The sequence below is a fragment of the Neopsephotus bourkii genome, unplaced genomic scaffold, assembly GCF_033783945.1.
Source record: "Neopsephotus bourkii isolate Nb327-2 ecotype Australia unplaced genomic scaffold, CSIRO-AGI_Nbou_v1 NB_1508, whole genome shotgun sequence".
Lineage (NCBI taxonomy): Eukaryota > Metazoa > Chordata > Aves > Psittaciformes > Psittacidae > Neopsephotus > Neopsephotus bourkii.
This window is the reverse complement of record NW_026901984.1, coordinates 6,364,702-7,518,134: the sequence shown is the minus strand read 5'-3', so window position 1 is coordinate 7,518,134 and position 1,153,433 is coordinate 6,364,702. Positions and strand designations below refer to the sequence as shown.

Below are 1,153,433 nucleotides of genomic sequence, written 5' to 3'. Positions count from 1 at the left end.
TTAATTTGAATTTTTATTTTTTCTCAGAAATGTAAATTAAGATTTACTTGTTTAGTTAAATGCCTTTGTTTTACAAGTGGTAGCAAGAAATTTGTTTCTCTTTGAAACATCCAACATCCCTATTACCTCTCCCCTGCATACACGTTCAGATCTGAGTTTTTATTTGCCTTGATAAACAGCAACTATTAAGACCTGTTGATCTCAAAGGACTTCCAGTTATAGACTTCAAAAAATTAGACATTGAACTGAACACTGATGTCAAGGAATCAGCCACATTGTCTCATTTTCTGCAAGAGTCTATGCAACATAGGCTAAGATACAGGGATTTTGACTAGAATTCTTCTCTCCTTTTGTAAGTTACAGGGTTATTGTCCAGGAAGCTAGGGACCAGGTTAGGAAAGCTAAGGCCCAGTTAGAATTAAACTTGGCTAGGGATATTAAGGATAACAGGAAGGGATTCTACAGGTACATAGCAAATAAAAAACAGACTAGGGAGAATGTAGGCCCCATCAGGAAGCTCTCAGGTGAACTAGCTACACAGAATTTGGAGAAGGTTGAGGTTCTGAATGACTTCTTTGCCTCGGTCTTCTCTAGCAAAGGCTCTGACCACACCACCCAAGTCTCAGAAGGCAGACACAGGGACTGTGAGAATGAAGACCTTGGGCCCACTGTAGGAGAGGAATTGGTTCGAGACCATCTTAAAAATCTGAACATGCGCAAGTCCATGGGTCCTGATGAAATCCATCCACGGGTCCTGAAGGAGCTGGAGAATGAAGTTGCTAAGCCGCTGGCCATCATATTTGAAAAATCATGGCAGTCAGGTGAAGTTCCCGACAACTGGAATGACTTTGTCATGATTTTAATAACAGTGTAATGAGCTGCAGCTGAGAGGACAATATACACAAAACCTTGGGTATAATAAACCAGGTTCAACAGGGCAACAAAAGTAAGAACTGAGTGTGGTGAGCCTAGATAATGGCCACAGAATAACAAGCAGCAAGGAAATAATGCTTTAACATTTTGGAAAGGTATACTGTGATATCATCATGGACTGATGTGATTGGCATCTTGTGTTGACATCTCCCTATAAAAGGCCCCAGTAGTAGAAATTGGTGGAACATTGCTACTGGGCCATCTGACACCATATAGAATCAAACTGCCCAAGGTGGAGCAACTACACATTGGTACCAAGCCTCTGACCAGAGCCTGTCACTAAGACTGGTTGTAGCAAGTATTGCAGTTTCCCCAGATTCAATAATGCCAACTCATTCAATAGATGTATAAAGCAGTTCTCGGTTATTGTGGATGAGTGGGTATGGCAGTGCAAAGCTTTTTTCCTGGTACAGTCTGTCTCTGGGACCACTTATAAAATTCAGCTTAACAGTGTCACACAGGCCTGGTGTTCCTGTTTCTCTGAATTCTGAAACATCTTTCTTTTCAACTGATTATAGGGATATATTATTTTGAATTTGCCAAAGGCAGGATGATGCTTGGGGTAATCAATATGAATTGTGGTGGTTATGTTAGGTGGTTATGACAAGTAATTACTTTGTGTGCTCTTTTTAATTGTTGAGCTTGGAAACAGTGGAACCTAAAAACCCAAAGCTTGTAGCTACCTGCCTGTTCTCCACAAGGCAGATTTCAGATTGCAACCTTTAAAGGGAACCTTCCATGACAGAACTGGTGTCTTCTATGGTCCATGTTGGGAATGATAATACTAGTGCTCTTCCTGGAAGTCTGCTGGTAATAGTTTAAAAGCTTTTTTTTTTTTTTTTTTTTTTTAATAAATAAGGTCACTTTTTCAGTATACTGGTATTTTAGCTCATCATCCTTCCCACTCTCCTAAATGAATCATAAATTTTTATGATCTCTGACTCCTGAGGAAGATACAGAAAACATCTCTAACATTTAAAAATTGATTTCAGTGAAAGCTGGTTTGCTTATTCTTGTAGCTTGTTAAACTAAAAGTAATCCTAACAAAAACACTAATGTTCTTTCTTTTTTTTTTTTTTCCTTTCCAGCAGATTGGTCATTGTGGTTTCACTGGTTAAAGAGGAAGCTGAATAATATACTTAGTATCATTTGCTTATTCCACATAAGTTTCTCAGAATTTTTGCAGATCTGGAGACTTAAACCAGAGTGAAAACCATTATCCCATGAACACAAACTCTAATAACTTGTTGCCCAGGGAAGCTGTGGCTGCCCCATCCCTGGCAGTGTTCAAGGCCAGGTTGGATGGGGCTTTGAGCAGCTTAGTCTAGTGGAAGGTCCATGGCAGTGGTGTTGGAACTATATGCCATGGTTTGATGATGATCTTTAAGGTCCCTTCGAATCCAAACCATTCTATGATTCTGTGATACTGTATGCTGTTCTTTAAACTAATATAAAGCAAATAGAAGGGATAACCCAATACCCCTATGCCATAGAAAACAATAGATTTCTGTGTTAATGCTACTTATTGAAGACAAGACACAGGAATCAAACTTTCTGATTCACAGATTCAGTGGTTGCTGACAAAGGGCAGGAGTCCCTCTTCTCCCCATTCATGACTGGTCAAATGAAAAAGATGTTTCTTCCACTACTTCCGAAGCATTAGAAATTGATCACAGCTGGAAACAGGATGGCAGGAAAGATGTGATGAATGGCATTATGTCATCCAGCAAGTCCTGTAGGTCACAGCAGTTGGTTTTGCCTCTCGGGTTTCAGAATACGGCCAAGACATTGGAGATATTTCCTTGACAGGAAATTTTTTTTGATAGGAAATTTTCCTTGATAAGAAATTTTCCTGGATAGGAGTCACTGCCAGCAAATATCACGTGGGTTCACATCATAAGATTTAATTCTTGCCATTTCAGGAATTTATGATGCTGGCAGCTTCTTTGTCCTCTTCACCTTAAGGCTTTTTTCCATTGTTTCCCCCTGCATCACCTGAAAACTCCTAATTTTAAAATATGCTTGTTACCACTTCCTACTTTGGCTTATTGTTCTGTTGTCTACAGATTGGTCTGCTGAGTATCTGAGATAATTTTTCAGGCAGGATTGAGGTGTCAATTTTCCCTTGAAAAATACTGCATTAAAGGACAATAACAAAAGCTTTTCCAACCAGAAGAGAAATAGCTAATGGTAAAAAAAAAATGAGATTTTCAACTACACCAAAACTAAATGAAAAATGAAGTATTTAAAACACTTGTCACTATCACATAAGGGGCATTTGATGTGAACATGAAAATACTAAACAGGTGCTGAAGTGGGCAAGTAATGTTTTATTGATGAATTTCATGGAGATGGATTTTATACTGGCAAATTCAATAGAAAACTCAGCAGAATTAGAGGAATATAAACAGGCAAAAATTCAGTGAAATAGTTGTCTTCAGGCCTCCTGTCTTAGAGCAAAACAAAGGAAGACATTATGGTGGCAGTTAACTCAATGCAAGTATGAATTCAGCGGGTGTTAAATTTCAAGCCGTCTGAGAGAGAGTGTTTGGCCAAGCCACTTAGCAAGAGATATCAGGATTATGCAACGGATATCTGAATTACAGAAAGCAGGACTTAAGGGAAGGAACATTTAGCAAATGCATTTGTTAGAATTGCCCTCTACCTCCTGTACCAGAAGGATTTCTCAGATTGCTGAGTATGACATCAAGTCATCTAAAAAAGAAACAGGTTTGGAACAGCATCTCATTTCCAAAAAAATCCCCAAAGCAGATACCTGGAAAATTCCTTAAACATAGGAGTGAGATGGAGTCATGACACTGTGTGCTCTGTCCCACTGTGTACAAAGGAGAAAAGAGAACATCCATCAAAAGAAATGGGTGTGTTATTGCCATGCTTTTATTGGGAAGTTGAAATAAACAGATTCCCAAGAGTGACAGGACTCAATAGTATCTGTTACACATTCTCTAGGGATTCCTAAAGTGTAAATTAGTTGCTTAGAGACCAACTTCAACATGAAAGCTTGAGTTTCTATTTCAACAGATTTACTCAAATACTTTCTAGGCAGTGAGGTTAGATTGTTAAAATTTAGCAGTTTTTGACAATGACAGAAGAGATGGAACTACATCATTTCAAGTATGCCTGTTCCTCTTTCCTTCAGGCCACAAGCTTGTAAAATACGGAGGTACACCAGAATTTGATTTTTTATGCATGCAAACCTCTGGGGATCTATAATATAAAGAAAAAGGAAAAAATATTTTGGTTGTCAAAACCAGTAAAGCTGATGTATTAAGAATGCAGTGCAATACAAGTACCACGTCTGGCAGCAGGCCAGGAAGGGCGCAATAGAAGGAAATGTTCCAGGACCACAGTAAAGAAGAGTGGGCATGATCTAGGGTGGGGGTGGGGGAGGGGAGTAATAGGACATAGAGTTAAAGAAAATATTTTTACAAAAAAAGATGAATAGGAACAATATATATGTTGGTTTGTGGGGATTTCTTTTTTTCCAGAAAGTCCTTAACCTTCAGCATTTGCAGGTAAAATCAGTCAATATAAAAGGTCAGAATGAGTATTTTTCTTGAATGGGAGATGATTAGCCTATGCTCAATCACCACGTGATTCATTCTATTCAAAATATTTTATGCTTATCTATTGGCAAATATATGAATCTATAATAAATGAGCTAAAATTAGAAACCCTAAAGCCCTTTCTATTTTCTGTCTGTAGAAGACAAAAACATTAAAGAAAAATAAAAGTGCTGTTGCACTAAATCAAAAAAAGCAAAGTAATGACTTCTTAGATTTAGAAATACAACTAATACATGAAAAAAAAAGATCTTTGCTCTCCAAATTGGTATTACACATTGTGAGTTTTAAAAGAAATTTAAATTTAAAGAAAAATGAAAAACTGAATGTAAACAAGCTTTTTCTAACCTTCACATGTAGACCTACTCTCAGTTCAGAGTAGCAGGCAGGCTCAACAGCTCCTTGGAGAATTACTCTCTGAAGGGAAGGTGGCAGAGGAAGTAATGTAAAAAAATGTAAAAAACCCGAACAGATAAAGTGAAAGAATGCAAAAAGTTGGGTAAGGGAGATATAAAGTGTTCTATAAACAAAGTCACATGGAAGAAACATAATGGAAAACTACATAACTTCAACTTAGCTAAAGAAAATGTTTGTTAAAAATGGTGCAAGGTACAAAAATGAAAAGTGAGCCTGATAAAGGACTGTTCATAAGAAAAGGCTTAAGCAGAATTCTGGCAATGTTTGTGGTGGAAGGATGTTTTCAATCATGCTGTAAAAGCATAAGCTAGATGATACAGCCGAAAAAATCCCTACTTCGACTGTAGACTAAGTTTGTTGAGAAATGTTGTACACCATTTTCATTACTGTGTACCATTTAATTAACTGAAAATAACCATTAAGCAGCTTCTAGACTATTCATATCTGTTATGTAATACATGTGCATACATACAGATGTTTTTCACCTAGGATGAAGAGCTTTCAATTAAAATCTTCTCCACTCCCTGCAAAACAGGTGCCTGGAGTCATGCACTACTGTATGAAAAAATGGTTGGTGAGAACTAGTGACTGGAAGCTTAAGTCTGTACCACCAGAGTACTTACATGTTACCTTTTAAACACAATTAACTATTCAGAGTAGCTAACAACCAACTTCTTAACTTTGTATTTTTTTTGTTTCAAAATAAGGTTTAATGCTATTAACCATCATAATTTCAAGCATCTCCCCCCTTTCTTTTTTTTTTTTTCCCTTCCTGACATTTCCAGTCCAGAAAAAAATCTGTCCTTTTAAGCAGTAAGAAGCAGCAGAACTTGTTGCTTTAATGGTAGTTCTGATTAATGTACTGTAAGAAAATAATTTTCACACATGTACTGTTCATTATATGTTAGATACAGCTTAAGAATGACAAGAAAATAATTTTACAAAGATAGTAGCTGATATGCGATATAGCAGGCACCAAAGAACAAATTGCCAGTTAACAAAAGCTTATACTGTAACAATAAAAAGCAGAAAGGGGGTCGTGACTACCTTGATAGCATTTTTAATATCTGATCACTCATTTTGCTCTTTAATGAAGTTCAAGGATCTTATTTACTGCTGAAAGTATGGTAGATTCTCTTAAATGCGTAATTTGGTGTATTTTCCCCTGTTAAAAATTCAAGGCAAAAAAATGCTTTTACTTAATTTAAAAGGAAATTAGAAAACTGCCTTAAATTTCTATCTTTCATCAGGTTCTTACTGTCAACTCTGACTATATGACAAATTCTCTATAGATATTTGAAACACTTCCAATAGTCACTGAAAATAAAATTGTCTCTCAGTTGTTTATACGTGGGGCCTGCTCCACATTTGCAAAGTACAAAGAATTGTGAAAGCCTTTTGTCCATATGCACAGTTTAGGAAAGTGAACATATGGGTTTTGTTATTAAATAAAATCCACAGGTCTTCTTGGTCCTGCTGGAGCCACTTCTTGTTTCTACCAATTCTCTTTTGAAGAAGCAAGTACTTATATGTTGTATAAATAGATCACTGACTTAAAAAACGAAGCAGCCATTCAGAATAGACTTAAATTATACGAGTGGACAAGAGAAACGCTTCAGAGCTTATCTTGCTTAAAACTTTCTTCTCTCATTGAAAAATGTGTCTACTGAACATGGCTGGTTCTTTAAAGAATGGCTAATCTATACCTATATCTCTCATATTTCTTTTCTACTCCTACAATTGAGAAATAAATAATAAAATCATTTTATCTCTTTTTGATCATCCTATTTGTGACTTTAAGAACTTATAAATACCATTTAATGGCAAGTCAAGGATTACTCTATGTATGGAATTGATTTTCCTTATTCAGCTTATGGCTTTGTTTGAGTGGAACTTCCTCACCCCCCCTTTCACTTGTAAGAGCAAAGTGAGAAAATTGTTATTTTCCCTTGTTATTAATAAGAAAAGGTTAAAGGAGTACACTTCAATATATTTGTGCAGATGAGTGCTGGTCGAAGTTTATCTACAATGTAACTGATAATAATTAAATGAGATTTTTTTCTTTCTGCCCCAAAGAACTGGCATTTGGTCTAGGTGCACAGTGGTTTTTATGCACATTCTTCTTTGTTAAAACCACTGAGGTCCACCGGTGTTCTCTATTTCTTCCCAGTGACATACACCATCCTCTTTTTGAGGTCCCAGTTTTAATAAAGTAAATCTTTACTAATGCTAGGCCACATCATTACAGAAACAATACAGAAAGATAAAAGCTCTCCCAACACAGTGGATACTCCCACAAAAGAAAGTTAATCTCTGTGATTTCCTGTTACATAAGCATCTATAATATCATTGCTCCACTAAAAAGCTAGGAGCTCAAATTATAATGTGGCATCCACCTAATTCTGTATATCATGCAGAGCTTCCAGACTTAATCCATGATGTCCACCCAAAATTTGTTTTCATAACAGAAATGACAAGCTAGGAGATTTCTTCAGGTAACCAATAAAGAAAACCAGACATTTAAAGAGAATATGTCTCAAAGATTTAAAAATAAACAGAAAAAGACCTTCTGATAGGAAACTATACTTACAAACTTTTGCCAAGATCTTGACAGTGCTCTGAATGCATGAACAACCCTTAATGGTTATGATCAGCCTCAGCTGGGGCATACTTTCAGAGATATGAGCCCCTGTGCAACATTTGAGCTCAAGTCCTTACACACACTCCTGATGGAGCTGTGCTGTAGGAGCGGTGGTCTGCAGCTCTGTTGTGCTTGGGTGAGGGCATGGACTGGTGATTGCCTTCCTAGCTTGACTTCAACCTGCCTTCCCACCATGGATCTGTCTGACATTGTGTGGCCTGATGCTGATGTTCAGGCTGACTTCCCAGCTAGACTACGGACCTGCCTCCTCACCATAAACTTGCCAGATGATCTTGACTCTATGTTGAGTGTGGTTATAATTTCTGGGTCCATCTTGCTCCCAAGTAAGTTTTACATCAGAATTCCAGGTTCAAGGATGGGAAAGAAAATGGTCCATAAAGTTTGGTTTTACTAGTATTAAACCTAACGGCTGTTTACAATTCGCGAGGACCCTTGATGCACAGAAACCAAAGGTCTAGTAGTAATCTGGGAGGTTCCAGTTTTTTAGCATCCATGTCAGTTTAATTATCGGAGGTTAAAACAACAAAAGCTGGCAGATTGTTAGCTGAACTCAACCTAGACAGACGGCATCATTCCATTCATGCCAGTTTTGGGGAAGTTGTGGTGCACCATATGCTAAAATCAGTTCAACAGCTAATTAGTGCTTTTTATAATAGAATTATTCTCTCAAGGAAATTTCTTATAGGTGGGCCACAATTACAGAGTAAGAATAAAGAAGGAATGAAAATCTGAATAGCATGTACCTTCACTAACTTGTTTACTCCAGTCATAAATAAAGGTCAGCATGGTAAGTCATCTTGAATAACCTTTTAGCTCAATCCCAGTAGTGCTGACATTCCTGGGCTGTATTTGGAAAATAAGTATTGAATACTGTATTGAATGATATCTTTTTTCCTCAACAGCTGTGGTGTAAAGGATGGAGAAAAGTTGATTATGCACCTAAATTGTTATTATTATTAATAATTGATCTATTACATTAATATAATTAAATTGCAAAAAGGATTTATGAAATTTTAGAATTATCAGCTCAAGAAGGAAAATTATGATTAAAACCATGAAGCATAGTTTACTTGCCAACAGTTCCATACATTAACTTCGTTTATCAGGCAAAAGCAAAAAGCAGAATGTCAATTATTTATAGGTCAAAACCAAGAGAAAGGTAAAGAAAGATGCTATGATATGCTGATATTATGGTATTTGTTACTTCTTTTCCTGGAACTTAATATAATTCTCAGAAGTCTGTTTTTTTAACACTTATCTATTCAAATAGACGAGGTTCAGACTTTACAATATTTCTCTCTGAGGCATTCCTTCTACATAAACAAACTGATATGCAAAACACTTAAGCAGTCTTGATGTTCAAAGAAACTGTTAGAATGAGAACTCTGTAATTACACAGGCTTTGGGAAAGAAGAATTTGATGTGCAACAGATGTAGATGAGATCTATTAGGATGATGAGAAGGAGTCAGTTATTACGCATCTGTGTGGTATTTCACAGGCATATGTAAGTAAGCTCTCCTTGCAGCCTCATATGATTGGAAACTATGTAGCTATATTAGCAAAACTGTTTATCAGTTCGCAGTACCTCTGCTCATGACAAGAACAGGCAGAGAAAACCCTTGTGTGCCTACAAAACCTCTAAAAAATGCATTCTGGAGAAGCTTAGCCTTTTCATGGTCCAATCACTTTGGCATAGCAAAAATAAAACCTGACAAAGAGTTGACTTTTTATTAATACAGCAAAGGGGGAAGTTTCAAAACAAACTTTTGGTATAGCATCAGAGCCAAAAGTCTACAGATTTTTAAGAAAAATGTCATCATTTTTCAAAAGAACTGAACCAAAAAGCAAGTACTTTGGTTCGGTTTGTATTTTTTATTTGCTTGCCGCTTGGTTTTGTTTTCTGCAGAAGGTGGTTTCACCAAACATTATAATATGGCTTTCTGAAATAAATTAATTGTAATTTAATTTGTTTCTTGTGGATATACTAACGTGATTCCTAAGTAAAGTCCATCTCTCACTTACAAAATCCCTTCCTTACAAAATCTCTTCCTTACAAAAACGTAAAGAAATCATGATAGTGACCAGAGCTGGATTTCTCTTCTTTGATGGGGAGATCGGCTGATGGTTCTAGAGATGATCATGAAGTGAGGAGAAACTTTGACCTCTATAGAGAGTCCCTCTTCTCTATAGCAATTGATGCTCCGAAAAAGGAAAAGAGAGACTTATGGAAGAGATAGAAGGAATACTCCCATGGAAAATTTGCTGTCTGAAACTAGACAGCTGTTGATGCAAAGGAATCAGGCATTTCAGTGAAAACGGAGCGCTTTACCAAATAGGGTCTTATGTCTGGCAGCCTGGCACCAGCGCTGAAATACTTTTGCATGGCAATTGTTGTCAGCAAATAGCAGAGCATGTCATCACAAAAGAGAGCTGCAGGTCTCAGTGCAGAACGTTTATGACAACCAGGTATGACTTTGCATGTCTATTTGCTTTTCTATGTGAAAAAAGGACTTGCACCATTTTCGAAACTGATACCATACATTAATTTGCAGTGATACTGGGATTGCAAGTTCCAGACCTCACATGCAGTCTTTGGAAATGATTTCTGTATGTGAATTGGAGTTCATTAGGATTATACAACAGCACACTACTGTAGCATAAGTCTTAGCTCCTACAACAGTTAATACTTATGCCTTCTTCCCTGGCAAAACCAACCAACCAACCAACCAACCAACCAACCAACCAACCAACCAACCAAAATCACACACATTCAATTCCCATCCTACTTCTTATTCCTGCACCCAGGCCACAGTTTTCCAGAACAACCTTGTGATTGGCATACCAGCTGAAAATGTGGGGAATTCCAGGGAGTCTTCAGTACAAAATGGACACCATCTGTGTAGGGAACTCTGAAAGCAGTGGCAGGATGGCCTGGTGTGGGCAAGGATCTCCACCACTGTTAGGGCATTTTGTTCACATAAGGTCTAATATTCATCTACTCAATATGGGCTTTAATGGTGCACTTCTGAAGCAGTTGATGGTCCAGATACTTGCATAGCCAGAATAGCAACTCCTAATCATCCAAAAAGCCTTAATAGCATGCCAAGATCTCAAAAATCAGCAACATGACATGCCTGTTATACTAAGTTGCCAACAGGGTTAAACCATGACAACACCCAGGGGCAAAGCAAACAAGAATGATATTCCGCTGGCTACCCTCGAAAGAGATTCTCTTTTGTGCAGGGCAAGGTATCTGATTAAACTGGGAGGAAAGCAGGTTGATTCCATGTGCTATCTGTCTCCCACAAGCCTTTCTCTCCATATGTCTGGAATGGTATTTAAATTATGCATGCATTGGTTGGTATGCTCCCGGGGTGGTGTATTTATGTGCAGTCTTATGCATAGTTGTGATTGTCTGAGAATGCTGCTGGCACGTAACTGAACATGAAAACTGAAATATTTTTTATCATTAAATTGTTGGTCTGGTATGTTGTTTCGTCCTGTACATTCTGTTTCCTCTATATACAAGCACAATTCTTTTTTTTGAAGTGTAGATGTCTGCAGGGAGTGGATGTCAAGACTCTTAATCGGTGCAGCAAGCCCTATGAAAACTAATTGTGCAGGTGTTGCCATAATAGAGCTATACCAGCAAACATCAGAAAGGCAAAAATAAATGAAGGCTTTGAGTTGCAGTTCTGATTGGGGGTTTGGGGGAAGCAATGGAAATAAAGCCCTGCTAGGTAACTAGGTAGAAAACCACCTTATCTTCCTTAGCGGCTTCCCAATAAGCAAATCTATCTCCTGTACTTAAATATCATCAGTAATGCTAACACAGAAACTCCTGATGGTTTAATAATGTCGTGAACTCTGCTACATTTAAAGCAAAATTTTAGTTTCAGCCTGTACTCCAATTTAATGAAGTGATGCATTATTTATAGTTTTCCAAACTGGCATCAATGATACACAAGAACATTCTGGTCAAGATACTAAAACACTGTATGTTCATAAAATATCAAAATAATTTAGACATCATGAAAAGAAGCAAGATTAGAGTAGATTTTAGAAGCAGAGGCTGATGAACCCAATAAAGTGTGATAATTATTTCAAGCAAAAATCAGAGAGAAAAGAGCACATAAAAGCCACATTTTTTGTTTCCAAAATATAGTGGCTGTAGATAATGAACCACCATTTAAGTACAACACACTACAAATTAATAAATAACCATGCTTTGAAAATATGCTCACATAGCCAAAAGCATGATGCAGCTTATCTAGTCCCCATAAGAATGAAAACCTACATCATTTCAAAAGAAATCTTTCAAAAAGAAGAGCATCTAGAGAAGAAATCAACCCCAAGAAGGTGAGAGTAGCTCTTCTGTCAGTCACTGTCAATAAAACATCCCTCATATAGAAAGAAAGAAAGAAAAATTAAGAAAGGAAATAAAGGATAAATTTGTTCCTTTTCCACATTAATACTTATCTCCATATGTAGATGTCTTCTGGCCTTTCTGACCCATGAAGCGCTGAAAAAACAGTACTAGGATCTTTCTAAATAAAATATGTTTCAAAATACATTATTTAATACAGACAACATGGTAGGAAATTCTAGCTGAATTCAACTGCAACTGAAATTATCATCAGGCTTACTCCTTTCCCTGCTTAGTAGAGTTGCCAGTACTGGATTGTTTGTAGGGATAATGTGGCACTTAAATGCATTTACAATTTCTCTGTCTGTAGCCCTTTCCATATGAAGTTCTGCTTTGTCTGCTTTCTGCTTCTTTACTGTGACTCTGCTCTGTGCTCCATAATGTAATTAATTTTGCCCTTACACAGTGGTGCTATCATTTAGAAGTCCTATTCTGCAATCTTTCTATAAATCGAATACTTGCTTACTGATAGAAAGTAGTTTTGGAACATTCAGTGTCTTACCTTCTAGATACTGTGACTTTAGGGATACATTTCTTGAATGACCAAACAATGCATTTCTCATTTAAGTCACATAGCTAGAAAATTATATACACAGATAAATATTATTTGTATGTTAAGTGAGTCATGATACGAATGAAATCTCAACGAGACCACAATATTTTAAGGATAAAAAGTCATCTTAACAGTCTCATCTAGCCTTAGACACATCATTTGTGTCAGAGGTCAACAAGGGTGCCAATTCCCCAAGGAGACAACAGAGTGTAGAAATACAACCTTGACTTGGGGGAAATGACTAAGAAGCAAGGACTGGCAGAAAGAAAACATTATGCTTTGGTCCCTTGCACTGCCTATCAGCTTGCCGAAGGGCCTAGAAGGGACTGAGGGTGATGCATGTTGAAGACAAGGGGAGGTGGATTAGAAAAGGGGTAGGGGAACTGTTATACTGAGGCTGAGCCTGGCAGAAGGTAAGGAAATGGGTTCCCTGAGTGTTGTGTTTTGGTTTGGTGGGGGTTGACTTGGGGGGGGGTTTGTTGTGGTGGTTTTTTTTTATTATTTTTTTAGTATTTGGGAGTCAGGACGTTGCTTTGTTTGCTTGTAATGTTTGAATCAGTAGTTAAAACTTCAGGTTAATATTAAGATACTGTTTTGACCATGACAATCAAAAAGGAACAAATAGTTGAAAGGGGATAAAAGTTGCTGCGTGTAAACAGGTGGCTTGCTTGCAGGTCGGTCTATCTCTCTGACCTTTACATTTGACCACTGCAGCCTATCCTCTACTTTTATTAAATCCTATCTGTAGGTACCAAATGGGTTTGAGGTCTTTATTCTGCGTGCCTCTGAAAACACTACCCCGCTTCAGTTCTGACTAGCAGGCCTTTAGGTTAAGAGATATAAGCACCTGCAAGAGAATTCAGATTACAAACCTCAATGGGTTGAAGTTTTCCAGGGTCAACAGCTGTGGGAGACCTGGGTTTGGTGAGTCAGCTACTGGGCCAGCTGCTGTAGAGGGAACTTATACATGCTCAGCATCACTGCTGCCTTCATGTGATGGCAGCAGTCTTCCAGTGGTCAGTCTAGGACAGACGGGATCCAGCTGGGTCATGGAGCTCACTGCATTCAGTGACTTATGAAAGGTCATTACACCATGAAAACCGAGAAATTTTTGTGTATTTCAAAGAAAAGGTAGACAGAAAGAGTACATTTTTTTTTAAAAGAGCCTTGAATAAAACACCTTGGTGAACATAAGCATACTGTAGAACCCATACATGAAAGGAGTACCACAAGATAGAGTAGAACTAGGTAAAAAAAAAAGAAATGCTTTTTTATTTTATATTATTTCTGAACATGGATTAAGGACTTGATAAGATCACAGTAACTGAAGGGTTGCAGGACACAGGTAATCGTATCTTCTGATGAACACAGTAGGCAGTTACCTGCTTAACTCAAACTTGCTGACAGCAAAATCGTGTATCTGTGCTCAGTGAACCAGAATGAAATAAAATCTAGGACTGAGCTAGTCATCACCACTCTGTCAGAAGCAAAAGGCAGAGAAGGTTTCTGAGTACAAACATTTTAAACCATCTTCTTCCCACCAAAGCTGTTGTGACCCTTCTTCTTCACTGAAAACCTATACTGACAAAAGCTTTATGCTAGCTCATAATGAGGGAAAAAAAAAATCCCTATCTCCCACACTTGAAACAGCATACTTGATTCAACTACAGACTTCACTATGACATAAAGAAGAAAATCACATATTTAGTTAAATTATCTACTGTTACAAAATGGATGCTTATGCTTTTGTAGAACTGGTAGACAAAAGTGACTGTTGGTGAGTCACTATTATCTCAGAAAAAATAACTGGTTTTGGAGGCTGCACCTTACAAGCAGCACTTGAGTCTAGAGATAGACAGATATCCAGAAAGCTATCCCTTCTAATAAAACTGTTTTCTATTTCATTAGTCTCTGAGATGACAGCATATTTGGGAAAAAAAAAAAAAAGGATTATCTGTTTTGAACATTTATTATCCATGAACACAGTCATGGCAATAGCTGTGCCAAAGATTCTGCTTTGTTGAAGTATAAGGGAAGTAGTTTCACTACTAGTCTGATCCACCTCCCCTCTGTGTGCTTCCTCCACAGTTTGCGCCTTTAATGGGTAGAGGTATTAACACTACCTGTGACAGCAGCTCAGCAGACTGTCATGTTTAGAAGCAGATCTTGAAAGCAGTTCATGCAAATTACATGTCAGCTTGTCTTCTTCAGTAAAAGAGTACATTAAGAGTAAGAAAATCTTAAGAACTGACAAGTTAGATGAGCAAATACAAAAAGTTCTCGATCTGTCAAGACAGAATGGAGAAGGAAGGTGACAAAAAGTAGCAGAAAGTAGTTTGATTCTCGTGAATTTTAGGTACAGCTGGTAGCAGTGGTTAATAAGTCAAAACTAAATTGCTTGGTGTAGCAAAGATGAAGAGGACAGTAAATCTCAGAAATTAGTAGTATTAATGAGACTACAGGAACTAAGAAATATAATGGCATATTATAAAAAAGAAGTAGAGATACAAATGAAATGGGATGGTTGGAAAAAAATAAATCCTCTTACTATAATCTTTAAAACTTGCACTTAGGAAAGGGGCAGTGCATATAAAAGCAAACCATATTTTATAACATTTTTCTTGTATGCATTTTGCAAGAAACAAAATGTGGTTATCCTGATAGAGTTGCATAGGCTGATCATGCTTGGATACTGCATAGGATACTGCATAGACTGCTTAAATGGAACTAAATTAAAACCTGAGACCTTTCCCAGAGTTTCCATGAAGCAAAGAGAAAGATCTGAGATGTAGGACTTGCACCAGCTGCGGTTGGGGAAAAATTGTCCTGTTTGGAGAAGTGCAGTGGCTGCTTCTCTCCAAGGAAACTCTGGAATTAGGCTGTGCTGCTCAATTTATCATAGCCCAAAAGCTAAACCTAGGAGACAGTTTTGATAAAGATGATAAAAAATTCTTGCTCCATTTGAAACAGGTGATAGAAGAACAGATAAGTCATTTCATGGAATAGCCTGTTTCCTCAGAAATGCTTCCTATCTCCTGAAAACCTCTTCTTGTCTATATAAAATGGACTCAGGAAGACTGTTTTGGTTTAAAACTTTCTTTCTGTCCTATGCATTTGGTTTAGGTCATTGTTCCTCATGGGAACAGTGAAAAATTTTGTTGGTCTTTATCTTTTCTACTGTGTGTGAGTGGTTATCTCAAACCTGTGAGGCCACTGAGGCTTGGAAAACACTTTTCATTAAATGGTTTGGTAGCCAGAATCTAACTGAATAATTTCATTCTTTCATTAAAATTTCCCATTAGGCTGAGACAAATGTGTTCTGATGTTGCTCATTGAGAGCTACTAAATCCAGAAAAAATAATGCATTTGTTAGACTAAGCTGTTTTTTCCTATTCAGTCTCCTCTACTATTACTTATGTGACTACCACTGAAGAGATTCCTGGAAGCAATTTCTGTGACCCAGCAGATTGCAAATTATCAAACAGATTTTGTCTCCATTCCTCTCAAAAACCTTCCAGATCAAGAGACATAACGTATTTAAGTAAAAGCAACAAACCAGGGTGTGATCACTGACACTGGTGATGGAATAATCTGGTCTTAAATGAGCACACAGTGAGCCACACACACATGAGTAATGGAGATCACTGAAAGGATGACAAATTTAAGATTGCCCTATTTGTGGGAAATTATTCAAGTTGATTCATCTGATTAGAATTACAAGCACTGATATTGTGAATCCTCTGATAATTCCAAGTTTAAAAAGAGATGCTAGTTGACACCCTCCTTCATCCCCTGAAAAAAAAAAAAAGAGAAACAAAGTAATTAAGAAAAAATAACAGATAATAGAAGTATTCATTCCTCATTTTCAAATAGACTTTTTCTCTGTTACACAGAAACATTATTTCTCTTTTCTCAGGAAACTCTCATTATCATAATTATAACATCTTTTGTGCCAAAAATGAAAGTAACCATCATAAGAATTATGTCCTAATAAGGGTGGCAAGAAATGCTATAAATCCTTTTAACTTGCCCAAATATATCATACCTAACAGTAAATTGATAAAAACCATCCAATAGTTTTAACTTAATGCCTTCTTCCCCATTATTTTATCTTTTTCAATATTTAATTTCTCCTTATTGCAAAAAAACAAGATGAAAGAAAACCTGCAGCTCATTTCAGCCCTAAAAATTGCTGAGATTATAGCTCTGTGGAAACATTAGCAAACTGACTATTTTACAATTTATGCAGAACGCTTGATTCTTCCAGTAGTTAATTTTACCACTGTTTTGAAACACTACAACACAAATACTTAATCTATTCAAACTCTTTACAGGCTGATATCCATCAGAATTAATCTTCCCTCCAATTAGCTATGCCAGAAACCTTAATACTTTTTAAAGAAGAAAACAAGGCCATGATAAAGGGAATGGATTTCTAAAATTATATGTGTATGTGCATGCACATGAATTATGTAGAAAGTATTTAAACATTAAAATCTCTAATGCAGTCTTCAGAAATGTTGTAACTGGCATTACATTCCTATGAAGAAAAAATATTTAAGTTGAAGCTTTTATTGTTTAAGTTATATCAGTTCAGGAGTCAAAAACCATTAAGTAAAAGTTAAGGGGTTTACCTCAGAAAAATAGAGAACAATATTTTCTTCAGAATGAGGTAATTTCATATTCTAACAGCTAAGATATCCGAGTCTCAAAAATGGATGCTTCACTGCTTTCTCCTAAACTGGAGAGTGTTCACTTTATACAAGACAGAATATACACTTGATTATATAGATGGTTTGGTACCATCTGTTTGATCATCCAACAGGATGATCTAGTCAATCCAACACTGACTACTTTTAGCAAATTTTCTTCTCTTTCTGAAGATTTTGAATAGTTCCATACTCTTAATCTAACAGTGCATTTCCTTTAATGCACTTTTATTCATTATTTTAGTGGTCTGCACATTCATTTGAAGTTGTTTACATTTATGCACTTGGAAGCAGCCTTTATTTCTGCAAGAACTGCCACAGAACAAATGAGCTCAAAAAAAAAAAAAAAAGAAGACAATTTTGTCAGCCTGGAAAATGCTAAAAGGAGACTTTTAAGTACTGAGTTTGCAAACTATTGAAGATCGAACTAAGACAGAACCCACAAATTGTTACATATGATTTTTATGCTTAAAAGTCTCGCACCCTCTACCACTGTGTGCCAAAATATTATTACTCTGAAAAGCCAGAGATTTCAAAACTCTTTTTTTTACATAAGATCAAAACAGTTACTTGGTAGTTTGAATTTTTCTAAATGAACTAGATACAGATAATTAAAAAAAACTTAACACATTCTATTTCTGAAATATAAATTGCTCATTGCAGACAACCAATTTAGTTACAGATAGTATACAAGGATATCACAGTTTTAAAAATTATATCTTTTACATGATCATATTTAGAAATGGTTACTTTGCACAAGAAAATACATTTCTATCTTAGAAATGTTGGAATAGTATGAACACAAACTCTTTTAGTCTACGTATATGTTTTTTAATATTTGTAATTCTCAGTTTCAGGTTTGATACAAATATATATGTGCACTCATACAGTTGATGTTAACACTAACTGAAGGGCAAGGTAAGCTAAGACAACTCGTCCTAGTTCTGAAATATTCAAAGCTTATTACTTTACTGTGATGACTTTTAGGGGAGAACTGATTTGAACATTAGTTGCAAACATTCCCTAGCAAACAAATATATTTTGTAGGTTAGGATTTCTAAATCTTTAATAATTTCATAGAATCATAGAATATTTAAGATTGGACAGGACCATAAGATCACCGAGTTCCAACCCTCCTGCCATGGGCGGGACACCTCACATTAAACCAAGGCTCTGTACAACCTGGCCTTGAACACCACCAGCATTCACAGCTTCCCTGGACAACCCATTTCAGTGCCTCACCACCATCACAGTAAAGAACTTGTTCCTTATATCCAATCTAAACTTCCCTTGTGTAAGTTTGAACCCATTACCCCTTGTCCTATCAGTAGAGTCTCTGATGAACAGTCTTCCCCAGCATCCCTATAGCCCCCGTTCAGGTACTGGAAGACTGCTATGAGGTCTCCACGCAGCCTTCTCTTCTCCAGGCTGAACAGCCCCAACTTTCTCAGCCTATCTTCATACCTAATATTGTGCAGTTAATGGTATTGAACTTTAAATATGTGTAAGTATGTAATTTATGTATCATATATATAAAAAAATTCTGGGAGTGTAGAGCAGCATCAGAAATTGGCAGCTAGGAGTAGAAATAGGACAGTTTGTTAGCATGCATCCTTCATTTCAGAAATAAAGAGGAAAAAAAAAACATATTCCATATAACTTACTAAAGGATTTTATAATCTACTAAGCTTCTTTTAAGTACTGACCTCTGTCCAACTATAACATTGTTGCTTCTGTGCCAGTTAGCTAACATATGAGTAGGAGGAAAAAATTTTAATCCTTTTGTTTCACACTTCGGCCATAACATGTACGAGACATCAGTATCACTGTGCTTACTGTCCTCGAACAGCCTTCTTCTGTCTAGTTTGCTCAAAAGACACAACAGAAATCTGTGTCTGGCTTTGATTTTGAGCTATCTTTTCCTATACTGAGAATGGCAGTGTAGCAAACTTTCTGCTGCTGCCTGTAAACAAAGATGTCATTTTATTTTTGGGTTGTTTGTAGTTGGTATCAGTGTCAACAATAAGGCCATTTTGAAGCTGTTACAAAATTGGGGAAAAAAATACAAAATAAGCTTTCTTCCTTCTTAGAACCAAGTTTTGAATATTGAAGTAAGCACCATCAGAGAAAAAAAAAATAAATCAGTATGTGCAATCCTCTCTTTCAACACCAGTCTCCTCCAGAGCTATGAGAGTTTCCAAGACAGGTGCTTTTCTTTGCCAAATGACAGATGCTCTGACTCAGGATGAAGGTGAAATGCAAACCTCCAAGAGAGCCCAAACACTGGTGTGTGCCTGAGGAAAATTTAAAGATAATTTCTCCAGGGAAAAAAAAATCAAACCCAAACAAACAAAAAAACCCCAAAAACCCAACAACACCCACACAAAAGAAAAACACCCCCCAAAAAACCCAAAGCCCAAAGAAACAACAAACCAATCCAATCCCACACCTTTAAGAAAAACTTAGTTGATATGAATATCCCCAAAAAACCACACACCTATAAAAAATTGGCGTATTTAACAACAATTTTTCCAAATAGGGCTGTAGTTAAGCTTCTATAAAAACATTTATCTCTGACCATCATCTAAGCCCTCATGCTTAGCATCAGAAACATTGTCTAGTACTTAAAATTCTAGTATGAAACATTTACTAGTATGAATATACATTTTAGTCTAGCTGTGTGCTATTCCTTCCTGGAAAAGTAAATAGCAAAAACTGTGCACTGAGCAACCATAAGCATTTAGCAAACTGATACAGCACAGGGAGGAAACATTAGAATGCAGCCTAATGTACTTTTTGCATTAATTCAAAAGCTCTCTTCATGTGCTTCTTGTGAACTCCTCATATTCATTCCTACCCTACGCAATATAAATTCTCAATAACATCTCAACAGTGTGACTAACACACATCAAATAAGATTCACTCAATCATAAATAATCTTCCTAGTCATCTAACCTGCAAAGTTTAAACTATCACATTTCTACCTTACAGTGAAAATCACTCCAAAAAAAGTATCAGATGTTAAGAATTACTGCTAAGAAACCAAACCAAAATATTTCAACAGCACTCTTTAGAACTTTCCATCCTCAAGAGTTGCACAAGAAAAAAAAAGAACAAGTGTAGAAAAGGGCAACAAGGAACAGCAAAGGTCCATAACGTCTTTCTCTGAACAGCTGCTAAGGGTACTAGGGCTCTTTCCAAGTAAAAAGCTGACAAAGGAAATGCAATAACTGATTATAAAATCATCAGGGAAAGGAAAATAACCTGAAAAGGGAATGATTACTGATTGTCTCTTACAGTATGAGAAAAGCAAGGCAGATCCAAATTAACAGGAGACAAGTTGAAAATAAAAGATGTACTTCTTCATTCAACATGTAACTATACAGTACCATAGATATAGATGATTACAAAAACATACTTGAAATCATAAAACAAGATAATTAATGGTGAAAAGAAGAAAAATCTCAGTCTATTAAGAACAAAGAAATGACATCTAATTCATGAAGCACCTGATTCACAGCTTGCTGGAAGCTGGGAGGTAATAACAAGGGAACTATTGCTCCATTCATGTCTCATTTACTCTCATTCTTAGTCTGAATCAGTGTGGGCATAGTATTTTCCTTATACAACATGTCCTGCCATGTTTCTGTTCAAAGAGGTCAAATAAATAGTAGTTAATAGCACCTTATATCCTCCTGTGTACACACTCCCCCAGAATTAGGTGACTGCAACATACTTTCCCTGAGGCAGTTTTCAAAGTTATTCAATCATTTCAGGTGCAATTCTATGCCATCTCCATTAGGTAGGCATACAAGTTTCACAAACACTTTCAGGATACAGTTGTGGTTCTCGGTTTTAACAAAGATATAAAAAAAAATAGAAAATGATAAATTGAATTTTTGCTAATTTTATTTTGCATGTATAAAAAAGCAGAAGACGCAAGTGAAAGATAAAAACCTAGGCATCAGTATCTGGAAGGAATCTCAAGTTATTTACTTAAAATAAACTTACTGGAGGTTTAAAGTCCCAATCATCAGCAGTCAGACATACAGATTCCTAAAGGCAAAAATGTGTCTTTTTACACCAAGCAGTTGAGTAAGTACCAGCACTTTGTTGCAATAAAAACTTAAATTGCTTCAACAATGGTTCAAATTCATCAACTTATAAGATTACTAAACAGGCCAAAGTCTTGCAAATGAAAACGAGACTTTTACCTTTCAGTTTTACAAATTGTTTGATTTTTAGAGTCATGAGCACTCAGTCACTGCAGAAAAAAAGAATGAGTATTTTGGATGGTTTTGCTATGCTTCAGCAGGGATACCTGAAATGCACCTCATGATATTATTTTTCTTTTTGTTTGTCATAAGCTTATGATCCGCAGCTAACACAAGCAAGTTAAAAGCAGCAGAATCAGACAATGACAGCAAGAGCTGTTATCTCTCACAAGACAGATACCTTTATAGGTAGCACTTGCACTTTCATTCAAAAGCTGTAACAATTCAGATATAATGAAATGCTGTAACAGCATGATGGCATTTTCAGTTTCCAATCTGACAAAGCTATAGTGCAGGACATTCCAAGGTTTCATTATTACTGAAAGCACTTCACAATTTAAAATGCTTTCAAAAGCTGTCTGCAGAGACACTGGCTAGGTGTGAAGTAGTGAACCGTTAAAGAGGTGGGAAAAGAAATACATAGAATTATTTGGAAGATAAATTTTCTTCTACCCATGGCTGTCTAAGAACAGCACAGGTATTAGCAGCTGCCTACTCATTCTTGCACCAGATAATTATTCTGCTGCAAACTGTAATGCAGCACAGGGGAAGAGAGTTTTCCATTTGAAACGTAAAAATTTGGAGAAGAAAAAATTAAATAGAATTGACTAAAAATATTCCAAATTATACAGTTTTCACTTGCCATATGCGAATGACAAGGAGAAGAAGCAAGTATAAAGCAGACAGGAACAAGTAAAACTAATTACACAGCAATAGGGAAAATCTGAATTCTGTCACAGTCCATTTTATGTCCATGTTCTCCCTCCTCTTTTGTGCAGTCAAAAAACTGATGACTTTCAGTTGAATGTATTAATAAAGTGTATTCCTAACCCTTTATATATTGTTCAATAATATGAAATAAAGGCAAATGGAATGACAATTAATGCAGGTACTTTCTTCACAGTACCATAGTCTTTTAATGGCTGTGCCAATAAACACACTCTAATCTCACCTGTTTTTTGCCAGTGAGTTTAAAATCCTAAAAAAGCACTTGTTTCCAGATGTTTACAGCTTAAAATAGAATGCTTCAAAACAGAACAGAATTAAAAGATAATAGCACCTAACTTGGTATTCACTATCACAGGGAAACAATAGACAAAATGGAAAGCAAACATACAAAGTCACTGACATTTCTGAGTGCAAAGAGGACAAGGATTAATTAAAAAGTTTTGTAAAAATCATGGGCAATCTGTAATGCTGGAAAGCAATGGGACAATGTTTTGTAACAGAAGACCTTTAATACAAGGCCATAATCTATTTTCAGGAAGGGTAGGCACTGCTTCCATCTATTTGTTTTGTACTTCAAAAGTGTGTAGCAAAAGCACAAATGTTTCTGGAGACCAGCAATATAACACTCAAGGCTCATTTGAGCATTTAACTATCTTTTTGGGTCAGTTTATAGGAGTCATATGAATGACAGATTTTTGGTGTTCCACAGAAGTGGATTGTCAAAAGCTATTTCTTTTCACTTTAAAGCACCCTGCCTTTTATTTCCTCACTCAGATGAGCAGATGATGACCCAGCACTGGTGTTCCAGAGACTCTCTGCCTGCCTCTCTTCTTCCTGCACAGAGCAAACCCCTACAGGTATACAGGGTCTGTATCAGAGAATTCCAAAGCAGTGTTCCTGCTTTACAGTTTTCAGAAAAATAGCACACAATAGGCTTGCAAACCACTACCAATTTATCTGCCATTCATGCAACGTGATCCTTGCCAACAGTTTTATTAGGAATGCACTGCCATAGGTTTATGCATGTAGTGAGAAATCTCTCACTACATGTAAGTATGCCCACTTAGCATATCTCATTTGCACTGGAGGAGAGGCATTGGCAGGTGGCACTGGTGGGACTAAGTGTACTGTTTTTTTTTCTGTTAGCCAGTTCAAGCATGCAACAACTGTAGTTCTCTATCAAATTCAGCAGCATAGAGCAAGAATAAGTTTATTTGTATGTTTCAAAACTTGGGCATTACAACCCAAAGGTACACATAGTTGGAAAATCAAAAGTTATAGTACAGGAATCTGGGGTGTATATCATAGTCTGTTCCTATCCAGTATTAACAGGCCATAGGAGACAAAAATTAAATGAGTATAAGCTGGCAGAGCTCTTAAGAACTTGGTATTTGAGTAGTTAGGATCTGGATCTGCTCTGACTACCTTTCTGACTTCTGTGAAGAGAAGACAGGTTAAGTCTTTTAACACCCATGAGTCTCCAGACTGCCAGCAGGGTACAATGCCTCATGACTCATCTAGCTCCAGTGACAGGACAAAGCGTTGATGGCCCCATGAGCTCACACTCTGGTCCTGTTGTGCTGGCCAAGCTCTCTTTAAGGAACAGGAAACAGACAAAAAGGTGAGGTCACACAAGGTGTAATATTTCTATATTCCTGCATTTGGTGCTTCTCCTCCTTATGGTGCCTATGAACCTGATACAGGGTCTCACTTCAGGTGATTCGGGGTCTGTTAAACTTTCATTTTAGCAGTGCTGAAGAGTACAGCCTTTCTCTACTACCTCCCTGTCCACTGACTTTCCATAAATTAGTCTTCACAGCAAAACAGTACAAGTAATGGCTGCAATCAGGAGGTACATTTGTGCAGACTGCACCCTGGATAGGAAACAGCTATCATCTCATTTTGAGCAGCAGAACAAAAAGATAGGCTTGTCTGGGCCATATGAGCTGTCACACTTTACAGGTTCTGTCTGCAGTCTTGATGATTTATTTCCTTCAACCTTCAAAAGCTGAGAGAATGTTTTACAGTTGTCTCATCACACAGTAATTCTAGACGGGAGATAAAAAATCATAGTTTTCTGTGCATCCTGTAAAAAGACCATGGGCTGAATGGAAGATATCCTCAGATCTGAATTCAGAAAATATTTGTTATGTGCTTTAACAGAATACATCAGTTCTGATCTAGATTTCAGAGCCAAAATGCTGCAATATATCATTCAAATAATGGGTTCCAGAACTGAATAAAAGCAAATGACAGTCCAACTTGAGCTGAAAATAAACTGATTTATCTTGAAAAGTACTTTTTGTTCAGAGAAACTGCCATTCCTTTCATATCATTGTTAGATGATATTTTATGTAATATTTCTATCTGATATCAAATGCAGTAAAATTAGAATCTGAAGGCCCTAGAGTATTTGGCCAAACATCACAGCATTATTTTGACCTTTGTCAAACTGACATAATTTTGTTGATTTTGCTGATATTGAAAAGTAAACAAAATATTTTAATGCAAATAATAGTGCTATGAGTGCCTTAATAGGTGTTATGAAAGTTTCTGTAAAGAAGCTGTCTTTCACAAACATTTCTAATAATGATACCAGAACTTGGCAGTTATGTTCATTCACTGCACAAGTTTCACAAGAACATTTGTAAGAACTGACAGTGTTTGTTTTAGTCCTCACACACTTGAGAAATACAAATTCTCCCCTTTGTTTCTACTGTAAATGAACAAGACACTTATTCAAAAGTAAGTAGACAAGCCTTTTACTTCCCCTCTGTATCTTAGGAAGACTTTTGGAGAATGCAAAATTTCCAATTAGAGCATTTAGAGACATGATGGAGACATAGAACCAGAGAAGTCACACAAAAAGAAAACGTAGGGAAAGATAAATGAAATTTTCAGCAGTTCCTAGTGAAGGAACCTACCTGGAAGAGACAAATTAAGTTTTACCTCCTTAAAAAGTCAGTCCCCAAAGACTGCCAAAGGAAAGGAAGACTAAACTTCATCTCACAGGAATCCAATATGCCAATTACCTTGTAACCATACTACATATACATATATATATATGCGCCTATGAGCATCTAAGAAAGATCATATTTAACAACAAGTTCTGATGCACTTGTCCTTCCCAGTAATTGAAGAATGCAAATAGAGACATGGATTAAGAGATGGAACTATGAAAATAAAGGGTAGACTGTGGGACTGTAAGAGATAGACACTTAATTATAATTCTCAGCTACACAAGCAAGTATTAGAATAAAGTTTAGCTATCTCTCAAAGGATTGTAACCTACACTCAGTATAAATTCTAATACAAATAACTGAGCATTTCAACATATCAAGGAATAAGTCAAGAAGACAAATTCAGTAAACTGCAGAAGAGTGCTGTTCCAGTTCATTTGGCTCCATTCCTTTCTATTTTCAATGAAATATTTGAAAAGATCTACAAGCTACTTTCATCTTAGGTTCGGCATTATTTACCCATCTTTATGGAGGTCTGATAGGCCTAGCAGCACATCAGTCTGAAAGCTATTTTAAGATTTAAGGAGAAAAAAATCCACCAGATGGTGAAGTTGAGAGGGGTTTAGCAAGTAAACAACTCAAGTGTAAAACAATTAAATATTTCTTTTGAAAATACCAGTCTAGTTAGGCACTTAGAAAACAAGTTAAGCACTTAGAAAACAAACAGTATGATAATGTCTTTAGTGTGATCTAGGGACTGAAAGGAAGAGGAAGCAGTCGTTAATTTTAAAATTTGATTTTAGGTGCATTACAGGAAAACCACTATACATGGCATATTAAGTCATTTTTTAAACATTTATTAAACAGGTACTGAAGTCATCCATTTTGGATGCCCTAGTTTTTAATGTATGTTTCATCCATCAGAGACCAAACAATCTATATTTAGTATAGGTCTCCAAACCATCAAGCAGAAAGCAGCTATGGATATCACTTTAAAGTCTTACCAAGCTTTTTCTACCACATTATTTTGGAATAGCATTCCATAGAGCTCTGTTCTGTTGTAGTAATCCAGAAAATTTTACTAAACTTTGTAAATCCTGAAGAACAGTAAGTTTTATTTACTCTGTAGATAGAACAGAAAGTTTAAAGTAATAAAATTATAATGGGGAATTTAACTTTTATACCCAATAGACATTTGTATAAATACTCTGCAGGATTTCCAAAGATCCCTAAAAGTGTTCAAGCACCAGTGCTCTTAGTCATTATTAATCATGGTAGCTAGAACCAGAACAGAATTGGGGAAAGGATGGAAAGGAAACAATAAACAGCTTGGAGACTCTTCTGTGATATTCTAGAAACAACTGGCTTCATGACTATCCCATTTTCTTCCATGTTGAAAGTGGTGTTTTTTTCTGAGCATAGCATCCATGAATGTTAGATTATTCTTTTTTTAATTATTATTATTTTTTTAAGCAGAGCCAACTGGCTTTCACAGAACAGATTTTTCAAAAAGCAAAATCTCTTTAAGGTCAGAATGATTTAGTAGTTAATGTGATTTCACTCACTTCTTTCTCTCCTGCTCTGTATTACTATATTAATAATAAAACAAGTAATAAAGCAACTGTAAAGGGGAGACTTTTATTTGCTATATCAAGGGACAAAAAATAGAACTCAACTCTAAGACTGAAAAAAATGAAATTGAAAATATATATAAAAAAACTCATAAATAAACAAAATTTAAAACCAAATACCCTAATAGAAGACCTGAAGTGTCCTGAATTTAACACCCAGAACATGACCCAGCTAAATTAATACAATTAACTGAAGTTATATTGGCCTCTTGTGTCACAGCAGAATTTGTCTAAAGCTTTCACATTACATTTGCAGTTCTTCTCTGGTTCAGACATATTTAACACACCACAGTGACTTTACTAGAGATTTCTGACCTTTCAGATTATGCATAAAGTCTAAGAGCATGAAAATACGCCTTCTCCCCCCTCCAAAACAAAAAACCCCAACAACTCTGTCTCCATCTGCTATGATGCAATTCATATGAATCAACACATCCAACCCCTCTTTTGCAGGCACACAGATTGCAACTATATTTAATAGTAAGAGATTGAAGATGTATTGTCCCTTATGAATTGGTATTAACATAATTGCAACTAGGACCTTCTAACATTGCTCGAGGAGTTTCCATAGTGACTGATTTTACACTGGAATGTAAAATATCCTCTGCATCTTTGTTATTTCTGCTTCGGAGTTTTAATGTTTGAGAGCACCAGCAAGAATGTGAATAGTAGTGAAGTTGTAGCACACATATATGTATACTTACCTCCTTTGAGGATAAGATTCATTTAAAAGTTCTTTTTAGATATTCTTAGTATCAAACCTCATCTGAATAGAGTTACCTTTGAAAAAGTTAACTTTAGAATTTCCTGTAGTTTTACACTCCAGTTCCACAGGATTGCTGGTTTTGCTACATAGTGTGACAGCTCTGCCTACAGGGCCAAGCCATAGTTTTCTGTTCAGGGATGTTCCTTATTACCCCCACAGAACAGTTACACAGTTCTGTGCTTAGTTCCCCACTTTTTCCACACTGGCCTTTTGAAAACATCTTCTTGCATCATTGTACTTGCAAGGTTCCTCCTTTACCTCTCTCCTTTACATACCTGCTAAATTCAAAGCACACCCTTTCAGATGTGATTTCTAAACATATAACTCAAGAGAGTTTGCTGCACATCACTAGTTTCCCTATCAACACTTCATTTTCAGCCATTTTTTATTTACTCATAAGCCACTTACTGATCAACTCAGCAGAGCAAAATTAGCTAACAAAGCTAAAGATCAGATTCTTCCTGTAACCCCAATAAGTAAAACTTTTTAAATTTCCTTTTATTTCCTAGTTATGTAGTCCTGTAAGCTACACTCAACTATTGTTTAGGGGGCTTTTGTTGGGTATTTTTTGTAGGAACAGGGGAAGTTGGCCTTCCTAGCATGAGTACCAACTTCTTCATATCATTCAAGCAAAGCCATGAAAGTTGATTTACTAGTCTATTTCTGTCACTGTCTTGACTGAAAAAATGCTTCTATGATCAAGTTCAGCCAGCTCACACATAGGGACTTTCCCATCCCTTTGTTAGACTTCTATTTAGCAGTTGTGGTATTAAGTTGGTCTGTACATTTCAGATACAGTGAGTTTCTGAAAATCAGAATTTTTAGATTGAATAAGAATTTGATTCAGCAACAATTTAGCTTTGCGCTTAAAGGTTAAGAACCTGTTGTTCTAAATAAAAAAGACCTTTACACTGTGACAGTCTGATTACAGTTAATAAGTGTGAACAATGCCCTATCTCTTTCAAAATAAGAATCACCTTAAATTGTTGCCTGGTCATAAACCCATGATTCGATTCATATAAAATTTAGCTGATTCTCAAAATTTGTGTCCCCCAAGCATATGATTAGATTTTAATATTTAACATATGCCACAAGGTTCCTTTTGTCCCAAAATTTCTCTAATAGCAGAACATGCTTAAATCATGGCTTAACAGGTCCCTTGTTACACTGTTAGACATTTGCCAATGTCAATATCGCACACATGGAAAGGATACTAATTAGGAGAGAATGAACCAAGTAAGATACTTCAGATGCACTGCATAAGGCATGTTCCCTGACAGGCATTGTTTAACATAAGCTTCCGGATAAAATGTGAATAAAATTAAACTGTGAAAACAACCACTATTTAGTTTTCTACTTTTACTGAAGACATTTCTCTTCCCTTCATATAGTCAATGTACTCATCAACCAGGTACAAAACTCCCAGAATAACATATACAGTGTGTAAAAATAAAATGTGAAATGGGGTAGTTAAAGAAATCAAAAAGCAGAGGGCTCTCAGCTCACCTTTTTAAAATTGGCTCTATTGAACTATTTTTTTTATTCTGAGTACTATGTCTTCTGCTTCAGACCAGAAAAAAAGGAATAAAGGAAATTGGCAGAGTAGCTTTCTTTGCCTTCGATCTACATTTGCCTTCTTAGACATTATTCCTGGTATTCTCCTTCACTATTATGTTATTAACTTGTACCTTGATCTAGTCTCTAAACTTTTCCTATCTTGTCCAACTTCTTTATTCTATAAACTGCTTAGTTCTACCTTTATCTTCTAAGCATAATATTTTTGTAGTCTAGTTTGTATTTAGAGACCTACTCTAGGAATTCTAGGTTTTTGAATAAGACAGGATATTTGTTTCTTTTCTGATTCTCTAGAAAACACTTCCCAGCAAGAGTACTTTCTTTCTCAAATTTTAGAATTATTCTCACCATACATATACATGCACATATATGTATACGTATACTTATACACACACACACGTAAGACTTTTTCTAAAACTTGTACCCACTAAAAAAAAAAGAAAAACAAGCTGAAAAGACATTCTCAAGATTCAGGCTGACTGACCACCTGTGGTGTCATAACTGTAGAGTTACGGTATCAGAAGGAAGGGCTAGCCAAAGGACAAAGCCTTGTTCTACTCAAAATCCTTCATGTACTCTGGCACAACCCAGAAGAGGCTGCCTGTTATCTGCTCAGCTACTTCATAATGTCCAAAGTTAAACTAATGACTGCAATACAGTGACTAAATCAGCATCCCTCAGAAGTGTTTGATGAGAAGGAAATTCCCTTCTATTACCTTCTGCAATTAAGCAGAGGTTAATAACGTCTACATTTTCTGTTGCAATGCTTTCCAAGCAGGAAAGATAACACTTTTCAGGCTCCATTTGTAAAATACCTTTAATTTTTCTTCAACTATACACTGTCGATTGAAATAATGGGCTGTTTCTAATCTCAAGACATTTTGCTGCATTAGAATCTACCATCCTCAGAAGCAGTTAAGGTTGTATATTCTCCTAGCTCAAAAATGCTTTAAGTAGATAAGCTTTCAAGTTAACTCAGAACCTACCAAACCCAAACTCATCATCTTGTGAATGTTAACTGCTTCCTTGGAGGTACCAATGAGCCATTATTACTGGCATTACAGCAGTCATGTCAAAGTTGCTTCTTTACTAACAAAGCCTTGTCCACTGATTAAATAATTTCTTTTTAACAGAGAAGTTTCTTTTAGGGTGAATCCAGGATTAAACTTCCTATTTAAAAGTTATCAAAGGGCATGCTACTCTAGGTATCGAGTGCACTCTTTAATGAACTGATGTCAGAGAGGCTGTTCGTGCATTTTTTAGGGGGGATTCTTGTTGTAGAATCTGTTGATTAAGAACAATGATCCTTGCAATACATTCAAAATAGAGCTGTAGGTTGCAAGAAGTACAATCCTGCAAAACACAGGTAGGTAGAGTTCTTCATAGATAATACCCAATTCAACATTCATCGAAATCAACAGAAGGTTTTCTGCTGAGCTCCACTGCCCCAGGATAGAGTAAAAAAGTTAACTAAATTCACAGAAGTAGATCTGACAAGAGGACTGAAAATTGTAATTACATTCCTGTGACTTCTGCAAAGCTTATGCAAATCACGCAGCAGTTGTGGTATAACCAATAAGATCTATAAAAGCTTAAATTCGTGTTCTGTTGTTAAATATGTCAAATGTGATTCAGTAAGGTTTTGTAAGTTAGTATTTTGATTGTCAGACAGGAATAGAAGAATAGAAAAAGTCAACTCCAAAACCTCACTCTTCCTATTGAGGATAACCAAAACACAAGAACAGTCACTTCTGGAAGCATTAAATATAGTGGTCATTGAAAATCCAGTCTTGCTACAGCTTCATTTATTTTTAATGTACTCTTAGAAAAATCTGATAGAAATTACTAAATTTCTCTTTCTTTCTAACTTGTGTTTCTTCTCTGCTCTTTAAAATAACAGAAACAGTACAGACATTGAGAAGAGACAGGTAGATCAAGTACTCATTTTGCCAGTAGGTTTTAGAAAATGCTGAGTCAAAAAGATGCTAATGTAAGTTCTGTCTGTTAGAAAAAGAATCGTTGTTGGATTTTTTTTTTTATTTTTTTTTTTTTACTAGGAGAGCGTGTAATGAAGTCTAGCATTTTGTCCACACAAGAACTATTATTTCACAGATGCGCAGAGTGTTACTGCTTGAATAAGTGCCAATTATCATTCAGTGTCTGTATTTCTTTGAGTGGTGGAAGCTTTTCACTACTGCAGATAAAAACAAAAACAAAACCCCATTAAAACTTTTAAAGTTGGTGAGAACTCCACCAGCTGTCTACTTGCTTACAGAAGAGCTGTATCAAAACACTAGAGTAATTCATACTTGCTCAATTCTCTAAATTAACAGGAAGCAGGTTAGCAAGACTAAGACTTATTAAAAATAATTTTTAAAGCATGTCAAAATGAACAAGTATTTTTCTGTGCATGAAATTTTTGTTCACTAAGGATTTTAAGTGTGGCAGAAGCTGTCATTTTGAATTGCATTAAAAAATTTCCAACTGGATAAAACATACAGGTTGTCTTGGAGAAGCATGACAGCCACAGAAAGACAATGGCAATTAAACAAGACAGACCTCTCAAGGAACATATCTAAGGGCAATGTAAAAGCAATCACCTTCTCATAGCAACATTCTTCCTTCATAAAAATACAGATAAGTTTATGCCTTATCAATACAAGGGACATGCAATCTGTATACTCAGTAAAACATTTGAAAAAGTGCCCTATAAATACTAGCCAAATTATTTAAGATGATAGAGTAACAGAAAACAGTAAGAGTTTATGAAAAACCTGCTTGGCAAGTGGAAAATTATTTTTCAGCTATTGGCTTTGTTGTAATTAATGTTTTCATTAACTATTTGGTCATAAAAGTAATAGCTTCCTGATTACATCTGTTTAAAAAAGCTAGGAAACATCATCAGTATGACAGGTAATGAATTATCATGCAGGAACAACTTGATAACTAAAGGAACTGAAATTGGACACCCATGCTTTAGATATTAAGATATTTAGGGCATGACATGGGAAGTAAAAGAAAATAATGAGTCTGTGTTTTCATCATACAGAATATGGATGGTATGTTATTTACGGTAACATCACTTAAAGATTCATTGATCAAAAGCCAATGAATTTCAGTTTCAATGCTGTAATGAGAATTGGCCTAACTTCTGCTTGTCTGGGGGGTAGTGGGTTGGTTCATTGTTGTTTGGGTTTTACAAGAAAATCACGGGAAGACATTTATTTGGAGAACAATTTGTGAAATATATTTTAGTTTATATGATTATTTTTTTTACACTGGTGTGGTTATCTACAGCTGCATCACTGGCAAGACTTTCTGATTGAAAGCTAGGTAACTACAAGCATGTTTAACAATCTACATAGTATGGAAATTACTCTGGAAGAACCTACATTAAGAGAATGGGAAGGCTGAAAAGTGAAAATGCTACTTGAAGTCGTCATCTCAGATTTATGTAGCACAACAAAGAACTGAGTTATTTTCTTGCACATCTCCAGAGCATTAGTGTCTTGATTAATGCAGTGAGAGAAAGATATTCTCCTTTATAAATTTATCCAATGATCTCACTAAGATATTTCAAAACAGCTTAAGGCAAATTGAGAATTACCATTTCCTATTTTATACCTGTGCAAAATGAACTATGAAGAAAAGGGAAGTTTCTTACCTAATGTCATCCCTTGTCAGAACCAACCACCAATCTGGGTAGCAGATTGAAGTTCATACTGCAGTGACATGCCATATTTATTTGATTTAATTGTTTATTTTAAGGAAAGGGTTTTAAAAAACTTACTTTGTAATTTTCATGGGCATGGAAGGCCCTCAGTGAGACAAATCTTACCGCTGGTAATTATAAGGTATTAGCACAAAAGGAAGTGGTTTAGGTCTCTTAAAGATTCACCATCAAAGGTATTGCAAAAAAAAAACAAAACAAACCACTTTAATATAAGTTTGCAAACCACAAAGTTCATTGACAATGTTTACTCTACTACTTACTGTGTGGGTAATATATATATAAAGGAATTCAAGTTAGAATCAATTAAGAGTGGTTTTTACAGAAGCCAGAATGTAAAGGGATAAAGAAGGAAAAGGTAAGGAAGACTTAGTTGTGTCTCGGGATTCAAAATGAACCTCCCCTTACTTCCTCAACTCTTTCTCAGAGAGGAAACCCCATGCAGCTGGATTCACTCTTAGACTTGGTCTCAGCCAACAGTGTCTAAAGAATTTAACAGCACTTAATCATACCAATACTTAAATGCCAGGTTAACTACTGATTATGTATAAGCATAACAACAATATTACAGATTCAAGATAACAGGTATACTATATTTGCTAGAGAATGTTCCACATGCAAGTATGTATAGGCAGATGTATAATACAAATATATACGTGTGTGTATATTTATATAGGTAGACCTATATAAAAATTCCCCTCAAGAATCAATTAAATAAGTCTTTGGCATTTCTCAGCTGGCAGTCTTCCTTTCTCAAACTTGAACATTCATGCACAGAGAAGCATTCCATTCAGAGGGAGATACTGATGCAGTCCACTGCAGTCCAAAAGAAATCAAAGAGTCTCACTGTTCATGCTGTCATGAGATGGTTGGCTTTAGTAATCAGTAAATTAACTCAGATCATTCAGATAAGAAATGTTCCATGGCTATCAGGGGAATGACTCTTTATTCCCACTCTCATCCCCCAGTGGTATGCGTCACTGATTCCACAGCTAATTTCAAGGAGATGAATGTTTACCTGTAAGGAGTTGTTAACAGATTTTCAGTTGCAAATTCACTGTTCTTTCACTACCAAAGTTCTAAGATCTGCCTCCCTTATCACTTTAAAAATACATGTAAACACTCCACCTGATGAAACAAAATGCAGACTCTTCATAAACACCAAAGTCAAATCATTTTGAAAGCTATACTCTTTATTAGATACTGGCCTATACTCGCAGATTAATTCCCTTCGAATTTTCCCACCTTTATTGTTTCAACTCTAACATAATTGTACTCATACGGGTTTGTTTAGAATTACTTCTGTGAAGAAGTTCCGGATGCTGATGAGCAAATAAAATCATCTACAACAGGTGGTCTTCGCAAGTAAAGAGGCTGACCACTGATTACCATGCATGCCCTCATATTTTCTCTCATGTACGTGGCCCTCTCATTTCAGTACCTTGTTTATAGCACTGATATGCACTGTTCTTTCTTTTGAAATAGCGCAATAAATTCAAATTTTACCATAAAAAAAAAATTATTCCTGGCATCGCCCAACGCCTTTGCCATATGAATAGTACATGGCCTGCTCTTATTAGATGTCCAGGTGCCCCTCTACATTCATAATGATGGAAATGTCTCTTTTGGGTTTAGGGGATTAGATTTGATGGTTTCTCTCATTATTAGACTACAGAACATACCAACTTACAGAAATCTGTATTCAGTGGTAGCAATAATAAAAAGAAACCCCATCCATACTGATGTCACAACCTCCCATTTCTTTTCGATGTTGTCATGGTTTGAACCCAGCCAGACAGCTCGTTTCACTCACTCCCCCCCCCCCCCCTTCTTACCCTTCCCCTACTCCCAGAGGGACGGAGAGCAGAATCGAAAAGAATGCAACTCCCACAGGTTGAGATAAGAACAGTTTAGTAACTAAGGTATAACACAAATCACTACTGCTACCACCAATAATAGTAATGATAAAGGAAATAACAAGGGAAGAGAATGCAACACCTCACTACCAGCTGACCAATAACTTGCCCCCCCCAGCCTGACCAAGAACCAACCGATACCTCCTCCAACCCTGCAGTCCACCTAGCCCTTCCGGGTAACTTCCATTTACCTCCTGGGCATGACGTGCTGTGGTATGGAATACGTCTTTGGTCAGTTCGGGTCAGGTGTCCTGTCTCTGCTTCTTCCCCACTTTCCTTCCTCCCTGTCAGAGTATGAGGCTCACAAAGTCCTTGGCCAAACCAAAACATCGGTGTTATCAGCTCTGCTCCCAGGCCGAAAGTCAAAACACAGCACTGCACCAGCTACCAAGAAGGAGAAAAATGACTGTTACTGCTAAACCCAGGACAGATGTCCGTAACAGTTTAGCTAAAGTTGACATCTGTGTTCCAAAACAGACAGGAAATCTTCTCCCTACAAAGTAATCTATTCCTATTACTTTGTGTATTTCTTTAGAAGAGCAGCTGTAAATGCTGTCTGCCATAAAAGACACTTGAACTGTCAGTGTCAGTGACAGAAGCAAGTTACTGTAGATGCTTTATGCATGAAATCAACCTAGACCTAGGTAACTTTTCATCCCCTATTCAAAGTCACACATCAAACATTGTTGAACAATAAAAAGCAGTGGAGCAGATAAAAATTTGGCCACCTTTTTATTTATAAACTCTTCATTGGGACAAACAATACCTTTTTTAAGGTAATAATATGACTCCATATAAATTTTGGCATGTATTTGCCAAGACTACTGTTCTAAAATAGTAGTAAGGAAATGGCCAGAATAAAGTTTATTGAGACAGCATTACCATAGCACTCATTTTGTAGTCCTTCATTTAAAGCACATAGCATTTTCCTACCAGCCACTTTAGTCCTCCAGTATTTTTTCAGATTTTTAGAAGGAATTGTCTTTCTCGCATTTACAAGCCCAGCATCACAGATTAAAGAACTGATCTCAGTATAGAAGTAGTTTTTCCCACACATGATGAGCTAAGTCATTATAAGCAAAAGTAAGGTGACCAAAAATTATCACTAGAGTAGCTAACTCCAGTGAGCGTCATTTTCCACAATCAAAGACCAAACCAGAACTTGTATTACAAACAGGATGACCTCTGATGAATTTCATGCTTTTTCTCTAAAGTTGAAGATATGTCTAGGAATGTGAAGGTGCTTGAAATAAATTGTTACAATTAAAACAACTTAATGTAGATTTCTGCTCACTCTTTTCACATATATCTACCTCTCAGAAACAAAATACATGGTGGCCTTAAGGAAATAATTTTTAGTTCAAGCAATATCATTTCAAGAAATAAATATTTGCAAGGAAGTAAAACCTAGATCTTTAAAGACAATTTACAGAAAACCTCAAGAAATACCCCTAGCTCTTTCCTATGTTTTGTGTTGCTAGCTACGGTTCCTGAGATTTTACACATAGTGTTCGACACCCATAACCATTCACTTCACCATGTCACAAACAATTCTGTGCAGATATAAATGTGACTCCTAGTTGTGAAGGGCACAGTCAAATCTCTCTAATATCTTCTGGCAAAAATCTGCTTGAGGCACAAGAAAGTATTTTAACATGTCTGCCACTATGTCAAAATAATTAAGCACTAAACGAATTTTAGCAGTCTGCAGTAATCACACCCATACACAAGTGAATATTTCATAGAATCATAGAATAGTTAGGGTTGAAAAGGACCTTAATATCATCAAGTCCCAACCCCCTGCCATGGGCAGGGACACCTCACACTAAATGATCTCACCCAAGGCTTCATCTAACATGGCCTTGAACACTTCCAGGGATAGAGCATTCACAACCTCTGTGGGCAACCCATTCCAGTGCCTCACCACCCTCACAGCAAAGAATTTCCTCCTTATATCCAATCTAAACCTCCCCTGTTTAAGTCTGAACACATTACTCCCTGTCCTGTCACTACAGTCCTTAATGAAGAATCCCTCCCCAGCATTCCTATAGGCACCATTCAGACACTGGAAGGCTGCTATGAGGTCTCCACGCAACCTTCTCTTCTCCAGGCTGAACAGACCCAACTTTCTCAGCCTGTCTTCATGCAGGAGGTGCTCCAGTGCCCTGATCATCCTCGTGGCCCTCCTCTGGACTTGTTCCAACAATTCCATGTCCTTTTTATGTTGAGGACACCAGAACTGCACACAATACTCCAGGTGAGGTCTCATGAGAGCAGAGTAGAGGGGCAGGATCACCTCCTTCTACGTGCTGGTCACGCTCCTTTTCATGCAGCCCAGGATACAGTTGGCTTTCTGGGCTGTGACTGCACACTGCCGACTCATATTCATTTACTCATTGAACAACACCCCCATCTCTTTTCAGGGCTGCTCTGAATCTCTTCCCTGCCCAGCCGTTAGCTGTGCCTGTGATTGCTCCGACCCAGGTGTAGGACCTTGCACTTGTCATGGTTAAACTTCATGAAGTTGGCATCAGCCCACCTCATAAGCATGTCAAGGTCCCTCTGGATGGCATTCCTTCCCTCCAGTGTATCAACCGAACCACACAGCTTGGTGTCATCGGCAAACCTGCTGAGGGCACACTCAATGCCACTGTCCATGTCAGCCACAAAGATGTTGAACAAGACCGGTCCCACCAGTGATCCCTGGGGTACACCACTTGTTACCGGTCTCCAGATGGACATTGAGCCATTAACCACAGCTCTTTGTGTGCGGCCATCCAGCCAATTCTTTAAATATGAATATTTCAAAGAGGGAAAAACCCCCCACCATTTGAAAATGATATTCAGACCTCGTGCTATCTCTGGTGTACCTCCTGGGAAATGTATGTCCTGAAGTGGGATACCATGTAGGCCCTTACTACTCTAGGTATTTTCCTGCTTCTACACAAGGCTTATAACCTTGAGAAGAGATTTCTAAGAAAGTCCTAAGACATGCTCCTCTCTCTATCCAGAGAAATCCCACCAAAACCAAGAGCTATTGTGGGACACGACAGTGTGAAGGAGTTGCACGGAAGCTTTGCTTCAGAGGACTATGTGGCTGTGTTACTGTCAAGGTCCCTTATTTACCTTTCTTTCCTGTTCTTTTCCTTTCTATCCAACAGTATTCAACAGTTAAGTGATACATGAAAGGTAACGTACATTTTACTTCTTTATGTAACTCTATGGTAGTTCTTTGTAAAGCAAGCAACTTTTAGGTCTGAAGATTGCATTACATACACTAATGAACTGAGTATGCACAGAGAAGAGACACTTCAGGGCTTTCACAAGGTAAGATAAAAACTGGGGACTGAGCTTTTACTTTTTTAATAATTTCAACATTTAATATTTAATAACTGCATTATTGAAAGGAAAAAAGAAAAGCAAGGAACACTTTTGTTACAGAAAATGAAATTGCTGTCTGACTTTGAAGATTTCTTTTATTTCTTGCCAAAATTTTTCAATGCTGCAACATTCTGAAATTAGTATTGCCTTCCATTAATCTTGCTTTCACTTAAATAGCTAATTATTCATGCTTTTTGGAAACATGGGCAGGACAAACAAACACAGATAACATATGGATGCCATTTCCACCTATGAAGAGTAGCAGAGTAACCCTTCCTTGAACAAGTTACCAGCAGCAAAAAGTGACTTTCTGTATGAACTGTTTAAAAGTAATTCATACATTTTTTTTCAGGTTGTGGAGAAAACAATCTACAAATACTTTTATTGAGAAAAAAACAAACAAACAAAAAACCAAAAAATGTTAAGAAACCACTGCTAACCAGTGTTTGTGGATATCTGCCTATTCATAATATGGGCTTTTGATGTTTCCAGTAGAAGTTTGCTAACGGACCAAATGGACATTGGTTGCTGTATTCAGCAAAGCTGTTATTCGTGCAGATATGCAATTGCTGTGCTCGGTTTTAGCCTTTCTTACCATTTCTTCCTACATAGTAGCTAAAATCCTATGATAGGCATACTAATGTGGTTAACTTTACCTCATCTCTTGGAAAAGATGGAGAAGCTAGTTTGGAAAGAATAGACGTCAGTTTACACAGTGCTTACAAAAGCATTTCTGTATGTTAGGAATTCATTTCATGCAGATTTCCATTTTTACCATGTAGTACAATAATGTCCAAGCATGCATTCCATTTAGGTTTCCCAGTGGAAATTATGTTGTTAATATGTACATGTGAAAAATTTTAGGTATTGGCACCTGAAGTCTACGAATACTTGTTATCCTGGATGAAGGAAGGTGTAGAGTTCTCATCAACAGGGAGCAGAGGGTTTGTAAGGAGCATCTAACTTGGAACTCATTTATATGACAAGATTGAGCCTTGCTGGACCAAAATAGAATGCTCCTATAAAATACATTAATTACAAGCTATCACTGAACAGGTATGGAAACCACTTTTACAAGATGGAAAGCAGGGCTGATCAGCTCTGTTAATCAGCCCAAGTTCAGTTTAAACAGCAGCCACAGGAATACAGCTGACATTGCATTTAAGGAGATCACTGCATAAATACATATGTATATTGAGGATTATAAATATTCAGCTCACAATATTTAGAAAGTTCCTCCTGGACAGGTGGAGTCCCTTTGTCCCACTACCTCCACATATACCACAAAAAGTTAGGGTTTTGTCTGAATAATTTTACAGAAACCCTAAATACTGTTGCGTTAGAAAAAAGCCCATCCATGTCTTGATGTATTACATAGGTGGCCATAACCAGTCACTGAAACTGTTTGTAATTACATAATGTTAGACTTATATTATAGATAAGATGAATTAAACACCTGGTCTGAATACAAAAGCTTTCTTGTAAAAGTTGCGGAGCTAGTTATCACTCAAGTTAAACATTAATTTCAGGAAATGAGCATATACTTGAGAGAATCTGCAGATACTATCCTCCATATACAAAAAGCAAATGTAATACATTTGTAGTCCACTGGTTATGATGCATTTTCCTCAAAGGCAGCGTTAATGAAGTTTTTCTTTGGAAGCTGACAGTAGAATTACCATTCTGTATTCACAAAAAAAAAATCTTACCCTATGTGGCCTTGTGGCCTGTTGCTACTGCAAAAGACAACTTACTCAAGCCTGTTCACACTGTATTCCTTGTGAACCAGCTGCCAACAGGCTGCATTTAGCACCAGGTACTCTCTCTTAAAGGCTCAAAACAGATAGCAAGCAAATGAGTGGTTGGCAGCTAGGCAGGTTTGTCATTTGTGGCTAACAGCATTCACATCTCTATCCAATTATAGAATAGCCAAATTCTCAGTTTTATTAGTGAAACATTAGCAGAGCCTAGTACACCTGCTCCATTACTATTTAAAGGCACAGAACCAAAGGTAAACACACCATTTTTCTCCTAATATTTTCTTGCTATAGGTATCACTGCTGCCACTGACTTTTAATAATATGTAGAGAATTAAGGAAAAATTAAGACAGCTTTTTCCCTTGTAATATAATTAATATAAAATGCAAACACACAAGAGAAAATATTTTAGTCAATTGACTTCTTCTGTCACATAAGCCAGTTATTTACTGGATGGAATCTTTGCTTGGTTTTTTTTTGGATATGGCTTTGTTTTTTCCACTCATCATTTGGAGACATGGTTCAAAACGATATTATTTACGCTTAAGAAATGCAAAATTTAGAAGGCAAAATATACAATTAATATCATATTAACGAATTTCTGGATGCAGGGAATTCATTTTGTGGCTGCACACAACAGCAAGCTTACCAAAGCCATTCAAAATGATCAAATCTATAAACTAGACATTCATACTAGATTTCTCTGTAACATCATTCTGAAATTACCTTTCCAAAACCATACTTATTTTACAAAAATCCTTTGTATTTTAGAAACCTGAAGAAGTGACATTTGAAAGCATTTTAAGTATAAAGTTCATTTAAAGAAATAAAAGCTATATTTAACAGTATTTTCAAAAACCCATATGTACGCTAAACTGAGCAACATAGGCATTTCAACATCTTTCCATACTCGCCCGTGGCCAAGCACACTGTGTTTTTCCAGGTTATTTAATGAAAATATATGCAATACTTAAGGTCTATGGTTTTTCTCGACACTGCTTGTGTTGAATTGTCTATAGCAGAATTGTCTATAGCACCTTCAGTTGTGCCTTCAACACATCTTGAATGACCTTGTTTCTCATGAGACCAAGCTAGTGCAGTGCCCCGTTCCATCCTTCCCAGCAGCTGTATGTGGAGCTGATCTTTACCACACTCTGTGTGGTTTGTTGGAGAAACCACAGGCCCTCCAGAGGCTCGAAATGAAAAAAAACAATTTTGCTGTAAACTCCCCTTAAACTGTCTTAGGAGGAACAGAAATCTTGGCAAGATCTTATAACACATCCAACGGAGGAACAAAGGAGAAAGGAAAGAAAGAAAACAGGATCACCACCCTGGGGATCCAGTGACGTCTTCTCAGTCAGCAAGCTGAAATTCGTTCAGTTACAGCCTTTGTTGGCAGTACCACCAGGTCCCAAGGCAGAGAGATACACACCAGATGGCTGCAGGATGACTGCCTTTTCGTATGGTCAGAGTATTTTGTAATGCTTCCACTGGCCCAGACTTCTCTGCAGGGCTATCAGGTAAACCCCCACACCCAGTTAACTGCCCACACCACAGTGTGCAGCTGTCTCCAGGCAGGCGGTTGCCCAGGCAGTCTATCTCTGTGGCCTAGGGGTAGAAAACAAGAGAAATCAACCCCCACCTTCGGGGAGCATGATCCCTTCTCTGTCCCCAGCCCACAACACGCTGTTCACCACCAACAGGTGCTCAGCCTCTCTCAGCTTCTTCTCTTTCGAGTTGTTTCGAGACACACAGAAAAGGGGCCCTTGACCATCACATGTGGGGTTCTGACAGGCAACATGAGATGTCCTCTGCCTGTTGGGTGTCATTAAATGATACTGGAAGTATTCAGAAGATGTGTAGTGATGCTTAGGGATGTTAGTGGTGGACTTGGCAGTGCTGGGTTATTGGTTGCACTCGATTATCTTAAAAGTCTTTTCCAACCTAAATGATTCTATGGTTCTGTGACTTGGTAGCAAAGATCCCTGAAGGATTAATAGCTTGCAATTTAAAACTTTAATGTTCTGCAAACGTTCAGGATTATATGACTTTTACTTCCCTATTACAAGGAGCAATTTTTTCCATTATTTCAGTGTTTGAAATATGCAGCCTAATTTCTAAATTCTTGTGGATGTTTCCAGAAGTCACATCACATCCTGGAAAAGTAATTTCCTGGTGGAGCACAGCCTTGACTGTTTGAAATTACAAGTGTACTTAGACAAAGGCACCCACTTCGTTCATTGAGAAGTAATACTAGGAAAGTATGTACCTATGTTTAGATATTTCTTTCCATTTCTGTCTAAGGTTTTTTGATTTCCTGCTCTCTTTCTCCCTGGTCTGCTCTTCTCTTGACCCTGATGCCCTATGGCTATCTTCCTGTCCTGCACTTCATCGTGCTGTCCTCATCCTGATTTGATTTGTTGTTGAGTGTGATAGTGTGGGGTCTTTTTCTAGTCTGTCTTCCTAATTCCTTCCACCCTCCTTTGAAGGCAGCCAGTACTCTCTCCTTTTCCCTGCCTTTTACAGGTCCCTAGACTCTTTTCTAATGTAACTGCACTGCTGTAGGGAGAGGGCTGCAGCTAAAGGCACTCTGATGGATGTGGCTAGCAAACATTCCACATGTCATTAGAGGCACTGGCAAGAGTCTGGCAACTGGTAAGCCATTACTACAGTCTATCCTTTTTGCTGTCTAGGGAAAATAACTACGAAAAGCAATTTAAGACATTTTTGTTTTTTAAAAGCGAGTAGCAAACTAAGTGTACGCCACTTGATATAAAGCCTGCTACTTCATACAGATAGGCGGACCTTTATAGCTTTATAGACTCCTAAGGAAACATTAGTTTTCCTTTCTGTGGGGGGTGCCCGGGTGCTGGCTGTGTGTATGTCCCCTGTGAGCTGAGGCCGGGGCTGGTGGTGCCGGACACAGCCGATTCCCTCTGTGTCCAATGGCGCCACCGCAGGGCAGAGCTGAACCCCTCAGTCACTGGTGGGCGCTTCGGAAAAGCCGGGGTAGGGAAGGACAAACGGTGCCCGGCAGCCGCGGCTGTCGAGCTGGGTGAGAAACAGCCCTGCAAGCCCCGAGGGCAGAGCCGGAGGAGGACAGGAGTGGCTCCGGGAGCCCGGCAGAGCTGTCCCTGCGGCACTGGGAGGTACCCCCGTGGGGCGAGGGTTCCCTGCAGCCCGTGGGAAGAACTTTTATGCTGTACCCCTACTGCTGTATGTGGAGATCTTACCACCTCCTAGTGCAGCCATCGTACAGAGGCCACTTAGCTTTACGCGGCTGACAGCATTCCTTCCCTAACCCACTTTACACAGGATTTAATTAGCATGTTGTAAAATTATGTAAAGTAAAACCGAACCAATATTTGGCACAAAACATGCAGATATTACTGTGTAACAGGTTTTAAGCACAACATTTCTGCCCTGTCTAATCCCCATTTAATATTTTAAATTCCCCATTCATTACCATCCATGATGATAAACGGGATGAGTGTTTCCTGATTAGTTTTGAGCAGTGAAGATGTGAGCTTCAGTTTGGGGTAAAACTGGATAATTCATTAGCCACACTGTTGAAAGTTCCAAGTCTATTATACCCCTTAAGCTATTTTCCCCAGAGAAATTTCTATCTTCCTAATTTGTAATGCCTGTAGTCAAAATTATTAATATTCTCTATGGTGATGTATAATATATTGAGTTTATTTGTGTCTTTATTTGTTGCTTTGTAAGGCATTGCTAACAAGCAGCTAATGGTATTTGCATTTTTAGAATTATAAACATTTATTCTGATTTTTTTTAACTTACATTTGTAGATAAAATCTAGAGGTAAATTTCTTAACACACAGGGTCAAGCTGTAACCATTAGACACTAATTAGGACTAAAATTTCAGGTGGGAAATAATTGTATCTAATGTTAAGTTTTAGTTCTATTTTCTCAAATTTTATTTTAAGTGGTTTACCATATTTAACTCAATTCCTTGGAAACAATTCAGACATTAAAAATCTCTCTACATTATAAAATATATATATTCTGATTCTGATGTGCCCAGCTAACTTAAAAAAATGGCAGAAGCATTATTTGTAATTTCAACTGGTTTATAGTGAAAACAAAGTCAGATTCCTAAGCAAACCAGAATGGGTTGTTTTTTGGATTTTAAGAATTACAACAATACTGTAATATTGGAATTTAGTGTAAGCCACAGAAAGAATTAATCTAATGAAAGTGCATTATTATTATTATTAGCAATAATAATAATAATGTTACTATTATTGTTTTGTTGGTGTGGTGATTATGTGTTGGTAGTGATGTTGTGTTACTGGTGGTGTTATTATTGTTATTACTACGTTTTAAGACCTAAAGGTAAAGATTACTGTGTTCGCTCCTTGACATGTCTGATGGAAAATATTACGTTTCCTACCCCTGCATATCTTATTTGCATGATGCCAGAAGAGGAGCCTGAACAGCGGATCCATTGCAAATAAACTTCAACAGCCTGAGCCAAATACCAGGATCTACAAGAATGCCAACACATTCACGTACTTAACTGCAGCACAATTCATACTGATGACAATTTAACTATTAGAAGAGCAGTATTCTAGAAATAAAAAGTAAAATTATGGAACTCAAAGGCAAAGAATTTTTGGCCTAAAGGTTTAAATGATTCTACTAAAATCCTGCTCACAGAATACATATTGTATAAATCAGGACACATAAAGCAATATTACTTGGGTTCTCAATTTATAAAAGACATTTCCTTAGACAAATAAAGGCAGTTTGATCTAGAATGTTTGGCTCCTTCCATCATGTTAATTTCACAATGCTTAAAGTCCTTCATAGGAATGGGGTTTGATAATTCAGTTATAGTCCTGCATGGGAATGGGGTTTGATAATTCAGTTATGGACCATAAGGTTATGATAAATGGCAAACTGAAGAACTAAAACAATCATTCATTTTCCTCCATTTCACAGATAAATTTAAGTTGGAAAAGAGAAAAAAACAGTCAAACGTAAAAGATTTTCAAGCAAATTTAAAATTTAGCATATCCTTCTGAGGACCAAATCAAAATTACAAGATACAAGTAAGATGTACTAACAAGCATCCATAGTCATAATATTACAGCAATATACGTGCACTGATATCTTTATATAATTTACAGTGATATAACTAGTATCAGTGCTGTAATATAAATAATTTTAAGAAAGATCTGACACAACATAAGATTTTTAAAAGTCATAGTGAGATCTAGATTGTATGAATAAGAAATAAGGGCAGCATAAAAAATGTGTGGGAATCCCTTCCTCCTAACAAACAACCTCAGCTGTGAAAGGAATAACAGGAAACATATCAAAATCTTATTTGGAATCAGATCGTCAGCCTAGGTTGGATCAATTTTTCCTTTTGACATACAGAACTGAGGAGCATTTCTTACCATTAAAATAATAGCATCAGAAAGTTAACAAAGAGAAATTGCCCAAAACCACTCTCTAAGGAAATGTTTTGTGGGAAAAGGCTTTGCAAGGGTAATCACAAATACAGATTTATTGCTACAGTCAAAGCCAGAGCAGTTCTGCAGAATCCTTCTGTGACTCAGTAGTGGCAGTGTTTCACTATTTTTACTCCCATAACCTATCTCTCTGATAATATGGCTTCAGTAATACTGCATTGCAAGGTCTAGGCCAAGTTGCCTGCCTGCTGTTGCATTTAGGTGGGATATTTGTAAATGAATCATGACTAGGACTGCAGTAGCCTAATACTTCCCTTAGCCTGCACTCAGTAGCCTATGAAGCTGCTGGAAAGTAGATATGCTTTCCCAAGGCTGTTCTGTCTTGAGTTAGTATTGTCTTTGTAGATAATGAAAGTCTGGATGCTCTGCTCCCTTCTTTGTACATATATATGATCACCAGAACACCTTGCAAAATTTTCTATGCATAAGAAAAAAAAATAATAAAATGGTTTAGCCATTTTTGGGGTAAGCTCCCTAAAGCTTACCAAATACAAGATTACTTTAAAAAAGTGTGAAAAGAAAATCCTGACATGCCAGAGGAAAGAACAGAGATTGTAAGTAGCAATGGTGTCTCTTTTATTAGTTTGTTCAAAGGAATGCTTTCACTTCTAGGATGGATACAACAGTAAATAATGTTTCTGTGAGAAATAAAAGGTTTTGTCAGGCACCTTGCATGTCTTGAACTATTGACACATCAACTTTTAAGAAATGTGTCTTCTAAAACTGGACAATGTTAACATTTTGAGGTGGGGTGAGTGAAATAATTAAGAAAGTATAGAGATTCTGGACAGAAACAAGGGAAGTAACTGAACTGGAAAATACAGAAAGATATATCTGTGAAAAAAAAATTTGTTTTCCATTTAGAGTGGAGGAAAAAAAAAAGGGAAGGGAGTGAACTGAAAAAAAATATATAGGTGTGGGAAGGACATGTTTGTTTTCTATTTATAATGGAAAAATTCTATTGAATACCCCCATAAAATACTGATATCTAGATAGAATTCTCAATATTTTCCAGTAGTTATGCATCAGTCCTGAAGAGACTGCTTAGAAAGAGAGGGACTTCTATGGCCACTTCTAAGTGTTGAGTCTGATTTCCCAGTATTGCACATGAAAAAAAGACAAAATTTCCAAATTCTTCCAACAGCCAGAACTTTAACACTGATTAAGGATGAATTGTATGTCCTAAAAATTTAATGATTATTGTATATGAAGAAGGCAGACATCTATTCAGCATTCATTAATACGCAAAGACTAAATAGCTTCAATTTCATGTACAAAGAAAGGAAAAACTCCCTGTGATCACACGGGAGAAACACTCATGATAAAAGTGGTCTGCTGAAATATGTCTATTCATTCATGTACATTGTAAATGTTAGAAAATGATCACTTGAATACATCTTCCAAAATTGTTTGTCTGAAAACTCATGAAAAAGTTAATCCCACAGATCAGTTTGCTGAGGTGTCTGAACCGATTTCATCATTCTAACACTTTTGCAAACCTATACAAAGTAGAGTTGTAATACCATTGATAACAGAACATGCAACTGAAGACTTATGTTGAGAACTTATGGCAGGAGTTGCAAACACTTGACAGTTATGCTTGGACTAGGACATGGGACTATTTTCAGTGACAAAAACATCACAAGAGATTAACCCGCACAGTTCCTGCTCTGTGCTAAGTAGCCTGGATAACAAGAGTTGATAAGACAGGAACCTGTGTGCCAAGTGTGAGGTTGAGTGGACCATCCAAAACTGTCTAGGAGGGCATTTTCCCAAAACCTAGTGACACTAAAAAGGAAGAAAACAACAAACATTAGTAAGATTAAACAGTAGAATATCAAAAGCCTTTTGAAACAAAGACTCAACTTGAGAAGTATAAAAGAAAAAAAAAATTTATAATGGTGGAAACAAAGCAGAGGATAACAGAAAAGCAATAACAATGAAAATATGTTTGATATTGCCAGAAGTCACCCTGCTGGCATTTGTCCATGTCTGACAGAGTCACTTCCTGTCAGAGGCACCGAGAATGCCAGAGTGCAGCAGATAGAGACCCACACCTCAGTTATATGTATGTAACCTCATGGATGCTTTCTTATTGTATGTGTGTGTTGTAGAGCTGCAGGAGGTTGTGTGGGGAGTGAGCACCTTTGTACCATGCATTCTCTGAGAAGGGGTGGGTATGCACGCCATTATATGTGTGTGTGTGCATGAGTGCATCTCTGTTCACAGAAGTCTTAAAGTTGTTTAGAAATTTGAATGTATGTGCTGGCATTTTGCAGGTGTCTAAGACAGTGTTTTATCTTTTGAATTTATGATACTGACCCTCTATGTAGAGTTTGCTGCTTTAGCAATCAATTATGAAGCAATAAACCTCTTCAGTCATATTCAATTTAAACTTTGTGAACTGTTTTTACATGAAATCACCCACTTCAGACGCTGCACTCCTTAACAATAAACTACATGAGATCATAAAAGGTAATAATGTAGTGATATTATGACGTTAAATTGGTTCCCATTCTGATCTAGCAGCAAATTATAAGCAATTTGGAACCTACATTTAAAAGAATGAATGGGTGATCTTTGTCTTGGGCAGAGGGGACAACCTTTTATAGATTTTAGGGAGATACTCATTGCAGAGACACCATTTTTCTCTGTGTAGTGTGTGGCAATAAATATTCCCTCCAGTCCACATGATTGTATCAAAAGGAGTATCCACTGCATTTAAAGAGATAATGCAGTGAACATTGCTGACAATGTTCTTCCTCTGCTTGAGCATTTCACAGGAATCACAAGATTCATCCTGTGGAAGGCATATGATCAAACAGCAGTCTCAACTGTAGCAAACATGCTTTAATATTTAGGTTAGCCTAAGAGAACCCAAGAAATAAGCAATTTTTTAAAGCTCGTTTTCAGAATTCAGAGAAGACGGTATCAGTCTTATTTCTTATTTACAGACAGGTAGAGATGCACTATGAGGCAGCAACAGGGGGGATGGAAAAAGTCATACCCTCACCAAAAGCCAATACAGCATATAACCTGTCACATAGGAAAGAGAGAGAGACGAGACTGCACTACCATCTTCATAACTACATCCACATCATTACACACCACAACAAAAACTGGAAACAAATAATCTGGGTTTTAGGGAGCCTTTGCACAGATGTTTTGTACTTAAAACAGAATACTGAATACCAGACATCATAAATTGGTTGAGTAATCCTACATAGTCTCTTAAATTGTTCTAGTGTAATGGGATCACAACAGCCAGGAACAGTCTTTTCTCTTTCCTGTTGGAAATGTTTTTATTGTAAAAGACATTAATTTTCATTTGTAAATTTTTTTCATGTTTACTTATCATTTTAATTAGTTATTAGGTGGGACTCTTATTTACTTCATTCAATCAGTAAGACTAATTCTTCACCAGCATATTTCAGTTTACATGGCAAATACTAATCAGTAGAATTCTACTCTGGTGAATTGTAAGTTAAATTATGATGCACAACAGTATGGGAGTCTCTGGGTGAATTTTATATGTCTCTAGCATAATTTAACTTTATTAATCATATATAAAATCATAGAAGACATGTTAAGTTAGAAAAGGTCTATTTGGCATCATAATTACAAATTAGATATTGTCCAGTTTAGTCGTACTTCTATACTGCATATCGTTTTGTTAATGAGGAAAAAAACCCACTAGAATCAACATTCTTGTATTCTTTGACTAAAATTACTGCCAAATATTAAGTATTATTAAAATTTAAAGTAGGTGAATTAGCTTATTTTGCTAAAATGTGCTATAGCTCTCTAAGTCTTTACCATTTAATTCACAAATGAAGAGGAAGTGATAAGCCTCTCAAGGCTTAGCTAAAACTGACAGCTTAGGTCTAACATTCTTTCTCACTAGTTATATCTTATTCTGACAGTAACCATACTAATTTCAGTAGAAGTACTCAGAATACTTGCAAATAGTCAGCAAGAGTAAGGAGCAGAATTACCAGCTTCTGCTGGAGAGATAGTGTTTATAACAGACAACTTCTTGGCATCCAGAGCTTCTCGCTTTTATAAATACTCTAGGAAAGTGGAACATTCAATGCTTTGCAAGAGACTTTGAGTTTTCCTAGGATAATTCTGGATGGAGGGCATCTCAGAAAGGCTTTAGTCCAACGTCTTATTCAAGGTGGTCAGGTCTGATCAAGTGTTGTGGTTACAAGACATCAAGTTACAGAGGGTTTTAAGCAATTAGGGATTGAAAGCTTTCAGGGCAAGAGACAACACAACCCTGCTAGGCAACCTGTCTCTAGTCAATACTTGACTGTCATAGTGGTGAAAAGTTTCTCCTCACATTCAGTCAAACCTCTCCATGTTAAATGTCTCACATCCTCCTGTGATACTGCTGTGAAGTGCCTGGCTCTTTCTTATTAAGAGCCTTTTGCAAGTCCTGGCACCCTGCTGTTAAGTCCCCTTAAAGTCTTCTCCAGGCCAAACAAACCCTAGTCCCTAAGCCTCTCCTCACAGGGCACATCTCCCAATCCCTGACCACCCTAGAGGCTCAAATGATGATTAGGGACTATTCATGCCAGGGACCAAATCAAGGACCTCTTGATGTGTTTCCTCTATTTGGAGGCTCAAAATTGAATATGGTATGCTAGATGCCCTAGGTATAAGGGGACAATCCCTTCTCTTGATGTCCTGGCTGTGCCCCTGTGAATACCTCCTAAGGCACTATTTGTTGTCTCTGCAGAGCGCACTGCTGGCTCCGGCTCAGTGTGTATATACCAAGGTCCTCAGGACCCTTCCTCCAGTGCTGTCTGCAGCCAGGTGAACACCAGCTTCTACAGCTACACAGGTTGTGTGAAGTACTTTTCTTATATATATTCTTGTATATATCTCTACATATATCTACCAGCAATCACTTCCTTACCTAATGGTTTTTGTTACATGTAACTAACAAAACCACGTACTTGCCATTAATTTAAAATAGGTAGGAATACTACAACATTCACTTTGAAATGTATTTTTATGGGGTACCAGACTGGCTTTCTTTACTGATATTTACTAGGGTTTAAAAAGTTTTAAAGACTGCATTCATTATTTTGAATTTACTTTGTTTTCACCAAATGCATTGAGATGTTCGTACATTTTTTTTACCCAAAGGATGTGGCAAATTTTTTTATGCTTTTGAGGAAAATATTTTATTCAACATGCCAGTTGAAATTATGAATGCAGAGAAACTACAGGAGCAAACTGACATTGCATGTGTTTCATGCCTTTTCACTAATGTTGAAATAGCATTAAAATAAACAGCTTCTCACTGATAGGTGGCTAATTTACCACTTGAAATATGACAGACGTTTGTGTCCAAAAAGCAAGGACAAAATTAAAAAGCAGCTTTCAAACACCAGGTGCAATAGAACCTCTTCCCCCTGCTGCAGCAGCAAACAGATTTGGACAACCAGCTGGATGAGGAGTAGGATTCACTAATAGTCCTGCCTTGAGGACTGGTCTTAACAATTAAAACCATTTGATTTTATTGGTTTTGTCAAGCATAACAGCCTGGTAACAGGTGTGAGATTCTGCTTAGAAGAATATGCCACAAAAGTCTGGCAGACCAGGCAGAATAATTTTCTTCGTAATTTTGCTGACATTTCTGTAGGTGTCACAGTGATTATTTTATTCTATGTAAAAAAAACTAAACAACCAAAACCCAAACAGAGGTAGCTCTAACAAGCTGAGAAACAGTAGGGCCCTTTCAGGGTACCAGCAAAGTAAGCTCATACCCACTGAGTTTGACAATGCTCTCAACAGCATCATCATCTTCCGGTTATTGGATGGGATCATGGGATAAATTCAGATTGCTATTGTGAGGGAATGATTTCTTAGTACTGCTACTAGTATATATTAGTATATAGTATATATATCTCTACCAAGTATAATTATGAATAATTCAACTTTCAAGCACATATCAATATTTGGTTCGAGATTAACAGGCACTGCAGATAATAGTATAGGATTTCCCTTCTAGAGAATTCAACAGAACTTTAGTACACTTTCTAATTGCATCACTTGACTTCAGAAGTCTACTCTTTTCTCATATGAAGTCTTCACTACCTCTTCCATGAATGCTGACATTAGCAGCAGCAGCAACAGTAACTAAAATGCTACACTGCGTTTGCTGAAGAAGGCAAGACCAAAGAAACCTGGCTCAGAGGGGCAGTTTGAGTGGATTTGTTGGAAAATATTTTTACTAGAATATAGAAAGGCCCTTGAGGTACACTTATTGCAGAATGGGAGATGCTTGTATATATGAAAAAGTGCTCAGAATCTATGTTGATTTTTAATGACCTCTTTGAGCCTTCAAAGCAATAGATGAATCAAACTGGATTATGAGAGGTCTTCTAATGTTTTGGTTGAATTTCTAATATGACAAAATAAATGCTGTAGACTGTCACATTAGCTTTAACTCCTCAAATATAAATTTTATTTCTAAAGAAAAATGAAAACCTGATATAAGCTGTAGACCCCATTTATTATAAAAGCATATCAAATTGCAGGCTTAAATCTACTCGCATCCTGGAGAGGGGTGCCTATATGAATAATAGCATTCTTAAGATCTCTCAGTGTCACCGTAAAGACATGAATCAAAGAGTTCTCAAAATACACTTCTTTAGTAGTGCTGAAATTTTTAGATTAAAAGCACAAGTTAGTTTCTATCCTGTCTGTAAGCAGAATAGATTCAGTAAACAAAAGAGTTATTTTTTTGTTTAGTGGATAAAAAGTTGTCGATTTCCATTATAAAAGAATAAATGAAAATAAAAAGTATATAGCCTAAGCTGAAAATGTTTTCTAGTTTGGTGCAGGTTAGAATAAAAAAGTAACCAGAAAAAAATAGAATCATTTGGGTCTACGAAATCAGGCTACATGTTCAACAGCAATAGAATTAATGATTGCTACAAGTGTTGAGATTTGGCATAACAGAGAGAAAACATTCCATATGTGTTTTCTGCAGTAAAGTTACTGGGTTTTACTGACTAATATCATGGTAGCTTAAGCAGAGTTTACGTGTGAGTCAAAAAGACATTATGCATATACACAGATAAGAACCAGTTCCTTCATTCTATACGTGGGTAATTGCACAGGACATTTCCTAGTGGCCTGATGCATATCAAGAAATCTTGTGGTCAGATCACAAGTGTTGTCCTCTGTCCTAGGTTCTCCTAGGGAATAAGTCCTTGAAATTCACACATAAGAATAAGAGAAAACAGATTTCTGCTTTTACAACTTTGGGCTTCTGCCAGCACATCATCTTTAAAGTGGATAGAGAAGAGTGGAAAACAGATGTATACAGCAAACAATCATTTATAATTGGTAAAGCATGTTTCGAGTGACAATTTACAAGAAGGGTGAAATAGTTAATAATTGGTATCACAAATGTAGCTAGCACAGGATGTTGAAGTCTTTCATGACAGGAGGTATGTCTCAACTCTCAAAACAGGACAAACATACATTGCATCTGTTCACCAGCAAGCAAATTTTTAGCAAAGAAAAAATGTACAGTCATCTCCAGTGAACTCTATGATTTTCAAAGTCACAAAATTTGACTTTCAAACACTGACCGTGAAAATCAGGTCTAAAAGAGTGATGTGTAGGTCTGTGATTTTAAGTCTGTCTGATATGAGGTCCTGGACTGCTAAATTATTAAGATAAATTAAATGATACTTGTGTCAAAAGTTAAAAAACAACTACTGCCATTATCATAATGATGGCTCAGGTGATATTGACAGTCTTAACCAATACTGATCCTGTCAAGGAAATAAAGTTATGTTGAATCCTATGTAAAAAGATATGCTTTAAATATTAGGAGTTATGAAGAAGGACTTTGGTCAGGGCATAAAAAGTTTGAACTTTCTAGTTAAAGCATTTTGCTTCAGTCTGTTCTGTGCTCTGATCCAACTTACGTACAGACTGTATGAAATGTTTTCCAATGCAACCCATAGAAGAAAACACGTATTAGGCTAAAAATGTGATTCTTCAGTAGTATATTGTCTGCTCCTGTTCTTGTATGGAATGTTTACAAGTTTATGTATATTTGGATAGTTTTTTAAAAACCTTAAACCTAAAGTGAAATATTATCAGAACTCTGCAAACAGTGCATTTTCTTTGAACTTTGTTGCAGCTACCAAAGTCAGATGTGTTGCCTTTAAAACAAACTCCAACTATTACTAGAATAAGCATTAATGTATTTGACAAATCACAACATCACGTTTCATATATCACTTGATGGTTTTGAAGTCATATACATGTTCACATTTCTTCTGCAATAATGTTCAAATCCTGAGTCTAATCACATTAATTTAAATGAGTTTAATTTTAAAACTGCCAATTGCTACCTGAGGTGAAGTGAGAGAATGGTTTCTCATAAGAGTGACAAGTCTTCAGACTGTGAAAAGCATTCATGAAATACAATTAATTTAGATTAATTTATCTGCCATTATTTAGTGAGTGATTTTAACATTACTCTCAAAGAATAATTATTAGCTTGAATGACCAATCTTATTCTTTAGAAAATAAAAAAGTTACTGGGTAAGTTTGAAGTGTTCTATTGTAAAAAAGGAAATTAATGTTTTAATGTAGATACTTAGAAAAATCAACCAAAAATTTCAGAAAATCCTCCACCAAAACCTAAGCATAAATCTTTGTCTTATCTTTTGTGCCATTCTGTTCTATTATGTCCATTTTGACTGTGATTACCAGAAAAATTCATCACCAGTTTAAAATTTGATTGAAAATTCAACCTTACTTATTTACATTTACTGGAACAACAGAATGCAAAGTATATAATTATAGAATAATTGTAACAAAAGGCTTTCCAGGAACTGTCAGATGTCTTATGCATTTAGCTAAATAACAGCTATAATGTGCAAGTGTGCAAAGAAAGAAAAGAATTATGCCAACACCAGCCATCTGACTGGAATGAAAAAAAAAAACAAACAAAACAGAACAAAACAAAACAAAATAACCACCTACAAATAAACCAAATAAAACATTAATAGAACAGCAAAAACAAAGAGGGGATTTTGTGTGTGAATAGACACATTCAAAGTTGTCTAATTGAATTATAGGAATGTATCATCTCTACAGTTTTTAGTCAGTGTACATATATAACTAATGGAGGTTTTTCCATAGTAATATTTTACTTCCTTAATAGAAAAAAACGATGTGCCTTCTGTGAATTCCTCCAGAATTTTCCTACTTTTCAAAATATGTAGTAGCTACAAAAAATACTTCCTTGGGAACATGATTAACCCATCGCAGGGGGTTGTAACTAGATGATCTTAAGGTCATTTCCAACAATAACCATTCTATAATTCTATGATTCTATCATTCTGTAATTCTATTATTGTTTTCTATTATTTTGGTACTTCATGTTTTGTATAATGAGTCATTGTTTTGCACCAGGACGTGCTGATTTATTACAATCCCATAAGAAAAGCACGGAGACTGTGAAATATCATTCAAAATGCCATTTATTAACATTTATTGTTTATTATTTACACTATAAAGAAGGACAGGAGAATAAAGGTAATCTTATGTCTCTTCAGATGTTGGGAACCTTAATTTGTGTAGCATCAAATGATCCTCCAGTCATGATGCAGCACACTCATGAAGATCCTGTTCATGAAGGCTTACCCTCTTTTGGTACTTCAAGGCATTATAAGGCTTTTCTTCAAATGAAACAACTCTATTCATCATTTCTACTGTCAACTGTGCAGGCCTGAATATCCAGGCTGCATGTGCAGCATAGCATGGACCTGCTCCAACTCAGGTTGAGAGGTACACAGGTCATGAACTTCTCCATGTACAATGGTTTCCAGTCAGAATCATTCTAGTCGTGAACACCTCGATATTTTGATAACAAGGGCAGCTTTAGAATGCAGTCTGATATGTCCTCTGAGCTTCTTCTTCACTTAATTTTGTGCTTCTATGCTGCCTTTATAAAACAATAATGCAGTGATTTTCCTTCCACTTACCTTTCTGTATCTGCTCCCAACAAAGTATGCAGTTATTCCTGAAATTTTAGGTGTTAATAGAAGATGCAAATTCTTACTTGTGATCTATTATTGGTTTTGGTATGGGCAGTTCAATTCTAGGCGAATTCATTCTGTACAGACAATATCCTAAACTATCCTCACACACACACTGCAAACAGTAGTCAGGGAATAATTGATTATCTTCTTATGTTACCAGTTCCATCACATTAACACATTTCTAACATTCTACAGCAGCATCTCATTAAACATAAGAAATATTGTAGCAGACATCAGGCAAATAACTTTTCTATCTCATTGACTGGAAAATTCACGTTTCCTGAATTACTAACCAGAATTGTGACAAGGTGCATTAAGAATCCAGGCTTTTCCTATCCTTACAATCTTTTGATTCTGTTTTATTTTAACCTTGAGAAAAACTACCAAGATTTTCCTGATTTATTCTGGGTTATTTTATCCGTAACAAAAACTACCAAGGTTCCCCCACCTAAAAAAATCTTAGTCATAGATGTCAAATCATTTGAATAGGAACCAAGCAACTAAAAGGGCTATAGCTGTCACAGTAGCCCAGCAACAGACTTTTATTTATAAATATCAAATATTTGCTCAATCAAAATCTTTGTATACTGAACCTTGAATTTTGTAGTTTAATGAAGACAGAAAGGATTTTTGGCTGAAAATTCAAGTCAGAAATAGGGTTAAGTATACAATTTTTTAACTTAATACGAATTTCTATATTTAAACAGTATGGTCCAAAACTGTAACACACAATCTTCCTCATAACATTTTTGCTTTATTGAATTTCAATCACCTTGATGGAATAATTAATAATGGGCATGAATTAAAAAATCTATTACACACATATCTTACACATGTTATCTTGCCAGATTCTTCCATATCTACTGGTTTAAACCTTCATCTTACTCTTGGAGATATTTCTTTTATGTCTTAACAAAAAGTAAATAGAACCAAAGAGCAGTTACAACAAGCTACCTAAATCTTCATAGTTTCTTCCGTAACTACTGTGTGCTGGGAATCAAGCAGTAATGTGAGTAATTCCTAAACATTAGCTTATTGCTTGAATAACCTTTTTATGGCATGATTAGATAGACTGCAGTTGGATGCAATCACATCGCAGAAAATGAGCAAGAAAAAGTGAGAGAGCTCTTGCAATTGTGTATTCTTGACCTGTGTAAACTTCTTTTTTCCTTAGATCAATGTTAACAACCAAAATTTTACTGTTTGTAAGTGAACGTTTTAATTTTCTTCGACAGAAGTATCCATATTTTGACTGATCTGCTTTCTACAAGATTATACCATGGAATTATAGGTAATAGAATACCAATGACTGTTTCAGGATTGCACTCTGGAGTGTAAATTTCCTACCTCAAAAGCAGTACTAAAAACACATCCACATTCCTATCAGGTTTATATCTTCATATATATTTTATATACTTTTTTTTTTGTCAGGTTTTTTGTTTGAGGTTAGTTTTGTGTTTTGTTTTGTTTGTTTGTTTTTTTTTTTTTGGTGGGAGATGGCTTTGTAACCTCAAAAGAAATAACTTTTTAATTAGCAAGTATCAAATCTTTTCTTCTCCCAGTTTCTAATGCAAAAAAAAAAAAAAAATTTAAATGACAATTTCTTTTTACTAAGGCCACAAAGAAGGAAAAAAGAGGTAACAGAGGACTTTCCTTCTGACACACCACTCACTCCATCATCCACAAAAGCAAACAGGTATCATACTCAGTGGGTTTTTTTTAAAATAATACATATATACTTCATCAAAACTAGCTTTTCATTAGAAACACATTTGTAAATGAGAAATGCTTTGAAGATGGGATTCTGTAGTCTGTAGGGATTAAGAAGAACCCTGATTCTTACAGACTCTGACATACACTTTATATTAGTGAAATTGGTTGGGGAGAGTTCTTTTGCCTGTCTGACACTGCAAGAGAGAAAAAAATTGCTCAGTTCAAAGTACAGACAATCTGTTTTTCACTTCCAATGAAAAATACCTTCATTGGAAGACACTAATGGTTACAAATCTATTATTCTAATCAATATCTGAATTTTCATAGTGGGAGACTTCTGAGGACTCTATTGCAGTTTTCTTCCCAGATCCTACGATTGCACTCAGTACTAGTGGCTGATTCCTTTACACATCCAGGAACATTTCTAGCCTAAAGTGGTATTTTTAATTCCCATAAGCAATGCTGGCTGGAGGTACTATCATCTAGTACTGAGTTATTGCAGGCACCACCAAAAGCAACAATCAAGCTTTTGTTAATGTCCAAATCAGACATTCATCATCTTAGGTAGTGATTATTTTGATTTCCACTTCTTTCCTTTTTACAGTTGTTATGTTTCAGCTTGTGTTATACTGAGCTTTTGTGATTATACTCCAAGGATGAAAAGCTGAAAATAATAGATCAAATTTTACAGAAAGGTCATATGATTTTCTTTTCCTTTTTTTTTTTTTTTCTTTCTCACTGTGTTTCAAGAGACATTTATTTTTTTTACTGTAGGTTGGTAACACACAATTTTGATGAGGACAAACACATGGATTCCAGAAACTGTAAGATCTTGTAATATGGAAGGATAAAATCACTTAAAAACAAGCCTGTTGGAAGACAGAATGAGCAGAACTAATCCTATACAGGACGTGGCAGAACATCAATGCAATCTGTTCAAATTAATGATCCTTTATAGAAGTTACAGAGACACTTCAGCTTTTTCACATAGCAGGCAACATATGAGTACTTCCACTGTAATTGCTTTTTTTTTAAGACTGCTGCAGTGTCAAACCTGCCTGCAGACAAAATCACAATTAAATTCCACCTAAAAGCCAAATAAATGGTCTTTCAGCAAAATCAAATTCTTGTAAGGTTCCTACCAAATTCATGTTATTTGCTTTCTAATTTCTGTTCTTGTCTGAAAATGATTTATCAAATCTGCATAATGTCAGATGTATAACACCTATCTAATAGTGATAGAAATCAATTTATATTCCAATGTTCAAGCAAAATAAATAGTATTTTTATTTGTTTGTTTATTTTTCCATGTTGGAAGCAACCATGTGAAATTGATAAAGTTGTTAAGGAAAACATCCTTGCTGTCAGCAGTAAGCCACTTGAATGCTTTTGTGTCAGTAAGGAACAAAATAAACCTAGATACCATTTATTATAGTTTTCTTTATAGCTATTTTTAAGAAATAAAACTACAAGCAAGAAAATTTCAGTGCTTGTGGCATAGGGAACCTAAGTTGTGTGGAGAAGCTTGTGGAAGTTTTTATCCCCCAGGATGTGTAATCTGTTGTGAATCTTCTAAACTGGGACAATTTTTCAAGTAAGAGCACTATGATCTACCTAACATGGCATCACACGTTTGGCACACAACAGTATGAGGAGTTACTCCAGATATATTTCTGTACCCACTGAAATTGAAGACAATCAACATATACTCAAAGAACCTGAATGCTCTAAACTGCAAGTACATTGAATTCCCAAATGCAACTTTGTGACAAACTTCTGCTTCTTTTCAATTTGGAAATAAGTGACTTATCAGAGAAGCAAGGGACTTTCTGTTGCAGACTGAATTCTGGGAGGAATGTTTCTCCGAGTTCCATTGGATTCAGGTACACATAAGATACCTGTTGTTTGAGTGCCTATAATCCAAGACTGAACAGTGTGTATAAATGAAACAGGTTGCTTAGAGCATTCTCATTGCTTTGACAACAGTTTTTCTCCCCAGGAGGCTCATAAAACCATTCCATATGCACAAACACTCATCGCAGAAACAAAACATTAACTGGTATTTACTTAACAAGACACTATATAATCATTTCCAAGAGATTGAGTTCACAGATTTTCTGCACTTTTGACATGGAGAAGCATAATCTGTAGGTATACCCAGCATTCATAGATTATGTAAGCAAATTATGGATCAGTTACTGGACAATTTCCAACCTAGCTATTATGCCAACTGTTAAGTCTTTCATGCTGAGACTGAGCAAATGTGCCTGAGCCCTGATGCTCTACTGAAAGGAAGCAGGATTGGATTCACTGCCCTGCAGATTTGTCTGTGTTGACCTTGCTGTACACAAAACCACTCTCCAGAATGACTGGGAGAAGTTCAGATCCCTGAAGACATGGATTCAGGCATGAACTAAGTATAATTTTCTGCTCTGTACCTCATGGAATTATCTTGCAAACCTTTATTTACCATTTTCATCTCCTGAAAGTATTCTAGATTTACATTCAAGCAGGGTTTATAAATCACAGTGACTTCTACACTGATAAAGCAGTATCAAGTTTTGTAGTTAAACTTATTTGAGTGGGATGTTTAAACTAGGAGCATTTACTGATCACTGATTATTTGTTAAACAAATGCATTTGATGACAGAAAAGTGCATACCTTCTGCTTATCACAATTCTATCATTTTACAACAGCACAAGACTGTTTGTCTCTATACATGTCAAATTCAGTGAAAATAAGCAAAGTCTTAAGCATTATTGTTATTTTGCAATTTTGTATTATTGTAATAGATTGTATTATTGCTAAGCATAAAAGTGAGAAGTCTAATGAAGATTGAAGGTAATATTGGAGCCAACAGCTACAACAAAAAAGATCATTCTAAAGAATAAATTTTTACCTAGTTTTATTTCTAGTTTATGGAAGGACAACAAATATTTTAAAGTCCTTTAATCCATACTTAATGCATGTGCTTGAATTTTTTTCAGTCCCTATTTTTCCTGGATCTCACCCAGTCAACTACAACAAAGTTAGTTACTCTCTGACTTTTGCTTTTGTTTTGAAATTTTTTTTCTTAATCACATTGGGAAAATCTCACCTATTGACCTGTATTACAAAACCATACCCCATTTTTTCCCAAGATGCAACCACTTCATACTGACAATTTAATGAAGGTGGAAAAGGGCAGAATTTTTTCCCAGGAAGTCAGAAAAAAAAATGTGATTAAAGGATACAATGAAATACCAGAGTTTGGCTGGTAAATAACCATTGTAAACCAGATCACTAATATGCATAATTTGTAACTCAATCCTGGTTTAATAACTAAGTAAAACAAACTTAACATGTGTCCTGGGTTCAGCAGTAGCAGTCATTTTTCTCATTCTTAGTAGCTGGTGCAGTGCTGTGGTTTTGACTTTCAGCCTGGGAACAGCGCTGATAACACCAATGTTTCAGTTGCTGCTCAGTAATGTTTAGTCTGACCAAGGACTTTGTGAGCCTCATGCTCTGCCAGGGAAGAGGGGAAGCTGGGAGGAAGCAGAGACAGGACACCTGACCCAAAATGACCAAAGATCTATTCCATACCACAGCACGTCATGCCCACTATATAAACTGGGAGCAGTTACCCTGAAGGGCTAGATCACTGCTCAGTCGGGCTGGGTATTGGTCGGCGGATGGTGAGCAGTTGTATTCTCTTCCTTGTTATTTCCCTTGTCATTATTATTATTGGTGGTAGCAGCAGTGATTTGTGTTATACCTTAGTTACTGGACTGTTCTATCTCAGCCCGTGGGAGTTACATTCTTTCAGTTCTCCTCCCAGTCCCTCCAGGAGCGGGGGGGGGGGAGGAAGGAGGGTTAGTGAGCAAACTGCTACATAGTACTGAATTAACAGCTGGGCTTAAACCACGACACCATGCTACTGAACTGCTAAACCTCGGTGTGAGAAAACTCCTCAAGAAACTGGAGGAAATGTGTCCAGTTAGAAATTTCATGTAATTACTAATTACATGAAATTCCTAACGGAAACATTAGAGACAATTTAGCTCCCTGCTTATTTCATGATGCATTCCCTCACTCTATGGTATCAAGTTTTGCAGCTTGGTTGAAGTCTCAATCCTCTTTCCATGTCAAGTAAGGGCTGTCTTATTTTGCACAAGTATTTTAAATCCACTTTCTTAGGACAGTTGTGACAATACCACTTTTTTTCTTTTCCGTAAGAAGTCTGACATCAAAAAGAGTAATTCTGCATTAAATGAGATTAGATGGAAATTGTCCTCTACAGCTCACTCATCAAGAGTGTGGTGAGAAACATAAACTGCTGACTCGTACCTGGAGACTGAGAAAATGAAAAACAATTCTGCAACTTTATGACAAATGTGGGAACTCCTCTCCCAATTGGAAAAAAAAAAAAAAAAGAAAAAAGAATTTACTCTTTTGAGGTCAATATCTATTTTATTTTTATCAAAGGTCTTGGGAAGTGCATCAGTCTTCACAGCTTATGGACAGGCATTTAGAAACAGACTGAATTTCTGATCTATTAGTATGTCACCTTAAGCTTGATATCACATTTTGCTGAGAATACAAGGATTGCCCAAACTGAGGTATTGTACATGATCTTGTACCGGTAAAACATTTAATTCATTCAGCCTTTCAAACCATAACACAAATAAAAGATGGTGGAATGGGGCCTTCCACTTACAGTAGCTATGACATAATTCTCTCAACTTTTATAAAGTCTCTTGCACAGAGAAATTACAAAATCATTGTAGTTTAATTTTTCGAACAGAAGCTGTAGCTTCTATCCAGCCCCATGAAAGATGAAAGAAGAGGTTTTTGTTCTCAGCATCTCACTGCTGAATATTCTGAGCCATTATAGATTGTAAGGATTGCATCAGCTCTTTGTTCTCTCCCTTTGGGGCATCTTCTGTCTTACTTGTGGATTAGCTTTCCACCTTGTATGAGTAATTAAGTCAGAAGTTTTAGCAGCCTCACTGCTTGGTCAAGAGCATGTGTTAGTTCAGGAATTCAGGTGATGTGCAGCCAATGTAGAAGCTTATTGCACCCATAAATTTAAAGTATGCTAAGCAGAGTATAACTGGTATTTTCTTTCTTTGAAGACAGAAATAAACACATTGAAATAGATTAACTAGTGACAATGTATAAAATTTTATAGCAAAGTTAAGCAGAAGTTTATACATAATAGAATCATAGAACCATAGAATAGTTAGGGCTGGGCAGGACCTTAAGATCATCAAGTTCCAACCCCCCTGCCGTGGGCAGGGACACCTCGCTCTAAACCATATCGCCCAAGGCCTCATTCAACCTGGCCTTGAATTCTGCCAGGGATGGAGCATTCACACCCTCCCTGGGCAACCCATTCCAGTGCCTCACCACCCTCACAGCAAAGAATTTCCTCCTTATATCCAATCTAAACTTCCCCTGTTTAAGTTTGAACCCATCACCTCTTGTCCTATCATTACAGTCCCTAATGAAGAGGCCCTCCCCAGCATCCCTATAGGCCCCCTTCAGATACTGGAAGGCTGCTATGAGGTCTCCACGCAGCCTTCTCTTCTCCAGGCTGAACAGCCCCAACATTCTCAGCCTGTCTTCATATGGGAGGTGCTCCAGTCCCCTGATCATTCTCGTGGCCCTCCTCTGGACTTGTTCCACCAGTTCCATGTCCTTTTTATGTTGAGGACACCAGAACTGTAGACAATACTCCAAGTGAGGTCTCACGAGAGCAGAGGGGCAGGATCACCTTCTTCGACCTGCTGGTTACGCTCTTTTTGATGCAGCCCAGGATACGGTTGGCTTTCTGGGCTGCAAGCACACACTGCTGGCTCATGTTCATTTTCTCATTGACCAGCACCCCCAAGTCCTTCTCTTCAGGGCTGCTCTGAATCTGTTCTCTGCCCAGCCTGTAGCTGTGCATGGGATTGCTCCGACCCAGGTGTAGGATTTTGCCACTTGGCATGGTTAAACTTCATGAGGTTAGCATCAGCCCACCTCACAAGCGTGTCAAGGTCCCTCTGGATGGCATTCCTTCCCTTTAGCATATCACAGTATGCTAGAGATTGGAAGGGACCTTAAAAGATCGTCTAGTCCAATCCCCCTGCCGGAGCAGGAACACCTAGATAAGTTTATACAGGAACGTGTCCAGGCGGGTTTTGAATGTCTCCAGAGAAGGAGACTCCACAACCTCCCTAGGCAGCCTGTATAATGCATAATACATAAACACAAAGGGTTAAATAGAGGCTTGTGGTATAATTTCGCAAACTGTCTACAGCAAAATGTGTGCAACATGTAGCAGAATTTGCAAGGTAAGAGCAAAGGATGTAGAACAGCAAGGATATATGACTTGTGAAACCTGTTCCGCCAGCCAACTTAGCTAACTCTCCATAAGACAGTCAAAAAACACTTATTTCACTGAAGTGGTAAAATGCTTCCCTGATGCTTTTAGTGTGGTTAGTCACAGAGCAGTTACATGGACTGATCAAGTTACCTAAGACTGAAGTGAACAAATAGACCAAAAATATACTTACAGAGGTTACAAGAGAGGAAAAAAGGCAGTATTGTCTGATGTTTCAAATACCTTCCTGTCAGAAATCAGTAACAAAATAAGATATCAGAGTAAAATTAAATTAAGTGTGACTAAATGAAACCAAAAGAGGAATTTTAGAGGCGAAATTAAACTACACAATCAGGAATTTTTACAGGATTTGCAAGTACAGAGGGTATCCTGTCTCCTGACTTAATACCTAACTAGTAACTGATCTTATCAAAATATTGAATTATTTCCACTGTCTCATCAGTTCAAAGAGCTGTTCAATTTGAAGTTGAGATCATTTACAGGGTTGGAGAAAAAGCATATGCTTGCTTGTATATTCACTCACTGAGAAGTTCAACTGTTTCTCTACAAAATTTGTGGAGAAACAGTTAATATTTTTTAAGCAATTGAACCAATTTTAAGAAAAGGATTCTCTACTTTGAGGAACTGGCTTATAGTACAGGTGTTAGCCTAATTCTTCTACAAAAATTCTGCTAAGAAACCAGATTTGAGGTACTGTTATGCAGCCTTTCTTACCATAGCTGGTCTCTCAGCACAGACATAAATAGTGATTTCATGGAGGATGTTCTATTGTTGTGTAAAATCATCATTGTAAAACCTTATGTTTCAGAAGAGATGTAACAACAGATCAAAAACATTGAATAAGGAAGGTTTGGAAGCAATCTCATAAGTCTTTGATTTCAATGTTCTGTTAAATGGAGTCATACAATATAATCTTACTCAAATATTAAACGGAGACATACAATATAATCTTACCCAAATAGCCACTCTTAAGGCAATAGAGACAGAATCATAGAATAGTTAGGGTTGGAAAGGACCTTAAGATCATCTAGTTCCAATCCCCCTGCCATGAGCAGGGACGCCTCACACTAGACCCATTAATTTTGCCATTTCTCTTTTAGGTAGATAAAGTATCTAGGTGGTTCAGGAACAGACCATCATCCACAGGAATATTTGCTGCAAATCAGAACAAGAGTGTTACCAAAGGAGATCTGCAGGATCCTGTAGCAGCTGAGAGAATAACTGAACTGATACCCTGCATGCAGCCATAGCTTGGTTTCAAGCATTTGATATTCTTGTTAATTTTGTATGGTTAAGTGTAGCTGAAAAGCAGAAACAAAACCCAAAACCAACACACTACATTTTCAAGAATTTCTGACTTTAGGGAATGTTGGAACAGTTTTCTTCTTCACAGTAGGTCTTATATGAATGAAATGCTGAGCAGTTATTACTGAAACAATCATGTATAGCATCAGATAACTTCATTACAAGGAAATGAGAAATATCATCACTCATATGCCCACACATTTCTGCCTAGGTATTCATTTAATTTGATCAATGGTCCATAATAATTTGACTTTTCCAGCACACTATGGGATCTACCAACCTTTACTGTCTGCACAGACCTTGGAACAGCACACACAAATATTATAACATGCTTGGAAAAAAAATAAATAAAAATGTATTCCTGTTCCTACATATTAACTTCCTTTATGATGCCCTTTCCAGCAACTGCTATTATTTACCTTTTACCAAAACGGACAGTCACCTAGATGAGCTGGCTGGTCATCACCTGGAGGGGTCTATTCTTTGCAAGGAAAACAACTGCCTGGATGGCTGCACCCAAATAGTGTTGGGGAATGGAATTAAATCCAGTTGGCATCTGGTGCTCCTCAGGGCTCAGTACTGGAGCCAGTTTGTTCAATTTCTCAATCGATGATCTGGACCAGGGGATAGAGGGCACGCTCAGTAAGTTTGCAAACAACACCAAGCTGGCTGGGAGCATTCATCTGCTTGAGGGTAGAAAGGCTCTTCAGAGGGATCTGGAAAGGCTGGATCAATGGGCTGTGATGAATGATATGAGGCTCAGCAAGGCTCAGTGCCAGGCTCTGCACTTGGGCCACAACAACCTTATGCAATGTTACAGGCTTAGGGAAAAGAGGCTGGAAAGCTGCTCTGTGAAAAAACACCTGGGAGTGCTGATGAATGTCCAGCTGAACAGGAGTCAGCTTGTGCCCAGGCAGCCAAGAAGGCTAACCACATCCTGGCTTCTATCAGAAATAGTGTGACCAGCTGGACTAGGTAAGTGATCATCCCCCTGTACTCAGCACTCATGAAGCAGTGCCTCAAAGGCTATGTTCAGTTCTGGGCTCCTCACTACAAGAGATACATTTTGGTGTTGGAGTGGGTCCAATGAAAACCAGTGAAGCTGGTGAAGGGTCTAGAGCACAAATCTTAGGAGAAGCAGCTGAGTGAACTGCGGTTGTTTAGTCTGGAAAAAAGGAGGCTCATAGGAGACATTATGGCTATCTACAACCAGCTGAAAGGTGGTTGTAGCAAGATGAGTGTCCATTTCTTCTCCCAGGTGACAAGCGATAGGTCAAGAGAACTAGCCTCAAGTTGCACCAGGGGAAGTTTAGGCTGGATATTAGGAAAAATTTCTTCACAGAGAGGGTGATCAGGTATTGGAACAGGATGCCCAGGGAAGCGGGTGAGTCATTGGAGATATTTTAAAGATGTGCAGATGTGGCACTTTGGGACATGGTTTAGTGGTGGACTTGGTGCTAAGCTAATGGTTGGATGCAAAAGGTCTTTCTTAACCTAAAAGATTCTATGATTCTATGAGCTGACTTTCATAGCCAGCTATCTTCTAACCTTAAGTCCATCTGAGTGTCACCACCACAGAGGCATAAAGAGGCAGTAAGAAAGAATGCTGGACCCTTCCAGAGAAAAGGAAGGTTGCTGTAAAAGACAAAAACCATTGTGACTTAGTAATAACTACTATAACACAAGGACTTCATTCCAACCTTGTTTCCAATGTTTTTGAATTTGTCTCTTATTCACATCTCTCTCTACTTTAAAGCCAGATTTTAAAATGGTTGCCAGGAATGAAAGTCCTATTTAGACAAGGCTTGTAAAGAGGATAGCAGAACAGATGACCGTGTTGAAACAAGCATAAAGAGAATGAGAATGAAGTGAACTGTTCTTCAAAATGTCAAGGCAGACAAACACTGGTGACCTTCATGCAAACCGTCTCCAAAGTCAGTGCAGTTACACCAGAATGTTTATTTTTAATTTTGTTCTCTAATAAAGCAGCAGCATTTTCCAACTTCAAAAAAGTCATCTTTATTTACTCAGCTGTATTATTGCTATTAATCATTTATAGAGCATCAGAAATTTTTAGTGTTTTACAACTTGAGACATACGCTTACCTAAAAGAGTTTGGGTACAGAAGACAAATCATATGCTGTTAGAGCATCACCTTACTTACCTAAGAGAACCAGGGGATATTACAACAGAAGAAACAAGGCAAGAAATATTACAACAGAAGAAACAAGATATATTTGCAGTCACGGATTTCCAAGAGGGTTTTAAAGAAAAGGTTGTTTTTCAGTAGAGCAAGGTTTCATTTGATAGCAATCCCTTACCTAGTTCTGTAGTTAACTGCAGAAGTTAGGTTAGGTCAAGAGAAAATGGAGATAATGCCAATTCCAACAAAATTACTATGTAAAATTAAACAAAATAATTAAAAAAAGTCCCATTCAATCTTAATCTTCTTTTTCCCAACTTTGTCTCAGAAATCTCAGTGTAAATTGCTCTGAAAGTCACAGTGGCATAGTTTGAATGTAACTGTCTCTGAAGTTAAGCTTCTTTCATTTCACTATGAAAAACTTTCACAACCAAAATGCTGATGTGTTTAGCAGTTTCTTGAAAGTTTTTGATTGTTTGTTTGTTCCTTTGGATTGTCTCAGTACCTTCATAGTTTTACACCTGGATAATATTTGCAAGCCATCATTCTAATCCTATTATGTAGGGGAAAAAAATTAGACAACAAAGTGTTTTTTCCTCTACTTGGGAATTAAGGGAGATGTGAAACAGACTCCGAGGTAAAAGGAAAAGGGCAGAGTAGTTTTGAATTTCTGTGATACAAACAATTTATGACAAGAATCACAAGGAAATAAGTGTTTCTATTAAAAATCAAGAAGCATCAAGATCTGAGCAATAGTATAGCCCACACATCTAGAAAAGTCATAGGCAGAAGTAATTTTGTTGTTACCCATATCTTTTATTTATGCTAAAAATTCCAACCATTGCTGAAGTACAGGAAGTTATCACCTGTTCCAAAAGAACAAATGTAGAATATCAATTTCTCTACCACTTCCTTTTCCTTCACACTGCATGTCACCTGTTCTAGCACAAACCTGAAAAACTTAACTCCTGAAACTTCCCTCAAAATACTATTTTACACATTAACTCGTGTAGTTGTGTATTGGCAAAAAAATGTCATATGCATATTGCTAAATAGTTTAGCACTTTTTCTGGTCAAAATAAAACAACAGCTTGTGGTGGGGTTTTTTTTTGTCCTGTTGTTCTTGTATTCATTTTACCAGGGAAAAAAGAAAAAGCTTTATAAGTCTAAGTATTCAAAATGTACTAATTGGAATTTCAGCTATTTAGCTTTCACTTGCACAGAACTGAACTATATATTCCTTGCAAAAGTATATCTTTTATTGGTTCAGAAGACCATGAGACATGTCAAACACTCTGGAATTCATATTGCCTATGAAGTATTCAACTGCTTGTAGTGATAGGACAAGAGGGAAGTGCATTTAAACTGAAACAGGGGAAGTTCAGGTTAGATATAAGGAAGAAATTCTTTACTGTGAAGGTGGCAAAGCAGTGGGAACAGATTGCCCAAAGAAGTGGTAAATGCTCCACCCGTGGCAATGTTTAAGGTCAGGCTGGACAGAGCCTTGGGTGCCATAGTCTGTGGTGAGGTGTCCCTGCCCATGGCTTGCCTCCTTTCTTCTGTCGAAAGTTCAGATGGAATTATGTATCTCTTATTTCTTAAAAATCAGTTAATATTTACTGTAGCCCACAGGTACAACTTTCGCCGTTCCTTGTAAAAGGTCACAGGCTCATACTGACTTGACAGTGCAAAGCTGCAGAACTTGGGGAAGTTTATCTTGGCCAGAGCCAGTTTTTTCTTGTTTTAGCACTGGTAACAATTGTATGACAATCAGAGGACTTTTGCCTTGCTTGCTTCAACTTAAGTCTGTGAATATCACATATGGTAAAGTCTGATTTAGGTTGTTGTTACATAATAAAGAGTGAGAAGTTGTATTAATCAGGACAGCCATTGTACACCTTTTGAACTTCAGCTGAAACTCAAAAAGAAAGAAGCAGAATACTTAAGTGAAGGTAAAACTGAAGTGGAGGAAAATCTCATTGTGAACATCACATGCCTTCACGTGAAGGACTCAGGACAATGATGACATATTGTAATTCTCCTCATCACTACTATTCTTCCTGAGAAAGACTGATGCTGTCAAACTTACGACCCAGAGGGAAATCAGAAAGCTAAACATAGCATTGGAGAACAGGGGAGATATTAAGAACCTCACCTAAAACAACTGTACTATATCTTTAGTGAGGCTTTCCTATAATATGGACTGTACTAGCATTATCTGTAGGAACTGCTGTATTATTCTAAGCCTGATAAAATTTCTATTTAGACTACCTTATTGGATCCATATATAAGGTGTGTGGTTTCTTTGCCCATGTCAGGATTTTGGGTGTAACTAATACAATTGAAATTCATAAAAATTGAAATAATCCATTTATCTCCCAATGAAACACAAAAAATGTCAGATACTTCATCTGATGCAATTCATGTGGTGATTGAGGTTTGTATGCCATTATATACAAGACCATGAAGTGCCAGACGTGAAATAATGACCCTACTTCCTGTATACTAGTCAATAGTCACACATAATGCTGCAGGAGTCTTGATTTATAAAGTTTCTTTATGATTAAGTTTCTATATTAAAGTTTATAAAGTTTCCTTATGATGAGAAAGCTTAAAGAAACCCCAAATCATCAAAACCCCAAAACATATATTCTAATTTTATGGTAGCGTGGTAGATTGAAAGAGAATAAAATTCTTTTGACAGGTCTTACACAAGACAGACTGCAAGAAATAACCATCACCTGGGAAACCATCATTCAGCTGTGGGAAACCTAGATAAAAAAAACCAAAATGCCTATAGTGAAACATTGCTTATAACCTTAGTTTGGCATGGCAAGAGTTAAATATTATGATCAAAATATTAAGAATCTCTTCAGAATAATATCATTTTTACCAGTTAGCATTTTCATCACTTCCACTATCAAAAACAAGAGTTCACAAAAAAACATTTTCCAGGCTTATTTCAAGTCTAGTCATGACAATTATGTGGATACTTATACCTGGAGAAACAGTGAAACCAGCATTGGTACTTTGACCTTTTCAGTATTCTGTGATTTGGACAACCATCTCTGTTCTTTACAATTGCAATTGCATGGACCTGGGAGTAACACCAGAAATCTAAAAAAGGTCAAGTCAGTGTTGCAAAGTTCAATTTGACAGAAAATCCAAACCTACGTAGAATCTCTACCTTTAAAAGAAACTAACAACTATAAGTACCATCACAGTACATTCCTTGGAGTGTAAAACAACTTCTGGTTGAAAACAAAAAAAACCAAACCCTAGAGTGCATTCCCACAGGGAACCTGAGTTACTGACCCAAATATTGGAATTACATCAATGGGTTTACACTTTTATAAACAGCTCCTCACCCTGCAAAGGTTTCCTGCATGAAGAGAGTAAATTACTAAGAAAAAACCCCCAACAAACCCCACAGTGTAATAATATGGCTTTTTAAGATGGATTCACATTACGTTGAGACCTAAGCATAGACTTTAAAGAGCTCTTTTTAAATTAGACCAACCCCAGGCACAGCTACAGGTTGGGCAGAAAAGAGATTCAGAGCAGCCCTGTGGAGGACTTTGGGGTGTTAGTCAATCAGAAACTTAACATGTGAGTCATAGAATAGTTAGGGCTGGGCAGGACCTTAAGGTCATCTAGTTCCAACAGCCTTCCCATAAGTAGGGACACCTCACACTAAACCACCTCACCCAAGGCTCCATCTAACCTGGCCTTGAACACTGCCAGGGATGAAGCACTCACAACCTCCCTGGACAACCCATTCCAGTGCCTTACCACCCTAACAGGAAAGAATTTCCTCCTTATATCCAGTCTAAACTTCCCCTGTTTAAGTTTGAAACCATTAATCCTTGTCCTGTTGCTACAGTCCCTAATGAAGAGTCCCTCCCCAGCATCCTTATAGCCCTCCTTCAGATACTGTGAGGCTGCTATGAGCTCTCCAAAGAGCCTTCTCTTCTCCAGGCTGAACAGACCCAACTTTCTCAGCCAATCTTCATATGGGAGGTGCCCTTGTCCCCTGATCATCCTCGTGGCCCTCCTCTGGACTTGTTCCAACAATTCCATGTCCTTTTTATGTTGAGGACACTAGAACTGCACAAAATATTCCAAGTGAGGTCTCGCAAGAGCAGAGTAGAGGGGCAGGATCACTTCCTTTGACCTGCTGGTCATGCTCCTTTTGATGCAGCCCAGGATACGGTTGGCTTTCTGGGCTGCAAGCGCACACTGAAGCTGGCTCATGTTCATTTTCTCATCAACCAGCACCCCCAAGTCCTTTGCCACAGGGCTACTCTGAATCTCTTCTCTGCCCAACCTGTAGCTGTGCCTGGGATTGCTCCGACCCAGGTGTAGGACCTTGCACTTGGCATGGTTAAACTTCATAAGGTTGGCATCAGCCCACTTCACAAGCGTGTCAAGGTCCCTCTGGATGGCATTCCTTTCCTCCAGTGTATCAACTGAACCACACAGCTTGGTGTCATTGGCAGTCTTGCTGAGGGCACACTCAATCCCACTGTCCATGTCAGCGACAGAGACGTTGATCAAGAATGTTCCACCCCTGGCAATGCTCAAGGCCAGGTTGGACAGAGCATTGGGTGACATGGTTTAGTGTGAGGTGTCCCTGCTCATGGCAGGGGGGTTGGAACTAGATGATCTTAAGGTTCTTTCCAACCCTAACTATTCTATGATTCTATGGGATTATTAGAAAAGCACTGTTATATCTTCTGTTTCTGTAGTACTGGTGATGGCAGGTATAAAGCTATATAGTGTATTCCTGTTTCAAATTTTTTTCCAATTTGGAGCACAGCTGTCATAGTAATTTTTGGTGTAAAAAAATTAAGAGCAAACCAGTTTTCAGCTTTCCTAACCACATTCTGGAGTTTGGGAGCTGCATAGCTTAGTAAAGGAGAGATTTCTCCAGTTAGCTGTTTTGGGAGAAATATGTTTCAGCCTTTTGTTTTGATTACTCCCTGTGTACCTGACCTCAAATACTGAAGCAACAGGCTGACTAGACCTTGATAATCTTACAGTGATCCCAGGGATGTGGGTTAAAAGTAGAATTCAGATTTTTTTTTGTTTATATCAAATAAAAAAAAAACCAACAATCTTTTATGACAGCTACTGCAGGCTCTAGCTTAAATAACTGACTTACAGACTGTGCAACAGGGAAGCAATATTCTCTGAAGCTATCTAAATTGAAGCCAAGGATGTTATACATTTTCCAGGATGTTATACAATTTCCACACTGATCAAAAAATTAAGAGCAAATCAGTTTTCAGCTTTCAGTACCACATTTTGGAGTCGGATAGTTGCATAGCTTAGAATTTTCTCAGGTTACCTGTTTTGGGAGAAATCAATATGTATTTGCTGCAGAAGCAGTATATTCCCCTATGTAGAGATTCTGTAGCAAGGACTAATTGTGTAAGTCCCATGTACTACAAAGCTGCATGGCATTCTTCCTAGTAAGCAAGTTTTTTTCTCATTAGTGTTTCTCACACCTAAAGGCACCCTTATTACATATTAATAGTGATGTACTCTTATTCATCACTTACGGTACATCTTTTATATGTTCTGATTTGTTAAAATCTATGTATGGCTTGCCAACAGAGAGAAGAGCTGTCTGATATCTTGGATCATACAGATTCTCCTGCAGGAAAGACAGCAAGCATATCTGGAAGACAGTAAATGGAGAAGCAGGAGAAAGAGGGGTATGAAGGGAAAGATAGGCCTATACTGCAACTAGAGAGTAAGTAGAGTGAAAACAAGAAGCAGAGACAGAGTTATGAGGCTGACAGATGTGCAAGACCAGGCTTTTAAAAACCCTCCAGGGGGCAAATAATTGAAAGTTTATTTCCAATATTTCCAATATGGATAGCAGTTTTTTCCTCCATCAGTTATGTTATTAAAAAGGAGTAACTTCTGTTCAGCAGATGTTTCAGTCCTTGGTCTATGAAGAAAATAGAATCAACAAGGTTTCACATTATTGCAAACTAATTATGTGTAAAATTAGAACACCAGTTTAAGACTAAACTAAGGAATAACTAATCTAGAAGAGAACTGAAGCATTTAATGATTTCAAATTAGAAATATCTCTTCTCTGACTTTGAAAAGACACCGTGTTGAACTGTTGGCCTTTTGGAGATGGCTAGAGTCATATCCACCTGTTTAATGGTAACATATACCTGCAAAAACTCCACCCTCAATGTATCTCTCCAGCTTGCAAGAACTGGCCTTTTCAGTTTCTCTGCATGGTCCCTTTAAGAGACTAACTTATCCTATTAGATTCTTCAGGAAGTAATGTATTACTTAAAGCATTTATCATGAAATTTAAAAGAGCTTTTATGTGCAGGGACTTGCATGCTTTTAATTCCTATTTATTGATCACAGAGAAATATTTAAGAGCATCTGTCATGCTGTGTACTGAAAACATATTGAGATATTAAGCAGGATGAGAGAAATCAAGTATAAACAAACATATCAAACCTAGATTTCATCAGTTAAGGTTTAGATATTTGAAGGCTTTTCTTTCATACATAAAAGCCTTCACTTACCATTTCCTAAAATATCCACCAGTGATTTATCAGAAAAAATTTACCTTCCAGAAAGCAATTTAAAAAAATGTTACATACTACTAACTAACTGATGATAATAACAATCACAATCATTGATGCTGAGTAGGAAGCCAAGTATGAAATAAAATCTCCAGTGTTTTGAAGAACTTTCTTTTTTTTTTTTTTGGTAGCAAAATGAACTTTGGAATGTTTATAAAATTTAGCAGTTTTCAACTGAACAACAGTAACATTGGTTCTATGGATTCCTGTGGATTCATTCCATTGTCCCATAGATGGACATCCACTTCTAGCTTTAACATTGTACATCAGAAAAGAGCAGATATATTTTGTTTATAAGGTGTTTCAGTAGTCAAACATAGTTACTACTTGTGGGAGTAAACTTTTATACTAGATAGAAACACAGGAATACTCAATAATTTGGGCCCATGTGCAAGAAAGACAGCAAGGGTGCAACACTTCAGAAAACTTTCAAGAAACAGGGTTACAGGTTGGTAAAATTGCCTGATATCAATGCTATGTGGAAAATAGGTCACTACAGACACACCTTGATGAAGAAGCCAAGATTTTTCAGAACAGTAAACTGTTCTCAAAAGGACTCACTAAAACCTATCTTAAAAAACATTCCTTAGAGTACTTCTGCAATTCTTATTATCAACTGCTTTCTTCACTGACCCATAAGCCTGTGTTTAACTAAAGCATACAATAGTCTTTTGCCATACCGTGACTTCTTGATGGAACTACATTAAGGTCTCATGCTGTGCGTGTTTGCAATTAAATATTTATTCTGGCTTACTAGTTGTTATAGCAGAATAATTGCTATGGTAGCAGAATGATCTGATGGTGATAAAGAGCATAAAATGAAAACCTGCCATATCAGATCTGTGTCAAGAAATTAAAAGCAGCAAAGTTAGGTCAGGGATTCACAGTGCAGGCAAGGAGGCAAGGAGCTTTCTAGTGTTGAATCTCCAGGTAACATGGCAGTTATTAGTGCTAGAATAAATAGAGAAGGTTATAGAACAAACCAAGGAATTTCCACAAAATTAAATCTAGTTATAAAAACTTCAAAACCTCAACAATACTAAAAAAAAATTCCAACCAAGTTTTGACAAAAATGTCAGAATAAGAATTCTGTTGGGGTTCCTCACACTTCCATTTTTTTATGTGTAGCAAATTTCTGTTGAATAATACCACCGCCAAAGGTCTTCTATGGTCAGAGAAGCAGCAGAGTATTATGAAGTCCCTAGACACTGAAGAAGATACTCTATTCAAAGATCATGACTCATAGAAATAATCACCCAGACTGTCCACTCACTTATTTTCTCCCCCTCCCTTTAAATTAAAGCAAACTATATTTTTCATTTGGAAATATAAATGAAGACTTGTTTAAGTTCCCCTATAATAGGAAGCTCAGTTTCTAGCTATTACATCTCTTTGGAGAGACCAAGACAAAAAATTGGCTTCTTCTTTGTGTTCAGTATTATAGGTAAACTCTGCAGAGTATGCCACTCTGTATCACTGCTCCCTACACGAGCAGTTGATTTGGCATGAAACCAGGCAATGCTCACTGGGCCATCCTTTCTGCACTGTCTCCCTTGTTAGAAACTGAAGAAAGATTCTATGCAGGCTGTTAGCATACTTAATTGTTAGGATTCATCGCACTCAAATTCAGAAAGTGTTTGTCCATCTGCACTAAGTATGGGGCTTTGAACCTGGTATGTGCGTCCATACACTGCTTTCAGAGCCTCAGAGAATCCTCTGTGGTCACCCAAATCTGGACATATTTGAGTCTTTTCTGCTAGGTTGAGTCACCACTTGTTCTGAATGTCTCGAAACTTGTGTTGGAGTTTACTGCATGCAAGACAAAAGGCTGGTTTTCTTATATGGCAAAATGGCTGAGCAAGGTGTGCTTGATGAGCAGAACTCTTCTTTGTCAGCAGTTCCTGGACCTCCTGGTTGTTATCGTCAAACCAGCCTTTGTTTTTCTTTAAGGAGAACCCAAAGATTCTTCAGAGGACTGCAGGATGCTATTTTTAATATGTTGCCAAAGCGCTTCAGGAGAAGAGCCTATAAGTTGGTCTTCAAGCCTCTTTTGAAGGTTAACCTGAAAGCTGTCCCTCACTGTGGCTATTTGAAGATTATTAACTTTGAGCCTCCTCCTCAGAATGCAACCTCTCTTAGGTTTGGGCTTAAAGTGGAGGTTAAGTTTGCAATGTACAACGCGATGGTCTGTTTGGCATTCTGCACTAAGCATCACTCAGGTGTGATAGACACCATGAACATTTCTCTGGCGCACTAAGACATAATAATGTGCCAATGTTTAGATCGAGAATGAATCGAGGTTGACTTCAGGCTGTCTTTCTGCTGGAAAATAGTATTGGTGATGGTAAGCTGCTGCTCTGAACAAAACTCTAGAAATAAGCGTTCATTATCATTGCAGCTGCCAACACCGTGCTTGCCTAGTACTCCTTTTCAGGCTTCAAAGTTTTTACCTACTCAGGCGTTGAAGTCACCAAGGATTATAATCTTATCTTTTATCACCTTTTGAGTGAGGCAAAGCAGGTCGGTGTAGAATTTGTCTTTTTCTGCAGGATCAGTTTGCAGAGTTGGAGCATATATGCTGAAAAGTACAACATGTTTATTGTGTAGTGGAAGATGTAAGGAGATAATACTATTGGAATGACCTATTGGCAAATTTTCAAGTTTAGAGACGATGGAGTTTTTAATCATGAAGCCAACTCCAGAAAAATGACTTTCAGTTCTGGATTTACCTGACCAGTAGAGTGCACAGTTGGCACCATGTTCTTTAAGGCTACCTTCCTCATGAAGGCAGACTTCACTGAGAGCAGCAATGTCGATGTTGAGTCATTTTCAGTTTGTGGGCAATTAGCGCACAACGACACTCAGGATACCCACTGTCCACTGTATCAAACATGGTTCTGATGTTCCAACATGTGAGTGTCAATCTGGACACACCTTTGGAGGCAGGTGTATGCCTTTGTCTCTTTGTCTTTGATTGACCACAGCAGAAGATGCCCGTTGGCTGCAGCTAACCAACCAGGTGGAGAGGGAGATGAGCTTTGGTTAGGCCACCTTTTCTAGGCCTCTCTCCATATGGAACAAGCAGTGCTCTCCTTGAACAAAGGCTGCTTGGTTATTCAGGATGTTGCCGAACAAGACTGTCATCTCCTGGGTCAGTCTTGAGTAACCAATGTCCTGAACTACCTGCATGCAGGGTTGGGTCTGCTGCTTCCAGTGTACCTTATCACCTGCCGTTTCGTCCCTCGCCTGTCGCTACAGGGCTTTGCAAGTGTGGGTAAACCCTTCGGGCCTGCGCAGTGGATTTATTTTAGGTGAGGCACAGCATGCACAGAACTGGCCCCACCCTTTCCACCTGAGGTTTACCTGCCAGGGCCTAGCGAGCTTGGACAGTGACAGCAAAGTCCTCAGGCTGTAGGCTTGGTTAGAGTCTCCTTCTCTTAGATGGATGGCCTTACAAGGCTAAATGAGCTCCATCTGGCCGGGTTTGAAGCTAGAGTTGTCCTCCTCCCAGGATGGTTGCCCGAAGGCTGGTGACCCCATCCTGCCCATGGACTCACTTTGTCTGACCCTTCAGTTGAGACCTGTCTGGCACCGGAGACCCTACAGGAGGCATGTGCCACCACCAGCATAGCTCTCAGCCTCACGAGGGCGTGCAAGCTCTTTCCCCACAACAAGGCGGTGTCCGTGAAAAGCTAGTCAGTGATAATCTCATAAAACACCAAGAAGGTACAAGAAAAGGGAGTTATTGCATACTGTGAAGTGAAATAACAGCTTTAAGTGAAGAAAAAAAAAAAAAAGAATAATGCATCTTAAACATCCAACTGCGTCTTCATTTTTATATTATTCATAAAGCTGGAAAAAGCTCATACAATCCAAGAGTCACCAATAACTTAGCAGGTATAAATTGCATATACATAAGAGTTACACTGATAGCAATTGGGTATTTCATGATACATGTTTCACATTTTAAAATAGCTGTCTTCTTTATTTTGATTAACTTACTCATTTACCCTGGATAGCATACAGTTATAAAATTTGAGTTTACCTTGTCACAGTCACTGATAAATTGCTTTTGTGCTGAAGAGACATACAGTGTTAATCCTATATTTCTCTTTTGTAACAGTTTTCCAGAAGCACTTGTGTTTGTCAGCAGCATGAGTTTTTCACTGTTCAAGGCAAGAGAGCATGTCACTACCATGTAGTTCAGATCTTCGTTTTCTGTGTGGCAGCATCTTCAATTTACAGTTAAAATGACCACTTAGCTTGTAAATTAGATTTCCACAGCCCATGCAGTTCACATTAGAGCTTATTAGTCAAGAAATAAGTATGCCCTCATATATACCACAGACACACTGATACTATTGACTCAGAGCCAGCTCATTAAAGCAACTGTGTGAATAACACAACTGTATTATATATTCAGTACTTTGTAAAGAGCTGGCCACCTACCACTGGCACCAAAGCAATGGAACAACATGTGGTGCAATAAGAGATACTTGCTTTTAAAAAATAAAAATTACTTGAACAGATTGTAAAATATGGAGATGGGAGAGGGATAGAATTAACCACATTCTTTGTGTGTAAGAAATATTTTTAGCTTAAAGTAATTCTTACAGACATTCAGAAATGAGTTTTAATTAAGGTCTTTATGGGTAAAAGATTATGGAGATATTGAGAAAAGCCAGGGAACTGGGTAGCTTATTGCAAGCCCTAGTGGAAACTGAAACAGTACATAGCAGCTTTCTGTAACAGGCCCCAAAGCAAGATATTTTCTTTCAACACTTTTTTTTGGAGCACATCCATGCCCTTATGAGGGCTAATATCAGCCCCAACAATTTAAATTATTTACTATGAAATATTGTGAAATGTTCTTCTTTTAGGCTGATATCAAGCAAAAACATTTGAATATGCTGATGCTTCCTTTCCTCTTACATGTAGATGTTGGCATTTGTTGTTAGTTATGTATTACTTTTTCTTGAGTAACTTCCTAAAAGATACTTCCTTGAGTTACCTTTTGTGTTATTTTTTTCCAGTACGTGCTCTTTCAGCAAGCTCAACAGACCTATACACAAGTGTGTGTGTATATATATATATATATATATATATTTTGATAATACCACCTTTTTAAACATCCTAGGCTCATGTATCTTCCCTCTGTCCACTTTGCTTACTCACATTTAGGTCACTGTATATGTGCAGAGTATATATATATATATAGATAGATACACACTGTATAGATACATATGTTTGTGTGTATACACACACAGGATGGGAGGGGGTGTGCTACACTATGGTAGACAGAAAAAATGCTTCTTCCTTGGTACAATTTATTCTTAAAACAGACATACTTGAAGACACTGAGAGATTGTTGATTCCTGTGTGGATTTCTAACTAGCAGAAAAATTATTTTTAAAAGTCTAAACTTATTAAGCTAACTATCTCTGGGCCTAATAAAAAACCTCCTAAGTGAACCCCAGTTGAAATTGACTAAATTTTCAATAATTGGTTTTGTAAGACACAATTCATAATGGAATATAATAAATTCTCATCACTAGTTCTATCCTGAGTGCCAAAATAGCCCTGGCTGATTGGACATCACTAGCCATGCCAGCTGCCATCAGTATGAGACTCAGGGTTAAGGAAGTTTAATGTACCTTCTGCTGGCACCCTGGTTTTGTTCACATGTGCTTTACATATACAGTTTACCATAATCAAAATAATTCAGATAGTGCCAAGTATATGACTAGCTTCTTTAAACAACCATAGATTCACAGTTATCTGAATAGTTTCCCATTGGAATAAGGTATTTAGCATTAAAACATTACATTTAACAACACCTGATTTATTGTCTGTACTAAAATTGCCAAGTTTAAGTCATTAGAACTTTTTCTCTGTTCCTTTGACTGTTCAATTTGAAAGCTTATTTTGTAACCTATTTAATCTTTTAGATATTTTACAAAATGAATTGGGAAAAAAAAACAAAACAACCGAACACCACTTTGTACAGTTTTAACAATATTAATCAGAGCTACAAAGCCAAATTTTAAATCTGCATTGCATTATTTTTGTTTCAAACTGTCAGCTCTTCCATGAATTCTTTTATTGTTATACTTCAGAGGTTTCTTAGAAATTATAGGAAGTTTGACAATTTCTCAAAACAAACTTAGAACAGAAAAAAGATTTAACATCATTAAAAGTATTGTTTAAGGAGCCTAGGTTTATATATTTTCTTCAGCATTAAATAACTATGCTGTGGGCTTAATCCCTCATAAGTACTTAAGAAAATGCTGAAATCTCCTGAGCATAGGAGTTCTGTACTCAGGCATAATGACAATATTCTTATGCATACTGAGCCTCAGTAACTCAAGAAACATACAAGGCTTGTGTTTTTGCATAGTAAACAATTGAGTTTCTCCTGCTTTTTTAATCCCAAAGTGAGTCAAGACAGAAAATATTTATCCTTGTGTCAGACTTCTGCACTTCAGGAGTGCAACAGGTGCACTCTATTTTTCTCTAGGAGTCTACATCTATATGGAACATGTGTCTGATGGACAGAGCAGCATACACAAAACAGAATGGTCTTTTCAGTCTTAAAAAATTTTTTCTTATAGAATCATAGAATCATAGAATAGTTAGGGTTGGAAAGGACCTTAAGATCATCAAGTTCCAACCCCCCTGCCATGGGCAGGGACACCTCACTCTAAACCATATTACCCAAGGCCTCGTCCAACCTAGCCTTGAACACTGCCAGGGATGAAGCATTCACAACCTCCCTGGACAACCTATTCCAGTGCCTCACTACCCTAACAGGAAAGAATTTCCTCCTTATATCCAATCTAAACTTCCCCTATTTAAGTTTTAACCCATTACCCCTTGTCCTACCACTTACAGTTCCTAATGAAGAGTCCAACCCCAGCATCCCTGTATGCCCCTTTAGATACTGGAAGGCTGCTATGAGGTCTCCATGCAGTCTTCTCTTCTCCAGGCTGAACAGACCCAACTTTCTCAGCCGATCTTCATATGGGAGGTGCTCCAGTCCCCTGATCATTCTCGTGGCCCTCCTCTGGACTTGTTCCAACAAATCCATGTCCTTTTTATGTTGAGGACACCAGAACTGCACACAATACTCCAAATGAGGTCTCACGAGAGCAGAATAAAGGGGCAGGATCACCTCCTTCAGCCTGCTGGTCACGCTCCTTTTGATGCAGCCCAGGATACGGTTGGCTTTCAGGGCTGCGAGCGCACACTGAAGTCTGCTCATGTTCATTTTCTCATCGACCAGCACCCCCAAGTCCTTCTCCTCAGGGCTGCTCTGAATCTCTTCTCTGCCCAGCCTGTAGCTGTGTCTGGGATTGCTCCAACCCAGGTGTAGGACCTTGCCACTTGTCATGGTTAAACTTCATGAGGTTGGCATCAGCCCACCTCATAAGTGTGTCAAGGTCCCTCTGGATGGCATTCCTTCCCTCCAGCGTATCAACCGAACCACACAGCTTGGTGTCATCGGCAAACCTGCTGAGAGCGCACTCAATCCCACTGTCCATGTCAGTGACAAAGGTGTTAAACAAGACCGGTCCCAACACTGACCCCTGAGAGACAGCACTCGTCCAGCAGTATGCCTGTTTTCATCTTGTATTTTCATCATCTTTCATTCAAAACCACTCAGCAGATGCTAAAAATGGTAGTTTACTACCTGTTATTTTGGCATATCTAATTATGTTAATTAGCTTTAGCCATATATTCCATTGGAGCTGACCTTGCATGGTCCCCAAATGAACTAGTTTCCAAAACCAGTATGTATTTGAAGACATGCATCAGATTAATTTGTTTAACTAGTCAGCTACTATTTATCAGTGTAGGTAAATTAATTAACAAGTGCATTTCTAGAATACTAGAAGATGAGCCATTGTCATGAATGAAATGAGAGCAGATTACTCACCAGAACGCAAATGGATGGAAAGCTCCAATTCACCCCTTCCCAAGGTATTCTTGTCATTTTGTCAAAGTAAAGCAAGAACAAGAAAAAAAAACAAAAACCAACCAAAAGCAAAACCAAAACAAAACATATATATATGCATATGTATATTCTTGGGGTGGGATTAATGACATGTGTATGTCATCTTGAGATATCAAAAAAGATAAAAACTTTAGCCTTCACAAGATACTACACACTTGAAGTGAGAATAAGTGAGTGGGTAGTAAAATTACACTGTCACTTACTTTAATGAGATCATTATACGTTGGTTTTTTTTTTTTTTTCCTCAAATAATAATTCACAATGAGGAATTAATTAGACCTGCATAGAGTTTTTTAACAGCAAGTGTATAAAACTTTGCTTCATGGAGTTAGTGATCAAATTCTAAATTTAAAGGGATTCATAAGGCTTTTAAAGTGCTTTATAACCCCTACCTTTTTTTTTTTTTTCCCTTTGGTTTTAATTAGTTATACATATCGAGTACCAACCGTTACTACTACACAGTGGTCTTCATACATCCAGGCAACATATCCATTTCAGATTCTCCAGCCTGGGTAACCCCAGGTACTTTAATGGAAATTCAACAAGAGGCATCTCGGTAAGAATGATGGACTCTGCTAGATTTCAGTGCTGGGTGAAATACTTCAAGCTTTTAACACAGCAGCTATTTGAAAGTGAGAGTGATGTTTCTTCTCTCACAATGCATGGGAGGGCAAACTATGAAGCCTGTAGCTGGAAAATGCTGTCAAGGGACTCCCAGCTGCCAGATTTCAACTAGAATACTAATTTTATTGCAACTGGCTGCCAGCAGCTGTGATAACTTGCACACAAAAATGAGGTTTTCTACAGTGTTTCTCAACAGTCTGCAAAGAAACAAAACATACACTCTGTCTTAAAACAATGTTACTGAAACCTGAAACAGTAAAATGCACACTTTTAAAAATCAAGCTTATCAGGTTTTAGTGCAAATAGTTAGTGGCACTGTTGTAGTTCACAGTTATTGATTACTTACCTATTTCATAAGGAGAATTAGGGTTTGAAAGATTATAGCCATCTAGGGTTATACAAAATACATATATGCGTTCATGTACCTACAGATTGACTTCAAAAAAAATAACAACAAACCAACCATGAAAAGAAACACAAATCACACCTACTCGATGGGAAAGCTCCTCCTCCTAGGAAGATGTGATAAAAATAATTGTTAATTTAAATGTTTAGATAATCAATAACAGCTGATGATTACTGGTTGAGAAGATGAGGGTTACACCTGGACATCCCCAAAAGTTGTAAGTGATCTTTAGTAATAGTAGATAACACTAAGAGAACAAAAACAAAAACAACAAAAAACCCAACAAAAAACCCACAAAAAAAACCCAAAACAAACAAACAAAAACCCCACACCTTCATGCCTTTTATATCCTGTATGAAAACTCCTGTAATTAGATTTTCATTTTGAATGGAAACGCAGGTAATTTGGAAAAAGCCTCCTGTGACCAGCATTCACAAGCTGTCTGGCATGGACTAAGACAGCATGGGGGCTTTGTGAAATGTTGAGGCATCACAGTAGTGTTAACATTACAAAGCCCTGTTTTCTCCAAACAAAAATCTATCCCAACCTAAACTAAACAAAGCACCTATGCTACATTCTTCAGTTTATTTCTATAGCCTATCATGAAGGCTGACACCTTCCCCATCTCAGTTCTCAGAGCTTGATCCATAATTTTACATAATTCAACATCTTAGTATGTCTTCAGGCAGTTTTGTGAATTAACAAATGTCTCCTTCTCCCGCCAGACTTTATCAAATAGATTGAAAACAGCAGTATTGCTGCATGAAAGTTCAATTCACTGCCAACTAAGCAAAGAAACAAAAAGGTCACTGAGATCTCTACTTGTTTACAGAAAAGAAGTGCTAGGTTTTACCCTACAGTGCTATGGACAGCATGTCAAAACTTTGCCATACCAAGATAAATTTAAACACATGGAAGTATACAAAATCTGTACTAACTCTATCCTACCAGAAAAAAGAGTATTAAAAAAGAAAAAAAAGAAATTGATTGCAGACAGCTTCTTCACAGTTTTTGGTTTGGACGAAGTCTATGACAACACTTCCCCTATCTAAACAAACAAACAAAAGAATCTTTTGATGGGGAAAAATTAACTAAATCTCAGATATTTTGCCTTACAAAAAGGTATTGGAAAAAAACAGAACTGTAAACTAATGCCTTAAATAATTGCTTACATAATATTTGTAATCTCTTGTGGAAATGCAGACTATAAAAGCCCTTACTTTGAGCCTCATCATGTTGAATTGCTGCTCTGGCATTAAAGTTGCACTCAGGTTTTTTATCTGATTTGCATACTGTCACGTCCACAAAAGTAAACTTAGAAATCAGTTTACATGGGTTTAAGGCATTGGATATTCAATTTTACTACATTTACTTTCATGGATAGATATATGTGTGCAGAACATGTTTCGTACGGTTTTCATCTTCATCTCCATGGTTTCTTTGTTTACTTAAAAAAAAAAAAAAATTTTAATTAAGTCTTCCTGAGGCTGGAGTTAGGTGCATAGGTTCAGATCCAAAAGAAGTATTGAAATACCTCAGGTATTCCTGTTCAGTAGTAGTACAAAAGCTATTTTATTGTTAGTGAATGTTTTTCATGGTTTTTGTTTCGCTTTGCTTTTTTCCTAGCACAGAATAGGAAGTTATAATACGTATGTTCGGCCAGCTTTGGTCAGACTGCATTAGTTTCTGAAAACACTAGATAGAAAAATTTTTGATTGATTTGGTTATGCTTAAAGCTAAACGTATTGCTAATTATTTATCTTCAGCACATGCTAAATCCTCCAGAACAGTCACAGATTAATACCAATGTTTCAGGAAGCTTTGAAGAAAATCAATACTTTAGCACTATAGCAGAGCTTTTGATAAAATTCCCACATATCATTCATTATTTTTCATCTCCATGGTTAAAGCTTCTATCCTAATTTACATCAGTCACACCTGGAAAGAGTTAAAAGAAACACAGGTTTATTGTGTCTTAGGAAAAACTTCTTGCTGTACGTCTGATGATCTTATCTTTCATATCCTTTGTGAGTCTTTCAGAATGCACAACAACATCTTATTCCCCTGCCATCTTCCAAATAGCTAAATATGTAGAAGCTGTCATAAGACATGTTAGAGATGGAAAATGATTAATATTTCCTGAGATAATAGCTGCCTTGTTAACATTTTTCCTTATATTTAAATCAATATATTTTATAAAAAAAAAGTCTTGATTCAGTAGATTAGATTAAATTATTGAAGAGAATAATTATTGATTTTTCTCAGTTTATTCTAAAGCACAGTGCTGAAGGAAAAGCTATTTAAGATTACAAGGTAGTACACATTGGAAGTTGCCAGATAATTACATTTCTAAAATATATTTGTATATTAAGGGGTTTATATCAACTAAGGGGTTTAACATATACAGAAAAATATTTTACAACTACAGGAATTATTACTGTACTTATTTTACAAGCAGCAAAGAAATATTATCCAATAGTTACTTGGAAAATGTACCATTGATTTCATACATACAATGGTTTAAAATGTTGGAATGTTGGGGTTTTTTAATCTTTTATTGGAAATCAGGTTACACTTTCAAAAATATTTTAAAATGTTGACTTAGAATTTTTATGTCAGGGCCTTGAGGGCACTGTCAATCCTTTTCCTTCCTGCCTAGACAGTCCTCTGGTTGTCTACCCATCAACCATTGTACAGGACACCATTCCACTCCAGCTTGGAGCCTTCAGTGCCTGCTCCAGCAATGATACAGCAGTGCATCATGCTTGTCATTTGCGTTTCCTATCTTGGTCTTAGTCCTGGCTTGATCTCTTGCCATTGCCCGATGCTCCTTGGCCTGCCAACAGGACTTATAGCCATCCCTCCAAATTTGCTCACCTGAGCCTGATGAACTTCAAATGTCTATAGAAATTTGACTGCTTCCAGAGTAATGTATATGGAATAGGATTTCCAACGCATTCATTGGTGGGAAGACTTAGCATCATAGAAGCATAGAATAGTTAGGGTTGGAAAGGACCTTAAGATCATCTAGTTCCAACCCCCCTGTCATGGGCAGGGACACCTCACACTAAACCATCTCACCTAAGGCTTTGTCCAACCTGGCTTTGAACACTTCCAGGGATGGAGCATTCACAACTTCCCTGGGCAACCCATTCCAGTGCCTCACCACCCTAACAGGAAAGAATTTCTTCCTTATACCCAATCTAAACCATCCCTGTTTAAGTTTTAACCCTTGTCCTGTCACTACAGTCCCCAATGAAAAGTCCCTCCCCAGCATCCCTATAGGCCCCCTTCAGATACTGGAAGGCTGCTATGAGGTCTTGGTTTACACTATCACAGCAATTTATGATTTATTGATTTTATTTAATTTTTTATTTCATTTTAAACTGAATCTTATCCTCATGTGTCAAATAATATATGTTTTGAAGTTTCAGAGCATTTTAAAGTGGGAATAATAAAAAAAAATTGTTATTTGAAGTTTAAAGTGTCGTGCAAATCTAATTCTCTGTTCAATAATTAGTACTGACAACTTACTTAATTAATTGCACCCTACACAACTTTTGTAATGAAACCAGAAAAGTTGGCCAAACACAAGCTGGCACAGTCTAGTAGCAGCAAAAACATCAGGACACCTCATTCCGCACACTAGAAAAAAAAAAAAAACCAACCCTGAAAAAACACTTTTATTAACTGGAATGTAAGTTTGTTTTCTGAATGATAGATATTTGAAAAACATTAATATTTATAATCAGAGTGGCAAGCTGCAGAATACCGGAAAACCTGGTACAAATTTGTTGTGTCTGTATCTACTTCTGTATCTGTATCATTATACATCTATATATATGGTAATGGGTCCATCTGGAATGGAAGTAGCTCTCTTCATAGCCTGCATGATGCTGTGCTTTGAATTTGCAACCAAAACAGTATTGATAACACACCAGTGTTTTGGCTACTTCTGAGCAGTTTGCACAACATAAAGGCCTTCTCTTTTTCCCACTCTGCCCCCAGCAGTGGATAAGCTGGAGTTGCACAAATAGTTGGGAGGAAATACATGACCAGAATTGACCAAAAGGCTATTCAAAACCATGTAGTGTTGTGCATAGTAATAAAAGCTCAGAGAAAGTAGGAGGAAGCAGGAACATTTGCAGCTGCCTCCTGATAGGAAAGAGTGAATAAATTCCTTATTTTGCTTTTGCTTCCATGCACAGCTTTTCTTATTAAAGTGCTTCCACCTCAACTCACAACAATATATACACATAGAAATAAACATACATATATAAGTATGTGTATTTCAATAAGTTTTGTTGCACTTCCTTGTTTGCTGTTAGTTCTCTGATCCATTAGAGTGAAGGCAGTTCACCTCCTAAACTTTTTTCCTGGAACTCCTTGTTCTAGAAGGCTTTAACATTTGTTAAAGGTTGTTTGTTTTGGTTTGTTTTACTTGACATTAAGCTTCCTCATATAAATATTTTTCTGAGAAAAGTTGTCATAGGAATCATCATTAGAGTTCCAATGTTAAAATAGTCCAGCAGAGTTTCCAGCAGAGGACATAAGTAGAGAAGTAAAATGAAGTTATTCAGGCCTGATTGTAAATTCCTGACAATGTCACCTCTGAAAGATGTCTTCAAATTATTGAATCTCTCTTGAACTTTTAAATCATTTCCCTGTTGTAATTAATGGTGACTTCAATTAACAGAACCTAACTACCTGAAGAGTTCCAATTTTGTCAGTTAACACTTTTGCATGAAGATACCTCAGGGTTTCAACACTCAAAAGGTGTTTGTGAAAGCATTTGAGTTTTCTTCAAAATGTCTGCAGTGCTTTTAGTCACATCCTCATAGTTCTCCACTTTTAACTGCTGCTTGTCCTGAGGCAACAGTGAAAAAGCAATATATGCAGGCAATCCCAGTGGTGCTGTACAGGCACATATAGAAAACTTTCTTCTGACCATCCCAATTAAATAAGGGTGAAACACAATCTGGTTTTGAGACTCCCAGAGAAGTCACAATAGAAACCTGAGGTGAGTCAGTTTATTTGAGAACTGAAAATAGTCTCCTGTCTAAAAAAAGAATACTTGGCATTTGAGTATTATATTTTAGTTTGAATTTACCATACAGTTGTATGTATTTTAGAGTTAAATATTTGTCAACAAATTAGCTTAGGATGCATATGATATGTCACATACTTCTATACTGAATCTCAGTGTTGTCATTGATATTGAAAAAACAATATATCTCAAAAAATGTTATTATCATAAAAATAAACTTACTATAGAATTATTTTAAAATAAAATTAAATTTTGTTTATAATAAATTAAGATGACAACTCTCATTTGCATTCATTTTCCTGAAGCAGGATTTTGTTGTAATGTTCTCTTTATGCATTGTAATCTTAATATCACATCCTTTGGTTAAAAGCATATATATATGCTGTGCAGTTATTTTATACAACATCAGTAACTTTGTGCTCTATTAGACTAAATTTGTCTTGAAATTGTGTTGCTTCAGTACTACAGTAACTCTTGAACATATTCAATATCGTATAGTTTTTAGAAGTCCTTCCTGTAAAACCATCCCTCGATTTCTGTCTTTCGAGATGGTGTGCTATAAACATTAAGACTAAGAACTGTGCTGCGTATCCAGATATTTTCTTGTATAGACTTCTCTTACTCTTTAGAATAATTTTATTTCTTTTTGAATCGGTATTTGGTGTACTTTAGAAAAATGGGACATTCTTAAAATTACATGGATAATAAAAATTCAAGGTCTTGAATTCTTGCATTTAGCCTTAGTCTCAGTGAATTTCACTGCACAGCGTGATGGAGTATGTCTAGAGTTAATGATGTGAAATCCCAGTACATTAGGAAGATATATTCAGCTAGCTCTTGTCTACTTCCCTGCCCTGACACTCAAGCACCAAAACGTTGAAGTCCTGACTATAAGAAAGCAATCTTCATGTTATGCAAAGAAAAGGTACTTTTAGGTTCATACTGAGAAGAATACACCTGCCCTGTCTTATATTATTGCCTTCAGAAAAGCAAATATAATAAATAGCAAGAGGTTATATACCAGGCAGCAGAGAAAGAAGAAAAAAAAAAAAAAGCTGTAAAAGTGCTGTTAACATTCAGAAAAACATAGATTGGCAAAACCTTCAACATATACTCCTGGGACAGCTCTTGCTGGCAATCTGAGAAGCAACTTTGATAGCATATCTTGTCCATCACTGTGCTCTGAGCTCAGAATTACCTTCTGCAACAGGAATGCCAAGGGCTGCAGAATTGCTGGAACTCTGTCAGTTCAGGCTACAGCTCTCACAAGCAGATTGATGCTTTATCCTGAAACAAGGTTGAGACACATCATTCTGACATGTAACTGCTAGGTCTCTGAAAACCTCATGAATATAGATCAGAAACAATGACAAGGTGGAATAAGAACCTGAAAAACAGCACAGCAAGCTGACTTGCATTCTCTCCTCTCTCCCTTCTCCTGTGATTCTCTGTCATCAGCCACATGCAAATATTTGGTGGGAAAATTCCCTCTTTTTCTCCCATTTAGAAAAACACACAATTATATTTTTCAATTGCTTTTATCATCTTCGTGAGCCATAGTCCTGAGTGCAAATCCTATTACTGAGGTAAATAAAAGCTGCTAACATTTTTCCAGTATATTGACAGGAAAAAATAATTTAAGTATCATCTTAGATAATATAAATAGGCCTACTATTTTTTCTGTATAAAACATAATGTTTCAATAAATAAAAAACATCCACTTCTACAGGGACACTTTTCTAATATTCCAAAGGATTTTTAGGCAGGTTTTCATAGGGCCACTGGCTGCAGGCTGCTAGACCTGTAGTCCCAACAGCCTGTAGAATAGTTAATTCACATGCACTGACTTCACTGAAGACTGCAGAACATATACACACAAGTAGCAAACTTCAGGTCTGAGAGTTACAGACTCCAGAACTGGTAAAAGTCACACAGATAAGCAAAAAAATAACAACAGAGTAAACAAATTCCTGGTGTGTGCACTGGTGGGGGAGCCCTTGTCTTCTGCAGTTGATTAGCTAGAATCTCAAAGCAGAGCTGTTGCATTAAAATTATAGTGCAAATAAACAATCAGGAAACAGTAGTGAATTTTCCTGCCACCCCTTTGAGATTAAAAGTAAATTGTTCCCTTACTCTTTTCCCAGTTTTAATATTCCCCATTTGAGATTACTCCTGTCCTGTTATAAAATTCTTTCCCTAAAATAGGAAAACTGCATCTTGAAGTAACTCAAGTTATTTCCTTTTATTATTTCATTCAATAATTCAGGCTCCACTCACTCATAGGTTAGAAATATTTTTTTATTATTTTCTGTTGAAACTTATGTTACCAATAAGGGCACAGTTCTAAATATAGTTCCTATTCAGCGCATTGTAGCCAATGGTAGCTAAGTTCTAGATGGGCATATAAACTCCAACAAGTATAACTTGCATTTTATTATAGTTTGTTATCTTCATTACTTTAATTTTTGTGAACAATTAGAGGACTAAATTGTCTTCAGTGACAATTTGTGTTGCTATCCATAGACCACTGGTGCAGCATTATAATTTGGGAGCTCCCAAACTCTGGAAGCTATTTTATGTATATGGTACACAAATATGACTTCAATTTTATTATAGTTCTTAACATTTTATCACAGAGAACACTGGGTCATAGTCTCATTTTTCATTAACTGTTAGATACAGGGAGTTTTAGTTTTAAGTACCTGAAACAATTATATGTCAGGAAATTTTAAATAATGATTCTGTTAGCTATTTGGAATTTACAGATCCGTGTCATTCTTTTTAATCATGTCTGTAACATCAGCAATGTACAATTGTCAATCTAAGCAGAACTGCATTGCTTACAAAACTCTGGTTCTTAAAAGGTTGCAGTAATCAGAAGTTACTAATGATGACATCAGTTTGTGTTAGACATAAAGAGATGTTTTTCAGGAAACAATGACTACTCTTACTTATACATCATGCCCACAATGAGAACTCTAATAGGAAGTTCAAAAACCAGTAGTCTTTTCTGAAAGTACTGGATTTTACGTCTGTAAAAAATGGCCAAAATTTCAAGTCTGCCTATAATGCCAGAATTAATCTATTGCCTAAGCAGTTCAACTGCAAATTCTCACAATATTTGCATATTTTTATTTTGAAGTCTGTTTCTTAATCCAAATATATTGCTGAAAATCATTACTTTTTTTTTGCATTACAAGACTGGTGTTTCAACCACTTTGAAAGGTAGGTTTTAAATCTCGTCTTGGAACACAACAGTCATAGTGTAGAAAGAATTGAGGTTTTTATGTTATATTTAGTCTGAAATACTGTGGTGTTAATGGGGATTAATAAATAGCAACACAGGAAGTGGGAGTTCTAAAGAAGACTGAGCTCACAGTTTGCAAACCACCCTAAAACTTAAAAATGTTTTTTTGATAAATTATGAACACTGTCAGACTCACAGGACTGAAGTTCTCAAACCATAGTCTGGAGGATTTACTCCTGGTCAAGTTTTCAATTGTTGTTTGTCATTTTCTGGCTGGTAAATTGAATTAAGACTTCAAAATGCCTTTAAGCTAATGTAGAACTATTTCAAGCCAAGTCATTTAAAGCATGGAAATGCTACTTAAACAAAAGCATCACTTGAAAATTTTTTAAACAATAAGGAATCTATGAAGTTGTGGCAAATTAGTCTATCTGACAATATTATTATATTAGAATAATATATCCTTTACTTTTCAAAAGTATTCAATATTTAGTTACAAGCAAAATGTTTATATTTCTTACAAATCAATAGCATGTCTTTAAAAACAACCTCCTTTTGTTGAGGAAAAGTAAGAAGAAAATTACCGCTGGTTGACAGTTATATCAATAGTGAACAAGTGCACTGAAATAACCACTGTTAAACATTTTTATTAGAATACTTCTACCATTCCTCCAAGTGACAGTACTGTGTGACCACAGCAACACTGGTTCTGCCACAAGGAAAAAGAAAATCTTCCCCTGCAGTTCTCATACCTTTCTTTCCTCATAGCAGTTTGAAAAATGGTATAGTTTAAAGCAGTAATAGTATTGCAGCACTATAAGGATATAAAAGTTTACAATACAGTTTCTCCTCACAAACCTTGCTACAGTTTTTTATTGATACAATTTTTTCTGTAGATTGTTTTTCCTCATAGATTTCTGGGTCTTTTTCTCACATTGTAGGAAATGCTAATTAGATTTCTTAGCAGAGGCTTTAGAGTGGGTAGGAAATCCACTCGCTGCAGCAGCACCCAGGTCAAACAGTAATAGTTCAGTGTGAACTCGGTCAATATGTTTCTGTGTCACTGCATCCAGAAATCCCATCTGTGAACCAGTCTGGCTGCTTCTTGAAACATAACAAGAGAGTAAAAAAGCCCTTGCTTCCAGAAATACATACCTACACTGTAGTGAAAACTTGGGTTTAGTCCAGTTGTTCTAGTATGAACTAAGCAAGGATTTCAAATGAGCAGGTACTGTACAAGCTGTGACGGTGTGCACTTGCACTCTCAGTATTATGCAGGAAGTTAGAAAAATCCAGTGTATCTCCACACTGTTGGCTATATTTTCAGCACAGGATAGTTTAGAACAACACAACAGATCAGTAGCTCAGTTACTGATGCTTTAATAACTGGATATTTACCCTGTTACTTCCCATGTTTTAATATTCCCCGTGTTGGTCTGTAGTTCAGTGTACATTTCCATTCTAGGCTAAAAATCTCCAAAGAGTGTACCAGTAATATGTTTGAAATGGGAAATGATTATACATAAGAAGTATTTAAGTACAGATACAAGTATGTAGATATATAAGTATATAGACTTTTATACTTATGAGTATATCCTTACATATAGTACTTAAGTATAAAAATATATTCCTTATAAACACTAATATAATTATATAATTTTATCTTTATATTTGCTATCTATATATACTTGTAGAAGTGCATATAAGAAATAGTATACACTGAGGTGTCAGTTCCAGTTCCTGATAGGGAACATGCTCCATGCAGAGGAAAGCATAGATGGTTTTCCACACCAAATTAAAATGAATTAAGTAGCAGGTAGTAATATATAGTAGTATTTGCTAATTTTCATTGAGGAAATGTTTCATGAAATGGACATATAGCATATAGCAAAGTGTGTATTAGGTAGATTTAGCTTATTTAAGTCAAGGCTTGAAAATAAAAGTACAAAGACAATAGCAAATGTTATTGCTTGATGCTAGAGGAAGTGAAGATTTAGGAGTTTATCTTTCTAACAGGATTTAGAAAGATTAACATTCTCTGGCTTTTAGGTGTATCAGCATCAGGTTTTCGTACATACAGATGTGAGAGACAAACTTTATTTGATCTCTGTGAGGGGCGTAAAGAAGACTCTAAAGCAAGACAAGGGAGAACTACCCTTTGTGGAGTAAGAAATACTTGAAGTGTCACCCTAATCATCAACCAGAAGCTCTCTATAAATTTTGGTCAGCTCAGTCACATTAATCCTCTTTTTCCTCCTAGTCTTGTCCCATTTTCTGCTTCTAAGTCCAATATTACTTCAGGGTGTTAGGAAAATCATGTTGAACCTCGTTCTGAGACTGGCAACATGATCCCTCCAGCAGTATTTTAATAGCAGGTGTGTGGCAGTAATGGAGATTGTAAATGTCCCCACAACTAGTGCCCACTTCTTGCATAGTATAAGGAAAATGGGAAGATTCTTGTTCTTCCTCATGCCATTGGCAAGAAGAATATTTAAATTACTATTACTGGGGTTTTTCTCAGTTTTGCTCAAGAAAGCAAATAGAAGTGGAATCTCAGTAAAGGAATTGTTGGAATTCTCTCTATCTCTCAATATTATTAGTCTACCTAACATTTGCATACATCTCATCCAATGAGTTTTTTAAAAGAATAATATGGATTATTGGTACCAGCTCCTTATCTACCAAACATTGAATTATTGTAATTTTAACTTTAAACTTTTACTAATATAAGAAATCCAATATTTTATTTTCTCTAAAGTTAAATGAGATGAAATACCTGTCAATTCCTGTTTCTAGTGGACTACTTCCAATTAAGAATTATTTATTGAAATGAACTTTCAGTTAACACAAAATTGCATACTTTGCAGCACAGAAATTGATACAGAATCATAGAACCATAGAATAGTTAGGGTTGGAAAGGACCTTAAGATAATCTAGTTCCAATCTGCCTACTATGGGCAGGGACACCTCACACTAAACCATGCAACTCAAGGCTCTGTCCAACCTGGCCTTAAACACTGCCAGGGATGGAGCATTCACAACCTCCCTGGGCAACCTATTCCAGTGCCTCACCACCCTTACAGGAAAGAATTTCTTCCTTATATCCAATCTAAACTTCCCCCTTTTAAGTTTTAACCCGTTACCTCTTGTCCTCTCACTACAGTCTCTAATGAATAGTCCATCCCCAGCATCCCTATAGGCTCCCTTCAGATACTGGAAGGCTGCTATGAGGTCTCCACACAGCCTTCTCTTCTCCAGGCTGAGCACCCCCAACTTTCTCAGCCTGTCTTCATACTAGAGATGATATGATTGCATACAAATTCTATTTCAATCATTTAATTAAGAATAGTTACATTCTTAATTTTAATAATAATAAAACGAAAGTAGTTTTGTTCTTTTTGAAGGAAAAGAAGGGTTTTACAATGACAGGGCAAAGCAAGCTTCCAATTTCTCTATTTAACAAACAGCTTACTTTGTCCACAGTATTTTCTTTGAAAATAAAGCTTTCAAACAAAGAGCTTAATAAGGTTAGCCTGGGGCAATAACAGTTTGAATGTAAGCTTAAATGCAATCAGCATGTTTCCTATTTCTCTAAATAAGATGCAAATGTCTGAAGTGCATGTCGGTTTACCAGCACTCAGACAACTGTATCAAAATATCAGTTGTATGTTGTGATTTTCCAGTTAGTCTATTGTTCTATTATAGAACAATAGAAATATTGTTTATGTAATTGAACAATATTTAGTTCTACATACTAGTAACTTTAGGATGAAAGTGAAGACTTTTTAACTTATCATCATGTATTTCATCTTGAGTTTATTTCTATAATAATGGATATAAGATAAAAGCATTTGCTATGCAATGAGAATCAGGCTGTTTTCTGAAAGACTTGCCATATGAGCACTATTACAATAGTCAGGACAAAAACATTTAAGATTCAGCCTGATGGTGCAATGATTAAATAATTTGGAAGCACATGCTCAGAAAAAAAAAAAAAGAATGTGAGTCTATAGTCATATGCACAGTCTGCAGCCTCACTACTGAACTCACTTCTTTCTGCGCAGGATCTCTTATTTCTACTCTGATTTTTTAAAAAGCATATACTATGCTACTGGAAAGAAAGGAGAAGTAGGAACTGGAGAAATAAGCAGGCTTCTGAAGAAAAAAAAAATAAGCAGATATTTCTGAGGTTTTTCATCTATTTCTGCTCATACTCTTAAATGTGACTTGCTGATCTTGGGGTCCAGGATCTCTCACAGCAGCCATGTCCAACAGCATTGGTGGCTATGTGGCCCGGGGGTGGCAAGCTTTCTCACAAAACTTTCACAGGAACCAGGCTTTGTTCATGCAGTTCATTCCCATTGGGTCATGCAAGTATGAAGCTTTTTTTTTTTTTTCTTTTTTTTAAAACAAATTGTGCAAATGAATCCCTCAGAAAAGTCCGCCTTTATTGCCTTTGTGCTGGTCATTCACATTGATTCTTTTATATTTATGCAAAACAAGTGCAGGGATAAGTTCTTTGTAGGAAATGATAGGTGTGAGTTACAGAACATATAAGGGGGATAAAAAAGCATATGATGACCTTTTTATGTTTCTGTAAGCCATCTGGTTATCTCTCTTGCAACTGGTTCAAAACTATTCAATCTAAAAACATATCTTGACATAACAGGATGTAAAGAGCTTTTCATGCCACCTTGACTTCAAATATAGCATTGCAGTGCCCCTTCTCTGTCACCCATGTAGATAAAGATGACAAGTAACTGAACATCTTTACTATACTAGTGTACACCTGTGATCACAGATGCACTCATTTCTGCACAAGTGAGATCTACTGGGTTTTATGATAGGTTTTCCTCTGATGTATACTGCAATTCTATGAAAATATGTTTAACTGTTGTACATTGCTCCCCTAAAAAAGGTATGTTTATGACTGAAAATTGTTGGCAATTTATAGCAAAGAGCAAAAGCTATTGTTGTTTAAGGAAAAAAAATATATAAGCTTGTCGTTGGGCTGGATCAACCATGCTATTTCTGTAGTAAAATTGAAGCACAAACTAAGTGAAATTTGTTCTTTACATGCAACTGTCTCTTCTTAAATGAGAACAAATAGCTTGAAACATGTGAACCTAAAACACATTGGCTTCCTGCACCATCCTCAGGAAGGAATGCATAGAAATGTACTATTCATACATGACAAGGATGCAGTGATGTGCTATAAACACATCTCTTCAACTTTATTGTTTTCCCATTAACATTTTATGCAATTACATGGCAAAATTATAGTTCTGTGCATGGTGTTCATACTCAGTCATTTCATAACAGCAGGTATACCTGATGAAGTCATGAATGAAGTATCCCCTGGTGACTTCACAATGAATTTTGACATTATCAGTTGAGAAGGGACTATTTACATTGTTGTACCCACTTTAAAGGGTTGGTATGTGAGACACACAGAATGATGTCTTCCAGGTCATGCATGAAAATAGGAATAAGAAAAATGCAGTTTTCTATGTAACTTTCAAAAAGATATAAGCCTAGGTGCATTTGAAAAATCTCACAAGGCATCCTATTTTCAAGCTTAGATGTTTGAATGCCTTTACAATCTGTCTCTTAACACCAAAAAAAAAAAAAAAAGAAGGTTGGTCCTGTAGGTGAACAATAGCTCCTGCCACTCAAGATTTCCAGAACTGTGCTGCAAAGTAGAAGTTGTCCTGTTCCATATAATTTCAACTGTTTGTAGAAAATAAGAGTATTGGTAAGAAATAAAACCAAATCAAGACAAAAACCTGAAAGCTCAAAGCTGAGAGCTTCCTCAGGAAATGGACAAGTAGATTTAAAAACCAGCAAGCACCATGCGCATTTGGGAATTTCTGTGTACATAAAAATAGAATAGCAAAATGTGCTGTATGGTTACTTCAAATTAACAGTGGATTCAAATCTCGTACGTTTTAAGGTGAATTTGCATGATGTGAAAATGTACTTAGAAGTGGAAAAGAGAGATAATAAATCTTTGGTGTATATTTTTTCTGGTTGCATTTGTTAGCCCTTAATCTCACATTTAAAATATTTTTTCCTCAGGGAAAAGAAGCAGTGTTATTGTACTTACAAGAAAAAAGCATAATAAATAAAATCCAGCCTAAATTTAATTAAAACAGGTCAGAAATAACTCACCACCTGATCGGCATTGGTCCAAACTCCTTAAATGAAATTCTTTAGTAACATGTATGTTTAAAAAAGTCAGGACATCTTTTCTTTTATTAGTAATGGAATAATGGTGAAATTTTGAACAACTTACTAATCCAAGTGACAGATTTTCTTTGACCTATATAGACAACTTTTTCCAGAAATGCTGAATTCTCTGAATGGAAACATCCAGTAAAAAAAGCAAAATCTAATGAAATAAATCAATTGCACATTTTTAATGTATTCCCCCCCCCCTCGAAAAGCATGCAAGAATTACTGTCTAAAACAGCTGTATATCATTCATGTCTAGGTATGCACTGTAGTTGTTATATTCATTCACATAAAATGTTGTGGAACAGTATCTATAGAAAAATGAAAAGAAAAAAACTGTATTTGATTCATGCCATTTTTGCTGTTTACAGTTTTTGGTCTTGTTCTCTGTGCTCAGTTTATTGTTCCACGATTGTCATATGCAAGCTATATACAATTGGATTTTCCTTTTCATATCTTTGCTATTTCTCTGAGATGAGAAGCATATAAAGAAACCCGCCAGAAACCAATTCCTAGTTTGTTCTTCCTTATCTTCACCAGGTTGGTTTTCTCCTGCTCTAAAACAATGAAATGTGAATCTCATCTTAGACTTTGGACCAGAAGAGAAGGTAATAGTTGGGTCTCCTGCTGTTTTTGCTACTAATTGTTCTCCTGCTGGAGGTCTTTTAAGCTTTTGAAGGCTTGTTTTCGGAGCTTATGAAGCAAAGACCTGAGTATTAATGCTTCTACTACCCCTGAAATGCATTTGCTTTTCTAATCACCTACACTGGGAACAATCTGTTGTCAGAGCTACTGTAAATGCCTCTGGTAAACATACATAGAATCATAGAATAGTTGGGGTTGGAAAGGACCTTAAGATCATCTAGTTCTAAACCCTCTGCCATGGGCAGGGACACCTCACACTAAACCATGACACCCAAGGCTCCATCTAACCTGGCCTTGAAAACCGCCAGGGATGGAGCATTCACAGCCTCCCTGGGCAACCTATACTAGTGCCTCACCACCCTAACAGGAAAGAATTTCTTCCTTATATACACCTAAACTTCCTCTGTGTAAGTTTTAACCTGTTACCCCTTGTCCTATCACTACAGTCCCTAATGAAGAGTCCCTCCCCAGCATCCCTATAGGCTCCCTTAAGATACTGGAAGGCTTCTCTTCTCCAGGCTGAACAGCCCAACTTTCTCAGCCTATCTTCATACATGTCACCTACTTGGATGTAAGCCAAAAAATATAACAGATATACATAAGTGGAAGCAGCAAATATGAAGTGAGTTTTTTGAATAGAAGATATAAAGCTGATCTTTGTTTCTTTTTTTTTTTTTTAATTTTGCCTACTGCCTGGAAAACTTCTGAACCTGTTCTAGAGTACACTTAATTCATAGCTAAGTAAAGGGCACATATCAAGGCTGAAAAATTAGAGTTCATTGATACCAAACATTCTGAGGAGCACCATTATAATTTTAAATAAAGGAAATGCCAAAAATACCCATGTAAAAATGGATGCAGTGCTTAAAGTAGATTTTAAGCTAAGTCTAATTAATGATAATTGCAGTCTAATTCATTAGGATTGAGCTGATACTGTTACAAAAAGGTGATGCAGCATACAGAATACACTACTTGGCGGATGGTGGGGGAATCAGCCTTCAGCTCAGGAAGCAGCTTCATATGCATTAGAGGCTAGGGAAGTATCTTGAAAACATTGAAACTCATGGTTATTTCAAGCTTTCAAGCTATATAATGAGATCAAAGAGGAAAAGGTATGATTTCCTTTTCTGACAGTGTTGGGAAGCAAGAGTGATAAGATTATGTGTTTACCACTGCTTGCTGATAAACCACAGATAACTCTGTCAAAAGTGAACTCGTTCATTAGATGGAGAAGCAGCTAAATTATTGTTGTGGTTTAAGACCAGCCAGTAACCCAGAATAACGCAGCTGCTCACTCACTCCCCCCCTTCCTTCCCCCCCCCCCCCCCCCCGAGGGATGGGGAGGAGAATCAAAAGAATGTAACTCCCACGGGCTGAGATAAGAGCAGTCCAGTCAGTAACTGCTGCTACCACCAATAATAATAATAATGATAAGGGAAATAACAAAAGGAGAGAATACAACCGCCCACCACCCACTGACTGATACCCACCGACTGATACCCACCCTGATTGGAGCTGCGATCTAGCCCTTCAGGGTAACTGCCCCCAGTTTATATAGTGGGCATGACGTGCTGTGGTATGAAATACCTCTTTGGTCAGTTTGGGTCAGGTGTCCTGTCTCTGCTTCCTCCCAGCTTCCCCTCCTCCCTGGCAGAGCATGAGGCTCACAAAGTCCTTGGTCACAGTAAACACGACCTAGCAACAACTAAAAATATCGGTGTTATCAGCGCTGTTCCCAGGCTGAAAGTCAAAACCACAGCACTGCACCAGCTACTAAGAAGGATAAAAATGACTGCTACTGCTGAACCCAGGACAATTGTAAACTTCTATTATTAATAAAATAGTGTCTGATATAATGATAGACTGAGTTGTGTTGAACTTAGGTTAACAAAAGGAAGGAGTCAAAATTCCAAAGAATGGTGTACTACTTTCTTCAATCTTCAGAGAATGAATTAGTCAGTTATTCAGATATGAATGAGATAATCTATAACATGTATTGCTAGGAATAATTTGTCCTAGCTAAGCTATTTTTCATTCCAACAAGATGATAAAATCCCTGCAAAAGGCGTGAAACAGTTAAAACATACTGGTAGAGGTTGAAGAGTATGCTATTTCCACTACTGAAAGCGAGATCCACATTCAGTAGGTTTTGACGTTATTATATAATGCTGGAATCAAAGTTGTGAAAGTTGCAGACTCAGTGTTATCCATAGCAATAATTTTATGTTTCTTCTCTCTCAAACTTCTGGTTTTCTGAATTTTAAAAATCGTATTTTATAAATCTGAAGATACAGGCAATTGGAGTAATTTAAACAGAATGGGGATTTTTTAACATGCTCAGAAAACAAATGCAAGCAATATATTTCCTTGTTTGGTTTAGTAAAGTTCATGTGCATTTTTAGTTCTTTTGTGTTTTTACTCTTCTAACCTTAATATTAAACTGAGAATGAAGACCATGGGCCCACTGTAAGAGAGGATCTGGTTTGAGATCATCTTAAAAATCTGAACATGCACAAGTCCATGGATCCTGATGAAATACATCTGTGGGTCCTGAAGGATCTGGCAAATGAAGTGGCTAAGCCACTGTCCATCATATTTGAAAAATCATAGCAGTCAGGTGAAGTTCCTGATGACTGGAAAAAGGGAAATATAACCCCCATTTTCAAGAAGGGGAAAATGGATGACCCGGGGAATTACAGAGCAGTCAGTCTCACCTCTGTGCCTGGCAAAATCTTGGAGCAGATTCTCCTGGAAGGCATGCTAAGGCACATGAAGATCAACAAGGTGCTTGGTGACAACCAGCATGGCTTCACTAAAGGGAAATCCTGCCTGGCCAATTTGGTGGCCTTCTATGATGGGGCTACAGAACTGATGGACAGCGGTAAAGCAGTTGATGTCTTCTACCTGGACTTGTGTAAAGCGTTTGACACTGTCCCACACGACATTCTTGTCTCTAAATTGGAAAGACTTCAACTTGGTGGATGGACCACTCGGTGGATAAAGAACTGGCTGGATGGCCGCATGCCCAGAGTTGTGGTCAATGGCTCAATGTCCAGCTGGAGACCAGTTACGAGTGGTGTCCCTTAGGGATTGGTGTTGGGACCGGTCTTGTTTAACGTCTTCGTCGCTGACATGGACAGTGGGGTTGAGTGCGCCCTCAGCAAGTTTGCCGATGACACCAAGCTGTGTGGTTCGGTTGATACGCTGGAGGGAAGGAATGCCATCCAGAGGGACCTTGACACGCTTGTGAGGTGGGCTGATGCCAACCTCATGAAGTTTAATCATGACAAGTGCAAGGTCCTACACCTGGGTCGGAACAATCTCAGGCACAGCTGCAGGTTGGGCAAAGAAGGGATTCAGAGCAGCCCTGCGGAGAAGGACTTGGGGGTGCTGGTCGATGAGAAAATGAACATGAGCCAGCTTCAGTGTGCCCTCACAGCCCTGAAAGCCAACCGTATCCTTGGCTGCATAAAAAGGAGCGTGACCAGCATGTCGAAGGAGGTGATCCTGCCCCTTTGGTCTCGTGAGACCTCACTTGGAGTACTGTGTGCAGCTCTGGTGTCCTCAACATAAAAAGGACATGGAACTGTTGGAACAAGTCCAGAGGAGGGCCACAAGAATGATCAGGGGACTGGAGCTCCTCCCGTATGAAGACAGGCTGAGAAAGTTGGGACTGTTCAGGCTGGAGAAGGCTGCGGGAGGCCTCATAGCAGCCTTCCAGTATCTGAAGGGGGCCTACAGGGATTCTGGGGAGGGCTCTTCATTAGGGCCTGTAGTGATAGGACAAGGGGTAATGGGTTGAAACTTAAACAGGGGAAGTTTAGATTGGATATAAGGAGGAAATTCTTTCCTGTTAGGTTGGTGAGGCACTGGAATGGGTTGCCCAGGGAGGCTGTGAATTCTCCACCCCTGGCAGTGTTCAAGTCCAGGTTGGACGAAGCCTTGGGTGATATCGTATAGTGTGAGGTGTCCCTGCCCATGACAGGGGGATTGGAACTTGATGATTTTAATGTCCTTTCCAACCCTAACTATTCTATGATTCTATGAATCCCTCATATGTCTTGTTTTTTTGCCAGTTAATAAGAAATGTATGGTAGGGAAAGAAATATCCCAGAAAAGTGTAGCTATATTTGGTAGGACATGGTACCTGATATAGAGTGACTTCTATATTAATCTTTATTTCATTGATATGAAAGATTGAGGAAAGGGAATAAAATTTGATTAATGGGCTTGTAGAAGGACTAGTGGAGTTATAACTTAACATATTGATGTCCTATTTAAACTGATATATGGGACAGAAAAAAATCAACTTTGCCCGCACCAAGCTGCAATCTTTCAAAAAACAGGAATATTTGATTATTCAGTTATGGAATTCACTGATTAAGACTTTGTATTTCACTTAAAACAATTCATTATTGCTTTTGCTAAAAAACAGGATTGTGAATAATTAATGTTGTTGCTTTTAGTTATCATGAGGTATAAAATATTTTTACTAGATCAATATTTTTCATTACTGGATTCAACCTTTGTGTAGTGTGTATGTGTTTTTGAGTGGTAATTAAAATTCTTGGACTTCTTGCTACATGTATTACCCAAATTTAGTGCACTGAGACCTGCAAATCAATACAGTTCTAAAGATAACAAGCATATTTTGACAAATGGATAAAACAGAATTTCATTCTGATACATTGAAAAACATGAGTACCCTAAAAGCGTAACACTTAGAGGAGGAGAGACAGGTAAACTAAGGCCTTCTAATAAAGAAGATTTGTTCAGCTAGAAGTTTGTTCATCTAGGTTTGTTCAGCTAGAGATTTGTTCAGCTAGGCGGTTTTTCTCTTCAGTGATACATATATTTAGCTATGATACTTCAAAAAGTTTGAGGAAAGAAATTTGGATGAGATTAATCACTTTCAAACAGTATTTAAACACTATATCTGATCCAGATGAAGAGGTGATCAGACCCATGAGTTCCTGAAAGTATAGTTTGCTATCTTCTTTTTCAGGAAGGAAGGGATAACTGGGAAGATAATATCCTGGAGGGGAAGAAAATTGTTACAGGAGAGAAAGCAGCACCAAAATTAATCAACTGGTTTATTCTCCTTGGTAAATGGATTAAGAAACACATAGAAATGAAAGCAGCAGGAACAAAAAAATTTATTTGTTCACATAAGAGAAAAGAACTCTTGTCTCTTAGCTTGTCATTTCCTGGGCAGAAGATGAGAAAACTTCACATGCAGATTCGAAAGTTTATCATTCTTTTAGCAAACAGAAATCTCTTGTTCCTTTGGCTGTGACAGAGCTTGCCTGAATTTGAATATAGTGGTTATTACTCCTTTGAGATGTCATGAAAATTTTCAGAGTGAAACTGAAGAACAATTTGTCACCATGTTCATGAAAAAGTCTTTCCAGATCCGGCTGAGAGACATTTGGATGCTAATGCCTGACCACTGAACCAGCAGGTCTCTTTGAAAATGTTGACGTGCTTAAATGAGTCTATACAAACTAAGGGATGAGTGTTTGACTGTAAACTAACTTATGAGATGATTTTTTTCTTCTGATGAGACAACTGGTAAGGGGTCTTGAGCAAGAAGTTAATTCTCTAAAATTAATACGAAATAGGAGTGTATCTTGGCAATACAACAGAGCTGACATTGGCTCTATCAGATATGGGGGAAGCTTCTGGCAGCTTCTCACATAAGTCACCTCTGTAGCAACCCACTTCTGCTGTAAAAACCCTTCCTTGCAAACCCAATGAAGTGATACATCCTGAAGTTACAAAAGAGACTGAAGTATCCTCCATTTTGCTTTTCACTACACAACTGTAATCTGTTACAGTTAAAGATATGTTGGAAACAATGAAGCTCAGAAGCAATGGTCTTTTTGCTGTATTTATATACTGTCTGATTAATGAAACTGTGCTAGTATCTTGGATCATCTGTAAAGATAGCACCTGATCCTTGCATATTCAAGTGCTTAATAACCTTATTTTGGACAGACTTATCAGAGTGACAATGATCCTGATGTTTAGTTTTTCTTAATAGGATTTTTCTCTAGTCAGATTCAATAAACCTTTCGAAAAAACAAACTTGTAAATTGCCACATTGCAGCAGGTCCTCAAATTATGAAACAAACTAATAAATAATGAAGTATCAATATTTTTGTGTTCTGGCATAACTTAGTTTATGAGGCTTTGTTGGTTTGTTTGGCTTTTTTGTTTGGTGTACACTGTAGAAGGTTATTAAGATGATACTGGACAGTTGCAAGATCCAGTTACAGTGCACTTTGGTGATAGGTATAACTCATTGAAAGTGACTAATTCTGAACCAAATTTTCTTTTTTCTCTTCTGTATTTTAGCCTTATTCCTGTGAATAAAAATGTCAAGAATGACTTGTTTTCAAAATGACATATTAAATTTCAGCTCCTAAATACATAGTGTATGGCGGCATATGGTTTTAAAATTTGACTGGTAAAAATTTGACCTATTATTGTTTTAGGACTGAGTGTTTTCCTAAAGATATTTTGACAGTATGAGTGTCCTCAAAGAAAAGGAACACGAGAAAGAAGCTTCCAGTTGCCAATATTGCTTCTATGGGAAATTTTGTTTTCTTTGAAATGTTCTTTTTTCTTTAAAAACCAAACTATCTGAAATAATCACCATCTGTGTAACAGGTGCAGATGTTCATGTATCTATTCCATTGAGACAGGTTTTGTGCAATTAGCTTTGCTTGACAACTAATGCTGAAGAAATACAGCTTAGTTGCTTGATATATTGTGTAATGCAGTGTTCTGGATCTCACTGGGTAGTGTATTGTTGCCATCTTTGATCCCAGTCAAGATGGAAGAAAGAAATAATCTTGTTTTTGCTTGGGAATGCAAAGCCAGGCAGGATGTAAGTACTGACCCACCACCCAACACTTTTATTTCTGCCCTTGCCTCACCAAGTTTCAAGACTTGGTTAGGATCCTGGCGATAGATTTTTTTTTTTTTTTAAATCATAACACTATTTATTGTTGGTTGATACTAACCTCCACATATTTCAAGCTCTCCACTGAAATGCTGCCCCACACAAGCACCCACGTTCATAAGCATAGTGAAATCGTGTGGCTTGTGAGAATTTGAGGGTAAAAGTACTTCCTAACAGTATTCAGGAGTTGCTTCTGAAATCTTGTTGTTAGCTGGCATGTGGTGTTTGAAGCAGTCTGCAATCCCACTGTCAAAACTTGTGAATTAACTAGTCAAATGTTTGGAATACATTGCCAAAAATAAATCCCTATTTACGTATTTCAATCTTGCTATGAAGATTTCATAGCTTCAATTTAGGTCTTGTAGCAGTATTTGAGAGACAACTGTCTCTGTGTGACTCTGTATTCTTTTCTGCCATTTGTTACAGGGGCCTGAGACTTCTGTAATGATTCTAATTGTTGTAACATTGTGATGCAAAATGAAGCAAAATCCTTATATAAGGTGCTCATCATGGATTTAACAATATATCTTTTCTTAATATCTTTATTTAGTTATGCTGAGTCAGCTTCCAGAGCTGATTAAATTTCTAAATGTGGATACATAGATAATTATAAATGCATCTGTTGATTAGTAGCTGAGAGCAATAATTTGCTTGCAAGAAGATCTCAAAGACCAGTGAAGAAAATAGGCTTGCAGTTCAGTTTTAGTGTTCAGTACCTCCAAGATTAGGCCATTAACAACAAACAGCATGAATAAGATGTGAGATCTTTTAGCAATGAGTTATGACAACTTCAATGAAATAAATATGCAGCCCTTAATTTACTGTGTGAATTCATACTCTAATCAATGTTACCTACCTGTTTGTAATTTATAGCATAACAAACAGAAGGTCACATCATATGATGCGTGTACAAAATTTTCTTGCACCTTAATTGTTCTAAAGAATTTAATTCCATACAATCTTTTGTATTAAGCAAGAATTGTGATATGCAGAAATGATTGGTGTTTCTATTACTCTGTATTTATTTATCATGTAGAGTATGCTATTGTCATTAAATTTTCTGTATTGCAAAGAAATGCATAGTGCTCACAAAGTGCAGAAAACCAATTATGAAAATGTGATTCATAGCTTACGCTAAAGTACTTATTAATTCGATGGACTCTATTTTAATAAACTTCAGTTCTCAAATGAGGTTTTACCGAAGTAACACCGAAAACTCTCGGGTCATGCCAGTGAGAACTTACAATGCTTTGGGTTTTTTATAGCCAAGCATATACTGAAGTATTGCTTGCTTCTGACTTGCACTAATTCCTATAGCTTAATCAATTTATTGTGGGTATCAAGCAGGACAGACCTATACCAAAAACCAGACCTACAGGAAGGGGCTTGGAGAAAGATTCTGTGAAAGCACTATATTTTTCTACCCTATACTATAGCCAACTCTCTATAATTAGGAACAAAAGTATTATATTCTGTAATTTAAAAGTCTTTCCTCTATTCCTTAAGCATAAAATTGTTCTCAGTTGCTCTGGAATAGGAACTTTGAAATTCTTCTTCTCAAAGAGTCTGATTCCTATTTTTATTTTTTATACGTTATATAAATATTATATGATTTTATAGTATATATCTTATAATAAATATTACATATATAATGGCCACAGGTAGAACAGTAAATTCTATACTGCCTTGTAATTTGATCAGTTGAGTCTGTAAAGTGTTTGAAAGACTAACTTATATATCTATTTAATTATAATTCTCATTTAGTGTAAAACCTAGTTGATACAGTTTGGGGTAGGGAGGGTTATCATAAGGTATCAGTGGTGTGAGGTCTTTCTTTGGAGGACAGTGACACCCCTGTTGATATTCCTCAGTCCTGTGGTATGTGTGAGGCCATTTCTGTATGTTTTCCTATTGCAAGCTTCCACCAGTGGAAGCAGTAGCAGAAGGTTGCAATAGGTAGCTCACTTCTATTAAAGACGAAGTACTTGTGTAGCCAACTATTTTGCCATTTCTGCTAAAAAAGCAGGATTTTTATCAACCAAATAAACTTATTTGGCAGGCTTTTCAAAACTGATTATTTATTCTAATTGAGAGTATTATTTTAAAATTAAAATATCTGAATCATAACATTCCTGTTAAAAAGTAAAAATTCATCTTCAGAAGTGTCTCAGTAGGTATTTCAGTACATTACTGCAGTGGAGAGTTTAAAGAAGTCTTTCATCTGGCAACATAGAATCACGAAACTACAGCATTTTAGTAGAGTCTATTGCCTACAAGATCCCATTTAAAGGATTATTGCCTTCTCTAGATAACCTTCAGACACTTAAAGTAAACCATTTTCTTATTTGGTAACCAAAACTAAGACTCTATGAAAGTAGCTGTGTGCATTCACGGTGTAGTTAGTGTTTAAAATATCTGTTCTAACCACAAAAACTGCCTTATGCGTTTTCCAGAGAATCATAGTCAATTAAAGAAACTGATTCTTGCCTGTATGGTAACATCAAATGAAAATATAAACTATTTGTAGGCTAGCTCTTGATCAGTGAATACCATTGGTTAAAACTTGTTCATGTTCAACTGTTGCAGGCACATCGTGTGTGATAACAGTGCTGGAATTCACTGGTTAATAACTTTTTCAGTTCTTTGAAAGGAGAGCAAAGGACATTTTGGTTTTAGTTATCCAATTTCTTGCACTCAGAGTGCAACAGTGGAAGAGCGGATGTACTTGTTTCCAGATATAGGAATGTTTGATAGGTGGGACTTTATTTTGCCTTCTATAACTGCTTTCTGTTGCTGATAAAACTGCATCCATGAAATCCTAGGCTGCATATTAAATGGTTTTTGTTTGTAATTTTGCAGTTAAATGCTGTCAGCAAGTGCTTTCCTTTTGAAGGGGAGGAACAGAAATTCTGAATTATGGGCCACTGGCTTATTTATCCTGTAATCTTCATTAGAAATAGATATACTCTTTCGTGTTACAGTAAGCAGGATATCTTACAGGAAGTGCTTAAGGGTGTGCTTCAAACTGAACTCAAGTTAAGGATTAAAAATAAGAAAAGCTGTAGCCAATGTGCAGTGCTGTATGGGCAGTGAAAAGAATCTTCAAAAACCAGTGGTGGAATAGCCTGTGCCACTCAGGAGTACAACAGGATATTAATGTATCCAGCTGTTTAAGATATTAATGTCAGTTTTCCTTAAAAAAGTACTTTCCTAAAAATGAAGCATCTGCGTCTTCAGATGAAAGTCAACAAATTAGAGAAAATTGGATCCATAGACTATTCTCCACTAATTTCTGGCTAAAACTGAATGCTGTATGGTGTGGGAAAAGGGGTTGAAAAGTTTTGAAGTCTTTCACTGGTGATATTGTCTCCTAATGCATGTCTTGAAAACTACCACTACTCTATTCTCTTTTTTAACCCTTTACAATATGAATTTTGGGGAGAGATGCTTTAAATTTTTCTTTCCCCAATGGGAGAATAACTAGAGGGAAGGCACAGACTACAGACTGCGTTTAACTGTCCTCAGCTTATAGATTTTATTTTCTTATGACAAATTTCAATATAGGGCAGTTTGGATATTTCAAGATATCTTTAGTTTATCTGACTCAACTGGTTCCCAACAGTGTCTGAGATCCTGCTGTTCTAGATAGTTTCCTTTGCATTTTAAGGAAAATCATATGGCAAGTTAATTTTTTAGTCAAAATTTTACATCTGAGAGGCAAAACAGAAGATAGATGACCTTGAAAGGAAATAAGTAGTGTTCTCTGACCTGTAAAACCTCAGTACCAAGAAAAATCTTTCAATGACAAGAGCTTGTTACTGTATTTGGAGCTAGGTTTTTAAATATCTAACTTCCTAAATTGTCACATTGGTGGACATCTACTTGGTGGGCTATAAAAGTGTTACATACCAGGCAACAGTATATAGTTGAGTTCATTGGCTGTTTTCCCCTAAAATCAAATCCCCTTGAGGTATACGTCGGACTCCCCCATCTTCCCGCATTACCCACCAAGTATATCCAGGTCCCTGAGAAAAAGCTATCCCACGAGTGGGTTTGCGTTTACCTGAAGCAGGAATAACCCAGACTGCCTTCCCCAACAAATTCTTTATGTGCACCACAGGAACTTTGTCCCCTTCTACGAGATGTAAAAGTTCTGACTGGGCTGGGCCAGCCCTGTTGGCAGATCCTCTGGTGTTGACAAACCAGGTGGTTTTTGGTAAATGCGTATCCCAATGTTTGAAAGTCCCACCACCCATTGCTCTCAGTTTTTACCTGAGTAGTTTTTAACAGCCCATTGTACCGTTCGATTTAATAGCTAATTCTAATGTCACCAAAAATAAATTAATGTAACACATCTGTTCAGTCATAACTGAAGACACTAAAAATTAAGATTTAATTTGAAATACATAGAACAATTTCTCATTATGCAATTTTGAGTGCAAAATTACACAATATGGGAAATGGCCGATAATACTGTAATACTAACAATATTAATGCTTGTGCAAAAGATACTATGTGAAGCAACTTTAGGCATGGACATTTAAGCAAAAAGCTAAAGTTCATTTGCATCTGAGTGATGATTTTGACTCTTCTCCAGTAATCTAACATGAAATTTAATTAGAAGGAAAGGATTTATAGTGTGCTAGCTGTTCAACTTCTGTACTATGAATGGTGTTGCTTGTCTCTAAAACAAGTTGCAAGAGACGTAGTATGTCCCTTCCACAGACATTTTCTAATTAAGTGGACATCTCTAGCAAGAACTAGTCTTTATTCTGTTTGCTATATTGAATATTTGCACTTCTACTCTTGCTATTAAAATCTACTTAAAATTAGTAGACAATCTTATATAAGCTTTCATTCATTACCACATTTTTACTTTGAGGTGAATAGGGACTTGAAACATCATCATCATCATCATCTTGGCTTGACTTCACAAACGAAGATTTGGGAAGGGCTTTACCTATGCTCACTACAAGTGCATTGATAACTAAAAACACCAGTGTGAGATAGGCAAATCTGATTGCAAAAAGCACAGCAAAAGGTCTCCTTGGGTGGTATAGGCGGCACGTGACCCTTTCTACGTTGTCTTTTCTTCTTGAAACTAGTTCTGCTTGAGTTCTCAAAGGAGACAATGGCATTATGTATGGTGTGTCTCCAAGTCTCCCGATTGGCAGCCAAGGTGGACCACTGATGGTAGTCAGTATGGCCAAGGCTAAGGTATTGTTTCAGGAAGTCCTTATATCTCTTCTTTGGAGCACTTCTCTTGTGGCAACCGGTGGCAAGTTCACCGTAAAACATGATCTTAGGGAGGCGGTGATCCTTCATCCTAGATATGTATCTTCAAAATAGAAAATGGCCAATAAGGTTTCTTAGTCCAGTCTCAATGGCTTCTTTCATTCCCTTCAGATCAGGGTCTCTCACAAGTAGATCTGCTTTAAAGTATGTATCCACGCACAACAATTTCTAGGTTGTACAGGACTGGGATAAAACAGTCTGCCAAATACATTGGTAAATGACGGTGTTCTTCTTCCAAAGCAGATTGTGGTTTCTCACATTTAAAAATAATGCTCTTCAGCCAGCTATGCCCTGTTAAATTAGTCCAGTGTAAAGTGGGGCCACAGCTGTAGAGCTTATATGGAAGAAACAAGTTGTGTCTTGTAAACTGAGTGGAACCTGAAACAGACAAATGCTTTGGAAGCACACTGAATGTGAAGAGTAATACAAATTGTAGCTTCTCCTGCTTTTTCCAGTGTCAGCATACTCTTTCTGAACCAACAGCAAACTCCCTAGAACTTCAATGCCACTGTATTTGTCTTCAATTAAACTTGCACTTCAGGAGTGGTCAGAGTAGTTTCCAGAATGAATTAGAGTATGATAATCAAATACCCCATAGTGACCCAAACATTTGTATACCAGACAAAAATTTTGATGTGGTTGACTTTGTAAGTCTGTGTTGTATGAGAGCTCTAGCTCCAAACATTCAATGAATCAAGTTTTCAGGTCACAGATGGAGGACAATTTTACATAAATTAAATAATACTGGCCAGGTTTCTCTAGTATTCTTATGCCCTGCCTGAGTTGTCTGTTCTCAAGTGTCAAGGAATATTAACATGCTAAAATTATTGACATGTGACTGTTATTAGAGTACTTCTTGTTTCCTAACTAAGATTTCTGGGTGCCGCTTTACTTCTATTGTGTCAATCATTTCATCATCTTTTTTCTTTCTTTCTTTTTCTTGCTATGTAATCTGCCTAACACAAAGGAACATGAAGTACCCATTTTTCTTTCCATAGAAAACTAAATGAAATTGCCAGGCTTTTCGTTTCAGGAAACTGGATGAAAAGTTAATGCACAGTCATTTTCCAGATGTTAGCTTTCTTCTCTGTACAGGTGTTTGATATGATCTAATGACATGGCTTATATTGGACTTTCTGGACTTCAGTAGTTAGGTAAACTCAAGTCAGTTTAACTTCTGTAACCTGAGAATTAAGTATGAAAGTAAATTCCCATTAACTTTGCATGGTAATTTCTAGCAATCGGCTGTCTTCCTGGAAGTGTTTGGCTATTCCTTAAGGTACCTAAATTAGTGTGCTTTAATGATTAAGAAAATATAGTAATTTTTAACCGATTACTGCTTTTCCAATGTTCAAATGATAGTTGATACCTACATAATCTATTTCACACTCCATATCTCTATGCAAACAGCCCAATAGCTCTATACAACTCTTTTAATGATAAATATGTGAAAAATATTTTTGAACCTTTTCCGTACTTGCCTCAAGGCTTTAATAAACAATTTTAGGTATTCATTCCAATAACTGTAGCTTGTTATAGATTTTCTTCTGTGTTTGTTTCTGGATGTCTCTTCACTACCATCCTTACCCTACCAGTTGTTTACTTCAACTTTGTGACTGGCTTTTTATGACACTTGTTCCTATTATTGGATTTCAATTACTATCTTTCCAATAGAGAAATATATGAAATGCAAACAGGAATGCGCTTCAAGGACAAATGGTTGTCTCCCTTGATTCTGTACCTGGATGAACAGCCAGTGCTTCATGGTACCAGGTCCTTTGAATACTTTCTACAGTAACTAGATCTCATAAATTAGACTAAAGTTGGCACATTACTAAATCAAGCATAGTTAATTTCATTATGTTGTCTGACAAACACCCCTACATAAAAATATACATATACATGTTTCAGAAAAATGCCAGGCTGCTTGCCTGAAATCTTGTGTGCAACATTACCAGATTTCAGCAGATTTCTGACATGTGGATTTTAAGTCTTAAAACCAAAAAGGCATGAATACATTTCTTCGGTCAACAGAGTAACAATGCTAAGAATAGATCTGAAAGTTCATTTCCTTGGTTGTAATGTCACATTGTATGGGGATGCTAAGTTTATATATATATAAAAATTAAAAAATAAATAAAAACCAACAAAACAAACAAACAAACTCATAATCATCCTGTGGAATTGAAGTATATTTAACGATTTGTAAGAAAACCTGGAATAATTTAAGACTATTTGGTTGGAAACTTTCCAGCTCCCAGAATTATTTTTTTCACACTTTCTTACGTACACTGTGCACACAAAAAAGCCAAACCATCTAGTATTTTACATTAGAACAAATCAAGCATATACTTGTGGCACAAGAAGAGATAAAACTGTCTGTGCAGTGCTTGTCTGACAAAAGAAGGTTAGAAATGTCAATGAGGCAGGTGACAGTCTTTCAAACATATCCTGTCGTGGTTACAGGACCCTGATGAGGAGATGTGATGATAAATATAGCAGGAGTAATGATGCAAGACTTTATCTTGTTGACATGGAGAAGCATGCATCTCTATTTGAGTAGTTCAGCTAATGAAAACTCTTTCTGTGAGTCCAGATTTTTGCTGAAGCATTTATGTGATGAAAACTTAAGCTTACACACTGAAGTAGCAATTTGTCTCATACAAAGCTGAACTCAAAACTTAATCAGTAGCAGTAATTAAACTTCCAATGAAATTAAGAGTTAAACACTTACTATATCTTCTGGGCTTGAAAGCTGATTCACTTCAGCAGATACAGAAAGGTGGCGGCAGATTTGCTCCTATTACAGCTAGTGAAGTTGGCAAAATTATTTAGGAAGGATATGTACCTCACTTTCTGCAATAAATTTGTATTTGCTTTGAACGGTTTGTCATCATTTCATAAAGTTGCATTTATGTTTTCTTATGTTAGCTCTTAAGGCTTGTGTTAAAAGTTGTTTAGTCAGAGATTCATATAGCCTTATATTTGAATCTATTGTTGAGTCTGCATATCATGATATAGTCTTTTTAGCTGTCTAAAATCTTACTGAATATTTCAGTGTGTGTGGGACTTGACATTTTAAGTTGCCAGTTTAGGTTATTTTGTCTGAATATCAAAATGAAGTGCTTCCTCCTAGTAAAGTTGTTCGATAGCACTCTATTGTAATTGAATCAGGGTTATATCAGGATCTTTAATTTCTCCTTTAGCTTTTAATTTCTTTTAATATATTGTTAAGCGTTGCTTCTGTTTGACCTCTGATTTTACTTGTAGCAATGAATACTTTCTTTCTCACCTTAGTTTTGTATCATGAAAATATTTTAGTCTTTAGATACCCCTTAATTACTATACTCACATCAGTTTGTAGCTTTGAGATGGAAAATTTAAGTCTCTGCATTTATAAGACAAGCAGAAGCATCCTTACAAGTTAAAGAGCTAAATCACACCTTTATCATCTTTCTCTGTTTGTTCAATTGGCCATTCCACTGTAAAAATCTGATTTCAGGTAATGTTTTGAGAGCATTCCTTTAAAAGTAGTTGCCATGCCTTGTGACATGAGACATCATCTCAATATTGCAGCTTCAGCATATTTCTTTGACTACTGGCCTTGATTATAGCCAGCTGCTTGAAAAAAAATGGGATGTATTGCATACATAAGTAGACTTGAGCAAGCCTTCAAAGGATCTTTTGTGGGAGGTAGCACAAAGATAAAATGACATCAAAGCACAATTCTATGAATGATAGCTGACAGCAGATATGGCTGAAGTTGTCGCTGTCCCTAGTTGCTTGTTCCTGGTAGAAGCTAGCTTTCCAGTGATGTAAATGAGGAACTGCTTTGGTTTTCTGTCTGGCTTCTTACTGTCTTGGATGGTTGTTAAGCCTGATAATACAGAGTTATGAAATAACATGTGAAATTCCTTCCTTTGTTGAGGAATGGAACTTATCTTGCATATTGTAACACTTCTAAGAGAACTAACAAAACTTAGCACATCAGATAGTACAGGCAATAAACACTGTCATGCATAAGCTGAAATCTTGATCAAGGCTCTGTTCTGGCAGACATAACAAGACAGTCCTCATCTGAAAGAGTTTACAACGGGCATTGTCAAGCTTTCCCTGAGATGAAGAAGCCATTGAAGACACTTCAGAAAAAAAATTAGTAGATGTAAGAAAATGTTACTTTGTTTCTAGTTAATATTATAATAGTATGATTAAAATTTTGATTTATAGCTTTTTAGAAAATTCAGTTGTGCGTGTACGACATCCACATTTTCATATATGAACTTTCATGGAATGCAACAGCTTGAAAAACTTATCAACTTATTTTATAAAAAAAAAAAACAACAAAACCTCAAAAAAAAAAAAAAAAAAAGGAAGGGGAGGAAAAGGGAAAGACATCCTGAATCCTGTGGGGTTTAAATCTGTTTATCCAGGAAAAGACTTGTGAGACTTAGTTATTTTGTCAAACAGCCTTCCTGTATGATAGATTACCTGATAGAGATCATTATATGTTAATGAGTCTGCTTGATCATTTGGACTACTCTAGATATGCCCATGGAAGATATTGCTTATTGACCACTTTTAGCAAACATCTCACACTTGGGTAAAAACATCCAGGTTCTCAAAGTCATACAAGAAACTGTGCAAGGTTACGCTGGTAAAAAGACACAGTATTTCTAGAATTGTATCATAAATTTCCTCTGTTCTTAACATTTGATGAGATTAGAATATTGAAAAGATTACTAAAACCAAATCCTTATAGAAATAATTCTGCAGGTTATTGTAAAAGAAGAGAGAAAAGATACCTTCTTTAAAAGTTCTTAAATATTTCTTTTTTCTGTAGAGAATCTGAAATGAAGCTGAAGAATTAAGAAACTGGCCAGTTCTTGTATCGTTCTTAGTTCAGTTCTTAATTTACTAATGATTACTTAATGTATTTCCATGTAATGAAATACATGGAATGTAATGAATTGTTTAACATCTCTGTCAGCAACATGGACAGTGGGATTGAGTGCACCCTCAGCAAGTTTGCTAACACCAATATGTGTAGTGCAGTTGACACGCTGGAGATAACAGATGCTACCCAGAGGGACCATGACAGGCTTGAGACCTGGGCTGTGCAAACATTATGGAGTTCAACCAAGCCAAGTGCAAGGTCTTACACCTGTGTCAGAGCAATCGCAGGCACAGCTACTGGCTGGGCAGGGACTGGATTGAGAGCAGACATGAGGAGAAGGGCCTGGGGGTATTGGTTGATGAGAAGATCAACGTGGGCCAACAGTGTGAGCTTGCAGCCCAGAAAGCCAACCGTATCCTGCGCTGCATCAAAAGAAGGTGGCCATCAGGTCAAGGGAGGGGATTCTCCCCCCTGTTCCATTTTTGTGAGACCCCCACTGGGGTACAAAGGTCAGCACAGGGGGGCCCAACATAAGAAGTACTCAACAGGTTCACCTGGGGCAAATTAAAATCTTGCATAAATTTATTCTGTATCTTTGTGGCCTGGGAACTCAGACTGGAAGTAAAGGTTCAAATAAATGAAAACTGGGACTGAAATAAAGACTTTTCAAATCACAAAAGAGTTCTAACTAATAACAATAAGAGGACAACATCTCCTTCCTAGACCTGGGTTCTTAAGTCAGACTCATTCTCTCATAGGCAAAGACACACAGCTTGAGAATTCTAAATGTAAAGCAAGAGCTTTTTGTGGTTGCACACAGAGCACAGCAGTTTCTTTGTAATTTGCTGTGAAACTGTGGGATTCAAGGAAGATTTTTACGTGGCAAAACTCCTGTGAACAATGGTAAAGAGCAGTGGGAAAGTAACAAATCCCAAAAATGCTCTCTGTATCAGACTTGGTTCTCAGTTCTTGCTTGTAAATTGTAATGAACAAGCTTGACAAACAGTATTTTGTCAAAAAAGGGGAGGGGGGGGGGGTTGAAGGAAAGTATATATGGTAAAAGGTAGAAGATAATACCTAATTGCTCAGTAATTTTAGTGCTTTTCACTAAGCAACTCAGGACTAGGTGTGGCTCCTGTGTAACCTGCATAAAGTTTAGAGACTTTTACATCAGAGCATGATGTCGTAGTTTAGAAATTTAGTTAATCAGGGGTACCTTTTCAGAGGCATTCAGAAAAAAAAAATAAAATTTACATCTGGAAACTGTTTCAATATCCAGAAGTATTCAAATTAAAGAAAATGTTTTAAATCCAAGCAGAAATTTATGTCACTCTATGAACAAGTGTCTTATATGGTGGGGTTAAGACATTCACCAGATGGGAAAGGAAAGTAGCATTTGAGGTCTTTTATATTGGCCTTTTATATTAGAACAGGTAAGTAAGTGAAAAAGAGAGAAATTAGTTTACCCAACAATATTGTAGAACATGAAATTGTGGGCTGGAAAGTCCACCAGTGCAAGCAAATATATTTCGATTAAATACATGCTCAGGTTGCTCTAGGAGAAGATGAAAATATTAAAATGCTGTTAATAATCTCAGTATTGCCACAACTATACTTTTATTCCTACAAAAGTTCTTTAGCTGAAAATTTGTTTAAAAGGAAGAGCAGAAATTAAGTCTGAGGAGATGGTTTTGAAAAGATGACTTAATGTATCCTCCTCATTTGTCATTTTGTAGCCCATGGCAGTATCAGATTCATTACTGGCCCCTGTGGAACTCCACTCCTGACAAGCTGCCAGTTTGGCTTCAAGCTATTCACCACCAGCCCCTTAGCTTGACAATTCAGCCAGATATCCACCCATCTTGTGGTCCATCTGTCCAGTTCAAATCTTATCAGGTTGTCAGTGAGGAAAATGTCATGGGAGACTGTGTCAAAAGCCTTTCTAAAATCAAGGCAAATGACATCATCTGCTCTGATCAAATTGTTTCATCACAAAAGCAAAGAGATTAGTCAAGTGGGACTTGCCCTTAATAACTTGATGTTGGCTTTTTGCACTGGCTTTCTTGTCCTTCATGTATTTCTGCAAGCACCTATTCTTTCTTTTATAATTCAGGGCATAATTACTCTTCCAGATGTTGATCTCTCCTGGCTTAGTATTATTCTGGTATTTTTTGGCACATATGAAAAGGATTAATAAGGTTATTAATTTTGCCATAGAAGATATCTGGAGTTTCCGAATTCTTTAATTTCAAAACAAAACCCTCTTTAAAGTCATAAATTAATAGAATATATTAACCTTCTAGACTGAAGTAAGATACATTAACTTACTCTTTTATTAGTATTTTATTTAGTAAATTGACAATTTGCATTTTTATGGATAAATCTTAAGATAAATTTTGGCTATTTTACCTTCTGAAAACTGTGGAAAGTATAAGAAGTGTTCTTATAAAAGAATCCCCTTACTATAGCATACTTCCAGATACCTACTGCAAGTCAGGTTTTAAATATTGAGAGCTGTGTGCAAGAAGTATGCCTTTTGTACTTCTATTCTGAGAGAACTTATCAGTATTTCTTATTTTTCTTTATCCTTTATGAACCTCTTGAAACAAGGTTCCTTTTAGTTTGAGTTGCATTTAGATGATTCCTTGAAATCTTTCTACTTGCTTATGACCAGGGAAAGGTAAATGTCAGGGTTTTGTCAAATGTAGGTAAGTGATGTTGCATTATGGTCAGTGGCTGCTTTGAGCCACTGGGAGCTACAGACTGGCAAGATGTATATTTCTAAGACAAAGAAACAGGAAAATAAAGAATGAAATTGCTATTAAAATTATGGAAGCATCATTCCCCTCCTCTGCAAGTCAAAATGCTGACATTAACAATTTATTTCAACTCAGTGTGCCTGGGGGCCCTTTCCTATCCTCTTTTATGGCTCTGGAAACTACCACAAACCTTTACAGAACCAGGTTTTGAAATCTGTGCTTGTAAGTTCAGAATCTTAAACATGTGGCTTGAGGAGAGATATTATAAATTTCTCAGTTATTTCATTTGTTGTGCCAGTGAAACACTGATTTGAGACACCATTTCTGTGCATAATTTTACATAACCAAGGCATGACAAGAGGGAAGGAAACTTGATCTGAACATGTCTTGTTTTCTTTGTGTACTAAATCATAAACTCTTAAATTGCTATTGTCACCCTCTATCTAAAAGCGCAGTTAAAATTCATCTATCTCAATAGCAGGTAGTGAGTCCTTTGAAAAGTCCGTAGAACATACACCTTTGTATACTTTGCCTAGTTGTACTTGTTTTTAACTTTTTTCTATATGCTTGTCCTGGGTTCAGCAGTAGCAGCCATTTTTCTCCTTCTTAGTAGCTGGTGCAGGGCTGTGTTTTGAACTTTAGTGTGAGAGCAACACTGATAACACACCAATGTTTTTAGCTGTTGCTAAGTAATGGTTACTCCAATCAAGGACTTTTAGTCTCATGGTCGGCCAGTAAGGAGGGGCACAAGAAGCCAAGAGGAAGCAGAGACAGGACACCTGACCCAGTCTGGCCAAAGGGGTATTCCACAGCACAGCATGTCATGACCAGTATATAAACTGGAAGATACATTAAGTTACCTGGAAGGCCCAGATCACTGCTCTGGTTGGGCTGGGTATCAGTCGATGGGTGGTAAGCAATTGTATTCTATCCCTTTGTTATTTCCCTTGTCATTATTATTATTGGTGGTAGCAATAGTAGTTTTGTGTTATACCTTAGTCACTGGGCTGTTCTTATCTCAGCCCATGGGATTTACATTCTTTTGATTCTCTTCTCCATCCCTCTGGGAGCAGGGGGAGGAAGAAGGGAGGGAGTGAGCAAGCAGCTGCATGGTTCTGAATTACTAGCTGGGCTTAAACCACAACAATGTTATTAACACAGATAATGCATTAAATATTTTGCAGCTTGTTCATGTTTAAAAATGTGGTAGCTTCTGTTCTGCTTCAAAATAATAAATCAAAAAGGTGAAGGTTGTAATTTTGCTGGTACAGTGATTCACCGGAGCTCATAGTCCTAGGAGAACTAAATTTCACTTAGGTTGGAAAAGAATTTTAAGATTATTGAGTTCAACTGTAAACCTAGGACTGCCAAGTCCACCACTAAACTGTGACCCTAAAAACCATATCTACATGTCTTTTAAACACTTGCAGGGATGATGGCTTGACCACTTCTATGGGCAGCCTGTTCCAGTGCTTGACAACCGTTTAGGTGAAAAAACCTTTCCCTGTATCCAATTTAAACCTCTCTTGGTGCAAGCTGAGATCATTTCTTTTTTTTCTTATCATTTGTTATCCTGGAGAAAAGACCAACATCCACCTCGCTCCATCCTCCTTTCAGGTAGTTACAGGGAGTGATAAGGTCTCCCCTCAGCCTCTTTTTCCCTAGACTGAACAGCTTCAGTTCCCTCAGCTTGTTCCTTACAAATTTTTTTTCCTAGACTCTTCAGCAGCTTTCTTGCCCTTCTAATGAGAAGCATTATAATTTAACTTTCACCTTTAAATTAAAATTATGAAAGAATTTCTCTCAGTATCATTCCTTTCAGATAGAAAGCTTCTAAATACTGGCATGTGAAAAGTTATATTTTTGTTAATAGACCCAAACAATTGAAATAAAACTGAATTGTCTTTTATGTTATAAGATGAAATTAACATTATTTGATGAAGCACTATTAAATTTAGTGAATTTTCTTCAATTAAGACCTTCTAAACTGACCCCAAATTGACACAAAATACCTTATTAATATTGTTTTCTAAAGATCCTGACATACAAGAACCAAAGCTGGTGAGGAAATGTTTGGTTTTAGAGGTGCATGCGTTTAAAGGCAGGAAGTTTCTAATGACTGATAATAAATTTCTAAATACATTTTTGTTCAAGTCTCTGATCATTAGCTGCAATGTCCCTCTCAAAGACCATCTTGAATATTTACATCCTGGTGCTCAGCTGTGATTTAACTTAAAACTGTGCTTTCTTGTGAATGATGGAAACAACAGGCATGATTCTGTCAGGAGATGACAAGGTTTTTCATTGTGAGGTTTTCAGTTTAAATGTTAATTCCTGTAGATATTCCTGTCTGTGTAGCAAGTCCCATGCTGATTGTTATTATGCAGAAGTATGACAAAGTTGAAAGTTGCTTTCAAGATATTTTAATGTATAACATACTATGTCTAACAGCTTCTTAAGTACTGCCTAAGTTAAAAATCTATCAACATTTGAGCACACTTGAGGTAGTTCATATTTAAGGGTGCGTATTTGAAGGATGTATGATTTTGTAGCATGTTTTTGGCATGAACATAAGCGTATCCCTTACTAAATAAAACCAACACAGAAAAAGAGGTTTTTTTTCAGTGAGAGCCTGTTATCTTTGATGTGTCATGAAAAAAACTGTTCTGAAGCAATGTACATGGAAGAGCTAAAGGACAAAGAGATTATCTGTTGGACTGACCTCAGGGCCACAATCAAGGGAACAGCCAGCTAAACAGAAGTCCATGAATATACATACACAGCAGTACTGTGCTGAACCATGTCCCTATTCCTTCTGCCCATGAACTTAGACAAGTGAGGGGGAGGTCAGGAAGTGGCAGAGCAATTTTTTGTTTGCTGTGCCCGTAAAAGCTGTAACAGACAGAATCCATTTACTCTTAAAGTGAGCTAAAAAAAAAAAAAAAAAAAAATGGCATTAGGTTGTCTTCCTTGGATTGAGCGGTTAAAAAAACAGAACTGACAGTGAGCACCCCTGGTGGGTGACTACAGAGACATAGTTCAAAGTTTGTCTCTACATTAATGACATTTTTGCTCCACCTACTGGTTGGAAGGTTTGGAGCCTTCTGAATTGCCGCCAGGCGCCTGCACCTCCTTCTGCAGCTAGTCCTCTTGTTCCAAATAGAAGATTAAATTTCACTATGCAGAAAGAGAGGGGGAAAAATGTAGATACCTGCTTGTAAAAGTTGGTCATGAGAGAAAAATTCTAATTTTAAGGGGGAAAGGAACATCATGGATCAAAATGCAAAGCCAGCAGTGTTCCAAGTAGTGAGGGAGGCTGACACTTATAATTCTGGGAGGTAAAACAAGAAACAAAATCAAAATCAAAATAAATAAAATCACCTTCCAAAACACTCCTTATACTGTGTTTTGGGTATTTTAAGCTGTTAATTGGTTTATTGTCTAAAATCTGTCTTTCTGCAGCAAAGCACAAACTGCCCTTATGTCAGCTTCCTTTCTACTCTTATTGGCATAAGGGAGCTGACTGTCATTCTAAAATGCTGGTTTGATATCAGGTAGCATGTTTCAGTTATGATGGGTCATTTTGACACATTTCTTGGTTTCGGGGTGATGTAAAAAAAAAAAAAAAGGAGTTCTGTGTGCACAGCTATTGTGGTTAGTTATGTTTGGTTTTAAGCCAGTAGGTTCTCAAAGGTTTACTTTGCTGTTTCTGAAGTTTTCAGCTCACTGCCTCTGTCTTGTTAGAATGATATCCAAACACTATTTTGTTGGCTGTACTGTTTCATTCTTGCTCACTGAACTGAAGTCAATGAATAAGCTTCTTTGTTTGAGAATTACTGATTCAACAGCTGTAGTTCTCTAACTGTAAGCTGAGATATTTGTGAAGCCACTTTTCAGTAATATCACGGCAAACCTTTTACAAGGCTTATTTGGTTAAGTTCATATCATTATATAAATCAGATTTTAGTGTTTCAAATAGGAAAAACATCACAAGTCCACTAGTCACCAAAGTTTTACTGATATTCTGCAAATACTTTTATTTGCTCTAGGTATAATGCTTTCTTTGTTTGGACCAGTGTATTTGAATTCATATTAAACCAGGTGTCGTGGTTTAACCCAACCAAACAGCTTGTTAACTCACTCCCCCCCCTTCTTGCCCTCCCCCTACTCTTGGAGGGATGGAGAGGGGAATCAAAAAGAATGCAACTCCCACAGGTTGAGATAAGAACAGTTTAGTAACTAAGGTAAAACCCAAATCACTACTGCTGCCACCAATAATAGTAATGATAAAGGAAATAACAAGGGAAGAGAATACAACACACCATCACCAGGCGACTGATAAATTGCCCCCCCAGACCGATCAAGCACCGACCGATACCTCCTCCAACCCTGCAGTCCACTCTAGCCCTTCCGGGTAACTCCCAGTTACCTCCTGGGCATGACGTGCTGTGGTATGGAATACCTCTTTGGTCAGTTTGGGTCAGCTGTCCTGTCTCTGCTTCCTCCCGGCTTCCCCTCCTCCCTGGCAGAGCATGAGGCCCACAGAGTCCTTGGCCAAACCAAAACATCATTGTTTTTCAGCTCTGTTCCCAGCTGAAAGTCAAAACACAGCACTGTACCAGCTACCAAGAAAGAGAAAAATGACTGCTACTGCTAACCCAGGACACCAGGCCCCGTTAATCACACACAAAATCACAGAACAAGTAATGTTGGCAGGGACCTTCGGAGATTATCTAGACGTGTGCCCTTACTGGGGTAGGGTCAAATGGAGGAGGTTGCTCAGGGCTGCATCCATCTGGGTTTTGAATATCACCAAAGATGGAGACACCACAGCCACTCTTGGCAAGCCTTTCAAGTCCTTGTTCATCTTCACCATAAGGAAGCTTTTTATATGAACAAATTTAATTTGTGTTGGTACTTCACCATATGGATATCATCGTGGGATATAAAGAGAAGTGCTTCTGTGTCCTCTGCAGGACTAGATTATTATGACTAAGCACATAAAAAGAATTAGGCTGTGTAGTGCAGGACTTGAGATAGGAGTCATGTCCCTGAGTCTGCAAATGGAACGAGAAAACACCATTACGCTTTTGTCCCACTCTTATTAAATCAAGAAACTCTCCCACCTCTCCCTGTAGCTGCCTATGTATTTGATTCTGTAGGCTCCCTTAGCTGTGTTTCTGAGTTTGTCCATAGTTCCACAAGTTTAACAGAAGAGTTTCTGAACTGTTCAAAGGCTAAACTAAGAATCAGCTAACCTGTTTTCCTTTAGATAAAATGCAGAAGAAAATGATAATTTCAGCAATTTTAACATGAATAGATACCAGCTCTTACAGTCAGCAAGGTTCTGGAAATGCTTTCCTGCAGTCTGAACGTGTGTAAATTCCAGAAAATACATATATTTCAGATCTTGCTAAAAAAGTCCTATCAGCTACTTTTTAGGTATTGATTGACTACTAACTAACTGGTACTGTCTGGCTTTGACTTCCTTTCTACAGTGTCCTTTAAGATACGAATTTCATATATCTAAAAATAGGTGCGGTGTTCTTCCAGTAAAGATTATGGGCCAGAATGAATAATTACATAAATGCCAACTCTGAGGCAAATGGAGAATTTGTAGGAGTATTGATCAGAAAATCTTAGTTTTATGTGTCAACTTATCATTCTACTAGAAAGCTGTGGCACATGTGAGTTTATTCTGATTTGTTGCTGCAGTATCAGACACTGTGTGTGGCAAGGCTAGAGCATAAAATACACACGGTGCACACACAGATGTACACAAATGTACACACATATACACACACCAAGAATCCACACTGCATTTTACAGTTGTAATCTATAAATCCCAGTTATATAATAGAAAGTAAATACTGGGTTGCAAAAGAAAAATATGGTGAATGACAAAACAAAAAGTGGTGTTTTCAAAACGGGGAGAGGGACCTGCTGATGCTTAAGTAGTGGCAGTGAAATGATGCATCAGAAATTTTTCTTTCTCTGTTCTTCCTTTGGCATCTTTTTTGTAGGGGTTGTGATGGTTTTCTGTATCTTCTCAGTGGTGGCTCTAATTCCTCTAAGGTGACGGAAATCTCAAAAGGTAAGCACAGGTTCCTTCCAGTTCTGTTGTGCGCACTGTGTTCTAGTGGTAGGCTTAGTGACTGCATGCCTGCCATCCACACCTAACACAAGAAAGAAAAAAAAAATTAACAAGATGTAAAAGTTTTTTGTGGGGAACAGACACCATTGTCCTTCAGGTAGAGCTACTTCTCTGATTTCATCCTTTGTTTTTTCACAATATAATGATGTTTGTGCATGCTGGATACATGAGTTTCATTCTTTTCCTATTGCTGTAAAACCAGTCATCCCAGCTTTCAATGTTCCATTTCTCTAAAGAGAAATAAAACTGATTTTCTTTTTTTGTGGTTGATGTTTACACGCTTGATGATCTCCATTATCTCCTGTATTCTCAATCTCTCTCTGTCATCTTGTGCTTGTACTCTTATGGGCCACTGCTACATAACAGTGACTATCCTGTTAACCACTAACTAGCAAAGCGTAAGGGGGTTTCTGAGAGGACATCTGTTGTGGTGTAAGGTTTTTATCCATGCACATTAAAATATAAAACTATCAGACATTTCAAAACATTGAGGTCTTAACTTTGTAATTAAGACAATTTGATCTGAAAAGAATATCAGTAGTATAGTGGAGCTCAGGAGATTCTGCAAAACTGATTGAAATTACAGTTTTGTGCGGGTGGTGGGGCACTGGAATGAGTTGTCCAAGGAAGCTGCAAATGCTCCATCCCTGGGAGCATTCAAGGACAGGTTGGATGGAGTCTTGGGTGACATGGTTTAGCATGAGGTGTCCCTGTCCATGGCTGGGGGGTTGGAAATAGATGGTCTTAAAGTCCCTTCCAACCCTAACTATTCTATGGTTCTATGATTCTCCAGTAATTGATTTATATTATTTTAATTATTATGATAACACTGGAATAAATTTGAACATGCATCTTAGCACTGTAATATCTGTTGCATTATGGTGATGAAACTTTCTTAGTTAAAGAGATGACCATACTATAAAAAAATACTTCAGTGAAAAGATGTGTAGTCTTAAGTCTAGGCTTCTTTTCTTTTGAGCAGAAGAATGGATCACTAGGACAATAAAAAATATTTTCTATTTGAAAATAAAGAGTAAGCATATAAAATAATCACAGGCCTAATTAACTTTGACTAATTGGGGATATTTAAATTCAAGTGAAAGATTTCAGGGAAACAGATTTTTTTCTGGCAAGAGTTTTAACAACATAACATCAAAAATACCAAGCTGAATATCTTGACTGGCATTAGATAGCAGAGCAGTACTGATGTTCTAATGCTTATAGCAAACATTTCAGTTTTTTGAAGACTGATCAGGGTAAGGATAAATTTTTTAAATCTATGAACAGCAGTAAGTAAGGAAACTGAAAAAGTAGGACTCTGGAATGTAAAAGAAGAAAGAAAAGAGCAAAGCAGTGATCCAGGCAGAACCTTTCAAAGTTTAAAACTGTTAATGCAGGAGTAGAACAGAATGTATATGGATAAGCATGCAGAATTTTTAAACTTGTATTATGGATAGAAGTATGGATGAGCCACACAGTAGATTTAGAGTGTGTGTAGGAGTGTGGATCCAGAAATGGAATGAAGGAAACCAATACTTCTTTCTGCAGGGCATTTTAGGTTTGGATTTGTAGTCTCAATATGAAATTCTTCAACCTTAATGCCGTTATCATATCATGGAATGATATTCCATGTTTCAATGAAATGCTACCCAGCATAAGAAAAAATGCATCTTAAAACCTCTATTTATTGAATGAATTTCTATAAAATTATATCATAAACTTACAATTACATAAGAATCACAAATGTTATGATTAAGAATATTCTGAATTGCAAAATTTTCTTCTAACAGTGCCTGAGATCTGTAACAATTTTGCAAAGTTATTGAAATAATCATCTGCTCATGACTGCTGCCCCTTATTCTCAGAGAATAAAGTTATTCTGCCTGCATTCTGTTCCTCCCTGAAAAAAAACAACACCTTACTATTGTTTTCTTCATTTTAGCAGAAATGAGAAGTACATCTTTAGCACAGATATTTGTTCTTCGCTTTCAATTTATAAGCAGCTAATTTTCCCTGTTTCCCTGCTTTCTTGTTGGACAAAGGTATTTTTCTAAAGGTGTAACTAAGTAAACAATCTATATTGCCTTAGAGTAGTCTTAACCACCTTACCCCAGTCTAAAATTATACTAATGTTAACTGCTGACAGAAAGAAGTAAAACATTTTATTCATGTTGTGTAGCCTTGGACAAGAATTTCATCTTTACAAGTAAATCTCAGGTAGGAGGAAGGCAGGTTCAGAGCTTATGAAGTAGTATGTGTTAATCTTCTCTAGTTAAAAACTGTATTAAATTTTGATTGGCATGTACCTCAGAGCTTGCAACTTTTTTTCTGCAGATGCTCTATTAAAAACCAATTAACTGTCAGTGTAATCAGGTATCTAATTTATCAGTTATGCAGTGAAAAATGTTTGGGGTGATAGCAGTGACAAACAGGCTTACCAACTAATCAGCTGTCTAATTAATTTGAAAGTCTTTCATGTTTAATAAAAATTATGCATAATATGAACTGTTTAAGGCTTGGTGATAAATATACCCATAGAAAATCCTTTGGGAAGGTTTGGCTTGATATATGTACAAAGAACAGCTTAAAGATGCAAGGAGCCTATGGCAGAAAATATTTTGGTCCTCTCTTATGTGACCTTCTTCAGAGCACAATAGAAAAATCTAGGAAGGGAAAATGATTCAACCAGAGTCCATTTATAAGCAACCTCTTCAATACTGCCAGAAGAACTGGTGTTCCAGGAGACACCTGCACCTGTAATCAGGGAATATTTAATTTCCTGATAATTCCAAAGTAGATTAATACTTTTCTTCAGTTATTTATAAACTCTATAGCTTTTTCCTTGTTTCCTCTCAGGTAGGCAGTTTTGGGGCATAACAGGCATTGTTTGGATATCAGATGCTGCAGGATGCCCTGTGTGGTAGGAGGTCAGGAACTTCTTGCACAGCCTGGGGACCAGAACTATAGTCTAGGTGAACTGACTGCCTAGAAAATGCATTAGAAACACAATACTTTGAGAACTCAAAGACAAATCCAGGTCAGCCAACTGAAGTAGTCAATGTTGTCCTGAACTGCCAAGCCAGCCTGTCTTTAGGTTGCTTCTTTCAGAGGTTAAATAGATACCTAAACTGCATACCAATCACTGCTTTCCATTTGCTTTACATCTCTGGCTGTGAAAACAAACTGTAAAAGATTTTTAGGTTACCTTAAAAGAGTTAGGCAATTTAGCTACAGACTAAGTTTATCAGCAAGTGTGCATGTGGCTCAACAAGTGCTTCTGTCCACAAGAGCAGTCCATGGAGAAAGAATGATAGTTTAGAGATTAGCTGGGAGTACTATCAGCTTTTCTTGTGGCTTAAACTTACCTGTGATTCATTCTTCATTTCAGAAAAGCATCTAAACCAAACACTAGATTACCAAGAAAGGTGACTACGGCTAGCCACTGGGAAATGTAATTATGGGTTGCTGAAAATTTTCCAGTTGTTCTATTTATAAAGAATTATTTCAGATATCTACAATAAAATGAAAGTGCAGCTGTCAAACCTTGAAAGAAATTAAATGACGTGAGTATCTCTGCTTTCACTGATTTTAACATGCAACTTTTTTATTTTTTTTATGAAAGCCTTGCAAAATGCTTTTTTTTTTTTTTTTTCAAGGCATTGTTGATCAGTTCATAATTAGTAAAAATTTCAAAACTTACTGAATGAGAACTGGAGTATGACTTCATTAGGATAATCAGATGAGAAAGAAGTTTTGCTTTTTCTTTCTGTTCCTTGGAATTTATACCCTCCTATCTGACATTAGGCACATGAAAGAAACCTAGAACAGAGACCAGAACATAAAACTATCTATCTTGAGTGAATCTCATCTGATTTGGCTGACACCAGAAGTCAAAACACAGCACTGCACCAGTTACCAAGAAAGAGAAAAATGACTGCTACTGATAAACCCAGGACATTTCCTCAGCTCGCAAAGTGTTTCAACTACTGAGCTTTTACAGTCATATAGGTATGAATTCTAGATACTGTGATTAACAGAAATACTAATGTTTTTTAAGAGCTATAATCAGTTGCACTGGGTTTTAATTGCCAAGGATCTCACCAGAAAATCCTGTAGTAGGCTTGGACACATCTGTGCTCCTTATTGCTTGTGCAGGCTATGCATATAGTAGACGTTATAGAGCACAAAACCACACAGGAGGACAGTATAGCTTCTTAATGAACAATGAGAAGAATATTTATGCTCCTTTACTCTTCAGCTCAAGTTGTCACATGCCTGGCTCAGAAAGCCTAGGGATAGCTCAATAAATCTTCTCTCATAGCTACTGTGCAAAACATTTTCATATACTTCAAATCACAAACTAGAGAGATAAGGGAGATCCTTTGTCACTGTATGTGTACTACTCTGTTTAGCAAACTCATTTCAACGCAAGAACACAGGGTCTTCTCCTCTTTCATCCTCAGGAAGCTAATTTCTTTGCTTTCACATCAATCTGGACATCACAACCCACAGGAAGTATAGAATAATGGGCAAGTGTCAAAGTGTTTCTAGATTTAAGCATCATTTGGTAAGAGATTTTTAGGAAGCATCTTTGAAACTGAGGAGCTCAGTTAATAAGTCTTGTACTGGCTGTCTATCTGTTATGTAGCCTTTCAGGTTTTTTACAATACTGGTGACTTCAGAAATTCTTACTAGGCCTGATTTGGTGTAATTGACAGATACACAATAAAATTGTGCAGAATATTTTAGTCTGAATAAACATGACAGATTAAATTTACCAACTTTTTAGAAAATTCAAATGCATCTTCTAAGTCCTAGTGTGCTCCCATGCTGCTGGATACATCTGCTTCTGTTCATTTCAGGGTATGTAAAGATGTATATTTTAAGTTCTTTCAATATTCATGATAATATACTTAATATTCATTGAAGTTTGTGGAGAGCTAAAAAAAACATGTTGTAATTCTTTTTCTGCTCCAGATAATGAGTATATTGGGATGGAAGTGAAGAAGTTTTCATGCCTGAGTATTACCTTAAGTTATTCTTTCTGTCAAGCCAGGATCTCATTCAATATAGGAATATCAAACTAGTAGGTTTAGAAAAGGCATACAACTAACAGGCAGTTTCTTGGTTTCATTCCAGGGAAGGCAGAGCATTTGTGTAGTAATGGGCTGCATAAGAGTACTGACAGGACCTACATTTAGGTTGCATGAGGACCTTCTGTAAGGTTCAGGGAAAGATAGTCGAGCAACCCCAAATTAGTTGTCCTTGTTTAAAAAACATTGAATTTAAGATAAGAAAATACAAGAATATCTAGATACTTTTTCAAATTTTTAAGTTCTAGGTCATGTGCTACATCAAAAGTTCTCTAAGTCTGACAATGCAGAGCTGAAATAACAAGTCAGTTTCTCTTTTACTGCAAAAAATTTTGAAATGCTTCAGGCAACTCTTCACTAGTCATTAGCTTAAATACTTAAAGAAAATCCCAGTAACAATGCAATCTTTATTTTTATGCAGGAGAAAAATTTCAATTTGCATTTGGTTATCATGTGAATACGAATTCAGAGAGCATAGCTGCTTTTTTTTCTACTAAAATTTATCTTGAGAGCTATATTAGGGAGGGGAAAGAACAAAATCTATTTGTAGTATAATTTTAAAATTTACTTCTTTGCTTTCTTTGTTAGCTTTAGTCACCAGCAAAAAAGCTTTTGTTGAGATAATTTAACCCCTTTTGCTGACACCTTACATTAGCATGAATTGTTTAGACATATGACAAAAAAAGGGCTGGTTTTCTACTCAGCTTCCCAAATTGAATACTTTTCTAAGAAGTTTCTTTCAATTTACCAGGCTTTCAATATACAGGACAGAACTTTTCTTATTAATGTCCTAGACAGTGGGACTGAGGACAAATAGAGCAAGTTTGGACATGCCACTAAGATGAGTGATGCAACGGATGTGCTAGAGGGACGAATGTCATTCAGAGCAAACTTGAAAGGCTTGAGGAATACACACTTGTGAACCTCATGCAGTTCAACAAGGCCAAGCACAAGTTCCTGCACCTGGGTCAGGGAATTAACCAGTATCAATATAGTCAGGGATAGACTGGATGGAGAGCAGCCCTGCAGAGTACCTAGAGATACTGGTAGGTGAAAAATCTAGTAAGTGAACTGAAGTTGCTTCTGTTAAAGTTACTTTAATTTTAATCTGAACTGCATTACAACTTGCCAAAGTAGGAGTAAGGAAATACAGAAACTGGTATAAATACGTGATGTCAAGCATATTTTACACATAAATCTACTATATAGAAATCAAGAGTTATATTTCTGTCATTAGCTTTTATATAATAGTACTGAAATGAGGACATGCTTCCACTGCTGTCAGTCATGTTTGTAGCAGAGCCAGCTTCATTTGGAGCTCAGCTCAGATGCCTCTATACAAACGCCCATAGCATAGGGGAACAAACAAGAGGAATTAGAGATGTGTGCATGTCTACGGGGGTATGATATAATAGGCATCACAGAAACACGGTAGGATGGCTCCTATGACTGGAGTGTTAGAATGAAAGGTTACAGGAACTTTAGAAAAGACAGGCCCAGCAAGCAGGAAGGGGGAGTTGCTATTTATGTTAAGGATAGCCTGGAGAGTATGAAACTCTGTCTGGGGACAGGTGATCGATCAACAGAGAGTTTGTGGATCAGGGTTAATGGGAGAACAGCTATGAGAGACATTACTGTGGGGATCTGTTAGATACCACCTGATCAAGAGGACTCTGTAGATGAAGCACTCTATAGACAGGAACAGCCTCACGCTCACAGGCCCTTGATCTCATGGGAGACTTCAACCACCCTGTTCTCTGTTGGGGGGACGGTACGGCCCAGCACAAGGAATCCAGGAGGTTCCTCAATTGTGTGGAAGACAACTTCCTTCTGCAAGTAATAGAGGAACTGACAAGGAGAGGTGCCATGCTTGACCTCGTGCTCACTAACAGGGAAGGGCTCGTTGGAAATGTGATGCCCCAGGGCAGCCTTGGATGCAGCGATCATGAGATGGAATTCAAAATCTTCAGGACAGTGAGAAGAGCGTGCAGCAAGCTCACCACCTTGGACTTCAAGAGAGCAGAATTTGGCCTCTTCAGAAACCTGCTTATTAAGGTTCCATGGGCTATAGCCCTAGAGGACAGGGGGGCCCAAGACTGTTATTTGATATTTAAGGGTCACCTACTACAAGCTCAGGAGTGTTGCATCCCAACTAGAAGGAAGTGCAGCAGGAGGGCCAGGAGACCTCCTTGGATGAATAAGGAACTGCTGAGGAAAATTCTAAGGAAAAGAGAGACATATAAAAGGTGGAAGCAAGGACAAGCAGCCTGGGAAGAGTATAGGGATGTTGTCCGGGAAGCTAGGGACCATGTTAGGAAAGATAAGGCCCAGTTAGAATTAAACTTGGCTAGGGATGTTAAGGATGACGGGAAGGGATTCTATAGGTACATAGTGAGTAAAAGACAGATTAGGGACAACGTAGGCTCCCTCCAGAAGCTATCAGGAGAACTAGCTACCCTGGATTTGGAAAAGTCTGATGTTTTGAATGACTCCTTTGCAATGGTCTTCACTGGCAAATGCTCTGACCACACCACCCAAGTCTTGGAAGGAAAACGCAGGGACTGTGAGAATGAAGACCTTGGGCCCACTGTAAGAGAGGATCTGGTTCAAGATCATCTTAAAAATCTGAACATGCACAAGTCTATGGGACCTGATGAAATCCATCCGCAGGTCCTGAAGGAGCTAGTGAATGAAGTTGCTAAGCCACTGGCCATCATATTTAAAAAATCATGGCAGTCAAGTGAAGTTCCCTACAACTGGAAAAAGGGAAATATAACCGCCATTTTCAAGAGGGAAAAAAGGATGACCCAGGGAATCACAGACCAGTCAGTCTCACCTTTGTGCCTGAAAAAATCCTGGAGCAGATTCTCCTGGAAGGCATGCTAAGGCACATGAAGATCAACAAGGTGCTTGGTGACAACCAGCATGGCTTCACTAAGGGGAAATCCTGCCTGACCAATTTGATGGCCTTCTATGGTGGGGCTAGGGAACTGATGGACAGCGGTAGAGCAGTTGATGTCATCTACCTGGACTTGTGCAAAGCCTTCGACACTGTCCTACACGACATCCTTGTCTCTTAGTTGCAGAGACATCAATTTGATAGACAGGCAACTCGGTTGATAGAAAACTGGCTGGATGGCCTCACGCAGAGTTGTGGTCAATGGCTCAATGTCTGGCGACCAGTAATGAGTGGTGTCTCTCAGGGATCAGTGGTGGGACCGGTCTTCTTCAACACCTTTGTTGGAGACATAAACAATGGTGCTGAGTGCATCCTCAGCAGGTTTGCTGATGACACCAAGCTGTGTGGTTCAGTTGACCTTGACACGCTTGTGAGGTGGGCTGATGCCAACCTCATGAAGTTTAACCATGCCAAATGCAAGGTCCTACACCTGGGTAGGATCAATCTCAGGCATAGCTACAGGCTGGGCAGAGAAGAGATTCAGAGCAGCCCTGCGGAGAAGGACTTGGGGGTGCTGGTCAATGAGAAAATGAACATGAGCTGGCTTCGGTGTGCGCACACATCCCAGAAAGCCAACCATATCCTGGGCTGCATCAAAAGGAGTGTGACCAGCAGGTCAAAGGAGGTGATCCTGTCCTTCTATTTTGCTCTCGTGAGACCTCACTTGGAGTACTATGTGCATTTCTGGTGTCCTCAACATAAAAAGGAGATGGAACTGTTGGAACAAGTCCAGAGGAGGGCCACGAGGATGGTCAGGGGACTGGAACACCTCCCATATGAAGACAGGGTGAGAAAGTTGGGGCTGTTCAGCCTGGAGAAGAGAAGGCTACATGGAGACCTCATAGCAGCCTTCCAGCATCTGAAGGGGGCCTACAGGGATGATGGGGAGGGCCTCTTCATTAAGGACTGTAGTGATAGGACAAAGGGTAATGGGTTCAAACTTAACCAGGGGAAGTTTAGACTGGATATAAGGAAGAAGTTCTTTACTGTGATGGTGGTGAAGCACTGGAATGGATTGCTCAGGGAGGTTGTGAATGTTCCATCCCTGTCAGCGTTCAAGGCCGGGTTGGACGAAGCCTTGGGCGACATGTTTTAGTGTGAAGTGTCCCAGCCTCTGACATGTGGGTTGGAACTTGATGATCTTAAGGTCCTTTCCAACCCTAGCTATTCTCTGATTCTATGATCTATGTTGCTCGGACTTCTAATCTAGAAACATCTTGAAATTTTGTGTAAAAATGTGTGCACTTGCTCTGTTTAATGAAGCACATGGTGAAGTCTTAAGATGAAAACTACTCTTTCCACTGCATTCAATAAAACTTCTGACTTTCAGCTTTATGCTCAGACTTGTAATTGCTTCCCCAATCATTTGGTTTGGACAGAAACCAGCAGAGAAATGGAAAAACAGTGACTGTAATTAATAATATGTCTCCCTACAGATTCTTGAACAGAACCAACATACTAATATCCTGAACCCCACTGAATATGACACAAACTACACTTCTATGCTATAAGCTGAGAGCCCTAAAAAAGAGCATAGCTATTTTGATCTAAAGATTCAAGGATGATATGACCAATTTGGTGGCCTTCTATGATGGGGCTACAGAACTGATGGACAGAGGTAGAGGTGTCCCTGCCCATGGCAGGGGGCGGTTGGAATTTGATGATCTTAAGGTCCTTTCCAACCCTAACTATTCTATGATTCTATGATTCTATATTATAACTGTAGCTGTGATTAGGAAATTAAATAATGCAAAATGATGCTTTTCTGAATCAATATGCTTGGACTGTGCTTTTCTGAAGTATTAAGTAGAATTGTGTGATTGTTTTTTGTATATATTTTACAAAAATTTACACTGAATAATCGTAAACTATAGCAGTAGAATGAGAGTTCTTTTCCTAAGATATTAGTAGGAAAGATGCAGTGGGAGCTAATGCTTTCCAGTGTGAATATGTTTTCAAAATACCTGTCAACGCTAATTGGCTATTTGACTGCTTGTTCAGGGAAAACTGTATGAGCATCTCAACTTGTTGATTAAGAAATCTCCTGGGGGTGTTGATTTAGATGGATTTGATGTGGAGGGGGATGGGAATGGTCTGCCACACAGTTTGCCAAATTAAACTCAGTTCTGATTATCTTCAATAATAATAATAGTAATAATAATACACGTTACATAACACTTATTTAAGATACATTCTCTTATTTATGTATAGAGCTTGCTGTTCCCCACCTGTTTGCACTTAGTACCAGATTTCATAGTTATCTTAAAATGACCATTAAAAAAAAAAAAAAAGACCCTACAAAATGTAGAATATGCAACTTGTTTTTTTTTATCAGAATAGGTGTAAAAGTTGCTCCTCCTGTTGTTCCTGAAATTCAAGTGTTTTTTTTAAACTTGGTAGGCTTAGCTTCATAGTTTTTTCCAGTTATTACTGTCTTCATTATGTAAAGTGTTACTGCTGTGTGTGATGGTAAATTTCCTATGCCACAACATCTTTAAGCAGTATGTGTTAAAGAAAGCACTGGAGTTGTTCACTTCAAAACAATGCATCCTTGACAGTTCAACATAAGAGACATTTCTCCCTTTAAATGGTCATAGCACTTGCCCTGCCTCTGGCAAGTGAACAAGAAGTCGGCTGACTCAATAGCAGACTTCGTGCACTTGGTCTGCTGCAAAATTCATTTATCTGAGAGATGGCAAGATGTCAGATCAACAGTGACACTTGCTTCAAAGAATACCACTTGTCAGCTTCAGGACGTCAAATGCTTTTGGGTATTTGTTCTAGACTGTCTCTTCTTTAAGGCTAATTATAAAACATAATTCAATTTATTATGAAGAGTAAACTGTAAGAAAACACACAAATTCATGTTGCAGTGTTTCGTACATTTCTATGTGTATGAATCGAAGAATTCCCTGTAGCATGCTGTCAGTTTTGTCACCTGCAGCCTGAAGAAAATCAAAGCTTGGACTAAATTCAGGTATTGGAGGAGGGAAGGAAAACACTGGAGGATGCAGTGCAAAAACCATACGCTCATAAAATGGTTGAGGTTGGAAGAGTCTTGTCAAGGTCATGTGGGTCAACCTCCCTGCTCAAAAAACCTGCTGTAGCAAGTTGCTTAGTTCTGTGTTCAATTGGGTTTTTAATATCTCCAGGGATGGAGAGACTACCACTTCTGTGGGAAACCTGTGCCTGACTTTCACCACCCTCACAGTATACGTGTTTTCCTTTGTTCAGATGTAATTTCCTGTGTTTCAGTTTGTGCGCATTCCCTCTTGCCTTGCCACTGGACACCAACAAGAATATTCTGTCTCCCTCCCTCATCTTTATTTCCTCAAAAGCAAGTATTTGTATACATTGATAAGGTTCCCTTTGAGCCATCTTTTTCTCCACTCTAGAGTCCCAGCTCTCTCACCTTATATGACAGATGCTCCAGTCACTTAGTCATATATGTGTGTTTGTTGGGCTCACTTCAGTAAGGTCCTTTTTTTAACAGAGAAACCAGCCCAGCCCAGCCCTGGGCACACTACTCCAGATATGGCTTTATCAGTGCTGAATAGACAAGAAAGATTGCTTCTTTTGAACTGCTGGCAATATTATTCCTAATACAGACCAGGATGTTAGCTTTCTCTGCCAGGACACATTACTGGCTCATGTTTAATTTGCTTTCACTGGGATCCCAAGGTCCTTCTCTGCAGAGCTGCTTTCCAGTCTTAATTTCGATGCTAGATTATTTCTGCAACATCATTTCAGTAATTTTTAATTTTTTAAAGTTTTACTTGTTAAAAATGGAAAGTGCATAACTGCCTGGACACTAAAGTTCCAAATTTGGGAGACTGTAGGGAAATAGAAAATGCTAGTATTTCACCTTATTAAGGTGTGTGACAATAGTTACAGACAGCAATTTAATCACATGAAATGATGTGAATAGACCATACAAATACTCCTTTCTGCAGCAGAGAAAGTGGATTTTTGGTGCCACAAATTGCATTAGTTAAGAGGGGTGTACTATCATAAATGAGAATTATAGTTCTTGCTCTTCTTATGATTAAGAACAATAGATATCCTGGAATTCAACACACAGAATTTTCATTTCCACATTTCTACAAAGAACATGCACCAGTAGGGCAAATATCTGGGGGGAAACTGCAGCTGAAATCTGAGGGTGGAGCAGGAGGAAGAAGAGGGAAGAGAATGTGTCAGACTGTGTAGGTCTCTGTGACAAGGCAGCATTGTGCAAACAGCACAGGATGGTATGAGGAAATGTGAGCAATTGCCCCTAGAAACTTTTGTGTAAGTCCATTGCAGGGTATCTAGACAACTATTAAAAAAGCTTATATATTTGGAAGTATGTCTGAAGCAAAGTCAGTAAATGGCTATGGGAGTGAGAAAGTGAATCTAAATTGTCTTGTCCCTTACTTTGGTGATTTTTTTTACATAAATACCTTTAAAATACCACATGGCATGGACATACAGTGCCAGTTTCTAGGATTGAATATAAATTTTACATAGCATTTATAGATGTTTGTGAAGGTGGGAATTTCAAAATCTCAACTTTTCTTTTGTTCTTTCAAGTAAGAAAAATGGAAGAGAAGTAGTCTAATATTGAAGAGTTGTTTGAGTTAATTCCTGTTGATTCCAAAGGCTCTTGTAAATTACGTGAAACTGTATAATACCTTCAGGGGTTTTTTTCCCAAGAGATAATGATGTCTTTCTTTCCTCAACAAATAAGTTCAAACTTAAAATGATATGTGGACTTAAACCACTTGTATATATTCTGGTTATGTATGGAGATCTTAATAACAGAGTTAGTTTTTGCTGGTTTGCTGGGTTTTTGTAAAGTTGTGTTTGCAGTCTAGGGAAGAAAACAGCTTTCATCATCAAAGACTGGGATCAAAACCATAAAGCAAGGAAGTTCTATAAAATGGTTTTGTTACCTGCAGAGTATGCTTCAGAAAAGTTATATGGGTTTGGAGTACTAAGTTTAAGAAATACTGAGGTAGTTTAGAGAGAGTGTTTATTTTTTAAGGTCAGGAGAGTTCTCTATTTTTCCCATATACATAACTATGCAGATGACCTATGTTCTATGACATCTGCTACTTACTAATCACACCATGTTCATGATTTCTGATTACTTGTATATTCTGAGGACGACTTAAGTCTTCATTGAAAGTTCCAGTGATCAAACAATGGAATTTTTAACTGATTAATTTCTTAATATTAACTAACACAATTTCTTGGATTAATAAATTAATAAATTCATAAATATTGATGTGATTTCACTAAACTTTCAGAATTAATTCCACATGGATAGAAAACAAGGCAAAAAGATAAACTTTTCATTACTGAGTTAGCCTTTTGAATATTTGGATAGTAGGTGTTCAGACATGAACTATGCAGTGGCAAGTCTTTCACATCTGTACTGGATCTGGCTGGGATGGAGTTAATCTGCATGGTGCCAAGTTTTGGATCTGTGACTAAAACAAAGCTGACAACACATGATGCTTTCAGTATTGCTTTTTGGTATACTAAGAGGAGAAATAACTGTTAGAGTGAGTATCATTAAAGGCCTATCATTCATAAGAACTCTCTATGATAGAATGATGAAACATCCATTTTGGATAGTAACAAAGGTAAAATCAAAAAAGCTACATAATGTTTTTAAAGAAGATTAAGTTTTTCTTTGGGGATTGCCCCAAATCATCCATTTTACACCCAAGGAAATTGAAATCATATTGACACTGAGAAGAAAGAAGTCTAGAATGAAGAAAATCTGATACAGCAGGTATTGAATAGACCTGGATAAGGAAAGCTTCAGAGGGATTTTAAAAGCATTCAAAAGGTAAACTTCCCTTTGTGAAGCCTAGGATCCACACTGTGAAAAGGCTTTGAACTTGACATTCAGTACCTACAAAAAGAAAGTACTCTGTTCTTAATGTAGGTTTTCTTGTTTCAGTGAGAGAAAACTTTTCACTGCCTATGACTAATCTTGTGTGTTCAAATGTTAGTGCGTGTATACATTAATAATAAAGATATGTAGTGTGTGTATATATTAATAATACAGAAATACATATTTCTGAGGAATGAGAACCAGAGAAAATTTCATTTTCATTCCTCATGGAACTTCTCACTCCATGCTCAGGTGTAGGATATCTCAAGCAGGATGTGTTTAGCAGCATTTCATTTTTCTCAGCAGCCCTGCTTAGCTGAAGTATATAGCTCAAAATAGCATTCTGCTGATGCTTCATCTCTGTTTCAGCTGTTGTGTACTGAAATGACCTTTCACAGTGTGTAACATGAAGAGCTGAATTCCGTTTCAGTTACCTGCATGCAAGACTTTTTTGTCTTGGAGACAGCTTTTTGCGAAGATTTTGAATTTCCGGTATTGTGTCCTGGTTGTTGTTATCTAACCTAAAATGAGAAGGGCTTGGAAACTGCTTGAAAAGTCTGTGGAAACTATAACAGTTCAGGAGCCTGTGGCATTCTTATGAAATTTATGGCTATAAGTGTGATAGAAAGATAAAAATTAAGCTTGTCCTACAGTTATAATTGTTGTGTAACAACCAACACAGTCTTCAGTTCCCTGGGTGGTCCATGAATTCAGTTCTTCAGATGGAGAAGGCAATGGGCTCACTTGACACAATGAACTGACTCCAAGTAAGAGCACTCACTGAAGTCCTAATTAGTTTCACAGAAAAGCATTTGCTAACTGTTGCAGGAGCTCTCCAGACTGAAATTTCAGATAGTCTCAGAGGTTACTCAGGAAGTTCCTCTATGCTTGAATCTATTAACAAGCCTTGTATGGTCTTCCATCAAAGAGTAGGACACTCTTACAAAATCTACGACCTGTGGACTTTGCTGTCACCATCCTAGGTAGCTAAGCTGTGTCAGTTAAAGCTCAGGTGTAAAGGGTGGGGACAGTTCTGCACCTCACCTAAAAAATCCACTGTGCAGGCTGGAAGGGCTCACTCTCCCCTGTCTGTATGGACGGGCGAGGGTTGAAACGGTAGGTGACAAGGTGTATGGGAACCTGCAGATCCAACCTTGCATGTGGGTGGACCAGTGCATGGGTAGCTCGAGATCACTCAGGAGATGACAGTCCTGGTTGGACACTTCCTGATTGCCTTAGCACCCTTTTTTCAACCAGATTTGCATATCCTACTTACCCTTGGTCATCGTGCTTGTAGTAAGTGTGGTTAAAGCCCTTCCCAAATCTTCCCTCATGAAGCCAAGCCATCAATCAATCAATTTAGATGCTTAAATCTGTTGATCAATATCTTCTGTCAACAACAGATTCCTGCTGCAGAACTGATCAAATAGTGCAGAGATAAGACTTAAGTAGTCAGTACAGAATGATAATGCAGATACCATGTCTTTTACTTATAGTTCAGTGATGTTTTAGATGCAATTTAAGGGGAATAGATCAGCGATGGTTTGTGCATATGCTAGCATGACTCCAAAGGACCATGGGCCAGCTTCCTATTAGAATTCAGAAGAGAGGTAGTTTGGGGGAATCTTGTCTGATTCACCTGAGGATGCTGATGGCAGGCCCCTTGCAAAGACAGTATCTCATTGCCATATGGACCATGAGTGATGATCCTGACTGAAAGATATCATAGCCCATGAAAGCATTACCCTACACAAAAATAAATTAGGATTTGTTTTCTTGCATTTTTTGTTGTTTTATGGGGGGAGGAGATGTTATTTCATTTTTTGTGTTGTTGGGAGTTTTGGGGTTTTTGGGTGGTTTTTTTTTTTTACATTCTATGTCTTTGCAAGAAGTTGTTAATCCCTATAATTCACCAAAGGCAACTATGACAGCAGGTACACCAGGAGCTGTTATCTTCATAGGAAGATTACCTTGAAGAATCATCTTTACCATCTCCATTTCAAGTCAGAGACAATTTCTTGACCTGCAGGATTATAGCAAGCACCCATTGCTGGCATGTTACACTTCCTTATAGCTGAGGAATGCACTGCAAGCATGTTGCATTTCTTTTCCTTTTTCATCAGTCTCATTAATAGCATGGTGCATTCTGTATTGCATATAGAATACATACGTTATGCTGGCAAAGTTGGGATCATCTCCTGAGCTTTCCTGCTCATGACTTCATTCAATATAGGCTCACTTTGCTTAAAAGGTAACAGAAAAAAATGATTTTTGTTGCCATATAATATTTGTGTTCCACTTCATGGAATGGATGTTGGACAGTTTTCTTAATAAGAGTTACCCTATTGAAAAGGTGTTTCTGAGCAGCACAAAAGACCTCACTGATTGCATAATGGGTCAGGTTTGTCTGAATGACTTCTGTTATATCATCTGTATCTCCATTGGTGGATTGTCTGTCCAAATTTAATGTTTTCAGATTTTCTATTTAGCAGTGGACCTGTCTGTGATCACACTACAAAATCATGGGAGCTATTGGGGTGACCAGACACCAAGGGTCACGATCTCTGAAAATCTGCTGACATTTTTATCTTCTCAAATGTAGAACTTCAGTGAAACCTGAAATTGTCCTGTATTGCCATAACTCCTTTCTTCATAAAAGCGAAAGATTATCTTTTTTCCAAGTCTCGTAGAAGAGTAGTAGAAAGCTTCAAGGTGTTAAGGGCAGATGCATGCCTACAAACAAACACATAGATATACATAAATATGTATATATGTTTTTCTTTAATAAACATGTGACTATAGGTGATTATAGAACTATAAATATAAATAAATGAGATGATAATGTATAATATGCATATTAAATATATTTCAGTCATTCTGACTGGTGTTTTAAACTACTTCTCTACCTGCTTATTAGAGTTAATGAAGATATTACAGTTTTGACCTGTCAGATTTTATAACGTTACAAAAAGGTATTTCTCAAAATAAACTTCTTCAATAAACACGTTTTCTTTTTTCTCAATGTTTAAGATCTTAAAACAAACAATCAAAAAACCCAACAAACAAAACAAACAAAAATATTCCAAATATTTTTGCTTTCATATTTTCTGAACTGGTGAATAATATGCTGAGAATAAACCAAAATTAGGAGCACTTTTTCCTATGCCACTTATTATTTTTTCTGATTTTTCATTTTGTTTACTGCATAATTTAACATCCTTAATATGGAAAAAAGCTCTAAAAAGTAATATTTTGACCATGAAAATTAAAGTTCTAGCATAGAATCATAGAATAGTTAGGGTTGGAAAGCACCTTAAGATCATCAAGTTCCAACCCCCCTGCCATGGGCAGGGACACCTCGCTCTAAACCATATCACCCAAGGCCTCATCCAACCTGGCCTTCAACACCGCCAGGGATGGAGCATTCACAACCTCCCTGGGCAACCCATTCCAGTGCCTCACCACCCTAACAGGAAAGAATTTCCTCCTTATATCCAATCTAAACTTCCCCTGTTTAAGTTTCAACCCATTACCCCTTGTCCTATCACTACAGTCCCTAATGAAGAGTCCCTCCCCAGCATCCCTATAGGCCCCCTTCAGATACTGGAAGGCTGCTATGAGGTCTCCATGTAGCCTTCTCTTCTCCAGGCTGAACAGTCCCAACTTTCTCACCCTGTCTTCATATGGGAGGTGTTCCAGCCCCCTGATCATCCTCGTGGCCCTCCTCTGGACTTGTTCCAACAGTTCCATCTCCTTTTTATGTTGAGGACACCAGAACTGTACACAATAGTCCAAGTGAGGTGTCACGAGAGCAGAATAAAGGGGCAGGATCACCTCCTTTGACCTGCTGGTCACACTCCTTTTGACTCAGCCCAGGATATGGTTGGCTTTCTGGGCTGCAAGCGCACAGTGAAGCCAGCTCATGTTCATTTTCTCATCGACCAGTACCCCGAAGCCCTTCTCTGCAGGGCTGCTCTGAATCTCTTCTCTGCCCAGCCTGTAGCTGTGTCTGGGATTGCTCCCACCCAGGTGTAGGACCTTGCACTTGTCATGATTAAACTTCATGAGGTTGGCATCAGCCCACCTCACAAGCGTGTCAAGGTCCCTCTGGATGGCATTCCTTCCCTCCAGCGTATCAACCAAACCACAGAGCTTGGTGTCATTGGCAAACTTGCTGAGGGTGCACTCAATCCCACTGTCCATGTCAGTGACAAAGATGTTAAACAAGACCAGTCCCAACAACGATCCCTGAGGGACACCACTCGTAACTGGTCTCCATCTGGACATTGACCCACTGAGCACAACTCTTTGTGTATGGCCATGCAGCCAGTTCTTTATCCACAGAGTGGTCCATTCATCAAATTGATGTCTCTCCAATTCAGAGACAAGGATGTCGTGTGGGACACTGTCGAACACTTTACACAAGTCCAGGTAGATGACATCAACTGCTTTACCACTGTCCATCAGTTCTGTAGCCCCATCATAAAAGGCCACCAAATTGGTCAGGCAGGATAACTGACGGTAGCTTGTGGACCACAGTATTTTCTAAAAATCTGAAAAAATGAAGTTATCTTAAAACTAAAAATAATACCTTAAAAAAGATTTAATGAAACCTGGAAATAGTTCTGTTTTCTAGCCCTGCTTTAGCCCTTATATTTTGATCAAATCAATTTTTGACAGTTTTTTGCCTTGAGATATTTTCTTTGCTACTTGAATTACAAAAAAGTTGGTTTGTTTTTTTTCCTTCACTAAAATTACTGAATAATCTGCTGTTTCAGAGACACCAAATAGGGATCACTGCATTCATAGAGCTTATAGACAACCTTAACTTTTGAATAGCAAAGTCTTAGTTTTTTATAAGTTGAAAAATAAGTCTGCATTGTGAATATTCGAAACTGCTTCAAGTCTGTTAGAAAATGCTGAATAGCATCTGTTTTCAACAATTTTCTTAGAAGCCTGTTTGTTTCCCTTTTGAAATAAATTCCCATGTTTCTGAAAATATGAAAAAAAAAAAAAAGCTCTTTCTCACACAACTGTTTCATGTCAGTGACTGATAATGCAATAGCCTAAGGAGTACTTTCCAGGGTGATCTATTTAATGTGGTCTGAAAATGCCATCTTAAAAAAAAAGTGTTTTAATCATAAATTTTCAAAGCACTTTTTTTCACATTCATATCCAACTTTAATGGCAAGTTCAATATAGGAAAACATCGTGATATAAAATAGAAGGGAAATTGATTTCAATGAAAAGACACAATAAAATCATGGAACTTAGTAAAGATAAATCTTATTTACAGTTAATCAATGTGGTTTTTGTGTTGATAAATATATGCAAAAGTTCTTTTTATTCCTTTTTATAATTTATTGTAATTAGATTCCCAATGCAATACTAAGATTCATAAACATAATGAAAAAGATATGGTTACATTTATCACATCTTGCATATTCTATGACTTTAGATAAAAACTGTTTGATTTTAAGGAGACTTTAAATTCGCAGTTTAAAATAAGTTAGTTTCTAGTTTTAAGGTTCTCTTGTGTTTAAGCTTAACTGAAATTTGCTTTTCCTTGCAAAATAGGTGATTTTTCTTTTCACACTAAAATGTAAAAGAATGTTGGCCTCCTAGCATAAGATGAAAAATTGACCTCAGTTCACCTTTATGCTGTTTATGAGCAAGTAACCATCTGTCTTATTTATTCAGTTATCACTTTTTGCAAGCTGAATGGTTGCAGTCTGTTTTGTTTTCTTAAAGCAGAAGCAGTTTCATATATTTGACATTTCTCATAGACCTTTTCTTAATTTCTACTCTATCTGCTAGTTCTACGTCATCTTTTTTGTGATGTCAAGCTGAACTGCGCACAAAATTGAGCTACTAACATGTGTACCTTTCCTGGGTTTTGTTGGCTGTGTTGGGACATTTTTACAACACGTGACCAACAAGCCACACAACCTGAGGTTATAAGTCTCTGTGGTCAGCACACAATCCATCTGTAGCATATAACGTTAATTTTTGTTGTCTGTTTTACTGCCTGGTCATTGAGTAAAATTGGCATGATGCAATAGCTGAGTGTGGAAGTACTCATTGCTTGTATTAGCTTTATCATTATCACTATTCGAAGAAAGCCTTTACGCTTTAGGCTTCAATTTCAGTGACCTTAATGACTATCATTTACATTCTTTTAGCAGAACTGACTTAGCTCTTACTTTATGGGAAGAGTATGATATACTTAAAAGTTATCACAAATTTGTATGCTTTAAGATATATAATATAAAATTAGTGCTCCCAAGGCATTTAATGTCTTCTTCCTTTATCATCTTTTCTATGAGTAGAGGCAGTACCACACAGAAAATTTTGATATATTCTTATTTAAATATTTATATAAGGCATATTTGTAATGGCTAAATTGCAAATTTATGTTGCAAAGAAAGCTTTATCAGTCAATTAAAAAAACTCCAAACTAACAACAAATAAACCAAACAAAACCAGCCTAAGTTTTGAGAGAAGTGCTTTGCAATCCTCTTTTATTGTAAAAAAAAAAAAAAAGCAGCATGTTTCTCTCTTCAATATATCCGCTGTCCAGATTTAGCTTTCAATAATGAAAGTCAATCACACATTTACTAACAGTTTTCCAGCAGAAACCTAAGTTTGAATTAAAATTTTTGTATACAAGCAGGAAACGAAGGAAATTCTGCCGCTAAAAAAAATACATTCATAGCTGAAAATGTAATGCTTAAAAATTATAATTCCTGCAATTTAACCAAAGCCAGACACATTTTGGAAAATATACCTTTCTGTGTTAGCATATCTTATCTTGCTTATTGCCTGTTTCTATCCCTCCTTATTATCTGTGGCCATCCTAAGAATTTTCTTCTTCTGAGCTGATGTAGTGATAACATGGTTGTCATGTGTGTTTATCCATTTAGTTTGAATTACCCACACATCTAAACATACCAAAGTATGTGCATTCTTAATCTAAAAAATCAGGAGAGTGGGTACATGAATCTACCAGAATAAATTTAATATTCATAACCTGAGATGAATTCTGTTATTCTGGTAGCAAAGGCTGTATTTCAAAGAACTAGCTTTATGGCTAATGTTTCTAACCTTTCCTTTTTAAAAGTAATTTGTCTTGAATAAGGATAATTCACTACTAAAATTACTCACTAAGTATGGCAATATCTGACCTTCTGTAATTATGGCTTCTGTCCTCTTCATTCATGCTAAATGAAATTTTTTACTCAGCTTCATTCAAACCAGTAATACTTTTTCTGTTTTCTTCAGTATGTATGCTGAAGAGTAAATACAATGTACTCTGGAATAAACATCTAGTTTAATGATTTATACATCGATTATTTGTGTGGTACAAACCTGATATCTAATGTACTTCTAAAAGTACTTTTGTGTACATTGGAAAACCCTGAGAAGTCTGGGGTCTTTTTGTCAGTTTTGGAAGCATATCTCTTGGGTGTTTGTTTCTTCTAGCATAGTGTAGAAGTTAACATTGTGCTTTAGAATGAGTTGTTTTTTTTTAAAGATGATGGAATTACCTTTAAAAATGGGCTTTAAAAATGTATCTTAAATTCATACAGGTAGGACATTCCCAGTAGTAAAGACAGGAGAAAGAAAATTGTGCAGAATCCTGTTGTTTGTCTGGTGAACAGTCTTTGGCTTGTGATAGGCTGATATACTGACTTTATTTTTTATCTCAGTTGGAGAGATAATGGAGTGACTGAAATATATAATATCAAGATCATCCCCTCTTCCTATTGTAGGAATAACTGCTTGTCAAGTATCACTTGACACAACGATAGCATCTGTCTCCTCCCATGCATGTTAATCCAGGAGTGGCTGATAAACCATGTATATTGCCTCCTCTCTTCAGAATGTTTTGAATAAATAAGAATATTCTGAAAATGGTTTGGAAAAGTGTACTAGCAGTTCAATTGGATGTTATTAATTGCTGATGAAATGGGGAAATCTGTGGATTAATAGATTTTTTTTTCTACTGTGCTATTTATAGATATATTCCAGAAATTACCTATGGTGTTAAGCACACCCAACTTAAATTAAAAAAAAATAAAAAAATAAAAAAATTAAATTGAACATCTTGGATTTACTCCCATGTTTCTATATCTGAAAATTCATATATACCAGTGCTATAGAAATGTTCTTGGGAGATAGACCGAGTCGTCATAAAAAAATACAGAACAACAGGTTTTTAGGGGTATACAGATTCTTAGAAGGAAAACAAAAACTATGTTGGTTCAGTGAACATTCTGTTCTTCTATTCAAAATGTATCATTTCGGGATTTTTTGAGCACCTATAATACAGCCCAAATATAAGAAGAGTGACAGAATTGCTAATAGCGATACTCAAATCCCAACTCAGTAAGTTACACTTACAGCAGAATAGTACTCCGCAGTTCAAATCTCCCATCCAGTTATCTAAAGCAACTGAGCTTCAGTCTCATTATAGGTATTGGGCAGCTTTTCTTCACAGAAATCCTCAGTCTGGCATAAGAATTATTTTTTCCATTTTACTAGAATGAATTATTTCTTTTGGACCAAATGTTTCTTTTCAGGCAACGACTCAGCTTCTGATTGGCAACTTTGAACTATTTGAGAACGTAATATACTTTTTTTTTTTTCCAAATATTGATGCCTAAAATTAAAGACGTAAATCTAGGCTGAGTGCATGTAAGATGCAGATAGATATAACAGAAATTATAGTTCAGTGAACCCCAATAAAGTGTGTGAGAACCATTTCATGCTCCTGACAAAATGTTACATTCATTTAGGTGTGTAGTTCTGCCATTTTTGTTGAAGTTCTCAATACTTCCAGGTTTCAACCATAACAGTATACACTATGACTGCCTTGAAAAAGTCTGTAATTCAAATTACCCGGATGGCTTTATTTCCCACTTAGAAAAAAACACAGAATACTTCCCTATTAGGGCTTTTGTAAGTAGTATACCTGGTGTTTTCAAAAAATTCTCACTGTAGCCACAGTTTTCCTCAACACATAACAAAAAAATAATATGTAATAGTCCTCTATGGGCACTCAAAGTTAGAGAAAAAAATCTGGGCAAGATTACTTAATATTTGTTATATTAATATTTCATTTCTTTGCCATTGTTGTAATTCCCACAAGCACAAAACAAGCATTGAAAAGAGGTATTTAACTACTTTAATTTACAGAAGAAAAATGAAGTGATGATTTCAGCATTATTACTTCAGCCATTGCTATATATGCATAACTTCTTGACCTAACACATAAGCAGTTTACACTAAGGACATATAAATAGTATACATAGCGTACATTTGTATTCTAAAAGTATATTTTCAAAGTAAAGAGAAAAATTAAATAGAGAATAATCTCAATTATTATTTTAAAAAGGCCCCAGAAGGTAACAATCTAGACCAAGAATCTTAAATCCTCCTCTTTAAAACAAACACATACTGTTAATAAAGCAAATTATTTCTGAGAATAATTTGGTTTATGATGATTATAGGATAAAATTTTATGCAAAAAGTTATATTCACATAAGCTTTTTTACCAATTATCAGAAAGAAGCTTGATGAAGAGTCTTAGGCTATATAATAAAAACTTTGTTTCTGTACACACATAGAAGCAGAGAGTAGTGCTTGTTGGGGAACCCAAATAACTCCCTGCTCCAGCTCCTCCCAGACCCATCACAGGAGCCATCTCCCCACCAAAGGCTCATCTCCAGACACACAAAGGAGCACAGAGGTGAAATGGCAGGTGATGGAACCCTATTAAACCTGTCAGATCAATAAGCATGCTATCCTGGCTCCTCTCAGGGAGGGAGGTCTACCCCAGGAGGGACATCAGTCCCATATCCTGGGCACAACTCCTATCATCATGAATTAATGGTAGAAGCTGTTCTGATTGACTGACAGACTGATGGGAGTCATTTTCTACAGGGGTGGACACGTTATGGAGTAGAGGGAAAGAACATTTCAGGATTGCACAAGACTTTGGGATGTCTAAGGGAGGAACCAAAGGCAAGGAAAAGGAGAGATCGAGGTGCTTTGGAGAGTAACAAATGTGGGGAAAAGAGAGGGATAAAAAGGGACAGCCATGCAAGAAGGTATTTTTTTTTAAAGAAGATGTACATCAAATAAGTATAGTTTATAAAGCAGAAGATTGCATTTATTGAGTTATCTGTGTTTGAAGGTCAGAGAAAGAATGAGAAATAATGAAGACATCTAAAATAAAGAAAAAATCAATCATCTGCCTCATTCGTAAAACTGGTAAGACAACTGCCTTTCTTTTTATTGAAAAAAATATTTTAATGTTGTAAGTTATATTTTTCTTGCCTACTTTTGATTTTTCAGTCCCCCTGCAACCAATCACAGTGATTGCCATGTATACTGGTATAAGAACTTTGCTATAGCACTACTCAGAATATGTCTCATTTAAAAATCTGGCCACTAGATATGCTATTTACACAAAAATATATTAACAAAGTTACTAAGTGGGACATAGAGGTACACTTAATAAGGGAAATATTTATTCAACACAAAATGACCTGATGCCACATGGTAGGTGTGCAAGGTAAGTCTTCAGATCTAGGTGCAAGAATAACTTAGTAAGTAAATTACTGTTTAAACAATAATTAAAAAATATGTAAGCATTTTTTATTAAAGTGTTAGAGTCCTCACAGTGTTGTACATTGCCACTGGAACACCTCTGTTAACACTCTGTCATGATGCCCATATTAAGAATTTGCTTTGTAGGCAACAAACCTGAGTCTTTGCCGCTGAATTTACCACTCTGGTAACACTGGTCAAACTTAATCTGATTCTCTTAAAAGGAAAGTAGGAATTTGTAATGGAAAAGAGTTCTTTCCTCCCTTGCCCCTTTCTTTCTTGGAAACTTTGAGAAAATATTTGTAAGACAGACGTTATATTAAATCCCTGAACGTTAGAACAGACGCTAACCTGAATTTCATTGAATTTGGTTTCAGTGAGGAATAAGGAATACTCATACGTACTACTCTATATTTTATAATGTAATCACAAACCTCTAGATACCTATGCATTTGTATTGGTGAATGCCTAACATCTTCCTTAAGGAATTATGCAAAATCATTCTCTTGTTTGCTAAAGGCATTTTCCTCCTATTTGATTTATATTTTCACTATATAGTATGGAATATAAATCAACACATGTTATAGAGTTGGAGACTGTATTTTTTAAACATAACTATGCATCATTTAACTTATGCAGTGTTGGAGCAAAGTGTTCTTGCTTCCAGGATCAGTACTATTCTGAAACAGTTTTATCTCCTAAATGTTTCTAACGTATTATAACATTGATGTCTTATACCGCTACATTATATAATTTTCTGTGGTTCCATCATTTCAGAATTGCAGTTTTCCTCAACACAGGATAAATCAAAGGTATTTTAAAATTAAAGATATGCAGATAAAAGAATATAGAAAACGAAGGCAAAAAGTGTCAGTCCTTGAGGGTAAGTCCCTGAATAGACAAATTAGTTTTGAAGTTTTCAATATGAAATAAAAAATTAACATTAAATACTCTGTCACTGACTTGACAATTTCATGGAAAATAGTCATAACAAAGAAGCCCAGGAGCTGAGCTTTTCTTGTGAGAAAATAAAATAGTTGCATTTATAAGTGTCTCTCTTAAACAAAAAATGTGTCTCTTTAATGCAATGAAGTACTGCATTTTATTTTGTATTTTTCAGATGACTGTGCCTATTTGGTCTTTGAGATAAATTGATAGGGATGACACTCTTCTGATAGAAAGGTGAGAAAATGAACATGAGCCGGCAGTGTGCACTTGCAGCCCAGAAAGCCAACCGTATCCTGGGCTGCATCAAAAGGAGTGTGACCAGCAGGTCAAAGGAGGTGATCCAGCCCCTCTACTCTGCTCTCGTGACACCTCACCTGGAGTATTGTGTGCAGTTCTGGTGTCCTCAACATAAAAAGGACATGGAACTGTTGGAACAAGTCCAGAGGAGGGCCACAAGAATGATCAGGGGACTGGAGCACCTCCCATATGAAGACAGGCTGAGAAAGTTGGGGCTGTTCAGCCTGGAGAAGGGAAGGCTGCGTGGAGACCTCATAGCAGCCTCACAGTATCTGAAGGAGGGTTATAAGGATGCTGGAGAGGGACTCTTCATTAGGGACTGTAGCAACAGGACAAGGATTAATGGTTTCAAACTTAAACAGGGGAAGTTTAGATTGGATATAAGGAGAAAATTCTTTCCTGTTAGGTTGGTGAGGCACTGGAATAGGTTGCCCAGGGAGGTTGTGAATGCTCCATCCCTGGCGGTGTTCAAGTCCAGGTTGGACGAGGTCTTGGGTGATATGGTTTAGTGTGGGGTGTCCCTGCCCATGATAGGGGGGTTGGAACTTGATGATCTTCAGGTCTTTTCCAACCCTAAATATTCTATGATTCTATGATTCTATGGATTGGGTTTTTTTCTAGCAAGAGTTTTCTGGGAATCTGTTCCTACCCAGGAGAGGGAATGGGAATGAAAAGGGTAATATGCAGCCTCAGTGGTAACAGTAGAATTAAAGTTAATATCCTCTTTCAAGACCACTGTATATTTAGTTTAAAAAACAGAGAGCTACCATAATTCAGGTGGCACTGTTGCTTGATAACATTATAACTAAAGAAATACCAGTCTGAAATGCATTTTTACTTGAATTAGTTGAAATTCCTTGCAACAATGAACAGATATCTCAACAAACTTAAAATTAATCCAGAGAGTTAAAATTCATTTTTCACACTTAAAAAAATGCATAATTACAACATCATAAGATTTTAAAAATTTCCAAATCACATATATTCTTACTAAATCAATTTTGGTACAAGATGCTTAAATTAGCTGGAGGGGGAATACATGCTGTTTTGGTCTTCTTTTTGATTCACATGATGAATTGACTTGTTTAACATGTACTATAAAACTCCACTGTATACATGTTATATAACTGTACTTTGAAAGGGAATTATAAATGTTTACTAGGGAAGACATCTAGACATGATGAACTTCCTCTAAATATTTGTGTATTTAAAGTAGTGAAATACAAGACTCTTTATTACCTCTCTCAGAGTGTAAAATTGCAACTCTGACATATTAACTTGTGGATAGCCTTGACACGTAAACACCAGTTTAGAATGGTAATCTTGCAAACAGTCATCACATCTTTCCAGTTCTAATTTCTAAATAAAACAAAAAAAAACCCTTTTGATAATTATCAGTCACCTCCTATAGAATGTCTCCTCAAATAAACAGATTCCTTTTTTTTAAACCACATTTAATTCCAGGGTTAAAAAAAAATATTATTATTGAGAGAAATATGCTGCTCTTTTGTGTCATTTAAACCAGACTGTTAAATAAGTCCTGAGTCTGGCAAAGTAAGCAAACCTGAAAAAGTCTGTTTTTCCAACATTTCTAAACACTGTGTTAAATCACTTATCACAGACCAAGCCAATGCAAATCACAATGAGACACACACTGTAATGAATGGCTTTTCTATTCCTGGCACTTTCTTTATTGAGTGATTTTGCTCAGGAGACAAATCCTTTAGGTACTGAAATAAAAACATTTTCTCATGATACTGTCATGGTGTCTCTATGGAGACAGAAGCAGCTTTGTCTTCTTCATACATTTTAAAAGACTGAGAGAGAAAATGTCATTAGACAATATGCATAAATATGGATTTTTGTGCCTTTTAATTGTATCATATCATATCATGAAACAAAGCATCTATGCTTTTGAATCAAATGCTGAAAAGAAAACAGCATAGCCAATTAAATGAACAGGGAGTCAGAGAAAAATGCCTCTGCTATGTAGTTTTAAACTTTTTTACTGAAGGAACTGGAACATAATAGGGAAATGGTAAAAGTCAGAACTTTACTTGTATGATGAAGGTGCTTGTCAAAATTATCTATGAGCAGTGCTTATTTAATGACACTGCATACAGAAATCAAGTTACAGATAAAGGGGTTTCTGATAGTAATTTGTGAATTGTACATTTGTGAATGTTCAGAGGAAAAAAATGGAAAGGCTGTACTTTGTTTCTTGAAGCCTCAAGAACAAAATTTTTGTTCAGCTCAATTATTCTTAATGGTTAATGTCAAACTTATTTATTGCATATGTATTCCTAACACCATCTCTTGTTCTTATGTTAAGCATAATCTAACTTCACAGTGATCAAATTCTTCTGAAGTATAATACACTCTAATTCATAGCTTTTGTATATGGAAGGGAAACCAATGGAAGCAGCTCTTTGTTTATTTCTAGTTTATAATTTTCTTATTAGTTTTTGCTGGCAATTGGTAAATTTTCAGAACCAAAAATTCATGAACATAAATTAATATCTAGAATCTCTTTTTGAATGCTTCTCAGCTTTTTCTAATATAAACATAATAAAAAATTAATTTATAAGAATTTGTAATGAGAAATTTAGAAACTGGTTTCAGATTTCTACACCATCAGCTTAATTTAGGATTTCAAACAGGTCTTTTAGTTGGACTGCTACAGCTTGCAAGTGGATTACTCTTTAACTGCTAGTCTGATGAGGTGCAACATTCTCTCTTTACCATATTAATTTTTTTTATCCAAAAATCTTAAACGATGCTTAAGTTACCTATAAGAGTTATGTTGAAAACATTGTGATAGAAAATATTTTTTCCACTGTTGAGCACTCAAAGCAAAAAGAAACAACAAATTGTTCAGTAACATGGTGAAGGAGTTCACTGTAGGAGTCAGTCTAAGCTGATACCAGGCATTTACTGAGGGATGATGAAACTGGAGAAATGATCAGTTAAATGAAGAGAATCAAGCATAAGTACTAATTGACCCACTTGATATCTTGAAAATTATCCTTTAGTTCACATCGGGTGTCTGATTTTTCTGTGACACAACTCTTCATATGGGGAAGCAAAAACTGTCTTCATACTAGAAAAAAACAACAAAACAAACTGGAAATGTTATGAGAATATCAGAGATTTCTAACAATGATTCATCTTTGAAGTTAACTGCATAACTGTAGGAGTAAAGAGGTTACCTTGGTATTCAGTTTTCAAATTTATCCATGTCATTGAAAATTGCCAATGTGTAACACTTGTCCTTTTGCCCTTATTGTCAGGTTAGAGTGGTAACAGACTTCTTGATTAAAAGCTTTCTCAGCTTACGTGTTCAGTATTTGTAGTAGAAAAATGATTGCAATTAAAACCCCATTGTAAATGGGTGATATGCGTGAACATTGTAGAATGAGGTACCTAGACCACAGAAGAGGAAGTTGTCTAAGTGTAGCCAAAAAAACCTCAGTGCCATTTTCTTAACAATAAAACATAATGGAGGGTGTACTAAGACTGTGTCATGAAACTGAGAGTTCATGTTTATGCATGTGTAGACACATATGCACAGACTGACATGTCAAATGTTGCATGCTAAAATGTCTAGAACCATAGTTAGGGTTGGAAAGCACCTTAAGATCATCTAACCCCAGCCCTCCTGCCATGGGCAAGGACACCTCACACTAAACCACATCACCAAAGGCTCTGTCCAGCCCAGGTTTGAACACTGCCAGGGATGGAGCATTCACGACTTCCTTGGGTGTCCTGGGTTCAGCAGTAGCAGTCATTGGTGCAGGGCTGTAGTTTTGACTTTCAGCCTGGGAACAGCATTCATAAAACCAATGTCTTTAGTTGCTGCTCAGTAATGTTCACTCTGACCAAGGACTTTCTGAGTCTCATGCTCTGCCAGGGAGGAGAGGAAGCCGGGAGGAAGCAGAGACAGGACACCTGACCCAAACTAGCCAAAGGTATATTCCATCCCCAGCACGTCATTCCCAGTATATAAATGGGGGTGGGGGTGGGGGTGGGAGTGTTACCTAGAAGGGCCAGATCGCTGAATGGGTCAGGCTGGATATCAGTCGATGGGTGGTGAGCAGTTGTATTCTCTCCCCTTGCTATTTCCCTTATCGTTATTATTGGTGGTAGCAGTAGCCGTTTTGTGTTACACCTTAGTTAACGGGCTGTTCTTATCTCAACCCATGTAAGTTACATTCTTTTGCTTCTCCTCCCCATCCCTTCAGGAACAGGGGGAGGAATAAAGGGGGGAGTGAGCAAGCAGCTGCATGGTTCTGAGTTACCGGCTGTGCTTAAACCATGACATTGGGCAACCCATTTCAGTGCCTCACCACCATCACAGTAAAGAACTTCTTCCTTATATCTAATCTAAATTTCCCCTGTTTAAATTTGAACCAGTTACCCCTTGTCCTATCACTACAGTCCCTAATGAAGAGTCCCTCCCCAGCATCCTTATAGGCCCCCTTCAGATACTGGAAGGCTGCTTTGAGGTCTCCACGCAGCCTTCTCTTCTCCAGGCTGAACAACCCCAGTTTTCTCAGCCTGTCTTCATACAGGAGATGCTCCAGTCCCCCGATCATCCTTGTGGCCCTCCTCTGGACTTGTACCAACAGTTCCATGTCCTTTTTATGTTGCGGACACCAGAACTGCACACAATACTTCAAGTGAGGTCTCACAAGAGCAGAGTAGAGGGGCTGGATCACCTCCTTCGACCTGCTGGTCACACTCCTTTTGATAGTTCTTTGAAAAAATATTCTCAGTGTTATTGACAATGCTTTTGTAAAAGTAAACATTAATAGAATAGAAGCATGGAAAAACAATATACCCAGCTGTGTATAGGAAAAGACAGGCTGAACTCATAATTTCCTTTGATATGACAGTGAGTTCTGTTAGAGTTTCATCAACTGTAGTTTATGGAAGGAAAAAAGGCATTTTGCTGCTCTTGGTTCTGTGAAGTTTTCTGTGGGTTCCAGTTCCATGTGGGTGTATCAGCCCTGTGACACATCTTGCTGTGGAAATACCATCTTCTGTACATTTGCTTGATAAAAACATTCACTTGACAGAGTACACTTCCGTAAGCTGTAGACAGGTAATCTAAAAATACAGTGCTGCTAAATGAGGTGATTCAGTTAGCCTTTCTCTACCAATATCCCTGTATTCTTACTGTACTTTGTGCCAGCTCCTTCATATCCCAGACCCTTTCATGGCTGCATTAATATACTGCTATGTAGCGAAAAACTTGGACTCTTTTCTTTGAGATAATGATAAAAGAGCTTACAGAAGAACCAGAAATGTGCAGAACCTGGTTCAGGGTATGGCGTGGAGGCAGAAATGTGAGGAAGATTTCTTCATTTTGACAGCTGTGAGATACTCGGCCACCTCTACTTCCCATAATCAAAAGGCAATCTCAGTCATGTTACTGTATTAGAAGTGTGAGTTGGGTATAATGCCCCCTCATTCCAGTACGTTTGAAAGCTTACAGTACTGTTCTGTAGCTGCAGAGATACTTCTAATTGAGATGCAAGACCCAAAGATGCTGCAGAAAAATAGTTTAGTACCTATTACATCTAATAAAAACAGAAGTCGAGGTATTATTACCTGTTAATAAAAAGAAGCATGGCATTAAGAAGATGGAGGTGAACCAGTTTAGGAGCAGAATATTGGAAGTTTAAACCTTGCTATATCAGGGCATGGATGTTGTTATGAATCTGGAAAGAGGTAACACTAGATATGAAAAAGAAACAAAATAACTGTAGAAAGAATATGAAGAAACATCCACAAAAGCAAGCCCAGAATATATTGCCTGGAGTCACGGTCCTAGCTACTATAAACTGAGTTACTCCTTACCAAGGAGAAAGCACTGCATAAATAACAAGTGAACCAGAAAGGAATAAAATACATAGCAGCACCATTTTCTGTATCTGTAAAAGGAAAGAGAGGGAAAGGAACAGTAAAAATGTTTTGACGTTTGCAGTGCCTAAGCTGGCGGGAGCTAAATGTAGAAAACTATAAAAAGGATCACTGATAGCTACTGGAAAAATGAACAAGCAAGACTGTTTGTCACTATCCATTGCCTGTGGGTAAGTATCTGGGCAAGTATCTGGGTTGGTATGAATGAGAGTTTTCATATGCATAGGGACTAAAGAAATTATTGCATGAGTCAAAGATTTCACACGTGCTCTGAAGAAACTCATTTAAGTTTGAGCTTTTGTTTACTGCTACCCAGAGCAGATGGTTGTTTTGCTAGCATAATTGTAAAAGTTTCTTTACTGTGGAAATGGCTGTAATACCAGAATACATAGTCCTGTAGTCATATGAAAGCTGTACTGACCTTTCATCCTAATCTCTTTTTCATACATTTTTTCAGGATTTGTCCACTATATTTGTTTTAGGTGATCCATAGAACTGTAGAATATGTCAAGCTGGAAGGCACACGTAAGGATCATCAGGTCCAACTCCCTTCTCCATGCAGGACTACCTAAAACTAAATCATATGAATAAAAGAATCATCCAGACACTCCTTGAACTCTGACAGGCTTGGTGCTGTGACCACTTCCCTGGGGAGCCTGTTCCAGTGGCCAACCACCCTCCCTTTGAAAAATCTTTTCCTAATGGCCAATCTGAACTTGCCCTGATGTAGCTTCATTGCATTTCCTTGTGTCCTATCACTGGTCGCCAGAGAAGAGATCAGCACCTCCACTGCCCCACTTGAGGAATCTGTAAACTTCCATGAGATCCCCTTGGCTTTCTCTTCTCAAGGCTGAATGCACCAAGTGATCTCAGTTATTCCTCCTAAGTATTAACCTCAAGACCTTTCACCACCTTGGTTGCCATCCTCTGGAAACACTTGAAGAGACCAATGTCCTTCTTGTACTGAGGATCCCAAAACTGCACACTGTACTTGAGGTGGGGCTTCATCAGTGCAGTGTGGAGTAGGACAATCACCTCTGTAGACTGTCTAGCTGTTCCAAGACATGGTTAGCACTTTTGGCTGCCAGGGCCCACTGCTGATACATATTGATCTTGCTACCAACCCAAAGTCCCAGATCAATTTCCATGGGGCTGCTTTCCAGCCTCTTGTTCCCCAATTTGCCTGTGTAACCAGGTTTACCCCATCCCAGGTTCAGAATCTAACATATGGTTATTGCATTGCTCTCTAGTCTATCCAGATCTCTCTACCCTCGAGGGAGTCCAAACCTCCTTCTAATTTAGTATCATCAGCAAAATGTAACACTTTGGGCCACCTTCAGCCAGCTTTACACCCAACCTTATACTGACCTTATATTGTGGTAGTTGATCTTGGGCTGGCTCCCTGGTGCTCATCAAGCTGCTGTTTCACTATTCCCCCTTTGTGGGACAGGGGGAGAAAAGAAGACGGGACTGCATATTCTCTAGGTGTATGCTGGATGTTTTTGTCCAGAAGGATACCGTGGGAGACAGTAGCAAAAGATTTGCTAAAATTAACAAAAAACCCAAACAAACAAAAAGCAAAATTAATAAAAAAAAAAAAAAACAAGCAGAAAACAACAAAACCACACACACAAATTAAAAAAAGGAAAAAAAGGAAACAATGACAAAAAAACCCCACATCTACTGGCTTCCCTTGGTTGATCAGGTGGATGACTTTGTCATAAAAGGAAATTAAGTTAGTTAAATAGGATTTAGCCCTTATTAATCCATGATGGCATTGACCAGTGACTACATTGTCTCTCAGGTGTTTTTCAGTAAGTCCCAGAATAACCTTCTCCATAATTGTACCTGACACTAAACTGAGACTGACAGACTTGTAATTACCAGGGTCTTCCTTCTTACCCCTCTTGGAAACTGGAGCATTTGCCAGCTTCCAGTCCAGAGACCTCTAGAGATTCCCAAGACTGTTGAAGAATAGCACAGAGAGTTCCAGCAATAACATTGGCCAGCCCTTTCAGTGCCCTGCAATTAATTCCATCAGGTCCCATAGACATAAGTGCACCCCGCTGGAACTGTAAGTCTAACAGCTTCTGAGTTGGCTGGGTACATCATCCCCCCAGTCACGGTCTTCCAACACAGGGCTCCAGGGGTCCCAGGGGCCATCACCAGTGTTGAAGACAAAGGCAAAGAAGACATTAAAAGTCCCTGTTTTGGTTTTGTTATTTGTAAGGTGACCAACCTTATCAAGTAACAGACCAATGTTATCTCAGATCCTGCTTTTGATGTTAACATATATTAGAAGGGCCTTTCTGTTTTGTTTTACCATACTGGCCAGCATTTTCCCAAGAGCAAATGGCATGCATCTAACAGAGAACAAACCAGGAGAAGTGCATTCATTTACAAATCATAGAACAGGAAAAAGAAAACAAAACCACAGTCTCTTATGATGCACACAGTGGTAGTGATTCCTTCTGTCCTAATTTTTCCTTGTGGTTTACAATACCACAAGGTTAGAATATCAACCCCATTCCAACCTCATAACATATAAACCTCATTCTAACCTCATAATATACATAAAGAGATTGTAGTATCCAGGAAAGCTGAGAATAAAAAAGTTTCATTTTCACTAGTCAGAAAAAAATACAGCAGAATTTTTCAATTGTCCACTTAGAATTAATAGAAGAGTGATTCCTTGACTTTATTCTAATGTTAGTATATGTTCTTCATAACTTTCTGGTAGGTCCAGGAGAAACTTTGGCCACAAACAGATGCCACAGAAAATAAATGTATTTTGTAAGCACAGCATTATTCCTTTTTTTTATATTGATGTAAGCATTCATTTATCACTTCTTTTCCCCGCTGTGTCATACTTCCTGTAAGTTCCAAAATTCAAACATGCAGCCTAGAGTATATAGGATATGAAGGAAAACATCCTATTCTGGTACACTTTCTGGTTATACAGTTCAAACATGGGCCCATTGTGTTTCTCTTTTGATAAAGTAAGCAGTGTAAGCTGGGAATCTAAAATAAGTTGGGGATCTAAAATGCACAGTAAGATGTCCCAGTTGGTTCATTGGCCATATCACAGGTTTGTTATTACCAGTTAGTTCCCTCACTCAGCCTTGAGTCACAATGAAACAAAATGAGTTGAAATATTTGTCCCTAAAATCCTAAGTAGTCTTCACACTTACTGGTTACAAACACAGCTAGAGGCAAAAATATCACTTCATTTCTTTAAACATATAAATATGCCATTTCTAGAGTAACTGTCATCCTTGTATAAGAACAGCTAGCAGACATCTAGTCTCACTGAAGGTTAACCTCCCATGTTACCGATAATTCACCAGGATGTTTCAGAGCAAAACATGATCTTACATTCTATAACCTGTATATTACAAACATGGAGAATACTCCTAAAAAGAACAAATATACATACTTATTTTCTAATGAATGACACCAGACCCTCATTAGCTGGTTTTGGATACTGATCCCCAATTTCTGTCTCACCTACATCCTAGTATAGGTAAAAATCCTCTCTCACCCTGATACTTGATTAATAGTTTGCTGTTAATTTTTGTTATTTATTGATGGTGAGGTTTAACTTACTTCAATTATCTTCCTTCAAATATATAATGAAGGTAGGATATATATATTTCTAGTGAAAACATATATCATTAACTATTCTTAATTACAATTAACTGTATTTTAATGGTTGGATTCAATGATCTTAAAGGTCCTTTCCAACATAAATTATTCTACAATCTTATGATTCTTGTTGAAACCATAAAACTTTAATGGTTAGACTTAAATTCTTCAATAATTTTGAAAATAGGCAACTCATTTTGGCTTTGGCTTATATTGGCTGCAGAAGGGAAAATATGTTCGTATTTCACTACACTTTGTTTCTCTTTTAGCATGCCTGTTGAAGAGCCATTTCCAAAGTCTTGCTGTCGCTGCTCAAGTTCATTTTTTGTGGTGTCTCCCAGTATAACGACTTACTGGAACTCTCACTGAGATTGATTCTGAGAGAGATCGCTGGCTTCCAGTCCCTGAAGTTATTTTTCCTTCTTCTCCTTTTCCAAGGCAACTGTTCTGTTAGCAGAATTCTCTCTTAGCAGGCAGCTGCCAGTGCTGTTGCTCAAGTGTTTTTGCTGGTGTGTGTTCTTATTGAGATATTGCCAATAAGATTCATGATGCTTCCTGTTTGAATATCTTAGCCACTTCAATGCCACTGCACAGCAAATTGCCTTATGGCAGACAGATTTTTTTCTTTTTTTTCCCAGAGAGACTGTAATATTCCAGACTTACATACAGAAAATGGCAGAAGCTCTGCATGAGTTTCCTGTTGTTCCCTCTTTTTTTTTCTACTCTATACAGTTTGTAGTGTTTTTTTTTTCTTTTTGTTGATTCTGAGTTCTGTGCACTGCTTCTGTCTGCCACTTCATCATCAAACAGATGGACTTGCATATTTCTTATGTCTCTTTTAAAGAAACAGCACTTCCTTCTTCTGAAGTCTTATATTCAGAAACTAACAAGGAAGCAGTAGAAAAAATTTAAACCCATGTCTGCAATATGTCTGAGATGACTAAAGTGCTGAAGAGCTTTTTGGTGTTCTAGTCCTGTGGCAATCCTACCCTATTTCTCCAACTTACTGACAACATAGGAATTAAAATCTCAGTGCTATGTTCCCCAGACAGTCCCTGCCGGAGCTGAGTTGTCATTTCAGTGGGCAGTCACCTGACAGAGAAGTGCCAGGGTCAAGGTTTCTGATCCCCAGAACAGTAGGCAATCTATGTTTCTTCCATCTGGGAGCCCCTGTTCTGCCACTGCTGAGCCTGTCTCTTGGGAATGGACTGAGTCTATCAGTCTGCTAAAGAATGCAGTTCTACCTGGCTGGTATCCTAACTATCCAACATTTTGCACAGGAGGAGATGAAATACTCCTGAAGTTCTGTTGATCTAGTGTGATTCTGCATCTCATCTTAAAAATATTTATGTAAGCAGTAGGCATCCAAAAATACATATATAAGCTAGAGTGATATTCTTGAAATGATTGTTATTCTCACTTGTAGACTGCATTATGATTCTACTTCAATTTTAATTCAGTACGTTTTATTATTATAAACAATCCTATGTGAAGATTATGATTAAACCCTCAGAAAGATGTTATGGACAGCTTGTTCACCTGTGATGTGTTCAATTCTTGATGACTCAGTTCCAAAACAACGAGACATATATGAATGTGCAAGAAGGAAAATCTTTGCCTAGGAATGACTCAGCAAGATTAAATGCTTCTTACCTTTCTTTGAAATTTTCAGAAATGCTGTCAAAGTCTTTCATTTGTTCATTATTATAGGCTGAGAGAGTATAATTTTTACAATTATAAAGATTGTTTATACTTACAATAAATATTAATATGAAAGATCTTGACGATAACTATATCAGAATATCAGTATATATATTTACAACAAACTGCTGCCAAAAAAGATACATAACTGAGAAAGTAGCTTCTGAGTTGCATGTACAGATAGAATGACACAAAAGACAGTCCCTACATAAATGTATATGAACATTCTCTAAGCTTGCACTGTATAAGCAAAACAGCAAATATTAAATATATAGTTCTGAGCTACATTGCAAAAATCACACCCTCATAATCAATATGTAAGCCATGGTTTCTGAGAATTGAAAAGTAGGTAGGACAATGGGAGAAATCTTTGATTGCACGTTCCTAGCAGCATATAACAGAAATAAAACTTCTAGCTCAAAGATCAGAAATATGTAATGTAGTGTGTGAAAATAGAAGCTATACAAAACTTACTAATGTAGCATGGCAACAACTTTTTCAGAATGCTTTTGTTGGGGAGAAAGTGAATCTAAATATTTCAGTAACAGGGTTTTTAGTTTATCTAGAAGTATTTTTTTTTTTAGTGAAATAGCATAAATAAAATCAAATGTCTGGCATGCAAAAAATACGATGGGTTGTCTCTGTGCATAAACATTGTTAGTTTGTTCAAAACCTATTTTATATCACAAAAAATAAGTTTCTCAGGGGGTTCTGTTGGGTTCTGTTGCTGTTGTTGTTGTTGTTGTTGTTGTCTTGTTTTGTTTTGTTTTTTACTTGGAGAATTTATGTATACTAAAAATTGAACTTGACAGGAAATTTACCTGAATTTGTATGGCATTTTGGCTTGATTTTGCATGGTGGGCTGATATTTTGACTGTCCACTTTTAACTATAGCATTTTTGATCAGTTGTTACTGTTCAGTGAAATCAGTTTTGCCCACATTTTTTACTTCAATCACTATGCTGTGATGAATTGCCACTATAAAAGTGAGATATTTTTGACGTAACTTGTCAGTGTCACCTGCAAGAGCTGGTTAGGATTTTCTTTGAACATTGATTAGAACAAAAATACATGAACATTTTTTAAGAAAGACATTAATTCTAATGAAAATCAAATTTCCCAGAAAGAAAGAGTGGGAATCTAAACTAGAAAACCTCTTATTTCATGTGAGAAACCTTGTTCACTGAAATGTTGCCTAATATAGCAACATTATCTTTCTACTGATCCTTGACTGTTCTCTCATACTTTATCAGTTAATGCCCAAGTATTTTCTCAAGTTCCTAGTATACTAGTTCTCTTAGCTGCATTTACTTTACCTAATAACGATTGTTCTCTTTTTGTTTTTTTCGTGCATGCCTGCTGACATATTTTTAGTATTTCAATATGTGCTGCCATTTTTTATCAACTGTTATGATAAAACCTGCATAATAATAAAAAACCAAAAAACAAAAAACAAAAACAAAAAGACACAATTAAAAAAAACCCAACCAAACTTAATATAAGCGAAGATTTTTGGTTTGTCTTGGGGCTTGGTGTTTTTTTTTCATTTTAGAAGTTTACAGTGTCTAAATCTTGGAAAATAAAAATTCACAATTTTGGACCTGTTCAAAGATACAATTTCTACAGAGGCCTGAAATGTTCAACTTCACGTGGTTTGACATTTTGTGAAGGCTGAGTTGGAACTAGATTCTTTGCCTCATAAAGTCAAAAGTGATTTTTTTTCAGTTCAATTGCATTTTTAGAATCTATTATAATATAACCAAGTTATGAGATGATAATACAAGTATGACTGCTTATGTGTCATACTCTTAGTCTTTTAGAAATATGAAAGGGTTGCTAATTTTTTCAAAAAATGTATGTCTATTTCTCTCATAACAGGAAAAACAAATAGAATACTTATATTCAAGTTTTCCCATTCAGACTTAAGTGTGCTTGATTTACAGCTTTGACTACAGTTATGAGAGTTGACAAAATATTTGTGAAAATGATTCTAAAGTATTTTTGAATGTCATTATGACTTTTTTACAGGACACCAATATATTAACATAATTTAAAATAATTCTTGGGCAGTTGTTCATCTGAATAATTGCTAAATCATCCCTTTCTCTTAGGAATTAAGGTGTTGCATTCAGCATTATTTATTCCTTAGACTAGGTCACAGGACATTTACTGTACTTGGGTTAAGCAAATCAAAGTCCCTCTTTTAGGAACTCTAACCAAACATTCTATATCAATATCATGGTCTTTCTGAAACACAAATATAGAGAATTAAAAGGCCTTTGAGGAGAATTCTAAAATCTTCTATCTAAATTACTCAAAGCTTGCCACTCTGTAAGGTTTGCCTGTACATACCTTTCTCAGGTACTCCAGGAAAGCCTTTTAGCAACTGTCTTACTAAGTAGTTCTCAGGAAGGAACATTTTCCAGAGAGTGAGTGTCACCTGTTAACCCCTGAGAGTTCCTTAATTCTTGAGCATATGGCATTGTCAAAATCACTTCTGTTAGCTCCAAAGGATATGAAAACAGATGTTATGGAGTCACTACCAGTGCCATTTGCTTAAGTACCTGCTCCCGTGTCGCTCATCACAGGCCTTTCTGTTTGTTTTTCTGAGTCCTGCTAATGTAACCCACTGTAGACACCCAAGAGAATACAGTTTAACTGGAGTGGTGGTGAATTAGCAGTTTGATGTAAAGAGTTTTGCAACTTTCACGTATTTTCTTAGATATATTTATTTTCTGTACCTTAAATGTCCCAATTTTTATAAATGCCCAGCATCATACTGTACATAGGGTCTCTGACAGCAAACAATTTTTGATTCTCAGAGCTATAGCTTCAGCATCAATATTCTGACATTTGATATCGAGAATGAATGTGGACTTGGTAAAGGCACAATTCGAAAAACTCTATATGAAATTTAACATTTTTCTCTTTCTAGCAATTATCTTTGATCAGAGCTCTATAGCAGTGGAACAGAAACTCAGATGCTGCTCCAATTACCATTCAGCATAAGGTTGTAGCAATTTTTTCTTTTCCACCATGTCTCTATGAAAAGAATACAGTAAACTATGAAGTGTTTTAATACACATGTATAATAGACTTTACAGAAAGGCAAATGTGAATGTTTGCTTTAACAGGGGAGGAATTCAGGACAAGAAAGTTTAATCTTAATTTTACAAGTAAGACACTAACTGCAGGTATTCCCCTTACCTTTTGTTTTCTTTTTCTTATGGAAGAATTATTTTTCTTGAAAAAAGTGCCATTGTGGTGTCACGTGAAAGGTGCACCTCAAAAAACAAAATAAGCAAAATTAAAAATATACTTTTCCAGCACTGACTAAATAAAGATGTTTTTAAAGGGATATCAAGTTTAAGATTAAAATTTAGACACAAATATATTTCACAATGTGAACATTAGAAATCTCCCTTTTGCTTCATCTCCTTTGCTTTCATAATTTCGCAAAGGAAAAGTTTACATTCTTTGGAAAAGTTTACATTCTTTTTCCTAAGAACAAGCTAACATTAAACTTTAAGTAATATCCTGGCAAGAAGTTGTCATGTCAATCCACACTGTATATGAAAAGTGACATTTCTTATAGTAAATTTTGGTTTTGTATTTTCTTTTTGCTGAGATAAGCTTTCTTTATCTACATATTTTCTTATGTTTAAGAGCGTATGAACTGGGAGAAATATTGTTGTCCAATACTGTAATCAGCTTTCTACTCTCTGTTAGCAAGTGGAACTGGTACTACATTGGCTAGAGACATAATTTAAGGATAATGATAGATCATCCCTGATTTCCAGCTTTCCACTTCTTCCTTCCTACAGCATGACTCTGCAGATTGCTCAGACTAGTATTCTTTATATATGTCTTACATATCTCATATAGCATATGAAGATTTAAATTAACTTGCGTAATCTTAACCTTCCATTCTTGCGACAAATCACACATCCAGTATTAGAAAGTATTTTGGGGTTTTCTTTACTTTCTTTAGTTTCTTTTTTAATTTATTTACTTTCAAGACAACACAACATGTTTATGGACTGAGTTTTTATGAAGTTGTGATGTCTCTGGTCCTTACTGCCTCTGAAATCATTGAACAGATAATAACATTTTAAACTCTTACACCACAACAAAATAGAAGTGTCCTTAATGGTGGATTGTCCAAGTTTATATTCTTATACCTTTCTTCTTAATTTTCCAGTTTCATGTTTAGTTTTTGTTTCTTAATGTGTTTGTGAGTAGAATGAGATAGAATAGGATTTAGCTATGGTAGTTAAGACAGAAGAAATTTTTTTCTATTTTCTTTAAATCAGCAAACCCGTGACTGTTCATGTTTAACAAGAATAAGCTTCAATGAAATTGAACTCTTACAAAATAATTCCTCTTTTTTTCTCCCCTCTCCCCCAGTAAGGTTTAACTATGACACGTAAGTTACTATGACTCATAAGTAAGAGGCAGTGAGCAAATGGCAAGTGGACAGGTAAAGGTGCTCTCATATCAGAACCTTGCTGCTACAGTGTGGTTTGTATTTTCTAGCAACTAAACATTTGTGTTTATATTTGTGCATCATCTTATTTCAACAGCATGCTGTCAACATTGTCACATAAAATTAAAATGACTTTAACGTCCATATAGTTTAGTCCTACACAAAATAGCTAGTTGTATTTAGTCTCATGCCAAAGGATGCTGAGGAACTGCAGAAATTACATTTTGATTTTTAAATTGTTGAAAATGGAATTTATCTTTCAAAGTATGAGTATACTATATTTAGGAAACCTCAAGGTAGATACACTACAAATAGAAAGAAAACCCACTAAGAATGTGGAGGCCTTCTATTCTCTAATATATAGTCTTAAAATCTATTTTTATATTAATTTTTTACTTGTTTGCAGCAGGGTGGCTTACTTCAAGGCTATTCTAAGTGTAAACTATTTTGGTTGAGATTTTATTTCCTATGGTTTGTATACTATAATATCTGTAATACCTGCAATTGATGAAAAGGTATATAACTAGTAGCAATTACTCTGGAACCCTGGTTAGATAGTTTTTCAGCAGTACTTATTTCTTTAGGAAATACCTTGTACACTACACCAGAAATGCTGATGATTATACTGATCTCTTCAAAACTACTCTTAAGTTTTTGTTTTCTCTGAAAATTAACAAACAATCCTTTTCAAATTGTACCTGTTTTAAATCAGACTGCCCTAGCACTACAATTATCCTGAGACAGCTGCACCTTTGATTTTCCACTGCTTGTAAATCAGATGCCTTATGAGGCCAAAACTGAAAAGTATATTGCAACCAACAGATCTTTCCCTCTAGTGATCACTGTACTATAAATGAGTATAAAGCTCTGAGTGGTACAAAAATTGCATTTGAGGAAGACTGTTTTGACGTGGGCACCTGTAGGTACCTGGTAATGGCTGTCAGTTTACTTTGAAACTTCAAAGAACCCAATAAAGTCCTTGATAGACATCTTGTCCCTATAAATTTTGCTTTACAGATATGTAAATTCAATGTTTGTATTCCTATATGGGCTCTAAGTATGAAGGACACTTTTTTTTTTTTTTCATTTTTTCCAAAGCTTAGCAACCCTATGTTTGGTTACTTTATATTCTCCATATAGTATGAAAAGCTGAACTTAATTTATGGTCTGTTTCTGCACCATTAGGGTGAAAGGTCTTGTTTTGCTCCAGTATTTGACAAACATTTCTGAGTGGCTCATCTGGAGTCTCCTATTCAAAGCTTTGTTTCTTTATCCGCTTTTATTTACTGGGATGTTATCAGCTTAAATTTACAAATACATTGACAACTAAATTCAACCTTGTGTCAGAAAATGCACTGCAAAAACCTAGGTTCTTTTAAACTACATTTTTTCTAAGTGAACCTTTGAGTTTCCTAGATTTTTTTTGCTGTTCGTAATGTTACTGCTTTTTTGAATAAAGAAAATTATCCCTGTTTCTTCTGACAATGATTCTTATATAGCCAATTTCACAAAAAGGTCCTTCTTTAGAATGTGCTTTAGAGCACTTTCCAAGGGCATTGTATTCTTTTACTTCTTTTTTTTTTTTAATTCTGCAGCATTTTATATCTATTGCGAAACAGTGCCCTTCATTGAACATCAATTTGTAGAAGTCTCCAAAGTTGTTATGCATGTCTTGTGAATGTTTGTTTCATTGCTTCCAAGTTAGCCAAAAATGTCTTCCTTTCCAGACCTCTGAAATGGAAGTGAAACTGGAAACGTGCCCTTCATTTCTGTATGTTGTCAGAGATGGCCTCAAAGATGTAACATTTGATCTTCCAAAACAACCTGTATAATTCCCTATTAGAAATGTCACATTGTAATATGTTGGTCTATGCAACAGTGAGAAACTAGATTCAATCTGTATTATAGTGAAATCTCAGCAATTTCTTTCTAAAGATCAGCTTGAAGGTTGAAAAATGCAGGTGTTATTCTTCAGACCTTCATTTTCCTTACTTAATTCTGATTTGCATCTGAATTTAAAAAAAAAAAAAGGAGGAAAATAATAAAAATTAGAAATCTTCAATTCTTATGTTCTCAGAAAACACTGAGTTGGTGTTTTTTTAACATAAAAGACATCCTGTTATAGATATTCATGATATTGTATACATTTTGATCTTTTACAAAAAGGCAGATATATCACTTCATTTTATATTGAGGTAGGCAAGGTCAGCCCTACCACCCTACTGTACATGATGCTTGATTTTGTTAGAAAATTCCAGTGGGACCCGAGGCAGTATTTTCCCCTCAAAAACTGTCACCTCCTTCCACATTGTTATTTTTATGTGGCCACTAATTTTGTTTTCCAGTGTGTCCTCTATCAAGTGTTAATGCCAGGATCAGCAGCCTATGATTTGCTGGATTCCTTCTGGCCTTTTTTAAAAGGAAAAAAGGCATTATGTTATTCACCTTCCCATTCTCTCTTATCAAGGCACTACTAGAGCAGAGAATGTGTGTAAACAGTTAAACTGAATATTATGCAGAACACCTTGGTCTTTCTACATTTTTCCTCCTCTGGATGAGACCACTTTCAAGAGAGGTGATGCTGTGGTGATACTAACTGAAGCAGAGCAAGGTGATATTAGCTGAAAGTAATAGAATACAAGGTGTCCATCCGTTGCGTACAGGTGTTAATGTCTGCAGAATTATAGACATCTGGCGCATTTGTTTACTTTGTGTCTTTACTAATCTCACATTAATAGTACAAATTAAATCAGCATATTTAAATTATAGACATTATGGCAAAAATAATATCAAGAGATTAATCTGAAGAATTGTTAACAAAGGAAAGGCCACAGTTTCGGTGGTGTAACAACTTGTAAGATGGAAAATCATGGTGTTCAATCTGTGATCTGTGAAACTTGACTATAAAAGAGTCAATATGTGAACTTTACAAAGAGAGTATCTTCAGAAATAAATCCCTATTTATTAACCTGACAATGGATGGAAGTCTTGCAAAGACTTGTTCACTTGTAAATGAACAAAGAACGAGTGGAAAACTTGGAAGTCTTCACTATCAAATACAGAGTTAAAATATTTCTATTTTCAGCACCTGAGTTTCTCCTCCAAACAAAATTTTCATGTGAATTCTCATACCAAACACACAGTTTCACTATTTATACCAACCTGTATTAAGAATTTGCCTTAAACAATTTTTTTTTTCTAATCTCGTTTACCCAGAATTCTCTTACACTCTTCTTTCCCTGGTCTCTTTCGAATGCCCTTTCCACAGCAGGTTCAGCAGCCAGCTGTTAGCCTAACGCTGCCTTTACGTGCAGGCACTCAACTGCGGTGCTTTGTGGAAACCTCCTCTCCCACCTGCGACTGTCAGCGGGATACACTGCTGAAAGGGGCTGTGAAACTGCATGTGTTCTGCATATATAGCCTAAAAAGTAATTCCTACTGCTAAGAAAAAATGTGGTCATTGCTTTTATTTCAAAAATATTTTCTTCTTTGAGATCTCCTGCATAGTCTGAATTATTGCATTGTGCACACAGCTAAACAGAAGAATGTGAGGGGGGGGGGGGTGGTTTTTGTTTGTGATTTTGGAATACAGTTTGGTGTGTTGTGTTGTTTTTTTTAGGAAAGGACTTTTCATTGTTTTCCAGTTTCAGTTTGTATCAGCATCTAAATAAAGGGATAACTGCAAGCACACAAGAGCTTCTAAATCTAAATTTTCATGTGTGATTACAGGTGTTTGAGTTGTATTTTGGTGTCTTGATTTATAGTATAAAATCATAGAACTATAGAATTGTTTAGGCTGGAAAAGACCCTGAAGATCAAGTCCAACCATTAGCCCAGCACTGCTAAATCCACCACTAAACCATGTCCCTAAGCACCCTAAGCACATCTTTAAAATACCTCCAGGGATGGTGGTTCAACCATTTCCATGGGTAGCCTGTTGTAATGCTTGACAAACTTTTTGGTGAAAAATGTTTTCCTCATATCCAATCTAAACTTCTGCTGGTGCCACGTGGGACCATTTCCTCTTGACCTATCATTTGTTACTTGGGAAAAGAGACTGACACCCATGTTATTACAACCTCTTTTCAGGTAGTTGTAGAGAGCTATAGGTCTCCCCTTAGCCTCTTTTCCTCCAGGCTAAACAACCCCAGTTCCCTCAGCCACTCCTCATATGATCTGTGCTCTAGACCTTTCACCTGATTTGTTACCCTTCTTTGGATGCACCCAGTATCTTTCTTTTAATAAGGGTCCCAAAACTGAACACAGGATTTGAGGTGCAGCCTCACCAGTTCTGAGTACAGGAGGACCATCACTTGAAGTCCTGCTGGCCCCACTATTTTTGAAACAGACCAGGATGCTTTTGACCTTCTTGGCCACCTGGGCACAAGCTGGCTCATGTTCAGTTGGCTGCTGATCATCACCCACAGGTCCTTTTCTACCAGACAGCTTTACAGCCACTCTTCTCTGAGCCTGTAGCGTTGCATGGGGTTGTTGTGGCCTAAGTGCAGAACCCAGCAATTCACCTTGTTAAACCTCATTCAGACACAGTCTGCCAGATCCCTCTGTACACCCTTCTTATCCTCAATCAGATCAACACTCCTGCATAAATTAGTGTCACCTGCTGAGGGTGTCCTTGACCACCTTGTCCAGATCATTAATTAAGCAACTGAACAAAACTGCCCCCAGTACTGAGCCCAGGAAGACCACTTGTCACAGGCTGCAAACTGAGTTTGATTCTATTTACCACCACTCTTTGGGCCTGGCTATGGAGACAGTTTTTTATCCAGCAAACGACATACTCATCCAAGCTACAAGCAGGCAGCTTCTCCAGAAAAATGCTATGGGAAATGGTGTCAAAGGCTTTACTGGAATCTAGGTAGACAACCTCCATAGGCAGTTATGTCATAGTTCTCTAGCTGCACAATGGCTCCTCCTGTTTGTTGCCCATGCTTCATGCATTGGTGTAGACAAACTTCAGTTAGGCTATTGATACAACCACCCTTGGAGGGAGAAACTCTATTCCTGGATGGAATTTCCTAATGATGGAAAATACTTTGGCAACAGAATAATTGTTTGTCAATAAGTTTTAATTTAAATGGCATAGTGTATAGATTTTCTTATCTCCAACTATGTGCCTCCTCTGCAAAGGAAGAGTTTAGTTCACTGGAGTTTTAATTTGACAGTCTGATAAACCACCTACTGTGAGAGTTGTATAGATGACTAATCTAGAAGGCAGCAGCTGGTCTTAGTCCGTAAGCACTGGCATCTCTGAATGCATTCCTCACAATTTTCTTTCATCTGACAGAATTTCAGACCTTTTCCTGTGGTGATTTCCTGTGATTATTATTGTGAAATGTTTGCACAGTGCTTAAATATCTTGATCTTACTGAAAGAAAGCCGTGTTCCTTGTACTTCATCACCTTCAGTTTTGAGTTGTAGTTCCTTGTGATCAAATGTGGGCACTTTGAGCTTGTCTGTTCTGTTCCGTATCTAAGTGGCCTCTTTTTTCTCTAAGCAATGTGCAAAATGAGGTTCACCTACAAATATGTAATTCTTTATTTTACTATTAACCACATTTAGGAAAATGAGTCTTTCACAAAATACCATTTGGAATCATTATATGCTTTAGAACCTTACTTTTTTTTCCTTCAAATTACAATTTATCCTGTACTTACAGAGGATATGCATTAAGGCTCTCTTTAACTGCTTCCTTTTGAAATCAGTATCTTTAGGGGTGTCAGAATGAGCACCTTCATTATCTAGATTTCTCTCCATAGCCTGCTGTCTGATTATAGATAATAGGAGTAAACGTTAACTTAATTACTAAGTATATTGCAGCTAAAGATGCCTGGTAACTATAATTATAAATAGATTCTACCATATAATTTCATTCGTATACATGACCTCTTTTGTTTGGTTATAGATTGAATTCAATTTATTCGCAAGCATGTCCATGACAAGTACAATGGTTGTATATGGGAAGCCAAATAAATATTGGCAAGATATGAGACTTCAGAAAAGAGCTTTCATGACCACTTCAACCAAAATCTATTTCTTTTTATGCTGTAAAATACTCATTCTGAAGTAACTTAAATGTCAATATGCACACATCTTTAAAGTTGGAAGTGCATCTATGAAACTGTCACCTCTTTTTTTTGCTCTTATGCTAGTTCTTCTTCCCTTATCTCCCTTACCCATTCCAAATAACCTTAAGAAATCTTACTTTGAACCTCTCAGATAATAAAAAGCAAAGATCTGACTTGAAGAAAGCATGTACTTGCATTTTATTATTTTTAATTCCACAATCTAAAAATTGAGGTTCATGCCATGCATAAAAATGTTTTTGAGAAAATCATGTGTTATGAATTAACAAACTGAACAGTACAACCTTACTAAAAATCAACTGAAATGTGGTTACACTTATGATCACAAATGCTATCTCTCAAGAATCATTGGTTGTGCCAGTATTAAAACCTTTGCACGTTTCTGTTGGAATATGAATTCTTCAGAGTTTGTCTACATGGAAAATTTACTGGCATAGTTTTTTATTGCTGTAGTTACACTGCCCTGATTCTCCCTGTAGATGCTTATTTTAGAATAGGCACCATGAGAGGGAGCTGTATCAGTGTTATGGTTACATTAAGTTGATTTTTTTTTCTCACAGAGCTTCTTTCTAGATAAATCTTTAATGCAGCACATAATTTTTATATTTATATCACAAAGACACAAAAGTTGTGATTTACCAGCATAAAATCACCACAGCTGAAAAAAACCAACATGTAAAGTCCTAGTTTAATCACCACTGTCTCTGCATCTACTTGAGAGCTACAGCTATATTAGTAAATTACATTTCCTGAGAACATTCTCCATAAGTAGAACAAGTTTATCTATAGAAGTAAGTTGTTAGAAATCCTACTTGCAACAGCTCAGCCCATGCTAATCTTCAGTGTTCCCAAACAATTCCCATCTACAGTTCAGCAGTTAAAATGTCTCTGGGACCTGTTTCAGCCCTCCAAAAATATCCAAGTAGACCTTTTATCTCCATGTACTGTAACTCCAAGCACTCTTCCATGCTGTTGTGCTGCTCTGTAGTTGCACTGGAGAGACAAGAGAATCATACTATGTATTTCCACCCTTAGGGGTGCAGAGCAGCCTCTTGTTCTCACAGAAAGGTGGAGTTGCAGGGGAAAGCAATCTGAGATTCAAGGAAAGCACACTGCAGTTGCAGTCAATGAGGAGACTGCATCAATAGACTGGATAAATCTCTGATGCATCTCCCTCCTTACCTCTACTGAGATTAGTTATACATGGATGTGGAATGCTCTTTTCCTACATCTACACTGCTAAGAAGAGAAAGGGATAGGTAGTCCATATGTTAGTCTCTTCCAGCTTTCTGTTTCCCTCCTGTCCATTCCCTAAGTCTATGACACCCCTTGAAGTATAAGCATGGAAAGATCCCATCATTATTATGGTTTCCTTTGCCTGTAAAATGAAGTGAGGCACACAGTTGCACTCATTTAGATGGAGAATGAGATCTGGGTGTTGTGACTGGTTATGTTGTGATTAGGTATGTTGAGTAGCAGTGACATGCAGTAGAGGTCAATGTGATAAACAGGGAAGAGGAGAAAATTTCCTAAAGCCTTTGTAATACCGTGGTAGGAAAGCAATGATGTTATAAGAATGCCTGCCTGTGTCATACAGGTGAAGGAGAAACAGCACTTAAAACACTTAAGACAGAGGTACAAGAGAAGTCTGACTCAGCATCTACAAGCTGCAAGTGTACAGTACAGCTCAAAACAGTATGATATAGAAACCATTCATCTGAGTGTGGGTGGTAGGTGTCTAGGGCTCATCCAGAAAGTCTGTGTGAGAGTACTGTGGAGGCAGGTGGAAATCAGCCATGTAAGAGGGTTAGACCAGCCAAAAGGCGGCTCTGGTTTAGCAGAATGAATGTTGTACTCATTGCTGCCTATCAGATGGTCTGTGTTACAAGCAGATGGTGTAGCAATGGAGAGACAGGGGTCTTTGAAAGGAAATGGTTCATATCACATGATAGGGCTAGAGGGAGTACCCATTATAGATTTTCAGGTTGATTAGTTTGTCTGTTTCTTCTAGCTTGGGATTTAAGTCAAAAAACTGAGGTACAGCAAGAGAATGTGTTGGTGTCATGTAGAGGAGAAGAATCTAGATCTATTTTTAAAACCTGCTGTGGGGCATGGATGATGAAATGATGCTACAATGTTAGTGAATATTTTAATGGAAAACCCCTGAACTAGATGGGTGCAGTGAAGTCAGGTATGTGAAATGAAAGATCCAATCCTGCTTTGAAATAGTTTTCCTGCACTGTTATGCATATGTGTAAGATGCTCCAGGTAAAAGGTCTTTTGCACAGCACTAACCATGCTGATGTCCATCAGGTCCTTCAGTTTTTATTTCGAAATCAGCAGGCCAAGCACTGCAATGAGATGCTACAGGACTAGAGGTCCTGATCCAAACGCAGGTCTTGCGGTTATTTTGAATGGCTGCAAGTTTCAGGCAGAACTAACCACAGTATGTGTGATTCTTCCTTGACAGTCTAACAGCATCTGTCAGTTGCTGTAGGAATCCTGCAGGAGCCTATCACTGCAGAGAGGGAGAAGACAAGTATGTATTTTCAGTGGGTTTACCAGTGTGCCCATTTTAAACATCTCTGTGCAGCTGGGGTTGTGCAGTATCTTCACAGTAGGCTTGCTTGGCCTTGCTGACATTGTGGACGTGCACAAGCCATGAGTAGATGAACTGAATGATGGTCTTTGTACCATCTGTCATAATCCTGCCTGCCATGGACTTTTTGACCCCAAGCTGCTTACATGCTGACAAAGAAAAGTCACAGGAATGTTCCTTTAATTTCTATGACAGAGATGCAGGATACTTGAAAAGCCATGTTCACATTTACTAGCAAAACACAGTTTCCACAGTAGCCCTTTCCCATTTAATCACAGCTTTTGTGTGCACAAGGAAAAATCCTTTTTCCAAATATTACAGGTGACAAGATGGTTAAGACAAGAAAAAAGAGGACAACTTTGGAGAGAGTACCAGAGTAAGAACAATCAGTTTAAAGTGTTAGGAAATTAACAAAGCTATACACTGTAGGGATATTGCCTTCAAAATATATGGGCAGTCTAAATACCAATAAAGCATTCTTTACATAAGGTCATCATGAAGAAGAAACAGTTGTGCATGAGTCTATTCCCATTCTGCTGTGTTTTGTGGGTAGACCCCAGAAGCACCTGACTTGCAACTGATAGAAGGTAAAACTCTGCTGATATCCTTTACAGTGTGTCTGGACACCTTCTGAGTAAGCACTTTACTTATTTCTGTCAAAGTGCAGCATGATGTTAGAGATAGGTGTGGGCCTGTTCCCCCTCAGCAATAACCCCATAGGCTTTGATTAGCATTTCTAATAAAAATGTTGTTCTGCCCAACTTTGAAGAGATGCTTTATGCTGTACGTCTAAATGCAGCATATGTCAAGTGAAGATTTAAACAGTTAAATGTGATTATGAGGCAAACATTGGAACGCAAAACTAGAAATCATTAGGTTTTATTAAAAAGATATCAGGTTTTGTGAAGGATTAAAAAGAAAATTGTTTCTAACAGAGTTTATACCTGGGATTCAGTTGTGGATACCAAATACATGAGCACTTTGTTAACTTGACTCCTTTTTCTTTCTTTTTTTTTAAATTCTGAAAAAGAATGATTGATGATTGCTACTGAAAAAAGAAATTAACTTTGGTTGTTGCCTTGTAGCTCCCTCTGTTCTATATGAGATGTCGTCATTGAAATGTTATTATTCAGAACTGAGAAATATTGGAGACCTACTGCCTAAGGCAGTGAGGAAGTAGAATGAAGGCTGTGTAATTGAACCTGCTAACAATAATGTTGATTATTCATGTGAAACAGAGGTGCATAATCAGAGGAACTAGGAGAAAGGAAATGTATTAATTCTTAGTCTTGGGACAAGGTAGAAGCTCCAAACACATATTTTTATGGAGCATTATTCTTCACAATACAGAGTGAGTAGGGTAACACACATGTAGAGTTGAGCAAATTTCTGTTTGAGACTCCTGCAGAAAAAAAAAACCCAAATCAATCCTATGGTGCTTTTTCTTTGAAAAGTACAAAGTAACAGGTCTTTGTGATGTACAGAATCTTCCACCTGTCCTCTGGCCAGTGTGCTTGCTCCATGGGACCTGCAGGTGACACTACACAGGCACGGGAAACCCTGCACTTAGGGTCTGTCAGGCATCAAACCGTGTCTAAAGGTCCTCTTCCTGAAGGACATGGGAGAGGTAACACCCATCAGCATACTCTAATCTGGGTAAATTTACACAGTGAACGAATTACAGCCTCAATCTTGGATTGTAAATTAAGCAAAGCGTGAAGCTGCAGGCTCAGCTCCTGCAAAATAAAAGCATTAAGGCAGGCTGGGTCTGTGTCAGGAGATGTAGCAAGCCCAGGAGGTATAGCAGCCCCTTGAATTTTGACTGATCCTTCTCTGTGATGGCACACAGGTGTTTTACATACAGTCATCTTCACTTTCATTCCAAAAGGTGCAAGCACATGATGACTGGTTCTCAGCATTTTACCCCCTACTCATTTACTGGAAAAGAAGGAAAAAGCATATGAGTACTAAGCCACAATGCATTATGTGACATACAGTGTACAGTACATGATAAAACTTTTGTATTTCTTAAGTTTTACCAGACTAAATTAGCCTTCTATTCTGGAAACTATTTTACAAGCTGAAAGGCAGTCAGTAGACAACCATCTTAATGCACAACCTGGGGTGCTGGTCAATGAGAAAATGAACATGAGCTGGCTTCATTGTGTGCTTGCAGCCCAGAAAACCAACCGTATCTTGGGCTGCATCAAAAGGAGCGTGACCAGCAGGTCAAAGGAGGTGAACCTGGCCCTCTACTCTGCTCTCGTGAGACCTCACTTGGAGTATTGTGTGCAGTTCTGGTCTCCTCAACATAAAAAGCACATGGAACTGTTGGAACAAGTCCAGAGGAGGGCCACGAGGATGATCAGGGGACTGGAGCACCTCCCTTATGAAGCCTGGAGAAGAGAAGGCTGCATGGTGACCTCATAACAGCATTCCAGTATCTGAAGAGGGCCTATAGGGATGCTGGGTAAGGACTCTTCATTAGGGACTGTAGTGACAGGACAAGGGGTAATGGGTTAAAACTTCAACAGGTGAAGTTTATATTGGATATAAGGAGGAAATTCTTTCCTGCTAGGGTAGTGAGGCACTGGAATAGGTTGCCCGGGGAGGTTGTGAATGCTCCATCCCTGGCAGGGTTCAAGGCCAGGTTGGACAAGGCCTTGGGTCATATGTTTAGTGTGAGGTGTCCTTGCTAATGGCAGGGGGGGTTGGAACTAGATGATCTTAAGGTTCTTTCCAACCCTAACTCTTCTATGATTCTATAAAACTATTAAATTTGGTATTGTGTAGGTTTTATGCAAGTCCCACTTTAGTACCACTGAAAACTAAACAATTCTGTATTATGGTAGCATGTAATAGGAACAGGATAACAGTTTGTAAGTGATCCACAAGTTTCTTCTGAAATATTGCAGTACTATTACAAAGTAGATTTGTTCATGGTGAAATATTTTAAGTTGATATTCAGTACCATGGTAGATGTGTAAACAAAGTTCACTTGACCACAATAAATGTCTCAAGCACAAACAATGATAAAATTACAGCTTAGTGTAATTTTCAAGAAGTTGCAACTTTCAATTAAAGGAAAGAATGTCTAAGAGATGAATTCTTCTTGGTTCATAACAAACAACCTTGGGAATTTCCAACCAAATCATTTTGGAAGTGATTACTCTTTAGTAATCCATATTATTAAATACACGAGATTTTTTCTTTCCCTGGTGAAATCTGATCTCCCTGAACAAAAACAATGAGATGCAGTGCATGCAAAATAATATTCAAGCACTCAAGTGTTTAGTTTACCATGCCACAGCTATCAGGATCTAGTTGCTGACTCATATTTTTTTGGTTGCATCAGGTTGTTCAGATATTTGTTTTCTAATAAAATACTGAATGCCATAAATGTATCTCTTCTAGTAATATCAGTACTTCACTGAGGCTTGACATTTTTACATTAAGACTCTGAAAACAGAAGAACAAAAAAATACAAAAGAACTGGAAGACTTTGGGGTTTATGATAAGTACAGAACAATGGAAAAGAAAAAATAGAAGAAATATTCCCAGCCTAATAGGCCAAAGTTCAGAGAATCTCTTATTCTGTAAATTGAACTGATAAAAACATGCAGAAGCTGTTTAAAAACCTTCTGCTATGATTCTACGATTCTGTGATGATTAAATGTAAAGCATACAACAATAATGTGATTTTCTTTTTCATCACAGGAATATCACTTTGTATAAAAAATCATATATGATTCAAAATCTTAGTCGGCCTTTTTGTGAGGGGGGACAGTGTTGGCTCTGAATAAGATTTATTTACTGGAAGGAAAAAAGAAAGGGAAAAAACCCCAACAACCTCAAAACAAAACTGACATGATACCAGCTGGATATTTTAATACATTTTAAGGACAGGACAGGTAAAACCAATACTATATTGCTGCAGTTCAGAAGAAAGATAAATGATTGTTTCAAAAAAGTAATTATCTCAAAAAAATAATTGTTCAAACTGCAACTGTACATAAATTTTGATGTAATTCCATTTCTAGCAGAAATCCATGAGGGAAGTTTGGAGTTTTCTCCAGGTTGCTCAGAGTTTTCAGATATTAAGACTCAGGATCTTTTTTATGTACTTACATTTTTAACGAATCTCTATTTATTTTTTTTTTTGCAGTTGATACTTGAAAACTTCAGTTGAGAAAAAATTACAACATGGCTTTTGCTGGTGTGATCTGAAACCCCATATCTCATGATCAACCTATGTTCCCTACAGATATCTGGTAGGTTCCATAACAGTATTGTATCTGTTAATTTTAAACAGTTTCAAGGCAGACACTGAAAGAAGATAAAACATTTGCTTTACAATTTTGTAAGTAAGTATTAGTCTTATGAATTTTATTAGATTGTCTGAATCCATAAACCATTCATTACTTCTAATATCTGTGCCGCTAATAACATTATGAACCTAAACCTTCTTATCCTGTTTTATGCTTGCTAAAATGTTCCATAATTACTGTTGATTCTCTTAATAATAACATAGCCTAACGATTAAGCCAAAAGAAATTGACAATGGCAGTGTATTTAATCTATATGAAACAGGAACTAATAAAGAAAAAAAGAACATAAAGGCAGAGAATTTTTCTCATTCTATGTAATCTTTTCAGTGACAACTAAAAATTAGTTTGTGTAGTGAAATAAGACTTCACAGTTCAGAATCAAATAAAGATCTCTAGATTAAAAGTACATGACAGCAAGCAACAGAGCAATAAGCATTAAATATGACCTATAGGGGTCTCACAATATCTGTGAGAATAAAATAGCAAAATCAAAGCTGGAATTTTGTCCTTCTGATCCATCTGACTGCTCACACGTTTTTAGCTCTCTCCAGCTACAATCTGTCTCTCTCTAGCAAGTCTTTGAACAAGTAGGAATAAGTAAAGAGGAACTTTCCAGATTCTAGAAACAAACCCCAAGCAAACAAAACCCCTAAAATTCAAAAAGGTACAAGATATGTGCACAAAGAAATATCGAGATGCTGTGAGGAATTCATTGCTCTTAAAACGAGCACACTGGGACCTGTTGTTGTGTATTATCATCAGTTGCAATTCTGAGTTTCACTGTCAAAGCGAATTCATGAAGCACTAGAAATTTTGTCTTTACAGCATGAGGTCACATAAAAACTAAAGTTATCATATTGCAATGATGTAGCAAAGCTCATGTTGGAAGACATTAATAATGTAGCATCCTTGGATTGGGCCATGAAGGGGTAACAGTGCTGTGTATAGAATAAAGGAAGATGAGAGCTTTATACTTATGTTTATCATAGGCTTGAAAGTCTTACTGTTGTGTAACAGAAGATGATGGCTCTTGTTGGATCCCAACAAGAAAGCCACATATTAATATACCAGAAAAGGTAACAGTAAGTTTTAAAATATTACATCCCTAATGGTGAAAACCTGGGATGATACAACATCACACAGACCTTTCTGGTGAGGGAATGGCACACTACACAGAATTCCCATTCACAGTGAGGTTTGTTGCTACTGCAAACTTTAGGGTTTTTTTCTTTCAGGATTCCACATAACCTGTGAGGAGATTTTGAGGGACCAGGCCTGGGGAAGAATCCAGGGAAACCTAACAGCAACCTGCAAAGATCTGCAATCAAGAAGATTCACAACATTAAATGATGGGAGGACAAGAGACAGGGAGTCAGAGTTGAAACAAGAGATAAGTTTCACATGGGATAGAATAAAACCATTTTCACTCTGAGAACAATAAAACAAAGGAACAGGTTTCCCAGGGATTGTGCAGTCCCCATCGTTGAAGGTTTTTATGATGTAGCAGTATAAAGGCTAACAGCATAAAGTATTAAAGACCTCCTGAAGTGGTCTTTCTATGAAAATTCTTGCAAATGAAGCTATGTATCATCCTAAAAAAGGCTATGTAGTCCTCAGCCTGAACAGTACTCAAGGAACTTGTGGAATACATGTAAGCTAACCTAATACACCTACCTCATTCAGTGGGTCACTGGGTGCACTATCTAAAGAGGGAATTCACACAAAAGTCCAAGGTCAAAATTGTAATACAAGAAAAGAAAACTGTGTTAAGAGGAATGAACTTTGCTTTTTTTCTCTCTTTGCTATGTATTTTCCCACTGCATTTTGCGCTTTCATGTAGTGTCTTTTGCCTGTTCCTGTGAGCACTAAATTCTCCCTGCACAGAGGCCAAAAGATATATCCAGTGACAGGAAAAAAAGCTATGAAGGCAGAACCATTAAAAATGTCCTTTATCTTCATGGCGAGTAATACTTACTTCTGAACTAATAAGGATTTTTTATTATATTGTCAGTTGTACTGTCAATAAAGTATTGCTTACAAATAAGGTGTCTACCTTTTCTGCTGTTAAGATTTTGAGGGTAACATAGTTTATAAGTTATTAAACCTCCATAGAGATGATGGGATCATGCATATGTGTTCCAAAACTCTGGAATATGTAAACCACTCTCTAATTAGGCATAACTCTTGCCTAATTCCAAATTTTTAACTTGAAAAAAATCCTAGTTGTGGTGTTCTCCTTGGATATCTGGAACAGAACCTTGAGACTTCCTGACATTCTTCAGAAAAATATAGTAAATAAATTGGGTAGGGGGAGGTTGTTTTTATGACTGCTCAAAACATGTTTTGCACAAAGATTCATGTCATCCACTTATTCTGTGATAAATAGATACAGATGTTTTTGTATTGCTGCCTCTACACTTTGTTGTTGCACTTTTGGTTGACTTGATAGTAAATAGTAACAGCTGAGACAAACTGTATTCTCTGGAAAATATGTATATGTGTTTTATAAGCTCTATGCATGCACTTTGATTGTATTTTTAAAAATATCCTCCGTGAAAAATGATTTCAGGTAAAACCTTATGCATAAAAGTTGTAAGCTGGTGCTAAGACTGTTTTTATCCATGGTAAAAGCTCCTAATATACCACAAATATACATTTTCAGTGTTTGCAGTGACACTTTTTTAAATAGTTTGTGTCTGAGTAGCTATGGGACTGATATTTTGTTTGGCAATTTACAGAACACTTTATATTGCCAAACAGACAATTTATCTACACAATGGTGTTTATACAGATAAAAAATTGTTTTCAAATACTACTTGCAAAGACCCCTGCATAGATTTCTGGTTGCATAACATGGTTTCTTGAACTTTTAGCAAAAACTCCTAAATCTCTGCTTGCAATGTAGAATCCTGGGTTCTGCACTTAAGCAAAACTTCCTACAAATATTTTAGGAAATTCTACAGTTTCAAATCTAATTGATTGCTTGCAAGAGTCTGATAGACAACAACGCTGACATGCTCTGGTAAGAGCCATAACTATGCCTAAGTACTGATTTATTTGAAATGCTATATAAGAGTGGGAAACACTTAGTGCTTTGTTGCTAATATGTCTGATGATAGTCTCAAATGTTAGAGTTTACCACCCTGAAAAGTGAACTTTTTTTAATTGTTGTTTATTTATCATTTTTAGCTTATTCTAGGGCAAGGTTTTTTATATGAGCTAATTCTCCCATCAATTGGCTAATATAATTGAGAAAAATATTTTTTAAATGAGAAAGACAACTAAAATGCTGGGGTAGTGATTTCTTATCACTATAAATCATTCCCAAAGCATAATACTTTTCAGGGATGAAAACAGCTATCTTACAACTGAAGATTTTTAGCTTTACCAAAAATCTATCCTGCAGTCTGGTAGTGGTTTTAATTATTATGCTTATTATTCATTTTTTCCACAATGAATAAGAGATTTTTACAACATTAAAACCATTTTTTCAGCTGAAACTTCATCAGGCCCATAGTGGAGAAAGGATGTTTCTGCCTAAGAATCTTTTTATCTTCATGCTTTAATACTCAAAGATTTTTTGTTCTGGGTGAATCTGGAGTTTTTGATTCCCAAGTGTGAAACCTAAGATTCGTCCTCAGATAATTTGAACTGCTTTCTTGTACCAGTTCTCCAGCTCTACCTGTCCTGCCTTTCAGAACTCTGGTTCTGTCCATGGTGAAATGAACGATCTGTTGAGATGTACAGACTTAGCTTTTTTAAGAAGAAAAGCAGTTTCTCGGTACAAAATTTAATAGAGCTATTACAAATCTAGTCTATTGTTTCATGTTTTACAGCCTGAAAGAATAAGCATCCAATAATTTAAGCACCAGTACATGAGCCCCTAGTTAGGAACTCATTTGTACACTAGTCCCACTTTACTTATAATGTTGATAATTTTTTAATTCTCCCTAGGTAATACACACAAATGTACCATGTTCAAACTGGGTTCGGTTTTTGGCAGTTTTCAGATATTGGGCACATAAAAACTGGGGCACTTTTATTTCTTATCTATATTTAGGTGACAGAAAAAAAAAATAACAAGAGTATAAGGATCAGCAATGAATCTTGGCCTGACTTCTATGTTAATAATTTCCCTGTATAGCAAGCAAAGTGTGTGACAGTATTCACAACAAAACTGACTTGAGTGTACCTTTTGTAGTTGTACACTTCATAAGTACTTTGTATTTTATAGTTTGTTTGACTGATAGCTGTTTTTTTATACAACTTTGTTTTTTTAACTTGTTAAAAGCATTCATTCTCTGTAACATAAAGTAGTTCGCAGATGTTCATTAAAGAAAAATAGAAGCAATACAAGTGTTGACCTCTTTTGCTTTGCCTATGGATCTTTTTTAAATGCTGATATCTAAATAGTAATATTTGCCTTTCTTCAGGAACTATGGTGACTGCTGGGTCTCCAAACCTTGAGTACTTCCTAGAGCAGCAGTGTTTTTGTTTTCATTGATCTTCTGTCACATTGTATTGAGAAGGTGAATTGTGATAACCAACTTTCAGGGGAATTACACAAGTGAGAATCTACTTCCTTGATTGTGCCATTTTCTTGCTAACATTTGTGCACCTGGGTGCTGAACTAAATACAGCTGCATCGAAGATACACGGAGTGAAGAATCTGGATTTCTGTAAGACACTTGTACTGACAGAAATAAGTGGTAACTATTTATATGAAGAAAATTAACCAGATATCAAATATTTACTTGTGAACTTTAAAATTGCCAGATGACCAAAGAATATTTACAGTAAACATAAATGATTCAGTGGTTGAATCCAATGCAAGAAAAATACTGAATTACCTGTGTATTATTTGCCTTAAGTAAGATAATTTTTTTATATAGTCTTGCAACATCTTCTCTATTACATTCTCAGAATAACCAAGAGAAAAACACTATAAACATTTTGAGCAATATGACCCAGTTAGATTGATAATATGACACTACAGTGCAATGGCATGATAGGGAAATTAGTGAAGTAAAACTCAACCCAGGGTATTTATTTATAAAGTCCTTAAGCAACTGGACTTTACACATTCACATTCTCTTGCTCTTATGCTCTGGCTAGGATCACTTATGCGAAATATGAAAAGCTTGCCATGAAGTCCTCCTCAGTTCTTCTTGACTGGAGATGGTAAAAAAAATCTGGACAATTCTTTTGCAGCCCTTCAGAGTCACCAGAGTTTATGTCTGAGAATACTGCTGATTTCTGCTATCATAATATTTGATGTCTATTGTATGCTAAATTGATGAGTATTGTATGTTTTTCCTCATTTGTGGGTACATACTTAAAATATTTCTGAAGTCTGTTATTTTGAGAAAACCGGAAAAAAAGAATGTTGTGTACCATATGAAGCAATGTAGTTGCCATCTTCCTTGTTTGAGGGTAGTGGTCTTCAGATGGGTAGTCATTTGTGCTATGATGACCTTTTCAGACTGCAGGCTTTTTCTTCTTGACATGCGCAGCATCGTCCTCAGTGCTACCCATGAGAACAGTGCCTGGGGAAGGGTGTCCTTTCCTTCCCAGTGCACACCACCTTTTTTAACCTTTTTCTCCTGCTCCTTCTGATGCCTACACACATGAATTTCATTCATTCTGCATCTATACAAACCTCACTATTTCTGTTATAAATTTCTGCAACATAATTGAACAAATATTTACATTATCTGACAATTTGCTGCCATAAAACTGCAGTGTGCAATGTGATATAACTGCAATGTGATACAACTATATATATATACATAGGATTAATTATAATCGTATTTGGAGAATCTCTTGAAAATTATATATATTAAAACTCTTTCACTATTTCCCCAAACCAACATACCAAGCCCTCAGGAAATATCTTTATGCAGCAACTTATATAGGGACTTTAGTAGTTGAGCCTGAATATTATATGACTGCAGGGAAATTTAAGAAAGGGAATTAAATGGGTTATTTTAACACGTTTTTGAAGTACTACAGCCAAAATTATTTTTTCTATTCTAGATTTAATAGAGAGTAATAGAATGGATGACAAAACAAAAAAATCCATGCTTGGTAAGTTGCTGACTCTTAGACAACCTACAGTACAAATTTACTTCAGATTTTGCATCAAATGAAATATGGAAGAACTGTTTTTTCTGCAAATTTTTAATTTCTTCAATAAACCATGGTTATGCAGACCTTGAGATACCTTTCAAAACTGCTTGTTTATGTGATCAAACACACTGATGTGGCTGTTCACTGCTGCATTCAACTAATGAAAACTTAGCGCATAAGCATTACTGTCAGATTTGGACTACTATTAATGGTCTTTATTTGCAGAGCATGAAACTGATGTGCTGGTTGTTTCCAGGTAGACTCTAGGTGCTGACTGTATTTCTGGCTTTGATGTAAAAAATTTTCTGTAATTCATGGCTGTTAGAAATTGGACATGTTTGGCTGATATATAAGAAATGATTGAGACCTTGGTTAAAAGTATGCAGTATGGAGAAAGGCCCTTGTAAACAAACAGGCACTTCTCCTGCACCGGGTCATTAAGCAGGGAATGAGGGTGGTTTTAGTCAGGACTGCTATAAAGACTTTGGGCAGAAGGTCAACGGATATAACTTAGCATGGAACACTTGGCAAGGAGTTAGGAATTACAGCACTGAATGCCAAAGCTGGTACTGCAGAACCAGTTTTTCAGGGAACATAGCTTCAAAGGGACCTTGAGAAGTACTAGGGTGAACTTCTCAAAAAAAGATTACCTGTTTTTCAATAAAATTATTAAGTTATACTGATTCAGGTAAGAATCAGTAGTAAATGAAAAGTGCATTAGACTTGTGATTACCACATCAGATACAAATGAGATGATGACCTGGGGACATTTGCTTGGAATTTCTTTTTGCTATAAATGATGAGAGGGTTTTGGTTAGGTGCCTTCAGTGGAGGAACTTGTTGAGAGAGGAAGAGATTGGTAGACTTATGACAGAGTCTTCATAACATGCCAGTTTCAATGTCATCCTCTACCAGTATCTGTACTCTGTATTCAAATGCAGTTCTGCTCTGTATATTTTACTATTGTCGGTTCCTCTCAGATTATTGTCTTTCTCCTTGGTAAAAAAATTGACCTGCACTTTCAAAGAGCAGATGAACAAACTAACATCGTTCTATCCCTCTGCATCAGTAGCTGGAACACTGGTTGTGACTGGACCTTTTTGGAATAATGTATTCACAATTATAATAATAAACCCATATTTTTTTCCCACTGTTTGTTTTGTGGTTGATTTTTTGGGGATAAAGGAGGTATTGTATGGCTATGCATATAATGTAAGCAGCAGTAAGAGGATTTTAACCTAACATGGTTATGCTAACCATGTACGATAAATGGCAGTATTATCAAATTTAGAATCTTGAAATATCTTTTTAAAGTATCAACAAAGATGCTGTGGATGTGTGCTGAGTTATAAATACATAGTACATAAATCTACCCTGAAATTATTAATATTATCGTCTATAATACAGCTACCACAGAACTCTGGTAAGATCTGGAATCTACAGCCTTTCATCAACTGTTTTTCTGAAGCTTCTTTTTTCTCCATAAGCATAATTCATTAGTAAGATAATCTAAAGAAAGCTTACAGGCTTTATTTGCCTAGCTAGATAAATGTGACTTATAAACTGTTTTATCTAAAATATTCGTGTTATAAACATAATAAAAATAGTGTAAATATAACAATTCAATTAATATTTTTCATATAATTTATACCTAAGAGATACCACTGAAGTTTAACACTGAAGCTAAACTAGCTACCTTTAAAATGAAATGAAATATGATTTATTTGAAAAGCCTAAAACCATGAAACTTTTATTTTCTACCATCTTTGTAATTTACAGTAGTTTCAAAACTTCCTTGAAATAGAGGAGCAGCACTTCACAAATACAACTATTAACATTTTAATATATTTAGTCCTTCATAGCCATCAAATAGAGTATCTCTCCATTCAAGTGTGATCTGGAGCTCACCTTGTGGTTCTTTTATTTTCTACATTACAGATTGTGATCAGGTAGTCAGAAGTCAGGAAGTCAGAATTCATATGCTAGACTGGAATGACTTAAAGACATTATGTTAGCATTTCTTGATAAATAAGTGCCTGCCAACTAGATCATCTGTGTATCTTATGTCTGCCCTCACCGATGCAAAATGCATGACCTTGCTTTTCTTTCATTAAGTTTCAGCACAACTGCATAATCTCCCAAGTAAGGCAAGCTAATATGACATACATGGATATTTACTAAAAGTACAATATGAGAGGTGACATCCACTATTTTGTGAAGCCCCTTTGACTGAGATGTGCCTAAATGAATAGCTGAAATTTGTGGCTGCTCAAAAACCACTTCTTTGGCTTCATCAGACAAAAGTGTAATGCAATTTCCCAGGTTAGACAATTTCCAAAATATCCCTACTTTGGTTATAAAAGAGAACTTATAAAAATATAATTTTTCAGCAATATTCAATTATACATTTGCAAGGATTTATTTTTAGAATAGCTAGAACATTATTGATTTGATATTAGGCTTGCAATAACAAGAGAAGGGATTAAAACTAAAAGCCAGGATATGAAAATGGTAAGGATAAGATTATGTGATTATTTTTTTAGTAACATGTTTTTATTCACATACTTCTTTTTTCTTTCAGGTTTGTTACAATTTTTATATTTGCTATTTCTTATATTTTGTTATACCATACCTACGGCATCAAGGCCTTCTCTGTTTCTGACTTTACTCTTCCAAACAAGTAAGCTAGGGGTGGGCAAGTTTCTGGGAGGAAGCACAACCAGGACATCTGATCTCAACAAGCCAAAGAGATATCCCCTTCCATATGACATCATGCTCAGCAACAGAAGCTTGGGAAAGAAAGATGAAACATGGGGATATTTGGGGTTATGGTGTTTGTCTTCCCAAGTAACCACTATGTGTGATGGATCCCCGATGTCCTGGGTATGGATGGACACCTGCGTACTGATGGGAGTAGTAAATTAATTCTTTGTTTTGCTTTGCTTGTGTTCATGGCTTTATTTTACCTATTAAACTGCCTTTTTTTCAATCCATGTGTTTTCTTGCTTTTGCCCTTCCAATTCTCTTCTCCATCCTACTAGAGAGGACCAAGCGCATGGCTATACAGGGCATATCTGGCTACCAAGGCTCAACCACAATAGTGACCCTATTCAATTACAGAAGACAAAAAATTAATAGCACATCAGGTTCTTACAAACGAGGTTGGTAGAGCTATTTGCACCACAGTTTTAGAAATTCCTGATTCTTGTAGAGTTGGCCATCCCTCACTTGTTATCATATAACCTTTTTTTTTTTTAATGTTCTAATATTTGGGTAGCAGTTCACACAGTTTAGTATTTATGCATGATTATTAGGAAATGTAAAATTAACAGGATCCTAAAATGTTTAAACAAATTTTACAGAAATGAGAACTATAAGAATAAAATATCACTGTAAACACTTGCAAACGTGGGTGTATCTGCAGCTGTGGGTACAAACTATAACAGTTTGGAAGATGGCCTCAGATTACTTGTTCAATTTTCCACTATTTAATCCCTTCAGAAATAACCCCAAATACCTTTCTGAAATTCTTTAATTCTTTGTGTGTCAGATCTTTTTTTTTTTTTTTAATTTAAGAAAGGTAATATTTTCTTAAAGTATTTGAAACACTGCTTCAGCTATAGAAGTTTCAAATGGGAATTAAAAAAAATAGAGTGTGTCCTCATTAAGTATCCCATGCCTATCTGCAAAACTAGATCCTGAGGAAATGTAGTAATTTAAAATGTGATTGCTTTAACAACTCAAGCTTAAACCAACCTCCATATTCTCATGAGTTGGTCTTCTTTGGGATTTAGCCTAATTGATTTCTATCAATACGTTTTTCTTTCATTTCATTATTCCTGTTATAATTCACAAAGGGTATCCCACTCATTAATGAGAATTAGCAAGGCATTATTAAGATCAAATGTCCATTTTCTGCCTTGCACTTTCACTCAAGGCAACTACTGCAGATCTTTCTGATATCCTGGGTAGGAGTAAAAGTAATTTGTTTCATGATAAGTTATTTCTCAGTGCCAGAATCCTAATGTCGTATGGCAAAATCAGTGACAATCCAGTCCACAGTATTACCAAGAGCATTTAACAGTGCTCTTTTACTGAAGGATTTCTCTCATGAAGGTTGAAATGTTTCATTGCTGGAAGCAGCACTACTGCTGGTGTATGATATGACAGAGATAACCCTGCTTTCTGTCCTAAAGACAATTAAACACAGCCCTGAAGGCCCCAGCTAACCAAAAGTGGGTTTTTATTTTGTACATATAATTTCTGTCCAAACCAGCAGTTGCTAATTCTACATTACAAAAACAGTACGTGGAACATAGCTTAGTGTTTTTAACCTACAACTGTTCTCAAGTAGCAAAGAAGATTCTGCTTTTTTTTTGTTTTTTTTTACTCTTGATAGACTTTACTGATTTCATATGCTCAAACTATAAAAAAGTACTTAGAACTAGAATACAGAAAGAGTTCTCGGTTTAGAGATAAATCCATATGAAAGAAATTCTTTGGATTCAGTAATTCAAAGAACATTGCTTCTAGAAATTATTTTAGTTGATACTTAATAGTGATCTGATTCTGCTCAATCCAGTATGTTTTCTCTTAACAGCTTCCTAAGTTTAGCGATGGAGCTTAGCTGTTTTGGAATTTGTTTGTTGGGTTTTCTTAATATTTTTAGTCAATTTTCTCAGCAGTTACCTGGTACTAGCCCACAGTAGCCTTCTAAGGGGATGAATTCACCTGTCTTTCTCCTACCTGTATAAACATCTGCAATATGCATGCAAGTCCCATAGACGTGTTCCAGCCAAACTTAAATGTCAGTTTTTCTAGCACTTCATGACATTCACTCTTTCTGCACACTGACCATTGCAACATCACATTAATGAAGAGCATGATATACTCTGCAGATCTCTTTTATATGCTCTTATTTTCCTATCATCAAATTTAAAGAGGTTATCATACAGTATTTATTGTTCAGTCTGAAATAACCTCACACACAATCACCCAGTTTTGAATTTGCAAGTGTACCTTTCTCTTCTGTGGTTCATTGAGCTCCATCTGCCATTAAGTTTTTATCGTCACACATGTTGCTATTTCAATTAAAAAGGAATTGCTAATATAACTTAATTTTTAATTTGCACAGAGAATTTACATTAAGTCTAGACTGGCCTTCCTGAGAGCTTCAGTATGCAGAACGAAATTGAATGGATGAGTTAGTCAAAAACTAGAACATGGAAATCTGTGTTGAGGCTTTCAACATGCCCACACAACTGACTTCTTGAAAGACCTTCTTATCTGAAAGTTGGAATACTTTGTAAAGAGAAAAATTATGAGTTTTCCTATTAAAAGAATTAGGTCTATTGTGCAATGCCTAAATGCAGTGATAGTCTTATGATTTTCAAGGCACACTTGCAGGAGCAAGTGGAATTTTAGTGTGTAAATTGGATGTCTCACTCTCTGAAGCAGCCTTGCAATTACAAGATTTCAAAGAATTTTCATAATCATCAAGTCTTGTACTTATAATTGTGATGGTGAAACTGAACTTACAAAGCCTTATGCTAACTTTGAATGTTTAATACAAAAGGCACAAGGAGTGAAATGAAATGATACGGGGAAATCATCTGCAGGCTCTGAAAGAGTTCATTGGTTTCTCTAATTGCATCTTATCTTCCACTGCATCATGCTTAGTTAAAACAGCAAGAAAGAGATCAAAAAGGTAATACAAATGAGATACTGCTCCCTCAGAGATTCAGAAATTTTTCAGTCCCATTAAATCTAAGATGTGTGGGAAAAGGCAAAGAAGAGAAGTAAACTGTTGTGATGACAAAAGAAATTTTTTACCAGATAGTAATAACATGATTTAGATTACACTGAAAGAGAAAGAAGGCCTTGCATTATATCAAACAGGAGGATATTAGCTTTTCAAATAACATGTCCATCCTGGTCTTCTATCTTGTTTCCAAGGGGAATGAAAATATGACTAGCAGCCAAAAACTAAATTTTATTAAACTTGCGTGTTGTCATTTTATGTCACTATTGCCAGGAGGTTTTTTTATTGCACCCAACCCGCCTTGTTAGTAATTAACTAGATTTCTAGGAGACACTGCTTTCCAACAGATGACTGAGAATTCTAAGCAAATTCCTACTGCTCTTCTGTAAACTCTCATCTAAAGTCACCATTCTCCCTTCTCCAGCAAAAAGAGTGCCCCCCTGAGGCTGCTCATTTTCTCCACTCCTAAAAATATTTCCTCCTGTCTCAAAATGAGAATCTTGGTGGACAGTACAAAGGCTGTTGTCACCCACAACTGAAACTTGGTATCCAGGAATCGTGCTCTGAAAACTGTTACTCTAGATTGTAAATGTTTCAGAAAAAACTCGGATTTCAGAAGAAACCTGATGCACCAATCAGGTAGAAGAGAAACACAAAGTTACAATATCCAGAAGTGTTTCTGAACATATTTAGGGTAATAGGCAGTAATGATCAATAAATCAGATGCTGAAGATCCCACTGTTCCAACTGTTGGATTAGTCTTTCACTTACAGCATTTGTCTTTGTCCTTGCAGTCTGCTGAGCTATAGAATAGGTGACACATTGCACTAACCCATAACTTAGAATCACCAAATCTATTGTTTTAAGGGTTGCATCTGCCCTTTAATCTTTATATCCAAATATTTGAACTAAGTTTTGATATAGTTTGGTTTTGAAAGGAAGGAAAAATTACTACCTAGACTGAAACTATTGCCAATGTACCCTAAAATTTTTTTACTCTTAAAAGCTATCTGCTTAAATTTACTATCATTTAATATCAAAAAGTTTATTTCTTATAAACAAAATATTTTTACTAGGGTGTTTTTTTCTTGTTTAAAAATAGACAATAATGATTTCTCTGGCTGTTACTTATAAAAGAAAATAGATATTTCTCTTGTGGGTAACTACAAAAAATAGTATATTCTGTGGCGCACCATCCAGGGTAATGTCAACTTTGAAATTTTGCAGTTTAAGGGTGTTTTGAACAAATTAATTGTATCCTCCAAAGCTAAGCCCCCTGCTGTATCTTTAAGACAATGTACTTCACCATACACAGGACTTTGGAAACCATGCTTCTTATCATACAGTAATTTTAAAGGATCTGCATAAAGTAGAGCAATTGTTTAGTAATATTATCCAGTGTGACTTCTGATGCAATAAACAGTGTGTATCATATTAAGATAGCAAGCAAAAGGTTCAAAACAAGAATATTTAAACAGTCAAAATGTGTCAGTGGGATATTTCAGGTACTAAAATCATTTGGACAGATGATACAAGGCAGAAAAATATATCAATCATTATTAAGTATAAAAATATCAGATTTGACTGATCAGCCATGACCCCTCTTAAATCCTTATTCCACTTTCAAATAATCACTCCCATTAATACACATCAATGTTTTCAGAGACTACTGTTTTTGTCTCCATTGTCATAAGGGGTCATTTCAAATACCTGTCTTCCCAGTCAGAGGGTGCTGTGGGAGCTTTATGTTACCATCATCTTGTATTGTTTCAATGTGCCTGAGAACAACAAAGAAACTGCAGTTGTAGGGACTTTGGAACTGCTACTAAAGCTGGTAGACAAGGCTTTAAATTATTCTTAACCTGATTAAGAGCTACTCTGCAATAGCTTGAAGTGGCATATGCTTATACTACTTCAATCGTATCAGACACAGCTAGATGACCATGACAGCTTACCTAGGTTATTATGTTTCTCTCTATTGAGTCCAATTCAGGCTTTTTAGGAGAACCATAAGGAGAAAAGGCTACCCAGAAACTTCTTTTGACTTTGTCAGCTGGGAAGGAATGAGAAATCTGCATCATTTTCAGTATTTCCAGAAAGAAGATGCAATTTTGATTCTCAAGATATCTTAGCAAGCATCTGTCAGGTTTTGAGAATACCAGTTGTCACAGAGCAGTGAGTCATATGGTTCATAAGACAGTCTGTTGATGTGCTGTGAAGAGCAACCTCTTGGGCACAGGAAGGAATGTTTTCCACCCTCACTTGGTGCTGCTGTTAATTGCAGTCATGGTCGGGAAGGAAGGGTGCTGACAGATATCTCTGCTTGGATGCTTATTATGACACTCACTGTGATACCTTGGGACAATGTTGAAACGGTGAAAAGTGGAATAATCCTACAACAAAACTGGCCATAGTAGGCTATGTTCATATTGGTAATAAAACTATAGACCTTTCATTTAATAAAGAGTTCATGATGATGTGAACAAAGTTTATGAGCTTTAGACAGCAGTATAAAAGCCATGAGAAAATAGACTGAAAAGATAAAAGGACACTGCCATGGTTTAACCCCAGACAGCAGCTAAGCCCCACATAGCCACTCACTCACTCACCTCTGGTGAGATGGAGGAGAGAATCAGAAGAATGAGAGCTAGAAAACTCGTGAATTAAGACATTTTAATAGGTGAAGCAAAAGCTGGGCACACAAGCAAACAAAACAAGGAATTAATTCACCACTTGCATTGGCAGGCATGTATTCAGCCATGCCCAAGAAATCAGGGATCCATCACACATAGTGGTTACTTGGGAAGACAAATGTCATCACAGTGAACGTCCCCCTATCTTTCTTGTTCTCCCAGCTTTATATGCTGAACATAACTTCATATGGCATGGAATAACCCTTCAGTCAGTTGGGGTCAGTTGTGCTGGCTGTGTTGTCTCGCACATTCTTGTGCGCCCCTAGCCTATTCACTGGTGGGGTGGGGTACGAAGCAGAAAAGGCCTTGGCTGCATGTAAACACCGCTCAGCAATAACAAAAACATCCCTATGCTATCAACAGTTTTCTGCACAAATCGAAAAGATAGCACCATACTAGCTACAATGCAGAAAATTCACTGTACAGAACCAGCACAGACACAAGAAAAGGAAATTTTCAGAAAAAGTCAAATTTTGTGGTTGTGTTGTCACAGGTTAACTGGTAATATGGATGTCTAATGTCCTTCTGAATACATAAGAAGTTAACATATTCTGAATCTCTAGTCCCAGCATATCAGTTTTTTAGAACCATAAACATTCTTTAATCTGTGTTAAATTTAATGTATTAGTATTTTCTGCTGTAATGCTACTTAAGTGTAAGGTTAGTTTCAACAGAACCTGACTGTTAAGCCCAGGCAGCCTGGCATCTTTCCCCTTAAACCATTTCAGCCCAATTACCAAAGATATCAAACTAAAGAAGGCATTCATTAGCTGAGAAGTTTTAAGTTGTCAAGGTGTGGCATGAACTGATAAGATAGTATCTGCTGTAATGCTGTTAAGAGGGTATATTGATTCTCTTACCTAGGGATACTAACTCATACCTTTTAAATGTGTCCAGTATTCAAATTAAAGATATTAACAGCAAGATGGAATTTTATAATACAACACAAATACGCAAACCTACTTCTTAAAGCAGTAACTCTTAGTCAGCATGATAGTGGCATATACATTTCTATCATAAAATAAGAAAGGAAAAGCAAAATATCCCTTGAGTTTCTCTTTTAAGGAAATCTTTAATAATAATTGTCTCAACAATAAGTGATTGATAATGTAATGTCACTTTAAAAAATTTGGATTATTCACCCACACTAGAATTTGTAATACCTGCTTTCTCATCTCTAACTAACCATCACAAAAATAGAACCTTTACATGTCTTATTGGTTGAAGAAATTAAAAAAAAATTGAACCAATCTTGTTTATAATGCATATGTATTAAGCCTACTTCTTTCTGCATTTACCTGAGATCATCCGATGTATAAAACCAAGATCCAACCTGTTCAGTACAATGTTCTGGATTAGGAGAGGAAAAGGGAACAGATAAGGTTGTATTCAGGAAAAAAAAAAAAAAAAGAAGAAAAAAAGAAAAAAAAAGAAACTGACAAGAATTTGTTTCTCCACAGGTAGTTCTGTTCTTTGCTTACCTAGTCTGGAGCAATAATTCTTCCATATGAAGTGTTTATTTACCTGTTTGCATTTCTGCTGCTCTCCTTTCTGTGTACCGCTTTAGCATAGCAGGATTTCAAATATCTAACTAATTTTGGTTTGTTAGAGGAAGTATTTAGCTAACTGTAGACACTCCTTTCCTGGTGAGGTTCTGCAAGGTGTCTGCAAGTGAAGGAAAGAGTGCCTGCCAGAGGCCTCTCAAGTTCCTTCAACAGATGCTTGCTCTAGGGAGTCAATTCCTCATTCTTCCACGTGTGTTATTAGCTTCCGGTTTCCTGATGGTCAGTCTCCTGAGTGCAGCTATAAACTGCTTGCTTTCTGGATGTGGACTAATTTCTTGTATTTTATAATAGCATCATATTTCTGTTATGGTGTTATAATCTTTAACTTTATTAGATACAGTTTCGTAACTAACTCTCATCCTAGGAAATCTATTATCATTTTTAGTTTTACATAACTTTCTTAGTGTTATTATATACTGAAATTCTCTTTCTCAAAGAGCCCCTTTGCTCCTATATAGCTGTCAGAGCATTGTTTGAATACTTCAAGACACTGCAACAGTGCCTGTTGCTTCAGCTCCTTGGGAATTGTGTTTCCTCGCCCTGTCTCTCTGACCATGTTCTCTTGGAATACTAGTGAAAGGTATCGGGTTCTCGAAAAAAAGGGCTTGATTCACAGTAAAAAGCAAATTTTGAATTTCTTTCAAAATCTAAGATTTCATTGGAGACAGGCTGCTGCTAGGGACTCAATGGATTTGTTTTCAGCAATTTTAACAGAATGTATGCAATCTCCCCATAATTTTAGTAATACGTAAATTGTTTCCATCATCATCCTCTGAAATTTTGACCTTGGTTGGAAGTTGAAAAATAGTTTTCCAGTTGTTTTATGCATAAGCACCAAGTCAAAAAGTTATGTTTGCTGCACTGAGGTAATGCTTTTATTTCTGTTAGGTATTACCTGATTCTGTAGCACACCAAAGCCTTCCAACACTGAAGGCTGATAGACATTTGCAGCTCTACATGCTGACTGTGACAATACATAGTCTATCAACTGGAAAGTGATTAAGACCACGTTTGTTCCCATAGTAAAGAGATTAACACGGTATAGTGCATAAATACTGCACTGAAAAACACATTAATGATCTAATTTTATAAGTCACATATAACAATGGAATTTGAATTGTGTACCTTTATTTAGCATCAGCATTATTAAATAACTTCTGTGTTTTCCACAGAGAACTTTGAAGCTCAGTAATCTTTGGAAACGAGTGTGAACCCTTTCAGCATATTATTTGTTTCTCTATATCCATACTTCGGATTTGTCTCAAGTTTGTCTCAAATCAGAATAGATTTACTTTATGGGCACCATTAAAAATATTTAGCCACCCCTTTTCATACTTTGGTTGTTTTCCAGAGCTGCTTTTGCAGAGTTGCTGTTTCTGTCAGATGAATTAATTATACAGGCATATTACCTTGTGTGACAGAAACAGTAAGCATCAAAGGGTTCCTGAGAAGAAACATCAATATGCAGCAGGTTAAGTTTCATATTTCCCACCACTACTAATTACATTACCACCTTAACATCGACTTCTAATAATAGCTATTACTAAAATGTGTACTGCTGTTTATCTTCTTTAAAGAGAATTCATCTGACAGACTGCACAGCTCTTTTATCTCAAAATTGCCTTAAAGTGATTCAGAGCCTAATCCAGATGATTCAGTGGCAATAACCCCATTTACTTGGAGGGTAGGAAGGTTAGAACCACAGTGACAGGTAAAATGTCCTCCTCATGTATATAGTATGAGGGAATTGATATTTGTGTTTTAAATTGTGTTCTTGGGTTTTTTTATTTTTATTTTATTTCCAGTTTGAAATTAGGTATGACATGAAACCCAGATGCAAAGCTAAGCAGGGTAGCTGTCAGGAAAGGTGAAGTTTATTGCAATGAAAAGATTCCATGTTATACCTAATTTTAGTTATCTATTCAGATTCTTCTTTTAAATTGTAGCTGATATATATTTGTTTCTGAGCGGGAAAGGATGTAGTATCTAATGAGAGGGCAGCAATACATGGTAAATGAAAAAAAGAAACCATTTTGTGGATTAATATGAAACAGACAAAATTTGTTTGTTCCGCTCACAAAGGTATGTTATATATATGTGAATACTTTATACATGAGTGTTCAGCAAAATAATTAGTGAATTTAGGAAGTGACTAAGGGAACAAATGCAACCAAGTGCAGCACAGTGTTTCTAGGATACTTTGAAGATTCCAAAGGTTCATGAAGTATATACACACAGTGGATCATAGCAAGTAGCACGAGTTCTCATCAGCAGCCTGAAGAAGTAATCTGTGCTGAAAAGTCTAGATAAGACCCCAAAATATTGCCAGGAGGAATAAACAGAATACGATAGATGCTGAACACATTGAGGAAGAACATCAAGACCATCTTGCACATAAATATCAGTTTAACTGGAAAAGTAAAGAATTAATGGTAAACCAAATCCAAAATGTCTTTTAAACCTACTGTTATTTTAAGATTAACCAGAAAAAAACCACAAATTTATCAGAGAAAGGAACTGGATATGATAAGTGTAAGGGTTAGACTGGAATCTGACCTCAGTCGTCTAAGGCACCGCAGCACATAAAGCTCTGCATGAACAGGATGGAGAGAAGAAAATGAAATTGAAATTTTGGGATCTTTCTGGAAAATATGGCAAGAGCTACTGAAGTAATACTGAGGTAACAGGAAAATCACTGGAGCACAAAAACCATGAAAGCCCAAGGGAGCAATAGATAAGCCATAAATAATTTACAGTGTTTGAAAACACTTCAATGATCAAAGCGGGAGGCAGAGCAGAGAGAATATCTTTGGGTATAGCTAGCCCCAGTATATATATTAGTGAACTTCAAGAAAGTAGTTTAGAAGAATTTGAGGGGTGAAAGCGACAGGATACTTATGTTCCCTGACATTATAGAGAATTAAAGTGAAGAATGTGAATTGAGAGCTTAGATAACAACTGTCAAGTGTACACAAACCAGGACTGTAATAAGGATTCTGAATTTATTCAGAAACAATCATGTTTGGAAAGCCTTTAAACTTTGAAATTCTGCACTAGATGCAGAATAAAATTGTGCAATTTCTCATGCAATTTTTCACCCTCTGTTGCTTTCCTTAAGCACCAACAGAACAGACACGAAAGGGCTCAATGCCTGTGAATGATCATATCACAACTCTTCCTTCTTCACCGTATAGAAATCTTATTAAATAACCAGTTGTATCCTAGTAACTTTTTTTGTGTTTAGCAAAAATTAGTCATTGTTTCAATGCTTTACAGTGCACAGTTTGCAAACTGCAAAGGCTGTTATGCATAAATTAAAAAAAAATGTAAAGGTTTGCAGTACCTCACCTCCTAACTTTTCCTATGTTAGTATCTATTATGTCACAATGATATCTTTCAGCATAATGATCACTTTAAAGCTCTGCTGCCCACAGTTTTTTCCATATTTTCCATCCATATTACCATCCTGTGGTACATAATGTGGATTTTCTTAACAAAGTTCACATAGAAAATATTGATATAGGCATGTCAGCTATAAGTATCACACAAAGAAAGGAAAGGATTAGAAACGTAATAACATTTCAGGTGTATTGTTGAGAAGGAGAGAAACTGAAGCTACCATACTGTGATACAAAAGCCTTTTGCTGTAGCAATTTCTGTAGCTCCTCCACAAAAAAAAGAAACAACCCAGAGTTCAAGTCTCTTAGTTATGCCAGAGATTAAGGAGCATGGCAAGCTTTTCCACACTGTGTAATACTGCTCTTCCTAATGATCACAGTATCACAGTATCACAGTATGTTAGAGATTGGAAGGGACCTCAAAAGATCATCTAGTCCAATCCCCCTGCCGGAGCAGGAACACCTAGATAAGGTTACACAGGAACGTGTCCAGGCGGGTCTTGAATGTCTCCAAAGAAGGAGATTCCACAACCTCCCTGGGCAGCCTGTTCCAGTGTTCCGTCACCCTCACTGAGAAGAAGTTTCTTCTCAGGTTTAAGTGGAACCTCTTGTGTTCCAATTTGTACCCATTTCCCCTTGTCCTTTCATTGTTTGCCACTGAGAAGAGCCTGGCTCCATCCTCGTGACACTCCCCCTTTATATATTTATATACACTAATAAGGTCACCCCTCAATCTCCTCTTCTCCAAACTATAGAGACCCAGCTCCCTCAGTCTTTCCTCATAAGGGAGATGCTCCACTCCCTTAATCATCTTAGTTGCCCTAATGATCTTACAGTACATACTACAACCACTTAGACTGCACTGTGATTTCAGAGAAGTCATTAGAATTTATTAGTCTTGTTGGAAAATAAACAAACTGAAATGAAATCTTGAAAGTAATGAGGGTTCTGTGTTAACTTTCTTTATGCAATCTGTTTGTTAGCACTTTATTTGAACTGTCCTTGTATAATATTTAAGGATAGCATAAATATACAAAATACTACTTTTCATATGAGTGGCTCAGGAGGATAGGACATGTTGTTTACCTACCTTTCAAAAATTAACCAATTAAATATAGTTGGACAGATTGACATTTAGTGGTAGCAAGATTCAGTTTCTCAAAACATCCAAAACCCCCATAATATTTAAGTTTATGAACCTATTTGAAAAACAAGCAGGAGTTTCTTTAGTGGTAGTGGTTTTGTTTTCAGAGCCTTTTGCCACTTTTATATTTGCATACACACTCCCAATTTTTATAGTCAATGGTTCTGGTTTAGAATAATTTCTGGTTTAGAAAGAAATGAAAGAGCTTTGACTGATCAGAAACTCAAACTAATTATTATTTTAGCTGCATGGAGAGAATAGTGATGGCAAACCTCCTGAAATATTTTATAAGAACATAATGGAAAAAAACAGTTTTGGACCCATTACAATAAAAAGTTGTCACCCAGGAGGAAGGATTTAGTTTACTTGGTTTTCATCAGAATGCAAAACAAGATTTATGTCTTTCAGTTTGACAGAACACAAAGCTGATTAACATATCTGTCATGGTTTAACCCCAGCTGGCAACTAAAGTACCATGCAGCCACTTGCTCACTCCCCTTCTCCCTCCAGTGGGATGAGAAGGAGAGCTAGGAAAAAAAGGTAGTAACCCATGGGGTGAGATAAGAACAGTTAAATAATTGAAATAAAATAGAAATAATTATTTAATAATTATTTTATATTTGTTATTTAATAATAACAACAATAATAAGAAATAGAGAGGAATATGACTCAAACCCCATGTGATTCACCATAGAATTGCTCACCACCCACCAACCAATACCCAGCCTGACCAGCATAGCAACTGGCACTTCCTGATCGTCTCTTCCAAGTTTATATGCTAAGCATGATGTTCTGTGGTATGGAATATCCCTTTAGCTAGTTTGGGACAGCTGTCCTGGCTGTGCTCCCTCCTGGCTTATCGTGTACCTCCTCCCTGGCAAAGTATGAAAGAAGTACATAAACTGTATTACCCTTAAGACTTATTTCTATGGAAATATTTTCAATTATGAATATTTCCTTGGATTCAAGTTGTCAGTTATATTCCAACAATTTTCCTGAATACTGCTTACACTTGCTACATCTTGCAGTACTGGGCACTACAGATTCAGTGCTGTTCAGGTGATATCATGGAGGGTAGAACTTCAATTTTCTGCTCCATTACCAGCTACACCTGTTTTTGTTTTTGTTTTTTTTTAATGTATCACAGAAGAGGGCTATCTGTCCTAAGAGGAGAGGAGGTAGTAAAGATGGAAGATCAAACATGGTGGAACACACAAGGACTGTTGTTTTAAGAAAGCACTGATCTGTTTGATGAAGACATGACCAAATGCAACCTTAAAGTCTCACTTTCTGCCTTGTCCTCTCTGGAACATCTGTTCATATTTGACTATCAGAAAGTTTGAGATGCAGGAGGAAGGAGCAGTCTCCTACAGGGATATGTCAAAGAACCTTTCATTGCTAAGATATTACAGGAATTTCGATGAAACTGTGTTGAAAAATCTGGTTAGCTTTGGCCCAGGTCCTGTGTCAGGCTAAAGTGCTTAAATAGCCCTGAGGTTTCCTATGCTAAACCTACTGTGCACAATCCATGTGGCTGAACAGCATGTATTTACAGCCTGCGGCTGAACAGTAATGATGTCCTTGTCTAGTTGCGGTCAGTACAGCCTCCACCACTCTGCACATTAGTTGCAATCTCTGTATAGAATATATTATGCTCACAAGTTGTACAAAAGCATTGCAGCAAGATTCTTTTGGCTAATGGGTCACTCGAAAGATTGAAGCTGAATTCCCATTTGACAAATGTCCTAATCATAAAATGTTATGAGAATTGTCACTTACTCCTGTATTTCATAGACTTGGAGAATGCTGGCCTTGTCACATGAAGGTTAAATTACGTAGGTAAGCAGCACAGTGATTAATGGTGACTTAAAGATGCTCACCATAATTATCATTACCACTTGTTTCCGAATATAGCAGTGCAGTATTTTTTCTTAGCATTAAAATTCAGTCTACATTCTACTGTGAATAATCTCATGTCAAATGTATCAGCAGTGTCTGATACACAGGGAGACATTTAAAGGTATTTTCTCAGATTTAGTGTTGATATTAATGTTACGTTTGTTAAGTGGCTGTGGAATCAAAAAATTGAAGTACAAAACAAAGGGGAAAAAAGAAACTAACATGAAACGTAACATCAAATCAAATGAAAGACAGTTTTTGCAAACAATCTTGAAATTATTGTAGAATTGATCAGTTTTAAGCAATCTGGATTTTCAGTTAGATAACTTACTAGGATTTGAATTTCCCTTGTTGGTAACTCTGAATTGTTGGAACTTGCATGTATGTTTATGTAAATATGTGGAGAAACGCTGACATCATATCACTTCCTAAAGCAACATATGACAAGTAAAAAGTCTTTACGTGAAAATTTTTTTGTGATACTCTTTCTTATTTTCCTTCCACCTTTATCCACTGCATTAATCAAGGCTTGCTTATGACAGACCTTGCTGAGGATAACTGCCTACCAGTAGTGCCAACTATGAAAATATCTTATGAAATTATTGCTGATTGTCTCATGGTCAGATATTACAGCTAGTTATCACTGATGCAACACGCCTGGAGCCTGGCAAGTTTACCTTTGCCTAAAACTATTGTAGTGTCACAACAGAAGCAAATACATATCTAACACATAGAATGCATGATCTCAATGCCATTTTTTAGTTACAGAGATAAGGAAAATTTTAGCATTTCTAAAAATAAAAAGAAACATATTTTCAATATCTGAGCATTGTATACTTTGTCTTGTAGGTTAGCATGAAAGCTAAGATGAAATCACTATCCTATTTCTAATAAAATCATTAAAAGATCCTTAGTAAAACAAAAGATCCTGCACTGTTTCAAGTGGCATGTGGCTATCCCTATGTATCTAGCAGAACTAGCTATGACACTATATAGTCAAGGTGCATTACATTCTAAGACGTAATCAGAGACGTTATTTCAAACTCTTCAATAGGTAACTCCAAACAGGACAAATGCACTTAAATAGCCTTTTGTAAATAGGCTCACAGCTTGAAAAACAATGAGTATTTAGGTCTGTGAATACTCCTGTAACACATTTATTTGGAAAAATAAGGCTTTATTTATGGATGTTTAAAAAAGTCTTCATCTCAAAGGTGGTTAAGATTTTCCCCCTACTCCTCTTTCCTCATGCAGAAAGACTCTGTTTTCTCCATGTTAACTAAAGAAGCCTTTCTGTTTTCTTTTTTTCCATACTTTTGGAGCACAAAGCTACTAACTGCTTCTTATGATTTCAGAAGATTCATATAAATCTGTGAAGATCAACTGGGACAGAAGAAATGAGAAGGAAATAAAGTTCGCTATATGAGATTTAAGCCTTCACAAAGAGAATGAAATCACAGAATATTACTAACGAGAATGGCAATATTTTGATTTCAATATAAAAAAAAAAAAAAGGAATGTGCATGATTAAGAAGACTTTGATGGTCGCAGCAGGTGTGACTGTTAGAATCATAGAATCATAGAATAGTTAGGGTTGGAAAGGACCTTAAGATCATCAAGTTCCAACCGCCCCCTGCCATGGACAGGGACACCTTGCTCTAAACCATATCACCCAAGGCCTCATCCAACCTAGCCTTAACTGTTGCCTTATACTTGCTTTCTAATTCTTCTTGTTCCTGTCAAAAAAAAAAAATTGTTAAGAAATTGAAGAGGAGAGTAGGACTGTGTTGCTAAAACTTTGTTTTTAGTATCATTTATACACTTTTGTTTTGTTTATGTGTCTATTGTGGGGTTTAGATGGAGAGTTTGTAACATGGTTTACCTTTCCACTGAGCAATAGCAAATGGCTATGTCTTAACACGGCAGATTGCTCATGAAGAATATTGCTCATGTTAAAACATCAAAATATTTTATTTGACATAGAACAATTCTCAAATGATGGTCCAGCAAACAACAAATAATTCCCTCTTTCTTTTTGTTCCTCATTTAAGTGTTGGTACGGATGTCCTCTCTGAAGAAGCAAAAGTAATTTCAGGAAAGAAACTTAGTCAAAAACAAACACCCCCACACACACACAAACACTGCTGAAAGTATTTTCCTTCTTCAAATTTGCCTTTCTATTTAGGGTCTTTTCAGTTATTCTGCATGTCAGTTATGTATTATCTAGTAGCATGAGCTTGTGTGAATATAAAATTTGCCCAGAGAAGATCCAGCAAAGGAGTGCTATGCAGCTTTGGGCATTATGTACAGTAATGAAGGATTTGGAAAACTAATGAGAAGTTTCAAACAATTTAGCTCAGAATTTGGTTGGTTTTTTTTTTTTTTTTGCTAGATAAATGCCAGCAGTGGTGAACAGATCTGTGCAAGATTCTAAAAAATCATAAGCTAAGTCCACAATAACTATTGAAATAGAGACTGCTCACAGGTAAGTATGACTGCATAGTGCTACTTTCAGAAAAAAAAGTATCTTCTATCACTATTTGACATGTACTTCTGGAAGTTTATTCATTCTTTGTCATTCAAAGGAGCTTTTGTAACTATCTATCTGCTTTATGCACCAGAGGTTTTCTAACAGAACAACAGGAAAACATTCAAGACTGAGAAATTTGTATTTATTCTAAGTGATTTGAAAAAATTTAGTAATTCAAATATTCTATACAGGTGTCAGGAAAGAAATAATGCTGTGAAAACTTATGATTCCAGAATGATCTTGGTAACATTCAAGGGTCAGATAATTAATAATACATCTTTTTGACACTACTATGTTAGTTTGATTTATGTAGATTCAAGAAACAGGTACTTCTGATTTGGAGGTTAATCTTAATTTCAAGTATTGATTTTCTTATAGAAGGTGGCTTGTTTTTTTTAAGTAAAAGTCTTAAGTAAGAGGCTTGAAAAATCTCTTAAAACATATTTTTTCTTCTGCTTGGAGTCAGTCTGGGGTTTGTTTATTTAAAGTAGCTCTTCATTTTAAATGCTAAGTGTAATCTGGCAAGCAGTGGAAGAGGATGTTACTTTACTAAATTAGAGACTGTATATCCTTCAACCTAGCAAAGTGTATTTAAAAAAAAAAAAAAAAAAGAAGCCAACAAAACACCCTGCAAATTTCCATGTAAAAAATCCTTATATGAGGAATAATTAAAAGTTATTTGATCATCTCATTTAATCACAGACTTTTAAAAGCTAGAATACAAAGGTACATACAGAATTTGTATTCTGGAAGGACAAATTAAGGAACCTGACCAACCTTGGCATTTTCTGATTCTCTGGAATGATAGGCTAAAAGTCCTCCTGTGGTCCATGAAAGATCTTGGTAAATCCCTGAAAAGCTAGGCAAGGCCTGAGGATATTTTTGTCTGAACACTAAATAGGGGCATAAAGGAAGAAATGCTGTGGTTTTCTGTTTTCCAGCCTTGAAGACGCTCCTGGCATGAATCTTCAGGCATCCTATTACTTTCCCACCATCAGCCTGACCTTTGGTTGCACAAAGGTTATGTTTGCGATAGCACCATCAGGAGTGTGTTGCTATAGCTATTAAATGCGTAGACACCTGAGTTCTCACTTTTTTTTTTATGGTAAAATACAGGATGCAGACCAGGACAAGTCTCAATAAACTTGAAGAATGAGTAGAGTTTATACAATAGGTCTTGACTGAAATACTTCTGACTTTATTAACTTTTGTTGTAAACTTATAGTTTGCAGGACTTATGTTTATCTTGAATTTTGAACTCTACTGTAAATTGAAGAGGCTGGTTTATGTTTTCTGTGATTGTCTCATGCCCTAGACTGACCATGTACATGACGCTAGTTCCTAATGGAGTTTCTGTTACAGATTTCATGAGTGATCTACATTTTATAATATTCAACCTATCCATGGTTCTTTGCTCCAGACTTTTAATAGTAGCTTCTGGCAGAAGTGATTTTTTTCTACATTCCTCCTTCACCACATTGGTGTGAGCTATCAGAAGGAACTGAGATGAAAATACTGAGACAAACTACAATGTCTCATCATTTTTTGTGTCTATATTCAGAAAAAGAGGTATGAAAACCTTTTTTTTAAGGTAATTTTAACTTTTTTAGGGATTTTATTTAAAGGTACAAGTGGTGTTCCTAATTTAATGGAAAGCTCAACAAGATGGGCCTGTTTTCCCTCATAGTAATGAAGAAGGAATGTTTATTACAGAAATCCTATTAATACCTAACCAGTTGTTATGTTGGTTGCTACTTTGTAAGCTTACTTATCTGAGAGGTTTTTTTTTACTTGTATGTATTAAAATCCCAAATTAATGTAGAAGTTTAATAACTATTTCTTCATAAAGATTGTGCCTGTTAAAAATCGTTATATGCCACACTTAAGGACTAGTACCACATGAAGGCACAAGGAAACAATCATGTTTCTACTATATATATTGCTTGTTAATTCTTCAGCTTTTAGCAGAAGTCAATGTTCCAAAAGACTTTTTCCCTTTTAAGTTACTGTGTTTAATTTGCTTACCACCAGATTTTTTTAAAGGAAAATGAACATGTTTCTACTTGGTACTGAAGCAATTAGAGTTCTCTGCAAACAGCAATTTCTCATAATGCCTTGAATTTCTTTTGAAGTTTCATCAGGTTAATTTCATTCCCTAAAATAACATTAGGTATGTTTCCCACATTAGTGTGCCCACTGTATGTCAGTAAAAAGATAACTTTATACTCGTTAGTGATATTTCTAAGTTCTTTTAATTTATTCTGTACATTTGATAATACCTTCAAGAAACAAAATGACAGTGCACAGTAGTTTTATTATGTTTACACTAGATTATTTTTTTTAATTGTGCTTCTCTCTTGCTCTTTCAGTGTTAGTTTGTGTCTTAGAGCAGGGTCCTCAAGTCTTTTTATTTCTTCTCAGCTCTGTTACTTGCAGATTCTTCCTAGGTTCCGCTATGCTTTTCCAGTTCCAGAGTAACATGATAATGATGAAAGTCTTCTTTCCAAAGCTATACTTTGCTATAAGGCTTAGCAGGAGTCAACTCAGTACAGCATTAAAGATTTTCAAATAATTTTCTGTAGCCAACAGCTGGTCCTGTTTTGCAGAGGGCCTGATTTTGTCCAACAGATGGACATTTATGGTATATTACACTTGGGCTCTTCAGGGTCCTGATTTATCACAGTAACTCATTGAAACCACAGAAGTTAAACAGGTGTAACTGTGGTGACATAGTGATGAATTAGCTTCTTTCTTCAGTTCCACAGAGCAGCCCAGACAGTTACAAAGATAATAAACTATGTTGTGCTCAGAATTTAGGGATCAGTCTAAAGTCTTGTTCTGTAAGCTTTAACATTCTCAGATTGATCTTTTTTTTTTTTTTATTCTTTTTTTTTAGCTGAGTTGCTTTTAGTTGCTAGGCATAGATTTCTATAGGTCACTGCCACAGCTGTTGTATTGTGCACCTGTACGCAGCCAAAAAATCTGGGAAGCCCACTCAGAGAAAGAGAAAGAATGAGCTATGTTACTGTTTCTTACTTGTTGTCAGCTTTTAACTCTAGCAAAAATTAAGGAACACAAACTCCCTGAGAACACAGAGTGACAGATCTCTGAATCTCATAAAAAGTTTTTAACATGAGGTTGAATTTAACACATCTAGGTTTTTGGCAAAGTAGAAACAGTGCAGATTGCTTCAATATGCCAGGAACAGCAATGAGTGTGATTCATGTCATTAATAGTAAAAATAATAGTAAAACCTTAAATATTAAACATGGACTAATGATGGATTTATAACTATATGCTTTGATCTGTGAAGAAGTTAGTGCATGTGGAAAATTACCTTATAAATTTAAGAAGAGGAAACAAAAGCTGTATCACCAGCCAAAATCAATAGAGTAAGTATCACTGAGAGGAAGAAAGCATCTGTGGTGGTTGTCCACAGTTATACCCAGTTTTCAGCTTGTATAAAGTTAATGCATCCAAGGATGCATAAAGAGGAGCATCTAAGGATGTCCTGTATTTACAGACACGACGAAAGCTAGTCTTTGAAGGCTTATTGTGATACAATGGTGAAAGAACAAGACACCGATCTTTCTTTAAATGCAGGACAGCTGGAGGCATAAAAGTCAGTCTCCTCATAGGGATATTTCTCATCATACTGCTAGACATAGCATGAGATAAATTCTGTTAACAGTTATTTTGCTTCTCTGCATCTAAGACTCTAACTGGAAAAGTAGATACAGGTCGGTGATTCTGCTGCATCCGTCAGGTTAGTACCCAATGATATGCGTTAAAATCAGACGGCCTGTGTGTGAGAAAATTTAGAGGGTCCAATGGGATACACACGCATATTATTTTTCTATATCTGGAACAATTATATTTTATATGATCACAATGAAAAATGAACAAGTTACAGGCTGGGCAGAGAAGAGATTCAGAGCAGCCCTGCCGAGAAGGACTTGGGGGTGCTGGTTGATGAGAAAATGAACATGAGCCGGCTTCAGTGTGCACTTGCAGCCCAGAAAACCAACCGTATCCTGGGCTGCATCAAAAGGAGCGTGACCAGCAGGTCGAAGGAGGTGATCCTGCCCCTTTATTCTGCTCTCATGAGACCTCACTTGGAGCATTGTGTACAGTTCTGGTGTCCTCAACATAAAAAGGACATGGATCTGTTGGAACAAGTCCAGAGGAGGGCCACGAGAATGATCAGGGGACTGGAGCACCTCCTGTATGAAGACTGGCTGAGAAAGTTGGGTCTGTTCAGCCTGGAGAAGAGAAGGCTGCGTGGAGACCTCAAAGCAGCCTTCCAGTATCTAAAGGGGGCATATAGGGATGCTGGGGAGGGACTCTTCATTAGGGACTGTAGTGACAGTACAAGGGGTAATGGGTGAAAACTTAACCAGGGGAAGTTTAGATTGGATATAAGGAGGAAATTCTTTCCTGATAGGGTAGTGAGGCACTGGAATAGGTTGTCCAGGGAGGTTGTGAATGCTTCATCCCTGGCAGTGTTCAAGGCTAGGTTGGACGAGGCCTTGGGTAATGTTGTTTAAGAGCGAGGTGTCCCTGTCCATGGCAGGTGGGTTGGAACTTGATGATCTTAAGGTCCTTTCCAACCCTAACTATTCTATGACTCTATGATTCTATGATTCTATGAATGTTTCACCTAAAAAAACCAAACCAAACTAAGCCAAAAAACAATCAACCGACCAAACAAACAAAAACCAGCAGGAGGTTAGCTTAGTTTGGATTGTCAATCTGTGTTAAGCAGCTCAGAACTCACAGTCATGAAGGGAAAGTATTCCACTTCCTTACGATACTGAACTTCAACTGAATTTTGTTTCAGGTTGTGAGGATATTACACTTAAGGCAGTTAATTAATGTCACCTGCTTGAAAAGATATTTACAGTGAGTTACAGGCAGGGGAAGGCTTGAAGGACATTACATGATTTGTCCTGGGTTCTGACTGATGCCTTAACATAAATGTACTCTTTGGGGACTTGGTCACTCAGTATGTAAGGGACACCCCTTAAGACTTAATTGTAATGCAGAACTAAGAAGGATGTTTCTAGCAGTCCAAAGCTGGAATAAAAAGTTGTTAGGAGCTCTCACCTTCTGCAGGCATCTGTGTGTTTCTTTTATGTACTAGGTTAGTGGCTTTTTTTTAACAGGTGGCTGTTCCATGAGCTCCACTCCTACTCCTTCTTTATTCCTTAAATTTCAGGGGTCTTGGCTCCACCTGGATGTAGAATAAGAGACTTTTTGCAGCATTTCTTACATGGATCTTGTCAGGATCTCTTTACAGATCTCTTTTAAAGCAAAAATCTCATTTAAATGTTGTCATTCTGGAGCTCTATTTCCATTTCTGGTAGTTTTCAAAGTCTTATCTTTCTATCTGTTTTGCTGCCACTCCTGTTCTAATTTTGAATTTTGCACAGGTTTCTGTTTAAAACAAAGGCTTATGCAATCATGTTTTGTCTGTCTGTTTGCATGTGCAGTAATAAAGGACTGATGAATCGTGTCTAGTGGTTTTCTCTGTTTAGTGTCCATAAACCTCCAGATCTGTGTGTGCAGTCCCTCTGGCACCACAAGCCTGTTTCCTGTTTTATACAGTAATAGTTTTTTTCATGAAAATGCAGCTGTCTATGCATGTGCCATAGCACAATTGCTAATGTAAACAGGAGTGATCAATATTCTTGCTACCTTAAATAACAAACTAAAAAACCTTTCCTTTTAACCAGAAAAATACTGTTACTATAACATTCTTTTAACTGTACTGTAAATAGCAGGAATTAAAAACCTTAGTGTTGACTAGGTGTTGTGCTTTAACCCCAGCCAGCAAAAAACTACCATGCAGATGCTCACCCACTCCCCCTGTCCCCAGGTGGAGGAAACCTGTGGGACAAGAACAGTTTCATAATTGAAATAAAGGGAAATATAAAATAATAATAGTAGTAGTAATGAAAATGAAAAAGAAGGAGGAATAAAACTCAATAAAAGCAAGTGCTACACAATACAATTGCTCTCCACTCACTGAAAATTTGCCGACCCATTCCCAGGGAGCGATCAGACTCTCCTGGTCAATTCACCCCAGTTTATATATTGATCATGGTGTTCTCTGAAATGGAATGTCTCTGCTCCCTCACAGTTTTTTGTGCTCCTCCTCTCTGGCAAAGCATGACAAACAGAAAAGTCCTTGACTTAGGGTAAGCACTACTTAGCAACAGCTAAAACACTGGTGCATTTTCAATATTATTCTACGCTAAATACAAAACACAGCACTGCACCACCTTCTAGGAAGAAAACTAACTCTATCCCATCTGAAAGCAGGACACAAAGTATGCAATTGAATTAAATTGCAATGGAAAAAGTTCAGCCCAGACTAAAAGTTTTTGTGCCCTTTAATTGATGCTAGAGACATTTTAATTCATTCATTAAAAAAAAAAAAAAAAAGAAATAACTATCTGTACTTTAGTGCTGAATGATTTTCAGTTTGGCTCTTGAATGGTTTTACTGATTCAGCATGAAGTAAAAATGCTAAATCCTGTATGATTTTTTACTGTTTCTATCTCCTATACATTACCTTTTCCTGGTGCTTTAAGGATGATATGAATGATATAAAAATATATGGTTTGAAAATATTTTCCTTTGATGTTGAAAAAAAGACTCAGTGTGGGAGCTGTGAATGCAACATTTTTTTTCCTTCTGAACTTACAGTTCTAGCAGTTCTCGTTTGTCGTCAGCAGAGGGTCAGACTATTGCTTCTGCTTTCATGCTAGCAATAGGTACAGAACTCCTGAAACAGACCAGTGAATTTAATTTTCTAAACTGAAATGATATGGTCAAACAGTCTGGTTTTAACCAAGCAGGCTATTGAGGGTACATCTGGCCATTCAAAACGGTGAATCTAATCAGGTAATGGAGATATTTGACTTATGTCATGCTACTTGGAGAATAATACCAAAGGTGCTAAGTAGTTTAAATCTAGAAGTAATCTTGAATTGTAAGAAATTGTTGTTTTAAATGCTTCCAAGCTTTCTTTTCTTACCAAAACAAAAACTTTATTTTTTGTTAATTTTATATTTTTATTAAGAAATAAACTTTGTTGACAAAATAGAATGATTTCACTATAAGCTGCCCAATACTTGAACCACAATGAATGCCAGCACTTTCCCATTATCTGCTGTTAACTTTAGCTCTAAAAAGTACCCTGTATTCTTCTTCTTCTGTAATCCATTGTTCTTACATCTGCTGACCCTGTGCATTTATTTATATTGAAATAAATATAGTTTCCCTGAGCAGGACAAATAATTTTTTTGTGAAACATTAGGATTACGTTATTATTGTTGCTCAGATGCCTCTTTTTGATTCCATTTCCTATGAGTTACATAGTGTTAGCTTTCTGTGGAGCATTCATTTTTTATGAAACTTAGAGAAAGACCCACTTCACCAAAGCCTATTTCTTTTAGTCTTTTTTCATACTATGTTTATTCATTGATAGTGATATGGAATTTTTTAACACAATTTCCTTCTTTTTTTGGTAATACGAATAGGAATTACAGGGGGAAAAAAAAGAAAAAAAAAAGTGTTACAGGGCTGTTTTGCTTTTTCTTTTCCCAAGGCAAGGTTGAGGTGTATGAGAAAAAGAGTAATAGCCTTAGCAATAGATTTGTAAAATAGTATAAAATGCCGGAAAATGTGCTTTGCAGTAATCATGTTATAAAACAGAAAAAAGCAGGCTAGATATTAAGAAGTAAAAAAGAGTAAAATACATTCATAAATAATTCAGTGAAAAAAAAAAAGAAGTCAATATTTTTTACTGATATCTATAAAATGTTTACTATCTCATATTATAAATGTTTGGCTAAGTCACTTTTTATTTACAAGATTATTTGTGAGGGAAAAAATGAAGATATTACTTCTAAATTCTTGACATTTTTACTGGTTTTATAACATTTTTAGAAAGTATTTTATTATCTACACAGTATGTTAAAATTATGAAGTATAATAATTCTTTTAAAACACAATTGTTATCAAATCACCATGACTAATGAAACAACAAATAGTTAATAGCAATTTAAAATAGCAAATAGCAAATATTCTACAGCTGAAATGTGAACCAGGGTTTAAATCTTGCTGTGAAAATTCACTCAAAATTGCAAAGAAGAGAAAGAAGGTCTAACAGCAAATAATGTATAAGCAGAGGAAAAGATTCAGTTTTGACAATGTTCACATCTTAGAGTGTATTCAAATAGGCATTTTCATGCATGGCTTATGAATATCCCTTCTGTGTAAGAATTCCAAATCTCCTACGATAGTGTGCATGCCACACTGGGGCTTCCTACAAAGCCAGCTAGTATCCCCGGGTCTTAACAACTTCTTTTCATTTTTGTTAATGAAATATATTCCTATGTGCACGGGCAACGAAGCTGGTGAAGGGTCTTGAGAGCAAGTCTTATGAGAAGCAGCTGAGGGAACTGGGGATGGAGAAAAGGAGTCAGAGGGTAAACCTTATGGCTCTATGCAACTACCTGAAAGGAGGTTGTTGGGGGGGGGGGGGGGGTCGAGCTCTTTTCCCAAGTAACAAGCAGGACAAGAGAAAGGACAATAGAAAATGGCCTCAAGTTGCACTAGGGGAGGTTTAGATTGGATATTAGGAAAAATTTCTTCACTGAAAGTGTTGTCAAGCGTTGGAACAGGCTGCCCAGGGAAGTGGTTGAACTGACATCCCTGGAGGTATTTAAAAGGTGTGTAGATGGGAAGCTTAAGGACAAGGTTTATTGGTGGACTTGGCAGGGGTAGGTTAACAGTTGGACTTAAGTGTTTTTTCAACCTAAACGATTCTATGATTCTATAATTCTATGTGTAATGCTATAAAGGAACTTTGTTTAAGAATGATGGTAAAGCACTGCCTATGATGTCCGTTTTCTTCTGATCCTGATAGAAAAGCATCATTACTTAGAAATTCATAATAGGTAAAGAGCCTTTGAGTAGGGTTTTTTTTTTTGTTTGTTTTGTTTGCTTGTTTTAAAGCAAGGTATTTGATTCGGAGAAAACTCCAGGAACAAACTTGCCAACAAAGTTTTCAAGCTGACAAGCAGGTATTCTTTATTGCGGCGCCGGGAGACACGGGGGATAACTCCTCCTAACGTGTGTCCCCGTATTGCTATACAAGCCATCCTTATATAGTCCCTGGGCATACATACATATTCATGAGGCTACATATGGATTACATCATTTTCCAGAGAGTTCCCCGCATGCGTACAGAATTGTGGTGGTGGTCTCTGAGGGTCGTTTACTTCTTCCAACAATCTTCATCACTTCTGGCAGCCTTTGAAGCACGCGCAGTAGATGCTCATACCAGTTTAATTGGTTCGTTAGCACCAGAGACATAATAATCCTCCCATCCTCCTACTTATCAGTTAGTTTAACTGTAGCCCATCCTGGACACCTGCAGTTCCCAGATACTCCTTATCCCTGTGTCCTGTTCTTCTAGACTGTTTTTCTTAAAATTATGCCAACTATAACGATTTATATTGTGAGAATTCTCAGTATGTTCTCTAGCTGTACTCTATTTTTTTCTATGTATCATGCACCTCAATAATTTTCCATTGCTACTGTTACAAAGCCATCAAACTTAACATTACTTAAAACAGATTCTAAAGATTTCTATATCCCATCTTGTAATTTTGTCCCCCCCATCTCATATTGCAAGAATATATAAATGAGAAATATTTATTTTTATGGTATTATAGGCAAGAAGGTTTCTTATTCTGTAAGAAACAGTTTTACAAAATGAACCTGTTAAAGCTGGCATGCAGTATCTACATCTATATAGAAAATTCATTGAAATTTTAATAAAGCCACTAAAAGTATAAGAGAAAAGTTGAAATTTTCAGAAGAAACAGAAATTATACACACTACTGAGCACAATAAATCAACCACATGGAAATTGTCCAGTATAAAAATAAACTTTTTTTAAAAAAACTTGAATGCAAGTAGGCTACATATATATAACAAAGAGATAATTAAATTGCATTGGATTCCAGCTTAAAAAAAAATAAATCTTGTAAATTCTTGAGTGATGTTACTGTCATGGTTTAAACCCACTCAGCCATAAATCACGCAGTCGCTCGCTCACACCTCCCCTTCTTTGCCTTCCCCTACTCCTGGAGGGATGGGGAGGAGAATCAAAAAGAATGCAATTCCCACAGGTTGAAAAGAGAACAGTCCAGTAACTAAGGTATAACACAAATCACTACTGCTACCACCAATAATAATAATGATAAAGGAAATAACAAGGGAAGAGAATACAACACCTCACCACCCACCAACTGGTAACTTGCCCCACCCAGCCCGACCAAGCACCAACCGATACCTAGTCCAATCCCTCAATGAACTAGCCCTTCCATGTAACTCTCAGTTACATCCTGGGCATGACGTGCTGTGGTATGGAATACCTCTTTGGTCAGTTTGAGTCAGGTGTCCTGTCTCTGCTTCCCCCGGGTTCCCCTCCTCCCTGGCAGAGCATGAGGCTCACAAAGTCCTTGGTCAGTCTAAACATTTGAGCAGTAACTAAAACCATCGGTGTTATTAGCGCTACTCCCAGGCTGAAAGTCAAAACGACAGCGCTGCACCAGCTAAGGAGAAAAAATGGCTGCTACTACTAAGCACAGGGCAGTTACCCATTCACCATAAGTCCATGATGATACACCTGGATTTCAAAGTATCAGCTGAAAGAAACAGCAACAGTCTCAACAGTACAGTGTAAAAGAAAGCTCCCTTCTATTTCAACTGTTGCAAATATTTTTCACTCTCAAAGTGTAGCAGGCAGCAGTGGGGACCATCACAATTGGAACTATTTGGTACAAAATGGTTTCAAAAAAGACATGCTAAGCACCAGGTAGATGCTCACAGTTTCACGACTAACTGAATACCTTAAAGTACTTTCTTTGGTAGTTCCCCATGACCCCATCAAAGTGTCAGTCTATCTCCTCTGAGTCTTAAAATGGGTAAGTTTTGTGTTAAAAGCTGTGCTTTGTCAAAAATGGCAGATTTGGGAGCTTTGAATCTGGACTACTTTTTGCTCGATTAGACTGAGCTCAGAACCACAGTATGTAGCCCTACCCTTACAGAATGTGCACAGTCATCTGCAGTTGTGTAGCAGTGTAATGTAAGAAAAATACTTTATGTGACTACAGGTATATTTCATGAGAAAGATTAGTTCTGTTTGAATGACACATTGTACACTATTAGACAAAAATGAATATGCCATATCATCTAAGTATATAAAACATGCACAAGGTGCAGAAAACATATGACAAACTTCTCTGTGTCACCTAAATGTCTGAGTTCTTAGCTGTGTTAGATTTGATGTGGCTTAGAATAACTCAGTAATGAGCTTTATTTTGCATACACACCCATACCAGTACTGTTATTTTCCATCACTACACACACTAAGGCTCAGGAAGCCTTTTTTCTAGAAACACAGTGTTGCTACTTCCCTACTATATTTTTAAAGTCTGGGTTGTTTTTTTTTTTTCTTCTGGTGACAGAAAGTAAATTTTATCATCTATTAAATTAAATTAAATATTCTTTTAGTTGATACATTATTTTTTCTGATTTTTAGATTACCAGATTTATTTCTGTTTAATCATGTTTAAATCCTTTAAGCCTGCTGCATCAAATAGGATTAATCTCCTTGCTCTGTCGTATAAAACCGTGTCCAAAGATGAACTTCTTGTAGAAGAATCTGTGACAGAGTAGTTCCAGGGACAATTATGTACCACATTCATAATTTATGTCTTACTCACTGTAGGTATCTCAAGGGGCACTGACTGATGCACTGAAGACTGAAGTCACCAGCTATATAGTTTTGCTATCTGTACATGTTGTCTGTAAATCATAACTATTTAATTTGCTTGCTGCTCATGAATTTCTATGGCATGGACTTGTTCTCTTTTGCATCTCAATGAGGTTGTTTTCTGATTGTATTTTAAGTTATAAAAGTGATTCTTTTTTCCTATCTATAGAGACTTTCTGTAGGCCTCTTAACCTAATAATCTGAAGATAGCCATATCTTCTGTGCCAATACATTATTTATAATCTAACAATGTTGTTGTTTGTACATAGTAGCAGATGGTGTGGCTTTCCTCACTCAAAATTTATCAGTTATTTTGGTTTGTTTTCAGCAAGGCAGAGGATTTTTTAGATTTTTTTGTTTGTTTGTTTGTTTTAGAGCTGTAAAGGGAATCTTTTTAAGCTGCAGCACTTTTTATAGCACTGTCTTCACGTCAGCCATCATAATCCAGCTCCCCTTTGTCCTTCCTTTTCAGTTCATCATCGCCTCAGAACTCTTTCAGAGTCCCATTTCACAGTCCCAAATATGTTCCATTCCATTCACTAGATCAGATGCTTCAAATAAAGGCAGAAAACCCCAAATCTTTGCTGCTACAGGTGATGCTGATTCCCTACTCCTAAACCCAGCTTAAGTATATCAGCCTTCCATACTGGCTTTTAGCAGCCACAGCTATAACATTAATGTAAGCCATTAAATGAAGAACTCAGACATGAACCTTAGCAGAGGGACAGGTCATGCACAAAGAGCTAATTTTATCTTTTTTTTTAATAGAGCAGTATGGTTGTTCACATTATTCAGCAACACTAGAAGTAAGACTTTAACACTAATACCAAATGTTGACTTCAGATAAAATTGAAAAAATTAGCAATGCTTTATGGACAAAGTAGAGGTTTTGTTGCTGTTGTGTTTTGTTTGCTTGTTTTTTACTGGCCTAGGCAGTAATGGATTTTTTTTTTACTCACAAGCTTTCTAGTGGCTACTACTTCGGGTCATAATAAATCAACTTGTTCCATTAGACACAGATCAAGGAAAGTTTTAAGGCATTATTTTGAGAATGTGAGGAACAGGATCTTGATTCTGTAGACAGTGATGTCTGGCTCAATCCAAAAGGATAGAAAAGGATATAAATTTAATTCATATTTAATACATTAATTTACAAAATATTTCACAAAGGTACTTCATTAGAATTTGGAAAGTTTGCATTTTTTGAGTTTTGTGACTGTCAGTCATGGCTGTTTCTGCTTCCAATCTTATAGAGTATGCCAAAATTCTTTACCACCATAATAAGTTTTCTACTTTTAACATGCTTGCACTTTGCTTACACTTAGCTGTACTGCAAAGGGGAAGAGAAGACTGCCATTTTCTTCCTCCCACAGATTTCTATTTGCCCTGTAAGCTCTTTGTACTTCATACCTCCTAAACTGCACAAGAGTAATACTAGTCTTTCTAAAGAGAGAACTGTTTGCAATTATTGGTCCTGTGTTTTGTTTTTCCATCTGTTTGGGTGTGAAGTGCAAGCATCTATAAGGCTGCAGATAGTAGTTTGTCATTTGAATGCATTTGAGCACAGGTTTTCCGTTTAAATTCAAAATCTATGTAGAAATTAATTTATCTCAAAATGGTTAAACTGGTGGCAACCTGTATTCAAAGGTAGATGACCAAAAGAACAAAAGTCTGTCTTTCCACATCTGTAATTCCTGATAGTTCACATAAGTCTTTGATTATCAGCATGGCTTTCTTAATGAGATTATTACCTGTTCATGAGAAAAAGAAACAGGGTTTATGAAAGTAATGAAATGCTTTTTGTCTTTCACTGTACTGTTGAGAATATGGTTTAATCCTCTTACATATCTAAATTGGGGTAAGATGAAAATTTCAAACATGCCAAATAAATGTTTCTTGTTTACTACTCATTTGGCCTTCATTTTCTGATAGATTATTTGCCCGTCATACAGTTCAGATAAGGCAAAGAAGAGTGAGAATTTTTTAGTTTCTATAAGCCACTACACGGTGGAAAATACTGATTTTGTAATGTTAGTTCCAACAATGCAACTGTTACTTTGCGAGTTATGTTTTCCTACAAAGTTTACATTTGCATTTATCTCAGTGTTTAGATTCTGCTGAAGATTTTTAAAAGTATAAACATTCCAGATACCATGTATGGTGCCTACAAATCTTGAAACCCTTAAATGCACTAATAAGGCTTTGAATAGCAGTTATCTTTTGAAATTGAATCCTTATTTTGCATCCCTCCCTCTGAAAAATGTATTTTAAGTGTTATTTTGTAGCTCTTCCTGTCCTTCAAATTAATAGATTTGAACTTTTAAACTAATGTTGGCACAAAATTCATAGTGGACTAGGTGAAACAATTAAGAATAGCATTTTTCCTAGATCAGTAATAGTCTAAAATAACAATTAGTATGCAAAATAAAGCCAGCCAATAAATCATGGTAAATAAGCAATCAATGAGAAGGAATTAACTAAACATTAGTGAAGAAGTCATAGCAGATTGACTTGAAAAATATTAACTGAAAGGTCCCCAAGTATAGAATAGATACTGATAGAATTTGTCATTCCTGACTTTCTAATATTTTATCATTTATGCATAATTATTTTTTCCTTATTAACACATAAATATTATCTGCCTTGTTTACACCATTGCTAAAATGGTCTTAACCTTTCTTTTTTTTTGTCCTAAGTGCTAAAAAAGATGATCCTGGAATATGTTTGTACAGATAATGAATCACAAACAATCTTAACTTTCTCTCTATTCCTGTAGGTAGACAGATCTCCACTTCAGCTAGGCAAAGAAAAATAACCTAAGACAAGGAAGACAGAAACAGGTATTGACAGCCTGCTTTAATTTTCAATGCATTCCTGGTACTATTTAGACAGTGAACACCTCAATAAGGTTAATATATTTGCTGAGCAAATTGGTAACAATATGTTGTGGTTTAACCAATGCCAGACAGCTTGTTCACCCACTCCCCGCCTCTTCTTGCCCTCCCCCTACTCTCGGAGGGACGGAGAGGAGAATCAGAAAGAATGCAACTCCCACGGGTTGAGATAAGAACCGATAACTCGCCCCCCCAGCCCGACCAAGCACCGACCAATACCTCCTCCAACCCCGCAGTCCACCTCGCCCTTCCGGCTAACTCCCAGTTCCCTCCTGGGCATGATGTGCTGTGGTATGGAAACTTTGGTCAGTTTGTGTCAGGTGTCCTGTCTCTGCTTCCTCCCGACTTCCCCTCCTCCCTGGCAGAGCATGAGGCTCACAAAGTCCTTGGCCAAACCAAAGCATCATTTTTATCAGCTCTGTTCCCAGCCTGAAAGTCAAAACACAGCATTGCACCAGCTACCAAGAAAGAGAAAAATGACTGCTACTGCTGAACCCAGGACACAATAAAAATTAACTGTGTTCCAACATAAGAAATAGATGTCATCTGAATGTAGCTAATGGTAGATTCTAAACAAAATAAGGAATAGCATTTTTTATAGAACATGAAGTTAAACTGTAGAAGACTTTAACTCAGATCACTGCAGGTACCAGAAGTATGTTAGATAAAAATCCAGTATGGGTTTCTGTTTGTAAAAGCGACTTAATGAAAAGGAGTTGAGAAAAACAAAACCTGTTTTAAAAGTGTGAGATAATACACTACATCTTTTCTTATACCTCCCTGGAGGTTTTGGGGTTTTTTTTTTGGCTAGTAACAATATAAGCAACCATCTCTAATTTGTGTCATTATTCATACTTTGGCTTATATTGGTCATGACCAAATGTAATTCGATTTGGGTAAAACAATGTAGTTTGATAGTGTTAGTATCTAAACAGTTCCCCGTGCATACACTTTCTTTAACATCTGTAGGGTTTTTGTCTAGAATTTATACATTTTCTCTGTAGCATTGCAAAGTCCGTAAGCTCTTGTGGAACTGCACCTTTGGTGGCTTATTGACTGCTGCTTAGGAAAGATGGTTTGCTATAGAATTGCTGGAGGTTCAGTTTTGCTATACTGCAATACCTTCAACTTCTACCCTGCAGTAGTACTTGATTTTTAATAAATTTTATTACTTTTAGCCTCTTTGGTTACCCTAAGTGTTTTCCCCATTTTCTTATTTCACATAAAGGTAACAGTGAAAAATTTGTTTGATTAAGAACTTGGTAGATTTTCTGGTTGGCTGGTTGGTTGGTTTGTATTGATCTAGCTATATGATTGCACCAGTGCTGATCACTATCATACCATGTAGCAGATAAACTACTGATATAATTCTGTTCTGTAGCTGCTGTGCTCCTGATGCAGACATATCCAAAAGTATCTATATTTATACTGATTAACCATTGTATACTAGTGATTAATGTAGGTTAAGTTATGCTTTAAAGTTTTTAACAGCCACAACAGAAATTTCTGTAGTCCTAGGAAATTAACGGCTCAAAAGAGAGCTTTGAAAAGTAGTCTTGTAGTTACTGAGTATGACATGTAGAGTCATTGTGAAGTTACCTAGGAAATAAAAATTTAGGGATTTACATAATTGAGTTATATCTGCAGTTATGAATCAACTGTTTAGCAGCCTGTCAGTATGATGGGATGAGACTAATATGCTTAAGTATAACCTGGAACAAACATGGGTGTGTTCAACTCATCATTATCCTTTTCAATTTTCTAGGTAAAACTACTAATAACAATTTCTGAGGAAGAGAAAGGAAAAAGAGAAAAATATTTATGTTGTTGATCCAGGACATGTCTTAGCTGTACTGTTTGATGTAACTACCCTTTTTGATAGGCTTTGGACAGTCAGTTGACCTTTTTCTTCTAATACCTCCCAGCATTCATGTACTTCAGAAACCATGGCTTTTTGCTTGCTTTAGCTATACCTATTCTTATCAACACAGTGTTTATTACCCGTCTCACTGTAATGTCAAATTGAAAGGCAAATATTTGCTGTGTTATTGCCATCTCCTTTCAATATATCAAAGGCTTAAACTATGAGCTCTGTATATACTTAAGGCTCCTAAGCCTGTGAAGTTGGATATTGCTGTTCTTTGTCAAGCTAATACCAGCCATAAAGGAGACAATAAGGTCACTTCAGGTAAGATCAGTATAATTGATCTTTATTACTTTGGGTGGGCTCAGTGAAGTCGCTAAGGGAAAGAAACTCAGCTGACCAGTTGATGTTATAACCTATGAAACTCAGAAAGCATTGTGGATTATGAGTAGAGCAATAACAGTTTTGCCTAAAAATGGAAATTCAATTCTCAACTTAGAGTTAATGAGACCATTATCGTGTTTTCCATAGTTCTGAACACTTAGAGGCTGTGTTGAATTCGAACTGATTTCTATCATTATGTTTTGTAAATGATAGAAATTAGCATAAATAGTCTGAAATGTGCCATTTGAAATGCAGTGCAGAGTGATGCCAAGGATATTGCCTTTCCACTTTGCAAAGCATTAGTATATAATGACTTTGTATCCCTTATGCTAATATTTCATGTATGTAAATGTTAAATGCTGAAAAAAAAAACCAAACCAAAACACCAAAAAATAAAAAAAAATAAATGTTTGTTTGCTTTATATTATGTTTATCCTGATAATGAGGTATTAAGTGTGGTGGGCAGCAAAAACATTGATGTTTAAAGAGGCAACAAATATGCAAACAGAAAGTATAGTTCACATTGTTCCATATACTGGCTAACCTTGGTGTAAAGAATTTAACAGTAAAATATTTTCTAAGTGATATTCATGAGGAGAAGGAATGTCACATTTTTCACTTAGGGCTTGGGAGTAAGGCAAGGAGTCATAAGCTCACAGACAGTTCTTTATAGGTAACTGCTTGTTATTAAAGTTTATCTTGGAGATGGCTTAAAAAAATCCATGGGAAAAAATGTCATCCATATATAGTATGCCAAGTGGTCCACCTGATTTTTCTTTATCCAGAGAGTTTATGTTATTCTCACCTTTACTTAGTTAATTTGTAATGGTTTAAAGAAAGTAAAAGGTGATGTGGGTTGAATGCTCTGAAAAACAGTAATTGTACATTTATCATACAAGGTTGATTTAACTTTTTGGGCTGGTGCTACGTACAGCAGAGAACAGTTGGTGAATCTTTTCACATGATATAGAGAAATTTGAATGCTCTTCTGAACTTTTAGATTCATCCTCTTTCATTAACCTGCTAATATCCTCTTCAAAATATTTCATTTATCATCAAGACTTTTTTATTTTGAGCTCCTTTGCTTTCATCTCCCAACCTGCTATAAAGACAAGATAGCATAAAAAGACAGTTTTGTCTCCACTCCTTAAAATTCTGAACATCTGCTCTGTGTGCACACGTATTTAATTCTGCAGGCTTATGACAAGTTTCTGTATGCTCCTATCTGTTCATTCACCTATAATTTCTAGCAGACACACCAACCATCTTCCTCCAGAGTTACCTGTACCTTAAAAAACTGTGAACATAAATATCTGCATAAATTCTCTTCTGTTTTCTCAAAATCTTTTGCAACAAAGATTCTTGCCATCAAATTGCATCTGAAAGCAAACTCTATATTTGAAGCCTCAGGAAAAGAATATAACACTGCACCAAAACATGAGTTAGCAATATTTTCCCTTGCATCTAGCTCTCCTGCTAACACTGAAGCAATGCACTCAATACTATATAATCTATTGAATATTTATTTTGTCAAATTCATTAGCAATGTGAAAAAAACTTCACGGGTTAGCACTACTGAAGAATCCCATATTTCCATACCTTTCCATATTTCCTCTTTCATTTCTGAATGATGTTATAGTTGCATATTTGCTATAATTCTTCAATGTAAAGTCTGATTTACCTGGTATGTGCGGGTTTTCCTAAAAATGAATTTCTCATTTGCTAACAAATTAATATAATATTTAATGCACTACTATGTATCTTAAAAAAATAAAAATCATCTATGGAATACATATTACAATTTTAGTCTCCTCGTATCTATTTTGAAGGCACAATATACCTAAGACTGAGTTTATGAAATCATTTTATTTGCTGTTAACTGAGAGAATGTGTTCTTGCTTCTACTTTTTTATACATAGATAGTACTTGCTCCTTCTACTTCTTATTACACTGGCAGCCCATTTGAAGATGTGAGGTGAATGTTCTAGGATAAAAATATTTTAAATACCCAGCAACTTTGTCTATAAGACTTCATGCTTCATATTCATGACACTATTACTCAACAGTGTCTGATAAGAAGTCATTTTTTTGTCACCTAGCTGGAAACGTATATGTTCTTCTTTCAGAATGGTCTGGTATTAATATGACTGTGTCACAAATCCTGATTTAGGATCCTGCCTACTAAATGATCACAGATGAATGACGTAGATACCTCAAAGAATCACCATTAAAGGTATTAGCAAAAGTTTTACTATGAATTTGTAAAAGTGTAACTTCATAATGTTCAATTACTACATGGAAGAAACACAGAGAGGAAAGTCAAGTCAGAATTTAGCTAGAACAACTTACACAGACACTGCATACACAGATGGGTAAAGGAGACCCTCCTGATGAGCCACGTATACCATTTCAGTTCTCAGTGAAAGGTCAAACATAAACACTTAGGATCTTATATTGATTCTGAAGTGCTTTTTTTTTTCAGGGGGACTGATGCCTTATCCACTTCAGGAGTATATCCAAAAAGAGGTAAAAAATACCAGCCTCAGTGACTGCAGTAAGGTATGTTAGAGGATGACCAATTTCACCTTCCTGGCTTACCATCTGTGTAATTTTTCCAGAACACAAAATGTCTTGACCTCATTTACTTACTGTGAAAAAACTGAAAAATGTGAGAGAGCCACTTGTCTTCTTAAGAGACAGAATAATGACATAAACAGGAAAATTTCAGTTAGTTGTAGGGCAGACATATTAGGCAGCTCCTGATTAGCTTTCAGCCACTGAGAAACACTGGCTTTGTTGGCACATCTCCAGCTAAGAATCATCATGAGGGTGGGACAGTCCTTTGTGCAGTGTGTGGATCCACTTCCTTTCACTCCACCCATTGCAAGGGATTTGGCACAAATAGAAAGTATTTCAGAGGGACAAGTTTCAACAATTGCCTAGCCATGTTTAAGAAAGCAGCCACAACTTCATCAATCCTCCACAGCTGGAGAGATCTATACAGTCCCTTGATACACAACCAGTCATTTGGCTTTTTGTAAACTGAGCAGTTTGGAGCCAGTGAGGATGTTGTGCCTGTTTAATTTGTTTCATAAGAAGAAGCAAACGTATGTTTTAGTTGTGGTTTAACCCCAGCCAGCAACTGAGTACCACTTAGTCTCTTGCTCACTCCCCTCCCACCACAACTGATGGGATAGGGGGGAGAACTGAAAAAGGATAAAACCTGTGGGTTGATATTAAAACAGTTTAATAATTGAAATAAAGTAAAATATAACAGCAACAACAACAAAAAAAAAACAATAATAATAATAATGATAATAATAATAATAGTAATGAAGAAGAAAAAGAGAGGGAAATAAAATTCAAGAAACAGCAGCGTGCACAATGCAATTGCTCACCACCCGTTGACCTATACCCAGCCTGACCCAAGCAGCAGTCGCTCCCTTCAAGGCAACTCCCCCCAGTTTACATACTGGGCATGATGTGCTGTGGTATGGAATACCACTTTGAGTAGTTTGGGTCAGGTGTCCTGTCTCTACTTCCTCCAGGCTTCTTGTGTCCCTCCTCACTAAAAAAAAGCATGAGAGACTGAAAAGCCCGTGATCAGAGTAAGTGCTACTGAGCAACAACTGAAGCATCAGTGTGTTATCAACATTGTTCTGACTAAAGCCGAAACACAGCACAGCACCAGCTACTAGGCAGAAAATTAGCTATCCTGGACAAAACCAGTTGGTCTCTGTCCAAATTCAGATACAGAATTATCTTTTAGTTTGAACATTTTTTTAGAAATTCTGTTCAATAGTAAACCTCTTTTGTAGTTTCTAATTTCTTACTTAGTTGTATCATTTTACTGACACATTTAGAAAGCAAATTCAAAACAAAACCAGCAATGCATAGAGAAAAAGTCCATTGAATCATGGATCCAGTTGCTGTCAAGAATATTTATTATATTCTGTAAGCAAGAGTTGTTTTCTTAAGTTGACTGTGAAATATATTCTTGTACGTTTGCTTGTTCTGTTTTCCCCTTCTAATGCTTTCATTGCAAAAACAATACAATAAACAATGACACTGTTGCATAGCAACTCATATCCTTTTTAAACTCAGTGCTTATAGTTTCAAATATAATGTAAGCTCAGTGTATATGCTGATATGCTGTGATAAGTTATTGGAAAATAACTAGCTTCATCTTTCTTGGTCTAATATCTCATAAATTCACTTTATGGCTTATAATATCTATTATTTGTCTAGGGAGAAGGAATTTGTCTAAAATAAACAACTAATTTTTCAGTAATTCACATTTAAGTAAAATTTACTTTCCTGGATGTGTATAGAACAATCTTAAATCAGTAAATTTCTGTAGGTTAAATGTACTCCATGTTAGAATGATTCTAGCTTATATATCTCTAATGGGTACCCATTCATGCTGTATAGTTACACTTTGAAATTTTGGGGCATTTGTGTATAAAAAATACATCAGTTGGTTAATACTAAGACAGAAGCCATTCATTTTATTCTAGCAGAAGATGTTCCAACAATTTTTCCCTACTAATAAAATCAGCCTTTTACTAGTGGCTAGTAGGGGTATATGACCATTCATAAAAGTAAGGCTATGTAGTTATTTCTGAGTATCTTATTTACAATCTTTTTTGCGTATATTCTGAAATTGTTTCTTGCAAAAGAAAGACCATATGCAGGCAAACATATGCATCTATTTTCAGGAATTAGAAGTCATGGTTTATTTAATTAGGTTGTATCTATCAGGAATGTCATAATTAACTCTTTAGCTCAGATTGCCTAGGCGGTTCTACCATCCTTGTAGTTCTGCCATCCTTGTAGTTCTGCTTCATGACTTTTCATGAGCCTGAATTTGTTGCTGCTTGCATACCTGCATTCAATGTTCTCCCTCTGGATGCATTTTGCTCAGCTCAGTGTTCTCCCTACAGAAAATTTACAGCAGTTCTAGAGTACGTGCATTTTTATTCTTCACTTTAGCCACTGAATTTTTCTAGCCTTCCACCTGTAAGGAAAAAAAAAAAACAACAGAAAATGCAAAACTACTTTTCTGTATAGCCTATTACTCTCACTATGCAAGCGAACTCAAAATATTATGCCAATAATATTCTGAATATTGAGAATATTGAGAAATGCAGAATGGGATACACAATTGTGACCAAAAAAGTAGTGCTACAGTCATTTTGCAGTCTCTGTTCTGGTTTAGTTAAAACAAACAAACTAACAAACAAACAAACTTGCAATTATGAATGCAAAATAATCTTCAAAATGAAAGGTTTCATTTTCAAGGTAGTCATATGCTGCAGCCATTTAAATTTTATTTTTTTCTTAGATACTTGTTGTAAGCTGTTTCTTTTTGAATAAATCCCAAATAAAAAAACATATTTCAATTATTTTTTTAAATAAACATTTCTTATTGTGTCAGTCATTATTTTCTCTTTCTTCAGCATCTGTGCCTGTGGGATCCATGTTCTACCTTTCTTCCTGCAAGTTTCTTGTGTTTACCTTGTAGTTCATGGATTTTTTTACCGCCTCCTCTCTTCAGCTTCCTTCATAATGTCATTAATGTGTCTATGAAGCATTTTACATTCTTTTAAATTCTGAAAAGGTAAATATGTAACTATTCTGCTTTCACTTTAGATGTTTGGGTTTTTTCAGTTGGTACTTTAATCTGTGGAGTGTTAAGTGTCACAGCAGATAAACTAAGTTGTAAATTATTTTTTTTTCTTATCCCTGTATTTATATTTTGGCATTTCCTTTTTCACTGGGTCCTGCAGAAACATACATTTAATTCTTCCCATCCATTCATCAATCTTAGTTCATCATTCAGGTAAATCAAAAGTCTGCTCCTAGGAAGGAAAAATGCATGTCATATGTTTTATGAAAAAGCAAGCTCTTTGAGATTAGATCCTTTTTATTGCAGCTGAAGGGAAAGATGTTTGCTCTGAACAAAAAAGAAAAATAATTATGAAGACTTTATGAGGAAATGAAACACCTACTGGGAATTAAGTGAAAGTCAATAGAAAGGCTTCTTCTGTGAAGCTGTTGTATCTCCTCCCAAGAGGTTGAAATCATCTTATTTGGCTTCTGGGAGGTACCACACAGAATTATTTCTGCCCTAAGAGAAAACTTCCCATTAATTTGAAATGATTTAATGTTGAATTTTTCATACCCTCAATGATAAAAGCTAGAACAATTCTCCCTGCAGGCTAATATATGCAACTATCATTTCTATGTGGTTTCAAAATGTGTGCCTGTCTGTGTGTGTGGTATGTACACAGAACAGAAGGTATAATAAACTATAGGTTCAGATAGTGCTGTAGCTGTCATCATCCTGTAAGTTTTAATTATTGGAAAACCTGATTTGATGCTTTAAGGTAATGTCACCCACTCTAACTAGACAAATCAGGAAACTTTCTCATTAAAAAAAAAATAATTATGAAATGTAGAAGAAATTTCAGTAGCTGAATGATGCTATTTTCTAAGTCAATAAAGTGAAAAACAATGGAGTGCATAGAATGTTCTGCTAATAGGTGATCTAGCAATTATGTGTTTCTCACATTCTCAAAGATTTAGGGAGGCTTCTTTGCTTTCAAATATAAAACCATAAAGAAGGACTTGGTATTCTACAGACCCTTCCTCTGACTGTCTCTTTGACTATGCTGTAAACAGTATGGGTCATGGTTATAGACATCTTGTACTCGGCTTCTTTGTGTGACATCTATGCAGTGTGGAGAGATCAGGGGTAAATAATATTCGTGCATTAAGAGCAAACACCCATTAGACAATAATTATTAGTTTCTAAAGGTATGAGGAGACTAGATATTCCCTTTTCACAAAAGGCAGTGTTATTCTTCTTTCACATTACGCACTAGTACCCATGTTAGGACATCACCATTAAAACCTCAGTGTATTCCTATCCTCCCTTTCTCTAAAGTTTTGGCTAGAAGACCTTTCAGTCAAATTTGACCAGTCGTTATGATGATGCATTCCATGTAAACCATGTGCAGCACAGTAACAGGAGAGAATTTAATTTCTCAGTCACCCATTGCTAGTAGAACTTCTGAAAAAATGGTGCAAGCTGACTGCCTGTCTTTGTAAGCTTACAATCTGTTCTGCTAGTTTGGTGTTTCCCCCTGATTTGTCACCAGTGCTGCTTATACTCTTCAACATGGAATCATAGAATAGTTTGGATTGGAAGGGACCTTTTAAGGTTGTTCAGTCCAGACACCCTGCAATGAGCAGGGACATTTTCAGATAGATTGCTCAGAGCCCAGTCCACACTGACCTTGAATGCTTCCAGGGATAGAAACATCTTTGTAATCATCAAAACACAAGTGAATGGTGGTGGCTATAAACTGCATCCCGTCCCATCTAGGGTGCGTCAAAATTGGGAAAGACTAAACGCACTAATTTTTCCCTTCTCAGGTTGATTTGCAATTTCGGACAGTTTCCAGAATACACTATATTGTCATTTGCAGGTCTGCACAGCATTTGAAAACATTTAACTGAATCTGTACTCAGTATAATTTGATTCTTACTGTGGAAACATAAATCATGTGGAATTTCTTCTGCTTCATGATTGGATGAATGTAACTTAGACTGCGTTGTGAAAATGCTGTCTTTATTTATGTGCATAATTACTTTTTCTTCCTTCCTTTTAAAATTTGCAGGTTTATTTTTCTTAGCAAGCTCATTTCCTAGGACATTTTCAGAAAAAAAAAGAAAAAAAAGTAAGTAATGGGCACAAAAAAAGTATTTTCAGCTTTGCATCTGAAGTAACACGAAAGCTAAATACTTTCTCCAGAATTTCACAAGGTTACTGGCAAAATACACAGTGTGTTAAAGAATTAGGAAAAGATGAAAAAACTTAGTCCCCCAAAATCATTGTGTACCCACCTGTGGGTTTACGTATGCATGCATATGCTTTGGAAATAGTAGGAAAATTTTGAAGGATAGCCAAAGGTAATAATTATTCTTTGTGTATCACTGTAATATTGTGATTAATTACCTTGATTCAGGTGTAATTCTTGGAGGAAAACAAACATAAACATGAGATTTTGTAATTATTTCTCATACATGAATGTTTAAATACTAGGGGGTTTGTTTGGAATTATGGTCAGATTGCTGACAGCTTCTCTCTGCTGCTTCTTCCTCCTCACACTTTTCCCTCCTTCAGTGTGGGTCCTTCCCATGGGCTACAGCCTACCTCAGGACACATCAACCTGCTGTGATATGGTGTTCTTCACAGGCTGCAGGTCAGATATCTATTCTGATGTCCTCTTGGGGCTGCAGAGAATCTCCCACCCTAAGAGGGTCCCTCCTGGTGCCACAGGGGCATCTCTGCTGAGCACCCTGAGCCCCTCCCACCCTCCTGCTCTAATCTTGGGGCTCACAGCACTTTTTCTCACAAATATCCCCTCAGCTCTGGCTGCCTGGAAGCATTTTGCCCTTCCTTACCCAGGTTTTCCACGACATGCCCACTGGTGGCTGAGGGACTCAGCTCTGCCTTGTGGTAGCTAAAGTAACTAATTGATCTAGCTGACCTTTCTTGATAAATTTGTGTCAGATTAAGGAAGGAGAGCCTTTTGGTCTTCATTCTCCTGCCATTGCTCCACATTAAAAATCGTTTGTCAGCTGATGAATTTCAGGATTTGCTTATTCCTGATCTTCACCTGACCAGGATCATTTTGGTCTCCTTCAGGTCTATATTTATGGCAAAATATGTGTTCAGTGTGTGATTGGGCTCACACATCATTCTTTTTTGACTGTTTTTTCTCACCCCTACATCATTATGTATTTATAACACCTTGGATCCTTTTCAGTGTTCCTTAATAACACGTCAAGTCCTCAAGTACAATGGTGATCATAACTCTCAAGGTGCTGACCGTTTACAACTTGCTCATTCAGCTCCTCTGTGCAAGGCAGGTTATTGTATGTGCAACCTATCCTCAGATAAGTGTATATTAAAAAGTTTGGTGGGATTTTATTCTGGTATCTTACATCTTTAATGAGTGGTTTTGCTTGAAGTTAGAGAATTTAAGAGAAGTTAGAGAATGCAAGCTCAACATATTTTAGACTAGATTGGATCCTTCTTTGACAAGGAATCTTTAAAGAAATTAGTGAGATTGTGACCTTCCTTTTTTGTCCCCAGCTTCTTGTTGCAAGGAAACACACTTATAAAATGAAAAAAAAGTTACCCTGAGAAAACAACAGGACATCCTTTGGGACAAAAATTTGTACATTCCCACAGCTGCATTTACATTATGGAATAAGATGGAGTACATTTATTTAGATAAATGGACTATGAGCAACAAGGCAGAATCATCTACCTTCTGTAATCTCTGCCTTCTCCCATCTGCCTAAGAAACTTCATAAAGTTTTCTGCCCTGGCGTCATCCCAAAGGTGCTGAACTGGATCTCTTGCGTAAGTATTCTGTGAAGTGAGTCTGTCCAGCTAGGTGAATTGAGTCATTTGTCTTGGGGAGTATTCTGCTTTGACATCAGGTGAAAACTAAGTCAATAATCTACCGTGAGGTAAACCTAGGAGAATTCCTTATTTTGTATATTCTAGAGACTTAACATGTCATATGTTTGTGTTGTGCCCAGTCAACCACAAGCTGAGAACACTTCACCTGAATATTTTAATATACAAGAAAATGTCATTAAAACCACTTGGCTAAAGAAAATTTTCAAACCCATGAGATCATTCTTCTAACTGCACAATCTTGATGGAACTAGATACTCAATTTGAAGTGTACATTGCCCCTGCCTCGAGACAGCAAGATCACATGTTGATAGCCTTGAGAACATATTTTCTCTTCTCTTTATATGTGATTTTATCTGTTACTTGTGTTTTTTGCAATTTTAACAAATTTACATATAATATTGTAACAAGCCTGCTGGGTAGTATGGTATTTTATATTTTTTGAGAGTTTTCATTCAAAGAGGAAATCATTGAGTTTCTCAGGACACACCACAAAGGAGAGAGCTGGTATTTCTGTGGCACTCGGTGGACACTAGGCACTAGGATTCTTACTTCCCCAGTACTCACCAAAACCTTACCAGAGTGGCCATCCTGCCCATCACTACAAATCTTTAGAACTAGATGTTTATGTTCCTTTATTTGCTATGAGTCAATACAAATATGAGCTCTTCTTAAACTGTTGTTTCACAGTACCAAAATCAGCTCCTGATACCATGTTTGATGGGGTATTGTGATAGCGTATGCTGAAAATGATGTAGAATTGGATCTAACAGTTCATCAGTAGTCAAATTTTGCTATGATACAGCATGTGTAAGGAAGTGAATGGGGACTTCAAAGATATGCTCCAAGCTTCTGAAGAATCTTTAAGATCTGCTTTTTTTGGGGAAATCAAGTCTCCAAAATCTTTTCCTCTCTGAGTGAAGCTTATTATATCATGTCCTCCCATTTTGGATGAGAACCAAAGCAGACAAAATAAATAGAAATATGACAGTAACATCTGGTCCTTTCGTATTACCAGTGCAAAATAATCTACTGATTATTTAATGAAGGATTTTCTGTTGTGAGGATGTTTAGAGAACTCCTCATAGACCTGCATCACTGGAGAAACTTGATAGAACTTATTTTCATCTTCAGAATTAGAGATCAGATTTGTCTTTTTTTTTTTTTTCAGGCAAGATCATAAAAGAATCACTGAAATATGCCAGAACAGTAGTGGAAAACTTTCACGTCCACAATCATAAATGAATACCCTGAGATATAACATAGGCAGTTCTAAGATGGAACGCTAATCTTGTCATAGGTGAAAGAAAGTAGTCTAAGGAGGAAGGAGTACTGTCTTTGCATGAAGAAAATCATGTAAAGAACAAGAAAGCTTAAAAAGACCTTCAGTTTCACCAGCAAGAAATCCTTTTCTAGACTAGAAGTCTACCCAGAGAGGTTATGAATTCTGTCCTTGGTGGGTTTTAGGGCTTAGCTAGAAGAAACCCTGTGCGATCAATGCCATATTAATGTACTTCCTTTCAAGTTGAAGAATTAATTTAATGACCTCCAAAATTCCCTTCTAACTACTATTATTGTGACTATGAAAAATAAAAATATGTATTATTCAAAAAGAGAGCAGATAATAGGAACTGGAGGGGATCGCATACTTTTTTTTATTGTTTTTTAAGAAAGAAATTGTAAGATTTGAGGTTTGCCTTGTCATTCCCTAACGCTTCAGCAAAATTAAATTGTCATGATTCTAAGTGTGGCTAAAATCCCTTAGGTCTTTTTTTTTAGAATACATAAAAGCAGCAATTTCAAACTCATCATGAAATTCATTTAACAAATGGATTAACAATGGTAAAAACATATTAGGAAAAAAATATTTCTGAAGGGCATGAAAAATTCTTAGATATCTGGACTTACAATTTCAACCCCTCCAGATATTTAAGTGCACAAGATAACAACAGGAACATGTCTAGCCCACAGTCTCTATTTTTATAAGGCTAGGATTTTATAGCAAAGGCTTCTGTTTGGAAAGCCTTTAATTCTTATCTAACACTTGCCTTACATCAGGATTAGACTTTTACAGTGCCTTTTCTTGTGGAGGAAAATAAACTTAGTAGAGTTCACTACTCTTGAATGTGAGGAGACAGACTTATTTTTACAGTCAACTAGAAAATTTTTGCAAGAGCAGTATTAGAAAATGCCCATCCATTTTAAACTAGACATATTGCATGGTGTTTGCTATTCAGCAAAACCTTAAACTAAATGAATAGTTCTAATCTGTTATTAGTAAGTTGAAAATAAAATTATTATATGATACTCCTGGAAACACTAGAGTCCAAACATCTGAAATAAATCAACATTATAACTTTTAACGTTTTTATATGGGTAGTAATAACATTAGAATTGCCAAATAAAATGCTACTTTACAGAATTAAATAAAATTAACCAAAACTGTTTTGGAAGATTAATTATACTCTAAATTTAATTTGAGATATGATAATATTTTTTTCAAATATTTAGGAAACCTTGATTCAGGCAATATGTTGAAATCTCACTGACTGTATGTAAGTATTTTTAAGTTTATTTTTAATTAAATTTGAAACAAAGCTTTCAAGCTTAGGCTCGGAATATAACAAATTTGTCACATTAACTCAGTGTTATGTAGTTTTCCTCATACAAAGCATTCATCAGTTATTCTTAAGTATTGCTGAAAGTTTAATTAGGATATGTACAATATCTATAGTCTTTATCATCTGTTAAGGAAACAATAATTTCAGATCGTGAACATTGTAAACAATTGTTCTTTTGGGGTCATGAAGCGTATGAAAAAGAGGAATAGAAATGTAGACTATCACATTCTCTAATATACTATAACAGAGAATAGAGACAATTAAATAGATTGAAATCCAGTGAAATAGAAAATAAAAGCCAAAAAAAAAGAAAGGAAGGAGAGGTCATAATTATCTATTATAAAATTACAAAATGTTGCTAAGTTGTCACTGATGACATTTCTTTGTGTGAAAGTAACAGAAGAGAATTTACCAGCCTCATATCTGCTTTTAAACTACATTTCTTAAAGATGACTAGAAAAGAATTTAAATAAGAGGGATCACAGATTTAGCAAATATGATCTACAACAGATTAAGCTTGTCTATAAATATGCAAAAAGATGTTTTTTTAAAAAAATGTAATAGTTTACTCCAATTTGTGCATAACCCTGTGTATGCACACATACTGAGATACTACAGAAAGCTCTGGGGAATGGAAGATACCACACTGGGCCACCTCTGGAGGATTTTTCAGAACAGATGAGAAAAATACCTATGTAGTGTATCCCAGCTCATCATAAGTTTTCGATTTGAATAACCTTGGATACTAAATAGGAAGTAGAATTTATATAGAACCAAATATTAGTTATGTGTAATCATTACCACTACTATTTAGTTGTTTAGATTTGTAGTATTATTTTTTTAATTTACTCTGTGTCTTCAATGTAGTGAAACCTTAAAAGCTACTAATTTGAAGATATTTGCGTCTAGGATTTGAACAAAGATCATGAAACAGTAATTAAAAATATAATAATGAAAAATAACTGGTCACTTTATTGAAGCTATTCAACACTTGAAAGCTAAGGAGTGGAGTATGTGTGTATGACAGATTTCATCACTGTGTGTACTTACTTTCAAATTGAAAAAACTGTGAATGAACCAATATTATGCTTACTATCTTCATGCTTGGCATTTTTTGTGCTATGAATTTTTTCCTAAATGTTTTATAAAGGGCACTTGTCAGTGTGATTGTCCACGTTATTCTCCTTAATTTATGCAACTGAAGAATGCTAATCATTGAGCTTAGTTCTCAAGTGGCATACTTCAGAGTGTGACTTCCACAAATTGGATGGGGACATGGATGAGAAATGAATAGAGAGTATTAAGAAATATTAATTTTAATGAAGACTTTTTAAACTCCCATGGTTGACTTCCCTTATTAACATCCTACTCAGACTTAAACTTTTACTAATATATTTATTTTTATATATATATTTACAGTAGTAATAGATAACATTAAAGTGCAAAACACTTTTTCCTCCTTTTACCATTAATTTAACAAGTGAATACGCTCTGCTCTGCTAATCACTTCTCTATATGTTAACCTCAAGTTACTAAACCTGTGTAAAACTGTAATGGGGGGGGGGGGGACATTACTGTGGGGATCTGTTACAGACCACCTGAAGAAGAGAAATCTGTGGATGAAGCACAGAGAGGAACACAGAGAGGAACAGCCTCACGCTCACAGGCCCTTGCTCTCAAGGGAGACTTCAACCACCCTGATATCTGTTGGAATGATGGTATGGCTCAGCACAAGCAATCCAGGAGGTTCCTCAATTGTGTGGAAAACAACATCCTTCTGCAAGTAATAGAGGAGCCAACAAGCAGAGGTGCCATGCTTGACCTTGTGCTCACCAACAGAGAAAGGGCTGGTGGGAAATGTGATGCTCCAGGGCAGACTTGGTTGCAGCGATCATAAGATGGTCAAGTTCAAGATCCTCAGGAGAGTGAGAAGAGTGTGTAGCAAGGTCACTGCCCTGGACTTCAAGAGAGAAGACTTTGGCATCTTCAGGAACCTGCTTAGTAAGATGCCATGGAATATAGCCCTAGAGGGCAGGGGGGCCAATACTGTTGGTTGATATTCGAGGATCACCTGCTGCAAGCTCAGGAGTGTTGCATCCCAACTAGAAGGAAGAGAAGCAGGAGGTCCAGGAGATCTCCTTGGGTGGATAAGGAATTGCTGAGGAAAACCTGAAGGAAAAAAGAGGCCTAGAAAAGGTGGAAGCAAGGACAGGTGGCCTGCAAAGAATACAGGGATGCTGTCTGGGAAACTAGGGACCAGGTTAGAAAAGCTAAGGCCCAGTTAGAATTAAATTTGGCTAGGTATGTTAAGGATAACAGGAAGGGGTTCTGGAGGTACGTAGTGAATAAAAGACAGACCAGGGACAATGTAGTCTGCGTCCGGTAGCGATCAAGAAAATTGGCTACCCTGGATTTGGAGAAGGCTGAGGTTCTGAATGACTTCTTTGCCTCGGTCTTCACTGGCAAAGGCTCTGTCTGCATCACCCAGGTCTTGGAAGGCAGACGCAGGGACTTTGAGAATGAAGACCCTAGGCCAACAGTAGGAGAGGATATGGTTCGAGACCATAGTGCACAAGTCCATGGAAACTGATGAAATTAATCCATGGGTCCTGAAAAAGATGGCAAATAAAGCTGTTAAGACACTGTCCAACATATTTGAATAATCGTGGTAGTCAGCTGAAGTTCCTGACTACTGGAAAAAAGGAAATATAGCCCCCATTTTCAAGGAGGGGAAAATGGATGACCCAGGGAATCACAGATCAGTCAGTTTCACCTCTGTGCCTGGCAAAACCTTGGAGCAGATTCTCCCGGAATGTATGCTAAGGAACATGAAAAACAACAAGGTGCTTGGTGACAGCCAGCATGGCTTCACTAAGGGAAAATCCTGCCTGACCAATTTGGTGTCCTTCTATGATGGGGCTACAGAACTGATGGGCAGGGGTAGAGCAGTTGATGTCATCTACCTGGACTTGTGCAAAGCATTCGACACTGTCCCACTCAACATCCTTGTCTCTAAATTGGACAGGCATCAATTTGATGAATGGACCACTCTGTGGATAAAGAACTGGCTGGATGGCTGCACACAAAGAGTTGTGGTCAATGGCTAAATGTCCGGCTGGAGACAAGTAACGAGTGGTGTCCCTCAGGGATCGGTGTTGGGACTGGTCTTGTTCAACATCTTTGTCGCAGACATGGACAGTGGGATTGAGTGCGCCCTTAGCAAGTTTGCCGATCACACCAAGCTGTGTGGTTCCGTTGATACACTGGAGGAAAACAATGACATCCAGAGGGACCTCGACACACTTGTGAGGTGGGCTGATGCCAACCTTATGAAGTTTAACCATGCCAAGTGCAAGGTCCTACACCTGGGTCAGAGCGATCCCAGGCACAGCTACAGGTTGAGCAAAGAAGGGATTCAGAGCAGCCCTGTGGAGAAGGACTTGGGGTTGTTGGTTGATGAGAAAATGAACATAAGCTGGCAGTGTGCTCTCCCAGCCCAGAAAGCCAACTGTATTCTGGGCTGCATCAAAAGGAGCTTGACCAGCAGGTCAAAGGAGGTGATCCTGGCCCTCTACTCTGCTCTTGTGAGACCTCACTTGGAGTACTGTGTGCAGTTCTGGTGTCCTCAACATAAAAAGGACATGGAACTGTTGGAACAAGTCCAGAGAAGGGCCATGAGGATGATCAGGGGGCTGGAGCACCTCCTGTATGAAGACAGGCTGAGAAAGTTGGGTTTGTTTAGCCTGGAGAAGAGAAGACTGCATGGAGACATCATAGCAGCCTTCCAGTATCTGAAGGGGGCCTATAGGGATGCTGTAGGTGGACTCTTCATTAGGGACTGTAGTGACAGGACAAAGGGTAATTGGTTAAAACTTAAATGGAGGAAGTTTGGATTGGATATAAGGAAGTCCTTTACTGTAAGAGTGGTGAGGCACTGGAATAGTTTGCCCAAGGAAGTTGTGAGTGGTCCATCCCTGGCGGTGTTCAAGGCCAGGTTGGACAGAACCTCAGGTGGCATGGTTTAGTGTGAGGTGTGCCTGCCCATGGCAGGGGGGTTGGAACTAGATGATCTTAAGGTCCTTTCCAACCCTATTTTATGATTCTATGCTTCTATGTCAGATTACTACAGCTTTGCAAATAAACATAATAATTTTCAACCCTAATTTTATTCAGTTTTAGGAACAGAACAAGGCAGAAAGCTGTCATGACAAGAAAATGGACTAAACTATGTTGTTCACATAGAATCATAAGAAAACGAAGAACCAAGGCATGTATCTTTTATAGTCTTGAGAACTGTGCAATTAGAAGCTACTTCTAGTAGCAGGCACATATAAACCTCATGTAAAACATGAAAGGAGTAAGAAAACATCTGCTTATAATATGTTTTTAAAAGCTGTATATAATTTTCAGGTACTAGCCTGGTCTTTTTTTTTTTTCCTACAACAAAGGAGAAGAACTGACCATGTTTGTGTTATGGGACACGAAAAGGAGCAAATATTGTGTAAAAAAGAAATAGCAAATAATACACATGACACTATCTCTTTCAGGTAATCATATCTCCACTAAGCATAAATTTTCATTGATTAACCGTTGAACTCCAATCTGCCAGTGTATCTGCAATTATTCAGCTACATTCTTTTTATTGCTGATGCACATAGATTTCATCATACAGGATCAATGAACAATCAGATTCTCATGGAATGGAATTGTAAATTAGCATAAAATTAGTGGCATTTCTAAAAATATTTGAATTCAATTTATTACCCAACAGAGCATTTAAAATTGTCAAAAAAGATAGTTTAGGCAGCTACGTTTTGTTATGAAGCCCTTTGTTTTTTCTTACACATATTGTGAAGTAATACTTTTTAATTATACAGCAAATTAAGCTAAAGTGGAAGTAAAATTCCTAGTTTTTATTTAGTCTGGTATCCATGATTGTAAACAGAAATTTTATGTCCATAAATAGCAGTTTCCAAAAGGAGATTCAGTTATCTAAACAAAAATTATGCCATATAGTATTACAAAGGCATGCTTGCAGTTTGACAAGAGGAATACCTTGAATAGTTGATAAGTATTAGTTGTAAACAGAGCAAGACAATAGCAATATACTGGGGAACACAATGACCTGTTAGAGATGCATGAAGCCCGTTTGGTTTGAAAGCAACTCTCGTAATCTAGCTGTCCATTATTACTTTTTCTTATTTTTTCTACTTATTTGTCTAATACAGGCATGCAAGTATGTACTTGCCAAGAATTCTTTTGGAATACATTTAAAAGATAGTATCATATTTGCCACACACTGAGGCAGTTTTATGTAAGATCTTTAGTTCTTCATTAGAAATTTGACTGTTTCCCAAAAATTGTTCCTCTAGGGTGAATACCACTTAGTACTGGCCATGTATTTCTTCCTCTTTTATTTCTTCGCTCCCTAACTTTTTCCAAGCAATCATTTCAAGTTTAGGTAGATCTTATGAACTGATTTGGGTATTAGAATCTCCACCACTTTTTTCACAGTGGACATCATTGCTAAGAATGGATTTAGCTTCTCTGCAATGTTCTTTTTGTATCCTCCTTTTCCATTCTTCCTGCAGACTCTCAGGCAGCCTTTCTGATCCTTGATGTGTTCAGAGCAGGTTCTGTTGTTTGTTCTTTTTTTTCCTTTAGTTTAACATTTCTCAAAATTTTAACCTTCATTTATTTATGATACCTTTTCTTCATAGCTTGAGCTTTTCTACTTTCTTCATTTGGAAACAATTTCAGATTTCTGAAGGATGTCTTTTTTCTTCCAATAACTTTTCTTAACCAATTGTTTAGCCTGTTCATGTTCTTTTCATGCTATCTTAAACCTTTTCACCTGCAGATATTTAACTGTTTTATCTGGCCCTTTCAGCTTTTTGACAATTTCATCATTTTGATGCAGTGTCCCTCTTTTTCAAGGTAGAGTAATTTATATACATTAAAATTGCTGCTCCGGTTGAGGAAACACTCTATTATAACAAAGTACATCCTGCATTCCACAAGGGACCAACTGAAAGATTGCATGTTTTGTTGTGAAGCCTCCAACCAGTGCCTAGTCATTTACAGTGCATAAAAATGTGGTCTCTGCATTAAAGCCTGATAGGACATTTGCCTAGTGTAGATGGAGCTAAGTTCCCCATGACTGCTGTATTTCCTCTAATCTTTGTAAGCAGATCACAATCAGTGTCATCATCTTGTAATATTGGGAAGATAGGTCAAAATATATACTCTTCCAGTCTTGGAAATTCAGGCTATTCAGATTCTGGTGCCCTTTGAGGTAAGTAGTTTTTTCATATATGCTGATCTTCAGCATTAGCTCTTTACATTTTCAGTCACCTGCTGATCAGACAAATATTGAATAGCCTATGATATGTCTTTATTTAGTGCTAGACTAAGTAGATCATCCACACAATTTTTTAAACTTCCAACTTTGATGCAGAAGCATAAGTACTGCCTCTTTGGTTCTTGCCTTCACATCATGTATGAAAAGTGAAATGTATATTAATGGACTATACTATATATTTTCCAACTGATATTAGAAATATAATAACAGATTGCTTGTGCACTGAGCACATTTATTCATGCTAATTGATACATGCAGGATGCATTGGTCACATGGTCTATTATTTGTTTATATCAAAAGTGGCTTGTAAATAATATTCTCAATTGAGATTTTTTTTAACTGTCTCCAATTCCTACTGTGTTTGTTTGAATCACAAATATCACTTTTCAGTTTATCATAATTGACAACATTATTAACATTATTCATAACTAGTTCGTTTTTATGTCAAAAAATTAGAACTAAGGATTGAAAATATGCATCTCTTCAGCTTTAACTATGACATCTTCTATTACTGCAACTCATACCACGGTAAATCTGCATGTATGTATTATTATAAGACATAAGAGTTCTTAGATTTGGATCAAATGTAGTTCCCATAAGTGCAGAAGGTTTCTTCCCTTGTTATCCCATCTGTTCATGCTTTTTTTTTTTATTTCTCAAGAGTCCCAAATGCTACCTACCATTATCCAATGGATGTATTTAGTTATAGTTTGCTCACAACTGTCAGCAGAGCTCTCAGAATATTGTAACAACTCATTCACCCTGAAGAGGAATGCTGGTTTGCCTGGCAGCAATTATGTCAGTCCTATACAGGGCTCACTGATGAGATCAATTCTCGATAAATAACAAAGGGTAGAACCTGACCACAGAAAATATTTTTCTGCACTGGGTGCAAATCACCTCTTAGTTTTGCACTAAAACATATAAATGTTAATTTAAACATGTAATTAAAATATACTGAAGAGAAATTTCAGAAGGCAAACAACTGACAACCTATGACTATTATGATCTGTTCACTGTTTAATGTAATTTATTAGATCTCAAGGAAGATTACTAGAGGAAGTAGTTGCAGTCAACAGCAGAAAGCCTCCAACAAAACAGACTCGTTGCTTCCCAGCAAAATTTATTTGGAGTAGAATAAAAGCATGTGTTTACTCTAGATTCCCTTACAATGATTTTGTGAAGCCTTATGTTGAGAAGGAGTAAAAAGACAGAGAAATCCAATATTGTACTCTACTGTGAAATTTTTGGTGGAAGGAAAAATAAAGGAAACTTAGAAAAGGTATATTCTTCTTTTCACATTAAAAGAGTCTAAGGAAATAACCACTGAATATTTTCTTTTTCTAGTATAGCAGGTTCCATTGAGATGTGATTTGACAGTACATATGAATGCAATAAAAAGCCTGGATAATGCTTTATACTCCAAAATTGTAGATAACTTCACTAGATGTTACTGTTCTTCCCAAAATTCCATCACAGTGTTCCCAGAGCTGATACTCCTTTCCATCACTGAACCCTTATTCAGCAGTCAACCAGTGTCAGTTTTCCTGGCTGTGTCTATACTATATCTTCTAATCAAGTCTGGAATATCCCCTAGAAGCCAAACAAATCTTTTTCTAAATGCTGTATAGATTTCTGGATGATAACGGCCATGAGCCAAACAAAATATCAGCTATCAGTCTCAGTTAACCAGATGAGAGTTGATGAGGAACAAATGACTTTCTTCTTGACTGTAAGTGATCATAACAGGCTACTGCTTCCTTTCCAGAACAAAATCAAAAAGATAATTGAGAAAACTCTGCATAGGTGAACTCAGCTGAGTATGTGATGAGTAAGAGTAGAAGCACATGCCACTGTTTACAGGTGACAGAGGCTGATGGAAAGTATAACCACTCTATTTCAGTGCAAAGTCCAATTGGAAGTAATTTTTTCTTTATTGGTAATGTTAATAGAAAAACCTTTGGTTTCATGTGGAACATGCATCCTGTAGATGCAGATGGATTTCTTTGTTTTGAGCTACACCTGGAGTTGAACAGTAAGTTACAGTTAGTTACCCAGAAATAAATACAGACTAGGAGGCTTGTGTTGTCCAGGGTTCAGTTAATACTCAAAGATATACCCCACAGAGATACAACAACTGGATAAACACAAGCCCATAAGACATGAAGGAGTACCCTTAAAAAAACAAAAAAAAAGAAATTTTTTCATTCCATTTTATTTTTGTTCTGTGTAATTTGTGTCACAGATGTGAATACATGATTGGCTTGTACGTAATGTCAAAGCTCACTTTTAAATAAAGATGATTGATTATTTCATCTTTTGCCCTTTCAGGAGGAGAAAGACAGCTTGTCATGAAAAATAAAAACAGTTGCCATTCTTGCTTTGACAGAGATAAAAACCATAAAATATATTTTTTTCTTTTATCAACCTAGCAGTTGCTTACTGTTCCAGTGAGATGAAAGGAAATTCTTACATAAAAAATAAACTACTGATCAAGGTTGGTAACATAAATTCTTAGCTTTTATACTTTCTGTACCATAACTAGTAGCATATGTAGTATATGTAGTATAATGTGACTGTATTCTTTTAAAATTGATTGTCATTATATCCATTAAAACTAAACTGAGTGTATCCTGGAGTGGAGTTTCAGTATTTTGTTTCATTTAGTTACCAATAGCCCTTACTCAGAGCAGTTTCATTTCTAATAGAGGTCAATGTCTACAGAAATTTAGAACAGTCAGACCACTGCTCCTATTAGAACCATTAGCAATTTCCAGATGGAGTTTCAACAAAACATATTTGCCTCTGAAGAGAAATTTAAGACTCATTTTGGATGTTTTTTTTAAATCGTAGCAGACAGCAGCATGTTGTTCACCTAATGTCATTTCATGTTTCTGGTATGTTGTCCTAGATAGAGTTAGTCTTCCAAATTAATCTGAAAAAACAGAATCGTCCTGATCATACCTAATATTGCATTGTTATTCAAGCACCTGAAAAGAAATGTGAGATCCTTTATGGTCTTTATAATGTGGGATTCTGTTGGTTTGTTTCATGTCTCAGTAGCTCAATTTTGGTGATTTAGTCCAAGGTAGAATATCAGACAGACAATTCAATAGTGTCCTGGGTTTAGCAGTAGCAGTCATTTTTCTCCTTCTTAGTAGCTGGTGCAGTGCTGTGTTTTGACTTTCGGGCTGGGAACAAAGCTGATAAAAATGATGTTTTGGTTTGGCCAAGGACTTTGTGAGTCTCATGCTCTGCCAGGGAGGAGGGGAGGCCGGGAGGAAGCAGAGACAGGACACCTGACCCAAGCTGACCAAAGAGGTATTCCATACCACAGCACGTCATGCCCAGGGGGGAACTGGGAGGTACCCGGAAGGAGAGGGGGTCGGCCGGGTTGGACTGGTGGTTCGGCGCGTGGTATTGTACTCCTTTCCTTTGCTATTTTCTCTTATCATTGTTGTCGTTGGTGGTAGCGGTGGTGATTCGTATTGTACATTAGTTGCTAGACTGTTCTTATCTCAGCCCGTGGGAGTTGCATTCCTTCGATTCTCCTCCCCATCCCTCTGGGGAAAGGGGGGGGGGGGGGACGGACGACGGACTAACGTGGGCCTCGATTGCTTCCAGCCTGGCACCACTCACTGGGAGTAAGTGCACAAGCTGTCTTGGTTGGGGTTAAACCACGACAAATAGCTTTGCTGCTAATGATTGCATCCCATGATCTATCATCTTAGGCTACTTTTCATTCTTTGACATGGACACTACCTAGTTATTACCAGTATTTCTTACTGATATACAAAAATTATACAAAATCAGTATTCATCTGATCTCAATAACTTGGCTGCAAGTGACAGAAAACTGAAGGTAAACTTTTAAAGTAAAACAAGAATTTGAATGCTACTCCAGGTCAAAGAACCTAGAATGCTTTGACAGAGTCTTTTTTAACATAATCTGCTTTCAGAGACCTCATCCTGCAGGTAAGAAAACACTTTCTAAAACTGGTCAAATTTTAGGTTCTAAGAACCTCTAATACCGCAGGTAAATTTTCACTTAGATGCATATATAAACAAACACTAAAGAACTTGCAAATCATAACAGAATGTTCATGATCTCTTATAGGAGCAAATCCAATGCAACAAAATGAAAACAGTGGAATATAAATTCTCTGAAGTTATATTTACGATTACAAAAGAGAACACAGAATTTTGTACATGAAATTTTTTTCTTGGCTCATGGAAAATGAGCGAGTTCAATTAATTTGAATTAGAATACCAAATTATAGCAGAAGGCCCCTGACTAGAAAGGAGGAATTAATTTTTTGTCCTCCCTCCCAGAGGAGGCTGGTTTGGTTTTATGTTTTATTTAAATATAGAAAAAAAGAAAGCTGTAAGCTTACCTTTATCTTGAGCAGCAGTGAGACATTTTGGAACATGGACAAAATTGTTGAGAGTTATGGAAATTATATTAAAACATATAATACATATTGAAAGAAAAATAATTTCTCATCCTCCTAACAATGTCAGAAGTATCTCTTCATAACACACACATACCCTTTGTTTTTCCACATTGAATCAATCTCTCAGGTATATTGTTCTTAAATATGCGAGTGACAACAGTTTATGTTCATAGACATTCTATATTCCAGGAACTGAAGGCTTTGTGGTGGCTTTTTTGTTTTGTAATTCTCAAACCATTGGATGTAAAAAATGCAGTAGAGATTTACTGCCTGAGTTTGCTGCTGATATAGCCAAATCTATGAGTAGTTACACAGCCTGTGAAGAGTGATGCATTTAGATATTGCAGAACATGAAGATGCTATCCTTATAAAACTGTTATAAATGTTTTAAGATATGTCCAAAATATAATAAAGGCGGTATATATGCACTAATTTTGCTGATCTGTGACTGTAGAGGAATAAAATGTAATCCATAATTAGATTTGTACAGAGATGGTATTTTTAAGCAGTTAATACAAACTTAAAGGTTTGGAGTTTTTTTCGTCCTACTCACTAGTCATCAGATCAAGAGTGGTTTAAAATAATCCAGTCCAAGCAGACCAGACCATATCCTGTATAGACTGAACTGTTGCAATTACGGATGGATACTTAGAAATTGCTCTTAAACCAAGCAAAACTATTTAGACAAACCATCTTCTAGACACAGAATTATTTGACCTACACTGCTCTGACCTAAAAGGAAGCTCAGACAAGAAGAGCAAATGAAGTTTTCCTTTATTATAAATATCTCATTTAGACTATATATTAAACGGTAATAGTAAAAGTTTTACTTTCTCTTTTTTTCTGAGAATTTTTTCCTTCATCTTATATTTTGCTCCAGAAAAAAAGTCTTCAGTCTATTTACAGAGTTAGTACAACTTAGGGTATAAAAAGAGTTATCTGTATGAAATGAACACAGTTGATTGAAAAAAATATATATTCAATAAATCTGTGTACATAAAGAAGGAATACTTTCTCCCCTCTCCTCCACAATGCCCTTTCTTATTTACAGCATCTTTAACAACAAGGCACATCACATGAGACCGTCTGAGAGTACTTTGCTTTCCCTACTTATATTTCATGGTCTATTAATGAAGTTTTGGTCTGACCTTACAAAAGCAAAATGAGAGCAGAATATCTGAGCTGCCAAATAATTGATATGAATAAAGTAGTGTGTTATTTTATTAGGCTTGGATTATATCTCCGTGGTCATTTCAGATACACATAAGAAAAGATGTATAAACACAGTTTATGCTGTGCTCTAGCAGGGCTTAGGATTGTTTTGCATTCATGCCCCAGACTCTTATTTCTAGGGTATTCTTCTAGCTCAATTGCCTTTCAAAAATTAGCACTGCTAACCTGTATAACAAAACCAATTCCTTGTTTTGTGGAAACATCTATTCTAGATTAACTAAACAGAAACTAGTCTTCTGCTGAAGAAGAGTTCTTAAGGTTAGCAGGAGTCTATTCTCATTCATAATACTTAATTTTACATGAAAATATATTGTAATATTGCTTTGAAGCTCATACTTGTTGGAAGAAGGCCTTTTTTTCTGGAAAATCATTTAGCGAATTCTGAAATACTGTGACTATATTATGCATAGAAATTTAATAGATTGTGTGAGTCAAGCCTTCTAATACCATACTAATACTATAAGAATGCCTTATCTTGGCAGCAGTTCCTAGTGTATTTATAGAAAGCAGTGTGAAATCTAGTTTTTCTTTAATTTCTTCTGAGTTCAATCTTCTGCCTTTTTTTTTTTTTAATATATGTATATATATATATATATAAGGATCTGTGAATGTCTGTGCCTCAGTTCTTTCTCAGTTCTCTCACTGGGATGGCTGAAGTTGCAAATGTGTGTATTTGGACTTGCTTTAAAGTATAAAACCATGATGATCACCTAAACTTTCATCATTGCTCTGGTTTAAACCCCGAAGGACAGCTAAGCCCCACAGCTGCTCAAGATCCAAAGCACAGCACCATACGAAGTACTATAAGGAAAATTAACTACCTCCCAAACATGTGCAGAACAAGCTGGTTTTGATGTTCTTATAACATTGAAGCAAATCTCTCAGAGAAGTTAGTGCACCTGCTCGAATGGTCTGCAGCGTTACACAAGGGAGATTGGGACATGTTAAAATGCACGAAGATTTATTAATGAGGTCTGTAGCTGTCAGCAAACAGCTACTTTCTATTGGTGAAAGTTGCTCTGGGACATTAAAAAAACAAAAAGGAAAAAAAAAGAAAAAGAAAAAGAAAAAGAGAAAGAGAAGAGAAAAAGAGAAAGAAAGGGAATATTCTTCCCAGTGGCCAGTGATGAAAGGACGCAACAGGGATCCCCAGACAAACTTTCTTCCATGTGTGTCTTCTTTGATGCAGCAGGTAGCTCCCCATGTAATACTTTTTCTGTAGCAACCGTATGGTTTCTATCAGGCCCTGCTCAACCTCCCAGCTAGTTCCTGTTTATGAAGCTGCCACAGCTGACTAGATCAGGAGCAGGTACTGCACAATGCTTGGCTGTTAACGTTTCTGGATGTATATTATTGTCTCCACTAATAGGGGTTGGGTTTTTTTTTCCCTGTCTAGCAGAAATATATGGAATTTTTTTTTACTACTGTGTTCTTTAAACAGAAATTAATAAAATTCTAAATGCTTACCTAATACGTACAAACCAATTGATTGAAAGACTGAAGGTTTTTTTATAGAACAAAGCTTGAAATAATAATTTTGATGTGTGAAGACTTTTTTATAGAGAGCTTGACTTTGAATTGCATCTGCCTAGAATGATGCAGGCAATTATGGTTCAATCAGCTAATGTTACCTTTCTTCTTCAAGGATGGTATCTTCCATTATCTAGCAAGCACAAGGTAAAACAGTGTATTGTAGAAATCCATATAGCCAAAACCAGAGAAGAAGACGTAAGTTATGCTAACTAATGACATTTGGAAGAAATATTGTTTATAATTACTGTTTATATTTAAATGTATATATTAAATATTGTATGTTGATAAAATAATAATTTAGTGTTCACATTGCAACATGCCTAATACATCTTCTGGTCAAAAATCATAGTGATATTTTTTCTGTCACATTTACTGTTAAGATTAGTCTTATAAAATATTATGAATCTAACATTTTTGTTTAGAAAACATATTGTAAGCTAGAAAGACTGTCACACAGACATCAAGAGATTTTATGGAATCAGGAATTTCATAATTGATAAATAAATTTTCTCTTGTTGGTGCTAAGCTGCTTTATTCACAGAGAAGTCATGTAATCTGCTTTACTTCAGATGTCAAACTGCAAGACCTTTAACCTGATTTGCAGCTCATCTGTAGATAAAAGCATATCATTTTGTGATCCAGGTTACTGCCTTTAAGTCACCAAAGGTGGAATTTGATATGACTAAAAAAAAGAAAGTTGCTTACTTTACAATATTGTGGCTCTTTGAGATATGTTGTCTGTGTACACAACGCAGGGGAATCTTTGATTTTATATTATTAGCCAAAAGCAACTCCTAAATGTTAAAGATGATCCTGTTCTTTTTTTTTTTTTTTACTTTTGAATGGTGTCTTTGATAACACCCAGAAGGTTGTCACAGTATGAATTGAAACAAGTATATAAGTAAAGGTCCTTTAAAATCTATGGGGTCAAAGTTCAAATAAGGAGTTATACTGAGCATAAATGGGGGGGGGGGGGGGCATGTACTTTCATAAGGGAAGAGGGAAAAGAGGTGGACTGTGGTCAGAGTTTGGTGACACTAATGCTGTGTTCACGCTGGTTTTCCAGAGATTTATCTCCTAGTTCTAACAGGTGATGCCCTTTTTCATGTCTTTCACAATGATTGAATATTAAAAGTGATTGTTACTTTGTCTTCTGTGACCCTGCACCAAGCAGAAGCAGTTGGGATATGAGGAGGACAGAGATATTCTTTTTGCAAGTGCTTTATTCAGTATATAAAAATGATGATTGTCAGCTGCCAGAGATAGCGAAGCTTGTAATGGTAGACTTTACAGCTGCATACAATGATTCAGGCAACCACAGGGTAGTTTAAGCTTGGAATGTATCTCAGAATACAGTGTGTTGTAAACTTGTACAAGTTTAAGCTTGGAATGTATCTCAGAAGGTCAGCCAGTTTCACTTCTTACTCAGAGCAGGGTCAGCAATGAGGTCAGGCCAAGTTGCGCAGGGGTTTTTCCAGTCAGGTCTTAAATCTCCTGGAGACTGCACAACCTCTCTGGGCAACCAGTTTAAGTACTTACCTGTCATCAATTTCTACCTATTTCAGATATGAAAATAAATTTAATATAAAACCATAACTTTATGTGAAGAACGCTTACTTGGTCAATATTTTTCTACTGAGCTACAACAAATTATGGGCTTTTTTCCAAGACGGAACTCTATTTTTCAGATAATTTCATTTTTTCATGTTCCTATTTCCTTAATGTTAAAAAAAGAATAAAAATGAAATCTGTAAATATTAACTTCACCCATTATCTTGGATCCACTATTGCAATAAAGTACTTCTTGAAGTATTCCTGTTATCTAGGTTTACATTCACCTTTACATGCTTGGGGGATTTCTTTTCTTGCTTGTCACATGCTTTCTGTATTTCTGTAGTTTGATGCCATAGGATTTCAGCATACCACAGCACTGGAAAGTGTACCCACTCTTCTTATTTTTCATTTTAAAAAGTCAAGAGTTTGTGATGGCTTTTAATTTTCAGAAAGTAGACAGTTATAGAGAACCACATTTACCCCATTTGAGTTTCATGTCATATGTTATGTCTCTACCTGTATTCTTAGCTGTATCCACAAATACTCAACTGATAAAGTTTTTTGGCTACTAGAATAATGCAGCTAGGAAAAAAAAATCACTACTGTATTTTAAAACTGCAAATCATCATTTGCAGAATGTTTTAAAGGTAATACAGGCTTACATCTATACCATCTGAAGATATAAACTTTCATGAATGAACCACAGGAAATACTTATTTTGACTTCTGTTGTTTAAAGAAACATGAACCAAGTTATATTTTTATGTAAAAAGTTTACTTGTCTGTATTTTTTTCCAATTAATTCTGCAGCATTTTTAACATCAGCTGACAAATTTAATACCTAATTAACATTAATAAAAAGTACTTCATTGTACTGCAGATTTATAAAGGTTCTGTAGGCTAAACCTTACACAATACGACTGGAGTAACCCCTGGTTATCACCTTTAGTTGGATACAAGGAGTCAGTGATACAGCACATATTTAATATCCTATTACTGTTAATTAGGTTTACTTCACTTGTTTCACTTTCTTTTGCATTGTTCTCGTATAATTTATCTTGTCCTTGACTGATGCAGATGTCTAGGGAAGAAATATTGTCATTGCTAGATATACTCCTGCTTTCATCAGGTAAAAGTTCTTTAAATGCTTTATAGCACATTCTTTACCTCCTTTGCTGTGCAAACTGCTGTATTAAAATGATACAGTAACCGTAATATCTGTTTAGATACAGGATGTAATACATCAGGTTAGTAACTACTTTGCCATCAAATAATGCTTATCAAGGACCATAAAGATAGAGGTTTTATTTTCCTCTGCAAGCCTGTGACCTCTCTACCAATTATCCTGGGCTCAAGATCAGCCAGGCAGCAAAAGAAACAGCATGAGACAATGGCTCAGCGCTAAAGAGAAGCCTAAACATTTCCCAAAAAAACAACGGGCTTCATCTTTACCAGGCAGGGAGTCAGTATCATCAGCAAAAGATGAATGGTTACCTACTGTGGGATAACAATAACCAGGGTTTCAGAAGCATCCAAAGCTTTTCTGCTGCTCCAGAAGCATACCACTGTTTAACAGCTGTCACAAGAAGGCTAATGACCGCAGGGAATGCATCCCATTTCCTGTCTCTAGGACAGCAATGTACGCATGTGTCATTCTATATATAGATCAAAAGATGCATTCATTTGTGGGTGGTTTTTTTCACTACTGTTATTCACTGATGGCAATATTGAAAGTGGAAAACATAGACATAGTTACAACGAGCGTGATTTGAGAGGGATGATATGCATAAGGTTAATGAGTTAAAGACAATGAAAATGGAAATAACAATTTTAGATGTAAAATACGTGTACAGAATGTAGCTGTGAAGAAGCTAAAATGCAAATAGGATCACTGAAGTCACTGAAAATCAGAATATAAATAGAAGTTATAATGAACTAGTGTAAATTACAAACCAAATTTGTGTTATAATTTTTGGTGCTGATGTCCACACAAGCTTGTGCAGGTCTGGTGTACACAGACAGTAAATTAAAAGACAACGGTATTTAAGGTGAATGTATTTCACATTCAACTTTCTTATCCTTCAACTATATACATATAAAAACCAGGGACAGTCAATATTTTCTTATGGAACTTATTTTTCAGTCTGTTCTTGTAATATGTAAATACCATTGTACACTGTACTTATTTTATAACTTAGAAAAAGCTAGAAGACCTTACCGGTGAACAGGAACCATTTTTCTGAGGTTGGATGGGTGTCTGGGGGGCTTTGGTATTGGGTTTGTGTTTTTAAGGCTCTTTAGGACATGGGACACTTCGGCTGCATCTTTTGCATTTAGGTAAATGAGGATGTGCTTTCTTGGTTTCCCTTTGCTTGTAGTTGTGCACGTAGGCTGCACTACAAAATTTTTCTATATCAATTTCTTTTTATGAAATGGCTTTTTGTTTTGGTTTTGTTTTCTTTTGTTTTTGTAAAGTGTGTACTTATCCTTACTAATAAGAAAATAAGGACTGATTTATTAGATTAATTAGATTAATAAATTAATTTAGTTTGAGATCATCTAAGGAGCCCGAAGGTGCACAAGTCCATGAGCTATGACAAGATGCATTTGCAGGTCCTGGGGGACGTGAGAACATGTGAAAGTGAAATTCCTGCTGCCTGGAAAAAGGGACATATTACCCCAATTTTTAAAAAGGGAAAAACAAAGACCTAGGAACTCAGGCCGCTCAGTCTCACCTCAGTGCAGATATTGTAGCAGATCCTGGAAACTGTGTTAAGACACATGGACAATAAGGGGGTGACTGGTGACGGCCAACATGGTTTTACTAAGGGCATATCATGCCTGACCAACTTGGTGGCCTTATATGTTGGGATCACAGCATTGGTGGATACAGGAAGAGCAACTGATGTAATCTGCCTGGACTTGTACAAGGCATTTAACACTGTCCCACTCAACATCCTTGTCTCTAAACTGGAGAGAAATAGATTTGATGGATGGAGCACTCATTGGATAAGGAACTGGCTGGATGGTTGCGCTCAAATAGTTGATGGCAAGTTGAGCTTGATGACCAGGTGGAGACCAGTGATGAGTGGCGTTCCTCAGGTGTTGGTGTTGGAACCGGAGCTGTTTGACATCTTTGTCAATGACATGGACAGTGGGATTAAGTGTCCCTTCAGCAAGTTTGCTGACAATATCAAGTTGTGTGGTGCAGTCAACACATTGGAAGGAAGTGATGCCACACAGAGGGACTTTAACAGGTTCAAGAGATGGGCCAATGCAAACCTCCTGAAGTTCCACAAGGCCAAATGCAAAGTCCTGCACTTGGGTCAGGGCAATTCCAAGCACAGCTATAGAGTATAGAGCACAGTATAGAGCACGGCTGAGAAGAGACCGGATTGAGAGCAGCCCTGAGGAGATGGGCTTTGAGGTGTAACATGTAGATTGATATCCTTGCTCACTACAGTTTTTAAGATTTTCACTTCCTTAATCTTTTGAGGGGACGGTATACTCAGGGGGATGAGTCAGTGGTTGTGATCTCCTCCTGCTGGAATTACTTTTTGCTTAGTTTTGTCTGGTTTTGGCAGCTCTAGACAGTACTTTGTGGACTACTGCCCTAACAAACCATTATTTATTTGTATGGTCAAAGAGACAGATATAAGAAGTTGCTACCCATTGTTAAAATTCAAACAAGTCAACCAAACAATTCAGCTAAGTTTATGTTATTCTTTAAGTTCTTCTCAAAAGTCTCTCAAAATTTGCTGTGTAACAACAGCTAGTTTACCTGTATGTTCAGGATAGATTATTTCACAGCATGAAATCATAGAAACCTAGAATCATAAAATGGCTTGGGTTGGAAAGGTTCTTAAATGTCCTCTAGTTCCAACCACCCCTGCCATGGGCAGGAATACTTTCCACCAGACCAGGTTGCTTAAAGCCTTGTCCAACCTGGCTTTGAACACTTCCAGGGATGGAGCACCCACAGCTTCACTAAGGGAACCTGTGCAAGTGCATCACACTCTTCAAAACTGTCTTCATAATGTCTATCATGATAATCTTTCCCTCTTTTATGAAAAGTTGTAACTTCAGAATTTTCCTAATACAGACCCTTATATGCCTTTTTTACTGGTTTGACATTCCCTTTAAGTTTGTTATTATTATTCTGTGTTGATGGTAACTGTTTGAACTCAAACTAATTATTTTGAAAATTTTCACATATTTTATTGTCTTTTCTTGACAAACTGAGCAGCTGACAACACACCATGGTCAGACTGTGGCCATTGCAAGGAAGCTATGAAATTTAAAGTAGCTACTTTTTCTTATGGTTACTATGAAGTGAAATGAGTACACATGAGGAAGGTGAAGGATTTAAGTAATTTTCTGATCCCTTTATCAGAGTATTCACCAATAGGTATTTTAAATTTTACTTTTCAAATTGCAAAATTTGCAGATAGGCACAATTCAGTCTGTTACTCAGAAAAAGAATAAGACTATCAAGTACCAAGGACTTGATCCAAGGTCCTAATAACAGATTGATGACTTCCCATTTCCTCAAATGAGCTTTTGATTACTGTCAAAGTGCTCAGGTTGAAATATTCAAGTCAGTTAAAAAAAATAAAAATGTATAGGTAATGCAGGTTTGTAAGGAATAGACTAAATATCTGAATATTGGAATTTAAAAATACTTGACCCTTAAATGAAGGAGAGCATGCTGGAATCAAGAACGGAAGGTGGAATCCTGCAGCCTAATAGTAATGTTTGGCTTATTATGGTTAGTAACATGCAGAGCAGTCAATAGAACTACATCTCTCATTTTTGAAATACAAAGCAGCACTGGAAGTCATCTTAAGATAACTTTGTGAGATTTTTACATAAAGCTTCATAAGGTGGATAACATGTCCAATATTTGACTCAAAAGTAACAAAATATTTTAGTCAAGAGTATGGTAATTCTTTGCCATGCAAACAGAATATTAGACTGGAATTTCTTCATAGACAGAAGAGTATTTTCCTACTGAAAGCAAAATAATTAAATAGTGGCTCATGGAAGCTGATGGAAAAAAAGTCCAGTTGATGCCAAAGGCACCTTTTGGTGGAAAATACTGTTGCCACATTTGCATGTGTTTGAAGCAAAGCAATGTGAAAGTATAGTGTCTTTTTTCCTCTTATGACTTACCTTTGACATCTCCTGACTATGACATTCAATCAAAGTAGGTAAAGAGCCTAAAGGCAGTGGAAAATTTTGTTGCTGCTCTCTAAGCCTTGAAGGAAGTGTTTCTGAAATACAGAAGTTTACAAAATGAATTTTTGGTTTATACAATGGCTGAAGAGAGGTGTCCATTTATTTGAGTTCAAAAGAAACTTAAAACTAAGGACTTCTCTTAAATCATGTAGTCATATAAGCCTCTCTTTATGGGAAAGAGATTTAGAAATTTGAATCAAAATGTAACTGCAGCTTCATTATCTTAAAAACGGGGCAAAAGCTCATTGTACTGTATAACTGGAGCTATTAAACAGCTGTGGATGGGACTGCATGTATCCATTACTGTAAAACAATATATGAGCTCTAAAAAACAAAAAGTCCTGATCCTTCGGTGTCGATCAAGTAAATTAGATATATTAAAGATGTTTAACATGGTAATTTTGAGTTCAGACTGAAGATTATTACTTGTTTAATTCACCTTCATGTTTAAAGTGAAAACAACTGCAAGAAATGAACTATTGCTTAAAATATTCAAGGCAGTAGAGTATGCCTCAAGAGATAAGACTTTCACTGTTAGTTTAATTAAGAGAACAAAAAGCAAACTTCAAGTGTTATTTACAGGTTCTTGACATATTCACTAATGAATCATAGGATGCTGTAAAGGTTATTCTGCCTATTACAAAAGAAGTGCACAATAATTGTTTTTTAACCAACTTATTTTCTTCACAGTTTTATTCTATTTAAGACAGATCAATGTGTTTGAAAAGGGAAACAAAGATTCTGTTTTTTACTGTTTCAGCTAGATAGCTAGCCAGCCTCATATGTGAGATAAAATAGAGTAGTACATTTTTTGTATATTTTTGTACAAATATTCATTGTTGTACTCTAAGTATTAAGTATACTGCCAGTACAATTTATAATATTTTGCAATTCCAGGACACTCACTTTATTTTTAGGAATATCAAGAATGCTTGGTGCCACTGCCAGCAGATCAGAAATTATGGATTTCTAAAAGCCAAGGCATTATTTTCTTTAGTACAATCAACATTTTTTCTTTCTGCATGCATATTTATCAACCTGATTGGTAAATTTTTTGTTTTGTTTCCATTAAGATCTTTTTCATGTACAAACATACACTTTTTCTTCAGTATTTATCTGTTGCATTAGACAATCTCCTAGCTAAAACAAAACAAGAAACAACTCTTTTCCAAATAAGGGATTTTAGGATAGACAGAAATGACAGTGCATCCAGCCTCTGATATAAGGGGTGCTAGACAATGTATAGCACCAGCTGTATTATCATTATCCCAGATTTTTAAGTAAAAGATTTAAATACCACATGCCTTACATAATAATGTGTTGCTCATCTTCTGTCTTCTAAAGAACTGGCATCAGCTCACTTCAGAAGTGGTTTGCTACAGAAGGACAGATTTTGAGATACAGTATTTATATTTCTTGTTTTTATTTAGAGCACTGTCTAGATTAAATAGCCAAGAGTTGAAAGCTACTATTGCCTCTATAAGCAAGGTACCTAAGAGCACCGGAAGCTCAAAGATTCAGTATTTTTCTGTTTGAAACATCTTTGTTCCCTGTCCTGGTTTCAGTTATAACAGTTGTTTTCTTCTCTTTCATAGTAGCCGGTGCAGTGCTGTGTTTCAGCTTCAGTCTGAGAACAATGCTGGTAGCACACCGATGTTACAGTTGTTTCTCAGCAGTGCCTACCCTGATCAAGGACTTTTCAGTCTCATGCTCTGCCACTGAGGAATGGCACAAAAAGACGGGAAGAAGCAGAGACAGTACACATGACCCAAGCTAGCCAAAGGGCTATTCCATACCACAATACGTCATGCCCAGCATATAAATTGGGCCTGGAAGGCCCAGATCTCTGCTCGGGTCAGGCTGGGTATCAGTCGGTGAGTGGTGAGCAATTTTATTGTGTTTATTGGGTTTTCTTTCCCCTTTTAGTTCTATATTCTTTTCCCTTAGTATTTCCCTTATTATTATTATTATTTTTAGTAGCAGTATTTTTGTATTGTAGCTTAATTATTAGACTGTTCTTATCTCAACCCATGGGATTTTCATTCTTTTGATTATCCTTCCCATCCCACCCAGATGTGAGGAGATAGTGGGGGTGAGAAAACAGCTTCATGATTCTGAGTTACTGGCTGGGCTTAAACCATGACACCCACTTACTAAAGGGAGAAGGAAGAGCTGATTTTATTAAAAATCATTATTAAAATAGTTTTTTTATTATTTATCTTAAAAATGAAAAAAAAGAAAATCTTGCTTCTTTTCACATCACCATGAATTAAAGGTTAAGATTTTATCTGAAAAAATAAACTGACCATACTGGGCACTGAAATGAGAAATAGCAATCTGAGCTAATCTGAGATATATACACTCAGATGAAAGGAGTAACAGCTAACATTCAAAACTTATTTCAAAGATGACTGTGAATAGCAAATTAGATACAGCTTGCAGTAAAGTGTGGCTGGAAAAAGGCCATACTTCTTCCTGCTGAGGTCCTTAGATACGTTTCCATGTCTGCTTCAGTTTCCCTGCATTTTGTGCAAAGATTCAGATTTATCAGTCTCTGGCAGAAAGCAAGGGTACAGAAAAAAACTGGAATGAATTACATTTCCCTCAGCAGCAGGTTGTTTCCCTCTGGCAAGAGATTTTCTGCCGACTTTCAATGGGCCCATTTAATTTCCAACCATGTTCTAAAAGCTGCATTAAGTTTTGGAGGAGACTGTCTTCAACTCAGACACCTATTCTAATGTATTTCTGTCAGATGATGCCCTGATAGACTTAGTTACAGTCAAAATGAGTGGATTGTGTCCTCCTGAGCTGCCCTATAACCTCTTCCAGCAGCTAGAAGCCTGTCCATATCAGGACATCTGCAAAGCTTTCTGTTTCATCCAGTTGACAAAGGGCAGTGAAGAGGTCTTTCCACAAGCCAAAAGAATTCAATTAGGATTGAAAAATATTGGCTTTAAAGACAGAAGTCTAGGCTTTTTAAGGCTATATGCCTCTGACAACAAGGATCAGAAATAATCTTATTATTTCTCTGTATATATGATGAGAAATGCTTGATAAAGAAAGGATGCATTGAAGAGTAAGCTAAAACAGCACAGATTCAATAACTTGGTGTATACAGGTCTCAAAAAATATTCTGTGTAATTTAATCTTTTGTTTTCTACTCATATACTCCCTTGCCACTGCACTTACCACTCTGGAACAAAATATTTCTGTTTATGTAACTAATAAAAAAAGTCAGTGCACAGCTTTTGTCAGAAACCTTCAAGCAGATGTACTCCAGAATACTTTAGGAGTAGCGAAAGAGTTTAAGGACCTACTTTGTGCAGAAACAAGAGGAAAAGAAACAACCAAACAAACCCCTCTCTTTGGATTTCTCTGTTATTCAGATCCCACTGTCCATTGTTTATAAATAATTTTGATCACATCTGAGACACTTGACGAGATGAACAATGTTTCTCCCAACTGAAATTAAGTATGCAATTCAAAGTTTTTTATTAAACTTTAAGAGCAAAATCAAATCCTGTCTAAATGAAAAATAGGTTTTATTTTCAACAAAGAAACTAACCCCAAATTATTCTCATAGACCCTACTCTTTCACACAGGTGTATTTTCAGCACTTTTAGTCTAGTCCTGCCTATAGCCTCTATATATTTTCCCCTCTTCTTTTGATAAATTAGATTTCGTTATTTCTCTATTTGTATAAAAAAAATTAATCCTCCACCTATATTTAAAATTAAAACCTAAATGAAACAATTATTGTTTTCTGAGCCCCAAACCAGCAACTAAGCTTGCTTTGTAAGCTAACATAAAGCCTGTCATTTAAATAGCTTATCAAATGGGTGAAAAATGCTTTCAGTTCTTCCACTGTGTACTTATCACAGGTATGTAAATTGCAGTCTAGGGAAAAAAAAAAACAAAACAAAACACAAAAACAAGATAGAAGTAATTGACCTTGTGCTCACCAACAAGGAAGGGCTCGTTGGAAATGTGGCACTGCAGGGCAGCCTTGGATGCAGTGACCATGAGATGGTTGAATTTGAGATCCTCAGGACAGTGAGAAGAGCGTGCAGCAAGCTCACTGCCCTAGACTTCAAAAAAGCAGACTTAAGCCTCTTCAGGAACCTGCTTAGTAAGGTTCCATGGGATATAGCCCTAGAGGGCAGGGGGGCTCAAGACTCTTGGTTGGTCTTCAAGGATCACCTGCTACAAGCTCAGGAGTGTTGCATCCCAACTAGAAGGAAGTGCAGCAGGAGGGCCAGGAGACCTCCTTGGGTGGATAAGGAGCTGCTGAGGAAAATTCAAATGAAAAAAGAGTTTTATAGAAAGTGGAAGCAAGGACAGGCGGCCTGGGAAGAGTACAGGGCTATTGTCTGGGAAGCTAGAGACCAGGTTAGGAAAGCTAAGGCCCAGTTAGAATTAAACTTGGCTAGGGATATTAAGGATAACAGGAAGGGATTCTATAGGTACATAGCAAATAAAAAAACAGACTAGGGAGAATGTAGGCCCCCTCAGGAAGCTCTCCGGTGAACTAGATACACAGGATTTAGAGAAGACTGAGGTTCTGAATGACTTCTTTGCCTCGGTCTTCTCTGGCAAAGGCTCTCGCACCACCCAAGTCTTGGAAGGCAGACACAGGGACTGTGAGAATGAAGACCTTGGGCCCACTGTAGGAGAGGAATTGGTTCGAGACCATCTTAAAAATCTGAACGCGCACAAGTCCATTGGTCCTGATGAAATCCATCCACGGGTCCTGAGAGCTGGCAAATGAAGTGGCTAAGCCACTGGCCATCATATTTGGAAAATCATGGCAGTCAGGTGAAGTTCCCGACAACTGGAAAAAGGGAAATACAACCCCCATTTTCAAGAAGGGGAAAATGGATGATACAGGGAATTACAGACCAGTCAGTCTCACCTCTGTGCCTGTCAAAATCTTGGAGCAGATTCTCCTGGAAGGCATGCTAAGGCACATGAAAGACAACAAGGTGCTTGGTGACAGCCAGCATGGCTTCACTAAGGGGAAATCCTGCCTGACCAATTTGGTGTCCTTCTATGATGGGGTTACAGAACTGATGGACAGGGGTAGAGCAGTTGATGTCACCTACCTGGACTTGTGTAAAGCGTTCGACACTGTCCCACACAACATTCTTGTCTCTAAATTGGAGAGACACCAATTTGATGAATGGACGACTCGGTGGATAAAGAACTGGCTGGATGGCCGCACACAAAGAGCTGTGGTCAATGGCTCAATGTCTGTCTGGAGACCAGTAACGAGTGGTGTCCCTCAGGGATCAGTGTTGGGACCGGTCTTGTTTAACATCTTCACTGCTGACATGGACAGTGGGATTGAGTGCGCCCTTAGCAAGTTTGCCGATGACACCAAGCTCTGTGGTTTGATTGATACGCTGGAGGGAAGGAATGCCATCCAGAGGGACCTTGACTTGCTTGTGAGGTGGGCTGATGCCAGCCTTATGAAGTTTAACCATGCCAAGTGCAAGGTCCTACACCTGGGTCAGAGCAATCCCAGACACAGCTACAGGTTGGGCAGAGAAGAGATTCAGAGCAGCCCTGCGGAGAAGAACTTGGGGGTGTTGGTCGATGAGAAAATGAACATGAGCCATCAGTGTGCGCTTGCAGCCCAAAAAGCCAACCGTATCCTGGGCTGCATCAAAAGGAGTGTGACCAGCAGTTTGAAGGAGGTGATCCTGCCCCTTTATTCTGCTCTTGTGAGACCTCACTTGGAGTATTGTGTGCAGTTGTGGTGTCCTCAACATAAAGAGGACATGGATCTGTTGGAACAAGTCCAGAGGAGGGCCACGAGGATGATCAGGAGGGGACTGGAACACCTCCCATATGAAGATCGGCTGAAAAAGTTGGGGCTGTTCAGCCTGGAGAAGAGAAGGCTGCGTGGAGACCTCATAGCAGCCTTCCAGTATCTGAAGGGGGCCTATAGGGATGCTGGGGATGGACTCTTCTTTTGGGACTGTAGTGGTAGGACAAGGGGTAATGGGTTAAAACTTAAACAGGGGAAGTTTAGATTGGATATAAGGAGGAAATTCTTTCCTATTAGGGTAGTGAGGCACTGGAATGGGTTGCCCAGGGAGGTTGTGAATGCTTCATCCCTGGCAGTGTTCAAGGCCAGGTTAGACGAGGCCTTGGGTAACATGGTTTAGAGCGAGGTGTTCCTGGCCATGGCAGGGGGGTTGGAACTTGACGATCTTAAGGTCCTTTCCAACCCTAACTATTCTATGATTCTATGATTCAGTAGCAGAGTCCTTAGAATGTTATGGGAGAGATGTACTATACTAAGTTTCCTTGTGGTATCAGTAGTTAAAACACCCCTTGGAAATGTACTCCTTATCCAGTGCATCTTCACATGAAGGAAGAACAATTTTTATTTATTTATTCTTTTGTACTTCTAATATTAGCATGTGATTGTCACCATTATTTGAATGAATTCCTCTATCAAGAAAGAGCAACAGAAAAATCTGAAGAATGCTGACAGCATGGCTATGGTGATCACATGAAAATCTACTAGGCAACACTTCGCTTTTTAAATGAAATTCTCATCAATTAATTTTAAGAAGTAACACTTCTTGTGGCAGAACTCTTGTCTGTATTTCAGTATGCAATGCAAGACAGAGGAAATAATATACAGGAAATAAACAAGATGTCTGAAACAATGTAAGTAATCAACATTCTTATAAAGATTCATGTATAAAGGAGGATTTTATTTGTACTCTCAATGCTAAAAATTCCACTGGCATGGTACTACTAAAAAATTTACTGTCTAAAACCAGGGAAATATAGCAGCATCTGGCTGTGAATATTCTTCTGTTCAGTAGTGTAATCTACAGCTATTACCTATCCAGTAGGAAAATTGGATTGCCCAGAAGCAACATATACAGAAATTAAAAGGCTCATGGTCTTTTGTCATTAAATGATACTTAGTATAATCTGTAGTGGTAGTAAATAGCAGTTTCTCTCTGCCTCAGAGTTAATTTAACACATTCTTTATTTTGTAAAAGTTTATTTGCTAGTAGAAGTTACCTCAGATAGAGGGAACCTACATGAAGAACATATTCTCAGAATGCCAAAGGCTGCCAGCTGTTCTTTCCTCAAGATGCAAGCAGGCCCAGATATCCAGATATTCAGCAGAATGAGACCTGTGTAGCTTACTATTCAAAAAGCATTTTTTTTTATTTTATGTGGTGTAGATGTATTTTTCATCACAAATTTTTCTGTCTATATAAGAGGCATCATGAAGATAACATCCTTTAAACAGAAACACTAATGCAATATTATGTACCGTGTTGGACAGCCGGTACTAGGTAATTTCAACCCTCTTACAGAAACAGAGGAGAATGGTTTAAAATCAAAATGTTGCTAGAGAGAAAACTGCTATTTCCTGCAAGCTTTTATGTTTTCTTTGGAATTTTCTTTAGTGTCAGTCACACTGCCGTGTGCTTATAACTACTGGGTCTATTTGGATTTGTTAAGGGTATAATGTCTTGCTTTTCTTCTGGAGTCTTTAAAATTGTATGAAACTTGTTTATAAGTTGCTGTCTAGTCTATTCTTTAGTTCCCTAACAGGGAAAGCCATACTCAGTTTCATATTTTTATGTACATTTAAGAGTTGCAGTCTTTATTAGAGGAATATTTACTAGAATTCAGACTTCCCTCTTAGTATCTCCTAACTTCATGGCTTAGATTTACCCGAGTTTGAATCTTATTTCCTTTCATACTGTCATTTTGCTCATGGTGTGCAAAGGGGAAGAGCAACTTATTAACATCTTTCTCTATGATCCACTGACCGCTGTTCTGTTTGGCTGAGGCAAGGATTTCATAGTCCTTAGGCAGAAAGAGAATTTGGCAAAACAAACTATTCCTCTGTATTGGGCCTGGCTAGAATGGACATAAGTTCCCATAGCAGCCCCGATAGTGTTGTGCTTTGGAACTATTAGAGTGTTGATAATGCACCAGTGTTTTGGTTACTGCTGAGCCATGCTCACACAGCATCAAGCCTTTCTCTTCAACACCACCCATCCCCCAAAAAAGGTCAGTAGACCATTTCCTAATCTACTGTATCACTTAATCTGTTGTGGAAGGTGAAGAAGGCTAATTGCATAGCTATGTTGTAAGAGATCGTAGGGTACAGCAGAAGGGCCTTTCATTCTGAATGTTCATTGTGTCATCAGGCAAAGGTACCTGCCAACTCCAATAGAAGCAATTTAGGCATGCCAGGCCAGGGATTTATACAAGATATTTAGGTTCTCAAAATTTTGAAGACAGCACAACATGCTAAGAAGTGTGGTGGCATTCATTCTGGACTCCTGGTAAGCCATGAAGGAAAAAAAATCAATTCGTTTGTAACTAGCCCAGGTGCATGGGAACTTTGTAGATGCCATTCCTAATCTATCTATCTCGGCCTGCACTGTTGCAAAAATTTGAAGTGCGAGAGCATGTTCTACAAAGTTTGTGATACATCCCTTTCTGCTTTCAACTAACGTCTTTTGCTTCCATGTCATGAGACAGATCTGTCACTTTGACTTTGGAAATGGAATATCTGGAACTGATATTCCTATTACACTTGGTGGTATGGGAGTACAATTAGGTCTGCTGTATATTAGCAGTTCTTGTACTTTGTAGTGTTTACTCTAAATAAAGTATCTAAGTTTATTAAAGGCACACTGAATCCAAATTGACTCAAGGTGTAGCTTTAAAGCAAACTAGCAAAATGTGTCTGATTGCATAACTTCATTCAGTGGTATGATTCAGTTTCCTTTAGACTGGAAATAAGAATAAATTAAACTAAATTACAGACTTTTCTGTCCTAAATTACTGATTCTATGCAAACGTTTGTCAACTCTTAATTCATATAAAATTAAAGCAGGTCATTTTTCTTCAGTGTCTCTACCTAAGCAAGGCTCAAGTGATTGTTTTTGGCAAGCATGTCATCACATGATAAAACTCATGTTGTGATTAGGGTGAATGTAGGCATTCATCTTCTGCTGACAGCTGCAGAGAAAAGGAAGATAAGTGAAGCTATTGTAATTGTAAAGTGACCTTTCCGCTTTAGAGGTACTGACAGCTATCCTCTTCTATACAGCATGTTTGCCTTCATGATAATTAGGGTTTTGATAGTCTATTGTTGATTTTTATACTTACAGTGCTCTTTCTTGAAATGTTTGTAGATTTCATTTGGTTTTCTCAAAATTTTTACTATGTAACTGACAAAATGTCAGCAAATAGTAGTACACGCTTTCTTAAAAGGACTCTTGCTTTCTTCATGTTTATATCAAAACATAATTTCACTGACCAAAAAAAACCTTGTTCTTTCTTTTTCAGTTTTAAGAAACATTTTCTTAATGTATATTCCTTTGGGATCCATCTGGCTGGAAGGCAGAAGAGTAGACCTACTGCAAAGATTCATGTGTAAAATACAAAGTCATAAAATTGTATTTTGAATACAAGAAAATGAAGCTGTATTTGCAACAGCTTTCAAAAACTGAAAACTTCAGGCAGCTGTAAAGTGAAAACCTTTATTTAGTGATTTTTAAAATAAAGATTATCTTACTGCAAACCCACAGTGGGAAATGTTATACTATGTAAAAAAGGGCTAGTTAAAGGTAGACTTGAATTTGATTTGGCAAACAGTTAGGTAACTAAGAAAGACCTATTATATTTTCTGTTGTTCAATCTGTCTGCTTGCTACTCACACTTTAGATAGGCTATCTGGCAAGGTACTGGCACTGGACATAGTTATGGCCTGACTTTCCATCTTCTTGGTCACTACCACTGAATAAATGCAAGGATTATCCTGATTTACTGCAGCTGTAAATCAGAAATTTACCAACTTTCTTTCCTCAGGGTAAGAGGGAATTTGAGTTTACAGTTTGGCTTAAGTCATAAACTAGATTTTAATGTAACTCTTCTTTGACAATGCCACCCTGTGGTAGTCAAGTTGATTCACTGCTGCCCAGAAACAGAGCTCAGCAAATAATTCACAGGGCTGTTCCCACAGTTTATGCAGTATCTGTGACTAGCCTGCTGCTTCCCAGCACAAATAAATTATTTGTATGTTTGACGACTATCTTTTAAGTGACTGCTTTTGGATTGTTCATGTACATATGCATAATGATGACTTCTGAATAAACAAATCCCATGCTTGAGAAGAAATGCTGTAGTCAATGAGGTGATACTTTGCCTAGAAATTTTGCCTTCCTTCTATTGTTAGACCACCACTACTTCAACATTAGCATTATCATTTTTCAGCATACATTTATGATTTAATGTTAGACCACTTTAATCTCTTTACAGAAAGCTTCCCTCCTATTCTGTTGTAAGTAAAGGGAATTTAATAGCAACAGATTTTTAAGGGCACAGATACCTTACTCAAAATCCATTGAACTTCAGATAAGGAAGCTCTTCTGCATTTGTGGTTTGACTTTTAGCTTTACATACTGTTTATATAATGGGATTCATGCTAGAATCTAAAAAAAAAAAAAAAAAAACCCAAAAAAAAAAATAATTTAGAAAGCACTCTAAAATGCATCATCAGGAAAATATTCCTAAAGCTATTCCAACAGCTTCTAATTTTCCAAGTCAGCTGCAGATGTGGAAACATAACTGTCACTTTAGAACAACATCTTATATGTAATAGCTTATATTCTACAATTCGTGATGAAGAAAATTTCCTATATGCTATAACAGCATTGACAGTAAAATCAGTGAATAAAAGTCTTTCCTTATTTCTGCATAAAATATCCTTAGTTATGTCTGATATGCCATAGAAGAACTGTTGTTTACACTGCTGATCTTACAGAAATCCCAGCAACAGCTACCATTTATTTTCTCTATAATTAGTAATCATTTATTCTTTACACCAAACACAGTCTTATCTTCCTTGTACACATGTGGACTTCAAAGTTTTTATTTCTGCAAGGATTTTACTACTTTTCATATACTTTCAGTGTGTTTGATGCCTTCTGCTCTTAAAAGAGTATCAGTAATACTTGATGGTAGGCTACTTGCAGGCCGATGTAGAGATAGAAAGAGGAAGGACACTGGACTTATTAATACAAGAATATTGTATATCAACAATGATGGGCTTAATGTGTGATAAAGACCATGTGCCAGTACACCTTCTATCCATAAACATCACTGTTCATGTAATTGAAGCCTCTCAGAATCACTGAAAGACCCTAAATCTCATGAATCATACATTGTCAACTGCTGTTACTTAATTTACCTTAAGAAGGAGCTGTCTTCTGTCAATAAGTGTGCTTGCCAAAGAAAGATAGAAGTGGATATAAAGAAAAATTAATTCTTTTACTTCCAGATCCCTAAAAGGTTCTTGGCAATTGAAATTCTGGCTAAAATTCTGCAACTCTGGAGAAACACATAGATCATTTTGTATTAGGTTTTTGATCTACGTTACTCATTTTCTGTTATTTGAATCATCCTCATGGACTCTGATTGTTATTGTTCAGGCAGACAGGTAGAAAAATACAGATGCATATAAAACATTTGTGGACAGCATCCATATAGAGTAAACTTCATAAAATGATCTACAACTTAACTTACCTTGAAATATCAACAATCAGTCCAAATGCTTTTAATTTTTGTTCTCTCAAACACAGTAAAGGACAGCAAAAAAATATGCCCATTTGTTTTTAGAAAAAGTTCTTATTAAGGAGAAATTATGCAGAGATGAAAGAAGAGAAGATTGGTTTGATTATTAGCAAACACTACAGTAACATGTAGTTTAGTTTAATCTTTCCAGGTACAATCATCACATTTTACAGTTTATTTTTCCACTTAAAAAAAAAAAAAGAACAAACTAACCAATGTGGAAAGTTTTTCTTCAATATTGCGATCTGGATACCTATGTCAAGGACACAGGCAAGCTCATCATATTTTCTTCAATATTGCTATCTGGATGCACACTCTTTCAAAGACTGAAAGGATCTAGTACTGGAAGTTAAGTTCAATTGTTGTTTCGGTTTTGTATGCATATTCTAACTACCTGCCTTTTACGAAAAGCAGACAAGATTAAATTGTCCTTGCAATATATCACTTCCTGGCATTAAAACTGCATATTATAAAAGAATATGGCACGTACTGTGATGTTTACACCTGTTGCATGCATTTATTTAAAGAGCCTGACATTACTTGGAGCAATTCCTCTGTTCTTATGGTAGCAAAGAGTAAGTGAGGAATGAAGAGAGCTGCCTAAAAGTCTCATCCAGCTTCTTTTTAAGTCTATACCTTGGAGCTGTCAGTGCCAAAAGCTATGATATAGTGTATAACAGGAATACAGAATTATCCATGCAGAAAACATAAAGAAATGTGAGTCTAAAGGTGAGCTTTCGGGTAGTTACTTATTCTAGATAGCAGTTTCTATAAAATGATTTTTTCCCTGATGCCAGTAATTTTAACAATAAAAGTGAAAGGATAACAGATTGGTCTTTAAAAGCGACAATGGGTTGATTGAAGTGAGTGATGTTCCTACACATACAGATCAGGAAGAATATTTCTTCTGTCTTTAGTGGTACATAAATCAATCAGCCTTGCAGAGCCAGATCCAGAATTATTTTCTCATGATTAGAAGATCCTTTATATACAAATAGATCATAGGATTATAGAATCAACTAGGTTGGAAAAGACCTTTAAGATCATTAAGTCCAATCATTACCCCAGGACTGCCAAGACCACCACTAAATCATATCACTTTGGGCCTCACCTACATGATTTTTGAACACTTCCATGGATGGTGATTCTACCACTTCCCTGGGCGGCCTGTTCCAATGCTTGAACACCCTCTCTGTGAAAATTTTTTTTTTTATATCCAACCTAAATTTCCCCTGGTACAGTCTGAGGCCGTTACCTCTTGTCCTTCATTTGTTACGTGGGAGAAGAGACTGACTCCCAACTCACTACAACCTCCTTTCTGGTAGTTGTAGAGAGCGACAAGATCTCCCTGAGCCTTTTCTTCCCCAGCTTCTCTTCTCCAACCTTCTCCAAGATATTTGGCTGATAAACATCACAGCGACAAACAATATTTCTGTCTCACCTGTTCTGATATATTTAAACAATAAAATTTACATTTAAATTGGTCTTTCCCTCATAATAGAAAATACTCTTTTTGTGATGTAAAACTGAAAACAAACTAAATATATATGAACTCTTAAATTACTCTCTGGAGACTCTATCATTGTGAGAGGGGTTCAACAAAACACTTCTGCAGATTACTTTTTTTTTTGGAGAGTAATCAGATTTGGTGTTATCCAAGCATTCTGTAAGATCACTACAGATTTGCCTGATGCATTGAAATATCTGCTAATAGCTCTAGCAAATAGCAAATAATAAATTGATTCTATAATTAAATGGTCTGGATTTTTCTCTCTCCGAAGTCATCTTTGCAAAATTATATTCTTAAAATGGAAACTATGTTTTATTGATGACTTTTTTTTCTGATGCTTTTTTTTTTTTTTTAATTGCATTTAAAGAAGAAGTCAGATGTGGTTTTAGTCCCAGAAACAGAATGAGATTTTACGGTCCATTCACCACAAGAGCTGTTTCCCTGAAGGTTTTAATTCCAGGAACAGTCATTCAGTTTTGATGGGGAGTTTGATAAGAACAAGAGGGAAAACATTTTGCTGATCTATTGGTATAGGTGAGCAACCCGACATTTTAAAAAATAATTTTGGGAATATAACCTGATAAGTATGTCCCACAAAGGACATAGCAAGCCATGCCCAGTGAAACTTATTAGAGAAATATCTGTCAGAATTAGGAGCATCTGTATTCAGAATCATAAAGATATTTTATGAGGAGGAGGAAATTTCAGAGATGGTCTTTGAAAAGCAAGCCATTTTTTGGCAGTAAAAATAGAGTTATCTCAAACCAATTTTCAGATGAAAGCAGTTCTTGAATTTTTCACATAGTTGGCTCTGAAACTCCATACTCATTTTCAGATGCAAAATGGCAAGGTATCAAGTATTTGGACTTTTGTGCTTGTGTATATAGCATACATCTCCCTTCTTGCAGCCTGATTGCACTGATCTTCCAAAGCATTGCTTAGGATTCTGAAGCAAGTATTAAATAATTGTCTACAACTTTCTCCTTATTACTTTCCACTTTACTTTGGCTTATTATTCCTCTTTACACTATTTCCTTTCCCTTTATACTGTCCAGAGACTGACAGTCTCAGCCAGTTAAAGATGTGGGAGTTAATTCTGTACATACGTGTACTTCGGCTTTACATATTTACTTTTGTTTCCCATAGTCCCTGGTGCAAGACTGACTCTTTCTTTTAATGCATACAATTTCTTAAGTGTAGATCTAGTCAGATTACCTTATTACTGTTGTGCTACCTGATCAAGTGCACCAATGATACTAAAATAATCCATTACTGCCTCAGCCAATCTTTTTTTTTTGTCATTGGCTTGTTCACTTAGGCACATTTACATATCTTCTATAGGGATTAGCTTTAACTCTGAGCATGGTGCTGAAAGAGAACAGAACGTCAAAGAAAGAGGAAGAATTCACAAGAAATTCACTAGCTATAAGGGTTTGTGAAGACCTTGTCTGTGTAAAGAAGAGTTCCCCCTATAATGCACAAGACAATTTCTTTCTTAAATGATTCTTTCATTTACTTTTGTACCTTTGCCCTGAACCAAACTTTTGCCTCTTTTTTTTCCAAAAAGCCCATTGCTTAATCTTCTTATTTTCTCCATTAATTATTTGGCTCCAGCAACATTCAATACTTCCAGGAATTTAAACCTTTTCCTCTCCTGGCTATCATTCTTAGCCTTGTTGACAGGTCTCAAATATAACCTCTTGCTTTCTCTATAAAGATGAGAAGTGTAATGATGTTTGAATAACAGCATGATTGGGATTTTGAGCTATTGAATTCAGGTTTTAATACAACACTCCTCTTTTTCCCATGTAAACACAAATGAGCATAGCAGCCCTTGTGCAAGGCAGGGCATCTTCAGCTATTCACCATAGTATCTGCTCTTACAACCAGAAGATATGCATATGTTCATAAGGAGGTGAGAACATAGTCTTGATTTGAGTGTACACTAAGGGCTAGACTGTATCTTGAAAAACATGAAAGAGAAAAACAACAACAATGTTCCTTAAGGAACAGTGGCAGGCTTATTCTAAGAATTTTTAGGACAGGTCAGAATACTGTGAGGCTGTGATTCTGCCTCAGTTTTCTCTGATTTTTCAGTTATCCACAAACAACTAGAAGTTTACATAATTCCAAAGTCTAAGAAAACTAGGTTAAATATTCAGAAAGGTTTAAGAGTTCGGATTGTTAGCAATATTTGATGCATGCTGATGACTTGTGTTCTGAAGAGATCAATGCACGGAGTACTCTGCTTTTAAATGTGTGCAGAATTCAGCTCTGGAAAATCTGGTCTACTTGAAACTTGCATGTTAGTATTATGTCATGATGCTAGGGCCATGATGCTAGGGGCATGGAGCAAGATGCTAGCTACCACTATACTCATGAATTCAAGCACATGCAGAAGTATCTGTGGGCATGGATTTCACTTGTGCTAACTACTGCCTTCCCAAACAATTCCCAAGCATATTTTGACAATTAAACTGTTCTCACAGGATAAAAATCACAGAATCATTCATGTAGGAAGGTATCACAGAGAAAAATTGTGAATTTTGCATAGTTTAAACTAATAACAGTGTTGAAATCATAGAATCATAGAATAGTTAGGGTTAGAAAGGACCTTAAGATCATCTAGTTCCAACACCCCTCCCATTGGCAGGCACACCTCACACTAAACCATATCACCCAAGGCTCTGTGCAACCTGGCCTTGAACACTGCCAGGGATGGAGCATTCACAACTTCCTTGGGCAACCCATTCCAGTGCCTCACCACCCTAACAGGAAAGAACTTCTTCCTTATACCCAATCTAAACTTGCCCTGTTTAAGTTTTAACCCATGACCCCTTGTCCTATCACTACAGTCCCTAATGAAGAGTCCACCCCCAGCATCCCTATAGCCCCCCTTCAGATACTGGAAGGCTGCTATGAGGTCTCCACGCATCCTTCTCCAGGCTGAACAGACCCAACTTTCTCAGCCTATCTTCATACTGGATGTGCTCCAGTCCCCTGATCACCCTCATGGCCCTCCTCTGGACTTCTTCCAACAGATCCATGTCCTTTTTATGTTGAGGACACCAGAACTGTACACAATACCCCAAGTGAGGTCTCACAAGAGCAGAGCAGAGGGGCAGGATCACCTCCTTTGACCTGCTGGTCATGCTCCTTTTGATGCAGCCCAGGATACGGTTGGCTGTCTGGGCTGCAAGTGCACGCTGAAGCTGGCTCATGTTCATTTTCTCATCGACCAGCACCCCCAAGTCCTTCTCCACAGGGCTGCTCTGAATCTCTTCTCTGCACAACCTATAGCTGTGCTTGGGATTGCTCCAACCCAGGTGTAGGATCTTCCACTTGGCATGGTTAAACTTCATGAGGATGGCATCAGCCGACCTCACAAACGTGTCGAAGTCCCTCTGGATGGCATTCCTTCCCTCCAGTGTATCAACCGAACCACAGAGCTTGGTGTCATCGGCAAACTTGCTGAGGGCACGCTGAATCCCACTGTCCATGACAGCGACAAAGATGTAGAACAACACTGGTCCCAAAACCGATCCCTGAGGGACACCTCTCATTACTGGTCTCCAGCCGGACATTGAGCCATTGACCACAACACTGTGTGCGGCCAACCAGCCAGTTCTTTATCCACCGAATGGTCCATCCATCAAATTAACGTCTCACCAATTTAGGGACAAGGATGCTATGTGGAACAGTGTTGAATGCTTTGCACAAGTCCAGGTAGGTGACATCAACTGCTCTACCCCTGTCCATCAGTTCTGTAGCCCCATCATAAAAGGCCACCAAAATGGGGAGGTAGGATTTCCCCTTAGAGAAGCAATGCTGGCTGCCACCAAGCACCTTGTTGTTTTTCATGTGCCTTAACATGCCGTCCAGGAGAATCTGCTCCAAGATTTTGCCAGGCACAGACTGGTGCCTGGTCTGGTCCCTACACACTGGTCTGGTCTGGTCTGGTCTGGTCTGGTATGGTATGGTCTACAGACTGGGTCACCCATTTTCCCCTTCTTGAAAATGGGGGTTATATTTCCCTTTTTCCAGTCATCAGGAACTTCGCCTGACTGCCATGATTTTTCGAATATGATGGACAGTGGCTTAGCAACTTCATTTACCAGCTCCTTGAGGACGTGTGGATGGATTTCATCAGGTCCCATGGATTTGTTCACGTTCACGTCCTTCAGATGGTCTCAAACCATATCCTCTCCTACAGTAGGCCTAGGGTCTTCATTCCCACAGTCCCTGCGTCTGCCTTCCAGGACCTGGGTGATGCAGACAGAGCCTTTGCCAGTGTAGACCGAGGCAAAGAAGTCATTCAGAACTTCAGCCTTCTTCCAATCCAGGGTAGCCAGTTCTGATTGCTGCCAGAGGGGGCCTACATTGTCTCTAGTCTGTCTTTTATTTGCTATGTACCTATAGAATCCCTTCCTGTTATCCTTAACATCCCTAGCCAAGTTTAATTCTAACTGGGCCTTAGCTTTCCTAACCTGGTCCCTAGCTTCCCAGACAACATTCGTGTATTTTTCGTAGGCCACCTTTCCTTACTTCCACCTTTTAGAAGCCTCTTTTTTCCTTCAAAGTTTCCTCAGCAGCTCCTTATCCATCCAAGGAGGTCTCCTGGCCCTCCTGCTGCACTTCCTTCTAGTTGGGATGCAACACTCCTGAGATTGTAGCAGGTAATCCTTGAATATCAACCAAGAGTCTTGGGCCCCCCTTCCCTCTAGGGCTGTATCCCATAGAACCTTACTAAGCAGGTTACTGAAGAAGCCAAAGTCTTATCTCTTGAAGTCTAGGGCAGTGAGCTTGCTGCGCGCTCTTGTCGCTGTCCTGAGGATCTCAAATTCAACCATCTCCTAATCGCTGCATCCAAGGCTGCCCTGCAGTGTCACATTTCCAGCCAGCCGCTCCCTGTTGGTGAGCATGAGGTCAAGCATGGCACCTCTCCTTGTCGGTTCCTTTATTACTTGCAGAAGGAAGTTGTCTTCCACACAACCGAGGAACCTCCTGGATTTCTTGTGCTGGGCCATACTGTCCCTCCAACAGACATCAGTGTGGCTGAAGTCTCCCATGAGAACAAGGACCTGTGAGTGTGAGGCTGTTCCTATCTGTCTAGAGTGCTTCATCTGCAGCTTCTCCTTGATCAGGTGGTCTATAGCAGATCCCCACAGTAATGTCTCCCATCGCTGTTCTCCCTTTAACCCTGACCCACAAACTTTCTGTTCACTGCTCACCTGTCCCCAGACAGAGTTGCATACTCTCCAGCCTATCCCTAACATAAAGGACAACTCGCCCTCCCTGCCTGCCAAGCCTATCTTTTCTAAAGTGCCTGTCGCCTTCCATTTCAACACTCCAGTCATAGGAGCCATCCCACCATGTTTGTGTGATATCATACCCCCGTAGACGTGCACACATCTCTAATTCCTCTTTTTTGTTCCCCATACTACGGGTGTTTGCATAGAGGCATCTGAGCAGAGCTCCAAATGAAGCCGGCTCATTGGCTGGAGCACCTGGAATATCTCTGCATTGCTCTGAGCATTTATTATAGGTGCTGGCAACTGACTAGGTGTGTTGGGATGTAATGATGTCCCCCTCCCCAACCATCTAGTTGGTTTATTAGTTTGCTAACGACGTGTAATTAACCAACAATCAATGATATGTACATGCAGGATGAATATTATTAATATAGCAGATAAAGCAGAACACATCTATAAAATGTTAATAAATCCATATAGCTGGTGAGGCTGCACTCACAAGCTCACGTGCACCCCAGAAGGTGTGGGTCCTTGCTTGCAATAGCCCATACTACTGCCCCACGGCCAGAGAGCTTGCAGCTTATGGCATCTGACCAGTCCGCTCTGCCTGGCTGAGCCAGAGGTGTGATGCCAATGGGATGGCTTTCTAGCGTTGTCAGAACAGGTTTTTACTGTTACTGTGTCCACTCCAAGTTATCTGCCCACATGTAACTTTTCATTCTTCCATTATACTACTTCTCAAACTGACCCCTTGCTTCATTTCAAAAGTCCCCCTGTAATTCCTTGGTTATTCTTTTTCCTGCTGATGCCTGTCTTCCCCTTCTACATGATCAGTTGGTGGCTGATTTAGTTCCTTTACATCTAGCACAGTGACCTGTGGGCAAGTCCTCTCGAGTTTTGAATATTCAATCCAGCACACACATTAAATAGACTCATGTTCTTACCCTAACAGATGCCATTGTCTAGGCCGTTTGCCAAAGGAAGACTGTGAAAACAACCCACAAAAGAGATCTTTTGAAGCCATCTAGTCCAACCTCATGTTCAAAGCAGGTTCAACACGCACTTCAGATCAGATTGCAAGGCATGCTGGAAAGGCTTGTGGGCTGTGTGCTGAACTACTGAAAGCTCATCAAGGACTGGAGACCTAGAGAGGGTGGGGCAGGCTGTTTCTTACAAAGTAGGCTATGGCAAAATGTGGCAGGCGTGTCATACTAAACTATACTTCTAAACAGTCACAAAAGCCTGTGGCATGTGTTCTGCATCAGGATCCTTGTCAGCTAATTTTCAGTCTGATCAAGGCTGACTTGTTTTGAGAAACAGGAAGCTGAAATCACATAGAAAAGGCTGTTTCATGCTGGTGGCATCAGTGACAGAGGAGACTTCTGAATATGTTTAGCTTAGCAGTGTAAATGTACATTGTATGCCTTCTTTTCCTACTTCCCTCTCCTGCAACCACTGTGCAGTAGCTCAGGAAATGCGTTTTCTCAAACATTCTCTGTAATTGATTCTTAATGGAGACTAAATTCTGACTTACATGTATGGAAGCCTGTGGGATCCAGTGGGAAATTGCACTGAAAGAAAATTGCAAAAGGAGTTTTTACTGTATAAGTACAATATAATATAATCACTTTTACAGGATTAACAATATAACAGCAATACTGCTTATTTCTTCAGAATACTTGGTTTATATATTATCAGTAACTGAGTTCAGTAAACAGAAAATACAGATTTCCTTCAAAGACTGTTTCATGCAAGTCCAGTGATCAAGCATTCCTGAGGGGAAAGAGTTTCTATTCCCTTTGCGTGAAAAATGAGAAAAAGCATAAGACATACATCACCCACTCACACCTCCTCTAGGGATATTTGGAGAAGCAGTCTAGCAATCACAGCTGATGAGTAGTGGATTTTCCACTTCACAGGAAAAGCTAAAATTTTGCATTTTATCCCTTTTTGAAATAAAAGCTGAAGTGCAACCACATTTTCTCTTGAAGATTTCCAGGCAGCTCTAATACCTGCATACAAACCTAGATACTAAGAAGGTAATGGGTGCCCAGGAAGTCTTAGTGAAGGAAAATATCTCTTACTCAAGAGCTTATGTTTTGGCAGCCAGGCCAAAAGGACTAGATGATAGCTACTGCTCTATCATGAGGCATGTGTTATGTGTTGCTGCACATTGCATAGATGATAAGGAATAATGCTGACAAAGACAACTTTTCTCAGAGACAAGATACAGAGGACATACTGTAAGAAATTATGCAACTAATCAATTTACTAAGAATGTCACAAAGGTGGTGTTACAGCAAAAAAAAGGATCTTCTATACAAGAGCAGACGTGAGACAACTCCTCTTAGCCCTTCTTTTGTCCCTGTGCAAAAGAAATACTCGGTTAAACTGTAAAGTGGATTATTTGGTTATTTGGATATATATCGTTATTCCTGCCAACAGAACCAGAGAGTCTGGAAGACGCTTCTTCAGGTTGCGTCGCATTAAATGTCCCTAAGGCTCTTGAGAGGTATTGCTGGTTATTGAGTTTGAGCCTTGCTTGCTCAGATGTCATTAATTTGTATTGTTATTTCCTGTACCAGCTAGTGTGACTGATATTGTGAAAAGCTGGCAAAAGAAGAAACTATGATTTGCACTAACCATGTCTTCTAGTCAGTGAAGATTTTGCAACTGCTCAGAAGGCTTGACTATATTAACATGAAATATGTAAATACGTGTGCCTTTGTATAGATGGAATAGTCTAGATGCATGTGATGTCTTGATATTTTATGTTAGTGGAAACTTAATAAGAATGGGGCATTAATAACGCACAGACATAACTGACACAAATATAAGATAGAACCAACAAATTTTGAGGTACTGGAGTAGTTTTCAGAGAAGACCTGTTTGTGCCTCCTATCTTCTTTTCAGGACTTCCTATCAAGTAGTTGATAACCTTTTTTGTCAGGCCTTTTATTATCTAAAAGTAAAGCCAAACTTTTAGAAACAGTTGGGGTAGTAAATTAGATAATGCGATGTATGGACTGTTTGGAGGGGTAAATGTACCTTTCTTTCTTTGAGGATTGATAGTAGGAGATAATGTCTGTTAAATTTAAAAAAGAGTCTGCTGAAAACAAATGTGAGTTTTATGCCTTCCTCCACATTGTAGTTATGAGTGTCATTGTTCAGATGTTAATGCAGAGCAGGCAATTCCTGTCTCAGACCATTGAGCCTTTTCATCACAGGTCAGACAGAAGCTTGCATGTAGGGAGGGTCAAGCTGGTGAATGACAAGAAAAAGCTTGCTGAGATCATAATCCCTTCACTCATGTCAAAACAGATTTGAGCTATTGTTCAGCCTGTGGAACCTCTATTACCTTTAGAAGTCATTCTCTTTGAAAGCATTCTGAAGCGTATGGATAGGAAACTTGAAATGAAGGCAGTTTAAAGGAACTCACCTGTGTCACTTGAAGGAGAGAATAGCCAGTGCCCTACATTTATGAACATGAACGCACAGTGGAAGACCACTGGTTTATAAGTTTCACTGTTAGAATAATTACAATCATACGGTTTTGATTGATATTTCACATTTTTATCATTTCACATTTAAACAAAGATAAATACTTGCCTTAATCTTGGGCTGAGAGATAAAATTCTTTTATTTATTTGTAGCAGCAGTACTTGTAAATAAGATAATCTGCCAAGCATAGCCGTAATGCACAGCTGAAAAGCTCCGCTAAGTGAGACAGGAAACCCAGAAGAAAATTAGAATCCGTTGCAGAGTGAGGAAAGGCTACATAGGAGATTAAAAAATGAGAAAAGATTGGAAAGTATCACTGGATTCTGAAGGGAGCTCAAAAGTTATGTGGAAGTAAGAATGAGTGCAACATGGGAAATAGCTGCTAAGTCTGTCTATGCATGAGTTCATGACTTATAGAAAGGTAGATGCTAACTTTGCATGTAGACATAAAGAAGACGACTGGAGGACATGAATGTTTGGAGACCAATCCATTTTCATTAGACTGGAGGCCAAAAAGGCCTGATCAGTTTTTTTCATACTCTCTAAAATCACAGCTATATTGAGACAATTATCAGTACTTAGTATAAACTATTATTAAGTACATAAGCATCAGTCAAAATAGTGAAAGTAAAAACTGATTACATGATTCAATAGAAATCACAAAATGTATTGGTCATAAAGTAAAGGAATGGTTTATTTGAGTTTACAAGAAAACTAGGCACATATGCTGGATCTCAGACCAGGGCCATAGTTTTCAGCAGTCTGATTTAAACAAGCTGCTAGGTAGAAAGAGATCAGAGGATAAGTTATATCTTTGGTGAAAATGATCCTGGAAGACCAGAAGAGAACAGAGCAAAAGTAAGTTATTGCTTTCATTCTTAAGTATAATGTCTCTCTTTTGATATTTTTTGTGGAATAAAATAAAAATTAAGCAAGGATTTATCTAGAGATTTTGACTGTGACACTGCCTGGTTTTCAGGAACTGCTTTTACTCCCCTCATTTCTTCTTTTACATTCTCTGTCTTTACACTGACCTCCCAAGAGAGCTTTTATCACCTCAAAGGAAGAACAAGGCTAAAATCTAACTCTAATGTCAAAATTTTTAAAAATAGATTTACTAGAAAAGCAAAAGAAGAGGCAGCTGGCTTTAATGTTGAATTTCCTTAAGAGTCAAATGTGGGGTTTTTAATACTAGTAAGAATAAATGGTCCATCTGAAGACCTGATGGAACTTAATCTCACAATAGAATATTGGAAATTAAAGTGGGAAGTTCCTGCTGTCTTACTGGTGGTAGTTTCACCTAAGGATATTTTGAGAGCATAACTGTGAGTAAGATAGGATTCTCTGTGATGAGCAGGAGAAATTTAAATCACCTCTGGTGTTGAAAATTTATATTTGTCAGTACATCAGCAGTAAATCCAGCATAGTCTTCCTCACCATTTTAATGACATTTCTGCATTATTCCATGCATCTATTACTACAGTTCTGGCCTCCCTTATTAGAGACTAAGCAGGTCAAATGCCTGCACGTACAGATGAACTTTGATGGATTTGGACTTCATTGTAGAAGTGTCCTGGTTTCAGCTGGGGTAAAGTTAAATTTCTTCCTAGTAGCTGCTACAGTGCTACAGTGGATTTAGTTTGAGAACAATGCTGATAATGCACCGATGTTTTAGTTGTTGCTAAGTAGCACTTATCCTGATCAAGGACTTTTCAAAGCCAGTGAGGAGGGGCACAAGAAGCCAGGAGGCAAATACATGACACCTCACCCAAACTAGCCAAAGCCAAATTCCATACCACAGCACATCATTCCCAATAGCTGCCAGGGTCAGGCTGGTTATTGGTCAGCAGGTGGTGAGCAATTGTATTGTGAATCACCTGGGTTTTGTTGTGGGTTGTTTTTTTTCTTTTCCCCTTTTAGTTTTATATTCTCTCTCCTTGTTATTTCCTGTATCATTATTATTTTTAGCAGTACTAGTATATTGTACTTTAGTTGCTAAACTCTTCTTATTTCAATCCATGGGGTTTACATTCTTTTCATTCTCCTCCCCATGCCACCTGGGGAAGGGGATGTTGCGAAGGTAGGAGGAAGAGTGAGCAGCTGCATTGTGCTGAATTACCATCTGGGTTTTAACCACAAGGAGCTACTCATAAGCCACTGAAGTCTGCAAAGGATCTTGTAGAAAGTAGGACCTACTTATATGTCAGCTTTCACAAGCCATCCTTAGAAATCCTCAGAAATAACATTCAACGGGGAGAAAATCAATGGGGACAAATGCCTACATTCCTTCTTCTACCATGATCCTGCAAGGCTCACACTGGGGTTGTATTGTGTAAGTTAACATAATGCTATCTATCTTCAGTGTCTAGAATTGCAAATAATGTGGTTTTCTGGGAATCATTTCCATAAGGTGTATGCTTAAAATTGCCTGTCAGTAAATCGGCACAACCTCAGCAGAGGGGATATGAGAATTGATACACACGGCACAAACCCACTTGTCTGATGTTAACATATTCCTCGTGTTACATTGAAATAGATGGCTTATCTCATGCAGTTGAAAAGATGAAGAAGAATTAGAAAAAAAACAAAATGTTGCATGAAAAAAACAAACAAAATGCCTTAGTTTCTCTTATAAAAACTTCCAGAAATGACACTGATATAGAAGTCGAGAAGGAAAGGGAGAGGCAAAAGGAGAGGAATTATAAGATTACCTGAAATAAAATTATTTCAGTTGTTCCACTTGTTGTGGACAGACTGGTCATGTCTTTCAGTGTGTTGCAAAAAATGCAGACAAAGGATCACAGCTACCTTTCGAAATTTCAAATTTCAAAGGACACCTGAGCCCTTTGACTGAGTTCAGATGCCGATCAGATCTAAAAGACATTAACTTCTACTGGTAGCAGTCCCAACTTTCACAATTTTAGACTTAGCTTGCGAAAACTAACAATCTTCAGTCCCACCAAATAAATGTCCACAGCATACAAATAAAAACATGTAGTTTTTGTTGTGACATTTATGTACCCTAAAATCAGATGAAGGATTCCATTTCAAATAAGGTGAATGCAACTGAGCTGTGCTTTGCATGGGACAAAATACTGATTACAAATATGTAACCAGTCTATAACTGTTAGTCAGGTGTAAGTTCAGGCAGATCTCAAAAATATCAGTCTTGATCATGACATGGACTGAGAACTAACAGACTTTCTAATACCTACCTGAGAAGCTGCAATGGCTCAACTGAAGAAGGTTTTTTTATACTAACAGCAAAAGTGAAAATGAAGATATCAGATAACTTAGTTTGGTAAAGAAAGGCAAGCAGCAACATCAACCAATTGGTTTTGTAAAAAGACCAGCTTTTTAAAGTAAGGAAAGGAGGACCTTACATTTGGCTATGAGAACAAATATTATTAAGAGAACAAAACCACATCAAGGGACTAAACTTGAAGAGACAAGTCATATAATGGTAAAAATATTAATGAAAAAGATCGTTCCTTCTTCTATGATACAGAAAAACTCTATAATAATGACTAACTATTCTCTTCCATCTGGTGTATATGCCCACTTGAGACTAGAAGGCAATCAGGGAAGTAAACCCCTTTGCCTCAGAAAGCCTTCTCAACTGAGTGAAAAGTTCTTTTCTGCCTTTTTGTCTTTTTTTTTTGTTACAGTAACTTTCCTTGCCACCATGTGTTTCAAGACTTTGAATTCGATATGATCTCCCATCCATAATGGGGTGAGGGAGAAGCTGACATTTTATTTGTTCAAAGTCTCACCAGTTCACACCACCAAATTAATAGGGTAGAACTAATTTGTCTATTCGTAAAGCCAATCAATCACACTCAACTAAAGAACTTTTCATTTTAAAGCAGTGAACTTTAAAATTATATAACGAAAGGAAAAATATCCTCTAAAATGCAAAAAGATTTAACCATTTTTTAGTAATCTCAGACCTACATTGGGTTGTAGAACTCTATGGCTCCCACTATAACTCAAGTGCAACACAATCCACACTTACGTGATGGCAGTAATGGTTGGTAGTTAGAACTCATCAACAGTGTACAAATTTTCACTGAAATGGTAAAGATTATTCGAAAGGAGAAGTAAGACTGGAAAGCTTTTCCCTAGACCAAAAAAAGTAGAATATTTTGTTAGGTCAATAAGAGCAGACTCTGACCTTACATATCAAGTTATTGCTTACACTATATGTAAAAAATTTAGATATATGCTTGGAACTATCGATGATTCTAGCACTCTGGTAACATTGTAAATAGTAAATATTGCTATGGCAAATATATTGGGTCTGAGCCCCAAATTAATGACTATTTATGTTAATAAGTATCTCCATGTCTTCCAAGCAAGTCAGAAGTTTCTCAATAACTTACTTAACAGCAGACTGTCCTTGGAATGGTCCAGTAAGAGTGGTACCATATTACAGCATCAGTGCTAACCACTAACAAACATTACAAATTTTTGTGGCTATACTTATTTGAAAACCAGAGCTAAAAAAACATCACTCCTGAATTCCCTAGATCTCATACAGTAAAAACTTTGGTTCTGTTTCACAGTGTTTAGTGCAGGATGGAAGCTAAGCAAAAAACAGATTCAAACTTTATCCATCCTGAAAAAAAAAAAAAAAGAAGACAAGTGTATGGTACTTTTATACTACATAGTTCAGTGTATAGTAAGCCACAAATTCAGAAATATCTACAGAATGGTGCTGTTTCAAAATAAACCCACCGTCTTGTTTTCCTATAGTGTACTCTTTGTTCAAAAACATTTCCTTCGAAGGTCTATGGTACCTTTTGTTAAGGGCTGAGTGAAAATGTGCTTCTATCACTTCAAGAAAGTATTTTGCTGTCATTTTATCTTATTGTTGCCAACTCTAAATCTATTTGCTTTAATAAGAAACATCACAAAAGAGCGTTCAGCAAATCAACACTGTCCAGACTCCAGACATTTAATTATATATACTTTCCTCTGCACCTCATGATGATAGATTGTCATCCCTAAGATGAAGTACAGAGAAATATGAGACTTATTTTTTATTTATCTGACAAAGATAAATTTCTCTGATAGCATTGCTTTTATTTAGAAGTTATTATCCCAGCCTGGAAGACTGACAGCATGCTTCTCTTGTTTTCATTCATCAGTCTGAAGCTTTTTCATGGCCTCAGCCTCTGTCTTCTTGTGAAAGACAACAGTATGTCTAAAAGGACTACAGAAGTGCAACTTTATTGTTTCAATGAACTATCACAAGAATTCATTGTGTTGTTCACCTCTTCAACCTGTTTCCACACTGGAACAGGTTGCCCAGAGAAGCTGTGGATGCTCCATCCCTGGAAGTGCTCAAGGTCAGGTTGGATGGGGCTTTGAGTAACCTGGTCTAGAGTCCCTCCCCATGATAGAAGGATAGAACTAAATGGTCTTTAACGTTTCTTCCAACCCAAACCATTCTATGTTTCGGTAATTCTTAGAGTAAGAAACACTTAATGTCAATGCTTTAAGCATATTCATTTTGAGTGTGGAGGGATGCGGAGGAGTGTTTTGTCTGTTAAGATTTATAAGTCTCCATACTAGTGTCTCTCTCTTTTCAACACTTAGTAACAAAATCACACAATTTCAGATACAGCAAGATAGGATTCATGAGTATATGCTACCCTGGGTTTTGTTACAAGAGTGGAGCCCAAAAGAGTCTGTAGAAAGCAAGAGTTCTGCAGAGATAAAGGAACCTACATTTATCGGTTTTGATACAGAGGGGAAAACCTAGAGCAGTAATACCGGCATGCATATGTTTAATTACATGTCGTGCAGTTTCACCTGCTTCATCTAGTAACAAGTCGTTATTATGGCAAGTCATATAAAAATTTACATTAGCAGAGTAATTATTACAGGGTGCAACAGCAGATCAGCATCCCCAAGTCCTTCTCCGCAGGGCTGCTCTGAATCCCTTCTTTGCCCAGCCTGTAGCTGTGCCAGGGATTGTTCCCACCCAGGGGTAGGACCTTGCACTTGGCATGGTTAAACTTCCTACGGTTGGCCTCAGCCGACCTCACAAGCATGTCGAGGTGCTGCTGGATGGCATTCCTCCCCTCCAGCGAATCAACCGAATCACACAGCTTAGTGTCATTGGCAAAACTTGCTGAGGGCACACTCAATCCCACTGTCCATGTCAGTGACAAAGATGTTGAACAAGACCAATCCCAACACCGATCCCTGAGGGACACCACTCATTACTGGTCTCCAGCTGGACTCTGAGCCATTGACCACAACTCTTTGAGTGCGGCCATCCAGCCAGTTCTTTATCTACCAAGTGGTCTATCCATCAAATTGATGTCTGTCCAATTTAGAGACAAGGATGCCATGTGGGACAATGTTGAATGCTTTGCACAAGTCCAGGTAGATGACATCAACTGCTCTACCCCTGTCCATCAGCTCCGTAGCCCCATCATAGAAGGCCATCAAATTGGTCAGGCAGGATTTCCCTTCAGTGAAGCCATGCTGGCTGTCACCAAGCATCTTGTTGTTTTTCATGTGCCTTAGCATGCCTTCCAAGGAGAATCTGCTCCAAGATTTTGCCAGGCACAGAGGTGAGACTGGCTGATCTGTGATTCGCTGGGTCATCCATTTTCCCCTTCTTGAAAATGGGGTTTATATTTCCCTTTTTCCAATCATCAGGAACTTCACCTGACTGCCACTATTTTTCAAATATGATGCCCAGTGGCTTAGCAACTTATTTTGCCAACTACTTCAGGACTCGTGGATGGATTTCATCAGGTCCCATGGACATGTGCAAGTTCACGTTCTTCAGATGGTCTCGAACCAACTCCTCTCCTACAGTGGGCCCATGGTCTTCATTCTCACAGTCCCTGCGTTTACATTCCAAGACTTGGGTGATGCGGACAGAGTCTTTGCCAGTGAAGACCAAGGGAAAGAAGTCTTTCAGAACCTCAGCCTTCTCCAAATCCAGGGTAGCCAGATCTCCTGATAGCAGCTGGAGGGAGACTATGTTGTCCCTAGTCTGTTTTTATTTGCTACTTACTTATAGAATCCCTCTCCTTTTCAGTTTCTCTATTACTTGCAGAAGGATGTTGTCTTCCACAAAATCAAGGAACCTCCTGGATTGCTTGTTCTGGGCCGTACTGTCCCTCCAACAGATGTCAGGGTGGTTGAAATCTCCCATGAAAACAAGGACCTGTGAGTGTGAGGCTGTTCCTATCTGTCTATAGACTGCTTCATCTGTAGGTTCCTCTTGTTCAGGCGGTCTGTAACAGATCCCCACAGTAATGTCTCCCATCACTGTTTTCCCTTTGACCCTGACCCACAAACTCTCTGTTATCTGCTCACCTGTCCCCAGACTGAGTTCAGTACTCTCCAGCCTATCCCTAACATAAAGTGCAACTCCCCCTCCGCGCCTGCCAGGCCTGTCTTTTCTAAAGAGTCTGTAACCTTCCATTCCAACACTCCAGTCATAGGAGCCATCCCACCATGTTTCTGCGATGCCTATTATATCATACCCCTGTAGATGTGCACACATCTCTACTTCCTCTTGTTTGCTCCCCATGCTACAGGCATTTGTATAGAGACATCTGAGCCGAGCTCCAAATGAAGCCAGCTCATTGGCTGGAGTGTCTGGAATAACAGCCTATTCCTAGCTTCAACACAATAGAAATTATCTGAAGAAGGAATTCTCTATGTCAGTCACTGCTTAGTCTGCTGTGTTCAGCTGGCCACTTAAGGTGACAAGAGCAATTTTCAGACAGAATTAAGTTCCTGCCTTCTTTTATATAACTTTTCACTTACTTCTACCCACAAAGTGTGCTATTTAAACAGCAGTGTATAATACAGCTGCATGAATCATATACATATTATTCACAGTGGAGAAATGTGAGGGTCCCTGGAACAGATCTTACCAATAGTAGGTGCTAATACAAAGTAAATATTTAGAATTAGATTTTGCTTAACCATGATGCAAATTTACCTATGGAAGCAAGAAAGAAGATATATATATATATATATATAAGAAACATACACCACAAAGTAAAAAAAGAGCAGATACCTAGCTTTTTACTAGGTCTGTCTTCACTTAGAGATCTGCCTGGTTACACACGTAATAGCATGCAAGACATAATACAGCAGTATTCAGAAATCATACTGGTTGCCCCACATCAAGTTATAATATCAGCTGAAAATGAGTAATGAATTTTCAGTATTATAATGTTGGATTCAAAGTCTTGGTTTTGAACCAAAAAAATAAAAATCTTGTCATGAGTCATAAGGTGCAAATTCATCACATAAATGTTGTTTTACAGATCAAAATGGAATTTCAGGGTGACGACCCAAAGAGAGAGTATAACGTCAGCTTATTCTCTAATTCCTTCATTAATAGTAGTCACTGAGTATTACTCATTTATATTTCTCCAAGTTTGTTAAAGAGCAAAGGTTAAGAAGCAAAAACATTATAAAAAGATTCATCTTACACTTCAGTCCATATTGTAATAAAGTGTTCCAAATGTTGACTGTTACAAAAAATCCATTGGCTTTTATCGTATTTTCTCTGAGGAGTTGAGGAGTAACTGCACTTGTAGCTCCTTTTTGCTACATCCTTTTTGTGATGACTTCACAGGGCAAAGGGTTAAGATTGTCATCATATGGTAAGAACAGGGTAGATAGATAGAAAAAACCATTTTCCTGTATATGCATACGGAAAACCTCTGGGGAATGCAAGACACTGCAGTTATGACAAGTGTGGACCTCCCTGAACTATACAACAAAACACTTCTTTCCTTGGCTACAGGACACCATAGTTGTTTTTTCCTTGACTTTGCACCCACAAGATATAGTAAATAAGTATCTTGCTGCTCCAGAGACAGCAAGGGGCAGGGATGAGTGATACACAAAGTAAGTTGTTAACACGATAATCTGAAACATTTTTATGTGTGAAAATTATGAGGCAAAGAAAACCATTACATCTACTTTTTATTCAGCCACACAAGTGTAAATCCATTAAATTTCACGTAATTATATAGCATCTCTCTAAATTTAGACAAAGTAGTACCAGAAGGTATGGAGATGATAAGCTATCTTCAAAGGAAAATTTAAATGACTTCTCTGTCAGGACTTCATACCTGACAATAAGAATCGTGAGACTGGTGTCATAAATCAATGTTCCTGAGTGTGAGTTCTTTCTGATAGTAGATACATATTCCAAGGAGTGCTTTCATGAACTGTATTTTAAAATTTGTTCGTGTTCTTTAGGGCAGTGAAAACCATGGATACTGTCCAGAGACTAGACCTATATACTGTAGGTCCAAGTCCTGTTATGGAGAGATATTACTAATTTTAGTGGGTTTGTATGTGTAAAATACAAAGAAAATCTCTAAAACTGTTAATTGAGTTTTATTGGCTTGTTGGTCTTTTTCTTCATTTTTCTGCTTTCCTATGTTTCAAAACTCCAAGATTTGAAGTCTTGAATAATTTGCCTAATTATTTACAGGGTATGTTCCTATTTCTTTAATCTTAGGAGTTTCTTATTTTAATTTCATGTAATTTTTTTAATTTCCCCCTCCCCGCCTCAGTCTTCTTATTGTTCTATTCTTGATTCTTTTTCTTCAGTGTCTCCTATATTGGAATTTATAATTGATTATTTACATTATTTGGGTTTAGTTATGGTTTTAATATTACTTGTTATATTACATGACAATTATCCTTGTCTCAAATGATCTGTACCCTGAACAAGGATGATGCTAATCTCTTTCAATTTGTATCCAAACCTCAGGAAACACAGTTGATTTTTCCTCTGAAACTTTTTTTTTTTTTGTAATTAATTAAGCTTTTTTCTTTAACCTATACTGTGGTTTGGCAACATATTTTTTTCCCCAGTTTTGTTTTTCGTAAATACATACCTTCACATTCTAGAACTATGGCAAAAAGAAAGGAAGCAATTAAAAAGGTGTTATTAAAAGTGTCACAGAGAAGCAAGAACGGGGGTATGAATATTACAGTTATTGTCATAAAATTTGTTTACATTTAGAAGCAAGTAATTCTTCTGTGATCCTTTATCATTGCTATATAGTAAAAACCTACTTTTGTTTTTCTCTTTTTTGGTGTTTTAAAATAGTTTCTTGAGTTACAACTTCAGCAGAAATAATCAGTAGTGGTCAGGTAACTCACAGCTGAGTGATTAAGGTTGCCTCCTGTTGCCCTTTCTGTTTGCTTCTGGATCTATTTTTTTCTGGGGGTTTTTGTTTTGGAGTTTTTGTTTGGTTATTATTTTTTTTCACTTCTTCCTTTCTTTTCTATTTCACTTGAAAGGCAAATGTCACCAAAGAATGCAAGTGAACACAAAGGTTCTTTTCCAGTTTTCAGTTTTACCTTGTTTTCCAGATTTCTTCCCCAGCTTCCTTCTTTACAAATCAGAAATATAAAGCAAAATTTAAAAGGAAAAGAAGAAAAGCAAAGCACAAAACCCCAAACACATTTTTTCATCTTTTTCATCTGAACTAATTTGAATGCAATATTTTTAATGATACAAAGTTTCAAAAGTAAAAATACTGAATGGTGACCTTATTATTTATATTAACCAAGAAGGATAGTATTTTGATAAATAATTGGATTCCCCACCAAGACATGCAAATCACCTTTAAAACTAATTTTTCTGGATAAAAAAATTTGTGATGTTCTAAATTTTTTTTTTTATTACAAAGAAAAAAAAAGGAGTTATAAATGGTATTATTTCCTACATTTGTTTAAGCATTTGACAGGCCCAGGAAACACAGAAATATGTTTTCATATAATCAAAGTTTTGGCTGCTCTTTATTGTCACTGCTGGTCACACACGCTACTCACTAATAGAAAATTGTAGTATCTGATCTAGGAACAGATAGATATGCGTTGACTGTATTCTGACTTTTCCTGTGTTATAAATATCACATACTGAATTATATAATCTAAAAATATTTAAATTGCCTTAAAGTAATAATAAATTTCAAACATACTAAAAATATTTCTAATATAAAGGTTGGAGAGCAGTTACATCAGTTTTAAAACATTAGGTTTCCACTTCAGTTCAGCTCTGTTTGATTGAGAAACTTGCCACTGTGCACTGCAAGTGGTTACTGACACCAAAAAGATCCAATCAAGTTGCAAGGTACTTGATTATTGCACTTAACACTGATCGATTAAAACATATTAAATTTCCTTTCAGGTAGGTAATTTGGAGTTTACAGTCCAAACAGGACATTATTGGTTTAGGTAAGATGATGACATTACGTGAAAAAAATATTTTTCTAAGCCCTTGTTAAGTCAGTTGAAGATTAGACTACAACATAACATTTTCTGGTAGTTCATCTCATACCGTTGTTATTAACCTGACTGCCATTATGTAGGGAATACTCTATTTTTTTTCAGGAGGCTGACAAATCTCTAAACATGTAGAAACTGACGCTGTAATCTCATGCAATTGTTTAATTTTTCTAGTTTTTATGATTCAGATAGCAAACTCTAAAACAGCAAAAATCTATGACAGGGTTCTTAAGAAAATACATGAAACTGAGAAAAAGAATCCCTTAAAAGAAGTCAATCATAAATTATAAGATTATACTTGTATTCATAGGAAAGCATCTTTCTGAAGTCTTAGAAAAGATTCAACCCTTTTATGCTCAACAACACTACTATTTTTTTTTCTTTTTTATCATTGTCCTGGGTTCAGCAGTAGCAGTCATTTTTTCTCCTTCTTGGTAGCTGGTGCAGCGCTTTTTTTGACTTTCTGCCTGGGAACAGCGCTGATAACACTGGTGTTTGTCGTTACTGCTCAAATGCTTAGCCTGACCAAGGACTTTCCCAGCCTCATGCTCTGCCAGGGAGGAGGGGAAGCTGTGAGGAAGCAGAGACAGGACACCTGACCCAAACTAGCCAAAGAGGTATTCCATACCACAGCACATCATGCCCAGGATGTAACTGAGAGTTACCTGGAAGGGCTAGTTCATTGAGGGGTTGGACTAGGTATTGGTCGGTGCTTGGTTAGGCTGGGGGAGGCACGTTATTGGTAGGCGGGTGATGAGGTGTTGTATTCTCTTCCCTTGTTATTTCCCTTATAATTACTATTATTGGTGGTAGCAGTAGTGATTTGTGTTATACCTTAGTTACTAAACTGTTCTTATCTCAGCCTGTGGGAGTTGCATTCTTTTGATTCTCCTTCCCATCCCTCCAGGAGCAGGGGGAGGGCAAAAAGGGGGGGGTGGGGAGTGAGAGAGCGACTGCGTGATTTATGGCTGACTGTTTAAACCACAACAATCATGTAACCAGCTATAAAAAGACACTGCATGATGTTTTCCAGCATTGGTCTTGGAGCATCATAGTGATAACTAAGTGACTATTAAAATAATCTTCCCCTTTCAAATAACCAGAGTTCATATTAATGACCAAGAGTCAAAGAAATAGACAAGATAGATACACATCTTTGAAGTGATCCCAGTAAATTTGCAGCGACTACATAACTAAAAAACTGTGAATATTAATGATATTATTATTAATACATATTAATGGTTTTTAAGAGGCAGCAATGTGGTCAGCAGTGGGACATTTTCAGTTTGCATTTCAGTTTTAAAAGTGCCTTTGGATAACAATCTGATGCTGAACTGACATGTTCTGCTAGAAGTAAAGATTTAAAGGGCTTTTCAACATCTTTGTTTCCTCCTCTCCTGTTTTTACCCTCTTTTGCATGTCTCTTCTATTGCTTTCACTTTTAACTTTTCCATCTTAGGCAGGAAAATGAATTATAAGCTCAGTCATCTCAAATCTCTATAGTCATTACAACAGAAACTTTCAACAGCAGGTAACAAACAGTATTTCATTATAATTAGAATTTGTCAATACTACAAACATGAACTGTACAGAATTTAATTAAAGTGCAGCTGTGTCCTGACCTGCTTGTGAGGTGATTGTAATTTGTAGTATAGACAGTTGGCCTTCTTTTATCCTTTTCCCTTTATAACCTTCTTGAGTATGTTAATGATAATGAGATCTGATTTTTTCCATTTTATTTTTGTAAGGAGCTTGGAGGTGTACACCATAGAGAGCTGTTGAATTACCGTCACATGACCCTCAAAAATCAGCAAGAACAAAGTACAGTAAATTTAATTTTTGACTCTCAATTATAATCCATAATGTTACACTATATAGTCAAATAAAGAGCTAGTTTAATATTAATTTTATTCTCATCTTATCAAGAAGGTTTCATATCCTGGTTGATCTGCATGCTAGCAAAATCAGTTGTTTCAGGCCTTTCTCAGTGATTTCTGTGAAGTTATTTACCAGATACATTTATCTGTATGTTTTCCTGATCTCATGGTACTTCATTTCCTAAAAGCATTTTGCCTTATTTACTCCCAGGAAAATAAAAAAAAAAAAGCGAATGACAGACCCTAATGAAAATGGTTTATATCTCAGACAACACAAATAATGTTCCATCTATGGATTAAAAAAAAAAAAATAAAAACATTAAGACCAGCATTTTGATTCTGTCCTAAATAACTTTATAACAGGGTCAGTTTCTAACCCCACTGTGGGTATGGATACCCATAAAGGTAGATAGCATTCAAAGTAAATCACTGTCTCTTGTTAACTCAATAATTATGGTGACTGTGTTCACAAACCCTGAGGTATCTGCTGTTGCATCAGTTTATGGTAACAGCACATCAAGCCAGGACCATCTAGAATATGTGGGAATCTTATGGAACATCTAGTTAACAGATTACTTCAAGTGTTCACCATTCAGAGTGAAAGTCCCTCGTAATTGGTGTCCCTCAAGGGTCCATACTGGGACCCATGCTATTTAACATCTTCATCAGTTACACAGACTTTGGAATTGAGTGCAACCTTAGCAAGTTTGCAGATGACACCAAGGAGAGTGGTGGAGCTTGAAGGAAGGGCCCATTTGAGCCTCATGGGTTTCAACAAATACAAGTGCAAGGTCCTGTTCCTAGGTCAGGGCAAATCCAAGCATCAGCACAGTCCAGGAGATGAAAGAACTGAAAGCAGCCCTGCAGAGAAGGACTTGGGGTGCTGGTGGATGAAAAAACAGACATGAGCTAGCAATGTGCGTTTTAATTCCAAAAAGTCAACTGTGAGCACCTCCTAAAGGTCCAGACTTTCCTAGCTTGCTTTGGCTTTAGATCTCAGACTTTTCTGGAAGAGTATGACACTTTAGAAGAATCAGTTCTATGTGTTTTCTTACAGTTGTATGCACTAGACATCACTGTCCCTTAACTGAAATAGAAAAGCAGGAAACCTTTCTTGCTTTGCAGCCAAACCTCTCAAAGTTTGTAGTTTTCTCAGTTAAATTTTTGTAATCTAAATTTTCTTTTCCCTCTCCATGCCTTAGGTCCACCACTTTCACAAGTACTACAGCTAATCATAGAAAAAAAGTATTTCTGGAGAGAAAATATTCTCTTATTAACAGCCAGAACAGATGCAATGCCATAGCACCTTACAGGAAGCAACCTTACACAGTTTTGGTTTTATGCCATTTGCAGCAGGTCAGACTGGCAATGATGAACTGATAAACAAAGTATTTTTTTCTGGTTTGCTTTGTTCTTCAGCTCCATTTATCCAAGTCACGCTATAACACCAACCCTTGAATAGTTGGCTGCACCTACTTTAAGGGCTTCTCTCTGCTGCGGTGTCAGTCAGGCTTATTAATCCTTTGCAAGGAACTATCATATCGTGGCTGAAACACAGGGGATGCCAGTCTTATATGAGCAAGGAGAATTTGAGTTTTCCTTTAATTTCAGAGAAAAGTGTAGAACTTTTTGCTATTTAGTGTTTTATGGACTTTACTTCTATGGTTCATATTCAGCTCAGTTGATGATTTCTTTATCAACAATTCATGCAGAGCCACTGTGGATGATGAGGGAGTTTTCTGAGCCAAACAAGTGAGGAGGAAATAGTCTGGCAAAAAGTCAGCTATTTCATAATCCATTAGAGAAAATAGAAAAATGTATCTGTCAGTTTCACATACTGTGCAATACATATCATGCAGGTTTGAACGTTATTATTTCTCATTCAGGAATTTGAAAATGAAGGTAAAAAAGGACCCCTCCCACTCCCCAGATATTCACAATTTAATTCAGTAAAATCATTTAAATGGCACATCATGTTGGGAAAAGAAATTATTCCAATTAAGTAATTGTCAGAGTGTCATGAAGTTATATCCACAGACAATTGTTTTTATTAGATGAATTTCCAGAATAATACCTGTAAGTATCATCAAAAGTGTTTGAATGTTAAAAGAATGTTCTGTAATGAGGCTGACTATATAAAAGCTTTAGTATAAATAGGACTATTGGAGAACTGTAAGCCCTACAGTGGAATGCATACAACATGAAAAGAGAGAAAATCTTGTAATTAGGTTTACCAGTCCATGTAAGAATGAGATCAAATGTAGCCATTCAGGTCCTTCCATATGTACAGCAATTAACTTCATTCTTACAATATATAAAGGCTTATCAAACCAGCTGTATCATCCCAATAACAAGAACTGGTACTTATATAAAAGAATGATGTTGTTACCGATATTGTATTTCAAGACTGTAACCCCCCATAAGCAAAATACCATTATCACAATTACTCTCACAGGAGGGGGTAACTTTTGAAACTGCAGAATGGTGAAGTAATAGCTGACTCCTGTGGCAGCAATTAAATCTTAGCAAACAGCTGGGGTTCCCTGTACAGTAGTGGACAGACCTTCACCTTCACAGTAGGCATCTACTGTGTTTTGTGGTTTCTAATCTGGGAATATGAAAAAGATCTCAACCAGGAAGGATAGCTGTAAAACATTTCTAAAAGATAAGCTTGCATAATAGTTTTAATAGAAAATACATGTAAGCCACATTTTACTGACTGAAACATATTTTTTCTTGGAAAGTATATCCACTAAAAGCTACCAACAAACATTAAACACTACTAAATCACACAAATGCATACATAAATTGGTAAGCAATCATGAAAAAAGCCATTTGGCAATGCGAAATATATGTGTCATAAATGTCATATAAGTTTAAAAAATTTCATTTTATAAAAATATATGCTCTGGGTTTTGCCCAGATACTTTTGTAAATATACCCTGTATAATATGGGATGTATAATGCACTCACTGTAATTTGGAAAGAAGTCATTTTACTGGAAATGAAATACATGACTTTAAGAGTTTTACAAATACTTTAAAATTTCATACAGTTTAAACCTGTCACAACAAGTTTCTATAATAGGTTGCATTTTTTTGATGTGCACTGGAATTTTTATTATAAATTGAGTGATGGGTACATGAAAGAGAATATAAGAGTCTACAGTTCTTTACAGTATGTGAAAAAAATTAAAGTAAAATGAAATGAACAGCTAGTATACACTGATAATGAAGAAAATAAATCTTTGAAGAATTACAGTGTGGTAGTTGGTTTTTTAATTAACAGCTTTTTGGGTTTTGTTGGGTTTTTTTGTAACTAGCATTCATACCATAAGGGGATCTATGGAGAATACAGAATACACTTATTCATGTTCTCTAAACTGTACTTCAGGAATAGTATTGCATAAATGGGTTTCCCATTAGCCTTTGCAAAATGTACCACACCTTGCAAGATGTGGTACTTCATGAAAACTGACTCTTCATGCTACACACAAACACACAGTTCAGTGGAGAAGCATGTCATCAGTGGCTATTATTTTCTCTATTTCTATATTAAGTTTGAAATTAGTTCTCAACCAGAGCTGGTAATTCTCTGTCCTGGCAAGAATCATGTCTAAACCGTGACAGAATCAAGCTCATAAGAGCAGTGGCTGCCTCTCCTTTTGTCTTCTTCACTACAAGGAAAACAGTTGAGGCGGAGGAAATTTGGTGGTACCTTTTCAGACATAAAGTGTTGGGAAGGGGAAAGTTGAATAGTCAGAATTATTCATAGGGGAAAGGGAGAGTGAAACAGTGCGAAAGACTCAAAGCTGAAGAAATACAGTGTGGGAAAGGTAGGAACATAGGGATGGTTTTGATAAGACATGTTGAAGAAAATCCAGAGATATAGCAGAGGAAAAGACAGAAGAAATATTGAGAGAAGAAGAAATGGTGCCTCAGAAGAAGAAGCAAAGAAAACATTGCTATGATCATCTGTGAAAGCAACTCTGTGTTTTGGCCTGTTTGCTCTCTGAGTTTCTGGAAGACTGGCTCAGAGGACAGGGACAGTCCCTGAGAGCCGATTGAGTTTGTCTGTTGGGAACAAAAATTTTAGGGCCTGCAGTATGCAGCAGGGAAACGAGAGAAGAAGGATTTTCCTCAGAGAAGCAGCAGGTACCCTGAAGGCTAGGACCAAGCAGCAAGGACCAATCTGGAACATGCTGAGTTTGCTACAGTTCAGAAAATAATTAAGTTGCCAAAAACCACATCTGGGAGCAAAGATATCATGGAGAAGATTAGGTATAAACCCATCTTTATTTCTGTTTTGTCTGATTTAAATTGAACTTTATTTAAAAAAATTAATTACTTTTCTATGATAAAAGCACTTTTTTTTTTTTCTGTTTAACCTTTCTAGTCTTAATTGGAGACTCATTAGAGGATCTCTGCATCAAAGGTCTGATGACTCAGGCTACAGTACCTTTTTGAAAGACACTGAATTTACAGAATCAAAGGGCAAATGTCTGTGGGAAGAGGGGAGACAGGGTGGAACAGAAAAGTGATGTTTTTTGGAGAGCTGTGATCTCACCTGGGAATTCTGCTTTAGATCACATGTTGAATTTAAATGGATCCTTGAATACGGTAACTTTGATTAAGTTCTCAGTTAGATTATTCTGGATTTACATTATTTTAATCTATGCTGTCCTGTTACTGTGCTGAATTGATGTGAACACAATTTTCTTTCAGTAGGATCTATCAAATGTAGTTGCCTAAGACATACCTGTTCACTGCATACTTCAGGGTTTGATCCCTTGGGTCATCTGTCCACAGTAACCATTACTACCACAGCAGTAGACAGTTATATATCACAGTGCCATCTCAGGTTTTTCTCTTTTCTTGGTCTCAGGGTTATTGTCCTAATAGTTCAGATAATTCTTTATGCAGTTGTTTGCTTTTAAAAAATGATGGCTATTACAGCTCAGAAACATTTATCCTAGCCTGTTTCCTCTGTTCACATATTTGTTACAGCTAACGTAGCACAGGGTAAAATAATGTTTTTCTAACTATGGATTTATGAGCAAAAATGCTGGCAGTATTAATGGAAAGGATGTGCATAAATTCCCTTGTGCACTGATGGCATTATATTTCCCAGAATGTGTGTGTATTGCATGTCATTTGGCACTTAGTGTGCCTAGAATCCTCCAGGCCATTTCTTCAGTACTTTAAAATCCAAGCCATTAAGGTACCATCACATGCACAGGAAGACGTTTCTGAAAAACTTTCACATAGTTACTGTTGCTAGGTAAATCACTCCCTTGACATCCATGTATTTAGATATGCTTCTCCTTCTTTGTCTCAGACCTGACACAATGACATGAATTTGGGGGCGGGGGTGAGAATAGATGCATAAAGCCAAAGAAGCTGCTGAACTGTGAGAATAAAAGAAAAAAAAAGTGGATTTCTTTAAGATATTTTAAATATATTTTCATCATATCTGAATGGAACTTTTTCTGACATTGTGTGGATATTTTATGAAGTGCAAAGATAAAGAACAACAGTTGCAGCTAAAAAGATATTTAAGCACAGGTCAGTTCTGGCAATACGTAATTGTTGAGCATTGCACTCTCCACACTGAACCTGTCTTTTTCACTCCTAATGTACTTTCAATCAATACGTACATGTGTTTATGCACATTGGTATTTAGGCCAGTTTTGGATGATGTAAATAATGCAACGAATTATTTGTCCAGATCCTGAACATGAAAGCTTCAGTTTCAAAACTGAAACATGAGCATTGATTTCTGACTGTTAGGATTTATGGGATGAATATATAAGCTAGGTTAAGCAACAAAAAAGACAAAACATTGAAAACTCCATGGGTGGTGAGTGAGAGAGGGAAACCTCTTCATATAGGGAAGAGTAGATGCAGTTGACCTTTCATATTCTACAACAGTCAGCTAGACATTATCCTCAGATTCTTGGAATTAAACAGCCTTGCAGTAGCACACTGGTTCTAATGCAAATTTTCTGTAAAAGGGTTAAATCTAACCTGTGTGAATGTTTAATGTATTCTTCACTGTACCAGTGATATTTGCAATGGATAAGTTACTATTCATAGAATGTAAGATGTGCCTCACAGCTTTTATAGAGTTTTCTTAGCCAATCTTTTCGAAAAGTATCTGATAACTTTAGGATTTGGCTCTTAGTAACATGACTGTTCTGTAAACAGTAGAAAAAAGGAAAAAAGAAGGAAAAAAATCTGGAACTAATAGATAAAATAAAGACAAACTTCTAGACCAGCTCACCATTTCAAAAAATCATGGCAGTCAGGTGAAGTTCCTGATGACTGGAAAAAGGGAAATATAACCCCTATTTTCAAGAAGGGGAAAATGGATGATACAGGGAATTACAGACCAGTCAGTCTCACCTCTGTGCCTGGCAAAATCTTGGAGCAGATTCTCCTGGAAGGCATGCTAAGGCACATGAAAGACAACAAGGTGCTTGGTGACAGCCAGCATGGCTTCACCAAGGGGAAATCCTGCCTGACCAATTTGGTGGCCTTCTATGATGGGGTTACAGAACTGATGGACAGGGGTAGAGCAGTTGATGTCACCTACCTGGACTTGTGTAAAGCGTTCGACACTGCCCGACACAACATCCTTGTCTCTAAATTGGAGAGGCATCAATTTGATGGATGGACCACTCAGTGGATAAAAAACTGACTGGATGGCCGCACACAAAGAGTTGTGGTCAATGGCTCAGTGTCCGGCTGGAGACCAGTAACGAGTGGTGTCCCTCAGGGATCACTGTTAGGATCGGTCTCGTTCAACATCTTTGTCAGTGACATGGACAGTGGGATGGAGTGCGCCCTCAGCAAGTTTGCCGATGACACCAAGCTGTGTGGTTCGGTTGATATGCTGGAGGGAAGGAATGACATCCAGAGGGACCTTAACATGCTTGTGAGGTGGGCTGATGCCAACCTCATGAAGTTTAACCATGCCAAGTGCAAGGTCCTACACCTGGGTCGGAGCAATCCCAGACACAGCTACAGGTTGGGCAGGGAAGAGATTCAGAGCAGCCCTGAGGAGAAGGTCTTCGGGGTGCTGGTCAATGAGAAAATGAACATGAGCCGGCTTCAGTGTGCGCTTGCAGCCCAGAAAGCCAACTGTATCCTGGGCTGCATCAAAAGGAGCTTGATCAGCAGGTCGAAGGAAGTGATCCTGCCCCTTTATTCTGCTCTCGTGAGACCTCACTTGGAGTATTGTGTACAGTTCTGGTGTCCTCAACATAAAAAGGACATGGAAAAGTTGAAACAAGTCCAGAGGAGGGCCACGAGGATGAACAGGGGACTGGAGCACCTCCCATATGAAGAGAGGGTGAGAAAGTTGGGGCTGTTCAGCCTGGAGAAGAGAAGGCTACTTGGAGACCTCATAGCAGCCTTCCAGTATCTGAAGGGGGCCTATAGGGATGCTGGGGATGGACTCTTCATTAGGGACTGTAGTGATAGGACAAGGGGTAATGGGTTCAAACTTAAACAGGGGAAGTTTAGATTGGATATATGGAGGAAATTCTTTCCTGTTACGGTGCTGAGGCACTGGAATAGGTTGCCCAGGGAGGTTGTGAATGCTCCATCCCTGGCAGTGTTCAAGTCCAGGTTGGACGAGGCCTTGGGTGATACGGTTTAGTGTGAGGTGTCTCTGCCCTTGGCAGGGGTGTTGGAACTTGATGATCTTAAGGTCCTTTCCAACCCTAACTATTATATGATTCTATGATTCTATGATTCTATAATGATCTAGGTACCAACATAGAAAAGTTTCCTAATTTTATGTTGTAGATGGGCAGCTTGTGAAGATAAATGTAGACACTAAGAAAGAGGAAAAATAGAATTGTGGCAGCAGTTCTTTGATTCCTTTAAAAAGTGACCTTGCAAGAGCATGAAGAAAAATGCTAAAGTACATGACATGTCTAATTTGCATCTTTAGTTCATATTTAGCTATGCAGCACGTGTGTTTGTGCATAAAGATTTCTCATTTATGTTATTACTCTTTATGTTATTAGTGATGTAAGTATAATTTAAACTTCTCAAATGAAACATGAACATAGGGAAATACATGGTTTAATAGGCAGGAAATCAGTGTGTCAGAGTCCAATACTCCCTGACCAGGTTAATTTAGATATTCTATCTGTGGAGGGTGTAATGTTGAATATCATGGGATTTATAATTTAGCAGAATGATGATACAAAATATACTGAAACCATAATACAATTGTAAGTTGCACTTGGCAAAAGATTGCCGTTGTATTACCTAGTTTAATCACAATACCAGTGTGGTCCCAATTGCTGGTCTCTATAATATGCTTATGATCATTCTGGGTGTCCCCAGTTACTCGGAAGGAAAAAGCCAGCTCATGCCTATTGCTCTCTTTGAAATACTTTTGTTAGGTAATTGGTTTTTACAGCCTGTGTTGGGCTGAACCACATATTCACTTCCCCTGTGCTGATCTGCCTAACTCAAGGAGACATTCAGAGTCCTTTAATGAGCTCAGAATCATTTACACCACTGAACTGTTGATAGCTGTTTATCTAAAACAAAGGCCACCCTCTGGTCCCCATTATATTGAGATACAATCAGCTTCTCTGCAACTTCAGCAGTCAGTCACACTCTGTACTATTCCCTGAGCTTCATGGACGCATCCTCCTTGTCAATCTCGTCTGAACATCCTCCCTGTCCACCTCATCTGAGCCTTCTTCCACTTTAGGTATTATTGGTCAGTGGCACAGTGACATAAAAAATCCTGTTTACCAGTAATTTTTTTTTACTCTGAAAATCAGAAATCTCATCTTTCAACGTATATTCTTCCTTCTGAGCTTAATGTTTTTGGATTACAGATCCAATTACAATAAGTTGATCAAATATTTCCAGATAAAAATTTGAAAGACTAACTAAAGAATATAGATATCACATGAACTGCCTTGTCATGTGTCCTTTAAAATCTTGTTTAAATCATAGAATCATATAATAGTTAGGGTTGGAAAGAACCTTAAGATAATCTATTTCCAACCCCCCCCTCCCATTGGCAGGGTCACCTCACACTAAACCATATCACCCAAGGCTTCGTCCAACCTGGACTTGAACACTGCCAGGGATGGAGCATTCACAACTTCCCTGGGCAACCCATTCCAGTGCCTCAGCACCGTAACAGGAAAGAATTTCCTCCTTTTATCCAATCTAAACTTCCCCTGTTTAAGTTTTAACTCATTACCCCTTGTCCTATCACTACAGTCCCTAATGAAGAGTCCCTCCTCAGCATCCCTATAGGCCCTCTTCAGATACTGGAAGGCTGCTATGAGGTCTCCAAGTAGCCTTCTATTCTCCAGGCTGAACAGCCCCAACTTTTTCAGCCGATCTTCATATGGGAGGTGCTCCAGTCCCCTGATCATTCTCGTGGTCCTCCTCTGGACTTGTTCCAACTTTTCCATGTCCTTTTTATGTTGAGGACACCAGAACTGTACACAGTACTCCAAGTGAGGCCTCACGAGAGCCGAGTAAAGGGGCAGGATCACTTCCTTCGACCTGCTGATCAAGCTCCTTTTGATGCAGCCCAGGATACAGCTCATGTTCATTTTCTCATCAACCAGCACCCCCAAGTCTTTTTTATTTCTCTGATAGGAGTAATGTCTCACTTTTGGGATATTAAGGGTTTTTTTAGCCTTACTGATTAAAGACAATGTAGCCTTCTCAAACTGAATCTTTTGAGACTTTATCCACTGCCAAAATAAAAGCTTAAAATTACGTGGGGAGAAAAAAAAAGCCCAGATGAGTAACTCAAATGCCTGTTAATTTCTAAGTAGTTTGAACAGTGCTGCTAGCTTATATGGAACATAAAATATTTATTGATATTTGGAACTAACTAGAAGGGAACAATATTCTCAGGTTAACCCTGTAGCATTTTCTGCAAAGCATTGTAACATGTTACAAATAAGAAAGCATTCCTCTAAATAAATATAGAAAATACGATCTGAAGCTTGTGGATCTCTTTAAGATCTTCAAATATCCATAAAAATATCAACAAAAGATGCTTGGGCTTTTTCCTCACCTCCCCATCTCCCACCGTGCCATTTTCTAAGGCCTTTGGTTTTCTATTACTGAAGGGCAAGCAATTCTGAATTTGAATGGAGCAGGGGACAATCTCCTGATAACCCTGTAGGTGTTCAGGCAGGAAACACCCCTAGAAAGCTTCCTGGGCCCCTGAGTGACACTTCTGGGCACCTCAACGCAGAGCAGGAGCCAGTCGTATCTGCTGCTTCCCTACTGTGTGTGCATGCAAGGGGAAGCTGGGCTCTCAGCTGGGCAGTACCAGGCAATAGTATCCTGTGGGACAGCTTAAATGAGGAAGCTGGTGATCACTCACCATGAGCATGAGAGTTGCTAGTTGTCATAGGTATGCCAGGGATTTCCAGGAGATAGCCATAAACTCTACTAGTTTGGATTTTTTTTTTCCACTGTGTATGTTCTTAATGCATTAGTAAAGCATGCAGTGTCCACATATATTCTTCACTGAGGGGTGCCAGCTGTGATTTAAGGTAATTTGAGACCAATATGATACTTTTCTTTGGTGAGGCAACTCTGTAAACCAAGAAATGCTACCACTTGTTCCAACAAGCAATAAAAAGGAAGTCTTCTCCTCTGGCAAAAGAGAATCACGAGACAGGTCTCCAGATTTTGAAAATCTTGTGTTATTATCTATACATGGGATTAATAAACTTTAAAATGGACCTTAATTTAGAAGACAGGACCCCAGAGTATTTCATTTCTTTGCTGAACACTTCAATGTATTCTTAATAAGAGCAAACTAGAGAAAGAAATATAGTGATATCATACAAATTGTCCACTTAATATTTGTAGCTACTTAGCAGACTTCATTAGGAGCACAAATAATAGCTTTATATTACAGCAAGCACACTTCAATTTACATAGCAGGAAATAGTAAAAGAAAGAGAATGAAAAGAAAATAAAGCCAAGTCTGCAGAGACTGCTAATTCTCCATCATTCAAGACCTTTGGAAAGAGATTGGATAGCAGTAGCAGTCAAGAATTTTCTAGGCACAGCTGACCCTGCTTTAGGGTAAAGGAATGAAATACGAGACCTCATTTATAGTGTTTCAACGAACGGTCAGCTCTCATGAACTATAATACGGATTTTTCCAACAGCAGAACAGAAGCACATGAAAGGGTAAAAGCTGGGTCAATTTGAATGATATGTGGCAAGTGAGGAGAGGTAACACCATTTGGCTTTTAAAAAGTAGTTCGGCAATAATGCTTCTATAACGTTTTTTAATTTATATAACACCTTTCACCTCAGAGCACTTTGCGCATTATTCAGTGCATCACTGGAAAGGAGCCTCTTCAGAACTGGCCTGTGGCAAGAATAGCAAAAGCAACTACATACAAGTGAAACCCAGTGTTGCTCAACATTTTCTTCTTCCTAATTATTATTACTTTCAAATCTTCCAATATGTGCTGCCCTTAGAATAGAAATTATATACCTAGGCATAAAATAAATAAACTGTGTATCTATTGATGTTTGGATTTAAGGATATTATTCAGTATTTGTTGCTGACACATGAGTCCACCTCAGAAATTATTTAAAGCTATGCTGGACATGGGAAAAAAATAATAAATAAAATTCTTTACTTTGAACCATACATAGTTTTAAAATGAAAACAGAAAACATAAAGCAATGAATATATTCATGAATGCTCTAACAATGAGTAATCATGAAGCACTAGGTGTGTACCTCTGTAACAAAACTGAGTTTTAGGAGAGTTTTTTACTATGGATGCCAAATTAGTTGTCCATTTATTTTGTGAGTTTGCAAAGAGCTTTCCACAAAACCACAAACAAAATTTCAGCAAAAGCAAGGATACTTCTTAGGAAAAAACATGTTAAATAGGCAGTAAAGGTTCTGCATTGCTGAAGTGGAAGAAAGAATCAACATGCAGTTCTGGTGTCCTCAACATAAAAAGGACATGGAACTGTTGGAACAAGTCCAGAGGAGGGCCACGAGGATGATCAGGGGACTGGAGCACCTCCCATATGAAGAGAGGGTGATAAAGTTGGGGCTGTTCAGCTTGGAGAAGAGAAGGCTGCGTGGAGACCTCATAGCAGCCTTCCAGTACCTGAAGGGGTCCTATAGGGATGCTGGGTCGGGACTCATCATTAAAGACTGTAGTGACAGGACAAGGGGTAATAGGTTAAAACTTAAACAGGGCAAGTTTATATTGGATATAAGGAAGAAATTCTTTACTGTAAGGGTAGTGAGGCACTGCAATGGGTTGCCCAGGGAATTTGTGAATGCTCCATCCCTGGCAGTGTTCAAGGCCAGGTTGGACAAATCCTTCGGTGGCACGGTTTAGTGTGGGGTGTCCCTGCCCATGGCAAGGGGGTTGGAACTAGATGATCTTCAGGTCCTTTCCAACCCTAACTATTCTATGATTCTATGATTTCAGTAGCACACAAGAAAACTGAGTAGAATATGCTGTGAGAAGAAAAGCTGTTAAGTTTGTTTGACACATTTGACAATACCTGTCCTTATGATTTCTGCTTGAACAGGATACTTCTAATTGGAATTTAAAAGGAAGATTTTTGAGATCATAAAAGGAGGACGGCATTATAGAAAACATAAACTAATGAAAATATTATCCATTAAATAATAAGCTGGAATAAATAATCGTTTGAATTTTAAATACATTTTAAGGAAATTAACAGGTTCCATCAGAAATCTCATTCTCAGGATGCTTCACTGTGGTATTTTCACTAACCTTGGACTTAAGATCCATTCGAGAAATCTTTATTTATTTCTTTCCTGAGACATTATACATCTGATTACTTCTTTAGTCTGTCCTTTTGTCAAACTACCCTATATATTTTCCTTTCTTTGTGACTTTCAATTTATGCCCCCCCCCCCCAAAATTTATTACTTTTTCAATCTGTAAAATCTTAATCTTAATTGTGTTTTGGACAATATGAAACTCTAAGGAATAATGATTCTTACTGTGTAAAACAGCCTTGCCACCAGTCACACATAAAAATAAAAGGATATTATTTGCAGAATACCTTATTTTCCCAATTTCCAAAAATTCTTCAAATTCTTGTCCTTCCATTTGCCCATTAGATGCTGAATGCATGTGCAACTACCTAGTTAAAAGGATCTGTGGAGGTTTCGGGTTTTTTCGGTGGGAAAGGGCAATTCCCTGGGCAGTGGAGTAAAATAATCTGTTCCTTTCACAATTTACTTTCATTTACTTTACATTTTCAAAACACTGTAGAGTCAATTGCTAGTTATGCATGCTTTTGTGGGAAAATCTGCTACTGTTATTACAGCTTTACAGAAACAAAGAGAAATGGTGACTAATCAATAGGATTTATTTCACTGACAGTTTTTGTCTTTGTGTTTAATTACAGGAGTGGTGACTTTGATTCTCTTCTAAAGAGAATTTTGCCTAGGATGAATGAAAGAATTTTTGTGCATCTCAGCTGATTTTGTCATCAGACCAGTTCTATGAAAATCTAGCGTATTTCCATATAGATGACCTTAATCCTCTGGCTAAAATAGCAATGCAAGTAGCAGATACTGTATATAAACGTGAAAATAATGACCATACTCATTTACACTTTCTTGGAAAGTTTGTTTTGGGATTAGGAATCTGGCTGTATAATCCTATTTTATAAAAGGGAATAAAAATAGCAGTTTTCGCAGCAATTTCTGAGGATATGTCTTGTAACTCATCTAGATTTCTGTTGGAGAAGTTTGCAAAGTTGCTTTAGGCTAATTTGGTTTTATTACATGCACAAGTTGTTTGGGGGAGGTTGTTTTGTTAGTGGTGTTTGGGGGTGGGTGGGGGGGGTGTCCCAAAAAGACTATATCCATGCTTTAACATACACACATACTTTTCATTTTAATAACTTATTTTTAAAAAATCTCTTATTAATGACGAGATTATTCCCACACACACACATTTTTGCCTCAGCTAAATTTCTACAGAATACATGGGGGTGTTTTGCAAGTGCTGCTGATTTCCTTGGGAACTTTTGTGGGTTTGTGTTTTTTTTCCTTTTTATTAGTCAGCTGTGTTTTCATTATTCTTTGTTGATATTCTTCTGATAAAAACTGTCTCAAAATCACTTACAAAGCACTTAGAAACCTTTGTAAGCTTCTGTTCAGTGTGTTGTGGTGCTCTGAATTTAAAAATGCCAATAAGTAATTATCCTTTGAATATTTAGTAATAATCATGGCAATGTTACCATTCCACTAACTGTGGGGGTTTGAATCTGTTTGTCTTGTGATGTATAAAATGTATATTTCATGTGCACCTTGGAAAAGCTGAGAATTTCCTAAGGCAGAGTATTAAAATGGTATACGACATATCACATTACCTTCCTTACCTTGGACAACAACAACAAAAAAATAGGGGTCCTTGACATTCAGATACTACTTTTTTATATGCCAAGTGAGCTGGAAACTCTTTAAGGATGGTTAAAAATGGCAATTGCGAATAGATTTTACCACTGTATAAGCCCATCTTCTAGTGACTACTTTCTTTGATTAATGCTAGTTTTGAGTGAGAAAGGGTTGCAGGGTCAAGTCTACAGCATTAACAAAACATTGAAGAGAGAAGAATGAAAGTACTTAATGACGCAAACACTTCTGTGAAAACTCTGTCATCATTGCGCTCTTTAGTGAAAAATATTCTCTGTCAGCTATCAGGCTCTTTGTAAGTACACATGTGCTGGGAAAAGCTATGATTTGTGTGCTTTTTGGTGGTGTCTGGCCACAGTCAGGTCAGAGTGTTTCCTTTAGCAATGTGCTAGACACTTCAAATCATGGAATTATTTAGGTTGAAAAAGAAGCTTGTGATCATCATGTCCAACTATAAACCTATCACTGCCAATAAACCATGTTCCTAAGCATACATCTTTTAAATACCCCCAGGGATGGTGACTCAACCACTTCCCTATGCAACCTATTCCAAAACTTGACAACCATTTTGGTAAACAAATTTTTCAAAATATCCGATCTAAATCACCCCTGGTGTAACTTTAGTCCATTTCCTGTTGTTCTATTGTTTATTACTTAGTAGAAGAGAACAACCCCCACCTCACTACAACCTCCTTTCAGGTAGCTGTAGGGAGCAATAAGGTCTTCCCTGAGCCTCTTTCTCCGGACTAAACAGCCCCAGTTCACAGTATCACAGTATGCTAGAGATTGGAAGGGACCTCAAAAGATCATCTACTCCAATCCCCCTGCCGGAGCAGGAGCACCTAGATAAGGTTACACAGGAACATGTCCAGGTGGATTTTGAATGTCTCCAGAGAAGGAGACTCCACAGCCTCCCTGGGCAGCCTGTTCCAGTGTTCTGTCACCCTCACTGAGAAGAAGTTTCTTCTCAAGTTTAAGTGGAACCTCTTGTGTTCCAGTTTGTACCCATTGCCCCTTGTCCTATTGCTGTTTGACACTGAGAAGAGCCTGGCTCCATCCTCGTGACACTCCCCCTTTATATATTTATATACACTAATAAGGTCACCCCTCAATCTCCTCTTCTCCAAACTATAGAGACCCAGCTCCCTCAGTCTTTCCTCATAAGGGAGATGCTCCATTCCCTTAATCATCTTAGCTGCCATGTGCTGGACTCTCTCCAGCAGGTCCCTGTCCTTCTTGAACTGATGGGCCCAGAACTGGACACAATATTCCAGATGAGGTCTCACCAGGGCAGAGAAGAGGGGAAGGAGGACCTCTCTCGACCTACTAACCACCCCCCTTCTAATACACCCCAGGATGCCATTGGCCTTCTTGGCCACAAGGGCACAGTGTTAGCTCATGGTCATCCTGTCGTCCACTAGGACCCCTAGGTCCCTCTCCCCTACACTGCTCTCTAACAGGTCGTTCCCCAATCTATACTGGAACCTGGGGTTGTTCCTGCCCAGATGCAGGACTCTACACTTTCCCTTGTTATATTTCATCAAGTTATTCCCCGCCCAACTCTCCAGCCTGTCCAGGTCTCGCTGGATGGCAGCACAGCCTTCTGGCGTGTCGGCCACTCCTCCCAGCTTAGTGTCATCAGCAAACTTGCTGATAGTACACTCAATTCCCTCATCTAAATCATTGATGAATATATTAAATAATACTGGTCCCAGTACCGACCCTTGAGGCACTCCACTAGATACAGGCCTTCAACTAGACTCTGCCCCATAGACTACAACTCTCTGGCTTCTCTCCTTCAGCCAGTTCACAGTCCACCTCACTACCTGATTATCCAGATCACACTTCCTCAGTTTAGCTGTGAGGATGCTGTGGGAGACTGTGTCAAATGCTTTGCTGAAGTCAAGGTAGACCACATCCACCGCTCTGCCATCATCCATCCACCGTGTTATTTCCTCATAAAAGGCCATGAGATTGGTCAAGCATGACTTCCCCTTGGTGAAGCCATGTTGAATGCCCCTCATAACCCTCTTATCCTTGATATGCCTTAAGATGGCACTAAGGATAAGGTGTTCTCTCAGCCATGCCTCATAAGTCTTGTTCTGTGGACCCTTTAACAGCTTCATTACCCTTTTATGGACCTGCTCCAGCACCTGTTTGTCTTTCTTGTAGTTAGAGGTCCACAACTGAACGCAGGATTCCAGGTGTGGTCTCGCTGGTGCCAAATACAAAGTGACAATCACTTCCCTAGTCCTGCTGGCCACACTATTTCTGATACAAGCCAGGATGTCATTTGCCTTCTAGGCTAACTGAGCACACTGCCAGCTCATATTCAACTGTTTACCCTGGGGATGGAGGAGCTGAGCCATTACCCCATCCTTGTCTTTCAGAACAGTGGGTTGTCCATGAAGCAGAGCATGTTTAAAAAAACATGTTTTCTAAAGTCTACAATTTTAAGTTAAATCTGGTCAATTAAGAATTAAATCCAGATAAACCTCCTGAAGTAATTTTACCTTGCTGATTTTTGATAGCTAATCTGAGTATGAAGTTTGCAGTCCTAACATGGAGTGTCTGAAGCTGTCCAAAGAGAGTAAGCAGCCTACATGCCTTTCTCATTGGGTACTCTACAGAGGTGTCAGAGGACAAATATTGTGTCTTTGACAGTATTGGAAGGCTTTCTCATTTTCTGTTCCTCAAGGTTTGACTTTATTTCATGTCATGATGAACATTTACATATAAAAAGTTCGAAACAGGTACAAGCTAAAAAGTTGCTCAGAGGATGAAAATATAGTCCTCCATTGATCTCTATTTTAGCAATCCACCAAAACTGTCACCCTTATTTTAATGTGTATCTGAAGTTTTAGTAAGATACAAGGGAGCAAAACTAGTTTGTGACAGCTCAAGGTAATGCTGGTTAGATGCAGAAAAGCAGTTGCCAAACTGAGACAAAGATGCCATTATTTGCACTAGTAGTTTTGGTCATGCAGCATAGATGATTTGCAGCTGGCACAGACCCATTTCCCATAGGAAACTGAAACTGCAGCACCCTACTGGATTGTACTCATCAGAAGACCAGGGCAATCAGCAGTCTCCTGTTTCCTTTTGAGAAGGGAAAAAACCACCAGTACATTCAGAAGGTTGGGATCAAATGCTGTTACTGTATACATCCTTGTCATGGCTGAGAAGCTCAGCTTCCAGAAAACAAACGCCATAGCAATGCCCATGCTGTTGTAGCTATGCCCTCTGAAATGTTTTACTGTGCTGTGGATCAGTTTTATTGACAACACTCATTTGTGTTTATCTACACTAATCAGCCTCACTTAGCATTTAAAGCAGAATAGTTCAAGCATGTTCATAAAAGTATAATTTTGCTGTTGAGGCAGTTATTGCTGTCTCATAAATTTTCACTTAACTGACTGTACTTTCTGAAATGTATTTTCTGCAATGGCCTTATTACTGATGCAATATAAATTGGGGGTTAAGTTTATGCATATTTAAAAAATTGCACTGTTATGTCTCATGATATTGACAAAACATCTTATTTCCCTGCATTCTGCCATGCCTGTGTTAATGTAAGCCAGGAGTGGGCACAGAACACTCTGCTCGGTTTTGTTCATATAGTGAAGAACCATTAAATATGCTCTTATTTATCACTGTGATACTGTGATAAATATGCTCTTTATGTATGAAGGCTGAACCTGTTACCAGCATTTCTAGGGACACTGAACAGCTTTCCTGACTGTATCCTGATCTGTGTATCCAGAGCAGTTGAGCTCTTTGGAGGATAGACAGCTTTTCTAATGATAGTTTCTATCTGTTTGAAGTCAAAGTCTCATTATTTTTCTGAACCTTATTGCTTCAGGACATTCTTCACTAATGTAATCTATTTTGGTTTAGGATTTGGGTTTTTTTTTTTTTTGCAATTTTCAAGATCTTTTTTCATTTTTTAAGCAAGGGAGAAGAAAACAATTAAAAATTGATGGATTAAATGTAAATAAATACATTACAGATTAAAAGAAAAAAAAAAGAGAAAAAGAAAAAAAGATGGGATGCATTCTCTGAATTGAGAGAAAATCTCTATATAAAGTTTTAAGAATGTATGAGGGTGCAGTGAGCTTCCTAACAATGAAAACAAAACAAAACAAAACAACTCAAACCCCCAAAAAACAGAATTAGTATTTCATAACTTTGTGTTCTTTTTGTCAGACTAGAAAATTCTAAAAAGTAGCAACACTGTTTCAAATATTCATAAGATAAAATATTTTGCAGTTGATTTATAAGTTTTGAACTTACTGCAGAGAAACTTGCATGGATGCTTTTAACATTAGGTCTGGATTACTGTCTGATGAAAAATCTGTTATTTAATGAAAACCTCAATGGAGTTTCAATGGAAAGCTTTTCTTTAGTCACATGTGACAATGATCTCTCCATAAAGTGTGATATAATCTGCCTTCAGTACTTTGCTCATCATTAATAACACTTTGATGACTATTTGCATCTTTCCACGATTTTTCTGCAGAACTCTTACATAAGAAATAGGCATCCAATGCTGTGAATTTTTGGAGATGTTTTCATCTTTCCTCAAATTTGTAAGGTTTTGGCAAGTATGTGACAGTTTGGGCTCTGACAGTTATAACAGTTTTGAGACTCGCATCTATTGAAGAGGTATGGCACTGATTACAAAACAATTACTCCAACAATCCCAACAACATGTAAAATTTTATCTGTAGATTTAAGTACGCATCTGGTCATATTGACTTCCACTGACCTATTCAGAAGACTTCAATTGAACAACTAGGAAGACTTGCTATGCTGTCACTTAAAATTCTGAAGGACGTAAGGCTGCCCTAGTACTTGGCAAATTCTATATCAAGGCTTAGAATCACTAATGCGTTTCTTATTATTTTTTGTCACTGCACTGTTAGAGATTGCTTGGTTTCTATACTGTTAGAAGTGCTAAATGTGTGTTAAACTTTCTGTCACATAGACTCTGATATCCTACCTGATGTCACCCTAGCCATATTGCCTAGTTACCAAAGAAATAAAAAATTCAGACAATTTAAAATTAAAAACCAAAACTACACCAACAAAAGCTTTCTACTGTTTGAAAGGACTTTTTCACTATTGTCTCCTTTTGGTAAGCAAAATGTCTGAAGAACTCTCTTTTTTATAATTAAAAAAAATAATTCTATGATTCATTCGATAGAAACTTAACAAAAATTATCAATATATTATATACCCTGTGATCTGTTCTCTATTTAATCCTAAACTTCTTATATTTTGCATTCTTAAGAAAATATAAAGGCTTTTAATTAATATGGATTCATGCTGAGTTTAGTAAGGTGCCCATATTCTAGACAACAGAGGTGAGATAATTCTTTCTTTTAGCATTTTTCGATTCCCTATGCATGTGTAGGAATTTCCTACATCCTGTAAAAAAATGAATGGATCTGTACCTTTAAAGAACGATCTTTAAAATAATCCCATTGAGATTAAGAATGTTAGGGATCCTAGGAGGAAAAAACTAGTTAGATATACATCAGTTTTGTTTCTACTTAAAATCGAATATGTTGTTTAACTGTGTGTTTATCATTTCTTACTGTTCCTAAGCATTTTTTTTTTTTATTCAGCATCCCTTGACAGTCAAAATGTGATAAATGCAAGATGGTTTCCTGTTATGCACTCTGGACATTCAGCGTTTTGCTTAGGGTTTTGTTCAGAGTGTTTAACCATATTAGCTTCTATGTACTTACTATACAGTTTGCATGGAAATGGGAACTTTTATGACATCAAACTAGGCCTTTACTTCTCTAGAAACAGCAATTTGGTTTTCTGGGCAGGATAATATTTCCCTAATTTTGTCATAATCCCATAAATAGGGATTCCTACTAAGACACCAGGTCTAAGTGCATTGCTTTAAAAGCAATAGTTTTAAGAAGCCTTTCTTTGTAATTGACGACAGTGGTAGAAAATGGTTCAGATAGGTGGATGTGAGAGACCCAGTCTGAGCGAAAAATAGTATTCCTGGATCTTATTTTTTTGTTGATGACTGCTAAAAATGTATATTGCAGAAAAGAAAGAACCTGCATTTTTAATGATAGTGAAACTACTGTCAAAACAAGGCAAGGAATCAGTCTTTACACTTTCTATCATGTGAAGAAATTAAAAGACTACCTGAAACATCAGGTGATTACCAAATTTGTGAGCACTCTGGGACAATACATATAATGCCAGGCAAAAATCTGTTCACTTGACTAGATCCATACATAGAGATGAGCATCAAATTCAAAACATAACTTCTCAAGCCTTTTTCTTCTCTGTCATCTAACTTTCGTCTAAAGTCAAGAGCATGCTTATATTATACAGTATGATGTGGATAAGAGATCCTGAAGCAAGCACCAGAAAGCTGACTCTGGGGATGGGTGCAGCACAGCTTCATCAGTGTGGACTGAATAAAGTTATTCTGCTTTTGGATCTGAGCTCCTTACTTCATGCAGTCCTGCGCTGTGTAAGAAAATATGCATCTGTTTTATGATACTGGACTGCATTGCCAAAACATACTTGAAATGTCATCAGAAAGGATCCTTTAGATAATGTTATGCATATGTATAAATGGACAAACTCATGACCTGCCTTGATGGCACCAAGCAACTGTCACTTAACTGCTGCCAAGGACTTCACATGCTGGACTGCACTGCCACTTATGTCCAGTCCCATGGTATTTTATTTGCAACCTCCCTGTGAAACTACAGAACAGTGTGGAAGAAGTCACCACTTCTAGTCTAAGCAACTTAATTCACCTCTGGGATCTTTCTTCAGTAACATGTACAGTTCAGTGCACATTAAAGTCTTAGACACAATCTGCACCATTTTCTGTTGCTCTTTGTAAGTTAGAATGATGTGTTCGGCTCCAAATCAGTCCAGGTTTTTTACATTTTTATGTCTCTATAACCAACTGGGATACTGAAATCTTCCTTGTAACTCAGCCCAGACTTTCACAATCATGTCATGTGTCATTTCAGATTAATTCCTTGACAGACTAAGTGAAATTTCCTTCTAGTAAGTCTGTAACTTTCTGTTGTTTGACCCAATCGATATATGTCCAGTTAACATTTCTGATACAAGGGTACATGAAGTTGCTTTTATCTGAATTGTCTCCTGAATCAGTTTCAGTAATCTCAATTTACCACTTTGGTCTATATCTTCTCTCTCTTTCCATCTTTCACCTCCTGCAGCCCTGGAAATGCAGCCCATGTTTCTTGCAGAGCAATTTACCTAAAGCTAGTTTGTTGATTGGTTTGTTTCCCCCTTGATGCCAGCATTTAACATTTAACACTTAGGGCTAGAGAAAAGACGGAAGTCAATCATTGCTTCTTGCAGTGTTTGAATTCTTCATCTAATCCAGCAGGAAAAGTACCCACTCTAATCTGTACATTTAATTACAGTACAAATGAAATTTTAATTACCATAACCATAAACATCATTTTTATTTTAAGAAGATCATGAGGTAGCATCAACAAAATCCCATGTAATACTGCCAGTACTACCCTGTTGCATTGTAAAGCAACCCTAACAACATTAGCTACTGGGCATTTTTCAGACTAAAAATATATTGTATTCCATAGGAATCAGTTAACTTTTAAGGGTTGCATCTTTTCTCTGTCCAGCTTAGTCATTGCATGCGTACTTCATCTCCCTGGATTTACAGCATTTTGACTGTGCACAGTTCACTTTTATGCTGTCCTTAGGGGAGGGTGGTATCATCTCTAACTCAAACCTAAATAAGATTTCAGTCTGTTCAATCAGCCATCAAAGAGATGAAAATAATTTACCTTAAATCAGACTTTATTATTTTTAGTGCTCTATTCTTAAAATTAATTCTGAATTATACTTGCAGGCAACTAACATATATTAATATTTTTAAAAAAAAGAAAGAAACACACTATTTATTTATTCAGAAAAGGAAGTTGATGATGAAAACAAGTGACTACAGTTCAGTCTGGGATGCTCTCTGTCACCAGATTTATTTTCTAGCTTGAAGGACAAATTGTGTTATTTTATTGTGTCCAATAAGCAAGTTACAATCTCTTGGTAGTGTATTACAGGATTTATATTTTTTTGTAAATAACTGCTAACATGATTTAACAGAGAAATAAAAAGTTACCTCTGTTCTCTCCTCTATTAAATTCTTCTCTCACATACTAAATAACAATGCACTTGTCTAAAAAAAAACATTTTCTAAAATTTACTGTTTCCCATGTACGTCACAAATTACTAACTTCTGCTATTGGGATAAGACTCAGTGTATTTACTTCATTGATATTAGGATATAAAATGCAACAGTCGTTAATTTAGTACTGAGATAAAATGACGTCTTTTCTTATTTGATCGCATAATTGTCCTAAGTATTCCAATGTTAACTACATTAAATAAGTTGGCCTGAGTTTCAATTTTAGTAATCATTCTACTAATGTAAGAACAGCACACAGGCTAATCTTTTCATAATTATTTTCTAACTATATGATAAAATAAAAACCTTTTTTAGAACTGAATAAGCTGCCCAGAGCACTTTGTGCTTCAATTTACTACCCATCTGTTCTTTGGCAATAGAGGTATGAGTCTAATATGAGGTATACTTAGGAGTGTGCTCTCAACACAGTGCACTGACAATTTTTTATGCAACTTCCTGAAACTTGAACTGGAACTTACAGCTATCAGCTTACCTCACTAAGAAAAGGTGACGAGAATACCCTGTTCCACAAGCAGAACAAATATTTTTGAAACTCAAGCATGCCAGTCTGTGTTCTTCTCAGTAAAGATGGTAGATTCAAGGAAAGAAGACATACCATATACTTTGTTGTATAATCATAAAATATAAATGTCGTATTTCTGTCTGTCGTCATTCTAATTTTCACACCCCCCAAAAATATTACTGAGAATTACATAAGCACAAATTGTCCTGTAACAACTGTGTACTATTTCCCTGTAGCAAAGTCTGAACTCATAAAAAGTTATGTACTCCATATTGTTGGGTTAGAGTAAAACAAAATGAAACAATAACAATAATTTAAATGTAAAGTCAAAATTTTAGAAGAAAAAGACAAAATAGCAGATCAATGGATCAGGTGAGAATATGCATGTGTTTACTATTTATGTATGTTAAACTAGAAATAACTGATTCCACTTTAAAAATAAATAAAATTGGGTGATGGAAAAATGAGAAGATCTAGATTGTAGTAGATGGCCCTGAAAACAGAGTGGAAATTCCCTGAAACAAAGAGTTGGATCAATAAAATATAGAAAAGACTATAGACAGTAGATAGCTATGGGAAAGTGGGCAAATTCTGGTGGCAAACACTAAAAGTGAGCAGTGTCATATCAGAAGAAACCCTTGCGCAGGTTACCATCAAAAACTGTCTGTTGCATTACAAGGCTGAAGACTGTGAAGACTTGTTTAGATGATGTTAGAGAGTTGAGGTGAAACATCTCAACCATACAGGCCAAGAGTTTTATTCTTGCAGGGTATTATCTAGCACATGAATGATACGGCACACACTATAGACATGGTTTAGTTACCTGTTAAAAGAGCAGCCTAGACCTGCTGAGAAACTGTATATATAGGCAGAGTGCCTCTACAATTAACACTTTACTAACTAGTTTACAACTACTTGGATATTACTTTTGTATGTTTTAGTTCTGTGTTTCAAGAAATTATACTGTGTTGTTAGCTCTCGAAGCTGGGAATTGGTGACAAAAAAATAACCAACAAAAAAAGGAGGAAAAGGACGATTAAAAGCAAGGGACTCCCTCCTGAACCTGTTGCCCCCACACAGAACCGTTTTGCTGTCCTGAAGGGGGCTCATGAGGAAACGCAAGTTGCGCCAGAAACAGCCTGTTGATGCACTAGTAAAGAAGATTTCAACTGGTGCTACCAGGAAAAAGCGGCGGGTCGTAGTGGTAGGGGATTCTACTTTGAAAGGGACAGAAACACTCATCTGTCAGCCTGACCCAGTCTCAAGGGAGGTGCGTTGCCTACCAGGGGCACGGATCAGGGATGTGGCAGAGAGGCTGCCTGCTCTGGTAAGCCCCATGGACTACTACCCACTTCTGGTGGTACATGTGGGTCCTAGGGATATAGATAGTAGTAGCCTGGGGAACATAAAGAAGGACTACAGAGCCCTGGGAGAGGTGGTTAAGGGCTCTGGAGCTCAGATTGTCTTCTTATCTATTCTCCAGGAAACAGGGGAGGAATTAAAAAAAAAAACTAGGAAGATTAGCCAGTTTAATAAATGGTTAAAAGGGTGGTGTCACAGTCAGGGGTTTGGGTGTCTTGAACATGGGACCCAAGTTTATAGGCCATGTCTAGCGGGGGCTGGTGGAGCTGGTCCGATAAAGAAAGGCAGTTTTGGTAGGAGGCTTGCCAGACTGGTTAAGGAGGCTTTAAACTAGACGTGTTTGGGGAGGGGGGCATCATTCCATCCCAACGCTCCCAGTCAGTTGCCAGCACCTATAATAAATGCTTGGACCAATGCAGAGATATTCCGGCTGCTCCAGCCAATGAGCCGGCTTCATTTGGAGCTCTGCTCAGATGCCTCTATAAAAATGCCCATAGCATGGGGAATAAACAACAGGAATTAGAGATGTGTGCTCATTTACGGGGGTATTACATTATAGGCATCACAGAAACATGGTGGGATGGCTCCTATGACTGGAGTGTTGGACTGGAAGGTTACAGACTCTTTAGAAAAGACAGGCCTGGCAGGCGCAGAGGGGGAGTTGCCCTTTATGTTAGGGATAGGCTGGAGTGTATGGAACTCTGTCTGGAGACAGGTGAGCAGATAACAGAGAGCTTGTGGGTCTGGGTTAAAGGGAAAACAGCGATGGGAGACATTACTATGGGGATATGTTATAGACGGCCTGATCAAGAGGAATCTGCAGATGAAGTACTCTATAGGCAGATAGGAAAAGCCTCACACTCACAGGCCCTCGTTCTCATGGGTGACTTCAACCACCCTGACATCTGTTGGAATGACGGTAAGGCCCGGCACAAGCAATCCAGGAGGTTCCACGATTGTGTGGAAGACAACTTCCTTCTGCAAGTAATAGAAGAACTGACAAGGAGAGGTGCCACGCTTGACATCGTGCTCACCAACAGGGAAGGGCTCATTGGAAATGTGACACTGCAGGGCAGCCCTGGATGCAGCGACCATGAGATGGTTGAATTTGAGTTCCTTTGGACAGTGAGAAGAGCGTGCAGCAAGCTCACTGCACTAGACTTCAAAAAAACAGACTTCAGCCTCTTCAGGAACCTGCTTAGTAAGGTTCCATGGGTTATAGCCCTAGAGGGCAGGGGGGGCTCAAGACTCTTGGTTGGTCTTCAAGGATCACCTGCTACAAGCTCAGGAGTGTTGCATCCCGGCTAGAAGGAAGTGCAGCAGGAGGGCCAGGAGACCTCCTTGGATGGGTAAGGAGCTGCTGAGGAAAATTCAAATGAAAAAAGAGTTTTATAGAAAGTGGAAGCAAGGACAGGCGGCCTGGGAGGAGTACAGGGTTATTGTCCGGGAAGCTAGAGACCAGGTTAGGAAAGCTAAGGCCCAATTAGAATTAAACTTGGCTAGGGATATTAAGGATAACAGGAAGGGAATCTACAGGTACATAGCAAATCAAAAACAGATTAGGGAGAATGTAGGCCCCCTCAGGAAGCTCTCCGGTGAACTAGCTACACAGGATTTAGAGAAGGCTGAGGTTCTGAATGACTTCTTTGCCTCAGTCTTCTCTAGCAAAGGCTCTGACAGCACCACCCAAATCTTGGAATGCAGATACAGGGACTGTGAGAATGAAGACCTTGGGCCCACTGTAGGAGAGGAGTTGGTTCGAGACCATCTTAAAAATTTGAACGTGCACAAGTACATGGGTCCTGATGAAATCCGCCCGTGGGTCCTGAAGGAGCTGGCAAATGAAGTTGCTAAGCCGCTGGCCATCATATTTGAAAAATCATGGCAGACAGGTGAAGTTCCCGACAACTGGAAAAAGGGAAATATAACCCCTATTTTCAAGAAGGGGAAAATGGATGGCCCGGGGAATTACAGACCAGTCAGTCTCACCTCTGTGCCTGGCAAAATCTTGGAGCAGATTCTCCTGGAAGGCATGCTAAGGCACATGAAAAACAACAAGGTGCTTGGTGACAGCCAGCATGGCTTCACTAAGGGGAAATCCTGCCTGACCAATTTAGTGGCCTTCTATGATGGGGCTACAGAACTGATGGACAGGGGTAGAGCAGTTGATGTCATCTACCTGGACTTGTGTAAAACGTTCGACACTGTCCCACACGACATCCTTGTCTCTAAATTGGAGAGACATCAATTTGATGAATGGACCATTCAGTGGATAAAGAACTGGCTGGATGGCCGCACACAAAGAGTTGTGGTCAATGGCTCAATGTCCAGCTGGAGACCAGTAACGAGAGGTGTCCCTCAGGGATCGGTGTTGGGACCGGTCTTGTTTAACATCTTTGTTGCTGACATGGACAGTGGGATTGAGTGCGCCCTCAGCAAGTTTGCCGATGACACCAAGCTCTGTGGTTCGGTTGATACACTGGAGGGAAGGAATGCCATCCAGAGGGACCTCAACATGCTTGTGAGGTGGGCTGATGCCAACCTCATGAAGTTTAACCATGCCAAGTGCAAGGTCCTACACCTGGGTCGAAGCAATCCCAGACACAGCTACAGGCTGGGCAGAGAAGAGATTCAGAGCAGCCCTGCGGAGAAGGACTTGGGGGTGCTGGTCAATGAGAAAATGAACATGAGCCGGCTTCAGTGTGCGCTTTCAGCCCAGAAAGCCAACTGTATCCTGGGCTGCATCAAAAGGAGTGTGACCAGCAGTTTTAAGGAGGTGATCCTGCCCCTTTATTCTGCTCTTGTGAGACCTCACTTGGAGTATTGTGTGCAGTTCTGGTGTCCTCAACATAAAAAGGACATGGATCTGTTGGAAGAAGTCCAGAGGAGGGCCATGAGAATGATCAGGGGACTGGAGCTCCTCCCGTATGAAGATCGACTGAGAAAGTTGGGACCGTTCAGCCTGGAGAAGAGAAGTCTGCATGGGGAACTCATAGCAGCTTTCCAGTATCTGAAGGGGGCCTATAGGGATGCTGGGGATAGACTCTTCATTAAGGACTGTAGTGGTAGGACAAGGGGTAATGGGTTCAAACTTAAACAGGGGAAATTTAGATTGGATATAAGGAGGAAATTCTTTCCTGTTAGGGTGCTGAGGCACTGGAATAGGTTGTCCAGGGAGGTTGTGAATGCTCCATCCCTGGTAGTGTTCAAGGTCAGGTTGGACGAGGCCTTGGGTAATATGTTTTAGAGCGAGGTGTCCCTGCCCATGGCAGGGGGGTTGGAACTTGATGATCTTAAGGTCCTTTCCAACCCTAACTATTCTATGATTCTATGAATTCACCTAGTACAAAGAAGGCATCTGAAGGACATCAATTAGTGAAACTGTTTATTTCTTGCCAAGCTTCCAGCTAGGAAGAAGAGTGCCATTATGTGCTCTGCTCTGGATTGTGCTGGTGTAATTTATTCATAATCATGTATATGTGAATACCTTCAGTCTGTGCTTTTTGTACTGCCATTATCTGATTACTTGAGGTTCTTTTTCTGGTTACATTTTTCTCAAGCTTTTCAACCACAGATGTTTATGGGTAGTTAGGTGCTTAATTGCGGTGGAAGATCTGTGAAATGCCATTGTGATAGATATTAAATAGTCTTTCTCGGTTTGGGTTTTTCAAGCACTGTGGAGAAAGTTGAGCAGTCTGGGTCTGATTGCTAGGTATTTTTAAAGACAGGACTTCAAGCAAGAAGACACTATGCTAACTGAAGATGCAGAAATTTCATACCTCTCCCTCGCATGATACTCAGGATCAAAAGGAACCATATCAGTTTTCCTGCTCTTCATTTTAGAAATGCAGCTGTAAAAGTTTCATTTGCTTTTGTTATTTAATGGCTATACAAGACTTGTGATCATACAAGCACTGTACAGTTTTAGGAAAGAAAAGAACATTTTGGTTTTATAGTCTTGTCTTTTACACTTGGAAATAGTGAGTTGTCCCTTATTGACATGTGCCTTTGATTATCAGTCATCCCAACGCACAGACAACCTGTTGGAATTGTACATTAATAGTACAGCATCTACAGAAGGATGTGACCAGGGTTTTAATTCATAATAAGCTTTTAAAAATATCTGTCTGATTTCAAATATAAACCTGAAAAGATATCAATGACCTTGCTCCTAACCTAAAATAAAGTGAGACATTCATTTGTTGCAAATTGGTACATCTTCTCTGACTGTTTGGCACTAACCTGATTTACACATGAAAAAGAGTCTGGCCCAGTGATAGTAAATGTATTTCCTGCACCATTTTAGTTGTTTGCACTTCTTTCATCCCTAATCCTGTGTTTGGATGACATGAAAAAGAAATGCACAAATACTGTACACATGAATTGGAGAAGATTGTTTACTTTGGCTTGCAGCTTCCTTCCTCTCCCATGGGTGAATTATAACTCCCACTGAATTTTAACTCCCACTAAAGTATTTGAAAAGAAGAGCAGGATATCTTTCAGAATTTATCATGCAAATAAATGGAAGGATTCCTTACTGGTGAAAGAATAATAACATCATAGCTAATTCTGAAGAGACGCATGATGCATTCTGTTAAAACACTCAAGGGCCATAATAGTCAGAGTCATGTTCTGTCTCATGTATACTTTTAAGTATATTTCATTGATAGAGATGATTTTTCTGAATCACCTGTGTAGTTTCTGACATTACATATGAATAAAGCAAGATATTTCAAGCACTGTAAATAATTTACATACTAACAGCCTCTAATTGGCTATAATTTCATCTCCTTTCACTCTAAATTTATAAATATTTAAATCTCTTCACCTTTGGAATTGAGCTGCATTAGGTCCCACATCAGCTTACGGACAGAAATTACTTCTGTGTGTTTCTTTGCAAAGCTCTCCACCAGCTAGATGACTAATAGCTAGGGTGGTCTTCAGCTAATATCACTATGTACTCTGAACTTTTCAGAAGTATTTTGTTTGGTTGGCTTTTGGGTTTTCTTGTTTATTTGTTGTTGGGGCTTTTTTTGTGTTTTGGACTTCAGCTACATGGTTTTAATCTTATTATCTTAAGCAAGTTGTAGACCATGCATAGTGAAGCAATACATTAGTATGTAATGAAAGATGAAGAGTTACATGATTTTTTCCTTCTGCTAGCACACTAATTCTTGTCTCAATTCTAAATTGTAAAGTATAACAGTGAGAGAGAATAAGCATGAAAACAAATTACCCAGAAATATAATGGTTGTTTTGCTGTTTTCAGTCAAGATATTTTTCTAAACATTTGTTGGAACTAAATTAGAAATTAAGGATTTGATAATGAAATTGATAGATTAAGTTCTGTTTCCTGTAAGCTGCAAGAGGAGACTAGACTAATCTGGATCACAACAAGCATTTTGAGTGTTAAAGGCTGTCACTGAGATTGAAAATTAATTGTACGCATTGTCATGCTAGTAATTAGAAAGATTGAAAAGGTTTTGTTAGATCTCCAGAATGTCTGGCAATTTACATTTATAGGTCATAGGATATCATTTGTCATGCTCAGTGAATGCCAAAACAGATTTTAGTTGGGAATACTGATTTTGTGTTTTGACATTTGTTTTGGAAGAGGGAAAGGGAAGAGGTCACTTGCTTGATTTAATTTGTTCGTAGCCACCCAAACAGACTGATCGAGCTTGGCTCAGTTGCCTGGTAACTTTAACTGCTGTCTCCATGTGACAAGACCCTGAGTTGGTCTAGGTTTTAGATGGGTCTGAGTAGACTTTTATCCTTTTACTAAAACCTGTAAAACAATTTTGTATTTCAACAAAAGCTCAAATAGCCCAAAAGTTTTACAAACAGACTAACCAGAATGATTTGGAATATGAATAAAGATAATTCTTTTCATTCAGGCTTACTCTTTGTCAAGAACATCTGTAATTATTTTTTGTTATTACAACAAAATTTGAAGTCTCCTCTAAGCCTCCGGATAAAGTTTCTTCTTGTATTTTCATCACCTCTATAATTTGGCTGTGTTTCTGGTGCCACTTCTCCCAGCAGTCTCCAGGGGTACAGCTTGCTGAACCCTTGTTCCTGGGTTTTCCTACCCTGCAGTCAGGGAATTAATTTTGTCTTTTGTGTCAACATGCTCAATTTCAAGAGAAAGTGAAGTCTCCCAAGGTGATCTGCATATTTCCGATCCTTTTAGCCACCGCTTTGCTGCTGCTTCTGGTTAAACAAGAAGAGAGTGCTAACAAGGATGAGTTGTCTGTTTTTAATGGATTGATAGATGAATCGCATACCGTGAATACACCTTGACTTTGTACTGTAATTTAGCAACCTGCATTCTCTTCATAATTAAATACTTTTGTATTGTGACAAGTTTCAGATCCCAAAGTCTAAAAACTGGCTTTCTAAAACCACCTTGAAGTTCCAAACTAAAGCATAACATTTTTTAAGTCTTAATTTTTGACAGTGCTAGTGAATATTAATCTTTATGTTCAGTTTTCTAAATAAATTATATTTCCTGATATTAGTTTTCACATCACCCTTGGATTAAAACACCAGTTTCAATAAAATAAAAGTAAAAATAATAAACTATTTTTCTTAATATAAGAAAAAATAATAGAACATCCTTTAGCCAAGTACATTTTTAGTACTCAGGTAAATTTTCATCACCAGACGACTGATAACTGCCCCCCCCCCGCCTGACCAAGCACTGACCGATACCTCCACCAACTCCGCAGTCTACCTAGACCTTCCAGGTAACTCTGTTACATCTTGGGCATGACGTGCTGTGGTATGGAATACCTCTTTGGTCAGTTTGGGTCAGGTGTCCTGTCTCTGCTTCCTCCCAGCTTCCCCTCCTCCCTGGCAGAGCATGAGGCTCACAAAATCCGTGGCCAAACCAAAATGTCATTGTCATCAGCTCTGTTCCCAGGCCAAAAGTCAAAACACAGCACTGCACCAGCTACCAAGAAGGAGAAAAATGACTGCTACTGCTAAAACCAGGACAGATTTGCATGCAATTTTGACTATGGAAAAAACAACATGGAAGATGACTGGAAATTTTAAGGTCAAGTCTTAGACGCATATTTACTACGTTCTTTAACTTCACCTACCTGATGTGGATTTTCTGGGCTTTGTTTCCAGACAGAAATAGAGAAGACAGAAAGATCATAATTTCATAAAGCAGTATGTAAAGTGATGTTGCCTTGTTGGAGGGCAAGGGGGATACTAGACTTGCGTAAACATAGGTATGTTACACTTACATAGAGAGCTATTCTATGTATGCATGAAGTAACTATGCCTTTGTGTAGTATGTTACTATACTTAAGTAGCTAAACTTAGGACTTTCAGCAAAATACTCCTTCCAAAGTAGGTTATTGTTGCCAAACATACAATCCTTTTGTAGGAGGGGAAGTATTTTCATGCTTGCTTTGCATTGGTTTCTATGGAACATTTGGCTCTTAAGGCAGGAAAAGTCACACAAGGTGGATTAACTGCTTGTACTGCTACCTGTTTTTTACAAAGAAATCAATGTACATTTCAACAAATTTATGTTTAGGCAGATAGATGAGGAAATATTAAGTTAAAAATCAGTACGGAACACTACTAAAAATTGGTTCGGCTTTCTGTCTGATAGATTATCAAGCACAGGATTTTGAAGCTAACAGCTACAGAGAGAGGTACCCTTTCTGAATTTATCTGAAATAGTAATCGTCCTTTGGAGTGTCTTCTGCAGCCTTCTCCTCTTCAGACATTCTCTTTTTGTGGCATCATTTTACATGTACAGACCCTGCAAAACTTTGTTATACCATGCGAAAAGCTTTGATACGGTTATTGTACATCTGTCAGACATTTTCAATATGGAAATTTCCATTTAGAAATGGTTTTAGTACATTGACCAAATAAACCCATGCTTTCAAATTAGTTAACATGGCTCTTTGTAATGGGTATGGGGATTGTATCCAGAGGTAACTCTCAGAATCTAATTTCAGTGCAGACATACTATAAGAGATAATTTCTCTTTCAGTGAGTGTGTGTAAAATGTGAAAACACAGCATGGGCTGGAGAGAATGAGGTAGCAGTAAAAGCAAGCAAATTACTATGCCATTACTGAAGTCTCAACTTAACTCTACTTAGACATAGCCAGTCTGCAGCACACCATGTGCTTGCTGTATGCTACTGCACAGAGAAATTTGTAAATACAAATACCACTGCTATTCGTTTTGCACATAAACACAAGACTTCGCAACCCTTTCAGAATGATTCAAACTTCAGTTTTAGGATAAACACAAGAAAATAAGTTTAACTACACCGAGGTGGGTGGGAGGTTTGGGTTTGTTTGGTTTTGGGTTGGTTTTTTTTTTGTTTCTGTTTGGGAATTTTTGTGAATTGAAATAATAAGAATTCTGTTTTACATTAGATTCAGATTTGGCTCTTTAAAATGTTTAAGCTGCTCTAAATTAATCTAAAAGATAAAAGCATCCAAACCACCGGGGAAACCCTGTTAGAGGCATCAGATGCTCGACTTGTACACATTCTTCAAAAGCAATCAGCCTACTTCTAAAAACCACTTCTAAGATCTCTTCTGACCAAACTACTGTTTTCCTCCCCCGTCCTCCCTTTTTCCCCCCAAGGAGCTCCTTACAGGCAGCTTTTCCTTTTTTTCAAGTATTTTCCTGTTCACAAACATGAAAAATGCACTATATGGATAACAAGCTGACTAACTGTTGCTTAGGCAAGCCCAGGCCTGATAATTTCTTAGTCTCTTGGTGGGTAGTGACCATTATTGAACGAGTTTGTGATTTCAGCCCAGTTCTCAATGAAAAGTATCCTTTTTCACATGAAAAAGAACCAAAACCAAGCGTTGCTTCTCCAACTGCCTTAGAGAAGTAAAGCTTTGAATGAAGTTGTCAGGTTGAACATTCTGATACCTCAGATATGTCCTGCATGGCAGAAAATATTTATTATGAACACCTTATTAAATCATTTCAGTTGAAAACGCAGCAGAATTCCAGTCTGAAGTATTTTTTATCTATAAAACCTCCTCTTGCAAATTACAGCTTATTTAATCGGATGAAACACTGTTTCTGTATGGCTTGTATCATAGTCAAAACAGCAAGATGTGTGTCTGAGCACTAAGGAAAAAAAGCAACACAGTAAGTTTTACAATGTGGCCCACAAACATCTGACTGATGTGAAATGCTTGAAGGCATTTGTCTTCAATCATGAGAATGGCACAGCTGTAATACAATTAATGGATAATCTTGTCTTTGAAAGTATATTAAATAGTAGTGTACTGGGTAAACTCTACTATTAATGATCATTCAACTTATTCCTGAGGCTACCTACGCCATATTAGTGATCAAACCATGCTTTCCATTCTCCGCAGTATGAGGAAATGTATTTTCCTGTTTCTATTCTATTCACACTGAATTCATTCTATAAATATACATAGATCATTAAATCACTGCTTTAAAAAAAGTATATACCTTTTTATTAATCATAAAGACAGCACTTGAAGAAAGGTCTTCTAGGAGGCTCCTTTGGGTACTTATCAGTCTGAACTTTTGTTTAAAGATCTGTTCTCAAAATCCCACTCTGATTTTAAAACCTTGGGCTTGATGATGTTTAAACTCAGTTCTCCTGAGCATCACCGGTTGCTCTTGAAATGTAAGATTAATTTGGACCACATATTACTAATATCAAATAAACTAAAATAAACAAAGAAAAAGATCATCTTGTTTTCTGGAAAAACACTCCCAAAGTTTTTAGGAACTTTCTCTTAGCTTCTTTGACCTAAAAGTCCTAACTCTCACATATTTTTGTATTAAACAATTAACATCAGACTTGTGTATCACAGTTTTGATCCTTAAAACTCTGTAACAAATTCTTAGTACAGATGGGACACTTAAAAAACAATACTAAAAGCTGCATTGCAGGAAAGCAACACTGGGGAGCAAGACATTTTACAACAGAGGTATTTAGTTGCCTTTTGTGTTCTAATTGATATTTAACCACCTCTTATGTGCAGGAATAAAACTGCTCAACTTGAGAGCACTTGAAATCCTGTTTTGTACTCTGCATTTTAGTAAACAAAATTTTTATGCTAGCCAAAATAGAATTAGCTGACTTTATGGATTCTGTTTGTCTTTTGATTTTTTTTTTTAGCAAAAATGAAAAGAATATAATATTAATTCAAATTTCTTAAAATTTACTGTTCTATTTTCCAGTTTTATAATTTTCAAAGGCTCTGACCAGTTGCCCAGGCTAATTTTGAAATCAATATATTAAAAAAATCTAAATAAAATAAAATAAAAAAGAAAGGTCTAGGGTTATTATGCAATATCTTGACTTTATATACTTGCAACTCAAAATATATTTAAAAAAACACATCCAAAACTGATACTCTTTACAGGTAATTTCATTGTAAAGTTCTTTTAAAAGAAAGGGGTTTTTAGCTCCTTAATTTAATAATTGCAGATTTGGCTTTTACAGAAACACAACATTTTGGCAAAAGAAAGAAAATAAAATGAAATTCCATGATCCTTTAAAGAATTAATTCCAAATGCATAACCTTAATACCTGTTCAATTTATTTTTCTTTAGAAGTCAAAGCATATAAAGACTGCAGCAAATTAATGGTTCACTGCTGAGAGTTAGTAAACAACTTTGTTCTCATTTTTTTTCAGTGAACTTCAGCACTGTATGGACATTACTGTGAGGAGTGTGGAGATGTGGACTGAATGTTCAGGAGCTCCCCTATAAGGTTTTTACAGAGTTAAAATGAATTCCTTCTGAGTATTAACCATGTGAACTGTGACACTGTAGTCAGTAGGACGACTTGTTGCAGGATTAGTATGTGCATAACACTGTGAGAGAGCTCTACACTTTTCTAGGGCTTACCAATATATAAGTAAAACAGTAACAATGGTTTACCAGCTTTCCACTTTAATATTAGTAATTTCTTGTCAGTAAGCAACTTGATATTACTGAAATCCTCATTAAAGTTCATTGCTATGGTTTTTACTGTTGTCTATTTTGTACTTCGGTATTTGTACAGAGCTAGGCATATTAGGCTTACCTTTTAAGGTTTCTTGGAAACATTGCCTATAGCTTACTGACATGTGCCTAGAGTCAGGAACTCCTGTAAAGGAGCAGAAACAAAACACTTCCTGATAGCATACTGTGACAGAGTAATGAGAACAAATACCAAGGAAATTAGTTTATTTTTGAACAGACTTAACAAAATTGTACAACCTTTAATGTTTTACTCACTTAAAGCAAATATGGCTCCTTGAATGTCTGTTGTGATTACATTATTTAAGATGACATTGGAAATATCATTTATAACATATTTTTGTACTTTCAGCTTTATAGTTTCTTCTCTCTGTAAAGAACTGACCTTTAGAACTAAAGTTGTGACACACAAAGAGTTTACACACGTCAAGTGAATTAAAAAGGCTTTGTTAGCTCCATAAAAAATTCTCAAATGCATGACCTAAACTGTATCAAATGAAAGCACAATATCAGTCTTAAATGGTATTATTAAAATAGATTATCTCTGTATTAATTATTTGTGAATATTTATAAGTAAACCTTTTAAAGCTTGAGCCATAGTCCTAAGAAAATTTATATCTGAAGTATTTTAAGAATAATCAGAATTTCTCTTTTCTTTTTTTTGTAAGAGCAGACCATTACTCCCTCTCTAATGCCAAAGCTAGAAACAATAAATTTAATACCTTCAATTGTCTTTTTTTAATCACTTTATTACCTCAAGAATAAATGGTCACTTGAGCTACCTGTGAAAAGAATGTCATCCTATTAGCATTCCATCACATGTTGATTATAATCTACTCCCTCTTAATGCCAAACCTGATTTCATAAGGAAGCTTAATTTAAAAGGCTTATCATTAGTTTTGTATTCTTATACCTTGGAAATCATATATTCTGTGATTTTTCTACATACAGTTCACACTCTTCATGTACTAGTGACAAAAATTATATTTAGATCATGTATATTCAAGTAGGTGTTAAAAAAAAAATCTTAGGAGCATGCGTACCTGTTGAAAAAGTGTGCCTTTTTCTTCAGTTAGTACCACAACTGATGCATTTTGAAATTTTTATGTACACATAAATACTGAATAATTTTTATTATTCGTATAAATGTCCAAGCACACTTTTAAACCTCTTAATCACCTGTTTTCTTTTATATTTCACTTTATTTGATAAATATTTTAATGATTTAATTGCACACATAGTTTTTATATGATGGGAGAAGGTGTAGAAACAATCATGGTATAGAAAGTAATGCATGGCAAATTCACATAAATACGCTTGGGGTAATATTCAGCTCTATGTCTGAATTAACACTACGTCATCCTCCAAGGGAAAACTGGTGACTGAAAGTAATCCTTCCACACCCAGCGTCCTGAGGTATGTTACACTTTTTTGTTTCAAGGACTTGAGGTTTTTTCTTTTTGACTCTCCCTTTCATTGATAATTGATAGCTCCTTTTATGTAAGGAGCAAGACCATGCAAAAATGTGACGGCAAGCAGCAGTGTAAAAACCCATCAGTAATGAAAAAAAGCTACTTAGAAGCAATCTTCAATAAAGAAGTTGGTTTGTGAAAAACTTGAAAACAAGAATCCCCTTAAATTAGATTTCTAGGCTGACTCAAATATTTTAGACCTGAAGCACACGAGAAAGATACCAATAATGTGAGAAATCGGAGTTTTGGATCAGTTCCTGTGTCTTGTTTCTTGCATATCTTGGAGGTCAAATTACTCGCTCTTTTAGAAAGGTACAAAAACATTGGAAATCAATGAAAAGACTTAAACTTCAATGAAGCTAAGTTCTATAAGAGCGTCATGCTCATCAGGTGTAATGAGTTGTCATGCCAGCTGACTCTCACAGTCTCATTATCAGAATTTTGGCTCCATTTGCCCACACTGCTTTTTTGCTTGTTCTCTATTCCCATAAACCGTGTCTCCTACTGTAAAAGTGTAACTCACGCTTTCTTTATTTTCCCCCATCCCTTTGGTAGTGCTGTAGACATTCCTAGTGTGAAACAAATGAGTAAATAGTGTCATTCTGGAGCAAAACCATAAAAGGCCTTGCTCTTTTTTTCAGACTTCCCCATATCACATTTCTTAAAAACATCAGAGGACACTAAAGATGTTCAACACAAATGCAATTTCACTGGAAAAATTGTGAGGTTACAGTGAGGCTGGCTACTCACTGGAAGTTTCTGTACATGCATCTTGTGCTCTTTTCGCTGCTTCCTTTGCCCTTTGGTTTGCATGGCATTGTAGATACCTCATTGGATATATTCAAACAAATTTCTTCCTTCCAGAAATGGTATGGTTTCTGTTCGCCCTTGTTGCTTATCCCCCCTTGATTTCAGTGATGTCATGAAACACCACCCGTTGCCATGGCAATGATCAGCGGTGTGTGGCATGAGCTGTGATGATTACAGGTCTGCACTGCTCCACTGTTTTTTTCCAGTCAGTTCACAGAGACGTCTTTTGCTTCACAGTATACTCCAAGTTGTGTTATTAACACACTTAGCCAGTTTTGTGCCTACCTAAATGCCTGTTACTGTAGACAATACATTCCTCAAACAGCTTCCCATATACCCTTTTGCATACACTACTTTAGGGAGCATTTAGTCCTTTGGGTGACATTACCTTAGAAGTGTGGAGTACGGCATATAGAAGGGTTAATTTCTCATGTGAGATACTACTTAAGTCAATTCTTCTTCCAAGCCCTAGAGGCAAACAGGCCCAAGCAGAAAGAATGGGGCAACTTGTGACCAGATATTAAATGAGGGACAGGGTGTTGTGCAGGGGGCTTTCCCCTAACAAGCATTGTCACAGAATTTCTACTCTTCTTTTTTTCTTTTTTTTTTTTTTGTTTTGTTTTAAGAACAAAGGTTGAGCTGTGATTTACAACCCACATCTGTGTTCTGAAAGAGACAATTTTCTGATGACATGTCTGCCTGTGGAGGAACTCATATTCAGCTGCTGGAGACACAGCCGCATCTCAGCCTGTCTCATGTGGCATATAGCAAAGATTTGGTTTTAATCTTATTTAGTCACAATTTGCATCTGGAGGGAAAGTGGACAGAAAAGCTCATTCTGCTTAATTTTGGGGTCATCAATGCCTCACACCAAGATGTAGCTGTCAGCTCTTATGCACAATTTATTAACACGAAATAAGCTCAGCTAAGATTTATCTGCACTTTTCCATTGGGCTAGCAAATTCTTTTATCATTTTTTTCCTAATCATAGTAAAAGAAAACAAAAGTTTTCTGCTTTCCAAGTATTTACTTAGATTTCTCTCTCCAAACTTTATGACTATGTTGTTGTATGTAGTACATTTTTGACAGTTAAGAGAAAAAAAAGAACAATTTTTCTACCCATTACTCATCCTCCATTAAGTGAATAATTGAATTTTCCTTTCCATCCCTGACCCACCCCAAATCCTCATGAAAACTGCTGAACAAAACCTGGAGAAGTGAGAAACAAGGCAAGTATTCTGCTGAATGCTGCAGGGCAATACTCCTGTACCTTGGCAACACTGTCAGGGAAAGGAACTGTTCATGACTTCATATAAATCCTTCCTTTCACAGCCATGGGGCTCTCAAACTATGTTTAGTTTAGCACATCATGTGGCTCAAAACAGTGTATGCATAGAGCAAAGGAGTTGTGGTCCTGAAACATATCTTCGGATTCTTGTTGCAATCATAAGGTTGCAAAAAGTGAGTCTGCTCACTTGAGACCAAAGTACAGCAAATGAGGAAAATGGAGTTAACAGAAATGTTTTTCTTATCTGAATAGAAATCTGACCCTAAATTTAAAGCTGCCCAGGAATCTTATGATGTTGCTAGTGCCTTTCTTTAAAGGAATGCTGTTTTGATTTTTCCTTTTTAATTAAAAAAAAAAGTGTTATATGCTCACATTCTTTAGATAACACTTGAACATCTCTGAACCATGGTTAATCATTATGTTTTGCTCCCATATTTATATTGCAGGCACCTAGGGGACTTCAAATATTTCAGAGATTTTCTTTTTCTCCAAAGAGAAATTTTAAATACATGGGGAAAATATAATGGAATAATCTATTCAAGGCTGTACAAACGTTCCTAGCATAGTGTCTTAAAATACTAATTGATGAAAACATTTTGCATTAATTTCTTAATTCACCCTTTATAATCAAAATAGGAGGCTTCAGGAAAGAAACCCACCTTTTTAAGAAGCAAGTCAGCCAAACAGTTCATCCATATTTTCTTTCCCTTTCAGAAAACCTACAAAAAGTCGTCATAAATATTTGATGGAATATGTCAATTAATTTACTCAGTTTGAATTACAGTTTTAAAAAGCAGTGTCAAAAGGAAGGATTTACTGCTCCTCTGCTGGAATCAAAGATACTCTTTGGTAAGCAGTGTTCTTTCTTTAATCTCTGAGAAAACAGTTTACATTGAGATCATTATACATTTTCAACTATGTAATGGACTTTACAGATATAAAATATTCCTGATTTAACCACTGGCTCTTATTTTCTTTTCCAGTCTTTTGTTCCTTGACAGTATGGAGGTGAACAGCTGTGAGAATTAGAAGTTCAGAAATAACTGTTTAATATCTAAAAGAAATGAACTTTCCAAGCACTGGGTTTATTTTATTTTGGTAAGGGAGGTGAACTGGATTGTTTAATTCCACTAATTCCTTATTCTCCTAGGCATGGACAAATGTTGTCTGCTTCTGGTCTGCAGGTGAAGGCCTCTTTCTCTCATTTGTTTCCGTCTCCTTTATCTGTTGTTTTTCTAAGACTAGAAATACAAAAAGGAAGGATAAGGAACATTCATACATATTCTATGATAAACTGTCCTCTTTTTTCTTAATTTCTGTTCTTCCTGAGTTTCAACAATATATCAATGTGAAACATACACCTCCATAGAGAGAGAGAGAGAGAGAGAGAACAGCAGCATTTGTTCATGCTTGTCATGAATTCATTTGGGATTTTGACATAAATTTGTGCTAGTCTTGTATATAAGAATGTTGATGCCTTAACACATCAATTAATTATGCAATAGGATTAAATCATAGAACCGTCACTGATTATTTCCCTGTCTAAATGTTTGGCATTTAATCAGTGAAATGAGACTGCACCAAAACCCAGAAACCCATGTAAATTAGCCTGGTTCTTTCAACAGAATATACTTTTTTGAATTGTGCTTTTCCTTGTCATTTCCAGTGCGTGCCCTGTGGAAACAACGCAGTTAGCGTTAGTTAGACCTTTGCAGGCCTCACTGATAAACGTTTGAAGCTAATGGACTCAGCACAATTTAACTAACAAATGAGTGGAATTTTCATGAAAGGATGCAGTCTAGAGCCTCAGTATCTGAAAGATTTAAATTGCTGCTGTTATTTATCATATCCTGCTTATCTGACACAGTGCTGGTGAAGAATGGGTTGCATAACCTAAAGGCACGTGAGCTCACTAACTGCCCCATGCAGGAACTGCTGGCATTGGCAGTGTCTGTGTCTGCTTTCCTGTACTCCTCCCACAACTACAGGGATAAATTTCTTCTGTTCTGACCACATCTCAGTTGCAATTCCAGTTACTTCTTCAACAGCCCCTTGCCACTAAGGAACCAAAAATATCTGTTTAAAATGCTAACTCTCTGGGTGTAGGCTGATGGCAAGTTGAACTAGCAGGAAGGGGTAGCTTCCAAACAGTGGGTAATGCTCTTTTACTCAGGCAACTGATGTGAGGATCAGGTAAATACCTAATGACTTTCATGCACTTATACTGAAGCAAATGTTCATAAAAGAGAAGAAGCAGCATTATGCCTGTGCTCATTTTCTTCATTTGCTTAACACTATTTCAAGCAATTGATCATCCACTGGGAAAAGAACATCTAGGAAATTTTCCATGTGTGTTGTAGCTATGATTTGCTGGAGTCCTAAGTGAGGAGCAAATTACTGTAGCCTATTAGCATAACTAATACACAAACAATTCTAAATATTTTGCATTTTAACAGGCATTTTTTTCAAAGAGGATAAATGCACCTTTTGTTAAAATTGTGACTGTCTCAGTAATAGTTGTGGCAAGACAGTGCTGCTGTTTGCATTCTGGTTAAGAAAGAATACTGCTCTTGCTTGGCATGAAGCAGTTTATTATGTAAATATCACAGTGCTACTAGCCACGACTAGTTTATATTGTAGCAACATTGAAGTGTCTAAGCATTATTACTATATGATCTTGCTTTTGAGAGGGGCAGATACTGTGCCGGTGGTTTAAAAGATTTTAATTTCCATGTCAGAGTTAGCTGAATCCACAGGAGAGAAAGACTTGAAATGTATCATCCGTTCTTCGAACAATGATGCTTTATCTCTTTCAAGTGAGTAAAAATGTTTAATGCAAATGGCTGTCTGCATGAAAGATACTATTGTATGGTGCACTTTGGATTTCCTCAGAGACCTGTATACTATAACTGGGTGCCTAAGGTGATGTTAACTTTTTGACTAAAGAATTAAAATTGCCTCCTGAAGAACAAAGGGTATCATTTCAGAAGATTTGTATATTTCAGTGAGTTTTTTCTAGTATTTAATCTCAAGTTCATCTTTGTATAAAAAAAATAAATTACTGCATTTTTTTATTATTTTGCATTTTAGCTTTTTATTCTGTTTACAAAACTTGCTTGTCTTTCTCTCATATAACTCAAATAACTGATCTCTGTTTTAAAGAAGTAATGAAATAACCTCTAGCTTTGGCTAAAATGATGGTGGTAAAATAAATAAAAATACTTATAAATTTCTACTTTCATATATTTTGTACTCCTATTTTATAGAATTTCTGCAAGATAGTACTCCACAGTTACAAAACTAGTATATCCTGAAGTCACACAGAAAACCCTTACCGTGCAAAATTGCAACTATGATGTATCATAAATATATCTGTTTGCAAAAGCAGGATCTTCTATCTATACTTTTACTTCAGGGTCCCTTTCATCTTGTTATTTCTCACATTAGTCAGATTAATTCCAGCTATACTGCAGGCTACACCAATAACCAGATAGTCCTAGCTCTCTCTTCTTGTTTTGAAATCAATTTAGTAACTCCTTCTCTGCTGTGAAATCATCAACAAAAATATTTTTTTATTTTTTCATTTTTTTTAGTTATAACCTAGTTCAAGAAGGAATGACATGTTTTTAAATGCATGTAGAATGCCCCTGTAGAATGCATACTCTTACTTTATGTGGTTTTTCCACCACTGGGTACTAAGCAGCCTTAGATCCTAATGCAAACAAAACTTCAGATGGAGCTTAAAAATTACACCATTTTCCTGTGTCTAAGAAAAAAGCAATCACCTTTATGGGGTAAGAAATGAATTTGAATCTAAGGAACTATGATATTTCCACCAGCTGGAATTTGCATATATATTTTTTTCTGTTCATTAGTATCAAGAAAAAAAACCCAAGTAGACAAACAAACAAACAAACAAAAAATGCAATCAATTAAAATTCCCATTGTCTGTTTGTGGGTTTTTTTCTGAAATGATTCTATATGGATGATTGAAATTTGGTTATATAAAGCCTTTATTTAAGGAAAATATTTAAAAAAGAAAAAAGTGTTAAATATGTTTTGAGTTAAACATGTGTGATTCAAAAATATTTTGTAGAGCTGATCTGGATCACACCATTTCAAGTTAGTTCAGTGTACTTTGATTCTGTTGTTTATCTCAATTATTTCTCATGAATGGTGTGAGTACTCAGATGCATTCTGTGCTTGTGTCATCACCCTAAGTTTTGAATATATGATCTAGCTATTTGGAGCAGTTAGGAGATCTGGGTTGAAATCTGTGCCAAGACAGAGAAGTGACGTTTATTTAAAGAATTTTGTGCCATTTCAGAAAGCTGCTTGCTCAGAAACATTTTGTTTCAATATTGAAAGTGTTGGAATATTAATTTTATATGCAAAAGATCTTTTGCACACATTTTTAGAGGCATATTCCTAAAATACATACTAAAAGTTTAAGTTTTCCTCCTGGATTCTCATCAGAATAACAATTTGCAATTTTGTTCATTATTACTTATTTCCAGTCCCATTAGAGATACTTGTGGTGCAAACTAGCACACAATTTACAGTTTTCTTGTCCTAACAGTAAATTACCTCAGGGAAGGTAAATCTCCTTCTTGTCTAAGCAGAAGAGTTGAACTTGGATGTTATCAATTCTAGCTCTACACTCTTGTTGCAATACTAAAAATCTCTCTTTAGTAAATACCACTTCAAAGCAAAATTGACAATATATGGTAGAACCAATCCTATTAAAGCATTCACAGGAAAGCAGAACAACAACTGGTTCAGCTTTATTTGGCTTAAGCTCTCCCATTAAAAAATAGAACAAATCAGTGTAAGAGATACAGCAGATACAGCCAAAAAAAAGGTGTAAGGGAAGAGCTTTCTGCTTTTGGTATGTGACAATCTCCAGTAGCTTCTTTTTTAGGACAGACTATAAATTGCACAATACTTGTAAACAAATCTAAAAAGATTGTTTAGTAGCCTAGTTATAATAATTTAGATGGTGAAGAGGAGTAATAGATAATTCCACAGCTAAGCAAAAGTAACCAGATAAACGTTGGGCTGTAAAATTGTCCAGGCATTTCCATTCTAGCATTCTGTAGACTCAGAATGGTAAAGCTACAGTAGATTTTTTTTAAATTCTTTAGAAAGAAATAAAAAGATCAGAACTTGAGTGTCAGGAGGAGGAACCAAAACAAAACAAAAACCAACCTTTTGATATGTTTGAGGACTTCTTACAGTTATGTAATCAGGTTTTCTGCCAGGAGCTGTGGCCCATGGGGAACCCATGCTGCAGCACGCCATTCTTGAAAGACTTCATCTCAGGGAAAGGATGAATACTGGAGCAATTCATGAAGAAGTACAGCCCATGGAAAGGACCTATGTTGGAGAAGTTTGTGAAGGACTGTATCCCATAGGAGGGACCCCATACTGGAGTAGGGGAACCACCTCAGAGAGGGGGAGAAGGGCATAAAAGAGTCAGGAGTGGAGCTGTGCCTGGGAAGATGGGTTTGGTGAGAAAGTGGGTTTGGTTTAGTTTTGCTTTTGTTTCACTATTCTATTCTAATTTTAACTGGCAATGAATTAATCTTCCACAAGTCCAGTCTTTTATGCCCATGACAGTAATTGGTGAGTGACCTCTCCATCCTTAGCTTAACCCATGAGCTTTTTAATTTATTTTCTCTCCCTGTCATGTTGAGGATGAGGTTGAGAGAGCATCTCCACGGGCATCTGGCAGACAGCCAAGGTTAACTCATCACAGATTTACATAAAAGAGAGGTGAATAATTGTTGCTTACCTAAAATGTGTGTCTGGCTTGTATCTTGCATTTACTGCTTTCGTATTGGTACTTCTTTCTGAAGATTTACCTATGCTTGAGAAGGTATATGTTGCATCTTTTTAGTCTCTTACAAGACTGATTTTAAATGTTTAACTTAGTATTTGTTTGTTTCTTTCACAAATCTTTACTCTTTCCATTAAAACGTCATATATTATTTTAATTAGTTACAGGTTTGTAAGTTTCAATCATGCAGTACCAGAAGGACAGAGAGGTAGTGATGTGCCCCTTCCCTTCACACAAGCCTCTGCACTTCAGGGAGAGCATGGGAAGCGTTTCCCTGGGGTGGATGCAAGTGGAAAGAATGGGAAAACTGCTGGGCTCATTACAGTCCCCTTTTCTCAGCTTGCAAAAGTAGCAGTAGGCTGCTAAGCTGCTGCTTGCCAAACAGCTTTATTTCTGTGCCTCCACCTTGAAAGGCAGTAAACTGGGGCTGGCTGAAAGTTAACCTAAGGAGTTACCTTCCTCCTTCCCAGTAATTCTTGATTATTTATTCACAATTCCCACAGAAATACAGATTTTCTTTTCAAAGGCTGTTCACATGAACAGAAAGTAACTTACATTAGACATAAGGAAAACTTGCATAGTTTTTCCAGGTGATAAATCCTTAGGGGGATGCTTTCTCCTAAGAGAGTAGTGTTTAAAACAAATGCCAGTTGCATTAACACAGCAAGTAAATAGGAAACTGTTTTTATTATTTGGTGCTGATTGCACAGCTTTTGTAAATCTATGTTGAAACATTCAGTCATGTTCCATGAAGATGTGATCAGTAAGGCAGATAAGGAAAAATGGTCTTGTATGTCTTTGCCTCAATTTTTTTCACCCTTAACTAGCACCCACTACAATAGACAAGATTGTAGAAGAGTTGGATTATAGACCAATTCTACTACAGCCATTTCTATTCCTACTTACCTTCTACCTTTTACTATCAAAATATAGAAGCTGCAAATGCATTATCTGAAGGCCAGACCTTGGGGAAATGTATGTGAAATTTAATAGCAGCCATGGGGTTGATGTACTGAAAAGGGATTTGGGGATATTTGGAAAGCAATAATAAAGGACAAGTGAATTCAGAAAGACAACTATTAAAATGCTTTCATAAGAAAAAGAAATTTAAATTAGAGGAGCAATTTTTAATAAAAATATTGCTTGCAGGAAGAAAATTGTATGAAACAATGGAAGCTCAGTATGAACTTAATCCTTAGACTGAAAGGGTGGAAAATATGAGAACTTGTGTTTTTCCTTTTAGGAGAGGCAGTTAATGTGGCCATTCTGGGGACATATGCACAGTATGCTAATAATCTGCAATCTGTCAGAAGAAAGAACAACACCTCCTTCTTATTAAAATAAGAGGAAAAAATTTTTCTTTTTTTTTTTTTCTATTGTGGGTTAACATTGTACTATCCCTAAGGATTTCAAAGTTATTCTGAGAAAACTCAAGCTCCTATGACTTTAAGGATTCAGAGTTATAAAGCTGATTGAGGATTTGTGGAAGAAAAGCACAGAAGTAATAAAATTAATTAAAAAATGAATAAATATTGCAACCACAGGCAATGACTTTTCTTTTGAGACCAGACAAGAATTATTTCTCTCCCCTGATGCTTAACTTGGTTTTGCATTTTTATCTCTTGATTTGGAAGTACCAGAAATGTAATATAAAATCAGGCAGCTAGGTGATGACCTAGGACCCTGGAGAAATTAATATCTCTCAAGTATTTCTTTAACGTCTCTTGCTAAAATAGTTGGGATCCCATCACCTCTACTGCATGTTACCTTCCTACATGGATGATGGTGATCACCAGCAGATACTTCTTATTTTTATGATATCAAGTCTTCCTAGACCATAGGATTTCTTCATATTCATGGGAAAAGCATGCTGGGGAGTGGAGCACTTGTAAGGCTGTTCAAATACCCCAGATTTGCTTCACATATCCCTGTGTGACAGATGGCTTAATATAAGCAGTAATCTTGAAAATCACCCTTATATCAACTGAAATAATGTAAAATAAAAGTGATATTACAACATCCAAACTAATAATCGAATTCAGAAATACACATTAAGACTAAAGTGAGGCAATTAAAAAAAAAGTTTTGTTATTCAGCTTAAACCAAAATTATGTTTATAATGTCTCTTTCTCATTTCACAAATACTGTCTTTTCATAAATGCTTGGCACTGCAGTTTGTGCATCACAGATAATAGTATTAATTGCTGAAACACCTTGATTTTCAAACTGGTTTTGGATTCTTCCCAGGGTCATCCAGAGGTTCTACTCAAATTTGGTGTTTCACCATCAAAACATACTCCAACCACCACTAAAACCCTTCACTGTCTTCCTCTGCTGACAGGCACTACAGTTTCTTATCATTTTTCTTTCAGCAGCACACTGCCCAGTTCCCATAATCTCCTCCAGCCAGTTATCACCACACATGGGGCACCATCTCTGATTTTTCCTAGCTCTTGGTGGTTGAGCCTGGACAGAATAGATGCCATCCCCTTTGAAAGATAGTATCTCTGGAGTGGTGGAGTTTGCAAGAGTGATTTTCAACGTAGGATGGGAAGTAATGATTCCCCATGATTTTGACGCTGTTATTTCATGAAACAACTTCCACTCTATGAATCCCAGCTACAGACTGGGAGGGAATTTTTGGACTAGGTCAGACTGACAGTAGGACCAGAAAGGATTTTATTTATCACCGTAGCAAGTAGTCTGCTTTATAGCATTGTATCACAGCCTTTACTAAAGCTATCCTCAAGCCTTCACCCCTTCCTAGATTTGCATCTCCTGCATATTCTTACAACTGCGAGCACAGACGCAGCTAATCCTTTTTTGTACTTTTTCTGTTGGGAAAAAAAAAAAAGGGAAAGAAAAAAAGAAAAAAGAAAAAAAGAAACATCAGACTTATTTAGCAAGACAAAATGAATGTAGGATACTGATGACAATCTTGATCTGTAATTTTTTTGTGCCCAATATGGTTGTGGATTATGACTGACCTATCACTATAGATCTTAAGTGTGTTATAAGGTAATAAGAAGCCTTTGGCAGCCTGTGTTGTACACAGCTGGCTTTATGTGGGTTTTCATGTACTAAACTTCTACACTGCTGTTGCTTGCAACAGTCGATATTGACAATCCAAAAGTTTCATTCCATTTCTGAAGTTGAATAACATAACTGAGGTTTGTAGATGGCAGTTTGTCCAGGACAGTCAAGAACATCTATCAATTATACTAGGAGCATGTGTATCATTGTTGAAAGTTAGTATTTGCCTAAGCATTGTAAAATTAAGGTTTAGATTGTGTACAATATTATGAACTTGAAGGGACATATTTGGAAATTGTTCTTGAGAAATCTCTTGAGTATGGAGTAAATATAAAGAATGTAGGAAAAGATTCAGATTAATTTGGACTATTGCCCTGGGTTCAGCTGTAGCAGTCATTTTTCTCCTTCTTGGTAGCTGGTGCAGTGCTGTGTTTTGACTTTCAGGCTAGGAACAGAGCTGATAACAATGATGTTTTGGTTTGGCCAAGGACTTTGTGAGCCTCAAGCTCTGCCAGGGAGGAGGGGAAGCTGGGAGGAAGCAGAGACAGGACACCTGACCCAAACTGACCAAAGAGGTATTCCATACCACATATCTGTTTCAAAAACTGTGAGGGGGACATATGTGCTAGAAATTGTTTTATTTCACTTATTACATCTTGCAGTTATAAAAGATCACATATAGTTTCTAAGCTTTTCGCTAACATTCTATGAAAATCTCTGAACACTAAAAAGCATTAAAAATAGAAATCAACTGTGCAGTATCACCTATCTATAATAGCACAGTATAATATTGCAGTGATAGATATTCACTCATTACCTCAGGACTATGAAGTGATTAAGTTTACTTCAACACAAGAGCTTTGCACTTATTTAACCATTTACATCAATGCATGTTGGTTTGAACAACAGAAAACCAGAATCACAACATCTAACTACTGATTTTGTTGAATTTATAGCTGCACACCACCTTCAATAAAGCTAGAAAGAAAATGAGACTGAGGCAGAGGAAGAAGAACTATATGTGGAAGGGGTGGTACAGGGAAGGGGATGGATACTGATGCAAGGGTGTATGGTTGGATAAGGAGACAGGAAAAGTGTTGCCTTTGTTGGCGTGGCGACCTGGTTCAGGAACGGCACAGCGACCAACCCCAGGCCGCTCGGTCCATCAGCTCACGGACACCAATGTGGTGGATGGCAAATGGCGTTTATTGGTGAGTAACAGGGTGTTATATAGCCTGGGTTTAAAACGTCATGTCTGTCTGCTTACGACCTAGGCTAGGCCCTATTGGCTACTCAGAGGGGGGTCTTATCTTTCCGTACAGCGCGACATCTTCCGATCGCCAGACCCTAACTACCTACAGAAAAGAGAGTTTATATTTTCTGTATAAGGAGAAAAGAGATATGGATTTGGCCTAGGTTTTGTCTAGTAGTAGGTTCACATGTCAAAATGTGTCATTAAGAAAAAACACGAAGTATATGCAAAGACATGCAGCTGAACTGAATAGGGTATACCAATACTGTTTGTTTTCCAGTTATATCCTTTGCTACCACAGACACACCCAAAAACCTGTGGAAAAGGAATATGTTTAATTTCTTTCTAGCACAGTAGCAGTGCCAATTACATGCTGAGGAAGTCAAAGATGCAATGAGAACAGGAAACACAGCATCAGTAGAAGATTTAATTTACCTTGCTACATCTTGGAGAAAGGTGACACTGAAGCATGATGCCAAGGTTGAAGTTTTAGATGGACATCATGCCACTTATATGAAGCTAACAAAAAAGAAAATTCCAGCATACTTCTACACAGTTTTCAAAAGGGGAACAACAAGAAAATGAGGAAACTAGTAGGAGCATCCAAAAAGAAAAATATTTGAAAGCTTGGTAACTCTACTGGAAGCATAAAGGAGAAGCATACCGACTGTGTGCTTGTGGCTGGGATAGATTTGATTTTATTAACAGTAAGTAATATAGAGCTATGTTTTGCATTTGTGCTGGAAACAGCATAATTCAGGGATATTTTAGTTATTGCTAAGCAGTGCTTATACAGAGCTAAGGCCTTTTCTGATCCTCATACCACTCCACCAGTGAGTAGGCTGGGGGGTGTACAAGAAGTTGGGAGGGGAAATGGCCATGACAGCTGACCCCAACTGACCAGAGGGAAATTCCATAGCATATGATGCTGTGGTTAACATATAAAGGTGGCAGAAGAAGAAGAAAGGCAGGCGCATTCAGAGTAATGACATTTATCTTTCCAAGTAACAGTTGCACCTGATGGAACCCTTCTTTGCTGGAGGTGGCTGAACACCTGACTATGAGAAGTGGTGAATGAATTCCTTGTTCTCCTTTATCTTGCATGCACAGTTCTTGCTTTACCTATTAAATTGTCTGTATCTCAACCACATTTGTTCTCATTTTTACTCTTCCAATTATCTCCCCCATCCCTCCAGGGGGAGTAAACGAGTGGCTGTGTGGGCCTTAGTTGCCGTCTGGAGTTAAACCATGACAACCTGTCAACAAAGACTTGAGAAATTGCAGAAAGAAATAGCTAAGCAACAATGTAAAGGAAGCTAACAAACTAAGAAGTAATTTTTTAAAAAAGCTGATTAGTGTCCAAGAAAACATAATTAATTCCAACAATCACAGTGTAAAAGCACAGCAAGATGGATAACACAAACATCTGAAGAACAACTCAGAAAGGTTCAGAACCTGATACTACACATTTTTTCATATACAACAAAAAGACGAAGCTCTCCAGAGAATCTGCAGAGATAATAGAACTGAAGTTTACAAATGATGTCCCAAATAGACAAAGGTTCAAACACTGAATTTTTATTTATTTATTTTTTTTATCCATGCTAACTATGGAGGAATTTGAAGTGTAGAAAGAGAGACACTTCTTTCCAGAGTACGTGTCAGAAGCTTTGTCTAAAATTGAAGTATGGGAAGAAAAAGTTATGGATCAAAGAGGTGATGTTAGCTATAACAAATCATCAGAAACAGATGGCTTCTGCCCCAGAGTTATGAGGGAACTGGAGTGTGAATTAGCCAAACTATGGTGCATAGAAAACGGACTCAGTGTCAGAAGACTGGAAAGTGGTTAAAACAATGCCAATTTTTAAAAAAGAGCACCAGGGTAACTACAGGTGAATAAAGACTAGAATTAAGATACATATGGATAAATATGAGATGTTACAAACCTACTGGAGTTCTTTGAAAAGATTAGCATGCATTTAGAAAAAGGAGATCTGGCCACCATTCCTTTGGATTTGCAGACTGCTTTCACTCATGTACCTCACCAAAGGTTTTTAAGAAAACTAAATAGGGAAAATATTTGGCTTTGATTGTTTCTGTTTTTTTACAGAACAGTAAGTAGAAGTTTTTCAGTGAGTTGGAGAGGCTAGTTCATTGTAACTTATTTCTATGAATAATGTGTGAAATATCCAATATAGTAAAACCAGGATGTAGCCAGATATTACACTGGTGTTATTAAGTTTTACTTTAAATTACACCATTGATATCTTTGATCTTAAGGTATTATTAGGTAACTACAACCTATCCTTTTCTAAAGACAGCTTTTTATCTTAAAACACTCAGACAGTAAAGATATTGTTGTGGATTTGTTTGACTTGATGAATCATACATAATAAGGATGTCAGTTTTTCACAGATGCATTTTTTAACATTATTGTTCTTGGTTTCTTCTGTTTCATTTTGTTTTTTCTAAGTTAAATATTTAATACTAGAAAGCTTAAATAATTGCAAGGAACTATAATAATGAGACTCAGGACTGAAAACATTGCAGGCTTTGATATTTTATTAGTAGGATACTTTGTAGTACAAAGTCTTTAAACTTAATTTAATTTTGGTAGTCATTCTGATCACTTTCTTCATCTCTGTTTCTTGTGTTGCCAGCCACAAAAACAAAACAAAACAAAACAAAACTTTCAGTTGCATAAGCACACGCTGTAGCATGTAATGGAAGTGCAAATGCTGAGCGTATCGTATCTAGTTCAGGGTAAGTGTACAAATACCATTCTTCCATGATTCAAGTAAAATAAGATGTCCAGTTAATTAATAATAAATTATTCTATAATTTCAAGAAAATTTGAATAGTCTGACGCATTGCGTTGATTCAGTACTGTCTTCTGTAATCTGTTGAAGGAGAAATTATTTACCCACTAATTCATTTGTAAAACTGTGCATTTACTTACTTAGAGTTTAACTTCTTCCATCTGTCCTGATTCTCTCAAATCAATTATACTTAATTTTATTGCCATGATGGTTTTCATAAGAAGTCTTTTAGTCATAATATATCATAATAAAGCTATCAGAAGCCACAATATTTTTGGAGGATTCACTAATCACTAAAAGCAGTCCTTCTTTGGCAAAGGCTGATGCAGCAGTTACTTCCCCTTCTCATTTAGTCGTCAGTCCCAGTATTTTTTCAAATTCCTCTGTTATCAATATTCTTATAATAAACTAACATATTTGGTTGTAATTTTAATAAAATCATACCCCATGTCTTATTTTAACAATATCATTTTCTAGGAATGTCTTCTACAATCTGAGGGAAAAAAAAATATTTTGTTGGTTTTTGCTTTCCTTTTGGGTGCTTTTTAGAATGAACATTGAGAAGAAACTTTGACCTTTCAGCACATAGTTTTGTTTCTTTCATCATATAGTTTGTACTTAAATGTCTTTTTTATCTTTCAGTTTTATTATAAGGAGTCATTACAGAAGTGTTTCTCTTCCACAGGAAATGGAATTCTACAGGATTTTGATAAGCATGTGCTTTGAAATGTTAATATAATTCAATATTTATTTTCATATTTCTAATTTAACTGAAAAATATATATTTTTGCCTATATATGTACTTGTAAAGGAGGTACTCACCTCCTTTTTTTATTGTTTCTTGTAATAATGTTGATTGAGAACTATCCTGTTTTTTCAATAAGTTCTCATCTACCTAAAGTAATTTGCAATATGTTTCTGAAACGTGTACTTTCCAGAGAGGTGACATATCCTATGTAATGCTTTAGAACAGGCTGAATTGGCTACATAAAAATTTATTCCATGATTCCTAAATGTTTTTGTTTAAACCACATTTGAATTTCACATATGGAGGATCATCATATTAGATGTATTGGGGAAAATAAAACTGTTAAACCGAGAAGTCTCTTTTTATGACAAAAAGATGGAATCTGGTACATAATGAAGGAAAAATGTCTATAAGAAACGTATTCTCTTTACTGAATCAACATAGCAATGGTGGGAATTAACTTATTTCAATGTCATTTTAATTTAATTGTTCCTTTCAGTGGAATCAAATTCCTGAAATAATGTGATGCATCTGTGAAGAAAGAAAATCCAATCCTAAGATGCTCCAGGCAAAACATTTCCAAGAGAAGTAAGGAAGTATTAGTGCCATTGTATAAGATCCCACTTCAGACTCATCTGGAGAACTGTACAGTTCTAGTCAGCCATATTCAAGAAACAATTACCAGAATGGGAAGAGGTACACAGAAGGACAATGAGGAGCATCAGGGGAATGGAGAACCTGTACTCAGAGAAGAACCTGGTGAAAGAGCACAGCTTTTTTGCATGAGTAAAATAAAGGCTGTAAGGACTGTGATTACTGTCTTGAAATACATCATAAAGGAAGCTCTTAGAAAAAAGAGTAACTGTTAAAGCTAAAAGTAAGTGTTGATACAAGCACAAATGGGAATGTGTGAGCTATAATTAAATTTAGCACAGATATTGTAAGATGCCTGGCCATCAGAATAAAGAAGTTCTGAAAAATCTCTCAGATCAGAGAAAAAAGACCAAAAATGTATTTTTTAGATGTTTAATTAATATTATGAAAGAGTTTAGTTTGATGTTTGTTATTGCAAGGTCTTAGAGAGTTTACTGACTTCTAAACATGCTTGCTTGTATCATCATGGCATAATTAAAAAAGAACTAAATGGTAAAACAACTATTGGTTTCAGTATAACACTCTGAGTGATTCTCTTTGAGCTACTCTGGTTTTGAATTATTTTCTTTTACTTGTAACTGATGTATTTTGTCCTGGTTTTGACTCTGAAGGAACCTAAGAATACCTTTCACTTTCTTTCAATTCTTTCAAAATCTAAATTAAAAAAAAAAAAAAAGATTCAATTTTTTTTTTTAACTCTCATTCTAGTGGTACCTTTTAAGTTGTGGTTTACCACCATTTGTCCCTCCAGGTTTTTGTTCCCTTCTGCCCATATAATTCTCCATCCCTGGCAGTGTTCAAGGCCAGGTTCAATAGAGCCTTTGTCAACATGCTATAGTGTGAGGTGTCCCTGTCCATGGTAAGGGGGTTGGAACTAGATGATCTTAAGATCCTTTCCAACCCTAACCATTCTATGATTCTATGATTCTATGTTGAACTCAGAGGAAGCAGATAAAATTTCAGAAGAGATGCTGAATTCCCTCAAGTGAACACACAGGTTACCATTTTTGAGCAACAATGATCTGCTGAGTTTTAGTCTCAAATTCATTGTGTATTGAAATCCAGAAGACATATAAACATGCAGGAGCCAAAGGTCAGGTTCCTGAAAAAATCGCTGCATTTCCAATAGTGACAAGTATCTACCATTTTATATTGAAATTAGGGTTATGTTTTGGATACTGTCATTTTGAGAGAGTAGCCACTGGTTTAAATATACATACTAAAAAGACAAACCACATGAAGTCTGGGATGGACTTGCAAGGTTTCCTTTATTGCCAACAATTTTCCATTACATAATCAAATTGTTAGTAAAGTGGCAAGCAAATAAGTAGGAAGGATCCATATGTTTAATAAATAGTGCTAAGATTTTGATTTTTAATAATTTCCATTGCACTTCATTTGTCAACTAATAAAAATCAATTTTGGAAGAGAAATGATGAATTCACTCAGTTTTGAAGTGAATATCATAATCCATGCAACAATTACCTTCAGAATTGTTTAGAGACTTGTATTAGTGAAACCCCTGAATATATCTGGTTAAAACTGAGTATCCTAGGCCTCTGAAGTATGCATCGCTAGAACAGTAGTAGGGAGAGATCAGCCTTCTACTGCATTTTTCTTTCTGCTCAGAATGCTCTAAAATACCAAGGAAACAGATTCCAGAGGCCAAACATACTGTTTATGTAGGTATCAGATATGAAGATGAAATCTGTCAGATATATTTTCAGCTCTTCTATAAAGCCCAGTGCCTAAGCTCAGTCAATAAGAATGTCATAGTAATGCTTCATGCCTTAAAATCTTACTTTTTTTGAAACAGTTGAGGCAGGTTCTGAAACTTGAGACTACACTGACTGAAATGCACTACTATTAGTAGTTTCTGAGAAGTACAAAGGCACAGGACAGATAAAAACCCATTTAAAGCTCCTCAACATGAATACTTTCACAAAACTGTGTTTTGCTTACAACCAGTTCTGAGTGGACAGAAGACACACTGGACATATGCCACACAACAGGAATCTGTTGCTCTCAACTCCATCAGCTGCCATTACGTCTTTCCAGTAGTGTTCAAATTCCATTAAATTTAATGTTAATTCAAAGCAATATCTCTAACTATTAGTTGCTGTCTCTGGTCCCTATGCATTTCTGATCCACCAGTAATATTGTGTCACTTGACAGTATTGGCTGAATCCTTTGGAGCCTGAGCCCTTAGGGTTACCCCTTAATCTGAAGTTTTCTGTCAGCTACTTTATTTGTCAAAACAGAATGATTTCCGTCTGACCTACTTAAACATTTCCAATTCATGTCTATAAAGCACTCTGCCTTGAACTAGTTCATTATTTTCATGTGCATCAGTCACACAGATGTTATAGTAACACTTGTGCTTAATGCAGGTGCATTCAGCTATGGCTGAAGAAATTAATTTTCAGTTTTAAGTATATTCCTATTAACAAGAAAAATCAGATCATCACATAGCTGGTGCCTGTTTCTCATATATCACAGCTGAGATTTAATTATACAAATAAAATCATAGAATAGTTAGAATTGGAAAGGATCTTAAGATTACTTTGTTCCACACCCCCCCCCCCCCCGCCATGGGCAGGGACACCTCCCACTAGACTGGCACTCACACACTTGTAAAAACTATAAAGCACACTAACTAAAAACATGGTAACATGGATATAACCATATATATGTTTGTATCTATGCATATAAAAGTTGTTATTTTCAAACAGCAAGTCTAAAAACAGTATTTACATTCCTGAATCTTGTATCTTTCAAAATAGTGCCACTGTCTATAGTTGCTTTATAGGGGTCTTGTCATTGAAGGCAGTTGCCAGGGATTCAGTATTTTCTTAAAAACTCTCAGGCTAAATATAAACTTAGGATATTTTCAGTAGATACTAATTTCTGAAAATGCTGACCATGGCTGACAAAGAAGAGTAATGTTCAAAGCAGGAACACATTCTAATGTAGTGCAGCCTTTCCTAAAAACACGGAGTGAGATCCGTGAACTATATGGGAAGAGGGCAAAACACATTATTGATTTGTCAGATATTTACAAACAGGAATGTTTGTAAGGTTTTATCAAGTAACTTTGAATGTCTGTTCACAGAAATATAAGAATGGAATCGGTCTTCAATAGGCAGAGTAGCTTGCTGGAGTTCAGGGATAAATTATAACATGCCAGAATCACTCCTATGTTATCCTTTTATTTTCCAGGTAACAGTTCTTAAAGGTCCTGTCTGCATCTCTACACAGATCACACTTTTTATCTGTAACACTCCCATTTTATAAAGACAGTTCCTTTCCCAGCCTCTTCATTCTGCTAATAACCTTTTCTTCTCAAAGACATTATTTTGTTAATCCCTCTTTCCAGAAAACCTTCTTATGTCTCCTGAATTATGTTCTTGGACAAAAATAAATTAATTAATTAAGGTCAAAGATTTTAAATCACAGAACTTTAATGTGTGTCTAAATGCATATTTTAAAAGCTATACTTATTCATCAGGCAGATTAAAGAGAGCCATAAATCTGTACATGCCCCTGTGAAATCACTTTTTTTTCCCGTTTAATCTGTCTTCAATATTCCTAGTAGCAATAACCCTCCAAAATAAAACTCCACATATATATACATCATGGCCTTTTTCTCAGGAAATTCTACCTGTCAAGGGGGGAGTCTGTTTTAGGTTTTCTGTATTTTTATCTCTTGCTTTAAATCAGATGCTTGTAAGGCTCATGGATCAGAACAAGAACCAAAGAGAGAGGAATTACAATTATGGTGTAAAGCCATATCTAAAGATCATAAAAAATTAGACTTCAGGATACTTCACAATTGATGCTTACTCTGAGGGTAGCTGAAATTAATCTACCTCTAAACTAAATTGCAGTTCAATCTCTTGAACTTTAACTTTTTCAGAAACTTCATTACATCATCCCCACTCAGAAAGTATTTTCCACAGATTTTCTACAGTGTTAACTCACTAATTTGTAGAAAATGGTGTTGGGGGGGGTGTGTGTAATGTTCTGGGTTTGATCCTAACCTTTTCCTGAGAAAGTTTAGAGAGGAGACTGCTCACATACAGGCATATGAACTGAGTTAAAACAGTATCAGGTGGCTGTCCAGTCCAGTGTGTTGTCTACAGCACTGCATCAAAAGAACATGTCGAAACTTTACAGCCAATTATTATACAACAAACTTTCTTAGGAAAACAACATTTAGGGGGGCTACTAATTTTTTTCTTCTGTTAAAGACATAAGGAAAGTAATTCTGCAAAATTGTGTGTTACTTGCGCTGAGATATATTGCACATATTACTTCCCTATATTGTGGCCATTCAGCAATTCCAACGGGTAATAAACACTTTCTTCTTTTTTTTTAATATCAGCCTACCTCTCAGATGACAAATGATTCTTAATGTGTGAACTTAAGAAGCAGGACTTCATGAAATGAGAACAGTTTTCCTCTATGCTACATGAAAATGTCACTTCGCTTCTCTCAGTATGCTGGACACATGTAATGTAATGTGGAAATGAGATCTAGGCCTTAAAAACAATTCTGTGTCTACAGGATTTTCAAAAACTGAAATACGTGGCGAGTATCTTGATGACAGACAGCATGAAAGAAAGGAGATGTTTGAAAGAAAATTTCAGCTAACAAAGGTATAATTTAAGAAGGCAGCCTCAATTTGAAATGCGAGATGCAGTAAATTAGTCTTTTAATAAAGAATTTTTTTTTTAATTGTCTACTTTCAGAGCTTTTTATAAGCATCTGTTAGATATGTTTCATTGCAATGTTTAATCTCTCTTTGCTGCTTCCTAGATGGAAACTCATTTACCTGTTAACTCAATTTTCCTCTGACCATATCTGGTGTCTTGGAATACTTCTATAAAATAAGGTTAAGGTATAATTACATACTCTTAACATATGACGCAGCACAGATCATGATACATCTGTAAGATCTTAAACATCTTAAACATCTTATATTCATTCAGTATTAGTATAGTTTTTTCTCACATTTTCCTCAGAATTGCTAATCCTAAAAATTATCACCTGTTCTCACCTTGACAAAGACATATCTTTTCCTACCTTTCTAGTTCCATCATCACAAGAACTGAGTCTTGCCTTTTCTTTAATATTTTTTTTGTCCAAAATTATCTTTTAAATGTTGTATGCAGATAGTCTGTATGGCATGGAGCGGTTTACATCCATTTAAATAATTTCTCATTTGTTCTGCATATGAGTAGAAGGAACAATGCTAAATATTTATATATTACTTATTCTATATGTAATGTATATACATATATATTAATGTTTATTGATATTTAAAAAATGCTTTGAATTGCCTTTTTTACTATTTTTTTATTGCAGTTCTTTTACAGTAGCTATTATAACTGTTCAGTTAGAATAACTGATGGGATAACAAGATATCACAAAACAAAACAATGAGAATATCAACTGCAATAATAACTTTCAATTAAATTTGCTACAATAAGTATTATTCTGATAACCAAAATAATTACCAGGTACAAGCTCAATTTCCAGTCACAAATAAATGTACATGAAAAGATACATACATCTTCGAGAAAAAACAATAAACATACAACAATCCTATATTTAGTAATTAGGGGAAAAAAAGAAAAAAAAACAAGTTTGGAAAATACATAAACAAGGTAAATATTTTCGCATGTATGCATTTTTTTCGTTTTATAAAAAACTTGAAATCCTGATGCCTTTTTTAATATTCAGAAGAAAAACATTTTTACAAATAATATTTACTTTATACACATCATAATATTGTACATAACATGTTCAATATATGTATGCAATATATGTGAACACAAGTATTGTGAATATCTTACGCATACGCTATGGATATGTTTTGTATGATATAAGCATAACACATATGTGTATATAAACATATATATCCTCTCTGTGTTTATGTTAAAATATCGGAGTCCTGCAGAGTACAAATTTTTAATCTTATAATTTTAAAAATAGTAATATTATGAGCAAAATTCAAGTCATTATCATGCATTTTTTTGGTACCCCTTAAAAAAAAAGTTTATTTCTGATAAATCAATGTTACTTGTGGCACTTTGGATTGAAATAAAATTGACTTCACCGTTTTATCAAATATTTATTATCACAGCAATTTCTGAAGCAATGGAGACACAGACTACCTTGAATATCAAATACATATATATTTTTTAAATCATGAACTAGGTTTCTATGTGGCATGCTCTGATAATGGTCTTTAGACCCTAAACAGTTTTGGACATGTAGTCGAATCTTTTCAAATTCTCAGTTCACATCAAGCAATTAAAAGAAATTATTAATAGAGAAAAACTGATGAGACTTCATTATTTTTTTAATATAGCCTTCCAGCAACTGACAGCAAAAGCAGTCAGACTGAACAGAACTTCAACTTCAGGATGCCTGCAACACAAAAAAAACCACTTTAGTTTCTTATTTGAACTCTGCAATTCAGAATATATTAAATTTAGATTACAGTATCTAAATCACTGCACTTCATAAGGAAAACAGAGAAAAGCCATGAGATTTTTAAGAAATAAAGGCAGACAATCACTTAATAGGAGATTGATATACTGACAGAAATTTCCACCAAGCCAGGATTGCAAGACAGTGGCCAGGGAGAGAGAGAACATGAACTACAGAGCAGTTTTAGAATGCAATCAATTTTACTAGGCCATTAATATGATCTACCTTCTCTGTTTCTGCCACTTCAGCCACATTTTTTCTATTAACATAACTTCATCACTTTGCACAGAGAATATGGCTGCAACAGACAAGAATCAGTAGAATAGAAAGCTCTTTAATGTTTATTGTTCAAAAATTAGGTGTGTAAATCACCATGACTTTGGTTCCTTCAAGGATAAAGCAGAACATAAGTTACCTGTTTTCCAATTTTGTATGCCAGTAATCTAATATTTTACTTCAGTTAATTTAGGATTTGTTTCTTGATTATGAACCTTTGAGAAAGGCTATGAATATGTGTGAAACAAATGGATTATCTTGGAAGGAATGACGCATTCTACTTTGGAGAAAGAAAAAAGTAAAGATCAAAACAAAACAGCTGAATTGAGCTAGCTCTACAATCATTTGACTTTCCGGGGTAGGCATCATGCACAGATTAAACCCACTGCTTGAATATGTCTTGCCCACACTTCCATCTCCCCCTTCCCTTCTGATTGTTTTACACAGATGACAAAACCTGCTACACTCAAGACAGTGCCACTGCTGGAGAATCAGGCCTGTGATTTCCCATCAGCCCCAAGTTTGTCACCATTTTTCATGGGGCATTCTTAGACTCATCCAAAATTTGGGATTTAGAGTCCAATAAATAAGGTTTATTAGACAGCTTTCTTTCTCCCTCTCTCTTCTCTTTGTATTATTATAACCTCATACACAGGCACTCACACATGTAAGTAGGCATGATCCCTTTAAAATGGGATGAATTTCCATTTCTCATAAGTAATATCGGTGGTTTGGTACTTGGTTTGCTAGATTGTCATAGAAATGTAACTGTTCCTTGTTGTCATTTTCTTCACCCCTTTATTATATTTTAGCTAAGGCTGCTGAGCATCACATGGAATCCTCCAGATATTTCTGCTGTTGAAAGTAAGACTGGTTATCGAGTAACAGTCTATGCTCACTAGCAAGTATTTCCCAAGAAGCCTGCAACTGTCTAATGTACATTGCAGCAGTGTTACCAGTGCAATGTGTGAATGCCAGTCAGCTCGTTAAGTTTCTGGTCAGTTTAAACTGGTGACTGCAAAGGTAGTTGTGCTAAGAAACTACAAAGTCTCTGAAAAACTTTCAGTCTTTTACTGTCAACATTGAGTTTCTGGAGCCCAGCCATGATACCAGTGCTCAAAATGAAGCCATTAACAGAATTACAAATAGCTTTAAAATCGAAAAAGTTACATTGACTAAGAATAGACCTTATTTTGCTGTACTTCAGGATTTAATCAACAAGATTTTCTGACTCAGTAAGATCAGCAGAAAATAAACTTATCAGGGTTAGCACCATGAGAAAACTATTAACCTGTCTTTAAAGGCACACTGATTTAGGAAGCAAAGAGGCAAACAGGAGTTATAAGTGATTGTTGTGAACATTAAAGAGTGAAAGTTTAGCATTCTCTACATTTAAAACAAGCAATTTCTGTTATAAGTTCATCCAGCACTAACTGTGGGAGCTGTTACTCCAGTTTCAATGACTGGGACATAAATAAAAACAGTTTATGAAAAGCTACATTTTGTGTCTTTTGGAGCCAGAAGCAAAACTTCTGGAATCGAATTATTAAATAAATAAATAAATAAGTAAATAGATAAATAAAATATATTTGCTTTCACATGTCAGTTTTGGTGCTGTAATTTTTGCCAGAATCTACGATTAACTAAGTGTCGTGGTTTAAGCCCAGTCAGCCACGCAGCTTGCCTGCTTGCTCCTCCCCTTTCTTTCCCCCCCACCCGCTCCCAGAAGGATGGGGAGGAGAATCGAAAGAATGTAACTCCCACGAGTTGAGATAAGAACAGTCCAGTAACTAAGGTATAACACAAACCACTGCTGCTGCCACCAATAATAATAATGATAAGGGAAATAACAAGGGAAGAGAATACAACTGCTCACCACCCGCCGACCGATACCCAGCCCGACTGAGCAGTGATCTTGCCCTTCTGGGTTACTGCCCCCAGTTTATATAGTGAGCATGATGTGCTGTGGTATAGAATACCTCTGGCTAGTTCGGGTCAGGTGTCCTGTCTCTGCTTCCTCCCAGCTTCCCCTCCTCCCTGGCAGAGCAGGAGACTTAGAAAATCCTTGGTCAGAGTAAACATTACTTAGCAACAACTGAAACCATCGGTGTTATCAGTGCTGTTCTCAGGCCAAAAGTCAAAACCACAGCACTTCACCAGCTGCTAAGAAGGAGAAAAATGACTGCTACTGCTGAACCCAGGACACTAAGTGATCACAAGTACGAGAGATATAAACAGCTAAAATTGAATATTTCTTTGGGTATGTTGCACATCTTTATTCATTAAGGCTGACAGAACGGAAAGTCACTTGCACAATGGCTGCATTTTCTAAGAGGGCAGACTGATTAATTTTACCATTATGAGATCACTTGAGATTATGTGAGTAGCTGCCTGTTCAGAATGCAGGTAACAAAAAGGAATTTTAATGTCACCCATTCACTTTTAGAGTGTAATTAACTCAGGTGATTTACAAGTGGAATTGTATTTCACTAGTCTTTCAGATTCAGTCAAAGACTGTGTACTCTGTGGTGCCGTTTTTACCTACATAAACACTTGAAAATGAATGCACTTAGATGAACAATTCAGAAGCTTGCTTTTTTCCTTCATGCTACCACTCTGTCCCAAGGGCAGAATATACGCTGTTTTTTTTTAACAGGCTACTAACAAGGGATTATTCTTTTTTCCTCAACTAATTCAACAGTTTGGACTTTTCAGACTGTGAATTTATAAAGCTCTAAGAAATATTCCTGAACAGATTTCACTAAATTATATACATGTTCAGTTATGCCTGTTAGTCCCAGTCATCTGTTAGATATGAATAAATACATTTTTGATAGAAAAAAATATCTTGAAAGCAAGAAAGACATTATAGGGTTTCTTTTAGAAAATAAATTTTATTCTGACAGCTATTTTCTGAAAAGTAATGAGAAAAAATAATTTACAATTAGAATGCTGAGCTCTTATAGTTAGCATTGCTGCTCTGACACACAGGAAGGCCCATGAGATTAATTATCTACTGTAAATTATCACAGTGTTTCTTTGTGCTGCTTTTGCTCCTTAAATAACTGAGTTTAAAGACACAGTAACTAACCATTTTTTTATATATTTTTTTTAGGTGCTTAAACAGCTCCAAATAGCATTCTTCAGTTAATTTGGTTGCTTTTCTTTAGAAGTTCACTTGTAAGTATGTGTTCTGTAAGATTACTGAAGCGTGCTTTTCTTGATTAATGGCTCAAACCCATGTATTCTCACCACGAGCCAAATTACAATAACTGTATTATGCCCTTATAGCATGAGCCACCAAAGCATGTGCTATTCATGTGGAGTCCAAATTATTTTGGTAGGCATATAAATTTGAAACTTTGCTTTGCTGTATCTCGTATTACTTTTTGAATTCATCATTCTTGGTATGCATTCCTTTCATTTATTTAATTTTTTAGTTATTGAGTTATTGGACATAAAATATTAATACAGTAATTTTGTTAAGGAAATTCAGACAAAGTGCGCATCAGGGAAGATAAAAAGAGTATCTGGCTTTAGGAATTGACAGTGGGAATGGAAATCTTTTCTTTGCTAAACCTCTGAAGTAAATTATGTGCAACATAGTTAGGAAAATGTTTTGATCCAGAACTGTCCTGGATGTGAAAGGTTCCTAAATCTGTGAAAAGACTCATTTTCTTCAAAGAAATTCTGCCTGGCTATAGGACAAACACTGCATTTTGTGGTCAATTCCTGGGGTTAAGGGAAAGAAGAGGAGACAGAGAGTCCTCCACTGAATGCTATTCAGTTGAACCTAGGGCTAGAGAACAACATTATTTGTAACAGCATGGCATAGCAATAAGCTTATTAAGTAGCTCAGAATATGCTATATTAATATTTATTCTTTTAAATAAATGTGGATTTTTTTTTCTGCTGTATAAAGAGATTCTGCAGTATAAACTGATTCTTCTTGCAGTTCTTTTGTTCTACCTGGAAAAGATATGTAGCAATCTCCTGGGGTTTTCTTTGGATTTAAAGAAAGCCCTAAGGTTTCCTTTGAAGGGGGATTCCTGGAGAGTGTCTGGCATTCAGTGAATTTCAGAGTGCAGGGTTTAAACTGACAGAGACAGTCTTGTAAGAAGGGGAGCTGTTAACTGACATCTTCTCCCTGTAGAGATCCGAGTCCAATAGATGAGCAATTGAATGTTTTTACTTTACATGTTTCACATATTGTAACTAAAGATAGCCTGGCAGATTCAGGTACCCAGTTAATATCAATAAAGCATTTCATTAATTTCCATATGTGCTTAAGTTCTATCTTTTCATTCTATTAGTTTATACCATATTCTGATGTTACTTGTGGTAGGGATCCTTTTAAGATATGAATAAAAAATGCTGTTGTATTCTTGATAACTATATCACCAGTGTATCCAAAAAGTGTAATATTAACTGTACTTTTCTGAGAATTAATGATTAGAGAACAGGCTCTGAAAAGAAAATGGTTTATTAAAATGTTATACCTTGCATATTTGAAATACTGATGTATGCAGAAAAAATTCTTACAGGCTTAAAGTATTCCAGGCCAAAATGTGTAGCCTTAATAATATGCTAACATATTTCACTGTCTTATCAGAGTGCCTTCGAGCATGTAATTCACACTTTTCAAGGAATAATCCCATGGGCCTTCACTGGCACAGTAAATATTTACTCTTCTTTTTAGAAACTATGTTACATTGGCTAAGCAGGAAAGGGTGCTTCATAGAGGGACAATAATAGTGAGAGAGCAGGAGGAAATGGTGTAGTTAAGACACCATTTCAAGTTAAGTGCTTGATAAAGAGAGTGTGTAACAAAGCTATGAAGTTTGCAGTAAAAAAATCACTCTCATGACAGTCCAGACTGAAAAAGACTCTGAAGAACATCTAAATCTTACGATGCTGAATAAAAATTGCAAATTTAATTCTATATCCACATAAGAAAATAAAACATGAGAACACAGACACCACCATACACAGTCCATTCTGGCTCAAAAGTAGCTACCACTGCTTAGAAAGGAAATCTTAAGCATTGTGGATATCACTTTATCGCTCATAGGTTGTTCAAAAGAAAATAGAAAACAGCAGTATACCAGTATATCATTTCATTGCTACCACATCTTGTGCACTGCTTCCCCATTGCCCAGGACTACAGAGAAAATAACAAGGTGGGTCAGAAGTACTCTCTACAGAAGAGAATAAACAAATATCAATGCTTCTGTTTAAATAGCAGAAAACTGAGGTTTATCACGTAACTCATGAAGAACATAGAGAAAGTGAGTAAGGAATAAGTATTCACTTAGATGGTCCTTAAGCCATTGAATAACAGAAGCTACAGAAATTATACCAAAAGAATGACTGAGTTACTTTTTTTTTTTTTTTCAAACTCTGATAAAACCAGGATGTGCTACTTAGTCCTTTGATGTGAGAATAACAATACTTATCACTGTCTTCAATCTTTCAGGATAAAACTGCGTCAGTGTGGGCTGTCTGTGGGCCATGTTCTTTTAAGGAACATCCACTTTCTCAGTGGGGTTCTCCAGGGGCTGCAGTGTGGATGCCCCCTCCACCATGTGCCCTCTCCAGGGGCTGCAGGGAAACACCTGCTCCATCAGTCTCTGCAGGGTCCACAGGGGCTCCTCTGCCAGGTTCCCACCACCCCTCCTGCCTCCTCCTGCTCTTGCAGGGCTGTTTCACACATTTTTCCCCCCACCACTCACTACTTCTCCTCATTAAGGCAGCCCCTGCAGCCCCCACCATTATTAAAACCTTGACCCCTGCACTCAATACAACTATTCACTTTTCAAATACTTGGGGTCAGAATTTTTTACAAATATTTCTCACATGCTTTGCATTGGATTATGTTACTGAAGAGTACATATCTTACAATTTTAAAATAATGAAAACTTTGTAGCTCAATACAGAAATCTCCCGATTTGGTTTTTGCAAGCCGTGAATAATCCATACCTCTTCAAATATACTACATATTACCCTACAGATTCCCTCCCTGCTTTTCCTGTACCCACCTTCTGTGTATGATTATTTTGTTGGCCCAAAATATTTAGCTTTTTAGCAATACGAAGCATCCTTTTCAAATAGTCTTTTTTGTCTGTATGGTGTCAGCTAATCTCACTTGTGTCAATTGAGCAATGACAACACAGAATGAATTAGCTAGAATATATCCAGGTAAAATTTTTCAACCTTACTTCTCATTATTGCCCATATTATGCTCAGCAGATGACATAGTAACATGGTAAAATATGGGAAACCATTACAATTTTTTAAGTTTAAAAAAGGTTTCTGCTGAAGTTGTGATGATTATTCTACAGATTTCTCTGAAGAGGCAATTTTAATCTCTGTATGTTCTTCAGAGATATAGCCATCTCTCCTATGACTTTTTGGTGACAAACAACACTGAATTTTTTCCAGAACTTTAAAAAAATTTCTAAAAATGCAGATTCACACAGAAGGCTTCACCAGAACTTCTAGCTTCCTCCCGCCAATATTTCTTTTATTCTTTTAGAGCAGATGTGTCTAAACACTGTCTAAATGCTCAAGGACTGATCACAAGTCAGAATAAAAACTAAGCCCTTTCACTAATCATAAATATCAGTGATGCAAAGATCTCAGTGGCCTACAATTCCATGTGAAGTCTGATTATTTCACGCAATAAGCCAATTAATGCACTTAGATTGTTCATGAATAATGTATGGGAAGAAATATAGAAAGAATTACTGTCTTTGAAGAGCTTGCTTGCTCTAGTCAAGATCTCTTTTAAAGTTCGGTTACTGTACATCTATAATACCACCATCAGCTACATGAAGCTCTCCAGTAACAACCAGAACTAGTAAATTACAACAGTGAACAGCCTGATCAAGAAACATTTGGTGGAAATTCAAGGTCTTGATGTTGTGCAACACTGAATTAAAGAAAAATGTTAACTGAATATAAGCTTGGATTACAGCAGTGGTGTATAATCAGAGGGTTTTTAAATTGTACATTTTTGCGTTTTCCTTCTCAGAATCTTAGGTGGCTTTTGAATAACCAGGGACACCTCATTGCAGAGATGTTCTAGCGTCTCGCTAGTACAAAGTAAGCTTCTTATCTACCATATCTCAGGAGAGAGAAACCTGAAAAATACACAGTTCTTGTTTTACCATAATGTACAAAATATGCTTTTTTGCTGTTTTTAGTTTCCTTTATTGACACTTTCAGTGCATTTCTTGCCAAAAAGAAATACTTTATATTCATTACATGCTAAAGTTATGACAGTTTAGAGGCACAAAAGAAACATCTGGTAGACAGAGAAAAAATCAACTAAGAAACTGGTGTTAGCCCTACATGTCAAGAAAACAATGTGCACAGAAATTGCATGGTCAGGACACAGATTTTTTATCTGAAAAGAACATACCATAAGGTAAGAAAGCTTTTATTCAGCTCACAGATACCAAATTCTGTTACACAGCAAAGACTGACTTTTCTTTCTGGATCAGGCTTGATTTTCTCCAACCTTTTCTTGGAGAGATAACAACAACAACAACAAAATAATAGTTTTCTCTTTTTCACTGATACAACTTTTGTGGTTCTTGAATACTTTGGGGAAGAAAGTGCTTTGATATTCCTGTGCCTGTCTCATTCCCAGTTTCTGTGGAAGTTCTACTGTTTTCTGATACTTTTACAAAAGTTTAAAAAAGATGCAGCAATGAACTATGTCACTACAAGCACCAATCTTCCTTAAGTTTTAATTTAACTCTATCTGAATTCTGTATCAGTTCAGAGAAATTTCCAATGTTTGTTTGATTTTTTCTAAACTTGTTTGTCGTTTCACTGAAATTACACATATGTGTTAATTCCTCAGCATATGGGGTCTCTCACCGGAGCTGGAACAACCAGATTTTTCTGAATCAGCAGCTTCTCAAAAGTAAAGGTTAAAAACACAGAATAATGCATGCTGGAAGAGACCTCAGGAAGTCATATACTCCAACCCTCTGTTAATGAAAGTCATAGAATAAGACTGCAAACCAAAGTTCCTGGTTTCAGTTAAATAAATGTAGTGTTGGGGTTTCGGTGTTGTTCTTGGCACTTCAGGAGTTCAACACCCATTTCAGGAAAACTCACAAATTAAAGTTGTTTATTTTATTTTCTTTAATATCATCTGAATTATTGTCATGTTTAGTGGCAACTTTTCGAAGTGTAGAACAAGCTGGATACTTCTTGCTAAAGAAAACCTGATGATGTTCCAAAGTGCCCGTCTTTTGGGAAATGTCTCAGGTATCTAGGTTCTTGTTTAATGAAACCTGATTCTATTGACTAGATGGAAAATGATAATGTTAATATGCACCTCTGGTTTTGTACCTAGTGCTCTCCAATGTTTGAAAATTCTCCTAACTGCTCTTTTTTAAAGATTCATTAATATTTTCTTTGGACAAAGGAAGAACTTCTTTCTTTCTTTCATTCCTAATTCCCACAAATAATAAGAATATTTTATTTAGAATAAAAAAGAAATTACCCACATTAAGAATAAATGAGATTAGAGTAACACAGAAAGTACTTTCTCTACTGTGCACTTATCTGGACACGTACCTCCCTAAAGCACAGTAAAAATATTCTGAATTTAATGAAACTCAAAATTCATTTAGATGCATATATATAATATTGTGCAACTGAAACTATTTTTTTCAAATATTAATTTCATAATCTATCATATTGCACAGCTTCTTGTTTGTTATTACATTGCATGGCTTTTAAATGGGTGACAGACAATTGCTGAGTCATTTCCAGAGCTCCTCTGACTTGTTTTCATAGGCTTGCTCCTTCCAGTTAGACTATAAAATAAACCTGACCGCATTCTGAACTTCTTTCTCTCTCTACCCTCAAAGTTCAGTTGGGTCACTAGCAGCTTCTGGGAAAAAAACTAAATTTTATCATCATGCCTACACTATGAGAGAAGTTTAAGACCTTCTCAAACTCTGGTGAGGAAGTACAGTGCAAACTCCATTACTAAATTAAATACAGGAAGCCTTCCAGAGGGAGACATTGGGAACAATACAAGAATTTAGCTAAAGTAGGGATTAAAAGCACAGGAGAGGATAATTAAAAATCTCAGAGTTAACTCATTTCCTTACCTTTTCTATTGTGGTCTCTGTGGAGCACCTCTGCAAAGGCTGAGATTAGCATTTGATGGATCAGTGAAGGATCCATGGGGTTTTGACAACAAAATGACAGCAAGGAAAAAAGAAAACTGTTTGAGGAACTATAGGACTTTTTTTTTTTTTTTTTTTTTTTACTAATAAATTACAGGGCAGGTTAAGAAGGATTGTGGGAAGGGAGCCTTAAGCTGCAAGACTGTACCAAACAGTGGCTGTGTATGTCACTAGGTTCCATAGGAGTTCACCCACACTGGAGCTCTCTTGAAAGCATATTTTACAGTGAGGATATCTGGCAGCAGCACACTTTGTCTCAGAGCTCAGTGATGTACTGACATAGCAGTGACGTTGCAAGCCAGTGCTTTGCACTGCTATTCTTCCCTCAAGTAGCAAGAAACAGTTCCAGACTTGTTTTGCACAGCTGGACAAAACTCATCAACAGTTATTTCCACTCTGTTCTGCATTGTCTGAGCCCTCTACAAGTTCTGTTTCACTTTGCTGAAATGATAACCTTTAGGCATATGACGTCTTAAATATAACTCACATGTTGCTTTTAACTTTTCCTGGTTTATATGAAAATAGCCAAATCAGTACAAAATGCCTATGCCTTAAGTGCTGAACAACATATACACATTCTTATGGAATAATATGATTAATTCACACAGTCTTTTCTTATTTATTAAAATAAGAGATTATTTCAGTATGTTTTAACAGAATAACTGTAGTACTCTTAATTACATCTCCCTGAATATTAGCTTTTGTATCTCGTCTGACCAAAGGAGTGATGTTGTACTCAACAACAGGGAAGGGCTCGTTGGAAATGTGGCACTCCAGGGCAGCCTTGGATGCAGCGACCACGAGAAGGTTGAATTTGAGATCCTTAGGACAGTGAGAAGAGCGTGCAGCAAGCTCACTGCCCTAGACTTCAAAAGAGCAGACTTTGGCCTCTTCAGGAGCCTGCTTAGTAAGGTTCCATGGGATATAGCCCTAGAGGGCAGGGGGGCTCAAGACTCTTGGTTGGTCTTCAAGGATCACCTGCTACAAGCTCAGGAGTGTTGCATCCCAACTAGGAGGAAGTGCAGCAGGAGGGCCAGGAGACCTCCTTGGATGGATAAGGAGCTCCTGAGGAAAATTTGAAGGAAAAAAGAGGCTTATAAAAGGTGGAAGCAAGGAGAGGCGGCCTGCGAAAAATACACTGATGTTGTCTGGAAAGCTAGGGACCAGGTTAGGAAAGCTAAGGCCCAGTTAGAATTAAACTTGGCTAGGGATATTAAGGATAACAGGGATAAGAGGAAGGGATTCTACAGGTACATAGCAAATCAAAAACAGATTAGGGAGAACGTAGGCCCCCTCAGGACGCTCCCGGGTGAACTAGCTACGCAGGATTTGGAGAAGGCTGAGGTTCTGAATGACTTCATTGCCTCGGTCTTCTCTAGCAAAGGCTCTGACTGCACCAACCTAGTCTTGGAAGGCAGACGCAGGGACTGTGAGAATGAAGACCTTGGGCCCACTGTAGGAGAGGAATTGGTTCGAGACCATCTTAAAAATCTGAACATGCACAAGTCTACGGGTCCTGATGAAATCCGTCCACGGGTCCTGAAGGAGCTGGCGAATGAAGTTGCTAAGCCGCTGGCCATCATATTTGAGAAATCATGACAAACAGGTGAAGTTCCCGACGACTGGAAAAAAGGAAATATAACCCCCATTTTCAAGAAGGGGGAAATGGATGGCCCGGGGAATTACAGACCAGTCAGTCTCACCTCTGTGCCTGGCAAAATCTTGGAGCAGATTCTCCTGGAAGGCATGCTAAGGCACATGAAAAACAGCACGGTGCTTGGTGACAGCCAGCATGGCCATGGTGTGCATGAGGCTGGGATGAATCTTGCATGGCTAAATGGAAATTTTACAGTTAAGAGATTGATTTTGACACTTGCATTGCTCTCTGTAGTGTGTGGGAGAGGTGGGATCTGTCATTCTGGCATGTCACTCTCTATGGCAGCGTCTTGAAGTCAACGTGGCTTTTTTTGGGTGTAGCACCATAAGGCCTGTAAGATGCCAGTTATGGTAAGAGTGCTGTGTGTGTGCACCCATGGCTGGCCACAGGTTTCTTCTAAGGGACACTTTTTGTTCATTTTCTCCAGAAGCAGTCTGGAGAAATCAGTTTTGCCAGGTTTCGTCTGAGCTAATAAGGAATGAACTGTGGTATGTTAGGTTGCTCTGACAAGCACTGTCAAGTAGCCAGGGAAGGGAGGTGTGAAAAATTAATGCATTGTCCTTGGAATGTGGTCCCTTGTCCTATTGTGTTTGACCCCAGATTTCAGTGTTGGCCCAGAGTGCAGACTGTCTTCACTTGCCTCACAATACCTAGCATCTGTGGACAGCATGTTGTACACTGATGTCTTTTCAGACAAAGTTTTGGGTGACCTCATTACAATATATTAGACAAAGTTTTCCTGGCCAGGTCTTGTTGTCCTTGACCTTCATTCAACCGGCTTTCATATTCCTGAAACAGCACTATTTGGTGCTTCTGTCAGAAGTTACTCAACCATGTTTCTCCATGTGTTCCTACTGGGAAATTCTCCAGGCAGGAACACTTCTTCCAGCATAATCAGACCGAAAATTCATTTGATTCCAGTCCCCAGGTTATCCTTCTGTGCTCCTAAGACTGAGATTACAAGTTCTTTTACTTTAGTAGCAGATATAAGGAGTAACATATGTGCTGCAGGACCACACACTCAGAATGTTGTTTCCTAGCATGCAAGACCTGAATTTTTATAGCTTTTTGAATCTTTGGTCTCACTAACTTAAAAGAAATTATGGAAGAAAACATTGGTAGGTGCTTTTACTCATGTAGCAAAGGAGGACTGAAGTTTGCAGGCTGTCGGTCCATTATATTCTGCTGAGGTGGTGCATAAAACAGGATATCCTCTGATACATAATTTATTTGCTTTAATGTGACTGACAAGTGTGGGTTTATGCAGCTTTCTTCTCTAGGATGTGACACGTGCAGTGTGGGTCATCAGGGAAAAAGGTACTCTAAGTGACTCAGGTACCATTACTCAATACACTTTCAATTGTCACTGCTGTAACTGAAAAATGCCAATGCAGATGACTGAGATTGTAAAATCACACAAGCAATAGAAGAGAATCAAAGAGGTGAAATAAAATTACCAATAGTAAAACAGAATAGACTCCAGAGCAGATCATTGTAATATCTGAAGACACAGTTTTCAGAATTGTAGAAATTTCAAGGAAAACCATCAGGATTTCTCAAAAATTTTACAGAATTATGCAATAAAACATGAAACTTTACTGATGCAGAATGAGCTTATTGATAGTATAATTTATGGCAAATGACAGATTTCCCACACCACGACATACAGTTAAAATATTACTAGGATATTTATAAAATAGGAAAATGAGGAAACACTATTGGCTAAGAGTTTTGTCTAACCAAAATTCTATTTAGTGAAGAACAAACATCATTCACTGAGATTTGCACTTAAAGGATTTAGGCAAAATCACTGATATTTAACTGTTTCAAAGAATTATTCAAGTAATAGTCTGTGGAGAGAGGATAGGGGGATAGCCTTGTGTCTTTAATGACAAAAATATTGGACAACACAGTGGACACATGTGTGGCTGGCAATGGATTTGACCAGGTGATCTATGATGTCTCCATGAAATCAAAACTCTGCAAATGTCTAATGGTGTAACACAAACCAATGCCCCTTGGTAGAGTCATGAGCTGTGCATGTTCTTGGGACTTCTACATAAAAGAGGGGCTAGACTAGAATGGATCTTTTTTTAAATGGACTGTGTTTTTTATTGTGCTATTTTTATTTAACTGAACAGAGCCCTCTGAACCCACAGTTGCTGCAAGGGACCAGCTGCTATTAAAAAGTCAAGAAGTTATTGGAAGCTATCATGTCTTTTAAGCCAAAGTGTTTCAAAACTGTTCAGAATAAGGAAATATTGTAGCTGTTTTCAAACTTTGTTCTAAACAGGCCAGAGCACAGAGATCTACTGAAAATGCTAGCGCTGGCAAGAAGCTCTGGCAGTGGCATCAAGCAGATTTGGCACTACTGTTTTGATGATGTTCAGCCTTCTGCATGCTTAATGTCTGTATGAATACATGTGGAGAAGGTGCCTTTTTAAGGAGTCACTACTCCCCTGAGTCTCCCTGGGTGTTCCCATCTGAACTCTTTCATATCCATGCGTCAGAGAAACAGCTTTTTTTTTCAGATAAGAGCACAGAATATATTTGGAATTCTGGAAAAGGGGCTCTTTCAACCTGGACCAGACAGTATCCCAGCTGTCAAATCAAAAACAATGACAAAACAATGCAGAATTTCGAAGGCTATTGATATTCATCCAGAATCCACAGCAGCTGGGTTATCAGTAAAACACAGCAACAGAATTGCCTTTTATAGTACTCTGCTGTACTTGATGTAAGGCCCTGAATATTTGCTATGAGAGAAACTCAGTACTTTGCCAGTAGCAAATATCTGCTTTGAAGTTTCTTTAAAAACGCAGACTTTGTCTGACAATGGTTGGCAAGTGTCTATCTTATCTCATAATAACTGCCATTAAGACTAAGAGGATTGCAATTTCCAGTTTCAGTGACATAGTAGATGGTTTTTATTGGAAGGATGACTGTAGACTTTAAAAAACTCATCTAACATAAGTAATAGCAAAATTACTCCAAAACTACAAATATCTCACTACTTAAGTGGAAATGCTTGAGACAAATTAATCTAAAATCTATGTTTCCTTCACACCACAAAACAGATGAGTGTAGGACGAAAGTGAGAGGAATTCTAGTACATACACCTATGTAAAAGAAAAATAAAATAGCTTATTCTTCACAGACATAATTTGCTTTTACTCAAGCTTACTTCTCCTGAATTAACATCACTTTGCCAGAACAGCCACAAGATCTTCTATTCATTGAAGAATTTTTCCTAGCGCATTTTGAAGCTCTGGGACCCTATAAAGCTGCTCACAATGCTACATGCTGTAGGCTGGTCAGCTCTCGGGTTTCTCCTTATAGCAGCTGATGTTGTAATTAATGGCTTTAGGGACCACCATCATTGTTACATTTTTTACAATGGGGTATGGTTGCATGTAGCAGGAGTCACTATAACTGAATAATCAGTTATTCACAGCAGCAACATAATATATTCCACAGTCCAAACTGCTCTATATACAATATAGAATATCTAAAATTTGAAATCTATGATTCAATAATATTTACCAGTATGGTGAAATGGTTTGTCATGTCTTTCTGTAAAACTGCATCTTTACATTTTAAATTTATTGCAGTGAATGTTTATGAGAAGTCTTTCTAGTGGGCAAGAAATATTAATCATGCTTGCAAGACAGGAAAGGCAGTTGGAATGAAACTGGGCTATTAATGAAGATGATTTTGGGACCAGTGCACCTTTAAAAGCATTAATTACATGGATTTCCATAATATAACAGACCTCAGATGGTGGTTCCTAAGAAACAGAATCACCTGAACACTTGAATTATGTAATTGTTACTGAACAGAACAATTAATTTGAAGTACTGTAATCAGAAGAATGTTATAAATGCATGTAAATATGTTGAAAAGTTCAAGGCAAGTGTTTCATGTTCTGCAGCTACATGTTTTAATCATAGTTGAACACAATAAAATTTGTGGAGAAAATTTTATTAGCTCAGCTGATGTTACTGGGAAAGAGACATATCTTATTATACATTATTAGACATACGAGTCTATCAGTCTGAGATTTCAGGCATGCCACTGATTTTAAGGGGGAAGGAAGAACAGAAAACTGGAGGTTTTAAGCAAATGACTGTTACAAAAAAAAAAAAAACCTTAAATACTGGTTACAAAAAAGTTTGGTTTAGGGCTGCATCAAGTATACATAATAAAATATAATACAACTTCATGATTTTCCTCAGTGTTGGTCAAAGATGATGATGGTCTAGCTGAATTCAAGCTTGTTCCTGGGGACACTGTCTTTATCAAAGTCACTACTCAATTCATTTCACCTTTCAAATATGAAATTTACAAACTATAAACAAGATGTGTTTACATCTTGCCCAATAGGAGCACATGATCCAGTTTATTCAGATAGAAAGGAGTTGGGAAAAGGCAGTAAAGTGAAAAGCATGAAAATCCTGCTAAGCCTGCCAAGCAGGAAGGTTAGCCATGAAGTAACTTGTTTTTTTACATGGGGAATTCAGGATGAGATGAGTAAACCCAGCTGAACTGTGCCAAAGATGTACAGAAGATGGGTGAATCATAAAACATAAGAATATTGCCATTATGTTTGCACTCGATTAAAAAAAAAAAAAAAAGAGTGCAGATTTTCATAATACACTTTTTTTTTTTTTTTTTTTAAACCATGAGTGTTTTTGCAGGCTTCCTTTACAAGTAGTGTTTAGGTATTCCTGTTATAAGAAATAATGCATGCATAGCTTGATGAGGATTAGTTAAGAAAAAGTTTTAGGTTAAATACTCCGTAACAATGAGGTTTGTACTTTGATCCCTCAGGGTGTAACTTTTTGCAGTGGAGAATGCTAAAAGGTTTTCTGAAATTAAAGCAATTATTGAGACATAAATTCTAGAACTCCCAAAATAAATTATTTTGTGCTGGCATGACACTTTTTTTTGAAAGGACTCAAAATCTGAACTTCTTATTTGAAACGATGTATACTGAGGTGAGACATAAGTCAGGATAATTGGGATTTTATTAGATATGTTAATCTTGTATGTATACATACACAAATTGTACACGTATATGTATTGAGTATTGAACTTCCATTCAACTCATATTAACTTTTAAATGTTCATTATACAAAAGAAGGTGGATTAAAACTGTTTTGGTATAACAGCTTAGAAAAATTACCGTCTGAATCTAGTTTTAAGAAACATCAAGTAATCCCAAGCACTAACACAGACTGGGTGAAAAATGAATTGAGAGCAGCCCTGATGAGAAGGACTTGGAGGTGTTGACTGACATGAAGCCAAATGTGAGCTGGCAGTGTGTGCCTGCAGCCCAGAAAGCCCACTGTGTCTTGGGCTGCATCAGAAAGAGTGGTGCCAGCAGGTCAAGGGAGGTAATTCTCCCCCTCTGCTCTTGTGAGACTCTACCTGGTGTATTGTGTGCAGTTCTGGGGCTACCAAAGCATAAAGGATGTGGACTTGTTTGAGCAAGTCCAGATGAGGGCCATGAAGACCAGAGCGCTAGAACATCTCTCTTATGAAGACAAACTGAAAGCACTGGGCTTGTTGTACGTGGAGAAGAGAAGTCTCAGGGGAGGCCTTAATGCAGCTTCCAGTACCTAAAGAGGCCTACAAGAAAGCTGAAGGAGGAATTTTTGCAAGGGCATGTAGGGATAAGACAAGGGGGAATGGTTTTAAACTGAAAGAGGATGGGTTTGGATTAGATATAAGAAAGAAGTGCTTTACTATGAGGGTGGTGAGACACTGGAACAGGCTGCCCAGAGAATTGTTCAAGGCCAAATTTAATGGGTCTTTGAAGAAGGTCTAGTAGAACGTGGCCCTGCCCATGATGGAGGCTGGAATATGACCTTTGGAGGGCTATTTCAGCCTAAAGCACTCTGTAATTCTATGATTATTTACAGACTGCTCAATATTGCTGTGAAAGTTTTAAATATAAATCAAGTTTAAAAGCTTCTCATACATTTGCGTGATTGAATTAGAATGAATCAGAATGCATGAACTGTGATATACAGAATGAATGTAAGTATGTAACTTCCTCTTTCTTTGTCTTCAGAAAATGCACGAAAAGGACACATATTCCAGTAACATCATCCATGGCTCTTACAAGCCCATGAGCATTGAATGACATTTATGCTGTACTATATTTACCAGCCAAAATTTATGTTCAGCAAGCCTCTTGTGCAATTTTGAGCTGCTGTATGTAAGAGAAGTTCAACATTCTGTGCTCAAAAAATTGTTGCAGCTGACTAAATAGAGGATGCTGTTTCAACAGCAGATAAAAAGCTACTCTCATAAATGTGGGATAAAGTTCTTTTCTCTCTGCCATGTGTCCAGCGGATGAACTGGTGATGAACTGGTTCAAGCTTTCCAGACAAAACTACCTTACGAGGAAAAAAAAAACATTAATAAAACAAAATCCCTACCCTACTTTGATCTTACAAGTACAAACGTTAGTATAATGGAGGGGAAGGCAGTGTATAAGGGAGGGAATGGCAACAAAAGAGGAAAGAATGAGAGTAACACAATACTAATACCAATTTAGATTGCTGTAACCTCCTGGGCAGTCTTCCCTTGAGACTTAGACAACAACTTTGAAGAGACTCTTCTTGTCTTTGTGACATTTTCTGCATTACAGTGAAAGTGTAAAATGTATGTTAAAATGAAGGAACCAAGAATAATCCCTTATTAAAATATTGCATTAAAATATATGTATGAAAATATTACTGTTCATTGTTTTAAAAAAATAAGCTTCTCTACAAGCCACTCCTGTAAAGAAAAAAAAAAAAAAAGCGATTATCAGATGTAGCTACCACGTGGGAAATTAATGAAATTCATATGGATATAAAAAATTCATCCTGAACTATTTGTTATGGCACCTTAATTAACTTAGTTATTTAGAACAGTTACTCACTAGCTTAAAATTTTACTGTATGCTAGCATGCGTATGCATATTAACTCACATCATTATTCAGAGTTGTTATATAGGTTTTCAAATTGTTTAACAAAAATGGAAGAATAACCATCTGCAGAATTCTTTCTTACCAGAAAAAAAGAAAACTCTCAAAACCCAAATTCATCCCAATAACGTATTTGTTGTTTCTCCTCTTTCAATTGGTTTTTCTGTTGCTGTTGGTTTTGTTTTGTAATTGTTTAGTTACACTGCTCTGTGTAACAAGTTTGACATGTCTTTAGGATTTGGTTATCATTAATAAGTAAGTGTTCCAGCAACAGGCCATGCATTTCTTAAAAGGCCTAATTATAACACAACTGATAGTCACTGAGAAATTCAAATTAATCATAATATAATAAGTATTTTATATATACACCTTAAGAGATTTCATTTTAGAGAGAATACTCCATTACTGAAATACAAGATGAAATGCAAAATTCATATTTGACAACAGATCAGCAACAATGTCTTTCCAGGACATACTGATCACATATCACCCTCTGTATTACTTATTAGACAATGTATGTAGACAGACAGAAAAGCTGAATATCTTTAAAGGTGCCTTTTGCATTTAGATCTTTTTTAAGTCTTGGAAAGCTCTATTAAAGTCTTTTGAATGGTATACATTAGGGATACTTTTGAACCAAAGGGCTTCTTTTAAACATACAGTAATAACATACTGAAAGGCTTAGCTTTGAACACATCCAACAGAGAATTTAAAGGTCCCCGTGTCAGGCTTTTGCTTAGGAAATTTTGCATATATTTCAGATGGTTTTGCAGTCTAACAGAGGATGTTGTAGCAGTCCTGTTCTTACAAAATTAAATTAGAATTACAGTTTAAATTTTTGCTTGTTTGCTTGCTTGTTTGTTTCTCAGAGTTTCTGAAAACACTGGAAAACACAACAAACAGCTTGTTACAGTCTGCTTTTGTGCCTTAATGAGACACATGTCCTATGCATATAGACCTCACTGTTGATTCCTGTTTGACTCCAGACTTCTTATGTTAGGCTGCAAGGGCGTACCACTGTCCTTTAAGCCAAAGATGTACGAGTGCGGACTAAGTTTTCAGTAACTTTTTCCATCCATGGGACGTAGTGTATAGGCATGATTGACACCCAAACCAGCTTTGTTGCCTTTGATTCTCTAGTTGTTTAGAACTACAATTACCTTCCTTCCCTGACACGACTACCCCCTTCACAAGGTTCCCTGCATACTTAAACTGAACAAACTGACAATTAATTAATTAAAAATACATACATATAAACTGAGGAAAATAATTTTTTAGTCTTAGACATAAGACTTATTAAGAAAACACAAGACTCCCATCAAGCTACTTCTGTAAGAGTAGACATAGTCACTGCATCTCCATAGAGAATATAACTTATACTCTTCAAACTGTAAAATATGTATAAGATACAGTCCTGTAAAAATATTGTCATATTTTTTGCTGATAAAGAATACACTCTTTGCAGTGTAGAGATATTAGATTAGGTTTTACCATCAGAGTGTTTGCTGAAATATGGTGAAACTCAGTGGTAAAATGTAGCTAGCAGTATTACTTCAGCTATATTCATCAAACAAGCTAGTATTAAAATGCTAATAATAAGGTTTTCACAGCAATTTTTTTTTAATTTTATTTCAAATTACTTTTGTCACTTATTCCTGTTAATGTTATATGTCATGTATGTAATTTTGTGTTCAAGCAGGCAGAGGTGATAAGCAAACTGGAACAATTAAAGCTCTTGTCGTCAAGTGCCAGGCTGTGTTCTGCCTTTGTTGGGTCATAAATACCATTATTTTCATTACTGTCTGTAAGGAGTGCTACGGAATTTGTTAATTTCAAATTGTTCTTGCAAAGTTTACAGTGAAAAAAAGCAGAATTAGAGTTCAGAATTTTAAAATTACCTTTATCTTATCTTGAATGAGAGCTTCAAATCTTCAGTGAGATTTAATTTGCTAATCTGGACATCAATGGACATTATGCTACATTTTTGTCAGAAGATCTAACTTGTAAGATGTGGGAGCAAATATTAAGTTGCTGTATATCAGTATTGATCCTTGCATCCACTGGGAGAAATCCTGAGTCAGCTGAAAGTAGTTTGTTTATACTAACTTAATGCCAGTCTATAGTCTAACCTGGGAATTCAATAAATGCAATGTGAAGGATATGCTAGAGAAAACATGACAGAATTCAAGACACTTGCTAACAGGAAAAGAATGAAATTTTGAACAACTTTCTTGCTTTAGGATGCTGCATCAGTCTCAAATGCATTATGACTGATGATAAACTAATTCATTTCTAGGGGATTAAAGCTCCACTCATTCATTTTTTAATTTGAAAAATGCTGTAGTGGTTAAAGGAACATACACTGCCAGGTAAGTCAAATTTGTTAAGTACTGTACAAATTTGTCAAATGACTTACATTAAACAATAAACAGTCTACCGATGCATTGTTAGTTAAAAAAGAGAAACAAAAGGAAAAGGAAAGACAGAAAAAGAAAAGAAAAAAAAAGTCAAAACTGAAAAGCAACCAAACAAAACAAAGCAGATCACTTGAAAAAAAAACCAAGGAATATCTTTTGACTGTATTTTAGCTAGGACAGGAATGTCAAAACCTTAGCTGAGCAAATGACAAAAATTCAAGCCCTATAAAACCATTTTGACACACTGCACAACCGTTCTGTGAGCACTTGAAGTCAGCATATGTCAGCACTAAGCTAATAGAATTGGTCTTGCTGTCAACCCTCCTAGCTACTTTTGGTTTCCTTTGAAAGCTTGGCCCCCTCCTCTTTTGCTGGTGAAGCAGGAGCATGGCTGGCAACCTGCATCAGGGAATTCCTCTGCTCTTGCTGAAGTTCTGCTCTTTCTTAGTGAAGAATGTCACCCATCAGGCCAGACAGAGATGAGGAGTTCATGCTCAGCAAAGCTAAAAACTGACATTACTGTATCTTATTAAGATGTTTACTTGGACAAAGTGCCTCAGCCATGTTCTCTACTCCCAGGAACCTTTTAAATTGATCCAGTGAGTGATTTTAATTAGTGCTTGCCATGGGCCTTCCTGTAATCTTACTTGGGACTAAGAAATTTCTCTTCATAAACTGATTTGATATAGGAGGTGGCTAGTAGGAGTCTCTTGGTTTATTCATAATTTGAGCCATTAGAGCTTTTACTTTGAGTATAAATCCAAACTGTGAGGTCTAGGACCTGTACTGTGTAATGAGACTAAGAACAATGTGAACTGCGTAGGATTTGGAATATGACCCAAAACATTATTTTACTAAAAAAAAAATATTTTTTTTGTTATTTTAATAATAAGTTAGCTCAATTGGACTTTTTTATTTAAAAGTAAATTTATTTTTTAGATTAAATATAATTTTGTGTCCATGTGTGTATGTGAGGCTAGTGTATTTATTAGCCTTTGTTATTGACTGAAGAAATAAAGAAGAAATGTAATAGCAAAATGCAGGAGACCTACAAGTTCCCAATTTAACTGCAGCAGAACCTGAGATAAAGACACACTTGCATATTTGAAACTCAAAAGCTTTTCTAGTAAGCAGAATGAATGTTTCTGAGCTGTCCAGCTGCTTCAAGTAAGATTTTTTTATACTGCATATGTTTAAATTAACCACAGAAGAAGGTTAATTCTGATAGTATCCCTGAGTGATGACTTCCTTTTTTTTAACCACAATTAGAAAATGAGGTATTCCACTTAGTCATTTATTCATTAGTAGAATATAATAGATAAATGAAAAACACAAATCAGTGTCTGTGGCGTTGTGTAAATAATGAAAAATCTATTTCCCTACTGTAGTTATATATTTTATGACTAGACTAAGATAGTTTTCATTACATGAATATTACATTGTGCTGCTTAAAAGAATTAATCTAATTTTTGTGGAAGAAGGCATTGTGTTTATTTCAATGAGATTGCAAAATGTGATATGGAGAGTTGGTTTTGTTTCACCTCAATAGTGTAATATGTCTTTGCAGTGACAAATGTACTGCAGAAAGCAAAGTTAGGCTTTGCGCCAGATTTGTAAGCACTGCTCAAAAGCTTTGTTGTCCAGTTCCACCAGTTTTCACTCTAGGCAAAATTATTTCTGCCAAGCACTATATGTCATAGTTGAGTAGAAAAAAGGGGAGGTTAAAGAGCAAAGTTTAAGGCAACTTGTTTTATTTGCTGTGGAACTGCAGCAAGTCTGTGAAGCATAGCAGTCTCACTGAAATGAGTACACAGTTGGGCAGTCTAGCAGAGGACATATACTGGATCTGTATTGCCTTTGAGACATCCAAAAAAGGCGTTACAAAATAAGGAAAGGATAGCGCACATGTTTTCTTCACAGAACTCTTCTCATATCTTGATCTTGTGTTTTAGTGCACCTCTGAAAGTAGGACATGGCACAACCCATTTAAAAAGAGAATCTGATTTTTTGGTAAGTCTCGCAGTTTTTAACATTGTTTCTTATCTCTTGTAAAAAAGATAGGTCCCCTGAGCTCTGTGGAAGGAGTGCTGAAGAGGTGAACCTGGGTTTCTTTCCATTCTTGATATCTTACAAGCAGGGATGATTACCATTTTTGGGCCCTGACAAAATACAATCATCTTTTCATTGAGTAACTTGGTCTAGTGAAAGGTGTCCCTGCCCATGGCATGGAGCTTGGAACTAGATGACCTTTAAGGTCTTTAAGCTCCCTTCCAATACAAACCATTCTGTAATTCCATGATTCATTCTGTCAGTAGCTACTCAGACCATGAAATTATTTACAAATCAAGTTTCATTCCAGAAGTACTTCAGAATTCCTTGGGCTGTAAAAAATGGACAAAAATTTTGAAAAAGTAAGCTCTGCTACCTATTAACCTTTCTGAATTCAGCTTTCTCTTAATGTCCTCAGATGCTGTCTCTCATGCAAATAATAGCACCTAATGTAAATTTTTGTGAAGCTGGACACCAGGGGTAGGAGTTGATTCCAGTTCGTATCTTAGCTGGTTTAGTCTTTGTTAGTAATGCAGAAGAAAGTGTAGTTCCTTGATTTATTCCAAAATACATCTTTCAAAAGGTCCAGCACTGTTTTGGAATAGTTACATGTGTGTTTTTCTCTTTGATTGAGTTTCTAAAAAGCTACGCTCTTTGAATTATTTCTGTAAATATGTATTTCTTGTTGGGTTTTAATGAGTTTTGAGGTAGTCTGTCCTGGTCATTAGATTGTCACCATCACATTAATGAAAAGATGTTTTTATCACCACATGGAGGTCATGTGGTATTTGTCTGCATGTGTGACGAATACTAGCTCTGAAAAAAACCTGTCTGAGGTTTGTACAGTGAGTACAGATACCAATGCCCCTGTGAACATATGAGTGCATTACTGGAAGTATAACATAATTTCTGTTGTCATTGTTTTTTTGCATAACTGATAGGGATTTAAGATGGATAGTGTGGATGTCATTTGTTCTAGGCGAGTTGCTAGGCTTTTACTGTAGGTGACATTTCTATTTGGCCCCTCTTTGCCCTCAAGCTCTACGAGCATATGGCTGCTTGGGAATTTAATGGATATCTCTCCTTGTTGACTTTTCTTTAAATAACTGGGGAAGGTTCTGTTTTTCTGGAAAAAGTCGATGTATGTTGTCCACATTCTTTCTTTTCTTCTCAACACAGCAAGAGATGTGAGATTTGTAATGTGATAGGGTACCTGTTGAGTTCAATCTGACCTCATTCATTTGTATGAAGCTCATTTATTTGAAATACTAATTTCAAGAAATTTTTGCTTCAGACTAATAGAAATTACATTGTCTAAATCTTGTTTTACATGTGAATGTTAGGGATATTTTTCATCCAGACTTTCATTTTAATAGTATTAGCCTACTAATCACTGCTTTTCAGTACTTTGGTGTTAGACTTTGCAAGATGCTGGCCCCTCCTAAATGATACGTTTCTACTCAAGTAGAAAGACTAACGCACCTTTTCCATGAATTTTCTGTCATTTTTCCTGAGCAAAGAGGACTACAAGCAGGAAAAAATATGAGGTAGCTCTGTAACACCTGACTAAACAAACTGCTTTAAGTGACAGATTTCAAATTCTCAATTTATATTATTTTCTTACAGCATAGTGAAAGCATGACATGGAGTTGTTAGAGCGAGCACAGAGGAGGGCTACGAGGATGATCAGGGGGCTGGAGCACCTCCCATACAAAGACCAGCTGAGAAAGTTGGGGCTGTTCAGCCTGGAGAAGAGAAAGCTGTGTGGAGACCTCATAGCAGCCTTCCAGTATCTGAAGGGAGCCTACAAGGAGGACAGAGAGGGACCTTTATCACGGACTGTAGCAATAGGACAAATAGGTTCAAACTTAAACAGGGGAAGATCAGGTTAGATATTAGAAAGAAGTTCTTTACTATGAGGGTGGTGAGGCACTGGAATGGGTTGCCCAAGGAAGCTGTGAATGCTCCGTCCTTGCCAATGTTCAAGACCAGGTTGGACAGGGACTTGAGCAACCTGGTTTATTGTGAGGTGTCCCTGCCCATGGCAGTGGGGTTGAAACTAGTTGATATTAAGGTGCTTTCCAGCCCTAGCCATTTTATGATTTTTGATTCAAATTAATGTTAATTTAGGTTGCATTTACTATTAACTTCTTTTGTCTGTCCTTGTGTACAGACAGACAAACCAAGACAAAGAGCAATATCAAACGGAAGAAGGGGTTAATTGTAGCAAGGCATCCAAAAAGTTTTGTAGTCAGTAGATTTTCTTTTAGCCTGAAAAATTAATGTGATGAAGAGCAGGGGGAGGGAAAGAGGAGAAGAGAATAGACACTTCCTGTCTTACTCTGCAGGCAGCAATGGGTAAATGTCCAAGCCAGGTTTTAACTATAAAGAATTTAAAACTGTGGCCACAGCAACCTCAATGAAGGCTAATTCTCCTGACACGTTCACTCTCCCACATTAACGCAGAAGGTGTGCCAGGGGATAACTGGATTCCGAGTTATTCCCAGACTGAATTATTTTGTTGGCATTCACTTGATTTGCTTTAGTAAAAATGTCACTCCAGGCTCATGTTTAGAAGAGTCTCCTCAGAGCCACTCATTCTTTCCCAAGGAGGAATTCCTATAGAAGTAAATTAGGCAAAGTCCAGAAGACTGCTTCTGGCTTATCATGTAGTACACATGATCCATGGCTCCACAACAGCTTGTTATTTAGGCAGTCTGTGTGCCATGAGCACAGGGGGCTGTGAGAAAGATCCACTTGAACAGCTGTGTTGAGTAACCATTTATAAAACTGAAGTAAACTTTGATTTACTTCTCAACTGTTACAGAGTCCTTGCTTAGGATAAGCTTCACTATTCACTACAGTTTAACAACATGGAAAATGTCAGTAGGAAATACATCTGAACCAAGAAATAACAGACTGCATTTCTTCTTCTCTGGTAGCAAAATGCATACTTTGAGAACTAACAAAGCACTGTTACTCTGGAGTGATGCTTAAAAGAGGCAGAGCTGAAGTAGATCCAGAGGGTGTTTGCCAAGAAAATGTACATCCTTCCTTGTTTGAAAATTGTGAGCACCTTAAGTACTTAGCAAAATGCTTTTAAGCAGAGCAGGCAACATTCCAGCTGCAAAATAAGGACTTTAAAGAGTTTTGATTAATTTGCCATTCAGACTTGTACTATATGTTTTCTCTTACCTGTTTGATTAAAGAAAGTAAACCACTTCAGCATTAGAGCCATTAATATCCAACATGCTGATCCTGGTGGGAATTTAATATTTCCTTCCATGCAGACAGTGATACAATCACTTAGTGTATGGGAAATAGCTTCTTTGTCTTCGGGTATCACACTCTAACTAATAACAGCAAAAGCAAAGCTGTTTTGCCATGATCAGCTCATAGGGTAAAAGAGGCTGAGTCATCTCTGAAGGCAGTAAAGTAGAGGTGTGCCTCCATAAAAGCTCTCTCATTACAAAATATTTATGCCATGTTTTTTCACAGCAGACTGAAAAACTTAAGTGAAAATAATTAAGTCAAGACAAATATGGAGATTGTAGACAATGCAAAGGCCTGTGACACCAATACATTATAAATTGACTAATGAGAATATAATTAACATCAGTTATATTATCACTATTAAACTATTAAATGCTATAATTAAAGTAGTATGTGATGATACAGCCAGACAGAATTTTACTTAAAAGTGTGAATGACAAGAGGCAAACAAAGCTAAGTCGAATTGCACAGAATTTTTTTCTTAAACAACATCCAAAGAAGGCGTGATTGCCTATCCTTCATATCACTGATTGATAGAAGCAGAACACTCCCCCTTTAGAACCACCCAGGATTCAAACCAGATATCTCATGTATCTTAGGAGTGCCCCTAATTTACTCTCATTTTCGTTCAGGAACTACTTCATGCAAATTGCAGAAGCAACTTGCACCATTACTAGACTACAGATGCAGGCTCTCACGACCATTACTCTGCCTGATGTCACAAATTTTGAAAAGTATTTCATGCCCTTTCCCCAGCAGTAGCACAGCTTCTATTGTGAAGCCAAACTGTTCAGAGCTCTCCAGAACTATAGGAACTTGTCTTGGGAAGTGTGAGCTCAAACTCATTCCAACTCAGGTGAGCATAAGCCCCTAGCCAAGGGCCACAGTAGTATTTTCTTCCAGCATTTTTAAAGTTGTTGCAATGACATTTGGTGGTAAATCTGCATGTGGGCAGATTTCTGGCTCTACTCATGGTCCAAGGCCCTACTGGACCTTCATGTGCTTTTCCATGTGGTTAAGAAAGGAGAGGTGGCAAACCATACTAAGTAGACAGCATACAAAATGAGAAAAAACAATACAGCAAACTTTTAAGGCAAGCAGAAGCATGCCATTGATTATACATGGAGTGATAGGACAAGGGGCAATGGGTTTAAACGTAAACAGAGGAGATTCAGCTTAGATGTAAAGAAGAATTTCTTTACTGTGAGGGTAGTGAAGCACTGGAACTGTTCACTGTGTCACCCATGGTCTCTTTCTTTGAGGAAGGTGGTCAGTACTGATGTTAGTACACACTAGGACACTGCAAGGGTAAGCATCATACCAAAAAAAAGGAGCAGATATCCGTAGATTTTCTTGTGTAATTGTGTCAGGGTTATTAGTTGTAATGAGACTTTGCAGCACTATTAACTGGTCTAATGAAAAATGTTTGATAAAATATTTTGACTCTCAATGAAACCATGGCTTCCTATGTATGTCATGTTCCCTTTTGTCTGTAGCAGGATTTTGGGTTTAACAAAAGTATTTCCAGTGTTGTTACTGGCTGAGTAAATACGATACTAATACGGAAATGAACATTGAACTTCATCAGATATTGGTGAACTAAACAACAGAAGGAATATAGGACTCAATAAACAGGCAGAAATGAGTAAACAAGATGGCAGAGTATAGCCATCAAAAGGCAACAATACCAGTATTCATAATTGCCCTGTTAGAAGACAAGACAACCATCTGCCAGCCTGAAATAACATCCCCAAGGAGAAGGCAGAAGCCTCTTTAGTATGAACCTTCAAGAAAGATAGCGTGGTCATGCCAAGTTGTATCTTAGTGTTCCAGAGTTTGAGGATTCAAGGTGAGAGAAAACAAGAGACAAATAGAGAACTCTCAACTAGTTTATTAATATGGGAAAATATAGAGAATCTAACAGATACAGTAAAGGGTATTTCTGAAGAGTTTATACCTTACCAACCCCAAGTACCCTATGAGGAGGATCAGGAAACCAGCTCCAAGGATCATCATCTCAGTGCGAGGAGGCGGGCTCTACAGTAGCAGGCATCCCCATAGAGCCAACGTTGACCCGGATGGTACAAAGTTCTGCTTCCTCAGATCGCACGAGGCTCGGGATTTTCTACTGACCAAAATGCACACTCATTCTGATGCAGGGGGCCAGCCTACGTCAGAAGTGGCTAGAAATATCTAGAAAGGTCTCCAATGGTCAAGGCTTTTCTGGAGAGTTCTAAAAGTAGGTTCTGGATAGGAACCAAAGCTGGACTCTCCTGGCAGGAGCCAAAGTGGACAAACTTTTCTATCTTTGTGTGTTTCACCATGGACCACTACCTATTGTCCCTGACAAACTCAGTATTAGTGAGCATGTTCATGGAGCCTCATGGAGGAGATATGGCTTATTCCATGACACTGATCTTTTAGTGAGGTATAACATGTTTTCTTTTGCCTTCTTTGAACCAAGAAAAGTCAGTCTGAATGCATAACTTACACATAAACTCAAAATAGCACAGGAACTGAAGAGAAACTGTGTGAAATCTTCCTTTACAACCAAAAATACTTGGTTAATCAACATCACAGGAAGCTGGTGAAACAAATCAATACAATCAGAGAGCTGGTAAAATAGAAATAGTTTATTCAGGAAGCACAAGCAGGAAAAAATGAAACCAGTATTACACTGCACATCAAGAATGCTTTGAAGTCAGTCTCTGAAGTTGAGAAACAGGTGAGAAGCAAATTTGTTGCATTTCTCTGGATGAAGATAAAAAGGAGTAAGAACAAAAGAAATGTCCTTATCAAAAAGAAGCTGTAGATAAAATTTTTGATCAGGCAACAGCAGCAACGAAAGGTTGACAGCAATGCTGGACGAAGTACCTAATTATTTATTGGAAAACAGTATGTAGGGCACAGCCCTACAAGATATATAGAGGATGACATTGCATAGGGTAAGTTAGAGAGGTTTAAATGTGCAGAGAATTATAATATCCATCCTGGAGTACCTGATAAGTAATTGAGACCATCTCACAATAATTCTTGAAGAAATGGTTAGAGTGTGATATTTCACGAAGTTTCCATTCCCAAAGGAAACTATATTAATAGGAAAAAGCATAGATACTGAATTACAGATGTATTCTTTCAACCTCCCTTCTCAAATCAGAGTAATCAATTTATAAGCACCTGAATGACAACAGTAAAGAACATATACTGTTTCTGATCATTGCAATCCCTTTTTGACAATATAGCTGCCCTAGAAGATAAGGAGGAAGCAACACTTCTGATGTATTTTGACCACAGTAAGCTTTCTAACACGGACCCTCATGACATTTGTAACATTAGGAAGATCAGGTTAGATACTATGGCCATAAGCCAAACTCTCAAAACTCAGTGTGTACTCTTAGAGCAGATAGTAACAGTTTGCTAATAAGCTGAGAAGATATTTCAGATGGATAACTGGAGGCATCTGGCTTAGGCCAAGTTCTAATCAATATTTTCCTAAAAAAAGAATCTAGAATGTGTTTGTAACATTTGCAGGCAGTACCAGTCTAAGAGGATTTGCTAGCTCAAAGAATAAGATGAGAACTCAAAATGCATCTGATGATATGCACCTGATGATATGCACAAGTTTAAAATAAATGATAAGCAACAAGTACTTTGTTAGAAAGGAGACATCAGACAATCCATCAGAAAGAGAACAGTTTTCTCTGCAGCAGGCAGTGAGCTCTGTGGATTTCTGCACTTGGGGACTGCTGTGAGTACAAACAGCAAGAATACAAACCTGCCAATAAGGGGGTTGACCCTGGCAATGACCCTAGTGCCAAACTCGTCCTCAGTGACGGTGACTCCCTTAGAAAAAGAGAAGTCAGGAAGTCTAAATGAAAATCTTCTCTCCTTGCTTCTGAGCTATCAAAAGCTTACCCCTCCACTACAAGACACTAGGTTCATTGGATACTGCCTTTTTTAGTTGGAAAAGCCCACTCTCCTTTTCCGGGGCTGGCTTTAGCAAAAGGGCTGTCTTTAGATTCTCTTAGAGTTCCTTTTTCCTCTCCAAAAGCAAAGTATATTTGCTCTTATTGTTCGAGACCTTGAGGAAGGCAGATTTCAAGGCAAAACTTTATTTGGCTGAGACAGGTTCCTGCCAAAAAATAACCTTCCACAGTCTCATTTGAGCCACATTTGGGCTTTGGCCTCTAACTGTTGAACAGAAACCAGAAACACGTGGATACTATTTGGTACGTTTCCAGCTTTCCATACTTTTCCCCTGGCAAGGGACTGCTTGTGCTGTTCAACACCACCATACTGGCTTTCTCAGGCTTGCAAACTCAGTGCCCTTACCTGGAAAGAAACAGTCAAGCTTCATAAAATGACTCAAAGACATCTCCAACCTTAGGAAAGAGAATGAGCTCCATAGCCAACTCAGACACATGACTATCCTTTGCTTGTTTACTGGAGATAAAATAATCTTCATTAACAAAGTCATTAAGAATCTAGCATTCAGAATCTAACAGACCCAGACTCCCAGAATAGCAGGAAAAGTGAACAGAAAGTATTGCACATTTTGCAGGCACAACTTAGGTTTCTTTTTATGCCTGGCCTTTAAGGTTTTCATAATGGCATGGGTAAATAAAATGGCCACAGGTCAGTGATAGGCTGGAGGAAGGCCCCAGAAGACCAGAGTTTTCTGGGTATGAGATCTTTCTCTTATAAACCACTGCAAAATAAGATCCAAATTTATGATTAGCTATGAATATTGCAGCAAGATCAATTATATGCATGTTCCTGTCTGATTTTAGTGCCTGCTTTGCACTGAAGAGGTAACACAGTAACATGGTAGTTATCTGTGTCTTTCTCAAAAGACATTAAATGCAGCAATTGCACCGTTAGTGCATGGGGTTTTTTGTTGTAAGGATATTGAATACCAAAAAAATGGTCTATTTGGCTCAGGACCAGAGTTGTGTAACTGCAGATTTGATTCAGTTCTTCGCTCTTAATGATAACAAATCACCATATTTTCCAGAGATTCTGCCCTTGATACTGTTAAACAGGCCACAGTACCAATTTAGATCCTCTAAATCCCAACTTCAATAGCTGGTGCCTGAACCTGCTAGGGAAGATCATCACTACTAGTTTTATTAATGCCTATTAGCCAGTATGACCCACTGATTGCCACAGACATCTCCCTTCAGGTAATAAAATTAGGTTAAGAGCCTTAAATTTTTCTTCCTGTGTCAGCCATTTCCTTTTTCTTTCTTTCCTCCTCATTTCATTTCATTGCTATTCCCACTAGATTATTAGAGATTTCTGAAGCTATTCCTGCTAACAAGAAACTTTATTTCTCCACAGAATTAAACTTGCTGCTCTACAAAGTTGGAAATTGTTTGTTACTCTTTCTATAATGACAGTTTTTCTGGAGGCTGTTTCTTCTGCTAAGAAGTAGGAGATTCACATCGTGGTAATCAATCCCTCTTACATTATATCCTTTATGAATACGATTTCTGTCACTATTTATCTCAAGTTCTACCTAAGGTGAAATCACTGACTTGGTACTAATCCAAGTCAGATGGAATCCAGACATATTTTTTTCCCCTAGTTTTAGATTTAGGAGCTTAAGTAATTGTTTTTTTTTTCTCATAGGCTCAATCTTCAGTCTCACTGCAATAAATTTCTAACTTATTTTTTGAGTCTGATAGTGAAAAGGTTTGTACCAAAATTACACTTGTGTGAAGGGAGAAAGCAACATAGACATTGCTTGGGGTGGGTTTGTTTTTTTTTCCAGAACAGAAATAAGACACTGAGATTATTCTCAGACTGTTTGGATTGAGGGGTTAGATTACAATGTATATCCAATAGCATATTCCATGAATTTAGCAGGCAAGTTTACTAGGGGTAAGGTTAATAAGGATAGTTTGCTAGAGGATCAATGCTTGTACCTGCCATGCAAGGAAGATTTTAATTAAGGAGCACAAGCAAAATTATTGAGATTTGCCTGAAATGCAGAAAGAAGAAGCTGTGAGTAAAGAAAGCCATAAGGCCCAACTGTACAAAGATGGCTTAGCCATCTGATGCAGGCAACAACTGAGCGATAGCTACAGTTGACTGCACAGATCTCCTTGATTTGTTTTTTTATGTAAACCTCTGCTTTGTCAAAGAGAATCTGTAGTCTACTCTTCCTTTGTCAGCAAAGGGCTTATGCCTGAATGTAGGTATTAAATAGCAGGAATTACCTGCTAGTGCAAAGGAGCTGACTGTTCTGAAATCTTCAGTGGCTGTTTTTATCAATAGTTAGAGATCTCTGAACAAAGACAAACTGGATCAGGGCATGTGTTAAAGGTATTTTATTCCCAAGTGGTCTGCCTTCATTGATCAAACTATATTCTACCAGAGACAATATTATTGCAGGTGTCTTGCCAAGTGATATCTCCATTAGCATATTACAAAAAAAAAAACCCTCCTTACAATAAAAAATTAAAGAAGAAAAAGGAAAAAAATAGTCACCCACACTGTGAATACATACATGGACAAGCATTCCAAGTAGAAAAGTAACTGGAAATTACAAACACACTAATTATTTATCCTTTTTCTTATTTTTTGCAAGATCTTGTTAGACTCTGCTGAGGTAAAAGTGAAGAATATTCAGACTGCACTGCCCCATATACCCAAATGTTAGATTAACACAATCAGAAAAAAATGGGCAAAAATTGACTTTTGGAAAATATTAGCAGAATCCTTGTTACATTGTGGAATAATTGGTTTGCCGTACAGGCCAGAAAGCCAAAATACTGTCTAAAAGTTGGTAAGAACATAGAGACTGACAGCAGGGGGGGGTAAAAAGAGCCTAACAAGCAACGTAAGCTGTTTGGTATACCAATCTGTCAGGACTGAGCCAAAGATTAACTCCAGAAAAAAAGACACTAAAAGAGGACAGAAACTTCCCTAGCAGAAAAACTTACTAAAACCAGTCAGTCAGTTGGTTAACTGTTCGTTTGTTTGGTTTGTTTAGAGACAGGATTGCTAAAATATAATTAGCATAGGTGATCAGTTATTAAGAACAGTTTTCCATCTGCAAGACTAACTATAAACTGTTCAAAAGTTTTCTTGGGGGGTTCATAAAATCTTTTTCACTGCAGATTCTTTTTTAAAAAGAAGGCAGCCAAACAGACTTCAGGGTATGGATTCAGGCATATTTATTTTCCTTCTTATAGGACAGACTGAGTAGATCTCCTGAGGCAAGTCTGTTTAGAATTCTTTTAGATTTCTTCTTTCTTCTCAGCCTGTGTGAAAAACCTGTGTTGCCCTACAGCGAGGTTGTCATGCAATAACTTGTTTTAAATTTCATTCTTGGGACTCTCTCATACTGCAGGAACATTCAGATTGTAACACTGATAATCTAGTTTTAGAGGTGTTTTAAGATTATTTGAAAGGCTAAAAAACTATCCTCGAACTAAGAAGTTCTTAATAGTTCCTTGCAGTAATTCCCTGATTTTTCTGTCCCCAAATCAGCAATAGTATAGGTAATGTCTTTCTGTCTTCTAACATGATGAAACTAGATGCTTTTCACGCCACTTTTTTTTTTTTAAGGTTGTCTTTGTTCATTTTTAATAGACTCAGCATTTTATTTTCTCTGAACAGATTGATTTTTTTTTTCTACACAAGGTATCACACTATATCAGATATCAGTTTCAATGAAGTAGCCTTTGAAGTTAATTTTTGTTTCTAGTAGATCTTTCAAATGTTTCTTTTTAAATGGAGATTCAATAGCAAGTACAATCGTTTCTATTCTTTGTTATTATTCTCACAGTCTCCTAAAACAATATATCTACATTTCTATTGTTTGGTTTAAAATATTTCTCTATACAGAATCTGAACTGATGATAATTTCTAGCAGCCAGAAATTATGTTTAAACCCCCAAAATACTAAAGGATTTTAACTACTGTTATATAGATCATCCCTTGCCATTTTCTAGGGATTGTTTAGGTACATAGGAATACTTAATTTTGGGAGGATTGGTTTGGGTATGATTGCCCTTTTCTGCTGGAATAAGAAGAGCAAGAGTCTGGGAAACAGGGACAGCTTAGCCAGGCTTGGAAGATGTTATTAGTAGTGTGTCTTGCAAGCCATCCTGTCTTGGGCTGCAGACCTCTCCTGACAACCTCACTAGCTTGCAAAATTAGAATAGGTTTCAGCCTGAATAAAAACAGATTAGTGAAGTCATGCATGAATTACAGATCTGCATGAAAGGAGGGCTTCTCATAACAAACCCTGTCTATTCATTCATCTTTGTTAACGGTACTTCCTCTCAAATTGTTCTTACCCAGACAGCAAAAGCATTTCCTGACCTCAATACTTACACTCATCTTCACTCACAGTCTTTCAATCTTTTGTCCTTACAGAAGGATGTCTGTAAGATAACACTAAAAAGAACAGTGATAGTGATTTATGATAACCATCTTTCCTAGAGGAAACAAATGATAATAAAAAATAAAGCACATGTGTTTGGATTAATTTCCAGCATTTCTGAAAGCAAAACAATTTCCTTTTAATAGAGCTATTTTTTTTCATCTTGAAAGTATGTTTCTATTTTTCCACTGATACACATTTCAGGTTTTGTGAGCTCAGTCTTAAAACAGTTGTTATGTAAAAAGTCTTAGTACTGCACAAATCTTTCTGACCAAAGAGACAATTATTGTCTGCCTTGTATTATAAACAGAAATAGGTATAAAAATTTCCTGCAATTGATAGGGAAAAAAGAATTCAGATATGATTATGAAAAAAAATTCTCCATTTAAGGTTTCTAAAATGGTATGCTACCAAACTTGTAAGTACATACTGCTCTGCACAATTTTTGTACAGTTTTGTTGTTGTTGTTGAACTGCAAACTTTAACTTAGACTTCTGTTTTCCTGAAAGGTCAGAACCTTCCTCCAGAGGAAGTAACCGAACCGAATTGGGATGATGATTTGGATATTTCAGTCTTAATACTGATACTAATAATGAAAACTTTTGTTGTTCCTATTTTATTTTTTTTTCTGCAGCGTTTGAACCTGGGGTGTTGGGTTTGGTGTTTTTTTTAATAATTACAAAGTTTGCACTATTTTTTAGTGTGTGACATCATAAACTTCAACATGCAAAGATGAATTTATTAGTATTTGAAACCTAGAATATGAAAAAAAATGGCATTGTGAAAAAATAACCATATTTTCATTTGCTAACAGTATCTTTTACTCATGACCTGTACATGCAGCACTTCCTTAGACAACACAGTTGGGTTTGTTGTCTTTGGGTTACTATATAAAACCAGCTTCAAGAGGTTGGAAACTATTTCAAAGACCTTTACATCTCCGGGTATTGTGGTAACACGATGGTGTTTGAAAAAAGGCAGAGGGTTAAGCTTCAAATACTTTTATCGTGGTTTGTGTGTGTGTGTGTGCGTGTGTGTGTGTGTGTGTGTGTGTGTTAAATACTCTTAACAGAGATTAATTTCTGTTCATAAAATAATCAAACAGGAAATAGTTCATTCCTTTATCCAACAGTGTAATAATGAGCAACTGTCAAAAATGTAACGATATTTCCATGGATTGTGGCAACAGTTGTCACAAAGAAAACCATGTCTTTTTAACTTGAGTCTTTGTACCTCTCAAATGAAAGAGAAGCTAATACATTGTTTTACCAAGATGAAGTAGTTTAGCTTTAGGTAAATCTTCAGTGATAATTTCATTTCTTATTTTAGCAACAGTCATTTTATTTATCTTGATTGATTTGATCTCCTTAACGTTGCTTCTCTTACTCAGTTTTAACTGGTATTCCTAGCAATAAGGGGACAAAAAAACTCACAAAACACAGAGTTGTTAGAAGCTGTTCTGTAGCTGGCTTAGTGGTGATACACTTTACTGAGATTCTGACAATTATCTATGAGTGATGGAAAAACCTGTTCTGTATAAATGATAGTTTTACTGTAGCAATCACCTCTAAAAATTCATAAAAACATCTCAGTTCACACTTGCATAATCTCTCTGCTCGCCATGAGTTTAGATAAGTCAGCCTAGACTTGATGCCCATAAACCTTGATTTTTACTCCACGACACGGGAAATGAACAAAGTCTAAATTGCAAAGCATTGAATGTAGATGATACTTTTTAAGAACAGACCTATTCTGGAAATAAATATTCACTTCAGTGGTAACAGAAGGCTTTTGTGCAGAGTTTGATAAAATATGAGGTATCTAGATATATGTTCTGAGTTACAATGAGATGTCTTATTTTCAGTGTGCTTATAGCCACTTCCATATACTTAGGAAAATTAGAATATCTTTATTAATATGCAGAGCAGCTAAATTTTTTTGTTCCATTCAGTGTACTCTTGGGTTTATTATTTGTTAGGATTCACTATATGTTAAATGCAAGGTAAGAAGTCTTAACTTTTAGCCATCAATTCATAAATGCTGAAGTCAGGGTGCAGTTAAAGGCCTAATTGTAATAATTATGAAGCAGCATAGCTTTGAACTCCTCAAGATTTACTGTGCCAGAGAAAGTTCTATTCTGCAATGAATTCCTAAAAAAAGGAACATAATGATAATGAGAGGCAGCGCCTGATAGTATGAAGCGATCTTTGTTCATTTTAATGAGAGTTTTGTAAACCTTAATATTACTTATATAGGCATGTGAAAACAATGTTAGATTTTGTAGGTAGAGCTTAAGAGGAATTTCAAATCTGAAACTTGGTCTGTTGGCCTAGGGCAAAAGTCAAAGACTAAACTCTGTTCTGAGCATGCTTCTTAAAAATCTGGAAATTGTAGCTGCTGGAAACATTTGTATGAGAATATAGCTTTGCTACTAGTTCATGTTTTACATAATATGTTCCAGTTAGACTCTATTTTCAATTTCTATTTCTCTGACTTCATTATTTTCCTGGGAATATATTTGATTTCATAGTAAGGAATGGTTTTCTCACTACTAAAGATGCAGTACATCAAGATAATGACAGGTACAAGCATAAGTCATTGCATTCTCTCAGCACATAATGCATCCATCACAATGTGAATTTTATCTTACAGTTCTTCATTTCTTCTTTAAAAAGCACAGGACAGAGTTATAAACTACATTCAGCAAGTGCTGATGGAGGAGTCAAGATGTGAAATAAGCAAGTTTTAACATTAAATATGTTATTTTATTTTTGTATCAAAATAGTTAATTCTGATTAAATAATTATTTTTTCAAAATGGCTACAGCTTAACTGTAGGGTTATTTAACAAGTTTTGGTGATTTTTTTGTCAACTTTTATTTACTCAGTGAGTTGATTACTTCCCTTGTAGATTGTAACATTTTCTTCTTTATTTTTCCCTGCTTTATTTTCCACCACTCTCTAGTATACATTTCATCTTGCCTTATTATTTATTTGCCAGAAATTTGAAAATATCAGGCTGAAGATAAAAGTACTTGTATAAGCAGGCAAGTTAATGCTGTAGTTAAATGGAGCAACCTCAGCTGACTTCATTTCAAGCAAAATCAATCATCCTGACACCCTGAAAATCCTCAGTGTCTCACATTTTTTGTAATGATGAGAGGATGTTCTGCTTCCCCAGCTTCTGTAAATGCATTATTGCTTTCCACCAAATTTAATTTTTACAAGAGTGTACATCTACATTTTACCTATATTTGCACATTATGTTTTATTACCCCATACTAAAAGTTTACTTTCCATAGATCTGGTATTCGTTTCTGAATTCTCTTTGAATTAATAGGTTATTAATCTAATTTCTTACTTCTTTGGCTGTCTGTGGTCGAAACAACAAAAAATGTGCATTTGTTATGTCAATGCATATGATGGGTATTTGATGATCAAATTTAATATTTACTTACACCTTATTCATATATTTTCTTAGGACTCTATACATTCATCAATGCCATAGTCCCTTTTTGCTTCCACTTTTCACAAAGATACATTTTTTGTAGCATAAAGACAACCAGGAATTTTATTATGCTTTGCAAGACAATTTCAAAGGAAGAATATCTGCTGCTTTTTTAGGTACTTGGATGATTGAAGTCAGCCTTTAATTATATCCTATATGGAAAATAAGCTTCACAGGTATACATCTGAGAAAAAAAGGTGATGAAAATATACCTTCTCTCAGATATGGAATATCTTCACAATGCATGTATTTAATATATAAAAATGCACTCCAAAAGCAGAAGTTAAATTTGACAGAGCCTGTTAGGTCTGTTAATAGTTAAAACTCCCTAGATAACACAGCTTCAATGAGCAGTTAGCCTGTGTAGCCACTGTCTTGAAACTTACATACTCACTTAGGACTGTGGGAACTTGTCCAAGTCCTGGAGCGTGAACTGTCTCCATTGAGTTTCTAGCACATTCATTTCAGAAAGTATTGGCCATATGAAAGTTGCTCCAGAGCAGTGCTTTGCTCGAAAATGAGGATGTGACACATTTGGAAAGAGAGATGAACCATCCTGAATACCATTAGGTATGTAATTCTGTGCAAGACTTCGAAACAGAAAGCACTGAGAACTAGCAAGGCAAGACTTGCATGATTCAGTGTGTTGTGCTGTGTGGAGGTAAAAGATTGTCCCAGCAAATGCAAGATAGGTATATGGAAAAATCTGATTTGGGGTAGTTTTTGTAGATGCAGGAAAGTTGTAACATAATGCAGAATAGTGGGCATTCAGACTTAAAAAGCCTTAAGCCCAAAAAGTTTGATAGTTGCATCTTCCTGTTACGGCAACAACTGGGATTTCCTGCACCCATTAAGTGTTTTGCAAAGTGAAGTGAAGAGAAAATCAAGTATGGAGGACATCTTTCCTTCCTTTCCTGCTTGAATAACTGCGAATTCCATGTAACTGAGAGCTACCAAGGGTTTTTAATAGCTGAGTGCCACTGCTTACTAAAAATTACCTGTAAGAATACTGAAGCAAAAATAACTTTTTTGTTATGCTCTCTGAAGACTTTTGTATGATGCAGTAAAACACAACAATTAAACCCTTCCAGAAAAAAAAACTGAGCAGTCTGCTAGGATTACTGCAGACAGAAGCATTTTCTTACTCCAGGAGTGAAGAACTAATGAGCTAAACCTATAGCAAGTACCTCTGACCTCCTCCTTTGCAAGGTCTCAGCTATGCTTACACACCCCACACAAGGACTAGGGGAAGCAGGGCCAGGTCCTACAGATGTTGATTGGTTAGGTCCTCCTAGCCTAATTGCAGCATGCCAGAGCACCATGGGAGCAGTGGCAGTGTACCACAGCAGCAGCCTGTGTGCTCTGCCTGTCCCTCAGCACCCAGCGTTGCCCATAAACTGGCAGCAATGAGAAGCTCAGGGGATCCAAGCAAATGGACCTGTTGGGTGATAGGCCCAGAAGACAGCCATAAGGCTGCCACTGTTCCTTGAGCAGGGGCCAGGGTAGTGTAGAACAGAGAGAGCTGCTGTGTGCCTTCAATTATAATTCAGAAAAATCACTGGCACAGGTATACTTGCCAAAGCATTGTCCTTTAGTGTCCCTTAGAAAAAGACAGATTACTGTAGACACAAAGACATGAAACACTGCATCATAATAAGTGTCCCATAATTCAGTGACCAGGATGAGAAAGAGCATATTGTTCACCATTAAAAAATACCAGTGGCAAGTTAAACTTTCCCATTTCTGTCTCACAGTCTGCCTAGAACTATCTCAGTCTTTTTGTCACAAGTATTAAACTCTCTTTAAAGCATCTGAGACTGATAATATTTTGCACAAGAATTAACAGAATTAGGTAGATTAATTTTGATAACTGATTTATGTGAAAGCTAGGTGCCATGAAAGCTGTATGAGTTTCAGTATTTATTCTACAAGAACAAAGGATGTTCTTCCTGAGATTTAGCAGTCTGGTGGATTTGGCCCAGATGACAACCGAACACTTACCCAACTGCTTGTTCACTATCAGTGAGGCATGTACAGAAAATAGGAAGAACAGGAATGAGAAGCCTCATAGGTCAATCTAAAGATTGGAAGATTGCTTACTAATAGCCATTGTGGGCAAAACAGACTCAACTTGGGGAAAATTAACTGAATTTATTGTTAAATAAATATTTAATTACTAATTTGAGTAGTGCCAAACAAAAGACAAACACTTAAACAGGACTTTTTCTTCCCCATTCTCTCCTTCCTCCTGGGAAAGCCCAGGCTCAGCTTCACTCCTTTACTCTTGATTTCTCTCCTCCCACCCTTGCTACCACCACCTCTTCAGCTGCTTTAACTACTTCAGCCCCTTCAGCCAATTTAGCAATGGGCAGAGGAAAGGTGGGACAAGGGATTATGGTCAGCACATGGTAGTTTCTCTCCTTAAACTGCCTGACTGTGACAGTTATTTTTATGAGTGTTTATGCAATGGTCTTTATAAATAAAATCTGTGTGAGATCTACCTGTGCACACACACACATATATATATGCACTTAGGTATATTTTAAAGTTTTATGATTTTAAATTGCTTTAAAGGAGAACTGCTTATTTTGTCTTCCAGAAGCTGAATGGATGATATTAATTTGATTTGTTCCATACAAATATATATTGTGGTATTGTATAGCTACAGTTCTCCAGGATCCCTAAAGGGAAAGAATGACTTCTGCGCTTACCTCATAAAAATCAAGTTATTTTTATGAGACAAATTCATTTTCTACCCACAAAGGATGTGGTCAAAATGTTTATTTCACAAGTCTTTATTAGTGAGAGACTTGAAGAAACAGATCTGACCCTAATGTTACCTATACACATAACATGTACTTCATTTCATATGCTTTGGAATAAAGGATCCGCTGCTCTTGTGAGACAGATGCAGTTACCTGATCTTTGTTTCCATTATCCTATTTAAATTCTCTAATAACTAAACTCCACAAAATGTGTATGTAATTTGCACAACAAAAAGCTTGGGATAAATTGGCACAAATTCTGTGTTTATGGCAAAGCAAAGCAGACTCAGGGGTTATGTGCAAATCCTGTTCTGCATCCTTCTTGCATGTGAAATTCAAATTTTTGTTGTTTTTTCCATCTGTAGTACTCTGTATATTGCTACATGATAAAAAGATTGCTCTGTAAGTGACACCTCCTTCACCTCACAAATGCACATGTTTTATAAGAGGTTGTAACAATCAACACCTTTTGCTGACTTAGTTGAAGCTGATCATTGGTTGCTAGAGTATTTTTAGTACTTCTTATTTTCAATATTTTTTCTTCATATCTTTGCTTGCCAATCTTCTTTTTCTTCTTGATGCTCTTTTTTTCTACTCCTATTTTCACTTTCCTATCTTGTGTTTTCCCTTCATGGCCTGGTATCCTGCTACTGAGCGCTGAATTATCCAAGACAGGGCAGCCTTTCTTTTTTCTCAAACTGAACCACAAGAGATTACTTCAGAAGGGTACTTTGAGAGTGGTTTAATCCACAGCTAAGTGAGTCATGTATGAGGCTTAGAGCACTTAAACTGATCATATGCAGAGCCTGAATTAATGAAAATTCAACTATGGAACAGGAAGGGACAAGATCAAACCACCCAAATCCCAGACTCTTGCCTAATCTTCAGCACCACTCTACGTAGTAACACTTTTCTTCCACATCTTTTACATACCTATATCTTCCTCCTAAATTTATAATTTTCTACTCACTTTCTTATCAAAGTTCTTAGCCCTTTCTTGTGCCCTGTCCTATTTTATTTCCTTTTCTACTCAGATCTATTCTTCTTGCTCCAAAATTCAAATTTCTTTGAGTCATCTGGTTTCCTCACCACATCAGACACCAAAGTAGTCTTTACTAACCACAAATAGCATATACTGTCAAAAATGTGAAGCTTTGATTTTAGTGTATGTTGTTCCACTGGTGGCAGTACTGTTGGGTGGATTGCATGGACAGGTTTCTTTTACGGTTTTGTCTATAAACAACTGTTTAAAACAACTTTTTTATTATAATAAAGCTAGACAAGAGCATAACTAATTCTTCCTGTCTCCCCCGTCCCCCAGTGCAGCATAAGCTATTTTGTTCATAAATTGAGCTTTTTTACTTTCTTCCATTTTTTATTAAGTCATATAATCATATTCTGGAGTAATTACTAGGCTCAGGACAGGGTGGGCTATGTGAGAAACTTTGGTACTATGGTACTTTGTGAGAAACATTTCGGATTTCTAAAATATAGGACTATTCTTTCCACAACATTTCATTTATTTTTTTTTTCCTCAAGCCTCTGACACCATCGAATTTCTGACTTCATGTAAATGTTAAAATCAGTTGCTAGACAACATGTAGGAATCACTTTGAATGTGTGCAGGTGGCATTTTAGGAGGGTCTTTAGGAGGCAAAAGATCACCGGTTCAATCATTTAATTAGAATGAGGAAAATCGTCATGAATTATTTACGTCTGGTATTTTGTTAGAAATTTTTCAGTTGATTGAGTTGTATTCGGTGTGGACCTAGCATATGATAAACTGACTTGTAGGACCAGTTAGTATAACAAAAATTAGCACAGCATAACATATATACTTAAAGATTTATTATAACAGGAGAAGAACTTTATACTACAAGTCCCTAGTACCCACAGGGTCTGCACACATGAAAAGTAATCACATGGAAAAAATTGAAAATTCAGAGGGTAACAAGTGTAGTTACTGAAGAGCACTATAGAGTACCAATACTGCAAAGTATTACCATTGCTATCACTAAACAGCTTTAAAATTAAGTAATGCAAGTAAAGAAAATTTTATGTGTTCTGGACAATCAGAGAAAAAAATGGGACTGCCCAGAGAAAGCATTTCATTGAAGTTTGGATGAAAGAAGTAGAATGTGGGTTAAGGACATACATATTAGAAGTTAATGCTGTATTATTCAAACAGCAGACAGTGTTGTGATCTCATATGTCATGTCATCAAGCCTCAAAATTAAGGACAGACATCACTGGTTTTGTAATATATTTTATAATAAAGCAAAACCAATCACGAGCAAAACATAGCAGATAACATAGCAATTAATGTTTACTGGAAAAGGGCACTTTTAAGCTGTTGTTGCTTAGACTGTGTCTGCACAGTTGGACCTGTTTTGTTATAGAAGCCTCACCTGTCTGTAGGATCTTTCTCATGGCAAGAATGTCTGGTTGCTTTTGTAATTAGGGAAATGTTCTCTAAGTTTTAAAGCTGTGGCCAATACATGCAAGTTTAAAGTCTGCTTTGTGAAAATTAATTAAAAAAAAAAAAAAGAAAAGAACCAAACTAAAAAACCAAACCAAATAAAACCAAAAAAAAAAAAGAAAAACCAACCAAACCCCAAAACAAACCAAAACACAAAACAGCAAAGCAACACCAAATTGTCTCATTTATTCAAACCAAGCTCCATACATTGAAACACAGTCTTCAGGGTGCAGGTGCATAGCAGGGATGCCCTGGGCAGTTCCATGGAGTTTGACAGCTAGAAAAGCTGATGACTGCATATGTTTTTCTCACCGGAAGGCAGAAATTCCCAGGAATTATGATACAATATCAGAAAAGTGTGAAGCAATGAGCTTTCTGATTGTTATCTGGAGCTATATTTTGCTGTATAGCTGGGGTTAGCCTTAGGCAGAGAAAAGGAGGAACTGGCATAGTTTTTTTTTTTTTTTTTGCAACATGCTATAATTATCTCAGCAAGTACGAATTCAGATTGGTATTTGCACTCTTCCTTAGTGAGAAGACTGGTAAGTTCAATTAACGATCAGCAAGCTCTCACCAGAAAAAGCACTGTTTACTCAGAACAGGAGCATTACAATGAAAATGAAAATAGATGCAAGTGCCAGTCTTGCTTAGGAATGGCCTATTCATATCCCAAAGGGAATATAAATCTAAATGTCTTCCCTGTTCACTCAGCTCCTGCCCATGTTTTGGCCACAGTGCATACTAAGGCCTGATGTATGCTGGGAGCATCGCCATTAGGTCAACTCAAGAGCAACATGTAGGCAGGACAGGATGGACAGGTAGGGATAGAGGTCATTATGCAGTTGTTATCACCTGCTGTTTGCTGTCTCCTGCAGCCATTGTCTCTTGAATCCTTGCATATTAATTGCCTAAAGTTTCTTCAGTATCCATCAATTTATGGAAATGACATAGACCAAACTTAAGAGCTGGGAGGTATAAATACAACAGCTTGCCCAAAAATATTTTGAAGTAGATCCAACAGCAGCCAGACTGCTGAGGCTTTTGACCTTCCTCATGTGGTACGGGAGATACCCATACTATAAGGGAGGAGGAAGAATGGGCACTCCCACCCACTACAAGGTAAGGAGTTTGCTCATTGGTGTGTGATTACAAGTAGAACTTTTAAGTCATGAATTACTGAAGTGAAGAATGAGTGAATTCATGTTAGATTAGCCTGTACAAAGGAGACTGAGCCCACTTTAGTGTATTTGTTTTCCTTCCAAATAAGTACGTAAAGTAAAATTTAGTTTACAGAGTATATTGTCCTATAAATTGGATAGATTTATATGGACAGTGACAGTGCCCCTGGTGATTATTATGCCTGTTACTGTAGCAGGTTAGTCATCTGCAAACTAGCTATTCTTTCAGATCAGGACTGCCAGTTCTTTAAGTTTTATTTCCTTTTCTGCCTCTCTGACTAGGTCTAACTACTTCAAGTATTCCTTCTAGAGGGGAGAAAATTTCAACAACAACACTTTAAAAAACCCTTTTGGTTGCATGGCTTCACAAAAAGGATGTGGTTTTACTGGCCTCTAACATCTTCCAGGTTCTTAAGGAGCATCATTTAGCTCACCAACTTCTTTTTGGGCTTGCTGCTGACTGAATTCCTGGAACCCTGTATATCATTTATATCCCTAACACAGTAGTCCTTTGCTATTCTATGATCCTATTGCATTTGTCATAGTGGGTATTGATCACTCAAATTCAGGAATATTGATTTTCTGTAAGCTATGCTTTTCAATTATTCTACATTTAAATAATTCACAAGCAAATAGAGCTTCTGTTTACCATCCACCCCCTCTTACAAATTTCATTTTGACAGTTTTTGTTACTGTTAACTTCCTGAATTGCTCTATTTATGGCTGAAATCACCATTTGCAATTTAACAGAGAGCCACGATTTCTTGTAACTGTAATTTCTGAACTAGCAGTTGGTTTCTGTTCTATATATGGGGATTAGAGTTTTATTTAAGCAGTAAAAATAAATCACATCTAAAACTAGAAAATGTTGCTGTCAAATGCTTATTCAATGCTATTTCAGTGCTGCAATAATAAATTAAAATTGATAATAGCACATACTGCATCCTACTGAGGATACCTAAAAGATCTAACAACGACTATGTATTCAGACACAAGAATCCCGTAAGGTATTACACACTTTAACAGGAGAAAAATCTACTGTGCCATATGGCAAATTGCAACCATATCCAAATAGACTGATTAATTTTTGGCTATGAAATAAGATTTCTTTCACTGTCTAAAGTAGAAACAATAGCTAATTTTCATTTTATTATGCTTTTATAACTTAAGGTAAGGAGATTTTCTTCTGTTGGGGTTTTTTGTTGGTGGTGGTTTGGTTTGTTTTTCTCTTACCACTGTTGTGAATAATGTTATCACAAACAGGACCACAAACTTATTTGGACAATCATAGATGATCAGACTATTAATTTATTTTATCAAACCATAGAACTGTACAATTACATCTCCATTTAACTAGGTAACATCCATTACTTTTCAGACTATTACCTGTAAAGGAATAATTTAAAGGTTTTTTAGATGGTGAGGTAGCAAAACCCTGTCAAGCCCTCAGAATTATTGGCTCAGTTTACAGAAAAATGAAGGAGGCATACTAGAAAGGTGTGCTTCTCAAGATGCCTGTTTGTTTCAGTTTAGGAAGTACTGGATCCAATTTGATTTGGGGGATTATCCTTATCGGGAGATGGGCCATAATCTGAATTTTTTATTATGATTTATTTTATTTTGTTTCGTTTAGTGGGTTTAGTTTTGTCTGCATTAAGGGGCAGAGTGCCATAACCCAGTGAAACTTTGATTAGGCAAAGTGATACTTGAAAACCAGCAGTAGTTGCTGGCAAGGTAATGAATTTTTGTGTTCACAAAAAAAAATCCACTTCTTATCTTTAAGCAACGTTTTATTATCAAGTTAGGGCATCGAAATCTTTACTTCAAGTCCACTTTTTAACAGTCTGCTTCTGTCCAGTGATTACTCTCAAATGTGAGGTGAATGAGTCATATCTTTCTTTTAAAAATGAGGTAGAAGCTCTAATGTTCTTTACTGGGGAATTTTATTTTTTTCCATTCAAGGTAAGTGAAGAGAAAGAATATCCACTTTATCCGAGGAAGATAGATAGTGAATGGAAGTTTCTGACTGTACTGTACCTATGCAAAATGTGGTAAGCATGGTGAGTCATTCCTTTCAGAAAGGATAGCTACAACTGCTAAGCAAATACCCATGGAAAGACTTAAGCCTCAGTAGACCCTGCAGGAAATATCACTTTTTTAATATATATCTGAAGGAAAAGTTTGTCCCGTATTTACAGAACTCAAAACAAATCAAAAGACAGAACCTCTTTTTCAGCCCCTCTGTTTTAAGAAGTGAGTCTTTTTTAACATAAATATTAGCTTTTCTTCAGTGAAAGCCAGGAAGCTTAAATAACACCTTGTCATCAATACCGGTTAGAATGGTATTAGAAACGCAGTTAGAAACGCATAGAGCACATTCCCATTGCAGATGGGGTTGCAGAGAAACTTAGCTGCCAGACACTAAAAAGCACTTCTAAGTGTGAGTAAACGAAGTCTTGCAAGAGTCCTACAACTTGATAATATTTCATGAAGCACCATAAGACCCGAGAACAAGGTTCAGTTTAACAAAACAGCTGAGAATAGCATACTTTTCTTAGAAATGACTGCTATAGGATGGCATATTTACTTGCTTTCCATAGCTGCAGAAATCTCAGAAATTTAATGAAAGCAAATACATAAAAATAAAAGGCAGAGGAAAACACATTAAATAAAAATGTTAACCCCAAAACCTTTAGTTCAGCCATGCTGCAAACAACTGTAAGCTTTTTTTTTTTATCAGGAAAAGGCTCTCCTTTCTGTAGGTGGTGTTATCACCTACACTTACTATAGCATCATATATATATATATCTGATTTATAGAACTCCAGCTGAAAAAAGTCTTGCAGACACCCTTCTGCATTCATCTTTCTTAGCTGGACAATTAATGTCCTGCTGTCCAACTACTTTTTTAAATGATGTGGTGGGAATTATCTCATGTGCTATTTTTAGTTTTCCATTTACACCCAGAATCTCAAAGGACAGTTCCCAGAGCTGATCGTACTAAGCCTGCACAGATACGAGTTCTAGGCTAGACAGTATGAGCTGGTTACATCGATACTGCTTGTAAGGTTCAAGTTTTGAGCTCAGACCAGTTGTCAATCTGTGCCAGTTTTCTTCCTTGCTTGGAGACTGATATTTCTCAAGCTGATGGAAAAAAACAAACAAAACCCCAAGAAGAAAGCACTGATAAAACTTATCCAAAGTAAATTCCAGCTCAACCATAAGGCAACATAATGCCATACTGACCTAATTAAAGTATTAAATAGCAGACTGGAAGGAGTCTATCGAAGTTTCACTGAAATAGCTGGCATAAAGTATAAAAAGATTGGGGGAATTTGGTTTATTTAATATGGATAAGAGAATATTTGAGGGGCGTTAACTGCAGCCATTCATTGCATTAAGGACGGGGTATGCAAAAGAGGAACCCAAAATAATCTCAGATCTGCACAATGAAAGGATGAGAAGCCATACTCATAGCAAGTCTATGTCCAAACATAAAAAGCCTAGTTGGACACAAGAAAAATTTAGTACCAAACAAATGCAGTGGTCAAGAGCTGGAACAGGTGGACCACAGAAGCTGTGAAACAACTATCCACATGTGATTTACAAAACTGGATTGACAGGGTCCTAAGCAAACTCAATTAGATTTGAAGCTAGTCAGGCATTGCAAACTTGAGTGATCCTTTCCAAATTTTTTTCTGTGATTTCCCTGAAGTATGCCTTAACAACAATGCAGTCAGTTCTGGGCTTCCTGTATGAGATAGATAAGGAGTGGCTGGAAAGAGATCTGTGAAAGGCCACAAAGACAATGAAGTTACTGGACCATCTCTTCTGTGAGGAAAGGCTGAGATGGATGGGCCTATTCAGCCTGGAGGAGTGCTCAGGGAGGATCTCATTTATGTGTATAAATAACTGAAAGGAAGATGCAAAGAAGATGCAGCCAGGCTCTTTTCAGTGGATGTCCGTTGACAAGACAAGAGGTAATGGGTGCAAACTGAAACAAAGAAGGTTCCCTTTGAACATCAGGAAATGCTTTCACTGGGAAGGTGACCAAGTACTGATGCAGGCTGCCCGGAGAGGTTGTGAGAACTCTACCCTTGGAGATATTGAAAGCTGCCTGGATGTGGTCCTGGGCCACCAACTCTGGGTGGACCCACTTGAGCAAGGGAGTTGGATCGGGTGATGTTCAGAGGTTCCTTCCAGCTTCAGTCTTTTCATGATTCTACAGTACATGCTATGCTAAATTCTCCCGGCATTGTGTCGACAATACAGATTAATCCTGTGAATTTCTCTTTCATGGTTACAACTATAAATTACCTGAATGTCAACAGTATTCAATACTGAATGACTGGTTTTGTCCAATTTATAAATTTTGAAATTCTTATCACATAGTTATTAATTATAAGATAACTAAATGCATATGTTTTGATTAAAACAGGAGTACTGAGTATTCATGACCTTTGTAGCCTCTAATAGATTTACTTTTTTAAAGCGACATTTATTTTAGGTATAGTAAGGCATTACGCAAGATAATTGCAGAAATGTCTTGCTAGGTCCCTGGAAATATATAACCAAACTTTTAAAATAAATTGAGAAGCACCCCCTTCCCTCTCCCCATCACAGCAATTTTTTCTCCAATGCTCATAGAAAATACAAGAAAAAAATAAATTTCTGAGCTTCAAAATGAGATTCAAATTAAATGCATTTGGCAATAAGAATTTATTCCCAGTTTGAACTCTATTACCCAAAGTTCTATCAAGGTTAAGTAATAATTTAAAGAAATAAACACAGATGATATCTGTTGGTCCCTGTGTAAGCATCAATGCAATTAAATAATTGAACTGTTCTACCTTGTGCTGGAAGCAATGTTTTCCCTGGAGTAATTAATGTTCACATGGAAGCAAAACCAAATGCAAACCATGCAACTGTATGTGACATGTTTAAGAAAGCCTTAGGTTTTGTTTTTCTAATTGTGTTGGCTACATAAAGCAAAAGCTCAAGTGAACATCTAGGTCTGCTAGTTAACAAGACTCTCAAAGACAGTAGCTGTCTAGCAACTTTGCTGTCTGAAGAATTCAAAGGTTTTATAATTTTTTTCTCTCTTTGTGTGCTTGGTGGGTTTTTTTCCCTTCTCTTGACAGTTCTGGGTAAGATTAACCAGAAGAATAAACAGAGCTTTTCTGAGGAACCTGTAGGTAGTTCACTGGGGCATATGTCCTAACAAATTAATTCAGCAAGCAGATTGGCTGATAAAGTTTCTTTATTTTATTTTTTTAAAGCTGAATAGAGTTTTTAAATTAGGCTTAGTTTAGAATTATCTTCATTTATGTCCCCCGACTTATTTCTTAGGAGCATTTTTACTATAAATAAAATTAAAAGGTAGAGTATTCTCATATACAGAACATTTACTACTATAGTGGCATGCCACAGGCCAGTTCAATGTACAGATTTCTGTTTTTTCCATATCATTTCCATCAACAGTAAGAATAGGGATAAAACTGTGTTGTTGGTTTGTTTGGGGTGGGTTTTTTTGTGACAAATAGACCGGCTCCCATTTTGTTAAGAATTAACAGGAGTTAGACAATGCAGTCCAGCAGGGCTGGAGTAGGTATATGGGGAATCATAGAAACATAGAATGGTTAGGGTTATGTATTAAAAGGAGAAAAATCAGGATAAAACACACATATTTTTCTATTTACAATAACAAAACCTTATGCTCAGATGGCTCAGCTGCTTTGTTTCTTGCTGCCAGCTCAGAGGTAAGAATGGAATCAAATGGACTTTCCACTCATTTGGTTTTTGTGGTTTAATACTACCAAGTAATTCCAACCACAATTCCTTAGTTATTTCCATGACTTCTTAATTTCCTAAATAGGAAAACACTGGTACAGGATGTCCATTATAGCTGTGGGTTCAAGAGTGAACATTCTTGTTTATCTATATATTTTCATGTTTTAGGAAACTACTTGCCTGCCTGCAAAAATGAGATGAATTTCGTGTTCTGTTTTCTTGTTACTTCTATTTCCTTTTTATTCATTTGTGACTGGAGCATTAAAGCACTGACTGGATTCTTCATTTTATTTTTATATGAGAATATAAATACACACTACAATTGTTTCTTATGGATTCACAGTTGAATGAAATGCTGAAGTGCTATATTTTTAATGTAACACTCAACTTTGTAAGTTAAGCAGTAGTGTAAAGTGGTCTGAAGGTCTGTTTGAGTTGAAAGATGATTGCAGATACTCCTGAGACTTGTAAGAATTGTGATTCATTACTGGGTAGTTGGTATTTGAATTTATATTCTGAAATATATATTTATATTTTATTTACATTCTGAAATAATGCAAACCCTTGCCAGTGACAGAAGGATTCATAGAGAGCATTAGTGCTTTGTGACATGATGAAATGACAGCTTTCACTTCAGTGTGTGTAAATTGCTATAGAGTGACACCTTTGCTTTGCTGTCAAAGGTTTTCCATCTGAAAAGATGTCCAGTACCCCCTGCTGCTCATTAAGACAAGCAGAATACATTGGTTTCTGAGGAAAGCTATAGGGAACTTCCATCTCAGTTTGCTGGTTTAAACACTTGTCTTTTGCTCCACTGACACTAGTACATACGGAAAACAAGACGGCAATCAAGGTGGAGAATAAAAAATACAAAAGTATTTACAGAGGGTATCCAGAGTAGTCAGTATAAAAGTGGTAAGACTGCTCTAGAAATAAGTAAGGTAGAAACTGAGCCAGAAATTGACTGAGATTAATGAGATACAAAATGACTAAGCAGACGAAGGGCCTAACTGAGCTGAAAATGGATGGGGAAATATAGGATCCATATGGTTCCCTGTGCACTTTTCATTTCTTCATACAAGTATTCAGAATGAAGCTGTTAAAAAGAGTGCAGGAGAAACTAAGTGACTCAGGAACATCATGGCCTCATTACAAGTTTCAAGGAAGACTTCAGTGTTTTGCTTCTGGTTGTGTTAAGTCTCTCTCCAGGTGGATAGGTCTCATTCTCGGTTACCCTAGCATGTTTCTAATCAGTCATCCCAGGGATGCACAGTAGTATCTGCAAGTGAATCTTTTTTGCAAAGATCTGCATTTTGCCTGAATAGAGATATTAAGCAGTTTATTCATTTTGGAGAAGCTAATGTCTAACACTTTCATAAGGATATACACTTAATTGAGGGAAGCATGTTTCAAATGAGTGGTACAAAAGACAGAAATTCCTTCACACACACCAGTGGTTGATATTAAGACATAACCTTTGTTTACTTTTAGCTCTAACCTCTCAACTCTTTAAACTGTGCAGTAATTTTACCCCAGTAAAAGTCATGAAATGATGCAACACCAGAATAGGAGCATGTCAGAGTGTTGTATGGGCCAGGGGCTTCCCACAGCAAAGAGTATGACTGACACTTACTTTCGTGCTACACAACATTGTGAAAAAGGCAACCATAGTTAGATTCAGTTCCTCACCCTATCAAAATAATGTCAGGAAACTCCTGTTGCTGCTGCTGCCACTCTCATTAGGAAAAAGAATTCCAATCTTCTTTTTGCTTCTAGTAAATAAATTATTTTCTACTTATTTTTCACCATTTTTAATTTAAAAATAATTTTTGAGTGCTTATTTAACTATTTCTCTTTGTTTGCTACTGTTTACAATGAACTTTTGAACTTGTAGCTATAAATTGTATAGGCTAATGAACATATTTCATTTCCTCAGAATGTTTTCAGATATTATTTTCTATAATCCATAATGCTCAGCTTATTCTGCTACACTAATATTTACCAGACTGAAAGTAAAAAAAATATTCATGATGGTTGACAGAGTATTTTTATAACCTCTAGAACCCTTACATCCTGATTTTATATAAAAGAATAATATTGACAGGTAGAAGGTGTAGAAAGAGGGCTAGATTTCTAATTGTACTGTAAAAAATCTTCTTATATATCTCAGAGATATTTTTTCCTATAAGACTGGTTTTCTCAGGTATTATCTTTTCTCTTAAAAAAGTGCTTGCCTGTCCCCTGCCAAATCAGATACAAAGCCATTACAAAATGATGATTCAGGCTCTCCTGCTTCACCATTGTTATTGCAGGCTGAATTGAAACAATTATAACAGTGATGAAATTCATTAACAAGGATAGAGATGTAAAGCCTTAAAATAAAATGTGAGTTGTGATTACAGTAACAGGAATTTCATTACAAAATTGAGCTGGGCCAAAGACTGTGGCTTTGGTGGCTTTGGGGCAGAGGGTGCTTCTTCTTTAGTTTGAAAGTTTTTGAAAAGTTAATATGCATATGTATTTGTACATGATACTTCCATTTATATAGTCTTTTAACTTTTCTTTGGCTTTGTCAGGAAAATTCAACTATTAAATTATTTTCTCTCTGTTTTATGTAAAAAGAAACAAAGTGTTCCTTTCTTTGAACTCATTACTCATCTTTGGGCCTGAAACACTTTCCTTATGGCCAATACAGGCTTTTTTACTTAAATTCCAGGCAAGCTTTTAGACTTAGTTCTTGGCTTCTATTTTAGCTTCTTTTATCATTCAAAAACATTTAAATGGTTTTAATCTTATGTTTATAGCTCTAGGATTTCATTTCCCTTTTTTTTTGGACATGGTTTTGCCAACCGCTTTGCAAAGAAGCTGGCTTATTTTTAAAGCTTCACTCCATCCCTACTTACAGATTGCAAAGAGACAGATTTACTTACAAAGAACACCCCCACCACAAGTGTCTTTGAAGACAGCTTAGCAAGAAGAGGAAGAGAAGGTATGAGAGAGGATATAAATGTGTAGCTGTATAATTAAGAAGTCATATACGAGATTTGAAACTGATTAGAAAAGCAAGGGAGAATACAAAGCAGTACAATTTGGATAAAACGTATTGTCTAGCTATTCCTCTCCTTATTTGTATTCAACATATGAAGACCCAGAGAAAATACTAACTCCCTGATGAGCTGTTAACACGAGCCAGTATTACCAATGAATAGATAACGGCTTCCCTCTAACACTAGGGAAGAATTAAGTATCAGTATGCAGTCGTATGTATATGTATGTATGAGTATATATATATATATATTCATATAGATGCATATATTAGTATGCATATTAGTAAAGTATAATATAATCTATACTAGTAGTGTAGTATGGATGGTTTGGTACATATATATACAAAAATACATACATGCAAAACCCTATGCTAATGTGGATGTATGTGTACTTGTTAAGGTGTTTGCATATATGTAAAGAAATAAACACATTTTTGCCTTTGAAAGTATAGCTGGCAATAGATTTATTTTGAATTGCCCAGGTATCAGAACGGCTGAGGACATCACCTGTCAAAAAATCTAGTCTGATTGAAACAAAGTTTTAATCACCAGCAGCTTTTTGCTGAAACAGAAGTGACTAGATCTAAATGCAGAAGAGAAGGGAGAACAATCTTCAACTGCTCCCTTTCCCTAAGTGCCAGACAGTCCTTTTAGAGATCACCATTTGCTTTAACTGGCTTCTCAGTCTGAAAATCAAGGTTTCTACTGCTCATTGTTCATAATTTAGGCATTATGGAGACACCTGGGAGACTTCATAGCCTGTTAGCTATGCAGACTTCATAGTTACCTGTTAGCTAACGCTGGTGTCAAAAATTTCTTTGGCATGCTTAGCGTTCAAGATTGGTATTTAGACATACTCGTCCTTCTGTAGCCAGCTGAAGTCTCTGGAACAGTGTTTAGTCAAATAATTGCTGTTAAACGTTTAAAAATTAATTTGTCTTTCATAAGCAGTGGACTGCAGATTGGCGAGGTTCTTCAGAGGTACTCTGCAATATTCCCTGCCATACCTTCTACATATGGATTAACACGTAAGCACAAATAGAGGCATTTCTGAATTGAAAAATAACCCACCTCCCAAAAAAAGTAAAAAAAACAGGAGTTATACCTTTCTCGAATTCTCTCATTTCTGCTAGGGAAGTTCTTAATCCACTAAACTCTTTTTCTCAAGCCTGCTAGCTACTACCCTGCCTCCTTGAGCTCCATGCATTGCTTGTTATAGAGTCTTGGAAATCAAGGGTGCAAGCAAGAAAGAAAACCCTATGGAGGGGTAGATACATAGGGATCTGTGGAAGGCAGTCAATAGGAGCATACGGCTTTTCGAGAAGAAAAAGTGGAATTTTGCCCTTCTCCCTGCAGACAGGCAGTGGTACCACAGGGACCTGGTTATAGAAAGTGGAAGTGAGACCTGGATGTGGGATGGGCAGGATATTGGTTGAATTCCGAGGGGAATAATGGCTGAATTAAAGTCTTAAAATGCCTACACACTTGTAGAAAAAAAAGGTGATGGACAAGCCTTCTTGGAAGAAGTTGTTTAGGGACGACATTTGTTGTATTTGTTGGAGGAAGGATTTTACAGAACCATTGAAATATTAGATGTTCCCTACTTCTTGCTGAAAGATACAACCTTAACTGTAAAATGTTGACAAAATAAAAAAGGGGTCTTTGCCACTTAATGCATACTTTGAGAAAACAGACAGGCTTTTCAAACAAAGTTAGTTCTTTCAATTCAGTTTGGAGCTGTGCAGGTGTGTTGCATTCTTGGGTGATATGGTTTAGTGCAAGGTGTCCCTGCCCATGGCAGGGGGGTTGGAACTTGATGATCTTAAGGTCCTTTCCACAAGTGTGTGGACGCAAAGAACCTATGTAAGTAATTTGGATAATATATTTGAGGCTTTCAGAGACATGAGCAGAGACTGTCTTCCCCTGTTTCTCAGCTACTCTAACTCACAGCAGAAGTACACACTCTTGCTTTTATTTTATAAATGAAGAGAGTTTTAACTGTCTGTAAAACCAGATTTGCTGGTATAAATGCTGCTAAGTTTTTGAGGAATAACACTCTGAGGAGCCATTAAAAAGAATCCTGGAATGTCATAGAAAAATCAAATATCATGACGGAGCATGCTTCAGTTGCTCTTTTTCAGAAGTGTTTTCAACTGAATTTCTAGCACCACATCCTGACACATCCTGCATGCTTTCTTGGGTCTCTGGTTCAATCCATTTTCTCCAGTACGGTGTGTTGGCAGGGCTTGAGCTGGTGTAATTATAGTGCTGTGGTTAAGTCAATTGAAGCATATGAAGGTTTGCAGAATCTCTGTCTTGTTTAAATAAAGCTTAATTTCATGAAAGAAGATGATCAGGATTTACGGGCAAAGTTGGGAAGACAGAGAAGGAAGAGGAGCAAGTCTGGATATAGATTTACTTGTTACTGTCAAGCTTTGAAGACCTCACTTACAAATCATCTACTTGTTCCGTACTTCAAATGCAAATAAAGGATTTATAAATCTATTCATTTAATTTAGGATTTACTGGGATGATTTGTAAATTAATCATCAGAATTACTTACTGAAGGTAGGATTTATAAGCCTAGGGGAGAATTATAAAGTATGATGTAGGATTAGTAAACCTATTGTATGTTTATAAATATATTTTCAGACTTCTAAAGTTACTACATATATTAGCTAAATCGTGTGCTTTAATTAATGATGTCTAAATCAAAACTGAGGAAAATACTTCTTTATTTTCTTTTTAACCTAGTGGCAACATAAGACAAGTTGGTACAAGGTCTAAAAAAAGGAATATTAATGCATACAATTTATAGAACAAAGTCAGTATAGAATGTATGGGAGGAAAAATAAGGAATAATACTGAAATAGAGACTTTCCAAAACTGGTTTAAACTTTCAGAAACCTCTCCAGATGGAACAAAGCAGCAGTCTAAACTAATATATTCAATGGTCACATACGCGATAGTGAGAGAAGTCAAGACAGGGTAACTGAATAAAGTCAGGGAAGCGTGCATACATTGTTTTGACTAGGCTAATTGCAATAGACAATTTTGGTGACAGCGCAGTGATTAGGAACATCAGGGAAATTACACTACAAGTCTGAAAACATACTGGCCACCCACAGTAATTTTGTAATCTTTTCCTTTTTTTCCTTCCCCTTAAATCTTAGAGGAAGGGAAGACTGGCTGGTGAGCAGCTGGCACTGAGCCGCTTAAGCCTAAAGAACTGATTTCATCTTCCAGATGGGCAAAATTAACTGTAATAATAGCACGAGCAGTTTGAGATTTTTAGTAATACAGCTTTCTAGAAGAAAAGCCTTATAGAAAGAAATAAGTGAGAGCTTTTCAGTAACCTGCAATCATTCAGTAGAAGACACCACAAAGTAGCAGCTAAAGCCAGCCTTAAAATGCAAAAGAAATACAACTGGCAGCACTATCAGAACAATCTAAGCAATCTGACTCACACTGTGAGTGTTTGAAATTTTCCTTGGCTGGCAGTCAGGTTGCATTTGCCAACTTGTAGCAAGTTGCTCAGATTTGCTCTGTGTTTGTAAACACCCTACAGAATTTATTTTTATTCTGCTACAAAACTTATTTTTATTCTGTTTCTAAATAACCACAATATATGAGAAGTCAAAGCAAAACTGAGACAGAAAGACCCTTAAAGGAAGAAAGCAAATGTGAAAGGCCTTCATTAAGTAGAAAGCTTAATGGTAGAAAAGTCACAATTCTCTGTAATTGAATGAAAGGGATTGTCCATTTAGTCTCCTACAGGCAAACAAATTTCATCAAAGATGTAGCACAAAACAAATTAGTCAGGTGTTCAGTTTTATCCGTATTTCATAACAATAACATTTTATTAAGAAAGTTTCCCTTTTTTCTTAAATGATGATTTATACACCAGTTCTAATTTTTCTTAACTACAGTATAATTGTCTGTCTGACTAGCCAAGCTGTTATGTAAAGGATCACTCTACCAGATCTCCCAGAGTCCTGTGACCTAATCAGGATAGGTTTTTAATACTCTGTATTCATTGCTAAAACTTACCAATGAAAGGACTAGCTCTGGCTCAGGAAGTTGCTAACTCACACACTCAGTCTTCAGCAATTTCTGCTGAGGAGAATAGGTACTACGTGCTTATCTTGGGTTTAGTTGTTTTGCCCTAGTCATCTGTTTTTGATGACTGATGGAGACAGATTATTTGGCTAGACAAATGCTTGGTCTGACCTGGGATAGCTACTTTTATCTATTTTCTTAAGGCTTACGTTAGCCCTGACAAGTGCTTTTCACCACTGCACCACAAGGCAAAAAATTATGTGTAAAATGAATGGCTAACCAGACAGATTTATCTCTATGTACATCTATCTGTTGACTTTCATTAGCCCTTGAGGCTGTGAGGTCACGAGATTAGTTCAGCTACCTGTTTGCATCAAAGGAATGTCTTTGTAAATTACAGTAACAAACTCAATCATTTGTTCTGAAAATGCATTCAATGGTCACAGAGTAAATGGAGGAACAGCTTCTGCTTTAACTCACTGACAAGATCTTGGAAAGATCTGAGGAAAGCTAGGACTTGATTTTGAGTTCCAGAATAAACTTGCACAGCATAAATTAGGGATAATATTCTTTACTAAAAAACACCTCCTGTGTCCAGATAATTGGAATTGAAGTCTTAGGATGCCAATTTTGTAGTTGAATTTGTATTCATTCATAATACAGAGGCATAAGAAAAATGCAAGCAAAGCAAAAACAATGAAGCAACAAAAACTGCTTGAAATTGAAACCTACAAAAGGCTGGCTTCATTTTCGCTGTATCCTCACAAGTAGCTTTAGAAAATAACAAGGTCTCCCCTTAGCCTTCTCTTCTCCAGGCTGAACCAACACTATTCTCTCAGCCTTGTCTTCATGCATCATGTGCTTCAATCCCTAAACATCTTGGTGTGCCCCACTGGATTCACTTTTAGGCTATCACAATCTTCCTTGTGCTGGGGAGCCCAAAACTGGACACAGAACTCCAGATAGTCTTGTAAGTGCTGAGTACAGTGGAGGGATCACTACCCTGGGCCTGCTGGATACACTCTTACTAATGTAGCCCAGGATGTAGCCAATATTTTTGTTCCAAGTATACACTGCTGACACATGCTACACTTGTTATCCATCACAACTATGATAAGGTGACAAAAAGGTGATGAGAGAAGTAATTATCCATTAAGACTTCCCCATCATTCCAGTTAAAGTCTTTGACCTTGTACTTAAAAAAGATACCATGTCCTGCATTGTTACAGCTAATTTCATTATTTTAGCAGTTTCTCTTTTGATGTGAGTACACACCTTTGAAATTTTTATGAACCTTATTAGAACTGAACAATTTACATAGCCATGCCATTGTTATGCTCAACTTTACATGTGTCAATATCATTGAAAAACAAACCAAGGAAACCAAGGTTCCAGACCTCAATTACTCACAAATGTATTTGTATTGATTGATTTAATGCATTGTTCATCAGCTCTCATTGCAAGGATTACACTGTTTGACATCTTTTCCTCTTTTCCTGACACTTGCAAATCAAACATCTATTTGAAAGTCAAGAAAGCATGTTTACATTTCTATTGCAATCCCACAAAGCATACCAGTTACCCTCTCAATGTGCTGCTAGACCTTGGAAATAAGACATGAAAGGGAAATGAGAGGTATTTGAAGTAACATGGAACATGAAATGTAGGAATGAAAACCTAAAAGCAAACAGCATGAAACACAGTGTATAAATATGTGTCAAACTTACATAGCTTTGTGTTTGGGTTATTCTATTCTTTACATAGGTATTTCAAAGATAGGGGGAAGCTTGTATGTGTGTCTGTCCTATTTTTAAGTCCTGACAATGACAGTTCTTTCATCCAAACTATGGGGAAAAGCAGTCCTGTATAGCATTAGCAGTAAAATCATGAACGATAATAAAAGAAGTGAAACTAAAAGGGTAGAGAAAAAAGCAAATGACCTAGGGCCAGCACAATCATAGCCATCTCTTCTTAACAGATCCTTGTCAATCTCTTCTTTAAAAATTTGCAATGATAGTAATTCCAAACCTTTCTCAGACAGTTTACTGATGCCTAAGTGCACCTAACTTTAGAGTTTCCTGTGTCTAATAGAAATCCTATTTTATCCTGCAATTAATGGTCCATACTATTTTCTACACTTAGAGTGAAACTAGACACAATTTATTTCCTTCATCTGTGTGGCAATAAATAACATTCAGAAACCATCACTGTATGCAGAACTGGGAAAGAAAATGGAGAGGAGCTTATGAAGATGAGAATTACAGTGTTAGGTCCCTTTGTCACCTTCCAAAGAAGTTTGTTCCACGGTATTCTTTTATCCAAGTCTTTTTTGAAAATTCTTATTTCAGAAAGCTTTTCTTGGTATGTGAATTTTGTTTGCTTTATAGTATTTTTAGCAAAAATTATCTTTAAAAATAGGCTGCTGGTTATTATTCATGATTTTGTACTCACTGTTTTTATTGACTTCACTGGGTCTGGTTGGGATGGAGCAAATTTTATTCATTCACAGCCCGTATGGTGCTGAGTTTGGGTTTGTGACTAAAGCAGTGTTGGTAACAGAGCAGCATTTTGCCTATTGCTGAACAGTGCTTACACATCATTGAGGCATTCTCTTTTTTCCTGCTCTGTCTCTCTGGCTTCTAGGCTGGGAGTGTGCAAAAAAAAAAAATGGGAGGGGACATGGCTGGGGCAGCTGACCCAAATTTACCAAAGAGATACCATATACCATATGGTATCATGCTCAGCAATATTAGCTGGGAGAAAGCAGGAGGGAAAAGGAACTTCAGGGTTATGGTACACATCTTTCCAAGTAACTGTTGCATGTAATGAAGCCCCGCTTTCCGGGATATGACTGAACATCTGCCTTCCAGTGGGAAGTACTGAATAAATTGCTTATTTTGCTGTGCTTGCATGTGAGCTTTGCTTTACTTATTAAACTGGCTTAGCTCAGTACACAAGTTTTGCTTTTGCTTTTCTGATTCAGCAACTGACCTGGTGCTTAGCTGCTGATCAGGATCAACCCAGCACACTAACATTATGTATCAGAAAAAACATTGACAATCACAAGAATTTCCATCTAAGTTTTTACCCGTTCACTTCAAACTCAGGGTCAGTAATTTTTAAAGATATTTTATTATTTGCTTTTTTCCATTACTCCTTTCTCCACACTTCAAGTGATATTACTGGGCAATTTAGAAGTAAAAGAAGTCACATAATATGCTTCATCTGGTATGCTAGGTGTCATCATAGTAGCTAGTGAAGCTGGGCACCCAAATCAGACTATACAGTTACTAATAAAGACATTCATCTGACATTGTGGGGACATTCTCCCCCAGAAAACCACCCCACTGACTCCTCAGCATGGCCACTGTGGCAGAACTTCTCCAAGGTCATTCACCAGGGCTCCCAAAGGTAAAACACCACTGAGGATATGCCTTTGCCTTGGGGAGGAGGCATATGTCCATCCAATGAGTAATCACCATACAGCCCAGAATTTCAACTTTCCAGTTACACTTTCACACCACTATCCTCATGTTTCCTTTATATTCATCTACACTGAGTTTCAGCTGACACTGTATTGCCTCTCAATTTTCTTCCAGCAGTTTCACAGGCAAACCTCATATTTCACGTCCTAAATAGCCTAGTATCATTAGCAGATTTTTACACCTGGCTGCTTCCTGTCTTCATGGGTATTTGGGGTTATACTAACCAGAAGAACTCCACTGCTGATCACCCTCTACCCTGAGGGATGAATATTCGATTTAATTTCCTGTTTTCTATCCTGTAAATAGTTGTTGGCCATGCTGGTACTTTTACTACTTTCACGTTTATTTTCTTTAGAAGTCTTTTATGAAGGATTTCATCAACTTTTTTTCCTGAAAGTCCTCCAAATGAGACTCAAGGATTGTCTAGATTATAGACACTTAATATGGAATGTCCTACAGTTAACAGTTACATTATGAAATGAGAAAGTAGACCAAGATTTAAAGGCAGCAACGAATCATTAAAAAAATATCACTAATTAGAAACATATAGGTGACAGCCTCCTGTTGTACAAACATCCCTTAAGTACTAAGTTTCATAGTCTTAATGCCTAAAATTTCATATTCATTACAGATATTTATTTTGTGGCATGTTCCAATCTTTCCCTGCTCCCCTCACTTCTTTGTATTGTAAAGACCATAAACTACTAGTTTCTCTCTTTCCCTTAGGAGACTGATACCTTATCAGCTCTTGGAAATGGATTTTTTGAGAAATAGAGGTCACGCACCCCCACCCGCGCCCCAACCTTTTCCACTGCACAGGTAGCAGCTGCCTTATCTTTCAGAAATAGTCTAACTGATACATATCTAATTAAATTACAATTGGTTCTTCCAAATTTGCTTTTAGTTTTTGTTTCTTCTGTTCACTGACCTGAAGAAGGATTTGTTTGCCTGAAACCTTGTCTGATTTTCTTTAGCTATGGCAGTAGATGTAATAAAAGAGGCATTACTGCCGCTTGTAAACTTTGTCTTGCCTGTATCCTTACATTGTTATTTCAGCAACACAACCATTATAAAGATGGTATCAGTTTAAATTCTCTCAGCAAGAAAAGAGGGCCACCTTCTTCTCATTCTTTAACTCTGAGATTACATGAAAGATTGCACAATATAACATTTTCTTCTTAACTTCATTAATTCTGGAAAATTGAACATAAAATTAAAGATAAAATTCACTATTTTATCTTTAATTTCCTTTCTTTCTATACAGACTTTTAGTCATGTAGTTATGTTTATGCTGCTGTTTTGAATAATAAAAAATTAATGTATTAATAAATGTACAATAAAAAATGTATGGCTTGTTTTGCATGCACCTTCAATAAAAAGCTTATTACCTTATGTATTTTAATAGTAAATATCAATATGCTACCATATTTTCTCTTTGGTGAAAATAAACGTTTAATAGGATTAAAAATTGGATAAAGACATATGCTATTTATAAACTTAAAATTCTCAACAAAACCAGTATGCAGTCTGGACAGCCAAGAACTATAGGAATGGCTAGAATCCAGTGTTGCCAAAAGCATATTCTAGCTTGTCTTAGAGTCTGGTGATACTAATAGTAGTGTCAATACTCTGATTTGCCTTGAGTTATTACCAGTACTGCCAATATAACAAATTTCCACTTCCTTTTAAAAAAATTACAGTCTTTCTAGCCATACCTTACACTGCACTTCTCACATCTTCCACGTGTTTAAAGGTAGATGGAATTATCTTTTATTCCTGTAAGGTATGAGGTAGACTCTGAACTCAACATGATAGCTTCTTGCACGTTTTTAAAATGTTTGATTTTGGGGTTTATTTTGTATTTATTTGGGTTTCATATTTATTTTGCAGTAAGTTATTGTCTTTAGGAATCTCTAAACAGGACTTAGAACCTCATTTGTATTTTTAAACATTCCTAAAAAAGGGATAAATAATTTATTTTTTGCAGGAAAAAAAAAAAAAACAACAACAAAACCAGCTAGATACAATTCAGTACTTTACCTAGCTTCCCATTAATGTGGTGTTCATCAGAAACAGCAGGAGAAATTCACCTCCAGAAGCTGAAGCAAAACAATTTAATCTAATTACTAGATATAGCACACTGCATGTCAGCTTCTAGACAGCATGCTCAGCTAACTCTTGGTGTAGAAGAAGCATAGCAGAAAAAAAGAATAAATCATATCTTCAACACTCAACTCTTGAAATATGCAAGTGTTTCTTCTTAGGAAAAAGTGGGAGTGAACAGCACATATTTTTATACACACATTTGTTTCATTTTTAATTCTTGAACGAAGTGCAGTATGGATGAAGCAGTGCTTTGTTTCCAGAGTGTTGAAGACTCAAAGCTGAAGCAGATTTTTTAAAAGCTCAGCAAAAAAATCATATAATTAAATACAGTCAATATTCCTTGTACCCAGCACCCACCCAGACCATCATACCAGATTTTTCAAAATAAGTTGGCACTGCAATCTGACCATTAATTTGGAAATGTAGACAAAACCTCAACCAATCAAAAAATCTGCTGCTTCATACATATGCAAATTCTTTTTCTTGGGGTTCAGAACTAAGGATGAGCCTTACTTTGAATTTTGCTATAGTCAAACAGAATAAAAGTTTCTTCAGGATTCAGGGAACTCAGCTCCAGCACTTGAGAGTTAACACCAGATTTTTATTCCATTTGCAGAGACAGGACTAATCTTTTCCAGTTTCCTTGTCCTCTGAGCCATCAGAAGACACTAATTTTAGGTGACATTGGATTCCTATTGATTTCTGACATTCTAGGTGAGTGTTAAGACATTAGTGACAATGAAGGATTACTTGTCTGCATAGCATGTTGTGTATTGCAGCATTCAGTACATACAAGAAATTTTGAGCAGTGACAATGACAGCTTGATATGTACAAGACTTCAAAATTACTGATGTCACGCAGAATATCAGGTTTTAAGTGTGGTTAAAAGTTCTTGACACCTAATTTGTCACATCCTTGCACAGAATTACAAACCGTGTATTTGTCATATTACTTCATTCCTCCATTTGTACTTCCAAAATGATTTCACAAACATGAGGCCATCAAATTATGATAGATTTTAAATGCTTATCTATCTTGTGAATGCTTACACTAAATTCACAGCAAGTTTTTATATTTTGTCTTCCATACTTAAATATTGTGCATAAAGGCATAAAGTCTTAACTGTTCCTCCATTGAAAAATAGACTGCAAAAATATATGTTCATAAATTCATAAACAGAATTCAAAATTTTTAATCCTCTTTATGATTGTTGTGCACTTTCCTTATATTTCTACTTGTTTGAGGGCTTGTGTAAGGTGAGAAGCCTTGAAATCATAATATAGTTATAATTACAAACTTTTAATAATCTAACAGGGTGTAAGATAAAAGCCACTTGAAGCTTTTTATAGCCTGAGGGACTATGTTGATTCCTTTCTGCACTCATTTCTTAGAGTATTAAAAATGCATTATTGGAAGTGCTCTGGTAACTGCTTACATGTCTATTTATTCAACTCTGCAGTTGTTTATATTAGAATTATGGACTTGGTTTTCTATTCAGGCAGTTAGTTACTTTGCTCGCTTGCTGCGTCTTGAAGCTATTTTAGTTCAAATTATATTATAGAATCACATACAAAAGAATTCTTTGTTCACAGCCTATCCAACAAAATAGAGGGGGCTACAGAAGCATCTACAGCTCCAGGGCCCAGTAAATAAGGTCTCCACTAGAAAAATAAAAGAATAAAAGTTGTTGTATGTAAGAGGGTGGATTGCATGTGCTGTCTGCCACCAAGAGAAAAGAAACTGTATTCTCTTCTAAATTGAAAGTATGTTTATTTTAAATATTAAAAAAAAAAATCACATATTCTTAGATAACAGACTCTAAGATAAAGAATTTGGTTTTATATTCGTTTTTTCTATGATAAAAAAGAAAGAAGTAAGACTGGTTATCTCTACGAAATTTACGTTATTGTGGCAACTGTCCATTTTTATACTAGCCATAAAAGATGTGGAGGACAGCAGCTCCACAGCACTGAAATTTTGCCAGACCCTTATTGGTGTGTGTACAACAGTACAGTCAGAAAACGGGATGTATTTGCAGAGGCTGCTTCAGAATAAAGTGGTTTTTTCTCTTCTTTCTGTGTTTCTGTCTTTTTACAAAAGCCTGAAAATTAATTTGCAGTGCACTCCTCTACTGAAGCAATGCTGAAAGATAACTTTGGAAGGCTTCAGCAATGAAAATCCTGGTATCATCAAAATGCTGGGTTTTGACCCTTTTAGTGTTCATAAAATGAAACTGGTACCTTTTTAAAATATTGTTCACAGAGCAGAACGCCTTTTGTTTGTTTCCTGTAGATGTCTTATTAGCTATGTTATTTTCCTTAATATTTAAACTTAGCTAGCTGATGCATAGAAATAAGTGGAAAGTAATAAAATGAGATTTATGTGCAATTTTGATTGTTTTACATGGAACATTACTATAATGCAAGCTGTATAAAGGGGATTATCGTTAAGTTGGTTAGCCCTTAATGTTATAGATAGGGTGTGATTTTAGTGATGTCTTTGTCAGGCTATTTGCAAACTTTTGCACTGTATTAGAGAAATCTAGCTCTATGCCACATTTCCCATTTGTTCACTATTAACTTGCATGCAAATTGCACACATGCTATCCTTTAGTTCCAATCAATCTTGTTCTGATTTCTACTTTATTCCATTCATACTTTCCAGGGATGAGGATCCATTTTTAGTTTTATTTCAGAGCTTGTTACAAAGACAGTTTGTTTCAATCACTTTGAAGTTCTTTAAAAGATTAGATACTTGTGTCTGATTTCTATTTCTGGGGGAAAAAAAAAAAAAAAAACAAACAAAAAGAGGCAGAAGGAATTACATCTACTGAAAACACTGAAAAAATTAATAGTATATTGAAAATATATTAGAATATAATGGACACTATTTTTGAGTCATCTGTATTATACCCATCATCCTTAAACCACTATGTTACTTATTTATAATTTTATATACCTGTTGAATTCATTAATGTAGCAAACTAAAAGCTCATTCTTTAATGCTTCGTGGACCAGTAGGGAATAATTGTTATGTTAAGAACATTTGTCAGAAGCTATCAATCAGAATTATAGATTGTTTTTCATTACAGCAATGAGGTATTAGGGTTTTTTTCTACAATCATGTGAGCCAAGGCTTTTTTCCTAAAAAGCCTTTTCTTAAATGCCTTTTTTCTTGCTTCAATGTTCACTTGAAGGATATTCACAACCCAGTATTTTAAACAACCAGTCGTGATAAGGAAATAGAAACACTGACAGAATCGGGAAATAATAGGTTAAGAGTCAGTCAAGAGTTTACTGTAAAGTGTTTAAAAGTCAGTTAAAGAAAAGTTTTTACTGTTTAACTTCTCCTGGGGGACTTCAACCACCCTGATATCTGTTGGAGGGACAGTACCGCCTGGCACAAGCAATCCAGGAGGCTCTTCAATTGTGTGGAAGACAACTTCCTTCTGCAAGTAATAGAGGAGCTGACAAGGAGAGGTGCCGTGCTTGACCTCGTGCTCACCAACAGGGAAGGGCTCGTTGGAAATGTGGTGCTCCAGGGCAGCCTTGGATGCAGTGATCATGAGATGGTCAAATTTGAGATCCTTAAGACAGCGAGAAGAGCGTGCAGCAAGCTCACTGCCCTGGACTTCAAGAGAGCAGAATTTGGCCTCTTCAGCAACCTGCTTAGTAAGGTTCCATGGGATATAGCCCTAGAGGACAGGGGGGCCCAAGACTCTCTGTTGATATTCAAGGATCACCTGCTACAATCTCAGGAGTGTTGCATCCCAACTAGAAGGAAGTGCAGCAGGAGGGTCAGGAGACCTCCTTGGATGGATAAGGAGCTGCTCAGGAAAATTTGAAGGAAAAAATAGGATTATAGAAGGTGGAAGCAAGGAGAGGCAACCTGCGAAAAATACACTGATGTTGTCTGGGAAGCTAGAGACCAGGTTAGGAAAGCTAAGGCCCAGTTAGAATTAAACTTGGCTAAGGATAATAAAGATAACAGTAAGGGATTCTATAGGTACGTAGCAAATAAAAAAACAGATTAGGGACAAGGCAGGACCCCTCCAGAAGCGATCGACAGAACTGGATACACAGGATTTGGAGAAGGCTGAAGTTCTGAATGACTTCTTTACCTCGGTCCTCACTGGCAAAGTCTCTGACCACACCACCCAAGTCTTGGAAGGCAGACACAGCAACTGTGAGAATGAAGACATTGGGCCCACTGTAGGAGAGGATCTGGTTCGAGACCATCTTAAGAACATGAATGTGCACAAGTCCATGGGTCCTGATGAAATCCATTCAACGGTCCTGAAGGAGCTGGTGAATGAAGTTGCTAAGCCACTGTCCATCATATTCGAAAAATCATGGCAGTTAGGTGAAGCTCCCGACAACTGGAAAAAGGGAAATATAACCCCCATTTTCAAGAAGAGGAAAATGGACGACCCAGGGAATTACAGACCAGACAGTCTCACCTCTGTGCATGGCAGAACCTTGGAGCAGGTTCTCCCGGAAGGCATGGTAAGGCACATGAAAAACAACAAGGTGCTCGGTGACAACCAGCATCGTTTCACTAAGGGGAAATCCTGCCTGACCAATTTGGTGGCCTTCTATGATGAGGGTACAGAACTGATGGACAGCAGTAGAGCAGTTGACGTCATCTACCTGGATTTGTGCAAAGCATTCGCCACTGTCCCACACAACAACCTTGTCTCTAAATTGGAGAGACATCAACTTGATAGGTGGACCACTCAGTGGATAAAGAACTGACTGGATGACCACACACAAAGAGTTGTGGTCAATGGCTCAATATCCAGCTGGAGACCAGTAACAAGTGCTGTCCCTCAGGGATTGGTGCTGGGACCAGTCTTGTTCAACATCTTTGTTGGTGACATGGACAGTGGGATTGAGTGCGCCCTCAACAAGTTTGCAATGACACCAAGCTGTGTGGTTCGGTTGATACACTGGAGGGAAGGAATGCCATCCAGAGGGACCTTGTGAGGTGGGCTGATTCCAACCTGATGAAGTTTAACCATGCCAAGTGCAAGGTCATACACCTGGGTCGGAACAATCCCAGGCACAGCTACAGGTTGGGCAGTGAAGAGATTCAGAGCAGCCCTGTAGAGAATGACTTGGGGATGCTGGTCAATGAGAAAATGAACATGAGCTGGCTTCAGTGTGCGCTTGCAACCCAGAAAGCAAGCCATATCCTGAGCTGCATCAAAAGCAGCATGACCAGCAGGTCAAAGGAGGTGGTCATGGCTCTCTGCTCTGCTCTTGTAAGACCTCACTTGGAGCATTGTGTGCAGTTCTGGTGTCCTCAACATAAAAAGGACATGGAGCTGTTGTAACAACTCCAGAGGAGGACCACGAGGATGATCAAGGGACTGGAGCACCCCCTGTATGAATATAAGCTGACGAAGTTGGGGCTGTTCAGCCTGGAGAAGGCTGCATGGAGACCTCATAGCAGCCTTCCAGTATCTGAAGGAGGCCTACAGGGATGCTGGGGAAGGACTCTTCATTACGGACTGTAGTGATAGGACAAGGGATAACGGGTTAAATCTTAAGCAGGGGAAGTTTAGATTGGATATAAGGAGGAAGTTCTTTATTGTGAGGGTGGTGAGGCACTGGAATGGGCTGCGCAGGGAAGTTGTGAATGCTCCATCCCTGGCAGTGTTCAAGGCCAGGTTGGACAAAGCCTTGGGTGATATGGTTTAGTGTGAATTGTCCCTGCCCATCGCAGGGGGGTTGGAACTAGATGATCTTAAGGGCCTTTCCAACCCGAACTATTCTATGATCCTATGATTCTAACTTACAGGAAAATGGGCCTTATCCTGGAGGCAGGAAAATGGGTATATAAAGCTAATTAACTTCAAAATTTGAAAGATATTATTGCTACTTAAGTAATTGGGGTGTGCATATGTAAAAGATGAGAGTATAGCAAAATGTCAAGTGTGAATTTGCTGAGACTCAGTGTCCTTCTTTGCCAGAATAACTGGCTTACTGAATGGAAGGAATGGCAAATATGATATAAAGTAATTTCAGTAATATTTTGATGGGAGTATATGGCATGAAATTCCTAAAAGCTAACTAGGAAAACACATTTTAGAAGCTTATGTTATGAATTATATGAGCTACTAGGAACAGAAATTTCCAGGTAATTATCTAACATTCATTGTCAATGTCTAGGCCTTAAGTATACCTGCAGGTTAAAGTACCATGACCAGCCTCATCTGGGGACTTCATCCAGGTACCTTTTCACCTTGCAGCTTTCAAGCTGCATCAAATGTCTGACCCTCTGCCTCCATCCCTGCCTGATCTCTAGAGTGTGAATGCTGTGCTGTGCCACCTATCTTCTTAATGTTCTGGTTGACTTTACACCTTTCTTGTCATTACAAACAAGCTTGCTAGTCACTGAATTGTGGCTGAAACCAGTTACTATCATCAGACCTGTTTTGCATACCATGCTAATGTACCAAGGGCACTGTAACCCTTGTTCATTAAGGTATCTGCCTCTGCCTGCCATGCTGTCACCATTGTCTCTTTGCAAAGCAGTCTCAGCCTGGCTGCTCCTTGATCGTCAGTGCAGGGATCATCTCAAGTGAAATCTGCCCTCAGTCCATTTCTACTCTCCACAGCACTGAAAACATGCCAAAACTAACTGCTGTGAAAGTTATGCACACTTGGAATATCCATATTGGACAGGAGAATGAAATCTAAAAAAATAATAAAGTCAGGGTCTGATCTACTGAGTAGGGTAAAGAAAGGCAAGTTCCTTACTGCATCCTTTAACGCTGATGCTCTCCTTCCAAACAAAAGAATTAGCTTCATATCTGCCATGTTTTGCTTGGCACAACATTTCTTGCAAGCTTATAAACCTCAGGAAAAAAAAATAGAAAAAGTTGACATCACTACAGAGAATCAGCTTAGAGAGTTTTAGAATGCTGCCTGTGCTGTTTAATCATGTCCTGTTTAATAAAAATTTAAAATTAAAATTAAAATAGCTTTAATATACTGCTTAATAAAGTTAATGCATTTTATGAAGAAAAGTAACTTACTTAGCCTTTTACCTTTAACCCTGGACAAGCTATAACTCCTCTTCTGAGATGAGTATATAGATACCTCTTAAAATAACTGCTTTTGTGCAGAAGTTCTATTTTGAGTGTATATGTGGATAATGACTTCTCTGCTCAGAAACAGACAGTTTCAAAGTAAGTGTAGAATACCAAGAAACAGAAAATGTCTTTCAGTTGTTAGCCAAGGTATAGCATGAAAGCATCATAGATCTTTTTTGGCAATGTACCATTTTATGCCAATTCTTCTAGACACCTCTAGAGACTGGCATTTTACTCCATGGTGGGAGAAAAAAAGATTTCAAGGACTGGAACAGGTTGCTCAAACAGGCTGTGCAGACTCTACTGTTGAATGCATTCAAGAACTGAAAAAGCCATGAGTAGTCTGATCTGATATTGCATCTGATACTGCTTTGAGCATCAAATTCGATCCAAAGACATTTTGAGTCCTGCTTTTCAAACTGACTTATCTTATAACCATATGACAAACAGCTTTTCATATCATTAGCTATCACGGTTTTCTTCATAGAATCATACAATAGTTCGTGCTGGAAAGGACCTTAAGATCATCTAGTTCCAACCCCCATGCCATGGGCAAGGGACACCTCACACTAAACCATATCACCCAAGGCTTTGTCCAACCTGGCCTTGAACTCCCCAGGGATGGAGCATTCACAACTTCCCTGCGCAGCCCATTCCAGTGCCTCACTACCCTCACAATAAAGAACTTCCTCCTTATATCCAATCTAAACTTCCCCTGCTTAAGATTTAACCCGTTATCCCTTGTCCTATCACTACAGTCCGTAATGAAGAGTCCTTCCCCAGCATCCCTGTAGGCCTCCTTCAGATACTGGAAGGCTGCTATGAGGTCTCCACGCAGCCTTCTCTTCTCCAAGCTGAACAGACCGAACTTTCTCAGCCTATCTTAATATGGGAGGAGCTCCAGTCCCCTGACCATCTTTGTGGCCCTCCTCCGGACTTGTTACAACAGCTCCATGTCCTTTTTATGTTGAGGACACCAGAACTGCACACAATGCTCCAAGTGAGGTCTTACAAGAGCAGAGCAGAGAGCCATGACCACCTCCTTTGACCTGCTGGTCATGCTGCTTTTGATGCAGCTCAGGATATGGCTTGCTTTCTGGGCTGCAAGCGCACACTGAAGCCAGCTCATGTTCATTTTCTCATTGACCAGCACCCCCAAGTCATTCTCTACAGGGCTGCTCTGAATCTCTTCTCTGCCCAACCTGTAGCTGTGCCTGGGATTGCTCCGACCCAGGTGTAGGACCTTGCACTTGTCATGGTTAATCTTCATGAGGCTGGCATCAGCCCACCACACAAGCATGTTGAGGTCCCTCTGGATGGCATTCCTTCCCTCCAGTGTATCAACCGAACCACACAGCTTGGTGTCATTGCAAACTTGTTGAGGGCACACTGAATCCCACTGTCCATGTCACCAACAAAGATGTTGAACAAGACTGGTCCCAGCACCAATCCCTGAGGGACAGCACCTGTTACTGGTCTCCAGCTGGATATTGAGCCATTGACCACAACTCTTTGCATGTGGCCATCCAGCCAGTTCTTTATCTACCGAATCGTCCACCTACTAAATTGATGTCTCTCCAATTTAGAGACAAGGATCTTGTGTGGACAGTGTCAAACACTTTGCACAAATCCAGGTAGATGACGTCAACGGCTCTACTGCTGTCCATAAGTTCTGTACCCTCATCATAGAAGGCCACCAAATTGGTCAGGCAGGATTTCCCCTTAGTGAAACCATGCTGGCTGTCACCAAGCACCTTGTTGTTTTCCATGTGCCTTAGCATGCCTTCCAGGAGAATCTGCTCCAAGATTTTGCCATGCACAGAGTTGAGACTGACTGATCTGCTATTCCCCGGGTCATCCATTTTCCTCTTCTTGAAAATGGGGGTTATATTACCCTTTTTCCAGTCTCATGCTTCTCTCTAGTCTGTGTTTTAAGGTACTTAATAATATATCCAATATGATTACAGCCTGACATTTTTAGTTAAAATTCCCACCTTTTTGGAATTTGTAAACTAAATGCTATACACACACATACTCTTTTGGACCTAAACCAGACTCACTAAATGGGACGGCACACATCTTACTTTGTATTCTAGATGACAGTTTTCTGTGGCCAATTTAATGTTTGTTGTTGCCTGAATTTTATGTGTTGGTCTGCTGCTTTCTGGGTCTCAAGGCATTATACAGCTGTTACAGTACACTTCTAAGACAATTCCTTTGTTAAAAAAAGGGAAGTCAATACAGTCTTTTATGTTTGTGCTTTCTTATTCATACTAATGTTTACTTTTCTAACCTCATAGCTGCTAAGAAACAACTTTCTATTTCAAAAGAGAATATAGACCATGTCTTTATATAGCTTCTTATTTTCCCCAAGCTTCTTTTGATCTAAATGGAATTTTTGAGAAAAAAAAAAAAAAAACAAAAAAAAACTAAAAACAAAAATCACAAAGATCTATTGGAAATGTTTCAAATCTGGTCAGAGAGAGAAATACATTTGATGGGAGCAGGAAATAATTCATGGTTCTTTTTTCACACTAGGAAAGATCTTGTTAATATGGTGCCATAGAAAACTGTCAGTTACATGAAATAATGACTTAAAAATTAATTGATGCTCTATAGACTGTTATGACTGGGATTCTACAGTTGCAGAGGTCTGTAGAGACACCTTCACAGCATCAAGATCCAAGAGTGTACACCAGTGTTTAAGGTGTGACTGTCACAGCTGCAAGATAACTATTATGATTTAGAGAGCACAGAAACTTCTAGATATGTTTGGTGACATTTACATGTTTTAATTATTAAATATTTGGAAGACTATGATTGAACAAGATGGGGTAGGTTTGACATGTTTCTAAAGCTACATCAGATGTAATGAGCTTGACCTTCAGATTCATAGCTAAACTTTAGCTTAGTCTTCAGACTTTTTCTTTACAAATTTAATCATTGTGACTGCATGGATTTGCAGATATTTCAACCTACATGACCTTTTGGGCAGAGAGGAGTCCTGTACAGTTTTGTTGTTTTGGTTTTGTTTTGTTTTTTGGTTTTTTGTTTTGGTTAAATAGCAAAAGAAGCATTGGAAGTCTTAATGAAATAGAAAAAACCCTCAGCAACAAAGACAGGGAACAGATATTACCCAATGCCTAAGTAAATATTTACAAGATAAACATAAACAGTGGTGTAAACGATTGTGCTTACTTATATAAGAAAACTGGGAGCTGAATAATTTTTCATACAAAATACATTTAATTGAAAACTCTTCAGAGTAATTAAAATGTATAATTTAAATGAGATATGCTAAGATAGTCTTTGAAATGTTCAGACAAGCATCTACTTGAAGGAATATTAAACAATATACAGAATAGAATACTACCATACATCAATATGCCATGATTTTGCTCCTTATGGTTAAGACTTTTTATCTATGTATTGCAAAAATATGAAGAAACTACACCACTTTTAAGTATTGAAAAGTTCCTGATCCTAACAATGCACTTAGAGTAATTATATTTCTCTTGTGATAAGAAATAATCTGACATATCTAAATTTTTGGAAAGATTTTTCATTATTATAACAAATGTTACTGAAATCAGCAAGTTATATTTAAATATTTACATTAATTTAATTATTAATAACAAATTGGTTTTTGCATTTAAATTGTATAATATACAGCAAAGCAACTGCTTTATAAAAATAAACTGATATGTGCATGCAACAAAGCATTATTGAAATGAAATGCAAAAAGCTGTATCCCTTTCTCCTGCTTTTTTTTGTGGTGTTACCATTTACTGTCCTCCACCGTGGTGTCTATATTGTATACGTACTTCAAAAGTACTGCAAATAGTTAATTACTAAATTTCTTTTTAAAGCACAAATATATTGTTAAATAATTGGTTTCAATGTTTAAAATTTCCCTACAAAAATTAGGATATTTAAAATCATTTTTACCTTTGTAAGTACACCCTTACAGAGGACTAAGCAGTCTACTGTCTTCCACCAGGAAGTTGATCATAATTTTGAAGACAAGTAAAACCTAAAAGAAACTATAAAAAGATCATGTAGTAAATTTAAAAGAAAAGAAATTGTAAGTTAAAAATCCTTACACGATTTTACTTCTGTATTTCAGGGCACATACTATAATCTGCCACAGCATTATTATATCTTTGTGTAGTCAACTACATAGCTACAAAATTGATAGAAAGCCTCAGCATTCTGATGAGATTGTATTTTTTGCTGCTGTGTTGACCAAGTTATTTTTATCTTCCTGTGTATCATCATGTGTCATCTGTTTCCTAGGCTCATTAGAGCATATTCACCTAAAAAAGTTGTCTTCCATTCTGCTGACATGGAGATCGCCAATACACTTGCCATCCTCCTCTTTTTGTGAACTTTTATGCTAAAGATCTTAATTTCTAAGGCAGTGAAGTGCTTTGTGATGCAGGATGTGTCTGTATGGCCCCTTCTAGATGAGATATTTATTAAATGGCTGACTGTAATCACAGCTGGATGGATTTGATGGGTCAGGAGGTCTTTCTGAGAGCTATAGTCCTAAAAACTAAATGTGATTACATGAGGTGTGAAGTAGTAAAGGATATTTAATTACAAAATCACATGGGTTATTATTGACGAAGCCATTGATGCATCTTGAATAAGGCAGTGGAGCACATTGCTTTTATCCTTTCCTTTCAGTAAGCAAGGACATCAGCATAATTCCTCTGTAGGCTGTTTATCCCACCAGTAGGGGTTGTTCTTGTGAGCATAGCATAAATGAGATTCTTACTATCTTAAAGAAGACTAGGCTCAAAAATATATTGCTGTATTTGCTGTTAAACCAGTATTTACATCATTCTTAAGCAATTTTTTCCCCTGAAACTCAATCTGTTGTTCTGTGTGTATCAAAATATACCCTATTCTGATGATTTTTTTTTTTTTTTTTCCTTTCAGTCATTCCCCATTTTGCTGGGGCTGAAGGCTGCCTAAGTCTTAGACTGGGGTTAAGCTAGCTGAATAGGCATGGGAAAACTGCTGGACAAGAGAAACTCTTGGATGGAATAAGATGGATATATGGGGATCTAACAGAAGTTACAAAGGTATCATAAGGGGATGGCTGGATTTCACTGGTGCTTCAGGACTTAGGTATTCAAGAAACCACCAAAATTCACAGGGTGTGAGCATGGGGGCCCTTTGAGGAAGGGAATAGTGCAAGGCCTAGGAAATCTAAGAAATCCTGTCAGCCATACCATACATGGCTGAGATCACATTGTTAACAGTATCAGATATACCAGGTTAGGGTGCAGATGTACCAAAACAGGGACTAATGAGGTGAAAAGTAACCAGGTACAGATTGTTTATTTGGTAGGGAGGAGTGTTGAAAAGGAAGAACCTAGGAGAGGAAAAGGAGCATATAAATTAACAGCTGAGCATGTGGTCAGGGCTATCTAGGTAGACCACTCAGGTGGTCTCAGTGCTTGCTTACCACACCTGGGACAGGACAGCAAAATAGAACTGCTGTTTTGACCATACAAAATGTGGTGAGCCTGCCTCTACCCTTAGGTGGACCAAGGGGATCCAGATGACTTTGCTTCCTAACAGAGGAGCAGGGGCAAGGCAAGTCTCCTAGACTCATCTTGTCGGCACCCTTTCTGGGCCTCACGGCACCAGCACCTCCCTCACGGATTCCTACTACACTTCCAGTCTGACCATAGGAATTATATGATTAAAAGACTGCTATAAGATATGGGCAAGGTCTGCTATCCTATGGCCTTGGGGCTGTTTCAGATGGATGCACTGCTGTAGATAAAATTAGATTAACACTGAATCAGCACTTAGAGAGCCCAGAACAGGAAAGGAAAATTGCATTAAATTATACATGAAAACCAGTCTTCTGGATCTGTTCTGCCACTTTGAATTCCAGCACAATGAAGAATTTTCAGACTTCACAAACAAGTCTTTAAAGTCTTCAGGAACTTCAAGTTTCAGCCTGGTCTACGATGATAGGACAGAGAAGTATCACTGTAGGATAACTCTGCATTTACCCTCTTTCCCAGGCTTCCTCTACTGAACACTGCCCAGAAATGGGTACAGAGTCAGGTTGCCTTTTCGTCCGGTTCTGCACAGCTAACAGATGCAGGGGAAGCCCTGTCAGGACATTTGCATTGATGCTTTACTTTCAAGTGGCTTCTTTGGAAGCACTAGTCAATTTTACAGGAGGTTACGCACTGAGCAGATCCATGGGTTTGAAGATGAACTCCAATATTTCATACTCCCTAAAGTCTCCTCCTTTTCTGCCTAATGGAAGTATTAAGAGGAGACATCATGAAGAATTTCTCCCTTGATAGTCTGCTAAATATTTTTCCAAATGTCAAGTTGGCCTGGGTGACTACAGAAGATAAATGACTGTACACCAAATAAAGTGTAGGAAAGTACCAAACTTTTTCAATTTTAGGGGGGAAAAATGAATTAAAATACTTTAACCAGAAATTTGAAGATGAAGTTAAAACAAACAAGGATTAATCTTAAGGAAGGGGGTTGAAAATAAAACTTTGCAAATCCTAAAATTTATAAAAGTTTCAGTCCCCTAACCTACAGTCTAGGCAAACACTTTAAAAGTTTATTGTCTCATCTGTCCACTAATGAAAGCAAGCAACAAGGTTAAATTGATTTGTGTGTGTGTTTTTTCCAGCATAATGGCCAAATGCAGCTTGTCTTCTTTAAATCTAACGGCTCTGAAACCAGTCTATAGTTATAGTTACTAAGTGATAAAGGTAAGCAAGCCAATGTCTAGCCTGAGGTTAGTGGAGCATGACTGTCCTTCAGGTCAGATGTCAAAACAGCAAAAAAGGTGAAGGTAAAATGCAGTAATCTGTTCTAAGGGTAGCAACATCAGGGACAGGGACATGACAGGATTTCTGAAGTGAGTAATATTTTGCTTAAACATAATACCCTGTCCTTCAATGCTAATACTAAGTTCCTTTTCCACAGAGTCCTTTATAGTTGCCTGAATAGAAGAGGAATATGTTCAGCTTTCAGCAGGGGCATTCAGTCTCAGTATGATCTAGATAACAGCCTATCAGTTAATGAAGTCCAGAAATAAGGCATAATTCTCCAATCAATTGTTTAATTTCTGCCCAAGCAAACTGACTTTGGTTAATATTGTGCATGTTTTCCTATAGCTCCTTGTAGCTGCGCTTCAAAGACTAATCGCATAAACATTGTAAGGCTTTTTCCTTTCCCATCCCACACATATTGAGAGTTTAAATAATACTGCATTTATCTTCCCAGAATACATCTGCTAAAATGTGTGTGAGCACACAACATAAACAGTGCATGTAATATACAGACAATGCTGTCAAATACTGGTTGATGCCTTTGCTGTGTATACTGGAGAAGACTATTACAGAGATTCAGCTAATGCATGAAAACATTTATTTTCACCTATTCTTTTACATTTACTTTTTCACCCCTACACATTTCCTTAAGATATATTATTAAAAGCTTAGAAAATAGTTGAAGTTCCTATGCATCTGTTCTATTTTAACAGGGTTTCTTTAGAACAGCATGAAATAAAGCAGAACGCACTGAAACCTTTTGTGCTACTTCCACCATATGTAAAAGCTGAAACATTTACAAATGCTGTTCTAGCTACATGACCAAAAGATGTGCATATATTTTCAGTATTGCTGCCTGAGTCAGAATGCAATCATTCGCAGTAATAATGAATCTGCTTCAATACTTTCTCATGTTTCTAGGCTCTCATACCAAGAATATTTTTTTTAGAACGGAAAAAAATTTAAGCCTTATAGGAAAGCAAAATGCAAATTCCATAGCTTTCCTTTGTAGACTTTCTTTACTTGGAACACAGGTGGAAAATACCCAAATATCAGTCCTTGGAGTTAGATAAAATCTTCAATTATGCTTATCATTTTTTGGCTGGTTTTGTTTGGCTACTTGTTGGGGAATGGATTGTCTTTTTCCTGCTTTTCCTTAGCTTATTTTTAAGAAAAATATTTATGTAATCTTTCCAAAGGAAAAACTTGTGTCAGACACTCTTCCAGGACTGTTTTGCCAACTTCGCTTTTTCTGCTGGAAAACTAAATGCATATACATGCAAATCTTTTTCAAGTGTTATTTGGCCGTCTCAGTGAACTGCAAAATAGTTTTATCTTCCTCTTCCAGTAGAAGTCTAGAGAGTGTGTTAAATTTGTCTTTCACTAAAGTGAGCATAAGGCAACATTTAACTAGCTTAACTCTTCACTGGGGTTTGTTGGTGAGTAGAGGTGTAGCATTTCAAAATAATTGCTTTTGTTGCTGATGGTTTGTATTGTTTAGTACTTTCCTACAAGCAAATAGTTTCCAGAAGTTAATATTTTCTAATCAGAATGAATTAGAATTGTGTAAAGTACATATGTACCATGGTGGAGTCAAGATATTACCCCAGCTGAACCTCTCCTGTAGGTTTCTAGGAAAACTGTAACAAGGGAATATTAGAAGATCTAGAGAGTACTTTCTCTGCATCTCACAGAACAATGAGTCAGGAAAAAGGTTACTTCAGAAAAAAAGAAAAAATCTTGATGCCTCAACCTTTTTAGGCAGCATACTCTTGCCAATTAGCATTCCAGTTCTTTTCCAGTAGATTGTCAGATTTTTCAAAACTATTGTCACTAGGTTTTCCAAAGTATTAGACAACTAGAATAAAACTTTTTTCCACTATATATATACAGAATTAATTTCTTCAAAATTTTCATAATTCATCTTTCTAATCCCTTTAATGATTTTGTCAACTCTTTTGAATTCTCTATTTATTGATATGAAGTTTTATGATTAATGATGTCAGTCTGTAAGTTTCTACATTTTTCTTTCTAGCCTTTGATAAATCAAGGCAGTTCTGAGCAAATGTATCTATGAAGCCTAATCTCCAGAATGGTGATGCTAACTAATATCTCAGAACCCACAGGTTTTGTGCTAAGAACCCTGAAGGATTCCTTGTTTTGTCATCGGAAATAATGCTCACATGAAGCATTCCTGAAAAAGCTAAGAAAGGCAAGGACAGCAGAGGGAACGATCTTCTTTCAAAAATTGTTAATTACTTTTAACGGAACCTCCAGTCTTTCAAATAGAAAGTTCAGACCTCTTATGAGTTATTAGTAATAATGTAGTTGTAAGTATAATGAAGAAAAAAACAGTGAAAGGTGTAAGTTTATTATTAATTGCATCTTAATTCACAACTTTTCAACGTGACCATCCACAGAAAATTTGAAGGAGGTGCCAGGTGCTTTTTATAGATACTTATGTTCAAAGCAAATAAAGGTTTCTAAGGAGCATAGCACAATGTTGGTAATAAAAAGTCTATGTGTGAATGTAGGATTTGTTGTTTATAAAAGGATATGTATTAAGAAATATGAATACAGAGAGCATGGAGAGAGAAGAGCAACATGGGAGAAATTTCAATTGACACAGAAAGATTTAAACACAAAACTCTGAATGTCATTTCTCTTGACTGTATTTATGCTAAAAAAAAAAAAAAGCACAAATTTATTTCTGTCTTTTAACTAACATGGATTGAAAAGGGCAACTAAGAGAATGGCTGGCATCCTAAAATTAGATGTGTAGCTATGTCTTTCATAACTTCCTCCAGTCGAAGCCACCAGCATGGAAGACTGAGATGACAAGAGCAAATGACAATCTAACCTTGAACACATAAGTTTTAATATTTATAAAATTAATGTTAATATAGTCACTTAACATTTACGATGATTATTGTCATATAGGTTCCTAAGTTGCATATAGGATCCTGTGTTGCTCTGCCCTCAGGTATAGTAATTACCCTCTTGCATTATTTTCCTTCTTTTTCCTTGGTGATAATTGAGTAGATGGGAAAACTGTTATTTCTTTGCATGTTATTAGCTGCAGATATCAGAGAAGAAGTCAAATTCAGGGAGGTAAATGTAAGGTAACATTATTATTTAGAGACGAAAGGATGTGGCAGTGTAAAAACTGTGGATATTTATCAATGGGATGAAGAATTTCTGAGGATGGATCTTGCTTAGCTTCATATAGCAGATCTAAGCTACTTCAGAGAGAAAGGAATCATTCTTTGAAGGGTCCTGCCTCTCCCCATGAGAAGAAAAGGTAGTCTTAAGCACCAGGAAAACTTGGTGGTTAAGTAAAGGTCAGCAAGACATATCTAATTCTAAATTGGTGAATTCAAGCCACTGATTCTATGCTCTTTGCTTGGCTTTGTCATATTTTAAGTTACCAAACTAACAATGTTTGTATACTACATTACAATGTTCTGATCATTATGGTTGCTATGGAAACTTAGCTCAAGTTTTATCAATATAAACTCAAATAATTGAATTGTGATTAAGCACAGTAGGCAAAAGAACAGCTCACACCACATCCTTGTACTTCAAAGAAAATTACAAGGTCATAAAGGCTAGGTGTGCAGGAATAGGACCTTCCGGGTGCTCCCACTGCTCCCATCAAGGCACAGCTGAACAGGAGTAAAGGCTACAGAGGCAATGGCTATGAGTCTCCATTGGTACATGCTGTCAGTAAAGCACTGCAGTAACTTCTTTTGCCTACTGTGCTTCACTGCAGGATAAAAATGGAACTTCAAGAGCCTTGCAATGGCACTGACGGCCTGAATACAGCTGCAAAGTTACCCATTGTTCCATCTTACAGCTACAGCCTTTCCCCTAAGTGTAATGTAAATTAGCCCTAGTTATCAAATAAGTAGGTGCATATGTTCAGTGTGGAAAAAAAGAAATGTTAAATGTTTATAATGCTTTCTATCTGTGGAGAGGCACAAGTTTTCAAGCCAGCACTAGAATTCAGAACAATAATCAATGAATACAGCAGAGTCAAATCTCAAATAACTAAAATGGTCTGGGGCCTGCAGCAGTAGGCCCCAAAAAAAAGCCTTGGAAAGGTTTTCAGAACAGTGGGTAAATAGAAGAGATTGTCCAGTATTTGATAGTTAACAATTACAAAGCAGTGCATACTGCAAGGGTTAATATGAACAGTGTGCAACAGTTTTCAGAACAGTGGGTAAATAGAAGAGATTGTCCAGTATCTGATAGTTAACAATTACAAAGCAGTGCATACTGCAAGGGTTAATATGAACAGTGTGTGCAAAGTGCAGGGCGCAGGCTTCTATGTGTGCGTACTGCTCAAGCACAGCTATTCAGGAAAAAGATCTGTGTACCAGTTATGCAGCTCAGCTTAAGAACAGAGTTCAGTCCTCATCATCTAAATTGAGAAAGGAAACAGCACATGAGTAATCTCAGTAAGAGTCAATATGACTCAGAAGAAGTAGTGGAAAAACACAAAAGAAGGTTTTCTGAAATATGTCTATTTTAGTGAAGAATAAAAAGCATTACAGTATCAAACAAAACAGAAGAAAAAGCAGAAAATGGTAAATCCTTTTGTCATTTCTTTTAGGAGATGAGAAAGGGCAGTCAACCTGGAACTACTATGTGTCATTCACTTAAAGAAATCCTTGCCAGAAAATATCACTGTGAGGAAGTTTCAAGTTGAAAGTGGAAGGGAATTTGATGCTTAGGTATGTTGGTGAGTACTTCTGTAGTTCAACTCTAAAGCAGAAAAAGTTTGTAAACTGACTCTTCAGGACCAAATGACCAAAGGTGCTTCTATCACGTGCCAGTTTTCCGCAGTCTTTTTCTTATGGATTATTTCACACTGTCAAATACCAAACACAGCATTGTCAGATTATGGCTAGCAGTACAGTTAATTAATAACAGTGTCCAACCATTTCTCTGACTTCTTCACTCCCTTATAGCTGTGATGATCTCAGATCACAACGATACTGCAATTACATACCAAAGAAATCTGCAACAAATGAGCAAAGAAGAAAATTCCATGAGTTGTAATTGTTGACCAAGTTTTACTATGGGAAAAAAAACCAAACAACTGCTAATTTATTTATTTAGAAAATACTGATGTAAATGACATACTAGAATCATCAAGAATAGCTGTGGGGGATGATAGTAAGTTTGTGAAGTGGTTTGGGGTGGTTTTTTTTGTTTGTTTGTTTTGGGTTTTTTTGTTTTTTTGTTTTTTTTTGACAAAGATCAGAACACTGGTCTCACTTTGCTCCTCAGCATAGATTCAACTTGATGTTGAACTGCAGTGCAGTTTCTGAGAAACATACATAGATAATAGCGTGTAGCTATTTCATAAGGATGCTGTGAGAATTAGTTAATAAAAAGCTCAAAGCAAAAAGCAGTATTTTTAAAGTTTTAAATGAGACAAAATGCTGCTGCAAACTCACCAATAACACAATATCAATTCATAAAACAAATTTCCAAGGAAAGCAATAGGAATTCTGTGTTAGAATACAGAGAAAGTATAAAGGAAATGAAGCAGATAATTTTGGTTCTAAGGGGGGCAAGTTTTTGTAGCTTGGTGTCAGATGGCTCTGTGTTCTTTTTCCCTCAGTGAAACAATTTGATCTGGCCAACAAGTGCTCTAGCAGACTATAGGATTTATTTGTATGAGCATGTTAACTGGTCAGCTGTCAGGGTCTTGTACTGAGAATGTGATCTTTCACTCAAGGGAACACTAATTTGAACCTCCAACTTCTATGCAATAGTTTATTTTCATGAAGCTTGTGGGAGCTTAATAGTTTAGAGTCCTCAGCTGGACTTTCAAATTTGGTTGAAATTGGGTGCCAGGTTCAAAAGTTGGTGAGATTGACTGACTGACACACAGGTAAATGAACACGGACAACATGATTGCATAAAACTATTCTTCTGAGAAAACCAGAATAAAAATAAACTCACATTATTATAACACCCAGTAGACTTTCTGAGTAGCTAAGGAAGCTCCATAATTACAGTACTGTACTCCTAAGGCTGTTTGAATATATATAATGGTTATAAATGTTATTCTTGTCTGACTACTTGTAAAATCGCTGCATGTCACTCATTCCTAACAGCTGTTTAATGATTATTACTGTTGAATATGTGCTACCGACCACTTATAGCTGGAAAAAAAAACAAAAGGCAGTACAAAACAAAAATCTCAATATTCATTTATGATTGTCTTCACAGAGGTCTGTAAACACATATTAACTGAGCTGGGAACATAATGAGCCCATATGATCTGTACAACAGTTAGAGTTCAATCCAAAAGAATTGAACTCTTACAGGAAAGCTCTCAAAGGACAATCATATAATTATGGAATTGTTTAGGTTAGAAAAGATCTTTAGGATAATCAAATCCAGCCATAAAACCAACACTGAGATGCCCCCCACAAAACCATGTCCCTAAGCACCACATCTAAACATTTTCTAAATACCTCCAGGGGTGGTGACTCCACCACTTCCCTGGGAAGCCTGTTCCAACGCTTCTCAATCCTCTCACTGAATAAATTTTAGTATCTAATCTAAACCTCCCTGGCACAGCTTAAGGCCATTTCTTCTTGCCCTTGTTACTTGGGAAAAGATACCAACACCCACCTCATTACAACCTCCTTTCAGGTAGTTGAAGAGAGCCCTAAGGTCTCCCCTGAGCCTCCCTTTCTCGAAGTTAAACAACCCAATTCCCTACTTATAGGACTTGCACTTTAGACCCTACACCAGCTTTGTTTTTTTTCAATTACAAGTCACTCATAAGTATTTTAAAATACTTCTCACTTTTTGAGAATCGAGCAAATACTTGATTCTGAAGTACACAAGGAAAAGCAGTGGCCTTTTGGTCATTTAAGAGAGTACAAAAATCCATTACAGTAAACTATGCTCCTAAAATGAATATTTATTCATATTCTGAAGTGGCTTGCTTCAATAACTTCAAACTTTAAAATTCATCTTTGCTGCATTCCAATTGTTACTTTCAGTAAAAAGCTTGGCACTTGCCTAGAAGCAGAAGAACATTTGCTTTTAAAAATAACCTATTCTAGTGAAATTGTCAAGTTTATAATGTATGCAGCATTCAACAAAAACAAGTTACCTTTCTGGAAATTTCCAAATGCTTAGTTCGATTGAATTATTTACTATATGAAAAGAAAGACCTGTTACAACTCACCCAAGTATAGATTTTTCTTGTATTTGTTTTAATCAGGGAAAAGAAGCCATGGCTGGAAATTTGAAGCTAAGCTGAGGTGATGCAGACTCCATTGCTGGCATTAACATGATGATTTGAGTGCAATTTGGGCCAACATCACTGCAGCTTAACCTTGAACTACAGGTTTTTGATTAAATACTGAGTAATAATACTTGAATTTTTAGCTGATATTTTTCAGTATCATGGCCATAAGCTATAAAAAGGTCAGATCTTGTTCTTTTTTATGCTTATAGAAAGGCTTCTATTGTCATAGGTAGAAGTCATATATGCTTGAGTTTTATGACATGTTTTGTCTTGTCTGGCAATTGTCAAGCACAGAAGAGCTGAGCTGTGAGGCCAGTAGTTACGGGGAGAAAAATCCTGTTTTAGTTAATCAAGTTCTCCATTTAGTTAAAATAATATTGGTCATTCTCATTTTTTTTCTTTGTATTTTTTTTTTCATCTTTTTATTGGTTGAAAAGAAAATTGTCTCCTGATGAAGAGCCTGGTATAGTGGCATTTCAACTGTACCCTAGAATAATGTAGGATTCAAAGGTTCTGTCTTTATCACCTTGTGGTACTTTAGTCTGTCTCATAACAAGCAGCAAGATGGAATATTGAACGAAGTTTTTTTACATCAGTGGAGAAGGCTTATTGCACCATAATGATCCTCTTTGAAGAAAATCTAAAAATGATGCAATGCAGCTCAGCTCACCTTATGTCTAAATGTAGTCCTTAATATCCTTCATGCACTCGCTTTCGTGATGACAGAGCTATAACATGTGTTCTTCCATCTAATTCCATTCAGCTAGAGTTTCTGAATGAGTTTGCTGCTAAGTGTAAATAAGAGACAAGATGCCAAATTGAGGTACAGCCATTTTTCACGATAGGGCTGGAGAGGGCATTGTGTCTTTTTTTTTAAATATATATATGTATATATTTCATCTCTTGTTTGTATGCATCCATTTGCTCCAATGGCATCTCAGTGTTTTGTTTCTCTTTAAAGACCTTGGATGTGAGATTTTCTTTTAGATGAAGGGCTATTCAGAGCTTAGTGTTTTCATACCTTAAACCAGTCCATGCTGAAAATATATAACCTTTCCACCACATGCCAGAAAGAAGACAATAAAGCTGCCACAGCAGAATACACTTCAAGGTAAGTAACTGTTTTCTAGTTCTTTAAGACAACTTGTAAAAAGAAAATGGGCAGGTTTTTATAACCATAGTTTAAAGACTTGATGTATTTATCTTGAAACCTGGAGGAATTTTTATATCATCAGTAAGTTCTGACCTATTGATCTGCCTTCCATCTGGTGACACCATTTATACTCATGCAGAGCACAATCAATAGTATAGAAAAAACATATTTTTCCTGTATTACAGTGATATTTTAAGGGACAGTATAGTCAAGGGAGAAGGCTTCAATAAAAAAAAAGAAAAAAAGAAAGAAATATAGTTTGGGGTTTAATAGCTTGGTCATATTGATTTTTACCAGGGTTATTTGCCATATTTTACCATCAGAGGAGCTGTCATCTCTGCAAAAGCCATTTTTTTCCCAGTTAACTATTTTCGGTTGGATAAACAAATAAGCATACTGAGGAATTAGTATGCTTTCCTGAACTATAGGTCAAAACTATATTGCAGGATACTGCAACTTTCTGCCCCATATCCTTTCGCTCTTTGGCATAATTTAACCTAAATGTTTTTCAAAAATATAAAAAAAAATCACAGCTCTTTCCCTAGCTTAAGCAGTGCAGACAACTATGACAGAAACCAAAGAGGTTCCCAGAGGTTGTGTTAGGAGGAGGGAAAACAAGAGGACACTCTTGTCTGATGCTCCATCAGAAAGTGTTCAGAGAAACATTGGCTTCAATGCTGTTCTTAGTCAACAGCTGCGGCTCAGTACTGCAGAGGAACATGTAGAAAAGCCCAAAGCCCAAAGCCCAGTCTGACCTGGAACCAAAGTCCTTCCTCACTTCAAATCCAGCAACTGGTGTTGCACAGTGTTTCATGGAATAAAACTTGCCTGACAGCACTGTTCAGGGAAACAAGATCTTGACTATATCTTCACAGCCCTGACTTGGCTACACCAAAGCAGTATACACCAAAGGAGTATACGCTGGAAAGGACAAAAGTATAAATTAACTTCTTATCTTGCTATTGTCAAATTCACACATTTTTAATGTGTGGGGCAGGAGACCAGAGTGTGATAGAAATCCAGGTAGAAAATGCTAACTGGCCTTCAGTATATGGAAACTCAAAGAAATTCACTTGGGCTACATGATTAGCAGCTTATCAAATCTATTTAGAATGCAATAAACAGTGAAAACAGAAGTCTCTGGGGAAGCGAGGGGGACTGTATACATAGAAGTCTGACACTGTGAAAAAGACTGAGTCTCAGGTGGAACCACTATGCCCAGTCATTAGGCTGACAGCAGACTTGGACATGTTGAGAAGTTAGACTGGTGTCATGCTCCCCCAGATCTGTTGTGCTGGTCAGAGCTGTACTGGAGGGCCTAGATTACCATGAATGAGAAGTCCCTGAGTGTTGTGGAACAGAAATCTTAGAACTTATTACTTATCTTCTATAGCTCATTAAATAACTTCTCATGTCCGTCCGACTCAGGTTCTCTCCAGGGCAGGATGAGAACAAGAACAGCCATTGGATTTCCTGAATGCTATATATTCACTGATGCTGCCTTCTCTGGAGCTCCCTGCATTCATACATGGCCACTATCTGATGCTTTAGAGGAAAAGGGGAGGAAAATAAAAATTCAAAAGAAGAAAAAACCTTGCTTGTCTTTGCAGTAGATTTCTATACTCACAGCCACTTCTATCAGTCTTTTGTGTTGTTCCCCTACAAGAGTAGCTGGCTCTGTTAAAAAATATTGAGAAATAGTAATAAGCATAGTGTGAATGAAATGCCTATGGAGATTACATGAATTGCTGCAACTCTACTTTATTCTTCCAATTATAGCCTGGAGTATACACATGCATTTGCAACCACTGATGAAGGAGTTTGCAGCTCTCTGCTGAGGCACTGTGGCTTCAGAACTCCAGAGAGGCTGTGTCTGTCAGTGCAGTGCCCCATCTTAGCCACGATTTTCTTCACTTTGAGAACAAAGCCAGAGAAACTGCCAGGGAGTTCATCTTGCACAAAGTAGCTTGACTTCCTCTGGGCCCTGAAGCAATCTGCATCAAGTGGTGAAATCTAAAAAGAAGAAAGGAAAAAAAAAAAGAGATAACACAGGTAGAAAATGTTTACCTTGAAAGTTAGGAAGAAACGGATTGTAACAGGGTAACTGCTGCTGTTCTAACAGCTCTCCTTAGGGAATTGTAAATTCTCTGTAAACTTCTAAGAAGTAAAGCTGACAGATTATTCATCTGAAAACAGAGAATGAAGAAAAACGCATCTGGAAGAGCAAAAAAGAAAAAGTGTTTCCTATGCAACAGCAATAAATTTATTAATTCTTTAAGAGGAAGCCAACAAATGTCAATATTGCGCACTTGTGCACTGCACGGCTAAAAGTAAGGGACAAGGGGCAGCTGGAAGTTTTGCAGGGGCCTAAATTAGTAAACATAACTAGTTTTGATGAACTGGAAACCTGAGGCTTAAGCCACTGAGAACATTTTCTGTAAAATGGTACAAAAGCTAGACACTCCTTATTCCAAGGTTGTTTCATTTCTTGTTTGTTTTGCTAGGCTTGTTTTAGTCCTTTTGTTATTAAAGAGGAGATGGAGTTAAATGGATAACAGCAAAATAAAAAAAAAAAAACAGGTTTCCCCTGAACGAAAGGAAACCTCAAATTTAAGTGCAATTTTACATGAAAGATGAAGGAAAGACACTGATTTATGTGTGGTAAACGTTTTAAAGCAACTGAACAATCCCTTTCTTCCTACAGATGTATGAATAATGTCTTTGTGCATTACTTTGTTCATTAAGCCAGAAATTTTCAGTGTCATCCAAGTGAGTGTCTGAACATATTCTCAAATTAATGAAGTTACTGTAACTTCGTTTGGATTGGAGACAACCAGTACTAACATGGAGGACTGAATTATATTTACTTTAAGAGGTGTCTGTAAGAGTTTCTTAGAATATGTGTGGTCACACTACCTTCTGCTGTATAAAAAAAGGTGTAAGGATTATCAGAATGCTTTGAAAGTACCAGTGAAAGTAAGCAGGACGCTTGAAGCATAGATTTATCTAAGAAAAGCACAGAGTAGCATCAGAATAATTTTGACTCGAAAGAGCTTGACATGGTTGTACCATGCATCACTCTGTGTTTCATAAAATCAGAACTCACTTTTTAGAAAGGTATCGGAGCATGGATACTATGAAAATGGGAAGATACAAGAGCTGCACAAATCGTTAAGTATTACAGTAACCTGGGTTAGTTCTCTCATTACAATGAATGTTTGGACCTTGATATGTGTTAATAGACTATTGTATCTGGAATAAAAAAAAAAACCTGTTCATAATGATCTACTTTCCTTTTATTTCACCACCTGTTCTTAGGCTTACCAATTCCAATATAGTGGTCATAACTGAAGTCAAATTCAAATTTGCAATACCCTTGCTTATTTTCAGAACTAGAAATCACAGGTTTAGTATACGTCAGCCATATAGCCTAAAGTTGATTGGCTTGGTGATCTTAAATTCTTTTCCAACATAAATGACTCTATGATTCTATAATGTTAAAATTTAATATTTTTATTTTAAAGTCTTTTACTCCTTGGACCAAGTATAGGAACAAGGACACATTATCATATTTGCAACTTCATTGGAGATCTGCTTGAATCTATCTGTCTTCAGTTTGGAGGGGATTTTTTGTTTGTTTTTTTTTATGTACTCCTATTAAATCAACTTGGTACTGTGGAGGTGTTAAACAATTTCATAGTTGTAGAAGAGTGGTAGATATAGTACAATCCCTTTAAATATGTTGCTGGCTAGCATTAAATTTTTGACCAGTGGTGTCCAGCCAGATGCCATGTAAACTCCATAGACAAGAGAGTTCAAAGACAAGTTACAACACCTTCACCAAGATAGATTTTATCAGCAGCCAGTAGTCAACTGAACCCACACTCAGAAGGATAGATGTGATTTTCTATATTCATTGTCCCCCAAAATATCACTGCATGGTGCCAGGTTTTAGGTATAACATAACATATAAGAAAAATAAAAAATAAAACAAACAAAAACAAAACCCAAGCAAAAAAAACCCAACAAAACAAACAAAAAAAAAACCTCTTGGAAGTGTATTACTTCACCTGTCAAAGATATTGAGAGTGGCTTTCTGATACTAAAGAAGAGTTTGGAACCTGAAAGGAAATGCAACAGGCAAAAGAGTAAAGTGCTCCCTGGTAGCCTGGGTGAGTATCCAATCTGTGTATGATTTTGAGATCACATATCTAGACAGTAACAATGACAGTTTTTTAGGTTTGAACCAGACTAACGTGCAGGAATTGCTTCAAGTGATATTAGAAGTCACTGTGTAATGAATAAGCATAGGATATTTGGATTCTAAAATCCTGAAACCATTAAATCAGAAGGTCTACTGTTGATTGATTTTTTAAATAAAGGAAATCACACATAAATAAGAAACGTTTTTAGAAAAAGGTTAAAGAGATTAATCATTCCCAGTGGCATCGTCACTACCGAATACCATCATAGGGCTTCTCAAAGTAAAGGAATACAACCTAGCAGCAAAGACTTGAGAAAACCCAGCAGGCTAGGGGGTATCATTAGAATGGGAAATCCTTAAAAATACCTTAAATTTGGGTACTAGAAGGAATAAGAATCACTAAGAAGTCAATCATCTGTAAAAACTCAAAACGGTAGCACCAAAAAAAAAAACAAAAAGGGTTTGAGAAACTACTTGCAGCTCCCACAAAACCAAAGAATAGATCAATTTTCAAAAAGTTGAGGAAGAAACCTTCTAGGGAGTCTGTAGCGTGAGGAAATGAGTCAAAGCATGACAAGAGCATACAGAGGCAATGAGAACAAAAATTACTTGTTTATGTCCCTGCTTAACATTGATAAGTCCAAGGAAATTTCTGAACTGAACCTCTTTTTTTTTTTTAAGCTATAGACACATTAAAGGATATGTCCAACTTTCAGCAGAAGTTATTGAAGAAATAGATAAAATCAAGAGTGAAAAATGTCAAGACTGACTGATATTCATCTTTTGGCTCTAAGGAGACTTGAAGATGAAAAAAGTAAATCACAAATCTCTCTCTCAGAAACAGTGTGAAGGCAGAGGACCAACATACATGACAGCAATTATTTCAGAAGGCTGCAGGGTAATTCAAAGACTGACCAGTGTCTCAATGTGTCCAGCAGGTTCATTAGTTGAAACTGTCTGAAAAATAGAATTAATGCACACCTCAATAAATGCCAACCATTATGGTTCATAAATATGAACAGTTAGGGAAGAGCAATATAGCTTTTGCAAAGGAATAGCACTTCTCACAAACACACAGTTCTCTGAAGAACTCAGCAAGCCTCCGAACTGGAGCAAGCAGGATGGTACAGTGCACCTTGACTTTGAAAAGGCATTGAACAATGTGTTCTACCAAAGGCTCTTAAAGAGAAGATGACTGTGGAAAAAGGTACTAATATGGACAAAAAAATCACTCATTAAGAGATAGAAAACACATGGGAAAAGTAGTTTTTACAGGGGAGGAAGATTATCAGAAGAATCCCTCAGAGATCTGAACTTCACATAAGTTCTAATTTACTCATTAATGATATTGCAAGGTGAAAAAGTCTGTCAACGTTAATAAGTTATTTAAGACAACTTATATGACCAATGGCTGTGAAAAATGCAAAAGCACTTCATCATAGTACCTGCCTAGGGGACAAAATGGTGAATGAATGCACAGGAGAAAGCAGAAGTCCACTTTATTACCTTAAGTGTGCTTTAAAGGAAAGTTACAGAAGTACAAAGTGTCCTGGGTTTACTAAGAAAAGTCCTCACGTGAACGTTCTTTCCCCTTTTTCTGTCACGTCATCACATTTTTACTTAGGGGACTGGTAAAGCAAATCGAACCTCTGAGAATTTGGGAATTTCCTATTTTATTATACCTTTCCAATATTTGATCTACATTATCTGTGTTACTGGTTGCAGGTATTTTTGCTGTTTCACGTATCAAGGTAGCTGTAGTAGTAAGATTTTTTGGTGCTCTCTAGTTCCTTTTTTAAATTTCCTGTGTCTTTCTTCAGTGATGCAGGTATAATTCAAACAATCGTTAATTGCTTCCACATTGATTTTTTTTCTTTATGCACAAATGCACTCCGGTTCTTATTCTGTAGCAGAGATAGGTTGTACATGTGCATAATTCAAAATGCTGAGCATCTTTAATTTCCACTAAAATTAACAAGCTTTATCTTTGAGCATATTTTTCTTAGAGCACAAGAGATCTCAGTACCCAAGTGTGAAATCAGGAGAGGAAGGCAAGAGATCAGCATGGCTGAGTAAGCACCTCCTGGTCAAACTCAAGTATAAGGATGAAATGCACAGGCAGTGGAACCAAGGACAGGTTTCTTGAGATGAATACAGGGATGCTGCCCAGATGTGTATGGATGAGATCAGCAAAAATATGGCAAAGTTGGAGATGAATTTGTCAAGGGATGCAAAGAATAATAAGAAGGACTTTTATACATACATTGGACAGAAAAGGAAGATTAAAGAAAATGTACCTGTCTTTATAAAAAAAGACAGAACTGGTGACAAACAACATGGAGAAGGCTGAGGTACTTGATAACATCTTTTTGCCCCATTTTTAAATGGCAGTCTCTCTTGCAACATCTCTCAAGCTCCTGAACGTCGAGGCAGGAACTATGGGAATGAAGTCACCCTCTTTGTGGAAGAAGACCAGGTTTGAGACCACATGAGAAACCTGAACATATGCAAGTCCATGTGACCTGATGAGATGCATCCCAGGGTCTTGAAGGAATCAGCTGGCTAATCTAGTGGTCTTCTATGATAGAGTGACTAGATCACTGGACAAAGAAAGAGCTATGGATGTCATCTCTTTGGACTTCTGTAAAACATTTTATATGGTCCCCAGCAATATTTTTGTTGCTAAATTGAAAAGATTCAGGTTTGATGGATGGAATGCTAGATGGATAAGGAATTGGCTGGGTGTCCATGTCCAAAGAGTCATAGTGATCAGCTCAATGTCCAAGTAGAAACTAGTAATGAGTGGTGTCCCTCAAGGGTCCATACTGGGACCAATACAATTTCATATCTTCATCAGTGACGTAAATAGTGGGAAGGAGTACACTCTCAGCAAGTTTGGAAGTGACATCAAGTTGACTGGTGGATGTCCCATCACTGGAAGCATTCAAGGCCAGGTTGGATGAGGCTTTGAGCAACTTCATCTAAGAGAATATCTCTCTGCCCATGGCAAGGTATTTAGAATTTAGAGGTCACTTCCAATCCAAAATATTCTCTGATTCTATGATTCCATGATCCATAAAGTGATGATTGTATTAGTTTGTGATACAACTTTTGGATAAAACAAACAGTAGCATTCTAAAAACTGTGATTTCCCAAAATGGTCACTTTTGTGTAATCTTTCTCAGATTTATCAATTACTAACTTATATGAGCATTTCTAAAAATTCGCTTATAATATTTTATTGTAGCTAAAAAATGAGAAAGTTAACTAAATTGTAATGGATGGGAACCTAGCTAAGACTTGATTCCTTCTCATGACTGAAAGACACAACTAAGTATGGTTTTTGTCCAACTGTATTTGGTAGAGTATGTTTATGTTCATTGTGACTTTGTCACAAAGAGGCAGGAAAACATGATGGTGCAGACCTTCCTACTTGGCCATGCCTGGGCACCTGGCCAACACTCTCAGCACAGACAACAGTGAGATCATGAAAAACTGCGTGGCTTCACAAGTAAACAATTAGAGAACTGGCATAAAGTCAGTTGTTTTGTTGAGGGTACAAAAGTAGGATCCTCTTGTAGCCGAATCCGAAGCCTCACTTATGGGTAGACACACTGCATAGGAACTTTCCCAATTACCTGAGACTCCCAGCATCAGCTGTAATGGGGCTGCCACCCTTGAAGTGCGGGCCTGGATGATGATTCAGTAGTAATTGGTGATGTATTTCTTCTTAATCTCTTTTATCTCTTTACAATAATGATTTGATGTATTGCTAATTTTCCTCTGTACTTATATATGATTTGCTTTATTGTACTTATTTACTGTATATAGTTACATACCCAGTTCATGTTGATGTGCTTGTTTGCTTTAGTGCTTATTTACTTTAGTGTGCTTGTTTAATAAACTGTACATGTTATACAGCTAGTGTATTGTTTTGTTGCTTACCCTTCCTGTCAGGAGAACATAAATGCATATCAAACATGCAGAGGACAACTAGAGACCAAAAAAAAAAAGGAAAAAAAAAATCAAGCTAGAAAAGGTGGTTTGAAATAATGAGAATGTTAAAAAATACTTTTAAGGAATAAAGCCAATGAACATTATCCAACAAATGTAGATAGTATTGACACTTCCTAATCTGGAGCCTGTGTATATAACCATGTAAATGAAGCATACATTTCTGCTTCCTTTTCTTAGGGTGATGTTCTCTCAGCTAAAATAATTTTTCTTATAAGTGCTTGAAAAGTAGACCAATTTACAGAAATCATCTGCAGGATGTAATTGCCACCTAGTATTCCAGGCAGCTTTGCCCATCTATGGGGAGAAAGAAAAAGATAAGGGAGAAGCATAAAAGACAAACAATAAGAAAGAAGTGGAATTATAGACTGCTGAGAAGAAAAACTGCTGCTATCAGTCTTGCAGTTCATGAGAAACTGATCTGCAATTCATGAATGTGACAAAACACATTCTCCTTACAAAACAATAAACCAGAAAGAAGATAGATAAATTGGGTCATAAGGAAAAGTGCCCTGCCCAGCTACAGAACTGTGAATAGTATTTCCACTTAGGTAGATCTTTTATGTGTTTACAAAACAGGAGAGTGAGGAATACAGCAATAAGAAGAAAAAATCATTTTTACAACTGAAAAAAATGAACCCCACAAAAATGAAGAGGTAAATGAAAATTATTTGAAATGATATATAATCTTCTGATCACTGAGGAATCCTCAAAGCCTCATAGCCTTCATTTGAGAAGCTGTGAGAAAAACTGTTTATATTTTTCTTGTAATCTAGGTTTCTTTCTGGCTGATAGAAGCTGAGATTCTTTCATGTGTTTTCTACTGTTTTGCTTTTTTCATAAAAGTAGAGCTCCTGTGAGCCTTTGTCTATGACTCTTCTTTTTGTCTTATTACTCCACAGTAACCAGGTGCCTTTTTTTTCCTTCTTTGTATTCACATATCTTTAAATGCATTGGATGGGAAATTGCTTTTTCTCCTCTCTGTTGAAAATGCATGGATGTTGTTTTGCTTCTGGAAGCAAAGAAAGGAAAATTCATGGATCAGACTGAGTAGAGTTTTTATGAGTCTAGGCATTTTAAAATCAAGTCAAATACTACATGCTACGATTACTCATTCAAGTGCAAGCATAGTACTCAATTGCTATTTTCAACTTTATCAACTTCGGAAAAATACTCTCACAGAATTTGACATTCCTTCTTCCTCCATGAGACTTTTGGTTCATTTTAAAACCCATCTGTAGGACTTCCAGCCCTGGATCAGTGTTTTAGAGTTTCAGATTAACATGAGGAAATAAGATAATCTCTGATGTAAGAGGTCTTAAACGGCTACCCAATGTCACACTGTAGAAATGCTTATTTTAACATGTTCATCCGCACAATAAGACCTTTTTAGAGCATTACAGCATCGCCGTTTTCAGAGCAAAGGGTCTGTGTGTCCTTGTGCATCAGCGTTTCCAACACAAGCCCTTTTCGTCTTCTCTTTTTCTCAAGTAACAAATTCTCTTTTTTTCTTTTTTTCTTTTTTTTTTTTTTTTTTGATCTGTATGCAGAACAAATAAGGGTGATATCTCAAAGGAATTACACTAACAGATTAAAAATAATGTGCAGGATCACAATTATATTGTACTTGTCCAAAGTGAATAAAATAGAATGAATTTCAGATTTATAATCACAAGAAATGAGGCTAATGAAAGGCACTAATTGCATCCCTTTAATGTGCTAAACATAAGTATGGACTATGTATTCTTATTCTGATGGAGAAGCATGGGTTTTCAGGCAAAGTTCTAGGTAATGGAGAAGAGTCTAATACCTTTAAAAATAGCAAAGATGTCTGGGATATCAGATTTTCTTTTTGGTCTCTTGAGATGACACTTTTCAAAACTTTATTTTATATACCTGTAGTAAGGCCAGGAAGAGATTACTAACTCCCATTTTCTGAATGTTCTTTGGAGCTTACTTTTGATAACTTTGAATCCTTTTACATCACACTATGTTAAATCTTTACAGACATTTGGCAAATTATTGTTTTCTTAGGAATACTTCCAAATACTGGTTTTATTTGTATATCTCAACTTACTCTGGAAAAGTAAATTTCCACTTATGTGTCACCATAAGAAAATTATACAAAAAAGAGTTAGGTGTCCATGCGGGAAACAGAAATACAGAGTATGGCAAAGGTACGGAAAACTAGTCCATATTAAAATTATAATATTGAATATTTACAAGTAACAGCAAACAAAAGCATTCAAAGAAATACTGAGGAAATTATGTAAATCCCAACCTTATTGATTAGTAAATGGAAGAGTAAATTAGCTTGCCCTTTAACTGTTATTTTTGAAGCATGATTGAATCAACTTTACATCAAGGTCAATAGGAGATTGTCAGCTTCCAATAACATTCTGTCAGCCATGCCTGTACTGTTTATTACCTGTATTCTACCTTTGCTGTTATTTTAATATCTAGTGTCTAAAATGCTGTTTCATAATATATTGTTATACTCAGAACTCAAAAAACCTCTGTGAAGATTATCTTCTGAACATACCCTATTCTAGTAACTAGTTAGTGACAACTTGACATACAACAAATCACGGAAGAATTTTGTTTGGTTTACCTTACAGGCAGTCTTTGTACTACCATGTTAAGGAGTTTTCCTCTTTTAAGTGTTTGGTTTGTGCAACAATACTGCTTTGTATCCCTACAAAACTATTACTGAAATCAAACATTCTTTTTAAGAGATGTTCAGGTTTGGACCAAACCTTCCAATGCCCCTTATCTCCTTATGTGCAGTATTCTCCTGACCTAGCAGATGCAGTGATGAGCAGAAAGCTTTTAAGTCATGTCCTGTGGCTTGTTTATCTTTAGGTTCTGTGTCAAAAATGTGTTTTAAAGGGCATTAAGTGTGAACTAATGGAAGGAAAAGTCTCTTAACAAGTACATGTTTTCAAGTTTTTTGCCAGTGCTCTCAAGTAGCAAATCAGAGAAGCATGGGCTTATTCTCCACATAGCCCTAACCAAACAGGGGAAGCCACTCTCCTTCAGTCTGACTAGAATGAAGCATGTGCTGGAGTGATTTGTTGAACCGATACTTCTGAGTTCACTAAAAGCCCACTATGTAAATGAAAAACGTTACATTAACATTAATAAGCTTCAGAAACTAAAATCTTATGATCTGTAGAGCATGAGGCTGATTTCACAGTAAATCACCTCATTGCAGTTTTTGAGATTAACACGTGTAATGAGACTAGAAACCCCTCACATGGTTATTTCTAAATTCACAATATAAATGGATATGTAATGTCTATAGATTTTTTTCTTGCCTGTTATTTACCACCAATTAGTAATGCCATCAGATGCATACTTCTCCCATAATGCCTTGAAACTAGTTGGACTCAATTAAGCATTAATATAGAATCAGAATGGTGTGGGTTGGAAGGGACCTTAAAGATCGACTAGTTTCAACCTCCCTGCCATGGGAGGGGCACCCTTCATTAGACCAGGTTGCTGAGAGCTCTGTCCAGCCTGACCTTGAACACTTCCAGGGATGGGTCATCCACAACTCCTCTGGGACAGCCTGTTCCAGTGTCTCACCATCCTCACAGTAAAGAATTTCTTCCTAATATCCAATCTAAATTTACCTTCTTTTAGCTTAAAGCCATTCCCCCTTGTCCTGTCACTACATGTCCTTGTAAAAAGTCCCTCTCCAGATTTCTTGTAAGCCTCTTTCAGGTACTGGAAGGCTGCTATAAGACATCTCTTGTCCAGTCTGAACAAGTTCAACTCTCTCAGCCTGTCTTCACAGAAAAGGTTCTCCAGCTCTCTCATCATCTTCATGGCCTCTCTGGCTCTCTAACAGGTCCACATTATTCTTATGATGGGGGCCCCAGAACTGCACATAGTACTTCAGCTGGGGTCTCATGAGAGCAGAGTAGAAGGACAGGATCACCTCCTTCGACCTGCTGGTCACACTTCTTTTGATGCAGCCCAGGATACGGTTGGCTTTCTGGGCTCTGAGCACACACTGCTGGCTCATGTTGAGCTTTTCATCAACCAACACCCTCAAGTCTTTCTCCTTTGGGCTGCTCTCAATCCAGTCTCTATCCAGCCTATAGTTGTGCTTGGGATGTTGGCTGTCACCAATTAACTCCTTATTTTCCATGTGCCTTAGCATAGTTTCCAGGAGGATCTTATCTGTGATCTTGCTGGGCATCGAGGTGAGACTGACCACCCTGTGGTTCCCTAAGTTTTCCTTTTTTCCCTTTCTAAATATAGGGGTTATGTTTTCTTATTTCCAGTCAGTGTGAACTTCACCAGACAGCCACAGCTTTTCAAATATGACGGGTAGTGGGTTGGCCACCTCAACGCCTGCTGCTTCAGGACCTGCAGATGCATCTCATTAGGTCTCATGGACTTATGCACCTTCAGGTTCCTTAGATGGTCTCAGACCTGATCTTTTCCTACAACAGGCAATTCTTCATTCTCCCAGCCCTTGCCTTTGCCTTTCATGATGGGCAGTGTGGCCATAGCCTTTGCTCGTGAAGACTAGGGCAAGAAAAGTCATTGAGTAGCTCAGCCTTCTCAACATTCTGGGTAACCAGGCCTCCCATTTCCTTTCAGAGAAGGCTCACATTTTCCTTACTATCACCAGTACACCTATAGAAGCTTTTCTTGTTGTCCTTGACATCCCTGGCCAGATTTAATTCTCTCAGGTCTTCAACTTTCATAACTTGATCCCTGCTTGGACAACTTCTCTGCATTCCTTCCAGGCTACCCATCCTTGCTTCCACCTCCTCTAGGCTTCCTTTTTGTGCTTCAGTTTGTGCAGGAGCCAACCAGGTTTTGGTCACCTTCCAAGTATGACTTGGAAAACGTAACAAATTTGAGTCAGTACTTCAAAGAATAACATTGGAAAAACAGACATTTTCATTATTTCTGCACAGCAAGCACACTGATTAGACTGTGGCTTTCTGAATGAAGAAATTATGAAATGCTGATAAGCAAGTGCTGGCATGACAAAATTTGGTTGAATTATTTCATTGATCAATATCTTAAAAGACAAATTTGGCAGCATCAATAAGATAAAAAAGCAGAGAAAAATACAGCTTTTAAAAGGAAAACTTCCTTTTATGGGCAGGTAAGGATTTAGCAAGAAAGTAAATCAAACTCTTTGGAAAATGAAAGCCTCATCAAGAAATGAAAGCTGGCAGCAAAAGAAAACTGTAAGCCAGGTTGCTCATCCTATCTATTCGTGTCTTTAGCTGGATCAGAGTACTGGCTTGCTTTGAATATCATGCCATGAACAGACAAAAAGTCTGTGGACACACACTTTGCGTCAGTTCAGACTTACCCAGCAGAGGAAGGAAACTGAAGGTGACAGATCACAAATTCCAGGCTCACCACTGCACCATGTGCCGAAGGCACAAGGTACATTTCCCTAGAGGAGACAGCCAAAATGATTGTTTAATTCCATAAACCCTAAAGTACTCTTAGATGAATGTTACAGTAGGAAAGTGGGAAAGCAGCCTGTAGTTCCTGGTATTGGCAAGCTGAGGATCTCCCATTCCAGCATAACTATCTGTACATGTACCAGTTGTAGCAGTTTATTTTGTACCAGCAGAGCATTGCAGTGGTATCCCACTGGAGCAGTAAATCTCACCCAGTGTATTTCATTACAGAAAAAACTGCTGAGCCTGACATTTAAATGACCTGTAAATGATACTGGTCTTCCTTATTTCACAGTAGACTAACCATGTTGGATGTCACCTCAGGTGATATGGGTATACTTAGGTTTATGTATACGGTTTTGTGAAAGAACTGTAGTACCAAACATTTTGGTAGGATAAATCTGCTCATACCAACTTTGAGTCTTGAAATAAGCAAAATTAACATTGAATAAATCCACATTTTGTTTGTTGAAGAATCATAGAATATGACAAATCATCTTGGCCTACCCCAGAGGGGCAACAAGGGGCTTTTTAAATGCTTTAACATAGTAATCAAGCCCATTTCATGGGCCCAGGGGTATATGAGAAATATATATGAGACTGATAAGGATAAGCACAGGGAATGTTTTCCTTCTGGAGTAGCAACTAGAAGCTAAATAGAATACCCTGTGCTGAAATGGCACAGATACCTGAATAACTAACTTCCCTATTGCTTATGGAAGGAAATAGGAGCAAAAAAAATCAGTTCAACAAACCCAAATACATATACTACCAGTTATAAAACTTTTGGCTGTGAGCACTAGCACTGATCACATGCCAAGTGATTATTCTGAACCTTTAAAAAGAAAGTCATTAAGGATTTAATGTGGCACCAGTACTGAGATTATAAAACATATGCTGTGCCCTCCTTGCTTCACAGCAGAGCCATCCGCCCTAGCCTCTGAAATGCACAACACACACTTTTGTTTGGCATGGGGCAGCTGTGGGTGTCAGTGTGTGGGGAGGGAGGGAAGCAGCATGTGTTGCCCAAATGCCCTGGAGAGAACCGGGCTGCTGGTGATTTCTATTCCATCACTCCCACGTTGTTCTCCCCTGTTCATCTGCTTGTCAGCCTCAGCTCTCTTGTAAGAGGTGACTTACACAGCAGGCAAGCACAAGTCACATGTTTCAGTACACAAAAGTGGCTTTTGTATTATTTTTCATTTCAATGTGTTAGATAAGGACTAGGCAAACATATACAGAATTAAAAGCTTCAGACTGCTAAAATGAATGGCAAGATTGGTATTTTCATGTATACAGTCATCTATCTTATGCAAGCTGGTCGATGAGCATCCACAGTGACATATATGCGATTTATGGCAAACCCAGCTGAATGGTAGCAGAGTTTGTGGCAAAGAATACGTTTAAAAAGAAAAAGAAAATGTATGTGGACCTTATTTTTAATTCATTCTACATTTCAAACACTGGAGTTTTCCAGGAATAACTACAGAGTCATCGACAAACTTTATAAATAAAAACATTATGCAATACACATTATCAATGACTATGCAGCTGTACACACAGGGTACAACATTTAAAAAAGATGAACATGATTCTTGGTTTTTGTCATGTAAACTACATTAAGCTTAAGTATATGAACATATCTTTGACAAACTGAACTGATTTGAACACTTCGTTTTGAAAACTGAAAACACACCTGAAATTGAAAAAGCTGGAAAACAAAATGCATAATTTCTCTGCCCCTGTGTTGTATTCTAAGCAAGTCAAAGAATTTATTTCCTATGTCATCCCTTCTCTTCCTTGTGTAGTTTTCTTTTAATCATATGATCAGTTTCACTCCCTCTTTTATATTAACATTACGTGAAATTATTTTAGTGGGTCCCTATTTTCCCTGCATGCATGCTATGTACCTTAGATTTCATGTACACTTTATTTAGAATATGCCAATTTGCAACATATTGCAATCTTCTGTATTCTGTTGTGTCTTTGTTTTGACATACACTTATTTATTAGATATATAAAATACTGTATGGTGGTAGATTTTTGTCAGTTGAAGTCTCTCTGACTATACATTAGAGGTAAGATCTTGCTTGTTAAATCAATCTATAATGAATAGTGTAAAATTTCCATTCACATCCTTCAGTTCTGCTAAAAATATATTTTAGGTTGCTGGATAATTAACTTTTACTCCTCTTTAGGTATAGGCTGTAGTTCTCGAGGACCTGCAAGATTAATGTACCACAGAATGTGCATCTTAAAGGAGAATGACATTACCATTCACTGCCTCATACTTCAGATGAGTCAATTATAAAATTTCAGTAACGGCAACAGCACTAGAGAGTTTCTTTTTTACTTCAAGAGTGGCAAAATAATTAAGTGTACCTTGCATTTTAATGCTTTCAGATATGTTCATTGCAAGCACTAAATTCATGCTGGATGCAGACTGAAAACTGATGAATTCAGAGAATTTGTGAGGGAAAACCAAAACATGTTGGGACTGCATGAATGTATTTATTAGAAAACAGCATTGATATAGTCTGTATGTTCAAGGATTAAAGATTTTATTAGCTCTGAGATCCTGCATATTTTTTTGATGAGCCAAATTTTAAGGCTAATGTTCACATCCTGACAACCATGGGTTCCTTTTTCAATGTACATGTACTCACTGGCAGTTGAATGCTTGTGCATATGGCTACATTGCAATCATTTAATTTTAATACTTCCTGTTTAATTGTCTATATTTGATGCAGGAGGAGAACCTAGTTCATGCTAGATCTACATGATCATTTCAGAGATAAAAACTTAGAGGTAGTTATGTGTTGTAATAAGCATGGTTAAAGCCCTTCCCAAATCTTTGCTCACAAAACCAAGCCATCAGTTATGTGTTCTGTGTTTTGCGATTTCACTGGAGGTCATGTATTAGTCTAGATTTGCTGTTCTCTTAAGTATTAAAGAATCTATCTTAAGTCTGGGGCAACCTGGGCTTAAACTTAAGTGCTAGATGCATTCAACACCCAAAAACATCTTCCCACAATGCAGCTTAGAAAAGTATACTGTCTTGAAAAAGTGATGGCAACTAAGAAGGTGATTTCTTGTATCATGGGATCATTCTTATTCTTGTTTGATTTTTTGGCATGTGTTTTCCATGGGATAGCTATGTGCACCTCTAAAAAAAGAACAATGAGGAAACTCTTAAGATCTACACAAATGTACACTAGTTTGTCTGCAGCCAATCCATAATATCACAGAACATGGATACTTCAATGAGCAGGGGGAAAATGGTCCATATTCTTTCTTTTTGTATCTTTTTATTTCCTCTGTCCTAAATTTAATTTTTCTTAAGGTATATTATGAAGATAAAAAAAACCCCAAACAGGTAGGTAGGTGTAAACTGTCCTCATTGATGTGAAGACATACAGGAGGAGGATATTACTAGTATTATGTAATCTCTGATCACTACTTGTTGCCATACAAGAGAATTCTTCTAAGCCTGCTTTTGAATATATGGGCTACAGTGGCATAAAAAGTGTCTACCTGAATCTAAAGTAAAAAGGAGCTTCTCAGAATATCTTTTCTTAAAAAGAAACTAAAACGTTTGCTAAAAAAGCTACTGCATTGTCAGCAATATTCTAAGATGCAAGGAACAGGAATCAAAAACAGCTTAGAAGACTCAGACGAAAAAAATAGCCTTACTATTTTTCCATCAAAGTTCACATTCAATGAAAATAAAATGAAAATAAAAGTTCATTTTTTTTTTCGCAAGCTATCATTAGTTGGCTGCAGATATCTGTATCTACTAAAAGCAGTGATAACTGCCTGTTTATTTTAAAGCCATAGTATTTCAAAGACCTTTCAAAAAAAGCCTACTGAGGAAGTTAAGGTATTTGACAAGCCTGGACAGAAAAAGCCAAGCCAAAACCAAAACCAAAACAACAAAGCTAAACAAACCAAGAAAGCTTTGTTCTCCTTGGTCACACCTAATCAAATATCACAGTCCAGGATATAATGGAATACAAACACAGATATCCTAACTACTTGGCATCCTGGAATTAACATAAGAAAATCAGAGCAGTACTTTCCCTGAGATAATTCACCCTCTGTGGCCCAGCACTGCCATTCCACACCTGAGAGATACAAATGTCACCACACTGTTGAAGTGTGTTTTCCCTTTTCTTTCCAAAATCCTCCACAACATCCTAATAAAAACTACATGTGATGTTTTCACAGAGAATCTTGATTCTCAGCTACCATTTGTCTTGGAAAATTTCCCCCTATGAAACATCAGCTAAACCAGATGTCTTCCAGCTTAGACTGAGAGATCAGAAATGAAGTAATACCTTGAAAATCACAGCATCCTCATGAAACCTGGCAATCCACATAGCAACAGGAGACTGGAAACACAGTAAGAACTTTGCTAAACACGTTATTTCCAAACAGGTAGTCTGTGATATGCTTCATACAGCAGGTAAGAGTCTGAAAAATGCATACATGTTAGCAGAAAGCACATAATAGATGTGCTGAAAAGAACCCAAAGTCGTTTAAGCAGTCATCCCATTTGAGATATGCTAAATACTTTGCATGGCAACAAGTAGCGATCAGAGATTTACATAATACTAGTAATATCCTCCTCCTGTATGTCTTCACATCAATGAGACAGTTTACACCTACCTGTTTGGGGTTTTCTTTTTCTTCATAATATACCTTAAGAAAAATTAAATTTAGAACAGAGGAAATAAAAAGATACAAAAAGAAAGAATATGGACCAATTTCCCCCTGCTCATTGAAGTATCTATGTTCTGTGATATTATGGATTGGCTGCAGATAAACTAGTGTACATTTGTGTAGATCTTAAGAGTTTCCTCATTGTTCTTTTTTTAGAGGTGCACATGCTATCCCATGGAAAACACATGCCAAAAAATCAAACAAGAATAAGAATGATCCCATGATACAAGAAATCACCTTCTTAGTTGCCATCACTTTTTCAAGACAGTATACTTTTCTAAGCTGCATTGTGGGAAGATGTTTTTGGGTGTTGAATGCATCTAGCATTTAAGTTTAAGCCCAGGTTGTCCCAAACTTAAGATAGATTCTTTAATACTTAAGAGAACAGCAAATCTAGACTAATACATGACCTCCAGTGAAATCGCAAAACACAGAACACGTAACTGATGGCTTGGTTTTGCGAGCGAAGATTTGGGAAGGGCTTTAACCACGCTTACTACGATACATGACTACCGCTAAGTTTTTATCTCTGAAATGATCATGTAGATCTAGCATGAACTAGGTTCTCCTCCTGCATCAAATATAGACAATTAAACAGGAAGTATTAAAATTAAATGATTGCAATGTAGCCATATGCACAAGCATTCAACTGCCAGTGAGTACATGTACATTGAAAAAGGAGCCTGTGGTTGTCAGGATTCAAAGACTTGTATGCTTTAGCTCTCATACTTGAGCTAAAGTGAATCTGCTGGTTGTACGAAAGCTTCAACATGTACTTCATTGTAGAACAAAAGTGTAACGACCATCATATTCTTTAATTTCTTGCATAAATACATTTTGTACATTAAAGTTAATGGTAGAACCCATCAATTGCCACAACTCTGAAATAAAAGTCTCGTAAACAGAAAGTAATTGAGAGTCACTTTCTACGGTTTACTCAGTGATGTGAAGATGGGTTATGGTCTCTAAATGTAGCAATAAATCAAAACTGTAATGCTAAGAGAAGTGTGATTTATTTCTTCCTTAATTTATTTTCATCCTGCTCTTTTCACTTCTAAAATATAAGGTACTTTCAGCCAAATCTGCTCTGGGGCCTGAAGGACTGTGTGCTTCACTATTCTGTGCTTATGAATGATTGTCTGAATCTGAATTCCCTGAATTTGTGGAAGCAAAGATCAATAAAAAGCCCATCTCAACGCACACATCTTCCTGACTATCTAACCCTGAAATCTATGGAAACAAGAGAGTATACTAACTTCCCAATATAAGTGTGAGGAACAGTGTAAGTCCTTGCCTTGAATGGTAAGAATTTTATTTTGGACAAGGTCCATTTAAGCTATTTTTCCTCTTGAGTGATCTGTCAGTACAAAACAATTGTTACATGCATAATTTTACTACAGCTGGCATTTTCAGATCCTCTCAAATTTGTAGCATAAATCTTGGAACACTTTCAGAGCATCATCATTCAGAATATTTTGCTGTCTACAGTCAATTTAAAGAACTAAAATTCCACTTATTCTTACTTCCACCTTTTGCTTCACATCTGTTTTCTACATTCTTATGTGCTATTTCCCACTGTACGTTGTACGTAATTAGTGTATATTGTGAGTTTTGATTTCATAGAATCATAGAATAGCTAGGGATGGAAAGGACTTTAAGATCATCTAGTTCCAACCCCCTTGCCATGGGCAGGGACACCTCATACTAAATCATGCCACCCAAGACTCTGCCCAACCTGGCCTTGAACAATTCCAGGGATGAAGCATTCACAGCATCCTTGGGCAGCCCATTTCAGTGCCTCACCAACCTTATAGTAAGGAACTTCCTCCGTATACCTAACCTAAATTTCCCTCATTTTAGTTTGAACCCATTACCCCTTGTCCAATAACTACAAACCCTGACAAGGAGTCCCTCTCTGCCATCCTTGTAGGCCTCCTTCAGACATTGGAAGGCTGATATTTGGACTATAATTTAGTCTTTTAGTTCTTAATATCCTGATATTTTCAGGCAGTATGTTCTTAATAAGTGAAGAAAGGAGGGAGAGTTCAGAATTTATATGAATCTGGCACATAATGTGATTGCCCAAGGCAAAAAGAGGACATTAAAGATTATACATTGACAACTAGCCACGACTAACCATGGCTAGCTGTTGAAGTGTCTTGCTGTGCTCTACAGTATGCAAAAATACTTTGGGAAACCCATAAAAATGCCAGCAAATCAGTAAAATTTGTAGAAGCATTATGTGTATGGGGACTTTTTTTTTTTTTTTGCTAGAAAATACAAATTCATTTGAAGTTGGTAATTAAAAAAAAAATTCCTACGTAGTTTCCCTAAAAATAAGTTCCACATTAGGTAAAATCTATATTACAATACTAATATTTCAAGGAACATAGAAATTCAGAGTACCACCTGTTGGTGAAAAACAGAAGCTACTTAATATCCTGCTGAATGGTAGATGTCATGCTTTGGTGTAGAGCTGGAATCAGTTATAGCTCTTGACAATTTCCCAAGCTACATAAAGTCAAACAGAATTACGAGAAATACTGGCTATTTATGATTTAATTATTTCAGGGTGATAATATATTGTGCTGTTTTAGCAAACCACATTTCAAGTACTTTGTAAACATCATCTAATTTGTTTATAAATAAAACTCTCTGTTTTAGGTTTTTTATGTATGCTATACTTTGTTTTGGATAAATGTGTTAAATTAAAATTAGCCACCCCAATAAGCAATATAGGAAAAAAAAATAGAAGCAGAAGAATGTAAGAGGATTTAATGTAGCACAGAGCCCATTTTAATTTTAACAACTGTTATGTTGGAACTCAGTTTTTGAAAGCTGCAGTACTGCAGGCCAGACTGTATCATTAAGTCACATGTGTGGAGGTGCTACAGAGAGGCTATTGAAAGCACTGAAAGAAAGCTTTTTCCTTTAAAGTGGTGTAACACACATATCTAAGTCATACACCCAAGTCAGATAGGGGCACAGTCATACAAACCAGTGTGAAAGCTGCTGTAGTTTATCATTGCTGCAAATGCATCTGTTTACGGTAAAGCAATTTTCCATATCTCTCCACCCTACAGACCAGGAGGTTTGTAATGGTACTCAGCTTTAGTCATCTTGAAAGACTAAAGTTTTGCAGAAGTTTTTTATTACGTGAATTCATGTCCTGAAGCAATTACAGATATGAAATTCAATGTATCCTGTGTTAAAAATACTGTGTAAGTCTCAGCTGACTTCTTTCAGAGCTAAGAATAAATCCATCCACGAGGTGTCTGTTTTATTTTATTATACAGTGAATGACATTTCTTACTAAATCAAGTACATGAAATAAATAAAAAACTAGCTATGAAGGAAAAAAAATTCAAAGAACAGAAGTTTACTTAAAATTTCTACTAATTTTCAGTGCATTTTGGCTTATTTTTATTTAAAGCTTGTTTCACTAATCAGAAGAGAAATAAAATATAATATTTCTGTAATAAAGTTGCCCTCGTGATGGATCTAGGTTAATTACAAGAAATGAAAAGGGGAAAAAAGTTATATATTTGCACTTAATTTTTAAACAATAGTCTTCTCTACTATAATGTAATTCAGATTTTAATCTGCCCTGTAAATGTCTGAAATAGCAGTAGCAGGTTCTGATACCCAGGTGACCAGATAGCCTTGGAGCAAACAGAACTCGCTAGAGCTTTTTTTTTGGGGGGGGAGGGGTGTTTTTTACCTTGAGAGTTCTCCAGAAATGCGTACACCTAATCCTGCCTGGCTAAACATTTAGAGTAATGACTCAGGTCTTGGTTTGAGCAAACAAAAACTCGAAAAGAAAGAAGCGGCATGTAAGGCTTTTGAGGGCGTGCTTAAAAATGGTTACTGTGTCCCAGCGCGTTCAGATCACAGTATCACAGTATCACAGTATCACAGTATGTTAGAGATTGGAAGGGACCTCCAAAGATCATCTAGTCCAATCCCCCTGCCAGAGCAGGAACACCTAGATAAGGCTACACAGGAACGTGTCCAGGCAGGTTTTGAATGTCTCGAGAGAAGGATGCCTCAGAAAAGTTCCAAGTAAAGAGGAGTCTGCTTCAGACCCTGGGTGGCATCAAAATTGCCTGAAATCGTTTTTTTTTCAGTTGGTGTTCTGGTGTTTTAGATCACTTTTGCATGATCATCCATTTCTGCCTGCATGACATATGCAGTATATAGGTGTGTGTGCATGCAGGTATATATATATATGTGTAGCTATACACTCCACATATATATGGACATACATAAATACTGGGTGTACGTATGTGCTTCCCACTGAGCAATGGACAGTGCTTCTGGGGCCCACTTCCTTAGCACACAGACACTAACCTTTTGGCACTGAAGTCTTTTACAGACCTGGCTGTCTCCTTCTAATGACCTCTGAAGGCCAAGACAGAAGCTCAGCCAGCTGATGCTGAGGCTCCAAATACTTAGCTTTAAAAAAAACACTGGAAAGACAGACTGCATCTAAAATAATTTACCATGTATATGCAATAAGAAGTGCATGATATTAAGCTTGGCTTATGAACTGATTTTCATTATTTGATAGGATACAGAATCACTGGGATTTGTTCAAACAACTAAAAGTGTCTTTTGGGGAAGAGAAGATGTTAAGCACATCTATAGTATGTTTAATTTAATTTTCTGAGCAAAGAATACATTTTTCTCATGTTGCAACTGATACAAAAGTTGGTCTCCATTGCTGCTTGGAAAAAAGGCTTCATAAGGATCTAGTAGCCACTTGGACACAAGTAACTGTCTGAATCTTTAAGACAAATATATGACTCCTGACAGCGAGCTGTAGGAAAAGAACCAGCCTACATGCATATTTCAATCAGTATATTTATACATAGGTAAAGAGCAGTCAGCTTAATACACATATATTGCTGGAGTTGTTTTTGTTATTTACTTCTTGTCACTAAATGATGACCCATAAGTTTAACTTTTCTCTACTTTCTCAAATTACTAAACTACATCAGGGATCTATTTCATCTTATGTGGCCAATGAACATTTCAGTGCATTTTCACTACATTTGACAACTTGAATAAAAATAGGTATTTGAAGTTTTTAATGAATCAGTTCATGGAAGATCTAATACTTGTGGCAATCAGAGGGCTTATGCTCTTCTTCCCTTGTTCAAACAAATGTTTTATTTAACAAATAAGAATAGAGAATCATAGAATCATAGAACAGTTAGGGTTAGAAAGGACCTTAAGATCATCAAGTTCCAACCCCCCAGCCATGGGCAGGGACACCTCACACTAAACCATGTCACCCAAGGCTTTGTCCAACCTGGCCTTGAACACTGCGAGGGATGGAGCATTCACAACCTCCCTGGGCAACCCATTCCAATACCTCACCACCCTAACAGAAAAGAATTTCCTCCTTATATCCAAACTAAACTTCCCTTGTTTAAGTTTTAACCCGTTACCTCTTGTCCTGTCACTACAGTCCCTAATGAAGAGTCCCTCACCAGCATCCCTATAGGCCCCCTTCAGATACCGGAAGGCTGCCATGAGGTCTCCACGCAGCCTTCTCTTCTCCAGGCTGAACAGCCCCAACTTTCTCAGCCTATCTTCATATGGGAGGTGTTCCAGTCCCCTGATCATCTTCAATGCCCTCCTCTGGACTTGTTCCAACAGTTCCATGTCCCTTTTATGTTAAGGACACAAAACTCCAAGTGAGGTCTCACAAGAGCAGAGTAGAGGGGCAGGATCACCTCCTTCGACCTGTGGGCCATGCTCCTTTTGATGCAGCTCAGGATACGGTTGGCTTTCTGGCCTGCAAGGCCACACTGAAGCTGGCTCATGTTCATTTTCCCATCGACAAGCCCCCCCAGGTACTTCTCCTCAGGGCTGCTCTGAATCTCTTCTCTGCCCAACCTGTAGCTGTGCCTGGGATTGCTCCGACCCAGGTGTAGGACCTTGCACTTGGCATGGTTAAACTTCATGAGGTTGGCATCAGCCCACCTCACAAGTGTGTCAAGGTCCCTCTGGATGGCATTCCTTCCCTCCAGCGTATCAACCGAACCACACAGCTTGGTGTCGTCGGCAAACTTGCGGAGGGCGCACTCAATCCCACTGTCCATGTCAACGACAAAGATGTTGAACAAGACCGGTCCCAACACCAATCCCGGAGGGACATGACTGGTTACTGGTCTCCATCTGGACATTGAGCCATTGACCACAACTCTTTGTGTGAATGAAGCATGGGAATGACCATTTCAAATGTATCTAGACCAACCAGCATCCTAGATCTAGCAGAGGCCAATATCACATCTTTTAAATAGAAACTTTACAACTCTGCTAGGGATAAATAAGTGAATGCTAGCAGTAAGATGAAAAGGATAAATAGTGCAAACACTACCTGGCCACATTTGGCCATTTCAATTGGAAAGTAATCAAACCAATGATTTGTTGGTACAATAAAAAGCAGGACATAAAAATATTAACAGGAAAATAATCATGAGCCTTCAACTATGCCAAGCAGCTGGGTTGAAATATTTTCATAAAGCAGCCACATTCTATGCTGAAAACTGTTAAGTTTTCTCACTCCACTTCCTACCGGAAAGATTGTTCAAAGTCTCATTTTGTTAAATGGTATCTTTTCAGTTCCATTCTAAACTTACTTGTGCACAGTATACACCTTTTTTTTTTTTCATTTGTACAAATATTATCTTTCAGGTTTAGAAACTCCTCCACAGTTTTCGTTCTAGAGAGGGAAGTGAAGGTCTCACAAAGGGATCAAGTGTGTACCATTCAGTCTTTGTTTAGTGAGACTATTAAACCATATTCTGCTAGTCACTGTTTGCAGAAAATTCTGCCCTTTCTCTGAGCAGCCTCTGTACTCCTTTTAATATAAATTCCGTTTTCTTGAACGTGGATTTTCACAATGTATGTATTACTCTTAATGATAATTTTCTAGGGCCCTGTATTAATACTTCTTACTCTCCTGCAAATTCTTCTGACATGTTTAATTGCATTTCCTTTCTCCAGGACATATCACACTGATAACTTATAACCAATCTTGATGAACTCAAACTTTTCTCCTCCACTGTCATTTCCTTTTCATGAACATTTCATTTATGGAAGAAAATTCCTTTATAGAAAAAAATTCTTTTATCAGTCTTTACTAGAAAGACTTTCTTGTTCTTCATTTTATACCCATTTCTATTTGCCTCTCTAGTTTTAATTTCTTTTTCTTTGACAATATATTCTAAATTTTGCACACTGCAGAGGTCAAAGTAATTTATCTGCAGCTGCCTAGATAAGTTTTTTCTTCTGAAAAGTTACTGCTTCATTAACTATTTTTGATGCCATACAACATCAGACTTTCAGTAGAAATCATTGCTACCAGACTCATTTTCATGCTTTTCTATGTTTCTGTAGCCAGAAATTAAAAAAAAAAAAATGAAGATAATCCATCCCACAAAGTACTTCCTTCATTACACTGAGGAAGTACTTGATGAAAAGCTACAGACTCACCAATGTCATTTCATATATCTGTTTCCAGTTCCATACCATTGTCCTCATAGTAATCCTACTCCTGCTACATATTTAGCAATGTCCCATTCTCCACAAAGAGAAGCAGAGTGCTAATTTAAGCTGGAGACACACTTCTAGTTGACTACTTCATCACTGATCAGGATGAGCTTGACTTCAGTTAATTACTTTCTTCTTTTTTAACTTTCTGATCCCCCTGATGAGATTCCTTGATGATCAATATTTTCTAATTTTTTCATCCTTACAGATTTCCAGCTTCTTTTTAGTACCCTATTTCAACTGCATAGTTATCCACTAAATCTAGAGCTCTCCCTTACAGAATTTCCTTTGTGCTTGGCAACAAACTCCAAGTACTCTGTCTATGTTTCCTTCACATCATTCCAGAGCCTTTGACACGTGAATCTTTATATCCTGATCTCTGAATTCCTTTATATACCTCAAATCCATGATTTTGAACTAGAAAACATGATTCAAAAGCCTGTTCGTTTATCCTTCCTTTTCATTTAAGCTGAACAAGCTCAAGGTTGTGTACTCAGTACTTATCAGCCTTCTGCAATAGCTTTATTTCTTGAAATTGTATCACTCCTTAATGACAAAATCTCTCAGCTATCACAAAGACTAATGACAGTGTTATTCTTACTAATATTTTTTTTCTGCTATATATATAAATACTTGCAGTATTTATATACGAAGCAATATGGATTGAAATTCTTGGAATCTATAGAATATTTTTATGTTGTTGTAGTGGTACAATTTTTTTTTAATCTTTTCCCAAAAATACAATAACGTCAGAACATCTTCTTTTAACACCTAGCTCACTCATATTTGGCTATTTCAGTGGGAATATTTGTCCTCAAATAGTAGAAATTAGTAAATTTTTCTTTGTTTTTCTTTGTTTCCATCAGAATGTTGGCTTCTTTCTTTTTTTTTTTTCTTCTTATGTCCACTTTTATTATTCTTACTTTGTCTGGAAGGCAATTCATTTTTCCATTTACTAATTCTGCTTTGCTTTTAGGACTGTCAGCTCTTTAACAGCAGTCCTCACTAATGAAAATTTAGACAGATTTGTGATGTTTGCAACAGGCCCTTTTATTTCCCAAGTACTACACTTTCAGTTTTCTCCTACATCATTCACCTTTTGGGGAGATTCCTGCCTGTGTTTGCCTTCATTTCCTTCTTCCTCTCTTCCTCTGGAAAGGAGACCTCTGTCTTCTTTCGCCTTGTCCTTGTCAACCCCTGTCACCTGACCCTCTTTTTACTTCTCCAGCAGAGCAAACCTTGCTCCTCAGGCAACAAAAAAGACTTGTTTTTCCCTGTTTCAGGAATTATCCAAGCTAGACCATGTTAAAATTGTGAGCTATTGGTTTGAGTCTGCATTTAGCAGTGAAGAGGGGGAAATATGGTATGTTGCCACTTGAATGGGATGAAGACTGCATATAGCAGTGTCCCAAAAAGCAGCTACTCTTGACTTCTGCTTAGTTACTGTCAGTCAGCAGTCATAAATTTTCTATTTAATTAATAATTTATGCAATTATGGGTCTAACAGCAAGGCTGTAGTCAGGCAAGGGTCCTGCTGTGTTTTTATAGTGATTTTTCTCCAAGTTTTTCCTTTCTAGGCTTTAAGATCAAGGACAAGAAAAATAATGCCTGGGTTCCCTCTCTTTTGTATCCAGACTGATTTTCACACCATTTGTAATAAGCTTTTTTAATCAACTTGTTTGTGCGTTAGGGTTCCATAAAGAAGCAATATGCTGAGAATACTACTGAATTGATTCTGTTTCAAAAAGGAACAAGGCCATTATCCAACTAAGTCATCGCAACATTCTAGTGTCAGACATTACTTCAGAGTTTCACTAAAGTCTTAAAGAGTTTAGTCATGAGCAAAACATAGTAGCTTAGGTTCATGATATATAATAATAAGCTTCGTATACCACAAACATAACCAACCATCTTCACATTTTATGATGAGTTCCTTTTGGTCCAGATTTGACCCTTATTCACTCTATGTAATCTCCTGCATAATGGAGTAATTTCCTGACCAAACTTCCAAAAACCTAGACTTTTGAGGGACAGTGGAAATGACAAGGGAAACTATGATTACTTAGAAATGTCAAACCCAGTGATGTAGCAGCGTTTCCATTTTTTTCAATTTTGTTAACTGTAGTATTGAACCAGCTTTACACTGAGAAAATAATGCATCTATTTCTGACAACTGTAGTAACCTAGGCTCCTGAGGTCCATCTCAGTTGTGAGCCCAATTGCTGCGAAGTCAGTCAAGGTTTGTAAGATGTTCCAATACGCTAATAACATATACTAAGGAGGAAAAGTAAAAAAAGAGAGAGAAACGATGGAAAAGTTATCTGAGAGCAAATCATATTACTCTACGGATACCATGAAAGGGCTGCACTGAAGCCTCCTTGGAAAAAAAAAAAGTGTGGAAATTAATTAACTAAAACTGTTTTGTTGGAAACACAGTCTGTTCAACATCTGCCCTTAATCACTGCCTTTTCAATAGTGTTTAAAAAGGCAGTTTGAAAATAACAGGCAGACACAGAATCCAACCATCAGGAAGGCCAATGACTATTTTTTTCAATCCAGAGATTTTGGCCTTTTTCTGTGAGCCCTGAATTCACCTCCCTAAGGATGCTACCAGATTCATTCACTATAAAGCTAGCAAAAACCCCTTACTGATTAATGTGAGGACTGCCTTTTCTGTATCTTCTCAGGATCTTCCACAGTAGAATCTACTGTGATTGAGCTCCAGACTTGGATGCTAAAAATCACAAAAAATAAAAACCAAACTGAAAACACATTTTTCCTCCACTACTAGATTTCACTTTCTCCATACATGTTTGTTTTCTTAAAAAAAAAAAAAAAAATAGGACAATTACTGTCTTTCAAAGACTTAAAAACCAGAATTAACCTTCTTTTCCTATATGGCATATGTCCCTATGACAACATATTAGATTTGACAACACACAGTAGATCCTTACATAAAGAACGACTTTGATGTTTTTTGTCCACAGTTTTCAGTTTTCTAATCTTCAGTTTTCTAAATTTTTTTTAATAATTATTTCTTATTTTAACATTATTTCCTACTGTCTGTGAAATGTTAACTAAGTGCAAGTATCTATACTTAAAACCTATTTGCCATCTGACACACTATTACAATGGAATTGCCATATGGATATTGACAATTCACTAAGTTTATTTATCTTTTTGGAATAAAGGCAGTTGTATAGAAGCTCAACTCCAACTAAAGAATCCAATGTGACTTCAGATCTGCTAAATCATTGCCCCAAACAAACCACCCTCCATGCTCAGTGGCAGAACTTCTGAGGAGATAGCAGAGACTTGGCTGAGAAATAAGAGGACATCAGACCACAGAGACAAAGGACACTGTTCACACTGCCGCAGCTGTTGTCCAATCTACATTCATCCATTCCTGGAAAAGTTTTTGCTCTTGCTTTCCTTGCCAAAACACAGCTGCTGCTGACTAATGAGTGCTGCTCAGAATAAGCACATTTTGCGGCAACTAAACCACAGACACTATGCTTTCCCCATGACTATTGATGGAGAATGTAACTGAAATATAACTTATCTTTAAATAGCCCTATGATAGCTTAAAATATATTTTATTTTGATAAACAGGTAGGGGGCTTATGGAGCACTATGTATTCTACACCTACCTTTATAAGAATGGTGCAAAATAGTGAGGGTCTTACAGATAATGTCTGAGTAATAATTCTTATGGGTTAAAGCAAATTTCTATTTTTTCAGTGTAGAAGGTTACAATGGTATATGAAAAATGCATTTTCCTTTCACATGTAGCAGGATGGCAAGCACAAATGCAACCCAAAGTGAAATTATTCTGAAATCCTATGATCTTGTTAACGCTTAGGTAATTTCTCCATTAATTATTTACAAATCTCTGTTCCTTAGACGTGTTCACCACTGCCTACTGAATACATGATCCAGGTTATTTCACTTTCTTTTTGCATTATTGTGCACTTCCCACGGTCTTGCCAGTCTTATTTCTTACTTCATTTCTTCTGTTTTATCTTATTCATTCCAGGGCATACAACTCAACTTAAGAATTTAATTATATTTTAGCAGGTAAAGTTTAAAAGTTTTGAGTCAGATGCATCACTGGATGATTTTTACATCACCCAGTATAATATAATATACCAGTTTATACTTTATATTGATATACAGTTCTCTTTATTATATGAATGTACGGCTTGCCTTGTCCTCAGATTACACAACTATTTAAATCCTGTATCGACTAGGATTTAAACAAACTTATCAGCTTTATGATAGCTTGCTTTATGGTTGAAGGGGGTTCAGTTGGCCAGTTGTCATTCATCACAGTGAAATAGCACTGATATTTATTGAATATTGAACCTTCAACAAGCTGGATACACAGTATTTCCTTACCAGCTGACACTGTATTTAATTGCTAGCACATTTGTATTCTGAAACTAATGTTATGAGGCTATTTGGTTTCATATCCCTGAAAGTATATATTACCATAAAATGCAAGTACTGACTGGCCATGAATTGTTCATTCCTTAATGATTTAAAATCATTGTCAATGCTGTTCGACTGAAATTATTTCACTTTTTTCAGCCCGTGATGTTCAAAATGTATGATATTATTTAGTTGCAAGAACTGAACTCCTTATTAAATATTTTATATTATCTCTGAGGTTGTTATTTTCAATCTATGCTTCTGTACCCAACACTTCCAAGTTACGATGGAGTTAAATGATTTAAGTAGACTGAAAATAAGGAAAAATCATTCTCTGCACTATGACTAACCACTGTCATACCTGAAGTTTATTGGCAGTATTATCTTCTATAAATAAAATTCTTCAATTCAAGCTCGGTTCCTAACAATGCTTAGCCAATTTGAACTGATTTTTCATTATATTCGGGGGGGGGGGGGGGGGGGGGGGAGGATCTGTGCAAAGTAATCTCCAAAGAGGACTGAGATTTACACAAGTGGAAGCTAAGGTGACGTTTCCGTTCAAATGAAACAACATATTGTTTTCCCACAAGAATTCTGATCTTTGATTCAGCAGTGCTATTGTATGATGGTCCTATAGGAATATATCCATTCCTGGATAGGGATCCTCAGACTTTTATTCATATGGCTGAAATGAATTTTATAATGGACAAAACATCATGGTTCAGAAAAAAAAGGTAAAATGGCAATCAACTGATTAACACAGAATGGATTTAGGCAGTGTTTTGAGACATGAGTATGATCTCAAGAAGTTGCTACAATGGCCATTTCAGTCTGGAAAAGGCACAGAGGGAGCTGACAGAAACCATTCACCTAGAAAAATTCTTCTGTGATAGCGATTTTGCTAGTCTTTGGTTTATTTTTAAAAATAAGGAGATTTGCAGTTAGCATGAGAGAAGCTTCACTGTTGCAGGTAAGGTTTCTACACAAAATGCAGCATTCATAAATAAAAAGGGCACCTTTATTTTGCTCAGGAAAATTGTTGGTATTTTTGCTTTCTCCATTTTCAAGAACTTTGAAGAGCTGCTGTTCCCAAAAGAATGGGAACTCTCCTTTGTTTATACCTAAAGTACACAGACATATGCATGCATGCACAAACATACACACAAACATCTGTTTATGTCTACCAGCCTATGAGATTTCAGATAAATTCATATTCTAAACACTTTGGGGACTGGTGGTACAAACGAGACCCTCTGACAAGCACTGGAGTTAGGGATTAGAAGAAAATAGGAGGAAAGCATTGGAGAGACTCGTTGCTTAGTTTAAAGGAGGCTAAGGAAAACAATAGTTATCCTGTACCATCTGTTGGGAAAGTTCTGGAAGGAAGAATATGTATATGAGGACTTTTTTTAAGATTCATGGAATATAAGAATGAGATGACAAGGAAATAAGTAACAATAATGAGTGGACTGGTCTGGTAAAGTTCTGAGCCCTGTACTGAAGCATGATGGTAGAAGTTTCAAGAATGATAGAAGCACTGACCTTTTTGTATGATGTCATGTGCATTTACTCTCACTGAAGAGCCTGCCCAGACAAGAAAAGGTTTTTCTCTCCCTTTTTTCATTAGTGAGGAATGTCCAGGCAGATGATGAACAAAAGCGAAGGGGAGAGTAAAGTGCATATGAGGTTTGACTGCATTTTGGAGAAATTGTTACCTTGAAAAATCCTTGAGTCTTAATAAAGGTGCTAGCACTCGTTAATTACTCAACAAGAAAAAATTATGGTTTGATCATCCATAGTATATGTATGGAAAAAGCATAGTAGCTTCAATAGCAGAATAGTATCTGATGGCTTAGCACATTGCCAAATTAAATATCCTTGAATTTTAACTCCCCTCTTCCTCTTCTCTCTTCCCTCCCCTCCCCTGAATCTACATTTTTTTAATGTTGTAATCAAAATTGTGCATAGAAGGAAGAAAAACCCAACTTTGAACAATATTTTTTTCTGGATTTTAGGAGCACATGGTTCCACTTTTTTTTTTCTTTTTTTTTACTCAGAATTTTACTGCAAAAATTTTGTCCTAACAGATATGACAAAATATATGCAAAACTAGAATTTAGGAAAAGCTTAGTGTAATGCAGTTTCTAAGATAGAATGATAATTATCCAATTCCTTTTCAGTCGTCAAAGAATAAAAGAATTTCAATTACCATAAAGTGGGAGAATGTGGAAATGAAATTTGACCTAGGAGAATATATGGAACTATTGCTTGAGAACAAGATATATTTTACCAGATATAAAAAAGAGAGGCAGACTGCTATACAGAGGAAGAAGTCAAGTGCATAAGGAGGTATTTGGATGTTTAGGTGGCATTGAGTTTTTTTTTGAACAATTGTTACTTACTTTTCTCTAAGTAAGCGGCAGTCAGCCAAAAGCATTCCATAAGCCACATATGGTCCAGAAGCCACTTTTGAACTATGCTGGTATGTCAAAAGTAGATGATGGTGCAGGCTTCTTGTGAAACTGAACTAAAATCAGACTCCACCATTCATTGTCTCAAAGATTGGTGTGAGGAGCTGAGGCCCACTGTTTCAAGGATGAGTATGAGGATCTGAGATAAGATTCCACCATCTATTGTGCGAGAGTTGAGTGTGAGAAGCTGAAATAAGGCTCCACAGTTGATTGTCTCAAGGATTGGTATGAGGAACTGCTATTCATCATTTGAAGAGCTGGCTGCAAGACCAGCGAAACTGGATGAAAACAATCCACCGGGAATGTGCCATATGAGACATTAAGAACAGAGGTACTTCCCCCAGCACATAATAAAAGGGGAAAAATGTAATCGCTGGGGAGCCACCAATGGCTGAAGGCAACTACAGACCCTAGGGATGCTGTTGGATCCGTGGTGTTGACTATCTCTCTGCACTCTGAATGCTTGCTAAACTCTACCCTTTTTTTTTTCTAATCTGTCCTATTGCTTTTTTATAATAATAATATTTTTATAATAATTATCTTTTTTTAATAAACAAACTGTCCGTTTGTGGTACTTGACATTGTTTGTGTCTTAATTTCAATCTGGGGATCACGAATTAAATGTTTCCAACACTGTATTTTATCCAGTTGGACCTTAACACTCCTAAAATGAATTTTGATTCATAAGTAATGGAACACTTTATCACACTTTCGGATAGGTTTTTGGTAGTAAATGAACATTTTGAAAATCAGATTGAGGTCACAGAGTGATGGGTTTATTCAGTTAGGAAAGGACCTTTGGACACTGCCTGTTCCCAGCCTCCTTCTCAAAGCAGGATCAATGTGCAGTACAGACCAGGCTGCTTTGGGCTTTGTCCAACCGGGTTTTGAAAACCTCCTTAAAGCTTTTAGAGACATCTGTGATATCAACACCAGTAGAAGTCCTGTGAGAACCTTTTGGACATTTCCTTCTGGTTTGATTCAGAAGATTACCTCAGAACTACTTCAGCATGGAAGTTCCTCAGGAAATTTCCCAGATGATAGCTTTGCAGAAGAACTGCAATAACACTTTTCCAGTCTAGGAAGTTTGAATAGGTTACTTGGTCCTACTGTCTGCATTTGTTTATGAATCTGTTCTGAACGCACTGGTGGGATGGGAGAAATCTATAACCTTTGATCAGTAGTGTCTTTAGCAGGACTCCTTCAGGGAATTACAGAACTACCCATGGCTTTTATTTCAGTAAACGATTCCTGCACTGACATCAACCCATAACCTGCTGGTAAGTAGTTTGTGAAGTTGTTTTGTTGATGAAACCACGGGCTACAGCTTTAGGAAAGCAGTTCTTTCTTAAGGAAATTAACAAAAATAAAAATGTCTGCTTAATCTTAATTTGTAAATAGCAGACAGATGCTTGTTTTGGTAGTACTTGGCTTTGATGCTCTTGAGAAGTGCTATGTTACAATGTGAAAATTTGATTAAATGTAAACAGCTTGATTAAATAAAAAGGAATTTGTAATGCATTTATTTCTCTGATAGAGCTACTTTCTAAGACTTAAATTATTTCATTTTAAAATATGTTCTCCCTTACTAAGCTGTCAGAATTAGGATCTACAAAATAGGTAAGAAAACTTTCTTTGTGACATGTATGACATCACCTATAAAAGCACAGTAAAGTACAACATCTGAGTGATATTTCACCTCCATATGATATGAGATTACACCTTTGTGAAGAATAAAAGTTTGACCTTGGCTAAGGCAGGTCCCTTCCAACCGTAACAATTCCCTGGTTCTGTAAATCGTTACTCATAATGTGACATGAACAAGTTCTGACTAGATTTTTTAAATTGTTTTTTCATCTTTCCAAAATTAAGTTTGACAGTATTTTTATCAAATGGAAGAAAATATTTACTTATGTAAATAAAAAAGAATAACTAATATAAGGCAAAGGTTGAATTGCTTCAAGGATTTCAGTTTTATGTAAAAATTCTTGAAACGTGTTTAATTGCAAGACTGTTTCCTCACATATCAAAACGTATAGTTTTAATATTTTTTCTCCTGTAAGAATGTTAAATCTATTTCCTCTACATTAAACTCACTGAGAGCATGAAACTGTAGCCTAGTGCCTGTGCTTAGAGGAAAGCAGCAAGTAATGTGTAGAAGACAAGCAAGAAGTACAACTGAGGAAAACCCAATCTTTTTCAGACTATGGATTCATACTGCTTGTTTTCTGGTTTGTTTGTTGTTTTTTTTAACCATGTAAATTCTGATTTTAGTTTTGAACTGGGGGACAGCATAATTCTGAAACACGGTTACTAAGCCAGGGGTCTAAATATAGAGATATAAGTATCAATTTAGATATTTTTGAATTTTCTTGGTCTAATTTATTTTAGAGGAGGTTACACTTGTGAAGAGAGAATTCTTGTGATCAAGTTCACAGTTTCTGTGCTTTAGATGCTTAGATGGACATTCACAAACTGCATCAAGGAAAACTGCACTGACAGTTCATGCTGGTAACAGTTAAATGGCAATTCTATTTTCAGCTCAAGTGGAACCTTATAACTGGATATTCTATTCAAGATCTTCTCAGTCCTTTTCCTCCTACATCTTAATATATGTAATCACACTTTCCATGGCTTTCCATAACCCTACAACCAACCCTTTGCAGCAGCTCATCCTCAGATACAGAAATGCTCCATGTTTTCTGTATGTTTTCCAGAGACACAAAAGTAACACCCATGAGCCTGGCAAAAACTTGTTCTCTTCTCTGGTCATAAGACTAAATAACTCATAAATTGAGATCTTCTGATCTAAACAGAAATTGGCAGACTATATGAGTTAGAGGAAATGCTGAAATATTTCAAGACTTTATCTCTTAAAAAAGCAGAAGGAGAAGTGTGAAGATCAAGCAGATGGAGATTGTCAAAAGCCTTTATTAATGTTTGATTTTATGTATCACATTATATGAGGCACTGATACACTCAATCTTTTTACTGCTCCAGATATACATTAGATAGGATCTGTGTTGTCTGGAAAGGATTATAAACATAAAACACCCTTTGTAATTGCAAGAAAAGAAGTAGTAAGAGTTATTACACAGGAAGAAGATTTATAATGATGCCACAGGGCACATTACAAGCAAACAGGAAAACAAATGAACATTAAAGGCCGGAAGATGATGACTTTATTGTTCTTCAAGGTCTGCCCTCACCATATGGTCTATCTAACAATCTATGATTGTTTTTACCTTTCCCAATTTTTTATGGTCCCTCTGTGTTACACACATAAAATGTTAGGAAAATTAACCACTGGCACATTCTGATAAGATGGTTTGCAAACATAAAATGAAAAACCTCTCAGCATTTTTCCCTTTGAAAATAATACTAGCTTCATTTCATTTCTGGATTTAAAACCCTTATTTGTTTTCTAGGAGTTATCAAATTGTGTCCAAAATGATACCTACCTGTATCTGACAACACAAAAAAAAAAGTCTATTCTAATGTAATTAGAAGCAAGTACTGCCACTGCATTGAAAATCGGGTGGACAAGAGAGGAAAAACGCCTGACAGCTGAGGTGATAGCAGCTCTTCTGCAGGCTGCATATTCCCCAGCATTTGACTACGTTCAGAGCACATACAGCCCATATGTCCATCGCAGACCCTTTGCTGCCTGCTCCTAGCTCATTTACCTTCGTCCAGTTATAGTCAGAGCATCCAAGCAACATGGGTGGTCCAAGTATCTGAGATGGATGGGGCTTTGAGCAACATGGTCTAGTGGAAGGTGTCCCTGGCCATGGCAGTGGGATTGGAACTAGATGAGCTTTAAGGTACCTTCCAACCCAAATCATTCTATGATTCTATGTGGGAGACACTGACCTGTTGTTTAGAGTGCAGACCACTACCCAGTTTTGGGGTGCTCTGTCTTCTCCTTTGAGACTTGCGCATTATTTCATGCTTTTCTTCCTGGCTAGTGTTACTTTCTGCCAGTAGATGAGGCTGGGCAGCCTGGCTCCAAGAGTGGAGGAGAAGATATGCTTTACAGGTACATATTTAATGGGGGCACAGAGGTGGAAGATGTCAGAAACTTTTAACCTTCCTAAGTGAGGTGCATTTTCAGAACCACCTCCCTCCTTCCCCTTTCATACACAGGTGCAGGGTGAAGGATTTTCAGATCCCTACCTTGCCATTGAAATAAGAGGAGAATACCATCCCCCACAGCAGTGAACATATTCCCCTGTGTCTTCCTTCCTGGCATGTCAGTTGTAGGTGTATGCATTTGTGTGGACATGGTTGGGCATGTGGTAGGTAGAATCACTTTTGGCCCCCATGGTTTTAAGAGCCCCTTCATCACCAATAGGTCAGAAGAGGTTTTTAAAATGCACACATACCAGCTAAGCTGATGGACAATTTCCACCCTTCCTGGGCTCACCTTTTTCCTCTTCCTTTTGATAGCAATAGCTTCTGCCAAACCGGAAAGAAGAGTAGCAGACGATGACACAAAGAACAGCCAGGAGCATCACTTTGACTATGCCTCTCAAAAGCAGAGTGTTGACCAGCTAGTGACTAGTTTCTTCTGTGTATTCTACAATAGTATGTGTAAGAAACACTGAAATTAAAACTAGCCTGTTTTACCCTCAGTCAATGCCTGTGGGAGCACTGTTCTACAAATCTAAGCTCTGTGAATTTGAAATACATAGTCAACCTTCAATATGTTCTTTATGTTCTTCCCATCACAGAGAATGGTTCATGAAGTAGGAGCTGCAGTTTGATAGAGGGCTGTTTTGTGCAACGGCATGTTCTCCTGAAATGGTAAGGAATTTCTTTGCACAAGAGCAAGTGCATCTCTGACACATCAGAGGTGGATCCAATAGAAAAAGAGCTATAAAAGGTCTTGAGACTAAAGATACAGTAAAAAAAGAATGTTGGCTACAAGCAGGTGTTACTAGTGCTACAGGAGTTTCACTGTGGATCTCAGGACAAGGAGGTTTGCCGATTTCTCTCTTCTAACCAAATCACAGAAGAATGGGAGGTCAAATGGACCCTCAAAGCCCTTCTTCCCTGATAAAATATGGCACTATTGCACAGCCTGAGGCATGTAATACAGACATTCTTTTGTTACTCATTGTTGACATGTATGATAGCACAAATTTAAGATCTTTTCTTGCATGTTATTCGGTAGACAATTTAATTATGGGGTTTTTTTAGAGTGAATGGTCATCCTTTCTCCAAAATTAATAGAAAACATTATTTATTACAAAGGACCAAGATACTGTGCCTTGACAGATGTCATTTATTATGTAAACACGGAGGCTATATAATGCTTTCAGCATAAAGGGACCCACCCTCACCCACCAATACTGAATTTTGAAATATTATAATAATTCTTACAGGCCAAAGTGACATCTTTTAACAAAGGAACAGCTAATCTCCTGTAGATGTATCAGTTGCAAGACTAAGTCATCTTTTAAGCCACGATGAGCTGATGAGTCCTGTTTATGTGCATGAATGTGTAAGTAATCAAACCAAAAATAGTCAGAAACACGTAAAAATGATAATACTGGCATTGTTGATACCAGTAAATTCCTGCTCATGTAGTGACTCAGTTGGTAATCCGCAAGGTATTTCTAGGTTTTGTCAAATATTAGCTAGTATAATCGACTGGTATTAGCACTGTTTGCAAAACAGAGTTAATGAACTAGATGTAAGATTATAGAACAGACTTTATAAAACAGGTGAGAGACAAAAAAGGCATTAACATTCTCCTAAACAAGGTTATTGTATTAATCTTAAAATCTTTAATTGATGAACTCAAACAATTCCAATGACTCTGCATATGATGTACAGCTGATTCAGAAAAAGCCATCTAACTTTGCATTTTATTAGCTATAGAAGTCCCTCTGTTAAATTTGTATCCATCTTATCTACTTCTGAGTAGGTATCACCTATTCCAAATGAATGTCATTTTACACATGACTTTTAAGCCAGAGTCATATTTTCACACAATCTTATAGTGCAGTTAAGAGGAAGGATAAGAAACAGCAATCGACTTAACTAATGAATCATTCAGTTACTTCAGCCAAAAAAAGAATTTAGGAAGCGGAGACTAAATCAGATTGCTAAAGATGAATACAAAATAACATCATAGGCAAGTATGTGGAAACAAAAGACCAAGGAATAAGCCCTATGAAACCAACAACACATCTCACAGTAACAAATGCATGCTAGCAGAAGAGTAGAAAAAAAATCCTGGCTCATTACCCAACAGAGAAAGAAACTACTAACAGCTAAGACAAAACATGTATTTCGTGCCCTTTTTGAATCTTCCTTCCCTAAAATCCCCCATCTGTCAGTACTAGTTTCCACAAGTGATTACTTCACGCAAGTGGGATAAGACCTCAGCCTAGAGCAAGGTGAAAACAGGTATGAATACATTTAGGTAAGTTATCTGTTTGGAATGAATATATTTAGGTAATAAAGATAACTGTTCAGAGATCAGATGGCCCTAACAGATTTCATTCTAAAATATTTACGCAACTGGCTGAAATGAAGCCATTCACTAGCAGTTATTTTGTAAGTTATTCCTAGGTACAAGAGACAGCCTAAATGCAGGGTAACCTAAGGAAGGGAGCTGGAGAATTTAATAGGGATTTTACAGTTTTTCAGGTTCATTGTAGACCCTCAGTAACCTTGACACAAGAAACTAAACCATTTGCAAGTAGAAAAGAGACTGAAAGATCACAGGATTAATAGCAGCTAATGTGGTTTTGTAAAACATTAAATGTGTCAAATCAATATAATTTTATTCTGCAATGGGAAAATGAGACATGGATAGAATAAAACCACAGAAACACAGACATATGTTTTCACATCATGACAACAATAGAACTTCCAATTGTGTCCTCATGATATTCTGATAAACAGGTTAGGAAGACATAATTTTAACAAAATTTATTACAGGACTATCTGGATAGAATCTGGTACACCTGGGTGTAAATCTTGTTGGAAAATTGTAATTAAAAGGGTAGCTACCAGTGAATTAGCATTCACAGTAGAAGAGACCTGCTCAGAATATGCTTTTACTTAAATCTCATTATTCATAAATTTGTTATTGAAGTAAAATCAAGATTATTAAACATGCAGATGATGGAAAATGAGGCAAGGCTGCAAGTTGAGATATAACACTGGAATCCAAAATTACTTTGACAAATTGCAGAAATGATCCAACAGAACATCAAATTCAGCGGTGAGAAATGCAGTGTGCAGTTGTGCAAGTAAAAGCTGAAAAGCAACCTGTTAGAAATCAATCCTATGGGAAGAGATAAACAATGTGAGCATAAGAAGGTTACTCTTAAAGGATCATTTTTGAGACAGCACACTTCTGAACGATCCATATGTCCAGACTGTACACCTGTTATCTAGTCCTGTTCTCCATATATCAGGAAAAGAGAAGAAAATTAAGTATTTGCTACGTACACTGAATATTTTAGGCAAGATTTAATTTGGGGTATTTAATGGTTTTGGATACAATTGGAAAGAGGATGAGATCTACTGTATTGAAAAACAATGCCAGAGAACATTAGTTATCTGGACAATAAAGCTTCTTTACTAGGATCTTGAATTGTAGCAAGAGACACATACCCTTTAAAATATTGTTTCCAGAAGTAACCCTGGAAGTATGGAGCTGCAGTAGACCTGGTAGATATTTTGACCTCTACATTGGCTGGCTGGCTCAGCACCTGGGAATGGACTTCAGAGGGAAGTTACCTTAATCTATGGACTCTGAGGAATCTGAGATAAACAAAATCACCACCAATTTCTAGGAATGTACGTTCGTTGTTTTTCTTTTTTGTGTTGTGCTACATAAGATGCAATACTGGTCTTTTCCAAAGGAGTTTTTAAGGTTGAAGGCTGAAAAAGTCTATGCCATTGCATTCAGCAACCATTATTGTTCATCCCTGTATTTTCCTATATCTAGGAAAGTTCCTGCTTTTTCTGATGTAATTCTTGGAAAGGACAAAATGCCTTTAAATCCCACCTCCCCACTCTTTCACTGTTTTGAGTTCTAGGTCAAAGAAGTCTCCCAAATCCATAGTTCATTTAAAATTCTGATTGTCTCACAACAAGGGAACAGATCTGGCTTGTATCAGATGGAAACACAAGAGAGAAGGGTAAGCTGCCTCTGGGAAGAGGTTGGGATCTAGCCAATCAAAATTGAGACAAAATTGTTCGGTTATTTTGGCTTTTTTTTTCCTTCATATAACAGTTTGTTCATCAAGTATGCTCTTTCTGTAGGAGAAGATAATTATTGAAAACTGAGCTTTTTAATAATTTCAGATCCACAGCTGAAGAACATGATGTTAAATGAAGTCTCGTGTGCAACTTCTCACATAAGGCACTGCTGCAGTGAAATTGCCAAGAAACAGCTCAAGGAGATACTCTGGGATATGTAGATTGTTGCAGCTAAAATATCCTGGCTTTCTTTTTTTCTTGCTGAATACTAGGAGTTCTATGCAGAATACACAGACTCTCACAGTTCCACCTGTAGAAAAGCTGCCAAAGCAGCACTAAAATATCTGACACAGGACACTCCACAGGACTGGACTGGTTCTTGAGTCTTCATTTTAGTTATGATACAATCCAAGTGGCTAGTTATTCGTTGTTACCATAGGTGTTTTAATGTCAGTGTATTTCTCCTACAGATAAAATATTATTGAAAAATCAAAGTAGTTTTCTGCAGCTGTTGCTCTCTTCAGGATCTGTGAAAAGCACATTGTATTGCTTGGAGAGCATGGGGTGGTATTATCACCAGAATCTTGTTCATAAATTACTCTAACAAAGAAGATTGGCACTTCTTGGTGGGGGTTGATTCGTCTTTTTTTGATTGGTTTTCTTATGCAGATGAACTCTAGTTGCTCAAACATGATGGTAAATTAATTAGGAGATGTGGAAGGTAAAAGCTAAGTGAAATGTAAGGGATATATAGATACCTGTAATTTAAGAACATTTCTTGAGAATATTGCTGAAAAATAAAAAGAAGAAAAAAGTAATAAACCCAGCCTAGATATGCAGACCCTAAGGAACAAGATAACAGAGACAATATCAAACGCCAAATCTCTCTGGTCACAGACTGAGGGAACAAAACAATGAATCACTCAAGGCCTTAGAGAGGCTTCACCAGCTTTTTGTAACTGATAAGAAGGGGTGATGAGGGGCAACGAGAGTATCAGGCACCTCACAGGAAAAAGCAAACTTACTTTCAGAGTCTTTAAGAGGCTCTTGGGAATGGGTGAAATTTATTACAGGATGTTTAGGGGAAAGAACTGAAGGCAGGGAAAGGGTCAATGCCCTTGTCTAGCTGAGCTCCACATCTGATCTGAACCCTGTTACTCACTCTTTTCTGTGTGACCCTGGTCTCTGTGTGAAGGTGTGTGGAGATGACTCACTAACACACTTCAAGTTGGACTAGCTGGGAAGTTGGAAGAGACCAGAATCTGGACAGACAAAAGGTCAGACCTGGAGATGGGTTAAATGGGGCCATAGATCCTGAGTGAACAAAGAGTGAAGGTGCATGAATGTACACTAGTAAAGTGTAATCTGGAGAGGGGGAACAGGACTTCACTGTGTTGTCATTTCTGTGTGAGTGCTGTTTGTGTTTAGGCGGGTGCACACTCTGTTCATCTGTGTGGTCCATTGTGTGCCTACTGTGCCTATGCATCTATTTGGAATGCATGCTAAGCCTTGCTAACAAATGATCCTAATAACAGCAGTACCAGAAAACAGACTGTGTCGGAGAAATCTCTTGGGCTTTAAACTCCTCTGGATCTGGCAAACCTTCATACATACCCCAAAATTCTTAACATAATAGTTATATTGTAATTTTTATTCAAGAATGATGGGGAGGAGGGGGAAGAGGCAGCAGTGCTGAATTGCCAGATGTATAATCTTGTATTGTCACCTTTTAATTATATACCATCTCTCCATTAAGCCACTGAAGATTAGGTACATGCAATTGACTAAATACTTCAGGGAAAGCAGAGAGCTAAGTCTAAAGGTACTGCTAACTAAAGAGTCATAGTTTCCTACATCTGCTTAAGAAAAGCAGGAATATGATGATGTACAGAGAAGGAAAACAGGGTCCCTAAGAATAATCATGGAAGTCCATATAGTCTGATAAAGGGATATGGCGGTATGGCTTAGAGTCAATAGAGTACTGGAAATGAAACTTGACCTGAAAGTAGCAACAGGTCTGCACAGAGCTTGGCAGCACAAAGGAAAAAAACTGAAGGATAACAGAGCTGGCTGTAGTAGACAATAACAGTGAAAAGAAATCAGGTGATGATAGATATAGAGAGACAGGAAATCAAGAGCAAAGGAGACACCTGTGATACAGTAAGTGAAATAGCCTTCTCCATTGCTCTGGAGGACTAATAAAGAGCCACTGCCTGTGCTGGTCTGAAAGGTTAGTCAGGACTGTTACGGTAATAGTCAGAAGTACATAATTTTGGCCATTCTCCACAACAAAATACAGCAGTTTGCAGTATAGGGTTGGCAACCTCACCTCTTCCAGTAACATCATATTTCTTTGCCAACTACTTGTAAGGTAGAAAGCTGAGACCACCTGGCAAAACAGTGGAAGAAAAGCAGCCCACCAGCGTAACAGACATAGTCTATGCAGTCTCTGCCTTTCTCTGCGGTTTGCATTTTGGTGGCTTTTTATACTTGCCCACTCTGAAGTATATTGGCTATATTCAGGGATTTTTTTGTACCTTGCTTATATGTTGTCCCTCAACCAAAGACCTACCTAGTTCATTAGTGTGTGTGATATCCCCATTTTATAAGTGAAAACGTAGAAACCAGCTAGGTGGAAGTTACACATATCCTGACTCAGTGAAGACCCAGAACAGAGCATCCTGACCCTCAATCATCTGTTCTAATGACAGCTTCATATACATGTTAAACGGAACACACTGAAGTCTCTTATCTTTATCACTGTAACAATCTTGAGATTGTTACTGGATATGTTAAAGTTCCAGATCACATTTCCTGTAACGGATTAATGCAATATCATACCTGAAGAAGTCACTAAAAAACTGCTTTACATACCAAAGTATTTTCCTTCACCATAAAACACTGATCATTAATTATATACATGAAACCTAACTGAAAGATAAAATTTACATATTCTTCAAATTAATGTTTGCCATTTTAATACTTTTAAACACATGCTGCATTCCAGAAAGAGGCAGTCTTCTCTCTTTTGAGCTCTGTGTATGAAAACAAAAACTGTAGCTTTCAAGAAGGTTGTTTTTTTTCACCACTAGAGACTACTAAAATGACATGGCAGCAAGAGTAAATGCCTCATATTTTGGTCTTGTGGCTTACTAGTGTTTTTTTACAAGAAACACAGAGGCAGGTCTACAAAGGGAAAGGCCATTCTAAACTTAAAATTCATATTAAGGGTATGAAGATCAGAGTCTACATTGTGTCACATGATTGCTTGATGCAGTATTAGGTTAAACTGCAAGCCACTTTTCAAGTTACTCATTGGAATAAACAAAAGGAAAAAAAACCTCCAAAGATGGATAGTTGCTCACCAGTATTTTTCTGCAGAATATGTTCAAACTTCCAAAAGCACAGAATTTATAACAGCTGAAAATCTCTCAGGCATCACAAAATAACATAAACATAACCAAAGGTCACTGAATCTAATACGATTTTCTAAATTGATATCCTAGAGTAAAAAAGGAAAAGATTTGCCATCTGAACTTTGTGTGTGACAATAGTAACTTATTTTAGGGACACAGTTGACATAAGAAATGTCAAAGATTTTTTGTAACTCAGTTAAAAGGTTTTACCACTTTTAAGGTATTCTTGCTGTTGAGTTTGTCAGAGCTATCCCAGCACACTTTAACATCTTTCCAAAAGGACTGACACTGGGACTAACAATGCTACTTTTGAACACCAGTTGTTCTCACAGCGTATGGCCACAGTAGAACTTGTGGAAATTCCAAAATCCAGCCAAAATCACTGGCTAAATAGATCTAATATAAATACATTTGTAATAAGTCCTTGATAGAAAAAGGGATTTTTTTTACAGTAAGACTTACAAACATTTTATTTCCCTCTCTGGACTTTGTACCACTTTACAGCTTACTGCTGCTTTTGGTTTGTTTGTTTTTTTTTTATCTTCTTGCATGAAAGGTATGAGAATACTAAACTTGGTTATCTTTTTTAATTTAAGCAGGTGGTGCTGATAAAACATATCTTTCTGTTTCCATTAAGTTAAAAATAACACAAGGGAGGTCAGGTGTGCTGTAACACAGAGATTTAAGTAACAGGATTAATGCAACTAGCAGGTACATTTTCTGCTGAAAAAGCATAGGGTAAGAAACTCAAGTTTTCCTCCAACAGCTGTTACCCTGAAACTGAAAGAGCAGAAGCAGAACAGGAAGTGAGGCAAAACACATTCTGCCCCTTGTGCTTCACCTGTTTTCCTGACACATTTCAATGTCATGCTAAAGACTGTCACAAAGAACACAGAAGAATAGTGACAGCCCTCAACAGAGGTATCAAGCTGGAGAACTTCCAATTGTTTAAAGGTTATTTCACTATCTTTTTTCATTATTTCCATTTTTATAACATCATTGTGAAAATCTGATCTCCCAGTTAGAAAAGCATGGTGTTGAAAATTTTTGTAAGGAAAAGCATCGTACCTATCCACTGCACGCTCATCCATTCTACTCTTAGGTTGAATAGCCATTTTCCATTGGCAGCCATTGATGCTTCTGCATTGCTGAAAATTATTATTTCTAAACAAGTTAGCTCACAGAAGAGCGATTATTACTGAAACTATGGGATGACCACAGGAACATCTCTCTCTAGTATAAACCACTTATGGGACTAAAGATGCACATCCCTCTCTAGTACAAATCACTCATGAGACTAGAGATACCCAGTTATGCAGGATAGCATGTAGGAAAAAGCTGTAAGGCTGGTTAACATGCAAGAATCAGATGATACCACACAGTCCAAGATTTTTTGAGAGAAATTAATTTTGGGTCTGACAGAGAGAATGATCAGGCAAAGCATGAGACAATCAGACATCTGCTTCACAAATATGAAGTACAGAAGAGTTCAGCTGAGAAAAAGAAAAGAGGAAATGAAGTAGTTTTGTTTCTTGGTTCACTTGGCTTAAATGCCCTTTTTCCAACAGGGAATATCAACATTACTTATCGGTACAGTGCAAAGAAGGGAAAACTGGGGTTTATTTTGCTGAGATCTATTAAGGTTACAGGAGTCTGTCCACATTACATCTGTATCAGCACTAAAGTTCACAGTAGTTGCTGGGCCTCAGTATGTACAGGGCACGCTGAAGGACCTTGCGCCTATGTTGCTAACAGTGCTCTCCTGACATCACCTATCTGTGACTTCATCCTTGGTGAGACTGGTGGGGGAACCACTTTGTATGCACCAGAAACATCCTTCAGAAATTCCAGGTATGGATGCAAGGAATATTACAAAGTGTCCTCTTGTACACTAAAACACCAGTGTACATGCCACATAAGAAGACTAAGAGTAGGAAAATTCTTGCAAGGAATCCTTGCTGACTGTTGCATACCCATGCAGCTTCAGTGGTTTGGGTTTTCACAACAGCAGGTAAATGTGTTACCAGCACAACATTTGATAGCTGGTAGCTATCAAATGAAACTGAGAAAAAGGATCTGAATAGGTGTCAGATAAAACATTAGTTTCATGAGCACTGGTAAACCAGATCAACAGTCTTTGTAACTTGAAGGTATGCTGATTGAAAAAGCAGAAGTGTGTGATTGTCAGAACACGATGTTCATGGAGTATAACAGCCAAGTAAATTTAGCTTCATCTTTCCTCATACTGACTAAATGTGTTGGAGAATAAGCTAGAAAATGAGCCAGCACTCCATAATTGCAAGATATGCCAATTCATTCATTTCACTTTCAAGGTAGGTTAATATCTCAGTCCTATGCAATGTGAAGTCTAACTGGATGCTCAATTTACTGGTTCCTTGAACTCCGACAGTCTTTCACACTATAGAAAAATATGAAGTAAAACTCATACATAACTGGATTAAATAAAAGGATGATCGGTATAACAAGGTTTCACTAACTTATAACAATGTAATTTTCTGAATCTGTGGCAAGATTTCTACTGCCTTTTGCAGGGTGGTCATTATTGTTGAGACGGATTTTTGAAATACACAAGTACTATTTGAAAGGAGTTAGAATCCTAAAGGTACAACACAGTTTTGTAAGTGTTATACCTTAACTTTAAATGCTTTTGCAGCTCTAAATGTGTTAAGGGATATATTCTAAGAATGGCTTGGCATTTCAGTTGACACTAATAGGGATAAAAGTGTTTTGAAATATTAAAACTAGACAGTAATTTGCAGCAGACTTTACATCGTACTGCTCATAAAACTGGGTCACATGAAGATAGAGTGAGATTACTTTCTTTCATGGGATTAGTGTTTAGAAATAATTTCAGAACATTCAGCTCTTTGTATAGCCTGTGCATGTACAGGATATGAATCTATAACACCAAACTTTCTTTTACTGGATGCTGAAAAGAACAACTTTTACATTACACTAAATTTTGTTTCAAGTTCTGGCCATTTGTCTTCCAAATGATAATATACCAAAAAGTTAGAAAACCCCAAAAACAGCAAAAACCAAAATCCCACATAAAAACCCCAAACCCTCTTTAATTCAGATTTAATTGAGAGGAAAAATCAGTACTAACCCTCTTAGTATTTTCATTATGTTTTTCCTTTGAGTTGAATAAAACTTCAACAGGCTTATAAATCAAGAACACTTTAAAAAAGTTTTATTATTAAATAATGCAGCCCCCTTACTATAGCTTGAATAAGAGTGTTGGCCATTTGTGACTGATAGACAACTAAATTCAACTGAAATTTTACCTTTTAATATAATTTTATAGGAAAAACTGACATACTGAAAATGCCAAATTACTTAGGAAATTAATGGCACCTATTAATTAAATAATAATTCTTAAAATGATTTTTTTAAAGTCAAGCATGTCCAAAAGAGGTTTTAACCCAGCAGTTTCAGAGTGATTTTTTCATAACTGCCTGTCTGACCATCTGTGGATGAAACTGAGAATAAGAAAATCCCAGTCAGGTCCTAGGGAATTGAGAGTTGTATTCAGTACATACAATCCAACTTCCCCAATGCAAATATGCATTCATTTACAAAAGCTGCAGGTACTACAAATTCAATTGTATCTTCCTATTGCCAGTCAAGCTTAGCACTTCAACAGTAATTTACTCATAACCAGATGGAGTCAAAACCAGCTGTGTCTCAGAACAGGAAACACCTTATATTTCTTTAAAAGGCTACTGCTAAAAAATATTACTATGAGATTAGGGCATGAGTTTATGCAAATATATTTGTGCAAACCTTCTCTTGGACTTTATTTTTGTTGCATAGGAAGCCATCTCCATGCCAGGATTTACAGGTACTTTGCTGTTGGGTACAAAATGTTGTATATAATATTGTGTAACAATTTAGGAAAAGTGGAAAATACAAATACTACTACTATAATTCAATGGTGACTTGACCTATTAAAGATAACATCCTAGTCAAATAAGAGAGAGAAATTTTAGTTATTTAAATTCATTCCCACTTTGGTTTCATTATGACACACTAAGATACTGTGTCTCAAGAAACATGGTGTTTCTTATCTAAAATATACTTCAATGGATGTTGTCAACTTCTTTTAATAATTCCACCTTTAAATAATTCTTAGAAAGTGACAAGACAGTAATTGCAATAAGTTCCTTAAAGCATTGATCTAGACTTGAAAAACTAATTATGCTTAGCTGATTTTTCGGTTATTCTTAATAAATAAAAAGGGCAAAACCCATGCTTTCCTGATTATATTCCAAACTGGTTAAAGATTTCCTGAAACATTAATCTGCTTCATAGAGCTAATTTTACTTCAGTTAGCTATGTTCTCAAAATTGAAAGCTCCCACTGACTTCAGTGTGACAAAGGGGGATGCTTGACCCTAAGCATGATGGAGGATCTCAGCAATCTTCATATGAAGCACAAATTCAGCTTTATACATAATCTAAAAGTAAAAAAGTCAAACCACTCAGGAAATGCTTCCCCTTCTGTACAAAAATTCAGAAAAAAAGTTCCCCAACTCTGTTCCAAGAACAATTAAGCCAGGATTAAATATGGTTTATGTTGACACAGAACAGCTAACACTTGTGTCTAGGTATCCTATATTTTAGAGGCCTTGTCTAACTGCTGACCAGTGTTCCTCCAGTCAGCTTCATCCTTTACCTGAAGATGAAATTTTCAAAAGAAAAAAATATATTTCTAGTTAGCAGGGAAAAGAATCACTGGCAACTAGCTATAGCAACATACAGGTCTTGGGCACAAGCTTAAGCATTTTGTTATTATTATTGATCTTTATAACAGTAATTTAGAAGAAAAAATATTTGAGTATTCTATTACTGAATTTAAATCTATCCATGTTACTTTTTTTTTTTTTATTTTCTAAAATTTTTACTTGTTATGATTTTGACCAAATAAAAACTTGAAACCTCAAGAAACTTTGTAAATCTTACAGGCAAATATAAATGGCAAAGATGCTTTTGCAGCTCCTGTCCTTGAAACTCTTTGCCTTGATATATAACAATTTCCTTTCCTTTTTCCATATTTTTTTCAATTAAAAAAACCCACCCAAACAAACCCTTACAGAAGTTAACTAAGAATTAGGATACCCTAATTAGGTACATCACTCCAAGGCACAAACCAAGTAAGCCTTAGATAGCAAACAGACTGCCTGTACCTGAAAAGGCTGGGACTGACCAGAAAAGTGAACAGCTTCCACCTAACTATGCTTTTGGCTTGTCAGAACAAGAGGCTTAGTAACTGAGAAAGAAGTAGGCAGACAGTGACTGCTACAAAGAGGGCAATCCCTTCCAGAAGTCAGTTCCACTCCTCTCTACTTTCTTGCCCCTCATTGCTCTCCCTTACCCTTTCTCTATGACAGCAGCAAGAGAAGCAACTAGGCATTTCTGAAGCCTGGTTTAGTTCCCTTGTCCCACTTCATATCCATAAGCAGGGCTCAGTCCTGACCCCTTCTCTGACCTCCCCTAGGACTTCTGACTTCTCCAGCCTCAGACATCAAGACCAGGCCTGATAATGCTGTTACAAGTTTGGACAATGGAAGGGGAATCAACTTTCCTATCTTTTTTAAGAGGAAAAAATTGACATACTCTTAATTACTACAGATTTATTTAACTATTTACTGTTATGGCTTCTTGAATTGTTTAAGTAGGCTTCTCTGAATACTAATGCTCTCTTCTGTCCCTATGGTGCATCTTTGAAAACTGGTGTCCTCATTCGTGAGGCTACAAATAGCTAATAAACGAGCTGGCCTCAAGGCAGTGCACATAACATTCTGCATTTAATTCTTTCCTGGGTAAATAGTGAAGGTGAAATGAAGACAAGTTATACATGGAGAGAAAACAAAGAGACCACAGTCAGAAAAGAAGTCTTTCTGGCGCTGGACACAGCACGAGGAATGGGAAGGGACGACATACTCATGAAAGGAGCTGGCGGAACCACCACCTTAGCGAGGTGCAGCTGGAACTTAAGTGGGGTGCGGCTTCTGTCCACAGGTGCTCTTGGGAAGCTGCGAGAAGGCCAAGCGAAAGGTGGCAGCAGCGAGTCGCTCTTCAGCCAGAGCGCGGCGGTGGATCTCGCCGGGTGCCACCGGGCCGAACTCGACGGCGAGCACGTCGTGTTATACCACGGATGTTAAAGCGTTCCTGTGATGTGCGCGCTGGTGGGGCCCTGACACGGGAGGATGGCCGCACTGGGGTCTGCCCTGACCCTCGCTTTGCCCCGTCCTGCGGGGGCCGCCGGCCGCCGCTCACACCGAGGGGAAAGCGGCATTCCCCCCCGTCCCGTGCTGCCGAGCCGCTGCCGGCAATTCACCGGCTGTAGGCGTTGCCCTGACGCTTCAGCCGAGTAAACGGGTTTCCCGAGTGCTATGCTGACACTCAGGTGGCTGCGAGGGTGAATTAGCGGTAATTACAGCAGGCAGCAACCAAAAACCTGCTGTTTTTCCTCAGTCACCAAAACTGCGCGGCGAGTTACGAGGATCGATGGAATGGCAACTTTCAGGTGAGTGCTGCAACTGCGTTCTACACAAGCTTTTCAGCGAAGGGTTAAGCGTGCGCATCTTAAACATGACTGTCACACATTGTCCTCCCTGCTCTTGCCAAGACTTCTGAAAACATGGTAGATTTTCAACCTAGGCTTCCCAAAAATGGGGAGGGAAAACCAACCGAGCAGTGGAATCGGCTCTCCCTTCCCTGTTGCTTTTACCTTTTTGCCTGCCAGCCCTCAAGTTTCAGTCATCGAGTCCAAGGCAGTGGGTGTAGCTGTCATTGCCAAGCGACTGCTCCCCACCGACGCCCGCCCGCCGGCCGGCCTGCCTGCCTGTCTCCCCTTCCCTGGCAAACCGCAGTCCCCGGGCAGTGCGGGGAAGGCACCCTTGGGAGACATGGGGGCGCACCGCGCTGCGGTGAGGTCGGTGCACCTGGCCCTGCCCTTCCTCAGTCCCGCCAGTCGCAGGCAGTGGCGGCGCCTCAGCGGGAGCGGGGCCTCCCGCCCCCTCCCTCCCCTTAGCGCCGGCTGCTCGGCCGCGGCGGGCGGGCTTCTGCTGGGGAGGGGACAGAGAAGGGAGGAGCGGAGGCAGGCGGAGAAGGAGGGAAGGAGGCAGGGCGGGCGGGAGCGCGGCGGCGGCAGATGCTGCGGCGGCGGCTGTGTCTCTTTCGGCCACATCCCGCGGCCGGTGCGCCCGCCAGGCGCGCTGCGCTACGGCGGCGCCGCGCAGCCTGCCCCAGCCGCCGCCGCAGCGGCCCCGCGCCTCGGCCGGGCGGCGGGGCGGTGGGTGCCGAGCCCGCCTCTCCCCGGCAGCCGGCAGGCAGCTGTCCTGCGGCGGAGCCCTTCGGACGCGGATCGGCGCGCTCGCACGGACACGGGGACACACGGGCGCAGACGCACGCCGGGGGGGGGGGGGGTGGGCAAGCCGAGGATGTTGCAACTGGGCAAGGTCAGGACCTTGCGGTGAAGCCCGGGGCCGTTGCTCGCCTCCTCCCCCCGCCCTCTTTCATCTTTGCCTAGCGGACTGAGGATTTGCTGTTGGGTTTTGGTGTATGTTTGGGAGAAAGCAGGCTGAATCAGCGCCGATCGGTGAGTACGACAGACACCGTAATGGTGCCAGGTTCTCCCCCCTCCTTCCCGCTTGCGTGATATTTCCTCTTGGTGCGGACTCCTGTAGTGCTCCCCTCGGCGAGGCACCCGGGATGGGCTGGGCTGGGCTGCTGGGATCTGTGCGAGAGCCGTGCTTGTGCCTTCAAGCATTAGGGTAACGAAGTGTATTTATTTCCCTTGTTTCTTCCTCCCGCGCCTCCCCCCCCCTCAACCTCCATCCTTTCCCTCTCTTTCTTTTTATGTTAGTCGTTGCTTATGTAGGGCATCCGCGGCACCGTGTCTCCCGACGCTCTGCACTAGAGTACTCGTTATGGCAGTGAAGTCATGGGCTGAGGAGGAGGAGGAAGGGGCCCGGAGACCCGCGGGCGGGGGCAGCGCCCGACCCTGCGCGGAGCCGGGCGGGAGGTGCCGGCACGATGGCCCTGGCACTGGGGCGGCTCTGGGTGGCGGCGGTAGCTCCGTGTGTCTGCCCGTTTGCTAGGGGGAGGGTGGTGGTGTCTTTCTTTGAAGCCACCGTCTGCGAAATCCTGCGCTCGAGGAGCGGTGGGAGGGGAGCCGCGATGTGCCCGATGATGTTTCGTTGATCTATATTTAATGGCTGAAAGGAAAGATGCTTTTCTTTCCTCTTACCCCTACCGTACTCTTATTCTGGTGTGTAATGTGCTTGCATCGATCGGTCAAAGCGTAGGTTCAGCTGAATCGAGCCGCCACAGAGGAGGTGCAGCAGCGCAGGCGGTACGTGTAATACACAAATTCATCTAGCCGGGGATCTTGGAGAAAAATAAAAACCCTGAAGAGGAGTCATTTTTAGAAACCATGCTAAATTTCCCCTGGAGAGATTGGAGGCACGAATACATAGAACATAGCATCTTGTGCAGAGACATTTTCTTTTTGATACTTTAAGTGTTAGGGTGTCATAATTAACCTAGTGTGTTGTAGAAAAATACCCCAACCATGCAGAAAATATCTAGAAATGAATGTTCCTTTATTAAACACCCAACTGCTAACTTTATTGGCTGTTTTAGCTGATATTTATGCCCTTTAAAACATGTATGCCTTTTTATTGGCTGTAACAACATAAAGTAAAAACTTCATGGTGCAGGTTTATTTTCAGACTGTACAGCTAGTTTTTATGTAAAGTGAAAACAGTGAATCAGCTTGAGCTGTGGTTCGTAGCAAACCTCTCTGTGGGGTCCGTCAAGACTTGCATACCTCAAGATAGCGAGGGAACTACACAGAATTATATGGAGTTTATGTAAGTCTGTTGTGAGCTTATGCAAAATCAAGGGAAGGAAAAATATCTTTTGTTATCCTGTGTTTAAGGATATATTCATCTTGTCTTAAAAAGATTACCTGATTACCTAACTCATGTAGGCTGGATTGATACGTTTCAACAGCCCTAGTCAGCTGGTCAGTGTATAAACGACATGGTGCGAGGGAGTTCGGTGCAGGTCTCCAGAGGAAGCTGCTGCGCATCCTATTTGTGGGCCTCCTGGGCTCAGATGGCTTTAGGGCTTTTGTGAGCCTGTATACCTTTACATGGTTTATCTGGGGAGAGGCCCTAGCCCTAAACCCAAACCATCTGGAAGACTGTGATCTGTAAGCAGAATGTGGAAGTTCTGTGATGATCGAATACCCTTGTAAGACCTAATTCTGAGCCAAGTTGTTGAAGCTGTCTCTTTTCAGTCAGTGAATGACTTGACCCTTTGGGAGTCTTGACTATCAGTCTGCGTCCTGCAGAACTGCAGAGAGCTTGTGATAGATAGATCATTGTCATTAATGAGAAGTTGATTAAAGGCTTGGGACTGCGTTGAATGTGATTATGTTGAATGTTGTAGCACTGAAATAGGAGATCACATCTTGATCACGTTGTTCAGAGATGGTTTTTGCAGTCTGTTATATAAGAGAGGCTTGGGGAGAAAAAAAAGAGAGTAGCGGGAAAGGAAATACCCCTCAAAGCTGCTGGTGGGAAGCAAAGTGTTTATTTCTGAATGCCAGTTGCATGACTTCTTGTGGATTGCAAGAAAGATGCTTTTGGGAGGGAACTGCAGCCTCTGTGCCCCAGTTCTGTTTATCAGGTACCTTAACAGAGTTAAAAGCAGTAAATAATAGCTCATCAGTGACACAAGCTTGTGACTTCTGCTGTAGTTTAGTGGTTTTTTTTTTGACTAACACTACTAAAATAACTTCATCCTCACATAATGAACTCTGACAGACAGCTGCACAAAATAGAAATAGTAGCAACTGAAAAAAAAAGGTGTTTGCATAATTCTGATTTGCATAATTTACCTTTGCTGATGGATGGTATCAATTTGATGGCTGTGGTTTGGTGTTCAAGTGTTTGTTCCTGAAGACACATGTAAAATGAACATGCTACAAAGGAAGTGCTTGAGCAGCTTGTTTTAAGGGTTTTAAGAAATGTATTTTTAAGTAAGGCTGTAGATTGGCATGTAAATGGAGCAGATAACGGAATCAGCAGAACTCATGAGTGGCAAATTTTGCACTAAATTTCAGATACATTTTGTGTTTCATGGTTCAGTGTGATACGATTTTTAGAGCCTGCTACTTGTGGAAATTCCAGCATATCTTTGTTAGTATTTCAGATGTGTATTTTGACAGTTTCTAAAACCATCTGTTTTCAGGAGTATCAGCAAGATAAAGAAAATACATTATTACAGTACTATTTACTTAAATAAGGACCTGTGGTTTTGATGCTTATTGATTGGGCTTGTAAATCATGAAGACTTTGATATTTCAAGTTACAGCTGCGGTTTGACAAAAATGGAATTGATTGTTTCTCCCCTTTAAAGGTCTGAGTAAGATCTTATTACAAGATAAGTTTTGGATGCTTATTTAACTGCACAATATTAAATGCAGTAGTCTAATTATTAATAATGTAAAAGTAAACTATCAGCCTTAATGGTGACAGCATTTTTAAGTATAGCACATTGTTTTTTGAGTGACAGAATGACTCTCAAATAGGTCTAAAATACATTTGCTTTTAAATGAGACTGATTCTCTACCTCCTCATACCTCTTGCCCCCTGCCCTGGACAAAAGTCACTGCACCTGTAAAACTACATTTTTCTGACCTTTTCTCTATTTTTTTATCCCCCTCCCTCCGATGGGGGCATTCTGTTATGTCAGTAGGAACTCTCCATGCAGGACAGGTATGCAGTCCTCTTTGCTCATGCACTGCAGAACATCACCCTTTGGCTAATGGCTCTTCTCTAGTTAAGCTCACTTGGAAAGAGGTCTGAATTGCAGCATGACACACTAAAACAATTTCTTCTATTCCCCTTGGGATGTGCTAACTCAGTGTTATGAATGGGTTGTAAATGCTGATCGTCTGACCAGATTCTTTGGCAGTGTGCTGGACAAAATTTAAATCGAGTAAAATTAAAAAGGAAATATGGTGTTATGTGTAAACTGATAGCCAAGTGAATAGATTTTTGGTTTCTGTTGTTGTTGTATAGTTGCCAGTTTAGTGTAAAACTAAGAAATGGAGAAACATCTCAGTATCTATGAGAGCAAATATTTAGTATTTGTTTAAGTGGCTCTTGGCATGCCAACTCTCAGTGCATTCTGCTGGCTCTTAATCTGCCTGTTCTACTTTACCAAATTCAATTATGGTAATAAGCAATAACTTCAGGAGATAGAAAGCATGGAAGAATATGTATTATCTTGTCCTTTTCACCACTGCCTATTTTATTGAAGTTTCTGAGGAAAAAAAACCCAGGCTTCTAATGAAACTTTAAAACTCTACTTCTCAGACCTACCCAAAAGGTGGTAACTTTTTTCAATTCATATGTAAAATAATAATGTTTTCTGTTCTATTTTATTAAGGTTTATTGTGTTAGCCATTATAGTTCTACTGTATGACAGACCATTATTTTACACTTGTTCTCATTCATTTTAAGAAGCCACAAATAAGCAGAGACCACTTTGAGCTGTGACAACCAAGTCAACAGCATGTGTGAGTGAAAAGGTTATCGGGGGGATGTTTTTGCATTTTCCCGCCTTCTACTCATTCCCCTTCTTTATTTTTCCTTGGAAGTTTACAATTGGTTTCTTCATCTCCCCAAAATCTTCACAGTACAGAAACTTCCTTTTGGCCAAGAAAATGTCAAAAATTGACGGTAAAACTTAAATTTGTCTGCTTGTATAACGTAAGCATATCCTTTTTTTAAGCCATACATACATTCTTCTGCCCGAACACAGTCAATTAAGTGACACCATAATATCCTTTTACAGCTGAATTTTTGAAGGGAGACAAATGAAAATGCAGGTAGCTTAAAAAGAGATCCTGATGGGGTTCCTAATTGTTCTAAAGTCACTGGCTGAGACTTAACTCTTCCATGTTAATTTAAATCTGATTAACTTCTTTTAAATTAGTAAGATGTTTGGGGCAATAATGAGGAATAAGTTTCAGAGTGGTTGTAGAAAGTTGCTGTACCTTTCGGCACTGCTAGGATTACCAAAATTTGTAATCTACGTCCTGTAAAAGGTATGTGCCTTCATTCACAACCAGTAAGCAGTTTGGGAGGGTGACTGGCAAGGGTCTCAGGGGTGTAATAAAAGGCTCCAGACAACTAATTTCAAGGAATACCCTCCTGCTTTCCAGGAGGGTACTTCTGCCATTTTTGAAGCTGGGTATCTGAAAAGCAAGAAAATATGCATTGGATGTTGAAAACAGAACATGTGAACATTAAAATTTTTCTTTATAGTATTCCATCAAAATACTGAATCTTGGGAGTGTGTGTATGTCTGGTACAGAAGCTGATGTACAGGCATGTGTGTGTGTGTTTTGGTGTGTGTTTTTTTGATATCATTTTAGATTAATCTGAGTGAAGAATCTAACTTCTGAAGGTGGTGTATGTGATTATCTGAATCAAGTCTTGGTATTCTGATATTTTCTCCTAATGTTGTAATTGGCTGGGTAGTAATTGGGTTTCTTCAAAAGCAGGTAGTTGTTGTCCAAGTTGGATTTGCTTGTGGGAAAATAATTGTTATTCTTGCCAAGAGGTTGGCTGTTATTTTACCTATTTGGCATATGGGAAAGCAAAAGCCTTTTCACTCTCAGTTTTTGACATGAGAAATGGTATGGCAGTGAATACAGAGGTTCATACTCAGTGAAAAGCGGAATGAGAAGGCAGAAGGCTAGGTCAGAGAATGGTTATAGAAGGAAACAGTAGCTTAAAGGTTTTTAACAGTGGAAACTACTCAAGGTTAGACAACAAAAGCCTTTCTGGGCAAACCTTGTTGTTGTCGTGTATGCCAGAATTTTTAAAGAAATTGAAATCTTTAAAGATACCCAGAGGCATTCTTATGCCATCTTTTTTGCACATATATTTCTTCCACCTAGAATTCAGGGCGGCTTTTGAACGTGCCTAATCATCCAATTTCTGAATGGTGCGATACATCTGAAAATGACATTCTGTGTGATTTAGAAGCTGATGTCTCGTGGAAAGTGAGAGTTGGGCTCCTAAATGGTGTGGGTGCTAAATAATGAGTGGATAATCTAGTGAATTCATACAGATCAAAATCTAGGTCAGTCTTTGAGCATTTTAACAAATTTTAACAAAATGACTGGTCATATTCAGCACTTCCTGAATATTTCTGATGAAGTACCTGTGTCCTTGATTACCACGTGACAGTAACCTGAACCTTGAGTTCAGTGCCTAACCTTGTCTGACCTAGTGTGCTCAGAAGCGACGTGAATAGAACAAAACGGCTTTGGGTATTTTAAAAAGTTTGTGCTTTAATGAAGGAGGTTGACAGTAATTGATGAAGCACATAATTCCTGCTATTCTTACTGCAAATGGTTTTGAAGCTTGAGTTACAAGAATAATGTGACTTTATATGTGGATTTCCACTGTAGTACTGATGTATGTCATCTGGCAGTAGAGGGGAGAGCTTGAAAGTGTGACAGTACATCTCTTCTTTGTGTCAGTAATGTAGAAAGCTTAATGCATTCTTAAAATTATCATTGTAATTAAAATGGCAGAAGACAGTTGGCTTCTGTTCCCTTTGTTTCTGTTGTTGAACCATGTTCATAGCATTAATGACCTGCAGAAGAATTTTGAGTAACAGGGTTAGAAGTCCTGCTTAGGGATCACCAAGTTAATTCCCAAATGCCTCTCAGCTATGTCTGCATGATTTTGAGAAGGTAAAATTTGGTTAACCCTGGGAAAACTAGCATTTATATGGCACTGTACTCATTAAGTACGAACTACTACAGATGCTTTTATTTTACTGATGACATACAGCATCCTACGAGCGAATGCGTAAGAGAGATGCCACACTATTTCCTCTTCTCCTGTATAAATATGGTGGCCCCTTAAAAGATTTTATAGGTTCAGAAGTACATATTTTTGGTTGAGAGAGTTTCTGACAAGCTTGGCAGATTGTTGCACTTATTTTTGACTTCTGACTTCTGTTGTCTTTACCAAAAACAAGTAAATTATTGCATAAAGCCTCGAGGGTCTTGAGGGGCTCTGACTTTAATCTCTTCAAAGAAGAATGGGCAGGTTGAGCTTAATTAAAAACATGCATGTCTAATCAAAGGGTAAATTTAGAATCATAAGTTTTAAGAGCTGGCATTAGAAATGAAGTCATGATAACCAAGAAATTTTTTTCACACAAATGGGAATGTTGAACAGAAGCCATAGTATATGTGAGAAGCCTAATGCAGTATTCTGTTAAGCAATTATTTAATACTCCTAGGTAAATAGGTTCTTTTAATGTGTCATTACATGTGGGTGTTGTTTTTGATTTTTTTGTTTGGTTTGTGTTTTTTTTTTGTTTTGTTTGTTTTTTATTAGTTTTTGAGTAAAAGCGAATTCCAAAGCATATATTTCTAGTCAAATTAAGGAAGTTTGTTAGCCTCTTTTTTCAAGAGTTTGCTTCCACTGGGATCTTGTGCACTTAATTCTCAATGCTGACTCTCATAATGAGCACTCCAAGGATGGATAATGCTCCTCATTTCAGAAAGGAATAAACATTTTCTTGTATTCTGTGTCAGTTTATGTAGCATAGATCTATGCAGCAGTTATTTTAGGTGGATGAAACTTAACCTTTACATCTCTTCTTTGCCCTTTCGAAGTTGAGCTTTGATTGGTTGTCTTAAATGTTCCCTCTCTGTAAATACCCTTTAATTAAAAGTAGCCAAGATTAATCAGCTTTGTAATTCTTACTTTTCTGTCTCCAAGTCTAGGAGGTACAGTGCATGTATAGGTCTTGCTGTCTTTTTTTTTTTTTTTTTTTTTCTCCTAGTCTGTTTAAAGAGATGTGAATTTTTGGTAGTGAGTAGTAAACATTTCTCCTATTTCATGTCTGTTGGCATAAAAAGACTTAAACTGAGCAGAAAAGACACCTGTTTCTGAGATGTCAAACCAAGACTTTGTTCATGTTTTTTCCGTTTATCTTAGAGTGGCTGAAACTTTGCACAGCTAGATTAGGAATTTAGTTTGATTTCCAAAATAAGATTATTTCTTTTTTTCCCTTTAGTAAGTGCAGTGTTAGTATTTGAGGAATGTGCGCTACCTGATACTTAATGCCAATGAAATGCCACATAACCTTCACCTCCTTTAGGAATTCGGGATATTTTAATTTTTTTTACATCTGGCGTCTTTGTCAGATGACCTGAACATGCTATTGTTGTTTCACTGGAAGGCCTGCTGGTCAGAGTCACTTCAAAGAATGTGATTTTCCTGTTTGAGTGTGAAATCCTTATGTGCATTAACTCAAACTAGAACTGGCTGGTGAGGGGGAGTGGGGGTTTCCTCTGCAGAGTTGCTCTGTCCACTGGAGTCCTCAGGCTGATGTTGCTGATGAATCGCTCTGTCTGAGACTCTCTCAGCATGGTCTCCCCTCTAAAAATATCCAGTGAGGAGCTACTTGGCTTTTGATTAGTGGTGATGACAATATTTCAGGTCCCCACATGACTCGTTGCTGGTGATCTATTGACAGAACAGACTTGGAGCAGTGATGTTTGTCAAGGAGTCAAAGACTCTGCAGTATAAATTGCTTTTGCCCCCTTGATTTATTTATTTTTTTTTAACTGTGGATCTGATGTTTAAAGCAGAGAAAGAGATCTGAGATACTGTTAATAGCAAACTAAAAAAAAGGCTGGGGAAGGAAGGTGGGGACAGAGAGACAAGCAGGAAAGCACAGTTGCTGTATTGTCAATGAGTACGAAAGATACTGGTTTGGTCTTTTACCACAGGTAGTTGGGGGAGTTGATTTCTAGAAAATGCGTTTAGAAATACATTTTTCAGTAATGCTTCATTTACAAATGTATCTCAGTTCTTACAGGATGTCTTGCACAGATACATAACCTGAACATGTCTTAAGAAATGTATGCATATATTCTGCTTGTATGGTACCTATGGAATTAGCTGCATCTGTGCCACATGTGTGTTACTTGACTATTAACCTCAAAAGCAATGGAATTTTGTGTTTTCTCCCCATCCCCCACCCCCAAAAAACCTTCTTGTTGGATTAGGTAACAGAAATCCAACCGATTCCATGGGAGGTGTGCTGTATAAGATGCGCCTTGGTAAAAATACTATTTACTCTTTATTCAACCGTCTTTCACTTGACTCTTCAGTGATTCTACAATCTAATGCTTGTCATGACACAGTTGTGTGTATGTTTAAGAAAATCACATGTATTAAACAGGCAGGGTGAGTACTTTCTAGCAGTTTATGATTTCAGTACTTTAGAACTTGTAAATTTTGCCATACTGGGTTAAATAATTATGTGAGTTACAGATGGCGGGTGGGGTGGGGAGGGAAGGGGGTAGACGAGGAGTAGGAAGAGGAGGAGAAAATCAGAATGCTGGTTTGTTTAGCTAACTTACCTTACGGATACATCCTTTCTGACCTAGAGGACAATATAATTCTGGAAGTATGAGGTTTGTTTACCTGATACTGTAGCACATTTGCAATAAATGGAATTGCTCTCTAGGAAGCTGTATAGACCTCTAAAACAACTAAGTTTATGGAAGTATATATTCTTGGGAATGAAGCAATTATTTCTCCCCCTTCCACTGTTTTTAAATTTACTTACTTATAACATGTTTAGCATGCCTCTGGGAAAATACCAGGACTCCTGATTTTTGAAGGGCTTAATATTCTCATTATAGTGTTTTAAGTATCCATGTTTTTTCAAATATTTTTCTCATAAGTCTTTATTTAAATATGGTCTTTCAGTTCCACTTTGGATTTAATAACTATGTAATATTGGCAGGTGGCCAAAATTTAAGTTGTTTTTTTTTTTTTTTTGGTCACATGGTTTTATTTAGGAGTGTATAATTTGTAGTGCTATGCAATATAGTCATATTTTTGCTTAACAAAAGAGAATGAGTGGTTGGTATGAAAAAGCTTAGTTGACTAGGAGGAATGGGATGAGTGGAAAATGAAGCAGTCCTGAAATGCAGATGTATAGCTGTGCTTCAGAAATACACTTTGAATCTAAAATTTGATACTGTGAAATAAATCACAACTCTCTTTCATATAAACTGCTGTGAGTTGCACATTGACAGAAATGGAATACAAACCTAAAATAATTTTAGCCATCCTCAAACTCCATTGAAGTTACAGAGGACTTACTGCAGTGATGTTGCCTCCTTTAGGTGATCCAGAACATAACATCTCTGCTTGTACCATTCTGACAGGCAAGGCACTTGATGAATTACACAGGCCATCCAAGGTGCTATGCTTGTACTACTTACTGCTGAGGTTGGTTACCTTTCCAGATGGGAGCAGCCACTGAAAACCCATACCACGCTTCTATGTAGACATTTGTACTTTGACATATGTTGTCCCACCTTCATACACATTCTGAAGTATGTCTGTCTCTCTTACACCATCTTAATTTAGTAGTACTGTAGTCTTGCATGTTTCACTGTAAGAAAACAAATATTTTTGATTTTAACCCCCCCCCTTCACCTAACCTGAAGGTGGCTACCGTGTTTCCTAGCAGTAAAAAGAGAAATTTACAGAGTTCAAATTCTCTCTTATTCTTCTTTCATGGAATCATGTAATGATCTGGGTTGGAAGGGACCTTAAAGGTCATATAGCTCCAAACCACTGTCATGGGCAAGGACACCTTCCACTAAACCAGGTTTTTCAAAGCCCCATTGTTAAAAAACATACAGAAGAATGGGTATTTCTAAATGTGTTCTCAGTATCCAAAGCTTGCACTTCTATCCTCGTTCTGTGAAAGGGTTAGAGACTTGTGATTTATTTCATAATACCAGGTTTTTGATACAAAGTGTGTTTCTGAAGCACAGCTATACATCTGCATTTCACAGGAACAGTTGGGGAAAGGAAGGGCAGCACAAAGCTTTTTCTTCTTTGCACATGAATCATTTTAGAGCTTCTTCTAAAAGGTGACTTACCCAACTGAATGAATTTATAGGACATTGTGCAATGTTTCTGATGTTTTAATCTTCACCTTTTTCATGTATGTATAGAAGAGAAGAATAAAAATGGACTTGCAATTTAAGTTCTGAACATTTATATTTCAAAACTTTTGAAGTTTGAAGGTAGATGCAGAGTTTCTAATAATACCTTAATATGACATTCAGATATTAACCCAAAACATCTATAGCAGTATTGTCTCTCTTTTAATTTTTTCTTCCTGTCAAGCAGGCCTCCTCTTTTGTAAAGGCTTTTGTTAATTTGTCTTGAAACAGTCATTGATGGCTTTAATAGAATATTTTAAACATCTGGGATCTTTCCTGCTCTCTGACAGGGTGTAGGTACTATCACTTGTTAATAAGTGTGCATGGGTTATGTATTGCATCCCTCTACAGTTTAGGATACTTCTTCATAGTTTAGATAATTTTATGGTGCAAAAAGGTGGTGTTGGGGTCTGAAGCTGATACCTCTAGGTGCAAGCTAGCAGGTAGAAGTATCAGGTAACTCCTTCAGTTGTCCTGTTTACAACTCTCAGATTTTCTTCTCATTCTACTGATACAAAACAGAACTTCTCAGTGTTTGAGTGGAAATGTATTCACTTCTTATTGATGTTGAATTTCAGTATGTTGATTTTGTTGTGAAACTGGGCCTCAGACCGAAGTTACAACAGGACCTTGAAGCTAGTTACAAATATCCCAGGGTTTTCCACCTTGAAATTCGGAGTGAGCTCAACACTTCTGTGTTACTCCCTGGCCTTTTACAAACAGTAACAAACAGAAGAACCACAGTCAGGACTATGATTCAGCACTCTCTCCCCATGCAAAGTGGTATATAACTAGCTCCTTCCCAGAGTGTGTTTAGAAAACAGTGTTATGTGGATTCACTAACTGTACCATATATGAAAGACCATATGCAAGAATGCAGATGGAGTAACAGACTGTAATGTTAATTTATCAATCATCTGAGTAATCACAGTGGTGGCTCTTTATTTTGTATTACATCAGTGTTTTGATGACTGAACTTAGATCATAACCTTGTTGAACCTGGGCTGTCCAAAACATACTCACAGATGGTCCTGGTGCTGAAAAGTTCAGAAACCTAGCTAACACAACTGCTAACAAGGGAAACAAGTCTAGAGAGCCTGAAAACAGGTCAGGTACAAGCATGAAAATAGGATCCTGGTTGCTTATGTACTCTTGAGTTCCCTAGCACATGTAACCCTTTCCATGTTGCTTAAGCAAATCCTTGTCTCTTGTACGGCTCTCAGTGCACATGTGGCATAAAACTAGACGTTGCTTGTATTCGTACGATATATTTCCAAGTAATTAACAGCATGTTTTATGAGATGCAAGAGGATTTTTCCCAAACCAGAAAATGTCATTATTGAGCTCTGGTCCCTTCTTTAAAAACATGAAAATAAGTTAAAAGGAAGTCATTTGGAGAGAGGAGAAAAGGGGTGGGGGGGTGGGGAGTAAGGGGGATGAAGTCAAATGTGCTAGGTCTGTTCTCCATGAGAAGTTTAAAGAACAAAACCAAAACTTACTTTTGCAAGAATAATGAAGCTGTACAAAGTATCAGTGAATACTCTGCTGCTGGTCCTTTACTATGGTATTTATACTCTCCGAGTTAACATAGAGTATGTAAAGAATATTAAACTAGTTTATGAGCAACAGCCTGTGTTATTGCTTCATCACATACTAAGAAAACTGGACAGGCAGCCGATATTCAAGCTTTGTCGTTGTACCAGCAGCAATTTCTTTCCAATCCTTTCCTTTTTCATTTCAAGCAAAAAGGAGCAGTCTCAGAGCAGGAAGATGAGGGACAAATGTTTGAATTTACTATATCCATAGGTTGTTTTCTTCAAAGAGGGGTTAAATTGATGTTGAAGTAATTAAAGATTCTTTTAGGAAAATAATTGGCATAGGCAAGCCCTAGTATATTTGGACAATTTTCTCTCACAAAACATGAAATACTATTCTAATTTTTTTGGTCTTAAATCTAAGAGCTTTTCAGATGATTTCTCAACAGTGGTGTGTTCTGATATAATTTTTTTTTTTGTATTAATTTTGTAAGGATAAACAAACAATCACAAATGGAACAGAAAAGAAACAAAATGAAACAAAATGGGAAGGGGCCAAGGTGGCTGAGCACCCTAGGCTTTGACTCAGTGGATCATAAGGTAACAATAGACTTTTCTTTGCGCTTTATTAGATAGAAGTTGCCTTTACCGCTTCATGTGTTTGAAATGAAGTAAATTATCTCAACAAGTATGGGTAATGACTTAGGTGGCAAGAATGTATAATGATAGTTTGGGGCGTAATACAGATCGTGTTTGTTGTTCTGGAGTAATTTTCAGGTAGTAATATAATACACAATCAAAAATACATTTAATGCAATATTTGAAAAGTAAAATTTATTAAACTTAAATTCCATGAAACATTAATTGTAGCTTTTGTACAGCTGCTGTTATTTCAGTTAAAATAATAATTAAAAAAAAAAAAGGATGGCTGAGCAGAATTAATGTCTTTTATTGGAGGAAACGGCTTTGCACAGCTCCATTTATATATGTCTTATCAGCCTTGATAGTATGGTCTACTGAAATGTATAGTGAATTTTAGAACATCTGCCCTCTTAATTATTCTAAATATCACGATCCTAAATGAATGTGCATAAGGTGCTCAGGCCTTGTGGTTTTATATGTTTACATTTTAGAAGCTTCTCAAATCATGTCTTTACTTTTCTTACCCATTGTTCTCTAGGTTGTCAGATTATAATCAGCAAGACTTGTGGAGTTAGCAAACCACTTGCCTCAGAAGGGTAAATACAATATGAATGACAGCGGTGTTTCCTACAGATGTAATCTCAGGAGAAAATTCAGTTTAAAAAACATAGTTTCTAGAAGATAAGTTTGTTTGCTGCTATGTGTGGGTACAGCAGAGTACATGATCTCCTTTACTCCTTTACTCATGATAGGTTTTCTGTCAGACTTAGAGCCTTTTTCTTCTTCCTTCCCCCCCCACCCCTTTTTCCAATAGACTATTCCACAGCTGAGCACCCTTCGCTGACATCACTGTCTTCTGCTCTCATTAGCTTTGCTCTAGGCTTCATTACCTGTGTTTTCAGCTAGTAGCTGGCTTGTTTTGGATACTGTTTTCTCCTGAGTTAGGGCAGAGGCTGTTGTTACTGACTGGGAGCCTGAACTCGCTCATCATGACTAGTAACATGAAATTCTGTGGCATCTCATTATTGACCTGTGACTATTGGGCTGTCTTAGGATGGTTACAGTAGGGCTTTCCCTTTTATCCTTGTGTGCACTCTGGTACAAATGCAAGAATGTCTCTGATCAAATGCTAATAAACAGCTGACTTGGGCTTCAGAATTAGCCTGTAGGCAACAGTATATTTGCTTATGGAAGTGTGGTGGAGTTAGTACAGATCCACTTTATCATGGCATCTGCCCATCACCTACGTTAAAAATTCTTACTTTTGTAGTAGTTGTAGGAGATTTAAAGTATCTAATTATCTTTGAAAGGTCATGGCGATCAGGGGAGGTTCCTGAGGACTGGAGGAAAGTGGACATCATTCCTGCCATCAAGAAGGATAATCTGGGGAACTACAGGCCAGTCTGTCTCACCTCAGTCCCTGGGAAGGTGACGGAGCAAATCCTTCTGGAAATAATTCCCAAACATACGAAGGACATGAAGGTGACTTGGAGTAGTCAACATCAATTTATGAAGAATACATGCTTTACCAGCCTCATAGCCTTCTACAGTGAGTGGAAAGAAGAATGAACTTCTACTATGGTGGATAAAGGGAGAGCAGTGTGTGCAACTTACTGTGACTTTATGGAAGACTTTTGACATTCTCCCATAACATACCCATAGACAAGCTCTTGATGTATAGATGGGATAAATGGACAGTGATGTGGGCTGAAACACGGCTGAGCTTCTGGGCTCAAAGGGTTGTGGTCAGCAACATGAAATCCAGTTGGAAGCCAAGCACAAACAACTTCTTTGTTCGTGATCTGGATGATGGGACAGAGTTACACTCAGCAACTTTGCAGATGATGCAGAACTTGGAGTGGCTGACACGCCAGAGGATTGTGCTGCTGTTCAAAGACATATTAACAGATTGACGAAAAGAGCTGACAGGTACCTTGTGAAGTCCATGAAGGAAGAATGCCATGTTCTGCCCTTGATTTGGAATAATCTCATGCACCAGCACATGTTGGGGCCAGTTGGCTGGAAAGCAGCATTGCAGAAAAGGATCTGTGGTTCCTGGTGGACAACATGAATGTGAGCCAGCTGTATGCTCTTACGTCAGAGAAAACACAACAGCTTCCTGGACTGTGTTGGGGAAAAGCATCACCCTGAGTTGGGAGAGAAAAGACTCTTCCCTTCTACATAGCACTGATGAGGCCACATCCGGACAGCTCTGTACAGTTCTGCATTTCTAGATAATTCACAACTGCTCTTTGACTTCTGCTTTGGCATCTGCATTGTCTCAAAGAAACCAAGATATTAGTGGGGTGTTACATCAGTTTAACTGTTACTTCACGTCGAATGAGGAACAAGGCTTTAAACTGGGAATGGAAGCTTTGGGACTGGGGATGTCTTGAGTATGGGCCGCAGTGTGTTTTCACTAATACTTGCTTTCTGACACAATAGGCAACTGGTTTCTCTGCAGATAGGACTCTGTGTGTGGTCTTCAGATTGAACACTCAATATGCTGATCATGCAAAGATACCGGTTGCGTTGGTTACTATGGCTTGTCCAGTGTGTGGGAGAAGTTTCTTGGTAGGCAAATGGCAAGTGAATGTTCTGATACTGCCTGAAAACTTAGATATAACAGGATGTAAAGGAGCTCAAAGCTTTTTGATGATTTCTAGTATGGTCCGTATGCCTGCACTAAGGGTGTCTGTGTATCACCATTCAGCCTTGTCTGAGACGCTTGTACATTCAAGAGCTAGTCTCCTGAAATACAAAATTCACAATAGGTGGATCCCTGAGGAGCCATCATCAGGATATTTCAAGAGTCTCATTATGGTTTTCTTGAAGCAGATGCTGTATGATTTTGTTAGCAATTGGTTTTCATTTCATTTCACCATTTGCTGATGCAGCAGTTTACTTGGAATAATGTGATGTCTATGTCTCAAATTACTCTGATACTGGAACTGAAGAAGTATATGTAGCATGCTTGCTTTTTTTCTGTTCTTCCTGGGATACCATGGACACCCTGATCTGTTTTTTTTTTTTTAAATTTGCTTTTTCAACAAAACAAAGGGGAGATGTTTGCAGCAAAAGACCAGTCTCCAAGTTGGAAAGTTGTGGATTAATGCCTTTACAGTTTCAAGCTATACTAAAAATAGATACTTCACAGTTGGAGTTTACATTTCTGTGATATCATTGATGATGGGAAATGCCTGTTTAATATTCAGATTGTAGCATGTTTTTTGATTTTTTTTTTTCCTTTCATATTTTTGAAGAAGTTGTATAAACCTACACAACTGCTTGAAGGACCCTCTGCTTTCAGTCTTGGGGGGTGATGATAGCAGAAAATTAATGCTTAATATTTGAGAATTAATATCCGTTTGTCTTGGATCTGGAAAGCATGGCCTACTGAGATCCGAACAGGTAGCTTCTTCATATAGTATAGGAAGTTGCATCTTAACTCCAACTCGATCAAAAAGTCAGAAAGCTTTTTTGTCATAAAAAGTCCATTTCCCTTTATATTTTGCATGGACACGGTTTGGTGGGAAGGGAGAAATGGTTGGTCAAATTATAGCAAATTGGATGATTAATACTGCTTTTATTCAGAGAACATGAATGCAACTTTAATTGCAGTTTACATGAAAAAATAAATCCATGTGATACTAAAAGTTTGAAATACTGTTTTACTGTGCTGCGTAGTTGGGTGATCTGTTATTTTGCTAGCTGTCTTTGGGTTTGGTTTATTTTTCTCAACTAAGTGAAATGTTAGATTTTATAGAGCTCCAGAGTCATGTACTAGAAACTAGATTCTGCCTGTCTTTTAACAGGGGAGTATTAATTGTGATTTTTTTTTTTTTTTCTAGTTTGTGTTCTTAAGTACTCAGAAGTCCTGGGGTTAACTGAATGAGATGAGCTATCTGATCACACAGAATGGGACCAGAACTAATCCTCTAATTGTGCTGGTTTTGCATTCTCTCATAAACCTTTTTGTACCAGTCTGCACAGGTTACAGGCTTGGTTCTGGATCATAAGCTCTCCCCAGTTTTATAATAATTACAGTAATTTATCTTCTGAGTTGTTTCTCTGTGGGAGCAAAACCTCTAGAGGGTGCCAAAAACTGGTTTTGGTTCACAAAGCTCTTAGGTCCTGTACTGGTAATATCAGAAGTGCAGGTCAGAGTTCAGTTCCTGAAGGCTGTTCCTGCTCTCAGTAATAGAGGTGCCTTAAAAATGCCTGCTTCTTCAGTTATGGTTCTAAAGTCTTTCTACTCTGGGGTGCTGGTGTTTTTTTAATTTTTATTTATTTAATACTAGACACTAACTGTATGATTGACAGTACTGGTTTTGTATATATGTTTTTTAAACATACTTAATATTTATTCACTATTTCTCCAGAAAGGAAAAATGTGTGATGTTTTTAATGTCACACACATCTTACACTAACATAAATACGTTTTCTTTGACCAAGGCTTCTTGTAAGAGCAGAGATTAGATGTCTACAAATTACACATTTTCCCATTCCTTTGTAACTGAGTCTTGCCCAACATTCTGCCCTTCACTATTGCCAGGTTTTCAAAAGCCCTGGCTGCTTTAGGCACACATACATTTGAAATAAAGATCCCAAAACTCAGGTGGGAGGAGAAGAGAGGGGAGGTGTTCAACAGGGAAGATGAGGAGACAGGTACAGGGTAGAAATTCCAGGAAGAGGTTCTCTGAAAAGTTACTCCTAATTGACTTCTTGACGTGATCACATTTTAAGAGAAACTAGACCACGTATTTTTTTAAGCAGCACTGTTCAATAGCAGTTAAACATGTGCAGCATGCCAAAACATTTCCAGTTGGACTATATATCAAGCAGTAACACTGCCAATCAGCTGCAATTGGTGGTGGAGGACACTGTCAGAAGAGGCTAGTACTTGTTCCTGCTGCACCTTGTCAGAGACACAAAATTTGCTTTTCTTGTCCCCATATAGGTGTGCCAAAAATACCTGAATATATTAATGTCTTTTCATTTGAAATATTCCTAGGAATTCCTTGTGTATATATTCAGGTATTTTGGGGAGAAGGTTCTTCAGGGTTTTATAGGTATTTGGAAGCTTCTGCTGTAAAATATGATCATTTGGGAGTTTTGTGTATGACCTAGGATTGCTTCTCCCAATCCTCAATGTATGGGAAATCTTTGTATTCTGGTCAACATAATCAAACCCTGTTCATATTTATTCTAAATATTCTGTTGATACCAGTGGGACTGTTTACATGAGTGAACACAGTGGGATTTGTCCCACATTATATAGTGTCCTATTGAATTTGGTAGTTTGTATGTATTAACAGAGCATTATTTATAGTGATTCAAGATCATTATTTATTTACAGAAATTGTACTGAATATAAATTAATTGCATGGCTTGACAAAAGAGCACCTTCAGAACATTGCCAAATTAAGTGCCTGAAAAAAAAGGCAAACAAGTAATGTCTCTTAAAAAATAGTCAGCATGTGTTCTTAGTTGTAGATACTCATTTTAAAGAGTCCTGGGGAAACATGGAGAAAATGGTGAGAGAAGACTAGCTGTAGAGGAAGGGTTGTCCCAGTAAAATACAGGCTTGTTATAATGGCAAGACTTGTGGATGCAATTAATGTAGTCAGTTGGTTTTACCAAAAGTTAAGATGATTGTGCTTATGAAGCTAGTTACAAGAGTGCAGAGAAAATCCAATGTCACTTCTAGGTAAGAGCAAAACTTGAGGATTAAGGAAAAGGAGATGGGGGGAGGGTAAATATGTCCCAAATAAAAGCATATGGTATGCATTAGCTTAAAAATCAGTTGAATGATCTTAAAAAGAAAAAGGCTTAAGGATCCGTCCCCTTCTGTGCAATCAGCTGAGATATTGCAAGTGTGTTGAGAAGGGTCTTACTGGAGTGAATGATGATCTAGAAAACACACCTGCAGAAGATGATAAAGAAGCTTAAGCTATCTTCTTTTGCCAGCTGAAGGGAGTAAATTGATTGCAGACTGCTAGTACCTCAAGGAAGTGATTTCTTTTGGAGGGCTTTTTAATTTTGTAGAAAATAAAACATGGAGAGTTTGTGGCTAATATTAAACAAATTGATTGTAGAAATGAGTTTAGGCTCTTCATACTGGTAGTAGTTAACCACAGAAATGAAACTACAAAATGACAGTCCTAATACGTTTATTGAATGCCTAATATAATTATGACACATAAATAGTAAGGTTGGTAAACAATTCTATTGGCTATCACATCAAATTACAGTATTTTCTGGCCTTACTAATGAATTCGTTACTGAACTAATGCATTTCAAAGGTTATTATTTAAATTGTTCTCAGTCGCTAACTGGTGTTTAGTATACTGTTGTATATTCTGCCCTTCATTTTGAAAAAGAAATTTGAAGCTCATTTATTTATGCTTATGTTACCAATGGTAGTACCACGGTTACATTACTAATGCTATTACTTAAGTACTACCAATGGTTCTGGGATGATTCCAAGAAAATAGTTTATTTATAGGTACAGTAAACACTGGTTTTATTTTTATTTTTTTTCCATTTCATGGTACTGGAATGTAAGAATCTTACAAGATTTTAAATCATGAACAGAATCTCATGTGCAGCCCTAGGGAGCTGGTTCTTTCTCCTTTTGAAATTCATGAACTATTGGAGTTCAATCTTTCTGCCTAAGTATTCCTCAAAACTAGCACAAGAAGGTAAATCATAGTGTTTGATTGCCTTTTCTGGTTGTTTCTAGGATTTTAAGTCTATCTACTTTGTCAGAGTGTAAGGGAGAGTTTTGTTTAAATAGGATCTTTGCAAATAGGTAGTAAGAGGTACTGGAAGTATGCTTTTGATGATGCCCTCTTTTGGTCTTTTGTTTGTCAATTTGCTTTGAGATCTGTATCAGAATACTAATGGTCACAAATGTCTGTTCCAAATCTTGGCTAATTAACTTACTGCATAATAGCTTTCTTTTTAGAAAGAAATCTAAAGAAGTGTAACTGGTAACAAAACTTGCTGAAGCTAGAGTTAGTTTCATCTCTGCTATTGTTCACTAAGCTGCAGGAGTGAATTTCTTCATGGTATGTGTATGGTGTCACCAGATAAGACTGAGTAGCATAGGAAGACAGAGCTTGGTGTCAAATTGTGTGGGGTTTTCTGTAATAAACATGTTGAGTTTCTACAATCGTTCAGCTACTTTGGTGAGGTATTCGTAAAATGATACCATTCTCTGCAGATACTGGTGCAAGTGCCTCTACACCTTGGCATAAGGATTATTCTCTATAATGCTTTCCTGTGATGGTAACTTCAAAACTTCTTCCTAAACTTGACTCTACAATCAATACAGTCTTAGTAAGTATTTTGGTACTTGGCAATACCTGAATATCTAAATACTTTAAATGGTACATGCCACTTAGTTTCTTAAGAATACTGTAAACAACTAGTGTTATGAGACTTAAACTCGTCCTTGCACTGGTACAATCTAGGCTTGTACAGCTGTCTAGAACACGGGTTTTGAGCAGCCTTGAAGCGTGGCAATACTTGGTTTTTCCATTTAAGAGTGTGTCTCTGCAGCAGCTATGAATACTTACCTGACTGGCACTTCTGAAACGTAATTTAGGCTCTTCAGGTGTGCTAATTAGACATTTATTAATTTTAAATGTCGTAACTGTGTTACGAAGAGCAAGCGTGTGTTTGTTTTAGAGAAGAAAAAAAGAGATTGCTATTTCTTGCTTGCTCTTGTCTAAATCCATTACTTAAGAAATGAAGATCACTTCCTCAACCTGAAGTAAAAATTACAGACAACTTTTACAAAACCCAGCTGTTACAGACTAGTCAGTACCTTTTTTTCCTTTTTTTAAGTAATCTAGACACCTTCAAGTTAAACTTTCTTTTTTTGGGTTTTAAGGTTTCTTTTTTTTAAGCGTTGATGTGTCTCTCCTACAGCACATCACTGGATATTTATTTTTGAGGACAGAGAATTATATTTAGGGTAATGTGTCTCAAATTTGAGACAGATTAATTAGCAATAGAAAGTGATAGCTCACTCTGTCTTGAATTTCTGCCGTATCAGTCAGGTGTTCAATCCTTATATCCTGATATTCTACTTTTGGTGGTGCTGATTATTAACTGTATCCTGATGTCATTTATCTGTGTGTGAGGAAGAACAATCTAAATCTCCTATGTCTCCAGTGTAGTGGAGAAAGTTCTGGAATTACAAACTCTAATTGGTGTGTGCTTTTTTTTTGTTGGTTTTTTTTTTCCAAGACTTTTTACATTGGGATTGAGCTCAAAGAACTTGAATTATGACTGTAGTAGTGAACTCAATTTGTACTGATTTACTCATTTAGTATTTTATTTAATAGTAGATTATTTAATAATATGACAGGTGTTTATAGCATAATGAGATACATATACAATATTTATAGTGTCCTATTACACTTAAGGTGGAGACATTTTTATGTTATGAAATTCCTCACAAATTTTTCCATTGACAGGGTGACTTCTTGTGATTTACTGTAGTAAATACTTCGCCAAAGGAAATATTTGTGTGCATTTAATAAAATTTCAGTGATTAGAAAAGTTTATTGAGGACCTCTTATGAGTAATGGAGAGCTTGTCAAACAACATAGTTTTTCAGTTTCTAGTGTCCATTTTATGGTTTCCTAAATTAAGGAAATGCATGGGCACTTAGAGTGCCTGTATCCAGCTGATTCCAAGACAGAATGCATTAGTCTTTTAAATCCCGTTTTTCACCAAAATACAATGGCAGTTTCTGTGATTATCCTCTCTGACGAGTACTGACCAATGTAACCCAAGCAGCTTTTAATGATGCAGAAACGATTTGTTATGTGATGATACATATTTTAGAACAAGGTAATTCTATGAGTGTAATGACCAAAACTGTCACTTTTTTTTTGTGGTTTTTAATCTTTTACACTTGTAAATTCAAATGGATCAGATAATAATGAGGCTTCAGTATCTTTCCCTCAATTATAGTAGTGACAGCTCTTTAGTGAACTAGGAGTTCAGAAATAGAGCATCTCATAACTGAGAGAAATATGCATGTGCAAGTAGAAAATGATTCCTGTGCTTATTTTTATACTCTGTGTTTAACAGCTGCATTTTTGATTATGGGTGGCTAATTAGAAGCCTGGCTTAAAGGCAGTACTGCTTCTGGTTTTAAAAAGTACATTGGGCTGTTTATCACAAGAAAAAGTTCTGTGTTGATTTTTACTCTGGATTTCTCCTGTGTTGCAGACAGTGTTTTGGTGTATGAGTGCTGCATATCTGCCTGGAGAAATGTGGTATTGCCTTCAGTTGTATTTTGGTTACTTAAGCACTCTTTCATAGAATCCTTTTTTTTTTTCAGGGGATGCAAACACAGTCCTGTAATCACTCTGTTTGGACTGTCAAGCTGTTGGCCTCTTAAAATATACTCTTTATCTGTGGATTTTTTTAAACTATTTTTTTGGTAGTAATATGTGCACCCAAATATTTGTTTCAAGAATTTGAAGAAACTGACCGTGGTCTGCTGCTTGCTGTAGGCAGAAGTGAAGTATTAAAGTAATTTTGACCGTTTTCTGGTGGGCTCAGTGCTGGTGGACCTAGACCAGCTTACCTGCTAGTCAAAAGGTCAAGTTCTTTTTCTCTCTCTTGCCTCTTGCATTATTCTGTGAGGGCTTTGGCTAAGTCATTGAAGCTTCTGCCTTAAGCAGTGGATATATTGTGGCTGTTTAAATGATGTGTAGCTTTCCTTGAGCCAGTCTGGGCTTTGCCAAGGGAGATGTGTGTGCTTTATGCTGCTGTTGGATTGTGCAGTCTGGATGAGTTATGTCCTCTGTAAGGTGCAAGAACCAGCTTTGCACCATGGTCTGGGTCCAGAACTGTCACTCTCGGGGGCGAAACTGTGTTGAAGATAAGGTTTTCAGAAAGGGGAACTGAAGATGCTTTCTCAATTTGTACAGATCATGCTTGAAAGGGCAATTGCATTGTCAGGTGAAATAAAAGAGCATTATGTAAGGGGTCTTGAAACATCCCCAAGCTGAAGTAATCAGGACAAGATTCAGTCCAGTTTGCTGACAGTTTGCTTTCTGCATCCTTCCTTATAGTAAATCTATTAAAATTCACTCCTGACTCTTAACAAAAGAGATAGTGGCCTTAATGATTAACTGCTAGCGTTACAAGACTAGCTTTATTTCAGAGTGAAATGGTATGTGTAATAATTTTGTACAGACAAAATGCGCATCTTCCAAAAATACGCCATGAGAGTATGTCACCTGAAGGTGGTGAAATACGTTGATTCAAAGAAAACATTAAGCGGTATTTTGTTGGCATTCATAAATGTCGTAGAAAGTTCATCATGAAGCATATTAGGTGCTATGAAAAGTAACTTGAATTCTAGTGCAAGCTGTTTAAATAATCTGTTTGTTAGTTGTAAATAAGCACCCATTAATGCAACTTATTTGGCTATTAGTGGAGCCCAGACTAGTTCAGAAAGGCATGCTAGCTTTATTAGAGTGGGGCATTCAGTTTTTTGTTTGGTTTTTTTTTTTTTGAGGGGGTTTGTTTTGTTTTATTTTTTTTTTTAGCTTAGTCTAAGAAAAACTGGTTCTGTCTTCACAATAATTAATGATTATGTTCTTGGTGCCCAGAGATACCTAATTCTGCATAAGTACTTGAAGTGTGCAGTTGCAGAATCATCACATCTAATTATTTTTTAAAGACATGTTATGACCTTTTCTTCTTTGAATGAATTAAGAACGGGCAAATAACTCAGAAATGCTCCAGAAGGGAGTAAAAGCACAAAGCCAGATTTAAACATGATTCAAAATGACGCTGGTAGAACTTTATTTTCACTTTCAGAATCCTGCTTATACAAATGTGCACAGATAGCCATTGAGTTCAAGGGGAAAACCTGATAAACATGGACAGAATCAGGTCCACAAGCACTAGCATCCTTTTTCACTGAGCATAAAATACAGTCTTTCCCAGATGTTTCAGATGTTTTCATTGTCATCTTTTGAACCTGGTTTTGATGTGGATAATTAAAAGATTCATTGCTTACTTAACAAATAGGGGGGAATAAATGTTTTACAGTGTTTTGTTGAGCATGGCCAGATGTCACACTATCAGGCTGTATTATTTTTCTTCGAGATTAATAGTGCTTTGTCTGTCCCCCACATGTGTGCAAACCACCTGCTAGTTAAATATCTGTCTAGGTCATTGTTCTGTAAAGTCTCTTCACATATATATGCTGTAAGGATATCTCTTGTAAAATGGCTTTGTCTGTCTTTGGGCAGTGAGAGGGCTCTTCTGTGCTTTCAGGCCCAGTTTGCAGTGGATGTGAGAGGGGAGGCTGTTTCCCAGTTTGGCCAAAACCTCCATGCTGCTGCAGATACCAGGATGGAGAGTAATGAATCTGTCTCTTCCACGTACTAGTCCTGTCAGAGGAAAAAAGAGGTGCAAATTTCTTTTGCTGTCCTTTCATCCTCTGCATGGCGTTTCTGGCATCCATTTAGCTCGTGAATAACTGCACTGCTTATTTCAGATGCTCTTCACAGGGTCTTGCCAACAACAGCACTGTGAAATATGTGTGGTTCATGCGAAGTGGCGTGACTCCCCACTGGGCTCTCAGTGGCAGAGCTGAGTGATAATAACATGGTCTTTTTGTTTTCACTCTGCTGTGGTTTAACAAGCCCGTGTGTAACGGTGGAGATTAATTCAGCTTTCCATCTGCTGACTTGGGACAGCATTACAGCACTTTCCATTAGGAAGCTTAGGTTTACTATTACATGATCCAGTAGGATTTATTGTCATTATTTTGTAGGAATAATTTGGCACAGGAGGGCTGTCAGGCTGCTTGGCTTGCTTTGAGAGGCTCTACCCCTTGATAATTAGCAAAGTAAAATATGAATTTAGGAGCCTTTTTGTGCTGTGTAGTCTGATCAGTGTGTTTTGTCTGATTCCTACAAGGAGAACAAAGGACTGCTTATGGTGGTGGTGCTGCTGATAAACTGAGTACAGCTTGAATCAAGAAGAAGCTAGTCCTGCAAATGAGCCACATTTGCATAATTTAAACATTCCATTGGATGTGCTTTGTTGATTAGTGAGGGCTATGTGTGCTGTTGCTGACCTAAGAGGAAGAAAAACCAGTGGCTGTCCTCAAGTCCATTACTGGGAAAGGGTGCAGCCTTTGTTTTTTTTTTTTTTGTCTACTCGTAGAAGCTCCAGCTGGTGGTTCTCCTTACTGGGCAGCATGATGGGCTCTTTGGTCTCTTCTGCATGGGATCATCCTAACTGCTGCCACTGGTTTAGAAATATTTTCCTTTTCCAGCTTCCCATGCTCTTAAGGTTTCAAGGCTTACTGCATCTGTGTCCTGATGTTATAGTTTTTTCTTGCAGCATAATTCCCTCCACAGTGGGAGGAAGTAAAAGTCTCAGCAGGAATTTTGTTGCTGTTAGTGGATGTCTTGGTTACAGTGGACTGCTCATTTTTAACATGCTTTTGAAGTGCTCTGTGCTGGCTGACCAAAAGTCATCATCTTCAGGTATTTCAGGATTTGGTCTGTTTCAGACCTTCTGAAGAAGATACTTTGTGTTTTATTCCTCCTGATCTACTCAACTCTGTTCTTAAGAATCTCAACTACAGAGGGCAAGGAAGTCGCATGAAAGGAGTTTGTCTGTGGCCTGTATTGTACTGGCAATGCTGGTGTTACAGCTTTCACTCTTCAGGCTCCTGTTCTTGGGGGCTCGATCAGTGTGCTGTCCTGAAAGCAGGAAGTTCTCTGCTTAACATGAATTTATGGAGGAGGATGTCCGAATATCCTATTCTGCAGCGCTGCCTAAAGATGGAATCTTATTTTCAGTACTGTGATATCTGCTGATCTGTGATGCCCCTACAGTAATTAGTTCTGTTTTAATACCATAGTCTAATGTGTTGAGCCTGCCTTTGCAATGAAATAAAAAAAGATGGACTGAAAGATCCATGTGCAGATCTGAGAAGTATGGACAAATCTGTTCACCTCCTTGCATAAAATGCTTTCAAAATTGCCATGGAGATGCAGTGTAAGAGTTAGATGTTTGCTCTCACTGATGAAGCTGGCATTTGTACTTAATACGGTGCAGTTTATTGGATTTGCTAATTAGTTTTAATATGTGATTGATGCTGATTCTGGTACCTACAAGTAGATAGGGACTGAAGTTGCCAAAAATCAGTTGTCATTGCAGCTGCTTCCACTTTATGAAGAGATGGAGTGTATTTTTTCAGTCTCAGATGAGTGTATCTATGATGCAGGAACAACACTTGCCGATAAACGCCAACTATTTGCATCCAGTTGAGACACTGTTCAGAAGTCAGTTAAAATGAGTGAAAATTAGTTTCTAAATGTTAAATTAAAATGTGTCCTTTCATTTAATGTCATATTTATCTTGAAGTTTGAGGAAAACCATTAAGTAGTATGTTATTATAGGCTTTAATAAGCATTTACAGCTAATTTTTGGAAAATAGAAATTACTCCATCTGCTTGCTGTTATCTAGAAGTGTGTGATTTCTCAGGTGTCTAGGTGATGGAGCCAAGCTATTTTGGTGCGCACAGGGTAAACTCACATTCACATGTCAATATGAATTTTCAAGTATACCTTTAGACAGATTTATGCATTCTCAACCCTCAACCTTTCATAAATTGAAATGATCTTTACCAGATATTAACTTGTGATACTTGAGCTTACTAAAATACAAGTGTTGAAAAGGAATGAAACATTATTTATGAGACGTGTGGTTACTGAAATTTCGATAAAATAGGAGAATTAAACGAATCATTCTGTTTCAATAGCAGAAGCATTACATTTTGTGTATTACATAATTTTTAATGTGGGGAAAACCCCCTTTTGAAGCATTGTTCTCTTCTGTTCTTCTCTTTTCAATGTGACATCTCGCAGAGATTCATATTTTTCCTCCCCCACTCTAAAAATCTGGCTTCAGTGTTCTAGCAAATAATTTTTGGTTAAGCAGAGGCACTGTGCTGCAAATAACTTCTTATTAATTAACTTCTTAATAATTTCTAGAAACGTTTTGAGAAGGTGAAGCAAAGGGTTGTAAGAGTGAATATTCATCGAAGCAGCAAGCCTATTACACGGTCCATCACTGCAGTCAGGCGCCTTAGCTGGAGTCAGCAAGCAAAGGCCAGCTTGTATTTCTGTGTTTTGCTGGGGTTTTTTTGCTTATGTGGGGAGCTTGGGTTTCTGCTGTAAGTGTGAAATATGTCCTTTTCATGTGTTCAGCAGAAAGTCTATGGATCATATGAATCCTGATTTGTTAGTACTTCAAAGGCTTTAGAAGCCTGTGTGAAGCACATGCTCTCTGCTGGGCCTGTTGGTTGAGGTGCTTTACACTGTGAGTATGACAGCGAAATAATAATTTTGTCACGTTGAAGGATGTAGATACTTGGTGTAAACTGGATTCTTTGTCTTTTTATCACATTGCAAACCAAACAGCAGTGTGTTTTAACTGAAGAGTATGTGTCTTTTGTCTTTTTCCCCAGCAAGGACCAATGGTCTCTGCTCTCTTCAGGGTGTGATAAAGTGAGGTTTTTCTCTGAGCTGGTGGTCTCTGTTGTGAATTACCCATCGGGTGCATTAGATTATTGACAGGTTTTAGAAGTACTCTGGCTTCTCTGATGGGCTTTCCTCTTGCATGTCCTGTTCTACAAGTGGTCTTCAAGCATAAGATAGAAGCATTTTGCCTGAGAGGGGATACGAGGTTTTGCTCATGGTGGAAGCTCATCTCTGCATCTAATCCTGCTGTTTTGGCACACCCAAAGTAAATCTGACCTGCTGTGAGTATGCTGCTACCTACAGTGAGCCCAGATGTATTTGCCTCACTATGTATATAACATGAAAGTAGTGAGGCGATCACGTTGAGTTAAAGGAACGTGACTGCTACCCACCTAGCTCTAAGGTGACCAGAGCTTTTGACATATAACTCCCTAGACCTTCCCCTCTTAGGAGGTCTCTGTAGAAGCCTGGATGACTTTTATGTTAAGAAAGTGTCAAGTTTTATTAGGAGGAAGGACATTTAATGGATTGAAAAAAAAAAAAAAGCTAGGAGAGGAATAACAGTGGAGGATTGTGCATAACTTTGTTGTTTAAATGTGGCCTGGCAAGGAGAGCTCATATTGCTGGACTTAGTTGTTGTAGCAGGAAACTGCACGGTTCCGTCTGATTTTGGGGAAATTTTTTCCATTTTACAATTCTGAAGAAATGCTATTTTTCATAAGCATTGTCAGCATAGGGCAGTGTACTGGGTTTGCACAGCAAGGTTTTGGTTGTGGTGGGCCTACACGGGGGGCAATCTGTTTCTAAAGCCTCCATTCCATGTTCCCCTGTGCCACTGGGAGGGAGGAGGTAGAGAAAAACAGGAATAAAGTTGAGCCTAAGAAAAAAGAGAGAGGAGGGGGAAAGGTGTTACTCAAGATTTGTTTATTCCTCATTATCCTACTCTGATTTTATTGATGATAAATTAAACTGACTTCCCCAAGTGGAGTCTGTTTTGCCCGTGATAGAATTGGTGAGTGATCTCTGCCTATCCTTATCCCAACCTACGAGCCTTTTGTTATATTTTCTCTCCCCCGGGTTTTTTGTTTGCATCCGTAAATAATCTTTCATTGTTCAAGTGAAAGTGCTAATGGAAGAGTGTATATATACTGCCTAATGATCTTAGGCACTTCAGTTTAACTGCAGGTGTTCCTATTTACTTTGTAAATACTTTTAAAATCAGAAAAAATTACATTGCACATTATGGGGAAAGAGAAGTTTGTATGTTGAGATGGTCATATGTTCAGGTGTTTAAAAATTAGCATAAAAACACTAAAATACCTTTTGAAATGGCTGATTCAATGACAAGCTTTATCAGCTCGTATATGTGCTGTGTGTAGCCTGGTTCCATTGTGAATTTCAGAAAAAAATGCTGCTTATTTGCCAGTGATTTCTGTGTTCAGTGGGATCTTCTGACAAATAAACGTGAGGAACACTGTGATATGGGGATCACCATGACTAACATTTTTACTGTGTGCTTAACCCCTCTGTTGCTGCTTTAGTTGAAATTTACATGATCATGGCTAAAGGAATACCACGATATAATTAGAAAAATTATGTTGTGTTATTTTAAGGTTAATTTTGCAATGAATGTAAGTCAAAAAGCAAGTATGAAATCCTGTGAATTAGGTGATATGTCACATGGTCTGTGTATAAAATAGTTTCTCCTTTCTCTTTACTAATATAATGAAAGGGAAAAAAGAAGATACCTATTCCTTTATAGCTGTCCGGAACACTTTATATATGGTTTTACTTTAAGTGAAGAATTATGTCTATTTTGATTTTTAGTGTCTAGATATCAATGAGAAATGAAACAGGCTGACAGCTTTTTTCTTCTTTCTTGTTTAAATGAGTGTTAAATGGTAGTACACTAGAAAGTCTTCCTACCACCCTCAAGAAGATTACCCTGACCTCACTGAATAAATACTACTGGAATGACCATACAATGTGAACTTCGGTGAGAAGTATTAGATAAATTGTTCTTTATGAGGCAGAGGAGGGGGTAGACGTCAGGATTCCTTTCATCTAGTGTAGAGGGTAAGCCATGCTACACATGGAAGATACGTGGCTGGAAAATAGAGATGTTTGAGCTTGGTAAGGATACTTGCTACTGCTTCTGTTGTATTGTAGTGTTAAATGCAAAATTTATTGGACTAATGAATTCAGGCTGTGGCTTCCAGTTACATTTTGGCAGGGTTTGTATGACCTCCTCTCTGCTTTATGAGTTATGAACAAAATTATCCGAGATCATAGAGAATGAATAAACTTTAGAACTAAAATTCAGGTAGTTCATTTCTCTAAATCTGAACTAATAGAAGCATATGCAGTTTTATGGGAGTGTTTGAATAGAGCATGCCATGCATATTTTAGCTGATTTATGGCTAAATTATGCGCACATCGAGGGGAAAAATAAGGAGCTTGTTTATCCTGCCTATGAAGACTGTATATGTTTCTTAAAAAAAGAAGGGGGGGGGACATCCCAAAACCAACATTCCCATCCTTTCAAATTATTTTCTTTCTTTATTAACCTATGGTATTTCTTGAGCATGTTGGGCTTTACTTTGTGTATTATTCATGCTGTCACTGTGCCTAGGGCTTCGCTAAAGCTACTAAATAAATGTGTCAGCCAGCTTGCAGAAGGAATTTTCTGAATTTCATCAAGGAATGCTTGGAAAAGGAGTTAAGCAAACTGGAATACCTATATAGCTAGGAATTGTAAATTTGCAGATGGTAATAAAACTTTCAATATAAGTTGCTTTCTCTAGTGTAAAGCATTGTCCTGCATTCAGATCTCTGTTCCCTTAATATGGGATGAGAAGCAAAAACAGCAAAGTACATAAGCTGAAAGCTGTGAATGCAGTAGGAGTCAGCTTTGTGTTGGATTGTGGAAGCCTCTGCTCTCTTGTGCCTGGCTGATACTTCTCTGGAACAAAATAATGGACATTAAAACATAAAGACCCCTCACCCCTTGTAGGAAAAGGGTGATTAACTTCTTTATATGAGCCATAACTGGTGATAAACTTGTGTAAAAAAATTGATTCGGAGTGCAAAAAGATTACCAGGCCTTAAAAACTCTTAAGTACAAGAAAATGTTTTCTTAGATGGGATTAAACCAGAAAATACGTCCTAATACTTTAGGGTGCCTGCTAAGCACAAAGGGATTAGGAAGAAAATTCTGTAGAAGGCCATTTGTTGCATGCTCACTTAAAATGGGTTTTATTTTTTCAGAAGATATCCTCCCATAGTCTCCTGTACTAGCTATGTAGTGAGATGTAGCGGGAATAAATCAGTAGGGTCTGATCCCTCCTATTGCCTGTGTAGAGGATTGCAGTACCAGTCTTAAAGGTGATCTGGTTAGGAAACTTATGTGTGTGGAAGAGCCAGGAGGGTTAAATTGCAGGAAAGAGGCTATAGGAACGAGCAGGTCTACTTGAAGCTTTTCCTGAGACCCAGGTAAAGAGGCAGAGGGCAGAGATTAAGTCCTGATGATCCTCAAGGTGGAAAGACTGATCCCTGGCAGCTTCTGATGGCTACAGAAAGCCCACCCAGAGCTGCCCATGGCTGACATCCTGATAGAAGGGGAGGACTCATCCTGGGAGTTCCTAGGCTCCCAAATCATCATGCGGGGCCCTGGATGGGTGCCAGTGACACACTGACCCTGCAGCCTCACCACTGCTCAGACCTATGTGTTTTGAATTTGGTGATGAGTATTTAGGTATGAGAGTATGTGAGCAAAGACAGCTTGCTTAAAAACAAAATCACATTCCTTTCCTGTAAGATTTGCTACAGTAACACTGAAATAGTGCAGAAACGTTTCCTACATGCAGACAGCAATGAGCATCTGTTCACCAGTGAACCATTGCATGTATTTCTCCTTACATAACTAAAGCTTATGGGAGTCTTATGGGGTCTCTGTGGGGTGTTGCATAAGTTCTTCACAAATATCCCATCTGTGAGCAGTTAAGTACTGGAAAAACACTTAAACCAAACCAGAAAAATACAAACAGAGAAACTCAGTCACCAAGATGACGTTATGCTTCCTCAGTGCTTTGGTCCTGGGGTTCTGCTTGTGTGGGTCATGCTGCATGGTTGGCTTGGCTGGGGTGTGAGCAGGTAGGGGGGCTTACTGCAGGAGACCCTTATGCAGTAGGTATCAGGTCAAAGCAATAGCAAAAGTTGTTCATGGTTTTGTTTTAAATAAGAAAAGGAGAAGGTTTTGCTGTATTTTTGTATTTTAGATAAAAAGCTTTGAGTGGCTGGTGGGATTTACAGGATTACATTCTTTCTGTGTTTGAATAGCTGCTTCTTTAAAAATTGAGACTGGAGATAAATGATAAAGAGTCTTGTGTATTTCACAGTCATCTGTGATCTACTGAGTATGTAACTTAATTTCTTGCTCTGTTTTTTTTCCATGGGTTGGATGAATTAATGGGGGAAAAAATGAGTGGTTTGACTTGCGTTCCCTTCCATGCTACTAATTATAACTACTTTTCATGTGTCATAGTGTCATTGCCTCTGTTACTGCTTGCCACTGGGTTCCAGGAAGCCTTTCTAATTTGTATTTATTTATTTGTTTGTTTGTTATTTGTTAACTTGGACTGTCATCAGGTTCTTTCATCTACATGCTCCAGCACATATGAAGATGTTCTGCTAAAACAAGGTGTAGTTGGTTGTTTATACTGTGGATGTGTGGTAGCAGAAGTTTCATAGGTCTGCTCAGTTGTTCCACCTGAGTTTGTTTTCCTTGAGCAGTTGTAAAGACTTTGCAGCCCTGGTATGAGGAATTATGCATTCCTTTAGAATCATAGAATCAACTAGGTTATACACCTGTGTATGTCTAAGAGGAGCAGAAGGTCACTAACCATTTCCTCCTGAGTTACAGGACTTCAGTCAGCTCCCTGCCTCTGCTGTCCAACTCAGGGAACTGAGTACCCTAAGGATGGCTCATGTGGCTATTAAAGACTGAATACAAAGGCAGCATTAAGTACCTCATCTTTTTTCTCATTCTCGGTTACTAGACTTCCTCAAGTATCCAGTAGAAGACGGAAGTTCTCCTTGGCCCTCCTTTTATTACTGATACATTTGTAAAACTGCTTTTTATTATCTTTATGGCAGTGGCCAGACTTAATTGTATCTATGCCTTTGTCTTCTAACTGTCTCTCTACATAACCTAACAACATCCTTGTACTTCTTATGGGGTGACAGTCCCTTCTGCTATGGGTGATGAATTCTTGGCCCCCCCCCCCCCCCCTTCCCAAGTTCAAGCAATATTTCCCATTCAGCCCGGCTGGTTTCTTCCTCCCTGGTTTGATTTTTGGGATATAGGGACTGCTTGCTCCTGTGCCTTAAGGGTTTAATTCTTGAAGACTTTCCAGCATTCCTGGACCCCTTTGTCCTTTAGTAATGTTTCCCAAGGAATTCTGCCAACCAGCATCTTAAAAAGGTGAAAGTCAGCCCTCTGGAAGTTTAAGGTGAAGGTTTTGCTAACCTTCTTCCTGACTTCTCTAAGGACTGAAAACTCCATCATTTCATGATCACTTTGCCCAAGACAGCCATTGCATCACCCACCAGTCCTCCTCTGTGAACAGCAAATCCAGCCAGGCATCTCCCCTGGTTGACTCACTAACCAGCTGGGTTAGGAAGTTATCTTACACACCTTCCAAGAACCTCCTGGATTGTTTCTTCTCTTCTGTGTTGTACTTCCAGCAGACATCTGGTAGGCTGAAGTCCCCCATGAGGAAAAGGGCAAGCAATCATGAAACTACTCCCAGTTGTTTCAAGAATGCTTCATCTGTAGCTTCATCCTGGTTGGGTGGTCTATAACAGACTTCTACCAGGATATCTGCTTGGTTGGCCTTTCACCTCATCTTCACCCACAAACATTCAGCCTTGTCACTCACAACATGGAGTTCAAGGCAGTCAGTGCACTCCCTGACATACAACGCAACCCCACTACCTCTTTCTGTAATGCAGCTTAGAGGTGAAAGGTGTGGTATATGCACTGTTCCCCTAGCCTGCTGAACTGTGTATTGTGGATGTGAACTTTGGCATAGTGAAGAAATCTGAGAGATTGGACACTGCCACACAGATGCAGCATTAGAAAAGTTGATCCATTGGGATGCCTGTGTAAGCCTTGCTTTACGTAGGCAGAATATCGTTTGCATCACAGATAAGTCTGGGTGAATGGAATTTACTGAAACAAATAGGCAGTGGAAAAACTTTCTGTTTACATGAATTGATGTTGATTTGATGTAAGGAAATTAACTTGAAAATTTGATTCCAGATAATTCCCTGAAAGTGTTAAATGTATTTTTACCAGCAGGAAACTGATCATTTTGTAGTCTGAGTCTAGTCATCTGTTATTTTAGCTGCAGGGGTGCAGACTCGAAACTTTATTCAGTAGCGGAGAGATCAGTTTAAATGATTGTATTGGAAGTATATCCTAACAATGCTGAGCAAATTCAGTTGTCTGGAAGATCACTTTCAGATTACTATGGATAATCCATCTAATAATACATTTTTTTGTGAATATGTAAAGATTACAAGGTAATGAATAATTAGCACACTGGCAACCTTATGATGTCTAAGCTTTTACTTAATTTCATTGATTGTTCTTTCAGGTATTTCTATTTCTTGCCACAAATTACTATCATATTTTCTGTACATTATTGTAAAATACCATTCTGTATAACATTCAGTTATTCTACTGGGATTCTGAAAGAAGCTGTGTGTTATTTTGGTCAGATCCTGAAAGAGGGTAGGGGGAGACAAAGCAGAACTAGTGTTAAGTTGATCTATCACTTTTCATTTGAACAGAAAAAAGTGCTGTTCAGATGGTTTCCAATACTAAGAGGACTCATGTTGCAGAGTTAAAATAAATGAACAAAGTGAATGATCAGTAAGCTCTGGCAAACCTGTAAGGGTACTAATAAATGATATCATATTTAAAACCTTAACCTGGAAACAAAACATATAGCCTCTGCGTTGGTTGCATTTAGTGCTTTTTCTTGGTTTGTCTTTTTCACTTGCTTTGGTACACTGAAAGTTTTTCTAGGAGAGTGGCCAGTCTGATGGTGACATTCAGGGGCGGCACAGAATTACCAGTGTATTTCTTTGTTGTAAAGGCTGGAATATATTTATTTCAAAATACACCAGAAAGGCTTAATCCCACTGACTAAGTGTTTTTTTTCTTGATGACCACGCTAATGACATGTTTGTCACTACTAGTCAAACAAGACCAATGTCCCTCCTGACTTCCTTTTTTTTGCATGATGAAATTGTTAGATATTTTTTTTTTGTCACTTCCTGCATCTTCAGTACTTCTTGCTGAAAAGTGATCTTTCTTTAGCACAAGTCACTATTTTTGTAGCTCAAAGGACTGGAATATTCTTTCAATATAATTACTGTAAAAAACATTTCTATAAGAAGTTAAGATAAAGATTTTTCTGGTTGTGAATCCTGTTTCTGTTTTTCTTCAGGGACTCTATTGCAGGGTAAAGATGCTAAACTTTTGCTTATTTTTATTGCTAAAGAAAATTTATCTTCCTGTAATAAAAGTAAGTTTAATAAATAAATTTGATAATGACAATCCAAACTAAGGAATATGATACCTGTACAAATAAGAATAATGTGCTGTGTTGCTTCATTAGCACAGTTTTTCTCCTGAAATGTTTACATTTCAGAAATTACAAATTCATAAGCTCATCTTAAAATAAACATACAAGTAATTATAAGATAGGGCCATCAGGTAATTATAAAATATGGTGGTCCATAGAAAAATCCTTCAGCATGCATATGGTATTGAAACAATGTTGATTTATGCTTTATAACCCTCAGCTACTGATGAAATGTGATCTTTTAGCAGTGACAAAAGCTTGCTTCCTCACAGGTTTAGCAAAAAGGTTTTTACTTTGAAGGCAAAATTAAAAGCTTCTTAATTTTCAGCAGCTGTGAAACTTTACAGTTTAGGTAGAAAAAAAACTTTGTTCAGGTAGATTATAATGCAGGTACTTTATTTTCCTTTGGAAAACTACTGTATGTTACAGAACTTGGTTTATAAAGTTACTGACTCAAGAGTTTCACAATTCTGCTTTCTCCGAGAAGAAGAATTTGTGCCTTTAGACTGTGGTTCATTTAATGCAATTAAACTTGACTATCTTTAAGCTCCCAGTCTCTATAGATGGTGTAACATTATTTTATCTGAGGGAGGCAAGGTATGATGGTTACAGGGATGGCCTTAGATGGTGAAGGAAGTGCCGAAGAGAATGTAGATCTGTACCCAGTACAGAATGGGGGAGCTTTTCCATAAGCAGATTTGTGACTCTGCACTGAATGATACTGAGGAAAGCCTGACGATGGGAAAAATGGCTTGTTGTGAGGTGATGTTTAGCAAATTATGTACACAATTAGTTCCAAATCTTGTGGAAAACATCCTGTGCAGCCAGTCTTCAGTTTTTTACTTGATATGGCTGTGTTAAGGTTTGATTTTAATTAATCGAGCTTAACTAAACATTTTTGTTTTCTTTAGTGTAATTACTTTTGCTAGAGCTGTAACATGTAAGCCCAGATACATCAAAATGTTAACAAATGTAAAATAATTTTGGGTTTGGACAATAAATATTTTTCCACAAACAGGAATGTGGTTCTTGGCCTTACTTTGGCCACACAGGAACAGATTTTTTTTTTTTTTTTTTTTTTCAGAATTCTGTGTCAGGTACTACTGAAAATAAATCCTCTCTTTTTGACGTTTAGAATGTGTAAATCTATCTGTTTGTGACATGTGCGGTGTTATGAAGCTCTCAATATCTGATGTGTTTGAAGAGGTGGAAAGCTGTAGTGGTATCCCTGTTCCTATGGGGCATTACATTTTTTTCCATTTGTTCTTTAATGCCATGTTGCAAAACATTGAGCTCTGTTTGGGCTCTTTTAATGCTGTGAATGGTTCAGGTTTTAATAATCTCTCAAACCTTTTTGCACATAATCTTTTTCTCTGACACTTTAAATCTGGCAATTGAAGGTAATTTAATTTTAAAACAATCCAAATGTTTGTAAATTGCTTGAAACACAGTTGGTATTTAAAAAGAAAAAGAGCAATTATCTTTTCATTTACTATCCAAAATAAACAACAAATGCTAAGGAATTATTCTAATTCTTCTATTTGGCTATTTTGAGGTAATTGATGAAATGTAATTTATCAAGGTCTTACCTCTACAAACATTTTATGTTTAAAAATGGTTTGATACCCTTGAACGGAAAGGCACAACTGTCTCTATGAATGATACACATTACCTGAAGCAGAACAGCTTTTGTGCTATTCAGCATTGCTGATTTATTTCATGCCGACTAATTAGAGTCATTGAGCCTGGCTTCAATGGGACTTTGAAGTGGTTCTTAACTGGGCAGGGTGCCTCAATTACTGAGATGCTGAATGTATGGTATATCAACATGGCTCACTAAATAATATACTTAGCTGGTGCTGGAGAACCTTTAGAGCACAATCAAAAAAATCTATTATATACAGTAGTCCTATATTTCTTGCGAGGTAATTGAAACTTACTCTGCTCTTGAATTCCCCACTCATCAATTATGAAGCATCTATCCAAGATGGGGAATCTGTGAGATCCAAGGCACAAGAGATTTATGCAGACATGGTCATATCTCATATAACAGGATTTAAATCCATGGACCAGTCAGCACTAGGGGAAATGGAGAAGTGATTGCTACGTGTCTGTGTAGATCCCTACTTGAACAACTTAAAAATTTAAAATAAAAAAAGAACCCCAAACCAAAATAAGTAACAAAAACTCCAGCACACCAAAATAACAATCAAAAAGACCCCATGACCAAAACCGATGCTATGCAAAGTGTGGTTTGCCCTATACAAGAGACATGGTGGGAGCTGTTGTGTCTTAGGGGACAAGTATCTCCTTGCACTTTGTGAATGCTGTGTGGAGGGAGTCTGCTGTTACCATACTGAGGCTGTTAAAATAAATGTTACTTTTCTTGGTGAGCGCCAGAATTTACAGTGGAGTAAAAATATGTATTATGCCTGCTATTAATTGCAGTTCATTTTGTACCAGTGTTCTGTTGCTTCAAGTACAGCATTTTTAGAAGGATGTATACCACCACTGTCAAGTAGTGTATGCCTGTCCCCATTTGGCAGTCCAACTCAGTCATAGAGAATAGTAAAGACTAACTGTAGTTGCAGTGAATATTTTGTTTAGTGAAAACTGAGGCTGGCAGAAATTGCTCAGCCTTGACAGACTAGACTAGCTGGCTGAGAAGAGCACCTCTGGACTTAATCTTGGGTAGAAAGTATGTGTTTCCATTGTGTAAGTGTATGAATACAAAAACGGTTCTTATTCTACTATTTTTGGGGGAAGAGACAAAAAATTAGGATGGTATGTTCCGTTATCTTTGAAAATAAGTGACCATAAAAGTGATCAATAAAAGCATCCCTGCATTAAATTGACAGTGTAAAATCTTTGTTTTATTAAGTTGTGTTTGTCAATAAAGTATTGCATTTGTATTTCTCCCAGTTCAAGAATTTTCTGTGAATTTTAGTACCATAATCAGATCTTAGCTTCTGAAATACTTGGTTTTACAAGTTGTTCAATGCATATTTCTTTAAAATTGATAGAGCTTTTCTCTTCAGGGTGCTAGTTGTATTAATCTTTGTTTTTTTTCAGGTTTGTTACAGCAGTCTCAAGTATGGTTCTTACAATGGCTCTTTAGAAAGTCCTGAAAGGTACCAGGTCTGTTTGCTGAGAGTGGGGGAGTATTTCTCTCTTGGCCTGCAGACTACGTGTATGGGAAGATTAAACTGCAGCTTCCTACCTGCCCTTCCAGAAGCTAACTTGTTGCCTGTAGGCTTGTCTTGCTGCTTTAGAGGTACTCCCATATGGGTTAAAGAATAACTGGGTTTTCATAGCATGCACACTTAACCGAAGTATGAAGAATGTCATGGCAATGGGTTGTGTTCCCCACGTGGTCAGAGAGACCTGTCCGAAGCAGCTGTCTGCCAGGTAATTCCAGAAGTGCTGCTATGTGGTTTTGTAGCACGATTTTGTAAAACATTTGCAGTCTTGGCAACATGTGGGCAAGCCCAGTTGTTCAGTCTCAGTTGGCAGAGCAGAGAAGTATATACTCTTGTAATACAATGCGTGTGTATGTCTTCAATTAAATGAGACATATCAACCCTTCTACAAGCATCTGTAGCATCTGTGTAACAACTGCATCCAGAAAAGAGGAAATAATGCTTGTATTTTCTAGTCTCCCTACTGAGAACTCATGAGCAGAATGAATCAATTTATGTCTCTGCTGGAGAACATGATCTGTTGCTTTCAGTATTGTTTTCTGTCAAATAGTCTTTTAAAGAAAACCTGGAGGTAGATAACCACTATATTTAGCAGCTGGTCACATGGGTAAGCAATTCCTGCAAATCAGCCTGAAGTGGGTGGTAGTTAGGACTGTGAAGGGTGGTAGTTAGGAGTGAAGATTTCTTCTGGAAGAGCATGTTGGCTGAGCGAGTGGACATTTTCTTGATTTGATGATTGGAGAAGTTCCCTGTAAAAGGGAGCTACTCTTTACTTAGCCTTCTCCTGGAAGGAAGGTCAGGTGTGTCTGTGCTACCGTGTTGAGGGGCAGAGGGAATTAATAGCATTAATGGATTCACAGAATTTTGTAATAGTTCATTAGTAGTAGTCTCATGAAGTAAGCTGTATTTTAAACTCTTTTGCTGTGGTAAAGATGATCCTCCTACAACACTTAGACACAATTTCATTACAATGGCAAGTATTAATGCTTAATTGGTACTATATGATGAATAAATTATAAAAGAATGTCTTGTAATAGACTTCAGAATGTCATCCCTACAATTTCTTAAATAAACATATTTTTTAAATACAGGTGGTATGATGTTAAATGTTCTATGAAAAACTCTTTAATTGCCTTTTCTTTCTTTAGCTTAATACTTATGTTTAAAATTAATCTCATGGTTTAAAAATTACCCTGATTTTAAAGCTAGAAATAACTTCAGAGGACACAAAGTGAGTAACTTTTAATGACGAATTTTAGCTTTCAAAGATAAGATTTGTGTACACAGATAATTCATTCAGCAATTGATAATTGAAAGGTATTTATACTGAAACAAAGATTATTTTTGCTTTTAAACCTTTAGGGACGGGGGGGGAGTGTCCTTATTTTTCTGTGGGTGCTAATTTGTTGTATTTAAGAGAAATAAAGCCTTTTCTTCTGTTTCATTCTCTGGTGTTACAAAATTCATGCTCATTTTCTGTCATCTCTTCGTTTCCTTTGCTAAACGGTGGATTGTGTTAACATTTGATCCTTTGTTTGGATAAATAGATGGTTTATTTTGTAAATGGTAGAGAGACTGATAGTCTCTGTAGCTTATTTGTAGTTGCTGAAGAGAAAGATGATGCTCTGCAGTTGGTTGTGTCTGTGTTTTGCTGCTGCTTTCTGAAGGGTTAAATTGCTTGGGACAGTATTTTCTTCACACTCCTGCAAATTGCAGAAATGAGATTCTCTTTTGGCCAGAATCCTCTCAATGTCGATACATAGATTCCTCACTGGAGAAATAGATTTAGTTTAGTTGTTACTCAAAGCATTTTTCCTTTTATTTCTGCACCTGTTGGAGCTACTTCACCCCTTCATTTTGAAGGAAGAGAAGGGTGCGTTCTTGCTGGTCTTTAGGTGCAGGCAGAAGAGCAAATGTAAAGGCTGTGCAAAACTAAAATTTGGTGTTACACAAAGAATGCACAGGAGAGTGCTTTGTCAACAATATGGACAGTGGGATTGAGTGCACCCTCAGCAAGTTTGCCAACAACACCAAGCTGTGTGGTTTGGTTGCTATGCTGGAGGGAAGGAATGCCATCCAGAGGGACCTTGACATGCTTGTGAGGTGGGCTGATGCCAACCTCATGAAGTTTAACCATGCCAAGTGCAAGGTCCTACACCTGGGTCGGAGCAGTCCCAGGCACAGCTACAGGTTGGGCAGAGAAGAGATTCAGAGCAGCCCTGTGGAGAAGGACTTGGGGGTGCTGGTCAATGAGAAAATGAACATGAGCCAGCTTCAGTGTGCGCTTGCAGCCCAGAAAGCCAACCGTATCCTGGGCTGCATCAAAAGGAGCGTGACCAGCAGGTCGAAGGAGGTGATCCTGCCCCTCTGCTCTGCTCTTGTGAGACCTTACCTGGAGTATTGTGTGCAGTTCTGGTGTCCTCAACATAAAAAGGACATGGATCTGTTGGAACAAGTCCAGAGGAGGGCCACGAGGATGATCAGGGCACTGGAGCACCTCCCGTATGAAGATAGGCTGAGAAAGTTGGGGCTGTTCAGCCTGGAGAAGGGGGCCTATAGGGATGCTGGGGATGGACTGACTCTTCATTAGGGACTGTAGTGATAGGACAAGGGGTAATGGGTTAAAACTTAAACAGGGGAAGTTTAGATTGGATATAAGGAAGAAGTTCTTTACTGTGAGGGTGATGAGGCACTGGAATGGGTTGCCCAAGGAGGTTGTGAGTGCTTCTTCCCTGGCAGTGCTCAAGGCCAGGTTGTACAGAGCACGTCCAACCGTTGGGTGTCACGGTTCAGTGTGAGGTGTCCCTGCCCATGGGAAGGGGGTTGGAACTAGATGATCTTAGAATCATAGAATCATGGGATAAGTATTTTATGTGTCCTTAACAGGTTTGGGAGGCAAGTCACCATCCAGACAGAAAGATCTCCTTGAGTGACCTCTGTGTCTGTGCAGCTTTACTCAAACTTTTCATCTGTTTTGTGAGTCTTGTCAATAGACCAGTGCACACAGTCCTAATGCAAATGAATGAGAAGTGGGCATCCTGAATATTTGGTGATTGAGATTTGAAGTCCCACCCTCCATTTCATATTGTGGTACTGAGTTTGTTTGCTGAGTATAAGACATGCCTGTCTCATATGAAAAGGGGTTTTGCTAGAGTTGCAGAGCTGTTGGTTGATCATGCCCTGAGGATCCTGATGTGCCACTGTCTTCACAACCCTGAGGAGCCTGGTGTGCCACTGGCTTCACAACTAACACAAGCTGTGCTGCGTGCTGATGTTTACATTTTTCTTCAGAAATCATGACCCTCATTTGGTCAAAAATGCTGTAGTTACTGTAGGGTCTGTTGGATATGTCAAGGTACAGTGACATTGCTAGATCCTAACATGAAAGCTGATGGTGTGTGGTTTAGTTGTTCATGGCATGGGGAGAGAGCAGCTGGGATAAGTGCTTTAAATACGTGGGATGAGATGACCTTTGTTGCCTTTTCTCTGAGGGACTCCTTCATAACCTGGTTTCCATTGCTTTTGTCTTCCTTGGGTATTTTATTTCTGTTTTTGGCTAGCCATAAATGGTAAGTTGTGTACAGAACAGATCCTGCTGACTGCAACTGCTTTGTGTTTCTGCTGAGACCTTGCTGGAGTTTATAGTCAGCATTTTTACTATAGTGGAATTAATGTTTTATTGCTGCTTAATGTACAGGAAGTAACTCCTGTGGCGGAATTGCTTGTTACTTGCCACTTCTTAAAATCATTTTTTTTTCTTCAGCTCCCTCTGTAATTCTCTGTAGAGAACGGTGCTTGTTCTCTGCAGTTGTAAGTGGATAGTGAAACTTCCCACCCTGAGCTGTATTTCTTTCACATTTGTTTTGTGGCAAATGTTTTAGGTTGCCTGGCATCTTCCCCAGACCAATTAACAGTAAAATCTGTCAAGAACAGTTCAAGCAAAAGAACCTAGCGTCTAACGTGTCAGACTACAGTGAGCAATAGCATTTTTGACAAAATTTAAGACAAGCATCTTTACTGTTTAAATTATTATTACATTTAGCTTGGGTATTCTTCTGCACTGTGTACTGTCTGTCTGGCAAATGTATTCCCTAAACATAAACAAAATGCTCGAGTACAGTCTCTGTTCCAAACATCTTAGAGTCTATAATCTCCTCAATCAAATATTTGTCAGATTGAGAATCAGATTTCTATAATTTCATTTTTCTTAGTCTCGTGAACAGCAGAATTACTCCTCCATCACTGTAGGAAAAACAAAGAGGGTTGCTCTGTGGTGAGGGAGGTTTTTTTTTTGTGCCTGCAACTTCTTCCTCTGACTCTAATCATGAAGTTGAGCCATTCTCCAGTGCTTCAGGCATGGTTATGGAAGCTGAACTGAGAAAGTGACTTACATGTTTTCCTGCTGTACTTAGATGTTGTTAAGGCATAAAGATAAGGAGAAATTTTAGTTCATTTTTTTTTTGCAATAGCAATTGATTTTGTGGTAGTGCCTAGAAAGCCTAGTCAAGGGCAGGGTTACAAACTTGTGAGAAAAAGCGTAGCCTCTCCTGTGGAGCAGAACTGTGCAAATTTCTTATCAGAGGTAGGCAAGAGACAGCAAATTTGTTTCAAGTTTAGTAGGCTAAAATAGTGTCTTGCAGCATTCCCTGGCAGCAGTGAAAGCTAGCAGCATCCTGGGCTGTGTTAGACACTGCACTGATAGAAGTGTTTAATTCTCCTTTTTTCTTTTTTGGCACTCATCAGAGCACACCTGTTGAGGTTTGGAAGAAATGAATGAAGGAAAATAATTGATTGAGAGCTGTTAAACAGGATTCTGCCATAGACTTGGGAAGAGTATCTGGGATAAAACACCGCCATGAACTGCTCTGTCCTGGTTCAAGGAACAGTCTGTAACCTAAATGTGAAATGTATCAACTCAAAATTTGCCAAACTTGCAAACCTTAAAACTGCACACTGTCACGGTCTGACAGCTGATGGGTGATTGCTTAACACTGATGGTCTCAGAGCCTGGAATGATCACGAAGGCATGAAATCAAAAGGACATTTTTTACTGGAAGAGGCACAGAGGCAGTTTCCACCTTGCTGCTGGTTTTGTTGATGTAGCAGTAGTTCATCATTCCTTCTGGCAAAAATGTGTTTTATCATTGGATCTCTCCCATAGAATTTGCATCCTGTTGTAAGTCTATTTTTCTTTGGTTTAAAAAAAAAGTGCTTTGAAGATGTTGGTACACCTATCGTATATGTAGAGGTGTATTTAGTTCGGTAACTTTATGATACTTTTGATGTAATAAGGTCAGAAGGAAACTATTTCAGACTGCAGAAAATTACACTTGGATTGTTTTATCCTTTCAACAACATGTCAAGCACAAGTAATGTCTGCATTCAAAGTATGCGATGTTTAATAATATTCAAGTTCCACTCTCTTGACAATCTGAGCAGGCAGCTGAAGTCCAAATGACAAGAAAGTGGGCTTTTAAATTTAGCCAGTTTTTGTCCAGTGTGGTTGGTTGCAGTGTGTAATAGTCTACAGAAAAATACCCAGTACAGAATCAAGGGGATGTAACTTAATTCAGTTTGAATGCTGCAAGGGAGCATAGGGTGTGAGGGTACTGTAACAAATGTATTCACTGTAACTTTTTTGCAATGTGTGTGGGATTCTTAATCATCACAATGTTTCAAGAACTGCGGATAGAGAATTGCTATAACAGCTTCTTCATGTTTGAATAAATATATGTTAATAGCAAATGTGATGGCTGCCTGAGATGTAGGAGCAGAACTCCAGAAATACTAATGAACATCCAGAGCTTTATGCACTTCTTCCTACTTCTGATTCAATGTATATTAAGTCTGCTCTGTGGATATAGCATCCAGGAGCTGCCTTTGGAAAGCATGTGAGTGGGATGGAGAGGACAGGGAAAGGGAAGTATGGGCCTGACTACATCTGGCAGAAACATTGTTTATAAAATGAGAACTTTAAACAGGGACTGTATTCCATAAGAGTTTTTCCAAGCAAAAATAGGCTGTGTTTTGGCATGCTCTTTGTTCGTGTTTTACATGCGATTCTCATCTTCCCTTCAGTGCTGAAACAAATCCTAGTAGTCACCATATTATGTCTGTGGCTGGAAGGCAGTTGTCTCCCACATGCTGCATCCTTTGCATTGATCTTTATATGGAGAAGCCAGAAAGTATATGCATATATGCCTACTGTTTAGTTGGTGGCTTTACTTGACTTGATGGTGGTCTTTGTTCACTTACACTCTCAAACACCATGTTTTAGAAAGTTTGGAAGTCTCAGAACAAATTACTATCCCTACAAGGCATACTTAATTGAAAAGATTGCCAGATTTCAGTATTGCCAATGGCTGACAAATAAATACATAAGTTTTAAGTTACCCTCAAAGCTACTGTTAATACAGTCTTTACATGGCATGACAAAAATCAAATTGCATTTTAAGCAAAAGAGGTAACACTTGGAAGCAGAAAGTGCATGCTCACTGTAAAGCCAAAGACGTGATGCAGTTAAGCAAGTACACTCCTTTCTTCATTTGGTTTTGGTCTTACATAATTAATATCATCTGGTTTGTTTTTTTGTTTGTTTGTTTGTTTTTTAACACCAAAATACAAAAAAAACCCAACATAAATTTAGGCAAATGATGAAGGCTTCTGTCTATTAGTGGATTGCACAAGTTTGTAGCTAATGAACTTTGGTTGTGATACATACTTAAGAGCACCAAAATACAGTTATTCTATTGGGCTCACTTTATGCTTTCTGCTTGAAAACACTTGTAGTGAAGCGGAACATTGAAATGTATGAGGTACGTTGTACTAGCTTATACTTAAAGAAAAAAAGAGTTTTCTTTCCTAAAGCTGTAAGCTCAGAGGTTTGTGTTCAGCTGTGAATAATCAGCTGGCAAATACTCTACTCATTTCTAATTTTAGCATCCTTTTATGCAAGTGCATGATATAGAAAATGTGTTAAATAATTTACATGAATTTTATCTTTGTGTTGGAGGTCACCGTATCATAAATGGTTTTCTTTTGCAGTGTCAGTTTCTGGGCACTGTATTTTTTTTGGTGGTCCCTAACATGCGCATGTAGTGCTATGTGGTGCAGCTCAGATGGTAATTAATTTATTTGTCTGCATTAATTAGAATTGCTTTTATTAAGAAAACCTGAAAATACACACATGCTAAACAGCAAAAATAATTATTTATTAAATAGCCTGAAATGATGTAATGGGAATTTGTGGGAATACTCTGAAGCCATTTGGAGAAAGAAAATTAAGTATTCTGAGCAATGTCATCTTTCACACATAAAGTCTGTTCCTGGTGAGTGATCAAATGCTTGTTTTAAAATATTTCTGGGAATAATGAAACAGTCTCAGCAATGGAGTTGATGAGATATTTATGACAGGCAGGTGATGTCAGATGAAGATATGCTTCGTGACTAACTCGTATGCGCCAGTTCATATTATGTACATAGGTTAAATGGTAAAATAGCTGCCAAACTCTCGAGTGTTGCTAGTATGTTAACAAGTTGATTTAGATGATGGGAGACGTTTGAATATATCTGCCACTAAAATATTTTCACCACAATTTATTAGTGAGGATCAAAAATGACGTTACTGTTCATAGGGAGATGACTTCTAACTGAAGCAAATGTTGTTGTGTTGTCAGTGTCTATTAAATTATGTTATAGTAGCCCTAAATACCACAAGCTCTGCTCTGGAATGTGGGAAAGGGACAGTGAAGTGATTGTTAATGGAAGCTGCTAATAAGTCAGTGTAATAATTCTGTGTGTGCTGATTTTGAAAATGTGACAAGTGTCAATAATGCAGCCAAAGTCACAATTATGCTGGAAGGAAATTTTCATTTTGGAGACCTGTTATGCTTTATTTATTTATTTTAAACCCCACTGATTTCTGGAAAGGTGTCAATGAGAGCAGTTAAATACTAGGTAAGGGCACTTACAAAATATTTTGGTTTTTTATTTGGAAATTAGTTGCTAGAGGACTCTGATAAAATCTGCTTGTGTTTAATTTAGTAGTTTACAAGATTATTATAATACTTGCAGGTGACTGGTTGTGTTCATTTTTAATTGTGATTAAGTTGTATGACACTGAGAACTGGTTCTCTAAGACTTGGTGCACAGCAAAGCAAAGATGAGATGTTTTGAAGTCCTTTGGTGTTGTCGCTTGGATTTTTGTAGCACAGCGGGTATATCAGTCTCAAGGAGAGGAGGACCCTGTGTGGTACTTGCATGTCTCCATCAGAACTTCTGCTGGATGCTGGGTGTGTTTACTGGGTGTTTCGGAAAAGGAGCCATAAAAGATTTGCAGATGAAGATAGTGAAAGTTGAACATACTTCCTAGGTCAGATTCTTTCACTTATTTTGCTCCTTCATATTCAGTTTAGGGTATGTGCAACCATCAGCTGAAAAAAATGTCTTTATTAGAAAGAGAAATTATTCAGTGCTAAACATGGTGGTCATATCTAATTCTGTAACTTTCTGACACTTCAAAGCCGTGCACATGAGAATATTCATGGTTGATCTCGTATGGAAGGGGCTGTCATATCAGGACTTCAGTTTATTTTTCAGCTTACTCCTTGGTGTCAGATGTGACTGTGAAAACCATCACTTACAGAGGCTATTGCAGAAACTTCATTAAAGTATTCAAGACTGCACAATCCTCAACTTGTCCTAACACAAGGGCTGGAAATTAATCTGTTTTTCTGTAACTCTTTTCTTGATCTTGACAGTGACTTTTCTGTTACAGGGGTAAGATACATCTTGATGGGACTAGCCACTACTAAGCAGTGGCATCAGCATAGCTCTTTAGCTATACTGCACAAGAATCTTCCATTTCTAATATTGAGGAACAATATATATTGTTACATTTATTAGTTCCCTTCATTTGCTTGTAGCTTGCATACAGTGAGTTTCCCTCTTTCTATCTTTATTTCTCCTGGTGTTTTTCTCTAATGTTTCTTTGTTTCTTTCTTTGTTTCCTACTTTGTTAAACCAAGTTTAAACATTTAAAAGAATCAGTGGGGTTGCTGGCATGACAAAGGCTTGAAGGAACAGACCTTTAAATAGTGCCCTGGAGAAAAATCTTGGAAATTCATATTCAGAACCTGATTCGCTTTTTTTTTTTGTCTTCATTTCCATGTTAAACATTTGGCAAAATTCTTGTTGCTTTGTTAGCAATTGCTTCTGTTCTTGTTTCTGGTACCTGGATAATGAGCATTTCATTATGTCTTGCATTTTTGTATATGTAACACACACTGCTGTGGGACTTGTGCCTTAATCAGAACTTACTGGTCTGAGTGGCCAGTTACCACACAGGTATGACAAAAGGTCTGTAGTTTTGTGACTTTTTTAGTCTGTTTGACAGATGTCAAGGTGAGACAATAAACAGGGGGAAGAGATTGTATAGTTAGCAAAAAAGTTGTTTTCTGAGCAAGCACCTGTTCCAGGAATTCTTCACGAATTGCCCCTTCTCCTTTTTTTGAGCTGATTCGTGCCAGTGCCCAAGGAAGGTTGCACAAAGACTGTGTAATCATTGCTTTTCTTTTAAAGTCGCTAAAGAGCCATTTGTTCTAGTAATTCCAGTTTGTAAAACAGTTCAGAAGTGTTTTTTCTAGCTGCAAAAGAGAGCATTTGTCTGTGAAAGAATGGAAGAGCTTAAATTTCATAGCTGCGATATGAATGTATAATTAATATTTCCCTGTTTCCCCTTTAATAAAAATTAAATGGTAACCCATAGCATTTTCTCCGTGAAATTTAATTGTAGAGGAAAAAGCAATGCTGCTGTACTGGCGGGTTGAGCATTTATGAGAAATCTCCATTTAATTTAGTAACCTACTTGGTGAACAATGGAGATTTTGTTAATAAGGAGACACACGAGAAAAAAAAAATCCCAAACTACTAATTGTTAAATATGTTAGTGCTATGAAATTGAATTCCTTGAATGTTTTGCTTTTCCCTGAACCAGTAGGTTCATTTTTGAGAAGTAGGTTACATTTTTGAGAAAATATAAATGTGTGTGGTGGCTTTGTGTCATTCTAACTGCTGGAGAATTTCTTTAGGGAAAATCCCTAGGAGCATTCTGTTCTCCTGTATTTCTTGGTTCTGTGAAATATTCCGCTCCAGAAGAGATGTGTATGCAGAGACTGCCTGTCTCTGTGTGTTTGTGGCTTTTTTTTAATGAGGTGGACGATTAGAGTGGTGCTTAGCACATGTCTTCTGGCTGGTGATATGTGTTTGAGGTGAGGGTGGGAGTTGGCACGTGCTAAGGGAAATAGCTGAAGAGCTAAAGGGATAACCATTTGGTTTTGGAGTAATTGTTGTAAATGTCAGTTTTATGCATGGAGGCACATTAATACTAAGAAACAATAGGATGATCTGCATGAGAAGTAAATAAACCATACTTCTCTGTGTATATCTAGTCTGAAAACAGATGTACAACACTGACATTGCTCAGCTTTGGTGTTAAGACCTTACTAGATGCATTTATTTTCTCCGTAGGAAAAATAAAGGTTTATCTTCTATACACTGCTTCTGTATGCATGTGTTCAATTTATTTTCCTTAATAAGGTACTATTGCAACTCTCATTACTGACATAAAAGTGTGTCATTCCTGTCTTTCCTACCTGGTTTAAGTATCCACTTCTTTCCTGTTGTAAGGAAGAGAATACTTGAACAAACAATTGAATCAAAATCTGTTAATGGAGAGATTCAGGGTTCAGAACAGTCAGGGGGTTCTGGGGCATGGTCCTGGAGTGCCAGCCCCTTGGTACTTCTGTCTCTAACTGCATGCCTTACCGGAGAAGATCTGTTGAAGTAGTTTGAGCAGGATCAAGCTATAATGCGCTTAAGATCTCATTATGCTTTCTGTTTGCTTTAAATGGATAAATATCTTCCGGATCATTTTTAGTGGGATTAGGGTCTTTTCCTCTCATTACTCCTGTTTTGTGAAATATACTTTTTTTTTTTTTTTTAAACACTTCCTTCCGTCTTTCCATCCTTCCATATTACTTACATTAACATCCCTGGTAATTATTGCCTGGGTGAATTTGAAAGTAAGACTTCTTACCTTGTTTCACTTGGGAGTAAGAAGCAGGCAGAATTGAGGATGAGAAGAACTCTGCTGAAGTTCACAACTTTTTAAGGTCACCACAGTATCACAATTTTAAAATTTATTAATCAGTTAGTAAATTTGTATTTTTATTATTTAATTTATTAAAATTGCAAATTAATCACCATTTTCATGGTACTTAATTAAGTATCTGAATGCATTGTGCATGTCTGTTGCCAGAAATAAAAACACAAAGGAACACTGAAAATTTTAACTCTTGACTAAGAAATTCAGCAGCATGGCCAGGAAACAGTTGTTGTCACTATTAATGTAGTTCTCTTCAACCGTTCTCACCAAGAGTCATACCAGTAGTGAGGGCTGTCACTGCTGCACTCACCTAGCAATTTAGGTAGTGAGAGCAGCTTAGGGGACAGCTGATGCAGAGACTTGTCTCCTGTAGCTGTTTTTGCAGCAATGCCATTAAGAAAGCTGCTAGAGGTACACTGTAGTGATGGATTTATGTTAAAGGTTGATAATTTGTATTTAGGGTGTCATCATAAAATAAACCAAGGAGGTTCCAGTCTGCCTCAGACTCTGTCTAAGGAAAATGCGATGTGTTGCTCCTTAAGGAAAGAAAGTAGTTAAAGCAGCCTGGACTTCAATTAGTTCCATTATATGCAGTAGTCTATGATTATCTTCATGCTGTTTTCTTGCTCTGTCATGCAGGCTTTTTAATCATTTGCAACAGTAAAGTAAGATCAAACTTATACATTAAACAGTGAAAACCTGTATGTTTTGGACAATACTGTTTAAGAGATTGAGGAGGGAAGGGAAGCGGCATTGCAGTTTCCTCAACTTTTGTATGACTATTTATTGTGCTGTTTAAAATTGGTAGTACTTCTGCTGTCTCTTCTGAATTAAGCTTGTACCATGAATAGTCTTCTGTGTCCAGATGAACTTGGTTTTATTATGCCTGTGTGATTACCAAAAGGGAGGTCTCGTAGAAAAATCTCATCTGGAAACCCGACCTGCCCATAATGAGTAAGATTGTGTCCTATTCATCAGCTGCACCTGGGAAGATACTGGGGGCGGGGGGAAAGCAGGAAGGGGGGGATGAAGTGAGAACTAGGGATGAAATACTTGATCTGCATCTAGGAGTCAATTGGCTGACTCTTGTTCCTTTTACTTTTGTTCCACTTCTTTTAGTGGAGATGGTGTTCAGGTACTGCCAGTGCGACTGCAGGCTCTCGTGTTCTTGGTGTAGTCTTTCTGTGGCTCTTTCTGAGGCTTCCATTTCTACTGGAAGTTGTCTTGATTATTTGAACTTGGTGTAGGGGTGTTTGTGGTCTTTATTTTGAAACTACTTCATGATTTTATTTGTCAACTTTTCATAAGCTCCTACTTACAATATTTCATGGGCATAAAAATGAAGGGGAGGATGAAATTTCATGTAGTGTACTATGACATGGGTCTGATTTGGCTGAAGAGTATTTATAGGTTAATGTCAGTCTTTAGAGAGTTTGGAAGAACTCTGCCTTCTGTCCCAGGGAATGAGAATGATGGGTACATCTCCAGAACTGGAAGTATGAAAGGGGACAGTTCGCTTATGGGTTAAAGCTCATTAAAATTTAGATTATTTCTAAAATTCTGTGACAACTGACTCAATTTTTGGGATGGTACTTGATGCCGAAATATTTTCCTAATGAAATACTTATTTTTAATTTGTCTGTGTGGTGTTGTACAGAGCTGAAGAAAAAAAAAACCAACCCAAAAATGCAATAAACTGTTATTTCACAGCTAAAAATTGAGCTTTCTCCCTGATGACAGTGGGGTACGTTACTGGAGATTGTAGATGTTTTGCAGAACAGCTCTCTTCCTTCACAATGAAGCAGAAAAAAAATACTTTACTAGTAAAGTTTATAGTTACATCTTATATTCCAGTATTCAGTAGATCAGGGAAGTCCTAGAATGCTAATACTTGCCACTCTTGTTCTCTGTAGATAAGGCCAGAGTATTTTTAAGTGTGTGCATGTGACAGATTGAATAAGCAGAAGTAAATTGAACTTACTTCACTGGTATTGTTTTGTAATGGATATGTACATTGTGTATAAAATAAGATTTTTATGCATTAAGTAGTTAAAAGGAAATTATTAGCTCATACAGAGAACCATCAGTTTGGATTCATATGAACTACATCTGTAATTTAAAGGTCAAAACTGTTAATTGTTTCTGCAGGTGGGAGATTTACTAGAGATTAAAAACTACTTATGTGTCAGGCTGATACACTACTGTGACTGATCTCCTATGGTACAGGAAAGAATGGTGTTCCTAGCACAGTTTACTTGATCTCTTAAATATGTAATTCTGTAAAGGAAGCTGCAAAGGGTGCTAGGTACTGCACTCTGCATGAAGTTCCTGATACTGAGGTAGAGGTGATTCCTGAAAAGTTAGTTTTCTGTATGTTCTTAATATTTGGTGTTCATGTCAGTGTTCAGTCATTCAGAATTGCTAGAACTCGTGCTAGGATGTTTATTGAGAGCAGGCAAGCACATAGATTTTCAGTGCAGTCACTGCTTGAAAATAGCATCTATGCTGTTTACACACACTGCACCCCTGCATTACATTTGACTGCACCAATGCAGCGTGCATCACTCTTCTCCTTGGTATCATTTTGCTGGGCAGCACCTTAGGGTCAGCACTCATGTTATTATGGAAAAATAGGTAGTGGTGGAGGTGGTCTGTGTTTTTTGCATATGGTGGTGGTGGTTGGTTTTTCTGGCCCACAAACCAAAAAGAGAGGAGGCACAGGGAGGACACTGATGCTACTGTGCCAGTTACTCTACCACTTTGAAGGGAGAGCAGGAAAGGGGAGCACTGCTGAGAAAGTACAGGGCTATGTCATTTTCTTGAGTATGGAAAGCAGAAGTTAAGCAATCGTGGTTAGAAGTGTGTAATGTTGCATTACACCTCATACAGTTTGTAGGTCAAAGAAGCCCATCTTGTGAAGCCAGAAATTTATTGTTAGTCTAACTGAAGTTGTAGCAGTCTAATCAAGAAGTGTAATTTTAATTGAATTAATAATACCAGCTTGTTTTGGACTCAGAACCTCCTCATTAACAATATGCTTAAAGTTGCTCATAAACACCCTTGCATTGATGCCTTTTGTGTCCTGCCCAACCATAAATCATACCCCTAGGAACTGAGGTTACAGGTTCCTTGAGGGTGGTGGGACAGGGGAGTGTCAGCATCTTTAGCTCTTCCCTGTGAGAGGGAAGCCTCCCCCCCACAGTCTGTTTGGGACTGGTTTCATATATTTAGAGCCTTGCTCATCCACTCTTTCATTTCTGGATAGCTTACAGGTAGTTGCAGAAGGACTGCTTATTTCACATGGCTCTTACCACGGTATGGTTAGAGCACATCGTGGCAGAATCAGCATTAAGCTGTAGCAAAGGAAGCTCCTGTTAAGCTGTGGAAAATATGTCAATGCAGAGTTATTGTGCATCTATAGGAAATAACCCTCCTGACACTCTCCTGACCCTTACCAATATTTGCAGTTACAGTTAAAGCAGACCCGTGACCATTCAAAGCGTTTCTGATGAAGCCCCCAGGCCAGAGTTATGGAGCTGCCTGTAAGCTGCAGATGCCCATCATTGGGACTGCAAGGGGAAAGAGCACACTGGGCCATGGCATGAGCATCCTTGAGCTGAGGTGCTGGGGGAGAGGATGCTGAGGGCAGGTGCAGAGAAAACAAGACTTGACACAAGTGACGGACAGTCCATGAGCAGATGTTACCTAGCACTCCATGTATGGGTTTATGAAGACCATTTGTTAGCTTAGGCCACACAGTAGTAGTTCACAAAGACACTTACTTTTTTTTTTTTCCCTTTAAGATTGTGATCCAACCAGGCCAATTTGGGCACATGAGAAGATCAAAGTTTGAAGCATATGTTGCCGTTTTTGGTATTTTAGATCTTTGATTGTGCTTTAAGCCTTTAGCTTTCAAATGCCATTGATTTTCATTAGAAGGCTTTGTAATCTATTTCAGACCTGCTGTCGTAAGAAAAACAAGAAAAGTAAAATATAAAAAAATCTATGTTGTTAAGGAGTTATACCGATTTCCCATTTTGGCCTCTTTCCAGCCTTATAAATTGGGATTTAATCAGGGCTACAGAACTGAAATAGATTCTATAGAGAGCAACAACCCATTAATAAAATCTTTTGCTTAAATAAATCTTTAATTGCAGCTCTATACAAATGTGATAGAGGAAAAATCTTGTGGGTTTCTTAGTGCTATGACTTAATATTGACTAATATTTCTTCTTCAAGAGACATATATGAAGAACTATATTGAATAGAACCAAATCTGGATCTAAGCTTTATTTCCCTAACCAAGTATAGTTCGAATGTCTGTCAACCTTGTATAGCACGCTTGATTCAGCTATTTAGAGCTCTAAATTGTGAGGATAATCTACTCTTAAGAAATTTTCAAGCCTTGTAAAAAACCCTGTTAGGGCTTTCTGTTGTGTCTGTCACCCCTGTCATCCATCCCCCCTCTCCCTATCAGTTCTAGTGTTGGCGGGGGGGGGGAAGTCTGCCCAGCTGAAATATGAAAATGAGACAGTGTTACTCTCAAGCAGACAGTATTTATCATCATCATCATCCCCCCCCCCCTCCCCCTTCCCCACCCCAGTACCATCTTTCTTTCAGACTACATATCTCACTGGAATACCTGAAGCAGTCTGGTAGCTGTTACACAAGCTGTCTTTAAAAAGCCTGCATAAGTTTTCATATCAGTTGTACTATGTTCAGTTTCAGATTTTATTTGGAAAGGACCCAGTTGAAAGCATTTCCTCTCTCCCTTTCAGCAAGCCTCTGAAAATGAGAGATTGAGAGGTGTCTTGGTATGTTGCTGCAGAGCTGCCTGATGCAGTCAGTGATGTATCTCTGACTGATTAACATAAGTGGTACTCAACATGGTATAATTACTAATCCTTGTGTAATGAAGTGGTTGTGCTGCTATTACTTCTATGCTCTGTCCTTCCAGCAAAACTATCTTGTTCCTTAATTTCAGAGTTCTCAAGTAAGTGACCATGCTAACTGTCTGGGACAAGGGTTATCTTTTCAGCTGTATGCCCAGGGCCCATTTTGGACTAAGCAACAGGTTTGACAGCCAATACTTGGGCATCTTCTCCCATGCAACTTTACAGTTATTAGAGTGTAAAAAGGTCCAATATGTTACAGCAGACATTTAGTACATATGACGTAAAGATGTTTGACCTATTTTCTGGCAAAGAAAACAATTGGACTTTCTCCTTTGGAAGTAGCTCAAGTGTTACTAAGATGCTAAAACTAATTAGCTCCCGGTCCCAGGTTTCTTTACCATCCTGACTTGGAAGCACTGTTCTTTGAAAAGAGGTTAAATGATTTTTATTTTTTTTTTTAATTGGTTCACCATTTATCCACAAACTAGCTGGTAAATTTGTAAATTAAACTTTCAAGTTTACGTTCCAGATTAAACTTACCAAAGGAGTATTTACATTACTTTATGCAGGTGGAATAATTACCTTAGCTAAATAGCACTCAGCAGATTTTCAGCTTAGATAAACCTGTTTAAACAAACAGAAAAAGGCAGAGTCATAAAATTCTAAATATTCTTTAAATCTCAAAACTAAAATCTCAACCTCTTAACTGAAATCTCTGAAATTCTTTAGGACTACTGCCCACCCCCAGGTTATGTAAAAATGGCCTTATGTAGCACACAGGCAAAATGAAGTTCATTTCCCCCCTCTTTGCCAAGAATCCTGAAACTGACATTAACCTAATCCTTCTAAGGAGCTTTACATCCTCCCAAGTCAGTTGGTTCCAATACAATATCTTCGTAAAACTTGTAAACAGCAAGTAAGAAAAAAACCCAACAACCCAGACTTGCCGTATCTTAGGAGTTTTTTTGGCCACGTGTATGAGTATAGCTATGGAACATGTATTTCACTTAGTCAAGGGAAGGAAAATTAACGGTCAGTAATAAAATGCTAGAAATGACAATTGTTTTTGCAGAGGTTAAACCCCAGAAATGGTTAAGGTAATGAATAGTATTGGGGTGGACCAGAGCAGTTAGGGCTTAAGTGCTTCAGTTAAAACAAACCCAAACCCAAATACCAAAACTTTTAAATTAAATAATGCGTTAATTGTGAGAGTTAATGAACACTTGTAAATTAGTTAGAAAATCTTTCCCGGTCAGATCCTCATGCTTGTTATCAGAATGATTCTTCTAACTGCCTTTCAAATACGATACTTTTAAGAAACTCTGGAGTCTTTTCCTACTTTCTATATGCCTTTATTATGCATAAAATGTACACTTGATGGGTTAATCTTACATGAATAATCTTATAATTCTTTTAATTTTGTTTCCCTTCATTATCACGAACTCCTCATAATTCCAGTATCATAACTGAATGCAAGCATTATTTCATCAAAATGGTGATAGTGCTTATATCCAAATTATTGATGTTATTGGTACAGCTTAATTTTCAGTCTGCTTTTCAACCTTTCCTTTCTTCTCCCCACAGTATCCCAAGCATGAGCATGAAACAGGTTATCCATCATCAAGTAAAACATTTCTGCTATGTGACAATAGATTGTATCTGCTATTTGCATAATTTGTTTGAATGACACCCTATTAAAACCACAAAAAACCTCCAACCAACCAGGAAAACAAAGAGAAACCAACTCCCCAAAAACCCCTCAACTGAGTTTCAAAAGTCAGTTCTCTGATCTTAGGAGGAAGAAAGGAGAAAGAGAAGGCAGGGATGACTGTATTCCTGGCATAACAGATAGGAAGGGCCGGAAGGAACCTTCAAAGGTCATCTAGTCCAACCCCACTGCAGTGACCAGGAACATCTTCAACTAGATCTGGGTGCCCAGAACCACATCCAGACTGGCACTTAATGTCATCCACCACCTCTCTGGGCAATCTGTGCCAGTGTTTTACCACCCTCATTGTGAAAAATTTCTTTCTCGCATCGAGATTGAATCTTTCCTCTTTTAGTTAACCATCACTCCTTTTCCTATTGCAACAGGCCCTGCTAAAAGTTTCTCCCTATCTTTCTTATAGGCCCCTTTTAAGAACGGAAAGACCTTAGTGAGGTCTCCTTGAAGTCTCCTCTTCTCCAGGCTGAACAACGCCAACTCTCTCAGCCTTTCCTCATAAGAGAGGTATTCCATCCCCCCCTAATTGTTTTTGTGGCCCTCCTCTGGACCCTCTCCAACAGGTCCATGTATTTCCTGTACTGAGGACTCCAGGGCCGGAGTACCAGTACTCTAGGTGAGGTCTCATCAGAGGAGAGCAGGGGGGGCAGAATCACCTCCCTTGACTTACTCTGTATGCAATCATTTATTAATTTATTTGGTGAAAGAGTGGAATTAGTTTGGCCTTTTTTTGGCATGAGACAAACTCAAACTATTTCACTGTAGGCTTGCAGGACAAACATTTGTGAATGACACTTAAATTTGAGCATGTGTATCAGTAGATATCACTTAGCCCTAAGCATGTCCTGTCCTTTCAGGGGGAGCTTACTGAAATTACTAGCTCTTATCAATCTTCCTTAAGATTTCTCAGCTGGTAAATGGGTCACTTTGCATGTTTATTATCAGAAGGGTAAGCATACCAACTCTGCTGAAATGGCTTTTACAGAAAGATATTGAACTTCTTAAAAGGACATTCAGTGATAAGACAATGGGAAATAGCTTTAAACTTAAGAGGGATGATTCAGGTTAGCTATGAGGAGGTTCTTTACTGTGAGGGTGGTGAGGCACTGGCACAGGTTGCCCAGAGAAGCTGTGGCTGCCCCATCCCTGGCAGTGTACAAGGCCAGGTTTGATGTGGTTTTGAGCAACCTGGTCTAGTGGAAGGTGTCCCTGCCCATGGCAGGGGGGTTAGAACTAGATGATCTTTAATGTCTCTTCCAACCCAAACCGTTCTATGATTCTATGATAAGATGTTATAATGCTGTCTCTAGAAGGTGGTTCTTTTTAGTGTAGAGTTTCGAAGGCACTTGAATGTAACTATTAACACCTATTTCTGAGGCTTATGTTGTGACTTTTGAGCTAAAAAGGCTCCTAAGGATATGCCTAAACTGAAGAAGTTTTGTGATGTGACTAACAGGGGAACATTGTTGGTGAGTCTAGGCAGACTGAAATTTAATTTTGTATTCCTTTGTGGAATTTTTCTGCTACTATGGTGGGGGGAGTTTGTTGTTTCGGTTCTGTCAGCCAGTGGAAATAGCTGTGGTGGTAAGAACTCAGCATGAACATGCTCTGATTTGATTTAGGAACTGTCCACTTACGTCATGGTAGTTGCCATAGGATTTGTTTGGGGTAAAGAACTTGATGCGTATGGTTGGCTACTATGATGTATATCTAGCAAAGCTACTCAACTGAGGCTAGTTTGGAAGCTGATGGCAGAGCATCAACCCATTCATGCATGCTTTCACAGGGACCTTGCCCAAGCAATTAGACTTTTGTTTACCCCAAAAGAATAGTAAAAATGGTTATGTTTTCCCTGTTACAGTTTGGCCACTGGACTCTGTTCCATGAATAGCAGCACTACTGTCAGACCCTCTCCAGTCAAATTTCAAATGTTTTGGTGCCATCAAGACGGACCTGGGGACTACCTCTAAAAACTTACATAAGGCAGTGCATAAAAGATTAGGAAAATGGATCCACTTCCACTATCATCCAGAGAAATCCAGCTTATCTGTAGCAAGTTTTCTAAGGAGATCAAGAAAGCTTATGAGAGCAGAATTTAATAATGAAGATATTATTTTGAAGTGTTGATAATCTGAAATCATGAATTACTTTGCAGTGATACTGCCTTTTAATAGGAAAAGTTATATAATATTTATCAGAAGGGGTATTTAATCCTAAATTAGCTTTTTAAGGAGGAATTGAATTGTCGAATAACACTGACATGGAAAATTACAAATTCTTCTGTAATGGTGAAACATGCAAGAAATGAAATGGGGTGGGAGCTTTGGAAGTACAAGGTGAAGGTCAAGACTGATGGTTTGAACTAAGTAGCAAAATGCAGAAGCAACTGTGTGAGAACCTGCCCATGCATGGTGTTGAATCACTTTCACTCAAAATGTACCCCATAGTTACTTTTGCAGCCCAATGGGAGGAGAGGAAGGCTGGCTGGCCTCAATGACAGTGCCTCCAAGGTTGAGAACTCCAGAAAGGGTGTTGAAGAGCAGTACATAAACTACAGTGCAGCGTCATTTGATTACTCATCTGTGTCGCAGATCTCTTAAGTCCTTGGCTCAATTTAGAGCAGCCTTGCAGCTGCTGCTGCTTCTGCGATGGTGACAGTTCCTTGATAGCTGTGCAATTGCAGCGCTGCTCGAGTATGGCATACTCATCTCTCCTGATGGCAGGAGTAGTTAGGATGAAGTCTATTTTTTGGGGGTCTCTGTCAGTATACTTTGTCCTTATTATATAGTATATAATATGGCTAAGTATGCATCTAGAAAGTAAATAAACTTCCTGAAATTTGTATAGGAGTCTGTACAATTTTAAATACGTAGTTCAGCAGAATGGGGAAATACTGATATGTAAAAGAAGTTTATCTTCTTACCTTCTTTTATATAAATATGATCAGGTTTTTCTTTGTCTTCAGGTTTGGTTAAGAAATACAGCATGGGATTTTTCACTGTATTTTGTGTTTCTAATTTTTTCTTGGAATATGTCATAATGAATTACACCTTGCTACAATGCAACACTGTTTCTGTGCTACAGTCTTCAGGTATAAATAACATAGTAGCAATGAAACTAGTACAGGTTTGTCCTGTAAAAGAAGGGTAAGTTTTGGTTCGGTCACCTGGCTCTCAACAGCTTAATAAAACAAGGTAGCTATTGCTTGCCCTCTGGTTATTCTACTTGAAATCAAGTAATGACACACAAAATGGCACTTGCAAACAAGGGCTACTTGAGATCTGATTCACTACAGCTCCAGAGGCAGTTTTTGAGTGTTCACCCTCTGGATGCTGTTTCCTAGAAGATAAGTGTAATACAGTCCTTTCCTTTCAGTATCCCACCATGTGAAGTTTGGTTGTTGGTTTTTTTTTTCATCCTTTTTGAATGCACTCGTTTCTAGGGTATTTGACATGATCCACACTGACAGCCAAACTGCAAACAGTAGTTTAAGAAGATGGGGTTGGCCATAAAGGAAAATGAGAAGCAGAACAATGATGGTGGGGAGTAGAGTTTGCTGGATATGTTGAAATAGAGTTCTTTTAGGGGGGGTCACAAGGAATGTAGGAGAAGGGAAAATTCAGTGGTGTACAGCTGTAATTTTCCTGATCCTGTTGAAGGCTGACTGAGCCATATTGAGCACCATATTTAAGCGTTAGTGTTTTGGAATTTTTAATTGTCTATAAAACTGTGGTGTTTTATAATCTCCTGACAGATAAGATCTGTACGTTTCTACCTGATGATGCAAAACTGGGTAGGGCTGAGCTTTCAGACCAGGCTTGTAGATTTTATACAGGCATAAGAATTTTTCTACTCAAATCAGCTTGTGATATGTGAGCTGTGTCGGGGTAGTTCAGGTTAGAGACAAGGAAAAGGTTCTACTGAGAGAGTGATTGTCCACTGGAGCAAGCTCCCTTTACCAGGGAAGCTGTCACAGCACCAAAGCCTGTCAGAATTCAAGGAGCATCTGGGTGTTGCTCTTGGTTAAATGGTTTAGTGTCAGGAAGTCCTTCGAGGAGCAGGGAGGTGGATTCAGTGAGCCTTATGGGTGCCTTCCAACTTGAGATGTTCTATGATATACATCAGCCAAAATATTGCAGGAACAGGTAGACATACAGAATTAGGCTATTGTACTGATTTTCTGTTCCTGTACATTTAAACAAATTTAAGTTACATTGGGTGGACGTGAACTTGGAATGGCTAGTTAATTATTGTTGCTTGTATGGCACTGCTACTCACTAATTAATTTATCAAGGTGAAGAATACAAGAGGGTGTTATAACTGTGAACAAATCTTCACATCTGAACAAATCTTCACATCTGTGAAGATGTCAGGATTGGCTTTTACAAATTGCACTGTAATTTCCAGCATGGTTTGGCCTGATTTTTGTGTAATTCATACTTCACTAGATGTGCTGAATATGAAACATTTCAACCTCTTCACTTAAGAGGTCAAAGAAACCTACAGCCATACTTATGGCCTAGCTAACAGTGTTTCCAGATTATTGAAAATGTTCTGATTTGGCTAAGGGCAGTATCCTCCTTTCAAATTCGCTGTATCGGAGAGGGTGAATGAGAGGTTCTTGGCAACTCTGTTCAGTCAAATAGCCTGTTATCTTTTGGTGCAGCATTTCATAGATAGAAGCATTTACAAATGAGAGCCTTTGTAAACAAAATAAGTACCTCTTGTTTATGTGATGAGCTGGATATCAACTTCTCTGTTGATTACAAACATCTGAAAAGGTTGGACAGTGCGTGTTTACTACATGACTAGTAAACAAACCATAAATAGCCTTTCAGAAACATATGATAGAAGAAGTAAGGAGCAGTCTGACATTTGAGAAAATGTTGGCAGCAATAAGAATAAGATCACCAGTGCTAGGTAGTGATCCCTTTTTATTTGGACACATATTTGCCACTACCTTGCTGGAGAAGGCATAGTGAGGTAACACTGCCTTAAACTAGTAGGTGTTCCCCATACTTTGCATGGTAGTAGCCTTTTTTGATGCCAATGTCAGAAAACTAAATTCAGTTACCAGAATTAGAAGACCTTTGTATTTCATTTTCCCGAGTCTAAGGATCTTAGTTGATAAGCTGATGTGGTCCACCGTGGATTTATTTATAGTGAAAGGTGAACTGTAACAGGAAATACTTGGTGGGAGTGACCTGAAAATGTGTTATATCTTGTTTCCTTCTGATTTCAAACTTGGTCTTTGTCCATTTAAAAATTACCAAAGCTATTCTTCTAAAAAACCCCTAGCCTACCAAGATTGTATACAGTATGATTTCTTTCAAGCAGTTTTGTACAGATTTGGGAAAGTAAGGATGAAGTCCATCTTGTTTATCTCAAAGGGTGAAAAATCCAATTGCACTGTATCCTGCTTTGCCAACAGAAGTACTTTAACTAAATTGAAAAGGGTTATAAAACGTGAGGAATGTGACAGATTGATGAGTAGGTTGAAAATGTTTATCCTGTAGAATATGGAGGTTTGGGCATGAAGACCATCATCAATCTACAAAGCAAACAAGATAACTTGAGAAAAATGTGAGCCAAATATGGCATAATTTAGTCATAAGAAGTAATTTATGAAGGGTTCTCATTTTTTTCCCCCCACAAAATCATTGTGTCTGTGTTGGGTTGAATAAATGACTTTCATATCGTGCAGTCAGAGATAGTTGTTGTAACCATTCACTATAAAAATGTGGCTCCTCAGTCCTCATTGTTTCTTATCACTGCCTGAGTATTATCTTGGGATACCAGTAATATTTTCTGTGGAAATTTATCTGTCTGGGAAAGCCAGAAACATGAGATAAGGAGGACTGGGGGCAAGGTGGGGAGAAAGGGTGGAGGGCAACAATAAACAGGTGATAAAAACTTTGCAGAACCAGATGTGATAACCCTTAATGATTAATTTTTTGTTCTTGATTGCTGCGCTTTGTTCCATGGGGATATTCCAGAGGTACAGAAGGAGACTCACCTCCTTATTGTTAAGGACTGTGATTTGGTAGAATCCCAGATCATTATTTTAAGTCCTGTGTGCCTGTGGAATACATGCTTCCTCTTGCCCGTGCAAAAAAAAAGATGGCACAAACCCCTTGGCATTACCTACTCATGTAGTGACTTAGGGATGTAGCATCAGTAACTGCTAGCTTTTATGGGAGATCTGGCTATATTGTTTGTAGGTTCTTGAACATTTATCAAAATCGGCTCTATCAGCTGAACACAAGAAGCTAATTCTCATTGACTGGATTTAATGCAGTGTCACCTGGAGGTGTCTGTATTACTAAGTTTAAACATAAGCACAATGATGTATGTAGCCCAAGAGAAACTTCAGTGTGTTTCTTTTCTGCTCTGCTTAGCAATGAAAGAGCAAATCTCTGAGGATTAGCCAGGTGCAGTATGCTGCTACTCACTTCTCTGTGTAGCATCAGGTACTGGCCAGTGCTGGAGGCTGCATGCCAGATTTCACAGAGCAGCAGTGTGATCTACTATGACAAATCCTGGATGCTCTTTCAGGGAAGTGGAAAGCTGCTCTTGCTTTGAATGCTGGTGCATTCTTTACAGATTGTGTTTGTGGGGTTAATGGCAGGTCTCTTTTTGCATTCTGCTTCATAGTAGTAGCATTTCCCCCAACTGTTGGTCTAGAAACGTTCTTTTGGGGTGGAGGAGATGTTTACATTATTTTACATATGAGCATGAAGGCAGTTAGAGGGATTTAAGTGTTTAGAAGGAAACTGGCCAGGAGAAATGGAGATATAAACCAATGAGGAATGCATAGGCAGGGCTACCAAGTTTTCATGGCTGTAGGCAGCATATTTAGTAGGTGAGAATGAAGCAGGAGTTGCTGGACTATAACAGAAGCTGAGAAGCTAACCAAGTACAATGAACTTAAGCTCTGCATCACCACTCCACAGTTACTGCCAGAAAACAACTTCTATTAACTCACGTCATGTTTTGAAAAGGCTTTTGTGTGACATTACAAATTTCTTCTGGCTACGTAACCCATGAGTAGGAAAGGCAACCCCAGGTACCAGCACACGCTGGGGACACCCAGCTGGCCAGCAGCTTTGCAGGAAGTAAGTCCTGGGGTTTTGGTGGATACCCAAGTTGAACGTGAGCCAGCAATGTGCCTGTGATGCAAAGGCAGCAAATAATATCCTTGGCTGCATTAGGAGGAATGTTGCCAGCAGTCAAGGGGTGTGATCCTTCTCTTCTGCTTGGTGCTGCTGAGGCTACACCCGGAGTGCTGTGTCCAGTTCTGGGCTCTGCAGTACAGGATATACATGGACATACTGCAGAGTCCAGCAAAGGGCCATGGGAATGATGAAGGGATTGGACCATCTCTCCTACAAGGAAAGGCTGGGAGAGCTGAAACTGTTCAGCCTGGAGAAGGCTCAGGGAGGATTTTAGCAGTGTATATAAATACCTGAAAGGCAGTTACAAAGAAGACGGAGCCATGCTTTTTTCAAGTGGTGCCTGGTGACAGGACTAGAGGGGGTCTGCACAAACACTAGAGGTTCCCTATGAATATCAGGTGACACTTTTTCAATGTAGTGGTGACCAAGCACTGGCACAGGCTGTCTGGGGGGGGGGGGTGTGTGACATCTCCATCCTTGTAGATACTCGAAAGCTGCCTGGATGGTTCTCAGCAACCTGGTATAGGTGGCCCTGCTTGAGCAGGGGGTTGGACCAGATCATGAAAAGGAGGGACCAGACCAAACAAATCAAAAGCAAAAGAGACAAGTTGTTGCAGTATCAATCAAATCAGTAATGAATAAAAAAAAGGGAAAGAGGAGGTTGTTAGTGCAGTGTTGAAGACTTTCTAGCTCTGGAAAAAGGAATAGGGACTCCATTTTTAGAAGGATGACTTTGCAGATCTTTATGACTGTTTTCATGATAGTGCTTTAACGTTTCAGAACTTTCATTGAAAGAGGCAGCAGAAGATGATAAAAGAATTGTGGATGTGGACGATGGCAATACTTTTGTTCTTTATTTCTGTCTAATGTCAATTCAATGAACTTGGAAGTATAAAGCCAGCTTGGAGGATTACAAGATGACAGGAGTGAATCTGTATTAAAGATAAAACTTTCCATACTCTGCTTGTGTAAGAAGAAGATACAAATTCACAGTGTAGGTTGATGATATAGTGAACATCTTCTTGTACAGTTTTCTTCCCGTCTTATTTCTTCTCCTGTTGCACTCTGGACTTAGTTTAAAAACTTTACTTCTCATCACCATTGCTGACAAGTTCCAGTAAAATGAGACAACTGGTTAGTGAGTACAAAACGCTGAATTCCATGTCTTGAATCAGTGCTTCCATCAATCGTTTGTGATAGTGTGATAGTCTAGTTTTAATTCTGGGATGATGTTCTTGAATGCTAATAGGGAAAGGTGGGGATTTCCCCCCACCCCTTATTTCCTACTTCACTCCGCAGGACAAGGTGTCTAGAACTTCATTATCCTTATGTGACTTGATACAACATGGAAACCTCACTGCTGTAATTAGTTGCATTTATGTGGCTGGTGAGGAAAGCATAAAGATTGTCAACAGAGAATAAATGATGTCAGGGTTCACCCAGCAGCTTGTCTAGGTTGAGATAAAGAGCAGGGGAAGTGGAGCAGGCAAACCTATCTTTTGGTGTGCTTTTGTCGCAGTCCTCCTAGACTGTGATCCTTGGAGAAGTGTGGGAGATGTTGGGGGTTCTTGTTTGTCTTCTTGCATGTTGAACAGTTTATGAAAGATGCCAAGATGTTGACTTGTGCGATGGTTTCAGCCACCTATCCATGCTGACGACAGGATCTCAGAAGTTAAGTGTTCATGGGGATGACCTATGACTTTTCCACTTCCTGGTTAAAATTAAGGAACAGACTTAGAACACAAGCACAGATTTCTTGATCTAGATTTGATCTGTTGAAAATGTTGAGAATCACCCATGACTCACCAGGTACAAGACAAATAAGGATCATTTGTACTTTAGGGAATTCCTCGAGATGTTGCCCGGTGCCTTGCACATGGTTTTACTTAGACTTATGACTGAAAGAAACAAAGATGTTACTTTTTACCCCTTTTTTTCCTTAACACAACCAATAAAATATTTTTCCTGAGTTACCCCAGGCCAGACATTTCTTGTTTGTGGTTGCCGTTGTTGAAGTTGAATCCAGCTAAACAGAGTAGATCACTGTAATTTCTCTGAAGAAATAAAAGGTAAATAGCATTGCTATTCGGAGTGCATTCTAAATCAATAAGCATGTGAAACACCTGCACTGAATCAGGGATCCCTGCATAAAAAATGATCCAGTAGTGGTTGCACCTTCTCTTCGGTGATAGAATATAATGCTTTTCCATAATCTGCTTTCTCTGGTGCAGAAATTATTTTAATGTATGTTTGCATGGATAAATAATCCCAACATGCTACTACTTAGACTAATGAATTGTTTTGTACATTGTAATAATGGTAGACAGGGATGAAACAAGTGCAGATTTACTATTTGAGGTATGTTTGCTTTAAAAAAAACAACAAACAAGCTTAATAGGAGTAACAGGAAAACCTGTGAATCAAAAATCTCAAAAATGCCTATATTTTAGCCTCTCATTTATCCGTAATTTCATGTAAGCAGCAGTTTGGATCTCCTCCAAGACTGTGCCTTCCTGGGATTGCACAGTATATTGTACATATATAGAGAGAATAAAGTACACTTAAATGTAATAATTTAACTTTATTTTCTCCTTTTGGGTTTTTTTAAGGCTATGTGAGATTATATTTTTAGTTTTATTGCTAAGCCATAACCAAAATAATTGAAATTCTATAATTCTTAATGCTCACTACAAAAGAGGGAACTTTGTTTACTATGGTTTTTATTAAACCAAAAATTGTTTGATATGTGTTGGGGGAAAAATAACTTGAGCTTCAGTAGCAGTGTCATCTTTTACCAAGATGCCTTTATTTTGCCCACAGATTGAGAGGCCTATTCACGAAGAGCTGGATACTTACATTGTGATTGCTCCAAGGGCACTGCAGACAACCAAATTCTTGTAGCCTTGGGCACAGCCTCACTTGTCCCTCATTTTGGGGGTTTTCTGGGGATGTGAAAAATCTGTAAATGAGGCAAGAAATCTGGGACCTTCTGTCATCTAGATTTTTGTTTTCTTTGTTTTCCTTTTTTTTCTTTTTACCCCCCTTCTTTTTTGAAGTGCAGCAATAAAGTAAGAAAACTTGAAAAATATTTTGCAGGAGACAGTTTCAGGAAACAGGGAGCTCAACCCAGTTTGTGTAGTTGTTGTTCCCTTAAACATTCAGAAAAACTCAGTGACATGGACAGTGGGATTGACCGCACCACACAGCTTTGTGTCATCAGCAGACTTGCTGAGGGCTCACTCAATCCTGCTGTCTGTGCCCCTGCCAAAGACATTGAACAGCACCAGTCCTGATATGACACCTGAGGGACACCACTTGTCACTGATCTCCACTTGGACAGGGAGCTATTGACTGCAGCTCCTTGAGTGTGACCACTCGGCCCGTTCCTTTTCCACCGAGTCATCCATCTGTGAAATCCATGCCTCTCCGGTTTAGAGACAAGCATGTTGTGCAGGACAGTGTCAAATGCTTTGCACAAGTCCAGGTAGATAATGTCAGTTAAGATAGTCACTGGTGAATAAACATTGTTAAACTGCTGCTGTGGATTTTTAACCTCTTTGTTAGAAGCTTGAAGAGGATTCAGAATATCAATCTAGCTATTCTTGAGGTCCACCTCTTAATCTAGCAGATAAAGACAGTATTTCTATCTTGTTTACTGGTTCTCATATATTCATGGAGATCAAGATTTTCTGTAACCCCATAATTGATTTTAAAAGTAAGGCTTCCTCCCCCCCTGACCACGTTTGAGGTGTTCCCGTGGCTCTCTTCTAGTGCACCTACTTTGTACAATGGGTATTGGAACTTAACATATTCACCATGTGTTTGGCATTGGGTTTAGTAACTTTCCTTTCACTGTCATTTCAGTTAATAGGTGTTACCTGTGTTCATAGAATGGGTTTAGGTTGGAAAGGACCTTAAGATCATTTAGTTCCAACTCCCCTGCCATAGGAAGGGACACCTTGCATGAGACCACGTCACCCAAGGCTCTGTCCAACCTGGCCTTGAACACTGCCAGGGATGGAGCGTTCATAACCTCCCTGGACAACCCATTTCAGTGCCTCACCACCCTCACAGTAAAGAACTTATTCCTTATATCCAGCCTGAACATTCCTCTGTTTAAGTTCTTCCTCAAGCAGAAAATTTCACATTTCTGTATACCTGGCAGTTTTACATCCCTTCAGTGTGTATATGGTGACTTTCTAGCTCAATTTTTCTAACATTTCAATGGGACATGAAAGCATGTTCCTTTAGAGAAGAACACCAACATTAATATTGCTTTCAGCCGAGGAAAGTCCTTCCATGTTCTGTTCCTTATTTAATATCTTGAAAGTCACATAATTGTTCTAATTATTTTATCAGTAGAGCATTTACCGGGGGTATTCTTTTTATTCAGCCTACTTAGTATCTTAAGAAGAGTTCTCAGTAATTTCACTTGAACCATAAAATTAAATGTACTATCTAAGGAAAATTCTAAGTGGCATTTTAACTTGTGCGTATCAACTTACACACCTATTTTTTGGTTTTACTAATTGATCTATTATATAGAAAAGGTATGCTGCACTGAGATTGGTTTGCTTTACAGTTGCAGGTAGGAATTTAGAACCACGTTTAGGATGACCTCAGGTTGTGAAGGCAGGCAGGCTCTTTGCTATGAGAATATGTGAGACCGTCTGGGGGGATTGAAGTTATACATCATTCTTCCACAGCTAGTAATTTTAGGTGTGTAAGTGCTTCTGTAAATTGGACATGTTCCCCCTGCCTTTAATATAGTTTGGTCTTGCACATATTTGACTACTTGCTGGTTTAAATCAATGCAATTTTCAGTAAAAGTAGTAAGACCCGAGTTTTGTATCATGTTTCATTTGTAAACTGGGCCTGCCACACAAATGGAAGTCATCACTATTCACATTTTGTAAGTCTGAAAAATAATCCCCTCTTTGTAATAAAATGTTTTAAAAACCTGTGTATCAGTGCTGTGGAGCACATTCACATACTAGCCGACACCGCAGTTGAATTGTGGTATAAACCTTAATCCAGCAAGTTAAACTTTCAGAAGGAAAAAAAAAAAAGCCCTTAAGGCTGTATTTCGCGTTTTATGTAGTTATAAATGAGACAGATGACATAGTCATTATATAATTTTGAAGGACAATCTGTTTCCACAGATCAGGGCCTATACCTATTCAGAACTGGATCCCTGATGTAATTTCAAATAATGAAATTTCAAGTATATTTTTTTCTTCAGAGCATTTGTGGGCTGTCAGATATGTATGTTCTCATTACAAGTCATCAGTTTTGAATCGTTTTCCTGGATGTACCTTAGCTTTCCTGAACAACCTTTTTAAATGAAAGGAACACACTTTTTTTGATAAATGTTCTCAGCAAAAAAGAGATGGTTTTAAACTCTTTGAGAATTTTACTGCATAATCCATTTTAATGTCTGGCCAAAGCTATGATTGAAGCATGCATTTTGAGCATATATTTCCCCATACACTTCATGTAGGAAATGGTGAGAGCATGTATTCCCCTTACCCATGCTCTTTAAATTTTGTTTTCAATCAGAGATAACTTTAATCTTCTTGTTTCTAATTTGTAGTCTACACTGAAATATCTGTCTCCTGGACAGCACAGGAGTGTCCTTTTTCCTTCACTTTTTTTTTTTCCTAATGAACATGTCAGGTTTTTTTAGGTGTTGAACATTCACTGATATTTTTTTGTTAACAGCAGTAGAAACATTCACAGCAATTAGTTACTGTGAGGAGATCACTGTCACAGCCTGATAGTGACATTTGACCTTGCTAGAAAGAAATGAGGGAAGAGAGTAATAAATGAAATAACAAACATTTCCATACTTGCGGGACTTTTTGTATGTGTTTTCTAGTCTTTTTGTAGGTGAGTGTTCTGTTTGTCCTTATGAATAAATCACTGAAAGTGTATGATTGAATACTCTTCTTGTTTTTACTAGCTGCAATAGGTAGATTAAGGAAAAGCTAATTAAAAAAAATTGTTCTTAATATTGTTGGAGGTTTTTTGCTTTGTTTCTCATTTAGGTGCACAATTCAGTAGGTAGCCATTGAAGTGGCGTATTACTAGCAAAATAAGTGAGCTAGCATATTTTGCATTATTCAGATTTTGTTGAGACGTGTGGTTTTGTTTTGTACATGGCTGGCAGCAATGAAGCATTCAGATAACTTGCGGAGTAACAGACCTGTGTTGGTTAAAGGGTTGTCCCATTCTCAAACTGCATGCATAATTTGCAGCATTTCCTTTCTCCCCCAAGAGATTTTTGCTATTGGATATTATTAGTCCAGATGGCTCCAAGTGTGAGACACAACATTTTAAATCGATGTGTTCCCTGTCTCCACAGCTGTAGCAATTTCAGCTTTGACTGATTACTTTCCAGCCTTAGCTCAGTTTAGGCTGCTGTGGAGGTTCTTGGTGACCTGTATCTAAACAGTGTTTTTTAAAGCTTGTTTGTAAAATGGTGGTATCCATGTGTAAGACATTATTAAAATGTATCTCTGCCTCCCCTTACATTCTGCATTTTTTAATCTTTCCATAAAATCCTCCTGTGATAGTGATGGATGATTAGTTTCTAAACACAATAAATGCAAGAGCTTCTAAACACAGCATTATTTTTGGCCACTGAAAGGTAAATACTGTTTAAAGCCATCTAAAAAGGTCATTCCAAAGAGCTTCTATGTGGAAATCTTAGGGATTCACTTTCTTGTCCCAGAAAAGCAGCTATCATCATAGAACTGTCATCACAAATAATGAATCAGGTATCATTTACGCAGTTCAGGAAAATTTTGTACCACACAAACATCCGGGCAGTGGATCAAGTTGCCCAGATAAGTTGGGCAGCCTCCATCTGTGAAGGTTTTCAAGACACAGATGAGCAAGCTAGTGTATTTTCATAGCTGACCCTGCTTTGGCTTGGACTTTCTGAGCCGCCTTCCAACCTCATTTAGCCTTCAATTCTGTGAAATTCAGATGAGGCCACCTGCTGCTACTGAAAAATGAAGTAGTGTGTGGCAGGAGTAGGACACAAGGAAGAGGAACATGGGAAAGCAAAAGAAAAAAAGACATAATGCTTAGTGCAGGAAACCTTTCATCCCTAAATGTTTTTTCCAGTTGCCTTCTGATGTCAAGAGAGTATAGTGGCCCCAAATTGTTGCTGTTCATTAGCAGGCATAGGGAGTTCATTGATTTCTAGTTTGTGAAAGGATGTGTTAGCTGGTCAGCAGTCAAGGTGTGTTTTTGCAGTCCTGGAGAAAAAGAGTGTGCTATCCTTGAAGCTAATAGGAATTGAGATCTATCTGGAGAAGGGTGGCAGATTAGTTCTAGATACTAGGAAGTGATATACTGAGCTCAAAGAGTTTGCTTCAGAATGCCTTCCAGAAATCCAAGAGAGCAAAGAGCTGTAAAATCGGTAAACTCATGCATTGAGTTACTTTCTGAAATCTTTAAATACTGTTTTTAGCAACTCTAATTTAGTTTTGCTTATGAGCAGTGTTCACAGTTTACTTTTATTAGCCACATAGCCTAACACTAAGCATTTCTCTTGTAAATAGGAGAGCAGTTGGAGGCCAGGCTATGGAATATTAAGAATAGCATAAGACTTTACTTAATTTCCCTTGGCAAGAAGGGCAATATCCATAAGAGTTCTTTAAAACAAATGGTTTTCACGTTCTTTTTTTGTTTGTTTATTTTTTAATGTGTAAGGACATCTGCACAGGCAGTGAAGAGTTCCCAGGGGTTTGGTTGTGGAGTTTTGGTTTTTGTTTTTGTTGATCACTCTTTGTTGGCTCGTTTTTCTCTGCATAGTGTCTGTGGTAGCCCTGGTCTAGCAGGATAAAAAGATTGACAGGACAGAAAATGGACAGATTGATTTTATTTGCTCTCCCACCCCTCCCCAGCTGTTGGGGGCACTGGGATAACTTTCTGAGTAGGAGGGGTAGGCTCAGAAGGGATGCCTGTAACCCAAAAGAGTTGTCCTGTTGTCTTGTCTCCTGACAGTATGGGAGGTGCCAGCTGGTACTGTGCACAGGCTTGTACATAGCCTCTTGACTTGCTCCATCCTGTAATTCTGGTGTTTGTGTGCTTTGAGAATGTGAAGCTGCTTCTGTGCTTGCCATCAGACTGTTTTGTATATCTGAATAGATTAAACTCTCATAGAAGCTCTTAGTTATTAGAGGATAAATGTGCTATAGACATTTTGATATCTAGTATGAGTCTTTGCTCAGGCTTCACTTTTGCCTTTTACTATTAGTCTGTGTCTGAAGAGCCTTTGTACTTTTAGCATGAGATAGACCTGCCAGAGGCTTTTCAGAATATTTTGCTATCTGGAAAAGTGAGATCAAGTAGGCTAAGATACTTATTGTGTGTTACACTTAGCTTCTCAAGGTAATGAGCTGTCTTGTCTATTTGTTAGAAATGCTTGGTAGGATCTCTAACATGTTGTCCTTGATAAAAAAAGATAAAAATGTCTTAAAGTTTGCAATTTGAATAAATATTTTTCATTGATCAGGTGAGAAAATATGTTTTGAGAATTCTATACTGCATATTAAAAAGATGCCACTGTCTTAAAAGTAAAAAATGGGTGCTTACATTGGTTCTAAAAGCTGAATCTTGAAGTAGTATCATGCTCCTCAGAAGTCTTGGCTGGACTTCCCAAGCATTGTGGGAAAATACTTTCAAGTTTCTTGAAAAACAAGAGAACGGATTTTATTTTGTTATATCTTATTGTATTTATTTTATTTTTTCCCATTTTTTTAAAAAGCACATTAATGAGAGAGATTGACGTTCAGTTGGTGGAATTCCACGTCATGTAGTGAGCATTATCTTTGGTGAGTTCAGAACTACTTAAATACTCAACGTGTTCAAAAGTGACTGGGCAGGATCCTTGAGTCTAGGTGCCTTGGGAGGGTGACTGGGTTAAGTCCGTCTTTGGAAATTAATTGGCTGCTTCTGTGGGTAAGTGTTGGATATTGGTATAAAAATTCCTCCAGTCATGTTCAAGGCCAGACTGGACAGGGCCTTCTGTGACATGGTCCCGTGTGAAGTGTCCCTGCCCATAGCAGGGGGGGTTGGAACTGGATGATCTTATTGGTCCTTTCCAACCCTAACCGCTCTATGATTCTGTTACGACACAACCTTGTGGATAGTGAATGTGGGCCTGACATGCAAAGGTAGGAAGATACAGCTTAACAACCATCTTGTCTTCTTTTCTTCATTCTTATTTTTCTTTGAAAATGGACCCATGCTTTAGAACCCCTGAAAATGTGAACAAGAGAAGATGTTGGGAGTGTTGTGGTTTAAGCCCAGCCAGTAACTCAGAGCCACGCAGCTGCTCATGCACTTCACCCCTTCCTCCCCCTGCTCCCAGGGGGATTGGGAGGAGAATCGAAAGAATGTAACTCCCACAGGTTGAGATAAGAACAGTCCAGTAACTAAGGTATAACACAAACCACTGCTGCTACCACCAATAATAATAATGATAAGGGAAATAACAAGGGAAGAGAATACAACTGTTCGCCACCCGCTGACTGATACCTAGCCCGACCCGAGCAGTGATCTAGCCCTTCCGAGTAACTGCCCCCAGTTTACATAGTGGGCATGACATGCTGTGGTATGGAATACCTCTTTGGTTAGTTTGGGTCAGGTGTCCTGTCTCTGCTTCCTCCCAGCTTCCCCTCCTCCCTGGCAGAGCATGAGACTCGCAAAGTCCTTGGTCAGAGTAAACACTACTTAGCAACAACTAAACATCGGTGTTATCACGGCTGTTTCCAGGCTGAAAGTCAAAACCACAGCACTGCACCAGCTACTAAGAAGGAGAAAAATGACTGCTACTGCTGAACCCAGGACAGGGAGTAACACACATACCTCTGGGCAAAACACACTCTCTTTTATTTTATTTTATTTAAAAACAAAAAAAATTGAACAGCTTAGAAACCAAGGGAGCAACCAATGGGAGCAACCAATACATGAGTCTGGAATGGGCTGGGCAGGAAGTGAGGGGGCATGCATCTGTGAAATACCTTTGGTACGTGGCAAATTCTGCCCGTGCTATGTTGAAGTCTAATTCTATTTATGTTGTGCTTGAACTCATGCAAGCTGCAAGCTTAATAACCACGGTCAGTAATTTAGGTGTTGGGAGTAATAGCATATTAGATTGATGGGAATTACACTCAAAATATCCTTCTCTTGCGATAGTTACCATTGACAACTGTTCTCAGTGTTGTTTCTGAACAATTTTATACCTGCTTTTTTTTCTTTAGACCATGTTTCGTTACCTTATTTTATGGTGATAGGAGATGGTAGGGGGATCACTCTGATTCTTTTCTGAAAATTCAGGGGTGTCTTTCACTGTGGTTACAACCATGTCAATTTCTAAGGGGAAAGTCAATAATCTTTTGGGGTTGCTCTATCTTCTCTGCTCCAAAACATTGCTGCTTGCAGTCTGTAGTTTGTTTAGTGAGCTCAGAATACATGGGTAGTCCTGTCCTTCAGATGTGCAGAATGAAAGTTGCAGGAAAGGTACACATTCATATGAAAATCAGTTCTGGCAAACTGTCTATCAAAAGACCCATTTTTTAAATGCAACAATATCAGAAATATGTTTGTTTCTTGCCTATTATGTGGAACATTAGAATCAAAGTTACGGGTTATCACATTGAAGATATTCAAGACAGTAAAGCTGATTGTAATTGAAAACATATGTATATTAAATGGCAAATGTGCTCATTTTTAATATACAGAAAAGCATTCATTAGAAAAAAAGTAATTCATTTCTTCTGAATTGAACGCAATGTAAGTTTAATTTTCAGAACATTGCCTGGGGCAATGGTTTGACATATTCTTGAAACCCATCTGATTAGTTCTCAGAATTATGCTGAGAAATGTCACTTACTATGGAAAATACCTGTTTAAGCAGTGAACCTCAGAAAAGAAAAATTATTTTCTTTCTTTTCCTTCACAAATTGCTTTGTGCATCTCGGTGGCAAGGGCAACAGTTAGCTCTAATTGTGTATTGAGCTTGTTTTTATATGATTATGGAATCAATTCAGAGTCTTAACAGAAAAATGATATGGATTGAGCCGCGTCCGTTGTGCTGTTTTTGTGAAGGTGACCTTAAAGAATAAGCGTAAAGACTGTTAAGTTTAAAATTTCAATGCTTTTCTGCTGTAATGACATGAAGCTCAAAATTGCTCATGTGACGTTTCCTCTAAATGAAATAGGCTTTTTTGGCTGAAGTAGTGGCAAAGGTATATTGTATACACTCAGCGTGGGTTTTGAGTGAATAAATATAATAAAGTTACATAATATAGTTTACAGGACTTGCTAATGAAAGTATTTTGCCTGGACCCATCATTCAGTGTTACGAAGATTTTGACAGACTTACTAGATCTTACTGGACAGTGAAATGCTATTTTAAAGTATTGCAGTCAAATTAGTATGGTTAAACAGATGGTAAGACTGCCAGAGTTTAAAACCAAACTTTGATGGTCTGATTTCACACGGTGCAAAGCTTAGGTTTCTGTCAAAAGCACCGTTTTCACATCTGAATCAAGATTTGTGGTTGTATACAGCAAGGACAGCAGAATGTATTGTATGGATGATGATAATTTTCAGTACTGGAGTAGTTTTAATTATTGGGTGTAACACTCCAGACTATGTTACCTCCTTCATTAAAAATATATATATAAAAATAAAGTCTGTACTTATTTTAGAAACTTAGGATTGTTCCTGATATTTCTTAAGTCTTCTCTGTATCTTCCATTTTTTAATGAAAGCGAGGGATTTTGACCTGCTTTGCTAGATGACTTCAGTAGGATAGTTTGGTGTCTATTTTAATGGAGCGTACTTTCTAATTAGAGGAGTTTTTATGTTATAATAAAAAGGTATCCCTTACTGCATTTAATCTATCTGTATTTTCTTGCAGTGTTGAATTTTATCACTGTAAATAAATCACTGTTTTCAGGACACTTCAGTCTATCCATTACAATGGGACGAGAAAGACAGTTGTTTTTATTCCCCCAGGTTGTAGAAAGTGTCATGTATTTCCAATTAAAAAAAGTATTTATAATGAAGAAAAATTCTTTGCAGAGGAAATAAGTTACCTTTGACTGGTGCACATAGTGCAGGTTGTGGCACAGAACATGGTCTCTGCTGGAAATGAGAGAAGCTTCTTTAAAATGGCTATAATGACTTTGGACTTACATTGAAGTGAACTCCACCTCAGACTATGCTTGTTGCCAACATTGATTTAAATGTTCATATGTTAATGCATATGTGAGTAGTTGGATGTGCAGATTGATGTATCAATAATCAATTCTGACTCCTGTTACCGGAAATGCCTTTGGCTTTATCATTTGAAAGAGTATTTTTAGCATTCAGATGCTTTGTGGCAGAGGTCAGTATCTTTTTCTTCTTCCTTCTCATTAATTCCCAGGCTTACAGGTTGGAAAATGGAGAGAAAAGAAAAACTTGTTCACCCAAGGTGAATTACGAAGGGCAGTGATAGGACCCAGGTCACTGTAGTCCCAGTCATACGACTTCCCTTATTCTTAATCAAATTCCCTTTCAAGCAGCATTGGTTTTAATTAAATAGAAGTAGTCCAATCTCTAAGCTTCATTAAGGTGTCATTAAGAAACTAGGGAGATGAGGAAAGGATGTCAGAGTTCCTTCAGTAGGACCTTAAATTCTGTTTATAAACTGTAATGTAATTTCAGATTCCAGTTTATTTAATTGGTAAGAACACTGTTGTTTTTTTTTTGAACCCTTCTGAAACATAAAAATACTAGTCATGTTCTAAAGGAGCATTCCAGATTATAAAAATAAATCAATTGAATGACTCATCTCCCCTTAAACATTTGTAGGGTTTAGAAGCAACAAAGCAGTTGTAATTGTGGGGGAAAATTGCTTAAGTACAGTACTTGATAGCTCAGAAAAATCACACATGTTGTGACTAAAGTGTAGCTACATGGATGCTAGCGTTTGGGACCATTCAGAAATAGTAAATTTTTAGATGCTTTCTTTTGATGCCGAAGAATTGTTGTTATTATCCTGAAATAGTCAAGTAACAGATTTGGCTCTATGTGGTATTTTGGTTTGGGTTCTTTTTTATTTATTTATTTTATTTCTTTTTCCTTCAACATAAGGAAGTTTATAGTTCCAGGCTTTCATCCACAAGGAGAGAGTTGTGTGACTCTGTGGGGGTGCATCTTTTAAAGGAAGAAGAGGAGAAAAATGTAATATTGGGAGGCTGTTTAAAACCAAGCAGTTGAAAATCTGCAGCACCATATGTGAGCATTTTAAAGTAGTCTTTTTAATTACACAGTGTTTTAAAATTTGCAGCATATGTTTATATGTTGGGCTGACTAATTGATGTCCACTAGGTTTTCACAGCACTCCAAGGAGCAGAAGCTGCACTCCAGCATTGTGACATTTTGTTTTTTAAAGTAATGGTAATGGAAAGCTGCAATCATTAGGAGGTGGTGGCAAGGTGGGCACTAGGCAGGCATTTTGCCCTGAAGTTCATGTATTTCAAATAGCTTGCAGTTCCTGTGAGGTTTATGAAGGAACTAAAGTTAAAGCTGTCTCCTTAATTTCTTCTGAAATTACTTTTCCAGCTGACTGTAATCATCTGAGACATAGAGGACACAGGATGTGTCCTGGAAGTGCATTGGCTTGTTTCTTTGGTTTGGTTTGTTTCTCTCTGGAGAGAGCATAGCCAGTGTTATCTTTGTGAGGCAGTCTCACAAATGTGCCTTATCCCTGGCCCGTTCCTTCCCTATTCCTAGCAGGGATAAACAAGCTTTCATCCGCTTCTTCTCACCACTTGTACTATCTGTAATGTTCTTCTTTTGAGGCATTTCTTCTACGCCTTTGGTAATCTGGGGTCTAAGCAATTGGCCTTGTTAGTTTCCACCACCACTAAATTGAGCCAGGGACTAAGGGAGGGCTAGCAGTTCAAATCCAGGCATGGCTATGATAAACCCTATGCTGATTTAAAACAGAAAAACAAACCTCAGACCGCTTTTTCTAACATTTGCTTCATTACTGTGCTTTAGAAAGAGATGACTCAAGAAACTGCATCTTCTTCTGCTTCACTTTTGTTGTCTTGGCATTTTCCTTCTCCGCTTTCAGAATTTGCAAGTTGGCTGTATTTAAGCAGGATTTTAACCTTCTTTATTATTCACTGTAAAGGTAGGTTGTGCATTCATTACATATACAGTAAAAAGTAATGAAGTGATAGGAAACACTGGAGACAGCAATTTAACCCTTTCCAGCAATGACACCTGCCACACAAATGTGCTCTATGTTGCGAGCATCAGCCGTGTTTTGGGCAGACTTCAGTTGTATTTAAAATACAAGCTGCATTTTGGGTCCTGGGTGGAGCCATGGGTGTCTCTTTTTCCAGTCAGAAAATGTGCAAAAATGAGAAATCTGTGTAGTTTTAAAGCACAAAAATTCTTTTTGACTCTTCATGTTTTTCAGAATTTAGTCTCAATTGGACTTGGTATTCTGCATAAAGCAGGTTCACAGTAACAGACTCAAAGAGGCTGACTACGAGGAGTTAATGCAGGTGAAGGATGAGCTCTTATTTAGCCTTCTCTTTAGTTTCACTTGATCTGAAGTGATTTCATCAGCTTTGCTGCTCTCTAGGAAGAAAGAAGTCCTAGTTGTAGACTGGAAACTGGGTTATGGTATGATAAGAGGATGAGGTGGAAACTTGCAGTGACCCCGTCTGTTGTCGGGTGTTAATAACATGAAAGCCTAGGTTGCCAACTGTCTTTTGTCTGAAAAGTTTATCCCAAAGAACATGTAATTTATTCATCTGGATGGGTGTAGCATGCAGAGGAAAGACAGGCCACAGGATACAGACTTAACAGGCATGGGTCTTAACAAATTTGCTGATATTTTGCTACTGAAAACCATTTGTTTTCCATTGCTGTGCTGAGAAAAGTACACTAGCAGTGTTCTCCCCATCTTTGTGGTCCCAGCAGAGAATTTGTATCCTGATGCTTTTTTGAATACTTGCACAGCTCTTACTTTTAAGACCAGTTGGTGTCTTTAGGGTTTACATAATGTTTCAATCCTGAAAACAGATGCAAGAGGAAAGTAAGCCTACAAGCGTGTTGATTCAAGGAGAGATGAAGCGGTTTTCGTGAAGACCTGCTTTTCTTACTGAGGAGTTCAAGTGTGGTCCTGCAGCTCCTCAAGAGCAAACTGCCTGCCTGTCAAGGTGCCTGTGAGATCTGGGATCCAATACTACAGTTACTGATCTGCAGTATTGGTCTGCAGTTACTGATCCGAGTATACAATCCTTGCACTTATTAAGATATACCTATTTGAATTTGTCCACTCCACAGAAAGAGCCTGCAGTGAAGGACTCCCATGAGTCCATGTCATATAAAGGTCACAGAATATAGATTACTGTGTAATGAGAGTTTGAAAGTAAATATAGAATCATAGAATCATAGAATAGTTAGGGTTGGAAAGGACCTTAAAATCATCAAGTTCCAACCCTCCTGCCATGGGCAGGGACACCTCGCTCTAAACCATATCACCCAAGGCTCTGTAGAACCTTGCCTTGAACACTGCCAGGGATGCAGCATTCACAGCCTCCCTGGGCAACCTATTCCAGTGCCTCACCACCCTAACAGGAAAGAGTTTCCTCCTTGTATCCAATCTAAACTTCCCCTGTTTAAATTTTAACCCATTACCCCTTGTCCTATCAGTACAGTAAGTTTTAGGTGCGAAGGCTAGTTCCTTCACTAATTTAATTGCCCTTTAACACTGCAACAGTTCATATTTGTATCCAGTGAACAGTGGTATGCTCTATCCCTTCTCAACAAATATGCACACATATATGCATATATTTGTGTATATAAACATGTATGTAATATGTGGGGTGCATTTACATATGTAAGTGTGGGTTTTCTTAAACTTCTGACCCTCTTGCATGGGGAATACATATGGTTCCTTTCTTTAGTCATCCATTTTCTGTCTTGAATTGTAATTTTTGCACTTGTTAGTATTTCTAGGAACAACCTATGTAGCCACAAATCTGAAGCAATGAGAAAGAAGAAATGTTTATCATTACATTGTTCCGTCTTCTGACAGATGAAAGTAACATTCCCATTGCTTCCTTCTTACACATTAGACATACATTCCCCTTAGGATTTTTTACCATCAGAAATTCAAAGGAAAGAGTGATAGCTGTGCCAGCAAGACGGAGGGATTGACCTGCAGACATACGGTATCTTAGTTTTCTGTTGTTTGATTTCCCATTGATTTTTCCCTGTAGTTACTTTCAGTCTCTCTTAATAAAAGCTAGACAAAATAATACTGGATGCCTAAGTATATGTAATAGTTATGAAAAATTATTCTTCATCTTTGGTTAAGGTTTTGCGCACTGTCTTAAAGCATTTCCATTTCTGCAGGGAAACTTTGTAAATAAGGAACTTTGGAGAAGTTTATGATTTCTTAATGCTTCAGCAGTGACTAAAGACTTGTCAAATGTCTTCCACTGATACAACAGCTTTGAAAATAAATTTACTATTTAAGGTGAAGATTCCTTCAAATATTTAATATTTTAAGTTAGTGTTTGACCTTATGCAAAAGTAGAAAAATTTTATAATAAAGAATCTATTTAACTAAGGGATTGTACTGCCCTCGTTCATGCATGGAGTTTGACTGATTTTGTTAATGCTTCTCATGTAAGTCCTCTGCAATTTTATCTGCACAGTATGAAACCAATCGTACTGTTTATTTCAAATCTCTGCTTACATGTGTTACCCCACTTTTTTTTCTTTACCTTTATTTAAAATATCCATATTTTCACTAAAGTAATTACAGATCTTTTTTCCAAAAAGCATAAGCAGAAGAAGAAACTAACATTGAAGCATTTCATCAGTATGGTGTTAGCTGTTCAAGCTGGATTTGAAAGCTGCTCTCCTGGGATCTGTGCAAGAAACGACTGCCATGTTATGTATACTGTGTATTTATTGTATATATAATTAAATATAAAAGGGGATGATAATTCTGTTCCAGGTCTAATATAGTGTAATAAATTGAGCACACTAATGGGCTAGTGAATGGAAGTATCCCATCTTATTTAATCATCTAAATATGTGCATTTTATTGTAGTTGAAGTACAGTTGCTATAATTACTTATATGTATGTGTTTAAATTAAAATGTTTTGTGTTCTAATTTGCTGGTGGTATGAAGTGGAAAAAAAGATGCCTTAAGGTTTCCAAAACGTGACTTACGAGTATAGCGATTGTTTCAAGAAGTTCCATATAAAATCGCTTGGTCTTTTTGTCATGAATTTTACATTTAAGTCAGTGGAAGCCATATAGCTAAAATCATACTGAATTCACTGCAAATCTAGGGCATGCTTAAGGGGTACTTCATCTGAGCAAAGAAATCATTGCTTTGACTATGCTCACTATGTTAAGTGAGAGATGGAAGTGAATAGCTTTTAGTTTATTGCTCATTTGAAAGCTGGAGGGAAAAATGGCCTTTGTCTACCTGCCAAGCTCTTCCCCTCCCCTGCCCAGACTTCCTAAAAATGCACATTTGAAGTCTGGCAGCAGTTATCTTTGATTTCTTTCAGTAGCTTTTCCAAGTTGGTTTGGTCTTTTTTTTTTTTTATAATTTTATTTGTTTTGTTTTGTTTTTTTATTTTTATTTGACCATGCTTCATTCCTTTTCTTTTGTTTCTGTAATAAATTCCAGCTATTTTTTAAATGTAATAAGTAAAAACTGATTTGGCTTGAAACAGACCCCAAAGAAAATGTCACTAAATGATGATTGGTACCTAATTCAAAGTCTGATCACTAAGATGTAGTCTTGAATTGCTGAGTCCTTCTCTGTTGATATATGAATCTGTTAAGTTTCTTTAGGTAAATTTTGAAAGCCCTACCTTTTTGATCTTACTATAATGATACCTTATTGGAGATGGAGTCTAAGTGTGTGTTACAGTGCTGAAAAATAGTAATAGCAGCTTGTATCAAATTTGTGATCTGTAAATATGAAACCTCGTTGTTATGTAATTAAACAAGGAAGATGATTTATGAAGTCTGTTAGTACCTTCAAAAATAGCGATTTTAAGGCATTAATTAGCTCTTTTGCTCTGAGACCAGCATAAAGAACAGAAAATATTTGTTGTTTTCATGGCAGAGCATTAAATAACAGAAGCTTTTCTTAATAGAAGTAATTTTGGGTTTATTATGGGTTTGAATTTATTCTACTTTTTTATCTTCTTTAATTGGGGATTTTTTTGAGCTCCTGACATCAACACGGATGTCAAACAAGCAAGTCTTAAAAGACCTTCTGGAAAGATTTGTCTTTATGGAGGAGCTAAAAAAACCCAAACCAATCCCCAAAATTGGTCTTCTATTTTTTTTTTTTCTTCAAAGCTGTGTTATGATAAAGCACCTTCCATACTCCAAAGTTCCAGTTAGGTTTATAGCTACCTAAACATGGAATCTTGCAAAGCCCTGCAGCCCATTGCAAGAGCAGATGAAAATGCTTTTTGAACAGTGTGTCTTGCTAGAATATGTGATGAGCATGCCCATTTATACTTTCTCCAGGTAAGACACGTGTTGCTTCCAGATATCTTTTATGTTTGAGGTTAAGTGACTACTCATACCAAGAACAGAGGCAGGAAACAGTTTTGCAAGTATAGCAAAAGAAGGCCTTTTAGATTAATTCCGTTTCTGTTACTGTTCAAACTGGATTCAGATTTTATTAGTGAAACTGAGAAGGAGGCATTGATGATGGTAATCACGTGTCCAAGGAAGTAGACTCTGTGAAAGCTAAACTTTGGGGTGAGTTTAGCAGTGAATTCCCAAGCTGTGCTTTCTGTTTGCTGCACTGCTCTTACTTGCTGGGTTTTGACAAAATCAGGTAAAACATTCCTGACGCTTAAAGCCCTTTGCTAAATTATATATATTCTGTTTATTTGAGTGGTTAGATATTTTAAGCTGATTATCTTGAAGCACTAAGCATAATTTGCTTTTGTTTAGTTTTCTACAAAGCATAAAAGTAGGCAGTCACTGGCATCTCACAGAGATCATTATCTTGTCATTTTCCCATTTTACTTCCTTCAGGAGTTGTGAAGAAATACATTCTTTTGTTTTGTGAATCAGATTTGGCATAATCCACATGGAAGTCCTGGTTAAAAATAAATAAAATTCATAGTAGTTTGGAGATTCATGTAAAATTATTTACCTTATGGGTTATGTCTCTGTCATCTTTGGGCAGAATCCTCTTGTAATAATATTACGGAGAGTCCTGTGAAAACAGAAAAATCTGGTTTTGGCTGACATAACATCTTTTACCCCGATTCTTTTTCCTTTGAGGGTCCTCTCAGCTAGGTTCTGATGTTGTTTTAGCTATTGCAGTCTCATATTCATCTCTATCAAAATTAAAGCAACTCCTTAATAAACACTTAAATTCCAAGGATATAAAATAAGATGTGCTCTTTGTGAGTGCGAATTTTCCTTCATTAAAATGCTGACCAGTGAAATAGAAAGTTGCATCAATATAATTTTTTTGTGCTTGATAAAGATGCTACTGTAGGTAATGATGCTGCCAGATAAATGCCATTAGACTGACGCCTTTCAAATACAAATGTCAGGCCTCAGTTACTAAGCATATTGATCCAATAAATAATTTCTTCATGAGTGTGAAATGTGTTTATTTTTACAGTAAGGGTAGGCACTATAAGATGATGGTTACTTAGGAGAGTTAATTTCTCTTTTTGCCTTCATGATTAAAGGAGTGCTCACTTGAGACATATCTGTGCAGTGCAACCTTGTCTTGGCAACGCATATGTAACAGGAGAGTTTGGATATGTATGTAGGCTAAGATTCATGCTCAAAATGCAGCGTATTTTGGCTTACCTATCATTGAAGTATGTGTTTTCTGTTAGAAATTATATCTTCTGCTGGCAGCCAAGCTGGGAAACAAATGGTGCAGGATTTGCAGTTTTTGTAAAGGTCAGAGGTCCAATTAAAAGCTGGTAGCTTGTGGTTTATGTACCTCTGTGACTAAATTTCATTATTAATATGCATTCTGGAATAGTGCTTGAAATAATAGTGGTACAGAACTTGACCATCTTGGTTGAAAAAAAAAATGTTGGATTAATACTAATAATTTGATGATCTAATAAATTTGAGTTAAGCAGGGGAAAAAGCTTTCATAATGTGACTTTAATATCTTTAAGGCCGTGTCTGTTTAATAGTTAAGACATTTTTAAGCAAGGATTGTCTTCCTAGGAAAACAGCTTTACTTTGTAATAGTTCACTTCTGTCATGTCACAGATACCCTTCATGCAGTTTCAAGTAAACTTCAAAAAAAAAGAATGCTAAGAGCTTTCCAGGCCACTATGTAAGAATGACGTATTTACAAGTTATTTTACAGAACCCTGTTTTGCACCATTATCGATCTCTGTTTCAGAAGAATTATGATTCACAAGGTTCAATAGATGTTTGATTTCCATGAGGCTGATATTCCTATATGAAATTGAGTTATCAAAGGTACCAAGAGCTCATATTTTTGAATCTTTGTCTCTTTATAAACAGATTTAATGAATAACAGCTTTTTAGTCATCTTGGCTTATTTAATGCAAAACAAAAGACAAAACTAGTTTAGTGTTCAGTGTTCAGTTTAGTTTTGTCTTTGGTATGGTTTTGGAGAGGATGGAGAGGGTTGGTTTTGGTGTTTCGTGGTTGGTTTTTTGTGTTTATTTTTTAAATTTTATTTTAAGTAGTGGCATTGTGGTCTTCCCCCCTCAAAAACAAACAAACAAAACAACAAAAACAAACAACCCAAACCCCACTTTTCCTTGGAAGAAGGGTTTAATTTAGGCAAACTAGTTTTCTGGAAGTGGCTGCACTTCTAAGCCTTTTCAGTTTATGATGTAAAATGTAAGTGGATAATTGGGTCTCTGGGAGACATTTCACAAGTTAGTATTTCATAAGGTGACGTGTATTGGATGTTTAGAAAATGACAGTCACCACACTATTTGTGTATACATCTCAGTAGTATGAATTTGAGGTGTTAATGCTTCCTGTTAAAAGTGAAAATCAAGATACTGGCCACATTGCTTACTACTTGAATGATCAGGACATGAATAGTATCTGGCCATTGAACATAGCTGCAGGATGTCATAGCTGGTAGTCATAAGGAAACACACTGAAGAGAAGTCTTGTTATTCACTGTGATTATAGCCAAGTCTGCTCTTGGAATTCATTTCTGCCAGTAGCAGATCCCAGAGTTATGCATCAAATGCCAAAAATTCCCTCCTCCTGGCAGTTGGAAAATGCAATGCTTGGAACCTGTCAAACACTTTGTGTGTCTCAGTTAGAGAAGGGTAGGCAATTGGTCTTCAAAAAGACATTGCATGCAGGCGAGTTGCAGTTGTATAGACTGCTCAGCACTGGGTACATCATGTAGAACATGTACTGCCAGCTGTCACAGCACAGCAGCACAGCAGAAATCTTGTTGTATTTTACTTCTGATGCGTATGTTGTTAGAGATAGCATGATACAGTTTTTACAGCAAAGTCCTAGGCTAGAACATCATAAGTCACATTTCATTGACTTGTGTGTATGAAAAAACCCTCCAAACACCAAAACCCACCCATCCCTGTCTTAACAGATACCGTGCAGTCTTTTCACATTTTATTATTTTTTTACAAATATATGTATATCAAGGCTGAACAAATTCATTTTCCTGTCAACATTTTATCACTCCGAACAACAAACCCCTGCCAGACATTCTTATCAGTCATGAATGCTGTGAAGTTCAGGGCCCTTGAAGACTACTTGCCGAGGATGGAGTGATGCTTGATTTTTCATCTGCTGCCTTCCTTCCCCAAGTAGAAGAGATAGACTTGGCTTTAGTGAGCAGAGCAAAAAATGTCAGATATAAGAACAGTACATGGAAGCTTTCAAAAGCAGTGAATTGAGATTTCCTGAGCTTTTGTTATGTTTGGGCAATCTTTTTTATAGTAAATTTGCCTGTATTTTGCCAATATTCAAAATTATTTCTAAAACATTTCTAAATGTAAAATATTACAGATTAATATAATATGTGGATAGGAGTTTGGACTACTTTCCCTTAAATACCCTTTGTAGTAACAAGACTGTTAGTCTGTTTGGCAGTGATAGCAGCTGTACTAAGTTCCTGTAAATAGTATTGCTATTTTTTCATTTGACATAGGAATGTTACCTTCCTGAATAGCACCTGAGTTAGTAATTAAGTGACAGATATCATTTAGATTAAAACCCAACATATCTGGTCCTCCCATTAAGGAGGCTGTGAATAGTGCATGATAAGCAGAACTTAAATTCCTTGACATTAAGATGAAAAAATCAAAGATTCTTATCATTGTTGTGCCTTTTTAGTTAGCAGCACACATTTGGAGAAGGTATCTGAACTTCATTCCATGTTCACCTTAGATTGGCTTGTAAATGTTCTTGGATGTTGTACATTGCACTACCCTTCTTTTGGGAAAACTTGCAAACTTCCCTCTGTTGATGATTAACACTTTTGTGTGGACTTGGATAGGTTTTATCTGGGCATTGCATTCCCAGTGGAAGATACTAGTGCTGTTGAGAGATAGTTCCTTCTACAGAGCCTTCAAGGTTTGTCGCACAGAAACTGGGAAGCTGCCTTGCAGTGCATTTCCTAGCTCAGGAGAAGAAAAGAGCCCTAGGCCTTGTAAGAAAGAGCAAGCACAATGTAAATGTTCTTGCTTTGTGATTTGCCTCAGATAAGCCAGAGAAAGTTGCTTTCTTTTGTCTTGTCTGTTTGCTTTTCACCTTAAGTTTGGCTGGCAGAACAGCTTTCATCAAGGCATCCTTGTAGCTCCTGGCCTGCCTAAGCTTAGACTGTTTTCCAGAATCTTATGCCTTGCTTTTGCTCTCCGTGCTTATACGTTTATCACTCATTGTGTTCCCATTCCTCTCAGTCATTGTCTAGTGCATAACCTCAGCGTTTAGTTTGGCAGGGCTGCTATAATACTGACTTTCTCATGAGCAAACATAGAGGAAGATACCAAAATTGTGAAGTAATGAAGTTATGCAGGCATGATTTTGAATGTATGTAAGGTGGGTTGAATGACTGTTGATTCAGTGTTATGATGTGGATTTTTTGTGGTCAAGGCTTTGACTTCATTGATCATTCACTTCTGAGACAAGGGTAGTCTCTAAGCAAAGAATGTATTTGAACAACCTTTACTTTTGGCTGTTACTAATGTGTTCCTAGCAAAACTTGGAGTAAAGTGCTCCAGTATGTATTTTTTCCTTCCCTCCTGAGGGATGCTAGGAAAAATGATGCAAAAGTAGAATTATCTTCTTGTTAGAGGCTCTCATAGCCAAAATTTGGAGAACTAAAGGTTGGAGTCAGTACTAATTAGGTGGTTAGTCTGGGCTTGAGAGTGTGTGTTTATACATTCCTTCCTTCCTTCATTTATATGTATACACACATGAAATACAAAACAAGGAAAAATACGAGGCCCTGTGAAAAGCTGCATCTCCATTATTGTACTACCAAGGTCATAGATCAGAGAAGAAATAGGGTCATGTTTTCATAGAATCATAGAATGGCTTGGGTTGGTTGAAGGGCCCTTAAATTTCATTTAGTTCCAACCCCCCTGCCTTAGGCAGGGACACCTTCTCTTAGACCAGGCTACTTAAAGCCCTGTCCAACCTGGCCTTGAACACTGCCAGGGATGGGGCAGCCACAGCTTCTCTGGGCAACCTGTGCCAGTGTCTTGCCACCCTCACAGTAAGGAACTTCTTCCTTACATCTAACTGAAACCTCCTTCTCTTTCGGTTTAAAACTTTTGCCCTTTGTTCTGACCCTACAGGCTCTGATATATTGAAAGGCTGCAATAACGTTTTCCTGGAGCCTTCTCGTGTCCAGGCTGAGCCACACCAACTCTCTCAGCCTGTCTTCATAGGGTAGATGTTATTTACAACAACGTTGTACAAATTTTGCATGTGCAGTGATTTTGGAGAAGTTTCTTTTCCCCTCAAGTAGTGAATTGTACAGGCTGATCAACTGTACCAAGTTTAATTTCCCCTTTAAAATAATTGTAGCCACAAAATCTACAATCACACATAATTTATACTTACATTTATTTGAAATATTTTATTTATTTTTATAAATAAAGACATTTGCTGAGTAATGAATTGAATTAATATCAGAGGGAGTTCTATTTCTGAAAAATTAATTATTTGAAGTAAGTACATATTTATAAAGAGTAGCAGAGGTAATTTAACTTTCTGATTTATAGTGATAAAAGCCTGGAAGGAGAAAACAAATAATAGTATACTGTAAATATTTTTTTAAATGTATATAAGCCAATGAGTTGTTTCTGATTTACTGGTTATGCCTGTTGCATTGTCATTGGTGGCGATGCTGGGCTTCGCACTAGGCTTCTGCTGCACCGGCATTTATATAGCTGAGAACTTTTTCCTGTGGTCAGAAGAGAAGAAAAAAGTGTGCTTGAGATTTTCTTTCTCTCCCCAGACTGTTGCTTACAGCAGGTACCCCAGCTTTTACAGTAATTGTTTTCCTCAAAGTTACCCAAACTCTGTAGAAGTGGTGACAAAGAGGGACATTTGTTTCTTGTCAGATTGACTTGATTGGTTGAAATACTGCATGTTTAGTGTGTAACTGATTGTGGGGAGATCACTGCCAAATTCTAATCAGACTCAGATTATAAAACTGCTTTGAAACAATTTCCCTCCTTTTTCCGCTTTACTTTTTTTTTTTTTTATCCCAGTGGTGCTTTTATGAGTTACTGATGCGTGTGTGATTCTTTTATCTTATTAATATTGAATATGTATGCTCTAAATGTCATCTTAGTTGGCAAAGCCAAGGGAGCTGTATATTTTGGTTCACTGCTTTATGCCACTTTACACTTTCTAAAGGGAAACAAAGAAACTGCATCTGCTCAGTTTGTTTGTGTTTTTATGGTCTGTAAATGTATGCTAGGTGAAAAGCCAGAATCATTGTTCTCATTTAAAAGAATTGTCTTTGAGGGACAGTTTCCTAAGATGCCTTCATTTATTTTGTATTGAAGTGCATTTCCTAGAACAGTTACTCTTTTTGTGCAAACTTGGAGAAGTCCTGATGGCATTTAAACCAGTAGAATACATTAAATTTATACAATGTTACTGTTAATATTATTTTTTTTTCCCTTTTGGAAGGGATGAACATAAATGTACCCTTCTGGTTTAGGATTGAGTTTTTGAATTCACTATCTGGATTTTAAATTCTGTTCTGACTTCAGCAGTGCTGCTGTAAATCTGGTACTTTTTCATTAGAACTGATGCTTCTAACTCAACATCCTCTGACAGATCACTGCTTTTGTTATCCTGCCAGTCAGAAATTGATGCAAAATAACCATATCAGTTACGGTCCTTATTGACTCACACAGATAGCTTAAAAACTGTTGCCACAAATACCTTCCATTAATCACTTTATTTAGATTATAGTGTGTTTTCCCTCCTCTTCAGTTACTGTTCGCCATCTTCCTGGAACATCTCTGTGACCTTTCCTTCTACTTTCTCATCATGGAGATCAGTTTCTTTGCTTGTGTTGAGCCTGTCTATTGAAAGAAGATAAACTGGGCAAAGATAAACTGGAGGCAAGCTTTCAGTATGTCCATTGATGTTTTAATGTTACTGGAACGAGAAGCCTTTATAACTGCCCATGCAGTTGAGCACATAACTGTATTAAACAGCCTATGAACTGTGCATCTTATATGGACTCTGATGGCAGATGTTGCTAGCTGCCATGGTGGTACAGAGCCTAAAAATTGCTTTCATGGGAAAGGAAACGTGATTGCTGAGGGATTTTTTGTTTTGCTTTTCAAGGCAGCTCTGGTGCTAGTTTCTGTTGTTACAGATTTTCCTGGAGAGAATGTGGGTATGTCTTGCATGTTTGCATAGTAGCTGCGTGAGAGAGCCCAGTTTGGCTGCTCCTGTGGTAAGGATGATTTTTGCCCACTGTTTGTAGCTGTACCTCTCCTCACACTGGTAGAGAAATTTCCATAAAGTAAATTATTCTGAAGAGCCAGGAGAATCTGATGCTGCTTGCTTTCTGTTTGTTAGAATTCTGTTGAAGACCTTAAGGTATATTTTTGATTTGTAGAGAAAAGACGTTGTGTTAATTGATGCATAAGTTTTGGGTTTGTCATTTACCTCAGCTGGATGCAATAGATAAAACCAATCTTTTGAAGCTCCAGTTTTTATTTTTCTCTGTCTCCAGCCCCTTCCAGTTTTCACTTGTGAAGTGTTCTGTTTGGTTACTGGGTTTTCAGTGGCTTCTTTTGAATTTAGGTCAGGACTACTCAAGAATATGTTGGTTTTCCATTTGTGCTTCATAGTGTAGATTTCAAAATTCTTTTTCTTACATGATTTCTCCAACTACAGTTCTATCTACTCAGAGCTGCAGCAGCAAAACTTGGTAAAGTTTATTCTGCAAGGGAGTGGTAAGTAAAAATCGGTGCCTAATGTAAGTGCTATTTTCACATCAGCTTAAGAAAACTATTACTTTAGCTGCCTGAAGTGTCATAATCTCATGTTGTTTGGAGGTGATCCTCACCATAGCCTTGTAGATATAAAAGCTTAACCAGTGCTCAGGTAGTTCTCTTGATGTGAACATACTTCAGCTTGTCTGATGCCTGCCTTCCTATGCTTCGAGTTGTGGCATTGTAATCATTACCGCATTGAATCAGCAGTCTAAGCCACCCTAAAATGGAGGTTGATGGGTACCTGCTCTGTTGTGAATGAGAACATGTGCCTACAGTGCGCCATCTCAGCTCTGCACCATCAACCGTGTGGGTTCCTGCTGGCGTTATGGCTGGCCTGTTGCAACAGGTATGGGGGCAGGAGAAGAACAGGGGAATTAATAAAGGGAGAAGGGATACTGGCAGTACCTCCTCATAAGGGTATAAACTAAGCAGAAACTGAAAAGGAAAACAGAAGGGAAGGTTATGTACCCTTCAGCAGGGGTTAGGGATTTATTATTGTAATTTGTAAAAGCGTTGAATTGCAAGTGTATAAGTACATCAGACACCCAGTTCAAATGACTTGGGCAGGGTCTTAAATTTAGGATTATTACAAAAGAAATTCCTTATGTAGCACTATCATGTGCTAGCTTTTTTTATGTTTTATCTGTAATTTTGTAAGATTTTTATCCTTTAGCAGTACTGGTGTAGGCTGTTAGACACTGAGTACAGGATTTCTAATCTCATGGAATAAATTCATAGACAGTTTTGTAAAAGCTGGAACAGAAATTTATTCAAACTAGCTTAGTGAAGCAAATTTGGGGTTTTGCTGGAAAGAGAACATCTTGTACATCAGAGAACCAAATTATGTATCTGATTATTTGAGAATTTGCATAGAAATAAGAAATTATGCAGAAATAAAACATAGGGCTCATTGGAGTTTGGACAAGGGCAGTAAAAAGACTGGAAGTTAGAGTAGAAAATGAAGGCAAAATCTCTGATTTATTCTGCTTCTATTGATACTGTGTTCAAAGAAAGATTATTTTCTTTATTTTTCTTTCCCTTACCCTCTTCCCTTTTGCATATGCTTTTGAATTGGATTATCCATTGTACATGTAACATTATCCTTTAGATATCAGTGGTAGTACTGAATATATTGAGATCCACATCACTGATTGCTTTTGGAGTTTGTTTTTTAATGTATTTTTACCTTCCAAAAATGTTTGTTTATGCTTGCACCTATAAGCAGTGCTCAGGTGGATTTTAAGTTAAATTTTTCTTGAAACACAGCTCATGGATAAAGTTTATGCCAGGGGAATTAAGAAAGCTGTTAGCCTATAAAAAGTGGTTGTAGTTATAGAAAACATGGATAGCATATATGCTCTTACCCACTTACAGGCAACAGATAAGAGAGTAGTGCCAAAGAAATTTTAAAGCCACCCACAGGCAAAGAACCATCATAGTATTACAGATAACACCAGTGAAATGTTTTGGAAAAAATGACTGAATTCAGACTAGAAATGATTCTGTAACTTTGCTTGTGCCATTCCCAACCAAATGAGCAGTGTGATCCCGCCTTTGTGTGTCATAGGAGAAAAATGAGATAGGCTCTCTGAATTAATTCTAATCATGCTGAAACTTATTTTTTGTGATAAGTGCAAAATTTGTGAATCTTCCTTTTTTTAGAAATAATTTTTGTCTTGCTGTCACTGGCTGTGACTTTGCTTATGGTTGTTAGATGATCTTACAGATGTTAGATTCGCTCATGCATAAAGGGACGATGTAGAAGAAGGTATGAAGGTGAAGGGAGAGGTATTAGTTTCTGAAATAAAAATGATGATGAGGATTCTGTGGCAGGGTGCGTAGGAAGGGCAGATGTACATGAATTAGGGACATTAAAGTAACTTAAGGCATTTAGAAAGGGAATGCTTGCTCTCAGTGCTTTAGAGTTATTCTGAAATAAATATTGTAGGATGAGAAAGGTAAACATCAGATCTGGAAAAAGGATATGGTGGGCAAGTCTGTATGGAAATGAAAAGCAAATGACATTATAGTGATGCTGCAAAGCAAATCTAAAAGGCAGTCCCAGCTCCCTACACTTGCAGGGACTTAGGACAGAGTGGTTTAACTTGCTGTGGTGAAGGTCTAAATAGGCTCAGACATCCCCACTGGTGAAAAACTTAAAGGAAGTCATAAGTAAAAGCCTTTGAGAGTCTTCCTTATTCTCTGGGTTGAGTTTGAGATAGCTGTGAAACATCTGACAAATGACTAACTAAAATAAAATTAACCCTTTGTGCTAAGGACAAATCCGTACTGAAAATGTTTGTGTAATCTTAGTTAAAAATGAAAATTTATTAGATTTGAGGGCAAGGCACGATTCATGAGCTGATAACCAAGGCAAGGGAAGTCATAAAAGGACATCATACAACTAAATTAAGGGACTATTAGCCTACAAGGTGATAATGGACTTGTTCATGAAGGAAGTTACCTGTTGACATCAGTACAGCTGAATCACGACAAAGTAAAAATATAGTTGCAGTTCACAAGTACAGGCTTGTAACAGATAGAGTGTGGGATCACCATGGAATAAGGAATTGGCAGTTAACAATCAGAAGCAAAAAGGATTGCATTTACATGAGGAGGAGGAGAAAAGATAAACAAAAGCAAAAAAAGCTTTCTGAATACAAACATGAACTAATAATACAGAAGCCTTTCTAAAAGAAGGAAATCCTTTTTTTTGTGAAGTGTAAAATAAATAATCAGTGAATCTCATTTCATTCTATCTATAGGGCAGAAGTATATTTTTGTGATAATTAAAACCCAGAAAAAGGCAGAAAATATTTATTTCCCAGCCAAGCTTCTTTACTAGTAAGGTATTTACAAGGTACCTTTGAAAATGGATTTTTGTGCAAATTATATGACTCATCTATATCCTCAAGGGTGTAAAAGAGTGTGGAAAAAAGAAAATTATTTCTTGATGTCAATTTTAGTGAGAGAGGAAGTACTGGCTAGTACTAGAAGTACTAGCATTGCACTAAACTAATAAAAGTGATTTTTCTGTATATAGCTGAAGTAGCGTTATATGCTGTATTTCACAACTGTGTGAAAGTGCTAAATGCTTTGTAACAGTTAAATCAAAGCACTAACTTTGCAGTTGTTTTCACTGAGAAGGTACTTGGAGGATAAATATTCCTGGAAGATGAATACATGAAAACTAACATGGTTTCAATAAGGGTAAATGAGGTTCTCCCTGCACAGGGAATGATAATGATTAATGTCCACCTAATGAATGTCCTTATGTCTAATGATGAATGTCCATATGTCTAATGATGAATGTCCATACCACAGCACAGCATTTCCCTAAGGAAACATTCAGCATAATGAACATTTTGGAAAAAAGTAGATCCCAAAGGTTTTGTGAAAGTGGATTTTATTCCCTGTTGGAGGGACACATGCAAATCCCTGTTCTTCAGTTGTTTTCTCCAGCTTTAATGTCTGTGAATCCTTTGCAGTGAAAAGATTTGAGCCAGTGTGCCAAGGTTATCTTCTATGACTTCCTGTATATTCTTTGATTTGTCTTTCACTTCTTGATTAACAATCTAAAAATTGCTTTCAGGTGCTTTATTACTCAGCAGCATCCTGCTTCAGCTCTTTCTTCAGAGGAAGCCACTTTTTCAGGCCACTGTATGTCAGCTCCGGTGGAAATCTTGCCTTATTTATCGGTTTTACCAGTCCTGCTCGCTGCCTGGTCTTGTTAGCAGCTTTGAGAATGACTGGCTGTTGTCACTAGTAATTTCATTGTTTCTCTGTATTGTGACAATCTGTTGACCACACAATAAGTGCAAGTCACCTCATGGCTTTAATGAGTGCTGCATTACTTCAGTAAATGGTTTATTTGGCATATGGTTTCCAAGCAGACTTGCCAGACTTCCCAGGTGGACACCCAGGTGGACTGATTGTTTTCCACCAAAAACTGTTTTTTGTAAGCACTTTATGTTCCTGAAGTATGGTTTCAGCATACAGAAGGATAAGGATTTCTGTCCAATTATGTTTTAAATGTCTGATGAAGAAATTAGCTTGTAAGCGTTGACATCCTAGACTTCATTAGCTATTCTCCTGATCTTTGCTAATTACAAATTAGTTCAAGTAAGCTATGTATTGTTTTTCTTGATCTCTTAATAGCACTGATTTCCCGACATAATTCCCTCAGATCTAGTTGCTGTTATTCATGTTGGATATAAGCGTTATTCTTATGGCTGTGAACACCCATGTTTTCTGGATCATTACGTGTTATTAAATATAATGCAGAGTTTAAAATCAGTGCAGGAATATGAGGTTTAAAGATCAGGCAGTATTTGTATAGATCTTAAAAGGACCTGACTCTGCCTCATCTGGAAAAACTACTGCTCCATACAGGTATATTTTTACTGATAAAGGGAATTTATTTTAAGTGTATATGAAGGGTTTCTAAACTTCTGTGGTGCTTTGTCCATTCACAGAAACACAGAATTTATTTAATATAAAAGTGTATAAAACTTTTTACAGTAAAATCTGGTATCTTTTTTTTAGAATACTTTTAGAAGCCTTTTGAATAATTGTATTTCTTTGTGGTGTTTATATTTTCCTAAGATAACTGCTTCATGTTTCTTTTGGATGTCAGTATTACAGAATACGTTCCCAAATCACTCATCTTTTTTCTGGTATACCATTTTTTATAAGTGCTTTGCTGAAATTCTCTTTCCTGTTCAATGTAGTCTGCCCAACCAGCTGATATCAAGGTTTGTAATTGTAAAGGTTATGTCAATAGGCAAATAATAAGCATGGTAAAATGACGGGTTTGTTGTCCCATTTTGTTATCAAAGTCACCAAAAAAGTAAAAATAAAAACCTGAAACAAACTCAACAGAAGGGAAAGTGTTTTGAAGCAGCACTTTATATTGAATAAAAAATAGTATTTCTGCATATCTGTAAATGCATTGTGAAATATTTACCCAGGCATTTGTAAAGCTTAGCTTTATAAGGCTGTTTCATTCATCTCCTCATCTTTTTTATAAATAATCTTAGGTGTGTGTCTTTTGATGTGCCCGTTTTCATACTGTAAACTGTTCATGAGTGAGAAATTTAGTTCCAGAAGAGAGAATTCATACAGTGCCAGTTCCGTAGCTGTGTAAATCTTTGCAGTATCACCTTCTTTGATGAATTATTTTTTTTTTTCTTATACCAGGATGCCTGATGTGTGGCAGGAGGAGAATTTAGTGTTAAGGGGAATGATTTAAAGCTCTGATAATGGAATCATCTTTTATTTTCAGTCCAGCAGTTTGGATTTAGCTGACCATCCCTTACCGGTTGGCAGATGTTGAATGTATGGTTATGGCAGTACAGATCAGGCAGCAGATTGCGTACCACAGTTGATCCTGATGCACTTTTTTTACAGTCTTGTTCAAGAGGCCTCAGGTTCACTGACTGCAGAGAGAACTGTTTTCTTGCTGAGGGTACATGGTGCCTTCCTTTTTCCTGGGTGTGAGCTGTCTTACACAGACAGAAGCTATGTAATGCAGCTAGAGTTTTAAGGAGAAATGATGAGGTGTCTGGTTTTCTACAATCTGCTGGGTAAGTTATGTGTGCTCAGGTACCTTTGTGATCAGAGAATGATTTTTATGAAAAATCTTCATGTAAGTAGTCAAGCAAAGCTGCAGTCCTGAGGAAACCTTTGGCATTACAACCATCAGTTTAAATCTGTATTCTCAATAGCACGGTATAATCAGTTTGTTACTTGTACTCTGTGTATGTATAACTTTATGTACCCTGAATGTGCAATGTCAAAGTAGAATTTTAAATACAATGTTATTTGCATTTCTTTTTGCTGCTGATTTCTTGTTTGGGACCTTGGTTTCAAGGTATTCAGACCTAATTTCAGAAATTATACTTTTTTAAAAATTACATCCTGCAATATGTGTGTCACGAAAGCAACTGCACCTGAACACAAGAATAAAAAGTTGAAGAGAAAGTTATGTACAGGATTTATTGTACAGAAAAGACCTCAGTTCGCATCCACCAGCTCAAACGGAGCTTAATAATATGTGATTGTTCCACTTGGTGTGCTTGTCTAATGTGACAGACTAATGGCGTTTTGCCTTGTAACTCCTGAACACCAGCCCTTCTGAAGAAGACAACTTTGATTCACACAGCGTGGGCTCTGGCCACACTCCATTGCTTCCTGCCAATAATTCTGAGGATTTTGCTGGCAAGTTCTGAAGTTCTTGGGACATGGAGTAGTTGGGAATCTTTTTTGTGTACTTGCAACACGTATCATTTGTCGATAGATCTTAGATCTGCTCCTGTGTGCTGGCTATATTGCGTGCCTAAAGAAGAAAGGGAAAACCATGTTTGTTTGGTTTTTTTTTTTTTAACAAAATGACAGAGTAAAAGTCTTAGGTGGTTCTTTTTAAGTTACAGAGGTTTAATAAAATAACTTAGGAAATGAAGAACAATTTTGAAACAGGGTTTTTCTGAGTATTCTTGAATTTACAAAGTTCTTGTTTAAGTGACATGGTTTGTATGAAAAGTAGTTCTAAATTGTCAATCTAGCAAACTGTATAGCTGTGTAGGATCTTTTCAAAATTATATTCAAATTCTCTGTCAGAGCCTTTAAAAATAGGAGGGATAGACTTCTGAATTTCCTTGCATAGAAATCGTTTTGTCTCCTTGCTCACTATAAGTCAATTTGTCACTGGCATAGCTCTGAAGTTTAAGCCAACATGCTTGCTAGTGTCAAGATTACTTTTCCTATTTCTTTGTTATATTCATGTTTATCAGTTTGACTTCAGTCAAACCTTATGTAGCTTTTGTCCATTTGATTAGTAAGATTTGGTCTTGAACCTTTGAAGCTTTCCACAGTCCATTGCTTAAATCAAACGTAACTTCTTGACTACCGAGGGGTTGCAGTGCTCCTTCGGTTATGCACTATGTCCATTCATAACTCCACAGCATGGAGTAAAAATAAAAGTCTTGTTTCATAGCAAGCTCTGGTGCAGTAGATTTTTCTCTGATTAGGTGTGCACTGTGAAAACAATGGCTTTCCATGAAAAACAGGTAATTTTTCCCTGTATTATGCTCTTTATAGGGCATCTTTCTCTTGCTTTGCAGCATTCTAGGAATGGAGGGCTCAGTTCAGTTACCTCAACATAGATGTCTAATGCCACTTGAGAGAGCCATAGTTTTTGTCATTCTGGTATATCAGGTAGGGTACAGGACTTACATAAGTCCTCCTGGAGTGCTATCTGGAGTCTAGGCAGGATTAGCTAAAGATCTCTCAAAAGGCAGTAGACATCCATAGTTACCTTCAGTGTCATTATTTCTGACTTGAGTATCATGGGAAGTCAACATAAAAACCTAAGAACTGCTATATTAGATCTAACTGTCCTGCCCCTTAAAATCGTTGAAGACAAATGATCAGAAAGGAAGGTACAAAGAAGGCAAGCACACGTTACCTAATTGTTTAGCACAGTATCAGCCTCAGGAACTTTTCAGAAACTGTGGTTTTGTGTGTTTAGTAATCTCAGTGCATTTTTCTCATCTGAAACCATGTACGTGTTTAGCAACTGCAGGATCATTTCACAAGGACTTCAACAGCTCAGTGATGTACAGAGAGCCCTTTCCTTTTCTCTGTGTAGAACTTACAATTCAATCACTTCATCAGCTGAGCCTTTTTCTTCTAACCTACCTGTGATACATAGGATTTAGAGATTTTTTCTTCTTCACCCCTTCAGCCCTCTCTTTTCCAGACCAGAGAGTTCTGGCATGCGTCCTTGTTCCCTGTGTGGGGGCCGTTCTTTGCCACTGGTTGTCTCTCTTGCCCTTCTCTGCCTTTCCAATTCTGCTGTATCCTTTTAACAAAGGGGAGCTAGAGCTGCTCACAGTATTCGAGATGCAGGTGAACTACTGCTGTTTATTGCCCTGTCATTCAGTCTTGCAAGGTCCTTTGCAGTTCTCCCTAATTGGGCATTTTCTGTAATACTTTCAATTTAGTATCATTAGCAACTATTATCACCTCCTGCGATCCAGAAAATGGCATAAGCACTATGAATAACATATGTTAAACACATTTTGCAACCCAGCTATCTCCAGAAATCTGTCAGTGGTCTGTATAGGAAGAGTTTATTCTCTTTCATTTGTTCTCTCCTATGTAATTAGTCACTCTCAAAGGGACCTTCCATCCTGTGTACTCTCTCTCTAGTGTACCCACAAACATTCAATAAAGGACATTCAGAAAATGTTCAGAAAGGCTTTGGCACAGACTGCCACAGCATCCTTGTATCCAGGATGGGACATTACATGCTAGATGAGTGGTCAACTAGATGGATGAAAAACTGGCTGGGTCTGCAGATTAGTAGTGTATTCTGTGCCCTTGTCCTGTTTAAATTCTTCATGTGACATGGAGGAGGTGGCACTCCCATCAAGTCTTTGTGTGACAACAAATCGTGATGTGCAGTCAGAGCGCTCTGAGGAGGGCCTGGCTGCCATTCTGAAGAGCCTGCACATGCTTGAGGAGAGGGCTGACAGTGACCTTCTGAAACTAGGTGAATAACTTAACACTTAAGCCTGAAATGGACAGACTGCCACCATCGGTATGTCCTGGGCACTCTCTGGTTGGGAAGCAGCTCTGCTGAAACAGACGTGAAGGTCATGGCAGATGGTGACCTTAGCGTGAGCTGGCAGGATGCCTTGGCAGCCAGCAGCATCCTGGGCTGCATCAGTAGGAGCACAGCCAGTAGATTGAGGGAGAAATTTATTCACTTTTACTCAGCAGTCATTAGACGATGCCTGGACTACCATGCACATGTTTGGCGGACACGCCAGTGCAGGGAAGACATCGATCGATAAACTAGGGCAAATTTAGTAGAGGGCCTCCGGGCTGGTCAGTGGCAGCAGCACTTTGTCTGTGAAGAAAGGCTGAGAAATGGGTTTTGTTTAGCTTGGAAAAGAGATGGCTTAGGGCAGCCACCTTCTTATCTCTGTAAGAAAGTTACCATGAAGACTGAGGCAAGCTCTTTTGCTGAGGTGTGTGGCTGGAAATTGACTTTTTAATCAAGCAGAGATGTTTTGACTTGACTTAAAGGGGAGGAAAAGTTCACTCTATGTGTAATTAAGCAGTGGAAGAGTTTGCCTTTAGAGATTACTGTAGGATCCTTATTCTTGGACTTTTCAGTAGCCAAGTGGACAAAGCCCTGTAAAAACTGGTCTTGAAGGTTGATCATCTAGCTGAAGCAGGTCACCCTGATCTACTTAGATCAGGATGTTGGATGAGAAAAACCTACTGAAGTCTCTTCTGACCTGGATAATTAATTATGTATGATGATTATTCATTTTATATTTGCATATTTGTTAATAGCATCCTTCTTATTTGCAGGTTTAATAATGTCCAACTTATTAGCTAAAAACAAAGGTTTTAAAACAATTGTATTAGGGAGAATAGATTTGTTCCTGTTGTTGAGTACTCATTTATTGAGTTTTTAGATTTTAATACATAAGCTAAAGAACAGGTAAAAATAACATCATTTTTCTAAGGGCTGCTAGTTTGGAATAAATTCTCCTCCCCTGCACTGGAAGAGTATTATATCATCTCCTTTTCAAAAGGAAAAAAAAAACCCAATCAAGTCTATCATAAATGCTGCATACTTTGCATAATTATTTTTGTACTGAATTTGCATGCAGATATATTTCTGCTGAAAATAATGTATGAAAAAAACCCTCTGATACTTAACTCTGTGTAAGAAACAAAAAAAAGAAAGGTACAGGAAAAGCTTGTGTGTTTTCATGTCAGGGACAATTTCTAGTAGTGTGTATTTATACTTATGTTTCCAGAAGAAGTTTTGAATAACCTTTTGATTATATAGCATTTATTTGATGAGCCTGTTTGTTGGTATATTTATTCTGCATCTCAGAATGCAATTCATCTTACCTAATTTTAGCTACCTGAAAAAGGTAGTCATAGAGTTTAAAATAGTTGCCTAGGCACATGCTAAAAGTAATAGAGATCATTTTTCCTCTCCTCAAACATGAGTCATCCTGCCTGCCTTAGAGGCTTGGCTTGTGATAGAATTAATCACTCTGCAGAAGCACCTATTTTACCCTAACAACTCGAAGAGCACTATAGGAAGCTAGCTCTTACCGGGCAACTAGTTCCATTTGCTTATTCGGCAAATCTCTACGTTCAGACTCATTCTGTGTTGTGTTTCCTGTACTGAAGTACCTTGGAGGAATAGGAGTAAGCCCAACTAAAAAAAAGTTAAATTCCTTAACTCCATTTTAGTGAGTTAGCTGATGCAAATTTCCATTACTGCATAGCATTTTGGAATGTATCCCAGCTTGAGCCCAAACAGCAGATACATACCTGGCATAATGACTCATTGGAAAAATGGAAGTCAGTAACACAGCTCTCTCTTTCCACATACACAGAGGGGGTTGCTTACAGGAGGTGGTGGTGTGGTAGCGCTTGTTTTTTTGGATTGTTTATTTTTTGTGTGTGCGTGCATCCCTTCTCTGGGTGGCTCACAGGAGACATCGCTTCTCTTATTGGAGTCTAGTGGCAACCTCACAGTTATCAGAAAAAGACAGTGAAGCAACATTTCATCTTGGGTGACAGCACTCTTGCAAGTATACTGAGAGCTAAATTCATGCAGGAAGTACTCATGCTTCTGTTAGGCTTACCTCCCTCTTTTATTTTCTAACCAGGAAGTGTAGGCTCATCCACATACAGTATCTCTACTTCATGGGCCACAAATGTCTTTAAGGAGGGTAGGTATCTTTGGGAGACTCCGTGGAAACTGTAGAAATGATGTGTGGGGGAGAAGTCTCCAAACATGTTTTGGATTTTCCTTTGCTTTTGGTTCTTTTCTTGATTACTGTGTAGACCCAACAGGTTGATGTTAGATATATACCTCTGTTTTTCCTCTGTTGGCAATAGATGAGTCTTCTTCAGGACAGGACAGATGTATGAGTTTATATGCACTTCAGATTAAATCAGATGAAATCTGAGGTAATACTTCTTTCTTTTTTTGCAGAAAGTAATTGAAAGCAAGTTCTTTCTTCTACCATTGGAATTGAGAGTACTTCATAGAAAACACATATAATTATTAAGTACCTCTAAAAGCCTGAGTTGAGCTCATGGGCTAAAGGTGATAGTAATAACGCTTAGTGTTCCCAGACTGCCTGTAGTTGAACAATGAAAGGAATACCAGGTCAGCTCAATAAAGTACCTGATGATTTAAGGTGTATGACTGGAAATAGCTGTCTGTGTTGTTAAGATTTATCTTTGGTCGGCAACAGCATAATAAGTGTGAAGTCAAGAGGGTTCATTAGAATAACTGTTCTTTTGAGAATGTACATTCAAGCATCTCTAGCAGATTCTGACACTGTTAATAAAGAAAATGGATAATGAGGAATGCAGCAAATGAATAGCTATTTCTAACTTTGTACAGTCTTTGTGTCCAGTATTTTCATTTGGTAAATCTTGCAGATGCTTGCAGATCGTAAAACAATGATTCCCTGTCTATTTTAAATGATTTTAAATTATTCTTAATGATTTTAAAGAGTTGTGGAGTTTTTTAAAATATTTTTATTTTTTTATTATTTTGAAAGTGAAAGACGAGGAAAGTGATGTTCATTGAGTGCTCATAAAGAGGTCATGAAGTTCTAACTGCTTCAGCTTTAAGTCACAGTAAAGTATGTGAGAGGGCTTCAGATCCATGAATATCTGCTGCTCCTCCTAGTTGGCTTTACTGCAGGCTAGTGAACTTCCAGTTGAATTTCTTTTTCCTGTGAATATTTGGACTAACAAGCCCCAAGTCTCTTATCAATTATCAGTGTCAAATAAATTAGGAATAATGCTTTTGAATAATTTTGTAATCAGGAAATAATCACATATGTTAAATTGCGTGCTTGTTTGATGGAGCGTTTTGAATTCAGTAGAGATCTGTGTATTATGTTTTTACGTTAGTGCCTTGTCTTTTCTTAACTTGTGCAGTCCACCAGTGGATCCTCAGTTGCAGTAGGCGGCTTTAGATGCTGGTATGTTTTGCTGCCATGCCCTGTAGACCATAAACACTTCCAGAGATATCCCTTTTTTGAGACTTTCTTATAATGCAAGCTGAGAAAGATACTTCTCAGAAATACAGTTCTTGGAAATGCCTGTACTGTTGAAGGCTGGGGTGTATGTATGCTTAATTATGAGACAGCTGCTTTGGTAGAGTATTGTTGCCCAAACAGTGGGCCTGTGAAAAGTGTAAGAGGCTCAAAGTAGGATCTTAAAATGAGAAGTGCTAAGCACTGCTAGCTCTGCCTGTAACTAAAAGAAAAAGCTAGAAAGAATATTGTGAAAATTGCTTACCAGCTTTCCTTTGTGAAATACGTGAATTCCACCAGAGCTGCTTCCAGCAAACTTTCCTAGAAGCTGTGATGTCTCAGGTCTGCACTGTGCACCTTCCTCATTCTCACCAGTTCCATTTTGGGAGGCAGTGCCTCTCACCTTAAAGTAAGGGAAAAGGAAGAAGAGGCACAGGGAGGAGGGGTGCCGCCTTTCCTGGCTTCCTGCCCACGTCCTTGGCCTCCTCCCCAGTATCACTGGATGTCTCTCTGGTAGCACATCACTGAATGCAATGTTTGCTTAACTTGTGCAGACTTTTTTAGGATAAAGACTGGATTTAGGATAAAAACTGGATTTTCTGTTGTGATGTGTAATTTGACAGGATAAGCTTGTAAATAAAATCATAAGTGCAACTGAGATTCTGTAGATATGAGTAGATTAGAACATCCTGTAAATACATTCATAGAGCGTCTATGTAGGTAGTTAAAACTAGGTAATGGAGACAGTCGAAAGAGACACTGGAAAAGGTATACAACCAGTTGTGTGTATCTCTTTGCATAAGGAGTGTAAGATACCTGTGTTGAGTGGATGTTGCTGCTGTTCCAGTGACTTGACAGTCCAAAGGAATTCAGTGGCATCTAAAATCAACCTCACAGTGAAGACTGGAGACAGCAGCTGCTATACCATTCCAGTTTACACAGCAAAGCAATGTCAAGGACTCACACATTGCAGTAACTTGGTATTAATTCTGTCAAAGACTTAAATGATAGTTCTTGTTTGAAAATAATCTGAAAAAAAAAAGGAGTGGTTAAAAGAAGTTGATCTGCATGAAGACTGGGATAGAATCATGCAGAAGTAGTCAATCCATGAGAAAGTGTTTAGAATAAAAAAAGGGAGTAGTGCATCTTTGTATGGCTACAATAAATGGAAGAAGCGGATGCTGGAGGATATATACTGAATTGAATATATTGATTTCTGTTACCTCTAATAACTTTGATTTAGGAAATAGGGTTATACAGTGTATAATAAAATTCTAGTACAGATAAGTCACAGGCAATTTTCATTTCTGTGTAACTAGCTGGTTTAAACCCAGGTTATTGAGGGGAGAGCTAACTTGTTTGTTATGCCTAGTTGCCACTACAACTTCATTATTGTTTCTGATATCTTAGCATACCCTTTAATAATGGGCCTGTTGTTAAGGAACAAAATTGTGTTCTGGCACACATTCTTGGTAAGTCATGTCAAAGTAAACAGGCTCCTGTTAGAAAAGACAGAGAGATTGCAGTACTAGAAAATAACGCCCTAGTCTAGGCTTTTTAAGAAAATTTTTTGCAAGTTCACTTGCCTGAAATACTGGTACGTGTAAGAAAAAAGTAATCATAATTAAAGGCCACTGAAGAATTGCCATGTTAGTTTAGCTATTTATCCTCACTGAAAAAGGAAAGGTCTATCTATACATAGACCTGTCTAGTTTGTGGCTCTTTAGACAACACATCGCTGACACTGAAAAAAGAAATTTGACTGAGCTTTAGGTAGTGTTTTGAGACCATTCTGGTGAGTTACTGATACACTTCACTATCTGTTGATGCCACGTGAGGTTACTTTTCACTTTTTTCTTGTAGGCAAACTGGCTGTGGATAAGCAGGACATGCTGTACGTTCTTCACAAATACAGTTGAAACAATTAGTCTGAGTCTTTCTCACACTTGATTTAGCTTGTGTTTGGAGAAATGTTCTGTGTTTTGTTCTTAAGGAACATCAGAATCCTTGTGTTAGTCTGCTTCCTATCTTATACAATCATAGAATAGTTAGGGTTGGAAAGGACCTTAAGATCATCTAGTTCCAAATCCCCTGCCATGGGCAGGGACACCTCACACTAAACTATCTCACCCAAGGCTCTGTCCAACCTGGACTTGAACACTGCTAGGGATGGAGCATTCACAACTTCCCTGAGCAACCCATTCCAGTGCCTCACCAGCCTCACAGTAAAGAACTTCTTCGTTATATCCAATTTAGACTTCCCCTGTTTAACCCATTACCCCTTGTCCTATTACTACAGTCCCTAATAAACAGTGACTCCCCAGCATCCTTATAGGCCCTCTTCAGATACTGGAAGGCTGCTATGAGGTCTCCACGCAGTCTTTTCTTCTCCAGGCTGAACAGCCCAAACTTTCTCAACCTGTCTTCATACGGGAGGTGCTCCAGTCCCCTAATCATCCTTGTGATACTTCTCTGGACTTGTTCCAACAGTTCCATGTCCTTTTTATGTTGAGGACACCAGAAGTGCACACCGTACTCCAAGTGGGGTCTCACAAGAGCAGAGTAGAGGGGCAGGATCACCTCCTTCGACCTGCTGGTCACGCTCCTTTTGATGTAGCCCAGGGTACGGTTGGCTTTCTGGGCTGCAGGTGCACACTGCCGGCTCATGTTAAGTTTCTCATTGACCAACACTCCTAAGTTGATCTTCCAAGTAAGATCTTCCATCACTTAGTGGCAAAAATATTTTAAGTTAACGTTTTCTGAACTTCCACCTTGTACTTTATGATTGCCGCTTGCTTACAATTGCTACCTTCTCTTTGCTATTTCTGTATGCTGATCTGAGTCTTCCTGTTGATATTTAAAATGCTGTATGGTGTTTTGCACTCTTTGGTCTTATTCATGCTTTGTCTTTCTACGTATTAGCACATTCATAAGATTTTATTTTGTAGGTTCTAGATCAATTAGTTTCCTGAAACTGAGCTTCATAGTCCCTTATCTGGAAGCATCAAAAGATACGAAGTTCCAGGCTGGTGGTGAAGGTGGGGGGGGATTCTTAAATGACCCTTAAAAAGTTGACTCTGAAGGAGTTCTGCCAAGATTTAGGTTTGTCTGTATTTTACCCCTAGCAATTTTTGCTATCATTTAACAGATTATCCAACTTGATGTATTGAAAGCAGGAAGAAGACTTAATATAGCCAGTCTGTTGTAAGTCTTGCAAGTGATGTGCTCCTATCTGATACATTTTAAGAATGTGCTTGACGTATGTGTATAAAGATAACACTGTAAGCTGATACCCTTCAGTGACAGACTGAAGACTGAAACTATTAGACTTAATTACAGTCTTATACAATTTAAACATACATATCATACATACTTTTATTCTTTTATTCAACTACCTGTCTCCAGCATAGTATCATTTTGGCTTGAAAGAAACTAATATAGATGTGTACTATGTAGGGACACTAGGTTGGGTTTGAGGGATTTAGTAATTTCCAGAATTTCAGAGTAACTGAAGACAGTGCAAATGACTGTTCTTTCTGAATCACAAGACCCAACATACAAGTAGATATATGACCTCTTATTTTGTGTACTTTATGGTAAATTGCTCAGTTAATTCCACAACATCTGGCTATAGGTTTTCAACCAAATATATCCCATTCTTAGGATGACTGTCATTGTTGATTTAAGTGTATTCCAGTTAAATCCAAACTTTCAAACTTTGTGTATGTAAAGTATACTTTGTAGAAGACTGTACCTAATGCAAGGAACTCTAACTCTGCTTTTTGGCAGGCAGAGATCCAGAAACAGTTTTCTACTCTGCTTGCTTTGTTTATGATTGAGTTTCTAATGCACTTTATTAGTTAACGTGTCAGCAGAAATTTCACTCAGCATTTATTTCTGTGAAAATCCAGATTCCATGCTTGGGAGCACATATTCCTTTGTATGCAATTTAGAAAAAGTATCTAGGATTGTACTGATGGAATTTCTGTTTTGTTTTGTCCATTAAAATGTACATACTGCGGTGGGGATCAAGAAAGCTTGACTCTTAGGAGAGCTGGATTAAACTTGGATCTGCTTTAGGCTTCTGTTGTATCTCAGGTGAGATACTTTGCCTCTTTGTGCCTTTGCACTCTGTAAAAAGGGAACAGTAGCATTTTATTTTTTTCAAGAGTGCTGTGATGGCTGATACAATAACGCCCACTTTTAGATAATGACATACAAATTACTTGAAGCTTCATGGCATCTCAGATATACACAGTGTCGGGGATGCTAGTGAAATTTGTGGAAAAACTAGGCAGATCCTTGCAGATGTGTCATTTCGTATGAATGTTTTATTTTTATTTGTTTCGATTCTGGTAACATAATTAGTTTATTTTTCATATTTACTTAGCTTCTGTAAACTTGTATTTCCAGCTCTATGCTTCTCGTCAATATTTTAGGAGTTACAATTTTACGATAATCATGCACATGAAGAAAACTATGGCACTGGTACTAAATCCATGTATATCCTAAAGCAGAACTGTGTGGTTAACTACTTACCAGTGCTTTCACATGAACATTTTATGTGTCTTCTCATCTAAAAGCTGTTTATTTTTCTATAATAAAAGCCATGGAGTCCCCTGGGTGCTCTCTGGTGCTCTCAGGTCCTCTGAGTGTTGGTCAGATGATGCCGAATTCTGATACAGGGTCATGAGGTTCTCACCTCTCTCTTTCGTATTCTGGTTTGCAAAGATATTAAGCATCCTTAGTTGCAGGATTGAGCAGGGAATTCAGTGTTGGTGATTAGTCCTCTCAGAGGTCATCTTTTATGATTTGTGGTTGCTGCTGTTGCTTCTCACAATCTGCTTGTTCCAGATACTTCTGGACATGTTTGCACTAATGATCAACAGGCTGTTCGCATAGTTCAGCTGTTTTCTTCAACACACAAAAACTGTTCTGTTCTTCAGGTGGTTGACTATATTTCATCTGCTTTTGCCACAGTAAAAAGTTGGTTAATGTTCACTGTCTCATGCTAACAGCTATCCTGTCTAGACATAACTCATGCTAACTGCTACAGACAGTGAAGTAGTATTTTTAGGGAGCTTACCATCTTGCAATATTCTTTGTGGAAGTGCTTTAGGGTCTCAAAATACTGTAAAGAGTTTATGAAGAAAAAACCCCAAAATAAGGAATGATAAATATTAATGTGGATAAATGTAAAATGATGCATTTATACAACATCCCAATTTCACATATAAAATAATGGATTCTGAGCTCATTTTACCACACAGAAATCTCACATGGGTTTTGTTTTTTTCTGGGGGGGCTTGGGCTTCATAAGTCCATATCAAAAGAAATGAGGAGACAAGACAAGCAGCCACAGTTCTCAGTAGAGGTACTGCTCAGTGCGCCTCCTCTCCACCAAACAGCTGTGCCATTACTACACCAGCAGGATACTGTAAGTGGAGAGAGCGAAAAGCATGGCAGTTACTCTATGTGCAGAAACACCTTGTTTCTTCAGGAAAAGCTAAGGAAGTACTTGATGCCATGCTTATCTCAGGCTGGGGAGGTGGATCCAGCCACTTACAAGAGATCTTTACCCCAGCAGGTCCCTACTTCGGGATGTAGTGAGCAAGTGAGGCGACCTTATGCTCTTCTGTCAGCTCTTCATTTAAGCGATACGGCCACGAAAGGAGTCCCAGAATGACTGATGTATTGATTCCCAAGTACAGCCCTAGCCGCTAGACATTCTCTCTGAAGTTAGTCTGGAGGTGAATTGTTTGGGACTTGGAAGTATGCATTCTGCTGTCTGGCTCTAATAAAAGTGTGAGGCAAAGAGGATCTGTGCATTAAGTAAGATACCTAAGTAAGCTCCTTAACTGTAGGAATTAGTGAGGAAGTAGATTAGTCCTGAGATTACACCAATACCAGAACTGTCTATCCTCCTTCAGGTTCAGAGCCATGGGAAACGTTAAGAGTAGTCAGCATGAATCAGCCTGCAATTTAAATTTAAAGCAGTAGTAATAAAGAGTCTATTTTGGCACAGAACCTTAGTGGATTACTTGCCTCAGACTCAAAAGGGCTGTGCTTTTGCCCCTATTTCTGTTCTTTGTAATGAACACATGTCCTCAGGTGTTGCTGTCATTGACCCCAACTCTTGCATTACAAAAGGATGTTTTTTTTATCCCTTTTATTACTGTTGGTGGTGTTTGGAGAGTAATTACTTAATCATGGTGTGTGGTGGAATGACCCTGGCCAGCAGCTAAGCCCCCACAGCAGGATGGGGAAGAGAACTGGACAGGCATAAGTGAGGAAATAAGATAGTGAGTCAATATAAAGACAGTATAATAAGTGAAAGATAACAAGTGATGCAAAAGTGCTCATTCACCACCAGCAGGCTGAACCCTGCCAGTTCCCAGGCAACAGCTGTTTCAGAGAAATTGCTTCCCAGTTCTACTGTTGAGCATAACACCCTGTGGTACAGAGTATCTATCCCTTTGGTCAGTTGGGGTCAGCTATCCCTGCTGTGTTCTGCCCCAGCCTCACTGAGGAACAGAGTGAGAAACAGAGAAGGCCTCAGTGCTGTGCAAGCACTGTTCAGCAGTAACTGAAACACTGTTTTGATAGCAAATCTAATCCACAGCACCACTGTATGAGCTGCTACAAAGTAAATCAGTTCCATCCCAACCAGACTCATAACATGACATCACTTAAATTTTCAAGTCACTCCCAGGCAATAAATGACCAACGAACACCAAAAGTAAATACAAAGGAACACCCCATATTATGCTAGTATCACCTATTCCTATGGTATCTAGGTCATACAAGATTTGGAGGATTCACTGGAGTGTTTCTGGCTTTTGTTTGTAGATGTGCATTTTGCTCTGTGCGCTTGAGGATGTTGGCATTGTCACTAAAATAAGAACTCTCGTTCCCTCGGTAACACCAGCAAACAATATTCTCTTATTATATTTCATGAATGGAACATTTTAGCTTGATTTATGAATAGACTTTTCAGAAAAACTGAAATCAATTACTGGAAGTCCTCATGCTGAGTTGTCTAAAATATTGACAGGAGTATGATTTTTTTTTTTTTGCTGGTTTCTCTTTGTGATCATGTTGGTGACTCCAGCTTGTGAAGTATTTTCATATGGATTTTAGGAGGTTGCTCAGTGTATGCTAGATGGTTAGGGTAAATTCCTGCAGATTAGGTAGGTGGGTTCAGTGCCAATAAAGTAGGAACATGTTTCAAGCTAGTATGTGGTTTATCTGTGTTATTTATTCAGTTGCTATTAGAGATAGAGAGAGGGGCTGGGGGCAGCTAAATGACACGGCACTGTTCTTGTGGTTTGGGTCTGGTCTTCAGATCTTCACTTGAGTCTTGAACCTGAGTCATCAGTGACACTGATTCCAGTTCAAGAGTGGAAAAAAAATAACAAAACCCCAAGGAATGTACAATTGGGCCATCGTTCTCTTGCCTTTTTTTCAAAGCCCTTTGGGCCAAATGCTGTAGCTTTTCTCTTGTCAGCATTACTTCTGTGTTATCCCACTAAAACCATTGGGAATGTTTTAAGGTTTTTTTTTCAGTTTGATTTGAGGGAAGAAGGCTGGATAGTAATTCAAAGTACTTGCAATCTTAAATCTGACAGAGAAAAAAAACAAAACTGGATTACTTTGATATGCCACTTAACAAAACAGTACGTAGCAGGAATATGCTGAACTAGAATATTTGGAAGTGTTGAAGATAACTTTAGCTATAGTCAGGACTTAGGTTTCTCATGGCTTCCAGTGTTCTGACACCAGTTAATATAGACAGTGGTAAGAAAATATTTGATGCAGCCTGCAGAGACTTCATACAGGCTCCTGTGTGCATGAGACCTTTCATTTTGCTTCCTCTTTGGAGAGCAGGAGAATAGAAATCAGCGGCAGGGCAGAAGTATAGAGTGCCTGATGAAACTTTTCTCCAGTTGAGCTGTAGTCTTTACATTGTTTCAGGAAATGCCTTTGAGTCAGGCATCTGTGGAAGGGAAAGGAGTAGAAAGTTTCATATAGACTGTCTCCGTATATGCCAACAGTTGTGATTTCCATTTTAGGTATTACATATTTATCTGCAGGACATTAGGGTAGGATGAGTCAAGGAACGTGTTGGGGGAAGTTTGCCAGTTTAGCTTCTATTCAGTTAGGTTTTAGAATGTGGTCATCTTTATCCTTTACTGTGATAGCTGGTATTTTTTTATATCTTCTACCACACTTCTCAAAGAGCAGGGGAAAATAAAGGGAAATTTTATGGGTTACTGAACCCAAACCTCAACTTTGCCTAAAATTTAGAACCAGAGGATTCTTTTTTGTCAACTTAGAGGCCCTAAAAGACTAAATAGTATGGTTGAAATAACTGAGAATGCAGCAGTTACATGCAAGAGACAAACTCTCCTGTCTTGGCGAACAGGGAACTGGATGGGTTTATGGACAAAGAACAACTCCAGAAAGAAAACAGAGCCCTTTGGAAAGCCCCCTTGATGGCTTACCTAGAATAAGAAGAGTTGTGACTTGATCCCTCATATCCCTGATACCTAATTGATCTTAAGCCTTTGTAAAGGTCTTTAAGATATCATGTCTCCTTTAATTAATCTGTTTTCCAATCTAGTAATTTCAACATAGGAGATATATGATTTAGGATGTTGTGATAACTATTTAGGCAATCAGAAGACATTTTTCTCTCCGAGGTATTCGGCAGTATATGGCAGATTTTCTTATCTTCCTGTTGACTCAGGGGATTATCAGTCTATTTTTAAGACTACTTACCCAGGCACAAATTGTATCAAACTGTCAGCAAAGATAGGACAGTAAAGGAAATCTACGAATTCAATGGTTGTGTGTGCAGGAGAAGGGAAGGCCTATCTTTACAGACTTCCTGCCCTGCTTCACTGTCGTACAGCTGAAGGATTCAGCTTCATTGCAGAAAAGTTTAATGCAACAATAGTAGATAATACATCTTACTGCCTAGAGCCAGTGCTGCCTCAGCCTTCAGTCACCTCCCTAGCTTGACATTACTGAGGGAGTACAATAGGTCGTCTTTCTGCTGAAGCTGATTCCTGGAATGTCTAAATTCTCAAGCAGTGCCAATTTCTACTTCTTCCAGTTGGGATTTTATTCTAAAAAACTACTGTAAACATCTCAGACTAATAGTCTTATGTATGTGATATTCTTTGAACTGGCTTTACAATATGTAATAATGGGAATTACTATTTTGGGTATTTTTCCCCTTCATATCTGTACTAAGTAGGACTTATTATATAGGTGATAATTCGCAAGAATGGCCAGAGCTATTGTATTCTTTATTGTTCTTGCTCCTGACTTACACCCACTGAATTCTTAGCTTATTAGAATGACTTGGTGAATGGTATGAAAACTGGTGGTTTTCATGTTCATTGATCAATTGCTGAGGTGAGTAGCTCGAGAGAGGACCCCTTGAACACCGGAGCGAGGGAGATCAGCATCCAGGAGCCTCAACTCAGAGCGACAAGAGCCACCGGAGCAGCCTCAAGCCCTCGACAGGACCTGCCCAGGAGCCGGCAGCTCAGCTGACGCGAGCAGGGACTCACAGGGGGCGGAGCCAGGAGGGGCGGTGCCAGCCCTGATTGGTTAAAAACCTGCCCCAGGGAGCAAGGCGAGCAGAGCGCGTCGGGGCAGTTTGTGTGGGCAGGTGAGCGGGATGGTGAGTACTCGCCCTATGACCAGGGCCCGGTCTGGGAGCTCTGCTCTGGCTGCCTCGGCGGTGGCCACCGTAGGCACTCAGACAGAGCCGATGAGAGGGGAGGCTGCAGTGCAGTCTTCGCTGTGTATTGAGTGCCTGCACTGCTCTGGTGAGAGAAAGGTACACAATGGGCAGGGCTGCACTGGGTGCTCCTTGGTGGAGGCCCTCCTGCAGCAGGTGACTGAGCTGCGGGAAGCTATTAATAGGCTACAAGATGTCAGGGTAGCTGAGAGAAAGCAGGAATGCTTGCTCCCACCCCAAACTGTGCAGAGTCCTCGAGCTTCCCCTGTAGCTCATGGAGGAAAGAAGGAGATTGTTAGCTCTCGAAGCTGGGAACTGGTGACAAAAAAAAAAAAAAAAAAAAAAAAAAAAACCCAACAAAAAAAAAAAAACAACAAAAAAAGGAGGAAAAGGACAATTAAAAGCAAGGGACTTCCTCCTGAACCTGTTGCCCCCACACAGAACCGCTTTGCTGTCCTGCAGGGGGCTCATGAGGAAACGCACTTGCGCCAGAAACAGCCTGTTGATGCACTAGTAAAGAAGATTTCAACTGGTGCTGCCAGGAAAAAGCGGCAGGTCGTAGTGGTAGGGGATTCTATTTTGAAAGGGACAGAAGCACTCGTCTGTCGGCCTGACCCGGTCTCAAGGGAGGTGTGCTGCCTACCAGGGGCACAGATCAGGGATGTGTCAGAGAGGATGCCTGCTCTGGTAAGCCCCATGGACTATTACCCACTTCTGGTGATAGATGTGGGTGCTAGGGATATAGATAGTAGTAGCCTGGGGAACATAAAGAAGGACTACAGAGCCCTGGGAGAGGTGGTTAAAGGCTCTGGAGCTCAGGTTGTCTTCTCATCTATTCTCAGGATACAGGGGAGGAACTAAAAAAAGCTAGGAGGATTAGCCAGGTTAATAAATGGTTAAAAGGGTGGTGTCACAGTCAGGGGTTTGGGTGTCTTGAACATGGGACCCAAGTTTGTAGGCCAAGTCTAGTGGGGGCTGGTGGAGCTGGTCCGACGACAGTTTTGGTAGGAGGCTTGCCAGACTGGTTAAGGAGGCTTTAAACTAGATGTGTTTGGGGAGGGGGGCATCATTCCATCCCAACGCTCCCAGTCCGTTGCCAGCACCTATAATAAATGCTTGGACCAATGCAGAGATATTCCGGCTGCTCCAGCCAATGAGCCGGCTTCATTTGGAGCTCTGCTCAGATGTCTCTATACAAGTGCCCGTAGCATGGGGAACAAACAAGAGAAATTAGAGATGTGTGCTCGTCTACAGGGGTATGATATAATAGGCATCACAGAAACATGGCGGGATGGCTCCTATGACTGGAGTGTTGGAATGGAAGGTTACAGACTCTTTAGAAAAGACAGGCCTGGCAGGCGCGGATGGGGAGTTGCCCTTTATGTTAGGGATAGGCTGGAGTGTATGGAACTCAGTCTGGGGACAGGTGAGCAGATAACAGAGAGTTTGTGGGTCAGGGTTAAAGGGAAAACAGCGATGGGAGACATTACTGTGGGGATATGTTATAGACCACCTGATCAAGAGGAATCTGTGGATGAAGCACTCCATAGGCAGGTAGGAAAAGCCTCACGCTCACAGGCCCTCGTTCTCATGGGTGACTTCAACCACCCTGACATCTGTTGGAATGACGGTACGGCCCGGCACAAGCAATCCAGGAGGTTCCACGATTGTGTGGAAGACAACTTCCTTCTGCAAGTAATAGAGGAACCGACAAGGAGAGGTGCCATGCTTGACCTTGTGCTCACCAACAGGGAAGGGCTCGTTGGAAGTGTGGCACTGCAGGGCAGCCCTGGATGCAGCGGCCACGAGATGGTTGAATTTGAGATCCTTAGGACAGTGAGAAGAGCGTGCAGCAAGCTCACTGCCCTAGACTTCAAAAAAGCAGACTTCAGCCTCTTCAGGAGCCTGCTTAGTAAGGTTCCATGGGATATAGTCCTAGAGGGCAAGGGGCTCAAGACTCTTGGTTGGTCTTCAAGGATCACCTGCTACAAGCTCAGGAGTGTTGCATCCCAACTAGAAGGAAGTGCAGCAGGAGGGCCAGGAGACCTCCTTGGATGGGTAAGGAGCTGCTGAGGAAAATTCAAATGAAAAAAAGAGTTTTATAGAAAGTGGAAGCAAGGACAGGCGGCCTGGGAAGAGTACAGGGTTATTGTCCGGGAAGCTAGGGACCAGATTAGGAAAGCTAAGGCCCAGTTAGAAGTAAACTTGGCTAGGGATATTAAGGATAACAGGAAGGGATTCTACAGGTACATAGCAAATCAAAAACAGATTAGGGAGAATGTAGGCCCCATCAGGAAGCTCTCCAGTGAACTAGCTACACAGGATTTAGAGAAGGTTGAGGTTCTGAATGACTTCTTTGCCTCGGTCTTCTCTAGCAAACGCTCTGACCGTACCACCCAAGTCTTGGAAGGCAGACACAGGGACTGTGAGAATGAAGACCTTGGGCACACTGTAGGAGAGGAATTGGTTCGAGACCATCTTAAAAATCTGAACGTGCACAAGTCCATGGGTCCTGATGAAATCCGTCCGCGGGTCCTGAAGGAGCTGGTGAATGAAGTTGCTAAGCCACTGGCCATCACATTCGAAAAATCATGGCAGTCAGGTGAAGTTCCCGATGACTGGAAAAAGGGAAATATAACCCCCATTTTCAAGAAGGGGAAAATGGATGACCTGGGGAATTACAGACCAGTCAGTCTCACCTCTGTGCCTGTCAAAATCTTGGAGCAGATTCTCCTGGAAGGCATGCTAAGGCACATGAAAAACAACAAGGTGCTGGGTGACAGCCAGCATGGCTTCACCAAGGGGGAATCCTGCCTGACGAATTTGGTGGCCTTCTATGATGGGGCTGCAGAACTGATGGACAGTGGTAAAGCAGTTGATGTCATCTACCTGGACTTGTGTCAAGTGTTTGACACCGTCCCACACGACATTCTTGTCTCTAAATTGGAGAGACATCAATTTGATGGATGGACCACTCAGTGGATAAAGAGCTGGTTGGATGGCCGCACACAAAGAGTTGTGGTCAATGGCTCAGTGTCCGGCTGGAGACCAGTAGCGAGTGGTGTCCCTCAGGGTTTGGTGTTGGGACCGGTCTTGTTCAGCATCTTCATCGCTGACATGGACAGTGGGATTGAGTGCGCCCTCAGCAAGTTTGCTGATGACACCAATCTCTGTGGTTCGGTTGATACGCTGGAGGGAAGGAATGCCATCCAGAGGGACCTTGACACACTTGTGAGGTGGGCTGATGCCAACCTCATGAAGTTTAACCATGCCAAGTGCAAGGTCCTACACCTGTGTTGGAGCAATCCCAGGCACAGCTACAGGTTGGGCAGAGAAGAGATTCAGAGCAGCCCTGAGGAGAAGGACTTGGGGGTGGTGGTCAATGAGAAAATGAACATGAGCTGGCTTCAGTGTGCGCTTGCAGCCCAGAAAGCCAACTGTATCCTGGGCTGCATCAAAAGGAGCGTGACCAGCAGTTTTAAGGAGGTCATCCTGCCCCTTTATTCTGCTCTTGTGAGACCTCACTTGGAGTATTGTGTGCAGTTCTGGTGTCCTCAACATAAAAAGGACATGGATCTGTTGGAAGAAGTCCAGAGGAGGGCCAGGAGGATGATCAGGGGACTGGAGCACCTCCCATATCAAGACAGGCTGAGAAAGTTTAGGCTGTTCAGCCTGGAGAAGAGAAGGCTGCGTGGAGACCTCATAGCAGCCTTCCAGTATCTGAAGTGGGCCTACAGGAATACTGGGGATGGACTCTTCATTAGGGACTGTAGTGGTAGGACAAGGGGTAATGGGTTAAAACTTAAACAGGGGAAGTTTAGATTGGATATAAGGAGGAAATTCTTTCCTGTTAGGGTGGAGAGGCACTGGAATGGGTTGTCCAGGGACGTTGTGAATGCTTCATCCCTGGCAGTGTTCAAGGCCAGGTTTGATGAGGCCTTGGGTAATATGGTTTAGAGCGAGGTGTCCCTGCGCATGTCAGGGGGTTGGAGCTTGATGATCTTGAGGTCCTTTCCAATCTTAACTATTCTATGATTCTATGATTCATAGATACAGTGCCAAACCTATTTGGTTTTGCTTGCCACAGTTGTTAGAAGCTAGTCTACTGGAGGTATTCACGGCCATAGGCTTTCAGATAACAACTCTTGTTCATATACACAGTGAGAAATAGAGATTCCCTATGGCAGTCGTGCAATTATTATAGTGATGAATGTTGGAGTATTTTATATATTTCTTAATTAAAACCAGCTAGAAACAAGATCAGCATTAGTCCTTGCTTCTGAAATCTTTATATGAGTTACTGAAACAATGTAAGTATAGTCATAAAAATGCAGTTTTAACTAAAAAAAAAAAAGTATTATGAGACAATAGCAAAAATTAAGAGCAACTTTAATAGGAACAATAGAAATGTGTATTATTAAAGTTTAGTCTTTACACATCATATCTAAGGTAGAGGAAAGGAAGCAAAGAGTACTTCCAGATGTATAATTGCATATTGGATTAAGTGTTTGGTTCTTATTCAAGGCTAGTTCAGCATCGTTCATAGTTCTCCAGATTAGCTCAGTAACAAGGCAAATTTGATTGCTGTGCAGTAAGACAGCAGGACTTAGACTTTTATAACGAGCGCTCTCACTGATTAATGGTTCATTGTACAGGGAAAACCCACTGGGGAGTACATGTTCTTTACTGCAGTAACTTTTTAATAAAGACATGTATTTTGATTATCTGATTTTACTGATTTGATGCAGTTGCCAGAGTAGGGGATAACTTGGCTTTTACGACAGATTTTCAGACATTGTGGAGCTCTGTGTTTTTCTAATCTATTTACAATTTCAAACCATGGAAGTGTGATGTAATATTAAAGTGTGTAAACAGCATTAATGAAGTAACTTTTAAAGGAATATAAATATTTATAAACGGAAGTCTGCCTCTTTAAGCAATATTCCCTTTTTCTTTAAGCACAGTTTATAAAGAACCTATTAAAACAATGGAGTTTAAGTTGGAAAAAGAATTAAATAGTTTACAGTTGATGCTGCTGCTTTTTCAGTTATAGGGTGGTGGTTGGTTTTTTGGTTTTTTTTCCCAGTGTTCTTCATGGATACAGTGAATGAAGCCTTGCATTTCTGATGTGGAGGAGGAGGGGTGTAAGATTATTGAAAGACAAACTTAGCCACCCCATCTGAGAGAGGGTGACAACGTGTCATTTGTGAACCATGCCACCAAAATGCTTTTACCAGTGATGGCTTCATGGCTATACCTCATCAGTTCCCTACTTAATACATCCCTGTCCAGTGTGATTAAAATCTATATAAAAGTGTGTATGCAAAATTGAGCTTTCAAGTGAAACTTCAGCATCTGATGTTGCCATTTTCATGTGCATTTATAAATTATATAAATATTTTGGTTTTCCTAAGGATTTATGGTACCTCTGTTTATTGTGTCTACCGCTGTGCCTGAGTTCAGTCTGAACAGATTTTTTGCAGTTTGACCTTGGAGCTAGCTAAGTTGGTTGTATTACCTGAGAGAAGGCACAAAATCCTGTTACAAGGAAGGGTGTCTGCCATCCAGCATCCACTGCTATCCCAAGGGTTACATAAGGAATGGGTTCTTGCAGTCTGTTATTTCCCAGTTCTGAATGTCGTTGCTATTGCTGCTAGGTATTTGTGGTATCTTTTCTTTTTCTTTTTTTTTTTTTTTTTGTTTACATATTGTGAATGTGTCCACAATGCATTTGTAAGAAAGGAATTAAATATATAAAACACTGCATCATTCATTTGTGTTTGCATATAATTTCATGGGACCAGGAAAGGGCTATCAGCCTGAGAAGAGTCCCATGAACTCACTGGAAAAAAGTAAGGTTGCCCATGTTCAGAAGAAATGCAACAGGGTTTTAAAAATTATTTTGAAATTTATATTGAGTGCTTGGTTTGAATAAGCATTTAAAAATTAGTGAAACCTCTTTGATAAGTAGCTATACAACAGAAGTGATTTTTAACCTGCTTTTCCAAAGGTTTCTATAGTGGTTTTCTTAATGGTGTTGAATAATTTTTAATTCCATTGACTGACTTTATTCATAATGGTAAAGGCTAAAAAAGTTTTAAAACAGAACCACCAACAACAGCAAAAAAGGCAAAACAAGAAAAACAATGTTTGTTGAAATTATTTGCTACATGGAGTAAGATAGATACCTGTCAGTTTCTTATGGCTTATGGAACTATACTAATTAGCGAAGAATACAGAAGAGTAGCTGAAGTTGTTTTGGTGAAGAGTTAAAGTAAACAGTGTAGCCATGGAAGCTGTTCAGTTTGTTTTGATTCAGTTCCTCACTGAGCACTGCTTGCCCATCTGTATTTAGGCAATAAACGGAAATTCAATTACGTAGTTTGGCTTTATTTTTATGATGTTTATCATATGAGTTTTCCATAGCTATATAGATGATCGTTGTTGTTTTCTTCTGTTTCTTATTTTGCCCAGTCAATTTTTTTAAATACTTCCACCACTGTACTTAATAGTGACTGAAGAAGAATCATAATCTCATTGGGTTTTACATGACTTTCAGTGGCTCATGAGATGGTGACCATGGTAGTTGTCAGTTCTAGATGGTAGTTATATAGTGTACACAACTGTAGATTCTATCTGTGTGTCCAGGAATGCATGTTGTCAGAAGATCAAACCAAAACAAAAAAATCAAGCTATTTCTGTCCACCTTTCTTGTTGAAGTCAAAAACAGCTTGTGGCATGTGGTGGGTTGACCTTGCCTGGTTGCCAGACCCCACTCAGCTGCTCTCTCACTGCCCGTCCTCAGCAAGCCAGGGAAAAGCTCCTGGGTTGAGATAAAGGCAAGGAGATTGATGACCAGTTACTGTAATGGGCAAATCAGACTTGAGTGGGGGAAAACTGACTTAATTTACTGCCAGTTCATACCCGGTTCCCCTCAACCCCGGCTGTCAGGCACCGTTTGCCCTTCCTTACCCAGGCTTTCCCCGAGGTCCCCGCCTCTGGCTGAGGAGCTCAGCTCTGCCCTGCGGTGGGGCCGTTGGAGCTGGCTGGAACCGGCTGTTTTCGGCACCGGCAGCCCTGGCTGCACCTCACAGGGGACACCCATGGAGCCAGCCCACGAGCACCCGCACCTGATACGTGTGAAGGGGCATGTGTGTGTTTGGATTTATACGGTTGGTTTTTTTAGTTAAGGTGAGGTAAAGTTTTTAAATGGTTTTAGAAGACAACCAAAAGAAAAACCACAAAACAACCACAAAAAAATCAAACTCCAGTTAGAATTTTGCCAGTGCTGTGGAGTACAGGAACCCTTGAATTATTTATGTCTGACTTCCCAGTATGTTCCCAATAGGCTGGTTGTATTCTTCCTGTTCATCTCTCTATGATTGTCTAAGTTTTTAATTTGATTCTCTCAGGAGCGTGTACATGCTCTAACTTACAGAATCTCACTTGTATTTTTGTGACACTGGTAGGAAATACTGTTGCTGTTGTGGCAGTTAAATGCAGCAGGTTTACTTCTGTGTTGTGGTTGTACACTCAGCTATGATGTACTTTGATAAGCAGCTTAATTTTTATTGTTCTTCTCATGCTTGCTCAAATTTTCTTTCCTGTTTTTAGTGTTAAGCTCCCAGGAGTGCGGGTTAAAAGGCTATCAGCCAGCTTATTTTATGAGGAATAGGTAAAAGAATTGGGGTGGCTTGTCTAGAGAGAAGCTGGAGCAGAAGTAGTTCAATGGTGTTCATCATCATGTGGGATAATGTTTTTCTGAAGAGGGCTGATGGGATAATCAGTGTTTCGTGCCCATGGTGGGCAGCGCAGGAAGCACTAAGCTTAAGTGTACTATGGTAAACACTAAAGCAAATTTTCTACTTGTAAGGCTGCTGGAGCGCCGAACAGAGGGAAGTGGCCAAGGGGATGCTGCAGTGAGGGAAGTTGTGAAGGACTGCTTATGTGTAGTAAATGTCCAGAATGACTTAGGGAAAAAAAAAATCTGCCTTGACTAGAGATTAGGTAGTGGTCCAGGGGCTTGGAGGCCCATTTCAGCCTTATTTTCCATAAATCTCTGGTACTGGCAGCTTTGAGTTCCATTAAAACCCGAGAATGTCCAATTTTTTATACTGAAGACTGATGTAAATTTAACGTCTATCTCTGACTGGGTGGACTAGGGCAAATGCGGGCCTTTGGTATGTTGGTGTTTGCTGTTGAAATCCTACTGCTGACTTGTGTATGATTTTTTTAATGTAACTACCCTTGGTACAGTACCTTCTCTTCTGCCTCTGAAAACTCAGTCTGTGTTTCCTGTGTGGCATTTCTCACGTGAATTTGTGTAATGCAAAGATGTTAAAATATGTAATGTTAGCAGCTCAGCTGGATAACATCATGCTGTACGTTCAATGATACTAGTACAGTTTATTGCAGCAGCTGATTGTGCAATCAGATTGTTTTTTCCCAGTTTTTTTTAAACTGGTAGTTGCAAAAGTGTAGATTACTAAAGCAGTTTTGAAGTGTTCTCTGGTGGAAACAAAGTGTTTACAAAAATTTACAGCCTAAAAATTAAAATTTACTGATACTGAATACAGTCCCCAAACAAGTTCAGCACAGCAGCAGGCAGTGGCTGCCTGTATTGCACAAATGTAATTGTTCTGAACACACAGGTAACAGTGTCATCTTATTGATAGCATCTTTCTGGCACAGAGGGTCTTCTCTGTTGACCATGCAGCCTTGCTGTCCCTCTCAAATACACTTTAATTTTTGAGTGTTAGTGTTAGGGCAAGTATTCTTTGTAGCAGATAATTATTTTTTTCACAGCAGCTCGGGCAGGCTCATTTCCCCCCCTCTTCCTGAAAACTTAGCAACAGAAACACACCATGCCTCAGAGGGTCTCATTTGGATTTGCTCTTTGGGAGTGTCACAGGCCAAATACTTTGTGTCAGGGAATTTCACTTAATTTGATATATGCAAATTAACATAAGCTTTAAAGTCCTAAATTTGGTATTGAGAAATAAGTAAGACATTCAATTAAATGAACACACAGAGAAGACACTTTTACCCATCCTGGTGTCCTGTCCACTCACTATATGCTAGACTTAGTCCCTTTGTGAGGTGATGAGTGAGGTCTTCCAACACAAGCGCAGCAGCTCAACCCCAGAACATAAACACTTACTAAACCCCTACAAGTTTTACTTCCTGGTGGTTTTGTGTCTTTCCAGTCAGGTCCAGTAACGGTGTGCTGTGGTAGGGAGCTGGGGTTGGGGGCAGCAGGTGGGTCATTTTTCAGGTGAAGAACTTAAACGGACCTCAGTTGACAATGGTTTGTGGAGCTGGGAGCAGGACAAAGGAGTTGCTGACTTAGTCTGGCTTAGTTTGCTGGATTTTATCTCCTCAGGCCAGTATTTATGAAACAGTGGAGTCAGCAGTCTCCCTGCTGCAGTCCGGCTGCCTGGAGGAGCAGGAGGATGAGCGAAGCAGACAAAGGGGCTTCTTCCTGGAAGCTTCTTCACAACTGCAGAGAAAAGCAGTCCTACATCAGGGAGCTGCTCTCAGCCGCTGTGTCTGAGATTATTTATTAGGAGCATCATTCACAGCTCTGAGATTTCCACCACTACCAGTGCTGGCTTGGGGAGGCAGTTCTTCACAGCTCATGCTGTTACAATTCCAGTGTCTCCCTTGTGAGCTGTCCTGACTGGGAAGCATGGCTTCCTACTGCCCAGAGAGGGTGTCTGCAAAGGCAACAGGACTGCTTGATGTGTCCTTACTCATGTTCCTGAATCCTGTGGTCTTGCTTGTTCTTGTGCACAGTTTTCAGCTGGACTTTACAGGGCATGCGGTTGATAGCCAGGAGTGTTGTGCTCCAGTGTTTTCACAGAATCAACTAGGTTGGAATAGACCTTTAAGTCCACCCATTACTCCCAGTCTGCTAGACTACCACTAAACTGTATCATTAAGGGCCTCATCTACATGGTCTTTGAACACTTCCAGGGATGGTGATTCCACCACTGCCCTGGGCAGCCTGTTCCAATGCATGATCACCCTCTCTTTGAATAAATGTATCCTAATACCCAGTCTAAACCTCCCCTGGTGCAGCTTGTAGCCGTTACCTCTTTTACTATTGCTTGTTATTTGGGAGAAGAGACTGCCCCCCACCTCGCTACAGCCTCCTTTCAGGTAGTTGTAGAGAGCGATAAGGTTCCCCCCTGAGCCTCCTTTTCTCTGGACTGAGCAACCCCAGTTCCCTCAGCTGCTCCTCGTAAGACTTGTGCTCCAGACCCTTCACCAGTTTTACTGCCTTTTCTGGACACTATTCAGCACCTCAGTGGGTCTCTTTTACAGCTATCCTAGAACTGTTAGGCTGGTTTTTATTTTATTGAATAACTTACGATACTGAGAAGAAAATGTTTTCTATTATAATATTGGAGTTAATAATTTAAAAAACAGATTGTTGGAAAGTAAGGTAATAGAGTAAGTGTATATGAATGTGTGTGCATATCTTTTATGTAGTACTTTACAAGACAGTAGCAACTTAAGCAGTGTGCCACAAACTGCATAACTTGTTACAATATAAGCTGATTCCTGTCTTGCAAAAAATGTGAAAATACACCTCGAAAGTCCTTTTAGATTGATGTATTGGAATCATACAGAGGTTTTGTACTGTATACTTGCACTTGTGACAGACACGGGTGTATCATCTCAATTTTTAAAGATAAACTTTGAATAGTGTACATATCTACTCAGGGATATTGCCAGAGCCACTTCAGGTGATGTGCTTACAAAAACTGTGAAATGAAGCCATATGAAAATACATAGCTTCTTTAATTAAAACTATGTTTAATATCATGCTTCAATATATAAACTAATCTGGCTTGAGATTTAGAGAGATTTCTCTTATGAGAAATAACTGACTTTTTGATGAACAGTCTGTATTTTCATGTTTTTGTCTTACGTATTTATGACAGTGCCCTGAGCTTCAGGGAGATTTTGGAAAAGGCTACCTATCTGAGCTGAGTGAGTGTTCTTGGGTAGCGCTGTGGCTTCAGAGTCATCTCCCCTTCTTTTAGAGCCCTATGGCAGACTGATGTGGGGATGCTTGCTGTGGGTATTACAATTTATATTTGCTTTTACCAACTATCCTTTCCCACTGTTCTCCGACTTCTTATTTCATCCAGAAAAAGTTACACTTTATGAAAACATGAGCTTTGAAAATAAGAATGGAGCCAGGGCAGGATTTTTGCCATTGATGTGAATGGGGAGTGCTGTGCGTATATGACTCTTCTGGTGACATCCCTCTGAATATCCCCACTGCTCTTCAGGGGGCCCATCCAGCAGGCAGCCTGTGGGCCAGTTTTCTCCCACAGAGTAATTCTGGCCAGCTCCCACATGAACATGACCTTATCCTAACTTGCCTTTGCATAACCATGCAAGCTGCCTCTCTGCTCCTTGAATTCTGGAATGTGGAACAACTTGCCTGCTGAGATGTGCCTGTAGTGACATTTAAACAGAGATGCTACCCTGTAACTTAGCCTTCAGAAAGATAAATTTTTTCCACAGTCACACAGACATTTGCTCTCTAAAAATGAATACTAGAAATGCCTTCCAGTACTAAGTATCTTTTTTGCAACATGTCTCAAAATGGCTTAACAACTGGTATGCTGTTTTTCTCAAAAATACTCTGATAAAATGTTGTCAAAATCACCTTGTAGACTAGAAGAAAGGCACAGCTGGTTGCCTAGGCTCAAAATATAATAAATATTAAATAATCATCATGTTAGAGAGTCAACATTAGATGTTTTAGTTTTCTGTCATGTATAATTTCTTGGGTTTCTGTTTGCAAAGCATTTCATGATTCATTACTTTCATGATACTGTAATTTCATGTTGGATGCTGCCACTGGAACACTATGCAAAAATCGTAGCTGTAAATGGTTTGAATCTCCTCCAAATGTACTGTGGTGAATATTTTGGAATAAGACTGGGAGATCATTTAATATTTTGTTTTATAATTAATTTAGGACTAGTTTTAATTTTAAATAAGTGATAGATTATATTACAGAACATAAGAATTTTTTCCTTGAACTAGTTTTGTTATTCTTATATGCATATGATTTATGATACGTATCAGGTTTCTAATAACAAAATCATTGTTTTGTTTTTCTATCAACTGCAGAAACTATGCCTGTTCCAGACCAGCCCTCGTCTTCTGACAAGACAAGTTCCCTTAGTCCTGTGTTGAACACATCTAATGGTGATGGCTCTGAAACTGAGACCACCTCTGCCATTCTAGCTTCAGTTAAGGAACAGGTATGCAAGTGCTTCATCCGCAAGCTAGAAAAACAATAATATGATTCAGTCTTTTTTTTACAGAGGTTTCATAGGTGGTATCTGAATAATTTTGTTCACACATGCACATTGCAAAGAATGTTAAATATTTATTTGTGTCTCAGTATACTTCCATGTGCTGTCCTACAATGAATTTAATATAATCTTAATAGTTCATGTTATTCTCCATTTTCACTCTTACTGTGAATAGTGGTTTTCAGAGATCTCTCCTTTTCTTGTTGGCAATCTGCATGTGGACTTAGAGCATTTAACCGTGGCATATAAAAACTATAGACAAATTAGTAGTTGTGAAGAAGATGTGTTGTCCTAGACTTTTTAGTTAAAGGGATTTATAAGAAACCTATGATTTTTAAAATGTAACATATATATGGGGTTTTTTGTTTGTTTGTTTTGTTTAGGTTTTTGTTTGTTTTTTTAAACCTGATGTGAGATTATTTTAGGACAAACTTGAGTAGGGATGGAGGATTTCAGCTTCATATGATTAAAATCAAAGGTGTTAGAAATTTTGGAAAGAAAGGTCTTTAGTATGATTCTCTGCTTGATTCTTATAAGACAGGTTTGGACGTTTCACTATAAATTTTTGTGTGCCGAGTGTATGAGATTTTGTTTAGTGCTTCTTTGTACATCAGGAGATGGTTAATATCCCAGGTCATGAAAACTCCTGGTTTCCATCGCTCCCTCATTTGGCTCAACAGCAGCAGTAGGTATCCAAAAGAGAGACGTTAAAAGATACCTGCTTTTAGTCAGCTTTCTCCTTGCTGATGGTGTCTAAATTCGTTCTCGAACTATAAAGTTGTGATCATTCACTGCTTCTTTAGTAAAATCAATGCATGAATTCAGCTTATAATATTGCCATCGGAGTAATAGCTGTTCAGCCCTTGGGCTTTTATAAAAATTATGACCTTGCTTTTATTTTTTTCTTTTTAATGTGTAGCAGTTGTCTCTTTTGGGTGGTAAAAGTTACTTGTATTGTCTGGTTCTGAAAACAGGAGTGCAAGAAAGCAAGCTTGTAGCATGGGTTTTTGTCTTAAAACCCATGGCATGTTGTTGTATTGGAATTACCCATGATTTAGATGTTTTTATGCATATTCTCTTATGGGACAATAACATTACTTGGGCATGTACCAGTAATGTTTCAGCCTGTACCTCTGTTCAGTGCCAGGGTTTCAACCTGGGTTACTGTGTTTTTGAGGAAAAATATCTGTCTTAGCTTTTGACTCTCTAATGTTGAAAAAATGTACAGGGAAGTTACATAGGCAGAAGATATGCTGCATCTGCTTTTACAGTGTGAAATACGGTATTGAATAGTGAAGGGTTCTTCTCTGTTGTTGGGTTTTGTGGTGATATTTATAGTTTATACCTGGTCATGTATTTTGAAGCTGAACCTTCCATCCCCATAAATCAGTGAATTGAGTACTGGGGTGAATTGGTGCTGAATCCACTAGATTAGATGGATTTTAAGTAGTAAAATATCAGCAAAGTGATTTCCGATGCCTGTGAACCCCAGCAAGAAGGAGCCTGTAACAAAGGAATTCTGCATTCTGTTATCTCCAAGAACAGCTTAGCCAGCTAACAAAAGGTACTGCTAACAGGATAATCTCTTGAGTTACAGGGGTACAGGGTACCCGACTTTCACAGCTATTGTTAAGTAAACTTCAATATTCTTTTTTTCTTTTTTTTATGTATATTGAAGATTTTGGAAAAAAAGAAACAACCAGCCAAAAAACCTCCCAAACCAACCAACTAACCAAACAAAAAAAAACCAAATCAACAAACCAAAACAACCAAATGCATACAAGCCTACTTTTGAGCTTTTTCTATTCCCCACAATGCTGCATGTCTTGACAAACTTCTGTAATGTTCTGTTGGAACAATTCTAGGTAAGGTCACCACTGTGTCCTTCAGGCAGCTGAAATCCATGACACTGATTCTGCATTAGGGGAGTAAATGAAGTAAGTTTCTAACTGATGGTTCAGGTCAGTAACCCTCTGCTTTTTAGAAGGAGGAAATGATTTACTGCCTGGCATGTGAATTTGTGTTAGTGCCCTTTGTAGGTGAAAATATACATAGAGTTTTAGAAATAGGAACACAGACAATTAGTCAAAAGTATTGCTACTAAAGAAAAAGGTAAGTTCATAATGAATAAATCAAATTGGTTACGTTTTCTTCATCTGTGCTGATGTTTAAGAAGTTTCCTTATTTTTTTAATTCTCTGAAACATTTGTGGCAATTTCGTGTGTTACTTCTCATGAAATAACTAGAATGGTATCTTTGAGGGATTGCAGGATTTATGGTACTGATGACTGTAATAGGTGCTTGCAGTCTTTGCAGAGGGTGGGATACATGGAATATGCAGAAAGGTCATAGATGTTGTCTTTATTTGTTCTACTTAAATGTCCTATGTGAAACATAAATGTTCGCAAAGTTCTCAAAACAAGAAGCTTTGCAGTGCTTAGCTCGAAGAACAGATATCCCTGTGCTGTCGTATTTTGAGGAGACTTGTGGGGTTTGAAAAAAGTATTTGATCTGAAAAGCTGTGCTTGCTGTGTCAAACATAAAGTGGCATTTGTGCTGGTCATGACTGGATCAGAAGGTATAGCCACATGCTTTTCAAGTGGGGGATTTCTGTCAAAGTAGAAATTGAAGCCTGTATGCCGATGTTGACAAGTCAGGTTGATTTTAGGAAACGAAAACCCCAAATTCCTTGCTTTAGTGTATATTTTGTATTTTACCTGTGGGCATGCATGTTGAATCCCTTTCAGGTTTCAGACTTCTGAGATGCAGTTGAGAAGAAGTGATGGATAAAGAATGAATCATGATTTTTTTTTAATTTCTCTTTGTTGCTAACTTTCTAAAAGGTCAGCAGACACAGCTGGATTAGAGGTCAGAATCATGCACTGCATGTCTGAGAAACCGTGAGGTTAAAATGTCAGGCACTGAGCTTTGGTTTCAGTGTTTTAGACCTGTCCTCGCAAAGAGGAAGGGTTAATAACTTCTGAGAAAGTGAGAGCTGTTGGGCCTTTTTTGTCTGTCTGTTTGTTCTTAGACAGTCTGCATCAAGTTCTTTAAACAGAAATCAAGTTGTGTTGAAACATCTGTATGAAAAAGGATTTTTATTTTTTTTTCTTCTTACCATGTACTAGCAAACGCATTTGGCCCAGTGCTTCATGGGTTTTAGAGAACGTAAGGCCATTTGTTTCTGCTTTGTCATCTGTGTTTGTTTCTGTAAATATGGGAAAAATATTCAACAAGCAATGTGTGATACTGGAACTCTGATTTATGAGAACACATGTGATAGGTACAGCTATTTCTTCCACAAAAAGCGTGATACATTTCTGATTGGGAATTTCCACCTGTGCAAGAGACTTCTGATCCCACTCAGTGTTAAAAAAATTTAGGAAGAGAGCTATTGATAATGCTGTTTGAAAGGATCTGTTGAGTGAGCATGTAGATGTAAGCATGTTGTAAGCTGATGCATTTCCTAGAAGTCTCCAGCTGTATGTCATACGCAATACTTTGGTTCTTGGCATACAGAAGCTGCTCCCTTAGAAGCTGAGGTTGAACGTGGTGACAGTGACCTAACAGAGGCTTGTTTTGGCAGATTCTTTTAGTAAAAACACTTGGACAACACAAGATAAAATGACTTCCTAAGGGTGAGATTCATCTTGAAACACCAACAACTATATTCCAGTCAGAAATAGTATCATACATTTGGTTTAGGTTGCCTGTGGCTAGTTTCCTTTACCATTTTAGTAGTAGGCTGTTTCAGAGAACACCTCTTTCCCTTTCAGAAAACTTTTGCAAAGAAAAAGTTGTGTAATGTTTAATATTTCTTCCGAATCCTTTTTAACTACCTATTTCAAATAAAGATACTTATTTTGGATTTGTAATGCTCACATTTTTTTAATAAAGTAGCTTCTATTACTTCTAAATATTTACCCATTTTCCCATTAGAAAGCTACTTCTCTGTCAAGAAATTGTGTTTAAAACTAGTCTGGAAAACATGACTTAAGTGAATTTATATGTGAGGTGTTAGTACTCTTGGAAATGGGGTTGTGTGTGTCATGCACATCTTGCATATGTGTATGTAAGTAAAACTTCAGATAGAAGTGGCTACAGAAGTTCAAAGATTTAATTTCTTTGCTGTGCCATGTTGTTTTTCCCATGTCTTTAAATGGGAGTTTTAGAACAAAATCACTTACCTAGATGGATGTTTCAGTTCAGAGGATTTTTTAAGTTTTTAAGGCCAGAAGAGACGGGTGAGTTCATCTGGTCTGACCAGCAGGTCATGATATTTCATACAGTCATCCAAATATTGGGCCCCAGCTCTGATTGCAGAATGACTTTTGCAGCCGTTTCCCCTAATATAATGCATGACATATGGTAATATGTGATATTCACAAAAATAAAATCTCATTCTTGCCTTATAGGAACAAGTAGTTACTCTAGTAACCTTGGGTATTCTGTAGCTTTTCTGAATAGGTTCAATTACAATACATTCATGTCTTGCTTACCGTCAAACATCAGGCTTTATCTCTGCCTTTAAAAGTTTTTGCAGCTCTATTTCAGACCCATGCCAATTGTACTCAATCAATATATATTTCTTTCATTGTCTCTCTAAGTAGTATGTCAGTATACTTACTTCCTTAGTTACAGAACTCCCTTGTTTCCAATGAGGTTTTAAAATGCTCCAGAGAGATATTCCTCTTCTTTTTTGCCATCTTTCTATTTTCATTAATATATTGATTTTTAGGTAAGAACTAAACGTAGTAGTTGAAGTCTATACAGTGGATACTATACTTTTTAGTTGCTGGATAGACCAACGTACTGTTGAAATAAGGAGCTTTGCGAGTACAGCTAGTGCTTCCAAAGTATGGCCTCCAGTTGATGGGAATTGCTTTTGGAATGTATGATTCCACTACTGGAAATGGGGACTTTGATGGATAAGTTTTGAAAAGCATCATTGCAATTGCTGGTGAAGGAAATAATTTAACATAGCAGCTATATACCCTGCTCTGTAGGATTCTCAGGTTCTTGGTTTAGTCTGGGACTGGTCTCACAGAGCTCTCCAGAGCAGCCATGAGCATATTCGTGTTGTGCTTCTCAGGAAATGGTGGTTTATAAGACCAGAGACCTAGACAAGTAATGTCTGTTCAGAACGCTGTATCCTGGAAGTCACACGAAAGAGGTGATAGCCATAGTAGGTGCAGTATGAAGAAACTAAAAATTACTTCACTGTGGTCATAATCCAAAATACGTATTTTGGGGATTGGTTGAAATGAGCTGGGAGTGCAAGGGCTTCTTTGAAGATTTAGTCTGATAGAAGTGTATTGAGAGAGAATATATCCTCACAGTAAAACCATCTTTGAAGAGAGGGAATAAAATGCTAATTATCAGAACAAAAGTAGAGTTAAATATGATGCTATTTTGACTTAAAGTAATGTTGAAAATTAGTAGTTCAAAGCCAAGAATTTCAAAGAAGCTGGGTAAAATGCTGCTTAGTGATAGCTCAGCCTAATGCTGATTTAAAACACTATTAAAGGGCATCACAAAGAAAGGCAAAATATCCTTTCTTAGCACGCATCCAGTGTATGAACACACTTTTTGCTGTTCCACAAGCACTTCTACCTTAACTTTTTTTCTTTTGCCATTACTGGAAGAATTTCATACTTTGAATAAAGATACCATAAGAAAGTAATAATACTGATCTCAATTTTAATGAATTAAATTTTATTGTATTAAATTTCTGACATTTTAATGTATTACTTTTGTAACATTTTAACCCTGTTGATTTCTTTTCCTCTGGCATCGTTCACTGGGGCCTTTTAAAACGTATTTTCACACCAGATCCCAAGTCTTTTAACCAGCATAGTGAAATAGGATGTCACTCTTAGTCACTTGAGAGGGAGACCTTGATAAACTTAGTTAGAGAAGTGGCTGGTCAAGTTGTGCTTCTTCCTGTATCTGACGCAGCTCCTTCTGTTGTACTGACAGACATGGACTTAAGCATTCCCATGTAGGGAATGCTGCTGGGGAAAGCTGGGAAAGCTGAAAATAACTATCTGAAAAGGTAAGAAGCAGCTTTGTGTTATGGGAGGTTGAGTGTGTTGTTTTCTCATTCGGCAAAAGGTTGCTGGATCAATTTGCCGACTTGTTTTCAAGAACTGGGCTCTTCAGCACAGTTGCTGTAAAAAATATACTTCAAGCTGTTGGTTTAGTCAACTTTTTTGTAGTGTTTGGAATGACGAAAATTCCAATGTAACATCCCTATTTAAATGTACAGGGAAGTGGTGGCTTTGGGTCTGTCTCCCCATCCCTGCCCTACTAGCTTGTCTTAAAGGAAGTCACAGTTACGTTTCTATGTACTTTATGTTCCTGAGGCTTAGCTCTCTTACCTGCTTTCAGTAATTTTCTCTTTCTATGCTTGAATAAATCAATATCCATCAATAGCAGTTTCAATTTGCATAGAGAGTATATGAGGCTGAGTGCCATGGCTTTCAAAACCATCATACCTATTCTAGAGATAAAAGAAAGTGCTGTTAAAAAAACCAAACGGTGAGCACTTCACATAGTGATTGTTGTGACTTCTGTCTTCTCTTCTCTAGAAATTAAAGAAAAACACTGAAAGCACTCTCTGGACCCGTATCCTTTAATTTGACTTGCCAGTACTTTTCATGCAGCCTGCTCTTACAACTTCAGTTTTGAAAGGGTTTTTTTAAGATTTGTTTTAGCAATTTTTGTCCCTTTTATGTAATTTTAAAAACTTTAATACTTCTGTGTTTTTCCATCGGTGTCTACGTGTTTTGTCACATGATGGCATTTTCTCCTCCTGATGCATTTACTGATAAGTGGGACTGTATTTTTCTGGGGGTAATTTAAATCTTTTGTATTTCAAGGAAAAAATACTTCCTGGGTAGTTGAATGCTGTGCATGTTACACTTTGGTAAAATATGTTACAATTGTGTTTATTCCCAAACAAGAAAACTGGAACCCAGCAAATGCTCAGCTATGGTGAAACTTAAGTCTTTATCTGAGAGTTCAGGTACATTACTACCCAAATAAGCTTAATTTTGCCTGTGAGCTATGTAGTTATGATAACACTAAACCAGTCTAGAATCACACAATAAGTTGTGGATTGTGTTTCTGGTTTGGTGTCCCATCACACCCCCCCCCACACCCCCTCCCCGTGGTGAAAATTAAGCATTTATTTTTGAAATTTGTGGTGACAGAAACTTACAGTTTTCTCTGAGAATCTTTGCAGTGTAAAGGGATGAAAGGCCAGTAAAAGATACTAATCTTTAAAAAGATTTGAAGATTCATAGCAAAGTTCTAGACAAATTAATTGCTTAATTCATAATTCTTTCCCTCAGTGTTAACATTGCTTTTTTGGTAGAACATCACTCACTGTTTTGTATATCCTGTAATGTGTAACAGTGAAGCCTTTTGCATGGGCTCCCTGCTGCTCTTTATATGTACATTTTCCTTTTCTGTGCAAACAACTAATCCAAGTCCTGAGGAGTTTTTTCTCCTTTTTATTTTTTAAAAGATTCAACTGGAAGATTTTTTTTTATTGGGTTTTTTTTCTGTTTATTCTCATTATTTAAGGGATAGATACGATGAGATGATAGTGACTTGAATTTTGCAATCTTTCCTAAGATGTTACCCGTTTTTATTGTTGAGACCTGTCTAGTGCAATATTCTTCAAGCATGGTCTTTTAGATATTCCACATGTGGAGGACTTAGTGCAAAGTTTAACTGATGTTACAGGGGTTTTTAATTTAGTACACAACAATGCACTTAAATCTCAATTTAATTAGAAACTACAGCTAGTGGAGTATAGCAACTGCACTATAAAACTGATACAATATAAATGTGCATCTGATTATCTAGAATATGCTTACCATCATGACGCTGAGCATCCCCCAGTCATCAGAAAGGAATGCTGAAGTCAGCTGAAGCTTGCAGCTCTCACCAGAGTTCCCCTGTTTGTGGTTTGTGTTTTTTTTATATTGGGCTTGACCACATGTATGCCCCCCATGCTAGTCTCGCTGATTTGCTTATAGTTGTGGGGTCTCCTTGTTTATATCTGTGGGGTCTCCAGGGCCAAGTTGGTGGCCCATCTCTTTTCCCTTCATGCGTAATACTATGATACTCTGCCTTCACTTCTGAAGGGCACTGACAGGCCTGTATCTCATTTTGTCGGTTGCATTAAATACCTTGCTCTGGACAGAATGACTGCTTTATACTTCTGTCTGTATAAACTATAGTCAAGTTAGCCATAGGCACTTGCTGGATTATGAAAATTGCTGTTACAGCTAAACCAAGTAAAACAAAGCTGCAGGCAGATCATGAAAAGTTCAGACAGAAAAATCCTGGCAACACTCAGTACTGAGGTCTTGCAAAGCTAAGCAATTACTTGGTTCATTAAGTGTTCCACATAATTCATATAAAGGTATCCAGCAAGCTCTACAATGGGGGAAATACTCCTTCCTCCATCACTCTGCAAGTCTAATAGAGTGATCTGTCCTGTGCCTGGAATTCAAGGCTAGCAACTGCTGGGAAGTGAGGCTCCTTTGGCAGGAGGTGTGTCCCAGCTCAGCCCACTTGCCTGGAGTCTGTGCTGTTGCGTTGGCACTTCAGCAGTCAGTAATTGTAGGTGGAATCACAGCAGGCAAGGTCACTTGCTGAGGGGATGACTGGGCTCTGCAGAAAAGCACAAAGCTTTAAACTAAATACCTCTTGTAGTTATATGAGTAAAAGATGCTCTTGATTAGAGTTATAAGCAGATCCAATGCATATGTTACATTATTTTAAGCAGAAGCACCCCAGAATTGGTATTGTTTTGCTCTGGGTCTACATTCCTTTACATTCAGAGACAGGCAGTTACACAAACAGTTGAAATACCTTGCTGATACAGTCAGTTTGTATAAAACAAAGGCACCCTTGGGTTTTCCTTTGGCATTGAGATGAGTTTGGCTTCCTTTTTAGCAGTTGTGATTAATCACATCATTATTCTCCCCTGAGCCTTCAGGTCATGTAGCTGGATTTACCTCTTCTGAACATTCCTTCTGCTGTGGGGCAGGGATCATTGATCAGTCACAGCCCTTTGTCCCCTTAGTTTGCATAATGTGGTATGATGTCTTGTTTCCTTACGTACAGAAATTTACCTTTATGGTAATAATAACAACTCGTGCCACCAGTTTTTGTAAGTGAAAACCCACCACTGGTTATCTAATTGACAGCATGCAAGAAATATTTCTGTTAGTATTCCCTCAATTTCTTTGGTCTGGATTGTCATACAGCAAATAGCTGCTTGTAGTCTATCTCATTACTTGTTCCAGAATGTGTGTAGTACTTATCAAATTTCATCTATGTTCCTTCAGTTGTCACGTTTCTTTTTCCTTAAGTCCTCATAAAACATTATTCTTTACGTTTTTCACACGGTCCCAGCTCTTAGGAATCTGTGTTGAGCTTCCCTTCCTTAGGTATGTAGTGCCTTCCAATATAATGATCTGATTAATATGGAATGATGTTTTGCTGGTTAGGGTGGTAGTCTTATCACTGTAACCTGCAATTCGTGTTGCAGTGTTATTCCATGGTCGTGATTATCCATCTACCCCAACAGTAAAACACAGTGCAATTACTTGCCTGGCTGTGTAATTAAGATTTAAATTGGGTCTTTTGTTAACCATTACCAGGCTCTCAGTCTAGGAAATGTTAGTTTATCTTCTCATTGTTAAGCATATTTCAACATATTTTTCAGTGAAAATTTTAAAAAAAAGCAGAATGGAAAAATTTTCCAACTTTGTTCACTTCTATGTATTTTGTAGTCCAGAGTCTGGATGTAAATAGGTATCTTTAAGAATTATCCTCTAGGCTGCTTTGAAACAACACCAGTTACTAGGAATAAAATAAACTCTATCCCAGCTGAAACCAGGACAATAATGAATACATTCTTGAGATTAAGTGTAGTTTCATCATATGCCCTTCCTGTGTGCACAAGCCATGTATTACAAAAGCAGATATAACACTAAGTATCTCTGTCTCTGAAAGTAGGGCTGAATATGCCACTGTGATGCATATTGAGATTTAAAAGCATTGCAAAAAGGTGTACTTAACAGCGACTTCTCCCCACTGCAGTCTATAAAGATTTGGAAGCATCCCACAGCTTATGCAGCACCAGCATCTCCTCTGGAGGTTTTTCATGCTGAGGCTGGATGATAGACTATAGAAAATGGACAGTTTTCTGTTATAAATTTGATAGCCACTCAAGAAGGTTTGACACAGTGCCCTTTTGCTGGTACTGAATCAGCATGGCTGCTGGTGCTGGACTTTTTACTTGCCAGTTTCGCTGTCAGACACAGAAATATAAGTACATTGATAACATATGCCACATTCGTAAATGAAGAAGAGATAGTTAATGACTCTAATACACTTACTGCTTTAGTAATAGGCGAATATTTCAAGGCTGACTGTAAGCCCACTAAGCACTTTCCATTTAATTTTAGAAAATGAACTAAAGTTGATTCCATGAATGTGTGAAAAACCAGATACAAATGACATAGTACTTTTTTGCACGAGTGGCATGTGGGAGATATGCAGTTGTATTCCCTTATTTGGCTTGAGCAATTGTTCAGTACTTAAAACCTTTCTAGATTTTCTGTGTATGAAAGAGAGCATTGCCACTGTCAGGTAGTTTTGGTGTGCTTTGGTTTGTGAAGACCATACCTAGCTACATTGCCTTATGTGTTGGGAATAAAAGCATTGAAAGAAATCTGTCTGGGTGTCATCCATTTAATGTGAACAGAAATTGATGTGTTCCCTCCCCTTTTCATCTATGATGAGATTCCTGAGATGCTTACTCTTCCAGATTTCCCCACCACATGCAGTTCAGCTTCTGGTTCTCTTGAGATGGTAACTGTATCTGCTCCCTCTCAGTTTATCTGTGGTCATGCAAGGAGCTACTTTATGTTTTCTTACTGTAAATTTGAATATATATATAGGATATATAGTGTCCCTTGAATTTTTTTTGTTGCCTTGTATGTAATAAAGTAGGCTGTTAGTCTGTAGTTACAAGATTTATAGACATAGTTAATCTATTTATGAGGCCAACTGTTAAACGGAAAAAATATGCAAGCTTCTCTGTGGGTCTAAGTTATGCAGCTGAATGTTTGCCCTCTAAATTTTCCCACTGTTAGTTGTTCTAATCACATATAGTCCTCCTCATTCCAACCCTTCCCTGATGTGAAGGAGTCATATGGTAACAGGTGTTAATGTTTTCCTGGTTCATTTAGTAGACTGTTTTTTAAAACATATATTCTTATGTCATGAATCTTGTGTTGCTAATAAACCTGGGCATTAATGCTCTACCTGAAAAGTTCACATAGTTCATGCCTGGATTAATGAACTCAATAGCGCCTTTGAACATAACAGTGCACGTGTATGCATACAGAGAAGTAAAGTTGTTTCATAAAAGCATATTAATTTGTATCTCTTCTGTTTGGTATTTTAGATGTTTGTGAAGATTTCTATTTTGTCAGACTTAAGTTTGAATGTTGGGTTTTTTTTCAGTCACCTTTTTTTACTCCTGATCTGCATTAATAATAAGCATTACTTGAAAAGGGAAAAATAGGCATAGAGATTCTTCCTCTCATCAGTGATTGTGGTGAGGGATGAATGGGCTGGCTTAAAAAAAGTGTGAATCTTCAGGTTAACACTGAGAAGGATTATATTAGCATTGACAAAGACACACAAGTGAGGTAAAATAATTCTTTTTTAATTTGAATGTTCTCGACATGTTGCTTCCTAGTTGAGTATGTTTATTCTTAGCATTTGTTTTCTTGAAAGAGTTGTCAAATTATGGAGTCAGCATGTCCTTGCAGTTGTGGCCTAATGCTGCCTGTTTTCCCTGGAGTTTAAGATTAATTGGTTTAGATAATACAGTCTTGTGTAAATTTAAAAATGTTAATATTGATTATTAAAAAGCACAGTATGAGAAAGCTTATTCAATTCCATTCACTTTAACTCTGCTCTTGTGAGACCTCACTTGGAGTATTGTGTACAGTTCTGATGTCCTCAACATAAAAAGGACATGGAACTGTTGGAACAAGTCCAGAGGAGGACCATGAGGATGATCAGGGAACTGGAGCACCTCCTGTGTGAAGATAGGCTGAGAAAGTTGGGGCTGTTCAGCCTGGAGAATAGAAGGCTACTTGGAGACCTCATAGCAGCCTTCCAGTATCTGAAGGGGGCCTATAGGGATGCTGGGGATGGACTCTTCATTAGGGACTGCAGTGGTAGGACAAGGGGTAATGGGTTAAAACTTAAACAAGGGAAGTTTATATTGGATATAAGGAGCAAGTTCTTTCCTGTTAGGGTGGTGAGGCACTGAAATGGGTTGCCCAGGGAAGTTGTGAGTGCTTCATCCCTGGTGGGGTTCAAGGCCAGGTTGGACAAGAGCTTTGGGGGGACATGGTTTAGTGTGAGGTGTCCCTGCGCATGTCAGGGGGGGTTGGAACTAGATGATCTTAAGGTCCTTTCCAACCCTAACTATTCTATGATCCTGTTGTTCTAAAAGATCATGGAATCATCATCAGCTGTATTCTCATTTTGTGGCACGTTAGTTATTTTATAGTAGGGAAAATCAGTTTTCATTTCTCTTTCTGCAAAGCTTCCTGAGACATTTCAGAAATTAGCCATCTGCATTCCCTGCTGAATGAAGGTTTCAACATGTAATGCCTTATTGCAGTGAATAAAAAGCCTATGCCATTCCTTCAAAGAATATAGAATATGATGTCTAACCTAATGCCTGTTTTGATCTAGAAGCTGAATGTATTTCTACTGTGGTATTTCATATGGTAACTTCAATTTCTCCTTCATTATTTTTGGAGAAGGCAAATTGAAATCAGAAAGGCCAAAACCTATTTGGAGGTGAACTTGGATGTAACAGGAGAGGATTGTTCAAGTATTTCCCTGATGGAACTCAGGGAAATGTGGGCCTGTGGCTCAGGGCTGGAGGCAGTCTAATGGTGGACAACATAGAAAAGGCAGAAAATCCCTGTGGTTTGTTTTTTGTTTTGTTTTGGTTTATTTCCACTGTTCCTAAACAAGGAGCAGTAACATGAAGAGCACAGGTTAAAAGGCTGCTTAGCAAAACTGGATGTATTCATCTTCTTTGGCCTCTATTCCAAGATAGACAAGAGCACATTTAGGTGATAGGATTGCAAGGCAGCTGTCATCCAAGAAAAAACATGGCATTTGAGGAAAGTCCTGACAACTAGGAAGGGGCTAACCTTATACCAGTCTTTACAAACGATAAGGAGGATGATCCAGTCATCTGCTGGCTGTATCAGGTCAGTCCTCAGTGACAGTCCTCAGCAAGATCGTAGAACACATCATGTTGACATTTGTTTCTAGACACATAAAGGGCAACAGAGAAATAGGAATAGTTAACAGAGGTATCTGAAGTGCAGATAGTGCTGATCTGATTTCATTCTAGGATGAAATGTCTGGCAGTGTGAGCAAGTGGAGCACACTTGATTTGGTATAAATGTAGCTTTATAGACTCCTTATACCTTCTCACACACTGTTGTCAGCAGTAGGATGAGGAAGCATGGGCTGAAAATTGGCTGGACTATAGTCCTGAAAGGACTGCTCAATGGCTTGAGCAGTTAGCAGACAGTAAGAAGTGGAATATCTCAAAGGTTGATTCTGGTACTTGTACTAGTCAATTCTTAGTGACTTGAATGATAGAATTGAAAAGAATGCACCTTCAGCAGTTTTGTGAATGATACCTCATTAGGGTGATGCTTGGAAGGCCAAAGTAGAGCTGCTGTCTTAAAGCATCTTGAGACCTTGAACAAACTGAGGGCTGAATGTATTTAGAATTTGTAAGTTTAAAAAAGAGAAAACTGAAATTCTGCATCTGAGGAAGAGTAATGCCATGGATTAGTCCAGGCTGAGAAACACCTGGCTGAGTCACAGTCCTGCTGGAAAGGACCTGTGATTATTAAGACTGTTAAGCTGAACATAAGCCAATGATGTCGTTTCTGGAAACAAAACTGTGTATGGGTCTGCGTTAGAAGGAAGGAGGGACATGACTAGCACACTGAAGGACGTTGTTACCACCTCTACTTGGAACTGTGAAAGCTACTTCTTGGACAACAAATGTGTGTCATTTTGGTAACCCCTAACACAGAGGGGATATTGAAAAACTGGAAGTAGTCCAGTGGGAAAATACTTAACTAGTCAGAGGCGTAGACCAACTGATGTGATGGGAGAGGTTGGGGAGCTAGGATTTTTAGGGAGCTGCATCTGATGAAGGGGAGGGTAAGGGGGCAATCTTAGCTTTGCCACAAAGGGAGAGGCACAGATGATGGCTCCAAACTTTTCTCAGTAGAGGCATACACTTCAGCAAGGGGCAGTAGCCATTGATTACAACTTGGGGAGTTCCAGCTGGACACAGGAAATCTTTTTTGTGAAGAGGATACTTTAGTAAAGTATCCTTAGATACCTTTACTTTAGACCAGAAAGGCTGTCGGTGTGATCAACTACACTGGAACTCTTAATCTGGTGTTGGAAGTTATCACATTTTTACTGAGAGGTGAGACTACGTGACTTGCAGCCAAATATTTCTGTGGTTCTTTGATGATTCTGTAGTAAGCCAATGGTAATGCACAGTTTTGCTCAAATTATAATTTATGCCTTTGTATGTAGACCATGGAAAATATAGTCTGAGGGAGGATAGTGTGGCTTAAAAATTCCCCCAATTTGATTACTTGCCTTTTAATGCTTTAAAAAAATAAGCTTAGAAACTGAGGATAGCTGATCATTGAGGAATAATCTCATTACTTTTCAGTGTTTGTATTAAGTGGAAAGAACTGAAATAGTAGATCAGCAAACAGGATTGGTGGATGAAGGGGAAAACTAGCTAATGCAGAATGCTATCCTGAAGGATTTCGGTAACGTTTACTTTCATTCTCTGTCTTCCTCCTTCCCCTTCCCCCCTCTCCCACTCAAGTTATCCTCTATCTTCACATAAAGTTATCACTTTCTAAACAGGTTTTGGAGACCAAGCTATTACTTCTCAAACTCTACTAGACCATAACATTTAAAAGAGAGCAACATGTGGAAATAATGTTTTCTTGGTGTTAATAATACATAAGTGTAAAGGTAGCCTCACATTCAGATTTTATATCCTTTCTGTCAAACTTTATATGACTGATGATTCTCTTCGCAATCCTTTAGCTTCCCTTTTCTTCTGAATTGGGAATAGTAACATTTGCCTACATTTTGGACAGATTGCACATACATGTACATGAAGAGGGGTCCCTTAAGGAAGGTAGGGTGCTTTTTTTTTTTTTTCCCCGTCATTTACTTGTATCAGATTGAATACCTGGAAAAGAGTAAAATAGGTACAAAACCTCTGTTAGACACTTTAATATGGTGAAGATTCCGCTCTCATGAGGGCTGAACCTTCCCTTCTGACAATACAGAGCTAATTCACAAACATTCTGCATCTCCCCAGGTGATTTGGACCTCAGGTCACATAAAATAAGACCAGGAAAGTCATTTATGCTTTTAGCAGGAAAATTAATTACCTTGTAGTCTGTGTATAGCATATAAATAAATAGACTGGAAATCAGGGCAAGCTATTCCCAGTAAAGGAAATCAAGTGACTATTCATGCTGCTGCAATAAGCTGTCTTTGACTGCTTAATCTCAGTGGCACAGAGAATAGTCAATGCTTTTTGAATGCATGATCAGGTCTGCAGGAGACTCTTCTTTAGGTTAATCCTTCAATTCAGCAAGGTATTTCTTGGTGTTTGTTGAGTTCTCTCTAGAGCTAAGGGAGAAATACAGTGTAATTGTTGCAGTAATGTATTTTAGGATATAGTAAGTTGATTGTTATCTCTATAATACTGAAGTGCTTACCGTGAAAAGAAATGATTGTTCAAGTCAGAGATTGTTCTTGTTCTTTAGGGGTTATTCAGAGGAAATTCCAGTGCCAAAATGCCAGGTATGGACTTCATGCAACACAAGTTGGATTGTGGCCTTTTTCTGTCTGCATTATCTGACTAATTATACAGTAGCCATATACCAATACCTGTTCCATCGTTCCTATCTTCCAGGTTAAATCCCAAGAAAAGCTTTGTGCTTTAAAGAAAATCCATGCTTTAACAACTTTTTGGTGGGCATCTTGTCATTTACTGATATGTTATTCAACAGTAGCTTTTGTGCTACTTTTAATGGATGTTTTCTTTCAATTCTGTGCTATACCCTATTGACTCCAGTGTATTTGAACAGTGCCTGGAAGGGGGATATAATAATGTTTTTTGTAAAACCTGCTGCAGCTTATAATGTCTGATGTGCCATTTTCTGCACCACCATTTTCTGCAGCAGTCTGTTCACAGTTAGTTTACTTTCTCCAGTTCTTTCTGTTTTATCACTGTTAGCAAAAACTGAAGTGTTTTCTGTGTTTTCATGTACTTGTAAAACTGTATTGTCTGAAGTGAATTTATGTAATTTTGGCTGTTTAAGGTAGTTTTGCAATAGTTTTCTTGGTTACCATACGGATCAATATGCCTTCTGTCTGATATACTGCCTAGATTTGAATTATAGCTGTTGTCTGATGCTGTGTTATGTTTTCAGTAGGTTATGCTGTTCTGAACATAGTTCAGAATAGCTGAATGAAGACTTGGAGCTTGTTAAAGGAAGGATTTTGTATCAGGGTTAGGTTTTTAAAGCTTGTTAGTCATGATGTATTGGTTATTGCTGCACTTGTTAATTTTAGCCTTAATGAAGCCATACTTCTGCAGCGCAAGAATTGCTACCCAGTTACCATGTCTGTGTCTTAATTTTGATTCTTAAGTGAGATTTATTTTATTGTAGAAGGAACATGTGTATTGTATAAACGGCTCACCTTTCTCCATGAGCATCTTTTTAATCAACACAGTAAAATCCTTTCCTATTGCTGGGACCTCTAGATGTTGTCATGCATTTTTTGGGTTAGACTAACTCAATCTTCAGTATCTTTGACACTTGCGTAGTAAGTTAACACAATCTCTAGAAGTAAGTTGTTCTAAAAATGATTTCTTTATCTGCATACCCTTTGTAATGGAGCAGCATAGACACGACAGGTGTAGTGCTGCCTCATTGGCTTGGCAGCCAGTCAGTGTTTGGGAAAGGGTAATACTGAGCTTGTGTCAATATGCCAAGACAGACCTGGCCTGGCTTCGTGTGATCAGATGATTTCACCACGGTTTTGGCCACTTGCAGTTTCAAAAGTGAAGAAATGAAAGAAAGAAAGTGAATTGCTTCTAGATCCCAGCAGGTATTGAATAACTTACAGAAGCTTGGTGCTATACCTGCCTCTTCTTGACCTCTCATCTTTCCACAGTTCCTTAGGTGAAGGACTTCATCTTGTTAAATTTCTGTCTCCTGGTCTTCTGTTCCCTAAATCCTACCTTTTCTCCTTGCTCCGGAGTTGCTACAGTGCCTTTGTTGTACCAAGCTCTGTTCAGCCTTCTGAGCTGTGAAAGACACCAGAAGTTTCTAGCTACAGGGATGTTAGAAAAAGAAAAAATAAATTACACAAAAGGAGGTCATAAAGCATGACTACTTGTCTGGTATGGCAAATGCAAAGCGTTGCATCTCTTGGGCAGGAAAGGGGCATCTGAGCTCCCTGTTATACCCTTGCTATACTTGTGTATCTGGGAAGTCCTTTCTCATGTACTTCCTTACCACAGGGGATGTGCAGAACAGAGAAATGTAGCTTTAATAAGCAGCTATATTCATTTGCATGTTAGAAGTTAAATTTTCAGCCAGTTTATGTGTAAATGTAACCTGAGAGGAATCTAATCCTGTATATCCTTGAGCATGACTAACAGTACTCACCTGAGTCATGTTACAGCTGATGAAGCTATATGAGTTATTTGCAAGTCAAGGGGCTTAGAGATTTGAGTTGAATCTTGATTTTATTTCTGAAGAGCTGTCTTTGAAGGCTGGGATTAAAGTGTTGCTAATTATAGAAAATCCTTCTGTGAAAGTAGAAAGCTATTTTAACAGGTAAATATCCAAATGTAAATGTTGTAATATCCAAATACTGTAACTTTTTACATGAACTTGTATTTATTTTTTTTTCCTACTGTTGGAACTTACTTTCCTGTATAAAAAGTAGGCCATTGTATTTTCATGATTTTAAATACTGCAAATAACTGTAAATGTTTAGCTCATTTTTTGTAAATATTTTATGTTTTGATACTTAATGGAATATAGCATGAGTTACGTAGGATGTTGTTTGGCTTTAAGAGGATTTTTGTTAGTTTTGGATAGTTTTTCACATATTTTACACTTAAGATGGGTTTCGAAGTTAAGACACCTGTATCTGTTTGGCTTGTTTTCTCTCTCCTACCACCACCCACTGGCTGGAAAAAAATACCTGATTAACAATCTTACACTGGAAATATGGTATACATTTATTCTACTTCAGGAGGTTACTCTTAGAATATTTGTGAATCAATAGAAAGTTAATGTGCAGTTGATGACAAAGAAAATGGTGTGATGTGTAGGCTTAGTTAGTGTTTTGAGGCTTACTCATCACTGATTAACAAGGTTATTTTCCTGTCTTACAATGTATTAAAATATAATTAAACTCTGCACCGTCTAGTTCTCTATATTGCAAGGTTCCAAATAGAATTCTTTTTCTCCAAAACGAAGTAGTACTTTTATGTGAAAAAAACCCAAAACAACTACTCCTTTCTCATCCCCAAAAAGCTCCTTTTTTCTCCTCTTCCCATCCTCCACCCCCACTTCCTGCCCTTTCTTTCAAGGTAACATCTTGCTCTTGACTATTCAGCATTTCCCAACAAGTAAATATTTCAGTGGAATATTTTAAAGTAAGTCTAATGATGACCACAGCTAGGATTTTAATGTTACCTAATAATTTTGCAAGAGCAATTCTAGACAATTGCACAACCGAATTCACATATGATAAGTATAAATACAAACAGTGAAGCTTATAAATATGATCAACCTACTGATATAAAAGCAAGTTATGGTTATTTATTTAACATGAAGATGAAACTATTTTCAAGGATCTTACCCATTAAATGCATTTAAAAATTCACTTAAAACTGCAAGGTTGTTTTATTCCTGGTATCATCATAGGGTTGTGGAAGACTGAGCAAAATCTCTTTTGTTCTCATGCATCTGCTCTCTGATTCTTTTCTGAGTTCTGAATGTTTGCATTCTGTCTTCACTTTCTCCATTGAATTTTATTAGTTATCACTGCAAGCCAAATGAAATCAAAGGAGTTGCACAGCTGCACTTATATGGCTATGAACTGCATCATCCGCCTTGCAATAATGCGCAAATGGGAAAAAATGGGCTTGATTATAGATCTCAGAAACTTCGCCAGAACTGATATTGAAGTGATTCCCTCAAAATTGAACCATTTTGCAGTAGGAGTCTTAAAAACAAAACCCGAAGACTCAAGAAAAAAGGAGTCATGTCTCTTTTTTTCACAGATGCTAAGCATTCATTACCCTCTGAAGTCAATGAGAAGTGTAGGCTCCCACTGTCTTTTAATAATTGGACCAGAATGCGGAAAGATTTGTTATTTAAGTTATCTTACTGTAAGAGAAGTGCATCTTAATGTGCTTTAGATGATCTTGTGTAATTGCGTCAGAAACAGCTGTGGCTGAACATGGGTAAAGTAAACCACATTAAACAGTAAACCCATTTATTTTTATGTACTTAGAAATATATAATTTAAGTTTCCAGAGTGAGCCCTTTTGTACTCTGCAGTTAAATAATTCTACAGTATTACGTTAGGCATGAAGTCTGGAGTGAAATGACATTTCTCCGGTGGGGTTGTACCTGTTCAAGTGCTGCAGGTAGTTTGTATTTAGTGCAGGCAACTGCTAACATTTTCTTTTAGAAAAAGAAGCCTATCCAAGATTGTTCTGTGTGTTTGTTTAATAAACAGTTTTCATGGGGCTCCTACTGCATAGGTCCACAAAAACTATGCCTGAAGATTTCATGCTGATTTGCCCTGAGGTTTTTAGCAGTGGTGCAGGTTGGCTTCAGCAGCACAAATAAAGGTAGCGTTGTAAACAGGTGGCAGCAGCATGTCTTTTGAGAATGGAGTTACTAGTAAGAGCTCAAAAGACAGTGTATGCTTTCACGTGTGCAGCATGTCTTTACTGAGTTGCATACCAGTCATGTAACTCACAGTGGAGTCACAAAATCATCATGTAGCTTAGACTTTGCAAATAGCTGATAGAGAAATGAAACATCAAGTATATTAAAGGGAGTCATGGGACTGGGTATCTTCCATTAAGTACAGTTACCTTCAGGTTATACAACCAGGAAGGACGGTGTAGTCTGTGTATACACAAAAGGTGATCAGCTACTTCCAATACAGAGCCATTCTAGCTTGAAGGTAATGGAAGACTATTTAGCAGCAGAACACCTGAAGGTGTGTTTTGCCTTCATTCCAAAAAAGTTTTAAAGTTTCCGAAACAGTTTTTCTCTGTCAGAAAAGCATTGTGAAGTCTTTAAAAGATAAAATTACGCTTTCAACTTTTCCCAGGTTATTAAACTATATTTATTCTTAAACGTATTGCAGCTGTATTTGTAAATTTAAGATTTTTTTTTTCTTTAGCTATGGATTTTCTTGTACTGCAAAATTACCACTCTTCAAACCACTCTTGTTGGGCTATGACAGTGTAACACATCTGTAAGGACAGTAAAATAATACATTAATTATGCAGTGATGGTTCTTCTGCCTAATAGGCCTCTTTTCAAGTCTTCTGCTCATTAAAATAAACATACTTGTTTTAATCTGATAAAACTAAAAATCAGGACAGCAATTCTATGGGCATACATATGAAGCTTTTATATGAACCATGGGAACAGTACCAGGAACAGGCATTAGCAGGCAAAACTGAATTCAGTCCCTGTGGCTTCCTTCTTTCAACACCATTTCTATAGATTTTGGATAAAACAGTTTTTGAACATGTATGTCGCATTTTTGTTTTAGAGTCCTCAGAATGCAAGTAAGGATCAGATCTGACATAATTTATGAATTTCTTTGTAAATAAAAGAATCTGTAGCAATTTATTATTTGCTTTTTAATCTTTAATTCCCAAGGTAATGAAATTAATGTTTTGTTTCTTTAGTATTTAGAAAAAGCAAACAACAACTTATTCGTCCACCCTCTTGGTTCTGGTAATGGCAGTTTTTAAAGCCAAAGAGGAAGACTGGAGAACCAATATCTGCCATCCAAATATTGTCAGTATTCTGTTATGGGTTATTTTGGTTTTGCATGTATTTATACTGTCTAACATCAGTTTCAGTGGAGCAAGCAAATACAGTAATAAACAAAAGAGGCATTTTGAAATAGCATCTAAATATTTTATATTTGCTTAGTAAAACATGAGTATTGAAATTATATTTTCCTGATTTGATTGTCATTTTATTTATGTTCTTGCCTGATGTGCCTGTGTGCCCTCCAAGTAAACCTGTCAACAGTTTTTAAAAATGCTGTCCTCCTACCTGTAAAATTTTACTAGGGTGAGAGCTTTCAGTTGCTAAACTCAATCCTTATTTATTTGTTTTGTTAGAATAAGAAATTATTCAATTGTTGGAAAAAGGTGGTTGTATTCACTTGCTTGAAGAGTAGGGTGGATTTATACCTACATGGATATATAAATAGAATGGAAGTTTACACAGATAATGTGCTTTTGTTTCAAAAAGGGAAAAAAGTGCTGTGTCCTTACTTCTTTTTGACTTGGAATTTTACTCCGTGTTTCAAGTCTTTGAGTAAGATACAGCTGATGCTTCAATTCCTGTGTGTCTCCTACAGTCCTTAACTCCTACTAAACTCAACTGCTAGCTAACCCCATTATCTCTGGCTGTTGCTGATATACTCTGTGACAGTAAGTGGTTTAACACTGCGAACAGCACACATTTGACTCCTCTTACATGCTATCTGGGAAGAGGAAGCAGGACAGTGCACACATGTTGCTACCTTAGTGTTACACTAACAGTTGTGTTTCCTCTTTCTCCAGTATCATGTATAGCACCATCTCTTAATTTTCTGACCTGTAAGGAACAAACATGGTACCTCTGGGGAGATTAATATGCAGCTGGCTTTCTGGAGCATAAGGAGCACTGAAATGTTTTGACTTGAACTTCTTAGTATTAGTAGAAGTTAAAATATGCCTTTGGAACCCTAAAGGGCCTGCAATGTTTGTTTCAAAGTTCAAAAACACTAGTTTTGTGTATGGGCTGAAACTACTGTATTTTCAGTTGTGATTCACATATAATAGATGCTTATATATATAATTTCTTATATATATATAATTGTTTATATATATAATAATCTTTAGTTGCAAGATATACTTTTATATCACTGTTACACTACAGCAAACAGAATGCTGTAGAATGAATGTGGAAATTTGAACTCTAGTATTTCTTTAAACTTAATTGGAAAAGTGACTGTTTTCAATTGCACTGATAGGTTATATAGTTGTAAGGAGAGAAGCTTCTGCTTCTGAGTCCTATAAGGCTTTGGTAAGAAAGATGGCCTCTTGCCTTGTGTCACTGTAGTGGTACCTACAGAAACAAGATTGTAAGGATTCCTTTTCCTGTATCCTGGGGGAGATAGAGCCAGCATCTGCTGCACAGAATTTTCAGTACCAAGCATGTTACTTTTCCTAGATAGGCAAACAAAAATGCTTGTATTTTATTTCAGATTGCTTTTATTTAACCTTTTAGATGTTGAACTTAGGAATTGGCATTTCATGCTTCCACATAAACATAGGAATGTCTTTTTTGATGAAAACTTAGATTTTCTTGGAACTACCAGAGAATGAAGAAGGCAGAAATGTGACACAAAATGACTGAAGGCTTCCATTTTTACCTACTTTTTTTAGTAGGTAAGGAAAAAGTATGTGAAAAATTAGTTGCATCCCTTTAGGCACAATAACAGCAGGATTTCTTGAGAAGTCTTCAGAAAGAATTCTAAGTTACAGGGAAAATAACTCTTCCAATGTTTATTACAGAATATTAAACTAAGCAGTAGCTTACGATATTGTCTGAGCTTAGCTAATATTTTGCAGATATTAGAATTCCTGGAATAACTGTCATATTTACGATGGTTTGTATACCAAATAAGCAGGTACTGTATGTTCAGTCTGTTAATGTGTGTGTTAACTTTATTAAAATTATTTCTTTGAAATAAAGTTTTGACTGCTGTTGAGGTATAAGTAAACCACTTTGGGGTTCATTAAGAGCCACCATACAGATAGGTTGTACAAATGTAAATATAATCAAAAGTTTGATTTCTTGAGATTAAACACAAAGGATAAAATTAGAATTTATTTCAGTTAACAGTGAGAGCAGTATCTGACAAAATATTATTAAGTCTTTGTCAGAAATAACACTTAGGTTTTTCCATTTGTAAAATAATTTCACAATAATTAAGCTCAGAAAGATAAATGATTCCTAGTTTAGTTTCAAATAAGCCTATCTAAACCTTTTCTTAGTTAAAGAATTAAGTATTTCTGTGGATGCTGCATAGTTTTTTAATTTCAGTTATTTCCCTGGAAAAATAAGGCACGATTGCTGTGAATACTGATGGAAGTTTTCTCAGAATGTTAAGGGAAAGAAACATACAACAGCCACTGGAGCTGCTGGGATGTTAAGTTGTTTTAAGGTCTTTCTGTTACTTTCTAGTTCTTCTAATAAACATGATCTTCAGTGCAGTGGGTGAAAGAATACCTCTCCTTCACCTCCCCCATTATTCACCTAAATATTTGCATCATCAGAACACTGGCAGTGGCACCACTGCTTTGAAAAGGCACTCCTTATGCAACATGTGCATATGTCCAGGTGATGTCTCAGTCTTTTAAGCTCTTGAGGTAAGAGTCTGTGATGCAGAATGTTGCACTCAGAAACAGTGGGCAGTGGTGTGTACATGAAAGTTGATTTTGGCTTTTTGGGAGCATAATAACCACAGAATGGTTTGGGTTGGAAGGGGCCTCAAGATCACCTAGTTCAAACCCCCTGCCATGGCAGGGATACCAATGAGGCATTATTGCTTCCACTGCATTTATTATAGAGTCTGTTAATTTTAGTAGTATTCCTTTGGTGGAGAGGGCAAGTAGCACATATATGTGTTGGGATTTTTTTATTTTAAACTTAATATTGATCTACCAAATATACATTTGGGCATGTAATATCCGAGGGTGGTGGGACATCTTGAAACTAGCTGTATGAAGCATCTAGCAATCACTAGAAGTTGATAATTCATATTTGAATGTCTTGGGGAATCCAGTCTTCTTTAATAGTAGTAGGAGCAGCATTATGCAGCAGCAGGGAGGATTGGCCTCAAACTCTTGAGTGACTCATAGAAATTTATTAAAATATTCAGGGACTTATTTGAAATATAAAGGCATTTTCAAATGTTTCTGCTCAATCACTTAATTCTCTTTACTGCTTTAAAAAGTTCAAAAGGTACTTCTGGTCTTCACATTTCACAACCTGTGAGTCTCTGTGATTTTAAATCTGTGTTTTTATAATGCCCAAAATTCTCTACAAAGGAGTTCTTTTCTTTCATTCAGTCTGTTCCACTTTGTTTCGTGTTACAATTGCAAGAAAAGCCTTTTAAGCCCCTGTTAGAAATAAATTAAACCGTCACTCAATAGCAAACATTCATTGCCCCTACTAGAAAATTTGATTTAGAGTGTAATTTGCAATTAAACTAATATTTAACTCGCTGTCAAAGCTAAATTTAAATAACAGTCTTATTAGAAATGCTGACAGACCAGCACAGGTACAGTTTTTAATTCACTTTCCTGGAAGCTGCTGTGCTTGTGCGGAAATCTCAATATTTGAACACAGTGTCATAAAGCAAGGAATTCTACCTGGATAGAAAATAAAAATAGCATGACACCTCTTGAGAATAGGCTAGAAATAATAAAGCAAGGTGTTAAGGGCTACCAGTAGTTCTTGCCAGTGTCATTTTGCCAGTGGTTTAAGGGGGAATGAGTAAAACTCATACTGAGGCATAAAGACTTCCTTTGCTTAAGGAAGTCATTACAAAAATAACACAAGATTTCTGGTAGAGGAGAAACAAATTTGTGAAAATGGGGATGGAAAATGTGGCCTTTCTTGCTGTAAAAGATGTTGTAGTAAGTTTTCATAGTGTGGAGTTGTTGTTTGGTTTGGTTTTGGCTTTTTATTTCCCATCCAATAGTCCTGAAATCCTGAGGCTTACTGTTAGTTTCTTCTGAGAGTGAGGACAATACATTAAGTTGTACAGGACTCTATCTTAAGTTCATTTAAGCACCAAAATCGTTTCTGCTAAAATGCCGGGTGTGTAAGAATGAACAGTTTAATACTGTGTGTTTGCCACAGACTATTCCTGAAGACAGGATAAGGAGTGAAGACTACTTCCAGCTGAATTTTATAGTCATGTCACAGTTAGAACTGATTATAGAGAGTAGTTTTCTTGTAATACAGACAACATTATAAAACCAACTTGCTATTTTGATTTGATGAATGATTGAATTTGCAGTTTGGGTTCCCCATCCACATCCAGCTCTGCAGGTAGCTGAGGCTCAGAGGATGTGAAATGCTCAGTATCAACTCATTCTTAATTAATGTGTTGATCCTGTGTGTACTAACTCCTGTAAACACTGAAAGATCACAACAGATGTTTAATGTCGTTTTCCACTTAATTCACTCCTCTCTGAAAATCCATGTCAGATTGTACTTCAAATAAAAAGTATATTATGTAAGCTGGATCTTCACTGTGTACTACAGGGGCAGGGTTCACATTTTTCAGATGCTCTTATTCATGAGACTCTTTTTTGAATGACTGCATTGACTCAAGATATAGCCACCTGCAGATACGAAAGTGTCATGGTTTAAGCCCAGACAGCAATTCAGCCACACAGCCATTTGCACACTCCCCCCCGCTTCCTTCCCCCCCTGCTCCCAGAGGGATGAGGAGAAGAATCAAAAGAATGTAACTCCCATGGGGTGAGATAAGAACACTCTGGTAACTAAGGTATAACACAAATCACTGCTGCTACCACCAATGATAATAATGAGAAGGGAAATAACAAGGGAAGAGAATACAGCCGCTCACTACCCGCCAACCTATACCCAGCCTGACGTGAGCAGTGATCTAGCCCTTCCGGGTAACTGCCCCAAGTGTATATGCTGGGCATGACGTGCTGTGGTATGGAATAACTCTTTGGTCAGTTTGGGTCAGGTGTCCTGTCTCTGCTTCCTCCTGGCTTCTCCTCCTCCCTGGCAGAGCATGAGACTCAGAAAGTTCTTGGTCAGAGTAAACATTACTGAGCAACAACTAAAAACATTGGTGTTATCAACGCTGTTCCCAGGCTGAAAGTCAAAAACACAGCACTGCGCCAGCTACTAAGAAGGAAAAAAATGACTGCTACTGCTGAACCCAGGACAGAACGCCAAATCAGTGACTTCAAACACCTGTAGTTGTCCTCTGTTACTGTAACTCATGACAAAAACCTAGGTACAGACTCTGCTTTTTATGCTATAACCCGTCTTTAGGCAACACATTTTGGAGCATGCAGTTCTCCGTAATGCAGTCGTAGAACGGTTGGCTTCCTGTTATCCCAGATGCAATGGGGCTATCTTGTGTTGTGTACCCTTGGAAATGCAGCTCTCCCCTGAAACACCTGTAAAAATAGGCACCAGGGAACTTAAGCAGACACACACATCCACCCACTGACTGCACAGAAGTAGAATAGCCCATGTACAGCGCGGTCGGTGTTGAACAAGACAGCATTAAGGGGTTGTCTAATTCTGAGGTGACTCCTACATAGCTTCTGTGGTTAAGGGAACCAGAAAAGTTTATTTGCTCACACATGGCTTTCCAACTTAATTGGTCCCCTTCACATGCAACAAAACTGTTCTGATAAATTTCCATGGACATAGACTTTGGATTCATGATTCAAGTACCTAACTTGTTAATTAAGGCTCAGCTTGGGTGTAAGCTGTCTTGCTGCTCTGCTTCAGTGTTGATACTGGAGCAGAGCTAGGCTTTGTAGAGGGGCCCTCGGGAAAGTTGACACCTTGTTTCTGGTTTTTATCTGTGTCTGTTAAGAGCTGCGTATCTTAGTGCTGTGTGCTGATGGATGGTTAAATCTGCCTGTAAACAAATTAGAATAGTTAATAGGATACTTTCCCTCTCAGGAGTTTTAACAATTAAGCGTGTTCATATCTGGTAAAAGAATACAGTTGCAGATCTCACCTGTGTGTCTAGTTGTTCATGATGTATTGCTGGGAAGCAGAGGAGGAGTTGCATGTCCGTAGCTTACAGATAAAAAGCTCAGAAGGTGCTTAAAAAGGTTATTGAAAGACTGTGAAACACTGTTAATAAGGAAATGTCATGTTGAAATGCAGTTTTCATTACATAGCTGATAGATTTTTAAACGCTTGCAACTTCCTCAAGCGCTTTTGAGAGGGCTGAAATTATTCCAGGCTCTATTTCAACTTGAGGTCATTGATTTTTAAGCTTTTTTAAAAAGGGGAAAAAGGAAAAAAAAAAAAACCCAAATAGGGGGAGATAACACCAAAAGCCTGTTTCAAATTGTGGAAGAGTGATGCATTTTTGGTTTTATATACTAAAAATATAAGGCTTTTGTTTAAACCTTCCTTGTTTCATGACTGTTTAGACCTTTGAACAGTAATCATCACATAATGAAAACTGGTGCAGTAAATCAGGGCTTTTCCTTGTAAAACACTGTGTTTTATGAGACATTAATTCTGTAATTATTACACTGATTCGTATGTATAGGAAAGATTGCTGAAATAGTTTATGTGAAAAGCAAGCAAGCCTGAAGTACCAGTACAAAATTGAACAATGAGTTACGGTTCCATAAAGTTTGACCTGTTTCATTCACAAGTACTTTGCTGAAGAAATTACACTCAAGTAGTTAGACTTGTAATGGATACAGTTTAATTTACTGTATTAATTTACATTAATTTACTCATTGATACTCAGTTTTCTAGATACACATGGTAGAAAGGCAAAAGTTCTGATTATCAGTAAAATCATATTCATTGAATATTTACAAGCTGTTTCTTCTAGAGTATTGAAAGCTTGCCACATAAAGGTGTCCCATCATAACTGTATAATACCCTACATAATAGGTTTTCTTGAATGAAATAACATAATCTCAGCACTTAGCTCTTTCAAGGATTTAAAACACAACCCATAGACTCTCACATTTTGGGTTAAATATAGGAGGGCTCTTTCCCTTATGCAGGTTTACTTAATTTTAAACAGTCTTTCATTACTGCGGGGGGGGGGGGGTGCTAGGTGGATGCTATGTGGATAGTACTTCTATTTTAGCTGAAGTCAGAATAAAGAAAAAACAGCAACCAAATGTACGCAGACGTTTTCTTGTAATTTACTTTTTTACAATTCAGACACAGGTTGCCTTTTCCTTAGAGATCAGTAGCAGTGAGGTGAAAGTTAAATGAGGTCTTTAAGTGTAATGCTAGATAAGTAGAAATACTGTGGTGGATGGCATCATGAGTACTGTGAGAAGGATTGTGTAGGCTGAAAACAGTGTAAGCGTAAGCAGATTATTTTCTTTATATAGAATAAAATGGGCTTTTCAGTCATAAGTCTAGTGCAGCTTTCTAGTAAAAGTGTGTAGGTTTAGAAGCAGTCTGTGGAGAAGGGGAACAGTGCTGGCTATAAGACAGGTAACATGAGTTCCAAATTTCAGAGTATATAAGTAATAGAATTTGGTTTGCAAATGCAATAGGTAGCATTGACCAAATTTTAAGTATGTTTAACTACATATCTTGTCATTAACATAAGATGTAATGCAAATACTTCTCTCAGGAGGCCATGAGGACACAGGGCAGGTATGAGTGTGGTAGCTGGGGCTTGTGGCAGTGCTCTCACTGTGATTTATTCCAAGAAAATACACAATTAGGGAGGGCTTCTCCCCACTTCCCTGCATTGCTGTGAGAGTGGCTGAAGCTGGAATTTTTCAGCCTACCTACTTAATGAGACTGGTGAATGAACTCACGGTTTTGATTTCAGCCCTAACAGTTTAGGCATCTGTGGGGAAAAGTAATTTTAAGCATGTAACTCTTAAATTTAAGCTGATTAACTGCTGAGCTCTACGCTCTAATCTCTCATCCCTTTCAACATATAGGCCATCACTTTTAACTTCTCCCTAACCCACAACATTTTAAAGTCATTTTAGAAGCTGATAATACTGAAAGCGTTGTCCTTTTTCTCTTTTGTGCCTCTCTTTTGCTGTGTGTGTATATCACAACAGGGTATTATGTGGACAGCAAAAGCTAGTTTGTAATTTAGCTCAGTTTACATGTTAAATCATGCTTTCCCGTTTACCATGTCTTCAGCTGTTTACTCACAGCTGAAATTTAGGATTTATTAATCTCGCTGATAATTTCTTCCACTTTGGTAAGGCTGCAGAGGATTATGATTGTCATATGGCAACAAAGAGAGAAAGAGAGATACTGAGGTCTTAGTCACATAGGAAAACAGGGACTAGAGCCTAAGCCCAGATCTGAATACCCTCCTGCTGGTTTGTAGGCCATGTTTCTTCGTTGAATGCTCATCTTTATAGTACCTGTGTCATGTTAGTGTCTAAAATATGTGTCTAATAATTAGATAAATCTCTCTTCCTCCCTTCCTTTTTTCCCCTTCTTCGCTCCCTTCACCTCCCCTCTTTACCACTCCCCTTTCTCTGGATCACTGATGCAAGCCTTTTGAATGTTAGTAAGTGTGAAAATTTCAGAAGACTTATAAATTCTTCTTAAAATTAAACTTGATTCTACTATAGACAGATGCACAGCAGGTTCTCAGTTGAATGAGATTGCTTTATCTAGAGATCTAGAAAGTGCAAAAGCTTATTCAGCTCTGTGATTGCACATCTACTTTCCCGGTGCTGGGGACACATCGGTGAGGTCACCCCAATTCTCCATGCTTCATCCCAGTTGCCACCCAGAGTGCCCCTCTGTAGTCCTCTCATGCCCTGCTCAGAGGAGCACAGGTGGATCTCAAGACTGCTCACATCTGCAGTGCGATAGGGCTGTGTTCCCTCAAATGTGGAAGGAGAGGTTGCTTTTCCAGTGCACTGACATGGAACCTACTCCTTTAGAAGGCAAGGATATCTTATCCAAGTCCTCTGAACCAGAAATTAAAAGAGCTGAAACATGCTGATAGAAACATCCAAGACATTCCTTTCCCCAACCCACTGATTGAACACAAATCCAAAAATTGTACTCACTCTTTGTCTTTCATGTCAGTTGCAATCCACTCTCCAGCTGTCCTTTTGGATCTGGACATAAGGCAGCTTGGGTGAAACCCATCATGTCCCATTGAGTGTGCCGAGATTTCTCTCATGTAAGGATTGACTAAGTCCTCCTTCACTGCTAGTATTTCCTTTCCAAAACTTCCCTCCAGAAGCAGAGGCCTGGAAGACCTTGTAGGTTCACTTTTCACGCTGAGGCAGAGGAGGCACCAGGCACCTCAGCATGTATCTCTATCTGTTGTCATTAAATCACCAACCCTATTCAACCACAGACACGTTTTCCTTGTTCCCCTTTTGCCTAGTGGTCTCTTTGTTCTGTTGAATGTCTGTTGCAGATTTTACCTCTGGTTCAGCTTTGGTCTTTCCTGATAACCATCCCTGCATGCCCAGGCAGTATTTTCAAACTCCTCCTTTGTAGCTTGTCTCTGCTTCCACCTCCTGACAGAGGAGGGAGTTTTATTTTACCAATATTTAGCTTTAGTTATGTGAATGATCACTGCATGTGTGTGAAAACGGGGAAACTGCATAGAAATTAGAAGCAGTTGCAGTTTGCACTTTCACATGGGCAGAAGAGACTTTTAGATGGGCTTTCCCTCATCAGTTTCTGTGTAATAGTTACTGCATGAAAAACCAGTATCAAGTGCTTCTATATGAAAGATGGAGTTTACGCAGTATGAAAAGTTTGCTTCCTGTTATCACTTACCCTCAGCTTTACTGGAGTGGCTGTAATATAGCCCAGTTTGTTTATAGCTGCAATACAACAAAGCTGTATTTAACTAGTGCTTTTAGCATTCCAGTCAATACAACTTCTTTTTCAACTGCTTCACAAGTCTTCTGTATATGGCATGATCACTGAATCCTTAAATACAGACTGTATTAAAAAGAAAAAATACTGAAAAATACCAGTTTTCATTTTTACTTGTTTTGTATGGTAACTTCTCATATCTAGTGTGCCTCTAACTAACATTATAGTAACACATTGATGTTAAACAGTTGCCAGTTATTCCATTCCAAATATTTATTATAATAATCTGAGTGATATTCTTTTACTGTCTTGTGGTCCTCAATATGATTATAATCCACATGATGATCAAATGTTTTCATAGTGTCTTGTTACTGCCCACTCACAACAGAGTCAGTATGTGTTTGTTATGAAATGCAGTTGACAATAAGTGATATTGAATAGTCCAGAATTTATAGTTCTGAGGAGTTATATAGTAATGTAGTAATTTAGAAGAGTTATTCAGTGAATCAAATCAAGCCCGTTACATATGGCAAGACTTGTACCTTATTTAGCTATGTGAAGTTTCAGCTATTTCTGTGTTTTCTAAAATTAGGTCAGCCATATTGTGATATGAAAATGTACACTCAGGGCACCCATGTAACCTTAACAGCCCTATCACCAACACCCACACAGCCTTAACTGCTTTATCACAGCTGCTTTCCTAAGGCACACTGCCATTTCACTGAAATCTTCAAGGCAGAATGTCTTTGAACGCAGGAATGATTCTATTTTTGTATAGCAAAGCTTATGTCAGAGTTCGAAGTTGGCTGTTATATAACTGAAAACATTTTGGTAGGCCACCATCATCCATAGATCTTAAAAGTTGTTCTGCTTTATGCTTTTAAAGACATTTTGAAACCTGACTGCAGTAGCAGGTATTTCAGAATGTTTCTGGTAATTGGATATCAAAGCACCAGCTTTGTGTGCTAAACCAAGCTTAGCTTACAGATAGTTAAAAACTTAGTTTAAAACATTAAAGGCACATTAAGGGCCGAAATCACCCTCTACATTGATTGGAAGCTCTGGTGCTACATTCTGTCCAGACAGTAGTGTGATGAGGTGATGCCTTCCAGTACTGTTTGTAACAGATGACCAGAGTACTGAAGCAGTAGAAGAGACATTGTAAAAGAAAGGGCAAAAAAAGCTTGTCTGGGTGAGCCTCTTGAATGTCACACAGGTGTTAATTAAAGTAAAAGGGAGACCTGAAGAGCAGCAGCGTGGTATGGAATAGTTCCAAAATCCTGAGTGTCACTGCTGGTACCCCTGAGGAGCTACGCTGCTGAGCAGCCAAGTGGATATCACAGTCTATTTGTATAAATAAAAACTGATAATCTCATCCATAGACCAGTGTGTGTGAGCAGCTACAAGCACGCAGTAGGTATTTTACACGGAGATAACCTGGGGGAGTAGGTTTAAAAGCAAGGAAGCATGTAGGTACATCCTTGGTATCGTTATTCCTTTAGGATTTACTTATATTAATATTAGAGCTGCAGCACATATGCCAGTATTCTTGAATTGCAAGTATCGGCTATATGTCTGACATAGAATACCTTAAATTCAGTTGGCAGAAGTTGATTCATCTGGACTCTCTCATATTGTGGAGAAGCGAGACCTCTTCAGTTCTGTGCTGTCAAGCTCTTCGCCATTAAAAAGGCTGGGGAAACTATTCCCATTTTTAAAGTAAAAAAAAGATTCCAGATTTATTTTATTCATGGCTGTTGGTAATTCTTAGATTGTGAGAATGCAGAGTGTAGGTCTGGCCTCACAACTTTCCCTTTTAAATTCCACACATATGAAGTATAATGCTGGCTTGTAAATTTGGCATTTCACTTTTAACACACCCACATTAATGTTTTAGATTTGGTTTTACATATTTTCTGCTGAAACTTGCTGTTTAGTCTACATATAAGGAGGCTTGGATGAGAGGTTATTTGCTTTTAGTTTGTAAGTTCTCTTCATATGCTTTGCTAATGAGGAAACAACTGTTACCCATAATATTCAGAAATAGCTTGGATATTCAAAATAATGTAACTACGTGGATAAAAGCAAAATGAAATTTTTATGTAGCTGAAAGCATACTGTGTTGCAAAAACTGAAGGAAAACACGGAATTTTCAGACTTGGTTTCCAAAGTCCTGAGTCTCTGTGTAAGCACTGAAATATTTGCATCAAGAAATGGGTATGGGGTTTGGTTAGTGAAGCATCTGGTAGTATTGATGGCAGTGGGTACTGCGAGTGCTCCATGTTTTAAAACCAATTTATATACTTGGTGAATGAGTAAGGATCTACAAGCCTAAATTAGGGCATCAAGCTCTGAAAACTACGGGTGAAGATGACATTGATTCTGCTCATATGTTGTGCTTGTTGTGTAGCTACAGGCATGTTCTCCTAAAACATACTCTTCAAATCTGATGCTGACCTCTGCACCTTTCAGATTCCCCAGCCAAAAGGATACCTCATGCTGGATATTTCTTATACTCTCTTCTAGTTTCTGATTCCGTGCCCTGTTGTTGAGTCTTCTGATAAAGGAAATCAGCTGTTACTGTTACTTGCAATTATACTTTATATATTGATTTTCTAGTTTGCACACTGAAAGGTGGTAAAAACTAACAATATGATGTGACTGATTAAAAAAAAAAAAAAATCCAACACCCGTGCAATTCATTATTTTGACAGTAATTACATAGAGATTCCATTTACCAGGGTATCTCCACAGCAATACTTAGCAAATTAGACCAGGATTAAACTACATAAAATGAGCAGACATCTTTAAAGTGTTCGTAGAGGAGTTAAAATTCATTAAAAACATAAAATGTAAAATTTTGTATAGACATGTTTGAAATGTCATGTCTCAATCCAGTCATTTAAATTTGATGAGTAACGCTATCTTTACCCCTCTGTAAAAGATGTAATGTAGTCATTCGTGGCGTACACAAAGTAAATGCTTCTGCTGCCTTACTGTGGATAGCAGCGTGATCTTGGATCCCAGCAAGTGTGTTCGAGCCCTCTGTGAGAAGAGAGGATGGAAAGTATATGTTACAAAGTGGCATTGGGTAATTTTTTGGAGTAGAATGGGGTTAGAGAGCAAATCCTACCTCTGTAGCACTGACTGGCAGACTTCATAGTGTGGGGAAGCAAGATAAGGGGTAGTGAAGAGAAAGTGTTACTCTCCTATAACATGGTTTTCCACAGTGCTAAATATATTTTATTACGGATTTAATTCATTCCTTAACTCCTTCCTAAGAGTATTTATTTTTATGGCCAAGAAAGGAGACATATTCTCAGATGGAAAGTTTGAATGACCCTTGCATCTGTGTTACTCCTAAAACACAAGGTCTTCAAAGGCTGAGACATCATACCTAAGTTTGCTGAGAGGAGAATGCTTGTTCTCCTCTCAAAGAGATTAGGTTTGTATTAGATACTACATAGTTCTTTCTTGTGAGGATGGTGAGACATTGGCACAGGTTGCCAAGAGAAGCTGTGGCTGCCGCATCCCTGGCAGTGTTCAAGGCCAGGCTGGACAGGGCCTTGAGCAACATGTTCTAGTAGAAGGTGTCCCTGCCCACAGCAGGTGGTTTGGAACCAGATGATCTTTAATGTCCCTTCCAACCCATACCAGTCTATGATTCTGTGATACTCTTCCTTTGTTTGCACATGAATAATTTCCTTCATATTAAGAAGTTCAAAATGGAGGTTATGTGGGGTAAATGGGATATAATACGTGTGTAGATATAGTAATATATCTGGTGGGGATGATACTAGATATTTTTGTAGGGGCTATTTTTAAGAGAGTTTTCTTACCCATTTTCCCTTAAAGGTTTAAAATACTTACGTATTGTCTGGTTCCTAGAAGGTTTTATGTGCATCTTGGCTCTAATGAAAACATCAGGGTTATTTAGGGTTTTTTTATTTATAAAGGCTGTGTTTAAGTGACTCTGGAAATGAAATCATATTTCTATATCATCTTTTTATTTTGGTTAGCCTTGTAATTTTGCTCCTTTCTTAATGAATTTGTTTAGAACCTACACTGAATACCTACTCAATATTATTTCGATTTCATTTCACTTTATTAGCTGGTGTTAGCAGTGCTGTACTTAAGACCACACTAGCATTGATATTATATCATGTTCTGGCCTCAGACTATATAAGGTTTATTGCAGCTGAGCATTTGTGTTTTATTTTGATGTCTAGGAAAGGTCTTTAAATCATTTGTACAACTGAGGTTGATCAGAAATTATTTTGATCAGTTCTCCCTAGTTAAATTCACATTCTATTTTTCTAAAGATTCAGAATTTCTGCCGCTAAGCTGTAATATGAATAGTTATGAAACTTGATTGTAAAGGTTAATTTCCATTGCTTTGTTCACTTACATGAGAAATGATTTCTCAGTGTCCTTGGTTTGAAAAGACAACTCTCTCAACTACAGGAATTTGCATAGTGTTGTTTTTCTTATTTCTTCTGGTTTTATCTGCTGTAATTTTTTTGTTTGTTTGTTTGTTGGGTTTGGTTTTTTTTTTGTGGTTTGCCTGTAATGCTGTAATCATGGTGACTACTATTTTCCTGAGAGGCTTTTTAAGTTAAGGAAGCATGCCAAGGACTTCAGCTTTTTGGCTTATGCAGATTCAGAAAATACCTCCATGATTTCAGACGATTGTTGACTCTTTATTTGTTTTGATAACTTTTGATGATTAAGATGCTAGATTCATATGATAACATAATTGCTGAATTTAAATTGCAGTTTCAGCCCAAGATAAAAATAGTAAGCATTTTCTAAATAACTGCTGTGGTCTCAGGCCCCAGAGCATGGCATGGCAGGTGTGAGGCAGACATAAGTTTACCACATGGGGTATGGTGATTTTGCCTTTTAACACTGGTTGGTACAGCAGATGCTCTTGCAATATGTGGTAGAGTCATGTGTCTGTCCAACTATCCCCTTGTATAAATTGAAGTTGTATCCTTCCATGTAGGATGCTAGTACAGAAAACAGACGCTGTTTTACGTTCCTCTATCAGTTTGAATCCCATGCAACAGATTTCGGTATCTCTCAGTGCCTTATCTTTCCTCTCCTTCTATGCAACATTTACAGAGTACAATTACACGCTGAAGTAGGAAGAGGCCAATCTTTACTGTGTAAGCTGTGTATATTATCAAATATTTAAGCCAAATATTTTGGAGCATGCAGGTGTCCTAAGAGTTTGTGTGTAATCTGAATCTTATCTTACATACTAAGAGGCAGTAGAAAGAGAGAATGGTTTTGTCTCAAGAGCTTCCTGAATGCTCATCAATAAAGATCAACTTCATTGTGTACCAGCAAAAGGTACGCACACTAAAAGCAACTATTTCAGCATATGTATTGGACTGACTGAATTGTTACACTAACTTATGTGCCAGAATATGAATCACATTTACTTCTGCTGCTGCACAATTCAAATATGTGTCCGGAGTAGTTAATCATGAAAGGGCTCAAAGTTAGGGCAGATTGAAACAAGATTAGGTTGGTTACTTACCAGCCAAAAATCAGTAAAAGACAATCTAATTATCACTTGAACTCTGTCCTTGTCAAATCAGTTATGAATGAAAAAGACCAATATCCTAAGGCACAGCATAATAAATAAAACAAACTTTGAAACCTGTTCAAGAGAGAAATATGATTTTCTTTCTACTTGAGTAACTTACACATGCCATGTACATCCCCATACTTTGCATACCTTGTAAAATAATGAACCAAAGCTACATGTTAATTCTCAGTATCAGATTTCATGCTAAATAAACCAATATTTTTATTCTCACGTAATAATAACTCATGAAGGAAGACATCAAGAAAAAAACCCAAACCCAACGCCCCCAACCTGTGGAACTCATGTCTGGTTTTGATTGGCTTTGAGGGATTCACTATGTGTAGTAGAGACTTCAGGAAAGTCTGAAGTACTCTCTTCATTTCCAGGATTGTATGGGAGAATGTGCATTTATTCTAAAACAAATCCCCTTCTCTTTAGTTGCAGGGTTTCAACTTGTCATGACAAGAACAAGTCAAGATCATTGGAATAGGCAATCTTTTTCAAGTTACAAATATTGTGAATTTCTTCAACCCATGCTTTAGTTCCTTAAATTTTCTTGCTTCTTCATGACATTGAAGCTACCCGTGCTTTTTTTTTTTTTTTTTTTTTTTGGGGTATAGATATCCCTTATTGTATGGTGGGTTTTTTTGGCTGTACATAAGAAAAGCTGTCTATGCAGGAAATTCAACTGCTCAGGGTTTCTTAGGGGATGGCAAACAAGCCTCTAAAATTGCATGTCTGAGTTCACACGATAGACAAGAAGGAATAGAAATTGATTTTTTTTCCCTTTATGCAAACCTTGTCTAAGATTTCATGGCCAGAACTAAAATGGTGTTCTTTTTAGAGGGAGAACAAATTAAATAGTTAAAAAAGAACAAGAAAATAAACTTCAGATTTTTTCCCTGTCATTTTTATGCTTTGTTATGTTTCCCACTTTGACAACAATCTGTGTCTTGCTTAGGACTCATTTCCATTAGATTTCTTCGTGATCTCTCTCTCTTTCATGACTTCTATAGCAATAATCCCAGTAGCTTTAAAATTTTAATGGTACTATTTTTTGATTCCAGAACAAGTTAAAAGGGAACATCCCATTTTCACTGCATAGCTGCTTCCCACAGATTAACTTCTCTTTTATCTGACCGTGCAGAAAGGCATCTGACAAGCTTCAAACAGAAGTTCAGAGGAAGCTTCTAGAGAGTGGGACACTTGATTGGGTTATAGGTGCCCCTGTGTAGCACAACCATGGCACATTCCTCCTGTTGAAACAAGGGGTTGCTCTTGACTGTTCTGTGTCTTAAAAAAGACCAGCCAGCAAGTGAAAAGTTGCTATAGCTACCCAGTGTGTGTATAGAACCGTTGATTGTATAAGGCTCTATATATTTTGTCAGTTATTGCCCAATAGTAGTCCATTGAAACACTTTGTGAAAGTCAAAGTTATGTTTAACCACTATAATAATAATAAAAAAGGTCTGCTGGACATATCTGAAGTCTTCCAATAGAGTAGATTACTGCGTTCCTATTTTGTAGCCCATATAAATGGCATTTTACATATTACGGAGCATAGATTGATTTTGTTCGTTACATGGAGCTAAAGGAGAATAAAAGCCTAAGCCAGTGGTCATCCACAGAATTTGGAGCTAATAAATTAGCAAATAATGACAAAGAAAAATGCAACATTTATATCTCCCTTAAGCTTATTTTATTCTGTAATGGGTACAGATTTTACTTAACTGTAGGACTAGATCCTGAAAAAGTGTGGCAAAAAAAAACAACCTTGAGAAATCTGCTTCATCTGTTCCATTTAAATTAAAACATTTAGTGTGAAAAACAGTGAGGGAGTTTTTTAGGGACCATTGTTTTTTGCCTCTTCTCTTTTGAAAGATGTGTTTTAATTCTGACATTGAAATGATCTGATGTTATCCTTACAACATTTTATTCTTTGAGAAATTGTAGCATTTTGCTCTAAGTAATGCAAAGTACTATGGTTTTAGGTGGTGTAAGGTTTATTTCCCCTTTCCCCCAAGCCTCGTATAGGTAGAATTTGATGGGATTTCTTAAAAATAAGGACTCTTTTATTTGACTGGAGGTCTTTCTTATCTTGCTCTTCTTTAAGTAGCTTGCTGTAGCATTTTTGTTTTTCATAGACTTTGATTCTCTTCCGGTCTTTCATAAACATCAATCAATTTAGGTCTTGGAGATGTTTGACAGAATGTATTGTCAACCCTAGATCTGCTGGTCGTTGTTTTCTTCATCTTTCAACAGCGTTATTCTGATCAGGTGAGTTAGCACTCTTTGAACTTGGCCTAAGGGCCTTGTATTTTACACATCTTTCTTGCACGTTTTGCATACTCAACCTCAGCATATCTTCCTGAATCTCACTCCATTGAACCTCATTTTTAAATATTGCCCATAATTTTTCTGCCTATCAGTTGAGAGTTGTTCAAGGGGTTGTGATTCCTTTTTCTTTGTTAGGCTCATGTCATTTGCCTAAAGTAATTGTCTTAGGTACTTATTATCTTTCTAAACACTTAGGTAGTATTTAATATATAGCTGCCCTTGCAAGTGTAAGTGCTTCAACTCGAGATTATACACATTGAAGCCAACCTGTTCACATTTGGCCTGTGAGCTACAATGGGAATCGTAAATAGGGACATTGTGAGGAGTTACCAGAACCTTTCATCTGCAAAGGTTATTGCAAAGACTGACACAGAATAAGGGTGAGAAATGGGGTGTGTTACTTTTAATAAAGATACAAGGAACATGTGACATCTAATAATGTTAACACATTCAGGAGAGAGCTGGATACAATTGTAAATGATAAAGTAGACTGATAGCACAAGGTAATAAAAATGCTTAAGAATAGAGAAAATCATAGCTTTTCACATCAGCTCTAAGCAAGATGTCAAATCAAAGTGGGAGGCAAAATATCTTAGGATCACAGATGTATTAAAATCTACTTACGTAATTTTGAAAATTTTAATTCTCTAAATATGCAAATAAAACGATTTGGTGGATGACTTTATAGAAAGCTTAAATTTCAGCTTTAGAAGAAAAGGACTTTATAAAATTACTAAAAAATTTTCATATATGTAACCATGGAGTGACTTAAATATGGTAAAATTCATTAAAGCTTTCAGAATTTCTTCATTGAAATAACTGTCATTTTTTCAAGTCATCTTAGCAGGGCTTCTAGAAACTGCTACCAGTCAAAGCTCGTGGTTAAGGAAAGAGTTGGTGTAAGCCAGGGGTACCTGGTTTGTATCTTCACTATGTCACATAAAAAGCAAAAATGTCTGCTTGTAGTATTTTTGCGTTAAAGTGCCACCTTTTAGAGATTTACAAAATTGATGGGAAGCTTCTTTCCTTTTTATGACTCAATGCAATAATAAGTCAAAAAGCTTAACGGTAATTTCATACTGAGAATAAGCAGTAAATTCAAGAACCTATATCTTAATTGTGTGTCTAAATTATAAAAGGGATTTTGCACTGCTTTTGTCATGGTGCAGGTTTCTTTTAATCTGGTGAAGTACAAACTTTGATTTGTAAGTCTCAAAGAATGTGGTTCAGTACTAATTTTAAAAGTGCAAATTGATTTATATCGTTAAAAAAAAAAAAGGAATAAAGATTAGTGCTGTTGGATAAGCTAACTCAAGTATGCCCAGCTTCCCTTGTCTCCGGGTTTGCTGTTCTGTGACTTCAGATGGCTGATCTGAACTAAGTATCATTTCATGGAAAGAGTATACTACAAAAGCTTGAAACAGAAAAGGTATTAATTTGCCATCTACTTCTGCAGCAGTTTCTGATGGAGGCAGGGAGTCTTAGTCCTAGTACTGTGTGACACTGAGCTGCATCACACCAGCAGGAAATCTGGCCTTGGTGGTATACAGGGTGACCACTACTTCAGGGTGAGTCACCCTTTTCCCCTTTCTGCTGGGCCTGAGCCCTGTCTCCTGGAGTTACTGTCGTCACATTCATCTGCTGAGCTGCTCTGCAGAAGTGTATGGCATATACATATGGCTTATGTAGGAAAACTGCTTTAGCTGAAAGTGAATGTGAGAGCTTTTGTGTTCCACTGACTTCCATCAGGTGAGGACTGTTCTGAAACTGGGGAGCTGGTGAACACACTTTCTGCTCCTGGAAGCTTCAGTGTCCCAGTGAATGCTTACTACAGCCTCTACAAGGGACTGCACTTTTCAACATCTTTGTTGATGGCATGGACAGCGGGATTAAGTGCACCCTCAGCAAGTCTGCCAACAACACCAAGCTGTGTGGTGTGGTGTCATGGTTTAAGCCCAGTCGGCAACCCAGAACCACACAACCATTCGCTCACTCCCCTTCCTTCCTCCCCCCTGCTCCCGGAGGGATGGGGAGGAGAATCGAAAGAATGTAACTCCCATGGGGTGAGATAAGAACGGTCCAGTAACTAAGGTATAACACAAATCACTGCTGCTGCCACCAATAATAATAATGATAAGGGAAATAACAAGGGAAGAGAATACAGTCGCTCTCCACCCAGTGACCGATACCCAGCTTGACCCAAGAAGTGATCTACCCCTTCTGTGTAACTGCCCCCAGTTTATATACTGGGCATGATGTGCTGTGGTATGGAATACCTCTTTGGTCAGTTTGGGTTAGTTGTCCCGTCTCTGCTTCCTCCAGGCTTCCCCTCCTCCCTGGCAGAGCATGAGGCTCAGAAAGTCCTTGATCAGACTAAACATTACCGAGCAACAACTAAAAACATTGGTGTTGTCAGCGCTGTTCCCAGGCTGAAAGTCAAAACCACAGCCCTGCACCAGCTACTAAGAAGGAGAAAAATGACTGCTACTGCTGAACCCAGGACAGTATCTACCCCTTATTCCATACCATTCACATCATGCTCAGATCTCACATTTTTCAATAGGCCATCACAGAGAGAGAGAGAGAGAGAGATCATTCCTTAGTGCATGGACCAACCCCTGTAAAGCTGCTGAGTTCATCCGGCCCATGGTGTCAGGCTCCATCTCTTGTAAGAGTCTTTCAGAGCAGGAGAGGCTGTGTGCAGTGTTGGATTGTTGCCTGCTGATGATATCACAGGACTCACCTGGTTTCATCATGTTTTATTGGGATGGTGATTGGGGGGAAGTCAGGGCCAGTCGCTAGTGACCTGAAGACACGTGGTTGATGGGCTATAAAAGTGCTACACAGCAGGCAACAGCATACAGTTAAGTTCATTGGCTGTTTTTCCCTAAAATCAAATCCCCTTGAGGTATACATTGGAATTCCCCATCTTCCGCATGAGCCACCAAGTATGTCTGGGTCCCTGAGCAAAAGCAATCCCACGAGTGGGTTTGCCTTTACTTGAAGCAGGAATAACCCAGACTGTCTTCCCCAGCAAATTCTTCATATGCACCACAAGAACTTTGTCCCCCTCTAGAATATGTAAAAGTTCTGATTGGGCTGGGCCAGCCCTGTTGGCAGACCCTCTGGTGTTGACCAACCAGGTGGCCTTTGGTAAGTGTGTATCCCAATGCTTGAAAGTTCCCCCACCCGTTGCTCTCAGTGTAGTTTTTAACAGCCCATTGTACCATTCAATTTTCCCAGAGGCTGGTGCATGGTAGGGGATGTGATATACCCAATGCCATGCTCTTTGGCCCAAGTGTCTATAAGGTTGTTCTGGAAATGAGTCCCATTGTCTGACTCAATTCTCTCTGGGGTGCTGTGTCACCAAAAAATGTGTTTCTCAAGGCCCAGGATAGTGTTCCGGGCAGTGGCGTGGGGCACAGCGTACGTTTCCAGCCATCCGGTGGTTGCTTCCACCATGGTAAGCACATGGCACTTGCCTTGGCGGGCTGGTGACAGTGTGATGTAGTCAGTCTGCCAGGCCTCCCCATATTTATACTTCAGCCATCGTCCTCCATACCAAAGAGGCTTTAACCATTTAGCTTGTTTAATTGCAGCACATGTTTCACACTCATGAATAACCTGGGCAATAGTGTCCATTGTTAAGTCCACCCCTTGATCATGGGCCCATCTATATGTTGCATCTCTGCCCTGATGGCCTGAAGTGTCATGGGCCCACCGGGCCAAAAATAATTCACTTTTATGTTGCCAATCTAAGTCCACCTGAGCCACTTCAGTCTTTGCAGCTTTATCCACTTGTTGGTTGTTCTGGTGTTCCTCAGTGGCCCGACTCTTGGGTACATGGGCATTTGCATGGCGTACCTTCACCACCAGGTTCTGCACCCAGGCAGTGATATCTTGCCACAGTGCAGCAGCCCAGGTGGGTTTACCTCTACATTGCCAGTTGCTCTGCTTCCATTGCTGCAACCACCCCCACAGGGCATTTGCCACCATCCATGAGTCAGTATAGAGATAAAGTACTGGCCGCTTTTCTCATTCAGCAATGTCCAGGGCCAGCTGGATGGCTTTCACCAAGGCAAACTGACTCGATTCACCCTCTCCTTCAGCAGTTTCTGCAACTTGTCATCAAGGACTCCATACAGCTGCGTTCCATCTCTGATGCTTTCCCATGATATGTCAGGACCTATCAGTAAACAAGGCATACTGCTTTTCACTTTCTGACAGCTGATTATATGGTGGGGCCTCTTCAGCACGTATCACCACCTCCTCTGGAGACATTCCAAAATCTTTGCCCTCTGGCCAGTCCATGATGACTTCTAGAATGCCTGGAAGACTGGGATTTCCTATTTGAGCTCATTGTGTAGTTAGTGCAGCCCACTTACTCCATGTAGCATCAGTTGCATGATGTGTAGAGGAGACCCTGCCTTTGAACATCCAGCCCAGCATGGGCAACCCGGGTACCAGGAGGAGCTGTGCTTCAGTGCCAGTCACTTCCGAAGCAGCTCGAACCCCTTCATAGGCTGCCAGTATCTCTTTCTCAGTTGGGGTATAGCTTGCCTCAGATCCTTTGTATCCCTGACTCCAAAAGCTGAAGGTTCAACCTCAAGTCTCCTCTGGAGCTTTCTGCCAGAGGCTTCAGGCAGGACCCTTCTCATCCAGGTAGGGTATGTGGTCAACAAGCTGGAGGGAAGAGATGCCATCCAGAGGGCTTGAGAGATGGCCTGTGCAAACCTCATGGAATTCAACAAGTTCAGGTGCAAGGTCCTGCAGTTGTGTCTGGGTAACGCCAAGCACAGCTACAGGCTGGGCAGAGAATGGATGGAGAGCAGCCCTGAGGAGAAGGACGTGGGAGTGTTGATTGATGAGAAGATCAATGTGAACTTGACAGCATGCACTCGCAGCCAAGAAAGCCAACTGTATGCTGGGCTGCATCAAGAGGAGCATGCCTGGGATGTCGAGGGAGAGGATTCTGCCGCTATATTCTGCTCTCATGAGAAACTCCCCTGCAGTACTGTGTTCAGCTCTGGGGCCCTCAGCACAAGAGGGACATGAGCCTGTTGGAGTGAGTGCAGGGGAGGCCACAAAGATGCCCCAATGGTGGGAGCATCTCTCCTGTGAAGACAGGCTGAAAGTGCTGGGCCTTTCCAGACTGGGAAAGGTCTGGGGAGACCTGATAGCAGCTTCCCAGTACCTAACAGGGGCCTAAAAGAAGTCTGGAGAGGGAGTATTACAAGGGCAGGCAGTGACAGGACAAGGGGGAATGGCTTTAAACTAACAGAGGGTAGGTTTAGATTACATGTTAGGGCAAAATTCTTCCCTGTGAGGGATGGTGAGGCACTGGCACAGGTTGCTCAGAGAAGTTATGTCTGCCCCTTCCCTGGCAGTGTACAAGACAAGGTTGGACGGCGCTTTGAGCAACCTGGTCGAGTGGAAATATTGGATCCTGTATTTAATCTGTTGTTGTGCTTTTTATGTGGGGTGCTTTTCTTTGCCGGTTCCCTCTCCTCTTCTGGCCCCAGAAATTGCATGCCAGAGAAACAGCACAGTGTCCTGATATTTTTAACTGGATGATTTAAGCTTGGCATCTGACAAGGTATCAGAGCAATGGGCTGCTTTGAGAAGTTAGCTAGTTGTCTCTGCTGTTTTATTTTTCTGTTGCATGGAGATCTCCGAAATTCATGGTGATATAGGTGAAGTGCAATATCATCTCATCACTATCAATTCATTAATAGCAAATAGCATGTATTGCTTTGTAGAGGCATCATGTGGTAAGCTGTACTTCTGCTAAATAGGATTGATTTAGATTTATTTTATAAACCTTCCTTTAGTAGCATAAGGAGCAGCTATTCAGATACCCAGCTTACATATTTTGCTCATAGTGTTTACGTCATGTTTACTGCATACTCTGAAGGTAATTCAAACGATGTGTTAAGGTGCAAGATGATTCACCAGCAGTGGGCTACAGATGGTCTGTTATTAAATTACAAAGTAACAGTGGGAAGGCAGGGACAGTAATTATAGTGTTTACCTGTGCAGGGGCCAGCAAGCTGTTCAGAGCTAGTTGTGTATGAGAGAGCATTACTGTTTTGCACACCGAACATTATCTTTTTTTGTTCACTTACTGGTAATCAGGAGGCAACTGGGAAAAAGAAGCCCTCTTCAGGTTGGTTTGGCATAGACCAAGAGCCCATTTAATGCTCATTCTCTAAATTTTTCCTTCTATGTCAAGTATTAATCGAAACTAACATTATGCATAAAAGATCATAGCCATGTATGTAGCATCTCTGTGACGATGTGTACAATTCCATGTGGGAAAAAGTGAAACACATGCTTTGCTGCAGTTTAGCTCTGTATCTAATAGACCAAATACATTTTTGGCCTTTTTATCATTTTTGATACATACTCATGTGATGTGCTTTTGTATTTCTAATCTAACTGCAGTATAGATAAGAACTTCACAAGCACATTCATCGTAAGAAGGATGAAGCAAGTGTGTAGCAATGTGTAGATAATTACAGCAAAGCATAATTATTCGTACCCAATTTACAATTGAGTAGGCAAAGAACTCACGTAAAAAGCAACGTCTAAGTAATCAGCTGCGAGGATGGTCTAGCACATTATTTAAAACGTATTTTGATGTCTTTGTATAATAATTTTAGTCCTTTTTATCTCAAAGGTTAGGTAGAAATGAATTACACAAACTCATTTTCTTTTTAGGGGTCTGACTATTTGTTTGAATAATGTCCACAGGAGAACAAACTCCCCAAGGCAATTTTCAGGATGTCTTCTATGTTACAAAGCAATAGAAAGCTTGATCACCCAGTAGGTTTTATTGACTGGCATCTGCAGTTCTGTCTCTCTTGGTGGAGGGATTTTGTCTCAGATTCCCGTGAATTTGCTGAAGTGGCAGAATTGTGCAGTCCTGTTCAATGTTAATATGTACAGCCAAATTTTTTCTTTTTAAGTAATTCACTCTGTTTTGAAACCCTTTTTGTAAACAGCATCTGACAGTACAAGACTGCTCATATTGTTTCTATTATTCGTATAGAAATGTCACTCAATCACTCATTTGATTTCCTAATCTAAGTATGAATTTGATATTAAGCACATCCTCAGTTCTGCTTTGTGCATGGTATGTTGAGCCAAACCATGTAGTAAATGCTTATGTATATTACTTTGTTGGAACCACAGCAACTAGTATTTTATCCTAGATTAAGTGTTTTGTTCTATTTTATTGTCTCAAAAATCAGAATTTAAGGCATGAGGAATTGGAAAGGATGATAAAATTGGATGGCATGTTAGCTGTGGCTAATGACTTTAAATGGAAGAAGCTTTTTAAAATGGTGGAAAATGACTGATGTAAATACAGCATATTCTTCTCACTTTTTTTTCTCATAGTCAAATTGCTCCCCCTCAAGCTGCTGCAGATGGTGACAGTCTTTTTTTCAGTCTTTTTTTTTGTCTTGAATTTCCACAGCATTAGGCTTGATTATTTCTGTGGAATTGCTTTAGGGAACCCAACATCACCACTCATTTGCAATACCCAAGTAAGATGATGCAGTATGATAGCTTGCTCTCAAAAGAAGGTTGTTATTTTTTTCTTTAACCCTTCATGTAGAAATTCTGTGGCCAGACCTATTCTCAATAACGCCAGTAGCTCCTTTAGTAAGAGGGAGGCTGCTGCTGGCAAATGTTCAATGTAAGCTTTCAGGGTGCATTTAGTTTCTGTGTCTTTTTCTGTATTAATCTAATTCCATACAGTATTTGATACTGTTTCTGTTGTTCATTTAAACATTAATATAATCTGTCATTTCATATTGTTTCTTTTTTTTTTTCATACAATCATTAAAAAATAGAGTTAGAGGAGACCTATGAAGTCATCTCATTCATCCCTAGAGTCCAAAGGCAGAAGTAACTTTGCAAGTAAATTATTATTGCCATTAAGTAAAATGTCAGTTTTCCATTCAAACTTTCCCTGCTGCAGATGTTTGATTAGCTTGATCGTGACCACTTTGCATGTTCTTTCTCCTGTGTAACAGATTCAGCAGTACTGTGGTTTTAAGTTGCTCTGCTTCAACTGTTTCCAACTAGTACAGTGAGCGATAGAGATGTTACATCCTGTCTTCCTGTAAATTATTAAAGGACCCAGAATTCATATGAGCATTAAAATTTTTCATACTTAGGCAAACCATAAGCTTTTCAGTTCTGCTATTTTAATAATACTAATACTAATATAATCATTATGTAGTCATAATTGCTTATAATAACCATTGTTTCAGTGGCACTCTGTTCCAACCCTTCATAAAATCCTAAAAACCCCCATACCTTGGTGGCCCACCAAATTTTGCAAGCTTAGTCAAGGCAAATGAAACAATTCCGAATTTAGCAACTGAAGGAAGGAAAAAAGGAGATTTTGTTGCTAAGGAGAAAAAACAGTACTTTTAAAATAATTGATCTTTTAAAAAACTGCAGTGCTTTCAGGGAGAATGAGAGGCATAATAAGTTCACACCCTCCCCCACCAAAAGAAAACCAACAACACAAAGCCCACCCTAAAACCCCTAACAAAACAACTCCATCCACCCCCCCAAAACCGCCCCCAAAAACAAACAAGTAGGGAAATAATTTTGATATACGTGGAAAAAGATACGACTGGGAGAATGTCAGATCAAATGAGAGAAGAAATGTAGCTTGTTTTGGCATCTTGAAGTGTTCATATTTTCAGAAAGGTTGTTACTAGTAGCAGTATAAGAAGCTTGTCAGTGGAGCTGCTCAACAAAGCGTATGTTCTGCTTAAGCTGCTGAACAAAGTACACGCTACTTAAGCAGTGAGCTTGTGTGTTGGTTCAAGAAGGAAGCTCCTGAAGAGCAGAACAGTTTTTGTCTTGTCTTAGGTTGCAGTGTTGGAGAGAAGCTAAAAAGATAAAGGAAGAGATAATACTGCTTGTGGTGAAAGAACAAGGAAAGAGTTGCTCAGTCTCGTTTTCAGTTGTATCTTTATGTAATCACACTTCAGAGGTTACGTGAAAGTGTTAATGGGGAGCTTGCTAGCATGTAGGATGTTATTCTCTAGCATATCATAGAAAGGGCTTTGGCATTTACTGGATTTCTTCTGTCTCCCTTTCTTTGTGTTTATGAGGAACAATATCTGATATTTGTAATGTTTGTAAGACTAGAAAAGCCTGTAAGTTTTGGTGTGTTTTTTGTCTTCAGCCTTACAGCACTTCACTATGCATACAATATTACCTGCCAAGATTATACATGTAGATGTGCAGTGCCGCTTCTAACACACTTCTCTTTGTAGTTGTGATTTGGTTGATGCAGATTGCCAGTAAGATTGCAGAAAATGAGGTTACACTTGGCATTTCTTTTATGACTTGTAGTAACCAATGCACTCCATATATCTTCTGTAGTTAGAGTTCTCTGTCGCATTAGGCTATTCTTTGTCATGATTCCATTATCTACACACTTGCTTCAATGCTTCTTATTTTCCTATTTAGAAAACACTATTGGTGGCATAAATCCCCGTGAATTTTCCAGATGGCATTCAGGTTGGAAAATACCTCAAGAGGACTTTATTCCACCTATCTGCTCAAACAGGCATTTGTCCTTCATGTCTCAGAAACTTGCTTCAAGAGGACTTGCGCCATGATTTTCCCTTGGGCTGAAGTGGTGCAACAGGTCCTACACACTTCATAAATATCAGCAATATCTACTAGCACTTGATTACCCAGCCCATTCAACCACATTTTCTTTGTTTAAACTTTGAATGTAGCAGTAGAAGATACAGCTAGCTGATTGCTAGCTGGGAGCTCTGCAGTTCATTACCTAAGGAATGGAGGAGGGAGTAAAAAGATAACTGAAGAACTTTAAGAGCAGCAGGCACCGTTCAGGATTAAGGGGGAGATGCTTTGCCTAGTAGCAGATCTCCAAGTAGGTGCGGTGGGAGAGAGTAGGAAAGACGAGACTTGAAAAAGACGTGAAAGTAGTGGCCAGAGCTTGGGAGGGAGAGGGCAATTTCTTCTTAAGGGTTAAACCAAGGATACAACCAGCTGATCGGAGAAACCTGTGGGAAAGCCCTTTTTTTTGGTAAAGGCTGCCTCGGTGACCTCGAAGTATGATTACTGTTCTTGGTTTTCAGGAAAACTGCCATCATCTTTTTTGGTTTAATGAAGCATTCCTCTCATACTAGGCTGCAGTCATAAATTAGAAACTTGCTGGTCCTCTCACCATGCTGAGCTACTGCCCAAGACACTTGCAGCCCTCTAGGAGGGGTTAAGATTCATGATTAGTATCATACTGTTGGGGCACCAAGTCACACCTCTGTTTTTGCAAGAGTGGGAAAGGATAATCATTGATTGACAGGACAGCAGAGCCTTGAAAGTAGAAAGTATATGTTATAGTGGCAAAAATGCAGTTTAGCAAGGGGCAATTGCAGTAGAAAAGAGCAAGTAAAGAAAAGAAAGGATTTCAGACCAGAAACATATGTGACTGAGGAAGGGACAGCACAGCTGAAGAATGAGTTGAGGACTCTCAGTCACTGGCAGTCACTTTACAGCGTGGATGAACCTCCTAATGTTTGCTACAGTTCAAGAACTTTTAGTGGTGCTGAAGTTGCATGTGGTGGTGTCAGCTCTCTTTGAGTTTGAACCTAATTATCCTGATTGAAGAGTGCTTTGGTGGAGTACTTTTAGTTTAGTTTTCTAAAATCTAATTTGCGCACAAAACTGCCCTGAGAACTGAGCAAGAAGCACATAGAAAATGCAGCGATGTGAATCAGCGTTTGGTTTTAGAGTTCACTGTTTGTCAAAATGGGATTTCTAATGTATACACAGCCTCTTTTTTTTCTTAAAAAAAAAAAAAAAGGACAAAACCCCATATTTTGCTTATATATTGTATTCTGCCATAGGAATGGGGAAAAGACCGTTTGTTGTAAATTAAAACAACTCAAACCAAAACTGCAAACCAACAGACTTGAAACATCTATTGAGTTAAATTTTCCAGATATTTTTCTTAAATACGTGTTCAAGTGTTTGACTTCCAACAACCTTGCTTTGTTTTTATCTCCCTTACTCTTGCATTCACTGTATTGTTTCTAGCAATCTAAGCTTTTTAATGGGTTTACACAGCTTTAAATTGCATTTGAACCACAGGCTCAGATCATAATATGCATGACTAAAAATCCTCATTTACAGAAATTTGTCTTTTTGTTTTGGTTTGGTTTTTTTTTACAGTTTATAAACATATATTTCTCTGCAAGCTTATGTGCTTACTTCATTTATATCTGATATCTTTGTTCTGACATTTGAATTTCTTCATTTGTTTAAGGAAACAGTGTCTGCTGTGTATAAACTAATCATCAAGAGACAGAAATAGTTTTTTAAAATCAGATAATAGTTTAAACTTTTTGAGCCATGGCCAACTCTCACTCCTTGATCTCCCAGCCTAAGGTAACTTGTTTTGTAATACAATAGAATGGGTGCTGTTCTAAAATAAAGACTGAAACAAAAAACCCAGAATTAAATCAACTTTCAAGCCTTCATAAGCTCTCTTTTGTCAATGCAATTTGTTTGATACTCTCGTACAGACTAATTAATTGTTTGCAAAGCACTTTTCAGGTAAGTGTTAAATAAATGTGTAATATTATTATTAAAAGTGTGTTTATTTGCCATTCAGTCATTTAATTGACCTCTACTTTATTAGAGCTCATAATGATAATCTATTACATTATTTTTCAGCCTTCATTGGTCTTCTTTCATCCTGTACTGTGTTTTCAAACTGGTTTTCTTCTCAAATCCCTTCAGAAGACAGGATTAAACTTAAAACTGCTCAGAAGCATCTTGGCTTCTCCTTCTGTTTCTCAGGCTAGGCGCAGAATATTTCAGTTACAGAAGTTTGGAATAAGCAGACTTTTTCCAGGGTTGTACATCTTAAAGCATGGTGACCCTCATCAGTTGAAGTGACGTACACCAGAACTGTGGTATTTTATCAGTGTGTTTGAGAATAACACAGAAAACACCTGAGGTGTTCTCTTCAGTGGCAAAAGTGAAACAGTGCTAATAATTTTTATTCCTCACATGGGGAATAATTGGTCAGTTCTGTATTTTAGCTGCAGCACCCTACAGCAGGAGTAAATATCTCTTCTGTCATAATTTGCTCTTTCTTATTGCAGTACTCCTGAAAATGTCAGCTTTCATCCCTGTGTCCTCAGAAGCGAGACCATAAGCTTGTTTAATGCTTATTTTTTAATGAAAAATATTTTAACTCGGTTTCATGGGGTTCTTTTTCACAGAGTTGTGCACGTGATTTTCCAGTGACTATAACACTTGTAAAATCTCTTTGATGTGATGTATATTCCATATTGGTGTTTTAGACAAGTAGTTTTCCAAGATCTGTTCTATCTTGGTATATTTGACCCTGAATACTACCTGTCAAAGTAATTAACTTGGAGCTGAATTAGTTGTACTTTTAATGGAAGATTTCTCTTGTGATAGGGGTGCATTTTGTATCAAATCTGTTTATTAAAATGGAAAGTCCCAATTATGCTATTATTTTTCTGATACTTGTGAATAATTTTGAACAGTAAAAACCTGCTTACCTATTTGATGGGATACATCATGAGAAAGAACATAGATGTGAAACTTCCTAAGAGTGGAAATGGGAAAGACTTATCACGATGAGTGAGAAACATGTAAGAAATGCCCTGTAATATTAGGGGACGAGATAGGTTTTAAGGTTTCTTTCATCTATAATCATCTTCCAGAGCTACAGGTAGCCCAGGAAATCACAAATGAAAAAAAACATTGTGCAAGTACTGACTGGCAAAAGGAAGAGAGTATGGCCAGAGCTCGTAGATTGTAAATGTGGGGAGGTTCCTTTTTAAGCTTAAGGTAATGATTCAGAGATCCTTGCTGCATCTGAGCTTTTAAATAAAGATTAATGAAGTGATCTGTATAAATATTAGATCATTAACAATTGCATTGAAATGGATTAAAATATAACTCAATAGTAACGATTCAGAGATCCTTGCTACATCTGAGCTTTTAAATAAAGGTTAATTAAGTGATCTGTATAAATATTAGATTATTAATAATTGCATTGAAATGGATTAAAATATAAGTCAATGGGAATGTTCCTAAATATCCAGTTTTGTAGCTGTGGAAACCCTTATCTGGAAGAAGGTATTTAAAGACAAAAAGATAATAATTGGGAAGCAATTAATTTTCAAGAAAGCTAGGGAATAGTGCTGGTTAGAAATAAACTGGGATAGAAAAGAAAGCAGCAAGAAAAATACAATATGAAGGCAGTATATATTTGTGTATGTATATGCGTCCAAATAGATAAAAAGTTCAAGCTATTGTATGTAAATACAATCAGAAGGAATCTGAGAAATATAGAAAACTTAATAGATGGTAAGAACTGTAAACAGAAAAAATAAGGCAACACAAAAGTGATCTTTGAAGGATAATAGAGATTGATATCACACAGCACATTTACAGTCAAAAAGTATTTAGAGAATGAGAATTACCAAAGGACTAGTAAACTTCCTCTGTGGTGCAAGATTCAAGGAACTTGGTCTGACTAGATTATCAAAGGGGTGATAAAAGGTACCTGCCAAGGAAAAAGAAAACTAACAGCAAGGTAAATTTGAAGTCCAGTAGAAGTACATTGCTTAAGCTCTGGAAATTGAGACTCTGAAAGTTCAGACTTGGGTAGCAAATTGCTAATGGTAAAAGTACATAAGGTTTGGCAAACTGTTGTAAGACTTATCACATATGTACCATCAAGATCTTTCTACTACATGTACTGTATTTTAAAATGAAAGTGATTAATTCAGCGAAACATTGTGATTTGTTTTATTTTGAAAGCCAATGGGGAAATGATTACAAAACACTTTCTCCAGTCAAACAAACTTGAGAAGTAATATCAAAAAATCCCAAACGTCACTGTTCAAAATAATTTTTATTACTCAGTAATCCTTCATGATACAAAATGATTAGGTTCACTGAGTTACAGCAATGCATTTTGTACTTCATATAAGCAGTGTTACACCAAGCTAGTGCTAACTAGTCAGTCATAAGCTTGTCTAAAAAAGGAATGCAAGAGAATAATTATTATGTGGTAGTTCCCAGGATGCTTTTTAGTTCCTGGACGAGAAGTGGTGCATTTTGATTTTTTCTCCCCTTGAACTCATGTACTTTTTTAACAGCTACCATATCCTAAAGTGTTCCACAGCTTCACTGTATCTTGTCAGAAGAACCACCACCTTGCTATGAATCAGCTGCCACTGATTCATCTGGTAATTCCTTAGTCTTGTACTGGAAGAGAAATTCCATATTTACTCTTCTTCAGTAATATTTCCTTTTTAGACATGGTATTTTTTTATCTTATTTGCTTGCTTTTCCGATAGTAGTTATTCATTTGTGAACTTCCTATTACTCATCTAATTTTATGGTCTCTCATCATTTGAATGGAGAGGGGACCCTATCTGAATAGTAGTCAGGATGACCTGGTGAGTTTCCTGACCACTTGCCAGAGAGGAAAAAAAACTTGAACATCCTCTTTGAAGGATTTTCTGAAAAGCTGCAATGACTTCAGACTTGTATCACAACTGAACGAGTTCTCCTATGGAGCCAGAATCTTCCTCTTAGACTTCTGCAGCCACAGAAATTTCTCAAAACAGCTGAAGGCCCAGAATGTCAGAAAACAAGTTTTGATGCATTTTGCACTGACAACAGAAAACTACAATAGGGGAGATTTCATACACTTTTGTTTTAAATGCTTACTTAAATAATCTAAGCTAAATTATTGCCCAGTATAATGATGTTGCTGAAATCACTGTGACGATGGGTGACCAAAGGAGTGTTACTAAAAGCCAGTATTGGCAAAAGACTTTTGGTTTGGATTTCAGGAGAAAAAAAGTTGCATGTTGGAAATGTGGATACTGTTTTCTGTCCTTTTCATCTTTGCCAGTATACACTGTGTAGTATGAGAGAAGCTCTCCATCACTTATGTTTTCCTAACTAGGACAGCTCTCAAAGTTTCTCACTTGGCACCACCCTCAGATTAGATTGAAAATAAGCACTAACCCATCTACCACGGTGGTTTTCTAATGATTCCAACTGGCTTTCTAAGTTAATGTTGTGAATTTTAGGCATAAAAGGTAAGGGAATATGTGTCGAAATTACAGGATAAGTAAAAAATACACTGAATGCACCAAAGACTGTATTGAAGGTCTTGTGTCTATACTTCAGCAAAATCATGTTTGAGTCTACTTGGCTTTTGTTTCAAACACTTTTCTTGACAAAATTATTTCTGTGTGTGTTTAAGAAAATGAGAGGTGAAGAATGCCAGCAACCAGGAGTTCTGGTCACCTTGGAATTTATTAGCAGAGGCTCAAGAGTGGCAGTCCTTCCTGAGTTCCAGGTGTCAGTGTTCTGCTGGGGCAGATAACAAACTGTTACACAAAAAATATTCATACAAGTTCACGTGCATGAAGATTTGGTAGCACTGATTTGAGGCTGATGGCAAGTGTTGACTCTAATGGTGGAAGTTACTTTTGGGGAAAGTGGAAAGAAGAAGAGGAGAGGATGTGGGGGTGAGAGGACAAACTTAGTGGCCAGATGGCAGGAGAAGCACCAGCGTGACCCCAGGTGAGGATCTTTCCCTGTGTGTACTCTCTAGAACAGCAGGCATTTTCTCCCATGGTATTTTTCCCACAGTAACTATGTAGTGTTCTTCAGGGCCCTTTCAGACTCCCAGCTGTTTGGTCCCGCATGTGATGCTGTTAAAGCTGGCAGGAGCACGCTTAGATCAGTGGAAGGTGCTGCACGCTCTCTGCATGCGTATTTCCTGCCCAAGAGTAAACCAAGAGCTACAAATGAAGGGCTAGGAAAAAGGGGGAAGGAAGGAGTGACCAATGGCAGTCGCTTCCTTTGATAACCACTGTAACAGCACTGTTGGGGTGTACAGGTACAAGGCCATGGGAGTAACAGCACAAGAGCAATTGCATAGGAACAGCAGGAAAAAAACACTGCCACTGAGGCTCTAGAAAACATTTCCCTGCCAGCTTGGGTGAAGGGATACAGAGCAGCAGCTACAGGGCTGTTACCATCCAAAAGGTGCAAAAAGCACTGTGTGAAAAATACCTCTTGGTATTCATCATGAACAGATGTATTTAATGCATCTCTAGTTGTCTGTAAGATGTTTTTCCCCTCCCAAAGCCTAGTTATGTTTTACAGTCACTCAGTGCGCTCGCTGCTACTTGTCATTGAGTAATGTTATGTTAGCTGCATTAATATGCAGTCATACGATGACACCATCTCTTGGTTTGAGCCTTATCAGCCATCTCTGGTAACCTCTATGTTACTTTTTTTTCTTCATTTATTTCCTGCCTCCCCCACCCGCATTTGGGCATTGCTGTTTGTTTCTGTGTCCTCCTTCCATTTGACATCCTCCTTTTACTTCTTCCTTGTTGTTCTTACTAAAAAGAGAGTGAATTGCTCATTTAGTACTTAAGCCATATATTGATTGCCCTTATTTTTTTCCCCAGACTCACTGTGTAAAACCTTCCTTGTTCATTTCTGTATTTAGCAGTTGTATCCATATTTAGCTATTTTAAAGGGAAATGAAATACATCTTAATGGTTACCAACCAAAGGAAGTTAACTCTTTCTGAAGGATATAAAAAAAAATGGAAAAAGAGTTTTAAAATGTAGTGACTTAACTTGGTTTTGATTTAAATCAAAGAACCATGAAGAAGAAGCAGCATCCTTTGTGTATACCATAGTCAATATGTCTGCATAAAGGTGTTTAAAAGAAGTAGAATGCCTAAGAGGAAACATTAAAGAGGGCAATTTGAATAATTCTTTAGAACTTCAAATAAACACGAGTTTGGTTTTTGATTTTACAAGCTGAACTGGCAATCTTGGCTGAGACAGAAGTCAAAAATTTATCTTTATATTCCACAGCAAATGGTAAAGAAGCGATAAGCCTGATGTGTGGGGTTTTTTCTTTTGCTGGCTTTTGTGTGTGCAGATACTCAGTACAGAGATTTTTTGCTTTTTACATGCATAATTCACACACTGCTGTGGGGATTCAGCTAAATCCAAACATGCTTGTACAAGACAAATAAATAAGTAAACACTTCTCTTTTTTTTAAGCCAGTGAGTACATTAGGAAGTTTACAGTTTGAATGTGATAAATTATGAGAGGAATAATAAATCTTCTTAAGAATGACATTTTATCTTTAACTTTTTACGCAAAACTGATGGATTGCCATGGTGTTTCTGTCCATACAAAAAAAGATTATGCAGATTTAACAAGAAGGCAAAATCAAGATTTTTTTTCCCCCTTTTTAAAAAGATTTGCTATTAAAAAAGTAAATTAATAAACTGTGGACAAGATTTGTTCATCTTTATTAACAACATTTTGTAGGGTTTTTTTTTGTCTTTTGGAATTTGGGTATTTAAAATTACTCAATAAAAGAAAAAGTGTAACAAGGAAGGGAGTGTAATCTTCAGATAGGAAGGTTGGATTGTTTTTAACACTTTTGACACTTGTACTATACTGAGCACTGATATTTACCATTGAAATCAGAGTACAAGATTGCTCCTTTAATCAGGCTGTCTCTGATGGAGATCTGATTTTGGGTTTTGCCCTAGGTCACAGACTTAGTGAGTTCAGGTGTTTATTTGCAATGTACCAACCCAGAAAGAACTCTTAAGAGAGCTGTTTGAAGAAAACACTACGCTGATGGTATTAGGCCTGTGTCATCATGTAAACTGGTAAACAAGGTACATCTACTATGTGTGTGGGGGGGAGGTAACAGCAGATACACATATACATGAGTTTGTCCCTGAAAAATCCCAGGCAACAGAAAGAAAGTATTGCTTTTATAGTTGTTTCCAAACAGGGGAGTAAAGAATAATATCAAAATGCCTGTTCCTCCTGGAAGTGTCACACTTCATTATATTCAGGCTAGTTGCCCAGAATAGATGCATTTGATTTAGGTATTTAAAGTTGATTGGAAAATAATGTAGTACTTAAGGCTTAGATGCTATTATGAGGTTCTTCTAGTTGTTTATTTTGTATTACAAAATATGAGTATAATCATTAACAAAACTAACTATAAATATTATAAAATGAAGCTTTAATCCATTCAAGTTTTTTGGACTGTGGGATGACTTGCTCATTTAAGCTACCCTCATTATACCTTGGTAGTAAAAAAAATCATTCAAGTAGATAATTGTACGAGTAATAGGAAGATCTGGCATGAAGCAAAAGCAGGAAAAAGAACAGTGGTTTCAAACACTGAACAAAAAAATTATTTGACAAACAGAATAAGGACAAAGACAAGCAACTCTTGTTCACGGTGTCCCAAAAATGATAAACACAACAGCTGAGTCGAGATTCTCAGTGAATACAGTGGGATCTAGCTGTACCAAGAATATGCTGCCCAAGAGACCGTGCAAAGGCACTGCCAACCAAATCTGCCTCACTGCAAGGTGTCCTGAAGGAACCCCAAGGTGAGACTCTTGAGTTACAGCGTATTGCAGTGTTGGGAGCTGGATGGCATCCTCTTGAGCAAAATGATAGAGCTAGAAAGAACGTTTTTTTTTGTTTGTTTTTTTTTTTTTTAAATAGGTAAGAAAGAACTAGAAAGTTAAGAGACATGATTGTGCAAAGGGAACTGTGCCATAAAAAAACAACTGAGAGGAGAGAAAATAATGTGTGGGGGGAGTATCTCAAGCTTTGCCATTTGGTCTGTGACTCACCTTCAGTGCTCCCAATGAATGTCCTGTCCTGACTCCATGCGAATCAAGCTGGCAGAGTTCTCTGGCAGAAGCAGCTTCCTCTTATGCAGGGAAATTCCCTCTTAAAAATGGGAACCAGACATGGCAGTATGACCTCAGCTACAAATGCAATTTGAGTCTCAGGTGCAGAATTCTGAATGATCAGTGAAATCACAAACTATGCTGGACTTAAAAAATACCAGCTATGTGTCAAGTGTGATAAATGTAGTTCATCTGGGTGAGGACCTAGAATTTAATAGACCAAAATTGGTTTCCATAAGTAGTAGTAGTAGGAAAATACTTGACTTCAGAAAAACAGACTCTGAAAGAATATGGAATGAGCTGAGAAATACTCAGTAACGTCTGAAAGATCCATATTGAAAGGTGTTGAGCAATCCCTACTTGGAAGTCATATTGAAAACCTGAATATCTGAGAAAGGAACAGAAATAATTGTGGCTTAGTAGAATTAATAACACACTGAGAAAATGAAAATAGAAAGAAACAAGGGAAGTGGCTGAACACTATCATTTAGTATTAAAGTATAAATAATGAAATAGAGAACCAGTAAACTGATGAGAGCAAACTAAAAAGGTGATTTTCTAGTTGGAAGGAGAGGCTGAGAAAAAGAGAAGGTAGTCACCACCTGAAAAAGCTTAATGTGTTTTATTAAGGGTGAAGATGAGGTGTGAGGTGGTCTGTTATTTATAGAGGATAAGTATGGATTTATTGCAAAAAAGTATTGGTTTTGAGAGGCAAGGGGCTAATCATGTAAGAAGAAGTTACACAATTTAAGGGAAAAACTGCAACTTCAGTAGTTTGTAATGGCAACCAAATCTGTTGCTGTGGTTTGACTTTCCATATGATTCTTCTCTCTGTAAGATAATTAGCCTTGCTCCTGTCAGCTGTCCGTGCTTCTACTTTACCTACCTTCTCTGCTTGTGCGCAGTTTAATGCCTGTTTTCTCCTCCACCTGACAGGGAGTATGTCAGGGTAGGTTTCTTTGCCTGAAATTACTAGTAGAAATAGCTAAAAATTATTGGCAGTCCTGCATAATTGTACTGAAACGCAACTCAGAAGAATTGCAAGTATCTCAGCCACTGAGAGGTGATCTGAGTATGGGTCCCTCTCAGTTTTCCTTTGCATTATCAAACTAACTCAAATAGCATTGGCCACTTAAAAAGTGCATGTGAAGAAAATGTGCCAGAAGGTTTGGATATCTGTTGGGAATGTGGGCCTACTTCGTACCTGAAACTATATGTTGCTAGCAAAAGATGCAAGAAACAAGTACAGAAATTCTGTGCAGAGACCTGAGATGCAGTACAGTGAGAATATGTGTAGCCTTCATTAAATATATGAATAATCTGCCACGTATCTAGTGTTGGATAAAACTCTGCTCAACTCTCACTTGTTGTGAAGATTAATTAAATACTTGATACAATACTTGAGGTTTCATATATGGCATAATAGTTGTCTGAAGGGAGAGAAAAACGAAGAAATACTATCCCCAAGCTCTTATTTTGAGAAGATCTTTGGTAACCTGTTTTAAAAATGTGACAGCATAACACCTAGTAAAACTGTTTGATAAAGGATACCCAGCCTGAATTCAGGCAGAAGGGGTCATGCTGAGCTAATCTGTTTGAGTTCTTTGAAGATGCTAGTGGTAAGAAAGATAAGGAAAATTCAGAGGATGTAGCATCCTTGCATTTCAAAAAGAATTTGACAGGCTTTTACATCAGAGATAAATGCTTATGGAAGGAACTCTGGAGTAGGAGGTAAATGAAGATGCTGGTAGAAAATTATTTGAAAGCAAGGAAATGGGAAGTTTGTGAATTTCAGAAAAGTGGAATTACATTCCCCATGTCTCCTGGTTTTTTAAAACTTGGACAATAGGACTATATATGATATTATTAATTTTTATACTGGTTGAAGAAAGTGGAAATAACTCTGGGTTATTAAATCAGTTGCACAAAAATTGAGTCATTGGGGTTAAGATTTGTCAGGAGCCTATTTATGTTCACACTCAGATAATCTCTTGTTACATGATCACACCACGATTTTCCACAGCATTTGCCTTCTTCAGTGTATAAAGTATTTAGTATTCAGTGGACCATTCAGTAATTTGCTTTACCTTCATTTAGCCTCAGGTTCTATAAATTATTACCACTTGACTTGTGGTTTGAGATAGATTTTGTAATTTCCTCAGTGTTTTTTCCATGACAGTTTCCAATAGCACACACTGTACTACAATGGAGGAATATAAGTTCCATCTTTCGATGATGGGGAACTGAGGCACTGAGTAATTACAGTCAAAGGAGTCTACTTATTTTGTTCTATCAGTCTGAGGTTCCTAGAACATGATCTTTTATTGTACTTACGTATACAGAGCACAACTTCCGTTTGCTTAGAATGAAGCACTGAGGAGCACACAACTTTTGATGACTCCCTCTGAAACATTTTAGAAGTATTTAAATCTAAATTAATCTAGTACAACATTTGACTGCCTGAACTATCTAGCTGTCCTGCCCATGCATTAAAACTAAAGGAAAGGACTGTAAATTGCAACTTCCTCAACAAATAAGGAAGAAAATAGTCTCACTGACGGCAGAACTTACATATCCCCAGGATATGTCCAACCCATGCTGTGAAATAAGCAGATTTCCCTTGTTGAAAAAAGAAGTATTGTAATTCACTGAACATTATTTTTTGGTGATAATTCCTAATTTTGAGTTGCTTTGAAATCTCGATAATAGCTTTTTGATGTATCTCTCCTCTCTTTATAGAGGAGAAAGTTTTCCAAAGGTAAATGAGAAGGTACCTGTCAGTATATGGCAATGTGCTGACACCTATATAGAGCTGGAACCTTTTTCACAAAATCAGTGATACATGTTCTGATTACTGTGTCTCCTGTTACTCCTGCATACTTTGCACAAGGGTGATGTGGTGTAACTGCTTTCCATTTCTACACTAAGAAAATACTACTGTTTGTTATTTCCAAAGAAAAACTATAGAATATTGTATCATCATCTTCCACTCTGAAGTCCAGGAATAAAGCAGTGGTTTTGGCATTGTGCTGCTTAATAACCACTCTGCTTAACACTATTGAAATGTATTTTCCTCATCCTTATCCCTTCCAATAATTCTGTGGACTTGTCTCCTTGGAGTGCAGCATCTGGAAGAAAAAGAGTCTCTTTCATACCTATAAATTAAATCTGGCAAACCTGAACTCTGATTTTAATTGAAGGATGTAATAAAAATGCTGTGTTACATTAGTGTTACTGTGTCAGCACAGCATGAGCAGGAAATACAAACATGTAAACTGATGTGGGATTTTTTTGTTTATGTTTTTTCTTTTTTTTGTCTAGAAGGTTGATATCTTCTAACTGTTGGTTGTGGTTGACATTGGGATTAGCAGAATAAATAGAGATTACTTCTGCAAGCTTCAGGTTTTAATTCATGGATACTTGTTCCTTGACTATCATCTAATTCGTATCTTCTGTTGTAATATCTTTATCTGTCCAACTTAAATGGACCATCTGTCTTTGCAGTGAGTTCTGTCAAGAGAGAGATTATTTTCTGCAAAACATTGTTTTACTCCAATATGTAACAAGCTAAACAGGACATGATTTTTCACACTTCATGGGACATATATATCTCCTGGTTTATTTAATGCAGGAACTGAATCAATAAATAAAGGAATTGAAAGCAATAAAGCATTTTTTTCTTGGGGGAAAAAAAAATCTATTGAAAACATGCAACTACTTAGAAATATGTTGGAATTACAACTGTTTATATACTGTGTTCCCTTGCTTTGCAGTGTATTTGCTATGGATTTTCCCTGGGGCAACTCAGGTTTAACATTCTTAAAATTATAAATTGCTAACAAAATGCACAGAGAGACAGTGTGCATTTCTACAATAGACATGAATCAAAGGTGTCAGTTGTAGGTGTTTGGGAACAATCCCAAACCAGACAGATGTGGAGTCAAGTCTTGAGTAATCGTTAAAAACTTGAAAGCCTTGAAGATGTGACGGTTACTGAATCTACAAAATCTATTTTGTTTCCTTCTTTACGTTAATCTAAAACAGTCCTGCTTGGGACTTTGAGTCATTAAGAGATCATCTTGAGGGCTTGGACAGTTTGAACTTCTGTATGTTTTTTTAATGTTCTGTGCTATCACATAAGCAATGCTAATATTTATCTTTATTCATTGTGATAAATTCCATGAATGAAAATTGTCAGTCACATCACCATTGGTGAGTCAGGCTTAACTGAAGCTTTTTTCAATCAGAAGAGAGTGCTGTTACAGTATTTGTGTTATAGTCACCCACCTTGAGTCATTACAAGACTATTTCATGAATTAGCTGTGTAACAAGTTTCAGGTACAGGTTTGGGGATTTCTTTTGGCTTGTTGGTTTCGTTTTTCAAAAAAATGGACAAGTCAGGGAAAGGGAAAGAAGAAAAGCAGGGAGGGAGGAAGGGAGAAAGGGAGGGAAAGAAAGGAAAAGAGGGAGGAAGGGAAGGACTGAAAAAATCAGAAGCCTTGGGCCAGTCGCTGGTCTTCAGTTGCAGCTTTGGAGTGTTTTCATTCAGATGGTGTTTAACTTACTTTTTTGCACTGTCTTCAGATCCTAAAGAAATTATTTTTGCCTTACTGAAAAAGAAGTAGATGAAAAACAATCATCCTCTTCCATTGTCATTTTTCCTCACTAAAACCAGGAAGATATCTTTGCAGATTTGTGACTGCACCTCTGTGCATTGACTCATGTGAAATGAATGTCACATCCTGTATTCATTCTGGTGTGTACATCACAATTTATTCAGGTTGTTAAAGTCCTGGAATTCATTGCTAGTCCTCTGGTTCTTCATATTATCACAGGACAAAAGGAATGACCTCTGTGGGTGATTTCATTTTAGTGTCGTTTTCTACATGGGTTGATGATGGCAGCCCATGGGGCTGAGACAGTAAAGCTTAAACAGTAAAGCTCTTTTCAAGGATGAAGTAGTAAAAAGTGAGGGGATTTTTTTCTTTCTTTATAAATAAAGAAAATGGTTAGGCTTGATGAGTTATAGCAATGAAATTGGTGAGCTGGAAAAGTTTAGTCAGGTGAGAGGCTTTTATCCAGTCAATTTTTGGAGGCTGCTTGATCGAATATGTCTGTTTAAATAGAAACTGAGAGTGTAGAAGGAAGATTTTATTGAGTATGTCATCTTTGTGTTATGAAAGAAATTCTTCTTGAAGTTTAGAAGACAGTTTGCCCCTAGGGAGCCTTTGGAAAATAAGAGGGGTTTTTATTTTTTAATAGAGAAAGCCTTTAGGAATATTAGAAAGGGAACTGATGCTTTCTGCAGCCCCAATTTTGATTTTAGAAAATTATTAGCTCAATAACTGCCTGGGGTAGGAAACCAGATTATTTTGCTGTGTTCCAGAGAAGTGTAATTGCAATATTTATTTCTAAATACGTTTGTTAGGAAAGAATTTGATTGAATTTTATTACTTCCCCTGCAAAAGGAGAACCAAACCTATGTTTGATATGAGCAGGTACAACTGATACTGACCCATACTTAAGAAAAATGAACAAGTAAGATGAGTGATGACCAGGCAATGCTCAGTTGGCTTCAGCATTATTTCAGGATACACACAGAAATAGGGAAGACTGACCATATATAAAAGCAGTTTAAAAAAAAAATCCACAATGGTATATAATTGGACAAAATTACAATATTCTCTTTTTCCCCCCCTGAATAGAAAATAGAATATTCCAAGGCCAAAAATGACTATCCTTTCTCAGCTGAAGAACTAGCAGTCAAAACTTTCATACGTGTAAGACCCACAGCTATATACCACGGAGACAGCTGGAGACAGTAATGTAATCATAGAATGGTTTGGGTTGGAAAGCACCTTAAAAATCATATAGTTGCAACCCCTCTGCCACAGGCAGGGACACTTTTCACTAGTTCAGGTTGCCCAAAGCCTCATCCAACCTGGCCTTGTACACTGCCAGGGATGGGGCAGCCATAGCTTCTCTGGTAAACCTGCACTAGTGCCCTTACAGTAAAGAATTTCTTCCTAATACCTAGTTTAAATCTACACTATATCAGTTTAAATCCTTTGTCCCTTATCCTGTCACTACAGGCCTCAGTAAAAAGTTCCTCTCTTGTCTTTCATACAGTCCTGCATCATATATAGAAGTGCCAGTGTACCTCTGGGCTAAGTAGGATGCGGTGAGTTGACAGTGGCTGAAAAGAGTGGAACCATCCTGGATATGAGTGGTTGTTAAAGTTAGTGGACATTGATGCACAATTCAAATGTGCAAGAAGTCATTCAGAAGTAAGATGCAAAAGCAGTATTAGAAGCTTGCATGCCCATGGTCATGAACTGAATAAAGTTGTGTGAATGAACAAAAGCCCCTTACTTGTGTGTATTTGTGTATTTCACCTTTTTTATCATTGCTCCAACTTGACAGACTAGATAGACAGACTAGATAGACATCTAGCTGATGTCTAGATAGACATCAACTGCCTACCTGAGGCTCTGGTCAGCTGTCCCAGGAAATAAGCCATGTTTAGTTCCACGGCATTGCAAACCGTTGTTATTTGACCACTGACCTTCAGTAAAACTATGCACATTTAATCTTCTTTTCAGAACTTCCACTTTGATTTGGAATTGTGTTATGCAAGAACACCACCAGCATTTAAATAAGTTTTCTGTTTACTCCAATCTGTTTAGATATTTAAATAACTTGATTTTTATTTATGTGAGAAAACTTTGTCATCTGCTAAATATCAAGATGACTGGAATCAGTGATTTCTCTTTCATTAGTCAGGAAGAAATTATTTGTTGCAGTACTTTTCCATGCTTAGGGTTGTTCTTGAGACCAAGGCCAGTATTCTAAAAGTTTGGCCAAATTTACCTAACTGCTTGCCTTGTCATAGGGCTTGTGTGATGGGAATCAATTTCATGTGTTTTATTTTAGGAATAGTGATCTATTTTTATCAGGTTTTGCAAATGTTTGGAGTTTATTGGCAAAAAGTGGGAAATGCACCAGCAAGCCAGGGAACTCGAGAGTTTCCCTGCTGAGCTTAATATAAGAGCAGTTCTCACTCTGCAGGGGCGCTTCATTTTCTGTTAGCTAATGTCCACATGGTGGGCTTTTTTTTGTTTAGTGAAGAAGGTATTTTTAAAGTCTGCTCCAGAGCCCATTAACAACTGCAGGAAAACTTTTCTGCTCATGCGAGAAGTAAAACATTTACTTAAGTGCTTTCTTGAATCTGAGCCTCACGTGCTGACCCCGGAAGTAGAGATTCTAATTTTACAGCTGCAGGAGCTGATGTTGCAGGTGGAGATTGCAGTAATGTCTAGAAATAAGTTAAGGTTGTTGCAAATAAGTCCCATCTGTTACAGGAATAAGGAGTAAATACAGGGATGCTTTGGACCATCCGTGCAATAGTGGGTAAAGCTACATGAAAAGTCACTACAAGGGGCTTAAAATTTAGTAGTCTCACATATAATGTAGCATTTCTAAGACACTTCTCAAGTTAGGAACAGCCTGACATCTTCTGTAATACATCAATTGCCTGTCATCCGCAAAGAATTGTTTTCCTGATCAGTAAGAATTCACTTGAAATACTATGTAATAGTATTTGTTTTTCTGGGGATCTTCTTTAATTGGAGTATCTTGTAAGCCTGAAATAGGGAATGTCTTCCTTAAATGCCTTTTTAAACGCTTTTAGTGTTACATAATAGCAATTCTAATTTGTTATACTGTTAGGTGGCCCTAGCCATGGACTTGACTAGTCTTTACTTGAAATGGTATTCCCTTGTGGCTGTGTTTTAATTCCCTTAAATGAAATGAAAAAAAAAAACAACCCAGAATCCCCAAACAGATACTTGGTATTTTTCTTTCTCTATTTACTTAAAAAGGGTTCAGTGGGAGGACTTTTTGCTTCCTCATAGGAGAAAGCTGTAAGGTGTAAAGTCCCTTCATATCTTCATGTAAGAAGTCTTTCACAGATCACTTACACTTAGAATTACCTCGGCAGTTATTTGTAATTATAAAATCCATATTTTTCAAACACAAATATAGTGATTTTTCTGTTACACAGAATCTTGTAAATTGCGAGAGAATGGCAGTAATTATCTTGGAGGGTGATAACATTAGTGAATGGTGTTTTAAGTAACACCTTTTCTAATTTGATTTAAAAAACATTTATATCATAAAGGGTATTTCTGAAGCCTGTGGAAACACTGCCGCGCGTATTGATTTCCTGATACATATAAGATCCACTTCTAGAGTGATGGAGTAAAAAATGTCATGCTTGAAATGCCTTCCAGTCTGTTGTAAAGCAGTTTCTCATATCCTGACAGGCCACTCTGTTGTATGAAATCCCTTTGGGTTCCCAGTAATGGCAGCAGACAATATTCTTGGTCTGTTAATCATTGAGATGCCAATTTAGAATACAATTAGAAGCACTTTAACATACCCTTAAATCCCAGTAAAGCCTACTGAAACTAACTGTGTTTAAATATGTCACTGCAGTGAAAACTAAAGGAATAGAGGCAGGCTGTCTGAATGCTTGTAAAGTTCTTTGATCTGAACAAAGTGTTGAAAAAACAACTTAAATTCTGCTCTTCGGCTTCACTATGAAGTTTGGAAATACAAACATGAGTTCCAAAGTGGCCAGCATTTATTTCCCTTTGTTTTCCTATTAGTATAGAACATGGAGGCTGGTTTCCTGGCCACCAACATGTAATTCTCTTCCAATAAATACGTACTGCATCTCTTGACATCTTCTAGCAAAGATAATGGGTAACTTTTCTAGTGCAAGAAATGGTCAAAGTGTTGCTGGTCCAAGCAGGTTTTTCCACTCAGTGATGATGCATCCATACAGTCTGCTGTCTTTCTGGATTTTTGTAGTGCAGTCCAGATGTCTTACTGAAGTAAACTGACCACAGTGAGGGGAATACAATCTATGTAGTGGTGTTCTTATTTCATTTTTTGAGAAATTGTGGGGCCTCAGCTGCAGCAGCTGACACAGTGAACTAATTTTTGTATGTGTAAAGATATACTATTGCCTCCTTCTTCTGGTGGAAAGAGTGAAATAATACAGAAAATAATATATATAATATAGGAATCATAGAATGGCTTGGGGTGGAAAGGACCTTAAAGTTCATGTAGTTCCAGTGCGCCTGCCATGGGCAGGGACACCTTCCACTACACCAGGTTGCTCAAAGCCCATCCAACCTGGCCTTGAACACTGCCAGGGATAGGACAGCCACAGCTTCTCTGGGCAACCTGTGCCAGTGTCTCACCACCCTCACAGAAAACAATTTTATACTAATATCTGATCCAAACCTACCCTCTTTCAGTTTAAAGCCATTCCCTGTCTCCTATCACTACATGCCTTTGTAAAAAGTCCTTTTCCAGATTTCTTCTAGGCCCTGTTCTAGGTACTGGAAGGCTACTGTCAGGTCTCCCCTGAGGCTTCTCCAGGCTGAACCAACCTGGCAGTCTCAGCTTGTCTTCATAGGAGAGGCTTCAGGTTTCTGATCATCTTTGTGGCCTCCTCTGAACTCACTTGAGCAGGTCCATATCCCTCTTGTGCTGGTGGCTCAAGAGCTGACCACAGTACTGCAGGTGAGGTCTCACGAAAGCAGAGTAGAGGGGCAGAATTACCTCCCTTGACCTGCTGGTGACATTTTTTCTGATGCAGCCCAGGATATGGTTGGCTTTCTGGGCTGCAAGTGCACACAGTCAGCTCATGTTGAGCTTCTCATCAACCAACACCCCCAATTCCTTCTTGGGGCTGCTCTCAAGCTGTTCTCTTCCTAGTCTGTACCTGTGCTCGAGGTTGCCCCAACCCAGGTGTAGGGCCTTGCACTTGTCATGGTTAAACTTCATAAGGTTGGCATTGGCCCACCTCTCAAGCGTATCAAGGTCCCTCTGGATGGCATTCCTTCCCTCCAGCATGTAGACCACACCAGATAACATAGTGTCGTTGGCAGACTTGCTGAGGCTGCACTCAATCCTGCAGTCCATGTTGCTGATGAAGACGTACAACAGCACCACTCCCAACACACACCGCTGAGGGACACCACTTGTCACTGGTCTCCACTTGGACATGGAGCCATTGACTGCAACTCTCTGAGTGCAACCATCCAGTCAATTCCTTGTCCACTGAGTGGGAGAAGCTAATACAACAGGCAAGGATTCAACATTTCCTGAGTTAATTAGACCTTTTAACCTAGGAAGCAAATGGCAAATACAATACTTTCTCACATAATACATGGTGAAGTGTTACCATAATTCAAGAGTTGCAATATCCCAAATTTCAACATAACTCTTACTTATAAGCCTTTTAAACAGAATCCCTTGTATATGATTGATGGTACATCAGAAGGAGTGAATAACAACCATCTTTTCTGAAGGAGAATGAAGTCAAAGGCATTTGAGTGAAAAATATTTTGCCAGTGCTGAAATTGAACTGAGATTCCTACTGCCCTGTCAGCTTTGAGGATAATGCTAAAAGAGCAGTAATTATTTGTTATTATGCTTCCCTGTTAGCAGCAGCTGACTTCGGTAAGTGTAGAGATGCCATCTCCTGAGTGGCAGTTATGATTTCCTGCAGCAGCAGGGGTTAATTTGAGCTAATGTATTTGATAAAATTTAATATTAGCTGATCTGGTCCAAATGTGGCACAAGTAAAACTTCTTTGCTTTCTGATCACTTGCAAATTGAGTGTCCTTGCAGTTTTCTACCTGAGTGCTTCAAATGTAATGAATGAATATTAATGAAAACTTCTAACGAATTTAGATCATGGAATGTGTTTGATCATTAGAGTATATCTTTGAAGAGCTTCAGGTAGAACAATGAGGAAGAATTCTGTGCTGAAACTTGATCCCGAGTTTATGCATATTAGGTTAATATCTTACTATGTTAGAAGGCCATTAGGTTTCACAGAACACGCATTCTGCAGTAGAACTGTATTTTTGTAAAAGATTTACTGAGAAGTGTCAACAAAGTTCCTTTCCAGTTAAATCAAAATCAGTTTTATTGCAGTTATTAATGTTCAGCTGCAATTGCTTGTTAAAGAAAATGTAACTGTGATGAATTTATAACCATATTAAAATTGGTTGATAATTTATATGGCAAATGAAATCTGGATTCTCACAAAAGGAAATGAAAATGCTGACTTTGTGCCAGTTCCTTCTATCTTTATTCACAGTGTCTTATACCTTATTCCACATTAAAGCTCTAGCAGAGAGACTTGGGCTGCTTGCCTAGAAAAGTAATTACCTTTATAAATGAAGATGGCAGAGTTTGTTCTTAAATAAACATGAATAATCCTTCTACCAGTTCAGAAAGATGAAGGTACAGGTACCATCTTATCCTGGCATAACAGTATGTTAAAAAACAACCAAAACCATTCCTTTTCATTCACCATTTCAAAGGGCTGGATTAAGCTACAGTTATTTTAATATTTCCTGCTCTTTATTCCTGGATTTAAATCACAGGTAAGTAATAGGTATTACAACAATTTAGGATGAACTTTATAATTTTTGCTTGAATGGATCAGAAAAATAGTCTTTTCAAGTAAGATAAGCCTTTGCAATTACTGTTGCAATTAAAGTTTCATAAAATCAGCAGGACTTTTTTTGGATACTTCTCAGTGCAGACATTTTGTTCTAACCAAAACCGGTATCAGTATATGAAACAGTGGAAGAAACGAGGTAAACCCACACAACAGGTTACATTCTTGGTGAAGTGGTACTTCATGTGTATCCTGTTTCTCATTTGGCAACAGAATTTCATATCCTATGAATCAGGTTATTTTCATTATCTTTCATTGATTCATTTCTTGTTTAACTATTAATGAAGATTTTCCTGTTATAGAGAGGATGATCCAAAGCAAAGTACTTGCTCTTCTAGCTGTGTGGTAGTTCTTATTTCTGGTTTTCTCCTAAGAGAAAGATTAAATTGCAAGGGTTAACCCCTCATATGTTTGTAGTTCTGCACTATAACAAAGAAGAAATGAGCCAGATATCCCAGAGTTTCACAGACTACAGTATCTTTCCCCTATATCAGAATATATTCTCTGTAGGTAACAGGATTGTCTTTGCAGAATTCAGTTGGCCAAATTCATACTGGAACAATTTAATAGATGGATGGATAGCTAACTAGCTAGATAAATAGATAGACAGATATTATTGTTAACTGAAACTGTGGCTGACCCATACAGATCGCAAGGTTCTGCGAAAGGATGTCATGAACACATGAAAGCAATAACTAATGTACAGCTTGCAATACAAAAAATCTAGTCGTAATTCCTGCATAGATGCAGATGTCCTGCCATAGACACGTACTGCTGTTTCTTCTCCTTTTCCTTTGCTGTTTCTGTACTAGTTGAAAGGGAAAATACAACCATTTATCAGCTGTTACCTTTTTTTAAAAAAAAATAATCCATTGTATTTCACCAGAAAGACCCTGAAAGAACAATCCCCACCACATTTACTTGCCTGGGGGCAGGCTTCAGTGCATTAGCCACAGAGGCCTTCTAAAGCTGTAGCCTATCTCCAATAACAAGAATGACCCAGACCAGAAACTTTCTTTCCTACAGCACCAGGGCTGTCTGTTATATCTGGGCTATGCTGTCAGGGGTAGAGCTGCTTCCCAAGGATTGACAAGCCAGCATGTCAGCATTGTAGAGGCAGTACCCTCACCCAGGGTGCAGCCCACGGTACCTGAGCCCAGTAAGCAGTGTACTGGCAGTAACAGGTCTTACTGAGAGTCTAGGCAGGAATAGGGACTTGAAGGCCCAAGTGTGAGCTTAAATAGAGCCCTTGGACAGAGAGTGTGGGTGAGGACAATAGGTGAGGCTGGTCAGAGCCATTAAACCCTGGAAGCCAGTGGGCTTTTTTAAGGCAACTCATTATACTTTGCCATGGCTCCCTTATTCATCTTTGAGTTCAGAGTTGGCAGTAATGTCTGATAGAAGCAGGAGGAAAAAAACAACAACCTTAAAAGCAATTACTGTCACTCTTCAGCTCAAAAGAGGGACATAGAGTCCCTTAAGCAAAGAACTTCTTGCCTGGGTTAGAGTGGAGTAAGTTCATCTGTTTTTAAAGAGCATACACCAGGACTCTTTTTGAAAGAGTGTATGTTGGGTAGTTTGTTTAAGGTCACTAGTCAGCCAGGCTGGACTGAACACCCACTGGAATGATTCTCTTAACGTGAATATCACTGTGCTTTTACTGTGCCATGGAATTATGGAGAATATATTGACTGGTAAGCATCTTCTCTGTGCCTCTACCAATGCTAGTGAAGCTGATTGTATGGAGCAGCCAAACCAGACTCCGAAATTCCTCTCCAGCTGTAGCTGGTGCAACTGCTTTTGGCCCCCCGAACAAGTACACTGTAAGAAATGGATGTAGACCACACAACCGGAGAATAGGTGTCCAGGATCTGCAACTGTTTGCTAACCTTTGTGCCATCTGGAGCATGTTCTTTGTGACCTCTGCCTCGAGAGCTACCTGCCAGGGCCTAGGTGGCCCCTGTGTGCTGGAGCATCCCCTGTAGCAGCTGTCTCTCCATATGAGCATCTGTTGTCTCTGCTGAGAAGGGATGTTGCCAGAGCTGCCATTGAAGAGCTGCCCATACAGAAATGTGCCTGGTAGTCCTATGTCTCTGGCCAGGAAAAAAAAACAACCCAGTGCCCACCCCATTATCCACACATAGCTCTGGATTCTGCAAATCCCATTAGGCAGCCTTCCTAGGCAGTCCATTAGGCTTCTTCTCATAAAATATTCCCCATCAAGAGGTTGTAATCAGCTGTTGTATCCTTGCTCCTATTGTCACTGCAGGACAGACAGCTCCTCTGGGGTAATGGGCCTGGGAAGCGTGTGGTTCCCGGACTTTGCCTGGGAAACAGGGAGAAGGGGGCAGGCTGTGGTAAGGAAATTCATAATAGGCACAAGCAGATCCCAAGACTTAGCAAGAAAAGAATCCTGCTGTGAACATTATACCGCTTTCAGCAGGTACCTCAGGATGCCCATAATTTATGCATCTCTCTCTGCATTCATCTTGAAGAAGACTGAAGCTGTCAACCTTGGGATGCAGAGGAGCGTTGAAAGGGTGTGCACAGCCCCAGAGAGAAGCGGTAGGCTTTCTTCAGATTGTTAGACTTAAAACATTAAATGGACTAACAACATTTGGAGTGTAACTCCCCTGCTATAGCATGTCCTGAGGAGGGCATAGGGCATAGATGGTGGCATGCAGATGAGGTAGGGAAGGGCTGGCACTAGAGCAGATTCCTCATACAACCTGGTTTTGCCCATCAGGACCCCTCTCAGCTGAAGAGAGATGAACTTTCAGCCTGACTGATACCTCCCAGTTGTATCAAATCAAACACTGCAACCTAGCTTTTATATGTGGTATTTTTGCCTCTGCACTTTGGAATTCCCTTCTTTGGATGCATTGAGAGATTCAAAACTCTGTGCAATATGCTGAGTGGCAGCATCCAAAATGTATTTGGATGGTAACAAAAAATTCCACTACAGATTTTAAACAATATGGCAATCTGTTGATTTGTAGCAAAATGGATTTTAAATATACCACAAAATGGATCCAAAAGCTCTAGTCTTTCCCATAGATATCAAATGTGATCTGTCATGTATCTGTTTGCCTAGCTTTAGCCTACACAACAGGCCCAAAGTTTTACTGTGCAAAGCTTGCCTGAGCATTTCTTCAGAAGAACTTTGGTGCTTTTTTAAAATGGTGGAACTAGTTACTGGAGTCATTTCTCTCATAGCTATCATGATACCATCGCGACTAGAGCTCTTCCTCCCCTTCTTTCCACTTACCCCTGTATCTGTAGTTGTCTTGAGGGTAAATTACTGTGATGAGTACCTGCAGCTTCTCTAAACTGAAGCAGATCCTGCAGGAATGTGACGTGTACACCAGTGTTCCCATAGCAGCTTAGTTTTTACTCTTAGGATATGACTTCAGGTGACCTGTATCATAGGTTGGTTAGGGTGCCATCATGTACCATCTATTCAGGAAGAAACTGTGCTTCATTAAGTTAGCACCTTTGTTGATTATGAACTCCATTTACTATTTTACTAATTATTTTCCAAGAGCTATTTCACTGTTGCTTGGAATTTTCCCTGAATTAATCTGCTGAAAAAAACCATGTTCTAATTGGTTTAACATTTCAACAATCTATGCAATTGATTCACTTTAATAGTTCATTCAAATTTATAATTATTACCACTTCAGGCAATATTCCCTATTTGGTGCATTTACAGTGAGAAGACGCCGTAGGTACTGATAATAGTGTTAACTCTTACAGCACATGTGAACAGTAAGCAACTATATAGATGAAAAATTACTTGTGACAACATTTTAACTTAGGGTCATCTACTTGAATGAAATTTTTTTCTGTGAATTAAAATGTACGAAATAAATAAGACATACTCTTTAGATATTATTCTGGCAAAAAGAATTCACATTATTTTTGTAGCTCATTTTCTTTAAGTAATTGATTATCTGTATGGATTACTTGTTTTCTTGTGAAAAAAAAAATACTTGACTTAATGGATTTCACTCCTTTCTGAGTTAGGATCAAAACTCCTGTAAGATTCCTACTGATGCATTCCTCCAGTTCCCATGTAAGCTGCTGAGGGCTCCACTTTGGCAGAATAGTCAGATGGGAGAACAGTCATTTCCAGCATTTAGTAACTATTTTGTTGTTGCTGCTGTTTCTTTGCTCGTTTTTAGCAACCAGATTAGTTATTCTAGGTAATGACTGGTGTTTATTAAGTCAACCTTCTCTTTTTAGACTTCATCTAAAAGTCTATAATCAGATTTATTCTGCAGCATGCCACTGTTGTGAAGTAAGAAGTGTGTTGGCCTTTTTAGTGATGTAAGTAAGGAATCTGTTGTATGTAAGACTTTCCCAAGACAAAGGTAGGTTTACTGTGTGCTACAATAGCAACTGTTTCAGTCAAGGAATAAGAAATAAGAGAGATGTAAACCTTAATGTTGCCAACATGACCACATAGCAGGGATATGATTATCAGCAACAGTAGTGAACATAATGTTCAATGGATGGACCACTTGGTGAATAAGGAATTGGCTGGATAGTCCCACGCGAAGAGTTGCAGTCAGTGGCTCAGTGTCCAATTGGAGACCAGTGGTGTCCTTCAGGGATCAGTGTTGGGACCAGTCTTGTTCAACATCGTTGTTGGTGACATGGACAGTGGGATTGAGTGCACCCTCAGCAAGTTTGACGATGACACCAAGCTGTGTGGTTCGGTTGATACGCTGGAGGGAAAGAATGCCATCCAGAGGGACCTTGACATGTTTGAAAGATAGGCCAGTGCCAACTCATGAAGTTCAACAATGCAAAATGCAAGGTCCTACACGTGGATCAGGGCAACCCCAGGCACAGCTACAGGTTGAGCAGAGACCAGATTGAGAGAATTGCTGAGGAGGACTTGGGGCTGCTGGTCGATGAGAAACTTAACATGAGCCGGCAGCTTGTGCTCGCAGCCCAGAAAGCCAACCGTATCCTGGGCTGCATCAAAAGGAGTGTGACCAGCAGGTCGAAGGAGGTGATCCTGCCCCTTTATTCTGCTCTCGTGAGACCTCACCTGGAGTATTGTGTACAGTTCTGGTGTCCTCAACATAAAAAGGACATGGAACTGTTGGAAAAAGTCCAGAGGAGAGCCACGGGGATGATCAGGGGACTGGAGCACCTCCCATATGAAGATCGGCTGAGAAAGCTGGGACTGTTCAGCTTGGAGAAGAGAAGGCTGTGAAGGAGACCTCATAGCAGCCTTCCAGTATCTGAAGGGGGCCTGTAAGGACACTGGGAAGGGACTCTTCATTAGGGACTGTAGTGACAGGACAAGGGTAATGGGTTAAAACTTAAACGGGAAGTTTAGATTGGATATAAGGAGGAAATTCTTTCCTGTTAGGGTGGTGAGGCACTGGAATGGGTTGCCCAAGGGGGTAGTGAATTCTCCATCCCTGGCAGTGTTCAAGGCCAGGCTGGATGGAGTCTCAGGTAACATGGTTTAGTGTGAGGTGTCTCTGCCCATTGCAGGGAGTTTGGAGCTAGATGATCTTAAGGCCCTTTCCAGTCCTAGCTGCTCTGTGATTCTGTAATGTTTTCTGTAATGTTAGATACTTTATTTCAACATGAAATAGATTTGTTCTGTTAGTAATTATGAAAAACTTTGCTCTCACTTTCTGTCTGTATAACACCAAATGCCTGAAACTCTGTCTACTAAAATACAAGGAAATAAACAATTGGTCCTTACCAAGAAGAAAAATTACATTACCTTTCCATCTTTCCATTTCCTAACAACAGTGTCTTCAAGTTACATTTTTTACATCCAGAAGTGGGTATGCTAAGCTTCACACTTGTCCTGGCCTAATTCAGTTGCATTCTTTCATTTATTTGTTTATTTTAGTTGACTGGTGGACAATTTCAGCAAATGTCATTATGCCACTGTGTCTGATGATTCCGCCTTTTGCGGAAGATTTGGAGTGACATTTATGGGAGTGAAAAATAATGCTGCATTTGGTATACTGACTAATAGGTTTTTCTTCAATTTTTAATTTAGCAGTGAAATACCATCAGTTTTCAATAAGATTTTCAACCCCATCTTTGCTGTACAACACAAATCTAGGCTTTGTTTCTCACTAAATTTTTTATAAGTATAGTGTTGATCATTACTGTGAATGTTTTACAGATCAAAACTTGGATCATCTCCAACACTCTGTAATGTCTTCAGTTCCTGCAAGTATAAAAGTCTGTTCTGTTAAGCTAATTCAGTGTGAGGGAAAGAGAGTATTTTGTACTATTTTCCTGACAAGGAAGTGGAAGGAAGCAGAACAACAGTGTCTTTGTAGGAAATCTTTGTAGAAATAAGGTAAGAGTGAAATATAGAACAATATGTAAGAAGTCCAAAAGTAAAGGTGGATTTCTGTACACCATCTTTTTAAAGGGTCTTGGTTGAAGTAGGGAGCACCTGTACTTACAGGTGTTTCATCTTTTGCATATTTGGTGGGTAGGTAGGCATGATTTACAAAGAGAATGCCTGTAACGTGAATTTGTCAGTCCTGATGTGTAGAGAAGAGTGAAGAGCAGAAGTACTTTGGTCTAAAAGGTACTTCAAAAGTTGTTGGTTTGGATTACTCTAAACACTGGCTTTCACGCGCTTTCACCCTTGTAAGGACAAAATATTTCACATGTAAGATCCCAGGCAGAAGTTGTCTAAATATTTTCAGTCATAGATGGCATGCTTTGCTCTTTTGGTGCAATCAGATATTCAAAATGGTGCCTCATGGGCACAGCTGCTAGATTTATTACCCAGCACTTGAAGGGCTCAGCTATGTAGTGTTGCTTTCAAACTCAGAATAAAACTGTTGTTAAATTATATAGTGAGCTATTGCTTGTGGAGTCTTCTTTGGAGGTACTCAGAAGATACCTGGACATGGTCCTGGGCAACCAGCTCTAGGTGGTTCTGCTTGAGCAAGGGGTTAGGTCAGATGTCTTTAAGTCACTTAAAACCTCAGCCCTTCTGTAATCCTGTGAAGATGCCTGCCATGCGTGGTTAGGGACTATGATGTATGCAGGCATCTTAGCTTCTTGCAGTAGGATAAATATTTACTCCTTTTTTACGATCAGCACAGTTTAGGCAGCTGACATTCTAGACGCATGGGCAAAATCATAAAGCCTGCTGTGAACTAACAAACAGTCATGATCTGTCAGAAATTCCCCACAGGAAAAAAAAGGCTGACTGATGAAACTATTTGAAGCCAGCCCTTTCATTGGCTCACCTGTTCTGGTAGTGTCCTTTTGCTGGAGGTAGAGAGTAATTTTCTTGTTACAAAGGGAATTACTATGAGACCTCAAAAGGTGTACTGCAAGATAGCATGCTGTCTCAAGATAGCTATTTTAGTCACTTGACAGAGTGGTGTAATCGAAAGATTATGCAGTAACAGCGAGAGTGTTGATGCATGTGCACTGCCGTCACTTGCTTTGTGCTCTTGACAAAAGATTGAGCAGGACAGCCTGCAGGGCCAGTGTGCACAGTGCAGCAGGATGCCCAGATCTTGTGATGTGTGTTGAGGACAGAACTCCTGAGCTTTCATGCCTGCTGTTACACGCTTCTTTTTTTTGCAGGTGTGGCTGTTGCTTCTCTTCTCCTAGTTACAAAATGCAGTATTTTCTTCCCACCATGTTGTAAGGATTAATTAATTGACATTTAGAAAGCGTTTCAAAGAGTAGAGTTAACAGGACAGTGTTAAATCTAAGACATGAGAGAACACAATCTATTTGTTTTTTATCTGAGCAGTCTCAGTGATGTCAGAGAGCCAAATTCTTTTTCTAATCTAGGAAGTGAAAACCTGGGAGGTGAAAAACCTCTGCAGCTTGCATTTGAAAATTTGGTTTAATGTCTATCTGACCATGATTTCTGAACCGTGGCATGGTGAATTAAATCAAAGTAAGGCAGCTAAATATGTGACTTGGTTTTCTTTTCTGAGTACTCAGCAGCTCTCACTAAAGTCAAGAGGAAATGTGCAGAGATTTTTGGTTGGGTTTTTTTTTCCTTTTTGTTTTAAATGAGGTCACTTAAACAGCTGCTTCAAGTATGGATTTAAGAAGCTGACTTCAGTTATCTTGGCTTCTCAGAATGTTAAAAGATTTAAGAAGGGCTTTCATTCTATAGGGAAGTCATAATGTGCCTTCTCTAAAGACTTCATCCATAAATAAACTCTTGTAAGCAGGACTTGATATAAAATGAGTAGAGTGTGCAGCTACAGCAGGTGTTTGAAAAGCAAAGAGTGGCACCAGTAGGCATAATTCAGTTTGTTGAAATCGGCAGAAGAAAAAAGTGTCTCTTTTTATAATGTTCTGTGTTTTAGCTAAAGCTTTACAAATGTATGTATGAATTGTTTTCAAAATTAAATACCTACCAGCAGTGTTAAAGTGATTTTTAATCATTACAATATACTTCCGAAAAGACAGGTTTATAAATAAAATGCAGATGAAAAGAGGACTTCATTAGAACTATTAAATAGCTTTAGTATGTAGAGCTTGATTGTGGTATCTATGGAGGGCTTGTTCAAATAAGAATCTCAGGGGTGGATTCTAACACCACAAGAGACATTTTGTCTTCAAAGTCCATCAGCAGATACCCCATGGTTGCACAAGCTGTGTGTTCAACACCCACGTCTCCTGTGACTACAGAAGTAACGTGCACTGGGGTGCATATCCTGTTGGGACTGCACAGAAAGGGCAGCCTTATGTGCCACTTTCCCAGCCCTTGCAGATGAAGTGGGGAGAGAAGCAGCCTACCTTTGCCTTTCTGAATGCTGTCGTCATATTCCCCCCCCCCCCCCATTAACCTCCAGACTGTTCCATTGCAGCTGTGCTGAAATGTATTCCATACACCAGCTGTCAGCCTAATGTAACCTGAAATGGGCTGCTGTAATAAACCATTATCAAAGCACTTGAGGAGAATGTGAGCCTTGACCTTATCTGGATAATTATCTAATGGAGTGCACAGAGTGATCCCTTTAATTGCTGTTGTCATCTTTCACATCCATGCTAGAATGTGCTGGTTGGGCAGTTACCCATTCCTAGGTTATATCAACATCTCTGTTAGAGTTCTGTAGCTTTTGCTATGGATGAGAATCACACAGGTTGATAAATGAATTTTATCGGGAGCACATTAAAATTCCTGTTATACAAATTATTAATAAACTGACTCCAGTCAGGAGTCAACTCTTGCCAATTAGTAATCTTTTAGACTGCATTATGTGGGAAATCCCTGAATAATATAGCAAGCTTAGGCGATGGTGAGTAGATTGTAAAAGTGCAGGTCCCTTTGGTCAGGACAGTTTTTGCACCCCTTCATGACCCAGTGTCGTCATGTGAGGCAGGAAGCTGAGCAAATGATGCTCAGCTAGGATGCAAATTTACCCATTTTGCTTACCACACAAAAGCAAATCTTTTCTGCCAAGCATGGGTTAGTAGGGTTTAGCAGTACATCTGTGACAGTTTGTTTCCTCTGGTTTGGTGAATCGGGGCAGAGAAAGGGACCCAAAGAATTTCTCATAGAGTTATTTAATTTAAGAGCATTGAACAACTTTGTTTTGTGATGTGCAAAGAAAGCTTTTCCGGAGGATGTATATGTGTGGATGGGGGAGGAGGGGTAGTTTTTAACTCATTCTTAACTTCTGTTGTGTCTCTCAGCTGCTTGCTGTTGCAAGATCATCTGGTGGGGAAGATGGTGGTACTCCTCCGTGAGGAGCAAAATATACTATCAGTTTACAGGAGCTCACATTTTTTGGACCATGAAAAAAATCTTCCAGTGTTTATGTGTTAGTCATATAAATAGCCTTAATTGTAATTTAATTAGAATGTAACTGAAACTTCATCAGAAATCTGGTTTGGCATCTCTGAAAAAAAGTATTTCATAACCTGTACTGCTGTCACATTTCTGGTCCATCCTGGATTCTGAAAGGTCACATTCTGGAGAGCAAAATCAGTAGCTTTCATGTGTTATTTTCCTAAGGATACATTGGACAATTTTCCACTGAATATTTATGGTACTGAAATGATAGTATTTCATTTTTTTCCTTACTGAGAAGCCCTTCTATAGCCTGTACTCTTGGATTTGTGGTCTTCTATGTCCCTCAAAATCAGGTGCCCAGAAGAAAATGTGTTCTCATTAAAGGTGTTTGATTTTTTTTCATGCTCTATGCAATTTTTCCTTAATATATTATGAAAATACTCTGAGCATTCCTTTATGCTGGCAAGTTTATCTCATCCTAAGTTACTATTAGTTGATTACTGTATTTTCCTAATGAATAATTTAAGCCACTATTAATCTACTGAAATATTAGCAGTTTTGCACTTGTGCCCAGTGAGACAGCGACTTCAGATGTGAATAACAAGTCGTATTTCAGACTCTGAGAAGAATGGATGCACTGCAGATGTTTAAAAACCTTTGTTGATAACAAAGGGCTTTGATTTTTTTGCATGCACATAAATGAAAAGACAATGCAAAGATTGTCATTATTTCAATAAAATTAAGATTTAAAATATAGCAAACGAACCCATTATGCCAGTGCTGTAAAAATAAAGTAACTGTATGAGTGAGTAGTGATTTAGGTCAATTCAGCTTCTATCCATATTCATTCTGACAGTTATTGAAATAGCTGGAGGCAGAGTGGTTACTGATACACTATACTGTATTTCGAGGTTTAGATGCTATGGCATCAAAAGCGAGACCAATGGGAGCACTTAAAAGGATACTGGTGATACAGGGGCTGAATTTCATCCTGAGAGAAGAGGCAATGCTTCTCATGGATTTTGGTGGTAAGATAAAATGGAGAAGGCAGTAGGTACTGGATGCTTATGTTACTAATGTTATGACACTTGATTTCTCTGTTCCCCAGTTCTCCACACTTCTGTACTTCATGGGTACGTAAGGAGAAACCTAGTAACAAATATTGTAATCCTAAACTGCCTTGTTACCTTGATCAGGCAGTCAAGGATGAACATGGTCATGCTAGGTCCTGAGCAAGGGGGAAGTCATAAGAGTTGTTTTCATGTCCTGACCAGTTTGCTAGCTACACAGTTAAATCATATGTAGCTTGAGAGGTGCACCGAACAAGTACTAGAAGAACTACTGTGGAAGTTTTGGGATCCAATTTTACTTGTGTGGATGAAGACAAACACTGAGAGGGAGAGAGATGATGGTAAAAGAAAAAAAAAACACAGAGTGATGGAAGTGTGGGGTACAGTGAAGGGACAGGGAGTCAGGGTAGGTCTGGTCTGGCCACTGCCACACTTGCCATTTGGCTGTTTGTTTCAAGCAGTTTTCCCTGAGGAAACGGAGAGGAGGGAGTTACAAGAACTGTAGCGGTTGTTACTGGACTATAGTTTTATCTAATGGAAAATACTCATTTTTTAACACAGCACTTATGCAGGCATAAATTCATTTGGGAAATGGACTCTTCATTTTTTTTTTTAGCACAGGCCATGATTTCAGGAGTATTAAATAATACATGTCATTACCAGCAGAATTGTGATATTCTCAGAACTGCTTGTGGGGAAATAAATACTGTAGCTTAGAAACAGATAGGCTGACCCCTGAAATTAGTGCAAGTCTTCTCACTTCACATTGAGTCTGATGCCTAGGCAGACAAATTTCTGATCTCTGCAGATTTGTGTCTCTCTGATAAGCAATCCAGTAGACTTGAAAGGTTGCTTGGGAATATTGTAAGTAAAGGGCACATAACAAGACCTTTCAGCTGATGTTTGTAGTTAAAGGTGAGAAAAGGGTAGGTTTCATGATGACTGATGAAGTTTGGAATTGCACTATGCCTGCAACTTAATAGCAGTTATCAGCAGTCAAGATGGAATGTGAATAGTGTGTTCTATTAATATTATTTTAAAGGACTGTGTTCTTGACTGTAACTCTTTCTTTATGACTGCTTGTCTGAAAATTGCCTTAATTGTTATGGCAGTGAGGAAAAAACATTTAATCTGAACTGTCATGTTAGATATAAGGAGGAAGTTCTTTACTGTGAGGGTGATGAGGCATTGGAAGGGGTTGCCCAAAGAAGTGGTAAACACTCCATCACTGGCAGTGTGCAAGGCCAGGTTGGACATAGCTTTGGGTGACATGGTCCGGTGTGAGGTGTCCCTACCCATGGGGGACCCAAACCATTCTATGATTCTATGTAACAAATACATGTTGCAGGTTTATGAAGATATGTATTTCATAATCACAGCTCTAGATTTGGCACAGGCACCTGTGCTAATGGAACTTGAAACTTTTGGTCGAAGTATTAGTCCAGTTCCATGGTGCCCATAGAATGCTGTACCTGAAAGCAAAATCAAATGTGATTTTTCTTTTGTATCAGTTATTAGTTATACTGATTTAATCTTGCAGCTCTTTGGCTCTTCATGGGCCTTCTGTTGCAAGATAAAAGCGAGATTTAATTTGTCATTTACTTGACTTTCAGATAACTCAAGTTTTAGCAGCAAGTAGGTAAAATTTTTGTAGGCACCTGAATAAAATTGGTACTCTGTGCTAATTCTCATTAGGGGATTAAACTATAAGCATTTTATGAAGTTACTCTTTATAAAGTTATTTTTAGCAAGTTACTTTTAATTGACAGAAGAAGAAAATTAGAAGCACTCAAAAGAGAGGAAAGCACCATTATTCAGAAGCTTCCAACCAAGAAATTATTTGTGTACTTTGAATATGAAAAAACAAGTGCTCTGTATTATACAGAGAGCATGCTGGGCAAACTGTATTCAATTTTTTTTTTTTTTTCCTGGGCCTTCTAATAAAAAAAAAATCATCTGAAGCATACTTCAATTTCTTGGGTCATTATTCCCTATAATATGAGGATTTTGAGTGTGAAGAGGAAAGGTGCTATACTTTCTTCCTCTTTCTTTCTTTCTTTCTTTCAGCTTCATCTGTGAAAACTGACAGAATTTGTACTGTTGATCTGTGTTTATTCTGTAAGAGGGTGAAAATCTGCCTATGTGAAACAGGGCAGTGGAGGGACTATTGAAGAATAAACCAAGAAGAGCTCTGTGATTTGAAGATAACTTCCCTGCCCCACTTTGAAAAAATGCCATTGCTTTTCATACATATCCTGGGCAAAGATAACCATATATTTCGTAATGGGACTCTTCCTGTTGTATTAAGTTGCATAAGCGGTTTTTATCTTACCTTTACCCTGCTGTGATAAAAATCACATCCCTTCCATCTCTCATATCTAATTCCCAGTAGTCCCTGTACTGTCCTGGGAGAATGAAAAAGGTAATACCTTTCTTTCTGGTAAAGCAGTGTGACCTGACTAGCCTCAGATGGCTAAGGAGAAGGGAACAGAGTAGTTCAGGAAGGAGAATTGCTGTGGCCAAATGACAAGGATGAAATTATAAAGCTCTGTGGTTCTTGTCAGGAGGAAAGAGCAAGGAAGTAGTGCAGGAGCTAAAAAAGCAAATGGTGGCATTGGAAAAAGGGTAGGAAGGAAACTGATTTACGAGGAAAGAGAAACAGCTTTAGATTATTAATGTTGAATTGGAAAGAGTTTGTGCTTACTTATATTCTGACAGAGAGAACTTGAATTAGAATTTTGCTCTAATAATAGTAGAAGGCTACTCTCCATTTAGAGAGCAGCAGCCGCGTCATGGAAAACACATAGCATACATGCAGGTATTAAAAACTGGGCCCAGTGAGTAAGGTAATTGTGAGCTAGCTTAAAAGTGATATAAAAAGATAAAAGCTATTGTAAATAATAACTTGCTATTGGTTGCTATATAGTTATTTCCAATTCAAAGCGTACAGTATATCCCTTTTTCACTTCAGTCACAGTCCTTCTTTTGTATTCAAGCTTAATATAGTGTTAATGGGTCATAGAAATCTATTGAATTAAAAGATATTGTGTACAACAATTTGTTTTAATTACAGAATACCACGTGTTCTATTTAACTGTGGCTTCAGTGAATGGCTATTTAATTAAGGGCTTTAAATCAGGTAATCAGTTTGCATCACTGGACAACAAGTAATCAGTTTAGGGCATGCAGTTGAACAGTCAAAAGGAGCAGTACGCAAACCTTTCCCTGCTAGTGTTCATTGGCTGATTAAATAATCTAGACTCTGGGGTACATATAGCACAGGGAATAGATGGTAGGTAGAAAAGATGCCAGAGGAGAGTACTTGACAGGGCTTGATGAAGTCATGAAAACTTTGGTAGAGGCTTGTCATACAGTTCACTGTGAACTATAATTCACTGTGTATACTATGTCACATTTTAGAAACAGAATGTCTTTTACCTTTGCCTATCCTTGGCAAATACATGACAACTGTAATAATGAGACATTGAAGGTATTTGTTGTTGGCTGTGATATGAAAGGACATGAGATTTTGTAGTGATATTGAACCCCTTCTTTTTTTCACTCTCTCCCCCCATCCCAGTTTGCTTTCTCTTTCTAACTCTATTACATCTTAAATGGTTTCTGGTAAATAAAATTGATTACATATTTCTGTGAGTAACCTACTGTTTTAATCAGTGCCTTCCAGAACACGTGCAGTGATTGAGTATACTCACATCCTAATGGTGATACACCTTCTAAGGTTTAAAGTGAGGTAAAAAGTAATTTCTACCTTAGTCCTCCTACCCACTTGTATTTATGATTATAAACAACTGCCTTCATGTGATGTCTCTGCTGTCATCCATTCAGATTTTTATTCAGTAGATAGTAAGGAAAAAGAATTGTTTGGGAAAAGCTAGTGGTTTGTAAAAGGTTCAGCTGAGAGACTTCGATTCAGCTGAGAGGCTTTGGTTCAGCTGAGAGACCAAAACCAAGAGTGATCCTGAACTGAATATGGGGAAGTATCACAGATTTGCTTACTAGTTTTACCTTTAAGACTTTTAGATTTCATAAACCGATTTGAGATCAAGTATGCACCACATGCACATGATTTTTTTTTTTTTCCCCTCTATTTATGTTATGGAAATACATGTTTTGAATTTAGACTTCAGTAATAGATTTATTCTCCCCCCATCATAAAAAAGGTAAGTTACCATGATGGTACATGTGTGCAAGGCACACAAGACATACTACATTATAAATAAGTGCAATAATATTGGATATATTAAAGTTCTTTCCCTGTGCTTCTTTCTTCATGGCCTGTTTAATAAAGGATTTCTTTTCCCCTTCCTTTTCATTTTGCTGGGACAGAGGAGGATGGTATTTTATTGTGTAAGAGTTTTGGGAGGGGGAATTTAAGGGTTTTTGTCTGGTCTTCTAGGTACAACTTCATAATATGTATTTCTTCATGTCAGTCTAACAGTACCTGCACAGAATACTGCATCTTTAGAGTATACTGACTGAAGAAATTGTTTTTCAACTTTTATAGCTATTTTAGGTTGGGTCTTGTTCTTGATTTCCACTCAGATTACAGTTTCAATTTTAACAAATTCAGTGGCTATTTGAGGGGAATTACAAAAATGGGAAGAAATGAAGATAAGTTGGAGCCTTAGGTTTAGGTAAGTCATGCTTAGATGTAAGTTAAAAACCACTGCCATTTTAATTCTGCTTAGTAGGAGCTGAAAAACAGCTGTAGTAGGAAAAAAAAAGTATAAGTGATCAGAACATCCTTCACTATCTTACTGGACTAACATTTTACAGTAACGGCTACCTATAGATGGCACCAAGAGTAAATATTACAAGAGCTGCAAAGAAAAAGTCATAGCTTTAGAATCCAGCATATTTGTGGTTGTATAGAAGCAGTACTCGATGACTTTAATATTTTTACAGTATTAAAGTATTTTTTTATTTCTTATTAGAAGTAATTTAAATCCTTCATCTGGCCTCAATTGAATATAGAAATTGGGGATTGGATTCAGAAGATATTGGGCCTAAACAGCCTTTGGCTAAATTTTTGTCTTTCTAGCCTATTGGTCTTTTGACATTTCTGGATAGTGTACATTCTCCCAGCAGCAAGCTGCAAATCTCAAGGCTCTCAACTCCTATGTATGTGACTGCAGATGTATGGCTTGCAACACTGTCCCAGATGTTCTTCCTTTCCCCCAGATACATCCTGGTTCTCCTGGAACACTGGAAAACCTTTCTGGGAGAAAACATAAGTGTGCTTAGTTATGTCAGCGATGATCCTGGATCTGTCACGTTTCTTTATGCCTTTCTTACACCCTCTGGGCAATAAAATCCCCCAAGACTGCTGGGAAGCACCATCAGCCTTTGAGACAGCATGGCCCTTGGTATCTGTGATTAATACACGCATCACTATATTTTTGCTGTCAGTCTTTTTGTCCAGATTGGCTCAGAATCCCTAGTAATGAAGCTTGCAATGCCAATTGGAAGCATCAGCAACATTAATAATGTTATGTTACTTTCCATCTTCAGCTCCCAAATAATAACCAAGCAAAAAACTGCTAGTAGAAACTGCACAAAGAAATCTGTTCCAGCATTGCTCACCTTCATAAGTCAAAGTAACATGACATTACATTCTATGTAAGGAGAAGTCAGGCTGAGACTAGGGCGGGACTCTGAAGATCAGTACAGAGACGGAAAGCCTGTTTTGCAGGTTTTCCTATTATATCTCAGGTAAGGTGAAAAACCACAGAATTAAGTCAATTTAATGTGTGAACTAAAAAGAACTAGAATTTTGCAAGGTGACTGGTAGCTATTTGCATTTTTAAGTTTATCTTTAAATGTTGAATTGTAAAATAATAATCGTATGACAGTACAAAAAGAAATGGATGAAAAAATGTTAAAAGACTGACAAATTCTGCACTGTGCTGTTGGAAGCATTCATAAAAATGAAAAGATCTACTTGGTCTGAAGTTACAGGTGTATTCTGAAAGCAGTCTTTCAGCTATCCTTCTGAAAGGTGTGACTGAAGCTGTTTTCTCCACTGCAGATGATTGCTAACCTGTATGTAGCACAGTGCTAAGTGAATGATGAGGAGGTACATGTAATGAAGTTTCGCTATTTAATCCCCCCCCCCCCCCCCGATTAAATTACTAGTAATGTTTCTGGTGTGATATGAATTGATACAGTTCAGAGGCCCCAATTCAGCATAGGAATTACCACCGCTACACTCATTCTACAGAAATGCTTTTTACTGTGTGGGAACTGGGAGAATTTAGAAGAACTCCTTAGATTATTGCAGTTTCCTTAGTCTTTTCCTAGGACCCCAGTCTTTACTTTCATTCATAACTTGAACAGAAAATACTGAGCAAAACTTGTAACATGGTAAATGGCCGTGTGGCAAGCCTTGATACCTGGATTGGACAGCAGAGTTCAAACAGCCTCTGAACTAAAAAAAAAAGAGGACAAGGTTGTGGTACAAATAGTTATATTTATTTTGTGCATGGCAATTTTTTGACACTGCACATTACTGTAGGTTTTCCAAGCACTTCAACTCTTCTAGCAGCATTGATCCTGTGAATATAGAGAAACTGTATTTTAGTGTTTGTTTTTTGAGAGTGAGAGTGCTCACGGTGAGGTCGGACCATGAGAGAGAAAAGAGGGAAGAAGGGAAAGCTTCATTTTTTTCAGGAAATACTGCCTTCAGAGTGCATTTCTCTTTTGATGTTGGCTTGAATACTGCTTTCATCACACAGGTAAACTTTCTTTGCTTATTATTTATTATTTTTATTGCTTGGACTTCAAGTAACAAAGTTTTCTGTGCAAGAGATAGATACACAAGTGGTTTTTAAGTCTTTGCCCTCCTCCTCTCTGAGACTAAGTCTCAAATCCCTATGACTGGGGGTTTAGTACTCTAGGAAAGCTTTGTTCCTTTAACAAACACAGATTTTCTGGTTTGTTGGTTTTAAAAGCCTTCCATAAAATAAGTTGAAAACACAGTGCTTGGCAGTGCCATTTTGGTTGAGTGCTGAAACATAATCTACATAAGGCTATTACAGTGCTAAAGCTATGTAACTTTCTTTTAGAAATTAAATGTTTGTCTCTAAACAGGCGCAGCCTCTCATGGCGTGTGTCATACTCTCACACTACTGTTCTTTTATTCTCAGCCATTTCCAAAATAATAAATGCACTATGCTAAAATTATTTTGATAGTGCTTAACAAAAATTGGAAACAGAGTCTGCTGCTTTAACGTTATTATTGCCTTTATTTTCTTAACTGGCATTCTATACTTTAATTCCAAATTCCTTGTTATTGTAATAGTGAAAGTCTTAGTTGTTCTCATGTAACTGTAGGAAGATGTGTAACTCTTTCTAGCCGTGATACGTAACTCTTGACCTGTACTGATACATGTGACTGGCACTAGTATTATCACCAGGAGCGCTGAAATGATGAAACTGTGTGTTAACCTCTCGGTACCTATGGTAGGCATTGGCACCATGGGTATTTTGTGTTTGGAGAGTAAAGAAATATTCTGGATAACAGAGCAAAAAGTGAATTCACCTTATCTTCTGCACAGTGCTTTTGTCCTATCTTCTCTCATATTGCAACAGTCTTGCATAAACTACCATACATAATGCCTCTGTATTTTTCACATATTTAGTTATACACCTGGTAGTATTGAAAGGAATTGTCATTAGTTTGTCTTGTACTTTAAAATTTCTTGTACATATTTCACATATTCTTTTTAATTATGCTCCTGCTCCAAGCTGATGCAGTTATTGTTACTTTTAAAGCAGTTTTTAATTTTTCTATTCCAGTATTTTATTTAGCTCAGAAATGCAATTCTTGCCTTTTTCGGTCTGCAACAAAAAAGCATTGTTTTGTAATGTGTAGGGATGGTCTGGACTTATTTTATTCCCATTTCTTAAGTGTGCTTTGCCAGGAAGGAAGTAGTAGATTTTCATCCACAGTCTGATAAATAGTATCTCCTACATTTTCTCTAAATCTCCAATTGCATGCATATTAGAAGGCCACATAGTACTGCCAGCTTTTATCAGTATGGACAGCATCTACTTTATGAGTTTAATCATAGTAAGTTTATCAAACTAAAAATACCTTAACGTTGGGAAAAACATGACATATGGCACACAATATTTTCTGAGTTTTTTCTCTTGGATATTTGACTTACTTAAATCAAAACATCTTTGTTATAGAAGGCATTAAGAGGTATTCAAGGCTTCCATCTCCAGTGATACAGCAGCAGATGACAAAAGGTATGGACAACAAACAAGAATTCTTTGGCTGTTCTATTCCATAGCACTTTTTCATTACCTCAGCTCTCAGTAGTATGTTTGGGGTTTCTTTTTTTTTATGCAGAATTCCAATTTGAAAAATTACCTGGCATTTTTAGGTTTATTAGAATTTAATAGGTTTGCAAAGTAGTTATGTTAATTAAAAAGAAGAAATACTGTGTAGTAGCTCTCCAGTGTTCTGTGTGAACTTTAAGCAGTTTTAGATTTAAGAGAAAGAAAAGCATAGTTGCCGTTACTTCAGCATGCAGGAAAATAATTAGAGAGATGCTAATAGAAACAGCAAAAGCTGTGAGAGACCCGGGAAAGAAACTGAAAAAGGCAGAATAGGAAGAATAGCTTCAGAAAGTCAGGTTACAGAGAGTCGGGGGGAAAAAAAAAAAAAAAGCAAACAAGGAAAAGCTTTCTGCAGTAGGCCTTATGTCCAGTACTAAATGCTGCCTACCTCTGTTCCCACCTCTCTGCTTCATTAACAGTACTAGCTGTCATCAAGAAACAGAAATCCCAGAAAAGGCCTTCCCCTTCTGAATGACTGGGATTTATTCAATCATGTTGTTCTCCATGATGTTACATAATCTTTGGTTCAGGTCAGGTTTCCAAAATGTTTCCAAGCTCATGATGGATCTCAAGGATTTTGCTTGTGAATTGGTTTAAGGAATATAGCTGACATCCAGGACAGTGTTTCCAACTCATCATCCTATTCAGTGAAAGCTTACCCGTGAGCAAGGTAACAAGCACACCTCCATGAGCACTGACTTGTAATTTCCTGCAGTAACGCTAACAGTGAATATCCCACTGGCTGTGGGAGCTGGGGAAATAGCCTTGCCGGGCTCTATGCTCTCCTTGCTCACTGCTTTCAATTACGTTCCCACAGGCTAAGTAATTGGTTGTAGGCTTATGAAGTAGTGTGAATTAATCTCCAGACTGATTTTATTCCACTACTTACTGCTAAACAGCTGGCAAAAGACTTTTAACTGAACCATTCCTCATTTTCTCGTTGTCTTTAGCAATAAGAAAGAGCAGAAACATGGACATGATTATCAATGATGATTATTGCTTATTTACATCTGCTTCAAGTTCTGGGTGCTTGAGAAGTCTGCTAGTTTTACTTAGTATGAGAAAAATCTTCATTAAAACCTCACAACTTCTTGATAATTCTCTTGGTACTTCTTGCTGTATTAACACAGTATCTAAGAACGTCATTTTGAGGTGGTTGTCATATATTACCTGCTAGAAAGCTGTACTGCCTACTGCTATAAGCAGTATAATAGTCTCTAAATTCTTCGCATAAATACTTCTTTTCAAGTGTAGAAAAGGTAATTTAAATGGCTGCAACAATTTCTGCTCACATATTTACTCCTGGGATGCATATGGCAGCTGTGTGTGCATACTAGTATTGCATAAATATTTGCCTAGTTCAGATTTTTTGAAATGTGCAAGTCTTAACTCCTTTCCATTATCATGTATTCTGAGTTTAGAAGTTTGTTCGCATTAGTTTTTGTTGTTAAAATAAATAAAAGCCAAGTTCCATGCTGTCTAAGCCATGTGGGTCTATTAGAAAACATCTTTGTCTGGCATGTATGCCATATGCCTGTATGAGAGTGAGAGCAGAGTTGCTCTCCCTAGGTGATGGGGAATGCAACCCAGTCTGTGAATTGAAGGTAACCAACATGTGCCAGTTTAGGGTTGTTTTTTTTTTTGTTTAGAAATGTGCTGTAGGCATCTCCTTTCTTCATCATGAAAGTTAAAAAGTTATTCCCACAAATGCATGCAGCACGTGTTTCAGGATTCTTTTAGGCAGATGTAACTGATTTTCTTCATGCAGCAAGCCCCTTTCTCTGTCACACCGTCAGTTGTAGTGTCCATCCCAGCTGAGAGCAGTTCTGTCTGCCCTCAGCAGAGTGTAGAAGTCAACTTCACCTATAGTAGTTAGACCCCTTGGATGCATTTTGTGAATGCACCCAACCCCTTTCCTCTGGAGACCAAGGAAAGGAGACAGTCTGCCCTGAAATACTGTTGTTGATAATTATTTAAAGATCATAGGACTATAGAATCACAGAATGGTTTGGGTTGGAAAGGACCTTCCAACCCCCTGCCATGGGCAGGGACACCTTTCACTAGACCACGTTGCTCAAACTCCCATCCAGCCTGGCCTTGAACACTGCCAGGGATGGGACAGCCACAGCTTCTCTGGGCAACTTGTGCCAGTGCCTCACCACCCTCACAGTAAAGAAGATGTTGCAGAAGGCATAAGTTAAGGAAGATTTTAGCCATTCTTTTAATAAATGTATAGAGCCAGAAAAGGTACTCACTTGGAAGGTTTAGCTTTCTTACTCTAGTAAGATAATCTGAGAAGTGCATCGGTACCCTTCCTTGCAAACTTCTGGCAGACTTTTTTAATGTAGGTCAGTTTGAGCTCTTATGTGGGACAGCATAATTTAACTTTGTGTCTTCCAGTTTATAAAGACAACATGATCTCAAATATTGAAGTAAATCCTTGGTCTGAACAGTCTCTTCAGTTATCATTAGGTAGTTTCCACTAATGTTTTCTACACAGTATATCAGCTTAGCTTACCGGTAGCTGTAAACATGCCACATGAGTGCAGTTACTTGAAAAGCCTGGGAACAGATTTTGGATTTAACACTCACAGGCAAGGTGTAAAGGCTGACAGACAGCTCAGCATGGGTCAGGGCACAGGCAGAAACTCTTGCGAAATGTGTTGCCAAAAAAAGAAAGGAGACAATAAACTTGCATCTTTGCATGGGAATAAGCAACGACCAAAATCTCCTGAAATTTGTGAAGGAGGAGAAGAAAATGCTATGATGGAACACTCTGTGCACTGAAAAATAATTATCCGTTAGGTCAAGTTACTCATGGCTGACTGGGCAGGTAAAGGTGAGGTGAAGGATGTTGTAGGCAGTGATATACATTGTCACCTTTCAAAAATAAAGGAGGTTCTTCGTAAGACTGCACCCTGCTTGGGGAGGACACTGCCCATGCTGTGGGCACTCTCTTCCCCCTCCCTGTGCAGCCTCAGGCCAGCTGTTCCCCAATCATCTCTAGGGGCAGCACCCCATGCAGAGCCGGAGTGGAGCCCCTGGGCCCATGGGCAGGAGTGCAGAAGGGGGTCCCTGGAGGGCAATGAAGTTCTGGCACTGGCATTGCAGGCTTTTGGTGGTGCGCAGGAAGTGGTAGGTCTGTTTTCCAGGCTGAACTGAGGTGGTTGGGTATTTGGAGAGCATGAGGGATTTTAAGGTGCTAATTGCCTTGTGCTGTATTTTGAAATGTAAACAGGAAATTGAAAACAAGTTGGATATAAAAAAGACATACTACTGCTGTTACTGCTTACTACACTGTGAGCAACTAGCTACCTAGTCTGCAGGTCCGTGTACAGTAGGTGTTTTTTCTCCCCAGAATATTGTTGGGTTTGTTAGAGGGATAGGCAGAGAAATAAAGTGCCAGCAGAGAGAATGGTATGCTTTCAGAAGGTTGCTAGGATTTTGTGTTGTTTCTTAAAGAAACTGGACTTTGCCTGAAGAGAGGGAGGTAAGAGAAGTGAAAGAGAAGGAAAGGTAAAGGGAGAGATTGAGGAAGGAGGAGGAAAAAGATGAGCTGCAGAGTGAAGACACAGTGTGGAAAGGATGTTAGCTAAATGTAGCACTGGTATTAGTTATTAGAGTGCATGCATGATTGACTGGAGAATGTTAGTGGAAGTTGAAGTCACTTAATTGGCCTGTTTCTGCTTTTTTTGCAGGTGTGCATAACAGTGTTTGTTGGGTTTTGTAACATATATATATATATGTATGTATATAAAAGTTCTACAGATAAACTCTGAGGTCTTGAATATTTGCTATGGCAGTATGTGAGCATAATTCTATATCTTCCAGGTTTACAAAATGATATCCTTAATAAAACTTAGGAAACAGGTGCACGATGTGCTTTTTGGAGGGAAAAAAACAACAAACCACCAACCAACAAACCAAAACAAAACAAAAAAACCCACCTCTAACTTTTCATGATTAAAAGCGTAATCTAAGATCTCAGTAGCCAAGCAGTCATGATTGTCCCAAAGAATTCCCTGAAAGAGATTTATTTTGTTCCTGATGCAATTGCTGTAGCAAGTGAAGGTTAATGTGCCGATCACTCCAAAAGGAGTGGGGGATGCACACATTATTGAGTGCCTCTCTCCCTTTTCTGTTAGTACTGATGGCTCAAATACCTTTCTGAACATCTGATTCCCTCCCTGCTGTTCTTTCTCCCTCAGCCTCCTCAGGTTCTTCCGATCAGGTTAACTTGTTTGCATTTGTGGCAGTCTTTCATCATATTATTCTGAGAACTTCCACAGCCAATACAGAAATCCATTAAATCTATATAAAAGGTTAATCTCAACTTTTAATTACTCATTAATCTTGCTGGAAATACATATTGTCTTCATCCCATCCCAGGCCAAGTCACCAGCCTGAAAAAAAAAAGGTGAAGTATTTAATCTGTATTGTGAAGTTTGATAATAACAAAGTCTGGCTGACAGGTTGAAAAATTAGGTCCACTGTGTTGGGGTGCATTCAGTTCAAAAAAGTGATTAACTATATGCCAAACTGTCAAAGAAATGTTGCATGAATAAGAAGTTCTTAACATTATGTCTGTGATAATGACATCTTCCCTCCTTTATCTTTGACTTGAAAACCACTTCTATTTTCCCTCTAAAATTTTAGTTACATCTACTTGCTAATTGAACTGACCACAGACTTTGGCTTTCTTGAAGAGTTCCTCCTTACTCTTGACCTCCCATCAAACCACGGCTGCATCCTGGGAGGCTCTGTTTTCCGGTGCAGCCATATTCACTGACACAGTAGGTCATAGCCTGGGATGATTTAGAAGTCCCACACTTCCTAAATAATGCAACCTATTTTATGGCTATTTGCTTAATATCCTGTTTCTGTAGAGCTAGTAAAGTGTCTGACAAAAGGTGAAAATGATAACACAGTTTCCCTCCATTGAACTGGACTTCTGCTGCTTCCTGGTGCTGCTCTCAGTGTATCTTCACTTGGGATTGATTTTCTTAATTCAAAAATTGATGAAGAAAGTCTTTTCTGCTGAAAGGCGTGTTTGTCAATATTCTCCACTCTCTCCATGGATTTCTGTTATGTTTTTATTTTGATTACTAGCTCCTGACCTGTTTCTATTCTGGTTTGCTTGAAAACTCAAATCTTTGCTCTACATACACAATATCACATTTGCTCTCATCTTCGGTATCGCACCATGCTCCTTGGCAAAAGGTATAATTTAATTTTCATGATCCTTTGGGGAGCGGATACCAGACTCATGTTACCAGACCAGTGGAATATTTTTATATTCAGAAACAGAAGAAAAATAACCTGTTGTGAGCATCAAGTCTTTATTCTTGGTCAGAGTTGGATTCTCAGATAAAAGGCTATATTTCTTCTTTGCCTTGTGACACAAAGTCAGACTTAAAAAGCCTTCTACTTGTTCAAAGTGACTCTGGAGCTGAAGAAATGACACTGTGTAAGACTGTGTATGACACACAACCCTGCAATGTGCTTGTTCTGTGGGTTCAAAGTATTGAGTCTTGAACTCTTTCTAGTTTGATAGAAAACCCATCACAATGTTTGACTGTTACAAAGCTTTCGCATCACCAGTGTTGAACTGTACCTGACGTTTGTATATATCATACAAGATGTAGCAAGTGAAATTGGGTTGCAGACAGTGTTTTGTGTTGTGGTGATGAATTACTTCTGTCATTGATCACCACACCAGCAATGGAATACACAGCTGTAATAACACATTTTCACATTTCACTTGTTAGTTTCGTATTGATTTAATCTTTTTCTGATATACAGTTTTTTCTCTTGGACCTACTTTGCTGTTATATAAAGCAACTTTGAGGTTTCCTTTGTTCAAAGAATAATTTTTAACTAAAAACAAACCCCCTATATTTGAAAGCAAAATAGTACACATTACCCAGTACTCTAGGGTTTTGTACAACTGAGCATATCCTCTAATTAATTTGGTTTTCCATGGTTCTGTATTACCAGTGTGACAGACAAGCTGTTGAGGTGAGACGTAATAAGAATGCACTTGTGACAGAAGCACCTGCCTCCTTTCTTTCCTTACTGTTGTGCAAAATACTGGTCTCCTGGAAGAGCAGGTCTAACAACGGGGTTTCCTTTGCTAATGCAGAGGATTGTTGCTCACATGGGTAACTTGCACCCCTTCTTCATCAGTTCTTCAGCGTAATACTGCTTGTTAGGAAGGAAGGGTCTTTCAGTCTCTATAGTGTGATGCTTCTTTTTCTATTCCTCTAGTATTTTGAATAAGCATTATGTGTCAGAAGGACGTGAAATGAGACTTAGAATCAGCATGGTCAACTAAATTTTGGTTGATAGGGAGATCTTTACTAGCAACTTTTTGAAGTGAAAGGGAAGTCAGTTGATGATATTGCTTCTTGTCCTAATGCATTGTATTCAACATTGCTGGGCATCTAGTGGATTTTTCTGATGCAGTGAACAGGCAACTGATTTATTCTGGAAAACAGCAGTCATGCCTATCAGTACACCCATTTTGTTCTGGTTTAACTATTGCAATTCAAGATGAAATCCTGTTAACAAATTATGGACTACAAGTTAGTCTTATTTGTGCTTGTAGCAAGACAGCCATAAATGCACACAGATTATAGAAACAGAATATTCCTGGGGGCGGGGGGGCCCCCCCCCCGTTCAGTTTCTCCTATTTTCACGGCATAATTCAACAGCCAACATTTGAAAACAAGAAGAGAAAAAAATTCACTAGAGTCATGGCTTCTGTGCCCCATTCTCATGCTTGTATTAAAGTTTTTGAATAGTATAGAGTGATAAATGGTATAGAATAGCACTGACCATTAAGCTTTGCCTGCGAGAGGCAAGTAGTATGGGTTTCTTGAAATGAAGTTTATCTGTAAAGCACTGATATCAGTGATATCACTGATATCACTAAGTCAACCACAGAAAAAACAGTATGCAGAGTGCACTGTTTCAATAACCTATTTCCTTTTTGCCCTTTTTTATCCCTTTCACCTCTCTTTAATACAGTGCTCAGAGCAGTTCTGCACAGACCAGGTGAGGTTGCAGGCATCCGTGTTCTCTCCCTGACTGCGATTATCTTCAGGATGCCTGTTTAGGTACAGTTTCCACTGACATTGGCAGAGTTTATGCAAGATGGATGTGTTTCTATTTTGTTAGCATTTATAGAAGGATGAGAAAGCATGTGTGTGAATGGTCCCTTTTGCACAGGGAAAAAGAGTTATAAAAGAGTAATTCTAACTTCAGATAGGAAAGGAAAATAGTAAACGCAAGTCCCCAAGGCTGAACGGACAAATTACAATCCCAATTACTTTTATTAATACTTCAAAATGTGGACAGCAGCAGAAATAACTGTTTTGTACAATCTAAAAATCTTGAGTAGTCAGAAATTAGGTATCAGCCAAGTAAATTACCAAGAATAGAGCAAAAATTGTATGTGTAATCTGAAGTGATTCTAACATCAGTGCATTTACCAGTCTACTCGTAGCTCTGTCGTTGCTGGACACCTGCAGGTTTCGTTGTGGCAGGTGCTTGCCATTTCCACTACATATAGCCCTCCTTTAAGGGTTCACTGGTCATTTCCATCAGTGTAAGCAGTATTTATGAATCCTATATAAGGGACTGCTTGTCTAGGGATGATAAAACACATTGCCTCCAGATTACCAGTTTAGAAAATGAAGCTGGCTGAAGGTAGGAGAAGTGTTTTCATATTGCAAATGGACACATTAATATACCCATCTCATAGCAAAGATTGTAAGATGTTTCATACTGCTTTTAAAACAATCAGCACAAAAAAGGAAAAGAATTATCAGATATCACAAGCGCAGGGTCCACAGTAGGCAGACAGCTGAAAGAAGAAGAGCTATTACATGGGTAAATGTAAATTCTAGCAAAAGGCAAAGTCCTTTTTCTTTTTCTCAGAATTCACCTGTATTTTTGATGTTTGACTTTTCAGGCTGCCTCAGCATATCACACTTCCAGGTTTGACTGTCATGAAGGATAACCTTACTTTTAGAACAGAAAATCTGACATACAGTTAAACTGTGTAGCTATAAGAAGTTTGGAGAGAAACTTTCAATGAACTTCCAGAATTGCATACCTTCATTTGCAAAAACTTCCTGAACAGTGTATCCAGAAAATCCTTTTGTAACTCAGAGAAATCACCACTAAACCAATTAACTGGGATTTAAGTACAGTACTTCCATAAGTGTTAGCTTTCCAGTGTTAATTCTAGTTGACCTAAATCTGTTCTGACTGGAATCAGTGAGTTTTACTTCAGGTTTCCAGGAAGTCATGGCCAAGATTTCTCAAATTGTTTTCCTTTTCTACTGTGTTACTTAAGAGTTGCTCATATTCTCCAAAATTCCTGCTGTGTGTCAGAAACTCTCAGGAGTACTTACAAAGCTGTTACACGGTGGTAGGAAACTTCTTGGTAGCTCTTTTTTGGTTAGCAAATCTTCAAGTGCTTAGGTATGTTCTCTACTTCTCAGTGTTACTGAGTGGTTATTCCCACAGACAGTGAAACAAATTAAATCTTAAAAATTCTGTGACTTGTAATATTTTCTTAAAAGAATTCTGCTATTCATTAGCGTTGCAGCATATAAAGAGCAAAAGTTGGTGGAAATAAGTGCTATGTACTACTGTGTATTCAGACCCACAAAAAGTCTTTCTTCACTTATTATGTAAGAACAAAATTCCCTGTTTACACTGTTTGCCTGAGCTGAGTATGTCATGGAAGAGAAACTGTGGGGATCTGCAGAGCTAGCATGCACAGTATCACACAAAACCCTTACTTGTTCTGAGAGTGGTCTTCCCCACGGGGTTACCAAATCAAGACAGAAACTCAAGTAAAACACAGTAAGAGATTGTAACCCAGGACTTAGCTTCTGTGAAAACAGTCTGAGGTTTTTCAGTACTTGCAGCACTGTTTCATGGTAACTTTAATGTCACAAACCAGAAAATGTTAGTAGAAACAAGGGAAGTATTCTGGAGTAATCTCTGTCTGCATATGCATAGATTATCAAGCAGAACAGCTAAATGTGCCCTGGAAAGGGTTTAGCAGGGAAAAAAACCCCACAACCAAGTATAGAAACAACTACCGAATTAATACAGTAAATATTTGTGTGACTTTGAAATTAAATAATCTGATTTCTGCTCTGTACAGCAATTTATCCTGTGCATGCATCCTTTTGGCTCAGTAGACACAGAAGGAGAACGCAAGCTAACTCTTAGCTCTGGCCTTAGCACAGCTGCCTTGAAAAATTTATAGATGTCTCTCTTCTGAAAAAAATAGATTTGAGTGTTGATGTTTTTCATTCAGATTACAGAGAATCCACCTGTCTTTATACTCCTGACATCTGGAGATGGTTTAAATGATTCTTGAAAGACCAGTGTGAAAAGGTTGTGTTTGTGTAGATGAAAGTGATTTTGTGCGTGTTAGCGTAAAACCACTGAATTGTGGGTCAGACATAACCATCTGCATGCCAAATAAACAACAGCCAAATCCTGCACCTAGCCTTCTTTCTCAGTACACCAACTTAAAGACATTTTTCCTTGAGTTCTACTGGAAAGCCTAAAATGCATTACAGGATTTCCTTCTACTTCTACTTCTCCTTGTTCAAATGCTCAAGGTTTGCACAGCTTCAGCAGACAATTAAGTCAAACATCAACAGAGCACTTAGGATGTGATGAATTTGAAGTGTATAGAAATTTTTGTGATTCAGAAAAAATACATATTCTAATGACAGGAAGGGTGTATGGGTTTGGAATGAAAATAGTTTGCTTCCACTTTGATCAGTCAATTTTATGAGATGGGACCACTCCATAATGAAGGTAGCAATCTGTACAAAATGTCAAATTATTGATCAACTCTTTCATGAGTATGCGGTAATCCATTTTAATACTGATCATTGATCTTGGCAATGAGAGTGAAATCCGCTTGAATTTTATTGTTAGGTTACATTTCTCTATTAAGTATACTGCAATATTACGTGTGTGTTGTGCACTGCTGAAATGGATGTAATGAATTTATAGTACCTTATTTCTTATTTTTTCAAGAGAGCTTTCCTGAGACAGTGATGGAATTTTAGATGTGGCAGTCCCATCCCTGGCAGTGTTCAAGGCCAGGTTGGATGGGATTTTGAGCAACCTGGTCTAGGGGAAGGTGTCCCTGACTGTGGCAGGGGTGCTGGAACTACATGGTCTTTCAACACAAACTGTTCTGTGAGTCTGTTTCAATGAAACAGGATGGCTGTTGACAGTATTTCAGTGAAAGAGCTCAGACTGCTGTGTAACTAATTACCCCTTGGAGATACTATTTCATGTGGAGTAGATATTTTTTCTATTAAATTGCCATGTATTTGTGACCTTTAATTTATCAGGAACAGTCTTCCTTTATTGTAGGCAACAGTGGAGATCAACAGTAAACTGTTGCATTGCTCTCCTTAAATGACACTTACAGTTTGGCAGGATTACAAGGAAGCTAGTATGTTTGCCATTCATGAGCTAAAATAAAGGGCTTTACAACTTAGTTTTCCATCTATTGCCCCCAGCAACATTTTACCTCCCTGAAATTTTGGGAATATGGTTAACTGTTGGGTTTTTCCCTTCCAAAGCACTTCCTCCAAAAGGAAGAGGTAGCTGATTGTGTCATCATTATTATTATCATCATTATTATAGTCATCATAATCATAATTTCATTGGCCTCACCTGGTGTTTAAATGCAGTTTCTAATGCTAAATCTCTGAACCTTCTTAGCTACTTTCGGTTTCTTCCTGCTCTTCCCTTTTTGAGGGGAGTTGAGGGCAACCCCTGCACTTAACCTCTGCACCAGGGAGTGCCAATAAACGCTGGGAAGGTTGCTAAAAGTGTTTCCCCCTCCCCCTTTGGACCCTGAAATGCCACTCATCTTTCCTCCATGTGTGTATGGTATCGTGTCGGATCAAGCAAGACTGACCTCAGCTTCACTGTGGCGTTTTGAGAGAAGACTACTAAAATGTGCACTGAAATTTTATGGCTCACAGTCAGTAATTGTAAATACTAATGGCAGTGGATGTTAGTATGTGGTCACTGTGGTTCAGAAAGAGGGACGGCTCTTTCTAAGTAGAAAGAAGTCTTTTCTTTGAGATTGGGGTTGAATGTGGAATTAAAAGAAAATGCTAAACCAGAGGCCTCTAGCCCAGTCCTGCAACCTTTTACCTAAACGTTAGCAGAAAATAATTAAGGCACTGTGAGCTGTGACTTTTAATTTTTAATGAGGAAGGAAAGGGCTCATTTCAGAGTCTAAGCTGATAGTTTATTCATATGAGTGTGAAGCTCATATTTTTGTGCAAGGGAAGGTTATTTTTCTTGACAGGATCTCTGTATACAAAATAATGAGTTCTCCTCCAATGTTCAGGTCGTACAGGTGTTGGTGACCTGAAACCCACAGAGTGATGAAGGCCCTTTAGCAAGAAATCCTTGGAAGCAAGTTAAATCTTTCTGACATCAGGAGAATAATTGAATTACTTAAGCATTTGCACCACACTGAAGAATTATCATAATCTTTTACAGGCATCATTACATCTACAGGGGTCTTGCACTGCGTTGTAGGAACTTGTCACGGGTAGGGCTTCAGCCTCATTTCTATTGGGTATTGTGATCCTTGACCTGAGACCTCTCAGACTTCAGGGCATACAAGGAGTCTTGCTGTGTTCAGTGGGAGGAATCTCATATGTACATAAAGGTGTTGCTTGTAGCGTGTGTTGGAGCCTTGGAGTTGTCTGCGCTGGAGACCAGGCTGGGCATTTAGCCCTTCGCTTTTAACCTTCCCATTTAGTGCTGTGCAGGCTTCTAAGAACAGGACTGTAAGTTTTATTTTCTAGGTGCCTGCATATTTAGGACAAAAGTTTTGTAGCCTCTGGTTGTACAGTCTGAAAAACGTAAGTTTAAAAGAAAAAAATAATAAAAAAAAAGCTGAAAATAAAACATTTTGTATTAGAAGAAACTGACAAAGACAGGCTGAAAGAGCTGGGGTTGTTTAGCTTGGAGAAGGCTGAGGGGAGGCCTTTCAGTACTTAAAGGGGGGGCCTGCAAGAAATATGGAGAGGGACTTTTTGCAAGGGCATGTAGTGACAGGCCAAGGGGAATGGCTATGAACTGACAGAGAGGAGATTTAGATTAGATATTAGGAAAACAAGTCTTTCACTATGAGCGTGGTGAGGCGCTGGCACAAGTTGCCCAGAGAAGCTGTGGCTGCCCTATCCCTGGCAGTGTTAGAGGCCAGGCTGGATGGGGCTTGGAGCAACCTGGTCTAGTGGAATGCGACTGCCCATAGCAAGGGGTTTGGAACGGGATGATCTTTAAGGTCCCTTTCAACCCAAGCCACTCCGTGATTCCAAGATAAGCAGAAGAATGTGGGCATTTTAATTAATTCAGAGCGAAGTTATGCTGTCATTCTGTAGTAGCATATCGACTTCTACTCTCAATTACAAAGCTTAAATGAGTGCACTCTGGGGACAAAGCGAAGCACAACCATGCTGCAGGTTTAGGGCAGGGCCGCGGGCAGCCCCGCTCGGCTCGGGGCTCGGGCTGCCCTGTCGCCGCTGCTGGTGCGCGGCCCGGTGCCGGAGGGGGACGTGGAGATGCTACGGGATGGATCGATCGCTGCGGGTTTTGTTCTAGGGGGGAAGCTCGCAGGCTTGCGGGGCTGTGGGGGGCCGGCGGGTGGGCGGGGCCTGCGGCGACGAGGTGTTGCCTCAACAAGGGCGATGGGGGCTCGGCCCGCGGTTGCCATGGAGACCTTTGTGCCCGACGGAGCGCGCCTCTCCCCGCCCGGCCTGCTCCTCTCACACCCCCTCCGCTGCCCCGCTGGGCCGGCGGCAGCTGCCCGCGGCCGGGCCTCGCCCCCTGCCCGCCTGCCAGCCCCGGGGAGGCCTAGAGGGACGGGGAGGCGGGGAAAGGGCTGGCTTTTGTTGTGCTGCTGCCGCTGCCGCCGTCCTTCCGCGCTTTCGGTATGGCCGTCAGCGCCCGCCGGCTTGTGTTTTCACCAAGTTTCTTCTTATAAGTGGTAAAAAGAGGAAAACAAACACAACCCCAAATGGCAAGTCCTGCTTGAGCTGCTGCTCCGGAGAGGAGGGAAACTCAGCTGGGCTTTAAGGAGACTTCCCAGAGCGGTGCTGAAGTGATCAAGGAGGTTAATTTACAAAGGTAAAAGAGTTAAAGATGGATCGCTTGTTCGGGGCTGTCTCGAAATTTGTTTGTTGGAAATGAAGCCAGGTGTTTCTTGGAAAGGTCTATAAGTGTTTTTAAACGTCATTTCTGAATGGATTAGAAGTGGTTTTGGACCTCAAAGCTCTTTAAAGCAAGAGATTTCATGGGTCTGTACGTGTTTTTAAACGTCTCTTCTGAGTGGCTTGGAATTGGTTTTGGACCTCAAAGCGCTTTAAATTATGTTGTCCAAAAGCATATGGGTAGCACCATTGCTGGATTTTAAAGTCCACGTGGAGTGGAATCGAACTTCTGGCTGGTAGGGTTTGGTCGGGTTTTTATCTTTCCTTAGACCTCTGGGCCACCCCTCTCCCTCAAAAAAAAAAAAAAAAAGAAAGAAAAAAAAAACGAAAAAAAACCAAACAAAAAACAAACAACAAAAAACACCAAAAACAGAGAGAAAAACCGTGACTTTAAAGTCCATTGAAGGCAGGAAAGTAAAATGGTAAAGTAAATGTTACTCTTCAGTAGTGTCTTCTCCCCCCCAAAATGCTTTACATCTTTATTTAGCAACACTGTATTTGACTGGTTATTTCTTGTTTCAGCTTGCCTAAAGCAAAGATTTCAGAAAATCACTAATTCCACTGAGATAAAATATTTTCACAGGCTAATCTTTTTTGTGCAAAAAAGTATTTTTTGAGCTCACAGACCTGTTGCTTTGTATTTTCACCCTAGAAAATGTTCTCAATAAATGTACGTAGTGTGTGGTGATATCTTTATTTCAGATTATAGCTTTAAATTGGTGAGAATGGGATTTGCATCTCTCAGAATTATGCATAACCTTTAAATCTTTACTAAGCTTTTCAGGTAGATATTTTGTATGTGTGTGTGTGTAGATGGGTCAGCTAATTTGAAATTCATTAGAGAAGATTAGTGAAAATGATGCACGGTTGTGACCTCCGAGTTTCATCTGGTGCTACTCAAGTCCCAGAAAAATGTGACTGACTGTTCAAGGGATTAAATAAATCAATGTGAAAGTCAGTTATGTGAAAAAGCCCCAACAGCCTTTCCTGACACAGCTCTGTATACTTGTTAAGGTAACAGTTTGCTTACCAATTTGATCTTTTGGCTGAATTCAAGTGAAATATCTAAAATGTAAGAACAGCCCATCCTCTCTCCCACAGGGCCTAGTAATTCCTGCCAAAAGAGAAAAAAAAGGGGGGGGGGGGGGATTTAGAGCAGATTGGTTTACATATTATTCCTGACTTGTGACGCTGCAGGAATATGTTATTGTGGCAATTGCATTTGTGAGATTACATGAGTAAGCATGTACCCTCCCAAAATCCTTATTAATGTTATTTCACAAAAAGTTTAGTAAAACTAATTCAGTGTTTGATGGGCGCTCAGCAGTTTAACTGCTTTCTGTGACTGATCCAGGCTTGTTCCTAGTTGATCCAACTAGTCATTTTAACTAATTTTAGTACCACTAATTTTAATAAGGTTGCTTAGCTTGTTATGTGGAACTCTTGAGTTGACTGTGGTGCCGTAAAGTGTGCTTTTTACTGTGGATTCTTTTAGTAGCTTTCTAATTGCATGCAGTTTAATTTTAGTGGCTTCTGAAGTCGTGTCCAAAAGCCCATTGCCTTCCTCTTCTCCCTTCCCAAGATGCACTGTGTAAAGACCTGTTAGTCTTGGCTGTGGAATGAACATTCAAGTGTTTCAGGAGCAGTTATGAAGGGACATGTGAGGCCTGTGGTGACAGAGCAGTACCCCAGGTTGCCTTAGCAGTCAATTCCAGTCTCCTTTTTTATAGTCATGTGAGTCAGGTGTAGAAATAAAAATTTAGTGGAGTCCCTAATAGAGTGTGCTCTCGGTGGAACCTCCTGCATTTGATACATTTTTCAAGAAGCTGAAAGTTAGTGATATATTTTAAATGCACTGCTAAGCGCAGATGCTTCATGGTCCTTTGCATACACATTTGCATTATTCATTTGTGCTGTGCAGGTAGATAATGTGTCAAATCTGTCTTTGGCATTCCTCTGCTGATTTCTGAGTGAACTAATTCAGCCATATGTGTGCATCTTGCTTTTTAGAAGTTCAAGGCAAAGTTGAAATTACTTCACTGGTTTTATTATACTGAAGTAGTTGTTTATGTAATCACTAATGATGTTCAGTAGCTTAGGAATTCTTTCCTTAAAATAATTGTGAGCAGAAGGTGTAATTTATTTTTATTTCTCCTTCAGGGGGAAAACCAAAACAAAACAAAACAACCAAACACCCCTCACAAAAAACCCTCACACCAACCAACCAAAAAAAACCCCACAAAAAAAACCCCAACACCCAAAAAACCAAATGACCCAACAACAACAAAAAAACTCCAAAAAATCCCCAAAACAACAACAAACCCACCCCTCCCCCCCCCCAAAACAACAGGCAGCCCTGTTAAGTCTTCAGTTCTAGTTGTTGAATCCTGAAGTGACTGACAGAGATACAATACTGCAGCTTTCTGTCATTGGTAATAGATTTATCCTAGTAACCTGCTAAAGTAGAAGTCTTGAAACACTTTTTGTATAGTGATACTTAAGTAGAAACTCACCATGTTTTAAGCAGCCCTCCAAACAATGGGTCCGTGATACTAACGTGTTATGTTTGTGTGTGTGTGCATGTATACAAATTCATATGTATAGAAACTGTACCTATAATTGCACTTTAAATATATTAGGGACTTGCTTTAACCCCTGAGGAGAAGCAAAGGAAACAAAAGATGTTAAGCCCTGATCTAAAAACATGCACAAGATTTAAAATGTTGGTCAGGCCATTCAGATAACAGAGTATATAATACATCTGATGAAAGCTACTATCCCTACATTTAAATCTGATATATGAAAGTGGCTGTTGGGTTTTTTATTATTATTTTTCTTTTTTTTAAATTTATTGTTTTAGTAGAAATATATGGGAAATAATGGGGATAATTTTAATGAGACATTTAAAATATTTCTCTTTGAGATCCAGAGACATCCTTTCAGAAAACTCTTAGAATGGGGCTTCATGCTCTTACAGATTCTGCCAGAAGTCAAGACTTGTGTACGACATTCTCAGAATAGTCATTCCATTAATGGGTTTTTTAAAAAATTAACCTGACAATTAAAACAGGAGCTTCATCGTGCCCACCATGAGCACATGCTGCACATCTCTGTCTATTTGAGTGCTATGAAAATATGCAGTTTTGAGTATCTGGAAGAAAAAGTAGTTGGAAACACAGCTACATGTCAGTCAAAGTAAGGTTCTGTGTCTAATGAGTTTAATGACACCATGCAAGTTACTCGGCAGAGGTCCTTGATTTTGTGGCAGTGTAGTAGAACAAATCAGAACTTGGGAGTCAATAGTAAAACACCTACACAATTAGTATGTTACCTGGGAATTCCCACAGTTGTGTGTAATTTGTATTTAGATAAGTTCTAAAAGTTTTATTTTCAGTGGACTGAAACACGTTGAAGCCAAACAGCTTTCAAAGATTTAGAATTTGTCAGAGAAGCTATGAGTTGGGACACTTCCCGCTTCTGTGCTAGGAATGGCTGTAAAAGTCTATTGAGACTGCAGTAAGCATTCATTGATAGTTTCTGCTAAAACTATAGACAGAGAAAAAGTACTTATTTATTTGAGCTGTTGAGTTGTAACATGAAATCACTCGGTGATCAGCAGGCACCCAGACAGATGTCATGTTCTTGTTTTGTTGTATTGCTTTTTTTTCCTAGTTGTGGCCTCAGTTTTCCTGCTAGTAATGAATACTGCTAATTTTTTTTTAAAGGAAAACTTGCATTCTTCTAAAAAGTATTATCACTGAGCATGTGTGCACCACGTGTTACTATGGTTTGTGTAATAATACTGCTTATTACCATTCTCTTAGGGTTTTACAAGAGTTGTATGTGGAAATTACATTTGGAGTGTAGCAAATAGTTCATTTGGAATCAGAGGGCAGATGTCTTGGCTTTCTAGTACATACAGGCTCTCATTCTAGCATATGCAGGGGGTTATTTCAGATGAAACATGTACCCTTTCCTTATTAGACTTGCAGGAATAGTGGCTTGAAGATGATGTTGGCTGCTGTGATGAGAAAAAGTAGATTGCTTGTTCAGCCTGCAGGACGGCACATCAGACTATACAGGAAGTTACAGCATTTTCATTGCAGCCTTAATTGTGCAGTTGCTCATTTCTGTTTATAAAATCACTACACAGTTTGAATGGGTGATAAATCTGAAGTTTAATATGTTTAAAATAGCCTCTGCCACTTGAGTTTTAACACATTTTTTTTTTTTTTTTTAAGTGGATTTCTTGGTAACCGTATTTCAACAGTAACAGACAGTTCTGTTTTGATTTCTCACCTGAGGTGACTTTTCTGTGTTTCCAGCTCTTTCAACTTTTCGTAAGTGTCATAGATTGTGAATGTGCAAAAGGGACATGCCAAAACCTGATTCAGATTCTCTTGAATAGAGGATTAAGATTAATCCATCATTGATTATGTCAGAGGGGTGCTGTTGAAAAAATGTAGATAACAACATAAAAGTGAACTACACTTGTATTTTTTTTTTGCTGTTATTTTAATGGCTTATCTTCAGAAGGATCAATATTTTATTCCTGGGCCCAGCCTAGCATGAACCTTCTAATGCTTTTATCTTTTAGACTGCTGCAGCTGTTCTCACAAGCTGGACTTTAAGCAATAGAAAAGTCAGTCTGTTGCTAGCAACTTGTAACTTAGAAAACTTCAAAAGTTCTTCTCTTGCAAGAGATGATTAATTTTCAATAAAAAAGACAATTAAAATGGAAAGATCTGCTAGCAGAGATTTTAAGGAAAAAAAAAACAAACCAGTAAGCACTTTGTCATTTTTTCTTCCCCCTGATATTTTTTTTTTTTTTCCCCTTTTCCTCAAGGTTCCAGTGTTACACATCTGCCCTGCCTGACTTCAGATTAGATATCTTTTGGCTCCACAGCTGACTCTCCCAGCTGGCTTTGGATGTGCTAAAAAATTGACAGCCGAATTTCAGACTGAGAGTCAAGCACAGAAATGGCTTCATGTCAGCTTTCTGTGAGGATCGAGTTCCCATCTTGGAATTCAACTTGGGCTGCATTGTTTCACTCCAGTTCACTCTGCACAGTGACTTGGATATTTTTCATTGTCTTTCTCAAAGCCATTATCTGTACACAGTCCTATAGTACAAGGCTATGGTCTTTTAACTGCCCACCCACCATGTAACTGATATTCAGTTACATGAGTAAACTTACCATAGAACCATAGACTGGTTTTGGTTGGAAGGGACCTTAAAGACCATCAAGTTCTACCTCCTCTGACATGGTCAGGGGCACCTTCCTTTCCCTAGGCAAGGTTGCTCCAAGCCCTGTCCAACCTGTCCTTGATCACTGCCAAGGATGGGTCAGGCACAGCTTCTCTGGACAACTTGTGCAGGTGTCTCACCGCTTGAGTCCAAGCTACTGTTATGCCAGTGCCTTTCATTAGCCTTGGGGAACTGAGGAGTGGCTCTCATATGAAATTCAGTGCTGCAAGGGAGGGAATTTTGTGGCTGCTGAGTCAGAGGAAATGTTTTTAGTGATTTGTCTCTATTATTTACATTTTTTTTCTGAAGCAAATCAATAACATGCAGTAAAAGCCCGAACAAGTTCTCACATGTTTAAAAATGAGGTATCAGGATCTACTGAGATTAGTGAAACCTGACTGACTTAGAGGAGGTAGGTCTGTGTTGGATTGTTTTGTGATACCCTTCTAGTTGTGGAGGAGGCTTACCTGAGCTTCCAGAACTCACAGGTTTTGTTGTGCTTTTGCTGAAAATAAGTTACACGACTGCTTTAAGTAACTCCAGACATAGTAAGTTAAACCACATATGAGCACATCCTGTGGAGGAGGCAAAAGATACCAGCTTTAGCTATGTAAATTGTGTTTGAAATCACATTTGCTCAGAATGATGCGATTAAAAGAGGAAAAAAAAATGTATATAAACTGTGAAAGCCCTTGGGCTTTCATAAATAATTTCACAGCATCCTGATCGTATTTGTTGCCCCCTATATAGTCACAAGGTCAGACGTTGCACTGGAAAGGCATGTGCTTGACACTGATAAAGCTTCAAACACTAAAATATTTTTGGTTTAATTTTCACCATGCATAGGTGCCTAAAAAGTCATTGCCAGTAAATGGTGTGCTAGAATTAGATGAATAGCTTGCTTTCTCCGAACTATTAATTGAATAAACATATGTAAAAGAACATAGAGTAGTTTTATTTCAATATAGTAGTTCTCATGCAAGATTAATTCTACATATGAATGTTGAGTAACCCCTGCATTAATCATGTTGCCTTCTTCATATTTTTTTTGTGCATCCTTAAGTTCCCTTTTAGCCTACATGCTCTGGTGCATCAATACTGTGTAATTTTCATCAGAAATCACAGTATTGTAGAATGGTTCAGATTGGAAAGGATCTTGGGATCATCTGGTTCCAACCCCCCTGTCATGGGCAGGAGTGCCTCACAGTAGACCATGTTGCTGAATAAAATAATAGACCTTCTATAAAAGAGACTGCACATTCACTACCAAAACATGAAATGTAGTGTAACTGTAGTTATGGAGCTGGGGAGTTTTCTTCAGCACTGTAATAATGGAATGTATAGATTTCTCATTCATTTTTGTCATAGGACTTAGGGTTTAGTTATATCTCATGTACATTTTTAGAGATCAGGATATACCTACTGCAGATAGCTGTATTCGCAGGTGTGCTGGCAATCCATGGTTTTTGTGGTTTTTCTAAGACCATTGCTCAAATTTTGTTTCATAGATGAAATAACTACTACTTTCAGTTATAATATTGCTATTGCTCTGTGTACCCTATGTACTTTATTTCAAATAAGTATTTACCACCAAAAACATTTACTTTTCTTTAACATACCTGTAAGTGGGCTTTTCAAGTGCCATTGTCCCTCTTAAATAAGTTCCTGCAGTTGCTTAAAATCCCATATATATATATATATATATATGCATTAGCCACATGAAAATCAGCTCTGCATTAGTAGTATCTTTATGTAGAATGTCCATCTATATACTGTCCCAGTGAACAAGTTGCCTCTCTTTGAAAGATGACATTCTACACAACAGTATTCTTGGCAAACTTTATTTTCACAGTACCGTTAACTTTGATAATCTCTGTTATTTTCACTGCATTTCATAGTAATTTAAAGTATGTCTTTAAGTGAGTATTATCATAATGAAGCTTTGTAGCACATCATAAATAAGTTTCTAATACTGTAGGAGCTGCCTGGCATATATTGTAAAAAAACCTTTAGGTATAATGAGGACTTGCTGTAGATCAAGCATGCATTCATTGGTTCTGAGCAGCCGAACTGTCCCTTTCAGTTGACTGAGTAGGCAGAACTTCATTTGCCTTATAGCTGTAGCTCCGTGCTGGCGACCTAAAGCTAAGTCACAGCTTAAGGGGGGGGGGGGGGGGGAGGAGGAAAACAACATACAGACTCTTAAAAGGTACTGGGGGTCTAAATTTTTCATTTACACATCTAGGTCAGGTAATCGGTCCTTCCAACCAAAGAAGAAGGCTGCTCTTTTTTAACAGAGCAGTAAAAATAGATAGTCTGGAACAAAGATGAAATCAGGAAGGGTTACAGATCCATCATGTGTTGAATGAGACCCAAAGTACCATTCAGTGGCCTTGTATGCATCTCAGTACCAGGTTCCACTGAAATGGACTGGGGGAAGGTTCATCTTTTTTCCTGCAGACTCTGGTAATACACTATTTGAAGGATTACCTGAGAATATTCCTTGAAAGTTACAGGATTTCATTTCATGGATAGGCTCTTATGATAACACCTTTCTGAAACTTTGTATCTTCAGGCTGTATTCTTTAGCCTCCCATGGCAGGACTTTTTTAGAATATCAGTTAAGTTTGCATTTACTCACTTTTCTAGAAAGTACAAATCCAGAAGCAACTTGACAAGTTCAGTTGGTCTGCCTACTGGCCAGCACTTCTGGGAGCCAGGTGAGGTTACCTTGCAGGCTAGATCTAGTCCTTGGAGTGCTGGACGTAAGTGAACTAATTTGTTTCTAAACAGAAATGCACACGCAAATAGTATTTGCATTCACCTAAGTGAGTGAGGCTTTGCTTTGTATGTATATGTATGCAGATTAAAGTGGGTTTTGTGTACTTCTGATTTGCAAACTTTTTTTGAGCAAAATGTGGCTTTTTTTATTTTTTATTTTTTTTTTTAGAATTTCAGATATTATTAAATCCCTCTATTACTTAGTGGGCTGCTGCCAATCGGTGTTTTGAATGTAGACAGTCTCCTATGGCATTATTTGACTATCAGTATGCCTTTACCCTGTTTCTTCTTCTAGTGTTTTCAGAAATCTTAGAATCACAGAATCAACTAGATTGGAAAAGACCTTTAAGATCATAAAGTCCAACCTTTACCTGAGGACTACCAGGACCACCACTAAGCCATGTCACCACTTCCCTGGACAGCCTGTTCCAATGCCTGATCCCCCTCTCGGTGAAGAAATTTTTCCTAATATCCAATCTAAACCTCCCCTAGTGCAGCTTGAAGCCATTATCTCTTGTCCTATCACTTGTTGCTTCGGAGAAGAGGCCGACCCACCTCACTACAACCTCATGGGGCTACTGCATGGCTCTAACCCAGAAAGTCTGGCAGCAATGATCTTAACTCTTCCCTATTCTTACTTTTAGTTGCTTGGCATCAGCATTTTACTGCCTCAGAATGGAAATGAGCTTGGATAAATGTAAAGGCAACATGTCCAGACACTGGTTTCTGGAAAATCATTTCCTTCTGTTAATAAGTCATACAATACAGATGGCTGTGGCATGGCTACCAAATAGAGCAGACAAAAAAAACCCTGCCTGGTTGGTTGTGACCTCCAGATAGACTCTGGGTATCTCTTTGGACAAACTCTAAAAGGCCTTATGGTTAAACCTGTTGTCCTGCCAGGGCATTCTGGCCCTAAGTTTACATTTCTATGGCAGGACACAGGCTGAACCTAAGCTTTAATTAACAGTGGCTCTTGAAAACCAGAAATGCTGTCCACAGGGGCACTGCAGTTCCTATTTGGATGCAGTCACATTCTCCAAAATCTTACACAACCTGCTTGTTCAAGTTTCCATCTTTTTTTCCTTTAAACTTTTATTTTAAATGTTCACAGAATGCTTTAGAAGAATAATTAGCTGTTTGTTTAACTAGGTAGAGAAATCAGATGCAGACTTAAGACAGTCAGCATAGGGTCTTTGCATTTTCTGATTGAATTTCTGAATGACAGAGGAGGTTTGTTTAAAAACAATAAACCTGCATGATATTCCATCTAAAAATCAATATATCTTGGAAGAGAATTTTGAAAAATGAAGTCCATACCTTGTGAAGGGTTTTAAAGTATTGCCGGGGGTGAGAGCCTGGTCGTTATTGCTTCATTACGCCCTTCTGTCATGATGTAGGGTTTTGGTTTTTTAATATATTATGGAATGACTGGTTTTTATCATTCCCCTCATGCTGCCCTCAAGTGAAGTTTCGAAACACACACTGGTGAATCACAGTGTAGTTGTGAAAAACAGCATGTGTGTATATATGTCTAGTTTTTCGCTTTTTCTTTCTTTTAAATTAGGTTGAAAACTCATTTTAAAAAGTCAGTTTGTCTCTGTTTACCAAAACATCTGCAGGATTCAAAAACAGCTTGTTGGCTGAGCTCGACAGCAGGAGAAGCTCTAGTCGATCAGTTCTGTACTCTTCAGCAGGTGTAATACCAGTTGATGGAAATTGCAATACATGGTTTCAGGGGACATGTGGATAATGTGTCCAGATGATAACAAACATCAAAAAAGTGTAGGAAAAAACATGGGCAGATGTTTGGCTTATTCTGTCTACATGGTTACATGTACTTAAATTAACTCTAATGGAGTTTATCTACTGTCACATTTTGCTTTGCTCTTTTACAGAGAAGGATTTTATGGTAGGCTGCTAATCTTGCAGAGCAGTTCACCTGTTGCAGCAGCCATATTTTGCAGTGTCTCAGCTGCAGGTTTTTTGATTTTTTTTTTTATTTTTTTCTTAAATCTTTATTTCCAGATGTATTTGAGTGTTAAGTTTGTCGACATGGGATGAATTGCTTTGTGGTTTTTGACAGGTTATTCTTGCAGTGAGACTGGATACTTCAGACATTCACAGACAGAAAGAAGATAAATAACACGCTTTTTCACACTTCACCTTAAAAAAAGTGCCTCCAGGTTTATCTGACTGACTTTTACTTTTGGTTATCTGCTTTGTGTGCCAGGAGTACAGTCAATTCTGACATTACTGAAATAGAACTTTGACTTAACTTCATCAACAATATTAAAATACATCATTTAAAAACGTTTAGCCAGACTGACAAATTATAAGTCATTGTTCTGTAGGTCCATTTATGTATAAATAAAAGCAGTGGTGAATCCAGCTATCCTGTAATCAGAAGGTCCTGCTGTCAGTATGCAGATGTAGGCAGAGCACCCCATTTGTCTGTTATCTGCTCCAGTCTCTTCTCTCTTCATTCCCACTGCTATAACTCTTTTAAAATTCTAACTCATCATGGCTTGCAAATTTAGATTCAGTGCTTTGTAAGATTAATTCAAAAATGTATCAAACTGTAATTTTGAAGCTGATGTGAGCATTTAAAAAAAGGGGGTTTATCTGTTATTCATTTAATGCAGCATGAAATTAACATCTGAATCAAACAGCAAAATTTTAGTAAATAAGATCCAGCATCTATTATGAGGCCTCATTATTCCATATACATAGTAATATTTTTCAAAGTGCAATTTTTTCTCCTTCCTAAGCCTCTTGAAACTTTTCCCCCTGTTTTTCAACAAGGCATTGTGTGTTTATGTTTGTAATTAGATCATTTGCATAGAGTGGTTGTCATTAAGAAGTCAGCATTTTCAGCAGTTACAGTGTTATGGTATCTGAATGATCCAAAGCTTTTTCTTCTATAAGTATTTTAAATTAGAATTTAGGTCACGTAGCTCTTGTCATGCTAACCATTATTTTCAGTGTTATTTCTCACATGACTGCTTGTCAGGCTCAAGTTTGTTTTACTGTAAGTAATTTTGTAGCCTCTGTTGTAGTGGGATTTTAACTGTAAAGTGTTTTGTTTACGTAAAATATAGTTGCATGTTATTTGCCTGAAGTCCTGTATCCACAGCCATGTGTACTCAGTTGCTACAGAGAGTCCTGTCACCCTCTCTTCACAAGAAATAGATGGATGAAGGTGGTACCAAGCATGCCTGAAAGTAGTGGTGTGGATAAAACTGCCTGTAAACTCACTAGGAGGTACAATGCCAGTTTCAGCCAGTTTCAATGGACTGGGAGATGTGCTCTGTAAATTCAGAAAAGGAAATTAAAATAATAATTAAAAAAACCCCAAACCAAACAATTGATACGCTCTTGAACACTGCTCCAGGAGGTTCTGCCCCTCTCTGTCCAGTTCTGACTGATCAAGCTGCCAATGCTTCATAACAGAATTAGGGTTGGTTTTCCAGGCTCCTCTTGGCTGTTGAGAAGGCTATACATTATGCTTATTGTAGGACTGAATCTGAAAGGCATCCCTACTCCTTTCTTGTGTCCAACATGAACTGGAAGAACAAAAGACAAAAACTGCAGTGTGGAGATGCAAAGCTGCTTAAAGGGAAGGGAGCTGATTTTTAAAGGTTACATTTTCAAAACCCTTCTCTTTAAGTGGGATTACACTGTTGTGGAGGGGTTTGCTCTCCCCCCAAAAAGAATAAAAACGTAGAAAGTGGTTAGAGACAATTTATATTCTGATGATGCTGTCAAAGACACCCCAAACATTGTTGCAAAGTCATGAATGTATTCAAGGGAGGGAATGCTGTATTTCTTTCACTCTGTCTCTCTCTTTCTGACTTTGCTCTGTAATGGACATGAGCCAGAGAAATGTCTTTCTCAGTCAATGTAGTCTCTTGTTTGAAGAAATGAAATAGAGTTACTACAGTCAGTGCATCCCATTAAATTATTTCTTTCATTGTAATTCCAGTGTCTTTGCTTTTGGAAATGATACATACTTTGCCAGCTATGTAATATGAAAAAATCAGTTTTTACCAATTAGAGATCAAGGAACGGGAAGAGAACACAATGATATAAAAGCTTTGGCTTAAAATCCTGACTTTGGCATGCTAAATATGTACTCTTCCATTTTAAGGCAAAGAAGAAATTACTTTATAAATTTCCAGCACTTGCTAAGTAATCAGTTTGATGTCACATTTTGCTTGCCAGGTGATTGGGTAATCTAAAATACACAAGGAACAGACCACAGAACAGGCCCAGAAAATTAAGTAGTCTTTCTTCTAATCTTACAGTTTAGCATTGCAAATGTTGCTGGTACTTGTGTATTCCAGGCTGCCGAGACTCTCCTCAAAAGGATCTGAATCAAAGAGCCAGGCTTATACAGCTAAGTCGTTTTAGGACTATATCCAGTGTAGCTTCTCAGGTAGAATAGGGAAGCTTAGTGCTTTGCATGGGACAGGCTATTACTGAAATTGGATAGTGTCCTTGAGCAGAGAGGAATGAACCTTGTAAGATAATCCAAGATGGATTATCCATGATCAATTCAGGAAAAAACAAAAAATACAGTTTCCCATATAATTTTTCATATAATTGAACATCCTCTCTGTTCCTGTCCTCAGGCACACAAGGAAGAGGCTATACCTCTCACACTTGTCAGAATGGGAAAGCTCATAAAAATTCTCTTGTTTCCTGCAGAATGGGAAAACTCATAAAATTCTCCCATTTTGTTCAGGGAAGGAGATGAATTTTAATGTCACAGGAAATTACCTAATACTGTGTGTGTGTGGCAATGTCCAGTCAAACTTTCCTGCTTCTGAGGTGACATGTTTGCCTCAGTAACCTTGGCAGTGATAGCTGCAGACAGAAGTATGCTCCTTAATTCCAGGCACCAGTACAGGCTGGGGCCACCCAGCTGGCAAGCAGCTTTGCAGTAAAGGACCTGTGGGTCGTGGTGAATGCCAAGTTGAACATAGGTCAGCAATGTACCCTTGTGGCAAAGGTGTCCACCAGTATTCTGGGCTGCATTAGGAGGAGTTTTACCAGCAGGTTGAGGGAGGTGATCCTTCCTCCCTGCTCAGCACTGGTGAGGCCACACCTGGAGCACTGGGTCCAGTTCTGGGCTTTTCAGGTAAAGACAGATACGGACATATTGGAGGGAATGAGGCGAAGGGCTTCAAAAGATGATGAAGGGACTGCAGCACCTCTCCTGTGAGGAAAGGCTGAGAGAGCTGGGGCTGCTCAGCCAGAGGAGAAGGCTGAGGGGGATCTCATCAACATCTATAAATAGCTAAAGGGAGGGTGCTAAGAACAGGGAGTCAGATTCTTTTCTGGTACCTTGGGATAGGACCAGAGGCAGTGGTCACAAATTGAAACACAAGAGGCTCCATTTGAACATCAGGAAATGCTTTTTCACTGTGTAGGTGATTGAGCACTGACAAAAGTTACCCAGAGAGATTATGGAGTCTTCTTCCTTAGCGATATTCAAAAGCTGCCTGGACATGCTTCTAGAGAACTGGCTGTATGTGATCCTGATGGCGCAGGGGTTTTGGACCAGATGATTTCCACATGTCCCTTTCACCCTGAACCCTTCTATGATCCTGTAAGATGCCTGCCAAGCATGGTTAGGGACTATTCGTGGTGCTGATATATTGCATTGTGGTTTGTGTGCAGGTTGGGATTTGGAAGTGTCCAGAGTAATCTTGTGTCTTTGATTTGTTGTGCAAACATAGATTGCAATTCTAGATTTTCATTATTTCAAGCTAGTGAAGATCATTCAGTAGTGTCACATTTCATCTGATTTCTGTCTCTGAGACATTCAGCTGTGCAAATAGTATGGGTTGGACAAAATAATCCCCCCAAAATCGTGGTCCTAAAATGCTGAAAAATTTAGATAAGACTTTAGAACCATGTCTAGGAGATCGGTGAAGTAAAAAAAGGTGAGGTGCCCTCGTGCTGCTTCAGTTTATGGCAGCTGCACATCACTACTTCCCCTTAACCAGGGAGCAGCCAGAAATACATCTACCATAGGATCACAGACAACATGCTCTCAGAGGACACGGCAGGGGAGATGAGCTGAGCGCTTGCCGGCCGTGGCAGAACTCCTGCTTAGCTGCACAGCCGGCCGCTCGAACCGCTGTATAGCGTGTGTGAGTCACAGCAGCCCTCATCAGACACGAAAGGAGGTTTCCATGCTGCGTGGTGCTGCTGGTGCTTTCAGTCCCTCCCAGGCTGCGTGACCACCTTCCCTCCTGCCCGTGATTTCAGAGCGCCTTGTGCATGGAGGCAAGGGGGAGCTCTGCTGCGGCCGGTGCTTCTCCTTGCCTCCCGACTCCGACCGGTTTGGAGTGGTTTTCCTGGCGCTACCATGGAAACGGTGCCTGCAGTCACAGAAGGGGGAATGTGTGTGGCATTCAACTGCTGCCAGGTGTGGGGAGGAGAGAGCCTGCATTTTACCCAGTCCAAGTTCCCGCTGCGGGGAGAGACCTCGCATTCAACATGGGGGGCAGGGGAGAGAACAGATACGACTTTAAAACACAGCTCAGAAACCAGGGCTGGAGATCAATTCAAACTCTCTTTCTGCCGTTAAATTCACTTAGAGCGCTACATTTAAAATTCAGTATGTGCTGGCTTGGTTTTATTTACTTTGCCTTTCCTTTGCAATACTGTGGTATCATGAATCAGTCTGTTCTGAAGAGAGAGTTGCAGCTCCTACCTTCTTGTAGGACTAAGCATCAGGGGCTTTAGAGAAGTGCATTGTGTGTGCCAGATCATGGACAAAATTGCTGGGGTTATCAACGCTGCTAGAGGATTCCAGCATTCCTCAAAAGAGGGTAGATACAATTTTGATCATGGTGTTTTGCTGTAATAAGGGCTTGAATTTCAGGTGATTTCCACAGTAATGTTAATGAAATAACTTGGAACAAATTGATTCATTCATTATTTTTAGTCTCTTCTCTCATTTTCCTTTCTTTCAATTCAGTGAAAGTAGTAATGATTCCTGTGGCTTTCTTATTTTGGAATTGTATCACAGCAATAAGTCTGGTATGCCTCCTGTAAGGAACTTCCCTGTAGAGATACTTCTGTCATTTTAGTCTACCAGCAGTTTCCTGGATAGCATTTTCGTGGCAACTGACTGGTCTTTGAACTGGCATCCATCCTGTAATTGTGGAAACAGCACTGTTATTTTAGTGAGGCTTGGTAATTCTGGAGTGCAGCAAGTGTCGATTGTGTGTTTAAAATCCCAGAGCAATAACCAGAAATCTAGTCCAGTATTCTTTTGTTCCATTCACCATTTTACCTATTCTAAGTAGTGCAAATCTGGGAGTCTTGTTTGTTTGTTTGAGTTCTCAATAGCAAAACTCTTTTGTGTTTTATTGGAAGGATGGCCTGGATTTCCAAGCTGGATGTGTTATGGATGAAAATACGGCTTTATATTAAAAAAAAAAAACAACAAAACGGGTTCATTATATTTTCTGGTTTCTGTTTTGTATCAACAAATGTATGTTTCACCAATGAGAATGGCCATTGTTAGTTGGACAACTTGTCTCCACTGATGACCATAAATGTATACTGTGGGCAGACTGAGAATAGGGCAAGAATGTATGATACCATTGCCTAATACTCAAAAGCCACCTGTTTTCAGGTTTCCAGAACTCAGTGAAGTTATGACATGCTCAGTAACCATCAAAAGCATGCCTGTTACATAAAGAACAATCTTCTTTCATCTCTTTTCAAGTCTGGCTCTTATTTGTTTCATTTGATGTGTCCTACTTGTTTTGGAAGAGTTACTGAATATGCCATGTGGGATTTTGTCCTCCCTAAGCTGTCTTTTTTCCAGACTGAAGATTCCCAACTTCATAGTTGCTTGTGCAGAAGCCGTTATCCTTGTAGCCCTTTTTTCTATCTCTTGAGTTCTGCCACATCATTTCAGATGTGGGAAGAGCATGTGCTTTCCAAGATGCTGGCACACCATGAATTTATTCAGCGCCATGGGACTGTTGGTGCTGTCTAGGTAGGAAAGCAGGTGATCAAGTGGTAGTGACATGACACTCTGTCAGTCCACAGTGCTGTTCCTAAGATGCCAGGGGCATTGACCATCCAGAGCTCCTGGGTGGGAATGTGGCCACTCAGGTGAGGGACACTGGGGAGGGCCTGGTACTCCTTGCTGGGCTAAATGGGGTGGGGACCTCATATGTTGGACTTGTTGCCTAGTGGGCCATGAGGCTAGCAGGCATAGGACAGCTTATTCTGTAGCAGGGGGAGTGAGCAGGAAATCAGTAGGATGTCAAGCAATGATGCTGCAGGGGTAAGAGCAGAGGTCTCAGTGTGCAAAACACAAGACCAGAAGTAAGCTTAAATAGGGAAGGAATAGCAGTGCACAGAGCAAGACATCCTGGAAGCTTGTGACCCGAGGCACCTTTCCCTTCATCTGGAAAATTTCAATTGAAGAATGGATCTGGAGTCTTGGGAATAGGCTGGAAGGATGAGCACATTACCCTGGAAAGGACAACGAGACCAACAGCTCAGAAGGTCTAACTTGTGAGGGAAAAAGTACTAGCAGGAAAACTCCCTTCTGCGGTAAACGGAGGTCACACATCTGATGACCTGACACAAAGTCATATGAAGTTTGCTGCTTGCCTGAAGTTAAAATACAGCTGCAATCCTGCGCAGATAGACAACCAAGATTCACCGAGTCCAAGGCTTGCTACTCTCCCAGGTTAGCACCAATGAGACTACAAAGCATGATCTGGAAAAAAAAATAACCAGGACTGCAGAGTCTTTGTGTTAAAGGAGACAGAAGCTCAGGTTGTTTTCTCCTCAGTCTTGCCAGGGAAGAGGACTGGCAAAAGCAGACATATTGTTTAGGTCAACACCTAGCTGTGTAGCTGGAGTCAGAGTCTTTCTCCTTCCATAATCAAAGGACTATGATACACAGATTGAAGAGATCCACGTTTCAAAGAAGTGCAAGGGTTCCTTTACCAGTAGATTGGGGAGCAATGAAGTGAACATTAAATGAAGGTTAAGGCAGAGTGGAGAGAATCAAGGGTGGAGGGGACAAGGTGAAAGCATGTGTGGAGCAAAGCCATAGGAGAGGCTACTGCTTTCCCCTCAGAGAGAGGAAACAGATGGCACATTGTCTCAAGTGCCTGTGCAACAGCCCTCACAGCTGGGAAGAAAACAGATGAAGCTCCTTGTACAGTCACAGAGTTACAATGTTGTTGGGATTACAGTAACTCAGTGAGAGAGCTCATGTGTCTGGACTCCTGCGATGGACCATTAAGACCATAAGGAAAAACAGTAGAGGTTGGGTAGAAGAGAAGAAAGGGTTCTGCTCTGTGTAAAAGAACATTTTTAATGAATACAGGTCAGCTGTGGTCTTCAGGGTGCTTTTGTGTCAAAGAGCCACTGAGAGAGACCTCATGGTTTCTGCTACAGACCTGGATTAGGAAGAGGAGGTGAATGAAGCCTTCTTTGTTGACCTCCAAGAGGCCTCACGCCTGCAGGCCTTGGTTCTCAAAAGGGAATTCAACCATCCTGATGTTTACTGGGAAAGCAACACAGGGGTTCATAAGCAATTTGGGGGATTTCCAGCGTGTGCAGAGGACAGTTTCCTAGTGCAGTCTGTGGATGGGCCAATTAGGAACAATGCTCCTCTGGACTGAATGCTTACTGATAAAGACGTGTTTGAAAATATGTATGTCAACAGCAGTGCTGGCTGCAGCAATTGTAGGAGTGTAGAGGCCAAGGGTCTTGAGAAGGACAAGTGATAAAATGAAGACCTGAACTTCAGAGAAGCAGATTTCAATACATTTAGGGAGCTGTTAGGAGGGTTCCAATGGGAGTCTCTCTTGGACCAGCTCAGGAATTTTGTGAGATTTCCCAATACAGCTGCTTCATGAAGCCCAAGAGCAGCCTATCCCCCTAAGCAGGAAAAGGAGGAGATATAAAAAGAATTTGGTTGGAAAAACACCAAGCTAACTAAACAAGCTCAAATTAAAAAAGAGCACTAGAGCAGTGCAAACAGGGGCAAACTCCCATAGAGGAGTATAGAAATACTGCTTCAGTGTACAGAGATGCAATTAAGAAGGCAAAAGCTCAGCTGGAGCTCAGACTATAGAGAGAGAACAAGAATAGCATAAAAGTTTCTGCAGGTATGTTAGTAGGAAGCCAGAAGTACAGGCAAGATGTAGACCTGTTGCTGAACAGGGCCAGCAGGTTCATAAAAAAATGACACAGGAAAGGCTGAAGCACTCGGCCTGTCTTCACAGGTAATGTCAGGCCTCAAATCTCTATGTCAGGAAGCAATGATGAAGCAAAGGACAAACCACTGCTCACAGAGTAGAGTCAAGTGAGGGACCATCTGTAGAGACAGGACTTGTACAGCTCCTGATAAGGTGCAGCTGAGGGTGCTGATGAGAGACTTGATTGATACGACCACAAAACTACTTGATGTCTTTAAAGGGTCATGTAAGTAAGGGGAAATCCCATATATCAGGAAAAGAACAAATATTGCAGCCAGCTACAAAAAGGGCAGAAAGGTAGATCAAGGAAGCTACAGGCTTGTCACCCTTATGTTACTGGGGCAAAGTATATAACTCATGGAAGCATTTCCAGGAAGTTGAAAGGCATGTGAAATTTGGTTTTGCTCCATAAGGATCACCTTCTGCTTATCTACAGGGTATTAAATCTCCCAGTTTGTGTCTTGCTTTTTCAGGCTGTGAAATCATCCTTAAGAATTCTTTGCTGCTGCCCTTCAGCCTTACCATCCTGCAAAATTTTGTCTTGTTGCCAAACTTGGTCACCCTGTTTTTCACTCCTTGTTTCAAGTCTTCTATATATGTATTGAACAGTGTGGAACACAGAACCAGAACTTTACTGTTGGACACCTGTAATGGATGAGAACCTACCTGGGAGCTGGTTCCCTCTCATGACTGAGAGACATAACAAAATATGGTTTTGTCAAAGTATATTTGGTAGAATTTATATATTTATGTTCATTGTGACTGTTCGTCAGAATGAGGCAAGAAAACATAGGTGTGTTGCTGTTCTGTGACCTTCATACTTGGCTGCACTGGGGTGCCTGGCAAACGCTCTCAGTGTGGATAGCAGTGAGATCATGAGAAACTGCATGGCCCCGAGGGTAAAGAATTACAGAGCTGGCATAAAGCCAGTTGTTTTTCTGAGGGTACAAAAGCAGGACCCTCTTGTAGCTGAATCTGAAGCCTCACCTATGGGTGGATGCATCGCGTAGGAACTTTCCCAGTTACCTGAGACTCCCAGCATTGGCTGTAATGGGGCTTCTCAGCTTGAAGTGTGGGCCTGGATGGTGATTTGGTGGCAATTGGTGATGTATTTCTGCTTAATCTCTGTTCTGTCTATGAAGTAATGATTTGGTGCATTCCTAAGTTTCCTCTGTGCTTTACTTATATATGTATCTGTTTTGCTTTATTGTGCTTACTTGCTTACTATATAGATATATAGTGTGTTAGTGTGCGTGTTTGCTTTAGTGTGCTTATTTAAGTGCATGTTGCAGGGCTAGTATGTGGTTGTTTTGTTGAGTACCCTGCCTGTTGGCAGAACAATACCTTCAAGTGTGGGAATTTACAACTTCTTTCTAGTCTTGACCACCTATTTAAGAAAGTACTTATCCTTACAGAAACTTTCTGGATAAATAGACATAATATAATATAATATAATAAATACAATACAATTTAAATTAATAATATAATTAATAAAATAGACATAATATAAATTTATGTCATTGTCCATGTTATAGGCTCCACTAATTCCCCTGATAGGACTGGCTGGCTTGCTGCTTTTACAGATACTATCCTATAGATCTTCCTGGAAACGGGCATTGCATTCAGTATCTTTCAGTTCTCAGGTACTACATCTGTTTTAAGCCATGTATTTTTTAGTTCCTTCAGAACACTTCAGTGAATGCTATCTGATCTTCCAATTTGTTACTGTTTGTTTTGTCAGTTTCATGACCTATTCTACCGTCACTTCAGTTTCAGGCAGTTCTCAGATAAGACTCCCTCAGTGAGTTCTTAGCATAGGAATTTCCCATGAAATAGCAAAAACCTTTCTGAAGGATTTGTTTAGTTTCTCTTCAATGAACCCTTTTATATCCTGATAACCCAGTGGCTCTACAGACTCTCCAGGCACCCTCTTGCTCCTGATGCATTTAAAGAAAGATTCGTTGTTTGCCTTAATGCTTTTGGTTATTTGTCCCTTAGAACCATACTGTGCAATACTGAGTTTTTGCATTTAACCTGTCAGCATTTATGGCACTTCATTTTCATTATTGGAAGATGATTTCACCTTTTAGAAAGAGCATTTTTGTTTCTAATAACTTCCTTTGCCCTCCTGTTTAACTTCGCTAACTTCTTGTTTTATTTTAAGCTTTTCTTGACACACATCGTCAGCTATGTACTTCCAGCATGGGGGTATCAAGTCATTTCTGTGCTGCCTATGAGGACTTAATGATTCTTAGGTTTAAACAGACTTTTTGATTTTTTTGTTGCATACTTTATGTGTCTTATAACTGGCAGATTTTCTGCCTTCTGTAAAGATGTTGGGTCTGGGCACAGAATAATCACTTAAAGAGGGGCTTTTCTCCTTCAAGATGTCAAACCAACTTTTGCAAATTGCCCAAGACCAAGTCAAGAATTATATATTTATTGTTGGCATAGAATCATAGGATGGTTTGGGTTGGAAGACACGTTAAAGATCATCTGGTTTCCACCCCCTGCCATGGTCAGGGACACCTGTCCAACCTGGCCTTGAACACTGCCAGGGATGGGGCAGCGACAACATCTCTGGGCAATCTGTGCCACTATCTCACCACCCTCATAGTGAAGAATTGCTTCCCAATATCTAATGTAAATTTTCCCTCTTTTCACTTTAAAGCTATTTTCCCTTGTTGTATCCCCACATGCCCTTGTTCAAAAGTGCCTCTCCAGCTTTCTTGTAGGCTCCCTGTAAGTACTGGAATGCATCCTAAGCAGCTGTTTATGATAGTGTCCAAAATTCAGTCTATGTGCCATGTCTGTCTTTTGAAATTGAAGATTCCCAGAACTATCACACTTTGTATCCTTCTTTCTTAAGATATGTCTCTGCCTTGATGGACAGCCAGTGCTGCCAACTCCATACTGTCAACCCATATGTCAACCCATGCAAGTTCTTTCTATTCAGTGATATTGTTTATATGATTTGTTTCTAAGCTTTTTTGCTATCTTTGCCCATAGCACGAATGTTATACTGAACTGCATGTTCCTACCTACTTGTTTTCAAACAGGTAACTTTTAGGCTGTAATTTCATTATGAAAGCCTTTTTACTTTGTTGAAAAGATGAGCTATTATGAGAATAAGATCATAATGATAGTTCTTAAAACTAACATTTTCATTACTAATTGCTTTTCTCTTTCATAAAGAACAATATGAATCTGTTGGGAATTTTCTGTATGTGTGGTATGTCTGCAGGGTAGCCAGAAAAGGAATGAATTGCCTAATTATTTTACTAGTTCTCTTCTTTGTAATAGAAGACATCATAAAAAAGGAAAGATCCAAAACCATAGCTGTCATGGTTTAAGCCCAGCCACACTGCTTGCTCTCTCACTCCCCCCCCCCTTCCTCCCCCCACTCCCGGAGGGATGGGGAGGAGAATCAAAAGAATGTAACTCCCATGGGGTGAGATAAGAACAGTCCAGTAACTAAGGTATAACACAGATCACTACTGCTACCATCAGTAATAATAATCATAAGGGAAATAAGAAGGGAAGAGAATACAACCGCTCACCACCCACTGACCGATACCCAGCCTGACCGAGCAGTGATCTTGCCCTTCTGGGTAATTGCCCCCAGTTTATATAGTGAGCATGATGTGCTGTGGTATAGAATACCTCTGGCTAGTTTGGGTCAGGTGTCCTATCTCTGCTTCCTCCTGGCTTCCCCTCCTCCCTGGCAGAGCATGAGACTCAGAAAGTCCTTGATCAGAGTGAACATTACTGAGCAGCATCTAAAAACATTGGTGTTATCAGCGCTGTTCCCAGTCAAAAACACAGCACTGCACCAGCTACTAAGAAAGAGAAAATTGGCTGCTGCTGCTGAACCCAGGACAATAGTTCAGGCTATTAAAGTTAACTTTTAATTTGAAAGTCCATCCACATTCAGTTAGTGTAGCAAACTGAGTTATGCAAATATACATAAAATCACGATTCTATGTTACCAGTTGTAAGGCAAGAAAATTCAGCATTCTGTAGGTGTTAATTTGCATGCAGTAGGTTACCCTAATAAAAAAAAAAAAAAAAAGGCAAAAACCTATCTTGCTTTGTTAGATAACTTTTTAATCCCTTACTAGCATGGTAGTGGCCAGCTTTTTAATAGCTACGCATGGCAATACTCTAGTTCTAGTCACCTAATTAATTCAGAGGTTCAACAATAATTGCAAATTATGGAGTCTGTTCTTGGATATGCTGCACTGACAGCTTGTGTATGGACTGAGGAATCAGGCTCTCTTACAAGGCAAGGAAAATCAAAAGAGAAAATCATGCACCAGGACAATTTCTCCAGTGGAAGCAGGAAAAGAGGAGGATACTAGATGTCTCTAATCCCTTGGACCATTCTGGACAACTGTAAAGCTAAGGATTTATAGTGCTGGCTCTTCATCTGCACTTAATGCCTGGGATGGAATGTGTCTTCGAAATTCTGGAAGGGAGAACTATTTTAGAGATGTATAAACAGGAAACTCTTGAACCCCATGAATAAAATGCCAGAGAAGACTTCAGCTCTCTAAACATGTAGATACACTGCAGAAAAAGTGTTGTGTGTTACTGGTATCCACGTATGCTGGTGTGTATACTGACACCTCTGTAGCATCTTGGCATAATGCCCATCAGACCACAGATGAGACAAGAGAAGAAAGGGAGACTATGAGCTGAGTATGTTGTCAGAGTCAGGAAAGGTTTTCTTAGTGCTTCAGTGTCTAGAACATTTTTACAAGTTTCACTTTTTGAAACCACATTCTTTCATTTTCTTAGCTTTTCATGGGCCTTTAAACCATACAAACATTTTTTACATCATAATAAAGTATCTTCCAGCTGCAGCAAGACTGTGTTGCTCTTTTCAGAACAAAATTGCCCTACAGATGTGTATTGGGATATCGAGATTAAAGACATTAGCCTATTTTTCTGTCTGATATATTAGATTTACCGAGCATGCAAAGTCAGGCTCCAGAAATGGCTACTTTGAATGGAATTACTCTTTTCAACTTAAGACACAGTAAATCTTTGTGCCTGGGCAACTGAGGAGGAGAATTACAAGCCAGTGTAACACTGAAGAGTCAGGGTTTGTTACCGAACTCCATGCCTTTTTCTCTTGCTCTCCTTGGATAAGATTCATCATCTTTGAGGTTTTGTTTTGCTCCCACATTGAGCTTTACAATTAATAACAATAAGCCTTAAAGCAAGTCAAAGCTAGTGAGTTAGAAAGTTAATTTATCTTACATCCTCTTTAAATTGCTGCTGCAGAGGGTGGAGAAGCGAAAGTATGAGATTAGAAATCTCTTGGTATTTCTAATCCTGTCCTAACACTCCAAGGCTTTTACTTACACTTTATTACTTTGGGGACTGAAGTAGTTTGCATGGGAGGAAGTGGAATAGCACAGCAATCATGGTGGGTGATAAACCATTAGGAGTGTTGGCAAGGGATGTAAAAGCTGGTGAGAAGAAAGGACTGAGCTGAAAGACTAAAGCTGAATACAAAACAGAGGGAAGAAAAAAATGGGATGAAAAAGGACCAGGCAATTTGTAACAGAAAAATGGAGATAATCTGAATAACTTTGGTGATTGTGCTGGAGAAGAAATAATACAATTTTCCTAGGAACAGAAGTCCAGGCAATTGGGCAGCTTGCCTTCTGAGAGCAAGGCTTGCCTATAACTCACAGAGGAATAGGGCAGTGTGCCTGGACTGCTGAAACATGCAACTGAATGCATTTGTGACCTCATTTGTATCAGAGTCCTAAAAATAGAAAATAAAATAGGGTCTGATTTCTATAAAAGTTGTTAAAAGCATGAAAGGGGCTTCTCTAAGGTAATCTTACATGGAAAAGAAGGAATAGTGTATTTCTAAACACTATAATCAGTCAAACTAGTTTTCTAACCTGTAAACAATCCATATGAATAATAGCCCAGATGCCATGCTAATCTCTTATAAAGAAACATGGGTTTGCTAAAACCCTGAGATCAGGTGAAAGGAGTAAGCTGGAGGAACACAGGTTGAGGCTGCTAAAATGCTAGCACTTAGATTAAATCAAATGTGTCTATGTAAGGGTGATGCTGATGATCAGAGAATCTGATAGCCACTGACCTCTTATAATAAGGGTTGGTATAAAGCCTTGGGAAAATTTCCAGAATTCAGCAGTTCTAGGATTATAGAAAAATTAGGTTAAAAGAGACCTCCAAGCAGATCTAGCTTCGATGCTTCTCTCTCTCCCAGTTGGGATTATTCAGAAGAGGATGGAGTTGTCTCTTCTGAGCAACCCCAACTCTCTCAGCTTGTCTTCCAGGAGGTCCTCCAGCCCTCTTACCATTTTTGTGGTTCTCCTCTGGACTCACTAACAGATCTGTGTCTTTTCTGTGGTCCATACACCAGAGCTGGACACAGTACCCCAGGTGGGGTCTCAAGAGCAGAGTAGAGGGGGAGAATCACTTCTGTCAGCCTGCTGGCTAGGCTTCTTTTTATGTAGCCCAACATGCTGTTGGCTTTCTGGGTGCATGTGCACATTCCTAGCTCACATCTAATTTTTCATCTACTTATATTTCATCCCTCCCTTTTCTCATGTCTCCTCTTCTGTTCTCCCCAAACATACTTCTTTTCCTCTACTGGCTACTCCCATTTTCCCAGAACTCCTTCAGCACGCCTTAACGCCACCTATCAGCAAAACAATAATCCCCTGTTAAGAAGTAAGAGTCTACAATTAGATCCTCCATAGACCTTCCCTTTTCCATGCTAAACAGACAAATTCCTTCAGCTTCTTGTATAGCATTCTATGTGCTTCAGTCTTCTAACCATCTTTGTGGCCCTCTGGTGGTCTTGCTTCAAATTCTTGTCATGTCTTTGTGGCCCAGAACCAGATACTGTACTAAAGATGTAGCTTCAGGAGTACCAAATAAAATGGAATAATGACTTCCTTGTTCTGCTAGTGGCAGTTTTGGTAGTGCAGTGAAATAAGTCATTGGCCATCATCACCACAGGGATGCACTGCTGAGTCACAACTTGTCCACCAGACCCTCATCTTTTCTGTGGATATGCTGCACTGTTACATGGGCTTTCTTTCTCCATGAAGGATTTTTCATTTTCCTTTCTTGAACTTCATGACACTGTGGTTGGTCTGTGCCTCCAGATTGTCAGGGTTTCTCTGAGTGGAGTCCTACCCTCCAATGTATGAATGCTTTGTTAAGGTTGATGTTATCTGGAAACCTGCAGTTGAACATAACTGCAGTCAGAGCTTCTAACACGACTTTTTTCTTTCTCTCCCTCCCCCCCCCCAAGGTTTTTGGCCTCCATTAAGATCCCGCAACAACATGCCCACGACTGAGTTTCTGAATTTGCTACCTCTGCTCATCTGATTATTACCTTGTTGTGAGCTTTTTTCCTCCTCTCCCCCCATTTTAGTTATTGAAAGGGAAGATTGAAACAATCCAGTGAAAAAGTACCAGCGAAAACACAGTCCAGCAATGGAGAAGGTAGAGAAGCTGGAAGAATCGAATGCTGTGTTCTAAAGCCCAGTTTTAAAGCTTCTGAACAGCATTCAGTGTTAGATGGATAGGGGTATTGCTAGTGACATCTATATATTGTTTGAAAGCATCAAGACATTCTGTTTTCTTTCTAGTTACAGGATGGGCTGTCAGGTCTGGTTTGTGTATGATGCTGTCCCTATATTCCTGCCAAGTTAAACTTCCCTATATTTTGATGATTTCCTTGGGAAGTATGTGCCCCAATTCTATCTGCCTATGTGTGTCCAGTACGATAGGTTAAGAATGGCTTGTTGCTAACACCACACTAAGTAATGGCATTTACTTGGAGTTTATCCTGTACAGTATATGGAATTATGCATGATGCCATAGGATGTGTGTAGCAATATACACATACTACCTGTGGCATTGAGGTACACTTTTTCTGGTTTAGCAGGTTGCAGCAAGTTAGAACCAAAGTTCTGCATTTCTACAGCCAACATACTTTAGGAAGTTCTGTGGTTTCTAAGATGCTCTTATGAGAGGTTTCAGTCCAGGAGATTATTTATTTGTTTGTGTAGCTGTAATCAGGCTTTCTCTATTCATCTCACAAGGGATTCCCAGCCTTACCTCAGTGCTGTTATTTAACTGTATTTGAAGATTCAGATGATCATCAATGTACAATTTGGTTTTATGTAGCGTATTTACAGTCAAAAGCTAAACACTTCTGTGTTATGACCTTAAGATTCTTGGGAATTCAGTAAGGCTGTTCAGCTGAAATTAAGATTTTATTTTTTTTATCAGCTGCTTTTTACTGTCTCTACAGATTTTGCTGTGTCTTTTGCTCAGCATCAATATACATCTCTGTGTGAAAGGATTGAAGGATTACTTTAAGATTACAAAGGACAGAGTAAAGTGAGATCCATTCTGAGTATGCCAAATATCTTTTGACCTGTTTTACCTCTCCCAGCATTCACATGGGTCAACACAGACCACTTGGCAGGTACAAAGCATAAAAATAACCAAATACCCTCTTGCTTGGTGTACCCTGAGCTCAGGAGTTCATAACCTGTCCAAAGGTTGTGAACTTTTCAATCAGGCTTATTCAGCTTATGGACCACTGTGAAATGTATGACCTGACTCAAGTCTTATTTAATGTTTGACGTTTTAGTGGCTGCAGAAGGTAGATAAAACATAAATCTCGTACTGAAAAGGCAAATATGTCCAATTGCTGTCTATGGAATAATGAATATTTTTTACAGAAAAACTCATGGTAGTGGGAAAACACCACTTTTAAGCATAAGTTGCTTCAGGCCCTAGCAGTTACATGGTCTTTTTATCACTTCAAACCATTTTGATAACATTACCATGATGTTCCTCCTTTTCCAAGCTGCTCTCTTGAGTGATTACTCACAACATCATGTCTAATCTTTCTGTTGGTTTCCCACTCCCACCCTTTATGGTACCAAGGATTGCCAGACTGGTCATTCCACAGAACAGTGCCTGTGCATGTGCACTTGCTTTGGCACTATTGCCATGTGTAGCACAGTCTGTGAAGCTGCACTTGACCCAACATTACTTAATCTAATTTTGCTGTTGCGAGGTAGTTTCTGCAGTTTTTCATTCTGCAATTGTCTTGACAGCAGATTTGCATAAGCAATGGGTAGGAATTTGTTTTTCATTTTGATGTTGCGATTAGCTTGATTCAGACAAATAATAGAAGGTTGTGCAGATAACACAACATGGCGTGAACTGGTGAAAATGACTGTAAACAGAATAAATAAGACAAATGATGGAGTCAGGTTCAGTGGTTATTTTTGTAAAATGTAAGCAAATACTATTTCTAGTGTCTGTTTCCTGGTACTGTGACAGCTGCTTGAAATCTAAACATATGGATTTATTCAAATATTAGTCACTCTCACTGCTTTCTGAATGAAGTGAAGGAAGCTTATTAATTAGTTTTCTGCAAGGGATTCTTGGTATGGAGGGGTAGAAGACTCTTAACAACTTTTGCTTGAGTTCTTTTCTTCTTTCATTCTAAAGGCAATCTTGCCATCATACAAGGGAATGCCTAACACGGTTGTTTGTTAAATTTAATGTAGAGGATAATTCTGAGGTAAGAATTGTTTGGCTCTGCCCCTTCACCTATCCCACCCCTCCACCTTTTATCTCCTTCCTTCCATCCCTAACTTCTGAGAACACCTGACAGAAGACAGTTAAGTGAGAAATAACAGCAATTAAATCAAGCTAGTAAAGAAGTTACTGTTCAGCTATTATAGCCATTTTCATGCATTAGAAACCCAGAGAATTCTTTTTCTGAAGTGATCCAGCATATCTCTGCTTCCTCCTGGAGGAGGAACATAAACACAACTGTCCTTTTCCAGTTGTCTCTGCAAGGGTAGGACTTGCATAGCGTGGGCAGTGAAACCATGTTACACTTTCTACATCTTTAAGAACAGAGTTCCATCTATAAGGGCACAATTACCAAAAGAGAAGCTGTTTAAACCAATGATTTTAGGACATTTGTTTGAGTAGCAGTTTGTATAGGAAGCTTGAAATATTAGTGGAGGATGAGTCATGAAGTATCCTAGGGAATAAAAGAAAGAAGAAATCTGGAAAAGAACAGAAAGGGGTGAGTAGGAAGGAAAGATAAATGACAGACTCAAGAGTAGAAGAGTATATTTTGGAGACTAGAATAATGAACAAAAACTGTTCTGTAGGTGAAGTAATCATGACATAAAAGTTAGGAAAATGCTGAATTGTGTGGAAAGTAGTCATCTGGAATGCTTAAAAGAATAAATACAAAGCATAGAAAATATACAAGAAGATACAGAATCATACAATGGTTGGAAAGGACCTTGACATCGTTCCAGATAGCAGAAGAAAAAGGCAAAAGAATATTTACCGTTCAAGTATTTCACTAATACAAGTTTGGGGGCATTTCGGTATTTATTTGACTTCGGATATTATGGACTAAAGGGAGCTGGAGAGAGGTTGTTTGCGCACCTACTAAAATAAAAGGATGAAATCAGTTACGTGACTGGGAAAAGGGAGATGTAAGGTGATTCCTAGGTTCTCTTTGCAAGGTTATGAGGACAGCTGCACCTTCTCACTAGGTGGGTAGAAGAGTGCCCTCTGGTAGGCCGTGACAAAGAACATTTCTGACCTGCCTCACCTGGCATGATGGGAAGCGAAGCTGGCTGAATGACAATGTATATACTAAGCATCAGAATGTGCATCAATACCGTTGTCATAATAGATTCAAGTAGCTTATACAGTGCAGTGGAACAGAATAACTGTGAAAGCTTTTGCTTTTATTTTGAAAGTAAACTTAATGCTCTGTTTGGTTTTGTTTGGCATTTTATACTATCAGGATTTCTCAGTGCTTACCTGGTTTGACAGAAGCATGCTTGCATAACAAATACTATACCACTTTGATTTTAAATTCTTCAAAACTTTAGTAATATTCCTGTTACAGTCCTTTCTGCAGTAAGGGTATTATTTTATGCAAACAAGGCCACGATTTGAATAATGACTCTTGAAAAGTTGACCAACGGTCCCTTCATTTTTTCGGACAATTGATTCTACTAAGTGAGAGACAAATGCTCTCTGTGAGGTAGTCATATATGAAATAAGTTATTTTTATTAGGTAGTTTTTTAACAGTCCTGCTTACAAATAACACTGAAAAAGTAATTTCTGAGTACTACAAAAGTTTGCAGAGAATATTATGAACTGGGATTACTAATGCACTATTAACATTCAGTGAGCAGCAATGTTTTGCTCTTCACATCAGTCTGACTCGATAGTGTTCTTGTACTCTGGGTAGTGTTGCTTGGAATAACAAATACAGAATTTAGTAGGCTTTGTCCAATACTCAGTGGCCATTTAAGTATACACAGCACCCTATTTCCTGCTGTACAGAACCTGTGTGGACTCACAATTCAGGACACCAAGCTATGTGATGCCAGTAACAAGAGAAACAGAGAGGACTGATGCAGCTGAATTAGGTAGAAAGGCCACCAGCCATTTCCTTCTTCCTTTTAAGTTATGGTTTGCCTTGTTTCAGAGATTTAAAAGGTTTAATGCCTCCATTTACCCTTTGTCTCTTGGTCAGAGGTTTTAGGTAGCAGACAGGAGGAAGACTTCTGAATCTTATTCTCTCCAATCATTTATTTCTTTCTCTCAAATACCAAGTTCATCACTGGCACTTGGTGTATGTAACTTATTTCCAGGGGTGCTTTTCTTCCAGGCGAGACATTGCTGGGGAGTTATTCAAGGGACTTTCTTTCATAGCTCCGTATTAGAGGAGCTTTTGAAAGAAGAGGGAGAAAAAGATAGTGGGGGCATTTGTGTGGACACAGGAATGACATAACAAGTGAATTACCAAAAATATTTCTCCTTCAGCCTTCAACAAACCCAAGGAAAAGGTGCAAGAAAGCTGTTCCTGTTTACCTGTGAAAATGACTTCATGTAACCATAACGAAAATGAAGCTGCAGCAACATTTGGCAAATCTATAACAAATGTTCATTCCGTAGAAGTGTCTCAATTTTGTATTTGATAAAACTACTGCTGTCATATGTGGCAAATGCAGCTCTTTATGGTGTAGTGGGGATTTTACTTGTATTGGTTTTGCTTTTACTTCTAATTGAAAAAAAATAAACTCTTTTGTATAAAATAAAAACCCCTTCATATTTTTAAGCTCTGTGGATAAGTCTTACCTGGTTGGACTGGTTTGGCTGTCTTGACAGAATAAAAATAAATACATTCAATTAGTGGAAGGATTTTTAACACAGCTTTTGTCTAAAACTACTTGAGTTTTCTTTCTGTGCATCATTAAATGCATAAATTAATCTGCCCTCAGTACATATCAACACACCTTCAATTTAGTTTATTTTGATAGTGTGTACTGTGGTCGTTGTCTTTTTTGACTACAAAAGCTTTTGTCACCACGTGATGATCTGCAGAACTTTGCAGCTTTTTTTTTAAGTACCAGAAATTATTCTTTTTTGTGATCATACTTATATCAACTTGTTAAGTCATTTGTGTGCTACTAAGAGGTCTACGTAAACTATGAATGATTCTGATGTAGGCCTAAATTGTTTAATGTATTTGGAAATTCCGTTTCTGATAAAGTGTCTCATTCTATGACATATATCATTAGGGTAAATGAATGAATGGATAAGTGTTACCACTGGAATTTGAACTGTGAATGTGTTTGAAAAGGAAAAACCAAAAGCTTTTGTATGAGATACTATACTGGCAGTTCTTGAACAAATTATCATTTTATGTACGGAAATTCAAAATCTCAAAAGAAATAAAACCAAATGGTTTATTTTTTTTCAGGAACTGCAGTTTGAGAGACTGACTCGAGAACTTGAGGCTGAACGTCAGATTGTAGCTAGCCAGCTAGAGAGATGTAAGCTTGGATCAGAAACTGGAAGCATGAGCAGCATTAGGTAATGTACAAATTACTAATTTCTTTGTAATGTAATTAATTTTGTTGCTGTTATGAATTGCCACTGAGAACAAAATTGATCATCTTTTTAGAAAAACAAACAAACAAACAAACAACAGAACACACCAGGGAGCATGATTTTAGTAGAGCTTAAAAATTTGGATTTGTATTTGCTTTTTAGAAAGAGAATTTCAGGAAGAGGCGTAATTTCATGAAATTTGACATCTGGTTTGCCCCGTAACAAAATAGTAGTCTCATTTGGAATTTATTGATTTGCTGTAGTCTGAATGGACTAACAGCAAAACTCCTGTGTCTGTTACCAATAAGGCTGTATTTTTTCAGCCAGAGATTAAAAATTCGGCTTCTTTTAGCCGAAATGTATTGATACGTTTCGTGAACCTGTTTTCTACTTTTATAATTTAAGGTATTAAAAGCTTTAGTGATAATTACTTAAATCTGCTGACCTGACATTGAACCATAACGATAACATATGAATCATTCTGCTTTTTTTTTACATTGGCTTTCTTTAATTAAGAAACTGTTGTGATACATTGTTTGGATGATGGCGAGATGAATTAAGAAACTGTAACAAAAGGAAGCTGATGTCTTGGTCAGTTTGGTGTGAGTAAATGTTTTGTAGTTTTGAGCTTCTGGTTTCTTTGTTTTCTCAGGTGAACCTAATAAATGATAGATGGTAGAATCTGAGTTACAAGGATTAAGAAAAAACGCATTGTACAGATGTATCTTGTGTTTTTTGTCAGTGGAAACACTAAGTGTGCTACCTTTTCAATATATATGATTAAGTATGATATGCCAAGCTTAGTGCCAAGGTCTGTGTGTTACTAGTAGAAAAACTACAAAACTATCACTATTGGAAGAAACTCTTTAAGCGATTCAGACTACACGTCAATCAAATTAATGATTGGTTGATAATAGGAAATAATTATTCAGTAGCATGCCAAAGATACAGCAAAAATACTGAATCTAACAGTTCAGTTAAAATGGCAAAAGTCAGAAGCATCTTTCACTAATTCAGCAGAAGCTGTGCAAAAAGTTGACTTAAATATAAAAATTCTTAATAATTCAAGTGAGAATTAACTCCCTAAGATAAAATCTTACTTTATTCTATATAATCTTTTCCACCAACTGAACTTATATCAACATTAGAGAAACTATATTACTTAGAATTATTTAAGAGCAGAGGAGGTAATATTTAGCAATGCAGTACTAGATTTGCACCTTAAGCACCCTAAGTATGCTCCCTCAGTACTTCAAATTTTAAGTATGGTGTCACTGCATTTCAGAAAAGGCATATGAACTACTCCTGAATAATACTATTATTTTAGGATTATCCCAGCCAGTGGTACTGAGGCTGGGAAGTTTCTTGTTTAGAGGAAGAGGTTTTCTTGGTTAAGTTCTTTCCTATTGGTGAAGTTATACTTTTGAGTTATCAGTGGCATCAAGGTCACTCACTCACCTGTTTCTGAAGAGGTTCCAGTTTGTTGGAAAAGTTCAATACTTTGACTACTAATTTCTGTGTGCAATAAATTCATACCTAGAGCAACAGGAGATTTCATGCAATTTTTTGACATCTGTAATTTGCACCAGAAACATTTTACATATGAGAGTTTAACAGTACTAGCCTTTCAACTAAAAACATTGTAACAAATACTTGAAATGCTGTTGTCCAGGAGATACCATCAGAAGCTTACAAATAGATAGGTGTTCATAGACTTAACAATTGCTTTTAAAAGGAAATCAATAATAGTCTGATATTGTTTGTGCTGGGTTGATGGTTCACCCATATATATTAAATGAATATTTTTTTGTTAGTTTTAAAAATAAGGTATCATTGTGGGAGGGGGTGGAACTAACACAAAAGTGAAGTAAAAAACCAGTCTGGCTGGTGTGCTGACTTTCCAGTGCTCATTCAGATTTGAGAATATTCCTTTTGACTTAGTATAGTGAGACAAAAACTTGGAAGATAAAGAGCTATGGAGTGGAATAATATGTGTTAAGGAAAAAAAGTATCCAATAGAGTCTTTTGGAGTCTGTGGGAGCAGAAGAGGCTTTCTTAAAAACACTTCTTTTCATATATATGGCTGCTGTGAAGCTAAGCTTTTCAGACTTACCTGCTTTAATTCAAAGTAATTAATTTTGTGCTTTTAAAATTCCTTCCTGATACAGGGCAATTTGAAGATTTTGCTGTCTTTATTTTATTTAAGCTGCTGAATAATTGTTTTAAACAAGATTTCCTGTCAGAACACAAACTAAAATCAGGCCTTGTAGCTGTTATTACTAAGCTTTTATTGGTAAAGAGCTTTCTAAAACAATCCTTTAATCAGTTGCAGTTATTCTAAATACTGACAGTATTCAAAGTGAAATCCTACCTCTAAGTCTCCAGTAGCAGTAGAATAATACACATCTTTCAGTGATGTCACTGTTGTCTGGTGACACATAGGTTTATTATTCAGATGCTTTTCCATATCAAGGAATAATCAAACTGGACTGATTGTAATCAGCGTATTGGGAAGTTAGATTATTTTTTTTACTGCTTCAAATTAATTCACTCAAAATGTCTAAAAAACATTTTCTTGTTAATATTTGCTACCTTGTACACAAACAAATAAAATTAATAATGGAGCAGCAGTCCATATTTCCAATTTTAGTCAGTCTAAAATAGCTTACAGTGGTGTTTTTTACTCTGTCCCTGTCTAACATCTCAAAAGTACTACAGGTAGACATAATAATTAGTTATAGTGCTCTTTGTTGTGGAGATACGAGGAAAATTGGTCTTAGCCTTAACTCCGTGGTATAGTAGTTTCATGGGGTCTTCCTGTATGTCTTAAAATCGTGCCTTTGAAATCAGGTTTTAGGAACATGCTAAAGGGCTGTTATTTCTGCCTTCAGTTTGCTTTCTGCACTCATCTTGCATATTTGACAGCTGGCCTGTAAGGAGTTGTGTATCCAGCTGTACTATGAAGCTCCATGTGGCTCATTTTTCAGTCCTTAAAGACTTCCTATTTCTTGACATAGAAATTTGCATCCAGAAAGTAATGCACAGAATTATGCAGCCTAGATCCATAATGGGAATCACTGTGTCTTACACTGGTATAGCTCCATAGCTCACACTGATCAAGCTTGGTGAGAGGCACCTCTGAGTAGACAGGAAAGAATCTGGCATTCCGTTTCTGTGATACAAAGTGGTCTTGCTGTACTGTAGTTTGCATGTAGATGTGCCAGTATGTTCAGAGGAGATTGTAGTAGTAGATGTGCCAGTTTGTTCAGAAGAGATTGGATTAGCCAGAACTGACTGCTTTATCCGAAGCTCTGATTGTGACAACTCCTGCTCGACTGAAGGGAGACAAAAGCTCTGGTCTTCCACAGGGGCATTTCCTAACCTTTTAAGAATTTATTTGGGCATGTGAGGAAACACTGCAGCTTAAATATTGTTCAACATTCCTGTGCCTACCTGTCTCACAGCTGGGCCCCATCAGAATACCCAAAGTAAATTTTGTCATCCTTGATTGGTAGTAATTTTTTAAAGGGTTAGGGGACTATATTCACTAGGAATTATTCCAAAAGAGCTGGAGTACATTCTCTTCAGGAACAGGTTCTTGGCTGTACATCAAAGGGAGAATCAATGGCTTCAGATAAAGCTGAATAAAATGCTTAGGCCATGAAGTAGGACAAAATTAGGGAACTCTTCCGTGCCACAGAGTTTCCCTCTGGCAGACTCTGAGCAGTTCATTACTCAGCTTGCTGAATATTAAATTTTCCTCATAAATAGCATAAGGAGCTAAGTCATGTTGCATACTGCTCCATCCCTCTGGCTGAGGTGCTTGTTCCTTCTGTGCAAGATCCATCAGTGTGTCACCTCCTTTTGTACAGAGGGCAATTAGATGCCTACATTGCCTTTGAGGTCTTCCATCTCTGATCATTTTAAGCACCTATTAGCGTATTTCAGATTTCCGAATTTCCCACGGCCATATACTGTAGTTCCTCAAAACAAAAGCTCATGAAAGTGAGAATGTTGTTTTTTTCCTCCCAGAGATGAAAACAAAATCTCTGAGGCACTTTGAAAACTCAGTTATGTGTTTTCATACTTTGTTTCCTCTTGAAACAATTCATAGAAAATATTGCCACAGAGTAGAACAACTGAACAAGTAAGAGATTTCATGCATATGTGTGTAACACATATATGTCTTCACAAAAAAACAAGTGTCCTTTGGACTTCAGTGAGGAACTGTACTTGTTAGTAAATCCTTAAAACACGTTTCTGTTTCACATTCTTTATAAGTGTTTTATGTGAACAATTTATGTTTGTTTACGTTTGTGGTTTTTTTATGGAGCCTTATTGTTTGAACTCCAGAATTTAGCTCAAGCAGAGCCCACTCTTTTCTTAGAATATACAGTTTGCAAATTGGTCAAGCAATCAAATTTTTCAAAACTGAATTTCAGCCTTCCACTGAAATTTGTAGAAGTGATACGCCATTTGCTATTGGAAGTCTCCTGAAAAGACTGGATCACCCTAAGCAATATGCTACCATTTCTGTATTTTACAGGAAGCAAAAATTTAATGGAACTCACTGAATTGCATGGAAAGCTTACCTGCTTTGTATATGCTTTCTTTGGTGTAGTTTTCTGTCTTAGAGATGCTTGCGTATTCATACTTTTTTACTCTGGAAACTGATGTTTTACTTAGGAGGATACAATTTTTACAAATTCCCTGAAAAATAAAACACCCAGCAAGTCTAACCTATAAGAGCCTTCAGTTTGAGAGATGAAATGCACTGTGACATAGGTAGACAATTTCTACTGTGTCAGTCAAGTAAATAAAATTGCAGTTATAAAGTTTTCCTGTATAGCTATAGGTGTTAGATCTAATTTAGGCTACTTACGTGGAAGTATACATAATAGCCTTTGTAGATATTTAATATGGGGGGTTGAAAAATCCAGCACCCTAGTAGAGGTAAGGCTACCACATCCTAGACCTGCACAGGCTGGAGAAATGTACCGAGTGGAACCTTATGAAGAGAGGGGATCCTGGACTGCAGTAGCAAAAGCACAACCAGAAGATGAAGGGAAGTGATTCCTCCCTTCTATTTAAAAGTCAGGAAGCTACATCTTGAGTACCATATCCAGTTTTGGGCTTCCCAGTATGAGAAAGGCATTAGCATACTGGAGCAAGTTCAGTACCGGTACATGGCTGCCAAGAATGCGGGCGGCTTAAGAATACTTGATACATGAAAAGAATCTGAGGGAACAGTATGGGGTTTAGCTATTAGAAGAGAAGGATCAGGAGGCGTCTTTCTCCTGTCTGCAACTAGGTAATGGGAGGACATAGAAAAGACAGGGTGAGACTATTCTCAGAGGGGCATTGTGATAGAATGAGAGGTGGCAGACACAGCTTGGAAGCCTTTTTGGATACATAGAAAATTCTGACCAGATGTAATGAAAACATTTTTCACCATGAGTTTAGATAAACAGTGGAACAGGTTGCATTGAGAGGTTGTAGAGTTTCCCTGCTTGGAGATAATAGAAACATGACTTCTCTTTTCACATCTAGTTTTTTGTTTGTTTGTTTGTTTTTTTGCATGTGTCTGTGCTTTTTCTTTTTTATTGTTTAATCATTTTTCCATCTAATTCCTATGAAAATAGTTGTATTAGAATTCTGTATTTTTTATATTATTTTTTTCAAATATTTCAGGTGAACACCTATCTCTAAACTAATAAAAGCATAGTTTGCTCTTGCCTGTGAATGTAGGTATTAAAAAAGCGAAGTTAAAAAATACATGGTTAGTCTGGAGCAGAAACTGAGCCAAACGGTAAGCATATGTTTCTATTATATTAGGAGAGCAGAAGAGCTGAGTGCATGCAGATAGTTTGACTAACAGTCATGTTTAGTTGTAACAGAAAATAATGCAACTTTCAAGTAAAATTTATGCATCATCATTAGTGGAGATCTCTCTTGCATGCATTGTGGTGATTCACCAATTCAACATGTTAGAAGTTAAATGTGTTAAACTTTTTTCACATTGCTTTGGTTACACTGGTGTCTCCAAGAGCTCCTGGGAAGCTTTTAAATAAAAAATTAAATCCCCCCTTTTAATGAAATATAAATTAGAAACTTAACCTTTAAAAAGAAAAAAAGTCAATTATTTCAGAGCAGAAATAAAAAAACAACAGTATTTTAGCCTTACTTATGAAAAAGCCAAGTGTAATTTTTGTACTTGCTTTTTGAAACATAAGCCAATAGCATGTTATTAATAGTTGCTACATTCAAGAAATGTAGTCAGGTTTTTTAAAGGGATGTTCTTTAAGAAAAGGGGCATTCCACCAGTGGACAGAGAAGATTTTGATTAAACTCCTGACAGCAAATCCAGTAGGTGAAAATTTTATCTTACTCAGGAAATGTGTGTTTGCTCAGCAGTTGAGAAGTTGAATAAGCTTAAAGCTTTGTCACATGCTGTTGCTCATCTTCATTGTGGACTTTGTAAAGCTTAACAAGTCATGCTTGGATGAACTTCTGTCAGCTAAGTTAATAAAGTTTATCTGAAGTAAAATTAAAAATGGCAATAAAAGGCAGGTTTTTGCAAATGTGAGTTTCTGAAAACACTCTTTACAAATTTATAAGTCTGAATATTTAGGTGTAGTAAAGCAGCATTTTGTGGGGTTTGTTGGGTTTTTTCCTCATTGTCTCACAATGATTTTATGTTGCTGTAAGTGGCCAGGTCAGGTGGAACCCTGATTGCTCCATTCCTGAAGGTCAAATGGAGTTAGCAGGGGAGATGCTAGAGAGTTCAGGGTCTAGCAGACAAAGGAATTAAAATAGAAAAGCAGGGAATCTTCAGTTTGCATATAGACCAGCCAGATACATGAGGTCATACACAGGCTGCAGTGAACATGGGAGAGTAGCCAGACAAACCGCAGAGTAATGGAATGAAATTTCTAAGAGCCAAGTGCAACTGTCTAGATTTGCATCAAATCAAAATGTTCTTCAGTTGGCCAAAACCAAGGGACAAAGTAAAGACCCAGCTGTGAAGACACAGGAGCTAAAGAAGAGTGGGATATAAACCTTTAGTTGTCTGGAGGAGGGGTGCGTGTCTTTTTCTGAATAAATGTGAAGTTTCTCTTTTCTACTCTAATAAAAGTTGTATGGAAAAATGGGGTTTGTTTAGAAGCTTTTCAGTTGTTTTTGTAAAAGACCTGTGTACATCTGTCCCAAGGTTCTGACTAGCTTCAGATCTTACAGCAATTCAGAATACTGTTGAACAGCAGAATATTCTAAGGGCAGAGTCTATTCACAGTTGATTTCCTTGTTTAGTTTGTGAATATATGACAAAAAGAAAAATTAATTTCCTCAGCATTTTAATTTCTCCTTTGCAGCCAAGAACATCTTAACAAGGGTTTTCTTTGTGAAAAAGAGGGTAACAAGTCCCCCCAAATCCATAATAAGCCTGCTGTCTTCCAGTCATCAAATTTTATTCTTGAGTTTTGTGCTTAACAGGACCTGCTGGCAGCAAAAGAGACATAGTACAGCATATATAATTTCCCTCTTTCTCAAAAGTATTATGCAGAATCCATGGAAAGCAGTGGTAGTGTGAAGAATTATTTAGAAGTAAATAAACTGAGTCAAATGAGAACTTAGAGAAAGGAGACTTTATTTAAAGCTCTTCAGCTTATAGCTGTTGTTTTCATTAGCAGGAGTGCAGCACAATTCTTGGGGCTCAGCAGAAGGAAATACTCAATACTGAGAGTAAAGCATCCATATCATAAGCGTTCTGAGGGGATTTGTAACAGTTTGGTCCTATGTATTGGCCTGCCATTAGTTGCTGAAGTAAAGTTAGGCACTTCAAGAGCCTCTTCCAGGTTAGTTTCTGAAACAATTTAGTTGGTGTGCCGCAAGGCCACTGCATGATGCAGACTAAACCTTGGGAATCAGAAAAGAGCAGGAGATTCACTTTAAAGATGCTCTTTTACTTTGAAGGACAGTGCGAATGTTAGTGGCACTGATACTGAACATCATTATCCCTCATAGTGCCTCAGATCTGTTGATATTATAGAATCATAGAATCATAGAATAGTTAGGGTTGGAAAGGACCTTAAGACCATCAACTTCCAAACCCCCAGCCATGGGCAGGGACACTTCACACTAAACCATATCACCCAAGGCCTTATCCAGCCTGGTCTTCAACACTGCCAGGGATGGAGCATTCGCAACCTGCCTGAGCAACCCATTCCAGTGCCTCACTACCCTCACAATAAAGAACTTCCTCCTTATATCCAATCTAAACTTCCCCTGCTTAAGATTTAACCTGTTACCCCTTGTCCTATCACTACAGTCCCTAACAAAGAGTCCCTCCCCAGCATCCCTATTGGCCCCCTTCAGATACTGGAAGGCTGCTATGAGGTCTCCATGCAGCCTTCTCTTCTCTAGGCTGAACAGCTCCAGCTTTCTCAGCCTGTCTTCATATGGGAGGTGCTTCAGCCCCCTGATCATCTTTGTGGCCCTCCTCTGGACTTGTTCCAACAGTTCCATGTCCTTTTTATGTTGAGGACACCAAATGTTCATTTGTATCACTTGATTCATGACTATCCTGTGTCTTATTTGAAGGCAGTTCCATTTAAAAACCTGTGAACAGATACAAAATCAACATTGGGTCCTACTGAACCTAGGACAGTAGGAAAACTAAAATGAAAGGATGGCCATGCTTACAATGATGATATGGGGTAACTCAAGTCTGTCTACATTGGTGAGAAATATTTTGTCAGTGTTAAGCATGGTACTACCTGATATATTTCCAGATCTTGTATAAAAGTTATCATGTATTGTTTGGCCTCTGGTAAAGCAGAATACCATGGTAAGAACATGTTGTACGTTTCAAGGTAATCGAAATTAAAAAAAAAAAAAAACAACAACCCACAACATTCTTTACGAGGAAGCTAGCTTCCTTCTTGAATAATCATGCATCGTTGGTTATAATTATACTAGGCCAGAAGAGAATGAATTGATCTAGGAGGAAACGTTCAATTAGATGAAAATGGTGGGAAAATGTGCAAATGTATACCATAATTTTTTTCTTTGAAGTCTTTGCATTATTTGAGTTCTTTGCTATCTCATATATAAATAAATAAACCCCAAATACCTTTAACAACTCCCAAGCCTTTCCCCTCCATCCCCAACAAAACAAAGCCAGAGATATTTTCTTAGAAAAAGTTGTAAACATGATATCTTTCTTACATTTAAAATCCATAAGGAGTTAATTTTTATAATCTTGGAATAAAAGAAACTGAAGCAGCCTTTGTCTGACCACAATTAAGAATGAACAATGTGTGTGGTTTGAATGCTTGGCCACTTCATTAAAATGTGGGGTTTTTTTTCCCACTCTGTAGCCTGTTTTCAGTCTATGGCTTAGCTAAGTCATTTAGGGATTCTCCCCCGTGCCATTCATCTTCTTCAACAATGTACTTCCCTACCACAAAAATCATGGTGACTTTCAATGTGCCAGGCTGCTAGCTGATGAATGACAGTCACTGTGGGAATGCATGTCTGCCAGGTAATAGCTGAAGCCCTGCATTTGTGAATATTAGACTACTGGTTTACTTGCCCAAACACAGCATTTAGGCACCTGTGACATCTTCAGGAATACCGTAAGTTGTCAAGAAGTGAAATGGCAGATTCTGCTTGTTGTGACAACTATTACAATCTACAAAGCCTAATTTCCTATGCTGGTTTGACAGCAATAGTTAGTTTGGTTTCATGTTTGCCACCACATATAAGATCATTTGGGTCAGATACGTTTTAGAAGTAAGAGAAAGTGAACAGGGGAATACTGAGATTAGTATTTGCAATACTCCTTTTTCATCTTGTACTTGCTATCTCTTGATCTTTAAGCCGAGATGTGGATACCTGAAAGGTGATGAACCCTGTATCCTATTAGACTTGGACAATAGATTAGATGGAGACCACTATCAAAAAAGGAAGATTTGAAGAAAATGGTCATTATAGGAAATAAATTGTGGTTGGAACAGTCAATAAAATGCATAATAATAATGTAACTAGTTGATTACATCGTGTAGATCAAATATTTATTGGAATAAAATATGAGACTTGTGATCTGGTCATTGAGAGCAACCTGATACAAGATTAAGATAGAAGATTTAAGCCTGTCTGTACTCACTGTATGAAACCCCAGTATTTATGGAAATGGTTAAAAAATCCTGGCAGAAGAAGTTTGTAGAAAAGCAACAAAATGAGATCAAGTAGAAGGTTGTGCAACTGTTTTGTATTTCCATTAATATAACATTTGTGGGGGCTTTGTGCTGGTTCTTCACAATGAGGCACATCAAGAAAACAGTCCCGTTGATCCTCTACAGGGAACAGTTTTGTAGCAGATAAGCTTCTGTTGCTGAAAGGCAAATTTCCAGCAAATGTCCAAGCAATCAAGTCTGGTCTAATTTTATTTTTTACAGCATATCCTTATCTTTTACAATAGTATTATGGGTCGTATCATTCCCAGATAGATACATCTCCGAAGGCACCAACTCCAACAAGACTTTTAAAACACCCCCTCCACAGATGCTCTCCCTCTTTTACTTGCCAAATACCCTCCTGAGATATCACCTTCATGAGAGCAGTAACATAGTAATATTCATCATCGCCAAACTCGTAACACTGGCATGTTTGTGAAATTAAGGTACCAGATTTTATTTTAATCTCACCAAAGTTACTACAGGGAAGCTGTGACAGTAAGGTTATAGATACTTTTCTCTCAGGCTGTAAGATAGGGTCTTGTAGCCTGAAAGCCTTCTCTAGGGATGCCAGGTGTCACTTAGATTCTCTTAAGTAGGTGAAATCTTTAATTATTTCTTCTGTTTCAGTAATGCCAAAAGAAAAGGGAAGAAGGGGGGGAAGGGGGAGGGATGGAAAAGGAAAGAAAGAAAACGGGAAGCGAGGGGGGGAGGGAGGGAAAAGGAAAGAAAGAAAGCAGGAAGGGAGGGAAGGAAAAGAGAGAAAGAACACTTAATGTACTCTTTACCTTTGTGTACTTCTGGCATGATGCTAAGAAATCTGAAAACTTTACGGTTCTTGCATTCATAACTTAAATGTGTTATTGCAAGCCTGACACTTGAATATTGGACAGATTTAAAATAAACATGGAAATACTGATCTTAGGAAACATATTAGTAATGTAAAACTTGGTTATATCTTACAGAGTGAGGTTCTGTGTTCACACTACTTTTGACAAGCCATTTGTTGAAAAATTAGAGCAATACAGTTTACCATTAAGGGCGGATGACCACTGTAATAGACTGCCTAAGGAGACCATAAAAACTATCATTTGAAGCTTAAGGACATGTACAGTATATATCAAGAATGGAAAACAAGTGACAAGGCTATTTCTCTACAGCCCTTCTAGCTCTCCTTTTTATGATTCCTTGCTGTGCTCTGCTTTAATAATTCGACAACATTATTTTTGTCCCCATTCTTACTTACCAGATGTTGAAATGGTTTTTGATAGGTTTGGAGGAAGACAAGATTGAGCATAATGCCGAGGGAAAGTAGTTTGCTATTATAAAGTTATTGAATTCAGAGTGCAGACAAGTTTGGTAAAACTTGCAGAGGAAAGTTCGGTTTTAGTGCTTACTGCGCTGGGTCAAAGATACTAGATACTATTTTTTGTGATACCTTGGAAGTAGCTAGTTTGTGACTGAGAAGAAATTCTGTGACATGGTGACAGTATTTAATGGCCATGGGCAGTTGACATCAAACACTGAAGCAGAGGTAAGGTATCCAAGGTGTCAAGAAGTCAGTTCTGAAGAATCATGGACAGACTGTAACAGTGTCTCTCATTAATGTTGCCTGCTGGTTTGTACTAAAACAAGATTTCAGTTGTTCCTTATTTTGCCAAGCTGCACTCTCAAGGTTGAATATTTCCTTCTCAAGATGCACATACCGAGGTTTTGAAGGGAATTTCAACTAACCATCATCACTGTAGTCATCATCGTTATAGATTTGCACCAAAAGTCCTTGCTTTCAAAAGAGGATCTAAACATAAACTTGCACAGAGTTACAAAGATAAAATCTCTCTTTTCCTACAATCCTTGTTGCCATCTGCCTAACCTGATGTACAACGGGGCAGAATACTGGAGCTGGGAGGAAAGTCTTCCAGGGTTATTCCATTCTTCCCTCTGTGTTGTGAAGGTAAGGAGGGGTCCGTCTGAGTCTAATGTCAAGAGGTCAAGTAGCAGACCTCCAGGTGCATTTAGCATCCCGGTTACATGCATGTATAGAAGGAAAAGTGGGAGAGGAACCTTTTTCTAAAATGTGGATGAGGCATCTAGAAGAAACCAGATTCAATCTATAAAGTGAAGATTTGTATTTATTGGTCACATAACCAGAGGGTCTGGGAAATGAAGCAATAGGATGGAGCAGGATGAGGAATAAAAAAAGGGAAGAGAAGAGCAGCAGAGGAACATAAGGCAGAGTAGTCAGGGAATCTGCTTGTAGTTGGAGGACCAAAGGTAAAAGTTAAAAATACCCACTTATCTGGGAAATCTAGGACTGATTGCTGCAGAGATCTTACTGGCTTCATTTGCTGCAATGAGCATCCATCACATCTGTATGTTCCTGCTCTGATTGTTAGGATCCCTGTATATCTGGAAGGCTGTACAGAGAAATGAGAAGCAGACAATACCTGACAGGGTTTCAAGCAAATCTTTACAACAAGAGAATTAATCATGAGAAGTTGAAACAATTCCACTGGATTGCCTCCAGCTGTTATAAGCAGATAGCTGGTTATTTACCTGATGCACATTTGCAAGTTATGAAACTCCATTAGACTCCTGTAGACAACAGCATCCCTTCACACAAACGTGAGTTATCCTCAGAGCAGTTTAGAAATGAAATGGTCATGAAGCAGAAGTTGTGTAACAATGCACTTATACAAGGAGTAAGTAAAAATGCAGCCAGCTGAAGGCTTTCCAGAACTCCCGTTCGGCTGAATGAAGACAAAGCGTATCTTGTTGCCAATCTTGAGGAAACCGTTTCAATTTTGTGTTGAGTTCCAATGAAGTATTAGACAGACATAGTGTTTTCTCTCCCTTCACCACCCTTACCTTCTGCTTCTCACCATCTGAGCTTTACTTCTGTATTAAGCATCCTCTCTTTTGATACCTTTCTTCTCCATTACCTATGTTTATATTCTGCCTAAGTCACTGAACACTGAAGTTTGCAAAAAGAAAGCCCTCACCTTCTGCTCTTAGCTCTGTCTTTACTTTGGACTGTCACGATCACCTTTCACCAGGTGCAGATATGGTAGCAGTTACTAGTACTTCCTACCAAAACCTTATCCAGGCTAGTTTGCCTCTCCCTGGCAGGTGACTGTTGCCTTTGGATTAAGCTGGCTTTGTTTGGGTTGTTGGTTTTAATAAAAGCATAGTACTTTGCCACTGCAGTCTTTAAAGAAACTGGAGATTATCAATAAAAATGAATTGGTGGAAGTTACATATTTATCAATCACTGTTTTCAGATTCACAGTCCTTTTAACAGTAGTCACTTCTGCTGTCACATTCAAGGGGATCCTGTGTCTTGCCATGATCTGTCTTGACAAAAAAAAAAATATTGTATTTATCTGTAGTGTTTGATGCAAAAAAATTAAGATTTACCAATTCACTTTGAATAGATTCCTCCACACACACCCCTGCCCCCCCCCCTCCCCCTGGACACCCCCCCCAGTATTTCTTCCCTACCTTTAGAAATTAACAGTGCTATTACTCTTAATTATTAGTAGTTTCTCCTATAATTTGCACAGGAATCGATCCTGATTTTCCTTTGTGTTGTCTGTATGTGTCTGAGGGACTGACATAAACATCTTAATGGTGCTGCTGCAATTGCTAGCACTCTGTAGTAGAAACTGAGCTATGCATTCCTTGATAGTTGAGTATATCGCATATCAAAAGATCATAGGAAGTATTACTAATATGTTTAGTTGAATCCCAGGAATGGCATGAATGAACACGGTTCTGTTTCCACAGGCATCTCACAATGGATAGCAACGTACTTTGAATGGCTAATGTTATATGCTCTCTAGGCGTGTTGCCATTTCAGCAGTTAAGGAAGATTTTATAGATTTTAATATGTTAAAGGTGCTTTTAAATCCCTTGTGCTTTCAGCTCATAGTAAATGTAGGCTCAGTTACCACTAATTGTGAATAAATATCTTGCCTCCTTCTGGCTTTCCTTTACCTCTTTTATTTTCACCTTGTTCCTCCGCACTTTTCATTTGCACAAAGAAAGATATACAAAAAAAAAATAACCAGACTCTTGCACTCCAGCTCTTTACTTCTTCACTCTCTAGAGAGTACTACCCACCAACTCCCCAGGTATAGAGAAGAAAGATACAGTACAACTTTTACATTTACATCTGCTCTGTTATCTTGAAGCAACTAGATCAAGATTAAATTGTTGTATTCTGTTTTCATTTTAATCTTTCTTCTACATTTCATTTTGAAAGTCTTTACCATAAATGTTATCACAGAGATGGCTGTGAATAGAGCTGCAATAGGGTTATTATCAAGCTGAGTACAGCATGAAGTTTTCCTCATTTCAGATATCCTGTGAAAGTTACCTTAAAGGTTCCCAGTATAGCTGGTAAGTTTTTTGACTGTATTCATGAATGGCTAAGAGGAGCCAGTGACTCAGTGACTACCATGAAAGGAATAGGAATGTCTTTAGATAAAAATACTTATATAAAATGTCTTAGATAAAAATGCTTTCTTCAAAGCTTATTAAAAAAGAAAAAAAAATATACAGGTCTTCAGTGTTTGGTAGAAATGTTCTAACTTCAGAGGGGACTTCAGTTCGCTTCACAGCAGTGGCATTCCTCCCCACAAAAATCAGACATCAGGAAGACAGACTTGGTAGCAGGTTCTGTTGATTCTGCACCAGCCTGCTGATAGGTTAAAGCAGTGCTCTCCAAACTTTTTTGATCGTTCACCCCATCAGTAAAACATTTTTGAGCATGGACCACAATATATTTGTATTTATTTATTTATAGATTATATACATGCACTATTGTATGCATTATGAACCTTATAAAAAAAAGAAACAGAAATTAGGAAAGGATAAGATAAAAATGGAGTAAACACTTTTTTAATTTTCTTTTTTATATTAATGATACAAAAATACTTTCTTCCTGCACTCCAGTTTTGTGCAGTGCCTGGCATGTGTGCACCCCACTTAGGAGACTACTGGGATGGATGAGTAATAATGTCACTGTGGTAATAACTTTTCCTCCGAGGTGTCTGATCAAAACCTGGTAGAAGCAACCCTGCTTTAGGTCAGGCCATGCAAGAAGGACAGCAGCACTGGCAAGATACCTTTGCTGGCTGAAAGCAAGGAAGCTGTAGGGCTGTGCGGGAAGTGTAATACTGGCAGATGGAAGTTTCCCCTCATGTAGGCCATCTGACAGCTGTAGTCTTTCTTTCACAGTGTTGGGCACCGTGTAGAGAATGCAGCAGCAACAGTCACATCGAATTTACAGTTTTCTTCTTTTTTACTTTCTTTAACTGCCTTTCTTCCCCAGTCTGCCAATGTAAAAAGGAGACATCATGAATACTTTTTGGCTCATGCATATCGATTTACTGAATAATACACACACAATTATCTTTGCAATGTTAGTGTTGCACTTGGTACTTCCGTCATCTTGCCCTCCAAAGGCAAATAGTTGCCTGTGCTGAAATACCTTCTCTTCCATAAGATGTGGCATATATAGTTGGGATGGTATAACATGGTTAATAATTCCATTTTACTTTTATATTGCTCATTATGAAATTTGTTTGTTATAAAAAGCAGTTTGTAAGTGGTATTTGAATCTAAATCCATTTCAACCACTTAGACCTAATACAGCATTTCAGCAATATTAAGCATTAGTCTATCTTGAGTCACTTCTAGTCAAAATGCTAGACTAGTAGATGTAGAACATGACAAGAATTTTATTACACTCATATGACTGATCTAATTATAATCAATGCTTTATAGAGCTAAAAAAACTAGCCAGTTTTTCCCTTCTAGCTGATTAGCAGAAAGTTCTGGCATATCTGTGGAAGTTCATGGCCAAATAATTTGTCAATGAAATGTAGCGAGTGTATGTAAATTGATAAATGTAGCTGTTGGGAGGAAATAATTGTTGCAAGTTACTGATGAGAACAGAAGACCCTATTAATAATTTGAAGTAATAATCACCTTCACTTTCTATCTTAATCTGCTCAATATATTACGTCACAATATATTGCATTTCTCTTCCTAGAGATATGTAAGCGTCAGGGCATAAGTGACTTCATATATGAAAAGCTTCTGCAAAAAGCTGTCTAACTTTCTCTGCCCGGTCTATGTTAATCCTGTTGAAGGAATAAGCAGAAGTGATACAGTTTATCCACATGTAATAGTGTTTATAAATCTAGTCTTGAAAAGCAGAGTGTAGTTTACACATTAAATGACAGAAGTCAGTCTGAAACAGCTTCTGTAGCAGCATGTATGTTTCCCAGATTTTTTTCGGATTAAAAAAACCCCATACTTGACTTCAGATGTCAAAAGAATAGTACTTTTATCATCAGGTAGTCTTCTCTCATCCACCTCTCCTCTCTTCCTTTCCTCTCGACTTCCTTCCCCCGGTATCTTCAATTAGTGCTGTAATTAAGAAGGCAATAGCATTTACATTGGAAGTTAAGACTTTTCAAGGCCTTAACCTTCCTTGAGTCTTTATTTTGGCTCTAATCAGAAGTTTTAGAAATAGCAGAAGGTTGTGAGTTACCTTTTTTACCACTGATCTGATTGTACTACAACTCACAGTTGTCCTGATTCTAAACTGTTACATAAATCCATGTAAACATTGCTATGGCCAACTTTACTGATAAAATCTAACAAAATCTTAGTCTTAGCACCTCATCATCATGGCTCATCATCATGGCTTGACTTCATGAACGAAGATTTGGGAAGGGCTTTACCCATGCTTACTACAAGCATGCTGATGACTAAGAAGGCCAATGTGGGATAGGCAAATCCGGCTACAAAAAGCACAGCAGAAGGTCTTCTTGAGTAGAACAGGTGGGGCGTGATTCTTCCTGTGTTGTCTTTTCTCTTCGAGACTAGTTCTTCGTGAACTCTCAAAGGAGTCAGCGGCATTATGTATGGTGTGCCTCCAAGTCTCCCAGTTGGAGGCCAAGGTGGACCACTGATGGTAGTCAATATGGCCAAGGCTAAGGTATTGTTTCAGGGAGTCCTTCTTTGGGACACCTCTCTTACGGCTACCAGTGGCAAGTTCACCGTAAAACACGATCTTGGGGAGGCGGTGATCCTTCATCCTAGAGACGTGCCTTGCCCAGTGCAGCTGCAGTTTCAGCAATGTGGCCTCGATGCTGGTGACCCCTGCCTGTTCGAGGACAGTGACATTAGACACATAGTCAGTCCAATGGATGTTTAGAATTGTACGGAGGCAGCGCTGATGAAAGCGTTCCAGGAGTCGCAGGTGATGACGGTAGATGACCCATGATTCAGACCCATATAAAAGAGTAGACAATACAATGGCTCTATAGACACTGATCTTTGTGCTTTGCTTCAGGTGTTTATTACACCAGACTCTTTTATGGAGTTTAGTCTTAGCACCTGTGGAATGAAGAATTAACCAACAATCTTTCATGCCTTCTGCTTTAAATTTTGATAGGTTTCCACTTAAAATCACTGTTTGTCTTTCATGATCCATACTGCAGATAAAGGAACAAAATAAAAATTAAATAAGATCTGTTAATGCCTCTAATATACCTATTTTAGTGGCCCAGGAACAGTGTTTCAAGATTAATCTCTGTTTCTGCAGTGAGACACTGATATTACGTCACTTTATTCTTTGCAGTGAATTTAGATGACAGCTTATATTTAGCTTAAAAATAAAAAAAAAAAAAAGACCCCAGCATCAGAAAGGCTTGTTGATGTAGTTGCAATAAATGCCCTTGTTCATGTCATTAAGAGAATCTGTGACATGAATCTCCTAACATCAGCGATGTTTAAATAAGCATGGTTTTTATTCCTTGACAAGTAAAAGTTAAAGAAGGCCCTGTTACCATGCACGATATAACCCTTGTCAGGTTTTGGTTATTTAAAGCATTTGCTAAAAATGTAGACTGTGGATGACTTTTGTTTAACATAATGCAGGATATATGCAGTGAAAGATACAACTGTGGCCAGTAATTTAGAAAGATACTATGGTTAGTGTACAGCTTTCTGCATTAAGGGTGACTTCAGTGAAAAGTGAAATGCACAGTACTGCATTTAGCTGAGTATTTTAACACTAGCACATCAATAAGAGTGCAACCAAACCTGGGGTGCAAGATTTTGGATTCTACTACTTTTTTTTTTTTTTTTTTTACTTTATCCTCTTATTATTTAAAGCTATATTAAGTGATGCTAAGCAGTAATAATGCTAAATAGTCTTAATCTACTCCAATGATAAAGATAGGAATTTAAAGGTTTATTTTTCTTTTTCATTCAGATTCTACATAAGAGTAAGTTGTTTTGATATTACTGTTTTGCTGTTCAGAATTCAGGTGTTTTGAAATTAGCTTGTGATACATAGCAGTAGTTATCTTTGATGAAACAAACTACAAGAAGCATTTCCTGCTTAGTGTGTGATCTAGGCTCCAGAGTAGATTGGTAGCTGGATCAGGACTGATTATTTCAAGACAGGTAGTGACTGACATGACCTTGAGCTGAGCAGGACCTTCCACCCCAATGCAGTGTTAGTTGGACATGTTTACATATTTTTGCATTACAAACCCCAGTCAGTGCTTTAGTTCTGAGCTGCCATGTTATTTCCTGTTCAGCATAGTTTATGGTGTAACCAAGGAGAAATTGTAATTAATCTGCAGTACATTTTTTAGGAGGTATAAAACATGATTTGATGTTCTTAACACCATTTTCTGGCCCTCTTGCAATCTAATATTTTCAACTACTTCCATACTTTTCTTAACAAGTCAGTTCTAATTTAACTTCTTATCATATTTGAAACTGTTCCTTCTCTGCCTCCTTTTCTCTTTTATTGATACTTGAAATGTGTAGGTCTTTTGATGAGCAGTGATCTGTTCCATATGATTCAATGTTTATTCCAACCTGGAATGTCTGATGAGATAAATAATTTATTTTACCAGAGTGATGTCATATTCATGAGTTTCCAGACCCAGGTGTCCCTAGAAAGTCTTAATAATTTTAATTCCTTACCAGTTAACACTCTCTGAAAAAGAAGATGTGTCTAAAACGACAGATACCTTTTTTTGTCTCTGTTGATCACCTCTGGCTCTTAGCTGATCTAGGAATAGATGCAGGACTTTCCCATCTGCTGTCTTCAGTTAAATCAGAATCCCCTTCTGACGTTCTCTGGCTTTTGAAGGTATTTAGTGGTGGACTTGGCAGTCCTAGGGGAATGGTTGAATTTGGTGATCTTAGGTCTTTTCCAGCCTAGTTGATTCAGTGATTCTCATAATCAATCACTTCGTGTTCTTAAGCTTTATTATCACTTCATGATCATGAGAAATACGTGCATAGTCTCCGGTGTTCTGCTAACATACTCCATTCAATAATGGTTCCCATATCAAGAATCTGAGGCTGCAAGACTAGAGGTTAAAGTTTGGAAGAGTTGGTAATGCTATCAGAGATGTTGCAGTCTGAGAGCATAAAGTACTTCCATGAAGGTTTGTCAGAAATATTACATGTTGTATTTCTTGATAATAGCTATAAATAGAATATTATATGCAAACATATGCGCTTACTGCAGCTGATATCAGATTCAATGAATTATGCTCGCCTTCCTCCCTTAGGCCTCTTTGAATTGCTCAGTCTGAAAGTATTGCACCAATGTTTCTAAAGTTTGCAAGTAATCTATTAAAAAAAATATCAGTTTCAACTGATGTGTAATTTTACTGCAGCCAAATATCCAAGAGGAGTACTGTGCAATGTGGCTTATAAACAGGGAAGAAGCCTTATCTTAATGGAAGAAACAAATCCTGCAAGTCATGTTAATTCAGTGACGTCTCATTAATTTTTAAGGTATTGCTTGTATAAAGAACTTAGAAAATCACCTTTGATTTTGCCTGTTTAAATTGCTGTTGCATCATCCTTATGGAAAAGAAGTGAAGTAAAAACAGAGGTTCTAAATGTGTGGTTAAAAGTACATTTTGTAGAGTTGCTGCTCTGTTGATTTTCACAAGCTTGGTAATAGCTTGACTTCTATGCCATGGTTAGAGGTTTATCTCAAAAAGCCCCCACCTTACAGCGTTGTTTTGACATTAGTTCTTGTCTTAAGGGGAATTGCAAGAGAAAGCCGAGACTTTAAGAGTCCAGTACAATCTCAGCTAAGTTTAAATTATTTGTATTAGATCCCAGGTTCTCTTTGTAGAACTTTAGCTCCTTGACGATCTGTAAGAATAAGATTTTGAAGAGTTTCAAGGCAGAAATTAAAGGTCATTTTAATGGCCCAGGGTCAAATGTTAATGGCTTTCTATAACTTGGTTTACACAGAGGTAAATGCAGAAGTTTTACTTCTCCATTGAATTGTTGTCCTTCTTTTTAAAAGGATGGGACGTAGATACTGTACCCCATGGACACAAGCTGATTTTCTTCTTTCAGTTCTTTCTTTAGCTGGTCCCACATGCAGGGGAAGAAAAAAGTCCAAGTTTTATTTGCATGAAGGAAGGGAAGATTACAGGGGCTGAATGAAGCATTCATTTCTGCCAAGGCATCCATTCTCTTCTGTAGCATCAGTGCACTGCCAAGATTGTCACACTGTGATACCTCTTTTATTTTTAAGTTGGAGACTTTCTAAAACTACCATCTTTTAGGTCTATGGGTTAGCAATATGATAGCATGAAGCCTGATGGGAAAGGTTCACCATCAACTGCTGCTCAGAAAAGCCTGGCCTCTTCTTTTTGAGCATAAAGCTTGCGATGAAAGAAATGGGGAGGGAGCGAAGGAGCGGTGAATGTGGAATAAAATTTCTTTACAGTGATAGGAAACTGTGTGCAGTTAGTGTGACTTATCTCTTCTGCCGTCGTCCTGATGGCCTTTTGGTAACATCAGGGGGCAAAGCTATTAACAGTAAGAAAAAAATATTCAAATACATGAGGACAAACAGACTTTTATGGGAACGTGGCATCTAAGCCGGCTTTGCTTACTTGTTTAACTCAGTTCAAAATGCCTTCAAATGACAGTTTTGACTGCATTGGGGTTTCTAAATGGTGCTGATTAAAAAAAAAAAAAAGAAATACAAGATTAAAACAAACTCAATACATTATTAGCTGTTATAGCAACCATAGCTATTTCAGAGTGTTACCATAGGAAGAGAAATGTCTTACTGCTCAAATTAAATTTGTTTCAATGTTGCAGCATGTAAATTTTTTCTGTATTTCATCTAAGTTCATAAGCTATAGCATAATTACTATAAGAATATATTTTACATTAATAGCTGGGTTTTTTTTTCTGTTTCCCAGAATCAAAATCACAGTTGTAATTAATAAAAGTAATACCTAGTGTTTCTTTAAAAGGGTAGTGTGAGTCCTTCAGTGATTTCCAGGTTTTAAATATTTGCATTCAGAACTATTAAAGAATTACATTTAAAGTTACAATATTTTGGTTATAATGAATTGATCTACTTACAAAATATTGCACTTAAGCTGTGTTCTTGATTAAAAAAATAAAATCCATTTTTTTGTTTGTTTGTTTAAGGGATTATAATAAAGTATCTTCCATCTGGAACTCACTGGTTTTAGTTACTAATATTTTGTGTGTGGACTTTTCTAGAATACTCTGTTCTTGAAATCCTAAGTCATATGGCAGTTTAGAGAGAAAACTGAGTTTCTACCCTGCAGAGTCTGAGCACACTGAAACTAACTGCAGGATGCATGCTGACACAATACTCTGATTTGAGGAATATAGTGGGCAGCCACTTAAAGGTTTCTGTAGTGACTAGGTGTATTTACTTTGCAGGGTCATAGTGTCTTACTGCACTTGTCCACCGCTTGTCCAGTCATGGAGTTCTGGGTGTCTGGTTGTAACTCTATCAGTGTTCATTTAGGCAAGTTTCTTTCAAGTGGAAACCAAGGTGTGTGGGCTCATACTGCATGCTCATAGCTCATTATAACTGGTAGTCTGGTTGCAGTCAGTCTCAACAGTGAAGAAACACTCCTGGGTCCACAGGAGCTTGATATACCCCTTGTTTTTGAGGTTTTGTGGGCATTTGCAAATGTTTTTGAGTGTTAAACTGTTGTTTATCACTCTTAAAGTACTAAAATCTCTCCTAACTTCCAAACTGCTAAGAACACCAGCTGTTCTGTTTGGTCCTTATTTCACCTATGAATTTTTCATTGTTTTAATCTGGGTTTTGCACTTGATCTTTTAAGTTATGCTTGTTCTTGTAAAAGTTAAAGAAATACCAGTGACAGTTACTGTACTGTAGGAAGTATGTAGGATAACTGTGTAATAAAATGCAAATGGTGTTAATGAAAGATCACTTTTCAGTGGGAACTGTTGGCTCTAAGTATGAGGCTTTGACAGGCATTTTTTAGAGAGTACACTTAAAGGGGAAGAACTATATCAAATTAAAAGGCCAGGAATTATTAAGTGGGGACTGTCATTGTTCTCTGAAATAATTAGACCTGAAAAGCCTTTCTGAATATGTTCCAGTGCTTTACCTGCAGAAAATGCATACTGCTTCCCGGACAGATAGTGTCAATTTTTACCACGTGTTGCAGCTAAGTGACAATGTATTTGTTCTCTGTACAAGATGACTGCACTTGCAGACTGGCTGGGAGAGTGATAGTGACACAGAACTTGCTTTTCAGTTTGCTGATATTCCTCTCTAAATGTATAGTCAGGTTGTGCTTGAAATGAATGTGTTAACATTATGCTGCTATACAGTGGTATCTTTCATGTTATTTCCATTTTATTACCCTATCCAAAGTAATTTAAGTTACCTGTGATAGTGTTTGTCTGCTGTCAACATAGTACTGGTAAGGCATTCAGGGGACAACCATAATAAATGAGGAGTGTGGCTATCCTCACCCCCACCTGTGACATAAATTTGCAGAATGGTGCACTAGTAATGCTCAAGTTTCTAAAAAACTTCCCACATCCATCATGAGGACTGACCTTCAGCCAGGAAGTGTGTGACACTGAGACTGAATGTCTGTGTCGAGAGCACAGAGCCATTTTGTAGGTATACCTGTTTCCAGTCCTGTCTCCTAGATGAACATTGAACACCCATTGTAGCTAGCCTTGTCTCCAGTCCTATGTATGGTCCTGTCACCTGGGTGAACCTCTTGGATATGCCCTAGCTTGTCCTCAGTGCTGTTCCCAGCCATACCTCCTGATGCTTCTATGGCTGAAGCCCTAGATAGATCCTGTACCTGATTGATCCATTCACTCTTTTGGGAACTGTTGACAGACTCTGTTACCACTCCTCTGCTCTGCTCTGCTTAATTCCTTGGCTGAAGTGAGGAGCCTTGGCACAGTGCACTATGGGACATGGAACAGACCAAAATGTGTCCCTGAATGTTTCTTAACAAGGATCTTCTGTGGGGTTCCGCACTGCTGAAAAGTTCACTGTCCTTGAGGACTCTCCGATGTGCCAATCTTGGGTCTGAGTGTGTGGATATCCAAATGAGTGGAAAGCTTACTGCTTTATTCCCACGTGAAAACGAGCTCAGGATCTTTGAAACAGAAGCATGTCTGTTTTACCGTTCCTTATGTCTGGTGGTTGTTTAGGGTCTTTTAAAGACCAGGGCTTTCATCTTCATGAAGACAGTGCAGCACCTGGTCAGCTCACACATCGCAGTGCAGTATGAGAAGCACTACAGAGTAGCTCTCAACCCCTAAACTTTTCAAGAGCCTTTTGGGTGGCATATGAATGTTTAGCGAATATTTGGTGTACTTCTGGAACAACGTTTTCATCTAAGTTTCCTCCTAAAAGCATCTAGCTCGCATGCACTATAGCTGTTCTGCAAACTAAACCAACATCCAGTAGGGCCATAGGTGCACTTCAAAATCATACTGTTGCTTCAGACTGAAGGATTAACATAGATGAAGCATTAGGGCATGAGTTCGTTTCCTGCATAGATTGGTCTAATGACTGTTATTGAAAGGAGCAATAGCCCCTCTCATGCTCACGTCACTTTTTGTGTGCTGCTTCTGCTTCCTCTGCTGAGTTGGACTTGTCACGGTAAATCTTTCCTGCTTGGGGGAAAAGCTAACTCATGAAAACCTGCGATTTTTCCTTCAGATCAGCAAGCTGATGGGAGTAACTGCAGAGTTGCACAATTGGTAAATTTAACACAAGGGAAGAGGCAGAAAAGCAAGGGGAAAGCAGGTCCACCCCCTCTGGCCTCTGCCTGCCGTTAGATTGAATTAAGTATAATATGAAACTATACCCTGAAGGAGAAGCATGTAAGTTTATTCAGAGATTATCGCTGTTGCTTCTGATCAAGAATTCACAGAGCTGAGGATTCACTGTTTAAAAAATGTCATGGAATTCCTCTTTCAGGTGTCTTGTGGAGGTCTTTGCTGACACATGGACAAATAGTGGATGTGTATTTGGCTGTCTTTGTTTTACCAGTTGACCTCCTCAGAATGAATGGAAGAATTTAAGAAAGTAATAGCAAGCTGTTACACATCAGTATGATATTCATAGGCAGCATATTTGTGTTGCAGCAGATGCACCACAGCTTATTTGACTGGGCTTTCCCAAACCTTCATATCAGTTTTCCTACCATTTTTAATTTGGCTTTGTCTATCTGTAGTTAAAATATTATACAAATAGATATTGTAGATTGTGTTTTCCTACCTATACTTTACAAAACTCACATTCTCTGCTTTCTTTCCAAACCATTTTTATTTTTCCAGGGAAAAAAAAACAAACAAACAAAAAAAACAACGAATAAAAAGACCACCAAACCCTCCCTCCCCCCCCCAAAAAGCAGCAAAACAAAACCAAAGCTACTTGAAATACCGTGTTAAAACACTGCTCATTCAGTCTGTGATTGAGTCTGAGCCCCCTGTTGCAACTACTCTCACCTCACTTTAATAAACATATTAAAAGGGAGGAGAATATTCTATTCCCTAGATTTACATCTTGTTAGAGATAGGGTTATCTAATTGGAGCATGTTAGTTCTGGAAATTGGGAAGTCTCAGTGCTGGTGTCCAGGAAGACTGAAGTCAGAATTCTAAAATCAAGTCTATCTTTTGTATACGTGTACTAGAAGTTGTTTCTTTCTGCTTATACACTAGCAGCTTTCAGAGGTTTTTCTGGGTTGAATAGATACCATACAATCCCTCGAGACTCCTCAGGATTTGTTACTTCCCCCCCCCCCCCCCAGTATTTCTCTGCAGTAGAGCTGAGGTTTGCTTTCTGCTCTTTGAAGAACATCTCCCCACTGTGCATTTCTCCCTCTCTGCCTCACCCCAGAAGCCTTCCCTTCTCCCTTTGTATAATTGCTCTAAATCTTGAGTGCAGCCACCAGGAAGGATAGCTAACCACAAACACTTTTTATTGAAAATAGCAGATAATGTTTATGCATCATGTTCAGTAGTGCAGTGCATCCAGCACACTGCTAAAGCATGCAATAAAGAAGCAAGAGATCCTTTAGCCTTAGTTATATCCTGCAGTTGTTGTGAGATGTAGCTAGGACAGTCCAGGTTTAGTAGCAGGTTTGTGTCAAATGACGTTAAGTAAATGCTTGTACAGTTTAATGTACTTGATGTTTATTATATCCATTATATTAAACATGGTTTAGGAAAGTGAAATCTGATAAGCAGGTCTGGCTTCTGAAACCTCCACTCATCTGATATTTCCATGGTTACCATTCATGAAACCAAAATCATTTTTCTCCAGGGGAGATTACCCATCTGAATATGTCCAGCAAGGCTGTGACAGGTTGTATCGAAGTATATTAGTTTGTGTGATGGAGCTTTACACAGGAATTATCAAGGCAGTACTTCTGAAGAATGCTTAACGACTGTACTACAACAAGCTTTAGAGTCATCCTACATTTACAGAGAATGTATCATTTACAGAGAATTTGCATACATAGCATTTTATCACAAGCTATATTTTGCTATCTTTGAGGAGGACCTGTGTTGGTTTGTGAGTCGTACCCCCTGCTCCTGACCCTTGGTGCCATCATCATTTTGCTCAGGATCCCCAAACAACCTGTCTGTCCTATAATGCCAGCTGGCACTGCTCTAAGGGCCTCTTCTGGTTGCACTTGTGAGTTTCATCCACCTGAAAAATCAAGAGTAGTCCCGGAAGAAACTAACCCAAGGCACCTCCCTGTGCCCTTCTCCCTGATGTGAGGAGAGGGCACTGGAGCCTAGCTGCTGTCACTGACTGGGCAGTGGTCACCCTGTGTCTTCTTTCCCATCTTCCAGAATCAGGGCAGTGGAAAGCATAAGTGGGCGCCTGAAACTGTGGGGATGATTACTCTTTTTTTTCTTGTTTTTCTTTGTGTATGTGTAAGCTATTGACACAGAACGGGTTTTGTCCCAAGACTGCCTCCTACTTTAATCCCAAAGCTGCTATACCTTTCTGCACCTTGCGTCAGTCTCTCTCCTGCATATTAGCCTTTTTTTTTTTTCCTAAACTAGTTGAAAAAAAGAGCTAAGTCTGAAAAATTAAAGTTGTGCCAACTATAATTTTCATTTTCTCATTTTAGTCAACATAGAATTATATATGTCCTTGCAGTACAGTATAAGTCATTATAATCGTTAACATTATTCTTAGGTAGGCAATTTCAGTGCTTTAAACCTGCTTCTCTCTGGTTGTCTTATTCTGAGCTTTGGCTGCCCCTCAGTATGAAGCCATGCTATGAGATCTCAGGGTTTCTTGCTTCATTGTAGAGAACATCACATCTGAATGGGTATGTGTAAATGTTAATGGTCTGCATAGAAGTTCTGCAGCTATGTAATTATTTTTATGGAAGCCATTTTGCGGTTACATGAATGAAAACAATTACTTTGCTAGTAAATCTAAGTATATTCCAGAATATGTGTTAGAGGGTACCATAAAAAAAAAATTTTAATCAGATAATGCTGAGACTGTTGCTTCAGTTAAAGAAAAGCAGGGAAATTCAAACCCTGACAGTTTGTATTTCTCATCATACATTTTCAGCAGAATAGTATGGTGTGTCAGAGGATAACATCACTGAAGAGGTAAGTGCTGCATAAAAGGAGTGAATGTGGTGGGAAGTGATGATACCTCTGTGATGTATTCAGTTTGTCTGACATACCCATTGTAGGGGAGAGAGCAGGGGCGTGGCCATTCCCACAGGCATAGGAGCTAACTCTGAGGAGAAGTTTCCGAGACAGTTCTTGACCATACAGTTTGTGGAAATCTTGTAATGAAGACCCGAACAGTCCTGCGGGACCTGGGATGAAGCCCCTGCAGTCTTGGGTGGCCTCATCTTGTTTTTTATGACTGCTAGACTTGCATTTTCAAAAACTGCTACACTTTGTCCTACCTCCCAGGGTTAGTTTTCAAAGAAGAGTTTGTAAGTGCAGAACAACTTTATTTGGAAGTGTGCTGTCAACTGCATTAGCTGCGCAGGGTAGGGTCCGGTCTGGTTTTTTAGCTCTCAAGCACTGATGAACTAGCACCCGATGCGCACCAACAGGCAGTTAATCTTAGACCCTTGGAGGATCCTAAAGGGACAGGGAAGAAATAAATGTTTATGTAGAGCTGTTACAGCTCTGCAAGCATTTTCCAGAAAGAAAGAAGTGTGGGTGTAGATCTGCCAGACTGTAGCCTGGTCTTTTATTATAATGGCCAGTATAAATCAGTTTCAGTGTAGTGGTTCAAGTAATGACAGCCTTCTCTGCTCTTGAAGGCAGAGTGAATTTGCTTTGGGGGTTCCAAATCCTCCATTGTACATCTTCTTTTCACTGAACAAAATTTCCTACTGATACATATACACACACACACACATTTTATTTCTCTGCCATATTTTGGGTTTGTTTTGCTTCAATGTTGAGAAAAGCAAAACTGTCACTTTCTCAAACCTAGCCTCCTTGGATGTCATGGGCTTGGGACTGCAGCATGGGTTAAGTGTAGCATTTGGCTTAGGTGGGAGAAAGGGAAGTGGATTAATTACAGTTCAAATAGGAAAAGTAGACACTGTGAGAAGCCCTCATTTTACATATAGGTAAATTTAATATTTTAAAAACTTATGATACAGAATAGGTTAATTCCTTGTTCCCAAGTCCTTTCTGTTTCTCACCTGAGTAAACAAGTCAATCTCTGTTTTTCCTAAGCCCTTAAACCTCCACACTGATAACTACAGCCTCTCTAAGGGGGCAGGAGAACCCTCCCCCCTTTGTCTAGATTAGATTAAAGGTAAGGAAAACCTTTTACAGCACAAAATGATGAATGTTAGGCTCAAAATCTCAGTATTACCAAAAGGGAACACACCATATGTCTACAATCAGGAGCTTCTTGTTAGCCAAATAAATACTTTAATTGTCTAAAAGTCCGAATCAACTATAAAAGTAAAACTTCATTTAAAATATCTTTTAAATTTTTATACAAGAGAATCTTTCAAGTAGCTGCCCCTTCACTGTGCTACTCTGTGCATTCTTCAAATGTTCCTTTGTGTCCTAGGGCTGACAGCATCCGTCTTTCTGAAAAGGAAATGGGAGACAATGAGTTTTCAGCAGCCTGAGGTCTTTTCTGGGGGACATTCATGGTGGAGGTTCCTTTCTCCTCAATTTTGGCTCTCTTTGGGGATATTCTTATATAGTGTGCTACCACAGTCTGCCTCCTTCTCCCTTACTTCCCAGGCTAATTCTGGGAGCCATGCATTGCCAGCCGGCTGTTCCTGGTGTTCCCTGGGGCTCTGTAGAGAGTAAACATGCACATGGCCACCAGGCAAGTGCTGCTATGGATGAAACCAACTCCCACTGAGGCAGGGCCAGACCCATGCTGGAGTTATAATCAAACTGAAAGAAAATGCTCAGAAATGAACTTAGGTGGTGCTGTGCAAAAGGATAGGTCTGACACTCCATAACCTGAGAAACAAATACCACAGTCAGCCAAGTGTATGGGAGCATTTGTGGATTAAGAATGTCCTTCTGGAGAGTAGGGTGGAGATCAAAACTGAACCTGCATATTCCTATTCCTTGCTGTCAGCAAGTGTCTCTTGAGAAAGTTAAGTCCAGTCTTAATACAGACAGAGCATACCAGCCTTTAAATCTGTCAACTACTCTATAAATTCAGAAGACTGCAGAGCTGATTCAGAGCCCCATCAAGTTGCTGATCTGTGTGGATCTCAGCTTGATGCTGTATACATGGAGTCAATTGTGCAACAGGTACCAACTCTGTTAGAGGTTACCCAAGGTAACAATATTTTATACTTTGTAAATCACAATCCTTAATAACGTGATCAAGTGATGTTTTTCTACAAACATTTTGCCATTCTGTAAACAGGATGGATCAGCTCTAAGAATGGTTCGAAGTTATTACGCTGTTTAAGGTATGAAGAAATTAAATATAGAAATAAATTAGTTGTATTATGCTAGCTATTCTCAAAAATGAGTTCCAACTCATCTTATATGTGTGTCTCTGAAAGAGCTCTCCGCTCCTGTTTGCTTACCCTAATAGATTTTGTCAGATCATGTCAGAGCACCTGTAAGTTACTATATAATGAAAAGTGGTATTTCACCTTTGCTTTTGTTATATATTGGATATACTTAAAAGAAGACAGTTGAATTTTTATTCAGTCTATGATAGCAGCCTCCTGCTGTTTCCTTTCTAGGAGCTGAAGAATTTATCAGCAAAAATAATAGATGAGTATTAAGCCAAAGCATATATTCATAATAAGAGAAACAAGTTTGGGGTTGAGGCTGTAGTGCAGGAATTTTGGTTCCACTGTATTAAATGGCTGGTAAAAATAATAATAATTTTGTTTGATATTGCTGCAGTAAACAAGTGCTTAACTTAGATGCATTTTTATTATCTTTCAGAAAAGATTGATTTGTCAACCCAGTCATCAATTTAACTTATTGGTGAATTGAGCTCCAAAAATATGGCTCAGTACCCATACATATTTTAGGTTCTGTGTGAAAATAGCACATAATGTGTCACTGATGGAGAGGCTTCATTAATTTATCTTTCAGAAAAAGGTCACTGATGTGCTTTTTAGGAAGAAATCCTAGTGCATATACAGCTTTTATTTGACGGTTTGATTCATCTCATGGATGCTTATTGTGGCAGAGAAAGTGATTCAGGGATGACTGCTCAAACTGAATACTTAACTCTCTGAAAAGGACATGTACCTTTCACAGACTGGCTCTTCCCCTGTCTAGGTCTTTTTGCTTGGAGCATGGAAAGCACAGCCAGGCTAATTCAGCTCTGAAATTGCAGAAAAAATATTCCTATTGAGCTGTAATTGAAATGCCAAGACTGAGGGAAGGGCCTAAGAAATGCAGAGGAGAGCGAGTTTAAATTATAACTCAGAATCTATTGTGGCAATGTTTGAAGGCATTCCCGTTAGCTGACCTGCTGCCCAAGCACTTGAGTTTCTTGCATTTTGGGTATGGCAGGACCACCTTTCCTAGGTGACTGCAGTGCCTTTGTTTTGAGCTAGCTGAGCCTTCTGATTTGTTCCCTGACCAGGAAGGTCAGTGAGGTTCGGCTTCCCTGTGCTGTGTTCTGCTGTACTTGCTGTTAGGTGCAGCAGTAGCGAAGGAGCTGCAGTCCATTCTGTGAGGGTAATGCTAGAAGCAGTGCACAAAATCAGCCTAGCAGCTGTCTCCAGGGCTCTCACCTGTGGCTCTCACTGGTTTTATGTATCCAGAGTAGGCAAAGAGATGTAGCTAATGAGCTCAAATGTGTTACAGTGGAAAAGCAGTTAGTTGGCCCATATTTTCTCTGATTTCACCATCTTTTGTCAAGCCGTGGTTCTAAGAACTTGAGCATTCTGAGCATCGCTGTGGGAAATGTAAGTTTTGATGCCTATGTCAAATACCAGGATTTGATGCATGGTGTTATTTTCAGTTCTGAACTAACAGAAGGAAGAGAAGAATATATTCAATTATCTTGTATGGGGCAACTTTAGAATTGGCAACTCAGAATCAGAAAATGCAGATTTGTCAGACTGCTCACTTGTCAAATGTCACTTGTTCCATCAAATAGTATAGGATTTTAATCTACAGTAAATGTTTGGTGCTGCACGGCATTGAGTGTTCCCAGTTGATGCCCAGGACCGTGGTGCCTCTAGATGATTGTTTCTCTGTGAAAAATTTAAAGTGCTCAGAATAATTTGATTGAATGGCACAGGATTTTGGACGCTGTCTTCATCTCTGTATAGTGTGTTATAGCATGTCCCTTGTTTCCTTGTCAAAATCAGTGTATTTTCTCAATGTTAAATTTCAGTCAGGGTAGAGGAAATCTTGTACAATTTTCTTGTGTATGTGACTTGGCTTTTGATGTCATTCAGATGGTGATACTATAATTCACTGCTTATGCTCAAATGCTGTTTAACTGGCCCAGTGCTAAAAAATTGATACCCAGAAGCCTTCCTTTGTGATCAGGCTAATCAGTGTTTTGGCAGTCTGTTCCGGTCGTGCGGGATCATCTCACACCACAGAGTTGTGGGGAGCCGAGGTTCTTTTTAGCTCAATGTCAAGCTGAAGGAGTATAAATTCTGCTTTAGAAATGACTATTTGAGAGGTTTTACTTTGCTGCTCTGCCAGGATCCCTTACAAAGGCTACAGTGTTTGAGTACAAAATAGTATTTCTTACCACTTAACAGGATGCTTTTGGATTCTCCATCCAACTCAGCGGTGCTCTAACACAGTGCCAGACCTTTATTTTGTGGGTATCCGGTCTGTACTCCCAGTTCCAGCATTACCGTCAGCCCCAGCAAGGGATGGCTGTCTCTCAGATATGGGGAGCTGCGGCAGAGTGCACTAATACACCCAGCAGAGTTGGGGACTCGCCAGCCAGGACCCCATCCCACAGCACCCAAGCAGGGCAGGTCTGGAGACAAGAACGAGATACAGAAAAGAGTAGAGATCACACAAGGTTCAGTGAAGAGGTCAGACAAGTTCATGGGGATGAGGCAGATATGAGGTGAAGCTGGGAATACAGGTCAGCAAGTCGCGTCCAGGGTAGACGTGGAGACAGCAGGCAAGATCACAGTAGTGGGGCAGTTCCTGAGTCAAACCGGGAGGTCAGTCTGGGTCTGGGTCAGTAGGGTATGTGGTCAGACAGAGGCATGTGCAATGCAGCTGCAGCACAGCTCAGATGAGGGTCCAGCATGACAACGTTCTTCTAGCTTTCTCTTGAAAAGCTCTTCGGATATCTGGTCAATGCATCTCAGAGCTGGCCTTTGCCACATAGAGCCGGAATAGAGTATGTTGATAGTCACTGGGAAGTCTTCGTGTGTGATCAGAAAATGCATGCTTTTTACTAATGTTCAACCAAGTTGAAGAACATTCCTGACATACATCCAAAGACGATTTACTGAGATGTTTTCTGTAGCATATGAAATGGGCAGCAACTGTTAAAAAATTTAAAACAATGATATATGACAAGTATATTCCTACTTATCCGTACCATTTATCCACATATCTATGACTGTTAATCTCCGTTCAGTACAATCTTGAAGGCAGACAATACATGTTAATTAGCGATGGGCAGACATGAAGTTCTGTTTCAGAGACTGCCATTTTCTTTCAAGTACCTGAAGGTAAAATAGTTTATTCCTGCCACAGAACAAATCTAAAGGAAATATTTTTAAGATCTTCAGGCCTCTGGATGTGCTTTTATCAGCAAAGGGGTGTCTTTTCTTCTTAGAGAAAACCACTATCCATAGACCACCCCTCCCTCCTCTGCCATAGGGGTAGGCAGTAGGTAGGGAACAGTAGAAGGCAATCCAGGTGGTCTCTGTGGGATGCCTCCATTGATCACTTTCCTGACTCCTGGAGGCTGAATCAACACGTGAAAGCTCAGGTTAGGACAGGGACTCCTCCCCTCTCCTTATTTACACTCCACATACCTCCAACAAAACTGTTTCTGTAAACCATTAACAGGACCTCAAATATTGAATTTATGGGATCTGGCACAGATGCTGACCATAGGATTAGTGTAAGTGGCATCGTCCATTCATGTGGTCTGAAGCAAAATACCAAGGGCATCGTAGGGTCATAGACTGGTTTGGGCTGAAAGGGACCTTTCAGACCTCTGCAGTGGGCAGGGAAAATAGGGGATAAATGGAGGCTCCCTGCATCTTCATTTTTTTAGGACTAGCCCTGCAAGTCCTGCACTGTAATAGCAAATTTTGTGGAGCAGCAAAAACTCTGCAGGAAGATTTAACAAGGAACTGTCTTGCGGGCATTTAGGGCAGAGCAAGCTTTGCACTGCTGTGGACGAGCTGCACGTCCTGTGCCATTCCTTCTGCACACTAGCTTTTGGAAGGGCTTCCTGTTTCTGTGGCTGGGAAGCATGGGGCAGTGCTTCCCTGCTGTAGTGGGCTCATCTGCCCCAATGGGGTTATGCTCTCAGCTCTCTTGCCTGAAGATTTCTGGGGCCCTGGGCATACTTCAGTGGGCAGTTTTTTGGAGGTGGAATTATACCACTTCTGGCACTTGCTGACAAGTGAGACTTGCCTCCAGGATGTACAGAATGGATATTTAGTGTCATGTTTTTGTGGACCTCATTACTCAAATCAATGGCAGTGTTTTATGTAAGGCCTGTGCAAAGCTTTCTGTACATAATGGTGACATTCGGAAGGGAGTCTGCAGGGAATTGCTGGGGTATTTTTCCGCTTCAGTTTCTTTGGCATTCACCCCAGCTAAAGGCACCAGCTGCTGTTAAGGCTTGTTCTTTTCCCTTATTTTCTCTACTTTTGTTTCTCTGCAATTAAATAATTGCCTTAATGAGACATTTCCAGTTATTCTGATAATGTCTTGGGACAATGTTGAACTTCTGTGATCAGCAGGAACTCTGGAAGGTGTTGGGATCTATTTACTGTAACAGCAGCCCTTCTGTCATGCAGAAAGGTGCCTAGAAACAGCCAAAAGCAGCGTAAAGCAGTGACAAAGCACAAAGCAGTTCAGTAAAACCCAAAGTCCTTCAAATCAAAACTAACTGTATATTCAGTGAAGACTACACTGTATCAGGGTGTGTTAGTCACTTTTGTTCACTTTTTTTTCTGACTAGATAAAGGCACTGGAAAGGAGTGAGTAGGAAAAACTGGAGGTTGATTTCGTAACAAATAAAATAATATATATAGTACAATTTACTTTGATACTTAGGTTAATACATACTTGTCAGGAATAAAAGTTGGACTTTTTCTCCAGAGGCAAAGCAGGGCATGAAGAAAACTTATCTGTAGCTGTAAAATTGTTGTCTAGGTACTCGTTCTGAGTAGTACATGGTTTGCATGCCAAGTTAACACATTTTTTTGCTGCATGTGTGTGGGTTTTTTTAACTGTTCCACTTAAGTACACTTGGAAAGTTTTATTTTGAAATGGTGAGTGCATTCAAGCAATGCTGCCAAATTCCAGGATTACTGCAGTTAATACAGAACATTTTGTTGACTCTAATTTGTGAAAACGGTGTTTTAGCAGTGTTAAGAGTTGTTAAGGGATATGCAGCTTCAATTATTTTTGGAAACAATTCTACAAAATCTGCAAGTGTTAGGATACCTAAAGGATTCATAGAAGTAGTAGTTTATTGTCCAGGAAAATGGATCTGAAATGCATGTACAGGATGAAGTCTTTCTGACAACAGACTGGTAGCACCCTAGTACTCCAATTTCTGTTTTGTAAGAACTCACCACCCTATCTTTGCGTTTGCAGCTTCCTGGAGGAAAAGCTATTAAGCCAAAATTACATGGTAGCTGTTTTGAAAACCATGCATCAGAACAGAACCTTGGTTTTACTGAAGTAGTCTTGCTGTTAGAAGTTGTACATTGTAGGAGGTTGTGACAAGATCCTGAGTAAGATGAACAAGCCTGGTCTTCTTCCTTAAAATGAACCTCCTAGACCAGAATGGTTTCTAAGGGGGAGAGGGGGAAGGGAAGAGGAAAATAAAGAGGAGAAAGCTAGAATACTTTCAAATACAGTAAATTCCAAGTGACTAGGATAAAACAGCATGGAAATAAATGAAAGTGGTTCCCACTGTGTCACTGTGTCATGTTACAGTGAATTAGTCCTTTTGGGCTTGCTTTATGCCAGCAAGTTTTGAGTTGTAAGGGCCTGTGAACATTCCCAACCCCCTGCCACCACAGCTTGCTGTATTTCTCCTCCATTCACCCAATTGCCCAGCTGCTCCAGCATCCCTCTGGCTCCTTCTCTTCTACCTGCACCTTGCATTCTGCTGTGGTCACCTGCCCCAGTGGGCAGTCCATCCTTCTGGATCCCTGGGTGTCCCAGTGGGGAGGCACAGCCTGCACCCTTCAACTGCAGCCCTGCTACCTGGCCAGCCTGACCCCTTTGGGGAGTTCAGTGTATGCCCAAGAGTTCAAGCCTTGCAGATGTATATGATGATAGTTTTCCCCAACAGCCACGGAATTACTTAATGTGCAGCTGCTTGTTGCTTTCCAGCAATTGCTAAATCACAGTTCAGGCTGAGGCAAAACAAAGCTGCCCTTGACTTTACAAATAATAGCTGCAGCCTTAATTATTCTTGAATTTAAAGGCCTACTGTTAGCACTAGACAATCAAAGAGAACACTTTAATACTGCTTGTGATACGGGTTTGCTGGTAACTGGCACTTCAAAAAGCTGCTGTTTCTTCGTTTGAGCAAGCTACCCTAGTTTTTGTGTAATTTCACACTTGCTTCTCTGAAGATGATAAATGGGGGAGTTAAATTTCCCAAGTCCAAGCACAGGATTAGGGGAGGTTTTCCTTAGCAGCTCATAGCAACTCTGACAGCTTTGTTCGGTGGCTGTCCTCTCCATGGTGTTACAACACACCTGCTAATAAGGGTCATGTGGCACAAAAACTTGCTAGTTCAAGGCAAACGAGAAAAGGTACCCTGTGCTAAAGGGTTTCTGGAGGGACTTTTCAGAGCCTCTCACCACACCATGCAGAAGTGGGCTGGATGCTTGTTGGGACTGGGGCTTGATGGGGTTTTTACTAAAGACCTGACACTGTCATTACATTTTGAATTTTGTACTTCTTCACACGTTGAGTGAGATGAATTTGTCAAATACTAAGTGAGTAAACGATTTGTAGAAATACTTCAAGTTGCATATGTTACAAAAACTTTGGCTGTGTTTTTTCCCCTTTTACTTTAGAGTTTACCTGTGAGCAAAGTGACTATCACTACCTGCATTTATCTGCACATTTTAGAATTATTAGTTTGGCAGTGTTCTTTCAACTTTAGAAATCCTTAAATAAATAGAGAAAAATATTTTCCTGCATGACATCCTTGTACCTAAACTGAAGAGACATAAATTTGATGGATGGACCACACAGTTGAAATGAGTCTAGAAATTACCGTTTTTCTTTTTCTTTTCCTTTTTTTTTAAGTCTATATTTGATATTCTTAATTAACAATTAACTATAAATTGCGTGCTATAGCTAGATCTTCTAAAGTGGCCAAATACAAACTAAGATGCCAGTCTGCTCTTTGAAGATATCAATTGTATTTTTAAAATTTGAGCTCAGATTTTGTGAAATGATTCTGAAACTAGACGAGGAAAAAATGGGATACAAAATATACAGAAAAAATTAACCTTTCCCACTGTACAGATCAGTTTTGAAGCACTTGAGCTTTGAATTTAATAGCTTGTATTTCTAGACTGCTTTTACCAAGTTTTCTTTTCTTGTCCTGCTTTATTAACAAACCAGGTCTTTTCTTGTTCAAAAATGGCCACTTTGTCTTCTCAGGTGACAGCATCCCTGGAAGACATTAAATTCCATTGGCAAATAGTTCTTGATTTTCATGTCTGTACTTTAGTGACCAAATTCAGAAAGGTGCAACAGATATATTTGATGGTGCTCTCATTTGAACAAATGGTTATCCATGACAGTGTCTCTTAAATGCTCATTGTTAATGCTGTATTAGGTTGGAGACCCACTTAAGATTCAAAGATACTAAAGTTTAATATGGGAATTACAGCAAAGCTGAAGTTGTAGTGCCATTTAAAGGAGGGAAAATGTTTTACCAAGTATTTGAATTGTAATCTTGAAGCATATTTAAATTAAATAAAAAACAATTCCTCTTCTTGCAACCCATTTGAACTTCACTTTCTTTGCATACAGTCTTTAACTTGATGGCTAAAAGAGAATTTTACATTTATTTTGGAAACTGTGAACATGTGATAATGCTGTTCCTTGCAAAATGCGCATTTTAGTTATTCTTGTGCTTCGGTGGCTTTATTTAGCATTATTGGTCTGTTCATCCAGAGGAGGTCTCACACAATATCCACAGTACATTAAGTCTAGTCTGTACCCCACATGCAGCAAGCAGTAAGTCCAAAGCTTTTCAGAAGCACTCTGAACATGCAGTAGGTCCAGAGCTTCTGCAAAACATTAGATTTTTTTCTTTGAGCAACCATCTGCTGTAAACAGGCAGGAAATCAGTTAAATTTGTCATTGTACACCAGGATTTTGATCTGTCTTTCAGAGGCAAAGGCATCAGTCCTTACAGACAGGTAAGAGTTAAAAACAAAGAGATGTCTATTAAAAAGAACTGATGTTTTGGTACCCTAGGACAATAGTTCAGTAACTAAATCAGTGCTGAGGTTTTCTTCCATGCCAGTAGATTTTCAGGGAAGCTCTCATGCATATCATTTGCAGCACTTAAGCTTTATGAAGACTAAGGATATTTTTTTTAATCAGGCTGGCTTGTGTATGACTGTACCTGCCCAAAATGACCACTTTTTCTTGTCATGTATGTCAATACACTTTATTTTTGCACCGGGATTGGAACTTACCTGTGCAGACAAAGAGAAACCATGAAGATGAAAGCTAAAAAAAAGAAGAGGGAAAAAAAAGAAGATCAAGTGTTAAGCAGGCAAAATAACAAGGAAAAGATGATAGAAGTTGCTCAGCTTTTGAGGAATTATCATTTAAAATGACTTCTGATTTTATTTATTTCTTTTATTTCCTGTCCCTTTAAGTCTCCGTAAATAGCCATGGACATCTAGTTCATCTCATTGTCACCCAGTTGAAACTAGATGATTTTAAAAGGTCGCTTCCAACCCAAAACCTTCTACGATTCTGTGACATTAGTAAAATACCTTTGACTCAATACGAGCTTGACAGATGACAAAGGATACAACTATGTATATTGTAGGTTATGCTTATTGCTTGTAGTAATTTTTCTGACTTGAGAGAAAAAAAAGTGTATTAAAAATCTCTAGTTGAAGAGAACAGATGTTGTGATAGCAGTGTACGTCTGTATTTCATGTTTGAACAAATAGTCATAAAAAATTATTGATGACTATTCCAATTGTATCGTGGGGATTGGCAGGAGAAAAGCTGAGAATGGCTAAAAGCTGACAACAGGAAAACCATAAAATGATGCTTTCTATAACTGTTTTTCTCATTCAGCATGACAGTGATATGATAAAATGAGTTTAAATAATTCCAGAGTTATACAACTTGAGGTGATTCCGTAAAGTAGAGAAAGAGAAATGAGTGTGTATGGAGAACACCTTTAGTTTTGAGAAACTTTCCTTTCTTCAAAGATTAACTGCTGTGCATTTTATTTTTACAACCAGTAATTGACAAGAAGCATTTCAGAAATGTAGATGTAACAAAAGGACTTGAATGTAATCCTTTCTGTAATTCAGGAAAGAAACAGGCCTCCATTCAAGATAAATGCTGATAGCATTTGCTTCAAGTTAAGCATATCGATGAGTGCCATTTTTGCACTGGAATTTTCCTGGTTTTACCCTGCAATTACAATCAAACAAAAGTTGAAACTTGTTCAGTCATCACTCTTGAGGTTACAGCTGACAAGTCAGAATCGTGGTCTTCAGCCCACATGCCTCCAGGGGAATAGCCAATTTATGTGCTAGTAGTGACTTCCAGAACTGTGGATTTAAGAATGAGGATTTTTAAATCTGTTTCTTGAGATAATGAACTAATTCAGGAACACTTTCCAACTGTGGGTTTTCAAGATGGGAAGTGTAAAGTGTGAGTGTGGACCATAATGGGAGCAATGGGTTTCTATTGAGGGGGAAAAAGAAAAACCTTACATTTCTGAGAAATCAGTTCTAGTGAATTTCATGCATGACTGCTTGCCTTCAGATTGTCCTTATTCTCGGTACACAGAGGCTTCACTGCCATAACCAGTACTCATATTTTGCCATGTTATTTAATGTGTAATTTCATTAAATAAACAAGAGGGGTTAGATGTGCGTGCGCACCTACAGGGGTGCGATCTTAGAGGCATCACGGAGATGTGGTGGGACGGCTCCTGTGACTGGATTGTTGATACGCAAGGATAAAGGGTCCTCAAGAAGGACAGGCTAGGGAGACAAGGAGGGGATGTCACCCTCTATGTCAGTGACCAGCTGGAGTGTGCAGAGACTTGGGATGGATGAGGAGCTGACTGAGAGCTTACGGGTCAGGATTAAAGGGAGGGCAGGGACAGGGGACATTATAGTGGGGGTCTGCTACAGGTCACCCAACCAGGAAGACTGACTGGAAGAGGACCTCACATTGACTTGATTGACAAGAAACTCAACAAGATCTGGCAGTATGTGTCTCCAGTCCAGAAAGCCAACTGTATGCTGGGCTGCAACAAAAGAAGTGTGACCAGCAGGTCGAGGGAGGTGATTCTTCCCCCCTACTCTGCTCTTGTGAGATGCCTTCTGCAGTACTGTGTTCAGCTCTGGGGCCCCCAACATAAGAGGGACATGGACCTGTTGGAACAAGTCCAGAGGAGGGCCATGAGGATGATTGGGGGCTGGAGCACCTCTCCTGTGAAGGTAGGCTGAGAAAGTTGAGGCTGTTCAGCCTGGAGAAGAGCCTTCCAGTACCTAAAGGGGGCCTATAAGGAATCGAGAGAGGGGCTTTTTACAAGGACATGGAGTGACAGGATAATGGGGAATGGCTTTAAACTGAAAAGAGGGTAAGTTTAGATTAGATATTAGGAAAAAGTTCTTTGCTACGAGGGTGGTGAGGCACTGGCACAGGTTGCCCGGAGAAGCTGTGGCTGCCCCATCCCTGTCAGTGTACAAGGCCAGGCTGGATGGGCCTTTGAGCAACCTGGTCTAGTGGAAGGTGTCCCTGCCCATAGCAGGGGGATTGGAACTAGATGATCTTTTACGTCCCTTCCTAGCCAAACTATTCTATGATTTTGTGGTTTTGCTGGCTCGTAAATGTCACGAAGAGTGGACATTACAAAACTCAGTCATGTTTTAACAGGCACTGCCTGTTAAAATTAGCCACTGAAAATTGCATGGAGGCGTGTGGATTTCACTGAAATTATAGCTGTGTCTGACAGCAGTGAATTTGGGACACTTCTGGAACACTGAAATACTGACATTAATGTGTTGATGGCCATTGAGTTTATAGCCTTCAAGTAAATCTTTCAGACAGGGAGTTATCTTGACCTGTTTAGAAACCCTATCCTGGATCAGTTAATCAGAACTTCATCACTGGTGTGTGCATGCTGAGCATGAAACCCCAGGCTGGCAGGATTTTTATTTGGAAAACATAACTTACAGCATACCAAACATGTCAGGATCTGAAGGGCACCACGCCAGTAACATACAAAACTGGTTATCCGACGTGGGCCCTTAAGCTATCTCAATTTTTTAAACACTGAAAAGAGCACACAAAGAAAGCGGTTGAAGCTGTTTATTATCCTGTTAAGTATTTTTTCTTTTCCTTTGTTTTGTGAGTATCTCACTAAAAATTTTGCTCTCCACCTAGAGTACTGAGTGAAACATAAGTGAACAGTAGATATCAATTTTATATTTGTTGAAATTCTGATTTCAACAGAAATCAGAAAAAGTCTGAAAGACTGATATATTATATCAGGGAGTAGAAGAACATACTGTGACAGGAAACATTATGAAATCGTTTCAAGGAGTTTCATATTCTTGGAAACTTAAACTGATGTTCATGACTCCTGTTTGTCTGAGAGACTGTTGTCTTCCACACATCTGCTATGGGGTGTGCCAAACTGAAACTTTCTCCATTGTGACAACTGTTAAAAACTACTTAGAAACTTGATTTCTACCAGCCTTTTAATGTATCCAGAATGTGTATATTTCCTTTCTCCATAAGTGATTTTCAAATTTGTAACTGCTTGTGTATACTGAAAATTGTTCCTTGTTTTCTGGTAAAATTCTAGTCTGTACGCAGATGCTGCACTGCAGGGCACACAATTAAATATCAGAATATACACTCAATGATTTATTCCTTCTATTAAAGTCAGAATGTTATGCCTCCCTAAAAATTTGATTTAGCAGCAGTTCCTGCTGTCTTAATAATGCTCCATTGCAGAGGTCAAAGGGAGAAAACTGGATTCATTTAAAAACCACCTTGAGTGTAAGGACCAAAGCTCTTTAAATTTATTAATTAACAAAGTGGTGGAGGTAGAAGCCTCCACAGTACTTTTCTCGTTGCCTTAGAAAGAAAGCAACCTTCCTCACCACCCTGAAGGTGTGTTGGGACACCAGAGCTGTGTGTAATTTTGTTGTCTTTCAAATCAGATAATTGGACATGAATGACTACGTCTGTATTTTAGTAAAAGCACAAGACATTGACAGCAGACACTGACACATCTTTGACTTCATTTTCTAAATAATTTAAATGCTGCACTGAAATATTCTCATCAAATTAATGAGCTGTTGTTGCCACAGGGACTCACATTAAGTTCACAGGGTCTTTAGTGTATTGTGAATAGTTTACCTTAGAGGTAAAATATTCTGATGCGTACAGGAAATGTATTCTATACTATACTGTAGGCATTGCCTGTCATCTTTATTTAACAATCAACCAAGAATAGATCCAACTAGCAGGACAAATACCTAAACAGTGGCGGGCCTCAGTGTGGGACTAGGGAAAATGCTTGAAGCGGCATTTACTGTTTCACTGGTTTCACAGATTGGAATGGATTTCAGTTTTGCGACTCCAACTCTGTAATTCAGTGTTGGACTGAGATAGTATCTGGATTTCTTTCCTTCCTCCCTTCTCTTTTTTCTTCCTTCCCTCCCTCTCTCAGTAAGGGGGAATGAAACGTTTTTCATTGCAGCAATAACGTACCTGACTAATCATTACCGACAAGATGCAGAAGGATAGAGACTTAGTTTGTGATTTCATTTTGTGTGGAGCTGAGAGCACTGATCCAGAGAAATGCTTTTGTCAGTTATCCTAAAAGAGTAAAAAAAATCCTGGGAAGCACAAAGAGAAAATGGTGTAAAATAGAAAAAAAAAAAAGGAGTTGTAAAAGTATGGGGAAAAATATTATGGCTAATGTGAAAAAGAACTAAAATTGGATATTACATTAGGTAAATTGGATAGTACATTAGGTAAATTAAGACAAAATAATTAAGAAATTAATCTTCTGATTAAGAATTGCAGAGAAGTCCTAATAAGGTTATCAATTCCTGTTGGTTTTAAAGAAGAGTTACAGGCCTAATTCCTTTAAGCCTTTTTCAAAGCTAGAGAATTTGATATATCATCTTAGATGCAAATGATTCTCTCACGAGAAAACAGTTAAAAATAGTTGTACAAATATGAAGTTCTTACTGTAAAATATGAATGAGAATGCAAATAAAATTATAATAAATGATAAGTAACATTATATTGTGGGAGGAAAGACTATAAAACAGAAGACTAAGATTTCACTTCTGAGGAAGAATTTATAAATTAAAAGGTAGAAGCCTAAGGAAACAAGTATGTTATTTGTTAACAAATGTTGTTAGCAAATACTAAAGATACACCCCCAAAAATACATATTTGTGTTTATCCACTGTTGATGGGCACATTAATTAGTCCAACTGAATATTACTGACTTTTCATTTAGCTATAGGCTTGAGAATTAGCAATGTTTTACTGTCTTAAGTACTGCATTTAATAACAGAGTAGGTAATATTGGATGAGTTTTATGATGTAATAGAATACTGCATCCTGATGTGTGTTTGTATTTTCAGATACATGTTGTGAAAGTTTCTTTAATATTACAAGTCACATCCAGCTGTTAGTTTTCATTATCATAGAATCATAGAATGGTTTGAGTTGGAAGGGCCCTTAAAGATCGTTCAGTTCCAATCCCCTTGCCACAGGCAGGGACACCTTCCACTAGACCAGGTTGCTCAAAGCTCTGTTCACCTGGCCTTGAATGTTTCTGGGGATGGGATGAAACAACTTCTCTGTTGTTCCACTGTTTTACCACCTTCATTTAATACATTTTCTTCCTTATATCTAGTCTGAATCTACCCTTCCTTTAGTTTAAAACCACTCATGCCTTGTCCTGTCACTGCAGGCCCTGCTAAAAAGTTTGTCACCATTTTTCTTATAAACCCCCTTTAAGTATTGAAAGGCTGCAGTAAGGCCCTCCTGGAGCTTTCTCTTCTCCAGGCTGAACAACCCCAAGTCTCTCAGCCTGTCTTAATACGAGAGGTGTTCCATCCCTCTGAGCATTCTTGTGGCCCCCTCTGGACCTGTTCCAGTGGGTCCATGTCTCTCCTGTGCTGACGACACTAGGTGGGGTCACACCAGAGCAAAGTAGTGGGGCAGAAACACCTCCCTTGACTGGCTGCTCACACTTGATGCAGCCCCTGATATGGTTAGGTTTCTGGACTGAGTGCATACTGCTTGGTCATGTCCATCTTTTCGTCCACTGGTGCCCCCAAGTCCTTATCAGTAGGGCTCTCAGTCCGTTCATCCCCAGCCTCTATTGATAACTGGGGGTTGCCCCAACCCAGATGCAGGACCTTTGCCTTGGTTTTTGAACCTCATGAGGTTCACATAGGCCCACTTGCTGAGATTGTCCAGGTCCCTCTGGATTGCATGCTGTCCCTTAGGCGTGTCAACTGCACTGCTCAGCTTCGTGTTATCTGCAAACTTGCTGAGGGTGCACTTTACCCTGCTGCCTGAGTCATTGATGAAGATATTAAACAGTACTGGTTCTAATAAGGACTCCAGAGGAATGCAGTTTGTCTCTGATGTCAATCCGTATATTGAGCTGTTGACCACTATGCTCTGGATGCAACCATCTAAACAGTTCCTTATCCACCAAACAGTCCATCAATGACTGTTATAGCAAAACGTGGTCTAGTCTCCTACAGTATATTCTGTCAACAGTGAATTATTTTCACTTTTTGTATCTTTAGTATAAACCCAAAGCATTAGTGTGAGGATTATATATATCTGTCAGTATAGAGTAGCAATTTATAGTGTATAATGGCATTGTAAATTAAGTTAACTACATGGAAGGAGTGCTGTCCAAGCTCTCTCTTCTGCTGTTGTTGTTCTCCGTGTAAGCTTCTCCAGGAATTTGCTGTTGCACTTTTGAAATAGCCGCTGTAGAACTCAAATGATGATGTAGGATGCTTCAGCTGATTTAAATACACATTCTTCAGTGAAGTTGCATATTTTGTGTGTCAGCGTGGAATTTAGATAAATGTTGTTATCCACCATGCCTTAACACTCCTTCAAAAGATGTGCTGCCTTGTTAGTCAATTTTGATTTCAGCAGGGCTGGTTAATGTTCCATAGTCACACAGAATAAGATGTTGACATCTTTAAAGTGAGTGACTAGTATTTAATTTAGGATATATATGACTAGTGAGTACGGGCTGAAGAAATCACATAAAATCAATGTACATTCCTGGAAACGTATCAGAACTAAATGCTTAATTAACATAAAACACCCTGAAAGTCCTTTTGTGTTTGCTAATTCTTCTTCATCTCTCTTTAGCTTCTCAGGGGATTTACATCCCCTTTTTAAGATACTTTTGTGGTAAGAAAGCAGCATTTTGATATCTATATATGAAAAATTAAAGGCATATATGTGGTGCATAGGTCATTCACAGTTTGACTTTTTGTGAATGTTTTTGTATCAGGGCGTCATATTAATTTGATAACCCTTTTTTGAACGTGGACATTTGGTCGAATGATGAATATCTGTTAAAACTAAACAAAGCAGATAGCCCTATAAAAGTCTGCCCAATGGCTATTATTAATAACTAGGTAATTTAGCAAACAGGTGTGGAATATTTTGTCTTCCATGCATATTTTCCTGATGACGGCAGAACAACAAGGAATAGAAGGGTGGAGAAAATGAATTTCTGTGTTGTGGATATCAGTTGGCAACCCTTTTTAGTGATCTCTGTTACCAAAAGGATGGACTTGGAATGCAAATAAAGCTTGTAATCCTCTCACCCAGGAGCTTGTAGGATATATTAAAATACTTCATCAAACAATTAATATAACTTTAAATACTGTATAATTATTCACCTGTGCCAGTTGGTGTCATACCAGTACTTAGTCTTTATGGAAGAAATGCATACCCAAAATATATGTAGTAAGCCTAGAGGAAGTGAATTGTTTGCATCTATAATTTGTATTTGTCAATGTAGCATCTGCACAGAAGTCAAGACATTGAACTGCCATTAAAAATGCAAATGAATTCTTATCTTTTCCAAACACTTGATAGTGGATGAGCTGTGATAAGACTGTCTCTTTGCTACATAGTGCATAAATCTGCAAGCTGTGTCAACGTGAGATGGTTGTTGTGGGGTCATTTAGGCTGATGGAAGCGGTAATGCAATTCCCCAAACCTGGACCTCTATTAAGCGGTATACTCTCTCTCATCAGACCTTTTTAGGCCTTTTGCATATTGCTAAACATAATTTCATTCACTGAAATTATTTCTGAGGCACTTGTTACCACAAGGTCAATTGATGTCTAATATACAGAAGAAGCATCTTGCATGATCCAGGATGATGTGTAAGTAGTACAGGGTAAAGTTGCTACTTGTGAATTCCATGAAAAGAAAAATGGTTTATTAGAAATTGAAATGGAATTGTTTTTTAAAGAAAGCTGTTTAATTATAGGCCTGCCATAAATACTTATATATGTGCCATTTAAAGTTTTACAGAAAAAGTGAAGATTTATGTGATTACAATACCTATTAAAGACATGCAAGATGTAATAGCTCCTGGCACAGTGGAGGATGATATAAATTAGGATCTATTATGAAACCTTTTTTCTCCAGAGGTTAGTGCCTAATAATGTTGCAAACACAGATTTTGTTGCATTCAGGAGAGCGTACCAGTCCAGAGATTCTTTTAGACCCTTCTGGTTAGTGGGTATCTCACAGTTTTGTTTCTCTGTTGATTATGTGCTCAGTGTGGTGACAAATCTGACTTGTCAAACAGCCTTAGTTCACCTATTTCTGGACTAAATGTGTAAATCTATTATTTGCTGTGTTTTGAATTCTGCATTGGTTTAGGTCTCATCTTTCACCTACTGTTTCCTTGACGGAACAATCTCTTTTAAAGAAATGACAAAGACTCCAAGAAAACCCTTAGCTTCTTTTTGGACAGCCTCTTGCTATGGGTTTATTGTACCTGAAGTATACCTGACATGACCAGCTCACCCTCCAGTTCCCCCATGAAAAAATCCTGCTCTTGGTGCTACCTTGACTCCCAATTTACATTTAAGGATATGAGTCTGCACTGAACTTAAAAGAGTTGAACTGATTTCCTTTTTAGGGAACTCTTGTGGTAAAGGGACAGTTAGGAGTAACTGATACTGCCTGGCTTCATTTGAGTCATGAGATGGGAGGAATCAGAGACTCCAGAGCCCGCATGTGGATGTAGGGTTTACAGAATAGCCAAGACATTGAATCTTGGAAACCATACAGAGTTTTAAAAAAGTAGGATACTTCATGAAATTAAGGTGAGAAATTGGCTGTACTAAGGAAATTCTGATGAAGGTAACATTCTCTGTCTTCTGTCATATGTGTTATTAAACATTTCAGTAACTAAGACATTACTGTTGGCCACTTCATGGATGATACAAGCACTGCTGTCTTTAAACCTTTAAACTCAAAACTATGGACATCTTTATTTAGGAAGAGCACTATTCCCTCTGGGCTTATATAGGATGACAGTAGAAGTGTCTCATCAAAAGGTAAGTTGAAAACCTAGTTCCAGTTATTGTTGGTTCCATCAGATAAACTACCAGGGTTAGATATTATAACTCAAGCAAGGCTAGACAAAAGCATTGTCAGAGACTGATATATAAAAAAATCATAGTTATGTGGATTATATACTTCTAGAATGTCAATAGTATATAACTGTAGTAATTACCATTTTTGTTAATACAGTGTCTGTCTACAGAAAAGTGATTAATTTATGACCAAATGTTATTAAAACTAGTGAACATAATGCTCTGGAAAGCTACAGAAGTGACTGTCATACAGAAATGATGCTTTATAGCTTGGGGAATGCCTTCAAGTATTTTGATGGTTATGTATTGTCATCATATGGCTAGTAGAGGATGCTTGCTTTTGGTACTGAGATACTGATACCACATTATGTGCAATTTATCCTTCTGCCTACTTGATATCACAGAACGGTTGAGGTTGGAAGGCATCTCTCAGGCAGAGCCACCTAAAGCCCCTTGTCCATAACCATGTCCAGGTGGCTTTTGAATACCTCCAAGGATGGAGATGTCACATCTTCTCTGGGCAACCTGCGCTTGTGCTTGGTCACCCTCACAGTAAAAAAGTTTTTCATGATGTTCAGAGGGAAGCTTCTGTGTTTCAGTTTGTGCCCACTAGCTCTTCTGTCCATGAGCACCACTGAAAAAAGCCTGGCACCATCTTCTTTACATCCTCCCTTCAGGTATTTATATACATTAATAAGATTCCCTCTGAGCCTTCTCCAGGCTGAAGTTACAGCTCTTACATCTGGTGACTTTCCTTGCTATGAGGCTATGCCCTTTGGGTGCCACTTCTTAACATGAAACACTAATTTGCAAAGCAAAGGGTGTTTGAATTATATGGTAAAATATTACAATGAGCATATAATATCTTAAAAAGATATATGGGGTTTTATATTATTTTAAACAGTACTTCCAAGCAACATTACTTAAGTAGAAAAGCTGATTATGTATTATTCTTAATGGTCATCTAGAAGTAAAATTTGTATGTAGCATAAAATAATATCTTTTGCAGTTTATCTCTCTTGTCATGTTTGTGACATGATCTGATCAAGGACCACTTACCATTTTCATTATTGAACATTTGAATATTTGAAAAGTAAGTTCAGAATGGTATATCCCACTGGTTCTTGATCCCATTGCAACTTCTCAGGCTTTAAATAGTTAAGCAAACTTCAGACTTAAGGATCCCTCTTTATGTCATGTATGATGTGTGTCAGGTCAAAACCTCAGCTGAATTGATGGGTTTATGCATTCAGCCTTAAGTATGAGTTTTGGCATGGAAACGTAATCTTTACTTACATCCATATAGATAAAAAAGCTGGGGTCTTGAAAGAAAAAAGATAAATTACTGATTTTGCACACCAATATAATTCGATGATTGTATCAATATTGATATACAATATGGGATTTCCTGATACTGAGATAAAGAGTTATAATCAGTTAAATTTGGACAGCTTACAGAAGTTTTGGGGGTTGTTTCCATGCAGCTCAGTACCGGAGTATTTCTCTTCTACTTCTATGGTACCTGACATAGCCTACATTTGCAGCTATAGGCAGAACGCCTCAATTTGATCAATGGCAGATTTTAAATTCTGTTAATCATGGTGATTTTTTCCCTGTTGTGTTTGGCTTCTATATTTTCTCCTTTTCTTCCCTTACTGCATACATAGGGGCTCCAGCATCACAGAGTGCTTGCCTGCACCACATATATGCAAGATATAAAGGCAGCTGAGAAGTCGCAAATTACTCATGCAGAAACAAAGCAGTAGTAAGTTGTGACAGAGTTGTGTTGTAAATTGTGAATCATTACTTAGGTGTCATGCTACATGAGATAATTGATAATCTGATGCTTCTCTCATCCTGCACCTCCACCCTAGGTTACAAAGAACTGAGCTGCTGAATAGCTGCTGTGAAAAAACCCAAACCAAAACAAACCCCTAGATGTGTGTACTCAGTGGAAAGAATATATTTCATTAATACCTTTCCACCTTGTACTCTGTTCAGTCACTTGTGACAGGTGTCCTTCATGTTCTGCTGTTTTTTTGTGCCATTTAAGTCATGCCATTTAAGTCATGCCTTTGAAATGGAATAACCCCATCCAACAGTACAGGCTGGGGCTGCCTGGATAGAAAGCAGCTCAGGGGACCTGGTGGGCAGTATGTGAGACATGAGCCAGGTGATAGAATGAAAGGCAATGGATGCGAACTGCAACATGGGCAATTCTGATTAGATATTAGGACTTTATTTTTACCACAAGAGTGGTCAGGTTTGAGGACAGGTGCAGAGCTTGGTTGTAGAATCTCTGTCCTCAGGGATATTGAATCCCCACCTGACCATAATCTTGAGCAACCTGATCTAATCGAACCTGCTCTGAGCTAACAGTTGAGCTAAATGATCTCCATGGGTCCTCTTCAACTTTAATTTCTCTACATTTTCATGATAAGCATGGCTGAGCCCTGCAAGAGTAACAGTAGCTAATGAAGCACCTTCATTTCATTGTTGAAGTTGGAATAACAATTTTTTTTGTGTATATAATTTTTGATCTAAATAAATCAAACCTAAATGAGGTAAATTTTTCAGAAGGTGCTTTTAAATTTTGTGACTTACACTACGGTATGTCCAATGAATTTGCTCTTGAATATATTATAACCAGGTTTTTAGTGACCAACTCAAGTTCCGGGTTTACTACTAGGGATATATGAGAAGCCTGAGTTGTAGGGAGAAAATACTCAAAAGTATTAAAGATACATAAGTTCTGTTTCCTTGGAGTATCTTAAAAAGTAATTTAGACTCAATAATTTTAGGGGCCTCAAAACTTTATATCCAAGCAAAAGCTTATGTGACTAGGCCCATGGCAATAAGCACATATTGTAAGAATATTAGGAGTGTTAATTTGTCAGAGATACAGTATGCACGTTTTTGTTGCACTGTAATTTATTATATTTTTTTCCTGCCTTAGGAAATATAATACAGCCCTTCTTTAAATATCAGGGGTTGAAATCTAGGAAGGAGAAGACAGGGCTCTGATTCTGGCAGTTCATTGCCAAGATGAACTTGCCTTTTGGATTCTGCCAGAAGGGTGGGACCTAGCAGTATTGATCAAATTTGTTTTTATTCCTTCAGTGTAACAGGGTAACTGTATTGTAAGTACATAAATTGCTTTGCCTATGTATATGTACATGAATGTAAAACACACATATATTCTCCTGAGGGGAAAAAAAAAAAAAAATCCCAAAAGAAATCTTCCCTGCAGGATTCATATGCTTTTGGGCTTAGAAAATAACACATAACATCCTAAACATTCTCTGAGATGTTTCCCTTCTGTCTACTCCAGATATGATCTTTTATCAGGAAGTAAAGTCACCCCAAAGGCAAGAAGAGAGGTGGGAAAAACACTACTGTATAAATGTCTACTACATGGCCAATAGAGAGGCATGAACTTAATCTGTAAGGGTAGCCCCATTTATTGAAATACTTGAATATTATAATTTTATGTCCTGTAGTTTGGACATTGCTGAACAGCGTTGTGTTGTGGCATTCATTTATGCAGGTTTGGGTTTTTTTAATAACATGGCAAATGCAGTACATTTTTACTACAGCCAGGACCAACCAAGAGATGGCAGCACTGCTTTTAATATTCTGTGTGCACAATCTGCACTAAGTGGTCCATCTGTCAATAATACTATTGAACTTTTCCCTTCATACCTGGTACACACTTTCACTGTTCAGTGAATAGGTCTTACTTAACAATAGACCTGTTAAAATTAGCATACTTGCTGCTAATGGAAATTGTCTTTTACCACTGCATATTTGCATAATGCTGTATCAACTCTGTAGCAGGAAAAGCCTAGCAGACACAGGAACTCCAGTGACTAAATACCACAGGGCTGCTTTGATCAGTGTGCCTGAGCAATCTCACCTCATCAGTTGCTTTGCTGCCCTGCAATTATTTCCATTTCATTCCTACTCTAGAAAGTGTCCTGTTTTCCTCACCATGAAGGTGTTTTAGAATATAGGACACTGAATTGTCCATGTCTAGTAGTTTTATTACCAGTGGTTTTCAGTGCCTTCTACCACTCTGAAGTGAACGTTCATCAATTCAGTTTAATCCAAAGAAAGTCCCAAGGGAACATAGGCATCAAAGGATTGTTAATATCGTCAAAACTTTGTTAGCTTTTTTGTTAATCGTCTGTAGGCTATATAAAACCACTTTGTTTCTTGCTCTGTAATGGTCACGTTATATCACTATGCATATACAAAGACTCAAAAAATTTTAACTGACTAATTTTCTTTTCATGCTGCATTTTTAAACATTTTTTTTTAGAAAGTATTAAACATCTGCAAAGGATGACAATAGAAATGAGGTATTATCTGTATTTAAGGACGTCAATAACTCTATAAGGCTCCAGTGTCAAGTTTCTGATTAAAGATTTGATCATGCTGAAAAGCAAGAAAATTTAGCTTGAGCCTCCTAAAATCAACCTTCATTTCTAGCAAACTGACTTTCAGATCACCACTTACTGTCATTTTCCAAGAAAAATAAGCAACTAATATGCTGCTTGATCTTTGAGGATATTCAGTGGAATAGACGATGGTTATTTTAAAATAAACACTTAGTTTTTTCCTTACACATTAAATATTCAATCCAAATGATTAGCCATGTTCAGAGTTAGAGTCATGCTCTTGTAACATTTCTCTTCAACTGCTGCGGAAGTGGCTGTCACCAGGCAGCTCCTACAGTCAAATTGCCAAACTGCACATTGATAATTTTAGTCAGTGGAAAACGCTTCTTCAGACGCAGAAATGGTTTTGCCAGGAAATCTTCTGTACAGAGCTTGGGCAGTTAGGAGATACTGTGCTGGGGCGATCACACAGGGCCAGGGTTAGGTGGTGACAGTCTAGCAGAGCTGTTTGGGGAGTCTTGTCCAAGCCGGTGAAGACACTGCTGCAGAGACACTTGCAGAGGAGACTGCTGTTGCCACTCAGACAGCACAACTGGCAATCCTCTGAACTGCTTCTTGCAGGCTTGGCTTCTCACTAATGACAGCAAAATGGCAGTGGATTAGGGCTGGTATAAACTTGGATAAAGCAGGGCAGCTGGGGGGAATGGGGGCAGCCCCAGTGCCAGCCACCTCCCTGAGTATTTGGGCTGGGAGAGGCTGGACTGGCTCATGGGCTGGAGACAGGGCAGGGGCTGACAGCCCTGAGGGCTGCAGTGGGGTCCTGAGTCATGCGCAGCGTTGGGAAATCCCCAAGGGAGGCTGGGCAGGCACAGCAAGGCCTCTTGTGGTCTTCACATGTCTGAGCAACTCATAAATTGACCAGCCATGATAACAGAAGGCTTTATTAGCAGCATCTAGTTGGAAAAAAAAAAAGAACAAAACCAAACTAAAACCCAAATCAGACAGGTGTAAGTAGATACTACAGGCAATAAATGCTTGTATACCTTAGATATATTTAAAAAACTCTGAAGTAGAAAATGAAGCAAGAAGCTTTGTTATGAAATTAATATTGATAAGTAGCAACACTAAAGAAGGGTCATTGAAGCTAAACAGTGCTGTGATATGTGTGGAAAGTCCAGTGGAGTAAAATCACAAGGATGACAGTCAGGAGGCCAACTGAAATGAGCAAATCCTGTTTCCTTACTGGCCACCACTTCAGTTTTCTGCCTTCAGAAAGGCCCAGATTTTCAAAAAAAGAGTTGTTTGCAATTGGGCTGAAGAGATGCTGTTTTTTCCTAAAGTGTCATCTTGACATTTCCCCTGCCTCTTCTGTGAGTGGGAGGGTGTTGTCATTAATGAAGTAGAAGCCTCAGGAGAATTTGAACCTTTTGAAGGACTGCACAGTCCAACGAACTTTCACAGCTGAAGACAAGTGGGAATATGCTGGGAGGTGTTTACCTGAATGATGGTTAACAGGCCTGTATACAGCCTAGGCCAGGGACAGATACATTAATTCTGTTAGTAACTGTGTTTGAATTGTATTTAGACCCAGTAACAAGAGCTTTATGACAGTAATACTGGATTTTAAAGTCACTCTGAAGCCTAAAATCTTTCCAGAGCTTCACTAACTTGAAAGTGGCATACCAGTTTTTCTATAACCTTCAAGGTTTTGATACAAACTGAATCAGAGAAACTGATGGTAACAAATAAGGCCAAAGTCATTATTTTAATTCATTATGTATTCATAAGTTCATCCACTATTGCTAAGCAAGCAGAAAATACAGCCACTTTTAATAAATAAGTATGTATTTGAGTAACTTAATTGGCAAATTACTTGAAACAAAGACCTGAAAGCATAAAATTGATCAAGTCAAGATTGGTGAAAGGTAGGACAAACAGTTTGTGTTAGCTGGTGGAAAAATACCTATTGAAACAAAATCCTGAATAATCTTTAATGGGACTTGAAGTATGTCCAACAAGCCAATAAAGTCCTTCACAACAGAGATGTGCAGTCATGCAATAAAGGAATTCAAATAGCATTGCAGAAAGTATTCCAAGTGTAAGAGTAAAAGTTAACTCAAGAATTTAACCCACGTTTGGATTAATTAGAAAGCATTCTATTAGCAGAAAATCTGCAAATTTATTTGCAGATGGCGAAAAAGGAAATCCTAATAAGTAAATCCACATTATAAATATTACAGTATAAAGGTTTCAGATTTTAAAGCATCTTTGTAGGTAGTAGGAGCCAATTCATATATTTATACACGTCCTCCCCCCAAAAGTTATAAACCCCTACAAAATTATATTTGAGCACAGTGTCTATGTTTTTCCTCTGTCTGACATGAAGTGATGAAGGAATGCCAAATAAAGCATATGAAAGCAATTAGTCAAAAGGAGGGCGTATTCAGAGATATAGTTTGCAAATAAATTACCAAATATAAGTACGATTATGAAAAAGCCCCAGTATTTTTCCACATGTAAGCAACAAGCTGAGTATAGAAGTTACTGTATATACTGGCAGTATCAGTCTTCTAGAAAACCGTTAAAAATAAATATTGTCGAGAGCCTCTATATGGGATATGCTTCCAAAGAAAGAAGCAGTAAATTAATGATGTTTTGTTTAAAATAGTGTTTAAGATGGCATAATCTTTCATTAACATACTTAAGAAAATCATGGATAAGAAGGAATAGTTCTTTAGTTGCTGCAGAATTAGAACAGGTTGGGTCACAAGCAATTGCAAGGATGCTGATTGAGAACATACTGCCTCAGTAATGCTGTTAGTGCCTGGAGGTGTTTTATCTGATACCAGAGAATTTCTTGCAAAGAACACGTATTCAAGGGAGACAGAAAGAAGGAGAGTTGTGAAACCTCATCTGCATCCTACTTGTGTGAGCTTTCCAGGTAGGACAGAATTGAATTTTGGATGCTGAGTATTCACTGGCAGGCTGCACAATGCATCCAGCAATAGACTTTAAGGAAGGTAAAATAACTTAAAGGAGTAATTATGGACAGTTATGTGTTTGATATGTATTTATTGATGCATAATTTAATTTTTGAAGATATGTGGGGATATTGTAGGGCTGGGGATGAGAAATGGATTTCAAAGGGACTAAAAGGAACTTATACAGAAGTAGAGCTGAATAGTTCAAAAATTTAGTTGCTTTGGCATTAAGAAAAAATCAAGGTCTTTGACTTGCAAAGCCCTTCAAAATTACAGTCTTGATGAACTAGAAATCAAGTTAAGGTATATTTCACAATTAAAAGACAGGTCTAAGTCCAGACTTCACATCCTGCATTTTTAAAATGGAAAGTGAAAGCTGATCTTTCTAAGAAGTATGCCTTCATCAAAGCAAACATAATAAAACTTTAGCAAAATTGGTAATGCAAACCTTTCATGTACAAAGAAAATAAATTGAAATCTAAATTAATGACCCTTTCTCAGTGGTCTGATTCAGAGCATGACGTTTATGCACAAGAAAAAATTACTGTATTCAAATGTTAGGCCACACAAAAAATCTGAGTTGTTTGGTTTCCATCTTAGAAAGCACAGTTACCCAGATTATGTGGGCTGCATACAAAAAGCAGTTTCACTGTAGGGAGCAAAAATCCTCCTTCAGGCTTTTCTGTGTCAGTAACAATAACCTCAGGGCTGCAGTGTCTCAATAGCAACGTAGATAATGTGTTATTTAGATTCTCTGTTTTTCTGTAGCTGGCTTAGCAGGTGACCTCAGATTTAAATTCTCTGGAGCAGGGACCATACATTTATATGTGCATGAACAGTGGGGATTTGATCTTGGCTGGAGCTGCAGGCTATGACTGTGATGTAAATGTCAAATCATAATAGAGTAAGCTCAGGCAATTTTTCTCAAAAATAAAACTCGCCACTTTCAAATGTCACTAGGCTAAAGAAACTTAAGCATAAACTAATGCTGAAATCAGTGGAAAATACATTTATCCACAATGTTGCTTCAACGTAAGTTATTTAATTATAAGGCGTATTAAAAATTTATCAAGCCAGTTATGCTGTATTCTTCACTCTAGCAGGACTGTGTCATTTGAGAGGAAAAACCTTAATGGATGCCTATGGAATTGCCACACTTTCCTTATGTCTCTCAGGAATGCTGAAATTTTTGTCTAGGTGTAGCCTATAAATAAGTACATACATACATACATCTATAAAGAAATACGTACATACATAAATCACAGAATCATAGAATAGTTAGGGTTGGAAAGGACCTTAAGATCATCTAGTTCAATCCCCCATAGTAGTATCTCTAAACATAATGTCATGTGTTCAATCAACCAAAGTGCGTACTCTCTTGTTAAAGAAATCAAGTTCTCAATTGTCTTCCACATCATCAGTGTGATTTCTGGTTCATCTTCCATCACTGCAAATTCAGAAAAAAAGGATGTCACCTTTATGAGGAATGATAATACGCTGGAAAGATTTCATTGGATGTTTGAACTCTTTAGAGGTACTTACCTGGAATCTCTAATAGCCGTGGTACAATTCAATTACAAAACATCAGTCTTAGTAGTCCAGTCTCAGTGGGTGAATGGAAGAGAACTCTGTATGTATAATCTGGTTCACTTCTCTTGCAGGCAGTCTTTTACTCCTGGAATATATACCTTTTGGGTTTAGGCTTGTTAATTTGTTTCTGTACTTGGAAGAAGTCACTATCCTCTCTCTCTTGCAGCTATAGGTTTTCTTTGTAGGAAAAAAGTTAATAATTTAAATGTGAATTATACTAGGACTATGAAGAGAAAATTATATATGATACGAAGTACAGAAGTATGTATTTGAGTCAATATATTTGAATAACAATGTTTTCAGGAATATGTGTGCAATCACTCTCCTTAATAGTGTCCCATAAATGGTTAGTGCTTGAATTTCATAGCAAATAACTACATAAAATTAGATAATGCTAATTTGGAATCACAGCTACAAAGTCTATTTATCTAACTTAAATAGCTGCCATGATTAAAGGGAAAGAATTGAGAGAAAAATACTGTAAGTTATAAAGTCTTACAGAGCACAAAAGGAAAAGGTTTGCTATGTTTTGGGTTTTTTTATCTTTAGGTAGATTGCTTCATGTTTTGAAAAGTTTTGTCTTTGATTTCAATGAAAGAAACTTGAAGCCTCAAGTACTGAGCTGATGCGCACTGGGTTCAGGGGCTAATGTTTTTCATCATGAAAGATGCATTTAGGGCCCTCATCTTACACCTGTTTTTTTTCTTGATCTTAATGTGGATTAAGTTGGTTGGGTGTGCACTTTCTTGGATCCACAGCACATAGCTGTCACTCACAGCTGTAATCTCTAGGCTTTGAAGTGGAGAAGGTGGATCCTGAGGCAGACTCAATAGCATGTCCACTTTTACAGTTTGTTCATACACCTTTGTGAGGAAAGGAGAAAGTTAACAGGAGGAAGCACATCTCCACCACGTTAAAGCTTGGGGCATATAGGGATGCTGGGGATGGACTCTTCATTAGGGACTGTAGTGGTAGGACAAGGGGTAATGGGTTAAAACTTAAACAGGGGAAGTTTAGATTGGCTATAAGGAGGAAATTCTTTCCTGTTAGGGTGGTGAGGCACTGGAATAGGTTGTCCAGGGAGGTTGTGAATGCTCCATCCCTTGCAGTGTTCAAGGCTAGGTTGGACGAGGGTAATACAGTTTAGAGCTAGGTGTCCCTGCCCATGGCAGGGGGGTTTGAACTTGATGATCTTAAGCTCCTTTCCAACCCTAACTATTCTATGATTCTATGTAGTTCTGTCTGCTTTTTCCTAGCTTATAAAAGGCTTTGTCTCAACAGCTCTGAATTTAATGCGTGGTATTTACCCTGATTCAGCTATGAAGTCTTGGCAAAGAGAAAAAATGAACGTAGGTTCTTGGTGTTGTATCTAGCAGTGTTCTCCTGGTATATTTGTCACTGAATGTAACTTACAGAATCATGATAGGCCTTGAAAATACATAGTCACGCTCTCACATGAGCATCTGTTACTAAGATGTAGCAGTCAGCATCAAGTTGTGTATAATATTAAAGATATGTTCATGTACATGGGGCCATCACATATAAATCATCATCTTGCTTTAAGAAGAAAATGCAAGTAATACCCCCCAAAGCAGAATGTTTGGGGTTGGAAGGGACCTCTGGAGACCATCTAGTGTAATCCTCTCATTGCTGAGGCAGGTTCACCTAGAGCAAGTTCCACAGGATTGCATACGAGCAGGTTTTGAGCTCCTCCAGAGAAGGAGACTCCACAATCTCTGAGCAGCCTTTTCCAGTGTTCTGTCACCCTCAAAGTTTTTTCTCATATTCAAATAGAATTTCCTGTGTTTTGGTTTGTGCCACTTGCCCCTTATCCATTTCCTTATGTCTGGGCACTACCCAACAGAATCTTGCCCCATCTTCTTGACTCCTGCCCTTAAGATACTTGTATGCATTGATAAGATGCATATGAGAGCAGATATTGATAAGATGCATAAGAAAGCAGACTTTGGCCTCTTCAGGAACCTTCTTAGTAAGATTCCATAGGATATAGCCCTAGAGGGCAGGAGGTTCCAAGACTGTTGGCTGATATTCAAGGATCACCTGCTACAAGCTCAAGAGTGTTGCATCCCAACTAGAAGGAAGTGCAGCAGGAGGGCCAGGAGACCTCCTTGGATGGATAAGGAGCTGCTGAGAAAACTTAGAGGGAAAAAAGGGGGTTATAAAAGGTGGAAGCAGGAAAGGCGGCCTGGGAAGAATACAGGGATATTGTCAGGGGAACTAGGGACCAGATTAGGAAAGATAACACCCAGTTAGAATTAAACTTGGCTAGGGATATTAAGGATAACAGGAAGGGATTCTATAGGTACACTGAAAATAAAACACAGACTAGGGAAAATGTAGGCCCCCTCCGGAAGCTATGAGGAGAACTGCCTACCCTGGATTTGGAAAAGGCTGAGATTCTTAATGATTCTTTGCCTCAGTCTTCACTGGCAAAGGCTCTGACAACACCACCCAAGTCTTAGCATGCAGACACGGGTACTGTGAGAATGAAGACCTTGGGCCCACTGTAGGAGAGGATCTGGTTCGAGACCATCTTAAGAACCTGAACATGCACAAATCCATGGGTCCTGATGAAATCCATCAGTGGGTCCTGAAGGAGCTGGCAAATGAAGCTGCTAAGCCACCGTCCATCATATTTGAGAAATCATGGCAGTCGGGTGAAGTTCCCAACGACTGGAAAAAGGGAAATATAACCCCCATTTTCAAGAAGGGGAAAATGGATGACTCGGGGAATTACAGACCAGTCAGTCTCACCTCTGTGCCTGGCAAAATCTTGGGCCAGATTCTTCTGGAAGGCATGTTAAGGCACATGAAAAACAGCAAGGTGCTTGGTGACAGCCAGCATGGCTTCACTAAGGAGAAATCCTGCCTGACCAATTTGGTGGCCTTCTATGATGGGGCTACAGAACTGATGGAAGAGTGGTAGAGCAGTTGACGTCATCTACCTGGGCTTGTGCAAAGCGTTCGACACTGTCCCACATGACATCCTTGTCTCTAAATTGGAGAGATATCAATTTGATAGGCTGAGAAAATTGGGGCTATTCAGTCTGGAGAAGAGAAGGCTGTGTGGAGACCTCATAGCAGCCTTCCAGTATCTGAAGGGGGCCTATAAAGATGCTGGGGATGGACTCTTCATTAGGGACTGTAGTGATGGGACAGGGGGTAATGGGTTAAAACTTAAACAGGGGATGTTCAGATTGGATATAAGGAAGAAATTCTTTCCTGTTAGGGTGGTGAGGCACGGGAATGGGTTGCCCAGGGAAGTTGTGAATGCTCCATCCCTGGCGGTGTTCAAGGCCAAGTTGGACGAGGCCTTTGGTGATCTGGTTTAGTGTGAGGTGTCCCTGCCCATGGTAGGGGGGTTGGAACTTGATGATCTTAAGGTCCTTTCCAAACCTAACTATTCTTTGATTCTATGATTCTATGATGAATGGACCACTCAGTGGATAAAGAACTATCTGGATGGCCACACACAAAGAATTGTGGTCAATGTCCAGCTGGAGACCAGTAACAAGTGGCGTCCCTCAGGGATCGGTGTTGGGACTGATCTTGTTCAACATCTTTGTCAATGACATGGACAGTGGGATTGAGTGCGCCCTCAGCAAACTGGCTGATGACACCAAGCTGTGTGGTCAGTTGATACGCTGGAGTGAAGGAATGCCATCCAGAGGGACCTCGACACGTTTGTGAGGTGGGCTGATGCCAACCTTATGAAGTTTAACCATGACATGTGCAAGGTCCTACACCTGGGTCGGAGCAGTCCCAGGCACAGCTACAGGTTGGGCAGAGAAGAGATTCAGAGCAGCCCTGTGGAGAAGGACTTGGGGGTGTTGGTCGATGAGAAAATGAACATGAGCCGGCTTCAGTGTGTGTTCACAGCCCAGAAAGCCAACCGTATCCTGGGCTGCATCAAAAGGAGCATGACCCACAGGTCAAAGGAGGTGATCCTGCCCCTCTACTCTGCTCTTGTGAGACCTCACTTGGAGTATTGTGTGCAGTTGTGGTGTCCTCAACATGAAAAGGTCATGGAACTGTTGGAACAAGTCCAGAGGAGGGCCACGAGGATGATCATTGGGCTGGAGCACCTCCCGTATGAAGAGAAGCTGAGAAAGTTGGGGCTGTTCAGCATGGAGAAGGCTGTGTGGAGACCTCATAGCAGCCTTCCAGTATCTGAAGGGGGCCTATAGGGATGCTGGGGATGGACTCTTCATTAGGGACTGTAGTGATAGGACAAGGGGTAATGAGTTAAAACTTAAACAGGGGAAGTTTAGATTGGGTACAAGGAGGAAGTTCTTTACTGTAAGGGTGGTGAGGCACTGAAATGGGTTGTCCAGGGAAGCTGTGAATGCTCCATCCCTGGCAGTGTTCAAGGTCAGGTTGGACAGAGCCCTTGCTGACGTGGTTTAGTGTCAGGTGTCCCTGCCCATGTAAGAGCAGTTGGAACTTGATGATCTTAAGCTCCTTTCCAACCCTAACTGTTCTATGATTCTAATATCCCCTTCTCAACCGTCTCTTCTCCAGCTCTTTCTGCCTTTCCTTTTAACAGAGATGCTCCAGTCCCATCATCATCTTTGTAGGCCTCCATCTGGACCCTCTCCAGTAGTAGTTTCTCTTTCTTGAACTGGGGAGCCCATATGCAGCCTCACCAAGGCAGAGCAGAGGAGCTGGATTACCTGCCTTGGCCTACTGGCCTGTCTTCCTGATGCAGCTCAGGATATTACTGGCCTTCTTGGCCAGAAGGGCATGCTGCTGGCTCGTGGACAACTTGTTGTCCACCAGGACCCACAGGTCCCTCTCTGCAGAGCTACTTTGCAGCAGGTCAGCCCCCAGCCTGTACCTGTGCTTGAGGTTGTTCCTCCCCAGGAACAGGACCCTGCACTTGCCTTTGCTGATCTTCATTAGGTTTGTGTTTTGGTGTAACTGGAAGGTTCTGAGGGGAGAGCATGGAATGGAGATGTAATCCAAAGCAGAAATGAAGAGTTTTACAGGAGTAACTGATAGGCTGAAGATTTATTTGTAACACAGTATGTCCATATAAGGTTGTAAGCCATTCTAATGCAGACTGAAAATGAATACTGAAATGCTACCATCCATCTAAGGAATGAGCTGCTCTAAGATCTGAGGCCCTAGCTGAATGCAAAGGCATCTGCCCATTTTCCCAAAACTTTAAGGTTGCAAACTGTAACCGCACTTTCCTCAGAGAGCTTCTTTAGGTCACCTGACCAGGAGAGCTGCATTGATGGTGCACGTACTAGTGTGAAGTTGCAATGTATAATGATGCTTTTCTTGCTGCAGTTTCTATTCCCTTAGTGCTCTGAAAAAAGGACAGAAAGGGAAAACAAAACCAAACAGATGTCACACAGCTGGTGAAAAGAGGTGTTCTCACTTTCTTTTAATTTATATGCAAACTGTAAAACATTTTAAAGCAACATTTTTGAAGGGGTGTTATATGTGGGAGATCCTTCTCTTTGTAATAGTTGCTGGTACAAATAATACAATGTGTTGATATGAGTGAAATAATTATTTACCTCCATCAATTAGGTACTAGTAAAGTTGCTTAGCAGATGACATGATACTGTTATGATTACTAGGCACTTCCTCCCAGTATTTTATTCCAGTGTCTCAAATCTATTTGTAAACTCTGCAACAACTGCTCTTTCTCTTTTTGTTCAATGAGTTATTTGCCATAGGCGATAAAATCACATATGGATTATCTTTTTTTTTTCTCTTTTAGCAAATATATCACAGTCTATAATATTCATAATCATCATCTGATGTATCAGTCACTGACGGTCAGTAATTGGTTGGTGATGTACATGGTTCCCAAAATAAAACGTTACTGTTTGAGAAAATTGCAGACAAGTATTCTTATTTCAGTAAACAACTGGAGTGCATTTACCGCCCTCCCCCCCCCCCAGCTTCCCTCAAGATTAATGCATTTCATCTTCAACCTACTTTGAAATTAGTTCCGGGACTTGAACAATTTGCAATAAGTAGAAGTCTTGGGTTTTTTATTGGCTTTTACATATCCAAGTGTAATGTAGTCTTAAATCTTGATTTGCTGACTAGAATTAGTACCTCTTCCAAATCAATTGGCATGGAAATTCCTGCATTCCTAATCTGCATTTGCTTTAAATAGTTTTCTGTTCAAGGTAAGAAAAAAAGTTAATGAAAGATTTGAGACCTTTCCCCAAGATTATTTTCCTTAGAATTTTACTAGTTCATTCTAAGGGCTGAAATGTCAAATAATGTAAAGATCAGCTAAGATCTCATCTGTGCTTCTGATCTGAAAGCTCTGTCAGTGAAGTTACTCAGTGAGCAGCTCTTTTGGCAATTTTAATATTCAGTTAGAGGGAGGGCTACCAGGAACATGAAAGGTTCTGTGAAGAAAAAGCGTTGGTGATGATGTAGGACTCAAAAAAGGAGCTTGTGTGCCATCTGTTAATGGCTGTTCTACTAAATCACCTCTCCTCTCAAAATGTGCCTTCCTTGAAGGCAGAAAAATATACATTGTACGAGGATCTGAATGGTTTAGAGGATGAGGTTAAAGATTGTAATAAAATCTGATCTTCTGCTGGTCTTCAATATGTATCTTACCTACCCTAATATATGACTCAAAGCATATGCACTCACTTTGGATATGATTCCTTAAGCTTACTGAAATACTTCTGCTTTCCATCCATCCTTATGTGGTGCATTTTACTTAGCCAGGTACATAATTTGGTACACAATAACAGCAATATATCTCCATCAAATACTCTTCCAGCTTAGCTGTACAGTTAGCAGGACTTCTAAATAGCAGAATACAGTATTCATCTGAGTAATGCCCTAAAAAGTGTAGAACCCAAATATGCTTTTTTTCCTCCCTGTGCAATTACAAACGTGTTTGAAATTGATGTCTCCTTGTCTGGAGCTTAAACATGATCTCAGTTTCACTGATAGTAAGCTGGCCTCATGTTTCATACATGTGCTTCCAGCAGTTACTCTCCAAGCCACACTTGCAGCTTTTTTTATATTCTCAGCTTGTGTTCTTTCCCTTATTATTATTTCCTAGGCTGAGACTCATGTTAATACTGTGTTGGAAATTTTAGGCTAATTGTCTGTGAGAACAGGTAATAGTTTAGAAAAGAAGAGGGGAAAATACTACACCACAACAAAAGAGCTTACTGCTGTAAAGTTTGCCAACTCTGCTTTGCTGAAGTGAATGGCATTATTTCACTCTTTTGAGGCAAGCATTGATGTGTGTCAGTAAAATATATAAAGGGAAGTGTTTATGGTTCCGAAGTTTTCCTTCTGCAAGCAGCAGTATGTTTACAACTGGGATAGGAATTGCCATTCCAGAATGGATTAAAGTGATTGAATGAACACTGCATGTTCACGTTCATGCCTGTAGATGTCCCTTGTGTTAGTAGAAAAGACCATAGCATAGCAAACATTGCAGAATCTGTGCTGACAAATGTTTATCTGGTTGGATATTACTTTGCTTCCCTAATAAAAATGTTTTGCTGGTCTTAAGATAAAGCTGTCACCTATTCAGGGAATTTCAGATAAAAAAGGAAGGTGTTATCCAAAATGTACATGATAATGTACATGATAATACCAAAATACTGTTAGTAACATAAAATAATTAAGGAAATGCATTCTCCAAAGTTTTCTCTGACATAAATTGGGTGAGCGGTCTTCTGATATATAAACACAACATTCACACAGAACCTTAAAAACAGTAAGCAGCTGATGCAAGAACCAGTGTTTCAGCGGTATTACACACAAGTCTGAGAAAAATCTGGTTCCTGATTGTATAGTGGTCATGAAAGTAAGTATAATGTTGAATAACTTGAAGCATAAAGCAAAATATAAGTTCTTTCTCCATTTTGCGTCTCAAAATATCTCTAAAGGCTGATCTGTTTATTTTGTTGTGCCTAGCTGTCATGGATTTACCTGTCTTGTTTTCCTGTGTTAAGTTTTTGCACATATCTCTTCTGACATGTGTTAGCTGGGGGTCAAATCCTACAGTTTTGATAAAGTCTTTGAGGATGAGTGAAATTTTAGCTCAGTAAAAATGGAGTTTTGGCTTCCAGATTTGTCATGAAATGCTTGAAAGATATTAAAACAGATTCTTGGTAATTGTCAGTGTCCAGAAAAAATAGTGTAAGGCCAGCTCCAGATAAGTTGTTATACTGAGGCCTCATAGCCAATATTTTCAAGGCAATAATAATAACAACCATCACTACCATCTATCTTTTGAACAACTGTGGAAAGTTTCACAGCTTTTAGTGTGTTTACATTTGATTGAAACTCACTTATGTTGATACATTTAATTTTGTGTATGCAGAGGCCTGTAAGCTCGTGTCTGGCATATGTGATTTGGAAAAACAGATGCATAGAGCAGTGGAGTTAGAGGATGTCTCTCTCAGACATCTCCTGAGTGTCCTTGGTTATGTCTGGAGTATTTCTTGAGTGCACTGAGCCCCCAAGTGTGTAAGTGCTGGTTACTAGCAGCATAACTTGCCTTTAATTTGCTGTGTCTGTGAGCTAAACCACATGAGGTTAAGAGCTTCCCAGTGTGATATGAAACAGTCAGCATACTGAATGAGGTATCACCTAAATTCACAGTGTACTAGAACACAGCTGTGCACGTCTAGTCACATTTTAGTTCCATCACTGCAAGCTTCAGGAGGTCAGTTCTGTCTACGTGAGACATGCTGGCCTATATATTTTCCTGTATATTAAAAATAGAACCAGATATCTTCCACCCATTTCCACAAGGCCACCAGAAAAGGTGGTTTGATGCTTGAGGTAGAGAATGTACGAGAGCCAAGTTCAGTTAATTTCCTCAGTCTGCTAGGGAAATTTTATAATGACCAGACATAAATTATTTTTGCTGAGATTTATGTTTATACTTCCTATGATGGCTGTTCTGCTGTACACAGAAATGAAGATTCATTAGAGTGGGAAGAGGTCAAGGGACATTATTCTGACAGCTGGGGAGGTACCTGTACTCACATCTGTGCTTGCAGGACTGTTTCTGTACTATGGTTTCAAAGACTGAGAGAGACATCAACATTTAAAATGTAAAGCTTTTTATTTTTTGCCCTCTGTCTTATGGCCAACCCCATGTTCACCAAAAGTGAGATTTTATTTGGGTAAACAAATATTTTAATGTAAATGGAAAGATGTCTTAACATTGCTCTGATCCTAGATAAAAGAAAAGAGTGGGTCTTTTGTTGCTTTGAAGAGTATGGTTTCCGTGACTGGAATTGTTAGACATTGTTGCCTCTCTGAAGGTTGTGCAGTAAGAGGTGCAGTGAGGTGAAAGTTTCTATCCTCCATCCAGGATGCCTTCAAGTAAAGGGGAGTTTTCTCAACTCAGAATGAAGCCTCTTATGGAATTTGAAGTAGTTTTCCTGTGCAAGAGATTCATATCCTAAACTGTTTGTTAGGATTTTAACCGCTTTTTATCTATCAAATGTACCTTTTTTAAAGTATGAGGCTTTCGGTTCAAAAGGTTTGTGCCTTTTTTTCTTTAACCACCAGCTATGGACCTGTGGGTGTGGTTTGTTCTCCATGTCACTACTAGTGTGCTGGTGGCAACGGACAAATGTCAGACTTGAGTACTTCTGTCTTGAGAATATTCTACAAGTGGAATTTGGAGAAGCAAATCCAGGACAACACAGAACTGTGCCCATTACCTGCAGTTGTACCCAGCTTTGCTGGGGTTGTAAAAATTAACCAGGAAAATATTTTGGTTGCTCAAGAGAGCAGATCAGGAATATAAAGCCTATGAGGGGGAATGGTAATTCCCTTCTCTCTGCAGGTTTTTCTAAAATGAGAACAGGACAAACCAGAAAGTCAGTAGTTACAGAGGGAAGATCACAGAGAAGAATGCTTATGTGACAGCACACAAATCTCTAGCATGAGAAAGAAAATCAAAGCCTGTAAAATACTAAGCCTTAGCATTTGAGGCAGATGTCATAAGATTAATTATCTTTGCGAATCCTGTTTTTAAGTCTACAGTTCTTGTGCAGTTAACAGTTCTAGTTCAGTGCATTCAGTCTAGCGGTTACATTGGGTTAGCCTGATCATACAGAAGAAAATCACACATTCCAAATAAAAGACCAAATGCCTTGAAGTAGATCACTTGCAGATAAACAGTATTAAAATGGAAGCACATCTGCAAATATCAGCTGTCAAAGCCCTGCAGCTATCTGAAACCAATCAAGTGTTAGAATAATCCGTTGTAGTGCACTTCATCTTTAAGTCTTTGTAATCATCCAGCCAATTCCATGAGCTACATGGAATAGCATACATATGTGTTTGTAATTATAATAATGCTTTAAGTGAAATCAGAAATAAATAGTAGACACTTAATCTGCAGCTATTAATTTTAGCACCTTATTTGATCATTATTTCATGATTTCTCATTAATTCAGAATTTCCTTTGGCAGCTAAAAGCATGTATCTAGCTGAGAATTAAGAAAACTTGATGTAAATAGTCTAAACCTCTTATGCAAGCTCATACAAGACTCAAACAATCCCAACATATGCATTGTTGCACTTTTGTCCTTTAAAAAGTGTTTGTATATAAGACTCTTTGCAGAGGGATAGGACAAGATGTTTGCTAAAGTCCAAAGTCTAATTTTCAGCTTATCTAGTTGTCAGCTCAGATATATGCTGTATTTGCGTGGGGACTGCAAAAGTTAGATGACTTCTTTGTACTCTGTTGTGGTTGCTGTATAAAACTAAAAGCATTCTTGATGGTTGGAGAAAAAGTTGATAATGAGAACTGCAAGACCATGACAATTGGGAGATACTCTGTGCGACAAAAGAAAAGCTACTTCACGGTGCCCCTTTTTCTTCCTTTCTCAGATACTTCATCAATCTCATATTACTGTAGTACTTTATAGAGGAAAACCTGACATTTTTGTAAACTAGGTCTAGCTTGTTTGGGCATTCATAGAGCAGTTGGGCACTAGGCTGTGCAAACTAATTATCTTTCTTATGCAAGTCCCAAAGACCGAAAGTTTCTTGTTACTGGATGTTCAGGTGCAGAAGAATTCTGGTGGGGTGAAGAAAATGCAGGAGAAAAGTTGAATGTGAAGTCTAAGCCGTGCCCATTGGAACATAGTAGATGCTACTGAATTTTAAGAATCTACTTTATGAGTATTGATGGCTAAAATTTTATCTCACCTTTGCCTTTGGTTTTCTGGCTTTCAACATAATAACTAAATTTTGTGTATGGATAAGCTGTTTTCCCTGATACATGGATATGGATTGTGTGCAGTCTTTAAAAATTTCATGGACAGAAATGGCCCTTCAAGTGTTCAGATCTGACCTCTCACCTTAACTCATTTAATATCAGTCAGTTTATATGTATTTGAGTAACGTGTTTACCTCAACATAATTTTCAGACAAATGCAAATCCTTACCTTATAGACATTAAGGGATGGAGAATCTATTAGTGCCCTTTGTAATTTGTAGCTGTAGTGGCTGGCTACCTTTATGAATATTTATGTCAGACTTTGGACAGAAGAGCTTGCTACTGTAATGGTCTCCTGCTAGGCTTTCTGTGCTAGAAGAAAACCATACTGCCTCGACTGGGACAAATAATTTGGTATATATTGTAATCAGACAACCTCACAATCTTCTTGATTAACTGATCAAACTAAGCCTTTTAATCATACAGGTCATAGAGAGGCTATTTCATCTGTTTAATTTGTAGTGTTCTTCACTTTCTTCTCCAGCCCTTTCAATGGCCCCTTTTAAATTTGATCTCTGTAAGCAATATTTAAATATCAAGAATATTTCTTGAAAACCTTCTACCAGTATTTTTTATTGTCTTTTTATGTTCATAAATTATATTACCTCTTCCTGCCACAGCATATCACTCTCACTTACCTAAATGTTAAGCCATGACACCTAAAATCCTGTTAGTGTTTTTCCAAGGTACATTCTCCATCCTGCAGGAAAGACCAGAATTCCCTATTGTTTCATGAATTGTCCTTCTGTTGGATTTAATAAAGCACTTCTATACCTAGGAAAGTAATCACAATCAAGTCTTTCTACTTGTTCCTCTCATATCTAACAATTTTGCCAATTGCAGTCATCAGTAAGCTTTGTGAAGTCATTGTAATGCTTAATTCCAGCTAGCAATGAAAATAATGTTAGCTATCCCACAAACGGTCCTCATTTGCTACTACAGATACCATCCACTTCTCCAAACGTGCTTTGATTCTGACCAGACCTATTTTTTTTAACTAATAATATTACTCAGGATGGCATTGTGGAAACTGCGTTTACTGTTACTTTTAAAAAATAAAGCTTTAGATCTAAGAAGTGAACCAAATTAGTTTGACAATGCCTATTCTCAGTGAAGTCTTGCTGACTGACACTGGGGACCCCTCTGGCTTGGTCAGTGCAAATCAAAAAATATCTTAATAGACCCATGAACACTTTGAAGGGAAGAAGCCAAGCTCTGCCAGCATTTGCAAGTGTGCAAGAATAATAATAAGGTAGACTGAAGTAAAAGTAGTAGAAATCCTTCATCTAGATTTGATCTTTCTCCATGTGAGGAGAGCGTACAGATAGTCTGCTCTTGTTTGTCCTGGCTCGGTTTCAACAGCTGCTAATCAGGCATGATTTACTTCAGAATTTATGCTCTTTTTTTTTTTTTTTTGGGTGTGAATTTGCTAAAGCAGTTTGCCGTTTGAACCAAGAGATGGTCTAATAACCAGACTACAGGTGGTGTGGAGTAGGTACACAGTCTAAATCCTAATGAGGCAGAGAGAAACCTGAGAGTACTTTGTCGAGTTGTACCAATAATTTGTTCTTCAGTTTGGATTCCATGTATACATGGATGAAACACAAGTTGGGATGTCTTTTTTGTTGCAGTTGTATTTTGTGGAATATGACATGCTAAGTAAACATGCAGTCATTGAGTTTGTAGTTGTTAATTGTCTTACCAGGATACAGCCTTAAATATAAGTTACTAATTAGACTGTACAGTTTAAATTTCATAATGAATCTTAACATTTTCTAAGGGCTAATCATGTAAGAGATTAACCTTGAGCTTTTTGAAATTCATTGACATAGCAGGTTTTTGTATCAATATCTGAGATCATGGACAAATGAACCGGTACTGGAATTACTGTAAATGCTCTTCACATGCTATCGCTTTGGAAGATGTTGCGTTGTCTATTCATTGTAAATAATTCACCATTCTTTTTAAAAGATCCAGTAATAAATTAACCTATGAATTGAATGAAGGGTTCCTTTTTCCATTAAAAATCAAATCTTCTGTTTTTTATTATTCAAACTATCAAATAATTTGGACTGTAGACTAGATTAGATTTTCATATTCAAATCAGAGCAGTGTTAAGATTGCTTTTTTGTTGGGACAAACCCTGTTTCCATAGCTTGTAATATGCCTGCAGGAGTGAGTGTGTAATGTTCAAATTGACAGTATCGCATTCTCAGGGTAAAGGAGACCAGCTTCCCCATTTTTTTTTTTAAATACCAGACATACTATTAGGAGATGGTACTTTCTATACCATGCTTGAAAAAGGGACACAGCAGTTAAGTTCAGCAGTTCCTACAACCTATACTATTACTAACTGGTTGAGTGAGCTACACTTGAGGATCAGTTATGAAAGGGTCACAGAGCTAGGCAGGCTCTCCTTACTTGACAGCCCTGTTCAGGAGTTCAGCTAAGGAGATGTAAGTAGGAGCCATATGGCTTGGATTACCGCACAGTGTAAAACCTAGTGATGAAAGGGTACAGGGATGTCCCTGGAAGGCTGCTGATAGGGTGCATGATCCCACCAAACAGTAAATACAAAGATTTGCATATTTTTGCCAAGTCTGGTAAGTTATATTGAATTTAACATTGAGAATAACAATTGTTACTGTGATTTATAATAAAGCCAAGACCTTTTTTTTTTTCCTTTTCAATGAAATTCTTTCATCCATCATTGAAAAAATATCATCACAATTTTGCCAATTAGCAGGATGAGGTACTATTATTTTTATGTGAAATTGTCCAAAATACTTCAGGAACTGCAAGTGTTATCTGTGTCAGTGTTACAGCTTTAGCAAAACTACAATATGAAAATTATAAAGTATTTGTGCACATACATAGTTTGCATTAGTGGGAACTCTGCATGTAGTCACTTCTATGTTTCCTGGTGCATGTGCTCATAAGGAACCAACAGTACAGCATCACAGCACTTTGCGATACTCAGTGGTGATTACCCTGATTAAATTATATGCTACTCACAGTAAGGAATTTAAGAGCATAAAATATTCAGAGATACAAGAAGGAGAAAACAGGCTTTTCATCTGAACAACAGTAGTGTCTTATTTCAGTATGTGCTTACTGTTAACTGCTCAACAAATGGCCTTTTGCCTTTGTAAAACACAATGTAGTGTCTTTTTAAATGCAAATGTTCTGACTTTTGTGAATGAGACAAGCCCTGCAAGTGTTAATACATCTCAGCATTCCTTAGCTTTAAGTAAACACTTGCAAATGCTGGTAGAGCTTGGCTTCTTCCCTTCAGAATTTGGATACATCACAGATTATGGCTCATTACTTCTCTTAGGAGTTTGTTCTCTGTAGCTGATAATGGGAATTCAAGATTCCCACCCTGTGTGAAGTTGGCTGTTGAGTCATTTAATTCCAATATAAAATTCTTAGCCTAATCTTTTAATCCAGGAAATGACACCCAAGGTGAGACATGAGTTCTGTGGAGCAAATAAAATGTGATAGTTTCATCTAAGTAATATGAGAGATTTTTGCAGTTGGAGCTTAAGAAACACTGGGTAGTGAGTAATGCTATCCAAAAAAACATTCCCCTAATTTTTTCATTAAAAAAACCCAAACACCCCCCCCCCCCCCAAACAGACCACCAAAACAAAAAACAATCCTTTCAGATATGTAGATGTATCCTCGGCCTGATTCTGTAGTTTGAATTTTTAAGCCAAAATTTTCTTTGGCTTCCTCACAATGATTGTACTGTAATATGCCTGCAGATATTTCTAAAAATACAAACTAAAATTCAATAACCAATTGTAATGTTTAGTATCCATAGATCTCTGCCGAAAAAGCTGTTTTTTTTCTATCAAGTTAACTCTGGAGGCACTTATTCCTATTCCACCCTTACTGTTTTATTTTTTTTAATCTTGCAGTATTGCCAGCATCATTACTAAACATTTATGTACAGCTGTGCATGCACTGTCATTATGATCTGACAATATTTTGCAAGCGAGAGAAACTCAGTGTTTGTATCTTCAGTAGCTTCATCCTGACTTCTGAAAGATGCCTTTCTAGCAGCAATATTTACTATGTACTGCTCAGATTTTAGGCTTTGTTATTTGATTCAGCTACAAAACTGGAAATTTCCATATACAGGATTGGCTTTAATTGCCTCTGATTTGTCTTAATACATCACAAATATCCTGAAACAACAGAAATATATTGACTTCATAAAGAGGATGCTAAGTACAGGAAAAACTAAATATTCAGGTACTATTGGGTAGTTTGCTTATTTTCAAGAATATATTCCAGGATGTCTTGTAATAAGAGAAAGAGAGCATCTTCAGGCCCACTTGTTGCTGAACTAAGACTGATAAACAAGGTATCTTTAATTGGTATTATTTATGTCTGTGGAGAAATTGGACTAAAACTACCCACTCAATTCTAACCACAGACTAGCTATCTGAGGAGGCAGCCTTTCCAATTTGGATTCCAGTTTAGACAGTAAAATGAGTTCCTTATCCTATCATTTGCCTGTGCCCTTCTGAGTGTACTAGAAGAACATAGCTATAAAAAAATCTGATCTTTTTAGGGAAGGAGTAATCACGGTAGGTATTTATTCAGTTCTGAGATTCAGAAACTAATAATGGAATATTATGATTGTTTAAAATTATAAGAAAGTTTGTCTCAGAGTTGTAATTTTTTTTTATTTTCTATCCTGACATAACTCAGGTACAAAAGATGGCATTTAGTAGCAACTAGTGCTGTGGTGGGGAGTGCTTGCGCCACACTTGCCGTGAAGGAGAAGATTTTAAATGGTTTAAGTGTCAAATAATGATTATATTAACATTTGCAGAAAATTTTCACAAGGAGTTTGTTTTCTGTATTTATCTGATTTGTGCCGATTATTTTTTAATACATCACAAAAATCTGGAGTTTAAAAATAGGTTGCTGTGTAGGGATAAGAATCATCATCCTGTTTTTTATTATTACTACTTTTCAGAGTAGCAAGTGGAGACCATCTGTCTATTAATTTTTCCCCAAGTTCCAACTGTAATTATTTTGTAGTATCACATAGCTTCATGTTCAGGCATTCCACTTGTATGAAATTTATTTATTTATTTTTTGACACATCTCAAGGGTAACGGAAATATCATTTCCCAGTTCAGTCTGAACTGAAAGTTAACCTGTAGCTCCTGGCTTAAATGTATTTCTTGCTCAGCCAAGGTGCATCCTCAGTTTCAAAAAAAAAAAGTCTTCATTATCTGTTTTTTGTACATGCCTCAATTTAAATATTTGCAGAATGCAGTTAGCACAAAATTGACATTTATCATAAGACTGTTCTTGAAATATAAGATTTACTGAGCAATTTAGATGTGGGAGGAACCCAGCTTTCATCCTGGATGCATAATGTTCTGAAAATAGAAATGGTATTTCCGATGCTTGCTTATGATCCAGCTAAGTTGATATATGCTGGCAAGGCTTTTTGGGAGCTGCAAACAGTTCTTATTTTCAGGATGTCTTCTTAGTGTGAAATCAAATCTTGCTTTCTTCCAGCTGACCATTAGATGATGGGGCAATCACCCTTTGGATTTCTGAAATTCAAAAGAACCTGAGCAGGACAGTGTGGTTCTACTCAGGTTCTTTTTTTAAGATTTGCTTGGGGTTGGATTTTATTTTGCAGATTTGAACATCAGTTTCTGTCTTCCAAAAAATACATCTATTTTGTCTTCCAAATATTTTCAATTTGAAAACTAATGATACAAAGTCTCCTTAATTAGGTCTCTCATTGTGATAGCAAACAGCAAGGCATCAGGCGGAAGAGATGGGACTTTATTCTGGAAATATATAGTAACTAAGATGGGAAATAGGAAAATCTGTGGGTTTTTTAACATGTAGCTTTGCTTAAATAAGACAAATAGAAATAAGCAGCTCATTGACAGATGGATAAAATACATAGTTACAAAACTATACACATAGCGATACGTGATTAACAATTATGTAAGTACTGTTTTAGTGATATTAATATTATTTTAAAATAATATACACTATTGTATTTATAGCAAAGTTAAAGTCTTATTTCAGAAAGGCTTGTAAGGATAACTCACATGACAATTTTTTCTTTGAATGCATGCAACCTCAGTACTAGATCAGAACGAAGCCATATGTTGTTAAGTATTCAGAGAGTGCCATGCCTCCCGGTAACATCTCTGTATCTGAATGGTTAGTGCAGTATTATGCATTAACTCCTTATGATATATAGCTACAGACATATGTTGGCAGGGGCAAATAGCACTTCAGCTTCAGCCAGGGAAAAACAGGACAGGTGGAATTTGCAAACTCACAGACTGCTCAAATGAACCATGCTTCTTCATTGCATGCAGAGGAACATGTGCTGGGGAACCAAGAGCTGAAGCAGGACCAGGCTTGAAAGTCAAAAGCAGGGACACTCTGTTAGGATAAGGTTAGCTATGGCACCAGTGCCTTGCAACTCCACTTCAGCTTTTACTTTCAGTGCCTCCAGAGAAGAGCTGAAGTAGTGGAAAGGATGTTCTTGATGTCTAATTTTTAGTTTTCAAGCCTTAATTGTGACTGATAAGAAGCCAGTGTAGTGTCATACTTCTGCTGCGTTGCATGTGGCCACAAAGTGACATGTAAAGGTTGAAGATGAAGATGTTTTAGGAGTTTTGCTAATATATTTGTTTTTGTTTTGTGCTTTTCACCATGCCTGGGTTTAAATTCTGTTTCAGGATTTATCTGGACTCGTTAACATTGTGTTTTGGTAATCAGGTAGTAAAAACAAACTGTACACTTTCTCTCTGTTCCTTTCAAAATCACATAGAGATGCCAATATGCACAGTCCTCTTGGAGACTCCAAAGCGCAAAGCAAGGGTCAACTGGAGCAGGTTGCTCAAGGTTGTGTCCACTGGCAGTTGTTCTCCCAGTGCAGCCCAGGGTGCTGTTGGCCAGCTTTTACTGCAAGGGCATACCGCTGGCTTATGTTCCACTTACTTTATAACATGATCCCCAGGACCTTCTCTGCAAAGCTGGTTTCAAGCTGGTTAGATCCCACATGCATGTGCAGGTGCATGGGGTTCTCCTCCTCGAGTGCTGAACAGGCACACCCCTTGCTGAACTTCATGAGGTTTCTGTCAGCCCTTTTTTCCAGTCTGTTGAAGTCTCACTGAGGTCTCACTTCCCATGATTTTCCATCATCTGTAAACTTGCTGACCATGCACCATGTCCTACCATATACATAATTAAATTATGGTGGTCAAAATGCTTATCTCCACATTGATACTAATCCATGTAGTATTTTCATACTGCTGTCTTTCACTTGCATTAATGTAGAAATGGGGTAGATGTTAAGGGGATAGATGTGCTACAGACAAACAAGTGAAGAGCTCTTCTCCATTTTCTGTAGTCTCACAAAGGGGTCCAGAACAGAACTTTGGATATAAAGGATATTTGACTTGGAAACTTAGGTGAGACTAGTTATGAATTTTCAGATGCAAAGCCTCATTGTGACTTTGAGCACCAAATTTACTAGTTTTGGGTCTGGATCATTGAAAAGGAAATAACCTCTAGCATGTGTTTCTGGTTTTCAGTAGATGCCACTTCTACCTCACACGCGTAACGTCTCTTAAATTTACTAGCATCTATATTTGATTCTGAAGTGTGTAGCTATCTCTGTTCAAATGTTTTTATGTACACTGCTTTAGATAAGTTTTAGGAAATACGTCTTGAAATTACTGATGTGCTTAAACTGTACCTTACATATATCTATACATAATATCGAGAAGTTGAGAGGAGTTCATACTGATAAGAAAGGCACTATTTGGCACTCCAGTGAAGAGCATTTTACCCACATTGCCATTTGCTTCTGGTCACTGAACCAGAAGGAGATGGAAATGGATTGAATTAAGTGTGATAGGCTCAGAAAAATATTTGCAGTAGTGCATTATCTAGGCTGTGGTTATCCTTGGCTCATGGCTCCACTTTGCTGGTGGAGAAACCCACTGTTGCAGTTCTCTGGCACAGCTCTCTTCTGTGAGCTCTGTCAAAACACTGCCACAGACAAGCTATGGCACTTTTTCTGCTGGGCTTCTGGTAGAGAAGAGGGACCTCTCCGCTTCCCTGATGGTGACTTGTTAGATCTTCATACTCCCCAAAAGCACATCATTATGAGAGCATCAAAATGGCTTTCATGGATACTGTCTGTAGTTATGCCTTTGTTCATTAAAACTTACTTCTCTGTGTATCAGGCATATGTATAAATCAAAATCAGTCACATACTTGTATGCATCTCTACAAATTGCTGTCAGCAAGGCCATGCAGTAGAGCCATATCGTAATTAATTCCCTGCGATGTGTAGTGACTTTTCTCATATTAATGAGAGGTGGTTTGTTGATGATAAGTAACAGTGTGCACTGCAGAAAGATCTTTCTTTTGAAAGACATTGGCGTAATGTATGGTTGTACAATACAGTAAGTGAAGATGCAGATCCAGGTAATATACACTGCAGTGGAGCAATATGGAATCTGACAGTGGAAACTGGGAGGTTCCTGTCAGGGGCAGGTAAGATGCAAGGTAGGATGGGGTCAGTCAGGGGTCTGGAGAGAAAGAAGGGTGAATTCAGGGCAGGTATAATCCACGTCATGATAGGATGTGCCTTTTTATAGACTTATTTTCAAGTGGTCAGTTCTTGAGTGTCATGAATTCATTTATGTAGACAAATAAGCTTGAGCCCTGTGGAAGAAAGTGAAAACTACAGAGTAAGTGTGTAGTCAGCAGCACCCATGAAGTTGATTTTGCAATGCACAAAAACTATGGAGTGCCCTGAAGCAAGTAATAGACTGACAAGGGATGATTTTTATGTTGGATTGTTTTGTTCTTTTGTTTGTTTGTTTGTTTGTTTGTTTGTTTGTTTGTTTAACAGAAGTCTTAGGTTATTCTTTCCTTTAATACAAACTTGTAAAGGGCTTGAAGGAAAAAGGGTAAGAAGGCCACGTTCTGACAGGTAATCCTACACTTTAGGTAATGCTCTATTTGTTCTTGGCAGGTTGTTCTTTTGCAGCCATGAGAAAAGTCACCCTATCCATCACATGCATACCTTGTGTCAGGACTTTAAAGAGTGACTTGCAGTGAAGGTAGGCTTGTTGTTGAGTTCCAGGTGGTGCCACCTGTGTTTTGTTGCCCTCTGCTGAATGTGTCAAATGTGTTGACGAAAATGTAGTTCAACCATGAGAAGATGGCATCATGGGCTGCTGCTTCTGCTGCCCCAGTGATTCCATGTTACATTTGCACAGTTTAGAAGTAAAAATAGGGGTTACGTTTTCCTTCTCTTTTTTGTGTCTGAAATGCAACTTCAGACTAGATTTTAAATGCAGGTAGGCTTCTTACATGCAGTATCCTGATTAGGACACCAGTAGTAATACTGAGCGCACTGTACAAGCCAGAACAAGCCACCTGTTTTTCCCAAGCTGCATTGGCTCTGAGTTTACAGAAATTAAATTTATGTGCCTAATGTAAGTACTGACATGCTCAAAACGTATCTGCTTCATATACTTGGAATCAGATTACTAACAAATCCCCATTTTTAATGCCATGTTTTATGGGCAGCCTTACTTGCATAATAATCTAACTTCTTCGACTCGTATTAAGTAAAATCTGAACTGCTTAAGGAGAAACGAAAGGATCCATGAATTGTTTAAGTGTTTATTCACTGGATAAGTAGTGTTTGGGCTCCCAGTGTATTTGGTCTTGTCACGGGTTCTGTTAATGCTTTTTGTAATAGGAAGAGAGGAGGTGGAGGAGATAATGGCTCTAAAAAAAAAGGAAACAGAAAAGATTAAAAAACCCAACAAATCTGAACAACTTATGTTATGTGCACTTGTAGTACAGGTGCAGTTAGCAGCTAAACTGCAGTTCTGTCAGAAGACGATTGTTTGGATTAGGGTGGACAGGCATGACCTAGGCAGTCAAGCCACCATTTTTACAAGCACAGTGTGCTGTAGGAGAATTTTCCTCACGCAGATTTACTGGGAGATCCTGCTTGATCCTCCTCTCCTCGTACTGATGATATGCTCATTCCCATGCTTGGGTGTTTCCGGCTTTCCCCCAGTGCTGGGGCACCTTTCCCTGTGGACATGGCTGGCCAAGGGTATTGGTAGTCATGCTGAGATTGCCTCTTGTGAGGATCTCTAGCTCTTTGCTGTGCCCCTGCCTGGCATGGACTTTGCACACAGAGGGATCCTGGCCTGTGACAGATGGAGCAGTACCAGTGGTTTTGTGCAAGCTTGTTTTTTTCTTTTCCTTTTTTTTTTTTTTTTTAATTCCACAGTAATTCTCAAACTCACTTTTACTGTTATAAAGCAGACTTTGTTGTGCACCTGAGTCTTGAGGAGACAGTTTTTCCTAAGCTCACAGTGCTGCAGAAGAACATGTTTTAAAATTCAGTGTGTCAGTGATGAGGACAATGACTTCAGTAAAAATAGGACAGAAAACTGGTATCCACTACACTGCATCACCTACACTTCACATGCAGTTTGTCTAATAGTATTTGGTTTAGATACAAGTCTTTATAAATAGCTACAAGACACTGACATCATGGTAATTAATTAAATAAGAGTGTTAGGGGATCATTTGGATGTTTATAATTGCAAAATCTTGTTTCAGGCTCTTAAAACTAACTTGTATTTGCCATTTTGGAAGATTAAAGTATTGCACAAAATGCAGATGGAACATGTGCAAATACTGTGGTGCTTATGGAAACAAATAGTTCTGCTTGAATGTAGCTTTTTTTCTACTCTTTGCTGTCCTATGCTTTTTTTTCTCTTTCAGGTACAATGTTTCCATGTTGAATTTAATTTAATTTAATAAATATACCTGATCCAATAATGTTTGAATTGTTTTATGCATGTAGTGGTAATTATAGTAAACAGGTTTCCTCAGTGTCTGTCCATTTGACAGTCCATATTTTTGGCAGTACATTTTGGAGTAGTTTATTAAAGGCCTATTTATGAGTAACAGAAGTTGTATTGCTATTGTAAGTTCTATTTTATAGGTACCCATGAAGTGTTCTCAGAATTCCTGTTCAAAAAACACTTCCTCTTTTTTTCATTATGTCCAAGGAGAAGAAAGAGAGTTTTCAATCTTAGTTTCCTGAAAAAATTAAATCCAAGTCATGGTAATACGAGGCTGGAATTAATCTAAGGAACAAAAAAACACAGTCTTGTCTGATATCAGAAGACTGTTTTAATATGTTTCAGGTACTGATTTTTTCACATCTTCAAGCTGGCTGAATTTGTTTTACAGAGTCGTGTGGAAAAATATATTCCCCCATGATTGATTTTTGAGTAATTCTGCATCATCTCCCTGTCACTCAACACCACTGATTGTCTCTTGTCTGACCTTATTTACACTAACTGTTCAAATATTTTACAGTTTCCCACTTTATTTTTTAAGCAATTAGCTTGGCAGTGTCATCTGATAATGGGTTAAATCCCTGATGGAATTCCAGATACATTAGGTCTATATTTCCTTGGTTTACTCTTTGAGAGAAATTTACCATTTTATATGCTGTATGAAGTCTTAATAAAACCAAGTGCATTTATTTATTTTCCTATTGACCATTACAATATGAATTCTTAGAAAAAATTTGACTTTGGAACTCATCCTGTACTTGAGCTGTGGTTGGTTTAGTTTCTTTCTCCATGTATTAAGTAGGGACAAATACCCAGAATAAAAAGATTGTGTGCACACAGCAAATAATTTGTAATTTCTGTTTAGAAAGATTAGAAAGTTTGAGAGATTAATAAAATCTGTGATTATCTTAGTTATCTCAGTTTTGGACTGGAGATTATATAGTTCATCATGGGTTGTAGAGTGTACTGTAGATGTAGAGAGTTCTTTGAATTCTCCTTGTCATGATCCCTCAGTAAAACATCATCCTCATTGCAGAGAGGCCAGCTGTAGTTTTTGACTCTGTATAGATCACTTTTATTCCAGTCCCGTCCTAAATGCAATTTGTTTTTCTTTATTGTAGTAAAAACCATACAGTTGTCCTGTTCAGTTTTGTGTTGAACTGAATTGTTCAACAGAAAAAGTTGGTGAGATGGTTTGACCATTTTTCCTTATAAGTGGGCCTTTTCATGTTTTTTTTTTCTATAGACTTTTTCCTTACTCATTATATTCTTTAAAGTGTAAAAACATTAAGCTCTGGGTACAGTTTTTAACAATTGAAGACTGGTAATAGCTTCCAATCAGTGCTCATCGGCCCTGCTTTGATGAAGGGAGGGAACTAAATGATTGAGATTAAAAGTCTTGTCTCTGCTTCTGACACTGACTGCCCTTCAGCTAACTCGAAGACACTGTTCTTCCTCTAAATGGCCACAAAACACATTGCTTTCTTGTTTTCAACTATGAGCTTTAGCATTTCTATACTGTGAGAAATTAATGTTGTCAAGTCCAGAACAGATTTTATGTGATTCATATTTAGGGAGAAAAATAAATAAAGTAAATCAGTCTCCTCTCTTTTCATATGAGCTCTCTTTTGCCAGTGAAAACAGATTTAGCTTTTTGACTGGACTGTTTCCAAGATGCTCTGAACAAGTAATAGAAAATTTTCAGTTTTACAATCAGCTTTTAAAGTTAGATTAAGATATTTAAAGGGAAAGAAGCTGCAGAGTTAATGATAGGATAACTCAGTTGAGAACCCCTCAAAATTCAAGTTAGTGTAATTAGAGAAAAGAAAGCTAAAATAAATGCAGAGCTGGTAACTTATGTTTATGTACTGTTTCTGATGATGGAGCATGTGATTAGGATCGGCATGGAGAGAAAAGTATTACTTAGTGGCATGAGCTGTAGTGAAAACCAACTGGATTCTGGATCTAGCAGCCATGTGGAAGAAAGAATTTTAATGAATTGTTTTGAACAAGTGATGTTGAGGCATCCTAGAGAGGGATTTGCGTAGGTGGCCAAGGACTTAATTTTCCTGTGGATCAGCAAACTTTTCACCAAAACAAAGGGCTTATAAAAAATTGTATCTGCCAGTGTAAAGCTCAGCCGGTTACTTGAGATCTGTGTTTCGTTTCCCTTGTCTGCTTTTTTAGCAGAGTCAGCAGAGAAAATTAGTGCTTTTATTTAACCTAATACACTTTTAACATTTTTCTGCATAATGGTACAGACTTTCCAGAAAGTCCTAGATGGCCCTTTGAGTAGAATGAAGATCAGTGCCCCGTCTTAATACTTCAAAATACTACAGCTTCTCTAACTTGAAATGCTTTGAGGACTGCACAGGTAGAATTTGGTTTTATCAAGCAAGCCATCTAAGCATTTGAATTCTTCCGTTCAGAGGTACAACCTCAGTGCTACTGTAACTGATAAGATTGTCTCTCTCTTAAATTCTTACAAGTGATACAAGTGTATAGCTAAGCCCACTATATTTTTTTTCAATGCATTATGAGAACATGTAGTATTTGTGAAGTCACTTCCTTTAGTATATTAGGGCCAGATTTTAATTGGAAAATTTTGTGATAATAAAGTAACAGGTAGCTTTTGCTACCGTTCCAATTTCTTCTCCACTTCGGTCTCCCTGATGATAACAGGTGCACACAGGAATTTGGTACTTGTTTGGATATGCAGGCAGTGAGTAGTAGATAGGTTATGGAAAGCAAAATGGAAGAAGGAAGTCATGAGTAGAACTTCAAAGATAACTTTTGATTTGATCTACTTTTCGGTCTAAGTCTTACTACTATTACAGCCCTTCATGGTTTACCTGGCTTGCAAACCTAAACTACACATTGGTTCTCTTGCAAAGTCTTAACTCACTCTTGAAATGTGTAACTTATGGACATACACCAGGATGAAAAGATTCAATATTTAGCTATCTTGTGAAACTTCAGGTTCTGAATGTAGAGTATATTTAAGTAGACAGGTGGTTTCATCCTTTTGTTAACAAAACTTCAAAGTATTGTTTTTGTTGTGAAGTAAGTTTTGCAACATTTTATGTTGTAATATTTTTCTAAGAATAAAGATGACTCAAAATATTATGGCTCTCAATATTACTAGCATGATATATGGAAGATCATTTTCATCAAGCTTCTACAAAGATATCTTTTTACTCCTTACGAATATTCTCTTTAATGTCTACCTACTATTTTTTTAAATAGAATTATAATGTATTTCTTACATCTGTCTTTACCAAATGTCTGACTTACAAGCCTGATTTTATATGCATAGTGTCTCCTTGCGTTGCATTTCTGTAGTTACTGGTAGGCACTGAATAATGGAAGAAATATTATTTTCTTAGGGAACTGATTCTAGTTTTCCACTCTGAGCCTCAGTGGTGGAAATAGCCAGAATAAAAAGACTGTGTGCTTACAGCAAAGCTCCAAATCTGTCTAAAGGTTACATTTATTTTTTGTCAGCTTGCATTAATATAATTTCAGTAATTTTCAGTAATGAATGTGTGATTAAAGGTTATCCATATAGCTAAATAGCTGTTATTACCATGTGCCATTTTAGTTACTTGGATAATTTGTCAACTCTGTATACAAACAGACAGTTTACAAATAAGAATTTTCACTCCCATAGTTAAAATCATAAATCATTATCAATTGTTCAGAGCTTGATCTATATGCTTATCCCCCACCTAAGAGGCCAAATTACCTTTATATTCATTGAACATTTTAGGTTGAAAGTAGTACTTTGCTGCCTTTACATTCATCCACTGAAATGCAAATGTGAGACTCATCTCTTCTTGCATACATGATTTTTGTACTGTCTGCTTCTAGAACAACTGAGTTTCTCCATTGCTCAGTGTTTCTGGTGGTATAAGGTGTTAATTTATACAGTTGTGTTTATACTCCTTTATGTAACAATCACCAAGATGACAGCAGCACAGATTAAGATAATAACAATTATAGAACTGGAGAGACCATCCTGGGATGTAGTAGAGTTCTTTGAAGCTGAAACTAAGATCAGGTCTTTCTAATTTATCCAACAGCCTTCTAAGAGCAGCGTGGTTTTGCCACCTCCTCTCTAATTGGATGGGGGTGGCTGCTTCCATGATGTTTTAGTACTTATTTTAAATTTCCATCAAAAATTTCGATCACCAGTTTGAGCTTGTTTGTTCTTGTCCCACCTGTATGCCTTCCCTGGTTATTTCTTCTTCTCTGGTCATTTAGTCTTGTTATATTATAAAAGCCAGTTTTGCTCCCTTGTAAGACTTCAGTTATCTTATCTAAACTTACCAAACAGCTCTAACTTTATCTTTTATTGGCTTTTATTTTCTCTCTCAACAAGTTCTGAACAACAGAATACTGAAGGATTCTCCTGCATGCCTTGCTACAGCATTGTGTCCAGGACATAACTTTGAAGTTAGCCCAGCTTTAGTAGGGACTAGACCAATAGATACCCAGAGGTCATTCCAGCCTAAAGTATTCTATGTTTATTCTTCCTTCAGTTTTGGAAGTGAGCTCCTTTCTCAAATGAAGATAGTTTTGACGCAAACTGAAGAACTGACATTATTACTTTAGCAGAAATCCAGCCATCATCCTTGTAAACCCTCATTGTTTTCTTAATTAATTTAGGAAAACTTCAAAATTAAGTAATTTGATTTGATTTTAGCTTCTCTAAATAAGACTAAAAGTATGGCAGTACTGGTTCAGAGTTAAGGTCTAGCTAACCCAGTATCCTGTCTGGGATACGTAAAGGCCAGAAACGGGCACCAGGGGAAGTGTGAGAATAGTCCTGTCACAATACTTTTTTTCCCAGTACTGTCACTGCTTCCAAATTTAAAGTTAAATAAAATATAACAAGTATTTTATTTGCATTATGTGTTATCCTGCAAATTCTTTTCCTTGGAACAACAGAGCTTCACAGGTTTCCACTGGGAAAGGATTCTGCCTTCACTGTTACACAAGTAACTATCTGCTTCTGCTGAACTGAAACTGAAGGAAACATACTGCAGGCTAAGTAGCGCATGTTTTGTTTCTAGGTGGCTAAGTTCAATCAAAAGTTCGGTAAAATGTTTGTGGAGAATTGGTGTATGTGAAATGAATTCAGTAAAAATTAGTATAATTGATACTCATTTTGGCCATTTCAGGAGTGATGGTCAAAAACTACAGGGAGACAGACTATATTATTGTATGCTCTCTCCATTAAATAGCAGTCTTTGCTGCCCGCTTTGCAAGCACCTAAGCAGCATGCTGTGTGGAATGCAAAACTGCTTCTGGCTTTCTCTGCTGCTCTGTACTTAAATACCACCCTTAGCAGTGTAGCACACTGAACTTTAAACCACATTTAAATAAGAAGAAATAGAGCAATTATTATTCAGTATAGAATCAGTATAGAAACAAATGGATATAAATAGAACTGGAGCAGTTAAAAAATTGCTTTTAAAGGAAGCTTATGTCTGCTAACTCCTGCAAGTATTAAGTGCAGAAGAAAGTATTTATTTTGAGACCTTTTTGAAAACTTGGCTGTGAATATTTCCGTGCATCACTGGAAAGATGTACAAAAAATTCATAGCACAGCCATAAAGTGCTGCTATTGATTTTGTAAAACTTACGGGATAACAATAACTTGTGTGAGAAAAATAATAGATACTTCTTTTTCCCTGTAGGGACTTGTAGCAAGGCCTTTCTAATACAGGTAGGAATTAACTACCTGAATGGTTTTCTGACATCTACAGCTAAGGGCAACTTTGTAATAATTTAAAAAGTCAGTCTGAAATTCATAGGGTACAAAAGAGCAGCCACTGGTAAAATATATATGGATTTGTGGCGGTATTGTTTATTTGATTTGCTGATTTGTTTGATTACATTATCCAAGATCATTATAGGGGATTGCATTAGGTTTGTTGGAACATCAAAAGGACTTGTTGATATAGTAGCCAAGTTGATACCACAGCTGACTAATAGAGTGTGATTAAATATTTCAGAGACGATATTGCGTCACATCTACAGGCATTTAGTTTTAAATTGGGCAACAAAAATAAAACCTTGTGCTTGGGGGTGGTCTTCTGTATATTTATTGAGCAGTTGCTATGTTTTCATGGGATGATTTAATGTTAAATTTGTTCTTAGGATTTTGGTTTGGCTTTTTTTTTCCCAGATAGTTGATACTAAAAACTGATTACTGTTTTGCAGATAACCTGAAGTGCACCACTGATTTAAAATCTGCTTCTCCTTTGCTGTAGCTGCAGTATTAGTTTCTCAAACTCTTAGCTTTTTGTGGAATACTTCTGAATCTTTTTTAGTCCACCTTCTACAACCAGAATAACAATTTAGAAATCAGTGAGACAGCTTCTGCCTGTAATTATATACGGTGATGTTTGTGTGGCTTCATTGCAGAAATAATTGAAAAGATCGTGTGCTGATACAACTCCTAATAAAAATCCTTTCATAGTTGTTTTATAGTAATATTAGATACAATTTCATTAATTGTTTTAGAAAACAGTAAGAAGAAATATTTTTGTGTAGCAGATAGCTATAGCACTTTCTCAAAAAATGACAACTGTAAACTGAATGACTTCGCACAAAGAAGAGACACACAAACATTTGGTGGATAATTAACGACTATATCCCTTCCTATCAAGAGCTCAGTTTCTTTGCTATGGTGCTCTTCCAAGGAATGGTAAGACATAGGACTCGAATAGCCAAATCATATGGGCCAGCGTGCATTTGCACTGATGTACATTGGTGCACAGGCTAAGAAAAATGAATTTCAATAGGCTGCATAGTAAATACGGTATGAGAAGTGTGTACAGTGTGGTGAGCCTCCTTCTTGCACAAGATGCTTCAGAAGCTATCAAAAGGCATTAATCAGAAGGGAGTCAGGCCTCACATTAGGGCATGCAATGTCTAAACCCAAGCAATTCTACAAGTACCGCTGTGACCAGGTAGTGTGCAAAATGTGTGCATTTAGCTGCAAGTTAGATGTAAGTTGCCTTTGCCCCACTGTTGTCCCTGCTGCCTGAGCGTTGGGCACACTCCTGACTTCTTGGAGATCACCTGAGTCCAAGGTGCCCTTGCTGCTCCCCAGCACATGCTTTGAAAGTGAATCATTGGGTGTTCACACCCTCAGTAAATTTTCAGTTGCCCCCAAGTTGGCTGGGAGCGTTGACCTGCTGAAGGACATGAAGGCTCTGCAGAGGGATCTGGACGGGCTGGATTGATGGGCCATAGCCAGTGGTATGAGGTTCAACTAGGCGAAGTACCGGGTGCTGCACTTAGGTCAGAACAACCCAAGCAAAGATTGGCTGGAAAGCTGCTCAGCAGAAAAGGACCTGGGAATGCTGACTGACAGCTGCTGAACATGAGCCAGCTTGTGCCCAGGCAGCCAAGAAGGCCAACAGCATCCTGGCCTGTATCAGAAATAGCACAGCCAGCAGGGCCAGGGCAGGGATCATCCCCCTGTACTCAGCACTGGTGAGGCTGCACCTTGCATCCTGTGTTCAGTTCTGGACTACTCACTACAAGAGAGACACTGAGGTGCTGAAGTGGGTCCAGAGAAGGGCAATGAAGATGGCGGAAGGGTCTGGAGAACAAGTGTGATGTGAAGCAGCTGAGGGAACTGGGGGTGTTTAGTCTGGAGAAGGGTCAGGGGGGACCTTACCACTCTCTCCGACTACCTGAAAGGAGGTGTTGTGAGAGGGGGTTGTTCTCCTTTTCCAAGTAACAAGTGACAGAACAAGAGGTAATGGCCTCAAGCTGCACCAGGGGAGGTTTAGATTGGGTATTAGGAAGGATTTCTTCATTGTAAGGATGATCAGGAATTGGAACAGGCTGCCCAGGGAAGTGGTGGAATCACTGTTTCTGGCAGTGTTCAAAAACCATGTAGATGGAGCCCTCAGTGATATGGTTTAGTGGCGGTCTTGGGGTAAAGGCTGGATCTTGAAGGTCGTTTTCAATCTAGTCGATCCTGTGATTCTAGTTTTTGGTTTTTTGTCTTTTCATGTATTTGATGTGGGTATACAGTCAGTTGTACTGCTCTCTCTTTTGAAGCTGGAAACACCTAAAAGAAAAGCACAAAAAGTACTTTTTATTCACTCAAGCAGATTTGGCACAGTTGTGTGACAGCCTAAAGGCTCATTGCACAGACATGTCAGGTTGCTTCAATCAGGAATCATTTTCAGGACAAAATGGGGAAAAGCTCATTTGAAAAAAAGGGAGGGGGGGAGAAAAAAAAAGGCTAAGATTAAAAAGAAAAAAGATTAAAAAGGAAAAAGATTAAAAAGAAAAAAGAAGAAAAAAACAGGTTATCTAAGTTTAAACTGACAAATCCTAATAAGATTTTTCTAAGGAAACCCTTTACTTGTTTGCCTGCAAAACTAGGGCATGAGTTTGTAACCAAGAAATGGCATTGTCATGTGCAACTATATTGGACTATTCAAAACTTAAAAAGCATTAATTTAACTCCGGAAATGGCACACTCTTCATACCAGAATGTATTCATATCCTTGTAGGGACAAATACACTTTAATATAGAATCATATAATCATTTAGGTTGGAAAAGACCCTAAAGATCATGAAGTTGAAATGTTAACCCAGCATTACCAAGTCCACCAGTAGACCATATCCCTAAGCATTGCTTCTACACATATTTTAGATACCTCCAGGGATGGTGACTCCACCACTTCCCTTGGCAGCCTGTTCCATATTCCATATGTTGAATAAGAAGATTGCATTAGGAAAAAAAAAAAGATTGTGAATCTGTTACCCTGACTACAAAAAATACAGTATTTATTACAGTAGTTGTGAGGAGAAGCCAGACTAAAACTGGAAAAGCCAAAATATGATCAAAATGTATTGCAAACCTTCTTTAGACCTTCCTATTTAAGATTTCTTAAGGTGAATACATTAAAATGTTTCTATGCAAGCCAGACTAGTTGTATCAGGTATCATTAGTAAGCCACTAGTTAATAATAAACTTCTACATTTTATACAAACCTGCTGCTTAAAAAGGGCTAAGCTGGAATTCCTGAAAATGATAATTTACCCTGTGCACAGAATTGATTTTCTGTTCTTGCTGATGTGGATCAGGTGGCACAGTCTTTTACATCAGCATGTTCTTGCCAGCAATGTTCAGTATGTCATTCTGGCAGCAAGAATGCCACCTGAGATATTACTTTTTTCTGTCTTTTGATGTGGTATCTATCACATAGAATTCTGGATACTGGAAGAAGGACCGTGTAGTGTAAAGTAATACATTGCTTATTATGAATGATGCAAATTCCAGAAAGAAGATTGCTCTCAAGTCCCACTGTGTCAACAGAAGCTGCAGTTGTTCAGCGATTCTGAAAATCAGGCAAAAGGAATTTCAAATTAGAGAAAGTAACTTTCCAAAAAGAGCCACTGTCCCTAGTCACCGCTCAGTAGGGCTCCATTTGAAAAGGTAATTTATATTACAGTAGTATCTTCCAGTTTAGCACTTTGCCATTATTATTTGCCAGATGACACTGGCTATGTTTATCTTCCATATTATTAACTTCAGTGGACTCGAATGCAAGGGTTTTGATTGTCTCATTCAAAGGCTAGCCTCTTCATCTCTGAAATCTCACCACAGTGAGTCAATATAAAGCACAGATGGTAGATATTTGGAAACTGATGATCATGTATAGACTTGAATTTGTCAGATTAACACTTCAGATGCCAGTTAGAAATTGAAAGTTGTCCTTTTAGAAGTATTTCCATGTAAATTAGGCAAGTACACTTTTTTTTTACACTTTCAAACCTGATAAATGATTAACCCAAGTTCTTTTTCTATAAAGAGAGAATAATGTGAAGAGATAATTACATTTGTTATTCTTGTTTAGAGCATAGATACTAGGAGCTATACTCACATATTCATAAGAGATCCAGCGTGTCTTGGGAAAAGGGAAAATAATTCAAGATTTAAAATCCTTTTGCTCATTAAAAAGAACATTTATTCTCAACATCAGAGAGAAATAAATTTCGTTTCAAAAGTTAAAGTAATTTCTGTCTTTATTTTTTAAACCACTGCATGCAACAGATCATTTTGTTCTCCTGTACAAATATCTTGTAAAAATGTACAGAAAAATGTTTTAATTATGACTATAATAAATCAGTTTACTGTTATCAAAAGAGTGGTTATTACTGAGTAACTTAAATTCTTTTTGTATTCTTGGCATGAGAAAGACCTGTATTGAAGCATAAACAGATCATGCCTTGGAGGAAAGTGTACTCATTGCCTAATTGAATAGATCATTCATTTTATCATTTATTTGAATATAGAGTTTATTTTATAGAAAAAAACACCCTACCTAACCCATCCTTTTGAGTGCATGTTCATTATTTTAAAATTAAGACCTTCCATTGCTTAAGTGCTTGTACTTAGAAGCACAAACACATCTAAATTTACTCTCTTGTGTAGGCCAATTGAATTAACTTAGCTGCACATTTGGATAGTATAAAAATGCACATAATGATCAGCAGAACCAAGAGCCATACTTGTAATTTCTTTTAGAAAGCACATGTAATGTTCACTTGAGAAAGCAGTTTATAACTTCCTCTATGAAAATGGAAAATGCGACAAATAGGAGGATCAAAAAAAGTTTCAAAATGTTTTTGCTTTGGAATAGTATAATTTGTATATCAAGACTAAGGGCAGTTACTATATGTATATTTGGAATTACCTAATTAAGAAGTGAAGATGCTTCCCTCCTGCTGAATGAATGCTGTGCAAGTCATTCACTTAAAAATATGTAAAACAATCCTTGATATGTTTTCTTATTTATCCTTAAGTCAGTTCATTTATCCTTAAATCAGTTCCTTCAGAATAGATTTACAGCTGAATTTTGATGGCACATTACTGAATCATTTCATAAGAAAATAACACTTTTTTCTCTCTTTTTCAGTTCAACGGAAGAGCAGTTTCACTGGCAAACACAAGGTAGTGAACTTATATACATATATGTGCTGCATATATCCTCTCCCAGAATAATCGTATTTCCTGAAGAAGATAGAGGGGAAAACAACATTTATTTATGCAGTTTGTTGTTGTTTTTTTGTTTTTTTTTTTATTGCAAGTGTGTGAAAACCCTACTTAAGAGCTGGTGGAATTTGGCAAAAATTTTTAGGGTTGACAAAAAAAACACTGAGTTCTCTTTGAGAACACTCTCAAAATGTGGAGCTTTGTGAGGGGCATTGCTAACCATGTCTCTCTCACTTTTTTTTAAGATCTGACATGAACTTTCTCATTTTGCTTTTATTAATCCAAGGCTGGCTTTCAAAGGATGGCATACTTTTCAATACGGCCAGCCTCCTCTTAATATATGATCTTGGTGTGTTAGCCCTTTCTTCATCAGCTGTGAAGGCTTAGTCACATGTAGCTGGTTTTACCTTTTGCCTTGTTATATACATTCTTATGTTGCTCATTTTATTACAGATGGTCAGAAGGATATAGAAGATGAGCTCACCACAGGTCTGGAGCTGGTGGACTCCTGTATTAGATCACTGCAGGAATCAGGGATACTTGATCCACAGGACTATTCAGCCAGTGAAAGTAAGTTACTAGAAATGGGGTTTTTCCACATTTTCCAGACATACTTGTAACATTTAATGCTTTAAAACTGAATGCATGTCTTATAGTGTTTTTCTTTATTATTTCTGATACAGACTAAAGACAATGTAGTTGTGAGCAGGCAAACTGCCTCCTTGCCTTTGCAAGTTAATTTTTGGCTTCATTTATAGTGAAGAGACTCTCACTGCTAATTTGTGGGGAAAAAAAAACCCCAAAAAACTAAACATGTGGAATATATTTTAAGGAAAATATTTTGTAATTGCAGTATTGCTGTACTAACTATAAGATCATATCACAAAACTTCACCATCTCCACTACAAAAGTAACTTGTGAATTAGTGTAGGGCTGTGAATAATTCTGATGTCTCTCTTATAAGCACTTTGGCCAGATAGCTGGTACTCCTTAAGACTAAAATTTTCAAGTGGATACACAGACAAAAATAGTTAAGTGAGCTTTTAAAGATCTTGCAGAGAATGGCAGCTGTAGCAAGCAAGCTGAAGGCTTTTTTTTCTTCTCAAAGATTGGCTCTCTGGTCATTCAGCAGTTACTCTGTTTGTGGAACTGTGGATGGAGTGGATAGATCCTCTGCTAGGACCAGCCACTGGGGGGGAAGCGTGTCAAGGCTAAACAACAGCAAAAGTGAATGAGAGGCATGTCACCCCATGTATTTGTAGAACGGATGTCTACAAACATGAGTCACACTGAGACAGTTTTCCAATAGGTTAACAGGACTGTTACCAGATGTAGCACTCAATACTGAAAAAGCAGGTTATTTCCCTATTTTCCTTCCCCCCCCACCCTCCCAGTCTTCTGTTACAATGTATACTCTCTTTCACTTCACTTGTGATACAGTTCCTGACATTACTTTGTCTTTTCAATTTTCTCTAGTATTCCTCTACATCTCATTTCATCTGGAGCACTTCTGACTTCTCTAAGCAATGAGTAGAACACACATGCTACATGAAATTAAAAAATCGCATACCCAGCAGTTCGGCTTGGCACTTAAAATTTAATTGTGTCCTTCTTACATATCCTAAAGTTCTGATGTTATGCTTGTGAAATCATTCAAGGTGTCTTCCACTAATACGTAGGTGTTCCTAGTTAGTTCACAGGTGTGCTGAGAACAAAGAGCTGTAAGTGGACTCTGGAAGCAGTCTCAAATAGACGAAGCTTGGTATAAAAGGAAGTTCAAAACTCGCTGTGAACTCACATGCCACATTTGTATTTCATGGAGACTTCCTGTCTTAACTGCTTTAACCTCCAAATAGGAAGGGAGATCTATATAAATGTCTCACTTTACAGGTATTCTAAAAATCATTATTTGTATTTGTGATGTATTTGAAGTAAACATTGTCACAGACTAATCCAGCAGGGGTTTTGTTTTGTTTTTTTTTCCTTTGTATTCGACATTTTTCAGTGAAGGCTTGAGGTCATGTGGTTAAAAATGAGGCAGCTATCAAACACTGTTTCATGTTGTGTGCACCGGCCGTAAGACAAGGAAAGCGGGCAAGAGCAATGATTCAGAAAGGGCAACTTTATCTGGGATTTCCTAATTTTTGAGCTCCTGACTTTACCATTTTAGTTAGGTTTACTTCTGGGTTTGACTGCATAGCTGTGTTTTAAGTAACAAGGCTGACTGAGGAGACCATTTCTGGCATTCCATGGCAGCTCTAGTCTAGTTAAGGAAGATTTTTTATAAATCATCATTAAGAAAGCCTGCCTGGAGATGTGACCGCAGCTTCTTTTCTGAATGATTTAATCTGTCAGTATTACTGTCTTTGTAGAGGATTAGTGTGTCTGTAGTCAGGATCTTTACAATTTGTTTTCATGCACTCTGATTTTCTCAGAATTAGTTTTAAAAAGTCGTCACATAGCAGGCAGCTGTTATAATACTGTAAATCCCAAACATCACTTCACATGTGCTGTTCTTTTAGTAGCAAATAAAAGCCATGAAAAAAAGGCTAATGGGGCAAGTCACATGCAAGGGGCTTACACAGGAGGGGTTCTGTATTGCTAATAGCAATGCTCACTAATTGTCTTTTCTGAGTGTGAATCAGCAACTAAAAAACCCAAACATATAAAGCTTTTGTTTGGTGGAATGCAAGCAGAGCGATCACTGGTTTTAAAGTAATTATTATCAAAGGTGGGCAGATCTGTCACTACTGCATGCTCTCACACAAGTTTTGTGTGGTTGCACTGGCCCTGGGACAAGGTTATACTTGTCTGAGGGAAACTCCTACACTGTTCCCATCTCTTTCTTCTGTCCCAACCGGGTATTTCCTATCACTGCACCACTGTCTCAAAATCACACAACTACTTAAGATTCATGCCTTTTGCTACCTAGTGAGTACATTTCCTTTGTTTTGTTTTCTTCTTTCCCCCCTCCCCCCTTCTGTCTCATGTAAGAACAATTGGAAAGGTAGAAAGCTTCATGGAAAGAAGGAGAGTAAACACAGATATACAACTGTCTGAGTGAATAAGGGTGATTGCTGAGGACCTTTGTCATTAAGGCTTGATAAGGTCACAGTCTGGCCTGCAGATAATTAAGAAAGGTCTGATGCCTGAGGCCTCCTGATGTCCATCCTCTTTGGCAGAGAAACTGGAGGCCTCTGAGCAATCGTTAAGGACCCACCTACCTTTTCCTGCCAGTGTTTTAAATTTGCATTTTACAGCTGTGTAGTGCAAGGTTGAGATAAATGTGGAACAATAACAATGTGGTCCTGTATTTCTTTTCCTCCTACTAGTTCCCTGTGGGTCATTAGCATGTCACATCAGAGGACTGTCATGGTACTAGATCAAAACTGTTTCCGAGATAATTAGCTGAAGCTCATGGAATCCTTACAGACTACTTTGCATCCTTACAGGATACAGCAATGGAGACAGGCAACAGTTACTCTCTCTGTCATGGCATTAGCAAAATGAGGGTTAGATGGACTGCCGAGATTACTGAGCAAATCCATTGGCACTTTCTTCCTGACTTAAACCACAGGCTCAAATGTCTCCTAATCCAGAAGTCTCTAATTTTAATTTAAGGTATCTATACTTAAATCTTTCATGCTATTTCCTTTGCTTTAGTCTTCACAAAATGAGCATAAGACTGGTCTTAAAAGGATTATGGGACAGATTTATGGAGCTTTTGGTGTTTAAGTTTCTAACTGAAATGGAATCATTCCCTATTTTTAACTTGTTTGATCAGTTCGTGTAGCAACCCTCCTTCTTTTCTCTCTAAATCTATACCAAAGACCGCAGCCACAGAGATCTTGTTGACATGGATCAGAAAGCCTCTTGGATCAACCTTCCAATTGTCTCATATATTTAAAAATCTATATTTCACACTTCAATTTTAAACTAAGAGGTTTATATTGGAATTGCAGTTTTTTCCACCTAATATTGCCAGTACTCCAGGCAATTTTTCCCCCAAAATTTTATGAATATATTTGTTTTTCTGTCTGTGAGCCTGTTGCCCTGGTGCTCAGAATTAATTACAGAATTCAGCACACTGATAAGGAAATAAGTACACTGTAGATTAAATAACACTGGTGGACGACAGGGTGACCATGAGCCGACACTGTGCCCTTGTGGCCAAGAAGGCCAATGGCATCCTGGGGTGTATTAGAATGGGGGTGGTTAGTAGGTCGAGAGAGGTCCTCCTTCCCCTCTACTCAGCCCTGGTGAGACCTCATCTGGAATATTGTGTCCAGTTCTGGGCCCCTCAGTTTAAGAAGGACAGGGACCTGCTGGAGAGAGTCCAGCGCAGGGCAACTAAGATGATTAAGGGAGTGGAGCATCTCCCTTATGAGGAAAGACTGAGGGAGCTGGGTCTCTATAGTTTGGAGAAGAGGAGACTGAGGGGTGACCTTATTAGTGTATATAAATATATAAAGGGGGAGTGTCACGAGGATGGAGCCAGGCTCTTCTCAGTGGCAAACAATGATAGGACAAGGGGAAATGGGTACAAACTGGAACACAAGAGGTTCCACTTAAACTTGAGAAGAAACTTCTTCTCAGTGAGGGTGACAGAACACTGGAACAGGCTGCCCAGGGAGGCTGTGGAGTCTCCTTCTCTGGAGACATTCAAAACCCGCCTGGACACGTTCCTGTGTAACCTTATCTAGGTGTTCCTGCTCTGGCAGGGGGATTGGACTAGATGATCTTTTGAGGTCCCTTCCAATCTCTAACATACTGTGATACTGTGATACTGTGATACTGCCTTCTTGGCCGATGCTATTTCAGAGTGCACTTCACGGAGGCTAAATGTTGACAGAAATGCAGACAGTTAGGGATGTCTCAGTCCTTCTGGGGAAGAAAATGCATGGCTCACCACTGAGTACTCAATCCCACGATATATTAACTCTTTTACTCACTTGAAACTCTTTGTCCAGAATGTAGCACGGGTAGTAGCGACATTTAGATTTTTTTCCTCTAAAGAATAACTGATGTTACAACAACAGATTATTTTATCATATGAAATTACATATAGCTGTTGTATTAGATAGATGTGGTTTTCACTTAAATAGGCTGTATAATTCTGAGGCTAAAAAGAAAAACAAAAGAAAAAATTGGCTAAGCTCTTATTATTTTAATTCAGTTTTGTTTCAGCAGTTTTTTATAATAAGAGAAATCCTTCTTACTCAGTGTGAAAGCAGATGTCCCAGTTTGAAAGAGCACTCCTTGTTCAACCTTTATGATTTTCACCCTTTATCAGCTGCTTTATTCATAGATACTGAAAATGGATTGAAACAAAAAGGCACTATTTACACAATGAATGTGTAAAAGGATGTGTATTTGTGTGTTTTCCATCTCATAGCTCTTGCTTTGTGAAATTGCCACCTGTCAGATGGCTGACATGCTCAATGAGATGAAATTTGGCATCAGTGGACCTCACAATTTGTTGATAGATGAAGTTATTTCCATTTCATTATCTGCTTTGAGAGCCAGGGCAATCCAGCTGAGTCATTCTTTGTGCACACAAAAGAGGTGTTCTCATGGGACCTTCTGGTAAACATACACACTAATAAAATCATGTGCTCTCTGAGTACGTTGCAGACCTGAAAAATACCTAGGAAGTGTGAGTACCCTTCTTTCATTTTAGAATTTGAGTCTCTGGAGCAGGAGTGGCAGAAGTGAGTAACACAGGTCACACCACCTTTCTTTCTGCTGCATTAATGCAGACCTAGTAGTTTTCTGACTCAACAGTCCTTAACTCCAGATAAATCATTCAGAGCATAGATTCTGAGGAGATTTTGGTTTATTGATAAAACTTCAATCAGTATTGTAATATATTCAGGATAAATATTTATGGTTGGGCATTTTTGATGCCTCGCCTTATTCCAGCCATCTCTTCTAACATAAGCCTTTTCAATATTTTTGTCTTCAAAACTTTGGGGTCTCAAATTTGTCTTTGCTCAGTTTTGTAATGGAGTGAATCTGAAAGGTGGGCACCTTTTGTTAAAGGGTGGTCTCACAGTTATTTGTTGTATATTCTCACAAAGATATACAAAAACTGTCTCAACTGTGGGTAAAATTCAGTCTTTCAAAGTAGTTGTTAAATACACAGATTTCTGAGCAGTGTTGATTAAGAATTTGTTTGCTTTATCCACCTCCCCTTTCTGGCCCTAGTCACTCTACATGTGAGCATGAAATAATTATCATGGCATTCAACATTGTAGTAGCCACGGGCTGGTAGCAAACACTGAGACCTACTTCCAGGGGCACTCCTCAGCAGGAGATTAATATCTTTACAAAATAGCTGACAATTAAAAGTTTCTGTAGATCACTAAGACATTAAGCTTTGATAATACGAAATAGGCTCTAGTGCTGATCTGAAAGCCAGCTCTTACATCTTAGCATCAATGCTCACAGCCAGTGCTGCCTCAGGAAATGCTCCATCAGTGCTGAGCATCCTGAGCTTGGACTTTATTATTTTCATCCTCTGTCAGAGGCAGAGTTCAAAGATATTGGGAATAGCATCAGATGAAAAGATATGGCTCAAACATTGTCATTCAAAATTCCATCACTTCTGCTCTTACTAGCATTACCAGGATGGTAAGGGACAGGTAAAGCAGGCACATCTCTCTGGCTGACATCTCACATCCTATTAAATTCATGTCAGTGTTCTTCCTTCAAGAGCCTGAGTGAAGTTCTTCTTTTCAGTCTTTACTCTTATGCAGGCAGGAGACCACTGCAGAAGAGTCAGGAGTGGAACCGCAGTACGGGCTCTCACCACCAGGATCCCTTTCAGGCTTTTCTTCCTCACCAGCCATGGTCCAGTGTGAGTTTGTGGAATAGAGTGTTAGGGATTGTGAGTCAGGTGCAGATAATCTCATTCTGGTTTGGTTCGCTGCCTGTCTTCAAGTTTCTGTGTGGTTGTTTACAAGCAGGAGGCCTCATGAAGGCTGAAGGAACCATCACTGTTCAGGGAAGTAGCCCTTGCTTTCCCTGGTTCCTCAGGTGTGGCACAGGGGTTCAATTGCCTCAATTCTTCTGTAGCCTTTCTGCAGATTAGTAGGGTGACTGGGGGGTTTATAGGCTTTTTAGGGAGGCAGCGCTACAAGCCACTGTACTTGTTCAAAACGTGATAGTCCAGTACATGCCCTTACTGTTGGACCTAAACCGCTCCAGGCTGCCTCTTGCAGTTTATTCTCCTTAGAAAGGAATCTCCAGCCAGAGGCTCTCACACCATCTTAGTATCTCTCCCAAGCCTTCTCCTTTCATGTCATTTCCAGGAGGAGGGAAATGCATAGGTGAGAGTCAAGACCAGGAAAGCAGGAACAATGAGTAACATCAAAGATGGAAAGGAGGTAGAGATCAGCATGTATTGCTTAGCCTGTGGCAAACACAAATCCTGCACAGGCAACCAAACAGGTGTTCCCTTATCCACCACATGAAGCAGTTACTGAAACTCATTAGAAAATGACAGTGACTTACAGTAGCATTTGTAGGAGCAGAACAAAGAAAGGCTTTTGGCATCTAAACCTACCACACAAAAGAACATCAGTAAATATTGTGTCTGTAGTACGGGCCAGGAAACAAATTCACCCACATCCTCAGGCAGTCTGATAAACCACTCACCCTACTTGTGCCTTAGTGGCATGCCAACCAGCGCTCGCGCGCTGAGCACAGTCAGAAGTGCCAGGAGCTGCATCGTTCTGGGATCTGCTGATGCCAGCTTGTAAGCATAAGCAGTGTGTAGATGCAGCCTTGAAAAAGAGGTAATTGGCTTGTTAGCCTGTGTAAAATGATGTATATGGAACTGAAAATTTTGGCAGGTATTTGTTTGGGGTTGATTTCTTTTGTTGTACGTGCAGTTTACATAGCTTTCAATAAAGCAGGATTTTTGTGACTTCTGTGCTAACGCAGAATAAGGAGTTGCCCCTGTTTTTTGTTTTTTTTCCATTCTGGCCTTATAAATGGAGAAATACATATTCTGAGTTCACCATGACAGCAGAGAGTAGTGCACATTTGTGGACAGAGAAAGAGAAAGCAAAAGGTTGTACTTTCTGGTTTATGGCAGGGGAGGTTTTGGCAGATGAAAAAGACTGTCATAAAATTTCAACCTTTTTGACTTACTTCTTAATTGACTCCTGAGGCAGTGCTAAACACATTCTGAACTGGCTCGCCTCAGAGACCAAATAGACATTTTCTTTCGTGGACTGAAAATATGTAAGCCTGTCAAGGGTCAGGAAGAAATGGAGTTCCCCTTTGCATGAGAAGAGGAAACCTGTTTTGTGCTAGTAGTTAAGTTCATAGAACAACATAATAGCGTAATAGATCTCCTGATTCCTTTTGTATTAGATCCATATATCTCTGAATAGTTTTATACACTTCATATAAAACTACCTTCAGAAGCTAGTAGGTGCTTTTTTAATTGCAGTTGCTATTTTTCAAGAATTTAATTTAGGTCTATCACAAGAGATCTTTCTGGTTTTTTGATTTCTGATAATGCATTCAGCTTCCATGTGAGTCACGTTTGTGTGACGTCTATAGCCATCTGATTTTACTTCCTAGAAATAAAAAGGGAACATATTAGTTTAATGCTATTGGTAGCAGTTTTTAGGCTGTGCTAGGCACAGAGGGTGGCTAGGAACACTTGACATTCACAGTTGGTGTTCAAAGATACAAAATACTTAAAAAAAATTAGGATTTATTATTGTAAAATATGTTCTTAATTTACTTTTTTTTCTGTAGAAAATCATACACTCCATTTTAAATATAATTATTCTCTGGAAAATGAGAGGTTGATAATGAAAACACAAATTTAAAAATAACATTTATGCCAAAATTCAGCGTTTCCTGAATTTTCTTCTGAGTTGGAGCTTGGTGTCTGTGTCGTACACAGTGCCTCCTCCTGCATGCACTTTCTTCTTATGGTCACATTCAGAAATGTACTTTCTCCCATCCTGAAGCCCAGTTCAGGTACTGTTCTCTTGTGGTTCCATAGTCTGGCCTTTTCAAAGGAGCAAACTACTGCTACAATGAAGTGTTCTGTGATTCTGCCACTCCAGGTATTATGTGCCACCTCAAGGTTCACAGAAGTAACACTGTCACCATCAGCAAAGCATGCCATTTGTGGAAATAAGTGATTTCTATTCTTCATATAATTCACTTTGCATCTACCTTAGGCCACTGATGAGGGATTTGATATTTTTTTTTTGGCAGGAGCTTCTCATGGAGGTGTAACAAGTGCCAACAGAAATTTTATTGCCAAAAGAGCTCCAAATCATCTTTAGATATCCCTAGATGAAAGGCCAGAGGATATCCTTTTTCCTCTTTGTATCCTCCATAGTGCAGAAATGTAATTTAGTTATGATCCTACTGCCCATTTTGTTCCTTTGTTGTTTTTCTCTATTGCTCCTACAAAGCACATCATCCTAATGGCCAATGATGAATTATCTCTTTCAGAGACTATCTGATTTCGATATCTGTAGAGTTTAGCAAGCAATTTCATAGAATAAGATTAATCTTCTTCAAAATAAGTTGTTTAATCTTGGGGTCATTTAAAAAATTGCCGTAGTAGGTTATCCTAGGCTTTAATCTAAATTTAGGACAGCTTTTTCTGTAAAAAAAAGAAAAAAAGAAAAAAAAAAGAAAACCCAGAAAAAGGGAAGGCAACTTCTGTGTTCTGAGCATAAATATGTATCAGCCTTTTCTTGCTCAGTGCATGTCTTTAGGTCTTGTTCTCTAGCATCTTCAGTAATTTCATTAGTAAAGGAACTCCCAATTTTTTCCTACTGTCAAACATTATCAAATGTTGCTTATGAAAGAAGATCTGGCTGTATTACATTTCATGTACCTGGAGTAATGCTATGTGTGGTATGGTATAGAAAGCAAAATGTATACTATCTGAGTAAGTAACCCTGAAGTTACCCTATTATGTCAGGATTGCTTAGGCTTTGCTATGTTATTTTGTTCCATGAGTCTGCTAGTATTTCATATTTGCAACGCATTTCTAAATTTCCAGAAGACTTTATGTAAACTCACTGGAAATTCGATTATTTTTATAATATACTGCCTGCAAATTTTTGCCATAAAAGTTATCTATCCCTAAAGAAATTCTTTCCTGTTAAATATTTCCTTATTAAGCTCAGCTACTGAAGACCTACTTATTTCTCTCTGGTTTTCTTCCTGTCCCTCACAGGTGCACAGGTGGTGAATTTTAGCCACCCGGGTATATTTTGTGAGTGCCGAAATTTTGAAGCACAATTTTCCCAAACACTGAGAGATTGCATTTGCCATTCTGTAGTCCTAGTTTAATTGCACAGGGATCCCTTATTTGGAGGCACTTCATTAGTGTTACGCAGTAGGTTGGAAACCCGTCCTCTCTGAATTAGACATTGGTGCTACCCCCACTGCCCTGATTCTGGGATTTCAATAAGTCCATCAAAAAGAAAAAAAAAAAAAAAAACCAAACAAAAAAACCCAAACACTTTCAGTAATCAAAAAAGAACCATTTACTCTTAGGGTGCATTTATAATTTAGAGAATTCTTGAATGAAAATGAACTTCTTCTACATTTCTGAATACATTCAACCAAATCCTATTTTCCAGTACCTGAGGATAGGTTCTATAGCAACACGAAAGCCCTTTTCTCTACTTGTAGGTAGAACATAGCCCTCTTAATGATGGTAGAGGATGGTATTGCATATAAATTACTTCTCTTTTTTGTAAAACAAGTTTGTTTTCAGTGTACTCATTTAAGAATTGCTGCCTCTCATCTAAAGAGATGTGTTTGTTTCCTAACAAGGGAGCTGCTTGTGATTTAGCAGATAAATTATTATCACGTATTTCTTTATTTTACATATGCACATTACCCCCCACACACACTTTTCCGAGCTTTATTTACTACTAGGATATAGAATATCTTTGTTATATTGTAGGCTTGGCATGTTTTTCTTGTTAAATGAAGGCAATGCTTATTACCATTATTACATCATAGCTACTTGTTATATTTTGTTTGATATCACAGAATCATAGAAAAGTTTGTGTTGGAAGGGACCTTAAAGATCATCTAGTTCCAACCCTCCTACCATGGGCACAGACACTTTCCACTAGACCAGGTTGCTCAAAGCCCCATCCAACCTGGCCTTGAACACTGCCAGGGATGGGGCAGCCACAACTTCTCTGGGCGACCTGTTCCAGTGCCTCACCACCCTCATAGAGTGAAGAATTTCTTCTTTGTATCTAATCTAAATATACCTGCTTTCAGTTTAAAGCCATTCCCACTTGTCCTATTTGACTAACAGTTGGCTTGAAACTCCTTCTTTCCCTATAGAATCTGTTTGACCAGTTGTAGCTGCGAAGATCAACATTTTTGCCAGAATCAAGATCTGCAGATCTTAGTTTTTGCCTTGGTTTAGTATTTCCTTTTTCTTCCTGTAAATAAGAAATCTTATTTTTATGATATCTACAAAGGTCTCTCATCTAGTTCCCAGGGTTCTCACTCACAATAGCCCCCTGCCTCCACTCCTTCCAGGGGCACTTTTTACGCTTTCCCAGAGACTAGAAACAGAGGACAAGAGGAGAGACCTCTGTACTTAAGTGGGAAGGTGGCTGTTCGTTGACACCCTCTGAGGCACTTGCAGGGCTTTCTTTCCCCTCACTCAACTCCTTCACTTTCCAAAGTCATCGTAAGTAATTTCATCAAGAGGGAGTTTCTTCAAGGAATGTTTCTGATGACCTCAAAATTAAGCCATACAGCAACATAAGCAAGTAGCTTAAACCAGACAAACAAATCTTCCTTACCCTTCTAATTTGGAGGGAAAGGTTACTCCTGGTCCAAGTCAGATATGCGTCTTAATTCTGTGAGCAGAACTTGGAAAACAATATACCGGTGAGAGGCCAAAGAATTTGCTATCACTAGGAACAGGTCTATCTTTATCATCCCCTCTTGTTCAGTCAAATACTGTGGAAGGACACCAAGACATATCCTTGGTTTTGTTGTTCTTACTTATTTCAGTCTAGTTCTAGGATTCCCCAGCATCCCAAATACAGTTTAACACTCAGAAATTGTGTGACCTCTTTACAGATGCCTGACCTGATCTTTTATTTATTGCATCTTTTTTAATCATCCATTCCTTTGCACAAGTGGGCAACAAATAAAACCCAGCTTTATGGTCAGTTAGCAACTACTTACTATGAGTACGCACACTTAAATGACCTAGCAAAAATAATAGGTTGTGGAGTAGGAATCAATATTTCACATTGAAACTAAATGACCTCAAAGGCAGAGGAAACAGTAAGTGATGACTTTTTGGTATTTGAAACTCTTAATTAGGCATATACTAACAGGAGATGGTTCCTCTTGCTGGGATGTGAGGCACCTCAACCTATTAACTGTATAAATGAATGTTTAAAGGCCATTAAAGGAGTTTTGCTGGTGTTTCAGTTGTTACCCAAATGAGCAAAAGCAGGTTGAAGATGTGTGAAGTGATTAATTACACTAATTAAAACCACTTTATTTACACTTACTCTATAATTTATCATTACTACTTCTGTCAGTTGATCGAAGGTGAGTGAAGTGTTGTTTATAATTGGTATGGGAGCTAATTAAATGTTCATTCGAGCATGTTTTGGTCTATTTCCTTTGTCAATTAGAAATGGCATCCCAATAAATGACTGACCAAATGGAAATGTATAACACAATAGTAGTGCTACACTTTACTACTTACTTGGAAAAGGAAATGTGTCCCAGTAAGCCAGCTCACTTTAAATCTTAATGAGGGAAAATAATCCTTCTCCTTTCACTTGCATGATATTTTTGTTGGGAACTTCACAGGAAAAACTAAGTAACAAGCATGCAATTAGCTCATGGGGACTGACCAGGTGTACATTTCTGTAGCTTGCAGTGTAGTTATTTTAGCCAATTCAGAAGTAATTATTGCATAGATCTAGAATACTGAAGTAATCATGCCCTTATCTTGTAATAATGTAGTACTGTATGTAACTTTCATTATATGGTAATTATTTTATAATTGAACAACTAGCAGATAGTGTATTATTGAATACTTGTTCCACAATAAGTTCTGTAATGTTTTATATTAGTCCTGTTTCATAAGTCAGCTTTTTTTTGTTTGTCTTGAAGATTGACGATGCTATTGCTATAGTATCATCTTGAATTGTTCCATGCTGTGAGGCTACATTTTGTGAAGCATTCCCTGAGATACTGTTGTCTGAGCATTAGTAAATGGGAGTTACTTTTCAGATGTTTGACTGGCGGACACTAGGGATAGGCTGTCATTGATCTCTCTGCAGGGAACAATTTCTTTGGTTTCTTTTTGTGAGTTCCTCCTTTACAAGGATCCCACATACATCTGCTGTTTAAGTTTGTGACCCAGCAATGGTGCTACAGTGTATGATAGAAAAATATAAAGTTCCCTGAGTTTGTAATGGAGTTGATCCAGATTCCTACTACCTTAACTGGCTTTCCTGTAAATAAAAATATCACAAATACTGATAGTACTTAAATCTTAACAGACTTCAGATACTGTGTTTGTTTTTAAAACTTCTCTCATGAGCTCATCATCATCATGGCTTGACTTCGCGAACGAAGATTTGGGAAGGGCATTTACCCACGCTTACTACAAGCGCGCTGATGACTAAGAAGGCCAATGTGGGATAGGCAAATCCGGCTACAAAAAACACAGCAGAAGGTCTCCTTGGGTGGAACAGGTGGGACACGATTCTTCCTGCGTTGTCTTTTCTCCTCGAGACTAGTTCTTCGTGAACTCTCAAAGGAGTCAGCGGCATTATGTATGGTGTGCCTCCAAGTCTCCCGATTGGAGGCCAAGGTGGACCACTGATGGTAGTCAATATGGCCAAGGCTAAGGTATTGTTTCAGGGAGTCCTTGTATCTCTTCTTTGGGGCACCTCTCTTGCGGCTACCAGTGGCAAGTTCACCGTAAAACACGATCTTGGGGAGGCGGTGATCCTTCATCCTAGAGACGTGCCCTGCCCAGCGCAGCTGCAGTTTCAGCAATGTGGCCTCGATGCTGGTGACCCCTGCCTGTTCGAGGACAGTGACATTAGACACATAGTCAGTCCAATGGATGTTTAGAATTGTACGGAGGCAGCGCTGATGAAAGCGTTCCAGGAGTCGCAGGTGATGACGATAGATGACCCATGATTCAGACCCATATAAAAGAGTAGACAATACAATGGCTCTGTAGACACTGATCTTTGTACTTTTCTTCAGGTGTTTATTACACCAGACTCTTTTATGGAGTTTTCCAAAGGCTCTATATGCCTTTGCTATTCTGTTGTCTATCTCTCTGTCGATCGTGGCGTCCGAGGAAATGATGCTTCCCAGATAGCTGAACTGCTGAACTGTCTTAAGCTCTGACTCGCCGATGGTAATATGGGGATGGTGATAATGAGCTAGTAATATTACAAATAGCAAAACTTAATAGGATGTGCTTCTTCATCCCCCCATCTCTAATCAGTATAAGAAGTGTACCTGACAGTCACTCTGCACATAGAAAACAGCTTAACTTCTGATGCTGGTAAGCTCCTTAGAGCCCAGGTTCCTACTGGATTTCTTACATGGAATACTGTTTTGCTTATGACCACTATGGGATACAGTTCTGCTATTTGAGCTAGACAAGGCCCTACCCTCTGGAGGAAGGGAAGAAAACATACGATGACTTGCCAGCTTTGACTCCCAAACAAGTTCCCTGTCCTTTCAACTACTCTTGGTTCTGATGCCCATTTCTGTAATCTCTCACTGAAGCTCCAGTTGGCATGAATGACTGGAACAAGAACTGGAATTCATTGAAATGAAATTCAGTACTGTGCTGACGCACTTTGGTCTTTCTTGCTTGCTTCCTTCTTTTTTCTTAAATGTAGTCCTTTCTCCGCTTAATTTGGGCATCACTCAGTCCGGAGTTGTGGATCGTAGTGTGCAGCTGAGCATCCAGCTTCTCTTGGGATTTGCTTCCAAGCGAGTGAGGAAACAAAAGCTACATGCTGCACCCTTGGAGTTTAGCAATGGAGTTTTGAATCCCTTGTTGTCAATGGAGGGCTAGCCAAACAAAAAACCATGCTTTTAAAATTTGGAGCAACGGTACTGAAGCAGTTGGCCTGCTAAACATTTCTAACAATATAGCCACTCTTTTACCTGCATCATTTTTGCTAAACATTGATTTTCTTCTATACATTCAGTTGGTACATTTTCTCTGTCAGCACACATCACTTTAATACACTTCATATCTTAAAAACTGATTTGACTGCTACTGAAATCAGTAAGCATATTCCAGTGGAGTTGAATATAGTAACCTTAGCCATTAACAGTTTCTAAGCATACAAATATGGACTTTTTGGGCCATTCTTCAATGGGTATGTTTGATTGTTTGATGAAATATAGGCATAAAGTCAGTTACAGAAGTGAATATATTTTTTAATGCTGAGGAACAGGGCATTATTTAAAAGCAAAATACACTTTTTCACACAATGGTAAACTTCTTGTAAGTACGCTGCAAAATGTGGTTTGAAAAAAGGAAATCTAAGGCACAATCTAAATAGAGAAATCTGGTAAAATACTAGTGGAATCTTGCTATTCCATTACCACTATTCTTTTTTCTTTACTTCCTGGTCTGTAATATCTTGTCACTTCTTGCATAAGAAGTATAATGTTTTTGTTGCCTAATCAAGCACTGATAGAACTAGAAGAGTACATGCCGGTACTGAGAAGAATTCTGCTGTTCCAAAACCACCATATAAACTACTTTTGCCTGTAAATACTTGCTGTTCAAGAATAATTTGCTTTTTTAAAATACCACAATTAAAAGTTTTAGGTTGTGATTCTTTTTTCTTTCTTTTTAATTTGCTTGGGTCATTTGGGTTTGGATATTTTTTACTCTGAATGATGGAAGAAGGAAGAGGAGCTGGTGTTTGAGGAGAGCAGAAACAACAAAAGGCAAAAGATTTTACTTCCAAAGAAAATAGTGCTCTTGAAAACATGAGAACAAATGTTTCAATTAACTTCATTTTTTTCTCTCTTTTTGAGCCAGCCGTGGATGCTAATAGTAACCTGGATTCTTTGTGTCACTTTGGTTTCCCGTAATCAACTGTAACTGCGATGTCCTTGAATTAATAATAATCTCATCGTTTAAGACCACTCACTTCCTTGGTTTGGTTTTTAAGTAGCAGCACTGCACCTTACTGCAGCATTGCACATTGTATTGTTATTCAGAAAGAAAAACAGTGGTCCATGAAAAATTCCTGCCAGCAATGCCCCATTGCTCACAGAAATAGCCCCAGCTGCATGTGCTGGAGCTCATTCTGCCACCTTTGCCTCCCGCTTCCCTGATCCCCCCCTTGGCAGAAGTCCATAGATGCCATGGAAGCTCTGCTTCTGGTATGGCTCGTGATGGAGCCTGTAACTCACCAGTTTACATTTATTGCCATATGCAACATACAAAATGCCATGAATCAGCCTGTTCAGCATAATGCCAGACTATGCTTATTTTGTCGAATGCAGTATGGCAGGAAGGTAGCAAACATCAGATTCAGTGCTGCTCTCTTTAGTGGTAGGACTCAGGGTAGGGCCAAATCCTGCACTGCATCTGCACCTCTTGCCTGCTTTACTTGAAGTGTTTCAGGTACTCTCAGGTGCTTCAGATCTATTGAACTATTTGACTTTTGAAAGAGAGAAACAGTAGCCATATAATAGTCAACATAACTGCCAGTAAGAGGGATAGATAATACAAACTAATTGAAAGAGCTTCTGCAAGAAGCCTGCCTCTTCCCTTCACTGTGTGAATGGGTGACTCTTTTCCTGAAAGTCTGCCATGCCTGCCAGCACCTGGGTCTCCACACTGCAAAGAAACCTCCTGTTGCCTACTTCTGAGTCCTAGACGAGTCCTCTGCTCTCCATCACCTCTGAAGTTTCATTCTGGGTTGCCTTCATGATGTGAGCATGTCCTTCATCCTTTTCTGTGCTGTTTTTGCCTGGTTTTCTGTGTGGTCCAGCAGCTTTCCCCAGTTTAAGGGCACTTTGTCTGTGTCCCTAGCAAGATGCACACCCTCTCCTTTGAGCTCCTTACTGAGCTTGCTGGTTACAGCAGCCAGGGTGAGGAAGATGGGGAGCTTTGCACACTGCTCTGCTCCAGGTTAAGAGGAAGAGCAAGGTATTTTCTGCAGTACATGACCACCAAACTGGAGACAAAGAGTTAATTACTATACCCTGCTCCATCTTCTGAAGTTAGTTCACAGTGGTGCCTCTTGCAGTATGGAAGCTCTGACTTAATTCACACATACCTGTGCTATTTGTTTTTATACAGGAGGAGAGTGGCACTGACTGAATCAGTGAAATTTTGGTATTATCCATAACTTAGTATCTGCTAAACTAAACCTTACGAAGCTGGAAGTGTTTGTTTTTAAGCTTATTTTAAATTAAAGATTTGTATTTAGTTATGTTGAATTACAGAAATAAATAAGACTGAATTGTTCTAGCGATCCCCAGTGCCTAACTTAAAGTAGAATATCTCCAGCTGCCTTAACACTGCTGAAAACAAATGAAAATTAGTTTCACGAACACCGTGTTATCCCAACACAACAGAGTTTAAATTTTTGCCAGGAAGAAACAGTAATTTGTTTTCAAGAGCCGTTAGCATACAGAAGTACAAAAACAAACCACTTCTCTTCTGGGTGAGCTGCGAGCTCCTCAGAAGGTTTGGTCTCTCCTTCAGACTGAAATCTCAAAAAACGTTAATGAGAAAAGCTATCCATCTTCTCCCCATTAGACAAGATAGGACTGCTTGTAGTCCCTAGATTCTGAAAAAGAACTTGTGTGTTTTCATGATCACGCTGACTGATCTCAATGTATCTTGTAGTTTGTACTCTTGGTTTAGACTTAGTTATTTACAGGTGAGCATCCACAGTTCTATTCCACATTTGCTTGACAAATGCGGACTTCTTTAAATATCTATCTCACTGCCTCTCTGCAATGACTTAGTACTTATTGAAATGTATGTATGTTTTAATTGTTTATTACTGCTTGTAAAGGTGCAAAATGAGAACTGCTATACAGTAGTTAGTGAACTTAAACCATATGCTCCAAACTTTTTACTGAAAATATCTTTCAATGCTTTGGGTAAGTTTCTGAAAGTGCATGGAAGTGTTTGGGCTCAGTGGTGCAGGGAACTCATGTCTGTGATTCTAGCTGGCTATGTGAATCCCCTAGCAAGCCATAGTAATATGAAACGAACACTTGAAGGCCAGATGCAGTTGAAAACTTAAACATATTGAGTTCATAGCATGTGATAGTTTAATCATTATTTAAGCTTTAGAAATGTCACAGCATAATTTCAGAATGAGTACAAACACTTCCATGCACAAAAACTGCTTTCTTGATGCTACTTTTGCCCTTCCTGGGACAGTTACTCTCTTGTGAATTTTCTGAATTTAATCCTCACTTGATCACAGGCAAATACTCAGTAAAAATTCAAAATCCAAAATGTTAAAATAAAGCCTGCAAATACATTTATAAACTAAGCCTGTTTTTTCTTTATGCTCTAAAAAAAAAAAAAAATTAAAAAACCTGAAAATTTTTCTTTCATTAAAGGCAAAATTTGCAACAAAACTGGTTAAACGGAAAATGCTTAGTCAATCCTATTTGCAGAGTCAGGGAATGGAATCTTGGATTTATAAGCACCCATGAAGGATTAAATTCAACTCTCCTATGCATGTGATACATTCTTAATACCCTCACAGCATACATGGAGCCCTGTCTCCTTCTGTACTTGTAAGGAAAATACAAGGACCAGAACTTTCTGAATTTGTCCTGTATTCAGAAAATTCTGATGAATGCAATTGACTTTGCAGCATAAATTGAGTTGATATGTAAAATAGTGTTGTAACCCCAGTCTACATTTAGAAAGAACACTTCCACTTTACATAGCCTACTATGATTTGTTTGTAATAGGAACAGTTCAGGTTGGGTTTTGGAAAATATCAGTTATAATGATTCTGCCATTTCTGAGAAACAGGCTAGGGATAAAAATGCTCTCCATATTAATTTTTGGGGGCATGTTGTTTGCACATTTTCTAAGTGGGATGTTTTTGGACCAGCTGTACATCCTCATAGCAAAGACTTTAAGGTCATAAAATTTGGCCTTTGTATAAGGAATGTACTGGGAGTTATTTCTGGTAAAATTCATTGGAATTGTGCCATTGTGGGTGTTTTTTTAAACTGAACTTTTCACATGTTCTGTAGGAGCAAAATCAGCATAATCATTTCACATTCCTTAAGGTTTGTGTCACCTTCTATGCTCTCATGAGCTCGTTAGCGCTAACCAGAAGATGAACCTGTCATTCCTTTAGAGCCACTGAATATGTTACAGATGATAGCTGTTGGGTTGAAGGTAGAGTTCTTTGCAACTCATGAAACGGCCAAGGCATTTCTTTTGTCTCCTCTTGTATTTCACTTACTAGTTCTGGACACCATGGAAGAGTAAGCTAGTTTATTGAAAATTAGAAGTAAAGGCTAGGGAAGGATTAGGTGGGTATTCTCTATTGTGGCTTTTCATGCATGGAGACAGAACGAGTTCACAATTAAAAGTGTTTGTTAGAGGTCTAAATCATGCAACAGTGCGGTGCAGGAAGAACCTTTTCTTGTCTGATACATGCTCTTGGAGCAAAAAATGGGGAATTACTATGGGTATAAGCTTAATCACTGGAAAATGAACCCAGTGTACATTAGAACATGCTTTAGTTTCACGGAACAACTAATTAACTGTCAAAGGTGGCACTGTTAGTGCTCCTGACATGCTGTTCAGTCTGGCAGCCCCAGTTTAAACTCGCTGCCTGCACTTGGCTCTCCTGGCATACAGTGCTGTGATGGGGAAGATAAGACAGGCTGACAAAACAGTCATCAAAGATTCACTCACATCAGGGTGAGTCCTACAGAATGTGAGGAGCTATTAATATTTTAAAGGGTGCCATCCATCCCTATAGGCACCAAAGTATTACATCACTGTGTGTACAGGACAGAATGGCAGTAATGAATAGATCTGATGTGCTGAGAGCCCAGGGAGGAACAAGTTAGCATTTCTCATGCAGAACAACTGGATATAATTAAGTGAAATAAACAAAGCTTATCCTTAGGGCAAAAAAATACCTCATTGACTATTCTGAGCTGCAGAGCAAGTCTGTATCAAATAGCGTGGTTGGGTTTGTTCAGGCTTAAAATTTCTTCACCAGTCAAAACCGTATGTTTTTTGCAAAGAAATGTGATCTGTAGCTTGAACACAATAATAATGATGACTGAGTGATAAACAGTTTGATGTACGTCACTTTTATTACCAAAAAGCCAAACTCTGAAAAGCTGAAGCCATGTACATCTGGTAATTTAGAGGCTCCCTTGAAAGAGAACACAGGTACGCGCTTTCACTGAGACTTTCTGACTGCTCTCAAATCCTGTTCCCACAGGGCCCAGCCTCCTCTCCCAGAGTGCGCTCCAGCTCAACTCCAAACCCGAAGGGTCCTTCCAGTACTCAGCCAGCTACCACAGCAACCAGACCCTCGCCCTGGGCGAAACAGCGGCTGCCCAGCTCCCGGCCCGTGGCAGTCAGGCCAGAGGTGCCATACAGAGCTACAGCCAGGTACGTGTCCTAAGCAGCCTGGGTCTCTTGCACCTTGAATTGTGTAGGATATCTTCAAGGAAGCAGAGCTCATTGGTGCCCACCAGCATATGAATTGTTTGTCTTGTTCAGTGCATCCGCAGCAGAATGAATATCACCTTGATTTTCATAACTCTAAAATGGATTGACTTGCATAGTAATAAAATAATCGTGATTGAAAAGGAGGTTTACATGGCAGTTCCTTGCCTGCATATACATGTTGGTGATAGCATGTTTAGGCACTTAAGTTTGAAAATTTCTGTGACTGCTGATTAGGAACCCTAATTAAGGTCTAGGACCTCCCTGCATCAGTATGAAGATATTACTGAAAGCAGGAAGTGCCAGCAAACAAAAACAAAGCCAGGCTTAGATGAGATGCAAAACCTGCTTGGGATACTATGCATCAGCTGGTGCCATGGCCTAATCCCAAGTCTGAGAATCATTTTTTGCCTTTTTTCCTATCATATTTTAAGACAAGCAACCTAACAGACAGCCGCCTCTATGTTTCAGACATCTTGAAAGACTGTTTCAGGTACTCATGAAAACTTTATAAATCTGGTTTCCTGTCTAAAGGATCCCTCCTGGATCTGACACACAACCCTCTCACTCTTCTGTGCTTTTCACTGTTACATCAGTTTCTCACTGAGAAGTTAAATTTCAGTTTAGACAAAAATTTGTGAAAGTGTACCTACATATGCAAGTCTGACTTACTTTCAAGTCGTGTTGTTTTCTCTATTTAGATGTAACCACCCCAGCAAAGCAGACACTGCTCAGTGTGACACAGGGACACTTTATAATTCAGGATTCTGTAGAAGTGAGTAGCATCTGAATTTTGAAACCTTAAATTGCTAAGAGAATTCAAGTATTATATAGTCATTTCACAGTTTGCGGGATACCAAGAGATATGCAATATTCTATTCTCTCAATTTGCTTAGAAAAGCTCCCTATCCTCTTAAGATTGAAAAATGAAATAAAGCATGGTTAAATTTCATTTCAAATTGGGTAGGTACTTTTTTTCGTTTTATAAAGCCAACCATATGCTGGGCTGCACCTAAAGGAGCATGACCAACATGTCGAAGGAGGTGATTCTGCCCCTGTATTCCACTCTCATGAGACCCCACATGTAGTACTGCGGTCAGCTCTAAGGGCCCCAACAAAAGAGGGTCATGGACGTGTTGGAGTGAGTCCAGAGGAAGACCGTGAAGATGGGGGACAGTTGGACCTGATGATCTTGAAGGTCTTTTCCAGCCTGGTTGATTCCATGACTCCATGATCAGAGGGCTGGAGCACCTCTCCTGTGAAGACAGGCTGAGAGAGTTGGGCTTGTTCAGCCTGAAGAGAAGGGTCCAGGGAGACCTTATGGCAGCCTTCCAGTACCTAAAGGGGGGCTACAAGAAATCTGGAGAGGGACTTTTCAGAAGGGCATGTAGTGATAAGACAAGGGGAATGGCTTTACACTTTTAAAAGAGGGTAGATTTAGATTCGATACAAAGAAGGAATTCTTCACTCTGTGAGGTTGGTGAGGCACTGGCACAGGTTAACCAGAGAAGCTGTGGCTAACCCTTCCCTGGCAGTCTTCAAGGCCAGGTTGGACAGGCTTTTGAGCAACCTGGTCTAGTGGAAAGTATCCCTGTCTATGACAGGGGGGGTTGGAACCAGATGATCTTAAAGGTCCCTTCCGACCCAGACCATTCTGTCATTGTATAATAAAGGGTTTAAGGTGAGCCTGCACAGATTGGAGCCAGCAGGAGAGCAGGATTCCAGCTAGAAAGAAAAAGGAGACTCTAATATCCAGTTCTAGCCTAGGCAGATGTCATCACGAGTTGTGTTTTGTGAAAAGCATCATACCTTAGGGGTTAGCCTGAAAGAGTATGATTCATTCTTCAAGGAGGCTAGAAAAAGTAAGATGATGGAAAAGGAACAGTTATGGGAACAGAGCAACAGAAACAAAAACAAAGGAGAAATGAGAGGGGAAGGAAAAAAGAATTTTTTGTGGTTTTTTGTTTGGTTTTTTTTGAAAGGCAGGAAGGTATCTCAGGTGTGAGATTGTCTGGCAGTTAGAAGTAACAATATTCTTAATGTAACTTTATCCTACTGATAGAAAAGGCTGAATTTATGAAGGGGAAAATTAATTATCTAGATTTCTTTCATTGAAATCACAGTGAACAGCCATTGCTTACAGCTGAAAACCTCTCATGAACCATCTACTTTGCAGAAAAATGGTTACCTTCAGAAAAGTAACTAGTACGTTTTCTTGGTGTGAGTAGGCAGGAAATAGGTTTTCTTCCTCTGCTCCTCCAGATTGTATGGTAGATGTTACTGCAGGAAAGTAACTCAGCATAATTTTTCATACCATCATCCTGCAAAGGGTGCTTGACAATTAACAACTCTGGGTCAATTAAAATATATCTTGGAAATATCAATTAACTGCCATCTAAACTATGAATTAATAGATAAAAAGCATAAAAGGTGGTTTCAAAAGAGGTAAACAAGAAGAGTAAAAAGTCAAAAATTAAAATTAAAAAGTTCTGAATATGACCATTGCTGGTCCCACAATTAAGGAGAAAAAGTGTCAATACTTGGAATCATTTTGCTATCCCTATTATAATCAAAATAAGCCTCAGGAGTCAAAACTTCTCAGATTGTGATAATTTCCTTTGGTATTTGTGTGCAAGGAATATAGCTATCTCTGAACATGAATGATAGCCCAAATGCATGGGAAAAAAATGTAAATAGTCCCAAGGCCAGCTGTGACAGCAAGAACAATTTCTGAAAATGCAATTGTATAGAAAAGAGAAACTAATTAGCCTTGGGACTTCCTGCATAGTGCTGGAAAGTGCAATCTAACATTTTTGTCAATTTGGAGGACTTCATTATAGATCACAGAGTTTTGCTACTGCTTTGAGTACTTTAGAACACGGAACTTTTATCTTCTAAATGCTACTGGAATAGGAGTTTTTAGCAACAACTGCTTCTCTGGCAGGGAATCACTCTGTTTCCCACTTAAACCAGCTCTTCAAACTTAGTGTCTATATCCTGATGCATCCTGTATCAGTCAAATAAGGTTATTTGTGAAGAATCAGTAGTACTACAAAATGTAGCAGATTTTGCAGATGAATTGCTCAAATGTGAGTCTTCTATTTGAATAATGCCATTTGTGAGCAACTAATGGATTGAGTCTACTGTCATGTGGAGAATGGTCAGCTTATGTTATAGATTTTGTAGGAATATAAAGCATAGCATGCACTCCAGATAGTGTTTTTCCACATGCTTTACCATGTAATTGCAAGGGGAGGGGAAAGGAAGTGAAACTAGTTTATGTTTCTGGATGGTAACTTTCTTAGCCTGTAGTGAGAGGCTGGGGCAGTAACAGAGGTAGAACCTTACTGCATATTATCCTATTCCTGAAGCTTCTGGACTGATCAAGCTGGCACAGAATTTGAAAACCCTTAAAAATAAAAAGTAGATGGAAAGCAAAGGTAATAATAATTAAAAAAAAAGCCTTCAAAAATCATGTAATGGTTAATTTTCTAACTTGTTTCCCTTTTCCTACAAACAAGTCCTAAGTTTGTCATTCACCAGACTGCCACACCTTACTAGCTCTATTTAGAATATTACCAAATGAGTGCAAGTACATGTTCAGTTGTCAAGCAAAAACTCTATTCTGGCCTTTTTCAGTTATGACTCTTGGCTCTTCCTGCCATCAGCCATCTGTGCCACAGGGTGATAGGCTGCTTGATAATCTACCCAGACAAAATCTAAAATGAGGACTTCGCTTCTGGTAGGATGTAGCAGATTATGATGTGTTTGAAACTGGATTCCAAATACGAACATGAGAATTCTTCTGTCATGAAAGGAAGCAGATGAAATCTTAGGACAAATTGCTCTTATTATGACACTCACAGAGAACAATTCACTAGTATGGCTTATGGTAGTGAAGAACTGGTCAGCATAATGCTGGTTTGATACAACAATAGGTAATTAATGATTGCAGCTTTCGTTGCTGCTTTAAAACCAGAGACTGACCATCTGTTGACACTCTGAAAGGATCTCACATGACTCTGTTTGTGGCTGTAAGACTACAATGGTATTACCTACCTTCATATGAGATTAGGATCAGGTAGGCTGATGAATTTTCCTCATAGTGTTGGGGTGTATTTTGCAAAGACATTATAGCCATGGCCTTTGTGCTAAAACCAGAAAAAACAGATGGAATAGGCCACAGTGGAGGGAGGCAGAGGTATAGTCTGGCATCTATTTTCATGTAACTGTATTTGAACATAGGTAGCATCTTCCTAGTGAAGTCAGGAACTTATAAATGACAGCAAAGCAGTCCTGCAGAAAAAAGACAAGTGCTACCAAGGACTGAAGTCTGTATCCCCAGGACTAGAGAATGTTAAGCATTTTCATCTGCCCTTTGTAGAAGAGTGTTGATGTAGGCATTGGACAAGAGCAGAGTGATACTTTCAGTGAAACCATATGGAATATTCTTGGGGCTGACAGAAGAAAATAAGCCCTCAACAGAGTGGCAAGTCTTGCAGTCACTGAAAATAGCACAGAGCATGACTGAGATTGTGCAACAGATCTGGACCCTTCAATGAACACCTGTGACTCTCGAAAACCCTATTAAGGATGACCAAGTTTGCTCCCAAATCCAATAAGACCCACCAATATTCAAGAAGCCAAAGCAGCCTGGAGGCTTGTCTTCCACACAACTTCAGCATCCATTGGAAAATCCTCCCTCAAATCAAGAGAATGGGTCTTCTCATTGGCCACAATATACTCCATATGACTATGTTCATATTCAACAGATATGACATTTTTTGGGATTTTAAGGACCAAACAATCCCTGAAGTTAGAAAAAGCAAAACAAGCTGCAAGCTGGTTCTGGCATTTAATGCTAAACTAAAAATGCTTGTGAATACAAGTTCATCCAGACATAAGATGTCCATACAGATTTATTCAAATGTAACACAACTTTCCAGTTTCTTCTGCCAGAGAAGTATACAGGACATTGAGCACAAATTGTCATTTCTTTAGGGTAACTGGTATCATGATTCAAACTCTCCAGCATTTTACTGGAAATTATATCATTAACTCATTCCCAAGAAATTACTCTGAAGCCATTTCTGTTCTTAGTTCTGTTGATAAGACTCAGGGTTGCATTAACAGAAGCTCTTTTCCTTAGCACCTTCATTGAATTATGAAGCATAGATGCACAAAACCTACCAGGTTGTGTGTGCCTAAGAAGGAAGAGTCTGAAGGGATTTTAGATGACTTAGCAAATAGATCTGCTGCACTAACATATTCATAATGGTCATCTTGTTGTTGACCAGGACTTCTGTTACTCAGGTTTTGCTGGTCTTACACACCATTATCCCTCTGGGAGCAATCTCCAAGAATTGACATGCCGATGTGTCAGTAATTAGCAGCTGACCCCAAAGTTTTGCTGAAGCCGTCAAGCCATCTAGGATTTCATAAATCCTTACCCATGCAAAATTTACATCAGAATAAATAATTCAGCACAGTTCTTTGCCCCTCTTAATTCCATGTCATAAAACAGAAATCTTGTTTGCGGTCATTCCATTTATTTTTTGTTAAAGTTCTGATTTAATTTTTTAAGTGGAATTGTAAAAAAAAAAAAAAAAAGAAAACAAAAGAAACCACAACAAAAACTATCCTGAAATTTTGTGCATTAAATGCATGAATTAAGGTAAGCAAACAGCTGTTAGACTGTTCTCTAGCCTATTATAACCTGACTGGACACCTTCAATAATTTTCTGTACATCTCATTTTGTCCTTATCTGCAGAGGATGATCTTTCTCATCAGATTAAATGGGAAAGAAGGTATTTGCACAGGTGTATTGAAGTTCTTATGGCTTTTTTCAGACATTTCTGCTGTTAAAAAGAATATATCAGAATCCATCTACTAGCTTCAAATAAGCAAATCAAGCTGCTTCTCTTTTGAATATCAGAAAAATTATATCTCTGAGTCTTGGAATAGGTACTTACAGGCTGTAATAAGAAAGTCCTTGATCTTTTTTCACATCTATGAAATAGGTTGATGTGGGAGGATATAACAACTAGAAAGCATATCTGATCTCAGTTTATTAGTTTAAACACAGTTTCGTTATCATGTTAACAGCAATAATGGCAAAATAAAGGAAAAATACCATTGTATTTCATTCTTCCACATGAAATACAATGTCACATTGCAGGATGAACAGCGGCATGTCTGCATGGTTGTCTTAAGTGACAGGGAGAAACTGAACCACATTTTGTCTCTGAAGACATGAGTGAAGAATGCATCTGTACACTTGGCCCTTTAAAAAAACAGAAGAACCTCACAGTAAATTTAAGACAGGTCTGAGATTAGTCACATCCTAGAAAATACTGTGCGCAAATGTTTTCACTGCAATCTGTTCACCCAAAAGTTCTCTCCTTCACACAGAGAAAATGCTTTGCTTTTTAGGAAGTGCTATACACTGTGGTTTTAATTAAGCATTTAATACTCGTGTCCCACCACTAGACCTTCTTCCCTGTAACAATCATGAAAAGGGATTATTTTTTTAATTGGTACTTGCAAAGAGCCTGCAGCTTTATAGATTTATTAGGAACATGGGATAATATTGGTTTACCTGAAATTAATTACTCTGAATCCTTGACACATCAAGCAGTGTAGATTAGAAATTTTGTCTGCATGATGACAGCTCTTGCTTAAAATCATTACCATCACTGACAAACTAAGTTACCAGTACATTAGCAGTGTGTTGCAGAAGACTGTATTTTGCAACAGTATCGAATACTACAAAATACAAATTGTTATGCCACTTAGCAGTCCAAAAAGTAAAATGTATTAATAGATATCAATTTGTAATTTAAATGGTTCAAACAACCTTTCATCACTTGCAAAAATTCCTCTGTCCACGTTGTCTGCCATCTTGCCAGCCTGATTTTGTTTTGTGAAAGTTGTTACCATACAGTTTAAACCTGGAAAATGAAAACTCTGCTCCTGTCAAATACATTACTGGACAGTCAGTTGCAGATTAGCCCTTCTTTCCAGTTTAAAGCAGAGACGGTAAGTAGCTCAGCATGAAAGTAGCTTTTAAAATTGATGTTTCCCAGAGTTTGCCTTCCTGGTTTTTGTAAAAATTCTTTCAAGTGAGAATCTCGAGCTCGTTGGCCATTTATGACAATTTTAAAGCTCTTACTTGATGCTGTGGTGTTTGTAACTCATGGCCGCAATCTAAAACAGTCCACCTCAACAGCACTCAGGCCACTTGCATCTGTGATCACCTTGCCCACTCAGGACTTACCGTACAGAGCAGATGGAGGGAACAGCTTATATTTATCTAAAAGGCTGTTGCTCTTCAGGGCAAACAACGTCCCAAAGCCAAGGAGGTTTGGGTCTGGCCTTGCTCCCTTGAGACACCTCTATGCTGCAAGTGCTGGGTGCTGCCATGCTACTAACAACTGGGAGCAAAGCACCAGAAGCTCCATCTCCGAAGCCATGCTTTTTCTCCAGGTCTAGAAAAACATGTTTTCTTTACTCAGGTGCAAAGTATTTAGGATGAGGGGTTGGGCTCCAAAAGTACAAAAAAGAAAAGGACAGAAAAATTTCCAGTAGTCATGCATAGGAAGAACATATTTCTGGCCTTTTGAAGCTCATTTTGTTCTGATTGGCCATTTATCTTGGCCTCAGTTCCTGACCAAATCCCTTATTTGGTATCCTAGTAGAAATAAGTTCCATACCCAGAACATGGTGCTTTTGTTTACTGTTTACTTGTTTTGTTGTTTTTTTTCCCTATAGGATGCTACTAGAAAAGCCGTTGCTATTTAAATGTGAAACAACGCTGCTGTTGTTGTATCACACCTCTTTGAACTGAATCACAAAATTCATTACTCAGATTTTAAAGGATTTTCTCGCTAAGGAAATCAGTAGCCCGGAGGTGTGTGTTTGGGTGAAGCACTGGTCAGACTGACTCAGGCTGCACTATCTGTTCCCAGGATCTGGGAGTGCTTTCAGAGATTTCAAGTAAATCCCCTGCATAACTAGGAAAAAAATAGTATCTGAAACGAGAGTGCATCTTCTAACAGAGCGCTGAGCTCCCGCTCACTGCGGGGCGCAGTTATTAGAGGATTTTAATGTTTCCAGTCTCACAGAAGATCCCTTGAGCCCATGATCCCGATAAAAAAGGGAGAGCCTCCTGTGTGTAAGGGTGAGCCCCGTCCTTCGCTGCTCCAGAAGCGGCTCAGGAACGCTCAGGAACGCAGCTGGAACGTCTAATGGGCAGCATCATCTGCCAACGATTTTCGCTCTCCACTCCCCAACACCCTCCCCGTTACTGGGCGTACGGTGAACTTTGCGAAGCCCTGCCCCCCTCTGCCGGTGCCGAGGCCAGCGGAGCAGAGCGCTCCCGTCATCCCGGGGCAGATTCCCCGCTGGATGCGGCCCGGGAGGTGCCTGGTGCAGCCCAGCCCAGCCCAGCCCTGGATGCGCCTCCCGTGCTCTCCTTCGGGCAGCGCAAATAAACGCTGTGCCCCCGTTTCAACAGGGTGGTACCGGGCCGAGGCGAGAGTCGAGGTGCTGCCACCGGGTGAGGGGGGCTAGGGGGAAGCGGTCGCGCATTGTCGCGCCGCCGGCAGCGGCGACACCCGAGGGCGCCGGCTGTGTCCGTGTGGGTTCGGCGCGGTGCCTCTTCCTCCCACGGACACCGATGGCTTTCTGTGAGGAAAATCACCCCATCTAAGCCCTCTCCGTGGCTCCAGACGCTTTCTACCAATGTATGCAGAATAAAAGTTGGGGGGCATTTGTTTATTTATCTATTTAAGCTCCGGCTCACCTACGCCTGGTGTAGGGATTGATAGGTGTGCGGGTGCGTTTCAGAGCACGAGTTCCCCCGAGCCGTGTGCCCGACAACGAGGTGCCGATTTCAGCCGCGACGAAGAGTTTTCACACCGCTCCGCGCGAGCTGGCAGCCGTTTTTATCTCAAAGGCTGGAAACGCTTTAGCAGAGTAACGACTCCCTTAATCCCGAGAGCGCCGGGTGCCGGCCCAGTTTTAGTTCAAAGAGAGGGCTGCGCTCGGCTGGGGACTCCTCCGGTGAGCGAGTCCCTCGCCCCGCCCCGGGCAGGGAGGGCCGGTGGAGCCAGGCCCGCTGCCGCCCGTCCCCTGCTGACGCCTCTGCCTTTCCTTCCCGCAGCAGGGCCCGGGGGGCCGCGGCGCCCACCCGGGCGGCCCGGAGCCGCCGCCGCCGCCCGCCGCCCCGCAGCCGCGGGAGCCCTTCGCGCCCAGCCACGGCAGCGCCTTCCACCTGCCCGAGCCCCAGCACGCCGCCGCGCTCTACTACGCCAGCTCCACGCTGCCGGCGCAGCGGGTGAGCTCCCCGCTGCCCGCCCAGCCCGGCGGCTCCCCCACCAAGCTGCCGCGGGCCGGCTCCGCCGCCGAGGGCGCCGCCTACGCCGCCGCGCAGCGCCTCTCCTCCCCGAAGCAGTCCCCCAGCCGCCTGGCCAAGTCCTACAGCACCAGCTCGCCCATCAACATCGTCGTCTCCTCGGCGGGACTGTCGCCGTCCCCCATCCGAGTGACCTCCCCGCCCACCGTCCAGTCTAACATTTCCTCCTCTCCTATCCACCAGTTAAGCTCCACCATCGGCACTTACGCCACCCTGTCGCCTACCAAGCGGCTGGTTCACGCTGCCGATCAGTACAGCAAGCACTCCCAGGAGCTGTACGCCACCGCCACCCTGCAGAGACCCGGCTCCCTCGCAGGTAAATCGCGGCCGGCAGCGCTTCGGGGGAGAGAAAGTGGGATGCACGGTGCCGCCGCACCCGCGGATGATGGGGGAATGGGGGAGATAGCGGCCCCGGTGTGTCCCGGGGCTGCCGGCCGAGGAGGGAACGGATCGGGGTGGGTTTGACAGAGGTCTGGGGAACTGAGTGTTTCATCCCTGCTGCGGTGAGTGGGGAGAAGCAGGCTGCCTCCCGGCTGCTTCAAGAAACTACCTCGCTTCTCCCGGCGCAACCCGGTGTAGGGCAAGGGTGGCGGTGTCGAGAGGGTGCGGGGCGGGCAGCGCTGGGCGCTGAGCTCCTTCCTCTTGCCCACGGATCGGGTGGGGAGTGTGTTACTATGGTGAATCCCTTCTCTGCCGCGATTAAAAACTGGGGGCCTTTGCAGATAATTCGTTCTTCCCCGGGTTTACAGGCGGTTCTAGGGAATTTGACAAGTTTGGGGTTACTCAGCAGTAACTCCCGTATACCAAGTTGTGCCGAGTAATAGGTAGTGGTTATTTGGCTCCGAGTGCTCTTTAGGGAATAGGCTGTATTTAATATCTCTGTCATAGCAGACTTTGAACAGATCCTAGAAGTGAGATACTGGTGCGCTGTTCCTAAACCATCTCTGCTAAACTGAGCATCCTTCAGGGGTGGGTTTTTGTGTTCTGAAAATTCCCAGTTTCATTGCTATAGTAACAGCTGCTATGCTCATATGTTCTCTTGTGTGACATAAATAGAATTGAAGATAAATAGGATACATAAAGAGGTTTGGCTTTGTATACCAGGCAGGTACACAAGTTTCTTACTGGAAACCTCATTCCCCCCTGTCCTCTCATCCATCTCTTCTCCCCTCCTCCAGCAGCTGTTGGCATTCTATATAAATAATTCCTGTGTGTTCAAATATACAGATTAAATCAAGTGATAATAAAATAGAGTATTAATGCATCTCCTTGTAGGAGCTATTTGATGGGGGTTTTCTTGTTTATACGCTGGGGATTTAAAAACTTTTCTTGTTGCTGTTTACATAACACTATTTCTGAAGTTCAGAATTTGAAGAGAGAATATCACTAAATGTTGCCAAAATCTAGATCTCAGGACACATCAATCTTGTTGTCAAATATTCAGGCTTAATTACAAAGTGGTTTATTTAGCAAATATATTAGTATAACTTCTCCCCTCTGTAGTCCAACACAGTGTTGGCCACAGGTATTAAATATGCCTTTGTAAAGTGGAAACAGAGAGTTGCCAGGAACTTTGTATTGCAGGGAATTTTTCAACTTCATCCTAAGAGTTGTTTGAGCCGAAATAGGCATAGAGTGAACTGTCAGCATCAGTGGAACAGAGGATAATTCAATTTAGAATTTACACCTATGGGGGCGCACTACCAGCATTTCCCTGGTTTTCTTCGCCTTTTTTCTAGAGTAGGAGTCTTTGCTTTGGGGAGTTTCTAATGGGCATTGTCCATGTTTTTCTTCATGTACTTTTAGCATTGGAATTTGTATTGTACCGGGTTCTGCTTGTTGAATTAGGCATCTTCTGTATCCTTGCAGCATAAAATCTATGATGATATTCAAAATTTGCTCTATAGGGCGTAAGGCCCACGATAATGATTTGGGCTTTTTGGGTAATAGTGCTTGGACAGTCATTCCTAGTGGGGTTTTCCACTTTGATCTGAATACATGTTAAGAAACTGGCATTAATGGTATTTGGTTGCTTTTAAATAAAAGCTTTTGATAACATTTCTTCTGCATCTTGTGTAACACAGGTATTTCCTTCCCTGCCTCTTTTTTAGGACCCACTCCAAAGAGTCGCTTGTCATTGATTTATGGCTTGGGTGAAACAAAAACTTACAGATACACACATTTAAGAAGTGGCTGGTGTGTTTTTGTGTGAATATTAGTATGGGAGGGGGATAGTGATTGATCATTTGAACTTGCCATTCAGTTTGTAAAAATCGGCAAAGCAACAGTAACTTTTCCAAGTGTGGTGCGGATCAAAACAAACATAATAAGCTTCTGAGTTACTGTGTCTCACAGGGATTTGCTTTTAAGATATGTGATAAAAATCTCAGCGTCTTATTTTATTACAAATGGAAAATCCTGTAATGTGAACAAGTATTGGGTGATAGATTTATTTTTTAAATGCCATCTCTGCATGTCTAAGTGAAGCAACAGTATGTTAGTAAACACCATGTAGTTTCCTTCCACAGTGGTGACATGCCTTTCAAGTAGTCCTTGAAAGGAGCTCCATCACATGACCCATTCTTTTGCAAAAGTTTCCTATTGTGTGCTCTCACACATTCTTTTCCATTGCCATTCTGTGGCATGTTCCTCCTGGCCTCCCAGCCATCCCAGACTTACACATTTGCTAGCAGTTTTAAGTGCCTGACTAATCTTCCAGAGTTTCACTGGATTCTCTGAAGTCAACGGACTACACAAAGCCTTAAAATTAACCTATGCTTTAGAGTTACCCAGTGTCAGATATTAGGGATACTACTAAAGCAATCTTTTCTTTTTCTATAGGCATTTTTTATTAGAGCAGGTTTAGTATTTTAGCTGTCACTATATTATACTGTCACAGGAGTTTTCTAGACATTGTGTTAGTAATCAAACCCATTGAAAAGGAGAGCAAGCAGTTGTACCTTCAAAAGCTGATGTTCAGTAAATAAGATTTTTGCTTCTTGTTCACGACATCCAAAGATGGGTTGGTTGGGGTTTTTTCTTCAAGAGAGGAGGAGGAGTGGAGGATAGTTGTCACATTGCACTGATTGATGGTTTGCCTACTGTGATTAATGTGAACTTGTATTGGTATGTATGTGTCATCATTGGGATGATGTTACTCAAAGTAATCTTATCTCTGTGAAGAAAAAAGAAATAATTATTTGGAATAATTACCGGGGATACAAATAATGCATTTGTTTTTAATTTTTGAGCATGATACTAGAAATTTGTACTGGAGCTATCAGGTTCATAAATACTTCTGGGTTTCAATGTGCTAGACAAACCGAGTGGTGTCAGTACCAGGTTTAGATGTTTAAAAGATAAGACCTTCAGATATGATCAATTTTGTGAAAGATTGTAATTGACTAAATGTATGATGCAAACATCGAGTGCCCAAAAATGAATCTGTGTAAGACTTAATTGAAGAGATGGTATTATTTATTTAAATTTCCTACAAAGTCATTATAAAACAACTTGAAATTACAAAAATGGCAATTCTTGGACTGCATCTTGAATGTAAAATAAGATGTGCAACAGCATGCAGTGACTCAGTTTTAACCGAGTAGCCTTAGAAATGTCTTCAGAAACGTGTTTTAGTCTAGTTAAACTGTTTCCATTGCCAAATGTGTGTGTGGGTATGGGTATGTGTGCACTTGTGTATATAGTGGTTCTTGTGAGTGTACATTTGCTGTGTTTATTCTTAGTCTAGCTGCTTCATTGCTGTGATCTGCAATTACAGTTTTGGAAGTAGTTTTCCTATCTGTGCTGCTCCAAAGCACACTTGACTGTCCAAGCAGTGATTTGAATCCAGAAAGCACAGTTTGTAAATAACCTTCTTGCAGCTTCCACACTAGGACCAAGCTGGGGAGTGCTGCTGAAAGTCGGACTTACCAAAGCAGCCCATTTTGCCTGGAAGGAGAGGAGTGTATAGGACAGTGAGGAGCACAAACATGGGAAAACCCTTCAGGGGGCAGGTCATCGCACAGGTGCCCATCTCTTCACAGTTCTCTGAAACATCTGCTGGCCAGAATTAGATGGTACTAAAGAAGTAGTGGGTATTTTTAGGAGCAAAGAGAGAGGAGGCACTGCAAGGCTGTTGAGATAGCCTGTGATTCGGGTTATGTGACAGGGGAGCCACTCCTGCCTTTTCATCCACGTTTGCGAAAGACTAGGGACATGAAAGAAAATTGCAGGTAATTTTATGCATCACTTTATTAAAACAAACAAACAAAACAAAACAAGAAACAGCAACAAACAAGAAAAAATAACCACAACCAAAAAGCAAACAAGCAAAAAGAGAACCCCAAAAGTAATATGTTTGAAGACTGCATCATGCTCCATCAGCTGTACTAAGGGGTTAGGCTTAAGAAATAAGTGTTGGTGTGAATCATTTTGTGTAATGTTAGGTGGAAAAAATATTACGCAGCTATTCTTCATGTAGTGGTGACATGTTCCACCTCAACAAGAGCTGCTGCAACCTTCGAGCAGGCCTGGTGCCACTGCTGAAGACCCCAGTGCTCTGCCTTGTGTTTGAAAACAGAATCTTCTTCCAGGTCCCTGTAAAACCAGAAAGAAAGGATTTTGTCCTTTCTGAGTTAGGACTGTTTATATACGTGTGCAGCATTAGTCCTAAAATAGCACTGGTTTATAAAAATGTGGCATGGATTAATAGACAAAATATTAATATACAAAATAGGCTTTCCCTGCTTGATCAAACAAACAGTTCTAAGTTTATCAGGGTCTTGACTGGTTCCTTCTGCTCTTTCATCTGTCTTGCCTCTCTCTTCGCTGTCTTTCCTGGGGTCCTTGCTTTGCCCTTTCTCCTTCTGTATGCTTCTTATTGCATGTGGCATGTTGAACCCTGGTTTCTTGCTGAGATTTATTGCAGGACTGCTACTTGATGGTGAGTGTTGGCATGTTTCACCATTTTGGTGTGCTGTCATACAGGCACAGAACATATCAGCTTGTGTGAGTGTGTATGAGATAACTGATACACATTACCATTAGCATGGATTTAGATTTCCTTTCAATTGCATGAAAGTATTGGATCATCTGTATATCACTGGTTCATTGCCGTCTTTACAAAAAATTCCCTGATGAAGTGTTACAGTTCTCCAGTAAGCCACACTGTACTTTGTGCTAGAATGGCTGTATTACTGCTTGTGAGCATGCATGCATCCAGCCCCTTCTTTCATACCTCAGTATGAGGGAGGAGTAACTCTTAGAAGAGTTAGATAGTATTAAAACCAATGTTAGTGATGACTGGAGTTAAAATTAGCCTTTTTGAGGGATTTAAACTGTGTACAAGTAAATATTCTTTTTAGACTAAATCAAACCCAAATTCCCACCAACATTCGCAAATACAGACAAAATTTTACCACATAACTCATTGGCTTTTGGTCCAGGCATTATAGGTAAGGAAGGTACAAGCAAAGTGTTCACCGACAGTAAACCTGATCTGCATCACCTCAGATTTAAAAGTTTTCTGTGCCTTGAAATCCCCACCTGAGACACCGGGCTGAGCTAATAGAACAGTCTAGGTACGATGTGCAATTGCATTTCTTTGGACAGGTAAGGAAGGAAAACCTTTGACTTTTTTGGCTTTGAGATAAGCTGGAGGACTTGGACTATTGATATGATTGATCATCATGAAAAGGGCACTCAGTTGTTTGCCTTAACTATGTTCCTTGTCTTTTTACAAAATCCTGTATTTCTTCTACAGTGAGAACAAAATTGCTTCATTAATGTAAACCAAAGTAGTGTTCTATAGGGTTTGTTTTTTTTTTCCCTAATTTGTGTTTTTTTGGCTTTATTAGCTAGAAAATTTTTTTATCTGCTGTCAGAGCCTTTACACATGAGGACATTGTTAATTCTATCTTGTTCTGGGACAGACAGTGCACTCGAATTTATTTATCTTTTTCTCCTTTTACTCTTGTTTGTTTGGAGACTTTTTCTTTCAGACAGGAAAACAAAACGAAATATTTTGAGACACCCAGTAATACTTCAGATACTAATCAGAGACTTAAGATTGAGTATCTTTCTAATACCAAGTTGTTTCTTTCCACATTGTAACCTGGCGGTTAAAAATGCTGGTCTTGGTCTTGGAGCTGATACAGATACAGAATGTTCAATGACACTTTGATATTCACTTTGCTTGTTTTTGCTGCTAGTTCTACCTATTCTTCCAGCTATAATTATGTTATTAGTTGTTACAAATGAAACATTTACAACAGTGCTCAGCTGCAGCTTGGACAAGACATCCAGAATGGACATTATACAGAAATAAAGCAAAAGGAATAAGGTGGATGTCTGAAATATCTTAGTATTGCTGAGCTTTTTGCTCCTGTGTCTTTCAGATCTAGCTTACATGAAATCAGTTTGCTCATAGGAGAGGAATGATTGACAGGAGCTAAATATGAAGGCCTCTTGTACATAGATGTATCTTTGAGCTACTGAACTTCAGCATTGACTTCCTGTGTGAGCAAGCACTACAAATATGTCTAAACTTGGGTCCTGTTCTCATGCTGACCATAACTTTCCCTTCGCTTCCTGGTTCTGGTAGGGGAAATTGGTTGATCCTCCCAATGGTCTTTCAGAGGGGTGTGAAATCAAGTAATATTGTGAAGTAACAAGCTTTTAGGAAAAAAAAAGAGTCTGCAGCATTGCTGAAAATAGACTGAACTGGTATGAACCTGCAAGTATTTTAACTAAATGATTGTGGTTAGCTAAGCAGTAGTGGCTGTTCCTGAGCTTCTAGGCAAATGTAACATCAAGTATGCTTCTAGTCATGTGCTCCTGCTTGTAACCACATCACCTGGCATGGAGTTTCTGATCCTGAACATCAGCAGTGTATGTAAGAAAACCAGGATTCAAGGAAGCATGCATGCCGCTAGAAGGAATTTCTTAAGCATAGAAGAGTTTAACAGGTCTGTGCTTACATACCTGCTGAAAAGCAGCACAAGGAGGAGCTGAAGTTGGCAAAACGCTGGCAGAGTGTCCATAGAAGAAAGATGGTTAATTCAAGGAGCTGGAATTCTTCTGTCAATTTTTCTTGGCTTTCCAATTCATATAGCTGTGTCTTGCTTATTTTGGTTTGTATTATTTTTAGGATGTGAGATTACAGGAAGAGGCTGAGACCTTGTGAACTCTGATACATCAAAACTTTAGGCTCTTGAGGGTGTGCTAAGTGAGGCTGAGTCTTGTCTGTGCCTGTCACCACCCCTTTTGCCCTGAGGTCTGAATGGTGTCATCACATACCTGGTGCCCTCTTCTGTTGCCAGGAGCATGGTTCTGGGTCCTCCCAAACATCTTTGGCCTTGAACTCACTTGTTCAGAGCAGGAGGGAGTGCTGTCCTATGTGATAGGGACTATTAGGCAAGAGGAAGCTCCTTCAATCAAATTTCTGATACTCGGGGTTTTGTGGCATCAGTGGAAATGCTTTTGCTGTACAGTCTAAATTGGTATGACTGTGTTTGTCTTGCTTGTGCACTGGGCAGAGAAGGCACATGTGGAAGCTGTAGTTTCCTCAGGGTCTGAAACCCCAGTGCAAGGCCTTATCCAATAGCCTAGAAATGTTTGTCACAAGAGTCTCAGTAAATAGTGACAGAAATCTTTAGTTCTTCATGGTCTTCAGGAATTTAAGAGAAGGAAGAACATGCCCTTCATTTCTACTGTGGTGAAAACTTCATCCATTACAGTTGCTGTGGCACACAAACTTTGCAGGAGGTGGAGTAGCTGAGATCCAGAAAAGCAGCACACAGCTCACGAGTAGCATAAGCATTCACTTGTTGGGTTATCTAATGTATTTCTTGGTTGTTGTGTGCACTCACCAGCTTTTAAAGGAGTACAGGTGTCTCTGTTTAAAAGTTAAGTGATTAACTGTGGTAGGAGGAAGATTACAAATTGGGGAGTTGAGTTAGGCTCCCTTTAGGTAAGGCAGAGCTTGAGTGGGGAGGTGCCGTGGATGTGAAGTGTTCACAGGTGAAGTATGTTAGCTGTCAGTGGTGGCTGCCAGAAACAACACAGGACCACATTCATTCTGTGAACAATCATGGCAAGTAAATGAGGCAGTTTTTCTGTAGCTGTATGGTCAAACTTGAAGATTACCCAGGTATGGAACCAGAATGGACACAATACTTCTTGTTTTTATAAAAGTGTTATTACACAGGGCAGGGAGGTATTGTCTAATAACGAATTCATGGAACTGTATATTATCATAAGTGAGTAGAAGCAAAAGTCAGAATTTTAATATGCTGAAATGAGGAGGACCAAGTGATGACTAATCTTACAATTATAAGGCATGGCATATGAAGTTGCCACTTGTATCACATAGACTTTTAATAAGCACATCAAGTTGCAACTTGTAGTGTATAAGTGAAGAACAGAAAAGTGCTGTATTAATTTGAATAAGAGTGGTTTTAAATCCTAGGCAACTCATTTTTCTAAGGAAATTTTTGCATAGTTTTTCTATTTTTACCTCTTCCATAGCATATGTCTTCATCTTGCCTTATGGCCTCGACCCTCCCTCTCCAATGCAGGTCTGAGCCATCCTGTGCTGGTCTCTGGCAGTAAAACTTTTTGATCATAGGACTAAAGCTCTCCCTGGGTTTACAGAATGTTGCCTCTGCAGAAGGAGCTCTGACCCCCTGATACTAGGGTAGATTTCCTGTGCCTGGAGAGCAAAAGAACTCCTCTCTATGGGGTCCTTCTGCCACCTGCGCTCTTCCCTGAGCATCCCCATTCAGCAGAGATGCAGCCGTGTTTGCATTTGCTCACCAAAAGGTGCCATAAGCTCTTCAAAAACTTTGATGCAAAGTCCCGGGAGCATGATCCATGGAGAAGGGCGAGTTGGATTCTTTCAGATATTAGAGGAGTAGGGAGGGGAAGGTGGAAGGAAATGAGAGGACAGCCTTTTTGTGTTTGGGGCTAATACACATTAAAGAATGGGAGGACTGAGTAGAAGAAAAATTGCAGACCAGCATAATCATAGTGCTTTGCTGGACATCACAACAAAAACTCATAGAAGGGATAATTGAAGAGGTGAAGGTGGTAAATGGTTAACGGGATAATTTGCAACATGAGTTCACCAAAATCAGATTGTACCAGAATAACCTGCTTACTGATTATATCTGATGTCTTTCTATTCCTGTCAGAGCTCTGAGTACACATTTTCTATAGTGCCACTTGGGAAATCTTCAGTTAAACTACAGAAGACGGATATCCTTGCAAGACCGTAGTGGTGCAAGGACCTGAGCAAAGGAGCATTGCCAGTTTGTCATTTTGAAAATGAAATTAATGGAAAGGAAGGATGCTACTAGTAGAGTCCCACAAGGAGAACTCTTTCAAGCCACTTGAAAAATACTTTTTTTGTGTTACTGTCTTGGCACAAATCCCTGAAAATATGCCAAGGAGGCTTTTTGATGGTGGAATATTAGAAGGCATTTTCTGAAGAGAGGAGGATAAATCTTGTGTGGACAGAGTTTTGCAGGTGGGAGAGAAAGAATAGAATTGGAGCTGAGCTAATAACACAGCTAATAGCTAGTTACAACCAGGGATCTTTGGCTGAAAACAAGAGTAGGAAAAGACCTTGGTGACCTGCTTGACTGTACTATGTCTCAGCCACCTATATTAGGAACATAATAGAGTCTTTCGTGGCCTAATCATGTAACAAGGAAAATTGGGAGTGCTGTGTATGGTTAGGACTTCATCTGGGGAACTGTATACAACTGTAACCCTCTGTGGACAAGAGGACTCTTTCCAGTCGCTTTCTCTTCTGAACTGGTCTGCCTGGAGGATAAGAAATTAAGAAGCCTGTTGTGTGCAGAACTGTTAAGTGGTTTTGTTTTCTTACTTAACAGCTTACATAGCAGCTATTATTATATTATGTACTAGTTAATGGAGGTTAAAACTGCTGAAACCTGGTAAGAATAATTAATCTGGTGAAGGATTTGCTAGCCTTTTTTCAAAGTCAAGGTCAGTCAAGCCCTTGGCAACTTTTAGGATAGTAGCATCTGACAAAGGAGGGAGTGAAGGCAAAAATGAATGGCTTGTTTTCACCAGCAGGCTTTGCTCTTAGGGCTTTAACTAGCCAGCCATGATTTGTTTGGCTGGAATTAATGCTTTTCAGTTTTCCCTCAAAGAATTGAAGCTGTTGAAGATAGAGTGATGATTGCACCATGTCTGGTCTCCCACAGAGCTACAAAGTTTTCAAGGTTTACTTGTCATAATTTTGCATTTCTTTCAGTCTGAAGTTGGAGTTCCTGTCTAGGTCATGTCATCCTTGTCTGTGTTGCACCTTGAGCTGCTTTTGGCAGGAAGCTGAAGCTAATGCTTCATTATATGAACATAACTGAGCAGTCTTCTCCAAAGTGATCTTATTTGTGTACTACCCTGCAAGGTAGGCACAAGATCCTATCTTGTGGGTTTGGGAATTCCAAGAATTTACTGTTTTAGCAGAGAATCTCTTTTTCTCTGAAGCTTATCAAGATTTTGATGGGTGGCATGTCACTGCTTTTCTCGGTCTGCAGAAGGTCTCAGACTGCTTTTGTAAAATCAGGCAAATGTCTTCAGCCAGCTGTTTTACCATGGAATTATCAGCTTCTCAGGTGAGGCAGCCATTTGTCATGTGAATGATGTCAGTTTGCATTTTTGAATGACCAGGAGCTAGTTGTGGGACAGTTCAGAATCCCTCAAGTGTTAGTCACCTTTGGAATAGCATGCATCTGATCCTTCTGACTGAAAGCCCTTCTTGAAGTTGAACCCTTCCGGTGGTTTATTGCAAACTCCTGTGAACACATTTATGTTTCTTATCTGAGGTCTGCTTTCCTTTTGTTGGCAACCTTCTGTTGCCATTTGTCTCTCACAGCATTTGTTACAGCCATTTCTTTTTAGCATGGACTGACTCTCTGCTCGAGTGACAGGACTGTTTCTTTACACTCTTTTCCTTACCATGCTTTTCAGGGATAATCTGATTTTTTGAGATTAATGGCACATTGCAAAGTCTCTTCTGGTTTTATTTCTTTACTTACTTGTCTGTTTTTACTGTCCCCACCCCCACACCCCTTAGTAAGTTCCTGGAAAAAAAAATCTGTAGTCCATTTCCTTTTTTGCTTCCTGCTTATTGTGGAAGGATTTGCATAAGATATTTTTCTGAGTTACTGGAAATTGGATACTAAATGCTTACTGTTGTGTGATTGCTAGCATAATGAATTAGAAAACCTTTTTTACAGGATACAATGACTACTCCAGCATAAACTTTGCTTAAGTCCTTAAGCTTTTCAGGATCACAGTGTTAACAGTATTCCTTTTCTTTGTCTCCACATTCAGCATGTCTTCTTTTATTTAGAGCAAGCCTGTTAGAATCACTGTAGATTATAATGATTTTAATAATAGGAGATTATTTTAAGTGTTTTAGCAGAGGTTTTGGTTTGTATGTAATGTGAACAACCTAAAATGAGCTAGAGTAATGCAGTGATAATCTATTAAACATAATTGTAAAAGTGGATAATTGCTGGTCTAAACTTTGTTACAGGCATAACTAAATTCTTTAGTTAGATTGTATTCAAAATGATTATGTATACCTTTAATAAGTTCCATGTTTTCATTCTGGTATTTTAAATGCAGTGAGTCTCAAATGGATAATGAAAACAGGTGAGTAACGTGTGTTGCAGAATATCCAGAGAGATCCTCCCTTTCTTGATTGTGGCACTGAAGGAAAGACAGTGAACCTCTTTTTTTCCCCTGGAACACTGAAGATTTATATGTTGGGTCTTGATGAATTCTAGAAACCGGGTACTGCAAACAGATGCTCAGTGAGGAAGAGAAATTGTTTAATATTCTACCAAAGATGGCTTTACATAAAGGAACAAACACTATCTGATGCTTTTCTCCATTCTCCCAGTAAAATGCAAGTTTGAGTACAAAGTGTTGCAGATAAAAAGTCCAGCAGTTAATATTGTTCACACATCTAATATTATGCAATGTCATTGTAAAAGGAATTACAGAAAATAAGTTACAGAGTCTCTCGTGAGCAAACCCCACATGCGGGGTCTTGGGTTTCAGTTGTGTGTATTAGACTGGAACACAGGTTTGCAAAATATGTGCAATACTCATTAAAGATCAGTACTTCTTACACAAATGGTCAGGATTCATTGGAACTATCTATTTTCATTTTCTTTGTTAGCAGGAAAGCCACTTGTTGGAACTGTGAACTCCCAGGAATGACAGTATGATTACATCAAAAATTCAAGTTGCCCAGCAAAAAACAGTTGAGAAATACTGTAGCTGAACAGACTTGACACTTCATTAGCCTTCTTATAGTGCCTGTTTTCCCTTTGGAGCCACTGTTCCACAAAACATGTTTGTTAAGGAATCTTCTGTGCCAGCATTGAGATTTTCACTTCTACTTGGAGTTAAGAGCTAGATATTCTTCCTGTTTCCATGTGCAGGGCCTAGTTGAACCAGTAAGGCTTTCCCCTTTCCCCTGTGCTGGAGCTGTTGTGAGAACTCACTCTCTTTAAGGTTGACTGAGCAGATGCTTGTTTTGGGGGAGAGTTGGGAGTTGCTGGGGTTTTTAGCTACTGTGCTTTTCCACGATGTTAAACACGATCTGAAAGTTGAGGTTTCACTGGTGGGCATAAGTAGAGTAGTGCCTGATTCATTTTGCTGGTGGCAGCAATGCTTTTTAGCCAATCACTGGTGCTGCTGGAATTGGTCTCCAGCCCTAGAAAGATCTATGGTGTTTTGGTTGTTTAATATTCACTGCTGCTTAGCAGGCAGAAATTGAGTCCCTAGGTATTTTTTGGTACAGCCTTGTGCCTTGGGGAGAAAGGAAGATGCAGTTTTGGGGAATTAAAAACATACTTTCCTTCATTTTGATTTGCAGTCCTTGTCAGACAAGTGCTGACTAGCACTAGCAAAATACCCCATAATGGTGGGGTTTTGTTTGGTTGGCCTGGATTTCTTTTGCATATTTACTTCTGGTGCATCCCTCTCTGTATCCACTATTATTTTTATTCCTTTACTTGTCCAGTTGACTGTGTTGTCATAGTACCTACTTTAGCACAGAGCCCACAGTGCAGTTCGGGCTGCTGCAGTTCAAAATTCGCAATAGTAAACTTTTACCTTTCACTAAGATAAAGATGCTTAGCAAAACTTAAAAGAAGATCTTTGCTGCTACGTAGGCTTGAAATTATATTCAGTTGTCCCGAAGCTGTGGCGAACTATCCAAACAGCATATGCACGGCTGCTCAGCACTGTTGCTTAGTAACATGATCCTGATGCTGAGGCACTCAGCCCGCAGTCAGAAGTGGTTAGTGAGCGGGAAAGTTAGAAAGCGTGATTAGTATCGCTGCGTGGCAGTGTCTGTTCCCATTCGTGCATAGCACTTCTTTCCCCTTTCTTTGGGGAAATATTGGCAGGGTTGTAGAGTAAGGAAAAAGCAAAGCTTAAGAGAAAGGAGGGTAAAGAATAATAAAAGGGTACCCAATGTGATCATACAGTTTAATAGTTGGAAAAATAAATCCTTAAAAATTGCTTATCACTTTCTGCCTTGCTGATGGCAAGTTGTTGCTGTGTGGCAGCAGTTGGTTTGGAGCAGTTTTTGGTTTTCATTCTTTCTTCACTTACAGTTCCCTATATTAGAAATGAAATGGGAATTATCTCTCTGAACTTGTCTGTCACTTTTAATCTGCTGTTTCTTCCTGGCTATCTTTGTCTCTTACCTGTCTGCTTCCAGTCACACTTCTCCCACTAACAATTTGTTTTTGATAAAGTGTTTTAAGCAGGTGAATGTTTTTCAACAGGGAGAGGACAGCAGCAAGAAAAGAAAATGCTTATGAGGAAACATCACACATTTGTGGTGCAGAGGGGTTGATTATCTATTTTTCCTAGATTTGTAGGATTAAAATAACTGATACAATAAAGTCACATTTCATGACTAGAAAGCAAACATAGACAACTTAAGAAAATATTCTAAACTTTCCTCTTTTAAATACACTTAATCTACTTAATTTCAATATTTGTTTAAAAACTACTTTAAGTAAGATTATCCAGATACTTCTAAAAAGACATGGTAAGCTTTATCAAATGATTTTTTAAGTTTGTTTTGGGCCTGTTTATGACACTCCAAAAATACAATCCTCTTTCCTCTCTATCCTCCTTTTTCTTATTCTCCCTACATTTCTTTCTTTTTAGCACTGATGCAAAAAGTGCTAACCCTAGGTCAGAGGCTGGTTTTGCAGTCTTGGTTAAGCAGCCAAAGCCAATCCGTTTTGAGGAGACTTTCCTAAGATACTTAATCTGGTTAACGGACAAATTGTGTCTGGGAAATTCCACAGTGTGAGTCATACTGCTGAACATGACAGTATCCTGACAGTGAAACTGCTAATAGATTTGACAGTGCAATGTTTACCAGAAATACTCCAAGCCATGCATCATACTGCACTTTAAGTCTTTTAAGTAGAAAACCTGAGGAAAAACCGTCTGAGATACTTAGAGGTGTGGCAGTTCTGTTCCTCCAGTTCTGGGAGCTGGTATGTTGTAGCATGTAATTGTTTTGTGGTGATCTCTTGCAGTGTGGACTGGCGGTGTCAAAGTAGCACATCCGTGTTTTTTCCGGATGTCCAGACTTTGATATACATCGAAAGGCATGTGTAGTCAGTCAATTCAGTAATGGTGTTATTTCCTTCTTTATTTGTACAAATAGTTCTGAGCCACAGACAGAATACTGTAGTGAGGATTTAAAAAGAGTATCAAGACAAAAATTAGTTTAATTCTGAACTTCCATTAGTTAATCTTTAATTTAAATATTTGGGGAAAGTAAAACTTCAGGCCCAAATTGATACATTTTGTGTGTGTATGTAAAATATAAAGAGGTGAGAAATATATGCTTGCAAAAAATCTGAACCCAATTAAAAGGAATTAGCTGCATCCTGTCATCTGGTGAATGCAGATCTTTGATGTGCTAGGGGCACAAGCTGACACACCCAAGGTGTGCATTAACTGGTACTGCCATATGGTCTGTCATGTCTTACTGGTTAATTTAACCATCTGTCCTGTCTTTAACAATTTGCGTTTGCTTTCACTACCTGGATTAGATACATTTTCTTCAGAGTTCTACTTTTCATCACATGCTGCTGGAACATTTCCATTATCTGAATTCTTTTAGTTTTATTTATAGTGACATTTGTTGTAGATCATACAAGTCCTTTTCCAGTGTTGGAATATAAGCATGTATTCAGACAAGCATTTTGGAGATGCTTCTGCATAAATTTCTGGCAATAAAAAAAAGGTCAATATCAAAAGTCTAGTTATGAATGTTTGACTTCTTTCTTCTTCTCTCATGTGTTCACTGCTAATTCTGCACTTGGGTGCACATCAGCTTCTTTAGCATGTAAACCAGATTACTGTCTGTAAAATAGGTTTCACAGTAACAATCCTACTATTCATATCCTGTCCCTCACATGTTGTTTTTTTCAGAAATTCAGAATTTCAGAATCACAGAATGGTTGTGACCCAATCTACTGTGTAACTGTTGTTTTGTGTTTTTTTTTTTCTTGTAAGAACAGTAGCATTTCTGGACAAGTGTCTACAAGAAACTCATATCCAAAAGGGTTATCAGCCTTGATGTGCCATTTAAATCAGAAAGTTCTTTCAGTCCCTCTGGAAAGCATGCAGTGTACCAAAGCTATAAAATTGCTGTGATTCTGTTTTTAATTTCTGTGCCCACAGTCTCTTTTCTCGCTAATGGGCTTATTTCAACTTTACCATCCTGTGGGGTTGGGGTTTTTGGTTTGGTTTGGTTAAAACTTGTCATCTAAGAAGAACTCAATGCAAATTACATGAGCAGTGTTGTCATTATAGTTGAAATTAAAAATCTATACAGCCAGTTGTGGATGGTAAATCCTCTTTGTTAGAAAATCAAATCTTCTGAGTGCAGCATGTCATACTGTATTCGGAGTCTGAGTTTGATACGTAGAGCCTCCGGTAGCCTGAGGTATACTCGTTGTTGAAATGTGTGGGGTTGTAACCAAGTGCAAATGCATTATTGGTAAGTGGTAGTAGAACGGTCATCAAGCTTCATCCTCAGCCTCTATCTCATCAATGATGTTCCTGAATCATAGACATAAGGAAAAAATATTGAATAGGAATCTCAACTATATTTTGTTCTAAATGGAAGCTGGATAATTTTATCTGGTCAAATCTTTGTGTTGAGATATCACTTATATACTTCATGTTTCCAGTGAACTCTTAAATCCTGGGAGGAGGGCAGTACCTTATGATCTGGCTATTAGAATCACAGAATAGTTAGGGTTGGAAAGGACTTTAAGATCACCAAGTTCAAACCCCCCTGCCATGGGCAGGGGCACCTCACACTAAACCATATCACCCAAGGCTTCATCCAACCTGGCCTTGAACACCACCAGGGATGGATTATTCACAACTTCCCTGGGCAACCCATTCCCGTGCCTCACCACCATCACAGAAAAGAATTTCTTCCTTGTATCCAATCTAAACTTCTCTGTTTAAGTTTGAACCCGTTACCCCTTGTCCTATCACTACAGTCGCTAATGAAGAGTCCATCCCCAGCATCCTTATAGGCCCTCTTCAGATACTGGAAGGCTGCTATGTGGTCTCCACGCAGCCTTCTCTTCTCCAGGCTGAACAGCCCCAACTTTCTCAGCCTGTCTTCATATGGGAGGTGCTCCAGTCCCCTGATCACCCTCATGGCCCTCTTCTTGACTTGTTCCAACAAATCCATGTCCTTTTTATGTTGAGGACACCGGAATTGCACACAATACTCCAGGTGAGTTCTCACAAGAGAAGAGTAGAGGGGCAGGATCACCTCCTTCAACCTGCTGGTCACGCTCCTTTTGATGCAGCCCAGGATACGGTTGGCTTTTTGGGCTGCAAGCGCACACTGAAGCCAGCTCATGTTCATTTTCTCATTGACCAACACCTCCAAGTCCTTCTCCACAGGGCTGCTCTGAATCTCTTCTCTGCCCAGCCTGTAGCTGTGCCTGGGATTGCTCTGACCCAGGTGTAGGACCTTGCACTTGGCATGGTTAAACTTCATGAGGTTGGCATCAGCCCACCTCACAAGCGTGTCAAGGTCCCTCTGGATGGCATTCCTTCCCTCCAGCGTATCAGCTGAACCACACAGCTTGGTGTCATTGGCAAACTAGGTGTTAGAGGTGTTTAGAGAGAATCATGAATTTGTAAGTGTTCTTCTTTGGGCTGCAGCAAGGCAGGATGGCTGGTTGCAAAGGCTTTCAATAGTGGCACGCATAAAAACTGTTCAGGTTTTATTAAAATGTGTGCAAATGCCTGTGTACCCATTCATTTGAATAGTTTTAATATCTTTAGTTTCTTGAAATGACAAATGTTACCAATATAGTGGTTTACTTTATTGACCTAAACTGTCAGATTAGCAGTGTCATTCAAGAGTGTCTGTTATCTCTATTTCCATGACAGTCTGCAGAAGCTCTGAAGAGCAATTAGGGGTTTTCTTGTGTATTTCTCTCACATTACACTTGTCTGAGTGCAGTATTTTTCTTCCTTTAGAATGTGAAACTTTGCCAAAAAAGAACATTTTCCTAGGAAACAACCATTTCTCTGTACTATTGAGGAACATCTGTGAATATGTGAGGAACATAATTCATCTAGTAGGATGATGGGGTTTTAGGTGTAAAGAGTGGAGATTGTCTTTTCGAACCAGTTAAGTATGACTGCACTCTTCTTGGGTTCTTCCTTTCGCCCCTCTGGAATGTGGGAGGACAAAGGTTGTAGGAATGTGGTATCTTCATCTGGTAAAACTTCTGGCTGGTTCTAGGTTGTCATCATTGCCCTGTTGGGGACTCACAAGATACCCGTGCTGAAGCCTAACCGCAGTCTAATTTTACCAGTGCCACAGACATGTGGAAGAAGGCACATTTTGCTTTCCATCAGGTTTGAGTCTGAAGGACTCCAGAAGGCAGGAAAGTCTCTTCTGTGTGCTTTCTTCTTCCAGTTAATTAGTTTCTGGTTTGTTTGTTTTTGTTTTGTTTTGTTTTGTTTTTTTAAGTACCCTATTTAGATTGGGGGTTGTTGTTTGTTGTGGGGGGTTTTTTGTTTGCTTTTTATCTTGCTTGTATAACTTTTGATGTCTCAGTTATTTTAGAGACTTTCATTCCTTAGCCTTTCAGTCCTTTCCATACTGCTTGATGTGATGCATCTCTGGCAGTGCAGTCAAATCTCAGTCTTTGCCAAACTAGAGGTTGGATTATTTGAGGAATTGATTGTCAAATGGTTTCTTCATACCCTAAAATAACAGTTTAGCACTTCTCAGTGTTTTGGGAGTTTGCTGTTTTGATTTTTTAATCTAGAAGAGGGAAGAAAAAAAATCCACTCCTTCACAGCCATGGTCATTAGAGTTCTGTGTCTACTCTGATGCTAAATACATCATCTGTAATTAACAGCTTACAGAACTGAAAATTTAATAGTGAGTTTTCTTTGAACTTGTATGTAGGCCTGTCTTTGGGCTTATGCTTTATACTTCCTCAAGGAAGAAGATCTTTGCTGTTAGGGATGGGTTGGTCAGGGAGGGGGGATGAGTCCAAGTCCATTTTCGAAATATGCAGGAGAGTTGCATGTGGCCTTGTTCCACATCACTGCTCTTGTTTCAGGCAGCCCAGAGCATTGTGACAATATTAGTGGGGTGAAAGGATGGCAGCTGGTTGAAAGCAGGGTTTAGACAAGTGCAGTTTTGGGTGAGTGATGCCTCTGGGTTTAGGGAAACTGCTTCTGAGGGCAGTGAGCCTCCTTGGGTGTGAGAATGCTAATGGACCTTGGGAATCTGATGTTTTATTGCTTCCTGGTAGTATATTGATTACTGCTTTTCCATTCTGACCTTATTGCTTTTCCGATCTCTGTGAGCTTTAGACTGCATTAATGCAAGGGGTTTTGAAGCAGATGGTACAGATCCGCTTGCAGCTTCAGGTAGTAAAGGATGTAGTGGTTTGCTGCTAACTCAAGATGCAGGCAGGAGACGTATTGCAACTCTCTCTGAGTACATCAGTTCTTACAGTTCATGGTCTTTGCTTTGATTATTTTAACTGTTTTCAAATGTCTTCAATAAGTAACAGCAGATTATGGTGGAGGGGCTGAGTGTGTAGATGAGGTAGGATGCAATTGTCTGAAATCCATCACAGCCCCCTTTTTTTTTAAATGATATAAAATCTGTAATTCTTTTTTGTTGACTTCAGCTCTAATTGTGCTTTAGTTTTTCTGGAATTTGTCTGTGTGAGCTTTACTTGCTATGATAGCTATTGGTTAGTTGATATTAACATTTAGGAAAACATGCCATAAAAAGCTGTTGCTCCTGGCTTGAGACTTGAATAAATTAATACATGCAAGAATTTTAAGAACAATGGAAAAGAGATTTTAATAGATAACAGAATTTGCTATTCCAGTTTTTTTGTTATCAACATCATAGAAACATTAAGAATTGTGGTGGTATTCTATCTTATTTATAAATATTCTGGATTTTGGGGGGGGGGGTTTGTTTGTTTTTTAACTAGATTTAAGAACTATAAAGGCTGCTACTGTTTTGTGTTTAAATACTGATATCTGATAATTTTAGAAATAGTGTAGTAAAATTGCATATTTAGGCCTGTGGAAAAGTATCAGTTTTGTATGAAACTGATACTAAAACTAAACTAAAAGTTTTTTGAGACATAAATTATATAAAGCTATATAAATATTCATCTTCTGTTGTATTTAATTTCTGAGATTTGAGTGCTCATGTTTTTAAAATGAAAAATATTTTAATTACCTGTTGAAATCCTTGTTTTCTTGAAATGTGAAAGAAATAGTGCAGTTACTCCCTGATAGAGTCTTAAATCCTGAGCCTCTTTTTGGGGTGTTAACCCATAATCGTGTTATTCAGGTGCTTCAAGTTAGTTTTAGAGTGCCACTTAGCTGTTTTCAGACAAGCTACATTGGTTTTCTTTTGTCATGTGTCACATCTTCCTTGTCTTGGTTGTTTGAAATGTAATGTGTTTTGGTCAAGAAGTTTCTCTGGTTATTTGTCTGTTTGCTGTTTAGTACAGTAATGTAACGTGCAGTATGCAAATAAACCTCTGTTTAATATTGGTGTAATAAACTACTACTAACCTTCTGTTTAGTATTAGACTAGTATTAACATTTGCCAAGTCAGAACTATTGGTAGAGTATGAAGGATGTTGAACTAAGCCCACCTCACCAGAAGGCTAGCGTAACTGAGAGCATTTTAATACTTGGGTTATACTGCCACTAAATGCAGTGGGAAAAGTCTTTCAGTTCACTGGAAACAGGATTAGGAATCAAATATATTGTTCCAAAGAGCAAAGTGAATTTGTAAGTGAATGAAAGAATTACAGTGCTTGTAGAAGGGGTGTAATTCTTTATTCTGTAGCAAGTCTGGTTTGTTGATGCTCTGATGAACCTTTGAAATAATTGCCCTCCATTTCTTTATATTTTTTCTCTGAATACAGTTTGAACCAAGTACACAGTGAAACTCGTACATAATCGTAACAGTCTGTATTTCAGGCCACTCTGGAGGATACTAGACTTTGGTGGAGCCATTGAGCTGCTTTGAGGATCAGTCTCAAAGAGGCAGGGTTAAAGAGCATTTTGAAAATGCAGACCATGAAGAAATTAATTCTGTAATAAAAATACCAACTTCCTGGGTAATTGCAGTAGTTAGAGGTAAAATATATCTTTGAGATTCTTGGCAGACTTTCTAGTACTGGGAGCAAGAGAATTACTTTCAGTGTTGTGCTAATGGAAGTCAATCTGAAACATGTTTGAAGGGAAAAATATGCAAATAAGGTGTTCCACGCAAAGCATGCGTGCTGAAAAATTCGGAAGAAAACACGTATATGACATAAGCTGATCAGAAAGAAGGAAATGGAATAAATTATGTTTTCTCCAGACAATTTGTGTTAAAGCTCAGTAACATTGTGCTTGTGTATCTGTCTCATTTCTCTCATGTTGCCATCACACATTACTTTGTATGTGTGGTTTGCATTTTAAAAATAACTAGTGTTTGTTTTGTGCAACAGAGCCACTCCTGACGCAATGAATGTGGTAGGGATTTTTAGCAGGAATGGCTGCTCTGGTGGTCTGAGCAGTACAAGTGAAGTTAGTAGAACACTGCCCACATCCAGGATTTTAACCTCACAGACGTATTAGCAGTTCTGTCTTTGATTGTTTTCCTTTCAAAACAGATAAATAGCATGTGATCACTTTGTGGTATAGATCTAACCGTCGCCATGTGTTGCTTGCATACTGGCTTGATTCCTGCCCTCATAATGTGTGATGTTTATATGGCTTCCCTGTGATTCTCCTTAGGAATCTTGCTAATGGAGCACAGATCTGAATGACAAAGAGATTCAAGTGGTGAAAGTAAACCCATCTGGAAATATACAAGTCTTTTTTTAATAGCATGATAGAAAATAGTATTTTTATTAGTAGAATAAGGTTTTTTTAATACAATCCCAGTTGATCTTCTTTTTTATATTGATGAAAGGCTGTATCCTTAAAACAGATTTTCATTCTCAGAAGATATTTAAGTTGTAGAAAGTCTTACCAATATGATTTATTCTTTTTTTTTAACTGTTGAGGGCAAAATGCTGATAAGGCACATCCATCTTGTCATATTTTAGTGAGACAGCAAAAAGATCGGCCTTCTTAAAACTACATCTGTTCATTGCCTTTAAATTACTTCATTTATAGGTGTAAAGATAGGGTGTGACATGTGAAACTAGTTCTGACTGCTGCTCCTTACTTGTCCCCCATTTCTGGTTCTTCTGTGGACCCCTTTGGTCTAGGGCATTCCTGTACTTGCACAGCTTTTGAGAAGGTTGGCAGGTTTTGTTCGCTGATTAAGAAGAGATAATGATATCTATCTCACCAAAATACATAGTTTTCCTTGGAAGAAGTGAGGTTTTGAAGTAAATGCAGACAACTGGATGATGCAACTAAAGTGATTAACTGGAGCTGTTGCTGCTCTTACACGCTGTTCCTATTTTTATGTTGAAAATGTTTATTTCTGTGTTTTGTTTGGGTTTTTCTTTTGTTTTTATGTGCTACTTTCAAGTAAGCTTTCAGTAAAGTCAGATCCTGTATTTGTCAGTTTATTTTTCTCTCTCTTAATTGTCTCTTATAAATCTATTTGCAGCTGGGTCTCGGGCATCTTACAGCAGCCAGCACAGCCACCTTGGCTCCGAGTTAAGGGCACTGCAGTCTCCAGAACACCATATAGATCCTATTTACGAAGACAGAGTTTATCAGAAGCCCCCTATGAGGAGTCTCAGCCAGAGTCAGGGGGATCCTCTGCAACCAGCACACACAGGCACATATCGCACTAGTACAGGTAGGTGGATGTAACTTGCATGATTGTCTTCTTATGAGATGTACCTTATTCTTCAGCACTAACTCTTCTTTTCTTTCTGATGTGCTAAACAGAACATATTTTGTGCATGTGAGCCAAACAAAATACCTTGTGCAGATGGCAACTCTCAATAGAACCCCAAAGGCATGTGCAAATGGAGAAATACTTAATGTTGTTCTGTATGTACAGAAGATTAAGCTAATTTGGGGAGGGGGCCTACTGATAAGGAGAGAGAATATTTTTACTAATTCTTGTATTGTCTTTTAGAAAAGTCTGTTGTCTCTGAAGAAATGGCTGTTTTTTTGCCTGCAAAGGTATTTTGTGTGTTGCAAAGGGAGTGCAAAATTCCTTCCACATGAATCTAAAGGCTTGTTGACTTGTTTTCAAAGTGAATCATACATAAATGTTCTTCCTCTCTCCTATAGCGGTAGGCTTAGGTATAGGTACACAAACATAAAATTGAACTATGGCATAGAGGAAAGCTGTTAGCATCGCTGGTTTATCCATAAATAATAGTGATTTTCCATGAAATGTATTGGTGTACAAGTCCTACTTGCAGAATGTCCTCTCAACCAAATGAAATACAGCTGTATGTTGAAACCCACAAATAGATCACAAATCAACAGGGATATTTATGGTATTTAATGCACAAAATAAGTAGAGTACATAAATGCTACAGCCAAAATAGCCTAAAGCAGATGCAGAAAGAACTTGCCTTATGAATTGTAAGTATTTCTCATGTTTTATTTCACTGTGTTGGTCAGAGGGAAAATTATGTCCATTCTCGGATGACTCCCATTTTCATCAAGAAAAAGTTAAGTGTACTTCTTGGAGTGAGATACTTGGCTTTCTTCTAAAACTTTTTAATTTTTAAAATCTTTTCTCTAAGGGCAAAGCTGTCAGGTTTTGCATGTCCAAAATTTTTGTTGCTTTATGCAAGTTTTGGATATTCAGAGTACAGAAGAAACTCCTTAAAGAGAACTTTTCCCACAGAATTCTCTAGTTAAATACCTGTAACAGCTTTACACACCATTATGCCATTTCCTTCCTGTTAAAGAAACTACCATAGTGTATGTTTTGTGTAGTGTCATACATGTATATGAGAAAAGATTACTATTCTTTGCATGAAGGGGACAAGACTTCTGCCTAAATCATTGAGGAGCAGAGGCAGTGGTAATAATTGAAGCAACTTGAAGCCTCGTTTTCCATGTGGCCACCTCATATTTCCTATACAGTGCTCTCTTTCCAGTTTTGCCCTGAAGAGTTTATATTGTTTTGCTTGCAAAATATCCATTGGTTCTCTGTGCTGAAGTAGCAGGCTGTCTTGTGACTGTAATCTTCAAAACACCTCGCAAGGAAAGAAACCCTGTCAGTATAGATCACAATTATAGTGAATGAAACTGGGATACACAGTGTTTGTGGTAATACCTGAAGATGGGTTTTCAGAAAGGGAGAGAAAAAGCTAAAAGAAGTATGCTGATTTGGGTAGCAGAGATGGGCCTTGTGAAGGTCAATTTTGTTTTACTGTTTGAGATATGGATTTGAACGTTGCTCTAGGCTAGTTCTGAAGAACAACCCTATTAGTCCAGCTTTGTGTTGTGTTGATCCTCCCTTACTTTCCCTCTCATCATCAGGGGGACCCCTATCATCAGGATCAGGGGAAGTAACAGCAGGTGGTTGTGTCCCAGGCCAATTATTCTGTTGCTCTGTTGACAGCTGTTAGCTGTGGATGCTGTCAGCCTTTTGCACAGCCAGGCTGAAGAGCTGTCAGCGCTCAGGGGGAATTTTGGGCTGGATCAGTTCAGCTGTCAGACTTTTCCTGCCTGTACTGCCAGTGTCTGTAGGACCATCTCCCTTCTGATGGAGACCATACAGTTTTTCTTAAATTGGCAAGGAAGGAAGGAGTTTAACTGAAGTTTGGCACACACAAGTTTTTATTTCTTCATGCAGTTGTCTTTTTTATTTTAGGACAGAATAGCTCTTCATTGTGACTATTTGGTATTAAATATGAAGGATGTAGGTTGCTGTGTACTTCTTGAAGATACATGCCAAGGGTTCATGCCCTGTATCTTCTGTGCATATGAACCGCACTGAGTAGGGTGTGATGGGGAGCTTTAAGACTTCAGTGTGGTCCTTCAGAGACCAATGTTCACATTCTTCTATCTGTTACATCAGTACCTTTAATCATGAAGGTAGTGCACAGTTTTCCACATCTGATAGGGAAAGGCAAATTTAGTCTAAGGACTTTGTCCAAAGCCTGGATTATTTTTTTTCTCTGCAGTTCATGTTGCTCATTCAAAACAAAACTTATGGTAGTTGTACTTGCAAACCATTTACTTTTGTGGTTTGTTCCGGTTTTGTTTTTAAGAGAACAGTCTTCCCAAAGTTGAAAATTTCACTTAAGTTTGAAGATCAAGTGACTTGGAAACTTTTTTTTTTTTTAGTGTAGACATCACCTCTTTTGTCTTTTGTGAGCTCTTAAATACTTAGTACATTTAGGAATGTAGTTTACACAACTAAGGATAAAGCCCACTCAGAGTTTTTCATTCTCTAGGTGAATCATCATTCAGTGAGCAGAATTCAATAAGCTAAAATTCCTCTACAGGGTAAACTAAACTAAGTTTGTTCTGTTAACTTGGGTTTGGCGTTTGAAGTTTTTTTGTGGGGTTGTTTTTTTCCCCTTTTATTCCACTTGAGTGAAATGTATGATGATAGCTCTGCACTAAAGGCTACATATTGCAGAAGCTACAAAATAGTAGGAGCTTACTGAGCATCTCCCTTACTAGCACAACTTTAGATAGGGGCAGGGTGAATTTTTCATCACTTTGTGGTTTAAATTATGACTGGGTGTGTTACTGTCATACTGCCTTAAGATAAAAATAATCTTTCAAAGTTGACAGCAGTAGCTGCATAGGCTTTTTTTGGTTGGTAGCTTTTACTTAACAATCCCTTTTGCTCTTCAAAGGGTAATGTTTTCTGTCGTATGTAAAGTACCAGCACAAACTTGTGTGATAAAAGTAGCAATAAACATGAAATTCTGCTTTTGAAATGATCCACAAAAGATGTGGTTAAAGGAACTACTCAGACACAATATAAATAACAAATTAATTTACTTACCGAATAAAAACTTATATTTGTAACCCAGCTAAATAACACTATTACTTTTGTCCAGACAGGCACATTATTTATTTTCCTTTATACATATAGAGACTTTGCATTATTAATTTAAACCCCAGTTAATAATATTTGCAAGTCAGTAATTTGCTTCTTTGATGAGGCATTTACATGACCACCACTGGAATGTCAAGAAAACTGTTACTTAAGAGGGGCAAAGGATTGCCTTTCAGCCAGAGTGGGACAGCGAATCGGTGATCATTTGCTTATTTGCAGAATTAGAAGTTTGGATTAGGGATTTAGTCCTTAGTTATTGGCATTTAAGTCATGTTAAACGTGAAACAAATCAAAGCAGGCAGCATAGCTATCTTGCAAGCCTGGAATTTCCATAGCTTCCTTGAGGGAGAAGCAGCTTTGCTGCTCAGATTCTGGGCTGTCAGTGCCACCCTGCAGCAGAGGGAACACAGCTTTGGTAGTGGTGGTGTCTGTGAGACTGGCAGCATCCTGAAAGCTCTTAGCAACACTTGCTTTCATCATGGTGCCTCAGTGAAAGAAATGAGCTCTCTTCTGTGAAAAGGATGTGATTTGCAAATAAAGTTATTAAAAGCCTTCAAAGAGTGCTGTCCTCAGCAGTCTGAGAGGGAGGGGTGGTAAATGTGAGGTCTGTGTCTACTCTGAACTCTTTGCAAACTGGAACTCTATCAGATAAAATAAGTGCTGCTGCTGAAAAACTGGTGAGCTGTGGACATTAGACCTGAAGACCTCATGCTTTAAGACCCACTGGTTTCAGGGTCTGAGGGAGAGTATCTTTGTCCCCAGCTTCACACAAGTGGCAAGGGTGAACCATTGGAGAAGTAAACCTGTCCTCAGCTCTGTGAAGGTTGTACACATCTCATCAGACAGGAGAATCTTGTCTGCCTTTGAAGAAAGCTTAAGGATTTCCTTGGGATGCACAGCCTGAGGATTGCCTCTGGTTCTGGGCCCTGAAGGTCACCATGGGAACGCCTTGCGATGCAGCTCAATCGTGGCAAGTCCAGCAGCTTTATATGGTTACACAGCCAGTTGGCATTAGTTCTGAGTGTTGGATGCGTGGAGCTGAAACTCATCCTGCGTGAAGACAGGGCATGGAAGGCACTGTGAGGACTCTTCTGAGCTTCCCAGAGAGAGCAGGAAAGAGTTAGGAAAAGGAAGACTAGGGTTTCTTGTTAATATTGCTGAAATTAAAATGAGGACCCTGAGATAAAAGATTTGAAAGGAGATAGAGTGGTGAAAGGATAAGCAGTCAAAGTTTGCGTCACTTCTGAAGAGTGGCTTAATGCAGGACTTGAAGGGTTTAACAAGCTCGCTGTTGCAATGGGTTATGCACTGGGGAGAGTGTGGGGCGTAAGGGCACTTCTTCAGCACTTATGATAAGTCCAAAGCTGCCCGATGTCCCTCCAGCATGTGCAGGTGGTTGTCAGGCTGCCCTCCAGCTTCCCTGATGGCCTTCTCCAGGCCAGGTTTGCCTGAGGTTCTTCCCACCAATGCTTGGGTGGTTCAACCAGTGCAGCACCACCAATGAAGCTGTCTGTTACCAAAAGCTGTACTGCCACAGGCTGCACCGACCCCTGGGTGCCACGGTAGGGGTGCTGACCAAAGAGAAGGGTCTGTGAAATTCATGATGGCAGGTGTTAATAAGAAATATGGGTATTTGCAAGTTGGGTTTCTGTGCGGAGGGAGAGTGCTGTTAGAAGAGTCAAGGCAACTCCTTTTCAGAGGGAAGAGTTACCTCATGTTTCTGGTCATGGCTTCTGTCCAAGTGCTTGCTAGCAGCAGGGAAAAACTATTTCATTGACCTGTGATGTGGCTCAGGAAAAATGCTGAAGGTGAGAATTAACGTTGTGTTTCTGGAGAGATGTGGTACTCCTCCACTTTCCTTCCTCCTCCCACCTGGTCCTTAATTTGCTGAAGGAGAGGAGGGATGCACTGAGGGATGTCTGATGTCAAGCACTGCTGCTAATTACTAATAATGCTGTCTTTCTCCATTTCAAGCATACCTGGCTTTAGTGGGGTAAGGCAGCATTTACTCCCAGAGTCCAGTCTTTCTTTGCAGAGTAGCATGCTGGAGGGATGAGAGGAGTACCCAGGTGGCCTTACCAGTGTTTGCTACTTCACCTCTGCTGCACTTGGCCTGAGCTTTTGCTGCCCTGGAGGTTAAACAGTGTCTGAAAGGAAGATTTACAAGGAAAATTGGTATTCATTCTCTTGTCACTGGGCTGGTGGCTTTCTCACAACTTGGCTGGGCTATTTCTCTCTCTTTCTTCTTGCTCTATCTTATGAGGTGCCTGTGGTGAGATCAGATCTCTACTCGGGACCTAAGGGGGAAGGAGAAGCAAAACCACCTTTTTCTGCCACCCCAGACCAAAATATCCCATACTAAATTGATTGCACTGTTGTTTTTTTGGGGGGCTGTCTTTTGTGCAGGGAGGGGGAGGTAACTAGATTTGTTGCTTGTGGTGCTCACATGGTCTTGGTCTCCTCTTCTCCTTGTTTGCATTGCACAAGGGAAGCAGGTTAGTCCCAGCACTTCAGTGTCTCACTGCTTCCTGTTCTTAGTGCCAGATGTGTGAGTATTGCCTACAGTTTGGAGAATCCTTCTCATTAGGAAAGTCAGGTGGAAGCCCAACCCATCTGAACTTCCATCTCGTTTATGTGGTAGGCAGAAGTCTGGTGTGCGGGTGCTGCTGGAAAGCTGCACCAGCCACTGGCTCTTTGCCTCTGCCCTGCCCTCTCTCTGCTGCCTCCACTGTGGGGCAGAGACGTCACTTTGCTCCAGGAGAGCGTGCTGCTTTGCTGTCAGATGGCTCTGCCTTGCCAGCAAGGGAGCCAGTGGTCTGTGGGAACAGGAACTGCTCAGTAGGTGCAAGGTACTCCTTTTTTATTTTATGTTGAGATTTTTGCATCAAGGATGGAGAAAGGTGTTGCATGGGCTACTTAGTACTGCTTCCAAATACCCACATACTTGATTTGCTGCATGTTTTTTATGCTGGTGCAGCTTAGGCTTTCTTTTATTCTCATTACTTAGCTGTTTCGTTGTTCCTTGCAAAAGGATCACAAAGCTACAAAGGATACATGAATTGAGCCAAAATACATCATCCTCACAACACTGTAAGTATTTGTTTTCATATATAAAGAAGTACTGGATATGACTGGTACTTTTAGAAGTCATTATTTCAAGGTAAAGATATTTTCATAGTGAGCTAATTTTCTGATGTTTGGAAAATTGGCCATGTGAGAAAAGGTAGACATCGGTTTCCTGTAGAGTGATTTTCTTCTTTTGAGAATAATTAAGTCTACTTTATTGCAGCCGTGTGACATCACAAACTGGCAGTGGTTTTCTGTGTCTGCTTTTGCAGATAAACTGTTCTTCAACCGTTTTCAAGCTTTTACAGATTTTCTTTCTTGGTGGTTATGAAGTAATTTATAACAGAATTACAGAATGGTTAGGATCAGAAGGAATCTCCAAAGATCACCTAATCCAATCCCCCTGCCATGGGCAGGGACATCTTCCACTAGATCAGGTTGCTCAGAGGCCCATCCAACCTGACCTTGAATGTTGCCAGGGATGGGGCATCTTCCAACTCTCTGTGCGACCTGTGCCAGTGTCTTACGGCCCTCACAGTAAAGTATTTCTTCCTTATATCTAGTCTGAATCTACTCTCAGTTTAAAACCATTTCCTCTTGTCCTGTCACTACAGGCCCTACTAAAAACTTTGTCCCCATCTTTCTTATACATTAAGTATTGAAAAGCTGCTGTAAGGTTGTCCCAAAGCCTTCTCTTCTCCAGTCTGAACAAGCTCAACTCTTGCAGTGTCTTCACAGGAGAGGTGCTCGAGCCCTTGGAGCATCTTTGTGGCCCACCTCTGGACCATCTCTGGAGACCCCAGAGCTGGACACAATACTCCAGGTGGGTCTCACAGGAGCAGAGGGGCAGGATCACCTCCTTCAACCTGCTGGTCACGCTCCTTTTGATGCAGCCCAGGATACGGTTGGCTTTCTGGGCTTTGAGCACACACTGAAGCCAGCTCATGTTCAGTTTCTCATCAGCCAACACCCCCAAGTCCTTCTCCACAGGGCTGCTCTCAATCCAGTCTCCACCCAGCCTGTACCTGTGCCTGGGATTTCCCTGACCCAGGTGCAGGACCTTGCACTTGGTACTCAGTATTCAGATGATACCTGAAAGAAATGCCTTTTGTTTTTTTTTTTTAATTTTTATTAAACATTGAGAGGTATATTTTTAATAGTAAGTTGTTCTCTTCACCCATTTCAAAACACTGGAGCCTTCTACTACTTTAACATGCTAAAAAAAATTGTAGAAAATTAACTCAGCATCCTTAGGTTGGAATTAGACTACATAAAAATGACAATGTGGAACTCCAATTCTAATGTTGTGATGAGTCCTATATAGAGGGTTCACAGCTTTCTGCTGCAAGCTGTCCCAACCACCTAACCAGCTCTGGGAATCAGTCTGTGAGTTTAAGCCTTGCACATCACCAGTAACAGGATCTACAGAGCAGTTTATATCCTAGTTGCCCTACAGCTATCTTATCCTTTCCCACATTGTGTTAGTATTTCTTCTCATCATGGAAATGGAATTTAGGTCATCAGATGTATCACTTCTCATTCCATAGACTTCAGATTAATGAAGAAAAGGAATTTCAAGGGGGTTAAAGGGGAAAAAAATATTTTCTGTGTACATGCAGTTAGGTGTTTTCAGATTCTTACATTGAGTATCAGTGAGTAGTTTGGTACAGTTTTACTTTGGTTTCAGAGCAACTTCTAGCTAATAAGGAGGAATTACCTGTTTACATGCCAGTTCCTGTATTAAAATACTTCATTTGACATTAAGAAGGGAATCTTGGTTTCAAATATATTTTTATTTGTTTTTAAAGTTGTCAATTCAGCCATAAAGGAGGAGCAACAGAAGGAACAGCTTTGCCTTGCCCCCCTTTGTATTAAACCCTTTGTCAGTTATAGTGCTTCTCAAATATTTATTTAGTTGTTGTTTAGTCCTAAAGTGCAGTAGTTAGGTTATAAATACTAAACCGCTTCTTTCTGCTTAGGTTGTGGAGTTTGTTACTGGTTAGGGGACAGGTTTGGGTTTTCCTGTTTTGTCACTGTGCTCTGATGCCACAGCTGCAGATTAATTGAAAATCATGCTGGTAAATCACATAGTATGGAGTTCTGGCTATAGAACATAATGTTTTCAAGGAAATTAGAAGGAAAAAATATTCCTACCATTGATTATCAGTTTGGTAAAGTTGTTATAATAGACCTGCATTCCTAAGTAACATCCACTTGATAACATTGCTTTGGGAGAGAGAATTACAGGAAACAAGTAGGGAACAAATCTTCAGTACAAAGTAAATTGAGCAGAAAATACCTTAGCGATCTACATAGTGAATAACAAATCACCTCAAAGCAATGCCAACCCGTAATCCCATTTCATTCAACAGAACCAGGATGTCTGATACAGCCTTATCTGTGTTCTATCATTGCATATATGTTTTTAGCTGATTCTTTTTGCAGGTACAGTGGCATCTTCTCTGAGAAGTATTTTTCTTTTTAATTTTACTTGCTATGAAAATTTTGGCAGCAGTATAATAGAAGACACTGTTTTTCAACTTCACTGGTATCCAGTGGTCTCTGTAAAGCCGTGGACAAAGAGCAATGAGAGAGCGAGGGAAGTGGCAGGAATTGAAAAACCTGCAGAGCCACATTTGTAATCTGTGAGCAGTGTCCCGCTTACAGTGGAGAAGCATTTATCCAAATATATATTCATAGCTTCAAAGTATCAAGTCCATGGTTGAGTTACATCGAGGAACTGTACCTATCTGAAAACACCTGAGATTTCACTATTGCTCAGAATAGAATCCTTTTCAAATGGGCGGTATCCACAACCTCCTTCCTCGGTCGCATGAGCAGAAGGATATCTCCAGAAGCTTCTGTTTTGTCCTCTGCATTTTCCAATTCTTCCATTTTGCTTTTTTGATAGAAGGTTGACTGGGAGCATGCCTGAACACTTCTCAGATGTCCCTTGACACTTGCTACCTACTGAAAAAGAAGTGTGATTATAAAATCTTGGTCAGGGAAGTACATACCCTGTAAATCTCATCTGCCACTATTGAGAAAATGCAGTGTCTGCTGTGTGCCAGAAACTGTGTATTTATGATCTGTTTACTGTACAGGTGTAGTCTCGGGTTAAAGCCTCATCACATTAGGGTTTAGTGATGCAGGACTCTGTTCATTTCATTTAGTTCAGTGTTGTGTCAAAATACAGGCTGTCATTCATGAAATCAGACGCAATTCAAACACCTTTCATAAATCTTTTGATAAATCTTTGCTGAATAAAACCATAATGCTGTGCCAGGGGTAACTAGCCAGTAATGTCTTCAAGATGAATAATGCTTTTGTGTTAAAGGATCATTCTTTCTGCAGCATTATATTTAAAGGCACTTTTTAAAAACTCACCAGCCAATTATTTGTTGGTTGGTTGGTTTCTCGAACAGTAATTTTTTTATTTTTTTTTATATATAAAACGGTTTCCTTTTAGAGATAGTCTCTTCTATAATTTCAGCAGTTCATATTTAAGGTTGGAGTTTTTAAAAGTACAGCAAGTGTTCAAAAAAAGTTTGGGTTTACTCTAATGGGTCCTGCAACTTTCAAACTATCATTTGCAGAAGTTAGGTTTAGTGTTTAAGGTGCATGTGTCACATGGTCTGACAATGCAGCACAAAAGCGTTTAACTTAATAGTAAGGTAACTCTCTGCTCCAGAGTGGAAACTGTTAATTAAAATTGCTGAAGCTTAGTAAGCTGTTCTAAAAAATACCAGTTATTATCCTTTCAGTTACTTAGGATTATAGCGTATTAAATAGGGAGAAGTCAAAATCTGAATAAGACATCCATATACTTGGTGGCTGTAGCATGAGCCAGTGGAGGCTGTTAATCTGTTACTGTCTCATAATATACATTCTTTTAATAATGATTGTGACTTTTGTCCATGTGTTCTATGTTGGCCAGCTGGACAGGAAACTTTAAACAGAGGGGTTTCAAGAGAAGGTGAATTTGGAGTGAGAACAGAAATTTAGTTGCAGTAGGCTGGTATGTGCGCAGTTGTATGGTCTGTGATCAGGTTTTATAGTCATTATGGTCCTTATGTCCCACACGTACAATGTCAAGTCTACAAGGAGGAGGAAGGTGATGTGCATGTATTGTATAGTGCCATTGCTCAGAGATTAATTTTATCTCTAGTGAGGAAACCGGCATGATGAAATTCTGAGAGGGCAGTGGATTTTAAGGACGTTGACTGTTGTTACTTTCCCTGTTCAATGCTCATGTAACAAATGAGTCAACTGCATGTTCTCCGCAGATTGGGGGTTGCAACTCAAGAGAAACAAGAGACAATCTGAGAAAAGATCTTGGCATAACACCTTTAGCAGCTGAAGTTGGCATCCAATTATCACATTACCTGGACGCACCTTTTTCTTTTGTGCAGAGCAGCATCACTGAAACATGCTACAAGCTGAGTCTGAGAATGGAAGTTGCATATATTAGTGGAAATTAGAATCTGGCAGACTTAAAATGCAGTCAGTTCCTGGAGGTGGAAAGAAGTATTATATTTTTTAATACTGAACACTTGGAAAACATGACTTCTGCCCTGTTTGGTTGTAAAGAAGAAAGGAAGTCACTTTTGTCTTGAGTCAAGAGAGCTGGGAATCTGAAATAATAGCAAATATGTAGTTGCTTGGGGAATCCTAATATCTACATAAAACCTTAATGTTCCCTCAGACTACATGTATTTCGAAACTATGATTTAGCTATATATGCTTTTGAGATAAAGGCTGTATTACCGGGATGTATTACCCCATAACTTTGGCAACTGATAGTGAGGGGAAAAAAGAATGTAGAATTTAAGGAAGTTGTGGGTGCAGGGATGGGAGGTTAGGCATAGCAGTGAAGCCTTGTAATAGACCTGGCTGTGGAAGAGGCTGTGTTCAGATTTTGATTTCAGGTTTCATTGAAGTTGCATCAAGCAGAGCTCAAATAAACCTTGATTGGAACTTGTTCACCTTGGTCATCTATTGAACTGAAATACAAATTTCTAAAATACAAACTCTGTCACCATTGCTGCTCACTGAATTACTTGCCTACCTATTTCTTAATTAAAATCTACTCTAGAGGTACAAAAATCCTTCTCGATTACTTTATTCATAATGTATGTATTTGCTTGTGTTACTAACCCTAATGGAACTAGGTAATTTCAGATCAATTCCAGCTAATTGCATACTTAAACTCATAAATAAAGTAATTACTAGCAAAGAAATGCCAAGTCTAAATTGGTGATTAAGAAAATTACTCCATATACCAAGGGTTAGGCAGTGGCAGTTACATGTATGTCTTCCCCCAATGGAACTGTTCGATAGAAGGAAAAAAAGGTATGTATTTTAAGCAAGAAATACACATAACAAGGAAACTTAAGGCACAGACAGCGTGAGAATGTGCAAACTGAAGTAGAACAATATTGACACAAGGAGCCTTCAAAGTGACCAGATTGCTCTGTAGACAGAAGAATAGCTCAGAAACTGAAGAAGCAGCATTTTTTTTCTACTGATTCTTTCTGCATTATGAAAATGCATCATTTCCTAAGCAAAGGAACTTTCAGCCTTATTGTAACAATTAGCATCAGATCTAATGAACACTCTTAGAAAATCAGAATGAAAGGATACATCAGTGCAGTAGCATCTTCGAAGACTGAAGAACCAAAGATTTTCAGGTTTTGCATTTGAAGAGGATTTATTGAACATAACAATATGCAGAGCACAAGTGATATTTTGATTTTTATGAAGCAGGGAGCTGTTCTCCCACAGAACAGTGGCATGTAAATATGTCAATGATCATGAGATTCTTTTAAGATTTTTTTGAAAGAATCAAATAGCAAATGGGTAATGATTGGTTCCTGGGGCACACAGTTGCTTTCACTATGTATATGGTCTTCGTTAGGCTGAGTGTTCTGCAGCTACTGGAGGTGGGAATGAACTTGTTAACTAATTTATTTGCAATACTGGGCTGTTGAAGGTACTGAGCTGAGCTTGGTGGTACTGACTTGAGGGAAGGAGGTTGTAGCTCCCTCAACATATGGAGAATATGAGCATTTGGAGAAAGCTGGAGCCAACAGAAAGAATTAGGGGGAACAAGGGTAGCTGAGTCATTGAAGCATAGGTGAGAGAGGGAGAGGACATAGAGATAACAGGGAAAGAGGCTTTTCCAAATAGCTGTGTGGAGTTTGGTGTGATCCTGGAAGCCCTAAAAGGGTGGCTGGATAGGGAAGAGCCCATCCTGTGAGGAGCAAAGAAAGATTTACTGACAGGTTCTTTTTATTTCTCTCTCTCTCAGAATCGGGACACTGGATTTTTGATTGCAACTATATAGGATAAAATAAAGAGTATGGAGAAGTGAGGAAGGAGAAAGTGGAAAATGAGGAACAGGAAGTTGTAGTACTTTTGAATGCATTTTTTCCTGTTTTGACAAGATGTTAGGTAGCAAAGTTGTCAAGATACAGAGGACTTCTGTGGTGTTGATATTTGCATAAGATCTAGATTTTAAATCTAAATGACAGCCTTGTATCTTGAAATCCTTCAGTGTTTGAGGTTTTTTGTTCTGCTCTCAATTTTCGTGTTTAAAATATGAAATTCCTTGTGCATGTGTACTTTGAACAGAGGATATGATAGTACCTTCCTACAATCATAACAGAGATAATTGTTAATATCAGTTATGGTTTGGGCTTGGTCTTTTCCCCTTTTGGTAAACATTTCCACGTTTCCCCAATCATATATTTCTTCAAAATATTATACTTCCAACGTGGGAAAGTGCTGCTAAAAGAAAGTAACTGTTAAGAAAATTTACTATATAATCTATGTATTATCATACATCCTGAACAGTGTTAAATTTGATTGCATGTGCTTGTTACTTTGGATTGCTGATTTGCTCCTAGCTTGATTATACGCTGTTTTGTTAAACTGCTGTTGCAAAAAAGCTGGTGCATGCCTTAAAACACTCAGTTAAATTTAGAGATGAAAAGTGATTGTATCCCCAAACTTGATGGATTCTGTTTCCTATTTGACAGAGAATGTGCATAATGTTATTTTTGTGGTGTATTAGATGGGAAAGGTATTTGTTTTATAAATCTTCCTATATATTTGCTGCCAACAGAAGCAAATCTGCATCATCTTATGATATTATAATCTATGAACTCACAAAGGGCTGGTAAACATACATTGCATTAAAAGAACAACTTACTGGGATCCTATTTGCAACTTTCACCCCAGATTAAGAATCAACTGCAGATGCAAAATAAGTGAAGAAAAAAAAATAAATAAAGGATTGTGAAATCTGTATGAAAGGCACAAGGAGAAGGTTAACACAGGAACTGAATGTCTAATATAGAATAATAAGAGGAAAATTTTACAAGGTAATAACCACAAATGAAACAGCAGCACCCACAAAGTAACATTTTGTCAAGAAAGTGTAGCAAGATAAGTCTCATAAATGAGTTGACCCGTTCTGAAGGTCTGATTTTACGTGTGTTAAAAGGGCAAAATGCCCGCTGACTTACAGAAAGCCTGAACAACTTAGCAGTTCTTGTGTGAATCTGGTCTCCTTAAAATACTCAGCTATGGTGCAGTAGTATTCCTGCCTAAATCAACATGTTCTTTCCTTTAGGGTTTTGTTGCTTGTTTCTAGAGATGTCACAGATTTGAAGAGAAGATATAAAATCTGAAAGTGAATTTCTGAGTATCTTGTCATGAGTCTGTGAGCATATTTAGTGATACACCTAAATTTTCAGCATTAATCTAAAAGTTGCTCTGTCTTTGTTAATACTATGCAAAAGCTGTAGAAAAGTATAACGGCTGTGCTTTCCATATGCTGTTTCTGCAATCAGGATAGCCATAATCAGGGCATATGTCAGGTCTTTGAACCTGGTGAGCCAAAAGAGTTTTCATTATAGTTAGCAGGGGCTTTTCTTTCTCTTTGACTTGTAAGAACTTAAAGATTTAACTGACATCAACCGCTGACTTCTATCTAAGTTTTTAAGAAGTGCGGCAGCAGTCACTATTAAAAACAACACTGTCATGGGTGGTCACTTTGGTAAAGCAAGATGCAGGATAAGTAAAGTTTTGAGGCCTTGTTCATTTGATTTTAATCTTGATCAGTTTGGGAGTTTTTGAAGACCAGAAGCAGGTCTAGTCTTGTGGACACCTTTATGTCCAAGCTTGTTAAATCAGCAACAAGTCAAGCCATCCACAAAACTTGACCTGCGCCTTCACAGTCTGGTTGACTTCTGGTTTTATGCAGAGGCAGAATAGAGTCCGCTGTAGACCCTGGGCAACAGCAATCCTGCTCCAACCAGGCAAGATCCCAGGAACTGTGGGCTGGTGGCTGGTTCTGGAAGAGGTGAAAGCAGTCCATTTCTCCAGAAACAGCACTTTTGTTACAACTCCTTCCCACCCCTCTCTTCCTTTGCTGGGACAGGACCGTGATCCTTGTCAAAGTAGTATTGCATCTTACCCACACTGAGCTGACTCTAGGCAAGGTGTAGCTGCCTTAACTTAGGAGAGTCGAATATGGAAGTCAGAGAAAAGGGTAATTGTCTTCAAGATAGAAAGGTTGCATGTCAATCTACAAACTCTGCTGGCACATTAATACTTTCTGGTCCCCTCTGGCTGTTTGCTTTCTGGATACACCTGTGCTCACTAAGAGTTACATTTGCTGGGTTAGACAAATGGTCTTCTGAATGTATTTATTTTAATAGATGTCTAATAATCTCTATGGTTTGCTGTTCCAATAGCTAAATAGAAGGGAGCTCTCAAGGACAAAGTTTGTCATAGTGAGAAGAGTCACACTTCATTCAATAAGTCTGGCTGCCAGAAGGACTTGTTTGAGCAAGTAGCGTACTGGCAGGAGATGGATCTGCTTCAGTTTTACATTAAAATTACTGTGTGCAAATGTCTGCTGAAGCTTGACCCTTTTACAGTTCATGAAGGTGACTGTTGTCAGGTTGGATGTAGAAGCTACTCTAAAGCTTTTTTTTTGTTTGTTTTAATTGATCTGGGTGACACTGGCCAAGCCAGCTTATTTGTGAATGTTTAAGTCATAGATTTGTCTCATTCTCATATTCTAGCTATGGCACTTCTGTGCTCATTGTGATAAAATTCAAAAGGAAGTAACAGTCTGCTGGAAAGATAATTTGAGAAGCGAATCAGAGTGACTCGAAAAAGCACGTAGGTGTTAGGGTGACAGCTAGTTTCAGTTTATATAAATACTTATTTTGATAACAAGGCAAAGGAGAGAATAAAAAAGTTTTCATATCATTTTTAAACAAACACTGTTCCCATTGAACTGTCTTGCAAAGGAGAGAAAGGGAAAAGATGGCAATCTACATTACAATGAAGTTTTTTTTTTTCAGCAGTATTAATGTTGTATGGTCTTTTGCAGTCCCCGGTGTAATGGGTCAAAAGCTAGGAGCATACTCTGTGAAGTGACAGCACCTAAGAGTATGCTATATCAGTATACAATTACATTTTCCCTTTTTCATTTGAAAATAGTTCCAGTATTTTCTCCAATTTGTTTTTTTTTTTGGTTTGTTTTTTTTTTACTCTTTTTCTCACAAGGCACCACATTTGGGTTTGAACTGTGTGTATTCTCTGTTAAAATGTGATGTTTTCCTTGTGTCTTCCTAACACTGGATTTAGCATGATTTGTGCATGGGATGTTTCAGTATGCTGATGTTACTGTATTTTAGCTGATGTAGTTTTATGTAAAGGCCTGTATGTGTCTTATTGCTCATTTCTCAAGGAAATATATACTAGCAATTAAACAAGAGCAATACCTGTAAAATGTTACTTTATATAGAAGTTAATATAATCATAGACTGGATTGGGTTGGAAGGGACCTTAAAGATCATATGGTTCAAACCTCCCAGCCATGGGCAGGGACACCTTCCACTAGACCAGTTTGCTCAAAGCCCCATTTGGCCTGTCCTTGAACACTTTCAGGGCAATAGATAAGTGAGTGATCTTATTTATCTGTGTTTGTAAGAGATCTGTCAGATGATACTTCTGTTGTAAAATTATATACTTCAGAACCATAATAAAAAAAATAAGCAAAGATTTGATACAGATTTAAGATATTCAGGTGTTGAAACTTTGACAAGTACTAAATCGGACAAAACTGCTGTAATTGCATTTAAAGCTCACTATAATTCATTTGCTGACTTTGAGAGTCACTTCGAGATAAAATACTTAGTCACTTTCATGGACCTATAATATATTAAATATTTTCCTAAAATGTAAGTCTGCATGTTAATGAGAAATGAGTGGGAAATCTATTATGCAAACCTGTCCCTTGAATATGCGGTTTTGCCTACAGATTAGTATATGAATTTGACCAAGGTAAAAATAGTGACGGACCTGAGCTCACTTCTTATGGAAAAAGTACTCATCTTGGGACAAGGGGAAATGGGAGCCACCATCAGTTCACGTGCCACTTCAAACAGTCTGAATTTCCTTCTGAGCCGAACCAGTACTTAACTTGTATTTGTTTCCAGGACAAAGATCATGTGGCTATTGGTCCTGTGGCCTGTACAGTGATAATCCATTTGCTATTAACTGGACTTGGTTAAAAAATATTGCATGTTTAATAAAAATCATAAAGCAGACTGAATCTGCAGTACATAGTGCTGCAACAGAAAGATAATGGGCTACAAGAGAGATTAATAAGATTTTTGAGTTGCAAAAGCGTTAAGTCAGTTTAAATCTATTGGTTTAGCCACTCAGAACTGCTAATGCATTAATCTTGAGCTGTGGTTATGTGAGCACAGCCATTGCTGGCATGCATTAAGACATCTGCATGTGCTTAGCTCTTTTTCAAACTGAGTTAGCAGTAGCACTCCCCTAAGCCTTACTTAAGATGAAATATGCAGAAGATGGGTCGATGAGGCATATGCAGCCACTCTTAGTAGCAGCTGTCTGGTTTTACCTGCTTTATGCATACCAGGACTACAAATCTGGGATGGCTATGGCTGCCTTATTTCTTCTCCTATGGAGCCACTCGTCTCAGTTTGGACTCTGTTGGGGCATCTGACTGACTTCCACCCCGTAAGAACTGCAAAAGCCTCACTCACTGATGGTCTTGAGTCTTAGCTTGACTGTTCCTATGCTGCTTCTGCACTTCTTTCATTTCAGGTTAGTAGAGTTAAAACTCCCAGAGAAAAGCACTCCTAGAGAAAAGTCTGCTTAACTGGTGTAAAGGTCTTCTAGTCCAGAAGCAGCATGTCATTTAGAAATTCGTTTAACAATTATTTGCTTAAATGGTTTTGAGAATTACAATGTTGCTTGTTCTTTTTTTTTTTCCTCATTTTCTTTTTCTTTTTTTTTGAACCCCTGTTTTATATGTGTGTGTTTTGGTTTTTTTCTCCTCTGCCTAGACCTGGTTAACCATTTCTGTGAACAGGTCCTCAATTTTTTACTTTGTCCCTACTTTCCTGTCGTAGCCCCATCTTCCCCTGGTGTCGACTCCGTACCCTTACAGCGCACAGGCAGTCAACACGGCACACAGAACGCAACAGCGACCTTCCAGAGGGCCAGCTATGCAGCCGGCCCAGCCTCCAATTACGCAGACCCCTACCGACAGCTGCAGTATTGTCCTTCTGTTGAATCACCATACAGCAAATCTGGGCCAGCCATCCCACCTGAAGGGACCTTGGCTAGGTCACCTTCCATTGATAGCATTCAGAAAGATCCCAGGTGGGTGAAACCTTCATTGTCTACTACTGTTTCTTGCTTATGAAGAGGTTTTTAATTCTGATTTGCTTTGTGTATTTCTGCTGTTGAATATGAAAAAAAAAAACAACCCTGTGACAGAACGTGAAAGATTTCATTTGCATAACAGCTTTGTCCTAATGCTTTCTCTTGGAAGGCTCTCATGAGCTCTTCTGTGAAATAAAATGATAGGTGTGCTCTAGAATGTGTGTGTTTAGCCTGCTTTCAGTAGCACCACCCTCCAAAAGCTTAAGAAAAGTAATTTTCTGTGAAAACAGGAGTGGTATGACTATTGACTCTAACCATTGTGGATTGAATTTTCAAGTTCCTTCGTGGGCAGAAGTTGTAAGAGTTCTTGGTTTGTCTGCAGTTAATATTCATAAAAGTGGCAGAAAAGGATATTCTGGTGTTGGGCAATGAGACTAAGCAAAGTGAAAGCCTGGTTGTGTAATCGGGCTTATGCTTCACCCTGTGCGTTGTGCAGGCTTCCCGTGCCAGTACATGGTAACAGAATGTGTATGTTACAGCTTTGCAGAAATGGTTGTTAATGTGCATGCTTTTGAAATATATAGTGTAACTATTAATGTTGCTGTGAGGCATGACCTTCCCTATATACCATGGGAAGGTGCAAGGAAAAAACTCCTAGCAGGCAGATTAATTAGAGAGTTTTCTTCGACTTCCATGATAATGCATTTAGTGATTTTTGTTCTGTTTTCTAATGGAAAAGAAAGTAAGTCTCTTTGGTGACTTTTAATTAAACTTGTGGAAAGTGTTAATTTATACAAGGTTTTTCTGTGCCAGATAATGTGGTTTGGGTGTTTTTTTTTTTATTGTTAATTTTTACTTCTTTTGCTGAATGTAATGTAGTAATAGGAGAGCCCAAAAATTTGCCACCAGCAAAATTGCTGGAAGTGTTCAAGCAGTAGTTTTAAAAGACTTCTTTCCCTGCATTAAAGAAAACCCAAGCATTCACAACGTGATCTCTCTGCTTGTTCAGCACTGTAGCAGTCCTCTCTGTCTTTCCACCTGGGAACACAACAGCTAAATTTTATGGTGCATCAGAAACATGCTGCATGCAGCTACTTATGGCATTACAGAGTTTTACTTGTTGAGCAAACTTCTGTCTTTAAATTCCCCCCCTCCCTTACTTAGGTTTCTCTCCAGAAATTTGAAAAAATATAAATTAAAGTCCTACCCTTCTTGCCCCTGTCCCAGAGCAAACATTGGTAACCAGAGGGAAACAAGTCTTTGTATGAAACCTTGGTATTTTGATAATACTGTGTTCCAGAATATAAAAGCTCATATAGAAGGAGCTTTGGTCTGTCATTGCCTTGTGGTCAGATACAAAGAAAACTGTATTAGGAGTGCAGTAAACCAGTGGAGAAATGACTGTAATCTACATGAGATGCTTTTAGGAGAAGCATGATGATGTTGAAGGCAGTATTCCCCCGAGACAGGGAAAATGTATTTACAGTATCTCTACAGGTCCTAGACACAGTATCTTTTTAAGGAGAGCTGTCTCTGTTCAGTTGCTCTGCTATCACTTCAAAAGTGTTACTTAATAGTTAGTACACGTTATGTAAATTTTATGCAAATTTTTCATTTGCTTGCTTTTTGCTTCTTTCTCATCCTGTGATATCATTTATGCATTCATGAGTATTGCCTTCTATAATTAAAATATCTATAGTCCACCTAGGCAGACTGTCTGTGAAACTGTCTGTGGCTTACAGCAGTTGTTGACCATTCGGCTATTGGAATGACATTGAAAAACTGGAAGGAGTTTGATGAAAAGCAACAAAAGCAATGAGGAGACTTCTAACGTCTCGATTTCTATGGAAAGGTTACAAAAACATAGATAAATGACAAGTGTGGAAAGGAGGTGACAGAAAGAAGATTTTCCAGATGTTTGGAAAAATATTATGGAAAGACAGAAATTATTTAGGGTAGCACATGACTGGTATAATTAGGAAAAGAAAAACATGGCCCAAATACAAGAGAGAGACTTTCAATGGCTGTATTAACTTACACTGTTTCTCAAAGGGTTATAATTTATACCTTCCACAGCACGAAAAAAATGGACATGTTGGTCAGCGGATGGACTTTGTCAACTGATAAGGTCTGAGTTTCCTTACAGACCTACTGCTGCTTTGTTTGGCTGGTTGGTTGGGGTGTTTTGTGACTGACATGAATCATGGAGTGAAATGGCAGGCATCATTTTCAGACACTGAGCCTACCTGTTCCACCAGAGGTCCAAACAAAGGCTCACTGGAAGAGGGAAACCTGCAGGACAAAAGCATCCTAATTAGAGGGGTTTGATTAGCGTTCGTGATGTCAGTCAGCTCAAGATGAGAAAGAGATATCCAGAAGACAACATAGGCTTCCCAGTAAGTAATTAGCATGCCTAAAACCAAACATTACTTTCTGGACTCTTCATTTCAGGCGGAATTTCCATCTAAAGTCCCAGAAAATGGTTGGCAGGCACTGATACAGTTGACAAATCTTTTCCATTGTTTTCACTATGTAGTTTGAATTGCTAGTACTCCAGTCTCACATGTATTCTGAGCTGATATTTGGCAAATGAAATCTTAGCTCAACATCTGTTCTGCATCACTTAGCTGTCATAAAATGCAGTTTCGTGTTCATTAATTTAAAGCTTAGGACAAAAATTATTTTCATGAAGTTTCAAGCCATTTTTTGTCAAGTTTGTCATAGGGGATAAATTTTACTCACGCAGGTAGGCTGTTAGCTTGTAGGAGCTCAGGTAACAGTAGTAAAAAACTGTGCATCTTCAGTTGTGGAGAGTCTGAAGCTTTATTACTTAAAAAGAAAGTAAGCCTCTTATCACTTGTCAGAAATGAAACTTAAGTTCTTCAGATGGAAAACGAAAGAGTTCAATATCAAAGATAATTTACAGAATGATTCTTCAGAGCATTCTTTTATGTTTAGTTCATGTCAAAAAAGGGAGAGAAATATGCAGTGGGGCTGCAATATATACTGGTCCATGCCGTAATCTCTTATAAGAAAAAGTGGCGCAGTGAGAGAGGGAAAGGCTGCAGTATTGGTTTTCTAGGTTTTGTCTTGCTTTTGGTTCCTGCTGAACTGTGATTGAGAGACCTCATGAGTATTTTAAAGTATCTTAAAGGATCAGAAATACATGTTTATGTGATATTTTCCAGCCTTCTTTCATTTAGGAAAGATTAATCTGGCCCTTGGCACCAACAAATTACCTAAGATTTGTCTGTTCCTAGACTTCAGGAGAGCTGGGGAACCTTAGGAATTGAAATGCTGGTATCCAGATTTCTGTCTGTGTGCCTTGCAGTTTTTGCTCCAAAATATGAATCTGGCAAGTACATGTTAATTACCTATTTCTTTTAATTAATCACACTTGCTGCGTAACAGATGAAAAACATATAATTCTAACATTCTTCGGTCAAATACATACCAATGAAGTTTTGCAGTAACTTGTTCGTGTGTCTGGTTTGATGGGTTGAGTCAATACGTTTCCTTCATTGTTTTGTTAGTTTTCTTCTTAGCTGTTTTTATTTAAACATTAATATACACACACCTTCTCCTGTAAAGAAGCTATCAAGAAGCTGAGTCAAGAGCAAGAATTATGTGGAATACACTCTAAGGCTACCAAAATGAATTTCAGAGTTCAAATGCCAATTTTTATATTATATATTCATCTACAGTTACAGTTTTATTTTATGGCATCCCCTTTGCCAGTATGTGTTTCAGAACCTTTAAAGCTATTCAGGAGAAACGGGGTAATTTGGTGAATGAAGCTGTAAAGGGTTCATTATTCATTATAGAGCAGAGCACAATAATGATTTGGTTCTTAATTTAAGAGAAAAGCAACCAGATCAACCCCCCACCCACACTAGTAGTAGAATCATATAGCAGCTTTACAAGACAACCAAATTTTTTGAAAGTAGCTATCTTGTAGTGGTTCTCACCTTCAGAATTGCCTAGGTATAGGTCAGCAGAGAGTTTTCCTGGTATTGTGTGATTTAACTGTAATACTCTGAGATGTCTGTGCTCTGTTCTGTGCTTTCAGAGTCAACTTTCCATTTCATTTCCTCCATTGGCCCTAATTTCCTCCTAAGTAGAAGATGGTGATGCTCTCTGTCTGTCTCCTAAACTTTTAAATTGGCTTTCTTTCCACTTATGAAAGGAAATAAATTAGATCAGAACATTCTGTGTGAGCTGTAAGTTTCAGAACTTATCTTTTTTCTTCCTTTTTTTCTTCCTTCTTTTTTTGCTTTTTCCAAAAATAAGTTCCATTTGCAAAATACAAGCAAAAGAGCTTTCTTACTCTGTAGGAAAACTGATAGAAGTAATATAAACTCTAGTTAAATTTCTGTGCTCCAGTGAAACTGCTTATGAGATTAGCATGCAGAATTTGGAACATAGCCTGTTAAAAGATAAATGTTTCTGCAGGAGTCTTCACTGAGTATTTAATCTCACTTTGTTCCAAGGATTGTCTCAGTGTTAATAGTGTTAGTCTACTGTAAATCTGTATAGCAGACAGGCACTCAAACAGTATAATGAGGTAAGAAAACAACAGTATGTGTGGGAGGTTGGACATCTTGGTGGGAATGTATCTGGTAGCTTCTTTGGGAAAGGTTGTCCCCTTCAGAAGGAAACTTCTGGTGGGGTAGAAGGCCATTTGTGACTACCATACGCCTGGTGGTCACACTGTGCAGGACTGCTGTGGTCAGTCCTGAGCTGTGGGCTTTGCTTTTCAGAATCTAGAAGGCTGTTGGTTGGTCTCTGGCGTAACTCTGTAACCCAAGAAGTAAAGGCTTGAAGTTCATGTTTCTGGTCTGAACAAGACAGAAGAGGGCTTGCAGACCAACCTCTGGTTTTGCATGACACAATGCATGATAGACAGCTCTCCTTTTCACTCAGTAGTTTTCAAAGGTCTCTCTTACCTGAAATTAAGAGGAGGAGGTGATTTTCCAGACGTGGGGAGAAACCATGGGAAATACGCTTTTAGTGGATCTGAGCATGTAAATGTTTGGCAGTGTAGGCTTACCTCCAGAAGTGGTTCTGCTTCCTAGGTCCTGCTAATACTCTGCTAAGAATATTTTGCAAGAAATTTACATGGGCCAGGCCCTTTGTGTTGGTAAAACCAAGCAGATGGTGTTTCAGAGTGCTCATTTTGTAGTTTAAGTATATATATTTCATTCAGCATGGAAATGCCTAGTTTATTTTCCTGTATAAAAATTGCACAGTCTCTCAGGCTTTAATGTATACTCCTCTGGGTATGAAAAACTGACCCTAAAAGAAAACAAATCTTAACAGTCTAAACAGCACAAAAATACACCAAATTCAAGAATAGCAACTCTGGAGCAAATTGCAGTTCCTCATACAGACCCTACATAGAAGACGTAAATTTTACTTAAAAATAGTTTTACTACAAAATACTTTTAAGAAAACATAGCAGATCTGATAAAATAAACAGCAATCTGTTTCCCCTTCCTGCTGTAGGTAACTAAGGAGGAAGCCTACTTCCTTGAAGTAGGTGGGGTGGGTATCCATAGGCTATCCTACAGTTTGTTAAATTAGGATTTCGGGAGACATACTTAGCTGGAAGCCTTGGCTGGAAAAGACTTTTCTGGAGGATGTTAAGTTCCAGCTTGAGCATGACAAAATAAACAAGGAGCTAACTGGCCCATGCAGGTGTCAACTTGGGATGAAGTAGCTGAGGGAAGAAGCAAGACCAGTGTTTCGTTTTTGGACAAATTTATAATTTACCCTTCACCCCTTGAGTAATGCTGGTCTGCCACTTGAAGAAGAGCAACAAAGCCCTTTACATTGTTTCTTTCCTAATCTGTTTGGTTTGAGGGTTTGGGTTTTTTTAATTCTTTCTTTTCCTTCTGTCCTTTTGGCTTCAGTCATCCAGGATGAAGCAGGTGGACAGTGTACTTCATTCTCGTACTGTCCATACAGCATTTCTGCTTCTTGAACAGCATACCTGGGCTTCTAATGGTGAATATATGCCTCCGTGCAGCTTCTGCCTTTGTTTGCCACACATTTTGCTCTGTACCCTGTGGCTCATTTGCAAACTTTGACAGATGCAAAATCTGTGTGGCGCCTTTCTGTGATGACAGGCTCTAAGAGCCAAAAAATGTACTATTTTCCAACCAGACATTAAAATCTTGGGGAAGAACCATACTTTCAGGCTTTACTGGGCTCGTGTAAGCTGTTACGATCTGCTGGCAAGATAAACCACACAAGAAGCTTCTCAGTAGTAGCTCTTGGACATCTCATCAGCCAAATGGATAGTAATGATCTTAGTGGTCACAGGGACATTGAGAGGAAGTGAAATTTTAAAGGGCTTTGAAGTTCAGAGGTTAATCCTGATCTTACTTTCATGGGAACCACGATGGTAGAGAAGGGAAGGAAATGTGTTAGGACAGAGAAGACAAATGGGAAAATTTTGAAGAAGCTTGCGAAAATAAGGACACATCGTTTTAAATTTTCTCATTAAAAGAAGCGCAACTGGAAGTCATCCTCCACACTGAGACATAAATTGGTGTGCAGAGGTTATTAGTTTCTGAAGCTGGACCTGAATGTGATATTGCACACGTATTTTATAAGCAGGAAACAAAAGCCAAATAATGTTGTGGCCTTTGTACAAAATGCATCAAGAGTGCAGGAGATTTCTGTAAGAGTAACACCAAGAGTTTGCTGAAATAATGTTTCTCATATAGAGTTGAGTTAAAAATGATGAAGGGAATTATCAACAACTTTTATTAGTTTCTAGCAGAACTTTATAGCTTTTATAAATTAAGAGCCTGACTTTAAGAACCCTAGCTCTATGTAGATCAAAAATGTTAGATAGGAATAGACTGAGCTCCTCCATCCCACTCAAGATCAGTACCTAATGGGAACAAAGTCTGACCCCTAGCCTTTCTTTCTCTGGTGATCTCCACCGCTTTCACTTTTATCGTTCTTTCTCACCCCACTCCACTGCCCCGCTCCAGGAGCTCAATTGAACAAGTGAGATTCGAAGGTGCATCAAAGTTCTTAGCATTAAACAAGCAGTTTCCTAGGAAGCAGAAGCCACCAGTGATCCCATAAAAATCCTACAGTCACTGTTACCAGGGAAACTCCTAGGCTTTAGACTTACTATGATTTGTTCTTTTTACTTTGTTTTTTAAGCCACTGCAGCAACAGTGGGATCACTGGCTGTTTAGCTTGCCACCCACAGCTAATAATTTGGGGGTTACATTTATCCTTATTGTGCAATGAAGTGGAGGGATCTGGACAGCTGAAAACCTGGAAAGAAGTGGAAAGGTTTTCTTAGCTGAAAGGAGGACAGAGTGAATATAACCAAAGGTAAAAAAATACAGAGGAGGAAGGCACACATGGGGAACAGTGAAGCTGTGCAAACTCTGTCCCAGGGCAAAGTGAGTAATTTACTTCAGGGAATAAGCAAAAGCTACAAAGGTTTAAAGTATTTTAATTCAGTTTTTCTGTTTTTTTTAAATCATTTGAAGTTAGCTTGATAATCCTTTTGTTCCATGCCAGGACATGATGTATTTGGTTCATATACTACATTTCAAAGAGGAGGGCTGATTTTTGTTTTTATGCTGTTTGATGCTGTGTTTTTTGTTCCACCTGCCTGAGTCTGAGCATCTGAAATATAAAAACTTAGTTTGAAAGCTTGGGCCTGATAGGTGTTGAGGCTAAGGAAAAGTGATCCCGTGCAGTGCTGGTGGAAGTGGGAGGAATGAGTACAGACAGCACAGGTGTAACAGTTTTTAGTAACTGCAACTCACAGTGTTTGGAATTCTGTATTCCTAGCTATTTCATTACAGAAACACCTTTCTATGTCTCCAAAAATCAGCAAGGTTATTTCCACTACAATTTTGCAGTATATGATTCTCTTATTCTTGGTTTATAGATGGTTGAAGTGCAGAATATCATGTGATCTTCACATATCAAACCATTTCTGGCAAGCAACTGACCTTAAATCACCTGGGGTGACTTGTGGTGTGTGTGTTCCATTTTATTTCTTAACATGCCTCAAAAAAGGAGGAGGAACAGGTTCTGGAGTGGATTCCTTTGGCCCAAGGGACATGATAGTGAGTAAGATGTTAGGTATAATGTTCCTGACCTGGGATTTTCACACTAGCAAGCTAGCGATACAGGTGGAAAATGCCACTGCTTTTCCTGTGCCACAAGGTGACATGGGAACAGCCTATGACCACATTGAGTGTTAGCATGCTTCTCAGAGGGGACCTGCCCATGGGACTGACTGTGTGGAAACAGTGCTAATTGGAGATACCTGATGATCCTGTGCCGCTTGTATTAAGGGCAGAGCAATGCCATGCATGCTGCCAGTGATCAGTAGACATGGGGACATGGGTGGTGGCAGATTACCAGCAGCAGAGGCTGGAGCTGCTGCTGCTCTGCAAGGAGGACCCAAGGGAAGGACATAATAAAATCAGACTGGTTTGTGTTGGAAGGGACCTTAAAGCTCATCCAGTTCCAACCCCCTGCCACGGGCAGGGACACCTTCCACTAGACAAGGTTGCTCAAAGCCTTGTCCAGCCTGGCCTGGAACACTGCCAGGGATGTGACAGCCACAGCTTCTCTGGGCAACCTGTGCCAGTGTCTCACCACCCTCACAGGGAAGAATTTTTTTCTAATGTTGGATCTAAACCTCCCGTCTGTCAGTTTAAAGCCATTCCCCCTTGTCCTGTCGCCACATGCCCTTGTAAAAAGCCCCTCTCCAGATTTCTTGTAGGCCCCTTTTAGATACCAGAAGGCTTCTCTATAATTTCCCCAGAGTCTTCGCTACTCCATGCTGAACAGGTCTGTCACAGCCTGTCTTCAGTGAATCCCAGGAGATGTCTGTTAGAAATCTACGCAGAGGGTGAGCCTGGAGCAGCCTAAAGGTTATTGTATTTCTGTGGAGTTGATACTCCACTGTTGTTTGAATTATATTGCTTCTGTGTCCTTTCTGGTTCAATACTTTCGAGTTGTGTGTGTCTGAAATGCAAATGCAAATGCATGCTTAGTTATCTGTTTGCAGAGAGTGGGGGTATCTTGGCTTGCAATGAAGTTTACTTCAGTTGAAGACATAAAGTGTTTGATCTGTTTTATCAGTTGTAATTCACATCCAGTGATTCATGGATAGAAGAGGCCTCTGTTTTTCACTGGTGTGATCCTATAATTACATAAGGTGTTCATATCACCATACATAAATTTATGATCTTGATTTGCCTTGCAATGGATAGCTTCCTACATCCGTCCCCTTCCCCCCCCCCCCCCACCCCAAGAGGTTGGCTTTTATAAGGAGTAACTCTTTTTATGCCTTTAGAGATTTCTCTATAGTTCTGTGTTTCCTTCCAATAGCTTTTAATAGGGAAGGCTTGAAATTTTTCTTCATTGGAGTATCTCCCAGATATCTTGCAAAGCTCTGACTGCACACAGATTGGCCCACAGAGGGTCCTTTAGATGTTCTGATGCTGGATAGCTTTTCCAGGAAGAAGTGGGAGAAGGGGGTTTGATTTTTCCTGTGGCTTTACCATCCTAGCTGAGCACAGAGTTTGCAATGGGTATCCAAAGTGCAGAACCTCCATTTAGGCAAAGCTTTTCCTCTCATGTATGTATAAGTTCTTTTAAATACATAAAATCTTCTCTGTGGGATGACGTCTTCTTTGCAAAGTCTTCTCTGGTGTGGATGGGTTTGATTTTTTTCATTTGTCAGCGCTGAATTTTTTTAATGAAACTATCCTAAACTGGAAAGGTTTTATCTGCAGCCACTAAGGGATAACAGATCCTGTCAGCCGCTGCATTTTCTGTGCACAGTTTCAGCAACCATCTGTTACCTTTCTGCTTCTGCACGATTTGCACACCAGAATCTACCTTCATAAAAGAGCCAACCCCCCCGCCCAAGTAAAAAAAACCTAACCCTACCCACCAGCAGAGAAGTGCTGCACAGAAGCTTCCTTCTGAAGAATGTGAGATTATATATGTTATTTCATTAAAAATGGGAGGCCAGTTGGTCTGATAAGAAAGGCTTTAGAGCAGTTCGATTATGCTATGTAGGAAGAAGAGGGGCTGCGTTTTCACAAGGCAGAACTTCCTAAATGAAATATCCTCACTGAGAAGCGTGTACATGTAGCTTTCAAGAGAAATTCAAGAGCTGGTATTTCAAAATACATACTGAACACATCTCCACCTTTTCCTTTGCAGTTATGGGTTCTATCTAGCCGATTCAGTTGTCAAGTCAAGTAGGTAGAAATGCTTTCATTGAGGAGCCCATTTATCACCACCACCCCCACCCCCCCATATATGCCTGTAATCATATCAGTTGTATGCATGGGTACAGTGAAACTGAGCCTATTACTTCTTAATCCCAAGCAGGTTTATTAGGAGGCCGGATTTGCCTCATAATAATAAAGGGAACAGCTTCTCAGAATAACTTGAAATATGAATTCAGAAGCTTTATTCTTGTTCTGTTACATATTCATTGGCATAAAGCTGCCTTATAGAGAACTCACAACTTTTTTCCTTTCGTTATTTTCAAGGAAAATCAGATTTTGGCTTTGATTTTGCTTTTCTGTCACATTGAACATGACTAGTTTCTCTCTGTTCAGTGAAGTGTTTGTGTTGTGGTTTTGGGGTTTGGTTGGGTTTTGTTGGGTTTTTTTCATTAGCAGTAAGAATGGGATAGGAGTCATCAGCTTCTCGAGTGTTCTTCAAGAATCTCTTATGAGAAAAAGTCTGCACTTCATTTCTAAATGTTAGGAAAACGGAGCATTTTAGAATGAAGGAAAGAACTGCTGGAGTTGGTTTTCCTTCAGAAGAAGGAAAAAAATCTATGCATCGATCTCTAAAATTTATTTCAGACTGTTATTTGTAGTGCCTCCATAAAATTAAGAGTAGAATGGGTGGTGTAGGAATAATAGTTGGTAGGTGACTACTGAAACATGCAGAATAGTGAAGGTAACCTGTCACGCTCGTGTTGACAAATTTAGCATAGCGTGAATGGTAATGAAATGCACCAAAGGGTTTTCAGGAGCATCTTAAAATAAACTATTTATGAGCTCACTTCTCTAATATTTCACACTTCTTTGAAAAATGAAATTCTCTGTACTTGGTGTTGATTTAGTTCCTTGGTATCACAGGCCTCTTGGGAAAACTAAGCTTCTGATGCTCCCAGTTGTGTTGAATAGAAGCAATATAAGCTAAATCTTACAGTCTTTTCACAGAGGAAATCCCATTTACTTCGTAATGTGACTTTGAAAGGCATAAATGCAACAATGCAGTGAAACCTCTAAATGGAAATTTGTTGGCGAGTCTTGATCAGCAGTGGTTGGGAGGCAGCAGTTGATTTTTGGAGCGCTCTTAGTTTTCCTAAGAAAATTAAGAAGATAAAACTTTCACATGACATTTTGTTAGACTAAGATTAGAACTAATGAATTTCAGAAATACAGCAATGGTAATTTGACGTTCAACATTTGTCTTGGTAAACGCGGAGACTGGGGTTTTAACAGTATATTTTTCCGCACTTGGTGAAACTGTCTATTTGAGGGGAGGATGTTTAAAAGGCACTGTTGTCAAGTTCACTAAACATGTCCCATGAGAAATATGTAGAGAGAACTTTCTCAGCCTGTCTCCTCTAAAATGCTTTTGCAGTTTCCCTGTATCTCTGCTAAAGCCAACAGCGGAGTCTCTCAGCCTGTTCACAACAGCTAGAAAGAGTTCAGATTTTGGTTTTTTTTCTACTTTCAGACAGATAAAACAGCTTGATTCAAATAATAAAATAACATTTCTTGGATAACTGTCTATTAAAATAACTTATAATTCAAATGTTTAGATGCCACTGTAACAAGAGAACTATTTTCCACTGCCAGCATGTCTGTAGAGTAAGGATTTTGTTCTGGTCTGGATGTCATGGATTGAGCTTTAAAGTTTTAATTAAACCTGTAGAGAACATGTTTTGGGTTTTTGTAGTAAGACTAAAGTTTGCTTTCCTTGTTTATCATAGAATAAGGAGTTCAAATAAGCTTTCAGTAGAGCAAGTAGAAAGTTTCGTATGCTGGCATTTGGTTTTGGTTAGTAATGTCAAAAATAGTAATGCTCTTTTGAAATAAAAGCCTGAAAAAGGAATGAAAAACTATACAGAACAAATGAAGCTTTTGAGTTTTCTGGGAATTTGAAGAGTGATTGAGTGCTTAGAAAGCTTAGAAGAAAAAGAGATCACTGTTTTCACCTGAGCATTATAGTAACGTTAAAAATACAATCTCTGACTTTGTTTCCTTTACCCCGTGGAAAGAACTTTCTGGGGAAGAATGTTTGCTTTCTTATTTTTCCCAAATCCATGTACAATTTCGACTTTGTAATGCCAGATTCTCTTAGGATCCTATTGAAAAGGAGATTACACAAAGTTCTATATATTACTCCCAATATATGCATATACTAGTGATAATGAGGCAACTCGCGCAAGGAGGTGAAACTTGGAATGAAGGCTGTGAAGGGTGCTTGGTGAATTACTGGCTTGCATTACATTTTAATACAAAAACCAGAGGTAAAAACAACAGATTTGTGCTCCTGGTTTTGCACATCTTCCTAGTATTTAAATGATCCAGTGCTTTAATTTTGCTCTACATGCTACAGTAACATAAAATTGTACAGTTTTGCTCCAAAAAACTAATGTTCTATTTGAAATGAAATGCAGAAAGGTGGACTCATGAAGAATAAGAGAAAGTAGAAAGGATGGCAGTGTTAAAACCAAAAGCAGTTCACTAGTTTAATTATGTCAATATATATAGTTTTCTGAATCAGTTAAAATCTGTTATTCTTCACAACAAATAATTACTCATATCCCCAGACTGCTTTTAATGTAGCCACATCTCACTGCTGTTTTGGTAAATATTTGTCCTCTAGTCCAAACCAGGACAGTGTTTCCATAGAAAACTCAATGATTAAGAAAGGGGGTAGTTTCTTTCTGGATAGGTCAGCTGTGAAAGCCTGTAGGAAGGATGTTGTGTGAAAATGGCAAAAATCTTTTTGAAAGACGTGGGCAAATACGTGCTCAAGGCTGATTCTAGAAGAGCATTTCAAAGAGTGCAGGGAAGAGCCTGGGACATCTATGGAAACTATGTAGAAAATGTAGCTAACTATACCAAACAGTCTCATGCCGTCATCTTGTAAAAATCAAAACTGCTGTGAAATCTTGGTTGCTGGAATAACAGAAAAGCCTGTCTTTCACATAGGCTAACAATCTAAATGTGCAAGTATTAAGTCTAGTTAACTAACTCAGGAAAAAAATAATCTGTTTACCATGCCACACTTAGCATTTGCTAAGCTTAACTTACTATATATATATACTATATATATATATATATATACAAATACATGTTTATGAATATATCTATATACATATTACTAAGTAGGGCTTTTAGCCTAAGCACATGGTGGCTGTGGAGTATTATGGAAAGCAAAAGCACAGAGCACAGGATTTTCCATAGCAACAGCACCCTCTGGAAGCTTTCCTCCCTCTACCCAGCCTACAACATTTATGCAGTTTGTAGGAACTTCAGTCATTGTGTATATATTATAAATACAAACTCTAAAAACATATATATGCACAAAAAAAAGCATGCAATATGTATACGTATCTAGAATCTGTTATCCATATATACATGGTGTGGAGCTGTATACTGTCATATGGGCACAGGAGCAGGGTATGATTTTCTTTCAGAGGTGTGTCAGATTACTTCCATTTATAAGAAACAGTAGAGTAGGTACAGTGTGAGTGGAATCTTCTTGCCAGTACAGTTCGCTGCTGCTGAAATTTATCGTATAAATGTTGACGAGCACTTGGCCTGATGTAGACACCAGCTTCTCCAGCACTTTTCACACAGAAACCTCATGTTCAAAGGACATGGTCTTTCAAGTGTCACCTTCAGAAAGGATATATGGTTGTCATTTGTGTTCTCTACTTCGGGTAGTCATTGCTGTTATCCTTGTATGATCTTTGTACTGGTCAGTCCCAAGTAGCTTCTCTGTCTGCTTTGAAGTGCTGAGCTCAGGAGCTGCAAATTTTGCCTACCCAAATTCAATTGCAACAGTTAGTTTTATTGATGCCATTGGGATTTGCTTGATTATGAAGTGGAAACTACAGTATCATTTCAGTTTGGTTGTATTTGTGATATCTTTCGTTGACATGTTAATGTCCGCTGAATGGGCATGTTCACTTTAAGTATTTTAATAAAAAGCTAGTTACAGAGAGTTCTGTGGTTTTTTTCCTTGGCTTCAAGTACAGGGTAAGTATGGTTGCTTTGTTTAAATAGAAGTAATCTGAGTATTTAAAAAATCATACTTTTATTGCCATAGTTCTACATTTTTGAGTTGTTGTATTTTAATACTTTGCCTTGGACACTGCATACACTGGCACAAATCTAGTTCAGTGATCAAGCAGATCAACACATGCTACAAAATATTACTTCAACATGCATATTATATGAAGAACCAAAATATGTAGTAAGAAAGTGTAATTCTGAAGTGACAGGGACTCTTCTGACTCAGTTTATGTCTGCTGGTATGACTAAGGAAACCTGGCATTTTACTAGGAGTATGGTATTTGGAAATTCTTGCCCAGTAGAACCAACATGTGAGATTGAAATTCTCCATCTTTGTTTCTTGAGGAAGTTTATGATGAAGAAAGTAGCTATCCAGTTTGAAAGAGGTAAGGGAGTAAATAGGTTTTGGTTTAGTCCTAGCTAGTTTGCTTACTAGAAGATATTGCTGTTCTTGGAACACCTAAACTTGCCTAAACTTTAAATAGTACTAATACTTCAGAGTATTACTTTTTTAGACTAACAATACTCTTCATATTAAACACATACGTGTATTTATTACATATTTCACATATACGTGACAGAATCCTTCCTTGTGAAAACAGCAGTTTGCCATATAAGACATCAAAATGACTAGTTTTTTAAATGAGATTTAATCATTGATGCGGTACTATTTCATTTTGGCTTTGTTTTATATTTGAATGGAACAGAACTTTTTTAAGGACAATTATCTTTAAGTAGGGTTTTAATTTTACGTTTTAGGATTAAAATCCCTTTTGCTGAGGAGTTGTGGGATAATTTAAAATGATTGCATGTTGCATCATATAAGATGCTTCCTTCTTTTCGGTAGGAAGCAGACTCTCAATATGCTTAATGAAGAATTAGGTTTTATAGCCTATGATATAAGACTACTCTTCATGGATGCTTGAGAAATTAAGGGAAGTAATGAAAGCAAATTTTCTGTATTTTGGGGAGTAATACTGTGGAATCTCAAAACATCTGCAGTCATACAAGCCTAATAAGACTCAATTGAAGAATCCACCACGTGTGTTACCTCACCTGCAAACCAAAGACTTTAGTCTCTGAAGTCTTTAGAATAGATATTTTCTTCCTGTCATGTTCTCGTTTGACACTTCAACTAGATGTAGTTGAGTGATCTTTAACAAGGAACTAAAAATGTGTAGGAGAGTGACAGATATAAAACTAGTATGAATTAAAATGGTCAGAAGATTGACATGGAAATGTTTTCTTTAAAATTGTCAAAGGGAAAAGCAGAAAAATGCTCAAGATGTACAGTAAAGTAGACTTGCATGTGAACTCCAAGAGTAATACTCGTAGTTGTAAATTTGTTTCTTGCTAATTTCATCCTAAGAGGTATTTTTGGCTCCTAGGCTTCTGAACCCTTCAGATTTGAAGTATGACCTGCAGGACTTGGACATTTCTGTCTAACATTTGAGGGAACTGTAGCATATGTGTGTCCTGCCAAATAACGCTACCTTGGAATGGCAGTTGGTATCTGCCTTTAATTCCCCTTTCTCAGCATTTCTAGAGCCTCTAGTAATGTGGTGTGTGCCAGAGTGCACAGTCATCTCGTCAGCCATGGTTTTCAGCTCTAAAGTGTTCTGTGCTTGAGTGTGAATTCTGTCCCCTTGCTTCAAGGCAGTTTTCTGGCTGGCAGAGCGTGAGGTTTTCAGAAGCAGGTCTAACAGGGACAGCCATGTTGCAGTTGGTAGAAGAAGCTGTGAGTGTGGACAGTTAAGCTGCTATTGAGAAATTATTTATAGATTAGTTAATGGTAAAAGCCCTTTGTGTGTATCAGGCTTCTCAGAAACAGCACTAGAGATGGTGTCTGGATTTTTTTTGTCAAAGTTCATGGATCTATATTATATAATTAACAAACTTATCTTCACTTCACCTTAGGGTTTAGTGAGCCTAGGCTTATTATACTGATAACTAAAAGGCACACAAAGCCTGATGATGACATGGTGGTTGTTTTATAGGTAAGAAATAATTCTTTTCGCATGGGGTTACTTGGTCTTTGAGCTAGCCAGGGGTGCTTATGAGAGGATGACTTTTTTTCCTGCCTTCCTCCCCATGTCTACTCCACATATTGTAATAATACTGGAGCAGCATTGAAGAGGCGTGCAATTTATGGTGTGCCATATGGAGTGCCATATGGGGGGGGGGGGGGGATAAAGCAGGGATCAGGAATCTTCTGTCATCGAAAGCTAATGAATATTTTTCAGAAGTATGGCTGACCTGGAAGTAATGACTTGACGTTGCAGTTACTTGCTTCAGGGTATAGCAAGCTGATCTCAGTTACTCTGGGAGTCCTGCAGAAGGGTTCTATGCTTAAACAAGAAAAGGAGTGAAGTCTACGCTTCCCCGTGGAAGGGCACTCGTCGAAGGGTCTGAGGGTTCTCCTTGCAACAGATTTAGTAAAGTTGAAGGTTATACAAAGCCATGACCAATTAGTTTGGCATTCGTGAATGTTTGCTGTTCTGTGTTTATTTTCGTGTCAGTTGAGATGAGTTTTCTTTCCATCTTAATTCTGAATTTACAAAAGAATTTGAATATTCTAAATTATTTTAAACAAATTTCAATTTGTTCCATAGTTTGACTTTTTTATTCTTGTATGGTTCAAGAAGTGCATAAGTGCATTCAGTAAGTTATGAGCCCTTCTACAGCTTTTTATGACTGGAAGTCATGCAACTGCATTTCAGCCACTGCACTCTGAAATATTAACCTGTGCTTTCAGATACGTGAGCAAAGTTTTTGTTTAATAGAATTTGAGTATAGAATATCTGAGGAGTAGCTGGAGTATAAAATCCTGAGGGGAGGAGGACTATCAGTGCTTTCATATAGGACAGCTTTCTTCACAAGCTCATTTACTGTATAATTTCAACTTTGCTGTTTGTTTTGATGACAGTTCACACTGTGAATTAGTAGCTACTGACTTGGTGGGAAATTTCATCCACTGACTGTTTGCCAAAGTTTTGTTTCCAGTGTAGTCAATAAAACATAATGGCCAAAACTGGGGAAAACCCCTTTCTAGCAATTGGATGTTCGTTTCCATGGAACTTGCTTGGGTTGGGAAGGAAGAATGTGATACAGTAACAAACCACGTCTGAAATGTCTTTGAAGGCAAAGGTAATCCTTGCCTGCAGTCACAAGCTGATTGTACTGATGATGTAAAGGTTTTGTGAGTCTGGTGAGTACTCAGGACAGCAGAGCTAAGAGTAAGCTACATAATCACAATCAGAGTTTCTTTTTGGTTTACATATTGTTGAAATTAGATACTTTTGCTAGCAAGTCCCTGTCAGAGCAACCTGTATGGGTTGGAAATTTAAGACTTTGTGGTAATCATTTTCTTACTTAAGCAAGTTCATGCCATTGTATTTAAGTGAAGTTAATTTACCCATCTTTTTTAAAGGAAAATAATTATATAAATGCCTGAGCATTTTTGAGGTCTTGGGAGAAGAAACTTCCATTTTATTTGCAAAATTTGCCTTTTATGTTCAAACAGTTGATTGTAACGCAGATGCTATACTTTCTGTTATAGACGATTCACAAGAAATGCTCTAAAATTTACTGGTCCATAGACATAAAATGGAATGGAAATTGTTTTTAACCCCTCTAAGTTCCTAGTGTGGAAGGTGATGCCACTTTTCACTAAAGATAAACATGCAGTGCTGTTACTGTTGTGCAGGAAGCATAAATAATGTAATACGAATCTGAGCCAGGCAGCCTGGGTTTTGATAACAATGTGCAGAACCAAGATTGTTCTGCAAAACAATCTGAAAAATGAGGCTATCAGTTGCTGTCTCAGTGGATAGGTGAAGCAGCTATAGCTGAAAACTGCTTTGAATTGTCAGCATAAACTGTAGCTTGTGCTTACTCTGAAATTACTGAATTCTCTAAAAAAATTGTCACAGATTGTCAAGAAAATTTAGTTGCTGTATGTGAAAGAAATACACCCATCTTTATGACTTCCAGAAGACAGTATCTGAATGCATGACTGCATTTACAGAGTATATTATTTTTAGCATGGGTTAGTTCTGATTCTGCAAATTTTATGAACCATTCAGAAGACTAATTGTTCTAAGGGAAGTGCTGTACGTATGTGCGTGGGTTATGTATGTGTGTGTTTATCACTGAAACAGGCTTAACCTGAAAGTCTGAGAAGGGCTGTGATGGAAAGGAAATACAGAGAAGGAAAAGCGGGGATAAAAAAAGGCATGTGGCACCCTCATCTTTTTTTTGTACTGTCCAGTACAGAACTCGGCCTGTGTCGTGTCATGGAATGGTCATTGCACTGCTCTGCAGCCCCAGCATGTACTAATCCAGTTTGGCTTTGAAATACAGTCACAGTTTAGTATGTAATAGTTTTTGTTTAGGTATTTTCCTGTTTCAGTCTTACCCATGAAACAAAGCATTGCTTTTCTGATTGTTATGAACACAGATTTTTGATATAGCTTGCAGTCTTTATTTCCAGTATTTGGAGATAGGTTGTATTTTTTTACATGATCCGTTTCATGTGATCTTGCTAGTTATCCTATAGCTGTGCTTGTAAAGCCGTGATCCATATTGTTATTGTTAAGGATTGCTTCGAGCTCAGTCATATTTACCTATTTTCCTTAATCTGCTTATCTGCTAATTGGAAATTTCTTGGAAATTTCTTGATAGTATTATATTAACTCCTTGTGACAGGTGGTAAGTCGTAGTACTTCATACTTCAAGTTCATGTACAGTTAGAGAGATGCCTCAGGATGAGCTCGTCCTGTAATTGTTGATGGGGTTTTGAGAAGTGGGATAAAGGGCTGACCTGGAGCATTTGCAGGGGGGAGTGATATTTTCATTGCAACTCCTTAAAGGTTTTTACTCGGGATTTTTTTCTATGTATTTAGTTGTTATGGTGGTGTTGGGGTTTCTTTTTATTTTTCAGATGGCTTGACAGAGTTTGATTATAAACTGTGTCTGCTTGGCCTTATGGTGGTTAAATAACTCCTCCATGTCTCCATAGAGGTTTGGGAGTAGCGATACTGTCATTTGTACAAATGAGTTGTGAGTAGCCTTCCAAATTGTAGTTGCATTGTTCAGCCATGCGTGATGGTGAAAAAGCAGCTGTATAGCATATGAAATCTTGTTGCCCAGCTTTCATTAAAAAGCATTGGTTTCATGCTATATACCTGTCATTTTGGCCACAGGTTAAATGCAGACCTACAGGTCCATTGCTACTAAAAAATCCAGGGGGAAAAGGCTGAATACTGTGATCTAAATTTAAACAAACAAAAAAAGGCAGTTTTAATTGTGCTCCTATTACAAATTCTGTTTATGAACATTTGCTATACTGGGTGGGAATATGGCATCGTTTGAAAAATAGCCACCATGACACTTAGATGTTTGTCATATAGCACATTGATACACCATGAGACTTGCAGCATGCTAATTTTTTCTGGTAGCCATCTCTCTCCTCCTGTACATTCAGATAAAAAAGGTGTTGGCTTACTTTTTCAGATTTATAATTGGCTTCATATTATTAAACTGAAAATCCTGTGGGGTACTAGAGTTTATCTTGAACAGCTGTTCGTTGGTGGCCATCTGGGCTTTTCGGTGATAAAACAATGTACTCTTTTTTTCCTAACACTGTGATATTCTAGAGTACAGTGCAAGATCTGTATTAAAATCAACTTCCCTAGGGGGCTTCCCCATCATCTGTGTCTTTTACACCTTCCCACTACAGTATTTTTTTTGTGCCCTGCTTACAGACTTTGCTTATATATAAAATCCAGAAGGGAGAACTGCTTATGTCGATTCTAAGGGTTTCTTACCTTACATAGGTTGAAGTAGTTCATGAGATTCTGAAATATTAATTACTTCTATTATACTGTACAATATACAAATCGTCAAGGTTTTTAGACTGATACTGTTTAGGAAGCTTGGATGTGGTCTCCTATCTGTTTTATTCCAAGGTGTTACTAGGGAATGCTTTTTAAGATTACTTCAGTTTTTCTAATAAATTATTCTTCAGAGTTATATGTGTAGATTGCCTATCTTGATTGCCTCATTTAATAACAATGTGACTGATATAAAAGATCCTGGCCACAGGAACCATTGTTTTAAGGAAAATAAGGAAATAAGGAAATAGGTTCAGAATTAAGGACTGCTCAGGTTCAACTGACAAAATTATTTCATCTCCAGGCTTGAATTTAGGTGTATAATGTGGAAATTAGGTGGCAGAGTATCTCTAGGATTTTTTACAAAGGTTATTTTGCATTTAGAAAGAACAAGTGTGGCTGTGTGGTTGCCTCAAGGTGAGCTACCATGACAAAGACCTGCTGTTTTAGGACAGCCTCTCTTTCTTGCTTGACTGGTGGCTATAAAGAATGTTAATGGATCAGACAGAAGAGCAGCTCTGTGAGGATTCAGAATCTGAAGCAGAAAAGCTTTGCTACAATCTCAGCTTGCATATCCTCATGCTGCTCAGGGAAGATGATGTTGGGGGTTCATCGTTGCTTCACTGATGTATAAATCTCCCAAGATAGCTGCTGTGGAATGAGTCAGTGTCTTTCAGCGTGGGGCTTAGTGAAGCAGAGCTGTCACTGACCAGACATTTTCTCAGGCCGGACTCAAAATATCTTTTCAAGTACATCACACTTTTTTTTGAGGGGGGGGGGGGGGTGGTGGGGGGGGGTGGGGTGAGGTGGGGGAGGGAGTGACCAAAACAACAACAATGGGCTCTTAGCCAAAATTCGCATGTAGGCAGTGATAGAGTAGCATATCAAGTGACATCTTCCTGGGAAATCCCTCTCTGAAAGACCTTCAGGATGGAATATTACTCTATTTATTCTCTGATTCTCTACCAGCTAATGAAAGTCAGTTAATTTGACCATGCTGACAAACCATTAGAAAATAAAATGGATTATTTAAGAGTCTCATTTTCTGGGATCTTTAAGATTTGAAAGAAAGAAGAGGCATGAAAAGTGTGCTAAAGCATCTCCATAAAAATACTGCTTCATTTTGCAAATATGTATCTTGTTTTCCTTGATGAAAGTGATCACTTAGATTTTAAAACATAATTCCATATGCCAAGCATTCTGGGATGTTTTTATCTGCAAAACTGCAGCTATCCTAAAGATATCCAGAAGATTTATCCAGATAAAGTAGAGGAGTAGAATAATGGCATGACAAGTTTGCATGGGTTTTTTTGTTCGAAATCCAAAACAGTCCTTGTCCCTGAGAGTCCACCTGCTGTCAGAACTGCCACTGTTACTAAAGGGAAAAGCTGAAATGAAAGAAATGCTGGATGCTGCAACTTGTTGAAGCCTAGGTTGGTTAAAGACTGTTAAGAAAATTGAAAGGAGTGCTTCAAAGCTAGTGCATTTTCTTCAATTTTTATTTTTCCCCACAGTTGTAGTATCTGTTGTTTCTGCCAGTTTAGGGGAATAGTGATAGTTGAGGTTTTTATACAAAGGCGAATGGTCCTGTGCTTTTATAGCTTGGTGAAGAAAGGATATTACTGATGAAAGATAAATTATTTATCAATGTGAACGAGATGAGCTTGCCCTTGCAGGCTAATAGTCTGAAACAAGGTCACATAATCATCTGCGTTAGGTGGCTAAATGCCCAACTTCTGAACTTAAGGGGTAACTGCTCTGCAAAGGCAGTTATCTTGGCTTGTTTTCTGCACTGAGGTTGCTATATGTTTGGGTATTTTTTTATTCATCTCTAGAAAGCTGACAAGAAGTACTAGTTTACTTTATGGATATCTTCCCTTAGCTGATAGAAATGTTAGAGATCAACTACTAGGAAAATATTCAGGGCTCTAGTTGATTTCCGTTCCTCATTTACATGTGTGCATGCACACAGACACATATGTAATAAAGAGGCAAGGAATGCAGAGCTTGCTAAAGAGATTGATCAAGCCCATGGAGAAGCTTTAGCATCTCTTGCTGGCACAGTCTCCTAAAAGGGGTCACCTGGTGCCAGGGGCCTGTTAGAATATTATTTGCATATTCACATCAGACCGCACCACTTACCAATTTCGTTGCTTTTACTTTAAAGATTGTTGTTGATACCAAATAGCAACATGCATAAGCAGTCAGATACAGTTTAAGGATTCATAATTTCCTAAAGCAACATCCTTAGTAGTCTTGCAAGGAATTATTTTAAATCTTTTTATTTACATACTGATTTTTATAGTAAATTAAAATGTGACTTCTGCAGCATCCTGTTGGGAGAGAGATGTAGAATCTTTCTAAGAAAGGTCTTGACTATAGAACAGGCCTTAAAGACTCTAGGCAGACAGGTATCTGTACACTAGTGGATCTACACAGGTAGACACAAAGGCAACACATGCACCTTTCTTACACTTACAGACATATGCTGATCATCTGAATAAGGAAGAAGCATTCCTGAAAGCAGCATAAGCTTGTATGGAGGTTGCTATTCTAGAGGTTCAAAGCTTGTTTCTCTTCATAAGGTTTTGCTGATGCGCATCCACCATGGGTATGCTGTGTCTGGCTGTGAAGTTTGCTTCTGGGGTATGTGGACTGTAGACCAGTCCCTCAGTGAAAGGAGAAGAGAGGCTGGTTCGGAACTTCTTGGAGGGAGAAGGTAAAAGATTGTGTGACCCAGCTATGTGGTCCTAAGGATAAGTCTGAATTGCCTGAGATATTTGCAAGGACTGTAGAGATGGACTGGAAGTAAAAATCTTGGACAATTGCTGCGGTCAGTGTTCAGAGTGGGTGTAATTGGGTACCATGAGCACTTTTAAAAACATAGCATTTGTTTTGATGCAGGCCATTTATTTTGAATAATATTTTTTAAACCACCTAAAAATTGCTTGAATAACTTGTGCTTAAAAAAATGGGGCATGATATTTTGTTGTTTTTTCTTCACTTTGCACTGGGAATGTCTTCCTAAGGGCATTTTTTTGACTGGCAAAAGTTATAACTGTTGCCAAGCAAGAGAATCATCATGCTCTCCAGGGCTTTGGATTTATTAAATGCTGATGGTTTTAAAATCAGTTGCCACTTAAGAGCTGAGAGAAGCTGACTTAGACATCCATTGTAAGACAAGATACTGCTAATCATACTACATCTAAAAAGTGCACAATTAAGTATTGCGTTAACTTCCCTAATTGTTTTTTCAATGTAGATCTTTTATGAATCTTTTTCCATTTAATTAAGGTTGTCTTTATTAGGTTTCAAATGTTCATATATTGCATGATTTACCTTTATCATAGGGTGCAAGAGCAGCTGAGATTATAAGAACTGGTGTGAAACAACCCAAGGCAGTGTTGTTAAAGGGGATATATGTCCATCTGTTATGCAGTGTCTACTTACGTTATGCTTTTTATACCACTATTAAACATGCTAGAGACAGATGTATTTCCAGTCCCTCCTTGCAAATTCCTACTGACTTCCATGTGAGATTTTTAATGTTGCCTGAAAGAGAAAGCAGTGTAATATCAGAGTTCTAAAATCAAAGGTCTGTTGAGCCCTCTATCCCTTCTGACAGACGCCAACACTAAGACGCCTGGGGAAGAGGACAGAGCAAGCCTGCTGTTATTATGCAGAAAGCTTTTGCTATCTCAAGCAAGTATCATAAGCCAGGAACCTGCAGTGTTACACTTAGTACCTCTTTATGGACTTGTCATTCCTCAACTTGCTTAATCTCTCTTCGAACATGTGTAAGCTTTAGCATCCATTGTGTAGCAAGGAGTTTTTCAGCTTATATGCACCTTGTGCGAAGATTTATTTTTTTTTTAACCTTCCACTTGAGAGTTTCATAAGACATCCGTTAGGTCTCATACTGAACACATCTATAGAAATAGATCCATATTGCCTCTTGTATTGTACCACTTGTAATTGTGTAGATCTGTACTACATGTGCTGTAAGTCATTGGTTTTCCAGGTTGAGGCATTCCGCATGTATTTAGTAGTGTGTGCTATGGAAGCTGTTCCTTAACTTCTGTTACTGGTAGAAGAAGCCCTTCATATTTTTCTTTGGGTCTCTTGCCAAGCTGAGCTCCTGACCCCATCCCTATACAATTTGACAACATTCTTATACAATTAGAGAACATCCCTATACTCTTCCCTGCTTCCACTGCCTGTGCATTTCTTTCTTGCACCTTAGTTTGACCAGCAGGTCTTGACTCATCCGTGATGGTCTGTTGCCTTCCTTCCCTGATTTTTTACACCTGAGATCAAGAGCTGGGAAGTGGCAGTTTCCCAGGGAGTCCTGTTAACTAATTCCTTGACAGCTGGACCTAGAACTTTTGTTGTTCTGTGATTCATTCAGTTGCTCTGTTCCCTCTTCTGTGGCACTGAGTTTGAGACTGTTTTCTTAGGGAGTTCCTTTAAAGAGCTTTTTGACCTTTCTCTCACTGAACACAGCAATAATGAATATGTGCAGTTCCTCTGCTCTTGCTTTCATCTCCATGAACAATATTTTTATACCTTTCATTTTGAACACGTACTCCTCAGGAGTGTGTTCATCTCTTAATATCCTTGAGAAAGGATTTGTCATTCCCTTTTATAACTTCTGAAAGTTGTTCTTGAGCTGTTGTTTTGGCCACTGGGTCAACCTGCCCTATTTTCCAAGTTTGACCTGTTTGGGTTTTTTTTCCTCCTCATTCAAATACAGTTCCAAGTTTTCTGAAGACTGCTTTTTTAAATCTCTAATTATGCCATTTTCCCTACTGTTAATGATATTTTTTTTAGCTTATATTTGTCTCAAACTTTAGTGTACTGAACAGTGCTAAATCTTGACAGATGGTAGAAACACCGTTAGCTGCTTCTCTTAACCTCTTTTTCTCAAGCTGTTTTACTCTGCTGTGATTCCTCCCCTTGAAATCAGGCACAACTGTAGTGATTTCTTTGTGATTTTGCTCCTGCAAAGTTGTTTGATCCATGTCTACTGTATGGTTTCTTGGTAGGTGATTTGTTGACTGTCATATTGTGGAGTAGACCTTTGCTCACGTGAGGACCAATACAGATGTTACACTCCTTATGCAAATTAGCAAAGTCTGGCCTTTCCATGCAGTAACTTTGCTGATGTCTAAAAATTAACCTTGGCATCATGTTCTCCCTTCCAGGGGTCTAGACCTACATCTCATTGGGACTGTGCATTTTGCCTTCTCAGGATTTCTGTTATTCCTGTGCTTATCACATTTGCTGTCACCCTTTTCTGGCTGGTGACTGGTAGTTTAATCCTAACTGTGCACCTATCCTGTCTGAACTTAAAGAGTTTCACTTCCTGTGGTTTTACATCACTGCCTGACATAGTTGAAGTTAGTCTAAGTCTAACCTGTCTTCAGTTGATGAATAGAGCCATGATGTTTATCTGGTCACAATAGGGAAGGAGCTTATCTGAAAGATATTTAGATTTTTTTTTTTATATCATTTAAATTATCTTCAGTCTGAATTACAGAGATTGATGCTACTTCATGTTAACACTGAGTCACTTGAAAAGACCAAAGAAATGGCATGTCTTAGTATTTCCATTACTGAGATCTATTCAATGAATATATACTTACTAACAAAACTCAGAGGCTGAGAATTCCAGCATATGTAACTGTTGTGGATTGTTCACCTGAGATCTGGGTAATACTATATTGTGTTTACCTTCTGTAAATAAATAGAGGATGGGTACTTTATTTTCATGTTACATTTACTTGGCTTTTTAATAAATGACTAGAACTTCTCATCCGATTTTCTATGTCTGTAGAATGTGTCCTTATATTGTCTGCCTTTTTGTAGAACAATTGTCTGTTGCTTAGAAGGCTTTAGAAATTTGGGAAATGAGCTAATTAGTGACATGGGTTGGTTTGGGGTGAGTATTCCCCTCACAAAGCATCCACTGACATCACGATTACTTATTTATTTTTTAGATATTGAGTTTTAAAATTATGTGCCCATGGAGTTAATGAAATGGGACTGTAAAGTGATGTCGTCTGGTGTAGTGGGTCTTTCTGATAAAAGGTATGGGCATGAGAAGGAAAAGATGACTGGAATCAGTCACCATGGATTGACTCTAGGGTAAATCATGCCTGACCAACCCAGTTGGCTTCTCTATCAAAGTAAGTAGATTTGAGAGTGGGAGAATAGTATCATGTCGTTGACTTTAGTAAGGCTTTCAACACAGTCTCCCATAGTATTCTTTTATCCACACTGAGGATGCTATGGTCTGCAAGACACAAGAGCTCCATGAGTAGAAACCTGGGTTTATGGTCAGGCTCAGAGGGTAGTGTTTAAAAGACGTACTACACCTGAAAGCCAGTAGCAAGTGGAATATCCTGGGACCTGTCCTGCTTAATGGCTTTATCAGTAACCTGGTTGAAGTAACAGAGAATGCTCTACTCAAATCTGCAGATTACACAAAATTAGCATGACCAGTTGATTTCCTGGAGGGCAGGGCTGCCATCCAAAGAGACCTAGGCAGGCTGTAGGAATGACACAGCAGAGAACCTTCAGAAACTGGAGAACAGATGCCATGTCCTGCATCTGGGAAGGAATAAGGCCATGCAATAACTGAGGCTGGTGCCTGCCTGGCTGAGAGCCGCTCTACAGCAGGGGACATGGGGCCTCGGCAGGCACAAGCTGGGTGTGAGTCAGCACCGCCCTGGTGTGTGTTAACAGGGGCAGAGCCAGGATATCAGGGGAAGTCATTATCCCCCTCCACCCAGCACTTGTTTGGCTGCCCAATTTTGCACACACACACAACCAGGTTCAGGAGACACATCAGCGGGAGCACATTCAGTGGAGAGGGCACCAGAGATGAGCAGGGGTCTAAGACGTGTGTCCTATGAAGAGAGCATGAGAGAATGGATCTTACTGAGGCAGGACCTAGTGATGGCTTTCCAGTGCCTAAAAGGATATTGAGAAGTTTTCACAGCGATGCATGGTTGAAGAAGAAGGAGGCAAAGGTTGCAGCAGGTTTGCTGCATAAGAGGACTGATAAAGGAAAAGTTTTTGCCACAAGGACACTCGAGCAGTGGAAGAGGTTGCCCAGAGAGGTGCTGCAGTTTCAATCCTTGGAGATTTTTAGGGCGTGTCAAGTTCAAGGCCTGGGCAACTGGGTCTGAAGCTCATGTCGATCAGTCTTGTCAGATGTTTGATTGGGCTCGTACATTTCAGGAAAAAGTACAAAATCATGTGTGTATATAGAGAGACAGACATGCACATATGTATATATATGAAGAATTTGAAGTGCATTAATCCAAGTTTTTTTTAGAGAGTCTATGAGAGAAAAAGCATTGTTGGTGATGATAACAGAACAGTTAGTTGTGGGAATTACCGTCTTTTGCTGAGAACAGAGTTACTAACTTACTGTTCCAGGAACAAAAGCCACTTTACTTTATATTCTTATATAATGTACTCAAAGGCAGGGTAGATTTATGTTTTTTTAAAGGAGAAGAAGGTGGGAAGCTGGGGACTAAAGGAGTGTTAAGCAGTGGGCAAATGTGCCAAGAGTTCGTACTTTGAAGGTTGATAGCTGTCCTTCTATCCCTGCATAGTTGTTTGTTCTGTCTTTATTCCTCATGAAAGCATTCTTTTCCTCTCTGGATCTTCATCCATCAGTCTTCTAGAACTCCTTAAATACTTTCTGTATTCCCTATTTGTATCTGTTGGCTTTCTAATTAGCTGCAGCTTAAACCAGTTTAATTTTCAGATGACTTTGTATTTACTTTGCTACAATCTGAACCCAGCTAATTATTCTTTCTTATTGTCCCTGGGTAGGAAGGCTAGCATGGGAAGACAAACAGTCCCTGAAGCACTCAGATCTGATACTTTTCAGTGCTTCTCATGGAAGAAAAATGTTTCCCTCAGTTACTAAGCCTTTGATGGAATTTGATAAGGCTAGGTTTTAAATTTGATTCAAGTATATAGAATTCCTAATACAACAGCCAGCAAAAGAATTGAGTCTAACAGAAGTGCTGGTGTATGTGAACAGCATTTTTTTGTTCTGCTTCTTAAAGTCTGTCAAGCACTTTTTCCCTAGTGTGTCTGGTTCATTTAGGCTAGGTTTCTTGTGTTTCTGTGTCTCCCAAGTACTCAGCATTGAATATGTCTATCAGTGTAACACCTCAGTTTAAAACAGTTCAGTTGAATGAGCTCAACATAGTCTTGTTTCAGGACAGCATTTGGACATAAGTCATATGTGCTCTTTTTGCGTGTAACTGACGCTTTGTACTCCTGTCCCTGCCATAGGCAAGAATGCCTTCCACTAGGCCAGGCTGCTCAAAGCCCCATCCAACCTGGCCTTGAACACTGCCAGGGATGGGGCAGCCACAGCTTCTCTGGGCACCCTGTACCAGTGCCCCATCACCCTCACAGGGAAGAATTTTTTGCTTACATCGAAGGATGAAACTCCCAACTGTAATAATGATCTATGATGCAGTTCTTAAACATTGTTTTCTGAAAGCTAAGAAGAGACTCAAGCTCTTAAATTAGGGTGGTGCTTTTCAGCATGGTCACCATCTAGAGATGTCACTGCAGGTAACAAGGTAACAAATGATCCATTTTTTTCCTCTGAAGGTTTTCTCTACAGTTACCTTTAGTCTTTCTTCTGTAAACAGAAGAAACAAAAACAGTAAGAGCTTAAACAGTTAATCATAACTGACCACTAATTTCCCATTAAAATTGGGGAGGAGCAGTGAGAAGACAGGGATACAGCAACACTCAGGGTCTCTCCTGCTACCTTTACCAATAGGTAAAGGCTCCAGTTCCTTGACTCTGAGAGACTAGTCAAGTCTTAGGTGCAATTGCACAAGGAGGGATTTTAAGGCAAAAACATTACCTTGCCACTACAGCTCACTACTTGAGCTGCTGTTTTGTCCAGTCCTTTCCAAATTCAGGTTCTAGCTAAGGGAAACCCTTTTCCATACCTTCTGGAAAAGCTGAGAGAGCAAGGAAGGTCTCCAGTTGACAAAGTGTTGGACTAGAAACAGGGAGCCTATAGATAATTTTATAGGGCAGTTAAAGGGGCTACGTACTATAAATTGTGAAGGTGTGATAGGAGATCTCAAACCTGGTATAATTAGGAGCAGTTTAGCTATCTGTAAAAATTGTTTACAGTTGCCATCTAAACCATCTGTTCTCTTTCCTTGTGTTGTAGTCAGTTGGGGTAGATGATACTCTGTAATAGATAAAGGTTTTTTTAAAGTATGGTTTATGTCTCTACATATACATTTATAGCGTACATCTCATAACGAGGCCTAGATCCCATCGGTGCTATTTGGGGATGGCACTATAGTAACAATGATATATTACATGCTGTTAATGCTGTGTTTGCAAAGCATTTCCAGTTAAAATCATTATGCAAATGAAAGTTGCCTCCTTTTTCCATCTGGTTGTTTGCATACAGGCTACAGCATGCTTTTCAGTGAAGTAATTTTTTGGCGTTATCTTTTAAAAAACTTTTATCTTCAGTGTTGGCAAGGGGAGGGGAGGCTTCGTTCATAGGGACACAAACGGCCACCAGTCTGTCAGTTTCTTGGATATACAGCTCTGTGCTCTAGCACTTGAGTTGACTGGTAATTGACAGCAACCATGTTATGGTCTATGTTCATTTGCTGGTTAGGGTATGGAGACTGCTGTTTCATGTCTAGGACCACAGCTGCTTTTTTTAGGTGGTCAGGTAGTATTAGAAGCCTGTAATAGATGTTCAGTTCCAGACACATTCTTGTGGTGTACTTTAGGGCAATGGATAGGAAAATACACAAGATGTGAACGGATCTGCTTTCTGGGCTGCCCTCCAGTACATAAACTTGGTTCTTCCAGATCATTTATGGGAGATGAGAGACAGTATTCATCTTAGCAGGAACTTCACTATGCAAGCCTTAACAGATGTGACGGGAACCACTGGATAAACAAAAGGGCTGGAGAGTTACCTGTCATTTTGAGAATGAAAGATAATTCCATTATGTGCAGGCATTACAGTTGAAAAAGCAAAATATTCATTAAGAGTGCGCAGAATTAAGGTTATCTGAGATTTAACACAGAGTTACAAATGTCTTTACTTCAGTGTAGTTTTTAATCAGGATTTGTCAGTCTTCCATGCACCCATGACCCATCTATTTGGGGGCCCATTCTGAGTGTTTACCTAATAGTTTGTGTGATAGTTATTTCACAACATAATATTCACTTAAGAGTAATGACATCTTCTATTTTCATTTTTACAAAGGTTAAGAAGTTTAACATCTATGGAAGAATGTGTTCAGTCTGGATATGTTGCTCAGTTTTCCTTGAATACAAAGAACATGACTATGGAGCAAATAATGCTGAATCTGAGGTTAAGTGGTCCCCTTGGATCAAAGTAACAAGCAACACATCTCTGCCAGCATTAATAATTACTTGCTGTAGAATATTATAGAAGCTAACCCAGTAGGTTTTTGTCATCCAACCTAACTGACTCTTGTGTGTTTGATGCAAGACAAGTCCCAGCAGCTGTGATCAGCACTTCAAACGAAGATGCAATAAACCTGTCTGCAGTTTCAGCTAGAGATGTATTACCTTCCTCTAGGATTGCAGTATGTGGTTTTCCTTAGCAAAGTGATTTTTAATTCTGTTTATAATTGATTGACTACAATGCAAGCTTAGTCTGATTTGGGGACAGCAAGTTTCAAAAGCTTGCTATGGGCGTGTTGTCAAAATGCATTTCTTTCCCCGCAGAGGGCTTGGGCTTTTCCCCTTTACTTACGGATTTTGGTAGATACTAATCACCTGTTAAGTGTCTTGTATTTATAAGAATACTGCAGAATGAGTTTAGTTTATGAATCCTAATGGCCTGTTAAAGGAAGGAATCAAATCCAACATCCAGCATAAGTTTTCACATATTAACAGAGCAAACACATAAATACCATGGAGTTTGATGACTCCGCTCCTCTTTATGCATGCTACTTCAGAAAGTTATAAATTGTTACCTATTTGTATATATGCATACATACATGCAAATATGGATTTATAGTTGTATGCATATATTATAACATACATACAGAATATGCGTTTGTATAGATAATATATATACAATATATATGTTTATATATTTTATGTATGGTTTTTCCTAAAGGGGCTGTTGCTGTGAAGTTAGCATTCACATTTGGGAAAGAACTCATAGTACTGCTATCCTTTCATTCATGTTCTGCTTTACCATTTCTAGTTGTTGGTTCTGAAATACTTAATAGTGTTTAGAGATTAAAAGAACAATGCCACATTTTCTTTGGAGTAGACTTTTGGCAACTAAACACTCAGCACTGCAAATCCTTGATAATCTCCTTTATCTCTAAGGAGCCAACTAAGAAACACGTATAAGGCGGATATGAAAAATTGCTTGTTGTTGTAGCTAGCTGGCAGCTCCAGCCCTGTTTGTCAGATAGTGTCATTTCATTCACATCCTATTCCACTACCACCGTAGATTTTGGTGAAATGGGTCACACAGTTCTGATAGAAAAAATTGTCCATGGTTTAGGAAAACCATGTTGGAATCTTTCTTAGTGGCACAACATGTGACAAGGGCTAAAGAGAAAAAAGGTCAAGATTAAGTTTAAATGTACTATTGGAATATTTCTTCATAGCCTACATGTTCAAAGCACTCTGGTAACTTCCATTATGTAAATGTGTCTAATGTACAAACTATCTCAGTATATTGTAAGGGAATTAGTAAATAAATGATAAATACTGTTAAAAACACATTATTCCATTCTAAAAGACAATTTAAGGATTAATGCTATGAACGCAAATTTTAAGTTGGAGTATTGGTTATATCTCTGTCCCCACAGTCTGTGATTTAACCTCAGAGGCTGAAAACTCAGCTCTGTTTTGTAAGACCTCTGAATAACCTGGATACATGAAAAGGAAAAAAGAAAAAAGGAAGAATGGCAGATAGTTGTCAGTTTACATAGTTTATTTGATTTAATATTTAATGTGCATGAGTTTCTAAAATCCATTACGTGCAGTAAGTCATTACTGAAAGATAATTGGGTTTGTATTTTTGTTGTGTGTGTCCCCTGTATGTTTGTGCTGGTACTGATCACAGAAAACAATGGAAATTTTGCCATAATTTGGAAATATTTTTTTTTACTTTGGAATTTTTCCAATTTTTTTTCCTAACCGTCATAAACATCGGTTGTTTTCTAAATACTTCAGAACTTAAATATTCTTAATGAGAAACTTAAGCATCTTTTACATCTTGTTTTTCTTCCTATTTATAGGAGAATAACCACATGTTACTCATGGTTGAATTTTTATTTTTTTTCAATAGACCAGAGAATACTTAAGAGAAAAGTGCTTATTATGGCAAAATCATATTTTAAATTAGTGTGTTGGGTTGACCCTCAATGGACACCAGTGCCCACCAAAGCCGCTCCGTCACAGCCTTCCTCAGCTGGACAGAGGCGAGGAAATACAACAAAAGGCTCATGGGTTGAGACAAGGGTGGAGAGAGATCACTCCCTAATTCCATAGCTGGCATAACAGATTCAACCAGAGGAAGATAAGTCATTTGCCTATTGCCAGTCTATTGCCAGATTGCCAGACTATTGCCAGTCAAATCAGAGCAGGATAATGAGAAATAAAACCAATAAAATAAAGCACCTTCCCTCACCCCTTCCTTCTTCTCAGGCTTAACTGTGTTCCAGATTTTCTCTACTTTGCACCCCCACCCCATCCCTCAACAGCTACAGAAAAAAAAAGAAAGTCCTAAAATTTTCCTGAGAAATGTTGGGGGTTGTCAGTCCTCAAAGGAGGACTCCTCACACTCTTCCCCTGCTCCAGTGTGGGTCTCCTGTGGGGTCACAAGTTCTGCAGCAAACCTGCTCTAGCATGGGCTCCCATCTCCACGGGGCCACAGGTCCTGCCAGGAGGCTGTTCCAGCGTTGGCTTCCCATGGGGTCAGAGCCTCTTTCAGGCATCCCTCCTGCTCCACTGTGGGGTCCTCCATGGGCTGCAGGTGGAGGACTGCTCCACCAGGGACATCCATGGGCTGAAGGGTCACAGGGTGCCTCACCATGGTCTGCTCTGGTGCCTGGAGCACCTCATCTGGAAGAAATCAGGTAGAGTAGATGTCACCTTTGTGTGTCTGTATAGTATTTGATGCCATCTGTCATGAATTCACAGTAGCTGAAATAAAAACTTGATCTTATAGGGCAAGGAAGAAAGCAAAACACTATTTAAAGAATAAAAGATAAGACAGTGATGGTAGGGATAGACAGCAAAGCATATGGTGCCAGGAGCATGATGCTGGGAACAGTCCCACTCTGTCTTTATTATTAATTTGGAAAGAATGCAAACATATGCTAACTTTATGGTTTGTTTTGCTTAGATGGAATCTTATAAATTGAAGAATCTCATAGTTACCAGTGAATATGGAGAACGTGATTTGGCACAACTATTTTTTTATTAAATAAGAAAAAGGGCAAAATTGTATTTGACTTGGAAATTACAAACTAATGTGATTAAGGGGAAATAAGCCAAATGTATTTATTTAAAGATAAAGACAGTCATGTAGGATATAGTGGTACTAGAGGAGACCCTTGGGATTTCTTCTTACAGGCTGCAGGATGGGAGCACAGAGCCATCTGCTCTTGGAAGAGGGGAGAAGGAACTGCCCTTTCCTGCGGAGACATGTTGCCATTGCAGAGGCGTAAAGCAGGTCAAATGGGGGTTTAAGGAAGACGCTGTGAGAGTTTTGAGCGAATGTAGACTTTCTGCTTTTAGTGATTTATGATAGTAATCAGTTCCTCTGCACTTAAATCAGTGCTCAAGAGCTGTGTTAAAACGTCACAGGGCAAAAAAGAAAACCAGCATATGGCTTAATCTGTCACTGCTGTAAGGATTTTCTGGGAAGTTAAGATCATGGTTAAAAGTATTCTGGAGAACAGCATTAAGCAAAACGGAGGCTATGGCACCCATTGAGTTTGGCCACTTTGTCTCGTAAAGATGGCACCTGAACATGTTTAAAAATGTGAACAGCAGTTAACAGCAAACTAGAAACATAAGTCATGCAGCAGTTCATCAGCATAAAGCTAGCTAGCAGTGTAGCTGGAGCTGGTTCACAGCAGCTCAGAATGCCAAGTGTGTTTCTCACACTGGTGTTCGTTCAGGCATCAGGTACTTGCCTACCAACACTGTGGTGAATGAATCTGGGGCATAAACAGAGACCAGAATTTCCTTGATGTCTGCTGTCTGGGAAGTGCTGTATTTCAGCAACAGGTATCTTTGTGCCTAATAATCACAGAAACATAGAACAGTTAGGGCTGGAAAGGACCATAAGATCTAGTTCCAACCTCCTTGCCATGGGCAGGGACATCTCACGCTAAACCATGTTGCCCAAGGCATGTCCAACCTGGCTGCGAACACCGCCAGGGATGGAACATTCACAGCTTCCTTGGACAACCTTTTTCCTTATTGCTTCCATTCTGTACAAAATGTTAGTTGGGGTTTATCTTAAAAATCAGCGACCCAATTGAATAATGTCAGAGCTTAAATTCTGCAATCTGCTTTCCTGGCCTGTGTTTTAATCTACTTCTTCTAAAACTTTTGTTCAAACAGTCAGTTTAAATACTTTTTTTCTTTAAATAAATAATGACCTCTCTGCTGCATTTGAGGTTATACTTGACATTTGCTTGATATTTGCTAGTATATCTGGCTGGTTTTATTCCCTAAAACTTTGTTTCTATAATGTACATTGGACAAGCACTTCTTAGCATTTAGCAACTAATGTTAGCTCTATATTTAATAAATACTAATTCATTAAATGCTATATTAATAATAATACAAATTCAGAAAATGAAGATATAATGCAATTTTTGTCACCAAATTGGATTTGTATTTTAAATGACTCCTGCAGGAAGTTCAACAGCCATTGCGTGCTGTATTCCTCTTACATTTTCTTCTGAAGACTTTTTTTAAAGAAACAAATCATTGCACAGTAAGCTGCACAGCTCTTTACGTAGTATATGTAACATAGCATTTGTAGGAGTTACTTTCTATTGCTCTAGAATAATCACAGAATCTTAGAATAGTTAGGATTGAAAGGATCATAAGATTATCTAGTTCCAACGCCCCTGTACTTAAGAATTTACTTTCAGAATTAAAGTAAATTATTGTTTCTTCTGGAAACAGTTACGGATTCAGGAGTGTATATAGGAAAACACCTTTGGATTACAGATTTAATAATAAATATCTGATGTGATTTCATTTCCACTACACATGCCTGTTGCATTGCTTGAAATCATGGAGCTTGCTGTTGGAGGAACTGTTGTTGACATCTTAAAACATCTTGAGTGGTTGTATCTAAGAGGGAATAATACAGGAACAAACTGAAAAATGTACTTAGAAAATCTAGCACCATAGTAATTAACTGGAAGAAATTGATAAGCTGGTATAACAAGAAGCAGATAATTATTGAAAAGCAAGCTTCATGTGCGCTTACTAAAGAGGGTAATCCCTTTTATTTTAAAATATAATCCAGATAATGTTGGGATTTCTCTTAGTTGCTTTTACAATTTTTGAGGTTGGCTTTAAAAAAAATTCCTTTTCTCCAGTCAGCTTAAGAAATTTACCTGATACAGGCTAGTTTTCAGTTTCATATTTTGACTTTTTATGTCATCTCTTTGGATGTCTCTCAAAACACAGTGATTCCTCAAACCAAAACTGCTCAGTCACTATGGAAATGTTAAAGTGTCAGAAAGATTTTACCTTTTAGGATGAAAAATCCCAAACAGTCCAAATATCAGGTACCCGGTGTTCTCTCTAGTATTGTTATTGGTGATTTTTTGTAGTTTGATATTTTCTCTGGAGTTACCAGGAATCTCCTCTCCACATTTGCAGTAGTTGGACAACAGGTCGCAACAGCCTGATTTAACAGGAAATTGAGAGTTCAAGCAATGACTCAGGTTAGAATTGCTTCTCAGATTTCTATGTGTTGTGATATATTTGGGGTAAAAATAAATATATATTAACACAATATATATAGGAAGCCTTGAAAATAGAGTTTGGATTTAGTTGTTTTGGTATGTAGTTTATTTCCACATACTTCACTAAATTAGAATACAGAAGATCAAGTGTAAGCATGTTGAACAGGTCAAAACCATTTAAATCAGAGTCTTATGTACTTAAGAAGTGTGTGTGAGTTCTGTATTGAGGGTTCCAGATATCATCCAAGTTAACTCAGCTGCAGTATATGAGATTTCATTTTTCAAGATGGCACTTAATGATCTTGATCTCTTTTCTCTTACTCTGAATTGAGGTACTTGATAGAGGTAGCATCACTGCCAGAAATCTGCAAAAATGGCTCAGAAATTTGTCTGGTTGTGATAATAAAAGTTTAATGACTTCTTCAGTAATGAAGAGGATTTGTGGCCTCTTTTGAATACAGGATATGGAAAGGGCTTTCAGATGGGATTAATATCTAATCTGAGTGTATTTTGGAAGCATATATTTTAGTTTCACAAACTGTATGTTTATGATACCAGTGAAAAGTAGTTCCTAGGGGGTTGAAGAAGTAGCTGGAATACTGTGATTGTTAATAATTGTTCAGGCTGTTTAGTTGTTCAGTAGACATTTATTTTAGCCTGTTTTTTTCTGAATTATATTCCCTGATTAAGGTATGTTGGTAATCTCATTTTACCTCAGGCAGTCACTAGTTAGAATAGAATCATAGAATCAGCTAGGTTGGAAACGACCTTTAGGACTATCAAGTCCAACCAATAAACTCAAAGTTTAAGAAGTCTCTTTTTTAAAACAGTTTCTGATAGACTTAGATGCTGAAAGAGAAAAAGCATCAAGAAGCTGAACTCCTTTCCCGGCTTATTACTTTAGAGTTTACTGCTGGGGGTTTTTTTCTCCCATTTGTCCCTTCCCCCTTGTTTTTCACAGTGCTACTTTTTTTTCTTTTTTTTTTTTTCTTTCCCTGAAGGTTTCATAATGTTCACCTTTTCAAATAATTTGTATGTAAAGATCTGACAAGTTGCTGCTTTGGTTGGTGCAAATCAGCCAGTATTCATTAATCACTGTCTGGAGTTCATTATTGTTCTCTGTATATCTTTACGCAGCAAAGATTAGAAAATGGTTATTAGTTGCCTGCTGGGGTTAAACCATGGCAAGTTCTTAATGTCTCTCTCACTTTAACATAGTAGTTCTTTGTCCTCCTACCAGCTTGTGCAGTTTTGGAGGCATGTTCACATACAGCTTTTCTAAGGATGGTGCTGTGAATGCAACAGGTGAGGGTAGCTCTGCCTTTTGAGTCAGCTTCTGAGCCCAGAGTGATGGTAGGGGAGTGCCAGCAAAGAGAGAAAAAATCCAAAGCACCGGCTCATTTTTTTATTATTATTTTTTTGGCCATTAATAGTCTCTGGCTTTATTTGTTCCTTCCGTGAGATTATTAACTAGCTCCAGAGTCTGTTCTAGCCTTGCACTGAAATAATGATGTGCTCTTTCTGAGCATTTAGAAACTGTGATAGGTAACTCTTGAGTCCCACTGCAGATGTGACTTCATTCTTAAATCATACCATTTTATCCATCTCAGTAGGTTAATGTGGATAAAGTATTTTCAGCTCTTTGAACAAAACGAGAAATGCACAAAAATTCCTAATGCTCTCCATGCAAAGATTCTGTCTGACTTTGCACATTGTGAAACCATTTAAATACTACATTGCTGTTATCCTTCAACCTCCATGCAAATGGTTCTTCCATTACTGAGTCACCTCATGGGTCTAATGCAATCAGTGCTTTAGATGGCTTCTGAATTCCTCTTCACTACACCACACTTGGGACAGATTTTACTCTTTTAACTGCTTGTAGGTAGAATCACATCATTTCACTATGCTGATGTTGAGCTGATGATCTAAGCCCACTTTTAAATTCTCCTTCATTCTCCAACTTCACTTTTTAGATGAACAGATTTCAAAGACCTCAAAAGCACTTCTTCAAATTTTTCTCATCTTTGTAGTTCCTTTTTACCTTTCCTCAGACTCCTTTTGATAGGTGATTTGCACTACCATAGTACTTTCCTTATACTGTCCTGAGAGAGCATTCAGTATCTTAGCTACCCTTTCTATTAAGACAGTCTTTTCTTGCTTCTGTAGTTTGCATCTCTGAAGTTGAGTGAGGCTGAAGAATATTCTGGCCTTCCATTTTTTTACATAGGGATGTTGAACCTAAGTGCATTCTGGTCACGTACAGAATGGGTCTTTAGTTGCAAGAGTTCAAACAAGAGCTTGCATGCTGTTAGAGTCAAGTTGCACTTTCTATTATGGACTTCTAAGCAGAAGTCTTACAATTTCTTTGTCTTCATTAATAGTAGAAGACTCACCCTACACCATGTGTTATTCTGCAACCACCATTTCTACCCTTCCTCCCTCCAGCCCCCCACTTATCAGTAAGAAGGTCACTCATGGCATTCTGGTTTGAACTGCTAACAGGTTGATTCCCTTAAGATTCAGATGGGTTCCATCCCTCCAGTACAGGCTTCATATTTCCAGCATCTAATGTCTCACACAGAAGAGTCTTTACTCCATAGTGAGTATGAAACCTCACTTTATAGCCAAGCATCTTTGCATTTCTGTCTGTTTGCCATGCTATGTGGCATACAAGTACATATCTACGTGGAAAACCTTATCCTCAGCTTCCCTTGCAGGGTTCTAGATTTTCTCTCCTAAACCTTCCCCATGACCTTTCCCTGTGCTGCTGGTGCTCATGGAGAGCTGAAGTGCAGGCTTCTCATACCCAGTGCTTCTTACCTGTTTAGCAGTCTTTGTGCCTTTCATATGACCTTTACATCCAGCAAGCAGCAGTGTGGTGCCGTTTTGTCTTGCTCTTTGCAAGGCTTGATGGTCTTGCAAGCTCACCTGACCCCGGGTTTCTAAATGCAGTCCCACTGTAATAACCCCCATCTTCCCTTCATCATGGGGCCCTGGTTTCAGAACAGAGGGATAGATATCCATCTTTGAATAGAAGGGCCTCAGCACTGCAGTTGTTTCACCATCAGTGGTTTAATACCATGCCCTCCTGCTACATGACGTTGCGGGTGTTAATCTGGGCTTAATCTTGTTTTAGGATGTTCCGGAAAGTCTCCTCTACCAGTATGATTATTGGAGACCGGACTGCTTGCCAGTGTATCTTGAAGTACAACATGTGACCCTTATACTGTGCTTCTCTGAGTTCCTTCAGTCCAGGTGCCTCAGAAAAGCTCCTAAAGACATTTTGCACATTGTGGTGCATCCAAGCTTGCCCTGCTTCCAGTTTTGTTTTTTCAGATGCATCTTCCTTCCCTTCCTCCTTTCTGCCACCCCCAGTGCTTTCCTGTGTGAGTTTCTGTCCTTGATCTCACAAAATTGAGAGATAAGACTGAACTATTTTGATGTAAGAGGGACAACAGAAAAGCATGTAAATATTTCATGTTGCACAAAGTCATACTTTCACATAATGTATTTTAAATTACTGGAAAAAAATACCTAGATTCTGTTTTTGAAAGTAGGAAGAGCATTAAACAATATGCCATGATCAAAACAGAACTTCTGATAGTTTTTATTTCAATTTAAACAAGAAGTTTAGCAGGAGGGAGGGGGAGGAATTGTAATAAGGACTTTCTTGTCTTTAAGCATCAATTATGAAATACGCAAAATGCAAAAACATAAGTAGATCAGAACGTTCCTAGTTTTAAGAGAATCGAACCACAACCATGTTCTCTGATCAGGAATCAGCCATACTTACGGGGGAGAGTCAGGTCACAGCTTCAGGTTGTCTGACCACCCTTATCCGTAACGTGTGTTGGTCTATAGTCACACCATTTTTGAGGGTATTCTTGGAGTTGCTGAGGCTTAGGTGGGTCTGTCTTCTTTGGAGTATCTCCAGATTTGCTCCTTAGGCTTTCCCCATGATACTCCCTGAACTCTGAGACCAGGATTCTTAAAGAAGTTATCAAGAACACCGGGTTGTTGTCTGGGCCCTGCATCCACCCTGTATTAGCTCTTTCTGCCAGCTGTTGTTTCTAGAAGCTGACACCTCAGCCTACTAGACTGAATAGCTTTAACCACTTGGGACCACTGGAGCTGAAGTCCATCATCCTCAACACAAATAAGCAAAGTGCATGTGTATTTTTAACCTCTTATACCAAGGACCTGCCAGTTTAGCTATTGGTAGTGTTGTGAGTTAATTCTGCAATTGGCTGGGGCATCCTAATCTGTGAGCAGCTATTCTGGTCCTTCAGGTATTTCACAGAAACTCTTCCTGAGCTTTCATCACCATATTTTATTTTCCGTTACTGTGGCTTCATATCTCTGGTTGGTTGCAGTAAGATAGTACATTATTCTGTTTTCTTCTCCTCAGAGTAGATGACTTGTGTTTTCAAAGCTACTTTGTGTCAGAAGGGTTTTGAGTAAGGAAGAATACGTAGTTGCTGAACACTGAATGATTCAGCAGTGTTCCAAAAGAGCAGACATTGACATATAGACGTGTAAATTACATGAGTTTTTCCAATATACAGGACTTAAAACATTGATTCATTTACTTATCCCTATTTTATCTTGCTATATTTATTCATTCAAAGCCTGGATGTTTTTCTAAAGAACTCTGTCAGTCTTTAATAATAAATTTCCAGCAATCATTAATCTTTTATGACCGTTGTTTCATTATTATTGTCTTGATGTTTGTCTGCTCTACAGAAAACTGAATAGAGATGTATAATTTTGGTGTTTCTTAGCCTCTAAATCCTCTGTCTGACAATTTTAATATTTTAGAAGTATGTTTGGGGGTTTATAGTAACAAGCGATAAGAGGTAATGGCCTCAAGCAGTGCCAGGTGAGATTTAGATTGGATATTAGGAAAAACTTCTTCACAGAGAAGGCACTGGAACAGGCTGCCCGGGGAAGTGCTGGTATCCCTGTCCCTGCAAGTGTTCAAAAACCATGTAGATGAGGCCCTCAGTGATATGGTTTAGTGGTGGTCTTGGCAGTCCTGGGGTGATGGTTGATGATCTTAAAGGTCTTTTCCAACGTAGTTGATTCTGTGATTCTATATGGAATCTATTAAGATTTAGCATTTTGCATTTTGTACTGTGCCTCATGAAATGTGACTCAAATTAATTCACATATTCTCAGTTTGAGTGTTGTCATCTATTCCAAGAGCTTGTTGAAAGGCTTTAGATTAGGCATGATTATTAAAGCTTGTGGTTTCGGTTGTGGAAAAATACTTTTTTTGAGACTGTCTATATCTGATCTTTCTAAATGAGATGTCTTTATTAACAAAGTGGTAGAGGGAGAGAGGAAGCATAGCAATGAAACCCATACACAATTCTTGTTTGGAAGGCATCCTTGCAGTACCTCAGGAGAAGAACAGAGAAATGCAGAAGAACTAGAAGAGTCAGTAAGTAAAATACTCATATTTGCATACACATTAATAATGTGTTTGAAAAAGAATGTGAAGAAGTAATGACAAGGACTGATAATGAATGGCAAATCTGATATTTTAGGGGTATGATACTTGAGCTACAGTAGTTTGCAAGACTTCTGTGGTCAAGTGAAAAAAAAAAATTAATTGAAAGCTTAACAGGGTAACATGCAAGAAAATATTCTTCAGAATTAGAAGATAGACAGGCACCCGTTGTGCATTGAATTGAACACAAGAACGCAAAAGCTAGCTAAAATTTTCTTTATGGGTTGCTGATTGTCAGAATTTTGCTGTTCCTTTGGGTATCAACATTGTAATTGTTTTCCAGTTCATCTGAGAAACATGTGCTGAAAAAATGTAAATAATTGTGCTTATCTAAATCAAATTTTTACTCTTCATTGAAGAAGCAGATTGCAAAATCTGAAAATAATGGAGAAGCAGATCACATAGACCTTTGCTGCTGTTAAGAAGGAATTTATGACATTTCTCATTAACATAAAATAAATATTGAAATATAATTGGAATTACTTGTATAATTTGACTTCTCACAATCCAGTTTAATACATTTTTTCAATGAAGAGACCAAAGCAGGAAAAACAAAGCTAAAGTTCAGAGTGTTAGAGGAGAGCTGTTGGTGAACAGAGATGAGCAATACATTTGAAGGGAATTACATCCCAGAAGCACCACGTGCTTACAGAGCTGCATACTGAGAGGGTAGGTCCTCTGAAAATCAGATGCTTTCCTTTTTAATACGTTGTTCCAGAAATTACCATAATGATTAGTCTTGTGTTCTTCTAGCTAACTCTTCAGTCAACATATTGTTACTCCAAATTGTACCTGCTGTCAGGAAAGAGCCTGCTTCTAATTAAGAAGGCAAGGCTAGCCAAGACTTATATGCTGAACGTGATCTCTGTCTGCACAATTCCTTGAGGAGACAGAAGAACTTGGAACGCTAACAGTGACTCAGTCCAACTTAAACATTTTTTCCTCTCCCTCAATCCAACTTAAACATATTTTCCTCTCCCATATAGTATTTATGAATTTTTAGGTGAAGAAGCACAAGATGGGACCAGTAAGTTCTGATTCATGGTATTTAGACTAAAAAAGCTTTACACTGTTCAACCATAAACCTCGAATATTTTTTCAAATCTTGTGTTTAAAAATTTTGATACGTTTTCTTTTTGAGACACCACATTAAATTTGATCTTTTTTTCCTGATATGCACTGAGCCATAAATGAAACCAGTATTCTCAAATCTGAAAATTGGTTCCCTAATCCCAGCCCATTCTCCACTGGATATAAAGTATTGCTCAAATTATCAATGGAATTCCAAACCAGAGACATCTTGGCTGATTTTGATTTTTTTGTAAAGGATTTTCTACAACTGTAATAATTAGTCATTTTTAGAAGTAGGAAGAATATGAATGCAACATTTAAACATCATTAATCACAAAGTGAATCTGTCTAGTGAATAGATGTGAGACTGATTCATATGTCAGTGGTTTGTCATTTGTGGAAGAGATAGAACATAATGAGAAATAAGAATTTTTATTTGTAAAATTTAAAAATTCATAATACATTTTTATTAAAGCTAATTTGAAATTCTGACATAATAACAAAACCTAACCTTTACTAAAATACTTTCTTGTTTCCTTTTTGTTTTGTTTTGTTCTTTATAAACAGGCAGGTTTTAGAGGTTGCCTGTGGAGAGAAGATACCGCACTAAACCTGCTATATGCAGTGAGTCTGCTATGGGGTTTTACATCAGATCATCCATGATACAGGATAAACATTTCCAAGCCTAGCCATAGCATCTGTCTCAATCTCTAGGCTTACACCTTTTCTTGTGACAGTGACTGAGGGTAATCTTGCTCTGTAAGGCTTCCAGGTTTCTCACTCTTTCGTATGCTCAGATTTACAGAGAAAATTTCTAAGTTTCCTTTGCTGTTTTAGAGATGATCTGCCATTCAGTCACATAGCTCTGAGAAGCAGTAAGCACTTTAAGTGCTAGCTGTTGACTTTCTTGCTCCCTTAGCCCATACTGCCTCAGATCCAATTCCCCCAGTTCTTAACAGCATAGACGTACATGCCAGTTCTCTATCCTTGGACAGCTCTTTAACTGAGAAAATATTGCTTGTGATCAGTCAAGATGATATAAGTTGCAAGAGTCTGATATCCTGAAATCAAGGTAAGCAAAGCTTGGAAATGGCAAGAGCTTATGTGGGATGGAGAAGAGCTTATGTGGGATAGAGAAGAGTGTACTAAAGAAGTTCACTGAAAAATGCTCTCTCTATCAGATGCTTGTGTGACCTTTGCCAATAGTCAACTCAACCTGTGATTCACAATGTTTGTTACACTGAAAGAACATTTAATTCTTCCTGAATTTCCATGCCAGTACTGCAGTTCCCATCAGAACATTTGAAGAGCAAGTGAAAAGTTTTCACTTTCCCTTCTTCTCCTTTTTGAGGGGAGATGAATTTACAGGAGCTATCTCAGAATGTGGTATCAGTGGCAAAACTTAGGGAGCAAATACTGAATCAGGAATAACAAATTGCTGTGGCTAGATAATGTTCATTCAAGAGTAGTAAGAGCACTCAGACACAAAATAGCAGACTGAAAGCTGTAGTGCTCCTCTGTTAGCCCCAGAAAATGTCTTATGGGATTTCTGTTTTCTGAAGAGGCTTCAGAGTAGGTCTAGGCAGCTCAGATCTGCATTACATTTGTATCAATTAATAGAAATGACAACCTAGAACAGAACTGATGAGCTGCTGTATTAATATAATGTGGTGTGAGAGAGTAAATATTTTTTATTTTAAGAAAACAAATGCAATGCCACACCAAAACCAGGCAAAATTCATCTTTGGTAAATATGAGGTGATACATGTGGAAAAAACCCATCTCTTCACATACACGATGATGCATTTTAAGCCATGAACAGGCATGAGCAAGGGTCTTGCAGTGGTAATAGGTAGCTTCATTAAAATGGCCATTCAGTGGTCAATAACAAAAATAAATAGGAGGTGCTTGGAAGGAGTGCCTGAAATGAGCCGTTAGCCTGACCCAGAATGGCTTTTCCTGCTTCATAACATATAACTCAGCATGGCATTTCTGACAACTTTGATTTAACTTAGCAAGTTTGTTTGCATTTCAGATAGTAAGTCCTGAATTGTTTCCTGAATTTGCCAATAACATCTGCTTGTGTCAGGTCTGTTTCTCTTCATCTGACCTTACTTAAAACTTCCAAAGAATAGGCAGCCAGAGATCTTGGTTTTGTTGAAATAACATATTTTCAGGTCAAAAACCTTGATGACAACCATTTCATCATTTTGAGCATAATGTGGGTTAATATTACCATTTGTGAGTAAAATCGCAGTGGATTACTTAATATATTCCATGTCATTTTTAGGTACAAGAGTCTGTGTTACATATCAAGAGAATCAGAAAGTGCCTGTTGTTCCACTACTGCTGTTGTCCTAACCATAGGCCTTAATTTCTGGTGGAGTAAAAGGTTTTAGTTCATATTCAATACTTCACAGAATCTTAAAATCTAACACACCTGTAAGCCACATTTTCTTGCTAGAGAATCTTTCCACTCATAAAGCTAGATCTTTTTATTAATTATCCCAATTTACTACACACAGTCTTTTCTTCCTCAGAAGTGTTGTTACATTTGATATCTGAGCTTTTGCTTTGTGCGTCCTAAATGATGTTGAGAAGTGTGCCCCAAATAGAACCGTAGATATGATCTGCTTTTCAGATCATGTCTGTGATTGTCCATGACCAACTGCTCTTTTCCATACTTTCCCAACAGTGTCACTCTAACTTAAAACATTCCACAGAATCACAGAATCGTTAAGAGTTGGAAGGGACCTCTGAAGGTCATCTGGCCCTTGATTTATAAGCACAGTGACCCAGCTACGTGATCCACAGCAGAGTTCAACATTTTAAAGCACAGGGTAAGGCTGGAGATGTTAGAAGAATGTAACAGTCTAAGTAAAAGGTATGTTCATACAACAAAGACACTGCCCCCCAAAAAAAAAAAACACAAACCAAAAAAACCACAAACCAAAGCCAAAAAAAAAATCCCAAACCAAAATCTCTACTAGCAAATCTAAATACTCATTCATGCTGTTTGTGTTAGAGATAAATTTTAATGCCTTCACACTCCAGAGCAGCAAAAAAATCCATTAGCACACAGATTCTCACAGTCATTTACTGTGTGGGAGGATACAGATGGGTTTTTTTCTTCACTGCAACAATATCACTAACAGCAGGAGCTGAAACATACTATGTCATGTCAACCTGAAACAAATTAGGATTTAAGAATCTAATAACGTTGGAATTACTCAGTGGTGCAGTTTGCTAACAGAATGTCATTGCACACAAATGGCGTGTGCTCAGAGTTGAGTAGCTCTGGCAGTTAAAACAACGTGTTTCCCCATTGAGCCTAAATGCCAGCAGCTACCCCACTGGGGGTTTAGGGTGTTATACCAATCCCAGATTTTCTTTGGCAATGGGTGGTGTAAGAGCTGTATGGCCAAGCAATTGAACTGAACTGAAGTTCCATTAAGAAAAGTACAAGTAACCTGTCAGAAGATTAAAATCTGCCCAAGTTTGGTGGTTACCATATGGTAACTGGCTGGTGCTATCTATATTGCACATTCTGTGCTATACTTAATGTTTTTGAAAAACTTGTTTTTTAAATACTTGCTAAAATATTAATTGTATCGATTTTGTATATTATTTCTGTAACAGTGAGAAAGAAACCAATAATTTCATGGGCACACTTTCATTTTATTACCAAGAACTGTAAATGTTTGAATTTTTGCTTTGCATATAGCCAGGGCTAAGAAACAATTAAGGGCTAAATAGCATCCTATGCAAGTGGCTTAAACCTGATTTGAATTCATGGTTGTAGCTATGTTAAGTTCAATCTAAAAGAACAATTTGGATAGAAAGATGTTAACAACATACACTGTCCCTCTTGGTTTCCCAATGAAAAAAGAAAACTTAAATAAGCATGTGCTGTATCGATGACAAACAGCTGATACAATTCCAAATTCAGAGCACTGTCTAACAAATGACTGCAATTACATAGCTGTAGTATACTTCCAAAAATTGGTTGCCCTTAACTCAGTTGTCGGGTTGACACTCAGGAACAGAGTTACCTTGTTCCTGAGTGTCAACAGCCTATATTAGAATGCTTTGTACAGACGTGGCTCTTCTGTGCAGTGGTAGTATCAGCCTGACCTCCTTCCTGTTGCAAAGGTATATTTTTAACTGCTGGATTTGAAATTGTAAAGATTGTAGTATAGAATCATAGAATAGTTAGCACTGGAAAGGACCTTAAGATCATCAAGTTCCAACCCCCCTGCCATGGGCAGGGATACCTCCCACTAAACCATGTCCACCCAACGCTCTGTCCAACCTGGCCTTGAACACTGCCAGGGATGAAGCATTCACAACTTCCTTGGGCAACCCATTCCAGTGCCTCACCACCCTTACAGTAAAGAACTTCTTATATCTGATCTAAACTTCCTCTGTTTAGATTTTAACCCATTACCCGTTTTCCTATCACTACAGTCCCTAATGAAGAGTCCATTCCCAGCATCCCTGTAGGCCCCCTTCAGATACTGGAAGGCTGCTATGAGGTCTCCATGTAGCCTTCTCTTCTCCAGGCTGAACAGCCCCAACTTTCTCAGCCTGTCTTCATACAGGAGGTGCTCCAGTCCCCTGATCATCCTCGTGGCCCTCCTCTGGACTTGTTCCAACAGTTCCATGTCCTTTTTATGTTGAGGACACCAGAACTGCACACAATACTCCAAGTGAGGTCTCACGAGAGCAGAGTAAAGGGGCACAACACCTCCTTCGACCTGCTGGTCATGCCTCTTTTGATGCAGCCCAGGATATGGTTGGCTTTCTGGGCTGCAAGCACACACTGAAGCCGGCTCATGTTCGTTTTCTCATTGACCAGCGCCCCCAAGTCCTCCTCTGCAGGGCTGCTCTGAAACTCTTCTCTGCCCAGCCTGTAGCTGTGCCTGGGATTGCTCCGACCCAGGTGTAGGACCTTGCACTTGGCATGGTTAAACTTCATGAGGTTGGCATCAGCCCACCTCTCAAGCGTGTCAAGGTCCCTCTGGATGGCATCCCTTCCCTCCATGTATGGATTCGATGTTAGGGGTTTTTCACCAGGGGACTCTGTTCTTGAATTAGCTTAAAATTATGGAAAGTGTTTGAAAAACAGTAAAAATGTTTTTACAACTGTTTTTTTCCCATAAGGTAGAAAAGGCAGGTTAAATATATGTCAGAAAAACATGTTAGATATTCAGGGTCCAGTTGAATGGTGCAGAAAGGCATCTTTTGGGTTTGTTCTTCTTTTACTTAACATCAAGTTTACAGGTTAGTTTTTTTTTTCAAACATAATTGATGGTAAGGCTGGTGATAATGTATTCCCCCCGTTGTTCCCGCCGTTTGTGTGTTTGACTAGACTGTCAGACTTCGTTATCTTCTACTATACTGATATTGCCACAAAATTTAGCACTATTAATTGTTGGTTTCAGTGTGCATGGAAAGATTTTGGAGACAATGAAGTATAACTTGTAAGGTTTTCTGTATCTGAGAGTGATCACTATTTAAAGGAGAAGAAAACTGCTACTTTCATGTCCCTTACTGAAATAAAAACAGTAGCAGAACTTCTATATGGAAAGTGAATATTCTGTTTAAAGACTAAAAGCTAAAGAGGGTCATAGGGAAATGCAAAAAAAAAAAAAAAAAAAGGAAAACTTGTGGAGCACAAATTTTTAGGCTGACTGCTCTTTGGGGATGTTTTATGGTACCACTTTCTTGTGTCTTAGGAGCTGCTGGTACAACCCTGGCATGCTGTGCCTGTATGGTTCAGAAAGCTGTCCCAGAGCTGCACTGTTCTGCAGCTAATTGCTATTTTTCTCACTGGATTTTACAGACTTAAAAACTTTTTAACTCCCTGCTCTGCATAAATGTAATGTTATCTTTTCCATGTCCTTCCATCTGCCCATGGTAGGACAATATTCTTAGAGCAAATAGTTATGTAGGGGGGTTATTTTCTTTTGGGCAAGGAGGAATAGCTGGGGGTTTTTGTCTGCTTACCATGTCTATGCCCATCCTTGAAATGGGAATCAGGTAGCAACAGATACTTGAAGGCTAGCTTGCTATGAATGTACCTTAAATTTAGTATTTACAGAAAGTAAGTCACTATTTAATTTTTCTGTATAATCCTTTGACTAGTCCTTAGCTTCTAGCACTGCCGAATGAATCTCGTATCTCACAGAGATCCATGAGGTTTTTACAGCTGTATCACTGTCATTGTCACTTAGTTATGTGCTGGATGGTATTCTGACTCCCCATCTGAGTTTCACAAATAGTGAGGCTTAAGACACCATTATGCAGTCTGGTTCAAAACAATTTACATGAAAATGTTCATTATTGGTGAATACTGTACCTCCTTTACAGCTCTAGGAACTGTCTGAGTTCTCATGGATTTTGAACTTCTGGGATTTCATTAAAAGCACCTCAAGATTTTTGCGTGACTCTAGAAAACCTCTGAAGTTTTTAGAATAGAGGGATAAATGTGACATTCTGCAGCTTTGGTGTTACGTAGTGGTGGGTGCCATGCCTTTTTTTCCTTTTTTCCTTTTTTTTTTTTTTTTTTAAAAAAGGCAATTTCATTGCTGTCTAAAATTTCAGGAGCTGTTACATCTACAAAGTGGGATTTGCTAAAACTGCTCTGATAATTTCAGCAGCTACTTCAGTCATTACATCTCTTTAGAGATGGCCACAGCGCCTGGTCCAGTTGGGGTCTGGGCAGGCTCTGAGCTGACCTCTGAAGTTCACGCAGCACAGGGTAGTCATGGAGGGTAACTTATCTGAGTGTTGCCTTCTCCTGAGTTCCAATGGGGCTTTGGATGTTTAGATTAGGATGAATCATCACAGTAAACTATGGAATAGTTCCTTGTTTTAACACTTTGATGATAGGGAACTGCCTGACAATTAGTCCATCATACCTGGAGATCATGGGCATTTTGCTACTCACCAAAGAAACATTCTGTGAGTATGTTTTGAATGTGCAGGTTCATAATGTTACCTTACAGTGTTCATTTTTAAGTAGTTTTCCCTTAAGATCCTTACTCTGAAATGTGTAGGAGGAAAGAAAAAGGTAAGCCTGCAGTTTGCCACTTCTACCAAACTTGTGTCCTCCCTCCAGGATCAGTTAATTACTCATGAAATAAGCATGCAGTGTATTTGATCTCCAACTCCCAAAAGTCTTTTCCAGGATAATGGAAAAGTACGTATCATGTTCCTGGTTCTCCCTCATTTACATTGTACTTTCCTCATGAAGCAGGCCCCTGAGAGTCTGTGCCTTGCACGGTTGTAGATACCATTTAGGAAAAAAAGTACTCTGCACAAAATGCAATGATGTTGTAACACACAAATTGTAATTGTTAAAATATGCAACAATGAATTTCAATTAAAAAGAAACTCTTTGGTAGTTTTGTTTTGGATTATTTTTTTTTTACTTGAAGTAGAATAAAACATGTCATGTGAGTATGTGGTTTCAATAGAAAAATTAAAATGTTTGAAAAGTAAATCTAGTGCTGAGCAATCATGTTGATAACTAGATTTTGACAGTTCAAAACCTTGTCTCTTGTTGACCCAGCATGAAGTCTATGTACAAGGCTGGCAACATTCCCCAGAAATGTAAGCTTCTTAAGCAGTTACAGTAGATGGTGAAAGTGTTTTTATGGAAGATGATGTAAGAAGTATTTAGATCTTTAGTAGCTGGTAAACAATTGAGACAGCTGAACAGATGGTGATAAAGGCTGATAGGTATTGGTGAGTCTGGTGAGTGAAAACCAGATGAATACTTGGCTATTCTGTTTGCACATCCCAGGGTTGCTGGAGATTTGTCAGAAAGTTGCTGTTGAGAGTATGTAAAGTAAAACCCAACTACAGACAGATGAGTCTTCCTTTTGACATACCAGTATCAATGAGCCGTTCCATTATCACGTTAAAGACCAAGAGCAAGTCTAACTTGCTAAAGCAGTTATGAAACCTCCCAAAGCATTCAGTTGTGAGAGGCATTCACATATTTTATTGACAGCTTCATAACAGAACAGAAAAAATGCTGACTTAAGGTGTCATTTTATTAAGTGCTATCCTTAGTGAGTGTGATTGACCATTCTTGCAGCTGCAATCACTGGGATTATTTTTCATAAACTGAGGAATTTCTTTTTAAGCCTCTCTTTCTCACTTTATTGTGTAGATATTCTTTAGTCAGCATCAGTTTTCAATGCTGGGAGATGAGGAACGTATTCCAAGGAAATGCAGTTTTTAGGGCAAGAAGAAAACACCTGATAACAGAAACGAAAACCAGAAGAACCTCTTTGGGCATGTGAAACAAATTGCCTTTTATGAAGTTTCTCTTGTTTTCTTTTTGCACAGTGCTTGCTTAACAAATTGTAGTAAAATATCTGCCTCCTGATGGTTCTTTCTGACACCCTCTTTAAAACCATCCAAGTCTTGGTGGCCGCTCTGCACCTCTGTGGCAGCACTGGTAATAACATTTTGCCCTGGAGTTAGTGATTTTTACAGCAAGCTCTCAAAAATCTTTTATGAGAGCCTTTCAGAAGGGCCTTTTTTATAGGTAGCAAAACAGATGTGTAGAGAGATCAAATGACATGGAAAAGATAACAATACATTTGTGGCTCCCATTTCCTTGTCTCTTGCTGTGCTTACTCTGCATGATCTCTCCCTGACCTACAGGGTTGGGTTTTTTTCTTAGTTTAATTCGTTGAGTTTGTGGCTGAGTATATTGCTTTGCTTTTATCTCATGTCTTCAAGACATAACTCTTTATCTCCTGACTCAAAGCTGCAGGACTGAAGGCTGAAGCTGAATTTCTTTCTTCTCAGCACTCTGATGCTCTCGAAAGAAAAATTGGCAGAGCTAAATGCTTATCAAGGAGAAAGAACGAGACAAGAATAGTAGTCCAAGATTTTTTAAACTGGCTAGGAGTTTTAGGTCTACTAACTTGGGGTGTATGGTTTGACAAAGACTCACAGACAGGCCTCTCTAGTTTGGCAGCCAAAACTACTATCATGTTTTGATGATCTCAGCCATCTTAGTATCATTTTCTATAATCTGATTTTAAACAGATAAAATGAAATTTTATTAGAAAAGGTAATTAAAGTCTCTTTAAAATTATGACTTTTTATTGCTTGTGTATTCTGGTCTTAAGCATTACAAGAAAATTTAACCTTCTAGAAAAGGTTACTGTTTTGTCTTCTGACAAGCTAGCTTTTAGCTTTTGACAAGCTAGCTTGTAATTTCTGACATGTTTTAATTCCAGTTCAGAGGGGTGGCTTTAAACAAAAGGCTCAGCTGCTGTTGGCTTTGTGTTGTAAACTGATGGGAGCTGCAAAGCTGTGGCCATTAGCAGACCTGGTCGCTGCTGCTGGTGCAGGATGTCAGGAGCATCCTCCTAAGCAGCCCTGGGCTTGAAGGTTAAGCAGGTTTTGCAGGTGCTGAACTAGTTAGCCATGGCCCCATTGCCTCTGTCCCTGCTTCTGCAAAAGGAGGGCTGCCTCAAAATGAGATTACCTCACTGCTGGGGGGGAGGCAGAATGAGCATCTTCCTGGGGTATCTTCTGTTTTCCTTGTGCTACTGAAACTTCTTGAACTGGCTGTTTTCTATGTAGTCTGGAGACAGTAGCTGATGCATCATTTATATGTCTGAATAAAAAAAGAAGTTGTTTTGTTACCTCATTCAGGATGTATTTCCTTATCTTAAATTCTGATCAGCAGTTTGCCTAGTTGTATGTATTCCTAAGAAAGCATTACGTTGAAATAGGTATCGCTGATTTGTTTTCCTTGAAAAACTGATTTATCCGTTTCCGTTGTTCTGAATTTATGTTGAATTTTTAGGATGTCTCCTCACATGTTACATTTCAGCAGCATGAGTTAGTGACTTATTAGTATGCAGAGAGCATTTTGGTCCTGGCCTTACTTAATAGTACTAACCTCAAAATAAAAAGTTAATTAGAGCGAGTAAAGTTATTAAAAGTGCCAGTGTGATTTTAAAGCTGAAGTCTACATTTTCAGGAGAGTCTTAGGCATTTTGGAAATCTGATTAAATTAAAATCCTTTATGAGGTTACATGAAAATAGGACTTTGGCTTTAAATCACCCTGGTGATTTTGAAAATCTTACTTAGTGTCTTTCATCGTCTCAGACAATAAATGGTAATCCTTCACAGGTAAAATTATCATTATACCATTCATAACTATGGAAAGAGAGCAAGGACTTACCAACAGGATATATTCAGTCAAAATCCTTCACAGAGCTTAAGAGTGCTTCAGATAACAGTTCGTTTTAACTACCATTATTGAGAAACAGATGAAGACATGAGCAAGGTTTTTTTGGTGGGGATTTTTTTCAGGGTTTTTGTTTTTTTGATGGGTTTGGTTTTGTTTTTTTTTTTCCATTTTAGTTCTTCACTGTCAGGAGAGACTTGCAGCTGTTTGTTATAGTAAAGGTTACATTTAGTAGCCAGACTTTTAAGTCTGATATACAGTGACAACCAGCACATTGCAGGTTTAGGCAGAAGAGCAACTGGAGTCAGTTGCTGAATAGCAGCAGAGCCTTTCCTTCAAAACTCCTTGTTCACAGCAAGCACAGCAGTACCCAGGTGCTGTTGTCCACATACCTCTGCATACATATTGTCCATGTTGGCCCATGGAAAAGTAGTTTGGTGTTGTCAGCCCGAGTACCAGGGAGTAAAGTGTCCATGAGAGGCCCAGTTGCTAGTAACTGGGATGCTCAGCGCTAAATCCTCACCAGGAAACCAAAGACTAAAAGAACCTGGAGACTGGTCTGCCTCTTCACCTGCAGTGACTCTCTTCAGTGAGAATTGACTGCCTGCACTTAAATTAGTGTGAGAGATGCAAAATCATATGCATTTTCTTTTTGAAGGAAACTAATACACTCAACAGGATAATGAGTAATTCCCTGGCTGTCCTTGGTGGGGATGAGATGCAATGACAGGGGATGAAGGAGCTGTGAAGGATGTGGGACCACTTCTAGTGAAGTGGCTGAGGGGTATCTCAAGCTCTTTAAGTGTTTTGCTTATATTCTGTGAAAATATCTTCAGATGCTTCTGATACTTCAGATAGCATTGAATTCATACTCAGTTTTACGTGTACTATCTTGATAGTATAATAGGTGTTTAATGCAGCTCTGCCTGTCTCCCTTTTTCTAATTGTCTAGAGTATCCTTGGTATTTAAAACCAACCCTTATGTCAACTTCTTTAATAAAGAACATGCTGTGGAAATTATGCTAATTAAGCCGGGGTGTAATTATGGGCTAGAAAGATTATTTCACAGTCAGAATTGAATTGTTGTAGATAAATGTGCATTAACTTAATAGTGTACAGCTAATTAGTTTTGCTGTTTACTCGAAGTTAAAAAAAGATGTAATCAGTTATACAGAAGCTTGAGCAATGACTATATTGCAAAGCCAATGGGAAGCATACGCTGAATCTCACTTTAATTATTATTTTGCTAGAATTTTCCTCATTTTTCCTGTTCCGGAATTACAGTGGGCACAAGTAGCTAGTTAATATACTTAACTTTATTTCTAGTTAAAATATATATTGTATGAGCTAAATGTCTGGTTGCCAGTTTCACAGTTACAGATCTGTAATTCATACTAAAGTGATTACAGCATCAGTGTCTTGTGCTTTCCACAAAAGGTAAAACATTTTGGATCTCATTATGGAGCAAATTAAGGTAGAGGCTTTATTTGCTGTGCATATCTTTTTTTCTTTTTTTTTTTTTTAATGCTCATCAGCAAGCTGGAATTTGCGTTTAGTATCACAGAATCACAGACTGTTTGGGTTGGATGGGACGTTAAAGATCATCTAGTTCCAACCCCTCCTGCCACAGGCAGGAGGAACACCTTCCACTAGGCCAGGTTGCTCAAAGCCCTGTTCAACCTGGACTTGAATGTTTCCAAGGATGGGGCAGCCACAACTTCTCTGGGCAGCCTGTGCCAGTGCCTCACCACCCTCACAGTAAAGAATTTCTTCCTTGTATCCAAGCTAAATCTACCTCCTTTCTGTTAAAGCCATTCCCCCTTGTGCTGTCATCTACACATATATATATATATATATATATGCTGTTATTTATATTAAAGAGGTAAGAACTTACATACTGGACATACACATACGTTACATACATCTTATGGCAAAGGTGCTTAGTTGGCAGTAAAGTACTGAAAACCAAAAAACACACAATTACTTGTCACTGACTGAAAGTCTGTAAACCTTGAGTTTGCCAGCGAACATTTAATTTTGTATGTTCCAAAAATACCCATGTTTGCTGTATGTCTCAGACATTCACAAGTGTGAAGGGAAGGCTGCAGAACATTCTCTTTAATGTAAATTAGTATCAGCCTCTGGGAAAATCTAATATAGTCATTTGATTTGTGAATGTAAATTCATAGATGGAAATTCTTTATAAGCCACCTCAGAGGATAATATTTCTTTCATTGACTTTGGAGTGAAAGCGACTCCAGTATAAATTATAGTGGTTAAAAAGTGTGATCTCAAACTGAAGCGTGATGTGCTCTGAACTTCATCTGTAATGTTGCCTACAGAGCTTTCTTGTGTGATCACCGTTCTCCTTACGCTCATGAAAAAACCTAGAAGAGGGAGATACTTTCAAGAAACAGAGAAAAATAGTTTCAGTAGCCTATATAGTAATTTCTCCACTAATAAATAAATTACACCGGATATCATATCCTCTGTTTCAAAAGAGTTCCATGGCATTTCCACATACTTTTAATGCAACTGGATATCAGTTTCATATTTATCAAGTTACATCAAGAACACCAGCTCCTGTGTGAATTTGTATTTGCCATTAGAAGAAAAGTTACGAAAAGCAAGGATTGACATAGAACTAAAAAAATCTCAGACTTTCACTACTCTTGAGCCTCCCTTTGTGCAAACAACATGCTGAAAATTTGTGGACTTTGTTGTGTTTTAAGTTGACTTTCCAATGTGCAGCAGCAATTGTAAATATGAATTTCAAAATCATACAGATTTGTCTTAAAATGGAAAAAAATGTGAAATTGAGGATGTGTAAGAAACTTATTTTTTCTGTTTGAAGACATCTGTGCTATTAAAAAGGAAAGGGAAGGGGGGAAATCAGAGGTTGCTTCTGTATCATGTGTGACAGGCATTTGGTTGCCAGGCTAGACAGAGGAGCTCTTGTGTCTGTTCTGTGCAAGCATGCTCATGTCTTCCATAAATCGGGTTATGCTGTCCAGCCCTTGATCCAAGTATATCTCAGGGGAGGAGAGAGAAGGAAATAAATGGTTATCAGAATGGGGTCAGTGTCTGTGAATGAGGGTTGATAGAGATTACTGGAAACACCTGTCATTACAGTTTTCATCAGCGTAGGAAATGAACCCACTCGTCAGTTTTGGGACCGGTTTAGAGCAAAATCTAATTTCTTAAGTGATAATCTACTCAAAAGCACATAGTTTCATGTAGAGTGCTCATGCTGCATGCCTTGTTCATACTGCAGAATCAATGTGTAAGTTTTTAACCACAGTTTAAACTAGTCGTAATTTTAACCATATTAGAAATCTGTTTTATAAAAAAATCATTGTATCAGTTGCTTAGTCATATGTAACCATGATCTGAGCTTGGTTGCTGAAATCTGAGGCAATCATTCATGTTAGAGCTATCGGATATAAATATTGGAGGGTTTTATATCTGGAGTCAATGCTGTCAGCTGATTACATTGAGAACAGTATCAAAGGCGGAGGGAATGGCATTGTCCTGTCAGCTTTAGTAAGGAAAATTGGGGGAAAAAGTTTAACCAAAGTCTGAAAAGGAATTAGCCCTGAGACGATGAAGGGAAAGTTGCAATTCAGTCTGTACTTCTTGCAGTTGGCAGAATATCTTGCAGGGTATCACACCACCAGCTAAAATCTTGGATCAGTGATGGTAATGGGCTCTGGGATTAAGTATACTACCAGAAGAAAATCTCACCCAGAAAGTATTGCATGGAAATAAGTACCATACAGCTAAGAACTAAGTACCAAATGAATAAGTTGTCCTTCTGTAGGTAGCTGTACTTCCACAGTCTGAGGAAAGAGTTTTGATAGATAGAGGCACATATTTTCCCTTAATATATTCAAGTTTCAAAGGCCTCTTTAAGGTATTGATTCTGAATTCTAAATGACAGATCCTTGGCAGTATTTCTTTCATTCATTAATAAGGGCAATTGCCCTGAATCAATAGCATGATTATTTTCTGCAGTGGATTTATTAGATACATACAGTGTTTGCCAGTTCAGCTGGAAACATTTCTGTAAAAGTGCTGTGTAGAATAGTCTGCAGCCTCCTTCTTTTTGTCAGGGATAGAAACGTCATGTCCCAGTTATAACCTGATAGGATGGCAAGTGAAGGACGAGCTGGTTTTCCCCATTCAGAGGATGTTTTTCAGCAAGTTGTGTTTTACTGAGGTAAAACTACCAAATATACGTGAGATGCCTATTTTATGTTTATTTAAAATCTACAACCTACTTCTGCGCTGAACTCTGAGTATTGTTCATGTAAAATAATTCTTCTCTCATTCAGCTTGTGCATTATTTTTTAGGTAAGACACGCTGTTCTTGGTCTGCTTTTGTTGCTGACACAGCACTTGAGAGTTGTGGATTTCATTGGTGTTGTAGAGCACTGGTAATACTTCTTGTTAGTCATGTCTGTCTGGTGATGAGCTCTTCTGGTTTTATTCTTCTGCTGGCTTTTGAGGCATTGTGGAGACTCTCTGGGTTATCCTGTGGCATGGGGAACAGAGATGTTACTCAGGTAGAAATCTTCATGTGCTACTCTGAGTGCAGTAGTACAGCCTTGTTTTTTGATACAGTACTCTGGTGGATATTTTTCCTCCCATCTAACAGCTTTCCATTTGAGCAGTTCTTTAACAATTATACTCTTTTGTTATTTATCTCATGAACTTCCTGTCTCCTGAGTGTTAAATACATCTCGCATTATAACATTGCTTTGGTGGCTGTACACTGAGATACATTAAGCTAGCATGGAGGAGATCAGGGTTTTTTTTTTCATGCTTAATAAAAACTGAAATAAAGGCAGTAAAGAAAACCCATTAGTCTTATGTTTCCCTTTGACAAGAAGATCAAATTCAAGTGCATTTATAGAATTGCACAGCTTGCAACTTTAATGAACAGAATTAGTCCTCTTTGTCTAAAAGACTGAAAAGGAGTATAGTTGTAAGAAAATAGAGTTTGTTAGTTGGGTTTCTTTTAATTTAGTATTAGAAATCCATGTGTGTTTTTTCTCATGGCTTTCCATATTTGGGATTTCAAGGCAAATGGTGGGTTTTATCAATTTGTGTGATTATTTGAGTGACCTTTAACTTTTATTGTTTAATAATCATTATTTAAGCATCAAAAAATGTCTTCTCTGAAGAGTTCCCTGTGCTCAGGAAAGGAATGCTGTAAAGTGATACACATATAAAAGTGATGGCTGGGCATGTATGTGTAGAGATAAGGTGCAAGTTGCTGCTATAGTAATGCAGGTAGTGCACTGGAGAGAGTCATTACTAAAGAATGAGTGACCACGAGATATTTAGGATTGATGCTAATACTTTACATAGGCACCCTTTCTTTGCCTTCACCCACCTGTAAAAAGTATTTCTGCAGCTTATGCTTAACTGCACGCACTATTGGCATTTCCTACTGTCTGCTATTTGCACACATAGAAAATACCATTTCTGGTTGTGGTGGTCCTTACATTCCCATGGCAGTCCTTAGGTTACCCAGATGGCCTGATGCCCAAGCTTTTTGTTTGAGAATAGGAAGGAAACATCCAGTTTCATTTGCTTTTTTATTTATTTTTTTTTATTTACCCAAACATGAAAAAGCCTGACTTTCAGTCATCTCTGCTGGAAAAGGGTGGGAGCTGTTCTCATGTCACTGCCGTGCAACTCAGGAGATCTGCTGGGGCCAGAAGCTTGATCAGACTAAAGAGAGTGATGGGTAGAGGCTATTCATGTGTTGTCAGTTACCATGAAACTCACTGTGCTTAATAACACAATGTTAAAAGCTTTGACTGAAGAGGAGTGCCCCAAAACCTTTTGGGAACTCTTCTGGTGGTGGTGATTTCAAAAAATAACATGGATGCTCTTAGATTTCCCGGGAGTATTGTGTATGCAAGCTTCCTCTCCTGCAGATGAGCGTGGTTTGAATTGTTAACATTGGTGCTGTTAGGCTAGTGCCAAATGGTTTCTGCTGTTTTTTTTGCTATTTTTTTATAGCTGCAAGTGGTTACATGTTATGATGCATGTGGGGAAATAAGTATCTTCCTGTCTAAAGTGCTCCTCCTATTTTCCTAGAAAAATCAGGGGGTTGTGGAGTAACAGCTGTTCTTTAGAAAGTATACATTTCTATATGGCTAGATGGGAGCAGGACCGCAGAAGCTTCTTTCTCCTGAAGCTGAAATACACGAAGACTTAAAAGCCTCTGAATGGGAACAGTAGTTCTAGAAAAGGAGAAAATTTTGATTTGAAAGTCTCCAGAGACAATGAATATATCAGATCTCAGAGAAAGGCGTTAAATGACTGTGTCTGACAAACTAAGTCAATGACAGAATCGAGGCTGGAATCCCGTAAGTCTGTCAACTGTTTTAATCTCCTGGCTGTATTTCCACCTTTCTGATCTATGAGGAAAGGATATCCACATCTGTGACAGGTGTTCTGATGGTGAACAGCATTTCACAATCTTCTGAAATCTTCCCTGTAAAGTCTGAACTCCTGTAGATGGAGAGAAGCACGTGTAAGCTGGTCTCTCCAAGAAGGGGTAACTTGGCACGTTTTCACAGCTGCAGTGTATTAAGCTACTCTAACGCCTTTCTGTAGTAGGGGGTCAGAAAAATGTTATGAATTGCAGGGAGAAAAGAGATAAATTGGGCAGCTTAAAGACATCTTGATAGCTTACCTAGTTTGCCTCTTACTCGCCTTTGCAGAAGCAGTCCCTATATATGCATATGCCTGCAGAGGAAGAGATAAAACAAGATTTTCAAGGCTGTTTTAGTTTAACAACCCCAAAAGACAGCTGCCACTTCCTAACCACTGAAAAAAATCACAACAAAGCACTGAACAAACTGAACAGTACAAAAGCCAAAATTAAAGATACCCTAAAGCACTGAAGTCCCCAGTTTTTCTCTCTTCCATAACCCCACAGTTTAGAGGAGAGATAACATTATACCAGCTACAGCAGGGTATGGCTACCTGAGGACACAGGCAACTTTTTTCTTAAAAGCTCCCTCTCTGGGAGTAAGGGAATTAAATATTTATAGATCAGTACCGATAGCAAGAAAGATTATTTCATAAAGGTTCATAAATATATCTCAATTAAAAAGAGATTTGTAAATGAAATCAGGGTAACCTCAAGCAGATAATACTTGCACATCTGAGTGTACTCATGGAGGCAGTAACCTAGAGCTGTAGGTAGTACCATGTGGGCCAGTGTCATTAGATAATCTTTGCTGTATCATCTTTAAAATTTTTTCCTCTTAAAATGAAAATGCTCAAGAAATCTACAGACAGTTCCACTCCAGACCATTTTTGTACATTAAAGTTGTTCTCATCTTGCCTTTTCACATTCTCACTTCTTCTGGTTTTCTTATTTCAAAATATAAATCACAGGTAGTAATATAAAACCAGGAAAGTGATGTCTTGCCAGAGAATGTATAAAGGATACAAAGGCAGAACTGCAGGAGGGTGCAGGTCTCCCTTTGTTATATTGGAAAGGTGATTTTTTGAAGTTCTGGATTAACCCTAAAACCTCAGGTTTATGGTTCTCTTAAAGACCTGGGACATGCTGAGCATCTCTATCACTGCTTGGCAATGCTGGGCAGGAATCCTGGGCATCTGCCACAGGATATCCTCCTCCGCACCTCATTAGCAGACACAAATGCGTTGTAAAAATCACATTTGTGATGAATCTCTCTAAGCACTACTGTATGGTAGTTCTAGTTTGGGCAGCATGGAAACGTAAACTAAGGAAAATGTGATAACCCAAGAGCAGCATCCAGGTTTTCAGCAGATTGACAAATGTTTGTACAGCTGGTTTATATTCAACTGTGCTAAATTTGAAATCTAAGGCAGGCTAGATTAAGCTACATGATTAACTAAAAGTCAAGTGTCTATTGAAGTACAGTCAAATTATGTTAACTGTTTATGTGTTAGACACATAAATATTGAAATCGTGCATTGCCAAAATGGAAAGTGTTGCCTGTTTCATCAGTGAAATTATTGATCCGGTAGAGTGGGTCCAGGTATGGCAGATAATATCCTAACACTGCATATACCAACAGGTCACAGTATACCTGGGTAAGTGGATTTCATATGTTGTAGACTTATTTGGCCAAGTTTTGACTAGATAAGACCATATGCTGAAAGGTTTTGAGGGTTTCAAAGGTGAGTGGAGCAGAGATGGACATGTGTGTGCTGTTGCCTAAAATTGTGTGCTGAAAGTACCCAGTATTCATGTGTAACATTTTCAAAGCAAATACAGTAGTTCTGCCTCCTCTTAAACTGTAGCTGATCATTCAGACCAGGCTGACATCTGTGTATATGTATATACAGTGATGTATGTTTGAAAACGGGAAAATACTTTAAGGAAGTGCTTCAAATTTAACTTACAATAAATTAAGTGCAGTGAGTATGTGTTCACTTACTTTTGACCAGCTCTCATGGAATCACAGAAAGAAAATGAGGGAACAAGTTGTTAGAGAGGGCTTCTTCCTCTTTATATTACAGAGTCTGTGTCTGTGGATTATATTTAAGTATTTGTCATGTTTTTACTATTTAAGTTTTACATCTTGTCTTTGCTCTTTTTAAATGTGCTAAGATAAAATCATTAGAAAAAGATTCCTGTAATATTGATATATTCCCTTCCAAATATTTTGAACAGAAATAAATTTATCCCTTTAAACATAGGATGTAATTCTGTCTTTGATCTTCTCTTGGCTCTTCGTTAGTTCTCCTTGTGTTTGATCCTGAGCTACATGTAGTTTGTTTTTTCCTAGTACTACCAGAGAACCATTCTCGCAGATCTCATGAAACAAGGGAAAAGAAATTTTCAGGCTTTATATAGATTTCAAAGGGAGAGGGAAGCAAACAGAAGGGTGTATGTCTGTAGGCATAAGTTCAGCAGTCTTGTAGACTGGCGTTAGCAAGACAACCATGCACGAAAGTTAGAAACCTAGGAAAGATTACCCTTAACTTGGATTGTATTGTCTTTGCCTTTGGGCACCACATCAGCAGTAAGGCTGTCTCAGATACACATACGTGTATGAAGACAAGCAGGTGTATACAGACTCTTCTGGTTTAAACATTGTAATGAATATATCTAAAAATTGTGCATTCTCTGTCTTAGATAAATGCTTGGTTGTAGTTCAGCACTTGTCAAGCCTACGGGTCTTTATAGCAGGTATCTTCACAGCACTTCCGCTGGGGAATGTTCCTGAGATGGAAGAAGCTCTGGGTGTCAGTGCTTGCCTATGTCAGCTGCTTGAGGATTTGAATGTTCTGTTCTGGTAATAGAAATCAGAAATAAAACTCCAAAGTCTCATTCACTGTGACCACTGGATGGAGAGTAGACAGGGCCACCATGCCTGCTTCTCCAATGCTGTGTAGAAGCGATCTGTATCCTTGGTTACTGACTGGAGACCTGTGTTTTCGAAACTTCTTTTGTAGCCTTTATAAAATCAGTGCAGATACAGATGTAACAGGAATTTTGTGTTTTCTGTGTGTCATCAGCATTTGAAGTAGCAGAAGAAAAAAATTCCGACATAATTCAAGCAAATATTCAGATGCAGCACATACTCTGTGTTCAGCAGCACCTTTAAAAGTGATCCTTCATAGCTGCTGCACTCTGCCATGTTACTAACAATCTCTTCTAAGTCCGCATCTCTATTGCTTTCTGACGTGTATGTGATGTGATGGCAGGAGCAGGATTTGGTTTTGATGCAATACTTGCTGTACCAAAGTCAGTCTCTTGGTGCTACTGCTTCTGCTGCTGTATTTCAGAGTTGTGTTTTGTGTCCAGCACCTTGATGATTTTCTTCAGTTGTTCAGGGGTAAAATGCAGCTTCTTCTGATAGTCTAGGCATACGTACTGCCAATTTACATTTAACTTAGTGTTCCCCTTTGGTTCCTCTTCCGTCCCTGGATCAGTAGCCTGCTGTAGTCTGCTTTAGTCACCACTTCAAGCTAAAACCTTCTGCAGCATTCAAAATCAGATCAGTCCATCAAAGAAACAAGGTTTAACAACTTGGCATGCTTTGGTCAGTCTTCTCAGATGACAACAATTCCTAGAAATAATGCACTTTTACAATCTGCTGAAATATTTAGAGTACATGGCAAATGCTGATTTATAGCCAAAGCTGTGAAGTTCTTGCACGTTTGTGATTCTCTTGTTGAAAAACCCACACCACCAGAAGCCTTTCACTGGACAGCTTAGTGTTGGTATAAGGGAAACGTAGGCAATAGCAGAAGGTCTTGCACATACGGATGCTAGCTTATCTTCATTTTTCGATCAGCTGCACAGACACTTTGTTAGCATTCTCAGAATCACATGCCATGCACCTCCTCTGATTTACTCTAGCCTTCTGGCCTCTTTCACCATCTGTGTGGGTCACCTCATTCAGATTTGCTGAGCATGGGGGTGTAAATAAAGGACACAGGCTTAGCTAGTGTTTGTTTAGAATATTCACTCTAGTTTCGTATTTTGCTTAATTCTACATTATAATTTTACTAGAGATTGGATCCTTGTATGTTACCAGTTTAACTGATTTCCATGTGGCACAGTATCAGATGGTTCACAGAAATGGAGGTAGATTTGATTTTCTCACTTTTATTCTGACCCTTATCTTCATGAACTGCCGAACCTACTACTGCTTTTTGTTTATAGCCAGTAGAAGGCATTTTGTTAACTTAAATTACCTTTCTAGCATTCAGCACAGTTTATTTCAGCCTTCAGACTTCCACAACATACGTTCCTTCTCTACTAGTTTTTTTCTCTTACTACTTGTTTGGCTTTGTATTTTGATATGCATTTTCTGTCACATAGGCATGCTTGGAGCCATGGCCTGAAAGTTCCCTCACATTTGTGCAAAATGTTCCAGATAGTTTTATACCTTAGTCTTCAAGAAATTGCAGCCCTCCACCATTCTCAAGACCTCTGCCAGCTGACTTCTTTCTTTTCATAATGAAGTCAAATTCAAAAAATAAGTTAAATTTTCAAGTAAATGTTAGTGGAGCCTCAGGCTTGCTGTTCCTAAAAAACCCAAAACTCTCTTTCTCTAGCTCACTTTTCTTTTGCCACCTATAAGAGTGGCATATATAACAAATATATATATATTTGTAGATACATATATACAAAGTATATAACAAATTAAAAACTTCAACCGCTGGAAACTGGTCCTTCTTGCCTTGAAGGCTGCTAAAGTTACCGCAATTATTCAGGCAGCCTTAGCTGTTGACAGAAGTTTTTGTTTGTTTTATATAGCTACTGTATTTCATTTAGAAACTACTAAAAATATAGTCATCTTAGAGACCATCTGCTTGAAATGACAGTGCATACTGGGGCTAAAATTTTAAACTTCTTTTCCTGCTTTATTCATTATCTCTCCTAAAACTGGTTACATGATAAACTCAGTATTCAGTGCTAAGGGTTTCTTTTCTGAATTAATTTTCTACTTATGTCCAACGTGTACACAACCATACTTGTCCAATGATGCATACTTGTCCAACAAGTATTCGTGCATCATTTATTTGCTAACGTTTCTGTTGGGAGATCAGAGGGGAAAAGTACGCACAGCCTTGTTTTCATATGTAAATACCATGTCAAAACTGCAGGTTTATCAGACCAATTAACTATGCCTGTAATAAGTGCACCTTTTCCTTTTGTCCCCCCACTGCCACTTCTGGCCTGGATCCCAGAGCAAAAGGAAGAAGAATCTGAGCTGTTTGTCGAGGTCCATGGTGTACTACCGCACATAACAGGCTTTTTGGTTGGTTGTTTTCTGTTCAAGTAATACACATATTATGAAGGAGAAAATTTCCTTTGGGAGAGAATTTGGTGATAGAAGTGCCCGCATTTTGAAGTATAGTTGTTTCATGTAAAACAACAGATTTCTAATGTTCCTCCTTGTGGTCTTGTCAGACAACCTGTTTTCTTCTGGTATTTTGTATCCTCTCCAAAAACCAACACCTGTGCTTTGGCGTCTAGGATTGAAAATGAGAATAAATTCACTAAGTTTACTAAGGTTTAGGGGTTTCCATTGCTTATTTTTAATTTTTGAAAGTCTAAGATGTCTTTGGTTGGCTGAGAGCCATGTATATAGGAGGCAGATCCAGTATGTTTGAAGAACCTATTAGCAATCTTAACATGGTTAACAGTAAGAAAGCAAATATAAGAGGAAGTACAGCACGTTAAATTGCATTGTGTCTGTCACCTCTGTCAAGTTATGATTTCTTTATAGATCTGTACTACCCATTCTTAAACAGAAGTAAGTGTTTAACCAAAGAACTACTTCCTTTTCACCTGGTAACAGTCACAGTAAGTTGGTAGCACAGAAAATGTGGTGCTTGCCATCTTTGGCTGCCAAATTTTGTAGTCTTCGTTGTTCCTTTTACATTGTTGTCTGACTTTGCAAAACATCAGTTCTGTCTGAACATACGCTACATCTTTTGTAGAAACATCTCAACAGTCTATATACTCTAAAGATATATTGGAATGGTCCATATGTGATTTATTACTATATTTTTATGGGGTTTTTTTGCATTAAACACTTAATGTGAAATTTAATATTCATGAGTTAACATCTGTTTTGTCAGAAGAGAAATAGGTGATGAAAGTCTGAGTGTTGTTTTTGGGGGGTTTTTTGCATCTCCTGTTCATATTCTGGATGTTCATAAAGATACAACTCTCAATCTGACAAACGTCCCATATGAGAAGAGAACAGACAGTAATTCTGATCTGTAGTAATTCATTATTATTGCAAAATGAGTCTTGTATCTATGAAGGGTCTTGGAGAACTGTTGTACTTAAAGTGTGAGATGCCTGAATCTACTTGAAATAGACTGCAGAGCTGCTGTGAATTCCCCCAGTGGCTCACAGTTGTCCTCAGTGCAGCAGAACCCCTATAATTTGGAAAGGGAACTAATGATTAGGAATGTCTTTTAAAAATATTAGAGATGAACAGTTCCAAGTTCTTTTGGCAATGAACTTTTTGGTGATCATAGCAACTGCAACAGAGAACCTACAAGCTTTTTTACAAGTCACTTCTTTCCCCTCTTTCCCTCTATTAACCTTGTAGGTGTAGCATTAGATGGAAGACATAAAAAATATTTATATGGCACAAAAAATTAGCTCTTAGGGAAAAGGCATGTGAGAATTAAGTGTCTCTTGCATAGTATCTGTGTTCATCTCTGGATCTTGGAACACAAAAGTCCAAAACCATTTTCATGAATTGTTTTACCTTTAAACACAGAGGGCAGAAATTCACCTGAAGTAAGAGACTGATTTTAAATTTTGTTCTGGAAGCTGTAGAATACCTGCAGGGACTTGTTCAACACTCTTGGATTCAGTTGTTTCATTTGATGTTAATTTTGTTTCATGTTTTGTAGGATGAAGGAAAAGTTCAAAGACTTAAGTTTTCGTATTTGCCTACCTGCTTTAGATTGAATAGTAAGAATGAAGATTTAAAAGTAATGCAAATAAGTAATACATAAGTGTATAATTGTAAAATTGCCCAATCACAGAAAGGCTGAGGTTGGAAGGGACCTCCTGGATGTTTCCTGCTCCAACCCACTGCAGGGCCAGAGCTGTAGAACAGATTTAGACTGACCATGTACCATAGCTGGAGAAAAGAAACCAAAAGCCAGAATAAGTCATTGCTTTATTTATAAAGTAGCAATTTAAATCAAAGATTGCAATAAATAAAAAGGACTTTTTGACAAACTGGTATTTCATAGCAAACCATTTGTGCTTCTGATCCTAGCCTCCACATTTTAGTTTTAATAGAGAAATAATAATGGTATAAGTGTGTGTTTTCTCTTTTTTCTTGTATTAAGATTTCATATAGCCATTTTTATTTAGCAGTTAGAGACGTAATTCCGTTATTTAATTATACTTTATATAACGTTCTTTGCATAGAAATACAGTTTAAAATTAAAAACACCTTCATATTTGATTTAATGTTTGCTTTGAAAATAATGGGAAAAAAATAACAAGATTTTGCTTAGACATGTCTGTCATCTTCGTTAACTATTGCCACTTTTAGCAACTAACAGCAGAATTTTTGATGAGTCTTTCTTGCTTGTTTTCTCACAGAGAGTTTGGATGGCGAGATCCAGAGCTTCCAGAAGTTATACAGATGTTACAGCATCAATTTCCCTCAGTACAGTCCAATGCTGCAGCCTACTTACAGCACCTCTGTTTTGGAGACAATAAAATAAAAGCAGAGGTAAGATTTATAAACCTCTTTTTCAGCAGTGATGCTGTCTGCCATTTATCATAGCCAGTTATTTTATGTACCTCAGAAAGAGTTACAAAAGAAATCATGTATATATGGCTGGACCTGAGCTTTCACTTAAGTCATTTGTTAACACTAGAAAAAGTAAAAAATGCATAAAATATTGTCAAATGTTTTTTGTTTAGTTTTCAGTATTTTGATTGCATACCATTTAAACACCATGTCAGTAATGGTTCAGTTAACAGCTTGTGGTATAGTCTTGATCTCACTGAAGCACACAGGCATTTCCTTAGGATTTTCAGTGAGGGATTTTTGGACACTAAATACAGGAGGTAAAAATTCAGCAAAAGGATTCTGAATAAAAGCCCACTTTAGTCTGTAATTGTGTGAATAGAGTGTCATTTCACTGGGTTTGCAGATTCAACTGTGATCATTGGTCTGTAATCTTGAAATTCAGTGCAGATTGTATCTCAAATGTAATTCAAGCAGCAGTATAGACTTTGTTCTGTACCTGTAGCTGATTGGTACTTTTTGCTTTCTTGCTCCCTGTGGTTAATGGGACCAGTTCAGCTTTTGGCACAAGTTGAAACAGAAGGCAGGCAGCTCTGAGGGATATGACAAACACACAGGAGTCAATTAAAATTGAATGAGTGAAGCTGTTACCAGCCCCAGCTGCCTCCCCTGGCCCTTTCAGAGAAACTGCTAATCAGGGACATGTGGTGTGCACATAAATCTCTGCCTGTTCTGGCATCTTTTAGCCTGGCAAGTAAAGGTAAACTGAGATCAAGATCTGCTATTGCTTCTTTGTCAGAACTGTGCAGTGATACTGGCTTGACAGTGCTTCATTATCCTCACCTTCGGCCCATAAGCACTCTGTGGGTCTGTCTAGCTGTAGCAGCTTTCCATTGTAGGCTTTTTCATGCTGAGGAAAGTCCCAAGTGAGTAGGTATGTGGTCTTCTGGCACTGGTAGAACTGCACTGGCTGTGTACATGACCTCAAACATCTTAGAAATAATAATGAAAAAACAAATGTATACATGAATGTTAAAATGAAGAATGTTTGTGCACTGGAAAAAAGAGCTCTGTTACAGGCACTGCTGAAAATTCAAATTGCACACTCTCCCTATACTCTTTTCTCATCCTTACTCACAAATTAGGTTTTCAGTTAAAAAATTGATTAACCTCTGAGAAAGGCAGTTAAATGATTAGAGCAATTTATTCATTGTACAATCTGTGCTGCCTCCTGTTAGCCATAGATTGAGAGCCCTTAGGTAGCTATCACATCTGAGGGAAGAAGATGGTTTAACTGTTGTTGCTAACCATTTAGCGAAAAAGGCAGGCTGTTGATCTAACCCATCCCACTAGGACATCAGCCTTTGTAAGCTTCAGGCTTACAAGCAGGAGAGCACTTAAACAGTTTCTGTGTTTGTTTATTGGAATCAGGAGCTACCCAGAGGGCTCAGTAGTGTGCTTAGGGTCTGCTGGAGCTCTCTACTGAATGAGAATTTCTTGAGGAACCTTTTGTATGAGGAGTTCAAAATATCCTGTTAAGGGCATATCACAGCAGATATCCCAGATTCTTACTAGCCTTATGCCCAGCCAGAGGTACTTGAGTGGTGCTGTTAAAACCTAGTTGGTTTGTGAGAGTTTATGAACTCTCGTAAGAGTTCAGTAGAATCTGCATAAAATTTCTCCTCTTGTACGTGATAGGACAAAGGTCTTTATATTCCTTTTGAGTAGAACCATGTCATCTAAAATTTAGACAGAAATGAAAAATAGCAGCTATGACTGTATGCATTTCTGGGATTCCTAACACCTTTTATGGTTTTACCATTACATTTTTCTCTTCTAAAATATTTTAATTTCTGCGGCTGAAGTTTGGAATATTGCCTCTTGCTTCCCAAGAAAAGAAAGTGGAAATACTCTGCAGAAGACAACTATGAAGAAGAAGTTCAGTTAAAAACATTTGAAGCATGGCTAGGGAAACGAGATCTTTTTTCCTTCATGGTCATGTTTTTTATGGTAGGTGCTATTTCTAAAACACATATTGATGACAGGCATACTTCTGCATTTGATTTTGTCATCCTAAACATGTCTTTATTGCTACATAAATGCAAATGCCCTGCTCAGTCTTCTAAGTAACAATGAAGTCTGCAAAAGCCCTTCTCTAACTTTTTTAACAGACTGTTTGCTGTCAGTAGTGCTTCTCATTCTTTACCTTTGTTCCCTGCTCGTGGTGCTTAGCTGGTGTATCAGACATTAGAATGGAGTTGAAGAATTTGGATTATTTTTGATAATGTTTGATAGTTGGCTTTTTCATCTCCCGTTGAGCACTGACCCATCTTGAAGATCTGAAGATCTCATATATGTGAAAGGGGACATAGGGAGCCAGAAGGCTAAAGGTTATAAAAAGTCCCAGGCAGCCCATTACTGTTAGGCATAATAATACTGAAATTCAGAATACTTTAGCAGTTCATTATGTAAATTATTCTTTCATTGATGACAGCAAAGAATGTAACTAAAAGTCAAAAGGAAAGGAGGAAAGAAGTTTTGATCAGATATTTGAAGGCAAATGGAAAGTTGATCAGTCAGAAGAGCACAAGAAAGCCCCTTTCAGATGGCATTTTCTTGTTAGAAGAGGGTTCTTACACCAACAATGATGAGACTGTGAGCAGAGCCAGAGTAGCCAGTCCTGGATGCCAAGAACGAACAGACAGAGGATATAGGAAACGAGAAGCATTTCTAAATACTTAGCAGGGAACATTTCTATAAAAGAGCACGTTCTTGTAAACACAGGGTTCATTCTTCCATAGCAGTTTTTCTTCCTGCAGTGACATCTTACTCCTTTGTATGAGGTCACCATAAAAAATGATTGAGCTGTGCAGTTTCACATGCCAGCACCATTTTGCTCTCATGAAAAATGGCAGCCTGCCATCAGCTGCAAAGGTGTAGCAGGTCACTCAGGGGTTTTGACACCAGTGACTCCTTTCTGCAAGCTAGGAAATTAATTTTTGCCGTAGAAACCACGACACTTGAGGTTCTCCTCTCAGGAAAATTGTAACAGAATCCTGTAACAGGAAAAAAAAGCACAGCAACTACTGTACTGCCCTGCCTGAAGCCTTCCCTGGCATCCCTAATAAACGTTGCTGGATCAGTTTCCTCTGTATCATGGAGAGTGTTCAGAAGTATCAGTCCAGACATTATTGCACGGAGTTCTTAAAACAGTAAATACACACTGAATGCGTTTATCTTCCCAGCTTACCTAAAACCATCATTCACATTCATTTGGTTGTTAAATTTAAAGTGTTTCTACATCTTTTGTGACTTCTTCAGGGTGTGGTGAGAAGCCTTTCAACACAGTACTTGCATCCTTTCACATGAAAGGCAGAGGGCATAGACCATATTAACCATTATCTTTGTTATAATTCACATAATTCCAATGTTGTAGTAATTTTGATATCATCCATTGTGCTGCTAGATCCATGATGGTCAAGAATACAAATGTGCCTCTTTCTAGTATGGCTTTCTCACAGGGAATACTTACACTTAGTACAGTGATTAGTCCAGGATGTTGCATTTAGACCTGATGGCTAACACTGAAATTCTTCAGTCCATAACATTTTGAGGGATCCAGAAGTGGGATTGGAGGTGCTGTCATCATCCTTGGTGGGTGTCTTGATTTTGGTTTTGAAGTGTTCTGTGAGATTCCCCTTTGCTCCCATAAGGGATTTCCTAGAAAATGGAGTATCTTTCTTTTTCAGTGTGTTTGAAGAAGAATCACAGTTTTGCATTCACCTACCTATACCCTTCCGCTTTTTTGTTTGTTTTTCCACTAAAATGTCTTTAGTTAAAGCCCAGAATTTGGCTTGTCCACTGATGATACTGTCAGTTTTCCATTACAGACATGCAAGATAATATAGACGTGATATTTAATTTAAATTAAATAAGTACCTCGTAGGTGATACTGAAAAGTAATACAAAAACTGTGGAGACTCTAAAACATTTGTTAGGAGTGCATTTTAGTGCAGACAGTAATGGCATACATTTGGAGAAAGTACACTTCCCTGTTCAATTACAAACATTTTTATTAGTGCTTTGAAAACCATAATTTTCATATGTTAAACATCTGTATTGGTAAAATCTCACAGTTTGAGAAATACCTCATAAATAACTTCACAAGGAATTCACTTTTTTCATGATAATTACTTATGTGATGGGGGATGCTTGCTACACCCGCTTCACAGAATGAGCCCTGAGATGTTCATGCTTTTGCTTTCCTATGTTTAGATTGCTGCATGCAGGATGGTTTGGCTCTGTCTCGCCTTCACCTTGGGCAGTTGTATTCCCTGTGGAAATAAATGTCAAACCGTCCCTTTCTAACATACTTTCTGTGTAGGTTTTACTGATAGAAATTACTGTAATGAAGTAAAGCAGCACATAGTGACATAACCAGAAACAGTCTTTATATAAGAATCTTTTTTTATTATCATTTTATAAAGCCTCATATCTTTCAGGACCTCTAATCTGCTTCTAATAACTCAATCAACAAATGCTGTGTTCTGCAATACAGCTTGGGTTTTTACTGTCAGTTACACATATACAAAATGCTGTTTGGTTGGGGTTTTGTTTTGAATGTTTCACTCAAAGTATTTTTGGAAATAACCCTTTAATTTGTCTTTTGTAAATTGTCTTTGTTGGTATTATTGGAATAGTTTTTCCAGCAAAATGGTACACTCCTTGCACCTTGTCATTAAAGGGTATGATTTTGCACTGAAAGCAAGTTAGGTGTAACTTCCCATGCACAACCATCAGCAGCACCACAGAGCCTTACTCTTCACAGGAAGACAAAATATACAAATAGCTTTATGATTAATTCTTATCCCATTACATTCAAGATTTTTTTCTTACTAATAAATTGTCCTTGCTAATAAATTCCAGAAGCACGGTTAACTATGAAATGATAGGCTTTTTCACTGGGGGAAGGAAAAGAAAAAGGGCATAAAAGCCCACCTTCTATCAGGGAATTAAATTTTAAACTGATAGTCTTGCTTTCAAAAGCATTTCTGAATGTATTCCTTTGGCTTCACCGTCTAATTTATGCACTAGCATTTTATGAGCTTTATCTCTTCCAACAATAGAATGCACATCTTTGTTTTGTGCGCAGTCTTTACATTTTTTAAGACCGAGTATTAGTGAATGTCACTGAGTGGTATGCTGTTTTCTGTAGCACAGAAGGAGTTACCTTTTACACTCTGGGATCCCTCTGGAGTCATTTAACCATAGTTATTCTTGATTTCATTGTTAGGATACTGTGCCTAAATTATTATAATGATTTACTTTGCACCTGGCAAGCATTTCATAATTTGATTTAGATTAGGAAAATATTAAAGTTGTTCAATAAATATATTAATGATAAGCCCCAGAGGAGTAACATCCAGTTAAATGAGGAAATTCAAGAATTAGGATGTTAACTGAAGGCTGCACAGCAATTAGTGGCATATTACAAGGTTCAGGTTTTGTCTTTAAGTCTTTTCTGCTAAGGATCTTGATGAATGCTTTAGGTTTATTGCATACATATTTCAAAATCATTCCTTTTGCATGAAATGTCTGTCCTATAAAGTGACATGGTTCTAAAAATAAATAGACAAGAATATATTATTTCATAAATGTAATGGAACATCTAGTGTGTTTGGTTTTTTCTGTGTTAATGATAGCTAAGCAAAAATAAGACATTCTGCTTGCTGCCGTCCTGTTGTTTTCAGTCATTTTGTAACATAGAGTCATAGAATAGTTAAGAGTTGGAAAGGACCTCAAGATCATCTAGTTCCAAGCCCACTGCCATGGGCAGGGACATCTCAAACTAGACCATGTCATACAAGGCTCCATCCAAATTCTTTCTCATCTCACAGACTGAATCAAATGAATTCACGAGGTGACTAAAACCTTATTATTTTATAAAATGGTGGGCTTGGTACTGAGAATATCTATTAGAATTTTTACCCCCCCTCCCCCCACTGCTTCGCACTACTGTTGACCTCACTCCATGCCCCAAGCCCCCCCCCCCCCCGCAATCACTCTCCAGGGAATAGCCAAATGGACAAACTTTTGCCCACTTTTCCCGTATGTTCGTATTTAAGGTACATTTTCCTATGATACTAATAAATACTCAGCAATGATTATTTAGAGCCAAAGCAACTTTTTTTTTTTTTTTGTTAATCATTAACTGCCCATGCTTCATATGGATAAATGCAGCTTCACTGCTCTTGTCTGGACTATCCTGTTTATGCAGTCCACTACAGTGTCTGCAGACATCTTTAGGATACGGAGTTTGGCCTCTATTTTCCTGCTGTTTAGGGGCCTGGCATGGGTCTTCTTGTGGGCTTAAGGGTGTGAGTGAGGTCTTGAACAAAACCTGTCTCTAGGCTTTCTCATTACCTGGGTTTAGGACTCACTTCTACAATGTGTGTCTTGCAGGAGATGAGAATACTGGCTAAAGGTTTCTATCTTTTTCAGCTCTGGTCATCCAGAGTTTGCGTCCGAATGAGTAACCACATAGAAGAGAATTTTAGGTAATAAATTCAATTAGCCAGAAAATTCAAATGTGAACATCTGGTGATAATGCTTTTTACACAGTTACGAGGAGAGGAAAAAAATATCACTATTAGGTGTGCAAGATGAATGGCTTCCTGCTACTTTCTATGGTGTGCAGCAAATGCAGGAAGAGCATTGCACTGCACTGTGAATCCCCGTCCTCCGGGCTGACAAAAAAAGTCCCGGTTTTACTGAAATATTTGTAGAAGCTGTACCACTTTGTATTTGAAAATATTAGGTGATAGGGAAGGAAAGATAATACACGCTGACAGACAGTGTCATTTGACATAGGTAATACGATGTTCCCACATTTTGAATGGGCAATAAATATATTTGCAACTTTTTCAAGCAGTATAATGTTCTACTGTATGTGCTGTGGATTTCTTTCTATTCATAATTCTTCTGCCAGTTGCTTCTCTGGTTTATTAGGCTGATGTGTGAATGCAGAGGATTACTTTGCTATTGTAGAGTGTATTTTTTTTATTACTGTTCTCATCATCCAGCAAGCCACAATAAGACTTTGCTCACTATATATAGAAATAAAATAACCTAGATCGATATCAATATCTGTGATTTGATGCTTTCTCAACATACCTGTGCTAAAAAGGTTGGCAGCAAATTGATTTCAATAAGGTGAATTGTAGCCCTCATAAAAAGGCCATGCCAAATGAAACTCCTAAGGTAAAGACAATCAGGTGTGCTCCAGACTGTGTTTAAAAATGCAGAGTTGGCTGTTACTAAGCTACCAAGAATGGCTGCAGCAGAAGGCAGAGGTTTGTAGTGGCATAAAGGCATCTAAGGCTTTAAACTTGAGCTGCCTACCTGTCTGTTCAGCCGCTGCAGAAAACTGTTGGAAGTTGCTTGAAGCAGAGAATCCTTAATGTAATCGCAGAGTAAATTCATGGCAATGCTGCTGAAGTCAGTCCTGTTCTTCTAAGGTTTACACTAGTGTAACTTACAGTGTGACTCGTACCCCATAAGGAAAAAGAAATAACAATACTACACATATACACACACTTGTAACACATACTTTTGAACATATATATATGTAATTTTGCTTATTGAACTGTGGGTATTACAAAGTATGTTAGATATGAGGCGGGCTTAATTGTGCTGACTTTCACTCCATTTATAATATGCAAATGGGGAGACAGAGAGAAGATTATGCAGTACAGCTTCACCCTGGAACTCTTAAATTACAGGTCATACTCAGCTGTGCCACAGCCTCCCTTTGTGAGGTTAGGCAAATAACTTCATATGCCTGAGTTTCTGTTAGCAAAACTTCCTACCAAAGAGGAATGTTGTGAGAATGTATTCATTAGCTTTCGAGGAAGTAATTTGCCCCAAGAATACTTCAGCTTTAAGACAGAAAATTCTGATGTGACTGAGAGATTCTTTGGTGGTCAATGTATCAGTTATAAGGAGAAAATACCTATTGTTTAAGTCGCAGTAGAGAATGTCAGGGGAGCAGAGGTCATCAGGGGCAGTATGATGCTTGATCTAATAAATTGTAAATGTATTTTTAATCTGAGAAGTGGCACATTGTTCTTCTGTGATGCAAACTGTGATAACTACAGCAAGCATCAAAAGAGGATCTTCTTGAATATCCAGTTAAAGCTGAAATGTCAGTTGGAGTTGTTCTGTTGCTTGCCCTTTTATGACTGAGAAAAAAGTAATTTTCTGTGGTCTTACTGGTGACCACCTCATTCCAAAGTGCTGTTTGTGTTCACATTGACTAAATCTCACTAATACTGCGCTTAACTGAATATAAAGAGCTGCAGCTTCAGAAATTTCCATCTGGTACTAAGCTGATGTCCTCTGTTAGTGCTAGAATGTTTGAAGTACTGACCTACTGCATTTGTCTAAAAATCTTACCTTTTCTTTACATAAAAAAAAGGTTGAATTTTCTGTATTTTGCTTAACTTCACTAGGAATCTGGTTATAGGAATACCAGGATGGTTTTAGGTGACGTATATGTGTTGGGTTTTTTCCTCAATAATAAGTATAATCTTTCATTCTCAAGTAGCTTAATTCTTTTTAAATATTAGAAAGTAAATGATCCATACCCTTGACATTAATCATTTTTCATTTAACTTGAGACAGTACTAGTTCAGTGCCTGAGCAATGCTAATGTCTTTTTCATCCTAAATAAATAATACTGTTGCATTATCTATAAAGGGCACACTGCTGAAATGTCTTCGGTATTGTGCCTTTTTTGAGTGTTTTGAAAAGCAAAGACCCCAAATTAAAATCAATTAATTGCATACCTTCGAAGGGCTTTGGCTTCTGTGTATTTTTCCCAGTTTGTGTGTGTTTGTCAGTGTTATTTTATGCCTCCAGTGATTCAGAAGCTGAAAAGGTTGCTTAATGCAGGCCAGTGCTGATCTGTTTATTTTATGAGATAATGTTTTTAACAGTGGGATTGAAAATTGCTTTTCTGATACCTTCACAGTCAGACAAGCACTTTAGGTCAGCTCTACACCTGCCATTAGGAGTGTTATTTGGATGATCCCATGCATGCTTGAGGTTTAGATTCAGGGTAGGATGCTTGTGATAGTCTACAAATATAATGTGTTTCAAGAGCATTAGGGTAAACTGCTTTGCTATTACAGATAACTTGCACCTAGCTGGCGATGTTTTTAGTAAAAATAAAATCATGCTAAAATCCTGATTTATAATAGACATAGCCTTCCTACCAAGCGTGAAAACCAAAATGTATCACAGTGCAGAATACATTAAGACATATTGGCTGAGAAAGCAGCACGTTTATTCATACCTTTTCAGGGCAATTTTAGAACGTGATTTTGAGTCTCCTTCTGTACAGAATATGTTTTCAAGTCTCTGTTAACCCCATGCATAGATCCCAGGATCTCAAGAGGTCACTTAAGAGACACAGGGGAAAAACAAATATATACTCAGTAACAGAAGACTACAGAAAAGCTTCTGAATAGCAACCTCATGCTGTGCATCCTTGTGTTGCACAGCCATTCCTCGAAACACCTTCCTGATTTCTACAGACACAGAAAAAAGATGCCCTTCTTTTTGTATGCACCGCAGTCTAGCACCCAGGAAACAATTACTATTTAACTTAGAGCAGAACACTGTATATGTACCAGTGTTTGAATTTATTATTATTTTGCCTCTTCACAGCTTTATGCTGCCTTTGTGTCTTATCAAACAAGACAAAACCATTCTTAAATGGGACCTAGAATCCAAACCCCGATTTAGATTCCTTAAACAAATTAGACTTCAGAGCTAATGCAGCAATTTGCATAACATTCCACTATATTTTAAGCTAAAATTGCTCAGCACTTCTTTAAACTTGCAGTGAATTACTTTGCTAATGAGACTAAATTACCCTGTGATGTTACAGGTAAATTTGTCTGCAATAAATCTCATGTGCATTTGCAATGCACGGATTTTGTGTTGTCTACCTGCTGTTACATAGCCACATCAGAAGAAATAGTGGAGAGGAATTAAAGTTTGAACCAGTACATTTATCATGAGACATATTGTACTAATACTATTACCGTATTCTGTTTTGATGGAGGTTTGTTTTCTTCCCTTGAAATCTATTTTATGTTTTAGGAATCAGCCCTCTGAAACTAGCTAGCAATGAGGCTGCCCATCTCTAAGACCCTTCTCTGAAAAACCACTGGGTTTTTCCTCTTAGATGAAAGTTATTTAGTAATGTAATCAAGGCAAAGATAAGTAACAGAGAGCTCTTATGGAGAGGAATTGCAGTAAAGAAAATCTAGAAATATAGTAACTTCATGGATATTGTGTATCAGTGTGGTCCGGTTGCTGTGTGGGCAGTGTCCTCTTGTGCTTTGCTGTAGTCCCTGGTCTGCTCAAACCATAAGCCTCAGAGGAGGAGGGTGGCCGTAGTCAAGAGTGTCTCAGAAACACTACACTGCCTGCCACTGTTTAAAAATGCTCTTGACATTTGGCTCTGTGAATTTGTAGTTTCTCCTTTCCGCACCCATGGAACAGAACTGTTGAGAATCCATTCGTGTGTGAAATAATAGGCACTTACTCTGCTAGTTAGAAAACCAGCATCTAAGAACATTAAAACCAATTATTACTAAAAATTTCCAGAAGCAGACTTAAATTGGATTGTCCTTTTAACTCAGGGTTTATTGGATATATACCATCACCTGTGCTAACAGTCAGCTATTTTTTAGTTCCGTTCCATATGTTACACAGTGGCATTAAAATTAATTCCGTGTGTTTAAACATTTGTATTTTGGTATATTGAAACTTGCTTAATAATGGAAATGTCACAGAATAAGTGGTGGATGATGCAGTGTATTATGTCAATTAAGCTGGTAGTTAATATCTATAATGTTAAAAAAGCTTGGTTATTGTTAGATTTCCTTCACCTTCTTTGGATGAAGAGTTACTCAAAAGTGATTATTAAGAAAAACGTGTAAAGTAAGCATTTAACCATGAATTAATCTTCAAATTAGGGCTGTGGAGCTGTTAATAGTGGAACACTTAATATCTTATTGAGAAGAGGAGATTGTGTTATTTTAGAAACACATTTTATCACTCTGTCAGCCTCTAACAGTTTTTGCCACCTATTCTGAATCTTCTTCTGTTTCCATTATATTTTACTTTTTAAGGCAGGGTAGTCAGAATTCAATGCAGAAGAGGATGTTCCAGTTATACCTACTGGCAAAATTTGAACAATATCTCAGATACCCACTTGCTGCGTATAAATAGAAGAGGAAGGGTGTTTTGGTTTCTATCACAGCAGTATTTTTAGGCTGTGTTGGAATAGTTCATTATCTAACAGTCTTTGGCTAAACTGTTTAAAACTTGAAGCTTCACTTTTCTTCCTTCTTGTATCTCTAACTCTGATTTTTACAGCTTTCCAGGAGATGGAATAGACAATATCCAGTATGCAGTGATTGAAAGAAAGGGTTTTGGTTCTCCACTACTGGGAAGAATATTTTTTTATTTCAAAACTGATTTCAGAACCATAGCAATAGTCAAAACAGCTAATATCTTTGCTTTGACTTTGCTTCTGCTGTTGCAAAGCCATAAGCAATGGCCAGATTCCAGGACCAATTTTCTCATACCTTGATATGAAGAAAGATCACTCACCTGTTTTGTTCACATTTGAGAAGTTATCTGTCTTTCTGCCTGTGAGAAAGTAACATTTTTGACTGTAAGTCAGAGCACGAATTCTGCTTGCTGGGACAGTCCTTGTTATCCTTACTTTTCAGGCAAAACTTCCCCATCCCCAGGGAAGGAAGCCGGCTGGGTTTTCAAAACTGATTGTTAGACTTCAAACAGAGACTGCAGGAAGTGTAGCTTCTGTGCTGAGTCACTGACAGGTAGCATGTTTTGTCAGTTAAGGTCAGGGACTCTAATGCTATTACTGACACAGTTTTAAGCTGTGTTATGATTTGTGCAAGCTTCAGCATGCATTTGTCATGGCAAGTGAAAGGTAAACTAAGAAGCCTACAGTACTTCCTACAGTACTTACCCTTTTTCTTTTGTTTCTTGGGAGGTCTCATGTTCATAAGTCATCCTGCTATCAGTTCTATTTAGACCACAGAAAGTGTCCTTTGACCAGAGTAGTCTCAAAAATAGTAAAGCTTATATTCAACCAGTGTAATACCAAGCAAAGAGAATATGCCAAGACCTGTAAATCCAGACATCTTTCCTGAAGGGAGCAAAGTATTCCTCAAGAGAAGTGTTTGCATTGTTTTTTTACAGAGCTCTGTATATGATACTCTGATTCCAACATATCCTTTGTATAGGAGTAGCATTTGAGTTCTACATGGACCATCTCCTCCCATCCATGGGATTAGTGTTAGCAGTCTTTAGAGTGATTTGGACCAAGCTCTTAACTGCTGCTTGGAAATGGAGCAGGACGTGTTACAGCATTGCATTAGAAGGTGAGCACTTCTCCATTAGACCAGCTAAACAAGCTAGCTTGTGATTTCTCTTGTTTTGTATCCTTCTGTAAACATAACACAAGGCTGAGCATGTAACCCAGTTAAAATTTCAAGTACAGTGTGATATGTACTAACCTAAATTACATATCTATAAAGCCAGTGCAATAAATGAATGAGAATTTAATCAGATACGGATCATCCTAGAAATAAAAGTGTGCCTCTTATTTTTGTTAATTTGTATGTTAAAGAAGCTTGGATGACAAATAAGATCAACACAAACATGAGAACAGTACCTGCACAGGCACCCCATGACACAAAGCAGTGCTCACACAAGGCATTAATAAATGGTCCTTGATCTCCAGCTAACCAGGCTCAAAATTTGCTGGCAGGTCTCATCTCACACACATGCAGAGAAAGAGGCCTCTGTAGTAGCTGGCTTGGACCTTTGATCTGCCTGGTAGCACATCCTCAGACCTTGGTCTCACCAGTGTCTTATCCCCTAAATCTGTAGTGTCTTTGGTAGCTCATTCCCAGATTTCCGGTCCTTTTCGTCAGCTGTTCCAGCTCGAGGTTCACTAGCATTATGTGAATCCTGAATGAAGACCATCCTCATCCAGAAAAATTGTTAGAAATTCGGTTTAATGTGATCGAACAGACTGCAGTGGTCAGGCACAGGGTTTGGGCAGACAAGCGTACTGAAGTGCAGCTCATTTATACACGACCAGCCCTTTTCCTCACATCCTTCTCTGTATTTTTTCATGCATTTGGATGTGTCCCCTTTCCTGCCTTTGCCCTTCTGCTGAACATTCCATGAGTTTTGCACAATTCACAGTGCGTTGAAAGCATCCCATAAGCATGCTCTTTCCTGTAGGACCCATGATAACCTCGTCATTAATTCCTCCCTCTGTACTCCACCCTACCTTACCACTTAATAGGGCTCATGCTGAACCTCTCCAAGCCTTTGAGCAGTTCGTTCAGCAGCCCATCAGGGAGCTCACAGACCCGGCCTTTGTTTCTGTCTCTTGTTCTCTAGGGTTTGCGTATGTAAGTGTGGTATATTACTTCTCCTGTCTTATATTTGTTTATACGCTTTACAGCTGTTGACCAGATGTCCTCATGAGAAAGGTGTCTTTACGTTTCAGGTGTCTACATACCCTTCATATCCCACATTTGATGTTTTTTTTCACGTATCTGTCCAATCTCTTCTATTGAATTAGCAAAGCACACTGTCAAATAATTCATAGGCTAAAATCGTACAGTGATCAAGTATATCTGCATTGTTTCAGACGCACCATCAATGTATTATTGGCTTGTTTTGCCAACGCATATGCTTCAGGCTGGTCACGTGTAACTCCTGGTAGATTAAATATCTAACAGCCCACTGTCATGGAAAATTTGTTGTGGTAAACACCATTAAATCAAAGGTCAGCCTTGAAACTTACAAATTGCGTTTCTCAAAGGCTCTATGCATGATATATCCAGGCTGTCCTTATTAGGAACATAATTAATATTTTCACTGCCTCTAGCCCTGGTCTGAACCCCTTTGCAAGTCCAAATTCATCTCATATCTGCATAGTGTGAATACAGAAATGTTATCAGATGCAGTGCAAAACCAACCTTCATACAATACCAAAGGAAAAGACTCTGGTATCAAGCTGACATGAGTGTGCCCTTGCTGATCCATGGCCCAGACAGCCTGGCACCTTTTCCTGTCCTGTCTGTGTCATGACATCATGAGACTTGACCAGAGCAAGTGCTTCTGACCAGCAAGTAGACAGTAACATTAATAGTGGAGGGCCAACTTTAAACGGAAAATGTACAAATTTCCTGGAAAAAGAAAACACATGATCCATCAGATGAAAGCAGTGCTGTGCATTCTTCTATAGAAATGGTTTTGTGACAAAATTCATTTAATCTTCATTCTTTCAGTTTTTATTTTGATTGGTGTAAGTTTACACTACACAGCATAGATTCCTTATTTATTAGGAGAGCTCAACAGAATGAGTTTAGGCACATGTGTGCAAGGATTCCTGGTCCTGATGGGATTTGCCATACACTCCATAGTGACGTGTGAAAGAGCACAGCCTGTTTCATTTATTTCGCACCTATCCAACAGCATCTTCCACAGATATACGCAAAATACTTCGGGGGGGGGGGGGAAGGAAAAAAAATTCAGAAATTAACACTGTCGATAGATTAAAAGAGTCACGACAAACACCACAACACTGATTCACCCAGCATTTCTAATGCTTTCTACTCTGGTCCTCTGGTCCTCTTTTTCATGTTTGGTTTGGGAGGAGACAGCGTAACAAAGGGACACTATATTCAAGACAGGGAAGATGAACTTTATGATATGGCCGGATGAACTCAGTTGTGCTGCAGAGTTGAAGGTCATTCTTTTTACTGGAGTAGTGGCTACTCTGGGATTGGTCTATGTGAGATCACAGTTGGCCCCCTCTATCTCCTGTTTATTTGCTGTTTATCTCCTGTGTCTATGCTCTTTACTTGATTGTAGTGGGCAAGCAGTCTCCATCATATTCTGTTTTCTTTTTCTGTTATGCAGCAGCCACCAAGGTGTCAATAAATATTACTTTAAAAAAATGTTCTCTTCGTATAAACTCAGGAGAGAGACAGAAATATCTATCGGAAGTCCTTTGGGGAGTGGGATTTGATGCCCCATTGGAGCAAATTGCTGCTTATCCACCCATCCCAAAGACGTTTGGCAGTAGCACTGCTGAACTCACTGAAGCTGTGACAACTTAGCTTGTCTGAGATCTGCCCCAAGAGGCTCACTAGGTCAGAACTGTCCTCCAGACTGCAGCTCTTAACTCCATAAAGGACTTGAACAAATAATTTCATGTCAGTAGAATCTGGTAAAATCCATCAGAGTTTCACCATTTGTCAAGCATAGTTAAACCTGCTGGAGAATATGGTATTAAACAGCTAGATATGTGATGGAAACACAAGGGTGGAGTCATACTTCTGGTGAATAATATGCCATTGGAAAAGTAAAAACAAAGCCAGATGATAGTCCAGATAAAGAAAGCATAAGAAACTGAGCTCCAGTTCTAATAAATCTGCTTCATCTCTGCCTGCATGACACAGCTACTTTCCCAAGTGTCTGAGCTTGGAAATTCAAAGAAAGCTTGCAAACTAAATCTTGTCTTACCCGGGTAAGAATAGGTTCATTCTTCAGTAGAATTAAAGACATTATGTCAAGTTAAGTAAAGCATTATGTAACAGCCATTTCATTTCTGTTATATTACCCATCTTTTTTTCAGACAGAAGTGCATTTTAGATGAATATTTAATGCTTTTGCTTTTAAGAAAGTATCTTTGAATCCCTTCAGTCTGCTGCTGACTTCAGGTTCCTGGGAGAGGAGCTTCTGCATGAGCTGCATGCTAGTGTGCTGTCAGATAGCGTGACTGAAAAGGAAGGTGCAGCTCAGAATGACAGCTGAATGGGGCAGAGCCACACATCTTCCCTTAGAAATTAGCAGAAGACTTGTCACCTGAGTGCATCCACTGAGATGCTAGTTGCCTGTGTCCAAGAGGGAGAGTGGGAAAAACAGCAGATGCATGTTGTGCCTCAGAAAAGAGGCAAAGCGTCTTCAAATGAACCTTCAGATGGCACCTTCAGATGAACTGTAGAACACAGCAATTTTTCCTACAAGTTAAGACTGTTTCTCATTCTTAATATTTTTCTTAGCAGTGAAGCAATTCAAATATTCATTCAGCATATTGTGCTTTAAAAATATAATTCATAAAGATCAGCAGGCATGGTTTCAGTCGTTGCCAATATTACTCATCACACCAGAACAACTTGTGTATTTTTTAACTATGTTCTTTCTTCTATCAGATCTCGTCTCTTTTCAGATGTTGAAGTGTGAAGCTCAGTGATTGATTCACCTTTTGTAGAACTGATGCGTGAAATTTTGTTTCTAGTCTGATTCAGTAAATGTCGTCTGTTTTGTCATGTAGGTGGCTCTTCATGTACTATGCTTGCTCTTGAAAATCTGGTTAGTAGGGAAAGCAAATGCATTTTAATCTGAAGATTAAACAGTGATAGATTGTAAAAACAAGCAAACAAACAGGCCTTACGCACACTTACCTCTTTCCCTGATAAACTTAATATTTTTTTTCCGGCCTGGAAAGGAGCAAATGATTTCATTGCAAGTCATCCTGATCGCTTGGGTAAAGTTTTGACCAGTGAGGTATAATGCAACACCTTTTGACCTCTTTCTCTGGTTTCTAAGCTGAAAGATGTTACCGTTTCTCTGAGCAGCAGAAGCATAGATTCTCAAAAAGATTAATGAACTTTTCTGCCTGAAGCTGATACATTTTACAAATGTTCATTCACATTTCTGGGCTCTCCATGTGGCTGGCCACTGTAGTCTTCTACACCTGCATATTGCTCAGGAAGTTCTACATAATATACTGATAGCAATGCCTATTGAAGGGAGAACATCTTAGTTTATCTTTAAAACACTATGACATTGACATTTAGCCCAAAGCTGTGTTGTAACTGTATAGATGTTAAAGCATTTTAATTTAATACTGTTACATCTCAGTATATACACTTTTTAACTACAGAATGGCTCTATTACTGGGTTTTGCTGTTACTATGAAAACATGACTATGCCAGACCAACCTCTAGAAGAAAGAGAGAACTTCTGTTTTATCAGTGAGTAATTTTGATAGCTCAATTTTGGAACCTCAAAGGCTGTATCATGTTTAAGTCTTTACTTGCAGTGAATCATAAAATCATTTAGGTTGGAAAAAACTTCTAAGATCATCAAGTGCAACCATTAACCCAGCACTGCCAAGTCCACCACTAAACCACGTTCCTAAGCACCACACCTACACGTCTTTTAAATACTTCCAGGGATGGTGACTCCACCACGTCCTTGGGCAGCCTGTTCCAATGTTCTTGGTGAAGACATTTTTCCTCACATCAAATCTAAACCTCCCCTGGCTCAACGTGGGGCTATTTTTTTGCCATCCTATCGCTTGGTACCGTAGAGAAGAGACCAGCCCACCTCACTACATCCTCCTTCCAGGTAGTTGCAGAGAGCATTAAGGTTCCCCCTGAGCCTTCTCCTCTCCAGACTAAACAGCCCCAGGTGCCTCACCTGTTCTTCATAACACTTGTGCTCCAGACCCATCACCAGCTTTGTTGCCCTTCTCTGGACCCGCTTCATCACCTCAGTGTCTCTCTTGCAATGAGGGGCACAGAACTGAACACAGGATGCAAGGTGCAGCCTCACCAGTGCTGAGTACAGGGGGGATGATCACTGCCCTGGCCCTGCTGGGTGTGCTGTTTCTGATACAGGCCAGGATGCTGCTGGCCTTCTTGGCTGCCTGGGCACAAGCTGGCTCATGGTCAGTGCCCATCAGTCAGCATTCCCAAGTCCTTTTCTGCTGAGCAGCTTTCCAGCCACTCTTTCCCAAGCCTGTAGTGTAGTATGGGGTTGTTGTGATGCAACAAAACTGCTTTACAAATCATAAACTTTCATTCTGAAATTGAATGTTTCACCTTTCCCCGCAGTTTTGAAAATATTCTCTAACTGTCTCTGTTTTACTGTCCTAGGCAAAATATGGTGGTAAAATGATCAGAGTGAGGCTTGCTTTGCACCTTAGCCAACAATACACATGGAAAAACTTTCTGGCAGAGATGTCTATGTAGATTACTTGAAGCTAAAACGTTGTACTCCTTATATTATTAAAAATCAGTCTAGTTTCTTGAAATGAGATTCAAGGCTAGTTACTGTTTGAGGAGCAGATAGTGCCAGAGAACAATAAAGATGGGTTTGTTGAAAACAGATTTTATAATAAATTGTTCTTAGTATTCTTGATCTTCTTGATCATTTGCCTCAAACACTTTTGTGCTTTTTCTACAGTGATATTTTGTGTAAGATACTGCATTAGAAATTTATTTCATAGGCCGCATTTAGGAATGAGTAAGACTTCTGTTCCTGCCTCACTTAAGGGTCTCCCTGAATCATGATAGAACAAGCTTCCTGTGATGTATCCATCATCGTTGTCTTTATGTTTCTGCAGGCTTCCTCCTTTTCCTTTCATCTTTATTTTTCCTAATTTTGTTGATACAAGATTCTTACAGAGACTACAGTAGCTGCTCACATGCCCAGGAATTAAATGTAAAAGGAAGGACTCCTGAAAACTTTATTACGTTAAGTGCTTTTCTTTGTTTGCTGTAGTCTTGTGGTTTTTCCTCTAGCCTGTGATGTGTTACACTCTGAAGCAGATGATGTTTCTCCAGCACAGGAGAAACCCTTGCCAGGGCAAACCTTGCTGAACAGTGAGAAAGCTTAATGCGGCAACACTCTTGACTAACTTTTGTCTCTTTTTACAGAGGTTCAGGTTTATCATTGTACAGTTATGTTGCCACTGAAAAAATAATAGGAGGAATCAAAGCACTGTAACATAGCAGCTTTACAGGGCTACCAGCATCTCTTTGATGACCCATAGCCTTCATAAACCACAGCGTAATTGCATTAGGTAGCATATATAATACCTCTGTTTGTTCCTTAATTTTATGATGATCACTTTGGCCTGTTTCAGATAAGAAGACAAGGCGGAATACAATTACTGGTGGACCTATTGGACCATCGGATGACTGAAGTCCACCGTAGTGCCTGTGGAGCTTTGAGAAACTTGGTATATGGGAAAGCAAATGATGACAACAAAATTGCTCTGAAAAACTGTGGTGGTATCCCAGCATTAGTACGGTTACTCCGCAAGACTACAGATTTGGAAATCAGAGAACTGGTCACAGGTTTGAATCTTTCAATATGTTTCGGTCAAGCTCTATATAGACCCTCCAGGGACAGTTCTGTGCTGCATGTCAGTTGCTTCATCAGTAACTCTTTATTCTGTCACTATCTTTGCTGTAATAAAACAGTTTCAAGCCCTTTGGATATATGTAATGTATGAATAGCTTCATTCAACATCATGCAGACAGTTTACAGATGTAGGCATGGTTTATGCTTAGGGTTGCTGGGCCCTTTGTCCTTGGCTAGCCATGAATGCTCTTGCAGGAGATATGCTTTGTACACACATACGCTGTGTTGGGAATCCTGCTTGCTCTCTGTTCTCCCTCCTGTATGGTAGGGCTGCACATACAGAAGATGTATTTTACTGAATTTTCTTAAAAGCAGTTGTTCATTTATTTTATATCCTGTATAGTGAAAAGGAGGATCGGGGGGGAGGGATGGATTTTTTGCCTTTCTTGTGGTTCTGATAGGAAAATGAAAAAAGCATTGGAGAGATGGAGCTGTTGGAGAGATGGACAATGTCATTTTCTTACATCTTTTTTCTGAAACTTGGTAGCATGCTATGTGATGTCTGTTAGACACAGGGTATGCAGGTCATGACAGAATCTGTTTCTTTTCTTGATAGAGTAATATCTGATCTTTTTAAGATTGTTTGAATTTTGTCCCTTCAGAAATTCAAGTTGGAGTGTTTTGTTTAGTTTAGTTTTTGGAAATACAGGAATACTGTCAACCAGCACCAATCTGAAGTGTTTGGAGATTTTTAAGCCTTGCTCCCAAGTTATCCTATTTAAAATGAAAAACAGAAGTTAGTTAGTTTGGGGTTTTTTTTTTCACTTTGTGATTTCATTCTGTTTGATTGCTAATATCAGTGTAGTGATTAATTTAATGGTACAAATATAAAATCTTAAGATCTTTTAATTTTACCATTTTACAATGACTGTATTTCCATTATATTTTCCTACTCAAATATGCAAAAAAAAGTTCTCCTTTCTGTCATAGAAGCATTAGAGTACGCACTACCATCCTGCAGAAATTATTTACCCTTGTGGGTCAGGCCTCATTTAGGATACAATTGATAAGATTATTGTCCTTTGGTTGACTCCAGGTTCCTTCCTTTAGGGCGTCTGAATAAACTGCATGGTGCTTATTAAATGTAGGTTTTTATATTTAATTTTGTTTCTTAGTTACAACACCTATCACCTCATACTTGTTAGGCGGGATTAATGGGCCAGAGATACTGGGTTACACAGGCTTGGAGGGTGCTTCCTGCAGAGTGACAGAATTACTGACACATCTAATAAAGTGTAACCACTGCTTCGGATTCAAAATACTTGTTTGTTTCTTGATTATGTTGCCTGTGTCCTGGCTCCAGGGAACATTCTGCCTATTTATTCTGAGTAGTAGGTGGCAAACTGCTAATGAACAGTCTGCAGTTGTAGTGGCACTTCCCGTGCTGTCTATAGACAGAACACATAATGTCATTAGGTCGTTTGAAGAAAAGGTACTAGGCTACAGTTTACATTCCTTCCATTGCATAGTATGTTTTTAAATTTTCCAGTATTGCCACAGAAAAAAAGGATATGTGTCCTAGCATGCCTACAAACTGTTACTACTAAGAGTAGGTCCTGGCCATCAGTGGTAGACAGTAGCCAGCCTTTGTACAGATAAATGCAGCTTCCAGGGGTGGTGAGCATCAGGAGTGCAGTACACCTATGAAAGGGGAGCAGAGCAAGATGGTGACCCTGAGGAATGGAATCAAACTCGGTGATGATATTCCTGGGCCTGGTTTTGTGTTGGGTTTTTTTTGTTTGTTTGTTTGTTTTTAATAGCCACTACCTCTCTGGAGGCCGGTGCTTGCCCAGGATGAGGTTTGTGCCTTTGAGAATGCAGATAATTGATCCTCGCAAACCTGGTTGTGGTAGTGTTCTGAGAAGCTCTTTTCCAAATCATGGTTCATAGCTGCACCTCTCATCTTGCATCACTTAGGAAACAAGCTGGAATTGCATATCTGAATCAGCTCTCATTTGCTTATTTGTAAAGTGTTGTAGTGTGACAGCTACCCCAGTTAAATTCCTTCCGTCTGTCCTTCCTGTGGAAGGAAACATAGCTCCTGCAGCAGCTGCCTCAGTAAGGAAGAAGTTTGGCTTGGTGATGGACACAAGAGAAAAGTAAGTTTCCATCAGCCTTCCTGAGTTGAGGTGGCAAGAAGGTAATTATTTCACTAGTGTCACCATAGCCTGAAGGGAGTACAGAGAAAATAATAGAAAATGTGTGGTTTAGGAGTGAGTAAACGTAATACCTTGAGCCTTTCCATCTCATGTTCCTTGTGTATCCTGTCTACATAAAAAACTGTTCTTATTTGTTACTTTTGGAGATGTCATAAGGTTCCTGCCTTAGGAATTCATATAGGCTCTGTTATCTCCACACCTAAATACTTCATCATTTGTCCTCAGAGCTCTTCTCTAAGGTGGGGAAGCATCATTATCTTGGTTGTACAGGTGGAGAACTGAGCCTATCAAGTCTAAATAACCTGTCCAGAAATCTGGCAAGACGAAGGTGTGAATCACTCTGAGTAGCCACTCAGCTGCAAGGGAAGAAATAGGGGCAGAAGAGGTTTTTAGCAGCTCAATTTGTCTGAACAGCAGCAAAGCATTCATTGCCTGCTCCAAGTACCATGAAGCACACACCTGCCGGAGTTGATAGTTATGATATTAGTTCATTTCTCAAACATGCACATTTTCTTCCTTGATGTTGCTTCTCTCTAGGGAGACTGCAATTTCAATTTCCAGCTATCTCAAGACTGGTTTTGGAAGGGTATTTAACTCTGCTTTCTATCCTGATAGCTCCTTGCTTCTCAGGATTGCCTTCACCACAATTTGTGGCTTTTCCTCTTTTCCAGAGATTCTTTTTGCCATAATCTCTCCAAAACTGAGTTTCTAATTTCTTCCTTTATCTCATGTTCCTCTTCTTCAGTAGCAGAGGTCTCAGGCTAATACTGGGAGAGCTTACCATGCTCAAAATTTGGATTGTGCAAACTGAACCTTATTGCAGACTGATTCAAGGCTTTATGGGGAGCAAATGGTTTTGGAGCAGCTCCCATATAGAAGCCACTAGGGAATGGTGCTGCGTGGCTGTTACAAAATTAAATTGTGTTAATGTACAGGAAGATACTGAAAGATTATTCTTCCAGAAACACTTCCATAGTCACTGTTGCCTATTAGAAGAACCCGGATAAACTGAACTATACCAGTGAATATATTTATTTATGCAGGAATTAAATACTCTGATAGAAATAGAGATTTCAGCATGGCCTACATTCTCTGGTAATTTCCAGAGACTGTGGGAGAACCTGAATTACAATAGCTTATTTCATATAGGTCTGTAAATGAAAATAAATAGGTATAAGTTGGATGAACCATACTTAATTTAGCCATCTTTTTGCCCCAGCGCTGTGCTGCTAGTTCCTGCAGTACCTCCTGTTAATGGGAAAAAATAAAAGCATTCTATTTTAAAATAATTAAATGTTAACACTTTTCTAATAAATATAAATAGATGAGAACACAGTACAAAATTAGCACAGATCCTGCAGATGGTAGAAAAAAATGTTTTCACTTGTTAATAATGACAATGAGTGCCTGATTTCTGATTCTCTTGCCTTTCCTGAGTTAATTATGAACCCTTCCACAAAATTCTATTTTAGCTTTCTTTCTGTTTGTTTTGCTGTCAGGAAAAATAAATGACATGAAAAATGCTAAGTGTTAGCAAGAATAACACAGGAATCCCATTGATGTCTTGTGCGGAAGCAGAGGTCAAGCAGCTGTTTTTAGATTCAGCCTACACTTGCTGCTTCTTCCATCAGCTCCTTCTGATAACTAGGTACCTGTCTCAGACAAAATGTTTTAAACTGCCATTCTTCTCATTTTGGTAAACAAAATCCATCACAACCAGAAACACAGCTTCTGCCTGCAAACAATAAGCTAGCTCAATTAGAAGCAGCTCTGTGTGAAGAGGCCCCTTATATGACCGTATCACCTGTTTTCAAACTGTATATACCATGTTTGATTGAAAGGTAAAAGTGAATGAACCACTTTTAGAAAGCACATTATGATAAAGAATTATAGCTATAAATAATGACAGGGGAAATTGATCTTTCCTGTGCCGGCAGCCAGCCTGCTGCCTTTTTTGGTTGACATTAAGGTGTCAGAGATGTAACTATTGTCTACTGAAAATATGTAAACTATGAAAATCGTCACATTTACAAAAAAAATCAAACCAAAACCAACCAAACATAAACTGACACTGTATACATATACTGAATGTAAATAGATAGATAGACATATAATCTTTGTATTTTGTTTACATATTTATTCACTGAATCAAGAATAATATATTCCATTCCTGCAAAAAAATTGTAAGACATTTTGTACGAACATTCCTTTCAAAGAAGCACTAGTTGTCCAAGTGCATTTGGCCCATTGTCAGGTCATACTGGAAAAAAAAATTCATTTACTTCCCAGATCTGGGATTCCAGTATTCATTAGTGTTGTCTTTAATTTCAGCCCTAGCCAGTTTCTGTTTTGGCTCTGTTGTCACCTCATGTTATGCAATGTTATTATGTAGTTGTTATACATTTCTGTTCGGTTTAATAAATGCCACATGTTTTATAAGGTGGTATTTATAATCTTATTGATAGTCTGTCAGTGTTACTGAAAGCACTTATATGTTGTGCTCCTTGTTTCTATCTGATTCAAAGTAACCACTGCAGTTTAAACTTTGTTTTGATTGCATACTGTTTATTAGTATGTGCATAAATTGTTGGCAGGTTGGTCAAGAAACTCCAGAAGGTCCCTTTGAGCCTTGCAGGTGTCTTTGCTAATCAGTGTAATTGCAAGTTAGTGAGCCTGCAGTAATGTGTGAAGCAGGTTTAAGGGAGTACTCTGATTAAATGGCCCTTTTGGCCTTCTTCAGTGGAAAACTAATTATAATTTTATGTGGGGGGTTTAGGTAATTCTGTCCAGTTCTTTAGACTTTTTAACTTCTGAACATTAGCGATTCTTCTTTTGGGGGTTCCCAAAGTCAAATTCACATGGCTGCTGTTGTTTGCTCTTTGTGATGGTGTTTTCTAATTGGACTTTGTAAGATACTGCACTTGTGATTTCTTGTCTAGTAAATTATATTTAACAATATTATGGCAAAGGGCTGACTATTTGCTACTTAGGATCTTGAAGCAGTTTATCAATTTAATAATTTTCTGCAAAAGTGCCCTTGACATTAGCTTAGTAACTGGAGTGTGTAAACACAGATGTGAAATTTTATTGTGATACAAACACTCATTTAGAGGTGGTAACTATATGTAACCCTATTGCTCTTTGGAAATTTGATTTGAAATTGAGTAAAGGCTGTTTTATCCCACACCTAGGTGACGCTCCCACAGACTTAAGTAAACAAGAATCAAACTCTTCCATAAGTTGCATTCTTCCAGTATTTCACCTTGATGTAATTCTTAAAATATCTTTTAAGATGTGATATCTTAAAGTACCCTCTTGGTTTTTGGTTGTTAGGTTTTGGGTTGTCTTTTTTTTTTTTGTGGGTTTATCAGTTTAATGTGAGGTGTCCCTGCCCATGGTAGGGAGGTTGGAACTAGATGATCTTAAAGTCCTTTCCAACCTAACTATCCTATGATTCTGTGATTCTGTATCATTCTAGTTTTGATCATATTGAGTATCCCATTTCTTAATTATGTTCAAATTTTTTCATGGAGCACTGCCAAGTATGAGGAAGCCTGACCAGTGGAAGGCCTAATTAATTGGCAGCTTTTAATATTTAGTGTAAAACAATAGGTAAGAATTTAAATGCTTACAGAAGCATTGTTTTGGAACCTAGAAGAGGATTTCATCATTAAACTAATTGAAAATCAGGTTATAAAGATATAAAATGTTTTAGGTTCAGATACATATCCTGGATATCATGAAGTTTTCAAGCAGACAAAGTGAAAAGTCATCTATGTGCTGAAATTGTTGTGATGGCATAACCATGCTAATACTGATGCTACAGAGTTGACGTAAATTTGCTTCGGTATATGCTTAGCTGAGAAAATAAGGCTGCCAAACACAATTTGGGGCTTATAAGTCTCTGCAGTTAAAGAAAATGGAGACATGGAATAAATGCAAAAAGTATATAAACGTCTCTTCAGATACAGCTCTGTGAATTAGCTTCTCTTCCCCCCCAGCATCCAATCACTATGTCCTGTCAAGTCAAGGAAATTGGGAAGGTTAAGTGTGGAGATAGATAACTGCTAGCACAAAACACAGCTTTCAGAAATGCTTGTTTTGATTTTGACAAAAAAAGATACTCATTTATTTCTTGCTTAGTTTCCCCTCTGCAGATAACAAATTATCTGTAATAACCTTTAACATGTGTTTCGAGACACTTACCAAGCACAGAGGCCAGTGACCTACAAATTTTAATCTTAATTACTTTTATAATAGATTTAGGCTCAGATTCACAATTTTCAAACCTGCTTGCTTATGCACTAAAATTCACTTGTATTTTTTCAATGCCTTTCCTTAAAAAGGGAGATTTGAAGGGTCTGAGTTCTTTTAAATCTTTCCTACTCTTTCTTTAAATGGTTGTAATTTTAAGTACAATGTCCCAGCCCAATCAGTTTTAAAAGCTGATTAAATCTTTTGTACTAATTTACTTCTAATTAGGTGTTTTAAATAGCAGGTGTTTTCAACATGAACAAAATTATTTGTGTGCTGAAAATTCTTAGCTGTTTACTCTGGATTGAAGCCAGTGGCTGAATAAGGAATCACATACTATAGTTTCTTCAGTACTTCCTTCTTCAAGTACAAAAGCCTTTTCAGTTCCCAAAGGTTACGTAATACTTTGACTCCCTCCTGTTGCTTGAGATACTGTTAACCAAGGTATTCTTCAACCTCTGCCCTGAGTTTTGTGAACCAGTGAGAATTTATTTAAAATGCCAAGCTGTCAGATCTCCTGCAAGTCTCAGATTGCCATAAAAACAAGAATTTCGTAACACAGCTCAGACTCTCCCTACACTAGTTTATGGTTCCTTCCTGTTACATTTAACATCTTGTTATGGGGAAAAAAGGAAACCAAGGATTTGTTGAATGCAGAAAAACTCCTTGTTACTGCTGCCTTGGTAGAATTAAGCTGATGTCATGCAATTACGCAAAGCTAAGCAAAAGCAAAGCAAAGCCACCTGGTCTGCAGAAGTGGTTGCTAGAGTTAATCAAGCCAGAGGTCCAAGTGCCCCAACACAACATCAAGTAACTCAACTTCAGAGATCTCACCAAGGTAGTACTAACCCTCTGTCCTGTTTCTAGCAATGATAATGGCATGGTTAGTGGGCTACAAGGCTACTCTGCTTTCCTCACCCCGGTAATCAGTTATTTTAAGGTTTTACAGAGAGTCTTTGAAAATCACTATTGCTTCACCATAATTTTTAGACAATACTTAAAATAGCTGTCTGCACTTCTCCGGACTAATTAGCTGGCATTTCACAGGCAGTGGATGTGTTGTAACAAGGGACAGCCATGTCAGAGGAGCACAATTTTACTTTATAGCATGATTCTACAGTCTGGCAAAATTTAGATTTTAGTATCACCCACAGGAAGCATCATCATCATATCTAAAAATATGAAGTGATTTCCAAACAACTTAAGAGCAGGAATTAATTGGCAGTTTAGAAGGTCTTCCTGTGAACCCATTTTGTAATCACTTACCTGAGACTCCAGATCTTCACAGCCATTTTCCTTGCAAGCCAGGAAGGAAAGAGGCCATACAGCTTTACACTCGTAAGTTGCTGGGAAACTGATTTCCAATATGTAGGCTATGACATCTTCAAGAAATTCCAGAGACATTCAAAATGCATCCTATTTATGGCTTGTGTAATGACAAATCTAAAAGTAATTCAATAAATTGTGCAATTTTGCTTCAGAAATGATGCTGTCTTATCAAATAACAGTTATGTGAACAATATTGACAGTTCAACTAAATCATTGTATACAAAATCTATTACAATTTACTGTCTAATTACAGAACAATCTCTTCCCCCTTTCTCAATATGCTGTCACTATTTTGGCTCTGAAAATGTGTAAAACCACTCGTACAATTTGTTGTATTCATGAAGTCATTCTCAACTTTTCCTGAATTATGAGATTAACTACTTCAAACCCTGCTGCTCCTTCTTAAATACAGAGAGGTTTTAAAAGGGACACTTCCTAAAATGCTAAAACGATTCCCAAGCACATTCCCACTCACTTGTCCTGAATTTGCTGCACTCAGTGCCAGTATGAAACCCAAAATGGTCCCTTTTTGCTCTCCTTTTTTTCCATGCCACTGGGATCATGCCCATGAATGAGTCACATGAACTTCTAAATCTAAATGGGAAATAACTATTTTTCTCTTGTACTATCAGTGAGATGCATCTTCAATGGAATATTCATTCAAATTGTCTTGAGTCATATGGCAATTAAATCTATTTCATAACTTGCTTTTTGATACACCACATAAATGGTTTGGGGGTGTTTTCTTGTTTTGTTTTTTTTACTTTGGTCAAGTCTAAGTTCAAGAGGAAATATCAAACAAGGCAATCAGGAGTGATAAATAGGGGACATCTGTTGCAGCATATGGCTTGACATAACAGCTGTATTGAATTTTTCTAGCAAGAAGTAATCCTTTAGTAAAAATCAGCTGGGCATGTAATTTTGATGTCCCTGCCCAAGTGATGGACTATTAAAACACTTGCAGTTGAAAATGGTTAAACTTCATGAGGTTGGCATCAGCCCACATCACAAGCGTGTCAATGTCCCTCTGGATGGCATTCCTTCCCTCCAGCGTATCAACCGAACCACACAGCTTGGTGTCATCGGCAAACTTGCTGAGGGCGCACTCAATCCCACTGTCCATGTCAGTGACAAAGATGTTAAACAAGACCGGTTCCAACACCAATCCCTGAGGGACACCTCTCGTTGCTGGTCTCCAGCCAGACATTGAGCCATTGACCACAACTCTTTGTGTGCGGCCATCCAGCCAGTTCTATATCCACTGAGTGGTCCATTCATCAAATTGATGTCTCTCCAATTTAGAGACAAGGATGTTGTGTGGGACAGTGTCGAATGTTCTATGCAAGTCCAGGTAGATGACATCAACTGCTCTACCCCTGTCTATCAGTTCTGTAGCTCCATCATAGAAGGCCACCAAATTGTTCAGGCAGGATTTCCCCTTAGTGAAGCCATGCTGGCTGTCACCAAGCACCTTGCTGTTTTTCATATGCCTTAGCATGCCTTCCAGGAGAATCTGCTCCAAGATTTTGCCAGGCACAGAGGGGAGACTGACTGGTCTGTAGTTCCCTGGGTCATCCATTTTCCCCTTCATGAAAATAGGGGTTATGATAATGAAATCACTTTTATTTTACTGCAGCCATTAATTATTTTTGTTTATATGTTGAGAGTCCCACTTCCTTTTTTACTTTCCAAATTATCTTATTTTCAGTGCTATCTTTATCTGTGATAACAATTTTAAGATTTAACTTAATAAATCAGTGCTTCCTCTTTTTTTTTTTTTTTTTTTTTTTGGCAACTGTACACTGAACTTTTGATTTTGCTGTAACTGCAGCCTTATAGATAAGACTAACTTCCTAATGGGTTGTTGCAAGAAAGGAGTTTGGTACCCAGATCTGTAACTGGATGTTCAGTTTGAAGTAGAACATTTTCGTCCTCTGTATTAGGGTCTGTTACCGAAAATATGGTTGGATTTTGTGTGCTAGAAAAAATTCTTCAGTAAAATACATGAGTAAGCATTGGAAAAAAAACTTTTGCATTCATATATGTATCCTTGTTTACTAATAATGTATTTAATTGGGAACGGGATTGCCATTAGTCATTTCTTAGGACGAAATTTTGTTTGAAAACAGTTGATTTGTTTTTTTTTCCTGTGTTTCTCTCACTTAGAATTAATTGCTTTTGGTTTGGCTTCTGTGTTCCATGGGACCAGTTTCATTTCATCAGTTAGGAAGACAAGTTAAGCAGGAACCACTGGTGTTGCCACAGTAATTGAATCAGCTCTTGTAGTAATTCCTCTGCTGTCTAACATTAAAGCTAATAACTGTCTAACATTTTTGGCTGGCAGTTCTTCCCTTCCACAGTTACACATTATTTTAAAGTGTACATCAGGGAGACAAAAGCAATGTTAGGTCAAAATTCAGTCCCATGAGAAGAATAGACTTTTCCAGTTAATACAGTAGCGTTTGGACAGAATGTGTTTGCACACAGTATTAAAATTGACTCCTCCTTTTTATTTTAGTAAGATCTTAGATGTAATTTTGGAATTAAAGGAGCAATAATTGACAAAGACTTAGCCATTCAGAGGAAACGTTTATATTTCCTCTATTATATATAGTCATGTACTTCATGTAGTCAACATCAGTCTGTGTTTGTGATTATTCTCTGTGGAAGATTTTGCTTTCTAAGGCTCTTGAGTGACTACAAAGGGGAAAAAAAATAATGTCTGTAACTTCACTTGCTGTTTCTTAAATTCCTGCCTGCTTATGACTTTTACTGCAACCCAGCTTCTATCAGCTTGCACTTTTCATGGGTCATCTTATACACAGATAGAAAACCTCTCTGTGCATGTAAATAAGAGAATTACAGGAAGCTGCATAGAGATAATTCATTCAGTAACTAGAAGAAAAATTATTTCAAGAACATTGGTGAAACATACCCTCTGGTATGCCAATTTTAAACTTATTTTTACAGTGTGCATTTAAGGAGCTGTCTTTAAGAACTGTGAATTGCTCAGGTGCCAGAATTCAAATCAGCCACTTGTTTCCTACAGAAAGCCTGTTACCCAGACCAGTTCTTCACCTTGACAGCTGAGCTGGGTGTGAAGTCTTATTGTACTTTGTATTACGAAATGCCGTGGTTGGTATTCAGCATCTTTACAACAGAGCTGCTGTAATAAATCAGGAGCCCACACCCTGCTGCCAGGAAGCAGATCCAGGTGTGCAGAGCAGCGTTACAATTACAAGGGGCTCAGAGCATCAAAGCTGCAGTAAGAGCCAGCAAATGACTTTTCTAGCACTTGAGAGCTTGGGGTAGAAGATGCTTTTTTCCTGAGGACTTAAGCAAAAGATCCCCTGTGCTCTGTGCACAGTATTTAGCTCTCAGATTTCGATCTTAATTGTCACGTTCATAAGGGAAACTCCGCATAGTACCTGTGTGCCTTCAGCATATAAGCAAAAAAAACCTTTCAACTCCTCCTGGCATGCATTCTCCCAGCACTACCAGATCACATTCTGCATCAGTCAAGAACCAAACTATTATATTAAGATGAAAAAGAAAAGCCTAAATGAGTTGGAAGACTTTTTGATTTTTATTTTTACAAGAATAATGAATAAGCAAAATCTTCATATAAATTTCAGATTGACTTAAACATACCAAATTGGAAAGAATCGGTCTTTTTTCTCCCAGTAAGATTTGTTTACTTACAGTCTTTTTACTCTCTAATTTATTTGTCAAAGTACATATTTTGCAGCACACTAAGAAAAATAAAATACATAGTGGCAGTGTGACAGGGTCAATGCTTTTTGAAAAAGATGACTTTTCCAGTTTCTTGGTTTCTGCTTATACTTTTAGTCTTTATTTGTTCTTAGAGGCCTGTTCATAGATATTAAAGTCATTTAAAAAAGTCATAAAAAGTTCAGTTGATACGCTGGAGGGAAGGAATGCCATCCAGAGGGACCTTGGCACGTTTGTGAGGTCGGCTGATGCCAACCTCATGAAGTTTAACCATGCCAAGTGCAAGGTCCTACACCTGTGTCGGAGCAATCCCAGACACAGCTACAGGCTGGGCAGAGAAGGGATTCAGAGCAGCCCTGTAGAGAAGGACTTGGGGGTGCTGGTCAATGAGAAAATGGGCATGAGCCGGCTTCAGTGTGCGCTTGCAGCCCAGAAAGCCAACCGTATCCTGGGCTGCATCAAAAGGAGCGTGACCAGCAGGTTGAAGGAGGTGATCCCGCCCCTCTACTCTGCTCTTGTGAGACCTCACTTGGAGCACTGTGTGCAGTTCTGGTGTCCTCAACATAAAAAGGACATGGAACTGTTGGAACAAGTCCAGAGGAGGGCCACGAGGATGATCAGGGGACTGGAGCACCTCTATATGAAGACAGGCTGAGAAAGTTGGGGCTGTTCAGCCTGGAGAAGAGAAGGCTGCGTGGAGACCTCATAGCAGCCTTCCGGTACCTGAAGGGGGCCTATAAGGATGCTGTTCATCAGAGACTCTGCTGATAGGACAAGGGGTAACGGGTTAAAACTTACACAAGGGAAGTTCAGATTGGCTATAAGGAAGAAGTTCTTTACTGTTAGGGTGGTGAGGCACTGGAATAGGTTGCCGAGGAAGTTGTGAATGCTCCAGTCACTGGCAGTGTTCAAGGCCAGGTTGGACAGACCCTTGGGTGACATGGTTTAGTGTGAGGTGTCCCTGCCCATGGCAGGGGGTTGAAACTTGATGATCTGAAGGTCCTTTCCAACCTGAGCTATTCTATGATTCTATAATTTGAGGTAGCATTAAATCATACACTGCATAATTGTTTAGACTTCCCTGATACAGCACATGCTTTCTTGCTAGTGTGATATTTTTTGCACCAAAATGTATGATCTCTATTTTCTTAATTTTGAATGGAATAAGGATAGCATGTGTCTCAGCAGATCTTTAGTTATATCTGACTATAGATACACATGTGAGTACCAGTTCTAAGCAACACACTGGCTAAAAAATGCAGTGAAGAGTTTAATCAGGATGACTTTGAGGTCCAACCTGATTCAGAGATGGTGGGGTTTTGGCTCAGACTGCTCCAGTAAATTGAGTTACTTTGAATTTTTTAAATGGTTTGCTTAATTTCTTTACGGTCAGTGGTGTCGTATCTATTACAATAGCTTAAGTTCATTTATGTGAAAAAGTATGTTGTTGCTAAGCTGAAAGCATGGTGGATAACCTGTGTGTGCTAAGGACGAGTAACATCTCTTTTAAAAGGGTTGGTCTTGTCTTCAGTCTTCTGGACTTTGGCTAAGAGAAAGAGAAATTGAGGTTTTCCTGGTTCTCTGTTCTCTCAATTCCCTCTTTCAGTGGCAACAAACTTAAATTGCCTTTTCTAAGATCCATGTATAGTTTTCCTTATGAACTATGTCTGTAGTTATGTCTTTGAAAAGATTGATTATAATCGTTTTCAAAATTTATAACCAGTTTTTTAATTTGATTGCTTTAAATTTGATCATTGAAAGGCCTTAAATTAGAAAAGATTTGCATTTAGTGCATTAAATGACCCATTGAACATAGTAGATGCATGTGCTCTGATAAGCTACTCCAGAAGAAGTAGCATGGTACAGCGAGATCTCTATAGTGAGCATTTCTGTAGATTGCTCTTAAGCGTCCGTCATCTCATATCTGCAAAACTGGTACTGAGACCCCAAAAACAAATCCAAACCAGCTGAGTGCTTTCAGTACCAGTTTCTCATTAGTTCTCAACTCAAAGTGAGATTGCAAGAGACTTTTCCCATGTGCTTTAGTTTGTTACATGTAAGGGTGAGAAATTTTAACCTGTGAATAAACATGATCAGTCTGGTATAGGTATTTTTCTATGAAGCATCCAACACAGCCTAAAGTAGTTGGCAACTGGGGAGACAAAATGATCACTCTGAATGCCTCACAACCTTAAAAGCAAGAAAGAGATAAGAGACTGCGAACACAGTTGATTAAGAGGTATTCAGTACTGATCTGATGAGGTCCTTGTTTCCCTTCTCTCCCAAGAGTCAGTCTGTGGATGCTATAAGCTGTTGATTTGTTGGATTAGCAGCTCTCTACCAATACATACACAGTAGGATGGGTTCCACTATTTGTGATGAATCACTGGTGTACTGAGTCCTCTCCCTTACCTCAATGTGGGCAGCTGATGACATACAAATGATTTAGGGGGCAGTCAAGGCACCTCTGAGGCTGTTCTAGACTTGCTTATTGTGCTGAAACCCAGTGCAGTCAGGGCTTTCAGAATAAGTGTAGCAAATCATCTCAGTGACCAGATCCTTACAACAGTCTTACTGCGTACATGCTTGGAAATATGTTCAGTCTTGTGGAGAAGAGGTAGCTCCGTAATGAAATGTGCCTCAGGTAAAAGGCTTATTTTTTTTTACCACTTTCCTTTGCAAAGACAAAGCAATGGATCATCTTCTTAGACCCCACATAAATCTATCTCCAGGTCGTGCTCAGCAAAAGTAATGGGAAGTGAATTGACAGTGCCCTTTCATAATTGCAGATCTTTAATTAAAAAAGGGTACAAGGAGCACTTAAAATGCCAGCCTCAGCAAGTGACAGACTCTGCTGCTTGTGAGAATAAATTACAGCTTGTCAGAATAAAATTGTTGTTTCCATTTAATGCGGCTGGTAGTATTCAAAGACTTAAAATTAGTTAAAATATTCTAATGTGAAAGATTATCTTACTCCTTAAAAAAACTGTGGAGGTGCAGAAACTTCGAAAACAGTTTCAGGCTTACTGGGCAGTGCTGTTTTGCTTGATTCTGCCTTGATTTAAGTTCATTTTAGGAGAAGGTAGAACAGCTAATTTGGTCTGGTGAATGCTTCATCCTCTTACTGGGAAGGTTTAATTTCCAGTTAATGGAAACAGACCCCACTTTTTGGCTCATGGGTAAATATGTGGGGGTTTATTTGGATTTGGACCTCACTCGTTACCGTGGTATTTTATTGAGCAAAAGCTCATGTGCAGTGTCAAGTGGATTTTAAACGGATAAAAAAGGCTTGAAGACTATTTCTGGGCATCTCAAGTGTCGCTGAATAGCGATTTATCACAATGCTTATGTGAGTTTACTTTTAATTAGCAAGAACTTAGAGCGAATAGAAAATAGAGTAGACAGACACATTTTGAAGTATTTTTCTAGGCAGAGCTGTTATGTTTGCTTCTTTTATGTTTTTTTTTTCATCTTTTCCAATTTATGAGTAGTTCTTGAAACCCAAAATACTCTTTTGTTGCCATTAAAGCACTCTTTTCTGCTTCACTTCCACAGTGGGACTTCTTCACAGAAAGTAACACACTGTCTTGCTTAAGAATTAGATTGGACCTTGAAGGAAAAAGATTCTCATTCAGATTCTCTGCTTTTATAACATGCACGTCAGTTACACCTGTCTGGATAAATGTAAAAAAACAAAACGAAACAGCCACATTGTTGCTTGTGCTGACTAAAGCCACCAAAACACTAGTATTTCAGGAAGAGTAGATGGGTCAATAAAGCTCACAAAGAGCAGATCATAGAAAAGTGATTATAAATATCTTTATAATCTATATAATCTTTATAATGTAATATCTTTATGAAGGTCTTTATTTTTCATGAAGGTATTTAGAACAGAATTCAAAGACTTTTTTTTTCCTTTAAAGCACTAATTCTTAAATTTAAATATGAACACTATTCTTACTCCTGCCTTTTTTCTTTTCTTTGGTCTGTAGCTAAAGTCTGTCAGTTTCTGCCTGTTTACCACATACAGATTATTTTAAGGTGGTTTGGGTTTTTTATTAGTATGCTAAGCAAAATTTTCACATTAAGATGCATAACTGTCTTTGCATACAGTTCCATATAAAATAATTAAAACATGAAATTGTATAACTGAAACAGTCTCCCCATAGAGGTAATTAATTTTAAAGGGAAACCCAAAAATGTAGGTTCATTCCTGTTAATTACACCTCCTTCAAAACACAGAATGCTAAAGAAAGCCTTGAGCAAGTGGTGTTCTTGCTGCTTGTATTTATAAATGTCTTAGTCAGTGTTCACAAGGTCTTTAGCAGTTTCCTCCCACCACCACTCGCTTTGTTTTTTCATAGTGTTCCTATTTGTAATCTCATGTGTATAATGATGATAAAGCTCCATACCTGGCAGTGTTCAAGTCCAAGTTGGACAGAGCCTTGGGTGACATGGTCTAGTGAGGGTTGGAACTAGATGATCTTAAGGTCCTTTCCAACCCTAACCTTTCTACAATTCTGTGAATCTCTGTGTTGGTTCAAGACTTGGTAGCCATAAAAGCAGAACTCTGTTTTGCCACTCAGGGTTAGCATATGCCCAGGCTACTGACAGTACAGGAGGAAAAGTAACAAGGAGCAGAGTTGGACTCTAGAGGAGAGGACATATGTTGGCAAGGGGAGGGGAGGAAGAGGTAGGCTTGCTCTTCCAGCTACTCTTGGGAGGACGTTCGCTTAGAATAAAGGCCACTGCTTCTTCAGAACAGTGTGCTGTCCTCAGCCTTCCCCCAACACTAGGAGCAGCAGTAGGGCAGCACTGCTGCCCAGCAGCAGCAGAGTTTTGGCACGGCACAGAAATCAAATGTACTTTTCCAGCAAATATACAAATATGCAAAAGGGAATTAAAAGCAAGGTCTCTTTTGCCCCTAACAATATCTCGCCTGCTTTCTGTGTGGCACAATGGCAGTGGCCTTGATCCTTGTGGCTGTGATCAGAAAGCTTTGGCTTTTGGTTGCTCTTCCTTTTCTTTAGCACATGATGAATTTTAACAGAAGGGTTTTGCTTTTAATTCCAGTAAATCTGCTTGTGAGTTGCACAGTTAAGCTGGTTGTTTCTGTGCAAAACTAGTAGTATTCTGTAACTTTGAGTAGTAAAACATTTGCAAAATAAAAAAAGACTTGTTGAAGGCTGGGATAATACCATACTACCATATCGGGTTGTGGAGGAAGTCTTTTTGCTTGTAGTACCAACTACCCTAGACAGTTACTTTCATTACAGTGAAGATCACAGGGTTGTGGTTTTGTTCTCTAATTGCATATCTATCAACATGACAGCGTAAATCAGGACCTACTTTCTGCTATTTGTTTTTATTATTTTCATTTAGAAGGCAGAAATCTGAAGTCCAAGCCCTAAAAAAAAGTATGTAATAGTTCTTCATTCCACATGTGGTTCACAGCCTGAACAGGCCAAGATCATAACCAGCTGCTCATTTTTCAGGTTTAGTTCTCAAAAATTTCCAGTATTGCTTTGATTACTTGTGTATTCAAAGTTGTATTTGCACTGCAAAACTGTGAGGGTGTCAGTCAGCCCCATCCAAATTGTAGGGGCAATTTTTTTTTTTTTACAGAAACAGCTTTAGTTTTAGCACACCCATGTTGTGAAATGTCTTGCTGGTATTTTTCTAAAGGAAAAGTATTCAATATTTTTTTCAGAAATATTAATTATTAGTTATTTGGGGTTTCTTGTAGGAGTTCTCTGGAATCTATCCTCCTGTGATGCACTGAAAATGCCAATCATCCAGGATGCCCTTGCAGTGTTGACCAATGCAGTGATCATTCCTCACTCTGGATGGGAAAACTCTCCGCTCCAGGATGATCATAAAATACAACTCCATTCATCACAGGTGCTGCGCAACGCCACTGGGTGCCTAAGGTGAGTACTGCAAAACATTTGCTTTGCCTTAATCATCTCGCTTTGGCGTGAATTGGCATTTCTCATTCTTAGGCATCTGTATAGTAAATAATTGGTTTATGCGTCAGCAGAGGCGATGACTTTCAGGGCTGTAAATTTAAAGTTCGAAATTATTTAGAAAACAAGCTTCAAGCTATTTAGAAGACAGTCTAGAAGAGTTGCTGTGGGTTTTCTGTTTTTCTTTCTTTAGCAGCTTCGACCGGTCTTCTCATCTGAGCTTGTATATAATGATGTTTTTCATCTTGTAGATGTACCTCATTTCCTCAGTTACTTAAGTGAAGTCAGTATGTTTTCACTATTACACCCAATTTAATCAGTGCAAAAAAAGTAAGCAAGATGCTCATAAGACTTACAGGTTCCAGATGCCATTGCTGGAGTTATGATAAATATTTAAAGTAGATTTTTTCTGCTCTGTGAAGGTGAGAAATGGATTTCAGTAAGAGACCAACAATTTAACATTGTGCAACTAGAATACTTAAATAGATCCTTAACAAGTATGTTTATATTTGTATATCAAACTTGTATATGCAACACCAAGGTGCACTTATATAAATATGTGCTATATGATCTATGCATTCCTAAAAATTGCCGTAGATGTGAGAATGAAAATAGGATGAGTAAGAAGAGTTTCAGTTCTGACAAAACCTTACAAAGGCTTGAGTCATAGCAATTTCTGAGTATCATTTTGTTGAAATATTTTAGCATATTAGGCAAGTTCTTTTAAGCATTGATTTTTTTTTCTCCTTGTATATTACAGATTCTGTTAATATTTTTACATACATCACAGGAAAATTACTAGGTGAATAGTATGTATCAGTAGTACAGTTTATGTTGTATGCTGCATCCCAACCAGATATCCTTCAAAGAGCTAACTAAAACATACATTGATAGGAAGCAAAGTAAAATAGAAATTTTTTTTTTACATATCTATAACAAGAACTTTTTTGTCATTGTGCTGTTTCATCAAATTAGATGTCTCCCTTTCATAAGTAATATGTGAAAAGTTCATGGGAAAAAGTAATAGTTACTATTGATGGTTTTTATGTGATTGGAAGAGAACGAAAGATAGAAGGGAATAACTTCCATATTGCAAATATATTTATATTGGGCTTAAATGCAGATATGTGTATGTGAATATCAGATGTTGTAGCAGAGTTGAATTGATTTTGAAGAGAGTTTGGTAGCATAATTGTGTTGCTTTGCACTGAAATCTCTAGAAGAAAAGTTGCTCAAAAAAAAGTTTTTCAAAATGGCGAAAGTCATTCCATAAAGACCTGTACCATGTTACGTGTCTCACACTTCCAGTGTTTAACCTGTGTCAGTTGAAGAGCTGCTTCTGAAAGAAGTGAAAAAGTGTCCATTATAAATCTGGGGCTTCATGATGCCCTTTTGCTGAATGAGCATGTCTGGTGTTGGTCTGCCCACACCATAAGCTCTGTCTTCATGTTAATTTTTCCCAGCCTTTTCTCCGGGACTCATACCTATGCCTGATCCTGCAAACCTCACTTCTTCCTACCTCACAGTTGATGGATTCATTGCACATTGGTCTTGAAATCTTTCTTCTATTTTTTTTTTTTCTGTGAGTGTATATGTACACCCATTTGCAAACTGATACGAGTTACAGTAGCCTGCACCCTGTGTCAGCCTGAGGACTTGGGGCCACATGAGAATGGTATGTTGCCTGATCTAATACACACTGCTTTGCAGCGAGTGCTCAATGGTATGCTATCACAGCACAATGGCTTCTAGTCAGCTCATGCAAAATAAGCTCATATCTGCCTGCAAAAGACTGTGCATATTAGAACTCCGGACTACTTCCCGGGTAGCTGTAAGTATGCAGCTCAAATGGCTGTCCTGAGCAGGTTGGCCTTCCAACCATATTATAGCTTTGTAATATCTTTCTGATAAAAACCCCTCCTGATTTCTCAGATATGTCTTTCTGCCCTCTCTAGCAACTTCAGGTACTTATTTGGCCTTTGTCTATCTTCTTCAGACAATTTTATCTTGCTTAGTCTGTTTGGATGCTCTTTGACAGAGCCAGAACATTTGGAGAGGGTTGAACTTACATTTTCTTCATACCAGAGGAAGCAGTCTTGTGTACCTTTCCCCGGTTGCTGTTGAAAATATGTCTTTCTCTGAACAGAATGTCAATTTGGAGTTTGTCAAGAGAGAAGAGTGTAATTTGACCTCTGAGGTGGTAACTGGATTTTTGCATTGAATTCATGTAAGATACTGGCACTGTAGGCTGAAGGAAACTGTGAATGCCAGAAAAAAAAGAGATCAGAAAGCTCTGTGGAGATGATTGGAGTAGCATATGCTAGTACTGTAGCTAGCATTCCTTAAACACTCACCACCCCCAATAAACCGAACAGCTCTCACACTTTCCACTTGTGACTAGTTACAAGCCTCCTATTCCCATTTCAAGATATCACTGGACAATAAAGGTAATGTAAATCAGGAAGATGTAATGTTGCTGGCTGACATAGTGCTGTGTTTATCTACAAATGGAAAGTCCATTGCCATCTTCCATGGCAGAATTTCTTCTAAGACTCCAGTTTGGTTGTTCTCTGCAGGGTTGTTTTTTTTCCTGCTTTTACTAGAGTTCCTTTTTGAAGGGGCACTGGTTAAAATTCAGTAGCATCAGGCTTATCAGTGACGATATTCAGTATCATAGGAAAAGGGGTGGTGTTCAGAATACTTGACAAATGTTTTGGAATCTGTAATGTTGACAGATTTTGGAGGCATCAGTTTGTATTGCATAAGGTTTAATTCTAGCAATTATGTCAGGAGGATTCGGGTTTTTTTTTCAGTCTTCTATGCTTTTGATTTTCTGGTGCATTCACTGCTGAAAACCTTAAATAATATATGAGAGGTGCTGTAATATAATCCATCCCATGTGCAGTGCTAATAAGTGGTTTGCAATAGCCATTCTATAGGAATAGTCAGATCTTTGGTTTATGTTTTTTCACTACAGTATATAAATTATTCTTTCTGCTGATCTTTCCTTTTCTCAGTTTCTTGATGAGAGTTGCTTATGTCTTTTCAATTAACGAGTTGCTTATTAACTACAGTTTTTAGTACTCTTACATGCTTATTCATTGTCAGTGCTAACCAAGTACTTAAGTCTGCAATTCCAGCCATGCAATAATGCAGGTGGAAAGCAACAGCAACATTGAACCTTCTTTTTGTATTTTATTTTTCTTCCATAAAGACATTATTTACAAACTGCTTTTTGTGCACTTTGGTGAACTGAAAAAAGGAAATAGCTTTAATACAATATTGTTCTAATTGATTTTACATAACTTGAATACTGTGAAATGGTTTAGATAATTCAAAGCTCCGAGTTTTATACCTGTTATTACAAATTTAATCTTAAAATTCATCTTTCATAAATTGCCAGACCTCAGTGTGAGATGTGTTTGAGTAATCACCTGATTTACTTACCTCCCCGCAGAGGTACTAGTACCTTGCCTCATTAAGTTCTGTGAAATCTGACTTCTCTTTTTCCTTTCGGATTTCAGCTGTGACTGCTTTACTTGTGCTAGGGAAGTACTGCATTTTGTTTTACATGTTCTGATTCATTTAGACTTATTAGGGAAAGTCAGGTGAAAACTGAATTTGGAATCCCTGTTATTTGTTGGGGGAAGGGAGAAGGGGTGTTACGATCCCTAACATGGAATTTAAAAATCAACTTTGCATAATGTTGTCTTATCCTGAAGCTCCAGCTTACTTATCACAGAACTAAGTCTCTGTACAAAGAATATCTGAAAAATCCCAGGCAAAAATCTTTTGAAGAGTTTTTGTCCTGAAGTAAAGTCTGGAACCTTGTTTCAGCTGTGAATTTAAAATGAATTTGAGTTCATAGAATCTCATGTGAGGACTTCAAAGGATTTTAAGGCATTTACTGGTTTAAGATTCTAATCTGGTTTTACGTTCAAACTCATAAAATGCTGACTTTTTTTTTTTCTTTTTTTTTCAATGTTCATCATACACTGAAGGTACAGGAGCAATTGTAAAAATCAAAGCTATGTTAGAATACTTACCTCCCCTTTGTTTCTAAAGCCCCATACCTTTCAAATTTCCATACTTCACATGTTCATATTTCTTAAACCTTTCACATGAATTATTTTTCAGCTGAAAAATATATAGCAAGCTCTCAGAGTAGTAAAGCAAAGGGGAAGAGGGCTTTTACAACATGAATTGAATGTAACTGACCCAGTAGTATTCTCTGGAGAGATCAGATTTTGGGAAGAAATTAATTGTTAAAACTTTTTGTGTTCACTTCGAGCCTGAATATCAAATATTTTTAACTGTTATATGGGTAAATTATCTGTTTCACAGACATTTACAGCTAATTCATTTATCTCACTGTCTTACTTCTCATCCAGTTCTCTTCTAAGCATCCAAAATCTATTGATTCCTATTCTTAGGAACTTCTATAACCTGTTATATTCAAAACGTTCTGCTTCATACTGACAAAAGGTGTGGGAGCAGCATAAAATAAATAGCACAGGCTGTGTTATTCATCATCTGTTTAGTTTCTAAAGAAACATGCATATATATGAAGAAACATTCTTACATAAATGTGAAACGTGTTTCTTACGAAGGTAACCTGATACGTGTGTATGTGCATGTGCATATGTATGTTTATGTGTATATGCATAGAGATACAGAAGCAGTGATTACTGAAGCTGTAATATGTTTCTGTCTTTACTGATTGGTAAAAGCTCTGTCTTCAGTTGTGCATAAACAAAACTGGCTTCTTACAGTAGAACTTTGCTGCTGATACATGATTCTTCTTCTGCCAACACAACAGTCACATTTTGTCCATCCCTATCCATGATGTAGTGGATATAAAGCTGTTGGACTTGACAATTGATCCCAGTATTTCCCATGCTTTTTCTAGAACTCAGGAGCTCTTCTCAGGCTGACCTTGCAGTCTTGTGCATCAGGTAGCAGAAAGGTCACACTCCATCAAGAAGCCGGTTAGAATTCAATATTAGGACAAAACTATTAACTGTGTATTTCTACTGGCAGCCTACTCGAGGGAGGGACTTTTACTACAAGCACCTACAGCAAGCAAGTGGCACGAGAGAGAGACAACTACCTAGAAGGATACTGAGGCAGCGTTATCTGCTTGTAGAGAGGAAGCTGTCCAAATCTAAACCCACAAAATCTCCTCCTCTTACCCTCTTCAAATCCAGTCTAATACTGGAGAAAAGGGTAATCACCACTGTTCTTGTCTTTTTAATACATTTTGAGCTATAAAAATTACAAAGCTGGTATAATCAAATCAACATCTGAGGGCCATCAGATCAGCAGATTTGATGCCAATTATCTAGCTATATTCTATGAGTGTGTTGTGGTGAAACACAGGTTATGATTTATGTAATCTATGGAGTTGCACACTGTGCAACCTCATTTGGCCACAGCTATGATGCTGTGTAACCCCTGTGGTGTCCAGGGTTATATTGGCTGTACTGGTATGTTGTGAAACACACTCCTGAGAGCTCTCCTCAGCTTTATAAGTCCTCTAGGACCTGGAGTTGGCAGTAAGTGCTGAGGATGGGCTTGACAAGAAGCTAAGGAAAAGTTCAGCCTTAATGTCTGATTTTGTAAAGTTTAATCCCTTTTAACAAATATTATTATTAAAATGTATTATTTATGCTCCTGGGTCCCAGCAACAACAAGCTGTTGAGGAACTGAGGGGCAAATGTCAGCAACATTTTAAAGAAACTGAGGATTCCTGATACTCACTGTATGTACAAATGGCTACCAGATAATTGACAGTTTAATATAACTGAAGGTGTCTTGATCGCAACTTCTACATCTTGTCCTTCCAGGTTAAAGCTGAATGGCATATCGCTTACTTTTAAATACATTAGCTCAGAAGTTCTGTATTACTTGTACACACTGAATTTTGAGAAACTGCAGTAAATTTGATAATGCATCCAAGAGTACCAGATAGGAGCATAGTTCACAGGAGGGAAAGTGAGCGGAACTGTTGTTTCTTGTCTTTTAAAACACTATAAAAAGGAGTAAACTCTTATGTTGCATTTACTTAATGGCAGGCATTTTAATCAATGACTAGGTTTCTGTACAAGAGCCTGATTTTTAGAGGCTTTAGTGTTTCTAGATTGTCACTGATTTACCAGCTTTGAAAATCATTTGTAGTTTTGTTGTGGTTGATAATGAGTTTATCAAATTTCAGAAACCCCAAATCAAGACTTTCCAAGAGGCTGCTTTCATGGGCATGAGTTATGCAAAACGTATTTTTAACAAGGCCAAAAACTTTCATTAGCTCATGTGTAAAAGTTCACAACCATATGCCGAGTTTTACAACCACAAACCAAAATGGGAGAAATCATAGGAAATCAATACAAGCCAGTCTGCTGTGGAAAGTGTATTTGACCTTTCAAGAAGCTGACAGGTCCGGTCTAAAGAAGAGTCACAGACCAGTCTGAGAGGCCACAATAACTGCATCCCAGTTAAGCATAAAGTTTCAGAGGTGAATTTCTGAAAGCTGAGAGGGATTGCTCCTTACTGAATGCTGTGATCATTCAGAAATGTAGCTGAAATAAAAATCTAATGTTACAGTTTAGGGGGGAGAGGGAACTTTTAGTATGAATATATCAGTGTCCTCTGATTGCTGCAGTAATATTTTTATTCAGAAGATACTCAAGGGAAAAGTAGCAGCAGAATTAAATGTGTAGCTGTGTCAGATACTTAAGCACCCCACTTTTTCTTCACAGTGCAGTTACTCCCACTTTGCATATTCATGAACAAATCTATAAGGTTTATGCAAGGTCATACTGAATTAATTATAGCAGTGGTATTCAGACAGCACTCTGAAGTTTAATGCTCTTTCAGCATTTCTGGTAAAAGCATTACTTCAGCCTATCAGGTTGATACTACAGATTCCACATAGCTCTGGAGGTTCATTCTGGGCTCGAGTTGATCAAAATCTGAACCAGATATTCTGTTTTTAAACTGATGTTGTGGAACGCTTTTTGTATTCTCCTTTGGTCTGAAAACTAGTACAGCATAATTCCAGACACTTTTTACTCTCCTGTACGTAAGGCATTCCTCCTTCCTCCATCATTTTACCTGGTAAGAGAGGCTGGGCTACTTTTCCTAAGGCTACCTTCCAATGCAGAAGGAGCTCCCAGTGTATTGATTTTGCTAATGGGATAGCTAAAAAGGGATGTATGGGCATCCATCTTCAAAATACTATTTAAGTAATCCCTGGGCAAACAAGGAAGCTCATTTATATTGCAGTGGGGCTTCACGTTTGGATGAAAATTAGAAATATTTGACCTATATGTCAGAGTCTGATAATTTAGGACCTAGCTGAAGTTTAGTTCCTATTCTCTTAAACAGAAATATTTACTTGTTACTGTGACAGGCGTGTGTTGTTCCTGTAATTTACTAATTTATTGTTGCTGGAAATTACACGTGCACGTATAAAAAGAACTAAAGTGCCACAGTACCTTTGCTTTCATCTTAGGATATTATTAGGCTCAGCGATGATGATAGAACTATCAACTGCTGCCTCTTAGGCTGAATGGCTCATGGTGTACCATGGATTAGGGATGTGTTGACTATCTCAAGTATGTTTTAAATTACTATTTTCTCAGTGTTTGGAGGGTTTAATTCCTTTCGGGTTGAATGCCTGCTGTTAACTTGTGCCTAATGTGAAAATTAAATGTCTCTCATATTTGCATGGTTAGGTAGTGTTAATTTATATTTAGTTCTGTCAGAGGTTTAAGCCTTGTTGATGTGAAGACTGAAGAAAGTGAAATTGTTTTGTGAAAGGGTTTAGATTCTGTGGTGGTTTTTTTTTTTTCATTTCAGAACAGTTTTCCTTTATTCAGTAGTGAGTGTTAGCTTGGCAGACAGTAATAAAGTATGATCTGAACCTTGGTGGCCAGCTGACTTGATTTGAGCTGACTCCAAGCCCAGCTGACTACAACTGGCTTCCTTCTCACTGGCCAGCTGCAGAGCTGTGTGACAGTGTCCTCACTATTTTCTTTTTGGGAAGAGTCTCCAAGCCTGCGTGGCACCACGTGTATTTTAAAATGTGTCAGCACGTGCATGCAGTCACTGCATGGGAAACCGGAGAGATGGAGCCAATTCTGTCTCAGCTGTCTGGGTCTGTTAGAAAGAATCTCAAGGGCCCAGGTGCCAGCGGGAACCAGAGTGTACCTCTGTTGTTGCTTTGCTGACTATCCAAAATACTGGATAGTCCTTTTCAAACGGGTGCTTTGAAAAACTGGTGTAGTCAGTCTGACTCCACAGAAAATACTGTTTATCTCAGCATGAGAGAAAATCTGATTTTGACAATTCTGTAGTCATGGTCATGGTGGCTGATAATAGAGGATGATGTTTTATTTACTCAAAGACAATGATAAATTCAATCAGCCAGAATTTTTATGCCTACTCAATTCCTCCGCAGATAATGAAGCAGTACTTGCTAAGGTTCAGGATCTTTGGTGCTCAATAGCTTGATTTGTTTATTAACTAGCTTTTTTCCTCTTAAAACTATTACTAGGCAGTGTGAAAAAGGAACGTGTGAAAACACACAACTCTGCATAGTGAAGGAAAGGCAGGGTATACTTCTGTAGCTTTCACCCTTATCTTACGGTGGACTGCTTCAAATCTGGAGAAACCTCCCGTAGGAGTGAGATCATTTGGTCTTCTCATGCAGTCAGAGGAATTCCAGTCGAGATACCTGTTTGAAGTACACTGAGTTAGCTTCATCCTTCTGGATAAGCCAGCCAGCTTCACAGAGTAAACATTTTATCACCCCCTTTCAGAATGGTTTGGGCATATGAGCTGTCTCACTTCAAGTGCAAGAGAGTAATGCCAGCAGCTCAAGTTGAGCCAGTGCTCAAGTCTTTTCCTGTGAGAAGGCTTTTATGCCATTCCATCAGAGAAACGCTCTCTGCTAATATCCTTAGCACTGAAGCCCTAAGAACTGCAGTCCCCACTAATCACCAAACTTCATTACTTTTATCCATTTTGGAAGTATTTTCTCAGGAAGCCACTGATGAAGTAAGTAAATAAATAAAAATAGGACTTTCAGGGGAGTGCAATGGAACTAGGCTGCAGACAACCAAGTCTGCTTAGTTTACATTCCACTCATGATGTCTGAGCTGAAGCCTGAAAAGCAGCAGATCATTTCTGGATGTCATGTTTTGTGAAACTTTGCCCTGTGAATGTTGAACTTGTGTTCTTATTACCATTGCACATCTCCATGGAGGATTGTTAGCACTTTGTAAGATTTTTCCTTGAACAGAGAAAACAGTGATATAAGAACACTTTGAGAAAGAAAGATGGAAGTCCATTCTTCGCAATCAAATGGATTTACCCCTTTCTGAGAGGATTAGCAAAGTGGATAGTTAATTTGGGGGTAAAAGGAGACTTTTCATAAAAAGACTGAAGTAAAAAGGACGTGATGCCTGTCACTAATTCACTTTCATCAGCTTTATCCAATTTGAATATTTCTCTGGCCATTATACAAACTAACACACAAGTGGAGTAAGACGGTTCAAAGCTAGAGCAAGGTGCAAGGTGATACTAATTTCCAGCTGTAGCTCAGTGGTGTGCACACAGCCCTGCTGGCGCAGAGTAGGACGAAAAGGTTTTCCTGTCTTCTGCCAGCAAAGTCTGTGCCAGGTTTCTGTCTCATGTCACAGCTAGCAGGGAGGAAGACATCCCTCTTTAAAAATGAGTTAATGATATTAGAGGTTTGTGGGGTTTAAGTTTTTTTCCCTATTTTCTTCCCTAATTAGCGTCATAGTCTATTTTCAAGTTCTTTATTATTGGTAAGAAGGTTTCCTTTGGAAAGAAAGAACACTTCTTTTTTTTTAATAATGTTATTCATGTATTTTAACTGCTTCTCATGTACTGTCATTTAACATCTGCCTGATAGCATTTTTAGCTAAGATTGCACACAGATTTCCATGACAGAGTACTCTTGAAATATTTGTCCTAGTGTAGCTTTTTTACTTTCACAGTTCATTTCTTTTTGTCAGGTACTCATTTATTATAGTTAGTTGGTTACAGCTTCAGTGTTTTCTCTTGAAGGACAGTAGCATTGTTAAATACCTCCTCCTCTTGCCCTGCTGTCATTCATCCATCTTTATATGTGATTTACTATGTGCAGAAGTACGAGACTTGGAAAGTTTTTCAAAAGACATGGTCATGAAAGCACACAGTATAAGTATTGTTCATCTAAAAGAAGGAGTGGCATTTTTTTTTTAATCCCATTATGAAATGAAAGTACATAATAAAATAGAAAATTTTATTTCCCAAAAAAAAAATACTGGGTTCATTGTATATCATTAATATGTGTTGAGGACATTTTTGTTTCCTGTTGCCCAACTTCACATTAAGAAGGAATGTCCTCTAATCTATATAAATATGAGAAAATGAGTGCTATCGTTTGTACTTTTGGCAGTTACTTATGTGTTACAGTTAGCTGCTTGTGCTCACTGTCTGGTTGCACTAGGGTGGTGTCTTGTATGCTAGGCATCATCTGTCTTGAAAATAGAATAATAGAATCATAGAATCATAGAATAGTTAGGGTTGGAAAGGACCTTAAGATCATCGAGTTCCAACCCCCCTGCCATGGGCAGGGACACCTCGCTCTAAGCCATATTACCCAAGGCCTTGTCCAACTTGGCCTTGAACACTGACAGGGATGAAGCATTCACAACCTCCCTGGGCAACCCATTCCAGTGCCTCACCACCCTAACAGGAAATAATTTCCTCCTTATATCCAATCAAAACTTCCCCGGTTAAGTTTTAACGCATTACCCCTTGTCCTACCACTACAGTCCCCAATGAAGAGTCCATCCCCAGCATCCCTATATGCCCCCTTCAGATACTGGAAGGCTGCTATGAGGTCTCCACGCAGCCTTCTCTTCTCCAGGCTGAACTGCCCCAACTTTCTCAGCCTATCTTCATATGGAAGGTGCTCCAGTCCCCTGATCATTCTCGTGGCCCTCCTCTGGACTTGTTCCAACAGATCCATGTCCTTTTTATGTTGAGGACACCAGAACTGCACACAATACTCCAAGTGAGGTCTCACGAGAGCAGAGTAGAGGGGTGGGATCACCTCCTTCAACCTGCTGGTCACGCTTCTTTTGATGCAGCCCAGGGTACAGTTGGCTTTCTGGGCTATGAACACACACTGAAGCCAGCTCATGTTCATTTTCTCATCGACCAGCACCCCCAAGTCCTTCTCCGCAGGGCTGCTCTGAATCTCTTCTCTGCCCAGCCTGTAGCTGTGTCTGGGATTGCTCCGACACAGGTGTAGGACCTTGCACTTGGCATGGTTAAACTTCATGAGGTTGGCATCAGCCCACCTCACAAATGTGTCAAGGTCCCTCTGGATGGCATTCCTTCCCTCCAGCGTATCAACCGAACCACACAGCTTGGTGTCATCGGCAAACTTGCTGAGGGCGCACTCAATCCCACTGTCCATGTCAGCGACGAAGATGTTGAACAAGACCCGTCCCAACACCAATCCCTGAGGGACACCACTCGTTACTGGTCTCCAGCCGGACGTTGAGCCATTGACCACAACTCTTTGCATGTGGCCATCCAGCCAGTTCTTAATCCACCGAGTGGTCCATTCATCAAATTGATGTCTCTCCAATTTAGAGACAAGGATGTCATGTGGGACAGTGTCGAACACTTGACACAAGTCCAGGTAGATGACATCAACTGCTTTACCGCTGTCCATCAGTTCTGCAGCCCCATCATAGAAGGCCACCAAATTGTTCACACAGGATTTCCCCTTGGTGAAGCCATGCTGTCTGTCACCAAGCACCTTGTTGTTTTTCATGTGCCTTAGCATGCCTTCCAGGAGAATCTGCTCCAAGACTTTTCCAGGCACAGAGGTGAGACTGACTGGTCTGTAATTCCCCGGGTCATCCATTTTCCCCTTCTTGAAAATGGGGGTTATATTTCCCTTTTTCCATTCGTCGGGAACTTCACCTGACTGCCATGATTTTTCAAATATGATGGCCAGTGGCTTAGCAACTTCATTTGCCAGCTCGTTCAAGACCCGCGGATGGATTTCATCAGGACCCATGGACTGTCATCATGTCTAAAACACATGTCATCTTGTCTAATGCTCTTTAGCCCAATCCTTGACACAGTTGTGTCACCTTTCCACACACAGGCACAGGATCCACCAGCAAAATCAGCTGGAGCATGGCTGTCACTGGGTTCACAAGCACTGAAACAGGAGAGAAGGAAATTCACATGAATTATGCATTTTTCCTCAACTGAAATTTCACATGATTTACAGGAACAATGTGGGAATTTTAAATGCATTTTAGAGGAGCAGCCTGTTTGCTTTTTTGGTTTTGTTTTGGCTTTACTTCTGAGAGGACAGCTAATTTTTGGTTTTGCCTTCAATTAGGTTGTAGAAAAGTGAATTAATGTAGTTTTTGGACACTAATTCCATATTTCCTAGAAATGTTGTTGGGTTTTTTATTTCATTGGGTTGTGGGGTTTTGTTTTGGTTTCAGTTGTTTGGGGTTTTTTTTTGACTGAAGAGGTTTTTTATTAAAGTTTTAACCAAAAAAAACTGAGGTACATATTCTTAAGTAGGCAGCATGTTCACCTTGGAGGTGTTCAGGAAAATCAGTCGTCTTCCTTTGGTTATAAAAGCAATTTATGACGTGTTTTAAGTGGCTTGCTTAAGTAGGCACCTGAATGGAGTACTGCCTGTTTGGAGTTATACTACTACTGTATGTCACCTCTGTGTATATACAGATGACCTGTAAATGCTGAGTTTGTTTCACCATTTGCACCTCCAAAAGTATAGGTACTTTAAATACTTTGACATTATTATCATCTATAATGAAAATATATCATTACTTGCTAATAAACCAGAAAGAAAGATGTGTGTGCATCTGTTTGAGGGTTTGAATGTGTTTGTATAGCCATATACTTTCTTTTTTCAGCAGTGTCTGGCCTGAACTGTGGCAGTTGGTGGTATTATTTCTTTTAAGAAAGCAGAAAGTGACTGCATTAGCAGAAAAATTTTATTCTAGAATTGCAGCTCCGCATATCATGGAACACATGGAAGCATTAACTGATTAATTATCCCCCATAATTCTCTGACATATCTCTGTCTAGACTATAATGCGTGCAGTATTGCTTCTGCCAGGGTTGCATTTTGCTTGACCTTATTGCAGACATACAGTGTAATTACTAAATGGGGGGTAATTTATGTAAGCAAATGTTAGTTTTTCATAGCATGAGCCCTATCATTATGTTTTATTGCTAGTGGATGTGTTACATAGCCATTCTTCAAGGGCTTGGGTAGATCATTATTGTAAATCCTCTTTAGACTGTGAACTCTTTAATATTTAATGTTTACAAAGTGAAAGTATCATAATCCCTACATACAGTTTTTGTTTCCTCTCCTACAAGTATGTGAGAACTTTAATTGACCATGCTTTAGCAAAGTAAATACACATTTCTAGATGGTACACAGGGCGTGTGCAGGATGCTGTTGCAAACTTGTCTTGTAGTATCAGACATAATAGGTAAAAACAAATATGTAGGAAATTAAATATATTTAATACTTTGATAACTGTCATGTACTGGCTTTCATCTATCAAAAACTTTAGAGGTGGCTGACACACAGTGAAAGTAACTGACTTGCATTTCTCCTTATAAGCCAAGCTAACCTAGTGGTTCCCACTCTTAAGTCAAGTGCGGGAATATATTATGGAAGGTAATAGTGAAATTATCCACCAGTTTTCTTCTTGGTTTCCAGTAATACAAATAGTACCATTTCTTTCTTTCTTTCCTTCTGTCAAGGAGATTGATCGTGTTTCAATGACATCTGAATAGCTGGAGTTTTCCTTGGTGCAGACATGCAGCGGTTTTGGGAATGTGATTCTTGGCAGGCATCTAAGCTTATTCATTCCTTTTCTGCTTATTCATTTTGCATTTACTCCTCCCTGCTGAAGCTCTGTCCTTGTGCTTTTTATTTTGTAAAGCTCATATGGTCAGTAAAAAATAAATTATTAACCTGTCTTACCAATAATAAATACCTTGTTCATGCTCAAAACCTCAGCAGTGAGAAACAAAAGTTTCCAGCACATGCCAGCGTGGATTTTGCTCTGCTCTTTTCATAGTTCATATGAAATGAATTTAGTGGCTTCAGTACAATTTCTGCTGCTGTCTCACTCAGCAATACTACTGTTGTCAGCGCTTGATACCCAGGCAGGAAACAGGACTGATGTTGGCAGTAGAACTGGAAGGCTAACTGGCCTTATTGGGTAGATATACCTGCAGCAGCTTCACATCAGTATGTTCAGCTAGAAGTGCAGACTATTGCATTTGGTGTAAGCCTCCTGTGGGCCTGGACTATATGTTTAGATTGATAATCTAAACTGCATTGGCATAATTTCCATTTTAACTTGATTGTTATCCATAACTGCCTATGCTTTGATCATTCCTTCATACAGCATCACCACTGTATCCATGGCAGTCACGAATTCAGTGGATTTTGAATGAGCTGGGGAGCTGCTTCACAGGAAAAGGGTGCTCATCAAATGTAAATAAATATTTGCTCACAACTTGGGAGCAAACCACCCTGTTGTGCGGGAAGACGAGAAATCATGGCAGAAGGCTCACTTGGGTGAACACAAAGCTTCCTGAAGCACAGGAAGAGACCAAGGAGCGCAAAGGGGAACAATAAGGAGTATGAAAAGCCTTGTTTGTTCAATGGGGGTTGAAATGAGGAAGGTCAAAGCCCAGATGGAGCAAACTCCATAAAAGATCATAAAAGATTGCAGCAGGGGATTTTACAGGCATATGTATCATGAAAGTGAAAGACGTTGGGGGAATGTGAGTCAGTTGATTCATGGGGAAGCCAAAATAGTGACAGACAAAAGGGAAGAGACTGAAGAGCTCATCACCTTTCATGCCTCAGTCTTATCAGGCAAATATTGCTCCTAGACTACTGTACATTTCAGCACGGTTTAGGAAAGAAAAGGTGAAGCCAGCAATGGGCAAGGAACAGGTTAAGGACTAATTGGAGAAAACACATCTAGTGAAACCTATGAAATTGGATGAGATTTACCCAAGGGTGCTACTTAAAGAAAAGCTGGTCATGGAGTACTAGTGGACAGAGGTGAGCAGGCTGACAGAAACCAACCCCTTCTACAGCATAACTCTGATTTACGTTACGTAAGTCCATCCTGTGCAGTAGATGTGACATGAGTCCTGTGGAGGTGAAAAGTGACAGTGTAGATAATGTAAAAGCGCTTGAATTGCAGTTGCAGAGGCAAACTCAATTTGGGTATTACTGAAGTTTTTAGTGCTTGAATTTCTTCATAATCCATAATGATGAACTGATTAGCAATTGCAAGTATGATTACTTTCAAATGTCAGCCAAGCAGCTAGAGAAAGATTTCCATTTGAAACATCTTTTTTCAGTTATAGTAGTGTAGGTTAATAAGTATTCATTTGTTTTCTTTTAATTTCTGTTCGGGCTAATTTTAAGTCATAGAACAGTTTATGAAATAAATAAAGTTTTGTGACTTAGTAGCTGGTGTTTTGATGGGATTTTAAATTGAAATACGTAGTTATGACATTGAATGTATGTAATAAGATGTTTACTTAAATAGACAATCTCAGAATTGCACTTACAAGCTGCTGTTTGCAGTTTTTTACATGAGGATGAAATTATAGTCAAAGTATTGACCATTACTCAGTGTCTAAAGTGCCATTTGCAAGTCTCTAAAATCAATTAAATCCTTCAAAGTTGGGATCAAACTTTGAAATTCTATGCAAAATATTACTATTACATTTTTTGAAGAAACGGAGATAAGGGAAACCCAGTGTATTTTTCATTAAGTAATGAAAATTAATTCAGTAACTAATATAACTTGGGAACATTTAGGTGCTATTTTTCAATGTCATTGATACCTCCATATTTTTCTGGAGTTCTCTGAACTTTTTTACTGAGATATTTCCAAAAGTCCTTTATGTTTATTTCAGAATTACTTCATCACTGGGCTAAAGATGGCTGCACTTGATCGTTGAAGTAGTTTCAGAGTTTGTGCTTGTTACTGCTGTTCTTTCTGGGTATTAATAGTAGCAATCAACTTCTCTGGCACTGCAATATTTTTTGGCTGTCAGGCTTCGTTCAGTTAACAGGGTGGATTTCTAAAGCAAGTTTACAGTATGACAGGCTGCCTGAATCTTCTGGGGCAGGTTGTATTACCACTCTTCAAGTGGAGTTTGGGTTATGACTGTGTAAATTGAAGACCTGATTGGCCTAAAGCACTTTTATTTGGGGAAATTTGGAGGAAGGGGGCAGGCGGCATACTGAAGTGATTACTGTAAGAGGGTAGAGCAAATAGCAAAGGCAGGTTTATGAGATTTTGCCATCTGAATTATAAATGTTAACAGCTCAGTCTAATTAACCATGTTGTGAGAAAAGATTTCACTGTGTGGATTGAAACTCCAGCGTTCAGCTACATGTGTTCAACTGGCTTTGGCTGCAGCCATCCCAGCAGTACCACTGGCTGGCAGAGGCAGTAATTGGAGCAGCCCAGCACAGCCACAAGAGGTGTGGGTAAACACTGAGGTTCGTGCTTTCCATCTGCCAGGGTGCTGCTTTCCATGGAGATTCTCAGAGAGGTGGTGACATTCATGACAGTGGTGTTGAATGGCTGAAGACTTTGATGCTGAGGGTAACAATTTAGGTAGAATGATCAGGTAAGAGTGCAGATATGGTTGGTGAGAAGTAAGCTTAAAGGTTAAATTGATACTGAGTAAGGGTTACAACTTGGGTGCTGTAGGCAAGAGTTTTGCTTTAGACTTGTCTACACAGTGGGCAAACTGAAAGCAAAGAACTGCAGAATAGTTGTTTTTCAGTAACTGGTGTGGTTTCATACAGCTAAGGAGTTTGTTCCCAGAAGGACACTTCCAAGGATGCAGGGATTGGTGCTTGTACCTAGCAAAACTGAAGTCATCATCTGATCCTCGCAGGTAGGGAAGAGCGGCTGAGCATCTGCTGAGGGTCCTCCAGTATCTGTACCCCACATGGTGTGGGAGGGTATAGGGCCCTCAGCAGCATAACACCCCATAGAACAAAAGCTACAGGATGGAAAGTACAGGGCTGTTGTGACCTTCCAGTCTATTCATAAATAAAATAATATAATTTAAATATGACATACTTATGGCTTTTGGTTTGTTGAGGAGCTCAGATGGAGGGTCTCTCGGATGGAGACTATATACTTTGCACTTGTGGAGGCTTATGACATCAGCCTAGTCCAGTTAAGTATGCAGGTCTTAGGGCATTCAGAATAATAGACCTTTAACCAAAAGTGATGCTCAGTCTTCAGGGGCTTTAGGAGTGGAAAGAGAAGAATTATCATCCAGAAAAGCAAAATTGAGAGTCAGCTACCTAATAAATTGTGTCAGGCAGCGGCAGGAGCAGAGGCTGCGCCCCACAGTCTCCAAGCCAAGAGGTGAGGGTGGATGCAACATGGACCTTCAGTGCCCTCACCAGCAGGCTCAGACAGAGGAGCAGAGTTGGGAAAATGCAATTGGGGTCCTGTTGGCACTTCAGGGTGCATCAGGAAGCAGCACTGGATCAAGCCAGGCCCAAGGCTGAGGCAGGAAATCCAAACAAGCCGGAAACAGGGCTGGGGACCAGTACTGCTGCAGCATTGCTGGGACAGGGTCAGGGTTTCAGGCTCAGTGGCAGAGGGGTCGTTTACATATCAGTGCATGGTCCTGGGCCATGGGCACTGGTAATGTAAAGCTGGCAGGTGAGTAGGTAGGTATGTAAAAAATGAAGGAAATCAAGTAACACAGAAGTGGCAAGAATGACTTTAAGCATAATTAATAAATTGCATGGTAATTCTGCCTTTCTCAGTGCAGTGTCCGTAAGTTAATCATCTTGAGCAAAACAGACAGGTAGTTTATCAGTTATGATCACATGAGCCTTTAATATCCCTCCCGGTCTGGGCAGGAAGATAACTCAAGCACAAAGAACTGGAACACTGTGATACTTGATTCATCCAGTTACCATCCTGATGAAGTGCCATTTTACCAGAGCCACCTGTTCAGGAAGGAAAACAAAAATCCCCTAGTATTAGGTATTAGCATGATTATTTTAGTAAGATTTGGCAATGGAAATAATGTCTGAGCTAGGGAATAAGCACTGAGCTTTCTAAAGTTGTAATAAATAATTTGCAGTCTTTATACCTCATATAAGAAATTCTACTGTAATTCTGGGAACTGTATTTGCACTGTAGCAGAGGAAGTGATGTTGTTTAGTAACTGACAATTACCTGAGAATGGTAAAATAATAATTACAAAATTAGAATGAGTGTTTATTCCTAAAAGAACATACACCTTATAAGCTGTAATTATCTTTTTGCTAATTTGGTCTCTCGCACACAAAGCATACTAAGGATTAAACTCTTCCCAAGCATAATACCACTGCAGTCAAAGCACTGTGTTAAAGGTGAAGTTTGTACACTGGATGTGTTATAAAAGCAGGTCACATAAAGGCAAGTCTAATGAGTGTCTGTCACTCAGGGTATGCTTATCTGTCAACTAAAGAATTACCACAACTGCAGAAATCCCTTAGTGTGGGAGATTTCAAGAGACTGGGGCTGAAGGCTGCCAGAGCATCTGTAACTTTGTACTTGAAACCAGCTCTCAATTCTGGGTGTTCAGTTTGTATAATTCTCATCCCACTCTTTTTTTTGTGGTTGGTCAGTTGTGGGTTGTTAGAACACAAAACACACTCTGCCCATTGGCCCAAAGAACATACAGTTCTTAAAAAGCCCCTTTTTAAGGTGAGAACTGATGGAAATAGGATGCACAAAAGTGATCATGAAATAAAGAACATGATGATTCTGCAGAAGCTTTTACTCAGATACAGCTCCTATGAAATCAGTTTGGGAGGGAAGGGGCGGAATGCTTGTGAAGGGTTGTCCTCTTTCACTGCATACAAGTAATGTGGTTCAATTTATAGGAAGAATCAGGATGAAGCAAACAGAGTAACATGCTACATGTATACATTTACAGATGGGAGGAAAGAATATCTGAAGGCAAACATAATAGTACATTCCATGGCAAAGCAAATGACGAAGTGCTATTCATGCAAGAGTTCCATAAGCATCTGAATGCCCAATGGGAAGTGTGAATTTTGGTGTTTAGTTTAACAGGAACAAATGAAATGACTCGAAGGGTATGTGTTAAAATGAAAAGGGAAAAATGAAATCTCTGACAATACGTAATCTCTGTCCCCAGGACAATTACTGTGACATACAGCAGAGTCAGGCATTGAGACAGCGAGTGTAGGGTTTTCTAAGAAGTTTGTTTTGGCAGAAGAGCCAAGTTGTCAGACACCATCCCTGGGGTATAAACCAAAGGGGTAGACAGCATTGACAATAATGCTAGTAGCAGAGAGGCTTTGTTCATTGGTTTATATGGCATGGACTAGGTGGGTATAAGTAGGGTTGTGGTAGAGTGATTCCCTTCTCTTCTTACAGGTTATTTCAAGCAGCAGTGATGCACAATGACTCATTAAGCTGAAGGGCATGCTAGAGGGTCAGTTCTTTCATCATCTTTCAGTATGCACGTAAAGCCATTTGGAGATACGATGAAGTGAGATAGTCTGAGGTAGGATACACACTCTGGCAATTTCAGGCTAACTGACATTAAAGTAGGACATGAATATACATTTTTATTTCTTATGCTGAAGGTATATTTAGCCCAAGCATAAGAATTGTAACTTATTATGCATCACTTTTTTTTTCTTTTTCTTTTTTTTTTTTTTACTATTAGGCAATTTATGGATAATGAGGTTTTTTTTACAGGTATATAGCTTAAAAAAACATAACACTGGGGGACATTATTAGTGAGAAGCAGCAGAGATACCTTGATGTTTATAATGGAGTTAAAGTATAAAAATAAGAAAATTGAGGGGAGAAATTATTCTAGAAATAGTAAAATGCAATTTCACAGGAACAATATCGTATAATGAGTAATGTAACTAGAAAGAAATAACATAAGCAAATAGTAAATTAATTTTAAGATGCCTAGATGAAAATTGTGAAGGAAATGCTATACGTACTATAGAGCATTGGATAATGACAGTAAAACAAAAGGTAGAATTACTATGCTAGTAACTAGTCTAGACTAGGAACGGGGGGGGGGGGGGGAAGGCAGTCTTTATAAGAATTTTTAGTTTGGTAGAGGAGAAAGGCTCCTCTCAGGTTTGTGAGACTTCAGCTGGAGAGATTTCCATAGCAATCAATTCACTGATAGTATACACGCAGTTGAAAAACAGTTGAATTCTACTTTTTTGTGCTCTGCTGTAAGTTAATTTGTTTAAGTCAAAATAGTGTTTCATACTTTCTAATACTGTGCTGAGAGTTCTGCTTTGTGACTTCTTATCCTTTGTATCAAAATTTGTAAGTAGTTGATCGGAAAAAGATGAACCTAATAAGCCAGTGAACTGATTGGTGTTGTAATTAATTGTGATCGTCTGATTAGTTAACAACCAAAGCTGATTTACCGTCCTTTCTTCTCAAGACTCCGCACTGATAATGTTTTTTCAAGACTGTAAAATAGATGCAGAAAGGCACTTGAACCTCAGATGTAACAGGGAGATTGCTTTGTAGGTTGGGGGAATCATCTTGAGCAATCATAATCCTATTTGTTTGTTCCTCCTATTTGTTGATAGGATTGCTCACTGCAAATCACTGTTTGCTTTTGGTTTTTTTCTTGGAACTAAATCTTTATTCATAGGATTTTCAGACTGACAACTCTGCTAAACATAACTATATACATCGTTTGCGGTCTGATTTTGGTGATTATCCTTTTCAATTGATTCTAAAACCAAAGCGAAAGAACTGTGTAACTTTCCAATATTTTGATTATAGGACCTGAGAACTGCATTACTAATCATTCTTTTAAATGTTTCAAAATGAAGGATGCATGCAATCACACTGAGCTTGTGTGTCTACCGAAGTATATAGGAGTATTATACAATACATTGTAATACCTGATCCAAAACTCTTTGGTTTGGTTTAGTGACAGCAGTGTCAACTTAAAAATCAGCATAACAAATGGGAAAGTGAAAATCAGAGCATAAAAAAATATAATCTTGCATCAAAATGTAACCCAGAATGCATCTGTAATGCCATTATTTATTTTCATAATTGGACAACTAGAAAATCATATCTGAATTGTCATCTAGCCTAAGTAGAATGCTTGTCTAACAGAGTGAGCAACCAAAGTATCATGAGATCCCGTCCAGAGATTTAAAATAGTTTGCCTTCATACAGGTGCTATTCTGAGTTAATATGTATGAAATAAGATCTACTTCCCCTTTTTTTAAGGTGCAGCTTTTGTGTTTGCACAGACACACTCACATCCTTATACAGACAAACTAGGAGATCTTGGTTTAGCTTGCCACCATTTTAAAGTGTCTACTTATTTGGGTATGTAACTGTCTGGCCAGTTGACTGTAAAATTACTGCGTTGTTCCTGAATCACAAATTTGTCTTTTTGTGTTGTGTTGTAGAAGGAATTTGACAGTTGTGGCACAGGACTTTCTACTGCACAGGCTCGGTTGCCCTCAGTGGAACTTGTTGTGACTAAAACTTTGGGAGATCCTTCAAATATATTGCCAACGGGTCTGTTTGGCATATGGAATCTCTTCCAGGATATTCACTGGATGTTTAAACTGCCTTTTTTGTCTGGGAGACTAACACTCGTCTGTGTTTTGTTTGTACATGTGAACCAAAAAGGATACCCAAGTAATAATGTGAGCAAGATAGGGACCTATAGTTTGCTAATTAAAATATTTTTGCTTTTATAAGGGATATTTAAGAGAACGTACGGACAACAGTTGGTACTCACCAGAATCCAAGATAGTCAAACGACTGAGTAAGTTTAAATGCAGATGTTAGGCTTTGAACTGCTTTCCTTTTTGCTTCTGTGGGATAGCACAGCCATAGTCTTTCAGCAAAGACTTCTCAACATGCTGAAAAGCCAATTCCATGTGCCTTATTAAAGTGGAGGAGAGGATGGCTCCAGAGAATACAAACTCTCAGGACTTCTTGCGTTCATAATTCTTGACAGAGGGAAGAAAGGATGCACTAACTAGTCTTTTAAGAAAGAAAGATGTGTAACAATTGAAGTATAACCTGAAGTATGTTTTCTGTGGCGTTTGGCATTTGTTTTTTGTTTTTTTATTCTAATTCCAAAAACTATACTTGTGGAAGTTTTTCACAGATATTTTGGTTTAGGAGTTTTTTTAAACTGGCAAACTGCTCTGTTTGGAAAAGTGTCATGTTTATTTTTAACATTAATATTATGTGATGGTATGGTCCTTTTCTTTTACTCTAGAAACAAATATATCCTATAGATGGGATGTGCCTGCAAGCACTAGACAATTTTGGGTAAAACCTGGAAGCAGATCAGGAATGCATTTTGGCCCCATGTTGGATTCTGAAGTTGCACTTTCATCATAATCAAGTATGGTTTCTGTGTGTACAGAAAAGAGGTTTGCATGTATCCCTAAAAAGCACATGAGCTATGCTGGGAATAAGTTAAGGGGGAAGAACTGTCAAAACTTAATTATTTTGTTACGATTTTTTAGTATCGGTTTTTCTTCACCTAAACCAAGGTCAAACACATCAGAATGGCAAGACATTTCACACACTGTGTGAAGTTACCTAAATTCCTTTTCACAAGTTTCAGGTATGAAAGACAGTCTTTTTCCCTGGCTGTCGTATATGTTAAAATTTTAGCTGCAGGAAGGTGAATTTTCTTTACAAAATTGAGATTATATTTGAGAAATTACATTCAAAGGGTTTTCTAAAGCAATCTCAGTTGTGTAAGTCATGTTGATAAATACAGTCAATAATATTCTTAAACAGTAGTCTAAAACATTTAGCGAAAGACTGGTTTTGCAGGTAGTATATTTCTTGAATGCTTATTCTGAACTCTAAAGCATTTTGCCAGCTTCTTTTCAGTTGTTCTTATGAACCCAGTTGTGATGCCAAGTTTTTCCTGAGAATATAGCCTACAGAAAATTAATGGGAATATTTTTCTTATCGTGGAATTGGTTTTGCTATGCAGCTCATGGAAGTCAGAGACTTTACCATAGAACTAAACAGGACAAATACAGACTTCATCTCTTAGTGGAGGAGGAAAGTAGACACAGAAATGCTGAACAAATAACCTGAATTTTTAATAGTTCAGAAATTCTTTGAACAGTTTTATGTAGAGGAAAGCAATTAAGGAACATCAAAACAGACAAATTTGTAAGCATTTGAAGAAAATAATCTGATAAATAATCGGTAGAATGAGGTTAATTGAAAACCGTTTGTGTCTGACCAATGGTTTTGTTCTGAATAAGATAACAAGCTGAGCAGAAAAATGCAAAACCAGGACAGACTACTTTACAATACTGAAGCATCTGACACAATATTTTTGAATTTTCACAGTGACTGGGGTAGGTAACCAGGGAAGAGGAAACTAGATCATTTATTTTGCTTTAACAATTTACCTATCCATCTTCCCATGGATGCTTAGTCTCATTAAAGTGCATTTGTTAGAGGTCTTTTCAAAAGTCTTTTTAAAACTGAAATAAATACTATGAATCTGTTGCTTGTCTAACATGCTTACTGGTTATGCATTTAATCTTCAAAGTACAAAGGTACGATTGTGAATCAGCCTTTTTGACTCCTCCTAGCGTATCTTATTTATTCCCATATCTACTATTTCTGTATTTTATTATGGTTTGCTAGAGCTTATAGCATTTTTCAACATGCTAGTATTTACTTTCTTTCAGTCCTGAGATACCAGAGTGGTTTAAAATGAGAGGCTGTACACTGTGGTTATGGCTCAGTTAGGTAATAGTGAACAGTTTGGACACTAACATTAGAGATTCAGGTGATGGTCTCTTAAGATCTGTGAAGTGCTACTGGCTGAGTGCAGTGTACACTGAAGCAAAAGCAATGGTTGAATTATTATGCCTAACACCTTTTCATTTAAATTCATAAAATCATAGTTAGGGTTGGAAGGGACCTTAAGATCATCTAGTTCCAACACCCCTGCCATGGGGGTTCATACAACCTTGTGCTTTTCAGTGGAAAAGGCAGCCACTCAGACATCTTGGATTGGCCATTTTATTATGCTCCCTCAGATAAAGAGGGAAAAGGAAAGACTGCTAAAAATAGAAGCCTGCTTTTCCTCATCTCTATATTTTCTGCAGTCTCTGGGCACAAGTGAGAAGCAGTGTGGTGCTTGGCTTCTGGCTGGGGCCACCACACCACGCCAAACCATTCTTGCGTGCAATAAGTCTTTTAACACATACAGAGCTCTATTTAGCAATGTTACAATTCTAAATGGAGAAAAATGTCTTCACATTGACATCTATAAGCTGTTCCCATTATGACCTTCAGAGTCTGCATCACAGCAGCTTCTTCCCAAGGATGGTTAAATGGCTTTTTCACCTCCTACAGGTAATGCATTAAAAGCAGTATATACATAAACAGCTGAGCATTAATGAGTGCAGCTATTTTTATGCAGCCAAACACTACTTATCAGAGAAATGAAATACCAGATCAGAAATTTCCTGCAAGTGTTTTTTTAATACCATAATTGAAAACATTTCCTGAATATACAATATGTAATTCTGTATTTAAATAGAAGTTTTAAGTTTTGTTTAAATAGAAGTTGAGCTTCAAACAATAATGCATAGCAAAGGAGGAGAGGGGGAGTTAGAAATACTTTTTGTTTCTTTCAGGTGAGGTTATGGTTGATTATACCATGAAACTTACCAAAAATATTTTATGCGTAGAATTCTGACTTTGTTTAGGATTTTTTAGGGAGACAAGTTCTTTTAAGATGTTTATTGCAGTTTTTGCTCTCTTCCACCACGTATCTCTTCAAAACATATCAAAATAGCCAAGAATTGTTAGAAGTCAATTGCTTCACAGATCACACAGAGCAGTCATTATAAACAGTGCATTTATCGTAAGGATTGGACATGCAGAAGCCCAGCAGTAAAAGCTACCTGTTGAGTGCTTGACTTGGTAGGCTAATTGCTCTGGTGTTTTGAAAATGAAAGCTATGGCTGAATAATCAAAGCTAAATGACATTGTCGTAGCATTTGATAGAAAGGTTAATAACCAAGACTGTTATGCACATGAGGTGCAATCAGGTGTTTCTCTAATTGCAAAGCATGCTTTAAAGTGAAATGAATACCTAAGAAATAAAGATCTGGGGCCAAATTCCTTGTTTATAAAATGGTCTTGCTTTTTTAATTACAGCTTAGATATTCTGATTAATAAGAGAGAATTTGCCCCAAAACCTATGTTATTCTTAATCCACATGAGGATTGGTAAATTATTACTCCTCTAAAGATGAACGTATAGATAAAGAAGGCTAAGAACGTTTATCAAGAAAAAATATGATGCATAGAATGCATAGAACTGTCATTCAAATAGGTCAAAAATTACAAGGAGGATCTGTGGCAGATCCCAGCAGTTAGAAACTCTTAATAATAAACATTAACAATCTTGTGTTGTTTTTTTTTTTTTTTTGTCTTACTGTCTTGTTTAAATCTGTATGTTGTCTGATAAATGCTACTCTTATCAGCTCTTCTAGTTTTTACCACTGAGGAATGGTTAAAAAAAAAGGCTTAGTGTACAAAGAATGATGGAAAAAGTAAAATTTGTCTAAAAGGTACAGCTGTAACCATAACTACTACAGCTAATCTATTCACTGTACGTCCAAAGGCTGCACTGAGTACCTACAGATAAGCCAGTGTGACTCAAGGACTACTCCATTACAAAAAGCCCCTAAAACTGTGTAGTTGTCAAGGTACTGATGATGACCATGAGCACACTTGCTGGATGTGTGCATAATGCTGGTAGGTTTTTTTTTGCTGTCTGAGTTACTATATTAGACACGTGCACCAAAGAGCCTGAATGCCTATAGAAACAGCTGGGAGTACAAAGAACAAGTAATAGCTCTTATGTGATCATCTACTACACTGCAGACCAACTCATGGAGTCATGACCGTTCACTGCAGCCTGGGGTGGTGCTGGAGATGCCAGCTTGCTGCTGAGACAAGGCTCTGTCCCTGAAAGAGAATGTTTAGTCAGTCAGACAGGATTAAAAATAGGCAGCATGTAAAAGAGCACATGTAGAGGAGGCCAGTATCAGGGATATTGATATTTCTATTTTTCATGCATGTATTTTGAAGATGAGTATTTAGCACATCAGTATTCTTCTGATGGCTTTTCCCTTGCGAGGTATCCTCAGAGAAACATAAACATCGTTCTGCAACATTGGTGGAATTTTTTGAATTCTTGGTTTATATAAACTTTTCCCCCTTTCTATGAAAAATCTCTTTGATAACTATTATAAGTAGAGGGATGGAAAAGTTTGAGGCTGTTATGATTAGTCCCTGTTACACAAGACATTTTGTAATAAAGGTGTACTTTGGATGATCTGAAGATTTATGCTAAAGAAAACTTCTCCATTCCACCTGATACACGATATTGTCCTTCTTGTGTTTGTCCGTTCTTGCATCACCTTATTCCATAGCAAAGGTATTATATATACTAGATATCAAACATGCTTTCTGTTTTTATCATGGTACCTTCACAAAGAGACCCGTCTCTATTTCATCTTTGCTAAACACTGTCTTTGAGATTTCTTCAACTGCCACTGGGAGTAATGTCAACAGCTTCCTAAATGTTCCCATATCCAGAGGGCATGTTTCTCAGCAGCAGATTAGCTTTCTGGATGATCCTTCCATAGAATTTAATGTCCCTTCCCCGGATAAGGCAAGTGAACTTAGTTATCCTAGAGCCATAAGAATTTTGCTCAAAACTTCCCACAGTTTTTATAAGTCTGTGCAAATGACCCTAAAGGAGAAAGAAATTACTTGGCACCACCCGTCTTCCCCTACCTCAAATTCCACCACTTCTGTTGGATTGCTAGGGTAAATGTCAGGGTTGATAAGAATCAGGAACATGTTGCACATTCCCTCATACCGCATGCTTCATACCCATAGAGCACTGGATTGACACCCCTAATGTGTGTTGGGAGGATCATGCCTGCTGACATGATAGCTGTGACATAACTTCCCATAAAACTGAAGCTGGATTATTGTAATTCTCTTTCCATTCCTACATTATTATCAGTCTTCCATTCATAAAATAGCAGTTTGATGAGCCATAGGTCTGAGCTCTTGCTCTATCTGTTCTTAGTGTTCTTCTTCTGATAAGGTATTTATGTTTGCAGGTTTTTGGAGGTCTGACTGGGACATTCTGACTAAGCTGAGAATTATTCTTCAGTACTCTGTGTTCTCCGTATTCCTGTGTGACTGGATTCCAGATGAAATTAATTTTACTGGAGTATAGAGGTCTAAAGGACTCCTTGTCCAGTTAGATTCAAAATATCAGCCTATACTTCACATATACCCTGTGAATAGAGTTTCCACAAAGAATCAAAATTTACAAGGCAGTCAAGGTTTTGTTGGACTGCTGTTATGATGGCAAAGTATTTTTTTCTTGAAAACCCGTCCATTGTATCTCTGCATCTCGTCAAAAATCAAGAAAATGTGGTCACTTGTTTGGAGACTGACACTGGAGAAATATGTGTTTACTTAGTGGGACATTTTACCAACATTAGATACTACTAATGCTCCGGTTTAAGGCTTGCACAGTGACCTGTAAATTCACAAATGACAAATCATGTCTTACTCCCTGTCACACCGACAGCTACAGCGTGTTCCATTTAACAGTGAAAAATAAGAACATTAAGATGGCAGCATATTTTATTTGACAGCTTATATAGTCTGGAGCTTGCTTCTGTTTCACAGAATTGCATAGCTTGAACTTGATGAAATTAGAAACCTTCTGTGAAAGATTTGTTAACAATGATTCCATCAATAGAGGTGGAATGGGAATAGCAAGATAATAGGAAGTATTTCTTTTTAAGTAATCGAATTATAATTTCTGCCAAAATGTTGATGCAAGGTTTGGATTTGTCTTGGGTTTTAAGCTATTTCCCATGTAAATAAATATGCCAGGTCTGGGGAGGGCTGGAATAGCTAAGTCGGTGCAGAAACTAGACAGAGACTTTTAAAAGAAAAGGAAAAACAGTCGTGGGAATTTGGTACACTCACCTCTTGGTTGCAGAAGCAGCAAGAGCATAAGAAGGATGATAAACAGAAGAACTGAATTTGACGTCTCCTCCACACACAGCAAGGAAATACATTGTCTGTGCAAGATGCATGCCTAGTGTGTCTGTATTACTTTGTATAGTGTTCCTCGTATTCTTTGTCTGGCTAGAAATGAGTGAGGCAGACAGCTCACAGCTCAGGGACTATAAGGTTGACATTGCTGTCTTGGTGAGGAGGAGTTTCTGGTGAACCTGGAAAGGAACTGACAGGCTTCCAGCCTCTGCATGCTCTGGAGAGTCAAGGTGACATGGTAGAGCAAAGGAGAAACTGCCTCAATGAAAAGATTGTGAAGAATTTCTCTCCATGTTTCTGCTAATGTACAAGTCTATATAATTTGAAAGCTTGCACACAGTATGTGTAACTGCAGAAAATGAAGAAGCCTGGACACATTACATTAGTACAGACTGTTGCATCTAGTTCTGATTAAAAAGATTCAGTAATATTTCCTTTTTTAGGTATATATGTAGTGGTGCCAGGAAAGGGGGTGTGCTAAGAACAATTCTTCAGCACCCTCCTGTTGTAATCTGCATGGTTATTCTTTTAGGGCTGGATACAACTATCTTCCTGGAGGTGGGAGAGTAGAATTTCAAATGAAAGAAGTCCTCTGATGCCCCTTTTTGGTCCACCCCACAATGCACTTTTCATATCCATGATTTTGCTTTTTCTGTATGTGCTGCCCTTCCGGAATTTCACATGAAGTCATTGCCTTTTGTAAGGGGATAGCCTACTAAAAATAAACTGTAGGCAGAGTCTGCAGCCCTGCAAATATGAGGTGTGGGCACTGTTTTGAGAAAACCATGCACTGTAATTTTCCCTACTGATTTCTGTCATCCAAAGGGAAGTTGGAAGGTTTCCACCACTTCAAAGGGAGAGCCAATGAAAGACTTTTTCCAGTTAATGCTTCTCAAACCTCGGTTCCTGTATGACAGAAGAGGGCTTCCACATGAACTGGACCAAAAGCCATCATCTGCTGCTCTTAAGCATCAGAGAAGGGGGAAAGAGATACAGAGTTCAGGGACCAGAAAACAACACAAAACTTGCAAGCCATTACGAAGGGCACACTTCTGGTGTGTAATGATATGTGGTGAACCTGGGAGTCTCAAGGAGAATGGAAAACATGGATTTGTTCATGCCTTCATGCTAGGAAATAAAGGAATTCATTCTAGTGCTCCAGGGCTGTTTTTTGTCAGGCTGGCTGCAGAGGTGAAGGGAATGGTATTGAATTAATTGAAGCAGTTTGTGTGTGGAGAGCAGAACTAATTAGAACTTTGTAGGGATGCAAGTATAGGTGGAAAATCATGTGTGTTTAGGGAGCAGAATCAATTAGGAACCTGCATTGGAGAGACTGGGGTATTGTCCAGTTATAAGATTACTTGATTAGGAAAACTCTTCGGTGCTTTGGGGGAATGGAAATTCTGGTTTTTAGGTTATAGGGAGGCTGAACGGGATGAAGTAGATAGAGCAGAAAAAAAAAAAAAAGAACTGAGAGGAAACCTATCCTTTAGTCATCTCACCTGCCTCCATCTCAAATTCATTCTCCCCTCCAAGGTTTCTCATCCTTATTCCATCCTTAATGCAAAGGCATTTGAAAATGACATAAGCAGTGGGCCAATGCCAGAGGGTTGTCTTCCCCTACTGAAGGAGACTATATGAAAAGTTTCACCCCGTTCCTGAGATTGCTAATTCAACCATTTCCAAATCAAAATTGCTGTGCAAATTTGAATGTGTCAGGGAGACTTGATGGTAGCAAGTATAGATTCTGTTTATATACACTCTTCCATATATGTTTCTTTATATAGCAATAGTTTGAACTTTGTGGCACATGTTATGCAGTAAATTTGTTTTAATTGTGTTTTTATCAATGTGTTGACAAGGCCCTCTGGCCCTGTCTGAGGAACACAGTTGCTGTAATAGGCTGAGGTTTCAAATTTTGCAATGTAAAACAACCTGTGAGTAACTGCATAAAGAGAAGATTGAGGATTAATGTTCTCTCAGAATGAGAGAGAAAAGGAAACACTCATGTCAAATGGGAAGCAAGCAACACCAGGTGGTTTATGTTATGCGTTGATAGTATTTTTCTCTCAGGTTAAGAGCCCTAACTACTGGGCTCTTCAAATCCCAGGAGGTTTCCTTGGCAAAACCTCTAGGCTTTTTAAGCCTGATTTATATGTACATATGCACATTTTAAATACACTTTTTCGCTACTTAAAAGAGAAAAAAAGGAAAGAAAAAAGGAAGAAAGAAAAAGAAAAATGATGAGCCTTTCTCCAGATTTTAGCAGCCTGTGAGCCTCACCGCTCAGGTGGGCACATGCTGCTTGGCCTCTCTCCCCTTTCCTGTGGAGTATCTGATGACTTCCATTTGTTCCCGTCCCTGTTACATTTCCTGAGCTCATTTACAGCTGTCTTCATTATTCGCAGCTCTGAACTGATGAAAGGAGAACAGAAAACAAGTGTTTTATCTATATGTTAATGGTGAGAAGGTTTCAGGAGGGGAGGTGGGCAGGAGAGCTGTGGAGGTGGTGACCCTTGCTGTTGCCTTGCAGGAATGTCAGCTCTGCTGGAGAGGAGGCCCGCAGAAGAATGAGAGAGTGTGATGGCCTGACGGATGCATTGCTGTATGTGATCCAGTCTGCTCTGGGGAGCAGTGAAATTGATAGTAAGGTTTGTCATCTTTATCTTTTCAAGTGCAAGGGATCCAGGTATTCAGGGTATATCAGGACTATAAAGTGACAGGTTGTTTTATAAAAAAATGTGTTGTGAGGGAGATGCTTTAGCAAAGCATAATTTAGCCAATCATTTTCTTCTGTTGAGCTGTGTTTTTTTGTGTGCTGAGTATTGGATCTGTGTCTGCCTGTGTTGCATGCACAGGTAAGCATGTCATCCTCTCACTTCTAAGGGAGAACAGAGGCTACTTATTTAAGAAGAGCAAATATGTCATATTCCATGTAAAGTTCCTTATGTTGCTCTGCCAGGTTCACCTTAAAATGGATTTTTCAGTACAAACTGAGAGACAGAGCTAATAACAGTGATGTAGGCTCACAGAACAAACCAACAGTTAATGGCCTGTTTGGCATTACAGACAACATTTTTTTTTTTTTTAAGAGGATTAATTAATGCCTTCAGTAACAACTGTTTTAAGATGTATTTTTGTGTCAACTTTATTTCTCTGACAGTACTAGGATAGGGACAGGCTTTTCCAAAGGTAAAAGGTACTGACTAATGAAAAAGACTTCAAGCATTTACAGCTGAAGGTTTGTAATACGCTAAACGATTCCAGAAAAAGAAGAAAAAGGCTAGCTTCAAATGCCTTTTACTTTCAGTATATGGTGTTAAGTAAATTGCCATTGCTGCAGCAGAGCGACCTTGGTCCATTTGCAAACCCCTAAGAATCAGAGATTTCAGTTTCAATGGAGAGCAACCTTTTATGCAGCAGTTTTAAAGCCTACTGGGTTTGTATTTCCAAGTGATCCTTCACAGATAGTTGCCCATGGACCTCTGTGGGTTATATAGATTGGAGAGTGATACTCTCCAGAACTCTCTGATCATTAGCTTGAGCCAAATAGGTGAAATTTGCCTATGAATTTAGAGGACAGAGAAGGGAATTAGAAGAGGTTGGTACTGTGTGGTGATGGACTGTTTTGCTATTAAAAAGGCTAAATAAGGAGCACAGTAAGCTTCCTGTTTTGCTGCCTGTTGTTAAACTATTCTGTTTATATTCATATCTGAAATGACTTGGAAAAAGTACAGGGTAAAACATATATGAAGAAAAAAGCGAAGAAATGCGAGAAATTATTCTGCCTGCCTTATTAGTTTTAACCTCCTGTCTCAATTAGAATGTAATTTAATTAAAATATTTAACTCCATATCACTTATTTAGTTTCAAAAACTGCTATTTTAACAAAACAATTGAACTTTGTTGTAAAGTTATAAATGTTGTTTTCCAAATAACATGACAATTGCCCTGTTAGGTAATTTTGTAATACTAACAACGGAAATGCTGAGAAACTAGTCTCTGCTACCAGTGGCTCTGAAAGAGGATGTCAGACTTGCAAGCACATGCATAGTCATCGTTAAAAACTTCACCGACATGAGGAATGACAAGAGTGCACAAATTATAGCAGCATTACAAGCCTCTTGGCAGCATTGTTTCTTGCAAATACGTAATAAGAAAAAGCTGTGCTAATTCCAGTTAAAGTGTTAAAAATTTGTGGCTTAGACATGGTTACCTGACAGTTGCTGGTCATAATTTTAATTTAATCTATTAAAGTAGAAAGACTAGTGAACTTGTATTTAGTCCCCTTGTGATGAAACTGATAAAGGAATAAGGAATACAGGGACCCTGGAAAGTTTGAAGGCGTAAGTCAAGGAGTGAAGCCTGCCCAACTGCATGGTTAGAACCTTCACCTTAGTGAAGATGTTGGCTGCATTTGAGCCTTGAAAGTTTGCCTATCAGTTTTAAGCCTGAGGTAATGTCCTTGCAGTGGACTCTACTGATTTGTTTTCAACATAATGAGAATTAAGTGTGAAAACTATTATTTGTAAAAAGGGGAATTAAAGTTTAGAACCCTAATTGACAAACAGAGAGCTTCAACTTTGGCGCACTGTCAAAGTGCAGAAGTAAATGTTAGCAAGAATGAATAAAATTCATATGAGGGAGAGTAAAAGAGGCATCACACATTTAAAGAAAAATACGTAGTCACTGTGAGGTCTGCAAAGCTTTCAGGTATGAAAGATGTACTAAGGACACTTTCTACACACACAATTCTACATGTGTTTTTGTATTTGGCTGGAGGTGTCAAATTAGTACAAGTGTATTGTGAAATTTCACCTGTTTTAAAGAATAAAATAGTCCTGCATAGTGAGTATCATCTCTGGAACTTAATGTCATTGCAAAAACTATGTGCCAACTGCATACCTGGCATAAGCTCACGCAGTATATGAAAGTAAATGAAGCTCCATCTGTTTACCTCACTGGTGAATATGGCAGAGTAAGACAGAGCTGAAAGCCTCACAGTCATTCTGTTCTGGGCTAATGGAGCTGGGGTGTAGTGACCATAGCTTTTTACCTCCAGGAAGCATTAAGAATTGCTAAATAAATACAGATGGATACAGGTCATTTTGTTAACCATGTTTTCCCTGCCTCCAGAAAATTAAGGTCATGTCCTTACTAGGTATAGTCAAACCAAATTGAACAAACTAAATGGCAGACTTCAGATAAGTATAAACTGAGCTTCTTTTAGACTTGCAGAAATTCTATTGAATTATCAGTGAATTTTCCTCCACTGGTTTTCACTCCATTTCTGGATTCCTGCTAGTGTCTTCTACAGAAGGCACAACCTGTTAGGGGAACAAATAGATGAGAAGGAAAGGCTGCGCACAAGGCATCTGCGGCCTGCCTAGAAGCGGTAAAAGCAGGAGGACTGACATACTAGTCTTAGCTCTGGAAATCAAGAAGCATCATATGGTCATGCTACAAGTACTTGTGAAACAGAACTCAGATCCAATTTTTCTGTTGATTTCTGCATTTTTGTGTTTTCTGGCATAGAGTTTGTGCCAGAAAAGAAAGCACAAACCAAACCCAGAACTTATTGCCACTTTCTGTTTGGAGCATTTTCTGTTCATTGAGGTGGGATTTTGCTGGCATTCTCTGTGTGTTCAGGTTCTCTTGATGGCTTTATACCTTGGCTTCTGTTTCATGTAGGACTCCTGTATGAAATTGAGAATAACAGTATAAAAACTCCTGGTAAAATACTGTCCAGACTACTGATTTGTTTCCATAAAAATTTTGAAATCTCTTAAGCTGTGGTTATCTAGAGAGTGCTCAGAAATGAGCAGGTAAGAATTGTGCTGGTTAAATTTATGTGCAGAGGTCGATGATGTTTCTTCTGCTTTGTGTACAGAGTGAGTAAGGGAAGGATTTTAACTTTTTTTCTGGTGTGTTGTTTCTTTGTTTGGTTTTTGTTTCTTTGTTCGTTTGTCATACTTTTCAGACCGTGGAAAACTGTGTGTGCATTTTGAGGAACCTCTCATACAGGTTAGCTGCAGAAACATCTCAGGGACAGCAGATGGGAACAGATGAGCTTGATGGATTACTCTGTGGTGATGCCAATGGAAAAGACGCAGAGAGTTCAGGGTGCTGGGGAAAGAAGAAGAAGAAAAAGAAATCACAAGATCAGGTAACGGAAGTTGCTTGCAGCTGTGTTGCAAGTACTTGAAGTGCCCATCATTTGAAATAAATATATAATTAATGCACTCTGTTAGAAATAAAGTGCATGATGCATAATATACAAAACTCTTGACTTTGTTAATTAGTTGAGAGCTTAAAACAGAAATTGCTATGGAATAATGGAGTATGCTTGCCTGAGAAAGTTGCACATTACATGGTGGCACCAGGAAACTGTTGTCATGGGTACGCTGCCGTAAATACTATAAAATGCTCAGTCTGTAAAAGGAAGCTGTTTATCATGAGCAGTGTAAGTCTTAACATTGAAATGTAATCTGCATATACTTTACACTGTGCTTCCACACAGTGTGTGGAGAGAGGCCTTGGTACAAGCAAACATCAGGCTTATATTCGCATGCTTACTTCAAAGTTAGTTTCGTACTATCTCTCTATATGTTGGAAGAAAACTCTACAGGATTGAATCAAGCAATGTGAGTAAATGTTTAGATAGAATATGCATGCTTTTTTGTGTCATTATCAAAAAAAGATTGAGTAGTAAAGTCTTGATTGTTTCCTCAAATTATTAAAGGTGCTGCAGATTTTATTTTAGGTGGGTTGATTTTCAAGGTGTATTTATCTCCTTGTTTTTCCATTAATGACTTAAAATTTGGGGATGATGATGATGATATTGCAGAGAAAGACATTTTCCTATCAATGCACACACTAAATAGCAATAGGAATGGCTGCTGATTTAAGAACTTTTTCAAACAACCTGTGCTGGCAGCAGGTAGTTCTCCATCTCTTCCTAGACTTACTGTTTTCCATTGCAGTTTATTTCTGTTTCAGATTACTCAAAGAAAATACTCATTTGAATAAGCAGTTAGGTGCACTGGGCATGTGAATAGATGGTGTAAACCAGTATTGAAAATATCCCTTAGTTCATAAAGGCAAATTGTGGTAATGTGGAAAAGTTATAGAACACTAATGAGCTAAGATTCAAGTGCTGGAAAAGACAGCACTTGTGACTAGTAAGACTCATTTTCACCTACTTTTCTAGTTAAACACTGTAGTCATTGGAAAAGCTAGATTTATTATGGCCTTATGTTGGTATTCCTGTATTGGACTACAGGGAGATAAAAGGTGACAAAGCAAATTAATCTTACTCCATAAAGCCGTCATCATTCCTGTTCCCAAATTAACAGTTCCCACACACTACACTTGCAGTTGCTCAAAGTACAGGAACAAAAATAGCATGTCTGGGTATGAATGGGTCATACTGCAACTCTCAGTGCTGTTTGCCAACACATGCACACGTGTGGATACACGCTATATGAAGTCTTTTTTAATTCTTCCTTTTATATTCCTGTTGTGATTTCTGGATATCAGGTTCAGACTTCTAACTGTGTACTGCTGACTGTTGAAATGTTCCTGCTGAACATCTCTGAACTTTAAAGATCCCCTATAAAGGATCTTTTTCCTCCTTCAGGCCGAAGAACTAATGTCTTCTCGCTGATTTCCTTTTGCTTCTGCCTGTTCCTAGATATCTTTTGTATCTTTCTGTGGGTGTTCATTATCAACATAGTAAAGGTATCTTCAGATATGCTTGTATTTGCCTAATGGAAGGGTTTAATATAATTTTTAAAATCCAAAAAAAGGTAAAACTATGCACATACTTTCAGGTTTCTGTTCAGTGGCTTTTTCTGTGGCAAGGAAATAAATTTACTCTTACCAGAACTAATTTTGTTATACACAGGACCACTTTACCTTACAGAAATTAAAAATATTTCTTTTTTTCTTTCATCCAGTTTCCTTTAAATCTGGACAGCCTACCCCATCATTCCATATACCAGTTCTCACCTGTAACTATTACTCAGTTCAGGAGTTTCAGGCATCCTTGTGAACTTTCTTCAGAATGCAATATTCTCACCCCATGATACTTGACTATTGTTGGCCACACTAAGTATTTTAACGTACGTTACCAGATTAACTAGCATGCTACTAAAACCAAATGTGACTGAGGTCTGCCAGCAAGATCACCATGCTGGAAACAGCTCTCCCAAGTTACCCTCATAAATGGAAACAAAAAATAGAATGTTCTTTCTGCTGCTTTTGCTCTGTCATCTTGAGTTTTTCAGGACCCAAGTAGATTCATGCTACTGAAGAGCTGTGTCACAGTCAGCAGTACTCTGGTTACTGTTTCTGCGTGTGTCAAGATAAATCAGTATTCAGGAAGGGTTTGGAGGATTAGGGTTTTTTTTTCCCAGGCAGAAGTCTCTAACAGCAGGATCATCTTATGTTCCTTAGGTTAGTTAGAATTCACCCATCTAAATTAACCTCATTTACACTTTCCACCAGAGGACATTTTCGCGTGTCCTTCCCCTGTTTGTTGTCTCCCTGTGTGCTGACTGCTGCCCTGTCTATTGCACATGTGCATATTATTTTACAGTAGGATTCTTAATTTTTTCCAGGTAATACCTTTGATAATCTCTCTTCAATTGCAGTACTTAAGCTGTTACATACTGCTTGTTCTGTCCCTCAGGACTGATCTTATGCTCTCCTTGGGATGCTATTTTTAGAGTGCTCATTCCTGTAAGTGCCTCAGCAGTGAAGCTTTTACACTGTGAAATACCCTACAGGTCTGAAAATCTTACTGATGTTGAACAGTGTTTTACACGTAAATAACAAAGGCATGCCTATGGAACCTTAATAGGATGCAATAATTTACAATGTCTGAAACACAAAGTGCTTCACACCACCATGGATTGAACCTGTGAAAGAAAACCTCAAAGAAGTGGAGACAAGAAAGATATAAAAGTAGTCAGATACCCTGATGCCTCATGAAGAGGAAGCAATGAGGTTTAGGCAGCGTTTAATACATCATTCATGCTAAGTCAATGCAAACGTTAGTTACTTGCTAGAGAAGATCTAAGGAAATATAAAATTAAAAATTTGAAAAAATAATTAAAAAAACCATTCTTTGAGCTGATTATTATTGTTACTTACAGATACACAAGGTGGAGTTCAGCCCAGTATTGAAACTCCTGTCATTCACCTCTGTGATTGCTTTAGGACTTGAAGTGCCTTTACTGTCAGACAACACACAGGGCACAGACAATTCTGTTAAGAGCCATGACACCTCAGTATAGGGAAGCATTTGCCAGTTGTGCAGCCTGCTACATTTTATGTCCCCAGAAAATACGTGCTGAGAGTATAGGTATCATTCTTTTTTTGGCAGTGCACAGTATTTTTGTATAGGAATATGGACAGTTTCAGTCTTCCTCAGAAGATAAGGCTTACAATATAGGGTGGGGTAAAAATACTCAGTTTTTTCTGAATGCATTTTTGAAATTTTCCTTTTACAGTGTAATTCTTCAGTCCTTCACTTAGTTTCTCAACTGTGTATATTTTGAAATCCTTCTTAAGTGACCAATATGGGGTGGTTCTTAAGTTTTAAATTAAAGTGTAGTAGCAAAACTACTGTAACTGGAGAATAGTACCAGATGTATCATTTTAGATGGTGGATGAGGACAAAGTTACAATTTTCTTTACTGAGAAAAAAAGTCTCATACAGTTAGGGAGTTTGTTTCTTAAACCATTAAGAAGGAGAAACTTTCTGTGACTTTTAAGTCACATTCTCATTGGTTTGCTCTGTAAAGAAAGAAGAAGTTCGTTTATTTGGTTTATGACTTAGGGAAAAAACTATCCTTATTTCTCTAGATTATATTTCAGTTGTAGTCATACATGAGTTACTTGAAGAAAAGAACAGGACTGAGTGGTAATACAAAATGTGATTTTCCTTGAAAGGCCTTTCAAGAACAAATTGGGATATATTTTGTCACTTATGACATTAGTTGTCTAAATGGCAACTTCTCTACACCTTGAAATCTGAGAATTTACTTGGTTCAGGTCATAGTTTAATGACAACTTCCAAATGACTTTACCTAAGGAGTTCCCTTAGGATCACAAGAAACAAGTGTTTATGTTTCGAAATAAAGTTGGGTGGTATTAAAAGAGCCACAATCATGCATCTCTTGATGATTTACCAGAGCTCAGACAGGTTCCTGAGGTGTATGCTTTGTCATTAAGTTTTAATAACCCGAAGCTTCTAAAGATTTGCAATAAAAGCCAAGTTTAATATTGTTATTATATGTGGGAAAACAAACCAAAACTTCCATAAAGGCCATGGGAAAAACAGGTGTGGCTCACCTGCTTTTATTTCTTTCTCGGATCCCAAGAACTGTAATTCCCTGCTGTCACTGTTGTTTGTTATGTTCTCTTTGCTGCTTACCTGTGATCAGTTCATACCACAGAGTTGTCCAGCTGCAGAAGCCCTCATCTCTGACTAGGACATTGCAGATACAGACCTCTCTGCCTTGGATCATGTCACCCTTCAGAAGGGAACTAATTTTTCCACTGCAGCAAATTTTGTCCCTGCTGTTGGCAGCCAGCAGGTTTATTCTTCCAGCTGTACAAGAAACAAGGATTATGTTCAAAAAAGCAGTTAGGGAAAATAAGGTCCATGGTCCAACTTAGTAAAAGAACCAGGAAGAGGTCATTAATCATTACTCGATTTCTTGTTATGCAGCCTATTATATACACATGTGGCACTATTTCATTTCTTCACTTATAAGAAACAGGCTGACTTTTTGACTTCACACTCCTCTTGAGTTCCCCATCTGTGATAATTCTTGTCATCCCAGAATCTAGCCCAAATTACGATTTTTGATTGGAAGTGACACTTTTGAAATGAGCCTGACCTCTTTTACCTTCTGTGAGGAGCCTTAAGGTGTAACAGCACCATTATATACCATTATGAATTCACTGGCACATCCCTTTACCATGCTTGCTAAATGTGCTGTAAATTCTTCTATCCAGGTGAAATAGCAGGTTTAAGATAATATTTCAAAAGGAATAAAAAAAATAGAGCTGTCAGGCCTTTTTATGTGGTGAGACCACTATTTTATCAATTACATTTCATCACTCTACTGAGCCATACCAAACTAATGAACACAGAAGCCGAGAAATGGCAGCAGCTCCTGGATTTAGCTAATAATCTCAACAGAGATTAGGGGTGAAAGGCTGTGTTGCCAGTATGTTCTGCTCAGGAAGGTATTATTTTCACTTGTTGCCTCCTTGCCTTTTACAAGTTGGTTATGTCAAGTGTTCATTAGCAAGAAATCGACTATATTGAGCAGCTCCTCATAGAGCTTCTTAGCAACCATTTCTTAATTCTTATCTACACAGCATGTAGTATGCCCTGGGAATCTCATTATCATGTATGACCAGGTGGTTTTCAAAGCCCAAACAACAAAGATTTGACTTGATCTAAATAGTAGTATTCCTTCTTCCTGTGTGTCAGCTGCACGGATTCCCATCACCCCAGAAAGCAATCACTGTGATTTTGATTCATTTTTGTTGTTTAAGTTTAGATTTCTGCTCTTGACAGTGTTGGTCAGTGCATCTCTTGGGCAGAGGTTTCCAAAAGATGTCGTACTGACATGCTGGCATAGACTGCCATAGCCACTAAGATATGCAGGATGAGAAACCACTGTCCTCTTAAGGGGCTCATTAGCTTAAAAGTCTTTGGCATTTCAAAATGCTTTTGGTGAGCAGTGTTTAATTGCTGATACAATTTTTGCCACTGCAGCTGCGAAGAGCATAGCTACTATGTTATCAGGCTATCTCAAACGTCTAGGATTATTGGAAACAGATTAAGATGGGTTTAGTCATTGCTGGATTTTGCTTGAGCTTTCCTAGATTTTCTTTTTTTAGTAGTGTTATGTTGCGCAGACTGGGAGATAGGAAAGTTATCACATTTAATAAATGAAAATAAAACACTGTTCTGTTGTTATCACAGGAAAAGCTACCATCATGTGACACTCCTTAATAACAAACCCCGCCAACTTGATATTTTTGGTACAAAACAATATATGGGGAATGCACTTCTTACTGAGTTTAAGCCTTCTGTGGTATTCAGTGCAATTACACTATAAACATTGGTTTGCTTTCATTAATATGAGGAAGAAGGCATGAGATAATCCGTTGTGGAGCATTGGGGAGTATCTCAATGGGTGATCTTTTTCTCGTCTGAAACTTCCTTAGTAATGTGAAAACTTCGGAAAATTTATTACAATACTCTTGCTCTTAAAAGTCTGTTGTTCTTAAAGATCTCTGTGTTTGGCTTTTTATTCTTCTTGACTTTCATGCTTTCTTTGCACCAGTTTCAGGAAATGAGAGATTTGTATCTCACCCACATAGCAAACAGTTTGTCAGCTTCAACCATAATATATGTGGGTAATTTCAGCTGAAAGAGAGAAGCCTGGAAGGAATATTTGTTTATGACTTTTTTAACTTCTTAACATAAGCTAGGGAGAGTAATTGCATGCAGTTGTCCTCTTTTTCAGAGGCTACTACTGCATCTACAGCCTGTCTCAAATAGATCTTCCTGATCATTCCTGATGGTCTGCAACAACACAGTAGCCATTCCAGTAATTCACTGGGTAGAGTTGTTTAGCACACTGCCTCGATTCATTAATACTTAGCAATGTGAGCTACAAAGCAAATTCTGCCATGCTTTAGCCACAAGAAAATGGACTGTAATATCGTAACATTTTTTTTCATTCAGGCAATCAGTGCTTATATTTATGAAATACAAAACAAATGGGTGAAGTTCAGGAAAATCTCCTTTGCAATAGCTTCTTTTCTGACCTGTATCAGTCCTGCATGCCCTACAACAGTTAGGCTGTACAGCTGCAGACACTAGTCTCAGCTATGTGGAAGATGCCAGAAGCCATTAAACCCTTCAGTAAAGGGTTACCTGAGGTCACACATGCAGGAGCAGAGAGGGGCTGAAACATGGAGACAGGAGTATGTGACAGGTCAGTTGCTTGTGCCCTCTACCTCCTGGAAAGCAGCTAAAGTTCTGGCACCCTTTATCACACAACATTGAAGGCATAGGCACAGTGTGTACATTATGCATGGCCACCTTCCCTACACATGCTGCTCAACTGCTCTGGGCACACACACCACATCCAAAGAATAGGCAGGAAATTATCCAGTATCACAGGATTTACTGTGCCTTCACTACACATGCATGTGCAGTGCCAAAGACTTCCATCACCTTTACAAGGAACCTGAGGCTTCACAGTGCTTTGAGAAAAAGGTCTTTCCCCACAGATGGTGATAAATTAATGCAATCGTGCTGCCAGTGAGTTGAAAGAAAGGCAGGGAAATGCAATAATTTGTCTAGCTTTTTTTTTTTTTTCTTTGATGTTTTCTCATTATTGGGCAGTATGGCAAAACCACATTGTTGTGGTTTAACCCCAGCCAGACAGCTTGTTCACCCACTCCCCCCCCTTCTTGCCCTCCCCCTACTCCTGGAGGGACGGAGAGGAGAATCAGAAAGAATGCAACTCCCACGGGTTGAGATAAGAACAGTTTAGTAACTAAGGTAAAACACAAATCACTGCTGCTACCACCAATAATAGTAATGATAAAGGAAATAACAGGGGAAGAGAGTACAACACCTCAGCACCAGGCGACCAATAACTCCCCCCCCAGCCTGAGCAAGCACCGACCGATACCTCCTCCAACCCCGCAGACCCCCTGCCGTCCCAGGTAACTCCCAGTTACCTCCTGGGCATGACGTGCTGTGGTATGGAATACTTCTTTGGTCAGTTTGGGTCAGGTGTCCTGTCTCTGCTTCCTCCTGGCTTCCCTTCCTCCCTGGCAGAGCATGAGGCTCACAAAGTCCTTGGCCAAACCAAAACATCATTTTTATCAGCTCTGCTCCCAGCCCAAAAGTCAAAACACAGCACTGCACCAGCTACCAAGAAGGAGAAAAATGACTGCTGCTGCTAAACCCAGGACACACATTAAAAATTAATTTATCTGCAAGTATCATTTTACTTCTTTATATGTACCAGCACAGCATGAACATATATACAGTTCAATTTACATCAGCTGGTTTTAGTAGTCCTTGGCATTATAAGAGTGTAAATACCTGAATAAAAAAATAAGTTATATCCCCACTTATGCACAAGAAATGTATTATGTAAATACATTTCGTAGAATCATGTACTTTGTCCCTGAAATAATGTAGTAAATAGCCTGTGCAAACACTATTCAGTTGCATAATGCGTCCATAATTTGTGCAAATTGGAATGAGACAGATGAAGGCCTGAATTTGTGCCCTTTGGACATCACAAGTTATTAGTGGACTTACTAAGGTAAAAAGCCTAAATGTGGTGTAGGGTCAGACTTGACCTGCAAGGTATGTTTCTCATTTGTTTCCCAAGAAGTTCTGACAGTGGAAATGATTGAATTCCAAGAGCTAAAATAAGAAGGAGGTTTTAATGTATTTTTTATGAGCTGACAAGAAGTCATTTCTGGCAAGAATGGTGATATATATGGAGAAAAAAAGGCGAACTGAGGCGTATGCAGTGGAATCAACCTGTTGGTTTAAAGGCAGAAATGCATTAAAAAATTCAAAGGCACAGCTCTATAATGGTGTTATTTAAAGGGATTGGTTCTCCAGAAGGCAATTTTCCTGTAGTTTCTCAACCACCACTGGGTATTGCGTGCAAGTTCTTTTAAACTACCGTAACTTTTGTCTAGTGCAGTGAGTTTCATATCTGAGCGGCTTTCTGGTTTTCAGTAACTGTTCATGTGTGTTAAATGGTTCCACTAGCTTTCCACTTCGGTGTTTATTCTACTTTAATTTAGAAAATGATAGTGGTATACATTCTCAGTGATAGTCATCTAGTAAGACACTGTTAAAATTAAGTTATGATAGTTGTTATTAGAAAACATGTGTTTGATTGTCCCTTAAAATACATGTAGATTTTTGAAGTTAACATAAATGATGATTGACACTTCCTGAAAATGAGATAATCTTGGTCTTTCCAAGTGCAGCTATTGTGTTGTTGGTTTCATAAAAAACCAAATTAACTGTTGCAGAGCTAAACAAGGGATTAATTTGGCTTGTGCTATCTTTGTTTGTCTAGTAGATGTTTAATGTTATTATACACGTTTTTCATCTGTGTAATCACATAAGCTCTAACCCAAGGCATTAAAAGGTTTACTTTGTGTCATGGCAGTCTGGGCATGTCAGAGGTGTTAGAAAAGAGATTTTATTAAAAAGTCAAGGCTTGTTCCGAACAATGGTATTAAGGCTATGAATTTTCTAAATCCTTTTATCTGAACAAAGCAAAGCAAAATATACGTTACATATATAGATAGAAATCACATTTAAGCTTTCAGTAAAAGTGTTTTCACCATCTTTCTTTTGTTTAAAAAAAGAAACAAAAAAGTCCTTGAATTTCCTTCTTTTTTAGCTGCAAATATTGGGCATTCCACTGGAGAGGCAAATCCCTGTTCTGAAAAAAAAAAAAAGAGTTTCTTTTTCTGGTAAGAGTAGGGTTTGTGCAATAACCTGCTTGTTCTCCAGCTTTTAATATTGCCCATTTTGGGTATCAGACCAGGATTATGATCATGGCAAAACTCTGTATGTGATGAGAGGAAGAGTCTGTTTTGTGAGAGGTGGTTCTACCAGCTTCATGTCTCAGGCCATACGGCTGTCTGGCTGGATGGCCGAGTGCCACAGGCACTTGCACAGTGAGAAGGCAGAAGTTGCGCAGTTGAGAAAGACTTGTCACACTTGGGCCTTTCAGGGACAGAGGGCTCATGGGCTTGAACGTTTCAGTTTTCTACAGTAGTGTTTTGCATTGTGTTTTCCCTCTTAAGAAGAGAGAGGATGCAGAAACTAAGCAAGATGTGAAAAAGGAAAATCTCTTCTTCCCATGCAAGTTCTAGATTTGCCTCTTAAGACACATTTATGTTCACTGGGCTTCTGTTCCTACCTCAAAAAGTAAATGCAGTGAAAAGTGGTTTTGTTACGCCAGCTAGCTAAAACACTGTGATCTCTGCCAATGCTATAGCTATTCTATGAGTAGGAAATTTGGTTTCCCTATGAAGTGATATGCTAAAACTGAGAACGGCTCCTTGTGGGCAGCTGCCTTCATGCATGCACACACAGTTGTTATGGCTTCAACTAAGGCAGTTTTGAAGTATTTCACTTTTCCTTGCTGACAATTTTTTGATTTGTACTTTCCAACAGTGGGATGGCGTAGGACCTCTTCCAGACTGTGCAGAACCACCCAAAGGAATCCAGATGCTGTGGCACCCTTCAATAGTCAAACCCTACCTCACACTTCTTTCTGAGTGCTCAAATCCAGACACGCTGGAGGGGGCAGCAGGGGCACTGCAGAACTTGGCTGCTGGGAGTTGGAAGGTAGGAATATTAACCTGATATGTATTCTTTTTCAATTAAGAAAAAACTCACGGATGACAAATTGGTAATACAAATGTATCTGAATGCTCCTGGTAGTAGAATAACTCTGTTTACACAGAGTTATCTACAGTCAAATTTGAGATAGTATTTTAAGTTCTCTGAATTGATACAGATAGGCATATCATAGCAAAAGTCAGCATACAGCAGGAAGAATCACATTGGTCAAGTCAAGTATGAAAAATTGTAGCTGAAAACCAATATCCAGATGAGGAGAAGCAGCTTCTTTATGAATCTGGGTGACAGAGCAGTGAAAAATGAGCTGAAAGTATCACCAGTGACAATCAAATGAAACCATATTGTTCTGTCACTGCAGAAACTGGTTGACATTCTGTCTCTTAAGAGAAACCAGGCAAGAGCAGAAGAAGATATAAATGATATAACAGCAACACAAGTCATTTTACCATCTACTTTTTTAAAAAATAAGGCGTTATTAAAATATGTCAGTATGGTTAAATATGACCAGTGACAAAGGAAACGCTTAATCAAGGCAATCTATTCCAAGTAATCCTACTTTTCAGTTACATTCCATAGATCCATTTTTCTTTCTTGCATTATTTGTGATGAATTGAGAAAAAATTAAGCACTCATTTACTAGTTTTTAAAAATATTTCTAAATATAGAACAAATCAGTAACATTCAAGATAACAGTTGAGCCTGGTTTACTTTTTAGGGCAATTTCTTTATTGCTTTCCTGATGGTAAACTGGTGTGGTTGGGTGAAAGTACTATCTAATCCTATTTTATGAATGTAATTCATTGATTTTAATTAACTCTGTGGGAATTTTTCTCATTTACTATGAAAACACACATGTGCAGAAGGGCAGTTATCAATGTTATGTCTCAGCAGATACCCTGTTTGATTTTATGCAGTTGGACATTCGTATGTGATAGGTACATACCAGTTTAATTACATATTCATTTTGAAATGTTATCCATGGCACTAATAAATTGGGGATTTTTCCCATAAAGTTATACTGGGAGTTGAGTTGGCACATTCAGGAGATCTTCAGAGGCATGTCTTTTTTTTTGAGCACCATTTTCCGCCAAACTTACAAAATGCCTTTGACTGTTGCATTCAGTGACATATGAAATGAGTAACAAAGTATTTGTCCAGTGATTTTAGTCCTATAAAGTGCTATGTATGCACTGTGCCTGAAAATCATTATACTTTTATTATTCTCATGTTGTAGACCACATCAGATTATGTAATCCTGGCGCAGAAACACAATAAATGTGTTTTTTCTCCATCTGGGAATGGGTGTAACCCTGGTCCAAATGAGAAAACAATGTATGCGTTTTTGCCAGAACTAATAGGAATGCTAAAATCCAAGTGGTACCCCTCCCATTTCTAATAAATCTGTATACCTGTCATTCTTCAGTTGGCAAAAGCAAACAGGGAGAGGAAGCAAAGCTCCGCAGAGCTCTTTGGCAAGTGCCAGGTTAGAAAAACTGATTCAAACTTTTCATGCTATCTCACTGATACCGTGAGAAAAGCTCAGTTGTTCTCAGGTTGCTCTGTTTTTCTAAGGATTCATCAATTCCATTGCAAGTGATGTGCAAACACAGAATAAATGTCCTTAATTTCACATGGCATACTAGCCATTTTTTGTGAGGGAAATAATCCTTTTCAGGGATTATATAAGCATTGATGTTTCCACCTTTTGACCTCTCCTTTCCACTGGTTCAGTCTTCTGGATATAAAATGACTGAAATAAAAGATAGAAAACTCTTAAAAGGAGAGGTTATTTCCAAGGGAGACTTTACTTTTTTTTTAGCTCCCACAAGAAATTGTAGTTGCAAAAAGAATGCAAAAATAAGTGCGGGTTTTTCTTTTTTACCTGAAATCTTTCAAGAATAACTTTATGATGGATTGAAAGAAAAAGAGCAAACTGCATGAAAATAAATTATGTTGCTATAAATAGCAATTTTAGGGTGTTTTTGCAATTAGCATTATTTTGATGTCAGAAGAATCCCAGATTATATGAGGCAGACTGTGCACCAGGCATGCCCACATACTTCTGAAGGTACAGTCTCTTACGGGAAAAAATGACCTGCTTGAGTGATTCTTTCCTAGCTCTTTCATCCCTTTCGATCCTCTGGTATAAAGTTATCTAATTCTCTTTGGTGACCAAGAGATAACACAAGTAACACAGACAGTGCTTAGCCAATGCCATTATGAAGGGAAAGTGAGCAAATAAAAATAGGTTTGCTGACTCACTCAACTGTATTCTGAACACACTTGCCTGCTCACGAAGAAATTTCTCTTACTATAACACTTCAAACCTGAAGTCCTTTCTGCAACCTCGTATCATTATTTAATACCTTGGATTAAAAAAAAATTATGAGATATAAAATTACAACTCATCCTGTACCAGGAAACCTCCATAGATCTTTTTATATGTAATCTGTATATTTTTATATGTAGTCAGTATTTTTCCTTAGGTGGTGGAAATAAAAGTGGCAAGTTCTTTTTAGTTTTCACCTTGGTCAATAGGCTATTAATACATTAAATCTATTGAGCATGTAAAAAGTTATATGCAGAATATCCTAGAGTTAACGATGTCAAGAATCCAAGGTTATATGCCTTCTGAACAAAATTTCCCTCTCCAAGAGAAAGGAGATAAGGGATATCTGTGTATCACTATGTCTGTCTATAGTCTATGTCTGTGTCTGTCTATTATCTGACAGCTGAATTTAGGCTGATGTCAGTTCATTTGCCAGAGACATTCCTGCAGTAATTGTCATTAACTCATAGAATCACAGAAGGGCTGTGGTTGGAAATGAACCATGGAGGTTATCTGGTCCAACCCCCAGCTCAAGAGGGTCACCTCAAGTTGCCCAGAGCCATGTCAGAGATGTTTTTTTTAATATCTCTGAGAATGGACCCTCCACAACCTCTCTGCAACCTCTGTTAGAGTGAAAAAGCATTTTGTGATATCCTGCAAACGTCCTGTGTTTCAGTTTATTCCCATTGCCTCTGGTCCTATGATATTATCTTTTCTGTTATGGACAGTTAAAAACACAGTGTTGTCACCACAAGTAGGGTTTCCTTAGTTTTGTCAAACCCTTACAAATAATTTCTTCACTCATGATCCTGTTTTGTTTCAAAATACTATCATAACTTATATAGGTAATCCATATATTTTAAAACCAGAACACAAGATCTACTGTGTTTCTGTTGGTAACGCTATGGCTTACACTACAACAGGTAGCACAACTGTTCTGGGCCTTGGTTAATCCCTTATGTGTGCCCCGTCTTCTGTCCCAGTTACTTGTAAGGCTCTACAAACTTCCCTTATTTGCTTTAATGACTGGATCATGGAATCACAGAACAGTTTGGTTTGGAATGGACCTCTAGTCCAGTGCCCTGCTCAAGTAGGTTCAACTAGAGCAGGCTGCATAGGATCACATCCAGGCGAGTTGTGGACATCTTTAGAGGAGACTCCACAACCTCTGAGCTTTGTCACCAGTGCTTTGTCACCCTCAAAGTAGGGAAGTTCTTCCTCATACTCAGCTGTAACTTCCTGTGTTGCACTTTTTGCTGGCTGCCCCTTATCTGGGCACCACTGGAAAGAGTCTGGCCCCATCCTTTTGATAACCTGCCCTGAAGACATTAATATGCATTGATAAGGTACCCTCTCAGCCATCTCTTCTCCAGGCTAAACAGGCCCAGCTTGCTCATATCCAGTTTAAACCTCCCCTTTTCCAACCTTTGGATATTTCCTCTTGTCCTATTGCTTCTTACCTGAGAGAAGAGACCAACACCCACCTCACTACAACCTCCTTTCAGTATCTGTAGAGAATGATAAGGTCTCCCCTGAGCCTCCTTTTTTCCAGGCTAAAAAACCCGAGTTCCCTCAGCCAATCCTTGTAGGACTTGATGTCTAGGCATTTCACCAGCATCACTGCCCTTCTTTGGACGAGCTCCAGCACCTCAATGTCTTTCCTGTAGTGAGGGGCCCAGAAGTGAGCACAGTATTTGAGGCACAGGGGGACAGTCCTTTCCCTGTTCCTGCTGGCCACACTATTTGTGATGCAAACTAGGATGCTGTTGGCTTTCTTGACTGCCTGGGCACGCTGCTGGCTCACACTTGGACAACTGTTAACCAACACCCAGAGGTCCTTTTCCATCATCCTTAGTGGTCCATCTATCAAATTGATGTCTCTCCAACTTAGAGACAAGGATGTCATGTGGGACAGCGTCAAACGCTTTGCACAAGTCCAGGTAGATGACACCATTGCTCTACCCCTGTCCATCAGTTCCGTAGCCCCATCATAGAAGGCCACCAAATTGGTCAGGCAGGATTTCCCATTAGTGAAGCCATGCTGGCTGTCACCAAGCATCTTGTTGTTTTTCATGTGCCATAGCATTCAAGATGATCTGTTCCATAACCTTCCCTGTCACTGAGGTCAGGCTGACAGGCCTGTAGTTCCCCAGAACTTCCTGCCCTTCTTGTAGATGGGTGTCACATTTCCTTACCTCCAGTCAACTGGGACCTCCCTGGTTAGCCAGGACTACTGATAAATAGTTGAGTGGCTTGGTGAGCACTTCCACAAGGTCCCTCAGTACCTTTGGGTGGTTCCTATCCCTCCCTGTAGACTTGTGTGTGTGAGTAGTGTAGGAGGTCTCTGACCATTTCCCTTGGATTATGGGGCTTCCTTTTGCTCCCTGTCTCTCTTTTCCAGCTTGGGTGGCTGGGTACCCAGAGAACAACTAGTATTACTGTTCAAGGCAAAGAAGACATTAGGTACCTCAACCTTTCGCCCATCCCTTTTCAGTCTGATTTCCTCCATGTGCAATAAAGGATCAAGATTCTCCTGAGCCTTCTTTTTGTTGCTAGTGTCTTTATAAAATCATTTTCAATTTCATAAAGACTGCAGAAGTCCAAGGTAGCAGTTCTGCTGACCCCTCTTCTTACTTCTCCTTGGGCTCCTTAACATCCGGAGCAAGTGGTGTTCTAATTAAGTCGGCAATTGCATGAGCTGCAATAGCATGAGCTTGTAGCATTCCTTGGCTAGTTCTCTAGCTCCTTTCCTTTCACTTCCATGTTTGATCATACTCAGCAGGAAATGATAAGGCTCTTTGGTTAGACAGCTGAATGTCCCTGACTTTGATCCCCAGCAGGTGCAATACCCATGTGGATGGCCTTTATGGGTCATTTGCTTGATCTCTAGAGATAGCTAGATGCAGTCTTGGTCTTTGTTCCTTAGGCTAGCAACTAGATTTATTTTCTTAATTCTATCATAGAGAAATCTGGCTCTTGTCAGAGCAAGAGCTTCAATAGGTAGATTATTAGATAAGGAAACTGAAAACATTAAATGGACTGATTCAGTCACAAGGTCACTGTGTCTATTTCAAAGAGTAGCATGAAAAGAGTTTCAAGCTCCTCACCATCCAGACACTTTCAGATAATGTGTAATATTGTCTAAAGCAGCAGACATCTAGGTTATCAATCTTCCTCTTACCAGGCAAAGACATACTGTGGGTTCCTTGGCAGACTTTTCTGATTCTAGTTATTTACATACTAACCCTTCGGAGTTTCTTTGGGTTGTTCCAAGAGAAAGTTTTTTGGATTACAGTGAAAAGGCTTACATTCATTTTCTCCAAAAGTATTACCTTTATGAATCCTTATGTTACAGGATGGAGAAGACCCTCTTACAATACACCACATAATAAAGGCAAACTTCTTGAACAACCAGTACTTAGGCTGTCAGGAGCTATTACCTGCGTGGATTCCCCCTGTAGGTGTGGCAGCATCAGTTAATGCAGGGAAACATATTGGCTCCATGGAAAGGGAGACAAGATTCAAGGGACAGGAAATATTCTAGAAGCAGGACCTGCTGCTGCAAACATCTGTATAACAGACGTCATGGAATCAGCTTGGACATCGGTTTGTAGAATTGGGAGTACAGTAGCTCATGGTGAATTCATGCTCAAAGAAATCCCTTACTAAGTCAGTTTGCTTCCCATGACTTGTGTCACTTTTGTCTTAAAGCCTTTCTTTCGTAATGATACTAGGTACAGTGCTAGTAAAACTCATTGTAATGGCTCTCAGATCATTCTGAATACACTGTACACACTTGTACTGCAGAACCAAGAATGATGAGCTGCAAGGACAGTTCCGTATGACTTTTACATTCCTAAAACATTTAAGATATCTTTTGTTAACACCGTTTTAGTTTTCTCACCGTATGTCTTTACCCACTAGATTTTTACCTTTCTCTTTAAGCTTGACTGAGGTCATGAAGCAGGAGGACAGAAAGCAGTCGATACTTTTCCTGTGTCCCAACACAAAGATGTAGAGAACGTACTCGTGGCTTACAGGATGGGATCATTTCTGAGAACAAAACAGTGCCATCAGGGAGCAGAATGTCCCTGGGCCTCTCTTCAGAAACTGCAAAAAAATAATCAGGATTTCAGACCCTTGCTTTCTGTCAGGTGACTTGGGTGACTTCTCAGGGACCCCAGTAATTTGAGTAAAGTACAGCTGTGATTTTGTAAGCAGAACGTAAAATATTTTCTTTTTTTCCTTATGCATGTATTACTACATTGAGTATGATCAGGCAAAGAGGTATATTGATCTTTGATTATTCATTGAACTTTATTATTCAGCATGCAGTTGTCTTCAATGGTCTATAGTTCCATTCCTCTTAGCAGACAGCCCCTTTCTAAGCCTCTCCTAACAAATTCTGAGTCTCTCTAATCTTCCTAGTTCTGTTGGTAATGTAGTTTGTTTTGTTATACTTGCTGCCCTGATTTGGCTTTCACTTTGTAGTTTATGACTCAGGAATTCCCTTTAGTATTCGATATTTCGATAGTCTTTGAGTCATATGGCAGGGGGGTTGGAACTAGATTATCCTAAGGTCCTTTCTAACCCTAACTATTCTGTCATTCTAACTGTACTAATGCAATGCAAATTCAAGTCAAAACGGAGGTGCGTGATCATGAAATATTCTGAAGGTACCCCAGTAACACTGATATCAATGGCAGGAAGGTGAATCCATTAAAAATATCAAGTGTATACAGTTGCTGGTATTCCTAGGCTTGAGGGAGAGGTCAGTTTATTTTGGTGGGCTTTTTTCTTTTCCATTTTGTGCTGAACATTTCTTCAATTTTAAGTTTGGTCTCCTATGGTGGGGCTTTATAGAGAATAAAGAAAGCCACAAGAAACACTAAAAGGAGTTAAGTACCTAAGTGCTTTTCTTTATCTTCTGAAAAAAAAATAAAAAATCACATTTTGTTTAGATTCATTACTCTTTTGTTGAGTGTCAGCCTAATGTAATCTTAATCCCCAGAAGCATTCAGCTCTGGAAATGGTACTTTATAGCAATAACTGTGATAAACTAAAAAATAATTTTCTGGTTTACTATATTTTTCTACTTAATTATTATGAGAAAGATAAAAAGGAAACTGCTAATGAAAGTGGACATATAGGTGCACTATGTGCCTTCAAAGTGATATACAGTAGTTATGCCCCCCAAATTCAATTATCTGTAAAGTGCATTCATGCACAGATTGTGGCTTCTGTGCTTGTCTCTGATAATTTAGCCACAATCTGATGCAACAATAATGGCTTTATTTTAATTTTTGGCTCCTTGTTCCCTCTAAAGTGTTTGCTATTCCCATACGAGCCCTTTCTCTTTACAAAGTGAACAGCTATTTGATCGCTGACACTGCCACTGATTTGTGGAGTAACGGGATGATTAAGTATATTGGCAGAGTGCCTCATTTACCTACTGATAGGCAACAAACCCTTTGTCTCTTTTTTTTTATGATCTTTCATCTCTTCTCTTTTATACATCACTGAGCTCATATTAGCAATTGACCTGCAATGTGGAAATGCAGGCGCATTTCACGATGGCTTTAGGCAAACAAAATGATCATCAGGATACGCAAGAGTGAATCAGTTTTTCCATTCTCTGTGAGAATATAATACCCATTTTGAGGCATCTCAATTTGAGCGTTCCTGAAATCTGCACAACACAGCATACATAATTGCTTGCAGAGACTTGTCCTAATTGGCAGCTTAAGGAAAGAGACACAGACAGTTCTTACCACTTTCCACATGGAAAGTTCTCCAGAGACTGTTGAAACAATTAATAGACATTTCTGTCTTTCTGCCTAAGGTGCATGACTTGAAAACCCAGATGAAATGATAGCAAATCACACACTGAGCAGTCTGAACTCTTCCCAAAGTGGATGACATCCTTTGGAAAAAGAGAGACTCTGTGGGGGAGAGGAATACACAGGGGACAGGAGAGGTTTTGTACATGCTTTTCTCTGTTTCTTCCATTGTTTTATGTATGTGTGTCCCTATGTGCATCTGTAAAGCATTGTATCTGTATTCCTCTCCTATGAAAACATTGGAGCGTATTTTTTCCTATTGTGATCAAATTAACTGGTTCGTTACAAATGCTGAAGGCTGCATTTCATTTATTCAGTAAGAAGGTTTATATTTCTTCTTTTTTTTTCATACTGGGTTACTTCAGTGTTTATCCTAGAACGTCTTCTACTTTCCTTAGGGTTTAAAAAAATTTCATAGTTTTTTTCTTTTAAACTTTTGGTTTGGAATGAATGATGAAACTATTACAACCCAAGAATTCTGTTGTAAACCTGGGTTTCATAAAAGAAGTACTTGTGTTTTCCTGGGATAGCTGCCTAAAAGTATCAAAGCAAAACTGTTTGCTAGGCTTTAATATGGAGGGTTTTATCATATAGTGAATAACCTATAAGATAATTTTAAATTATCTCAAGATATTGAATAGACACAATATTTAAAAAAATAAAAGGCAAAAAAAACCCCAAAACTGCCCCGGCTGATTACCCATTTGATTTGTATTGGAGGCACTTCATCTGTGAGGTACTTTTGCAGTGAACAACAGCATCTTTCAGTACACTGTCTGCTAGCTTGAACTTTCACCTCAACCAGACAGGCTCACTCCTTTCACAAGATAGTCTCACTGCTAACCGTGAACTCACTTCAGCAGTCACCTTGTAATCATAGCAGACACAGCAGAGGCCTCCCCTGGGAGAGGTGTAGAGAATACAGCAATGGGAGGTTTTCAGTGCAGAGAGTGCTATTGCTTTGGGTACTTCCAGCAGCAGGGGAGCGTGGGTTTAACTGGCAGGTAAACATATGTTTCTTACAGCGGGAAGCTTAGATAATATAACTTAGGTGTTTTCGTAGCATCCTTTATGTTTACTATCCCATTAAGATCAAGGTATAAAAAGAAATTTTTCAGCAGATACTTCCTGTTAAACTCAGTGATGCTTAAGATGTGTTTTAGTTTTTTATCTGATGATCATCTTATACACTGGCTCTAGAGAAGACTGGGAGAGCATAGAATAAGGTCAATCAAGAATCCTGCTACCACTTCTTTGACCTAAGAGCTATTTGCTTTGCTGCAGAAAATGATGGCATATTTACATTGCAGACACAGTACATTACTGCTCAGTGATTTTGAGAACCCAATGTCCCATTTACCTGACTTGAAGGCTTATTGTAACTGTTACCACTTTCATCTGTGGCAAAGTCCAGGCCACTGACTTTTGTTATGCATATCTACTACAGAGGAAAAATAATAAAATTATATTTTTAAAATTCTGGTTTCTTTTCCATTTTCCCAATTTCCTCTGAATGACATCACCTGGAATAAATTTGAGCTCCAGATATTGCAACTTCACAGCTCTTGTCTCTCTTATCATAAAATATATTTTGGCTTCTGCTATTCAGGGCACCCTTCTATAGTATAAACAGATGCTAGTGTTTGAAATGAGCACTTCATGGTAAGTAGAGGCCATATGCAGAGGCTAAGCATGGTCTGTTGGCAGTGAATATGTTTACCTTTCTTCAATGCTTTATTTCATGGCATTAGTTTTTTCTGTTTCTGTTTATGGATGAATGCTATTGTGATGTAACTTCTCTAAGGTGTGATCTAACTGTTCTTTAAGGAAGGTTTGTCAATAGAGAAGGGTCGTTATGATCCGAAAATTGTCAGGTCTATTCTATATTTGAAACATTCAAACTTTGTCTTCACCTGGTATGATAACATTGCATAGCACTGAAAGAAGGAGAACCTCTGCTTCAACAGATTCTTTTCAGCTGTTAGTACAAGGAGCACAAATGTGAACTTTCCAAAAATTTCAGAGAAGAGTTTGGGATGTGGGAAAGTATATATGCCTAGTAGATGGCCTGTTTTGAAGTGGGCTGTGCTGAGAAGGCATGCATATCCTGCAGGTGTCCAAATATCTCAACTTTGGCAATACCGATGGGTTTTAGGATCACAAGGTGACGGTTTTGGTCTTGTTTAGACTTTTTCCAGTTTCAAGAGCTCACAGTGGAATGAAAAAGAGGTAGTATAGTTAATCTTTCATCCCTCCAAGTGCTGGGACCCCAGGTTGTGCAGCATTGGATGGACCTCCTACTCATTGTAACAACATTTTCATGGTTTTAGAACAGTTCTTATGGTAGTAACAAATATTCAGACCTCTTGAGTCAGTTTCGAAGTACATATTTTGTAATACAAATGTTGTTGGTTTATGAATGAACAAGCTGTTGTGTAGAAAATGCTGATGCAGAGCAAGATGACTGCAGACTTGGGCTGTAAAAATGTTACCAGGTGTGCTAGGAGTACAGTCAATTCATCATTTAATTTCTCTGCCACCATTAAAGATAAGTGCTTATTTCCAAATCAGGTGGTTGCCTAGCATCATAAATGCAATTATTTCCCCTTTTTTGTGTTGGCATTCACAGGCTTCCGTGACCCCTTACTTTATATCTGTTACAAACTCAGATGCTTTGCTTTCTGTAGCGGATTCCTCTTTTTCTTATTCACACTCTCCCATATGTCTTTTCAGTGGTCAGTGTATATCCGTGCTGCTGTCCGCAAAGAAAAAGGATTGCCAATTCTGGTGGAGCTGCTCCGAATAGACAATGACCGGGTAGTATGCGCAGTTGCTACAGCTTTACGAAACATGGCCTTAGATGTCAGAAATAAGGAGTTAATAGGTATGTTCTTTCCAAACAATTTATATATTCTGTGGGTTTGCTGGGGTTTATTCCAGTTTAGAGCAAAATGAGCTCAATGAAAACAATTATTCTCACATTTCTAGCATGTTTTCTTTAATTCTTTCTCTAATGGGTCACATTCAGGTTTTTATGCGACAGCTTAGTGCTATATTGCAAGGAATTGTTAAATTAATTAAACAAGATGCCGTGTTTCATGATCTGTCATGCTGTAATCTCCAGAAGAAAAGCAGTGGCTTTGTTCCGCTTTAGCACTTCATTCCTACGCCGGCAGTAGCACTTGCATCCTCCAGATCAAGGATCTAAGCAGAACAGCCACTCCTTATCCTTAGATTATCTATTGCAAGTAATTTGGGGGTCATGAAGTGACAGATAATAAAGATTCTGAAATGGTTCCAGGATTTTACAGGGCACATTACTAGTTCTAGCAGGAGAACTGTGAGATGCTTGATACACAAACCCATATGCAATTAAAAAGAAGAGGACAGTAATTTGCAGAAATCATTGTTGCCCCTGAATTCTGATGGTATGGTAAGCAGCCATCTTGGCATTTGTTGGGGGGAGGGGGTTATTTATTTTGTTTAGGTTTTTGGTGGTGTTTTTAACTGACATTCATCCAAACACTGTTGACCTTTGAACTTTTATTTTCATGTTCTGTCTTTGAAAAGCAATCACTTTCTTCATTTTAAACTCTTTCACCAGTCATGACAAAATGATTTCTACTTCTTTTGTACGTTAAGAGCGTATTTTTTGTTCATTTTTTGCTAACTTCTTAATTTGTACCATTACAGCATATGTCTTCTGTGCTTTTAATTACAGAATTCCACAAATAGATACTTTGATCATGATGTTTTATTATTTGTATCTATTGCTATCTCAGGGTTAGTGCTTCATATATCAGTGCTCTGCAAGTTGTTAAAACAAAGCAGTCACTCCTCACATATTGTGCAAACTAAAGAGACTTCACTGGCAAAATGTTGTAAAGCAAATAGAGATATAGGTTGCTGAATAGTGGAAACCTGCTGTGGCTGTCCAGGGATTGAACTCAATACTGATGCTTTACGTGCAAGACCAGCCTGCTTGTTCAGCTTCTGCTTGTGTTCTAGTTGATAAGTTTGGCATGAAATTAGATTTGTTCTATGTATTATATTCAGCTTTCAGGAAGCAGGCTGCTGCACGTGTGTTATTAGAGGGGGGTTTCTGTTTGTTTTCTGGGAATTTTTAAGTAGAAGTTACTCTGAAGCGAGTTTATCAGGAAATCTGATCAAGATTAATAGCAAACCTTTTCTTTTTCTCTCACGATCCCACCTCCACATTCAGTCTACAGCATGTCATAATCTCTATTATTTAACATCCCATTCCATTATTTATGGGACTTCCTCTATACGGTTCACAAACCACATTCATACTGAGTTATCTTATGTAATCTCTTATCCCTACTTACTGACATCACAAAAAAATCTTTGCAGTTGAATTTACAGGCTATAAGCATGGTTTGTAAGGCCATGCATTAGACTATGGTAGCCTTTTCTGTGCTCTGATTATTATGTTTTTTTGAAAGTTTTATTTCCTTCCCAAATCTGCAGATTTCCTGTAGGAAAGTAAGGTTATCTTGTGATATCAAGCTGTCATAATATAACGTGCCATTCAAAATACTGGGTAAATTATGGTTAATAAACTTGGACAACCTCAAATTTCTAATAAGTTATTAATTCTTGAAGAATATGTGATAGAAACAAAGATGAATTTTTAAAAGGTGTGAAAAGCCTATTGAAAACAATTACCTGATAAATGTAATTATGTAGCAAACTTGTAATGGCTGTACAGTGGTGCTCAGGTTTGTGGTGTGATTCTGGGGAATCGTACTTCATAACTGCAACACAAATTTGCTGTAATTTAAGAAAAGTCCAAGTGTGCCAGTATGAAAGAGAATTTATGACTGTAATTCCTGAACCATTTCAGCTGTTATCGTTGTATGTTCTTTTCTTTGTCCTTCATCACTGAACTTCAAAGGAACAGTCATGACAATCATTATTGTTCTTGTTCCTGAATATTTTTTGGCAAATAGGGCATATTGTATAGCTATTTTCAGAATGCTAAATATCTAGAGTGGTCAAGAATTTTACCTCATGTTCTAGGTAGTCTATTTTTGTGAATATTACGGTTTGACATATGCTATGATGTTAGTAATAAGCTGTTGTTACAGAAAGGAGGACTCAGAAGGGTCCTCTTCAGGTTAGTCTCTCAAGCATCTTTCTGCATCCTCTTTGCAGTTTTTGTTTGTGTATCAGATTCTTGTGTTGACAAACTCTAATTCACAGACTAGAATTTCCCCCTTAAAGTAACCTTTTTGAAAGGTGAATTTTCCAACTGTATATATAACAGAATTCCATAAGTTAAATTGAGTTGATTGGGGTTTTTTAATGCAGCTATAAACCTTTCATTTCAGTTGTGCTATGCTTCCATTCTGTCTGACAAATTCTTAGTGAAATGTGCCAGAGAATGAAGTATTTCTTTCTGCTGCTGCTAAGCAGCCCATAAATCAGAGTTGAGGCATCTGGCAAATATGTCATAAAGCTTGCTAAAATCCAGAGTTGACTGTAGTGAGCTACAAAACAAACAGAAAACCCTTTTTCTAAATGGCCAGAAGTTTCTTTCTAGAGTTCATTGAATTGACCAATCTGTTTTGTTTTTCACACAGATTTATTTCTTTTTTCTCCTTCTCCATCACTTTTGAATTGTACCATGTGTCTCTAGGCCAAGACAGCAGGCATATTCATCTTTCTCCTTCCCAAAATTGAACTGTACTGAGACAAAGACATGGTAAAACTGGCCGGTTTAGTACTGGCACTAGACAATCCAGCACCTGGGTTTCCCTCACTGGGTTTACTGCCCAGATGCATTCCTGGTCACAGTCAGATGACACTGATTTATACCTGCCTTTCAGGACCCTTGTATGCATGAAATGGTACCCACTCTATGTTTCTTCGAAAGAGTGCACCCTATGGAAAGTTCATTGGCCTTTTCTCTCTTCTGGCGTGTCACAGCTGAGGGAAATGGTGCTGTGGGTCTTGAAAAGACTCAGTACTAATATCGCTCATTTTGTTGTTTGGTTTCAGCAGTCTAGGCTGCTGCATTCCTGTGTCCTTTTGGTATCCCAGCATCTTCCTGCTTCTTTTCACATGCTCTGTAAGCCTTTTGGAAGGCTTCTCCTTCCTCGAATCAGGTTCTGTCTCTGTTAAGCTTCTCCACAGGGCCATTATCTTCTCCCCCCAGCCTCACTAGATGCCTCTGAGTTGGCCAGAAAATCAGATTTTTTTTGCTTTTGATCTTTCATTTAGATAGAAGAAAATCACTTTTGTCCCACAGGTCCTCCAAGAGCTTTGCGATGACTTCTGTGCAGTCAGGTCAAGCCCATATGCCTTCCTTCTTATCTCTCCAAAAAAAAAGAAAGGGGGGGAGGAGGGAGAAGTAGCATAACAAAACCACCCTTCTTGTCCTTCAGCCTTAATCTGAGGGTATGGCATTTTACTCCCTCCCCAGGAATGTCATTTTTAATCTGCAGGCTTGCTGCTTCTGGCAGTGCTCTTTCAGGATGTCAGTCAGGCCAGCACCTCGTGCCAGACCTGTTCCACCATCTTCCATACTGAGTGCACCTACAAACTTTATCCTCTAAAGACACATTTTGTTGGAATAGGGTCCAAAAATTGCTAACTTAGAACAAGGGTTTTTTTTCTTTAGAGGAAACCTGAGCATCTGGGCAGGGCAGAAAAGCTTAAAAATAAATTAATCTCTAGTTAGCAGCATCTCTGCAGGGTGAATTGTTTTCTTGCAGTGTGCTCCAGCAACCCTCAGTTGCTTTCTGATTCAGACACTTTCCACACAGTCCTCTGGGCTTCTAGGAAACTTTCTGTGGATCGTCTGAACATGCACTGTAGAACTGTGTTTCTCTCTTTTCCTCCCTAGAGTCTTCCAGCCAGCACCAGTGCAGCAGCCTCCCTTCTTGCTATTCCCATTCCCCACTCTACATGTGAGAAGGCTTTCCGAACCAAGCTTCCCCATTCAGTTGTGGGAAACAAGCCAGTTTTATATTTCTTTAATCTGAAACACAGGCAGCGGTTTTCCCCTACTGCCATCCACGACCTCTGTAACCAAAAAGGATATGAAATCTACAGTTAATTGAAAACTATCTGACTTGTTATTTTACCTACACAAGCAGGTACAGACTGTCTCTGTTAGTGACATTTTTAAAGGATGAATCTATGTCCCCAGACTTGATGTTTGCATTGTTCTTGTATATGCACAGCATTTACTGTTGATTTTCAGTGACAATTATTGTGGCTTATTAAAGTGCAAAAGGTGGTCTTTCAGAAGGGTTAAGCTGATATTTCAAAGTCTCCCAAGTGAGAAGTTTGTCACTATTCATGTACAACAGAATAAGTACAATATAGGATTTGCCCTCTTGAAGTACGATTTGGAGCTTGTATTAGTACTGCATTTCATACTGTGTAGTGATGGGTCCACAGCATATGGCCTTTGGAATGAGTGCAGAGCTGGAGGTACAATGTGTAAAATTTCAGTGCACGGTTTTGAGCTTCAGGTCTTTCTGTCAGTTTTCTCTTATCCTCACAGTGGTTTCTGATGCTATTCTGGGTCAGTGTTGATTGAGAGAATATTGTGCTAGTAATTCAAGAGCCCCATTCTTTCTCTTGGCCTTTTGGCCTGTATTTTTGTAGTTAAATGTAAGATGATTATAGAGACTGGAAGTATTTTGATCACTCATCCTTGAAAATAAAAGGAGGACAATTCCAGATAAAGGCTTTTGTTGACTTCTTGTCCTGTGTTGGAAGATACATCCTTATGCATCTCTTCCCTTAAAATGTGTGGAGAACAAGTTTCTGTTCAGGGCTCTAGACGCTAGGGAATTTCATGGGCTAAATTGAAGTGTACCAATATATAAGGCAACTTTTGGGGGGCTGTTGCTGTACAAGCATGATTCAGATGAGTGACAGTGGTACAGTTCCTGCTGCCTTCACATGATTTTGAATCAAGTCCTGAAACAGGGCTTGTAGTAGGGGTCATTTGTTAATAACTGTTCCTGAGTTGCTGTCTACAAGGTGTCAGTACAGAGTTATTCTCAATTTGCTACTGATCTGTTGATATCAGTTATACACAGAATTCACGGATAACATATCAGTTAGATTGTTAAAGTGTTTTGGAACCTCCTTAATCTTGCTAGGTGTCTGAAAGTTCATAATCCAGTGTAAGATACCTGTATTAGACTCCCGTATAGGTGACTGAAAGAGACTCCCAGAAAGTGATCTATTTTGTCTAACGAGATATAATATATCTCCCCCTGGATTACTGTCTCATCATTGCTGAGTGATGAAAAAATTCTAGGGAATCTGTAAATTGCCACTGAATGTAGGCCTTGCCAGCTCATGAGCAATGTGGATCTATTTGGGTGCCTGAAACAGCTGGTGTTTGTTTCAGAGTTTTATTGCTGAACTTGAGAAAGTTTGACTGAAATATATATAAGGTGTTCACAACCCTAATGAACTGTTATACTTGCAGAATAATTCAGGTTGTAAGGAATCTCAGGAGGTCATCTTGCCCAGCCTTCTGCTCAAATCAGGGTCATGTACGTTATTTCAAAGTGTGATATTGATTCACATTTAGAAAGATTTTCTTTCAGCTGCTAGGCTGAAAACACGTCAGAAACAAGTATTTGCAGTCTCACGGCAGAACGTGACTCTTCTGGTGCAGAAATAACTATGTGTGGTTCTCTTATCTTAGAACGTGGCCACATTTTAAGACCGTAACTTTGTTTCAGTATTAGTAATGAATCCAAGGGAAGACATTGTTCAGTTTTGTAGTTACAAGAACAGCAGCTGCAAGAAATTCTAAGTCCTAGTAATGTACGTGGATAGAGAATACGGGGGTGGGTTGAGAGATGATTAAATCAAGTATTCAGCTTTCGTCCCACTTAAGGGTGTCTGCATGCAGTTTTCTCTCCTTTTTAAGTGTGAGCACTTCTGAATTTCTCACACATATATCTGCAAGGATCTGAAAAAGAGATCTGAATTTTCTGATTGAATTTATAATTGACTTATAAAGTATCTTAGTCACTGAAATGTAGAATTGACATAAATTTACAATGCACAAGGTGCCAGAAAGCATTAATCAGAAATCCTAGACATTTGTTCGTAAGAAGGTGAAGACAGAATGTATGTTCAATCTGTGTCATTTTTTATTGTGTTTCATTTGTTGTGTTTAATAGTTGAGCTGTGCTAAACCTGTATTGCAGTGAGCAGATACGTGAATAAAAGGAGACTGTCATCAAGAAGTTGATTTAGGAAGTGGAAGATATGGTCATGCATTAATAGTTGGTGCTGCTTACTCTATATCATAGAATCAAAGAATAGTTACAGTTGGGAAGTACCTTAAGATCATCTAGTTCCAACCCCCCTGCCATGGGCAGAGATGCCTCGCCCTATGCTGTGAAGAAAAAGATGTTAGTTAAGGTGGTAAATGCATAATTAAACTTCAATGGGTTGTAACACCTATATGGCAAAATCCAGACTTCCTGGTTTCTAGTGCTGTATACATAAGTTAGCTGAGAATTTAAGCTGATAGAAGTTTAAATGTTAAATATTCTTTTCATTACAGTGTAAAAGCCTGTGTCAAGGAGATTTTGACTTTTCATGTGCCTTCAGCCACTTATGCATTGCCTTTTGCTCAAGATTATCTCAAAGCATACAGGTGTCAAGCAGACCTGTTAGTTACAGAGGTTAGGAATGGTTTTCTTCCTCAGTCATTTCTTATTAAATAACATTCCCAAGCTAAGAGATTTAAGGGGAAAACAGAGTTGGTAAAACTGAATTCTCTTTTTTAATATCAAAGTCAAGATCAAGTATTTTCAAGATTAGATTAAGTCTTACATCTGAACATCCCTATTTCCTAAGTATGACTGCCTGGATTTGGAGGGATTTTTCTCTACTGTTAACAGTGTAAAGAAATGGTCTTTCAGCTAAGAAGGTAGGGTTCTGCTGTGGACAGTAGAGAGAAAACAAGTGTTCCTCTCACTTACCTCTGTCACCTAAAGGCTTGGATCTTACAGTGTGTGAGAACCTAGAGAAGTAGCCAGAGACTCTATGGCTAAATTCTGTGTGACTGAAGGTAAGCAAGTAGTATCCCACCAGAATTTGTTCTGATAATGCAGAACAAGTACTGCCCTGCTCCCATTTAATTAGCTTAGTAGATTTTGCAAGGGCAATTAGCGAAAAAGCACAGCAGTTTTTCAGTCACTCAAAACAGCTGAAATAACTGTATACAGGCTCAGCTCAAAGACAGTGAATAACACTACTTTCACAGATCTGGTTTTCACTGTAATGCCAAGTCAAAGAATCACACAGCATTTCGTTCCATAAAATAAGATCAAGGTTCCTCACAAATACTAACCACAACCCAACCCTAGATCAGCTATTCCTCATAGTGGCATAACCTGTGGGAAAACGCCTGGAAAATGCCTGTATTTCTGTTTTAAATGCCAGTTTCAAGAGAATCGTCTTCAGTATTGAACCACGACAGCTTATGTAGATGATAGTGGTAATTTTAAATTATGCCATATAATGGTTTAAAGTTTATAACCTTAAAGTCTTTATTATAGATTTTATAAGTTTGTATTCACAGTCAGTATTACTTCAAATTCAGTTCTGAGTGCAAGTCAAAAAAGTTGCAAAATCTTGTGGAGGTGGCCCAGGAAAGCCTAGATTCAGTGTGAGTGCCAAAACCAGCACCACCAAAAGACATCAAGCAGGCAACAGGTGTGCCTTTTCGCTTCATTGATGCACATTTCACAAATACAAAGTGCCCCAACCTGCACAGTACTTTTAATTTTAGATAAACAATTTAAGATAAAAAGTTTCATTCGGTTCTGCACAAGATAGAAAGCAATTACACTGTAACTGTATCCACTTTTCTCACTCATAAGATTGACGTTTCAAAGAATTCAATATTAATTTTCATCTCTGTTTCTCAGTATGTTCATGCTGAGAAGTGCTACTTATCTTTTGTAGATTTGGAGTTCTGAACTAAAGAGTGCATATAATTCAGTCATATATTCCATAAAACATACAAAAGTAGAAATGCAGTTGTCTCAAAACAACAAAGTAATTTTAAAAGTACTTTTAAATCCTTGAGGAATTATCCCAAATCTACAAAATGGTTTTGAAAATCCAAATTTTGTGACAGCCTTATATTAACAAATAAGTGTATCAAAACAGATGTTTCCAGCCTGTTCTATTATAGGCTTCAATTTATGGAACTGAGCTAGTTTTCTCCTATGTAAGATGCAAAGTAACTGTATCTCCTGAAATCTTTATCAGCTTAAGTGATTTTCAAATTATAGTAATTACATATATGGAATTTCTTACTAAAAGCACTGTTCTTTGAAGAAACTGGAACGCCTATTCATGACACGAGAGAGGACATGGCAGGTGAATTGGCACTTGATAGAGAAAAGCAACATCCTTTTCTTCTTGCATGTGAAGACCCTGAGAATGGGCCCGGGGCACTGTAGTTGCAAAGGATGTTGGAGGTGGAGCAGAGAAAGGGAAGAATGTGTGTGATTAAATTTATGCTATCTATAGATTGCTTCTAGTCATCTTAATAGTAATATTCTCTGTGCATGTGCATCCTTGCACTCTCTAAATTGGTGCAGTTGTTCTTGCAAAATTGCATGCAATCTTAGTTCCTGAGTTAGGTGCTCACAGTGTCACTACAAAATGGCCCTTTACCCACATATGGCGTTTCAGGCAGAATTCTGTTTCAGTGTCCCCAGATTCATCTTCTGCATGTTTCAGAGTGCTGGCTGCTTAAAAAAAAAAAAAGAGAATATTAGGGACAAAAACTAAACACCCTTCACAAAGGTAACATAGAAAATTCAGGTTTCAGAGATGTAAAAGATTACTATGCCCCTGCACAGGAGGACTATGCTGCCATGGGTTTGTTGAGCCTTGAGAAGAGAAGACCTCCGGGAGACCTTACAACCATCTTCCAGTACTTCAAGGGTGACTACAAAGAAGATGGAGACTCCGTTTTTACAAGGAGTCACATGGAAAAGAGGAGGGGTGATAGGCACAAGTTACTCCTGAGGAGATTCTGATTGAACTCAAGAGGAAAACTTTTCACAATGAGAAAAATCAGGCATCGGAATAATATCCCTAGGGACAGAGTGCTGTGCCATTTAGTCTAAGTCATGCTTTGCCGAGAAAGATTGGATCTGATTATCCCTGAGGTTCCTTCCAACCTGGTATTCTGTGATTCTATGATGTAGCTAACACAGAAGTAAAGTACCTGTGGATATGCAACACAGATATTTGTCACCATCCATTAAATAAATATTTGCACCGTAAAATGTCTCATTTTCTCAGGATAATATGACAAAGGTAAAAGATACCATTGTCAGTGTGCAAAGAATGCAAGATTAGGAAACAATATGGTTGTATGGGTTCTTACAACTGGTGTTCTAACGAAATCTCACTGCAGTTGAATTGAATCAGTTTGTCTTTCCATTCGTGGCTATTAGGTGCTTATGCAACATTGCCGGTTGCTAGCAGTTGCCCCAGTATACACAGAAGGTGACTGCATTTCTTTGTTGGGTTATATACATTCTGTGCCGAAATGCAGGTGATGCTAGTGTTTAGTCTTAACAGTTACGAAAGGGGAACTCAGTCTCATACTTGCTGGTTTCTGCATGGCATCTTTAGGTGACTCTGGTCTCTTACAGAATAGTTGTTCTTCGTGAAATACTTTGATGTAGGATTTTCTTGCTTGTAAGAACTAAGTCGTGCACATTAGTTGTTTCCATCATATATTATTTGTTTTAATATTACAGGCCCTTGTTTAAGATAACATTATTAAAACTTCAAATATCCTTTTGACTACAGAAAGCAGAGTAATGGTCTTTTGCTGCAGCCTGTACAAATGAATTCTTGCATTTCCTCATGAATGTTGCATGTTTACGTGCATGTAGTATCTCCAAGAAGGCACTGTCCAGGACTGGCTGGAAGCACCGTCACTATATGTTAGCTTTCTGGGGTTCTTTTGGATACTAGCTGATAAATCAGCTTGCACCCCTATTTAGCAAGCAATTTTTTAAAAATCCAAATCTGCTGTTTCATGCTTGCAACTGCTGTGATTGAATAGCAGTAGTTTTATAATATGCAGTTATGAAATATTAAAAGGGTAACAAATTCTCATCATCTGAGATAAGTGAGGAAATAATCAATTTGCCAAGGGGCCTTATTATCATAATTCCATAAGGTAAGACTGTGATTCTGGTACTTAATATCTCAATGGGCTCAATTAAACAAAAATAAAGAAATGTAGTTTTCCTCCCAAGGAAAGACTAGAGAACCCTTAGAATCAGCTTCAAAGACCCATTGATCTCTCCATGGCATCTCTATGAAATTATTTGAAATCTGGTATTACTGATAAAATCTTTAGTATTACTATGTTTTTCATTTTTCTTTTGCTTCCTCTTGTGGCTGCATTATGCAAGAAAGAGATTGTGCAGACTTGAAAAAGATACAATGACTGCCCCCTAGAGTAAGTCAATTTTATATATGTATAATGTGTAATACTTTATAATGATAGATTAGACTTCAGGACTTGATCTAAGCACTTACATGCGTTACTGCTTAAACCCATGCTTTTAGTGTGGAAATGTAACGTGTAGTGCAAATGGAAAGATCAGATTAAGACAAAATAATATAGTACTTTATTAAAGCTTACAATTGAAAGGTTAAAAAAAAAACCAACTTGATAATTGAATATCTTAGATACAATCATTCCTATCTTGCAGACCAAAGATTTTGAGCAAACCTAATCAGAGAACTACCTCCAAAGAGATAATTTTGAGAACTGGGGAGCCCTAACCTACAGAAAGAAATGGAAAGCTACCTTGTTGCTGGTGCATTATAAACCCTGATGAATGTGCAAGGAAGGAATCACCAATAAAATTCAGAAGTTACTTTGTGGGCAGTCTTAAGTAACTGCTAACAGCCTGGGATGCATGTACTATGGAATTCATGTGGCTGCTAAATGATCCTGTGCCAATTTACCTCTTTCTAGTTCATGGTAAGGCTAAAAAGTTAACTGAGTAACTTCAGAAAATGCATTTAAAAAATAAGCCCACTTTCTCAGTTTGTAGGGAAGGCTTCAGTCTGCCAGTGCAACACAAGACAGAATTTGGTCTTACTGAATCCACTAGGCTTGGAAGTGACCTCTGGAGGTCAGCTAGTCCAACTTCCTGCTAACCAGATGTCACGTAAGAGCAGGTTGCTCAGGACCTTGTCCAGTTAATGAAGGGATGGAGATCCCTGAACTTGCCTGGGCAATCTTTTGCATTGTTTAGCCACCCTCATACTAAAAGCTCTCTTCCTTTTATCAGTTTGAATTTCCTGTGATCCAACTTACATCTTTTGCTTCTTTTTGTTAGACTGTGTAACTGTAAGATGAGCCTAACTCCATCTTCTCTACACCATCCCATTAAGTAGCTGTAGGCAGCCGTTACAATCTCTCCTTAACCTTAAGGTCTAGAAAATGCAGGTCTTTTGTGCCGTGTGTTCCAGCCTCTGACAGTCTTTGTTCCAGTATTGCAATGTCTTTCTTGTTCTGGGGAGACCCAAACTGGATGTGTTACTCAGGATGCAGTCTAGAGGCAGAATGATGTGAGTCTAGAGGAGGAATCATTTCTGTGATTGGTTGGCCTGTTTAATGCAGCCCAGGATGTGGTTGGTGGCCTTTGCTGCAAGGGCACATTGTGTGCTTAGGCTCAACTTCTACACCAGAACCCATAGGTTTTGAAGGTTTTTTGAAAACCTGTTTACTACTGGTTAACGCTGGCCTTGTGCTGGTGCAGGGGGGTATTTCATCTTGAGTATGGGACATTACATTTGCCTTTGTTTGAACTTCAAGGTTACTGCCCAGCTGTCCATCTGAATAGCAGTACTGCCCTCTAGTATATTGACTACTCCTCCAAGCATCACAGTGTTCACAGTCTTTCTGAGAATGCTTTCTATATCCTATCATTCAGGTTGTTAATGAAGATGTAAGACAGTATTGCCCCCTGTGGGATGTCTGTAGTAACCATCTGCCAGCTGGATTTTGTACTGGCGATCACCATTTTTTGAGCCCAGGAGTCCAGCCAGTTTTCCACCTACAATATCATCCACTTACCTGGTGAAAATCTCAGTGAGGATGCTATAGTGAGTAAGAAGTGCCTAAGCTGACATATTTGTTATTTCATGCCATACAGAGTAAACTCTGTAATTCCTAGATGAGAAGTGGATAAGCACAATTTAAATGTGTTTAATCTCAGTAACGGCATTGCATATACTGAAGTTACTTCAGGACAAGTTTTACCAAGTTTTAAAATGCAATTTCAGTGTGAGAGTGCATAAGGACCAGGGTCAAATCATCTTACTGTGAAATCAAGGTCATAATAGTATATTTGCTGCTAAATTCACTTAGACACAGAACTTTGCTTTATTTGCCAGAGAGGGAGTTATAATAATAACAGAAAATGTGGTTTTAGTAAGTCACTGTATTTGTATATTTTAAAAGAGAAGTACTGTGGAACATTTTTAACTGTCTTTGGAATTGGTTACTTTAAAATCAGTGGAAATAAATGTAGTTTCATAGTTTTCAGTAACGATGGCTATTATTAATCTAAGTAATCATGTGTAAACCAATAGATTCTGACTGATTTGATATGTAATTATATAGCAATAACATGAATTTTTTATTATTACAGATAAATAGGAACAATGCTTATTGTAAGAAATATAATCACAAACATGCTAATGTCCAAAGGCATTTTCATTCTCTCACTTATTGTAACTTTCTTCAGCTTCACCTCTGTGTATCAGCAGCAGAATTATCCTTATATTAAAATGAAATAGTGTCTTTAATTTAATCCTTATATATGTGAATATATATACACATAAATTGCATATGTGTATGTTTGTATGTAGGTATGTATATAGATAAGAATTCAGCCTCTTACCTGCACCAAAGAGGAAGAGAGGCTGTGTTGGGGAGTACACATCATCGAGAAAGGTGCTCCATTCATTTAAAAACGTGTATTACAGCATACAATTGCAACAACCAGAATACAGTCTTGTAGCTTAATCTTACTCTCTTGGAAACTAAAAGGATTTTTTTCATCAGATTCCTGAGAAGCAGGATTCTACTCAGAGTAACAAAGCAACATTGTTAAGATAGAATGAGTAGGCTGCAAAGGTGCTAATCATCATAACAATGTCAAATAACGGTGAGGTCTACTTGAAGTCAGTGAAAATACAGCCGGTTTGTACCATGCTAATAAGATGTGGGTAGAATTTTTAGATGCTGGGTGGTGCATTAAGAACTGAATTTCTATTGTCAGTCAACATGTAGGTTATAAGCAGACTGTTTTAAAGGGACCAATAGTTTATTCTGAAAAATAGAGTTGAATGCCAGTTAAGTGACTTTGGTCCTTTGAAAATGTTGCACTTTCTCCAGTAAGTGTATATATAGTAATAAATTCGTGTTAAACATATTACATTAAACAGTTCCTTTTTTCAGTAGTGGCATTTCTGTTTTCACTCCAAAATTAGAGGCTCTCAGTTGATTGAGTTAACATGTTTAGGAAATTACAGTTTCCTCACCTAAGACATGGTAACTCACCCTGAGGCAGTCGGTGGCAGAAGATATTCTTGCTGCTAGGCTCCCTCGGGTCTTTCATGAGCACATCACACCTACAGTCAAACCACTTGTGTGTGTCAGCACTGCCTGACTTATCAGTCAAAATGAGCTGGGTGAGCAAAGAATTACTCTTTCGTTTCACAGGCAAACTTTTGTTAAACAGAAAAAGCTCCCAACCGGTCATGTGAGCAGCCAACCGCAGGGGTGGAAAACTCTCATTTGGCCCAGAAGGGCTTCTGAGATTCAGAATGTGGTCATTATTGGATAAATTTTCACACTTGCATACTAAAGGTGTGCCTGCTCCCTGAAAGTTGTTTTGTTTTGTTAGAACCAAGCCACAAAAAAGAAAAGGGAAACAAAAAAGGTAACTCCTTCATGTCTTTACTAGAAAATTAGAATAACAAAACAGATAAGCTGCCTTCCTCTGCCAGACAAAAGCAGGGTCCTTTGAAATGTGATGATATCAGATAGGCTGGCAAGCTCGCATGTATAATTTCCCTGTATAAGTATTAAATCTTAGCAGTTAAAGGTGTTATCCTCAGTTGTACAGTACTGTATTGCAATGTCTAAATCAAGTCCCAAAGAAAAGGCCATGTCTCCTTCTCTTTTGAGCCATGAACAATCTGAGATACCAAGTACGGCACAAGCAGAGCCTTTGAGACGGGGTTCTGAGGATGGATTTTTGTGCATTATCCACTCTAGCTAAATCTATTCTTCTGCCTTGGGATTGAATAGGTATATGCCTCATACTCAAGAGCTCTGTCTTTTCCTAGGGAGACTAAATTCATCTTATTCACTCACAGCCCTGTTTAAGCATCTCATTCACTGGGACTTTTCTGATAAGCTATTCTCAGCTTACAGAAACATCAAAGCCAAGGCAAAGTTATTAAAAAGAGAAAGAAAAAAAGAACTGCACCTTTACTTCGAGCTTCAAACAAGACGAAAATTGATTAAGAGTCAGAGATTAACTCAGTTGTAACCATTTCTACATTCTTAGGAAATCAAATGTTGTCTCTTCCATTACCATTCTTATTCTAAAATCTATTTCAAAGTTAAGAGGTCAGTAGCTATCAGCCTGGCAGTATTAATAAGATGCTGCAATTAGGAGACCTGTGGCTAGAGATTTGTTGTAGAGTTGTCACCAAAGTAAACAAAGTAAGAGAATTAAATGGTTTAGAAAACAAACACAACAAAATCCCATCAGGAAGTTGGAAGAGTTAATTTTTTCTGTAAGTGATCTTTGTTTTTCGGTGATTCCCAAGGAGGAAAACCATTAAGTCTTAGCTGGTTTCTTGAGTTGGTCATTGGCATGTCTTGCCTTGGTTTCCATAACTATGAATGAATAATCACGTGTCTTTCTTATTGTCAGGGACAGTTAACGTGCAGAAAATGCCTAGACATCGTCAGCTAAAAGACATTATAAAAGGAGCATCGTTATTACAAAATTGATGGGAGTACTTTCAAAAGCAGTGATACTAATTTGAAAATTAGAATGATATGAACTTTATTACCAGTCCTGGGGCACAGCCAGGACTGCAATGACAATTGCAGCAGAAACCCAGGAGAAAGCATCCAAGGTGTTCACACACTAATCTTTCTGGAAAGAGCAGCACTCTTGAGTACTGGCCTTTCAGTGTGTGCATAACTTGCAGGGTAGGTGAGTTACAGCACAGAGCAGGCACTTGATCAGTCTGGCCGTGGCAGAAGCCAGGATTGCCAAGTCACCTGAAGGCTGTGAACAAAGATAAAAAATATCATAGAATGGTTTGGGCTGGAAATTTGTTAAGATCATCTATTTTCAACCCCCTTGCCATGGGCAGGGACACCACCCACTAGACCAGGTTGCTCAAGGCTCTGTCCACCCTGGCCTTGAGCACTGCCAGGGATGGGACATTCACAGTTTCCTTGGGAAATGTTTGTTGGATTATGAGGAGGGAGTGGAAGGAGATGTCTCTTAATTTCTGCTTCTCATGATACTGAAAGAAAGAGAGCAGACAACAGGGAAAGTAAGAAAAAAAGGTTGGTGGTTAAGTGAACTTGGAGAATTGTGAAGTGAGAAAGTGTAAGAACAGATTCAGAGACCTGGATCTGGTGATTAAGCTTGTTGAATCTGCCATTTTTCTCTTCTCGCTTCTTTTTTGGGCCTCTTTTTCCCTTTCTTTCAAATACCAGGAAGTGGTTCATTCCTTTTGCAGTATCATGTTACCTTATCTCCCAGCCTTGTCTTCCAAATATATTTCACACATTCACAAGCTAAAAGGTTACTCCATGTAAGAATATTTACAGGGCCCCTGAACCACAGAGAGTGAAGGTCTGTAATTATTATGATCCTGAAGAAGACAAAGAGTTTTGTTGAAAGCTGTGATCACAGGGGTTTTGAAATAAGCTGTCTGTGCGGGTTCCTGCCAGCCATCGAGTCCACTGATCCAATACGTTAGCAGTATCGGCCGAACTTCAGTTATTCTAGAGGGAAACCAGCTGATGCCGAGTCAATGGATAGGTCTGTCGGTGAAAAGCACTCTACACCAATCTCTCAAATTACAAGTCCTCCTCCTACTCCTTCACAGTATACACAGCATATGCAGTGCAGTATACACAACCTCAGTCAATTAATTGTCCTGTCTCTCCCAGCTCATCACAAGCCTTCACTTCCTGAAGTTAACTCTGTGCCTGACCCTTCTCCACCACAGAAAAAGCCAGCAATTTTCAGATCCTCTGGAGAAAACACTGTGCAGAAATACTGACAAAGGTCTGTTAAAGTAACTAACAGATTCAGAAACACAGTTGCTGCTTCTTACAACTGTTTTACAATAAAACCTTACCCCAGTGCTGCAGGGCCCTTGGAGTGCAAGTCTGAAAGTCTTAAACCCAAATGTAATCTCTTGACAAATTAAGCTCAACATAAACCAGAGAAGCCATCAAAATCTTCCAGTTCTTGTCAGCTGGTTTTGAAAGCGCAAAGCTCATTGCAGCCTCCTGAATTTGACAGTTGAATGGATACCTTCAGTGTACAGGTTCATCAAGCCTAAATATCGGCCCAGTGATATTACTGCTGTGCCTAAAGCCATTCCTGTAAGCCCTTCAGCACTGGAGGATGAGAAGGAAGACGGTGGGCGCACTGATGCAGCCACAGCAAATGTGTGTAACAGCAGTGGTGGTGGTGTATTGAGCTCCCTAGAGACTGGAGCTAGCATTTTTATAGCACAAGGAGCCATTCCAGAGGGAATAGATTAAGTAATGTATTTCAAAGTCTGCAGAGACAACAGTATACTTCCACCTTTAGACAAAGAGAAAGGTGAAACTCTTTTTAGCCCCTTGGTAACGTGTGGGCCTTATGGGCTAAAATTCCTGATGGCAGTTGAGCTATGCCTACCATGTTGTAACCCCAAAACGTGACAAACAAGTCTCTTCCTGGGGATCCAAACTATCTTGTTGGAGCAAACTGTGTCTCAGTCCACTCAGTCCAGTGGTCAGTTGACCACTTAATAAGTCATCTGACTGAGTAAATAATGTGAAACTGGGATGGAACTTGCATATAAATTGATGCATTCTACTTCAAGGAGAAGCTTGCAAGTCTAAATTCAGAACAGCCCCATTTCTTTCAAATCTGAACAACTTATTTAAAATCTGCTGATTTTAGACACTGGGCTAGGGATTTTCTTTGAGCCAGTTCTTTAAGTAGGCCATATGAAGACCTCATCCTTAATGTAATGGAACCCTGAATATGTTCATGGACCCTGCTTTTTCTGTCTTCCCTTGATTATCTGCAGCCAACAATAGAATCCATATATCTAGCCATTCGTGAAGACAATCAGTAAGAACAATGCCACTGCCGTACAGTACCACAAAGAAGAAAGCATTACATCTTGGTTGCAGGTTGACGAAGTATAGATGAAGTAGTTGAATGCATTATTGGAGCTGAGATAGCAGTCAGTTTGGTCTGTCTTCCTAACCTTCTTACTTTGATTTGGACTAATTCTATTTGTTTCATTTCTTTCCTGGCATTAAGCATTCAGACTAATTGTGGTATTCCTCTATAAGCCTTGCACAGAGAAGCATATTATTTACATATTCTGCTAGAAATAATTGTCAATACACTCCTGTATAACTGTCTTTTCCACAACAGCCTATCCTGTAACACATGCCTATCTCGTGATTTGGCTTCCTGATCATTTTCTGCAGTTATTACTCTTCAGGTTGTTCTTCATTCTGTATTTCTGTGGGTAATCATCTCCTGCTTATGTATAATACCCATTTGCCTTCAGTGAATGCCATCTTGCTAATTCAAGATAACTGAATTCTAAACCAGGCCTCAAACATTTTTCAGCCCCTAACTAACATCCTGACAATAAAATGCAGCTTCTCTAGCAGTGTATTCCTTCCAGGGACATAACCTTGTGCCCCCTTTTCTCCCAAATTACAAAATGTTTGAAAAGTAGCATGGTTTCAACTGCCTTGACAAAAGATTCTTTTGAGAAGCATAGGTTTTTGAGACAGTTCAAATATGGATTAATTTAAAATCTTAATGTACTAGTGGTTTGTGTTGGAAGAAAGATTTGGGTTTTAAAAGCCCCTGCAGCTGCATAGTGGTATGTACATGTATGAATAGGAAAAACTATTACTATCCATTGTTTCATCAATAAATGCGTATTTTCTGCCCTGTATTAGCTAATCTTTCCACTTGCATACTCTTGCTACCTTAATGTCTCAGAATATGTTCATCTCAGAAATAATGGAGTCCATTGTGCTTATATAGGCGAAATTCTGTTTAAAAATTGTACTGGGAGAAGATCCTAAATGTGTGTGCACTCATGAAGAGACACACTCGTCATATTTAAATATTTATTTCATTATGAACAGTAGCCTTTTAGCAAGAGAGCATCCAAGGGACTCTCTGCCATCCTGTGTATGATGTCAACTATATCAGATATAATGCGTATTATTTTTAAACAGTCTTCTATTGATATGCAGTTGTCTTATGATCATTTTATATTGCATTGATTTTGCATTTGCTTTGGGCAGGGAGGTTGGACTAGGCAAACTCAAGATATCCTTTCCAACCTGTTATTCTGATTCTAAACGTAATTATGAAATCTGTATTAATACAAACATTTTTTTCATGTGTATTTAAACCCAAATACTGCTATGAATTAAGGAGAGCATTATCTGGCTCAGTCTCTGAAAGGAAAAATAATTCCAGGACAAAGAGAACTTGAACATAAATGGCAGATTTATCTACTTTAATTTGTTTTAAGAAAAGGATTTCATACCTTAGAAGTGGGCCAGGTTCCAAGATACTCTCCAGGATGTTTACTTTTAATATTTGAAATAAATATGTACTGAGGATGTGTTTCAGACATTTTCAAAGATAAGAATATGCATGACAATAAAAGTGGAAGCTAAGGAATATCCAGTAGTATATCACATAATTGGTAAGAGTGTGCTTTCTATATTAATGATTTTTAAAGACTGTTTTCAGTATGGTTTGCCTGCTATAAATTTCATACAACGTGACTGCAAATATTTTTATATTGCTGATTATAATAGATAAGGAGTTCATGTTTAAAGGAATGTGTGGCTGCACAATATTGCTGTTAACTTTATCTCGCTCAAAAGCTGATATGCCAATGTTAATATTCTTTTACTTCCCCTCAGTTTTCCACAAGTTTCATTTAACTGAGTGGAATTGTTCTGAAGAGTAGGGCTATGATATTTAAGATCCACTGAGTTTAGTGATGCCATTTTTATAGTTATTTAGCATAATTGTCAAAGGGAAAACCAGTGCCATTTGCTAGTGCATTGCATCAGATCCATCACTATCTTCCAGATGCTTTACACTGGATTTGATTCATAGGGGAAATTTAATTGGGTGTTTCTGCTAAGTCAGATAAGCTGAGAACCAGTTTGTGCTGCAGAAACGTCATGGCTACAGGAGGAAAATCTCTAGTTATGTTTGCTTAAGACAGTGATAAATGATGCCTTACCTCACTGCTCCTTCTCGTCTTTATGAGAGCAAGGTCATGCAAAAAAAGGGGGATTTCTCTTTTGACAATTATAAATATTTCTTATGGCAATTTATTCTCTTTCTTACCAGATTATTCATAATTGTTTATTGTTACAGTATGTAATTATTGAGTAAGGGGAATAAGTTCACCTTTTGAGGAGAGTGGTTAGGCGTTGAAGTTAGAGAAGGGCTTTGGGTGAGGGTTCTGGTTCTGCATAGGATTTATGGTAAGCAGTTAGGGTTACCAGTTGGGACCTGATTTTGGAGTAGCAGTGAGGGCTAAGGTTAAGGTTAGGGACATCAACTTTAGGCTGGTGACCAGGGCAAGGTGTTAGGGTGGGGATAACATAAAGGGCTAGGGTTTCAGTCTTTGCTCTGCGATAGGGCTTAGTGTTAGGTATTAGAGAAGGTTGCTGGGGTAAGGATTCAGGGTTGGGTTGCAAGGACCTTGGGTTACAAGGGCTTAGGGTTAGCGGCCAGAATTAGGGTTAAGGCTTGAAAATGTGCTCTCACATTCACTGTACCAACTACATTGTGCCATTACTTTAATTGCCAAGAAAAATAAAAACAAATCCAGGAGTCAGCAGCATGCTCCAGCAGCAAAATGGGCCAACAGCCTCCTGGGCTATGTTAGGACTCTTACCAGCAGGTCAGCGAAAGAGTTCATTCCTCTCTACTCAGCGCTAGTGATGTCACAGCTGGAGTACTGGGTCCACTTCTGGGCTCCCAAGTGTTGAGAGAGACATGGACATACTGGAGAAAGTCCAGCAAAGGATGGTTATGGGGCTGAAGCATCTGTCCCATGAAGAGAGGGTGAGAGAGCAGAGACTGTTCAACCTAGAGGAGAGGAGACTCAAAGGGCTCTTATTCATGTGTCTAAATGCCTGATGGAAGGGTGTAAAGAGTCCAGAGCCATACTCTGCTTGGTGATGCCCAGTGTCAGGAAAGGGGCTCATGGACACAAACTGAAATATAGGGAAATCCATTCCAACATAAGAAAACACTAAGCTGACCCTACTTCAGGCAGAGGGGTTGGACTAGATGATCTCTAGGGCATCCTAACAACCTCAAATGTTCTATGATTTTAAAGAAATTATTTGCATCAGGTTTTGTTTCCTTTTTTTGCACCTTCCTGATGACATTTCCTCAAATAAAAGATCTTATTAGACATGTTGATCTCATTAGACAAGGTCCATGGTTAAGCATGACTAGGTTAGGCACCTCATTCATGCCTGCTTGTGCCTCAGTTTTATACACTTAGCCCTTTGGGGAATGGGAGCAGAGGCAGGCTGATCTTTCTAACATCTCTAACTTAGTCTTTTAATTAATCAGTAAGTGACCCTGATAGTTTATGGCTGTCCTTGCACATTATTCAGGATAAAGGCTCTGAATTTCCTTTTCTTCTCAAAATCCCGAGAAGTCCTCTGCAACCCTAAGAAAGATAAAAAAGCTCCTAGTCCAAGTTTATAGATTTTGCAGCATATGGCTGTAATTCAGCTCCATGTACCAAAAAATGTTCAGTGGTGGTGTTCAGAGTTCACCTGCTGTTTGGTAGATCTAATGTGCAACATGAGGAAAATAAATTGCCTCATTACTTACTCCTCTCAGGAGAAAAGTTACAGGATCTCTTAGATTGTGTGCTACTCAGAGTGCTCTTAAAGTGGTATGTTTTATACATTATTTGGATTTCATAACTCAGGATTATTCTAGCAAATAATCAGAGTGCTAATTTTAATTAGAGGAAAATACTTCTATTAGCGTGAGTATATGCAAAGTCATATTTGTGTGCAAAATTCTTCAAGGTGACACTGACAGCAGCAGTTGCTCTCACAAAGGGAATGTGATATTCTGCAAATTCAAATTATCATTTGCAATGGAGCAGTCTGTCAAGAAATAGTTTACGTTTGGGAACATTGTTCTTTGAATCAATCTCCTGTGGTTAGGAGGTCAGTTTTTTGTATCTGACCTTTTGCCTGTTCTGCTTTTCTGAGAGCATCTATTTTTCAGCTGTGCTTTTTTTTTGTTGTTGTTAAGTCAGATCTTTTGTAGCACTTCAGACCTGATCTCCCATCCTTCCCCTGCAATGCAGTGTAGTTTATATTCTGCCATGTTGCATGGAAGTAGCAAGGCTGCAGAGTACATTTAAAATTTGCACTCTGACTCCACCCTCGTCTTTCAGAGCACTCTGATCATTTAGGATAAGGAATGTGGAGCCAGGGAACCAGCTGCTCTCTGGCACATTCTTCTTTTCCCTGAGTCTGAGGAGAGACTTTTGGAAGACTTGCCCCATTCTCCCCTTCTTTTTGGAAGTAGCAGATACCAGCCAGCATTGCAGGAGTCTGACAGAGATGAACTTGAACGATCTGAGAGGTTAAGGGGTTTGCCTTAAGCAGATCTCCTCTGTCCAGCTTGATCTCCAAGAAAGAGATGAAGTCTAGTACATCAAGTCTGAAGTGTAGACTCTCTGACTTTTGCCATGTAAGCAATTGCATCCCCATGGAGGTAAGAGAAGGAAATTGAGTGAGTGCGCAGTCCTGAGAATCCTCCCTCCATGTGTTACTCAGATGTAGGTGAGCAGCTGTGACTTAAAAAAGCAATGATATATTGACACTGAGCAAGCTCAAATGGATGTCTGGAGGCAAGATTTCTTTGAGGGCCACTAGAGAAACAACTTGGATCAGCTACTAGCCTGAAGATGCCACCTGGAGATGTTACTTTGAAAGAAACACCAGTAGCACTACCCCAAAACAAAGTCATATTATGAACCCTTTGACTCCCGCCTCCTGAGGAGGCACAAACAGAACTGTGCTGTAGTAGATCTGTACTCTGATGAAGGAGTCAGGACTAGGGTTCATCTGTTGTCATAATTTCTTTAAACACAACTAATAATGAATTGGACAACTAACAAGAGGTGAGGAAGTTTTTAACGAGAGATGTAAAAACTAGTCATGTTGTAGTTGAAACAAAAAAAAAATACATTAGTTAATGTTTTTAGATGCATGTTTGCCCTTTCCATGAGAACACAAAGTGTGTTTTCACTCTGCACCATATCCTTACTTACACACCTAATATATTCAGGCCTTAAACTGTAGTAGTTTCTGGTGAATTAAAACATAAAATACACAATATAGTTTGGTCTTTTCTAATGACTCTGTTGCTAAGAACACAAAGCATTCTGTCAAGAACAGGAATTAAACTGAGTCAGAATATTAATATTGTCTGCAAAATGAATTGACCTCCAAGGAATGGCTGTCAAAAATTAGTACCTGTCCATGTTCTGAATAACTTGTGTGAGAGACCCCATTTCTAATGAAGGTACCTATAGCTTCATTACTACAGCAGACCTTAGTGTGGTCTGGTTTTGTTACAGTAGTACATTTGCAGTTTAACAGAGGGACACTGTGTCTTCATGAGGTATTTGCTAACAATTCCAAATTGCAGGGGAAAAAAGCAAATAATGTCTTATACCTTTGCCCTTTCATGGATAAATTCTCTTGAGGTTCTTAAAAATATTTTTAAGCAGCATTTTTTCTGTTGCTGTTCTTTTACTTTTTTCCCTTCAGTCCTTCTCTCAGATGTTAACATCTGTGAAGGTAGTCCATGGCTTCAATGAGCCTTAGATACTAACCAGGATTTTGTTCTTAAATATAAATTATTTTATTGTATGGTGTCCAATAAAGCAATGTGAAATACTGATATGTATCCTCAGTATCATTGTTTCGACATTGTGCATAATTAGTAATTTTAACTGCTTCATGTGGAGTTTTCATGGTGTTTGAAAGGTTTGAACATTGCAGTAATTGAGAAATATATGAACACTTCAGTATGACTTGGAGTGATTTTGATATTTGTTAGAAGAGTTGTTATCAAAAAATACTGTCACTTTCCCAAGATTTATATTTATTGAGCTAACACATTTACATCTATGCATTTTATTTAATCTTTTATAACAGAGTGTGTTGTGAGGATCCATTTTGATTTTATGTATCTCAAGATTTTAATATACATCTCTAAACATAAGAATTCTTCTGTTTCATGATGGTGTTGTCATAGCTATGTATAAAAGCATGCAAAAATAATCAGTCTTTCAGACCATACAATGGGGACAACTTTGCTCATGAGTTTCAGGCAGTATTGGAGCATAAGAAGAAGAAAAATAGTAAGAGATAAATAGCAATAGCTACATGGGCAGTTAAAGTAGGAAAATGTCTAGTGGCAGTTCAGTCTGGCTACATCAGTTTCCTGTCAGAATTGTGTTCTGGTTTGGACAGAAAGTAAAGGCCAAAGCAGAAAAGAAAAGCTGCTTCTTTATTAATCCAATTTAATACCTTCTGACATTGGTAGACAGGCTCATTAATTTCAGTGGGTGTTGGTTCAGGGCACAGATCTTGAAGCCTAAACTTATTTTTCCAAAAATAAACTACATTCTTATTTCTTCGTTATGACCTATCTTAAAGTCCCTTGCATCATACTATTAACAAAATATTACCCAACCTCAGAAAATAATACAGATAACACCAGAATTCCACTCAGCACTCACATAGCACTTTTCCTCTTCAAAGCACTTTAGAAACACTGATTAATCATAACATTAATTATACAACTATATTTTTTTTAAATTCAGCCTTCCAAAGCTCTGTTCTCTGCAGGGAGTGGGGAAGAGGATAGTAATGGCCTAAACCAGCTCCAGTAATCGGAAAACTTAACCTGCAGCAATTAAGCTGAGAATCACCTCCCTTTGCAGAGTCTTTTTTACCTTGGGCTAGTGGAAAGATGAAAGGAAAGATGACAGTACAGTCTATATGAGAAATAAATCTGCTGGTTTGTAAAAGAGATGATTAATTAGATATATTTGCACCACCTGGGTCAATAGGTAGCCTAACAGCTCATTTCCATGTCTTGTCCAGCGTGTGGCAGGAAATTAATTAGAAAGAAAATTATTTAAGTAATTGCCCCATGGACTCCATCCATTCTGGATATAAAACACAAGCACGCAAGATCAAATTCCATGGATCCAAGAACAGTAAAGCCTGGGTCTGTCATTGTTGTTCCCAGCCAACCTGCCAAAGCTAAGACTGTGTCCTGTGTGAAGCAGTAGCAGTCATTTTTCTTGTTCTTAGTAGCTGCTGCAGTGCTGTGGTTTTGACTTTCAGCCTGGGAACAGCGCTGATAACACCGATGATTTCAGTTGTTGCTCAGTAATGTTTACTCTGACCAAGGACTTTCTGAGTCTCATGCTCTGCCAGGGAGGAGGGGAAGCCAGGAGGAAGGAGAGACAGGACACCTGACCCAAACTGACCAAAGAGGTATTCCATACCACAGCATGTCATGCCTACCATATAAACTGGGGGCAGTTACTTGGAAGGGCTAGTTCACTGCTCAGTCAGGTAGGGTATCAGTCGGCAGGTGGTGAGCAGTTGTATTCTCTTCCCTTGTTATTTCCCTTATCATTATTATTACTGGTGGTAGCAGCAGTGGTTTGTGTTATACCTTAGTTACTGGACTGTTCTTATCTCAGCCCGTGGGAGTTACATTCTTTCAATTCTCCTCCCCATCCGTCTGGGAGTGGGGGGAGGAAGGAGAGGAGTGAGCGAGCGGCTGCATGGTTCTGGGTTGCCGGCTGGGCTTAAACCATGACAGACTGCAAGGAAGGCAGCCATAGTGACCATGCAAATCTTTTTTTTCTGGCTGGGGAGACGATATAGGGATTACTGAGCTAGAACATGGATCAACATTCAAAACAGAAGCCATCCACTGTGCTGGGTGAGAGGTGCTGTTGAAAAACAGAAATTCCATTTGGCCACGGTACCCATAAATCTGTTTCTGTACTAGATTTTTAGCTGTTGTGCTGCAAACATCTACTACCCCAAAGGAGACTAAGTTTCTTCAGAAATCCACTTCTCAGTGGCAGCATGCATCCCATGACAATGCCAGAAAGAAGCTGCAAAGGTGAAGGAAGTGGAGATGTACAGCATGGTTTTCGTACACTGCTCTACTGTTGGCATTAGTTTCGGTGAAGCCAGCTGAATTGCTTCTGCATGCAAAGGGTAGAGGGATCTAGCCTTTAAAGCACATGTTGGGACTGATAGGCTGTATGAATAAGCAGGTTATGGCCAGCTAAAGAGCCTTGGAAGTTCTGTAATCTCTAGGTTTTAAGACAACTGCTAATACAAAGCCTGAATATCTGCAGTCTTGCTATGTGAGAGAAATGCAGAATATGAAGGTATTCCATTGAGTTGGGAGAAAAATCACTATTGGAAATAACAGTAGATTAAATAGGTAGTTGTCTGTGGGACTGAGATATAAAAGAGAGATAACAATAGTAGCACAAGCGCAATAGCTTTTAAACACACTGGTGTTTTCAAGTCTAAAACCTATGCTTGTAAGCTAGTTAAAATTTCCTTTAGTTCAGAAAAGTAAAGGGCAGGAGTTGGGGGGTGGGTCATGGGCATTCAGGGTTGTGACAAAAACAGGATCTGGCTGAGCATCAAACTGAATGTGTTTAAACCAGTATGAGGAGAGAATGGAAAAGGTTGGCAGACAAGGCAGATGCAGAGACACATGCTTAAATATCAGATACATAAGTGGTGGCAGAGGAACATCAAAGCTTAAAGTGGTTAAGATCCAAGGAGCTGAGGGTGTACAGCTGAAGGAAGGAAAAATATCAGTCATGTAATAGAGGGGAGCAGGGGCAACCCTGAGAAGGTAAGTTGAAAGTGAGAAAAATGATCAGCCAGAGGGAGGCAGGAAATACATCAAATGGAGAAGTTATGTTTCTAGAAGCAAAGAATCTGAAGGAAGAAGGTGGCTGGGTTAAAATGCTGCTGCAGGAAAGAAAATCTATGAAGGAGCATGGATCTGAGAAAGCAATTTGCTGAAAAGTGGTGATTGCATTGCACCCAGTCGTGATTTCCGATGGCATGTTCAGACTGAAAATACCAAAATGATTCTCTTTTGTCCAGTGCTGCTAACTTCTGTACATACTGCTCTTCCATCCCTGTTATGACTGTGCCCTTTGTGAGTCCTAGTTCTCCTCATGCTATAGCATTTTCTTGCAAAATATAAAACCAGCATCTTTAATCTTTTTAAAAAGATGAAAGCTTCTGTATCAGTTACCCTTTCAGATACTTGATTCTTTTACAAGCAAATCTCGATTGACATTGTCAACACAGATATTGGTAGTTCACATACTTTCATCATTCTATGAAAGTTTGAGGGTATCTTCCCTGAAACTGTAAAAGATGACTGTTCCTGCACCCTGTAGAGCTTTATGTGCTACACTACCTATGGCTGAATTTATTCTCAATAAAAAAGATTTTCAAAAAAGAAAACCACCGAATGGCACATCATGTACAATACATCAGGGAAGATACTGTTCCTCTTTGTCATGGTCCATACAGAATACCAGTCTTACATCTTGAAATCTTGCTGCCAGCCATCAGATGTGATGGAAAAGTAATAAGTGTCTATCATTTTTCTGAGGGAAAAAGGGAATCTGAGACCTCCACCTGATCTTATGTTCTGTCTCAGCAGCCATGAGCAAAGTGCATCTTAGTGTTTGGGGGCACAGGAGGGCATGTCTGTGTAATGGTTTTCATTCTTTCTGTCTTCTCCAAAAATAATTTGTCTCCACAGAGTCTTAAAATTTAAGTTCAAATAAGCCTTCAAGGAGGTGAAACTCAGCATTGTTCTCTAGCTCAAAGCACTCATTATCCCAACTTAATTGGCAAGATAGGCTTAATGAGAAGCTGCTACAGCAGTGGCTCCAGCCCATGACTTTTGAGGTGCGTGTTCAAACCAGTTTGTTAACTCATCACTCATTCTCTTACAAATGATTGAGCTGAGGTGATATTTTTTAATAGGGGTAATCGCAGTACTATAGTTCATGAACACTCTGTAGTGGAATGTCTTCATATGCATTTATGTTCAAGTGCCACAGATGTGCACAAACATCTGTGCACATCCCAAATGTAAGAAGTTAAAGGACTTGCATACCAAAAAACATTTTTGGCCAAACATTGAGAATGAGATTTAAGTGCCTATAGGTAAGCATTCAACATTAAAATGTATAGGATATCCTATTTTGTCTCCATCTGTTTTTCCATAAGGCTGTGTATCTTTCACAGGCTTACTAACTGTGCAGATATCTCAAGTATCCAAGAGGATTTCAAACTTTATTAGCCCTTGCATTTAGAGACAAGAGTTGCACTCTACATGCCTAAAAATGGTTTCGTTTTTCCTTTCACACCTAAATTCCAAACTCCCAAAATCCTCTGTTCTCTGACACTTGTTGGAAGTGGTAATGCCCTTGCTTTTGGGGCACTGCTTTTTTTACAGGTTTTTTACCACTTTCATCTTCCAATACTGCTTCATGCATGGTGGTCTGTTGTGATGAACGACATCACAGACCGCTAGCTAGCACTGGTCAAGCTGTGTGGGTTTGACAGTAGCCATTTCCTTTGACTCTCAGAAATCTGCTCTTGTTAACACCTTAATTCATGTCAAACCAGGAGCTAAAGGAAAGACAAAGTATTGTGTCTTACAGTTCCCTCACGTGCAATGTACTCTGCAGCTGGCAATGCTAGAGACTATGTATTATGGAGCAGCATGGATAGCAAAGTCACTGGCTCAGTGGTCAGTGGAAAGCCTGTCCGAAAGTCAGGTCACCCAGCACTGAACAAGAGGGCGTTAAACCTTGTGGTGGCTAATGACTCTTAAAGCTTATGCTGCTCTAGCTTCTGAAATAGGGGTCTTCCTTTGTAAACCAACATTGCCACATCAGTTAGGTTATTTCTTGGTCTTGACTCACCAAACATTTCCTAGTGCTCCCCAAAGTCTGAGGAGTCATCATACCAGGACAAGTGTTTCTCAACCTCAGTGCTGCAGCCTTTCTTGCTTTCAAAAATGTAACTTTGTCTCCTTCCATCTGCAGCCTTTGCAGCTTGCCCAGCAGCTCTGGCATTATCCTGCTTCATATTCTTGGGTTTGCTTCCTCCTCTATCCCACAAATAACTACACGTGTTTGGCACCAAGACCTAGCCTGACAGTATTTCTTACCTCTTAACCTATTTTGCCTTTAAAATTCAGGGTAGTTTTTCTCCTTGAGTGTTTCAGTAGCAGAGGAAAATCTCCCTGTGAAAAGTAGCAAACCTTTACCCTTTGAAATCACGATTTTCACTGCTGCTTTAATGCCTACAAAATACCTTATCTAGGTAGTCTCAGCAGTCCAGAGTTTGTGGCATACTGTACAAGCATAATCATTTTCTGTGGGCTCTTACACCCCAACTTACACCACAGTAGGTACTAGATGTCCTGTGTTCAGAGAAGGGACGGGATTACTCCTCTGGAACAGCAGCAGCTGGATCCTGAGGGGCACTTTCAGGTGCTACCATAGTGCCAATACTGATTACCAGTTACACCTTAGAACAACAGTGTCTGACAAGAGAAAGCATGGTGCACAAGTGAACTATCTATCAAATACAGTCGTGGTGTTTCTGCCATGACTATTGCGATGAATACACTCTAATTTGTTAGACTATCAGTTGAATACACTGACTCCTGATCAAAATTTGTTCCATTTGAATTAAGTAGACAATTTGGGCACATTTATTAAGTAATGATTGAAAGTAATAATAGAAGCTTTACTAGTTATATTCTTTCCATAAAGGTTTTGAAACACTGAAATCGAATGGTATTAAAAGCACAAGGATGATAAAAGTGTACAGAGCCACATGTCTGAAAATTTAAGTGGAACACACATGTTAGAATGAAGAGAACAAAATTCACATGCATTGTGACATACAGACACCAGTAGTTCTGGAATAGAGTTTCTGTTACATTACAGTAAAATGTAGTGGGATTTTGCTGGGTTTATAGTATCTAGCTACTTGATGTGAATTAATGAGTATCTTTGAGGGGGAAAAAATGGTGATGCATAACATTTATTAGAGCAAGCTCTACCTTTAGGACAGGGTTTAAATTAATAGCGGTTGGAGGTTTCTTGTGTTCTCAATAGGTTAATTTTCTCCATCTTGTTCTTTCAAACTAGGAGCCATGTCACAACTATTTAATAAATGTGCCAATGTGTCAAAGTCATTTTTCAGAGATGAGTGAAAACGGAAATGAAGTCAATGGGGTTACATCAGCAGTGAATTTGTCTCCAGGCAATAGCAGGGAAATATTTCCAGAAGTGGAACCTTATCTGTGATGATTTTGCTCCTCTTAAATCTTCTGGTTTGCGCTGAATCTTTCTTAGCAGAGCTATCAGTTTTAGCCTATGAAGGAAGAAGTTTCCTGAATTAAGAAACAGAAGCATGTACTAAGGTGCTAATGAAATTTTATCATGGGAAGGATGCTAACTCTACATTGTTGAAATGTTTAGGAAGCAAACATTATCATCTTTTAGTGAAAGATGCAGTGTATTGTGATGGGATAAATCCTGCTCTCAATATAAAAGTGGTAGAAGTCCTACCTTATAAAATAACTTTTAAATTTATAGTGTCAGAAAAATGCTGTCCAAAGCACCTGCAGGACAATCCCTTTCCTGTGATGCTGCCCCCAAATTATGGCTCTGTAGTCTTTCTTCCTTCCTTTATGAGTGAAATTGAACAAATAAATATGATTTCTTTTTTCCCTGTCAAGCTGGTTATGTTTAATCATATTATGTAAATCCTCTTTAAAGGCATTAAATCACTTTGGGATCTTGTAATGTGTAATTTTGCTCAAATAAAAAAATCTTTTTTTTATGGATAAATCTGTTCTGTATGAACCCTAATGAAAATTAATAATGCTGTTTGTTTTAAATATCACTCTCATGCACATCCTCTTCTCTTCCTAAGACCCTCATCAGTTATCACTTCTTCAGCTCAGGGAGGCTTCTTAAGCTGCAAACTGAATTCCCCAGCCTTCCTACTAGGAGTGCTATATAAAACTTTGCTGACATTACAAGGCTGGTTCCCATTACACATTTCAGTCTGCTTTTAGAAGAGGTTGTTAACATTGAAAAAATAAACCTAATGGCACATGCTCTGCAGGTTGTAACATGCACTAATGCAAAAGTCAAGGATCGCATGTTTTGTCAGCTGTGTTGGGCTGATGTGGCAGTAGCTGTGCTTTCATTTGCATTACTCAACATTTACACCACTCCGAAATAGGGAAGGGTTTCTTCTATAGCTAATGCTGGACAACATGAGTCTTCTTTCCTTCATGTCTGTTGTAAAGCAGGGTGAACATAACTGAGATAAGTTAACTGATAACTGAGTTTTTTTCCCCTGTAAATGTAGTACAATAGTATTTTGTTGACTGGTTTTATGTATGAGTTTAGAAAACACATTTAGAATGCAAGCAAGTTACTGTGGAATGTTTTCTGCAGTATAAAGAATAGTACTCAACTTTTAACTTTCATGACTTAACTGTATTAAAGCAAGTTTACTGCTTTTTCAATATAATTTCATATGGTTGGAATTAAATTTATGACACAGTTTCTTATGGCTAAGGCAGGGTTTTTTCTCTTCCCAAATATATTTTCAGATATCAAAGAGTTCAAAGAACTAAAACCACAGAAAATATGTTAACAGTTATACTTGTTAACAGATTTGATGACCATGTAAACAGAAGCTTAGACTGACTCTATAGCCCAGCCACTCCCATCTTCTTCCAGCTGGTGTGCCCCCTTGTTCTGGTGAGCCTCTGAAGGCCAGTTTGAGCTGTGGTGCCAGTCTCTGCAGTCAGCTGCTTCAGCTGCATGTGTGAGCAGCTCTGTTGGAGGTGGCACTTCAGGGACAGGGCAGGGAGGAGGAAGCGGGTCTCCTTCACAGGAAGCACCTGGCACGACTAGGGACCTGGCATTGTCATTACAGGTTCTGTTCAGGGTGTATCCAAACTGGATACCAGCTTGCACAGCTGCCGCAGCTCCTATACAGTGACTAAATGATAGGTCTGCAAAATGTGCGCTGTGAGTCTTCCGGCACTTTCTAACCAAAGGCTAAATTTGATGCGATTCTGAGAAACAAAACCAAAACCACTCAGAATATATTTTAGTTTAAATATGGAACTGTTAAGAATTGAATTGAATTATTGACCTGGAATTACTACAGCCCCTCAGAATAAGTGGTGCTGTACTGTCCCACTGTAACACATTATCTATAAAATGCCTGGTTTACTGTTTTGATGTATCTAGTACTGATTTGATCTTCTTATGCCTGACTTAAGAGTGTGCACCACAGAAGTGTTAGAACTGTTGAGCAATAACATGTCCAGAATGCCTATACCATGCTTGATAGTGTTTATTTTAGTTTTCCTGATGAGCTTTTCCTGATACCTCCAAAGCCTTTGTTTATTCTAAGAAGCATCCTGTGTGTCTAGTCATGTGTACTGGTATCAGTACTACTGTCTGGAATACTAGGCCAGTTCCAGGAAAACTGCTTAGGGCATCCATCCAAATTTCCTTATGCACAGTGCTAAGGGAGACAGTCTTTGACTGCTGATGGAATGATCACAGTAATCTGGTTCCACCAGAGGACTGAGATCATGAGATGCTCTGTTGCACTTTAAGCGAGGTACAAAAGGAAAAAGGAACATTGATTTGTTCTGGATGTGTGTACAGAGTAAAGCAGAAAGTCTCACTGATGTGATTTGTCTACTTATTCCTGACCCGTGGCAGACACCTCATCAGGAGAGTAGAGGTTACAGCAAATCATGGTTTATTTTATTTTTTTTCATACACAAGCTTAGTTTGCTATATGCTACAGACTGAACTAATCACTGTAAGTGATAAGCGACTATTAATGTACTCGTGTTACGTAGAACAGATGCAGATGTACCTAGCATTTCAGGCTGTTCAGTGTTTCAGACAGGTGTAGGGGAAAAACATACTCAGTTTGCTCAAACCATTTCTGAAAGAGAAAGTGGTGTTAATATATGTACTACATCTAATATGAATATTGCTGAAAAGCTAATAATGCAAACAACCAATTAAATATTAAGTGCAAAGAAATAAGTATGAGGAAAAGGTTTGTATCTGTATTGCAGCACACCGTTAAGATTCAAAGCCTACTGCATGCATTTTGTTGGTAAAGTTATGCTTTTTATAACTAGGAATGTTTTTTCATGTTATAAAGTGAGTTGTCTCTAAGACCTGACGTTGCCACAAAATCTCTTCATGACCTGTAACATTTCACTACAGAGATTTTAGTTTTTATCTCTATTAAAAATATTCTGTTCCAAATGGCTGACTATATTTCTACCACAGCAGGCAAAATTGTGAGAAATAAAAATAATTTAACCTCTGATAGTTAAAAGATGTGATTTTCCTCTTACCTCTGCTTTCAAATATGGACAAACAGAACTGAATTTATGAATTCAGAAGTAAAATTTTTAATAAGTACTCAAATACTAAGTGATCAGAACTTTTTTAAGTTATCAAAAAATCTGATTAAATTATCATACTCTGTACAATGATCACACCTGGTTATTTCATTCATAAAATGTGATGTAGATTAGATTACTAATTATGTTTATTTTTCCCAGTTTTCCTGTCTTTTTCATCCTGCATGATACACTCATGGTGATTGCTGTATGCAAATTCCTAGCACAGCTGCACTGAAGGTGATTCAAAGTTGTTTTACTGACCTCAGCAACAACTTTATCAGGACCTTGCCCTCTCCAATCTTGTCTTCATCGCATTGAAGGGCTAAGAAATTACTTTAATGTAATAGTGACGCTATAGAATTGGTGTGAGGCTTCTCTTATAGCTGTGCCAGTGCTAACCCTGCTCTACATTTATATATTTACATTTATATATTTACAGTGATACTACATGTATATATATAAATTCTCAGAAGCTGCTCTTGTGTTATTTTCACAAGCACCACATGACTTTCAGGTGCAATTTTGCGAAAAAAAATCCTTTGTTCATGTAAACATGAAAAAGTTACAGTTGTCATAGAATCATGGAATCTTGTTGGAAAAGACCTTTAAGGCCATCGCGGCCAACCGTAATCAATAGAATTTCAAGTCTTCAGTTCAATGTGACCATTTTAAAAATTCATTTTCTCCTTTTATTTTAGGAGATTTTAAGTTCTGGTGGTTATTGTAGCTCCTTACTAAACATCAGACAGGAAGAGATCTCAGAACAGCTCCCTTTTCTTGTCAGTACCAAGCATACAACTAAGCATGTGTGGAAAAGATGGTGTCCTCTAATGAGCAATAAAGTCTAAGAAACATTAATAAACCTAATTAAATTAGTGCATGTAGTATAGAATTAACCTTGTAAGTGAAACTGGTCCTTCAGAGAAGATTTTTTCACGAATAACAATGTCATTGGCTTTGCATTCGCTGTAGTGTTTTTAACAACTGATGCACATATTATGTATCATAACAAGTTATGAGTTGTGTGATGGGAGATGAGAACTTCCCAAGTTCTGTGAGTTGTGATATTAAGGTTATCTTTATATCTATACTTGGCTTTTTCTGTCATCATTTCATTTTCCTAAGGGCATGATGTAGCCATATCCAAAGTCTCCAACTGATGTGTTATGGAAATACTAGGAGTCCCTAATGTGAAATGATTGACCATGCAATTGTATAAATGTAGCTTATTCCAAATAGATTCAGTAGCCAATTAGATTACATGCAGTGATGGAAGTGGTGCTAATAGTCTTGCATGTTTTCCCTGTACTTCTTCTATGTCACCCTTTATTGCTGTATCTTCTGAATTCTCCCTTCATTTTCTTTCAACAAAGGCAAGTATGCCATGAGGGATCTGGTCCACCGACTGCCAGGAGCTAACAACAGCAACAGCTCAGCAAGCAAGGCCATGTCTGATGACACCGTTACTGCCATTTGCTGCACTCTGCATGAAGTCATCACTAAAAACATGGAGAATGCCAAGGCCTTACGAGACGCAGGCGGCATTGAGAAACTGGTTGGCATATCTAAGAGTAAAGGAGACAAGTATGTTTTGCAAACCCCCTTGTGCTTTTTTAACATCTCCAGTAGTTATTACTAGTCCTGAATGTGTTTGCCTCCTCTATGCAGTCATGAGTTGAATTCTTTAGTTTCATCAGAAATCGTATGCCCCCTAAGAAAGGTGACAAGAAACAGACAATACCAATAGCAAAGGTTTCTGCTGTGGTTTATTTTTGACATACCATCGGTAGTGCATGGTGTGCACTGCCTGTGCAGTTTAAGGAAGAGCCTCAGGGCAGAAGATCCTGAAAAACATTAGAGACCAGAGCTGTTGGATTGCACCCCACAGAAGGGGTAGCATGCAGGTGGAGGGATCCTGTGAAAGGACTTTACCACAGTCCTGTTACCGCTTCTCTTGCTCTGGGAGTGAAGAATACAAAATCACTGTCCGTCTTCACAGTGCCTTTTTCTGGGCCATCAGCCTGCTCCTAAGTTGGGGCATTGTGCAAAAATGGATTCAGTGATTTTCCTAATACCTTTCTTCTGAGAGAGCATTAGGATACCTGCAGGCTACTTTGTGAGGCACCAAAACATGCAAAATCTTACACGTGACGATATTTTCAGAGAAGCTATGGTTTCACCTTGTCTGTTTTCCTGTGTATGCAGCCTACATATTAGAGCTCACCCTTTATCCTTCTTTTGACTAAAATTGCCTGGTTCTCGTATTTGTCAGCCTGCAGAAGTATAATGCAGTAGGACTATGGCAGTTTGAAAACAAAAAGCCTTCACAGTAGTGTAGAAAACCCATCAGTCCACCAACTTCAGCCTGTCATCCCACAGTCTGTTGCAGCATCAGAGCTCTAAGAGAGCCTCACAAAGCCAGACAACACCCTGAAGGAAAGAGTTATGCACCCTACATTTGGTATGAGAACTTATGTTCGCCTATGTGATTGAACATTGCCAAGATAATGTAGTCCCATTTCTTTTCCTCTATTGTCACCCTTTTCATAACAAGCTCGTTACTGAAACATTATTACATTTTAATTGTAAGGGGTAAAAAGTAGTAGTGTAACAAAGTATGTGATACCAGTTGTGCCAATTTGTTTCTATTTGCATTTTTTATTATAATTAAATGTATTTAAAACTTTGTTTTACATTTTGTACATCAGATGTACCAATACTGCAAACAGGTTAATATCCATTCTACTGAAGTTGAATGTGTCTTTTCTCATAATAATGCATTTGTGTTCCTGTTCATTATCTGGTAGAGATTATTAATACTCATTAAGTCTTGACTTTTCAAAGTTTTAGGGGATCCAAGGGTATAATTCCCTGCCTAAGTATCCCTCATAACTGTGAAATCTGTATCAGTGCTGAATGAAAGTATTTAGCCCAGGTAGTGTTGACTAATTTCAAAATGCCTTCCTAAATAATGATAGGTATACTTCCTCTCAAGTACTTCTGAGTCACAGTCCTGTGTTATTACTATTACATGTTACACAGTTCTAGAACAAGAAAACCTGTCAAGTCACAGTGCTACAAATGCCTATCTTGATCAAACGTTCCATTTCCTAGCTTTCAGAAATGTTAGTATCACGCACTATTGCTTTGGTTTGGTTTCTCCCAGGTAATCCATTGTTCAAAAATCAGAATTGCAGTTTGTTGGACTGATAGGAAGTTCTGGCATGCTCACTTTAATACAGTAGAACACTTCATTTATCTTGTCCGGTATGAAGCAGATGATTCTACAAGTGCATGGTACTAGACTGGATGCATCCTTGTATATATCAGTGCCAGGAGTGTAGGGCTGGCCCCACTAACTTTTGGAAAACTCCCAGGGCTTGAGCACTTCCCGTGTATGACAGCATGAGGGAACTGGTGTTCATAAGGTCATACTGGCCAAGCCCATATTGGCTTCTTACAGTTCCTGTTTCTCCTCAGTAGTCACGGTATGATTGGCACAGTTATTTTCCTAGTTGTTCCATGCTACCAGCACCCCACGAGCCAGCACAGCTGGGAGCGTAATAAAAACAATTTTGTTTGAAAGGGTTTATCAGATTCCTGTTTATTCCCCAGTTACCCACCTACTGCTGTACTCTGGGTGAGAAATTGATAAAAAGGGGAGGAAAAAAAAGTCACCAAATAAATTCCTAGGAAAATACTGTGTAAGTTAATTGAATGAGTTGTGTCATGAACATTGCTTGACCAGCTTTAGTGCCAGTCTACCAGTGGTCCTCTCAGAAGTCACAGGATGCACCAAAGCCTGACCCCTGAGAAGACTTCCTGCCCAAACCAATAACATACACTTCTGGTTTTCTGGTGTCTCTTTGGTTTTGCAGTCCATGTGCCTTTTCTGAGTAAAATATGAATCATTTCAATGACTGCCCCCAACTCCATCAATCCTCACTCCAGACTTTGAGCTTTGCAAGATTTTCTAGTGCTCTACTGCTTTAAGTGTATTATTAGTACAGCACAGTGTTGCTTCCTCAATGAGCTGCGTTATCTTCCTGGTCCTTTTCTATTTGACCTTTCTTCACTGAGCTGAACACTCCCTGGTTTTTTAATTTTGGAGGTTTAGATATATTTTTTAAGTTACCTATCCCGGGAGGAGTGTATGACTCCAATGTATTGTAACAATAATTTAGAGATTCTTTTGAAACCTTTCTGAAGAGAAGGCCCATGTGAAGTTAACTATGGTTTTCAACATGACACTATATTGCTGTCATTAAAGGCTAATCGTGTGAGCAAGAAGCAAGTCCTAATTTGGATTCCTAATGAAACTTGACTTGACTTTTTATAAACAGTTGTATTTCTGCATCTTACCTCTGCACTTCAAGAACAGTGCTCATCACCCACCCAGTGTTTCTTTTGGCCACTGTTAAGAGGCATTTAATGTATTAGGCATGCTGTCAAGAGTTAGACTTTGGCACCTTATAGAGAAAGAAACTCTGGCTCTAACTTCTTGTCCTTTATGCCAAAAGTTGTAGTCAGGACATCTTAGATGTACGTAATACCAGTTGGGTACTTCACAATTTTGCCAGTTGCTACCTCTCCCTTTCCTCCTACGATGCTTTAAGGATGAATTCTTGTTCTCAGTGTGCTGAGGAACACACATTTTGCTCCTCACTGAATAATTAGCACTGTAGAAATAACATGTATTGCCCTTGCTTAAAAACACATTGGCCTCCAAGACACCAGCCAATTGTGGCACATTTGAAACACACTTTAAATGGGGGTTTAAATCCATAGCAATGCATTTGAAAGTTGGAATGAATGGAGTCTTGTACTTAACAGTCTGTTTCTCACTCTTTCTTTCTCTCTCTTCCTTTTTAACATATGTGTGTAACAGGCATTCGCCGAAAGTGGTGAAAGCAGCATCTCAGGTCCTCAATAGTATGTGGCAGTACAGAGACCTGAGAAGTCTCTACAAGAAGGTAAGGCTTGGGTTATTTCCAGATTTATCATCTTTCATATGGTTGCCCAAAAACTTCAGATCAAATGATTTATGTGACTGGAAATTCACCTAGAGTTTAAAGTTTCAGATACATGGAGCTATGTTCCAGTATACTTGGAGCCTCATTTCTACTCTTAACATAGAAATACCTTTTGAAAATACATGTGGTGATGAAAAGGGGATGTGAATTTGTTTTTCAAAATAATTCATACAAAAATTGCTGAATCTGACAGCCCTGGAGAGCGAAGTCATAGACCAAACCTGTGCAGGCTCTCCTGATGAAGCTTTCCTTCTTACACCTTGCCACCCTGTCCTGAGGAGGTTACCAGACTTCTAGCCCTTCAGCTCCAAAATTTCCTCATGAGATTGTAAACAAGAGTATCTGAATGAGTGGTGCTTAGGGACCAATTACATGTGGAGCTGGGCTGAAACTTGATAGCTTCACTTCCAATCAGCTGGCAGACAGTAGCATCATATACTTGGTTTTCAGACAGTCTATGGAGTCTTCAGTACCATACTGTTCCCACGGTCCTGCTAACCTCTTAAAAATTAATTGCAATATGTTAATACGATCCTGTGAAATAACATCCTATATAGCTTTTAAAACATCAGTGTCTACATAGTAAATGATAACATTTAAAGTAATTCTTGCTGAAGATTTTCAGACTGAATTACATTCCATGTGAATATCAGCCTTCAGATTTAGTTCTCAAAGGTCTTCTTGCTACATGGAATTTTGCAGCTTAACTAATTGATATTTGTACTTGTAATCTTAGCAAAGAGAGCTAAGACTTCCTGTGGCACAAAAGTTCAGGTCCTAGTTAAGGTTAAGGCATAAAATAGTGAAGTAGGGAAGGTTTACAGTGGCATAATCTGTGTTGTATGTATTTTGCACAAGGAAAGAGCTTAATTACATGAAACTTATGCACCAAATCTCAAAATGATAGAAGCTGACCTTCTGTTTAAAATGCTGTTCTTTTGCATGCCTCAGCCCTGCTTTTGTCAAGTCTGAGGAGTAAGGAAGATGGTTATTGAGTCTCTCCCATTGTTCACTTCCAGTATTTTTAGTCATCCTTGGCAGCCCTAGGGATACCATATGTGATGATGTTCCAAGTAACAGCCTGGTACTCAACTGTCCCATTAAGAAGTGGGAACAAACATGAGCTAGAGTAGTCTTTTCTTGATGGAAGGCAGTAACACACTGGAAGTGTGCATAACCGAACTTCTGTGCATGTGGGTGGCTGCACTGTAGAGGCTGAACTTCATTGCACCATAATCTCTCAGAGATTCTTACAATGTCTGGCTCATTTCCAGCCTTCTGTCTGTATATATACATGCTGTGATGGAAAAGCAATTTCTAGGGTTGCTCCGCACATAAGGTAATCTATATGCTGTATGGCTTCTGAGTATACATACTGCTACGTAAAGGACATTCAGTTGGTTGCCAGCATGAATGCCTGGTAGTGTACTTACATACTAAGCATGCTTTGTTACTCAGTACCTTGCATGCTTTAAAGAATATATCCTGCAACCACAAATACATACTTGGGGCATGGAAAATAGGGTCAGCTAGCCTTTGAGGTAGTTCCCAGGAATCTCATGGCAGACACTGTATTCTCATGAAGTATTTTATTGATCTCTATACTGGGTAATTCCTATAGGCTTCACAAACTCTTAAATGAAGGCCAGTCTCTGCTAAATATTTTTATGCTCATTACATATGCTGCACGCTCCTGTTTTTTAGAAGACATACAGTAATCTTTATAAAGTTATAATATTTATTAAACAGTAGGCTGACTGTGATGCTGGCTGGCTGAGTTTCACCACTGTTGGGGAAACAATGTTTTTATGAAAGGAAAATTATAAAAGTTTGTGTTAATCAACGTTATGCAAAGACTGGGTCAATGCAATCTTTATTTTGTCCCATTAAAATGCATACGCTAGTAAAAACATGTGAACATACATTTGACAGTATAATATGGTCATCACTTTGCACCTGCACCGCCTTTTTTGAAGTGCAGGTAAATCCCAGTGCATAACCATCAGCAATTTCTTCCTGTGTACTAAAGTATCTATACAATTACTTTCAAACAATTGGTGGCCTACTGAGAGGCACAGTTCTGTATTGTAATACAAGGAAATTGCAAGCATCACATCAGACTTAAGAAAAAGCAGCATCACTTACCTGGCTGTTTGAGAAACAGTGTAACCAAGTAGTTTGAGTTGTGTATTTTAGAGCTACATGTTTACAGTACAGTAAGTAAGGACAGGTAAAAAGAAGTATTATCATTTGTATTAATGGAGAAAGAAAGCAATATGTTTACTGCAGATGCAGTAGTAGTCAGTATATTTAGTCCAACTATGACTGCATCAGCAAAAACATGAAAACCTCTTTTCACTGCCTAATTTTGCTCAACAGAAGAGGAATCATCCCATAACTGGCAGAATATGAACTGCACTGACAGAAAGTGCATCCAGAGTTGGGGATTGATGTGGTCACCTGTCCTGGGTTTAACAATGGCAGTCGTTTTTCTCTTTCTTGGTAGGGGTCTTTCTGGCTGGGGTTAAACCACGACATCACCTAATGACATGCCACACCTGTAGAGTACCAGAAGCCGTGAAGTGCAATTCCCTCTTGCAGCAATCCCTGATAAATTCCTGGCTCGGAAGGTTAAGTGTAGGAGTCAGAAACTCATCCTCTATCTGATGCCAGTAGCGGGGCTGCCCTAAGCAGAGTATGTGCAGTAAAAGCTTCCTGCAAGCCACCAGTCCCATCATGGGTGAGCAAGCTCTTCAGCTGTAACATTAATATGCCTATGTAATGAAACCTAAATGAAGCTGCTTCTGAGGACAATGTCAGCATCAGATGTGACATAAAAAATTGCCCAAATTTCAGGGATATCAGGCTGCCAGCTTCAGCTATGCTGCTTAAGAAGAATAGTAGTGTTCACAAATTTCTTTGTGCCACTCAGTGTCTGACAGACACTGCCTGTTTCTCTGGGCCATTAAAGGCCAAAAAGTGCAGCAGCAACTATGACGACTCAATTAACTTCATTGATCAAATCAAGCAATATACCCTTTCTGAAGGTCATAGTGCAACTAAGAATCCAAGCAGTATTTTGACAACACAGAATATTAAGGTCCTGTCCATCTCTTTTATCCTGAAAAATGCAAAATTATTCCACAAGTCAGTGAGATGGAAGCACAGAAAATTAAATCTAGTAAGTCAGGTTAGGCTAGAGAGATGTTTCTGCAAAAAGAGTTTCAGGCTAGCCCACATACTGTGTTTAAACAGAAAGGCAGAGCAGGTGGACAGAATAAACCTTGCAAGCAATGTATCTTTGGGAGTCCAAAGCTCAGGGTTCTCATACCCAGAAGCTTCTCTGCAATGGGCTTGATCCTGCTTCCAGTGAAAGCAATGAGAAGGCCCTATTGATTCCAGAGGTCTTTTCTGTAAGGTATCAAAGGCAAGAGCTGAAGCTTTTGCAGTCAGTTGAATTTACTGGGGAGACAGGCTAACTAATCTGCAGCATCCAGTGTATCCTGTGATTCCCAAGGTCCTATAAAAAATGAGGATTGAAGGTTTATATATGGCTTTCAGTTTGCCAAAGCAGGAACATTGTGTCCATTTATTAACAGCTACTACAAGAGGAGTTGCACTCTTTGAACTGTTGGTCTGTCTTGTCAGATAGGTTTTTTATTCTCTAAAAAGCATGCACAGGTAGAGACTGTAGCTTTTCTGGCTTAGGAGAATAATGGATAGATTTCTAACTTCCCACAGCCTGGGCTGCATGCGCAAGGAGGAGGAGGTATTGGCTTTGTTGTCTCAGTTTTTGCTTGGAAAGCTCCGTAAGCCCACAATATCTTATGTACAGTGTTTGCAGAGCTGTGTCACACACACCCTGTACCCTCTGCTGACAGGTTCTATCCATTGTACTAGGATTTCCAGTTCATAGCTGTGCTGTGGTTTTAAGGGGACACTTAGACTTGTTAGGTTGGCCTGGAATGGAGAAGACACAGAAAGTAAAACAGTCAGCATTCAGATTCATGAGTGAGGTGACAGTGTTTACCATTCTTTATAGGCTGGGGCTTTGGGGAACAAAAAGATTATTTTAGTCCCTGGTATGGTTAATTTGACACTATCCTAACACAGTCCAACAAGGAAAAGCTGTAAAATGCATAAAGGTTTCTGGTCCTAAAATTACAGGAAAAAAACCCACCTTGACAGTCCAAGAGGAAGCAACAAATTTGGTCTTGAGATGAAGGAGCTTCCATCCATCCCAGAAGTTTAACTTGCAGATCCTTCATCAGGGAAGAGTTCACAGGCAGTACTGCTCAGTTTTACAAGCAGTAGCTGAAACAGAAATCTGATCTCAGGAAAATCCCATGAAGAGGAAAATAAGGTTCAGGTTCAGCCTCATATAGACAATGCTTAGATTATTTAAGTGTGATTCATTTCCAGATACCAAGTGAAAAAAAAAAAAAAAAAGAGGCGATCGTCACAGGTTTTCATCAGTAGATGAAATGTCTCCCAAAGAATGACTTTAATGCCATGTTATTTTTAAATGTGTTTGTTCCCTACAAATAAGACTTTTAGTTTCATAAATTTCTCCACCTCTGTTTTCTGAAGTCTATTCTGAAATACTTACAATCTGATTTTCAAAAGTGCTTAATGGTCACATGCTCTGTAGCCCCATGGGTGGCTCAGCACTTGAGAAGAACTAGGTAGAGGAGCTATTTTGTTTGTCCCTGTGCTTCAGACTCACAGTATACCCTTCTCCAAGTATCTTGGTAATCTGTACAGCCAGCAGGAGAATGAAGTGCTGCTTACAGCCTCGAGAGAGAGGTCCTGTCCCATTTAGTTTAGCCACCTAAGTAAGCAGGGTGAAGGGAGCTACTATGGTGATTCTTTAAAGGAGCCTATTTTCATGTCAGTAACACTGGATCCCACTCCAGTCTTTAAGGAATTAGCTGACTGAAGATTAAGGTACAACTTGGAAAATACAGGTGTGACTGTAAGAGAACAGATTTCCATTAGCTGGTAAACTCTTACCTATGTCAGTTTTCCAGACAATAACCAACTACTCTTAAACACAGATGGCTTGTTAAATTGCATGAGGAAATTTGAGCAAAAGGGTTGTGCTAAATGAATTTAACATGAAAAAAAATATTAAAAAAGCTTCAATTAACATTAAGTGTGTATAATATTAAAGAGCTGGAGGAACTGTCAAGAAGAACGTTTTCTATTAATTGGTTTGTTTTGCCTAATCACTTAGGCTCCAAGAAATTTGTTTACATTCTGTCATTATGTTTGCACTTACACCAGCTTCCAGTATATAAGTAGAGATCACAGGGAATTTATAGAAAATATTTTTGTTCCCCATTTGTTATCGTAGGTTTCTGTTCTGCATGGAATAATATAAATGCTTGTCCTGTTCTCCTGCCATATGAATAAGAATACAACCAATTATTTGAAACTAGAGAGGCTGTTCAGGTTGGCCGTCCTTCAGCATGTAGTGTGCTATTTCAACAGGGATACTATTGCGATAGGCGTTTAATGAAGTCAGAGTAGTCACTCTGAAGATGGCCTTGTCTGTCATTGGCTGGAAAAAATGCTTAAAATTGCCTGAAGCCTTAGAAGCAGTTAAGCCAGTCCTGATCTAGAAAAGGACTCTTTTTATGTGACTTTCGGAATAATAAAATGATTCTGTGAAAAGGTCCGTTCTCGCTAAATGTTCCATGAAAATTGACAGCAATAAACTTCAAAACTGTAGTCAAGGAGGTTTAGAATCTAAAGTCCTTTCTTAAGCAAAATATAAATACCCTTTAAAAATGTTAGCTACACAGTGCTATCTTGTAGACTTGCAATGCATCATTTGGATTTTCTTCAGTTAAGGTTATACCCAGTCAGATGTCCCCCCCAAAAGATGACAGTTTAGGGTGAAATTAGCTAGTGAAAGTGTCTTTGCAGAACTTAAACCCTACGTTAAGGATCTAAATTCCAAATCCATGATGTAATAATTCCTTAAAAAAGTGGCTTGACTTGAAGGAGCTATTCATGTGCTCAAATTGTGTGTGAGAATATGTCTTTTGCAATGCTGATCTTTCAGCAGGGCTTGATTTATTTCGTACGACTGGCAAGACACTTTTTCAGATTAATATATCACCCTTTTATAAAAGGGATGGATTAATTTAAGGTAAACTCCCCTCTGTAATAGAAAGGTAGATTATCACCATAGAGAAGGCATTGTCTAGAGCCCATTTTTATGTTAACTATGAAAATGCAAGTACCTGATTAATAAATGATTGACTGATTGATTGATTTATGGCAGTGGGCGGCCCCAAGCTTCAGTGTGGCTGATGACAGAGGATTTTCACCAACCCACCATTCTGGGTCATGGCACGCTCAGCATACTCTCTCCCAGAGCCAAGAAACCAGAATCTATTCCCCAACCCAGGTATTCTGGCTGTCAGCTGACCAGTGTTGAATTGTTATGTTTCATCCATACTGAGATTTGTACCCAAAAAAGTTCTACAGAAGACATTTGGAAAAAAAGGAACAAAGCCTTACTAAAGAATGTATTTTTAAATCATACTGTAGATTATTGCTTCACTTAGGAGAGCAGCCCCATTCATTTCAGCTGTGTGAGGAAGGTGTGCAGAGTTTTGCTCTCTCTGAGGACAGCATATACCAGAGAGGGGGACAACTGCATTACATTCAGTTCCCTGACAAGCTTTCTAGCATTTCTGTAATCTCTTTTGATTGCCTGAACCTTTCAAACAGAAAGGCAGTTATTGATAAGCACTATGTTGCAATAGCAGGTTAAATTTATCAAGCACTTTACTTACCTTTTCTGGCTCAATGACATCTGTAAGAAAGAAGCAATAGCTGCATATTTCAGTAAAAGGTTCTCAGGTAAATTAGGATATCTGTAGAAAAATCAGTGTGTCCATGAATGAATTAAATTTGTAAAATGCTAACTTTCAAAACATCTATTAATAAGAAATTGGAGATGTCTTCAGACGTAAATACAGCTGATGAGAATTAGAACAACTGGGCACTGTTTAATTTTCAGTACTAAAATTCCATTTCCTTAACCAAGTACGGTCTTTTGGTTTGCTCCCACTATGTTTTTTTCATAATAAAATGTGACTCTGTGTCATTACTGCAGAAAACAAAATACCTTCTACATATGCACAACATTCAAGTAAATTCTTGGATAAACCTTTTCATATATTTATATATATGTCTGTGTGTTATTTCTGTTAAAATATTTAGATAAAATAGGACTTCACACATTTTTGCTGGTCACAAAGGACGTAGTAGTTATGCTATTTTTTGAGGGTTTTTTCTACTAATTTTGCCTGGAAGAGGGAAGACATCAGAGGAGATCTCATTTAAATACTTTAGACATAAATATCTGTCAAGGTTAGCATAAATCCCTTTAATCTTTAGCTAACAGGAATATGATACTTAAAATGTGCAGCATTTCACCATCTGATATATGACATTGCTTAGTTTAATCAGGATTTAAGCAAATTCCTAAATTGATTTTAAATAAAGGAAATGTGGAAATTTGCTGTGGAATTATGATATTCAGGCCTTTCTAAAGCATCATCTGGGTAATTTTAGGAGATGCAGATTCAATATCCAAAAAGCGAAAAAAATTAACATCTTCAAATATATACTTCCATTTTTCATTTCTGTTTCAGTTTTTCTTGCCTCTAAACATGTTATTTGCATTTAAGCGAGCATTTTAAATGTGGCTTTTTATCAGACAGCAGTCTTATTAAATACTTAATCACGAAATTGTCATTGGCTTCAGTACTGGAAAAAAAGTTGGAATTACTGTTTTTTCTGTGTGTATGTTGAGTTAGTATTAATGCTATATTTTATGCTGTATATTAGTTTCCAGTGTTCATATAAGATATGTTTTCTTCATTGAAGCAAAGGTATATTTTCTGTTCTGCAAGAAATAACAACTAGTAGTTACAGCCCAAAGAAAAATCTGTTGATCTTGATCTGTTGATCTGGAATTTAGGTTTTACCTCAGTGCTGGTTTTTTTTCACCATAATTAGCACTAGGCAGCATCACTGTATAAACTTAGCCATTTAACTTATTTCCTCTTTTGACTGTGTATGCCTTCCCAGGATTGTTTTTTCAAGAATCATACAAAACTTTCCCAACTAAATTTGAACATTTGTGGCTCTTTCTTTGCCACTTGTCTGCTTAAATAATATCCTGTTTGCCTATCTACATATCATGACTGAATCATGAAAGCTTAAGAGGAAATAGTGCAAATAAATTGAGCTGAGCTGTACAAGTAAAAACTGGCATATGCCGAAGCATTCAGGAGTATTCACACATGGAAAAACTAGTGTATAAAGTGTGCTTGACTTTCTAAAAGAAAAGAATGAGGGAGGGGAGAGAAATTCTCAGTGTTTGGCAAAACACAAATCCATTTAGTGTCTTCACCTAGCGGTATTATCATTATAAATCATTTGGCTAGTTTTTAAGAAGGAGAATTAGGAAAAATAAAGGACAAAAATGTATCTAAAATATTTAAAAAATCTAAGTCAAAATGTTGTTTCGATTTTAACACAAATAATTATAATTTCGGTTGTGCTGTTGAGTATGTCATGTTCTGATTTTCCTAGCTTATACATCATATGAAGTAATAGCTCTCCTAGTTCCTTCTAACCTCCTTTGAGTATAACAGTATCAGACAGTACTATAAAGAGAAGGGATTGCCATTATGTTGTTGCAATGTTTTTTATATTTTACTTGGCCTAAAGAGGACAGAAAATCTTTTGGGATCAAAAATGTTGATGTTCTTCCCTGTATGACAGTGACAACACGTATTGGAATATCTAAATTTGTGTTTCTGCAACAGTTATTAGAGGGAAATGTTTTCAAATGCTCTATGCTTCTGAATTCCATCATTTACTGTATAATAGACTTCATTTATTTTGAACATTTTGCATTTTACGTAGTTAAATTGTGATACTCTCAAAGGTTTATTTACTGCGCAATATCACCTACCATTCCCTTAGTTGTGTTTCAGTTATTTCTGTATTTATATGTTTCTTCCTGATATTTTTTCTGTGTTTACTATGGTATTTAAAATATTAGCAGTAATCTAAAATATAGTCTGTGATGAACTGAAGACTCAATACTAATAATATTATTTTCATGTAAACAGTCCAATGTAGATGAAGCCAAACCTTGTCCATACTTACACTGTTTTGGTGTGGGCTTTCTTACGGAATAGTATCCAAAAAAAACAAATATGATGACTAAGCACAATTAAAGCCAAAGTAATGGCTTGCTTTTTGGTTTGGGGTTTTTTGTTGTTTTTTTTTTTTCCACTCCTTGCAAATACTTGTATGGTTGTGGAATGACAGACCTGCACTTTTGCTAGTAAATATGTATATCTGCTTACATGTATATACAAGTGGGGGGTGTATTGTAAAACAACACAGCATGAACATAGAAGATGCTGCCTTTCAGCAGGTCTGAACAAAGAGAGTTTGGGAATACCTAGAGGAATAAACCTTAATGACTTGAGCTGTGAGCTTAGAAAATTATATGCAGCTGTGCTTGACTGTTGCTTTTCCCATGAGGGCCTTAAAGGCATGGTAGTACTTTCCTTTAATACTGAACACTGTAGCAAGTGGTAATTCAGCAACCAAACTTAGCAGTTACTCTTCTAAATTATCAGTAACAACTGCATGGAAGCTGACACCATTCTAATCCAAAACCTGCTAGAGCTAGACTCAAGAGGTGCTAAACAAATAAGAAAAGAATGCAGGTGTGTCCATACAGTTCTCTAGAATGATCCATACATATATGTGATGCTAAGGCATCTTCAGTATTGATAGTGTCTCATGGTAAACTCTAGACGACTTATGTGGGAATAACTAGGTATTGTTCACTTCAAAACACACGTCTGTTTTTAAGGTTGCTAAGTACAGATTTAGAAGAGAGATGTTTAATCTCCTAATTGTGTAAAGTCTGTCTGCAGAGTACTCTACCCTTTGAACTTCTCTGAAGAAAAGAAAACTTACAATGCAGCCCAGGAGTCAGTGTCTTTGACTTGGAACCTTCTGAAGGGAATTGTGTAACTGAAGTTTCTGAAATATCCTTAGGGTAAAGGTACAAGTAGACAAACAGAATCTGGAGGGTTATGCATAAGTGGAAAGTCACATCTGCAAAATTTTTCTTCTCAAAAATACGGTTCCTCAGAAGACTGGATTTTAATACTTGAATACAAAGGAGATAGTAAGAAAATTAACTGCATGTCTCTTAGGACATTTTTAGTCCACTTATATAATATATTTAACATTTTTAAACTATAAATAACACTAATTAATGGCAATCAGAATTTAGCTGGATTCAGATGTACAATACTGAAAAGAATCCAAAAGTTTTTCTGAAGACTTTAAAGTCTTTTAAAGGTACATGTTAAGAGAACCCATTTTTTATTTCTGTCATTTTTTTTCTCCAAAATCCATTCAAGGAACATGACTTCTTACATTCAGAACAAAATATGATTTTTAATTAACTTGTATGCTTAATGTTTGCGTATCTAGATTTAGACACAGATGTGTGAGGAAAGAGTATAGGTGAGAAACTCAATTTCTTCCCGCAACCCTTAAAGGTATGTTGGATGGTTGCTTACAGTTTTGTAAACAAGTAAGACCAATAGAATTTTTACTAGTAGTAACAGTATATACAAGCAGTACAGAGGGGATGGAAATCAGATTGAATTTATTACTATGGCAATCAAAGCATATTTTCAGAGGTAAATAGTCTAGCTATGATGGTCTGACATGTAACACTGGGCATCTGTTGCTGTACTTAATGCTATCATCATCCTCCTTCTTCTGGGTCCTGTAAGGATGTTAAAAGTGTTTACTTCGGCCAGTACATGTAAATTCAAAGTTCAGTGAATATTAAGCTGGTGCATCAATATCCTACTTTAGGTCATGAAGAACATCTTTTAATATTCCACATGATCCAATAATGGGTGGGTAAAAAATTGCTGGGAAGTTGTGGTTGTCCTTCTTGTTTCTGCCCTCTTCATGTGCTAAAACTGCTAACAGAATTTAAAAATGGCCTAAATACGTCTGCTGTTTCAGTCTTGGAGGAAAGAAGCCCTGTATTTTGAAAGGAGTCTCTTTTGTAGTATGTGTGCTTTGTTCTGAGGTTTTTTTACCTCATTTGCTAGCTGATACAGTATGTCTTGATAAAAGATCTATAGCTTATTCTTCCTAAGGAGGTAGAAATGAAGAGTTTAACTGTCAGTTTCTAAACTGTTTTACTTTTAATGTAAATTTACAGAAAGTTGTGGTTCCCCTAGAGAGTTTTAGGCTTTGGTCCAGTAGTGTATTCCTGTTTGAGTTAACGATACTAAAGCTCTTCTCATTATTAATGTCTAAGTGTTAATAATGAAACTACATGTTCAAAGCAGCAGTTCCTTAAAATTAATACAGCTTAGAAGTAAGCAGTCAGATATCTAAATTCTCTAGTTTAAGAGTATTCATGCAAAAGCTTTTGACCTAAACCCAAGGACAGCATGAGTTTATCTAGTGATTTGTCCAAAGGGGCACAGATTTGCTTTTTGTCAGGCACCTACATATTTGAGTAAAATATGTATGGTTTTCAGCCACAGTGCTGCACTTCAGGAATCAGAAAGCCCTGAGGGCTCTTGATCACAGTCAGTATCAGCAATCCTACCATGTTTTCACCAGAAGAGACAATAGTGTGTATTTTATTCTGATAGTGATCTTTTTTAATGTTTTATGCCCACAGGTACAATAGAAGAGTTGCATTTGGTTAATGCTGACCCTGAGCATAAAGTAGTATTTGTCCTGCCCTTGAGATTTTGTGGGCAAGAGCAGAGTTTGCATTTCTAGGGCATAAATATGTTAAGATAGATGAAATTGCATTACTGGAATGAAAATGACACTGCAAGTCAAAAATGATTGTAAACACGTTTCTTGGATGCAGGGGTTTTTTGTGCATACAAGATACAAGCAAAAAATAGTTAATTTGTGATTGTAACAATTTAAATTATAGCTTACATCCCTTATGCAGGGGAAAACAGAAAAACAGAAATTCTAGCTAAAGGGCCAAATACTCCCTTCATTTCCTCTAAACTACATTAAAAGAATCTTATTTCTGTTTAAGAGGCAAAGAGATGCTTTGAAGAATGAATTTAGTTCATTTTATTGCAGTGTTTTGAAAGGTTTATTATTTAGCTGCATATAACCTCAGCAAAATGAATAATGAACTCTGCCGTATCTCAAGTCTTGTCCTTCATGCTTTGCCTCACATACGATTCCCTTTTCTTATAGCTACTTTATTCATCAGATTAGGTCTTGTCATCTTTGCAACTTGCACAACAGGAAATCAATAATTAATTACGGATAGGTAAAGTAATGCCTCGGTGATTCCCTGATACATCCCACTATTGTGCTATGTAAACCAACCAGGGATAGCTACCTAGCTGTTCCTCACTTGGACAGATTTGTCAAGTAATTAACATATCTCTCCCTTATCCTGTGTCTCTTCGTAGCTAAAATCAAGGGATGGGATGTAAAATTATGGTAGACAGTACGCGATTAGAAAATGATAACAGTGCACACAAAAAAAAAGGGCACTTGAAAAAGAGAAAACCAGTTGAGTCTCTGTGGTTATTTTGAAAGGAAAAGATTGGGTGGTACTCTCAGAAGAATACACCTCAGGCTCTGTGGTGACAGGAGAAAAAAAGGGAGAGAAAATATTCTAGATGATTTTGGGGTGGAGTGCTGACAATAGGAGAATAATAGCTTTGCTTTCAGGGAAGCTGAGATGGAGGCTGGGAGGAACGTGTCTCGTTTCAAAAAGAATGAGTTTAACCACTGATTCTGAAAATGTCACTTTAAAGAGCCTACAGAAAACTTAATAATCTTCATCCAGTGCCAGACAGTTTTCCTGTGCTTAATATCTGTCTGTTTAGGAGTCCTTCTTTAAGCCTAATGCTGCCCTAAATATGTTTTTCTCTCTTAGCTTCTTAAGCAATCGAGCTTCTGCTGTGTCTGGGATGCAGAAACAGTTGCTTATAAGTAAAAGGTATTTGTACCTTGAAATTCAGAGTAAAAAGGAGAGAAGTGCTGAGGTGAAGCCCACTGCATGTCATACGAAAGGAGACTGAAGCAGGGCATGTGCGTATCACACAGCCACACCGCTGGGGAGCAGTGAGGCACACACCCCCCCCACCCCACCCCACCCCCCCCAGCATCAGGCACTGAGGCAGGGGGCTGAGAGCCTCTGTGAGAGGCGGCTGCTCCAGTGGCAGCTTTGCCACACAGCTGACTTGGTCCTCCCCTGCCCAGCCCAGCCACCTCTGCTCTTTGCCTTGGCTCAGGTGATGGCACAGCTCCTGTGGTGCTCTCAGTAGAGTCTCCCTCCTCTCCCCCGAGTTGTGTCTGTGCAATGGAGGAGTGAGTGGCCTTCCTCCCAGGCTCACAGAGCAGCAGGTGTCATACTCCAAACATAACCTGTAACCAGTAACTTAACTGGCAGTATCACCATCAGAAGGCATGGAAAGCAAACAGTATTTTTCTTTAACCAGTTTGTCTGAATGGACATACTGTGAGCAACTTCTGCACTTTTATCCAAATTATTATAACCCCTAAACTTGAATAATTTCTCTGGTTTAAGTCATTTTCCAGCTTTCATAAACTGGAAAAGAGACTATAAACATAAACACAAAAATTCTCAAGATGACCTTCAGTGATCTGTATTCTTCACTTTGTTTTTGAGGAACTGGCTCATAACTCTTTGGGAGAGGAAGAGGAATGGGATAGTTGGAGTCAGCCACTAAAATTACCACAGATTTGTAGTTGCAGACTTAATACAGAATTCATTTGAAGGATTTAACCCAAACAGCAACTGCTCACATGTAAGCTGGGAGAATGCCAGGATCTTCCAGTCTCAGTCCCTGCTCCTCTCTTCAGAAATGTATCTTGAGTTACCACTTTGGAAGCAAAAGATAAAATCTTAGGAGTAAAAATATCAATATACTGCTTAATAACTGTTTGCAGTTCAGATGGTAGGAGTAAAAAGCCATCAGTGAAGTAATCTATTCAAAATGCTTCATAAAGCAGATCAATGCCCAGCTGTTCTCTGCTGGTTTTGAGTTTTCCTGGAAACGATGCAAGCAAATCCAGAAAGGACAATAGTTCCAGGAATCATTTACTGATAATAGGATTTGGCACTGCAAATTCAAAGAAAAAATTAAAGAATACCTTTATTTTTTTAATTAGATAGTTTATCTAAAACTATTTGATTGATTTTTCAGGAGTGTTTCCAGAGTTGTTGAAGTTGTAAGCGTTCAGTTGAAATCGCTCTTCCAAAGTCAGAACGCTTCAAGTACAAAGGCAGGGGCTTATTTAGAGAACCACCATCTCTCCATCTCCTTTAGCAGCTGACATTTCCTTGCCAGCTACTTTGGCACTCAGGGAGCAGTCCTGCTAGCCCACTCAATATTCGGGTGTATTGGTGGGGGTAGTTAGCCGCTGCTGCCATGGGGCTGGCAGAGGGAAAGAAGTCCGGCTCAGTATCTCTGTTGAGAAGCACTGAGAATTTATTCTTCGTCTTGTATTAAAAGAAAATTATACAATCCCAACTTGTAAAGCCTAATGATAACTGTGGTTGTTGGTGAACATTTAAAGTACATCCATGAGATACATATGTGAATCCTCCCAACCTTGTTACCATTTTAGATTTCTCACCGCAGTCAAGTCACGCACGTAACTTTCATATGTCAATGCATGTAGATAATTTGATCCAGTTCTAATTTCTGTTATGTCTTATTAGCATTGTGACAACAAATTCCCAGTGAAGAATTGCCCAGACCTGTGTAAGTCTGATGAGCCTTGACTTAATTCACATCAGATTTATCTTTTACTCTAGACAGTGTCACACTGGTGCACACCAGTGTGGATGTTTCATTTAACCTGACAGCAGCGCTTCAGCTTGCAAAAGGAGTAACACCAGGAACTCAAAGCGATGTCTGGCTGAGTTTCAAAGCAAGTAGATCCTACATTACATACTTACAGACACTTTGTTTTGTTGCTCTATCACCAACTTCTAACACCATCGTGGGTCTAGTTACTGTTTCCCACAGGTGGTTGCCTATCGTATTTCTACAGCTTATTGCCATTACAGGAGCAGTGGTTATCACAATTAAATCCTAGAAATAATAAAATGCTGCCATACAGGTAAGGAAATAGAATGACAAAACAAGTCTGGTCCTGTGTGCTTCAAGTCATCTGGAAAAATGTCTATTAAGTCACGAAAGGAGAAGACCTGAACCAGGAAGTAGCATGCTGGCGAGTTTGTAAACCTGGGGGAGGCAGGACAGAACATTCTCTGTAGTTTCTCAGCTTTTAGCTGTTTCATTATCGGGTTTGTTGCATCGTTTTTGTTTCTTTTCCCTAGTGATATTTTCTGCCTCCAAGGAGTTGCTCTTTTTCTTCTTGACAATGTTAGGATATCAGTGGCTGAAAGTCAGGGCGGACTATGCTTTTCAGCATTGGAAGATACTCATGTGCATGCAGCTATCATATGGTTTTGCTAAACAACTCAGTGCCTTTCAGGTCAGTATCTTCTTAGCAGCTGATAAGCATAATCAGTCAGTGGGTAGTACTTGGTTTTATTTTTGTTGATTGGCTATTTCCACATAAGCTGGGGTAGAGCTTCTTTTGGACTGAATGTCATGAAGTCATCTAGGCTAGGCACTGCACCAAGGCTGGCAATGTTGGTGCTCCATCCCGAACTCTGCCCCCCATTCCTTACCACCTTGTTGTGCCCAGTCCCCTCTCTTTCCTCTCATCTGTGAATTCTTCAGGCAGGAGCTTTGGTTCCCTGTGGTCTCAGCATGGTGTCAGTTCCCATCAGGGCTTAATTTCATTCAGTCCTCACAGTGTTATTGTTACTGTACAAGTGAGAAAATGGTGTGTCTGATATCATCTACCTCCACAAATCATCTCCTCAGGTTGAGGACTCCACTACCAGAGAGTTCTGAAAATTCTTGCAAATACAATAGAAAACTGCTTTCTCTTTTCCCCTGCATTTTAAATACAAACAGCATAATGTGGAAAACCTACATTATATTTTTCATTCCATACCTATGCAGTAGGTGATTGGCACAGTAAATTTAGTCACCCTGACAAAATAATTATTTCCCATGGGCCTGAAGAAAATTAGTAATTTTCAAAAGTATTTTAAAATTGAGCAGGGAGACAAAAGACCTGTTCACTCCTTAAGCCCAGTAAAAGCTCATTAGTGAGAATACAGTATAATTTTTGTTTTCTACAGTGGTTATCCAACAGCTGCCCCACATCTGATCCTTGCAATTTTCACAAGAGCGTATCACTGTAAACATGTTACTACCAATCCAGCTTTAATGTTTGGACTTCATGGAATATAATTGAGAGAGAATACGTTTATCCATTATAGTGACAATACAGAGAAATGCCCAGTAGCAGATACCTTGAAAGAGACAATAAGGCCATACTGTGGTATTTCTGTACTCTTGCTGTTCTGTGCCCTCCTGTAGTGTGCAGTTGCCAGCTGTTAATTAATTGTTTCAAGTTAAATACATCCATTCTGTAACAGAACTGCATTGAATTTCTTTCCAGTTTGTCAGATCTTTCTGTCTTACTCTTCCTCTGCTAGATCACGTTTATAGCTGGTAAATTGGTTTCTGAAATGCAGCCTCACACACTTCGGTTTTGAGTTAGCTTTCTTCTCTGCAGGACACTGCTATATACTGTACCTTTAAGTACCCAAAATCAATTTAATTAAATTTCATTACAGGCACTAGAGCTGAAACAAACTAATGAAAGCCGCCATCACGTCAGGTGGTATTTATCTCGGCATTAAATTGAAAATACTCCCTTTAGGCTCTTAAAAATTAGTTTCAATATTTAACGCTAATAGCTTTTGGAATTGTTGATGGGGATAGTTTTAATAAATTTGTTACAAACTGTTTACCTTTCCATAGAAAAAAGCTTTTTCCTCATGGCATAAGGGAACTTAAGATAGATGACTTAAAAGTGTTAGGATTTTGAAATACTGTGAGGTCTGGGAGCTGCCCATAATGCTGTTGAAAAACACCATGAAGGTTGTCGTGCAGTGACAGCAATATGCCTTGTTTAGACAAAAGCAGTGGCAGTCACCACAATACTGGGGTTAGTTTATTGTTTGCCTGACTTGTTTTATTGAGCTGATCAGGCTTACAAGCTTGAAAGTTTGTAGCAGATTTTATTTGAAGACCTCACTACAAGCACTACTTTTGGCAGAGAGAAAAATGAAAACTTGCAGGGAGAAGAAAAAACATCTGCCACACAGAAGAATGCTATTGCTTGCGCCCCAGCTACAACTGGATTTTGTTCTCTCACTGTTCAGACACCTTGCAGTGCTGTTTCAGAGGAAGCAACATTGACAAAGTACCTGTTGATACTCTGCAGAACAAAACTGGTGCCACGCAGTCTTCCTGTAGAGTTGTTGGACTGTGCAGATAACAGTGGAATTCATCCAGTTCCCATCAGAAGCAGGGTTCAGGTATTAATGTGAAAAATACAGTTGGAATAAACAACAGGAAGAAACATTTAGGGGAAGATTTCGGTCACTTTTTTTCTGACCCATGTGCCAGGGGCTCATTTCAGGGAAGTGAAAGTGCAAAAGGAGTGTGTTATCTGGCCATGCATGTATCCAGATTCACAAAGCTGGGAGCATTTATGACTTGCACTATGTAAGTGTGACTGATGTCTCCTCCTGCAGGCAGGCAGTAAGAAATAGTCTATTCTCTTTTATCTGATCTGGAGTCTGCCTTCTTGTTATCTTACTCTTTGTCAGTCTCGTTAAGAAAAAATAAATGATAAGAAAACTGTAAAAGTAAATTATAGAGAGTCACCTTTCTGGTAAGAACATCTGACCCCAGAAGAGGAAGAAGGGAACCATTTTTCTTCAGCAGGATAAAAGCATGGGCTTCTCACATGTTTGCTGCTTCATTTTTATAGTAGAGAAATCACTGTGCAAGTTATTATTAACAGGAGAAGGAAAAATAATGCTAAGTATGTTATTTACAGTATTGATGCTTCGATAAGATTATTGTGCTTAAGTTATTATAGCTATTCTATAACTAATAGTTCTTAAACTATTAGTTCTTTAAAAATATGCATTTTATATATATACATTATATATATGTACATATCTTGAAAACTTTCTATTATTTTTCAGTTTGATTTAAGAATGTAGGGCTTTACATATGTTTTTGTTGGTGTTTCTTATTGATGCTCCCTCTAGGTTGGAGGATGCAGCTTGTGTAAAAGTAGTGTTGTACATGAGAGATCAGATATAGAAAATGTTGGTTTAAGCAAGTTGTATTAAAGATTAACTGTTTCTTCTATCATCTTGCTTTTTTTTTATTACTTAACTGGTTTTAATCCTTACATTTTCTTGTATGACTGTCATGAAATATGAGGTGCAGTTCAGTGAAGTGTCCTTAAACTGTAGTGATTTCTGTGAGCAAGCACCCACTATCAACTCAAGGGAAAGTCATTACTACTGTGAAAGCTGCAGCCCAGACTTTTCACTTCTTATTTCTTCTGAGATTACAACTCAGATACATCCATGTTTATACAAATGTGCTATGTAAGGAGTACAAGAATTCAGAATCTGTAGTTAGGTGTCACAGTTAGGTGTCATAGGTAGACAATCTATGTATTTCCCTCTACATCAGCTGTGAGTACCTTCTTCCTGCTGTGTCACACTCTTGCTGAGTTCCCTTTCCTGAAAGTTTAGTGGAATAGGGATATTCAAGCCATTTTCTGTTGCAATTCTGAGAGCCATGTACCCATGATTTCTGGAGAGAGAACAAAGTGAGACACATGCCTTGGGCAAAGGCAGAGGATGAGAGGGAGTGGGGTTCAAGACTGGATGTCTGGAGTAGTCTGGGGGGGTGGGGGAGGTACTCTTTACCACCCCAACAGAGAAATATTTTTCTATAAGCAAGAGGAAAATTGGGGTTTGGTAATATTTTATTGATTTTATTTTTATACGGCATTTCACTGCAACAATTTTGTTTACTGCTTGTGCCAGGCACTTGATTCCGTTTTCACTAAGCCCAACAAAAAGTTAGCATTTTTAAAAGGCTTATGCCTTTAGTGTGAGACTGGGAAAACTGTGTTACTGATTTAGATTTAGTATTAAGCAGTTATGAAGACAAAATCTATCAGTACTTGAAGACATTTGAAACACTGTTCAAGATGAGGTTGAATGGGCCCTTGAGCAACCTTGTCTGGTGGAAGGTGTCCCTGCCTGTTGCAGGAGGTTGGAAATAGATGATCTTTAAGGTCCTTTCCAACCCAAACCATTCTGTGATTCTATGATTGTAAGAAGAGCAGTAGCAAAAGTCAGTTTATTCTCTCATGATACTTTCAAACTATTCTCAGTATCCTTTTAAAAATTTAAATTACGTTATTTTGGATTATCGCATTATACTATGGTGCTGGAATAAAACATGAACAAATTCAAATATCTTTTATTTCTGAACTATCTGTTTCTAGTATTTGTATTTCTCTCTTTGGTTGGGTTTTTTTGATACATCACCATTACCACAGCTTTAAGTAGAAGGAATAGTATTCCTTTCTGTACATCTTGGGGAAAAAATGCAATGAGAAGAATGCACTGATTCTTTTTCCTGCACATGTGAATAAATGTACAGTTAATATAACTGTTCCCATCTACTTACTCCAAAACTTCCTTATAAGATAGAAATGGTTCAAAGCAAAAGCTGGTTTTCACCATGAAAACAAGCAGTCTTGTTTGGATTTGGAATTTTCATAGCCAGAATGACATTTGGAATGTGAAAATAGAGGCATGGAAAAAGACAGCTATTAAACAAATAGCCTAAAATGTTGTTCAGTGTTATAGTAATTTGGGTGTTTCAGAAATGTGTTACTTTGTAGCACTTTCTGAATTTTGATATTTCTTCTGGTATGTCAGTACAGTCAGTATGTTGTATCCTGCACCACTATTTGCCACCCAGTGGCAGGGAAGAGATAGTAGCCTACTTACATATATGTAGTGAAAACACTAGAGAAAATTTCTCTGTGCTTAAAATGGGGGCATGTACAGCATTTTCACTGACTACTGTCATAATATTTGATGTTGCAGGATGGATGGTCACAATATCACTTTGTAGCCTCATCTTCAACAATAGAAAGGGATCGGCAAAGACCGTACTCTTCATCACGCACGCCCTCCATCTCTCCTGTGCGCATGTCTCCTAACAACCGCTCAGGTAAGATCAGGCTTTCAGGACTGAGGTAAAGACAGAAGTAATGCACCACTGTCATTTTCTTTCTTTAAGCAATGTTACTGACATCCAGATTTGTTGTTAACAGTGGTGGAAAGGCACAAAATACATTTTTTACTCTTACCTGAATTATCTGTTCAAAACAGGAAGTTTATTTTTTTTATTAACACCTTTTAAAGTTTTACAGCAGGAAGAATATTCCATAACTTGTTATCAATTCTCATGCATTGTTTTCCTGATTTGGATTACCTGACTCGATCTCAGAGCAGTGGTGCCCATGAAGGAAATGTACATGAGGAAATTTTGTTACTTAATTTTCTAGTTGTTAATGACGACTTGGAAGTCATCTTGGAACACTTAGAAGTTGTTGAAGGATCCATATTATTTTTTGTCAGCTTTTATTCTGAGTATATGTGTATGTATATATAACTTATGCATACACATGTATGGATAAGTTTCACAAGAGATTGACTAAGGGTCTTCATGTAAGGTTGATGGCATATTTACAGCAGCTATCATTAGTTCTATATGATCCATACAATGAATTAATGTAATTTTCTCAACTTACACTGCAATGTTAATTTTTCTATTCATAAATCTGGGCATTTTTCCCTCTATTCTAAGGCATAGCATATGTTAGACATGCTAGTTAGATAAAATCATTCCCAAATAAAATCTTTAAACAGCCTTTCAATGTGCTTTTCACTACTTGTTCAGTCAAATCCTGTCAATCCATAGGTATACTAATAATTTAGGATTAAAATTGGCCAAACTGATTATTGCAGTGAGCATCATGACATAGTTTTGTTTCTAAGAAATATCCTTCTTTTAATTACCTAGCAGCTGCATCTTAGTCCTGCAGAATGACCTCTGAGAAATTTGAAAATGTAGCCTGAAGTACAGTGAGAGCTGCTATTCAGTTCTCAAAATCCATCATTACACGAGTCCGTAAAGGGCTGTTGTTCCTTTTTTCCTTCTCCAAAATCTCATTTTGACTGTAAGTACAAGACACTTGAAATGTCTGGCCCAAGATCTTAGTTCTGTCTCTTTCCAGAGCTGTCTCTTCACTTATGTTACTTTGTTGCTTATAGAATATACTCTAGAGAAATTCTGGATGAAATCTTACTGCCATCATCAGTATCATAAGACTGTAAAAAGAATAATATACTGCTGGTTTCTGAAGGAAGAGGACCCATGTAATTACAGACCAGTCAGCCCAACTTTGTTCTAGAAAACTGCTGTAACAAATAATCACAATCTGAGCATCTCAAAAGAGTAGGAACGCAAGATACTGCTTAACTCTAGGAGTATCTGTTTCTACACAGCATAAGTTACTGTCTGACTAGTAGTATCCGTATCAAATCCAAGCATTGGTTTAGTACGATTTGTTCTTACAAAATGCACCTGAATTCCTGCTACAACATAGTTAAAGCACTTTATGGAAACAATAGTCAGTAAATGAAATCTACTGTAATCAGTAAGACTTTTTCAGAAAATAATTTTATAGGCAAGCTAGGGCAACCTGGCAAACAGTCCAGAAAGTGTGATGTGTGATAAATAAAAAACTGACTAAAAGCCATTCAGAAAGAATGGGTATTGTTTATTGCCAAAATGGAGGAATGCTTTACTTGGAGGTTTGCCTGAGTCCTAGTAGTCTTCGGTGGCTTCATTAACAGCCCAAATAATACATAAAAGGTGCCTATTACCTTTGCAGGTGCTAGAAACCTGGGAGAAACACATGTACCTTAAAGGTCAATATTGGAATTCAGAGTGATACTGAGAAATTGGAGATACTGTCCAAAGGGAAAAAAAGATCCAGTTCTTTACAAATAAATTATAAGGAGAATAGCTGGCTGGACAAAAGTTATTTTGGAATTATTTAGGGATTTTTTTGTCAGTTGCACACATGAATCATGAGATGGAGAAATCAGGGCATGAAAACCACTGCATGTACTGTAATTGTTTAACTCAAATAAGAGACATGAGATGGGGGCAGCAGGAAGAGGTACACACCAAGTATCCAAGCCAGCTGTGAAGAGGGACAGTGTAAACTTTCTCTACTTTCATAGCAGGCAGCTGGAAATAATGAGCAGCGAAGAGTCACGCTAGACATCAGGAACATTTCCTAACAGGAGGGAAACAAAACACTGGAACAGACTGCTTGGAGCAGTTATGTGATCTCTGTCATTAGAGATCTTTAGTTTTAGATTAAAATCTGTCAAGAAATATTTTGGTATACTGGATCCTACCTTGGGGTAAAGAGTTGAAGTAAATGAACTCACAGTGTCCCATTCATCCCTAGGACTTACGAGTTCTGTCTTCTTCTCTGTGTCCTTTAAGAATAGAAAACCTTGATACCAACTTTTCGGTCTAATGTCAACCAGTGATTTCATATCTGCTTCCAGTAAAGGCTCTGAAAGAGGGCACTTCCTAGAGTTTAACACTTGCCAGAAAGCAGTTGTTCTCCCATGAGAGGAGAGAGACAGTTCCCGCAGAGAACAAAGAGATGGTTTTGTCTGTATTGGTCAACTCTGTTCAAAACACCAGAGTGCTTAAGAGCATTAAGGAAGTATGCGAGACAAAATGCATCCCCATGTAAGCAACTTCTTCAAGGTTTGCATTCTGGTTTTTTCCCTATTAGACTTAAGTTGTCATTAGCTGATTTGGAAATTTAATGTCACATTTCTTTACACCTGCTGGATTATCAGCTTTAGAATTACATCACTATAGACAAGCAATTTAGAAGCAATCCCAAATTTTAATGGCCTCATAAGAAAAAAATATATGTCCTGCATTTGCTTTGCATATACTGAGGCCAACGCCAACAGAACAAATCTAAGCAGAATTCAGCATCACTTTTGCTTCCCTATTCCTTAACTAAAAAAATGTAACATTGTTTAGAGATGCTGAAAGATACAGTTCATGATCAAGCCTAGCAAATAAGCTTGTAGTTTTTGTATAGACTTTTCCTTCCTTTTAAGCAAGGACATTGTTACTGCTTTTGAGGTTCTTTTGACTCACCAAACAGCTGAATGGAGGTAGGAGAGGGTGTGGAAGTAAGCACCAGTCTTTAGTTTTTGTACACCGTGCCTTCACAAGGCTCTGGGGTGTGCTGCCACTCACCCTGCACTCCTTCCCCTGCTCTCCACAACAGCAATAGTGAGTTGTATCTGCCTACACCTACATACAGCAAAGTCAGTTTATGGGAAAGCCATTATTTTTTTCTAAGCATCACAGGCTCTAAGTCTTCAAGATCAGTGCCAGTGCTCACCTTCACATTCTCAAGTACATGAAAATCAAATACATACCAATTCTCCTTCTAGTCACCTTGTACTTACTTCTCTTAGCCATACAAGTATAGGTGAAGGATTTCATTTTAACAATAGCTTAAAGTAGCAGTTGTTGTTCTAAAGGCAATTGTTCATAGAAATTTAAAGACAGATAATTATTGAAATTACCTTTAAGGTTAGGCATTCTTTGTTATATGTTTTCTAAGAAAAATATGTTTCTTCCCATCTTCACTAGATTCCTTTAATTAGTTTGCTTATTTTCAAGAGAGAAAGGAAGAAATCATTTTGCATCTTTTTTTTCTACACAGTCGACAGTTAATGATCTTTTCAACAGAAATAAATAAATCATTTTGAGAAAAAGAAAAAAAGAAAAAAGGAAGTGCCTATACCAGAAAGTTTTGACAAGTTAAAGAATTTGGAAAGCAAGTTTTTAATTACTGTACTTTTTTTGCAGTGATCGTCTTAGTTGTTGAGTATAGGTGAAAAAAGTAAAACATTCAGAGAGAAAATTATGTTTGGAGTTGATTGTTGCATGAATACATTTGTCCTGTACCCGAAATAACAGCACCTTTTCTTTTCCTTCCTAATGGGGTAGTGTTTCTTCAAACAGCGTAATCTTAGTATGCAAACAAGTATACATTTTACTGAAATGTTTACTCTAGAGTTAAACATTCATATGTTCAGTCATATGTGACAAGAAAAAACAAACCCGTTTTTGTGATCTAGCAAGTGCCCCAGCCTCACCTCGGGAAATGATCAGCCTAAAAGAAAGAAAAACAGACTATGAATCAACTGGAACAAATGCCACTTACCATGGAAATAAGGGGGAACACACTTCCAGGAAAGACACCATGACAGGTGAGTTTATGCTTGCATTGCATATGTAAAAATCAGCTGTGATAGACCACTGATTTTATAGGCTTGGCTGGGTTTGCTGAATAAGTACTGGATCCTAATGAATAGAATGGTATGTGAAAATGATTTGTGCAGACCATGTTTCTTCAGAGAAGGCTATAAATCAGATTTATGTTTCTTTGTAACTTTACATTTTCATTTCAGAAGGAAGTTGGTAGATCACTTTGAATTAATTAGTGTTGTTTCTGCAAGCACGACAATGGTTGAGCATGTGCCCTACCATCTGTCTTTGACAGGGAATGGCTTTCCAAGGCCAGTTAGCTTATTTTGAACATCAGTCATCCCTAGGAAATTTGGTGGTGTTTGTGAATTCTGTCTGTGTTCGTTTCCCAGATGGGCTGATTTAAATACAGCAGTTTTCTCTCTGTGTGTTATGGCATCTATTGCAGGTTTCACCGAAGGCCTCTCCCCCCTGGTGAGCTCATTAACTTGTCAGCATTTCAGTAATTACAAAATTTTGAGTGCTTTGCCCAGTACTGCACCTCTTAATTAATTCTCTTGAAAAATACGTGTTGGTCTCCATCACCATTGAACAGGCTTATATAACCTTTAGTGACCGTGTTGTTGCACTTATATAGTACTGAGCATTGTGGTAGCCTCTTCTCCAAATGCGACCACAGTGAGGAGTCACTGCACATTCTAAATGGCTGTTACTGTCCCTGTGTCCTCTGTAGCAGTCTTACTCAGAGGATGCCACAGTGGGGGGTCTCTGGGTTTCTCAGCTCACGGGGATATCAGGAACATGCTGCCTCAGAATCAAGCCATCAGTACTAGTTTTCAAGACCGTATTCAGGATATCATGATAGTCATACTGCATCTACTGTGTTATTCACTGCTGCATAATCAAAACCTAAAGGCCAGCCTTTGTATGAAAATGCAATATGGAACATTAATTAGCATGGAAGTGAAAACGTGAAGATGAGGAATAACAAGAGCAATTGGAAACCACTGAAATTAAGAGTCTCCCGAACAACATCTGCAGAGTACTACGTGAGATTGCAGCAGATTCAGTCAAGGTACTGCATTTTATATATCTGTAATGTTTTGAGTGTTTCATAGTCATTGCACAAGGTGTTTCTAAAGCACTTCAGTGGTCCTTATTTGCGTGACTGTGAAGGACAGGACTGTTTCTTTCAGTACGTTGTCAAGGACCCATGAAGGGGGAATCTCAGGAGTAAGAACAGAAGGCTGAAAAGGCAGAAATATTAGCATTTTGGTTTAGCTTTATCTGAAAATTCAGTCTACCAGATTAGATTAGAAGGTTCACCCAAAAAGAAGTGTTCCCATATGGAAAATGTGTGTTTACTTACAGATAGTCTTGTCTTTTGCCACACATTAAAAAAAAAAACATAGAGTTTTCTTTTTCCCCAACCCTTTTCATTTTGTCTTTTACTGCAGTGCTTTCCTTCTCCCATTTGTGTTTCCCTTGTTTCCTTTATCTTTCAGTATACTTTTTGGAGTGTGAGCTTTGTACTTCCCCTGCAACCTTTGCTCCATTTTGAATTTTGCATCGTGTTTTCCTTTAATATCTGCTTGTATTTGTCTGTTCTTATTGATCTTTTGGGTGGACTTTTAGTAGGGAAACTTGAAAGACTCAGCGTCATGCTCAGCTGTTGACTATTTTTCCAACTACTGAGCTCAGTGAGAAAAATGAAAACCAAAATCAAGTTGAAAAGGGCAATAATATTTCACAATCACACATGACCATTTTACAAATTAATATTGAGTTAACAAATCACTTTCTCTTTCTTTCAGATCACCATATCTCTGCTCATTCGCTGTAAGTTCAAATTAAGCACCGTTCTAAGAACAAAAGAAAATGACAAAAGGAGTCTTGTGCCTCAACATTCAACATGAAATTTATGTAACATATTTGTAGCTCACCAAATAATAAATATTTCATTAAAGAATGATATTAAATCAGTGTTTGTAATTTCAATTGTGAGACATTTTGGCTTTATTTGAATGGTTTAATATATGTTCATGTAGCAAGTTCATTCTCTGCATTTCATTTTGTGGATCAGACAGTGCTTTGCAGCTAATGCATCTGTGAAATCTATGGGATAAATGTTTTTTTCAGGTTCCACCTGATGGATGCATATTTTGAGCTCCTCTTGTATGTTCTGCCAAGCTGATGTATCACACAAAGCATTCTTTGACTTACAGGTTTACACGGAATGTAAAGCCACAACTGTAGTTCCCATTTATCCATGACTGTCTCCGTGTTCTTCTCCAAAGCTCTTCCCAGTTTGTAGTTCAGAAATTTTACAGCCTCTTGGTTGGGACTGAAATGAAGGTTTTTTGATGGATTTTTGAAACAGAATGTTGGCTTCTCGCCATTGTGGGGAGTTGTTAGGAAACCTCTGGGTAAAATGGAGAATCTATGAAGTAAACAGTGTGGCTGAAGATAATAACTTACATCGATTTCACAAGGACAACTAAAAAAAAAAGAGGAACAGTATCAAAGTTCTCATTGCCCTTTTCACAGGTTTATGATGTTTTATATTTACTGTCCATCTCTTCTCTGTAGAAAATAATAACCAATAATAAAATTTTATCACCTAAAGTATATTTTTAAGACAAAACCTATTATATTTATTCAAAAAAAAAAAAAACTTTAGGTGCATGGGATAACTTTAATTATGCGATGGTGTTTTCCTTCAGAACAGAAGATAAGGCTACTGTATACTGTCATGGGACCCCTATTCTAAAGTTTCTTTTACTGTGTTAGTTCCCTCACTGAAGTAATCTGTGCATCACAGACTGCACCCTGTATCTTCACTTTCACCAGCAGAAGCATATTCTGATTAATTTCTTTTTGTTTTAAAGAATCAGTCATCTGTACTTTTGGTTTTTAAACTTGTTTTCAAGTCCACACATACAGAACACAACCGACCACCATCATCTTTTACAATAGCTACAGATACTAAGGCTAATCATTATTACTTTAAGAAACCGTAATACACTGTAATCTTTTCTCATGCCCTTGCCTCATCTTTCACCGTGCAGGAAGGTGGCAGTGGCAGTGACAGGTAATGATCTGTGGTAGCTGAGATTTGTGAGGCATAGAAGCATTTTGCTTTACTGTCTTGAACTAAATTTTAGAAAATGAGTCCTGCTACTTATATCAGAAAAAGCAGGTTACGTGATACCAGATGAAGACCACTTATACGTCTAGCTGAGTGTTCTTTTCTTACTACCAGTTTGTGTTTCTGAGGGAGAAAGACTGGCCTCTTGCTATTTCAAAGTACCTGTAAATGTGTTCAGAATAAGTACTTGAAAGAAATGAAAGCTGAATGTTAAACCATGAATCAAGTGACTGGGGTATATGAGGACAGCTTTGGTCAGGGATACCTTTGTCACATAAAACACAGTGTGACATAATTTTGAAAGCTGTTGTCAGCTTTGCAGAAAAGTGCTATGGGGAACCGTATGATTTTGTTGTTTAACCAGTATCACCTTGAAAACTAAATGGGGGGAAAAAAATAAGGTATTTTTCTATAATGTCATTTATGAAATACGACCACAAAATACTGCAGGTTGATCACAGTACTCATTTTAGAACCTTCACAATTTTACTTTGTAAAAACTGCTGCTTCAGTACTATCACATGCTGATGTTTAGGTACTGCATAAAATACACACACTCATCACTACCTCAGATCTTTTCATCTGTAGCCACAGTTCTTGCATCTCTGTAAGGAAGTGTGGCTGCTGGAAAATCTCCATCTCTTAGTCCTTGTACCCCTTCCCCTTCTCTTGCCATGTTTTAAAGAAGAACATTATTACATTAATGTTTATGTCTCCCTGTTTGAAAAATTTACTATGATAGTTCATATACAGCAATAACAGGAAAAATCAGATTCTAACCGCACAGTATCTGTCCATTCAGCTAGCTCATCCTCTCCCTTTTTTCTCTTATATTTGCCTTCTGCTTTTGGACAGCAAGAGTCAACTGCTCACTGAAGCATGGCAGAACAGGAACGGAGTTCCCAGGAATGCTGCCTGCTTGTTCAGAAGCAGGTACTGGAGCAGGCTGCATGCACTGCTAGCAGCTACATTGCTTGACTTACATTCTCTCCGGAGAGAATTATCCCAGCCTCCCAGTAAGACTAAGTCAAGATTTGAACTCTTGGCATTGATCTCCGAGTATTTGATGTGTCATTGGTTTTATTACATTAAGAAAATAGTGCTGCCTTTTTGATTATTTTTTCATTTTAAACTCGTGAATTTGTACTCATCACTGATTTCACAGCAGCACAGACCTTGCAGCTATTTTAATAAGTGAATACTGTCAATTTTCCATTGCAGAATACGGGATCTGGGAAACCTTAAGTCTTTGATCTGGCATGTGACAGTATATCAGTGCAAATGTCACAGTAATGAATTGGACAGCTATGCACCAACTGTAGACTATTTCTGGTTTTATAATAGTCATGGCTATTTACTGTTAGTGGCACCATATGTGCAATATGCCTTTTTACATACCTGTAAAAAGGTGGAAAGGTTATGATGCTCCTTAAAGTCTCTCTGATTGCCTGTAGGAAGAACATATAAATTAATTAGCATGTGTCCAGCTTGCTATTTTTCATCACATTCTTCATAAAACCCTCAGATGTCGGACCTTATAGCAGTCTTTTATTCTTGACATCAAACAGCCATGAATAGTATTGTCCGGTCTGGTCATGCCCAACTAAAATCTTGCTTGCGGGAAACTTCAACCCTCCTTATCCTGCCATCCATATACATGAAAAAATGGTTACAGGAAGTTTTTCATAGGTTTATGAGATTCCAACACATTGAATATCACTTCCATCTTTTTCAAGAAGTAGCACTTCACAAAATGGTTAGCTGAAATGCTAAGTATGAGAATCGCTGGATCTTGAGAAGAGGAATTTGTATAACCCAGCTTCTTGTACTTTGTGGGGCAAGCAGAAAGCTCAGAAACAGCATGAAAAGAAGATGATATCAAGGGAAGATCTGGCAGTTGTACTACTGAGGGTCATGCCGTCATGAGATGTACCATAAATAGCAATGCTGATACAGACTCCTCTAATACCAGAGACTGTCATCAGGAGGGGGATTTTTTAACTAAAGCAGAGGATGCTGCTGGAATAAATAAATAAATAAACAGACAAACAAACAAACGCTGAAATAAGTCTCACACACCACTCAGGTTAGGTGACAGAATGCAGCCTGAACAGAGAGAACCTCTGCAGATCAAGCTTTTGGCGCTTTACATCTAAGACAATCTGATCAAGCACTTCTCATTTCTATCTGTTATCATCTAGTAGCACAGACGTGCAGGTAAGTGTACCTGCCTCTGGAAAAGACCATCCAGCATCTGTTACCAGAGTTCGTATTCTTCCCACTTCAAAGAAAGGATCCGGCTGCATTCCTCAGAGACCTCCAGAGCTCTTCTCCATATCTTGTGCAAGACTGCACTGTCTGAGTAACTGCATCCAGCTCTTCAACAAGTTTTTTCACACCGATTAATGGTTATGAAGTGAAATGTCTTTTTTTTTTCCCAGCTATTAGGGCTCATCACCCTACCATATAATCCCTGTCTTTATCCTGTTTCAAGAGCACACTTGAGATATTTAAGAACATGATCTGAAATCTGTAAAACAGCAACATGGAGCAGAGGGAAGCATTTGTACATGCTGGGATCCATGCTAGCAGGTTGACAAAGGAAGAAAGAGTGGTTCTTCAGTAACTGTGATTCTTCTTAGCAATGTGGCTAGCATGGGTCCCATACCCAGCTTTCAGCTCTGATGCTTAGTCCTCACTACAAAAGTTTTTGAGCTGCAAAGGTATTAAAAGCAACACTTTGGTGCCTTCAGGTTTTGTACCATTACACAGGGACCTGAGAGAAGTCATGTGCCCAACGTGTTTCATCTCCAGTGATGACTAATTCACAACTACTCAACTTTTACTTTCAGGCACATGCTTTTATAATGAGAGTCCTCATGACAGTATCAAATCATTAATTCTTATGTCTGGAAAGCTAGTAACATGCATGCCTGGTAAGAGTGGTGCGCAGCAGCCACACACATGGACAAAAATTACTGCCATCTTTCAAATACTACACTTTCAGATATGAGAAATAACTATAATCTTTCTAGTTTGACCAGCAAACTAAGCTTCAGCTAGATAGCCAAATCAGTGTGATCAGTGAAGTCAGCTTTTCACGGGGTTTTGGGGGGCAGGGTGGGAAAGAATGGGTTATTTTGAAAACTGTGTGTTATCCTTTAGAATTACTTCTGCTTTCAAATTCATAGCTCAGTTTGCTCCCTGCATTTTAGAGGTAGGACATCTGAGAATAAAGTAGCAGCAGAGTTTCAGACTGTCTTGGCCAGACCTCTTCAGTATAACTACATACAGCTTTTTTTTTCTTTTTGCATAACTCATTTTTTCAGTTGTATTTAATCACTTTTTCCGTGAATAATTTTATGATACCATAGGCTAATAATCCACATCATCCAACTGAAGTGAAAGGACTGAAATGTTTCTTAATGTTTACAACTGTTGCCTGTTCACTGTATGTGTGGTATAAAATCCCATATGTAACCTGATATATCTTACCAAATACTAGCTATATATTTTGTTATTTATTGAAGTTATTTTGTTGGTTTATATATGAAATGCACAAGATTGACATGAACGTGACATAGCACCTTTTAATAAGTGTATACCATGTACATGCATGTACAGCAAAGCAAAAATTATGACTGTATAGTGGGAGGAAGAGAAAACAGAAATCTGCAAATGTTTTTGAAGCTTTTTTGTGGGGGGGAACAGGCATTTAATGAAGCCATAAGAATTCATTTTGAGGCCAAAGAGGTATGTTTGGTAAACCTGCTTTTTCCTTCGTTTTTCCCTTCTCCAGCTCAGAACACTGGAATCTCAACTTTGTACAGGAATTCGTATGGTGCACCTGCTGAAGATATCAAACATAACCAGGTAGGTGGAGAGACAAAAATGCTACAGTTCCAGTGTAACGTCTTACATGGAAATGACGAAAAACATTACAAAGATTGGTAAATCTAGATTAGAGGAACTGAGTCACCCGCTTGCACAAATGCTAGCAATTCCACTGGCTTCAAAGAAGCTATATTCCTTATGCTAATGGATAATTTCAATTAAATTTCAAAAATGTCCAACAGGTTATGATAGCATATGCAGAAAAATTATTTAAGGTGTTTAAGCCTGTAGTTCAGAATGAAGGCAAGAGAGGCTTGGGACCTGAATGCCTTTGAAGTTCTGGATAGATGCCACATCCCTAGAAACATTCAGAGCCAGGTTGGATGGGGCTCTGAGTAACCTGATCTAGTTGAAGATGTCCCTGCTCACAGAAAAAGACCCTTTGCACTATGGATGTGTATGGTAGTCATATGTCTGCAATTTCCAGTATATTATTTCTTTGGTCCCCAGGAATTACACATTTCATCATTACCTGTAGTGCTGCTTTATCCTTAATTACAACTCCTTAATAGTTTCACAACTTCCCTATGTAATATGCATAAGTTACAGTACTTTTATCTAAAATGAGGCCAAAAACATTTAAGAAAAACACTGAAAATTCATACTAGTATCAGACAGGTAAATTAATATGTAGTAAAAAAAGATTTTTCACCAAAAGGTTTTACTAGCTTACCTGAAATTTCTGTTTAAGAGACTGATATTTCAGTCTTAACCCACACACTTAAGGTGAAGAGAGTTTCTGATATTCTTTTCCCCCCTTTCTCTTTATTCTTTTTTTAATTAGACAGTATTTCCTGTAGTGCACCGTATTTCTTTGTGCAAGACAGTGCATGAATGTGTTTCTGCTTTTATTGCATTTAAGGAGGAAATAAGGGCATGAGGTGTTGAAGCAGCAGGTGCACTCTAATTGTAGTTGTGAATCAACCAGTTTGATTTGGGGGGCGAGAGTCTGAGCAAAACAAAACAACCCAAAGCCTACTAGTTTTCCACCTTTTCACACTAGCTTTCTCAATGAAATGTCAGGTTTATGATTGACATATTGGAAAGAATGTTTTTAGCTAAAAAGAATGCAGAAGTACTACTTCAGTCCCCTATTTTCTACTTAAAAAATGACCGTCTCTTAACTTTTTGTCATATAAGTAAGTTGCTTCAGACAGAATTTTTCTCCTGCATCCAAAATTAAACACCTGTGTTCGAATATATGAAATTAAAGGAGGAACTGAAGGTCCTGTACACCTGGATAGCAGTACTAGAAATACAAGCTAGAGTAGTTGTGCTCTCTTGTGCAGCTCTAATACTGCGCCCAGTCTTGTCAGATCAATCACTTGTGGGATTGTTAAGGCAGCAGACATAGGCAGCATTTTGCACCGTACGCATGGAGTCCAGTACAGATGTGCTTTATGCCACAGAGTTTGGGCCGTAGCAGTGCAACTCTTCCTCTCTTCTTAAAGGAGCATTATCAACTTTTGCAGAGTCAGCAGGGTATGCATTCTCCTGACACTACCATCTGAACACCAATACTCCAGGGGATGACCATTTGAAGATTGAAAAGCTGTATCATTTTGCAGTCACAAAACTGCCCAAGCTTACAGAGGTGGCATAAAGCAAAAGACAGCATTCCACTGAGATACTTAGCATGTGTTTACAGTTTTCAGATTGTAATTAAGTCCCAGATTTAAAACCAGAGACTCACTAAGGCTGCCTGCAAAAAACTTTATGGAAAACTTAGGTTTAGGGGACCCCCCAAGGGTTTTTTTTTTTTTGCATCTCATAAATATTTCAGCATCAAGGCAACTTCCTGGAATGTACCAACACCACAAGATTGCCAACATGAAGTGTTGAGGAGGTGGCAAGAAGATGGTGCTGCTTACAGTTAGCAGAACACATTTTAGAGCACTTAGCTTGAAATTTCCTCATGTCAGTGCCCTGCAGACTGTCAGTGGCTCTTAAGGATACGATACCACCCTAAATCTCACTTCTGGCAAAGACAGCTGCAAAATGTTTAGCATTTTTGGAGCGTATATCACTTCCATTCAAATTTTTCAAGGCTGAGTTTTGGCCACCAGTGTTTGTGTTATATAGCTGCAAAATAGTAAGTTACACACAGATTGTAGTTACAAAAGTAACTGTAAGCTGTGATGCTTGAACTTCATTTGAAGTAAACCATCATCTTGAGCCGCAGTAATATTAAATAATAAATTAAATAGATATAAAGAAAAATAATGACATGGCAAAGCTGTAGAATTAATTCACTACCAAGCAATACCTTGAGATGTTAAGCTAATGCACAGCTTGGTACTTCCAGCATGAAAAACGTGAGATTTACTCCTTCTTCCACCCTGTTGCCCATGATAAGTTGTATCTGACAAACCGTGGGTATTACTCTTTCAGGTTTCAACACAGCCAGTTCCACAGGAGCCCAGCAGAAAAGATTATGAACCATATCAGCCATTTCAGAATTCAACAAGAAACTATGACGAGTCCTTCTTTGAGGACCAAGTGCATCATCGCCCACCTGCAAGCGAATACAACATGCACCTGGGACTAAAGTCAACTGGCAACTATGTCGACTTCTATTCAGCTGCTCGTCCCTATAGTGAACTTAACTATGAAACAAGCCACTATCCAGCCTCTCCCGACTCCTGGGTTTGAGACTTGGGCAGATACAAAAGCTCCAGGAACTGTGCATGTGCATGCATACCACAAGACGTTTTTTTTCCTGCAGATTTAGTTTGTTAAAGCCTGTTCCATAGGAAGGCCCAGATAACCAGAATGGAAAAATTTAAGAGATTTTTTTTAGAAGGCTAAAAGATACAAAAGCTAAACCTGGGAGTAATTAGAAAGAAATATATATACATATATATATTTTACAGTGTGGGGCAACTTTACTGTTGACCTGTAGAGTCTAAAGTTTGGTGCTGTATATTGAATGTGGCTGAAGGAAGGAGGGAGAACATGGCAGTGGATGTGGGTCAGGAGTTAAGCACAAGTAACTGAGCAGCGTACATACTTTATGGGGAACAGCTTCTCACACTTTGTTTAATATCCTCATTCATTGTGAATCTAGGCTTCAAGTTGCATTTGGGGTTTCCTCTGTACAGCAAGATGTTTCTTGCCTTTTGTTAATGCATTGTTGTAAAGTATTTGATGTACATTACAGATAAAAAAGAAGTGCATTGTGTATATTACACCAATGCCACAGTGTTTCTTCATCTATGGTTCTAAATATTGCTTCAATTTCAAATTTTGAAAGATGTATGAATTTCCAGGTTTTTGTTTTCTTTTCCCCGGTGCGTTTTACCAAAAAAAAAAAAAAAAAAGAAAAAGAAAAAAAAAGAAAAAAAGAAAAATCAAAAAAACAAAAAGGAATATTTAGCAGTATTGTTTGTTCTGATATGTGAATTTGTTTGTGGCAACTAAAAACAAAAAAAGGCATTCAGCAGTTTCTGACAATTAACATTCATCATTCCACACTCCTTGTCAACAAAGTGCTTTTTCACTGCCTAAAATTTTAGATGTAGATATTTGAAATAGATTTTTTTCATTTATACCAGTTTTCTTTATGATGATACAGTGTTAAAAGAAAATAAATTACAATTGATCTGTCATCCATATTTGCTAAGAATGTCTATTTCCAAGAACCTACCATACAAATATACATTCTTACATGTGTGTGTCCACGTATGCATAGTATCCTGTGTGCGTGTGTGTGTTTGAGTGTGTGTGTTTGTGTGGCGTAAGACTTCTTCTCATCCAATGTTTTCCTTATTCAAGCTTCAATTTTTGTTTGATTTTCAGTTCTTTTAAACAGTGGAAACTCCAGTATGTGCTTTCTCTTACTCACTTTCTTAACCATTGATAGCAATTCAAAATTGTCTGGCCACAACAACTCACAAAAGAAGGGGTTGTCAGATTTTTTTCACTGACTCCTTCACCCTTAGGTGCCATTTCCTTTAAAATAGCATCTCTTGATCTTCTCTTCAGGAAATTTCATTCCTCTCCAGCCACCAACAAGTGCTTGAGGAAGGAAGAGTTTGATCTTGCCATCTCCCTGAGGGAATGGAAAACAAAAGACCCAACAGACTAAAGTCTGGAGTCTCCAAACTCTTCAGTTTCATAGAAAGGTCCAATTCCTGAACTGTTAGGACAATCATTTTTTTTAACCCATATTAAAAAGAAAACCCAACACCCAGAATACATTCCTCAAATATGAAAGATACCGACCCATTTCTGTGCATTTAAAGTAAAACCCAAAAGAAACGAAAATGTAAGGGACAGAGATATTTTTTATTATCATTATTATTTAAAAGAAAAGGAAGCTAAGCTAGGAGGCCGGAAGAGCTGGCATATTCATCTTAGCTCTTGAGATTCTGGAAATTAAAGAATTTAGCATTTTTTCATTTCTTTGGTTCAGGCAACAGTTCAGCATACTGTTTTCACAGTGTAAGACCTACCACAAATGGAGTAGTTGTAAGTTGCTTCAATTGCAGTTAAAGAGTTTGTTTTAGGTTGCAGACATCCCTGTGGTTAGTCATTGTAATAGTCTCACCATCACCTGGCACACTTCTGTCTGTGCGCAGGGGGAGAAGTCTCTCGCGAGTCATCGCCTGCTCTGTAGGACGCAGCCTGAGTAGTTCATGCAGGCGGGTGTTGTGACGTAGCATTGGTTTATCGGTAATCTAGGACTATAGTTGAGTATCTTGGCAGCTTTTCCCAGTGTACGATATGTAACCTTATCTGCTCTTTGTAGTAAACGGGGGAAAAAAATCGCATGCAAAAAAATTTTTAACACATGTAAGACAGGGTGGGTGGGAGGACACAGTGGGCCAGATGTATAGCAAGGTAGATAAAAATATTATTCATAGTTTTGGACACAGGTTGTTTATATTTTATTTATTACATTGGTTTTAATAAGTGACATTTGCAGTGCTCTTTTGAACAAAGCACGTTTTCAGTATAAAAGCTTTTTTTTAATAAAGAATGTCACTCGCAACTTGAAGTTCTTTGTGACCGCCTGATAACCACCAGGCTGGTGCGGTTCTCCAGGCACCACATTGCCAACAGGCAGAGGGGATCTGTCATTCTGTTTGCAGTTCGTAGGACAGGAGGTTATTGTAAGTTGGATTTATTTCCATTCTTCAAGCTACTGAAACGCCCACGTTGCCCCCTTTCAGCTCCTCTTAGGAATTACTTGGAGACAAATGTTGACCATTGCTCAAGTGAGAGATTCCGGATCGATCAAGTGGCATAAAAGACCTTTTGTCTATATTTTGTGGTGTTTTGTTTCCATTCTTCTGTAGTGGCAAGTGCTCCGACTGATAACGTTCACTCTTGCTGTACTGAGTTTTGAGAAGGTGTTGAATTACCCAGCTTCTTTTCCAGGCTTGGAAATCCAACACTGCTGCCATACTGAGCAAGATATATCTATGATGCATTCTTTTTAATATGGAGGAAAGTATCATTACCTATTGCTGTTCCCTTCATTCTTGTACTAGATCACACACAGAAATAGAGAAGAATCAAAACTGTTCCAAAAACAAATGTATAAAATGCAATTGATGTACTGTAAAATGTTGGATTTTTTTTTTTTAACAAGCTTCGTATTAGAATCTTGTTCAGCTGTGTAGAGCTATATAAATCTCACTGTTTTATTAAATGCTATTTATGGTCTGGAAGGAATGGTTAACCTATCTCGAGATTAACAAATTTGCACTAACATGAGCAATATTGATTTGAAAAAAAAATATGAATTCAATATTTAAAAGATAAACTATGATTTTAAAGGTATATTAACACTGAAAGTACGTTTTGACAAATAACATATTTAAGCCCAAAATATAAATGGTTATGTCAGATAACACAAAAGAACTATAACAATATAGATTGAGACAAAAAAATGTGTTTCACTGTACATGTTGCTAACATGTACAGAGACAAACTCCTACTGACATATTTTCTATTAATAAATCCTACTGTATTGTGGAGAATTGCTGGTCACAGTGCAATATGTTTAAATTCAGAAGCTGACTCCATAGACTGATGCCTAGGTTCACACAGCCAACAAATACCATTATTTATTTAAAGTGTTAACTTGATACTTCCAGCTTTCAAGTCATTTCCTCCCCCATCCCTCTCCACCAGGTTTATAAGCTCAAAGTACTCCACAACTCAAAGCGAAGGGGAGAGGTATTTTTGAGACCTCCCAACTCATAGCTGCAAGAGTCAAGCTGCCACTGCTTACAGAGAGATAGTTGAACGACACCAGTAGGAAGAAACTCAAAAGCTGAAGGCTGGTGCCACTGAATAGGAACATGCTGTAAAGATGATTCTGGCCCCAGTGTTACCTAGACCACAGCCAAGAAACAAAAAGCAAGCCATTAATTTACTTGTGCATTGCTGGGAATCTCGGCATGTGCTCCATGTAAGGGCTCAGGAATAATTGTTTCCTGTAACTGAGTTGCATTAGCCTGCAGAAGCATCTCGCTGGGAGACTTACAGCTCAGAAACACCGACTTACTTTTTATACCTTGGCACAGCGCAGGCTGTGCAAGCCAGTGTGCTACAAGGGAAGTTCCTCAACTCCTCCACCTGTTATTCATCCTCTCCTGCCAGCAATCAGAAAGAGCCCTGGTTTTAGTGTTACTGCTTGTATCAAGAGGAGTGGGAGAGATGGATACAGCAATCTGAGGCAGGGAGATGACACACAAACAAGAGCCCTAAAAATAGAGAAACTTGGAGCTTGTGTGTGAAGACAGATACACACCCATAATTACTAACAGTGGAATGGACCCAGCAAGAGATTTTATGCACTGAGAACATAAATATGACTAACAGCCTAATGTAGTGGAAATTGAATAGCAACAGCCTGATACACAAAAAGCTTTATGCTAGAAAAGTGGGAGGGAGCAGCAGAGGGATATCACAGGTCACCACTGGGCACTTCCAGCTTCAGCCAGCAGATGCTGGGCAGGAGGGCAGAGACTGCTTACTGCTGTGAAGGAGAGACAGGAGGGATGAGGCTCTTGATCAAAAACTGTAAGTCAAAAAGACCTTAGCAGCCAAAACAGGCAACTTTTTGCAAGCAACTACACACACAGCTTGCCCACCATCTTCAATGGAAGAGTGTGGTCCCCCCGCTCTACAGCTACATGGACAAAGTGCACATAGGATTGCAATTTGAAGCAATAGGTGCACCAAAATCTGGTGAAGACCTGTGCAGTGCTTTCTTTTTCCAGGGGACTAGCTGGTATTTAAACAGTGACCTAAAGCCAGTTTCGGACATTTAGGCTGAAAATGGGAGATTTGAGTTTCATTCCCACGTGAGGGGGGATTGAAGCGTGCAGCTGATACCTATAGGGAGCAGGGCATCCCTGCCTACCAGGCACTTGTAAAAACTAAGTGAGAAAAGCAGTGACTTACCATGTCTTTTGATAGCCTGGGTTAGGGGCACTTACTCCTGACTCTTGCTCCAGTCTTCCAAGGGCCACATCAAACAACTCCATCTAACACAAACACTTAAACTTCTCCCCAATGTGCCCAGGTTTTGCACCACCTTGACCACACCACATCATTCAAAAGATGGTACAGGGTACATGGAAGAGCACTGGTGCTGGCCAGGCACAGTACTCTACTAAGACACCAGGCATTATTCCTAAGTCTAATTCCCAGTCAAACTCACTGTAGTATTTTTAATCCAATTATAAAGCAGCTTCCTTCCTCTGTGGGCATTGGTATTGCTTTACCAGAAGAAAGCACATGCTTTGTGTTTAAGTATAAACCATTTGCTTACACATCGTTTTAAAGACCACAGAAGTTCCTGTAAAGGCTTTCACCTGCTTCACCAAGCCATGTATCAGGCCAAAAGTGAAAACAGGTGAAGAATTGCTGCAGTCTTCTCAAAGGATAAGCACCTAGAGGTCACTCTTGCCAGCATGCCAAAGGCTCCAATCTTCAAATAACTAAAAAGGAGAGAAAAGGCAAGTTATTTACTAGTACCTGTCAGTCCAAATTTACTATGGAGCCTTTGGCTCTTTCAATTTTATTTTCACTGCTTTAAGAGAGTGACACAAATAAAAAGTACTTGCTGTGACGGATTGTTGTAGTTAATTTCAGTAGCAGATGAGTAGTTTTAAACACCAAAATACCTTTCTTTTCCAGACAGGCAGAATCTGAAGCTTGCCACTAAATCGGAGAAAGCAAAATAGCAGTGGTTTGCTGATTCACTATTTTTCACAAATTCAATTGAAGTATTAGTTCACATAACCTTTTTCAATTATATATACAGGCCAGTGGCAATGGAGATTACTTTTTTTACATTATTTACTTACTTTACATGAATGTTACATAGGCAGAAATTGTTGATGACTAAACATGTCAAGATAATAAATAGGATATCAAAGCTGAAGATAAAATTGAGGCTACTATACAGATGATCAACTATTACTTCTGTTTGCCATCCACTGATAGTGAAGAGTATGAAGCCTAACATGCTGCCCCTTACAAGGCCATCTGTCAAGGCACGGGTGAAGCCCCACAGTTCAGCCATCAATGTTTTCATGAAATATAAGCAAAAGTATGTGTTTGGGAAGTGAAACAGCAGGTCTGTGTCTTGCCACAACCCAGCTCCTGATCCTTCCTCTTGAGACCTACCTCCACACCACGTAGGGCTGGAGGGCTGGAGGAGCAGGAAAGAGGATGTGACTGCCCCAACCTTCTATTTCAGATATATCACTGCCTGGAACTAGGAGCATCTAAAGCTGTTTAATAACATCCTATCTAGTTCTTTCAATCTATGGGCTCTAGTACAGTTTCCTTATGCAATTTTGGCTAAAAGGGAATAGAACAGGATTTTATTTATTATTTTTTTACAACAGGAACACTTTGGGCAATTTCAGCTTAAACAAATCCACTGGAAACTTCGGGTTATTCAGATATTATTACCTGTGATGGACCAGGTACTTCTTGCTCTTCTGTGCCATCTAGGTAGATCTAGTGGCTGATATCTAAAAGCAAGCAATCATGCCTGCAAAATTATTCCAGAGTGAAAAAGTAGCTAAAAAAGGGAGAAGTACCCTATGAAGATGTGGAGAGGAGGAACAACAAGTGACCAGTGAGCTGTCCTGTAACAGGGATAGCTGGCACTTGCCGTTTCACTGTGCTTGGGAGGCATTTCTGCTGCAAAAGGCACCACGCTGTAAAGCACAGAAGGGTTTGTAGCTGTAGGTGTGTGATGGCCAGGCCAGTTAGCTGCCTGGAGTGAGTAATTTCTATTGTTGAGATAAAACAATAGCAGCCAGTCCTGGGGTGCAAACATTACACTCTAAAAAGGAAAAACAGGAAGCCCCTTGTTTTGCTTATGCCTTTTGGAGTCAGCTGCAAAGCAACTAAACTGTCATAGGAGTGTCCTCTATGCAAGAGGACTTCATAGCTCCGTACATCAGTTTTGTGGCAAGGTGAAATAACAGAAACAGCCAGCCAAGCTGTCTGGAGTAGCTGTCAGGGCAAGGCACCGCGTGGGACACAATTAGTTGCCGAGTTCATGTCCTCGTTAGGTTCTCATTTTTCTTCCTTTTAATAAAATGTTTTAAGGCTATGGGTGCACCATGGCACAGGAAGAAATTTATCAAATGCAAAAACGTCTTCACCTAATTTTTTCCTCATGCCTCTGAAGGGTGCTGTAGCCAGTATTTTGTCAGTAACCTCCTTAAATGTACCCGCTGCTGCTGTTACTGCCAAGCAAGTCCTTGCAGGCTTGACTAGTTATTGTACCCGTACCAATAAGCAAGAAAGGAAATACTGCCACTAGCAAATGAAGGTTAACTAAGGCTTAATGAAGTCAAACCAGTTTGATGTGATGGAAAAGACTTACAAGGCAAAGGTCCTGAGGCCTTTTAAAGTGCCCTCTGGAAAGACAGCTCCTCTGATCCCTAAAAGGGATGTAAGGCAGCATGCCTGCAGGACAGGCATAGGTGCACTAAGTCTGTCAGGTCTTTGCACAACGCTGTACAGCTGCCTGCTAAGTTGGACATACAGTTTGCTGTGTTTTCAGTGCCTTTGCTCAGGATGGTGGCACTGGCCACTCTTACTGCCCCAGAGGAGATGGGATTGACCATGGCTTTGCAGCAGTGTGTCCTCTGGGGCAGTCCCAGTGAGTGGCCACTGAAATGGGGCTCATCGTGTTCATAGGTGGCAGTGGTGGAGGTGCAAAGGATAAGGAGAGCTGCAGGGGAACCAAGGCTTTACTGAGCTCAGATACTGGGACAGAGAGGCCAAGGTCAGCAAGGCTGTCAAGCATTAATAATATTAATGGAAATGATACATTTGTATTAATAGTAACTTTTAAGCTTTATAAAAATAACAAAATGTATTAAGCCTCAGCATTTGTCTGGTCTTGAACCCATTTTAGCAATATTTGCAAAAAGTTTTAGTAATAGCAACTGTTATCCACTTTTCTTAGTATTTATATGACTTAGCTGAGGTTTTTACAGCCTTGGACAATTGTGTGGTGTCAGCAGTCAGCACAAGCAAAAATACTCATCCAAATACAGGAGGAATAAAGTATAACCAATTGAATAGTTGTAGATTAAGGCATAAACAGCATGCAGTAAGTGAGGAAAAGAAGACATGAGCTGCTTTCAAGGCCAAACTGATACATATTACCCAGCATGGATGTTCCTACGAGGCAGTCAACCTGAGGGGAATTAACAGGGACTGTATGTTAACCTGGTTAACAGAAGACATGTAAGGAAGACACTGCTTTTTCCTCCACAGGAGCAATACCAGAAGAGGATGCTCTGGACAGAAGGAGCTTCTGTCCAATGTTTCCCAGGCCTGGCAAGCTCAGGGAAAGAAAATTAGCTTAGCTCTGAACGTGTGTCTGCTCTTCACATGTACAAGATCTTGCTAAAATTACATCAAGAACCAGGAAGTATTACCAAGCGGTTGTTGTGCATCACAGACAGTACCCAAGACCTGTAAAAGAGTGCAATATCTGTGCCCATCCCAGAATAAAAACTCACCAGAAGGGGAATTGCTTCTGCCTAACACATAAATGGCTGTGAGTGAATATGTAAGGACCTCAAAGATTGTTCTAATAAGGTAATGCTTGAGTCAGTTCTCATCTGCCAAAATCACAGAGCTGCTCAGCTTTGGTTTTGTCTAAATTTGTTGGAAATGAAAAATTCCTTGGGCCCATCTGGTAGTGCAGGGACAAACATCAAGAAAACCAAAATCTTTCAAAAGAGGAAAATGCTACATGGCATTCCTTCATGCTGGAAAAAGATGGGAGAGGAGAGCAAAAGCCCTGTTGAAATCTAGGTCCAGCTGAGGGGATCTCCACAAGACAATGAAAATGTTGTACTTGGTCAGGTTGAGATTTTACTACATTCAGCCTTTCTTCTTGACCTCAGTTTTCTAGAAGGAGAATGAGAGTACGCTTTGCCTATGGCCTGCTGAAGCTGAATCTGTTTCGGACAGGCACTTTAAAATAAAGAGAGTACAGTGCAGACAGACGAGATTAAATACCGCTTCACTTACTTGTGCTCTTTATGCTGTTGTTATCGCCCCCTGAAAGGATGATGTTATTTTTTATGTGTTTGATAATTGATTTGCATTATTTACTTATTTCATAGAATAGTTAGGGTTGGAAAGGACCTTAAGATCATCAAGTTCCAACCCTCCTGCCATGGGCAGGGACACCTCACACTAAACCATATCACCGAAGGCTCTGTCCAACATGGCCTTGAACACTGCCGGGGATAGAGCATTCACAGCTTCCTGGGCAACCCATTCCAGTGCCTCACCACCCTAACAAGAAAGAATTTCTTCCTTATATCCAATCTAAACTTCCCCTATTTAGGTTTTAACCCAATACCCCTTGTCCTATCTCTACAGTCCCTAGTGAAGAGTACCTCTCCAGCATCCCTATAGGCCCCCTTCAGATACTGGAAGGCTGCTATGAGGTCTCCACGCAGCCTTCTCTTCTCCAGGCTGAACAGCCCCAACTTTCTCAGCCTATCTTCATGCGGGAGGTGCTCCAGTCCCCTGATCATCCTCGTGGTCCTCCTCTGGTCTTGTTCCAACAGTTCCATGTCCTTTTTATGTTGAGGGCACCAGAACTGCACACAATACTCCAAGTGAGGTCTCACGAGAGCAGAGTAGAGGGGCAGGATCACCTCCTTGCTCTGACTCAGGTGTAGGACCTTGCACCTCTCATAGTTAAACTCCGTGAGGTTGGCATCAGCCCACCTCACAAGCGTGTCAAGGTCCCTCTGGATGGCATTCCTTCCCTCCAGCGTATCAACCGAACCGCACAGCTTGGTGTCATCGGCAAACTTGCTGAGGGCGCACTCAATCCCACTGTCCATGTCAGCGACAAAGATGTTGAACAAGACCGGTCCCAACACCGATCCCTGAGGGACACCGCTAGTTAGTGGTCTCCAGCCGGACGTTGAGCCATTGACCACAACTCTTTGCATGTGGCCATCCAGCCAGTTCTTTATCCACCGAGTGGTCCTTCCATCAAATTGATGTCTCTCCAATTTAGAGACAAGAATGTCGTATGGGACAGTGTCGAACGCTTTACACAAGTCCAGGTAGATGACATCAACTGCTCTACTCTTGTCCATCAGTTCTGTAGCCCAATCATAGAAGGCCACCAAATTGGTCAGGCAGGATTTCCCCTTAGTGAAGCCGTGCTGTCTGTCACCAAGCACCTTGTTGTTTTTCATGTGCCTTAGCATGCCTTCCAGGAGAATCTGCTCCAGGATTTTGCCAGGCACAGAGGTGAGACTGACTCGTCTGTAATTCCCTGGGTCATCCATTTTCCCCTTCTTGAAAATGGGGGTTATATTTCCCTTTTTCCAGTCATCGGGAACTTCACCCAACTGCCGTGATTTTTCCAATATGGTGGACAGTGGCTTAGCAACTTCATTTGCCAGCGAATTTTTCCTTAATGTTGATGTAGATAAGTAGTACAGTATGGATTATATTGATCTCTCTGGAAACAAAATATTTGCCTGCAATTTCTATTAATTCACTGAAGACGTTTATGCCTCACAGTGATAATAAAATAATACATAACTGGCTTTCTGTTGCTTTCAGGCAGCATCAAGGATGAAGTACCATCAATTCATAAAGTTCAACAGACACCAGAGTTGTTCTTTTTTTTTTCATAAAACTGTCTTAATTGTCTTCATAAAAGTAAAAATGAGATCCTGACACTGGATTTACATCAGAGGATGCCTACAGATCTTCATCCTTCCTAAAGCTTGGTTCTAGAATGCACTTGTCCATCCAACTGATCAAAGTTGAACATTTTGTGCTGCAGGGAGCATCTCTTGCTTTAGACTCCTCATACATGATGTAGACTGCAAGACTACATTCTGAGCTAGGATAAACATCCATTTTAGTTCTGCTTTTGAGTAGATAACGTGTTTTTTAAAAAACACATGCACAGGGACTTGTTAAAGAGAGATCTTATAAATTTCAGTGAGCCAATATTGCTCTTCAGTCCTGAAGGGAAACCACAGATACTAGAAAAATCTTCCTTGCCTGGGTCTGCATTGCAGACTGTGAAGAATCTATATGGCAGTATCCCATGTCAGGCTTCAAAGCTTATGGTCAACTATCCTTTTATGGCAATGTAACTGAACTCAATTGTGTTTGCCGATTCTAACGCCTGTTAGCACAAGAAAGACTTCTTTTGTCAAGGTATTTCCAAGGTGAATTCCTGCAATGTGTCTATGAGGACAGGTTGGTTTATCACATTGACTAGGATGTGAATGTGCATTTTGTCCAACAAAATAAGAAAGATAAGGCTGCAGCATTTGTCAAAATTACAGTTCAGTTTCTGCATATCATCCTTCCCCCTAATTTAGCTCTTATGTTTTTGTTAATTCTTGTCACACAAAAATCATTTTTTTCATGAGGAAATAATCTACCCCCTTATCTGTTCTAAAGGGTTAAATAGCTTTTTCATCATGCTTAGGAACATAACTGTAACCTTGAGTTTTTCATAAAGGTGTTTCTTCAAGGGCATACTGACTAAATCCATCCAACTTTGCCACTCTGATTTGCATATTAAAGAATATAGTTTCTTCTTGCAGAAAAACAGTGTGAGTTAAATCCGTGACTTTTGATGCCAACAGTAAGTTAGATCACTGTTGGAGAAAATAATTACAGAAAACAGAATAATATATAACTTACTAGGGAACTAACAAGGCAGCAGCTAGTCACGGGGTTAACAACTTGAAGAGAGAGTTCTGTTTCAAGGGCTTTTATCTTCCAACAGATGTCTGTAAAAGCAAATCGTCATGAGAATACCTAATACTTAAATACCATGCTGTATCTGTAGAGCTGATCTGGGAGGACATAGATTACCCACACACAAAACCATATCACATAAAACAAGCACTCCAAAGCCAACATTTGGTGCAGTAGGAAGAACAAATCAAGGATTTGGTAGATGTTGTAGACATTTCATTTGAACAGTCCAGCTTTTACATCCACCTTTTAGCCCTTTTTGTGAAGCACTGCAAGTTTTAAAGTGAACTATGACATCTGTCTTATGAAGGATTTGACATGGAGACTGACGGTCATAATCACACTGATATGGCCATAAACTTGAGTGAGTATTGAAGGTGTTAGAACAAAGCTCTTTGACTGTTTCAGAAGGTGGGTGGGAAAACCAAAGAAAAACTCTACAGTCTGTCTATAACAAGTATTAGAACGGCTTCCTCTACGGAAGCTCTTGTTTGTGGAGGATGCCTTTCACCACGTATCAAGGCTTCAGTATAATCAACAACCACTTTAATTCAGGCCTGTGTAAGAAAGTGTTGCCATCATTAACATTTAGCTATTGAAGTCATTACAAGCTTTGCATCTCATTAAACAGTAGCATGTTCTGCTGTAGTTCTCTTCATATTTTCTCACTTACAAGCATGTTTTTTGACATAGGTGGCACATAGAAAGTTCTCCAAACCAGCTTGCTTGTTCTTATTCCATGAGTGCATGCCTTCTCCATTTCTGCAAAGAAAGACCATTCCAGTAGCTGTCTTTTTTCTTTAAATTTCCAAGAAAAAAACATACAGCAAGCTTTCCACTCCTTCCTACCATGAAACTAGATGTCTAACACATCTAGGTTTCAGTCTCTCTACAGATGCTTCCAGTAATCTGTGCCAAGGCTTTATATTCTGCTGCACCATTTCACTTGGATAATTTGTGCTGAGCCTCATACTTCTCTGCGTTTAAATATATACTCTGCAAAGCTTTTACAGCACTGGTTTAGTACTTTCTCAGACTTAGGAAAGCAATCAAACATGCCTTCCATAACAAGTGACTTCAACAAATGTATTGGCACTTCATCAAGAGGCTTTTCTCACTTTCATATTCCTACCTGGTTTTATGACTTGCTCCTTCTAAATACAACCAATCTCATTCTAGTTGGATTTACATGATTTAATTCCTCTCTTGCATTCTCTTCATATGGTAGTCTTGCAAAATAATCACTCCAAGCATTGCTAATTAATTCAGCATTCATTTCCAATATACCTTATTTACCTCTTAACACAAGCAAGTGTGCTCGTAACCCTTATCATTTGTTCTCTTGCGTGGATGAGCTTGCAAATTATTTTTTTTCTATGTCTTTAGTCTTCCCCTCCCTGGAGAGCTATGAAATCCACTGCTAACTCCACTTTCAGCTGACACTGCTTCTCTGGCTTCCTTTTTCGCTTGTCATTTTCACTGTTCAAGTGATTGTCCCCTCTTTTCAACTTAACAGACTCTCTTACATGAGTTTTTCATAAACAAATCTACTTTATCATCCAGTTCAGCTCTGATACTAGTACTGGGGTAAGTTTTGCTGAAAACTTAGTATAGTTCCTAGCCTGGCTGATCTACCTCAATTGTATTTACTGGATCACAGATCTCAGAGGTGTTGCTAATGTCACCTGGAAAATGGGGAACAACAGGATACATTCTTGCCCACCCAATGGGTTTGTCTCAATGACTTTTCTGCAGTTGCAATGATGTCCTAGACAGCAATGAATTCCTTTGCCCCAGTGTCCTTAAGTGGCAAATTTACACCAATGAGGAATCAAGGAATGCAGAGCACACAGGTAAACCTAACAAGCATTTAAGAAGTTTTACAAAATGCTCAGCACTTTAAAGCATCAAATGTAATTTTCATGGACAGATTTTCTTTCAGAAGATCTCATTAGTAAACATGAGTTCCTTCTGAAAAACTGGTGCCTGGTCTTTTTTCTTGTAGTACATCTTCTACCAAGCAGTTGACGGCTGCACAGTGTGTTTGTAGCAAATCGGAGAAACTGGCCTCCATATCCTGACTCACTATGTTGTGCTTTTACTATCCAAAATCCTTCCACTGTGCAACCCTTGTTTTGTCTGCCTACTGTGCATAAAATTCAACCAGAAAACAGAGAAAAAAATTGGCTTTCTGGAGAAGAGGAAAGATTAATCATCTTTGCAATGCCTCAGTGTTGCAATGGAAAATTATTTCAGTGGGGCAGCAGAAGCATGTGTGCAAAAGCCACCTGCAGCCAAGAAGAGAGAAATGCAATAACCTTTAACCAGAACATCTAAAGCTCTGTCATTTCACTCGAGTGTTAATTTAATACTTTGACAAGGTTACCTTAATTAGTTGGCAGCTGATAGAAAGAAACCTGACAGGTAAGCATAACCTGACGGGTCTTGAATAACTGCTGTTCCCTCTGCCTTTTCATTTTGAGGGAAATTCAGGCTAAAATATACATTGCCATGAGGCTAAATTTTGGCATGGAAGCTCCTGCATCAGATGTTAGTTTCACTTTTAGGAGGTGTGGGAGACAGAATATTTAACAACCAGCAACAATAAAGGACCAAAGTCAAGGCTGACCTTCTCCAGTTTTAGTCAGCAAATAGGAACTGCTCAAGCCTTCCCAATTTGAGAACACTTATTTCATTCCAAATGGGAGGGGGAAGGCTGGCAAAATATGAAAATGAAACAGCTTTCACGGTCAGTGAAGAAAAAATTAAATAAGGCACATTTCAGGGGAAAAATAAATGTGTAAAACTGTTTCTATTTTTATTATGATTTAAACAATTTTACAGCGATTAAGAGCACAATTCACTGTATAACTAGGACAGCAGGCTTGCTCATTTTCAGCCTTCCTTCTGGTGGTTACTACTAGACCTGAGAAATGGGAATTATGGATAACACATCTGGGACTGCTACTGATACTTTGGGCTTGATCCTGGAAATATTTCTGCATGCCAGAACCATTGCCTACATGAAGGCACTCCCAGATCAGCAGGGCCATTCATAGGTATTATGCTGCACAGAGCTATACACTTTTTCTAGGATCATAGTCCTAACTTCTGGCTTGGTTTTTGAGGTGCAAAATGTGCTTCTGATTCCTGCAGGTGAACACAGCCCACATTTTCCTTTCCTCCATCACTTTCAGGTAAATCAGTGGAATTTCTGATGAAAACTAATTTTTTTTTCCTTAAATGGATCTGGTTGTGTTGACTCCCTGGAGCACAAATGCCAGATGTGATACATAAACCCTCAAAAACTTCTATATGACATTCATGTTTTGTAACGCTGTTCTGACTTGTAGAGAGCATGAGTGAAAGATGAGCCAACAATATAGAGCGATTCAGGGCATTTCAGCTCAGCTGCGTGCATATCGATTTGATGGGGTTTTTCTGTATTGCTTTTCTGTTACCTCAGTTGTAATATTATACACTGCTCAGCAAAGCAGCTTGTAATTTCCCCATTGAGACTTTTACAGCTTTCAGGCTCACCAAGTAGTCCTTTCTATGACATCTGATGTATTTTATACTGACAGCAGATCACATCCTCTTGGCAGAAGTAGTTCTTGTCTGAAATTTTGAACTTCTCACATACTTGAACACAGGGTAGGATTTTTTTATATCAAGCTTAAGAAAATACTTGTTTCTTGTTAGTCACTATTTAGAGTCTCATCCAGTTTGGGCTAAGGGATATTCCCATTTTCTACATATTATAGAAATGACCTTGATCAGCTGTAGGTAAGGGTCTGCTGACTTTTCAAACAAAACCCTGCAGTCAGAGGTGCACATCAGTAATAAAACATCTAATATGACAAGCTATTTCTCTTCTCATGGAGGATAATACTTCAATATGTAAAGACTTCATTGTAGATTGGTCTCTGTTTCCAACTTCTCTTTTTCTGATAAACAAATGGTGTCTTTCTTTGAGGAAACTGTGTAGGGCATGCTGCTAAGACCTGCATTTCCAGGGATATGGCCCTTCCTGGGTCTAGCAACTGTCACTCTTTTCAGGCTGCCAGGAAATGGCCATCTGACTGAGCCTTCACTTCTTGTTTTGTCACCAAGGAGAGGTGTTGTACCTACATGTTGCCAGCCCATGGCTCCTACAAGTGATATGCTTTGCTTAGGCTTGATCCTTGGTCCAACTGTTATGGGTGACAGCCAAATTCAGAAGTACCTTCAGTGCTGAAACAACTTGCAGAGATATTGCAGATCCATAAACCAGGGACATGACCTGGGTTTCACTTTTGCTGGCTAGGATGGGAAACAATTTCTTTCCCAAACGGAAACAGAAAATCCTGGCAACCTTCTGAATCAAAGCCATAAGTAAGGTGCAGGAGAGGAAGCTGATTCTCCCAATTCACCCAAAGATGATTCCTGGCAAGATTTGGCTCAGAGTTGTATAGTTAGCACCACTCAACATGTTCCGTTAAAGGAACCTCTGCCTCAGCAGAGTCTGTTTTCTGTTTTCTCCTCTAGCTGGAGCATTCATTGCACCTTGATTTCTGACTGGGTGGCAATCATTTTAGAGTTTAATAAGGAATAAATGGTGACTTAAACCTAACTTTTTTTTGTTATAATATGAACACATACATCAGAAATGCTGACTTTTAGTTGTTAGGCTTTTACATTTCAAACCAATAGGCAGGTTACTTGTGAGTCCTAAACTTGACTATATGACCGACATACAAGCATATAACTTTTTCCTGCTGAAAATGTTTAAAACATTTACTTTCTAGTTCTCTGAGCACAGTTACTTTTGTTTCAAATTTTATTTCCATTTTACATCTTATAATCTTGCTATCTACTTACAGCACCTGGCTTGGAATCTGTAAATAATAACCTCACTTTCAAGGGAAAATTTCCTTTCTAATGGAGAAAAGAAAAAAAACCCAAAACAAACCACAAACCCAATACCCCAACTCTGTTAACATTACAACAAAGTTGTAGAGTTTTTGAAATAAGAAAAGCCAAAACATTGAAAGCCAAGGTTAAAGCTGACTTTCAGAGTTACAGTGAAATTATAATTAAGTAGAGAACTTTCAGACAGTGCTATTGAAGAATTCTGCATTGTCATTCATATATATATTATATCTATTCATAGCTTGTGAATGCGTATGTATATCTGGTACATTAGTATTTCAGCAGCTGGCTTAGCACACTTCTCAATCTAATTCAATCCAAATCAATCTTAATATGTGTTATCTTCAGATTGTTAATAACATCACATGCAGGAATTTGGACAACCAAGACTGGAAAGACCAGTGAGAATGAGAAAATGATGGTCACACAGTCACACTAACGGTTACAGCCCTTAGTCTAACCTGCCAAGCCTATGGTATGCCCCAGTCCTGCTCCTCAGGGTCACATCCCTGTTTCATAGCAGGAAGATGCTTCAGCATTCTGGTGTCCTTCCCAAACAAGAACCATACACAAAGAAATCCACAACGAGTTTTTGAACAACCCCTATTGGAAGCAGTAAGAGTTGGGAAGTAGCGTATGCAAGGAAATGCCTTTACTTGATAAGGTAAACAGCTTCAATTTCTCTTGCTCACTTATACTCCATGATTTAAAAATCCTGATTATGGCAAGGTATCACACTCAACACAGAGCAATTATGATCTGCAGTTTTGACCCTACAATCAAAACTGTTCAAAAAGTTCTTGACAGTAATTAAGTCAATGAAGTTCTGGAGACCCTGGTATAATTGTAAGAAGACAGAGTTCTCAGCCTTCTTTTGTAGTTAAATATTTTTTCAGCACATCATTTGCACAGAAATAATTTTACTAACCTCTCTGAACACATGCTTTGAAAAATTAACTACTGTTTAAAAGAGAGCAATTTCCATTTCCAGAACCTCCCCAACCATGGTTTTTAATTGAAAGATCCATCTGAGCTGGCTGTCAGCTTGCTGCCTCTTTTGGTACAATCATGTGGGAGAACTAGAAGTCACTCATTGCCCACCCTTAGTGAGTTGCCTCAGACCACTTCAAAGAGATGGAGTTTTTCCTTTTCTCTTTGCAGAAGGGGAGAGTTTGGCCATTGCTATTCCTCCATGCACAAGCCCAAACATTATTGACTAAATTAAGTTCAGAAGTGCAGTTGTGCTTTTGCTTATTGAGCTTGTACCTCTCAGTAAAGAAGCAGCCACAGGTTCAGGCAGGTTTTATGCAGATTTTACAATCAATTCCTCCAAGGCACATTTCCTTCACATAGAACAGTACATAAAATATTGCCCAAATGTTCACTAATTCCATTGGAAAGCAGATGAAAGACTTCCCCCCAAGACATTTCAGTTTATTGGAAGGAGGAGCATCAATGGGATTTCTAGCAAAACTAATTAACTAGAAGATTATATTGCAAACACCATGCTAATTGCACAGGTCAATATAATGCTTCTGAGATGCTGTCTTAGAGCCAATTGCCCCACTGCAAAATATTAAACGCGTAATCCTCATTATGCTATATTATCTTGAAATCCCCTTGCTAACCTTGCCTTTAAGAGCTTTGATGAAAACTTGCATCTTGCATAAGTGTGTGACACTTAACACAGCCATGCCTATAGGCAACAGAAGATGGTTTACCGCATCTTAAATTATAATATATTGTAGGTTATTGAGTATATGAATAAACTATTAAATCACTAGTTCAGACTTCAGCAGCTATGCAAAGCTGTAGCTGGAGTCTGTGCCGTAGCACTGAGGTGGCAATTTGAGGATAATGGTTTCATGAAGTTTAATCAGAAGCAAACATCAAATGCACTAACGCAAACACTTTTGAGAGTGTTTGGACAAAAAACTTTCTCAGTGCTGCAATGCTTTTGGTAGACTTCAGACCAAAGATGTATTTAAAAATGACATGTATTCAATGCATTGTTTGCTTATACAGTTGTTGCCAAATCACTAGAGAGAAACATCATTGCAAATTTGAATGAATATTCATATGGCACAAATAAATAATGAGTACTCATCATGGCAAGCTGACAAAAATTATGCTAAAATGATGTTGAAATTGGTCTTGGAACAAATTCAAAATTCATAGCCTGTTGGCAAATAATTTGCTGAAAGAAAAGGAACTCCAATTGTCATAAAATCATTTGCATACTTCACTTGTTACATTGAATTATTTTATTTAGCCATAAGGACTCTAAAA

The 1,153,433-nt window shown here is 38.2% G+C and overlaps 1 protein-coding gene and 3 long non-coding RNA genes across 8 annotated transcripts; all 4 read left to right on the top strand.

The window, feature by feature from the left end:
- Positions 1 to 42,169: 42,169 nt before the first annotated feature.
- Positions 42,170 to 44,661, top strand: LOC133221036 (uncharacterized). Its single transcript, XR_009727872.1, has 3 exons — positions 42,170 to 42,266; positions 42,532 to 42,660; positions 44,450 to 44,661. It is a non-coding gene; the product is annotated as an uncharacterized LOC133221036 (long non-coding RNA).
- A 396,458-nt stretch (positions 44,662 to 441,119) lies between these two features.
- Positions 441,120 to 463,934, top strand: LOC133221035 (uncharacterized). The gene is made up of 3 exons (XR_009727871.1): positions 441,120 to 441,248; positions 460,502 to 460,640; positions 462,469 to 463,934. It is a non-coding gene; the product is annotated as an uncharacterized LOC133221035 (long non-coding RNA).
- Positions 463,935 to 485,171: 21,237 nt separating this feature from the next.
- On the top strand, positions 485,172 to 1,135,579 carry CTNND2 (catenin delta 2). 5 transcript variants are annotated; one of them, XM_061369698.1, is made up of 23 exons: positions 485,172 to 485,443; positions 609,047 to 609,180; positions 742,262 to 742,374; positions 831,684 to 831,718; positions 832,214 to 832,330; positions 852,271 to 852,443; positions 861,665 to 862,232; positions 884,154 to 884,348; positions 902,003 to 902,321; positions 969,520 to 969,652; positions 988,743 to 988,956; positions 1,006,244 to 1,006,427; positions 1,037,294 to 1,037,411; positions 1,040,741 to 1,040,926; positions 1,051,031 to 1,051,204; positions 1,062,122 to 1,062,272; positions 1,096,788 to 1,096,998; positions 1,100,303 to 1,100,387; positions 1,106,740 to 1,106,865; positions 1,120,642 to 1,120,768; positions 1,124,800 to 1,124,931; positions 1,131,877 to 1,131,950; positions 1,134,363 to 1,135,579. In XM_061369698.1, exons 1-23 carry the CDS (start codon positions 485,407 to 485,409, stop codon positions 1,134,621 to 1,134,623), a joined length of 3,867 nt encoding a protein of 1,288 aa, XP_061225682.1. In that variant the 5' UTR covers positions 485,172 to 485,406; the 3' UTR covers positions 1,134,624 to 1,135,579. The 5 variants fall into 5 exon arrangements, with proteins under 5 accessions (XP_061225682.1, XP_061225684.1, XP_061225683.1 ...); XM_061369699.1 differs by having other exon boundaries at positions 485,182 to 485,443; positions 902,069 to 902,321; XM_061369704.1 differs by having other exon boundaries at positions 485,188 to 485,443; positions 862,100 to 862,232.
- On the top strand, positions 1,124,940 to 1,126,911 carry LOC133221084 (uncharacterized). Its single transcript, XR_009727885.1, has 2 exons — positions 1,124,940 to 1,126,004; positions 1,126,744 to 1,126,911. It is a non-coding gene; the product is annotated as an uncharacterized LOC133221084 (long non-coding RNA).
- Positions 1,135,580 to 1,153,433: the final 17,854 nt, after the last annotated feature.

Excerpts from the sequence above, each read along its gene's own strand:
- CTNND2 (XM_061369698.1), top strand. The coding sequence starts at position 485,407 with ATGTTTGGGAGAAAGCAGGCTGAATCAGCGCCGATCG. Across the intron at positions 485,444-609,046 it reads GGCTGAATCAGCGCCGATCG|AAACTATGCCTGTTCCAGAC; the intron begins GTGAGTACGACA and ends TATCAACTGCAG. Across the intron at positions 1,131,951-1,134,362 it reads AAGATATCAAACATAACCAG|GTTTCAACACAGCCAGTTCC; the intron begins GTAGGTGGAGAG and ends TTACTCTTTCAG.